The sequence below is a fragment of the Pongo abelii genome, chromosome 8 (assembly GCF_028885655.2).
Source record: "Pongo abelii isolate AG06213 chromosome 8, NHGRI_mPonAbe1-v2.0_pri, whole genome shotgun sequence".
Classification (NCBI taxonomy): domain Eukaryota; kingdom Metazoa; phylum Chordata; class Mammalia; order Primates; family Hominidae; genus Pongo; species Pongo abelii.
The window spans coordinates 113,350,746-114,504,178 of record NC_071993.2 but is presented as its reverse complement, the minus strand read 5'-3'; the positions used below and the strand labels follow the sequence as shown (position 1 = coordinate 114,504,178).

Below are 1,153,433 nucleotides of genomic sequence, written 5' to 3'. Positions count from 1 at the left end.
GTGTATGGGTTACAGAATGTCTTGGATTATTCCCCAAATCAGGAAGCTGTCTCTGGAGTTAATATGTTCAGTCCTGAAACCCTTTAGTCATTCAGTATCCTCTCTTTACAGATTTAATCTTTCTTCCAAGTGACCTAATGTTGCAGATAAATGTTTCCTGTGGTCTGGGAATTTGTAATGGGCAGTAATTAATTACAGGTTAAGAAAATAAAACAGGAAATAAGGCAGTAGTTTGAAAATTCTGAACAGAAAGAGTCAAGCGTTGGACCTAAACTAATTGGTTTCCTGATAAAGTTTTCCCCCAGGGGCTCCAAGAGACCTTTTATTTTAATGAGTATTTGCCAAGATTAGAGGCTTCTCCAAGCTACTGCCACCTAGTTACCAAGAAAAAAGGCTGAAGAGCATAAATGTAACAGCCTCCAAGATTTGCTGAATTCAAAAGGGATATCATACCAAAAATTACACTGCAGTCTGAGGGTAATTAGTTTGCCCTTCTCCAAGTTCCTGCCCAAAGGGACCGTATTTGCATTTTATGAATACTATAGAATTGAGACTCAGAGAGAAAGGGATTTGCTCTATCAAGAGTTTCTAAATTAGAGTTGAAGCTTCCTGGTCCTCAGACCTGAGCTTTACTATAAACCTGATCAGCCATGTAATGAAGAAATGTCTATCATTTATCAATTATTAAATAATAGTGACATAATAAATATCCCCTTAATATCCTGAATTAATCAATGAATTAACCTTTGAAACACCTTCTTATCTTTTAAAACCTCACTATATCTTTCAGTTGGGGAGGTAGACATGTATATGAAAAATGATAGCTAGTATTGCATATAGTGTAGAGTATTGCAGAAAGTGGTCCAGACATCATTAGTGATTATTAACTGACGTGAAGTCTCCCCAGAGGAAGTGACAGTTAACAGTGATATGAAAACATATAGTACTGACCGGACACAGTGGCTCACACCTGTAATCCCAGCACTTTGAGAGGCCGAGGCAGGCAGATCACCTGAGGTCAGGAGTTTAAGACCAATCTAACCAACATGGAGAAACCCTGTCTCTACTAAAAATACAAAATTAGCAGGGCATGGTGGCACATGCCTGTAATCCCAGCTACTTGGGAGGCTGAGTCAAAAGAATCACTTGAACCCAGGAGGCAGAGGTTGTGGTGAGCCTAGATCATGCCATTGCACTCCAGCCTGGGCAACAACAGCAAAACTCCGTCTCAAAAAAAAAAACTATATATATATATATATAACGTTATATATATATAACGTTATATATGTATATATAACGTTTTATATATATGTATATAAAGTTATATATATATAGTACTTAGATGAGTGGAGAAATAGGGTAGCCCTAGGAAATGGTATCTATCTCTATCAATGCAAGAATCTTGAAAGCACAGAAGATTTTTGGGGTGGGATAATGTTTTTAAAACATGTCCACGAATTGACTTTACACTTCTCCAATCGAAAGCCGAAGTTTAGTTGCATTCCCCTCGAATATGGCCCTGGCCTTAGTGACTTGCTTATAACAAATTAGAATGTGGCAAAATGATGCTGCATGTCTTCCAAGGTTAAATCACAAAAGATGTTAGTTTCCGCTTAGCTCTCTCTTTTATGGGGTAGATGTCTTTGGAAACCTGATCCACCAGGGTCCCTATCCACCAGCTACACCAAAGCTGCCACACTGGAAAGACCACATAGAGATATTACATAAAGAAGAAGATGACTGAAGAAATCTAGAAGATTAATCCCCCAGATCTTCGAGTCTTCTCAGCTCACGGTCCGTACTTGTGAATAAAGAAGTCTTCAAGATGGCGTCGGTTCCAGCTGCCACCTGTCTTCAGTTGCATGAGAAACTCAAGCAAAGGATGCCTAGCTTAATTCAGACAACTCCAAGAGATGTGAGAGGCAAGCATAAAAATGACTGTTGCTTATTGCTCATGCTACTAAATTTGGGGCATATTATTACATAGAAATAGATCACTAAAACAAGAGAATAGTGACAAGATCTGTCTGGCTGGAGGAAAGACTCCATTCTGGGAGGAAGAGTGAAATAAAACTGGAAAGCACGGTTAGTCCAGACTCAGGGGACCTTGAAAGTTTGGTTGAAAAGTTCAGATTTTTCCTCTTTAACAAAAGTAAACCATTAGACATCTTCAGAAAAAGATTCTGGCAGGGCCCACAGACCATGACTTGAAAAGAAGTGACTAATAATACAATGAAAGGCCTAAAAGAGACGAGTGGTGTAAATGGTGACAAAGAGATGCCTTTTAAACTCATACAGTCCCACTCTTGCCTGGGGGCCAATCATGTGCCTTCTGCTTGTTTTCTTAGCTCTATAGTGCCTTACACATGCTGCGCCCCAATAGCTACTTGTGGGCAAGAAAGAGATCATGACTCAACAAATGATAATTTTGATTAAGAGAACTTGGTTCTATTTTTGGCATCACAACTTAGTGATTAAATAAAAATTAAGTAAACTCCATGGGACTAATTTTCTTCTATTTAAATTGGAATAATAATATCTGCTTCATAGAATAGAAACAAGCATCTCATCTTAGTTTTAAACCTCTCCCTAGCTAATTACATAAACACCCATGGTTTCTGTTAGCTTGGATATACAAACCCTTCTAAACATAATTCTCTAACCACGATCTATCCCCCGAATACTGACAAATGTATCCACCTTGACCCCTTCATCCCGATGCCCACAGACAACTAAAAATCAGCATATCTAAAAATAAAGTTGGTCACCTCCTTGTTCCAAACTTCTCCCACCTCTCTTCCATTGAACACAGTACTTTTAAAAAAAAAAAAGTTCTTTCAAGGTAGCCATGACCCAATCCAAAGAAGTAAACTGTAGTGGCAAAATTGGCTCCAGTAAGAGACTATCAGGAGGAAAATGTTTGATTGGAAAGGTGCCTGGCACCACATTTCCCACCATCATAACCAGCTATCTCTTCCAACCAAACTTTGGCTAGCTTCAAGTTACCCCAGGCGCCCTGCTGTAAGGAATATGGCTGTGCTTTGGTCAAGGATAGGCCAAGGTAGGATGTTTCCATCCTGCCTGACTCAGCAAGTTTAGAGCGCAGGCATATAACTCCACTCGTTGTCACAGCCGTGTAGCCATAACATGGGGAGGCCATCCCTTGGCCCTATGCTGCTATTGTCTGTAAAAGTATAATTGCCCTGCTGACACTGTACAGGTGTGCTCGCCAGAGCTGTCTGTCTTTGCAGATGAACAGGGGGTGGGGGGAGGGGGGTGGGGAGAGTGGTCCAGGACACAGCTTGGCCAGCTTATGCCCAGAGAAAGAGTTAAGCTGCTGACCCTAAAGAAAGAGCAGGCCGCACAGTTGTGTGGGGGAGCAGCCAAGACAGAGCAGACGGTGTAAGAGAGCTGCTGATCAGAGAGTGGCTGAATAAAGCCGTATTTCACCTACCTACGGCCCCCTGAGTGTTCTTTCAGCTATGTGTCATTCATCCACCCACTCCCTTTGGACCTCAGCATGGACTGGAACCTGAACTTGAACCTAACACCTGCATTTACTGTTTATTAAATATGAATGAATTAATAAATGGAAAGTCTTATTGCAATGTATGGACATGTAATTCATGAATTTAAATGGCATATGCCCACATTCACACACTTGAGTGCACCTACAGCTGAATCAGCTACATCCCAAAGCAAACAACAAAAAATGAAATGTATAACCAAGATGCTCAATGACACCATAGATTATGTAGGTAAGTGTGTGTGATGCTAAACTTATTTCCTAATCTCTCCAAAACATCTTATAATTCCTTGAACGTAGAAAACATGAAACACCTACAGTGGCATCTGACTGTGGGTTCTCTGGAATGATAGCATGATAACTCAAATAATAGCTGATGCACAGGATTGATAGTCTGAAGACTGTCGATTAGGACTTCCATTTGAAAAGGACCAGATGACACAGTTTAGCCCATCTTTTGGTAACAGAGTATATATAGATCCTAAACAAAACGAAAAGACAAATCATTACCGTTTTCCTCTGCTAATGATGCCTTAAGAAACTTGGAAGGGGATTCTGCATCTCACCAAGTTCCCTGGGTAACTTTAAACTTGTCTGCCTCTGTGATATCTCCTGTCAAGGAGAACTCTTAGCTAGATTTCAAATCAATCTCAATTAAGATCACAGCTGAGATAAGAACTTCCCTTCTAGTCAGAATAATTAAACTTTAAGTAGTGTTGGTTTGATGTTTTCTTTTAAATAACAAAGAAGGAGGAAAAGATTGTAGTTGCTTATTCTAGAAGCTGTCTCATAAGTCACTGGGGGGTAAAGAGTTTTGAAGAGTTTCTTCTGCTATTTTCCTTAGTGTCCCAGGCTTTTTTTTTTTTTTTTTTTTTTTTTCCTCAGCAGCCTGAGCTCATTTACACTTGGCAAATTTAGAAGCAGCTGGGATAGAGCCTAGGTTTACTGAGGGTAAGTGGAAAAGCTTAGGCTGATGGAAAAACACAAACCAAACTTCAGTCTGCACAAAACGAGGCCAGGCTTGACACTACCAAAGATGCCACCTGTTTCTGGGTAGCCCAAACCTGCATCTATCTTGCCTTTCAGGTTATTGTCTATGTACAGGTTCAATTGGCTCTGAGTCCTGAGAAATAATACATAAATGCATAATAATGTCAGTCATCTCTGGACCCTAGAAATACCCCATGTGAAATTATTTTTCCACTTAAAACCTGTAAGAAACCTATTCTCTAGGAGCTTGTTAAAAGGACCCTAGATCATAATGAAAACATGGGAAAATTATTTCTAGCAGTAGGAAAAATTGATGTTTACTCATTACCAGAATATATTTAAATGAAATTAGTGGTGAATGCTTAACCAAGAAAGCCATTTAATAACTACCTCTGCAAAGTTTAATTCAATGTGAAGAACTCAGTATAAGCTATACCCTCACCTACTCTAAGGCACCAGAATGCTAAAAAATAACATTTTTAAAAGCATATTATTTCTAGAATACAAGAATGAGGAATTTCAATAGGTGAGAAATATAGAAACAGCCTAAAATGACACAAATGGAAAAAGAATGGGTTGATTACAGTTCCAATAACATGAGAGTATCTTGTGTTACATTTACTCCTCTTTAATAAACTTTAAAACTCTTGAAAAATGGTAAAAATACTGTTTGAAGGCACTAGAGAATGATAAAAATCAGGCAAAACTGGAGATCATTTGACTATTTGACCTTTGAAGAGAGGAAATGGCACTGGGTATTTTACAGATTTTATTTTAGGGTTACTTCACATCATTGTGTGGTATGTGATTGCTGAAACTCAGGTAAAAAGCTGCAGGCTGGTTGGTTTGGTATGCTAGAGCAGAGGAGCCAACCCCCCAGCTGCCATGAACCAGTACCAGTCTGTGGCTTGTGAGGAACTGGGGCGCACAGCATGAGGTGAGCAGCTAAGGAGCATTACCACATGAGCTCTGCCTCCTGCAGATTAACAGAGCATTGGAGTCTCAGAGGAGTGCGAACCCTGTTGTGAACTGTGCATGTGAGGGACCTAGGTTATGCACTCCTTATGAGAATCTAATGCCTGATGATCTGAAGTGGAACAGTTTCATCCAGAAACCACACACCACACACACACACACACCCCGCCTCTGCCTCCGCCTCCACCTCCGGTCCATGGAAAAATTGTCTTCCATGACACCAGTCCCTGGTGCCAAAAATCTTGGGGACCACTGTGTAAGAGGACAGAGACTGCAGCTGACAAAGTATCTGGAAATTGAGAGACTAGTCCTGAAAAGGGGAAAGCCACATTGGGTTAGCTCCACAATTTACCTGTGAGCTCCTCTCACATCCTGGCTGACCTTGAATTTCACATATATCCAAAGAACGTAGAAGAGAGCAATAATTACATACCTGAAAAAGCTGAGTGGAAATTTCAGCTGTTCTCTACCACAGGTTAGAAAAAAAAAAGAATTCGGAGTTTGGATACTACCATTAGACAAGAGGTAGCCACCTTGGGTTTTCCATTGAAACCCCAGAAGGGGTAAGCTTTAGGAGTAGAGGCTAGGTCCCAGGACTAAAGACTGACCATACAATTAAGGGAAAATCTAAAGGAAGAAAAAAAAAACCTAAAAGTGTAAACCAAAGAATGCACAATTTCATTGTGATCAATCGATAATTTAAATACTTATTAAAATAAAAATAAATGCACTTCAGAGGAAGAAAACTGAAGCCAGAGTCTACAGTGTATCATACATTCAAAATGTCTAGTAGACAATCAAAATTTACCAAGAGCGTAATGAAATGGGGCAATGTTAGGCAAGATTCAGAGAAAGAGCAGTCAATTTAAAAAATGTCAATATATCACATGTGTTAAATTAACAGAGAAAGAGTGATTTCAAAGTGAAAATCAACAGATTAATTATTTGTAAAGAAACAAATGAAAATTCTAGGATCTCAAATTAAAACATATAAATTGAAAAATGGACCAATGATCTTAACAGCCAATTGGAGAGCAAAAGAAAATCAGAGTCAATGATAATGAAAACAGATCAATAGAAATTACCCAATCTGAAAAACAAAAAAAAGAGACAAACAAGACTTCAGTAACTTGTGAGGCAATATCCAGTGTTTCAGTATCGGTATAATGGGACTCCTAGAAGGAGAGGAGAAAAAAAAGTAGTGGATTATTTATTTACATTAATAGTTATGATCATTATCACTAATATTTACTGGACACTCACTGTGTTCTCGGCATTATGCTAAGCCCTTTCACATAGTTTATCAGATTTAGTTCTCTTATCGACTCTGTAACTTAGGTATTAGTAACCAACCAATTTTAAAGATGTGCAAAGGGAGACTCAGAAAACTTCACTGGCTTTCCCAGGTTTCCATATGAAAGATAAATCTAAGTATTGCCACACAGATATGAAGTCTTTCTGATATGTATGCTTCTGTTCTGATCACCTCTTACCTCCCATTACTAAATCAGAGTTGTGTGATGTATCTGAAGTATTCTAAACCTACCCCTACCCTTGTGTTAATGGGAGATGATGTTATTCTTCATCCTCTGCTGACAAACTGGAAAGGAAGTGTTCCAGGTATCACTATATCTCATAGCAACATTTTACAGATTTTTGAAAAAGGTGTAATGTTTCTAAAATGGCTGATAAATACTAGGAGAAAAATTTTTTAGACTTACTGAAAGCTAGCATATAATCTAACCAGTGATACCTTGGAGCTAGCTCTCATCAGCTTGCAAGAATCTACAGTATACATCTCTTCCCAGGACTTCATGTTCAGTGACCTCAAGCTGGCAGCTCAAAGTTGGCACAGGAGAATGTTTATGGAGATTAGAAAACACTGTAAATCAGAGCTTTACCCTCATCTCCCTCTTGACACACACACACACACACACACACACACACACCAGCCAGTTGGCAAATATTTGGCAGTCAGCATACCACTGACATTTACCATTGAATGCTACCTCAGTATCTTGATATAATATTGTATTTTTTAATGAACACACAAAAAATCAAAGGTAAAATTTACCTTCATATGAAGCATGAATCTAGGACACATGATATCATCAATGTATCATCTCTCTGTACGTGGGCTCCACTTTCTTCTTTGCATTGGCCTCATTCTCAGACAGGCTGTCCCATTGTGATGAGAAGATGGCTATGGAAATTATAGAAGGCAAAGAAAAAAAGACCTCCTTTTTTTGGTCGTTTCAACCATATCCTAAGATTAGTTTTATTGGCTCCAATTTATTCCTCTATCTACCTATGCATCCAACTTTGTGGTCAAAAAAGAGGTTCAGGGCTAAATCAGATGCCTCCTTTGGAGCTGGAGGTAGACTCAATTCCACCCAAAGCCCACGTTGTGAGATTAGAGAAGTTCTAGCTCCTCAGAGGGAAATGACGGTATTTTTTATTAAGGAAGGGGGATTCCAAGTTGGATGACTAAAATGATAACAGACATTCACTAAACTGAGCAAGTACGCAAATATGCTAAGTTAAACTAGTGTGTAAAATAGGAATCACACTGATTTTTAGACCAACACATGGAATAAGGCTGATAATACCTTTCCCAGATTATGGGGATTTTCAGCCTTGCTACAATAAGTTGGTCTTTTATGCCCACTGAAGTCCTCTCATAAAATGAACACTTTCCTTGCCACTGAGCTATATTTAGCTAGGATCTCAACCAAATTCCTTAGCACTAAATCTTGTCCACATCGTGCCTTAGAGACTCTCTGTGCCACCTAGCACAGTCTCAGAGCAGTGTGAATGAATGACACTGACCTGGTTAAAGGATTAAAAAAAAAAAAGGAAGGGCAAAAACTTTATTTTGCCAGTATTGTAAGAGTATAAGAAAAAGAACATGAGTTTAATCTTCTGTGGGTTTTTCAAGTGATCTGGGATTTAGCATAAGAAATATTAAATGCAATCTGAAACCTTGAAAAAGAATGTGATTTTATGTTTTAGTCTTATTTAAAATGAATGAGGCTGCCAGTTCCCATTTCAGCAACTATATTTTATAAAGCTATGCTTTGTAGGTTGATCCTGCTGCACACACGGATTACCAGAGAGGTACCGTCTGGTTTTGCAGAGTGGGGGAGCAGCCCTTTGAGACACAGCTAAAGCGACAAGCAGAGAAAGGTAATTCTCTGGCTTTCCACTTATTTTCCCTCTTTTCACTTCCCCCTGCTCTTTGAATAGGGTTGCCTTGCTTTACAAATGCTTTATTCTGCCTTGGATATGGTTTTCATTTTTGTTTGCCCAAAGTGAAGCCTGTCCACACATTTCCAGATCAAAGTCTTATGTGGGGAGAAGGGACTCTGTTGCTCAAATGCCTGGTCAAATTTCACTGTTATGGAAAGGCTTGTATGTTCACTGTGCTGGATCAAGAGATCGCCTTTTCACTAAAGCATAACAATCCACTTTGAAGTTTAGGATCTCAACCCTTGTCCTGACTATTTTCATAAGCACCTACATGAGTTTGTATATATCTCTATCTTCAATACGCCCTCTCAATCCTTCATTAACCTAAACCCCTATATTTACTAACACCTCACATCTATTCATGTTGTTCCCTCCTGCCACCACAAAAATCCCCCTTCTCTTTTATCCATCCATGTAAAGATTGAACATATTTTAAGACCTACTTTAAATCATATCACTTCCTTTCCAAATTATTCCCATTATGCTTCCTTGGCCCATTCCCAAAACCCTACAGCAATTATTATTAGCAAAATTCATTCTCATATTTAATCATGAAAGTTCTTATTTTCTTACATAGTTCTCATTTTTTACATTTTCAGGGCCAAGGAAACCTGCGTACTTCTAAAGAGCTTGACCTACAGCTTTGTATTCCTCATATGTCTAAATTTACAGTAACACGTTGCTGGAGTGATTCCAATTCTCTCTTCATCTCTATGCCTAGTTCAGAGGCTATCACATTTCTCCGAACATGGATTACTTAATTCTCAAACTTTAGTGTATTTCAATAATCTAGAGGGTTTGAAGGAAAAAAGGAGAGAAAGACACTTTCCTGCGATCCACTCCTGAGGATATAATTTAAAAGGTCTTGGATAAGTTTAGAAATTTCACTTTTCTTTTATACAATTAAAAACAATGATTCTGCACCAGATGAGGCAAGACCAAACTCTGGAAAATGTTTATGAGGAAGTATTGATTCTTTTGGGGGTGTTTCTGAGGCATGAGTAAATGCTATCTTAAAAAACAAGAACATTCCTGCTCTCCACACAGCCACACTGTCCCCAACATTCCAAGCATTTAAAAAATGGTAGGACAGGAAAGAGAAGAGATTGTTACTGAGAATGTGAAGTTTGAAGACTGTCTCTGGCCCGGAGATGCTGAGTAGCCCAAGTTTCTCTCATAAGTTAATTTTCCAGATTCAACAGAGGGAAGCCATACACAAAGCCAATACGTTGTATAAGACTTAGGATTTGCAAAGGCCACAAGGTAGAGTCCCAGGCTAGTCATTTACCTAACAAATCTTGTAATTTGATTCTCTCAATTTTTTATACTTACCAATTGTTTTTAAATAGACATAAAAGCATCTGATCCTACTCACAACCCAACCTTTGTATATTATCGAAGTGTCATGTCACACAGAGCCTTTTTCCTGTTCACCACATAAGAAGCTTTGGGGACAGGGCAGGTTGAGGCAGGATGTTGACATGTTTCCATTGCTCATCTAGAACCAATCGGTATCCCCAGCAGGGACTTCATTTATGAAGCTCCAGAAACTGTGGCCAAGGACACACATGAAACATAGATGTGTAGCAGAATTGCACAATAGAAAGAGTTTCATTTTCGGTCCAGGAGATATGAGTTCTGGTACCCAGTCTGCACAAAATAAAGATAGCTAATTTGATTAAGCCCTTCGCTAAAAGTTTCTATTCCATTCATTTTCTGCTTTGAGCTTCCCAACAATGCTACATTGTCCATTTTGCAGAGAAAGAAATCATGTTTCAGAAAAATTAAATGATTTGTCTAATGTTGCACAGCTTGTAAGTGGTAAACAGGGGATTTCAAGCAGACAGGCTTATTACTCCAAATCACTCTAAATGACTCCAGACCACTAAAATGCTGTGCACTGCTTCACATGTTAAGAACCTCAGATAACTTAATGTGTATACCTCTATAATATATGGGTATGTATATGCCAATTCTGGGTATTGCATAGTATTAAACTACAGTTCAAGTAAAAAACATACATATAAGAGAGAGGCAAGGTACAATTAACTGTCTACAATATCTAGACAGGTAATGTGGAGCATGTAATTCTGTCAAAATGCGTATGTACCATTTAGCTCCAGCCCACTGTTACTACTTGAGAATGCTACCCTAAAATTGCAAGCTCTCTCAGTGTTTCTTTTCCAGAGTAGTATATGACATCTTTGACTTTTAATTGTTAGCTTTATATATGTACATGGTTATAATAAATGAAAACAACATGTCTGCAGGCTGTTAGCCTGAATTCTATGCATTATACAAATGTAATATCTTAATATAAGGAGGCTTTTGTAGCAGGAGATAGGAGGAAACCACTTAGTCCACCAGGACGTCAATGTCTTATCTCTAAAATGGATCTAAGAGTTAGGAAGTTGCACCATATGAGTCTTAATGTTTTCAACCCTACCTACTTCTACATTTTCAGATTCTCATATGAAAAATCACAGCGTTGATGTTAAAAAACCTACATTATGATTGAGAACATAGAAATCAAATCGATAAAAAATACCTGAAATTCCTTTTGCAAAAGCTTACAGGCAAGAATATATTTCCAACATGTTTGTGGAAGAGGTGACTGAAATAAGACGTTAAAATACTTTAAAGAGGGACAGTTATCAGAAAAGTATAAAGATAAGGCCACTGAAACTCTAGCAATGAAATAGCATTTGGTAAAATCTAGTAAACAAGAAACTGGGATTCCAGGACAGGGGCTTTATCAGGATACATTAGACACATGGGAGAAAAGATGTAGGAAAATAAGTCTTTTCATATAACTGGAGCGTTTTCAAACAGAAAAAAAAAAGTGGTTAAATTTGTTCATTCATAGCCCCCATGGTTAGAATTGGCTTTAATGAATGGACAATACTGATGACAGCTTTTATGTGTGTAGAAGGAAGAACTGTGCAAATCTGTCACATGAGGACACGCCTGTTCCTGGAGATAGTCAGTTCACTATCACTGAAAAGAAGCTAGAAGAACAAATAACAGGGCCATTGAGAGGAAGATTTGAGCATTGGAAGAAGGAGTAAATGATGTACTGGCTTACAAACCTGACTGCTCATCAGAATCATCCAAGACAATTTTAAAACATGAAAGCAGGAGACAGTCTGATTCAGTAGGTCTAGGGGAAGGCTGAGCACCAGTTTTTGGAGCAAGAAATCCCTGGTTATTCTGTTGCAGGCACCTGCCAGTGGAACCTATGGACTCAGTTCTCCTCAAGGCCTCTTTCAGGTTTAAAATTCTCTAACACAGCTTTAAATATGTTTACCTTGTATTGAGCAGACATGTTGTGGGATGCAAGGTCCTATTTGCATTTCATTCATTACCTTTTCTAAAGTTTGTTCTATTCCATGGGCTTGTCCCTTTTATAAATGAGTAAAGTGATACTTTGTAAGGTTATGGTGATGAAACAGAAACATGAATACACATACGGCCCAATCCATGTTACGTTGTGCCCGAAGGAGAGAGTTGTGCCTGGAATCAAGGGATTAGGGAAGGCAGAAAAGAAGTGCCTCTAGAAAGATGGTAACACCTGTGCCAGTTTTATGAGCGATGGCCCCTATAAAGTCTTCTATCACCAATAGAGCAATTAATTACCAGTCATTCAACTCATCCCTGAATCCTGAAGTGCCTTCTGTAGTATGTAAGTACAAATAATTCAAGGAAGAGGGATAATGGAAAGGGGAGATAAAAGAGAAAAACCTGGGAAAAATATTTTTCCAGAAGGGATGATATTTATCCAATTAATGCTTGGCTTCCTGCCAATATTTAGTGCATAGCTGTACTTAGAGCCACACAGAATTTTCTCAAGAGGAGTTGGTTGGGCAGGAAACTATGGTAAATGTGTAAAGCAAACCTAATAATACAAACACCATCAGTGTGACAGGTTTCAGAAAGGGGGCAGTGCCTGTATTATTATACATTTCAATTTCCAATGCCTTAGTTGCAGAAAGGCAGCAAAGGCACTTTGTGATGATCAGGTAACCTTATTCACCTCTTTAGCATCCTTTTTCTCTCCAGGATAGGAAAATAGAATTTTTTTTTTTCAATCCAAAGCCAACCAGATTTGCTAAATAACCTCTGACTAAGTAAAGGTCTCAGGTCTTAGATCTCTTTCTTCATTAACAAGTCAACATCCAGCGTTGCTGCTTCCAGCTTTTAAAAAAATCAAACAAAGATGCTTGCAGACGTCATCAGCAGGGCCAGTGAGGCATGCATTACATTTCCAGAATCATAAATAACAAAGGCAGGAGCCGGTGATTACTTAGTGTGTATGCATGCCTGTGTATCTTCATATAATAATATTATGATTAGATTTCACTATTTTAAAACAACCTTATTTACACTAGAGGTGAGGACTTTTCCAGAAATAACAAAAGGGAACTTGGGCTGTACATTACCACTTACTCAGGTGTTTTGTGTTCGTCTGCAATAAGATGATTAATGACAAAGTAAGTTAACTGGCCTCTGAAATGCTGTTCTCTCTATATCCATGACGGGCTATGTTGACATACTCTTGTGGTATGGTAGGAGTTATTAAGAAATTGTTTTAGGCAGATAGAGAGGAAAAGGAGTACATGGAAGGTTTTTTCGCAGCTCCAAAAAATGTTTCTTGTCTAGCATGAAAGCCCTGGTTCTTAGACCTAGGCTGGCAACCTTTAATATGCAAATGCAAGCCGTTAGAAACTGGGTCCACCCAACATGGCAATTCCCACTGTTGCTCTCTTGCCTTTGCCCCCACATGTGCCTGACAGCATGGCTGCCCCCACATATCCCCACATGTGTAGAACATTACGGTGCCCTGTATTTGCATATTAAAGGCTGGGGTGGGAGGGCCAGGTTTTTCAAGGTCTATATAAACGACATGCGTGGTCAAACTAATCCCCTGAGCCCTATGCAAATCAGACACCATCTCCTCCAGCCTTTGCATAGAACTGGCTGATATCCTCCAAATTCAGGGTCTCCTCTTTAGGCTTTGGAGCCCCCCTCCCTCTGTCTCTGTACTGGGGAGCTTCTTCCTTCTGCCTTCTCCCCTTTTGCCTATTAAACTCTCCTCTCCTTAAAACCATTCCACGTATATCCTTGTCGTTTTATCTAATTCAACTCGAAATGAAGAACCTGGTGTTCCTCCCTTCATCAAAGCCATATCAGTGGCACAGAATATCTGTCACCTCTAAAGAGAGAATACCTTCAAATCTGAAGGGTTTAGAAAGAAACTAGATGGAAGACCAAGTATAAGGCTCTTTATAGTGGGACAGTAAGACTACATAGTAGTAGATATCTACACAGCTTGCTTCAGAGATAAGAGTTGGACCTTAATCATGTCCAGTAAAGAGCACATACTCTGTGAGAGTTTGATGAACTGATATGAATTTGAAATTTGATTGGACGTAAGAGTTAAAAATGATTATTGGGTATAACAACACCTACCTCAGGGGTAGGCAAACTACTTCCCAGGGGCTGCCTATTTTTGTAAATAAAGTTTTATTGGAAGATAACCATACCTTATATAACCTTTGTTTACATAATAACTATAGCTATTTTTGTGCCACAGTGGCAGAGTTTGAGTCATCACAACTGAGACCATATGGCTCCTGTCCTACATGGTTGGAATGGTGTTGGTGGGAAAGAGAGGAAGTATATGTTTGGGGTGGGTAGAAAGTAATGAGTTTGATTTGACCAGTTGGTTTCCTCCGTAGCTACTATTGCTGTAAGAAACCATGCATATAAAAGAAGAAAGAAAAGTATAAATTATATGTTGTCAGTATTACGTAATATAAAATAATGTCTCTAAATTTAAGAAATATTGTGGGTTTTTTTTAACACTAGACTTTTTAGTAAAGTATGATCTGAAAATCCTGCCATGTAGCCTGGAAGTAAGGAATAAGTAACACCCAAAAATATGAAAGAAAAAGAATAATTATTATTATCAATTTTTAAAAGATCTTGAAACTGTTTTATGAAGAATTTTATTTATTTATTTATTTATTTTTTGAGACAAAGTTTTGTTCTTGTTGCCCAGGCTGGAGTGCAATGGCATGATCTCGGCTCACTGCAACCTCCACCTCCCAGGTTCAAGCGATTCTCCTGCCTCAGCCTCCCAAGTAGCTGGGATTACAGGCATGTGCCAGCACGCCCTGCTAATTTTTTGTATTTTCAGTAGAGATGGGGTTTCTCCATGTTTGTCAGGCTAGTCGTGAACTCCCGACCTCAGATGATCTGCCTGCCTTGGCCTCCCAAAGTGCTGGGATTACAGGCGTGAGCCACTGCGCCCGGCCCTTATGAAGAATTTTTTAAAAAGATGTATTAGAATAGTGTATTAGAGTGCAGTTAAGAAATTAAAACTGCACTAGTTATTTCAACAGAGTGAACGTACCACAGGATTTGTAAGTAAAGGGCAGGCTAGGGGTAACAGGAATGATGCAGGAAAGGTTGCTGCCTAGGCATTAGAAGTAGAAGACCACACCTAAGTGGCTTAAGCCTATGCCAAAGTGGAGCTTAAAGGCATCTTTCCCACCTAACACACTCAGTTTTCTGGGGCCACTTCCTTAAAAGGGACTATTCAGGCATTTGCTTGTGAACTTAAAGTGACCCATGTCCTATTCTGTTATATATACTGCTAGTTGCTGCATGTAGTGTCTCTCTCTGCCTGACTCTTCAGTCCCGCCTTGCATGACCCAGGGATGGAAAACTGTCCTCCTGACTCATTGTGCCCTCTCTGCCCAGAATCTCTAAGTAAAAATCTTGCACTTGTTTCCTATTGTGGTGATGTATTGAATTTGCTCCTTTCATCTGAAAAACCATGAGTTACCCCAGGCCATTGTTTCCATGGGATATCAGGGAGAACACAAGGTTGGATTCCCAGCTCCAGTGAGAAGGCCAGGTAGGCATAAACTGGACACAGGTCAGGAAAGAGTCACAGGGATGTCTGCCAGTATAAACAAGTTTCCTGTGTTTGGGACCCCTGGTCACATTTGGACAACCAGGCCTTAGGATGTTCACCAGGTATAAGAAGTGTCTTGTGAAAGGCACACTGCAAATACCCTGTCCAGCTCCCATTCATTTTCCATTAGGGCAGAGTGCCCCAGTGTAGCTGGGGGCTCTTGAAACATTATCCTTCTTTGATATTGGAGGGCAGGATGTTTCTGAAGTCAGCACAGAAGCAGAGAGACTCAAAGTCTTGAAATTATTTGCCTCAACTACATCTATCCAACTGTTCCCACCAATTTTCAGAGGGAAAATTTAGAGATGTTTCAGAACCCCATCCCATCTCTATCAATGCCTTGACTGTCACATAATAGACACAGCAAGTCTTTCAATTCAACTTATGTTGTAATTCTGCAACCCAAACAATCATATTGTGCAGGATAATTATCACTAAGGTTATCCTTACAGATGTAAGGAGTTAGAGAATTAGAAACATGATCGATGTACTCTCATTCTTTTACCATAAGTTTTTACCAAAATTCTTTTACCATAATTTATTTAAGGGGTTTAAGACCCAGAGCTTGTAATCTTTTTGTGAGCTTTCTGGTGGTTACAAATAGTCATTCTGCTCCCACAGCTCTTACAGCTATTATGACAACCACAATGATAAAGTACATCATTCACTTGATTCCCCAAAGCTCCTGCATCATCACATCAAGTTTACAGTAAGCATTAGTATACCCACCTATATTCTCCCACAAACATTTTACTATATGTATTTTATCATGTATCTGTCCATGAGTCCATACTCTATCCGTCTCATTTTAATATACTTACATAAATTGCATACATCATTATATTTCATTCTAAATATTTATTAACTAGACTTCAGTATTTGTGTAAAGTGTTTTTCCTCCTGTTTAGGCAAGATCTATATACCATAAACACACTAATGTAAAGTGTACATTTAGTGGGTTTTGACTCAAACCTGTTATATTTCACTTGCCTAAATTTTTAAAGATAGACTATAATATACTATTGATTTTTAGATATTATTAGTAATATATTTTGTAGTCTTGCTAAATGCACTTACTAGTTCTAACAGTTGTTTTGCAAGTTTTCTAAGACTGTTCATGAAAATAATTTTATTTTAATTATTTTTCTTTATTTATTTCAATGACTGGAACCTCTGCTGTAACATCAAATAAAAGAAGAAAAAGGAGCATTTCTGCCTTGTTCTCAATATTAGGGAGAAAGCATTCAACATTTTTCTATTCAGTATGTTAGCTTAACTTTTTCGTAGATGCTCTTTATCATGGATATTTCCTTTATTACATCAAGAAAATTCCCTTCCAAATTGCTGAAAATTTTTTGTAACAGAATTTTTCAAATGTGCTTGTGCAAGTATTGAAATGATTATGCAGTTGAATACATTTCTTTAATATTTATTGTTCAGTTATGCAAGCAATTGATTCTCTCAGGTTTGTTTGAAAACTATTTTATAAATTTACTTTTGAAACATATTTTTTGTGGTTATAGAAATCTGACCAGGTAGTTTTTTGTTGTTTCGGTGTTTCTCTGCTTTCTACTTTAAAACTTAGAGGTGTTGCTTACTTCATTGTTTTCTAAGTTGCTGTGTTCTGAAAAGAGATCCGTGGTTACCCCGACATATTTTTCTACTGTACTTTATATATTCCCCCTGCCCCAGCTACATTCAAGATTTTTCCTTTGTTTTTATGCCTCAGGAGTTTGACTGTGATAATGCCTTTCTGTGTCTGTGTGAGTGTGTTTGGTTTGGTTTGGTCTGGCCTCGGTTTTTTGGTTGTGGGTTTGGTTCTTGTTTTTGCTTTTTTAAGTTCTTAATTGGAATTTTGAACTTTGTGGATCTGTGGTTTCTTGTCTATTAATTTGGAAAAATTCTTGGCCGTTATCACATTAAACATTTCTTAAACAATCATCATCCTCTCCTCTACCTGGGACTCCAATTACATGTATGTTAGACAAAAGCTATTTTCCCACAATTCTTAAATGTTCTGTTCAGCATTTTCTTAACATTTTTTCCTCCTTTTATTTCATTTTATTTATTTATTTATTTATTTATTTATTTATCGAAACAGGGTCTCACTCTGTTGCCCAGGCTGGAGTGCAGTGGCATGATCTCAGCTCACTGCAACCTCTAACTCCTGGGTTCAAGCGATTCTCCTGCCTCAGCTTCCCAAGTAGTTGGGATTATAGGGACCTGCCACCACACCCGCCTAATTTTTGTATTTTTAGTAGAGTCAGGGTTTCACCATGTTGGTCAGGTTGGTCTCGAAATCCTGACCTCAGGTGATCCACCCGCTTTGGCCTCCCAAAGTGCTGGGATTACAGGTGTGAGCCACTGTGCGCGGCCCCATTTATTTCATTTTAGATAACTGATATTGACCTACCTATTCTCAAATTTGCTGACTCTTTGTTGTGATCATATTATTGAAAAGTCCTTTGAAAACATTCATAGTGTGTGTGTGTATAAGTGTGTGCACATGTGTGATTTCTAACACTATTATTTCACTCTCTTTATTGGTTCCTTTTGTCGTAAGAAGAATAATGTTCCCCTCCCCAATATATTCACATCCTAAGTCTCAGAACCAACGAAATGTTATATTTCATGGCAAAAGGGATTTTGCAGATACAATTAAAGTTAAGAATTTAAGATGGGGAGAATATCCTGGATTACCCTCACGGGTCTAATATAATCACACCAGCCCACAAAAGCAGATAATTTTCTCTGGCTGGAGGCAGAATAGATGTGGCAGAAGTAAAATCAGATAGAATTGAAGCATGAACAAGACTTGACACCATGATTTGTAAAGATGGAGGAGGTAATATGATGAGGAATTCAGGTGGCTGTAAGGAGTTAAGAGAAAATCCTGGCTTGACAGCAAGAAAACAGAGACCTCAGTCCCACAATGACAAAGAATTGAATTCTGACCATTTAGTTGTCAGAATAACTGTCAGAACATTATGTAGTTCAGTATTTATTAAGGTCATCTTGCTTTCTTTTCTCAAAGCTTTGTTTTTTTCAGCATCCAGATCTTTCAAATATTTTGCTGGATCATAATACTTTCATTTTCTGTTATGTTGTAATTGGTAATTTTCTAAATAATGATTTTTTAAAAAATGTTTTTAGAGGTTGTCCTAGAGTTGAATACATCTTACATATTTAATTTATTCAATTTTCAAGTATACCACTTCATATGTTGTTTAAGGGTCATCAATATTATATTTTCTCCCACCCAAGTACAAAGCAGGCCCAACCTTGCTTAGCTTCCGAGACCAGACAAGATCAGCTACATTCAGGGTGGTATGGCTGTAGATATATAACTGTATTTCTTCTAATTTATCTTGGCATCGTTTGTGCTATTGTTGTCAGATATTTTAGTTTTGCGTATGCTATCAACTATTTGTGCCTTAAACGGTCACTTATCTTTTAAAGCAATGGAAAGGAGAAAAGTAATTTTCAGTTACCTTCATTTGTTCCAATTTCAGTGCTCTTCCTTTTCATGGTGTAGATCTAAGTTTCTGTTTGATATCGTATTCCTTGTTTCTAAAAACCTCCCTTTTAACATTCAATGTAGAATTGGGGTGACAATGAATTCCCTCAGTAGTTGTTTGTATGAGAAAGTCTTTGTTTCTCCATTATTGAAACATATTTTCTCCAGGCATAGAATTCTAGGTTGAATGTGTTGTTGTCTGGATTGTTTTTCAATGTATCATTTTAAAGATGTCATTGTATTTCCATCTACAATGATTGGTTTTACACAAGAATGGCTGACTACTTCCTCAATAATTCTTATACTTGTTACTCTGTATGGGATATCTTTTTTCCCTTTTGCTGCCTGCATTCAAGATTTTCCATTTGACTCTTATTTCCAGTAGTTTGAACATGATATAGCTAAATGTAGTGGTCTTGGTATTTATTCTGCCTCTGTTCTCTGAGGTTCTTAGATCTGTTGTCTGATGACTGTCATTAGGTTTGGAAAGTTCGCAGGTATTATTTCTTCGAATGTCCCTTTAGCCTAATTTATATCTCTTCTTCTATGATTCTAATTACCCTTACATGCATTGTTCTATACATGTCTTAATGTTTTGTTTTGTTCTGTTTTTCTATCTTCTGTTTTGTTTGCTTGAAAATGTCTATTGAAACATCTTCAGTTTCCTTTGATTCTTTCCTCCTCTGATGAGCCTGCTGAAGTCACTGTTAATTTCTGTTATTGTGCTTATCATTTCTAGCTCTTCCATTTGATTGTCTCTTACAGTTCCCATCTCCCTGTTAAAACTACCTACTTTGATATTGTAATTATTCAACTTTTCCATTAAAAACTTTATCATATTAAACATAGTTATTCTAAATCATCTATTAGATAAAACTAAATTCTGTGTCATATCTTAGTCTGATCCTGATGACTGGTTTAATCTCTTGGTAGTATTGGCCTTTTCTTGCTTTTCCACATTTCTTAATGTGCTTTGTTTTTGAAAGCCAGAGATCTTGTACAGGATAGTAAAGACTGGGATAAACAGCTTTTATGCCTGGGCACATTTTCTTTCTGCTTGGCCTTTAATGCTGGGGTTTGAATTAACCTAGTTAGAAATTTGACTGTTGAGATTTCTATTGTGATGGTTACTGCCAGCATATCACACTCTTCAGATCCCTGTAGCCGTACATTTTATTTCAAGAGGAGGCTGCTTCCCAGAGGCTTTTGGCTTCGTTTTTGTTTTCCCTGAATCCTCATCCATTCTCAATTTCATGCCTTCTCTTTGCCAACACCGTGTCTTGGGTCTTCGGGGCATCCCCTACACAGTGGTCCTGCTCTTACCCTGGCTGTAGTTCTGAACCCAGCACACATTCCTGCCTACCTTCCAGGATAAGGACTTTTTATCTGTTTGCTTTCCTCAGTTGCAATGAATCCTCACCTGTACCCTAAGGGCAACCATGTTTTCTGTCCTTCCCAGCATAGGTTGAGGCTTTTGTTCCTGAGCAGAGATAGAGGAGAATCCTTCTCTGCGTAAACTCCTGTTCCCCTCTCCTCTCAGCTCTGTACCATGAAGAACATTTAGTTACTTTTTTCCAATCTTGTCTGTGAGCACTCAGCAGGGTTCATGGAGAAGAATCCCTGAAAAGGGCATAGACTTCTCCAGTTTGTGTGAGTTTTAGGGGCCTCACATGCTCAACAGCACATGATCAGCTTCCGCCAATTTAACCAAGGACCCTTGCTGGGTAATGTGATTGGTGTCCAGTTGTGCCTGTCACAAGTAGGCCAGTGTTCATACACCATCTCTGCCTAAAGATGCCTACCTTTCTTCAATTTCGGGCTAGGTGCTTGCCCTGAAAACTCAGATTGCTGATGAATTTTTAAAAACTCATAAAATTAATTTCAATTTGTCTGCCTTATTTTTTTTGTTGTAATAATAAATATGGTGCTCTTTCTATCCCCAAGCATCTCAATTAATTTGGTAATATTTAAACCCACATGGAATTCCTGAGTTACACAGGTAGATAATTAAATGAATTGTAAAAAAAAAAAAAAAAAAACACTACGTGCTATAAATTACTTATATCCAGTTTTACATTTGTAAGTAATCCAATTCTGTGTTCAAGGACAAGGTTAAAACCACACCAATTCCAGTCTCAAACTTTGAATATCTGCTTTCTAGGGCCACTACTGGTACAGTATACATCAGAGTCTAGTAAGAAAAACAGATATTACATTCTGTAATTCAACAGTGAACGTTTTACACAGAGTATTGTTAACTAAGATATAGAATGAGGAAAGAGCAAAAATGGAACAGTGTGGCAACATAGAAGTAATAACTGCAGGAAATAACTAATACCCATAAGGCTAGGAGAACGAATGAATGAAGACAGAATTATCAAAATCTTAAATTTCATAGTAGGGGTCATGTACAGGCAGAACTAAGTTCAGTGAAGACAGGTTGGCTCCTAGTTACTGCTGGTACCTCAAGAACTTAGAGAAAGGACCTTGCAGAACTGGGGATGAGACTTCTCTGAAATAAGTATTGCTTGTCTGTTGCTGATATTCAGGAGATCCTCAAAGGGATCTTGTGGATCTGGGTTTGGATTTCCAAGAAGTGCTGCTCAGCCTACTTACTGCTAGTGCTTCTGAGGGGCTCCTAAGCTGGTTTTAAGAGTGCTGAAAGAAGTTGAAGGCAGGAATCAAGTGTTGCTACTGCATTAAATTCCTTCATCGGGTGACGCTAACAGATATAACAGTTACAAAAGGAGACACATCCCTTTGTCCCTCTTCCTCGGGAGCCTGCCTTTTACTGGCAGATTCTAAAAGGAAGCCTTTGGACAGGGGAAAAATATATTTTGCCTAATTCAGTCCTGACATTATGACACAGAGTAAATAAATGTAGATAATTAACAGATAATTGTATAATATTTTAAAATACACATGGCTTTGGAGAAAAGCTTAATGTCACATTTGGCTATATTTTGTATAAAATTTGGGAGAAATATATAAGTTCAAGCTCAAGGACAAGAAAGAGGGATTAATGTGGTATACTTTTTTTGGAAGAGGGAAAAGAATATTCATAAATACTTAGATGTTATGTTTATATATAGTATGGAGACATAATGTATGTGTCAGTATGGCTTTAGTCCTCTATGGTCCCAGTTAAGGAAAACCTGGTGTATAATGTGTGTGGTGGAGGCCAGGTGTACGTGGGCACATGTTTCTGCATTCTTACTCCTCCCACAGTATTTGAACTTCAACCAAGAGTATAACTTTTATGTACATTTACCACAAATCAATTCAAGTCTCATTTATTTTGTAATACAATTACCTTCTTAAGTATAAATCAGAGCACTACAACAAATAATTACATAAAATGATATCAAATAAACATAAAACATAAAAATATGAGGTGAGGAGAGCTTAATGGAATTACATTATAAGAGGTCTTCTCTTTCTAAATGTTTTACTTTCATAATAAAATAGTATATGGGAACCCACATGCAGTGAGCTATTTGTCTGTCCAGTGATAAAGGAGTAGAGCTACTGGAAATTTTTCACTCCATGTCTCATTGTTCTTCCTGTATAGGATACAAACATATCATGGAGATAGTGAAATATTACTCCCTTTATAGGAAATGAAAGGATCAGAAGTGTTTTTTGCAATAGTTAAATAGTTTATATAAACCATGTTCTCTGGAATAAAGACAAATAGAAAAAATGGGTTGGACCAGAAAGGTTTTAAGAAAGATAAATAGGAACAAAAGCAAAGAGCTAGGTTTTGCAAGTCAAACTACAAATTGGCAGGCAGAAATTCCAGACTTCTCTCAAGCTCCTGTGTCTACAAATAATTGCCAGATAACCCAGAACAATCAGGAGAAAGAGTCACAAAAATAATTTGGAATCAAGAGCAAGAATCTATGAAAATGAGACTTATACTGAAAAACCCTGCTAAGAGGTATGTATGTTAAGTGTATTGTTTAAATTCAACCCCTCAAATGCATTTCTGGTTGATGAGCAAGTTCCAGAGACTAGAATAAGAAATAAAAGATAAAGGAAAACAATCTTCTCTACAAATTGCAGATACTGCCTTAAGGTTAAAGAGCATATTTCTTCTTTTTTGAGACAGGGTCTTGCTCTGTCGTTCAGGCTGGATGCAGTGGCATGATCATAGCTCACTGCAGCCTCGACCTGCCACGCTCCAGCAGTCCTCCCACCTCAGCCTCCTGAGTGAGTAGCTGGCACCATAGGCATGTGCCACCACAGCTGGGTAGTTTTTGTAATTTTTGTAGAGATGGGATTTCGCCATGTTGCCCAGGCTGGTCTCAAACAGCTGAGCTCAAGTGATCCGCCTGCCTCAGCCTCCCAAAGTGCTGGGATTACAGGTGTGAGCCACTATGCTTGGCCAAGGGCATATTCTTAACACAAAAAATAGTCACCTTTCTAGAAAAAGCAATGTTATCAAGTTAATAAGAAATTGATTTGAAATCCTGCATGGTTAAGATGGGAAATCGGCCTTATTCCCATGTTTTTTGCTCCTGGAAATTTACATTCAACAAAATGTGGTCATCCTGTTTCTATCAGATGTTGATAATAGTAATTTCCCAAAATGTTGGTTTCTCAGTCTTGATATTTTTCTTAATAAGTAAACCTATATAGGAGTCCCTGACTAACACTAGTTTTGGAATTCCCTAAATGGTTTAGAATCAAAGGCAGTTGTCCTTGCCTTGAGCCAAGGCTTGGCAGGATCACAGTTGTTTTGATCCAAGGTTCCTGAAGGATGCCTGAGTTACAAGCTCTTCTGTTGGTCAATACTCAGCTGTCAGGATATGACCTGGAAGTTGATTGAGTAAATAAAGTCCACTGAGCCAAGAAATTCTAATTCCCTAGCCACCTCTCCATCTATGACTGCGTATACCCATTTCTGCTAAAGCTGGGCCTGGATTTTCCATAACTTCACAAGGGAACCTCACATTAACTGACACAAGGAATTCAAAGCTGAATGAAGCACAATCCCTGCTCTTAGGACACTTATAGGCTTTGGAGGGGATACAGGCATACAAAAAGAGAGGAGAAATCCATATATGTATCAAATGCTGTAGTGAAGTTATGCCTAGGATTTGATGGGAACTCACTGGAAGAATGAGAATGGGATAGTAGAATTCCATTCCAAAATGGGTGCTCAAAGATGTAAGCTTTAAGTCTTGCAACATGAATCGGGTCTTCAGAAACAAAAAAATGAGGTGATAGAAATATTAATATTGATGTTTAACATTATGGAGTGCTTATTTGTGCAAGTAACTATGCTAAATTATTTGCATGCACTATTACATTTAATATCCTAAATAACCCTATGAGGTAGATGTCATTACTATTTCCATTATATTATACTAATAAGAAAAGGGTAGCTCAGCATCATTAAGTGGGAACTCAACATTCTTAGAGTCAGAATCAGAGTATCTAAATCTAATATACTTGCTCTTAAATACCATAGGTCCTCCCTCCCCTATGACACTAGAGGGAAGAGCATTGAGGCAAATGGAAGTACCTGTGTATGATAGTGAGCTGAGCAAGAACACAGCAAAGTAAGAAAATGAAAGTACAATGGAGGGGCAAGAAGGGGTCAGATCGGAGAAGACCTTGAATGCTGTAGTAAGAAGCCTGGATTTTTAAGTGGGAAATAGTTGAAGATCATTGGATGACATTTAGCTGGAGAGATGCCATAATATAGTAAACTTATACCAGCACAACTGTGGATAATTGGATTAAAGACAGATGAGAACAGGAACAGAGAAACAAGTCCAAAAGTTGTATAATTCAGGTTAAAAATAAAGAGATCCTGGAATAATGCAATGGCAGTTGAATGCAGAGATGAAGCAAGAATTAACAGCCATTTAAAGGTAGAGATGTAGGACTTGTTGAACAATGTGCATAAGTCGGCCGGGAATAGGAATCTTAGATACTTCCCTGGTATCACAATTAGGTAACTGGATAGTTGATTGTATTATTCATTTAAATATAAAATACAGGAGGAAAAAGATACGTTTCTGAAGGAAATAATGAGTTTAATTTTGTTGTCCGTGAGACCCAGGATACACTGAGAGGTACCTTTGGAGAGAATGCTTTACTGGGAAGGTAGAGAGAAAATTTTATCAGTATATAGGTATTTGGTTTAGATGCCACAGATATTGCCTAGTCATTTTATAAAGACTAGTATGCCGTACCAGACTATTTAGTAATATATCTTCTTATGTTTTTAGCTAAGAATGATGATAACACATGCAGAAATTTGATACAATATACTATCACAATGGTAGATCTATTTTTTAATGGCGGCTCCAATTCCCCACTTCTCCATAACTCTTTGAGGTGGGACTTTATGGCTTCTCCACTCATCATCAACTGGTGGAATATATTCCTCCACCCCTTGAATCTGGGCTGATCTTTAACTCACTTTGGCCAATAGAATGCATTAGAAGTTCTGAACCCAGGCCTCAAGAGACCTTTCATGCTTCTATTCTCTCTGTTTCATGGAACCTCATGACCATTATGATAAAATGTCAGGACAAACTTGCTGCAGCATGAAATGTCCAGGATAGACAAATCTATCAACTCAGAAATATATTACTGAGGAGAGCTGGGGTAAATGGGGAGATTTGGTTGAAGGCCAAGAAGTGCAGTGTTTTTTGGGGGGATCATGAAAGTATTCCGAAATTGATTGTAGTGATGGATGCTCCATTGTGTAAATATGCTAAAAACCATAGCATTATATTAAAAGGGCAAATTGTACAGTGTGTAAATTGTGTATCAAAGCTGTCTAAAAAATAAAGAAAACAAAACACTTAAATTCTTTAAGTTTTCAGAATTTTCACTGCAGGTTTCCTTCACATATTGAATTGCCCTAGTGAATTACCTCAATGGATATAATGAGATTAAGTTTATAAAACCTGTTACTCTTGTATAAAGCAAGGCCCTGCAGTGTGAGAATTCAGCAGACTATATTGCTACCTGTGGTCCAGCAAGGTCTCTTTTCTAAGAGAAATCCCATAAATCTGTCAGCTGTATTTTTTCCTCGTAGGACTATTTGGTATGAGGCTAACTTTAACCCCAGAAATGTTTCTTACAATTTCCTCCCTGGGAGTCAGCCTTTTATGGCTGCTGATACACCCTTAATGGCTTTTGGCAGAGATGAAATTAGAGAACACAGAAAATACTATCAAGGATGGCCCTGGGGTCTAGGAGGGCCATACCACCAGCAACACTGTTGTTTCAGGCTTTTAGTACTTTTGTCTTGGTTGTTATAATCTAAAAGACAGTGGCATTTCCTCATAAAAAATTGTGCAGCCTTAAATCCAGGCCATCACCTGTTGGAAAAGGCATTGTGTGGCCATGATGAGATAGCCAGAATGTGGAGAGAGTCTGGGAATAAGGGAGGTACTGCCCCAATTCTGCCTACCCTGCTTACAAACGGTTAAACCCGTGCATCTGCCAATTCATCATTTTTATCTCTATACGATTGAATAGATCTTCGCGTGTGTATGTGTTTCCAAGGAAAGTCTGGCTTCAGCTAATACTGAGCTTTAAATAGCAAATCTTGGCTTTGGTGCTTTATTGGAAATATTTCCAATTACTTCAATACCATTTTTATTTTGGGCTGCCATGTGCTGGTACTGGAAGGAATATGGAACATAAGGACCCTTGGTGTTCCAGGAAACTCTGTCTTCGTTACAGTTATAGTTAAATCTATGGACCCAGATTCACCCTACCAGGTGTAAGTAGACCATCTCTGCCCTAAAATCAGAATGAACTTAGTAATCTTTGATCACAGGAGACTCTGTCTACTGATGTCTCCTCTGATATCAGGCATTCATCTCCAACATTATACCTGCCCTTCTCTCTAAGACCACCAGCCTTATACTGCAGTCTGACCCCTGTATAAGGAGAGGATATATATGTGTGTGTGTGTGTACACACACGTTATGTGTGTGTGTGTGTGTAAATATATCAAGGAATTAGTAGGGAAAATAAAATTTTTAGAGGTGTAATAAGAAAACTCACTGGTTTTAGAGTCAGAAAATCTGAATTTTAAACCATCTTAGCAAAAGGATGAGATATAGAAAAATTCTCATTTTCTTAACCTAAAAAATGGCCACAAAGACTGTACCAATTGCAGCTTTGTCCTGAAGATGAAGAAATACGATAAGATATAGGAAGTTATTGTAAATATAGGATCGTCTTTGATAATAATAATTTATGTGTCCCTTGGTTCAATTTTGTGTTGGTACCAGCCAGAGGATGACTTCCCTCCTCAGGGGTGTGACTAAGTCTTTCCTATGCAGAACAAAAGTCTCCCTTCCAATTGTTTCAAACCAGAGAGCAACCAGGGCAATGTCTGAGCATCCAAAAGTGTGAATCAGCCTTGCACTTTCTGTTCTGTCTGCATTTTCAACGGGATTCAGGCAGCTGACCATCTCAGAACAGGCTCTAGCTATAAAGCTTAATTATGTGAAATATGCACCTTGGGGGCACTGGCAGCTGCCAGTGGAGAAAATTTGGGAAATTAGATTGGGGAATTGGATTGAAGTAGTTAAATGTTGCCAACTTGCACTTTCCAAGTTAGGGACCAAGACTACCACTTAAAGGATTAATACATAAACATGTTGGTTCCCCTGCAAGACATGCCATTATTAAACAAATTTCAGTAACTAAAGACCAGTCTCTTCCATGCAAATAGCATTCCCTTGGCCTAAATGCATGTAATCAATCCATAGCCTTGTGTCATTGAGGTAGCTGTGCCAAAACATGGTTCTCAAAAAGGCAGAGAGAGAAACTCTTAAACATCCCTTTAATATTCGGCTACTTGGGCAATGGAACTCTACCCATTGCTTGAGACTAGAATATACTGCAAAAATATACAGTAGTTTAGGATGGCATAATCTGACCCACACTTTAAGATGCAAATGCAGCTGTCTACCTCAGACACCCTGATATATTAGAAAATCAGCAGAGGATGACTTTGAGACCTTGAGGCTCAGCTCTCAGATTTCTTTTCCCTTCCATTAATCATACAATGTGCTTCAGGTGTTTTATTTTCCCACCTTAATTCTCCCATTCTCATTGACCTCACCCCCAAACACATCCCATGAAAGAATCTGGTAGAAGTCATTTACTCTTTATAGTGACTTTAAATTAGGAAGGTGGAATCCCTGTGAAAGCATGTGAGTTTTATCACAGTGTCAACTCACATAGGAAATGATAATCTGGATCATTACACTGAGATTCTGAAGCAGCTTTCTAGGCTCAAAGTGGAGTTTATGGTGGAGGAAGGTGCAATGATCAATGATCAATGGCTAGTGTCTTAGAACTTTAAACCAAACCTGAAAGGGTGTTTTAACAGGCTCCTCTTTCTGCTTCGTTAGTGGGGAAAGTGAGGGCCCTATGTTAGCCCGGCTGTGGCAAAAGGAATAAGGGGTTGTCTACATGCATTCTGACCAAAAGAACTCTGTTTCAAGGAAGAGATTAGTCCTAAGTTATTAAAATTTATTTAATTATAGCACATAGCTTGCTTTCAAAATAGAAAATTTTATTTTGTACTTCATTTCTGTTACTGCCTAAAAAGCAAGCTTCTGTAAAGATTCTGGTGTGAGATAGTTCCACTGCAGTATGAATTCGAGGGAGCGAGGTGTGATATTTAGAATGGGAAATAGGTTTCAATCTTAAAGGCTGCCTGAAGCAATGAATTGAGGAGGATACTGAGACCGTGACATGGCTCTATTAACTGATTATCAATATGTGCTTTGGGCATAAGAAGGGAGGACTTGGAAAACTGATGACTTGTTGATTGTTGTTTAGTAAAAAGAATACCTGAGACTTCGTTCTACACCTAGCTCTGCTTCTGACAAATTGTCTGATCTTATTCATATCATGTTACCATTTGGGCTTTGACCAGGACCAGAAGATTATTTACTAATGCCTAGAATTATAAGTTTTATTTTCTTTTAAACTTTATTTGGACATGATTTCAGACTTATGAAAAGTTGTAGGAATTGAACAAGACATCTTCACATACCCTTCACCCAGATTCCCCAAATGTTAACATTTCCTCTTGTGCTTTTTCTTTCCTGTGTGCACACACGTGAAAATGTTCTCTCATTCTCACTTCCTCTCTCTCCATGCCCTTCTGTTTTCTTCCTCTCTCTTTTCCATGTGTCTATCTATGCCTCTGTCGATACCTACACACACACACAGACACACGTGTACATACTTTTTGAAACATTTAAGAATAAATTGTTCCTTTAGAGTATATTTCCTAGAAGTAAGACTATTCTCTTATATAACCACAGCACAGTTATCAAAATCAGAAAATTAATATTAAAGCAACATTCTTTAGTTTCACCATTGTTCCAATCATTTCCAAAGGAAAATTAGATCATTTGTTGCAAAAAGTTATCATGTTTCTCTAATTTTCTTTAATCCAGAAGCCTTCTTAAATTTGTACTGCATGATACTAAGATTAAAAAAAATAATAAAATGCAGGTATTTTGTAGAATATGCCTAAATTGGGCCTATCTGATATCTCTTTTCTTTTTTTTTTTTTTTTTTTTTCTGACAGAGTCTTGCTCTGTCACCCAGGCTGGAGTGCAATGGTGCGATCTCTGCTCACTGCAACCTCCTCCTCCCGGGCTCAAGCAATTCTCCTGCATCAGCCTCCTGAGTAGCTGGGATTACAGGCACTCACCACCACGCCTGGCTAATTTTGTATTTTTAGTAGAGACAGGGTTTCACCATGTTGGCCAGGTTGGTTTTGAACTCCTGACCTCAAGTGATCTGCCCACCTCGGCCTCCCAAAATGCTGGGATTACAGCATGAGCCACAGCACCCAGCCTGATATTTCTAAGTGATTAGGTTCAGATCATTATTGCCTGGAATTCTACATAAGGGATTTTTCTGTCCTTCTCAGTGAATCACGTTCAGAGGAACATGGTGTTGGCTTACCACCTTTCTGGTGATATTCACTATGATCACTTGGTTTCTCCAAGGTACAGGTTCTTATGCTTCCGCTTTTTAATTAATAACTTGTAAAGATATATTTTGAAACTATGTAGTTTCCTTTCAAATAGTTACTTGTCAATATTTTACTTAACAGTTTCATTACCTCTTGAGGAGTCTTGCCTCAGACAAGGATTACAATAATGGCTGCCACTTGATTTTCTAATTCCATCAGTCCTACATTTATTACTTTAATGTCTGCTGTAAAGAAGAGCTTTATTTATTTATTTATTTATTTATTTATTTATTTATTGTTATGCACATGGACTCATGAGTTATTACTTTATTGTATGGATTAAAATTTTTACTATCATGGGTTTAAATGTACTCAAATGATCCCAGATTTAGCAAGTGTTGCCCCACAGAGCTGGCATTCATTGAGCACTTCATCACATTATGACACAAAATAATATTTCAGGTACATCTTTTATTGTTCCACTATATCCCTGAAATCAGCTGTTTATCCAAAATGTCTGGACTTTTTAAGTGGAAAATGTGATTAGAAATCAAGATGTGGCTACTAGGTATGCTCATTGCTACTAGGGTATTATCGCTTCTAGGCTCTCTCAGTGGATAGAGTTAGAAGCCATATAGATACACAAATATATATACAGGGATACATATACACTCATAGTTTTATATCTATATGTATTTCTAAACAGATTTACATTTAAAGATATATATACACAAAATCCTACACAAACATACACATATGCATGAATATACATGCAGCCTAAAGCATTCTTAACTACTTCTTTATTTATGTGTATTAAAATCCAGTTCACACTCATTCTTCCAAATACTAGAGGGTTCATACTATCCTTCCACATTTCCATATTTAAAGCTTCCTTCTCTGACAATGAGAAATCTGGCTTCTAGTATCTACAATATATTTACTTATTTGCTTAGATCTAGAATACACAGAAAGTAGTTTTAGAACTGTTAACCCATCTGTCTGTGAAAAAGAAACCTACTAACCAGAGTCCAACATACTTCCAAAGTTAATTTTGTCTTTGGCCTGAAGTGTGTAATCTAAATGCTGTTGAAAATTACCTGATTTCGTTCTTTTTTTCTCTTCCTCCAGTGTGGTTACATGACTTCTCCAAATACGGTTTAAAAAATGCATTTCTGTTTGTATTTTGTTTTAGATTTCCCCACATATTGTTTTATTTATTATTTATTTCCCTTCATTTAATTATTTGAAACATTAGCAGGGGTCCAAAAGTCAGACGGTTCAACATGGTATGCTTGGAGAAGCTTCATTCTCCACCCTATCCCCATTCCTTCCATTCTTTCCATTGTTCTCACCCAAGCAATGTAACTAACCAATTTCATTAATCTCTAAAGAATCTTTCCTATATGTACAATAAAAAGATACATCCATATTTTCTCACTCCCCCATCTTTCTTACACAAAAAATAGCATACGTTTTATATAGAGAGAAGTTTTTATTGTATTTGAATGTGTTGAAACACATATCTGCATTTTTTTCAATTTATTTTAACACTTAGAGAGCACCTATGATATTTCAGGTACTGTACATACAGTGGTGAACAAATCAGAGAAAATCTCCATTCTCACAGAATTTATGGGCTAGCAGAAAAGATAGATATTAATCAAGGAATTTCAGTACTTTTCCTTCTTTTTAAACTGCATGATTGTTAGTATTTTTTCTATTTTTTTTATTTTAACTTTTCTATTTCATTAGCTTTAGAGCTACAAGTGATTTTTGGTTATATGGATAAATCGTATAGTGATGAAGTCTAGGATTTTAGTGTACCATCACCTGAGTAACATACAATGTACCCTATAGATAGTTTTTTATCCTTCATCCCCTTCCCCACTCTCCACTTCTGAGTTTCCAAAGTCCATTATGCCACTCTGTATGCCTTTGTACCCATTCCTCGGCTCCCACTTATAAGTAAGAACATGTGATATTTGATTTTCCATTCCTGAGTTACTTCACTTGGAATAATAGCCTACAGTTCCATGCAAGTTGCTGCAAAAGACATTATTTCATTCTTTTTTTAATGGCTGAGTAGTATTCCATGGTATATACATACACCACATTTTCTTTATCCACTCATCAGTTGATAGGCATTTAGGTTGATTCCTTGTCTTCGCAATTGTAAATTGTCCTGCAATAAACATACATGTACAGGTATCTTTTTTGATATAACAACTTCTTGTCCTTTTGGTAGATACCCAGCAGTGGGACTGCTGGATTGAATGGTAGATCTACATTTTGTTCATTGAGAAATTGAAATCTCCATACTGCTTTCCATAGAAGTTGTACTAACTTACATTCCCACCAGCAGTGTATAAGTGTACCCTTTTCACCACTTTCGCACCACTATCTATTGTTTTGTGACTTTTTAATAATGGTCATTCTGGCTGGGGTAATGTGGTATCTCACTGTGGTTTTAATTTGCAATTCTCTGATGATTAGTGGTGTTGAATATTTTTTAAATATGTTTGCTGGCTATTTGCATATCTTCTTTTGAGATATGTCTACTTATGTATTTTGCCCCCTTTTAATAGGATTATTTGTATTTTTCTTGCTGATTTGTTTAAGTTCTTCTTTGTAGATTCTGGGTACTAATTGTTTGTTAGATGCATAGAAAATATTTTCTCCAATTCTGTAGGTTGCATGTTTACTCTGTTGGCTATTTTCTTTTGCCTTGTGGAAGCATTTTAATTTAAGTCCCATTTACGTATTTTTGCTTTTGTTGCATTTGCTTTCAGGTTGTTAGTTATAATTTCTTTGCCTAGGTTAATGTTCAGAAGAATTTTTTCTAGGTTTTCCTCTAGAATTTTTATGGTTTTTTGGTCTTAGATTTATGTATTTAATCCATCTTGAGTTGATTTTTGTATATGATGAGAGATGTGGATTCAGTTTAATTCTTCTACATGTGGCTATCCAATTTTCCCAGAACCATTTATTGTATAAGATGTCTTTTCCCAAGTTTATGTTTTTGTGTGCTTTGTCAAAAATCAGTCGGCTGTAAGTACTTGGCTTTATTTCTGGGTTCTCTATTTCATTCCATTGGTCTATGGATCTACCTTTATACCAATCCCATGCTGTTTTGGTTACTATAGCCTTTTAGTGTAATTTGAAGTTGGGTAATGGGATGCCTCTAGATTTGTTCTTTTGGTTTAGGATTCCCTTGGCTAAGAATAGTATGCTTTTTCTCATCTTTCTATTTTGGCTTTTTCACTTAACTGTATTTCTTGAAAATCACTCCATATCATAGAAATCTTTCTTTTCTTCATCATTCTATTCTGGATATATTGAGTCCACTCTGTGGATATACCTTAGTTTACTGAATCTCCCTCCTATGTATGAGCACCCAGTTTGTTTCCAGTATTTTTTATTTATAATCAACGTTGTAATTAATAACCTCACACATATGTATTTTTTCATATTTGGAGATGTATCTACAGGAGTAATTTTTAGAAATTGATTTCAGGTCTGATACATGAACATACATGTAGTTTTATAGGTTATTGACAAGTTCTAGTTCATTTTCATAAGGTGCTTACTAATGTTATTTCATACAGAATTGTATGAGAGTGACTATTATCTACATCTTCACTGAGTATGTTGTCATATGATTTTTTCATTTTTGCCTATCTGATACATGAGAAAGGGTAAGTCAGTACAGTTTTATTTTCTGTTTTTCTCATTATAAGGGAGGTTAAATGTCTTTTTTGTATTTACATTCTTCCTGTGAACCATCCATTTATATCTTTTGCCCATTTTCTATTATATTTTTGATAATATTTCACTCATTCAAAAAGTTCTTTATATTTAGGGACATGAATTTGTATCTGTGATATATATTGCAAATATTATCTCACAGTTTTTCTGCTGTGCTTTGAGTTTGAGCATACAGTTATTTTTTGCCATGTAATTATTATTTTAATATCAGTTTTGTCAAAATCGTTAATATTTTATTCTATTACATCTACACAGTGCAAGATTTTAGATATTATTATTTTGGCCCCATTAAATAAATGAGAAAATTGAGCCCCAGAGACACAAAATTGTCTAAAACCACAACATAGATAGACATATATATATAATATACATTAAAAAGGATATATATATAAATATTTATTCACACACATATATTACATAAGCCACATAATATTCACATAAAATACATAAACATGTAAAATTAAACTTATTGAGCTATTTGTTTCTGGGGAAACAATGGTAAATATAAGAAGACATCCTTGTCCTAATGAACTTGTGCTCTCGGAAATATATTTTAAATGTAGTTACAAATATTAATCAAATAAAGAAAAATTCTAACAAGTTAGGATTTAATTTTTGTGCTTTTAGAGCACATCATAGAAATGATTGATCCTATCAGGGAGGTTGTTATGAATTTTTCTGAAGAAATGGGCTGAAATGAGCTTGGATGTAAAGGATGAGTAAGCATTAATTAGGAGGTGATTGGGGTGGAGTAGAGGACTGGACCAGAGAGAGGACACCATGTCTGTAGAGAGTATGGTGAGTGGAAGGGGCCTAAAGCAGCCTGGTGGTTGTTGCAATGAGGGAAATGACAGAGCATGGGATGTGATGGGCCTATAAAGAGAGAACTCAGATAATTGATGTGGTTCTTGAAGATTAACATTTCATTTACAGTGGGAAAAAGTGAATGACAATCTTATTTTGTTGCATAAAGCTTCCAGCTAATTGGGAAACTAGAGAATTGTTATATTGGGGTAAATCTGTACTGAAGAGATCAATTCAGAAGCTCTTGCAGCAGGCTAGGCTTTTACTAGAGTGTTGACGATAGTGATTCTTTAATTCAAAATTTAAATATTGAGTTCCTGTTATATCATGGGCCCTAAATTAAGGGATGAAAATGAAAAAAAAAGATGGATAGATATCAACAATATTTAAGGGGAAAAATAGATAATACGTATGATAAATTTGATATGAAATGTAAGGGGGGCTATTTTCAGGATATCATGTAAGTTTCTGGTTTGAGGGAGAAGAATACATAGTGATTTTGGAGGAGGTTCATGCTTGGGAAAGAAACTCAGCCATTTAGACTAGACATTTTGGGAACTGGTGAAGATTATGAGACATCTTTTGGGAGATGTCAAAGGTTTAACTAGTTAAGTGAGTCCAGAGTTTGGAGGAGATGTCTAAGTTAGAGTCACGGGCCAGTTTGTGAGATGTCTGCAAAAAGAGGGCATTCAAGGCTGTAGCTGCAGGTGAGGTCTTCTAGAGAGAGGTGATAGAAAGAGGAAGGATCAAAGCTTATACTGAGCCTTGAGGAACACCAGCATTTAATGACTGTGGGTGAAGAGGAATAAACTTGGCAATAGAGATAAGAAGGAAACTAGAATACTATAGAATCATGGAAACTAACTGGATATAGCTTTTTAAAGAAGCAGGATGTATCAATAGTGTCCAATACTTATGATAGGTCAAGAATGAAGACAGCTAAAACTACTCATTGGTTTAGTTACATGGAGCCCATTCTTGACTATAGTAAAACTTCTTTGGGTAGAGTGATGGTCCTGTAGCTAAAATAGAGTGGATTGGGAGCAAGAGAGAGGTGAGGAAGGGGAGGAGACATCTGGGGAAGTTTGGCTAGGAAGAGGAGAGAGGGAGACGGGAAGCTGGATAATTGTCCAATGAAAACATGCAAGTTTGTTATGTGGCTGAAATTCTTAAATTTTTTGTTCATTTGTGGTTTTCTTTAGATTTCATGCTTCAGCAAACCACAGAGGTATAGATCTCACATTGTCACAGAAAGTGCTCCAGAGGTCAGTTAAGGGAATCCACCCAAGTTCTGAAATACACATGAAGATCTTACACTAAGCAAATCTTTTCAGGGAATAAGTGCCCAGGTTGCTGTTGGAAGCGTTCCTAGGATGGGAAGATATCCTTTGACAACCAACATGAAGGTTTATCTTTATTAACCAAAGTGCAGCTCTGGGGGAACATCTCAATAGGAATAAATGATGTTTTGGTTAATGCAGCCAGCTTTCAAAAGTAACAAATCCACTGCTTTACATGGCAAGCAATAGTGACAGCTCTGTTTTCCCTAAATAGTACATCTCATTAACTGAAGCTGTCTACCTCCTTAGCATTAACTCACTTAATGCTGCCACTTGGATAAATACAAACTGCCTGAAACATATATTTTCTTTATGATCCCCCAAACCCTGCTTCTCTATGGCTGCTTTTGTTTTTATTGAGTGAGTTTATGGTGGTAAAAGTTTGCAAAGTGAAACTTGTCACTTTCTGGTGGTAGTGATTTAGCACCTAATGAGCTAAACTCGTAAGCACTGGAGAAGTGCAGTAGCTCAGGAGCTGATGCTGGGGACACAAATGGGGTTGACTTTAAAATGGACTGCATGTGACTCAGACATGGAAATCAGGCTGAGAAAGCATTCTTCAGTGTGTATGTGAGAAGGAACCAGCAGGGAATACTGAAGTCAGATTATTGGAAGATGTTAAACAACTAAACAGGAACAGCTGATATCATGGTAGTAAAGTTAATAATATATTAATCATAATATTGATAACGACTCTTATTTATCAAATGCTATAAACTACGGTGTCCTACACTGCACTACGGGCCTAAAGGCTGAACTCATTTTATCATTACCTGATGAATTGTGCAAACATGTTAACTTCTTGGAAATTCAGTTTATAAATCTGGAATGTTAAAATTAAAAAAATAATGAAGTCACAAAGCAAGCTTCAAGTTGTGGAGATAGATTTTTTAAACTGGGGTCCACTGATCAAACTCTTAATCATCATGTCCATCATTCAACTAGTAACGAGGATCCTTCCATAATGACTACAAACCATATGACTTGGTAAGAGGGGGTATGTAACATCTTCTGAGTTTCCCAATATATAGAATAAGGAGACTCAATGAAACAGATTACCTGATCCTATTCCGAGTTAACAATTTATTATTTTTGTTACTAGAAACTTCTTCAGAGGGGCTGATTTTTAAATCCCTTATTGCCACTAGGAAAACAAAACCTAAGTAACCCTTCACTGCTGAAAACCAGGATGTATACATGAACGACTAAACAGGTAAATGAAGGATGAGGGGCCTGTGTGTATGGCACTGTATTGGGTACTATGGGGTATAGTGACAAGTGAGGCTGAATGACCACCATCTCTCCCTGACACCCCTGACCTGAGGCATTTTCTTATATAAGAACACATAAGCCAGATGCAATGCTCAGATATCATCAAAAGAAGCTTTCCCTAATATTCTTGATGTAACTGACATTTTGATTTATTTTTTCACTTTGATTTCCCAATAAGCAGAATCCCTGGAGTGCACAATCACCTTCCCATGAGAGAATACATATAGGTTTTATTGATAAGATGCTGTTATGTGAATATTCATAAATACCTGTGTGGTTATATGTCTAGGCTTATATAAGTACAAGGATCTCTGAAACTAAAGAGTGTGTTTGAATGTAAAACATGCAACTTTATAATACATGTCTCATATATTAGAAAGCCTTATATTCAAATTGATTTTTCTCTTGTATCAATCTTGATATACTGGATGTTTGCCTGCTAATTACTTGGGGTTTTTTTCTCCCTCTATTTTTATTAGATGTATCTCTTTTAATCCATATATAAAAATTATTTTAAAATGTTAGATTTTTTAACATACAAGTATTATTAATTTACATTTACTAATTTAGTTTTTACCTTTACTAATTTATTTTTCTGCTTTATTATCTTGTTTTGTTTCTTCTCTTTCCCTTCTCCCCGTCCTACTACATTCTCTAGTCTTTAGTTTCTTCTCTTCTTTTTACATCATGCTGTGTGAATTTTTTCTCTAATGTTTTTCAAAAGTTATTTATGTTGCTATTTGCCTTTTTTTTTTTCTCTTCCCCATTTGACAGTTTTAAATAGTTATCACATAATTCCCTTTCAATGGTTTTCCTTTCCTTTTGATTTAGATAAGCAGTTGGTTATGAAACCGGAAAATTTCCCTTATCCCCTCACAGGGTGTGTGATGGGGGTGAGGCTCACTTCTTTGGCGCCCTGCTGCTCAAACCTCTAGGGAGTATACAGACGAGCAAGCTGTGGGGCTCCCCCCTCCATGGCAGCATCTGGGGTGAACGTTTACAGCTGAAGCCTCAGTGGGCATGTGTTAGAGGGTACTCTTTTAGTTTAGCCGTCCATAGGCGGCTTGTGTTAGTCAGCTCAATTAGACCCTCTGCCTTATCGCAAGGAAAGAGGGCTTTCTGTATCCCAGACTTCTTTCCTTGGTGTACCGGAAGAAACGGATCACATGTGGGCTTGGAGAATGAGTGCCAGGTTTTATTGCGTGGAAGTAGCTCTCAGCAGATAAGGGAGCCAGAAGGGAGACGGAGTGAGAAGGGAGTTTTCCCCTGGAGCTGGGCCGCTCAGCAGCCGGGGCTGTCCTCCGTCCACCCCGCCAAACTCCAAGTTTTTCTGCGGGTCGGTGGCCTGCCAGCATCTGTTGGTCTGGTCTTCTGTCCACATGTTCCCCTCGACGTCCTCTGTCCTCTCAATGTCCAGCTGCTTGTGTCTCTGCCTGCTAGGGTCTCAGGGTTTTTATAGGCACAGGATGGGGGTGTGGCAGGCCAGGCGGTCTTGGGAAATGCAACATTTGGGCAGGAAAACATAAATGCTTGTCCTCACCTAGGTCCGTGGGCACAGGCCCCGGGGTGGAGCCCAAGCCAAGGACCACGCCCTTCCCTTCCCAGCACTTCCCTGCCCCCTCCTGTATCAGTTACATCCTGTAAATTTTAGTTTATATTATTTTAAATCTCATCTTACGTAGAGTTATTTTTTCCTGTGGCTGATCCATGCATTCATGTGTCTCTACTGAGAAGTTTTACAATTTCTTCTGCCAGGAATCCAAGAATTCATTGGTCCTGGGTGAGTTTTTTGTTTATATCTCAAATAGCAATTTCAAATTCACGTGCAGTTCTTAAAACTGAGTCACAAGTCCTATGTAGTCCAAGCACAGATAAAAATTTTTCCGTGTTTTTTTCAAAAGCTCTTTATATACAAACACTATCACAAGTATTGGTTATTTCAGCAGCTATTTAAGATAGGGATCATTTCATCAACTTAGTAAAGAAAGAAGATGAATATTAGAAGTTAATTCAGCAAGTCTATTCACAACCTGATAAGAAAATTGAAGTAGAATTTTGCTTTGTATTTGTTAAATTTTAGTTACTTCATGTTTTTATATATCTGTATACAAACTCATGACATAAGTTAAGCTACAGACTTAGCATATGATAAAAAGGATGGAAATAATTAGCTGAAATTTTAAGTAAAATATATGTGTTACACCTCTTGGTTGAGTACACCCTATATTTTATTCTAAGTATATAGTTGGAGAGTTGTGCAAAGCTACAAATATAAGAATGTTCATTACTGCATTGTTTATAGTATTGGAACATTTTCAACAATATTAATGTTCAACAATAAGTAATTGGCTAAATAAATTATGACACATCTGTGATGCAATATGATAAAACTATTAAGGTATTATCTTATTTAGTTGCCTTCAAGAGTTCCAGGATACTATATTATAAGCCCATTTTTGAGAAAAAAATTGGAGAAAAATATGTAGTTTTACATAGCAAAATTTACAACGCTTTTTAGATGGTAGATTTATGAATATTTTTTAATTTCTACTTCATGCTTGAGTTTTTTATTTTCTCTCAGTATACATAATAATTATGCAGTCAAATAATTTAAAAGAATAAAATACATATTAATAAAGATTTTGAACGTTTAATATATTTTTCTGAGTTAGGTTTTGCTGAAATTATTGCTTACAATTGGCTAATAAATATGAAACTAGTATCTCATAATTCTTTTTTTTCCAACTGAGAGCCAATTAGTCAAGTTAATATCCAGCTTTTAGAATTAAAACATGATATATGAATAATTTATAAATCAATTTTGTGTGCTTCTCTGCTGAGGTCATGTACCCACCCACGGGCTGCCAAAAATCGGAGAGAAAACAGACAATGTGCACTCTTGGATGGACTGTCATCTACATTCTTATCCAGAGTCATTGTTATCCCACTCAAGCCTGTCTCCCGACACAGCGAACACTTACGGGCTCCTTTTGAGGTTCTAATCGTAAAAAGTATTCTGCTTTGTCTTTTTTTCCATCAATAAGAGCTGATCACATGGAGGGAATATGATTCTCTGAGCAACTAATAGCCCAGAGAGAACCTCCTTGACAGAATGGAGACTGTGTGGTCTCAAATTTCTGTGAGTAACTGTTTCACTTTGTGTGGCTGTGAGTGAAATTCTGAGTCATAACCCAGCTTACAGATCAGCTGACTGGTCTGAAGAATACCAAACACTAAATGGCTAAATGAGTGGTATAAAACATGCATCATGACAGTAAGTTAATTCCTTAATGTATAAAATCTTGCATTCAATCAATTTGTATTGAATTTCACTGTGTTGTGTTGAATTGAACTCATCTGAGAATGCTAAATGCCATGAATGAACCTATTGACTAACTTTAAAGTGAGTCTTTCTATAATGGTGAAAAGGCTGGAACCTTAAGAAACTCTTTCTCCTTACCCCCAATCTCCTCTTCTTACTGTCTACTTTATAATTCTTTCTCATCCAAATTAAACAATATGTGTGTCCAGGTATTTTTCGTTCCTGTCCTTGAAATTTTACTGATGCCATTTGTTCTACTTCAAATGCCTTGACCATGCTGCTTATTTCGATCCTACCCTATTAAATGTTGCCTCCTAGAAATATTGCTTGATTGCCTTCTAAGTCTAGCACATCTTAGTACAACCACACATACCCAATGTAAGGTGGGCCTTAATGGATGCTGACTGCATTAATGAAGCAATGGATATATTCTAACATGTAATGCATAAGACATACATAAACCACATTTTCACAAACACCTTATTGTTTATATATTAAATGCATTTTCTTCCTTATTTGATTCTAAGCCATTGGAGACCAAGGATTGTGTCACTGATATCTCTGTACTTTGCATCTTTTCTCTAACAGTGACTGGCACAATTTTTGGAGTAGATTGGGAATTTAACACAAATTGATTAAATGCAATATTTTATACATTAAGTGAATTAACTTATTGCCATACTCCGTATTTTACAACACTTATATGACAGTATTTTCATGTTGCCATGTATTTTTTCATTTTCTTTTCCTTGAATAGTAAATCAATTGAAGAAAACCTCTATCTTGTGCCTATTTATACGTGCTTTACGTTTTTCCACTACTTTCATGTCTGAAGCTGCAAAACTATTATTATTCATTCATTATGTGTTTGTTGAATAAATCAATAAATCATGAAGTAAACAGGCACTTTCAAATTCATTCATTCACTCTTTCTTCCTCGTCATTTGGAGTACCTCCTCTGAGCCAGACATTAACATTCATTGTGTATCCTGAGGAATCAGCATACGTCTGCTCAATTAGCTGTGTGTGTGTATGTGTGTGTGTGTGCATGCAGACTCATAGAGAAGCTCATTGTCTACAGAGCTAGACAGGTATTATGTTTAACAGAGAGTAGAGCTGACAATCTGCCTTCCTAATATGATAATTGCAATAAATTTGTGCAGAGGGCATGGGTAGAACTTAAGATTTCAGCAGAATGGTCTAGGATGCTCTGAACCTACAACCACATTTTGGTCCTGAGTACACACCAAGATGAAGGGGTTGAAAGTTCAGTTTTAAGGTCTAGAAAGGATAGCATAGAAGACCATGGTTCAGGCAAGACATCTACTTAGAAAATTCTAGCAGCAGACATTTAGGACTAGGACTACTCTGAAATGAAGGCACTCAGCCAATTTAGTATGGTAGAAGTATGTTATGGGGCCGTGGATTTGTGTAAAGCATCCATTGTAAGAAGCTAGAATTAAAAAAAAAAAAATCACACAAAAAATAAGAAATTTATGAAGCTATCATGATACTAAAATTTAACATTTTCTTGGTAAAATAAATAGAGAAAATAAGTTGTTTTTCTGATAACAATAAGAAAATTATACTCCCCAATCAGACTTATCAACAAAAAATATAGATTAAATAATGGAAGATAATTTCATATTTATATCGATATTAAATATAATGAGTACATAATATGATCAGACATCATTATGAGTGGTGAAATATCAAATGATTTCCTGCTGACTTATGGACAAAGAAATGTATGCCCCCTATAATCACCTTGGTTTAACCTACTGGAGGTTTTTTAACCATTTCAATAAGATAAGAAAAAAATAAATGAAAAGCATGAATTTACAAAAATTTTAAAAAACAAATATCTCAATTTTTTCAAATGATGCATATGTCCTTAAAATATCTAAAAGAAACCTACATAAAAATATTAAATTAATAAATGAATTTAGCAAGGCAGTAAGGTTTATATATAAAAGTCAGTTTATATATCAGCAACAAAAAAATATAACCAGAAACTTTAAAAATCAATACTATTTTAAATGGCATAAAAGTCATCAAATATTTGGGAATAAATCTTCGTTAAAATATCCAACAGTATGCAAAAAATCGCATGTGATTGCTTTAAAATGTTTGAAGTTATGTTAATGTGGGCGTTTATCTTTTACACGGATTGGAAAAATCACTATTGTGAAAATATTTCAACTTCTCTCAAATTTTTATAAAATCAGTACAATCACATTCTAGATATCATGGTGTTATGAAAGTGATGAGTTTATTCTTAAATATACATGGCATTTCATAGTGGGAAAAAATAGCCAAGACAATCTTTAGGAAGAGCAAACCTGGAGAACCTACACTACGGGAAAAAAACTTTTAAATATAATCTAGTATAATAGCAACAGTGTGGTGCTGGCACAAATACTGACAAATAGAACATTCAAACACAGTAGAAAAGTCAGCAATGACCCACACTTATATGGTCTCCCTATAGTGCAAAAGAGAATTCTATAGTATAAATGAGAAAGGATGAATATATCAGTACAGGTTGCTGATCAGTGGGATATCCATGTTGGGACAAACATACACACACGTACACATATACAGACATGTATACTTCTTTCTACCAGAAAATAAAAACTCACTTCCAGATAGGTTGCAAATGTAAATTATAAATGAAAAATATTAAATTTGCTTTAAAAAAGCATAGGGGTATATCTTTGTGACGCAGAGGCGGGCATTTTTTTCCACCAAGTTTTAAACAAAGAAAATATTGATAAACGGGACTATATTAAAATTAATAATTTTGTTAATTAACAGAGACATTCCGAGAGTAAAAGAAAGCCTTTTAATAACTGTTACTAGGTCATTTTCCGTATCGATATGTATTATATATACACCTATCTATCGATATAACCTTGATCCCTCCTTTCACCACACATTAAAAAATCAATTTGAAAATGATCATAAATTAAATATTTTAAAAGTATATCTTCTTTAGAAAATTGAGGAATATTATGTTGGGGAAGACAAAGATTACCTGAATATATATATCAAAGAGTACTAACCACAAAATAAAACATTAATCATACATTTCATTAAAATTAAGAGCTTTTATTCATTAAGCAACACTATTAAGAGAATGAAGAAGGATACAACAGACAAGGAGAAAATGTTTGCAATACATATATTCAATTAAGAACATATACCAATCAAATAACAATCATATAACAATAACTTCAAATTAATGACTGAAAGGCTAAAACCCAAAAGAAAATTGATAAAATAATTGAACCACCACTGCACAGAAGCTATGACAAGCATCACATAAAAAACAGTGGTCATTCCTAAGTTATCTGTGATGTGTAAATTAAAAGCACTGTGAGATTATTCTACACATACCCACCAAAATCACTAAAATGATAAAGATAGACAATATTAAGTAGTGATAAGGAGGAAGGTATCTGGAACACTCACTGCTGGTGTGGGTATACATTGGTAAAATTCAATTTAAAAGTCTTCGGTTGCATTTACTGTTTCTGGTTCCACATGTACACAGCTTAGAAGTCATCAATTTATTCTAACAAGTAAAAAGCTAAATGGATGGAAAAACAAACTCTTGCTGGATCAGGAAGAGAGGGTAGAACACAGGGCAAACCGCTGTTGTCCCCAGGATTGGAGAGACAGACAGGCAACTACAGGGAATGAAGGCTTACTGGAGCAGAAATGCATGGGTGGAAACTGCCAAGAGAACCAGGGCTGGGGAAGGAACATCTGAACAGTAATTGACAAATTGCTGAATTGCTGGAGGCTCAGTGCAGACAAGCATGAGAGTTAAAAACTCCAGAGAGACCAGTCACACCGCCCACCCTCCACTTTTGTGAGTTTTCCCTCCAGGCACTCAACACGGTTCTCACAGTAAATATCAAAGAAAAATCCCCTTGTGCTTCCAGCAGAGGGAGGGGAAAAGGAACCATTTTGAAATACAGCAGAACACTCTGTTCTTCTTAAAGAGGACTGCACTCAGGGGAAACTAGTTAACCAGAACCTAAGCTGCTGGGGTATTATCACAGCCTAACTGACCTGGGGGAAGAGAAATACTCAACTCCAGTCAGGTCTAGCCTTCCAATGAGAAGGGAAACATACAAATCAAGCCCACTCCAGCCACTCTGCTCCATCTAGGGGGAGAGAAAAATAATGAGAAATACTTGTAAAATTCTCAGTCCGGAGGCATACATAGGCTTACCAAAAGACTAACCTAATCAGAGAACTATACAGTATGTCCTCAAAGTCACAGATAGGTTCTTGAAAATTGTGACTTTAAGTGAACAGACTATAAAGACACCAATTTTATTACAGGCTAATTGACATAAGCAAGAGTTAAGTTCCTATGGCATATTTCTGGTCACAAGAACATCATCAAACTTCTAAATAAAACCCAAAACACTTCTAATATTAAATATTAAAATAAATATGAGCTATATGTACATTTCCCAAAGATTAATAAAAACAAGATAATTATTTACTCCTTTATTCTAGTTCAGAATCTCAGGTGGCTGGACAGGATGCCATCCCATACCAGGACACACTCATACACAAACACATACACACACCACACACATTCATTCAGACTGGGACTGTTTAGACATGCCATTTCACCTCAGGGGCACAGCCGTGGGATGTGGAAGGAAACTGGAATACCTGCAAAAAAAACCTGCAGACATGGGGAGAACGTGCCAACTCCACACAGACAGAGACCCTAGCTGGGAATTAATTTTTTGTCTCATAGGTTTTATAACAAAATGATATCGAAGGACATGATGTTATTTCAGGACCCGCTGTAGAATACTTCCGATATCCACAGCTTATTGCCACATTACTAAAGACCCGTTTGAAGCAATCCCTTTGACATGGTATATCATGGCCTATTAAGAAAAAGAATACAAAAACATACTAAAAGGCAAAAAAAAAAAAAAGAATTTGAATAGACAGGATGCATCTGAAACAGACATGGTAAAGATGTTGGAATTAGACTGAGAATGGCTTGTGTCTCTCTTTTAACACTGGCATTTCAGCTGGTGATGTTCAGGGTTATCACATGGCTTCATTGCCAACTGGACTGCAATTCAGGACATCTGACCAAGGGTCAGCCTGTGCTTTCTCAGCTTACAACTCTCCAAGTGGACAGTTACAGAAGCTTAGCCTCAGAGCAGGGCCAGCTCTTCTTGGCAGTGCCCTGTGAGGCCAACAACATCATTCTACACCCAGAAAATCTGTGAGTCTCTGAAAGTTTGTCTTTTTTTAAATTCTCCCTCCGCCATTCTATTTTATTTTCTTATTCTTTCCTCTTTTTCCTTTACTTGTCTCGTCTGATTCTGTTTCCTCTTTCTCTCCCTCCATCAAATCATCCCATCAATTGAAGTTCCCGTACTACAGATTTCCTGATTAAGTCCAGCCTTTACATGTCCTTCTTCTCTTCCTACTAAGAGTGCTCTCAGCCCTTATCTCTATGTTTTGGTCATGCTCAAACTTCTAAGATCAGCTGAACCCTCATTCCCCTTAATAATCCTTTTCTGAGTTCTCCAGCTGACATAGATCTTTCCCTCTTCTGAAAGCCTGTACCTCTGAGAATCTGTTCCACTTCTGCCTCTTATCCACCATTGCTCAAATGGTATATACAACTTAAAACATGCATCTGTGGGAACACACATAACACATGAGCCCAGCTAATAGTACATGATCATTCAGCGCTTGCTGATGAATTCAATGATGGCTGGTTAGGAGTTTAAAACAGGAAAACAGAGACATATATTCAAACAGGCCGCTTATCTGGCCTCTCTCCTATGCCTTTCCATAATCTTTTCTCTACACACTTTTTCAGTTATAACCTGCCCCTTGTTCGTGCTTTTTTGGCTCTCTATTTTATTGTTTTACCTGTTTTATTCTCTTACTTTCTTTTATCCTCTGACAGATGGTAACAACTTTTTCTCTTATTTCTTCTTTGAAAGAACTCCAAAGCTTTGCAGATAGTTTTTCCTTTCACTTTCTCTCTCTCTCTCTCTGTCTGTCTGTCTGTCTCTCTCTCTTCCTCTCCCTCTCCCCCTTCCCTCCCCACTTCTCCTCCACGTTTTAATCCTTTTCTTCTGATGACCTACCCAGAATTACCTTCTGAGTAACACAAGTTTTATTTAGAATGAGGAAAAATAAAATTGCTTCAGGGCTTAGACTCTGTAGGCCAATCTTTGCCTGGAGACAATATTTACAACTTAGTGATAAATTGGGATTGTTATCAAGGGGTTGACAGACTGTTACCTAAAGCACGGCTGGAAATAATGCCATAAAAATTGTTGAACATGGGAAAGTAAATGCTAATGGCTCCTGCAGTAAAAACAAGTTGGTAAACAGCAATCAACACAATAAGAGTTACTGTGGTCAGTTTGGGGATGGAGTTGTGATAAGGTTAGCGTTGTCATAATAGAGTCTTACTGGCCTGGAGAATGTCCTCCAGGACAAGACAAGGATTGGCTGTGAGTCTGCAAACCAGAGATCTAAGAGCTGATCCCTGGATAAGTAGTGGCTAAGGGATCTTTCTAAAGGTATCAGAACGTTATGTCACAAAATACTGGAACCCTACAAAAGCTGGGATTCAGGCACAGAGAACAAGGCAAGAAGCTCATTTTCTTGCATGCGGACAGACTTTTTTCCCCTTACCCCAGGAAACAAAATGGAACCACTTATTAGATTCAGGGAATTAGGTTTAAGCTCCTCCGTGCTCAGAGATAAATTACATTTCTCAGTTCCCCTTGCAGTTGTGTTCATCCATAGCCCTGTGTTCTGACTAATGAAATGTAGGTGGAAGTCATAGATGCACATCCGGGCCTGTCCCATAACACTCACTCGTGCATATTCCAATTCTTCATACTTTTCCCCTATCCATGGTTGGTTGGAGAAAGCTTTGAGATGAAGAGTCTTAAGATAGAGGAAGCCTGGTACCCTTCGTTATTCTTTAAAGGGGAGTCATGCACTAAAAATAAAAATGAAAAAAGAAAGGATATTTACAGGCACACACACAGACACATGTTCCATTACAAGAACCAAAAAATAAACCCATCTTCGCCTGTAGATTAAAAAATAAACCTTTATTTTATGAAGAAAATAAATGATGAACAATTAGTCTGCAGTTGGTTGAGCATGATGAACATGAGTGGACTGTGATTTCCAGTTTTGCCATTCCGTATGTGTTTTCTGGTAAGAGCTCCTCTCTATTCCTAGAAAACAATTCCCAATATCAGTTCATTCCAACTTCCTCTGTATTTATATATAGTCTATACATGACTCAGGTCTAGATGATCCGCCTATTCAATCTCCAAGCCTCCTACTTACATGCAGATTCATCACCCAAAAACCGTCTCATCAAAATGAATTTTGAGAGTTGCTGGTGTCAACCAAAGTAGTCTCACTAAAGAATGTGTAGCTACAAGAGTGTCAGCCTGGATCTTACAGGGTCTCTGTAAGGAGAAAGCCATTTTGAGAATGAAACCAACATAGCAGAAAGCAAAACTGAGAGGTAGAGATAGCTCCTGATGACATTTTTTGAACACACAAATCCAACTATTCCTGAAATGAGGTAGCATTGAGCTTTTCCTTTTTCCCTTAAGAAAATCCAGGTTAGGCTGGGCGCGGTGGCTCACGCCTGTAGTCTCAGCACTATGGGAGGCCGAGGCAGGCGGATCACGAGGTCAGGAGATCGAGACCCTCCTGGCTAACATGGTGAAACCCCATCTCTACTAAAAATACAAAAAAAAATTTAGCCAGGCATGGTGGTGGGCGCCTGTAGTCCCAGCTACTCAGGCAGGAGAATGGGGTGAACCCTGGAGGCAGAGCTTGCAGTGAGCCGAAATCGTGCCACTGCACTCCACCCTGGGTGATAGAACGAGACTCCATCTCAAAAAAAAAAAAAAAAAATTCCAAGTTAGGTATCTGAGAATCAGAACCACAAGAATTGTTTTGAACTCTTTGACCTGAGATTCTATGAACCTACATCTCCAGGTTGGGTAAAATGGCCCCAGATGAAGGTGAAAACAGAAAGAGAAAGTCCACAGGGCAGGGTATGTCCCTGTCAGGTCATCATTCAAAGGAATATGTAATACTAAGCTGAGCACATAGAGGGCACTCAATAAATGCTTTTGGTGGATCATCTGCATATCCTATACCATGTAAATAATAGTTGATTGCAACTTTTCGATTTCTTGTACAACCTCAGTCATAAAACTTTCTTATAACTAGGATGCCAATATGATTTACCATCAAAACAGAGATACTTTTGAGACTGAAAGTGAGAGCTATTAATAATTAAACCAGAATTATAGGCATCAACTGGGACTTTCTTGGGCAAAGCTGAGCATATATTTTTTCTTACACGTAAATAAGGATTTTGATAGACTCATGTATAAACGTATTTGTTTAAATCCCAGATAAGATATCCAAATCTGATTTGTGCTCTCTATGAAACAAGCAATAGAGGGAAGTATGAGTATGTTTAAAAACACGCATAAATAAGGATTATCCCGTAAGGATTTTTATTTCTCCTAAGATAAAAAAAAAAAAAAAAAACCTGTGAACATATACAGAATGCTGAATTCTCATAAGGACAGTGGCCCTTAGAAAATCTTTTGGAAATAATGATTTCTCAATGCACAAAATTTTGAAACTGGTATTTCTAATGCTTTCTTTCTCGTTCCTTCTCTTTCTTTCTTTCTTTCTTAAATTTTTAATTAAACTTTAATGTTTTATTCACTGTGCTCAGACATAGAATAGCCATAGTCATTTAAGGACAATAAGAAATATAAATACAGAAAACTGAAGGAAGAAAAAAAAAACCTGAGAAAACTAGGAAGAAGTTCAATGAAAAGGAAATAAAAGATTGTGTTGTTTTTGAAGAAGAAAGGCATGGTCAACCTAATTTACGTTGCATTAGATAGAGATTATCGAAGGGAAAGTAGAATGACTTCAGATCTTTAAAAGCCAAAGATTGAGAATTTTCCTTTGTGCCTGTAGTTAAATCAGTAGAAAGACCTTCAAGCATGTGAGAGATATGGCTCTGAAGACTATGTGGTGTCTAAAATGCCATAAGGCTAAAGTTTATGATGAAAATAATAATGATGACGGTTAACATTTACAGGGCCCCTTCGATTTTCTGAGCACTGTCACAGGTGCTTTACACATTTTAACTCATACAATACTCATGCAATCCCATAAGTTAGTTACTATTACTAGCCTAATTTTATATCAGAGGAGAACAAGTCACTAAGATATTAAGAAGCCATTCAAATCATAACAATTTCAGGTAGTGCTGCTTAGATTCAAATCCAGGCTCTCTTACTTCAACCCTAAACAGGCAATCACTAAATTATAAGATGACCTGTCTGAGATGAATAAGTCCTCACTCAGATAAGAAGAATAGACTTAGGAAATCTGTGGAGAAAAAAGCTAGAGAATGCTTTGGAGTGGCGGGGTTTTGATTTTCTGATCTTATGACAGCATGGTTGCAAGGTCCAGAGAGAGGTAATTTTTGAGGTGCAGAAATTGGAATATTAGTTGGATGGTATCAGAAAAAAAAATCCAATTTCATAGAGCAAGGAGTAATAATATTGAGCAGAAGCCAACAATGAAACTCAGTGGATCAATACAAGACAGGATATTAATCATTGCACAGCAGCAATGAATAGGAGTCTTGGCATGGTAGCACCAATTCCCCTGGCCCCAAGGCCCACAGAGTGATGTGATGGCCCCAGATTGCAGCTACACTCGGTGGGTTGCATTGCAGCTGAAGAACCCAGGGCTAAGGGCCCAGTATATTTTATAGCAAGCACTAAATAAGACAGTCCCCAGTCTTTGGGGAGTAGGTAATCATACTGCATCATGTTGCAGTCATCTTGGCCTGCTTAAATGTCTATATGACTAGCAATAGAAATGGCTCTGGGTTAGAGAAAAATTAGAGCTTTGGGTACTCTTGCACACACAGCAAGAACAGGCAAAGACACTCAGGACCAGGGCAGAAAGCTTCTCTTAACAGATAGTAAAGAACTTAGTTGAGACAGGAGCTATACATAGTGCTCATTTTTTCATGAAAAGACAATGCTCACAATATATGTAAGAATGTGTTAAATCTGAGATATTATTAGCATATCTGGAGAGAACTACTTTCCCAGAGTCAGAGAGAGGAGTTGGGGATGAGGACAAACATACAGGAATTATCAGCAAGTAGTTACATCTACAGCTAAGGAAAAACTGAATGTGATTTTTTAAATTTACATTGACACCCTATTAAATACATAGGGAAATTAATCTCACTTTCTCTACCCTCTCCATACCCTTCCTATTTACCTTTTAAGGCCCAACTCAAACATTACCTTTAGTATAGCTTTTGGAACAATATTGGCATTCATTAATATTAATAATTGACAGGCTGACTGGCAGATGGATGGACTAAATAAAACAAGAAAAGATTCTCTGTTAAATGTTTTCCCATATCATTTCACTCTCTCATCTCAGTTCCTGTAGCACTTTTCATCTTGACTATTCATTTGGCCCCTATACTGCCTTTTGCAACTCATTTCTTCCTGCTGTATTTTACTGGTTTGGAAGCTATTTAAAGACAAAGGTTACTAAGTAAATTTCTTTGTATTCACTAGAGCTTCAGCAAACTGCCTTGCCTAAGTTCAGCATTAAATAAAGGCCTTTGCTTTGACACAGTAGGCAAAAGCATAATACATATTTTATGTTTTTGTCTATATTCCTAAAAGATGAAAAAACATTAAAGTAATAGCTTTCATATTTGAACATTTAGCATGTGTTCATTACAATACTCACCTCATTATATATTATCTCTTTTAATAATATTTAATTACAATGAACTAGAAAGGCTGGGATTATTATCCCCTTTAAAGAGATGATGAAACCAAGATTGAAGAAGACTATGTCATGTGCCTAGAAATATAAAGACACTGAATAGTAAAGCTGGGTTTTGTATACTTGATTCCGAGGCCCATATTAAGCCCAAGGATAAACTGTTTACCTTTTTTATGCTGCTTTTTGCTTTGAAAAAGACAGCTCTCACCAGAATTATTTCTGGAACCCGGATTTCAGGGACAAGCCCATCTCTTTGCTAGCCAGAAAGTTTCCAGGCCACAGCCACTGAGTAAGTCTCAAGAGCAGACAAAAATTACGAAAGCAGGTACCTAAGCTGTCAGAAAATTTCTTGACCTCATTCCAGGTGCTTGGGCTGCCCAGCTTAGCCTGCACAGCAAGACACTGCTGCACGCGCTCTCCCAAGGATGGAAGGGCTGAGTGGACTAAGGTAGCTCCCCACTTCTCCCTCCTCTGGACAGTAGGGACAGCAGAGACTTGCCTAGCACACGCTCTGATGAAGACATTATTATTAAGAGTAACCATCCTTATATGCACCAAGTCTTCTTAACGCCCCCCCACCACTGGAAGAAAAGTCTGTGTCTTAGACTTCAGACTTGTTCTGACGCAGACTGTGGAGCAGGACCGTTTAGGCTGATTATGCCATGATCTATACAGGCTTGCTTGACAGCCTACAAAAGCCCCCAGTTGCCTGAAGTTGTTTCAGCAAACCATACTGATCTCTAACCTTTGTGTATATTTATTTGCATTTTACAGATGTTTTAATGTGTTATTTCCAATTGAGAGGTGACAGCGTGCTGGCAGTCCTCACAGCCCTGGCTCGCTCTTGGCGCCTCCTCTGCCTGGGCTCCCACTTTGGCGGCACTTGAGGAGCCAGCCCACTGCTGCACTGTGGGAGCCCCTTTCTGGGCTGGCCAAGGCCAGAGCCGGCTCCCTCAGCTTGCAGGGATGTGTGGAGGGAGAGGTGCCAGCGAGAACCGGGGCTACGCGCGGCGTTTGCGCGCCAGCTGGAGTTCCGGGTGGGCGTGGGCTTGGCGGGCCCCGCACTTGGAGCAGCCGGCCGGCCCTGTCAGCCCCGGGCAATGAGGGGCTTAGCACCCGGGCCGGTGGCTGCGGAGGGTGTACTGGGTCCCCCAGCAGTGCCAGCCCGGCGGTGCTGCGCTCGATTTCTCACCTGGCCTTAGCTGCCTTCCCCTGGGGCAGGGCTCGGGATCTGCAGCCCGCCATGCCTAAGCCTCCTACCCCCTCCATGGGCTCCTGTGCCGCCCGAGCCTCCCCGACGAGCGCCACCCATTGCTCCACGGCGCCCAGTCCCATCGAACACCCAAGGGCTGAGGAGTGCGGGCACACGGCACCGGGACTGGCAGGCAGCTCCACCTGCATCCCTGGTGCGGGATCCACTGGGTGAAGCCAGCTGGGCTCCTGAGTCTGGTGGGGACGTGGAGAATCTTTATGTCTAGCTCAGGGATTGTAAATACACCAGTCGGCACTCGTTATCTAGCTCAAGGTTTGTAAACACAGCAATCAGCACCCTGTGTCTAGCTCAGGGTTTGTGAGTGCACCAGTAGACACTCTGTATCTAGCTGCTCTGGTGGGGCCTTGGAGAACCTTTATGTCTAGCTCAGGGATTGTAAATACACCAATCAGCACCCTGTGTCTAGCTCAGGGTTTGTGAGTGCACCAATGGACACTGTATCTAGCTGCTCTGGTGGGGCCTTGGAGAACCTTTATGTCTAGCTCAGGGATTGTAAATACACCAATCGGCACTCTGTACCTAGCTCAAGGTTTGTAAACACACCAATCAGCACCCTGTGTCTAGCTCAGGGTTTGTGAGTGCACCAATGGACACTCTGTATCTAGCTGCTCTGGTGGGGCCTTGGAGAACCTTTATGTCTAGCTCAGGGATTGTAAATACACCAATCGGCACTCTGTACCTAGCTCAAGGTTTGTAAACACACCAATCAGCACCCTGTGTCTAGCTCAGGGTTTGTGAGTACACCAATCAACACTCTGTATCTAGCTACTCTGGTGGGGCCTTGGAGAACCTTTGTGTGGATACTCTGTATCTAACTAATCTGATGGGGAGGTGGAGAACCTTTGTATCTACCTCGGGGATTGTAAACGCACCAATCAGCGCCCTGTCAAAGCAGACCACTCAGCTCTACCAATCAGCAGGATGTGGGTGGGGCCAGATAAGAGAATAAAAGCAGGCTGCCGGAGCCAGCAGTGGTAACCCACTTGGGTCCCCTTCCACACTGTGGAAGCTTTGTTCTTTCACTCTTTGCAGTAAATCTTGCTACTGCTCACTCTTTGGGTCCACGCTGCTTTTATGAGCTGTAACACTCACCGCGCAGGTCTGCAACTTCACTCCTGAGCCAGCGAGACCACGAACCCCCTAGAAGGAAGAAACTCCGAACACATCCGAACATCAGAAGAAACAAACTCCAGACGCGCCACCTTAAGAGCTGTAACACTCACCGCGAGGGTCCGCGGCTTCATTCTTGAAGTCAGTGAGACCAAGAACCCACCAATTCCAGACACACAATCAATAATCAATTGTGGTAAATATTAGAATGATTTGTAAACAATTAAGTTCTAAGAAAAACCCTAATTAATCTTCACAGAAATCCTGAGACAAACTCTGTTTCTCTGTTTTTCAGATTAGAAAACTCAAGCTCAGAGACTTTAAGGGACATGCACAAGCTTACTCCTGCAGTCAGTGGCATCACTACAATGTGGGTTCAGTCCTTGTTTTTTGTTTTTTTTTTTTGAGACGGAGTCTTGCTCTTTTGCCCAGGCCAGAGTGCAGTGGCTCTATCTCGGCTCACTGCAAGCTCCGCCTCCTGGGTTCACACCATTCTCCTGCCTCAGTCGTTTTTAATGTGACTCTCTACAAGCAAAGGTTCCTGCCAAGTAACAATGCTTTCCATTTGTTTGGAGCTTTGTAATTTAGTTGTTTTCTCCATTTTGAGTCATCTGATTTCATCCTCCCATCAGCCCTCCTGAACACAGAAGGCAGCCAACGTTTTCTTCTCTAATAAATGAAGAAACTGAGGTACAAAGCATTTGAGATACTTGTCTGAGGGAACTTCATGAATGAGCAGCTGAGTCGAAACCGAAAACTACCGTTAGGAAAGTTATATCTTTTTCCTTCACAGAGCATCATTATATAACCATTCATCCCAGAAAGTTCCATTTTATAGCTGTAGCTTTTTTGTTAGTGACAAGAAGACATGGTTATGTAAATTTTCAAAGGCGCACACAGTTAACTAAGAAGAAAAGGCAAAGGGCATTTAGGGGGCACAGGGATAAATCGGGGTCAAGAGAGCCATAGTGGGGAGCCCTGGGTATGCTGAATCCCAAGTAAGGAGCAGCAGACAGGCAGCCCTTAACTCCAAAGCCTGTGTGGCGTAGCCTTAGAAATCCTTTAGCAAGACTTTGTAGCCAGATTTTAGCATCTCGCAGAGGTGGGCTAGGGTCAAGGCCTGCCTTTGCTCATTAAAGATGTGTGACCTTGGGCTGTTTACCTGTCTTATCTCAGTATCACTTTCCTCATCTGGGAAATGGGGTAACAGTAATATCTGCTTCATGGCGAAGTTGAGAGAAGGGAAGTTACTTACACAGTATTTGCCACTAAAGAGAGAAAAAATGAAGAGTTGTCTTAAAAATGGAGGCAGTGATGTGCATGGCACTGGTATGGAAAAGAGGAGTCCTGGAGGTCAAAGTCTGGCTCTATTGCCTTGTTGCCACAACTGATTGTAAGTCAAAAATATCAATTGTATTCTATGCTCCTCAATCTCAATTTGACACTGCCTGTGACAATTTACAAAGAACTTCTATAGAAATTAAATCATTAAATCTTCACAGCCATTCAGGTGAGAGTGATATTGGAGGGGGAATCCAGCAGCCTTTCTGTCCATCCACACGGTATACTCACCATATGCACCACTAAACAGAGAGAGGAACATACTCATGGTTATTTGGTGATGAAATCATTAAAGCCCATTATTCCCTTGGCAGGGCTTCTAGAGGTAAGCCACAGAATCTAAACATGAGAAAAATGTCAGACGTTATCTACTCATGGTCCATGCAATTCAAGACTTCCCTGTGATGATGTTGGTGTTGAGGATGACCCTGCAATCTTAGATAGACCTTACCTTCACTGGAAAATTCTTCTTTGTCCTCAAACTTCTTTCTACAACCAAATTCTACCATTAACCTATAATGTTAATCTTATTATCTCCTCTATTGATCTAAACAAGATGAATCTGCTCCAGCCAAGAGGACCTACTCACTGCCAATTAAATAGGCCTACCTTTCCAAATGCCATAACTTGCTCAGTTTATTCCTAGGTTTGCAATATCCTTTCCTTTCTTTTAATCCGGGAAAGATGCATTCATCCTATAAGATCTAACTTGGGGTTTTACTCATCAGTAGTCCTTCCACAGATCACATCAGTGTCTCTCTCCTTTGGATTTTAAGTACACATGTTTGGTAAAATTTGTTCAGTAATTGATTATAAATGGAGGCGATTGTGATGTCAGTAATATATATTTATGGCTGACTAAGTTGGGTTTAGATAATAAACTCAAGTTTACTCCCATTCAATTAGATAATAAACAATTAATAAACAATTAACTAATTCAATGTGAAGGTACAATAGTGGTTATCAGAAACTTGGAGCAGGAGAAGGGAGGGGCAGAGATTTGGAATGGGTACAAAGCTGCAGTTCCTGGCGAGGGTTGAATTCTGTTGTTTTACTCCTCGGTAGTGTGACTGTCTAGCTCATTTTTCAATAGAGCTAAAAAGGAGGGCACTGAATGTCTGACCCATGTTGCCTGCTCCTTAAAGGAAGGAAGTATCATTTTTTTTTTGTCATTCACATCATATAGACTTATGTCTAGCACATTTTAAGAATTTGATATGTCCCACACAGCTGCCACCAGCCTTCGAATCCTCTGAACGCGGCTGTTCTGAATCAAGATGTGTTGCAAATGTCAAATACACAGGGGATTTAGGAGACTTTGTAGAAAAATAATGCGCAATGCTGCATTGCTTTTCTAAAAGCAACTTGAATACAATTTGAAGTAATATTTTGGGTTAAATACATTAAAATGTATTCTTGAAAAAAAGAATTCGATAAATATTTGCTGAACAATGCATTTAAATTCAAAACAACAATAATATTTTTTGGCATTGTGATTGATTTAGTACAGAATTAGTGCCCCAGACAGTGTTCATTTATTGGGCCTTCATTATCTAATTATAAAATCTGATAATCTTTTCAGATTTTATAATTTTATAATTTCAGTAATTCAACTTATGACAGAACAGAAGAAGAGAGAGGTTAACTCAGTTGTCCAAAGATAGTGATCTGGTAAGATGATAGAATTGAGCCTTGCTTGATCTCAGTGGTCTGACTTCAGAGCACATTTTTAGCCACTACTCTGTATTGCTCTTTGGTACTGGGGTGACCCTATGATTCTTTTACGTGCAATAGTTACTCAGTAATTGAGTTTTGTTGTTGGTCATAGTGTTGGCTGGCAAGACGCCATGGAGGAAAGCTATTCTCACTTCGGATTTCTGGAGCATAACTGTATCTGAATAAATGTCTAACCCAGTTTTAAGTCTGTTATATCTACAGTGAAAGAAAAAGTGATCTCAAATACATCTACTTTTATACCTGCTCCTACTACTTTAGCTCCAAATCCCCTTTCCATAATTATGCATTTGTCTTTCTTGCAAAACATGCAAATATCCAAATAACCTGAGTGGAATATCATTTTCCATGGCAGCTCCCTCCTAGCCATAATAGACCAGCTGGCAAATTTCTCCAGAGTATGCATAAAACATATATTTTTATCAGTAATAGAAATGCTACTTGTCCTATTATTCCCTAAAGCATCTGGGAAGGGAGGGAGGGAGAGAGTGTGTGAGAGAGAAAGGAGAAAGAGAGTCTCTATTTATTGTAATTCTGCTTTTAAAATGCATAGCACTTTTACCCCCCTCCAAACAAATGTTCAAACTCTGAGGAGTTTTTGGGTCCTGGGCTGGAAATTTTTTTTAATCCCTTGCAAATTCCTGTGTAGTCTTGGCTTATTTGAAATTCAGAGTCTTCTTTTAAAAATCAAATTAAAAAAAGAAAAAAGAACGAAAGAAAGAGAAATACACTTTCTTGGCATGTTTTGCTCTGGCAGGTCAAAGGCCATTCTTCCTGTTAATTAATGCAGCCCTGCAGGCCCCAGAGGAGTAGCCCTGCGATCTAGCTCTATCGATAGAAGCAGCCCTGGCAGTGAAGGCTTCGTAAGTTTACCAAGGGCCTCAAGCAAAACAGGCTGGAAAGAGCTGTTTTCACATCATTTGTGTCAATCCACTGTGTTCATGCACAGCCTTGACATGGAGAACTCAGGAAATCATTCTGACTGCAACGAATGTCAAAGTGAAAGCAAAAGAAGGACGAAAGAGGGTCAGACTTCTCTGCAGCCACTGCAGAATGTGTCAGTGCTTCACCTGCATGGTCCGTGTCTCTGAAGTAACCAACCTCACATCTTCTTTTCGTCATACTTCTCACTGAAATCCATCTCAGCATGCCCTCCCTTCACTACCCCCTTTTCCTAAATTCCTATTCATCCTGCACAATTACTGCTTTATCTGTTCATTCAGCATATTTCTTACCTCCCAGAGTCAGTTGCTGTCCTAGACACTGGATAAGTCAGGGAACAGAACCAATTGTCGGCTCATGGAGCTTACAACAAATTCCAAGAGAAAGACATCAATACGCAAATGGACAAACACACATAACTACTTCAGGGCTTCCAGAATGCCTTGAAGAAAAATGAAGTAAGGTCAGACAACAGGTAAGGGGAGGTGAAGAAGGGTTTTACTTAGGCTTCTGAGGAAAGCTTTCCTTGACAGGGTGACATTAAAGCTAACATCCGAGGAGAGTGAGGACAGGGGCCAGGCTGACATTTGGGAGAAAAGTGCGGGTCGAGGGAACAACAATTACAAAGAAACTGGGGCAAGAGCATGTTTGGTCAGCTTAAGAACCACAAGGACAGCCTGGCTGGAGGCGAAGGCCTGTGATGGAGAGGGAAGAGATTACACAGAGCAGTCGTTGGGACTAAACTATAAAGAAGCCTGTAGGCCATGATAAGGATTTTAGACTTTACTTTGACAGAGATGGAAGCCATTGGCATCTTTTGAGGATAGATGTGACATAAGGTGACCTACGGCTTATTGGGCTAGCATGAGGCAAGTGGTCTGACCACGAGGTAAGTGGCAGGAGATGAGTGGGCACTAGCGCAGCATTCCAGGTGAGAGAGGACAATTTAATCCGGAGTTGTAAAGGTGGAGTTATTATGAAGTTATCAGAATTGAGTCTCTGCAATAATCATGATTTACTTATGATATGAAAAGAAGGGGAGAATTAGGAGTGATTTTTTTGTTTGCTTGTTTGTTTTTGTTTTCGTTTTCGTTTTTTTAGAGACAGGATCTCGCTATGTAACCAAGCTGGCCTCAAACTCCTGGGACCCTCCGGCCTCAGCCCCCTGAGTAGCTGAGACTATAGGCACACGCCATTGCACCTAGCAAGAGTGACTTTAATGTTTTTGGCCTGAGAAAATTAAGAATAGGAAACAGAAATTGCCATTTACTGAAAGAGAAAGGATATCAGCAGAGATGATTTGGGATGAAATATCAAAATTTTCGTTTTGAAACTATTAAGAAGTCTATCAGATATAAAGAACATTTCCTTGATTCCTCAGAATACAACAGTCCCATTATTACATATTTTTATGTAACATGGTTTTGTCCAGAAGTTTCTAAAACTGGCTGCTCATAAGACACATCAGAAGATATTTGTATATTTCTGTGTCAACACTGTTATCACTGCTTGTGCCACCGTATCTGACATAATTTGTTTCAGCAGCCCAATGACCACCCATAAGTTCAGTGCATCCCTAGGAGGACCCAAGGGACTCAGCATATAATTTTATTCATGACTATGATTTATTGCAGTGACACAGTAAGAAGATATAGCCAGATCCACAAGGCAAAAATACACATCAAGCAATTTCTAGTTTCCAAATCCACCAGCACCCTTTCTAGTCTCTCTACAAAGGGGCTACACAGAGCACACCCTCCCTCCAGTGCTGAAATGCAGTAACCCGCCTGTACTTCTTATGCCCCAGGAAGTTTACTTGAAACTCAGAGTCCAGGATTTTTATTGGGGTTGGGTTACATAGATACAATGATCGGTAATAAATATCAAAACTCCAGACTCCCAGAAGAATATCAGGTGATCAGTGCCCCAAGCAGGCAAATATTCTTATCACTTAGAGAACTTTATAGAATCTGAGTACTAAGATACCAGCAAAGAACCAGCATGGAAGAAGATCCTTCTAAAGATCAGACTTGTTATGTTAACTCTTCTCTGCTCAATTACAGATTCTGAGACAAAAACACTAGCACAAATTTAGATATCACACCGTGTGGAATGGGATCTGGCAGCCTGTAGGTTTTTAAAATATTTAAAGTATTTACAGCTAAGTCTGATGATCACTCAGGTTTAGGAATCATTCACTAAAACCACATGGAGTTCATCATAGCCCAGCCCACCTGAAGAAAACTTTTCAATGAATGAATAGCAAGGCACAGGAGAGGGACTTGGAGACACTCTCTGTCAATATCTAACTGAAGTCCTAGGCAAATCACCTTACTACTCGATTTCTTCATCTGTAAAAGGATTGGGGGTGGGAGGAAGATTAGATGATTCCCCAATGTCCCTTTCAACCTTAATAATCTTTGGTCTAGGTCAGAGAAAGTAGTATGAAATGAAAAGATATAGGGATCTTGGCCAGTGGTCTTCCCTACTTTCTCCTCCCACTCTCCTTGAAATGCAGAAAGCAAAGCCCATACTCTCCCCTCTAGCTGTGTATGCACTTGAGGATGCCTTGGCTGAGGCATGTTGCAAGATCAAGAGAAGCAAAGGCTGCCTTTAAAAGATTTCTCCTCTACGCTAATGTCACAAGTGACAAGACAATTTCACAGTGGAAGGAGGAAATGTACTTGTTTTGTGGAAATGAAAGAGAGAGATTAAAACTTGAACAGTCACAAGGGCCTTTTGGGGAATTTTAAAGACAAGTCTACCCGAAGACAACTCTACTGATAAATCTTAGATTTCCGGGGGGAGCTTTTCAGCCTATTTTCTGTCTCTAATCTTTTATAGTCTTTATAAGAAAACTGTGGCTGCATGTTACAGAACAGAAGTGATCAAGATGAAATAAGAAAGTTGAGTTTGTAACGCTGTCATAGAATTAAGAGATCTTGATGTCAAAGCTCTTCCTTTGCAGTTAGAAGTTACAAAGCAGTTCACTGAGTCCAGGTCCCCCAGCCACTAAAAGGTAGATCAGGACTAATAAAAATAATAACACCTCACAGGTATTAAATTCCTACTAATGGGGCAAGTAGCCAATAACAATATAATGGTAACTTTTTCAGAAAATTCTCAATTTGTAAATGTCTCTTCTTCATTCGTCCTTCCTCTCTTCTGCTATCTCAAATTTATCTTGTCTCCTGAATCTTTCTTACCAATATACAAGTCTATGTTAGTATCCCTAATCTTAAAATACTCTTTCCTGGATTAACTTTTATTACCAATCAGTTTCTCTGTTATTTTTTACACACAAAGTGTTATCATATCAAATCCTACACACCAATGTATTAATACGTATCAAGTGTTATGTATGAAGTCTTACATATCAATCAGTTATTCATTCCTTCAACAAAATATTCATTAATATCTCTCACAGTCAGTGGATGAGGCACTAGAAACCAACTGATGAACAACACTGGCTTGGTTCCTGTCATCATAATGTAATGTGACTCACTGTTGGAGTGGAGGTTAGTGGGGAGAAGATACATAGACAAATCTCTCTGTCTCTCTCTCTCTGTCTCGCTCTCTATTTAGCAAAAGTAGAAACATTTCTTTGTAATGTGACTTTGCAGCTCCTCTCAATAAGAAGTAGAGTCTCTTATGATTTTAATCCAGGCTTGCGTGTTACTTGATTTGGCCAATGGGATATTTTCTGTCTGTAATCTTTTGTGATCTTTGTAAGAAAACTGTGGCTGCATGTTATAGAACAGAAGTGATCAAGATGAAATAAAAAAAAAAAAACAAGAATTTGTAACTGTCACAGTATTAACAGATCCTTATGTTAAGACTCTTCCTTTACAGTTAGGGATTACGGAGGGATTAGCTGAGTCTAGGTCACTCATCCAGTAAAGGGTAAATCAGGACTAATAGAAATGATAACACCTCACATATATTAAGTTCCTACTAATGGAGCAGGTTGCCAATAAAAATATAGTAGAGTAGTAATTTTATTTTAAAATTCTAAATTTTTTCAATGCTTCTCCTTGGTAAGACTATAAATGGCTATAAAAAATAAAATAAAATAAATGTTTCTCCTTCATTTATCCTTCCCCTCTTCTGCTATCTCAACTTTGCCTTGTCTTCTAGATCCTTCTTATCAATATACAAGCATATGTTAGTATCCCTAATCTTAAAACACTCTCTCCTAAATTAACTTTTATCACCAATCCATTTGTTTGTTACTTTTAACAAAGTATTTAAGAGAGTTATTTAAATGTGATACCATCTCAAATTTCTCACCGCCTATTCACTGTTAAATCTACTCCAAAATGGGATCTCTCCCCAACTATTTCCATGAAAACTGTTCTCACCAAGTATATCAACAACCCCCACATTGCTTGATCCAGTACAAACTTACTATTTTCATCTTACTCAATCTTTTGACCACATTCATCATAGCTGAACATGATTATCCCTAGCTCCTGTGATACTACACTCATGCAATTTTTTTATAACTCAGTGAGCCATTGCCCCTTGGTTATGTGTGTGTGCATGTGCATTTGTGCACGTGTGTGTATATAAACAGGGAAAATATGCATAAGTGTAAGTCCTTAATTTTTCAGCTCAATTAGTTTTTACATTTGCACACACCTGTTTAACTACCACCCAGATAATGATATGGAATAGTTCCAGAATGCTCCTTCATGCCACTTCCAAATCAATACACACACTCCTGCCCAAAGAATTAATACTATTCTGACTTACGTAAACATATATTTCAGGGCTCCCAATAATATCAAGAGATGGCAAAGTCCATTGACATGCAAATTGCATGCTTCTTTCTGAGGGTGAGAAGCATTTTTTATATATCCCATTGGCCAAATCAAGTAACACGGGTAAGCCTTGATTAAAAGAATAAGAGATTTCACTTCTTGCTGAGAGAAATTGCAAAGTCGTATGACAAAGGAATTTTTCCATTTTTGCTAAAGAGAAAGAGACACACAGAGAGAGAGAGATTTGCCTGTATAAGTTCTCCTCGTTTACCACCACTCCAACAGTGAGTCACATTACATCACGGTAAGGATTAAGCCAGTGTTGTTCACTCATTGGTCTCTGGTACCTCATCCACTGACTGTGACAGATATTATTAAATATTTATTGAAGTAATGAATGACTAAATGATTTATATTTACTTAGTCCATGGTTTTGTAACTCCTACTTGGTGCTTAGAAAATGGCCCTAGAACAGAGTTGTTGTAAATCTGCAGAAAGAAGAACCTGAGTTAGGGGTGCATATTAAAATTCAGGTCAATATTACAAACAGACCGAGTTGTGATGACAATCTGTCCCCAAATCCGTATGGTTCCAAGCCAACGAAGGATCTGTATCCCTTTGTTCTCCTCAAACTCTCTTCTACTGTTTTGTTTGATTGTTAGTTTTCTGCTGGAGAAATTGTTTATTATTCCTTCTGCTTTCAATTGCATTCACTAATAATGATAATCATAGCTCTCATTCACTGAGTGATTGTAAGGTGTCAATCACTGTACTATATACCTTTGTTATGTTTAGTGATCAAAATGTTTCTATTTATCAGTGTAATTTATTATTTATTTATTTATTTATTATTCCTATTTCCTATGAAAAGATACTGAGACTCCAACATAACCAAGAAATTACATGGCAGAGCTGGGAATGCAATACAAAAACATGACTCCAAGCTCACAAGCCTAAGCACTATGCACTCCTGGCCTTCGTGAATACATTTGTTTGGAATTTTAGAGTTAAAATTTAGTGGAATTTATCTATAAAAATAGAATCTTGGGATGTACACAATTTCCAATGTTATCTAGTTCAATATTCAAAGTTTAACACTCCTCTCCAGTATACTTGGCAAGCAGTAGCCTGGTTATTTTTGTAATTCCTCCAGTCATAAGGGAGCTAACAACTTTACTAGAAAGCCCATGCCATTTCTAGGGTAAAAAATGTATTTTATAGTCATGAGTGAGTGAAGGAGAGAGGAAGAAAGAAATAGAGCCAAATAGATGGGCCCCACTCCTTGTATTTCAGTGAAGTGCCAACGCCTTCCTGTTTGAGATAATCCAGTTGATGTCAGATTGTCCCCAATATCTCTTATCAGGTTAGCGATTCCTTTTTTAGAAGGGGCAGAGAATGAGAGAATTGGCAACATGAAATAAAAGTATTCACCCAGAAATCCAAAATTTGGAGTCTGTGTGTGTTTCCATGCACATTTGTACGGATCAGGGATCAAATAAAAAAAATCTCCCTGGGGAATCATGAAGCATAAGAAGTAACTGTCTCAACCTGACCCCAACAGATACTTATACATCATTATTTGTACAAAAAAAAAAAAAAAAAAAGGTAGGCTTCTCTTCCTTAGCAAAGCTGAGGTAAAGGGCCGTGAACAAGGGAGGAGATTCAGGGTGTGTCTTTGGGTGAGTGTTGTTCCAGATCCATTTCACAGTATATTTTCCCTGTAGTTGGTCCCTGAAGAAAATGTTTTATTTATTTTTCCCCTTGGGTGGAGAAAACTGAGGAATGTAATTATCCTCCTGTCTGGACATCCATAAAACCCATCAAAGGATATGACAAGTACGATAATGGAAACAAAGCAAATACAAATTAAGCATAACTATCTATAATCCACTGCCTTATATAAAACTTTTTAATAGTCTGTGGAACTAGTAACTGAGAAAACACAGGCCACCACTTACAGCTGTTCAAGATGTACACTGCACCAGTCCAGAAGGTGACTTTCATCTTGTTTTCATTGACAGATTTGTGTACCTATTTTTCCAATTTCCTGGCAGGTGGCAATACTGTTTTTTAAGGAAGGGAAGCCTTTTTGTTGTTTTGTTTTCCCCCTAATTCACCCAGATTCTCCCATGATGATAGGAAAATATCACCATGCATCTCAGAAGCTATGCTCCTCACTGGCACTGGAAGATATCCTGCAAACCAAGACATGGTTCTTTTAGGGTAATAAGCTGAGTTGCATTCCTTCAGGGTTTTTATAAGACATAAAATTGGTGTTCCAGGAAACATTAAATTCAATTGCCCTCGGATAGCCCAATACCTTCCACTGGAGACAGGTATATATTTTTCTTCAGAACTTAATAAAACCAGTCAGCAAACAAATGAGTTTCATCTCTGACCTGGGACAATGAGCCATGCCAAACACCAGTGTTCTGCTCCCTAAGGCAGTGGGATTTGTGAACTTCATTAGTTTTAGGAGTCCAGTTACCTATGGATTCATAGAAGTAGTGTGCTGCAGTGATTAGACAATGTGCTGGTAGACAGAGTATCTTGGTTGCAATTCTGACTTTTGCATACATGTGACTGGCGTATCAATGGCCTTCTAGCTACCTCCTTCTCCTCACATGGAAAACTGAGGTGACCATATCTGCCATTCCTGCCTTTCATAATTGTGGAGCGTAAATGCACAAACTTGACACAAATCAATGTGTAAAAGGACATTATAGATCATAATGTATTATACAAATATAGGGGCCTGTGAAATATTTTAATTTTATCTTTAAGGCCAAGATTACAAACTCTAGCAGGTAAAGGACCAGTTAGATAGCTGTAGCAGCCATTAGGCTATTGACTTACATTTTCAAAACCTCTTTCTTTATACTATTTTGTGATGCTAGGGCCTGATCTCTGAAAACCACATTTTGACTTAGCCAATTACTAGAGGCTCAGCTCACGGAGGCACTAGAAGGCGGCTGGAAGGCTTGAAGAGGATGAAAGAACTTAAGTCTTTTCTGTTTTCTTCCTGTTTCTGTTTTGTTTCAGTTTTAGTTTTCCTTCTGTTCCCATCAGTGACCACTTAGCAACATTTCTCCATCGTAGTCACAGCAGTGCATTCCAGGACTAGCAGTGCTGGGATTATAATTTTCAGTTTGTCCAACTTTGGCAGAATAAGCCTCATCATTTCTCCTCAAAGACACCCATACCAGCTGGCACTACTTTCTGCAAAAGTCTGGGTTGCAGCCTCACCAGGCCCCTTCTCAGAGGTTGATTTGAACTTTGCAGAGGCCCTTTCACATACCTTCAAACTTGAACAAGTACAACGTTTTCCTTGATTTTCTTCCAGCCCCAGGAGTCACAGCTGCTTCCTACATTTGCTATCTGTGATTCTTCAATATCCAGTTTTTATTTTTCATATTAAATCCTCTCTGTTAAACTAATTGACATAAGTTACATCTCCTCACTGGCTCCTGACTAATACAGAGATAAAAATTTGTTAAGCAGGTTTGATATTTCTTGCACATCTACACATATTTTCTGTTTTTTTTTACATTGCTTGTTTTTTCTTATATAGCGTGTTTTTTCATGCATACCTGCACTTGGTTTGCATAGTAAACAAGAAATCCATTTCCACAGACTTAAGTGCCATTTTTCTTTCTCTTTCTCGCTTTCTTTCTTTTCTTGTTGAAGCATAACTCTATCTTGCACCACCTTAATTTACCTACTTCTGCTAAGTATGTGTATCCAAATAATATTTGACTTTTCTCTAAACATTAGGGGAAAATTTAAGCATAATTGCAACAACAGCAACAAGACAACTTTCACCGGAACTTAGAACCAAGGGGAAATAGGGAGAAGTGGAGAAAGTGACAAACTAGAGAGTACACGCTAAAGGCCAAGCTTGACTCAGTTCCTGCTGATGGTGATGACGAAGGCAATGTGAGATCACTGGGGCCAGGTTCCCAGATTTTTCACAAGAAAACAAAAATCCATGTTTGTGCTTTGAATTGAAATGCTCATGACTATTTTTAAAAGAATATTGAATATTGTGCTGGCTGACATTGTGCAGACTGAACAATAGCCATCAGTGCTAAGTAGTTGCCAGAGTTGCTTTACAACTTCCAAATCTTGTTTCTATCAGCCAACTTTTCATGCATCCTCTTGTACTCTCAGATAATCACATTACCGCAGAAGGTGCACAAATGCTCTGCCACCAAAAAGAAAAACCCAGTTATTAACAGAAGTCATTGATCAGATCATCATGATTTGAGAAACTCTGTATGTATTCTCTATTCCTGAAACAATTTAGGAAAAAGTTGCTGTTGAAAGGTTTTGAGGAATAGAGGCTGGATTGGAAACATAACTCTAAATTACTGTTTTTAAATCACTTGAACATAATTGGCATTTCCTTCCAAATATGAACCTCAGAATAATAACAGTAAGGTCCAGACCCATGAATGCTATCACAGTTACAGAGCTACTGCTGGTCACTAGAAGATCTCTGGGGAAATACTGATGGCAGACTATCATTTTTCAAGGGCATATGATTTTGGAACTTGTTAATGGTAGTGAATTGAGCCAAATTTAGATTAAGGGATCTTCTTGCATATGATGGTGGATTGTGAAGACTATATTTACACTGAAATTATTCCAATTTTAGTTTACAATTAACTCCCCAATAAATCATTTAATAGTGAATGCTCTATTGCTCCTAGTTGGTTGAGAAACTGTGAAGACTTTTTTTCTTCTTCCCTTTCAGTTTTCCTCAAGCTGTTTCAGTTGCCTAGATTCTTGCCTACATATTATACTTTGGAGGTCTGTCCCCTTTAAATCTTATGTTGAAATTTGATTTGAATGAATTTGATTTGAAATTTGATTCCCAGTGTTGGAGGTGGGGCCTGGTGGGAGGTGTTTGGATCATTGGGGATGCATCCTTCATAAATGCCTTGATGTTATTCTCACAGTAATTAGTGAGTTCTTGCTTTATTAGCTCCCAGGAAATTTAATTGTGAAAAAGAGCCTGGCTCTTTCCTCCCCTCTCTCTTTCCTCTTTTCTTAAAATGTGATGCCTGATCCTGTTCACCTTCCTATATGAGTGGAAGCTTCCTGAGATCCTCACCGGAAGCAGATGCTGACAGTATGCTTCTTATATAGCCTGTGGAACTGTGAGCCAAATAAATCTCTTTTCTTTATAAATTACCCAGCCTCAGGTATTTCTATATAGCAACACAGATAAACTAAGACACAATCTTACCCCATTTCCATCTGAATTTTACTGAATTTTCACTACCCACATCCCTAGATAACCATTTTGATAGCCTTCACTGGTTTCTTTGAAAAAAATAATGTATTTCTTTCTCCTCCCTAGATAAACTTTTTGTATAGTGGGCTTCCATAATTTCGTATTTTCTTTTCCTTATCAGAATTTTTCAAGTAAGTGTTTTCTTTAAATGTTTCTATTTTCAAAGTTTGATGTTCAGACTCTTTCCTTCTTTCTCTGTACTGTCACCCTGGACAGTTTTATCCACACATTTATTTTTAATTATATTCTATGTGTTGATGGATCCTAAAGATATAGATTTTATTTTAACTTATTTCCTTTATTCAAGGCAAGTTTTTCTATTTGACTGCTGGGGGTTTTCCCTCAAATACACATTTTCATCACCTCAAAGTCATCACAACAGACCCTATTGTCTTTTTTCAACCAGTACTGTTTGTCCATTGATTTCTGTTATCTCTCTTGCAGTTAAAGCCATTCAACTTCTGCAACAACTTTACTTCTTCTCTTATCTCTCATAGGAGTCGGTCAAAAGATGTACTCTGTTCTTGCCTTTTAGCATTTTTCAAGTCTCTCTAACTTCCTCCCATTCCTACTAATAGAGACAGGAGGCAGCAAAGGGTCCCTTGGTGAAACCCCACCTTCAAACCTAAAATAGCCTGAAGGCTGAAAAACCAGACTGCCATCCTGGATGAAGCCCACCCTTTTCTCCGAGGGATTCTTTCTGAATAATGCCCACCTGCGTACTGGGAGGACAGGGTGGGGCCTCGGTAAGTTCGCCCAGTTTGCAGAGGAGAGGAGCCTGGCCTCTCCTGTTCCTGGGTGTTAACCTGGGATTCAATCTGTGAGATGGGGGCCTGTTAACAGGAACCCCTCTTGCTCTGCTGAGTTTTTTTTCCTTTTTGCCCAATAAATTCCATTCCCCCTCACCCTTCAAAGTGTCTGCGAGCCTAATCTTTCGTGGTCATGTGACAAGAACCCAGTTTTTCTACAACACTACTACTGCTGTTATCTTAGTTGAAGCCATAATTTCTCTTACTTACATTCCTTTAATAACCCATAAAAAGATCTTGCCAGCTCAAGCCCTGCCCTAAACCAATCCATTGTCTTCATTGTGGCCAGAATAATTTTACTGAAGTACAATCATAGTCCAGTCCCCTGATTGCCAATCATGAATTGGCTTGTCTTACAAGAGTTTTGTCATCTAGCCTGCGACTGGCTACAAATTTTTTTTCTGCATTCTCCCATGTATCCTCTACTTCTGTGTTGCTATAGGATCATCTTCATTTCACTGATGCTGACTCCTTGAAAAGCCCTTCCAACTTCCTTCTCTTTCTTCTTTTATATATTAAGGATTCTCTTCTATCTTTCCTTCCCTTTATTCATAGTGTTGAAATTATCTATTTGCTTGCTGTTTTCTCCTATTAGGCAAGGAACAATATAAAAATCATAAGCTACACACCAACTTCATTTTAGTGGGTAGATATTGTATGAAACTCTGTGTTGAGAAGATTTCTGGAGTTTGACTAATCCTACTGGAGGAAACATAAAAAGAGTGAATATTAATGTCTACTCTGAACAAGAGAGCAATGGAACTTTTTTTTTTTTTGCATCACATATATTATTTTAATTTTACACCCATTCTCTGTGGAACATAATCCCGGTTTTTCAAATGAGAAGAATAAGATTACTAAAGTACCTTCTTATAAAAGGACATATAATAAATGGCAAAGACGAGATTAACCTGGTGTCCTCTAACTTGAAAGACCCTATTTCTTTCAGAAATGCATTCTACCCCCAATGTTCACGGAATTAATAGATTAATTATAATACCTGATATACATCCAGACCAGTACCAAATATTGTGAGACTAAAAAGGATCTAAAAGAAGACATTATCCCTGCACTCAAAGAGCTTGTGTAAATCAGACAGAAAATATGAAATAGACAAGATTTGATTCTGCATTCTTCACTGTTTGAGAACTGCCAATGACAGAAAGGAAATGGAAATATTTAAAACTTACAAGCTTGTGATAATGGTGATGTGAAAGCAGATGCTATGCAATCTCTCATGAAGTTAATTACCCTTCACCCTTCAATAAGACAAATCTCATTCTTTTTTAGAAAAACAGACCACCTCCTGTCCATTAGGCCTTGTTATTCCTGGCATCCTTTAGCTTCCTTGAGGAAAGGTAGAATGAATGACGACCTTGCTTTTGGAGCTACAATTAGGTGGTGGGAATTATCATGATTCCCTTCTACAGAAAGGACATGAAAGGTACAAGAAAGAACTTTGACTCAATTCAGCCATGTGTAGATTCAAATTCTTGTTTTACCAGTTATAAAACTTACTAGTTTTATAATATTTATAAGTAATATATTCTTACTGAGCCTCACTTGCCTTGTCTATAAATTGAGGATGATAATACCTACTTCCCAGGATTTCCTTGTGTGAAGATTAAATAAATAGCACATGCAAAGTGCCTCGCATGAAGTAAGTGATCATGAAATAATAATAGCAATGATGATGTTAATAATCACAATGACTAGGGGATACTGATGATGCCATCAATGACTTTGGCTGGGATGCAGACCCAGGCCCTCCCAGCTCTTTATCCAAAATATAGCTCTGAACCCTGGGTAGTCTCTCCAGGTCTCTTTGGCCTTCATTTTCTTTGACCCTCTGTCAGCAGGTAAATGCTACACCACAAAATTTATTTCAGAAGCTCATTCCGCATTGAAGAGTTTACTTCTGCTTGATGTAGCCTCATACTCAAGAGTAGTAGTCACACTTTGATTTTTAGAATATTTTGTAGTTCACAGATTTTTTTCTTAGTAAACCAATTAATAGAACACACTTGAAAGAATGCCTGGCACATATTAAGTGCTATATAAATGTTACCTGTTTTCAGTATTCATGTGACTATGAATATTATTTGTTAGATCATTTAATTCTTGCAACAACATACTATGAATAGGTAAAGCCAATTTACTAGTGTCATTTGAACATATTAAGACAACAAATCTAACAAAAGTCTAGTGATTTTGAGCACTTAGCTCTGTGTTCAAGGGCAGGGTATTTTCTGCTTAAGATTATTTTCCCCAGTGCCTAGTTCAGGGCTGCTCACACAGCAGGTGTTTGGTCAATATTGGTGAAGTTTACATAGCTGATATATAGGGGCCATAGGAAGATATTGACTCAGGAGCCGAATTGAGTCTATGCCGAGAATAGCAATCCATATTAACATCAAAATAAGAATTAACAACTTTCTTCAAATATTTATGTACAGACAAAATAAAGGACTAGTTAAATATAGATACTGTAGGAACTGCTTGAAAGCATTGCTTAAAATCACAAGGTCTTGGGTATCCACTGACCTTTCAAATATCCTCAAATGACTTTCATTTACTTGCTTTTGTTACTTTTAAGGGAAGTCTGAAAAGGGCTGGTGATCAATACTGTACTTAGACAGCTGGACAAAAGATAAAAATGCCCAGGCCCTTGACTGGGGCAAGAATGATTGAGATGCTCTCGTGATTATCTCTTAAGATACGGTCCACCTACTGAGAAGACCTTGTCCTTTTCCTGTATATACAGGTTGTGGTAGAAAAAGGCAAAAACCTAGAAACTAGCAGCTGTACTTGCTCACAAAATCCTGTCATAGAAACATGTAATTGAGGCTGAAGGAAAAAAAAAAGAGTTCCATATTAACCTATCCAAATGGTGGAAGACCATTTAACAGTCTCAAGAGGGAACCAACCTGTGGCAGGCCATGCACTGGGGGTGAGGTGGGGAGGTCTGTGCTACACAAATAATTCATAGAGCTATGTTTTTTTGTTTGTTGTTTTACGACAATGTTTATCACTCAGTGTGGAACATTATTTTGACAAACATACCATGCTAATTAAGATGATAATTGATGAAGGAGTCTATAGGATATCTCTGCATTATTTTTATAACACTTCTGTAAATTTAAAATTATTCAAAAATAAAAAGTTTATTTTAAAAGGTCTGACAAATTTCCAATGCTACTGTGGCAAGAAAATGCAGAGGATGACTGAGGTAGTCAGGCAGTATTTTCAAGAGACAGTGGTACTTGAGCTAAAAATTAAAAAAAAAAAAAAAAAGAGACCGAGACCATCCTGGCCAACATGGTGAAACCCCATCCCTACTAAAAATACAAAAACTAGCCAGACATGATGGTGTGTGCCTGTAGTCCCAGCTAATCGGGAGGCTGAGGCAGGAGAATCACTTGAACCCAGGAGGCCAAGGTTGCAGTGAGCTGAGATCATGCCACTGCACTCTAGCCTAGTGACAGAGTGAGACTCCGTCTAAAAAAAAAAAAAAAAAAAAAAAGTAGTGGTAAATAAGGTGGATAAAGGATAGAAAAGCATGTGTTTAGTAAGCTAGTATTTTTACCCAATAATATTTCACAGACATCTCTCTATGTTAGTTGCTAAAAATCTTTATCATTTTTGTTGGGTTTATCATAGTTCTTGGAATATAAACATGTGAGTTACTTATTTCTTTATGATCATTTTTCTCCTTTTATAACCAAATCTACAGGAAACTTACAATACTATTTCCACTTATATTTTAAATACCTGTTTAATTTTTTTCCTACTAAACTATTATGTTTCCAAGGACAAAAACCATGTTTATCTTGTTCACTCCTTAAGTCCCCAAGATATAGTATGAAGTTGAATAAGTGAGGATATAGACCATGCAAAGACATGGAATGAAAAAGTAGCAAGGAGCATAAGAGACTTGCAAGCAGTTTTCTACAACTGGAGTAAAGGATTCTTATTGTGGAATTTTGAGAGGCAAGAAATGAATTGAAGAGGTTGACATTCATTCTCTAGGAATCATCAAAATGTTTATTTTGGACCCAGTCTGTGTTAGTCCATTTTCACACTGCTATAAAGACGCTACCTGAGACTTAGTAATTTATAAAGGAAAGAGGTTTAATTGACTCCCAGTTCCATATGGCTGGGGAAGCTCAGGGAACTTACAATCATCGCGGAGGGCAAAGGAGAAGCAAGTACCTTCTTCACAAGGTGGCAGGAGAGAGAGAGAGCAAAGCGGAGACTGCCAAACACTTTTAAACCCATCAGCTCTTGTGAGAACCCACTGACTATCACAAGAACAGTATGGGGGAACCGTCCTTATGATCTATTTATCTCCCACCAGACCCTTCCCTTGACACCAGGGGATTGCAACTTGAGATGAGATTTGTGTGGGGACACAGAGCCAAACCAAATTACAGTCTATATTACGCACTGTAACTACAAATAGAAGGAAAACATTAGCTGTTCAATCAGGAAGTTTATGGGATTGCAGGGCCCACAATATAAGGGAATTTTTTTCCTCTTCATCCTAAAGACTGCTGGAAGTCTTTGAAGTATTTTAAGTAGGAACTTCAGAAAGATCTTTGAATCAGTGGTCCTCCTGCAGAAGGAAACTGAGAGAGAAGGGCAATATTAGGAAACAGAGACTCCATTAGAAGTTTCTTGCAACATAAAAATAATAAGAGATTCCACGAAATTACTTGTGTGGAGACTGAGAAGTGGCTGCAGGGGTCATGATATTAGAAGGATGTGACGTGGAGGCAGCTGGGAGAGGATTTTTCAGGAGGAGAGGGCGGGATTGAGATCTATCTGGAGGTTATATCAGCTCTGCTCTATAACTGACGTGATGTGGAGGGTGATGAGCAAAGAAATTGAGTATGATTCTCAAGTTAATGGCTTGCATCACTGGATGGGTGAAAATGGCAGACAGTAAAGAAAGTAAGATAGAAGACAGTGCAATCTGTTGTGTTTTTGGGATGGGTTAGTCAAACTCATTGTGGTGGAGATAACTCCAAGACCCTAGGTGAAGTTTCCCAGTAGATAGTTGAGGACACTGGTCTCTAGGGAGAGAGCCATGGGCTATAGATATAGACCTCTGACTGAGTAGTATATGAGTTAATATTACACGAAGTCTCACTGTAAATGAGACCCCCCTCAAGGAGACTAGGTAGAAGAGAAGAGAATCCAGAATGAGCTCCGGAGAGCACCAGCATTTAAGATGGAAAAGAAGAAGAGCATGAGAAAGAAATACATTTGGAAGTCAAGATGAGGACGATGAATGGGAGATAGGTGAAAAATTTGGGAGAGCCCACTGAAGTATGATTGAGGAAAGAAAAAGTATTCAACACTGCAGGGTGCAAATGAGGGTTAAAGTGATGAAGCCTTTGTAAGTGATAGGATTCTTCAGTTAGGGTGCCATCCACAGCCTTAATCAGAGCAATGCCAGACACTTTACTCAGATAATTGCATTTAATTTATACAATAGCTGATGAAGCAGGTAATATAATCCTAATTTGACAGATGAAGAAACAGTAGCTTAACTAACTGACTCACAGACATGCAACTAGTTATCAGCAAAGCTCAGATTCAGACTTAGGAAAGCCAGTGCTGAAAACTGCACTCTGAATAACTAAGCTCTACGGTGCCACCCACTGACGCATCTAATTACTTTCAATTCAGCATGTCACTTCACAGTTTAGGGTTTTGTTTTGTCCTCTAATTTTTCATAAGCACAAATATTAGTTCACCAGCGCTATTCTAAAGCATCGTCAGAACTGAGTGAGACATATATGTTGCTGTGTGTTGGCGTCAAGTTTTTAGCCAAAAGCAAGGTAGTCCCCATAAGGTGTCCCGTAAATTCCATTAAATACATGATATTGAAAAGAAATGAGCATTTGAGGTGTTAGAGGAAATGCAGATCAGCCAGGTTGTCCTCCAATGACACACATAGCAGCTGAAAAGAATGATGCCAACTATTGACTGTGCTCCCTGGTCCTAAGCACTAGATCATTGCACTTCTCTACTGATTTATGTGTGAAATTTCCAAGGTTATACGAATAGGCCACAAATAGACTTTGATATACCCATAATGGGTTAATAATGCATACTCCATACTTAATGCACAAGAAAGTAAACCACAGAAATTCCACAAAAAAAAAAGGACAAACATCTCTGGTGAGCAGTTCCTTTGAGCTTAGAGTCTGGAACAAACTATTGTGGAAGGAAAATGCTTTTAATCTTCCTGCTGATGAATAAATCACAGTTTTTTCTTAATACTTTAAAACATTTGAACAGCACCACCCCAGGACTTCACACAAGCTCTATTTTTTAGTTCCATCAGCATGCAAGCCATTCTCTTAATTGTGTACATAACCACGTACATAAGCAATGCCATGGATTTTGCACACTTCTGAACAATGGGCACCATAGATATCTTGCGTGTAATACCGGCTGCCATGGTGCGATTAGAGGAGAAATAAATCTTACCATCTTGATGACAGCCTGTGCATCCAAAACCAGGCAATACAGATGGCTTTGAGAAAGCGGAATCTCGTATTCTTTGACAATGTAATTATTATGCTCTGTCAGCTCATTTGACTTTTTCATAAAAATCACTTAACACTTCACAAGGATATTACTTTTGCCATCAAATATCACTTTGAGAAATGTTAATAATTTAGGAACTCCTATATTAAAAATGGCTAATTCACTAAGTACATGAAATGCCATAATCTGAGAGCCTTTCCAACCTAAAAGATATCCCCCTCCCCAAGCTTTATTAAGGTATAATTAGCATACAAAACACTGCACATAATTAATGTATACCATTTGGTGAGTTTAGACATATGTAAATGTTACTCCTGTTACCATCACCACAACCCAAGTAATAAATAGATCCACCACCTCTAAAAATTGAATACTTCAGTCCCACTGTAAGACCCTGGGGAGAACAAAGGGCTGCATTAAGGAGCTATGGTCTGGTATTTAAAGGCTAAATAGTCAACAATTCAATTACAAATGATTTAGGAAAGTGCTGCAGCTATATTTAGTAGAGAGTTTTCTTCTCCAGCACCAAACTTGTTATATATGCTATATGTTATTATATGCTATTATATGTTATTATATGTTATTATATATGTTATTATATTATATTATATATGTTATATAATATTATATTATTATATAATATATATTTATTATATATAAATAATATATTAGTTATAATATATTAAATATATTAAATTATTTAATATATAATATATGATATATTATTTAATATGTAATATATGATATATTATTTAATATGTAATATATGATATATTATTTAATATGTAATATATGATATATTATTTAATATGTAATATATGATATATTATTTAATATGTAATATATGATATATTATTTAGTATGTAATATATGATATATTATTTAGTATGTAATATATGATATATTATTTAATATGTAATATATGATATATTAATATATTAATATTTAATATATTAATATAATAATATATTATATTAATATATTAAATATTAATAATATATTAAATAGATTATATATATGTATTATATATAAAATTATATAATAATATATTATTATATTATATATGTTATTATATGCTAATTTTCAGAAACTTAAATCTAAAGACTTGTCTAGTAAAGACTCTTTTTGAGTTGAATGAAGTTCATGGGCAATAGACATTGCATATTTCACTTTTTTTTAGTTGCCTTTCTAAACTTACTTACATAAGATAAAATTCACTCTGTTTGGGGTAGATTACTGTGAATTTTGACAAACGCTTTCAGTCTCATAACCACCACCACAATCAAAACACAGAGCAATTCTGTCACCCCTAAAATTTGTGCTACCCCTTTATAGTCAACCTCTCTCTCCATCCCTAGCCCCTGACAACCACTGATCTATTTTTTGTTCCTATAGTTTTGCTTTCCACACTGTTGTATACTAGTTTGTTAATTTTTGTTGATGAATAGTATTCCATTGTATGGAATATCATAGCTTTTATGTCCTAAAAACTTGCGTTTATGATGTGATGATGGCAATGATAATAATAGGGATATCTGACATTATGTGAATGCTTATCGTGAGTCAGGCATTGCTCCAGCTCTGTCAGCATACTACCTCATAAAATTTCCTCATCATACGAAATAGGCAATATTATTATTTCACTTTAGAGAACAGAAAAAGGAGGCAAAGAATATTAAGTAACCACCCTAGGATCACACAATTTGTAAATGTCACAGCCTGTATTGGAATCTGGGCAGTCTGACTTCAGGACCTAACATAATAACCACCATCTTAAACTGCTTCCCAGTAATAGCTACCAATTATTGATCATCTGCCCTTGGGCTCCATGGCAAGCATTTCCTTGATCCATTTTCACATGAATAAGGTAGGTTGCGGAAAATGAGACTTACAGAGACTAAGCAATTTGCTCCAAATCACTCTGATAATTTACCTAATTTTTAACCAAATCATAAAAACTGGGTCTTAGTACTTTTAAGGGTATTTAATTTTGATTAGTTTCTGGATTTCAATTTTTTTATTATTATTTTCTCCTACGACATTGCATTTCCAATTTGTCTCAGCATGCACAGAGTCTTTTGGAGTTGGACTAACTTGTTGGGCATTGGTACAAATCATCTTCCAGGCTTTAGGATTAGATAATAAAATATATTTGGTACAAAAGAGACCTTGTCTCTATCTTGATTTATCCCTGCCTGTGGGAAATTGAAGGGATGAAAAAAAAATCTGCTATCTGAATTAAACTCCATGGAGTGACATGTGGAAAAAATTTATATACATTTTAACTTTGGGTTGTTCCTCAGGAGGTTAAATCTTTGTTCCAGAATGAAGATAAAAATACATTTTGCCGCTAGATTGCTTATGTTATCACCTTATCATGAGCACTGTAGAATTGGAAGCAAAAATCTCCAGTAGAGATGTCTACAGGGAGAATGTGATTGTATTTTTCAATTTGTATTTATAGTAATAATAATGCACTCAGCTCACATCTTTAAGGAAAAGGCCTTGAAGTACTTTACGTATTTTAATTAACCCTTACTGTACTCAGTACATAGACAGTATATCAATTTTATTAAGGCATAGCACATGGAAAGCAAATTTAAGGTCTTAGGTTCAAAGTCATGGCATGCTGGTAATGATAATAATGTTTCATGGTGGAGACAGATCTGTGAAAAGAAAGAATAGGAAACAACCCAGCAAACTCCGTGGTCTGACATGTCAGCAGCGTTGCACCCTTGCATGCTCCAATGGTCCTTTGCATTACAAATTTCTCAATATAAGAAACATCCTGAATATCCTGAGTATTCTTTCCTACTGTCCTCTCTGGATTTATTAACAGAGTGTAAATGTCAAATACGGAGGAAGGTGTGAAGAATGGAGGGCTCATCTCTTTTCCGAACAACCCTAAATCTCTGGTCAAATTTCAAACAATTCCTAGTTAGACATTTGGATGCCTTTGATTTTGAGTCCTACATACATTCTCGTTATCATAAGAGATATGCCACAGGAAAAAAAGACATGTTCTGAGGCAGAGTTACAAGACCAGATAGGGCAGAGTGGGATTTTGATATTGTTTTTGGATCTTCAGACTAATGGTAGATATTACCTATTTGTGAATTTAAGCTCAATTATAAGGGGAATTTTTTTTTCGGATAACTGGGGTAATCCAGGGTGAATGAGCTTATCTAGAAGGCAGTGAATTAAGAAGAGGAGATTCCTGCATTGAGTGGGTGATTGAACTACATGCAAAGCAAGGCTTCCTCCAGTTCTAAGGAACTAACTGGAAAACTGATTTGAACTTTTATTTAACAGCTTTATTAAAGTTTAATTCATATAGAATAATCTTTATATATATATATCTAAAATATACAATTTAAATGTTGTTTTTAACATCTTAGTCATTTTACGTGTACAGTTGAGTAGTGTTAAGTACATTCACATTGTTGTACAACAATTCACCAGAACATTTCCATCTTGTAAAACTGAAACTCTATACCCACTAAACAACCGTTCCCCATTTCCACTTCCTCCCAGTCCCTGCAACGACCACTCCACTTTCTGTTTTTATGAATTTGACTATTTTCGATACCTCATATGTGGAAGCATACAATATTTGTCTTTTTGTTACTGACTTCACTTAGCATCATGTCCTCAAGTTTCATCCATGTTATAGCATATGGCAAGATTTTCTTTCTTGTTAAGGCCAAATAATATTCCACTGTTTGTATATACATTTTGTTAATCCATTCATCTGTAGATGAACATTTGTGTTGCTTCCACCTCTTGGCTATTGTGAATAATGCTGCTATGGATATAGGTATGCAAATATTAATTTGAGATCCTGTTTTTCATTATTTTAAATATGCACCCAGAATGGGGATTGCTGGATCTTAAGGCAATTCTATTTTTAATTTTTTTAAAGAATTATCATACTATTTTTTAAAGTGCCTGCATAATTTTTCATTCTCACCAATAGTGTACAAGGTTTCCCTTTCTGCACATCCTCATTAACATTTGTTCATTTCTATTTGTAGTAGCCATCCTAATGAGTGTGAGGTATAGGTTAAACTTTTATAACTAGAAAATTTAAGAACTGAAAACCATACAGTTTTTCTGGCTCAGATTATTATTATTCTGTTCCTGACGATAAGTTTGACCTTGTAGAAGCAACTTCACCTCTCCTTGCAAGTTTTCTAAAATATTAAAGAAGAATAATAATGCATATCTTAAAACCAAACAGGCACTTGAGTCTGTTCCACACATCATACATGTACGATATGTGATCATCTGTGATACCATTTATATAAGTATATATAATATAGTTAACCATATAAATATAATATATATAACTCTATAACTATAGTTATATAGAGAGAGATAGAAATACAGGTGATTACATGTGATAATTACATGTGATTCAATTTGTATATATAATAAGCTATACTAAGCAGGGATATGGTAACTTTCTTGGTAAGCATCCCTCTACAGAGAAAGACTCTTCCTTTCTCTGTTTTACTTACCCACTTCACTGGGATCACTTCTCAAATTAACTCCTTGCCTGGAATCCTTGTCTCAGGGTCTGCTACGGGAAAACCAGAATAAGACAAGTATCTATTCACTCTTACTTATTCAGGTATAATACTTAAAGTGTAAATTAGGGAGTGAATATTTGATGGACCTAGTATAGTTCTTGGTAGTTATCTTTATTATATTATACTCATCATGGAGTGTGAGGAATGCTTCGTAATCCATTATCAGTACCCTATCTTTTCTTCTAGAGGAGTAATGATAGACATGTATACAGCACTACACAGAGGTTGAGAATAACAGGCCTGAGCAAAACCAATCACAGCTCAAGGGCTATTTTCTTCATATCTGTTAGCAAATATAAGGGCTGTATTTGACAGTCTCTTTTTTTCCTCAGCTTTTTCTCTTCTGATCATCATAAGATGAGGTGGGATGAAACAGCAATAGAATAATAGCAATGGAATTAATGCTGTGCAAGTTTGAAGAGCATTTGTCCTACTAAGGCCAATTCCTGGGAAGAATCATGTGGAGGGTGGATTTTTCTGCCGGTGAGGTCTGCTTGAAATACCCTGGTCTACTGAGAGTGTATTGGAAACAAATAATTTTACCAGCCAAAATGTACTACAGGCATGAGGATGCACCCTCCAGTTTTCTTATGAAACCCTTCTTCTTATTGATTTCTGCCTGCTCTAGTCTATCTCAGTAATCATCTAGATACTATTCCTGAAGGATTAAAAATGAAAGAAATCAATATGTTCAACCTCTGTCTGACAGCAATCTCTGCACAACTCAAGGTACAAATCAAAGGCTTCTCCATTAAGTCGTCCCTACAATTCACTCATTTCCAGGCCATATTCATTCTACTCTCTGATGTGTTTCCATTGCATTCTATAATTACTTCTGCCACAGTAACTAAATTTTGTCTTAGATTCCACTTACTCTCACCCTGGTTTGAATGTAAGCTCCTAAAGGATAGGAACTAAGCTCTTTTCTTCTTGCCTTCTCTGGGAACCATTATAATGCTAGGAATATATGCATAGATAAAAGTTTTAATGTCTAATATTGAGTTTATAAACTGTCTTATTTTCAGTTATTCTGGGGAGCAATTGACATTACAGATCAAATACTCCACACTAGCATTGTGCTAAATGCTTTATAAATGTCAATTCATTTCATCTCACAAACACTATCATTTATCTTATACTGTACAACAGACATCGAAAACTTGGTTCTTAAAACAAAAGCTACTAAGTCTCTGAAGTTGCTGATCAGAGAGCACAGCCTTCAGAATGCGCTAAGTCAACCTGAGTTGATAGCGGTTTTAGCAGGTCTCTCTCAGACTCTTTCCCTGATCTCTTTGCTAAGTTCTATGTCCCTGTTGGTATCACACTGACCTTCTAGTTTCCTCTATTTGATGCTTGATTGTGCTAGTGTTATCAACTATGCCCTAGGGCATAAATTACTACACAATCTGAACCAATTAAATTGGAGCTCTTTTGCTGAGGTAGTTTTTGAGACTAGTCTTTGAGGTTTGTTCTGTCCCTGGAGAAGCTCTTCTTTGTGGTCTCTTTTCATTTTACTCTCTGGTAAACTAGCTAGTCTGTGGTTTAGCTACATGCGTTTTCTCATTTGCTTGCCATCCAATGTTAAGTGGGGGAAAGGGGGGAAGCACCCTTAGGCTTGAGCTATTCCATGCTCTTTTTCAAATAAAGTTTGTTTATTTGGGGATAGCTTCGGAGCTCTCTGCCCTTTTGGACTAGTTCTACCAGTGAGGAAATTCTCTCAGTTACTGATCTGAAGCTGCAGGTTCAGGAATAGTGGTCCACTTTTCTTATAGGGTACCTCTGCTTGATGAGAAGAGACCCATGTTGGGGAAGTACCTTCTAGTCTTCTGGCTTGCCTTTCCCCATTTGGAAGCTTCACTCTGTGAGTGAGCTGTAAAAGGGCAATTGGAGCCCTATTATCATTAGCCTGCTGTGCCTAGTATAGAGCTTCTGCTCTATTTGTAAGGGGAAGAAGGGCCACATTCTTGGCCACGCTCTCTTGGATTTGAGCCTTTGTAATTTACTTGGAGGATGTGAGTGAGCTTGTAGGGATGGGGATGAGAAATGCCCAACTCTCTTGGGGAGATATTGACCTTATCCTTTATTTTGGAGTTCAGAATAGAAGGAACCCTGTTTTTCTTGACCACATCCTCCCAAAGTGGGGGCATCCATGATGCTGATCTGGAAACATTAGGATGAGAGGAGCAAGTTATAACTCATATCACACAGACTCTTGCTGTCCTTACTGAGGTTTAATGGATTTTCTTTTAAGAAATGTTTCTTCACCCCACAAGCACAGGCAACCAAAATAAAAATGGACAAATGGAATCACATTAAGTTTAAAAGCTTCTGAAAAGCAAAGGAAACAAATAGCAAAGTGAAAAGACAACCTACAGAATGTGAGAAAATATTTGTAAACTACCCATCTGACAAGGGATTAATGGGTAGAAAATATAAGGGTTCAAACAACTCTTTTGGAGAAAAATCTAATAATCAGATCAAAAAATGGGCAAGAGATCTGAACAGACATTTCTCAAAAGAAGACATACAAGTGGCAAACAGGCATACAAACAGGTGCTCAACATCACTGATCATCAAAGAAATGCAAATCAAAACTACAATCAGATATCATCTCACCCCAGTTAAACTGGCTTTTATCCAAGAGGAAATCAATAACAAATGCTGGCAAGGATGTGGGGAAAAAGGGAACTCTCACGCACGGTTGGTGGGAATGTAAACGTATACAACCACTGTGGAGAAGAGTTTGGAGGTTTCTCAAAATACTAAAAATAGAGATGCCAGCAATCCCTTTGCTAGGTAAATACCCAAAGGAAATGAAATCAGTATATTTAAAAGATATCTACACTCTCATGTTGTTCACAATAGCCAAGATTAGGAAGTAGCCTCAATGTTCATCAACAGATGAATGGATAAAGAAAATATGATACTTATACCCAGTGAAGTACTATTCAGCCATAAAAAGAGTAAGATCCTATCATTTGCAACAATATAGATGGAACTGGAGATCATTGCTTTAAGTGAAATAAGCCAGGCACAGAAAGACAAACTTCACATGTTCTCACTTATTTGTGGGAGATAAAAATTCAAACAATTGAACTCATGGAAATAGAGAATAGAAGGAAGGTTACCAAAGGCTGGGAAGAGTAGTAGGGAGGGTGGAGAGGAAATGGGGATGGTTAATGGGTATAAAAAGTCGTTAGAAAGAATGAATAATACCTAGTATATGATAGCACAACAGGGTGACTATAGTCAATAATAATTTAATTGTACTTTTAAAAATAATTAAAAGAATATAATTGGATTGTTTTTAACAAAAGGATAAATGCTTGAGGTGATAGATGCCTCATTTCCCATAATATGATTGTTACATATTGCATGCCTGCCTCAAGGTATCAAATGAACCCCACAAATATATACACCTATTATGTACTCACAAAAATAAAAAATAAAAATGCTTCTTCATTTGTTGTATGCTCTTAAGACAATTCCAAAACTTTAACTCTTTTTAAATTAGAAGTTTTACCAATTACACTTGTTTTTCCAAGAAGCAGTTCCATGTAGCTGTTTATGCAGCTATTCCAAAAGCAGAACTTCCCATTGTCCTGTGATTTTAAGTTAGAAAATTGAACAAAATCTATGAAACAGCTGTTTTGGGGCATTGAGCAATATTACTGTGTGGCTCTGTTCCTTGAGAAAGAAGAAATAAATAAGCCAAGCCCTATGATAACCCCAGGCTATCTACCTAGGAACACTTCCCAGACAAAATTGCATGGATAGGAAGGCTAAGGAGACTGCAGTAGTCTCATTGAGTTGAAATTATAGTTCTAGGTACTGAGGTGGCTGGAAATGAAGGTACTATAAGAGACTTCTTGAGTCTTTGTCTAAAAACTAAGCAGCAAGTATGTAAGATTAAAGAAAATGAGGATGAACAAGAACAATTTCTGGGGCAAAAATGGTAACTACCTGAGAGCTGTCAGCTCAAAAAAACTTCCTAAATCTCACACAAAGCTAAGAGATGCTCAAATTCAGCCAGATTAGATAAAGGAAACTAATTCAAAATACAGGTTATTCATAGATGCCAAAAATTTCACCTCTTATGAAGTGGATTAAACTAGACCTAGTATGACTATTACTCTTTAGGACTTAACATAGCATAAAAACAATCTAAAGAGTATCAAGTAGATCAACAAGTAACTTAACTGGCACCAGAAAAAACCCCAAAGTACCCTCAAAGAAGATGAGAAAAGCAATGTCACTCAACCATGTCACTCAACAATGTGACATTAAAAACATCTGACATCCAATAAAAATTACTAGACGTGAAGAAGCAAAAAAAATTGATGTACATTTGTGCTTATATCAATGATTCATACCTTTTTTATTCCTCAAATGTATTTCATTGTATGAATATACATAAATGTTAATCTATTGACATTTGGCTGTTTCAGCTTTTTATATAAATAAAGATGCTGATGCTGGGATAACTGACTCTCCATATGCAGAAGATTGAAACTGGACCCTTTCCTTACACCATCTTCAGAAATCAACTCAAGATGAATGAAATACTTAAATGTGAAACCTAAATCTATAAAAATTATGGAAGATAACCTAGGAAATACCATTCTGGACATAGGACCTACCAAAGATTTCATGATGAAGATGCCAAAAGCAATTGTAACAAAACCAAAAATTGACAAATAGGACCTAATTAAGAAACTCTTTTTCAACATAGTAAACAGACAACCTACAGAATGGGAGAAAATATTTGCGAACTATGCATCCAACAAATGTCTAGTATCTATAAGGAACTTAAAAAGAGTTACAAGCAAAAAACAAACAACCTCATTAAAAAAACAGACAAAAATCCAACAAAGGTCAGAATCTATAAGGAATTAAAAGGAGTTACAAGCAAAAAACAAACAACCTCATTTAAAAAAACAGACAAAAGACATGAACAGACGCTTTTCAAAAGAAGACATATATGTGCCCAACAAGCATATGACAAAATGCTCAACAGCACTAATTATTACAGAAGTGCAAATCAAAACCACAAAGACATACCATCTCACACCAGTTAAAATAATTTTTATTAAAAAGACAAAAAATTACAGATGCTGGTAAGATTGTGGAGCGAAGGGAATGTTTATACACTGCTGGTGCAAATGTAAATTAGTTCAGCCATTGTGGAAAGCAGCTTGGTGATTTCCCAAAGAACTTAAAAGAGAATTACCATTTGACCCAGTTATTGCATTATTGGGTATATACCCAAAGGAATATAAATCATTCCACCATAAAGACTCATGCATGCATTCATTCATTGAAGCACTATTCACAATAGCAAAGACATGGAATCAACCTAAATACCCATCAGTGGTACACTGGATAAAGGAAACGGAATACTATGCAGCCACAAAAAAAGAATGAGATCATGTCCTTTGTAAAAACATGGGTGGAGCTGGAGGCCATTATCCTAAGCAAACTAACACAGGAAGAGAAAACCTAATACTGCACATTCTCACTTATAAGTGGGAGCTGAACACTGAGTACATATGTACACAAAGAAGGGAACAACAGACACTGGGGCCTACTTGAGGATGGAGGGTGGGAGGACGGTGAGGATTGAAAAACTACCTATTAGTACTATGCTTATTTCCTGGGCAATAAATCTGTACACCAAACCACTTTGATACAAACTTTGCCTATATAACAAAACTGCATATGTACTCCTGAACCTAAAAAAAGTGAAAAAAAAGTAAACCAGATTATAAGTTGTTAATATATCTATACATCTGTAGTTGCAGCACTAGTGATTGATTTAATAAATTGATATTTGCAAACATGAAATAAAATAATACAGCAGAGCAAAAACTATATAAATAAATAAAGATCCTGTAAATATTTTTGCATAAGACTTTTGGTAAATACAAGTGTTTATATATTTTGCAGCTCTATTTGGTGCATACTATTTAGAAAACATACCTTCTTAATGAATTAACCCTTTCATAATTATGAGATTATTCCTCTTTAGTAACTTTTTTTTCTAAAGTATACTTTGTCTGATACTAATATAGCCAGTCCAGCTTTCTTATAATTAAAAATTGCATGTTATAAATCTTCATTCCATCCTTTTACTTTTTTCTTTTTTTTAGAGACGGAGTCTCGCTCTGTCACCCAGGCTGGAGTGCAGTGGCGCGATCTCGGCTCACTGCAAGCTCCGCCTCCCGGGTTCACGCTTCTACTGCCTCAGCCTCTCTAGTAGCTGGCACTACAGGCGCCCACCACCACGCCCAGCTAATTTTTGTAGTTTTAGTAGAGACGGAGTTTCACCGTGTTAGCCACGATGGTCTCGATCTCCTGACCTCGTGATCCGCCCACCTTGGCCTCCCAAAGTGCTGGGATTACAGGTGTGAGCCACCACGTCCCGCCCCTTTTACTTTTTTTCTATGTCTTTATCTTTAAAGTCCATTTTTATAGACAATGCATGGTTGGGAAATACTATTTATGAAGTTTTCTGTAATCCCTTTCCTTTGATTGGAATGTTCAGATCATTTCAATTTAATGGAATTGATGACTGGGATTCAGAATGAGATACATTTGATATCAGATATCAGAGTTTGTACTCATCATCAATGGTATTTCAAGTTCCTAGATGGAAACTATAGCCTATACTTGTGTCTTTGTTTCGAATGACTTTAGTAACCTGTACCCCTCATTCCTGTTATCATTTTCAGCAATGCAAGCATTTTTAAAAGTTGTTTGGAACACAGAGTTTGACATATGGAAAAGTTCTTAGGTATTTACGTAACAGAAAAGAATGCTGGACATTTACCCAGTACAAACACCACCTCCACTATCTTAGAAATCAAGAGAATATATCAGATATTATACAAACAATTCACAATTATGGTAAACATTTGAAGGAAATATATATTTTTCTACCTTCTGAATGTATGCTGAATCTGTTAAAGATTTTACTAAGTAATTTAATATTTTAAGTTTTTCCTTAGTTAAATGGGGATATTTGCTTAAATCTAGACAAAAAAAAAAAATAGATTCTTTCTTTTGAGCCTTGAAAGCACACCCACATCTGAGAGACAGTTAAGTAGGGGTTGTATAGAGGCTGATTGTCTAATTATATGACTTTAAAATATTCTTTAATTCTGAGATCTAAGGAGAAGAGAGTCAAACTATTGTATTTTTTTAACAAAATGAGACATTCTGCAGCAGATTTCCCCCATCACCTTCCTGTTATGGAGACACATCAGAATCACCAAGGATTAACTAGGAAGGTGTCAGATTTCATTACTCATTTGGATTCTGTATGGCTGAAAACAGAAAGCCCATGCGTATGCTCTCTTTCTCCCCTTCCTCTCATTGAGCAACCAGGTGCTCAGACTCAGAACATGTTCAAGGTCATGCCACTTGCTTGATGAGAAATTCTTGGCAAGTTTTCTGTCAGTGTTGGTTTCCTCTTCAGTGAAATGAGACTAATAAAGATTCGTACCACACAGGGCTTTGTGAAAGTTAAGTAATATATGTTAAACACTTAGCTCTATGACTGGCTTAAATAAGGTCTTGATAAACAATATTTACTGTTGTTATTTTCATCATGATTTTTTTTTTTTTTTTTTGAGACAGAGTCTGGCTCTGTCGCCCAGGCTGGAGTGCAGTGGCGCGATCTCGGCTCACTGCAAGCTCCGCCTCCCGGGTTCACGCCATTCTCCCACCCCAGCCTTCCGAGTAGCTGGGGCTACAGGCACCTGCCACCACACCTGGCTAATTTTTCGTATTTTTAGTAGAGAAGGGGATTCATCGTGTTAGCCAGGATAGTCTTGATCTTCTGACCTCGTGAGCGGCCCGTCTCGGCCTCCCAAAGTGCTGGGATTACAGGCGTGAGCCACTGCACCCGACCCGTAGTTTCTATTTTTAACATAAAAATCCAGAATCTCATTCTTCAGACGCTTCGCAGATCCTCCTTGGATTCTTCTATTTTAACCACAGAACCAAAACTAAACATCGCCTCTTCTACTTTGCAATTCTTCTATACACCATACCTCATAAACGGCACAAAGGAAATTTAAATCCTGATATGGTGATGTATAAAGCAAATTAGAGATTCACAGTAAGGGAACTCAGATCTTGTCCAAATTTTCCCTGAGTTTTTGTGTAGCTGTAGTCAATGTCTTAAATCTCTGAGTTTCAGGGGTTTTTTCTCCAGAAAATGAGTGATTTTGGGAAAAGTCCCTGAGGATGCTTCCAGCTGTATGTGTTTATGTGCCTTCATCCAACTTTGTTTTTATTTTAATATGTCCTGTTTTATTTTAATATGTCCCATCACAGATATAGAGTCGCTATAAAATAATATAAAGGCCACAAAGAATTATTAGCAGAAAGTCCAGGAAAATTTTGTTTCTCAGGTGATCTTGGATCGATGAATCAAGTCTCAAAGGGCAATCTACAAAGATTCTTGTAAAACAAGATGAAAATAAACATATGTATTTTTTAATTCTACTTTTTTAAAGGAATACGTTGCTGAATTAACAAACAGTGACAGGAAAATGGATTTGAGAAGTTAACTGTAAAGCTAGAAGAGCTCTGTAAAGCATAACCTTTATCTGCATTGGTAAATAAAAATCTAGAGTGGAAAATGGATGAGGGAAGAGAATTGGAATGAATCCAACAAGTAACTGGGTTATAGCTCCGAGGCAAAGAGAATCAAGCCCTCAGTGAATGTCAGTTGCACAATCAATTCTTTAGGAAAGAATGATAACCATCAGCCTCTGAAAGCTGTACTTCCATGTGTCTGGGAAGAGCATAATTCACAGGAGGACAGGCCACACGTGCGATTGTTGAGCACAGGGTTCCTGGGTTCAGTACTATTAGGAATGACAATTCAGAGACACAGAATTTATAATTAAATAGGAAAAAAATAGTAAATATGTGATACAACATTGAGAATACATTTTAGAGGGTCTATATTCCCACTCGCATTTGAATTTTTTAAGAATAAGAACTGGTTCTAGTTTGTCTCTATCTGTCCCATACAAAAAACACAATTCTTGGCACATATCAGGTGCTTAATAGAACTATACGTTTTGAACAGCATTTTGCCACATCATACAGAGCCATGACTGCGAGTAGGAAGGGAATGCTAGGTAATTGGTTGTAATTAAAGTTGTAGGGTTAATGAAGAAAGAAAGTACTGGAAATTCTGGGCATATTTTTACTGAGATAAGAGGCCAGGATATTGAGGGGCTTACCTGCAAATTCTGAACACAAAATGGACTTGGGAAATCTCAATTTTGACAGGTTATTTAAGTTACTCAGAAGCAGAAGTAGCCATTTTGATCTGAGAGTTGATGTACAACTTTTACTTCAAATGGGCTTTCATAAGCAACGCATGAGATAAATTCTCATTTTACCTACCCTCTTGAGGCAAGAGAAGAGCAGAAAGTCTCTCAGGCACTAGAAGTCATAGTCAGTTCAACAACTAGATACATATGGTATTTTAAAATGCGAATCTCCAAACCTTGCCAGTGAATCAGCATGATCAGGGACATTATTAACTACATTCAAGAATATAGGAAGGCCAGGAAGTTTTCTGCTCTGCATCTCTTTTATTGGCAATTCCTCTACACATTCTATTCTGCTAAGTTACTACCTCTTCACAGGGAACAACATTTATTTCCTCGTTTCATGAAGGGATGGTTTATTTCAGAGATGTACAAGTAAGGGATATGAACCAACATTCCCACTGGATGGTATTTGCCATATTCCTACCCAAGCTTCTCAATATTCTCTTATAGCATCTTGTTTATTTCCTTTTTAATGTAGATCACAAGTAATCATTTTGTTAATGTTTTGTTAATGTTTTGTTTATATATAGAATTTATATATATAATTATATATTTATATATAAATATATATTACAAATTTATAATATATATTATATAAATATATTAAATATATTATATAAATATATATTATATATTTATATAAATATATATTTATATAAATATATATTATATATTTATATAATATATATTATATATTTATATAATATATATTATATTTTATAAATATATATTATATATTTATATAAATATATATGATATTTATATAATTAAAATTTTATATATAAAAATTGAAAATTATATATATAATTTAAAAAATTATATAATATTATATATATACATATCATTAAATTGGAAACCATGAGTGAGAAAGACAGGTAAATCATTTACTACTCTTTCCTAGGGTCTTATACAGAGTTTGGGTCAGAGTTAGCACTTAAAATATTTTGTGACTAAATTAAGGAATGAACAAATCAATATGAAAACAAAGAGATGAGATACCATAAGAACTATTTTCTTTGGCATCTGCAAGGCATAACTCATTCAATTATGCCCAGAAAGCTCAAAAATAATTTTCTTATTATCCCAGGAAAAAATAATAAATCTAAAGAGGAGATATTTAAAGCGATATCTGTTTCTCCTTCGCTCTCCTCTTCCTTCTCCACCACTACTGCCACCATCACTACTTTTTAAAGTGAAAAATTGCTTCTTGTTATAATATGCTGGTTTGCAGGAGACAAATAAGCTACCTTACCCCTCAAAATTAGGTAGGAGTAAAGTTTAATCAGTATGAAATCTTTCAAGAATTTTCTATTGATATAAAAATTCTTTCAGCACTATTACTTTTCTTTGGAAGTGATGGGGAACAGGGAGGCCAATTAAAAAAGACTTTCCCTTTGAGTCTCTGTCTTTTTTAAGGTTAGAAGCTTCAAAACCCTTTTGAGTGACAGTGCAACACCTACCAAAGGTAACTCTGGGAACTTTAACACCATGGAAAATGTTGTGGGACTAATATAGGGTACATTTATTTTTAGAGAATTGGGTAGTGCAACCTGTGGGCATTTTAAGTTCACAACATGAAACCAAACCCATTCCAAACACATCAATCCAAATACCAAGGCAACATTTTAGTGACAGATGAAAATCTGGCTTAATTACTCTACCAGAGTAACCCCATCAAAATTGCCTCCCAGACTGAGAGAAAGAGCTGAAGGTCATTAAAGAAAATTACCTTTCTTAGTCAAAGTCTGTAGGAACTTAACCAATGAAGGCACTGGTTCTGTAGAATAAGAGACAGGATAGGAGGGAAAGACTGTTTTGTTTTGCTTTCCTCTGGGGAGTCTTAGGGCCAGAAGAAGGTGCCAGGAATGTTTCCTGGCCTGACAGCATCTTGGGGATGTCCAGCAGCGGTGGAAATTGAGGTAATTCCCACTAATGTTCACTGACTGGAGCACAGCCCTTTCTGACTCCCAGGAAGAAGCCAAGGTAGATACTAACTCTTAGCAGGATTGAGGAATCTGTAGCGATTATAAACTCTAAAGGTGGAAAGTTAGCTTAAAATTTACACTTCATTTCTTTTGGCGGGTATTTGAAAGAACTTTGAAGGTTTCCATGGGGATACAAAAGCAATATCATGATAGCTATTTAAAGTATCACAGAATAGTATTATTTTTTCAATTGGCTGCTAGATGTATTTGTCCAAAGTGGAATAATTTTACTGAGGATAGGAACTAATCAAAACGCCACTTATTATTTCTTATTTATTTTTTCTTCCTTTAAAAATCACTACCAACAATGATCCAGAAATAAGACTTCTGGATATTTACCCAAAAGAACTGAAATTAAGAAACTGAAAAATTGTGAGAGTTTTAGTGAGGTATAATTGATATAAAAAGAACGGCACATATTTAATGTATACAATTTGATGAGTTTAGACATATGCAAACACCTGTGATACCAACATTAAAATCAAGAGAACAGACATATCTAGCATAACCAAGTTTATGCTGCTTAAATAAAACACACTTGGAGCTCTGTCTCCTGCCTTTATGGCTTCATCGGGATCCTACCATGTCTCAGGTGATCCGCATTAGACCAAGTGGTGGGGGAGGGGAATTGTCTAGGAGAATACAGTGAAATTCCCAGAACTTAAAGAACTGTTGCTGGATTAACAGGGGAGGAAATAAGTTATAAGAGGCTGGAGCATTGTTTGGGCTTGCAGAAACCATTATCTTATGGGTTATAATTTTGAAACTGACTAGCGGTTGGCATTTTATAGGAAAAAGGCAGTCTTTGTCTTCAATAATAATATTGGTGGCTTATTACTTATTGGGTGAACTATATGCGAGGTATTGTTCTAGAAAATCCATTTGTTTTAACTCATTTAGTCTTCATATTATACCTATGGAATAGGCCCTGTTAGCATGCTTGTTTTCCTTATGAGAAAGCTGAGACACATACAGCTGAAATAATTTGTCCAAATCAGCTGGCTTTTAAGAGAAAGCTTTGAGGTTTGAACCCAGTCTTTCATTACAGCCCATGACTTTAATTGTTATAGAAGGGGTATGAAACATACACACATAAATTATTATATTGTCAATGTAATAAAATGGTTTAAATTTTTCACCTAATAAAAAGGAGATGAGGTGAACAAGGGTTTCTTAGGGGTAGAAGAACTTGAACCATGTTAGAAAACACAAAATGGAGTTTTTTCTTTTCTTATTTTTGTTTGTTTGGTTGGTTGCTGGGTTGGTTGGTTTGTTTATTTTAGCAATTGTTAGAATTTCAACAATCAAGAATAGATAGCCATTTCCAGTTAAAACCGATCATTTGAGCAAAGTTGTCATAGTAGAAGAAATGATAATAAACAGTTGTATAGTTTTTTAATTTAACTTTTATATCCTCTCACTTTATCCTTGTGACAACGTTTTGAGAGAGACATTTTTATCACCTTCCTCACCTTCCAGACAAGGAAACTAGGTTTTAATAAATATCTTATGGAGAGTGCACAAGTTGTGTGCTGAGCAACCTGACTGGAATAGAAAATTCAAATAAAAAAGAAGACAAGATTAAAACAGCAGTGTGGAAATTGACTTTTGCCAAACGCTGAATACTGACTCTCCTTGCTTACCATCTTCCCCACCGCTGTACTTTCACAATACCCAGAATACTCTTCTATTATTTGACTTAACAACAATGGCTAATATTTATTAAGTATTTCCTACAAGATCACACTGTACTAAATATCTCATTTGTCCTCACATGAAGTAAATAACTTTACAATGAACAAGCTGACGCTTATAGAGGTGCGAATAAGTTGGGCACATCACACAGCTAATAAAAGGCTGTGTGTGGAACTGAGATTTTTTCTATGTCAGAGTTCAGGTTCTTAGCCTCCCACCACACTGCCTAATGAGTCTTGGGGCTTTCCTCTAAGCAGATTCTAAGTTCCCTGAACATATGGACTTCTGTTTTTGTTTTCACTTTGTATAACCCATGTCCAGCACAGTACTTGGCACATAGTAGATGGTCAATAACCTTTGCATTTGTAAGTAAATAATAAGAGAAAGAATTGACTAAATTAAGTAATCTGGCAGCAACAGGAGTGTATGAGTTCTACTGAGACATAGTAGGACACAGGTGAAACCATCCAGGCAAGAGATAAATGAGGCTCCAAGTGTATTTCATTTAAATAGCATAAACTTGGTTATTTTGGATATGTCTTTTACTTTGATTTTGGTAATGGTATCACAGGTATTTGTAGATGTCTAAACTTGTTAAATTGTATATGTGCAGATCTCTGGATGTCAATTATACCTCACTAAAACTTCCATAATTTTTCAGTTTCCTAATTTCAGTTCTTTTAGATAAATACCCAGAAGTGCAAATGTTGGATCATATGTTGTTTCTATTTTTTAATTTTTTAGGAACCTCCATACTATTTTCAATATAGTCTGCATGATTTTTGCGTCCCCACCAACAATGTACAAACATCAGGGACATGCAAATCAAAGCCACCATGAGATGCTATTTTATATCCGTCAGGATCACTGTTATCAAAAACACAAATAATAACAAGTGTTGGTGAGCATACGGAGAAAGCAGAATCCTTGTATTTCTTTATGTGTTGTGAACTCTGTAATACTTTGAAGTTTCATTTGGCTTTAAGTAGTCACTCATTCTGTCAGTATAAATTTTAAAAATAATGTTTTACCACATATTTGCCACTGTGGTCCTTTTATTACTTCATAAAGGTTTGGCTTTCATTTACCCAGATTTTATTCAACCTAAAGAATATCCTTTTGCATTTCTTGTCATATGGGTCTCCTGGCATCTAATTCTTTAAGCTGTTATTTATGTCAAGTTATTTTTATTTCAGCTTTGTTTTCTCTCAACAATATATAGAATTCTAGATTGTCAAGTTTTTAAAATCACCTTACAGAAATAATCCTGTTGTCTTTTGTTCCCAATAAAGTATCAAATGGCATTTTTATTTTTGTTCCCTGAAATGTAATATATTTCTGTTTCTATGGCCACTTTTACAATTTAAAAAAAAATTTTTGATTTACCTTGGTGTAACCTTCTTTGTATTTCTCTAGCTTGGGGCTTACTGAGTACTTAGATCTGTGGGCCGATGTCATTCTTTACTTTGGAATGCTTTTTTTCATTATATCTTCAATGTATCTCCATGTGCAACTCTAATTTACGGAGTTAAATCATTTAATTTTGTCCTGAAGGTATCTAACGGTCGGTTTTTAATTTATTTTATTTTATTTTTATCTTTGATTTTTAGTTTAGATAATTTTGATTGACCTATCCTGGAGTTCAACCATCTTTCCTCTTGTGTGTCGTTCTGCTGCTAATCTTTTCTAATGAATTTTTAATTTTAGATGTTGGGTTTTTTTTATAACTCAAATTCAGGAATGTCTATATGTTTCCTGCCAAGAGTTTTCATTTTTTCATCAAAATTTCCCATATGCTCCCACATGTCTATTTTTCACTTCAAACTCTTTAACAGATATGTGATACATTTAAGGTCCTCGCCTGTTAACTTTAATACATAGGTTGTTTTTGAGTGTTTCTATTGATTTTTCTTTTCTTATTGGGAAATTTCCCTCTTGAGTATGGGTTGTATTTCTATGCTTTGTTGTTTATCCTATATTATTTTTTATTGTATGGCAGACACTGTTATAAAACATTAGAGACTGAAGTAGACAATATACATGTTGTTTTTCCAGAGACTTCATGCTTTTTCCTCTGTCAGGCAACTATGTGGAAGGGCTAATCACTTAATTTTAATCAGATGCTAATCTGAATAGGGCAACCTGAAGCTTTAATTAGTTTCAATTCAACTTCACTTTTGAATGTTTTGAGGATGAGTTCCATTCTTTTCTACAGCAGGCCTTTGAGATCGAAGCACTACAAGATGTACAAATCATGAGGGGTGATAATTTTATGTTTAAGGGTCTGCACTGTACTTAACTGTTGTATAGTACTTAACAACCCATAATGTCATTAAAAGTTTCCTGATTTCTCTTTGTCCCAGAAAACTCTCTTCACATATTGTAGGTTTGCTCTCCCACTTACCCATAAAAAGAATAGGCAACTGATTCCAAGCACAAAAGCAGCCAATGGCCCTTGCTCACCTAGGAATAGACTGATCCTCTTTGAAATTTAGTTTATTTAAGTTCCTTGTGTCTGAGATTCTTTAATGGCTTTAAAAGAAGGTGTTATTTTGTTTTCGTTTATTCAGGCTCTTGTATTGTTAAAGAAGGAGTGATGGCTTTTGATAACTTTCTACATCCTAACTGGGAGCAAAGAAATCTCTACATTGTACTATTATTTTAACATGGACTGAAAGGGAAGATGTAGGAAAATAACATGACAAATGATATAAATTGCAAACTGAGTAAAAGGGAATAGATTTATTCGGTATGAACAAAGTGGATAGAAATGTATTTTGAGCTAATTTGAGAACTAACTTTTCAAATCTAGGACTGTTCAATGATGAAAGAGTTTCCTTGATGTGATATTGCAAGTTCCTTGTCACTATAGATATTCAAAGCCAAAGTGCAATGGCTATTTGGGCATTGCAGAAAAGGAAAGGAAATTCAAAACTTGGGTTTAGTTGGGGTGATTTTTAGAGTCCCTTGTAGCACAGAGGCTTTATGACAAACAATATAACTAAATATATGTTTTTCCACTGAATTCCCACCTCTAGGAAACAGCAGGTGCCTTTTGAGGCAAGGTATTGCAAATAAAAGGAAATCTTATTTCATGTTGAGAGTGCTTTTTCAAGGAGCTACTGCTTCCCATAAATATTGTTGGCAAGCAAGTAGTGAATCTAGAATGTCCTAGGACCTGGTATAGGCCAGACATATGGACCATTCATAAGTAGGTTTTAATAAACCCTTGAGTAACATTACAAAGTAATTGACTATTTACTTGCATGTCTTTCTTTTCAGACTATATGTATGAGGCTAGTGAGTTAGATTTTTCTGTTGCAATTACAAGACGCTGACTCTGCTTAATTTGAGCAGAAAGAATTTACTAAGACATATCGAGTAGTTCGATGCATTTCTTAGAGAACTGAAAAGTCGTGCTTACACACCACACAGACAGAAAAAAAAAAATAGCCAAAGTCATGCCACATGTCCCATGATGATACCACTGTATCCAGGTACCTAAGAGTGAGTGAACTCTTACCACTACTGCTTCTGGATCTTGGATATGCTTTTTTTTTTTTTTTTTTTTTTTCCTGCCGCCATCTTCACCAACATGAGCTCCACCACCTCTTGTGTTTTACCTTTTTTTGCCTCACTAGTTTGAAATCAAAGTAGATGTGAGTGCACTTGTTTTGCAGAGTCTAGATCATATCCCTGCATCCTAGCTATAGGAGAAGTTGGAAAAGGGCGTAGCTAGCATCTTCACTTCGTACTGGGAAGTAAATTCTGCCTTCTTTCAATACTTATGAGGTGGGAAGTCTCCTACACATAGAACGAGAATACAGATACTTGTTACACATGTTTATGGAAAGTATAAGTTGAGTTAATGAATGGCAGAACTAGGAATAGCTATTAAGAGAGGTTAGGCTGAGCTTAACTGGAAATGGGAACTTTCCTCAGGACTTTCTCCAGGATAAAGAGCAGGATCACAATGTGCTCATTCCTTTAAGAAGCCAGTGAGAAGACCAACCTGAGTTTCATTTTTCCATGACTTTATTGAATTCCTTCTGTGTCCCATCCTTGAAGCAAATGGGATTCAATGGTGAGGACAGACATGTGCTTGCATTGATAGTGACTACAGTCTAACAGAGGATAAAGATGTCAAATTAAAGATGTATTCACTATTTTACATGTGTTCTGAGAGTATGCCATTGGGGATATGACCTGGGTAAGAGACTCAGAGAAAGCTTCTCCTGGGAAGGAATGACTGAACAAAGATCTAAAGAATAAAGAGGAAATAACAGATAAAGGGGTAGATGGGGATGATATGGGAAAAGCATTCATGTCAGAGGAGAGGTGTTTATAAAGGTCAAACATTTGCACAGAAGGCTGGAACAAGGTCTCTTAGACACTGAAAAAAAGACCACATTTTGAATCCCCGAGGGTTTTGTGCAATTTCAAAATACAAAAGGAGACAGGGATAAAACAATATTGAATATTGGAGAGCTTATTGCTTATTAAAGATATAGACTTTTGTCCTAAGGAATTATGGGAAGTCGTTGAGTGTTGTTTGTTTGTTTGTTTGTTTGTTTTCTTAAAGAGCTCATTGTCCTACAGTTGTATTTGGGTTTGGAAACAGTTACTCTAAATCCAGTGAGGAGAATGAGCTACAGGGTGCAAGAGTAGCTACAGGACACCAGCTAGAAGGAAATGAGACTAGTGCCGATGGAAGAGGATGATGGCTTTACCTAGGGTGGCAGCAGTGAGGATAGATATAAAAACATATTAATCCCCAGCTAAAGCTGAGGGTGATATTGTAGAAGAAGGTAGTGAAAAAGTACAGACACCAGCCTTGTATTCACTGACACCCAAGTTAATGCTACACCAAGGATGTTAGCGATAATCCAGTCATAGCAGACTTTTCCCCAACTTCACTATTTGATGCTATTTAAAATAAACTTTTGGCATATAAAATGAAATATACTTAGGGTTTCTGTATTTCTGTCTCCTAAAACTTGAAACATCCATTTGGTCCAGTAAAATTTTTAATAAACCCTTTTTGTATTCCTACTTAAAAAATTATCTTTTACATCTTTTAACTGTTTTAAGTAAAACAGTTATTTACTGGACAATAGTTTCTTAATCTACAATTACTTCATTAAATATTGTTAACTTTCTAGCTTTAAAATGCTTACAATCCAAGATCTAACAAATATGTTTTTATTTAACAAAATATTAATAAAAATAAAACAATTAAAATAAATTTATTAAATTTTAAATAAAATATTTACAGTAATTTCCTCTCAAATTAAGGTATGCAAGGGACATTTAATTGAACTGAGAAGCTCTGGTGTTTATATATATTTAGACCTGATCTCCCCTGGCACAAATCGGGCAGAATCAACCAAAAGAAGAAGCAGGATTAATTTTTGGCTTTGTTTCTTGCAGAGTATGAATGTGCATGACTGTGTGTGTTAATTTGTGTGAGTATATGTGGTATGAGTCTGTGTGTATGCAAGCATATCAGGTGCGGCTTGTCATAAAAGAAAAGTATATTTCACTAACAGGTGGGCCTCGTGCTGAGTAATAACGTGTGAGTCTCAGTGGACAGAAGTTGTTAGTAAGTGGTTGTCTATATGGACTGAATCCTTTGCCACCTAGATCCCATTCCCTGAAATATCCCTCTCCAATCTCTATTGCAGTATCTCAGATGTCTTTGTGTTAAACACAAATATTCCTTAGAGAGGTGTCATGGAAATTTGGGTCAAATCTTAAAGACTGGATGGGAACATAATTATGAGATATTTTGCATTTGCCAATGGTGAAAAATCACAGGGGCCATGGAAACTTTGGAAGATGTCATGTTGAAATCATAAATTTTGGTCCTATGTTACTTCTGGAACTGCAGTGAACAAATACAGGGTACTGAACAATTATTAGTGCAATAAGGATTATGGAAACCTTAGGGAACCAAAAAAAAAAACTTAGCTAATTTCACAAATTTGCTGAAGCCAGCTCTGTCTCCTATCTTGATGGTCTTCCCATGTCTTATTATAGCTCACCCTTTTAGAAACAGTCTTCTGATCCTTCAGAAAATAGTGCTTCTCAAAGTATGGTCCTCAGACCAGCGGCTTAAGCATCCAAGGTAATAGCATTCACTACCCACGTTTTACAGTAAAATATACTTTACTGCATATTTTGGGAGAAATCAGAGGAAGGGGGCTGCATGTACAGAAAAGGGTGTCTGCATCTCTGTACCATGTCTGCTCCTCATCCTCTCCCTTCAAGGCTGCCCTGGAAACTCCAAATCTGTTTCCTTTATAAGTTTAGGTTATCAACATTTAGCATCAGATACTCAGAGCATTGCCTTCTACACATAGCTTTTAACTAAAATGACTCAACAAATCAGTCTCTCATCAAGAGAGAAGCTAGTGCTTGCTGTCAAGGTAAGCAATTTTCTCTATGTCCATTTTTTCTATTTTCTTCCTCTGATTATATATTACTTGAGAGCACAATTCTATCTGCCTTATTCATCCCTGAATTCCAAACAGTGTGTCTGGCACAGGGTTCTTGGGGTTATTTATTGAACGAGTAGATGAATAAATGCAAAGTTGGTGATTAAATCTGCAAAACATCCACCTACGGAAGTGACCAGATTCTGTGGCTGTGTAACTTTTTTTTATCAATAAACATATGGGAAGGTGAGCCCTATAGGGAAAAGCTCAGTCAATGTAATGAGGGGAAAGGGAGCTCATTGTGCATGCAAGACAGAAAAAGGTGATCAGCCAATGGAAAGTAATATGTATATTATGCATACATATTAATATGTATATTATGCATACATATTAATATGTATATTATGCATACATATTAATATGCATATTATGTATACATATTAATATGTATATATTGTATGTATATAATATGTATATATTGAGAAACATGAAAGGGGAAACAGAGCCACAGCCACATAAGTATAATCTGGGGTTGCGGATACCTGTGTAAGAAGAGAGAAGGCAAATGAATTTGGGCCCCTACCTTTAAGGAATAAGGAGCCACTATTGGCTCTTGAGCAGAAGAATGACATGATATTAACTTTGGCTAATTTTCAGGAAGCAATTCCTATATATAGGGCATCTTCATATACATCATTCATACCCCTCCCAACTACCATTTGGGTGAGAGCTTATCTGTGTTTCAACAATCGGAAGATGGAGGATCAGAGAGGCTGAGTAACTTTCCCAACATTATGGAGCAAATGAGCGACAGCCTAGTTCCATCCCAGATACCCTAAACCAAGTTCAGTGCCCTTTACAGAAACATTAATTAGGCAGTAATGTGTGAGGTGGCAAAATTTTCTGAAAACAAAATGATTGGGTCTTAAGGCAGTCGTCTTGTTTCTAAAGGGTGGGAGGAAATGGTGGGGATGGGAGAGAAGCTCTCAGTAGGTGAGGACCTCACACAGCAAATATGCGGAAATACCCCAGGCTCTCCATCTGCTCCAAACTGAGGGCCAGGAGGCAGCCAAGGAGTCTGTGGAAGAGAGCAGTCTGTGGGTTCCTGTAAGTTGAAAACAGCATCTCCCTTCTCAGGGCTGTGAATCGTGCCCCAGAAAAATCACAGCAGGGGCAGGCAAGGTGGGAAATGAATATATCATTCCTGAATGTGAGCAAATTCTGCCTTGTCACTGCTGTCAGTCCCTGATGATTTTCTTGGCAGAGTTTATGTTCATTTTGGGGTTTCCTGATTTCCTGCTATGTCTCTACATAGTATGTATACCGTAGGTGTGATTGTGAAGGCAGGGAAAGGTGAGGCAAAGGCAATGAAGTGAAAAAAGAGGAAAAACAGGAAAAGCAACCATGTGCAAAGACTCTTAAGTGTCGCCAGTGACAGGATCCAGGTATTTATATAGATACCGAAGCAGGGAGGAATGCATGGAAGATATTTCTGTGGAGCCCTGTGGGCATCAATATGATTACAGGAGAAGTGTTGGTGGTCCTAGCAGGTCAGGTTGCTGCTTTGATTCAGGAAAAGTAGGAGTTACCCAGAGAGGAAGTTGGATACTGCTTCTGAACTCTCCCTAGTCAGACATTGGCTTCTGTTGACAATGCCATGTGAGTGCTTCCCTTCAGTGTTCCCAGGGGGACTGCACATTCATTATTTCTTGCTTACATGGGATATGTCTCTCTTTCAGTCCATTGAATCCCTTTTCTCAAGGTGAGAAATGGCCCCTTGCACTATAGGTTTTAAGAGTAGAGAATATTAGGCTGGGCGTGGTGGCTCACACCTGTGATCACAGCATTTGGGAGGCCTAGGCGGGTGGATCACCTGAGGTCAGGAGTTCAAGACCAGCCTGACCAACATGGTGAAACCTCATCTCTACTAAAATACAAAAAAAGTTACCAGGCACGGTGGTGCACACTTGTAATCCCAGCTACTTTGGAGGCTGAGGCAGGAGAATCACTTGAACCCGGGAGAGGAGTTGCAGTCATCCAAGATCACGCCACTGTACTCCAGCCTGGGTGACAAGAGCGAGACTCTATCTAAAAAAAAAAGAAAATGAATAGAGAATATTTGCTTGTACTTGAGTTTCAAGAATTATAATATGCATAGAAATAATTATGATAATTATATTCATATAATTAGTTTTAGGTGTATTTCTCATTTATCAATGCATTTTTATGAGCCAAGCATTGGGCTAACTTATTTTTATATATTGTCATTAATCCTAACCAGGCATTTTAAAGTAAATATTATGTTTTCCTGTTTTCCAGTAAAAGAACCTAATAATTAGAGAGCTAAGGTGACTTGTCTAAGATCACGTAGCTCATCCATGGTAAAATTGGCATAAAGACTCTAGATTATCTGTTTCTGATATTTTAACTTTACTACAACACTCTGCACTGACAGCTCAATCAAAATATTTAGAGGTTGATGTCACAGTAAGAGCTTTCCCTGGAGTCAGAAAAATGAAGTGTATTCTGTATGTCCTATTTCCTGATCATGAGTTGTTGAAAGTCTTTTTATTTTTGTTTTTCTTATTCCATAATTGATATGTCTGATTATTTCTCCTTAGAAAAAGGCATATTTAACAAAATGGTATATAAGTGTTTCCATAATATAAGTTAATGAAAACTGCAGATTTTTTTTACATTTTGCTCTTTATCCATATAGCACAAAAAGCTATTTCTGTATGCAAGAGTTTCCATCTCATGTGAGACAGTCACAAATACAGAGCAGAGAGATCCCAGGCAAGGAAGGAACCCAACAAGAGCAAAAACTGGATAGTCTTGGCCTCCGTATTATAAAGTAAAATGATTTCATTCTAGGGATCACAGGATTTCTTGTTATATTTAACTGGAAGAGAAGGTCAGAAGAGTTACTATGGGACACAACAAACTGGAACTGAGTACTGTTCCTATATCTACTACATCCCTAGTGAAACAGGAAAAGAGGTTTCTACCCTCTGGGTCTCAGTGAAGTCATATATAAAGGAAATAGCTTGTTTAATTCACATTTACATTGATTTAAACTTCACACAAAATTACAAGCAAAGTTAAAGTCTTATTCGAAAGCTAATATAAATACATAGAAATATAAATGTACAACAAAAATTTTTTCAAACTCTCTATAAATTCCTACTTTATTTGTAGGAATAACCCATTCATACAAGAATGCTGGAGACAAAATTAACTGTTAGTAAAGAAAAAAATGTCAGTAATAATGTCAGCTCTGAGACAGAAGGCTCTGTTTTAGGCAGTAAATTCTTAAATGATCAATTAACATATGTTTTTCTTTGAAGGATAATCTGACTACTATGGAGTTCAAATTGTTTTAATAAACTGTATTGTAAACATTAGAATATTAATAACTTGAAGATAAGCACACCTAAGTTGAAGCCCAGCTTGTTACATGAACCAGATAATCTAAACAGCAATGTTATTGCTTGAGGTGTTATGATCCCCCGAACAGGATATTAAGGATGTCAAAACACAGGAGGAATAGGAGCATATGAATTAGATCCCCAAAAGTTATGTTAACATAGATAGTATTTAGATAAACACAATCTATTTTTATCTTAAAGGCAGAATTCAATTATGTTAGAACTTGTGCATAAAATGAAAAAGCTCTGAACAGTTGAAAGTTAAGAAACAGGAATTCTTACATGTTGGACACTGGGAAACTATAATAACTTCAGATCATGCAACTGTGGTAAAAGAATAGGCATCCTATTGGATCCAGGAAGAACAGGGCCCTTGTCCTTGAGTAGACACCAAAGATTTTTTAAGAGCATTGAGAAACAATGCTAAGGCAAGTTTGGCAGGAAAGAATATCCTCTGATAGAAGTCAGTGCCCAAAATATCAAGAGCTGCTTTGGAAAACTAAAGTTTTTGATATGAAGATTCAGAGTAATGCAAATTTTATAATTTTGGAGTTTCCTCATAGTTCCTTTCAGAGTTAGGATAGAAAAGTTATAACCCAACAAATACATTTGTAGGGTTACTCTTAACTAATTCTGCTCAAATATGCACACAGAAAGATCTATAAGAGTATTAAATATCTTAAAAGCAATCTTGATTGCCATCAATAGTTGAATGGATAAATAAATTGTAATACGGTTATACAATAGAATGCTATTCAGCAGTAAAAACAACTTATGTAGAAAGCATTGTCTGAGGCCAAGTTCCCAGAAAACAGTCTCTGACTCGGACATTGTACCGAGAAAATTTATTAGTGATTGCTTTTGGGAACACCTATGAAGGAATAAAGGAAGTAGGACTGGGCAGGAGATGTTTACGGTGATGCAGTCAGAGCAAAGAACTCAGCTCATCCTATGTGGAGCTCTGAAATAAGGATAACTTTTCAGTCATCCAAAATCAGGAAAGGGGGTTATGTATTTGTAATTTCACCCACCAGTCATTGGACATTTGCTCCTGGGGAGGTGTAACATGGAGCAAGGCAGATCCCTTTAGCTAAGGGAATCTGGAAGGAAATTCCTGGAAAGGGTCTCAGCAGAGAGTGATCAGCAGCCAAAACAGCCAGCTGCTGAAGGAATGAGTAGCTCCGTTCTGAGGATCCTGAAAAGGAAATCTGAACAGCATACCACAGCATCCAGAATAGACATATATATCAACATGATTTTATTTCCTAACATAATGTTGACTGCAAAAGCCAAGTTGCATACGAATACAGAAAAAATGCAATTTAATTCATTATCATATCATTTTAAAAATATGCCAAAACAATAATTTATTTCCTTAGACATCCATAAGGAAGCAATAGAAGGTAATGAAAATGCCAAGATCACTATAATAGTTACTTCTGAGTACACAGAAAGGCATATACAGATATTCTCAATCTAAGTGTCAAAGTGGTAAGTTTAGTAATGCCTTCTATTCTTTACAAAGGTATTCTTTATGTGTTTGTGTCATGGTTAATTTTATGTGTGAACTTGACTGGACTAAGATTTTCCCAGAAAGCTGGTAATACATTATTTCTGGGTGTGTCTATAAGGGTGTTTCTGGAAAAGAAGAGCATTTGAATTGGTAGACTGGGTAAAAAAGTCACCCTCAGCAATGCAGAGGCCATCTATTGAGGGCCTGAATAGAACAAAATGGTAGAGGAAGGGTTAATTCATTCTTTCTCTGCTTGAAGTGAGATATTCATCTTCTTCTGTCCTCAGACATCCTTGCTTCTCTTTCCTGGGCCTTAGGACTCAGAGTGAGTAACACCATCAACCTTTCTGGTTCTCCAGATTATAGGCAGCAAACTGTGGAACTTTTTGGCTTTCATAATCATGCAAGCCAATTCCTATTGGAATTCAGGGGTGAGTGAGGCAGTTATAGTTGTGCTTTCCAGTAGGATATAATCTAAGGAAGAAAATAGGAAAACGGAAGGACATAGTCTTTTTTTTTTTTTTTTTTTTTGCCACAGGAAGTGGCCACCCACACTGGTTTTTCCACATTTATTTGAGGGAATTAACCCTTCATTGACTGAAAAAATGGTAATGGCCTCCCCTAAAGCAGTTTCCATGCAAGGTAATGCTGATTATACTCCCGACCCACTCCCAACACCCATCTTTGCATCTAGACCTATATCTAGACCCTAGCAGGCCCCTAAAGGTGAGGTACAATGTATGACCTCTACTGAGGTATGCTATAATCCAAAATAACAACTTGAATTTTCTAACTTATACAAGCAGAAATCTAGGAAACATGTATGGGGATAATATTAAGGGTATATAATAATGGTAGAAGGAGCATAAAGTTGGATCAAACCAAATTTATTGACATGGGCCCACTAAACAAAGATTTTTCATTTAGCATTACATTTCAGAGAGTTAAAAAGGGCTCTAACAGTTTGGCTGGTTAGTTGGCTGAAACATGGATCAAAATATGGCTCACAGTGAATGAATTAAAGATGTTTAACCTTTCTTGGTTTAATGTAGAGGAAGGGATACTAAGGCTTAGAGAGATTGGAAAATTAGAGTAGATTTGCCATATAAGACCTACTCTCCCACACTAGGAAGTTCCAGAAGACATGCCTTTCACTGAAATTTTGAGATATAAATTTGTGAAGGGAGCCCTACCATCCTTGAAGTAGTCAGTGAATGTTCTTCTCTGTATGAGACCTCACAGTAAGAACTGCAGCAACTCAATTGGAAAACCTAAATACAATAGGAATAATTGGATCCCAGAGTGACAGGGGCCAAGCAGAGGCACCCAACCAGCAAAAGAAAGTTGGGCATAGTTTCCTTACTGGACATCAGATTCAATGCAGCAATCAGAATTATCTGACTCATGCACACCTATGGTGTTAGCTAGTTAATCCTGGTGTTTCTCAAAGTGAAATAGATAGGAAACCCACTCAATTTTTACTTGACCTGTAAGCAGAAAAGTTCTTGTTCAAGTGAACAAAAGTCTAACTCAAATCATATAAACAAAGTCAAAGCCTCTCAGTCAATTCTAAGCCCTAAGGCATTTACAGACCCAGACCCCTTGAGTGAAAGCAAGGCTATTCCCCCTCAAGGAAGAACCCTGGTACACTCACAAAAATTTATTTTAAACCGCTAGTATTTCTCCCAACATTCCCCAAAGGTACCTACAGCCTTTTAAACAGGGTTACTAGGCATTGGAGTAAAGGAAATAAACATAACTTTAAGGACTACTGGACACTGGCTCTGACATGACTCCAGAAGATCTAAAACATCACCATGACCCTTCATCTAGAGCTGGAGCTTATGGAGGTCATATGATCAATACAATTTTTGATCAGGACCATCTCACCGTGGGCCCAGTGGGTTCCCAAATGCATCCTGTGGTTATTTCCCCAGTCTTTAAGGCATAACTAGAATAGACATATTTAGCAGCTGGTAGAACCCTTGTATTGGTTCCCTGAACTGCAAAGTAAGGGCTATTATAGTGACAAAGGCCAAGTGAGAGCCATTAGAACTTCCTCTACCTAAGTAAATAGTAAATCAGAAGCAGTAATGCATTCCTGGGGGGACTGTAGAGACTGGTGCAGAATTTGAAAGATGCAGGGTTGGTGATCCCACCACATCTCTGCTCAATTTCCAATTTTGCCTGTACAAAGAACAGATGGATTTTGGAGAATGACAGTGGATTGTTACAAGCTTAATTAAGTGGTAACTCCAATTGCAACTGCTGTACCAGATGTGGTTTCATTGCTTGCACAAATTATCACATACTCTAGCACCTTGTATACAGCTATTGATCTGGAAAATTCCATTTTCCTACCCTGTCCATAAGGTACACCAGATGCAGTCTGCATTCAGCTGGCAAGACCCACAATATACCTTTACTGTCCTACCTCAGGGGTCTATAAATTCTCCAGGCGAATGTCAAAATTTCTTTCGCAGGGTTCTTGATCATCTTTTTTTCCTACAAGATATAGCATAAATGATATTATGCTGATCGAACTAAGTGAGAGAGAAGTAACAACTACTCTAGACTTATTGGTAAGATAGTTGCATGTCAGAGGGTAGAAAATAAATTCAATTGAAATCCAGGGGCCTTCTACCTCAGCAAAATTTCTAATGGTCCAGTGGTGCGAGGAATGTCAGGACATCCCTTCCAAGGTGAAAAATATGTTGTTCCATCAGGCTCTTCGCTCAATCAAGAAAGAGGCACAGTACCTACTGGGCCTTTTGGATTTTGGAGACAACATATTCTCATTTGGGTGTATTACTCTGGACTCTTTACTAAGTGACCTGAAAAGCTGCTCATTATAAGTGGGCCCAAGAACAAAATAAGGCTCTGCAACAGCTTCAGGCCACTGTGCAATGTGCTCTGCCTCTTGAGCCATGTGATTCAGCAAATTCACTGGTGCCTGAAGTGTCAGAGGCAGAGAAAGACACCAATTGGAGCATTTGGCCTGCCCCTATAGATGAATCACAGCGTGATCCTTTAGGATATTAGAGCAAGGCCCTGCCGTCATCTACAGATAACTACTCTCTTTTTGAGAGACAGTTCTTGGCCTATTACTGGGCCTTCGTGGAAACTAAATGTTTGACTATAGTCCACTAAATTACTATGTGACCCAAGCTGCCCATCAGAAACTGGGTGTTATCTGACCCACCAAGTCATAAAGCTGAGCTTGCATAGCAAAACCTCATTATCAGATGGAAATAGTATATACATAATCAGCCCAAAGCAGACCCTGAAGATGAAGTAAGTTACATGAAGAAGTGTCTCTAATGCCCATGGTTCTTTCTTCTGCTATATTGTCTTCTCTTTCCCAACCTACACTTATGTCCTTATGGGTAATTCTCTATGATTAGTTAACAGAGGAAGATAAGACTAAGGCTTGGTTTACAGATGGTAGTATTCATGGTCCTCACGATATGCAGGCACTACCTAAATGTGGATGGTTGCAGCACTAGAGTCCCTCTCTGGGACTTCCTTGAGGACATTGGGAAAGGAGAATCTTCCAAGTAGGCAAAACTTTCAACAGTTTACTGGCTTCATACTTTTCTTGGAAGGAGAAATGGCCAGATTTGTGATTATATTTTGATTTATGAGTTATGGCTAATGGTTTAGCTGAATGGTCAGATATTTGGGAAAACATGATTGAAATACTGGTGACAAATTTGGGGAAGGTGTATGTAGAGAGATATCGCTAAGTGAACAAAAAATGTGAAAGTTGTATCCTAAGTGAATGCTCACCAAGGGTGAGCTCAGTAGAAGAGGACTTCAATAATCAAATGGACAGAATGACCCATTCCGTGGATGCCAGTTGGTCTCTTTCCCCAGCCACCCCTGTCATCACCCAAGTGGCTCATTAACAAAATGGCCCTGGTGGCAGGGATGAAGATAATGCATGGGCTCAGCAAAATGGACTTCCACTCACCAAAGCCAACCTGGTTACAGCCACTACTGAGTGCCAAGACTGCTAGTAGCAGAAACCAACACTGAGCTCTAACACGGTAACAGTCCCTTGGGTGATGAGCCAGCTACCTGGTGGCAGGCTGATTACATTGGACCATTTCCATCATGAAAGCAGCAGTGTTTCGTTCTTGCTGAAATAGACACTCTGGTTATAGACTTGCCTTCACTGCATGCAATGTTTCTGCAAAAACTACCATCAGTGAACATATATAATGCCCTTCTAACCATTGTGATATTCCACACATATTGTTTTGATGAAGGAACTCACTTCACCACAAAAGAGGCATGGTAATCTCATGCTAATGAAATTCATGTCTTACCATGTTCTTCACCATCCTGAAGCAGCTGGTTTGATAGTACAGTGGAATGGCCTTTTGGGGCTTCGGTTACAGCACTAGCTAGATGGCAACATATTTCAGGGCTGGGGCAAAGTTCTGCAGAAGGCTGTATATGCTCTGAATCAGCATCCAATTTATGGTGCTCTTTCTTCCACGTCCAGGATTCATGAGTCCAGGAATCAAGGGGTGGCACTGGGGGTGGCAACACACTATTACCCCTAGTGACTCAATAACGCAATTTACACTCTGTGTTCTCAAGGCTTTATGCTCTAGGGGCCTAGAGGTCTTAATTCCAGAGGGGAAAATGTTTCCACCAGGAGGAACAATAATGAGTTCATTGAACTGGAAGTTAAGACTACCACCTGGCCACTCTGGGCTCCTCGTGCCTCTGAGTCAACAGACCGAGAAAAGAACTATGGTGTTGGCTAGGGCAACTGATCTAAACTACCACTGGAAAATCATACTACTGTTCCACAGTGGAAGTAAGAACGGGTGTGTCTTGAATACAAGAGATACCTTAGGGTGTCAGTTAGTATCCATGCTCTGTGGTTAAGGTCAATGGAAAACACCACCATCACCATCTAGTCAGGACTACAATGACCCAGATTCTTCAGGAATAAAGGTTTTTTTCACCCCATCAGGTAAACAAACAAACAGTGAGCTACAGTACTTGCTGAAGGCAAAGGGAATACAGAATGGGTAGTAAATGAAGGCAGTTTTAAATACCAGTTACAACCATGTGACTAGTTACAGACATGAGGACTGTAATTGTCATGAATATTTCTTCCTTGTTTTGAGATATATACAATTAAGCAAATATCTGTGTTTTCCTTCCTCTTATTCACTTATCATATAAGATAAGATGTATTGACTATATATTGTTATTTAGGCATTGTTAATCTTACAGCATAATATTTAATTTATACATTATCAGGAAAACAGTAAACATGACCCAAGGACTTTACCCCTTCTGAGGAAGGGATTAGTGTGGTTTGGGTTGAATGTAGGATAGTTGTATTATGTCAAGCAAAATTATGACTGTTACTATCTTTATTTGGAGATTAAGTAGAGTTTAAGGAGATGCATATGGGTGCCAGTTTGAGAACCGGTGGACTTGTGATGAATAATTTATGTCAACTTGACTGGGGTAAGGGTTGCTCAGATAACTGGCAAAACACTGCTTCCAAGTGTACCTGTGACGGTGTTTCTGGAAGAGATTAGAATTTAAATTGGTAGCCCTAGTAAAGAAGATTACCTTCACCAGTGTGGGCAGGCATCATCCATTCTATTGAGGACACAAATAGAACAAAGAGGTGGAGAAAAGTTAAATGCGCTCCCTCTCTCTGTCTGAGCTGGGACATCCATCTTTTCCTGCCCTCAGCATTGGAGCTCCTGGTTCCTGGGGCTTCATTACACCACCAGTTTTTCTGTTCTCCAGTTTGCAGATGGCAGTTCCTGGAACTTCTCAGCTTCCATAAACACATGAGTCAATTCCTCTAATAAATCATATATATATTAAAGTATATAATTTTTTTCTGCTTCTCTGGGAAACCTTGACCAATACAGTTTGACATCTCATTAGAAAATGTTAAATATTTAATCTGAAAAAATAAAACTAGGATTTCTCCATAAATTCACAAATCGTTTGTTCATTCATTTGTTCTCTTTCTAAATATGTATATAAGTAGTTAGATAATACATATTTTTTTAACTCAGCTCAAACTTTGAGACCAGCCTCCTAAATGCTGAAAGAAAAACTAGAGAAGTAAAGCCCCTTGCTTTCAAGGGGCTTTAGTCTCATAAAAATATGAGACACACAGGGAAATTAAAATAGCAACATAAGATTTATGAAGGGGAACCTGTGTGGAAAGCAAAGATGCAGCTTTAGGGCCACGGTATATATATACATATAGGCTCTCTCTCCAAACCCCGCTAAAGGTGAGAGAGACCATGGGTGTGAAGCAAGAGCACGGGAAAAACAAAACCTTTATTGAATCCTTCACTGTTCTTTCTGGGATATAGAGGAATCCATTAACTTGACAAGTGCCCCCATTTGAGCCTCTGTTATATCAAAATTTCTTAAAATGACCTGAAGTCCTACACCAGGAGTGATTTTCAGGCAGCAGCATATGCTTTGTCTAAGTATCACAGCTCTCCTCTCAGAGGTGTATCAGAGACAGGCATTGTTTTAATCAGTCATTGTGATGTCTTCTGTTAGATAGTATCTGTAGCTGTTTTTCTACCCAAATAACTTTTTCTATAAGAACATATTGGGTCATACAAGAGCATATTCTCCTCTTTAGAAGATAAAAAAATGATTTATTGTGGAAGGATTTCCTGTCCTTGACAACCCATGTTTGAAGGATTGTATAAGTGGGATTTAGTTTCTACTAAAGAGAGTGTCTAGAACACCAAGGAGGCCCTATCAGTTCTGATATCCTTTAGTTTCAGCTCTCAGAAGTCAGGGTTGTGTTTTAAACATCACTGGCTGCCTTTGAGAATTCTTGTGCCTTCCTCTTCTATGGATATCTCTAATCCCTATGATCCATTATAGTATGATAGTTGTTTTGTTGTTTATGTAGGAATGGCATGCATAATCTTGAAAGTAACAATTTCAAAAAAAAAAAAAAAAAGATTTCCATTTATGTGAAGGGGAGGGGAGGGCTTAATAGTTTAGTTTTGTTCTTTTTTTTTTTTTGCCCTAAAACTGTCTCATTTGAGATTCAAAGCAGACTTCAACTTTCTAATATTTCAAAAATCACTGAACACATCTGAGGTTACCTCAGATGTATATGGGGTTAAGACTTCCCATACTTATTATGGCTTCAAACTCAGTTCTTCACTCTGCTTTCATTTTTACATCATGAGAAGCTATCTGATTTTGAGTTACACTTTACATGTTTTATGTTTTTATTTTTTATTTTATAACATCCTTATAGTGTTTTGATGAGGAAACTGAGGCCCAGAGAAATTATGATTTTGCCTTAGGTCACACGATGGCCATTGCAAAACTGAATTTAGAACCAGAAACATTGACATCAAGCCCACTTTAATAGATAAGTAATATACCTGGAGAAATATCCACCATTCCATATTACATTGAAATGTGAACCAAAAGAAACCTAGGAGATTGTATTAGACCAATCTTATGCTGCTATGAAGAAATTCCAAAGACTGGGTAATTTATAAAGAAAAGAGATTTCATTGATTCATAGTTCCACGTGGCTGGGGAGGCCTCAGGAAACTTAAAAGCGTGGTGGAAGGCAACTCCTCACAGGGTGGCAGGAGAGAGAATTAGTGCCCAGTGAAAGGGAAGGCCCCTTATAAAACCATCAGATCTGGTAAGGACTAACTCACTATCATGAGAACAGGATGGGGGAAAGTGCTCCCATGATTCAGTTGTCTCTACCTGGTCCCTTCCACAAAACATGGGGATTATGGGAACTATAATTCAAGATGAGATTTGGGTGGGGACACAGCCAAACCATATCAGAGATTATCAAGTTTTAAGGATCCCAAAGAAAGTTGATTAGATCATTTCATCTGAGGGATCATTATTAATGGCTGTCAGCCAAGGATAAAAAATTATCTCAATAAATTAACCTGAGATAAACTCTGAAATAAGCAGGTTTCTGCATCACAGAACTCTTTAGGGCCTTTAGAATATTAATGGTTACTTCCCAGGTGAAAATATAGGGGATATGAAATATGTGATCTTGCCAGATTTGTTTTATCACATAACTATTTTGGGGATTGATGTATTTTGCCAAGCACACTCTGGGAAACATTGATCTAAACAAGTTCTATTAATATGTGAAATGGGAAAACAACGCATAGGAAAAGGGAATGATTTGTCCAAGGTTACCGCACTAGTTAGTAATACCAGAAAACAAGGAAGGAGAATAAGGAGTGCTCATTAAGTAGCATTTGCATGTGTCTAAAAACCATGCAGTCCTTTTCTACAGCCAATGTAATGCTAATGAGAAAAATATATCCACCTGTGAAACAAAATATGGAGAAATGTGCAAAACGTATGACTTTTTTCATATTTTCAAAGATGTTCATCATCATTAAATGCTAGGCAGAAAACCCTGGAACAGATTATGGCAACGATAATACTACTCTTGTGTTAAATGTCTATTAGACATCTGGAACACAGAGGAGCAGCTTAATATTACTAGCTTAATTATCCTCTCACATGGAAATTATTTAATAATATACATGTTGCTATAAAAGTATGCTTCCCTTATTAAAGATTGTTAAAGGAAGATGAGACCTAGAGATCTTTTAATCTAAAATTTGGTTAGTTTCAGATATGGAAACTGAGGCCCTGTTTGGGTAAACAGCAAGGTCAAATGACTAATTTGTAACAGCACTGGGCTGAGACCCCAGGTTTCCACATTTTCACAGCAAAGTGCTTTCCATCTCATTGTATGAGTGTGTATAACAATGCCAAATTACTGGAGATAGCTCCTAGGGTGCCACATTTTACTCTGATTTAAACTTCCATTTGGTTTTTCAGGAAAGAGTATGATTTTTAAATGAGATGACTTGTCATTCCCTGGCAGCCAGGGCCCCTGTTCATTTGAGCCAGAAAGTGAGGACTGCAGCTTTCCCCTCTGGTTATGAGAGCTGGAGTGTCGCTGCTTACTGCATGCAGAATTCATCAACCACAAACCACTATTTAAGACATATTTCTAAATGGATTTTGCTCTTCCCCTTTCTAGGGGAATAATAGCCCTTCTTTCTCATCTATAAGTTCATCTGTGTTGCAAAGCATAAATAGGAGCAATAATCAAAAGAAATAAGAATATGATCTAGCTCAGAACAAAAGAAAAGCAGATGGCAGATTTAGCTCCTCCTTATACAGTAGAGGGAAATACTGAGATGCATTTTGTTATTCTGATTTTCAACTATAGGAGGTAGAAAGATCTAAGAATGTTGCTCCTCGGCCACTTGAACATTTGTCTCTGGGCAGATTTGGTGTCATCATGAAGGCTCATACTGTAAGAGGAAGAACAACATTTACCTTATCTGCTTCACAATAACAGACTGCACTATCTTGTCACGCTGTAGTTTTACATTCAGGGAAAGCTAGGTAATATAATGCAGCATGCATTGAATTTACCTCACCAAAGATTAATTCTACCTCTTAGAGCTTAGCAAGTTAGCTTTTGTTTTTAGGTGGCATGTACTCTGTGGCATAAAAGTTAGACATGTAATGCAGATTTGGAAAACTACATGGATACATAAGTGCAAAGCTCATGGATTTTCACAATTGGAATGTGCCATCCTGATCAAGGAACAGACCATTACTGGCACCAACATACTCTTCTTATGTTTACTTCTAGCCACTGGGTTCACTTGGATAAATACTACCCTCACTTCTGGATTAGTTTTGACTACTATTGAACTTTATATGAGTGTAATCTTTTTGTACAAACCATAGGATATAGTTTAGTTTCTTTTGTTCAACAGTTTGTGCATGTAATTTATCAATATTGTATATAATTATAGACTGTTCATTCTCCTTGCTTTAAAGTATTTCATCATCATGCATTCAACTGTTGATTAGCTTTCGGGTTGTTTCCAGTTCTTGGCCTTTATAAATAATGCTGCTGTGAACATTCTAGTACATACCTCATAATTGATACGTATACGCATTATTTAGAATAACATAGATAAGAATGGAATGTATCTAAAATATATAGGTATGTGAATACTCATACATATATATGTTTAACTTTGCTAGATACTGACAAGAAGTTTTCTGATGTGAATGAACCAATTTATACTCCCACTATAGTACATGAGAGTTCTGGGGGCTTCACAGCTTCTAGAATGCTTGATATTTTTTAGCTTTATCATTTTGCTTATTTTGGTGGAAGTAAAGTAGTATTTCTTATATTTTTAATTTGTATTTACTACTAAAGTTGCATCTTCTCATGGATTTGTTATTAAAACGTGCCCTTTGTGACATGCCTGCTAGTGTTTTTTGCCCAATCTTCAACTTTTTTCTCATTTTTTATTGATTTGTAAAAGTTACGTACATATATATGTTTGTCTACATATATATGCAAGTATGTGTATACATATACGTACGTGTGTGTATGTGTGTATATATGTGTATATATGTGTGTATATATGTGTATATATACACACATATATATATATATAAAATGAATACAAGTCCTTTAGCAGGTATATGTATTATAAATGTATTCTCTTTCTGGATTGAACTTTCACTCTCTTATTGGTACCTTTTGATAAAGAGGATTTCTTAAATTTGTCATTTTTTTCTTCTTTGGATAACAAACTCTGTGTCCTGTCTCATAGATTTACCCACGTTGATGTCATCAAGACATTCTCTATTTTCCTCTAAAAGGCTAATGTTTGTAAATGGTGTGAAGGACAGATGAAATACATTTCTTCCGTATTCTTTTTGTCTATCTATTGAAGCAGCACCATGCATTAGTTAAAGAAAAATAGCATCCTTTCCTCACTAAAGTCTCACTTCTGTCATAAGTTGTTTAACTGTAATTCTGCAGAACTGTTACTGGGTTATATTCTGTTCCCTGCTCAGTTGTCTAGCCTTGTGTCAGTAGGACATTATCTCATGCACTCCCTATCATGAGCCTTTCCCTTTGGTAGTATAAGTCCTCTGGCTGTCTTTGTCAAGATTGCCTTAACTACTTTTGAATATTTGCACTTCTACATGAATTTTATACTTAGTTTGATGTAAGAAAATTTTTCTATCATTTTTATAGTTACTTTTAATTTTTAATATGTAAAAATTATACCTAGTTCTGGGGTATATGTGATGTTTTGATACATGCAAACAATGTATAGTAATCAAATCAGGGTAAGTGGAATTTCCATCACCTGAAACGTTTATCACAGATGGAACTGGAGGATATTATATTAAATGAAATATGTCAGACACAGAAAGACAAATATCACATGTTCTCACTCATATGCAGAATTTTAAAGTTGATGCCATGGATGTAGAGAGTAGAATAGTCATTACCAGAGGTTCAGAAAGGTAGGGAAAAGGAAGAACACAGGTTGGTTAATGGGTACAAATACACAGTTAGATAGAAGGAAAAAGTTCTAGTGTTCAATAGCACAGTAGGGTGACTGTCGTTAACAATCATTTATTGTATATTTCAAAACAGCTAGAAGAAAGATTTGGAATGTCCTCAATACAAAGAAGTGCAACATAAAATGTATAATTTTGATTCAGATTGAGTTTGGGTGAATTAGTATTTTTACACTATTGAGTCTTTCAATCCTCAAACAGGATATTCCCCTGTATTTATTGTAGTCTTTTTAAATTACTTTCAGTGAAGATCTGTAATTTTTCAGAGTAGAAATCATGTACATATTTTGTTTTATTTTCTAGACATATTCTATTTTTTTATGGTATTATACATGTGTGTTTTTCATTTTTTGTTGAAAAAGTCATAGAAGTAAAATGGATTTTTATTAGCCTGGTGCTCTGACATCTTATTAACATCATTTATTCATCTTAAATTTGTTTATAGATTCCTTTGGATTGACAATACACAATTATTGATTCTGTAAGTAATAACTACTTTATTTTCTATTTTCCCATTCTTATTTTATTTTGTTTTCCCTGCCTTATTCTACTGGGTGGCCCTTTAGCAAAATATTAAATTATTTAGCAAAATATTCTACTGGGTGGCCCAGGCACGTGGAACTGTAAGTCCATTAAACCTCTCTTTTTTTTTTTTTTTTTTTTTTTGTAAATTGCCCAGGTATGTCTTTATCAGCAGTGTGAAAATGGAATAATACATAAAGGAAACATTAAAACATTGGGGGAAATAAATGATGGGAAAATTATGCCTACATAACATGCTATTTTGTTATTCCTCATGAGGGAATACTAAATGTCTAAAAGAAGCAAGTAAACAAAATCTAAATAAATAAATCCCCCCTAAAAGCAAATGAATGAATATTGAAAAAAATTCATTGAATATTATGCCAGTTTTTGATTCAAATAAACAAAAGTATCTTACTTTTGATTATTTGTTTGCTTTGCATTTTCTGTAAGATATGTTTATTTTTCTACAGGGAGATAGTGGTTGTTTTTCTTCTTTAGACTATGGCAATACTATTTAACATTTAAAGTTTGTCTTTTAGGATGCTTTCCTATGTGGCCTAGGGTTCAGTTTTTAGTGAAGGCTTTGCTGAAGTTTGAATTGGGACGGGGATGCCAGGTGGGCCGGTTCTGAGGCCCCAGTGGTGGTAGCGGTGGGCTGAGTGTGCCTGTTTTAAGCCCTAGGATCGTATGCAATGGTGCCAGTGTTAGTGTGTCCCAGTAGGCTTATTCTCGGGCTTCCAGGTAGATTGCTGGAATGCTAGCAGTTGCAGCAGTGGGCCAGGTAGGTCAGTGCATTCTTGGGCCTGTAGGCAGTGGATGTGGCATTGGCAATGGCAATAGTAGTGGTAAGACAAACCTTTCACTCCCAAGCAGTTCATGTAGTTGTTGTTCGTGGCTGTGACAGGCTGGGTGAGGCAGTCCCTAGGTCCACAGGTGGTATGTGTAGGTGGGTGTAAGTTGTTGTGGTAGTGGCAGGTTGGGTGGATCCATCTTCAAGCCCAAGGAGAAATGCTTAGATGCAAATGGTGGTGGAGCGGGCTGGATAATCCCTAGGCCTCTGGACAGCATGCTTGGGCACTGGGATCGCAGAGGGTAGAAATACAGAATATACATTCTCCTTGGCACATGAAACTTTCTCCAGGATAGACCGTATATTAGGACACGAAACAAGTCTCAACAAATTTATAAATTCAAAGTTATATCAAGTATCTTGTCAAACCACAAATGAGTAATTCTAGAAATTAGTAACTAGGAGAAATTGGAGGAAATTTGCAAACTGTAAAAATACATGGAAATTAAACAAAATGCTCCTGAATGAACACTGGTTCAAGGAAGAAATTAAGGAAGTAACCAAAAATTTCTTAAAACAAATGAAAATCAAAACAACGTATCAAAAGCTATGGGATACAGCAAAAGCAGTGCTAAAAGGGAAGTCGTAACAGTAAATACCTGTGTCAAAATAGAAAAATTTAAATGTACAATCTAACGATGAACTTCAAGGAATTAGAGAAGCAAGAACAAACAAAATTCAAGATTAATAGAAGGAAAGAAATAATAAAGATCATAGAAAAATTAAACAAAATAGAGATTAAAGAGAATACAAAGGATCAACAAAATGAAAATGATAAATGCTTGCAGTGATGGACACCCAAATACGCTGACTTGACCATTGCAGTCTATACATGTGACAAAATTTCAAATGTATCCCATAAATATGTACAAATGTGATATATCTGTTTTAATAATGAAAACTTATTTATATATTCTGGATACAAGCCATTTGTCAAATGTATCATTTGCAAATACTTTATCCCAGAGTGGCTTGTACGTTCTTTTTCTTAACTGTGTCTTTTGAAATACTATTCATCAATTTTTTTCTTTTTATGGATCTTACTATTGTTGCTATATCTAGAAAATGTACCTGATATAAAGCTTTGTTCCTGTTTTCACCTAGCAATTTTATAGCTTTAGGTTTTTTACACTGAAGTCTATAATCTATTTAGAGTTAATTTTTATATGGTATAAGGATCTTTTACTGTTTTTTAAATGTGGATATCCGATTTTTCCAGAAGCATTTATTGACCTATTCTTTCTTCTCTAATTGTCCTTCTATATTTATCAAAAATCAATTGACCATATGAGTAAAATCAATTTCTAAACTCTATACTTTGTTACTACTTTGTTTTATTTATCTATCTGTCAAACTTTAGGCTAATTGTACATTATCTTGATGATTTAGCTTTATTTACAAAATCTTGATATAAGGTAATGTAAAGACACCAAATTTATTCTTTTTCAAAGTTATACAGGCAATTCTAGATCCGTTGCATTTCTTATGAATTTTAGAACAATTTATCAATTTCTACCAATTATTGCCTGCTGGGTTTATAGAGAATTGACATCCTTTTTTTTGGCGGGGGGTGGACAGAGTTTAGTTCTGTCGCCCAGGCTAGAGCGCAGTGGCATGATCTTGGCTCACTGCAAGCTCCGCCTCCCGGGTTCACGCCATTCTGCCGCCTCATCCTCCCGAGTAGCTGGGACTACAGGTGCCCGCCACCATGCCCGGATAATTTTTTGTATTTTTAGTAGAGATGGGGTTTCACCGTGTTAGCCAGGATGGTCTTGATCTCCTGACCTCGTGATCTGCTCGCCTCCACCTCCCAAAGTGCTGGGATTACAGGCATGAGCCATCCCGCCCTGCCAAGAATTGACATCTTCATAATATTGAATATACCAATCCATGTACATGTTATATCTTGTCATTTATTTACATCTACTATAATTTCAGTCCTCTGTATTTTCTAGTTTTCACTATACAAAATTTGCATCTTCTTTATCAGATTTACCCCTAAGTATTTCATATTTTGAGACACTGTAAATGGTATTTTTAATTATAAACTTTTATTTTTTATTATATGAAACACAATTGGTTTTATTATATGAAACACAATTGGTTATATGAAACACAATTGGTTTCTTTTGGTATACTAATTTTATATTCCACCATCTTACTAAACTGTCCTTTTAGTTATAGTAGGCCTTTTTTAATTTATTAAATTTTCCAACATAGGCAATCATATGTCCTGTTAATAAAGCCAATTTTATTTTATTTTATTTTATTTTATTTTATTTTATTTTTTACTTTTTTTATTTAGAGATAAAGTCTCACTCTGCTACCCAGGGTGGAATGCAGTGGTGCAATCATGGGTCACTACAGCCTCAACCTTTAGGGCTCAGGCAATCCTCCTGCCCCAACCTCCTGATTAGCTGGGACTACAGGCACATGCCATCAAGCCCAGCTAATTTTTTTGTCTTTTTGTAGAGACGACCTCCTGCCATGTTGCCCAGACTGGTCTTGAACTACTCGCCTCAAGTGATAATCCCACCTAGGCTGTGATTACAAAGCGCTGGATTACAGGTATGAGCCACCATGCGCGGCCAAAAAGTCGGTTTTAATTCTTAATTTGCAATCTGGACTTCTGTTGTCTTCTTTCATTTTATTATTTTATTGTACTAGCTGGAAATTCCAGTAATAAAGATAAAGAGAGCATTAAGTCTTTCACCATTAAGTCTCATAATGGCTTGGTCAAAGATGTTCACTACCAGGTTAAGAAACTTCCTTTCTATTCCTACTTAGAACTCAGAGTTTTTACACAAATTAAAATTAGATATTTGATTTTGTTAGATAATTTTTAGCCTTGATTGATTTTTTAAAAAAATTAAAACAGTATATTACATTGGTTTTGTTTGTTCGTTTTTATTTCAAGACAGCATTGAATTCCTGAGATAAACTACACTTGATTATGGTATTATCATTTTTAAATAGATATTGTTAGATTCTATTTGCTAATATTTTGTTAAGAATGTTTTTTATCTCTGTTCATGAGGGACATTAAAACCTTATTGTCTTGTAATGTTGTCTTAGTATCAAAATAATGCTGATTGCTTGCCTCATTGAATGATATCGGGAGTAGTATCTCCTCTCTTTTTATCGGGAATTTTAAAAACAGAACTTATATTAGTCTTCCCTAAATGCTTGATAGTATTCACCAGTGAAGCCATATGGCCCAGAATCTTCTGAGAAATTTTTAAACTATAAATTCAGCTTCTTTAATAGATAAAAGGCTGTTCAAATAATATTTTTTAATCAATTTTTGCTATTATGAGTATTTTATATTGATCCAAATTTCCATCTGATAAGAGTTTTTCTTCTGCCTGATATATTTTCTGTAATATTTCCTGTTCATGAATTCTTTCAGGTTGGATGTATCAAAACTTTTTCCCCTATCATTACTGAAATATATTTCTACTATTTATAGAATGCTACTTTAACAGGTTTTTTTCAGTACTTAAAAATGTTGCTCTACTAACTCCTAGGATGCGTTGTTTCCAAGGAGAAGTCGGTTCTGATTTTTATCTTAGTCCTTTGCATGTATTTTTTTTTCCACTGGCTGATTTTAAGGTTTTCTCATCATATTGGTTTTGAGAAATTTGAACGAGGGGACTTTGTGTAGGTTTCTTTGTATTTCCTGTACTTTGGTTATATTGAGTTTGTGGATTTTTCGAATGATAGTTTTCATCAAATTTGGAAATTTTTCATCTGTTGTTTCCTCAAATATTTTCTGCTTGTTCATCCCTTTCTGTTCGTTTATTCTTAGAGATTTCAATGACATGTATGTTGAGCTGCTTGATGTTATCTTAAAGCTCACTAATGACCTCAACATTTTTCAATCTTTATATTCCTCTGTGTGTTTTATTTTAGATAGTTTCCATTGTTATGGCATTCAGTTTACTAATCATACTTTACCTTAAATCCCCTCAATTATGTTTTTTAATCTCAAAATGTAGTTTTCTTCTCTAGAGAGTCTAGATTAAAAAAAATCGTCTCTGCCTTTACTTAACAGGTACAACTTTTACTATAGCTTCTTAAAAATAAGAAGTATTCTTATAATAGCAGTAATAATAGTTATAATAGCTGTTGCAATGCCATTGTCTACCAAGTCTATAATTTTTTTCATTATTTCTTTATGTGTTCCTATTGATTAATTTTCTGATTATTATGGGTCTTTTTTACTGCTTCTTTTCATGCCTGATAATTTTTAAATTAGATGTCATACTTTGTGAATTTTACTTTTTGTGTGCTGGATATTGATAAAGGGCTGAAAAAAACAAACAAACAGGTATTGTATCACTCTTCTTTGAAGTTAGAGGAGTCTATATGACATAGATCTGATCAATAAAATATATAGATCTAGCTGATCTGAGGGCTTCTAGAAAATACTTTACTCCATGATAAAATGACAGTCATAGGGAAAACCATATTTTCTTTCTACCCTCATTTTCCTATTTGGGACTTTCATTGTGTGAAAAATTGTTTCCTGGAGGAAGGCATCATGTTGCAAATGTAAGAAGTCAAATCACCAGCTTAGAGACAATGGAAGAGTAGAAAGAATTTAGGTTCTTTATGACATTGTTGTAAAAACTGTAATATACCTCCAAGTGTTCAACTTTTCAATTTAACTATAAATGCCGTTATAGTTGAGGCCATTGTTATTTTTATTAGTGGGGGCATGTATTGTTACTTACAGTCTGAATGTTCCTAGATTTTTAAGTACTATGTTTGTGTAGAGCATGGTATTTTATGGGATAGTAATGTGTTCAAACGTTTAGCAACGATGTTTAATATTGAGAGGAGCTGTGGAGTGTTCCTCGGAATGAATTTGAATTGATCATAGACATTAGAATCTTTAATTAGCTAATTCTCTCCCAGAAATGCTAATGAATTTTTTTGTAGAGCACATTATTGAAAATTAGATGTTAAAATTCAAATTATCCTCCGAAAAAATAACTGAGTCTCCCCTATCCTTGAAACCTCTCCACAGCAATCTACAATGATAATTCATACATTGAATTATCCTGAAAGTTTGAAGATACTTCTAGTAGTTCAGAATACAATTTAAAAGTAGTTTCTGTACAATCTTTAAAGTAGCTACGATTATAAAATACGGCTATGTTATCTCAGTAAAATTCCCAGGAGACATCTCAACGCTTTATTATTTTATGTGCTGTTGCATGATAAAGTAAACTTAGTTTTCCAGGTGTGGTGGCATTCTTGGGAGACTGTTTTCTAACAGCTTCTTTGGTCGTGAATCAGAAAACAGTACCACTATTTCCATCTCTGCACAACTTGAATCTGCCTTTATAATTTATGTATCCATGTCACCTGCCTCCTCTCCCTATATATGACAGTAGAGTTGAATAATGCAGTAAAATTCAGTGTCTGCTTCTCCACAGATAACTCAAGTTTTTAGAGCATGGGTTGATGGAAAACTAGGATGGCAATGGATAGACATGAGTGTTTATTTTGAGAATATAAAGGCAGAAGTGAATTCTAATAGAAACTCAGAGATTAGGATAAAGTGAAAGAAGAACCAAAAAGTATTAAACACAGACCCTTGTTTAGCACTATGTTAAAGGACTTGGGTAGGTAGAATCAGGGGCTCAGAAAATCCTGTGAGAACTATGGAATCCTATTTCAACCCAGTAGTTGCTGATTAAATCTAAAATTAACTCTAATGAAACAGAGACACTCATAGATTTCAAATAAATGCATATTTTATTTTCTTTTTTAAAATGGTTATCTTAAAGTCACATAAAGGAAAGAAAGGGGAGAGAAAAGGCACATATATACCATGGAATAATGAGCAGTCTCCTATTTCTATAAATCTCAGAGGCAAAACCTTAGAGACTATTTATAATCATTACAACCACTAAAAAGGTCAACTAGCATGGGGTGGTAAGCCTGAGCCAATTTATTTGTTTTTTCACACTCTGCCATTATGTGAGCTACCATCAAAGGGAACGTTTGATTTTATGGCTCCCATACACTAAGATGGAGCAGGGGCTCTAATGATGTTGAATTTTAGGGATGGGAACCTGGCAAATGCTCCAAAGCATTCCTGCCTCTCCTGTGAGAATGAATCTTCCAGTCAGTTAGACAATCAAATCTCAACTTTGTCCATAGACCAGTGATTCCATACAGATAAATGGACCTTGGAGACGTATAATCACAACCTGTAAATTTGAGTTAATAATACCTAATAATAAAGTTTTGTGAACTAAATAAAATGATATGTGTAAAATTATTAAGGTAATGTATATGAAATACACATTGGGTCATATTATTAAGCGTCTAGGAAATAATATTTATATGTATGAGGAAAAGAAAGAGAATGCCCTATCCTAATTATTTTTTCTCAATTTTTCATAATTGCAGTAAAATACACACAAAATATAATTTGCCATCTTAACCACTTTAAATGTACAGTTCAGTTGTATCACATTTAGAACATCGTGCAACCATAACCACCATCTAGCTCTAGAACACTTCATCTGGTAAAACTGAAACTCTGTACCCATTAAACGATTATTCCTCCTTTCCTCCTAACTCCAGCACTTGGAACCCACCATTTACTTTCTCTCTCTCCGATTTTGACTATCCAAGTACCTCATATAAGTGGCTCCAAACAGTATTTGCATTATTGTGACTGGCTTATTTTACTTAACATGATGTTTTCAAGATTCATTTATTTTGTAGCATGAGTCAGAATTCCCTTCCTTTTCAGACTAAATGGTATTTCATTGTATGCATACACCATATCTTGTTTATCCATTCATGCACTGATAAACATGGGTTTCTTGGCCAGGCGCGGTGGCTCACACCTGTAATCCCAGCACTTTGGGAGGCCGAGGCGGGCGGATCACGAGGTCAGGAGATCGAGACCATCCTGGCTAACATGGTAAAACCCCGTCTGTACTAAAAATACAAAAAATTAGCCGGGCGCGGTGGCGGGCGCCTGTAGTCCCAGCTACTCGGGAGGCTGAGGCAGGAGAATGGCGTGAACCTGGGAGGCGGAGCTTGCAGTGAGCCGAGATGGCGCCACTGCACTCCAGCCTGGGCGACAGTGAGACTCCGTCTCAAAAATAAAAACATGGGTTTCTTTCACATTGTTGCTATTGTGAATAATGCTCCTATGAACATGGATGTACAAATATTTCTTCAAGATTCTATTTTCAATTATTTTGTGTACATACCCGAAGGTGGATTACTAGATCATATCCTAATTTTATTTTTAATTATTTGAGGATCTGCCATACTGTTTTTCACAGTAGCTGTGCCATTTTACATTCTACCAACAGTGCACAAAAGTTCCAGTTACTCTATGCCATATCCTTACCAACGCTTGGCATTTTCTGGGTTTTTTTTCTCTTTCAATATAGTATCCATCCTAATGGGTATGAGATGGTATCTCATTTTAGTTTCGATTTGCATTTCTCTAAGAATTAGTGATATTGAACGTCTTTTCATGTGTTTATCAGTCATTTGTATATCGTCTTTGGAGAAATGTCTATTAAAGTCTTTGCCCATTTTTCAATCATTTTGTTGTTGTGGTTAGTTTTAAAAGTTCTCTATGTATTGTAGATATTAATTCATTGTCAAATATATAATTTGCAAATATTTTCTCTCATTCTGTGGGTTGCCTTTTTACTCTGATATTAAAAAATCGAAGAGAAATAAAACACGATTATCTAATTGATACAGAAAAAGCATTTGATAAAATTTAATACATGTTTATCACAAAAACCTTCAGCAAACCAGGAACAGGAGGAAATTAACTCAAAATAATAAAAGTCATGTATAAAAACCACAGCAGATGTGATACTCAATGGTGGAAGACTGAAAGCATTTTCTCTAAGATCAGGTGCAAGGCAATGATGCCTGATTGCACCACCTTTTTTCAATATCCTAGGCAGAGCAATTCATAAAGAAAAAGAAATAAAAGACATCCCCGTTGGAAAGAAAGTTGTAAAATTATCTCTGTTTACAGATGATATGATCTTATATATAGAAAACCTTAAATATTCCACCAACAAAACTGTTAGAACTAATACATGAATTCAACAAAATAACAAGATACAAAGCCAGCACACAAAAATTATTTGTAATTCTATAGACTAAACAATCTGCAAAGGAATTTATAAAAGCAATTCCATTTACAATAGCAGCAAAAGGAATATAACACAGAGATTAATTTAACCAAGGATGTTAAAGTTTTGTACAATACAAACTATAAAACATTGCTAAAGAAGATATAAATAAATGTAAACCCATCTCATGTCCATGGACTCGAAGGCCTAATGATTTAAAAAAAAATTTAAACATTTTTCAATTTAGTAGAAAAAAAATTTCCAATATTCTAATTCACATAATTACAGAATTAACATATTTTTGAACTAACATTTAAAAGAAAAATTTACTGTTTTGCTGTTGAAAATATATAGAAATTTGATATAATTTTATGGAATCCATTGGATTTTTTCAAGAATAATTACTGACAAAATTTTAAGGCTGAAGGATTAAATAGCATGGTGTTTTAGTGACACAGAAGCAATGGCTATTTCTATCATTTCCCTTGGTGTTAGGTAAGAATATGACTGTGCCAGGGAGAAGGCAAAGCAAACGAACAATCAAAATGTCAGAAGAAAACACAGAAAAGTTATTTTTCCCCCACTTCCCAATATGGGTGTACGGACACACACACAATGGGCGCCTGTGGCTTTTTATCCAAACTCTGGGTTCTTTTCTTCCCCGTCAAAGTTACTTTTCTTTTTCTAAGAAACATGGCTTGTGTTTGCAGCTGAGTGGCCTTGTTCCTCGCTGTAGAAGACTGGATATTCAGAGGTCCCTTTTCCTTCAGAGCTGTCTCTGTGCTTTTTAGTCTAGACTGATACAATTTCAGCTTTGGATCACAAAAAGTAACTAATGGGTACTAGGCTTAATACCTGGGTGATGAAATAATCTGTACAACAAACCCCCATGACACAAGTTTACCTATAAAACAAACATGCATGTGTACCGCTGAACTTAAAAGTTAAAGAAAAATCTAATAGATCAGGTGCATTCAGGGTGGTATGGCTGTAGACAATGTACAAAACTGAGCAGCATTTCTACACACCAATAATAATATTCAAGCTAAGAACCAAATGAAGAACTCAATCCCTTTTACAATAGCAACATTTAAAAAATAAAATACCTGGGAATACATCTAGCCAAGCAGGCGAAAGATCTCTACAGGGAGAACTACCAAACACTCATGAAAGACGCAAACAAATGGAAAAACATCCCACACTCATGGATTGGAAGAATCAATATCACTTAAATGATCCCCCAAAGCAATCTACAGATTCAGTGCCATCCATTTAAAATTAGCAATGTAATTTTTCACAGAATTAGAAAAAGAGATCCTAAAGTTCAAATGGAACAAAACAAAACCCTGAATAGTCAAAGCAATCCTAAACAAAAGAACAAATCCAGAGACATCACATTGCCAGACTTCAAATTATATTATTAGTATAAAGCTACAGTAACTAAAACAGCAGGCTGGGCACAGTGGCTCACCCAGCACTTTCGGAGGCCAAGGCGGGTGGATCACGAGGTCAGGAGATCGAGACCATCCTAGCTAACACACTGAAACCCCGTCTCTACTAAAAATACAAAGAAAAACAAAATCAGCCAGGCGTGGTGGCAGGCGCCTGTAGTCCCAGCTACTGGGGAGGCTGAGGAGGGAGAATGGCATGAACCCAGGAGGCGGAGCTTGCAGTGAGCCGAGATCATGCCCCTGCACTCCAGCCTGGGCAACAGAGCGAGACTCTGTCTCAAAAAAACAAACAACAAAAACCCAGCATGGTACTGGTACAAAAATTGGCACATAGATTAAGGGAACAGAATAGAAAACCCAGATATAAAGCCACGTGTCTCAACCAACTCATCTTTGACAAAGCCAACACAAATAAATACTGGGGAAAGGACACCCTACTCAGTGAATTGGGCTGGGAAAATCGGCTAGCCGTATGCAGAAGAATGAAACTGGACCCGCTATATCTCACCATATAAATAAATGACTTATTTAAATCAATCAAGATCATTTAAAGACTTAAACATAAGACCTGAAACTATAAAAATCCTAGAAGAAAACCTAGGAAAATCTCTTTCAGACAATGGCCTATGCAAAGAATTTATGATGAAGGGCCCAAAAGCAAATGCAACAAAAATAGACAAATGATATTTAATTAAACTAAAAAGTTTCTTCACAGCAGAAGAAATAACAGAGTAAACAAAGAAACTACAGAATGGGAGAAAATATTTACAAATTATGCCTCTGACAAAGGACTAATATCCAGAATATATAAGGAACTCAATGACATAAAAACAAAACAAAAAATAAACTACCCTATTAAAAGCTGGGCAAAGGACGTGAACAGACATTTCTCAAAAGAAGAAATACAAGCAGCCAACAAATGCTGTAATGAGAAAAAAAAATGCCCAAAATCACTAATCATCAGATAAATGCAAATTAAAACTGCAATGAGAGATCGTCTTACACCAGTCAGAATGGCTATTAAAAAGTCAACAAATAACAGATGTTGGCATGGATGTGGAGAAAAGGGCGTATTTATTCATTGTTGGTGGGAATGTAAATTAGTTCAGTCTCTATAGAAAACAGTGTGGAGATTTCTCAAATAACTTAAAATAGAACTATAATTTGACCCAGCAATCCCACTAATGGATGTCCACTCAAAGGAAAACAAATTATTATGTTAAAAAGACACCTGTACTTGGATGTTCTTCACCATGGGCATCACTATTCTCAAGAGCAAAGTCATGGAACCAACCTATGTGTCTATACACAGTTGACTAGGTAAATAAAAGGTGGTACATATATATACCGTGGAATACTATGCAGCCATAAAAATGAATGAAATTATGTTTTATGCAGCAACATCGATGGAACTGGAGGCCATTATCCTAAGTAAATTAACACAGAAACAGAAAACCAAATACTGCATCTTCTCTTATAAGTGGGAGCTAAACAATGGGTACATATGATCATGAAGATGGAAATAATAGACACTGGGGACACTGGGGAGGGCAAGGATTCAAAAATTACCTATAGGTACAATGTTCACTACTTGGATATCCTATACACTAGAAGCCTCATCCCCACCAGCATGCAATAAACACATGTAACAAACAAGCACATGTATCCTCGAATCTAAAATAAAAGAACCAGAAAAAAGAAATAAAATATTGTGAGCTTTATATGTATCCAATTATAATATAGCAGAATAGACAGAGGTACAATCATAAATATCCTGGTTTGTGTATAATTTTAATTTTAGCTCTTTCTCCTTTGTGGATTTAATTTTTTGTATTTCCATAACTCAAACTAGATAACTACAATATCTCTTTGTATAAATGTATCCATTTTGTATTATATAATGTCACTCCTTTCTCTGTTTTTTCTCATTTCCTGAAGTCCTTTCTCTAATTTTTCTCATTTCCTGAAGTCCTTGTAACTATTAGCTTCCTTGTTTATCGCATTATCCTCCCTCTATTTCACTTTGTAAAGAGATGCGATATTCTTCTCTCCACAAGTTTCTTACACAGTATATATCCTTTCGGTGTTCAGATTTCTTCATACTGGAAATCACATCATTTTAGTTCATATTTTCTTTATTCTTTATTGAAGCCTCATAAACACAACATAGTTCATTCAGCTTGTCTTCTCTGTCTAGATATTTAGGCATCCAATATTTGGCAATTAAAATAATGCTAAAATGTTTGCATACATATTTTGTATTGTTTAGAGTGTATCTTCAGAGTGAATTCCTAGAAGAGTAATTTCTGGGACAAAACACAAATTCACACATAGTTTTGTTAGATAGTGCCAAATTTCCTTCCCCAAGCTGCACTTACTTTCAAATTGTTGCCAGTGTGGTGGGTGAGAAATGGTATCTCAATTTAGCTTTAATTTGCATTTGAATATCTCGTAAATTTAAGGTCCATTTTAATATCTCCCTGGTGAATTGTCTGTTCACATCTACAGCTTACTTTTTGCATCTATTGCCTAGTTTTCTATGGAATTTTTAGTACCTTTCTCAATTTTTGTAAGTTATTTTTATGTTAAGGATATCAACCCTTGTCTATGACATATGTTATAAGTATTTTTCTATTTTTTGTCTTAATTTTTGCTTGTAAGGCTTGTACCATGAAAAAGTTATTTTTCTTTTAATTATTTGTAGTCAAATTTATCAGTCTTTACTTTTATGAACTCTAGATTTTTGAGTCATTCTTACAGAGCTTTTTCCTTATATTTGGGTTATAGAGGAATTGGATTTTCTTTTAGAATTGCATAGTTAATTTTTGTATTTGTGTATGATGTGATGATTAGATCTAATACTGTGAATTTGTAAATGGTTTTGTAATTATTCACTTTAAAGTCTATCTTTGATTTATTAATTAGAGATACCACATTTATTACATAGATTTCCATAGGTAGTTGTGTCTACTTGAATTTCTGTTCTATTTTACTGTATTTCATTGTCCTGCCTATTCATTTGTGAGTAACGCAGTTTTCATACAGAAGCTTTGTAATGTTTTCGAGCCTGATAGAGCTAATTCCTTTCACAGTTCTTCCTTTTCAGTATTTCCCTATTTTTATGTGTTTATTTTTCCATACAGATTTTAAAACCAACTTTTCCAGCTCCATAAAAATTTTGTTAGTATTTCCTTTGGAATCGCTCAAAATTTATAAATTGCTTAGGGAGAACTAAATTTTGATGACTTTGAGAGTGCTAAGCAACACAAAGTCAGTGCCTTTTCATTTTTCAAGTTTACATTTTAATCTATAGGGATGTATTTTATAGTTTTCCTGCTATAGGTTTTCAAAAAGAAAAATTGTATTATCTTAACAGCTGATGCTTGAAATTCTCTCAGGGAAAAAGCTTTCTTTTATTTGTAAAGGAATATCTTGATCATTGTGTTGGATAGAAGGGAATAGTGGGTGCCAAAGTGTCAAGATATCAGAAAGAAGATGAATTGCATTATAAGCAGAGAAAAAATTTGAATTCTTGGGAATAATCCATAACGAAGTGTAAAGAAAGCAAATTGATAAGCAGAAGACAGCACAGCCAGAAAGGTAGCAGAAAGCTTTGCAAGTCATAATGTCAACTCTGTCCCTGTCAGATCTCCTCAGGAAATCTAAAAATCCTCTGAAAGATCTACTAGAGTCACAAGAAAGCACTGGAATTCATTCAAGTTGATAATTGTTAGGGAGAGGGTACACACAGAGAAGCAGAAAAGCAGTGATTCAGAATGCGGAATCAGAAGTAACGCTGAGTCAGAAGTCACATGGCGCTTTGCTAAAATCTTGAAAAATGCCTCATATATTATCTAACTGATGGTGGTGGTAGAACTAAATTATTATTATTATTATTATTATTTTTTGAAATGGAGTTTTGCTCTGTTGCTCAGGCTGGAGTGCAGTGGTGCAATCTCAGCTCACTGCAACCTCCACCTCCCGGGTTCAAACAACTCTCTTGCCTCAGCCTCCTGAATAGCTGGGATTACAGGCACACGCCACAACGCCCAGCTAATTTTTTTTGTATTTTTAGTAGAGATAGGATTTCACCATGTTGGCCAGGCTGGTCTTGAACTCCTGACCTCAAGTGATCCGTCCACCTCGACCTCCCAAAGTGCTGGGATTGTAGGTGTGAGCCACCGCTCCTGGCCCAAATTAATTTTTAAATTAGTTTCAATTTGTTTTAAATTAGTTTAACCTCGATATTTGGTGACCATGAGGCCCTCTGGGCATCTGGATTACAAGAATAAATAAGAAAGAGACAGTCATAAGTAAGTAACTGTCACACACACTAACTTAAAAATAGCCTTAGGATGGTCCTGATGGTTAATTTCAAGTGTCAACTTGACTACATTAAAGGATACCCAGATATCTAGTAAATCATTATTTTGGGGTATGTTTGTGATGTTCAGACTGGCATTTAAATCAGTAGACTAAGGACGATCTCCCCTCACCCAATGTGGGCAGGCACCATCCAACTGGTGGAGGGCCTGGTAAGAAGAAAAAAAGCAGAGGAAAAGTAAATTCATACATGCTGTCTCTTCTGGAGCTGAGACACCCATCTTCTGCTTTTGGATATCAGATCTCCAGACTCTTCAGCCTTCAGACCTCAAGACTTGCACAACAGCCCTCCAAATGCTGCAGCTTTTGACCTTGGACTGAGAGTTACACCATTAGCTCTTCTGCAGATTAAGAAATTAAAGTTCAGAAAAACAAAGTAGATTGCCTGAGGTCACACAGCTAGTAAATAACAAAACTGAAAGTTAAAATAATTGTTTGATTCCAGAGTGCAAGTAACTACACTACTATGCAAGTGCATCCCAATCTGTTACTACATCAGGCTAGATGGAGATTCACAAACTCCAGGAAAGAATACATAAGTCAAGATGACATTTGAAGAAAGACTATACAGATTTAAAAATAAAATGCATATTTCACAATATGAAGTCAAGGGTGGACTGAAAACACCATTCACTGATTCTCTTCTCCTGCCAAAAAATAAAAGAACATCAGCCAAGAAATAAATCACATGTATAAGTGACACTTAGTGTAGTAGACTCTTGAACAGCTTCCCTGTTCTAGAATAACCTGATCCACCAATAAAAGTTAATCAGTTCCTGTCTTTTCTCTTGCCTAGAACAAGAGTTGCTCTTTTTAGAAGAACTTAAAAAAATGCATAAAAAATAAAAGGGAAAAAATTATTTCCAACATATTTATAATTTCTGTTTGGGAGAAAAAAACAGGTAATTTTTTTTCAAAATTTATCTGAGTTTGCCATTGTTAGCTCTAAAAGCACTGCCACAGGATCTGTTAAAAGTGTTTAATTAATTCATGCTGTATAATGTCTCATTTTTTCAATATAGGCTTATTATGCATTGCCAAGATGCAATAAAAGAAAATTAAAATAACCAAGGAAGCATAATTGATGGCATTTTGGAAGCATGCTTTTAAATAACATTCAGTCAGATCAGTGTCATCCAAAGCATTTGGGGGTTAAACATTGTATTATTAATAATGGTTTGGGTAAGATGAATTGTGTTACCAGAGGCAACACAAGTTAAATGCATATTTCACAATGTGAAGAAATGTCTTCCTGGGGAAGAGTGTTGAACATTTTTCATCTGTCACCAAATGAATCCTAGAGAGATTAGAGAAGAGGCATTGAGAAGGACTCAGAAGATCTGTAGAGAGAGTGAGTTGGAACCACACCCACTCTCAAATTCAAGTGAACTTTGACTCAAGAGAAGGATAACCACCAGACTACAAGTGGGATGTAAAACCAGGTGTTGCAAGTATCTACCATCCTGCACCTTCAAAGAAGTCCTGTCCCAAAGATCCTGTGGTGGATAAATTAGTTCTCTGTCCATGGGAAAATTCTTATGGCTCTGGGATTCGCTATAAACATCATGGCTTCATTAGGGCTATGTCTGGATACCTGCTACATGCAAAATCTTATATCTCCATGTAGAGATGAACAACACAGAAAAGATGAGAATGGGGTGATATGTGGGTAAGAAACACAATAATAGGGAGTAAAGAGAATGCACCTTCTTTCAATATTTGCAGAACTAGGAGATGAGGTACACAAGAGGCAGAGAAGAAAACTGAAAGCTGTAGTACAGAAAAGCAGGCACTAGCTCCTTAGAGGACAGCTAGTTGTACTGGAAATGGGAGCATCTGATGGATTTAATGTAGGAAGAATCCAGAGTACCTATACCAGAGAAGTACACAACAGTGAGATCAGCTCAACCCAAAATGATAGTTTGTGCATGTGTGTTTTTTAATTTTGATATATAATGATTGAAGGACAGAGCACCATTCATAAATGTACAGTTTAGTGAATTTTTATAAACTAAATTCATCCAGACAAAATATAGAACATTAGTAATACCGAGAAGTTCTGCTCATGCTGTCTTCTAGTCACTATCTCCCAAGGAAATGCACCACTCTGACTTCGAACAGTATACATTAGTATTGCCTGCTTTGTACTTTATGCAAGTGGAATTCTATTACTTTTTGTGTCTGGTTTCTTTCACTCAACACTGTGTTTGTAAGATATGATTTGTCCCTATTGTAAGATCATTCATGAATTTTTTATTCTCATTGCCATAGTGTATTCCATTGTGTGACTAGAACACAATTTTTTTATCCGTTCTACTTTTGGTTAGAATTTATATAGCTTCCAGTTTTGCTTATTAAAAAACCTTCTAGTCAATGTCCTTTTTAAAATGACATATTTCTCTTAGATATTTCTTACATATTTCTTAGATATTTCTTACATATTTCTTAGATATTCTTACATATTTCTCTTAGATATAGAACTAAGAGTCATCTTGTTAGTTCAGAGGGTGTAAATATGTCCAGCTTGAATAGTAGTGCCAATTTTCAAAATAGTTGTACCAAATTACCCTTTCTCTCACTATCATAATATGAGAGTTTTAATATTCTGATTAGAACTTGATATTTCCCATCTTTAATAATTTACTGTTTCTAATGGTTTTGTAATGCTATCTTATAATTTTAATTTGGATTTCTCCATGATAAATGAAGTTGAGCACTTTTCAGTTTCATTGGCCCTTTGAATATCCTATTTTGTCAAGTGTGTAAACATCTTTTGTGTCCATTTTTCTACTGAAATATTTCTTCATTTTTATTATTGAATTTTAGGGGTTAACAATAAACATGACTACTTTGTCCAGTGTACCACAAATATCTTCTTACTCCTTGCATTTCCATCTCCAATATGTGTTTTAATTAGCCAAAGTTCTGAATTTTAATATAGCAGAATGTATTACTTCTTTCATTTCTTAACGTAGTGCTTTGCTTGTCACTCTACAAGAAAATCTAGTCAACTCCAAGGTAATGAAGCTTTCATCCTTTACTTTCCTTTAAAGCTTTCATTTGTCTTTCTAATTCAGGTCTACAACCAATCATCTGGTAATTATTTTTATATACGATATGAGGTAGAAATTCAGATTCAGTTTTCTCCGATATGGATATCTAACTTGTATAGCCTAATTATACAGAAGACCATCTTGAGAGAGAAGCCAGATGGTGGAATAGAAGCCTACGGTGTTCTTACCCACATAGGAATGCCAAATTTTAACAACTATCTGCACACAGAAAAGCACCATCACTAGAGGCAAAAATTAGATGAGCAATCACAATACCTGGTTTTGACTTCATCTCCTTGAGAGATGCATTGAGGAGGGTCAGAGACAGTCTTGGATAGCAGATGCCACTCTTTCCCTGAACAACACAGTCTCTGCCCCCACCCCCGGCAGCCAGAGAGAATCTGTGCACTTGGAGGAGGGAGATCACAATGACTGGGGGACATTACATCGAATTCAGTGTTGCCCTGTCACAGCAGAGAGCAAAGCTGTGCTGGGCTCAGCCAGTGCCAGTACAGACAGGGAGCATTTGGATCAGACCCAGCCAGAGGGGAATCACCCATCCTATCAGTCATAACTATAGCTTCTCAGCAAGCCTCGGCACCACAGGCCAAAGTGCTCTGAAGTCCCAGGTAAACTTGAAAGGCAGTCTAGAACACATAAAGACTGCAAATCCTCAGAGCCAGAGGACTAGGGTGGCACATGAGCTAGGTAGACAGAAGCCAGGGCAGCTAAAGAAGTGCTTGCATCACGCCTCCCCCAAACCCAGAGAGTGCAGCTTGCAGTCTGGAAAATGTCTCTTACCTTCTGCATGAGGGGTGGAGAGCAAAGAATAAAGAGGACTTTGTCTTGCATCTTGGAAATCAGCTCAGCCACAGTAGGATAGGGCGCCAGACAAAATTATGAGGCCCCCTTTCCAGGCTCTAGCTCCCAGACATTTCTAGAAACACCCCAGGCTGAAGGGGAACCCACTGCCTTGAAGGAGGGACCCAGTCCTGACAGGATTCATCACCTGCTGACTAAAGAGCCCTTGGGCCCTGAATAACCAGTAGTGATGTTTAGGTGGTATGCCGTGGGCCTGGGGCTCTGAGATGTGCTATCTGTGTGGCCCAGCACATTCCTAGCTGTGGTGGCTACAGTAAAAGACTCCTTCTGTTTAAGAAAAGCAGACAAGAAAGTAAAGGGGACTTTGTCTTGCACCTTCGGTTCTAGCACATCCAGAGCAGGGCAGAGCAACAAGCAGGCTCTTGGGTCCCCGAATCCAGGCCTAGCCTCTGGGTCAGCATTTCTGGACCTGCCATGGACCAGAGGGGAGCCCACTGCCCTGAAGGGTGAGTTCCAGGCCTGGCAGAATTCAACCAAGCTGACTGAAGAGCCCTTGGGCTTTAAGTGAAAATCTGCAGTGGACTAGCAGAAACCCGCCATGGGCCAGTGGTGATGGGACCCACAGGGAGAGGCTCCTCTGCCTGTGCACAGGAGAGGGAAAAGCAGGAAGGACTTCATGTTGTGGTTTGGGTGCCAGCTTAGCCACAGTAGACTAGAACATTAAGCACATTTCCAAGATTTTTCACTCTAATCTCTGGCTCCCAGACAGCATCTCTGGACCCACCTGGGGCCTGAAAGAACTTGCTGCCCTGAAGGGAAGGACACAAACCTGGCTGGCTTTGCCACCTGCTGGTTATAGAGCCCTAGGGCCTCGAGTGAACATAGGTAGTAGCCAGGTAGTGGTTACAGTGAACAAGACTCAGTGCTGTACTGGCTTCAGGTCTGACCCGGTGTAGTCCCAGTAGTTGTGGCCACAGGAGTGCTTGCACGACCACACCCTCAGTTCCAGGTGGCTTAGCACACACACAGAGAGAGAGAGACTGTTTGGAAAAAATTAAGGGAAAAGAAGAGTCTCTGCCTTGTAAAGAGAATTATTCCAGATCTTATCCAAGATCACCAAGGTGATACCTCTATGAGTCTGTAAAAACCCAGTGATATTGGACTTGGAGCTGAAGTCCCTTCAAAAGTCCCTGGAAATCCTTCTCAAGGAGGATAGGCACAAACAAGCCCAGATTTTGAAGACTACAATACCTAACTCTACAATGCCCAGGCACGGACCTGGAACATTCTCCAGAATAGACCATATCTTACACCACAAAAGAAGTTTCAAAAAATACAAAAAAGTAGCAGTCATATCAAGTATCTTTTCTGGAATAAATCTAGAAATCAATAAGAGGAAGAACCTCAGAAACTACACTGATGCATGTACTCCTGAATAATCAATGGATCAATAAAGAAATTAAAAAGAAAATTTAAACATTTCTTGAAACAAATGAAAATGAAAATACAACATACCCAAATTTTGGGGATACAACCAAAGCAGTATTAAGAGATACTGTTAAATGCTAAGAAGCACATACTAATGATTATATCAAAAAAGTAGAGTTTTTAAGTAAACAACATAACAGTGTACCTCAAGAAACTAGAAAAATAAGAACAAACCAAACCCCAAATTAGCAGAAGGAAAGTAATAATAAAAATCAATGCAGAAATATATGAAATTGAGCCTAAAAATAAGTACAGAAAATCAACCAAAAGAAAGATTGTTTTTTAGAAAAGATAAAATCTGCACATCTTAGCTAGACAAAGAAGATCTAAATGAATAAAATCAAAAATAAAAAAGGAGAGACGACTATGATTATATAAATACAAAGAATCATTAGAGTCTATTATGTGCAACTTTACACCAACAAATTTAAAAATTCAGAAGAAATAGATAAATTATTGGACATATGCAACCTACCAAGTTTAAGCCATGAAGAAATAGAAAATATCAACAAGCTAACAATGAGTAAAGAGATTGCAACCATAATAAAAAGTCTCCCATCAAAGAAAAGCCCAGGACCTGTTGACTTCACTGCTGAATTCTACCACATATTTAAGAAGCTAATATCAATTCTAGCCAAACACTTCAAAAAAAAAAAAAATGAAGAGCAGAAAATACTTCCAATCTCATTTTATGAATCCAAAAGTACCCTAACAGCAAAACCAGACAGAACACAACAACAAAAAAACTACAGACCAATATCACTGATGAACATAAATGCAAAAATCCTTAACAAAATGCTAGCAAACTGAATTCAACAACACATTTAAAAAGTCATTCACCATAATCAAGTGAGATTCATCCCAAGGACACAAAGATGGTTCAACATATGCAAATCAATAAATGTGGTACATCACATTAACAGAACCAAAAACAAAAACCATATGATCATTTCAATAGATGCTGAAACAGCATTCAATAAAATCCAACATCAGTCTGTGATAAAAACACTTAGCAAACTGGCTATAGAAGGAACATACCTCAAAATAATTAAGACCGTATATAACAAGAAACATGGTACTGAATGGGGAAAAACTGAAACCCTTTTTCTTTTCCCAGATCTTAGAATCTGGAATATTAAAAGGATTCCCACTTTCACCACTATCATTTAACATAAAAGTTGAATTCCTGACCAGGACCATTAGGCAAGAGAAAGAAATAAAGAACATCTAAATTGGAAAGGAATAAATCAAATTAGCCTTGTTCACAGATGTCATGATGTTATACTTAGAAAAGTGAAAGATATATACACAGAAAACTATAAACACTCATTAAAGAAATTGAAGAAGACACGAACAAATGGAAAAGATATTCTATGTTTATGGACTGGAAGAATCAATATTGTTAAAATGACAATACTACCCGAAGCAATTTACAAGATTCGATGTAATTGAATAGTAAAATACCAATGACATTCTTCATAGAAGTAGAAAAAATACTCTAAAATTTACATGGAACCACAAAAGACCCTGAATGGCCAAAATAATCCTGAGCTAAAAGAACAAAGCTGAAGGCATCACACTAACTCACTTCAAAATATATTGCAAAGAAATAGTAATCAAATCAGCATGATACTGGCATAAAAACAGACACAAAGACCAATGCAACCATATAGAGAACCCAGATGTAAGTCCACACATTTACAGCCAATTTATCTTTGACAGAGATGCCAAGAACATATACTAGGGAAAGGGAAGTCTCTTCAATAAATGGTGCTGGGAAAATTGGATAACCATATGCGGAAGAATGAAACAAGGCCTTGGTCTCTTAGCATACAGAAAAAAACAAATAAAAATGGATTAAAGACTTAAATCTAAGACCTGAAATTATAAAACCACTTAAAGAAAACATTGGGGAAATACTCCAGTATATTGGTCTGGGTATAGATTTTGCATAAGATCTCAAAAGCACAGGCAACAAAAGCAAAAAATAGACAACTAGGATTATGTCAAGCTAAACATCTTCTGTACAGTAAAGTAAATGGTCAACAAAGTGAAGACAATCAACAATCCACAGAATGGGAGAAAATATTTGCAATCTATTGTAAAGAATTGACCAGAATACATAAGGAGCTCAAACGACTTAATGGCAGAAAAAAAAAACCCACAAATAATTTGATTTAAAAAATGGGCAAAATGCTTGAATAGATGGCCAGGTGCAGTGGCTCATGCCTGTAATCCCAGCACTTTGGGAGGCCGAGGCAGGTGGATCACCTGTGGTCAGGAGTTTGAGACCAGCCTGACCAACATGAGGAAACCCAGTCTCTACTAAAAATAGAAAAATTAGCTGTGCATGGTGGTGCACACCTGTAATCCCAGCTACTAGGGAGGCTGAGGCAGGAGAATCGCTTGAACCCAGGAGGCAGAGGTTGCAGTGAGCCGAGATTGTACCACTGCACTCCAGCCTGGGCAACAATGCCAGACTGTCTCCAAAAACAAAACAAAACAAAAGACTTGAGTAGCTGTTTCTCAAAAGAAAACATACAAATGGTCAAGAGATATATGATAAAATGCTCAACATCACTAATCATCAGAAAAAATCAAATCAAACCCTCAATGAGATATCATCTCACCCCAGTTAAAATGGCATTTATCAAGAAGACAGTGGATAAAGGATGCTGGTGAAGATGCAGAGGAAGGGGAAGACTTGTACAATACACTGTTGATGGAAATGTAAAATTAGTACAGCCACTATGGAAAACAGTATGGAGGTTCTTCAAAACACTAAAAGTAAGACTACCATATAATCCAGCAATTCTACAACTGAGTATATATATTCAAAAGAAATAAAATCAATATATTGAAGAGATATCTGCATCCTATGTTTATTGCAGCATTAGTTACAATAGCCAAGACAACAAATCAACCACAGTGTCCAGCAGTCAATGAATGGATAAGATGAATGTTGTATATATACACAATTTAATATTATTCTGCTATAAAAAAGAGTGAAATCTTGTCATTTGCAGCAACACAATTGGAACTGGAGGTCATTAAGTAAAATACATCAAGCGCAGAGAGACAAATGTTGCCTCTTCTCACTCATATGTAGGAGTTTAAAAAGGTAGATCTCAGAGAGATATACACTGGTGGTTACTAGAGGCCAAGAAAAGTAGTGGGGAGAGTGGTTACAAGACGTGGGGAAGGGAAGGAGGAAGGGAGGGAGATTGATTAATGGTAAAAGTATATTGTTTGATGGAAGAAATAAGACCTAGCACTTGATAGATCAGTAGAATGACAACAGTTTACAATAATCTATTGTAGATTTCAAAATAACTAAAAGAGAATAATAATATGACTTTTCTAACATAAAGAAAACACAAATATTTAAGGTGACCTATATTCCAATTATTATCATTTGATCTTTGCAAATTATGTAAATGTATTCAGTTATCACAGGTAACCCCCAAATATCTACATACTTAAAAATAATTTTTTTAGGCCAGGCATGGTGGCTGACACCTATAATCCCAGCACTTTGGGAGGCTGAGGCAGGCAGATCACCTGAGGTAGGGAATTCAAGACCAACCTGACCAACATGGAGGAACCCCATCTCTATTAAAAAATAAAATTAGCCAGGCATGGTGGTGCATGCCTGTAATTCCAGCTACTAGGGAGGTTGAGGCAGGAGAATCACTTGAACCTGGGAGGCAGAGGTTGCGGTGAGCTGAGATCGCACCATTGCACTCCAGCCTGGGTAACAAGAGCAAAACTCCATCTCAAAAAGTAATAATAATAATAATAATTTTTTAATTAAAAAATTAACACAAACATAAAAATTAAGTGAATCTCTTGTAATAAGTAAATGAGAGAGAAGAGACAAATCTCCTATGCAGAATTCCAAATAATTTATATACATATTCTGTTCTCAAAGAGGTGGAGCAGAACGCCCCACTCTTTAAGTGTGGTTTGTGCATATTGAGCTTCTTCCAAAGAATCAGCATGGAAAGAGGGGAGGAGAAAGGGAGAGAAACTTTACAATGGAGACATCTGACAAGCAAAACCTCAGCCTGATGATCAAGGTCAACATCAACAGTAATAAGCTATATTAATCATATATCTCTTTGATATAATGTGATGAAGGTATCATTTTATCTCTATGTTCTTTGTATTCCCCAAACCCATAATCCCAGTCTAAATATGAGAAAAGTATCATGCAACTCTCACTTAGGAGATATTCTCCAGAATACCTGACCAGTATTTCCAAAATTTTCAAGTCCCCAAAAATAAGAGAAGTCCAAGAAACTGTTGCAGCCCAAAGAATCCTAATTCAGAAATAGAAAATCAAATACCACATATTCTAACTTATAAGTGGGAGCTAAACAATGGGTACACATGGATGTAAAGATGGAAATTATAGACAACTGAGGACTCCAAAAGGGAAAAGGGTGGGATGGGGACAAGGGTTTAAAAAATTACCTGTGGTGTACAATGTTCATTATTTAGGTAATAAGCACACTAGAATCCTCATCAATACACAAACTACCCCTATAACACACCTGCACGTGTACCCCCGAATGTAAAATAAAAGTTTTTTAAAAGTATGAGTAATGCATCTGCAAAGGCCACAACTGGGCATTATCCTAAGAAAATAGTTAAAGTTTAAAGACAAAAGTTGAGGAAAAAAAAGAAATGACAAGCAAATGTAATATAAAGAGGTATGCTGGGTGGGATTCTACAACAGAAAAAGTAAAGTGGGTCAAAAAAAGTAAATCTTAATAAGGTATGAACTTAAGTCAATGATATTATTTAAGTATTGGCTCATTAATTGTAACAAATATGCCAGCCGGGCGCGGTGGCTCACACCTGTAATCCCAGCACTTTGGGAGGCTGAGGCGGGTGGATCACGAGGTCGGGAGATCGAGACCATCCTGGCTAACATGGTGAAACCCCATCTCTACTAAAAAAAATACAAAAAATTAGCTGGGCGTGGTGGCGGGCGCCTGTAGTCCCAGCTACTTGGGAGGCTGAGGCAGGAGAATGGCGTGAACCTGGGAGGCGGAGCTTGCAGTGAGCCGAGATAGCGCCACTGCACTCCAGCCTGGGTGACAGAGAAACACTCCGTCTTAAAACAACAACAACAACAACAACAAAAAAAAAAAAAAACAAATGTGCCATAGTAACAAGTTGTCAGTAATAATAGAGAAAGCTAGAGGGTGGCGAGAGGTATATGGGAACTATCTGTGTTATCTTCACATTTTTTTTATAAATCTAAAAGCGTTCTAAAATAAAAATTTTATTTCAAAATGAAGTTCAGCACCTTTTTATTGTTTATTTGTATCATTTTTCTTTGTTTATAGAATACTAAATAAAATACATTCTATGTTTCTATAAAGACTTTGAATCCAGGGACCTCATTTAATTCACTTATTAAGTACAATCTTTTTTTTTTAAGATTTGTTTTTGGATTTCTTGGTACAAAAATAAGATCATTTGAGGATGATACTTGTATTTTCTCTGTTTCCATTCATATGACTTCTCTTTAATTTGTTTGTCGTATGACATTGGTTAGGACATCCGGTACAGTCTGTCATTTCCTTTCCTGTAATGTCCTTGTCAGATTTCAGAATCAAAATTATGCTGGCTTCAGAAAAAGACAGAACTTGCCCTGCCTTTTTAATTCCTTGGAAGTGTTTGTTAAGACTGATGACAGTCTTTTCTTAAATATTTTGGGGAAAAAATTACGAGTGAATTCATATGAGTTTGGGTTTTTTCTGCTGCAAGTTTACTTTTTAATAATACTCTTCAATTCATTAACAGATATAAAAATCTTCAAAGTTCTATTTATTTTACTGTCAGATTTGGCCAGTTCTATTTTTAAAGTATTTTGTTTGCTGCGTTCATTATTTTTAAAATATTGGCATAATATTTTCACAATTGTAATTTTTATAATTTTTTCACAAAATTTTAATTTTGTTATGCCTGTGGGATTTATATCAATGCTCCTTTCTTTCCAGTCTGGAAGAATGAGAGAGAAATAGCAGATTAACATATTAGAAAATATAAATGTAAATATAAAATGATCTACAGCTATGACAATAGCAAAATCTTTAGTCTAATAAACATAAGTAGAATGTATAGTGATAGAAAAATGCAAGAGGGCTAATATATTTGTAACTTGGTAAGGTTCTAAAATTGGGACATGGCAAAAATATAAAATATAGACATTAAAGATGATCTTTTAAAAAATTTCCAGGTAAACCACTCCAGAACTAGTAAATAGGGAATAAATACTATAGAAGACAATAAAAATTACAAATTAATAATCAGTGCAAAAGAAGGTGATTAATTAATAGCAAAATAAAATATTTTGAAAATAGCAAGATGACATACACAATAACAAACATGTCATCCTTTACCTTACATGTGAATGAAATAAGAACTTTAAGAAAAAGGTTTTCAGACTGGAAAAACTGTATAAGTAAACAAACTTAAAAATTAAGAAAACAGAAATTAAAAGAATGGAAAAATCAGATACCAATCAAAAGTCAACAAAAAAGAAATATGGTGTAATTATACTAATCTCAGGCAAAAAATATTTTTATAAAAAGCTATATTAAAAGCCAAGAACAGGGAGATTCATGAGAGAAAAGATCACTCTACCAAGAAGATATTACAATTATAAATTTGTATGCACATAATAACACTATATCTATACCTATTAGACTGAATTAAAAAAATTAAAATTCTATAAAATACACCGTTAAATAAATTTGGCTGGGTGTGGTGGCTCATCCCAGCATTTGGGAGGCCGAGGTGGGTGGATGACCTGAGGTCAGGAGTTCGAGACCAGCCTGGCCAATATGGTGAAATCCCATCTCTACTAAAAATACGAAAAACTAGCTGGGCATGGTGGCAGGTGCCTGTAATTTCAGCTACTTGGGAGGCTGAGGGAGGAGAATCGCTTGAACCCAGGAGGCAGAGGTTACAGTGAGCCAAGATTGCGCCACTGCACTCCAGCTGGGCAACAAGAGCAGAGTGAAACTCTGTCTCAATAAATGAATGAATGAATGAATATAAAGATGCCCACAGACTGTGGGAAGATATTTGCATATAACATATATATACACACAATTATATAAATGAATTATAATCAGACTGTACAAACAACTCGAAACTTAATAAATAATAAGAAAACGGAGAACTAAATTAAAAAGTACAAAAATTTGAACAGACACTTTGCCAAATATGCTATATGGATAGCAAACACACACAAGAAAACGCCACAATTTCATTAGTCACTAGTAAAATGCAAGTGAAAACCATAACATATTTTATCACATAATTATTATGATAGTTAAAATCAAAGACTTAATATACCGAGTGTTGTCAATGATGTGATGAAACTGGATCCCTCATACATTTCCAGAAGGAAAATAAAATGATATAAATAACTTGAACAACTTTGAAAGATTATTAAAAACTTACATATGCATCTATCATACAATTAAGCTATTCAACCTGTATATTTACTCTTGAAAAATTAAGGAATATGTCCATAAAAAGACTAATACACCAATATTTATAGCCACTTTATTTGTAGTAGCCCAAACTGGAAGTAAACCAAATATCTATCAAGAGGTGAACAGGTGAAATGTTCTGTTATATCTGTGCAACATAATGAACAATATAAGGAAATGAGCAACATACTGAATAGAAGTAAATGAATTAATTATACACAGCAACATTGATGAATCTCAAAATAATGATGCTCTGTAGAAAAACAAGACAAAAAGTACATGTTTTATAATTAGATTTCTATAAAATTCTGGAAATGACAATCAATAAAATTCTAAAGCTTACCCTATAGTGCATAATGAAAGACTGAATATTGTTTTCATAACTTTATGAACATAGCAAGAATGCACTCCCCTATCAGTTCTATTCTGAAGGTCCCACGCATTAGAATAAAGCAAGAAAAAGGAATAAAAGCATAATAATTTGGAATGGAAAAAATAAATATTTCTCTACCTGCAGGTAACTTGAGTGTTTACATAGATAATACTAATGAATATACAAAATCTATTGATTTAGCATTTGTAATATACAAGTTAACGATTAAAAATTTATTAATTTATATATATAAGCACAAGGTGATTGGAACTGCAAGTCAAAAAACTAAAATTCAATGTATGATAGTGTATAAAACAAAAAGCGTAAGAATAAATTTAAAGTTTTCAATAGTTTTTTACACAGGAAACTATAAAGGATTGCTGATTGGAAATTTAAAAGGTCTACATAAATGGAGAGATAGACTGTGTTCATGGATTAAGAGAGTCAATATTTTAAGGTTTTAATTATCCCTAAATCTATAAACAAAAAAAATCCCATTCAAAATATTAGCAGAAGTTTTATAGAATTTGGCAAACTCAAAATTGTGTAAGGAAATACATACAGCCCAGATTGTGTAAAGTAAACTTGGAAAAATAACAAAGTTTGAGGACTTCAACACTTAATATACAACTACCATAATTAAGTTATGCTGAATACTGGAATATAAATTGGTAATAGATAAATAGAACAGAATACATAGTCCAGAAATGGACCTACACTTAATAGAGCACTTTCCTCTTTTACAAAGTTGCCAAATAGAAATGGAATGAAAAGCATTTTTAGAAATGGTGCAATATAGCTACATGAAAAAACATGAAACTCATCCCTGTTTCACATGATATAAAAAATCATCAGACCTAAAGGTAACATCATAAGCATTTAAAACAACAAACCAAAAAAGAACATCTTTATGACTTAAGGTTTAATATAGGCTTTTGAGACTGGTTACAAAAATAAATATAAAATAAAATTGTGTTACACACAATTAAAACAAAATACAACCTAAAGATAATAAATAGCTAAGCTAATTATTTCGAGAAAATATTTGCAAAGCATATATGACAAAGGACTAGTATCCAAGATATAAAAATTATTTAAACATTCATAAAATAAGATCAAGCCAATATTACATTAATACCAATCTATTATATAGGCAAAAGAATCAAACACTTCATAAAAATAAGTTACGTAATGGCCAATAAGCACATTAAAATGTGGTCAATATCATTAGTCATTAGGACACTACAAATTAAAGCTACAACAAGATGACACTACATGCCCCCTCCCACCTCAGAATGACTAAAATTTAAAAATCTGACAATACCAAGTGTTAGCAAGGATGTGGAACAACTAAGTCTTCATACATTGTAAAAGAAAATGTAAAATGGTACTACCACTTTCAAAATTTTCCTAGTAGTTTTTAAAATAAGACTCAACATACATTTCCTGTGTGATTCCTAGATGATTACATACAATCAATAAAAACATATGTCCATAGAAATAATTGTAAAGAATTGTGAAGGAATCTTCATTTTACCTTTAATTACAAAAGCCTCAAACTGGAAACAACTCAGGTGGTAATGTTCTATAATTTGGTAGGAATTTGGGTTATATATCTATATGCATCCACCAAAGCTCAGTTAAATATAGACTGAAAGTTTGTGTACTTTCTTTTATGTAATGTTACATCAAAGGAAAAAAAATCAAAAATTACATACTAGTTAATTTTATAAGTAATATAACATTTATAGGGGTACAGATGTCTACAGTGTATTTTTAAATGTATGAAAAATAAGATTTATTAGTTATTGGGATAAAGATGATATACAGGGAGGAAGGATGGAAAAAAGGGAAGAAACAAAGATGGAGTGGGGAAGGAAGGAATATTATCAGACAAATATAGTGAAATATTAATAGTAAAATATAGAGGGTGAGTAGTGTTATTTACCATAAAATTTTCTGATCATTGCTATATGTTTCAAAATAATTATAGTAAAATGTTGGAAAATTACAACAGCAATTAGAAGAGAAATTTGCAGTCAAAATTCAAATTCAAAATAAAGAGAGAATACTGAAGACCTAGGTTCCAATTATGAACAGGAGCGAAAGAAATGCAAATTAAAACCAAAGAAAGTAGAAAAAAATTGAAATAGAAATACATAAAATAGATACAATAGATATAATAAAATTAATTTTAAAGGGAGATTCAATAGCTAAAGCTAAAGATTAGTTCTTTGAAGGGATTAAAGCAATTTTTTAAAAAACTCTATAAATCCTGATCAAGAAGAAATTGGGGGAAAGGGGAAGAGAGAGAGAGAGAGAGAGAGACAGAGAAATAGGTAACTAGAACAACTATATGGTCTATAAAGTCTACGTTTTGCCTTTTCAATTTCTGAATAATGTACTTAGATAAATGAATGTTCTGAAATTCAATACAGCCTATTAAGAACATCTGTCTATCAAAGTACAACATTCTCTAGGCCAAATACTTGTCAAATACTTATATTTGACAATAGAATTTGATTCATCTATACTCAGAATACAAAAATAATTGTCAAATATCAGCAACAGAAAAAAATCTACGTAAAACATAGAGAATAACCAAATGACTAATAACCATATCAAAATTTGCTCAACATCATTACTTATCATGGAAATGCAAATATTAGCATAATGTGATAACACCACAAACCGTCAGGTAAGTAAAATGAAGAACATAGTGCCAGTGCTAGCAGAAATAATAGCAACTGGGAGTGTTGCTGGGAGTGTGAATTACTTCAATTACTTGGGAAAGCTATTTTGTAATTTGTAAAAGGTAAATATATACCTATGTTTGAGTTCCAGTCTTAGGAACATACCCAAGAGAAACTATACATAAATCCCACAAAATATGAGTATAACATTATCTACAATAGCCAGAACCTAGAAATATTACAAATGTTTATTAACAGTGGAATGAGTAAATCATTGTATATTCATTAAAAAAACAAATTATAACAAATTATTGATACACATAACATGAATAACATTCACAAGCTTTAGTAAAAGATGCCAGAAAAAAAAATAGTACGACATACCCATGTGCTTACATGATACTCAGAAACAGATTAAAATAATCTACATGTTAGAAGGTTTAATTCAAGACTACCTCTGTGGGAATATTGACTTGAAATGAATACGAGGGGATTTTCCAGGGTTCTGGATATAGTGCATATCTTGATGTTTTAGATTTAACTAGGTGATTACATGTGAAGAATTCAACAAGCTGTGCATATAAGATTCATGTAGTATAAATTCACTTATACTTAATTAAGTGAATGAATAAAGCAACATCTGCTGTGCTACCTGGTCTTGTATATATTAAGCACCTGACCATAGCATGTCATGTGAATGCATTATTGGAGCTGTCCATCACGTGCTAAATATTATGACATCCATTTCACTGTGAAGGAGGTGCAAGATAATGCAAATGACCAGGGAATCTACTCATACTCCCATATACTGTATCTCTCAGACATTACCAGTTATGAGAATCTTGAAATGACCTTGTAAAGCATATCTAAGGCACTAGAGGGAATCGTTCTCTGAGGTGTTAAGGTGCTGCTCTTTAAAAACTTGTTTTATACCTTGAAACAACAGCCAGTGTATGAGGTAATTTGTCTAGTAGGGAAAATGTGAGTGAGAAACCTGAAGGTGGAATTAGGAATGGATTCGCCATCATGCCCAGTGATACACTTGGGGACTTCGTTCTGCTGTATTAAAAATCTGGTGGTGTGTGCCTGTAGTCCCAGCTACACGGGAGGCTGAGGCAGGAGAATCGCTTGAACCCGGGAGGTGGAGGTTGTGGTGAGCCGAGATTGCACCACTGCACTCCAGTCTGCGCAACAGAGCGAGACTCTGTCTCAAAAAAAATATTTTTTTAAATTTGTTTTTCTAAGGTGAGAATGCTTCTGCTGAGAGACAAAATGAAAGTTCTATTAAACCTAAGAATATAGATGTTACAGGCCATTTGGTCTCTTATTGCCATTATATAAGCTGGCAAAGAAAGGAGTTTCTATTCTGGTAACAGTAATCCTCCTAATTATCATGAGGAGAGCTGGTTGCTGCTACACAATGAGAAGGAAGATTCATGTCTGTAATTTAAGGTATTCACTTGGGTATATTTTTTACTTCTATCCTCAGTAATAACCACGAATGGGCAACTACAACAACCTTAACCTAACAAGGTCATAATAAATAGACCATACCTCATGGGGATACAGGTCTGGTTTAGGCTACAGGCTAATCAATCTAGAGTAGCCAAAGTGCTGTGCAAGTTTGAAGGGGATTTTAGAATGGTTGGTAAAAAAGAAAGATCTTGTATAGCAGTAGATGTTTTAGTAACAATGGCAGCGCTAAAAACTACGGTTCTACCTCTGTCTCTCTCATTCTCTCTCATCAGTGACCGGACAAAGTAAACCTAACACATTCCTGAGATACATGGCCTAGGAGGTGGACTGTAATAGAGTCTGTGATGCCTAGCATATACACTCTCTATACCCCACTGTCTTCCAACTACAATCATACGCTTCTCTTTATCTGAAGTGTTCTTTGATCACTTCTGCTTGGTCTGCTACATGTTCAGTATGCTGGCCACTCTAGAGAGTCAGTACCACCTGGGAATAACCTTCAATAAAGGACTAATTAGTAGTAATATACAAATGCATATTCTTTTTCATTCTTTGGGTGAAATAACTGTGAAACATGTATCATTCTGGCTTCAAGAGTTCTCCAGAAGGATTAAGCCTTGTACACCGAACAGTGCTTTGCTTGACAATGCATCCTCTATTGACTCCCTTCTCTTACTAATCAATATTTCTCCCCACTTTTTCCTCCAGTATGTCTTAGAATCACCCCCCAAATAAAATCCCTATGTCAACATTGGGTTTTGAAAGAACACTAAACAGAGTGCAATATGCAATATTCCTCATTATCCATTTTGAGAACAAGAAAAGACTATTTGCCAGTAAATTAGCTTATCTTACCTTTTGGGGAAAATAGTTATTTTTTAACAAAAATACATTGCCTTAAGGAGACAGGAACTAAAGCCCCAGCTATAGTTACTGGGTGAACTTGGAAAAGTCACATAACCTCTCTGCATCTCATTTTCTTTCACTATAAAATGAACTCTTAATGATTCAACATTGGCATTTTCTAATTCAAATATTTGCATTATTCTATAAAGGACTGAGATGTGTGTTTTTTGCTCCCTCCCTCTTTCTTCCGTTCCTCCCAGGCATGGCCTCTGTACCACATCATTTTCAAATGTATTATTCAAATTATATTTTTGTCTAGTTACTATGGTGATCAGTGCAACCCAAATCCTTAGATAGGAGTGCTGAATTTTTCTCTCATCAAAAATAATACTTATTGTTCCTGCTGCATCTTTTGAGGAGCAGAGAAACCTAAGAGCTGGTTGCTGATGGTACTTGAGAATCTGAATCTGAATGCTGAAATCTTCTGTAGCAGGGGAAATAGAGGCAGAGAAGAAGAATTTCAAGGCAGTAGCGTCCTTAATAATTGGAAAGTAACATTGTTACAGAGGATCAGGGATTTTATGTGACTGTGGAGGAATTTATCTCTCGACTTAATTTCAGCAATAAACCGATTAACTAGATAGTAAATTTTGGCTTTTGGAGGATACCAACAAGCTTCAAAGCTGCAATGAACTTTCAGACTAGTTAGTTCTTCATAAGCACAGTTATTGTTTCTTTAATGTCAAATAATACATACACGTGACATTGCCTCTACCAATTCTCCAAACCCAGTCTGCAATACCTTCCCTTAAAACTTCACAGTGGAAATGGAACCCCTTACACTTCCTCGAAATGAGGAGTTATACTTATTCTGAAGTTACAAATGGCAGCCCTTGAGCTAGATATGGGCCACAGAAGGAGCGATCCTATAATGAAGGTGACCAATTGTCGTAGTTTGCCTGGGATACATGACTTTTAATTTTAAAACTGGGATAGTCCCAGGCGAATCAGAATGAGTTTGTTACTCTAAAATTTTTCTTTGAATTTCACAATATTTAAATATGTGTATTTTCGAATCAATAACCCACATATAAAAATCAAAAAGTTCTACACAGTTATTCAGAATTTTAATTTCTCTTGTAAAAATCATACCTGACAACATTGAATCATCAAAGGCTCACAGCAGTGAAGATGGGCATAGTAACCGTTTGCTTTGTAGATGGGGCCTAAGCTCTTTAGTTGGTCACTATTCTCACCTTTCCTATTGTCTACCAACAATGAGGTCACAACATTATCTTCTCTCTTATGCTCTTTTTCTTATCTTTGACCAATTTCATCAATGTGTTACCTGCCTGGGACATAAGTTTTTGTAACTATAACCCTGGTTTTTCAAATATTTTATTTTTATGTATTTTCCAGGAACATTCACCCTCCTGCTGTACTCAGAGACCATAATCTTACCTTTTAAGACAATTCACACTTCCTTTGACATTGACACATTCTAAAGCTTGGGTTGATTGTTCCCTAGTTTTCCTCTCTACTTGTCCATAGAACATTCATCACATAAAGGCTCAATTATTTATTAATATTTATCCCACATGAAATCATGATACACACTCAGAGAAACAGAGAGACTGACTCAAGCATTTACTGGGATCATCAATTCACTCTGAAGGTAAGATTTGTAAAATGTGAGTTGAAGTAGGTGGGGAGTTGGTACATGGATTCAAATTGGAGAAGAACTTTGTTTAGAAATGTATAATTCTGATGAGAATGTAAATTTGTAAAGACATTTTGGATAGCAAAAATAATCTGTGTTCCTAACAATCCATCATTTTCACTTCTCAGCATCTACCTTAGAAAAATTCACTTGTGACCTCAAAAATATTCACTTTAATTAGATGCTTATTTTAGCATCTAATTAAATTGCAAAGATTTGGAAACATGTTAAATAACCAAAAAAAGTGGGAGAATAGCTAAAGAAATTGTGATTGTCTATATTATAAAATACTTTACAGAGTTAAATAAGGTAGATCTTTATCTTTTATGTAAAGATATTCGTAACTTAGCAATTCAAAAGAAAAAGCAGTGGAACAAAATATACAGTATGAAAATATTACATAAACATAAATAAAAATGAGACTCCATATGTAAGTATGTTAGGACATACATAGAAAAAAGGGTCTGAAAGGAGACCCACCAAAGTAGTATTATAAAAACAGGTATCTCCAGTATAGGAACAAGATTTTGAATGTCATGAAAGAATATTTTACATTTATATCAAAATACAGAAACAAGAAAAAACAATAGACATCCTTATACCTACAGTTTACTACCATTAACTATTGCATTTTGCTTCTACTTTTTCCTTTTTGAAAATTATGCATGTTTATTTTAAGTATTTCAGTGTTCCACGCTACACATTTAATATAACATTCCACATTAAACCACTCAGAAAGTAACCATTTTTTATATTAGGTACACACAATTCCAAAATTATGAATAGTTAGTTATACAGGTATTATTAAATATGACTTTATACTGTAGAGAGATGCTTTTTTAAAAAGTATTAATTTCAATTTTATTTAACTTATCAAAAGAGAGTAAACTAAAGGAGTTCTTGAATTTAAAATGTATGATGCGTTACCGTAGACATATTATTACCTAAATTATAGCTTAAAGGTTGAAAAAAACTAAGGGAAAAAAAATCATGAGAAAGTATTTTCTTAACCTTGTGTTTCAGTTTAATGTAATAACACTTCACTCCTATTGTGAAATACAAGGATAACAGTTTGCTCAGACTTGCTTCTTCTCCCTTACCTCTTCCCTCCTGATGCTTTATTTTACACTGAAAACTTTCTTTTAATAGTCTCTTCTGTAAGCAAAATTTGACATCGTCTTATGTATACATTTATTTACTGCCCACCATCTATCCCGAATGTGCAGTTTATCCATTTTTTGTAAGATTCCTTTTTGTAATATCTTAAATCACAAGATTTGATCATTGGATTTCTTTTAATTAGAGAGATTCATGGATGCTTCATTCCCTGAGATATTTCATGTTTTTAAGGGCGTGCCTGTTGCCTTTATATTTGAATACCTTGGGTGGTTATAATATTCTTGGACCATAATTTGTTACCCGCAGAACATTGTTGCTGCAGAGAAATCTGAGGCTCATCTGATTTATTTTTACCTTATAAATGCTTTTTTATTTTTGATGCCTGAAATGTCTGCCTGTATTCTTGATGCTCAATAGTTTAACTGGCAGCTTAAATATTTTATATCAAATTGTCATGGAATATTTCATGAGCTTTCAATATTAGGATACAGTTTTTTAAAATTCTAAACATGTCATCCTGGCCAACATGGTGAAACCCCATCTCAACTAAAAATACAAAAATTAGCCGGGTGTGGTGGTGCATGCCTGTAGTCCCAGCTACTTGGGAGGCTGATGCAGAAGAATTGCTTGAACCCAGAGGGCAGAGGTTGCGGTGAGCTGAGATCATGCCACTGCACTCCAGCCTGGCTACAGAGTGAGATTCCACCTCAAAAAAAAAAAAAAAAATTCTGGACTTGTTTTATTATATATTTGATTGAATTACATTTCATATTAAGTACTCCAATTATCCTTACATTGAAAGATGTTTATCAATTTATTTTATATGATCCTGTTTTATTTAAACGTTTCCTTTCCATCAGTAATTCAATTCAAAATGATGTCAGTGTCGTTCCTTGTTTCCATTCATGTATTACTTTTGACGTTGTTTTGAATTTGCTACCCAAACCTGCAGTGTTCTCTGCCATCTCCTTCTGTCACCCTTTTATCTTGTCTTTCAGTTATTTTATTAAAGGAAAATTATTTTTATGAACTAACAGATGAGAAATTGTGAATAACTTTCCCTCTTCCTTGAAATATATTTTTCTTTTAGATCTATTTTTATTTTTTCATTTGTTTTATTTTCTTTCTTTTGTTTTCTTTCTCCCCACCTACCCATCTTATCCCCCACCATCTATGTCACCTTGGTAGAGGGAACCCAGAGAAATGACGTAAGTTCCACAATTCTTTTTAAAAAATTATTTTTAGGTGATGGGTACATGTGCAGCTTTGTTACATAGGTAAATTTGTGTCATAGGGGTTTGTTATGCAGATTATTTCATCTCCCAGGTATCAAGCCTAATACCCATTAGTTGTTTTTTCCTGATCCTCAACCTCCTGCTGCCCTCTGCCCTCTGATAGGCCTCACTGCATGTTGTTCTCCTCTATGTGTTCTCATCATTTAGCTCCCACTTGTAAGTGAGAACGTGTGGTATTTGGTTTTCTGTTTCCGCATTAGTTTGCTAAGGATAATTGCCTCCAGCTCCATCCATATCCTGGCAAAGAACATGATCTCATACTTTTTAATGGCTTCATAGCATTCCATGGTGTATATGTAGTGCATTTTCTTTATCCAGTTAATCATTGATAGGCATTTAGGTTGATTCCATGTCTTTGCTATTGTGAATAGCATTGCAATGAGCATATGTTTGCATGTGTCTTTATAATAGAAGGATTTATATTCCTTTGGATATATGCCCAGTAATGGGACTGTTGGGTCTACATTTCAGTGTATCACCCTGAAGTCTCAGCCTTCATTAGAGGCAGTCTGTTCACTACCTTTTTCACCAGGTTCCAATTCTCTTAAGTCAAAAAAAAAAAAGCTGAAACTTATATATATTAATCATGCTTTTTGCCCAAATTGAGTGCATTAGTAAGAATCCTCAAAATGTTGTTGACACACAGGGCTGGTGGCATCTAGGTGAGAAGTGCAATCTCACTGTGCCTCCTACCTCCCTCTACGTTCACCTGTTTCTTTCATGTGCCACCTGTTTTCAAAGTCCATCAAATTCAGTTCTCAGTCCTACATGTATATTAGATTCATTTGGAGAGCTTATTTTTTTTTAATGCTAACACTGATTTAGACCTATGCCCTAGGTCTAAATCAGTGAATCTGATTTAATGGATCTGGGGTATGAATCCAGGCATTCTTATTTTTTGAAGTTACCTGGGAAATTCTAATAGCCAGACAAGTTTGAGGGCTCTTCCATTATTCTATAAGTCTCTTCTTATTTGATGGCTATTACTAATTACTTTTATGGAGATGGGGTTAAATTTTTTTCAGTTAATTAAGAGACGCAGTATCAATTCACTCTCTCAACCTTGGAAGTTCTTGCAACCTGTAGAATCAGATATCTCTATAGCAAACAGTCCCCAAATTTCAGAGTCCCATAAGAAGAAAGGTTTATTTTTCCTACGTCTTACAAGAAAGTTTCAATGTAGATGTTCTGGACCGTATAGCTCTCTTGAGTGGCTCTTCTTAAAGTGGTGGCTCAGAAATCATGGCTAACCAAGTTATGGCTCCACTATGTTCAACATGTAATTTGGAAATTATCCTGTCATCCTCAGCTGACTTATGGGGAAAGAGAGAGGAAATAGGGGAAGCACACCCTCTTCTCAACACCACTATCTGGAAGATGCTTTATGTGGGGTAAATTAGATGTTAGGTCATGGACCATTAAGAAAACATAGATTTGTCTGAAAACCAGCCAATCTCTGCCACACAAGCTCTCTAATGTTTTAGCATTTTTCCACAGCAGAATTCATGTATTGTTTGCTATAACTAAATTGAATTTTTAAAATAAAAAATAAATACTTTTGGCAAAGATGTCTGGCAATGAAGAGACTAAGCTGCCTGGAAAATAGTTTTCTGAAAAAGGGAAAAATACTGGTGAATTGGGTAGAATAAGCCAACAAAGAGAAACTTCGACATCCAGCCAGAGAGCTTACATTGGATATAATTGACAACAGCCACAAAGTTCCTTGAGCAGGCGCGGAAACATGACACATTATGCCAATTTGAGTTAAAGTGCAGAAAATTAGACAAAATATTTTCCAAATTCCCCCAACAGTATCAGAAAATAGTGTACATGGGCAGAAATTGTAGTTCTTCTTGTTGTCCCAATTTATTCACAATTTCCTGGCAGAATGAGTAAAATGGAACTTCAATTTCTATGCTCCCAATCATTCGCTTGACCTACAAGTGCAAAACTGTGGAGACAGGAGTGTTTACAGGAAAAAGGAAACACATCCAGAGGGTAAACACCATATCCCAACAAAAGCCTCCCAATTTTTATAGAAAAAGAAATAATAAAAGCAGATAAATAAGTGTCCACATAATCTGGGAGGGAAGAACGGCCTTGATCCCTGCAGGTGTTTGTTTGCAACAAAACTGTCTAAATGAAGCTCAACTTCTCTCTTGAACAAATTCCAGAGCCTCCCTCTAAGAGGAGGCTAGTAAAGTTGCAGTCTACAGCTGAATAACCTCACAATTCCTGCTTTTATCCTTTCTCTGCCATATTCTGATTTTTCAGAAGCAATGGGTAATGGTTTCCCAAATTATGGTGCTGTGTCTTGTAGGCTAGGCTCACCAGGTGACGCCAGCTCTGGGAACTGCTGCAGGATCAGGATATTGCAGAAACCTTCCCTGGGCATAGAGACCATAATGCTGAAACTTAGCCCAGGATCTCTCTTCTTGCCAAACCAGGAACCTCTGCCTCACTCGCTCCCCAAGGTGGTCCCCATGGGATCCCTTGACACTGTAGGACCAGGATTTTCTAATTATTGTTCTCCTGGGGAAAGTGACTTTTTCCAATCTGCATAAAGGCCCCATAAAGAGAACTGTAAACCATTCCAAATAGGAGCGCTTTCTGGCTGATATTTGATCAGAAGTGATCTCTGTCTTTGAGACAGCATGACAAGTCCTTTATCATTTTATTTTTCTGGTCAAGGCCAGGTTGAAAGTGACTTTTCCTATCCTCTATCACTTTACAATGGCATTTTCTTGTCAAGGATGAGACCTGGGACTTTGCAAATTTTTTTTTCAGAAGCCTATCAGATCATTCACTGAACTCCAAGTAGAAGCCTTGTTTCTCTCATTCACATCCTATGATAATAGTAATAGTTAATATTTTTGAAGTCTTTCTGTAGACTACATTCTGGGCTAATCATTTTACATCCATACATTTTCCTAGGTCTTACGACTGCTCTATGAGGTAGATAGTGTTACTCCCATTTCAGAAGAAGACCCAGAGAAAAATTAAATAACTATTGTATAATAATGCAATAGTTAACTTGTATTGGAAACCATATTTCTGTGACTCAAAGGTCCATATGCCAATCCAACTTCTTGTACACGCGCTGACTGTAGCATTTCGGTGAAGTTTCACCAAGATCGTGTCTGCAATAGGTGCTGCTTAAAGGGAAAAACAAGACATAATCACTATTTGTTCTAGTCTCTCTCAGTCCTTATCAGTGGTGTAATATCAGGTCTATCATAAAGCCGCTTTAGATTTGGGTTATTTTGCTATATAATCAGGATTTTAATCCCTATTTTCTTCTTTACATTGTTTCTGAAAGGTCCAGATTCTCTTTGTCAGTTATTTTTATATTTCTTCAAAAAAATCTGAATGTTTCTATATGTCAGGAATTGTTCTAAGTGCTGGGGATACAATGATAAACAGACAAGACCATTGCCCTCATGGAACATGTAGTCTCAGTGAGGAAGTCCAATAAAGAAGAATTAATGTGACAGGCAATTCCCAGAAGTGCCCCTTAAGAACTGTCTCTCTGAAAAGGTGACATTTGAATAGAGAGAGATCTACAAGCATGAGGGAAGAAGCCCTACTAAGCTTTTTTATTTTTTATTTCATTTTATTTTTTTGAGATGGAGTCTCACTCTGTCTCCCAGGTTGGAGTACAGTGGTGGGATCTGGGCTCACTGCAACCTCTGTCTCCCCAGGTTCACGCCATTCCCCTGCCTCAGCTTCCTAAGTAGCTGGGATTACAGGCTCCTGCCATGCCCCACTACTTTTTTTTTTTAATTTTTTTTTTTTTTTTTAGTAGAGAAGGGGTTTCACCATGTTGCCCAGGCTGGTCTCGAACTCCTGACCACAAGTGATCCACCCACCTCGGCCTCCCAACATGCTGAGATTACAGGCGTGAGCCACTGTGCCTAGCCCCTACTAAGCTTTGAGGAGAGACTATTTCAGTTGAAAGTCAACACAAATTTCAAAGACTTGCAGAAGGGAATTAGTATACTTAAGAAACAGTATGTTTAATTAAGGCTATGTTTGCACTAATGCTTTATAATTTGTTCTTGTTTCTTCTGAATTATACTTTATTTGTATTATTTATTTTTAATTAAAGAAGCAAGTGACAAAATTATTGGAATTTCCTGCAGGATAGGGAGTCAGTGGAATCTTTGCCACTATGAATACTTTGATGTTCATCAGAACAATACTCCTTAGCAAGAAGCTCCAAGAGCACCTCAGCCAGAGGGAGAAGAATGTGAGAAGGGAGATGCTAATCAGAGGAGAATATAGAAACGTAGATGGAAGTCTCCCGTCCCACATTTGGTGTGTGTCTGGTGTATGTGTGCATATGTGTGCATGTGTGTATGTGTGTGTGATTGTGGAAATAGTTCCATTAGATGGCAGGAAAGGACACTTTCAGTACCCTATGATAAAATATAAAATAGAACAATAAAGTAGAAAAAAGACTTGGGGTGGGTCCATTTAATGTAACTGTAGGGTAAAAAAAAAAAAAAAAAAAATCCAGAAGAATACAAGGACCAGTGGATAATAGATTATAATGTATAGTCTTATAATAGCCAATTATTTATGATTGCACCAATATCATCTACAGATGTGGCACATCATTATTTATGTATTGATGTTTTGTTTCTTCTGTTCAAATTGGCACTTTTGTGGGACTAGCCCCCACCCCACCCACACCCCCACCATCAACCTCACAGTTGCCATAAGGAAGCACAATTTTGCCGCATGTTGTTCTGAATTCCTGCTAACATTTGATTCAGATGAGACACTAAGACCAAACTATGCGATTTTCTTCCCATCATTTTTTGGACTAAAAAAGAAATTGTTTGCTCATGGTTTCCTTGTCCATGGGAGAAATAATAAAGATCTGGAAATCGATGAACATATTTTATGTCCAATGACCAGGGAAACGGAAGGGGAAATTTTGCATTAAAAGATGGAGTGGAAATGAAGTAGCTATGGAGAGGTGATCAGAGACAAGAGACAAGGAACAAATCCTTGTTGAAGGACAAGGCGTTGAAGTCCCTGGTTCCAGTTGTTTGCAAAGCCTGGCCGGTTTCCTATCCTTGAATTCCATGAGACAGCCTCATCCCCTACTTGTATTTTCCATTTATTATTTAAGGTAGTTGGTGTTGGGATTTATTTCTTGTAAGTGAAGAGTACTTACTAGAAATATCCATATATGTTCTATTTTGATCTCACAACATCTCTGTGAGGTATATATTTCTTCCATATTATGGATAAGAACTCTGAATAAGAAAATCTAAGTGAAGAGTATACAATCACATAGCTTTGGAGCAGAAGGCCCCCCTTCAACATGGTCTTAAACATAAAACTGTGCAAGAGGAGGATGAAATTATGTTTATGGATTCAGCTTGCAATTTCTAAAGATTTCTAAAAATTTGTTATCCAACCAATCAGAAGGATTGCTTCATGACAGGTCTGGCACTTATTGCTGGCTGTGACATCTGTCTTCCAGGTTGCTTTCACAGAATTCATTTTGGTTGGTGTGTAAAATTACACACAAGGAAAGGACTGAGGGGTAATACAGGTGGAACCCTGCATCTTTGCACAGGAAATCCCTTATACAAATTGTGGTCCTCCATCAGTACCTGCTAGCTTGAAATCCCAGAAAAAAATAGAAGCCTTTTTAAAAAGTCCCAACATACTGGCCCAGCACCATAAGATGGCCTCCATCAGCACGCACCTTCTTCTCTTTCTCTCTTATTTCGGTAAGAAAAGTGTCCATTCTCCCTCCAAGACTAATCATTCCATTTATATTTTGAAAATCTTCTCTACCTGCCCTTCTGGGACTTTGTTTTCTTGGTTAATTTTCCACCTTTTTTCCTTGCTTATATATCTCTCTCTCTCTCTTTCTCTCTCTCTCTCGATAGAAAGATAGATAGATAGATAGATAGATAGATAGATAGATAGATAGATAGATAGATAGAGTTTGTTTTGAGAAAGAATCTCATTCCCAGGCTGGAGTGCAGTGGCATGATCTCGGCTCACTGGAACTCCTGCCTCCTGGGTTCAAGCGATTCTCCTGTCTCAGCCTCCAGAGGAGTTGGAATTACAGGCATGCACCACCACGCCCAGCTAATTTTTGTATTTTTAGTAGAGATGCGGTTTCACCACGTTGTCCAGGTTGGTCTTGAACTCTTGGCCTCAAGTGATCCGCCTGCCTTGGCCTCTCAAAGTCCTAGGATTACAAGCATGAACCACCACGCCTGGCCACTTCTCTAAATATTTTTTTAAATAATTAGAAAGCCTTTCTAGGATCACATAGACCCCTTTATATCCCTAGTTCTTCACTATCCAAAAAGAAAGTTCCTGAGAAATTGATCTATGCCTGTTGTAGTCAAGTATTTTTCAACCCACTATAATTCAGCTTATTTTCCTCATAATATCATAAGAATTTCTCACTCCTTTGTCAAAAATAAGTTATTTTTTCTAAAACATCATGAACTCTTTTCAGCCCTTATCTTTATTATTCTCTGACATTACTTAACACAGTGGACAGTTCCCTCTTTCATAAACTGACTCCTTTAATTTTTTCTCTTAATCTGTGACCAATACCCAGTGTCCTGTACAGCATTTTCTCCTTTTTTTCCCTTTTTTCATCCTTCACTTGTTGTTCTCTAAGCCTCTTCCCTTTGCATTCTATAGTTGATCTATTGCTGAACATCTCCACTAATACAGCTTAGTTAACTACCCATAATCTAGATACCACAGCTTATGGCAAAACTTGAATGTCCCACTGCTAACAGGACGTCTCTCTCTGAGTATATCACCAGAACTGAAAACATTCTTACCCCCACAGTGAAAATCAACAACATCAACAAAGTCACTCAATTCAGAAAATGAGAAGTTACTTTTGGCTCCTCTTTTTGCATCTCTCCTGTCTTTAAGTAAACACCAAATTAAGGTTTCACCCTCCTAAATGTATTTCCCAAACATTTTTTCATCTTCAGCATCATAATTCTTGTTCATCTGTTGTCATGTCATACTCTCTGATTACAGCCTTGTTTATCTATTCCATTCTGCAGACAGGTAGTAAGAGTCTAACAGTATATAACTCTGACCCTATCAAACTTTTGCTTCAGATTCTTCAATTGATTTCTATTGCTTTTTTTTTTTTTTTTTTTTTTTTTTTGAGACAGAGTCTCACTCTGTCGCCCAGGCTGGAGTGCAGTGGCGCGATCTTGGCTCACTGCAAGCTCCGCCTCCCGGGTTCATGCCATTCTGCCTCAGCCTCCGGATTAGCTGGGACCACAGGCGCCCACCACCATGCCTAGCTAATTTTTTGTATTTTTAGTAGAGACGGGGTTTCACCGAGTTAGACCAGGATGGTCTCGATCTCCTGACCTTGTGATCCGCCCGCCTCGGCCTCCCAAAGTCCTGGGATTACAGGCGTGAGCCATGGCGCCTGGCCTTCTATTGCTTTTATAGTAATGTTTGATGTCTTAACATCTCACCTCTTACCCCAAGGTCAGGGATTGTCTATTCTGCTCACAGCTAGCTGTATTCCAGTGCCATAGCACAGTCCCTGGTACATAATAGGGGCTAGTCATATAAATAAAGCTATGTTTACCTACTTTGCATTGTGGTAAATATACCGACAAGGACTATATAATGAAAATATCTTGGAGTCCAGAGAAACTGAGTTTTCGTTTCTACTCTGCCTCCAACTTACTGCATGAGCTTATAGCAGACAGAAGGTTTTGCAACCTGAGAACCAGCTCATCTCTAAGGAAGTTTCCTAAAACTCTGACATTCTTTGGTCCTGTTTGTTTACCAACCCTCTAATTTGTCTGCATGAGAAGTCACAGATAAATAAAAACAGAAAAAGAGATAAATGAGTCAAAACTCACTAATGTACAGAACCTGTAAAGATAAAATGGTTTTAACCATGCCTTTTTATTCCATGAACATTTAATAGTTACATATGGAAAAAAACAGAAGTGTCCCCATGTCTCTTCATTTAATTGAACATGTAGAGCACACATTCCCATTAACTGTGATGCCATGTATAGATTAATTTATGCTGTCCATATAAATCAAAGAAAAGAAAATGAAAAGCTAACAGGTCTCAATGCTTGTTAGCTTGTAAACCCCAGCATACCCTACTATAAATTTGTGGAGTGGCCACTTTAGTCCATCCATACATTGTCATCTGAAATTATTATTCCTGCCAAAAGAGTTCATCAAGATGTATACACACTAATGTGTTTGTGAAAATGTTAATTTGTAAAAGTATACCACCTGCCCCAATTGAATGTATAATTTCAAAATAATCAATGCATATAAATTCCTAAAAGAAAAACCTCTGAAAAACGCTTGATAGTTAAAAAATCTTTAGTGAAATGATTCATCAGTTGAAATGACAAAATTGTCTCAGTCCATTCTGCAGCTATAAGAAAATAGTACAGATTGGGTAATTTATAAATAGTAGAAATTTATTTTCCACAGTTCTGGAGGTTGGGAAATCCAAGATCAAGGTGCCTGCAGATTCAATGTCTGGTGAGGACTTTCTGTCTGCTTCTAAGATGGCACCTTGTTGCTGTATCCTCCAAAGGGGACAAACACTGTGTCCTCTCATGGTGAGAGGTGAAAGGGCAAAAGGGACTAATTCTCTTCTTCAAGATTTTTTTGTAAGGCATCAATCCCACCTATGAGGGCTCTGCCCTCATGTCCTAATCACCTCCAAAGGGCCCCACTTAATACCATGACCGGCAGGTTTAAATGCAACATATGAATTTTGGAGGAACACATGCATTCAAACAAAAAATCTTATCTGAGAAGAGAAGCTCAATACATTTTCAACAAGGCAAACGACCTTCTACATTCACAACAGTTTTCCTATCTGAATAATGTTTAATGGCATCTATAATACCAACTTATCTTGTTTCCACTGACATTATTATAAATAACACCAGAATACTGCATTCTATGTTTTTTACTGAATTGCAATTATCACCAACTGGCAATGGAAAACTAGGGAATGACATGTTGTTTCCTGGGTACCCTGTCACTCAAAGTGGCCAATATATTAACAATATTGCATTGACTACCTTAAGAATTATTAATGATCAGAGTAACCACCCATTACTTTGTTATGACAGATATACTTAGTATCCATATACAGAAGTAACTAAATATAAGTTGCTACTTAGAAAAATGTATGAAATCATGGCAGCTGCAGTTGTTATTCTTAATAATATAATATGATATTTTCAGTCTACTTTTTACACTAGAGTCAGATGCCAACAGTAAAATTAAGAAAAAGAGGAGAACAGGTTATCTTTAGCATTTCTCTAGTTCTCCTTTCAACTTTCTACCTCTATGTGGTATCACACTCAGTCACACCACAGTCAAATCCAGCCTTCATGCTGTGTTCTGGGCACTCAAGAGGACCCATTCACAGTTCAGGCCTCCTCAATTGATACCCACGTGCAGGATCCTCCAGTTCTTCCACACCAAGGCATTTCAACTTCTAGTTCTGTGCCTGTTCATTGCTATCTCCTCTTGGATGGTGTCAGTTGAAAAGGATTGTTGTACTTCATGAGGAGTGCTGTTTAATTGCTTTCTTTCATTCCAATAATAAAAAAAGGGTATTGAAGGTGTGCTTCCCATCCTCTATGGCTCCACCCTTCACTCTTTCTTTTTAATAAGAGGAGTGATTTATCTGATTATGTAAACCCAATCTCCTGACCTTCAATTTCTTGCCTGTGCTGCATACTTTATGGAGAGAAAAGCCCTGGAAATGGTTTGGCTGCATCTCCCATTTGGTGAGAGGACAAGGCTAGACCTGCAAGAGCAAATCTACCATCCTCCATGTTCTCACCTTGTCACTAGGTGAGAATTCAGTTCATTTCAATAGGGAAAGAAAGAGAAAGGCTTTCTCAATCCTCTGGTCTAAGATGGGTTCTCCATTCGAGGTTTACTAGTAATGGTGCCTCTCCCTATTTCTCTTTGATTTTTTTAACCCAGAAGAGAGGAGAGATACTCAGAGCTACTCAATATGCATAGCAAACTATACCGTGTTCTCATTAAAACAGTATGTTATACAATAGTTATTACAATGAAATACATCTTTTAAGATGTTTCATTTATCATTGATGGCCTAAAGAGAATGATATTTGAGGTTAGGAGACTTGTTTAATGCACCATACACACAGGCAAACAACAATCTCTCCATAACTCCACCTCAAAGAAACATATTTAAGGTTAGCCATGCCATCAGATTTTACATCATTTTGCTTAAAAATGCAGACTCTACATCCAGTGCATGTGGCGTCTGTTTCTTGCATATATCAGTTACCTTGACCAAATTACTTACATTTTCTATGCCTCAGTTTGTGTATCTGCGAAATGTGGATAATATTGCCAACTTCATAGAATTGTTTTGAGGGGTGCATGAATTAATAATTGAAAACTCATAGAATATGAACTAGAACATAATAATCATTCAAGCTCAATAAAGTTTGTTACTATGATTATGGTTATAATTATGATTATATTTTATTCCTTTTTTTAGCTTTTCTACCTTTCCCTTGTATCTTCTTCCCTCTTCTTCTCCCTTCTTTTCACTCTCATGAGTTTCTATCCATCATATGTATCCATCATATATCCACAATAGATTGGTTGCCTTATTTCTTCCTCCTTGGGATGCGTTCTCTTCTGGAGTTTGGAGGAAATTGACATTCACAGTTCGTGGTTAATGTACTACAAATTAGGTGGACACTCAGAATACACTAAACCACTGAAAGTATTGCAGACATTTAAAGGTGTTAAAGCTAATTGCTCCAACTGGAATTTATCCAGAACAGTCATGGAAAATGCATCGTGAAGATTTTATTGACTATAAGTAGCAAAGACCTTGGTTTTATATGTCCTCTAAATGACAACACCTCTCTTTTCTCCGTTGTCTGCCAGAAGTAGAAGACAAGTTTAGGCTCCACATGGAGTTAGGTCCAGCATCAATTGGACCTAAAATGTCACAAAACTAATTCTTTTCAGGCATAGCAGTAACATTATAAAGTATGTGGGAAGCCATCTGGCAGAGACACAAAATCTGGGTTTCTCCGACCTGCAATTCTCAACCTGCTATTCACTAGCTATGAGGCTTGGACAAGTGACTTACTGCTTCTTCACCTGAAAAAAATGAGAATTAAAACATCTGTATAACAATTTTGCTGTGAGGATGAAAGGAAATAAACAGTACCAGTGTTCCTTGCACAAGGCCCAGATCAGACTAAGTAATCCATAAATGTTACTCTTATTCACATGATTTGAGAACATTCCTTTGTTGTTTTCAGACTTCACTTAGGCTGAAATCTAGGTGAATAAGTCACCTATTTTATGTGTCAGTACTCAAAAACATAGAAGGAGTAAACGATATCCTCAAATCTAAGCTAAAGTTTAAAAGGATCCCTTTTCAAGTCTTTATAGACGCTACTGCTTCTGAGACACTCTTGTGACCAGTCAATAATGAGGATACTGAGTTATTTATTATTCATTTATTTCATGCATTAAATGAAGGATTTTTGACACTTTTTATAGGTTGGCCACTATTCTAAGTGCTGAATAAGACAACCAAGTTTCCTGTTCTCAAAAGGCTTAATTTTTGTGACGAAGAGCTAGAACAAATAAGCAAACAAGCAAGATAATTACAGAATATCAAGAGTGCTATGAATAAACTTAAACAGGAAAATGTGAGAGACAACGTCTCGGTGGGGGTTATGATTTTACATATAGATCCCTCTGACAAACATTTGAACTATTTCTCAATATAATGAGAAGAATCCAGCTTGTGACAACCTCTGAGAAGAGTCTTCCAACCAGAGGACAGAAAATCTTCAAAGGTCTTGAGGTAAGAATGAACTTAGAAGATTAAAAGAATACAAAGAAGGCCCATGCAGCTGGAGCAAGGAGACTTTAGAAGAACTAGTAGAGAGACCGGAGAGGGAAACAGGGGCTGGGGCAGAAAAACCCTGAGACCATGAGCCAGGCTCAGGTCTCATTCCATATGCAACGGGGACTGACTGAACAGGTGTAAGCATGGAAACACCTTGATCTGAAGGCTTCTAATATTTTCAAGAATTTCTTTAGCTTAGAAGTGAAAATAGATTTAGATTACTAGATCTGAAAGAAGCTAATATGTCTTTAGCCCCAAATTCTTTATTTTAAAATGAAAAAACAACTGCAGCCACAAAAAAAGGCAATAATTTATTCAAAAGCTTACATTTCATTAGTAGTCAAAGCAGGACCCAAACTCAGAACTTTAGTATCTTGCCCTATGCTGTTTCCACACAAGGGCCCCAAACTTTGGTTAATGTTACTGAAGTCCTCAATGATGCTTAATTCCAGGAGAATAAAGTAGACAAAATACCTCATCAGAACCCTCCCTAGAATCTGTAAGAGTCTCCAGGGATGGCCCCATCTATCAGCCAGTTAGTCTATTCTAATCTTTCTCTCCTTCTCTGTCCCATTCCTTTCCATTTACTGTTCTTGTGAGAAAACTAATGCCTGTATCTGGGGAGCCAGGCTCCGTGCTCTAAAGTCTATCAGTCCCAAAGTTCCTGCAGCACTGGGAAATGGTTCTTTCCAAGCTCCACACAGCATTGTGTCTTCTGAGCTGCTACTCACAATTTATGCTACTTTGGCCACAGGCTCACAGAACTCCAATTAAAATAGCTTCTTCACAGTCTCCCCTAAACATTCCCTCTTCAGGAACCAAAACCGAGCCAAGCAACTGGGCAGGGATATGCTCCCCTCATTTCTTTCTGCTCCATCCTCTCTTTCCCTATCCCTCCTGCATCAATCAACAATTAAATATCCTCCTGCCCACATAAAAACACAAGAGAAAACGTTTGCATTTCAATGTATGCAGTTGGGTACCCAAGGAGTAATTTCTCCATGGTTTGGCTTTTCAAACAGCTCAGCTTCAGATCCCATTCCAACAACTCAAAGATTCCATGCTAAGTGAAAACCAAGGAAGATATGGCTGCTGATTGGAGTTGCAGACACTGCCTTAAATCCTTTGTGCTGTGGCCTTAGCAAGTAAACTTCTGATTTTTAGGAAGGTGTTAATGTCGCACAGGGAAGAGCTGTATTTCTCTGTGACTTCAGCAATGCCATTACTGCCCAGAGAATGCTGAAAGCATTTAGTGCTTGAAAGACTTCTTAATAAGACACTCCTCAGCTAAGGAGGTTTTCCTTAATTTATAGAGGAAGTAATCAATCACTGCACTAGAAAATACATCCTACCCATTGAAGTGAGCTCTTAGACTCCTAGAAGGTCCGTCCCACTGAACTGGATGGTCTGGGCCAGGGCATGTGGGGCAGCCTCTCTCTGCCATTGTTTTTTTTGTTTTTTTTTTTGTTTCTTCGAGATGGAGTCTTGCTCTGTCACCCAGGCTGGAGTGTGGGGGCGCAAACTCTGCTCACTGCAAGCTCCGCCTCCTGGGTTCACGCCATTCTGCTGCCTCAGCCTCCCGAGTAGCTGGGACTACAGGTGCCCGCCACCATGCCTGGATAATTGTTAGTATTTTAGTAGAGACGGGGTTTCACCATGTTAGCCAGGGTGGTCTTGATCTCCTGACCTTGTGATCTGCCCGCCTTGGCCTCCCAAAGTGCTGGAATTACAGGTGTGAGCCACCACGCCTGGCCTGCCATTGGTTTTCAAGGCACGGTCATGAATTTTGTCATTGCATCAGAGGCCTTAAAACCTAAAGGAGCAGGGGTTTGAAAAACAGGTTCACGGGGTGATACATGAAGTGAGAGGAGGTTTATATTTTCTGGGACTAACTGGAAGAAAAAAGCTTCTAGGTATTCCTGAAGGTATAACTGACTCTTATGCCTGTGGACAGTGACCATCTGTAAAATTTGGAAACTGGCTGTTGATGATCAAACTGGGGACTATAAGATATACAGTGAGCACTAGGTTGCCAAACACCTGTGAGTTTCCTTTTCAAAATAAGGGGAAAAGGCAAAAGGAAGATAGGAGGAAACAGAAAAAACAAGAAGAAGGACAGGAGAAACGAAAGATAAAAGAAACTGTAACACTTCAAGGAACCCAAAGAGACAGAGGAAGGTGAGATCTAGAATCACAATATGCCCATAATTGCTTAGCAACCTGGCTAACTTGAGCCAAATCTTATGTCATTCTTATTTTCAAATACTCAGGAGCTCCAAGCAATAGCTCTTCCCTGTATCATGTAATTTATGAAAGTGTAAAAACATAGGCTCCACAGCTGCTCTGCAGACACACCACATCACACTGGCCTGAGCTCTCGCTGGTTTTTCTGAACACATAGATAGCTCTAGGTCTGCTGCTTTCTGACCCCCAGGTCCTAGATGTGATCCTTGCCATTCACAGAGAAGAAAGGCTTTGGCCACTAGGAACAACTAGGAGATATGTCGCTCTCCTGCTCCTGCTGAGGCATTGCTGTAAGGGCCTCTATGGACTGGAGCGTAAAGTAACCCCCCAGTATTTTCCTTTCCTTCACTCAGGACTTTAATAAGAGAAAGCATTCGCTCCTCCCCCAATAAAATCTGTTTTCAGAGAAAGCATTTACACCAAGTCATCAGAATAATTCCCTCCCATCTGTGTTTAGACTCTAAGTTGAAAAGAATGAATTGCTAAGTGGGGAATTTTAGTTTCTAGCCAGCCTTATGAGGAGGAGTCTTTTGTCATCTGGATTGTAGCAAAATCATCCTTGATATGGTCTTTAAGATTCTAAGTGATATGGCTTCTTCCCAAGTCCCTAAATTTTATCCTGCTACTTGTGACACTCCTCCTTCCTCTCCACCCACCATCCCATCAGTCACAGGACCTTGGTACATCTTCCTTCCTTCCTTCCTTCCTTACCTCTCTCTCTCTCTTTCCTTCCTGCGTGCTTGCTTGCTTTTTTCCTTTCTTTCTTTTCTCTTTCTTTTCCTTTCTTTCTTTCTTTCTTTTCTTTCTTTCTTTCTTTCTTTCTTTCTTTCTTTCTTTCTTTCTTTCTTTCTTTCTTTCTTTCTTTTCTTTCTCTCTCTCTCTCTCTTTCTCTATTTCTTTCTTTCTCTTCAACTTTTAAGTTTGGGGTTACATGTGGTTTGTTACGTAGGTGAACTTGGGTGGTTTACTGCACCTGGGTACTAAGTCCAGCATCCATTAGCTATTTTTCCTGATGCACTCCCTCCCATAGACAGGCCCCAGTGTGTGTTGTCCCCCCCCACCACCCACATTGTGTCCATGTGTTCTCATCATTCAGCTACCATTTATAAGTGAGAACATTCTCTTCTTTCTACATGGAGCTCTCTGCGGCTGCTCTTCACATAGATAAATTCAGTGTAGCCTTCACATCTCGGCTCAAGAGTCACTCCATAGAGGCTTTCACTGCCTCCTCAGACTAGATCTGGCCTTCCTACTATTGATGCTCACAGAACCATGTGCTACTTGCCTGTAGTGTTTATCAAGTGTTTCTTATTAGCATCATTTGATCAATAGTCATCTCTTCCCCTGCACTGTAAGTGACATGATGTTAGAAATTTCTGTGATTTTATTTTTTCTTTAGTGTTCTCCCAGAACTGCACGAAAATCCAGAAGGAGAATAATCCTGACAGAGACAAAAGCTATTATAAAGGTCCTAAGCTAAGACTAACCCTGGCATGCTCCAGGTAACAGAAGAGGGCTGATGTGGCTGTTCAGTGGGAAAAGGAGAGAAATAGCAGGAGATGAGAGTAAGGAGGGAGTCAGGGACAGAGGGTGTCGAAACTTCAAGGTCTAGTTCTGGATTGGACTCTAGGAAGATGAGAAAACATTGAAGAGGATTTTTAAATGTTTGTTTTATCTTACTTTTTATTTTCAAATAATTTGGCCTACAAGAAGTCACCAAAGTAATATAGACAGTGCTCCAGCATGCCTTCCTACCAGCTTTCCATAACTATACTACCTACGTACTGTGAAAACCGAGAAATGTTCATTGATACAACACTACTAAAACACTAGTAACTAAACTGCAGACCAGATTTCATCAGTTTACATGTAGAGTGTGTGTGTGTGTGTGTGTGTGTGTGTGTGTTACTGTAAAATCACATCACATGTATGGATTTATATAACTCACACCACAATCAGGGTATAGAACTGTTCTATCACTACAAAGAAACTCCTTCCTGCTACCCCTTTACAGTCACAAGTACTGATCTGTTATTCATTACTGTTTTTCATTTCTACGCGGGTTCATTTCTGTCATATACACGGATTCACACAACATATAACATTTTGCAGTTGGCTTTTTTTCACTCAGCATAATGCCCTTTTGTTATGCTCATCTTACAGAGACGAAAAGAACAATTGACCTGAAATTTGGTTTAGATGCCACACACCAACCAAAAGGCTATGAAAACATTTAATGCTCACATCATGAGGCTTTGGGGGAGAGCAGGGCATGCTTCCAAATGGGTCTGGAACTATCTTGAGCAAGCAAAAAAAGGAGCTACTGGCTTTGCTTTTTATTGTTGATTGGATAGAAAGATGGACTGGGATGTGGGTTCCCATGTGCAGTCCAGACCTTGTGTGGTTTTAACTTTCCACCAGCATTAAAAGAAAGCCTTCAAGCCTTTTTATCAGCTGGCCCACATATGGGGCAAGAGAGGAAGAGGGAGTAGTGGAGTTTGAAAGAGTCAGCAGCCAAGCATCAAACATGATGTTACATACTTTATTTACACACCTTTAAATCTGCCCTAGTTGTTGCATGTATTAATAGTTCATTTTGTTGCTGGATAGTTTTCCATTTTATGGTTACTTTATGGTGTGTTTATCCATTTACCCACTAAAAGATGTTTGGTTGTTTCTAGCTTTTGGCTATTACAAACAGCTTTTATGAGCATTTGTATAAATGTTTTTATGTGAATATAAGTTTTCACTTTTCTATGATAATTACCTAGCAGTTCAATTGCTTGTTTTATGAGAAATATATGTCTACCTTTATGAGAAACTACTAAACCATATTCCAAAATGGCTATTCCATTTTACATTTGCACCATTCAATGCATGAGACATTGAATTGGAGAGTTTTAAGTATGACAACCACATTGATTTATACTTCTAATGATCCCATTAGCTACCCAGTGAAAAATGGGTAAGGAAGAGTTAGGGGCAATACTAGGATAAGGGAGACTAGTTAGGAGACTATTGTAGTAATCCAGGTAAGAGATGATTATGGCAAGTACAGAATGATGGTAGTAGAGGTACAGAGGAGTAGACAAATTCAACATATTTGTTGTAAAAAAAAAAGGTCAATGAATTTGGTAATATGTGTGATATTTTGTTGTGGTGGTTGAGGGGAAAAGAAAAATCAAGAAATTAAGATTTTTAGGTGGAGCAATTGGATAGCAAATAGTGGCTTTACTGACATGGAGAAGATGAAAGAAGAGTTTATGGAGGGAATCAATTGTTATATTTTGGCCATTTTACGTTTTTAGTGCCTTTTTCCCATGTGCAAATGCTAAGGAATCAGGTAAAATTGTTAGTAAAAGTCAGAGCTGGAAATAGATATTTGGCAGTAATTGACATAAAGAGAAGTCTAACCAGATTTGAATTTTTCCATTCAAAAACAACGAAGAGAGAGGGGTTGGATACTTCATGTTCTTATGACACAATATAAAAAATAGACCATACTGACAGGGTAAAAGTGGTGTGTAGGACATGAGAAGAGTAAAGAAAGTGAAAAAATAACATTAAAAAATTGACTACCACAATGAGTTGTATAATCGACAAAGTGGAAGTGGCATTTTGCTAATTCCTTCCAGTGATATGGAAGGACAGGAAGCAGTGGTCATTGAATGTAATTTAGGAGTCAGAAACCACCATTTCAGGATATACATGTCCAGTATATTTCCAATCTCAATTCTTGACTAAGATGAGGTGTTACTATAATCTAGGATGTTATAATGGCTAATTTTGGCTATAATTGCTAATTAGCTATAATGGCTAATTTTATGTGTCAATTTGGTTAGTCTATGATGCCCAGATACTTAGTCAAACATAGTATAGATGTTTCTATGAAGGTATTTTTTAGATGAGATTGACATTTAAATCAGTGCACCTTGAGTAAATCAGATTATCCTCTATAATATGAAAGGGTCTCATCCAATCACATAAAAGCCTTAATAGAAAAAGACTGAACTCTCCCAAGCAAGTGTGAATTCTGCCAGCCAACTGTCTTCAGACTCTCTCCAGCCTGATGGTGTATTCTGCAGATTTTGGACTTGCCAGCCTCCACAATCATGTGTGCCAATTCCTTAAAATAGATCTCCCTCTCTATGTACACATTCTATTGATTCTGTTTCTCTGAAGAACCGTAACTAATACAGATGCCTCTCCCTCTTTTTAGATGCCCATCAACCCACAGTTTTGAAGCTAATTCTGAAACTTTAAAACAACTTGATATTGCTGTGGCCTACGTATACACTCACAAGTAAAGGAGAGTTAAAAACTCTCCAAAGCTGTTTGTAAAAATATTTCGAGATCACTTTCTGTTTGCTGCTGTCTTGCTTGATTCTTAAACTCTTTGTTCTTTGTTCCATTATCCATTTGGAGTCCTGCCTCCAGCCTGGGATTGTCCACTCCAGTCAGCCTCTTGGATCTCAACCTCTAACTAAGGGTCACCCCAGCTCCAGGGAAGAACTATCTCTGGAGTCTTTCTACAAGAAATCTCTAATTGACCCCCATCTCCACTCTGTCTTCTCCCAATATTTGGGAATACGTTCCTTCATGACTACTCTGGTTATTCTACCTGACTGTTTTCTTCCTTTCGAATTGAGTACCATCCCTGCTACCCACAAGGCTCTTTACCTTCCAGGCTCACATCCATCACAACTCACTTTCATCTTTTATTTACTCCCACTAAGGCAATCCTCTAAGTCCTCCCAACTTTCCTATCAAGAATCAAGCGTATTCACATCCCCCTCCACCACACACACACAGAGAGTGCTTATTTATAAAAATGATCAAAATTATTTTATTTTCTATATTCATTTCCTTATGTTATTGTCTCTTTATGTATTTGTTTTTGATGCTCTATAGTTTGTTTTCAAGAAGAAATCCCTAGAAGAACTCATAGAAACAATATTCCCTGAGTTATTTGTTATACATAATAATTTATTTTGCATCTTTATATTTGGAAGTCAATTTGTCTGGATTAAAATATCTTTTGATTCCATTTTCTTTCCTTGGGAATATTAAAAATATCACTATATTTTCTTCTGGAAACAACACTTCTTCAAGTGTTGTTGTAGAAAAGACTGATGATAAGCTGATTTTCCTTCACTTATAAGTGTTGTGGCAACTTTGCTGGGATACCTAGAAGTGTTTTTGTTTGTTTGTTTTTCTTTTTCTTCTTCTTTAAAGTCTAGAAATTTTACAAATATATCTCAGTATTGGTCATTCAGGGTCAATTTTCCTTAAGTATGCAACTACCCTTTTTAACACATAATTTTAAACCTGGTTTTTTTTTCAGAAAAAAAATACTTAGAATTATACTTTTTACTCTTGAATCTGTTTCTATAATTTTTGTCATTCTTCTGAGATACCTATTATATCATGCTGAATCTTCTTGCATATCCTTAAATTTACTACTTCCTCTCATGTCCTTTTTGTTTCTTCATCTTTGTTTTTGCATTATTATTCACTCTCTATTCCTTCATAGCTAATTTTGATTGTAAAATGATTGTTTATATTTTATTGATAATTCTTTACCAAGATCTAAGACATGTCCAAGAGTTTCTAATTATGACTAATATATGTTGTGTCATTATCTTTACATAATTTATCTTTCATTGATATATAATTCTCATCTTTTTCTGGCATGTTTTCACTGAGGTAGAAATATTATTCTACTACTTATTCTCTTTCTCTTATAAGAACTTTTATATGATTTTCAAAATTCTTTTGTTATTCATTATATAAGAAATTCATTTTTATATGCTTTGTGGCTCTAGAGTATCCTTTTCTTTTGTTTTGGCTTGATGTTCAAACTATGCTTCCTTATTTCCTGATGTCTCCCAATCGTGTTTCTCTCTCTTACTTTTTTTCTTAGACTTTCTTTTGTCTAGATTGTACCACTCCTCAGTGTGGAGATTTTAATGAAAGGACACTTTGAATGACTGACTTGGAGAGGTCGTGTGACTCAGAGCATTCATCTCCTTTAGGGCTTATACCAACCCCTTGCAGTCACTCACTTTTGGAGTTTGCAAAGCCTCTAGGCTTCTGCATTTGCTTTCAAGTTGGCTGTGAGGCTCCAGTGAGCATATTTTTATTCATGTATCTTCTTGTGTGTGTATTGGGGATTATCAATACTGGAAAACTAGTTTTTGCATTGTGTCACCCAGTAAATATTATAATACTATCGTTATTGTGACTGATGATGGTTTTATCCCCATATCCCTGTATTTTATGGTTCATGTTGAAAATATTTTAGCCAGTGTTAACACAGATGTTTTCCAAGGTGGTTGTATTGTTCATTTGTGCATTTGTTTTTATACAGACACTACCCTACTTTATGGGCCATTGGAAAGATTTTTTAATTATACTATCATTTCCATTTTCAAGAAATTTATTGGATTATCTTATTTTTTCAGTCCTCTAGCTATTTAAATTATTATTTTCATTTTATGGAAGAGGAGACTAAGGCTTTAGAGGTTAAGCAATTTTTTTCAAGGTCAAATCTCCAGTAAGAGAAAGAATTCAGATATAAAATTGTCATGTTTTCAACAGAATATAAACTATTAAACACCCTCATAGGCTGCTTCTATGTGTAACTGAAGCTGATAACCCATGGATTAGAAAGTGGACAAGTGAAGAATAGAAAGACGCTTGTGCTAGTTGTGTGTTGTAAGAATGAAATTGTCAAAAGCCCTGATACTTAGCTTCTCAGAAACTGAAAGAAGGTCAGTGTGGCCAGAGCTTGGTGGGTTAGGAGAAAAACAGGAACTGACCAATGAGAGGTTAAGCAGGGATCTACAATATAGAACATCATAGAACATAGTCAAGACTTTGGATTTTATGGGAGACCATTAAAAAATTTTAAGGTGTGTACAAAATGGCATGAGAGCTCAGACGGATAAATTAGGTATTACTTATCTTGGGCTTTGAATCATCATTGACTAAAATTCCAAGGTCATGGAGGATAGGACATATATGGGGCATTCATGAATCAGTGGGATCTTAACCAAGACTGAAATTAACATGGTGCACAACATGTGAAGAAGCCACCGAAAATTAGGGTGGAGAGTTAGACCAGGTGAGGCCAGTCCTTGCTCGAAGGATAATGAGAACAATGGCTCTGCCATCACATAAATTGCTGCTAGAAAAAGAGTCAGTTTGTGGGCCCTGGTACCATGTGGCATAGTTGGAAACTGAAGAGAAATGCTACTTTAGTTTGAAATAGGAAGGTGTATATTTTAGAAAGCTACATTACCTTTGATAGTTTTTAGGGCCTTGCGTTGGAAAATCCGTAATATACACATGTGAAGATATTGTGGCAATAATGACTCTGCTTCCTTGCTTTTTATATCAGCTATTTTTTAATACAGCCACTGAGACTTTTTGAGTGGGTTTTGTGATATCTTTTAGAACACTGTAACTTTTGATACTTTTCCCATTTTTATTCAACAAAGCAAATATATCAGGGAAAACAAGTGGAAAGGAAAATGCCTGTGACTCACATGTTATTTTTATATGTATTCAAGTGAATGAGGATATTGAAATGCATGTAGCTCTGTTTATACAAGACTTAATATGTAACATCCTTAAAAGAGAAATTTATAAATGTAGAAATTAAAGCCATAGTTTTACATTCCACTAAACCTTTATTGTTAATAGGAGTCTTAAGTGTCTATGTAAACTTTGGCTTGTTCTTTCATGCTTGGTATGATTGAGAAGTCTTTGTGTGAGAAACACTGAATAACGTGCTGCAGATTAGGTAACACTGTTACCTTCAAGAAGCTGTCAGTTAAGAATTAATTGTTTAAAAATGTTTTATTTTTAGTTCTGGGGTACATGTGCAGATGTGCACGTTTTTTACTTAGGTAAAAGTGTGCCATGGTGGTTTGCTGCACCTATCAACCCATCACTGAGGTATTAAGCCCAGCATGCATTAGCTATTTTTCCTAATGCTCACCCTCCCCCTACCCCACCTCCTGAGAGTCCCCAGGGTATGTTGTTCTCCCACCTGTGTCCATGTGTTCTCACTGTTCAGTTCCCACTTATAGGTAAGGACATGCGGTGTTTGGTTTTCTGTTCCTGCATTAGTTTGCTGAGGATAATGGCTTCCAGCTTCATCCATGTCCCTGCAAAGGACATGGTCTCATTCCTTTTCATGGCTGCATAGTATTCCATGGTGTATATGTACCACATTTTCTTTATCCAGCTTATCATTGATGGGCATTTGGTTGATTCTATGTCTTTGCTATTGCGAATAGTGCTGCAATGAACATACGTGTGCGTGTATCTTTGTAATAGAATGATTTATATTCCTTTGGGTATATACCCAGTAATGGGATTGCTGGGTCAAATGGTATTTCTGGTTCTAGATCTTTCAGGAATTGCCACACCATATTCCACAATGGTTGAACTAATTTACACTCCCACCAACAGTATAAAAGTGTTCCTGTTTCTCCACAACCTCAAACATCTGTTGTTTCTTGACTTTTTAATAATGGCCGTTCTGATTGGCGTGAAATGGTATCTCATCGTGGTTTTGATTTGCATTTTTCTAATGATAAGTGATGTTGAGCTTTTTTTCATATGTTTGTTGGCTGCATGGATGTCTTCTTTTGAGAAGTGTCTGTCCATGTCCTTTGTAAGGACTTACTTTTTTTTAAGTCTTACATTGTTCTGAATTATGAATCATCTCACTACCTCCAGTGAGTTGAGTGATTGCGTCTTATTCTTCTTTTAAAAATTTATTTTATTGTATATATAGAAGGTATCCACATGATGTTTTAATAGTTTTATATAGTTTATATACATAGTTTATAAATTGTTATTGCATGTAAAACAAATTAATATATCCATCACCTTCCATAGTACCATTTTACCTGTGGTAAGAACATTTAAAATCTATTCTCTTAGCAAATTTTCTGTATGCAATACAATATTATTAACTATTGTCCTCATGCTATACAATAGATCTTTGTACTTAGGTAGAATCAATAACGCAATAATGGTAATAGTAGTAACCTACTTCTCACCATTTTTCCCCTCCCTGCCCCTGGTAACCACATTTCTACTCTCTGTTTCTATTTATCCAACACCACTTTTTAGATTCCACATATGAGTGAGATCATATGGTATTTTTCTTTCTGAGGCTGGCTTATTTCATTTAGCATAATGTCCTCTGGGTTCATCCATGTTGTTGTAAATGGTGGTATCTCTTTTTTAAGGCTAAATAATATTCTGTTGCATAAATGTATATAACGTATGTTTTTAATCCAGTCATTTGTTGATAGGCACAGATTATTTCTATTCCTTGGCAATTGTGAATAATGCTGCAATAAACATGAGAGTGCAGATATCTTTATAAGGTGCTAATTTCATTTCCTTTGGACATACAGGCAACAGAGGGATTCCTGGGTCATCAGGCAGATTTACTTGTAATTTTTCAAGAAATCTCCATACTGCCTATACCAATTTACATTTCCACCAAAAATATCTAAGGGTTTTCTTCTCTTTACTTTCTTGCCAATATTTATTTTTTGTCTTTTAGACAGCAGCTATCTTAAATGGTAGTAGATAATTTCTCTTTGTGGTTTTAATTTGCATTTCCCTGATGATTAATTATGCTGAGCACCTTTTCATATACCTATTGGTCATATGGATTTCTTCTTTTAAGAAATGTCTATTCAGACTCTTTGCATTTTTAAAATCAGTTTATTTGGTTTTTTACTCTTGAGTTGTGTGAGCTACTTATACATTTTGGATATTAACCCCTTATAAGGTATATGGTTTGCAAATATTTTCTTCTAATCCAAAGGCTGCCTTTTTAAAATTTTTAGGTTCAAGGGATACATGTACAGGGTTGTTACATGGATGTTTTGCATAATACTGGGATTTGGGCTTCTGTTGAACTCATCACCACCACATAGTGAACACAGTACCCAATAGATAGGTTTTCAACTCTTGCTCCCTCTCTCTCTTCCCCAGTTTGGAGTCCCCATTGTCGATTGTTTCCATCTTTATGTCCATGTGTTCTCCTTGTTTAGCTTCCACTTATAAGTGAAAATATGCAGTATTTTATTTTCTGTTTCTGCATTAATTCACTTAGGATAATGGCCTCCTGCTGCATCTATGTTGCTGCAAAGGACATGATTTTGTTTCTTTTCTGTGGCTGTGTAGTATTCCATGATGTATATGTACCACATTTTCTTTATCTAATCCACTATTGATGCATGCCTAGGTTGGTTCTATGACTTTGCTATTGTGAATACTATTGTGATAAACATATGAGTGCAGGTGTCTTTTTGGTAGAATGATTTCTTTTCCTTTGGGCAAATACCCAGTAATGGGATTCCTGGGTCAAATAATAGTTCTAGTTTTAGTTATTTAAGAAATCTCCAAACTGCTATCCACAGGGATTGAACTCATTTACTTTCCCATCAATAGTGAACAAATGTTCCTTTTTCTCTACATGCTCACTGTTATTTTTTACTTTTTAATATATCCATTCTGACTGGTGTGAGGTGGTATCTCATTGCAGTTTCAATTTTCATTTCTCTGATTATTAGTGCCATTGGGCATTATTTCATATGTTTGTTGGCTGCTTGTATGTCTTCTTTTGAAAAGTGTCTGTTCATGTTCTTTGCCCACTTTTTAATGGGGTTATTTGATTTTTCTTGTTGCTTTAAGTTCCTTATAGATTTTGAATGTTAGTCCTTTGTCAGATGGTAGTTTGCAAATATTTTCTCCCATTCTATAGGCTGCATTTATGCTGTTGATAGTTTATTTTGCTTTGCAGAAGCTTTTTATTTAAATTAGGTCCCAATTGTCAATTTTTGTTTCTGTTGCATTTGCTTTTGAGATCTTAGTCTTAAATTGTTTGCCTAGGCCAATGTCCAGAAGAGATTTTTCTAGTTTTCTTCTAAGAATTTTATAGTTTTAGGTCTTACATTTAGATATTTAATTCATCTCGAGTTAATTTTCATATATGGTGAAAGGTAAGGGTCCAGTTTCAATGTTCTGCATGTGGCTAGCTAAGGCTGCCTTTTTAATTTTGTGGTTTGTTTCCTTTACTGTGCAGAAGCTTTTAGTTTGATTCAATCCCACATGTTTGTTTTTACTTTTGTTATCTGAGCTTTGGCGGTAATATCCAAATAGTCCTTGCCAGGGCCAATATCAAGGACAATTTCCCTTTTGTTTTCTTTTAATAGTTTTACAGTTTTGGATCTTATATTTATGTCTTTAATCAATTGAATAAAAGTAGAAATCAATAACAGCAAGAACATGGGAAAATTAATCAACATGTAAAAACTAAATAACACACTCTTGAACAACCACTGGGTCAGAGGAAATCGAAAGAGAATTTTTAAAATATCTAGAGACAAATAAAAATTAAGACACCGTCTAGAAAAAACTCATGGGATGCAACAAAAGCAATAATAAAATGGATATTTATAACAATAAAGTTACATTAAGAAAGAGAGAGAGAAAGACCATAATTCCAGCACTGTAGGAAGCAGAGGCAAGAGGATCGCTTAAAGCCAGAAGTTTGAGACTAGCCTGTGCAACACAGTGAGACCTTATCTCTATCAAAAATTAAAAAGTTAGCCAAGAGTGGTTATGTGTGCTTGCAGTCTCAGCTATTCATGGGGCTAAGGTAGGAGGATTGCTTGAGCCCAGGAGATCAAGGCTGCAGTGAGCTATAATCATGCTCATGCACTCCAGCCTGAGTGACAGGGCAAGACCTGTCTCTAAAAAAGAAAAAACATAACAAAACAAAACAAACAAAAAAAAGAACAAGCTTATATAAACAACCTACCTTTATACCTCAAAGAAATAAAAAAAGAAGAAACTAAACCCAAAGTTAGCAGAAGGAAGAAGATAATAAATATCAGAGCAGAGATAAATTGAGAATTTTTAAACTATAGAAAAAAATCAATTAAACTATAATTGATTATTTGAAAAAATAAACAAAATGGACAACTTCTTAGCTAGACTAACTAAGAAGAAAAAAAGAAAAGAAATAAATAATACCAGAAATGAAAGAAGTGACATAACAGAATAAATAGGATCATAAGTAAAAGGATCATAAGGAACTATTATGAACAATTATAATGTCAATAAATTGGAAAGCCTAGAGGAAATAGATGAATTCCTAGAAACATACACCATCCAAGACTGAATCACGAAAAAAAGAAACTCCAAACAGACCAATAGCAAATGAAAGAATTGCAGTAGTAATAAAAAAAAAAAAAAAACTCCTAAGAAACAAAACCCAAGGACCAGATGGCTACACAGCTGAATTCTTCCAAACATTCAGAGAAGAATTAGTACCAATCCTTGTTAACTCTTCCAAATAATAGAATTACAGAAAATACTTCCAAACTCATTTTGTGCAGCCAGCATCACCCTGATAGTAAAGTGTCTAATGCATTTTTAGCTGCCCAATTACATTCTGTATGGCTGTAGAACTATCTCTCTGATAATTCTAAAGATTATAGACATAACTGGACATCTACTCTATGCCAAGTACTGTTCTTGATGTAAGAGACTATAAAGGTGCAGATGCTATATTTGCTGTTATTGGGCAGATAGACTTGTACGCTCAAATTTGGTCATTTTAAGGAACTTCAGATAAAGTAAATAACTTGACATATGTTATAAATATTTTTCTCTTGTGTTATTTTTCTTCACCTAAAACTTCTGTGAAAGCATTGACTACATCCTAATCAACTCTGCATCCTTCAAGTTACCTAAAACTTAATATATTTTTTGTTCAAATAATCATGTTGGTAAGACAACAGCAAAATAACTGAAAATTTTAACATTATGGAGATACAATAAATATACAACACAACAATTCAGAAATGATCCTAAATATTTATTTCTCTGAATTTCATTTTTAAAGACCATGTTAGAAATAGAATTCTTATTTCTTCCTTAAATGTACCTGGCAACCTTATGGGAAAGTAGCCAAAAACAAAAAAAAAAAACAATGAAAACCCACCGAAACATTAAGAAAAACCTTACAAACACACAGGAATACAAAGTGCTTATAGTGAGAGAGGTTGGGGTGAAGACTGTTCCTTTTTCTGATATTTTGCAGTAGTTTTATTTATTTTTCAGAAATGGGACTTCAGCCTGATGGTTAGTAAGAGGTAAAAAAAATGTGGTATTGGTTAGGCAACAGGCAGTGAGGTTCAAGAAGCAACAGGTGTTTGTTTTGAATTTATATTGTAAAACAGCACAATACGTGACCTACTGGGGCATTTTGAAAAGATTCTACTATCATTAATAATCACATCTCATAGAGCATCAGAAAGCCTTTACTTCCTTGCTTCATCCCCTCACTTAAAATTGATAGTTTTGCTTTCAGATTTCTCTCTTGGAGTATACCCGGTGATTTTAAACACTCTATTTGCTGTTTCCTTTGAAATGCATTTTTCTCTGAAATCCAAAAAAAAAAAAAATCTTCTATTTTACTTTGTGACAACTTCTAAAACAGACAAGGTTAGCAATTTAAAATAGTATGTGCTGCCCTACTGCCCATTTTAAAAGTCTCCAGTGACCCTACATAGTGAATTATTAGTTTTCTTTTCTATGGATTTTAGGATTTCCCCGTAAAGTAATTTTATTAACTCCAAACACATATTTAAGGTCTAATGGCCCTATTTTACTTCCTACTAGTGCCAAAATAATGTCCTTTTCAAAGAATTTTGGACTTGGGGTGGAGCAAGATGGTGGAATACAAGGCTCCATCTATTGTACCCACCCCCCAACAAAGACACCAATTTAACAACTATCTACACACCTTCATAAGAACCAATAATCAGGTAAGAACTCACAGTACCTTGTTTTAATTTCATATAGCTAAAAGGGGCACTGAAGAGGTAGGAAAAACAATCCTGAATGGCCGACAACACTCCTCTCCCATCCTCCAGCAGCAGCAACTTGGTTCAGAGAGTCATTTTATGCTTTGGGAAGCAGAAGAGCACAGAAATTGTGAGACATTGAACTTACCACTGCCCTGTTACAGCAGAAAGCAAAACTGGAATGAAGTCAGCTGCTGTCCACCCACGGAGGAAGCATTTCAGCCAGCCCTAGCCAGAGGGGAATTGTTGATCCCAGTAATCAGAACTTGAGTTCCTGCAAGCCTTGAAACTGTAGGCTTAAGTACTGTGGGACCCTAAATAACTTGAATGGCAGTCTAGGACACAAGGACTACAACTCCTAGACGACTCCTAGTGCTGCACTGGTCCAGAGCCAGTGGACAGGGAGAGATGCATGTGACCTACCGAGACAACTGCCAGAGTTGCCAAGGGAATGTTGGCATTACCCCTGCCCTAACCCTAGGCTGCACACTTTGTGGCTCCAAAAGAGACCCCTTCCTTCTGCTTGAGGTGGAGAGGGAAAAGTGGGAAGGACTTTGTCTTGCATCCTAAATACCAGTTCAGCCACAACAGGATAGGGCACCAGTCAGAGTCACGAGGCCCTACCTCCAGTACAACATTTCCAGATACACCCTTGTCCAGAAGCGAAACCACTGCATTGAAGGGAAGGACCCAGTTCTGGCAGGAAGAATCTTTGGGCCCTGAGTAACCATTAGCAATACACAGATAGTACACAGTGGGCCTTGGGTAAGATTCTGTGGCTTGCTGGCTTCAAGTGAGAGACTCAGCACATTTCCAGCTACTACTTCCTCTGCTTGAGAAAAGTGAAGGGAAAAGTAAAGGGGACCCTATCTTCCACCTTAGGTACCAGCTGGGCCACAGTGGGTAGGGCACAAAGCAGGCTCTTGGGGTCCCTGATTCCGGGACTTGGCTCTTAAATGGCATTTTTAGACCTGTTCTGGGCTAGAGGGGAGACCACTGCCCTGAAAGATGAGTCCCAGGCCAGGCAGCATTCCCCACAAGGTGAGTAAAGTGCTCTTGGGCCTTAAGGGAACATCAACAGTAGTCTGGCAATACTCCACGTGGGCCTGTGGTGGTGGTGTACATGGGTGCTCCTGTGCCCTTGGAAAGGGGAGGGAAAAGTGGGAAGGACTGTGTCTTGTGCTCTGAGTGCCAGCCAAGCTACAGTACAATAGAACAACAGATAGACTTCTAAGGTATTTTACTTTAGTCCCTGGCTCCTGAACAGCACCTCCAGACCAATCCAGGGCCTAAGGGAACCCACCCTCCTGAAGAGAAGGACACAGGCCTGGCTGACATTGCCACTGGCTGATTGTAGAGCCCCTAGGCCTTAAACCAACCAGGGAGTGGTTACAGCAAGCCTTGAGTGACACCCAGTGCTGAGTTGGCTTGAGGTCTGATCAAGCACAGACATAGTGGTAGTGGTCACAGGGGTGCTTGTGTCACTCTATCCGCAGATCCAGGTGGCTCAGAATAGAGAGAAACGCTGTTTGTTTGGAAGAAAGTAACAGTAGGGAACAAGAGACTCTGCCTCATAATCCAGACAAGTTTTATGGATCTCTTCAAAGACCATCAAGGCGGTACCTCCATGAGTCTGCAAGAACCATAGAATTTCTGGGTTTGAGGTGCCACCTAAAGCAGATACTCCTCAGATAACAACAGTGAAGTTCTTTTGATGTCTGGAAAGCTTTCCCAAGGACAAGTAAAAACAAGCCCAAACTACAAAGACTACAATAAATACCTAACTCTTCAATGCCCAGACATGAATAAACACCTAAAAGTATCCATACCATCCCAGAAAACATGACCTCACCAAATGAACTAAATAAAGCACTGGGATCAATCCAGGAGAAATAGAGATATGTGACATTTAATGCAGAGAATTCAAAATATGAAACTCAAAGAAATTCAAGATAACACAGAGAAGGAATTCAGAATTCTATCAGATAAATTTAACAAAGAGATTAAAATAATTGAAAAGAATCAAGCAGAAATTCTGGAGGTAAAATTGCAATTGGCACAATGAAGAATGCATTAGATTCTTAATAGCAGAATTGATCAAGCAGAAGAAAGAATTGGCGAACTTGAAGACAGGCTATTTGAAAATACATAGCCAGAGAAGACAAAAGAATAAGAATTTTGAAAAATGAAGCCATAAAGCATGTCTATAGGATCTAGAATATAGCCTCAAAGGGAGAAACCAAAGAGTTATTGGCCTAAAAGAAGAGGTAAAAAAAGAGATAGGTGGCTCACCCCTGTAGTTCCAGCACTCTGGGAGGCCAAGGCTGGCGGATCACCTGAGGTCAGGAGTTTGAGACCAGCCTGGCCAGCATGGTGAAACCCCGTCTGTACTAAAAATACAAAAATTAGCTGAGCTTGGTGGTACACTCCTGTAATCCTAGCTACTCAGGAGGCTGAGACAGGATAATTGCTTGAACCCAGGAGACGGAGGTTGCAGTAAGCTGAGATCGCGTCACAGCACTCAATTCTGGGCGACAGAGTGAGATTCCATCAAAAAAAAAGAGAGAGAGAGAGGGTAGAAAGTTTATTTTAAAAGATAATAACACAGAATTTCCCAAATCTAGAGAAATACATCAACATCCAACTACAAGAAGATTATAGAACACCATACAGATTTAACCCAAAGATTACTTTAAGGCATTTAATCAAACTCCCAAAGTGCAAGGATAAAGAAAGGATCCTAAAAGCGGCAACAGAACAAATGGACATAATAGATATTTACAGAACATTGTATCCAACAGCTGCAGAATACACATCGTTTTCCTCAACACATGGATCATTCTCAAAAATAGACAATGTGTTAGGTCACAAAACAAGTCTTAAAACATTCAAAATAACTAAAATAATTTTAAGCATCTTTTCTGACCACAATGGACTAAAACCAGAAATTATTAATGAAAGGAGTTTTAGAAACTGTACAATTACATGGAAATTAACATGATCCTGAATAACCAGTGGGTCAATGAAGAAATTAAAAAGGAAATTGGGAAATTTCTTGAAAAAAATGATAATGGAAATACAACATACCAAAATTTAGGATACAGCAAAACCAGTACTAAGAGGAAAATGTATACCTGTAAGTGCCTACATCAAAAAAAGAAGAAAAACTTCAAATAAACAACCTAAGGATGCATCTTAAAGAACTGAAAAAGCTAGAGCAAACTGAACCTAAAGTTGGTAAAAGAAAAAGATCAGAGCAGAAATAAATAAAATTAAAATGAAGAAAATACAAAAGATCAATAAAACAAAAAGTTGGTTTTCGAAAAGTTAAGCAAAATTGACAAACCTTTTGCCAGACTAAAAAAAAAGAGAACAGATGCAAATAAATAAAATCAGAGACAGAAAGGGAGACGTTACAACCAATACTACAGAAATGCAAAGTATCATTAATGGCTACTATAAGCAACAATATGCCAATAAGTTGGAAAATCTAGAAGAAATCCACAAATTCCGAGACACATACAACTGATAAAGATTGAACTAGGAAGAAATCTAAAACTTGAATAGACCAATAACAAACCCACAATAAAAAGACCGGAACTCAATGTCTTCACTGCTGAATTCTATGAAACTTTTAAAGAAGAATTAATACCAATCCTACTCAAAGTATTTCCAAAAACTGAAGGAGCCAAGATGGTTCAACACACACAAATCAATCAATGTGATACATTGTATCAACAGAATGAAGGATAAAAACTATATTAATTTTTCAACTGATGCTGAAAAAGCATTTGATGAAAATTCAACATTTCTTCGTGATGAAAACCCTCAAAAAACTGGGAATAGAAGGAACATATCTCAACATAATAAAAGCCATACATAATAAACCCACAGCTAGTATCATACTTAATTGGGAAAAACTGAAAGCCTTTCCCCTAAGATCTGGAACATGATAAGGATACCCAGTTTTACTTTGGTTATTCACCACATTCTGGAGGTTCTACCTACAACAATCAGACAAGAGAAATAAATAAACAAAATCTTAATTGGAAAGGAAGAAGTCAAATTAGCCTTGTTTGCAGATGATATGAGCTTATATTTTTTTTAAAAAAACCTAAAGCCTGTCCAAAAAATGTATTCAAGCTGATAAACAAATTCAGTAAAGTTGCAGCATACAAAGTCAACATATAAAAATTAGTAGCATTTTGTATGTTAATAGTGAACAATCTGAAAAGGGAAGTAAAAATAATTTCATTTACAATAGTCACAAATAAAATTAAATACCTATGAATAAACCTAACCAAATAAGTGAAATATAGCTATAATAAAAACTATAAAGCACTAATGAAAGAAATTGAAGAAGACACCAAAAAAATGGAAAGAGGTTCTATGTTCATGAATTGGAATAATAAATATTGTTAAAATGTCCATGGTGTGCAAAGAAATGTGCAGAATCAATACAATCTTCATCAAAATACCAATGACATTCTTCACAGCAATAGAAAAAAAATCCTAAAATTTTTGAAACCACAAAAGACCCAAAATAGGCAAAGCTATCCTAAGCAAAAAGAACAAAACTCAAGGAATCATATTATCTGACTTCAAATTATACTACAGAGCTATCATAACCAAAACAGCATGGTACTGGCATAAAAATAGACATGTCAACTGATGGAATAGAATAGAGAACCCAGAAACAACATCACACACCTACAGTGAACTCATTTTAGACAAAGTTACCAAAAACATACACTGGGTAAAAAGACAGTCTCTTCAAAAAATGGTGCTGGGAAAACTGGATATCCATATGCAGAAGAACAAAACCAGAACCTTATCACTTGCCATACACAGTCATCAAATACAAATGCAATAAAAGCTTAAATGTAAGACCTCAAACTATGAAATTGATGCAAGAAAACATTGGGGAATCTCTCCTGGACACTGGTCTGGGCAAAAGTTTCTTAAATTAAATCCCACAAGCACAGGCAACCAAACCAAGAATGGACAAATGGGATCACATGAAGTTAAAAAGCTTCTGCACAGTGAGAAAATCAAAAGAGTGAAGAGACAACCCACAGAGTGGGAGAGAATATTTGCAAACTATCCATCTTACTAGGGATTAATAACTAGAATATATAAGCAGATCAAACAACTCTATAGGAAAAAAATCTAACAGTCTTATTTTAAAATGGCCAAAAGATTTGAATAGACATTTCTCAGAAGAAGACACACAAATGATTAACAGGCATCTGAAAAGATGCTCAACATCGTTGATCATCAGAGAAATACAAATCAATGCTACAGTGAGATGTCATTTCACCTCAGTTAAAATGGCTTATATCCAAAAGACAAGGAATAACAAATGCTGGTAAGAATGTGGTGAAAAGGGAACCCTTATACACTGTTGGTGAGAAAGTAAATTATTACAACCACTATGAAGAACACTTTGGAGATGCCTCAAAAAACTAAAAATAGATATGATCCAGCAATCCCACTCCTGGGTATAGATCCAAAACAAAGGAAATCATTATAACAAAGAGATATCTGCTCTCCCATATGTCTGTTGCAGCACTATTCACAATAGCCAAGACTTGAAACTAACCTAAATGTCCATCAACAGACAAATGGATAAAGAAAATGTGGTATGTATATACAATGAAGTATTTTTCAACCATTTAAAAGAGTAAGATCCTGTCATTTGCAACCATATGGATGGAACCAGAAGTCGTCATGCTAAGTGAAATGAGCCAGGCACAGAAAGATGTACATCACATGTTCTTACTTGTTTGTGGAACATAAAAATAAAAATAATTGATCTTATGGAGATAGTAGCAGGATAGTTATTAGAGACTGGAGGGTGGTAAGGGGCTGAGGGGAGGTGGGGATGGTTAATGTGTACAAAAAAATAGTTACAGACAATGAATAGTACTTGATAACACAACATAGTATTTGATAGCATAACAGGGTGACTACAGGCAATAATAATTTAATTGTACATGTCTAAATAACTAAGAGTATAATTGGATTGTTTATAACACAAAGGATAAATACTTGAGGGGATGGATACCTCATTTTCCATGTGATTACTATGTATTGCATGCCTGTATCAAAACATCTTGTGTACCTCATAAATATACATGCCTACCATACGCCACAAAAATTAAAAACAAAACTTTTTTAAAAGCCCTACCCATCTTTTGTGCCTCTAACCATCTCTCATATTTGACGGGCAGTGCCGCAATTGAAGTTGAACCTGTAAGACTCTGGGACTTGACAACAGTCATCTCGTTTCCTTTTTCTGTTATAGTGCCCCTCTTGCCTTGAGCAAAGTTTGGACAGCATGGAAGTATTGAGCGAAAACCAAGTGAACATCCTCATGGATGCATTTCCAGACTTCTCGTCAGTCATTCTAGAAGAGATTGTATATAGGAGGAAGGCCCAGTTGAATTTAGGTTTTGTGGGGCCTAAGCTAACAAAATTTTGTGAACAATTTTAAGAAAAATAATCCAAAAGTATTAATAACAATTGGATTAAAAAGTAAGTCTTTTTTAAATAAGAAAACAGGGGCTTTGTTTTGATGTGTGTTTAGCAAGGTCTTCAGTCCTGGATCCCTTAAATAGAAGTTCTGGGATGGGGAACTGAACGGAACGGAGCGGAACGGAAGGGAACGGAACGGAACGGAGAAAATGTTATTTACTAAAAAATTTCTTAGAGGAGTGTTTCTTGGCTAGAAGGAAAGGCTCCAAGTGCAAACTCAAGTTAACAAACATAGTCACTGGACTCTTTTATTAGGTCAAGGAAGAAAACATGTGGCTGACAGACAGTAGAAGAAGATGAATAGAAAAAGAAGAAATGAAGAGGCATGCTAGAATATTCTAGTCTTGTCCCTGGTGGAAGATTGAACAAAAATATCTTTTAGGAGAACATGATTTCTAATAGGTGGGTTTTAGATTGTTTTTCTGGAAAACATACATTATAGAAAGATGCCTATCCCCTCAGTCTATCCTTACCTCCCCCATGAGGACTTCAGCATAGGCTGCTTTGCTCACTAATCTAGCACAGGAGAACCAGAGGAAGTGCCTTTTATGCATCTAGAATGTCAACATCAATAGAAATGGGCCAAGCATAAGCTGCATCTTACACTGTAAAACCAGAATAAGTACGAGAGAATCATGGAGGAAATGAAGCAATAAAAGATGAGAAATTCTTTCTGTGTTAGATTAATACAGAAGCATTTTGTTTTACCTCCCATTATTCTCCATTTTACCAATGGAGAAAAAAGGCAAAATTTAAGAGTATGTGTGTGTTACATAGGCTAGATTATATTTGTCCCAGAGCACAGGTCTTTTGACTCCAAGTCTAGCATGCTATATGTGGCTAACCATTTTCATTCTGATTAGCTTAATGAATCCCTATTCTTTTCTCTTGGAGATAAAAGGAATATGTATACCCACATTAAGATCTAAGCATTGGCATCTACCTAGTATCTATAGATGGAGCCAGCAGAAGCCCCTTGGCATCTGACTTTTGTCTGAGTTACAAGCCAGTGGAGCCTTGGCATGAAGACATGAGCATTCTGTTGCCTATTCTCTATTTCCAGCTTGCTCTGGTCCCCAAGCATGTCTTTATCAAGTGTGGAATTGACTTGGAAAAATAAAACTTTGATGAGACCCTTCTCAATAATGCTATATGTTTCTATGTGTTTCAAATTTAATGATTAAAGAGAAAGGAAAAGAAAGATACTCACATTTCTTTTGTTTTTCATTTGGTTGACCAGAACTCATTATTATTTAAATGTCTTTCTAGGTGTTCTGACAGTTTTCATGAACACAGTAAAATGCTGAGGCATTCTGTCTCCTCTGTCTGACACCCATCTCCTTTTTGAAAGCTTGTGGGTGACTCATCTCAGCTGTTCTTTGTCTCACTGTATTACCATCTATTCAGGCCTAAGAGAAAGACACATGAAGCAAGGTGTAGATTTTGACTAGGTGGCCTAGGACAAGAAATCCAACTGTGTTTTCAGGTTTTCTGGGTCAGAGAAACAGAGGTCAAACTTGATGGAAGCAAGGCTGGAGAAAGCTCGTAAATAAAGAACCTTTATACATCACTTGAAATCCTTTCGCCGTTTGTAATTTTGAGATTCCCATTTTCTCTCTGTATAGAAAAGTTTTCAACCTGCAATTAAGAAAACATTGAGTTTATCAGGTTTCTATATTGCCATGCCTTTTACACTTCTGAATGTTTTTTCTCCAGCCAAAAGTATACCATTGTATCTTCTTAATCCTTCCAGAATTTCTTTGTCTATCTATCTATCTATACACACACTTTATGTTTGGGGATACATGTGCAGAACATGCAGGTTTGTTACATAGGTATACACATGCCATGGTGGTTTGCTGCACCACCAACCTGTAATCTACATTAGGTATTTCTCCTAATGCTGTCCATCCCCTATCCCCCAAGCCCACTACAGGCCCCGGTGTGTGATGTTCTCCTCCCTGTGTCCATGTGTTCTCATTGTTCAACTCCCACTTATGAGTGAGAACATGCGGTCTATTTTGTTTTCTGTTCCTGTGTTACTTTGTTACTTTGCTGAGAACGATGGTTTCTAGCTTCATCCATGTCCCTGCAAAGGACATGAACTCATCCTTTTTTATGGCTGCATAGTATTCCACGGTGTATATGTGCCAGATTTTCTTTATCCAGTCTATCATTGATGGGCATTTGGGTTGGTTCCAAGTCTTTGCTATTGTGAATAGCGTCGCAATAAACATATGTGTGCATGTGTCTTTATGGTAGAATGATTTATAATCCTCTGGGTATATACCCAGTAATGGGATTGCTGGGTCAAATGGTATTTTTGTTCTAGATCCTTGAGGAACCAACCGCCACACTATCTTCCACAGTGGTTGAAGTAATTTACACTCCCACCAACAGTGTAGAAGTGTTCCTATTTCTCCACATCCTCTCCAGCATCTGTTGTTTCCTGACTTTTTAATGATTGCCATCCTAACTGGAGTGAGATGGTATCTCATTGTGGTTTTGATTTGCATTTCTCTAACGACCAGTGATGATGAGCTTTTTTTCATGTTTATTGGCTGCATAAATGTCTTCTTTTGAGAAGTGTCTGTTCATATCCTTAACTCACTTTGTGATGGGGTTGTTTGTTTTTTCTTGTAAATTTGTTTAAGTTCTTTGTAGATTCTGGATATTAGCCTTTTGTCAGATGGATAGATGGCAAAAATTTTCTCCCATTCTGTAGGTTGCCTGTTCAATCTGATGATAGTTTCTTTTGCTGTGTGGAAACTCTTTAGTTCAGTTAGATCCCATTTGCCAATTTTGGCTTTTGTTGCCATTGCTTTTGGTGTTTTAGTCATGAAGGCTTTGTCCATGCCTATGTCCTGAATGGTATTGCCTAGGTTTTGTTCTAGAGTTTTTACAGTTTTAGGTCTTACGTTTAAGTCTTTGATCTGTCTTGAATTAATTTTTGTATAAGGTGTAAGGAAGGGATCCAGTTTCAGTTTTCTGCATATGGCTAGTCAGTTTTCCCAACACCATTTATTAAATAGGGAATCCTTTCCCCATTGCTTGTTTTTATCAGGTTTGTCAAAGATCAGATGGTTGTAGATATGTGGCATTATTTCTGAGGGCTCTGTTCTGTTCCATTGGTCTATATATCTCTTTCGATACCAGTACCATGCTGTTTTGGTTACTGTATCCTTGTAGCATAGTTTGAAGTCAGGTAGCATGATGCCTCCAGCTTTGTGCTTTTTGCTTAGGATTGTCTTGGCTATACAGGCTCTTTTTTGGTTCCGTATGAAATTTAAAGTAGTGTTTTCTAATTCTGTGAAGAAAGTCAATGGTAGATTGACGGGGATAGCATTGCATTGAATCTATAAATTACTTTGGGCAGTATGACCATTTTCATGACATTGATTCTTCCTATCCATGAACATGGAGTGTTTCTCCATTTGTTTGTGTCCTCTCTTATTTCCTTGAGCAGTGGTTTGTAGTTCTCCTTGAAGAGGTCCTTCACATCCCTTGTAAGTTGGATTCCTGAGTATTTTATTCTCTTTGTAGCAATTGTGAATGGGAGTTCACTCATGATTTGACTCTCTGTTTGTTTATTGGTGTATAGGAATGCTTGTGATTTTTGCACATTTATTTTGTATCCGGAGACTTTGCTGAAGTTGCTTATCAGCTTAAAGAGATTTTGGGCTGAGACGATGGGGTTTTCTAAATATACAATCAAGTCATCTGGAAACAGAGACAATATAACTTCCTCTCTTCCTATTTGAATACATTTTATTTCTTTCTCTTGCCTGATTGCCCTGGCCAGAACTTCCAATACTATGTTGAATAGGAGTGGTGAGAAAGGGCATTTTTGTCTTGTGCCGATTTCCAAAGGGAATGCTTCCAGATTTTGCCCATTCAGTATGATATTGGCTGTGGGTTTTTCATAAATAGCTCTTATTATTTTGAGATACATTCCATCAATACCTAGTTTAAGAGAGGAGAATCAAATAGACTCAATAAAAAATGATAAAGGAGATATCACCACCGATCCCACAGAAATACAAACTACCATCAGAGAATACTATAAACACCTCCATGCAAATAAACTGGAAAATCTAGAAGAAAAGGATAAATTCCTGGACACATAAACTCTCCCAAGACTAAACCAGGAAGAAATCATGTCCCTAAGTACACCAATAACAAGTTCTAAAATTGAGGCAGTAATTAATAGCCTACCAACCAAAAAAGCCCAGAACCAGACAGATTCACAGTCAAATTCTACCAGAGGTACAGAAAGGAGCTGGTACCATTCCTTCTGAAACTATTCCAAACAATAGAAAAAGAGGGACTCCTCCCTAACTCATTTTATCAGGTCAGCATCATCCTGATACCAAAATCTGGCAGAAACACAACAAAAAAAGAAAATTTCAGGCCAATATCCCTGATGAACATCGATGTGAAAATCCTCAATAAAATACTGGCAAACTGAATCCAGCAGCACATCAAAAAAGCTTATCCCCAACAATCAAGTCAGCTTCATCCCTGGGATGCAAGGCTGGTTCAACATACAAATCAATAAACATAATCCATCACATAAACAGAACCAATGACAAAAACCACATGATTATCTCAAAAGATGAAGAAAAGGCCTTCGATAAAATTCAACACCCATTCCAGAGGTTCTTAACAAGGAGTATGACAACCACGTCATGAACTTTCTTTTGCTCTTAAGCTATGTCTTAAAGACAATGTCCACAATTTGTAATTCATCCTAAAACGTTGTATTTTAATGGCCAAATATTTGAAATGATAGATTTATTTTTTAACTTTGTAAATCTTAGAATATATGGACTGTATATATTCTTTATCAATTATATTTGCAAATTGTTTTCCTGATTTCAGTTTTTTTCTTAATGTAACTTACCAAATTCACTTAGTAGCCATCAACTAATATTTTCAATATTAAGCTTCTAAACCACCTGGCAGAATGTTCAACTTTTTTAAGAATATTTTCTGTCTTCCAATTTACCACAGGTGAGAGACAGATTTACCAAATATGTTGCCACCACATAAAATGGATTTCCACTTTCCTAGCTTCATATCAGTGTTTTCTCACCGATTACTAACAGTCCTAAAGAGAAGATTTTAGACATCTGTTATGTTAACACTTCACTTTCAGTACCAATTTCTTTATCAGTCAACTATTGCACAATAACATTACATATTACATCATGCCAAAGTGTCAAAAAATTACAACAACAAGTACTTATTCATATTTTATGGGTCTGCAAAAGGACTTTAGTCCGGGTTACGTAAACTGGCTTAGTTCCAGGTTGCAGATTTGGTTTATGTCTACTTCATGTATGTTTACTCTGAGGTCCAGGCTGAAGGAACAGTGGCAATGTAGAGTACATTCTTCTAATGACAGATCACTGGAGCATAAAAGGATAACCGTCTGAGCACAGTTAAAACTTTTGCTTCTGCCATATCCATTTAAAGTCCATTAGCCAAAGTAAAGCAAATCACATGCCAATGCCCAAAGGATAGTATCCACCCAACATAAAGGCATAATAGCAGTGTGAATGTTATTGTTCTTCTAAAAGGAAGTGACAAATTAGAACCAATAATTTAGTCTACCATAACATCCAATACAAGTTGGGCCAATCGAAAAACCTTCATTGATATTGAACAACTACTCTTGTTCTACACAGACAAAGAACAGCCCTTTCTACCATGTAATTAAGTGTGAGTATAGGGGAAAAGCTAGTCTCCAGAGAAAGACAAAAATGATCATATAAAGCAGAAATGTGAGAGGCCCAAGGAGCTCCCTACATGCCTAATACCTTTCCCTTTTCTGCTTCCGTTCCTTCCTGAGACTCAGAACCTGTCTTCTGCCTCATTGAGACCTTCTCTTAACTTTTAAGTATATTTTAATTTTAACCTTAAACTACCTCAAGAGGTTTTCCTACAACTTAAAACTAATTACCGATGAATACAGAGGGATATCTGTTACTGAGGGTCAAAGTTCTGTATTAGATTCTCATTGGGCACAACATCTCAGCCCTGGTCAGTGTAAAACTAGACTAGAGTGTTCCTCAGGTCACTTTTAGCTTATAAGTTGTAGAGGATGTTCCCTTGAGTGATTTGGCTGACATAGAGAATCTGTGTCTTCATCACATTAGCAAGTGTTGCCTAGTCATTGAATACCACTCCAAAAGTAGGTGGATCACTTAATATACTCCAATGTTTCACAGAAAACTCAAAGCATATATACCCTCCTGGTAGAGCATAAAGATTACCTAAGTATCCACTAAGTATCTTCTTTCTGGGTTCAGAGTAAGAACACTAAATCCAGTTTATTGTCATTTTAATGCACACACACACACACACACAAAACAATAAATAAATGAATAAATAAATAAATAAATAAATATATTTTTTTATAAACAATAAAAAAAATAAAAAGGAATAAACAGCCCAGTGAGTTTACTTTATAGATGAATGTCTTTGCAGTTAGCAATGAGCTGAATGTAGAACATGGCTCGGGGTTAAAATCGCTTTGTTGTTTTCTAGGCACAGGACCATTCAATCAATCAACTTCACTCACTCTCCACTTCCTCAGAAAACTGGATGATGAGTTGAAGGATCATGGCCTTGGAGACATTGCTGATGACCATGGCAGAGATGCTGTATCCCCCAAAGGACAGATAGCAACAGTCTGATATAAGCAAGATTCATTTTTCTTATTTAGAGAGCTACACTACTGAAAGATACATGTGAGTTCCAGGTTCCTTCACACATCCCAGAACAAAATCTCCTACAGTCTATACTGAGATGGACTACAGAGTTCTCCAAAATCTGTAGAGTTGGACTATAGGGTTATCCAGAATCAACTTATCCAGGTGTTAGATCCAGCCACTTAACAAAAGATATGGGGTGGCACCAGTCTCTTTCCCTCTTGGGGTGGCAGTGTTATTTACATCAGAGTGAGTTGGGTTGGAATACGATATACATAATTTACTAGTGATATGACATTAAGCAAATTACTTAACCTCTTTGAGGCTCATGTGTAAGGTGGAGATAATAATGCCTGCCTCATGAAGCTATTGCATTATAAGAAGATGATATGTGCAAAGCATTCAGCACAGTGTCTGACAAACAGTAAGATTTGTTTTTATCTCCCCTGCTATTTTCTCTTATCTTGCCTTGTTGCAGTAACATTATATATGGATGATACACCTTTTTAGGAGAAAACAAAGGCATTACCTTTTGACAGTTTCACATCTATTGATCTTTCCCTCAGCCTTATATGAGTATTCACTGCACTAGAGCAGCTGTCTCCCTCTCCAGACTCTCTAAGGTATTCTGACTTCTGTGCTATGTCTTCATAGAATATTAGAGAAAAAGGAACTTTAGAGTTAGTTATTTTACAGATGAAGAGACACCTGAAAGGATGAAGTAGCTTGCTCAAGGTCACTCAGCTAGGTGGTAGCAACACAGAGATTAGACTCTATTCTAGATCACATTTCACTTTGCCATCCAACCTAATGTCTAAAAACAAAGTCACAAGTTTCTCTGGTTAGCTCCCTGCTAATTTTTTAGCTAAAACCACAATAACAAAAATATAATAACAATAATGAAATGAAAAAGGGTCTTTTTCTTTCACTTATTCTTAGCTTCAGATTATATGCTTATATATTAAAACTAAGGTTTCACAAGCAGAAGACAGAAACACAAATAACTGGGTGGATTTCAGAAATCAGTGTGAACTAAATCAGTCTATAAAAACCAAATACCTTAAAAATCAATAATCTTTGAAGGATCCACCACAGAGTCCAGTAAGAGAAGACAGAGGCCCTCTCAGAACCCTCACAAACCTTAGGACCCAGGAACACTCAGCAGGGAACCTACAGTATGACTCAAAAACAAGCTTAGTTAAAACACACAGCAGTGAACACACTTAGTTAAAACACACAGCTTTGTTGCTGGACCACCTGCATGGCTGAGACCTACTATTTGATTTAAAGAAAAAAAAAAAAAAAGAAAAGAAAATCCCATTGTTTTAATTAGTCCCAGGAGAGCTACGTTGTGGTTGCTTTAACATCCCATGAGAGGGTGTCTGTATAAATTAGCCAGGCCTGAAAATTTAAAGCTGTTCAACAGTAGGACCAAAACATATAAGAGGCATTGGTAGGACGTGCCTGGAGATTATTAGTACTGGAGGTGAGAATAATGAAATGTGACTTAGATGCAGAGAATGACTGTTTTCACACTTGACATAACTTTCAGCCATGTTTTATGCTATGCACAAAGAAAGCAAAGAGAATAGCTAAAGATGCTACATTCTGAAGATAACGACTACCAGAAGCATCAAAATCTCACTGTCTTTTTGGTAAAACAGGCAGTGAGTACAGCGGAGTCTAGGTGAAAGGAAATCTACAAGGGTTGAGGAAATCACGGGAAACTGGGATCAGTTCCCCCAGATCCCACAGATTTGGGCTGAGCTCTGTACCTCATCTCTGATCATCTTTTATTGGATCTTTGGCCGTTTGATTTAGGTAGTTACAGTATCATGCTTGGCTAAACTTTCAATTCCAACTCATACATTTTCTAAAAATTGTGATTATAAGACCCTATTTCTGAAATAGATTCATTGTTTCCAACTGTCTCTACCACTTTGTGTGGAATGCTCTTCTCCAATGCAGACTTAGTACAATAACTATTTTAAGCAATTTTTATGCTCCTGCTTACATAATTTTCAAGTTCCTGAGTCTTCCTATAAAAAAGCCCATCAAATATTTTTTACTCCCTCATATTTTCACAATACTCACGTCCTTTTATCCCAGCAACAACTCTGGAATAGATTTCTCCTCCTAAAATTACTAGCATTGCCTCTTTTTAAAATTGACACCTGTAAATGCTAGATTTTAAATTTACCGGTTCACTGTATTCATATCTTTGAATGATTCAGTTTCTGAATGTGGAGAAATTTTGCCTGTCTCTAACAGGGAATCCCTTCACTCATCTAATCCAGTCTGTACATCTACATGAATTTAGATCTCTTAATTGATATATCACACCAATCCATTAACTGTAGACTACTCTGAGAAACTATTAATTTTCTCAAGACATAGGCAATTATTGTTAACCTTAACTAGTATTATAACCATTTTTTGCTGGTAAATGCTTAGCAACAGACTCTCAAAAAAACAAAATAGCCCTGTTTTCTAGTGTTGGCCAATTTTCATGACGTAAATACTCCCACCATTTCTGACTTCACATTACATATTTGACGTGATTGGACAAAGTTGATCAGAGCATACAATCAGCTCTCACAAGCCAATATAACCCAGCACCAGCATACCACTGAATAGAGTTTACTTAACAATGCACTTTCTGCTGTAAAAAATAAATTTATCCTTTTTAGTCTGTTTACAGATTGAATTAGAAATAAAAAGTACACACATATACACAAACACAAACACACATGGACACATATATGAAAAGATACAGAAGCATAGGAGAAATTGTCCACCATCCACAACAGAAAATATAACTATTAAGTAGAGATATTCTATGTGTTTGGAGTGTGGGTGTTCCGTTGTATAAACAGGAATTATAACAATATACTAACACACAGTTGGAATATTTCTTTGATGACTTAAAAAGGCAGTAAACACGTTTCCACGTAGAAAATGCCTTCTTAATTCAATTATTTTTAATGGTCTCACAAAGGGCTTTGAATTTGGGCAGTTGCTCTCCATTCATTCTCAGATATGGTTGTAACATACAGTGACTAATCCAACAAAAAGCTGTGCATTATGTACTCTGTAGCAGCACGGCCCTAAGGACCAGTGGTACCAGACAGTGAAATAGACAGGGTTCTGTCTTCATAAAGTTTTCTTTCCACTAGGAAAAGATACATCTGCTTGTTTAGCTATGCAATAATGTGATTAACTATAATTGCTTTGGGAGAAACATATAGGATCTTATGAGAACTTATTACAGAAAAACTGATCTAGTATGGGAGTAAGGGTGGTCAGAACTTTTCTCTGAGGATGTGATACTTAAGCAATAATACAATAAGTGAGGTTTCATTGGAGAAAGAGGATGGTATTGGATAGCACAGTAAAATCCAAGGAAACTGCAGCATGTGGAGGCCTCTTAGGTGTGGAGGCATGTGCCACTCCTTAGGACGTTGGTCATGGCCAGTGTGGACAGTATGCAGGGAAGATGGCCAGAGATGAGGCTGGAGAGACAAGCAAGGGCCAGATCAGTCAGGGTCTGCTGTTAAAGATTTTGAATTTTATTCCGAAAACAACATTAGTCGTGCTAGGAGATGGAGTGAGGGTGAACAAGAGAGTAAAAGGCAGGAAAATAGGGTCTGGAGGCAGGGAACATAAGGTCAATCGATTCACACTTCAGCTGTGACAGGAAATATCCTCTCCATAGGTTGTAGACCAAGTAAATGACTTTGTAACTTCATCCTCTCCATTTACATAGGGCATACACCAAGTAACCGATGGAATCCTCTAGGGGGTAAACTCCCAAAAATTCTGTAACAGGGCTTTTGAGCTCCTATGCTTGGGCCTGCTCCCACACTGGAGTGTACTTTCATTTTCAATAAATCCCTTCATTCCTTCCTTGCATTTTGTCTAAGTCTTTGTTCAAAATGCCAAGAACCTGGACACCTTCCACCATTAACAAAACTATGGCATCAAATGGATATGAGATGAAACACGTCTTGATTCCTCTTAAAACATTGCTGCTTTGGGGTGATATAAAGAAATATTTCATTGAACATCACTCCCACACCTGAGTATCTTTTTACAAACAAACCCTAAGAATGCCATCAGATGCCTTACGCTTTGTAGCACCCATCTGGAAACTCTGCTTCCCACTACCCTAATGGGTAGAGTGGAAAAGAATCTGGTGCTTTTTTTAATCTCTGGAAATGACAGAGCCTTCTTGAGTGCTACCTGCCAGCCTCCTATTAGTTGTAGAAATTTAGTACCTTGAGAACTCACAGTTTCAAAACTGAGAATGGGGGGAGTTTTCAGGGATGGGGGAAGGGAGTGAAGTGGTTGTGGGTGAAAAAAGCAACAGATATGTTACAATTTTAAATTTGGAAGAGATAAATCTCGTTCAAAACTACCTTTCTTGCTCCATTCCCCAAACTCTCCAGTGCTAATGTTCCGGTTTTTGTTATGCAGATTAACATAGGTACAAATGGATTTTTAAATGGTTAAATATCAATTTGAAGTTAACAACCTGAGACTTCACCACATGCACAGAAATTGCCAAAATCAGCACCTTGAGGTTTGTTTCACATGGAGAGTGAAGAAATTAGACAGGGAATTTGCTATTGATTCTTGGCTGCTAGTGCCTGTTCAGATCCATTCGGAGAGACATGTTTATTTCTCTCTCCTCAACTCATCCTTTCCTTTAATGTGTCCTGGCACTACCCGTCTTCATTCCTTCCTCCCCTCCAGCCAAAACAAAACCAACCCAACAAACAAAATGCCACTCCCCTACCCCTGTCCTTTTTTGCTACCACTTTCTTTTCTTGCTTTTTAATTTTTATACTTATTGATCTCCTTATTGAGGTTAAACTGACTAAAAGAAAATTTCCCCAGAATTGAACATAAGAGTATCATGTCAAGAACTCCTTAATAGCTTCATTACATGGTGGAATAAGATTCCAGGAAAAATAGTAAGAGGGCAATCATGTGAATTATTTAAAACCCAACAGGACAAAGTCATGGAAGGTGTGCCACCAGAAATGTGCCAGCTTCAGCCAAATGGGAATGAAGAAAATGATCATAAAAGATTGTCTAGCCTCAGCCCCATCTTTCTCTAGGCTAAAATCTATACATCCTACTAAAATCAGCTACATGTATAGACCAAAAGATTCCTTGCTTTTTCTGCTACCACATACATTAAACTAAGGGGAAAAAAAAGAATTATCCCTGCTTCAATTACCAAAAAGCAGCCTAAATTCACAAGCAAAAATCTGGACTTGGGTTTTAGGATTGAAGTTCTAATTCCAGGCCTGATTCTGTAGCAGTTCTATGCAAATTGCATGGGGAAAGGTCAGTATGTAACATTTTATGACAAACGTGGTTACTTATACATCACTTCCTGCAATTCTAAGTGTCATTTCTACCCACAAATGAGTAATGCTTTTTTCCATAAGAAAGTACCATCTTACAACTACAAAGTATCATAGCAATTACTCTGTGGTCAATTAATATTTTTGTTTGTTTTTTAATGCATCCCACCTACCGAGTCTGGCCCAAGCCAAAATCCTATGTGTGATCTTTCAGGCCTGACCACAGGCAATTACAGGGCTCTGCCTGACAGGCCTTATGGGGGAAAGCTGTACTTGCCAAACGAGACCTAGTACATAGTCAGTGCACTGCAGTTCTCTGAAGGAAATAGCAGTCAAGGACTCAGGCTCAGCCAAATCCATTTAGAGGCTTCCATATTGGAAATTCCAAGGCACTTCACAGGAACCTCTCCCAAGGCCTCTTTATCAAAGGCCTTAACTTTTCTTCACTCTGACTCAAAATTCTTCCACTTCTTGTGGAGAAAAGGGAAACTTTATACACTGGTGGTGGTACTATCAATTAGTACAGTCATTTCAGAAAATAGTATAGAGGTTTCCCAAAAAAACAAAAATTAGAATTAACATAGGATCCAGCAATTCCCCTACTGGGTATATATCCAAAGGAATTAAAATCAGTATGTAGAAGAGATATCTGCCCTTCCCTGTTCATTATAGCATTACTCACAATAGCCAAGATACGGAAACAATTGAAGTGCGTATCAACAGATGGATTTGTAAAAATTGGTATTAAACAAAGTGGAATACCATGCAGCCTCTTAAAAACAGGAAATTCTGTCATTTGCAACAACATGGATAAACCTAGAGCACATGATGCTAAGTCAGATAAGCCAGGCGAAGAGGTAAACACTGCATAATCTCACTTCCACGTGAAATCTAAAAATGTTGAACTCATGGAAGTAGAGTAGAATGGTGGTGACGAGGGGCTTTAGGAGGGGTTTGTGGACTGGGAAAGGAGTGAAGTTTGTCAAAGGGTACAAAGTTTCAGTTAGCCTGCAGGAATAAGTTCTGGTGTTCTACTGTACAGCGTGGTAACTATTAATAATAATGTATTGTATATTTCAAAACAGCTAAAAGAACAGATTTAAAATGTTATCACCACCAAAAAAAAAAGATAAGTATTTAAGGTATGAATATATCAATTAACCTGATTTGAACATTCCATAATGTATACATGTTTTGCAACATCTCATTGTACCCCATAAATCTAATGAATATTATTTGACAATTGAAAACAAAATATTTTTCCACTCCTGCCTTTTCTCCCAATCCCTTCATCTGGCCCCCTGGGTCCAGAAAAAGGCAAAAGCCTTTTCTTCATGGCTTCTCAGCAGTGAGGCGACTCCTTCATCTGCACTGCTTGTCATCCAATCCTAGTCTGGTGCCATTCCATGGGGAAAAGTGAAACAGTGAGGATCTGGAACCTATTTTTTCATCTGCCTCTTGCACGCACTGTCTCAGGGAATAAGGGCTTGATTGATAACTTTCAATTTGGCTCATTGTCCCCACATCCGGCAGCTTGACACCAGCCTTGCAAAATATTATGGAAAACTTTTTAAACATAAAATATTTTAAATAGACCTATCAAGGCATTGAAGTAAATTAACTACCCTGTCTCTTAACAGACTAGGCTCAAGGAAAGGTGAAGTGGCTTCTAAGACAATGGTGAAAGTGAGATAAACATAGCTGTCATCCCTCTACAAGTTTTCAATAAAAATCCATTGTGTTCCAATAAGCCAATAGCACCATCGGCAGAGCTCCCATAGGTTTGGGGCTCTGTAGTAGACAAAATAATGTTTGCCCTAAAAATGACTGCATTCTAATCCTTGAACCCCATTTTATGACAAACAGATCTCAACAGATCAGATTAAGTCAAGGACCTTAAGAATGAGACAGGATCCTGGATTAGCTAGGTGGACCCAATGTAATCACAAGAGTTCTTAAATGTGGAAGAAGGAAGCCGAAGAGGCTTTCAGAGTCACATGATGAAAAAGGATTTGACGCACAATTCCTGGCCTTGAAGATGGAGGAAGAGGGCCTTGACCCAAAGTATGCAGATAGCCTCTAGGAACTAGAAAGGGCAAAGAAGCAGGTTGTCTCCTGGAGCCTTCAGAAGGAATGCAGCCTTTCCAACAGCTTGACTTTAGCCCATTGGCACTGCATTGGCCTTCCATCCAGCAGCACAGTAAGATAATAAATTTGTGTTGTTTTAAGCCAAGTTTGTGGTAACTTTTTACAGAAATAATAATAAACTAATACAGGCTCTTTCACAAACACCTTTTCGCTTGATCCTCAAAACAGCTTCTTGAGGCAGGTATTATTATCATTAACTCGATTTAAAAAATTACTTCCCATTTCTGTGCTTTAGTTGGTCCATTTTACCTGAAGCTCAGCAAGGGAAAATCGTTTGCTCAATGTTTCACAGCTATAAGAAGTAGAGCTGGAACTCAAGCACAGATATATGTGATTCTCTTCTTTCTCTTATATCTGAGTTTTTGAGTGTTTTTGAGACCTCAGCCTCAAGAACAACTCAGATGACTCGCATTACTAAATACCTAGTGCCTCTCAACCCAGTACTTGATAAATGTCTGGTGCTACAGATTGTTGATATGGTTCCTCCCTCACTTTATATATGTTAAAGCCTAATCCTCAATGTGGTAATAATATTTGGAGGGTGATTAAGTCATGAGGACAGAGACCCCTTGAATGGGATTAATGCCCTCATAAAAGAGACCCCAGAGAGCTTGCTTCTCCTTCTCCCATGTGAGAACACAGCAAGAAGACAACCACCTATGAACCAGGAAGTTCAGCAGCACTGAGCCTCCAAGCATTTTGATTTTAGGCTTTTTACACTCCGGAACTGTGAGAAATAAACCTATGTGGTGTATAAACCACTTTGCTCATAGGATTTTGTAACATCAGCCCAAATGGACTGAGATATCTGGCCAAATAACTACACATAAATACAATGTTTTAATCAGCATCTCCAGAAGCAACAGCTTCTTATCTACGTGCAATTGATTTTCATGCACGGGAAAATGCTCATGGAAACTATCTTGGATTATATGTCACTGGGATGAAGACAATTCACCCTGCACCTGATCATCACCATGGCCACTTGGCAGGGCTGTCTGATCCCTGGCTTCCTTATCAACTCAACCTCCACCACCATGGACCAGGGCACTTAAATACCTCTCCATGTGCTTTCAGGAAGCAGCAACTACTTACTGTTGATTAAAATTAGCAAAAAGGCCAAGCAATGTTTATCACCCCACTGTCATGGGCAAAAGCTTGCTCTCTCCTGCAGCTGATGGGTTCCTTTTGCCAATGATAAATAACCATCAAAAACTTCAAACTCTGGCCTAATGGATGACAAGTGCAAAAGTAGCAAACTGGTGGATGTGGAATTAATGCTCTGAATATAGTGAGTTTTTCTCCAGAGAAAAATGTGCCTCAATAAAGAAATTAATCAGACCTCTGCTCACTTGCCCTTTGAAAGTGAACTACTCAACATTCACTTCTCTTTTCTCCCTGACAGGAAGGGTGCTGCCATGTCACCTGCCCAAACTAATATGTGTTTTCCTAATCTACTGTATATATTTTTCCATTGAATAATTCCTATATTCTTGGGTCCTGCCTTCTAATTCTTAGCAAATATTCATCTCAGAAAAAAATAATAAACAGAATTACTTCTTTCAATTTTTGTTTTGTGTTTCTCTGCTCTCATGGTTCCCCGAGAAAAGGCTTGCCTTTGTAGGAAACAGCTGCCTCCACAAGCAGCCAATAGAGCTGGAGTCCCAGATGCCAGGCCAGAGTGAGTCAGCAGGCAACACTCTGAATTCTCTAAAAGTTGCCAAGAAATGAAATATCTGGAGTTGGTCCAGCTACCTGGGCCCATTGTAAGTAATGGTACTGATATAGCAATAAGTATAATAATAACATCATAATAATAATAATGCCATATAGTTACTGAGTATTTCTTTTGGTAGGAATAATAAGAACATTTAATTTCTGTTCTCACTTAATCATCACATAAACCCCAGCAGGCACATATTAATATTCACACATTTTTCTCAGAGGAGAAAATTGAGCTTTAAGGAAATGAAATGCATTTCTGAGGATCACTTGCAGACAGACCTGGGTTTGATGCATAAGTGAATACGCTTTCCGCTACTGCTTGGCAGAGTTAGAGTGCATGACTAGCTTTCATCGTTAGTGACTTCCTTTAGCTACATGTGTCTGATTCCATTTCACCTTGTAACCATTACTACAATTCACAAGAACTGGGCTAAATTGAAGCAGATAGAGATGCATGGTCAAAATGAGGGAGCAGTCCAATTAAAAGGCCAGGCAGACTACTAAACTAACTTTTCAGTCTGAACGGTTAAGACAGAAAGAGCAAATCTGTATTCAAAGCTAATAATACGGAAATTAATCCAACCAGGTAAAAGCCAAGGTTGGAACAAAAGGTAAGTAGTGGAGCTTGGATTAATTACCCAAGCTGCCTCACACCAGGAGTGTTATCTAAGTGCAGTGCAATGTATTTCTGCAACTCAGGAAGACAGAGTAGGAAGAAGATCAGACTGCCTTAATCCTTGTGTGTTCAGTATAGCCATAGTGACATGCAGGAGAATTTAGGTGGTACAGAAAAAAAATATTTAAAATAACTGTTTTTGCAGATATCAGGAAGAAATAAAGCTTAAGTAGGCCATTTAACTAATGATTTTATGTTTGGGATGAGGCTAAATGTGCATAGGTGAGTAGTGTTGATAGAATTTAAAGTCAATATAAGGAAGAATACTAAGTAAACAAAATAGTGGTAAAGGTATGGAAAACTGGTTAAGGTCAAAGTCACTAAGCTCTTACGATAATATTGCTTAAAGTAGGGGTAATATTTTATTAGAAAATATAATTGCAACATTCCCAGCCAGGAAAGACATATGACTAAACATCTAATTGGACAATATTTCCTGTGATTCCCTTGTAAGCTCACCAATGTGCTGATTTATTGAGTGTTGAAAAAATAAGAGGAAGATAAAATCCCTACTACCTCTCCTCAAGCAGCATCTATTATGGGGACGAAATAAAATCCCCAGAAAAAAAATTGGCAAATAATAGTATGAATCTCAGAAAGCCTAATGATACATACTCAGAGACATAAGGAAACAGTGAGGCATGGAGTGGTTAGGGAAATTTCGTGAAATGGAGGAAATATAGTCTGACCCTTGAAGGCTACATTGAATTTCCCAAAGTATGGGGAAACGGAGAAATATGTAGGGCTAAATAGTATTAGTCAAAGTAGAATGAATGTGTTGCATTTTATGAGGATGTACAGGTGAGGTAGGGAGGAAATGTGAATTAAAGAGGGAAGATGGTGTTGGGATTAAGTAATCTTACTATAATTAATATGTCCAAATAATTCAACCAACATGAAAGCCTGGGATTAGAGCCTGTTGTCTATTGGGAAATTCCCAGACTGATAGTGACAGAAGAGACTTTCCATCTCATCAAGCCCTTCTCTTCAATGAATAATAGGACTCAAAGATCACCTCTTTCAAGCAATCTCTTTGAAGACAAAATCTATAGTGAAAGAAGCAAAAATATTCATTGATAAACCAACTACAAAATGACCTAGCACATGTCATGTGTCAAGCACTATACTAGTAGGCTCTGAAGATACTGAAACGTACAAAAGAGTCACTCTTAATTAAAAAAAACAACTCACAATCTAGAGAAGAAGACAGAAAAATAAACATCTGATTATAATAGAGGATGAAAATCCTCTATTTATGGAAGCAGTCAACAGAAATTGTAGGTATCATATTGGAAAATCAACCAATTCATCCTGGTGGGAGAAAAAAAACAGGTTGGCTGGGCGCAGTGGCTCACACCTGTAAACCCAGCACTTTGGGAGGCCGAGGCGGGTGGATCACCTGAGGTCAGGAGTTTGAGACCAGCCTGGCCAACATGGTGAAACCCCCTCTCTACTAAAAATACAAAAATTAGCCAGGCGTGGTGGTGCATGCCTGTAATCCCAAGCTACGTGGGAGGCTGAGGCAGGAGAATCACCTGAACCCGGGAGGTGGCCATTGCAAGGAGCTGAGATCCCACCATTGCACTCCAACCTGGGCAACAAGAGCGAAATTCCATCTTAAGAAAAAAAAAAAAAAAGAAGGCTGAGTGCTAACTTAAAGGACAAGCAGACCCCTACAAAGTCAATAAGATAAGGAAAAGTATTGAAAAAAGAGAAAATACCTACGTAAAAACAAAGGTATAAGAGAAAGCAGTGTTCAGAGAATAACAAAAATTTTAGAACACTGAAGTGTAAGCCAAATTGAAGTAAAAGATAAATGAATAAAGTTAGCAGCAAAGGCAGAGATCCAGCTTATAAATTGGATTAGATGAACTCTCCCACTAAAAAAAATTATCAATATAGTCCTCCCTTGGTATCTGTGGAGGATTGGTTCGAGGACCTCCTAAGGATACCAGAGTCTGCAGAGGCTCATGTCCCTGATATAAAGTGGTGTGTGGTTGCATATAACCTCTGTACATTTTCCTGCACACTTTAAATCGTCTCTAGATGACATATAAAACCAAGACAATGTAAATGCTATATAAACAGTTGTTATACTTTGTTTTTGGCGGGGAAATGACAGGGGAAAAAAAGTCTGTACATGTTCAGTACAGATGCAATATTTTTAAAATATTTTTAATCCACAGTAGGTTGAATCCATGGATATGGAACCACAGATACAGAGGGCCAACTGCACATATACACACATACATACATATATGATATATATGGTTATATGTTTGCATTGAAGAGCAACCAACTCAAACAGTACCTGAGGGGCCATAATATGAGAGACAAGGAAAATACACAGGTGAGCAACACATTACTTTTGACTTTTTTCTGAGGGCATTTTCCACTGTGCAGTGCAGGGAACATATCTCCAAGTACTAAATACCAATTTCAGTGGATTTAAGAATCTTAAGTGTCAGAGATTAAATTCCAGAACCACCAGACAGCAGAACTATAAGAGACAAAGTCTTGGAAGAGACAGAATCACATAGAAAGAAGTCCCAAAATCTCCATACAAATATTCTCATTTTTATTCTCATTGAGTATCCCCAAATTCTTCATGCACTGGGAAAACTCCATGAAAACACAGCACAAAATATAATCTAAGAAGCAAAGATACCAGCAGTCATTCAGTGCTGAGGAGATGAAAATTGGAATTCAAATATTGCCAAGAAGGGCCTTAATAAACACCCTGGGATCTCTTCGATATCCCGAAAAGGCTTAGCTTTAGGAGTCAAGACCATTCTCTAGAATTAAACACAAAACTGAAATAGATCAATAAAACCTAGAACCATTCTTGAGAGAATAAAGCTTACTCGCTGCAACATGACTTGCCTGACAAAATTTAAGATCTTTGCAGAAAGAAAGCATCATCAAGACTCCCAACTTCATTTCATTTAGAAGTCCATCATTCAATCAATAAATTATAATATACAGAAAAAACAAAGACTAAGTGCCACCCACTAAATAAATGGGAAAAAAAAAGAAAAAGAGGAAAATTCAAAAAAAGTTAGACTTCCCAGACAGGAACTTTAAAATAATTATAATTCATATATTCAAAAAATAGAGGAAAGGAGGGAAATTCTCAACAAAGACTTAATACATGAAAACGTGTCAAAACAAAAATTTTAGAAATGAAAAATTCAATCACTAAAATTAAGTATTGGGTATATATAATGTCAGATTTGAAATAGCAGAAAGCCTGTAGAAAATATCTAAATTTAAGGCAGAGACCAAAAATGATAGAAAATAGAAAAAAAGAAGACTATAAAAAACCCATGAGATATGTTTAAAAGATATACAAGGCACGAAGTAAGACATTTCAGAAGAAAAAATTTGAAGAAATACTAACCATTTTTAACTGACAAGATTCAATCACATTTAAGAATCCCAAGGAGGAAAAATTACAAAGAAAGCTCTACCTAAGCAAATCACATGTAAACAATTAAAAAAGCAACGAAATGATAAGTTAAGAGCATTCAGAAGCAGGGGGAGTTGGGTGGAGGATGTATTCAATAATAGCCTTCGGGCTGATTTAATCATGTGACTAATTAAAAACAAAAAGCAAAGTAAAGGATCTGTTTAAAGTGCCAAAAGAAGAAAATAAAGAGTGCAATTCTAGAATTTTATCCCTGAGAGACTGTGTCCCACAATTTATAGCAATGTATAGTATAGGCATTTTCAGATTAACTAATTGGGAACAATCTATTGCCCATATATCTGCCTACAAAATATACTAAAGCTGAAGAATAAGTATCCCAGGTGTTAAGTACAAAAGTACAGCAAAGCATGAAAGGCACGGGACAGAGAAAAGGTCACAGTTTAGCTTCCCAGGATGTATACAGGAAGAACACAGAGGGTTACTGTCAGAATCAACAATTTTGGGGATTAAAGGAAGCAGGATGGGCATAGGAATAAATTTGGCTGCTGTACAGTGACAACAAAGGCCTCCACTGATCCTCCAAGCCGTTCTACCCTCTTATCTCCCACTCACTGATGAGGCCTGCCCAATCTAGGACAAATGGCTCTCTTCACCCAAGTGCGAATGCTAAGAAGGGCAACCAGGTTTTGAGTTATTGGCTATTTACCTACCGGCAGCTGAGACAATGGGTGTGCTAATCCTAAAGGGATTAGGTGTGGGCAATGCAACACTGTGTCTGCTACAATCTGCCTCTTGGGGGCGCTTTGATCTGCTTATATTACTTCCGGGAGATTTTTCAGGATTCTGGCAGGCTACCTTTTCTTTTTTTTTTTTTTTTTTTTCTTTTTTTTTCCCTTTTCTTGGGTGAAATGTATAAGGAGAAGATGTGTAATATTAATTAGAACCCTCACTACCACAGCTGGTTTCTAGGCCTAAACAGATAACTTATTTTCTTTTTCTACCATCGATTTTATATTCCCTCTATCCCAGGGCCTCTGCTGATACAGGTGAACTTCCTGGTGGCGTGACACAGACCCTCATTCCCAGTTAGCAGGGCTTTCTCTGGATGAAGTTGATGCTTTTGTTCATTTGCCACCGATGCTAGCCAAGAGACTCCCATGCAGATCGTTTAGGGGCCAAACATAAGCTTTCCTGACCCATTTTATAACAGTAGCCTTAGATCTTCCTGGTGATCACAGCCCATGACCCCTTTCATCATCTGATGGGTTGAGGCACTAAAAATGTTTGGGTGACAGTTACAGTTTGTAATTTAGTTGCGCCCTGGCTGTCTGGAAGTTAAGACCTCTGAACTTAACGCCGAATAGGTTTTTCTCAGCAGACGCTGGGCCATAGACAGAGGCTCCACCCATCCCTTGCTTATACCTCTCATCTACCACCACATGATAATGGAGGTACCTGCACCAGCCTCCTCCCAGGAAGGAAACAACCAAGCTTCCTTGTTCCTCTCATCTAAATGTGAACATTAGAAAGAACTATAGGACTCCGGGGAGGAAACTGTGGTACCTTGCAGTACTTGGCAGAATGCCATAATTAGTTACCTAATTATGACCTAAAGAGCTGCACACGAGAGACTGATGGATGTGAGATGTTTGCGGCAAGAATCAGCCTTCCCTTCAGTGTTTCGCTTCTTCTTGATGTTGCCAGGTTCCAGCTTGGCTCCCACGACATGATCTGCTATTTACCGACTTGCGTCGTGACTAAAGTAAAAAGAAAATCAATAAGCTGTCTGTCCCGCGTCTGATGCTGATGATATTTGCCTTCTGGCTCACCCACCTCCTCCACACCACCGGCTCCGGGAGACTCGCTGCCGGCTCCTATTACATCCTCACCATCCTTCTTGGTGTGTGGTAAGGAAAGCTCCAGGATTGCCTGTTTTCCTCTGATTCACGGTGCATTCTCATCCTCCCCAGATTTTGTATCTAGCATATTATTGGAGACAGTTGGAATCACTGCAAAAGGATAGAATTTGGAATTTGGCAAGCTAAGCCTCTAGTCTTCCAACGTGACTTTGAGCAAGGCATCTTATACTTCGAGGCATCTCAAACAGGAAGGAGTTGAATTGAAATATTTTCACTTTGCCTCTAACTAGTTTTGTGATTCTATGATCAAAGATGTTTCAGGGATTTTCACATGCCAAAGATTTTTCAAGAAGGAACAGGTGTTTTACATAACCTTGAAACGCAGTAAGAATGAGATAGGCCTGGTTCATTGCCACTGCTTCTGTCACAGGACATCTATTTGATCATATCTAGATAGTGAATGAACGTCAGTGCATTTAGTCAGCTAATTGTACGGTATTGAATGAGGGTGGTGTGGAATCAAATATAGGGTGACTCATGTCACAAGTGAGTGGCCCTAGTTAACCCTCAGTTTCTTTATAAATTTAGGATATTACCTGCCTCACAAGGTTTCCATAAAGATAACGAGACAATAGGTATAAATCACTTAGCATGGTGCCTAAGTATATTAGCTGTTTAACATACCTTGCTGCGCTTTATGGGTTTTGAACATAATCACAATTGCAACGGCAGTAACTATGTGAATAACAAGTAATATTCATGTTTACAAGATTATGAAGGATGTTTCTTGCCTCCATTTGACTAATCAGCTCTCATAAGCAGGACTATGAAAACTACTGTGTTGTAAACCCCGCAGCCTTTCTAAACATACAATTAAAAAATAGGTATGTAATGTTTAAAGCTATCAGTACAGTAAAAGTATTGTGAAGGATGGGGGAATTGAATCTAAAATGTATGTATCTTTATGGAAATGTGCTACACAGCCCCAGGAATCATGGACAACACTTTAGAAGCCTCTACCATGTGCCCTTCACATTTACAACACCCCTTCCAAGTAGCTATTAATACCAACCTCATTTCAGTGAAGATAGTCTGTCTAACTATTAAACTTATGCTAAGTATTTTTTTTTTTTTTTTGAGACAGAGTCTCGCTCTGTCACCCAGGCTGAAGTGCAGTGGTGCAATCTCAGCTCACTGCAACCTCCTCCTCCCAGGATCAAGTAGTTCTCTTGCCTCAGCCTCTCAAGTAGCTGGGATTACAGGTGTGCACCACCATGCCCAGCTAATTTTTCTTTTTTTTTTAATTTTTTTGTAGAGATGGGGTTTCAACATGTTGTTCAGGCTGGTCTCAAACTCCTGACCTCAGGTGACCTGCCCACCTTGGCCTCCCAAAGTGCTGGGATTACAGGCGTGAGCCACCACACCTGGACAAAAGCTAAATCTTACAAAGTCCACTTAATCAATGTTTTTTTCTTTTGTGGTTCTTGCTTTTTAGGGCCTATTGAGGAAAATTGTGATTCCTTAATGATCACGGAAATTTTCTCCTATTATTGCTTAATATTGTACAGTTTCAGTTTAGTTATATGATCTATTTGAGTAAACTTTTTTATATAGTGTAAGGGTCAAGGTTATTTTTTTTTTCCAAACAGATAACCAGTTGTTCCAGCTTCATTTCTTGAAAAGGTTATTCTTTCACATATTTAATTACCCTGACACTTTTACTGTAAATCAATTGAATACAGACACACACACACAATTCCTTTGATCTTACTGTTCTATTCCTTTTATTTATGTCTATTTTTAATGGAAACATGATATTGTCATATCAATTCTACATTTGTAGTAATATTGATATCAAGTGTTATGTTTTTCCAACTTGCTCTTTTCAAAATTATTTTGAATATTTTAAATGCTTTACACTGAAAAATCTTAATATCAGATTGTATCTATTTTTAGAACTACTACTCGGATTTTGACAGGGTTTCTATTGAATACATAGATACATTTGGACAGAACTGACATTTTAATAGGATTAAGTCTTCAGTCCATAACTATAGCATACATCTCCATTTAGTTAGGTCTTTTAACGTTCCTTGTAGAAATATTAGTTTTAGTTGTTAGTAATTTTTGGCCTTCTGGCCATGCAATATTTTACCCTATTTGCTCTATTTATATCTAAGTGGTTCATATTTTGATGTTATTATAAATATTATTGCTTTTGTAATTTTATTTTCAATTGTTTATTGCTAGTATATAGGAATATAATTAATTCAAGATTATGAAACTTGGGTATGACCTTGCTACATTCATTTCTTAGTCTAGTAGATTTTTTAAAAACTTACAAATAATCTGTAAATTAAGACAGCTATATTTCTTCCTCTCTTGTCTTTATGCCTTCAGTTTAATCTTTTTCCATCATGAAACTGACTAGGACCTCTAATATTGAATAGAATTGCTGAGAATATATAGCCTTGTATTATTCCCATCTTAACCAGATGATACTTATTCTTTCATCTGTAAGTATGATTTTCACTGTGGTTTTTCATAAATGTCCTTTATCAGATTGAGGAAGTTCTTTTCTATTCCTTGTTTGTTCCGTTTTTTAATAATGAATGTATGTTGACTTTTGTCAAATGCTATTTCAGCATGTATTGAGATAATCACATGGGGTTTCTTTTCATTTGTTAACATGATGAATAAAATTGATTGTTGCTCAGGAGTTAAATCAATCTTGCATTCTTGATATAAATGTCAATCAGCTGTAATATACTATCATTTTTACACAATTTGGATTTGATTTTCTGATACTATCATAAAGATTTTTTTGTCTATTCATGAGGGAAATGGTTGGTAATTTTTATTCCTTATAACATATTTATCTGGTTTGCTATCTGGATGAATATGGTCTAAGAAAATGTGTTTGGAAATGTTTGTTTCTCCTCCATGTTCTGAAAGCATTAGTGTCCAATTCATACTATTTTCCCCTTAATATGGTTGGTAAAATCGACCAGTAAAGCCATCTTCATCTATAGGTTTTTGTTGTTGTTGTTGTTGTTGTTGTTAGCAATGAAGTATTTAATTAAGATCTGTGCATTCCTTTGGACATAATGCTATTGCACATTTAATAGACTACAGTGTAGTGTAAACATAACTTTTTTTATTTCAATATGTTTTGGGGGAACAGCTGGTGTTTGGTTACATGAATAAGTTCTTTAGTGGTGTTTACTGAGATTTTGATGCGCCTATCACTGGAGCAGTGTACACTGTACCTACCCAGTGTGTAGACTTTTATCTCTCACCCTCCTCCCACCCTTTCCCCTCCGAGGCCCCAAAATACATTGTATCATTCTTATGCCTTTGCCTCCTCATGGCTTAGCTTCCACTTATGAGTGAGAAAGAACATATGATGTTTGGTTTTCCATTCTTGAGTTACTTCACTTAGAATAATGGTTTTCAGTTCGACACAGGTTATTGCAATTGCCATTATTTTGTTCCTGTTTATGGCTAAGTAGTAGTCCATGGTGTGTGTATATATATATGTATATGGTATACATATACACACACACACACACACACCACATTTTCTTTATCTACTCATTGATTGAAGGACATTTAGGCTGACTCCATATTATTGCAATTGCAAATTGTGCTGCTATAAAACATGCGTGTGCAATTATCTTTTTCATACAATGACTTCTTTTCTTCTGGGTAGATACCCAGGAGTGGGATTGCTGGATCACATGGCGGATTTACTTTTAGTTATTTAAGGAATCTCCACACAGTTTTCCGTAGTGTTTGTACTAGTTTACATTCCCACAAACAGTGTAAAAGTGTTCCTTTTTCACTACATCTACACCAACATCTTTTTTTTATTATTATTGTTTGATTATGGCCATTCTTGAAGGAGTGAGGTGGTATTGCATTGTGGTTTTGATTTGCATTTCCCTGATAATTAGTGATGCTGAGCATTTTTTCATGTTTGTTAGCTATTTGTGTATCTTCTTTTGAGAACTGTCTATTCATGTCCTTAGCACACTTTTTGATGGGGTTGTTTGTTTTTTTTGAGTTCCTTGTAGATTATGGATATTAGTCCTTTGTCAGATGTATAGATTGCAAAAGATTTTCTCCCACTCTGTGGATTGTCTGTTTACTCTGCTGATTATTTCTTTTGCTGTGCAAAACTTTTTAGTTTAATTAAGTCCCATCTGTTTATCTTTGTTTTGTTTTGTTTTTTTTTTTTTTTTGCATTTGCTTTTGGGTTCTTGATCATGAAGTCTTTGGCTAAGCCCATGTCTAGAAGGGTTTTTCTGATGTTATCTTCTAGAATTTTTATGGTTTCAGGTCTTAGATTTAAGTCTTTGATCCATCTTGAGTTGATTTTTGTTTGAGGTGAGAGATGAGGATCCAGTTTCATTCTTCTACGTGTGACTTGCCAATTATCCATGTACCATTTGTTGAATAGAATGTCCTTCCCACACTTTATGTTTTTGTTTGCTTTGTTGAAGATCACTTGACTGTAAGTATTTGGCTTTATTTCTGGGTTCTCTTTTCTGTTCCACTGATGTATATGCCTGTTTTTATACCAGTACCATGCTGTTTTAGTGACCATAGTCATGGCCTTATAGTATAGTTTGAAATTGGGTAATATAATGCCTCCAGATTTATTATTTTTGCTTAGTCTTGCTTTGGCTATGTGGGCTCTTTTTTGGTTTCATTTGAATTTTAGGATTATTTTTTCTAGTTCTGTGACGAATGTTGGTGGTATTTTGATGGGCATTTCATTGAATTTGAAGATTGCTTTTGGCAGTGCGGTTGTTTTCACAATATTCATTCTACCCATTCATGAGCATGGGATGTGTTTTCACTTGTTTGTGTCATCTATTATTTCTTTCAGCAGTGTTTTGTAGTTTTCCTTGCGGAGGTCTTTCATCTCTTTGGTTAGGTATTGTTTTATTTTTTTATTTTTTATTTTTTTCCACTATTTTAAAAGGGGTTGAGTTCTTGATTTGATTCTCAGCTTGGTTACTGTTGATGTATACCAGGGCTACTGATTTGTGTACATTAATTTGTATCCTGAAACTTTGCTGAATTCATTACAAGTGACAGCTTTTTTGATGAGACTTTACGGTTTTCTAGGTATAGAATTATGTCATTAGCAAACACCAACAGTTTGACTTCCTCTTTACTGATTTGGATGCCCTTTGTTTCTTACTCTTGTCTGATTGCTATGGCTAGGTTTTCTAGTAGTATGTTGAGAGTTGTCATCTTTGTTTTCTTCCAGTTCTCAGGGGGAGTGCTTTCAACTTTTCCCTGTTCAGTATAATGTTGGCTATGGGCTTGCCATAGATGGCTTTTCTTAAGGCATGTCCCTTCTGTGCCAGTTTTGCTGAGTGTTTAATCATAAAGCGATGCTGGATTTCATCAAACGATTTGTCTGCATCTATTGACATGATCATGTGATTTTTGTTTATAATTCTGTTTATGTGGTGTATCACATTTATCGACTGGTATATGTCAAACCATCCCTACATCCCTGGTATGAAACCCGCTTGATCATGGTGAATTACCTTTTTGATATGCTATTGGATTCGATTAGCTAGTATTTTGTTGAGGTTCTTTGTATTGATGTTCATCAGTGATATTGGTCTGTAGTTTTCTTTTCTGTTATGTCCTTTCCTGGTTTTGGTATTAGGATCATACTGCCTTCAGAAAATGATTTAGAGGGGATTCCCTTTTTCTCTATCTTTTAGAATAGTGTCAATAGGATTGGCACCAATTCTTTGAATGTCTGATAGAATTCGGCTGTTAATCCATTTTTAAAATCCTGACCTTTTATTTGTTGTAACTTTTTAATTACCATTTCAATCTTGCTGCTTGTTATTGTTCTGTTCAGAGTTTCTCTTTCTTCCTGGTTTAGTCTAGGAGAGTTGTATATTTTCAGGAATTTATTCATCTCCTCTAGGTTTTCTAATTTATGCACGTTAAAGTGTTCATAGTAGCCTTGAAAGATCTTTTGTATTTATGTGGTAATATCTCCTGTTTTGTTTCTACCTGAGCTTATTTGGATTTTCTCTCTTCTTTTCTTGATTAATCTCTTCCATGATCTATCAACTTTATTTCTCTTTTCAAAGAACCAGCTTTTTGTTTCATTTATATTTTGTATTTTTTTTTGTTTCAGTTTTATTTAGTTCTGCTCTGATCTTGGTTATTTGTTTTCTTCTGCTGGATTTGGGTTTGCTTTTTTTTTTCTTGTTTCTCTAGCTCCTTGAGGTGTGACCTTAGATTGTCTATTTGTGCTCTTTCAGACTTTTTGAGGTAGGCATTTAATGCTATGAAGTTTCCTCTAAGCACCGCCTTTGCTGTATCCCAGAGGTTTTGATAGTTTGTCACTATTATCATTCAGTTCAAATAATTATTTAATTTCCATCTTGATTTCATTATTGACCCAATGACAGTTCAGGAGTGAGTTATTTAATTTCTGTATATTTGCATGGTTTTGAGGGTTTCTTTTGGAGTCGATTTCCAATTTTATTCCACTGTGTTCTGAGAGAGTACCTGCTATAATCTCAATTTTCTTAAATTTGTAAGCCTTGTTTCGTGGCTTATCATATGGTCTGTCTTGGAGAATATTCCATGTGCTGATGAATAGAATGTATATTCTGCAGTTGTTGGGTAGAATGTTCTGTAAATATCAGTTAAGTCCATCTGTTTTAGGGTATAGTTTAAGTCCATTGCTTGTTGGTTGACTTTTTGTCTTGATGACCTGTCTAGTGCTGTCAGTGGAGTATTGAAGTCCCCCACTATTATTGTGTTGCTGTCTATCTCATTTCTTAGGTCTAGTAGTAATTGTTTTATAAATTTGGGAGCTTCATTGTTAGGTGCCTATATATTTAGGATTGTGATATTTTCCCGTTGGACTAGTCCTTTTATCACTATATAATGTTCCTGTTTTTTTTTTAATTGCTGTTGTTTTGAAGTTTGTTTTGTCTGATGTAAGAATAGCCATTGCTGCTCATTTTTGGTGTCCATTTGCATGGAATATCTTTTTTCATCGTGCTATATGTTGCTTAAATACCTTGGGTTTTTGGGTTTTTTTTTTTCTCATTATGTTGTTGTTTTATAAGTCCTGTGAGATGTACGCTTTAAGGAGATTTAATTTTGGTGTATTTCAGCGATTTTTTTCAAGATTTAGAGCTCCTTTTAGCAGTTCTTATAGTGCTGGGTTGGTAGTGGCGAATTCTCTCAGCATTTGTTTGTCTGAAAAAGATTGTATCTTTCCTTCATTTATGAAGCTTATTTTCACTGGACACAAAATTCTTGGCGGATAATTGTTTTGTTTAAGGAGGCCAAAAATAGGACACCAATCCCTTTTAGTTTGTAGGGTTTCTGCTAAGAAATCTGCTATTACTCTGAAAGGTTTTCCTTTATAGGTTACCTGATGCTTTTGCCTCATAGCCCTTAAGATTCTTTCCATCATTTTGACTTTAGATAACCTGATGGCTATATGCCTAGGTAATCATCTTTTTGCAATGCATTTCCCAGGTGTTCTTTGAGCTTCTTGTATCTGGATAGCTCTATCTAGCTCTCTAGCAAGGCCAGGGAAGTTTTCTTTGATTATTCCCTCAAATATATTTTCCAAACTTTTAAATTTATTTTCTCCCGTGGGAACATCTAATATTCTTAGGTTTGGTTTACCTCTTGTAGGACCATTGAATTTGCTTATAGATTTTGAAATTAGTATATTAATGTCTACTAAAAAGACAGCTGGGATTCTGAAAGAGATTGCATTGAATTTTTAAATCAATTTAGAAAGTGTTTATATCCTAAAAATATCAAGTCTCCTGGTCAATAAACATCAACTGTCTTCATGTACTTACTTTTCATGTACCTTAATTTTTTATCAGTGTTTGTAGGTTTAGAGTATAATTTTTTGCTTTTTATGTTATATGTATTACTATTTATTCTTTTTCATGTTATTATAAATGTAGTTGCCTTCTTAATTTCAATTTTGGATTGTTCATTGCAAGTGTATAGAAAAACAATTGATTTCTTTATATTGACCTTGTATCCTCTAACCTTACTGAACTTGTTTACTAGTTCTAATAATTTTTAGTGTATTTCTTAGGATTTTCTATATACAAGATGATATTATCTGCAAATTGAGAAAGTTGTTTTTTCTGATCTGATGCTACTTATTTACATATATTACCTAATTTATCTGTATAGAACCCACAGTACAAAGTTGAACAGAAGTGGAGAGAGAAGTCATTCTTGTTTTTGCCCTGATCTTAGGGGAAGAGCATTCAGTCTTTTGCCATTAAGTCTGATCTTAGCTGGGGACTTTTCATAGAAGTCTTTTATAGGGTTATAGAAGAGCTCTTCTATGCCTGGCTTGTTGAGTTATTTATCATGAAGGAGTGTTAAATTTTGTAAAATGATTTTTCTATATGTATTGAAATGATCATTTGGGTTTTGTCATTTATTCTATCAGGGATGTAGTACATTAGTTTGTTTTTATATATTAAAGAAGCCATACATTCCTGGGATAAATCCAACTAGATCATATTCTATCATCCTTTTTATATGTTGCTACATATGGTTTACTAGTATTTTGTTACAGATTTTGCATTTATATTCATAAGAGATATTAGACTTCAATTTTCTTCTTATTTCATGTTTTTTCCTACTTTTGGTGTCAGAATAATATGACCTCATATAATTATTCTGAAAGTGTTTCTTCCTTTTTTCTTTTTTTCTGTTAATTTTTTGAAGATTTTTCTCTTTGTCTTTCAATATTTTTACTATGATGTGTCTTGGTGTGGGTCTGTTTGTATTTATCCTACTTGGATTTCATTGAGATTTTAAATTATTAGTGTTCTCATCAAAATTGAAAAGTTTTCAACTATTATTTATTTTCTGTTTCTTCTCTCTCCTCTCCTTCAGTCATTCTCATAATGCATATGTTAGTGTACTTAATGGTAGCCCATGTTTCTCTGAGGCTCTGTTCATTTTCCTTCTTTCTCTTTCCTTTCTCTTCTCAGATTGTATAATCTCTACTAGTCTATATTCACTTTTGCTGATACTTTCTTCTATCAGCCTACCTTTCATCATTTATCACCAAAATCCCCATTATTTTCAAGAGTGGCTTTAGTTTCAACTACTCCACACGCTTTTTCAAATGAAATCAATTCATTCAGAGAAAGTTTTGGAGCTCTTTTTTACACACAGCTTCTCTCCTTGGCAAAATTTCCAAGACACAGCTCCAAACCTGTGGACAATAATAAAAAGTCTGCTTCTCTCAAAACAACACTTCAGCTTTGTAAGTAGAGAATTGTGCAGGGTCATTGGCTTCTGATGTTCTTGGCTTGCCTTCCTCAGCATAGAATCTCCACTTTACAAGCAAGCTGGAGTAAGACCAATAAAGGCTCAGCATTCTAGGCCTGTTGTACCTAAGGTAGAACCTCCATGCTGTGACTAGGGACTGAGTACGGCAAGGGATTCCCTGACCTCTCAGCCACACTTTCCAGGAATCTAGTCTCGGCAATTTGGAGCTGAGAAGTGATGTGAAATATGGGGGACATGTCCATCCCAGTGAAAGGCCACATCCTTTGACTGAGAATTGAAGATAGAGGGACCATTGCCTTTTTGGCTATCCCCATCTAGAGTGGTGCACCATGCTGCATTAGGGAAGGTGGAGGGAGGGACCAGGTCACAGACCAAGTGCCACAAATTGACCATTCTTTCTAAAATTTAGTAGATTTCTTGAGTAAATGTTTCTTCATGGTATGTCCATAGGATAATTTCCAGAAAATTTAAATTGTTATTATTGCTTTTTAATAATACTCACAAGATATGTTTGTTCACTAGGGAGCAGGTCTACAGATCTTCTCACATAACCTTTCCAAAAGTGGAACAACTTTATTTATTGTCTTACTAATGATTATAGGATTTGTAGTAATATCCTCCTTTCTCATTCTGATATTGGTAATTTGTTTGTTCTTTGTATTTCATCATTCTAGCTACAGAATTACTAATATTATTGTTTTCAAAGATACATATATCAATTTTATTGAATTTTCTTTATTTTTGGAAACTGTATTGATTTCTACATTTATATGGTTTCCTTCCTATTGTTTAATTTTTTCTCCTCTTTCCATCTTCACAGGTAACATTCTCAATCACTGATTTTTTGGGATTATTCTTTTTGTATTTTATATGTATTTAACACTATACATTTTCTTATATGCACTGATTTAGCGATAAGGCCAAAACAGAGACATCAGATGAAATAGGAAAGGAAGAAGCAGTTATACAGTTCAGAAAAGTATTTGCTACTTCTTTGGCCTAAGAACAAATAAAAAGAAATAAACAGCCAGGGACGGTGGCTCACGCCTGTAATCCCAGCACTTTAGGAGGCCAAGGCAGGCAGAACACAAGGTCAGGAGGTCGAGACCAGCCTGACCAACATGGTGAAATCCTGTCTCTACTAAAAATACAAAAATTAGCTGGGCATGGTGGTGCATGCCTGAAATCCCAACTACTCAGGAGGTGGAGCCAGGAGAATCCCTTGAACCTGGGAGGCAGAGCTTGCAGTGAGCTGAGATCATGCCATTGCACTCAAGCCTGGGTGACAGAGCGAGACTCCATCTCAAAAAAAAAAAAAAAAAAAAAAGAAATAATCTGGTACCCCAAACCTGCCAGGAGGAATATGGAAGCTTCTATTTCCTTGATGATAACAGACTTAGTTGGTCAAAGAGCTGTCAAATTTGAGTATGAGTTAAAAGAGTAGGAGGTTGAAACATCGTTTCACAGCCAAATGCATCATTACCACCCACCTGCCTATCTCTTTCATTCAACAATTCTTTAATGAGCACCCAGTCTGTGCCAAACATTGGACGAGGTCCAGGGCACTCCACAATGAACAAGGCGCTACTCTTAAAAAGTTCAAAACCTCAGACACTGTTTCCTTGTGGAAAATAAATTAGATTCCTTGATAGGTTAACACTTAAGATTTGGTATAATAAAATATCCCTAGTTCCAAATCTAACTTTTCAACTTAGTAGTTGTGTAAAATCAAAACCAGTTACTTAACTTCTCTGGTTCTCAGGGTTGTCACCTTTGGAAGTGAATTAGAGTGCTCCTTAACTCATATGGCTTCAGAGAAAGCATTTACTATATAGAACTGGGGCAGTGCCTGTCATAACATAGGTATGAATTTATGTTCTCTTTTTATCATCAATGGTTACACCTCTGAAGATCTTTGTAGAGAACATGGTGAACAGGCTGGACCCCTATGCAAGGAATGTTAGAGAAGCCAGAGGTGGAAATGCCTAGAAGGGAAATGTATTTAGGTATAACACATTTAGCTTTTTGGACTATGAAAGAGATTATTTTGCATACAAGATACCTGCTACAGCACTGAAAGGATGTTGATGCATTCCCTAGAATTGAAAGCATTTCAGAATTTCTGAGATTCTGATGCATGGACCTCAGCTAAAGTCTCTCTTTTCTGGAAGATGCAGTCAGGTGTCTGGGTATTATTTTAAGGCACAGCTTGTTTTTTCTAGATGTTTTATATTGCTCTGACATGCTTTATTGCCAGAGAATGAGTACAGCCTGTTGAACTTGTAGTTAAAAATCCTAATTTACATTTTCATGAATCTGGGAATACATTTTTCTTCAGGAAACATGTCAGTTATTTATAAGAAGAATTAACTCTCAAGAGAGCATAAGAATGATGTGAATACTGTGGATGGAAGTCACAGGTAAATTTGCAGAACAGGGTAATGTTGTAAGGAGCCATCTCTGGGGGAGGCCTTAATGCATCCATTGATGACCAATGTATAGACTATAACTTCTAGAAAGAGAGACATGAATCTCCTTAGGTTTTAACTCCTAGCTCTCAGGCTACTTGATATGCCAAGCCACATGGCTGTGGGAGCCCAGGGGAATCTTACCTCTCATTTTATGATAGGAAGGAAAAAGGGATGCATAATGGGGAAAAAAAAAGGAGTTCAAATTTGTTTTGTTCAAAATAGTGGAGCCCAAGATTTTTAAAATCCAGTATGCATCAAACATCTTCTGCTAGAGAGTTGCCCAAAATTCATTTGAAGTATCACCCTTTACCAAGGTTCAGGTCATGTGTTTGAAATGAGCTTGCCTTAGTTACAACTTCAGGTTTGGGTCCTAAATTATTTGAACTGGGATTTTTCAAACCAGGATTCACATAGGAATCACAAAAGGAGCTTTAAAAAAATTAATGCCTGACTCTCACTTCTGGATATTCTAAGTTAATTTCTCTAGGGTGGGAAACAGTATAAGTATGTTTCAAAGCTCCTCAGGAGATTCTCATGTGAACTGTTATACTTACGGTATAAGCTTGTAAACTGAGCTAGTCTCCCTAGCCATGGTGATTGGTTCACAGATAGGAATTCAACCTCATTGGAGCCAATGAGGGCCTGGCTCTGCACAACTGTCAAGGCCTAGGGAAGAGGAAGCTTCCTCTGTTCGGCTGGACCTCAAAATAAAATGATATAAGATGTGGTTCTTCTGCAGCCACATTACAAGGAGAAAGCCATTTGAAAAGAAAGCCAACACACAATGAAAAGCAACGCTGAATTAAGAGATGGAGAGGAGGGGATCCTGGTGACATGATTCAAGCCACATCTGAAACCAGCCCTAAGTCGGAACTTTAAGTCTGAGAGTCAGTACATTCTTTCATTTTCAAGCTTGATCTCCCAACAATATGAACCGATCACACAGTTATTGAAATTAGGGATTTCTGATCTATGTTTTTTTAAAATTTAGAAATGAAAAGACTAAGGTCTGCAATGACTAGTTAGTGATAAACTTGCATCAAATTCAAGGTTATTGACAGGAAGACAAGTGCATTGTCTTGTCCACCACCCTATACTACTTTAATATTACTCAAAAAATATACTTGACTTTAATTATTGAGAGCCAACAAAATGCTCAGCTTTATGTATTGTTTCCTGCGGTAGAGCAAGAAAAACAGGCCCATATCCAAACACCAATTCATTAAATCAGCATTTGCTAAAACATCTTATATGTCTAACAAAATGTTAAAGTATGAGGAAAAAAATATATGCAGCATGGTTCCTGTCTTCAGCAGGTTTACATTCAACCGTATAAAGACAGTAATTGGACGTACATTATGTATACACTGATTTATAGAAGGGAAGAGTTATGCAGCATAGCATTAATGGTCAGGCATCAAGACTTAATGTCAGGCATACCCTCCATCCTACCTCTTTTACTTACTAATATTTTGACCTGTACAGGCTACTTCATCTTTTTAAAAGCCTGTATTTTGTGGTCTGAAAATTAGGGATAACCATGTATTTCTTCCCAAAGAAAAGATTAAATGAAATATTATAGGTTTGAGTGCTTAAAACCGTGCCTGGTAAGTAATGTTCAATAAAAGAATTAATATTTTCTTTCTGCACATAAAATTTACATAATAAAATTCATGATTTAAATATCCTCATAAGACTATGGTTTGCAAAAGATGTCACAAAGTGGCAGATGCATGCTATTCAGAGGTTACACATTGGCAGCTTGTGGAATCAATCTGTGTGTCAGGTTCTTTTGTTTCACCTATACAGTGTTTTAAAAACCCCCAAGTTATTTGCTAATATCCAAAAATAGGAAGATTTCACATAAATAACTGGATTATTCTCTTCTCTTGGAAAAACAAAAGATCTGAAAATACTCTGGTGAAATTTCTGCATGGCAGTAATCAGCGGGAGCAGAGCAGTGGGTGCTCACTTTTTATGAACATGCTCTTCCCAATTTGTCAAAGTCCCTACCTTGTCTCCTTTACTCACTCGCAATAGATGTCTTATCCTTGTAGGCACTTGAGTTTTGAGATTCTAATCGGTGTTGTCGACAGAGAGGCAGACTCTGTAAAATATTTGAAGAGATTTATTCTGAGCTAAGTATGAGTGACCATGGCCCGTGACACAGCCCTCAGGAGGTCCTGAGAACATGTGCCCCAGATGGTCAGGGTGTAGCTTGGTTTTATACATTTTAGGGAAGCGTGAGACATCAATCAAACACATTTAAGAAATGCATTGGTTTGGTCCAGAAAGGTAGGACAACTCAAAGTGGGGGCGGGTGGGGGTGGGGGGTGCCTCCAGGGTACAGGTAAATTTAAACATTTTCTGGTTGACAGTTGAGTGAGTTTGTCTAAAGACTTGGGATCAACAGAAAGGAAATATTCGGGTTAAGATAAAAGATTGTGGAGACCAAGGTTCTCTTGGAGTGTTATAGTGGCTGCCCTTAGAGACAGTAGATGACAAATGTTAACTATTCGGACTTTTAAAAGGTGCTAGACTCTAAATTAATGTCTTCAGGATTGAGAGGGCCTGGAAGGAAAGGATCTAGCTATGTTAACAGAGATTCTTTACGAATACAAATTTCCTCCCACAAAGGACAGCTTTGCAGGGCCATTTCAAAATATGGCAAAGGAACATGTTTTGGGGTAAAATATTTTGACTTTCTTCCTTGTCACGTAATGTTATGCTAGAGTCAAGTCAAATTGGAAAGTAGGACATGATATATGGGGTTAAATAAAACTCATCTGATGAGAATTTGTGGTTTGTAGGGCATGCCTCTACAGACCTCTTAGGAATTTGGGCAAGATAAAAAAAATCAGAGCTTAGTCCTCATTGTGTATCAAAGTATTGTATATTCCATGTATGATAAATAGTTTTTAAATATGTACATGTACACACACATACACACAATTACATAAACACACAAAGAATTACTTAGTCAAAAATAGTTAGAAATGTTTCATAATAAATTCTCACTCCCTTGAAGCATCACAATTGACTCAAGACTCCAAGAAATGCTTACGTACAGAAACCTTTTTTATTTTTAATTAATTTAACCCAGTTTTTTCAAACTTTCTCCCCCAAAGAGATGGTGCTCAGCAGTGGTGTTTCTGCAATACAGTTGCAGTCTGCTGGTACAGATGTAAACAAACTGTGAGGTCATAAGTGGGTAAGTTTCATAAAAAGTTGGTTATGTCATATTTCTGATATTTATATACATTCTACAGAATAGGATTTCAGAATGGAATTAATTATCTAAGAGTAAGGAAAAGTTGGGCACAGGATGGGTGGAAATAATGATGTGTAATGTAGAGATATATGTTGAATTCTCATGAAAAGTGAGAGTTATGGGGAATTAATCCAAGTACAATTCTGACACTATTCCTTGAGATGAAGGGCCTCCAGGGCTATATAGCATAACATTATAATACATCCTAATTTTGAGCTATTGTCATCTTTGTGTGTCTCTTTTCCCTCATATTTTAAATTATGATGATCACATAGTTGACATCAAAATGTGTCTCTCCTTGGACACATTTCTTTGAAAACCGTATATTTTTCTGCTTGTACAGGTCATCAAAAGGATTGGAGGATTGGAGGGCTGGTTTGCTTTTCTTCTCTGACATGAACTCAAGGTGATCAGTAAACTTTTATATAAATCCTTTGTTCACTGACCTCATTTTTCCTTCTTGCCTCTGGGGCATGTTACTCAAAGAAGCCTTGTTTTGTTCTGCACCCTTGGTTGTACATGGTAAGTTTTCAATTAGTAGATGTCAACAATCTATAATGAGACTGATTAAAATATTTATTACAGATAGAAAAAAATAAAAATTGCAGAATGGAATAAATGCAATGAAAAATAAATTAACCAGCAATGGTGTTATCTGGTAATATTTTAACATGTTTCCAATGATCAATATTACCTTAGCATTCCCCTTAGTTTACTAAACTTTAAACAGGTTTCTTCCTCACCATAGGCCCTTCCTTTTTCCTAGAGCATTTACCTTAGAAAATTGGCAGTTATAAATTCTTTCTCTGCCTTTTTGAGATGTAAGTCTTCTCCTAGCTTCTTGCCAGTTTTATAACCAAAGTCTTTGTTAAGGACCTGGGAGCCATATCTTTGAAATATAATCGTCAAGTAAGATAGTGCCACTATCTCCTGTCTCTGTGGGAAAGTACAAACTAACTCCAATAAGAGCCAATTAGCAAACATAGAGGGGCTAATCACATAGACCAAGCTAATCTCCACCCTAATGTCCTCCAGCACTATCCCACTAGCTCATTCCAGTGATTAAAATTTCACCTGCCTTTTGTTTCAGTGGAGTTGACTTTAATCTCCCTCACCTATTGCAATATTCTTGATTAAAGTCTTCCTTTTTTGTTCAGTTCTGTCTGGTACAATTTTTCTTTGACACCTATTTGTTTGTTCTCCCAAATTACAGTTTAACATATTATTTTGTATCTCATATAATGTGTATTTCAATTATAGAATTATAAAAAGTTCATTCAAACATCATTTAAAATGAATCTAAGAAAAATACTCAAATATCAACCAACAATAGAAGAAAGCTTTGTAGTATATTTACAAAATTGATAATATTTATACAATAAGAGTAAATTACAACTACATGCAGAAGTGTGCCTGGATCTCATACACACAATGTTCAACCAAAGAAGACAGATACAAAAGAGTAGATACTCATAGATAGTTTAGTTATATAAATTCCCAAAGAAGCAAAACTAATCTATGTTAATAGAAGCAAGAATAGAGATTACCTGGGTGTGGGGGGAGGGGGTGGCAATAAAGACTGAGAGTATGTGGGTAGGATTCTGGAGTATGAGTAATGATCTGAGTTTTGATCTGGGATGCTAAGCTGTACTCTTTGGATGTATGCAAGCTTCCCTGAATGCATTTTTTTTAACTACACACGCACATACATTATATACATTACATACGTGTGTGTATGTACATGCATATATATTATATATAACATATGCATGTGTGTATAAATACAGTTATTTTAAATATGAATTCAACTGCAGTCAGAAGCAAATAACTTGCTTCTTGAAGATAATCCTCACATTTATCACAAAATAATTAATTCTCATTTTAATCTTTAAATAAAATTAAAATGTCTGTTTTTATAAAGATAAACCAAGACATCAGTCTCTCTTGGTTCATCTTCAGGCATTATTTTCTAAATTTTTAGAAGATCAGGGATAATTGATACCCATCTCATGTTTTATTTACTTTCATTCAGCTCAAGCAAACAATATATGATGCTGATTCCAAGAGGCTGTTTCATTCAGCAAGGGAGTTTCTATCATCTGTGTGGTTGGAAAGACTAGGTCAGCAGTGATCCATAAATATGAATTACTGTTACATGAGACACAAGTTGGTTTCAGGGATCTGTTTCAATACACGTAATTATGGCATGTATTGTCAAATGTAAATTAAGAGTCTGTTGTAAAGGTAGCAGCACAATTTTTTCCTGTTCAGATTAATTCCTATTTCTCATGTGGAATTGTTTCTCTCAAAAGACAACATATTGATGATTTGGTGTTCTAAGGCTGAAAAATTATTTTCTATGGCGTGCAGTTGTTACTTGTGATGTCTGAGAGATGTGCCTTTGGGATGATCTTTCAAACTGAGAATTGTAGCCTTACTTTTAATAATTTTTTTTTTAAAGCAAATTTACCTACTTGGGACTGGGGCTCCTCTCTTCCTGTTTCAAGGAGTGGAGACAGCCTTCCGATTTAACGGTTCTATAATTTCTACATTTTCATTGTGGAAATGTTCTCCCGAGGGCTACAGCCTAGGCAGAATTTCCCTTTGGCCCCTCACAGGCTTTCGCTGAGTATGAGACAGCAGGAGGAGGAAAGTTGGCAAAGTCTCCCTAGCAACTTTCATATTAGAATATATTATATTAATTTGCTACACAATCCTAGCACTTGTCATCGTCTATTAATTCTCAGAAGCACAGGCATTCTTCTTAAATGGTAAACACAGTTGTTTACTGTCAGAGCAAGTCTTGCAATTATAAATCTAATTACTAAGAGAAAGAAAACATGAAAATAATGAATACAAATTCTAAATGAAGTTTTTTAACGGCTTATTGTCAGGAAGTAAGTGGACTAACTGTCGCAGAAACTAAGAAATGATCATGGCACAATTTTCTAGAAACTGGAGTAACTTTTCACTTAATGATGTCTAGCTTACTTGATCACAGATTTGGAAATGTAGGATAACTATAATGGCAAGAGTTTATCAGTTAATAAAGAATGATTGAATTCAAAGATATAATGAAGAAACCTATATAAGTTTGCTGGATCATAAATTACTAGACAACTATTTTCAGGCTAGGATACTATGAAATAGAAGATAACAGGGCCAGGCACGGTGGCTCACGCCTGTAATCCCAGCACTTTGGGAGGCCGAGGTGGGTTGATCACGAGGTCAGGAGATCGAGACCGTCCTGGCTAAGATGGTGAAACCCCGTGTCTACTAAAAATACAAAAAAAAAATTAGCCAGACATGGTGGCGGGCGCCTGTAGTCCCAGCTACTTGGGAGGCTGAGGTAGGAGAATTGCTAGAACCCAGGAGGCGGAGCTTGCAGTGAGCCGAGATCGCACCATTGCACTCCAGCCTGGGTGACAGAACGAGACTCATCTCAAAAAAAAAAAAAAAGAAAGAAAGAAATAGAAGATAACTAATTTCCAGTTGATATTTGAGAGGGGTGGAAAGAGGATTGTCTTCTTGAACTTGAGGAAATTGCTTTGCAGATGATCTGGTACTGAATTCACCAACATCCAGAATATGTGATAATAATGCCAAGAGACCTTGGAAATCAAGACTTAAACATGACTTGATTCAGATTTCTATGCCTTTAGAAGCCTTTATAAATAAACTTTATTTTATAATAAAACTCATAGGTGTATTATACATTCAAATGAGCAAATTTGTACAAATTTGCAAACTGAAAGTCAGTACTGCAAAAAATTTTTACTGGCTGTTGTAAGTTGCTTAGATTGTGCCACAACCCACAAGCAGCTGCCGTCACTCTCCTCTCAGCAATCAGGAATGTCAGAGAAGCGCAGTGATCTGCCTTTTCACCAATATTGAGATGACCCAAAGGGACGCTCAGAAAACTAAAGTGACTCATCCAGATGATAGAGTGTTGTCTATAAGCAGAGCCAGAGCTGTGTACCTCTTGCTCCTCCTCCTGGACCCCTTCAGTGACTCACACAAAGGGACGGGCCGTACCAGTGATTGCTGAGCATACCCAAGTAGCAGACTCTACCTGACCCCACTTGCTGTAGCCTGCATCTCCGGGCAGAGTCACTATATATGTTCTTTCTGGATTGAAATCAGCCCCTGGGTAAATGGTACCAGGTCCTGCTTTAGGAATCAGATCTCATCCCTTCCCATCCCATCTCCAGCCTTTTGCAACATTCTTCCCTTAAAAGGAGCGAAGTCCCTGCACTCTGCATGGATCATTTTTAAGATTATTTACTCATTAATTTCCTCATATGTTCATTTTTATTTAACAAATGGTTATTAATCACCTATTAGGTGCCACATATGATTTTACAGCTAAGTATATACCCAAAAGAAATTGCTACAGATGACCATGGAAAAGACATGTAAATTATGTTAGAGCAGCTTTATTCATCATAGCACAAATTGAAAGCAGCCCAAAATGTATCTACAACAAAAGAATGAGCATGTTAACAGAGATACAGAGCCAGGTAAGCCAGCCATCATCTCTTCCCTCTAGGGACAACCAGTCTAATCTAGAAAGAGAGAAGAGTGAATCTGTGTCTCTTGTCATATATTTTCCTCATGGACCTCATCCCCCAAGAGCAAGTTTACCTTCCTTTGTTATGTCACACTTTTTACTGAGAAATTACATACACAGAGCGAGGTGCATAAATCTTAAATGGTCAGCTCAATAACTTTCATATCTATATAGAACATTTCCAGCTCCCTTGGGGCTCTCTCAGTCTCTTTCTCACTCAAAAACTGATCCAGAATTTACCACTATTTTGACTTCCATCACCACATACTACTTTTGCCTATTTAACTTCAGTTATGTGGAATCATATAGTGTGTTTTCTGCTAAAGCACTGGCTTTTTTGCTTAATAGCATGCCTGTGTGAATCACTCAAGTTATGGCATTAGTAACAGTTCGTTTTAACTGCTCTATAGCAGTTCCCTGCACCCATATACACAATTTATTTTTTAATTCATTGTGGGTAAACATTTGGGCTAATGCACATTCTCATGCATCACGATGAAGCAGAAAGTGCCATATAACCTTTCTCTCTTTAACTAACTCCTTCAGAGGAGGGGAAAGACTTCACATTTCAGAGGCAAACCCATTCGACAAAGTGTACACTGCAGAAGAATATCTGTAAATAAATATTTAATGGGATTTTAAATTCAAAACATCTCATCATCTTATCACACCCTATATTTCTCTAGAGTCTACATTTTCCTCAGAAAAACCACAATGGACACTTCTGCTTTTTAACATAGGATGCGTTAGATTTTTCAATTCTTACTGAGCAGCTGAGGAGGAAAGGAGCTTGGGTTCTCACCACACTTAGACTCCAGCTGTATTAACAAGGATCTCTGTGATTGCTAATACAGATGATATTTGTCTAGTTGAGAGATTAGCAGAACTTCTGATATGTGCAGAGTATGTTTTAGTCAACACAGAACTTTCATACACATTATTTCACTTGATTCTTACAACACATCCATAAGATGGAAAGCACAGATACCATTATCCTCATTTCACAGTGGTAGAAATCTACTCAATTGATATTAGTATGTCTATTCGGTGTCATCACTGTGTTGAATACTGCAAATACAAAGTTGAGCAAAGCCCATTTCCCCTCTTGAGAAAGTAATAGTCTGTTGCAGAAGATGGGTATGTAAACAGAAGATTAAAATCCACATTTTAATTTGGATTAAAATGCAACATATTGTAGATAAACCCTATAATTTTACACACATGAAAACAATAGATGTTATAAGTTATCATTATTATTTATACATTTTTTATAATCAACCCTACATGGAGAAATAAAAGGGAACGTCTATTAGAGGTGAAACTTGAACGAAGAGGAAGAATTTACCAGGAAGACTAAAGGAAGGGAGGCGTTTACAACAGAGATAGCACCTTGTCCAAAGGCCTGGTACATTATGTAGTTGCAGCACCAGCACATGAAGACGCAGTTATTAAAGATAATGCTTAGGCTTAAATTCGGTGGTTTTTTCCAGAGGATCTTTCTCTCCAATTACAAGTGTGCAAGCTCTGACCAGCAAATTGCTTTGAGCTTCCAGAATGAACTACTGCCTGAGGAATTGCCTCTAAAATGGGGCTCAACACAAACCACTGTTGGCATTCTTGATTTCAAGCCACATTACATTTGGGGAGAAATCACTCTGTACTGAAATATCACAACAGTTATGAACATAGTAATAATATAACAAGAATAATCAAATGCAATTGAAATGAACATGCATCAATTCAAGCTGAGTTTTAGCTCTTGTAATGTCCATTCAAGTTTAATGTCCCTTATGATTTTCTGAGAGCTGTAATAGACTGGTTTCTGTAATTTGGTTTTGTTTGGCAATTTGTATTTCCAACCACAGCCTCAAATTTTAAAAGGAAAAAAAAAAAAAGCAATCCACATACTGTTATCTGGCCATATACAAATTAAGCTAGGGGTGAGCTCATGAAGGTTGAACAATTTATAATTATGTTTGATCTATTATCATCAGACTCAGATTGAACTAGTGTAACTTTATATATAAATAATCACTGAGAAGTGATTTTTTAAGGAATTTGGTACTTTTGTTACTTTGTTGAGGCTGGTCAGAGACTGTAGAATATTGTCCAATATTGATGATTCTATTCTGGTTGCTTGATCATTTTAATTATCTTAATTGGTGACAGTTCTGCCATTAAATTTTTCTTTTTTTAAAGTGTGGAGTCTCCTCAGAAGTGGGGACTACTAGACTTGTTTTGAAGTCTGCATTGTTTTTACCTAGACTGAAAGGCTGGAGGAAAAAATCAGGGAGCTTGGTAGCATGGCCAGAGCTCTCCCATGTAAACTTTCAGTGGTAACCTGGTTGGAATTCAGGTTTCCCTCTCTTTTAGTCTTTCTCTCATTCTCAGTTGGGTAAGCCTCTCCCAATCACTGATTTTGTGTCATAATTAAGTGAGCTGTGGACACATCCTATAAATAGCCTAATGAAAGAAGATATTCTGGCTATGAGACAATGCACATCAAAAATTGAAGACTTAATATTTTCCTCCCTGGATTCTCGCTCATTTGTATGTGTAGAGAAAAACAGCAAATCCTTTCTACTCTTTATTTTTCATTTAAGGTCCAATGGACTAAAACTGGAGGCCCAGTACAGTAACTAATTTTCTAATCAAGCATTTTCTCAGCAAAGAAACATAACCTGAAAACACTAGATTGACATACTGAAGTTAGTTGTTGAATCCATTTACCTTGGCTGCATGTCCTAGGATTGTCTTGCAATTTATATCTTACCAGCCTCTGTGCCAAGCGTGTATTTCTTGATATAACTAGGTCACCTCTGTGTGGGAAGAGGATGGCCTTTTCTAGAGTTCCGCATGTCAGCCCTTAATGGAAATTATAGTGAATCAACCCTGATTCACCTATTCCAACATGACCTCAGATGCACTACGCAAACTGTGAAACAGAGACCAAATCCACACCTCTGTGTGTGTGTATGTGTGTGTGTGTGTGTGTATGTGTGTGTGTGTGTGTGTGTGTGTGTGTGTGGAGTTTGTTGTTGTTGTTGTTGAGCACATATGTACAGTTTATTATTAGGATAGAGTGGTGTCTTCCGGATGCTGGATGGAAAACAAGCTCTTGAAAGTCATTCAAATGAGGCATCACTCAATGGTGAATTTCACTTACTCAGTACTTTCCTTCAGCTTCACTTCCTTCAGGTCACTTCCTGTTGTTGTAAATAAAGTTTTATTGGAATACAGCCATGCCCATTCATTTATGGTTCAATGGCAGAGTTGAATATTTATGACAGAGGCTATGTGTTGTCTTCAAAACCTAAATTATTTACTGTCTAGGTCTTTACAGGAAAAGTTTGCCAACTTCTCTATTTTAATAAGATTCAGACACAATGATCTCACTCCTTTGTATTATTTTTAGAAATAATAATGGGATTTTACATATTAGAAATTCTATTTTTCTTGCACTTCAAAGGAATCGAAGAAATAGTTGAGGATTGACCCACTAAATTGACCCTAAGTCCACAGTCACAAGAGATGGAAATAACTATTTGTATTATTATTCCTATTATTGTTATTATTATTAACATGCATTACCTATGTGAATGTTACATGCAGAACATATTATGAATATCTCATGCAATCCCCATATCAATCCTCTGAGATACATAATATTATTATGCCCATTTTATAGATGAGGAAATTGAAACAGGAGTGTGGCATTATTTGTCCCAAACACATGCTTACCGAACTATATGATAGCTAAAATCAGATTCTGAGTCTTTCTGATTTTAACTACAAAGATAGGCAGCTACATGGAATATGTTCCATAGAGTTTCTTTCATTAACATTAATTCCATTTGATTGCAGTGAATTCAACTTTTATTTGAACTCTCCACTTATTCAATGCACTATGGAAAATATGGAGGGACAGAGAAACATGAATAAGATGCAAGTATGTTATTAGGGAATGTAGGCTTGGGTTAGTACGTACTCTCCTTTAAAAAGTAAATATTCCATAAGTGATAAAACTTCATTCTTATCTCTAGCTGAATTTCTTTTATTAGTGTGCTTTCCTCTAACTCTTAGCTAAGTAAACTGGTTTCTAAAGAGGTATAACTCATTGATAGCCATAAAACTTTCTGAACATAATCAGGGAATGCAAATTTAGCTATTAGGAGGGTGAAGGGATATGGGTTTGAAATGAGAATAATAACATTAGAGAAAGAACAAAATGTGAATCTGGGCTGGGCCTAAGGAATGCAGCATGAGTGCTTTAGGAGTCTATGTAAATGAGAAAATGAGAGGTAAGAAAAGACCAAGAAATTGAATGAGGAGACCCTCCACAGCAAACTAGCCTAATGCATGATTTCATGAAAATCAAGCTGGATGGGTGATTTGATGTGAGAAGATGAGTGAGTGCAATGGCAGCTGCAACAATTTCTACACCGTGTTGCTAAATTTGAAGAGTCCAGTTGATTCGAGGGCTGTATCAAGTCCTGAATCCATGAAACACACTCTGTGATGTAGCTCCAGCAAATGAACCGATAAGAAGGGTCACACAATGCCACCTCCAGGGACGTCTCTGGTGGAGCAGTTTGGAGATGTGATCACCCGGGTGAGTGAATACTTGTCCTGCAAGCAACCCTACCCGTCTGGAATGAAGATCACTCCTCATCTCCAGTCTGATATTATCCTGGGACGCAGTTCACAGGTCTATCCCTCAGCAACAATGAAGGCTTCTTTGGGCTTACAACTCGCCCAAGCCTTCTATACTCAGAGAATTTCAAGTCATTAAAGGGAGAAAATGTGTTCTTTTATGCTGCCAACCTTCATTTGTCCTGATGTCTTTACCTCCAGTATCCTAGGTCTCATCTCGAGATGCCAATCTGAACACAAGGGCTTTAAACACACCAAGATCTTCTTTAAAATTAATGCAAAGCAGGAAAAAACAAAACCTCAATGAGAAAAGTGTACAGTACTGAAGCCATCAGGAGAAGCGAAGACTGGCAGTTTAATTTTACTAAATACCGTAAGAGAAAAGATGGCAGCCACGATGGCTGGTATTCCTGCTCTGGGTGACAGCAAGAGACTCTGCTAGAGAAAATTAATAGTTATTTTTTAAGAAACTTTCAAGATGAAAAGCCCTGGGAGTGACCCCGGTGAGTAAAGTCTTCAGGCTACACTTCGTCCTTTTTTCCCTGATTTCTCCCATATAGGTTGAGCTGGGCTTATTTATTTGCTAATGCATAAAACAGAATTCCAAAATGCCTCTTCGTGTTCATCTTACTGAGGTGGTGTGCCCTCTGTGCATCCTCAGCTCATGCTGTCTTTGAGGATGATGTCTCAGCAGTGACAAGTACATTTACAAGGCTCAGGTCTTCTCAATTCAAGTGCTTCTCAATTTAGAATCCGTCAAACACATCAGGTGCAAGAGGTTTGACATTATTGAAACGGGCAAATAATGCATACCATGTTTTTTACTTTCACTTGGACACAAGGACTACAACCTTGGAATTAATTGCAAAGGGCAAGTTTACTGAACAGATAAAGCAAAATCAGTACCACAGATTAAAAATTAATCTTCACTTAGTGGGAAAGCAGTGAAAGAAATTAGGAATTTTAGACAATTCAGCCTGTATGCAAGTGTGTTAGGGGACAGTAGAAGAGTGAGTTTTAAGGTAGGGATGGTGCAGTTTGGGGAGGGAAGCTGTCAAAAATCAGGGCACCCAGGACGTAGACTCTGGAAACAATTTTAAGGAAAGGTTTCAGGATCAACGCCCATAGAAGAAGTGAAGGAAGTAGAATTGTTAAGGAGAAATTCAGTTGTGTTGCAGTCATAACAAAGGACTCAGCTGATCTTAAGGGGAACCCTGAGATTGGAAAGACTCTCTGAAGTTTTTCTAAATTTGGGTACAGCTGTGTTGGGCCTTTATATTTCCACATTTGCCCCCAGAGAAGAGAGTATGATGTTGGGCAAGGTGTTTCTATTCAGCCAAAGTCAAGATCTGGAGGATACACGTGTAAAATATTAGTCTCCAAAACCATGTGCAGTTGGAGGAATAAGAACTTCAGTTCTGAAGTGGGGGGATTAGAAGGTGCCACACGGCATCCACAGCAGCTTTTCCCATGAGTCACTTGGATTCACTTGCTTCATATATGTTCTGGAAACCACTTCTTCAGGATTCAGGTGACGTCTTTCATTAAAGTAAACTTACAAGAGGAAGTACAGGATAAATTACCCCTGCCACTGCCTCTTGTCTTGAGGCCACAACTACACTCATCACCTCCTTTCTTTTTGTTTTACTTTTTTTTTTTTTAGAGACAGGGTCTTGCTGTGTTGCCCAGGCTCATCTTGGAGTCCTAGCCTCAAGCGATCCTCCTGCCTTGGCCTCCCAATGTGTTGGGATTACAGGCATGAACCACCATGCCTGGCCATCACCTCCTTTTTATACTATGCATACTTTTTATACTATACTATACTAGATTCCTCTTTGCTTGTCTAGTTTGCTTGCTAGTGAGGAAACTCAGATCTGTATTCCTAAGAGCTTGAGACCCTTCTCAGGCTGTGGCTGTTGCTCTTGTCTATTAACTGCCCACATTGGTATCAAGAGACAAAAATGTGGATCATATTTTTCTTCATCTTCATGGTAGAAAATGATCTCTACTTCCTTACAGTGATCATTTTTCATTACTCTTGCCATCATGACAACACCTACAACACCTCCCCTTTCCTTCTGGTCCCTCAGTTCAAGGGGCCCAAAGTAATGGGGATGCAGTCATAGCTTACAATTTAATGGTTCTCTTAGTGTTTCCCTTTTTGATGCATTCATTCTCTGAGAGCCAAGTCCCTTAAACCTGCAGAGCCCAGGATTGGGAAGACAGAAAACAAATCATTCCAAGTGGGTCATTGAGAGTGATTCTGTGGTAGACTACCACTATTTCTACCCCTTACTTACCAGACCCATGTACTCTAGCTGTTAGACACATCGTGCAAGATAAAAAGCATGGATTTAGAGGATATACATCATCTTAGAAGTTGGTGTCTACCCTCACAAGGTGTCCACTCCAAGCTGGGGATTTAGTTATACCCTCAACAAGCTGTTTCATCACTTTGGCAGGCCAGCAGCTTCTGGGTGGTGTGTTTGTAATTGAAGCAATGGATAGCATGGTCATATGTGTGCTGCTGCACCTCCTTTGCTGAAAAGTAGGACAATTTCTCTAATGCAGTCTCATATGGAAGCCCACAGTGGTGAATTATACATTTTGTAAGACTTATTATAGTAGTACTGGCTAACGGAGGGTCCGTTAGCCCCAAAATTAAACTTATTCCTTGAATTTGAAAAAAATACCTATTCACATCAAGAGGACTTACTATCCTTTACAGAATGGAAGATGATAAATTGATACACTTGGCACCAGGTAGGTAGTTAGTTCTTCTCAAAGGATGGTGTCCTACTCAGTATTGTCTCTATCTGGATAGTTGGGCATTCAGCATCTAGATTAGTTAGAACAGACATTGTAAACGGGAGCTCAAGCTGTTGGTCACAAATATTGCTTCCATGTCTGCCACTATAGCTACTTGGCTCAGGAGTTTGTTGTGACAGCATTGGGGTGGCCAATTACAGAGGCTGACTGATATCAATTGGCCAAGTCATTTAGTCTGCTTGATTGTATAGAATAACAAAGCTTGGATTTCATGCTTCTCTAACAGAGAATTATGGGGACATTTCATGCAGCCATAAACAGGGACTGGTAGAAAGGCACCGGGGCAATAGTGGTGAATAATACAGGAGTCTAGGCCACCTACAGTTTACCTGTGCCCTCTAGCTCCGCTCACGCCTGACTCTGGATGTACCACTTCCATGTTAGTGTGCATGATTGCTGGGCCTTCATGCTCTTGTGGCTTGGAGGGTGTATCTGAACCCAACTCATGGTGAACACTTCTGCCTGAATGGACTTTAATTTCTCATTATCAAATATCCTGTATCTGTTAGGGTTCAGTTGCCTGCCAAGGGCTGGTTTTAAAAGCTTAATACATTACTGCAGATTACCTTGTCATGCTCCAGAACACTACACTATCACATTGTGAGTATCCTACTTAGCCTTGCTAGAAATTCCTCCTGCATTTTTTCCTAACAGTCATTTCTAATACACAGGGCCCTCCATGTTATATAGAACAAGCAGCAGGGCTGCTTGTACCAGAGCCTGGTTCTACTACAGAGCCTTTTCCTGATGCTTTTCATGTGCCCCAATATGCGTGTCAGTACAGTATTCCCAAGATACAACTGCTGCCTCCAAAAGCCAAAAAGGTCTGCTAAGCATTGTGCTTTCTTCTTCATGTGCTGCTTCTTCAGACATTGTGAGATACAATAGTGTCCTCTACTTTGGAGGTGATTTCCTGGCATGGCTCATTGGATCCCTAAATAATTTACTGATGTAGCAAGTTTCCAAATATTCATGGGTTTTATATCCCACTCTCTGAAGTGCATGTCTTTTACCAAGTCCTCTAGTGAACTTGTCACTTCTTATCTGGTCTGATTAGCATGATGTCATCAATAAATTCATTACTGTGATGCTTGGTGGGATGCCCAGGTGGCCTGCATCTCTTCAGACTATATAGTAACCCAGGGCAGGAGAGCATAGAGACCTCTGAGCTTCTCAGTGGCACTGGTTCCCTGTTCAGCAGCACATTCCTCATTGCTTTGATAAATGGATGGTCTTTCAAATCTTCCCGTGGGAAAACATTCATCTAGTGGATTTTCAAAACTTATATGGTATGTAATTCTAAGACCACTTCTCTATGTCTTTTGATTCCTTCATCTACCTTCTTCCATAAAAATTCTGGCATTTATTCTTCACTCAGTGGGGGGCCTCACTTTCTTCAACTCCCAAGAAAGTAGCTTCATGTCAAGAAACTCTCCCAAGTCGAACTCTATATTCTACCATGCTTTATTCCACACCCTCAGAATCTAGTTCCAAATAAACTCTCCCAAATTCTGTCTGTATATGTTTGCTAGGTTTTCACTTCTTTTTATAGTCCCTTTCCTCCTTAACAACCCCAGAAATTGCTGGTTATATCCTGTTGTGCATTAACCCTAGCTATAGATCTAGTGGCCAAGAGTGGAGGTGCTGTCTAGCACTGCATTAGTCCGTTTTCACGCTGCCAATAAAGATATACCTGAGACTGGACAATTTACAAAAGAAAGAGGTTTAGTGGACTTACAGTTCCACATGGCTGAGGAGGCCTCACAATCATGGTGGAAGGCAAAAGACACATCCCACATGGCGGCAGACAAAAGAAGAGCTTGTACAGGGAAATTCCCATTTTTTAAAACCATCAGATCTCAGGAGACTCATTCACAATCATGAGAACAGTGCGGGAAAGACCCAGCCCGATAATTCAATCACCTCCCACAAAGTTCCTCCCATGACATGTGGGAATTGTGTGAGTTAGAATTCAAGATGAGATCTGGCTGGAGACACAGCCAAACCATGTCAAGCAAAGCAGAGGCTTTTGCATAATCTTCAATGAAGAGGATGGAGGTGTGGAGCAATAGGGAAAAGTAGTATACTTCTCTAAGCATAGAGAATTCAAGGGAATCTAGTGAATCAACATTTTTTGCTCATCAACCTAATCCTATTCCTCAAAGTCCTATTTCTTTCCAATTAGGATCCTGACCTTGGCTTAGCAGACCTACCAGGACTAAGAACCCCACACACTCTTTGAAGCTCTATTAAGTCTTTTGAATAAGTTCTATGACTCTCCTCCTCTTTTTCTGCAGGATATGTGAATCTCTACAAATGCTTACGAGGAGGTCCTCTGGCTTTCATTTCCAATTTTTAATTACTAATGAACTGCCCCCAGCCTTTTATTATCTTGGTTTTTGTGTGTGTGTGTGTGTGTGTGTGGTTTTTTTGTGTGTTGTTTTTTTTTTTTTTTGAGACAGAGTCTTGCTGTGTCACCCAGGCTAGACTGCTGTGGCGTGATCTTGGCTCACTGCAACCTCTGCCTCCTGGGTTCAAGTGATTCTCCTGCCTCAGCCTCCTGAATAGTTGGAATTACAGGCACCCGCCACCACGCCTGGCTAATTTTTTTGTATTTCTAGTAGAGATGGGGTTTCACCATGTTGGTCAGGCTGGTCTCAAACTCCTGACCTCGTGATCTGCCCGCCTCCCAAAGTGCTGGGATTACAGGTGTGAGCCACCGCGCCCGGCCTTATTATCTTCTTCATCCAGTAACAGTGTTCTTCTAATTTCTACTTCCCAGTGTTTCTCAAGTATCAGATATATTGTACCTTCTGGTGCACTTCTTTTCACAGGTGTACGATCTCAGTTCCCTACTGGTAAAACGTATAACGTTGTATTGCTAACTTGTTCCAGGGCCTATCTGTGCTGCACATAACACCAGTGATGGGGTCCTCACTGCCAGCCTGCCAGTGGGTGCTTCAGCTCTGAAATCTCTGCTGCACATAACACCAGTGATGGGGTCCTCACTGCCAGCCTGCCAGTGGGTGCTTCAGCTCTGAAATCCCGTCTTAAGATCTCCTCTTTCAGACCACTCCTGGTCACAACTGTCACAAGTTTTGTTCCTGGGAGTCAGATTCTGGGATGGATATTGGGGTGCCAGGAAAAGTATTGGAGAATGCTCTTAGAATCAACTCCTGTGGGAAAGTGAAGGAAGTAAGACTGAGCAGAGGGAAAAGTTGTGCTGGGACGCAGTCACAACAAAAGCCTCAAACAATCCTCCAGGGACTTTTGATAACCCTTTAGAGTCTTCTGAAACTGGGACAAGGGGACTGGATCTTTTTGTCCCACACCTACCATTCGTTGTATGTAGATGCCCTTGAGAAGAGCAATGTGATTTAGACAAGGCAGCTACCGTTAGTTAAGGGCGATCTCTGGAAGGGACTCAGCACCAGTATGAGATGCCAGTAGCTCTTGGCCTCTGTGGGACTGGCCACTCTAATCCTTAGCCAGGGAAATCTAAGCAGCACAGCACGACATCCAATGTAAGAGCAGAAACATCAATAAGAGAATGAGAATGTGTTCGACATTGGAACTAAGGTGAGGTGAGTGAGGCACTTGCCTTAGGGGCAAATTTTAGAAACTTCCAAAAAAGCCAATAATCAAAAGAAATCATGTCTTAATCCAATGCTTTTAAATCAACATTAATGCAAAATGAATCAATGTTGAATAATATATAAACATTTTAAATGGACACAGGATCCATATTACTGGCTTTTTCTTTTGCCTCAGGCATATGGCTTGGCATATCATTGATGTATATGAATTGGTTTTATTTCTTGATAATTCCCTAAAAAATAACTTACTGTTCATTACCCCTGGGAATGGTATACCCCATAATGGAATCACAGGAAAAATTTACTGAGAATCTTTTATACAGAGATTGCGCTAGAGACTTTAAGTAAAGCACAGCTCCCATATTTGCAAGCAAGGTATTATGGCCCCCATTTTACAGAGGAGACAAGAACAATCCAAGAGATTAAGAATTTTTATGCACAGGAAATATCTATTTTTACACAAATCATGGCCTATGTTTTTAAATAAATCAATGTCATTATTTTGCAGTCACACCACAAACTCAGGAAATGACTCAGCAATCTTGATAAATCTTCACACGAGCTATTATGAAATCTCATTGCAAATAAGAACTCCATAAAAGTTTTTACTTGACATGTGGTAAGTATAGAACCACAGCTTTTGAGGCCTTTACAGCCTTACTCTTAGGGGAAAAAACCTTGCTTTAGAATTCAAGGTCATTAAATTCCACATTCCCAAGGATCCTCCAGGCACCACACATTGACTACTATTTCTCCATCATCACGGGTACCAGGGAATATTCACCTTCATTAGAACACTTTTCACAGAGCACCCTGGATTACCAAAGGCCAGGCTTAGAATTACCAAAGGTTACATATCTTTTCTCTATTAGACCGTGAGCTCTCAGAAGATTGACAGTGACATATTCATCATTATCCAAACACATATGTTAGAGGGTGAATAAATGTATGTTGAAATGCATTGAAAGAAGAGATGCTGTTTATACACCCCTGTGTGACTGCCGATTGTCCTTCTCTCTAGCTCATTCTCTCTCTCCTCTGCTTCTCCCTCTGTGTCTCTACCTCTATGTGTATGTACACCACACACATGCACACACACACACAATTTTAACCTGTTGTTTCTTCTGAGAAAAATAAATTAATCCTGACCTTTCCATCTGCACCAGCTCTCTAGTGGTGGCCTATTCAAAAAGAGGATTAAAAGGACACCTCCAAAGGAGGGACTTTCATCAGTTATTTTTAACTAAACTGGGGTTTTTAAAATGTGTAATATGCACATATCATGGACAGTGTTAATCAAAGAAGTGTGAAAAAATGAAAATAGAGGTTGTGTGTATGTGTCCTACGTTGGATTCTCCAGAAACAGACCCTGAGAGGAGGATTTGTGTGCAAGTGATTTATTAAGAGCATGCTCCCAGGAGAAATCAGGAAGAAAGCAAGGGATAACAGCATGTCAGGGAAGAAGAGAAAGCCAGGAAAAGATGTGATGATTGGCAAAACAAACAAACAAACAAAAAATCAGCCTGATCTCATTGGACACTCCAGAATAGAAATCTACAACTTAAAGTTTGCCCCACTTTCAGGCAAAGGAGTTGAGATTTCATTGACCTTTCAGTCAGTGGCTAAGAGATGCCAGTCAGATAAAAGTTTCCAGGAACCTCTAATATGAGCCTGCAGGTGAATTTCTAGTAGCCCAAGGTCAGTCTTCTGGAGAAAATCACAAGGATGAGACATAGTAAAACAAAGCACATAGAAGCTGGGAGTGAGCTCATAGAAACAGTAAAATGGCTTTGAGGCAGTAGGAGCAAGACAGTACCAGTACCCCCTCTAGTCTACCACTGGCGCCACTGAAATCCACTTGCTTCTCACATTACATTTACTGCATGCTGTGATACACTTTCAAACTTATTATTGGGCACAATTTCTGAGAGAAAATTTCAAGAAGAAGTTTAGCAAGATGAGCTGTAGTCCCCATTGCTGTAATCTCCAGGATGTAGCTGGTCTTCATCCTCCTATCACCAAAAAATAGCTGACCCATTCTTTCACATTCCACTTACCATTAGCTGTACTTCTTTTTTTAATCTTCTTGGTGTTTTGTTTTGGGTTTTTTTTTTTTTGGTCACTCTTCTTTTATTTATTTATTTATTTAATTAACATATAGAATTGTATGTATCGATAGTTTACAATGTGACTTTTGAAGTGCGTGTACATTGTTGAATGGTTAAATCTAACTAATTAACAAATCTATTACCTCCTATAGTTATTACCATTTTTGTGATAAGAACACTTTACATCCACTCTCTTAGCACTTTTCAGGAATACAATATGTTATTAACTATAGTCTGCATGTTATACAATAGATCTCTTGAACGTCTTCCTCCTATCTAACTGAAATTTTTTAAATATATATATATTGTTTATTATACTTTAAGTTCTAGGGTACATGTGCACAATGTGCAGGTTTGTTACATATGTATACATGTGCCATGTTGGTGTGCTGCACCCATTAACTCGTCATCTACATTAGGTATATCTCCTAATGCTATCCCTTCCCCCTCCCCCAACCCCACAACAGGCCCAGGTATGTGATGTTCCCCTTCCTGTGTCCAAGAGTTCTCATTGTTAATTCCCACCTATGAGTGAGAACATGCAGTGTTTGGTTTTTTGTCCTTGTGATAATTTGCTGAAAATGATGGTTTCCAGCTTCATCCATGTCCCTGCAAAGGACATGAACTCATCCTTTTTTATGGCTGCATAGTATTTCATGGTGTATATGTGCCACATTTTCTTAATCCAGTCTATCATTATTGGACATTTGGGCTGGTTCCAAGTCTTTGCTATTGTGAATAGTGCCACAATAAACATACGTGTGCATGTGTCTTTATAGCAGCATGATTTATAATCCTTTGGGTATATACCTGTAATGGGATGGGATGGCTGGATCAAATGGTATTTCTAGTTCTAGATCCCTGAGGAATTGCCACACTGACTCCCACAATGATTGAACTAGTTTACAGTCCCACCAACAGTGTAAAAGTGTTCCTATTTCTCCACATCCTCTCCAGCACCTGTTGTTTCCTGACTTTTTAATGATCGCCATTCTAACTGGTGTAAGATGGTAACTCATTGTGGTTTTGATTTGCATTTCTCTGATGGCCAGTGATGATGAGCATTTTTTCATGTGTCTTTTAGCTGCATAAACATCTTCTTTTAAGAAGTGTCTGTTCATATCCTTCACCCACTTGTTGATGGGGTTGTTTGTTTTTTTCTTGTAAATTTGTTTGAGTTCTTTGTAGATTCTGGATATTAGCCCTTTGTCATATGAGTAGATTGCAAAAATTTTCTCCCATTCTGTAGGCTGCCAGTTCACTCTGATGGTAGTTTCTTCTGTGGTGCAGAAGCTCTTTACTTTAATTAGATCCCATTTGTCAATTTTGGCTTTTGTTGCCATTGCTTTTGGTGTTTTAGACATGAAGTCCTTGCTCATGCCTATTTCCTGAATGGTATTGCCTAGGTTTTCTTCTAGGGTTTTTATGGTTTTAGGTCTAACGTTTAAGTCTTTAATCCATCATGAATCAATTTTTGTATAAGGTGTAAGGAAGGGATCCAGTTTCAGCTTTCTACATATGGCTAGCCAGTTTTCCCAGCACCATTTGTTGAATAGGGAATCCTTTCCCCATTTCTTGTTTCTGTCAGGTTTGTCAAAGATCAGACAGTTGTAGATGTGTGGTGTTATTTCTGAGGTCTCTGTTCTGTTCCATTAGTCTGTATCTCTGTTTTGGTACCAGTACCGTGCTGTTTTAGTTACTGTAGCCTTGTAGTATAGTTTGAAGTCAGGTAGCGTGATGCCTCCAGCTTTGTTCTTTTGGCTTAGGATTGACTTGGCAATGCGGGCTCTTTTTTGGTTCCATATGAACTTTAAAGTAGTTTTTTCCAATTCTGTGAAGAAAGTCATTGGTAGCTTGATGGGGATGGCATTGAATCTATAAATTACCTTGGGCAGTATGGCCATTTTCACAATATTGATTCTTCCTATCCATGAGCATGGAATGTTCTTCCATTTGTTTGTATCCTCTTTTATTTCGTTGAGCAGTGGTTTGTAGTTCTCCTTGAAAAGGTCCTTCACATCCCTTGTAAGTTGGATTCCTAGGTATTTTATTCTCTTTGAATCAATTGTGAATGGGAGTTCACTCATGATTTGGCCCTCTGTTTGTCTGTTATTGGTGTATAAGGATGCTTGTGATTTTTGCACATTGATTTTGTATCCTGAGACTGCTGAAGTTGCTTATCAGCTGAAGGAGATTTTGGGCTGAGGGGATGGGGTTTTCTAGATATACAATCATGTCATCTGCAAACAGGGACAATTTGACTTCCTCTTTTCCTAATTGAATACCCTTTATTTCTTTCTCCTGCCTGATTTCCCTGGCCAGATCTAACTGAAATTTTGTATTATTTGACTTCTGTTTGTTCAAGTGAGTTGCCGGATGGCATCATACAGACCTTAATGACTGAGGCATCTGAACCGTGGGTTACCATCCATCTTTCTGGCCATGTCTAGTGTAATTACTGATTTAAGGGGAAACATGTTCAAGGAAGTAGCAAGAGATGCCTGATGCATCACCTGAGAAACTAAAAGAAAGTGTGTTACCAATTTCATATTGAATGGCAGTTATAGTTTACTGAAGGAGAGCAAAATGAAGGTGCTGTTTGTTTCTTTTCTTTTCTTTCTTTCTTTCTTTTCTTTTTTTTTTTTTTTTTTTTTTGGGATGGAGTTTCACTCTTGTTGCCCAGGCTGGAGCGCAATGGTACAATCTCGGCCTCACCACAATCTCCGTCTCCCGGGTTCAAGCGATTCTCCTGCCTCAGCCTCCCAAGTAGCTGGGATTACAGGCATGCACCGCTGCACCCAGCTAATTTTGTATTTTTAGTAGAGACAGGGTTTCTCCATGTTGACCAGGCTGGTCTCCAACTCCCGACCTCAGGTGATACATCTGCCTCGGCCTCCCAAAATGCTGGGATTACAGGTGTGTGCCACTGTGCCCAGCTGTTTGTTTCTTGTTCAAAAAAATTAATATAAAAAAGGGAACAATGTTAGTAGACATTTGTAGTAAATACACAGAGCTAGCCTAAAGGATTTTGAAAAAAGAAGTTGGAACAATATTTTTAGGGCTTAATTATAAAGTGACAGTCATCAAGAAGGTGTCCTATTTGTGCAAGGACAGACATAGTTCAATGGAACTGAATTGAATCCAGAAATATATCCTTGCATACTAGACCACTGAATGAAGCCTCCATGATGATAGAGATGAAGGCTGTGCATAGATGCAATAGCATGGCTACATTTCACCAAGGCCACTAAGTACTGCTACTGATGGACATGCAACCTCTCAGCATCAAGGGCAAACCCATCACAAAATACTGTATGACGCAGCACGTAATAGGACCAGTGGATATCCCAGTCAGTGGCTATAGCTGCACTTTTCTTGCCATAAAGTGGTCACTTTGTTTGAGGTGATAGTATCCACTGTACAATGCTGTTGATTCAAACAATGCATGAACCCTTGGATAATGATGCTAGCCACCACAATCAGGAAAAGCAAACCGTTACTCACAAGCTGTGTGACTCCTGGTCAGAATAAATAGTTGCCCTTTTCAAGCTGAAGAGGACTGACAAAATTAGCCAACCCTCAAGAAGTTGGTTGATATCCTTATAAGATAGTATCATATCAAGTGGTCAGGGTTTGCCTTTGATGCTGAGAGGTTGCATGTCCATCAGCAGCAGTACTTAGCAGCCTTGGTGAAACGTAGCATGCTATTGCATCTATGCATAGCCTTCATCTCTACCATCATGGAGACTTCATTCAGTGGTCTTGTATGTAAGGATATATTTCTGGACTCAATTCAGTCCCATTGAACTATGTCTGTCCTTGCACAAATAGGACACCTTCTTGATGACTGTTATTTTATAATTAAGACCTAAAAATATTATTCCAACTTCTTTTTTCAAAATCCTTTAGGCTAGCTCTTTTATAATTGCTTAAAAATTTTAGAATCAACTTGTCAATTTTATTTGTAACAGACTGCTGTAATATTCATTTGTTTTATGTTCAGTCTATAGATCAAATTGAGAGACATTGATATGTGAATAATATTGAGACTTCAGATTCATGAACATAGTACATTTCTATTTATTCAGGTTTTCTTCTCTTTCTCTCTGAATTTCGGTTTTAGTTTTCAGTGCATAGATATTATACTTATTTTATCAGATTATTCCTAATTGTTTCATATTTTGATACTATTATGAGTGATATTGTTTTTTAATGTGATTTTGTGAGTGTTCCTTGCACATTCAATTGACTTTATGTCTGGATCTTCTGCTATCTTCTAAATTTGATAAGTTCATTTATTAGGTTGATAATATTTTAATATTATATAGGACTTTTCATCACATCTGAGAATAAATTCAATTTTACTTGTTTCTTTCCAAGGTTTTTGGTTTTTTATTTGTTTTACTCACTTCATTGTACTCACTGGGACTGTTAATATTATATTGAATAGAAGTGGTGAGAGTAGATATCTGTACCTTATCCCCAGAGTTTAGGACAGGAAATCTGTCTCTGTACCTTAAGCATATTATCTGTAGGCTTTTAAGTTGCCCTTTGAGAAAGTTTTATTTTGTTTTTATGTTACTGAAAGTTTGATCATAAATATATGTTGATTTTTGTCAAGAGCATTTTCTGCACATCTTTATATATTAAGTGCTTTTCCTGAACATCTTTATATTTTTAAAACTGTAGTGTTTTACATTACATGATTTTCAAATGGTAAGCCAACCTTGCACTCCTAGGATACTTAATTTCATCATGATGAATTAACCTTTTTATAGTGAATTTGGTTTTATTAGGAATTGTTTCTTCTATGTTGCTGGAGGATATTGGTATGCAGATTATTTTATTTTAATGCCTTTGATTGATTTACTATCAGGTAAAACTGGCCCCATAAAATGATCTGGAAATTGTTCAAATACCTGAGAAACTTTATACAACATTGTTATTATTTTTTTCTTAAATATTTAATAGATTCCACCAGTGAAGACACCAGGAAAGCCATCTGAGCCTTTAAGCATTGAAGGTTATGAGTTTCATTTTAAGCACTTTTTAAAATTTTAAATGTTTACTTTCTGTGAGTACCTAGCAGATATATATATTTGTGGGGTACATGAGATACTTTCTGATGTAGGCATGCAATGTGAAATAATTGTATCATGGAGAATGGGATATCCATCCCCTCAAGCATTTATCCTTTGCATTACAAACAATCCAATGACACCCTTTTAGTTATCTTAAAATGTACAATTAAGTTATTGTTGACTATAGTCACCCTGTTGTGCAAACAAGTAGTATGTCTTATTCATTCTTTCTAACTATATTTTCTTATACCCTTTAACCACCCCACTTCCACTCAACTCTCTTGCACTACCCTTCCCAGCCTCTGGTAACCAACCTTCTACTCTCTATGTCCATGAGCTCAACTGTTTTGATTTTTAGGTCCCACAAATACGTGGGAACATGTAATATGTTCTTTTGGTGCCTGCCTTATTTTACTTTATGTAATGATCTCCAGTTCCAACCAAGTTGTTGCAAATGACAAGATCTCATTCTTTTGTTATGGCTGAATAGTCCTCCATTGTGTAGATGTACCACACTTTCTTTATCCATTGATGGACAGTTAGGTTGCTTCCAAATCCCAGCTATTGTGAACAGTGCTTCAGTAAATAAACAGGGCTGCAGCTATTATAAATGGTGCTGAATATACCCAGAAGTGGGATTGCTGGATCAAGTGGTAGCTCTATTTTTGGATTTTTGAGGAACCTTCAAACTGTTCTCCATAGTGGTTGTACTAATTTGCATTCCCACTGTTGGTGGGAATATAGTTAGAAAAGGGTTTCCTTTTCTCCATATCCTCACCAGCATTTGTTATTGCTTGTTTTGGATATAGGCTATTTTAACTGTAGTGAGATGATATCTTATTACAGTTTTGATTTACATTTCTCTGATGGTCAGTTATGTTGAACCCCTTTTCATATGCCTGTTGACCATTTGTATGTCTTCTTTTGAGAAATGTCTATTCAAATATTTGGCCCATTTTTTGATCAGATTTAGAGACTTTTTCCTATAGAGTTGAGTTTCTTATACATTCTGATTATCAATCCCTTGTTAGATGGGCAGTTTGCAAATATTTTCTCCCATTCTGTGGGTTGTCTTTTCACTTTGTTGATTGTTTCCTTTGCTCTGCAGAAGGTCTTTAACTTGATGTGATCCCATTTGCCCATTTTGCTTTGATTCTAAGCACTTTTTTGGCTTCATCACACAATAATGATGTTCTGTTTTAATTTTCACAAAGCTCATTATTTATTTATTTATTTTATTTTTTTATTGAGATGGAGTCTTGCTCTGTTGCCCAGGCTGGAGTGCAGTGGTGTTATCTCTGTTCACTGCAACCTCCGCCTCCTGGGTTCAAGCGATTCTCCTGCCTCAGCCTCCCAAGTAGCTGGGACAAGCGCCCACCACCATGCCTGGCTAATTTTTTTTGTATTTTTATTAGAGATAGAATTTCACCATATTTGCCAGTCTGGTCTCGAACTCCTAACCTTGTGACCTGCCCACCTCGGCCTCCCAAAGTGCTGGGATTACAGGCGTGAGCCACCACTCTCGTCCACTCATTAAAAAAAAAAAAAAAATCTCTCCTTTTGTTTTCTTTCATTGAGGGATATTTCATGAGTTTGTTGCTCAATTTCTAAATATTTTGAGATATGCAACATATTGTTCTTTTATTAATTCCAAATTTAATTACATTGTAGTCAGAGAGCATGGTTTGTATGATCTCAATCCTTTTAAATGTATTATGAGACTTATCATATGGCCAAGAATATGGTCTATCTTAGTGAATGTTATTTGTGCACATTAAAGTAGTATGTATTTTGCTGTTTAGCATTGAATGTTCTCTTAATATCGCTTAGGTTAAGTTGATTCATTGTTTTCTTGAATGTTATATATATGTATATAACATATATGTATATACACACTGAATGTATATATACATACCCTGAATATATAGAGAGAATATATATTTATATGTCAGTTGCAATATCTCTCCTTATTCCTGAGAACATCCTTTGTCCTAAAGAGACTTTATCTGATAATAATATAACCATAGCCCACAAGAAAAGTACTGTGTTTGTATGTTTCACTGTTTTTAAGCCTTTTAATTCAAACCTATCAATGTTCTTATATTTAAAATGTATCTCTTAAAGAGAATGCATAGATGGTTCTTGTTTTTATTGTCTAGCATAACAAAATCTACCCTACAATTCAAATGTTTAGAACATTTATATTTAATACAGTTATCAGTATGATTGGATTTACCATATTGTTCTTTGTTTAACTAGTTATTTCACCTATTATTTGTTCATTTTTTTCTGCCCTAATTTCTTTTAAATTGTTGATTTTTACTCTGTATTTTTTAACTGTACTGATGGCTTTTCAGCTATGCTTTGTTTTATTTTTACTGCTGCTTTAGTGTTTCCTACATACATATTTTTAAAGTTTCACATGATATTAATCTATTTCATGTACATTTTGAGAACTTTCAAATGTACAATTTCATTACTCTAGTTTTTCAATTATTTGTAACATAAATTTTACTTCTATAGATGTTGTAAATTACATAGAATTATTTTTAGTCCAAACAATAATCTATCCAAAAAACATTTAAAGAAGATAAAATTTGTTTTTAATATTTAGTCACATAGTAACAATTTCTATTTCTCTTTCCTTTGGGTAAATCTAAATTTCCATCTAGTAGTATTTCCTTCTTATAAAAGAACTCTTTTAATTATTTCTTTTATTGCAGGTCTACTGGTAACACATTTTCTCAGCTACTTTTTCCTCTAAAACAGTTATTACTTTACCTTCATGATTGAGAGATATTTTTGCTGGACCTTTATCAGGGCCCTGACTTTGCTATTGCAGATTGCTGAGAATAAAAATTCACCTTTCCTATAATTCTTTTAAAATTAAGCCAATTAGTCTTTCAGCTACGGAAGATGAGGGTCCATTTAAATGCCACCAAAGATATTCAAGCCAGACTATATTCTATAGAATATTTTTCCTTTAAGAGTTTCTCGCTTGCCTAGTATTTTACCAGTAATGTATAGTAAGTCCTATCTCATATACACTTAATTTAGCCTTTTTTTCTCTTGTCCCCAGAATGCTTCTGAAATCCTCTCTTTTTCACCGATTATCAAAAATCTAATTATGATGCAGCTTGGTATGACTTTCTTTGTATTTTTCCTACCTGAAGTTTATTGCGGTTCTTAAATCTGTCCTGTCTCGCTTCCTGAGAGCCTATTATAGGGGAATCAGGCTGAGTTACGAGGCAGGTGGGACTTAACTCTGGACCAAATTGAGGACTAACTGAAACTGGGTAGAGGTATAGAAAGCCCCTATCCATAAGACGTGCCTACCAGTGCCCTTACAGTCGACCATTGTAATGGCAGCAACTGGAAGTTACTGCCCATTTTCTATTCCTGAAAAACCCATCCCTTAATTAGTATGTCATTAAAATTTATATAAATACGACCGCAAAACTACCCCTAGGCTGCTACTCTCAGCACCTTGAGTATGGGGTAGCCCTGCTCCACAGGAGCAGTCACGGAGCTGTAATATTGCCGCTGCCTCAGTAAAGCTATTTTCTTCTGCCACCAGCTTGCTCTTGAATTCCTTCCTGGGGAAAGCCAAGAACCTGCCTTATATCAAGGCAACTTGATAATTTCCCACAGCCGCCGATGTTTTGTTTAATATGCAGTCTTTTTTCCTCTCTATGTTCAGTTTGGATAGTTTCTATTGCTATGACTCAAATTCATTGATCTTTTCTTTTACTGTGTCTTAAATATTGTTTACCATTTGTTGAGCTTTTTTCATTTAATCTTGTTACACTGAGTTTCTTCCAGGCCTGTTATAGAAATACAGTCAGCAGGTAGATTCTCTGGTCTTATACAATATAATCCTCTGTAACACTCTCTAAGGGTAGTCTGGCTACGCTACTTTTTAAATTATGAGCGAATCTAGCGGTGTTTCAGAATTAGCTCCAGAGGCCCTTGCCAGGACTTAAATTCCAAGCCACAGGGGAGTGCACCCATATTGACAGGCTCTCTTTTATATATATAGCTTTATATTTGCACACACACACAGAAGTTCAACACCCTCCAGAGCTACCTCAAAACCATGTCTTTCTCTTATCTGCTACTACATGTAAACCAGGTTACAAAGCTCCATTGCTGAATAACTCTAATAATTCTCATGCTCCCTTAGAAGGGATGGCATTTTCTCATTGAAGTTATGTTGACAACTGAACCTGGCAATTGATCTACTGGCCTGGAGAGAAATTGGGAGTATGTCTAAAGAAGACAAGCATTGCCTTTCAAAGCATATTTCACAAACAAGAGGAGGCTTCTATCTTCTACCGAGAGGGATTTGGTGCATTCTGTAGGCCCATAGCATTCAATGAAATATAGGGGTTCAAAATTGCCAAATGCACTACCCATATATTTCTATCTCGAGTTTCATTGTCTGACTCCTTCTTTATCAGGGCCCTGACTTTACTATTGCAGATTGCTGAGAATGAAAATTCATCTTCCTATGAGTCTCTTAAAATGAAGCTCTGGTCCAGATCTTCGGCACAATTAGCCCTTCATCTACAGAAGATGAGGGTCCATTTAAATGCCACCAAAGATATTCAAGCCATACCTTAGTCTGATAAATGATTGACTTGAGCTTGTAATTTACTCTTTCAGTGACATCTAATGACAACCAAACGATCCCACAGTCCTTACAACTACCATTTCCTTATGTTTATTTCCAAGTGTCAGATATACTACATAAGTTAGTGTATCCTCACTTCACTGCAGGTGGAAGTTCTAGCAATTACACTGCTGCAGCCTGCAGAAGCTATTAAGACTCCATGTAGCTCCAGTAATTAGGTCCTTATCGCCATCATGCCTGTGAGTAATGCAACTCCAAAATCCCATCTTAGAATCTGCTTTCTAGTTTCACTTCTGGTACCAAGTGTCTTATGTTAAGCTCCCTAGGACTGCGGCCTGTATTGAGGATTTGTGTACAAGTAATGTGTGATGATACTTCTCCCAGGAAGACTTATAAGAGAGTTAGAAGATAACAAAAATAAAGGAAAGAAGCAAAGCAAAGGTGCGATTTCACTTTAAGTTCCACTATTAGCCTGCTGTTGAGGGGAAAAGAAACAAAGCCCACAGAAATTGGGAGATGGATACGCCAAAATTGTAAAAGAGAATCTGAGGGAATATAGATTATGCTTTGAGAGTGGCCTCTATGGGTATAGAAAAGTAATTTGCAACTATTTGATCAATCTCTTCTTACACAGTACTCATTCGTCACTTGCTTTTCTGCCTAAGCTTGGTGTAGCTGAAATCAAATGTCTCAAAGTGTCTATGACTATCAGTATAGCTAAATGACTATTAGGTGTCATTGGAAGGAAAAATTCCAGAGTTCTTCAGAATTTGGAATTTTCTTCCTTTCTGCAAATGTTGTTCTCAGAGCACTGAGGCTTTTCTTTTTGTTCAACTTTATACTGGGATTGAGAGAACTAGAGTGCTGGGGCTGGAAGAAAAAGAGGGGTATAAGAAGAAGAAAATGAGATGTAAGAAGAAGAAAATGCTTCTAATATTTGATAAAACACTTTGCTCAAAGTTTGGGGGAAAATTAAATTGGTTCTGTTTTCTAAAATCCTGATTGTTGAATTGATTGTTTATTTTTTCCTTTATGAAAAAAATAGCAATTTACTATCTTCTCAGAAGTCCCAATAATCTTGGGGGAAATTTGTATACCTATATACATGTATTAATGAGGTGTCACTTTTCATTTGACATGGACTCTCCATTATATACTACAGAATTTTACTTGCAGTAGGTGCACAAGGAATTGATACTAAATGATGAACTCCAGTATTGTTTACATTTTTATTATGAGTTTTATCCTTCTCCAATAGGGAATATACGTGTTACCTCCCAACAGTTTTGTATAGTCTGTTAAATGATGATCACGTGTAAATTTTTATATTGTCCTATCTTGTTTCTATATTTTTGAGATGCCATCTCATCACAGATGAAAGTTTAAGTTAAAAGTTCTCACCTCCAATTCATGGGGATACAGGCCAAACTTACCCAGACAGTAGCCAGTGGTGGCAACTGCACAACTAGGTCTAATTTAGCTTTACTATTGAAACTTGAAATTCTCTTAATAAAGAAAAAATTTTATTTCATATTTATTTGACTTTGACAGCCCTTGTTCTCCTGACTCCAACTCCCACTTACGGTTTGTTAGACAAGTAGTAGAAACATAAGCCAAGTGGGAACAATAAGGACAAATAAGTAAATCACTGGAAAAACTCACAGTATAACTAATATTGTGCCAGGAACCATGGGGAATTCAAATCCAGACAAAACAAGACCTCATAATCTATATACAAATTTAAAATGGCACATAACCCTGGTTCCAGCCATTGTTCGTACTGAGATGTAACTGACTTTCTTAACTCTACCAGGGTGAGCCTTTATGCACCTGGAAAAATATTCTCCTGTGACAGGGAGTGAGGCTCCACAAGGAAAATAGAAACTGACCTAGAAAGGAGAGCTTATGGCCAAAGCCTCATTCCAGCAGCTCAGTTTCCTATGCTGAACCTTTCTGAAGATGCTGAGGCCATGGGGTGCACACCCACAAGCTGGTTCTCTCTTACCTGATAATCATTTGGAAAACTTTATTATGACGCTTTACTATTTGACCACAGAAGTGACATGGTCTCTCTTTCCTTTGTTAATTTTGTGAGTATTTTGTCTCCTCATTCAAGGTGAGATAATTAGTCCAGCTCCTGCTCACTCTATCGCACTTTGTTCTCTTTAAGTTAGATCATCCCAGGGGCTCTTTTTTTACGTTCTCACATTGGCATTATCTCCATGCTATAGAAGTTAGTACACCTGGCCACATATTATTTTACTTACTAGGATACCAAGGTATCTTTTACCTTATTCCTGCTCCTGGACCCAATCTGTTGATAGACAAATCAATCTAAGAAATTTGATTATCAACTGTAAAGGGCAGGAAAAAAATAAAAGAGAATACCCCTTCCATGGGACAGTTTATGACTTTGTTGCAAAGTCAATATTAGTTACTAGACTTTACACAATTAGAAGACTGATTAAAGCAGTGTGATATGGTTTGGCTGTGTCCCCACCCAAATCTCATCTTGAATTGTAGCTCCCATAATTCCCTCCTATTGTGGGAAGGACCCAGTGGGAGATAATTGAATCATGGGAGCAGTTTCCCCAATAATGTCCTCATGGTAGTGAATAAGTTACATGAGATATGATGGTTTTATAAGGGGAAACCCCTTTCACTTGGGTCTCATTTTCTTTGTTTGTCTGCGTCCATGAGAGACATGCCTTCTGCCTTCTGCTATGATTGTGAGACCTCCCCAGCCATGTGGAACTGTAGTCCATTAAATCTCTTTATTTTGTAAATTGCCAGGTCCGCAGGGTATGTCTTTATCAGCAGCAGAGAAATGGACTAATACAGTAAATTAGTACTGGTAGAGTGGGGCACTGCTGAAAACATACCCGAAAATGTTGAAGCAACTTTGGAACTGAGTAACAAGCAAAGGTTGGAACAGTTTGAAGGGCTCAGAAGAAGATAGGAAAATGTGGGAAAGTTTGGAACTCTCTAGAGACTTGTTAAATGGCTTTGAATAAAATGCTGACACTGATATGGACAATAAAATCCTGGCTAAGGTGGTCTCAGATGGAGACGAAGAACTTGTTGGGAACTGGAGCAAAGGTGACTCTTGTTATTTTTAGCAAAGGGACTGGCAACATTTTGCCCCTGCCCTAGAGATTTGTGGAACTTTGAACTTGAGAGAGATGATTTAGGGTATCAGGTGGAAGAAATCTCTAAGCAGCAAAGCATTCAAGAGGTGACTTGGGTGCTGTTAAATGCATTCAGTTTTAAAAGGGAAACAAATCATAAAAGTTCAGAAAATTCACAGCCTGACAATGCAATAGGAAAGAAAATCCCATTTTCTGAGGAGAAAAGCCATCAGCAGAAATTTGCATAAGTAAGGAGGAGCCAAACGTTAATCACCCAGACAATGGGGAAAATGTCTCCAGGGCATGTCAGAGACCTTTGAGGCAACCCTTCCCATCACAGGCCCCAAGACTTAGGAGGAAAAAATGGTTTCATGGGCCCAGCCCCGGGTCCCTCTGCTGTGTGCACTCTAGGAACTTGGTGCCCTGCGTCCCAGCTACTCCAGCCATGACTAAAAGGGGCCAAGGCAGAGCTTGGGCTTTTGCTTCAGACAGTGAAAGCCCCAAGCCTTGGCAGCTTCCATGTGGTGTTAAGCCTGTGGATGCACAGACTTCAAGAAGTGAGGCTTGGGAACCTCTGCCTAGATTTCAGAGGATTTATGGAAATGGCTGGATGCTCAGGGAGAAGTTTGCTTCAAGGGTGGGAGCCTCATGGAGAACCTCTGCTAGGGTAGTGTGGAAGGGAAATGTGAGGTTGGAGCCCCCACACATAGTCCCTACTAGGGCACCACCTAGTGGAGCTCTGAGAAGAGGGCCACCATTCTCCAGACCCCAGAATGGTAGATCCACTGACAGCTTGCACTGTGCACCTGGAAAAGCCATAGACTCTCAATGCCAGCCCATGAAAGCAGCCAGGAGGGTGGCTATAGCCTGCAAAGCCACAGGGGTGGAGCTGCCCAAGACCATGGGTACCCCCCTCTTGCATCAGTGTTACTATATAGTTACTATACTTTACACAATTAGAAGACACAATTACTATACTTTATACAATTACACATGTGAAACATGGAGTCAAAGGAGATCATTTTGGAGCTTTAAGATTTGACTGCTCTGCTGGATTTCAGACTTGCATGAGGCCTGTAACCCCTTTGTTTTGGCCAGTTGCTCCCATTTGGAATGTCTATATTTACCCATTACCTGTACACTCATTTTATCTAGGAAGTAACTAAGTTGCTTTTGAGTTTACAGGCTCATAGACTGAAGGGACTTGCCTTGTCTCAGGTGAGACTTTGGACTGTGGACTTTGGACTTAATGCACAGAGAGAAATGAGTTAAGACTTTGGGGGACTGGTGGGAAGTCATGATTGGTTTTTTAATGTGAGGACATGAGATTTGGGAAGGGCCAGGGGTAGAATGATATGGTTTTGCTGTGTCCCCACCCAAATCTCATCTTGAGTTGTAGCTCCCATAATTTCCTCATGTTGTGGTAGGGACCCACTGGGAGATAATTGAATCATGGAGGCAGTTTCCCCCATACTGTTCTCGTGGTAGTGAGTAAGTCTCATGAAATCTAATGGTTTCATAAAGGAAAACCCCTTTCGCTTGGCTCTCATTCTCTTCTTTTGTCTGCCACCATATGGCATGTGTCTTTTGCCTTCCACCATGATTGTGAGACCTCCCGAGCCACGTGGAACTGTGAGTCCATTAAATCTCTTTCTTTTGTAAATTGCCCAGTGCTCAGGTATGTCTTTATCAGCAGCATGAAAATGGACTAGTACGCAGTATTTTACCAAATGCCAAAGTAGACTTCTTTGTTGATTGTCCACACAGCCCATGCTCCTCTCCACCCCATTTCTAAGGCCTAGAATCTCTCTAATACAACCCACAAAGACACACTAATTGGGCCAGAATTGATTGGCTCAAGAGTACACAACTGAATCAAACTGAACCAATAGGATCTCTCTCTTCAAAACTATAATTCCTGGGAGCCTTAAGCATTTGAACTGAAAGGATATGCAAGAAATTCATGTGCTGGGAGCTTAAGCATGTGAACTTAAAAAATTTGCAAGAAATAAATGAGTCCTAACTGAAATATGTACAATGAAGTAGCTCATAAAACATCTCCATAAATGTAGTATAAGGAAAATATTCATAGGAAAATAGAGACGAGGAACAAGAGGGAAAATGAGATGGATAGATTAGCAGCTTGGGTTCCCAGGACTTCCAGATCCTGTTAGAAGTTCATTAGGCCCATGAAGACCAGCCCTTGGATTCAAGGAGATACCCTTGGGATCTTCCAGGATGTCTTCTTCATTTGCTAAGCTAGTCTGAGAAGTGTCTGCTAGTTTTACCCAAAAAGGTACAGATCAAATAAGATGCAAAGCAGTATAGTTTAAAGCAAACAGTCATAGAAAGAGGTCTCCACAGCCTTCCACATCAGTCAGGGGCAGCTTCACAGAGGAGAAAAGAATTTAGTTAGGGCAAATAGCAATAAGTAACAAGAAATATTCACATAGGATCCCTGTCTATGTGGAGAAGGCATCACAGGTTGTGAAAACAGCATGATTAAAGGCAGAGAGGCAGGATCAGATGTGATATATGTGGGATACTAAGGGACCAACTTGGTTAACACAGAGGGTTCATGCTATGAGGGTATTAAAACATCTGCTAATTACCTCACAAATATTCATTTTTGTGGATGGACATGATTGTTTGTCTTTTGTGGTGTCAACTTCAAAAGATCATGACACCTGTAAATGGATAAAGAACTCAAAGAAACAGCTGATTCCAGGGAAGGATAGATTAAACGTGAGCCTGGAACATGTTTTGGGGAGAAAAATTAAGAAAATACTAAGAAAAAATATATGAAGGCATGTTACAATGACTAAGGAGCCAGTTTGAAGTGATAACTTGATCATCAATATTAGTATGCATTGGAAAAATAGTAACTTGTGAGTTTGTGTGGTGATACGGCTTGGCTCTGTGTCCCCACCCAAATCTCATCTCTAATTGTAATCCCCATGTTTCAAAGGAGGGATCTGGTGTGAGGTGATTGGATCATGGGGGCGGATTTCCCTCTTGCTGTTCTCATGATAGTGAGTGAGTTCTCATGAGATCTGGTTGCTTGGTAAGTGTCTTGCATTTCCCCCTTCTGTCACTCTCCTGCCACCACGTAAGATATGCCTTGCTTTCCCTTGGGCTTCTGCCATGATTATAAGTTTCCTGAGGCCTCCCCAGCCATGCAGAACTCTTGAATTGATTAAACCCCTTTTGTTTCTATATTACCCAGTCTCAGGTAGTATCTTTATAGCAAAGTGAGAACAGACTTATACATATGGCTAACTAGATAAATAAATAAGTGAGGGAGAAGGGAAAGCTTTTGCTTACAATAGAATGCCAAGGGCCTGTGAATAAATGTGCAAGGAGTATGAGAGTCGGAAAGTCATCATTTTGAAACCGTCATACTAAAGATTAGATTAGGCAAAAATCATCAATGGATAGTAAACTTATGAGGAAATTCTGATGTGAACAAGAGTATTTGCATCATCTTAAGGGATCTCCCAACCAAGTGTTTATTACTTGTGATGAAGAAAAATAATAATAATTATATAGCACAAATACCAGGCAATACTATGGCAGAGTAATCCAAATATGCATTATCAATGAAAGCACTGTGGGGATCATGTGCCTCTAGATTGATAACTCAGGAAAAACCTAACTTTACCTATGTAGTATTCTGGCACAGAATGCATATCCTAATTGAACCGTGGATAAACATTAGACAAATACAAGGTGAGTAACAGTTTATTAACAAAGGAAAAAGGAAATTCTATTATTTCAAAATGCTAATGTTATAAACAACAGCAGCAACAAAAACTGGCTGTAGAAATATTCCAGGTTAGAAGGTGCTAAAAAGTCATGACAACAAAATGCAATAAATGACTGTGGACTGGATTCTGTTTTGGAGGGGAAATAATGCTCTAAGGAATATTCTTTGAGTCAACTGATGAAATTGGCATACAAATAGTAAGAGAGAAAAATATTGTACTAATGTTACATTTACTGAAATTGATAACTAGTGTGGTTATGTTTTTAAAGAATTATAATCATTATTAGTGTTACAAATATTCTCACATGATCATTGCTATTTATTTAGCAAATCTGTGGTAAAAGTTTTATGCATGTGATCCCCTTCAATTCTTACAAAACCCCAAGGGAGAGACAATCCAGTAGATGTTTGTCCTTGTAAAGATTTTCCAATGTAGATGTCTCTGGGATTGCCAGCTGCTTATCAAATCTGGACCAGTGAAACTTTCTATGTTGTAAAATGTAGTTTAACTCTGCTTAGAAACAAATTCTGTCCCTCTTCAAGTCTAAGCACATCGAGGTGAACTTAATAGAATCAAGATGAGAGGCTCAGGAAGATGTACTTTGCTGTCATGTGAAGTGAGGACTTGGGATGGGATCTGCAAAGCATTGAATGAGAATGTCCTTACTTGATAACATGAGGCAAATGACAATACAAGGCAGTCATGGTTGAAGTGCAATGAAACTAGGAGATGTGTGTGGTTCCCAGGCCAGCTTGGGCACGCATCAGATTTGTTGTATGCTCCCTTGGGTAAGCCACTTGACTCTCAAGGCTGACATTCACACAAGACATCCTTTACTTGTAATAGATAATGTGAGAAAGTTTCATTAGATCTGTGGATCTTAACACTGGCTGCAGATTAGAATCACCAGGGGTGCTTTCCAAAGTAAAATAGAATCTAGGTCAAATTAAATCTCTCTCTGGACAGTGGAGTCTGGAGAGAGAGAGAGAGAGGGAGAGGGTCCTTAACAGATTTTTGTTGTTTTTGCTAAGGTATAACATACATGCGATAGTGTGAACAATTATTAAGTGTGTGGTTCAATTAATTTTTACCATGCATATACCTATGTAAATACCTCCTGGATCAAAATACATTAAAACAATTCCACCACTACAGAAGACTCCCTCACTTTCCCTCCCAGTCAATGCTTCCCCCACCAAGCAAACCACCGTGATGATTTCCAACACCATGCTCATTTTTGAAGAACTTATGATCACTGCAGTTAAACAGTATGTCTTATTTTTGTGTCTGGCTTCTTTCACTCAATATTAAAGATGTACAGTTTAACCATAATGTTTTGTGTAGTTCATTTATTTACTATTGCTGCCTATTATTTGATTACACGAATGTATCACAATTTTTAAAATTTGTGTTATGGAGGATGGATATTTGATTCATTTTTCAAATTTTTATTATTATAAATAGTACTGCTGTAAATATTCTTGTGCAAGTCATTTAGAAAATAAACACTCTTCTCCTGGGTGTATACCCAAAAGTAGAATGGTTGAGGCATAGAGTAGCTGCATATTTACATTCAGTAGCTATTACCAAAACATTTTTCAAAGTAGTTGAACAGATTTCACTTCCATCAGCAAGATATGAGCTATCCAGTTGCTCCATGTCCTTATCAGTACTTAGCACTGTCAATTATTATAATCTTCGAACTTCTAGTGAGTGTATAGTGGTATTATATTGGTGTGGATTTTTGTTTTAATTTTCATAATCTCACTGATGACAGAAGAATTGCCTATGGACCATCTAGATATTCTATTTGTAAAGTACCTGATTAATCCCTTTCTTTATTTTTATATAATGGTCATCTTCTCCTGTAGATTTCTAGAAGTTATTTATTCTAGATGCAAAACAACTTTCAGATATACGTGTTGCAAATCTATATATTTTTTAATTTTAGAGACAAGTTCTCACTTTGCTGCCCAGGCTGGAGTACAGTGGCATGATCATAGCTCACTGCAATCTCAAACTTCTGGGCTCAAGGGATCCTCCTTCCTCAGCCTCCTGAGTAGCTGGAACTACAGGTGTACACCGCCGTGTCAGGATAGTTTTTAAATTCCTTTTTTTGTAGGGATGGGATCTCGCTCTGTTGCCTAGGCTTGTCTCTAACTCCTGGCCTCAAGTTAACCTCCCAACTTGGCCTCTGAAAGTGCTGGGTTACAGGTGTGAGCTACTGCACTCAGCCACATGTGTTGCAAATAACTTCTCCCAGGCAGTAATTTGCGTTTTTACTCTCTTAATATGTTGAAGAACATAAGTTCTTAATTTGAATGACCTCTAATGCAGTTTGGGCTCTCCAGACAAGAGGTATTTTAAAGAGTCTGGTGTTCCTAATGGTTATAGAGACCACCCTTTGGATCAAGACTCACAGAAAGAAATGAGAAAGGGAGAAGTTGGGCAATGATGCAGGCCCATTAGTCTCAGCTATGCAAAGAAAGCTCTGGAGCACATATAACCTCTTAGAATTGTCCTGCACTGGGCGAAAATGGCAGAAATTTATACCTCTGTCTCAATCGGTTTCTGGTCATAGCTGTCTCTGGAAAAACACCGCCTTGAACAAACTGACTCACTGCCCCAAAGGCAATCCCTAAAGTGAGATGATGGCTGAATACTGTCTACTGACAGTCCTCCCAGCAGCTGGGCAACAACTTTTTCCTTCAAATGGTATCTGGGTATCACATTTCTATGTCCACCTCAATATCCAAATCATAAATCTTTTATTCTATGATTTGTGCTTGTGGTGCTTAAGAAATTTTGCCTACTTCAACATTTTTGTTATTCCCCTATGTTTTCATCTAGAAGATTTAAATTTATTTTTCATATTTAGGACTTATGTCTAATTTTTGAATACGTTACGAAGAAAGGATCAAAGATACGTTTTTTTCTATATGGGTATCTAATTGAGACAACACTATGTATATAAAAAATTATTGTTTTTCCTCTACATTTCAGTGGTCTCATTTTGGTTTTTTTGTTTGTTTTGTTTGTTTGTTTGTTTGTTTGTAGAGACAGAGTCTTGCTCTGTCACCCAGGCTGGAGTGAAGTGGTGCGATCTTGGCTCACGGCTCACTTCACCCTCCATCTCCCAGGTTCAAGCAATTCTCATGCCTCAGCCTCCCGAGTAGCCAGGACTACAGGCACATGCCACTGTACCATACAAAATACCTAATTTTTTGTATTTTTAGTAGATGGGGGGGTTGCCGTGTTGCCCAGGCTGGTCTCAAACTCCCGGAGCTCAGGCAATCTGCCTGCCTTGACCTCCAAAAGTGCTAAGATTACAGGCATGAGCCACAGTGCCCGGCCAGTGGTCTCATTTTTATTTTAACGTTCAACCAAACTTGAAAATTATCGATGAATTTGGATACTGTCAGGTCTAAGACTATAGGTACAAAATAACAGGAATGCAAGTGTAAATAAAGGGAAGTTGTGACATTGGTTACTCCAAAAGTGGTCAGTAATAAAGATGTGTAACAAATGGAAGTTATGGCAACCTAATAAATGTAGAAGAATGTCTGTGAGGCAGAACTTGTTGAAACGGTGTTTGAGTTTATATGAATAAAATTGAATTGGCTATGAAAAATTTGTTGGCTGTGTGCACATTGCAAAATACAATGGAGATATATAAAATAGGTATAGATGCCAATGGAAAAGTCTTCCAGTCTATTTAGAGACAATTAGATACACAATTAGAAACATAAATAAGTTTTTTCTTTGGGCATCAGTAAATGCTTCTTGGAGTAGTCAACATTTTGATCAAGTATTTTAATAAAGAATGGAGCATGAAGAATATGCACATGAGAACTCAAGATTGAAGGTTGAAGACATTTGAGAAAGGAGAAAGTCTGCAAAGTTTTGCCTTCCACCAAGGAATACTGAAGTCTGATTTGTTCTTTACTCTCTTTAAGCTGTTTCAACTTTCAATGCCATTAATCATTTTTTTAAGCCCATCATTCTCTAAGAGTCATCCCAGGGCTATGTCCTCTAGGAAACTATCTCTTGTTAGTCTGTCTCCCAACCCATCACTGCTTGCTGCCATCATAATATTTACCATGTCAAACCTTCAACTAGGCTGTAAGCTCTTCAGAGGCAAGGGCCATTAATTACCATCTTGCTCCCAAGTGACTGTCATGCAGGCTGGATTACAACAGGCCATCAATACATTTTTGTTAATCTGGAGTAAAATTTAACAAAGATAAATCAAATGGTGTTATTTCTCAGCTAAAAAACCTAAAATTGGACTTCACACACAGTAGGCTCTCAATAGTTAAGAAAAGTGAAAGTATGTGTGTTGGAAATAATGACTTGTTAATTTGATTAATGTATCATGCTTGTGAACTAGAGAAGTGAAAGAAAAGGCCAAGTGTCAGTGGTACGAAATTATGAGAGATAAGAATATCTTTAAATACCACATCCCTACATTTGTCACAAGCTTTTGGTATTTATGAGCAAAAATGAATAGATGAAGTGGGATAGACTTCTAGAAAGTTGTATAATTGACTTATTTTCCAGAAGTTTGCATTTCACAAAAATTATGTCTTTCTAACAACCCTAACTTTGAGGATTTAGCTGGGGCCATGTGTTTTAGCTGTTGAAATCTCCAATGCATAAACAAGCTAGGTGATTTTTAAACATGTTGACATTTAAGCACATACTCAGAAGTTTTCACTTTCTTTAAAAAAGAGAAAATAAACTTGCAACTAGAGAAAGTAGTAAGTACATCCTCCCTTGTCATTAAATCAATAAAGAAGTTCAGAACATTAGCAAAAATTATGGCTCTTAGAAGATATTTTCAATTGTTATTTTTTATTTTTGCCTTTATTTTTACTAATTACAACATTTTTCAGAAGTCACCAAGTATAGTTTCCTAGAATGAAAGGCATAGCAAGATGTAGAAAAGATACTGCTTTTGCCTGAGTTTTATGAAGCTGATATCAATCTTGTTTCATAAACTTCAGACCAGTTATTATCCTAAACACAGGCTTTCCTGCATTCAATTGACATTGACAGGAATACAAATAAGAGACTTCTCAATTATGCGAACCAGTGGATCTGGGGAGGACTGCTTTCCTTCTTGTGCCTAAAAAATGGAATACAGGAAAGGTCACAAAGCAGCCAGGCTCTGGAGATAAATATGAACTCAACTGGCTCAATGAATGACTCAGAGGTACAGTTTTTGCTGTTGTTTGTTTCCCAATAAGAGGAGAAAGAACAAAGGTTTTCATTGAGCCTCAAAATATGGGCTGAGGGTGGTATAATTGAAAATTCCCAGGCCCAGTGTCAGAGATCAAAAGGCTTTTCTTCTGACCCAGCTTCTAAGGATCATGTGACTTTGGATAAGTCATTCAGCTCCCTGGACCTCAGAGATTTTTGGTTTAGTTTGGGTGCATTCCATTTGTTGTTGTTGTTGTTATTGTTTGTTTGTTTGTTTGTTTGACCTGTGAAATGACAGCATTGAATTTCTAAAAGTCCTTTCTGGCTTAAATATGTATTGGTGATCAATATCAGCAATCCTTGTGAAATACCTGACTACACCAGTTGACCACTCACAACCAGAGAGGGATGAAGAGTAGATACTATTATCCCAATTTTATAATTCAGTAAACTGAAGCTAGCCTAGACAAATGACCCATAACTGGCTAAAAGTTGTTAAATATAGTTCCAGCCCTCATGACTTAAAGTCATGTGTCTTTTCTTTCCTCTCACACTGCCATTCAATGAAGAAAATATATGATTTTTTTTCTTTCATTGATCATTCAAGTAAATCTGAGTAATGGTTCAGTTATTCTCCTGGTGACACCGAAGTATAGGGGAGAAAGGGAAATGAAGTCTTTGGTGGAAGGGCCCCATGTTAGATAAAAGCCTTATTTTTAACAAGGAGAGGATGGATAATTGTGGGTCAACAAAAAAAAATCAGCCAAAGGGAACTACCAAAGTCTTTTAAGCAAATAATTCTGTCATTATATTGTGTGGGGAGAAAATGAATATTATGAATATTTATGCAGTCACATAAGACATTTCAAAATATATTATGTAACTACTTAAACTTTACTTTCTTTAGGACAAGTTGAAGCTAGAAATAATATATGTAAAAATTACACATGAGCCTCAGGAGCCAAGATGGCTGACTAGATGCAGCCAGGAAGAGCAACTCCCACTGAGAGACCAGCCCATCAAGAAGACTGGCACACTCTGAGCAGATCTTTGGAAGGAAGACATTGAGAGTGGATGGAGGGAGGACACAGACCCTGGGCTGAAGGGGAGTGGGGAAGCTGGGAACCCTGCACAGAGCTGCCAAGTACCAGGACTCATTCCCAGCCCTCAGTGGCTCCTGTGGAAAGGGTGAGTTAAGTAGGCAGGGAGTGGCCCATTCTCACCATGGACCTCCAGAATCCTAGCTGAAGGAGAAGCCACAACCCCCATGGATAATTGAGCTGGCAGGGAGAGGTACTTGAAGAAGTGACAGAGACAGCACACCATCCTGTGTGGAGCCCAGCATGTTTTGTGTAGGAAGGGCTGCAGTGGAGCACAGCCAGGGACATCCATCCCCCAAAGCCCACCATGATCTTCTATGTGTCTTTGGCCTTTATTGACTGTCAGACCTGGAGAGTGCAGTGCTGTCTTGCACATGGGATGGGGCCAGTCTAATCTGAGGACCCCACTGTCTGCCATCCTCTTCTGGGCCCCCTCCTTGGTCACGCCCACTTGCAGTACAACTTTGAATTCCATTGGGGACACTTCCTGGAAGCTGCCATCATAGCTCCTTCACTGGCAGATCCCACCTAAATATCAGACAGCTTTAGCAGATGGGTTCCTACTGACATTTACCTGCGCACAGCTTCCCCCAAATGGCTTTCCACTGCAATTTGCCCGTAGCCTACCCCCACGTTGTTGCTGATGTGCACTCATCACAGCCTACCGCCACGAATTTGCCGGTGTGCTTTCATGTGCAGACTCTGCCACCACAGCCCCACATCTGAGAGGGCTCACACACACACAGACTCCACTGCCCCACTACCACCAAGGCAAGCACATGAACCCCCCAGTGCTGTTGCCCTGCTGCTGGCACACATGCTCACATAGACCCAGCCACACCACTACCCAGCTGCTACTGGCACACACGTTCAAATGTGGACCTCACTGCCTCTGCCCCCAATGAAATGTTTTTGCTGGCACTCCCCCATCAGAGTTTGTTGTCAGTAGACCAGGAACACCTCAGACATTCCAGTGCCGCTGGTGCTTAACCTTGAGGGCCAGAGGACAAGCCTGGCCCCAGCACCCCAGTGTTAGAGCATGAAGCCCAGGAGTGGTGAGCTGAACCTGGGACCCCAGAAATCATCCAGAAATGAAGCCAGTCGACTGAACCCAACTAATACCACAATCAAACCTTCAAGGACCTCAGAGAATATCATAGCAACAAGCCCCATCCAAAAGACAGCAACTTCCAAAATTAAAGAACCGTCAGCCCACATAGATGAGAAAGAACCAGCACAAGAACTGGCAACTCAAACAGCTAGAGTGTCTTCTTTCCTGCAAACGACAACACTAGCTCCTCAGTAATGGTTTTTCACCAGGTCAAATGGCTGAAATGACAGACTTAGAATTCAGAATCTGGTTGTCAATGAAGATCACTGAGATTCAAGAGAAAGTTGAAACCCAATCAAAGGAATCTAAGGAATATAGTAAAATGATACAAGAGATGAAAGACAAAATAGCCATTTTAAGAAAGAACCAAACTGATTGATAGAACTGAAAAACTCACTACAGGAATTTTAGTATACCATCAGAAATATTATCAGCAGAATAGACCTAGCTAAGGAAAGAACCTCAGAGCTCAAAGACCAGTTCCTCAAATCAACTCAGTCAGATAAAAGTAAAGAAAAAAGTATAAAAAAGAATGAACAAAACCTCCAAAAGATATGGGATTATGTAAAGAGACCAAACATACAGCTCATTGGTGTCCCTGAAAGAGAGGGAGTAAAATACTATATAAGATGACCATTCCCAAGATACATAGTAATCAGACTCTTGAAAGACAATATAAAAGAAAAAAATATTAAAGGCAGCCAGAGAAAAGGGGCAGGCCACGTACAAAAGGAACCCCATCAAGCTAACGGTGTACCTTTCAGCAGAATCTCTACAAGCCAGAAGATGTTGGAGGCCTATATTCAGCGTTCTTTTTTAATTTTTTTTTCTTTTTTTTCTGAGATGGAGTCTCACTCTGTCGCCCAGGCTGGAATGCAGTGGCATGGCTCACTGCAACCTCTGCCTTCCAGGTTCAAGTGATTCTCATGCTGCAGCCTGCCAAGTAGCCAGGATTACAGGCATATGCCACCATACCAGGTTATTTTTTTTGTATTTTTAGTAGAACAGGGTTTCACCATGTTGGCCAGGCTGGTCTCAAATTCCTGACCTAACTGTTTCACCTGCCTCGGCCTCCCAAAGCACTGGGATTATAGGCATGAGCCACCATGTCTGGCTCAGCATTCTTGAAGGAAATACATTCCAGTCAGGAATTTTATATTCAGCCAAACTAAGCTTCATAAGCGAAGGATAGATAAAATCAATTTCAGATAAGCAAATATTAAGGGAATTCATTACCACCAGCCCTACCTTAAAGAGGTCCTTAAAGGAGTGCTAAACATGGAAATGAAAGACGATTACCAGCCACCACAGTAACGCACTTAAGCACATAGAACATTGACACTATAAGGCGACTGCACAATGAAGTCTACATAATAACCAGCTAAAAACATGATAACAGGATCAAATCTGCACATATCAATATTAACCCTGAATGTAAATGGACTAAATGCCCACTTAAAAGACATAGAGTGGCAAGTTGGTTAAGGAAGCTAGACCCAATACTGTTTTAAAGGGACCCATCTCACTTGCAATGACACCAATAGGCTCACAGTAAAGGGATAGAGAAAAATCTACCAAGCAAATGGAAAATCAAATAAAGGACTGATTGCTATTCTAATTTCACACAAAACAGACTTTAAATCAACAATGATCAAAAAGGACAAACAAGGGAATTACATAATGTTAAAGGGTCAAATTCAATAAGAAAACTTAACTATCCTAAATATATGTGCACCTAACACTGGAGCACCCAGGTTCATAAAACAAATTTTTAGAGACTTACAAAGAGACTTAGATAACCACACAATAACAGTAGGGAGACTTCAACATTCCACTGACAATATTGGACAGATCATCAAGGGAGAAAACTGAAGAAATATATTCAGGACCTAAACTCAACGCTGTGTCTGGGACACAGCAAAAGCAGTGTTAAGGGGAAAATTTATAGCACTAAATGCCCATATCAAAAAGTTAGAAAGGTCTCAAATTAACAACCTATCATTACACCCAGAGGAGCTAGAAAAACAAAAGCAAAGCAGCCCCAAAGCTAGCAGAACACAAGAAATAACCAAAATCAGAACTGAACTGAATGAAATCAAGACATAAAAACCATTCAGAAGATCAATGCAACCAAAAGTTGTTTATCTGAAAGAATAAATAAGATTGATACAGCACTAGCAAGAATAATAAAGAAAAAAAAGAGAGAAGATCCAAATAAAGACAATCAGAAATGACAAAGGGGCCACTACCACTAATCCTACAGGAATACAAACAAAACAAAACCCTCAGAGACTATTACAAACACTTTTATGCACACAAACTGGAAAATATAAAAGAAATGGATAAATTCCTGGAAACATACAACCTCCAAAGGTTTAACCAGCAAGAAATTTAAACCTTGAACAGATCAATGTTGAGTCCTGAAATTTAATCTAATAAAAATCTTACCAACCAGAAAAAGCCCTTGAGCAGGTGGATTCACAGAAAAATTCTACAAGGTGTGTAAAAAAGAGCTGGTACCAATCCTACTAAAACTATTACAAAAAAAAAAGTTGAGGAGGAGGGACTCCTCCCTAACTTATTCTATGAGGCCAGCATCATTCTGATACCAAAACCTGGCAGAGACACAGCAAAAAGAAGATGACAGCTTAATATTCTTGATGAACTTAGATTCAAAAATATTGAGCAAAATATTAGCAAACTGATTCCAGAAGCACATCAAAAAGCTAATCCACCACAATCAAGTAGGCTTTATTCCTGGGATACAAGTTTGGCTCAATATAAGCAAATCAATAAATATGATTTGTCGCATAAACAGAACTAAAGACAAAAAACACATGATCATCTCAATAGACCCAAAAAAATCTTTGGATAAAATTCAACATTCCTTCATGTTAAAAATCTTCAATGAACTAGGCATCAAAATTTTAAGAGCCACCTATGACAAACCCAACATCATATTGAATGGGCAAAAGCTGGAAACATTGCCCTACCCTTGAAAACTAGAACAAGATAAGGATGTCCACTATCACCACTTCTATTTAACATAGTACTACAAGACCTAACCAAAGCAATCAGACAAGAGAAATAAAAAGCATTCAGATAGAAAGAGAGGAAGTCAGACTATCACTCTTTGCAGATGATGTGATTCTATACCTAGAAAACTCCATCTTCTCTGCTCAAAGCCTCCTAGATCTGAGAAACAGCTTCAGCCAAGTTTCAGAATGCAAAAACAATGCACAGAATTCAGTGGCATTTCTATACACCAATAATGTCCAAGCTGATAGCCAAATCATAAACACAATCCCATTCACAATAGCTAGAAAAAATTAAAATACCTAGAAATACAGCTAACCAGGGAGGTGAAAGATCTCTGCAATGAGAACTACAAAATACTGCTAAAAGAAATCAAAGACAATACAAGCAAATAGAAAAACATCCCATGTTCATGGATAGGAAGAATCAATATTGTTAAAATGGCCATATTACCCAAAGCAATCTACAGATTCAGTGCTATTCCTGTCAAGCTACCAATTACATTCTTCCCTCACAACTGCAAATTTTCTCTGTTTCTGCCTCATTATTTCCTAACATCACATTTTCACTCACACTGTTTCCTTTGCCTATAAAGGTATTCACCTTTACATGACTAAAACTGCTATCTTTTTAACAAGCAAACCCTGGTTCTCTCAACTGGTTACACACACTCTCTCTCTCTCTCTCTCTCTCTCTCTCTCTCTCTCTCTCTCTGTCTCTCTCTCTCCTCCCTCTCCCCTCTCCTCCCCTGCCCGGCTCTAAAAATCTGTGGCCATACTATTTCTCTGCTGTATTATAACCATTCCTCAACTTGCCTTATCACTCCTATTAAATGCTGTATTATTTCAGGGCTAGAAAGTTTTGGTCTTCAGCAGGACGTGGAATTAGGGGTTCAAAGCAAATTTGTCTATTGTTCCAAGTTTTCAGAAAACCCAAGGGATGGTCTGATTAGGTATGTTTGATTACCAAAGACATTGTAAGATAATGTGTTAAAAAATGTTTTCAATTTTATTTGTTTCATTGATTGATTTGAGGCCCACTTAACATTTAATTTATTTCACTCAATATTAATGTATTTAATACTCTGAGTACCAAATATATGCCATTTCATAGTATATTAGTTTCCTATTATGGTTGTCACTGATTACCACATAGTGGCTTAAAAGAAAGCAAACAATATCTTATAGTCCTTACAGTCCTGGAGGTCAGAAGTCTGAAATGGATTTTACTGGACGAAAATTGAGGTGTTGGCAGGGCTGCATTCCTTCTTAAGGTACTAAAGGGCAATCCCTTTCCTTTCCTTTTCCAGCTTCTAGAACTTGCCTGCATTAATTAACATGTGGACTCTTCCTCCATTTTCAAGCCTGTAGCATATCATTTCCCAACCTCTCCCTCTAATTATGATCCCTAATTCCATGGTCACATCCCATCTCAAGATCTTTAAATCATATTTGCAAAGTCTCTTTGCCATGTAAAATGATATATTTACATGTCTAGGGGTTAGGATGTGGACACTTTTGGGATATTATTATGCATACCACAGATATAAGAACAAATTTGTGGTCTAGCTGAAAATTTGTAACTAGAATTTTTCAGAGCATTTTCTCCTAAAAAAAAAAAACAAGAAAAAGAAAAGGAAAAAAAAGGGAGAATTGTGGACCCAGACTCAGGACTCTTTTCCTTCTCTCTTTGGAATTACCGGGGGAACTTTGGTTTTTGTCCTAATATATCAGAAATAAAATGAACTTTGTGTTATATTTTCAAAGCTCCCAGATAAAGACAAAAAAGAGAAACTTTTTCATTTTGATGCTGTAAAACATTACTCAGTTGACTACTAAAACATACTTAATCGTGGTACATTTATAAAGCCATGAAATATTTATAATCCAATGCCTCAGGCAGATGTCATATAGTATATTTGTTCCACAGTTCAGTAAATTATGGATACAAACACTCAAACAGATGCTTTCAAGCATAAGCGAAAACAAACCTTTCCTTAAAAGTTAGTTTTTTTATTTGGAAATTATTATTTTTTATTCTGAAAAATGATGTTTTCTAGACACTTCTAAAGTGACATAAATAAGCTTAGCCTGTAAAATTATCTTTCAGCCAACAGTCAGTGTCTTGGTTCTATCATTTCTTTTTTTTTTATTTTATTTTTGGACTTTTCTAACCCTGTTTTATGGTGCTGATCTATCATTTCTATGCAGATAAGATGATTTAGCTATTCTTTACCAGATATTGTTACTCCATGACACATAATTTAAATAGATACTTTTAAGTGAACTTTGAAAACTATATATATACAATTATCTTAAATATTTATAAAATTATTTTCAATAAGCTGATTTACCCAGAGCTCTAAACAAGTCTTTACTACTGATTTGGTGTCTCAAAAGTAGTCCTGGCCTTATGCATGAGTGTGTTGTCCCTAGGAAACCAGAAGCTTATGACAAAAGGGACACACACACAAATGAGTCATACAAGAAAACTTTCCACTGTAGAAGACAGAACTTGTTGTGGTAACTTTTATCCTTTATACATTTCCTTTTTTATATTATATTGATTGTATGTTATGGTTCCATGACCATTATTCTTTCTTTTCTCTTTTCATTTTAAGCAATTGTCATGAATCTAGCTCTGTGGTGCTCAATAAATATTTATTTAATGAACAGAACATTATTTACGAAAACCACTGTGTACAAAATATGGTGCCAGGTTCTGGGGTGCAATACCGAAAAAGATGACATTTTTCCTGCCCTCATGGAGCATATAGTCTAGTGGGAAAAGTGGACATTCATTAGTAAATCATCATGGAAATAAATGGACACTTACAGCTGTGATAAATGCGGAGAAAGAAAGGCATGTGATAATGTGAGTGTTTATGACAGCTTATCAGGAAGGTCAGAGAGAACTTTTCTGACAAAATGTACTTCAACTGAGATCTGCAGGATGAGTAGGTGATCAGGTAAAGAAGAGAGGAGCTAGGCATTCCAAGCATCAAGAACTGCGTGTGCAAAGGCCTATGTGAGAAGTTACCAGCAGCTGAAAGAAACCTCTTTTTGTGGAACTAGAGCAAAAAGACTTACAGGAAATATGATGAGATAAGGTTACAGAAGAAGGGAGACATGAGATCATGCTTGTAACTCCATGCTATAGGATCTTTATTATAAGAATTGTGGGAAATCCTTGAAGGAGGCTAAGCAGAGGGGAGACATAATCAGTTTAGATTTCAAAATCAATGTTCTGGGTTTCAAAACCAATGTGGAAATTTGTGAAGACCATGGTACAAAACAAGAAAAGCAGTAGAACTGTATAGTCAGAAGAGAAATATTAAGAAAATGACTATAATAATTTTAATACGGGCTCTTAATGTGTGCCAACCATCATGCTAAATTGTCATTTCCAATCCTAAAGGAAGAGCCCATTTCTAATCAATTCCATGTTTATCCTTGCCAGCCTGACCTCTTGTTCTGGCCTTTTGGCCTTCAGAGGTATTATCTTTTCAGAGAAAATAACAATGAAAAAGATAATGGAGAAAAAGGTCATCATTATGTTGCCAGAGATTTGAAAGTGTGATGCTCATGTCAGTGGTCATTAATTATTTCATTCAGCTTCAGCTGGAGACTGGAGCTCAGAGGCCATCTGGTGGGCAGCCCCATGACCTCATGGGCTGGCCAGTTTCACATTGTTGTTGTGCTCCAGACTTCCTACTACGATGACCACTATGTGAATGTGGGTCATTGTCAGAAGAGGACCAGCTGGCTGAGTGCTACCACCCCTGCGGAATCTCAGAGTATATGATTTACTGAGCATAAGCCAAAGGCATTATTTTGTAAAGAAAGAATGGCCCATTCGCTTACCATCTGGGGAATCAATACCAATGGTAACTCAGTGGAGTTCTAAACTCCTAGCTCGTGCTACAGAACTGTCTATTATGTTATATAGGTTGATAAATAAGGCTTTTACCTACTGGTGATTTTAATCACTTTTTCATGGTTTATGAGATGAATGTTTGTATTATAATTTAGTTAGGAGTACTCTGTACGTACCAAAGGCATTCTAATTAAATATTTGAGTCTATTACTATTAATTTCTGTCTTTCTAATTAAACTGAACAGACTACCGCCTGAGGATGGTGTCTCATTGTTTGCCAGTTCTAACATATTCGTGAATCCAAACACAACTCATTAGTATTTCCTCACCCTTTTCTTCAGAGTTGAAATCCCACCCAAACTTCAAGGTCATGCTTCCTACAACAGCACATCTGTCGAGTTTTTGCTGAGCACTATTCCTCAGGTGGCTCCGACGGTTGTTTCCTGTGAATCTGCAAATCCTTTTGCTTCTTATGAATTAGGTCATGTTGCCCTCTATAACAGTAATCCACACATGTTATAATGTTAAGGGACTTAAAGACAGAGATTTGGCCCCAGAAGAATTTAGTGCAGCATGTTATAAATGCTCCATATATTGATTTAATTTTCACAAATTTCAGGAGAGTCCCTGAGATCCCTAAACTCGAGGCAGTGTCCTCCCACATTACTTTGACTCGGTGGGAAAATAAGCTCCCTTGTTTTAAAGCTGGGCCAGGTCTCCTCGCTGCCAAGCAAATAGTAAGTATCAATACAAGCTTCTCAACTCAGAGAAGCTTTTTAGCTGAAATGATTTCAATCCCAAGCGTTAAAATGTGTGAAAAGAGCCAAAAATAACAATGAGTGTCAATTACTGTGTATAATGGATTTCTCTATTCATTTCTTCTTTTTTTTTTTCTTTTTTAGCAGTTAGTGTTTTGTTCTTACAGTAACGCTGTAACACTTCTTACAGTAACCATATGAGGAGGGGGGCTTGCTCTTATTAGTTGATTGGTTGATGGTTGGCTTGTTTTATTACCTTCATAAGAAAATCTTTATGTCTAGCATAATATTTGCTATGAAGAACTAATATAAAGGGGTTGTGATATGGACTTTAAAATTTCACAATATGGAGAAAAATAAAGACTATGTAAGTCAATTAACCTGTTAACAAGGGTGTAATAAATATCTTTTCCCTGCATTAAGCCTTGTAATGGCTCTTTTAAAAAAAATAAGTTGCACTTACTACATGAGGGCACTGTTCTCAGTGCTTTTTGTACTTTACATCATAAATCAATCTTTTTCATCCTCCAATAACACTATGAGTATGGTTCTATTGTTATTCCCATTGTATAGACTGAACTGAGGTACAGAGAGGTCAGGCAGCCTCCACAAGGTAACACAGATAATGAATTGTGTAGCTGAGAGAGGCAATTCAAAAAAACAACGAACTAGGCCGGGCATGATGGCTCATACCTGTAATCCCAGCACTTTGGGAGGCTGAGGCAGGAGGATCACCTGAGGTCGGGAGTTTGAGACCAGCCTGACCAACATGGAGAAACCCCGTTTCTACTAAAACTACAAAATTAGCTGGGCATGGTGGCACATGCCTGTAATCCCAGGTACTCGGGAGGCTGAGCCAGGAGAATCGCTTGAACCCGGGGGGCAGAGGTTGCGATCAGCCGAGATCACGCCACTGCACTCCAGCTTGGGCAACAAGAGCAAAACTCTGTCTCAAAAAATAAAATTAAATTAAAATGAAGTAAATAACCGACAAACTCCACTACATTATGTAGTGAAGCATTAGCCCTTCCAGAAGAAAGGAGATAAAAGCACTTCCAAAATACTTTAGAGCTATTATTTGACGACATGAATTAGAAAGCATAATACATTTTTAGGGACGAGAAATCAGTGTGATCTAAACTAAAACTTTAGGGAGGCCTCTTTAATTAATGTCACTAATATTAGCCAGAGTTTGGCTTTGGAAATAAGGATTTAGACCATCAGAGGGAAGGGAGAATGTTATTCCAGGTAGCAAAGAGAGAAAGGCACAGGGGATTTTAAAAAGCAGGAGTAGGGTCAAGTCTAGTGTCTAGTGAAGATATTACTCCCTCTGGAGTCAGAATGCAGAGGACACCCTCCAGCGGAGGCAGTGGGAGGTTAAGTGGTTTGAGACTTACATCATGCCAGACTCTGGACTCACTTTTCTTTTTAAAATATTAGAAATTTTGATGTAATTTCTAACTTAGATTGCTTGAAAGAATATTGCAAGAAATATTTATATACATTTAATCTAAATTCTCCAGTTTTTAACACATTGACAAATTTGTTCTATCTGTGTGCATGTGTGTATGCACACACATATTTCTCCAGAACTACTTGAGGGCAAATTGGAAATATTATGCCCCTTTATCCAAAATTATGCAATATATATTTCCCAAGAAGGACATTCTCTTACATTATCACAGTATAATTTTCAAAATCAGGAAATCTAACATGATAAATATTTTAAAAATTATTTTAAGTTTCAGGGTACACTTGAAGAATATGCAGGTTTGTTACATAGGTAAACATCTTTCATGGTGGTTTGCTGCACCTATCAACCCATCACCTAGATGTTAAGCCAGGCATACATTAGCTCTTTTTCCTAATGCTCTTCCCCGCCACCCCCCACCCTCCTCCGACAGGCCCCAGTGTGTGTTGCTCCCCTCCCTGTGTCCCTGTGTTGTCATTGTTCAGCTCCCACATATAAGTGAGAACACGTAGTGTTTGGTTTTCTGTTCCTGTGTTAGTTTGCTGAGGATAATGGCTGTCAGTTTCATTCACGTCCCTGCAAAGGACATGATCTTGTTTCTCTTTATTGCTGCATAATATTCCATCGTGTATATGTACCACATTTTCTTTATCTAGTCTGTCATTGATGGGCATTTCGGTTGATTCCATGTCATTGCTATTGTAAATAGTGCTGCAATGAACATACGTGTGTGTGTGTCTTTATAATAGGATGGTTTATATTCCTTTGCGTATATACCCAGTAATGGGATTGCTGAGTCAAATGTTATTTCTGGTTTCAAACCTTTGAGGAATCACCACCCTGTCTTCCACAGTTGTTGAACTAATTTACATTCCCCCCAACAGTTTAAAAGCATTCCTTTTCTTCTGCAACCTCACCAGCATCTGTTATTTCTTGACTTCTTAATAATTGCCATTCTGACTGGCGTGAGATGATATCTCATCATGGTTTTGATTTGCATTTCTCTAATGATGAGTGTAACATCATACAATATTCTTATGTAATTCAAAAGATGATATTCAAATTATGTCAAATGGCCCAATATCATCTTTTATAAATATTTTCACCAGGTACAAGATCTAATGAAGGATTAAGAATTATGTATAGATGCCAATCGAGTTTCTTTAGTTTTCTTTAATCCATAAAATTTCCTAATCTTTCTAATTCTTCCTTGACTTTGACATTTTTAAACAGTACAAATCAATCATTTTTTAGTTTGCTTCTCAACTTGGTTGTCCAGTGTTTTCTGGTGATAAAGTGCAGGCTATATAGTTTTCACAGAAATACAGTGGAAGACATTCTTTGTCTGTCTTAGCACAGCATATCAAAGAACACAAAATGCAAATTAGTTCTAATAATGATTGTGTTAGTTATGTGATAATGTAGCAGTGTGAGTTTAACCAAGAGACAGAGGCACCAGGGGATTAAAAAGAGAAGCTTAACATAAAGCATTATTAACTGCAATGAAAGAGCAATTATAAGATATAAGGAAACATTCTATGGTATCTTAGGGCTGAGGGAGGGTAGCCAATGAAGCACAAAATTGAAAGGAGTTCAGGCCCCTTTTGTGTTTCAGCCCCACAGATAGCAGAAAAGTTTGCTGGTTTGGTTGGCCAAGCTAGAGCTGGTTTGGAGTAGGTGGACAAGCAATAGACGCCATTCTGTAGAGAGCTGACAGAGGTAGGAGGTCATCAGAGCATGCAGGCCATGGGGGCTTGCAGATCTGTGGGACCACCCAGGTCACAGGTAGGCTGCTAGCAGGCAACTTCACAGGTGGTTTTGCTTCTATTTCTAGAGAGCTGCAGAATGGTTATTAAAAGGCTGAGGCAGCAAAGTTGCAGAAGGATCACGTCTGGCATTCTCGGCTCATGCTGGAGCATACTCCACTGGATATCCATGTGCGTGCGTGTGTGTGTGTGTGTGTGTGTGTGTGTATGTGCAGTAGTCCCCCCTTATTCATGGGATATACACTCCAAGACCCTCAGTGGAAATCTGAAATAGTGAATAGTACTAAGCTGTAGGTACTATGTACTAAGTACTATGTCTTTTCCTATTTATACATACCTATGATAATGTTAAATTTATAAATTAGGCATAGTAAGAGATTAACAGCAATAACTAAAATAAAATAGAATAATTATAACACTATGCCAGCCTCATTATTCTTGTGCTTTGGGGCTATGGTTAAGTAAAACAAGGTTTCTTTGAATACAAGCACTGGGATTCTATGACCATGATTCGATAACCAAGATGGCAACTAAGTGACTAAGTGACTACTGGGCAAATAGTGTAGACAGCGTGGATACACTGGATGAAGGGATGATTCAAGTCCTGGGCAGGATGGAGTGACTGTCATGAAACTTCATCACACTGCTTAGAATGGCATGCAATTTAAAACTTATGAATTGTTTATTTCTAAAATTTTTCATTTAATATTTTTGGACTGTGATTGACCACAAGTAACTGGAACCTCAGAAAGCCAAACTGCAATTAAGAGGGGGACTACAGTATGTGTGTGTATAATTGGAAATATCAGTATATTTATATTGATATTTTCAATTCTAATTCAACACAATACAGTATATTGTGGTATTCTCCCATTTTAAATTTGTAACTCCCTTCTCCAACAATGAGAGCTGTGGTTCCTCTTACTTTCCATATTCACTTCCTCAATCCTACAATACATGAAGGTAGCCCCACAACAGCAAGCACACCATTGACAAAAACAAACATACTAACTAGAGTTCAATGTTTATGGCTCTTTCCCCACCCCCGTTTATGGTAAAACATTCATACAGTGAAATTCACAAATTTTAAGTGTGAAATTGAAGAATTTTTTTAAATGCCTATATTTTCACCACCCCAGCAAAATTTGCCTGTGTTCCTATCCCAGTCTGGCATTCTTATTTCCTATTTTGATTAGGGGCCAGGCTCAATGGCTCATGCCTGTAATCCCAACACTTTGGGGGGATTGCTTAAGCCCAGGAGTTTGAGACCAGCCTGGGCAATATGGTGAAACCCATCTCTACAAAAAACACAGAAATTAGCTGAGCATGGTGGCACACACCTGTAGTCCCAGCTACTTGAGAGGCTGAGGTGGGAGGATTGCCTGAGCCCAGAAGGTCGAGGGTGAAGTGAACCTTGATCGTGCCACTGCACTCCAGCTTGGGAGACAAGCTGTTGTTGTTGCCTGAACAACAACAAAAAAGGTTTAGGTACATGTTTTCTCTTAAAATACTAACAATGACAGCTAATGTTTATTGAACCTTTACTCTAAAGCATGACGCACATAGTACATCATGAATTAAGAGAATGATCACTATTAATTCACACATCAATTTTATAGTAAAGGCAATATTATAATCTCCACTTTCCAGATAAATAAACTAGACTTATAACAAGCGAATTTTTTTTCTTTTGGATCCCAGAAGCAGAAAGTTGAGTTAACCATTCTTTTTAGTGTGGAGCATGTTATTATAGTTCATCTGTGCAGTTAAAATAGGCTTTTATGTAAGAGTGGTTGCCTAGTGTTAGATCAAGATAGGTCTTATGCTAACATCTTGTTACCAAAGTCTTGACAGTCATCTTAACAAACTATGAACTTGAAAAATGTTGAATGGGAACCACTTTTGGAGAATTTGTGCTAAAATTTTGAACTTTGACTGTCTAACTTTAACATTTAAACACTGAACCACGAAATCCTGTTATCCTAAGTGCTGTTGGAGAACATTTCTTGCCATTGGTCACTGTGTATTCTGTCTTGTGTAAGAAAAAGCACACATTCCCATAGTTTAAGTAACTCCAATCCAACTTCGAATTCAGCTCCTTTTGCCCTTCATTGTACTAAAGTAGTCGAAGCTTCTCAGACACTGACACACTTCCAATAAACTGAATTAAAAATAAAGGATGTGTGAAAAGTACATAAAATGATTCTCCTAGACTACTTAGATTTTGTCCCCATTGAGATTCCTCTGTAACACTTCCCTTTTCCTTTTTTGAAAGTAATATTTTCATTTTTTATGAAATCATTTTCCTTTTTCCTTTAAAAGCAAATCTGGAAAGAGTAGCATTTTCTGAGCTCCCCCCCACTTTTTTAAGGAAACTTCGTGTCTCATTACACACCTTTCTCTTTAAGATGGTAACTCCATGAAGCAGGTGGTCCCCAGTGTGATAATTATATCCCCTGCATTCTCTGGGTGCCTTCCCAAAATTATTGCCAGAACTTTTGGTGCTAGAGGTAGAGCAGTCTCCTTAGCATGGGGGCTCAAGTCTGCAAGAAGGTCTTGGGAAATGCTAAGTCTCTGCTGACTTCACATCTTTCAGTGGATGGCAGCATCTCCTTCCCATGAGAAGGAGGCAAGAGAACAATGGGAAAAACAAGGGAAGCTGAAAACTAGGAAACCAAGTGTATCCTCATATTTTATAAATCACAGTATCGAGAGCACTAAACAAACAATAATTCTAACATTATACCACATAGACATGCCAAAATCCCCTCTGGATCTAATTAAAATTTTTTGACCAACTACCAATCACCATCATCAACCCCCAAAATCTGAAACATCCTAAGATTGAATAAAACGTAAGACCTTCTGAGAGATAGCCTAAACCATAAAACCAAATGCATTCACTATCACATTTTATTTTTCTAGCCTGGAAGCTACAAGAGGACAATTCAGATGATGAAAATATTATTGTTTATTGGTTAAAAGAATTTGAACTCACAGATGCAAGGGAGAAAGGAGACCCAGCTGTGTCAAAATTCTGGAGAATAGATGTTTATATTTCTAAATTTAGGAATGGTTTAAAGGAACTTTAGAGCAAAACATAGAACCAAATAAAAATGTGAATTAGCTAAGCCATTGTTTGTTTATGAAAATTGTAGTTACATAATCTAAGATGTTAAGTGAGAGACTTTTGTACATGTAGTATCGCTATTAGTTGTTTGTTTATTTTAATTCTCTGAATAGAAAATCGTCCCACTTTGTTCTTTGGAAACATTTTCCTCCTTCAATTTCTCAGTATTAAATGGTCAGGAAACATTAGCAAAGTCAATTTCACAAAGATATTTCCATTTAAGTGTCAGTCAGCTTCCAGTCAGAAGGTGGAAACAAAACCTCCTATTTTAATGGAAAGAATTCAATAGAATATATTGTTACCTGGTATGACAGAACTGAAAAAAAAGAAAAATAGGAATTGGAGGTATCACAGAGGCAGAGGAAACAGTTAGTACCCCTGAAACTGGGTGGAGGAAGGGAAGGAGTTGGGCTTATTAAGTGTACAGGCTAGAAGTAGCTACAGAAAGCTAGGCACTCAGGTCTTTGAGAAGGGTCTGTTGTTTGCCTGGTACTGGTACCCCAAAAGCATAGAGGAGCTCCTTCAGAGCCAGGACTGGGACCACTGATAAGGAACTATTGCTAAAGCAGTAGCTAAGGAGCTTGGAGGTCAAGTTTTGTGGAGCTGAAACTCCAACCATGGAGGGGTGAGTACTGGACAGCTGATGTCTCTCTAGCCCAGTGGATTTCTCAGTAAAAGAGTCAGAATAGCACACTAAAATGTATCTAAACTGCCTGCAAGATTTAAAGAGCCCCACCAGTTACTATTAAATGTGCCTCCCATTTAATAGTAATAGTGCATGATGAAGCAACTTGTCTTGCACCTTGAAAGGGATATCTCAACAAACTTCAGACCATCAGACATTAAGAAATTGCCCAAAGATGGTGTGTCACTGAAATTTCATAAAGTTCATCTCCCACCATCTGGCTTGCAGGTGTCTTACTAAAGCAATGGAAGTAATTGATATTTTCTGCTCATCTGATCTGATCGGCACAATACCCTCAGCATAGTGGCCATTCTTAAGGCATTCAAGATTTCTGCAGCCTATGAGTGACAGCAAAAGATTTGATGTTGCCAGGAAGCAAGTTTGTGAAGATGAATTGTGGGGTAAAATTGAACTACCTCTGATGGATAGATCTTGCAAAGTGAAATAGAGAATAAAAGCGTGTTCTAGCTGAAGAGATGTGTTATAGTTGTCAGCGGCTGTGCTGATTTGCTTCTCGAGACACCTTACCATATCTGCAGCAGCAGCTACCATTATAGTTGTGACCTAATTATGTGTATGATACTCACATTTGTTCTTAAAGTTCCATCTCCCTTTATCATAGGCTAAATAGGAATACTAAATGAGGTACAGTAGGTATCAGCACTTACAAATATTTCAAGGTTTTGGTGGTAGCACTAACCCTTGCAATCCTATAAGGATATGGTATGGTTTTTCCTATGGCATTATGGTAGGAGAGGAGAAATTCCAGGGGCTTCCACTTGGCTTTTCCTTTCACAATAGCAGTCAATCTATGGGTCAGAGAGACAATATGTGCCTTCTGACATTTTAAAAGTCTGTCTATTAGAATTCCTCATTAGAGAACTGAGGAAATACACAAATATACACAGGGTATGGATGAAACTACTGAATCTACTGTAATTCAAACACATACCAAAACTCCATCTATTGCCTAAACTCCATTGGCCTCTAATTAACTTGAAGACCACTGTCATATTATGGATTCCTAGGAATTATTGTCAGATTGAAATGGTTTGTGTCTGTGTCCCACCCAAATCTCATGTCAAATTATAATCCCCAATGTCGGAGGAGGGGCCTTGAGGGAGGTGATTGGATCATGGGGGCATATTTCCTGCTTGCTGTTCTCATGACAGCAGGTGAGTTCTCACGAGATCTGGTTGTTATTTAAAAGTGTGTAGCACCTCCCTCTGACCCTTTCCTCCTTTTCCTGCCAGGTAAGAGGTATCTGCTTCCCCTTCACCTTCTGCCATGATGGTAAGTTTCCTGAGGCCTTCCCTACCATGCTTAAATTAGAGCCTGTGGATCCATGAACCAATTAAACCTCTTTTCTTTATAAATTACCCAGTTTCAGGTATTTCTTTATAGTAGTGGGAGAATGCATCAATACACAGATTAAATATAATATCTATTGAGCATGATAAATGCTCTATATTTCTATATAGAGGAATATTTAACAAAGGAAATATTTCTATTTCCTTTGTTAAAGCACTCATACCCTTTGGGGAAGATGGAGGAATATTTACATATATACTTGTGGCTACACGGTAGGTCCCATCCTTAGGGAGAAGAGATTCCTCCATTAAACAAGTGGCTGCAGATCTGTGAACTAACTGTGGTGGAAAAACTAGGTGAGTGTCCATGATTCTCAATGATAGCAATTAACCCACCAGAATTAGAAGTTTTGTTTGTTTGTTTGTTTGCTTGCTTGCTTGCTTGTTTTATGTTGCTCAAGTAATATCTACTAGGCCAACCATTTATTCCTAGAGAATTTTCATCAGTTAGCAATCCTCACAATTTCCCTATAGGTCCAAATACTCTGATTTCCACCACATCTTTGCAGCTCATTATGGTAAATATTCCCACCTTGTCCAAGGTAGTTATGTGCTGCCAATTGTCTTTTGTTCTTCTGGGATCCTATCATCTCCTTTGACATCAGGGAGTTCTTTCTCTTCGCAGCCTAGATAGGAAAGTGATCACAGAGCTTATCAAGGACACTAGTACTCTCATTACTAATGTATATCTCAATGCCTTAGTAAACCAATTGTCTTCTGGGCACTCTTAAGGGATGTCGTGGGAGGATGCTGAATATCCAAGGCTCAAATACTAATTACATTCCACATTTCCATCTTCCCGAAACTTTGAATTCTTTCCTTTATGTTATTTCAGGGAAGTTGGGCATCTCAATCACATTAAATGAGGGAAACCATTAAGTTCTAGTTTTAGTCAACCAACAAAACTTGTCAGCTCTTCTAGATTAGAGAAAGTTAAGTCTAGTATTTGTGACAAATGTGCATGCATCAAAATACTTGGACTAATCAAGGATTATATTCTGTCTTAGTCAGTTTGGGCTGCTACAATGAAAACACATAGACTGGGCAGCTTAAAAAAGTTCCATGTATTTCTTATAGTTCTGGAGGCTGGGCAGTCCAAGATCAGATGTCTGCTGAGGGAGGGCCTGCTTCCTGCCTTGTAGACAGCCACCTTCTCACTGTAGCTTCACATGGTCTAGAGAGGGAAGGAGAGCTAGCGCTCTATTATGTCTCCTCTAATAAGGGCACTAATCCAATCATAAGGGCTCTAGCCTCATGACCTCATCAACTCCCCAATCCCATATCTCCGAAAACCATTTCATAGGACTTAGGCTTTACAACACATGACTGTATGAGTTTTTGGGAGGGGGACAGAAATACTCATTCTACAGTATATTCTACCTTGCTTTATCTTTAAGGGGCTACCAAAGACACTGTTAAAATCCATTCTCAGCCAGGTGCGGTGGCTCGTGCCTGTAATCCCAGCACTTTGGGAGGCTGAGGTGGGTGGATCACAAAGTCAAGAGATCGAGACCATACTGACCAACATGGTGAAACCCCATCTCTACTAAAATACAAAAAATTAGCCAGGTGTGATGGTGTGCTCCTGTAGTCCCAGCTACTTGGGAGGCTGAGGCAGGGGAATCACTTGAACCCGGGAGGCAGAGGTTGCAGTGAGCTGAGATCTTGCCACTGCACTCCAGCCTGGCAAAAGGGCAATAGAGCGAGATTCCATCTCAAAAAAAAAAAGAAATCTATTGTCATTTATATTGCCCAGGTTTCTGCTGGTTTAAATTAACAAAATCTTGGAAACTGTTCAGAATATTAGCTATTTTCTTCTGGATTATAATTTGTGCTTGTTCTCCTAAAGGATTCTAAGATGTGACTCTAGGATTCTAATTTATGACCCTAGTGGCAATAAGGGTTTATATATGGTGGGAATGAGAAGAATAGGCATTCTCCTGTAAGACACCCTCTTCTCCAGGCAGTTATTATAATGTCTTCAAGAAAGAGATATATACTCTTCAGACACAAGAGAATAGGTTGTTTCTTTTACAAGAAAAGGATTCAAAATAAATTGAAAATTCAAGATTTTCAGCCTTATCTCAGTCCACTCACATACTCCCAACCTTAATTTTATAGCCCCAGTACTTTTCAATAAATGCCCTTTCACATGAGATACTGGGCAAAGCTGCGAATCCAATGTAAACTGAAATTTTGCTACTTTCACAATTAATCTCGGTGTCTGGATTATTAAATTTAATCCTGTGGCTACAAGAATAAGACATTCTTTTGGGGGGCAATCACAAAAGTCTTTTGGTTCCTTAACTATGGCCTGTGCTTGTGATTTCTTTCTTTAAGCACTCCACAACACTCAGAAGCAGTTATTCCACACCAAAGTCCTTGTTATCATCCTTTGTGCTATTATGGCACAAGGTCACTGAATCACACGAGATCACTGAATCACAAACAGCCAGGATGATCATTTAACTAATTATCATTTCACTAAATGCTATGGGTTACTAGCCTTCCGGCCCTGCCTATCTTTATCAAGGAGTACAACACTTCATTGAATCCCAAAGACATAGACAAACCAATCTATAATTCCTATCTTTGAGGGTTTGTTCCTGAAACTATTCTTGTTATCCATTTCTATATTATTCAGATTCCAGTCAAGAATAAAGAAGAACTGACCAAATTTTAACAAAGCAAATTCAATTAACCAGATATTAGATAAGTGAAAAGGCAAAAGGAGATCACAGAGCAAGTAGCTATGACCCCGAGGGTGGAGAGAACAAATGGAAGAAGGTGGAAGAGAAGGGAACCCCACAGAGCTGAGACTCAGCCCTGGAAGAGGGGATCTGGTAAGCTGGACTAGTGTCTCAGAATCTCAGAAACATACCCCCATCAAGGTGGACCACGAACCTCTAAGCAAGACATGCTGATATGTCTGAAGCAGCAGTAAGGGACCAGTTCTGCGTTGTGGAGGAACAACAAACTGGAATCAGTCACTGATACAGAGACCAGCCACCACAGCCAGGATGAAGAGCAGTTTCTGGGATGACACAAACAGAAGCAAATTTATTTGTCATTCCTGGTCTTACAAATTTGATCTGGCTTTCCTTGTTGGTTGAGACTAACAGCAAGCCAGCCCACAAAGGAGAAATGTAATTTTCACAGTCCCAGGCCCAGTATCATAGAGCACGGTATAAAAGGGTGGGTTTTTATTTTAAAAAAAAGAGGCACTACCTTGGCAATCACCAAACATCGAAAAATTGAAATAATCCCAATATCCTAATAAATTGCAGGTGTTACCAAAAAACAAGAATAAGGGACTAAATTTTGGCATTAGCTCAAAACTTACTGAATGTGGGAATAGATTCCCACATTAACGTATAGAGAAAACTTTGTTATTCTTCATGCTAGCCCAACTAAGAATAAATTAATTATGTGCTTTATAAAATCTGTCCTTATTAAAATAAAATGAATTTTGCCATAATAAAAATTGTGATATTCTGGAATTGGTGACTAAGAGTATTTGCTGAATTTCTGTGCATGAAGTATTTAAGAGCAGAACATACCATCTGGATCAAAGAAGAATGAGCAGTGAAAGAAGCAATTTCTCTAGATAACCTTTAGAGTTTCTTCCACATTTTGGTAGTATTCTGGTATGTTTTCTAAAAAATCAATGTTCGTTTCACTCATTTTAGAATATCTATCTTTACCATCAGCAGAGCCTGAGTTTGTATAGAGTTTTGAACTTTTAATAATGTTCCCACTTGCATTAGTTTTCTGTGGCTGCTGTAATAAATTCCCACAAATTTATTAGCTAAAGCAATACAAATTTATTACCTGGAGCTTAAAAGTCTGGCTGGGTCTCACTAGATGAAAATCAGGGGATTCGCAATACTGTGTTCCCTTCTGGAAGCTCTGGGGGAAAATTCCTTTTCTTGCCACTTTTAGCCTTAGAGGCCATCCACATTCCTTGGCTTGTGGCTCCTTTTCTCCATCTTTAAAGCCAGCAACTTTGTATTTCTCTGACCATTCTTCTATAATTATGTCTCCCACTGACCACACCTGGGGATGGCTGTCATATTTTAAGGAGCCGTGTGACTAGATTAGCCCTACCTTAGTAATCCTGCATAACCTACTCCTCTCTGTGTTTTAATTTAATCACACATGCAAAGCCCCTTTTCCCATGTAAGGTAACATATTCACATGTTCCAGGGATAAGGGCAAAGCCATTTTTGGAGGCCATCATTCTGATGATCAAAACACTCATAATCTTTCTGAGGTGCATGGCCACCTGTAGAAATGCAAACCGGGCATTTTATGGGTAAGGCAATTGTAACAGAGAAATTAGGAAACTTGTTAAAATCACACCTCAAGTAAATTGCCAGAGCCTGAACAAAATGCACACTTTGGATGTTAATTTGTTTTTATACCGATGTCATGAAATCATAACTGCCAACATTTAAAAATTACCTAGCCTAGTTCCTCATTACACAAAGGAGAAAATGAGACCTAAAGAATGTAGGATTTCCTCCAGATCAGTGCCAGTGAGTGAGAGACCTAGTTTTTAAAGAAAGGACCAGAAACAAAAGCAGAATCTCCATGTTTATTATACCACTTTGCCTCTACAAAATTGTCTCAGATTTTTATAAATTGTTTTAAACATAAAATTCACAGTCGACATTCCTTTAAGCATCTGGGCACGTGTCCGCGTGTGGACTTGACGTAGGACAGGCTTCACATGCAGAGAACTGGTTCGGCTCTGATGTTTTTAGAATTCCTGGACTCGAATCAAATTGTTTAAGGCTCAATATGTGTGTAACCAGTATGTTGAACAAGCACGACTCCTGACATAATCAAAACACAACTTTATTTTTGTCTCTCGCCATTCTTCAGTTCTGATCATTTTTCTGCCCCGGGAAGAAAACTTCAAGTCCGTGATATTTTTATTCGTTTCTTTTGGTAATAAAATAGCCTGGAGCTACTTTAAGTAACAAACTGGTCCCAATTCAGAAATTAGAATGTCCAGTCCAAATCATTAATGCAGACTTTGAATTTGACTTAGCATTAAAATGCTCTCATCTCCCCAGCCTGCAGAAGCCTGCGTCTCCTGGAAGGAGGCAGTGGAAAAGAGGCGCAGCATTGACTTATTTTTTATTTCATTACCTAGTGCTTTCACTCCTTCACCACCCCACCTTGTTAGATAGTTTCTGACTCCTACATAGCTGGAACAGGGTGATGGTGGAGCAGAAAAGGAAAATGGAATCTTTTATTCTAAAAAGATAGTTCCATAAGCTAGTTTTCTGCTCTGTGCACTTGGCAACGATTTAGAGCTAAATTGTTTTGTTTGGATGCTCTCAGAGACTCTCTGGAGTTTCTTTGCTGACCCCTCAGTCTGTAGATCCAATACCCTCAGCATCAATTTGTGGGCAGTGGCTTACCCTAACCTCAGCAACCCCTAGATATCCAGGGATGCACCTTAGTTCTTGCTGCTAGGAGTTGAAACTCTTATTCCTGAAACCTCTTGTTGGCACTACTGGATTGGAGCCACAATGGCCCAGGCTGAATATTACTCTTCCATATGTCCAGCTCTGGTCCAAGAGAAAACCCCGCATATCCTTTGCATTAACCAATTTTGGAGGTACAGGCTTATTGCAAGATAACCACAAAATAGCCCTCCCAGAAACTATCTATATTTCATTAGTGGGAGTTAGACTGTGATATTTGGTCACAGAGTCATGTATTAAGTTTCTTGTGTTGTTTCAGGAATGCCTACTTAGCAAGGTTTTGTGTGAAGGAATGAGAGCACCCTTCTTCCAGAGTTGCTTGGTCTTTCCTACAAAACCCTTTCTTTGATATGTATGTATGTGTGTACATATACACAGGCAAACACACACACTCATACAGACACAAACGCGCAAATACATATAGCTATTGATATAAATACACAGAGAGGGTTGTGTTTATATGTGTATAATCTAGCTAAGAGTTTCAAAATTTGTGGAACTGGTTTAGAGAATTTCCTTTGAACATTTCCATGAATTAATTTGGAAAGTAACTTTAGAGGTTTTCATCTCTTGTACCTTGATGCCTAGTTAGAATATCACCTTTAATTAGCTTTTCTGTGTGATTCATCGCCAAATTTAAAAAATACATATCTTAGAGCAGTGGCTCTCAAACTTTTGTGTGCATCATAATCCTCTGGAAAGTTTTTAAACTTTCTGATTCCATGAGTTAAGTTGAGGACAAATAATTTACATTTCTAACAAGTGCACAGGTGATGTTGATGCTGCTGGTTTGGAAACCACACATTAAATCTCGCTGCTATAGGGCAAGAAATGGAAGGGTAGCTCTCCTTTGGTACCATTTTTGGAGTTGCCTAACACTTAAGAATATAGAAGATTTATGAGTGTGAAGTTCTTATATAAGATTCAATAAATGTAACCCGTCCAACCAACATCTGTGATCCTAATGCTATTTTGAGTTAGAAACTTTGCTTCCAACTCACAAGTGATTCAAAATAGCAGCATGCATAAATTTTGCTTATCAATCCCATCTATTTATTTAACTAGTCAATAAACATCTATTAATACCTATTGTGTGACAGGTATCATTCCTCTGGGACAGTGTTTCTCGAAGTATAGTCTCTAGACCACCAGCATGAGCAAAGTTGTTCTCAATCTTTTGCATGCATCGGAATCACTTGGAGGGCTTGTAAAGCACAGAGGACTGGGCTCCATCCCCAGAGTTTATAATCTAGTAGGTCCAGAGTGGGCATGAGAATTTATGTCTCCAACAGTTTACCAATTGTTGCTGAACAAATGTGGGTAGATACTTCTAAACTGTCTTATAGTATTACTCATTTCTGTTTACTCTTTACACTTTTCAAAGTAAGGGAAAAAATATATTTCTTTAACAGTGAAAGTCTCCATCTGAATCATCTTGAAATTTTTGCTGATGGTTGAAAATGGGTGATATTTTAGCAGCATAGAACATATACCTTTAATGACAAAAAAACTACAGAGTTCACAGATCATTATAATTGCAATCTTTTTTTTCCTCATTATTTTCTTTCCTCTAATTAGCTGTTTCAAAATCAAGTTAAGGGCTATAGGTGACAGGGATGGATAAGAATGTCTGTCATCCTGTCAATAAAAATAAATGTCCAGCATAAAAATGTCATACATTTTTGGCAATGACTGAAATCCAGTGATGTATTTAAAGGGGTCACATGAAAACAAAAGAGCATTTTGATATTTTGGACTCCTGGTTATAGCCAATATGTAATAGCTGGAATCAGACCAATCCCCCTGCTGAAAACAACTGAAAACTTAGGCAAGAACATAAAATAACTGTTTAAAATGCCTTGAAAATAAACTATGCCTAGAGGACTCAAGGGGCTACAATTCACACAATGAGTTAAGCTCCATATTCCCAAGGTTTTATTCCTGAATCTGTCAACTTCTGCATGGGAGAAAATTTTCCTAATTAAAAGGGGCAAGCACATTGGGCCAAGGAGACAGAAGCTTGAGTTTAGAATGGACAAAGCAGCTAAGACTTTAAGGGCAAATATTCCAAATAAAGGAAATGTGTAATTGAGTATAAAATATGCATGTAATTGCCCTTGAGTTGTTTGCAATTCAAGATTTGCATATTGCAGGATAAAACTTCAAGAAAAGTAGCAGAAATTAGCAGCTGCTGGAATATTAAAGAGTTGAGATCCACAGTGATTTCATACTAGAGACACACAAAAAAAGTTGAAATTCAAGGACCTTTGAAGTAGAACAGCCCCTTTCATAGTTTTGTTTGAGACCCCAGAACATACAGCAGCTCTAACAAACTCTAAAGCCAAATCTCACCCAGATAAAGGCTGTGTATTCTATCCTTCATCCAGAAGAAATATTTTTACAATTATAATAGAGATAACATCATTTACAGCCTCTAAATATTTGTGTTTTGTCTAGGACCCAAATAAAATTACAAGCACACAACAAAACAGGACAAAGAAACAGAGACAGAGAGCATGTGAAATAGACAATAGAAACAGGTACACATATGATTCACATTTCACATAGACAGGTACTTTATGATAATTACAATTAATATGTTCCAGAAAATATACGAAAAGGCTGGGTGCTGTGGCTCATGCCTGTAATCCCAGCACTTCGGGAGACCAAGACGGGTGGATCGCTTGAGCCCATGAGTTTGATAGCAGCCTGGGCAACATGGCAAGACCTCATCTCTACAAAACATAAAAATATTAGCCAGGTGTGGTGCTGCGTGCCCGTGGTTCCAGCTACTCTGGAGGCTGAGGTGGGAGGTTTGCTTGAGCCCAGGAGGTCCAGGCTGCAGTGGGCTGTAATCACACCACTGAATTACAGCCTGGGTGACAGAACAAAACTCTGTGAAAGAAAGAGAGAAAGAGAAGAGAGAAATACAAGAGAAGAAAGAAGAAAGAAAAAGAGAGAGCGAGGGAGGGAGGAAGGAAGGGAGGAAGGGAAGGAAGAAAAAATAATGCCTGCAAGCCCTAAAAAAGTCAATTACAAATTTTACCACTGAAAAAATTGTAATTTGAACCTAAGAATTCAATAGAATGTAATAGAAGAAAACCACTGTTTCACTGGAAATTGTGTCAGAGTGCTGTAATCAAAAGGATGGAAATACATAAAAGAGCATAACAGTTTCATTGCAATTCTAATTGCAGTCTAGAAAGAGTGGAGAGGCAGAAAGATTCTGAAGCAATATTTGAAGAAATACTGGCCAATAATTTTCTAAAACTGGCAAAACAGTGAAATAAAGCATCAAGAATGAATAAAGAAAGTGTAATCATGAACTTGTAGCATGGTATCATTACTTAATTAGAATTTTGGGATCTTAGTTTAGTTGTGCGACTTACTTTGGTCTTGTGGAGCATAGAATGAGCTTTTTAGATCTTTGGGTTTGGGCTCCGTCATGCAACGGGCTTAGGCTAATGAGATGATAGCATATAAGACACAGAAGAGACTTGAAATACACTTTGATAGTCTTTCTTGCTCTCTGTGTCTTCTGCCATTACCATGAGAAGAAAATATTTCAGATAGCCTGCTGATCCAAGGGGGATGTCACACATATAGACCACTTGTGTGAACAATCTTCCATCTTTGGCCACTTCCTGCTAAATTGACCAAAAATACCCAGCCCCAGCCAACCTACAGATGGATGAATACGAATAAAAGACTATTATTTGTGATTTCAGCTTGAAATTAATGGTTTGAAACAATGGTTTGAAATGTGATTTCTTATACAGCACTATGCAGTGACAGCAAACAATATAAAATACTAAATTCTCCGATAAAAGACAAAGACTGACTCTGGTTTCTGGGAAAATGGAGTAGACATACTTCTCCATATTCATGCTGGTGGTACATTTAAGAACTTAAGCCATTATGTATTAAGCAAACATAAAATGACTTTGAAAGGTACAAACAAGATGGGAGATCAGCTACAGGCCTTGAAGCACAAGTGAAGACATAGTGGTGAATTCCCTGGTTTTCATGTTACCTTATATATTACAGATATGGATTTGAAAAAGTTGGCAACCTAGAAATGCCAACAGACACACACACAAAAGTCCTAATGAAAGCCAGTTCTCTCCAGCCAAAGGACTAGAAAAGATGCAGGCTAGCAAGACACAAAACTTTTACTCAGTAACTGTGCTACTCAAGCCAAATATCACAGAAAGAAAAACCGTAGCCCCATCCCACCCGTACCAGCTAATACCAAGTGGAGAGACAAACTTGCATCTTTCTCATGCTCTAACACAGTGCGTCAAGCACCCCCGACCAGAGAAGACAATGTAGGGAGCCAGGATTTTCATTCCCACCAGGCAGTAAAGAAGCCCTTCTCTCCCTGTAGTACAGATCATGTGGAAATCCTGGACTGGAGACGGTCAGTGAGGAGTTGGAACATTCACTGCTGCCCATTTGGTAGCAAGGGCCACTCTCACTTGGGTGTCATCGAAGGCTATGCAAGGAGAAATACAGGAAACTCCAGGTTAGTCCATTATTGCAATGCTATAAAGAAATACCTGAGGCTGGGTAATTCATAAGTAACAAAGGTTTAATTGGCTCATGGTTTTGCAGACTTTACAGGAAGCATGGTGCTGGCATCTGCTTCTGGTGAGGTCTCAGGAAGCTTACAATCAGGGCAGAAAGTGATGTGGAGCCGTCATGTCACACGGCACGAAGACCAGTAAGATAAGAGAGGTGGCAGGTACCAGGCTCTTTAAACAACCAACTCTCGTGCAAACAGAGTGAGAATGCACTCGTTACTACAAGGACACCACCAAGCAATTCATGAGGGATCCACCCTCATGACCAAACACCTCCTACTAGGCCCATCTCCAACATTGGAGGTCATATTTCAACATGCAATTTGGAGGAGATAAACATCCAAACTGTGTCAAATTCCTGCCATTCAGGGAGGTATCAGTGCTGGCCTAGTGAAGAACCAGAACTGCCACTCCAACCAGAAGTATTAGGAAGACACCCCTGCCTGTGTCAAAGAGACTGAGAGGGGAACATGGAATTATTTCCTCTTCTGTCAGTAATGAGGCAGCCCACTTCCCACCCCTATTCTTTCCCTTGTTGGGAAAAAGTAGCTGAAACAGAAGGCTTAAATAAGAGGCCAGGTTTCAACCAAGAGTCTCTCAGTATACCAAGAACCTGAAAGATCTCAATCTCAATGAAAAAATGACAAGCAATCAATGTGTACATCAAGGTTACAGAAATGTTAGAATTATCTGAATACAATTTTAAGGTGGCCATTAAAAATATTTCAATGAACAATTATGACCAGTCTTGAATCAAATGTAAAAACACAAAGTCTCAACAAATCAATAGAAAGGCACAGCAAAGAAGGGGAATATACAAAGAACTAAATGGAAATTTTAGAGCTGAAAAATGAAATAACTAAAACACATAACTCAATAGATAGACTCAAGAACAGAATGGAGAGAACAGAAGAAAAAAGCAGCAAACTGGAAGAGAAGCAATGGAAATTAAACAATCTGAATAACAAACAGGAAAAATGATGAAAAAAGTTGAGAATAGCTTTAGGGACCAGAGGGACTGCAACTAAAGATCTAATTTTGTGTCATCAGCATCTCAGAAGGAGAACAGAAAGAGAAGAAATAAAAAAATCAAACAAATAATGGCTGAAAACATTACAAATTTGGCAAGAAACTTACACAGTCAAAAACCAAGTGGATGTAAAGAAAACCAAGTGGATATAAAGAAAAAAGATGAAAATCCACACCAAGAGACAGTATCATCAACTTCTGAGACTAAACACACTCAAAAAGTTTTTAAATGTCTTTTCTGTTGCTTTTTAAGAAATTGCTATAAGAACATCCTGAAATCTACCCTCTTAAATTTTTCAGTGCATGATAAAGTATTGTTAACTATGGGGTTAACTATAGGCACAATCTTTGACAGCAGATCTCTCAAATTTATTCATCTTGAATAACTGAAACTTTATATGTACTGAATAGCAACTCCCCCATTACTCCTGCTCCCAGCCCCAGAGAGCCAACATTCTCTTCCTTGCTTCTGAGTATGACTGCTTTGGATACCTCATATAAGTGGATTCATGCAGTAATTGTCCTTCTATGACTGGTTTATTTCACTTAACATAATGTCTTCAAGGTTCACCTATGTTGCTGTATACAGAAAAATTTACTTTTTTAAAAAAAGCTGAATGATATTCCATTATATGTGTATACCATATTTTCTTTAACTTTTATTTTAGGATCGGGGTACTTATGCAGGTTTGTTATATAGGTAAACTCATGTCACTGAGGTTTTTTGTACAGATTATTTCATCAACCAGGTACTAAGCCTCATACCCAATACTTATTTTTTCTGCTCCTCTCCCACCTCTCAGCCTCCACCCTCAAGGGGGCCTCAGTGTTTGTTGTTCCCTTCTTTGTGTTTGCGAGTTCTCTTTATTTAGCTCCCACTTATCAGTAACAACATGCGGTATTTGGTTTTCTCTTTGTCTATTAGTTTGCTAAGGATAATGGCCTATAGCTTCATCCATGTTCCTGCAGAAGACATGATCTTGTTCTTTTTTCTGGCTGTATAGTATTCCATGGTGTATATGTACTACCTTTTCTTTATCCAATTAGTCATTGATGGACATTTAGGTGGATTTAATGTCTTTGCTGTTGTGAATCGCACTGCAAAGAACACATGTGAGCATGTGTCTTTATGATAGAACAATTTCTATTCCTCTGAGTACATACCCAGTAATGGGACAGCTGGGTTGAATGGTAGTTCTGCTTTTAGCTCTTTGAGTAATTGCCACACTGCTTTCTACAATAGTTTAACAAATTTACACTCCCACCTACAGTGTATAAGTGTTCCATTTTCTCCGTAACATTGCCAGCATCTGTTATATTTTGACTTTTTATTGATAGCCATTCTGACTGGTGTGAGATGATCTCTCATTATGGTTTTGATTTGCATTTCTCTAATGACATTGAGCTTTTCTCGTAAGTTTGTTGGCTGCATGTAGGTCTTCTTTTGAAAAGTGTCTGTTCATGTCCTTTGCCCACTTTTTAATCGCATTGTTTGTTTTTCTCTTATAAATTTGTTTAAGTATTTTATAAATGTTGGACATTGGACCTTAGTCAGATGCATAGTTTGCAAATATTTTCTTCCATTCTTTAGGTTGTCTGTTTACTCTGTTGATAGTTTCTTTTGCTATGCAGAAGCTCTTAAGTTTAGTTAAAACCCATTTGTCAATATTTGCTTTTGTTGCAATTGCTTTCAGCATCTTCGTCATGAAATCTTTGCCTGTGTCCTAAATGGTATTGCCTAGGTTGTCTTTCAGAGTTTTTGTAGTTTTGGGTTTCACATTTAAGTCTTTAATCCATCTTGAGTTAATTTTTTTATACAATGTAAGGAAGGGGTCCAGTTTCAATATTTTGTGTATGGTTAGCCAGTTACCCCAGCACCTTTTATTGGATAGGGAGTCCTTTCTCATTGCTTGTTTTTATAAGCTTTGTTGAAGATCGGATAGTCATAGATGTGTGGCCTTATTTCTGGGTTCTCTATTCTCTTCTGTTGGTCTATATATCTGTTTTTGTGACAGTACCATGCTGTTTTGGTTATTGCAGCCCAGTAGTATAGTTTGCCATCGAACACTGATATAAAAATTTTCAACAAAATACTTGTAAACTGAATTCAGCAGCACATCAAAAAGCTAATTCACCATGGTCAAGTAGGCTTCAGGTAACACGATGCCTCCAGTTTTGTTGTTTTTGCTTAGGATTGCCTTGGCTATTTGGGGTCTTTTTTGGTTCCATATGAATTTTTAAATAGTTTTTTTCTAGTTATGTGAAGAATGTCCATGGTAGTGATAGGAATAGCATTGAGTCTATAAATTGCTTTGGGTGGTATGGCCATTTTAACGATATTATTCTTCCTATTCATGAGCACGGGATGTTTTTCCATTTGTTTGTGTCATCTTTGATTTATTTGAGCAGTGTTTTGTAGTTCTTCTCATACAGAACTTTCAGCTCCCTAGTTAGCTATATTCCTGGGTATTTTATTATTTTTGTGGCATTTGTGAATGTAATTGCATTCTTGATTTGGCTTTTGACTTGGCTGCTGTCAGTGTACAAGAATGGTAGTGATTTTTGTACATTGATTTTGTATCCTGAAACTTTGCTGAAGTTGTTTATCAGCTGAAGGAGCTTTTGGGGCACAACTATGGGGTTTTCTAGATATAGAATCATATCATCTGCAAGCAGGGATAATTTGACTTCCTCTCTTCCTATTTGGATGTCCTTTATTTTTTTCTATTATGTGATCGCTATGGCCAGGGTTTCCAATACTATACTGAATAGGAGTGGTAAGAGAGCATCCTTATCTTGTGCTGGTTTTCAAGGGGAATGTTTCCAGCTTTTTCTGATTCAGTATGATGTTGGCTGTGGGTTTGTTTGTCATAGATGGCTCTTATTATTTTGAAGTATGTTTCTCCAATATCTAGTTTATTGAGGATGTTAAACATGAAGGGATGTTGAATTTTATTGAAAGTCTTTTCTGTGTCTATTGAGATAATCATGTGTTTTTTTTGTCTTTAGCTCTGTTTATGTGATGAATCACATTAATTGATCTGCATATGTTGAACCAACCTTGCATCCTGTGGATGATGCCTACTTGACCATGGTGAATTAGCTTTTTGATGTGTTGCTGAATTCGGTTTACAAGTATTTTGTTGAAAATTTTTGCATCAATGTTCATCAAGAATATTGTCCTAAAATTTTCTATTTTGGTTGTGTCTGTGCCAGGTTTTGGTATCAACATGATGCTGGCCTCACAGAGTGAGTTGGAGAAAAGTCCCTCCTCCTCAATGTTTTGGAATAGTTTAAATAGGAAGGGTACTATCCCTTCTTTGTACATCTGGCAGAATTCAGCTGTGAATCCATCTGATCCTAGTCTTGTTTTGGTTGGTAGGCCATTTATTATTGATTCAGTTTCAGAGCTTATTATTGGTCTGTTCACGGAATCAATTTCTTTCCGGTTCAGTCTTGGGAGGTTGTATGTGTCCAGGAATTTATCCATCTCTTCTAGGTTTTCTAGATTGTGTGCATAGACATGTTCATAGTAGTTTCTGATGGTTGTTTTTATTTCTGTGGGGTCAGTGGTAACATCCCTTTTGTCGTTTTTAATTGGGTTTTTTCTATCTTTTCTCTTTTCTTCTTTATTAGTCTAACTAGCAGCCTATCTTATCGATTTCTTTTCAAAAAGCCAACTCTTGGATTCGTTGATCTTTTCAATGGTTTTTTTTTTTGTATCTTAATTTTATTCAGTTCAGTTCTGATTAGGAAAATTATGTCTTGTTTTCTGCTAGCTTTGGGGTCGGTTTATTTGCATCTCTAATTCTTTCAGTTTATAAAATATTTTTGACCCATTTCTTCATTAAGCTGTTTTCACATCTTGGCTATTATGAAAAATGATAAAGAGAACATGGGAGTGCAAATATCTCTTCTGGATTCTGATTTCAATTCTTTTGAATACTTGTCCAGAAGTGGGATAGCTGAAACATATGGTAGTCTATTTTTAATTTCTTGAGGAACCACTATACTATTTTCCATACTTGTTGCACCATTTTATATTCCTCATGACAGTGTACAAGGGTTCCAATATTCCTTCATCCTCACCAACACTTTTTATCTTAATTTCATGATAATAACAATTCTTAAAGGTGAATTGACCATCCTTACTGTGGTTTTGATTTGCATTTACCTAATGATTAATGATGTAGACTACTTTCTTAATTTACTTGTGGATCATTTGTATTTCTTCTTTGGGGATATGTCTATTCAAGTCTTTTGCCCATTTTTAAAAATGGGCAAAATTTTTAAAATTAATTTTAAAAATTAATTTTATTATTTTATTTAGTATGGGTATATATAATGTAGTCATATATGTAGTCATATAATGTAGTCATATATATATAATGGGTATATATATATGGGTATATATAATGTAGTCATATCGGGGTAATTGATGTATTCACCACCTCAATCATCTATTTTGTGTGTGTGTTAGGAACATTCCAATTGTACTATTTTCATTATTTAAAAATATATAATAAATTATTGTTGACTATAGTTATCCTGTTATGCTATCAAATAGTAAATCTTATTCATTCTATCTAACTATATTTTTGCATCCATTAACCATCCCCACTCCCTGCCACCCCAATCTCTGTTACCCTTCTCAGCCACTGGTAATAGTCATTCTACTCTCTATCTTTGTGAGTTCAATTGCTTTAAATTTTAGCTCCCACCTATGAATGAGAATATGCAAAATGTGTCTTTTTGTGCCTGGCTTATTTTACTTCACATAATGTCCTCTAGTTCTACTCATATTGTTGCAAATGACAGGCTTTCATTCTTTTTGTGGCTGAATAATATTCCATTGTGTATTTTTATCATTATTTTAGAGTGTACTTCCTCTACTTATTAAAAAAAAAAAAAGTAAGTTAACTGTAAAACTGCCTCAGGCAGTTCTGTCAGAAATAAGGCATTGCTATCATAGGAGATGACAGCTCCATAGGTGTTATTCCTCCTGAAGACTTTTCAGTGGGACAAGATGTGGAGGTGAAAGACAGTAATATTGATGATCCTGACCCTGTGTAGACCTAGGCTAATATATGCATTTATGTCTTAGTTTTTACCAAAAACTTTTTAAAGTTAAAAAGTTGGAAAAAAGCTTATAGAATAAGGATATAAGAGAAGCAAACACTTGTCTACAGCTGTACAATGTGTTTATGTTTTAAGCTAAGTGCTATCACAATAGTCAAAAAGTTAAATAAGTTAAAACATTTATAAAGTTAAAAAAATACAGTCAGCTAAGGTTAATTTTTATTGAAGAAAGAAAAACATGTTTAATAAATGATTGTAGCCTAAGTGTACAGTATATATAAAGTCTACAGCAGTGTATAGCAATGTCCTAGGACTTCACATTCACTCATCACACACTCACTGATTCACCCAAACAAGTTCCAGTCCTGCAAGCTTCATTCATGGTAAGTGCCCTACTCAGTTATGCTATTTTATAATATTTTATACAGTATTTTTACTGTACCTTTTCTATCTTTAAATATGTTTAGATGGACAAATACTTACCATTGTGTTAGAATTGCCTACAGTATTCAGTACAGTAACATGCTGTATAGGTTTGTAGCCTAGGAGCAGAGCCTAGGTGTGTAGTAGGCGATACCATCTAGGCTTGTGCCTAGATGTTTGCACAACTACAAAATATCCTAAGGAAGCATTTCTCAGAACCTATCCCCACCATTAAGTGTTGCATGACTGTGTTAGAAAAGAGGAAAAATCACAAATCAAAAATCTAAACTCTTATCTCACAAACCTAGAAACAGAACAGAAAAATAAACTCAAAGTAAGAATAAATATGTAAATGATAAATATAAGAGCAGAAATCAATGAAGTTGAAAACAGAAAATGGTAGAAAACATCAATGAAACAAAGAAATGGTTGTTTGAAAATATAAAAAATATTGACAACCCGTAGGAAGACCAACAAAGGAAAAAAGAGAAAAGACATACATTATCAAAATCAGAAATAAAACAAAAGTCAGAGCCTTTCAACTAATAGTTCTGGAGCAATTGAATATCTATTCAAAATACAAATAAAATGAAATAACTTTGACCTAAGCCCAACACCTTTGGCAAAAATTAACTAAAATTAAGTCATGAACATAAATGTAAAGTGTAAAATTATAATACTTTTTCAAAGAAGAGTAGAAAATCTTGGGACTCCAGGATTAGGCAAAGAGTTATTAGAATTGACACCAAATCATATTTCCACAAAACTAAAGATGTTTGTTCAAGCCAGTCTCAGTGGCTCACACTTGTAATCCTAGCACTTTGGGAGGCCAAGGCAGGAGGATGGCTTGAGCCCAGGAGTTTGAGAATAGTCTGAGCAGCATAGTGAGACCTCATCTCTAAAAAACAACAAGTTAGATAGGCATGGTGGCAGACATCTGTAGTCCCAGCTACTCAGGAAGCTGAGGTGGGATGATTGCTTGAGCCCAGGAGGCTGAGGCTGCAGTGAGCTGTGATCACACCACTGCACTCTAGCCTGGGTGACAGAGAGAGACCCCGTCTCAAAAAAAAAAAAAAAAAAAAAAAAAAGTCTGTTTTCTGAAAGGCCCTGTTAAGAGGATAAAAATACATGCTAAAGAGTGGGAAAACATATTTGCTAACCATATATCTGACAAAGGACTAGTATCTAAAATACGTTAAAGAACACTCAAAACTCAACAATGTAAAATCAAACAATTTAATTAGACCATGGGCAAGAGACATGAAGAGTCATTTCACTGAAGATACACAGATTTCAAAAAATGTTTAAAGTTATTATCCATAAGAGAAATGCAAATTTAACCCATAATGTGAGGTCACTATACACCTATTATAATGGCCAAAATTAAAAATAGTGACAACATCAAATGCTGTCAAATATGCAGAGGAATTGGATTGCAGTGCTGAATACACACAGTGATCTGAATTAATTTCCATAGAATCATGCAGAGTAAAAAATGCCATTCTCAAGAGGTTTATATTGTACAATTTTTTATATAACATTCTTGAAATGATGCAGTTATATAAATGGAGAACAAATTAATGGTTTCTAGGAATTAAGGAGAGTATGTGGTGTCTATACAAGGGCAATAGGATACATGTATGCATTGTAGAATGATTAAATCAGGCTGATTAACATATCTAGCACCTCACATACTTTTCTTTAGTGAAAACAATAAAAATAAATTCTTTTAGGGCATTCAAAAGACCAACGGGTTTATGAAAAAATGCTCAACATCACTAATCGTCAGGGAAATGCAAGTCAAAGCCGCAATGAGATATCCTCTTACTGCAGTTAGAATGGCTATTATCAAAAAGACACAAAATAAGAAATGCTGTCGAGGATGCGGAGAAAAGGGAGCTCTCATAGGCTGTAGGTGGGATGTAAAGTAGTACAGCCATCATGGACAACAGTATAGAGACTTTGCAGAAAATGAAAAATAGAACTACCATATGATCCAGAGATCCCACTACTGGGTTTTTATTCAAAGGTAAGGAAATCAGTATATCAAAGGAATACCTGCACCCTCATGTTTATTGCAGCACTATTCATGATAGCTGAGATAAGGAATCAAATTAAGTGTCCGTCAATGAGTGAATGGATTTTTTTTAATGTGGTATATATACACAATGAAATACTGCTATTCGGCCATAAAAAAAGAATCAAAGCCTGGCACAGTGGCTCACGCCTGTAATCCCAGCACTTTGGGAGGCCATGGTAGACGAATCACTTGAGGTCAGGAGTTTGAGACCAGCCTGGCCAACAAGGCGAAACCTATCTCTACTAAAAATGCAAAAATTAGCTGGGTGTGGTGGCATGCACCTATAGTCCCAGCTGCTCGGCAAGAGAATTGCTTGAACCCGGGAAGTAGAGGTTACAGTGAGCCTAAATCGTGCCACTGGGTGACATTCCAGCCTGGGTGACACAGTGAGACTCTGTCTTAAAAAATATATCTATATATATAATAATAAAAAGAAAGAAATTCTGTCATCTGCAGCAACATAAATGGAACTGGAGGTCATCACGTTAAGTGAAATAAGCCAGGCACAGAAAGACAAATATCGCATGTTCACACTCATTTGTGGGAGCTTAAAAAATTAATCTCATGGTAGTAGAGAGCAGAATTGTAGTTATCAGAGGCTAGGAAGGGTGACAGGGATGAAGTGAGGTTGGTTAATGGGTACAAATATACAATTACACAGGAGTAAGTTCTACTGTTTGCTAGCACAGTAGGGTGACTACAGTTAACAACAATATACTGCAATTTTTTTTTTTATTTCCAACTTTTAAGTTCTGGGGTACATGCACAGGATGTGCAGATTTGTTACATAGGTAAAAGTGTGCTATGGTGATTTGCTGCAGAGATCATCCCATCACCTAGATATTAAGCCCATCATCCATTAGCTATTCTTCCTGCTCTCCTTCCTCCCACCCCCCATGCTCCAATAGGCCCCACTCTGTGTTGTTCCCCCTCCGTGTGTCCATGTGTTCTCATCATTCAGCTCCCACTTATAAGTGAGAACATGTGGTATTTGGTTTTCTGTTCATGTGTTTGTTTGCTGAGGATAATGGCTTTCAGCTCCATCCATGTCCCTGCAAGGAAATGATTTTGTTTATTTTTATGCCTGCATAGTATTCCACAGTGTATATGTACCATCTGCTGCAAATTTCAAAATAGCTGGAAGAGAATATTCAAAATGTTCCCAACACAAAGAAATGATAAACATTCAAGGTGATGGATATTTTAAATACCCTGATTTGTCATTACATATTATAAGAACGCATCAAAATCTCATATGTCTACCATAAATAGGCACAATTAATATATAAATAAATCTTTTTAAAGTAAAAAAAAATTATTTTAGCAATTTTGAAATATACTGTACACTATTTTTAACTATAATGACCACATTGTGCAACAGAGCCTATAAATATGTGCAATTATTATTTGTCAATTAAAAAATATATTTTAAAGGACAGCATAAAGATCTTTGCAGTGATGAGAATGTTCCATATTGTGACTTTATGTCAAGATGTCATAATATCAATATCCTGATTGTAATGCTGCAAGATGTTACCACTGGAGGAAACTGGCCAAACAGTACATGGGAATACCCTGTATTTATTTATCACCACTACTGTGAATCTACAATTATCTCAAAATAAAAAGCTGAATTTATAAAAAAGACAAAGAATGACAGGCAGAAAGAAACAATGTGGTGTTTTAAAAGACAGATTTAAGGTAGATTGAAGGCAAAAAATGGAAAATAAATACAGTACAAGTTAAAAAAAGGCAAAACTATATTAATATACAAAGTTGATTTAAGGCAAAAAATAATATAAAGGAGAATTCATAATAATGAAATAATAAATTTTAAAAGATGAAATGGCAGTTCTAGATATATTTGACCCGAATAACACATCTTCAGAATGTCAATAACAAATTGAAAACAAATCAAGGAGAAACACACACATATGACTGGCAATTTTGATACACCTCTCTTAGTAACTACAAATTAAGCCAAAAAAATTAACAAAATTACAGAATATTTGAACAACATAATTAACAAACTTGACCTAATGAACATATATAAAACACTAAGTGTAAATATTGCAGAATACACATTAATTCAGCTGTGTTCGGAACATTTACCATTATTGATCATAGCAAAGGCCATTAAGCAAGTTTCAACAAATTTCAAATAATTGGATTTGTACAATATTCTTTCTGATTGCAATGAAAGAAAGCTAGAAAATTTTAAAAACATAATTAGAAATACTTGTCTAGGTGCAGTGGCTCACACCTGTAACCCCAGCACTTTGGGAGGCCAAGCTGGGAGGATCGCTTGAGACCAGGAGTTGAAGACCAGCCTAGGCAGCAACATACTGGGGCCCCGTCTCTAAAAAAACTGAAAAAAATTAGCCAGGCGTAGTAGTGCCCATATGTAGTCCCAGTTACTCAGGAGGCTGAGGTGGGATGATCACTTGAGCCCAGAAGGTCAAAGCTGCAGCGAGAAGTGATCACACCACTGCACTGCACTCTAACCTGGGCGACAGGAAACCCTGTTTCAAAAAAAAGATAAAGAAAGAAAGAAAGAGAGAGAGAGAAAGAAAGAGAGAAAGGAAGAAAGGCAGGAAAGGAAGGAAAGGAAGGAAGAAAGAAAGAGAAAAGGGAAGGAAGAAAAGAAGGAAGGAAGGAAAGAAGGAAAACAGACAGGGAGGGAGGAAGGAAGGAAAACAGAGAGGGAGGGAGGAAGGAAGGAAGGAAGGATTACATATAATACTTTTTAATAACTCATGAATCAAAAAAGAAATAACAATGGAGATATTTTAAAAGTTAAACTAAGTGGTAATGAGTGGGTCATATCAAAACTTGTGAGATGCAGCCAAAGCAGTGATTATAGGGGAATAAAAAGTTTCAAATATATGTACACATATATGTGTGTGTATATAAGAAGAAATAAATTAAAGCAAAACACACAAAACAAGAATAACTCAAATTTGCTTTTAACAATTAATAAACCTGATAAACTTCTAGTAAGTTTGATCAAGGACAATGAAAGAAAACAAAAATTACCCATATCAGAAATCAAGAAGAGGACATTAATATAGATCTAACAGATAGCAAAATGATAAGAGTAATAGAATAGTAAACAAATTTATATCAATAGATTTGAAAATTCAGATGCAATGAATAAAGTATTTGAAAAACACAATGTACCAAAACACAAAAAGAAATAAATTGGCCAGGCACGGTGGCTCACACCTATAATCCCCAGCACTTTGGGAGACCAAGGTGGGCGTATCACTTGAGATCAGGAGTTCGAGACCAGCCTGGTTAACATGGTGAAACCCCGTCTCTACCAAAAATACAAGAATTAGCCAGGTATGGTGGCACACACCTGTAATCCCAGCTACTCGGGAAGCTGACAAGAGAATCACTTGAACCTGGGAGGCAGAGGTTGCAGTGAGCCGAGATCACGCCACTGCACTCCAGCCCAGGTGACAGAGCTAGATTCCATCTAAAAGAAAGAAAGAAAGAAAGAAATCTAAATAGGTTGATAAATAGTAAATAAAGCTTCCCATAAAGTAAACTCCAGATCCACGTAATGTCAGTGGTTATTTCATTCAAACAAATAAGGAAGAAATAACACTAATCTTACACGAACTCCCCCAGAATATAGAGAAAAGGTGAACTCTTATCAGCTTGCTTTATGGTGCCACTTTAACCTTGATTTCAAAATCCACTAAGGACATTATACAAAAGGGAATTAAAAGACAGGATATCTCATGAATATACTTGCAAAAATCCTAAACAAAATATAAACAAATCAGATTCAACACTATAATAAAATAAAATGTTTTGTTCAAGTGGAGTTTGTTCTAGGAAGGTAAGATTAGCTTCACATTTGATAATAAGTTAATATTGACAGAACAGAGGAGAAAAACGTGACCATATTGCAAGATGTGGAAAGGCATATAATAAAATTCAAAACCTATTCATGTTGTTAAAAAGTCAGCAAATTAGGAATTTAAAAAATTAATATAATAAAGTGATTGGCAAGAAAAATTCCAGTAAACAGCATACTTCACAATGAAATAATAAAACCTTTCCCCCTGCTCTTTTGAGCCAATTTTCCCCATAAAATATTGTAAACTATTACCATTTCTATTCAATATCATATTCATCTTCCTAGCCAAACAATCATCAACCAATCAATCAATAGTAGATATATTTCAAATAGAAAAGTAGAATTTTAATATGCACATATCCTTAAGTACATAAAAATTCTAAAGGGCCCTAAAAATTATTAAAATTAATAAGTATAATTAACAATTTCACCAGATATAAGGTCAACATAAAATTAATTTTGTTTTTATAGTCTAGCAATAATCAATTAAAAATAAAGATAAAGAGGTCATAGTCACAATGCCAACAAATACCTTAAGTAACTGAAAATAAATGTATTGAAAAATGTGGCCAGGCGCGGTGGCTCACGCCAGTAATCCCAGCACTTTGGGAGGCCGAGACGGGTGGATCACGAGGTCAGGAGATGGAGACCATCCTGGCTAACGCGGTGAAACCGCATCTCTACTAAATAAAATATAAAAAAATCAGCTGGGAATGGTGGCGGGCGCCTGTAGTCCCAGCTACTTGGGAGGCTGAGGCAGGAGAATGGCGTGAACCCGGGAGGTGGAGCTTGCAGTGAGCCAAGATGGCGCCACTGCACTCCAGCCTGGGCGACAGAGCGAGACTCCATCTCAAAAACAACAACAAAAAAAGAAAGATGTGCAGGATTTCCATATTGGAAAACTAACAAATATTGCTAAGAGAATTTAAAGATCAAAATAAATGCAGAAAAATAATATATTAATGGATGGGAGGACTCAATATTTTTAAAATACTAATTTATTCCTGATTGATCTATACATACAATGCAATCCTATTAAAAAGTCCATCATTCCTAGAAGTTGACAATGAGATTCTAGAACACGCTGGAAGAACTAAGGGACTTCATATCAGGTTTTATGATGTATTATGATGTTGCAATAATTAAGAAGTGCTTTGTTAGCACAAAATTTGACAAACTTGATCCATTAAGGAGAATAGAAAATTCAGAAACAGTCACACACACATGTAGTCACTTGACTTCAATAAATGTGCCATGGCAATACAATAGGAAAAGGATTTTTAAATTTTGAATTAATGGTGCCAGGTTCATTGATATCCATATACTACAACATGAACCTTCAACCTTACTTCATGCCATATACATACAAAGAAATTCCAGATGGATTATAGATATAAATGATAAAACAATACAGCTTCTAGAAAAAATTTCACAAACATGAGGTAGGAAAAGATTTATTAAACTGAAAATAAAACGCATTAGCCATAAAGAAAAGGTTTGAAATAATTGAAAAATTGAATTACATCATATTAAGAACTTCTTTTCCCTTTTAGCTGTTATTGAATATATTTATGAGGTATAACATGATGTTTTAATGTATATATAAATAGTGAAATCATTACTAAAGTCAAGCAAATTAACATATCCATCCCCTCACATGTTTACTCCTCCTTCCCCTACTTTTTTTGGTGTGGTAAGAGCACTTAAAATCTACTCTCTTAGCACATTTCCAGTATATAATACAATATTAATAACTATAATCCTCATATTGTATATTGGATTGTAGACTTATTCATCCTATATAACTGTAACGTTGTACTCCGTGACCTACATCTCCTCATTTAACACCCCCTGCACTGCTAGATACAAGAGTACAAACTGTTTGATTTAATTGAATAAGGTCAAGGACAGCAAAATTAATGTATAGTTATAGAAGTCAGAAGAGGTATTACTTTTGTCAGAGTGGATGCACATAGGTGTTATTGACTGGGAAGGTACAGGATCCTGCTCGGATGCTGAGAAAGATTTCTATCTTCATCTTTGCGGTTGCATTTGTGTGTAAGGGGGGAGGGATAGCATTAGGAGATATACCTAATGCTAAATGACGAGTTAATGGGTGCAGCACACCAGCATGGCACATGTATATGTATGTAACTAACCTGCACATTGTGCACATGTACCCTAAACCTTAAAGTATAATTTAAAAAAAAAAAAAAGGATAATGCCACTGCCTACTTCTCAAGAAGAATATAACCATGCCCATTTTTTTTGCTCTTCCTAAGAATGGCTTTTCTTAGTTTTTAAAATATTTTCTAATTGGACAACAGAAAATTATGTCTTAATTTAAAGAAAAACTTCTATTGACTTTATTACAAGTATTTTCTATAAAGGTTTGTGCTTGAGTTGCATTTCTTAAAGAAACAATTAAAAATAAAAATAAAATAAAATCACAGAAACAACATATAATTAAGATTTTGACAATCTTATGGATGTGGGTTAAATTTTAATATAATTTTCAAATACTTAAAAAATGCTAACAAACATTGTCAATGTTACCGGGCAGGGTTCTCTTTAAACTAACTTCAGCTAATAGCAATAGGTTAGAAAACAGGAATATTTTCAGTTGATGATGTTTTGCCTTAAATTGCCATATTCATTGATTCAAGTTTTCTCTTAGGTGTAAATTTAGCTTTATGTGACATTCGTGGTGGGTGTTTATGATTCATCCTAGTGCTGATCATCTGACAATATTAAGAAAGGCTATTATTAAAAATGTGAGAACATTAGCTTTGTTATTCACTCATTCAAGAAACACTGTCTTCTCTGTGCCTGCATTAGGTTATGGACTGAGGTTAAGAGATAGATGACACAACCCCTAACCTACAGGAGTTTGCAGTCTAATGGAGGAGATAGCTAACTTAGAAGATGAGAATTTAAAAAGTACAATGTTAGAATAGGCATAGAGCGCCAAGAGAATATAGAAAAAAGAGATACTGTTTACAAACTTAGCACCTACAACAACAGAACCAAAAAGTACATTACAAGATGATCTCCATAATGAGAACCTTTAAAAGTCTGTGGATAAATTTCAAACATTTCCTAATATCATGCCAAGATCTAGCAGATGATGGCACAGGACATGGCAGGCACAGACCAAGAATTATGCTGCAAAGAAGGAGGCCATCAATTTGAGGTTAAATCTATGTAGCAGATATCAAAGAAACAAAAGTAGTTAATGTAAGTCTAAGAAGATAAAGCTACTAAAATCTAGAAATATCAGTGAGTTGGATGAGAGATGGAGAAATGGAGAAAATGATTTTGGCTGCGGGCCTCTACAGAAATTGGGCCTTTGGATAACAGGCATAAAATACCAGTTTAACAATGAACCGATTGACTTCTTAGATAGGGACTCATTAAACCACCCCTGGAGAACCACAGCTCCTTTTAGAAAATGAACAGGCCTCAGCTAATAATATACCTCACAGAAATATACCTGATGATAGTAACTGAGCAGGTAGTTGAGTGGATCCTAATGACAGTTTTTCAACAATCATGGATCTACGTCTAGGCAGCTTATTAAAGCTCATTCATATCTTCACACTCTATAGTATCTCCACAAGATAAATTGCATGTGTTGAATAAGGGATGTATTAAGGGATTCCCTGGCTGGGCATGGTGGCTTACGCCTATAATTCCAGCACTTTGGGAGGCCAACGCAGGTGGATCATTTGAGGTCAGGACAACATGGTGAAACCCAGTCTCTACTAAAACTACAAAAATTAGCCAGGCATGGTGGCAAAGCCTGTAATCCCAGATACCTGGGGGGCTGAGGTAGGAGAACTGCTTGAACCTGGGAGGCAGAGGTTGCAGTGAGCCAAGATAGCACCAATGCACTCCAGCCTGGGAGACAGAGTTAGACTCTGTGCCAAAAAAAAAATAAAAGGGATTCCCTTGGACCTTTTCTAAAGTTAATTTCTCAAGCTGCAAAGAATAATTCAAGTGCATAGTTAAAAGCTCAGTCTCTTGCCCAATCTACTGTTGATGTCCTAGAAGCAGATTGATGGTACAGTGTTTTACGTAGAACACCGGATTGGCAATAACTAAGAAGGCGGTAGTTTATCCCATCCTTTCAATTTGCTTCCAGAGTGAAACTTCTGCGTTCCAACACCTGTTCTCTACTCTTCTTTTTATATCTTCTGGGGTATGGTGGTCTTTAAATTGTATTTTTACCCTAGCTGGAAATAAGTTGATTTAAAAAAAAAATGGATTTTAACTCCTTGTCTCCCATCTAGAGAAGCATGTTGAAGAGTAGTGTCAAACCGAAGTTGGTATTTGAAGTATGAAGCAACTTTAACAGCTAACATGTATTGAGTGTTCATTCTGTCTCAGGTAAATCAGTCTTACATGAGGAAGGTGATATAACCTACATTTTGCAGATTAAGGAACAGGGATTCCAAAAGTCAAATGATAATGTACAGTTAGTGAGTGACATGCATGGGATTTAAAAGCAGGATTTTGACTTTCAAGTTTAGGATTTTAAGCCCCACACTGTACTGCCTCTCAGCACAAGACAGACAGACACAACAGACTTTGTGCCTTTGACCGCCTCTCTTCTTTTCCTCTTTGGTGTCCCTCTGTGCCACTACCAGAGCTTAGCATACTGTTGGGAATATCTGGACTGGAGGCCTGCTCTTGGTCCAGATCAAACAGAAATGCGAAGCAGTATAGAATAGTTAATGTCTGTCCAACTGTGCTACTGATTCTTTGATTTGTTTCCTCCTTCTTCTGTAAGATACTCTTTGCTCTGAGTGAGAGGTCCCAAAGATCTTGTTTTTCAGTGGCTACTGTACATTTTATAGAGTTGTATTCTGCTGGAATATTATGCCCCAGAAGTCTACTGAATTTGGCTTTATATTAACCTCATTTATCTTTGGATAGGTTCTTGTTAAAGGGGACAAAAATAACCAAAGACTTCTTATCATATAGAAGCTTTTGGTTTTGCAATCATTGGCCTTTAAAGAGTTCTTTGAGGTAGCGTTTTGTTTCTTTTGTCTCCTTTCCTCCTGTCAGTATTCCTGAAGCAACAAAAGTGAAATGTAGCTCCAACTTTAGTTTAAAATAAACTGAGTTTATTTTTCCTATTTGTATTTCTAGGGAAGTTGGACCAGAAAACGTGTTATGAAGTTGGTTTCGTGATTTAGTACATCAAAGCCTTTTTATATTAGACTTACAGGCTAGAGAAAGACAGAAAACAGAGAACACAGAAGTTACATTTTACAGTTTTCAGATCATTTTAAGACTATAATAAAGTTATGTTAATGCATTCTTAGACTTTTTGGTAAAGGTATATTTTCAAAAATCTAATAATACAATCTTTAAATAAACTTATTTAATCATAGTATATTTTTATCTATTTCACTTTAAGTATGAATATTAAAATTGGAAAAATATATAGGCATATGTGAGTTTATATAATGACAGTGATATTATTTCATGCTTCTCTTTTCCTATTTAATTATGCAAACTATCCTTTGAAACCTGAAATGATTGTATAAGCACTGCATAATAGCTACACAAAAATAATGTGGAATTTTAATTTATGAATATACAAATTGGGAACAGAATTGGACAAAACAGGGGGGAAAAGGATAAAAAGACAGTCTGCTCTAAGTCTTGTCTCTAAGTCTGTGACCTTAGATAAATTTCTTTGTATTCTGTAAGATACAGGCAAAAACTGCCCCCTACCTATCTTTTGGAGCTGCTGCAAGATTTATTAAACTAGGGGGAAAAAAGCAAAACAAAAACTGTTTAGAGGTGTGATGAGATAGAGGGTACACAAATCCAAGACAGTTTTGTTATCTCCAACGGGTGTCCAAGGTAGAATTAACTTTCATAACATCCTTATGAGTTAGGTAGATAATCTTAGCCCTGTTTTTAAAGATAAGAGGGCTTATGTTCTCCTACTAGCACCACTTAGATTGGGTGTATGAGAAGGGATACAATTACTGGATTCAGAACTAGGTCTGTATTTGTTGATACCTGAAAGTATTTTAAGGGGCAGATTAAAAAAATCCCATCATTCTGTTGGCAGGCAATGAGAATAGCCTGCATATTATTCTCCCCAGTTTTCTTTCTGTGGTTCTTCATGAAATTGATCTGAAATGCAAGACAAGACACCTTGTCTCAATGGTATCCAAGGGGAGCCAAGTATTTTGAGTACTATTAAAAGACATTGTTCAAACGATGAGGCATATAATGTGATTTAGTGCAAACTGAAGCCAAAGTAGCCATCAGAAATCAAGAGACTTAGGAAAAAGGGAAGACAAAAAACCAATGAGACAGTTAACCTGTAGCTTATGCTGTAAGATTATGTGGGGAGTGGTTATACCACTCTCTTTAACATTACTCCCCACACACAAAATAAAAGCAAATAGAAATGGAGAGTATATATATTCCCCTCAGCCTAAAAAAAGTGCACACTTGTTCCCAAAATTGCTTGCTCAACATTACTAAAAATGTTTCAAGCCAATTAGAGTGCCTGACACATAGAAAATCATCAATAAGTGTTATCTGTTATTAGTTGGATTCAGAGTAAAACAGTATTTCATAACATCAGGAACATAGTAGGAATAAGAATGCCTACATAGAAACCTTGTCTCTTTGCACTAATTGCTGTGTGACCCTAGAAAGTTACTTAATATCATCTGTGAAGTAGGGAAAATGATAGTACTTATCTGATATAAGCTTTGTAAAAAAAAAAAAAAAAAAAAAAAAAAGGCATGAGCTGGTACATTTAAACTCCATAGCATAGTTTCTGGCATAGAGTATATATCTGACTTACAAAGTATTAGTTATTAAGAGTTGTGCTCCTAGGCTTGTTATACTGGTGCCACCCAGCTAACCAGCCATTATTTATTGAGCACTTAATAAACTAGGCACTGAAAGAAATGTTGAAATGAGGTTAATGTTGAAAATAAATGTTGAAATAAGGAGGATATGGCCTTTGTCCTCATGTGGATTTTTTGGAAGTTATTAACAAGAAACAGGTTTAAGTAAAACAATTAAATGCTGTAATATACACTTAGAAAGATCTGGCAAGAGATTGATACAGAAAATGTGGAATAAATTTATTCTTTAGGCAGAAGTTCAGGAAAAGTCTCTCTAAGGTTGTATATTTAAAGTGAAGGTCTCAAAAAAGAGGAGTCAGCCATATGAAGTGGGGTTGGAGGGTGGACGTTCTAGGCAGGCGGAACAGCATGTGCAAAGGTCACGAATTGGAAAAAACTGGGCACATCAGAGAAAAGGATAGCCCCTAATGGTTGGCGTATTAGGATGAGGGTAGAAAATCCTGCCAAGTGTGATTGAGAAGTGAGTACTTGGTCAGCCATGGTAAGGAGTTTGGATATTATTCTGTTTGTGATGGTAAGCTGGCAGGAAGTATTAAGCAGTTACTTTTTTTTTATCCTTTTGAAAGACTACTTTTGCTGCTTTGTACGGCAGAGTGTCCACACTTTTTTGATTGTGCACACCAAGCAGTATACAATGACTATATATGAATAAATGTTCATATTCTTTGTCTTTCTGCCTCTGCTTCTTTATCTATCTGCTTCTGTCTCTCTCTTTATACATATGTATGCATATATATGAATATATATACATATGTTTATATTGTATATAAAACTATATATAACATAGGTATATTAATCAATAAATATTTTAGCAAGGCTAAATTTTAATCTTTCTGATTAAAACTAAATATATCATCAAATTCTATTATTTTCATCTTGCACAAAAATGGATCACCTCAGTGTGCTTGTGCCCTTGTACTTGTGCCATCTTTGGAGATGACTATTGGAGAGAAGGAATGGAATAGTGCAATTATGGAGTAGAGTCAGCAGTAAGAGGCTGTTGTGGTAGTCCAGATGAGAAATGATGATAACTTAGACTAAGTCGTGGCATATTTGTCACGTGCACAATGAAAAGACTCCTTATTGGAATTACAGATTTATATTCTCTACCAGCCTTTGATATCAATTACTTTCCTAACAAATGACTCATTCTTATCATATTATATTATATTAATAAAAATCTATTGGATTGCTTAGTGGGTTGTTGGATTGAAAACATCTTGAAATAGACTTCCCTCCATGATTAGCCTATTTATTGTAGTCTTCTGGATAAGGGGAATAATTTAGGAAATTACTGGTACTTTCCTCTTCTGTTTGTTGGCAAAAGTAAACGGGGAGCAGAGCCATAAAAAATAAAATGAATCCATCTATCTACATATGAACAACACGACTTGCAGCCAATTTCATCCACACTTGTGTAACTTCTGTCTCAAATGAATAATTAAAATCAGGCATTAAAAACTTGCCTGCTCTCTATGAACTCCCAGCAAATGGACTGCAAAAGCTTTCACTTTAAAGGGATCATTCTGACAGGTGTGTTTGAAAAGAGGTTGTAAATTCTGGGAAGGAAAAATCAACTCTACTTGTACCAGCATTCTTCAGGAAGCGCTTCCATTTTGAAACCAAAATAACATAAATGTTGGTAGGGCTGTGATAGACTAAGGCCAGGAAATCTGAATCCACTGATGTCTTCTTTTCCATTTTGCTTCTTCCAGCCTATATTTGGATGATAATTTATTTGGGTTCTGATTCTTTAATCTGGTTTTCCTTTCTTGGAGGAATTCCCATGTACTTATCCAGACTGGAAAGGAGGTTAGCAGGGCATAGAAAGAAGTCATTAAGTAAATGATCCTGCAAAGCTCTAAAAACCTTTCTAAGGAAAGAAAAAACGACCGCTCTGGGTTTTGACAAAGAACATTTGCAATTTGAGGAGGAGAGAGGACCTCTGGCTCTCCTCTCCTCCATCTAGAGGCCATAGCCTGCCAGACAGCCTTTCTGTTTTGGAGGATCCAGGCATAAAGGTGCTTTTGCTTGTATTTCTTCTTTAACGACAAACGGGACACTCTTTTGTCCTTTTAGGTACTCAAGTTTAATGGCTGAGAAGCCTGCCCTCCTTGCATTTGCACTTTTCCTGCGCTGGTCATAAGAACAATAACTTAGGCTGATATTTTACAACACCTCTCTGGATTGGACTGATATAACGGACGTTTTCTTGGACAACATTAGAAAGAATTTCACTAATTGAAGAGTAATTATCACTCCGTATTACTTTGAACTTGGCCTCATCGCAAACACGGTATACAGATTTTTCAGTGAGGTTATTATTCTAGTATGAAAATGAACAAAAATGTAACTAGAAACTGGAATCGGTACTATTTTGTTGTGTCATTCATTTATTCAATCAGTAAATATTCATTAAATAATGTAATAACTAACATGTACATAAGAGAATATTACGTATATGAAGACTGCAAAGAAATCTGAAACCATTTCAACCCTTAGAAGCAAACTGTCTACTTTAAAAAGGATTGGATTTTGGGAAATTCTTTGCCATTTTTCAAGGCCCATTCACCTGCTATAAATCTTCATCTGAACTTACGAACAGTAGCAGGGGTGCTAGGCTGGGCAGATACTATAATCATACAATTATAGAATTTTAAGAGCGGAAGGGATTTTAAAGGTCATCTAATGTGACCATTTAATTTTAAAGCTTAGGAAGCTGAGAGATTGTGATTTGTCTGAGGTCCCAAAGCAAACCAGTGGCAGAGCACCATCACAGACTTGCTAATAGGGATCTCAAAGCATGTGGCAGTAGCACTGGGCCAGGCACCAAGTGACACAGAATAACTATAAGTACTGTGCCTTCTTTCCTGTATTTATTTGTTATGCAGATATGCATTAGCTCACAATAAATATTTATTGAACTAATGACTGGCCGATTTCCTCCCATGTAGGGTACTGTGCCTCGTACTGAGGAAAATGGTAAACAAAAAAACAGGTCACTTCCTCCAAGTTGCTCGAAATTTGATCTTCTTGTCCTCAATGAGTTTGCAGTCTCTTAGGGAAACCAAGATACATCCGCTTAAAAAACGCGTAGTGGAAAGCGTTTTCTTAAATATGATTGCATGCAGGAAGATTGGGTTCAAATTCAGTGAATGCTTTAGGAGGTTAGGAGAGAAATCTAAGCGTTAAAATTGATGGGGAAAAAAAAATCCCCCAAACTAACACACACACACACACACACACACACACACACACACACACACACGAGATCATTTAATTACATCACTCTCTGCTGCTGCCTTTCCGGGATCTCCCCCAGGCTGGGACACACAGGCTCTGCTGCGGGTAAGGTCAAGATGCCAACTCAGGAAGCATAAGAGAGGGAAGGAGCAGAAGCCCACCCATTCCTATCTCCTCAACTAGAAAAGACCAGAAAGACGGAGAAAAAAGGAAACAGCAACATAGACTGATAGAAACAATAAAGCAGGAATAGGAAGCTCCCGACACAGCGACTGCTCCGGGAGCCCGGGGTCGACCGCCCCCGCAGGCAGGGTGTGCGGACTCAGCGCCGGGACCCGCGGCCGCCGGGGCGCAGAGTGGGCGGTGGGGAGAGGCGGCAGCAGCGCCTGCGAGGCCGAGGGGAGGTCGCCGGCGGCGCCTCCAGCGCCCGGAGACCCGGTGCGCAGCGCAGCTCGGCCGCGGGAAGCGGCGCCCGAAGCCCCGGCAGCGCCTGCCCTCCCTCCCGCGTCGCCCGCCAGCGCCCGCGCCCGCTCCGCCAGTGACTTCAGCTCAGCTCCACCCCCGCGTGGCGGCGGCTCGCTCCGTCCGGACCCGCGCTCGGCACAAGCCCAGCCCGGGCGAGCGGCCGCCACCTGCCCGGCGCCGCCTCCGCCCGCCCCCACCTCGGCGCAACTTGGATGGAGTTGGGGTCCTGAGCGCCCGCCCCCCACAGCCGCCAGCGCAGAGCTCCGCGCCGCCACCTTCGGTCTGGGACCCCTCTCTCCGCTGCTCTTCGCTCCCGCGATGGGAAAAGTTGGCGCCGGCGGCGGCCCCCAAGCCCGGCTGAGCGCGCTCCTCGCCGGCGCGGGGCTCTTGGTCCTCTGCGCCCCGGGCGTCTGCGGCGGCGGCTCCTGTTGCCCCCCGCCGCACCCCAGCTCGGCCACACGCTCGGCCTCGACCCCTAGGGGCTTTTCCCATCAGGGGCGGCCAGGCAGGGCTCCTGCCACGCCCCTGCCCCTCGTAGTGCGTCCCCTGTTCTCAGTGGCCCCCGGGGACCGAGCGCTATCCCTGGAGCGGGCTCGGGGCACTGGGGCATCCGTGGCGGTTGCTGCACGCTCCGGCCGGAGGAGACGGAGCGGAAGGGATCAGGAGAAGGCAGAACGGGGAGAGGGCACGAGTCGGCGCCCCCGGGGAGTGCTAAGAGATGGAAGGCAGCAGGAGCCTGGGACTCGGGAGCGGGACCCGGACAAAGCCACCCGTTTCCGGATGGAGGAGCTGAGACTGACCAGCACCACGTTTGCGCTGACGGGAGACTCAGCACACAACCAAGCCATGGTCCACTGGTCTGGCCACAACAGCAGCGTGAGTAGAATGGGACTGAGGGCAAAGGGGTGGAAAGATGGAAAGGGTTAAAGTCGGCTGTGTGATCTGATGGAGAACTGGGGGGAAATAGGGTTTCTGGACTTGGGAGATGCTGCAAACTGGTCTCTGCCCACTTCTCCCAAGAGTTAACATCACCTACTAGGAGACCAACCTCCCCATCTCTCCCACCAACACCATCAGAGTCCTCTCCAAATGCCACAGCTTCAAACTGAGGAGTCAAATCCCTATTTCCTGTTGCCTTGGTCGCATTGGTGTGTGGAACTGAAGACCAGGCAAACAGAGGGGTTAAAGTTCTCCTAAAACAGAGATGAAAGGGTTAAATTTCCAGGCAGGCTGACATCCCCTCAGGTGACTTTCCCTTTACTTGCCAGACCTATGTACTGGCTCAAGGAAGATTAAGAAGACCCATATATGTAGGCGTTTTATTTTATTTTATTTTATTTTAATTTCATGCAGAGCTCCTAACCCCTTCTTCCCCACAAGGGAGAACTGCAGTGGAGAGTATATAAGGTGTTCTTCAGTGTATCCTCTGCTTTAGGGACCAAGTGGTTGCAAGTTTCAGGGCAGGAACTCTCCAGCATCTTCTAACAGCACTAAGCGAGTGTGTTTTGAGAACTGGGGCTTTCCAGCCCGTGAATGAGCGGTTGTTCTCTGGCATGGTCAGTCCCAGGAAGATCAGATATATCCCAGTGACAACAACTCCCTGTTCTCCCCCATTGCCTGACCTCCTCTAATGAAGAGCACAAATAAAGACTTAACATTCCCTTTATGAAGGCAGGAAAGGGATTGCTCAATTCCAGGAGGCTGGATTCCAGGGGACTTAGGATGCAAGTCCATGAGCTTTGGTCATATCAGGAAAGGTTTTAGATTTTCAGAAAAGCTTGCATGTCTGCAATCTGAGGGAGCTATTCTCGTTTAAATTGAACCTAGAAACTTCAGTGAGTTGAAATAGTAAAGAACCAGCTTTGATTGTAATAACTAAAAGTGATTTTAAAGTGTGGAAACTTCTCCAGACATAGACAAGAACATAACAACCAAGGATGGGTAAAATGGGGGAAAAAAATTTCAAGTTTTACAGCTTCAACCAGGTAATTGAGATTGTAGTGTTTGTAATATGCACAGTTTATGCAGTCTAGAACCTTTCAAAACGTTTTCTGTTGTGATGTGATTCCCAGAAACCTTCCCAGAGTAGTGCCACTTTAGTGAGCTGTGCTCATTGTCAGCTTTTTAATGAGAGTTGTGAACATTTTAAAATACTGATCTGTCATCATGAATTCCTTGGGTACATAGATATAAATTGTATTAAGGCACATCATGATAGATAATATTTAGCATTGATGTATCTGTCCTGAGAGTAGTAGCAGCGTTTTCCCTACAATTCCTCCTTCATGACAGAGTCTGTGATTTTATATGGTTCTCAGGAGTGGTTTGATCAAATAAATGAAGCTGAAATTCTTTCCATTCAAGTTCTGGAGACCCTTGCCCTCATTCCTTACCTTAACTAGTATATCTTTCATATCATAGCCACTAAAATTAATCCTCTAATTTGAACTTGAATCTTCTTAAACTGATTGAATAACTTTCACACTGCTTTAAGTGATTAACTCAAAGCTTCTGGCTTTAAGGGGAGATTCGAAACACATCAAACATGTTAGCTCTTGTTGTGTTAAGAAGTAAAAGACTTTGGACTCAAAATGTTTCTGGCTTTTAATGTAATTCAAGCTGTAAAATATCACTCACCCATTAGACCTCTTTTTTTAGCTCATCTCTTGAAAGATCTTGGAAAGAAAGAGAAAAGTAGAATACATCTTTGGCAAATTTTTAACCTCCATTTAGGAAATGGTGCCAAGCACTGCCAGCATTAAAAAATAATTATAAATGGTGCTTATAATTCTAGTAGGGCTTGTTAGGGTCAGGGCATTGAACATGCAGGCAGGTCTGAGATAACGTAGGAAATAAGGTGATGAGTGTTAAAGTTTTGATCACTCAAATCATGTTAACTAATGAGGTGAGATTTCTGCCCCCTGAAGTCTCTTATTCCATAAAGACCTCTTGTGACCCAGTCTCTGCTCTGGTCATCACACACAAAGGTGTTTCTTCTTTTTCTTTTTTTACGTATATACATACAGATAGTGGAGAAAGAGAAATAGTCTTTATCTATGTCCTCCAAAACAAAGCCAGTCCTACGTATCTGGAACAGACTTAGAGAAAGTTTAAAATATTTTTTAAAGGGAAAGAAAGCATAAATAAACTTTTATTTTTTGGCAGTTTTGTAGAATGCAAAGCAGAGTGGAGACCTGAATTCTAGTTCTGCTTATTTGTGGTTTGACGGAGGCAAGTTGAGTGTCCGCTGAATGTGGATTTTTTCATCTCTAAAGTTGGGGGGGCTATGCCGGTCAGATTAACTACAGAGAATTAGGAGCCAGGCTATACATAAGAGGGCAGTGTGACTTTAAAGCCTCATACACTTGTTTGGGACTCTCAACAGCACTTCACTTTACCCCAGGGTGGGAAATTCACTAATTTAAACCCGAGGGCCAGATTGGAGTGGTGGAGGGGCATGGGGGACTCTTATCTTTTCACATTTAGATGTCCTCCCCTATATATCTGCCCCCAAACCCATTCAGGGCCACAGGCAATGCACATCCTGTGAACCCCTCTCATCTTTAGCAAAAAGCCTTTGCTATGAAGAGTCTCTGATTATGACAACACCTGCATTCAAGGTGCAAATGCATGGTAATTATAGGCTGCCTGTCAATCTGGTGAGGAATTCTGGATGGTTCACTCACCTCCTTCCCTTCTCTTTCCTGCCCCCTCAGCTGTTGGACTTGAGCAGTTGTATAAAGACATGTCTGTTTTCCCTCATCTGTGGGTGTGATGTGATTCCTCTGTACTGCAGTCTCGATTGATGGAAACTGTTGCTAGAGTTGGTGGAACACCTGGGGGGATCTTCTGGCATGAAAGGTGCTGGGTATGAATCATTTGTCATGAGCTTGGTGTCGTAAGCAAGAACATATTGTTCCCACCCTACTCATCCCAGGCATGCTGTGCCCTGATCTAAATTTATATAGTAATCCTTAGAGTGTTAAAATATATATTTGCCTTTATATGTATGCATAATGGTGTATGTGTTTATTCCTTCTTTCCAAGGGATTTTAAAGTGCTGAAGCATTAATCTTTATAAAATCCTTTGTTGGTAGTAAGTAGGTGACGGGTGTTAATATCTCTTTTTCATATTTTTATGCCGAGTTAAGTTTAGTATTTCAATTCACCACCCTACCCCTTTCTCACTGGCAATTGTATTACAAGACTTGTTAACAGAGGGTTTTACTTGACTTCTATTTTGCCGTGATGACATCTTTAATGTTACATTTCTCATAGCACATGATGGACTGCTTGATTTCTGTGTACCTCTTTGCTTCTAGTTGTTCTGGGATTTGACACTTACCATCCAACATTAGTGAATAAATTGAGTCTCAATCTGGGCCAACTTTTGGGGTAGATGCTTTACATTCATCATCTCACTTAATTTTTCACAGAAATGTCATGCGTAGGTGTTATTATTGTCATTACATACAGGAGGAAACTGAGGTTCCAAGAGGCTAAATGAATTGCCATGTAGACACAGGAGGTCAGTGGCAGAACAGAGACTGTCACCCAAAGTGATCCTATTCCCAGACTGCACAGAAGGGCTTGTTCAATGGACTTTAAAGTAGGACGGAAAAACTCAGACCTTTTGGAATCTGTATTTTAGATAATCCTATCTTGAGTTGATTTTCTGATGATGGTGGAGGAGGACGTACTCTTAGCTGGAAGCTCCATCTCCTTGTAGAAAAGCGAGGACATTAACATGTGCCTGTCACATTGCACCCTTTACCTTAAGTAGTGATTTGGTTGTTCTCTCATCCACCCACCTCTTCATCTTCAGTGAGACATGGAATCTGCACCTGGTGATTCAGTGAGCAAGAGGTAACCTGCGATCATTCAGCTTTCAGCTCAGTTGTTCTTCAGGAATAGATTCCTTTTCTAATTTAATGACAAATCTGATATTATAGACACATTGGCTATGAATGCTTGACTTGGCTATACATTTTGATACAGTTTTTTTTTTCGGTGGGGGGAGCTGACCTTTTAAAAAGTAAAATGATGAAAGATTTTAGCTTTCTCTAGCAAGCCCACGTAATTCCTTCTCTCAGTACTTAATGCTATATGAATGCTAATGTGGTGTGATTTGGAAGGCAATGGGTTTGAAATCAAACAGATTCGAGTTTGAATCTTAGTTGTCCTGCTAAATCAGCACATTGCCTTGAGTAAGTCACTTAAATTCTTTGAGCCTCAGTCTCCCCATCTAAAATATGGGGATAGTATATCTTTCGGAGGTTTTTTTCCTCAGGAGGCGACATCGTGGATACAAAGTGCTTTATTCCTAGTAAATGCTCAATAAATGCTACTTGCTCATGGGAAGAAAGAGTTCTCTACTGGAAATTAAGAATTGTGGGTTATAATACTGGCTGTATACAAAAATTAGATATGTAGTCATAGCATGTTGAAATGTTGTAGCCTCAATTTCATCCTCTGTAAAATGGCACTAATAGACTAAAATCCATTACAGGTCAAAACTAATTTAATACTTCATTCACACAGATACTGGATACCTGCTGCATTTACTAAGTAAAGTGCACTAGGAGTGTTGGGGATGTAGAAATGACACAATGACCTATACTCTTGACCTGTAAGGGAACAAACCTTTTATTTCACAAGGTTCTTCCTTTTTCCTCAGTTCATATGCATATCTGTTTAGGGGAAATCAAGTAATCTGAGATCCCAGGAGGCCTTCATTTCAGTCTGGGCACATGGGTTTGCAGCAAAACATAGTTTATTAGGTTTATTGTATTACATCTTCATGTTAAGGAACTTCCTAACTTTGGACCCCCCTTCCCCCCCAGAAAAATGCCTCATGTGAAATTAGAAAGTAAAAATCTCTTAGTTATTTAATGAGATTTTCTAGAGAACATTGACATGAATGTTGACTGTGAGAACTACATCCACATTTTTTTTTAAGAGAGACCTTAGAAGTTCATAGGATAGGGCAAAAAAGCAGATACATTAATCTCATTTATATGTGAGAATAATAATTGCTCCCATTTAGGAGTAATTGCTGTGTGCCAAAATTACGCCAAGAGCCTTACGCAAATTATTGTATTTAGTTTTAATTCAACAAGTATTTATTGAGCTCCTAACATTTGTCATTCACTGGCATAGGGATATTTGTGAAGTGCTACACAAGATGAAAAGAAATAATTCCTGCCCTCAATGAGCTATCGGTCTTGTACCCAAAGAAACTTCCTAAGAGACAGCAGGAGATGTGCGTTCTCTGAGGACAGAACATGCTGTAGGAAGTCAGGGGAGAGTTGGGCATCTTCTGGCTGGGATGGCCTTCAAGCTGGATTGTAGAGTAGGCACTTCAGACAAACCTTGAAATGTAGAGAAGATTGTAAGTAACAGTTGGAGATTATTACAAGGATATTTTTAGCTGAATGGATGTCATAACTAAAGGTCAAGGAAAAAGATGTAAACATTCCTCTTTATATCCAGGAATTTAAATTACTTGATTTAAAAACTATGTTTAATGAAAGTTTTAACCTCAGGAATGATCGAAAAATATGAGTTAAGCAAAAAATATACACATCAATCTTGTAGTAAATTTGGGTACATTCCAAGCCCAGTAGGAAAATAAAAACCTTTATGGTCATTGAGAGACATGACTGACCTTATTTGCACATTAAATCTTAGCTGGAGTCATCATTGTTTCATTTTTACCTTGATATTTTCCACACAGAGTTTTCACAAGAGGATTTTCTTTTGTTTAAGTTATTGGTGAGAGAGATCACTGTTCAGGCTGCCTTGGGGATAAACTCGTTTGGCTCCTTGCCAGCTTATATTCAGCCACTAAATGTATGTAAAATATTTGTCCTATTTTTGTGTATGTCTTAATTGCTTCCCTTATTTTGCGGCTAAAAGGTGTAGAGAAGGCACTTGTGTCTCCTGGAGGGGAAACTGGCCAAACAGCGTGTCTGCAGTGGCCAAAGGGGATGGCAGAGAAGAGGTGTGTTCATTGCGAGGTGAGGCCAGCCTCCATAAAAGTGCAGTGGTTCCTGTCAAGGAGCTCAAACTCTGCTCCGATTGTACGGATGGAGTAAGCAAACAGTTGGCAAGAAGCAAAGGTGGAATCTTACTGTGCAACGTTTAGAATGAAAGAACAGAGCTTATCCTAGAATGTAGATAGGAGTAAAAAAAAGGACGTGGATGCTCTGTCGGAAATCCTATGTGAGATTTTACACACATATGAAAGATATTGTGTCTATTTCTATAGCACTCCTGAATGTTTTTATACCACTTTAGATCAGTTACAGCCCTTTTTTCTCTTTGCAAAATGCTTCAGTTTTCAAAGATCGACTCATTACTTCCATGACTTAAGGTATTTTTTCTCACCACAATTCTATAAGATAGGAAAGACAAATGTCATTTACACTCTCAGATAAAGAAACCAAGATGTTCCTATTAAGTAGGTCAGTTAGTGGAAGAAGAAGGTCAAATAACATTTGGTCACACTGTAGGAGTGATTCTTGGTTTGGCCCACTGCTGGCTTGCCGCAGGCAAGAGTTAGAACACAGCTGCACCCTAGCCTTGTGGTTTGTCTGAAGCCCATGCACCTGTATCCTTAAGGTTTTCCATTGTGGGAAGAAGAGTGAATATTGGCCATAGAGCTCCTGAGTTCCAGGTTCAGCTTTTCAAGTTGTTTGTCTTGGGCTTCAAAACAAGTAGCCTCATGAAAAGTCATGCTGTTGACATTGTTTAAACCGCTGAAGTTACCTTAAAGAGTGATGATGGGACCTTCTGGAAGTGAGGTTCCCAGTAATAACCTGTCTGCCATATGTATTCCACTGCTAATGGACTTCAGAGATGAGACTACTTATGACTGGGTTTACTGCATTAGTGGCTTGGGGTAGAAGGGAGGTATAGCCATCTCTTCCTCTCTTTGATTTTCTTATGCAGATAAAAGCTAGTTAAAAATAATATTAAAGGTGGTCTCACTACATCTTCCCATATAGGAAACCTAGAGTGTCAATCAACATTTTGGAGCAGAGTAGTCAAACTGAAGGACTGCTTGTTGATGCTAATGGGTTTTACTTGCTCAAGGATTATAATTGAGTTACCAGCTATAGCTTTTTCTACTTCTAACTTTTGGGGTGAGAGTGGAAGAAGAGAGCAAAGGAAAGTTTGCTGAATATCAGGGACAACTCTATCTACATAAGACATATTGATTATATCAGAAGTCTCCTTTAACAAAAATAATATAAATAACCACCAATTTAGTGAACAGCTTCTCTGGAAATATGATCTGGAACATCACCACATGATTTCACTTGATTCTCACAACACCTTTATGAACTACGTATTGTTATCCTCATTCTAAAGCTGTAGAAGTCAAGCTTAAACAACTTGCCCAAGGTTATCCAGCTAGCAGGTGGCAGAGCTGGGATTTGATTTTTGCCCTTTCTGGAACCAAAGCTCTTTCTGCTATAAATCATGCTTTGTCTGGGTTTATTTTTGTGTAAGTTTATTTTTGAATGGGTTTATTTCTGAGTTTCTTCAGAAAGAACTCCACAATTCAGTGCAGATGGGGTGGTAGGGGAGCTCTTTATATGAATGACATATCTTGGGGGTCTCCCTTTCACTTCACCCCATTGTCAGGTCACTGACGCTTTACTTGGCAATAACCTGCTCCATGATGCTGTTTGGGTTGAAGCCCTCACCTCTGTCCATCCCCACAAGTGGCTTCTGGGGGTTATTAATATGTGTCATCTTGTTATCCTGGGAGGATGTGTGGGATGGGCTGTTTGGTTTCTCCCTGCTGACTAATGACCCTACAGTGACGGTGTGCACAATGTGTACACTTTTTAAAGAAAGTGCTAATAAGAATCATGTTATCAGACAACCAACTAGTCATGTTGTGCCCTGGAACCAATAGATTGATGCCTCTAGTCATCTTTCCCTAACCAGAGTAACAGGAGCTGTTGAGACACAAAATCATGGGCCATCAATCCTTCTGCTGCAGGGCCTTTGGTGGTTTGGGGCCGGGTGGTGGGTGGGTCGGTGGGGCAGATTAAAAGCGAAAGATCTTCCCCTTATCTCAGCAATTCCCACTGTACATTCTTGATTATAATCATTAAAGGGAAAAAGGCTATTTTAGGCACATTCAGCACCCTGGTTTAGAAATTTATCGTCTGCAGCCCTGCTTGCCCTGACTTGCATTTTGCTGAAATGATAGAAGAATTCTTAACTGGGCAGGCATGGGCTCACTCATAGGTGCCTGGGGCAATGTTTCTCAAAGTACTGTCCTCATGGGCCCTGCTTTTTAATGTCCTGATGGGGAGAAGGGACCAGGAATCTATATTTTACAAACTCTCTAGGAGATTCTCGGGAACACTCAAGTTTGAAAATCATTTCCTTAAGATTTGCACATGAGTTTAAGAGTCCATGGACTTCTTCCATTGTCTACCTAATTTTGTGTTAATATGCTTTAATTTTTCCCATGGAGAGATGCAGTCCACAGTGTTTATCAGCTTCTCAATGGAAACCATGACCCCCTACAGTGAAGACCTGTTGGAATGTAAGGCTCTATAAATCACACAGGACAGTACAGTGTCGCCCAGGTGAAATTTCTGTCATTCAGTGTATACTAAAAAATTATCTTCCATGGCTGTCCACATAACCACAATAAGTCTTAAATGGCAAAAAGTACACATGATTTAAAATATAATTTATTGGGTTAATTGGCGACTCTGCTATCCACTAGATATGTGAACTTGTGCAGTTAACTTTATCTCTGTCCTTAGTTCCCTCATCTGTAAAATGAGGATACTAATGGTATATTTCTTATATGGTGGCTTGATGATTAACAGAGATAATATAACTTCTTAACGGAACATCTGGCATATACTAAATCATCAATAAGGGTTAGCTGTTATTACAGTTTCATTGATATTAATAGTGCTCCAGTATGGCCTATTAAAAACCTAAAGTATAATAATAATAATAATAATAATAATAATAATAATAAAAGAAAAAAAAGAAAAAAAGAAAAGATGTTTGTAATATGACATTCATGATGTTGTTTCTGTTTCTGCATTTAGGTTCTCTCGCTCCAGTTCTATTTTCTTATATTGAAGATTGGGGCACTGTCCTAATCTTTTTAGCATCCCTCTCAGCATCTCTAGCTGTTTCCACTTAATACTTGCTTATTAAATATTTCCAATTTTATTTGCTATTTCCTTGGGAAAGTTTTTTTGTTTTTATGTGTTGTGAACAACCTATAACTTTGTACCTGTGTGTTGTAGAATAATGAAGTCATTAAAAGGTTGATTATAAAAATATATATTTTTAAGTGGGAAACTCCACAAAATGCCAGAATAAAAAATTACAAAATAGCACAAACGTAAACGCATTAAGTCAGAGTTTTTGTCTATGTTGTTCTCTCATATATCCCAAGTCCCTAGAAATATACCTGAAGGCCGGGCGTGGTGGCTCATGCCTGTAATCCCAACACTTTGGGAGGCCGAGGCGGGCAGATCACTTGAGGTCAGGAGTTTGAGGTCAGGAGTTTGAGGCCAGCCTGGCCAACATGGAGAAACCCCATCTCTATTAAAATACAAAAATTAGCCGGGCGGGTGTCTGTAGTCCCAGCTACTTGGGAGGCTGAGGCAGGAGAATTGCTTGAACCTGGGAGGTAGAGGTTGCAGTGAGCCAAGATGGTGCCACTGCACTCCAGCCTAGGTGACAGAGCAAGACTCCATCTCAAAAAAAAAAAAAAGAAAGAAAGAAAGAAAGAAAAGAAAAGAAAAGAAATATACCTGGAAATAGTAAGGGTTTGAGACAGTTTTTTTCGATTATTATATACTTTAAAATTAAACTTTTGTGGAAAAAAAGCAGGAAAGATATGACTCAAAATGTTTGCCAGTGATAATGATTAACGTGAGGATTCTATGCAAGGTTTCTTGTGTTTGTTCATTCTTTTTGTCATTTCTCAATAAATGTGTATTGCTTGAGTTATTTTTAAAAGTTATTTTAAAATGAAAATAAATGAAAGAGAGAGCAAACGAGTTTGTGAACTTGGCCTCATTAAAACTGAATTCCAGGCAACAACTGTACAAGAGCTCACATTCAAGTTGCCTGTTTCCCTTTTAATCACTATTGTTGGGAGACAGTCTGCTGTCCAGGCTTTTTGCAAAAGAGCAAGATCACTCTGTCTGTTTCCTGGGTATGCAGCAGCATGTGCTACCAGGCCTTTTGTTTATCATCGCCTTTGTTGATTCCAGAGAGAATGATCCATGGTAGTTTCACCAACCTGACTGTATATCCCAGAAATTCCAGTGACCTCCATTCACTCAATAAAACAACATATGTTTCAGTTTAAATCTCAATCTCTGTCTTTATTTTGGTCTCCATCTCCATATCATATAATAAGTACATATAAATATATACATAATAAATATGTGCACTCTTATATGTCTGTACACATTCACAGCAACATAAGCACCAATGTACAACATTTAAGTCTCCACTCTTAAAAATGAAATATTAGTATCATAAGGCCACAGTAAGGATGTTTACTGATTGTGAGCGCTGATTGGAAAGAGAGCTCCAGAGCAAGGAGAGATGGAAAAAAAAAAAAAACCAGAGAGAAGGAGACAGAGAGACATAAATAACAGATATATGGAAGACAGAAAATGAATAAGAGAGAGAAGAAAAGGGAGAGGGAGAAAATGAAGGAGGGAGAGGAAGGAGGAAGAAGGGAAGAGAAAGAACATAAGTTCATGACAAAGGCAGAGAGAGACAGAAGGAAAGCCAGAGAGCAGAGGCAGATTGAGAGGAGGAGGAAAAAGGAAAGATGAGAGACAAAGAGACACGGAGAGACCACAGGCAAAGAAAGTCATATTGGGAGACAAAGACAGAGCTGTGATGTAGGTGTATAAACAAAGCAGGAGAATCACAAAAAGAGAGTAAGAGATGAAAATAAAAGGCAAAAGTGTCAGTGAGTGTATTAGTCCATTCTCATGCTGCTAATAAAGACATACCCATGACTGGGTGATTTTTAAAGGAAAGAGGTTTAATTGACTCACAGTTCGGCATCGCCAGTGAGGTCTCCAGAAACTTACAATCATGGCAGAAGGGGAAGCAAACAGATCCTTCTTCACGTGACGGCAGAAGAGAGAGGTGCAGAGTGAAGAGGAGGGAAAGCCCCTTATAAAACCATCAGATCCCATGAGAGCTCACTCACTATTATGAGAACAGCATGGAGGTAACCATGCCCATGATTCAGTTACCTCCCACTAGGTCCCATGTGTGGGGTCCCCATCCAGGCTGCTTACGTGGGCTGGCATTGAGTATCTGTAGCTTTTCCAAATGCATGGTGCAAGCTTTCAGTGGATCTACCATTCTGGGGTATGGAGGATAGTGGTTCTCTTCTCATAGCTCCACTAGACAGTGCCCCATGGGGACTCTGTGTGGGGACCCCAACCCCACATTTCCATTCTGCTCTGTCCTAGCAGAGGTTCTCCATGAGGGCTCCACCCCTGCAGCAAACTTCTGCCTGGACATCCAGGCATTTCTGTACATCCTCTGAAATCTAGGCAGAGGTTCACAAACTTCAATTCTTGTCTTCTGCACACCCACAGGGCTAACACCGTGTGAAAGCTGCCAAGGCTTAGGGTTTGCAGTCTCTGAAGCAATGGCCTGAGCTATGCATTGGCCCCTTTTAGCCACTGCTGGAGCTGAAGCAGCTGGGATGCAGGGCACCATATCCCCAGGCTGCACAGAGCAGTGGGTTCTGGGCCTGGTCCACTAAAGCATTTTTCCCTCCTAGGCCTCTGGGTCTGTCATAGAAGGGCCTGCTGTGAAGGTCTCTGACATGCCCTGGAGACATTTTTCCCATTGTCTTTGTGATTAACATTTGGCTCCTTGTTACTTATGCCAATTTCTCCAGCAAGCTTGAATTTCTCCCCCCAGAATTTCTCTGCTTCCTCTTGAATGCTTTGCCACTTAGAAATTTCTTCCACCAGATACCCTAAATCATTTATCTCAAGTTCAAAGTTTCACAGATGTCTAGGGCAGGGACAAAATGCCACCAGTCTCTTTGCATAGCAAGAATGATATGGGTTGGCTGTGTCTCCACCCAAATCTCCACTAGAATTGTATCTCCCAGAATTCCCACTTGTTGTGGGAGGGACCTAGGGTGAGGTAATGGAATCATGGGCATTGGTCTTTTCCTGTGCTATTCTCATCATAGTTAATAAGTCTCATGAGATCTGATGGGTTTATCAGGGGTATCCACTTTTGCTTCTTCCTCATTTTCTCTTGCTGCCACCAAAAGTGCCTTTTACCTCCCACCATCATTCTGAGATCTCCCCAGCCATGTGGAACTGTAAGTCCAATTAAACCTCTTTTTCTTCCCAGTCTCAGGTGTGTCTTTATCAGCAGCATGAAAACAGACTAATACAAAGAGTGACCTTTACTCCAGTTTGCAACAAGTTTCTCATCTCTATCTGAGATCACCTCAGACTGGGCTTCATTGTCCATGTCACTATCAGCATTTTGGTTAAAGCCATTCAGCTAGTTTCTAGGAAGTTCCAAATTTTCCCACACCATCCTGTCTCTGAGCCCTCCAATTCTCTAGGAAGCTCCAAACTTCCCCAGATTATCCTGTCTTCTTCTGAGTCCTCCAATTTTCTAGAAGTTCCAGACTTTCTAACATCTTCCTGTCTTCTTCTGAGCCCTCCAAGCTTTTCCAACCTCTGCCCGCTACCCAGTTCCAAAGTTGTTTCCACATTTTTGGATATCTTTACAGCAGTGCCCCACTACTCAGTACTAACTTAGTGTATTGGTTCATTCTCATGCTGCTAATAAAGATATACCCGGGACTGGGTAATTTATAAAGGAAAGAGGTTTAATTGACTCACAGTTCAGCATGGCTGGGGAGGCCTCAAGAAACTTACAATCATGGCAGAAGGGGATGCAAACACCTCCTTCTTCACATGGCAGCAGGAGGGAGAAGTGTAGAGTGAAGATGGGGAAAAGCCCCTTGTAAAACCATCAGTTCTCGTGAGAACTCACTATCACAAGAACAGCATGGAGGTAACTGCTCCCATGGTTCAGTTTTCTCCCACCAGTTCCCTCCCACGGCATGTGGGGATTATGTGAACTACAATTTAAGATGAGATTTGGATGGAGACACAGCCAAACCACATCAGTGAGTGAGAAGAACTTATAATCAAATCAAGGGCATAGAAGAACTGGTGCTAATAAGACTGTGCCCTTCCAAAAGCACAATGCTTCACTTGCCTTTTGCTTTGAGTGATTTTGCACCCAACCATGTCAGATGGTTAGCACAGGTAGCCACTCTTGCATGTGTGATGGCTTTGAAGCCATATGTTTGTCAGATGGGTGTGGAGTGGAAGGGGTTCATGTAGTATTTATGCATTATTAAGAATCTCTTAAGAGCGATTTTGTTTTGGAGGTGGGACTGATGTTCTGAACGGTAGAAAGACAACTTTTAACCTTTCCTTTTATACCAGTTATGCTGTTTTGAATTTTTAACATGGGCACGCATTTCTTTAATAACAAAAATACTAAAACATGTTTTAAGTGGCTGTTGTGTCGGCACTGTGCTGAGCGCTGGGAATACAAAGATGAATAAGATCTGATCTTTACCCTTAAGGGTGCGTATTCTAGTGGAAATAGACCCATAAACAATAAATTGCAATTTACTGTGATAAGTGCATAATAGCCATAATAGAGTTTTGTGCAAAGTGCTATGGGAGCAAAGATGAGTGGGGGACACCTAATTTTGCCTGAGAGTGGGAGGTAAGGTTTTAAAGGGAAGTGACATTTAAGCTGGGTCTTTATACAAGATTAAAAATTTTGCAGACAGAATAGGGTGGGGTAGGAGAAAAGGCCATTAGTGCCTGTTTTTAATTCTTCATATCTTGGGTCTTGGGTTGATCTTAGGTTGTTAGCACAATCACCAAGCTGTGACTGGGAGAACACTTTCTTCATCGTCTCAGTGTCTAAGATATTTGGAACCAAGGCTAACCGTGTTTTAAAATATCAGATTAGATTCCACATCTTAGAATGTTGTGTTCTTGTCCTCAAACTGGACAAAGGAATCTGATTTTCTCGGAGATAAATTGCTCCCCTAATCTTCACCCAACCAACACACACAATCAAGAATGCACATGCACGTTCTTGTACACACCATTTTAAAGCATCACTGTCTTCTCTCTTCACAGTTAAATCTGATTAGCACAATGGTGATGGGATTTTTTTTATTGGTTATTCTGTATGTTTCTGCTTTTAAAGACTTAACAGTGGTTGTTTTTGGTATTTTCTTGGACATGCTTCTCATGTCCCAATAGATACAAGTATATTGGGATGAATCAGATGGTTACCACTTATGATTAAAGCACGATTTTTTTTAACAGCAGTAAGAAAATGCAATAGAATATTCCACTCCAGTGTTATCCAAACTTAGTTATGCCTTGCCAACTGGAGACAGTGTATGTACGCTAAATACATGGAAAAGTCCCAGAAAGCAAAGTTAGCTTTTAATTGGTTGGCCCTTTCCGTTCTTCTTGTCTACCTTCTAAATAAAAGAAAAAAAGAACAGAAAGGATGAAACTGGGGCTGAAATGTATGTATAGTCAGAGACAGAGGGAGCTGTGCTCTCAGGGCTGGCTTACCAGCCAGTGAGTAGTTGAAGAGATACCTTCGTGGTCTTTCAGTTCCCTTCTTTCCTTGCACGTAAGTCTCAGCAGACTGCTGTTTGAGATGATGTTACAAGGTCCCGATCTGGTTTTAGGGTGTTGTGACTTTAGAAATTTTTGCCTAGCATTTTTTGCTAGGTAGTAGAGAATCAATTTAGGAGTTTCATCATTTTAAGACAAAAATTAGTTAAGAAAGAGCTTTTCAGCAGATCCCAAATATGCCCTGAGACAAATAAATGACTATCCCCAGAGAGTAGGAATTAGCTCCCTTCCAATCACCTAAGCCTTGGTTTAATGCCCTCTATGAAAGTCTCCTTGATGTTCATTTGGTTAGATTAAAATCTTAGGGCAGGGAGAAGGGAAAATTATATTTGCCTTAAAAGCTCACCAACTTTATAAGTACCCTAGTACCTCTTACTCAACTTAAATCCAGGTATTGAAAATATCTTTAAAGAAACATTTGCATTCACCATTAGAGGGAAAGACATAATTTATCTTTTGTTGCAGGTAGGATTGAGGTAATTTACACAGGTGTTGCCAAATTATAGCCCATGGGCTATATCTGTCCTACCACCGTTTTTTATGGCCCACAAGCCACAGATGGTTACTACCTCTTTAAATGACTGGAAAATCTAGAGAAAAATGATATTTCATGACATGTGAAAATTATTTGATATAAAATCTTATTGGAATATGGCCACACTCATTCATTGACATATTGTCTATGGCTGCTTTCCTGCTACAACAACAAAGTTGAATAGTTGTGACAGAGACTGTATAGCTCACAAACCTAAAATATTTACTCTGTGACCCTTTACAGGAAAGTTTGCCAAGACCTGATTTAGGAGATTGGAGAGAATGTAAGCAGTGAGGCACAGTAAAGGTCCTGTGGTTGTCATCTGCGTGCCAACCTGAGAGTGTTTTTTGGACTCTTGGTTTTCGTGGCTCAAAGGCATACACACTCCTAACCATTGCAGACTTCCAGTCACAAAGTGGATCATTTATTTTCCATCCCTTCCCCTTTGCTCAAGCTGCCTAAAACTTTGCTGCCTCTGTTTAAAAACTCAATCTGCCATGTCTGTGTCCACTTAAATCCTTTCCATTATTTAAGTCCTCATTTGGATATCACCTCCTTTCTGAAGATTTCTCCAACACTTTCAAGAAGAAGGGAAGCCTGAATATAACGAAGAAAAGATCTGATCTTATGTGCCAGGTCACTCTCTCTATGTCTCCCTCCAAGCACTAAGCATCATCTAGTGTGTGCTCCAATTAATAGTGAGTTTCTCAAGGGCAAGGCTTCATTTCATTTATTTTTATATGCCAGTATTTGGCACATAGGTGGTTTGCAATAAGCTTATTTTTTTCAGGACACTAAAGCAATATAGAATCTTTTTATTTACCTCTCTTGGTATAGAAGATAAATGGTCAGCATTGATATACCATAAAGAAAGGCTGCCTGGATAGTTTTCACTGTCCTGATTCTTGAAGTATAATCTGTCTGAGTTGTCTCATCTAAATTGTTCTACAAAAGTGGCCAAAAATGAGACACAGGAAGAGAGAGAGGGGAGAGAGAGACGGAGAGAGAGAGAAAGACAGTGAGAGAGACAGAGAGAGAGAGAGAAAGAAGCATAGATTCAGATCAAATCAGATGCATTGGAGGCCACAGCTCCCTTGTGTCAGGGAGGGTAGGGATGCACTTTGATAAAGCATGCTGCTCCAGTGGATAGGATGGGCTGATGGCTGTCTAGTCAGGGCTAGCACTGCCAAAGGCCTGAGGGAGAAAATAGCTTCATGCTCTTCATTTAAGGAGCTGACCTGAGAACCAACGCCCATGATGCGAAGTCTCAGCAGGGCAAGAATGTTTGAAAAATGACGAGGACATATTGCATTATGAGAAGAAGAAAATTGCATTTGTGATAATGGACTGAACTAAGAGCACTGTGCCAATAAGAAAAAGAATTGTAGGTTAAACTTACATTTTCTTTCGGGCACATTTACCTGAAGGGGTAAATTGAGAGTTGCTGGGGTTATCAATTAAGTTGGGATATGATAGAATTTCAATTAAATGTAGGTAAGGACTTAGGGGTTGGGTGATAGTTAATATAATAATAACTAATACTTACTGGGTTTTTACTATGTGCCAGGCACTATTTGAGGGGAAACACATATCTGCTACAATAGGAAGTAGGTACTGTTATTATTCGCTAGACATGAGTACAAGGAATTGTACTATTCCCAGTACAATAGGAAGTAGTCACAATCATTATTCTCTAAATTAAAGTCTAGTTAAGCTACTTAACCTAGGGTGAGAGGTTAAGTAACTCACCCAAGTTCACATAGAAAGCAGATAGTAGAATTGGGAGTTGTGAAGTTGGGGTCTAAAAACACCAGACAGTTTAGACCCCATGCATTTGGGGTCTGAAAAGCTCAGCTCTTAACCACTATATTCTACTGCATTTAGGACACTATGACATATCATCTTCAAGTAGCCTCAAGTTTTTCCTGTATTTAGTGATTGTTAATTGGATAACTGGTGTATGTCAGGCATACACCAGGTGCTGGGGATTTATTCATGATGAAAACCAGTCATAGCCTCGATCTTCCATAAGCTAAGAGCATGGGGCATCCACTCACATTCTGTAGTCTTTGAGATGTTATGATCCAGGATTCTTTTCGGGAAGTAGACTTTTCAAAACCCCCAAAGCTAACTCATTCGTTAGGAGTTAATGGAAAACATTTAGAGGGAACATTTTTTGAAATCAGATGAACATTTTTAGGCAATAGGTGGAGTGCTGGTTGTCATGGTTTAAATATGGTAAAAATGCATTTACAGAAATCTGTATCTAAAGAGACAAACGCTTAGGGTTCTCCTTATCATAGACATTGGTGAGTTAGTATTTGTGTGTGTGGGTGTATGTGATGGACATTTATACAGACACACATGTATCTGCTTCTGCTTCTACACCTATATTATAAGCTATACTTATAGCTGAAACTGGATAATCTCATTCAGTGTCTCTGCTTTGTCTTCAAATTTTGAGGCAAATTCTGTTATATAAGGATGCAATAAAATTGTAGAGCTACTTCCCTGTGAAAACCAGGATGCTTGCCCCAGTGGTATGATTAAACAAACAATTTATGTGTATATGACAAAATGGTGAAATTGTTTAAAGTTCAGTAATAGTGAAATAAGGCACTGACTTAAAAATAGAGCTAAAAGGATAGTCATTTTGCAAATAATTTGGGCTTCTTTCTTTTTATAATAATTTCTTCTCTCACCTGGAAAATGCTTCTCTCTATTTAAAAGTTGTCCTTTTTTCTCCCAAATCGGAAACTGTTTTAGTTAGATTGTGGGTGTGCACTTGCTAACTTGCTATATTTCACCCTAACATTTAAGTTGCCTGAATTCAATCGGAACAAATTTGAATTCTCTGACCTTGATTTATTATTAAAACTTCCCTGTAGCCAACTTGTTTGTATTTTTAATGGACTTTATTATTTTTAGACCTGCTTAAATTTTATTTATGCTCAATTGTTTTCAAAATCATGAGTTTATAATTTTATTTTATTTTATTTCTTTGTTAAAACACTTGGTGCATGTGGGTAAATTTTCCTGCACAGTGATTTAGAGTAGGACAGACTTTCTTAAAATGCAGTATTTGGACCACCATCAAGAAAGAAAACCAGGATAATAAATGGTTTTTGCATCTTTTAGACAAAACCATTTTTGTAATCTGCCAGTCTGGGATGACTGATGAAATGTTTCCTTCCCAGAAGTTTCTGGTCTTCTGGCCTTTCTCCAGGCTCCTCATTTTCTTCTTTTGGTCATTTAATTCAGTCACATTCGCTTTTTCCAGAATTCCTGGTAGTTTAACTAACTTGTACCATCAGGAAATGCCAAATATGTTTGCCCAAGACTTTCCTACCAAACACTCTGCTTTATTCATTGCTTGCCCCATCTCATCTCCCACTACCACCCACATTGGTGTTTATCACATTGTTTGCTGATGGATATGAGCAAAAAAATATAAATGCTTTTACACCTCCCCCTGCATCCACTGGAAGATGAAGATTATTGCCACCTTGTTGAAGAGGGAGATAGATTAAATAGCACCATGCATCCTGATGGCTTAATTCTTTAAAGGAGATGCTGCAGAAAGCATTGGTATATTGACAGAACTATTCTTTTATTCCCCCTTTTTAACAGTGTGATGTGGATATTTGTCACACATATATCCTTATAATCCTGTAAAAAATGCAGGCAAGTGACGGAATGCAAAATATCTCTCTGTCCCTATCGTGATGCTGTCATTTCTCAAAATTGTGACCACTCTTATGTTGATAGGTTCTAGCAAAGCTGTGCTGAAGGGAGAGAGGAATGTCAAGGAGTTCAGCAGGTGGAGCTGTTCCCTATGAGACAGTGCTGAACCTGGCTCTTCAGTTGAGGCTCAGCTGCTCACTACTGAGTGCCCAGTATGGCAAGGCCACGGGCTCTTGTTTGTTTGGCTGAGGCCAGCTAGCTGCAGAGTCATGCTTTTTCTTTAAACCCAGGTGATGTTCCACAGGGATATGCCTTGTATATGATGAGATGTGAGAGTTGTGTGCCTAGCTCTGTGGCTGACCATTTTGATACTCAGGCACATCATCTGTAGTCAGCAAAAAGTTACAGGAGGAAGGAGAGGGTCATGGTTAAAAACATGGACGCATGTACCCAACAGTTTTGAGTTTTGTTTACTAATTCTTCATCTTTGTTTTAGTATTATTAACCCTATCATGTGCTTAACTTTCTGGTAGGGCTAAGAACACAGAAATAGTCCTCCTCTCAAGTAGTTCAAAGTCTAAGGGGAGAATTAAATAGTTGAAGTATAATTTGGTAAGTGCAAAACACAGGTATTTACAGAGGAGGAGAATCTAGCCAAATGGGAGTGGAGTAAGGTGAGGGTATCAGCAAAGATTTTGAAGCAGATATCACATATGATGTTTCTGGTAAATATAAAAGATAAATAGGATTTTCCAGATGAAAACACGAGACAAGCAAGCTCTAAGGGGAAGGATAAGCATGTGTGGCCCCTCAGAGCACAAAAGGGAACAGCCCATGAAAGGAAGGGAGAATACAAAGCGGCAGACGGGATGGGAGATGAGGCTGGAGAGAAAAACTGGCATCATACCAAAAAGGGCCTTGCAAACTAGATTGAAAGAGTTTGGGGCTGGGCGCAGTGGCTCATACCTGTAATCCCAGCACATTAGGAGGCTGAGGTGGGTGGATCGCTTGAGACCAGCAGCCTGGGTAATATGGTGAAACCTCATCTCTACAGAAAAATAGAAAAATTAGGCCGGGCGTGGTGGCTCACGCCTGTAATCCCAGCACTTTGGGAGGTCAAGGCGGGCAGATCACGAGGTCAGGAGGTCGAGAGCAGCCTGACCAACATGCTGAAACCCCATCTCTACTAAAAATACAAAAAAAATTAGCCTGGTGTGGTGGCGCATGCCTGTAATCCCAGCTACTCAGGAGGCTGAGGCAGGAGAATTGCTTGAACCCAGGAGGCGGAGGTTGCAGCGAGCAGAGATCGAGCCACTGCACTCCAGCCTGGGTGACAGAGGGAGATTCCATCTCAAAAAAAAAGAAAAGAAAAGAAAAGAAAAGAAAAGAAGAATTAGCTGGGCATGGAGGTGTGTGTCTGTAGTCCCAGCTACTCAGGAGGCTGAGGTGGGAGGATGGCTTGAGCCCTGGAGGTGTAAGTTGCAGTGAGCCAACATCGTGCCACTGCAGTCCAGCCTGTGCGACAGAGCCAGACCCTGACTCCAAAAACAACAAAACAAAATAAGAGCTTGGACTTTATTGTGAATGTATAAAGGAGTGACATAATCACCATTTTAGTTTGGAAGAAAAACATATATAGCAAAAATAAATTGTATGAGTGAAACATAGAAAAAAGGGAGACCAGTTGCAAAGCTACTTGTAGGAGTAATTCATCCATTGAACTCATTTTCAGGGCATTGTGTGAGTGCCTGACCATGGATACTGATGGTACTTGTGATTTTTACACCTACTTTCTCAAGATAACACTATAGAGGGCAGGGCCAGTGCACACAGTCTGTCACAAAATATGTATGATCAAGAGTGATATCCTTTGTCTGTTACATACTACTTCATCCTTTGCTTCTGGAGGTATAACATACGTGACCTTCGCAATTTTAGAAACTACATACAGGGAGGCCTGTGCTAGGAGTCAGGACACGTTGGTCTTGGCCCCAGTTCCACCACAAATTTCCTGTGTATTTAATGATAGTAATTTTAGTTCTCTGGCTTATTTCCTTCATTCCAAAATGAGAATGCCAGACTGGACAATAACCAAGGCCTTATCTGTTCCATAACCCTGTCAGTGTCACCCTACCTATGATCTAGTGATGATGGCATTGAAGAAGAGCTGGGAGAAGAACCGCAGGTGAAACTGGACATTGGACTGAAGTACTAATGATTGAGAGGGATTTCTAGGAATAGAAAGTATGCATTTGAGCCATACTAAGATATTTTTAGTATAGACCAGTGCACAAATAAAATATATAAATTTAGGCTGTGGATAAATCTTCTGAGTGTGATGTTTAATAAATACTCAAAGTGAATGCTAAGTAGCTTTAAGGAATAGAGGACAACTACTTTCTTCATCACTATGCCTAACACAGTGCCTTTCTCACACTAGTACTTGAGAAATGTCACTTAACGAAGAGGATTTAAAACATTTTGGAGTGTAGTTGAATACTTAGGGAAGAAGAACACTTGTGGTTTTAGCTGCTTCTTGCAGCACGGGTTCTCTGTGCCATGAAATCCAAGCTCCACGCCACAAGCTGGCATCCGTAAAAATCAGTCACTAGTAGGAACTCTGCTAGAATCTGCATCTCCTGGGCACACATTTTAATATCATTTCCTCCTCCTGGGCACACATTTTAATATCATTTCCTCCTTGCAAACCTCCGCCAAAGGCTGCACTTGGAAACCACAAGTAAATAGAGAATGGCCCCTGGGAAGTAGCAAATAAGAGGGCCAAGCCAGGGTCCATTTCCCTAGAATTGAATAGGGAAGCCATGGGAGATTAAAGTGATTAAATTGGTTGGGGACGATAACTCAAGGTGCCCCAATCTCTTTTCCTCCTCCGCTTTATCTTCCCACTCCTTAGAATGAAGGAGATTCAGGTGTGTTTTAAATTGCCAAGAACTGCTTTCCCATAGCACTGCAAGTCTAGGAGAAGGAATGAGACTATTTTACAAGAAGGTGAATGCTGGTGTTTTTGATTGTGCAGTATTTAGTGAAGTGAAGGGATGGTGCCACAGACAGAAAATCACTCTGCTGCCTCAGCATAGTTCCCTGGGTGCAGGACATACTGCTGGGACTGTGTTGGGGGAAGCTCCTGAGTGCAACACGAAGCCAGGCATCTAGGGAGTCATGATCAAAGGCAAAAACTCCTCCTTGTTACAGGCAGCCTTTAAAATAGACCCAATTAGGGCCTTAACTGGAAACCCAAGGGATTCCTCTGCCCCACGCCCGTTACCACTGCACTCTGCGTGGGACTTCTGCATACACACAGACTAGGAACAGTAATAATAACTTCTTTTTGTTACATGATAATGAGCCAGGAACAATTTTGAGGCAGTGATCTGAGCACTGCCCCAGAGCAAGTCTGTGTTACATAACTACCACCTTTTTGAAAAATAGTCCAATAATCCCCACTGGGCTCACTGCATACTTCCTCAGCTTGGAGAGTATGAACAATGTTAACAATAGGCTCTGGAAGGAAATGCTGAAGTTTATATTATTAGATGGAGGAGACAATAATAATTTTAATTTGTTTCAGTATTAAATAACACGTGTGTGTGCCCCTCCCCCCCCATTGAGTTCCTCTCTACAAAAGTGGCCAAGATAAAACTTGGCCCAGGGGGTTGCTTAGTCCAGAATCTTATGAACTTCACTTGGGTACACATGGGATTTTGCCAGACACCTTTCATTCCTTGCTTTTCCACCAGTCTGATTTTGGTAATTGAGTATAGTTAACGTGGGTCACTTACGAAGAAGAAAGATCTCGGAGGTCATCTTCTCCAGCGTCCTCATTTTACAGATGAGAAATCTGAGGACTGTAGAGACTGAACTAAATATGCTGTGAAGGACTTCAGAGTGTGGATGCCCTTGCTTTTCATAAAGGGTTCAAAACACTGGCAGTGTAATGTGGTATTCTTCAACTGGCAGTTGAAGACTGGGTTTGAATTCCTGGTTCTGCCGTTTACTAGTTGGGAAATATTGGACTGGTAATTTAATTTTTCCAAGATCATTTCATCATTCATAAAATGAAACTAATATTGTGACCACTAACAGGGTTAACCTGAGTATTACAAGAGATCATGCATGTAAAGCATTTTGTCCAATGCTCAGCCACAATTACCATGTGTGTTATATGTTGGGATATCGAGTGATGTCTTGAGACAATAGAGCTATAGATGTCTTGAAAGCAATTTCTTATGGGACTATGTATAGGTATATACAACAATATATATACATAATATTAACTATTTTATCACAATGGTTGGTAAGACAGCTGGCCATCGTAATGTAAGAATTTTCTACTAAGGGCAGGTTGTAGAATGCATTTCACTTAAAAAACATTATAGGCATTCATAGTAAACGTGGAATTTTAGCTCAGTCTGTGACAACATGGGCCGATAAGAACAAATGTTTGTTCATTTGTTTGAAAACTCAACATCTACAAGTCAGCCACAAAGAAGCAAACCACAAAAATGATATTGTGGAATTATTGCTGACAGTAAAACTGCATATGTCATGAAATTAGAAGTTTGAATTTTAACAACTTTTAACATGGCATACTTTTAGAAGTCTTTGAAGCCCTGTGTTGCTGGAATCAGTATGTAAGAATTCTTGTGATGTTGTAGTAAACTCAACTTCATAGATTCTGCAAGGAAAGTTTGGTAGCTGAAACTTGAGATATTTAATGTATGTTCACATAAACATAAATACACATGTATTTTCTTTTTGAACGGTAGATAACAGAAAAACATGACTGGCTGTGTGGTCAAGATGGAGATTATTTTATTACTGGATTTAATTTGAATGCCGTTGCAGTGTTAGCTTTGCTCTGATGAAGGAGTGGAATGTCATGCTTTAGATAATCACTGGAGGCCCATGAACCTGGGTTTGAGTCTTTCTCCACTTTTTACTGGCCAGGTGACTTCGAAGAAATTGCTTCAACCCTCTAGATCTCAATTTCACCAAATGCAAAATGGGACTGATGCTAGCAACTCCATAGGAGTGTGGTGAGGACATACGTGAAGCACTTAGTGTTTGGCCAGGTGCATGGAGCCGCTGAATATGAGCCAGTTATTAGCTATGTCTGTGTTATTATTATTATGTGTTGGTCACTCCAGCTTTCTCGGAAAGGACTGTGCAATCACTATAAATAGTTCAGTGAAGAGCTTGCCAAAAGACTAGATGATATAGTTTGGCATATGGAGAGCATCATAGCAGCCATTTGGTGATGAAACTGCCTCGTGTATTTGGGCTTCACCAATCTCTGATGATTGCGTATATGTGTCAGGGCCTGACTATGCCTTTGAGAATCTGCTGTCTGTTTTTTCCCCTCTGTCTTTCCTTTTCTCTTTCTCTCCCCCTCTCTCTTCCCAATCTCTCTGGCATCCCCTAGAATTTGCTAGGAGCTCACTGCAGTCACCAATTGATTGCAGGACCAGATTACAGGGTCTAGGTGGCAGTGTCTTTATTTCATTTAGAAAGCTTTTAGATAGATAAATAGTAATAGAAATTGCATTTTGTCTTGACTTTTTTTTTTCTTCAGATTTTCCAAATAAGCCAATCTTATATCAACATTGGCTAAAACTAAGTGCACAACTCTGCCTATTACTAGCTTGGTTCCTGTTTTTAAAAAGTGTGTTTCTGGGTTTCCAAGACTAGTGACTTATCCTCTTTTCTACCTGCAATTTCTTTTTAAAGAAAGAATATCCAGATGATTTAAGCAAATGGGAATTTAATTCATCAGATTTAATCTTATTTTCCTGCTTAGATTCATAGCTTTAATCTGTAAACAAGCACATCATTAGGGAGATAGGTAATTACACAAATTAGATTGGAGAAACTTTGCCAGGGGAGATAGATTTTGTTTACCCTCATTTGATTGGCACCAGAGGAATTTCTCAAACAAAACTCCATTTTACGTGGCTAGAGAGGAGGAAAAGAGTGAAAAGTCTAGGACAGGAATATGTTTGTCCCTGGGATGAAATCTTGAAGCAATGAACATTTGTTCCAGCCTGCTCTTGGGGGTCAGTCTGCAGTGAGGGACAGCGGAAAGTATGGACCGCATAGAGGCACTGAGGCTTCACTTACCCAAGGGCCTGGCACATACATTTTTTTTTTCTCAAAATATGTTATTTGGCTTCAGTGAGAAATCTCCTAAAATTTTAAGATGTGCTCTGCACATGAAGTGCACTTATGAACAATTAAATTGCCCTGAAAATCTTTACTCTTAAAAATAATTTCTAAGCCTGAAAGAAGATATTTTGTCCTCAAAGTGTGAATAATCTACATAAGAAATAAAATGTGAATGTGAACTGATGTCTCTGTCTGCCTATCTTAAAAGAAGAATGGGTAAAAGATTGATGAGTGGTGTAGACTATCAACCCTGGGCACAGTTCACTGGAAGGTAGGATTACTGAGGGTTGGAGCAAGCAAGGAAAAATAGGAGGGGAAAAACTGTGTATGAAAAGGATGCAGTAAGAAAACACATTCTCTTTGGACAGATAGATCCTTGTAAAGAATAATAAACAATGAATCTGCAAAGATAGTTCAGATGCTAGTCACCAAGTATTGTCTTTCTCTTATGGACAGGTAGGGAGCCAGTGAATATTTTCAGTAAAGAATGAACTAAAGAAAGTCACATGAAAATAAGAATGGTTAGCCATGAAATTCAGAAAGGATTTGAGGGGTGGAGAGATCATTTAGGAGATAGAGGATTCATTCTTTTATTTTAAAAAAAATTAATTGACCACCTACTATGTGCTAGTCACCATACCATTTGCAGAAATGAAAATATAGGAGAAATTATTTTGGCTGTGATTATTGTGATAATAATGGAAATTTATCTGCTCAGTAACTCATTTAACACATATAGAAGGCTTATTATATTTCAGGAACATAATAATAGGCGTCAGAGATCCTGTAATGAACAGAATACACGTGGCTTCTGCCTTCATGGAATTTGGAATTTAGTGGGTAAAAAAGGATATAAAATAAATAACAGTATTAATTTTTCTTTTTTTGAGACGGAGTTTTGCTCTTGTTGCCCAGGCTGGAGTGCAATGGTGTGATCTTGGCTCACTGCAACCTCTGCCTCCTGGGTTCAAGCGATTCTCCTGCTTCAGCCTCCCAAGTAGCTGGGATTACAGTCATGCACCACCTAGGCCCAGCTAATTTTGTATTTTTAGTAGAGACAGGGTTTCTCCATGTTGGTCAGACTGGTCTCGAACTCTCGACCTCAGGTGATCTGCCCGCCTCGGCCTCCCAAAGTGCTGAGATTACAGGCGGAGCCACCATGCCTGGCCTCATTCTCCCAATGGTGCATACTTGAGTAGTTTTCAGTTTTGGGCCAGATATTTTTGCTATGAATATTCTTGTAACTGACACTATTGCAGCACTTTTGATACATTCTAGTACATATGGAGGGGATTTAGGCTAGTCTGGCAGGGTAGTAAAAAAAAAATTCAAGGAGTTGAAATTTGAGTTGTCGGGGGTGGGGGGTGCAGAGTCTGGTCAGAAAGAATGGTATACTATATGCTGACATCCAGGACAGGATGAGATTGGATTAAAGTGTTCCTCTAGGTCAAAAAAGGCTGGGACCCAGTGGGATCAGTACAGTTGGCCTCGGAATGCTCTGGCATCTGTGTCATCCAGTGCCTACATAACACCCAAGGTTGGCTTCATCCTCTGCCATTCCTACTTCTCAGCATTTTCTAGTGCCTGGCTTCCAGGCTGGAGGAATGATGGCTGTGTCTCCAGGCTGGTACCTACATAAGGGATACCCTTATGGGAACCAAGAGTTAAAGGGCCCATGGGGAGCCTTATGACCACAGAGCCCCAGATTCTTCTGTTGGTGAAACATTTCCTTTCCCAAATGGAACACTGGACAAGATTTTATCTAGAGTAGGGGCTAGACTGTGGTCTTATACCTGTCTAAGATAGAGTGATTGGAGGGGAATTTGTTCCCAGATAGAGTTAGGTGGAGCTGACTGGTCCTCTCAAATTTCCAAAAGGAAGCAGGGGACGGAGGGGAGTTCTGCTGGAGTGCAGAGAGGCTGTCGGTGTAGACCGAATTAGCCACGAATATGAAACCGGAGGTCACATAGCGTGTGCTTGAAACCTGGTACTCCTGCTTACTAGCTGGGTGATCTTGGCCACGATGTTTCACCTCCCTGTGCCTCCATTCTCATATTTAACCTGTACTTAATAATCAATGTGGTTATGAAGATCAAATGATATATGTGAGGCAGTTAAAACAGCATCTGCTGTACCTAAGCACTTTGTAAGTGTTGGATATTATTGTTAATTGGGCTCCTCGCTTACCAGTTGTGACTTTGGACAAGTCATTTTCCCTCTGTAAGCCTCGTCTTTTTCTGCACTGAAACTCTGAGGTCTCCAAGACCCTTGACTACTGCAACATTTATGATTACCCAAAACTAAACGATTCGATCACACAGCTCAGTACACAAATATGTTTTGTGTGCTCCCAACATTGACAATTACAGGCCCAAAGTGGTCTAGCAAAACCCACTGTTTTCAAGCTTTGATGGCTGTGCAATCTGAACGTGATGCATTTTGTTTTTGTTGTAGGCTATGTGGAACCCCTAACTTGGCTCAGAAAAATAAAGACTTTTTGTTTGAGCTCTGTTTTCTCATTCTTTTTGGTTTTTAAGATTTCAGCAAATCACTTGTATGAAGAAAGCCAGGACTTTTGTCCTCTCTCCTGCATATGGGTTCCAGAGTCACTCCTGTGAAAAGTCTGATGAAAAATGTCCTCCTAAGTTTTGCGTAAATGGATCTTCTCAATGTTGCCTCCTTGATTTGAAGTTACCTTTTCTTTTCATCCTTTTTTTGTTTTTTCCCCAATTTTTTTTTCTACAACTGCACTCTTTACTACTAAACAAGGGCCACCTTTTCCTTTAATCTTGATGAACAACTTAAAAGAAAAAGCAGAGGTTATTTATTTGAAAACAGGATCATGGCAAGGGGTGGGAAAGAAAGAGAGAGAGATCAGGGGCTGCTTTCAGTTGCTATAACAACCATATGTAATATCTGTATTTTCTTCCCTCTTTGCTTTTAGTAGCTTCTCTAATCTGTCTTCTGGCTTTTGATTCTAGAAATCACCTGGGATTATTTTATGAAAGGACATGTGATTTTAATAATACTTTAAAAAAGAAACATAAATGCAACAATGGCTGTCTGGTATTGTGGGTCTCCTACTGGCCAGGCACTTTACTGGGTATTTAATATATGTCGTTTCATTATAATATTCTCTTTCTTCTACAAAATTGTAGAGAATAATGCTTGGACATAATTGCTTTCTGGACAATACGGTGTTAATCACATACACTGATAGCTGGAGCCATTAGGAAACTTCCAATGTATATTCTATATCAGAGCTTCTATAAGGAGCACCCTTCTGGATTCGCAGGTGCTGGTTAAGGAGGATAGTTTGATCAATGCCCTTTCATGATTTTTCCAGCAACTTGTGTTTATTTGATACAATTAAAGTTATGTTTGGTGACATAATTGTCTGGGTATATTTTTTCTTTGTTGAAGGGAATTCTGATCTATGTGTATGATACTTTTGCCTCTTTAATGCCTAATGAGAAGAGGATATCAGCCAATTTTGTACTTCAGTGCATTTAATTTTGCATGTACTATGTGCAAAGCACTGTGCTCAGTGCCATGTGGGAAAGTAAAAACAGTCTTCAGCCTTCTAGACTTCATATTTCAATAGGGGAGAGAGGCACATATGTGAATAATGCAAATAATTTTCCAATTGTTTTAGAAAGGACATAAAATCATTAAAAGAAACTAATGATCTTACCATAATAAATTATTTACCATAACGAATAATTACCCGTATATTAGTTCTTTCCCACAGTCCCCTTTTGACTATTTGAATTCAATTCACAAACATTTAGGAAGCTCCTATTATGTGTTAGGCCCTGTGTTCAGACAGGACAGATCCTCACCCACATGGAGTTTATGGGAAAGATGTATTTGTACATATTTACCTGCAGAAAAGCATGAGTGTCATTTCCACAGCACCTTTTTCTCCTTTCCAAATCTCTTCCTTGTGTGTTTCTTATCACAGGCAAAGCCACGGTCACTCAACTAAGGCCCCCAGGACATCATCTGAGCAACTAGAGTTAAGTTTTTGAAAGATGCATTTGATTGTGTTACTCCCGTTGAAATCCTTCAGGGTTCCCTATAGTGTATCTGGAACAATAATGACTTTTCCTCTGCTCACTTGTCCCATTTCTCATCCCACCCCAACCCTTACATTGTGATCCAGTTACACTAAGCTACTGTGGAATGATGGAATGTAAGTCTCTTTTTTTTTTGAGATGGAGTCTCGGTCTGATGCCCAGGCTGGAGTGCAGTGGCACGATCTTGGCTCACTGCAACCTCCGCCTCCCAGGTTCAAGCCATTCTCCTGCCTCAGCCTCCCAAAGTAGCTGGGACTATAGGCACATGCCACCACGTCTGGCTAATTTTTTTGTATTTTTAGTAGAGATGGGGTTTCACCGTGTTAGCCAGGATGGTCTTGATCTCCTGACCTCGTGATTCACCCGCCTCGGCCTCCCAAAGTTCTGGGATTACAGGCGTGAGCCACCACACCTGGCCGATGGAATGTAAGTCTTAAATTATTCACTGTAGTCAGAGGTGGAAAGAAGGGAGGCTGGTCAGTAGGAGTTAAAAGCATAAAGTTTAAAAAGTTGTGAAATATTTGTAGTAAAATGATAGTTACTTCTTCATGGAATTAATTGTGGCCACATAATTCCTTTTTTCCTTCCTGACATCAGTTTCTAACTCCCCTTGGTCCCCAACGTATTAGAGTGAAAGTATGCCAGTTACTTTTCCCAGGGCCAGGAAGACCCTCTGACTCCTTTATTGTCACCACTACTACTAGTACTGCTGCTACTAGTACTGCTACTACTACTGCTAGTAGTAATAGCAACAGTAGCAGTGCATAGGGAGAGAATTCTGACTCACACAGAAATGTCAGCAATTTGTGGCAAAGTTTGTTGGAAGCTATAGTTCTGCATATGTTTTCTTCGTTCAGCAGTCTTTTGACACAGTGTAAAGGATTGCTTGAGTAAGCTATTTATGTTTGTTAGAGAGACAGAAAAGACAGAAGAAAATCTAACTAAAGTTGAAAGCTGGGGATCTATTGGACTTCCATTCATTTCACGGATATAGCTAGATTTGTTTTTGGTTGGCACATTTCTAAAGTTCTGAATGTTAGAAAACTGCAACAGTTGTCTCCAAGTGCCAACAGTTACATACATGCACCAAGGCTGGTGAAACAGACACAAGGGAAGAAAGTAAGAAATGCAATGAGGCTGAGTTGTGGGTTCTTCCCACAAAGGCCTTCCAGCAGCCTAGGTTTCTAACTCCTATAAAAACATCTTCTATACCTGATGTTGGAATTCAGAAAATGATACCCCCAAATGTACTGCTTCAGCACACTGAGTACTCTGAAATAAAGGATATTGAAAGGCTTCAGAAATAGCCTCAAAATCAAGGTCTTTCTGACCTTCTCCGGCACTCTACCCTTCCCTCCTGAAACACAGGGAGGGGCTTTCTCTGAAGTTCCCTTACCTAAGTAAGGGAAGTTTCTCCAGAAGGAATGCAGTTGTCCTGAGCCCCGTCCCTATAATGTCAAACAAAAGATTAGCTCACTGGAAAGGAGACCAAAGGTCCATGGATCCTGTTCTTCTGAGGACTGCTGCCTGAAAAGCTGTATCCACCCAATAAGACAACCTTTGTTCAAAGTGCAGTTCCTCCCCTCACCTTCTCATAGTTTTTCTGCAGGAGACTTCAAGCTCCTATTTGTTTCTGTAGTTCAAAATTCTATTTAAGATTCAACCAATCTGGCCTTTCTTTGAGTCTCTTATTTTGTCAGACTCCGTGAATATGAACATAATAAATTTGTATGTATTTTCTCTTGTCTAGTTTATTCCAGAGGTTGAACCTTCAGCGGGTGTAACGAAAGTTCCCTTTGTCCCCACACTGATAAGGGGGATGAAACAAAATTGCTCTGACACTTCCAAAAGTGTGATTGTTGTTTCAAAGGAAGGGAAAAGCTTGTGTGTATGTTGAGTTAGTTGTGCAAGGTCTCGTTTTTTTTAATTTTATTTTTGAAATGTATGAGAAGGGTAATAGCAGAAATATGGTTATGCACATAGAGTAACAACGGGGCTGTTGAACGTGGTAATCTTAGTGAATCTGGTTAATGCTTTAACAAACAGACAATAATCACAATCAGCACATTGATTCTTTGAATGGAACTAGGCACGGAAGTGCTGCTTAAAATAGTGTGTTGATTTTCACATAAAGTAGGCCAAATTCTCTATGTTTACAGTATTAATTTGCTTAGCCAGCCCTTTATTTCATTGACAGTACGGAGATAAACTTCAGCCCAGCTGTGACTGAATTATTGAATCAAGCAACAAGTATTTGTTGTCTACTGTTAGTGTGCTAAAGATTGCTTGCCACCATGATGGGTACATGGTATAAATAACATCATAACTCTTCAAGGAGGTTGAGTCTAGAACTAAGGAACTACTAACTTGAAAATTAAGTGCTATGTTGTGTAAATTAACATATGGCACCGGAATTAAGAGCAGAATGGGTGGGATAGTGCTAAACAAGAGGGGCTCTCACTGAATTTTTAAGAATAGGTGGGTTTGGATAGGAAAAAATGAAGTTGTCCGTTCATAGGTAAAGCTTGGGTATAGGAATAAATAATGGGATTGCCTGGAGTTTATAAAACCTGACTGTCTTGAGGAGGTAAGGATGATGGGTGGGAAAGATGAGAGAGAGGAGAAAGAAGAGGGGAAAGGGAGAGATAGAGAAAGGGAGGGAGGGTGAGAGAGAGAGAAATTGACCTCTATTCGATGCCTTTAAATGCTAGGCAAAAGAGAATTATCTATAAGTTCTTACTTAGTTGAGTCTGAGAAGTTTAACTTTCTAGGTTTTACTTTGCTACTTTCTTCTCAAAGAAAGAAACGTTGATGGTAAACAAATTTTGTATTTTTCAACCAACAACAGTGGTTCACGTTGGAAGGAGGCTAAGGGCAGTGGACAAGAAAGAAGTGGAAAGAAAGGAAGATAAGATTTTTCCCACCTATCATAGTGCCTCGGCTGCTCAGTCTGTAAAGTAGATTGACGATAACTCAGTCACAGAGGATTTTCATGATAGTATCCTCTGTGTAGCAGACTCTGCCTAGCATTATTCTAAAGTATAAAAGAAAGAGACTTTTGTTTTTGAGGCAGTCTTGCTTTGTGGCCCAGGCCGGAGTGCCATGCTGTGATCTAGGCTTATGACAACCTCTACCTCCCAGGTTCCAGAGATTCTTGTGCCTCTTGAGTAGCTGGGACTAAAGGCACCTGCCACCACACCCGGCTAATTTTTGTATTTTTAGTAGAGATCGGGGGGTTCGCCATGTTGGCCGGGCTGGTCTCAAATTCCTCACCTCAGGTAATCTGCCCACCTTGGCCTCCCAAAGTTCTGGGTTAAAGGCGTGAGCCACTGCATCGGGCCAGAAGAGAGAGGCTTTCATCCAAAATGCTGCAACATCCAAGAGATGGTCTGCAGCTAGACTGTGGGAGCAGCAGTTTTTGAGGGAGGCTCTATAGTTGATAGATTTGTTTTAGAAAAAAGAGGTAAGACTTGGAGGAGCAGGAGTTGGGTCAGAGGATAAGGCAGAAATGTGATGTGAAAGATCTAAGTCAGAGACCTGAGAAGAGGACATGCCAATAATAATGTCTGTGTCAACACCAGGGGACAAACATTAAAAGAAATACAAAAGAAGCCCGAATGCAAGAATGCTCAGAACTAAGGACAGGTAGTATAAAGAGCAGGAGAGTGTATATAGGGCCTGGACACCTACACGTGGTATTTGCAACAAGGAGGGTTTGAAAAGTGAGTTCAAATTGTAGCCTTTATCACTTATATGAGTTACACAGAATAGACAAATTTAATTGTAAAGACAGAAGAAAGTAGACTGGAAGTTACCGGCAGATTGGGAGGGAGGAACGTGGAGTTATTGCTTAATGGCTCCAGTGTTTCTGTTTGGGGATGATGGAAACATTCTGGAAATAGATAGTGGTGATGGTTACACAACATTTTGAAGGTACTTACCGCCACTGGATTGTACATTGAAAAATGGTTAAGATAGTAAATTTCATTTATGTATTTTTTAATTCCAATTAGAAGAGTAATCTAGGATTTAAAAAAAAAGAAAACTTTCTGTGAGGAAGGAGCTCTGGGGTCCAGAGTCCATAGGGAAATCTGTTCACCTTCAGGTAGGATAAGGGCCAAAGTGGGAGCAAAAGATGTTAGAGAGATTCAAAGTCGAAAGACTTTACATTTTTATGCTCCCATCCATTGCCTGTCTGCTGCACAGAAGCTGTTGTCAGCCATGTGAGGCTGTTGTTATGATGTTGAACTCCTTTTACAACTCTAAATAAGTTGCTCCCAGCCTTTGCTCTTCTGGATAGATTTTGGAAAGTTTTTGATTAATCATTTAATACCTAGTTTACCTCTCAAAATTATTTAACATCTGTTACTGCTTTAGCAATATGTTTTCTACTTTAAAACTATTATAATTATGAAGCTTGATTTTGAGAAATGCTGATTATTTGTTGCTCTGCAGTTTGTAACTGTATAGCAGAATCCACTTGTTCCTTCTGTAAATGCAAGTAGCCATAAGATGAGAAACTTATTTTTTTAAAAATTTTCCTCTGCTTCTACATAAGGACGCTTGAGTGACTAGGTTATCCAAATTGTGTCATTATTGGTGATTTGACTGAGAAAGTTTGGGTTCTCTTAACTCACAATGAAGTCTTAAAATTAGGATTGGAAGATAGTGATTCCCTCCAGTTGGATGGTCCTTTATTGCATGTGAAACATTTTTTCTTCCTGATAGTTCGTTCTTTTTCTCTAGAATATATAGAAAACTTGGACATACTGAAGACATTATTAAGTCTGCTCAAGTTAGATGAGGTGGATCCTCCTCTGTAATGCAGAGCAACATGATTTCATTCCTAATGGATAAAAGTACATCAACAGGCACAGAAACTCCCACTTGAGCAAAGCAAAGCTTTTGTGAAGTTAAGGAAATAATCAATGGTCTCTCACATAGAATCCAGCAATAGCAATAGAGTGAGTGATGGGGTAACTAAAATCAGTAAGTAAAAAGAGATTTCATCCAAGCCATCAAAGAAGTTATTAGGGGCAGTGAGAAAGGAGAATTAGAAGAGCAGTTGGAAAGGGTCTTAAAGATCTTCCTTTGAAGAGGTTTGTTTCAAAAAAGCCTTTGGAGTGTAAGATGACAAGAACACACTCCCATTTTCAAGTTAAATGACAAATTGGGAAGAGTGGGTAAAATTTAAAACTTAAATTATGCTCGTGTGAAATATTTTCCTAATTAATACATTAAACCGTCTCCACCTGGTTTCTCCCTAATGAACAAAGGCAATTATGTTATTGTTCAGGCTCATGTGCAGCCTTTGATAACAACAGAGTTATTTGTACATTCTTTTTTCTCCCTTCTTTTTATGCCAGTGAGCAATTGAGCCCAATCATTGTATTTCTCTTAACGTTGAAGGAACTGGCAGCTCTCGCTTGAGCCTGATGGGTTTATTCTATGTTCTTTCGTCCCACGGCAACTAAATTCTAGTTAAATTTATTTTTGAACAAAGGTAGTCAGCCTCCAAGAGGTTCTCTTTTAAATGAATGACAGCAGACAGTTCCAAGACCATTCATTTGCTTATATCTATTTGCTGTATCTAGACAGCTATTATCATGCATGTGGTACTTCAGAACAGTTTCACCCAGTCTGCTGTCAATAGCAACCAGCTGAAGAAGCCTGCTCCAGCAAGACTTGTACTTGGTGTCTTGAATCTGAACGGAAACTTTTGTTATTGCCTTGATATTTGTACGAGTTCGTGCTGAGAGACTGGTGTTGAGAAAGAGCATCCTTTTTTGCAAATAATTTATTGGTTTAAAAGGACTTCAGATGTGCATTATATGTTTTTAGGCAGCCCTCTTATTAAGAAGTTTGCAGAATTTAATGTATTTTTATCAGAGGCTCATCACCAGGAATAGTGGCACGACCTGGAAGTAAGACCCAGGACACCTTATTGGAGATTGAGATCATAGCTAAAGGGCAGTGGGGAGAAATGCCAAAGAACTGATGTTAATCAACATCACGCATCAGCATTATGAAGCAAGGAGAAAATAGAAGAAATGCTCCATCTCCACGATAAAGGGGTATTAGAATTTATGAAGTCCCAGCTAGGAAAATATTCCTTAAGGAACTAATGGTAGTAGTTCTTCAGCAGTTCCCTATGCTGTGGTTCAGGTGTGTGTTTGTATGTTTTTGCTAAGCACATTCCATGGATTTGTTTCATTATATTTAATCATCACAAAGTACTGTTGTTACTTCCGTTTTAGAAATGAGAAAACAAGTTCAGACATTTATCCAAAGCCAACCAGCTGGTAAATGACAGTGATGGAGTCAAACACTTACAGGACTGATGATTTCAAAATCTAGACTGTATTGCCCCTTCTGCCTTTCCTCCTTGCCCAGTGACTGTGAAAAGTCACTCTTGAGATTTGCAACTTCCCTAACTGTGCGAGCAAGATGGGACATCATGCAGCCCGATGTTGTGTTCACCCAAAGGACACTTTAATCTCTTTTTTCTTTTGTGTAAATTCTTTCTTATGAAGAACATGATTTAGGCTTAGTTTATTTTTATCTGGAAGAAGGGCTTATATTTATCTGGAGAAAAGGATTAATTAAATTTCCTAAGTAGAAATGGAAGTGCTATGGAATTTGTTTCCTGCCTATGAAGATTGTAAGACCTTATACTTATCTTGAAGAGTGTACAAGTAGTAAGTAGAAATATTGGAAGGAAAATAAAATAATGTGTTGAGATCCTCCTGAGTTCCAGTCCCTTTCATAGCTATTTCGCAGAAATACTTGTATTCTATCTATGAAATAGCTGAAATCACTATAAGTGTGACCAATTTACAATGAAGAATCTGAGGTTCCAAGATGATACATTACTGGCCAAAGTTCACACAGCTAGTAAAGGAAAGAGATAAGATTTAAAGCCAGGTATGCCTGACTCAAAAACCAGCCTTTATTGCCACATTCACCCTACTGTCTCAGTTTGCCTCACATTCAGAGGTGGAGGTGGGCCCTACCTACCAGGTAGCAGAAATCTGGTAAGGCTGTATGCCTTCGAACAATGCTGGATGGAAAGGCAGCCTTTGAGCATGAGGGCAGAAGGGGAAAGCTGTCTATGCAGGATGGAAGCACAAGTGAGGTGATGCAAAATCAGAAAAGGCGTGAGATGTGCACAGAGGACTTGACTAGAGCCAATTGTTTGTTTAAGTTCCTCTGCTATCTTCAGGAACATGATTCCATTTCCCTGCTGTCCTAAGAATTAACCAGATCATAGACAAAGTTATGCCTGTGGGGAAGATGCACAAAAAGGATGCAAGAATACTTAAGAAAATGAACAGAAAGACATGCCAATGACATAGAATCACCAATACACAACATGTATTCTAAGGAAATCAAAGTAGTGGAGGAGTCCAGACCTATGGAGGCCCAAACAGATATATCCTGGAAAATTGGAATTTCGACTATGGTGCTGAAAGTAAGGGAGCTATATTCAAGCAGAACTGCATTCATTGGTTCCAGCCACATAAGAATAAGAAGTGCCCCAAATGACAGCATAGAATCCTGAATCAATTAGTTTTCATCTAGAATCTCTCTTACCTAATGGCAAGATCTAGCTCTTTATCAGCAAACCTCCTTGAAAAGCCAACGTAACATGAGCATTTTTTTTGTTTGTTTTTTGCAATTACATATCTTTGAATAATCAGCCTGCCACAAACAAGATTGGGGTTGGCATCTCATTTACTTCCAAAGCCATCAAAGATCTGTAAATCAAAGCCATCAAAGATCTGTAAATCATGTTAACCACTGCTGGGCTCAAGTGAGTGGGCTGGGGTGGAAAGGCTACTTGCCTGGGCCGCTAAGTTGTATGCTGTTCCCTTGCTGTTGCTATTTATGGCAAGCAGAGTGCTTACAAGTATTCTCCCAATTTGCTCATTAGTTCCTAACATATCTTTTAGGCTCATTTTTCTGTCATGGACAGACTGTGTCCCTTCTGCTTGGAACTGATTCATTAATACAATTATGTTGAGGTCACAGATCCTCCCTCTCAACTGGGATGCAGGGAAATGCCCACGATTAAAGGAGATAAAATCCACATCCATCAAAAGAAGTGCCTCTGCAATGAGCAGAACTGTTGTGTCCCCTCTCCTTAGTGTTTCATAATGAGCGGATGACATGGAGACAGACTCTCCACAAATATGTAGAGAAAGGTCCCTAATGAGGATTTCTGACTTCATCCCAAAGGCTGGAAATGGTTTAGATTAAGCTAATGGAATACAGAATATCACAAGGTTCTTCTCTTTTAGAGGTCAACAGGAAGCCAGATTATTTTTATTTCTCATTAAAATTTGACTACAATCTAAATATAAGAATTTCAATAAGGTAGATACCTGTCTATTGAAGACGTTTTTCTTATTTATGAATCACAGTTTTCTGGGTGGTGCAGGGCAATTTTCAAAGATGCTGACTATATGGCTTGAAACTCTTGGTAAGTCATATTTTTCTAGGCTGGTGATCTAAGTGTTTAATTGTAATTTTAAAAATTAGGAGCAGACATTGGAGAGTGCTTTGTTGTTTGTTTGTTTGTTTGTTTTAGATAGGATGAAGTGATTGTTGGTTTTCTTGGAAGAGGTTAGGCTTAAAGTGAGCCTAAAATGAAAAGGACTATTGTCACTCAAGGGATGCTTCCAAAGCAAAGACTTATTCAGGAAGGAAAGAAAAGGGCCAAGGTCAAAAAGGAGGTAATAAAGTCAAGCAGAGATAAATGTGACCTTAAATAAGTATTTAATTAGATTGAATCATGTTTAATCACGTGTTACAGACATTTGCCCAACATGTTAGCTTACTGGAAAATCACCTTAGGGACAAAAGGAAGGAAGGACATTCCAATTTACAAGCATTGGTAGCATTTCTTCTGGGACCTGAAGCATTTCCCATAATGATGGTTTAATACAATTGTGGTCAATTACCTCTTCTGAGAGAGCTAGGGATATGTGCCACTTTGCTGGAAATGTTAAAATCCTATTAAACTTCAGTTATTAGTAGCAGAGGGGGAAAAAAAGAACTGAATGATTCAATTAAGACACAAACCACCAGGTGTCGGTGGTACTGAATTAGTTTTCCTGTTATGGGCAAGAAATACTGATTTTCAAGTTGGCTAAAAGCCTGTTTTCCCCCTTATTTCACCTTCATTATTTGCTTCCCAGCCTTCTGATGCAGTCCCAAAAGCCACACTTTCAGAGATTTTTCCAGTAAGCAAATGCGTTAAGCAATGTCTTCTGTATGCAAAAATTATATAGCCACCACTAATAAGATGAGTGAGTAGTGACTGAGTGAATATCCATGCTCCTGACATTTCTAAGATAGCCTTCCTGGTCAGATCAAGCACATCCAGGCAGAATTCTTTAAGCTGTTCCCAACTTCCAATGGTAAATCCAAAGCAGTTTTCATGTTGAAGTAGTCAAATATCATTACAATCCTTGAAACTTTCTAGCTGAGCAAATTTGTGAAACTTCTAGGCCTTTCTGAAATAAAGAAAATGGGCATTTTTGCTTTAAGAAAGCTGAGCGGGCCCAGGCATGGTGGCTCACGCCTATAATCACAGCACTTGGCGAGGCTGAGGTGTGCAGATCATGAGATCAGGAGATCGAGACCATCCTGGCCAACATGGTGAAACCCCATCTCTACTAAAAATATAAAAATTGGCTGGGCGTGTTGGTGCATGCCTATAGTCCCAGCTACTCTGGAGGCTGAGGCAGGGGAATCGCTTGAACCTGGGAGGCAGAGGTGGCAGTGAGCCGAGATCATGCCACTGCACTCCAGCCTGGCAACAGGCAAGACTCCGTCTCAAAAAAGAAAAAAAGAAAAAAGAAAGAAAAGAAAACTGAGCAGATCGGGCAGTGAGGTAGAATTCAGCTTACTACAATTGCATTTTGCTGACCAAAAGGCTGACACTTCCTTGATCAAATTGGAGAGATGCTCTCTGCTCTGTGAGTTTTGTAAAGAGAAAATTACACGTTTCATACACGGTCGCTTATTTATCAGGTTTGGCTGGTTTTCTGTTTTTCGTTTTGTTTGTTTTTCACTTTTGATTTTGTTCTTATATGAGTCCTCAAGTTGATGGATCACTGACTCATAGACTCAGATTACCTGTTTTTCTTTCATCTTTTTTTGTGCTGCCCCACTAGTGCTCAGATCATGTCGACCACCAGTTCCCAGGAAAATGTTTGCAGGGAAGAATTGATGCCATTAATGGTTCATTTACCTTCCTTTTCAGTTTTCTGTGCTCAGTTAAGAGCATTTTGGAGCTAGTTTTCATAGTCACCGGTTTGGGAGAAAAAAAGGAAAAATGAAAACCTGACTGGTCCTGATTCCATTTTATGTTACCTATCTGACAGGTTTCTAATTACATATCTAATTCTAACATTGGAACCAGGGTTGCAAAGGGAACAAGACTTAAATACATTTCAGATGGACTTGTCTCACTTGCAGGCAGTGATCAAAATTAGGACCTAATTTTGGAACGAGTCATGAACTTGGAGGCCAGCTGAACACATCTCCCTTCCTGGGGCTCCTGGGCTCAGCAAGAATAATAACACATACCTGTAAACACACTAGCACTGAAGCATGGTACAAAAAGTTTTCATATATTATTTAATTCTCACTCTAACCTTCACAGGTCGCATCGTCTCCATTTTCTTTTCTTTTTTTTTTTTTTTGAGACGGAGTCCCGCTCTGTCGCCCAGGCTGGAGTGCAGTGGCACGATCTCGGCTCACTGCAAGCTCCGCCTCCCGGGTTCATGCCATTCTCCTGCCTCAGCCTCCCAAGTAGCTGGGACTACGGGCACCCGCCACCATGCCCGGATCATTTTTTTTTTTTTTTTTGTATTTTCAGTAGAGACGGTGTTTCACCGTGTTAACCAGGATGGTCTCGATCTCCTGACCTCGTGATCTGCCCTTCTTGGCCTCCCAAAGTGCTGGGATTACAGGCGTGAGCCACCACACCTGGCAACCTTGTCTCCATTTTCAAATGAGGTAACTGAAGCTTCTAGTAGTTAATATGTTCAAGTCCCCTAGCTAGTAAATGACAAAGCATAGATTTAGACCCTTATTTTCTGTCTCCAGGGCCTGCAAATTTAAACACTAAGCTATATCCTGTAGGTAAAAGAAAATCCTTACATTTTGAGTTAAATTAAGTGTTCTAAAAATTATCCAATATATTATCTTCAACTCTGGACACATCTCAGTTTCTTGTCTATATTTGCAGCATTAACTTATGATACATTCTATTTATTATGTTTCTCTCTTGTGCTAAGTACTGGGCTACTTTTGACATACTCCCTGCTTTCAAAGGGTTCTGCCTTGTGACTTTCCATCTATCCACTGCAAGGTTCTGTAATTGCACTTACTTTCAAGAATTAACATTCAAATAATTCCAGTTCATTTTAGTTTCTTTTACTGTTTATTGAACAGTGTGGTTATCTTCTATATTGCTTCATTACGTATGCATGTTAGTTCATCTAGTCTAAGCTTTCAACATCAGATGTGGCCAAAACTGTGAATACAAGTACCAATTATTTTATTATTTATTGGGGAGATGCAACATCAATGAGAATGTTTACCATATACCCCCTTGTAAGTTGGGCGCTGCTTTGGCTCTTCAGACACTTTGGACTTCATTCAGTTTTGTTGTGTTTGTTCATTTTCTTCCTTTTTTTTTTTTTTTTTTTTTTGCCAGTTCGTCTTTGCCTCATGATTTTTAGATGTTTTAACAAAGTGAAAAAAAGAAAGGGGAAATTGTGGGTGGAGAGGAATATAATTTCTCATCTTAAATGTGGAAGAAAGCCTCCCTGAGAAGGTAGTAACGGTGAACAGAAGGGGCTTGTCAAAATGACTGATACTGTCTTTGCCTCTCTAACAATGTCTAGGATGACATCAACAACTCTGAGCACTTGCTTATCATTATTTCAACTTGAGTTTTCCTTCCTTTTCCTTTTCATGCCCAATTCTTAGCTTGTCTCCAGCTGCAAATTCAGAAGAGAAGACAGGTGCTAAATTGGTGCCTCACTTTGGAGCCTGAAACAGGACTACTTTTTTTTTCTTTCCTGCTTTTAGTCCGTGAGGAGATGATAGACATTTTATAATGGCACAGAGGTGCCATCATGCTATTGTGCCATCAGTGTCAAAGTTAAAGAAAATTAACGTGAAAAACTATTTTATCCATAAAAATAACTAAATGCTACAGCTATTCGTATATGCATCATTTAAGATTAGGGTCTTACCTTATTACCTTCTTCAGATAAAAGCACAGACACTCAAATGCCATGCTATTTTTATCTGTAATTAGTTTGAGTAGCTTCTTCCTTACCTTTCCTGGTTAAGTGATCAGAGAGGCAAGAGCCACAGAACCCTGACACTGGAGTGGAACTGTTGCTACTTACTACTCAGCACTTCTCTTTTTGAATGGGAAAAGAAGGAAGGAAATGAAAATCAGACTTCTAATGGTTTTACTTGAAGGAAAGGTACATGGAAGAAATAGTACATGAAAGAAATATTAGGGTTGACCAAGGTCAGGAATGGCAGGCACTTGCTTGTATTGTGCTTAGTTGTGAGAACAGAGAGACAGAAATAAGAATGTCATTTGAACGGGTATTTTCCCTTATGAGGTGACCTCTTTGTGCCCTCTGGAATAGATAAAGCCAAAACCAGTCTCCATAGCACTTCTCAAGACTGGCACTAAGTGCAGAGGGTCACATCTACATTCACAGCACCATCAGGTGGCTGGTGCTTTTTCCCTTGGGACGCTCCCTGTCCACCAAACTAATTTTTGGAGGTAGATGTGCTTGCCTCCTTTTTTCCTTTTCCTTCATTTTTATTATTATATAATAAATACACTTTTGTATTAAAAGGTGAAAATAGTAGATAAAAATATTGGTTTCCTGTGATAGCCCCTGTCCCCATGCCCAAACCACAGACAGTCCTTGTGTCAAAAGGAACCACTGTGTATTTCTTTCAGACATTTTATATTTGTTATGCATAGAGATGCATACACAATAATGTGTTTTTGTCCCTTATCATAACAACTCTCCAACTGTATGTACTGTTATGCCAGTTTTATCTTGTCTCTAAATGATATTCCTTGGGGAATTGATATGATGTTACTTAATACCCTGTGATTTTTTTTTTTTTTTTTTTTACTGTAGAATCATGTTTGATAATGTTGTTAAATCACAGTTAGCCATTTTACATTTAATGTATTTCCCTCCAGTCTTAACAATAATGTAAAAACAGGCATCATCTAGCCTTCTTTGTTGTACTTTCCTTTAAACAACTTAAAAGCTTAGAAGGGATGGGCCCAAAGATGTCATTGTGTGAATTTTGTCCTTGAGAACCCAAGTCTTTGATTGAAAGCAGTGGGGATGCTTCTTCTGCTCATATAACCAGTTCTAGCTCTGAGCTCCTGCTTTGCCTAGGTCCATGCATTTTATGGATCTTCTCAACATTCTGAAACTTTGTGTTTTGTCAAAAAAGGCTCTCAGGATTGACAGAGAGGGATTGTATTTTACTGAGCTACTGTATTCCAGACAATCTCATGAATAATCACATGGCATCCTGTGGCAACCCTGAGAAACACGTGGTACTGTCCACCGTTTATAAGGGAAACTGAAGCTCAGGAAAATGAAATAAACTGCTTGAGATTATAGACACTAAGTTGCATGTTATAAATTTAAAGACTTCAGCTCCAAAGACACCTGTGATTTTCACTGTGCCATGTTACCTTCTAACATGAACCTCATTTTCGAAGTGCTGGTCGCTTTTCTCCTTATCCTCTGCCTTTTGGCATATGGACCCTAAGCAAAGCCATCCTATCCCCATCTCCCTCTTCTCCTTAGCATAGATCATTTTTTCTTGCTTTTTTTTCACTTGAGACCTGAAACATAGAACCTAGGGATTTCCTCGCTGTGGTCTCCCCTACAAGGAGCATGTTACAAGAAGGGATGTTGTATGGAAATTAAATGGGTTTGCTTGAATGTGGATAGCCTGCTTTCCGCATTTTCAGTTGTAGCAGTTTGGTGCCAGTGATGCATGGCCGGTTTAAGCAATCATGCTTTGCCTCTCAAGTTAGTCATCTTTGGTTTCATGGAAAGGTTCCTCCCTTAGAGGAATAACAGGTGGAAAGATCTATTAGTTTATCCTGTGCATTATGAGATTGCCTGCTTCTGTGAATTTCCTGGTCCTTTGCTTTATCCTTATTTCAAGTGACCCATGTTGTAAGTCTTTGGTCTCTGTCTATAAACTAATAAGTATCACTACTGTGATTTGCTTAGTCTCAATGTCCTCTTACTTGTTTTGAATTTTCTAGTCTAAATCAGACTCTTCCCATCAGAGAATAGAATAATATAATACTGTACAATCATGTCTTCCAGGTACTTGCCTACAGGCAGTGAATTTTTTTATTACTTTCTTTATTCATGTATTTATTTATTCATTCAGCAAATACAAATTACCTGCCTGCTATGTGCATAGCACTGTAAGAGATGCTTTATGCTGTATTGATGTATGATGTATGATACATTTATATATGATATATGAAGATGCCAAGTAGTTAACATTCATTCAATACTTACCCTCAAAAATCTTGACTTCTAATTATTTCTGACATTAAATATATTCACTTGCAAAGGTAAAACCAATTTGAAGTCTAATAAACAGTAAGAATGATAATAACACAGGAGATATATTATAAGGCAGGCTGTGATGGAAAGTCTGGTAGTCATCCTAGATGGCATGTGCTTTGTGCTCTGAAAAGATATTCATACATACAGGAATTAACTGGAAGAAACCATGAAAAGCTTTTCTAAGTGAGGGCAGATTTGCGGTTAGCTGTGATCAGTCTTGGCTGTAAATGGATAGCTCCATAGATAGAGACTCTCAGGCCTCCTTCATTTTCTACCACTCCATTTTTTGGATGATAAATACTCTCACTCTTTTATCTATCTGAAATTAATTTTGACTTAATTGTGACCTATCTACTTGTTTAGTCCTCAGGAAATGTGAAAAATACCCAAATTCTATAGGTTAGTAGAAGACATTTTTCTGAGCTCCATGACATGGACAACTAGGTTAATCTCTCTGTGGATTAGACTTCCTATTGTAAAATAAAATATTTGAAGGCTTCTAACAATAATTGAACTTTTTCCCTGGGCAAAGATTTTCTTGGATTATTTAATATGATTATCTCATCAACACTGTATATAGGTGCAATACTCTCCATTTTCCTAGTAAAACAAAAATCAAGGCCAAGCAAAGCAAAGTAACATTTTCAAAACCTCAGCCACAGTAAGATATTTCTGATTGCAAATCCCATGTTTTTATTATTCCCTTGAAGGGTTAAATTGGATTACTGCTAGAGACTCTTGAAATGCAACCCTTATATACAAACCATAGCCTTTCTTTAAAACTAGTTGCAATACCTCAGCTGAGTGTATGAAATGTACAAAGTGCCACCATTCTGTAGGTAAACAATAAAAGCACATTTAATATTTCTTTGCTGTATCTATGTCTATCCTAGTCACTTTTGTGATTCATCTCTAAACCCTTACCAATTCTTTTGCAGTTTTGAAAGTGTACTTCAAAATCTGCAGTAAAATTTTGATATTTTGCCCTTTCCCTTCACTTCCTGTATTACCAGTTCAGCTACTTTGGAGGTTTGTCCACCACTTCGATTTCACTGGCTCTGTACTCATTTCATTATGGTATATAGCTGTCAGGATAGATTAGCTGATGCTGCAGCAAAGAACAATATGACCAGTGAGTCATGTGGAAGTTCTCATCTGCATAGTTATCACTCAGGGACCCAAGTGTTAAAGAGTCCACCAACTATGGCATTGCTGGTTCTTGAGATTGGAAAAGAGAGCTGTGGAGGACCTCACATTATAAGTATTCTGACCTGGAAGTTATACATGTCATGTCTTGTGTGTATCCATTGCTCAGACATAGTTACGTGTTATTTTATGGTACCCAGAAATAGAGGAGACAACCAAAATGTGACATACTCAGTATATGGTTATTTTGACAAGAAAAAAATGTGGTTACTATTGCAGGTATCCTCAAAGACTAAAAGGAAGTGGAAATGGATAAGGGTGCAAAGACCTGAATAGATATTATTTACCTAGATATCAATTCATCTGTATACTCACACATCGGTCTGTTTATCCTTTTATGTAATTTTTTGCAAAGTCCCTCACAGATTTATGGAGTGAGATAGAGTTAATTTTTAAATCAAAGGACATTGGATGCTAGATAAATCAGTGGAGGAAAAAAATAAAGCCCAAGGATAAATGTGTCATTGGCATATGCATATGATATGGTCGCATTCAACTGATGGATTGTTTCCTGGATTTACTGCAAACTTTCTAGTAGCTAAAGAAAAAATAAACACATTGTCTTAGTCACTTTTGGCTGCTCTAACAATAACATAACCTGGGTGGCTTATAAACAACAGAAATTTATTTCTCACAGTTTCGAAGGCTGGGAAGTCCAAGATCAAGGCAGCAACAGATTTGGTGTCTGACGAGAGCCCACTTCCTGGTTCATAGATGGCTGTGTCTTCACATGGTAGAGTGTAGAAGGGATCTTATTTATAGAGTCTCTTTTATAAGGACACTAATCCCATTCATGAGGGTCCTGCCCTCATGACCTATACACCTCCTATAGGCCCCACCTTTAAATATCATTGCACTGGGGATAAGGTTTCAACATATGAATTTTGGGGAGACATAAACATTCAGTCTATAGCATTCTGTCCATAGTCCCTCGAAATTCATGTCTTTCTTACATGCAAAATACATTCATTCCATTCCATTAGCCACAAATATCTTAATTCATCCTAGCATCAACTGTAAAGTTTAAGTCCCAAGTCTCTTCTAAGTCTCTTCTAAATTAGGTATGTGTGAGACTCGAGGTATGAGTCATTGTGAGGCAAAATCCTCTAAAGCTGTGAACCTTTGAAACAAAACATATTATGTGCTTCCAAAATACAATTGTGTGACAGGCATAGGCTAGACATTTTCATTTCAAAAGGGAGAAATAAGAAAGAATAAAGGGAGTAACAGAGGCCAAGTAAGTTGAAACTACAAGGCAAACTTCGTGAGATCTTGAGAAGGGAAGGAATTAAGGGTCAAGAATAATCCTCTGGCTCCATGCTGTGGCTCCATGCTGTGACTCCAAGCCCACCGGAGCTAATATTTCACCTTCTAGGCCCACTAGGGAAGAAGTCCTGAACTTGAAACTCTACTCTGCAGGATTCTCACCCCCACCACTTTCCTGGGTACTTATGACCTCACAGTTCTGGGGGGCCCTGATCTCACAGCTTTGAGAAGAGGCTTTCTGGCCTGTTGAAAGCAAAGCAATGATCCCCTGTTTTGAACCTGAGAAAGCAGCCCTGATGGTCTCTGAATTGCCACCCGGGGTCATTGTTCTTGTCTTGAAGAATAATGTCTGTTCTCAGATATATACCTCTCTGGTCCCATGCTGCAAAAACAACAAAGCCTGATAGCTTTCCTTCATTACTTTTTGTTTCTTTTCTTTTCAGTTCTAACTGGCAGTTTTCCTGCTTGGGTGGTGGATTAAGTTCATAGTTCACACCCATATTAATCTTCTTTTCAAATAGGCAGTTGGCCATGCTTTTTCACTTTTTGCAATAGGGATAGGCTAAGAATTTTTCAAATCTTTAAGTTCTCCTTCCCTTCTGTTTAATAATTCCCTCTTTAACTCATTTCTCTCATTTTCTTTTTTAAACTGAAAATTGGATTTTAATTCTGACAAATTTGGGTATCAACAATAATTGTGCTACTCTTTAGTGTATCAGTTTATATATAGTTTCTATGATTATTCATTAACACCAAGCTCTTGGAATAAAATTAAACCAAGACAGTTAATAAATCTGTTGATAGCAATATTATTTCTTTTATATTTTAAATAGTTAATTGGCAAATAAAAATCATATATACTCAATGTGTACAACGTGATGATTTGATATGTGTATACTTTGTGTAATGATTATAACAAATTAATAAATCCATTACCACCCATGCCATAAATTTGATCCTTGGAATTTGTTCATCTTGAAATTGATATTTTGTCCCCTTACATCAACATTTGCCACTTTCTTGCATCCCCTAGTCCCTGGTAACTTCCTGTTTCTATAAGTGTGATTCTACATATAAGTGAAATTATACAGTATTTGCCCTTATGTGTCTGGCTTACTTCACTTAGCATAATGTCCTCCAAGTTCATCCATGTTTTTATATATGGCAGGATTTCCTTTTTAAAGCTGTATAGTATTCCATTGCTTGTGTATGTATGTATGTATGTATGTGTGTGTATATTATGTATAATACATTATATATGTATGTGTGTGTATATATAATTTTCTTCATCCATTTATCCAGCAATGGACACTTTGATTAATTCCATGTCTTAGCTATTGTGAATAATGCTGCAATGAATATGGAGATTCTGGTACCTCTTTAAGATGCTTATTTCATTTCCTTTGGAGATAGTCCCAGGGCAAGATTGCTGGATCGTATAATGTTGTTCTACTTTTAATTTTTTAAGAGCCTTCCTACTGTTTTCTATAATGGCTATACCAATTTACATTCCAATCAACAGTGGACAAACGTTTCATTTTTTCCCACCTTCACCAATAATTACCTTTTGTCTTTTTGATAATGGCCATTCTAATATGTATGAAGTGGTATCTCATTGTGGTTTCATTTTTCATTTCTCTGATTATTAGTGATGTTGAGCACCTGTTCATATTTTTCAAAGAAAACATACAAATAGTCTTTTATATGTTTTCTTTGAATGAGAATGTCTACTTAGGCCCTTTGTGCATTTTTTAATCAGGGATTTATCTTTCTTGCTATTGAGTTGTATGAATTTCTTAAACATTTTGGATATTAACCCTTCATTATACAGATAGCTTGCAAACATTCTCTCTCATTCCATGGGCTGCCTTTTTACTAGGTAGGTTATTTTCTTTGTTGTGCAGAAGCTTTTTGGTTTTATGTACTCCCATTTGTTTGTGTTTGCTTTTATTGCCTGTTCTTTTGTTGTCATATCCAAAAAATCATTGTCAAAGCCAATGTCAGGGAGCTTTTAAACTATGTTTTTTTCTATGAGTTTTACAGTTTCAGATCTTACATTGAAGTTTTTAATCCATTTTGAATTACTTTTTATGTATGGCGTAAGTGAAAGAATTTAATTTTTATGCATATGGATATTGTTCTCCAAGCATCATTTATTGAAGTGATTTTTTCCCCCACTGTATATTCTTGGCACTCTCATCAAAGATTAGTTGATGACATATGTGTGTGCTTATTTCTGAGATCTCTGTATTGTTCCATTGGTCAATGTCTCTGTTTTTATGCCAATACCATACAGTTTTGATCACATGACTTTGTAATATACTGTAAAATCAGGCAGTGTGATGCCTCTAGCTTTGTTCTTTTTCTTCAAAATTGCATTGGCTATTACAGGTCTTTTGTAATTCCATATGAACTTCAGGATTTTTTTTTTCTATTTTCATGAAAAATGTCATTGGAATGTTGACAGAGATTGCACTGACTTTGTAGATTACTTTTGGCAATATGGACGTTTAAACAATATTAATTATTCCAATCCATAAGCACAGGATATGTTTTTATTAGTTTATGTCTTCTTTGATATCCTTCATCAGTGCTTTATAGTTTTTAGTGTAGGTATCTTTCACCTGCTTGGCCAAATTTATCTTAAGTATCTTATTTTTGATGCTGTTGTAAATGGGATCTCAATTTCTGTATCTCAATTTGGATATAGTTGTTAGGTGATGGAAATGCAACTGACATGTGTATGTTGATATTGTTTCCTGTAACTTTACTGAATTTATTTATTAGTTCTGACAGGTTTTTGGTAGAATGTTTAAGTTTTTCTGTATGTAATATTATGACATCTGCAAACAGAGACAATTTAACTTTTTCATTTCCAATTTGGATGCATTTTCTTTCTTATTAACACACAATGTTTCTGGCTAGGACTTCCAATACTATGTTGAGTAGAAGTGATGAGAGTATGTATGCTTATCTTATTCCTGATCTTGAGAAAAAGCTTTAAATTTCTTCACCATTGAGTATTATACTCCCCATAAGCCTGTCATGTATTGCCTTTAACATGTTGAAGTAAATTCCTTCTATATCTAATTCGTTGAGAGTTTTTATAGTGATTGTTGAATTTTGTCAGATGCTTTTTCTGCATATATTGAGACTATCTATGATTTTTGTCCTTTGTTCTTTTAAAGTAGTGCATCACATGTGTTGATTTGCATATGTTGAATCATTCTTCCGACTTGACATGGTGTATGATCCTTTTAATGTGCTGCTGAGTTTGTTTCACTAGTATTTTGTTGAGGATTTTTGAATCTATCTTTGTTCATGAAGGTTTCTGGCCAGTAATTTGTTTTCTGGTATTATGCTTACCTGGCTTTGGTTTGAAGGTTATGCTGGCCTCATAAAATTAGTTTGGAGATGCCCTCTCCTCTTTAATTTTTTGAAAGACTTTGAGAAGGATGGGCATTAATTATTTAAACGTTTGGTATAATTGACCCTGGAATTTTTTTGTCGGGAGGTTTTTGATTACTGATTCAATCTTCTCACTTGTTATTTGTCTATTCAAATTACCTAGTTATTCATGATTCATCTTAGTAGGTTGCATGTTTCTAGGAATTTATTTCCTCTAAGTTAACCAATTTGTTGGTGAATAATTGTACTCAAGTAGTCTCTTATGATCCTTTGTATTTTTGTATTATCCGTTTTAAGTCTCTTTTATAATTTTAATTTTATTTATTTGGGCTCTCTTTATTTTCTGGTTAACCTAGTTAAAGCTTCGTCTATTTATATCTTTTCAGAAAAACCAACTCTTAGTTTTGTTGATCTTTTCTTCTTAGTCACTGTTTCATTTATTTCAGGTCTGGTCTTTATTATGTCTTTCTTTCTGCTGACTTTGGGCCTAGTTTATTATTTTCTTAGTTCCTTGAGGTGTAACAATAGGTTGTTTGGGTTCTTTCTTCTTCTTTTTTTTCTTTTTTTTTTTTTTTTGAGACGAAGTCTCGCCCTGTCACCCAGGCTGGAGGGCAGTGGTGTGATGTCGGCTCACTGCAACCTCTGCCTCCCGGTTCAAGTGATTCTCTTGCCTCAGCCTCCCAAGTAGCTGGGACTACAGGCGCGTGCCACCATGCCCGGCTAATTTTTGTATTTTTAGTAGAGACAGGATTTCACCATGTTGGCCAGGATGGTCTCGATCTCTTGGCCTTGTGATCCATCTGCCTCGGCCTCCCAAAGTGCTGGGATTACAGATGTGAGCCATCGCACTTGGTCTCTTTCTTCATTTTGATGTTGGCATTTATCACTACACAGTTCTCTCAGCACTGGTTTTGCTGCATCTCAGAAATTTTGGTATGTTATATTTTATTTTCATTTGTCTCAAACGCTTTTCATTTCTATTTTGATTTTTTTCTTTGAACCATTGATTTTTCAACAATATGTTGTTTAATTTCCACATATTGGTGAGTTTTTCATAATTATTTCTCATATTGATTTATACTTTTATACCATTGTGGTCAGAAAATATATGTGGGTTGATTTCAGTCTTCTCAAATTTGTTAAGAATTGTTTTGTGGCCCAAAGTGTAATCTGTCATGGAGAAAGGTCATGTGCATTTGAGAAGAATGTGTAGTTGTTGCTGTTGGATGGAATGTTTGCTGTAAGTCTGGTAAGTCCATTTGTTTTATCGTGTTGTTCAAGCCTACTGTTTCTTTATTAATTTTCTGTCTGGATGATCTATCCATTGTTGAAAAATGGGATATTGAAGTCCCCTGTTATTATTTGATTGCTGTCTATTTCTCCCTTCATTTCTGAAATATTTGCCTCATATGTCTAGGTGCTTCAATGTTGAGTGCATATATATTTACAATTGTTATCATCATGTAGCTACCTTTTTTTGTCTCTTCTAACAGATTTTGACTGTAAATCTATTTTGTCTGATATAAGTATAGCCACCCATGCTCTCTTTTGGTTGCCATTTTTCATAGAATACCTTTCTCTATTTTTTTACTTTCAGTCTATGTTTGTCCTTAAGGCTTAAGCGAGTCTAGTTTAGGTAGCATATCGTTGATATATTTTTTTTTACCCATTCAGCCACTCTGTATCTTCAGAGAGTTACATTCATTTACATTTAAAGTTATCGTTGATAGATAAGGATTTACTATTGACTTTTTAATTGTTTACAATTTTGTGGTTCCTTTGTTTCTTTCTTCCACTTTTGCTGTTTTCCTTTGTGATTTGTTGAAGTTTTGTATTGGTATGCTTTGTTTCCTTCTTTTTGTGGTTTGTGTATCTACTAGAGATTTTTTCCTTTGTGTTTACCTTATCATGGAGCATACATAAAACATCCTAAAATTATAATATTATGATTTAGCTGATAACAAATTACCTTCTTTTGCATACAAGAACTCTACATTTGTACTGCCCCTTTCCCGGTTTTTTATATTGATAGCACATTTTCATCTTTTTATATTGTGTGTTCATTAACAAATTATTACAGCTATAGTATATTTTTGTGCTTTTTAACTTTTATGCTAGGGTTAAAAGTGATTTGCAAGCCACCATTATAATATTAGAATATTCCAAATTTCACTACATACTTAAGTTTACCAGTGAGCTTTATACTTTAATATGTTTTCATGTTGTTACATGAAACAAAAATAACTCTTTTCTTTCAAACTGAAAGAATCCCGTTAGCATTACAGTTGCTGAGTATAGTATTGTTACTTGGCAGTTTTTCTTTTGACACTTTGAATATATTACCTTACTCCATTTTGGCCTGAAAGGCTTCTGTTGAGATGTCTACTGTTAACTTTATGCAGATTTTCTTATATGTGACAAGTCTCTTTTCTCTTGCTGCTTTCAGGATTTTCTTTGTGTTTGACTTTTAATAATTCATTTATAATGTGTCCTGGAGTTTCTTCTTTAGGTTGATCTTAGTTGGGATCCTTTAAATTTCATGAATCTGAACACTCATATTTCTCCAAAAGTCTGGATAGCTTTCAGCAAGTGTTTCTTTAAATAATTATCAGTCCCTTACTCTCTCTCCTTTCTCCTTCCAGAAATCACACAGTTTATATATTTGTACAGTTGATTTTTGTCCCATAGGTCCCTAATGCTTTCTTCAGTTTTTAAAAATCTTTTATGTTTTTGGTCCTGGACTTGGCTAATTTCAAATGGCCTGTCTTTGAATTCACGAATTATTTCTTCTGCATAGTGGAGTCTGCTGTTAAAGTTGTTTATTGAATTTTTAAATATTGTCATTTTATCCTTCAGCTCTAGGATTTCTGTTTGGTTCTTTATTATGGTTTATATTTCTTTATTAAACTTTTTATTTTGTTCATGCATTGTTCTAATTTCATCAAATTGTCTATGTTTTCTTATATTTCATTGAGCTTCTTTAAGATGATTATTTTTTATTCTTTTTTAAGGAAATTTGTAGATCTCCATTTCTTTGGAGTCAATTATAGAATGTTCATAGTTGCCTTTGGTGGTGTCATGTTTGCCTGATTTGTTGTTATCTCTGTAGCCTCGCTTTGATGGCTATGCATTTGAAGGAGCAAATACCGCTTCTAGTCTTTACAGACTAGTTTTGGCAGGAAAAGCCTTCTCATGTTGAGTCTCTGAGCTGATGGGATTGCCTATAGGATTGCAGTCTTGTGGTGATTGAGCTGGATCACATGAGTCCATGAGGGGACCCACAGTTGGCAGGCCTGTTACCAGTGTCTCTAGTAGGCATGGCTTTTGTCTGACCTCTTGGTGGACAAGATACCATTAGTACCTTGGCCAGTAGGGCTGGCACTGGGATGAAGAACCACTTGAAGGTATGCAGACAGCAGGCCTGTTACCAGTTGCACAACTGGGAGTGACTTCCTCCAGGTCCCTGGGAGGGCTCCTACTAGGTCACTGAATATATACCTGGGCAGGCAGTCCTGACCTCAGCCATGGCTTAAAGGGACTAAAACCAAGTCACAATGATATAGTTTGGATATTTGTCCCCCCTGAAATCTCATGTTGAATTGTAATCCCTGATGCAGTGGTGGTGGTGGGGGTAGGGGGAGTTGGTGGGAGGTTTTGGTTATGAGGGTGGATCCCTCATGGCTTGATGCTATCTTTGTGATAATGAGTGAGTTCTCATGAGATCTAGTCATTTAAAAGTGTGTGGCCCCTCCTCCCCAACTCTCAAGCTTGCTCTTGTGTTTGCCATGTGACATGCCTATTCCCCCTTTGCCTTCCACCATGATTGAAAGCTCCCTGAGGCTTCACCAGAAGCTGGGCAAATGCCTGCACCATACTTTCTATTAAGCATGAAGAACTGTGAGCCAATTAAACCTTTTTTATTTATAAATTACCTAGTCTCAGGTATTTCTTTATAGCAATATAAGAATGGCCTAATATAGAAAATCGGTACTAACGAGTTGGGTATTGCTATAAAGATACCTGAAAATCTAGAAGCAACTTTGGAACTGGGTAACTAGCACAGGTTGAAAAAATTTGGAGGGCTTAGAATAAAAAAGAAAGACAAGGGACAGTTTGGAACTTCCTACAGACTATTTAAATGGTTGTGACCAAAATGCTGTTAGTGATATGGACAGTGAAGTTCAGGCTGCTGAGGTTTCAGATGGAAATTAGGAGCTTATTGGGAACCGGAGCAAAGAAACTGAACCCTTGTTATACCTTGTTGAAGAAGTTGGCTATTTTGTGATCTATGTCCTAAAGATCTGTGGAAGTTTGGAATTGAGGGTGATGACCTAGGGTATCTGGCAGAAGAAATTTCTAAGCAGCAAAGTGTTCAAGATATGTCTTGGATGCTTCTAACAGCCTACTTATCAGACGCAGGAGCAAAGAAATGACTTAAAGTTGGATGTTATATTTAAGCAGGAAACAGAATGTAAAAGTTTAGAAAATCTGCGGCCTAGCCATGTGACAGAGAAAGGAAAAGCTTTCTCAGGAGAGGAATTCAAGCAGGCTACCTAGCAACCACTTGCTAGAGAAATTTGCCTGACTAAAAGGGAGCCAAGTGTTAATATCCCAGAGAATGGGGAAAAGGTATTTCAGAGACTTTTGTGGCAGCCCTTCTCATCATAGGCCCAGAGGTCTAAGTGGAAAGAATGGTTTCAGGGACAGGGCCCAGGGCCTCACTGCCCTCCACACCATTGGGATGCTGCTCCCCATATTCCAGCCCCTCTGGCTCCAGCCTTGGCTCAGAAGGCCCCAGATATAGATGAGGCTACTGCTTCAAAGGGTGCAAGTCATAAGCCTTGGTGGCTTCCATGTAGTGTTAAGCTTGCAGATTCACAGAGTGTATGAGTAAAGGAGGCTTGGCCTCCGTCTAGATTTCAGAGGATGTGTGAGAAAGCCTAGCTGCCCAGGTAGAAGCCTGCTGCAGGGGTATAACCCTCACAGAGAAGCTCTACTGGGGCAGCACAGAGGGGAAATCCGTGGTTAGAGGCCCCACACGGAGTCCTCACTGTGGCACTGCCTAGTGGAACTGTGAGAAGGGGGCCACCACCCACCAGACGCCAGAATGGTTGATCCACTGGCAGCTTGCACCATGTACATGGAAAAGTCTCAGGCATTCAACACGCTGTGAGAGCAGCCTCAGGGGCTGAACCCTGCAAAGCCACAAGGGTAGAGCTTCCCAAGGTTTTGGAAGCTCACCCGTTGCATGATCACCCCCATGGATGTGGGACATGGAGTGAAAGGAAATTATTTTGGAGCTTTAAGATTTAATGCAGTGAGTGGAGATCGCACCACTACACTCCAGCTTGGGCAACAGAGGGAGACTCCGTCTCAAAAAAAAAAAAAAAAAAAAAAAAAAGATTTAATGACTGCCTTGCTGGTTTCAAACTTGCATAAAGCCTGTAGCCCCTTTCTTTTGGCTGACTTCTCCCTTTTGGAATGGGAATGTTTATCCAATGCCTATACACTCATTGAATCTTGGAAGTAACTAATTTGTTTTTTTATGTTACAGGCTCGTAAGTAGAAGGGATTTCCTTTGTCTCAGATAAGACTTTGAGTTTTGGACTTTTGAGTTGACGCTAGAATGAGTTAAGACAGGGGGACTGTTGTGAAGGCATGATCATATCTTGCAATATGAGGAGGACATGAGATTTGAGAGGGCCTGGGGTGGAATGATATAGTGTGGATTTTTTTTCCTGCCTGAATCTCATGTTGAATTGTAATCCCCAGTGTTTGAGGTGGGGCCTGGTGGGAGGTATTTGAGTCATAAGGGTAGATTCCTCATAGCTTGGTGCTGTCTTCATGGTAGTGAGTGAGTTCTTTTGAGATCTGGTCATTTAAAAGTGTGTGGCACCTCTCCACTACTCTCTTGTTTGCTCCTGCTTTTGCCATGTGATATGCGTGTTCCTCCTTTGCCTTCTACCATGATTGAAAGCTCCTTGAGGCTTCACCAGAAGCTAAGCCGATGCCAGCACCATGCTTTCTGTAAAGCCTGCAGAACGCTGAGCCAATTAAACATCTTTTCTTTATAAATTATCCAGTCTCAGGTACTTCTTTATAGGAATGCAAGGACAGCCCAATACACACAAGGATGCTTCAGGATGTACAGCTGAGACTAAGGTCTGCAGTCCTGTCTCTAGGATCATAGATAAGTGTGTTTCCCTCCAAATGCCTGGGCATATAGGATTGCTCACAGGCTACAGCTCAGAGGGGTTGTAGCTGAGTTTCAGTGCCATTTCAAGATCTGCTGTAGGGCTGAGTTTGGCAAGCCTACCCTGGGGACTCAGGCAGGCATTTCTCCCTCTGGGTTCCTGGATGAGAAGGCCTACTCTCAGTCCACAGCTAAGAGTGTCTAAAACTCAGTTTCAGAGCTGTTTCAGGGTCTACATCCAGACTCAACTTTGGTTTGCCTGTCTGCCAGCGTACTAGTGTGCATGAATTTTTCTGGGCCTCTTTGCTGATGATTTTTATAATAAGACCAAGACAAAATGGGGCCATGCAGAGTCCACAAGAGGATAAAGCCATTTCCAGGTCTGCAGCCAGGACCATGATCACCAAGTCTGCCATCTGGGCATGAGTTGACCCTCTCAAAATGGCCCTACTAAATATCGGGCTGCCCTGGAATTTCACAGCCTCCTGAATTAATCCAAGGCTCCCACAAAGGCTATTTTGTCTGTGGGTGGCTGAAAAATTATTGTTGCTGTGGGAGATACAATTAGGTGAGCTATTATTCCACTATTTTGCTAATGTTACCTCATTTCTTTCACACTTAACTATAAGAAGTCAGGAGGAGCCAAGCCACTCCTTCAGTGCTTTGTTTAAAGATTTCCTCAGCCTAGTATCCAATTGCCTTGCTCACAAATTCTACCTTCCACAAAGCACTGAAACACAAAATCAATTCATCCAAGTTATCTGCCACTTTATAACAAAGATTACCTTCGTCCACTGTCTAGTAATATGTTCCTTATTTCTGTCTGAGACCTCATCAGAATGACCTTTGCCATTCATATTCCTAATTTCAGGATTACATAGGTTTTTTCTAAGATTGAGGCTTTCTCTGCATCTCTTCTTTTTTTCTGAGACCTATCCAGAATCACTTTTAAAGGTTCTTTACAGCAATGTAGGCTTTTTCTAGCAGGCACTTCCAAACACTTCTAGCCTCTACCCATTGCCCAGTTTCAAAGTCACCTGGACATTGTTAGGTGTTTGGGATAGCAGCACTCCTAGTTCTGGGTACCAATTTCCTGTCTTAGTCTGTTTGGGCTACTATAACAGAATGCCGTAACTGGGTGGCTTTTAAACAACAAAAAAATTATTTCTCGAAGTTCTGGAGGCTGGGATCTTGAGCCCCAAATCGCTTCACTAGTAGATTAGGTATCTGGTGAGGGCCTGCTTCTTTATACATAAATGGCCATTTTCTCTTTGTATCCTCACATAGCAGAAGGGATGAGAGAGATCTCTGGGGCTTCTTTTGTCAGGGTATTAATCCCATTTATGAGGTTTCTGCCCCCAAGACCTGATGAGCTCCTCAAGGCCCTGCCTCTAAACACCATCACGCCAGGTATAAGGTTTAAACACATGAATTTGGGAGGGGAGGGCATAAACATTCAGTCTATATAGTACACATATATTTCTAGGATTGATAATTTTAATTTGATTGAAAATGTGGTTAAAAAGGAGAATCTTTATTCCAGATACTGAGAGCTGAGTGTGATTTTTCCTTGGTGATTCTACAAAAGCCATCCCCAAAGATATTTAATAGATATAATAGTTTTTTGTTATAATGCCATTCAATATTTAGATATATAGTTTGTAGAAGAAAAGCACTTCTTCAGGAGATAAATAAATGCAGAATAAATAGGTAGTTGTCAGGTCTGGTTCGACCCAAAATAAAAGGCATTTAATACTCATCTGTTCATAGCACCTATTTAACAAACATTTACTGAGCTTGTGATATGCTGGCACTGTTCTACAGTTGGGAAATACCAGAATGAGGTACTCATCCTGTAGCTGGATTGATTAACTTATGCACGATACTATTGGGGAGAAGCATCTTGCTTTTGCCAAATTTGGAATGATGGTCAAATCTGTTCAGTATAATACTATCTGAAGAGTGAGTCTCATTTATATCATCCGAATGTACCTAGTATTCAGATTTTTGAGAATATTTGACAAGGAGATCCTCATCCAAACTTCTCATTTTCTTCACCCACCAGCACCACCACCACCACCATCTCTTCCTTTGATCAGCTCTGGGAGGTCCATGGAAGTCCGAATTCAGTCTAGCTTATGAATGTGTTTTCTGCCTTTCTAACTTCCTGGACTTTTTTTTTATGCTTCTCTCCCCTCTTTGCACCCTTCTCATGTGGTGCTTCAGCCATCAAGAATTACTCTTTCCTTCCTGATCACTACGTTCTCAGACCTACCACAAGAACTTTGTATATGCACTGTGTGATGGTTAATATTAAGTGTCAACTTGATTGGATTGAAAGATGCAAAGTATTGTTCCTGGGTGTGTCTGTGAGGGTGTTGCCGAAGGAGATTAACATTTGAGTCAGTGGACTGGGAGAGGCAGACCCACCCTCAATCTGGGTGGGCACCGTCTAATCAGCTGCCAGTGTGGCTAGGATAAAAGCAGGCAGAGGAACGTGGAAGGAGTAGACTGACTGAGTCTTTCGGCCTCCATCTTTCTCCCATGCTGGGTGCATCTTGCCCTCGAACATCAAACTCAAAGTTCTTCAGCTTTTGGAGTCTTGGACCTACACCAGTGATTTGCTAGGGGCTCTCGGGCCTTCAGCCAGAAGGCTGCACTGTTGGCTTCTCGACTTATGATGTTTTGGGACTGGGACTAGCTTCCTTGCTCCTCAGCTTGCAGATGGCCTGTTGTAGGACTTCACCTTGTGATCATGTGAGTTAATACTCCTTAATAAACTTCCTTCATTTATACATCTATCCTATTAGTTCTGTCCCTGTAGAGAACCCTAATACACTCTGCTTTTAGATCAGCCTTCCTTACACTCTGACTTCTACTTGCCCTTCAGATCTTAACGGAGACACCATGTTCCGTCCTAAGGCTCTCCTGACCCTCCAGATAGTTCACTGGAGCCACATCTGTGTTTGCCCCCAGAACTCATTTCCTCATTTAGGCTAGATATGTTAAGTGCTAAACACAGTTATTAACTCACTACTTGCTGAATACATGTTAACTGTTTGAGTGTTATGATCGGTATCAGTATTATCAGTATTATAATTATCATGCACTTGTCAAATATATGTTGATTATTGAGAAATAAAATTAGACTTTCTGGCCAGTGTTTCTTTTTCCTGTTGATTCTTCTGAATATACCACAGGCATTCAGGTCATTCTTGGCTCGTCTAGTTCACCTCTTCCAGATCCTATCTCCCACACAACTAAGGTTGTTTCACACTTGCCAGCTCTTTGTTTCTTAGCTCTGGCAACAAACTCCTGACCTGTTCTTTCCTATAACTTAGAACCTCACATGTCTCTGAAAAAGATAAGCAGTACGTGTGGATCTAGACATAACTTTCCTGCACTCCTTAGGGAATTTGGTAAAGGACGGCAGAGCAAAAAAGGGAGCTCTTTCATACCAGGATCATGTGAGGCTAAGTACTTTTCCAAATTGCCAAATCCTGGAAGGTCTTCCAGCCATCCCTCTCTGGAATGGACATCTCTGGCTCTGGCCTGTTAAACATCCTTTTTTTTTTTTTCTTTCCTGGGAACATTGCACTTATGTTCCTTTACCGTTCTCCAGTCTCAGTCCACATGTGTACAGTAGAGCAGTTCCCACACTCCCACACTCCAGATCCTGAGGTGAGAGGTGACTGGTCTGCCGGTGAGGCTGAAGTATTTCCCTTGGCTAGAAACGCTGTTTCAGGAGAAGGAAGATGACGAAAGCCAGACCTTTCAAGCCAAACATATTCAATTTCCAAACTTCTTTGGAACTAGTGGATAATAGGAACTTCTTTCAAACTAGGGCTGCAAAGCAGAGGAGGTAAAATTCAGCGGAAGAGGATTAAACTTGGTGAGAGTTTGCTTGAATATAACCCAAAGCAAGGAAAGCTGAACTGAGTGGTAGGGAGAGACTAATTCCTAACAGTATCACTTAGCACCTTGAGGCAGTCAGACCTGGGGATTCATTCCTTGAATTTCTCAGTTGCGCTGGCAGTACATTTCCTTGAATATCCAGTACAATTCCTTGAATTTGTCAGTTGCACCAGCAGTACATTCTCTTTGTTGTTGAAGCTTCATACGGTTGGGTTTCTATCATTTGTGTCCAGAAAGGTTCTGACGAATCTGCCATCCATTAAGGCAGAAGAAAAACCATGAGTGCAATCTTTTGTCCAAATAGAAGAGTGGCCTTTGAAGCAACTCGCAGTGAAATGATGGTCTGTTATAATATGACATTTCCTGGCTCTAAAATGGAGCCCATGGCAGTGGCCACGGGTGCTTAGGAGGATTTGGTCTTTGAGTTTTACATGAAGGAGCACAAAGGGGTTTTATAATGGCTACTGGATTCCTCTTTGGGATTCCCTTCTCTGCTTCCTACTGAAATGTAAATGCCTGCACAATGCAGATGGCATATTTCATTAATACAAACAAAAGTCCAGGCAACAGATGCTTTGGGGACTGAGGGGAAAGGAGATCTCTGTATTTCTCCAACAGCAACAACTCCGATGATAAATTTCTCCCACTGAGCATATTGAACCAAGAGCAAAGAAATGTGTAGTTTTCAAGCCTTAGGCACTCTACAGTATTTAAAAGTAGGAAGATCAAAATCAGTATTTTTGGACAAAGAGACCTTATGCTTGAAAAGCAATGAGCAAGAAAAGCTGAGGCATGCTTTGTGAATTTCACAGGGCTTGGGGGTGGGCAGGACTTCCAGTGTTCTGTTTGTCTAGAGAGCATATATTAATAAACCTTAGTCGGGGCTACTGCCATCCACAATGACAAAAGCCAGGCCAGGCCAATTGTTTGCACATCAAGGGCTGGGTTAGCGTGGCTTCTGTTCCTTTGTTTCTTACATTGTTTTGTGGGAAATGTAATGCAGAGATGATTAATTGCAGAGCAGATCCAACTCTTTCTCTGCTTGTGATAAGTTTAAATAAAAATGCCAAAGTCCAAATTCTGAAACTATGTCAAAGAGTAATAATTCAAAAATTTATAAAAATTACACCATGCTTTCTGGTCATATTCTCCTGAGTTTATTGTGACTATGGGCAATTGCCCGGGCAGGAGTGTTGGAAGGAGAAAGGTATGGGGGTAGAACGAATTAAGCAAAAAATGTTATCTGCACTATTTTGGTGCTATTTCACTGAAGACGGAAGATTGATAGCAAGCATTTGGAGGCAATATTACAGCAATTTTTGTGACTCCTCAGTAGGGTAAGCATAATGCTAATAAAATATTGTGGGCAGGGATTGTAGGACATTTTTCTGTTCACAAAATGTAAAGATTTTTACATTATATTTTATAATATATTATACTATATACTCTTTAAAATACTTGCCCCTCTAATTGTGTGTGCATTTTTAGCCTATTTAGTTAGCAGAATAGAAAAGGCCGAGTTAAGCTGAAGAACTGCGGTTTATAGCTTTGCATCTAAGACGTACATGCTCTGAGTCTTCTGGTTTTGCAAGGCTTTTTCCTCCTTTCTTCTTTATAGTGCTTAGGTAGAACGCTAACTAAATGCCCACTGAGCATAGGAAGCAAAATAAAGCACCTTTAACAAATCATAGTTAGATTCTCTTTTTATATGTAACTCAAAGAATTGATACCATTAAAAATGTCAGCCACTGACAATCCAATATCTTGCCACTGCTGGAAACCAGTCTTCGCTTGGTAACACTTGTTTGTTCTTTATATCCTGATCCAGATCCCAACACCTTGACATTTTGCATGACTTCCCTATATCCAGAGGTCATCTCAAATCCAGCTTCAGGACAGTGAGCCATGCAGCTTGGCTTGCATGAGAAGGGCCATACGTTTTCCTTCCTGTACATTAAATCCTCTCATATCAGAACCAGCTCCATAGTGTCTAAATGAATAATAAGATTAAATAATAAAGGCTCAATAATGACAAGTCCTTAAAATGCAATGACTATTATTAAACATGCATTTGTTCATTCTTCACTTATTGATGTAACAAATACATATTACGTGTTGCATTATGCTAGTCATTAGGGGGAAATGATGACCAAGATAGAAATCGTTTCATAAGGTCTAGAAAGCTCCCTTATCTTTGATCCAGGCCATACTGAGAACACAGACTAAATATTCTATAGAAATAAACAAAGGTAATAGGCAGAGTCACTATAGATCAGAGATTGCAAACTGAAAGACTAAATGGGCCATGTAGGTTACATATATATACAAACTGGGCCAAATGAGAGTTGATAAAGCATGATAGAACCTATAGCTAACTGGAAAATGTCATACTTAAAGACATTTCAGTTATTTTTATTATAAAGAATATTGAGTCAACTCTCCCCAAACAGAAACACACACACACACACACACACACACACACACACAATTAACCCATGGAAGACTTGTTTCTGGAAATGTTTTGCTTAACATACTTAAATTTGAGGTTACTATTTTTTATTCAAGCATATTCAGCCCCAGTGCATTGGTTTAGTCCTATAATCCCGGCAGTTTGAGTGACCGAGATGGGAGGATCACTTGAGGACAGGAGTTTGAGACCAGGAGGGAGGGCTGTCTAGGTGAAGCACAGGGGAATTTTACTTTAGGGAAAATATTCTGTATGAGCCTATAATGGTAGTTACATGACATCATGCATTTGTCAAAACCCATAGAGTTTAAACACAGTGAACCTTAAGGTAAACTATGGACTTTGGTTGATATGGACATGTCAGTGTTGGTTCATTGATTGTCACATAGTGAGACCATGTTTCTACAAAACATAAAAAAATAGACCGGGCACAGTGGCTCACGCCTATAATCCCACTTTGGGAGGCCAAGGCGGGTGGATCACCTGAAGGTCAGGAGTTCAAGAGCAGCCTGGTCAACATGGTGAAACCCCGTCTCTAATAAAAATATAAACTATTAGCCAGGTGTGGTGGCAGGCTCCTGTAATCCCAGCTACTTGGGAGGCTGAGGCAGAGAACTGCTTGAGCCCGGGAGGTGGAGGTTGCAGTGAGCTGAGATCGCGCCATTGCACTCCAGCCTGGGCAACAAGCGTGAAACTTGGTCTCCAAAAAAGAAAAAAAATAAAAATAGCTAAGTGTGGTGGTGCATGCCTGTACTCCTAGCTACTCAGGAGGCTGAGGAGGGAGGATCTCTTGAGTCCAGGAGTTCCAAGTTATGGTGAGCTATATGATTGCATCACTGCTCTGCAGCCTGGGTTGCGGAGCAAGACCCTGTCTCTAGAAAAATGTTTTTAAAAATACATGTGCATTATTTCTCATCAGAAAGAATTATTATTTTCTTAAAGAGGGAGAAGTGTAAAGTAACATTAAGAATCTTGACAGATAAACTTTTGCTTTTATGTGGGTATTCCCTTGTTCTTTCTCCTGAACTGTCTGTAGGAGTTAGATCTTAAAATAATGTCAGGAGAGAGTAATCAAGATCCAGCCCACTAACCACCAAAGTCCTTGCTTAGAACTGGTGCCGCCTCCTCTGAGGATTGTTCAGCTCAAACAGCTGAAGATAAGAACTATTCTCACACCAACTAGGATAACTTTTAAACCTACCCAACCAAAGGCTGATTTTCAAGCTCTGTCTTTGAGATTTTCAATACCTGCTCTTGTCTCTGATGTCGCTAGATACAAGATAGCTTTGACTGTATCATAAAGGCTGCCTAAGAGACTATTTACTTAGTTTTTTTTTTTTTTTTGAGGCTGAGTCTTGCTCTGTTGCCCAGGCTGGAGTGCAGTGGTGAGATCTCGGCTCACTGCAAGCTCCACCTCCCAGGTTCATGCCATTCTCCTGCCTCAGCCCTCTGAGTAGCTGGGATTACAGGTGCCCACCACCACGTCCAGCTAATTTTTAGTAGAGACAGGGTTTCACCATGTTAGCCAGGATGGTCTCGATCTCCTGACCTTGTGATCTGCCCGTCTCGACCTCCCAAAGTGCTGGGATTACAGGCGTGAGCCACCGCGCCCGGCCTATTTACTTACTTATTATGATTTACAAAATGTTGCTCTCATGTTTGAAAAACTCATATTTGAATATATATGAGGTAAAAACATTTAAATGCTGGCTGCTAAATTCACATCTCAAAAACCTATGGAAATTTCTGGAAGGAAACTCTCCTGTAGTTAGCATGATGGTTTATGCGACCCAGAAAGATTATAGCTTCTCAGGAACAGACATGTCTGCCCCTTTCTGCATGTGCAAATGTAAGAGAGTTTCCACTTACTGTGATTGCGACAAAATTATAGGTAATAGCAAATAATCACATTCTTTTGAAACTACATGTTATATTATCTGTATTTCCTCCGGGTTTTAAGATCAATGAGGTCAGAAATCATGTATATTTTGCTAATTAATCTCTTACTTCAAGTACGATGCCTGGCACATAGTAGGCACTTAATACGTATGTGCTAAATCCATACAAAACAAATGAAAGAATGAATCCAGATCACTTTTAGTTATAATATTTTATTGTATTCTTTATGGTTTTATTAGTTTAACATATAGTTCCTTGGTTCAGTAATTTTAAGGAAACAAATTTCAAATGCATACCAGCATTGTTAATATACATTTCTGCAGTGATGGAATACCTGCTTTGTTCAATATCGTAGCCACTAGCCACATGAGACTATTAATAAACTATTAAGTGTGATTAGTGTGACTGAGAATCTGAATTTTAAATTTAATTTAATTTAATTTGACTTAATTTAAATTTACATAGTTACGTGTGGCTAAAGGCTAAAGGTCTATGCATAGCGCATAGACCACTCCTTTAGGGAATCTTGTTTAACTGTTGATTAGGTCAGTATTTGGAAATGCTCATGGAAAGGGTCACATATTAAGAGATGGATATGTAGACTCCTTGTATTTTCTAGTGGTCTCACACTCAAAAATCTTCTCAATCAAGAGTCCCTGAGAATTAAATTTGAGTTAACATGAAGAGAGATATATCATATACTACGTAGTTAATAGAGAAAAAAAATATCCTGTATCAAGCTGCCCTGAAAAAGTTTTATCTGCCAATCAAGACTGAACCCAACTTTACTACTCTCAGAATTTTTCCTTCTTTACATCCTCTGGAGCACTGCAGAATTTTGTCAGTACCTTTAACACTATATATGTCTCCACTGTAGATTGTTTACAGAGCAACTGAAACTTCCTTAATTAATGGACACCATAATAGTGCAGAAGCTTGTGCTGGGACTAATTCAGTACTGTACACATTGTTGGTTGTTTATGAAGAGTTATTGAGTGAAGGATGAAATTTGGGGTCCAAAAATCTGAGTTCTAGTCCTATGTCTGCCATTTACTTAGTGACCCTGTGCCTGGAATTTAACACCTCTAAGTTACAGTTTTCTTATTCTTAAAATGGGAGTATTAATATGTGTTTTCCAAGAGTAATACATGAGAGCCACATGGGAGAAGTCATGCATGTGTAAAGATGACCAAAAATAAATCTAATTATTGTCAATATGGAGCTTTAGAGCAATATCTTCAAGGAAGCAATTTCAATTCCAGAAAGAAGTCATTCCAAAATTGTTAGAAGCTATGCCACATAGGCATTAATTAAATTTCCTCTTCCCTTATAAAATAGTGTCATCTTTAACAACGAGGTGTTGGCTGAGCCCAGACAGAAAACAGTAAATTCTCAATTTGATATGCATTCCTGACACGTGATACATATGCACTCACCAGATCTTTTATGGAGATAGCCTAAATGCTGAATGGTGGAAAAAACCAAACCAAAACAAAACATACAATTATAGATTTAGACAACAGAGACAGCTCACCAGTCTGCATTAGGAAAACTGACTACTTCTTCAAGCAGCTCCCAGAAACAATAGTTATTTCTGGACCTCTTATTGTCTACTAAGTGATGTGCTAGATGTTCAGGAAAGAGGTGTGAGACTAAGGAGCTAAGTTAGATTCACTTGGGAGGAAAGATAAAAGAGTTCGATACAGATAAGTTGGTAAAGAAAGACATACTGAGAAACATCATAATAACCTACTAATATTTGGCAACCTGGATATTATGCCTGACATAAACAACAACAACAAAAACTAGATGTTATAAAAATTGGCCACTTTGCAGCTTACCTAGTGATTGTCTACATATGACTAAGACATGACCTGCACAAGGAGAATGCTTATCACAATAGTGCTTTGCAAAAAATAACTGTTTTATAAGTAAGATTTACCAGATATTCATCGATCACCCTACTGTATAACAGGCATAAAATGGGCATTTTTACCTATATTACATTGACTCATATTTTTATAATAGCTCAAGGATGTAGATTTTTGTGTGAGTCAGGATTCTGGCAGAAAAGAGATGGCACACTCAAATGGAAATTAGAAATTAAAGATAACTTAATGAAGGGACTATTTAAAAGTCAGAACTAAAGGAAACCTGTAAGCAATAAGAAAGCACCCAGGCACTAGCCGATGTGCAGCTATCATCTCTAGTCCTAAAGAGGCTGAGAGTTTGGTGACCAGAATCAAGAGGGAACCATAATAGCAGGGAGGGCACAGATGAGGAGAGCTGCAGGCACAGGTAAGAAGAATATGGCACTTGCTAATGTGTGGCCTGGCAGAGAGGGTGGGGCTAGGTGTGGAGTGGGATGGTGGGGTAGAGTATAAAGACTTTGGTCTTTCTCTCATTCCAGCTTTGGAACCCTAGCCAGTTGCTCCTATGAACTCAAACAGGCACCTTGCAGGCCCAGTTGTTATAGCACCAAAACTGGCATCCTATGACACACAGTGTGGAGATGGAAAGTAGGAAAGGACCTGGAAGGCAAATGGAAATGATCCAGCCAGTTTTGTTGCCTTTATTTTACAAATAGGGAAATTGAGGCCCAGAATAAATAAATAATTTGCTTAAAGGCATGCAACAAAGAAATCATATGAAAGATTTCTGATTCCAAAAATGTGTGCTTTAATTTCTCCATTTCTCGTTCACTTGTTAAAAATAAATCACAAATTGGGCTGTGCTCCTGGATTTCGTTCCCTGAGCACAGAGGTTTTTATTCAGTTCCTTTATTGAAAACTATGTCCTAACACTGGCCAGTCGTTTCCCAGAACCTTGCATTCATCACAATTGGACATGGTAAAAGTGAGTGCGTGTGTTTCTGTGACTTTGCGAAAAGATCTCAATACTGAGAGAGGTTATTCTCCTTAAAGCACGTTAATAGTTGTTTAAAACAATTGAAGATTGAAGATTGGAGAAAACTAGTGTTGGGATAGCTTAGAGAAGTGGATGGGGGAAATGAAACGGGCAATCTAAATGAAAACTAGGAAAAAGGAGCTTATGGAGGGAATCTTGGGTTAAGAGTGAGTTCATGATCCGTTTTGTTAGGAATTTGGCCTTTAAGAATATTGATAATGATAATAATAATAATAATAATAAAAGAAAAAAAAAAAAAAGAATATTGATAGGGCCGGGTGCGGTAGCTCACACCTGTAATCCCAGCACTTTGGGAGGCCAAGGCGGGCAGATCACCTGAGGTCAGGAGTTCGAGACCAGCCTGGCCAACATGGTGAAACCCTGTCTCTACTAAAAATACAAAAATTAGCCAGGCGTAGTGGCGGGTGTCTATGGTCCCAGCTACTCAGGAGGCTGAGGCAGGAGAATCGCTTGAACCCAGGAGGTGGAGCTTGCAGTGAGCCGAGATTGCGTCACTGCACTCCAGCCTGGTGACAGAAGGAGACTCCATCTCAAAATAAATAAGTAAATAAATAAATAAATAAATAAATAATAAAAATATTGATAGATGTAGCAAAGCTTTACTGAGGGCATGTGATATGGTAAGTTGTTTTGCTAAAGCTAAGTCTTCATGTACATGATCTCTGTGTTCCCTATAGGTAACTACTTAACCTTTTCAAGGTGAAAGAAGTTGAAAGTCATATCAATAGTATGTGGTAAAACATGATTTCAAACCTAGTAATCTGTTTACCTCATAGCCCGTCCGTTTTACCTTTTAAAGCTTGTTAAAGCAAAGCACAAAGCCTTCTACGTCCTATTCCTCATTTGTTAAATGCCAGTGAAACATAACTGTGACTGTTTCTTGCTTCTTGCAACAATAACTTGCCATATATTATCTGCATTTAAGGTGACTGCAAACACAGGATAAAATACAATTCATCTATTAGCAAATCATGAGTAACCGTGCCAACTTAGTGCTGTATATCTTGTAATGGATAATGGTTGTTTCCAGCTGGATGGAAATGGGGAATAAACAGTGAGGGTTTCATATATACAAGAGGAAAAATCCTGGATAAGTTGTAAAGTGTGTCTTTATTCTTGTTTTTTTTTTTAATGCAAATTGAATTCCACTCACCAATTGGAAATAACTGTGTTGGGGCTATATTATAGGTTTATTGTAAGCAGTGCATATATTTTTCATATTTGGCTTTATAATATTTTAGCTGAATCACCTTTTACCGTGTTTCTCCTTGGATGGGAGGTAACTTTTTTTTTTAATATTCCTCATGATTTCTGCCCTATACTTAGCCATTGGTAACTTTTTAAATTTTTATTTTACTGTAAAACTCAGCACTGATAAATCACTGGCCCTTACATATAGAGTGGATTTAAAATTTATACACTGTGACTGAGATGGGTAGAAATATAACTTTATTTCTTCATAACTGAATACTGCTTGCTCACCAGCACCCATTTCTGCTTAAGGAAGGAATACTTCTATGCCACTTGAATTTATCTTACTGACTTCCAGTTAAAATCCATTGCCTTTTGGATAAATCCAACTCTTTAGAACAGACACTTAAACTTTCAGCAGTTTTTTTCCTCTGCTCTTTCTTCTTTGCTTGGGTTCAGGGAGACTATGAGTTTCATGGCTACATGCAGCATGATGAGGTGGGGAAGTGGCATCAGGTCAATGTGTACCCTTCGGTTGTTGCAGGCTCCCACTAAAGAATGTTGTCCCTTGGCCTTTCATATTGACTCTGTGTCTGATGCAACTGTAGATGAGACAGATTGCCTTCTGTTTCCTTGTCTGTATTATGCATTGGCATCAGCCCTCTGATAGACTAAGTCCCCATCATAATGCTTGTGGGTGCTATATTTTTTCCCAAGACTGGCTGTGACTGCCACTTAATTCCTAGCTTGGGCCATTTACTCTAACTCTTTCTCCTCCACAGTCACTTCACCTCTTGCCTTAATGACCAGCCAGTGCTCTTAGGTAACATCTGTGTGCTACACTAGGCCAGGGGGAATTTTTACATCTTGTTAGCAGCATAGAGCTGTCCCGCGTTGGTGAGAGACACTCTGAAAGACTGCCTTCTCCCATGTTCCAGAAGATGAGGCAATGAGTTTCTCTTGCCGACAGATCATCAAACCTGTCTATGACGCTTCTATTACTTTCCCAAATGAATGTTTTCACTGCAAAGAGTGAAGGGGCTGGCTGTCTCGGGGACCATACTTACATCTAACCATGTTGCTTCTCACGTTCTTAGGGGTCCTCCCACCGAGTCAAATGCTACTCTTTCGTTTGGTCTGGCAAACTGTATCCTTATCATTCCCTACTCAATGCATAGTGTCCTCTCTGATACTACCAACTACTGATATATGGAGCCTTTTTAAAAAAAATTCTAAACAAAAGCCACTTCTATTTCTTGTATCTAATTATTGCCAATCAAAATGTCTTGGGCTCTAAATCTGTTGTATGATCTGTGGCCTTGAATAAAAACCATTTTTTGAAAGTCATAGGTGAATAATTTTTATTCTATAGTTTATATCTGTCATTCCCCCTTTTTTGAAATTATATACCTCACCTTCATAGCCTATTCATAGTGAGAACAAAGTGCTTAAGGAAAAATATTATGAAGCAGAAATATGATTTCAGTAATATTTAGAAATGTTTTTCAACTGTAGTAATAAATTGGAGTTTCTTAATGTCAGTTTGGAAGAATACTTAACAGAAAGGATTTCCCAGTGATTTAAGATTCTCTATTTGATTGAAGGATGTTTCTTAGAATATGAAAGATGATATATTATACATTCATATGATAAACAATTACCATATGACTGTTTGAGTACTGGGGGTGTAGGAGAGAATTAAAAAAACAAAAATGTTTGCCCTCATAGATCTTATATTCTTGATTTAAAAAAGAGAAAATATATACATTAGTGAAATATGAAGGCCATTATATGATCATCACTGTTATGGAGAAAATAAAGTGAGGGAGAATGTTAGAAAGTCTGGGAGAAGTGGGGTTTTCGAAGTTTTAAATAGAGTGATAAGAATTGGAAAATCTCGAGGTGGCATGGGAATGAGCTGTGTGTGCTTCTGAGGGATAGCAGTCTAGGCATAGGAATGGTGAGTAAAAAGTTCCTGAGGCTGGAATGACCCTGCTGTGTTCAAGAAAGAGCAAGAAGATAAAGTTACAAGAGCTGGAGCAGAGTGAAGGAGGCAGAGAACAGAAAGGGATGTTGCCAGAGAACAGAAAGGCATGTGGCATGGTGGAAGAGGTAGTGATAGGCAGATTATGTAAGGCTTTTCCATCCATCATAGGGAATGTGGCTTTTATTCTGAGGGAGATTTCAAACAGGGAGTGATATGAAAGACTCGCTTTTTTTTGAGACTGAGTCTTGCTCTGTTGCTAGGCTGGACGCTAGGCTGCAGTGATGCAATCTCGGCTCACTGCAACCTCCTCCTCCTGGGTTCAAGCGATTCTCCTGTCTCAGCCTCCCAAATAGCTGGGACTACGGGCACACGCCACCTTACCCAACTAATTTTTATATTTTTAGTAGAGACAGGGTTTCACTGTGTTGGCCAGGATGGTTTCTATCTCTTGACCTCGTGATCTGCCCGCCGCGGCCTCCCAAAGTGCTGGGGTTACAGGCGTGAGCCACCGCGCCTGGCCGAAAGACTCGCTTTGTAACTGAATTGCTGTAGTTGAGAATAGATTGAAGGGGAGAGGGTATAATGAAGAGATGTCATTCCGGATGCTATTTCAGACATTGAAGCAAGTGATAGAGATGTTTCAGACCAGGGATGCAGCACTGTCGGTCAATCGAAGTGTGTATGTGCTGGCCATGTATCTGGAAATCAGTCATACATTTTGGGAACCAGTACTGCATCGTGGTTAAAAAAAATCATGGCTCTGCAGTCAGGTGGCTTGAGTTCAAATTGTAGTTCGATCACTTACTAGCAATGGAATCTTGAAGAATTCCACTAAAGCATAAGCTGCATGAGGCTTTTGTAAGGATTAAATGAGAAATGACTGAAAAGTACCAAAGAAAGCTCCCTAGCTCATAAAACTTAAATCATTACCTGGCATTATTATTGCCGTGGTTTCTTTTCTTATTGAACTTGAGAAAAGTTGGAATCATGAAGCAGTAAGGTTTGTTTTTTTTTTTGGTTTTTTTTTTTTTCATGGTCTTCTTTTAGCCCGTGAACTTGGGAATACTTTCCAAAAAGCTGAAAGTGCTTTTCAGGATTTCTCTGGCATAGGTACTTAGAAGTAAAATATAAAGCCTTCTGTTTCTCAAGTCCTGCACTTGGTTTTCCAGTGAAAAGCCACAAAAAGATATACTTGGCATCTTATGGTTATTGAGAAAAGGATGTAAAAATAAAGTTGTGATAGCTCTCTCACAGCAGGTTGCTTAGTTCTTAAGCCTGTTCTTTGCTAGTCTGTAGTATGTGTTTGATTCCTGAATGGGAGCTCAGTAAGAAGAATGAAGGAGCCCAGCATCTGACTGGCAGGCATATTGGACTGCAGCCTTGTCATGTGCAAGGCAGGGAGAACGATACCATTGAGAGTAGAGCAGCACTAGCTGTCATGCATTCAGCACTTGAGTGTGTGCCAAGCCCTATGCTTGCATTGCCTCTCACCATGCAATGTGGATGATATTATCCCTCAATACTACTCAGCTTCCATAACCATAAACGACGATCTCCTGAAGAATTCCTGTCTCTCATCCTGGTTTTCACTGCAGAAAGAGCTCATGTCAGTCTTGGGCAACATCAGCTCTCGAAGCGTTCTTGGCATCTTAGAATCACACAGAGGGTGTATCATACAGTTTGAGAGTCTCTCTCTTTCCTAAGCTCCAATTTTTCAGTTGCCTTTAGTATGGCTTCCAATCCTCCTGCTTAGAAGCATTTCTGAACTTCAGATGTATGGATGTACCTGCTTTACCACATTTTCATAGTTGGCTTAAGCAAGAGATCTTTTTATCTTCCTTCATAAATCAGCTTTCAATATTCTTAAATCACCTTTGCAGCTCTTCTCGGAAATCTCTTAGATTTACTGGCCTCTTTTGGTCCTGTAGGTACTCTGCTAGGTACTGATGTGCAGTGTCGTGTACTCTGATGGCATTATGTAGGAGCTCATTCATACATAAAGACAGGATAATCAGAAAGTGAGTGATGGGTCATGAAACCGTGTGGCAGCTACTTGGCCATTGCGGAGTATTAAGATTTTTGCATTTTACCATCTGGAAGAGTGAAATGAGTTGAAGAAAATAAAATGTAGCCAAATGGATCATTTAGGCTTTGAAGGACCAAAGTCCAGCTGTTAGAGGCAAATGGGGGTCTCCAGCAGTTACTCTATCTTGAAGGGACTCTCAGGTAAGCAGTATTTCAGAAGATGATTGAATCTCAGTGACTTATTCTCCTCCACCTGGATCCTTAATGTAGCAGCAAATGAACTCGGTCTCTGGAATTTGAAGTTCATGCCCATGCATAAAATGTTAAAGATGACTTTAAAACAGACACTCCATTCATCTTTCCAAGTTTATGGGACTGTCAGGAGGCCAGAGGCACAAGTTTAGAAACATCAGAAGACTTATCCTCCAGGAAATGGAAATTAATGTCCCATCTTAATCTCAGCCATCCTCCTCCTGTTTATGTGACCACATTAAATGATGAAACAATGGATTGTTATCATCAGAAGGCTGACTCATAGAAAAGGGAGAGACAACAGCAGCATTTGCTTTGAATCCTAAGGCGTCAGTCATCACCGATGCTGGGGAACTCATAAGCAGGTGGTGAAGATTATGGGATTTATCAGGGAAGGCTCAAATGGGGCTACTCACCAGCTCTGTTGCATAGGCAGGAAGGGATTAGTAGAAGAGTCATGTCAGCAGCAGCTGCGTGATGAGATTTGTGACAAAATGTGCTAAAGGATGCTGCATTAACTACTTTTGTTGGTATTTTCCCATGAAGAACCGTAACAGAGGGCTTGGGTTTCCCTTGCTTTTACTTTTTCCTCTAGACACCTCATGGAGATGGAGCTTTTCTTTCCCATGTGTTTACTCTCTTCTAGGTCACTGGCTATCTTTTCTTTCATTTCACTCACCAATTGTGTGTGCACGTGTGTGTGTGTGTGTGTGTACTTTAGAATAGATACCTGGCCATATTGGACAATAAATTCTAGATCCAGTGTTGCTTCTGACAGTGTCTCTTTCCATATCACTTCCACCGGGAATAACTTGGGTTCTACATCCCAGCTCAGAATCTTACTGGCTAACCCTTTCAGAACTCAGTTTATCAAAAATAAGGGCTTTGGTTCAAATTATGTATGTAGTCAATGAGGCTGTTGTTTCTAATTTTACCATCTCTATCATGCCCAGAATCTCCCAACCCCAGCTAAGCATCTAGGCTTAGTGTCGGAAGGTTCTGCACAGTTGAAAAATAATAGCTGACATCTATCTGTAGCTTTAAATTTTACATAGTAATTACCTTCTGTCATTTAATATCTCCAAAAATATTGGAAGATAGAAATGGTTTTTATTGTTATCAGTCATAATTGTCATCATTAGTACTATCATTATTTTACTCATGAGGAAAGTAATGTTCGTGAAGCCGTGACCCAACCTGAATTACAAGTCCAAACTCCTCTGTGCTCTCTTTCTACAGGGACAGTGCTCAAAATGATTAGTCACACAAGGGAAACATTTGATTTCTCCACAACTTACATGGTAACTGGAGGCTGCCATGTCCCATTCCATTTTCCTTTCTCCTTTACTTCCTGTCTCGTGGTGTCCAATTAGACCTATGCTTCTCCAGGGTTCTCTTTAGGGATGCATAAACTAGGACAGGCCACTGTTGGGGAAAGTGTTCGCAGTGTTCCTGTCCCCTGTACTAGGAATCGTGAGTGAGTGGGAAGAGATTAAGAAGGCTTATTCATGCCAGAGAGAGACCTGAGCCCCTCTGCGTGGAAGCCATCAGGCTCTCCACCTTCTTTCATTCCATAATGCCTCTATGTCATTGTTGGGTGAGTTGCGAAGTGAAATAAACACAGGCTTAAGGGATTTGGTGGGTCGATGGATCATTCTTCCTAGTGCCTTCTTCACAATTATGTCTGAAAAGAGCCACAGCCATCCGAGAGCCCTTTTAAAAATTGTAACGATGGATGGAATAAGTATTGTTAGACATGACTGGGTTCATTTTGAGACTATAAGAACTTACAGTAACTTGAATCTAGTTTTGTGTCATTTTTCTTGTGTTCAGTGCTTTATGTGGTTAAAGATGGGGTTTGGGAAAATATAGATGTGACAAATATCATTGTATTCATTTTACACCTGTAATAACTTTTTTGCCTTTGCCTGACAGCATCAGACTTAAATCCTTTTGTCTTTTTGTTAGGTTATTTTACCTCTTTTTCATTTGTTTATTCCTGCATTAATTTATTTATATAAGAACTAGTTTGAGTCCTCTCTTCAAGGTTTGGCTCTGTACTAAGTGATGAGGATACAGCAGTGAGAAGGAAAGATGTTTTCTGACTCCCCAGAAATAGTATCTATTAGATGATATTAAAGCACATGGAAAATATGTTTTAATTTCTGCAAATTTTAAAAGACAAGATAGATTTTCATGTGTCTAGGATAACTTAAACTAGTCTTTTCTGAAGGTCAGAAAGATAGGCTATGTACACTACTCATATGTGTTGGATGAGAATCACATAATAACTAGAATATCTGTGCCACTTTTTGTTTAGCCCAAAAACATTTTTTAGTTCATGTCAAGTAATATGAGGTTTACTATTAATATTTGTTAATTTTATGAAAACATTGGCTTTAACCTTTAGTTTGCCTTAACAAAGATGCCAGCAAAACAAAATTAAAAAGTAAAATTCTAAAAAAAAAAGGTTTGTCATACACTTAAATGAAAAATAGAGGAATTTGGCTTTGGGTGATTATGACTACTGATGTTTTAGAGGTTAGCAGTTGATCGATCCAGCCTATTTTCCATCAATGTCTTTTGTATATCACAAGATTCTAAGTCAGATGGTAACGGCAACTTTGAATTAGATTAATGTATCTATTAATATTAGTAATAGAATTAATAATAGAAACAAATAATCGTAATAACAAATAATAACTTGCTCATATTAGCTTAAATAGAGGAGGCATTGATTGGAAAGTACACAGATCCTTAAAATTCTAGGAAAAGCTGAACAGGAAGTTTCCAGGAAATAGAGAAACCATGACAACTTCAGGGGCTACAATAGAAGTTGTTCATGAAATTTTATTCTAAGGCCCTACCATTTATGTAACTCAAACTCTGCATCTAAATTACAGATGAGTAGGAGACACATGCTAACTGTCCCAGTTTGGTTCAATTGTCCATATCTCTTCCAGTGATCTGTGCCCAGAGAGTAAAGGCAAAAAGCCGCTGATCATCCAGCAGTAGCTGTCAGAGCCAACTCTGAGAAAAGGTGGGTGAAACAATTGAACAATATGCCTACTTTGTTACATCGTTGGCCTGCCGTATCCATTTGCATTATTTCCCCTGTGAACTGGAGATACTCTAGAATACGAAAACCAGTCACAGACATCAGACAGACAGAGTGCCTGCCATGCCCCACCCAATCAGGGAAATCCCACAGTCCCACCCAGGGGCTGCCTTCAGATGCAGTGCATTGAGTAAAAGCTGCTTGTCAGTTGTTGTGTTTCCTAGGTGAGGTGCTTGCCTCCCTAATGTTTATCTTAATTTTGTCTCAGAATTCTGAGATCTATGGATAAAATGGTGAATTTAACCACTTGCGGTGTAACTGTGTAGAGTATTCAAGGGAAAGGGTGGGAACAACAAAAAAAATCAAGCCTTTAAAAAAAATAAATTCAGGCCGGGTGCAGTGGCTCACGCCTGTAATCCCAGCACTTTGGGAGGCCGAGGCGGGCGGATCACGAGGTCAGGAGATCGAGACCAGCCTGGCCAACACGGTGAAACCCCGTCTCTAGTAAAAATACAAAAAATTAAGTGGGGCATGGTGGTGGGTGCCGGTAGTCCCAGCTATTCGGGAGGCAGAGGCAGGAGAATGGCGTGAACCCGGGAGGTGGAGCTTGCAGTGAGCTGAGATTGGGCCACTGCACTCCAGCCTGGGTGACAGAGCGAGACTCCATCTCAAAAATAAATAAATAAATAAATAAATAAATAAATAAATAAATAAATAAAATAAATTCAGCTGGTTAGGCAAATTACCCAACCCACAGCAATTGAGAAACGCTAGCAACCAAAAGGGAAACAGGCAGGAGCTATGGGAAGGTTTCTGCAGATAGGAGGCCTAAGCCGATATTTATTTTCCCTCTTCTGCTATTAATTCCATCTTTACAACATCTTCATGATACTTGTTACCTTTGTTCTTCAAATGCTTGGCTTCTCATGGCCCTCCCTATATAAGGTTCTAGAAACTTTCAAGTTAATCTTGTGCTACTTGTCACCTTCTTTATCTTCACTATTGCTGTATATTGAACGTTAACCAGGTGATAGGAAATTGACTTGGTATATTACGTACATTCTTATTCAGTCTTTACAATGACTCAGGATATTGGTATTATTTAGAGAGGAGTTAGTGACTATTCCGTTAGGTTAAAACTGCCTAATATTACTGCTGGGAAGTAATAGAACCAATCAATGTAGGTGTATCAGGAACTTTCCATTATATTACATTGTCTTTTATTTATTAAATGAAAACATGTTTCTCCAGGAAAACTAGACATATGGATCAAGGATAAAGCTGCTTAATAAGACTGGACTGGCCAGAGCCACTATGCAATACCATGTTTTCCGGGAAAAAAAAAAAAAGAAGAATTGTTTTACCCCTCTGATAAGGCTCCATGTTTGAGGGAACAGCCAAGCCAAATGGTGGCAGGTGAAATGTAGTGAGTTCCTTCTATTTTATAGGGGACAATTATTTTGTCTCACCAAAGACAACTCCAAAACTGACTTAAAGTAAAAGAGATGAAGCCACAGAAGAATAAAAATAAAATCTAAAATTGAAACCCTCAATCTAGTGTTCTTTCTATGTCCGGTAATTTTTTTTTTTTTTTTTTTTTTTTGAGATGCAGTCACGCTCTGTTGCCCAGGCTGGAGTGCAGTGGCGCGATCTCAGCTCACTGCAAGCTCTGCCTCCTGGGTTCACGCCATTCTCCTGCCTCAGCCTCCCTAGTAGCTGGGACTACAGGTGCCCGCCACCATTCCCGGCTAATTTTTTGTATTTTTACTAGAGACAGGGTTTCACCGTGTTAGCCAGGATGGTCTCGATCTCCTGACCTGGTGATCCGCCTGCTTTGGCCTCCCAAAGTGCTGGGATTACAGGCGTGAGCCACTGCACCCCTGTGTCTGGTAATATTTTCTAGGTGGAGTTAAATAATGTGACTAACAGAGTGCTGTATTCCCAAACCATGCTGGTAGGTCACTTAATACAACTAATGACTATATGATGTATGTGTTCTTCCAATTGCTTTAAAAAAAGAGAACCATATAACCCAAGAGATAATTCAGATGTGCCTAAAGTCCACAGCTATAAATGGCAAAGTCAAAATATTGAAAATGTTGACTCTAGACCTACTTGACTCCTAATTCATGGTCTTTCCAATATGCTGTATTATTTATAGTTTGATAAATTTATTATTTGAAATATAAACAATATAGGATAATTTTAGGATATCTCAATATTTTAAGCTGTCGTGTAGTAACTTCTCTTAGTTGTTAAAAACTTGTCTTTAAATGAGGTTAGGTATCCGCCCCCAACCTCCCAAAATAATCCACCTGTGTCATAAAATGCATCATCTGCTCACTTCCAAGCTTTGAGAAGTGGATTAATGTTGCATCTGTATATTCACATTTTTTGTAGACTTGGCTAGGTTTTACTATAATATACAATGGATTAGGACTTCTGTTTGAATTGTGAAACTATTAAATGATTCCATGTCTCTGGAAAGCAATGAGCCCTCTAGGTATTGTGCTTAGATGAGATTACACAGATGCTTCTCCAGTGCCCGAATTCTCCTCACTGTGAAAACAAGCTTTGAAAATCCTTATTTTGACAGCATCTGTGAAGTGCTTTAAACCTCAAGTCACTTCCAGGCTTTGGACTTCTTTATTCAACTGCATTCTTTTCAACAATATGGCTTGGAAATTTGTTTGGTAATGGGGAAAAGGCCTTGGTTTGTTTTATTGTCAAATTCCAATTGCTTTGTGAGTGATTGTAGAATGTAGAGCTAGTGTCTTTAATGCAGTTGCCTCAGCATAATACAAAATGCTCATTGTCTACTCTTCTTGAGAAAAACGTTGTATAGTTGTTGAAAAGGATTCTTCATATAATTCTACAGTGTTCAGCCAAGTAGGATCTTTAAAGATCCATCTTCAATATGTCACATATGTTTGGGTGTCAACAAACTTCTGTATTTTCTGAGGCGGAGTAAATGCTCTCAGGAACTTGTTTTACTTATCCAATTCTCTTCAAAACTGCCCTTGGCATTTTTTTATCCCATATGTCTTCAGAGTGACATGTATCTCCCTTATTATAGCCTTTAATGAGGATGTTATTTGATAGTAAATAAATTATTTAAGTGTTTAATAAAATAAAGCACAGCATGATTGTCCATAAAAGGCAAGCTGCAAAATGAGCTCTAATCATGTTCTTCTGTTTTGGAAGTAAATTTCACATGTATTTGCATAAAACTAACCATTTTCAGTCTTAATGATAAGTCACCCCGATTTGAGTAGAGCCATGTTAAGTCAGTAGAGATATTATATGTTGATACTCTGGCCAGTTTTTTTTTGTGTGTGTTTAAATGGTATTACCGAAGGACAAATCAGGCTTTTCTAAAAAGACAATGTAGTTTTCAAAGTCCTTGAGATACAGTGATTTAGAGAAACCTAGAGACAAAAGAAATATTTAGTGACGTCTCTGTCTATCTGCGTCTATCTCTGTCTTTCTGTCTGTCCGTCTCTTTCTCTTCAATTGTGAATAGGCTAAGGTACTTGTGCTTCTAAGATTTTATGAATCCGGAATCCAAGATCCAGATTCCGGATCTGGGAAACTGAAAACTAACCATTTTCAGTCTTAATGATAAGTCACCCCAATTTGAGGAGAGCCATGTTAAGTCAGTAGAGATATTATATGTTGATACTCTGGCCAGTTTTTTTGTGTGTGTGTTTAAATGGTATTACCGAAGGACAAATCAGGCTTTTCTAAAAAGACAATGTAGTTTTCAAAGTCCTTGAGATACGGTGATTTAGAGAAACCTAGAGACAGAAGAAATATTTAGTGACGTCTCTGTCTATCTGCGTCTATCTCTGTCTTTCTGTCTGTCCGTCTCTTTCTCTTCAATTATGAATAGGCTAAGGTACTTGTGCTTCTAAGATTTTATGAATCCGGAATCCAAGATCTGTTCAATAAAACAAAAGCTTTGAGGGCTTCACACTGCTCTGAACGCTCATCAAGACCAGATACTGGTTTCAGAAGCTGTGCTTCTGAAATTTTGCGTGCCCTAGAGTTTATATCTGGTGGATCATCAATGTTTTAATAAGCTTGTAATCAGAGTCTCATGAACGATTGATTCTAGTGTTTTCCAGGAAATGGGATAGATTAGAGCCTCAAATAATTTTGGAAGCTGTAGTTTTTAAAAATAAACTCACAGTAACTTTTGAATACTTAGTATTTGTGGTTTCGTAGAATTTACTTAGTCTCATTATGGGTCAGGAAGTTAGTTAAGAAATACATCAAGGAATGCATTACTGTACCTCTACCTTTCAGATGGAGAAGTCAAAGTGTGGATTTGATTAGCTTGCATTTGTAACTATTGTAGACTATTATTAGCCATTCATAAATAAATAAAAATAAAATTACATTTTATTTTTTCATGTTCTATTTTTTTAATGCCAGAAAATTCAGTATTCTCTCTTCTCTCCCCTCTTTTCTCTTCCCATATGTATACATACACAAACACATCTGTGGTCTTTATACATACTGTGTCTTAAACAGAGATTTGTCTTCTGAGACTAAGAAATAGTATAGTTCTTGTCCATTTAAAACCTTTTCCTGGCCAGGCATGGCGGCTCAGGCCGGTAATCCCAGCACTTTGGGAGGCCGAGGCGGGCGGATCACGAGGTCAGCAGATCGAGACCATCCTGGCTATGGTGAATTCCCGTCTCTACTAAAAATACAAAAAAAAAAAAAAAAAAAAAAAAAATTAGCCGGGTATGGCAGTGGGCGCATATAGTCTCAGCTACTTGGGAGGCTGAGGCAGGAGAATGGTGTGAACCCGGGAGGCGGAGCTTGCAGTGAGCCGAGATCTCACCACTGCACTCTAGCCTGGGTGACAGAGCGAGACTCCATCTCACAAAAAACTAAAAAAAAAAAAACAACAAAAATAACCCACCTTTTCCCCTACTGTGGACATTCATATCAGCTCTGGGTAATATTCTGTATAGTTTTACATGAATACAGTTGAGAAAGTTGTGTTAGGTAGGAAATGGAAGGATATGTCAGAGTAATCCAAACCTGAGTGAATATCCAACAGCATTCCATACATTTCACCTTAACAGCAGGTTGAGAGGGCCATGCTAAAGCCTTGGTGTCATATTGAAACCCTTCGTGTAACCCCATTCCAGTCAGAATCATAATAGATTGGCATGAGTCATCCCACTCCCCTCAAGGGCCTCCTTTTAGAGTGCTCATATGCAGCCCTCATCCTGCTGCCCTCTTTCCTTTAAAGCTGTGAGTTCCTTGTGAAGAAGAAAAGCTTTCACTTAGAATAGCTCTGCTCACCTGTAAGGCTAGGAGTAGGTTAAGAATCTTCTGAAAATGTGTCCCATTTCTTAGAATTGTGGAAGTAATTGGTCTGAAGAATTCCTTGGGTTCACAAACTACTAATGGCCACATTTTAGCCTCGTAAAGATAAGGAAAAAAGTATGACCCATGACAGTCTTATCTTCTAAGTGGTTGTGTCTTAGTCATCAAGGGTTTTAACTTAAAAACATGTTTAGTAAAATGGGATTGGAATAATAATATGAGAAACAATACAAACAATCAAAATCTTTTGAGAATCAAATGGAAAAATTGAAATAAAACACAACCAGAAGTCTAATTTGAAATATATGAGCTCTAAGATTGACAGTCTGCAATGATTTTACCTTATAGGATGTTGCTTTAGATTTAAGTATTCTTCCTTTCAAATCTGCTTACCACAGGTCCTAGTTCTCCTCCGAGACAGAGGCAATGAGCCAGAAGAGAAAACCTCCATCTTCATTTTGTTACCTTTCCTTTGATAATAATTATAAACCCTTTCAAATACTGCATTCAAGCAGTTGACTTTGTTTTTTTTTTTTTTTTTTTTTGTGAGTTGGAGTCTTGCTCTGTCACCCAGGCTGGAGTGCAGTGGTGCAATCTCGGCTCACTGCAAGCTCCGCCTCCCAGGTTCACGCCATTCTCCTGCCTCAGCCTCCCCAGTAGCTGGGACTACAGGCGCCTGCCACCACGCCTGGCTAATTTTTTTTTTTGTATTTTTAGTAGAGATGGGGTTTCACCATGTTAGCCAGGATGGTCTCAATCTCCTGACCTTGTGATCTGCCAAGCAGCTGACTTTCACAGATTTCTTCTCCCATCAAGAAATCCAGCTCTTGGACTTTGGACTTAAAGGACATTTGTAGAAACAAAACAAAATGAAACACCAGGCCAGGCACGGTGGCTTACACCTGTAATCCCAGCACTTTGGGAGGCCAAGGTGAGCAAATCACCTGAGCTCAGGAGTTTGAGACTGGCCAACATGGTGAAACCCCGTATCTACCAAAAATACAAAAATTAGCCAGCCGTAGTGGCACAAGCCTGTAATCCCAGCTACTTCGGAGGCTGAATGAGGCAGGATAATTGCTTGAACCCAGGAGGCGGAGGTTGCAGTGAGCTGAGATCGCACCACTGCACTCCAGTTTGTGCGACAGAGCGTGACTCTGTCTCTAAAAAAACAAAAAAGAAAAGAAAACAAAAAAAGAAAGAAAAAAGAAACACCACTTCTTCGGGGTAGTAAACAAAATAAAACAAAAGTCTTCACCTTTGAACAGCACTGTGTGTGAATTAAAATGATAATTAAGTAGTATAAACACCAATAACAAAAAACTTTAAAAGCAAAACAAAACAAAACCCAACCAAACAAAAATCTCCTCTTAAAGAGTAGGAAAAGTAAAGTTCCAAACATTCGAGGCCATTTCATTTTCACCTCGGAGCCTCTGAGGGCAGACAAGGCCCTGTTCTGACAGGTGGGAAACCATGCCTTGAGGACAGAAAAATCTTTGCTCTGAGAGTTTCTGAAAGTGCAGATGTGATTAAAAATCAAACAAACCCTGAAATTAAATTGAAGGAAAACTAGGCTATTCACAACAAATTGGACAATTAAGAAATGGCACTATTGCTTCAAACATGCCAAATGGGAAACTGCCACTGTCTCTTTGGGGGAAGTCTCTTTTATCAGTTTTATAGTGATTTTCTTTCTTCCCAGACATACAAACACAATATTTTGCGTGTTATCTTTGCTGTGAGTCCAAAGACAAAGAAAGAATTTTTCTAGCACTTTCCCGCTAGTTCATGTAGCTCACAGCAATGGTTTCCTTTGTGAATTCTTCTCTGTGGTTTTCTGGTTCATGCTAATACCTCATGAATCCTGAGATAGCCACAGGAAGGGCCAATGATCTTTGAGTTGTTCTTGCATTTTCAGTTGATGCTATTCATGCAGTTACTTCCTTATTCTGGTTTTCTTCTGATCATACTTTTTTTCACTCTTTTTCTTTGTGTCTTTGTATATCTACTGTCACAAAAATCTGCTGCATTTATGAATAGACTAAGTGATAGCCGTAAGCAACAATACATGAACTATTAGTAGCTTTTTCTGAATAAGGAGAGAATTAATTGCTATAGAATGCAAAGAAAGAAAGCAGCATTCAAGGGTCTAAGTTCTCAAGTCTCTCACCCACAGGAGGCAGATTTGAGGGGTAGTTGAGAACAGTTCTCTAAATGGAAAGTCTTGTGGGTCTATGTAACAATGGTTTAGTATAGTGATAGACGTGTTCACATCATATATAAAAAGCAATCAAGTCAACTTTCCTCTATTTCAATGAATTATAGAAAATTCCCTGTGAAGAAATTCATGGTGGATTCCTATTAGATAATTTTATTTGGGGTTGGCCTGTGATGTGGTGACCTGAGACGTATTTCAGGAAAAATTTTTAGATGTCTTCTTACTTTACCATTATCCATTGAGTTGTAAAGTTTGATGAGATTGGATTCTTCTAGTATAGATAGGAAAAGATTAAAGAGATAGTTCAGCAGAGTGTTTAGAGATACAGCTTTTAGGATTAGATCTGAAACTGAACTGCAGTTATGGTACTGACTAGCTTATGACCAAGTTGGTTGACTTCTCTGAACTTCTATTGATTCATGTATAAAATGGGAATAGCAATGATATCTCTTTTTATGGTTGTGTGGCTAAATGTTATGATAAATGTAATATACTTAACACGGTAACTCTTAAGAAATGTATTAGCTATAATCATGAAAGACAGAAAATGCAGAATAGAAAGAAGGGTCCTGGTGAGGACTGACACTCTGGGAACAAAAGGTGCCTTTTGAGTTTCCTATAAGATTTTATTGAGATCAGTTGACAACATGAGGTTAAAATTCGTTTAAGATATTGTGTGTTATTATTGTTTTAATAACTGGGTTTTAAGGATGAAAAAGAGCAGAACTTGTTAAAAATTGGTTTTTGAAATATCGTAGCAGGGGAGCAACTTTTAGCTCTTGTATGTAAAATGTCTCTGATGGAAGTGAAATACTTTCTTAATGTGTTGGTTACAGAACTGCTGAAGGCCTTTCACATACCAAGCTCTTTATAAAATGATGCACTGTCTGATTACTCAGTGGAAAACCTTATCAGTAAATATGTTGTTAGTAGACCACACACGACTCAGGGAAGAGTTTGTGGGTGGTTGTTCAAAGAGTAAAGTACAGGATTTTTTTAACCTAAGGAAAAAAATTGTCTTTAAATTGAAAGTATTGTTAGTGTTCACAGTCCCTTCTGGCTAATGCTGGAATGACTTGGGGTCAAGGGAGATAATCTCATTTTACTAGTTGCCTATAGGTTGCAGACAGTATTTCTGGGAGAGATTTAATGCAGGGGAACATAACAGAAAACCCTTGCTTGGCAGTGAGAAGACTACACACTGCAAAACAACATTATGGCTTAATGTCAGCCACTCAGACAAAGCACTGGGGGTTTTGTCATTCATTGGAAGACTTTGAGGAAGCTAATAAAATACATTAGAAGCAGGTTGTTCAAAATGGTCCTAAAAATGGAAAAGAACCCAAATGTTTATTGCAGCAATTTTATTGCTGGGAAACATGGGCTTTATGACCAGAGTGTTTGTAATATATTCAGTTGTGTCTCTGAGGAATTTCAGACTGCTGAGAATTATTTGGATTGCATGAGCATAATTATGTTACAATTTGAAAGCTAAATCTCTCTTGTTTTTTATCATACATTTTATTTTGTTAATCTTTTAGGTGGGAGCTGCTCATGAGGAAGGTTGTAAGCTAGCCAAAGGCAAGAGTTGGGGTCCATCCAAGATACCTTAATTATTGGCCAGTAAATCCTGGCTTCTGTGTTAGCTTGGAGTTCTCCTTTTGGTGATGTTTCTGTGGCGTGTGTACTGACTTCCACAGAGCTGTCAGTTTTCTAGGGTTCTAGTCAGATTGATTGAGTTTTCTCACCCTGGGCCTTCATGGTTTGCTTCTGAAGTATCTGTGGCCTCAAATTTTTATCACCCATTTTTCGGAATTGGGGCACAAATTTCTTCTGAGGGTTAATTAGCTGACATCCCAGCCTCTAGCAGCCTTTCTGTGTTCTGGCTCTTTGCCTTACACTAGCAAGATGTAGCAAAAAATTGTTAGCAGTGATGGTTCCTAGAGCAAGTGATGACTGTTCACTTCTTTCCTTTCTTCTTCAGGAATCAGTACTGAGATCAGGGGAAGCACTAATACCAACCCTCCATTATGACAAACAATGTAGAATGTGGCCATTTTAAATATGTGTAGTTTGTAGTCACTTAACAATAATGGCCTAATTCCAGAAAGGGTCTGTATTGGCACATCCATGGAACTCTTCCAGAGAATGGTAAAAATCCTATATTTAGTGGGAGGTACCATGTCTTTCAGAGTCTTTCTGTGTGATCTCCACACTATTTTTTTTTTTTTTTTTTTTGAGATGGAGTCTTGCTCTGTTGCCCAGGCTGGAGTGCAGTGGCATGATCTCAGCTCACTGCAAGCTCCGCCTCCCAGATTCATGTCATTCTCCTGACTCAGCCTCCCAAGTAGCTGGGACTACAGGCGCCCGCCACTATGCCCGGCTAATTTTTTTGTATTTTTAGTAGACACGTGGTTTCACCATGTTGGCCAGGACGGTCTCGATCTCCTGACCTCGTGATCTACCTGCCTAGGCCTCCCAAAGTTCTGGGATTACAGGCATGAGCCACCGTGCCCAGCCAATCTCAACACCATTTTTAAGCAGTTAACTCCTTGAGTACCTTTTGTGTAATTTGTGAAAAATACAGTAAGATAAAATGTGACAGCTGACCTCAGAGGATCTCAAGCTAGTTGCAGAGAGTACTTTACACAAATACAACCACAGTGAAACAGTAAGTGGCCTTAATATTGTTAAGTGCTAAATGAGGAAATATGGGATGTAGTTTTCTCGGAAGAGGAGAAGGGTGTTGGTAAGTCAAGTTCACTGATGGTCCTGAAAAATGATCAAGTACAAAGCTTTAGGTAGTTCAAAATATGAAGAGTCCCTGGGCATAGATGGGAGAAAAATGAAGAGAAGATCTGATACTGAGGGAGTGATAGAGAACACAACTGAATGGAAGAGGTGTGTCCAGAACAAAGGCATTCATTGTTTTTGGAATTGTTTTCATCACGAGAGAATACTTCAGCCTGAGATCTGGGCAAGAAGCTATGTAGAAGGCGTTCACATGCAAAGTCCCGATCCTTTAATTGAGTGTCCACAAACAGGCTCCTGTCCCTTGAGTGATAAATTAGCTTCTCATTTCTAATCTTATTTTGAATTGTCTGGAGTCTGAGCTAGAACTAGGCTAAATTGAATGAGTAATCTTTTTTATTTTATTTTATTTTTTTGTCCCAAACACTTCTACTACTCCAGCATGGAACCTCCTTTTACTGAGTATAAGTTATTTAACACTGTGGTCTTAGAACATTTTAAATTACTATAGTAAAATATTTTTATTGGTGAATTACTGAAAATAGACCCACTGTCCCAAAGTATTTTACACAGTATTTAATGTTGTACATCACATTGGAAAGACACTTTGAAAGTAATATTGAGTGTTCCTTAAAATTTTGTAATTTCTCTTTACTCACCTAACACTTTATATTCATCATAAGTGATTAGGAAACAACAATTCCGTTTAACAATGAGGACCATGAATTTCCCAGACATTAAATGATGGTTTGGAATTGCAAAATCAGTGAAAAGGATTTTCCTGATTTTTTAAATTTTCGCCCTAATTCTCTTTCTAAACATTTGCTTAACTTTCTTCCTAAATGCTCCCTTCTTTTGTAATTACCACATTCTCATCTAAATCTCTTCTTTTCCGTTGCTATATGTAGCATATTTAGAGTAGATTGTCCTTTTCTGGAGGCAGCAAAGCATAGTGGTTAATAGGGAAAGCTCTGGAGTCAGAGAGATCCAGTGTTGAGACCTGTTTCTGTGTTTCACAGCAGAATGGCCTTGATCCAGGTACTCAGCTCTGCATTTCAGTTCTCTTAACTGTGAAATGGATGTAAGAGATTCTTACGAGGATTAAATGAGATCTAGTATGTGAAATGCTTAATACACTGCTTGCTATATAACAAATATAAAATAAACATCACCAATTATTAACTGTCTGTATAAAATATGTATGTTTTCCTAAGTTTCATCCTGCACTTGTTCTATGTAAACATCTAAAAAAAAAAACACGGAAAAATTGTGCCTTTAAATTTATGAATTTGAAAATCACTGGCGATAGGTAAGTAGTAGCAGTTTTATAAGAATAGCAAGAGTTTATAGTATGTATTTCTTAAGCATTTTTGAGACTGAGTTTAGAATGTATACAACAGGTAACCTTAAATATGTCATCTAATTGGACTGAAAATAGTTATTAAATGGTATTCAATGTTGAGGATTTGATTACTTAAATAATTATTTTCAAAACTAGAAAAATGGCTAAACCATATACAGGACCTCAGAGACACCACAGGAGAAAAGCTAGTAACACATTAGAGGGGAAAAATAAAACAGAAACATGTGAAACTTTAGGTCAATAGAAACAGTCTGAAAGTATGAAGGAAGATAAAAATGATTGGTTGTGAAAAAATAGAGCAGATCCCTCCGAGGTAGAGTCATTAGAAGTAACAGATGCAAATAATCAAGCTGCTTTCATCTTGAAAAAGCATAACAGGTAAAAGTGTACATATCAGATGTGAGCACTGCAGTATAAGATTTTTCACAAAGGAGTTAAATATATTGAATCAACACACTAACTATTCTCATGGTGAAAATGTTTTAGTCATTCCAATGTCCCAGACTCCTCCGACAACATTGTAAAATGTGGCTTCGGGGATATAGTAGAATAACAGCCACCATCAGAACCTCAGAAAAGTAAACTCCAGGGAACACCTAGGAGCGTCCACTTCATCATGATGTTCCCCTCAATGGAAGCTAAAATAAAATATGTACCTTAATTTACCCACAAAGAGCTACATGTTGTTCTCTCAAAAGCCCATCCCTGGGCTCATTAAATGTTGACTTACAGCAGGAGAGTGAATAATGCTTATGAACCATGTGAATAAACAACTTGCTTTCGTATATTAGCAATTACTAGGAAATGTTTGTTGGATGAATTAATTAAAATTTGTTTAAACATTGTGTATTGTAGTTTGTTCAAATATTGTGTGTTACTGTTTTGTGCTTGCTGGTGTATTGTGCTTATAGTTTAGAAGAGATTACTATGAGAAATATCAGTGCTGCAAAATATTAATAGGTGTTAACCAAAACGTTAAAAAAGCTTCCAAAGTCAAACATGTTTGGGCTATGCAGGCTTATGCAATATTAAGTAGATTCCTTGAGTGTAGGACTTTGGAGACTTTAATATGCTAATATGCTCTATGAATCACCAAGAAGGCTATAGTGCTAAGTTTATTTCACTATAGCATAAGTATTTAGATACAGTCTCACAGTACTAATGTTCTAGCAAATATAGTGCCGAAAGCCTAGCAACAGACTTTAGTATTCACAGTATCACTAACCTGTGGGCAGCTGGCTCTCAGAAGCCCATGATCTGAGATAATTGGCAATTTTGTCAAAGTTAGTATTTGAATTTCCAGCACTGTACAGAAAGTCACTTAATTAGTAGCTATTCCCTATATTCTTGATTTTTTTTTTCGGTGTCACCCTTTTGAAATAATAAAGTTTTGTTTCTTTTCTCAAAAAGGACATCAGAAGAAAGTCAGCTGATATGGCTGGTGACAATAATAAAATGAATGTGAAGCTTCCTGAGAAAATCGTTGCCTGAAAATGGAAAGTGTAGAGATATTAAAGAGCAGAAAATTGAATTCAGCTGTAGCTTTTCTTGATGGGAACACACCCACCATATAATTTGTATGGAAACAAGAAAGAATGATTGAAGAATAGGTTTCAGTAAGTTCCCAAGCTACTGCAAAAGTTGCTATCCATATATATATTTTTAAAAATTTATTGAAAGGTACAAATTTAGACAATTTCTCTGTGAATCTGTGCATAGGAAACATGTAACTTTAGAAGCATATGAATGGAGAAATTCAGGAGCCCAAAGATATATTTCTGTGTTTGTGAATTTGGGAATTCCTGACAGTCTTCATGATTTTTTCTATGACAGTATCAACAATCCTGCTTCTATAGGATAATGTTTATCAAATACCCTCTGCCATCTTCTGTGCCTAGAACATTTATTCCAAAGAAAGTGTTGATGTCAACTTCACAGCTGAGGAAAGCGAGATTCAGAAGGTGCTTAAACTGCATCATACAAGACCTTTGCTTTCATTAGGCTTTGCTTACAATCCCTTTCATCATACAAAAGTTGGAAAGCAAAGCCAGACTGCTTCCAAACTCTCTTCACTGCATCATGCTGTTTTCTAATAAGCAAATGACTTTTTAAATTGGGATTAGTTATGGAGCCACCATTTCTGGCTTGTGCTATCATTACCTCAAGTTCTTGATTTTAACATATAAAATAAAATTCAAATTCAGTATATTCTGTAGTTATAAAACCAAACTGCTCAGTTTACAAAACTCCCAAAGAGTATGTTGAAGTTTTTTCCATGCAAATGTACTTATTGAAATGTCAAATCAGTGAGGCTGATTTATAGAGATGTAGATCATCCCACTTTTGGATAGATGTGCCTTGAATATCTACCGTCAAACAATAAACACTTATCAATAAAGGTGAGTTACTGTTATTGATGAAAGCAGTCAGAGAATATACTTTATTTAAAAAACATTTACAAAGAACTCTTAAAACTCAACAATAAGTACTTAACAGATATGCTACCAAAGAAGTTATACAGATGACGAATACGAATATGAAAAAAAATGCTGCACATCATATTTCATTAGGGAAATGCAAATTAAAAAAACAATAAGTTACCACTACACATCTATGAGAATGGCCAAAATTGAGAACACTGAAAACACCAAAAGTTGACAAGGATGTGGAGCAACAAGAACTCTTCTTCATTGCTATTAGGAATGGAAAATAGTACAACCACTTTGGAAAACAGTTTGGTGGTTTCTCACAAACGAATCATACTCTTACCAAATGATCCAGCAATTGCACTCCTTGGAATTTATCCACAGGAGTTGAAAACTTATGTCCACATGAAAACTTCCACACCACTGTTTATAGCAGCTTTGTTGATAATTGCTAAAACTTAGAAGCAACCAAAATGCCTTCTGGTAGGTGAATGGACAAAGAAACTGTGGCACCATCCAGAAAATGGAGTATTATTCAGCCCTAATCAGAAATGAGCTATCAAGTCATGAAGAGACATGGAGTAAACTTAAACACATATTACTAAATGAAAAAAGCCAATCTGAAAAGGCTGCATAATGGGTGATTCCAAATATGTATGACATCCTGGAAAAGACGAAACTATGGAGACAGTAAAAAGATGAGTGCTTGCCTGGTGTTGGGGGAGTGCAGGAGATGAATAGGTGGAGCACAGATGATTCTTAGAGCAGTGAAACTACTTCGTATGTTATAATGGTGGATACATGTCATTATAAATTTGTCCAAATGCATAGAATGGACAAGGCCAAGAATGAACCTCAATGTAAACTTTGTACTCTGGGTGATGAAGATGTGTCAATGTGGGTTCATCAGTTGTAATGAATGTACCATTCCGGTGTGAGATATTGATAATAGAGGAAGCTGTAAAAGTGTGGGAGCAGGGAATATGTGGGAAATCTCTGTACCTTCCATTCAACCTTAAACTGCTCTAAAAAATAAATTCTATGTTAAAAAAAAAAATCCAAGCCCAGGTGAAATGTTATTTTCTCAAAGTAACCTTCTTTGCTTTCCCAACCATATAGTACTGGTGTCCATAGTGCTACATGACATTTAGCATTTCTTTGTTGTTTTTATGGGAGACGACATGGCCTAGGTAAATACAGAGGATTGGAAGTCAGAGTACTTGGAATTAAATTCTGCCTCCAGCATTTATTAGCTATGTGACTTGGGTAAAATAGCTTAAATTCTCTGAGCCTCGCTTTCTTTATCTGTAAAATAGGGATACTAAGACTTACCTGCCTTATAGATCGTTGTGAGCATTTAGTGATTTAATGCATATCAGACATTTTGAACAGTGACTGCCAGCATTAGTATTCAATACGTAGTAGTTGTTATTGAATTCATGTCTCTAAGTCTAATTGAGGGTAAACACAATTAGAAGGTAGAATCCCCTCAATTAGAGGGCAGAATCCTTGAGGGCAGTGGCCATATCTGAGTAACCTCTATTTGGCAAATTATAGGTGCTGGATAAATATTTTTATTGAAGAAATGCATTAAATGAATGCCTATGGAGATTTTTCTCGTAGAATTTTGCTGTATTTTTAAAATGTGTTTTTGAAGAATTGTAAAAGTCAGCGGAAATCCTCCTTAGAAAATTAGTTGCATCTCTTTATGCTTTTATTCATGGTCTTTCCACCTTAGCTGATCTCATCTCTCCAAATCTTTTCCTATGTTTAAAGTAGTATCATTAGGAAATAATTATATAAGAATATCTGTGCTGTATGCAATTGAAGCCGTAGCTCATTGTAATTAAAAGTAACTGAGACCAGACAGTGAATGGGTTTTAATAGGAACACAGCAGACATCACCCAGACAGTGTCCTGGTGCTTTCCTAGCCCAGTGAACTCTAGTAACCCTGTAGCATTAGGGCACAAGGGGCCTTTGTATCAGTGTCATTGAATATCGCTGAGTGCCCTACTAGGAAAGTGGCCTTTTTAGAAGGGGATCTGGTGTCCTGAGCTGGGTGTGGATAGTAATATAGAGTAGTTAAGAGCACAGGGTTGGAGGTCAGATATGCATATAGGTTCTGGGCAATTATTCAAACATTCCCAATCTTGGTATCTCGGTGGTTCTTTTTTTTGTTTATTTATTTATTTTGTTCTGTTTAAGAATAAATATTACACTAGATCTCTAGAGTTAATGCAAATAATGCAAGTGTTCTCATTCTCTCTCTCCCTCTGGCCATATGTCTGTATATGTGTGTATATATATGTGTATGTATGTATATATAAATATATGTAAGTATATGTAGATATATGTATACATACATGTATGTGTGTATATTCAGAGAGCAGGGAATTTGTGTTATGAAGATTAAGTGAAATTACAGATTATATTAACTAAATCGTTACACTCTAGAGCCTAGGGAGTGCTCAGTGCAGGTGGCAGTGTTATTAGCCGTTCCAAGGCATCTATTATGTAGATGAAAACTTTTTCAATTGCTGATTTCAGAATTTAACAAAATCTAGAGACTTTTCATTGAGATAATTTGTGTGCCAGTTATTATTAGCTCCAAATCTACCCCTCTGCACTCTGCTTTGGGAAGCTGGAGAGGCCTCTGCAGCCTTCCTGCTTTGCCTGCAGGCTCCCTGTTAAGCTCTGCAAGCAGAGGGTGCTTCAGGAAGATGGCAGGGTTGGAGGAGGGGGTCAGGGCTGGTTCCTTATTTGCTCCCTGTCTCCTTCCTGTTACTCTGAGCTTCATCCCGGCCATGCATCTTCACTTGGGCAGCAGGAGTTCTTTCCTGTAGCTGCAGCTGCATCCAGTTTGCAGTTTTTCCAACACTCCAGGAACAAATTGCATGGTGTTCCACCAGAGATGCCAGAGGAGCCACGCTGCATCCCATCTTCAGAGTTTTAACTCATTGGGTCTCTCCTCTATGTTTCTGAGTTTTCATATTGCCAACCTGTTTCCATTTTCCCCTCAGCCCTGGGGTAGCTGCTTTCTGTAGTTGCTTCCTCTGTAATATCTTCTAGTTCTCTTTTTACATCTTCAATTATGTAGTTAACAATAGTATAATAGTCAACAATTCTTCCATTTAAATTCTGTCTGTTTAAGTAAGTGATGTGGTTTCTGTCCGCTGACTGGACTGACTAGTGTGTGTTAGGACCTGTCTTTGTTAGTAGTGCCAGTTGGCAAAATGCTAATTGAGGGGTGCTTTACTAAGTACAGTTCTTAGATCCAAGGAAGTAGATTAATCTAGAGGGATGATTTTCCAGGGATATGGTGTGCCCAGTGACAATTCAACAAAGAAAAGATCACATTTTTCATCAGAACAACTGTAGGAGGATATCCTTATTCACATTGCAAGGGCTCCAGGGGTGAAATGACTCACCATAATGCAGGAAGGTGTCCTTGAAGAGGTTCGTAGGTTGGCTTCAGGGGATTCACATAAGCTCCCGCAACTCTGTGTAAAAGTAGAGTACACAGACACTTTTCAAAAGAGAAGTTTTCTTTTTGTTAAGTTTTCAGTGGAGCCCTGGCCCATAAAAACTTCAACCCTGTTACGTTAGTAAAGGAAATATAGATGGATAAAAAAAGAAGAAGAGGCTTGAGAATTATTTGGAGAGTGAACATAAATAAAAACAACCACTTAAAAAAATACCAGCATTTTTTCTGCTGCAAAGGCTGATGCTGCAAAGGACAACCAGTTTTCTCTGCCAAGGTCCATCCTTCCTCTTTTGGCAACTTGACTGTGAGGCAGATGGGCTGTGACTCTGACTCCTGCTGGTCATTGTCGTGTGCCCAGCCTCAGACTGGATACAGCTAAAGCAAATGTTTACATTTTGCATTTTTGCATTATTTAGTGTCAAGCACCTAGTAGATGCCACGTGAAAGCCTCCTGGTTACTGACTGAGGTCAGTAGCAAGCCTTGTTTATGGGACTTTTTTTTTTTTTAAGATATCTTCCTTCTATTACAATAATTACAAATCTCTTTATATAGCATAGCTATTCAGAGAAAAATTATATATATATGTATGTGTGTGTCTGTGTACATGAATTAGATTCTCCAAAAGAGTATTCAGTAACATAGACATTCAGTAAGTGATAATGACAATTTTTGTTTTGAAATTTTTGCTTTTTGAAATTTTATTGTGAAATTTTGCTACAGTTCAATCACAAATGAGGTATTATTTTTCTGTATTACTCATGTTCTGTGAGAGCCAGTAGAGTGGATTTAAAGAATAAAAGAAACAGATTTTATAAATGATGAAAGTAAATTATTTGTCTTTCTTGGAACTCTGATTTTGTAGCCACCAAATCATAATAGGAGGCCTAGGGTAAGATGCTTTAAATGGAGGATAAGTGCGTGACACTTAGCTTTTAAATTCCGCAATTTTGTTCTGTTATTTTTCATTAACTCTTTTTCTCTCAGAGTGCAGAAAGAGACCATTAAGTGGAAGTGTAAAACTATGCAGCTACTGTGAAAAACACTTTGATAGTCACTCAAAAAGTTAAGCATAGAGTTAACATATGATCCAATAATTTTACTCCTAGCTATGTACACCAAAGAACTGAAAACATATGTCCACACACACACACAAAAGACTGTTTACGTATGGTCATAGCAGCATTATTTGTACTAGGAAAAATGTGGAAACAACCCAAGAACAAATAAACTGATAATGGGATATTACTCAGCCATAAAAATGAAGTATTGATACATACTACCGCATGAATAAACCTTGAACACATTATGCTAAGTGAAAGAAGTCAGGCACGAGAAGTCACATATTATATGATTCCATTTATATGAAATGTTCTGAGTAGACACTTCCACAAAGAATACAGACAGAAAGTAGATTCATGGTATTCAGAGGCTGGGGAATTAGGACAGTGGGAAGTTACTACTATGGGGTTTCTTTTGGGGTAATGAAAATGTTTTGCAGTTAGATTGTGATGATGGTCACACAAATCTTTGAATATACTAAGAAGCACTGAATTGCATGCTTTTACATAGTAACATTTAGGATGTGTGAATTATATCTTATTTTTTAAAGAGGCAGGTGGTAAATATTCATTCTTTGCATTGAAGGTGATAATCATTGCATAAGACATTGTTTGGATTCTGTACTACTTCTTTCAAACAAAGACTAATTTATCTAATTCAAAGGTGCTTTTTAAAAATAGGCACATGGGCCGGGCGAGGTGGCTCACGCCTGTAATCCCAGCACTTTTGGAGGCCGAGGTGGGTTTGATCACCTGAAGTCTGGAGGTCAAGACCAGCCTGGCCAACATGGTGAAACCCCATCTCTACTAAAAATACAAAAATTAGCCGGGCGTGGTCATGGGTGCCTGTAATCCCAGCTACTCGGGAGGCTGAGGCAGGAGAATCGCTTGAACCTGGGAGGCGGAGGTTGCAGTGAGCCGACATGGCACTACTGCACTCCAGCCTGGGCAACAAGAGTGAAACTCTGTCTAAAAAAAAAAAAAAAGAAAAAGAAAAGAAAATAGGCATGTGATTTTTAAAATGTAGTCTGCAGTAGAATTTCAGAAATATGGAAATAATAGAGGTGAATTCAGCTCTAGAGGTGCTGATAGGGTAAGCGTAGATGTCACAGTTTTGTGATCACATCCCCTCTTCTCTGGGTCATATATCTCTCAATGCATATCCGGGATGCCCACCTTAGCTGGAGGATGCTGCACCCCTCTGGACGTGCTTATTTAATCAATAGTATACCCTTAATGTCAGAATAAATTCAAGACATATTTTGGATTGAGAACTCAGTTTATAGTCAGAAAGGTGGATGAAATAACCAGCTGCAAAACAAAATAACAAGTATGTGTTTAGGCACCATTGGGAATCTATCAGTGATGTGCTGTCTCTCACCAGTTAGGTTTCATATATAATTGCTTATTGTACTTGGGCGATGCCACCCTCCACCCCAAGAAAAAAAAAAGATCATGGTGAGGTTTCCTTGCTTTTTTTTTTTTTTTTTTTTTTTTGAGACAGAGTCTCGCTCTGTTGCCCAGGCTGGAGTGCAGTGGCATGATCTCTTCTCACTGCATGCTCCGCCTCACAGGTTCACACCATTCTTCTGCCTCAGCCTCCCAAGTAGCTGGGACTACAGGCCCCCACCACCATGCCCAGCTAATTTTGTTTTTGTATTTTTAGTAGAGATGGGGTTTCACCGTGTTAGCCAGGATGGTCTTGATCTCCTGACCTCGTGATCCACCTGCCTTGGCCTCCCAAAGTGCTAGGATTACAGGTGTGAGCAACCGCGCCCGGCAGATCATGGTGAGCTTTCTGAAATGGATTGTAACTCTTGAAGTTTAGAGTCAGGCCGACTTATGCCTGAAGTAATGCTAGTTCAAAGACTTACTGGTCACTTAACTTTCAGAAAAAGACTAACCATGTTAGTACCTGGTTCCTGGTGATTTGTCATAAGGTTTAACTGGTATCAGGCATGTGTGGCTTCATAATGTCCTGAGGAATTAGTCTGTTGTTCCCCCTTGTTATCGTCCACTGCTTCACCAAATACAAGCAGGTAGTGTGCTGGGAGTTCAGTTGCCTCAGTGAGGACATTGGTAGAAAAAACAATGGTTGTCATTGACAGATCTTTCAAGTCTTTCTTTCCAAAAGCCCAAATCTTGAGTAGATTCCAGATTTGTAGTAAAAGGCTTCCCGAAAGCAGATTAGAAAGAATTCCTCCAAACTAGGGAGGGGAAGGAGGATGATGATTACTGAAAGCAATTTGCATGCCTCTCAGTAACATCATTTTGATAGGGGCAAGCAAAACCTCGGAGAAAGAATGAGACAGGGAGTCTTAAGAGGGCTAACAAAACTATTCTGTACCAAGCTTGCCATGGAAGCAGCGTTTCTTTTTATTTTTCTTTCTTCTTCCTCTTGACACCTTTGTGAGATAGGAGCTTTGAGTCATCATCATCCTTAATGTTAACACTTGAGATAGCACTCTTAATGTGCCAGGCACTTTCTGAGTACTAGCATATATTTATTTATTTAACAAATATGTAATCCTCACAACAATTCATGTGAGGTTGGTACTATTTATTATCTCCATTTCACTGATGAGGAAACTGAATGAGAATCAGGGAGGTAAAGTGAGTTATTCAAGATCACACAGTTAATAATTGAAAGAACAGGTATTTGAACTCAGTCTGATTCTAGTTGTTTTTATGTGCTGTTTCATGCCTCTCTTAATGATAAATTAAATATTTTTATATAAAATCATGAAAGTAGCAGTTTCTAAAAAACTGTATTTATGGACTGAATTTCATACCTACTCTTCCTAAAAAGCACACAGCATTCCATATATCTTATCAATATAGTTATATGCATACAAAAATTACATGGGGATGTTTTGGAGTTCTCGACTAATTTATTTTCCATTTCAAAGGGACTGTTCCTGCCTTCAGTTTTGCAGCAGGAACAAGTCTATGAGGCCAATATGATCTTTTCCCGGATACACGCAAGGATTAGGAGATGGTTACCCAGATAAGTGTCTGCAAACTGCACAGCAACCTGTTGGGAAAAAAAAAAAAAAAGTAAAGTTGAACTAAGTAGCCACTCTTTTTCCTAAGGTTTGGATTTGAATCCAGGGAAACTATTAATATGTCAGTAAGGAGTAAGGAGAAATGATAGTACACATTTAGAGAACAGGTCAGTCCATGAATGCCAGAACTCGGGAAAAATGACATCAAAATCCCACAGCTGAAATCTCTGGGGCTGCTTCATCTCCGGTATGAGTTAGAGTTTCAGCCAGCTCCCATAAAACAATGCTACCCTTCAAATAAACTGTTTGTGGCTTTACTGTACCCCTCGCACATTCCCAATTTTTTAAATCTCTGAGTTGTTCCTTAACTAGCAAAGAGCTGTGATTGACACAATAGGGCTAGAACTTCTCTGTGATAATCCCACCTCTAGTATTAGGGTTGACTAACTAGGTAAGCAAGATTATATTACAGAGGGCCCAACTATGGCCAGAAAGATGATTTTCCATATCCCAAGATGACAAGTCAACAGTTGTCAATTCTCCTTTCCTTCCATTTATATGGTTGGGAACACAGTATTTATTCTCCCTCCTTTTATAGCTCTTAATCTTTTTTTAGAGAACTCAGTCCCATTTTGAGTTTTTCCTAAAAGGATTTGGACAGTGTTAAAAAAATAATAATAGAAATGATTAAATTACTACAACAAAGTAGACATTTGAATCTTAAGATGAGAGTCAGAGCTTAACAATAATTAACTCAATGACTCTTGATCATTGTACTTCATTCCTCAGTAGCCTTGGGTCTCCAGTGTCTAGTGCAATAGACTGGTTTGTAGAGCCTTGTAGCAGATGGCTGGCTTTTCGCTTTCAGATAGATACCATATTTGAAAAGGAAGACTAAAGATACTAAGTAATATTTCTAGATTTCCTTTCGGCTTGCATAACACATTCCCATTTCACTCAAAAACATTTTTATTTAGTAAAGCAATTGAAGGATAATGAACATGGTAGCAACTCACAGAGTAGTTTTCTGCCTGAAGGGATTAGAGGCTCTTGGATCAAAGTACAGTGACAACTCCAGGGTTAAGTGTAGAAGATACTTCATGAATAAATGGCAATAGAAAGTGATCATGATGCTTGGAACCCCAAGCATGGACTCAGAGCTACAACTGCCCTCTCCATTCCGGACCAAATGAGAAAAGGACTCAGGTAGATTAATTTGATGCAAACTTAACACTTGAAAAAAAGTCATAAAAATATTAGTGCCCATTAATAGTTCCACCTCTCTTCAAAGATTCAGTCTCTGTAGAGACTGAGCGCTTACTTTATGAAGGTTTAGAGAAATATGTTTTCATTAGAATGAGAAGGTATTGGTTAAGCCATTGGTGCTAGAGTCAAACAGGCTGGGTTTGAATCCTGTCTCTGCTACTCACTGAGCTTGGGAGCTTGAGCCTCAACTTTTTAATTTATGAAATGAGAGAAATTATAGTACTCATCCTTAGCATTTCTGGCAGGATTAAATGGGATTATGGATGAAATGTTCAGCATAGGGCCGGGAGTAGTGGCTCATGCCTGCAATCCCAGCACTTTGGGAGGCGGAGGCCAGTGAATCTCTTGAGCTCAGGAGTTCGAGACCAGCCTGAGCAACATAGAGAAACCCCATCTCTGCCAAAAAATACAAAACAAAAACAAAGCAAACAAACAAACAAAACCAATTACTTGGGCATGGCGGTGCGCCTATAGTCCCAGCTACTTGGGGAGCTGAGGTGGGAGGATCGCTTGAGCCCTGGAGGCGAAAGTTGCAGTGAGTTGAGATCACGCCACTGCACTCTAGCCTGGGTGACAGAGCCAGACCCTATTAAAAAAAAAAAAAAAAAGAAAGAAAGAAAATGTTCAGCATAATATTAGAAGTTTTGAAGCACTCAGTGTTAACCATGGCTCTTTTTATTAAGTACGATTTGCTGCATTCTCATGGCTGAGCCAAAACATTAGTTAGGGATACCGAGTGTGTGCAAAGCTCTCTTAGGCTCTGTGGTGTTGGTAGGGAAAGTGAATGCTCATTCATGTTACAGACATTTCTTGGATTTCTGCACCGGAAGAGATATTAGAAATGATTTACCCTTATCTATCCCATCCCTGCCTACCCCACCCTCAATCAATTAATGCATTTGGCTTGATTAATTCCCAGTCTTCAACAACCTGTCAGTCAATGATATACTTTTCCTACCTGAGGGAAACCGTGAGGAGAAGCAAATCCACTCGAGCTCACAGTTCCAGCTGTTTCCAGGGAAACAGTGCTTGGGGGCCGGAGTTGCCTTCCTTCAGGTTCTCTACTCTGCTTTGCCGCTATTTAGATGGTGTCCTTAGGCACAAACCCTGAAATTCACTTTCTTCCTCTATTAAATAAGAATCACAGTGACTACCCTGTGGTTGTCTTGAAGATGGATGAAGATCATAGAGATGGAAGCTATTTGCAAAAATAGTTAATTCTTTTAATCTGTTCCAGGACCAGTAGGCATGTATAATACAGTCTTGTAGAGCTTACATAATTACACAAATATATAACACAGTTTATCAACACCAAAACAGGTTGCTGTCTGCAAGAGAAGAGAAGGAAAGAATTTAGTAGATCTCACTTCTGGATAGATGTTCAAAAATACACCTTCAGAGGATTAAGTATGAATAAAACTCCAGCATATAAATGCAGGTCAATATACAAGATTGCCTACATAAACTGGAGCATGATGGGAAGCAGACTGGAGAAAAGGCTTCGCAGAGCAGTCACATTACTGGTTATCACCTCTGGCTCCCAAACAATGTTTTCTTGGGAATAGCGGAAACTGTGAGCTAGAGTGGATTTGCTTCTCCTCACCATTTCCCCCGGGTAGGAAAAGTATATCTTTGAGTGTCAGGTTGTTGAAGACTTAGAATTAATCAAGCCAAATGCATTAATTGATTGTGGGTGTCAGAGGAGACAAGGGTGGGACAAATAAGGATAAATCATTTCTAACGTCCCTTCCAGATCAGGGTTTAGGATTCTAAGAAGGTAAGGCCCAGCTGCTGGTACCGTATTCAATCTTTTCTATCCCTAGCTAAGAAAAAATGTTTAAATGTTAAAATAGAAATGACTTCAACTCCTTTCGAAAGGAAAATCGAAAGCCACAGATTGCTCTCTAAAAGGATTTTAAAGATTTGTGAACAAAAACTATTAGTGAAAGGAGTGGGGATAGAATAGGGGTATAAATAATGAAGATGGTTGGTTAATGTCTTTTGACTCAATGAGGCCTAGAAAGTGTTGAATTCTACTGAACATTTTAAGTCTGATATCTTTACTGTTCTTCCCATTCTACATTCATTTCAAGTATTTTAAAATGCAGTCAGATTTCAATGCATCCGGAGAGTTACTGTCATGAACTCTCCATTTCTCATTGGGAATATGGAGGAATGAGGAAGAAGTTGCAAATTCATTCAGCTATGTAACTTTAGTATAAAAGAGCTAAGGATTGATGTCACAATCTTACCATCTGCACCCACATGTGCTCATATTAATTGATAAACATATAAAGCTAAGTCCCTTTCAGGAAGAACACAAAAATGAAAACTCAAATAACCAGGCTTATCTTAGACTCATAGTCAGTGAGAATTTGTGTTTTTTATGATGACAATGAGGACCCATGAGATTGTGAATTGCCTTTCAAATTATCGAAAGGATATTAAATTGCATTAAATGTCTTCTAGTGTCAGACATCCTAGTGCCTGAGAATTGGTTTTTCTGGGTACACATGGTTACTTTTTATTAACCAGAATGGGAAAAGCTACCAGCTTTTAAATGATTTTAAGTGATTTGTCCTGCAGAACTTTGTCAGCTGTCCATTAGCTTGGAGTGCTCTCCTCTCATAGAAATAGTAATATACAGGTATTCAAGTATCCCCATTTCTTCTGAAACTTTTTCTAAAACAGTTTTATTTTAAAATGACTACCTATTTTAGAAAACATGAAAATGGAAAATCAACTAGAGAAGTAAACAAAGACTCCCATATTCCACTAATCAGAAGTAACTCCTTGTATGTTGATGCTTTTCCTTACCTACCCATAACCGTACCCATTTACATTTATATTTATTGATGCATATTTTACAGATGTGTTTAAGCATGTATGTAGGAATATAATTATACTAGTACATATTCCTCTCTTAGCTAACTTTGTGGTGTCTCACAGTCATTCATCACAGAACCTCTCACAGAGCCTAGTAAGGTTCTTATGAGTCAAGGAAAGGTCATCTACTTCCTCTGGCTGATTGTCTGGCTTTATAGAAGCATATTTATTCCTGGGTAATTTGAAATAGGCAATATGGATTTTTCCCCGCTTTTCAAAGAATTATTTGAAAAAACAAAAACAAAACAGCAGACTGAAACACTGTAAAAAACACTTGTGTCTTCACACATCCTTGCTACTGACTTCACATTTCAAGATGCAGTATCCTTGATCTTGTTGAGTTATGGGAATTGGAGAGAAAAGAGATATTGACGTAAGAGGAAAGGAGGTAATAAAGGCATGTCATAAACCCAGGTGCTTTGCAAATCCGATCACAATAGAGCAGTTGCATTCTCTTTTGTGGCAGTCTCTCTGGGGTGTTTGAGCAGCTAACTTCTAGTTTCTTGGCTCTGAAATTCTGACCTCATGTCCCAGCTAGGCTGCATTAATTATCCTTAGCTATGGTAGATGGGTGATCAAGAGTTCTAGCTTCCTGTGGTGATTTAACATTACATCTCCTTCTGTTTTCATGAGTATTTTAATTAAAAAGGTGCCTTAATTATAATTATGCTTATAATTATAATTATAATTAAAGTAACTGTAATTATAACCTAAATGTGCCACCACCCAAACTAATTTCATCCACCTCATTCCTCTGCCATGTTGTGGTTGAAATACTAGAAAACAATACTATTGAAATATTAATAAATTAAAAATGTTAATGTTAGCAAAATATGCTGAAGATCAAAGGGATAGCTTGTATTTTTCCATGAAATTTAGAAGAGATTAAATTCAATGTCAATTCTCCTTATAAATAAAGATTATTGTTATAAATTTAAGCTGTTTGAAGTTAAGAAAATAAACTCTACATATTAAAATTGTGCACAGGTAGCTTCCTAGCTGCATGAATTTGGACAGATCACTGAACTTCTTTATGTGTCTCCTCATCTAAAGATGAGGGACTTGGGGGTGGGGTGCCAATACCTACCTTAGAGGATGGCTGTGAAGATTAATTGATATAATAAAGTGTGACGTACATTTAACAGTGTCTAATGCAGAGTAAAATCTCAATAAAGGTTAGCTACCAATATGTCCGCTCAGATTAGCTTCTAAAATTTATTTCACATATATTATTCACTTAACCTTATTCTGTTAATGTATTTCTCTATTGCCATGTAATCAGCATATTTGCAATTTTTAATGAGTCTTTCATGTGTTTAGTATGCCCTACTTATTTCCAAAATAATTTTAAGTTATTTTAACATTATATGAGAGAGATAAAATGAAGCCATAAGTTATGTGAGAAATAAAGCAAGCAAATAATGAAAGAAGTGAAAGAATAATTAGACCAGAACTAAAGATCTATTGTATTGGAGCCTTACATTTTGCTCTGACCTGTTCACAAAAGGCAAAAAGGAAAATATAACGAGTTATGGAGCTTTTGCTATCATCTTAAAAAGGGAAGAATGTTGGCTTTTTAATTATAGGGTTTTCTTCTCTTGTACTGTAGTATAAATGGGATGTATTGCATTGGCTTTTACATAAGAGATGTCGAAAAACCTGATGTATGGTATCTTTATTACCTATTTTACTAAAAAATAGTGTGTTCTAAATTTTTAAACTATTACTAGAAAATAGTCATTTTTCTTCTTTCATACACTGAAAGTAAGCATTTTAATTAGATATGTGGTTTTTTGTTATGATACCATACTAATGTTTGCTTGGGAATTTATTCCTTTTAGTTTTCATGTTGTAAGTATTCATTACAGATGTTTTTGAACAAGTTATTTTTCTTTTATCCTTTATCTTTTGTTTGTATATGTTCTTCCCTGACGCAGATGATAAGAAATAGTAAAAATTCTCGTTAAACACCATCAGATTACTTTGCAGAGAGTGAACTGGTTCATTTTTATGTCTAATTTTCTTTAAAATTGTCTTTCCTTTTTCTTGATGGAATACATCACTAGCATAGCTCTTATACTTGTCAGGCAAAATTACTGTTATTTTTTACTCATAGATATATCTGGCTGGAGTGGAAACAGAAGATAAATTTTTTTTATTTAACTTGGAAAGAGAAAGGGAAAAGATATTTGAAAATGTGAGGACTTCATTCAGTACACATTTATTGAGAATTTTTAAGACATTAGTTTAGAGGCTTGTGATTGAATAAAATTAACTAAAATATGATTTTTTAAAGCTCCTTAAAAATCTCATTGAAAACAAAGACACGGTATGAGATAATAAAGGAAGTGCTAAAATGAGTTACATTTGGTACTTTTTTGCATGTAAAAAGATATTGTCTAAGAGTAAACATGACTGCAAGTGTCAAGAGAGGAGAAAACTGTGAGCCGGGGACTCATGGTCACAAATATCACAAAGTAAATGAAAAGGGTTGTTGGCAAAGATGGAGATTGGGCAGCTCCTTTTCCTGAGCACAGAAAAATGACTTTGATCCCAAGGAAGGTCCTTGAGGCCTGAGGGGATGTTGGGAAATATGAGGACTGAACCATCCTGTCTGAACAGAGGGCAGAGAAGGTCTGGCAGCTTCCATTTTTAGGTTTGCTACGTCTGAGGCTTCACTAAGTACATGACAATAAAAAATTATAGCAAAGAAATTTGCCTCACTGTACATTTTGCTATCCTCAAATGGCTTTCCCATCTATTTTTTTAATTAATTTTAATCTCACAAGAACCCTCCTCAGTACTAGTAACCCACTTTTACAGATGAGGGGAAAACAGATTATTGGATGTGTTATAAATGATTGAAAATCAGATGGATAAAACATTCTGAAGACAGCGTGTAAACTTCAGATCCTTATTGTCATTTCCATCCTTCTGTCTACATTTTAATATTCCAGTGTGCGTGTGTACATATCTGATATGGGATACTGTGTGTGTGTGTGTGTGTGTGTGAGTGATGAGGTCTGGCAGGAGATTTGTCAGCTAGAGTACAGCTATGTGCTATCAATGATAAGGATTCTGTGTATGAGGACAAATGGTAGATTACAGATCACTGTGTCATCTGTCAGAAGCATTCTTTGACCCTCATAATCATCAAATCTCTGGCATTCTAATGTACTTTGTAATTCAATTTTATTTCATTTAGTAGAATGTCTACTCTCAAGTCTGTGAGTAGATTACTGAGGTTTTTTTTTTTTTTTTAAATCTACTTTTGTTTTTAACATCCAAAAGCATAAAATAAAGTAGGGTCTCTACTGTCTGGATTGTGGATCATAAGCCTGCTTGATGGTAGAAGGATGGGCCAGACGGACTTCTGAGGTCCCTTTCATTTTACAGAATTCATTACTGTCTCATCTCCTGTTGCTCCAAAGGTCCTTTCATAATAAAGCTCATAGTCAAAGCCCTAAACAGGCCCATCCTTTATACAGAATCCCTTGGATTCTTTACAAGAGCAGAGCTGCAGGTCCTTGAACCTGACATCCACAGCGTTTCAGTGACTTTTTCTTTTGTTGTCACTTATGACCTCACAGGAAATCTGGGCTTCTTGTTTTACTGGGATTGTGTGCATCTCTTCTGTCATCTGGGCAGTTACCAGGCAGCATAGAGCCTTTGTCTCAACCAGAGATAATGCCTTTAAACAGCGGAAAACAAAGCAAAGTAATTGCTTTTGTTTCAAGGTCCTTATCTTGAAATAGAGAACATTGAAAAATAATATTGTGTAGGAAACTATAGCCGTATCATGTCACAGTTTCAGCGAAACTAAAATGCTTGCATTTGTCACTTTTGCTGAAAGAGTGTCTTTATAATGTGTGCGTGGGATTTGCTTTTGGCCTCATTCTAGTTCTGTGGAGTGAAGTCCCTTGTTTTGAGCTTGTTGGCTGACCTGCTTGTAACCCTAGATTCCAGTAAGAAAACAACAAAGACAGGTTTTTATGTCTTGTGTTAGAGATGATTTAGATTATGCTAAGGAATTTTTATATGAACACTAATCATAGAAACAAATTCAGATCAGTGAAAATATAAAAATTGCTTATTGGTTTTCCATCACAAGGTGCATTACAGGGAAGAGTTTTAGCACGTGATAAAAACCCGGTGCAGCGCTATTAGCAATGTGCTTTTTTAGTTGGTGATGTCCCTAGTTTTCTCGAAAAAGTTGCAAAATTGTATTTACCTTGTTGCCATTTGATATTCAAATAGAGTAAGATTTGAAATGCTTTAAATTGTATTACTTGAAAATAAAATCTTAAGTAACTGAACTATAAACGAAAATTTCATGTCAGCCAGTACTTTCATATAATGGTATTTAGTAATTCCAGTATTTGTGATTGCTGACATTTATTTTTTGGATTCCATGTGACAGGCACAGTTCTATATTCTAACTCACCACCCTATGAGATAAGTATTATTGTCTCATTTTACTGATAAGGAAACTGAAGCATAAAAATGGTGATAACTTGCTCAGGACCATACAGATGGGTGACAGGGCTGGGATTCAAACTCAGGCATTATGCACTGGGAGTTCCTACTTCCTGAGATAGTAAGACAGCCTGGAGTGCCTTCTGAATCATTGAAGAAAATTATAGTCAAGGTAATTGCATTGTTAATAATATACTAAACCGTTCTGGGTTTTTTGAATGACAATCCATGTTGGCTATTTAAATAAAAATTATATATTAGCCAGAATGTGTATTAACCAGAAATCCCTGGTCCTCTGTCATGTTGAATAAAAGCTGATTTTAGGCCGGGCGCGGTGGCTCATGCCTGTAATCCCAGCACTTTGGGAGGCCGAGGCGGGTGGATCACGAGGTCGGGAGATTGAGACCATCCTGGCTAACACGGGGAAACCCCGTCTCTACTAAAAATACAAAAAATTAGCTGCGCATGGTGGCAGGTGCCTGTAGTCCCAGCTACTCGGTAGGCTGAGGCAGGAGAATGGCATGATCCCGGGAGGCGGAGTTTGCAGTGAGCCGAGATCTCACCACTGCACTCCAGCCTGGGCAACAGAGCAAGATTCCGTCTCAATAAAAAGTAAAAAAAAAAATTTTTTTTTAAAGTTGATTTTAGGTCTCTTACATATCTTTAAAACAAGGCCAGTAAGGCCAGGCACAGTGGCTCATGCCTGTAGTCCCAGTTTCTTGGGAGGCTGCAGCCAGAGGATTACTTGAAGCCAGAAATTTGAGGCTGTGGAGTGCGATGAGCATGCCTGTGAATAGCCACTGCACTCCGGCCTGGGGAACATAGTGAGACTCCTCTCTAAACAAGCAAAAGAAACACAAGGTCCATGGACATATTTCCACTATAGGAAGGTTGTTATTTCTGTCCTTTGACAGTTGCATTGTGAAAAGGCTATATGTGTTCTTTTTCCATCAACAGCAACAAAAATGCTTGGCAAATCAAACAATGCAGTTCTATTAGACATTGTTAGAAGCCAGATTTAGAGAAGGCAGGAAAGACGGAGAGAAAAGGAGAGAGGACAGAAGAGAGAGGAGACCCAGTGACAGCTCATGTGTAGAAACTCTATCTGGCTCAGTTTAACATAAGAAATAATTAACTTGGTTTGGGTTTGGAGTTGAATGCAATTGGGCCCTTGTTTGCAGAGGTAGAAATTGGGAAAAGTGAGCCCCAGGTTTGAGGATATGACTCCCAAGAGACAGAGATTGATAGCGTTTTATAATGCCAGGTATATAAAGAACAGGGCTTTATCTTAATCGATTCCTTTCTCTAAGAACTAAACCTAGATATCAAGTTGTGTGTTTCTGTGTGTATAAGAAATAATACATTTGCTGAATTTATAATGATGGCCCCTTGTAAGTAAGATTTGGGTTCAAGAAACTCATTTTATGAATAATTTTTTTTCTGGGGATGGATCTCTTTCATAAAGTGGTTATCCACTGATGATTTAAGAATCAACAGTACTGATTTCATTCTTTTCTAGTCTTTCATGCTCTAGTGGTGTGTTTTTTACTTCTTTGTGCGTCCTAGCCATGCTCTTTGAAGTTTTAGTGATAACATTCAGGACAGGGAAAGGTCAGTGGTCAAGCGATTGAGGATTTAGAAAGTGGGAACTGGATGTTAAAGCCGATCAGGAAAGTCTCCGTGCACATGGTGATAAGAAAGCCACCCAGGGCATGCTGAAAGGGGGACAGACATAAATAGGAAATGAACATAAACTCAGCTTAAATTGTCTTGTTTGAAATATATCAATTATCTGGCTTTTTGGTGACATGAACCTCTCCTACATTATTGGGTTAGGGTTATTTACTGTAAAACTATAGTAAAGTTAGACACGGAACTCTGACTTTCTCTGTCTGTCCTGGAAGAAGTTTGGGTGAGCAGAGAACACGTTTTACCGTTGCATTTGCAAATTGAGTTAACTTATCTCCCCATTTCTTGTCCTCTTGCTTTTTATCACTTATAAATGGTTGAGTGAGAAAGAGAAATGTTATTCTGCTTTCCATAAATGTTTGAATTAGCTATCAATGGTTATGTGCTAATTATATGCTAAAAGATAGTTTTCCTCTGTCCTCTTAAGTTGCTGCCTTCTCAAAGCCAAGTTTCTGTGCCTCCAGAATACATGACATCTCATTCTCTTTCTCAGAAATTGGCAGAGAACAATTAAAATTAAAAGGAAAGCTCAGTGGCAAGAGAAGGACATTATATCTACGTCTTGCACACGGATGGCTCCTAGCTCTCCTTCTACGTCACCCTGCAAGGTGGGGCAGTGATCGTGCTTCATGCTTTCCCAATGAGACAAGAGAGCAGAGTTCAGTAAGTGACTTGTTCTTTCAGGACATAGTGATAGTTTAGAATCGCTAGCGTCCCGGCCTATTGCTCAGCTTACTAAACCATAAAAGTATATTGCTTCATCTAGGCTCCTTTATGAGGTCCTTTCTCATTCCTGAGCACATTATTTATAATGGTTGATAGGATGCTTATTGTGACTGAAGCCCCCCCGACACTTTTACTCTGTAACAACCAATTTCTACAAGCAGCTCATTCCACAACTTCTCACTTTTTTTTTCTGCCAAATGTCATAAAGAAACTACTGGGTTCTGAAATTAAATAGCTTTGTTTCTTCATGGCTGGAGCTCAAATTGTCAAAGGGGGGTCTGGAAAGAAGGGCAATCTCTCAAAGCAATCCCCTTAGGTGACTTCAGTCTTCAGAAGAAAAAAGGTAGTTATGGACTGGCTCTGATAGAAACTCCCTTGAACAGAATATGTCTCCTCGTTTCTGTCCTGACATGGCTCATGCTGAGCTAGTCTGTGCTCTTAACAGACTGGTGCCTGGTATATCCTGATCTCATCTCTATTTCTGAAGAAACCACAAGGTAACTCCAGGTGTTAATTAGAGATGTTCAGCTGTATTATTTTTCTAGTCTCCTGTCACTCTGATGGGTCTCCTCTTCCTTTGAATCAAATGGCTGCTGCTGCCTGGTAGGAAAAAAAGTGCAGAACTTTGTGTATTAAAGGATGAGTTCTATCACCTGCTCAGATCCTGCAGAGCACACTTACAACAGCACCCCTATGCCCAGAGCAATATTTTCTGCCCACTGGTGAAGGGTAAAAATACAAGACTGGCTTTGCTTTTTAAAAGTGTTTTTAAAAATTATTTTTCTGTAAATAATAAAAATGTACCAAAGTCATCTTCATTGCAAGTAACCTAGAAAAACTTTGGACATGTATTAAGTCCTGCCTACATAACTTAAACTCACTATCTATTCCTTTACATCCATGCCTCTTTCTCCTGTGCCAGATCTCTGCTTCTCTTCTAAATTCTGGCTTAACATGAGAGATTACTAGTAATTTGATGTTGAGTTTGATGTTGTTTAGAACACAGAAAGTAACAGGGATAAAAGAGTTGTTGATGTAGGCAAAATAAACCAGAAGAAACTAGGAAGGTGATGTGGTGTGTTCTTCAAGGCTTCTCTCAGACACCTCCTTCTCTCTCCATGAAGACCTCCCTGGTCCCATGATTCCAAATTAATCCCTTCCACTCTGTGCTCTTCCAGCATTATATTTCAGCTCCCCATGGTCCTCAGCACATTCTCTGTTGGATCAGAGGTATCTGTGTTCGTGTCTGTGTCTCTGACTATCTGATGGGCTCTTCTAAGTTCTAATAAGAGTGGCTAACACTTACTAGGCATGTCGTATTGACGAGGGCTCAACAAATGTGATACCACTTTATCTTTACCTAGTAAGTCTGAGGAGGAAAGTTCACTATTAATTGCATTATACAGATGCAGCAAAGAGATGGTAAATAATTTGTCCAAGTCAGGTCAAAATAAATGTTGGGGCTGGATTTCACAACTTAGACAACTCTGGTTGTTGGCTAGCATAGCTCATGCCCTGTGGTTTGCTGCTTGGCTGTTAATTAATGAATGTCCCAGGGAGTCGAGTTCACAGCATTTAGATGACCCGTTTCACTTCCTGCCCCAGGTTGTCAAGTTAGACTTTCAGCCAGGCTCTGAATGTGACATTTCCATGGTTATCCTTGACTCCCTGTTAAAATTCTAGCCCTTTTGCACTCAGTTCCAGCCAGACTTTCCTTCTTTCTGTCCACCAAACGTGTCCAGCTCTTTTCTGTCACATAGGTGATATATACATGGGAATCTCTCTACTTGGACTCTTTCTGTCTTTGCCTGGTCCATTTTTTCCCATTCTTTAGATCTCAGCTGAAGCTTCCTCAGGAAACCCCCCAACAAAAGTTCCCAATTATTACATACACCTTTTTTTTTTAAAAAATGTTATTATAGTTAGAATTCTGCTTTGTTCCAGGGTCTGCCTCACCAACCTATCACAGTAAAAATGTTAAAGTAGTTAAAATATTTGCATTGTTTTTCACATTTTCACTTGCGTCACCTCTGTTGCGAAGATTTTTCTAGTTTCCCCTCTCTGAATCGTATTGCGTATTCGTTTTCAACCACTTGTTGTGGAGTCATTTGAAAATAAATTTCATCTCAATCAGTAGCCTTCAACACTTGATACATATTAGATTCACCTGGAGAGCTTTTAAAAATTCTCATAGTTGGGTCCTCCTGATCAATTAAATCTGAATCTGTTTGGGATAGGTTCCAGGTATCAGCAGTTTTTTATTCCCATAGAGGATTCTAAAGTGTGCAACAGAAGTTCAGAACTACTGACTTCAATGGTGATTGTACCCCCATAGGGACTCTGTATAGAAACGAGTGCTGTTTGCCAGACAGGCATGTGCATTTCAGAAATGCAGACAAGGTATGTGCAGCAGGAGGTAAACTATATGATTGAAGGAGCTCTTGGAAACCGCTAGCAGTGAAGGTAAGAAAGCAAAATCTTTTATAAGACACCAGGGCTTCTGCTTATTTGTATTTATAATGAAACCTATTTTGCTTCTGAATCATTTGATTTGCCTCTTCTTTTGCCCCAGGCAGGTTTTTGCAAGCATTTTCAGTGAACTCAGTGGGAAAAATTTGTATTGCTATCCATATGTGAGTTTCAAATATTGTAACTCTTCAAAGATACAAGTCAACCCTTTTTTCCAGTTGGAGACATTTTTTTTTCAATTGACTAAAAATTCTAATTGAAGAAATATACAACTGGTAAAGAATACATATCCATGTTTGCTCACTCTGCAGTTTATATACAACTACCTACCTGACCTTTGCCTATCATCATTTACTTGTGGCAAATTGTGACTTGTGGATTGTTTTGTTCTTGAATTAAAGATTTTAAAGGCTTCCAGTAATGGCAAAAAGCCTGCTAAAAGCTGTTCTTATTTCAATATAATAAATCATAAATGTGTAAAGTGGATTTCCCCAGAGGTATGCATTTTAAAGTTTAAGTGGGGGGGTACATATTTGGAGAGACTAATGCATCAGTACTCTGCTAGTGGAAATCACAATTAAAGAGTTTAAATAGAATTTGGCTTGGGACAGGGTTTCTTAGACAGTGGAGTGAAATAATTGAGTGGCTATAAGCGAGAGAAAAGCATGGTTTTTGCCTGTAGGCTTTTGATTTACACATAGAAAATGTATTCCAAAGTTAGATATATCATTGACTCATGGTTTTGCCATATTCAGAAAGTAGCTGATATTTGATTTGTACGGATTACATCCTTACAATAATAGCGAGCCACATGGCTTTCAGTAAAAATGGTGAGAGGAGAAAGAGAAGAGTTCCTTTGATTGCTGTGAATCTTCTATGGAACTCAATAAGAAAGAAAGGATCATTTTCTACAAATACTGATTTCAGGCCTTTTTCTGTCACTAATGTTCTAATAAGGGCCTATTTCACTAGAATATAATTTACAAATTTCAATGAAAAAAATTCCCATTATAGAACAGAAGTTGACAGGTAGCAGAATAAGAATTCATAGAGATATATGAGAAGAAGAGGAAAATAAATCCTTGGGAGTCCAGAAGCAGATTTAAGATTTCTGTAACGTCGTTGTCCTGAAAGTGTTTCTGTGACCATGGAGGTTGGAATTTAACTTATGTCTTTGCATTATCCTTTAAAGTGCTGATACTTACAAATGTGCTTACCAAGTAGTAGGTGCTCAGTAAATAATACTTGAATCTGAAGATGTAGAGAACTAAGGTGACATTCAGCCTGATTTATCCCGTAGGGTTTCATCACATTTGTTGTCCTGGGTAATTATACCCCCTTTAACTGTAAAAAAAAAAAAAATCCCAATAGGTTGATAATTTATATGGTCACTTTTCTTAGAAGCAGTGAGTGATACCTCTCAGGGTTCAGTTACCTGAGATGCAACTTGATTAGACAGATCTTAAAATCTGAAAATGATCCTTGATTTGGACTGGAGTGTCATCCCTGAGTCTGAGGCTGTCCATAGATTCCCAGTGCTGAGAAATGATAAATGAGTCTTTCGTAAGTAGCCAGCAGGCCTCCACAGGGAAGTCCAGAACCAGACATATTTAACAGCTTCATTAATGACCTGGAAGAGCTATAATAAGCAGCTTGCTAATGAAACCTGCAGATGACACTAAATTCTAAATTCTTAGGTGTGGGGAGCAACCATTGAAGCATGAATAACAGAAGATCCAAGCCTAGGCTGAGGCTAGACTGTAAAAGTCCATTTAGGGTGACTTTGCAAAGCAGTTCTGTGCAACACCAGTAGTCCTTAAGACCCAGGCAGGGTAGGACACAGAGATGATTTATGTCACTGAAAAGTCTATGCCAACAATTTTCTTAGTCCCTAAGTCAGGAAGAGGATATTGGCAAGGTAGGATTAGCATTGGAAAAGTTGGGTTCAAGTACCAGCCCTTTCATGAATTAGCATGTCTTAAGCAACTCACTGCATCTCTGGAATTCTTGGTTTCATTTTGTAAATGTTAAATTATTAATGTACCTGAAAATGCTTGGCACAGACATGCAACCCGGTACAAATTAGTTCAATCTTATTTTAAGAGCAGCAGCATAACACTAAAAATCATTCTACACTCTGACAAGAGTCCATGAATCTCCAGGGCTTATACAGATGGGCTTCAAAAGATCCATGAACCCCCTGAGATAATATAGTAAATACTTAGTGTGTGCCTAGAAGCATGGATGGGTGTTTTTCTGGAGGAAGTGTCTAAACTTTCTTCATACACCCATTGGCGTTGACAACTAGCAACATGTTAAGAACCTCCACACTGGATTGTAAACATCTTTCAGGTTCCAATTCAATATTCTAGACACATACTGAGCTTTCTGTACTATGGACTTGACAAAATGGCTCTCAGCTCAGAGCCTGGACAATTGCTCATTTACTAGATATTTTTATAGCTGGTAAGATATCAGCTCGTTGGAAAGATCTGAAGTATTACATCAACTTTAGGCACTCTCTATCCCACTGCCTTGTTTTCTCATCCTCATAACAAGTGGCTGTCTGAAATTTGAAATGTTCTCATTTATTGTTTCTGTTTACTTGTGTGCTGCCATCCACTAAACTGTAAGCTCCTTGAGAACAATATTCTAGACTTTCTTGCCTACTGCTGTATGCCTAATACTTAAAAGAGTGCCTGATCCATTGTAGGTGTTCAATTGTTATTTGTGGAAGGAAGGGAGGGAAGGAAGAAGGGAGAGAAAAAGGAAGGAAAGAAGGAAGAAAAGTTTATGTCACACAGAACCTGGCTCATACTATATATTAAACGATTTAATGAATAAAAGACTGAAAAGATATGTGAATGAATAAGGAAGACTCATCTAGATTGTTGTAAAGATGTGGAGGGAGGGATGATGCCTGAGCAATGGGAAAATTCAGCCCACTCTTCTTTGACATAGTAGAGAGCTTCACTCTCTAGCCTGCAAAACCATATATATACTTAAGAAGGTCTGGTTGATACTTTTGGTTCTAAAAAGAAAATACCCAGTCCCATTTCCTCTGTACTGTAAGAATGGCCTGAAGTGTCCATTGATCCATTTCTTGGAAGTACACAGGAGCTATGGTTCAACCGCTGACAAGATGAACTTGTGGCATATTCAATTCTATACAGAATACAGTTTTGAGGAGAGGTGCCACTAAAGCCATTTTGTGCCTACTTTTAGCAGGACTAGAAGGTTCTGGAAATAAAGCCTAAATAGAGTGCCATTATTCTCACTGGGGTTTCTATTGAGCTGTTCTACAGTCAAAATACATCCTTCAGAATCAGAAAGCAATGTCTTAGATTCTTCTCCTCACAGGAATCAACTGTTTTTGATTGTGGAAAAGGAATTTTCCTTATGTCTGAAGCATACACTCCTGTTCTTTGACTGATTCATTTCTCACATGTGATTTTTCTCTGTCAAGTGTTTAAAAGTGACCATATTCTGTAAAAACCTGTCAGCCCTAGATAGTAAGTTGCCAGAAAAAAAAAAGAGAAAGAAATCTAACCGTTATGTGTAAGCATCAGCTATTAAACTGAATCCGCTAATACCTAAGATTCAGAAATACAACTAACAAATATATCTGTTTTGACTGAATCTCCCCCTTAGGCTAATTTTTAAAGTTAAGGGTTAAGGTTTTTGGCTGATTAGACCTTTTCTCACAGGGCCGTGTTTTAGTGGGCCAGATTCCTTGAAACACTTGGAATATGCATGTGCACTTGTGGAAAAACTAATTTTATACACTGATATCCCTCATTAAATGGGCTTGAAGCCAAAATTCTAAGCTGAGGTATATTACGTTTTGTTTATTGATTATTCTGTCTTCACACAAAACATTAGCCAAAGGTGGAATTTTGGTAGCATCGTACATATATCCAAGACACCAGGAAAATTTTTACTCCTAAAAATCCAAATTCATCTTTAGCCTGTTGTAATTTTTACTGCATAATTAACAATAATGTTTGACACTGTCATCCACTTGTCAGAATCTAATTTGGAGCATCTGGTGTTATTTAGCCAAGAGCCTAGTTCTATTCTCCCAGTACAAAAGGGTTCTGATTAATTAGTCATTTCCCAAACCTGAATAATACATTAAAGATAAACTTCAATGCTAAGTGAAAAACAAAAGGGAAAGTTTTCTTATTTAAAGAAGCTGGAGTTTCCTAGTAATAGAAATGTAACAATGAGTAAGTTTTAGCACTTAAACTTCTGACAGGTCGCAACTCAAGCATGTAGCAGACAAAATATTTTCTTAGATGGCTGAAATTCTGGGTTCAGCCAGCAGAGCTCACCACCTGCCATGGGGTGTATATTGTCTGCTTCTCTCTCAGACACACTCTTTTGCCCTCGATGTGTTGCTATTCTCCTTTTAAAGAGTCCTTAGTACAGGTTTCTGAAACACAAAGTTACCGCTACTGTCATTAAACATGGCCTTAGTGTCATGTGGCTGTGTCAAAATAACTCCTTCATAAAAGCCATCCATCCGTTTCTGGTTCTGTCCCTTCTGTGGTTTTTCCTTTGGGCTGAATACAGATTGCTTTTCTACTCCGTCCAAAAAATGTTGTCACCTATGATGTGAATGGGTGTGAGAAGGTACACTTAAGTAAGCTTCCATAGAGGAGACAGCTCAACTCTGAAAGTCATGAGACATTTGCCATCTCTACATACCCCATAAAATATTTATTTATAAGTACTTATTAGATATTATTAAACAATTCATTGAAAAATATTTACTTTGCAAATATCACATCCCTGGAAAGGTCCTAGGCATTGGGGCTACAGCAGTGAATGAAAGAATGCCCTCCTACTTTCATGGAACTTATACCCTAATTGAAAGACAAATTAACAAATAAATATACAGTATAGGATTTAAAGTAGTGTTAAGGACCATGAAGAAAAACGAGGCAAAGTAAGTAGAAAGACAGTAAGATGATATGCTAAGGTAATTTTATGTTGTTACAAAGACCTTGTCAGGCATTACTGAGCACCATTTATATAGTGCTGTATACTAAAGCTCACTCTCTGTAATGCACTTACTTTCAGTCTGATAATCAAGATAGAAAATACCTAATCATAACTAAAATACAGTGTTAAAATGATTGAGGCAATAAGAAAAGTACAAAACAGTATCAAAAGACTTAGAAAGAAGGAAAGGCCCCATCCAGGTAGCCAGAGAGTAAAGTCTTTTTGTTGTTGTTGGAGACATGGTCTCATTCTGTTGCCTAGGAGTGCAGTGGCATAATTGCAGCTCGGCTCACTGCAGCCTTGACTTCGCGGGCTCAGGTGATCCTCCCACCTCCGCCTCCTGAATAGCTGGGACTACAGACATGTGCGACTACACCTGGCTACTCTTTGTATTTTTTTTTAGAGACAGGGTTTCGCCACATTGCCCAGACTGGTCTCGAATTCCTGAGCTTAGGCAATCTGCCTGCCTCTGCCTCCCAAAGTGCTGGGATTATAGGCGTGAGCCAACGCACCCGGCAAGCTTCCTAAACAGGGGTATGAGAGATGGGCTCGGGTAAAGATGGGGCTCCATTCTCAGGGAACAACTGGAGCAAGGACATAACATTGGGAAAATATTGGCAACGCACTGAGTAACAAATGGTCCGTTTTGGCTAGAGTGCGGTAAAAGAGCAGGATACTATTGAGAGAACAGAGTGAAGTTAGCTTGTAGCCAGTTGTTGAAGGGCTTTGAATGCTAAAGTGAGAAGTTTGAATATAAGAGTAACTTTAACAAAAATATGTAAAGTACTTTTTCTGATAATCAGAATAACCCATTTTCCTTACGTAAAATAGATACCATGCCTAATAATAAAATTTCTGGTAGAAAAGTGAGTTAAAGCGACAGTAACAAAATAATAACCTATCAGGGCTGTATAGATAATCTTAAAGTGGAAAGGGTTGCATAATGTCATGTGGGCTTATCGACATCCACTATGGTAGTTTTGTTTTTAATGACTTGTTCTACTGACATCTGGACTTTATCTAAAATAAAACAGAATGCTGGCTGGGCACGGTGGCTCACGCCTGTAATCCCAGCACTTTGGGAGGCCGAGATGGGCAGATCACTTGAGGTCAGGAGTTCAAGACCAAGCTGGCCAACATGGTGAAACCCTGTCTCTACTAAAAATACAAAAATTAGCCAGGTGTGGTGGTGCACACCTGTAATCCCAGCTACTTGGGAGGCCGAGGGAGGAGAATGGCTTGAACCTGGGAGGCAGAGGTTGCGGTGAGATGAGATCGTGCCACTGCACTCTGGCCTGGATGATAGAGCGAGATTCCATCTCAAAAAATAAATAAATAAAATAAAATAAAATACAACAAAACAAAACAGAATGCCAGATGATCCTTTCCTGGAAACTTTATGAAATCCAAATATGTAGCCACTGTCACGATAGGGGACTGTTTACGAAATGCCAAGCCTTCTCTGCTTTATGCTCTTTCATACCTTCTGCGCTAACTGGTAGACCCAGAGTGTTTTGGGTCCTCATGAGAGACTTATCCTAATTCAAGATTGCATTTTTCTGGGAGGTTTTTAGATTTCAGCAACTAACACAGAAATTTAGAAAGCCAAATAATCCCTTCTTTGGAATCAAAGCCCTTCCTCTTTTCAGATTCTTTGCTTCCTGTTCATATCAAAAATATACTTCTTTTCCCAGCCTCTGACATACATGAGGCTCATGTCAGTGCCCAATGTGTAAAGAGTTTTTAAACCCTTGCATTTTCTCACCCATCCTTTCTGGGTTGTATGTTGATTTGTGTAGACCTTAGGCACTTTTGCATTTGGGGTCTCTTTATCCATAAAAATATATTTCGATTGTGTTTATATAGATGTATTATTAGTAGTACAGAAATATATATTACATATATTTATTGATAAACATAAATGTTAAATATATTTATCAATAAGTATATAAATGTGGCCAGATGCAGTCACTCATGCCTGTAATCTCAGTACTTTTAGAGGCCAAGGCAGAAGGATTGCTTGAGGCCAGGAGTTCAAGACCAACCTGGACAAAATAGTGAGACAAAAAATTTAAAAATTAGCCAGGTGGCCGGGCACAGTGGCTCACGCCTGTAACTCCAGCACTTTGGGAGGCCAAGGTGGGCGGATCACGAATTCAAGAGATCAAGACCATCTGGCCAACGTGGTGAAACCCTGTCTCTACTAAAAATTCAAAAATTAGCTGGGCGTTGTGGCACGCATCTGTAGTCCCAGCTACTCAGGAGGCTGAGGCAGGAGGATCGCTTGAACCCAGGAGGCAGAAGTTGCAGTGAGCCAAGATGGCACCACTGCACTCCAGCCTGACAACAGGCAAGACTCCGTTTCAAAAAAAGAAAAAAAAAATTAGTCAGGCATAGTGGCATCCACCTGTAGTCCTACCTCCTTGGGAGACTGAGGTGTGAAGGATTGCTTGAGCTCAGGCGTTCAAAGTTGTAGTGTGCTGTTACTGTGCCACTGTATTCCAGCCTGGGTGACAGAATAAGACCGCAACTGAGAAAAAAAAAAAAAAAGAAAAGAAGATATATATACACACGCAACACACACATAAACATATATCCATGTTATTTATTTAAACATTTTTCTCAACTTAAAATTTTTTTCCTGACTTTAAAATAAATTAAAACATTGGCATGGCCCCTTAAAACTGTTATGTGCCTTAGGCATTCTGCAAACTCTGCCTAATGGATAGGTTGACCCTTTTCCCTTTCTGTGGAGAATTGGTGATGAGCTGAATTGAAAACCAGAATGCATGGCTGGGCCCAAGTTGTCCATGCCGTGTAACACTCTACAAATATGAAGTTCAAGTCAGATATTGCATACCCTGAAAATACCTCCCAGTTGTACAGTAGGAACATTGGGAAAGGTCAGATTCATTTTACTGACCTTTTCATTCTGGTCAATAGTGGCAGCTGCAATTTCCTATTTGCAGCAAATTTGGGAAAAGTATGGACCTCAGAGTACTTACCTGAAAACCACCAGTGTTAATTAAAATTCAGCTTCCTAGGACCCTTATAATGAAATCAGGTATTTTGGATCAGAATCTCAGTGTTTGATATATGTAAATCTTATGCACACTTAAGCTTATAGCCACTGTCCTAAAACAAAAGTCTGATTGGATTGCTCCCCTTTAGCAGTCCCCCATTGCAGAATAAAGTCCAGCTCTTTAACCTGGCATTGATGGTCCTTCATAATACGGTCCTGGTCTCTCAAGGCCTGATACCCCAGACTGAACGATCTGAAGTTACTCAAATGTGCATCCTTCTCTTTTGGCCTAAACTCCCTATCTTTCAGGACACTATCAGTTTCATATGCATTCCTAAAGCCTTATATCAAATGCCATCCATCTCCTGCAGCATGTGTTAACCCTTCAATATAAAACTGGCCCCCCTTTCCATCTATCTGATGCAGCACCTATAATACATCATTGCATTTGTTTAGTTGTCACTTTTTTTTTTTTTTTGAGACACAGTCTCACTCTGTCTCCCAGGCTGGAATGCAATGGCGCCATCTTGGCTCACTGCGACCTCCGCCCCCGTAGTTCAAGCGATTCTCCTGCCTCAGCCTCCAGAGTAGCTGGGACTACAGACGCCTACCACAACACCCGGCTAATTTTTTGTATTTTCAGTAGAGACGGGGTTTCACCATATTGGCCAGGCTGGTCTCAAACTCCTGACCTTGTGATCCGCCCGCCTTGGCCTCCCAAAGTGCTAGGATTACAGGCGTGAGCCACCATGCCTGGCTAACTTTTTTTTTTTTTTACAAATTAGAATGAATCATTTTTTAAATGCAGGACCTATTTCTTATTTATTTGTTTATTTCATACATTACAATGCTTGTTTTTTTAAAAATCAGGCCACATTTCTTATTTATTTGTGAGTTTTCTTTTGTGGGGGAAAGCTTGTATGTGTGTTTATGTATTTATTTATATTTTGAATCCTTAAGGCTAAACACAGAATTTGGCCATGTTAGTCATGCAGTATATCTTGACTTCTTTCTTTTCCTTTTCCTTGTTTTCTTCTTTAAGGAGGCGATGACTAGGCATTTATTTGGTTAGATAAGATTGAGATTGAGAATCAAGGTGAAGATCACCAGAAAAATATTGAAAACAAATGTTTAAAAAGAAAGATCTCCTGATTTCATTATACATGGTTCTCCATCACAGGCTTTTTTTGTTGTTTCCAGCAGGATAGAGAAGAGAAAAATTAGAAAAGAATTGACATTGATGGTTGCAGGCAACCTGTTGTTCATGTGAACAAGAATGGGAACACCATCATGGAAAGTCACATCCCGCCAGGAGAATATCAGTATGGACAAGCTGTGGAAGTCCTACTTTTATGGAACATTACCAAAGACCTAGATGTGAAGTGAGCAGGACTTTCGAAAAGATGATTTGGTTCCATTCAATGACTATTGAACATAGACACAGATCTTCTTTAGGGAGCTTTTTATCTTAGTGGGGTAAACAGGCATTAATCATGAAATCCCACGATGAAACACTCCATTGTCAAATTTAGTAGGCATCATAGGGCTGGCAGAAGGGGCTGGTGGTGGTGAAACGTGAGGCTGAAGGGATAGGACAGGGCCAGATTGTGGCAGGGAGGAGGGTGGCTTGGGGGCCATGAGACCTTGAACAGCTGAAGACAATAGAGAAATTATATACTTAGCAAGTTTGACGGGAAGGGAAGGAGACCACCACAATGAGTACCAAGACTCGTTAACTTGTTAAATAATGTTAAAGAAAATCAGAAAAACTGTATTGCTTTGTTTGCTGGAGAGCTGTTTTTCCTAAAACTCAATGCAGTTATTGCCTGTTTCCCTTATGTCTCCATGAAAAGAGCATCGTTTTGTCTGGCAAGGGAGAACATTAATCATTCAGACGGCAGAATCAGCATTGTAAGACTTACCTTCCAACATAAAACCTGCAGGTTGAATGAAAACCCATGACAGAAAACTCTTGTTAAAATTCCCGTTGCTATGTCCTCCTCCCTGAAGACATGGGGCAAAAAGGGGTTTTCTTTTTCCTTAGATGCTTTCCAGTTTTTTACCCAGCCTAGATCTTAATGACTGAGGATCCAGAGAGAGGTCTTAACATTTCCCTGGAAATATTTTCTTATGATTAAAAAGGTTTGTCTTACAGAATTCTCTTTTATTATTTTTTTCCTTCTGACAAAATTTTTTTAGCTTAGGGTAATAGTGTATTTGAATGGGTGACAGAGCATGAAAAAGAATGAATTAGAAGCCTGGGATCTTTGAGATAAATTGAGAAATCTAGTTTAAATATCTTAACAAATAAATTTATTCTTGGGATAACCACAGAAGCTCCAACATGGCCTTCTTGAGCTGTGTCAGTGTTTAATAGTTCACTTCCGGCAAGGCTCATTCCTGTAATCCCAGCACATTGGGAGGCCGAGGCAGGTGGATCACTTAAGGTCAGGGGTTCCAGACCAGTCTGGCCAACACGGTGAAACCCCATCTCTACTAAAAATACAAAAATTAGTCAGGTGTGGTGGCAGGTGCCTGCAATCCCAGCTACTTGGGAGGCTGAGGCAGGAGAATCGCTAGAACCCGGGAGGCAGAGGTTGCAGTGAGCCGAGATTGCACCACTGCACTCCAGCCTTGGCAACAAGAGCGAAACTGTCTCAAAAAAAAAAAAAAAAATAGTTCACTTCCCCACTGGTAAAAATCAGGGGTTCCCTGTACACAGTATGAGAACCACCCCTTTATTTTTCCATGTGCAAGGAAGATATTGCCCATCTGTCACAACACACTCATGTGGAAGTAGGGTGGCCTTAAAAAGTAGTCACTACCCAACAGATCCAAGTTAGCATAAGAGAGAAAACTTATTTACCAGCCTGATTCTAGATGCTCTCCAGAGCTCTTTATAAATCTAGATGATGTGAGTCTCTTTGAGAATTCTGTTTTAGAATTTGGTAAATGCCAGGCCCTTTTCTGCCAGGGTAAAGCTATTCGTTGTTATTATTGTCGTTCCATAGTTCTTATTTTGGTTGCGCTGCTGGATAATTCTACAATGCCAGAAATGATTACACCAGACTCAAAGACAGAATGAAATTTATAGATACAAGTTCTAAACCACAACAGGAGATCCGTGGCTGTCTGATTTGTCATCACCTTTTATTGACTGTGATTATTTCAAGCATAAATACAGGAGATGTGCTTAAGAGTTTGCTGTACTTTAGGGTTGACAGCACTGTGAAGTTTTAAAGGCTACCATCTCTTTGCTTGAAATAGTGCATTTTAAGGTTAATGAAATCTTTATTGTGGACTCAGTTTTGAAACTGGAACAAGAATTTTTAATTTAAGAAAGATTTGCATTTTTCCAAAATGCCTTAAGAGCTGTGCTTTTCATGTTATCAAAGCCTAAAAGATAGGGAACATATTATTATTCTCATTTGGGATAAAGAAATCGAGGCACTTTAACCTAATTGGTTTGTCTAGGAAACAAAGACACATGCTCTGAAAGCCTTGTTTGAAATGTAGTGCCTTAGCCCCTCTGTTGGACCAATCTAAGGGTTCTGAGGTCTGTGTTCTCACTTCCTCACCTTTCACTAGATAGCTGGATTTACATACTGGGCCTCTATATAAAATTCTGTTGAATATAGGAACAAAAATGTTTAAAAACCATGGCTGTAGGGGAAGGAAAAAAAACTGGGAGTTTGAGTGTATTTCAATTGCAAGTTAAAAATCACACGTGGGACTAAAACTGACTCCATAACTAGAGGAATTATTGCCCCTGTAACTAAAATGTCAAGCTGATAGACCTAGCTTCAGGCCCCCTTGGATCCTAATGCTGAAGTTAGCAGAAATCTCCTTTGTCACTTTTCTTTCTTTTTTTTTTTAATCCCCTTTAGAAGTTGTCCTTTCTTGCTTTCAACTCAACATTTATCTAAGTATATTTCATTCTTGGCCAGGACATTTCAGAAAGTGGCAGAGATAGACAACATCATGAAATGCTTAACTGCAGCAGCAAAAGAGACCCTGTTTCCAATGTGCTGTCCTGGGTAAATCACTATGTGGGAATTTATGTGGTAAAATATATTGTATTTTACTGTTTTTTTCCCTAAATTCAAATTATTTCCTATTACACATTTGTTCTGAACTTGCATTTTTCTTCCTGCTTAGCAATAATACATCTTAGAGATTTTTGTGTGTGTCAGTACATGTAAATCTACCCTATTCTTTAACACTATTGCATAGTATTACATTGTACAATAAAATATTATTTAATGATTTTGTCAATAATGGGCATTTAAGTTATTTGAGGATTTTTTTGTTATAGCAAACAAGTATTATATTAACAGCGTTTTACATGCTCTTTGGGCTGTGTATGAGATTATTTCTCTAGGATAGATACCAGGAGATAGATCTGCTGGGTTAAAAGGTATTGGCATTTCCAACGCTGGTAAATACCATCTAGCTTTCAGAGAGTTTCACCAGTCCCATTAGTTTGTTAAGTGCTAATGATGCTGCTGCTGCTACCAAATCCTTTTGGCTACTCTGCCAGGTACTATGCTAAGTGTTCTGTATATATCATCTTATGTAATCCTTACGACAACCCTAATCAGGTTTCTTTATGAGATGCATGCTGATATTAATCATGATCATTTTGCAGAAGGCGACATTGAGGCTTAGAGAGTTCTTGTCACTGGCCTAAATTCAGAAAGGTGCTTTTCTTGTCTTTATAAACTAAAGATTGGCTTTACATACTAAAGTTAGAGGGTATTTTACTAGTGACATCTCAGCTGCTCAGTGAAGAAATTTGTCCTTGAGTCTAGGGCCAAATACAATAAGGGGTGAATTCACAAATGTTCTGTCCCTGTGTTCTGGATATGCGATTTGGATTCCATATAGTATTTCTGCAGTTATTATCTGGCATAATTAAATGTGGAGTGCAACCCAAAGTCAATAAAAGAAAATTGCTGCTGAAGTTCCCACTGATCTGAGCATAAGCCCCCAGAGAAAATTAACATGGCAAGAAGAAAACTAAAAAAAACCCCAAAACCCTGGGCCATTAGTTAAAGCAACATACGTATCATAGAGTAGGGTGTTTCTCTATGGAGTCATTGGCTATTGTGTAGCATGGTTAGTGTGGTGATAGCAGTGACTTGGGAATCCTGGAAGGATATAAATGTTATCACTTTGCCACTGGCTTACTAGGTTTAGTGGTTACTTATTTATTTTTATTAGAGATGGGGTCTCACCCTGTCACCCAGGCTGGACTGCAGTGTTGTGATCCTGACTCATGGCAGCGTCAACTCCTGGATTTAAGCAGGAGCCTGGCTAATTTTTTTCTTTTTAGGTAGAAATGGGGCCTCACTACGTTGTCCAGATTGGTCTTGAACTTTTGGCCTCAAGTGATCCTCCTACTTCAGCCTGCCAAAGTGTTGAGGTTATAGACGTGAGCCACTGTTCCGGGGCCTTAGTTGTTAGTAAGTATCCTTATTTTACTATATTCTCTGAAGAAATGTGTTTATTTAACCTTCGGTTATTGTGGTCAGATGTCTAGTTCTATTTAACATAGATTGCAGTGGTGGAAGACGTCTAGTCTCTTTAAAAAACAGATCAGCTGCTGAGCTCTTAGGAGGTGGTTAATTGGTGACTGCTGAGACTGAGAGGCTCCCCATCCCTTCCAGCTGATCCCGCAGGGGAGCCAGAGAGGAAAGAAGGATGCTTCTTCCTGCTGCTTTTCCAGAAAGATTGGGCTGAGCTCAGTTATTCTGAGAAGCAGGAAAGAATCAGACCAGAACATTTAAGTGACTTTGGCTCATGCTAAAGAATATTAAAATATTCTTGGCACATTTACATTTTAGAAGTTTCTACAGGACAGACAAGAGGGCAGCATTATATAGGGCCAGAATTTTCAGTTAGTTTGGCATACTTTCAGAAGTTTGTCATCCTTTTTTTTTTTTTTTTTTTCTTTTTTTGAGATGGATTCTCGCTCTGTTGCCAGGCTGGAGTGCAGTGGTGCGATCTACGCTCACTGCAAACTCCCCCTCCGGGGTTCACGCTATTTTCCTGCCTCAGCCTCCCAAGTAGCTGGGATTACAGGCACCCGCCACTACGCCCGGCTAATTTTTTGTATTTTTAGTAGAGACGGGGGTTTCACGTTGTTAGCCAGGATGGTCTCAATCTCCTGACCTCGTGATCCACCCGCCTCGGCCTCCCAAAGTGCTGGGATTACAGATGTGATTTCTTTTTTCTTTTTGTTTACAAAGAAAAGTCATCCTTTTTTTATTTTACACTTTTTAGATTACTTTCATATTACTTAGCTTAATTGTGCTTAGTAGTTTATTTATGTTTTGCCTTGTAAATGACTCCTCTTTATTTTGCATTAACTCTAAAGGCGATTCCTTGGCATTTTTATTAGCATTCAGGATTGAAAGATTATCATGCCTTAAACTTTGGTTGAAGTTCGGTTTTGGTAACTTTTCTGTTAGTCTACAAAAAAGAACTAATTGTTGCTAATCTATGAGCAGGGATTAAAAGACAGAGTACAATATTGAATATTAAATGTGCATTATCTCATTTAGTCCTCACCCTCCCCTCGCCCCCCCGGCCCGCTGCCCAGGGTAGGGGGTGGGTGGTGTCTACTTTCCTCTTTATCTCCATTTTACCAGTTTAAAACAAAGAGAATTTAAGCAGTTTGCCTGAGACCACATAGTTACTAGGCAGCCGATTCAGAGCTGGAAGTCACCTCTGATTTTTTTTTTTTATTATACTTTTAAGTTTTAGGGTACATGCGCACAATGTGCAGGTTTGTTACATATGTATACATGTGCCATGTTGGTGTGCTGCACCCATTAACTCGTCATTTAGCATTAGGTATATCTCTTAATGCTATCCCTCCCCCCTCCCCCCACCCCACGACAATCCTCTGTCTGATTTTAGGACCCGTGTACATTACATGGCTAAGTGCTTGCTTGCTTTTCCTTCTCAGCTGCTTCTCCCTACATTTTTTCCTACACGTTTTCTACAGCTGTAGGAGAAATTTGTTTTTCTTTTCATTTTCCCCATCTAGGGAAGCTTATGAAGCTTCAATTCAGTCTTTAATGAATCTCCGTTTTTCCTCTATAGCTTTGTTTGGTGACACCTGGCTGTAAATAACTACATGGAGGAATTAAAAACAAATAAAGGGCCGGGTGCAGTGGCTCACGCCTGTAATCCCAGCACACTGGGAGGCTGAGGCGGGCAGATCACCTGAGGCCAGGAGTTTGAGACCAGCCTAACATGGTGAAACCCTGTCTCTACTAAAAATACAAAAACTAGCAGGGCCTGGTGGTGCACGCCTGTAATCCCAGCTACTTAGGAGGCTGAGGTACAAGAATCTCTTGAACCTGGGAGGCGGAGGCTGCAATGAGCCAAGATAGCGCTGCTATACTCCAGCCTGGGCAAAAGAGTGAGTCCTAGTCTCAAAATAAATAAATAAATAAAAATCAATAAAGTGACCTCAAAACAAAGCACATAGAAAGTTTCTCCCTTTGAAATTTGGTTTGGCTCTTGATGAGCAAGTTTCTCCTATTAGCCTCTCTAGCTGAAGCAATTGGGACTAATGATCCTTTTCTGGTGTTTACCTCAAAGGGATATTATAAGAATTGGATGAGTCATTTGCAGGAAAAACAATATAATGTTCAATATTCTGAAAATTGCACCAAGTTTCTCCACAGTTTTGCCTGAAACTGATTTTATATGAGAAAGATGCTGGGTTTCCCCACTCCCACAGCTCATTTATAAAATGTGCCAATATTTATTCAAGTTTCTTTGAGTCCGGGAGCCAGATAGAAATGCAAACATATTATGGTTGTTTGATTCTTATTGAGCTATCAGGGCTGTATGCAATTCTGAAACGAGTACATTGGCCTACTGCTCCTCCCCAGGAGCTTGCGGTAGCCTGCCCTCACGCACTTCACAGCCAGTTACATAACTTGTGTCACCATGGAAGCATCTCACCATCACTGAGCCTTTTGGTAGACTGACTTCATATATCTGGTTCCTAATTTTTTGTTTTGTTTCGTGAGACAGTCTCAGTCTGTCGCCCAGGCTGGAGTGCAGTGGTGCAATCTCAGCTCTCTACAACCTCCGCCTCCCAGGTTCAAGCAATTCTCCCTCCTCAGCTTCTTGAGTAGCTGGGATTACAGGTGTGTTCCACCGCGCCCAGCTAATTTTTGTATTTTTAATAGAGTAGGGGTTTCACCATGTTAGCCAGGCTGGTCTCAAACTCCCAACCTCAGATGATCCACCTGCCTTGGCCTCCCAAAGCGCTGGGATTACAGGCATGAGCCACTGCACCCAGCCTGGTTCCTAATTTAAAACATAAATGATCACATAGAAAACAAGCAAGAATGGAGCCTTCTTTATAAATAGAAGCCTGAACGATAAGGAGGATGATTATAGCATCCAATTAAATGTTTTAGAATTTGGCATTTTCTTAACCATGAGATTTCCTTCACTCAAATGAGAGCTGGGTGGTGGTCTGGGTACAGATATTTCCACAGAGGGTTTTCATGAGATGCAGGACGAGAAGGAGGCGCTGCTTAAAAAGGTCTCAGTGCTTTGGATCTGAGGCATTAGCCTATTCTATCAGGTATAGCTCTTACGTGTTGAAATCTCCATTAAGAACAGTCCCATGGAACCAGCTCAGGGAGATGCAATGACTCTTTGGGCCAATCAACCCAAATAGTTTGATGAGATCACCTCTAGGCTCGGTGGGCAGAGGACTTAAGTTCACTTATGCCAGTGTCATCAACTCTCTCCTCAATTATTATAGGTCTGTATTATATGTGTCTGGGAGCATAGAGAATACTGGCACTGGTTCAAGACTCCTCATTTCTACCTCACGAATGCAATTGTCCCTCAGTATCCATGAGAGATTGGTTCCAGGACCCCGTGAATACCAAAATCTGCAGATGCTCAAGTCCTTATATAAATGGTTTACTATTTGCATAAAACCTACACACATTACATTAAATTATCTGTAGATTACTTAGAATACCTACTACAATGTAAATTCTGAGAAAATAGTTATACTATTTTTATTCATATTATTTTTTATTGCTGTATCAAAATGAAAGGATCTAATAACTCAACGTTTCTTATGACCAAAGTGTTAAAACATTTTCACATTTTCCCCTTCAAGCAGGCTGGATTAAATGAAGCTATGCATACAGATGGGCTTTTAATTTCACTCTACGCCTAGCAAATACAACGTTATGGGATACTAGAAATATGTAGGCTCCAGAATCACACTGTCTGGGTTCAAATCCTGATTCTGCACTTACAAACAATATATATATTATTTACAAACTATATATATATTATATATATGTTATAAACATAATATATATTTTTATATATTGTTTGTAATATATAATATTGAGATATAAAATGGGAACTATACTTATAAGGTTGATTTCATAGGATATTTGTGAGGATTAAATGAGACCATCCAAGTAAAGCACTTAAGAGGGTAAGTATTCTAGAAGTGCTGTCCCTTTACCTATTAGTCTGTTCTAAAACACATTAGTGATTTAATGATCCTCAAATGTGAAATAGCTTTTAAGTGAGATACAAGCTTTTCCATTGACAGGCAAAGCAAGTTAGAAGAGGAAAAGCCCAAATTGTAGGTGATGTTTACAATCAATCAGTGAGCCCTATGCCTCATGTGTAGAAAATCTGATTGACCGTGGAGCTCCAGATGATTTAACACTATACATAGTTCCCTGATTAACTTTTAATTTGTTACTAATGATAAATATGAGATTTTTTTCACTCCATTCTGCAAAAGCATGGTTCTGCTGGTATGGCGTTGCTTGAATGGTAGGGCGCTAAGCTGCGGGGTTCAGGTGAAGGTACTCTCATTTAATCGTGTAATGGGAAGACACATTCTTGATGAGAAGCACAGCACCTGATTCACTATGCTTTCCTCCAAAGAGAACCATGCGTAATGATACATGTGAAGTTTTTCTGTGTTTTTTTGTTTTTGTGTTTTTTTTGAAGATTCACTGGACCAAATGCTCTAAGTTGCCTTAAAAAACACTGGCACAGAATATAAGTCTCCACATCTAAAAAGATGTAGGGGGCCTGGAAATCATCTGGATCTGGGTCCAGATCCAGATGAGTGTATTCCATCTAATCTAGAAATTTCTTGGGATTAAAAAAAAAAGGTGGTAATGAATATACTAAGCTTTTTTATATTACAGATGCCCAATTAAAATTGTACATGCATTTGTGTTCTTGATTATACAGAATAGCGAAGTTATTCCAGCTTTTAGATATTTCTTCAACTGGATGATGATTACATTGATTATATCACCATGATCCGGAGATCAGGTTAGCATTCTTGTATAATTTAGTTAAAAATGAGTGAATAGATTAAATTATTTTATATTTGATTACAAAAATAAAACACTCTTTATGGGGAAAAATTGTAAAAGGAGTTCTGGTGGAAAAGGCTGGGAGTCAATGTCCAACTAATTCATCCTGCTGGGAGAGATGGTTCTTTCATTCTTTAGGTTTTAGATGGGGCTGCAGAGAGACTTTGTTTCTTCTATGAACATTGTTTTTTTGTTTTTTTTTTTTTTGTTTTTTTTTTTTTGAGATGGAGTTGCGCTCACATTTCCCAGGCTGGAGTGCAGTGGCGGGATCTCGGCTCACTGCAACCTGTGCCTCCCGGGTTCAAGCAATTCTCCTGCCTCAGCCTCCCAAGTAGCTGGAATTACAGGCTCCTGCCACCACACCCAGCTAATTTTTGTATTTTTGATAGAAATGGGGTTTCACCATGTTGGCCAGGCTGGTCTCAAACTCCTGGCCTCAGGTGATCTGCCCGCCTTGGCCTCCCAAAGTGCTGGGATTACAGGCATGAGCCACCAAGCCCAGCCTATTAGTGTTGTTTTTTAATTGATGTATGAAGGAAAGAAAGGTGGAAAGCGCACAAATGCCTCTCACACACACTTCCCTGATGAAGCAGTGTCTGTGCTCCTGACTCTGGGCTCTTTTCTGATACTTGGAGCATGGCCAACTGTATTGACTCACTAGCCTTCAGCTCCCTCTGTACCCCTCCCCACCATTTCTGTTTATGAGATCTTCTTTACTACACAATCTAATTAAGACTTAACCAGGGTGCTTCCAGATGTGACAAATAAGAGATTTTCCTGTTGAATTGATCTTCCTATCTCTGTTCTCTCCAAGCTGTCTATTGGAAACCTCTTTCCAATTGTGTTTGTGACACTGATTAACAGTTTTCCCACCCCACTACCAATGAACTAGGGGATTAACTGGCTTATAATTGTATCTCACTTCTCCCAGAGCATCAGGAGTGATTCATGTGCCACATGCAGCTGCCTTGCTTAACTCTGTATTTCTTTATCTGGAGGCTCACCAGCTCTAGGCTCCCTCACCCCACATGGCTGGAAAGTTCTCCTGGAAGCAGAAACCCACTTACTTGTACTAGAGATGGCAGAATTCTGAAAATAAGAGAATGGGGGTGAGGACTTAAGAAAAGCAGCAAAAACTTCGATAAGCCTCAAGGAGGGGAAAACAACTAGCTAGCCAACTCCAGCTGCTTTCTTTATACTGTTAATGGGAGTATTTAATCTCTCTGATCTGTAGTCTGTAAAACAAGGGAATCTCTATCTAACTGAACTGTTATGTGGTAATTTGCTAATTTAATTGGAGTAAGAGCTTAGCATAGTTTTTGGCATATAGGAATTGGTGTTTACTTTTAGATGAATATGTTTTTGTTCAAGTTCTCTATCGTCACCTGTTTGCTATAGAGATCAGACACTTGCTCAGCCTATGCTATGGCCCTGCCAAGAATCATACTATTTATTGTCTTTTTGTAGCTGTGAGACTGAGGCTTTATGAAAAATAAGATTGGGAAAGCATAGCACATTATACTGGTTTTTAGAAACATGCTGATGTGGTTTGGCTCTACGTCCCCACTCAAATCTCATTTCGAGTTGTGATCCTCGGTGTTGGAAGAGGGGCCTGATGGGAGGTGATTGGATCATGGGGGTGAGGTTTCCCTTTGCTGTTCTCGTGATGGTGAGTGAGTTCTCACGAGATCTGCTGATTTAAAAGTGTGTGGCACTTCCCCTCTGCATATTCTCTCTCCTGCTGGCCGTGAGAATATGTGCTTGTTTCTCCTTTGCCTTCCACCATGATTGTAAGTTTCCTGAGGCCTCCTCAACCAGCCCTCTTGTACAACCTGCAGAACTGTGAGTCAATGAAGCCTCTTTTCTTCATACATTATCTGGTCTCAGGTAGTTCTTTATAGCAGTGTGAGAACAGACTAAATACATATGCCTTCCTTTAAAAAAGAAGATGGTGAGCTCGTTGTACAGGCAGATTTCAGGGTAGACAGGTTCAGTGGTGATTGTGGCAAAAATCCTTGCAGTAGTCACTTCCTGTTGCTAGGTTGATGACTGCAGCAGTAAGTGTGAGGGTATCATGTAGTTTAAGGTGTGCAGAGTGAAGAGAGGGTGGGAAGGAGCCTTAATTGTGTTGTTTCAGCCCTGAATGATTGCCTCCCTCAGTGAACAGTTTCAGCAATAACAGCTCTGTTGTCATTTCCCCTGTGGCATTAGATGCTGTGGAGAATCGCCCAACTCACAAGACCCCTTTTCTGGAGACCTCTCCACATATCCATAGGGCAACAAGGGGAGGTTCTCAGCAGGCTTATTTATAGTAAGTGACTCAGCTCTTCTAACTCATTGCTGGTTGATATCAGATTTCCCATTCCAGGAAACTAGAGGTAGAATTGAGGGGTAGCAGCTGTTTCTGTAACTGACAGGAAACAGAAACTCTAGGAGTTCTAGGGTGGACATGGTCTACCCAGAATGTGAAATGAAGAGTGAAAGAAAGGAAAAAAATGCAGATAAGCAGAGAGAAATCAAGGAAAAACATGGACAGTGAGCACTACAGGGATCTTGATGGTTTTTATGTCCTAATTTCAGCCCTCAAGGCTTTTGATCCATGCCATGCCTCTTTATAAATGTAATAACTTTCCCTTTTTTGCCCTTTCTTGCTTAAATTAGTCCCAGCTCATGCCTGTTAATTGTTGCAACAAGAGTTCTTACTAATGGTCATATGTGTCTACGTGTCTTATATTTATTTATATATATGGAATGCAGCTTAGGCCAGCAGATCCAATTCAAACTGCAATCCTTCAGAGTCTTAGCCCCACATAGAAGCAGTAAGGCTGTCTGTTCTTGGCTCTATCAAAAGGTTGCAAATGCTACCACTGAGTCCTATGGGCACTCTTTTCACTCTACTGGTACTCCGGACTGTGCATATGTCTGGGATTCTAAACATGATGGAATAACATATGGAGAAGAATAACATGTCAATGTTAGTCCAGATTTCTGGATTTGGAAAGCAGAAACACAGGGTCCTAGTGAAGAAAAGTTGGGAATGGGAGCTAAAGAGAAGCAGAAAACGTTCTGAGTTTAGTGTGGAACACAAATATGGTTTGAAGTATTAGAGAGGTAAGCTCAGAGAGGATGTCATTTTGGCCAGGCATGGTGGCTTATGCCTGTAATCCCAGCACTTTGACAGGGCGAGGAGGGAGGACTGTTTAAGTTCAGGAGTTCCAGCCTGTAGTGCACTATGATTGTGTCACTACACTCCAGCCTGAGTGACAGTGAGACCCTGTTCCCCCCCACCAAAAAAAAAAAAAAGATACAAATTGGTTGTCATTCACATTTTGAGGCTATTAATGCAATGTTTTTCTTTTCTACTAACGTCACAGAAACCTTGCAGAAAAGTCAGTCTTTTTCAATAAGAATGGAAATAAAGTCATTTGAGGCAGTTTGCCAAGTGATGTTACTCTGTGCCTCCAAACCCTAGGCATTGATTCTTGAAATGACTATAGGCATGATCAATTGCTTTCAGATTGCTAATTTGATGATTATTATGGGCCATGGCTAGAAGAAAATGCATTATAAATGGAAAAAAAAATCTGGCAAGGGTTGGAAAGGATCACTGGAAAGTTACTTTTTGATGAAACCAAATGAACTAGCTTAGCTATAAATGAAAGAAGAAACTATTGACACATGTAATAATTCTCATGGTCCAGGGGTTACAAAAAAAGATTGTTCTGTCAATATTTTCAAACCAAGATGAGAAACTTCTGACTTTTTCTGTCTTATTTTACGTGTAGACCTCTGCTTCCATCTGCATGAATACCCTCCACATAGGCTGTGCTGTCCCTTCAGAAACAAACCAGTTTCTGAGAAAAGAACAGTTTGAGAACTGTGAGCAGTAGTTTTTAATCTAATTGTTTCTCTAAAAACAGTAATGGGAAGCATGAAATTCTGAGGTTTGGGTGAATTGCAGAAGATTTGGCATTTCCTGTGCCCTCTACAGTGTGACCCTTTTCATTCATTCTTCTGCTGTTTGTGCTGTTCCTTTTTTGTCCTTGTGATTTTGTCATTTTCTTAGTTGTCATCCAATCATTTTTCCTTCTTTTATAGCTTTCCCCTTTATTTCCATTTCTCTTTCTTTGGTTTTTAAAAAACCTTTTCAGTTTTAAACTCGGCATAATGTAAAAACGAGGCCTGCCTTTAAAATGATGACTTATATTAATTGAGAAAAGTTTTATTCCTGTTCAAAATCAAGTGAGTTTTGCCACTACAGTGTTTTTTCATTAACTTTTCAATATGCCTCCAAAGAAAACACCAAGTTAAATTGCTTTTTTACTTCTGTGAAATTCAGCTTTAAAACCTCTTATGAATATGTGCCTATGTCTGTTATATTTGCGATTTTCCTTTGTCCAGATAGCAGAGCTGTGGGTGTGGAGAACTGAGACACAAAGTGTGGGACACAGGCAAAAGCATAGAGAATTTAGAATCATACAAATTGGGGTTTACAAATTGACCTCAGGCAAGATATTTAACTGCATTTTCTTATCTGTCACTTAGGGACAAAAATAATGTCTTCCTCAGGGTGTAGATAGAAGATGAGTATTATATGATGGATATAGAGTACTTAGCTTAGAACTTTAGGCATTCTCAATAAATGACAGCCATTACTTTTAATAATGCTATTCTTCTCTGCGGTCGCCTGGTACTTAAGTATTGAATGTGGAGACTGGCACTTGACCCAACAAAAGAGATGTTCTTAAAACTTAAAAAAAAAAAAGAAAAAAAAAAGCAACACGGAGTAGACCACTCTTGATGTCTTTAATTTTTTTTCAAGTAGAAAAACGGTTAAAATACTTTTAGAACCTCTAAGTTATTGTGTGACATGGCACTGCTTGCTGCATGTGTGTGTCCCTCCAAGGCTCACTTTAGGCTCCTCTACTTTCCACTCTCTGCCTTCCAAACACATCTGCCACCAACTCTTTCATTGCTGTGATGTTCCTTCCTGACTCAGAGATGTCACATACGCTGTTCCCTCTACCTAGAATGTGGCTTATGTTTTCAACACTAGTAAGTCCCTAATACAAGAAAGACAAAGGGCCTGGCTGCCAACCTAAAACTTGGATAGGAGTGAGAAAATAGAATGAGTTTGTATGCATACATACATGCAGGTATGTGTGGGTGTATTTGGTTAGTGTCTGTTCTCCATTCTTAATTGTAATGTCTAAAGTATCAATGGCCTAATTTCTTTACCTTCTCCCATATCTAGAGTACCTAATTCTTACCAAAATTAAGTTTCAATACGTATCTGTTGGATTAATTAAATGATGCATTGAGAATTTAGGCAATAGGATTAAAATGAAGTGGCTCTCCTTTCACTCTTAGGATTTTGCTGGAAGAGAGGGAACTAACATTTACTGAATGTTTGCTACACACTGTGGTTATGGAGAATTGCAGGAAAAGGAATACCTGATATTTGCAGTTGAATGCGTGAAGGAGAAGTGTACGGTGAGGAGGCTGTGAGCTCCCACATAAGTAGATTTAGTGGGAATTCTTCTGACGAATGTGCTCCAAAACAGGTAAACCCATTCTTCTGACTAGTGAAAGAGAATATTGGCCATCATACAAATGCCTTTATGGTATCCTCCCAGTGTTACAGAATGATGCTGGTGTGCCAGTGAATGACCAAAACATCCTCTCATAAAAACAAACATAAAGTCAGGTTTGTCTAGGAATTTGCTTAAATGGAAGTATAACTATTGACTGACATTTCATGAGAGAGCATCTAGCAAAGTATCTGTACATGCTATGGGTTTACTATATAGTAATCTTCCCACTAAAGCAAAGTTAAAATTATTTGGCTTCAGTTGGTTTAATAGTTTTTATCTGGACTGACTTAATGATTTGGTACCTAGGAACTATGAGTGCTCATTTCCTATAATCACAAACCATTGAGCCAAAAGACCCGAGAGATTGTCTAGTCCAACTGATTCATTTTAATGATGAACAAAGAGAAGTCAAGCGAGGTTAAGTGGCTTGCAGGGGTCACACATCTACTTCCTTCTTCCTTGATTTAGAAGTAAGCATATGCAATCTGTGATGCCCTTCAGTGAAAAGGAGAGAGATAATGAGAGAATGAATTGCTTACAGATGAAAACCTTGGGGTATACCAGCAGATGTAGCACATAATTAAAACACTGTGTCCATGGTTGGATTGTTGGTTGGTTTCTACAACAGTGCTTGGTTGAATTATGAAGGGGTGTCTGAGGATTTAACCAATATAGCCTGTTACTCCCACAAACCAAATATTGCTAATCTCTCTAAAGAGAACTGATTGATTAAAATGATGCTCTTACTAATGAGCACCTGTGAAGTCCCAGGCAATATGTTAGAAACTTTACACTCAGCGTTTCACTTACACTGTATTGTAGTGACTAAAATTGTATGTGGTCTAGATTACCACTCTGGTTTTACAGATAAGGAAACAGAGGCTCTTGTGAAAACAAGTCTGGCAAGGTTACAGAAATAGGAAGTGGTGCAGATGGGATTCTAACCCAAGTGTGTTTGAATATGAGCCTCTTTCTGTTCCCTGACGCCCATTTCACATGAGGAAAAGGATGGGGAATTGAGCATTTAAGGGTAGTCATATGAGAAACTATTTAATGCTTTCTTCCAATATATGTTAGTGGAAACCCTGGAATTCCTTTTCAACCATCTGAGTAGCTTTACCAGATTAAGATACAGTGGCCACTGATTTACCTGGCAGAAGTCAAGCTAGAAAGCACCTCCTTCCTATTAAGAACTGTTCATTAATTCAATTCATGAGCGATAAAATAAGACAAGAAGAGAAGCACATTTAACACCAACTTCTGTTTTCTTTCTTCGATAAAATAATCATTATCTCATTCACCAAAACTCATTCATTCATTCTTTCACTCGCTCACCATACATATTTTGAGGACTTCTCTTGTGCCAGACAACAGGTAGAGAACTGTGAATACTGTTCTTCCCATCAAAGTGTTCACATTCTCACTGGGGGCTGACTGGCAGGCAAACGAGTAATTGTGATGTGGTGATAGGGGTACCTTGACAGAAATTCACAGAGATAATCTGCCACAGAGATAATGGTTTGTGTTTGGAGTCTCAAGTAATTCTGTATATATGGACCTGCCACAGAAGTGGAGAAAGGGTATCTTTCCCTGGAGTAGCTGGTGCCTGAAACTTCTGCGGTGCCCTTGCTGATCCTGCTAATAAATCGGGCTGGATCCAGAGTGTGGCTTTCTGTGGCTGTCCTTGAGGAAAGGTGTCATACGGCTGCTCGGGGATGTGTGTAATGGTTTATGACTTCAGCACCTGAAGTCCTATCACACAGCAGGTTCCCTGGAGATGGTGATCATACAGAACGAATATTGCTTAGCTGGTGATAATGTCACGCTGCCACGCTGAGTTACACGGATTGCCTGATTCCTGCAGCTAAAAAACTCCTAACTGATTAATCCCAGTGTCGTGTAAATAGAGTCGGTGTCAAGGAGATCATAAATGAGAAAATGGATGCTCGGATGGGGACATTAGTGAGGAATGGAGAGCCACCATCATCCTACTCATCCCTCAGTCAGCCCCTAACAACATCATTATCCAGGTGAGAGGAGGCACATCACTCAGCCAGATCCTGGAAGGCTTCCAGATCTTCCCTATCCCATCCCTTGACTCTATTTTAAACAGTGAATATTTTACAAATCACATAACCAGGCTTTCTCTTTCTTGTCATGCCTTCAGAGAGGAGTTACAGGACCATTCTATTTTATACATATATATATATATCTGATATATATTTATATATTATATATATTTATACACACACACACACACACACACACACACACACACCCGATAGTCAAGTACCTTAATCACCAACTAGATAAATTGGGGCATGATTTATTCGTATTTTTAAAGACTCATTAGAGAGTTCCTTTAAGAAATGCTCTCATATTTGACTTACAGAAATTTAATTGCACATGTAGGCTAGGTTTCAGGTTTATTGACAATCCGCTCTTTAATTGCTTTATACCCAGAGATGTACAAGTTGACCCCTGTCAATTATCTTGTAATTTGGTGGCTTTACTGTCAGTGTGAGGGTCATGGCATGGCAGGGTGTCACATCACACTCAGCACAGCTCCCCTTCCCCCATGACACTTGCTCTCCTCTTTTATCTTTTTTTCTTCTCTCTTTCTCTGCATCTCTTTCTTTTTAACAAAACCCAAAAACTTTTTTTTTTTTTTTTTGAGATGGAGTCTCACTCTGTGGCCCAGGCTGGAGTGCAGTGGCACAATCTCGGCTCACTGCAAGCTCCGCCTCCCGGGTTCACGCCATTCTCCTGCCTCAGCATCCTGAGTAGCTGGGACTACAGGCGCCCACCACCATGCCTGGCTAATTTTTTGTATTTTTTAGTAGACACAGGGTTTCACCATGCTAGCCAGGATGGTCTCTATCTTCTGACCTCGTGATCCACCCGCCTTGGCCTCCCAAAGTACTGGGATTACAGGCGTGAGCCACCACGCCCGGCCAAAACCCAAAAACTTTCTTTTAGGAGTAGCCTCTACTACAAGCTTTAATCAGGGCATCTCTTTCAAATAAATTTATTCCTCTTACTAAATGCTTTATTCTGCTCACCTAAAGAAATCCAGGTGAACAACATTTTTTCTCCATCTTGTTTTAAACTTTCTGAAACATTCCAATGTGTAAAGGAAATTTAACCTAAATTCATTTGAAAGTCTGCAGATTTGGGTCATGTATTCCTTACCTCTATTCCTGTGATTTCCTTTTCATGTGTGTGTGGGGGGATCTCAATCCTGCAACATATGGTGGATTTTCAGGTTGGAATTCCTGGGGTCCTGGATGGGAGAGACAAGAGCTTTTGTGTTGTGTGAAGAGAGGCTGATCTAACTCTCAAGACTGACATTCAATTGACCTTCTTTAACCATTCCAAGGCTTATCTCTTCATGCCAGCATTATTTCAGCAATCCCTTTGCTGGTCCTCCCACTTGTGGGCTCTCACGCTTGCTGACTGCCGTTGTCAGATGCACCTTCCTGAAGGGCTGTTTTTATCCCATAAAAGACTCCCGTGGTTCCTACTGCCTGTGGAATTAAGTTCCAGCTCCTCAGCCTGACATCAAGGGTCCTCCAGAAGTTAACCTTTGCCTGACCATCTGAATTTATCTTCCTAAAACGTGTCAAAGTTTTTAAATTCTCCTTGGAGTATCCTTGAAACAGAAGTTGACCATTTTGTTTTACCCTGTAATCAGTTATTTTGTTTTGGGTCTTGTATCCAATGTATCTGATTTGCTTCATCTTCTCTATATGCAAATACACTAAACATCATGAAACAATACCACCACAGCTGGCCCAAGTTTAACCCCCTAAATAGCTTCCAGGATAGTTTATTTCATGTCCAGCCTTCCATTGTAATTTCAGTCACCTGATTCAAAAGAGAGGCACTATCCATGAAAGCCCACAGAGGTTACAAGGTTTAGCTGGAGTCTGCTTGAGCCTTCAAGAACTGTTTATACCCAAGCTAGCATTTATTGGAGTTGATTCCTTCTTTCAGACTTTGACAGGCAGATAGTTCTAAATCTGTTTTAGCTAGAACTTTCAGCTGGAGTGTTAGAAATTTATTTTTCTTTATAGACTAACCATTTGCAGGGTTAAAGGTTTTAACATTTTCAGTACTTTTTACTACCTAAGCAACCCATTTATGAGACTGTGCCTTTCATTTTTTAGATTTTGATGTGTGACCCTTGATATAACACCTGACAGAAGTCATTGGACATAATTAATATTACTGATAACACACTGTGTTTCACATCAGGTGATTTTGTGGTTGATTATTCAGCTTCACAACACTCTAGTACTGATAATACTAACCCTTAGCCCCAAGCCAGCTAGTTAAATCTCTGCTGATTCTTCCAAAATAGAGTATCCTCTTCTCCCTTAACTGTCTAAATCCTTCTGTAATATTTAATAATAGTCATAAATTACTATATTTTAGATGCAGTAAATGTTTTGCAGTCATTTTTTTTAAAGGACCATGTCTTTTAAAGATGTACTCTGTGAAAAAATTACCAATGAAGTGATAAAGTATATGGGATTTCCTTTAAAATAGTCCAAAAATAAGGGGAGAAAATGGGCAGAGGTACAAATAAAACAAGATTGACCAGGTATTGGTACTTGTTGAAACTGGGTGATAGGTACTTTTGTGCTCATTATGCTACTACCTCTCAAAGCCTACACACAAATCATGTGATCTTATTAAAATGTAGATTCCTGTTACAGAAATCTAGAGTTGGCATGGAATTCTGTATTTCTACCAAATTCCCATGCTGCAGTTTGGATATCTGACCCCCAGTGTTGGAAGTGGGACCTAATGGGATGTATCTGGATCATGGAGGCAGATCCCTTGTGAATGTCTTGATGCCATCTTGGTAATAATGAGTCCTCACTCATTAGTTTCCATGAGAGCTGGTTGTTAAAAAGAGCCTGGTAACTCTCTTCTCACTCTCTCACCCCGTCTCTTCCCTCTCTTGCCATGGGATCTGTACACAACAGCCCTTACCCTTCTGCCATGAATGAAAGCAGCCTGATTCTCTTACCAGAAGAAGGTGCTGGTGCTGTGCTTCTTGCACAGCCCTCAGAACCATGGGCCAAACAAACCTCTCTTCTTTTTTTTTTTTTTTTTTTTTTTAAAGACGGAATCTCGCTCTGTCACCCAGGCCAGAGTGCCATGGCACAATCTGAGCTCACTGCAACCTCCGCCTCCTGGATTCAAGCGATTCTCCTGTCTCAGCCTCCCGAGTAACTGGGACTACAGGCATACGCCACCATGCCTGGCTAATTTTTCTACTTCTAGTAGAGACGTGGTTTCACCATGTTGGTCAGGCTGGTCTCGAACTCCTGACCTCCAATGACCCGAATCTCACTTTATAAGTCACCCAGCCTTAGGTTTTATTTTTTGTTTCTTTTCTTTTTCTTTCTTTTTTTTTCTTTTTTTTTTTTTAGAGCAACACAAATAAACTAAGACCTTCCAGGTGACATTGATGTGGCTGATCCTCTGACCACACATTTGAAAGCTTTAGGAAGTAAGAATTATAATAGTTTCTCTTAATTTGTAAATATTTGAAATTTTTCAAAATAACAGCAAATTCCTCTATTTTTCCTTGCTTGACTGAGGTTCCATGACCTTTTTGACGTCTTTTCCTCCCATTTTAGGACAAATTGACCTCTCCTTGTTTTAAACTTCATTAGTCCTTCCGGTCTCTACTATCTATTAATATATAATCATGTACTATCTTGAATTATTAGTTTGAATTTGTGTTATTTTTCTAAGACTATAAAAATTATCATGTCACAAGCTATGCTTTGTGTTTTTTGGATACCTATGCCCTCTAGCACATGTTTATGGGGTTAAATTTGGTGCATGAAAAATAAGGGTATATATTGCCTAAAATTCTGAAGTGTTAAAATGAATACAACCAATTAAAATCCCCAGAGAAGTGGTTTGGGGACAGAGTGGCAGAAAAATGAAAGAAAAGTTATTAGCCTGAGAGGGAGAGCCCTTGATCGTTTCGGTTTGATGCAGGAAGGTCAGTGTTTCCTGGAAATCCTTGTGTGGCGGTGAAAAAGCAGTGTACTCAGAATCAAAAGACCTGGGGTTTGGGTCCTGATTCTGCAATAGCACACCATGTGGCCAGCAGCTAATGATGGCTAGAATTACATACATACAGGCTCTGGACTCAGCAATTTACATGCATTATCTGATGTAACTCTCACAATAGCACTGCAAGTAGTTATTAGACTCCCTTTCTACTGAACACATACTGCACTGTGAACTTGGACTGACCACTTATCGTCTCTGAACATGTGTCACATCCGGATTCAGATCCAGGCCTCCCACTCTGGAGCCGAAGGCTTTCATTTACTGGGGTTTTACTCTATTGAAAAGTGCCTCAAGTGTGTTGTGCTATACCAGAGGGAGGATTACCTGGTGTGTTTCAGCTCCTCCCATCTTATACCTTGAATCAGAATCTTGGAGGTAAGACCTAGAAATCCACATTTTAACAAGCGATTCAAGTGCTTTCTTTACCCTAAACCCTGAACCACTGCTGTGTTGTTCTTCTGACTGGTCAATTTACTATGCATTTCTATAGACCACAGTTAACCCACAGGCAAAATGAAGGTGGAGTTGAACTATCTAATCACCAGTGTTTAACCTTGACTACAGAGTTAAATCACTTGTTTGGTACTGCTTTATCACCTGTGTCCACTGCCTTATTGTTAGACCTAACAGTGGAGGTGTTACACATGCTAATGACTGTAGGAGATCTTGAGCTCACTACTTTGTGAACTCCTTGAGTCCGAGGAGCTTGCCTTAAGGATCTCTTATGTCCAGCATATGGGACCTAGCACATAAGGGACCTCAATGATTGTTAATTAAGGGTTGTTTCTAAAGCTAACATTCGGAAATTCTGCTAAATAATCTTTCACTTGTCCTTTACAGCTCCCACTGGACCTCAGTCATGGTTCCACTTAAAGTCTTGATTTAAGATTGGTCTGGACTCTGGACCAGTGTGTGTCATCATTTGTGTTGTTCTAATGAGAATGCAAGTTAATTAACCCGGCCTTCACCAGAGTTCTTTGGAAGAAGTGAACATCCTATAGAAGAGAAAAGAGATGGCCAAAATTTGCATATGGCAAAGGGTATCCCAAGAACCGCTTGCTTGTGGGTTCTGAAACCTCCGTATTCCTTCCCTTCAGCCTCTGCAATCCTCCTCCATCCTGGAAATGAGGGAGAGGGCCATTAAAATTTCATCAAAACTTCTCGTGGAAAGATAACTCAAATGTTAATTGCTCAATATTGGAGATCAGAGCGATCTCCACAAGTGGGAGTTGGCAGAGCTATTCTGCTTCCATGTTTGCGACAATATCATTACTCTGGTTTTTAAATCACTACATCTTATTAAAAAATCTTAATATAAAGTATTTGTAAAACACAGCTTCCCCAATCACGTAAGGTAGAATAGAAGATGATATTTGCTTAAACCAAAGCAAAAGGTGGTTAATATGGAACTTCAGGAAGCCATGTAAATAATTGATCAGGCCAGTGAAAGAGTTTGTGAAATTTCATTGAAAGATATTTTAACTCTTAGGGAAGATACTTTATCAATTGCCTATAACAGTTTGAAATGATAGAATTAGGTATCAAGACTGAGCCTACCTGACTCTAATATACTTGCTCTTAATGAATTTTTAGATCAAGAAGGTCACAAAGAAACATGAAATCTCTGAAACTGCCCTGCATTTGGGAGGAGGGGTTGGGATAAATATGCGTATTCTTTTTTTTTTGAGGCGGAGTCTCGCTCTGTCGCCTAGACTGGAGTGCAGTGGCGCGATCTCGGCTCACTGCAAGCTCCGCCTCCTGGGTTCACGCCATTCTCCTGCCTCAGCCTCCTGAGTAGCTGGGACTACAGGTGCCCATCACCACGCCCGGCTAATTTTTTTTTGCATTTTTAGTAGAGATGGGGTTTCACCATGTTAACCAGGATGGTCTCGATCTCCTGACCTCGTGATGCGCCTGCCTCGGCCTCCCAAAGTGCTGGGATTACAGGAGTGAGCCACTGTGCCCGGCCAAATATGCGTATTCTTAAATTCACTAACAGTTTTTTCACATAGCCGGTCTTCCTTCCCAGGTGTAGCTACTGTAGGGACACACACACAGTTTGCATTTATAGTATGATCCCAAATGCAAGTCTGTTGCTTCATGTAGTGTATTCATGTGTGCACCCAAACCCTATGCCTGTCTCTTTGTATGAAAAATATCTGGAATACAATAGACATTCAATAAATAGCAAGACTTTCTCCCTTTTTAAAATTGTTTCCTTCTTTATTAAAAAAAGTGGAGAAAGTTTAATTACCCAAATGAATGCTCTATATCTATAAATAAAAGCGTGTACAATGTATGTAGAGATAGGAAAAGTGAAGTTGATTAAGTTGAGAATTTAGTGCTGTAGAAAAAAAATATTTTGCTTAGAAAGTTTAGGGATTGCTGCTCCGTGTTATCCAAAATTCCTTAAAATAACATCCTCTGAATAAACCACCCAATCAAGTCTGAAATTTTTCATAGCCTCCAAAATTCTTTAGAAAGGTCTGTTTCTTGATGAGTAGGGAAAGCTGTAACAGGAAGAAAAACAGGACACACAAATTCAGCTCATTTATTTTCCCACACTGCATGAGGGCTTGGGTTCAAAAAATAAATCACCAAACAGAATTCCCTGAAAGTACCTTTTGAGGTATATTGATCACTGTTAATAGATTGTGTTTAATCACAAAAACATCTAGAAATGCTAAATCGAGCAGATTTTCTCCCTAAAGCTTTGTTCTGTGTCTTTAGTTTGCTAACATCTATAAGAACAAAAGTTAAATTCTTCAAACTTATGGATGCCAGCATTCCCTCTTCCTCCTTCCACAAGGGCTGAAGAGGACAGATATTCCAGATAACACTTTTGGGTATCAGATTTGAACAGAATCCTACAGGCCTACTCATTTTGAGTTTGTTCTGATTCTGTACTGCAGTGTATTTACTACATGCAATTCTAAAGAAAGGAACATTTTTATTTTAAGGCCATTAGTGAAGTCCTAAGATTAGAGGCTGTGCATTTGGTTAGCATAAAAGGTAAAGACATTTGTCCTATTCATATCTTGTTTTCATCGTTCTTGTCTGGGCAGAGTGACTTGGATAATTTGAGGTAAAAGCACTTATCCCAAATTGACTTCATCTCAGTGGTCATTGCCTTCGTGGTCACTGCCTAGGAAGAGGGAGTGGGATGGCCTTGGCTCATTGAATTTTAGGTCCATATGTTTAATGATTTCATTGCTTCTAAAATGCCTTGTCAGATTTTCTGTAGTTCACAGTGATTGTTCCTTTCTTGGGGCCCCAGAGCACTCACTCTGTTTGCAGCTCTTGCTCTGGCATTTACTTTCCTTGTCTGTCCAACAGACTTCTGTGCAGTAGCTGCCTCCCTAAGTAGATTGTAAGTTTCAAAAGGGCAGAGATAGTCATGCCCCAGTGGGCTCAGTACAGCACACCTCACGAAGTGCACATCTGACAGATACCTGCTGTTGGAAATAAATGTACAGCCCATCTGAGCATGCCTTTGGCATTTCTGAAATTCTAGTTATACATTTTGTTTGAATGGCATTTCCCCTGCTTGGACGATTAGGGCATTAAATGGGTTGCCTGCTAGAAGGAGCCTGCAGAGACTGAACTATGCATCACAGGAAAGAAATGGCAGAGTGAGTGGGCTCCCTCTCTCAGGAGATCCTGAACCAAAAGTTCAGTCTGGAACTTTGCAATCTGATTGAGCTTTCTAATTTAGACAAGTTTTTAAAAATCCTAGCAATAACATTTTCTGTGGATCCCAAACTCATATTTCTGTGGTAATCATTCTGTCAATAAAAATGAATGATAGGGACTATGGTGAGCCAGAGTACATGGTCCATTGAAAAGTAGACATTACTTAAACTTTACTCAGCTGTTGTCATCAGGAATTTGAGCCGAGGACTGCATGATTGTCTAATATTTAATAGTAATTTGAAAAGCAATATTTATGACATCTGATTTTTCAAAAATGTTTATTTTTTAAAAAATACAGGCCATATATAATGGCTACAGGCTAGATCTACAATCTACAAATACAATTTACCCACTAGTCTGCATCATATATTTATGTGATGCTTAGGAGTTTACAAAACAGTTCACAATTGTAATCTCATTTAATATTTACAGCTGAGATATGAGCTGGGATCCTCTTCACAGATGCAAAAAAACAAGGCTCAGATTGGTAAAGTGAGTTACATAAAATTGTATAGCTATTGAATAGCAGAGCTGAGCCTAGAAGCTGGAACTTCAAGTTATTTGGTTTAGTGTTGCTTTCACCAAACTGTACTGTTAAAATCCTAGATTATTTTTCTTTCAGTTTTAAAAACATTCTTTCTTATTAAAGTGTAACGTACATACAGAAAAATGCACAAATCACGAAGTCACTGTTCAAAAAGTTATTTATTACAAAAGAAACAATTCTATAAAACCATCACCCCTATCAAGAGGCAGAACATTCCTAGAACTCCAGAAAATCTTGTCCTGCTGCCTGCTGTTGGAGAGGAAAGTTTTTTTTTTTTAATTTTTTTCCTTCTTTACCTATTGCTAGGTTCATGGCTGAGGCACTTATAACAAAAATTGATTAACAAAAGAAAAGCATACAAGCTTAATTAATATAAGTTTTATATGACATAGGAGCCTTCAGCAATGAAAACTCAGAGAAACAGGGAACCCTTTGTATTTTTTATGCTTAGGTTTAATAAGGAGTGGAAAGTTGGCCAGGCGCGGTGGCTCACGCCTGTAATCCTAGCACTTTGGGAGGCCGAGGCGGATGGATCACGAGGTCAGGAGATCGAGACCATCCTGGCTAACACGGTGAAACCCCGTCTCTACTTAAAATACAAAAAAAAAAAAAATTAGCCGGGCGTGGTGGTGGGTGCCTGTCGTCCCAGCTACTCGGGAGGCTGAGGCAGGAGAATGATGTGAACCCAGGAGCTTACAGTGAGCCAAGATCACGCCACTGCACTCCAGTCTGGGTGACAGAGCGGGACTCTGTCTCCAAAAAAAAAAAAAAAGTGGAGAGTTGTGGAGAAGTGTCCTTGGACAAAGGGCATGTGATCTAATGGAAATCAACTCGAGGGAACTTAGCAAGACCAGTTTATTCAGATTCTTCTCTGTGCCCCTGTGTCTTTAGAGATAAGGACATTCCTTTCCTCTGGGTATAGGGTGGGCCCCTGTCTCATAAGAGTCTTATGACCTGCTTCAGAGGAAGGTCAGAAAACTTTTTTGTGTCAGGGTGTGGTAGCTCACGCATGTAATCCCAGCACTTTGGGAGGCCAAGGCTGGTGGATCAGTTGAGATCAGGAGTTCAAGACTGGCCTGACTAACATGGTGAAACACCATCTCTGCTAAAAAACTACAAAAAAAACAAAAGCAAAAAAAAACAAACAAAAAAAGTAGCCGGGTGTGGTGGCACGCACTTGCTCACTTGGAATCCCAGCTACTCAGGAGGCTGAGGCAGGAGAATCACTTGAAGCAGGGAAGTGGAGGTTGCAGTGAGCTGAGATCGTGCTAATGCACTCCAGCCTGGGTGACAGAGTGAGACGCTGTCTCAAAAAATATATAGAAACAAAAAAATTAGAACTTAAAAAAAATTCTTCTGTGGTCTGCTTCGGGGAAGAAGGCAATAGAAGATCAGAGAGTGACTTCCTGCTTTTGTTGTTTGCTCAAATGTCAAGGTACTATATTTTGGAGTAGGGAATCCTGAACCCCATCACTGCCTTTTCTGTCAAAGCTAACTACACTCCTGACTTCAACTTCATAGATTGTTGTTGCCTGTTTTTGTTCCATTTGTAAATAGAATTACACACACTATTATTTTGTATCTGTTTTTTGTTTTGTTTGCACAGACTTGTGATTCTGAGATTTATTTACATTGGTTATTTCATGTAGCAGTACTTTGCTCATTTCATTGCTTTATAATTTCTATTGTATAAATATTCCAGAGTTAATTTATCAGTTTCATGGTTTATGGGTGTGTGAATTGTTTCCAGTTTTTAATTGCTACAAATAGTGCTGATACAAACATTCGTGCATGTCTTTCAGGCTCAAATATATGCATTTTTGTCAGTTATATCTAGAAGTGGAACTTCTGGGTTATAGAGTAAGCATGGCTTACTGTTAATAGACTCTGTCAAACACTTTTGCAAAGTAGTTAATGCAATTTACAGTTCCATCAGCCATGTAGGAGAGTTCCAGTGGCTCCACATTTCACCAAGTCAATATTTTCATGTCTTTCTATTCTTTGCTAGTCTAATGAGTATGTACAGAATATCACTGTGATTTTCATTTGTATGTTCCTAAAGAATAATGAAATTAAACATTTAAAAAATGATTATTAGCTGTTTAGCTCTCCTGTGAATTTCTTGTTCGTGTTCTCCCTCTTTTTTCTCTGTTAGGCTATCTTTTCTTTTGATTGAGGGATTCTTTATATATTTATGGTATGAGTCATCTATTACTTATATGGATTGCAGATATCTTCTCCTACTGGATACCTTCCCTTTTCACTCTGATAATGGTTTCTTGTGTTGGGTAGAGGTTTCCAATTTTAAAATAGTCAATTTACCATGCTTTTGCTTTTATGGTTAGTGCTAAAGTATCCTGTTAAAGAAATCCTTGTTTACTCCAAGGTCACAAAGATTTTCTTTTATATGATCTTCTAGAAATCTCATTGTGTTGCCTTACACATTTAAATATGCAATCCACCTAGAATTGATTTTTTTTTTTCTTTTTTGAGACAGAGTCTTGTTCTGTTGCACAGGTTGGAGTGCAGTGGCACAATCTCATCTCACTGCAGCCTCCGCCTCCCAGCTTCAAGTGATTCTCATGCCTCAGCATCCCCCAGTAGTTGGGATTGCAGGTGTGCACCACTGCACCCGGCTAATTGAATTGATTTTTGTGTATAGTGTAACTTAACAGTCAGGATTCATTTTTTGTTTTCCCGTATGGACGTATCCAGTTGACTCGGTGCCATTATAGAAAAAGCCATCTTTTCTGACTATTCTACAGTGCAACATTTGTCATATATTATGCACCTATATCTTGTGAGCCGATTTCTGAATTCTGTGTTCTTCCATGTTTGTCAATTTGTCTATTCTTCCATACTGTCTTATAGATTTATTAAAACTATTCATATCTGGTAGCGTAACTCTCTCAACTTTTTATTATTTATGACATTCTTAAACCTGCTTGGCCAATTGTCTTTTCATATTAATTTATAATTGATTGCTAATAGTCTATTTTTAAACATTTATTTCAGTAGGTTTGTGGTATAAGTGGTTTTTGATTACACAGGTGAAATGTGTAGTGATAAAGTCAGAGATTTTAGTGTCCCCATCATCCAAGTCATTTACATTATACCCAATACGTAGTTCTTATATTAATAGTCTATTTTGACTTAGGTATTTTCTATTCCCAAGTTGCTTCTTTGAGATCTTTACAAATCTGTCACCTTTATTCAAAATTATACAAATGAACTCTTCTAATTCATCAAATGTTCTCAAGGAGATAATGGGCAAAGAGTCCTTGCAAAACATCTGTCCTCGTTGTTGAAGACTATAGATCATTGAGAGAGCCAGGAGGCCATGTGTTGCATTATATTGTATTATTATAGTTTCCATTTTGAAATTATTTGTGAGTATGGATATTGTATTCATATACAGCATCAATTCTCACTATTTTAATTCCAGAACTGTCACTGTCCAAGACAGGGATGTTTCTGCTTTTGAGCCTTTGTACTCACAGTTCCAATGCCTTAAATGCTTTTCCCTCAGTTACTGGCATGCCTAACTCCCTCACCTTTGTCAACTCTTTGCTCAAAACCACCTTCTGAATAAAACCTAAGAACATCACTTTAAACCTCCTTGCCCTGCTCCATTTGTGTGTGTGTGTGATGGCAATAACACAAGTCACCTTCTGACACACCATACAATGTACTTACTGAGTAAGGTCCAGCTATATTTCTCTCCACAACAGCAGAGGTCTTGGCTTTGTTGGCTAACATATCCCAAGGGAAGAACAGTACCTTGTACAGAGTAGGTGCTCAACACATATTTGTAGAATGCGTTGAGTGAATGATTTCCTTCATGAAATCATAGGGTTAAGCGCAATCTGTCTCTACCTGTGATTTAGATATAGGGTATACTCTGGTGAAAGGGTGTAGCTGCCCTAGAGATGTCAGTGTTCACAAGGGTCTGAGGAGCCTCCTTGCAAAGACTTCATCCTGACCCTAAGCATGGGATATTGATTCAGTAATATATTCTCTTAGTAGTTGCAAGGGAAGGGTGATCCTGACCATATTCCAACCACAATTGGCTATTCTTTCCTTTAGGAATTCATATCAGCATCCTTAGAGGAAGAAAAGAATGTGGTTTAGGAATATGTACATATCCAAACTCATCAAATTGTATGCAATAAGTTTATGTGGTGAAAAGATAAATTTAAAAAAGTAAAACTTGTTTTTTCTCTAGAAATTCTGTAAAATATCTTCAAACTTGAATGTCCATCAGAGTTATTTGGAGGGCTTTTTAAAACACAGACTGCTGGGCTCCACCTCCAGTATTTTTAAATTTTGGTATTGGACCAGACAATTTGCATTTCTAACAGGTTCCCAGGTTATGCAGATGCTGTAGGTCCAGGGGCCACACTTTGAGAACTGCTGCTATAAGATAACGGAAAGCAAGGGAATCCAGTTCCATTTTGGCTGTGACCTAAAGGAGGAAAGAAGCATTTTGGCAATTCCTAGTTTCTCATTTTGCCACAGAAAACTTTGCAAACTATTGACACCTTGAAACATTTTAACAGCTCTAAAGTATCCACAAAAATGGACAGTGGCCCCCACAAGAGGGCTGATGCCCTGCAACACTAAGCAAAGGCCAGAAAAAAAGCTGGAAGATGTTTTCTTCCTCCTCCCCTATTTTGTTTCTTTTTTTCTCTCTGTCTCTCTCTCTCTTTTTTTTTCTCTCTCTCTCTCTCTTTTTTTTTTTTTTTTTTTTTGATGCGGAGTCTCCCTCTGTCTGGTCCAGGCTGGAATGCAGTGGCATGATCTTGGCTCACCGCAACCTCTGCCTCCTGGGTTGAAGCAATTCTCCTGCCTCAGCCACCCAAGTAGCTGGGACTACAGGCATGTACCACCACACCCAGCTAATTTTGTATTTTTAGTAGAGACAGGGTTTCACCATGTTGGCCAGGATGGTCTCAATCTCTTGTCCTTGTGATCTGCCTGCCTCAGTCTCGAGTCCTGGGATTACAGGCATGAGCCACTGTGCCCGGCCTTTTCTCTCTCTTTTTAAGCCACCTCCAAGGGTAGCCAGAAATAACTGGGTGGGCCTTCTCTGTGGCAATCTAGAGATTCTAAATTAGCAGGAACTAGAGTCAAGAGTCACATGGGTGACTCATTTTTACAGACCTTTTAAACCATGATAAGCTTGTTAGAAACAAAATCTTCAGCAACCTGGTTCTGTATCCTTGTAGCATGAGGAGGTCAGACACGCTGGCAGGAGGAGTCCTGGAGGGAATTTATGGTGTCATTGCACAGTGGATGTTTTATTTAATTCTGTCTTCCAACCACTGGCCAAAGGTAGCCTACAAGCTGAGGTGGTTCTGCATGCTAATAAATATCCCTAAAGAGCTCTTTAGGTTTCATCTAGGCTTAATTACAATGTGTAAATACAAAGACAGCCCCATTATTGATGTTAATCCTACTGATACTGCAGGAAGGGAGAGAACAGCAGTGAAATAAAATACAATGGATAATGGCCTCTTATTAGCCTACTCAAAGAAAAAGTGAGTCTCCTGCTGGCTATGTGTGTGACTCCAGGTTAACCTGGATCTGATTACCTTCTACTTGGTGGCAGGTTCCATCTCAGTGCTCAGTGGAGTTCCTGGCTAGATCTGAAACCTTTCCACACCATGTATTTTAACTTCTGCAAGGTTTCTTGCTGAATTTCAATGAAACCTGGACTTGGTTAAATGTGACCCACATTACTCAACTTTTCCTAGTAGCTTGATCCCTTACCCTACCTCTTCCAAACATACTTAAGGCAGGTGAATTTTAGTTTTGTGAAGGGAGCCTGCCAAAAGCCAAGGGGCAGTGTTCAGACTTCTATTTGTTTGTTTATTCAACATTGATTAGCTACCAACTGTGTACCAGGTACTCTACAAGCCCCTAGGGATATGGAATTGAATGCTATTTCCTCGACCTTAAGGAACTCCATCAAGGGAGAAAATTGGATACATTGACAGATAATAGGAGGCCAAGAGATGAAGTGGCATTAAGGAGGTATAGAAGAGAAACAAGCAACTCAACCTGGAAGAGACAGGTGCAGGCATCTTAGTGGAGTCGATAGCTTAGGATGCATCCTTCATATTTGGTAAGAGTTAGTTAAGGAAATGGGGAAAGAGAGGAGCTTGCCAAAACATGCACAATGTTATAAAGTATAAAGATGATAAATCCCATGGTATCTGTGGGGAACTATAGGATTAAGAAAGTGATGGAGGAAAAGGATCACAGTGAGTTAACAGTCCTTCTGTACCAGGTTCTGTTTTAAAGTAGTGATGGAGCATGTGGACACTAGAGGCAGATTACCTGAGTTCCAATTCTGATTGTTCCATGAGCTAGTTCTATGACACTGGACAAGTAACTTCACCTCTCTGTGCAGGTTCCTTAACCTCTTCATGTCTCAATCTTCACCTGTAAAATGAGGATGATGATATCTTTCTCATAGCTATGGTGAGAACAAAAGAAGTTAATATATAAAAAGTGCTAGCATAATAAAAGCTAAATGAATACTAGCTATTATGATTTATTATCGAACACTTATGTATCATCTCCATTATTCCCACCAAAAACGCTATGAGCTGTGAGCATCCCTGTTTGAATTTTTTTTTTCTCAAGCCCATTCAACTCCAGCACTTTGGCTTTTAATTGTTAAACTACACGGCAGTTCTGCAAGCCTCTGCTGACATATCTCAAATGTCTAGCCATAAAGATGGGAAGAGGGTGTGAGGGATGAGACTGGATTGATACCCAAGGCTATTCCTTGAGGCTAAACCACAACTTGGAAAATGGAAGGAAGCGTGAAATTGCAACTAAGCAAAAATGTCCCCGTTTCAGTCTTAGACAAGGTCTTGGAGGAACTCACGAAAACAATCTGCTGCAATAACAGTTGATTCTACCTGTTGTCTGGGCACATTTGAACATGCCAGCTTCAAGGAATTGCTTCTGATGTTAAAAATTACTAAAAAAAGATAAAACAGTAAACATACTTGTGGGCTTTTCTTTTCTTTTAGAAATGAAGATCTTATTTCACCAGTCCTTATAGATATAAAATTGTGATATCTAAATATTTAAACAGACAACCTTGTGATCCAATGTTTTATAACCCAGAATATTCCAGGTATGGCAGATTAGCTGGTTCTTTACTTAGGACCTCCATGGCGTACTGTAAAACAGCCTGGGGATAGAGAACCCTACATACAGTCAATGGCTTTTGGTGTTCGGGGAAGTTAAAAATAAGTAGGAGAATTGTAAGGAGAAGGTGAAACATTCTGTCTGTTCTCTTGTATTATCTGACAAATCTCTAGGTATCTCATTGGTCTCCAGTTTTGCAAGAGGTAACTTGTCAAGTTCTTTGGAGCATTGGAATTCTGCAAGGGGTTGTGGATAGCTGTGAAGTAAACCTTGTGGCTGTTAACGATTGAACAAGAGTCCATGTAGCATCTAATGGAGTGATCATTGGGTAGCTTGGAGGGCAGAAGCAAAGACGCAGCATTTACAAGAGAAGGAGATAAATTGTCTGAGGCTTGCATGAATTTGTATGGAGACAAACATGCTTTTCTCCCTTTTATGTGGAAGGTCCTGTTTCTTATCATCTGCTCTTGATGAGTTTGATCACTACATTCCATTGCAGACTTTCAATTTTTCCCCCATAGGAGGTGGCATTGGCATAAGAAGTGAAAAGTGGTTTAAGAAATATGAACTGACAAGTTTTCAATGCTGTGGATAATGCTCTGTGAAAGGGAAAGTGGGTCTCAAACAGACCCAAGAAAGAGGGCTTTATTTTGTCCACAGCCAAAAAGTTAAGAGGTCCATAAAGGAAGCTGCTATTTATCAGTCACCTGTCAGCATTACTTGGTGATTAGAGCAGAATTATTATTATTTTCTTTCCTCCTGAGGTTCCTGTCCTCCTGCTCATCCCAGTGTGTGGGAATTGCCTTCATCCATCTAGGCAGATCTTACAGCCTGTTGAAGAATCACAAGGCTTGGCTCCATGTGGTTCAGTTGACTTACGCATTTTCTGGTGGGGCATGTGAAAAAATCATTGTGTTCCTGTCTCAGTGGGGTGATATCTGGTTTGAAAGCTGTGTGAGAGAAACTAAAATTATCTGCAAGACACGTTCACTATAGCGGAAAAGAAGCCATGCAGGACAGCTCTGCCAATAGACACTGCGATTGCCCGTTATCTCCATTGGAAGCTGCTTATGAACTCTGTCTTACAAAAGGAAGGGGACCACCAACTTATTCAGAGATCTGAGGCCTCTCAAAATGACCACAGGCCCCACGGTTGTCTCAGTTATTCAATCAGCTCCTACTTAACTTTCCTGAGTTGGGCTGATGGTCCAAGTTTTGTGCTTTGTGGACAAGGCAAACGCCTGATGCAGCTTGACGTCACAAAGCTGTGGAGAAACACATCTGCAGGGGAGATGAACTGAGTGATGGATGTTCACCGATGCAGGATGTTTAACTGAATGGCATTTTCTTTTCCATAAAATGGAAGAACTCATTCAGAGAAACTACGAAAAAAAAAAGAAAAAAAGTTATGCCTTGTGAGCAAGTAACTAGGCCTCAACTCAGTGGAGCATGATTAAGTATGGCTGGGATTTTCTTTCATATTCTGTCCTGCAGAGCAACTGTTTGAAAAATGTTCTGGCCCAGTGGGTTTTCAAACTTATTTAGCAGGGAACCAATTTTATAAATGAAATCTTTTGTGAAATCTCCCCTACTCCATCCTTCAGAAAGTATTAAAACAAAATTTCATTTAACAAATGTATAAGTTCATGTGCTTACAAACTCCATAGCTTCAAATATTGAGGTTATTTTGATGAACAAACATTTGAAAACAGGTGTTGTAGATGACTTACTAATTTTAGAAATACCTTTGATGCAGTGATTAGATTATTTTTTCAGAATTGAGACTGTACTGGCTTCCATACATAGTTCCACATCGTAAGTTTTTCAACAGTTCAAATTTCAATCTGAAGATATACTTCAGTTTTTCTACTAGTCTTCTTTCCATACTGAATCAGTGCCAGATACACTTCTGAGTTCTGACTTGTAACCCTCCTGGGTTTCTTTTACTTCATTACTTATATTACATAGTGTCTCCCTATGCACCTATTCTTTGTCGCTCTGATAATGATTATTTGCATCCCTCAATAGGTGAAAGAGCAATTTAAAGGAAGTCAAAAAACAGGTTTCTTAGTAAGTCTAACATTTTCGTCAGAAAATACTTTTGTGCATGAGATTGTGATATTTTCAATCATATATATATTTTTAAATCTTGCGTATTTTGGTGCCTGTCTCAGCAACTACATGAAACAGAAGAATTTATTTTGCTTTATCTGTTGAGTACAAACTTAACTTTGAATGTCATTCCAGTTACTTTATCCATAGTCCTAAACTCAATAACATTGTGTCCTGTGTTACGCTTATTTTGCATACTAAAAACTATATTCTATTTTAGGGAGAAACAAAAAAGTAGTGATTTCTCTTCTCAATTTAAACATTCATACTTGCCCTTTGTGTTGATCAGAAGAGTTGAACACTTCATTTAAAAATAAAAATCTGGAACTCTCTGCCCAAATAATTCTAAAATGTCTGTAATTTGTGAACAGTATACATTGTATTGTCTAAGCAACTGTAACTGAAGATGGTGCTACTCCATGCAACACACAAAAACAGCCTGATAGTATTTGGGGAATAGCTTTTACAAGGGTCACAACATTTTACAGTTTTTCCTATTGTTGCTTTTTCAACAATATATGCAGATGTCACTGCATTTTTGCCACACTTGATCATGTATTTAAAAAACTATTTCAGACCCTTCAGAATTTTTTTTGCATCAACATGGAGTAATTTAACCAAGTAAGAAATCTTTCTGGTATCTCTTTATGACCACAACTTACCAAAGCAAACAAAATAGAGAGTTAAAATAACCATTTGTTTTGTTTTGTTTTGTTTGTTTGTTTTGAGATGGAGTCTCGCTCTGTCACCAGGCTGGAGTGCAGTGGCAATGGCGCAGTCTTGGCTCACTGCAGCCTCCACCTCTCGGGTTCAAGTGATTCCCCTGCCTAAGCAGCCCGAGTAAGTGAGACGACAGGCACCCACCACCATGCCCAGGTAATTTTTTGTATTTTTAGTAGAGACGGGGTTTCACCATGTTGGCCAGGATGATCTTGATCTCTTGACCTTGTGGTCCACCGCCTCGGCCTCCCAAAGTGCTAGGATTACAGGCATGAGCCACTGCACCTGGCCCATATAATAACCATTTTTAAGTGCTATTGAATTCTGATGGTCTCATATAACCTAGACTTAAGCAAATTTATCCAGTATGCAGAATGTACTTTCTTAGCTCCGTCTCTGAAATACATTATCAAATGTTTCTAATTGTACCATTTAACACAACCTATTCATCAATCTACTTATTGCAGTGACAATATTAGAGGCATTAACTTTTTGTCTGTTGTGGGAACATCTTTCATATGATGAAGCAATTTATCTTAAATGCTACAACTGCATTTTAATCAACGTATTTGAATTATCTTTGCATGCTCTTTTAAATAACATTTACATGTTTAGTTGTCCCAGAGAAAATTTAGCATGTATATTTGTGTTTTATATAAAAATGACCTTGTGACTTGGCTGGAACACTGTTTTGCATAATTGTACTACATAAATTACATTGAGGGCTTGGACTTCTATCACCTTAAAAATGGAAACCAATGAAATTGTACTGTCTTTTTGAGTGGCTTTATGAAAAATATTGGCAACACTACTATTTTATATACTATAGAAGTTGTCACTGGCACTAGATGAAGAATCACATGATGTTAGTATAGAAAAAACTGCCCTCTCATTTTGAATCTAATTGATGTTATCACAGTCTTCTTTTAAAAAAAATTTATAAAACTAATACTGCATTTCTGATGTGAATAATTACTTAACCTACAATAAACAAATAAATAAATCTTAGTTTTAGACAACATACAAAGCACTTTCTAATATTATCATGGGAGGAGCTAAAATTTAGATTAGCACTGAAATTCTACAAGAATATGTTGTATATTCATCCCTTCTTGGCCTTTTGGCCAAGAACAAGTGAAGAATATGTTGTACGTTCGTTTGTTATTGCACAGGTATCAAGTAAGCGTAATGTGGGCCTGAGGCTTGCATGGTATTCAGTGGGATGTGGCATAGAGGTGCTGAAGTGTAGTTAGTGTATTCTCTACGAGAAGGCTCATGTGTGAAGGACAAACACAGGTCTGAGTTTTTACAATGTTTTCTAAAGTTTCATCCAGAATGTTCCACTTACCTATTTCTGTGTTACCAACCACCCCAAAACTTTATGGCCTAAAACTCCAACGTGTCTTTATTTTGGTCATGAATCTTCACTTTGGGCAGAACTTGCCAGTGGCAGTTGTATGAGGCGTGAACTAGAGAGGCTCAGCGGGGGCTGGAGGATCTGTTTTCAAGATGGCTTACCCACATGACTGGTGAGATGGTGCTGGCTGTTGTCTGGAAACTCAGCCAGGGGACATCTTTCCGCTCTATTAGGGTCTCTCCAAAGGGTTCCTTGGACTTCCTTACAGCATGGCAGCTCAGTTTCAAGGCAGAGTGTTCCAAAAGACAGAAGTGGAAACTAACAGTTTGTTAATGCCTCATCTGGAAAATGGCACAATGTCACTCCTACTGTGGTCTATTGTCAAAACAATATCCTGCACCAGTTAAAAGGGACAAGACAAAGAGCCCCTCTCTGCCTTGGGAGGAGGCCAAAGAATGTGTGACTGTCTTTAGTCACCACACGCAGTTACCACCTTCATAGTCAATGAACCTTTTGAAGAAATTTCAAAGAATTACACAGGGATTGCAGGGGAAGTTTTAGACCAAGGTTAACACAGAAACTAATTACTACAAAATTGAGAACAAACTAGATGCTAAGCATAGGTCTAGTCAGGACATGGAGATACAAGGGAAATGACTTAACCTAGAAAAAAATAACACTTTGTCTCTGGAATGTTAAGATTTGCTGTAAGTGCATTTGAGTTTGTAAGTTTGTTTTTTATTTATAATCATTGAAAATGAAAATATTAATTTAAAAGGAATGAGAATAATAGAAGAATCTGAAGTTCTGTGGGAGGTACTTTGAAAGTAACTATTTTTCCTTTTTTTGAGAGGGAGTCTCGCTCTGTCAACCAGGCTGGAATGCAGTGGCACAATCTGGACTCACTGCAAGCTCCACCTCCCAGGTTCATGCCATTCTCCTGCCTCAGCCTCCTGAGTACCTGGGACTACAGGCGCCTGCCACCACACCCGGCAAATTTTTTGTATTTTTAGTAGAGACGGGGTTTCACTGTGTTAGCCAGGATGGTCTCAATCTCCTGACCTCGTGATCCACCCGCCTTAGCCTCCCAAAGTGCTGGGATTACAGGCGTGAGCCACCATGCCCGGACTTCTTTCAAAGTCCAATTTCTTTTGCCTTCCAGAATGAAACAGTTCTGACTTCCTACTTGTTTCCCTTCTGGGTTTCTTTCACTTGTTCATTACTTATATTAAATAGTGTTTCCCTGTGCCATCTATTCTTTTGTTTCTCTGATTTAATACACCTGTTTTTCCTCCCTGTCTTCCTTGTTTCTTTCATTGAACAGCTGCTTTTCTAGTACCTGTCAGGTGCTAAGCATAGGGCTAGCTGGGATACAGACACACAAGGATATAAGTTAAGAGCTTTTTGTCATCCACACCTCCCTCTCCCCTGCTGCATTGTTCTACTAGGAGGACCTAGAATAGGGTTTATGGAATATTAAGGTGTCAATAAGTATGCATTGAGTACATAAATGAGAGTTCAGTCTTCAACTAACTCAAAATCTAATAGGAGAGACATAAAGAAATATAGCTGCTGTGCTGTGATATGTATTCAATTGGACAATGCAGGGAAATATGAAGGGGACATGGGTCAAAATGCAGCCTAAAAATGACACACCTCAGCCCTCAACAAATTACCACAAAATCAAGAATGGGCAATTGATATAATTTTCTATCATGGTGGTATAGATATTGAAATATTTATTGATTTCAACTAATTCTAGGTTCTCATTTGGATAGTTATAGTTAGGTGTCAACAAACTTGAATAAAAATGGGACCGAAATCTTCATATAATTTTAATATCAGAAAATATGTGAGAATCATATGCCTATTTTTGTCATTTTAAAATATTGTACGATCCCACCTCATTAAATAAAATTTCCCCATGATTACAACAGTAAAATAATCTTATTGTGGAAAATACACAGGGTACAGAAAGGTAGAAAAAAGGAAAATAAATTGTGCAGAATTTTACCAAGAGATAATTATGTTAACATTTATTATAAAGTATACATAATATGTAGGTATTCATATGGAAAAAAGGAAATACAATTTTTAGAACATAATGCTTGTGCAGTTTTTAAAAAATTCCTCTTTCAGTTAAAATTTTATCTTCAGCCTTTATTTGTGAAAGTTTTCAAAAAAACCATAATTTCTCATATCTATATGATTCCACATTTAAAATTTCTGTATTTAGAACAATCTCTAGTTTTTAAAGTTTACATAGTGTTCAGCTTTGTCTCCACCCCCACCCCTGAAAGAGACAAAGTCTCGTTCTGTCTCACCCAGCCTGGAATACAGTGGCACAATCATAGCTCACTGCAGCTTCAAACTCTTGGGCTCAAGTGATCTCTCACCGCAGCCTCCCAAAGTGCTGGGATTATAGGTGTGAGCAATTACGCCTGTCTTGGCTTTTCATTTTCTATTATAAGTAATGCCGTGATGGGATGCCCTTATGCAGAGATCTTTGACCATATCTCAGTTATTTCCTTAGAATTGATTGCTGTAGCTGGAATTTTCTTAGCTGTGACCACCTCAGGGCTCTTACTCTATATAGGCATATTGTTTTTCAGTGGTTTACATTAAAATATCTTTCCGTATTGGCAGGCAACTGGAGAAAGTTTAATCAGGGCTGGGTGACTTGCTGTTTTTGTTTTGTTTTGTAGGGTCACTGCTCTGGCTATCTTTAGAAATTCACTTTCACATACACGCACAGTCCCACCCACTCACACATACCAGCATATTTATGGGAATTTATAATTTTGTCCTTTAAAAATGCCTCAACTAGAGTGCAGATGAAAAGTTTTATATTTTTAATGATGCCAGCCTGCAACCCAAAGTATGGACCTATAGAAGAGTATTGTAAGGAGGGCTTCCCAGAAGAGTAGCCATTTCTGGTAAATCATGAAGTTTAATCAGGAAATGATATGGTTTGGCTGTGTCACCACCCAAATCCCACCTTGAATTGTAATAATCCCAACAAGTCAAAGGTGGGGTCAAGTGGAGATAATTGACTCATGGGAGTGATTTCTTCCATACTGTTCTCATCATAGTGAATAAGTCTCATGAGATCTGGTGGTTTTATAAATGGGAGTTCCCCTGCACAACCTCTCTTGCCTGCCACCATGGAAGACGTCCTTTTGCTCTTCTTTTTTTCTCTGCCATGATTGTGAGGCCTCCTCCACCATGTGGAACTGTGAGTCCACTGACCACTTTTTCTTTATAAGTTACCCAGTCTTGGCTATGTCTTTATTAGCAGTGTGATAACAGACTAATACAGGAATTACCAAAGAAGGGAACTGAAAAATGATAGTAGAGACCTGTTTTAAAATACAAACTTGGATATTGGGAGTTATTACATACAATGCCAGTAGTATTCTCTGCTTTTTTTTTTTTTTTTTTTGAGACAGGGTCTCGCTCTGTTGCCCAGGCTGGAGTGCAGTGGCGCAATCTCAGCTCAGTGCCAGTTCCGTCTCCCGGGTTCATGCCATTCTCCTGCCTCAGCCTTCCAAGTAGCTGGGAGTACAGGCGCCCACCACCACGCCCAGCTAATTTTTTGTATTTTTAGTTGAGATGGGGTTTCACTGTGTTAGCCAGGATGATCTCGATCTCCTGACCCTGTGATCCGCCTGCCTTGGCCTCCCAAAGTGCTGGGATTACAGGCGTGAGCCACCGCACCCAGCCGTATTCTCTGTTTTAAAAAGGGATTTGCTATGGATTGCTTTTGAATCATGAGTTTCTGTTATAATATTCCCTGCCTCCTTCCTTCTTCCTAGCTATTCAGGGCCATGTTAATTATGTAACGAGAGGCACACTAGTCCTGAGCCAGAGGTAGGATCTTCTCTGTGAGATGCCTTCATCTCAGGCAGCCTCCTTCACAAGGCCAGAGACTCCATCCAGAATTAGACCGACACTGCAGATAATGTCATTACCCTAAGGATTACACTACAACATGATGGTGCATTTTTATGGCTAGATTTTTAGATCTGAAATAGACACTAAGAATGCATTAGATCCAGTATTCTGCCTTAGGCATTTATTTAAAAGATTAATACTCTTGTTGTATGAGATAGCTAAGAGGAAGTAAGTCTCTGGATTACTACACACACACACACACACACACACACACACACACTTATGGGAATTTATCAGTCTGTCTATACACACAACACATGCATACTTTGGCTATACATAAATATACAACATATTCTTATATTGCTACCCCATTGGAAGGATGCTGATATAAGCTGCAAATATATTACTTATGCTGCTAAGTACCTATTGTAGAACAACTTTTTTTTTTCTTTTCTTTTTTTTTTTTTTTTTTTTTATTTGAGATGGAGTCTCGCTCTGCGGCCCAGGCTGGAGTGCAGTGGCGTGATCTCGACTCACTGTAATCTCCACCTCCCAGGTTCAGGCGATTCTCCTGCCACAGCCTCCCAAGTAGCCAGGATTACAGGCACCCACTACCATGCCTGGCTAATTTTTGTACTTTTAGTAGAGACAGGTTTCACCATGTTGTCCAGGCTGGTCTCGACCTCCTGACTGTAGGTGATCCACCTGCCTCGGCCTCCCACAGTGCTGGGATTACAGGTGTGAGCCACCACACCCGGCCTAGAACAACTTTTTATAGTAATGAGTGGGCCCAGTGATATAAACCAAAGCTGATTTCTGTAAGACTGTCAGTCCCCTAATGGAATCTCAGTAACAACTCCCACCTTGAATGATGCATGTCAGCAATTAGTAGGACAAAAGGCATCTGGCACTTTTACATCTGTGTTTAAAAATAACCCTTGTTATTTCCTCTAGGTTTTAAAATCAGACTTGTTCTACTATGAAGAGACAATCGTAGAACCTACCCGTTGCCTCTTGGTAGACACAGACAACATTCTCTGTATGGAATGCAGCCTGGATTTTCTAGGCACAATTATCTTACTTTGCGAGTATGCAATTCCAGCAAACATACAATTTATGTAATATAGCATATTCAGGAAGGCTATGCTATGTGTTCTTACATTGTCCCAGGTTTTGGGAGCTATAGAAATGAGAACTCATTAGCTATAGTTTCTGCTTCATTATGTGCTATGTGGGCTGGAGACAGTTGCTCACAGTGAGAGAGACAAGGCATCTAATGGCCCAAAAGAGTGGCTGTTTCTCAAAGCTTCCTAAATTAGTCTCAGGTAGGAGCTTTCCCAGGCTCCTGGTCTGACACAGTAATTAAAGGAGACTGGGAAGGTTCACTCATTCCATAATTATTTTTAGTTCCAATACAGTCTGACCTTACTAATTCAGAATTATTGAGAGAGAGATTAGTTTGGCTTAATGAGAAGCATGAAAAATGTAACATTTTAAATTGAAACATGGCTTTATTACTTAGGGCTATATTCAAAACCACAAACTAACAGCTTAACACCTTTTGTGGTGATGCTCCTGGGCCTGCTTTAATGAGATAAGGATGATTTTTAATTTGCTTAGGGCCGTTCTTGTCCTTGGCATACAAATTCAGTGGTCTTTGCTGTGTTCATTTGCTGTGTAACACATTTTTTAAAATTTATGTATTCTTGGATTTTTTTTCCTTTAGAATCATAAACGTGACACGTTACTACTGTAAGAACCCGAAGGAAAAGAAAATATATGAAGAAAGAAAAGTTAATAAATTCCTTCTCTTTCAATTCAAATCTCACATATAACCAATAATAACAGATTGGTGTGAATCCTTTTAGAGCCAAGTTTAACTGCCTTTGCCAGGGAACATAGAAGATGCTTAATAAATAGCTGTTAAGCTGACTTGAAGCAAATGCCTGCTTATAAACAGTTTATTTCAGCTGGGTGCAGTGGCTTACCCCTGTAATACCAGCACTTTTAGGAGGTTGAGGCAGGCAGATCACCTGAGGGCACGATTTCCAGACCAGCCTGGCCAACATGATGAAACTCTCTCTGCTAAAAATATAAAAATTAGCTGGGTTTGGTGGCACGTGCCTGTAATCCCAACTACATGGGAGGCTGAGGCAGGAGAATTGCTTGAACCTGGGAGACGGAGGTTGCAGTGAGCTAAAATCGCGTTTCTGCACTCTAGCCTGGGCGACAGAGGGAGCCTCCATCTCAAAAAAATAAAATAAATAAATCGTTTATTTCTATCTCTTACAATGTCCTACTTATTTCCTTCCTGTTACTCCTATCCCAGATTCAACCCCCATGTCTTTGCTTATAAATAGATTACTAAAAAGGCTTCTGCCAGGCTTCTCCACCAGCAAACTTGACCCCACTCTGTTCTGTATATGATGTTGGAGTAATTGGTCTGAAATGTGCCTCATCCTACATTTCCCTGGCCAAGAGTCCTCCCATTGCACTCCCCACTGCCTAAAGAGGTAATGACATTTCATTTTAGAGACCTTTACATCTGGCACCAGCCCAACATAACCATATTCCCTTTGCAACAATCCCCGTCACACATCTGAAATTCCAGGCAAACTACACGTTTAAAAATGCCTTGTCTACACTCTGCCCCTTCCTGCCTCTCTGCCTACTTTTATGCCAAGCTTCATTTTGGGATTCAATTTAACATTAAGGAGCTCCTATGTTCAAGACTTGGGCTAGTCACTCCAGAGACTAGACTGGTAGTCATTAGGAAAACATTTTTATTATCCTCCAATCCAAAGTGGCAAGATGTCAAGAAATTTATACAAAAAAATTCATTACGTGATGTCTATTAAATCTCTCACTATTTTTGCTTCTACAATTAACATCCATCTTCTAGTGTTCTCTCAAAATAGTCACTGATATCTTCCTTTCCTACCCTTCCCTAAACTGGCATTGCCCTTTCCCCTCACCCCTAGTCTCACACTTCATACTTGGCCTCATATTATATTTATTTGAGCCCATATGTTGAAGAATATCTTAGATATATGAATATCACTTATTATCTTGTATTTATTTGTTCAATCTTCTTGCCTGTACAAACTAATTGAAACCTTTATTTTGTGTAAGCCAGGTATCAGCTTGAAGCATACAGAAATTCAGGTTTGAGGTAAAATTGACTCTTTTTTTTTTTTTTTTTGAGACGGAGTCTTGCTCCTTTGCCAGGCTGGAGTGCATTGGCATGATCTCAGCTCACTGCAACCTCCGCCTCCCAGGTTCAAGCAATTCCCCTGCCTCAGCCTCCTGAGTGCTGGGACTACAGGCGCGTGCCACCACGCCCAGATAATTTTTTTTTTTTCGTATTTTAGTAAAGATGGGGTTTCACCATGTTGACCGGGATGATCTCGATCTCCTGACCTTGTGATGTACCCGCCTCGGCCTCCCAAAATGCTGGGATTACAGGCATGAGCCACTGCGCCCAGCCAAATGGACTCATACCTAAAGATCTTCTCAATATTTCAGTCTGTTTTGGGGGGAAAGATGGGAGCATGTTCTCAGGACCACTTTGACATCAACTGCTGGGTGCGCATTGCACACAAGAAGGTACAAACTATTCTCTGTTTTTTACAGTAACAAAATTTTAAAAAATTATTTATTTCAAATCATTGTTAATTCTGCAGACTTAATTGCTGATGGGGAGAGGGTGATGTGGTATCACTGGGAGTACAGTTTTCTGCCCTATCATAAGTGGGTTCTCCCCTTCCCCCCCTTCTCTGCTTCCCTCCTCACCTGCTTCTTTCTAGCTTGCCCCTAGAAACCCCAAACTTCCCCTCCTGTGATGCCTGGCCCAGCTGACATCTGCTGAGATTTTTTTTTTCAAACAACAAACCATGATCTGGGTATATTTTCAACCAAATCCAATGTTACTTTTAAGAATTCTGGTATCAGTTGTTAATAAAATTTCTCTCTATCCTGTTACACTTGAGAAATCCCATTTTCATCATAAGGAAGTAAATTTGAGGCCAGCCCTTGGCTGAATTTGTAAAAACCTGACTTAGAGCGGTATAATCTGGAGGCTAGTGCCTGATTTGGAAACAAAAATGGCTCAGACGTCCCTGAAGCTAAATTATTGTTTGCCAGAGCCAAGCTTCTGCTGGTGCAAATGGAAACAGTTTGTCTTGTAAGTCAACTCAAAGTGATTTCTCCTCTGACAAAGTGAAGAGATGAGAGAATAAATATGTACCCTGAACTCCAGAATCCTGTTTCTTCTGTGTAATTTAAGGCCAGGGACTAAGCACGTTTTCTTAAATGAAACAAATGGTGCTATAAATGGTAATAGAAACCATGCGTCTTCACTTTGTGATGTGGCTTTGATGAGCTCCTGTTAATGAAACAGGACACAGCAGATGCAAAATTGTCAGAGTAGAAGACGGAAAATGGGGTTCCATGTGAAATACAGACTTCAGTGCCCAGAGATCTGATCTTAGAGAAGACAAATGATGTTTGCCTATTGGTGTGTGTGCGTGTGTGTGTGTGTGTATGTATGTTTGGTGGTGGCAGTGGTGTGTGTGTGTGCATATTTGCCAGTTTATGTGTGTGTATGATTGTGTGTATGTGTATGTTTTTAGTGGTTAGAAGTGCTGGGCATTACCTGTTTTTTCCATTAAACCCGAATTATGTAAATCTATATTTTAATGCAGGCTCTTGGAGAGGCATTTTAGGACCTGTCTTCATTTGACAAAATGTGGTACTTTTAGAAGTTTTCTTATTTCTGAAGAATTTACTTAGAGTCACCTCTGACCAACCTCAGATTCCAAGAATTATTCAGCACCAAACTTCTGTAGTCAGCAACAAATGGGAGAACTCAAAAATAATACAAGGACATACTTTTTAATTGCTCATTTATTGTCTTTGCAGTCTGATTCTACTCTAGAGACTGTTAGCTTTACTAACCACAGAAATTAATCTTTGCAAAGTCCTAAACTTTTGGAGCTCAGTGTATCAGAGAGGTTATTTTTAGAGGAGATAAAACCACCAGTTTTTTAAAATGAGGTAATGGTGTGTGTATGTGGTAGGGGGTGGATTGGAAACATTTCGTGCTAATGAATAATTCAGTTGGATTTACTGGAGAAATGAAAGGGGATGGCATTCTGCCCTTCTCTTAATGTAAAAAAGATAATAGTGGTTTCACATTAACTGTATATCTGAAAGTATCTAATACAGCTTATTTTTGTTCCAGGTCAAGTTGTCAGCCTTTAAAATAGTTTAAGACTGGCTGTCATATTAAAGTGCACCTTTAAGAATAAAAGGAGTGTGAGATGAAATTGTGCCATTTGCTCCATTATCCCACCCCTACCTAGGTCTCCTTGCAAAAACAAAATGTGTTTCTTAATTGAACATCAAAAAAATGAAAGAAGCCAGAGGTTAGGAATCCTCATGACAAGAAAGGCCATCGTGAATGACCCTAGTAGTTCAGGTAACCAAGCCAGCTTTATGAGTGCCGTTATTTTGACACTGCAAAGGCATGGACTTTCAGAAGCTGAGCTTATTCTTGTAGCTATTATTTTGCATGAATAGTTGCACACTACCCTTAGCTCAGGCACTTTTAAATAAGAGGCCAACGAATTATGTAAAAGCAGCGGATATAAACATGTGAATGTATGTATTAGAATATGTTTATGAAATTATGGGGCCTGACATTCGCATAAGGAGGCTTTGTACATTAAGCTTCTCTTCTTCTATTTGCAAGGCTGCTCATCTGTTGCATTTAAGTGAGGTCTTCTCTTAATTAGAAGCAGACAGTGAACAAATCTGCTGAGTCTGGGAAGTAACCGGAATATATGGTCACGAATGCAAAGTCCTTCCTCTTTCCTCTCCCTACCCAGGCACTTCCCACTAGGGGAAGTGGCCATTTGAGAGGGCGGTTACTGGGAGGTAGTGGAGAAGGAGCTTGGGAGACAGTGGAGAAAGAATGCTACTTAGTATGTTGGAGAGAAGTGGTTCACCAAGGAGAAGCATGGTTTTGAATTTATTTGCTGTCTTGTTTTGTTATTGTTGTTCTGCAAAATGGCCAGGTTATACTCTTACCCTTTAAACCACAGTGTCTATATAAACATTTCAGGAAAGCCATTAGTAGAGGAGTATATATTTCCCCCATTTCTGATGCTACTTTAAAAGGTTTCCTAAGTAAAGGAAACTCTGTCTGGTCTTGTTTATAGTTTTCCTTCAGATGACTTGGAAAATGGCTTCTATGTGGATGAGTGTAACATGCTTAGAGATGAGATGAATTGGGGCAATGTTTTACTGGGGGCTGAGTTGGGGAGAATTGTTCTGTAGCAGCGTAAGTAATTTAGTATAGTCCAGATGTTGTCAAAGAGAAAAGCATTTGGTCAAAATAAGAGAATCTGTGGCAGCAGTGAAGTGTTAAGAGCATATCAAAGCTGCAAGCATGGGAAAATGGGTTGTAAGTTCAGAGGCAGTGACAGTCAGGGGTAGAGCAGAGACACAGAGGTGAGGGCAGGCACACAGAGAGTGGCTCAGGGGATGGGTGGAGTTCACCAACTATTTATAAGACACCTACTGTGGGCCAGACAATGTGCTGAGTCTAAAGGTAAGTAATGGATAGTTCTTGCCTTCAGGGGAGTTAAACTTACCAGGAGAAAGAATATCAGAGAATAATTTAATGTGGTACCTGCCTTGGAATGGCAGCGCTATATGTAAGGGCTTAAAGGACCAGGCTAATCTGGTGCAGCTTTATAAAGCCAAAAAAAAAAAGGATGTTAAAGAGAATGTTATGCATTCCTCCTACCTCTTTCCTTTTCCCTAAATGAAAAGAAAATCCAAGAAAAAAATAGCAATGGAAATTGAGTCCCATATGTTTCTCTTGTGATTTTAGACATATTTCCTTTCATTTTTAGAAAAAAACATGGATATTACTTTATAACTGCAAGATAGGCACTAAGCAAGGTTTCCTGAGTATTGGAAACATTGAGTTTAAGTCCCTTACAAATTGGGCTTTCTCATCTTCCCAAAGAGTACCAGCACTAATCACATTATGCAGGCAACACACTCTGGTCATATCATCCAGAATGATCAGCACTTTTCTTGCCTGCTGTGATATCATTGGGATGCCTCATTTGCAAATGGGAAAATTGTAGGGCTGAAAACAATATGCTTCTGATTTTTTTGGTACAACGAAAGGCAAGTAGTGGTCAGGATAATGTCTGAGAGATCTTGTGCATTTGACTTTCATGTGCGGTTATAACTGATTTCTAAGGATCCTAGGGGCCAAGGTTGAGCTCAAATAATTCACTGGTATAGGGAGAAAAATGTGCCTCGGCAGAAAAATAATGCATTTTGTCTTTAGCCTACCCTTCTGGTAGTTATCTGATTCTATGAAAGCTATTTTATAATTATTAAAATTGTAGATGAATGATAGCAGTGCAAAATAATTTTTAGCTATAGAGAAGTAAATTCTATTCCATTGTATAGAGGCTCAGTTGACTACCCCGACCCCAAGTAGTTTTGCCTGCATTTGTACATTCATTTATACATTCTTTTTTCCTTTTTCTTTTTCTTTTTCTTTTTTTTTTTTAGATGGAGTCTCGCTCTGTCGCCCAGGCTGGAGTGCAGTGGTGCAATCTCAGCCCACTGCAGCCTCCCCAGTTGAAGCAGTTCTCTGCCTCAGCCTTTCCAGTAGCTAGGATTACAGGCCACCACGCCTGGCTAATTTTTGTATTTTTAGTAGAGACAGAGTTTCACCGTCTTGGCCAGGCTGGTCTTGAACTTGAACATGATCACAGGGTAGTAGTGATCCACCCGCTTCGGCCTCCCAAAGTGCTGTGATTACAGGCATGAGCCACCGCACCTGGCCTCATTTCTACATTCTTTTAATCTGTAAAAAAGTGGTGCTTTTTCAACTTCTCCTTTGACTGGTCACAACATTTGCCAGGTTCCCTTGTTATAAGTAAAATAAAATCTTTGACCCAAATCCTTTTTATGCCTGTATGAAAATCATGATTTTGTTTTTTTTTTAAATTGTTACTTAGCATTGTATTATTATTGTTGCTGCTACTGTCACTACCACTGCTGCTGCAATTGCTTACTGTTTCTACCATGACGAATATTTTTTGAGCAATGTCAGTGCTCAACTTCCCATGTAGCCCTAATTTAGGAAGAAAAGAGCAATTTGATGCATTAGAAAAGCAACACTTCAGATAACTTTTATGAACATGTATCTCACCCAATGAAGTGAAGGCAAAATTCCACACCCACGCAGGACTTTTTTTTCCCCATACCTTCCCAACTTGTAGGATAACCTGTGGGTAGCTTCACTTTGATAATCCATGCCAGAGCATAGCAGAAAAAAACAAAACAATACAACCTGCTGAACAAATCCCATTACTTTTCCTGCCCATCCAGACAGATGTAGTACCTTTTTATTCAAACTCATTTCTAAGGCTGTTCTTTTATTCTCTGTTACCCTGTTCTTACTTTTTTTTTTTTTTTTTTTTTTTTTTTTGAGACGGAGTCTCGCTCTGTCTCCCAGGCTGGAGTGCAGTGGTGCGATCTCGGCTCACTGCAAGCTTTGCCTCCCAGGTTCACGCCATTCTCCTGCCTCAGCCTCCCAAGTAGCTGGGACTACAGGCACCCATGACCACGCCCAGCTAATTTTTTGTATTTTTAGTAGAGGCGGGGTTTCACCATGTTAGCCAGGATGGTCTCGATCTCCTGACCTCGTGATCCACCTGCCTCGGCCTCCCAAAGTGCTGGGATTACAGCCGTGAGCCAGCATCCCCAGCTGGCTGTTCTTACTTTTTAACTGCTAATATCCACTCTCCTATATGTTTTATTTTCCTCCGTTCAGTTATTGCTAATAGTCATTCTGATGACAAGGTTTCCATTTAACTTTTATGAAGAAACGGATAGATTCACTTTGCTTTCTATGCAGAAATGGTGGAAGGGCAAAATACATTTTGGTGCCTGCCTCTAGGAAATGTCAACTCTTAAGCCAGTTTGCTCTCAATGAGTTATTGCCTCTTCATCTTCTCCTTCTCTTCAAAAATATTCAGCACCATTTCAGAATGTTATATCCTGAGTTGTTAAACCTTCACCAGTATTTTCGCATTCAAGTAATGCTAAATAGCACGTTTGCCGGCAAAATTTAAATTGAATCTGAACCATTACTTTTACTTCAGGGCAAAAACAGCTCAGTGGCATACACTTCTGTCTGAAATAGTTTTAATCAACTGCTAAAATCAAAATTGCCATTTAAATTGATAGCATTTTCAAGAAAAAAATGGTTTCAGAGTCCTTTTCCAAACTGTCTGTTGGCTTAAATATGGGTCAATTGCTATATTTGTATCTATGCCATCCTTATTTGATACTTCTATGGTATAATCCTATTTTTTTAATTCCCGGATTACTTAACACTGAATTACATACTAAATAGTAACATATACTGGTAGAGAAACAGATACCTGATTATATTACTTTCTTTGACTCCTAAATTTTTAAGACATTCAGCATATTCCAGACAGATTTTTGTCATGCTGTAGTCATTTTACATAAAGAGCTGACCCCCCAAAAATCAATTTTGTAGGTAAGAGAATTTCAATATCATGCAGGTTTCCTGAAAGTCCTTGGGACTAGATTTAATTAGTTTTAATGGGCTTGTATTAATAGCAAAGTGGGTTTATTGTTTTTACTAAGACTATGAATTATGAATTTGTTTGCTTCTCATTTTCTCTTTTTTTTTTTTTTCTTTTTTTTGCGATGGGGTCTTGCTCTGTCACCCAGGCTGGAGTGCTGCAGTGGGACAACCTTGGCTCACTGCAGTCTCCACCTCCCAGGCTCAAGCGATCCTCCCGAGTAACTGAGGCTACAGGCATGGGCCACATTGCCGGCTAATTTTTGGTACTTTTGGTAGAGATGGGGTTTCACCATGTTGCCCCAAGCCGGTCTCAAACTCCTGAGTCAATCAATCTGCCCACCTGAGCCTCCCAAAGTGTTGGGATTACAGGAATGAACTACCGCACCTGGCCTCATTTTCACTTGTATATATGAAAATGTCCCTTCTTTATGTTACATCCTTGGAAAAATAAAATTTACTTTGTTGCTTTTCAACTTTTAAAAGAGTATTTTTTTTTCCCTTATATATACATCCAAACAAAGTGTTGACAGTTTCAACTGTGAACACTGGGGCATGATACTGTGCCTGATTTGAGCTAATACTTGTTACAGAATGAATAAAATACTATCCAGTTTTTAGCTTTAAGAAAATAATTTTTTAAAAGAAATTCCTGCATACTCTTCTAGAAGTCAAAAATTCTAATTCAGAGTTCAGCCTCTATCATGTCCTTTGTGTCCTCCTTGATAGTTAAGTCATTTATCTCTTTGCTCCTCAATTTTCTCACCTGTAAAATGGGACTGATAAAAAGTAACAGGGATGCTTTGAGAGTAATATTCAAGTGTGAATATAGTTTGCACTGAAATGTAATAAAAACCACCAGTGCAGCTTTGTGTAAAGCTGATGTCACAAACAAGTGAAGAGCCTACTGTCAGAGCCCATGCACAAAGATTTCCTGAAAAGACATGTATGGGTAGGGTTTCCAGCACTACTTGGGCATCTAAAGAGGTGCTTAGAATGTTGACTCGAGATACAGTATCTAAACCTGACATGAAAGCCATGTAAAAAATTAGCTAGGCCCGGCCGGGCGCGGTGGCTCATGCCTGTAATCCCAGCACTTTGGGAGGCTGAGGCGGGCAGATCACGAGGTCAGGAGATAGAGACCATACTGGCCAACATGGTGAAACCCCATCTCTACTAAAACTACAAAAATTAGCTGGACATGGTGGCGCATGCCTGTAATCCCACCTACTCAGAAAGCTGAGGCAGGATAATCGCTTGAACCAGGGAGGCAGAAGTTGCAGTGAGCCTAGATCGTGCCACTGTGCTCCAGCCGGGCGACACAGCGAGACTGTCTCAAAAAAAAAAAAAAAAAAAAAAAAAAAAGAAATTAGCTAGGCATGGTGTAGTGGTGCATACTTGTAATGCCAGCACTCTGAGAAGCTAAGATGGAGGATTACTTGAGGTCAAGAGTTCCAGACCAACCTGGGTATCATAGCAAGATCCCATCTCTACAATTTTTTTTTTTTTTAATTAGCCAGGTGTGGTGGTGTACACCTATAGTCTCAGCTACTAGGGAATCTGAGGTGGGAGGAACACTGGAGCCCAGAAATTCGAGGCTGCAGTGAGCTGTGATTGTGCCACTGCCCTCCAGTACCTTGGGCAACAGAGCAAGACTCCATCTCCTAAAAGAAAAGAAAAGGAATTAGTTGGATTTTAGAGTGGACTAGAAAAAGGGGGTCTGCAATATAGATCATTAGGAACTACCTATAGGTTTTCCATCTTGGAAAAAATTTTAGTAAATGTATGGTATTTTTTTACTCTGTCATGATCTATTGCTTTTAAGTCCAAAATCAGCCTCCATTTTCCTGGCTTGAGCTTATCCAGAAGACCACTCCAATTCCTCATTATCATGACTAGGAGAGGAAGTCTGAGCACTGTGAATATTGGGATGAATATACGGAAGTCAGGGGCTCCTTTGTCCACCGTGTCTGTGCTTTTAAGCTCATGCCGAACAGTGCTTGAGAGAGGTGTGTACCGAGAAGTAAATACAAACAAGCATCCAACAGCCTGTCCATTGTGATCCTGTGTTGATTGCTCAGTCTTCACCTTTTTATTTTCTATATCTCTCTTCACTCTTAAGTTTTTGAGGCAATATTCACAATGAGTCACATTATAACATGCAAAGTTTAATTGCATAAAACATTTCATCTTTTTCAGATCTGTCACTGGTGGAAGTGGAGATAAAAAAGATCCAAAAGAGTAATTTACTTTTACTCTCAGAATCAGATTCTAAATGTAGAAATTAATGAGACGTTTACATAGTTTTAAAAGGAAGCTACAAAAGAAAAATGCAAAAATGACTTTATACAACCTCAACTTCATCCTCCCTCTTCTTGTCTCTCCTCTTTCCTTGTCTGTCTTTTTCTTTTTACTGTCTTTCTCCCTATTCTTTTCCCTTTCCCCCTTCTAGTGATTTTTGTAATGTACTGGGGAGTTAAAATCCAGCTCTGTTCCAGGAGTAATAATTTTTAAATCAAAAATAGATAATTATTAGTGATATTCAAAGCCAAAAATCATGGATTTACCCATTCTTGGTTCTGCTGACTCTGTTTCAAAAGGCATAACTACTTTTGTCAGTGAAGCTGACAGGCATAAGTGGAGGACTCACGTGGAGAAGATCTGTTCAGAGAAAATCAATTTTCAAGTAAGAATTGCCCACTATAATTAAGATCTGTGGGCTTTCAAACATCTCAGGCCAGCTCACCAGTTAAATCCAACTAGAAGTGTTCCCATTGTTTTATGTTTTAGTTTCATTTATTTGAGGAATAGAAAGGCCAGGATGTGGGTGTCATCTTCCTATCCAGCTTGTCAAACATGTCACTGTGGGGAGAATTATTGAGCCATTTGACTTCTGCAACCAGAAAACATGAAAGCTGAAATAACGCTCTGGCTGCTAGAACATTTGCTGAATAGGCATTGGTGTCGATGGAAAGCTCTCCTGTATCCCGAGGGCCTTCCATGTCAAATATAAAATGTAAGTCGAAGGCAATGGAACATAAAGTTCTATGCTGTACCTGGTATTTGACAAATGGGTGAACATAAGCATAAGTCAGATTAGTTAGTCTCATGGAATACTGAACAGGTGAAAAAGTGGCAGCTTTCTTTTCAACATGATGTAGAAGAACTGAGCTCCAGTAACCAATGGCTAGGCATGAAGGTCCCTTTAAGCAATATTATTTTAGCCACTATTATAACTATGAAAAGCACAAATTTTAAAATCATTATTAATTTTGAAAAAGGGTAGTGTGCCTCAAATAAAAGAAGTGTTTATACATTTTCTTAAGTTACAATCTCTTTTAATGAGATTTTATTTTAATTGGTGGTTTTTGTCTGTTTAATTTTAACAGTGTACTACTCACAATTTTTCAGAAGTAGACCTTATGCATTAACTAAATAAATGGGATGCAGGTAGAAATGGAAAATGGGAGATGAAGGTCTACATTTTCTCCGATCTCCTTAAGTCCTGTCATTCTTAATTACAAACGTTTGGTCCCCATTTGCCCTTGTGATTTGTGCTATCATACATCATGATAAAAGGACCAGCATTCGTTCTGAAGAAAGAAAAACTTGGCTGGGTGTGGTGGCTCATGCCTGTAATCCCAGCACTTTGGGAGGCTGAGGCAGGCAGATCACTCACTTGAGGTCAGGAGTTCGAGACCAGCCTGGCCAACATGGTGAAAACCCATCTCTACTAAAAATACAAAAAATAGCCAGGTGTGATGGCGCACACCTGTAATCCCAGCTACTCGGGAGGCTGAGGCAGGAGAATCACTTGAACCCAGGAGGTGAAGGTTGCAGTGAGCCAAGATCGCATCACTGTACTCCAACTTGGGCAACAGAGCAACTCCATCTCAAAAAAAGAAAAATTTGAAATAGCAGTAGACTTCCAAATCTGTCAGAAGGACTTGTTTTTAGAATAGGGCAAATGTTTGCTTTAGTCAGAGCTTGACTGGATGAGATATGTTAGGAGAGTAACAGTCTCCTCTTGCTACTTGTTTCTGAGCAGGTAATCTAAAAAGGAAAGCTTTATACTACTCCAGAGGTATTTTCACTGCAAAAGAAATGTTTCCAAGATGGCCCTTCTTTGCACCTGTTCAATAAATGACCTTTAACATTAACAGCAACATCAATCAGGCTGAATTAAGAAAACATGGGCAGGCCGGGTGTGGTGGCTCATGCCTGTAATTCCAGTACTGTGAGAGGCCAAGGCAGGTGGATCTTGAGGTCATGAGATTGAGACCATCCTGGCTATCATGGTGAAACCCCGTCTGTACTAAAAATACAAAAAATTAGCCAGGCGTGGTGGCGGGCGCCTGTAGTCCCAGCCACTCGGGAGGCTGAGGTAGGAGAATGGCATGAAGCCGGGAGGTGGAGCTTGCAGTGAACCGAGATCACACCACTGCACTCCAGCCTGGGTGACAGAGTGAGACTCCATCTCAAAAAAAAAAAAAAAAAAAGAAAAGAAAAAATATGAGTATATAAAGAGAAGTTCTGCTTTGGAATGGTTTATATAAATGAAGGGGCACAGTGCCTGTTGCTGCAACCAGAAAGCCCTATGCAAGAAGAGGGAGAGGATGAGGATTAGAAAGTAGAAAGACTGCTGGGAAAACTACATTGGGAGTGGACCTTAAAGTGTCAAAAGTGCCCTGCTGAATGGAAACAAGGAACAGATCATGCTTGAAGGTGGGTAGTAGAAAAAAGGAGTGAGAGTTAAGTTCCCATACATCAAGGTTACTGCTGTTAGTGGACTTGGCAGAATCAGGGTACTGCCAAGGGAGATAGACAGCCTCGAAGGAAATTTTAGGGAAGGCACTTGGAGTATTCTTTTTTTTTTTTTCTGAGGTGGACCCTCTCACTGACACCCAGGCTGGAGTGCGGTGATGCAATCTCAGCTCACCTCATCCTCTGCCTCTTGGGTTCAAGCGATTCTCCTGCCTCAGCCTCCTGAGTAGCTGAGATTACAGGTGCCCACCACCACGACCAGCTAATTTTTTTTTTTTTGTATTTTTAGTAGAGGCAGGGTTTCACTATGTTGGTCAAGCTGGTCTCAAACTCCTGACCTTGTGATCCGCCTGCCTCAGTTTCCCAAAGTGCTGGGATTACAGGTGTGAGCCACCGTGCCTGGCAGGCACTTGCAGTATTCTAACACCATTTACATTAGAGGAAAAAAACCCCTCCTAGGGACGTTTGATCCTTGTATCATCAGTACAAGATTCTATTTTATAGAATATTCTCTACCACTTTGCTTAGTATACTATAGTTTTAAGTGATGGGACTTCTGGCTTTTTCCCCTGGGAGGTTATTACAAATTCTGAAGATATTTCAGTGTTACAATTGTGTTAAAAAGTCACATTTTGAGACCTGATTTTTTATTTATTGTAGAGCATTGCAACCATTTATAGTGCTATATGAGTGTTAAATATTAATGCATTTTTCCTACTCTACCAATTCCCAGGCATCCTGCGAGTGTATAATTCTGGAAAGGCAGTCAAAAGATTTCTAGGAGCTGTCCCACATTAGCCTTAAGAGGTGACCTTGCAGAATTCAAAAAAAAAAAAAAAAAAAAAAAGTAAGATTATTTACTCACTTTTTGACCCAGTAGCTTCCTGGATAAGGGATTCTCTCCAGAAGGAGGCAGATTTTTTCAGACGCTGAGACGTCCAACTGAGAGACTGCTGTAATTCTCAACCCTCTAATTCCAACTAATGTTAAGCAGTCTTACCTTAGCCAGTGGTAGTGAGAGATAATATATTTTTCATCCACCAGCCTTCTTATCAGCTGAGATATGAATGCTGTCCCTCCTCTGGTTACACATCTGAAAAAATAACAATTTTAAAGCCACCACCGTTTTAGAACTTGGAAGTAAGTGGCTAGATTCCTTTGCTCCCCAGGTGAAAGTGAGTATGGCATGACTCTTAATTTACAGGATAAAGGTGCTGTCCAAGGTTGGCAGGTGAGCTAGCGATCAACGTCTGCCTTTCCCACTACTTCTGTTGATGGCCTAATTGGACACAATACAGAAAAGTCACAGGGCGTGGAAAGAAATGGCAGATTGATAGCTTCCCATATTCTTCTGTAATACAGTGAGAGAGAGGAAGATGAGTCTGGTGAAATGGCCTTTACTATAGCAGGGTCAGTATATTTCTGTTTTTATCACTTTTCGTTAAAGTTGGCCCTGAGGGAATTCACCTTGGATAAATTCAGAAAAGGAAACAAAAATCTTCCTAGAACATAAGTGAACAAGTGATTTTGTAATATAATAAAAATTATTATCTTATTTAAAATAGGGTTAAGAAGGTAGACAGCACTTGAAAAAGACAGGGTTGTTATTTTAAGAAGGAGCCCCAGAGTGATAGTGGAACAGCTTATTACTAGGTTTTCTGTAGGTAATAATTATAAATTCTGAGGAAGAAGAAAAAAATGTTTGAGGGCACTGGAGAGGGATCAGCAACAGACAGAAACTGAATGGGTTTTAACCCATGAAAGAGGAGAACCTCAGTAGGCGGGAACTATGTTTATACAGTTTCTCCCCTGAGGGCACTGCCCGGTCAATAAGGCATTGGGTGGCTATGCGCCAAGAAGACAGCTGCTGCACACAAGGTGTCCATGGGTAGAATGTGGGGCTTCCAGAGTAGCTAGAGATTGTGGAGAAGTCCCAAGAATGAAGAAGCCATGGAAGTTAGAGCCTCAAAATCTGAGTCAAATACTTGCTGATTCCTGAATTCTAAGGAGCAGGTAGAAACTACTGTCAAGACTGAAAGAGCTGAGAGAGGATTTCAGTTTCTGATCACTGCAGGGGAAACAGACTTTGGAGTTTGAATTCTGCCATCTTAGAGGAGCTTTGTAAGTAGCTGAGCCTTCCATGAAAACACACTTTACAAATAAAGACTATGTACCAGAATAAAGGAATTTTCCAGAAGCATAAGTGAAAATCCAAAGAGTCTCATCCAAAGAAAATGTAAAAGCTAAGCCTCTACATGTTCCAGGTTATCAGCCAGTAATTTTTTAAAAGCCTATTAAGAGTGAAAAAATTATTCAGAAGAAGATAAGATCCAGTTCCCTGCAACATCATCCATAAGGTTCGATGAATAATCAAAAATTACTAGTCATACAGAGAAAGTGGAAAATGTTACCCATTGTCAGAGAAAAAAGTAGCCAAGAGAAACCAACCTGAAGATAGCCCAGTTGTTAGAGCTAACAGCAAAGACTTAAAGCAACTATCGCAAATATGTTTAAGGGCTTAAAGAGAAAGATGAGAGACTAGATGGGGGTCACAGAAGAGAAGTGGCAACTATCATGATAAAAGCAAAACAAAAATTCCAGAAGTGAAAACATACGATCTAAAATGAAAATATTTATTGAATGGGCAGAGTGGAGACTGTGTAAGGAAAGGTCATTAAACTTGAAGATAGACGAATAGAAATTATCCAATCTGAGGAAAAAAGAGAAAGAATAAGTCTCAAAAAATAAACAGCTTTAGTACCTGTGAAAAAAATATCAAGCAATTTACAATCTGTGTACATAGAGTACCAGAGAGGAAAGAGAGAGATGGGGTATAAAAAAGTTACACAAACACACACACACACACACACACACGGTTGTATATATATTCTTAAGAATCAACTTCATATTAGGTAACAGTCTTGTCTAAAATTATGGAAATAATGAGCACTTTATTTTAGCAGTTTGACTATGATATGGCTAAGTATGGTTTCCTTTATATCTAGCCTAGTTTGGGTTTGTTGAGCTTCTTAAATATGTAAGTTTTTTAAACCAAATTTGGGGATTTTTATCATTTTTTTACATGTGTGTTTGTATATATATTTGCTGTACATATGTGTGTGTATATATAGGTTATACATATAGGAATATACATGCTATATGTACGTATATATCATGTATATGTTAAAAGTTTCCAAATTTGTTTTCAAAAAACTTAACTCATTTAAGGTAGATATAAAGGAACCCACATTTAGCCATATTGTAAACTGCTAAAACATAGTATTCATCGTTCCACATTTCATTTTTGACATGACTGTCACCTAATTTGAGGTTGATTCTTAACTTTTAATTGTTACATCATGATCACCACTAGAACACAAGCATGTGGAAGGAGCTTACTAGATCTATGAAGAGATAGACAAGGATTGGGTCCTGTATCTTATGCTTAATGACTGAACCCTTGGGGAAAGGGGTACTCTGTGTCACATATTCATCATCTATAAGATTGCCAATAACCATAGGGCTGTTGTGAAAGCTTAAATGAGTCCAGGCGTGGTGGCTCATGACTGTAATCCCAGCACTTTGGGAGACCAAGACAAGAGGATCATGAGGTCAGGAGATGGAGACCATCCTGGCCAACATGGTGAAACCCCGTCTCTACTAAAAATACAAAAATTGGCTGGGTGTGGTGGTGCGCGCCTGTAATCCCAGCTGCTCGGGAAGCTGAGGCAGGAGAATCACTTGAACCCGGGAGTTAGAGGCTGCAGTGAGCTAAGATTGTGCCACTGTACTCCAACCTGGTGACAGGGTGAGACTCTCTCTCAAAAAAAAAAATGTTTAAGTGAAATAATAGTACATGAACAGACTTCACGTGTTGTCTTGAACATAGCCGACACTCTGTAGACATGCATTTTCTTTCCTCTTTCCATTCTTTTCTTCAAGGCATTTAGAGGGCTTTTTAGCATAATTCTGGGTTTTCTGTGTAGCATAAGACATAAGGATATATTTTATAAGAGAAAAAATACACTTCGTAATTTCAAATCAAAGGCCTCTGATAACTTCAACTTGATTTATAACGTATTTCATGTAATGTTTCCTCTCACAAGTCATTGGAGGACATGCATGGCAATCACAGAACTGTGACTACATGATTTGCTCACCCTATTTTATTTATTTTTTATTTATTTATGTATTCATTTTGAGATGGAGTTTCGCTCTTGTTGCCCTGGCTGGAGTGCAATGACATGATCTTAGCTCACTGCAACTTCCACCTCCCAGGTTCAAGCGATTCTCCTGCCTCAGCCTCCTGAGTAGCTGGGATTACAAGTGCGCACCACCATGCCCAGCTAATTTTGTAATTTCAGTAGAGACGGGGTTTCACCATGTTGGTCAGGCTGATCTGGAACTTCTGACCTCAGGTGATCCGGCCACCTCAGCCTCCCAAAGTGCTGGGATTACAGGCGTGAGCCACGGCACCCGGCCTGCTTGCCCTATATTTTTCAACAACTTAATGAGAAGATGGGTCATGTTTACCAATGTTTTCATTACGTTCCTGTGTCCGTGAGGTTTCAGGATTGAAATCAGCTGTGAAATAAGTATAAAAGTGTGTGTCTATAAAGATAAAATTTAATTTCATGCCCTTTACTACCACACGAATGGTGGTGATAATAGTAACTTTTACAATTAAGAATGGTAGGCCAGGCGCGGTGGCTCACGCCTCTAATCCCAGCACTTTGGGAGACCCAGGCAGGCGGATCATGAGGTCAGGAGATCAAGACCATCCTGGCTAACAAGGTGAAACCCTGTCTCTACTAAAAATATAAAAAATTAGCCGGGCGTGGTGGCGGGCGCCTATAGTCCCAGCTACTCGGGAGGCTGAGGCAGGAGAGTGGCGTGAACTCAGGAGGCGGAGCTTGTAGTGAGCCAAGATCGCACCACTGCACTCCAGCCTGGATGACAGAGCGAAACTCCGTCTCAAAAAAAAAAAAAAAAATGGAAATCACTATTTAATTTCTGAGAAATTAAGTTTAGCTCTGTCTAAAGTCTTGCAAAGGAATCAGAAATGCTTTAGACATCTGTTGGGCAATTTCCATGTGAGTAAATAAGCTTGTGTCCCTGGGAGAAATATGTAAAAAATATAACCTAATCACTCTTACCTATAAGATGCCATACTATCTTCCTAAAATCTGACTTTCTGATTATTGAGATAATACTTCAGTAGGACGACCTTGTCTTTATGGTTCCCTTTTATAATTGACTAAAATATGTCAGCCTTTTAAAATATGTGGTCCAAGTCCTGTGATACATAACGTGTGTTGTTAACTTCCATTAACCCAGGAATTGGTAAAAGCCATTAGTTCCTGCATTTACAATTTTTTAATAACTGGCTTTTCTTTAAAATATTTCACCAGCTTTCTTATTAATTATCACCCTACTTCTGAATACCAAGTTAGATATGACCTTTACAAGTTGCCATTAAGGCCCTAGACTTCTTAAAGGTAACAAGAATTATGCTGTTTGGTCCTCCTGCTAGAAAATTTCCTACAATTGCTACGGTTTAGGTGATTTAGGCTTCAGTTTTGCTGTTGCTGCTTTTCTGTGTTAAGTTCTTCAATTTAGTGTTTTGTAGTAAAATCAGACACAAGAGATGGCAACGTATGTTTGAACTTAAATCTTTACCAGGGAACACTATTCCTTAGTGTTCCTGGCTACTATTCCTGGCTACGAGTAGGGCACTATTCCTGGCTGCAAATAGGGGCAAAATCTGGTTTCAGAGACCATGGGCAGTGTTGCTTATGGGACCTCTAGTAGTGAAGAAAAGACAAATAGCTCCTTGGGAAATAGGAAGCACTTCTTACTTAGATAGCTGACTCTTCAATTATTGTATCACAGAATAAAAGCAAGGCTGATAGGGTCCTTGTCCTGTGGAAAGAGAAGAACAATTTCCTCTGATTTTAGAATTCTACACATTAGGTTGTCTACTACCTATGAGGTAAAGTATATAAGAAAATAATACTAGAGTGTAACTGTAAATAATGCAAGCAACTATATATATATCAGAATATTATCAGTTTTAAATTTACCCATTAATATGTTGCTCCCCTAGTGTTAATTTCTAAGAATAGAAATATGTATATATATTTATATATAGAAATATGTATATATATTTATATATAGAAATATGTATATATATTTATATATAGAAATATGTGTATATATGGGGAGACATGTATATATATTTATAGAAATATATATATATAACCTCCTCTGAGATAATGAGGAAGTAAACTGTATATTGATGCCAAAATAAATATTTAAAAATCACTCATTTGCATGTCTTTTTTTTTTTTAAGCACCTTTGATATTTCATTCATTTGATCAACAGTTATTAAATCTCTGTGCCAGGGAGCTAGGCACTTGTGATATAAGATGAATATAATAAGATCTCTGGTATCAAAAAGCTTTCAATAGGCTGCCTTCAGGACTAATCAGATGTTCTTTATTTGGTTATTTTCCTATTCTTAGAAATTAACACTAGGGGAGCAACATATTAATGGGTGAATTTTAAACTGATAATATTCTGATAATTTTGGAATGCAGTTTTAGTAAGCTGCAACCAGCAAGCCAAAGCTTTGTTATTTCTAGAATATTTAATCATCCTGGCTGTATCTTTTACCTGTAATAGTGATCCCTTTCAGGAACTGAGGGCAGAGTCAAATCCATAAGAAAAACAAGGCAACAGAGAGTTTGTCTTAACAGTTGAATGCCTTGAAAAGATATTGTTCTTAAATGTTGAGTTCAGATAGATTTCTGGAAATGGTAATAGTTTGATGAAAGACATGTGCCCCCTACTCCCCCTTAAAATCTAAACCAGCTTGTCATCCTTGAAACTGGGCACAGTTCTCTGTTTACATTTCTGCATTTCACGGACTAACATACTGTGAAATCTCAAGCTAAGCTGTCTTGGCTAATGAATATACAGTATGTTGAAAAGTATGATCCTTACCATGGAAGGCAGAAGTACAATTTTGTTAGCAATTTCTCTATGTCAGTATTTACTTAGCTATATGTATATACACACACATACAAATTAATATTATCCTTACAAGTCAGCACAGTGAAAATCATAGGCATCAAGTCTTGGTTGAGTCTAAAGATTATATTTTCTTTGACTAGATTTCAGTAATGGCCTTTCTTCTGGTTAAAGGATCGAATTCAACCTTTTCTACACAATCTAATCGAAGACTATCTTCCAATTCTTAAAATTATACCTGAGAACTCCTAGGTACCTAAATCCTTAAAAGAAATAATTACTGTGCCTTGGGTAATGTATTGATGCCTGATTCTTGGTGACCTAGAACTTGGAACTCCACAAAAACAATGAAAGTCAATACGTTTGAATGGGTCTTGGGGTCAGAAACTCAGGAACCCGCAATGGATGTTTTGTGCTTACACTATTTCGTGGGCTTCTCTTAGGAGATCCATGAAGACTTCAAACCCTAATAGACACCAGGAGCATCAGGTAGTTGGGAGGGCATTCACAGGAGAGAGGGACAGGAAGAACAAACAACAGAACAGTCTGTTACATGCTCCTTGGCAATGTGATGAGGAACCTTGTCCTCTTTTCTTCTTTTGGATATTGGTTATTTTCCTGAGCACGGCCATTTTTTAGTATGCCTCAGGCTATTGTTGGAGACGAGAAAAAAAATCCTCAGAGATGAAAAATGCAGTTATTCTTTTGAGTCCTCTGAGATTATAAGTACCCAAGGGAAGTGATTACATCATCTGCCTCTGTGCTCTATTTTGAAAGAATGTTGGTTGTATGAGAAAGATCATCTGCATCTCTATAATTGAAGTTCTTTACCTAGAGTTAAATAAATGAACTGTAGAAGGTTGTCCCAGCATTTTGTTTGTAGTTGGTGTTTATTAGAAGTGGTGTATGTCGCATCCATAGCTCTCATCAGACACTCAAAAAAGTTTTTAACCTCAAAAAAGAGCCAGGTGCAACAAGCTCAGCACTCACAATTGCACTAGAATTCAGATTTAATTACTCTTCCAAAGAAAGCATTTGGACAGACTCCTGGTGGCAGACAGTTACCACAAATGCATTCTTGCAAACAGATTGAAACTCCTTTAGCTTTCAGTATTCAGTGTTTTCAGCAACATTTCCTTCCTGTTGTATTTATTTATTTATCTGGAGAGAGGGGTAAGTGTTAAGCTTCTTGCATACTGACAACCTAAACACATTTTCTAGAACACTACACTCCTGGAAAGTAGACTTTCTGAGTCATTCCTATCTAAACTGTGATATTTTATTGGTTCAGATCCCTTGAAACTTAAGGAATTGCTTGCATTGTGTCATCCAGTTGTTTTTTTTTTTTTTTCCTTATAAACAAATGAAACCTTCAGTTCAAAGTTCAAGGAATCAAGCTTAAACGAAATAAATTAAAGCCCCCTGGGGATTGAGTGTTGAAGGAGAAGAATGAAGAATTGATGACCTGTTAACAGTTGTAATTCTCCACTTTGAATTATTGACAGCATGTGACATTATAACCTTACAAATTGCAATCTATAAAGCTTAGAAAATATGACCTTTGCATTACAGTTGGTCTCATGAAGCTTTCAGCTTATTACAAACAGCTACCACCAGCGTATTTTCTTGTAGCTTCGGAAAAGAGGGAATATGTGTAACAGGAGCACTGGATGCTATTTAGACAGAGCTCAGCAAGGCCACTTACAGGCAGAGTGATAGATGGTGGGTGGCAGAAAAATTTCTCAGCCAGGGTGAAGGTATGAGAAGTTTGCTTGTCATTGATTTGCAGTACCAAATAGAAATAACTAATTAGCGAAAGTTGGTTGACTAAGCACTTTTTCTCCTCCACTTTTGAAACAGGCAGGGACTGAGAATTTATAAACAGAACAGAGTTGCTCCAGCGTATTTTTGCCAGTGTTTCTACCTACTATTGTTCTCCAGGATAGAATGCAACTAAAAGTCATCAAACTTGGTTTAACGTGTGGCCTGGTTTTTACTGTTACCAATGGTAGGATAAATGTTTATAATTCCTTTATGTAGCTTTGGCAAAAAAAAAAGGAGATCACAGACATACAATTATTATATGTTTGTTCCAATGTGCTACATTTGGGCATAACCCATGGAAATGGTTAGACATATTGGCCCAACATCATCTCTGATTGGCTTTTTTTGTTTGTTTTCCTTCTTGGTTCAGGGCATGCATTTGTTAGATTTTACAAATAATCCTCAATGTATTTGTGGTAGAACATTCTCAGGGTTTTGGAAATTGCTCTAGAGTCATTGGTTCTGCCACCAACTGCCAATGTGGACTTGGGCGATTTATTTAACTTTTTAAAAAGCTTTCATTCACCATAATGATGATAATCACAATATCTAACATTTGAAGGACTACCATGTGGCTGGGCTTCACATACAGTATTTCATTTGATTATCATCATAATCCAATGAGGTAGGAGCTGACAATATTCTATACCTTCATGATGAGGAAACTGGAGCATCTAGAGGTTAAGTTACCTCCCACAGTGGCAGAGTCAGGGCACCAGCCTTGCAGTCTGACTCCATAGCCTATGCATTGAAATCAGCCTACACAAACTTAAATGCCTGAGAGGGCCACACGAGTGATGGCAGAGGGCTCCTGTGACTGAATGGAGAGCCCACATCCTTCAAGCAGCAGGTAGCTGCCACACTCTTCCAGCTAATTTTGTTATGTGGGAAGATAAGCGAAGTACCTCCAGATCTTCCAGGTTTTTTTTGGGTTTTTTTTTGTTTGTTTGTTTGTTTTTGTTTTTTTCAGAGAAGCAAAAACTCCAGTCTGATATTTTTCAATGCTGAGAACTGAGCTACTTTGTTTTATAAACATACTGAGGGCTAATATTTTGTAGGACAAACCAAACATGATTTGAGGCCACTGTTGTTTGCTGGTCAGTTCATCTGATACAATATAAAATGAACTAAATAATCTCTAAATCCCCCTGTAGCACCAGAATTCTCTAGAATTCTGTGATTATCTTGACTCTGGGTTCCACATGCATATCTTTTTGAATTGCTGTCTTACAGATTTCCTAAGGAAGTTTCTCTGGAGTGGGTAACTAAGAAGACCTTGCCTGTCAAAGGTGCCTTTATGCTCCCAGTTCTCTTTGTTTAAAACCATGAAAAGATACTGTTCATTCTCTTACCTTTTCCCATAAAGTATGCAATTATTCACCCTCTTTTTTCCTGGAACAACTTTTCTTTTTTGGCTCCATTTCAACTCCCACCACCCTGGGCCAAGCCTCCAAAATTTTATACCAGTACATTTGAATAGACTCTTAAATGTCTTCTCTACCATTTATTTGTCTAGACCAGGAGTTGGCAAACTACAGCCGAGAGACAAATCTGGCTCATTGCCTGTTTTGTAAATAAAGTTTTATTGGAACATAGCCATGCCGATTTGTTGACATATGGTCCATGGCTGCTTTTGTGATACAACTGCTGTATTGAGAAGTAATGACAAACATCTTGTGGTCCACAAACCAAAAATACTTACTATTTAGTCTTTTTTTTTTTTTTTTTTTTTGAGATGGAGTCTCATTCTGTCGCCCAGGCTGGAGTGCAGTGGCGCTATCTCAGCTCACTGCTACCTCCGCCTCCTGGGTTCAAGGGATTCTCCTGCCTCAGCCTCCTGAGTAGCTGGGATTACGGGTGCACACCACCACACCTGGCTAATTTTTGTATTTTTAGCAGAGACAGGGTTCCACCATGTTGGTCAGGCTGGTCTCAAACTCCTGACCTCATGATCTGCCTGCCTCGGCCTCCCAAAGCGCTGGGATTACAGGCATGAGCTACCATGCCTGGCCACTATTTAGTCTTTTAAGAAAAACTTTAATACTTGCTAATGCATTCCTTACATAGCTGTCAGATTAAACTTTGTATTTCTAGTACTGTATGTATCACCTCTGTGCTCAAAAATCTATAATCGTTTTCCATACTTTATTATACACATAAAGACTCCTAGGGATTTCTTAGTCTGGAATTAGAGACCACTCACAAAGGCCATCCACTATCTTTTCAGTCATATTTTCTAACATCATTCTGATCTCCAGCCAGGCTGGTTAAAATGATTAACTACAGGCCAGGCATGGTGGCTCACGCCTGTAATTCCAGCACTGTGGGAGGCTGAGGTGGGTGGATAACCTGAGGTCAGGGGTTCGCGACCAGCCTGGCCCAACATAGTGAAACCCTGTCTCTACTAAAAATACAAAACAACAGCCGGACGTGGTGGTGGGTGCCTATAATCCCAGCGACTCAGGAGGCTGAGGCAGGAGAATGGCTTGAACCCAGGAGACGGAGGTTGTAGTGAGCCGAGATCGTGCCATTGCACTCCAGCTTGGGCAACAAGAGCAAAACTCCATCTCAAAAAAAATGATGAACCACAAACGTATCATGTTCACTCGAACTCTGACATTTTGAGAATATGCTACCATTCTGCAAAGTAATTTGCAGTTCAACATTCTTTATGCTATTCAGTGGACATTTATGATTTGGATTAAACAAATTATTTATTGAAGCCGTACTATGTGTCAAGGTTGCTGGTATTCCAGCACAAATAATCTCATTTGTCCCATATTGGCTCATATTTAAAAGATGCATATTTGTATATTGTGTAATTGTCAGTAATACACTGACAATATACTGGTGCTTTCTTTATGTCAGGTGCTGTCCTAGCACAAGAAATCATAAAACAAAACAAAATTCAGCGGGAACAAATTCAAAAATCCAATGAATGACACAGGTTAAACAAATAATAGAAGTAATTTGCTTCAGTCATAATAGAAACATGATACTAAAGAAGCACAGATGATTGTTCACTCTGATGAACAGAAAACCTACAGAATGGGAGAAAATTTTTGCAATCTTACCCATCTGACAAAATTCTAATATCCAGAATCTACAAGGAACTTAAATTTACAAGAATAAAACAACCCCATCAAAAAGTGGGCAAAGGATATGAGCAGACACTTCTCAAAAGAAGACATTTATGCAGCCAGATATGAAAAAAAGCTCATCATGTTGGATCATTAGAGAAATGCAAATCCAAACTACTCTGGGATACCATCTCATGCCAGTTAGAATGGCGATTATTAAAAAGTCAAGAGACAATAGATGCTAGCAAGGCTGTGGAGAAATAGGAACACTTTTATACTGTTGGTGGGAGGGTAAATTAGCTCACCCATTGTGGAAAACAGTGTGGTGATTCCTCAAGGATCTAGAAACCAGAAATAATTTGGCCCAGCAATCTTGTTACTGGGTATATACGCAAAGGAATATAAATCATTCTGTAAAGACACAGGCACATGTATGTTTATTGCAGCACTATTTACAATAGCAAAGACATGAAACCAACCCAAATACCCATCAATGATCGACTGGATAAAGAAAATGTGGTACATATACACCATGGAATACTATGCAGCCATAAAAAGAATGAGATCATGTCCTTTACAGGGACACAGATGAAGCTGGAAGCCATCATCCTCGGCAAACTAACACAGGAACAGAAAACCAAACACCGCATGTTCTCACTCATAAGTGGGAGTTAAACAAGGAGAACACATGGACACAGGGAGGAGAACAACACACACCGGAGCCAGTTGGGGGTGAGAGGCAAGGGGAAGGAGAGCATTAGGACAAATACCTAATGCATGTGCGGCTTAAAACCTAGATGATGGCAGCCGGGTGCGGTGGCTCACACCTGTAATCCCAACACTTTGGGAGGCCGAGGCGGGTGGATCACGTGGTCAGGAGATTGAGACCATCCTGGCTAACATGGTGAAACCCCATCTCTACTAAAAATACAAAAAATTAGCCGGGCGTGGTGGCAGACTTCTGTAGTCCCAGCTACTCAGGAGGCAAAGGCAGGAGAATGGCGTGAACCCGGGAGGCGGAGCTTGCAGTGAGCCGAAATCACGCCACCGCACTCCAGCCTGGGTGACAGAGCGAGACTCCGTCTCAAAAAAAAAAAACCTAGATGATGGGTTGATAGGTGCAGCAAACCACCATGACACATATATACCTATGTAGCAAACCTGCATGTTCTGCGCATGTATTCCAGAACTTAAAATAAAAAAACAAAAAACAAAAAAAACAGATGAAGCAACAGATTTCCCTGTCAAAAGAGGTTGCGAAGGCTTCATGGAGGACATGGCTTTTTTTTTTTTTTTTTTTTTTTTGAAAGACAGAGTCCAGGCTGGAGTACAGTGGCATGATCTCGGCTCACTGAAACCTCTGCCTCCCGAGTTCAAGCAATTCTCCTGCCTCAGCCTCCTGAGTAGCTGGGATTACAGGTGCACCACCACTCTCCGCTAATTTTTGTACTGTTAGCAGAGACGGAGTTTCACCATGTTGGCCAGGCTGGTCTTGAACTCCTGACCTCAGGTGATCCACCCACCTCAGCCTCCCAAAGTGCTGGGATTACAGGCGTGAGCCACCACGCCCAGCCAGGAGATGGCTTTTTAACTGTGTATTGGAAATTGAGAAAGCTCCAGGGGCCTGAACATTCACTGTGGTTCAAAGAACAGCAAGAAGGTCAGTATTACAGGATTGCAGAATTGCAAGAAGTGGCAGCAGACAAAACCAGAAAGGAGATATGTGCTATATAGAAAGGAGTTTGGATGTCTTGTGGAAGAATCAGGAGTTAATCCCGTAGGCAAGTGAACCTTCAGTGTTTCTGAAGAGGAGAGTGACAATCAGATTCTACCTAGACTGTAAATTCCTGCATGGCAGAAATTACATTTTGTGCATTTCTTTTTCTCCCACAGGGTCTACCAGCTTTTCCTTGAACATAGTAAACTTTCAATAGTTAGTTGTTCATTGATTAATTTCTTCCCAAGGGTGAAGCATTTCTGGCTGGCTTGTAGCCAACAGCATTTTGAGTTTTCTCTGAGCCCGATAAAATGCTGACACCAACATAGTTTTTAAAAAAGCAGCAAATATTGTTAAGGTGATGAGAAGCATCAGATTCATGACATTTCTCAGTGCCTGTCACCTTCACTCTAGTAGCCAGAAGTGTTGTTTTCAGCTTTCAGCAAAATGTTGGTAAAGTTGAAACTACCTAAAAGAAACTGGAAGTTTGTTGTCATTTAAACCATTTAAGGTAAGGTTGGGAAATTTTGGATCTCTAAACTCTGAGGGAAACATGCAGTTACTATTATTATTTAAATCAGAGGGAAATGAGATAATTGAGAAACTCCCTGAAGCAGTTGATAGAATGGGAGGGTTTTCCTCCAGATGTGTAAAACCCAAGACTTTGGCCTTCTGTGTTGTAAGCGGTAGGAATTATCAGCCTGTACTAATTGTCAGGAGTTGCCAGGAGTGATGGAGAGCTACAGGCATTGCTGATGTGAATGTTAGACCTCAGGTTTTGTTTGTGGCATTGACAATTTAAAAAGCAGAGACATTTTGAAATTTGTCATTTGAGGTAGTTTAGCTCCCAAGGAGCTGTTTTGTTTCCATCCTCAACAAAACCTTGGATTGCATTTTCATTCTCAAAACTGCGTAAAGCTGGGATAATAGAGCAGCTCTACCTTTGACTTGATTTTAAGAAGAGTACCAGGGTCCTTCTTTCTTTTGACCTGAACCAGTTTCTCCTACTGTAGTTCTGCTGCAGACAGGGTTGGTAATTAGCAAGGCTGATAAATAATAGCTTCAAAACCTTGCTTTGGAGACTGAATCTGGTTTTGGTTTCTGGTGTCTAGGGCCAATTTATCCAGAGGCCACAGTCTCTAGAGCCTGTGAAGGTCACCCTGCATCCTTGTGGATCTCTTGTTAAGCTTCTCCTGCCACCCTTCTCTCATTGCCTTCCTCCCCATCACTGAGTTGTACCACATCACCATACTCACTCTCCACCCAAACATCTCTGGGCTTCACATTTGCATTCCTCTGGTCTCACAAAGGCTTCTGTATTGAACGTGCTTCACATTTTCCAGCCCTTTGGCTAAATAGGCCTGGATACAGTGAAACCATCTTTAAAAACCTTTCCAGATTCCCATCCCCCTACTAGGCATTTTGCATATACTTCTATCATAATACTTATCACATTATATAAAGTTGTCTGAAGACCCCAAGGATCAATTTAAGAGCATAGAACTCATTGTTTTGTTGCAATGGAATATCCCCATCACTTAGGCCCCATGTTTGGCCACAGTAGTTGCAATCATAAAATAAATAACAATAGCTATGATGTCATAGCAAGTTACCCTGTGCTAGTCATAACATCAAATGTAGTAGCACAAGTAGGTGCTCATTTAACCCTTGTAAATGGAAGAAAAAGCCTCATGACTGACTCTCACTCCACCCTGTCCTACTCCAGATCCAAACAAATTCCTGTTATGCAAGGACGTCACCTATATCTTTATTGTGCCAGGCACTGCCATTCAATAATTCTGCCAAGTGGTATCTTTCCTCCTGACAGAGTGCTAAACAGTGATTTATTGCTTGAATACACATTGCTTTCATGGAAGTGATTTGTTTAAAACAACGTAAAACACTAAATAAATTATTCATTCCATGCTAATTCTTCACTTTTATTTGCTGTAGTAAGCGTCAAAATAAGCAGCCTGTGGGGCATTTTATTTTTGCCACATTAATCTTGGACGATTTAAGGGGGAAAAAATTGAAGGAAACCTAAAGAGGTTCCATTTTCAAGAAAATAGATTTTTTTTCTAGAGCCGCCAGCAGCAGCAGTTCTAGCAGACATGCTTGTCTCTCCTGCCCCCAGGGGCTCTGTGAGTCACCTACAAGACCCCCTTGCACTTTTATTCCATGTTGTGAACAGTGGCTCTTTTTCTTGGCAGAGATTGATTCACAATGGCCCCAAGCCTTGTCACAAGGCCAGGAAACAAGTGGGTTATTTCCTGGGAGATTTGCATTTTCTGGAGCAGACAGGGTGTTGGGTTTCTAAATTTCACCGGTGTCTTGATTTTGGATTAAGGGATTATAAAGTGAGAGAAGCAGCAGGGACACACTTACCCATTCCTGCAACAGATTTCCCACTTGGAATAGAGGTATCATTTGTTTCTAGCCTTCCTTAACCTTCTTTACTGGAAATCTCCTTTCTTTGAACTGGGGACATTGGAGTGATTTTCAGTTTAGGAAAGTCTTCCCTTAGCAGAGGAGAAGATAGATGGTCTTGTTGTAAATTCTTGAGAAGCTTCACTCCTCTTTTCTGAACATGACCCCTTCATGTTTTATACCTGCTGAGGGTCGAGCAAGGGTTTGTGCTCTCTGCCCGTGGAATCCACGGAGATCTCAGTGAATGTGATACAAAGATGACCCCTCAGCCTCAATGGTAGAAGAGCTAACACAAGCCGTCTTTCAAGGCCCTACTTCCAGATCAGAAGCCAAGAAGATCCAGGATTAAATATGTGCTATCCAAGCCCCAGTCAGTTTTCATCTTCTGTAAGAGAGCAACAAAAAACATCTCCCCATTGCTGTAGAATGGATTAAATGACATACTGTGTGTAAAGCACCTAGCTGTTTGTAAGAGATTGAAAAGGTCCCTACCTGCGTATAGCTAGAGATTGTCCCCTTCTCTTTATTCCCATAGTAATTCATCTCTAAAACATTCAACTCAAACCTGTCAGCTTGGTAAGTCTCTACACAGCTATGATGGGTAACGAGAGCAGGTATCTGTTTACTCTTATCTGCGGCACTGAGCTTTGGACTCAGACTGTTTAGGTTCAAATCTCAGCGCCGCCCCCCACCCCCCCCCCCCAGCTGATCTTGGGCAAATCACTCAAACTTTATGGCCAAAAAAAAAAGAAGAAAGGTAAGACATATTGCTTTAAAGGATAGTTGAGAAGGTATATAGATTATATTATTCAAAATGCTTAAGAGAATGACACAAATAAAAAAGTCAATTAGTGATAATCCAGTTAGAAGGGGAATTCTAATATTTTTTTTTTTTTTTTTTTTGAGACAGAGTCCTGCTCTGTCACCCAGGCTGGAGTGCAGTGGCACGATCTCAGCTCACTGCAACCTCTGCCTCCTGGGTTCAAGTGATTCTCCTGCTTCAGCCTCCCAAGTAGCTGGGATTGCAGGTGCACGCCAACATGCCCGGCTAATTTTTGTATTTTTGGGAGAGACGGGGTTTCACCATATTGGTCAGACTGGTCTCAAACTCCTGACCTCTGGTGATCCACCTGCCTCAGCTTCTCAAAGTGCTGGGATTACAGGCATGATTGATTACAGGCATGAACCACCATGCCTGGCCTGGGGAATTCTAATTTTATCAGTCCCCTTTAATAATAAAAACAGGTTAAATGAATTAACTAAAGTCATACAAAGTGTTAAAACTGGCTCTGTAACCACAGTCCAGCCCTTTCAACCTCTTGCATTAGCCCTCACCCTGCCACCATACATACTCTATTTGGCCTTGCTCCTATTACACAGAGGAAGAAGTTTTGAGGGTCTCAAAGGAAATAGCTGAAAAATCTGGAATTCAGACTTTGATTCAAAATCTGCACCCTGTTATATTTGCACTGACCCAGGGCTGTCATTTCCTAGATAGAAGAAACTGACAGAATGGGAAGTGGATCTCTGCAGTGTCCTGGCCAACCTTCAAAAATCCCATAGAGCTGTGCATGAAAGCTAACACTCTTGAATGAAAGGGCAGGAAAATCAATAAACCTTTGGATTAGATCATAGACATGTTTTACAACTACTCAGCCCTCACAAGAGTTACACAGCATTGAATTATGTGTAACATTTAATCCTTTAATCAGCCTAAGCTTTCAAGAGGAAATCCAAAGTATTTGGAATGTCATTCCTAAAATTGGAATTTGATAAAATGGCAATGCTGGTAGATTGCAATTTCTCAGGGTATTCTGATGTGACTCAACTCAAGAGGCTAGTTACAATAATTGCTCATGTAACTGAAACATGTTGTTAATGCCTGGAAAAGTCCATCATCAATATAACCACAGTCATTCAGTCAGACGATCAACAAATACTGGAATTCCTTAGGTCAGCAAGAGGATATTACCTATTAGTTCACATAGAATTGTGAGAGGATATGGGGCACTGGGGTGATGCTGATTTGAACATGAGCACAGGAGTCAGGCCATTCTTACTTAGAGGTCATATTTTGAAATTTAAACTTTAAGATCAGTGAGAGGCTACAGACATGTTTTAAGGAGTGTGGAAAGATGTTTAGACTGCTATTTTTAAAAATTTCATGGTGGCAACAGTGTAAAGGGCGACCTGAGGAAAGCAAGATAAGCTGCTGTAAAAGCTGTCAGAAGCAGGCCAGTCGTGGTGGCTCACACCTGTAATCCCAGCACTTTGGGAGGCTGAGGCAGGTAGACCACCTGAGGTCAGGAGTTTGAGATGAGCCTGGCCAACATGGTGAAACTCCATCTCTACTGAAAATACAAAAAAAAAAAAAAAATTAGCTGGGCATGGTGGCAGGCGCCTGTAATCCCAGCTACTTGGGAGGCTGAGGCAGGAGAATTGCTTGACCCTGGGAGGTGGAGGCTGCAGTGAGCTGGGATCATGCCATTGCACTCCAGGCAACAAGAGCGAAACTCAGTCTCAAAAAAAATAAAAAGAGTTGTCAGAAGCATTGTGGTCTTTTAGTTGATGTAGCCCAGATCAGGTTGAGGTGAGGTTAGATGGGAGAGGTATGTAAAACTTAGAGATTGGTCGAGTGTGGTGGCTCATGCCTGTAATCCCAGCACTTTGGGAGGCCAAGGCAGGCAGATCACCTGAGATCAGGAGTCCAAGACCAGCCTGGCCAACATGGCAAAACCCTGTCATCTCTACTAAAATTTAAAAAATCAGCCGGGCGTGGTGGTACATATCCGTAATCCCAGCTACTCTGGAGGCTGAGGCAGGAGAATTGCTTGAACCCAGAAGGTGGTGGTTGCAGTGGGCAGGGATCACGCCACTGCCCTCCAGCCTGGGAGACAAGAGTGAAACTCCATCTCAAAAAAAAAAAAAAAAAAAAAAAAGAGATGTTGGTTACATTTGGAGGGAAGAAGGGGATAATAGAGTCAAGGAGGACTCAGAATTCTTAGTTTGAACAATGACAATAGTACTTACTAAGACTGGCAACACTCAAGATAGAGTAGGCCAAGGTATTCCGCATTGAATGGTATTGTAATTGGAAGACACCCTTGCAAACATGTAGTGCAGCCATAGAGGAAACTGAAGCCCGAAGAAGTAAATTGACTTTCTCCCATCCAAGTACTAACCAGGCCCGACCCTGCTTAGCTTCCGAGATCAGACGAGAACGGGCGCGTTCAGGGTGGTATGGCCATAGAGTATATTGACTTTCTTAGTGTCACAGAGTATTGGCAGTGGAGCCTGGGCTCAGGTCCATATCTCCTGATTCATAGCCTAGGACTGCTAAAATGGATAGTTTGATTGAAAAGGCTTAATGAGCATCTAATGGGGAGTCCTATCTGAAGGTGAATTTACAGTGAAGCTAATGAAGCTTAGGATTCAGAGCCTTCATGGGCACTGGCTCCTTTGAATGTTGGGAGTTTGAGGAGTTGTCGATTGTTCCAGGTGGAGAGAGGAAGCCAGGGAATCGGAAAGCATTTCTGTATACTCATTTCCGCTAAATCACCTGAAGATATCTCAGAACAAAAGTATGTCTATCTCTAAGGCACTATTAATTTCTTGTGATCTAATTTCTTGGGCTAGTAAATATGAAGTTTTAGATCTCATTTTATTTATGACTTTGTATTATTTTTCTTAAAGAGAAGCTCAACATTGAATAACTTTCATCCCCACAAAACCCGGGTCTAGTCCTAATCCTAGATCTACTTCTCTCAACTCTTCCATCTCCAAGCTGGCCCAGTCCAGTCCTTCCTTCTGTACCTAGGCCTGCTTCAGGGACAAAATCAGCAAATGATATATTAAGATTATTTTTTGCTCTCAGATATTCCTTATTCAAGAACTGGTTCTTCTAAAAGTATAACCTACACTATATGTGAAATGAGGTGGTTGGAGTTAGATGGAGTTAGATAATCTTTCCAGTCCCTTCCAATTTTAAGTTTCTTTTAAAAGAATAACAAAATGCTAAATTTTTATACCCACCCACTAGCCATGCCATTGTAAAGAATTAGAACTAGAATCACATGGAAACATTTTGGTTCTGTGACTAAAAGACAAGGAATATATAAAAATCACTTAACCTCCGTGGGATTTTTCCCTAACAGAAAGTCTTGTTATTTATTAATACATTTTACTTGGAATTTTAAGATGTTACCTAAATTTTAGTTTCAAGCCAGGTTTTTTTTAAGTTTTGAATTTCCTTTTAGGCAATTGTGTCTCACCATACCTTAGCACTCAGACAAGGCAAACAAAAGATCTGCTAATAGAGAAGTCAGTTGTTATTGTTGATTGACTATAATTTCTTAAGAGAGTAAAATGTTTTTCTTCCTCCCTTGCCTACATTAAGACTTTCCCATAGTAAAAGATAAGATCTGATACTTGCTTATTGACTCTCTCTGGTGTTTTATTCTTGTTGCTTTTGTTAGTTGTACTTTATGGTAAATGAGAGGAGATAATGAAAAAAAAAAGTTAAAAGCTTGCATTCTTTTCAGTTTTTATTCCAGTTTCTTATTGAGGTTTATGTTCTGACACTTGGAACACAGTAATATGCATAGCATTATTTATTAGCTTCCGGCAAGTGTCTTGTGTTAACCTTGAAAAATAATACTTTTTAGAATTGAGTTGACTTCTTCAGACCTGTGAATAAACAGCATAAAAAAACAAGATGGCGAAGTGGAAATGGAAAGACTTGCTTCATTTCTTCCTATTGAAGCTACATATATAAAGGCATAGGAACAGAAGGGCCCCTCATCGTTAACACACAGTTTGCTGCTTAATGGTGTGTTCACTTCGTGTGTGCGTTCTCACATAGGAAGAATCTTAATATTTAGATAGTGTCTATAATTCAGACAGATACTGATTTGAGAGCATGGAAATCTGTCTTTCTCAGATCATCACATCAGGGAAGTTGGAAGAGAATTTCTCCAGCCCTTACTTCCCTTCCATCTCGCTCCTACAAAACCTGGGTTGTATCCTTCTTAAGTATTGGCACATCTTTTCTCTTTTTTTTTTTTTTTTGAGACGGAGTCTTGCTGTCTCCCAGGCTGGAGTGCAGTGGCTCACTGCAAGCTCCGCCTCCCGGGTTCACGCCATTCTCCTGCCTCAGCCTCCCAAGTAGCTGGGACTACAAGCACCCACCACCACGTCTGGCTAATTTTTTTTTTTTTGTATTTTTAGTAGAGACGGGGTTTCACCGTGATAGCCAGGATGGTCTCAATCTCCTGACCTTGTGATCTGCCCGCCTTGGCCTCCCAAAGCTCTGGGATTACAGGCGTGAGCCACAGCCCTTGGCCTTTTTTTTCTTTTTTTTTTTTTAATAGACTTTCAGAGAGAAGATAATACAATAAATATTTCCTTATTGTTTTACAGCTCTAAACTGAGAATTCTGTGCATTGTTTGTGTTTGTGCAGCTGTGTATCAGGTGAGCTAATTTGAGTAGGTACTAGCTTAAAGAAGGTTGGATGTAATCTCTCTTCCCTTCTAAGCACTGGAGGGGAATGAGAACAGGGTTTATAGTTTGTTTCTTTAACTATAAAACAATGGGCTTGCGCAAGATATGCTACGTGGTTTCCTCCAACTGCAGCTCTGGAGACAACCACGCTAAGTTGCCAGCTTCTCCCCCTATTCCCTGGCCCCAGTTAATTTCAGGTCTTGAAGCCTTGGCTTTGGGTCTGTAGGCCTATTTCATTTTTCTATTTTACTATCCATATGTAGAAAGATCTTGTCTTGAATATGCATTTTCCTCACATTTTGTATAATTATCTCATCTTGCTACTCTTTTGGGATTGCATTGGTGCAGCTATTTGGTTTTTTTCTAGAAAAAATATTTAATTTAGCATCTCCCTTATTTTCCTGGTTTAATGTAAAAGAAAGTCAAAATCATTTGGGGCCGAATAATTTACCAAGAGGAAGAAGAATATGCAGTGGTCAGCTATGTACTATATATGGATATATATTTTGAGAATTATCCTCTTTTTATTATTCAAAATAAAGAACAGGAGAAGGAGGTGGCAGAGGAGGAAACAGGACAAGTGTCCTCAGTCTCTCTGGTTTGGCAATGTGAAATTAATAGATTTTGGAGGGAGTGCATTTTTTATTTTTTTGAGTGGATAGCATCTCTGAACTTGGGAAATAGAAGAACCTGTCAAAGGTTAAATGTTGTATTTTCAGGATTTGCATCGAAAAGCAACTTAAGTCTAGTGGATTTGACAAGTTTAGTTTTGTTTACTAAATATAAAGACCTGACTCTGACTATAGTCTGATAGTTTGGTTTAGCCTTATTATAAGCTTTTTTTTTTTTTTTTTTGGCTTGTTACTAACAGGAAGGAACTTAGCTTTCAGCAAAGGGAGAAAACACATGAGTTCCCTTGAGTGAGAGCTGCAGTATTTCTCACATGGCAGCTCCTGGGACAGGAAGAGTCCTGCAACTCAGGTGCAGATTTTATGTCTTAGCTACAAATGACCTCTGGCTCTGTGGGGAAGCAGAGTCAGGAGGGTATAGCAAATTTACAAAAAGTTTTTTGCCCTTCACGAAGCTCTCCATGTGCTACAATTTGCTGTGTCTAATGTTGATTCGGTTATCTGTATGTCCCTAGCTCTGTCTGCATCACTGTTGGTTGGCTTGCCTTTTAATTTCCTCAGGGGGGATGCAGAGGCTGTTTCACTCATTCAATTTCAGCGCCATGCAGAGGATTTTACATAAATAAACATGACATTAAATTATGTGTGGGCTACTACAAAATATAAAGGGCATTTAGGGATTAAATACTTTTCAGAGGCAAAAATCCACTAACTGCTTTCTGGATGCTTTCTTGTACCCTAAATTAGTCCACTGTTCCTACTGTTTTTTCATTTCGTCAGGTATGTTTGTCTATACCAGATTACTTTTGTCTGTTGACTTCACATGTTCATGTGTGAGTGTGTGTGGTGTGTGCGTGCATATGTATTTCTATCACCCTTTCAACTCTCCTCTGGAGCACCTTGATCCAGCTTAGCCATTATTGATTTCTTTCCCCTTTGATAACTCAAAAAGAGTGTAATTATGCGTTCACTTAAATCTAAATGATGATACTGTAAAACCATCTGTGGAAATCTGCAGTTAGCTGCAGGCACATTCGCTGTCAGGAACCCCTGATCTGGCAGCAGCCAAGTTCTCCAGTAATTTAAATGGAAGGATCAGTTCCTGAAGAGTATTTTACCAGGGTTCAAAATTTTAAAAAATGTAATAATTAAATTTTAAAATGACCACAAAATGCCATTGACTTGAGGTCAGTAAAGAGTAAAAACTCAAGCATGTCTATTATCAGGAAAATATATTCCAGCAATGTCTAGAAGAAGGCAGAGTGAGAGAAGGGTTTGTGATTAGTATCATGTCTGACAGATAACAGGGCTTCAATAAATGTTTTTGAAATGAACAGAAAGTGAGGGCATTTCAGTGGTTCTGCCTTGCATCTAGTAATCATCATACCCATATTAGACAGGAAACCAGAGAGGAAAGTTTAGCACGGGGATTAGGATTCCATATGTGATGTGACTTAGACTTCAAATTACTAGCTCAGTAATTTAACTTACTTAGCTTCTCTGTGGCTCAATTTCATCGTCAGAAAACAATGAGTTAATTGAAATTTCTTGATTATGATATCTGGCACACAGAGTAGACTTCAAATAGACGCTACATGTTAGTTCAGGATTCAGGTGACTTACTGAAAATCACACAGTGGTACACCCTAGTATTTGCTACTCAGCAGCCATTCCCCACTCTTTCTTTGCTGGCAGAACCCACCTCTGATCATAGTAAATGTCAAGTGGAAATACCAGTTCCTTGTTTTCTCCATCTTTATTGCAACCGCGTGTGGGCGTGTGGCAGAATCATGGTTGGTGAGGGTAAAGAGAGTTTGCTGGCAGGGCTTTTGGGAAAGAGTTTCTTCCCTAGGTAGAAAAAAACACAACAGAAACCACAAAAACCCATGTATACACCAGAGGCCCTTCTTTACTCTGCTGAATATAGCCACATCTTCAGGTGATGAAAAGAAGTGTTATGACCGCTTTGCAAACATGAGGGTAAGTAGCACTGAGTGCTGACACTGTCAGAGAGGACACGTGGATATTGCTTGGGTCCTTGAGGACATTGTTGAGCTAAATTAGTCCTGGAACTGCTTAAACTCTGGACTTCCTGCTATATGACATAATGAACCACCTATTGCTTGAGTCACTATCAGCATTCTGTTTCTTGCTGCAAACGGCATTCTACTAGATCTGGTGGCTAAACCAGGAGTCAAAATCTGGTCTTGGCCAGGCATGGTGGCTCACACCTGTAATCTTAGCACTTTGTGGGGCTGAGGCATGAGGATCACTTCAGGCCAGGAGTTAGAGTCCAGCCTAGGCAACATAGCAAGACCCTATATCTAAAAAAAAATTAGGCCTGGTGCAGTGGCTCATGCCTGTAATCCCAGCACTTTGGGAGGCCGAGGCGGGCAGATTAGGAGGTCAGGAGATCGAGACTGTCCTGGCTAACACAGTGAAATACCGTCTCTACTAAAAATACAAAAAATTAGCCAGGTGTGGTGGCAAGCACCTGTAGTCCCAGCTACTCGGAAGGCTGAGGAAGGAGAATTGCTTGAACCCAGGAGGCAGAGGTTGCAGTGAGCCAAGATCGCACCACTGCACTCCAGCCTGGGTGACAGGGTGAGATTCCAGCTCAAAAAATTAAAATAAAATATTAGCCAGGCATAGTGGCGTGTGCCTGTAGTCCCATCTACCCAGGAAGCTGAGGCAGGAGGATCACTTGAGCTCAGGAGTTCAAGGCTGCAGCGAGCTATGACTGCATCACTGCACTCTAGCCTGGGTGACAGAGTAAGACCTTGCCTGTAAAAAAATAAATTAAAAATCAAAATCTGGTCATCTTCTGGTTCCAAAGCCTTTTCTGTTTTGAGCAGAGCACACTACCAGCCTGATATTTAAGGTCCTCCACAATAGTGCCAAAGCCTATCTCTGTGTTCTGATATTGTGTGGGTCCCTACTCATACTCTAACCTTCAGGTAAACCAGAAGACTTGACCTTTTCTTAATGCTCTCTGAGCCTTCTCCCTCAGTTCCTTTCCTTACAGTACCCTTTGTATACCTCTCATCTTCATCAGAATCACACTCAACTTCTGGGGTTTGTCTTAAATGCATCCTTTTCTAAGAAATATCTCTTGATTACATCTCTCTTACTTGCTCCTTGAAAGATAGAAACACTTTCCTCCTGCTTCACATGTTTTTTCCTCATATTTTGTAAGTACCTGTGTATGGGTCTGCCTCTCCTAAGACTGAGCTTTTAGAGACTCATATCAAATATCATTCCTTGTTTTGTATCCTCAAAGCATGTATTTTTAAATTATTGCCTTTTAACAAAGCTTAATAAATGTTTATTAAATTAAATCTGCAGAATTTTGGAGCTGAAAGTTCTTTTCTTCTAAAGAAAGCTCTTATTTTCTGAAAATTATGGAAGTTCTTATTCTTGGATGTATGGCCCCCTCTGGATTCAAGAGATGAGTAATATTATTAAAGTTATATTTATTGTTTTATGCCCATAAGTTGTATCAGATCATATTCTTAAAGGATTCTTGAGTCCCCAAAAAAATGAGAACCTCTGTTTAAGTTGGAAAGTCAAATAAATACTTAGCCAAAGACACACAATCTGGAACATGCATATTTTAAAGAAAACTAGTGCTGTGAGTTTGCTTCTTTTCCCTAAAATTGGAGTGCAAAGAAAACAATCAAAAACAAATTTCTGGCCAGGTACGGTGCCTCACACCTGTAATCCCAGCACTTTGGGAGGCCGAGGCGGGTGGATCACAAGGTCAGGAGATCGAGACCATCCTGGCTAACACGGTGAAACCCCGTCTCTACTAAAAATATGAAAAATTAGCCGGGCATGGTGGTGGGCACCTGTAGTCCCAGCTACTCGGGAGGCTGAGGCAGGAGAATGGCATTAACCCAGGAGGCGGAGCTTGCAGTGAGCCGAGATCGCACCACTGCACTCCAGCCTGGGCAACAGAGCAAGACTGTCTCAAAAAAAAAAAAAAAAAAAAAAAAAAAAAATTTCTGGCCATTGAACACTCCTCTCTTATTTTATCCAACTCTTTGATTCTCATGAAAGATTACTCCAAATCTCTTCAGGCTCCTTATTATTCTCTTCCCCCATATTTGCTTTCCTCAGGATCTGTAAATACATCTAAACAATTGGTCTCTAGCAAGCTGCTGAAATAAGCAGAGAGGTGGCTGTCTGAGCTTGGACAATGAAAAAACACTAAGGCCTGCTGTAAGATGGTGGGAGCAGGACAAAGGTGGCCAGCATCAGCACCACCCAACATGCCGGCGTCTTCATGATGGTTGTTCCCATGCTCACCCAAGCCAGACTATGGCCCACCCCAGGCAAGAGCAATTATGACCATTAGTATGGCTAAGTGCTGTGGAGTCTTCCCATGTGTTACAAGAAGCACCTGCCCATGCCATCCCTGAATCACTAGTGGTTGAGAGGAGTACAAAAGAAATAGTGCTGTTTTATAGACTAGGACCTAGTCATCTACGTTATTCAGGATTTGGAAATATAGACCATAAGGAATGGAAGACATTTTGGGATTGTGTACTCATTAATCCTAAGCCCATACTTTTGTTTCTTTTGAGATTCGATACTGCTTCCACAGTTGGACATAGAGGAAAACAAGAATGCGAATTATTATTAATTGAAGAGTGAAGAGATATGTCCCCATTTTCTTTTTCTTTTCTTTTCTTTTTTTTTTTTTTTTGAGATGGAGTTTTGCTCTTGTTGCCCAGGCTGGAGTGCAATTTCGCGATCTTGGCTCACTGCAACCTCTACCTCCCAGGTTCAAGCAATTCTGCCTCAGCCTCCCAAGTAGCTGAGATGAAGGCATGCACCACCATGCCAGGCTAATTTTGTATTTTTAATGGAGACGAGGTTTCTCCATGTTGGTCAGGCTGGTCTTGAACTCCCGACCTCAGGTGATCCTCCCGCCTTGGCCTCCCAAATTGCTGAGATTACAGGCGTGAGCCACCATGCCCAGCCCTGATATGTCCCCATTTTCTAAGATGTCCTTGGATGAGCAGTAGGCAGGCTAAGTACCCTTACAAATCCACTGACACCTCCCCAACCTCCTGATGCAAAGCAGGTGAACCCCACAACTAGGGCTTAGCCTGGGAGGGTTCTTGACTTCACTCAGGAAAGAATTCAAGAGTGAGCTGATGGTAGAAGAAAGCAGGTTTATTAAGTGGCAATGTACAGCAGAATGGCTACTCCTTCCAGAGCAGGGCTAACCCATAGGCAGTGTGCCCAGAGTAGCAGTGTATGGGCTGTTTGCTAGCAATATTTATACCCACTTTTAATTACTTGCAAATTAGGGGGTGGGCTATTCACAAATCTCCAGAAAAGGAGTGGTAACTTCCAGGTGTTGCTATGGAACTTCTCAACTGTCATGGCACTGGTGGGAGTGTCTTACGCTAAGGAGAACAGGGAGGGCAACTGGAGATTGCCTTTGGCGCCATCTGCTAGTTCTGCAGGTTTCTTCATTTCACCCTGCCAGGACCAGGAAATAAGTTCCTCCAGTCTCTTGCCTCACTTCCATCCCATTTCTGTGGGGTGAATTCTTCAGTAAATAAAAAGAGGAAGACACTATATTTTTGTTTTTAAGAAAAGAAATGGAAAATTCCTAGGCTTCTATTTAGAAAAGCATAGAAAAATTTCGGTTCTCTCCAATCTACTACTTAGTTAATACACAAGTTTTCAAAAGTTGCTGTGTGTAGAACCAGATTACCAGGAAGGTGTTCTCTGGTTCCTTAAATGTTTAGGGTTTCATTTCTAAATTATATTTTATGTTAATAATAAAAACCATGCTGTCATAGTCAAAGGTGTTACGTGACTGATAATTGGCATAGGAGAGACTGCCTGTCTTATGCTGCTGGCAGGTTAATTCATTTCAATGCATACCTGTAAATAAGGCTTCTTGCCCCTACCGTTTTGATACAACAGAATATTTTTCACTGACTTTTGGTAATTTATAGTGGAACAGTCTTATTAGTCATCCATATACCAGCATCTGTTTGTGAATGCTTTTGTTCTGTAACCCAGTGCAGAAAGAGGTTGGGGCTAGAAGGGAGGAATGTAATTGACATTCTCCTCTCACAGAGTCCTTTGTGATGGTTTCTCAACTCCATATCCAGAGGGAGCGAGGGCTAGAGTTGATGGAATTATTCAGTAGGAGCTTTGTAAGGGCCTGAGCAAAGGGTCACTAATAGTTTGGGAGCCCGGGTTATGAAAATGTGGCTCAGTGCTGTGGGAGAAGAAGCCCTTGCTCACTCCGTTGGACTCTCTCCCATTCCTGCACAGAACCTGACCTGGCACTGTTTCTGGCACCCTTCTACCCTCCAAGGAATGGGTGATTTGAGAACAGCAGCTTGGTGAGTGGGCACCGGCATCCTCTCTCTAAGTATGGACTGGCCGGGCGCGGTGGCTCACGCCTGTAATCCCAGCACTTTGGGAGGCCAAGGCAGGTGGATCACGAGGTCAAGAGATCGAGACCATTCTGGTCAACATGGTGAAATTCCATCTCTACTAAAAGTACAAAAATTAGCTGGGTGTGGTGGCGCACCTGTAGTCTCAGCTACTCGGGAGACTGAGGCAGGAGAATTGCTTGAACCTGTGAGGCGGAGGTTGCAGTGAGCCGAGATCACGCCACTGCACTCCAGCCTGGCAACACAGCGAGATTCCATCTCAAAAAAAAAAAAAAAAGAAAAAAAAGAAAAAAAAGTATGGACTAAGTGAAGTTCCTCCCAAAAGTTTTGTAAGTGATAGATGTGGCAAGAAGGAGTCACAGTGAAAGAAGTACAAATGTCATGTGCTGACAGCAAGTCCTAGACTGGCGAGGGGAATACTTGAAGCATGTCACTGTGGAAATTCCAGAAATAACTGGATGCTGAGGTCCTGGTATGGCATAGGTGGAGGTTATCAAGTCTTAGATAATTTGGGTCATAGCTATTTAAAGATAATATCCTAAGATTTAGGGAGGAACCTTAAAAAGCTAGTACCATATTGTGACCACTTGTTTTGAATCAGGGATGTTTTAACACTATATAATGAAAACAAGATACAGAAATAAATGGGGTGCTGATGGATATGCCACTTTGTGTGGGGGTATATGTGTTCATATGCATTTTGAGATGTATATGTGTTCATCAAAACAGCTTTGCTTTTTGATTGAACTTGAATACTCTACACTTGAACTCAGAGTTTTTCTATACATGAAAATTGTGTGCTGAATGAATAAAAATAAATTATGTGTATATTATTTAAGCACATACAACATTTCACTTAATTGAAAAGTTCCACTGAAAGCTGGACGCAGTATCCTGCACCTTACTCCCAGCTACTAGGGAGGTTAAAGTGGGAGGATCCCTTCAGCCCAGAAGTTGAGACCAGACCGAGCAATAGAGCGAGACTCCCATCTCAAAACAAAAACGAAAGCAAACAAAACAGCTTCATTTTGCCCCATTTTGAGTTTGAAAAATACAACAAAAACGACAGAGAATAAAATCAGAATAGGGAGGCAATTTCATTTTTTCACATTTTCTCATTTAAATGTAGTAATTTTGCCTCTGGATCCCTTAACAGAAACTGATTTGTTAAATAGTATTGCCATAACAGAAAAGCAAACAAACAAACAGCAAAACATATCTAACATAAGGATGCATCGTTGTTCAGTAATAAGATGGTAAATAATGCACAGAGGCAGTGAAGGGAAAAAAGAAAAAGAAATCTCAAATAATTGATTGAAAACATAACTAAAGGTTAGCAGTTCTCCTTTCTTGCTCTCGTTCTGAAAACAGAAAGATTAAATTGATTGATTGAAGCAGATATGCTTTCAAATGTCATAAAGGACTCCTCTTCTGGTGCTGTATTGATAAACTGCCTGAGTGTATCACTGGCATTTCAGTTTTACTAGCCCTGCAAGAAGAGGCAGGGAGCGGTCTCTACCTCCCTGCCCGCCTGCCCTGGGATTGCTTAAACAATTTCTGTGTGCTTGTGCGAGTGGCTCCACACCATTACATGCTGGGTTAAAGGGTTCCTTCTCCGGGGCGCCTTTGAATTCCCTCATCACAAGAATGGGAGACACAGCCTGTGACCAGCTGAACTTTATTATTTAGTTTACTGCGGTCTTGTATCAGGAGAGCAACTACCTAGAAATGCATTATGCCCACACCCCTATTTTCTTAGTGGGGGATTTATAGGCTTATTCGGCAAAATTGTACTGAGGTGGAGGAGCAACATCATTCTGTGTCTTCAAACAAACAGCCACCCTGCTGCCACTGATCAGCGTTCCTGGGATGGCAGTGATTGAAATTTAGCACTGAGAGCGACTTAATTGGCACATGGATCTGTTAAGCATATGCCCCCGCCACAGGCATGCCATCTGATGTGTCCATAGGGTGCCCCGCACCTCACACATGCTAAAGAAGCAAGTTTTGAACAGGACCTGGAAGGAAGGAAGCTGTGCTGTAGTTTAGGAGAGGGGTGGCCTTAGATGACAGGTACTCTGGGATCTCTGCCTGTTTTTAAGTTACTGTGATTTTTTTTTTCCTTGAACTCAGAACAAACCTAAGGTCAGGGAGTTCCAGTTTGCTTGCTGTGAAATTAAAAAAAAGTTAAGAATGTGTTCACTGATGCTTGTGCCTTCAGTAAATCAAACGCTGTGCTAGTAGAGTGGAACTTGGACTCAGCATTCTTCAGCAGCTTGCAGCCCCGGAATTTAAGGTTAGAATGTTCTGTGTTCACTGTGCCTAGAACTGATCCCTTGGCCTTCAGAGAAGAATTCAGGAAATCAATGTCAACATTTTTCTGCTGAGTTGGAAACAGCTGGGCTGGGCCAAATCTTCTAGGTTATGAGTACCAGGAGGAAAATACGAATTTCGACAGAAAACTGAGCAAACCCATAATGTTTTCCCCTTACGTAAGAAGAGCAAGTAAAAGGTGGAGAAATCAGTGGTTAGGAATACACACTGCTCTGTGGAATCTTCGCAAGTGTCCTTGGGCTCATGTATTTCAAGTAACCGGGTGGACTCGGTTCATTGTTGCAGACACCAGAAGAAGCTGTCTTCCGGAGCAGCTGTGATGGGAAGGGTTTCGGTGTGACTTGAGAAGGGGTATATAGCTCTATCAACTTCCCTTTTCTTTCATGAGGCTTCTGTCCTAACTGGATCACGGACTCATAGACTGAATCTGTTTTGCTTTGCGTTCTCTTCTGGTATCAGACAAAATCCTGGGCTCCTAATAAATGTTTGTTGAATTCTGAAAGAATGAAATAGTTTAGGTTCCTCTGGGTAAAGTTGGAAATAGTGCTGCTTTCGATTTCAGAGGAGGATTTTCTGTGAAGCGAATATAGCTTAAATTCAGCATTCCGCAATTCTACGGCTTCTTTCCTGAGACCTGTTCCTAATTTTTGATTTTCTCTGTTTCTTATGGAGGGTTCCATAAGAAATATATTACACAGTAATTATCTGGACCCCATGAAATAGATTTGCTCCTGTTAAAATGCTGTTGTTCAGCCCTGCCAATGTGGCTTCTATTTAATGGCTTTCCTAGAAATTGGAAGTCAGAAGAAAGTTAAAACCAAGCTCACATAGGGCAAAGGGAAGGAATTAATATTTAAGAATCCCATGCTAGGCCAGGTGCAGTGGCTCATGCCTGTAATCCCAGCACTTTGGGAGGCTGAGGTGGGCGGATCACCTGAGGTCAGGAGTTCGAGACCAGCCTTCCCAACATGGCGAAACCCCATCTCTAAAAATGCAAAAAATTAGCCGGGTGTGGTGGTGGGCGACTGTAATCCCAGCTACTCGGGAGGCTGAGGCAGGAGAATCCCTTGAACCCGGGAGGCGGAGGTTGCAGTGAGCCGAGATCGTGCCACTGCACTCCAGCATGGGCAACACGAGCCAGCGAAACTCCATCTCAAAAAAAAAAAAAAAAAAGCCACACATGCTAATAGATATGTAATTTGTATTTATTTCCTAATTTAACTTTAAACAGCAATTCTTTTGGGAGATAGCATTACTCTTCATCCCCCTTAATAAATGGGCATACTGACATTCTTTCAAATAATTCTTTGCTGTCTCCCAAAAAGATGGTAGCTAGGCACATTGGGTAACCTGCTCAATGCGCCCAGCTACTAGGGCTGGAAACTAATCATTGACCTTCCTTTCTCCCAGGCATCTGCTCAATGAGTACCTGAGTGGTGTGCATATTTGGCAGCTCTGCCAGCCTTCCCTAAAAGCGTTAAACCCACTAGGGAAAGAAATGCCTGCAGGAGCAGGTAACCCTTGCTGCAGGGTGACAGGGAGAAAGGTGGGGAGAATAAAGGCCTAAGCAATTCAGTGGAAGGCAGAAAGACATGCCAACCCTTCCCCAGTCAGTGCGGCAAATGCTCTCACAATTCATTCAATTATGTTAAGCACCTATTAAAGGAATCCTAAGCCCTCCCTTGGGCCATTTCAGTTCTAAGAGATTGTAATTGTTTGAGACTAACCATGATTTCTTCTTTTGCCTTCAGGTGATTCTCATTTTGACAAAGCTCTATGACTATAACCTGGGGAGCATCACGGAGAGCTCGCTTTGGAGGTATGTAGATAAATGGAGCTAATAATTACCGTGTTATTTAAGCATGATGCCTGCTACTGCTGTCCCACTCACTTTTTCCTGGCAGGAAGATTCCTGGTAATGTGCACTGCTTGCTTTCTCTCTTTCTTCTCTGTTTCCTTTAGTGATGCGCTGGGCTTTATCTCCAGGCAGGCCAGAGCTTTACTTTCTTTATAGACCCCTTCTTTTAGTCATCCAGATTCTTTTGCTAACCTGTACAATAGGTTGTGTTTATGCACCGTCTCACTGACCTGTGTGAGTTTATTGGAGAAGAAGTGAGACTGGAAGTCTCTTTGCAGAAGAATCAGCAGCCTCTAGGTCTGCAGAACGAGGCTCTCTACCAGGGAAACATTTTTTTTTATTTTTTGAGACGGAGTTTCGCTCTTGTTGCCCAGGCTGGAGTGCAATGGTGGGATCTCGGCTCAGCGCAACCTCTGCCTCCCAGGTTCAAGCGATTCTCCTGCCTCAGCCTACCGAGTAGCTGGGATTACAGGCATGCGCCACCACGCGTGGCTAATTTTTTTGTATTTTTGATGGAGACGGGGATTCTCCATGTTGGTCAGGCTGATCTTGAACTTCCAACCTCAGGTGATCTGCCGGCCTCAGCCTCCCAAAATGGTGGGATTACAGACATGCACCACTACGCCTGGCTAATTTTTTTGTGTTTTTGGTAGAGACGGAGTTTCTCCATGTTGGTCAGGCTGATCTTGAACTTCCGACCTCAGGTGATCTGCCGGCCTCAGCATCCCAAAATGCTGGGATTACAGGCATGAGCCACCGCGCCCGGCCCAGGGCAACATACCAACTTCCCTTCCGTGGTGGTCTTGCCGCTCACCAGCAGCACAGGCATCATACCCACACTCATGCACACCCTTATCTTTGGGATTCACACTGTATTGCTTCACACATATAGAGTGTGGAAATGATACAGGATTTTTTCAGTGCCTCTTCGCCAGCCAGAGACCTCCGCAGCTGGCAGTGCCTCTGCTTGAGTTTTGCTTGTGCCCACAGGGCTTGCTCTGCCCACTTGGCCCATCAGGCTGCACTCAGCTCATACTACTGGTCCATGTCTCATGCCCGCCAAGGGCAAACCAGGTGTACCAGCTGCTGTGGTGGGGGTGGGCAGCTCCAGGCATTGGCTCTGTGCAAGGCTGTGGCTGGACCAGGTGTACAACAAGGGGCTTCCGCCTTGGGCGCTGGTGTCTGGACGAGGGGAATGCAGTGGCACCCTAAAAACTCGGGGACACCAGCAATCATGGAACTCCAAAGGGGGTGTTACAGCATGACATAGCCCTGGCTTGGGGAGCTGAGGTCGGGGCCCCCAGAAAGGTCACAGCTCTTCTCTCCTTCCCACCAGCGACAGTGTGGCAAATGGGGTGGGGGTGGGTTTCAGCTCATTCGTGTTACAGCTCGTTCAGTCCCACTGCTCTGCTCTAGCTCATGGCTCCTAGCCTGCCTGGCCCAGCCCCACTGCTACTTCCTGTTGTGTGGGGCAGCTGCCTGGCACCAACAGAGGACAGGAAGGCTACAGTGTTACAGCTCCTTTCTCGCTCGCTGTTTGGTGGGTCCCAGGTTATTGTCCTGCATCCAAGAAGAATGAGGTTATACGGACAACTGGAGAGTGATCAAGGCAGAGAAGAGTTTTATTGAGTGACGGAACAGCTCTCAGTGGAGAGGAGACCCAAAGTGGGGAGTCCCTACCAGAAGGCGGGTAGTCCCAACGTGTGGCTGAGGGCAGGGTTTTTATAGGCTCAAAATGGGGGAGGTGCAGGTCGTAGGTAGAAAGAGAAAAACATATTGGGTCTCGGAGGAGTTTCCCATCCGTGATTTTGGACCCGTGGTAGCCCAACTGCCCAGTCATGCTGGTATTCAAGGAGCTCCTTTACGCTAAGGGATTTGTACCTATTCATTTGAAAAATTATCGTGATAGTAGTAGAAGGCCAACAAATTCCTAGGCAGATAGGGACAAGTCCCCAGTGAAACTCAACCTTCAAGCCATAAGACAGCCTGAAGCCTGAAAACCAAGCTGCCAGTTCTGGGTATAGTCCCTAGTTACAGGGATGTAACTGAAAGTGTGGGAAGTTTGGTAGGGGACTTAATAAAAGTATAATTTTTTGTGCATTAAGGAGCCAGCACCTATTATATTTCTTCAATTCTGTAACCCTTCATCATAATCTCTGTAACTCTGAGCAACTTCATACTTCCCTGATAGATTTCTCTAATGGATCTCCATGTATAAGAGTAAAAGCCAGCATTTTTTTCTGCAGTGCATTTTCCATATAAAGTATAGTCTGCATATTAGAAATTTAATAGATAATGCAGTTTTGTCTCACTGGGACAGAGGCTTACGCAGTCATAACTCTTCACCTGCACAGTGGAAAGAGCATGCTTGCAGGGCCTGAGGAGCAGGTCGCCCCAGACTGTGGAAGCTCAGGTTCAGTATGCTTTTCTCTCCATGAAGGGGCATTGTTACTGATGGCCCAGTCTAAGAAGAATGTCCTTTTCAAACTTAGTGGAAAGGTTTAATTTAAAAAATGGCATCACATTCCATTAGTATCAGGCTTCCCTTCTGAAGGAGCAGTCTACTTGGGTGAAGTCTGGGAAAGTGTGGTGAGAATGACCTGCTGGCTTCTCAATCTTAAGGTGAATTTCACTGAAGGATGCATACTGTCATGCACTGTATAATGCCATTTTAGTCAATGACACCATATACAATAGTGGTCCCATAAAATTATACTGTATTTTTCCTGTACCTCTTTTGTTTAGATATATTTAGATACACAAATACCGTGATGTTACAGTTGCCCACAGTGTTCAACACAGTAACATGCTGTACGGATTTGTAGTCTTGGAACAATAGGGTGTACCTTACAGCCTACATAAGTAGTGTGCTATACCTTTGAGGTTTGTGTAAGTATACTGTATTATGTTCACACAATGAGAAACTCACCTAACGTCATGTTTCTCAGAATTCATCCACCTCATTAAGTGATACATAACTGTGTATATACATATAGTCAGCCTTCCCTGTCTGTGGGTTTTAGATCTGTTAATTTAACCCGTCTTGGATCAAAACTGTTGGGGGAAAAAATTAAAAAACAACACAACACTATCACTGATACAAGTAAAAAATACAGTATAGCAATTATTTACATAATATGTATATTGTATTTGGTGTTACAAGCAATCTGGGAATGATATTAAATATACTAGGGAGAAGGTCAGTAAATCATATGCAAATACTACACCATCTTCTATCAGGAATTTGAGCATCTGTGGATTCTAGTATTCATGGGGGGTTCTGGAAACAATCCCCTCCAGATACTGAGAGATGACTGTGTATACACACACACATGCACACACGCACACACACACACACTATACCCACAGATACATAATGTATTTTAAAAATATACACCTAATAGTAATTTGCCATATGTCATATACTGGTGTGACTACTTCAGGTATGTGATATATTAGAAACTGGTAGTTTTATTTATTTTAAATTATTATTATTATTATTTGAGACAGAGTCTCACCCTGTCACCTAGGCTGGAGTGCAGTGGCATGATCACAGCTTACTACAGCCTCAAACGCCCAGATAAAAGTGATCTTCCCACCTTAGCCTCCCAAGTAGCTGGGACTACAAATATTTGCCACTACCCTAGGCTAATTTTTTTTATTATTATTTTTATAGACACAGGGTCCCACTTTGTTACTCAAACTGGTTTTGAGCTCCTGGGTTCAAGTAACCCTCCCACCTCAGCCTCCCAACTCTCAGGATTACAAGCATGAGCCACCACGCCTGGTCATTTTAGTACTTTAATAGGAATGACACATACCTTACTGAAAATGTAATTTAGAAAAGAGAGAATAAGGTGGAAAAATATGTATAATACTTCATATTATAATATAATATATCATATGTCATATATGAAACCTCGGTAGGACTTTTGAACAGCTCACAGTGCCCGTACTCAAGAGTTTAGGGAATCTCCGTAGGTATGTTAATACAGAGGAGGAGTGGGACAGGCCTGGGTGGGTAGAGGACAGGGGTCGGGAAGAGAAAGCCTGATGGTTCTGAGTTGTCTAGCACAGCCTTGCTTGAGGGAAACTAGATGGCCTAGCGCAAACTGACTTTCTCCTGCACCAGCTCATACTGTTACCAAAACACTAGGGATCCAATCTCAGCCCTGCTGGTCACTGCACAGAAAGCCAATCACTGAGACAACTATTATTGCCAAGGAAGAAGGCTTTAACCAGGTGCTGGAGCTGAGGAGATGGGAGATGAGTCTCAAATCCATCTCCCTGACTCACTAAAGTTAGGGGTTTAATATAGCAGGGAAGAAATGTAACAGTGTGTTGGAAAACAGGAACTAGGGAAGGGTAAGGAAATAAAATGAGGGGCCTGGCATCTCATTGTCTGAATGCAATGAGCTGGTGAGTTTTAGTTCTTTGATACCTTTTGAGGGGCTTCCAGGGCCTTTCCTGAGGAAGGAACTCAGATGAAACAAATGTTAAGTTTCAAGCTTTAAGACAGGAAGGACCAATTCCTATTTTTATCCAAAAGAAGTGTCTATGGGACTATTGGGGCGGTTTCAGTACTTTATGCTCAGAAAACCTGCCTATGCCAAAAACTGGGGACTATGACCTCAGGCAAGTCTTAGACATCTGCAAGGTACCCATGGCCCCGAGTACAGGACTTAGCATATAGCTAGTGCTCAGTAACTCTGTTTTTAAACAGAGCAGTGAACACAACAAACTTCATGGTCATCCAAAGATAATTTTATTATACTGTATTTTATTTCTTTTATTTATTCAACAGTGTTGTATTGATTAACTCCTTTATGCCTTGGAATGATCTGGTCCAGCGAGGGGAAGGTGTGTGTGTACCTAGATCAACAGCAGATAAGCTCTGTCCTCCAGGTGTTCCTTTTTTTTTCTTCTTGAGTCTCGCTCTGTCACCCAGGCTGGAGTGCAGTGGCGTGATCTCGGCTCACTGCAAGCTCCGTCTCCTGGGTTCACCCGCCATTCTCTTGCTTCAGCCTCCCCAGTAGCTGAGACTACAGACACCTGCCACCATGCCTGGCTAATTTTTGTGTTTTTAGTAGAGACGGGGTTTCACCATGTTAGCCAGGATGGTCTCGATCTCCTGACCTCGTGATCCGCCCACCTCGGCCTCCCAAAGTGCTGGGATTACAGGCGTGAACCACTGTGCCCGGCCAGGTGTTCCTTTTTTAGAGGGGGACAAAGATCTGTGGACAGTCAAGGTGAGAGGGAAATACACTTGCATGTATCCCTTCTTATGTAATTGTATTGAATAAGTTATTGAAGCAGCCGCCCAGAAATGCCAGATCCCAGAATAAGACAGATATAACGTAAATAGACTCTCACACAACCATAAGTGTTGTAATAAAAATATGAGATAAGTGTTGCTTCTTTACTTTGCTTATGTGGATATTTTCTCTTCTTAACTCATCTTTGAGTCCTTGAACCCAACACCTTGCTGGTTTAGTGATAATGATGGTAATGGTAATAATGACTATGCTGAAAACCTTTATTGGGTATTCACTATGTGTCTGGCATGATGCTGAGTGTTAGACATGTGTTATTACATCCTCTTAATTCATTTTTATGGTGTGCCCAAGATCGCACAATTAGCAAGTAGTAGCCTACAGACTTACAGACATGGTACTGAACTCCATACATTCATTGCTTATCTGTCTTCCAGAGCTCTGCCTTCTGGTGGATCTTTCTATACCCAAACAAATAACAGGATATTTTATAGAAATATATTTGTATATTATTCTATAATATCTATATATGTATTGTGTATATATATATATATATGCACACACAGACACACACACGTACAAACACCATATACAGAGTGAATAGGGTTTTCTACATGCTATAACATTCTGAGCAGCAATTTCCTTACTCCTGAAAAATACTGGGTGACAGAGAAATGGCTTCTTGTCCAACAAATAGATACATGCACTTTTCAATTGAGCCCTTATTCTTTACAAGTTTTAGCAGCTGAAGAGTCAGAAAGGGGCAACTGGCAAATGCGCTTGAGGTGGTAGGGTAGGCAAGAGGCCAAGAGGCTGTTGACCTTATAGTGATGTCCTAGGGCTGTAAGCCTTGCTGGATATCAACAAACCAGGGAAGACAGAGAGAAATGTCACTGTACCAAATTAATGAGCTTTTGCTCCTGGTTGGTCTTGTCATTGATTACACCTTAATCTTGGAGCAAGTTGGTGATTTTTGTTTCGTTTTGTGTTGTCCTTCACTCAGGGAGTCAAAATGAGAGGAAAGGGGGATGATTTGATGCAGAACAATTAACTGCACCTTAAAATTGTCTTCACTTTATAGTGGATTAAGCTTTGAGAATTGGAGAGTGTGATGGTTTTACCATATTGGCACAAGATAAGCTTAAATGTTGAGTTAAATAAATTGTCAAAATCTAGAATATAGTACTTCTGAGAAGAAATATATTCATCTTTTTTTCCCCTGTTGTATTAGGGCAATCAGTACTCTGTTGAGAGAGGCTTAGCTGGTGAGAAAGCTCTAGGCAATTCTGGAAGGAGCTGGAAGTCTACTCTCTTAAAGCAGCACACAACCTGCAGTGCCTGTCTGTCTTAGAGGTTGCCTGACATGGCTGACTTCTCAAATTCAGTGTCCTGTTCTCAGATGCACATGGGACGCAAGCAGGCTTCTAACTAGGTTTCCAGAAGTATGTACTTCTCAAACAGCAAAACCTGCTTTTGGAGGGGCACAAAGCAAGTGCAGTTTAAGGAGAGAGAATGTGTTAGGCTTTTGATGTGATTCTGTATTGGTAGCCAGCCCTGTCCCATTTTCTTAGGAGACACATTTTCGTGGGCATTACACATCGTGATTGTCAAGAGAAGTTCCCCAGTAGTGTTTGTGAATAATAGCCTTGAGTCAGAGGCTGTGTAGGGATGAGGGCAGCCTGTGCTCTCCGGAGAACTCCTTGGGTTCAGGCTGAAGGGAACTCACCTGCGTGTTTGTGAGCCCTCTCTGCAAGCCCCGTGGGTGAGTCCCAACACCTCCCTTCTCCTCCACACCACATCCAGGGGAAGAGCAGTGGGTGGTTTGGGTCAGATTGTTAGTCCCTGCTTTGAAGGATGTTTTGCTACCAAATCCAGTTTTCACTCCGCTATAAACACAAGGCTATATGCACATCCTAAAAAGAAAAAAAAAAAAAACAACCAATAATAAAACCAGCGTGTGATAACTTCCAGGCAAGAGAATTCTTCATGTCACACAGATTTAATGATGCTGTTCACACCTGTGCGTACAAATGTTTAGTACCTCTCCAAAGTCTAAGGGAGCTAGTCAAGCACTCAGGCAGGATCCGGAGGTGTTCTGGATTGTGGCTTTTTGGATTCTAGATTATTTTGTGTTTTGTAACTCCCATCCCATATTTGTGTCACTTGGAGCTGGATGTGGTTCCTGAACTTATACAATTACATTCTTTTTTTTTTTTTTTTTTTGATACAGTCTTGCTCTGTCTCCCAGGTTGGAGTGCAGTGGCGCGATCTCAGCTCACTGCAAGCTCCGCCTCCCGGGTTCATGCCATTCTCCTGCCTCAGCCTCCCGAGTAGCTGGGACTACAGGCACTTGCTACCACGCCTGGCTAATTTTTTTTGTATTTTTAGTAGAGACGGGGTTTCACCATGTTAGCCAGGATGGTCTCAATCTCCTGACCTTGTGATCTGCCTGTCTCGGCCTCCCAAAGTGCTGAGATTACAGGCGTGAGGCACTGCGCCCGGCCTACAGTTATTTATTTTTTTTAAGAAACAGGGTCTTGCTCTGTCACTCAGGCAGTGGAACAATCATAGCTCACTGCAGCCACAAGCAGTCCTCCAGCCTCAGCCTCCCAAGTAACTGGTACTACAGTTTCACACCACTGCGCCAGATTAATTTTTAAATTTTTTTGTAGAGACGGGGCCTCACCTTGTTGCCCAGACTGGTCTTGGACCCCTGGCTTCAAGCAGTCCCCTTAACTCAGCCTCCTAAAGCACTGGGATTACAGATGTGAGCCACTCCACCCTGCCTACATTTATTTTACTAAATCTTGTTTTTTAAAAAAATCACAAAAGTAATGTATGCTCATTACAATGAGCCAGAAAAAACACAGATACATTTTTTTTCAAAAAACTGTGAATAGTTTCTTACATACCACCTAGATTCAGCTTTCCTGATATCTGTGACGTTGAGTTGTTTTTTTCTCTTCATATCTTTATGACTCAACTAAAAAGTGTCAACAGATATATGCATACCGTAGGTCTACTTTTTCATTTGTTTAAGAAAACAGAGGTATACTATTCACTGGACTATGACAGCCTGATTTATTTCACTTACCAGTGACTCTTGGGTGTCTGTCCAAATGAATGCATTGAAAAAAATGGGCCAGGCTTGTAAGCATCCCAGAGTATGCATATTGTACAGTATATTGAATTAAACAACTACATGCTTAATTAACTTATGTATTGCTTCCTACATAGCAAGAAGTGTTTTCAGTGCTTTTCTCCTTTTAACAACCCCATAAAATAGGCACTCTTTGTAGCTCTAGTTTCTTTTTCTTTTTTTGAGATGGAGTTTCACTCTTGTGAAGAGTGATGGCATGTTCTCGGCTCACTGCAACCTCTGCCTCTCTCTGGTTCAAGCAGTTCTCCTGCCTCAGCCTCCGAAGTAGCTGGGATTGCAGGTGCCTGCCACCATGCCCGGCTAATTTTTTTTTGTATTTTTAGTAGAGACAGGGTTTTACCACATTGGCCAGGCTAGTCTCGAACTCCTGACCTCAGGTGATCTGCCTGCCTTGGCCTCCCAAAGTGCTGGGATTACAGGTGTGAGCCACCATGCCCAGCCTGTAGCTCCAGTTTCTAGATGAGAGAGGTAAGACTTAGAAAGATTTAGTAGCATGCTCAGTGGTCTGACACCCAGCTAGTCAGACAGAACTGGCTCCTGACTATTTTCTGAATGCCTGTGCTACACTGCTTCTCCATTACCTTTCCGATTGATCTTTAGTTCATTTCTTCAAGAGTTGTTACTATACACAGTGCTCCGATAAACTTATCTGTAAACATATCCTTTTACTTTGATAATTTTACCTTTATAAAGTACAATAGAATTCTTAAGATGATATGGTTGTATCAAAAATGAATGCATTCGTATTGTAAATGATACTCGAGATTACATTCCAAGAAGGTTGCAACAAATCATACACATGCAAGCAATAATAGTTTGCAGATTTCCCCAGGCTTTCATCAGGACTGGAATTTTCAATACATAACTTTTAAATCAGTATTTCGGATGAAAATAATGTCTTGATCTCAGTGTATTTTAATGGGTATTTTCTTGACCACAAGTGATGGTGATCATCTTTTCATATGTGTATTGGTCTGTGGCACTGTGGATCTCTCTTTCTCCCTCATTCCTCAGGCAAAAATAATTGCTTCTTTCTCATTAATCTTGTAGTGAATTATGTGTCTTTGACTTATAATGGTTATCAGATGTATATTTATTTTGTTCAACAAACATCTCTTAGACCTACCTGTATGCCATGCCAAGCAGTGTACTAGATAGTGAGAATAGGCATATAAGTAAATAATTGTTCCTGTCCTACAGAAATCCCAAATCTAGTTAAGAGCAGACTTTCAGTGGATAGTTACAGAAGTGTGCTAAATGCAGGGTAAAATGTGTGTGTAAGTTATTGGGATGTTGGTCTGTTTCCATACTGTATTATTAGTCTGTTCCCATGCTGCTAATAAAGACATACCTGATACTGGGTAATTTATAAAGGAAAGAGGTTTAATTGACTCACAGTTCCACAGTGCGGGGGAGGCCCCACAGTCATGGTGTAAAATGATGGAAGAGTAAAGCCATGACTTGCATGGCAACAGGCGAGAGAGTTTGTGCAGGGGAACTCCCATTTATAAAACCATCAGATCTCGTGAGACTTACACGCTAACATGAAAACAGTATAGGGGAAGACCCGCCCCCATGACTCAATTACCTCCCACCAAGTCCTTCTCTTGATATGTGGGAATTATGGGGGCTACAATTCAAGATGAGATTTGGGTAGGGACACAGCCAAACCATATCACATACTAACCTGGAAATCCAAAGACTTGACCATGTCTTATTTTCATTTGGTTCACACCCAAAATAGAACTGGTCTTATTAAGTATCATTAAATGCTTTTTGCTTTGAAGCAGTATGTTACAAAATGATTTAGTGTCACTGAAAGCCAGGCCTATGTCATACACTTGTTTCTATCCTAAATTTTTAACCTACTGCCTTATGTGTAGGTGATACAGTTCTGAATAATGTGCTACATGACCTCGTGAAATTCCATGACATTGCTGTCAAAGAAGAAGAGCATAACCAGTGCCAAGTGGGAAAAGCCCAGAGATTCAATGCAGGAATCTGTTATTTCCATAGAGCTCTAGGCATTCCTGTTCAGCCCCCTTGATTTTAACAAAATCTTAGAACTCACCATGTGAAAGCTCGTTCTATAAGGATCTACATGTATTCATCCAAAAGATGCTACAGACCTTCCTGAGATGTGTGAGACTGTCTGTGAGAGTCTGGCCTCAGCTTGCACCTCTGCTCCCCTTGTTTGCCTCAGTGATTGACACCCTGCTGAGTTCCCCACTTCTCCTTTTAGCAAGTAATAGATGAAATACACAGTAAAGCAAACACTGTCCTGAGGTCCTAATAACTTTGCCAATATGAGCTGAGAAAGCAAAGGCAAAAAATTTTACTAGAGAAAGCAAAGCAACTGACATTCTGATATCAAACCTGGTTATAGATTCAGGAAGTATTTAGAATATTAATTCCCATTTTAGTACATTGGTATGAACACCACGTGGTAAAATTCTACATCTGTGAAGTCCCTTGAGATACAGATCACCACCATCCAGTTACCTTCCACATCCTCATAGTTCCTCAGAAGGCTTTCCTGTGTATTCACTGTTTTGGATTGTCCTTCTATGTCAAAATTTAAGCTTAATAAGCAATTAAAACAATGGAAATGAAGTGCTATTTGAGTATAGTGTCCTGTATTGGGCACAAAGAAAGTCAGAAGATCCTCAGAACACAATTTCATACCTTCTAGGAACACAAAGTCTCTTTATTCTTTCAGCATGACTAGATGCTCCATATTTTTCAGGTCATAGTCCAAATACCAACTTCTTTTTAAGAAGCCGTTCGTATCTATACTATTAAAAGTAGGCTTGGCTGGATATGGTGGCTCATGCCTGTAATCCCAGCACTTTGGGAGGCCGAGGCAGGTAGATCACTTGAGGCCAGGAGTTCGAGACCAGCCTGGCCAACATGGTGAAACCCTGTCTCTACTAAAAATACAAAAAAAATTAGCTGGGTGTGGTGGCTCATGCCTGTAATCCCAGCCTCTCGGGAGTTTCAGGCAGAAGAATTGCTTGAACCCGGGAGCTAGAGGTTGCAGTGAGCCAAGATCACATCAGTGCATGTCAGCCCAAGTGACAGAGCGAGACTCCATCTCCAAAAAAAAAAAAAAGAAGGCTCTTGCTTCTTTCTACCATAGCTCGTTGTTTATTTCATTCACTACATGTGTCATGATCTAGAATGATTTTATTTATTACTTTTCTATTGTCTGATGCCACCATTAAAATATAAACTCCCTGAGGGCAGAGACCTTGTCTGTCTTATTTTCTGTGTCCAGGAAATTGCCTGGCACAAAGGCGTTCAGGTGAAATTTGGCAAATTAATTGAATGTATAAATACATACATATATAGACCCATGCTAACTGGTACAAATCCAGATATAAAGAAGATCAGATTGTTGTCCTTAAGTAATTTGCAGTCTGTTGGGGAGACAGATAAATACATGAGAGATTACGTCAGTATGTCAAGTGCCATAGTAGAAGTACCATAGGTTCTCTGGATGGGGAAGGAAGAGCTTCCTGGAGGAGAAGAGACCCGAAATGAATCTCAAAGAAGGAGTAGGAATTAGACTAGTAAGGGAGGCTGATTATTTAGTGAGTACCTCCCGTATTTCAGGCACCTCTAGGTGCTGGCAGCATGGCATATTGAGGAAATTGCGCTAAATCACAATACAGTCTGTGTGTGCAGTGGGTCAGTTCTGTGCTAAGTATTCTGACATTTATCCCAGAGGAAGTAATGCATCTTTGAAAGGTCTGGGGCAAGTAAAAGGGTTGATGAGATATGAATTTCACACACAAAAAATTACCTTGGTGTCATGTTGTGGATTCACCTGGCAAAGAACAAAACTGGTGACCATGAGCAAAGTAGTCAATGAAGCAAGAAGTAACAGATGAGAAGGGGCCAACCTTTTTAGAGAGTGGAAAAATGGAGTATGACATATAGAGGGTGGGGGTGATTTTAATAGATTTTGTAAGGGAAAGATGAACAAGACCAGTTGTTGGGTGAGTAAGAAGGTGAAAGGGAGAGACATATCTGCAATGACTTTCTCACTTTTTTCTGGAATGTCTTGGACATTCCAGAGGATGGTGAGATTATTTTCTAGGAGAAGATGGAGGAAGACAATTTTGGAATGGGAGATGGGGATGAGGTGAAGAGACAATTAATTAATTAATTTTTTGAGATGGAGTCTCACTCTGTTGCCCAGGCTGGAATCCAGTGGCACGATCTTGGCTCACTGCAAGCTCTGCCTCCCGGGTTCACGCCATTCTCCTGCCTCAGCCTCCCGCTTAGCTGGGACTACAGGCACCTGCCACCATGCCCAGCTAATTTTTATCGTATGTTTAGTAGAGATGGGGTCTCACCGTGTTAGCCAGGATGGTCTTGATCTCCTGACCTCGTGATCCGCCTGCCTCGGCCTCCCAAAGTGCTGGGATTACAGGCGTGAGCCACTGCACCTGGCCTATTAATTTATTTTTTAACAGATTGAGGTTGAGGTAGAGTTAGACAACTCACATGGAAATTTTCAGATAATTAAAGTATACATGGCCTTGGAGTCCAGGCAGAAGGACTGACGTGAAGACATATTTGGAAGGCATGAGCTCGAGCAGTAGAAGCTATGTTCATAGGAGCCTAGGGAGAGTGTGCAGAAGAAAATGAGAGAAAAACTGAGGAGATCCCCAGTTCCTAGACAAACAGAAGTCTGAGGAGGAGTTGGAGGAGTTACTGCTTGAAAGTTGGAAGAAAAATTAGGCAGAGGAACAAGTGAGAAGAACATTAAACACCACAGATAGTTAAGTAAGAAAAATATGTGTGAAGTAGCCACCAAATTTGTCAATGCAGAAGACATTGGCTCAGCCGAAGTGCTGGAGGGAAGGTTGGGTAACAGGTGGCTGAGAAGGTGCATCTGTCTGTCCTAGTGATGCCCACTGAGCACCTCTGACTAGTGGATGAGCAGTCAGGAAAGGGGACAGGATATGGAGACAGCTCTCTCAAAAAGGAGCTGTGAAGGGAAATAAAAGGAAGAGACGTGATTTTGCAGAAAGGAGGTGACAGACTAAAGGAACACTTTCCTTTCTTTAAGTGAGACCAAACCTGGCCATGTTTACATTTTCCAGGGAGAAATCAGTGAAAAGAGACTGAAAATATAGAAAAATTAGTGGAGAATAGAACTGATAGAGAACTGATAGAGAATTGAGTGGTAGAGAAGGTATGGAATCCAAGGTCAGGTGGAGGAATTATCCAGCCGTAGTAGATCAGGGAGGGCAAGGGGTGGACCGAGGGGAGCTTTCCTTTTACCAAGAAAGGAGGCAAGGAGGCCAGGATAGGGACTCCCACAAATCAGCTTTCCTGAGCGATGTGGGTTGAGGGGTGTCCTGCCATTTGGTTGTATGTTGAGTGGGAGATGGACGTGAGATGGGACTTGACATTTTGGAAGAGTCACTGAGAAGACAGGAGAGGGACAGCTTAGGAGCTGGCATGCACTGTGCTGAATAATGCTGAGATCCAGATGAAGCTACACCCTGGGGTCAGCATGGCTGTGCTTTTTTTGTTCCAGTGAGCCTTGTGTAACACACAAGAAGGCATTTGGTTATGATTCCAGGAGGAAGGACAAGAGGTTGGGGAACTGAGGGGCTTGAGTAGTAGATAAGAGGTCTTGACCAAATAGAGAAAGAAGAAAGGGAAGCCAGAGGTGGGAGGAGGACAAATAGTGAAACAGTAGGACCTCCGATCCATTCATATTTAAGAGCCTGAAGAACACTTAAAAAATAATACCCAGAGGCATGTGAATTTTTGTATTATAAAACTTGGAACATATCTTGTCCCCAGGGAACTCTGTGAATGGGAACTGGTCAGAGCAGGTGGAGTTAATCAGAAAAGCCTTTTATAAAAGCTACTTTTAAGAAATCCACTCAGCTCTCTCGGAGAAGGCACTGCTATTTTTCTGCATGTATATGGAACAACTAGATCTACTTGTCAATTTCCCCCACATCCCTGAGTTATTTGTGAGTGACAACCCACCTCCATACCTTTGGGGAACACTAAGCAGCCTTCTCCATCCTGGTTATGGGAGATTTTCTCCAGGCAGCTCTCTATTCCCAGAACTAAGACTTACAGATTAACCACAACTGGCAGTCCCTGTGATACCACTGTCAACACAGAGTGAGTCGCTCAGATGTTAGGGTGAAGTAATACTGGTTTTCTTGCTAGTCACCATTTTTTACCCTACTACTTACTCTGAAGCCCATTCCAAAATTTCTTTTCCTTTTATAGTTAAAAATATATTTTTTAGAGTTTGGTTTTCTGGAGTATAAGTTGACCTTACTTTGGCTTCTCCAATCCTTCTCCTACTGGGAGCCACATTCCTTGGTATCGTTCACTTCACTTACTAAAATTCTCAATAAACGAAGGGTATTGTGTGTTCTAGCCACGGTGAACTACTTATAGGTTCTGCCAAGGCAACACGTGCCCTTGGAAGGCCATCCATGTCATGGGTCAGCACGTGGGCTTTGGCCTTGGGCTGTCTGGGCAGGAATCCAGGCTGTGTCCATTTACTAGCTCTGAGACTGTGGGGAGATTTTTTTTTTAAGTCTCTCTGCTCCATTTCCTCATCAGAAAAAGTGTATTTATCTAATAGGCTTATGGTGACACTGATGTTGAGTGTGGATCTCCTACTAAACATACATTAATAATACAACACCAACAGACAAACACAAATCTTTGATCTTGTACTTCTGTGGTCTTTGCTGGGAATGTCTTTCCCCTTCTATCCAATTTGCCTAAAAAATAATACTGATAGCCGTTTATACTGACAATTTACTATATGCCAGCCATGCCTTCAAGTGCTTTATATGTATTAACAAATTCCCAAAATATTTTTATGAGATAGGTACTATCGTTATACCCTTTTTGTAGACGTGGAAACTGAAGCATAGGGAGGTAACCCGTACAGGGTCATAAAGATACTAGGCAATAAAGAAGAGATCTGAACCCAGTCGAGCTCCAGAGCCCAGGCTTTGAACCCCACAAGGACCATCTTTTGTGGGATCCTTCCCTAGCCATCTCTATCCACACGGAGAATAATTTTTTTTTTTAATTATTTTTTGAGATGGAGTTTTGTTCTTGTCGCCCAGGCTGGAGTGCAATGGCACAATTTAGGCTCACTGCAACCTCCACCTCTCGGGTTCAAGCAATTCTCCTGCTTCAGTCTCCTGAGTAGCTAGGATTACAGGCATGTGCCACCATACCCAGTTAATTTTTGTATTTTTAGTTGAGATAGAGTTTCACCATGTTGGCCAGGCTGGTCTCGAACTCCTTACCTCAGGTGATCCACCCGCCTCGGCCTCCCAAAGTGCTGGGATTACAGACACGAGCCGCCATGTCCAGCCAAGCCTACTTTTAATAGTATAGATACGAATGGCTTCTTAAAAAGAAGCCACACAGAGAATAAATTACTGCTCATGTGCTCTTTCTGTTTTACATATTTTTCCTTTTGAATGTATTGGTTTGAATTGTAAGCACTTTCTATTCATCTCTTACCTTTATCAGGAACATTTCGAAGGACACATGCTACCTTCTTCATTTTTGTATACCCAACACCAAGTACAGACCTTGGTGCATAGTAGTATGTTCAGTAACAAGAAGCGCCAAGTTAAATGTAATGAGGAAAGGAGATTTTTTAAAAAATATATTATCTGTGTCATCTGTGGGTTTAATTCATATAAAGCATGTCCCATATTAGTTATCACAAGTAATCAATGGTTAACAGAAGATAGTTTACTCAAATGTCATGTTTTGCTCTAATCTATTGTCATTGCACTTGAGGGAGGTGACAGAAACTAATTTAATTTCAGCAGGTAGCTTGACACTGCTATGCTGAAGGTCTGTAATGATGCTTCCATGAGTGCTGGAAGCTTATCTAATGCTAAAGCAGAGGTACATTTGTTCAAACACAAATGTAATGTCTGGCGCATTGAATTCCCGGTCCCAAGGGCTGCACCTTGTGCTGTCTCCTGACAGTTCACGTTGGGAAACAGGACACAGGACCCCACTATGGACCTGGCTCAACTTTGAGCAAAGGCCACCAGAGCTATGTGTGGCACTGAAGCGAGTATCCATGGCTCAAGAGGCATTGCCCTGTATATTGTAGGACAAGGAAGATAAGAGCAACAGTACTGGAGAACTTTAGAAAAACCTTTTTCTTATTTCAGGTGAAGTTTCCGAAATACAGTACTGCTCCTCCATAAATCAGGCTGGGGCACTTTCAGCTCTTCTCCTCCTTCCAAAGGGAAATGGTGTGCTGAAGAGTTATTCCTCAGTGCAGTTTTATTTCTTTCTCCTGCTGGGATGTATTAGCAAGGTCATCACCTTTGGTTTATGGGCTTCAAACAATCTGTGATTGCAGAGGATTATGACTTTTTAGCTTGCAGAAGCAGGAGATGCAATCAATTCCTAAAAGGCACAGGACTGCGTTTTCTTTCAGAAATGTATATTTATTTCTGCCATCACTTCTGGGGACCAAAACTTTAAAAAGACTTTTGAAAGAAATTTATCTTTGAATGTCCTGCATCATCGCCCCTTTTGAATGAGAACATTGAGTCAGGCCAGTGTGAACTATCCGAGTTTGAAAGAAATAAGATAATTTCACAAGTTTGCCTTCCCCATCTCCAACCTTAAACCAAATTAATTGGGAAATTTATATTCATTGCATTATTCCAAACATACACCCTTTGAAATAATCGAAGACTTGGATTAGCCATGCCTGCAAGTTGATGAATACATTCTCTTTGCTGGGGCAAGGGAAGTGTCCAGAAATCTTTGGAACTTGATTGGTATTTATTGTGATGTCAGTTTTCTTTATTATTTTGCCATTATCTGTCAGTTTCCTAGATCATTTTTCTTAAATTTGTATTGCCCTTCTCCCAATTAGGAATCTATCACTTCTGACCTCAAAAAAGAGTCAGAATTTACACTGTTCTCTTCCTTCTACATTACATGGGACATTTTCTCTTTAGGGTTACAAAAACGCAGTCCCAATAATCTGTCTCTTCAAAACTTAACAAATTAATGTCACAACATGGAGACTATACTTTTGCTAGGCAGCAGGAGGTCCCAGCCTACAATAACCTTGGCAGTCAGAGTTTTGCTGACACCAAGTGCTGCACTATTAATAGAGGTCTGGCCTCTGAGTTCCCATTTTGGCAGCTCTCCAGAGGTCAGAGGTTGATGTTCTGATGCTGATATGACATAGGAATTTGTGGACTCTGCTTAGAATAACCACTTAGTTTGTTTATTTGAGTAGTTTTACAGAATCTGCAGAACCGCAAAACTTACTCAAAATGGTTGCTGCCTACTTATTCTTTGGGCCATCTAAGCACATGATACAATTGCTCCTCCTGTCACCAGGAAGCATGTGGGTAGGAGGAAGGAATAGTGTGAGATCAGCTACTGTCTGGACTGCAGGACGCAGGGTGCATCTGCAATGGCTATATCCATGGTTGTCCTTATTAGCTTAGCTTTACTAGCTAGCGTGGTGGCCTGAGGTCCATCAGTTTGCCACTTCTGCTCTTGGGAACTAAGTCATCCATGTTCCCCATCTCTCCAAACATAAAACTCTACAGGATATCATCAGACTGAAAATATCTTCAGGCCATTTTTCTTATTAGACTTGTTGTAGTAGGGCAAAGATCAAGGTGCAGCTACCAAGCTAGTGTATAATGACAAACATCAACTTGATGTGCTAAGTTCCTGAAATAGGCCTGTACACTAGAGCAGATTGAGATTGTGAATTTTGGTCCCTCTTTCTCTACTTCCTGGGCCTGCTTTCTTCATTGATTTGACGCTCCCTGCCAGACCCTAGTTTCTACATCCTCTTCTCTTCTGAATTATTTATCCTTGTAGAGAAGATAGAGTTGAGATGGATACCTAATCTGTCCAAGCTGTGGTTAATGATGCCCTCTCTGGACCTCATTTTCCTCATCTGGTGTATTAGACCACTTCCTTTCTTTTTGAGACAGAGTCTTGCTCTGTTGCTCAGGATGGCTTGATCTTGGCTCACTGCAACCTCCGCCTCCCGAGGTCAAGCAATTCTCCTGCCTCCGCCTCCCAAGTAGTGAGGATTATAGGCACCTGCCACCATGTCCGGCTAATTTTTGTATTTTTAGTAGAGACAGGATTTCACCATGTTGGCCAGGCTGGTCACAAACTCCTTACCTCAGGTGATCCACCCTCCTCGGCCCCCCAAAGTGCTGCGATTACAGGCGTGAGCCACCATGCCCAGCCTAGACCATTTTCATACTGCTATGAAGAAATGCCTGAGACTGGGTAATTTATAAAGAAAAACAGGTTTAGTGGACTCACAGTTCCACATGGTTGCGGAGGCTTCACAATCGTGGTGGAAGGTGAAGGAGGAGCAAAGGCATGTCTTACATGGCAGCAGGCAAGAGAGCATGTGCAAGGGAACTGCCCTTTATAAAACCATCAGATTGGTCAGGCACGGTGACTCATGCCTGCAATTCTAGCACTTTGGGAGGCTGACGAGGGCGGATTGCTTGAGGTCAGGAGTTCAAAACCACCCTAGCCAACATGGTGAAACCCTCTCCTACTAAAAATACAAAAAAAAAAAAAAATAGCTGGGCATGGTGGTGGGCACCTGTAAATCCCAGCTACTCAGGAGGCTGAGGCAGGAGAATTGCTTGAACCTCGGAGGCGGAGGGTGCATCGAACTGAGACCATGTCACTGCATTCCAGCCTGGGCAACAGAGCAAGACTCTATCTCACAAAAAAAAAAAAAAAAAAAATCAGATCTTCTGAGACTTATTCACTATAACAAGAACACCATGGGAAAAACCTACCCCCATGATTCAGTTACCTCCCAATGAGTCCTTCCCATGACACATGGGATTATGGGAGCTACAATTCAAGATGAGATTTGGGTGGGGACACACCCAAACCGTATCATCTGGTAAATGGGGTTATTAGTACTTCCGCATTTTAGATTGGAGTGGACACATATATGCTAGTTTAAGATTAGATTAGTTTATAGTATTTAACCACAGCATAAATTTATCAGAAGTAGAGTGGTCATGAAGAATTGCTAGTAATTTTGTCCTTGAAGAATAGTTTCCTACCATATCTGAGAAGTCAACTATTTTGTTTTCCATTATCCCCTTAGAGTTGAACCTTGCATTATATTCAAGAACAGTCTTTGCAGTTGATGCTTCCTCTTAAGGGAATGAAGATATAACTTTTCTCAGGGCTTTGTGCCAATCTTCTCATCATCAAGGCCATATCTGATCTTTGGAGGAAATCAGAGTTCAGGAAATTCCTGAACAGTAGCTCTGCCAGCATTCACAAAAACTTACTCCCTCACATATATATCTCATATAGACTTATTGCAAAGAAGAAGATATTTGAAGCTCCAGATGAATAGTAGAATCTCATTAAATGTGAGTTCCCTCCATTAGTGGCATGTTCCATACATTCTTCTCTTCTTGATGCCAGAAGGTATTGGTGTTGGTCCACTGGAAAGGTGCACTAGGGTTAGGAAAAAGCCTGCTCTGAGATTGTCTAACCAAATCTATGTTCCTGTCTTGGACTTGAGTAGCTCTTCACTGCATTTCATCTCAGTTTTGTGCTGTTTCTGGGAACGGGATTCCATGGAATAGTTAGCAACCATCTTGTTGTTTGCCTTAGAAGATTATGCAACTGAGTGCCCATGAGATACCAGTCAGGATGTAAATGGAAACAGGAAGGAAAAAGATTGGTGAAGGGCTGCGTCCCAAAGTCTAAGCACAACTGATGGCTTGAGGCCAAGTCAAAAATTAGAGAAAAGGGGAAGTGAGATTTTCAGCAATTAGTCAGTATTTAAGAATAGATAGCTTCCTGCACCATACTGCAAAGATCACTTTTGCAGATTTTCAGGAGGCAGTAAAGAATAGTTAACATTCAGATATGCTCCAATCAGATGATAATGGGGTAATTTGAGTTTACAGGCTACCAGTTCTTAAATTTAATTCTCAAGTTTCAAAGTACTTTCTAGAAATGTTAGAAATTCTAAATGCAAATTGAAATAGCTTCACCTACTTGAATTTCCCTCAAACTTTTGCAAAGACAATCAAAACAGTAAAAAGTGACATTATCACTTTGATGAATCCTGTGAAAAGTAAATAGTATGTTCTGTGCATATTGAGAGTAGGTGTGAGCATGTTCTGTGTTCTAAACTTAGCACTGCCACTAATTGTGTGATCTTGGGCAAATTGTTTTATTTCATAGAATCTTGGTCTTCTCATTTTTAAGAAAAAGAATTTGTACTAGACATACTGATTTTCAACCTAGCTCTAACATTCTATATTTCTAATTATTGCTGCCCCAAATATTTGCCTTGTTTACAGCAGGTATCCTTGCATATTTTGGAATGCTAATGATAAAACATTGCTGCTCCTATTTCTTCTAGGAATTTTTTTTTAAAAAATGTATCCATTATAACTCATTATTGGTTGACTACAGGTAGACCCAGACAGGTCAACCCACTATCATTTTGCAGGTAGGAAGCCAGGTATTTCGTGACTACTAAATTAGAGGACTTAAAATGGTAAATATTAGAATATTATCTCCACCAAGTTTCCATATCTCTTTGGACATTTATTTCTATATTCTATATTAGGGATAATAATTTAATCAATTAGGTTACACTGAAGAGTAAATAAAATATTTCAAGGACTCGCTGGGCACATTCTAAGAGGTAGAAACATAACTGAAACTCAGGTCTTGTAATTGTAAAAGCAAACTGGGAAAAGAGCTAACTATAAAATACCTAAATGCATCTGAGTCTCAGTTTCCTCATTTGTAAGTGGGTATTCCAAAAATTATTTTCTTTTCTTTTTTTATTTGTAAACATTTTTAAATTTCAATAGTTTTGGGGGTACATGTGGTTTTTGATAACATGGATGAATTGTATAGCGATGAAGTCTGAGATTTTAGTGTACGCGTCACCTGAGTAGTGTACATTGTACCCAATATGTCATTTTTTATCCCTCACTCCCCCTTCCACCCTCCCTTTTCTGAGTTTCCAGTGTCCATTATGTCACTCTGTATGCTTTTATGTACCCATAGCTTAGCCCCTGCTTATTAAGTGAGAACATATGGTAATTGGTTTTCCATTCCCGAGTTACTTCACTTAAAATAATGGCTTCCAGTAACATCCAAGTTGCTGCAAAAGACATTGTTTTGTTCTTTTTTATGGCTCAGTAGTATTCTATGGCATATATATACCACATTTTCTTTATACACTCAACGGTTGATGGGCATGTAGGTGGTTTCATATCTTTGCAATTGTGAGTTGTGATACCCAGTAGTGGGTTCCTGGATTGAGTGGTAGATCTACTTTTAGTTCTTTAAAAAATCTCCATACTTGCCAGGCACGGTGGCTCACGTCTGTAATCCTAGCACTTTGAGAGGCCGAGGCGGGCAGATCACGAGGGCAGGAGATCCAGACCATCCTGGCTAACACAGTGAAATCCCATCTCTACTGAAAATACAAAAAAAAATTAGCCGGGCGTGGTGGTGGGCGCCTATAGCCCCAACTATGCGGGAGGCTGAGGCAGGAGAATGGCGTGAACTCGGGAGACCGAGCTTGCAGTGAGCTGAGATCGCACTACTGCACTCCAGCCTGGGTGACAGTGCGAGACTCCATCTAAAAAAAATAAATAAAATAAAAAATATCCATACTGTTTTCCCAAGAGGTTGTACTAATTTACATTCCCATAAGCAGTGTATAAATGTTTCCTTTTCACCATATCCACGCCAATGTCTATTATATTTTGACTTTTGAAATTTTTTTTTCTTTTTTTTTTTTTTTTTTTTTTTGAGATGGAGTCTCACTCTGTTGCCCAGGCTGGAGAGCAATGGTGTGATCTCGACTCACTGCAACCTCCGCCTCCTGGGTTCAAGTGATTCTTCTGCCTCAGCCTCCCAAGTAGCTGGGATTACAGGCGTGCCATCACCATGCTCAGCTAATTTTTGTATTTTTAGTAGAGATGGGGTTTTGCCATGTTGGCCAGGCTAGTCTTGAACTCCTGACCTCAGGTGATCCATCTGCCTTGGCCTTCCAAAGTACTAGGATTACAAGTATGAGCCACTGCGCCCAGCCAAAAATGTTTTTCATAGTTGAAGTTGCTATTGTTATCTGGTAAAGTTAATGATGCTCCGTGTGCTCTACAAGTTTTAGAGTCCTCTGTGGGTGTTAGCTATCCTTACTTGGGAGTTGGAGCAGGTGAAACTTGACCTTTGTGCTTTCCTCTGCCATAGCTGGGGGTGAGGGGGCATCCTGGATACAACTGTCTGTTCAGATATCATTGTGTTTCACTATTGGACTCCTTGAGAATAAGTGTTTAGTTTGCAACTTCTTGGCCTTGTAGCACCGGAGTTACCACATAGTGGGTACTCATTAACTAGTTGTTTAATAAATCAGTGAATTAATAAATCATTGATTGTATTGTAGCTACCATTCTATTGATCCTAAGCCTGGAAATATGCTAAATACATTTTATACTCAGTGGCTGTCAATCCTGTGAACATTAAAATCTTCTGGGGAACATTTTAAAATAGTATATGTGTGGCCCCACCCAAGACCAATTGAATCAGAATCTCTAGGACTGAGCCCAGGACACAGGTAGTGTAAAAGCTACCCAGGTGATTTAAATCTGGAAAGTACATAGAATCGATGAACTTTGGCCCATTATTTTTCTGGTGTTTGCTTGACTGAGCTGCTCATTAATGTTGCTCATACCTTACTTCCGGGCTTTCTAGTTTCAGTGAACATGTTCTCCCATCTTGCCATTCGTCATGGCTAAAATATTCTGCATTTACAAGGATGCAAATTCATCATCCACATGTAATCTCTTCTGCATTTAGACCTGAACACGATCGTGCTGTCCAGGTAAATCGTAAACTTAGATCCCTTTGTGGTGTGAAAGAAACGTAAATTAGGTTGGGGAAAATTAATGTTGACAAAGATCACTGATATGCTTTAAATTGCAGAGGCCCAGGTCTCAGATTGGTTTCAGAATCACAGCTATTGGTAATCATTCTATAACATTATAAAGTGAGGAGGCAGTGCCTGGAAAGTGGTTTGAATTGGAGTCTAATCCCCACTTAAACATTTAGCTTGCAACTGTGTTGATACAAACCAGCTAAAATTTACCATTGCTGCCAGGGGAGTGCTCACCTTGAAGGTCCTTCTGATTCTACAGAAGGCAGAGCAGACAAGCTCATTTTGCATGTTTGTCAAGGGTGTCCTTAGAGCAAAACTTTGTCTAGATTTCTTGGAATTATGGTCCTTTGTTTCTCTTGGATAGTTAACATTTTCATTTTCCTGAGTCTTGCTAAGGTGTCATTTTGTCCAAGAAGCAAGCATAAATTGTGCTGAAGACAGGCATACACATATGTGGTGGGAACTGGGGAGAAAGATCACTATCACTCTAAGGCAGCAAGGTATACCTTTGCTTTGTCACCAGTGACAAAGTTAAATAACAACTTAAGATTCCAGTAATAACACAGGTGACAGCAGTGCTGTGAGTTGCTTCAGGAAAGGGGGGGATTCGATGCCAAATGAATGGTATCAGGGGAGCTATCAGCAGCCAAATGTGAAGTTATTTTTACTCAAGACAATGCTTTCTACTTTGTTTTTTAAAAATTTCAGGATATACTCAAATATATCAAAAAAATCGTGTAATTCTCAAAAATAATAATATGTAGACTATTTTGATACTGTAGTATGCTTCTACCAGTGTGTATGGAAGGGGGTAAAAATTCACATAACATCAGTGCTTTGTAAATGGGGGATCAAATTGACTAATGATCTGCTTGACACAACCTTTCCCCATGAGAACATCCCCAGGGTATAACTGTCAACGTCCCCAAACCCTGTGCTTTCCTAAGCTTCCTGGAAGCACTCAAGCCTGTGAATATTACTGCTGTTATGGAAAAATTGGCTTTTGTTTTTCCCCATGAGATATTTTTCCTATCTTACTAGCACATACGGCCAGTATTTGCAGTGCATTTATCTCCTATTACCCTTTTGTTTTTCTTTTTGCTCTTACCTTTGATTCCAGAAATGTTTTTAAAATAATGGATGATAGTTAATGAACAGCAGTGAGTTCATTTTGATAGACTATGCTGTCTGCAGATAATTTACCAGGGCAGAGTGCTGACATACACAACCCTAAAAAAAGGACTTATCCCTGTTCTTAAACCAAAATCATTCTTGAAAGTTTCCATTATTCATAAGGCACCATCTCTGAAAACTGCAGGGGGCTTTCCCATGATGATGCCTCTGAGCTAGTGGCTCTCCGGTTCAGGAGTTACAAACGAGCAAACGTCTGTATTTGTGCACTTGGGGAGATTGCCAGCTTTCAGAGGACTTTACATTGAAGGCCAGCATGGTGAAACAGTTTCCTGTCCTTATTACCAAGTATTTTCCCCACCCGCTTCCATGCTCTTCTCAGTGAGTTCTGACTTGTGAGATTCTGCTCTTGCAGTTGTTTTTGTAGCTCCATTGTGTTGACTATATTTCATCACTTTTCTGTCCTACTGCTACTGTAAACCCCTTGATGGTAGGACCACATTTCTTTGTATGTCACTAGTTTACTGGAGTGTACATTAAGTAGGCTTATCAACATTGAATTAATTAATTAACAGCCAAAAAAGTATTTCTGGAGCTCGCTACATAGGATTTAAGTACAAACGCCTCTCAAGTATTTTTGGTCGCTGAGAGTCTTGTAGAAGAAGAGTAGGGCAAGGATTTTTATGAGTCTTCTTAAAATTAGGAAGGAAGTTAGACAACCAGTGTATATTTTTCCAGGATTCAACTCCACAGCATGTGGTTTTTCCAGAATCACACGGCTATAATTTGTGGTAATTGGTGGGGATTATAAAACCACAGTATCTGCATTAATACATTTCATAGCCAGTTCTACCACAGTTGTATCTTAGGAAATTCTGATTGCAAAACTCCCCTGAGATCTCCTGAAATTGCCTTTTCTTTGAAGGGCAGAGTCCCCATGTCTTGATTGAGAAGGCTTTGAGCAGATGTGGTTTCAGAAAGAGTTAGTGGGGAAGCATTAGAACACTAGGTTCCCTGGACTTTTAAAGAAGTTTCACCTAGAAGCCTTATCTGACTAACCATATTATTAAAAAAAGAAAAAGTCCTGACTCCTAAGAACCATCACATCTTTCCAAATTCTGAAGAAAAAAACCAAAACAAAGCAAGATGAAACAATGCACCTGATTTAAGCATGTGATATATAAAGCCCTCCTGTGTTGGTGTTGTGCCTGTGAGCTGGCTATTTTCTTGAATGTGAAGATAATTTATAATGAGATGCTCAAATACATAAATACACACATGAACATACAATGCCAGCTTCCATGTATCCCAGTAGCAAAATGAAGCAAGGATAGCTGAAGGTTCTGCAAATAATTTGTATTCAATATACGGCAGCCCTGCCACTTATTTTGCAGGGTAGCTGATGACTGTTTACCCTAAGCATAAGCATAATGAGTCTGTTAGGAGTGACCTTTCCTGGTGATTTTGTAACCAATCTGTCTTAACCTTTTAAATCTTTTTTTTTTTTTTTTTTAAGAGACGGAGTCTCGCTCTGTCGCCCAGGCTGGGGTGCAGTGGCACGATCTCGGCTCACTGCAAGCTCCGCCTCCCGGGTTTACGCCATTCTTCTGCCTCAGCCTCCCGAGTAGCTGGGACTGCAGGCGCTCACCACCACACCCGGCTAATTTTTGTATTTTTTTTAGTAGAGACGGTTTGTATTTTTTTAGTAGAGATGATTTAATATGTCTCATCACCGCGTTAGCCAGGATGGTCTCAATCTCCTAACCTTATGATCCGACCGCCTCGGCCTCCCAAAGTGCTGGGATTACAGGCGTGAGCCACTGCGCCTGGCCATCATTAATTTTCTTAAGCAAAAGAGGTCCTCCCATCCCTTCTCTGTTAGCAAGCATTCATTTTACTCCATATTCAAAATATTAGTTTAGGATTTTTAATGACCATACTCCATTTATTTTCATCTTTCTTGCTGGGATCTCAGCAACCAAGTGCTCCGATTAATACTCGTGTGTGTGTGTGTGTGTGTGCGCGCTTGCGTGTTTGCACATGCGCATGCCTGTGCCCTCACAATTGTGTTTGGTCATTTGTTTGTTATAGGAACCTTGCTGACTACTCCAAAATTCAGCCAGGAACAGCAGCTTAAGTTGACGAAGTTTGATTTCCCATAAACTCAGGCCACTAAAACAATGGAGGGGAAAATGAACCAGAAAGCCTGCAGTGTAGGCGTTTTTTGGTTGATCTGCTTTTCCAGAAGCTGATTAGCACTCTAATCTGTCTCAGTGTGCCTTCATTGTTAGAGACGGAAAAAGAAGAGAGACAGGGCTTTTCTTTTTATAAAAGGCCATGCTAGTAGGGAGGGAAAGTAAACATAAGCCACATCTCTGTAGATCTCAGTTTTCCCTAATGGGCCAATTCACATCTCTTTTTAATTCTGATACCCCAGGTCTTTTCCCTTCTTTCTTTCTTTCCTTTTGTGACTTGAATTTTTCCATTAAGTGCCACAGGGATCCCACACAAAATGTATAGTGGAAAGAAGATGGAAAAAGGATGAGTAATGCACAATTTCTAAGGGTTTTAGAAATCATTTGTTCTGAGGAAAAATTCATTCTCTTCTGATCTAAAAGTATAATCCCCTTCTAAGTCTCTCCTCTACGGCTAAGCCACCCTTGAACATGAAGCAGTTCTTAACTACTGAAGCATATTCATGGAGATAAAGTGACACAGAAGGAGCCATTGCTTTCATACCTATGAGAGCCTGTGCATTTCTTATGGATGATTTAATATGTCTCATCATCAGTATGCTTTAATTGCATGTAACTGCAATTTTAAAAAGATTTGTTCTTTTTTTTCTATAAAATTATATATATAATTTTAATTTTATAATTCAGTGAATATATATGTATAGGTATATATATTTTCACTAAAAAAATAGAAAAATACAGAAAGTTTATTTGCTAAAAGGCAAAAAATAGATAAAAAAATAGGTATTGGGGGTATGTGGTCAGAAGCTGTTAATTCCTTTTCCCCTTTTGAGACACCTTTTAGCCTTTCTTTTTCCTACTCCTCTTTCTCCCTTCCCAGGAGAATAGGACACCTCTGCTCATGATAGTCTATGTGAGATGTGAGGTTGCATGCCTCACATGTGGCTTTGCTTCTGTGGGGTATTGAGAGGTGACAGTGTGCTGGCAGTCCTCACAGCCCTCGCTCGCTCTAGGCGCCTCCTCTGCCTGGGCTCCCACTTTGGCGGCACTTGAGGAGCCCTTCAGCCCACCGCTGCACTGTGGGAGCCCCTTTCTGGGCTGGCCAAGGCCAGAGCTGGCTCCCTCAGCTTGCAGGGAGGTGTGGAGGGAGAGGCACGAGCGGGAACCGGGGCTGCGCTGGGCGCTTGCGGGCCAACTGGAGTTCTGGGTGGGCGTGGGCTTGGCGGGCCCCGCACTCGGAGCAGCTGGCCGGCCCTGCCAGCCCCAGGCAATGAGGGGCTTAGCTCCCCGGGCCAGCGGCTGCGGAGGGTGTACTGGGTCCCTCAGCAGTGCCGGCCCATCGGCGGTGTGCTCGATTCCTCGCCGGGCCTTAGCTGCCTCCCTGCGGGGCAGGGCTCGGGACCTGCAGCCCACCATGCCTGAGCCTCCCCCCCTCCGTGGGCTCCTGTGCGGCCGAGCCTCCCCAAGGAGCGCCGCCACCTGCTCCACAGGTGCCCAGTCCCATCGACCACCCAAGGGCTGACGAGTGGGGGCGCACAGTGCAGGACTGGCAGGCAGCTCCACCTGCAGCCCTGGTGCGGGATCCACTGGGTGAAGCCAGCTAGGCTCCTGAGTCTGGTGGGGACTTGCAGAACCTTTATGTCTAGCTAAGGGATTGTAAATACACCAATAGGCACCCTGTGTCTAGCTCAGGGTTTGTGAATGCACCAGTGGACACTCTGTATCTAGCTACTCTGGTGGGGCCTTGGAGAACCTTTATGTCTAGCTCAGGGATTATAAATACACCAATCGGCACTCTGTATTTAGCTCAGGGTTTGTAAACACACCAATCAGCACCCTGTGTCTAGCTCAGGGTTTGTGAATGCACCAATCGACACTCTATCTAGCTAATCTGGCGGGGTCGTGGAGAACCTTTGTGTCTAGCTCAGGGATTCTAAACGCACCAATCAGCACCCTGTCAAAACAGACCACTCGGCTCTACCAATCAGCAGGATGTGGGTGGGGCCAGATAAGAGAATAAAAGCAGGCTGCGGAGCTAGCAGTGGCAACTCGCTCGGGTCCCCTTCCACACTGTGGAAGCTTTGTTCTTTCGCTCAAATCTTGCTGCTGCTCACTCTTTGGGCCCATACTGCCTTTATGAGCTGTAACACTCACCGCGGAAAGTCTGCAGCTTCACTCCTGAAGCCAACGAGACCACGAACCCACCGGCAGGAATGAACAACTCCAGACGCGCCGCCTTAAGAGCTGTAACCCTCTTACATCGAGAAGGTCCGCAGCTTCACTCCTGAGCCAGTGAGACCACGAACCCACCAGAAGGAAGAAACTCCAAACACATCCGAACATCAGAAGGAACAAACTCCGGACACCCCGCCTTTAAGAACTGTAACACTCACCGCGAGGGTCCGCAGCTTCATTCTTGAAGTCAGTGAGACCAGGAACCCACCAATTCTAGACACAGTATTACATTAGAGGCTCAAAGCCTGGCTATGGCAGGATCATGATGCACTCAGCTTTTTCCTATCCTGTCACTCTCATCCAAGTACCTACCTCCAAAAAACTGTGGTGACAACTTTGAGCCATGTAGTATTGTATTATGTATTATTGTATTGTTTTTCTATTTATTTTTCACTCCAGTAACTGGTGGATAAACTCATACTACAACCAACATAGGCGTTTGTCATTATCTCTCTCTCTTTTTCTCTCTCTCTTTCTCTCTCTCTCTCTCTCTCTGTGTGTGTGTGTATATATATATATATATACCTTAGAAATTTTGGAGGAAGAATGGCTATGGTTTGAGACCCTTGATCTAGTACCATGTTAATGCTACTAAAATCCATTAATAATTATTTTACTTTAGAGTTAACACCTGCTATATTTGTGTTTGTTCCCATGGATGAGACTTTATACTCTAGTTTGTTTACTGTCTTGTTAGTTTTAACCGTAGGAGATTTTCAAATATTGACTACATTTGAACTATAGAAATGGCAATTTTATGTGCCTCAACCTAATAATAGTAAATGTTCAATAAAAGGTAACTTTATAATTGGCTAAGCTCTTCAAGGGTATCATCTCATTTAATTCTCACAGCAGCCCATTCAGGCAGTTACTTTTTTTAATCCCCACTTTTCAGATGAGACATTTGAGGCTCAGGAAGATAAAGAGATGAGTTCAGTATTGAATAGCTGGTTAGGAAGCAAGCTACTATTAAAACTCAGTTATTTTTGACTTTAGTCTTTTTATTCAAGGCACACAATTATTTTAAAAGCACATATTCTAAATGGCTGTATAATGGCTTGTATGGATTTACTTTATTTTTATCTTAAAAATATTAACCCCCTGCTTATCATTTAGGTCGTTTCTATTCTTTCATTACCACAAAGAATACTGTGATTAACATAACTCTAAGGATACAAGTAACTGTATGCTTTAGCCGGGATTGAATGCACTTGCCATATCTGGAGCTACTCCTGTGTTGTTCATTAATGGATAATATTTGGTATAAGCCTTGTGATTTGCCATCTAGGAAATTATTTTTCAGTGTTTTTTTTCTTTCAAAGTGTCTTATTTTAGAATTGTTTAAATATCAAATTTCTGATAAAGTCTATAAAACATTATTTATTTTTCATAAATTGTTTATACACAGTTGTCCGGGAACACGACTAGAGAGCCCAATAAACCTGTCATTGCAGCCCCTTACCAAGTCTTACCAAAATCATTAGCTTTACCTCTCCATGGAATGGACCCTCCCTTGGGCTCTAGTGTTACCATCAAATATACAGTGCAATTGTTCTCTCTTGTGTTGTTTTGCTGGGAAGGTACAATTTCATCATAAAAACACAGAAATACACTTGAAGTAATTATATATAAAATGCTGCATGAACGAATTTTAGGTTATCTAGATATAAAAGTAAAAGCTTGTTGTTTGAGCTAAAATATTCTCACTTCTCAAAAGCAGTTGTTAAGTGGAGGGAACAGTGAGGGAAGAGATTGCTGCTGGGGTTGGAGAGACTCAATCTGACTTTGTCTTGGGATATGAAGAGGTTATGTATCAGTAAGCAAGCTTGAGGCCATCAGGAGGGGCTGCCTCTTAGCCTCTGTATTTCAAGCTAATTTCATGCTAAGCAGGGAGCCAGTGTAATCCGGGTAAATTTCTGCTGCAGGGACAGCCAGTTAAGTGTGGGTCCCATCCAGGAATCCAGAAGCATGGAGTGAATGCTATACCTTGTGCAGCAGTAATCATGCAGAGAGGGCAGCCTGAGTGCTGGCCCACAAAGGGCCCTGGAGGAAAATCTAAGGCTGCTCTGGCCCCTGGCAGAGGCAGATAGGATAGGGAAAAGGGCCTTTTTGCCGTACAAAAAAAAAAAAAAAAAATAGAGAAGACAATCATTTATGCAGAATTGTGAGTTTTCCTCTTCTCCAAATGAGCAATACTGCCAGAGCTTTGATATTTTAATTTGCTAATAATCATTACAAAATGATTTTTAAGTACATAAAATATATATAATATAGCATGTAAAAGTACTATTTTTAAAATAATTTTTGAAGTAGATATGGTTTAGAAAGTATGTGTTTCTTTAATGTAAATATGTCTTGTGAGTGAGGAAAAGAATTGTCATTTTGCATAGATCAGAACATCTGAAGTTTGTTAAAAACAGAATGAAAACATATAAACCTGAGATACTTATGAAAGTTACACAAGGAATACATCTTGCTTGTCCGTTCTTGTCAAAATAAAAAGCATTAATTCACACTGCAATCAGGTTGCCTTAACATAAAAACAAAACAAATCCATGCAGTTAAATGTAAAAATTAAAAGGAAAAAAAAAAGACTTGAGAATCCCTGTTAATGTGTTTCTCAGGGCTGTCACTAGCAGCAGCACCAACATCTGTAAAAATAGAAAGTGAGGATGGTGGACAATTATTTTTGACAAAGTCCTTCCATACCACCTATCCTCTTGTTCTTCTGCTTCCTTTCTTTTCAATTTTCTCTTTTGCCTTTTGCCTCCATATGTTTTGGAGTAGCTCCTGCCCAATGCAAATTAGAGAGAGAGAGATAGATAGATAGATAGATAGATAGATAGATAGATAGATAGATAGATAGATAACTGTGGAATTTTCATAATATTAAGAATTGTCAAAATTTTATTTGCATGTTTTAATTTTGCTTTGCTTTATTTTTACCATATCATTTATCTAATACAATAAAATGTTCCTTTCAATCACTGAGCAGTTCCTTAGACACTATCATTTTCATGCATTTCTCACTAAGGCAAATTGTTTTTAATTAAACAGTAGATTTTTTTTTTTTTGAGATGGAGTTTTGCTCTTGTTGCCCAGGCTGGAATACAGTGGCATGATTTCGTCTCGCTACAACCTCCACCTCCTGGGTTCAAGCGATTCTCCTGTCTCAGCCTCTCAAGTAGCTGGGATTACAGGCATGTGCCTCCACGCCCGACTAATTTTGTGTTTTTAGTAGAGATGGGGTTTCTCCATGTTGGTCAGGCTGGTCTCGAACTCCCGACCTCAGGTGATCTGCCCACCTCGGCCTCCCAAAATGCTGGAATTACAGGTATGAGCCACTGCACCCGGCCAGATTATTATTTTAAAGTCATTTGTCGAAAGAATGAGAAGACAGTCCACAGACTGGGAGAAAATATTTGCAAAAGTCATATCTGATAGAGAACTGTTATCCACACTATACAAGCACTATTACAACTCAATAATAAAAAAAAAGCTGTCTTTAAAAAATCAAACAAACATGCAAACAAAAACGGGCAGAAGATCTGAACAAATAACTGGCTAAAGAAGATATGCAGATGACAAATAAACATGGGGAAAGATGTTCAACATCATGTAAGAGAATTGCAAATGAAAACAACGATATACCACTAACACTTATTAGGATGGCTAAAATCCAAGACGCTGACACCACCAAATGCTGGTGAGGCTGTGGAGCAACAGCAACTCTCATTCTCATTACTGGTGGAAATGCAGAGTGGTTCAGCCACGTTGGAAAACAGTTTTGCAGTTTCTTATAAAACTAAACATAATCTTACTGTAAGATCCAACAATCAAGCTGCCTTTACCCAACTGAATTGATGAAAACTTATATATTCACACAAAGTTCATTCAAAACCTGAATTCATCTAAGATGTTCTTTAGTAAGTGGATGGATTTTGGTACATCCATACAATGGAATATTATTCAGCTAAAAATAAATGAGCTATTAAGCCATAAAAAGACGTAGAGGAAAATTAAATGCATATTACTAAGCAAAAGAGCCAATCTGAAAGGGCTGCATTATATATGACTCCAAATACATGACATTCTGGAAAAGATAAAACTTATGGAGACAGTAAGAAAGTCCATGGTTGGCCGGACCTGGTGGCTCACGCCTGTAATCCCAGCACTTTGGGAGGCTGAGGCGGGCGGATCACGAGGTCAAGAGATCGAGACCATCCCGGCCAACATCGTGAAACCCCGTCTCTACTAAAAGTACAAAAATTAGCTGGGTGTGGTGGCGTGTGCGCCTATAGTCCCAGCTACTCGGGAGGCTGAAGCAGGGGAATTGCTTGAACCCGGGAGGTGGAGGTTCCAGTAGGCTGAGATCGCGCCACCACACTCCAGCCTGGGGACAGAGCCAGACTCCATCTCAAAAAAAAAGACTGCATGGTTGTCATGGGTTGCAAGAAGGGAGGGATGAATAGATCAGACACAGAGAACTTCCAGGGTAGTGAAACTATTCTATAAGATACTAAAATGGTGGACACATTATTATTATACATTAGTCCAGACTTGTAGAATGTATAAATCTAGGATGAACCCTAATGTAAACTGCGGATTTGGGCCATAATAGTATGTCAATGTTGGTTCATCAGTTGCGACAAATGTACCACTCTAGGGTAGATGTTGATAGCAGGGGAGGCTGTGTGTGTACAAGGGAGGGGGATAGGAGTCATATGGGAACTCTCTGTACTTTCACTTAAATTTTCTGTTAACCTAAAGCTACCCTTAATTAAAAGAAGCCTAATAACAAAAACACCCCCAAAATGTCTTTGAATGGTTTCGTTATTTGATGGTATCAAAGTTTTGACTTTATTATCAACGGGCTTTTGTTTTTTCTTTGTCTATTTGTGTTGTTTGTTTATTGTTGGAAGCCCTTCAGGGGATGACAGAAGATCTATCCAGGTGCCAGAGTCTGCTGTAGTCTTCATGTTGAGAAGTCAGCTGCTCTTATCTCCCACATCCCTAGCAAGGCAACCCTGTAATTTCTTATTCTGTTGAGGTTCTATGTTAGTGCTCAGTGGTAGTTGTGTGTTTAGCGTATGTCACCTGGAACCCGCCTCTGAAATTCATAACTTTGTCCTTGGCTCAAAATTAAAGTGCTGAAAGAAACTTATCCCTTTCATTCTTTCCTAAGCTCTAATGTAAGCTTTGTTCACCACCTGAGGAGACCTGTCTACTCAATAAGACTGTCCATTTACAAGTGGCATTTTCAGATTTTTGACCTTTCTTATATTTCTTAATGTTTTTCTACTTCTGGGACTTCAAAAGTTCAGCAGATCAGAGGGGATTTCTCAACTCGGTATGAGATGCAGCACAATGGAAAGCAATTTCTTAGATTTCCCTTATGGGAATAAGGTGCATGAATTATATGAGGTCAGACCCTAGAGATGGCTTTTCTGGAAATGCAGGCAACATAGCAAAGAAATAAGCATTGTTCAGATTGAATTTGTAATAGGTGGAGGATAGGTGTTAGCTTGCTTACCTGGTTTTGCCTTTTGGGGCACTAGACCCTTAGCATTAATACCCACAGAAAGTTTATAGTTTCTTATTGTTTTTACTGAGTCCTTATAGTTTCTATAGGGGTAGCAGTGCAATGGATGTCATGGTTCCAAGGCATGTGTGAGATAGACTTTCTCTTTCCTCCCCATTCCCTGTGTCCCTTGCACTGATTTATTAAGCAAATGATTCTTTTTAATAACATTTGTTATTAAATGATTATATAATGATTCTGTTTAATAACATTTGCACTCTTCAATCAAATAGAGGAGTCAGATAAAGAATATTGAAATGGAATTAAGAGAGGATAAAGTGGGAGAATATTCTAAGTCTGATATATCTAGATGAAGTTATGCTCTGAACTCCATTTTCCCTATTTCAGGAATTTGGTTCCTGTTGCATCAGTGGAGCCTGATAAGGACCAGGGAAGCAGAGGCATTCTGTAGGTCTTGTATGTAAGGAGCTGAGTGAAGAGAACTTGAGAAAAAGTCATCAGAGTTCTGGGCTATTTTCTTTCCCCATCACATAGGGGTAGGAGGAGTCTTCCCCTCAGTTTGAGCCCCATGAATGTATGGGCTTCAAGAGAGCTTTACCTGTATCTCTCTAAATTTGGGGCTATAAAAACTGGAACATAACACTGACTGAGATAATCAAAATGGTTTGTAGATTGAGATCTGATGCCTGCCTGGGAAATCGAGAGGGAGAGGCAAAAGCTGACCACCTGCAAGACGATGAGCTAGAGATGTTCTTGCCGTGGTGCCTTGGAGCTGGAAAAATGGGAGTGTTTTCCCAGGAGCATGCCATGGAGACTATTGCTGGGGTCCTCTTAGGTCTTGTTCAGCAGACTTCTCTGGAGGGACAAGCAGGCCTCATGGTGAAAAGGGCTGGAGTTGAGCTGCCAGGTGACAAGCAGTTGAGGAGGGTGACTCCATGCACTATTTGGACTGGAGATGCATCCATCCAGGTCATAAGACCACAAGGAAGAGATCCAGCAAGAGATTCTAAAGAGCGCACCAAAGAAAAAGAGTCACTTTCACCATCTGCCAGGCCCAGAGTGCTGGAAACCACCCAGCCACAAAAGAACAGCCCTCACTTCCTACACGCTTTTCTCTCCTGCTTTCCTGGAGCAAGGCAGCAAGTTGAGTCAAGAAACTCCATTAGGCTCATTAAAGAGCAGATGACCACACGCCCTTTCTGCAGTGCAGGTGTCAGCCTGAAAAGGGTGGGGGAATTCAGGGACAGGGTGGGTGTAGGGATGAGGACATGGGAGGGAGAAGGGGTGGGTTTAATACAGTTGTATACAGGATTTTGATTACTATCTTCAGCCGGACAGTTTATTTACAGAAATTAAGACCATGCTTGTGATCTAAAGTAACTCTGGGACTATCTATTACAAAAGAATAAATAGAAAGCCCGGGGGCCTGCCAGAGATTGTATGGAGGAGCAAGGGAGATTGCTCCCGAGGAATAAAACCTAAAGAAAGAAACACAGACCATGCTTTAAGTCACTAGTCATGTTTGCTTACCACTGTGATTACAGACATAGGTTTGGATGTGAATGTTGGCCTTGACTCCCAGTGGGTGGGCGGTGGCTCCCTGCAGCTCATGCTCACTGTCTGCTTTTCTCTTTGTTGGGGTCATTGTTCTGGCATAAAGTGGTGACTGGGGGTAACTGGTGGCTGTCCAAAGCTTCTTTTTTGGGAAGTGATAATATAACTTTGGAAGGAAGAGGCATTTACCACCTACTCCCTCAAACCTTTCTATCGTCATCAGCAACCTCTGAGGAGGAAGCATACCCATTTTAAAAGTGACTAAATCTGAAACCTGATAATATGTTAAACCAATCAGGTATATTGTGAAACTCAAGCCATATTTAGCATGACAAAATTGTTTATCTTGATCAAACTGGAACCCTTTTAAGAATGGGCACTATAAATATTCATATTGAAACAATGGGAATAAATTAGGATTGTCCTGAGCCAACCAGGACATACATGGTCACTCCACTCATATTCTGTTGCTCCCAGTCTATGGAAAAAAGAGTGACTTTATTTATGTATTTTTATTTTTTTTGCTAGAAGTGAGAACTAAAAACATATCCAATGCTTTTGAGTAGTTTCAAGACATTTATTATATAGTACCGTTAGGCATCTCCTGAACCAAGTAGCTCAGGGAATTTCCGTTTTTTTCACTTCATGCTTTATGGTATTGCGGGTTACATGCACACCTATCAGAATCCAGCCAAGGCACTTAAACCAAGGTATCCGATAATGAAGGAATGTGTATCTCTTCAGGAATCCTTACATGTTCCTGGACAGGGGTCCCAGTAAACATCCTCTTCCCAGGCAGACCATGTTCTAGAGTAAGAGAGAGAAAAAGACTACAACTCGCAGGACAGAAAATGGGAAATCAGTAGTATTAGATGTTTTCCATTTAAGAGTCACTGGGATCAAAAGGGGGAAAAAACCCATATGATTTAAAATCAGAAGACCTGGGTTTAAGTACCTCACACTAATATTGTGTGAGGTTTGGCAAATATTTTACCTTTCTTCAGTGAAAAGGGCATAACTATCATACCATCACCTGTTTAAATAGAAGTATTTAAGTGGTCTGTACTGTAGAAGACATTAAAATGCACATATGCAGGCCAGGCATGGTGGTTCATGCCAATAATTCCATCACTGTGGGAGGCCAAGGTTGGTGGGTCACTTGAGACCAGGATTTCAAGGCCAGCCTGGGCAATGTGGCAAACTTCATCTCTACAAAAAAATACCAAAATTAGCTGGGTGTGGTGGTGCACGCCTGTGGTCCCAGCTACTTGGGAGGCTGAGGCAGGAGGATTGCTTGATCCCAGGAGGTCAAGACTGCAGTAAGCCAAGATCATGCCACTGCACTCCAGCCTGAGCAACAGAATGAGACTGTCCCAAGGAAAAAAAAAAAGTATAATATGCTATATAATTTTCAATTATTTTGCAGTTATACAACAGGAAGTTATTATGAAAGCTCCTGGTAGTTAATTTTTCAGTAAAATTAAGTGTAAAACTTTTTCAGCCTTGCCTGTTCTGTTCATCTGAGCCCAGATGTTGAAACTTCTGGTGAGGAGATAATTGCCTGTTTTTTGCTTTTTTGACCACTGAATAGTCCCTGCCCCCCTCTCTCCCCTTTTCCCCCTTTCTCCCTCTCCTCCTGTCCCTATTTTCCTCTTCCCCATCTCCCTGTCTCCCCTGTCTTCAGTACGCATACTGTTTGGTGAGACATTGTATGTGAGAGTACGTAGCAAATGACAAAGTTCAACCAGGATATTCGCTGTTAAGAAACATCTTTGGCCAGGCGCGGTGGCTCACGCCTGTAATCCCAGCAATTTGGGAGGCTGAGGCGGGTAGATCACCAGGTGAGGAGATCGAGACCATCCTGGCTTACATGGCTAACATGGTCTCTACTAAAAAAATACAAAAAAATTAGCCAGGCGTGGTGGCGGGCACCTCTATTCCCAGCTATTCTGGAGGCTGAGGCAGGAGAATGGCGTGAACCCGGGAGGCAGAGCTTGCAGTGAGCTGAAATCGCACCACTGCACTCCAGCCTGGGCGACAGAGCGAGACTCCGTATCAAAAAAAAAAAAAAAAAGAAAAGAAAAAGAAACATCTTTGCTTGGGTTCTCTGCTGTCTGGCAGAAGGCACTTCAGTAAAACAAGTGCATATTCTTACCCTCAGGAGGATGTCCTGGACAGGAAGATTTTTTTTTTAAGTTACAATGATGGAAACTTAATTGGCGAGTTCAGGGAATAGTAAATAAGATAAAAATTTATGTACTGTTCCAAGGATGTTCAAAATGAGCTGCAGCTATTGAGAAAGCAATTACTAAGGAAGAAGTTAGCATAGGCTCCTGGCCAAATTGGCATCAGTTTCAAGCACTTGAAACGAGCACCACTCATAGGAGCTGACAGATATTTTTAGGTATTTGTTCTATACCTTGGCTGTAGTGGAACAATTCATCTCAGAGTCTGAGGGACTCTTTAGAACCCAGAGATTGCCAAGCCACCTTGCAATCTATTAATCAACATTGATTAAATTAAGCACTTAATCCACTGCTTCTCAGCAGGGTGTCAGGGGCAGATTTTGCCCACATAGGATATCTGGCAGTGTCTGGAAACATTTTTAGTTGTCACAACAGGGTGTGGGAGATGCTACTGGCATCTAGAGGCCAGGGATGTTGCTAAACATGCTGTAGTACTCGGGGCATGTACTGCATGAAAAAGAATCATCTGTCCTCCAGGATTAATAATCCCCAGCCTAATCTAACTGTGGGTTTAGTACCATGGGGGATACTAAACAAGCAAAAATATCATGTCTTTCCTCAAGAGATATAGAGCCTTGATGCAGAGGATACCAAAGCTATAGACCATTTAGTGGAAGTAATTTTTCAGCCAACAGTATTTATTGAGCATCAACTATGTACCAGGAACTCTGCAAGGTTTGGGTATTAATTACAATTATAGCAAAATAGATGTAGTGCCTGTCCTCAAGAAGCTTAGAGTTTATCAAGAAACACGAATGTTAAAAAAAGAAACACAAAATTTGCTGTTTATTGGGGTAATCATATTTAGAATGGAAAATTAGAGCTGCCCTGGGAGAGATTATGCAAGAGTTTTGTTAGATTGGATGGTCTGGGAACACCTTTCCAAGAACATCATACTTCAGCTGAGAATGAGCTGGCCAGGTGAAAAATGACAGGATAAAAAAGAAAAATTGGAAAGTAGGCTGGGTGCAGTGGCTCATGCCTGTAATCCCAGCACTTTGGGAGGCTGAGGCGGGCATATTATCTGAGGTCAGGAGTTCGAGACCAGCCTGGCCAACATGGTGAAACCCCGTCTTTACTAAAAATACAAAAATTCATGGTGGCACATGCCTGTAATCCCAGCTAGTTGGGAGGCTGAAGCAGGAGAATTGCTTGAGTCTGGGAGATGGAGGTTGCAGTGAGCTGAGATCGTGCCACTGCCCTCCAGCCTGGCCGACAGAGTGTGACTCTGTCTCAAAAAAATAAAAGAAAAATTGGAAAGTAAACCCTCTTCTTTGTTAAGCTGATATAGGCAACTTTATGTAGAAGAGATCTTTAATGGAAATATATATATATATATATATTTATATAATTTATTTTATTTTATAAATTTTTTTTCCAGGTCCAATTTCTGATTTCTAATTGTGCATATGTGTGTGTGTATATATATATGCACACAATTATATATCATTATGTGCATATATACACATAATGATATATAATACATAATTAGGTACATAATTATATATGTATATAATATACATAATACATATATACATAATATATAATCAGGTATGCAATTACACACACACACAAATACACAATTAGAAACAAAAAATTGGACCTGGAATAGCCAATAGTATAATGGAAAAAAATGTATTGCCATCAATCAACTTTCCACTTTATTCATTCATTAAATAAATAGTTTGAGTGACTTTGATGTACTAGACCTTGGAAACATATTGGTGACCGAAAGCAGAAATGATTTCAGCTCTCAGAATATTTACATTTTAGTGAAAGGGAATGCACTAAAATAAAAAAATAATTAATTGAATAAAGTATTCACAGAGTTAAGTACTGGGATGTGCAGATCTTTATCTTTATGAAAGCTTATGCTAGAGGATTCTACCTAAACAAGAGTGCCAGGGAAGATTTTTTCAGTAAAGTGATGAGCAAGAGGTGTGTAGACACTGACCAGGTGAAGTAGGTTAGAAGGAAGTCTCGATAGAGGCATCAAGGTTTTTAGGATACCTTTCATTGTAAGCAGTCTTTTCCTGGACCTTTCTTATCAATTGGCTTTCTCCTGGAAGTTTCCATTGCTCCTCCTGGAGGAGAATCTGGAGCCAGGTCCCTTCAAAATAGGTTATGGCTCACTCTTCCTACTTTGTGGCTGTTACTTGGTCCAGGTGTCCCAAAACACTCTGGGAGTGCAACAAACTGGAAGGGGGCAATAAATTATTGGAAGTCAGATATCTATAATGAAGCCACTCTTCCTCACTTAAAAAGTTAGCCACGCAGCCTCAGTTTTCAGCTTTTTTTCAGTGTGAGTCTACTATGTTCCCCAAATATATCATGCATATCAAGTTCTCTGGGAAATCACCCTGTGGATCCAAGAAGCACAACAAGAAAGAGGAATGGAAATGACTCCAATGTGACTAGAGTAGAGTGGGCCTGGGAGAGTGGGGTGTGAAATGAGACCACGCAGGTAGGGAGGAGGAGGAGGGAGGTAGGCAGGATGGCAGTGGAGTGGGATAAGGAGGGGAAGGAGTGGGCAAATATGCATTTTGAAAGGTCAAAGAGGAAGTGCTGCCAAATCGTGTAGGAAAATATTATAGAAACAGGGAAGGGATAATGCATAAGCTAAGGTTTTATTGGTAGAAATGCATTGGTTTGTTTCTATTTAAGAAATTCTCAGGGAGTAAATGATAGGGCTTGGGGATGAACCAGTTAAAGGGATAGCCGTGTCAAAGATGAGGGCTAGGTGCCTAGCATGCCTAACAGGACAGATAGTGGTACCATTCACTGAGAGAGGAAACTCTAAAACAGGACCCATTTTGGAGGAGAATATCACAAGTTCAGGTTTGGAAAAGTTGACTTAGAGGTCAGTTTGAGACACCTAAGCATAGTTACCAAATGCAGGTCTGGAACTGAGCTGAAGATAAGCAACCACTGTGCTCCTGCTTAATGAGAAGCTGACACTCGTCCTTCTGTTAGTAGATGCTATCTTGCCCCAGTCACAGTCTCGTATCTGTTACTCCACGTGCTTGAAATGGGTACATCCAGCTGTCAGCACCTCTGATTGGAAACTGAGCAAGGAGCCAACGGGAGTATAAATCCAAGATCAATGTTGAGCATGTGTTGAAGGGAGAAAGTGAATGAATGGTTAGAAATCAGATTTGCCAGTATGAGGGGGTGCCACTTCCACCTGCCATAATTTGGAGAGATGAGAATTAAGGTCCCACGCTAGTCATTCATGTAAAGCTCTGAGGTGGCTGATTAATATTGTGCTGGCTACTGAGCTAATTGGATACTTTGATAATAGGACTGTAGCTTGGAATAGGACTTTAAAAGTTATCTAGGTCAATCCATGCCTTTTTTCAGTTGAAATTGAGGTCCAGAGAGGATAAATGACTTATCCAAAGTCACCATGCACAATAATGACAGAGCATGGCCGCCATTGATCTCAGTTTATTTCACAGTCTTACTTGGTTCTGTCCAGTATTTTGAATGTGAGGGGAGTGACATACAGTATTATTTTACTGCCTGGCACATTGTGTATAGATGTTGGTCATATAGCCCCAGGCCCCTTTAAAGAGACACTGTTTTGTGGCTTTTGGCTAGCACATACTTATAAATCACCCCCCGGAAATCCAGAATAGCTTGGATAATGATATGAACCTTAACTACGAATTTAACAGTCTGTAACAGCATCTAGCAGTTTTAGTTTATTACTGTCCCAAGGGGAGAAAGGAGAAAAAAAACAGCATAAGAAACAAGCTAATAAATTTGTTTTTAAAACCCAGCACCCTCCTCCCTTCCTTCAGCAAATGTTGTAAATTCTGGGTGTTTATAGTTTGCTTGAGGAAGCAAGCTCAATGTCAAAAGTGTTTTTAATAGCCTTTGATTTACTTTTTAAATGCTTGTTAGAATGATTGATGACAGTGTTTTGAAATCAATCACAGACTCGGGAGAGATGGGAACTTCACAGCTATCTTCCCACTGGCTGGATGTGTGTTTTGGTTGGTTTGGTTTGGTTTGGGGAGGACCTACAAGCACAGAAGGGACTCAACTTGTATTTTCTTTTCTCTGTGAGTGGCAAGTGGCTCTTATTTTTCACTTTTGCCTCCTAAAAGAATGTAGCAACTCAAGGACATTTCTTAGGCTTCTGTCCCTCAGATGCCCAGTTGCAATGGCCACTTGCTGAGTGAGATTTGAGTGGCCTGCTCTGGGGGCTTCACCCTGCCTTCAACATTTACAGGAAAAATGATCTTTCTGTGTGAAGTTATGAGCTGAGACAAGAACTAGCACTCCATTTTGCATGCCTTAAAGTCCTACTGAAAAGCACACCAGGCAGTTGAAGCAATAATTGGCTTGAGTTTGCATTTGTTCATGCCATAATAACCTCCTCACCATACACAGCACCCAGCTACGAAACCCCTGTCTCCTTAATAGATAGAATTAAGTTGCATTTCATCCTGTGCTCATTCAGGAATCCCCAATAGCCAGCATAACTGAGAAAGCTGTAGAGTAGGCTTTTGAGATGTAAATACTATCGCGTCCACATGAAAATCCATGAAGTCAGTTCCTGGGTCTTTACTTACAAGATATTTAAATGAAGAATTGGTGTATTGCAGTTCCTGCAGCACCTTTCTTCTCTCTAAATCCAGCCACAGTGTTCATCAATGTGTTTAATAATGCCTGGGGAGCCTTTGGTTCTGGCATTGAATAATGAACATTCGAAGCGCCCACTGCTTTAAATACTTTCTAAATTTGTGTCCCTTTCTGTGTGCAAAAGGCAAATGGACAAGAAAGAGACTTTGTTTTTCTCACTCTGAAGAGAATTGACATGGAGGAATGTTTAGGAAATGACACCTGGTCAACGAAAAGACACTTTAGCAATGTAAGCCTTGCATTTTTTTTTCTTTACAGTCCAGCGGCATTGCGATTATCACACAGGCTCACAATCTGGCTTTTAATCAAAACTCTATATGGATGTTTAAAAAAATTCAGCAATGCCTGGCCGCGTGCAGTGGTTCACGCCTGTAATCCCAGCACTTTGGGAGGCTGAGGCGGGTGGATCACAAGGTCAGGAGTTTGAGAACAACCTGGCCAATATGGTGAAACCCCCATTTCTACTAAAAAATACAAAAATTAGCCAGGCGTGATGGTGTGCGCCTGTAGTCCCAGCTACTCGGGAGGCTGAGGCAGGAGACTCACTGGAACCCAGGAGGTGGAGGTTGCAGTGAGCTGAGATTGAACCAATGCACTCCAGCTTGGGCAACAGAGTGAGACTCCATTAAAAAACAAAACAAAACAAAACAAACAAAAAAAGCAATGCAGGCACTACACCAAGGATGCATGGGGTAGAACCAGGAATCTATATTTTATATTTCTTCTTGTTTTGCAATCAGGGCAGAAAACCCCAAAAGGATTATACAGTGATCCTTAATGCAATCACTTAGAAAGCAGTGGTCCGAAACTTTTGTGGGCTTAGGTGCTCTGGGGTACCTATTGAAATGCAAATTCCCTGGCAAACAGAGATTCTGATTGCTTTAGGTTGGGGGTGAGAATCAGAAATTCACACTTTAACAAGATCTTCCCATGTAAGAGATAAAAGGATCATCTCATAAAAAAAAGTGGTACAGGTGGACTGTCAGGGGTGGGCACTATTGTGTTTTGCTTCGTTTTGTTCTGTTTCACGTTCGGTTATTCTGACTTACGGGATTTGGCCAAACTAAGCACAATAATTGGATTTCATTCTTACTTTTCTCCATGCTCAGTAGGTGCAGCCTTACCGTCTGGCCACGGTTAACCTAAAGCAGCAGAAGAAGCCTTTACTTCTGAGCAGCTTTATTTTTTTATTTTTTTTTTTTTTTGAGACGGAGTCTCAATCTGTCGCCCAGGCTGGAGTGCAGTGGCACGATCTCAGCTCACTGTAAGCTCCACCTCCCGGGTTCACGCTATTCTTCTGCCTCAGCCTCCTGAGTAGCTGGGACTACAGACACCCGCCACAACACCAGGCTAATTTTTTGTATTTTTTAGTAGAGACGGGGTTTCACCATGTTAGCCAGGATGGTCTGGTCTTGATCTCCTGACCTTGTGATCCGCCCGCCTCAGCCTCCCAAAGTGCTGGGCTTACAGGCATCAGCCACCGCGCCCGGCCCCTGAGCAGCTTTTAATATAAACTGATGCCTGAGTCCCCCGCTTCCACCAACAGATTCTAATTAAATTGGTTTGGGATGGGTCCCAGTTATTGGCAGTGACAATAATCTCCCCATGTGAATCTAATGGACAACCAGGATTGAGAACCACTGGTGTAAGTACTCTGCAAAGCCACAGGAGTTCTTGGATCAGCCGAGAAATGCCAGGGGCCGATGCTGTAACTGCAGGTGCTGACAGTATTTAGTGGGGTCAGTGACATCGCCTGTGGGTACTACACTGCCCAATACTGAGTTCATGATCCTGGCTCTCTGGTACTGATGCATGCAGCTAATCTATAAATAGGATAGGGCTGAGGCTGTGTGACTGAAAAAAAAAAACAAAATTTAAGAGGAGAAGAAAAGGACATTTGCAGGTTTTGTTGTCCTCAGTGGACATGAGGGTGGTGTTATCTGTACCAGCAGTGACCCCACTGCTACTAGAGAAGGGAATCTCAACGTGTCACTGGATGGTGGTACACTCTGCTGTAAATCCTGAGTGAGACACATCAACCAGGGAGCTTATGAATGAAGGACGTTCACTTCCCTTTGAAAAGCCAGCTTTTCTGTTGTTGAAAGCTAATCTACTGGTGTCATCAGCCACAACAAAGAGTTCTTGGACATTTACTGAAAATTAACACCATGCACTTGCCCAGTGGTTTACAGTTTACAAAATGCTTTGACTTGCATTTTCTTCCTTGATCTTTTACAAGAGATCTATGAACTGGACCAAATGAAGCACCTGGAGCTTAGAGAGTTGAAGTGATTTATCCAAGAACAGGCATCAGAAATATATAAGACCTAGATGGGTTAGTAATTCAAGTCTTACTATTCTGCTTCCAAATCCAGGTAATTATCATAGTTGAAACGTGGATAGACAGATTTAAAATGTTAGTTATTGCTACTTATGCACATTAAGCAATGATTAACAGCTCATTAGACCTATGATGTCATAGTTATTATCTTAGAACAAAACTAAGAAATATCGTTGATTTAAAGAAAAAAATAAAAAGTGAACAATAGCACGTGCCATGGTCCAGGATCAGGTAGAATCCTGCTGGCAGCACACCGAAGGACCATGGATGGGCAATACTGCTCTAGTCACATCATCATTGTATGTGTATCTTTGTTCAGTAGATAATAATTTGATATGTTCAGTGAAGGAAAACTGTGCTATTGAAAAACAACTGTCAAATTACTAGAGCTGTTTTTGCCTTCTGTGAGAGACGGTTATGTTAACTGATATCATTGGTAATAATCTATCTGTATACTACACATTTCTTCAGTGACTGATGGGATGAAACCTCTTGCATGACCCCCTGTCTAAGGCAAACATTTAAGAGGATTAACTCTGTGCCAGGTGCCAGATGAGCACCTTTTCCTCCCATTTAAGCTTCATGCAACCCCATAATATGATACTGTCATTAACTATATAAAATATGGCACGCTCTCTCGCTTGTGAGCTCGCTCGCTGTGTCTATATATACTCACACATATACACACACACACATAATGTAAAGAGACGGAGGCACAGAATTGTTAAGTAGATTACCCCAAATTTCACATCAGTAGGAAATCAGGCTTCTTGTATCCAGAGCCCAGTTATCAACTACTTTCTTCCACCTCAACTATATTTAAAACTTGTTGCATGTGCCAAGGAGAGCAAAATCAGATACTAGTTTAGAGGTAGAAGCCACAGAAAATAGAATTGCTTTGCAAATTATATATTTAGATAAGTTATTTGGCCTTGCTAAAACAGAGAGCCATGGCTATTAAAAAATTCCAGTATGTAGGTAAGAGTGAGTGAAAATTGCTAGACAGCTTTTAAAGTCATTTTCTTGCCACGATATACAACATGGATTCTTCCCCACTGTGACAAGCTCTGGAGACTTAACCATTCCCCCACATCAGCAACCACATGCATAGCAATACCTGCAATCATATTGGGTGGATAGGTATCATTTGGTCAATGCATATGTGTGTGTGTATGTGCATAGATATTAAGGAAAGGTGAACGAATTTCATGGACAGTGGAGGTCCAACTGGAGAAACCTCGTTGGAGCCAAAAATAATTTAAAAAATTAATCATTCACAGAATGCGCAAAACTCTTGGGAAGGATGTGGGATAAAGGGATTTTAAGCTGTCAACTGGATAGATAAGCACACACCACAACCCTCTACTTAGACAGTAATGCATAGTAACTAGGAAAGGCATGCCCATATGCTGTTTTGCAGAGGTTAAGTAGAGAAATGAGGATGTGAATTTCAGAGTTGGTCTGATGCATGGTCTGGGCGCAAAGAATCCCTCTCTCTGTAACCATCTGGGTGTGAGTCTGCATTTCTACCACACAATTTCTCTTCCTGAGTATATTCTCTCTCTCTCTTTCTCTGTCATTTGTATTCTCCTTCCACTCTATACCTATAGCTACTTTGCAAGGAGAAGATGGTGACTTGTGACAAAAGGAAATGCATTCTTTTCACCCCAGTGAAATCAGCAAGGGTCCTCAGCATGAAAGCAATAGATTGAGGGCAAGCAAGGCAGCCAGGCAGCCAGGAGAAAATTGAATGCAGTCCTCAAAGACCATATGTTCTGTGGATTTTCAAAAGCCCGTGTCAGAACCTCTCTCCCAAACATCAAGGAGCCTAGCATACCGCACCCAGTGAAGGAGAAGGGTGGAGAGGGCAAGGAACTGCTTGCCTAGTGGCTGTTGTGTGGTTAGCTGAGGTGTGCATCTCAAGAAAAGAGCTGACCTTGTAAGACAGGCAAACATTTCTTCCAAAGAATCTGAAGGAGCAGAGAAGACAGGGAGGATACAAGTACCATGAAGATAAAAAAAAAAAAAAAAGTAATGGAGTAAATGGACAGTTTAAAGATGGCTGAAGAAACAGAAGTTGGGTGGTGGAGGCTGAAGATGCCTAGGGCAGATTTTAATGGCTTCCATAGATGTAGGTTGTATTCGTTCTTGAAGTCACCAATGAACTGCTCAGAGGCTGACTGGGAAAAGCGGAGCTGTGCAGCCTGCTCATGTAGGGTAGTTTCCATTGCCTCAAAGAGCGCCATTCTGTGGCAGGCTTCCTCCATTGTTAATGGCATGCTGTGTGTAAGGGCTGCTGGGCTCTTGGGAAAGAATGGACAGAATGTATAATGAATCCCGCTGAAGATGCATCCAGCTTGGGCCTTGCAGGGGACACATTCCCCCAAGCAGAGCTTCAGCCATAACTCTCTTCAGCTGTGGCTGAATCCAAGAAGGTTCTGTCACCCACACCAGCCCAGAGAGGGAACAGAAGTCATTCATTGCAGCCCAGAGAAGGGACAAAAATGCTCATTAGAATAAAAGAGGATCCAGCGGAGGGCTCCTGGAAACTATCAGTGTTGATAGGCAGTTACATCAGCTTCAAGTTTGACATCTATATTCTACGTAATGGTGTGCTCATGAAACTTCTTAGAACAACTCAATGGTAAAAACTCCTAACCCGTATTTAAGACATATGCCAGTTAGGAAGTTAGGACAAGGGGTGCTGGCATACGCCCACAGCTCGTAACCCGTGGAACTGTTACCCGACAACATTAGGGAAAAAAAATGAAAATACTTGAGTGTGACACTATATCAGCTGCCATTTAGAGGCCAGGGATTCAAATACATAGAGGGACATATAAATACATACATACATATATATAAATAATACATATAAATAATGACATATAGTCCTGACCTGTATAGAGAGATCTCTACCCAGAAAAATGATCAGTAAGAACTTAAGGCACCATATGCTGAGTGACAAATGATGGATACTTTTTAAGATGTCAGAGAAAGAATAATGGTCTGTGGCTATTAATAAAACTCTCCCAAGAAATTCGGAAATAGGATGGTAATTTCAGTATTAATAGAGTTTCTGTATATGTGACATAATTTTTTTTTTTTGAGTGCAGTGGTGTGATCTCGGCTCACTACAACCTCCACCTCCACCTCCACCTCCCCCTCCCAGGTTCAAGCGATTCTCCTGCCTCAGCCTCCCAAGTAGCTGGGACTGTAGGTGCACACCACTGTACCTGGCTAATTTTTGTATTTTTGGTAGAGACAGATTTTCTCCATGTTGGTCGGGCTGGTCTCAAACTCCTGACTTCAGGTGATCCACCCGCCTCGGCCTCCCAAACTGTTGGGATTACAGGCGTGAGCCACCGCACCCAGCCATGACATAATTTTTTAACCTTATTCATGTATACTCATTTTTGTTATCAAAATAAGAACATATTTACTAATTTGCTGATTATCAGAGTAATATTTACTTATTTTTAAGGTTTCAATATTAAAATAATTGAAATAATATAAAATCCACTGTAATCTTAGCACCTTCAGATAAAAACTGTTAATCTTTAAGTATATGTACTTTCTTTTTTTCTGTATGTATGGACACTAGTTTAATGATGATATATTTGAACTGTATCCTTTATTTCTTCTCCTATCAGTGTGTACTAATCGTATTTTCATGTCAGTCAGTATGAATCTATATTATTTTAATATGTCACAATATTTAATGGGTATGTCATAACATATTTATTGGTTTTCCTATTATTAAGCATTAGTTTCTTTCCAGTGTGTTATTATTGTATGTAATACTGGGATAAAACCCATTGACCTAGCAAAGTCACTTCTAGGAAATAATAAGAAAATCTTGCAAAGATTCCAGCAAAATCATATACACAGTTACTCTCTAGAACAGCTGCACTAAATATGCATCTACTGGCGAGTTATCTGGGTGCCTGTTTCCCCACACACTTGGCAGCAATGAGTATTATCATTCTTTTTCAATCTTTGTCAATGTGTTAGCTTGGAAGAAAAAGCACGGTGAAATAGCATTGTTTTAGGTCTATAATACGTTTATTGTGTCTGGATGCTGATTCTTTCATATTACAGCAACTTAGTCTATGGCACATTTCCTCAACCAAGTATTCAGCCCCTTCCCTGGGTGTTACAGTTGAACATCCCATACTCTATTGATGACAGATGCTTTGGGATCCAAGCAGAACATTGAATTTATGTATCTGGATTCTCAGGTTTGTATCTGAAATCAGACTCACCTGTTATTGTTCTAATTAAGTTATAGTCATGATATGGTTTGGCTGTGTCCCTACCCAAATCCCAACTGGAATTGTATCTCCCAGAATTCCCACGTGTTGTGGGAGGGACCCAGGGGGAGGTAATTCAATCATGGGGGCCAGTCTTTCCTGTGCTATTCTGGTGATAGTGAATAAGTCTCGTGAGATCTGATGGGTTTATTAGGTGTTTCTGCTTTTGCTTCTTCCTTATTTTCTCTTGCTGCTGCCGTGTAAGAAGTGCCTTTCACCTCCCACCGTGATTCTGACTGGGGCCTCCTCAGTCATGTGGAACTGTAAGTCCAATTAAACCTCTTTTTCTGGCCAGCCACAGAGGCTCACACCTGTAATCCCAGCACTTTGGGAGGCCGAGGCGGGCAGATCACCTGAGGTCAGGAGTTCAAGACCAGCCTGGCCAACATGGCAAATCCTGTCTCTTCTAAAAATACAAAAATTAGCCAGGCATGGTGGTGGGCACCTGTAATCCCAGCTACTTGGGAGGCTGAGGCAGGAGAATTGCTTGAACCCAGGCGGCTGAGCTTGCAGTGAGCCGAGAGCATGCCAGTGCCCTCCAGCCTGGGCAACAGAGTGAGACTGTCTCAAAACAAACAAATAAACAAACAAAAACCTCTTTTTCTCCTTTTCTTCCCGGTCTTGGGTATGTCTTTATAAGCAGCATGAAAACAGACTAATACAAGTGGTTAAACCTAAAAGTTTTCCCAAAGGATGGAAGAGTGTTGATGTGAGGTAGATGATGTTGAGTTATAAGAGGATACAAATTAAGTTAGTTATGACCTCAGAGATAGTACAAAAAGTTTGCAGATTATCAGAGAGACTGATAATACATTATGGGATTGTTTTAAAGCTAATTAGAGCCTTTTAATTCTAAAATTCAGTGTTTCAATGTTTGATAGAGTTAGCAGACATGCGATAACATTTATCATTCTGATATACACACAAATGCATACAGGCACACGTGTGTAAACATGCACCCTCTGCTTGTGTTATTGAGGGAGAAGGTGAGACTCACAGAAGTGGAGATTTGACCAAAGCCAAATGAAGTAATATTGGAAAAACAGCCCTAACCCTCTCAGCTTGTTTTGCAAATGTTTTCCTTTCTATTATAACTATTTTAATTAGAAAATTACCTGGAAATTAAATTTATATTTGTTTAAATCACTTGCAAAATAGCCATCCACTGCAAACTTTTCTTGAACAGGGCGATGTAGGGAGGAGGAAAGAATAGTTTTCTAATTATGGGGCAAGAATAGTTTTATAATCTTGCTCCACAATTCTGGTAACATTTAAAAATTTTTCTTTATTATATTTTGATAATATCTATTTTCTTAGAAATGTATTTATTCCATCTAGATTTTCAAGTATATCAACATGCAATTGAAAAGAGGAATCTATTTATAATTTAAAGATTGTGCGTTTATCTTTTCCTTCTGCAACTTAATTTTCTAAATAAATTCACCAGGTTCATACATTAATACTTAATATAATAGACTAATTATGTTTTCCTAAGAAACAATTCTTGGATTTATTTAGCAATTTAGTATTTTTCTTTTATTTTTCCTCCTCTAAGTCAACCTTTTCTGCCTTTACTTTTATTTGCTTCCTCCTGCTATTTTAGAAATGCGGTTATTTTTCTACTTTCTTCAATTAAATAATTACTTTTTAACTTTATTATGAAAGTATTTAAACATTTATTCATCTACACAGAAGAGTTGTGTTATATTCCGTTTTTGACAGCAGTGTTTGCATTTTCATTATTTTCTAATTAGTCTGTAATTGCAGTTATTATTTCCTCTTCCACTCAATGGTTTTTGTAGGGCATTTTTGATTTCTGAGTATAACATTGTTTTTATTTAAAATGTGTTTAATTACGTAATTTTACTTCTTGAAGTTAGCAAATTAACATTGCTCAGTACAGAAGTCCTCATTGCCAACTTTTCCTCTTAGTCTAGATGGAATATCTCAATACAAATGGGCCATTTGTATTGAGTTGGATCCATTTGTGGGATAATTAGGTAAGATTTTTCTAAACATGGCATAGTTTAGCTAAAATCTTACTTAGATAGTTTAGCTGCATTCCGCCCCATAGCTGTGCATCTTTTTATGACTTTGTGGGTTTGTCCAAAGTATGGGATGGAGGTCTGGATGCCCTGAGAGTTAATGATCTATTCCAAGTCTCAGTTTAGGCACCAGGCTTGCTCTCCTCAACAATCCTCTATAATCCTCACACACCTAGAGCTGTGATTTTTTTCCCCATCAGTAGATGCCCATGGTACTTACATGCATTCCTCTCTGTGGCACTTTTTGTTTTTCCCCTTTTGGGGCTGAGCCATTGATATGTATATTTCCTTTTCTCCATTAGAAGGTGAATTCCTAGAAGGCCCTTATGTGTCTTGATTAGAGCTGAGGATATTCCATGACCATGAAAAGCACTAAGTAAAGGTTTGTTAAATAAACATTTAGACCAAGTCTAACTTTTAAATTTGGTATAAATCTGCTTAATTTGGCAAATTCCATGACCACCTATAAGATAGATAGTGATATTAGATCTGTATACTGAGGATTTCCCTAGCATCTACTACTGAAAGTATTCTGGAGAGAAATTTAAAGGAGCTGGATTATATCTATGATTTCAGTAGCAACTTCATAAATTTAGGCAATGCCAATTAATTTGTCTCTGTTTCATCTGTAGGCACAAAACAGCTGTGTTTTTCAAGAGATAAGAGTTCTGATTGCTGGATTCTAAGTGAGGATTGAGGGAAGAAGGATGATTTTTCTAAGTCATTATAAGGAAAGCAGTGGTAATGATGCAACCCATCATTTGTTTCAAAGAGACCACAATAAACAGGCAAATAAAACTATTTTGTCCCATGCATACAAGCATGGACATAAATTATGAGATTTGCAGATATCTACAGACTAGTCCCTAAAGCAGAACCAACCAAAGCAGAAAGAAAATATTTTCCCAAGCTAATGCAAAATCTCATAGTAAGTAGAATTTGATCCCTTTGTCCTACTGAGAATGTTGTTATTAATATAATTTAAAGGTAATTAAAAATACATTTGGTTTATTGTTGCTTTCCCTTCAAAATCTTCACTCTTCTTTTCTCTGAAAAAGTCCTGCTGAGTCAGTTTGATCTTCCAAAACAAACAATGTTCATTAATTTACAAAATTTCAGGCAAATTTGTTGATTATGGAGAGATGATGGTGTCGGAAATTAACACAGAGCCAAGTAACAATAGGATTGTCTTGGACTGTAGATTTATATTTTGTAACATTTGTTCTGCTGCAACTCTTGGAGAGGACAAGAAGCAACTGGCACTCATAGTAAACCTCTTTTTTCTCAGTCAGGAAAGCAATTCATTACCAGATGTATGGCCTTGGCTTTACTGCTTTGTATACTTGTCAACTGCCATTTTAATGGAAACCGCAAAAACAAATGCTTTCATAAGAGTCCATGAACCCTTAGAATTAGCAAATGCCCATGAACCACAAGACTCTCCAGTGGTGGATGTTATGGCTGGAAACATTAAAATGGAAGGTGAAAGGAAGCATGAACCCTCCAGATTTGGAGGATGAATTAGGCAAAGAGAGCACTACATAAATTATTTTGTTTTACCAGCTAATTATTTTATTATTATTATTTTTGAGACAGAGTCTCGCTCTGTCACGCAGGCTGGAGTGCAGTGGCGTGATCTCCATTCACTGCAACCTCCACCTCCTGAGTTCAAGCGATTCTCCTAACTCAGCCTCCTGAGTAGCTGGGATTACAGGCACCTGCCACCACACCTGGATAATTTTTTGTATTTTTAGTAGAGGCACGGTTTTACCATGTTAGCCAGGATGATCTCAATCTCCTGACCTTGTGATCCACCCACCTCGGCCTCCCGAAGTGCTGGGATTATAGGCGTGAGCCATTGCATCTGGCCCAGTAATTTTAATTTAATCCCTGGTGTCTTGTTATGCAGGAATAACCACCTATAGGTTTACTTTCTAAGTATAGCAAATTCATATTTTAAAATAACTTCATATAAATATAAAAATTATGCATGCATAGTTTATAAATGTAAATAAAAAAGTAACCCATAAGACCACCACCATTTATAACTATGAATCTCTTCATGTGATTTCCTTTTATCTTGATTTATTAATATTTAAAATAAGTTCATGCCGTATATGAAATTATAAGCCCTGCATTTTTTAAGCTCTCTATATTATTTTCTCATGCCATTTTGTAGTTTTCAAAATCTCAAACTTTAATGTTTAAGTATTCTAATGTATGGTTAAATCATTTATTCCTTTTTCTTGTCTTAGTGGGCATGTAGGTGATTTCTTTTTAATTGGCTATTATAAATAATATTTTGATGATTTTCAAGACAGATTTTTGTTATATGTAAGTATACATGGGTGTGAGTTGTATTCTTAAGCAAATCCATAGGGGGAAAATACTGGACTAAAGGTTAGGGACTATTTTAAAAATTGCTAGGTCAAGTTTAGGGTCTGTATCAAGAAACCTATTATAAAATGCCAAATGCATTTTCAAATAGATTTCACCAATTTATACTCTCATTGATACTATACCAGAGTGCCTATTTTACTAATTACATGAGTATTGTACATTATCATATTTTAGTATTTGCTAATATTGTGATAGAATAGTAAATCTAATTTTTTATTTTTTTGAGACAGAGTCTCGCTCTGTCACCCAAACTAGAGTGCAGTGGCGCAATCTCTGCTTACTTCAAGCTCTGTCTCCTGGGTTCATGTCATTCTCCTGCCTCGGCCTCCCGAGTAGCTGGGACTACAGGCGCTTGCCACCAAGCCTGGCTAATTTTTTTGTATATTTAGTAAAGACAGGGTTTCACCATGTTAGCCAGGATGGTCTCTATCTCCTGACCTCGTGATCCACCCTCCTCAGCCTCCCAAAGTGCTGGGATTACAGGCGTAAGCCACTGCGCCCGGCCAGTAAAATCTAATTTTTTAAACTTTGTGGCCAGGGACAGTGGCTCATGCCTGTAATTTTACCACTTTCAGAGGCCAATGTGAGCAGATCGCTTGAGCTCAGGAGTCAGAGACCAGCCTGGGCAACATGGTGAAACCCCATCTCTACAAAAAATACAAAACAATTAGCCAGGCATGGTGGCACATGCCTTTAGTCTCAGGTACTTTGGGAGGCTGAGGCAGGAGGATCACTTGAACCCAGTAGTTTGAGGCTGCAGTGAGCCGAGATCATGCCACTGCACTCCAGCCTGAGTGACAAAGTGAGACCCTGCCTCAAAAGAAAACAAAACTAAAAAACTGCATACCTTTAATTTTTATAAAGTTGAACACTTTGATGTGTTTTCCTCTCCATTATTTATGTTGTAGATAAATTTATCTCTCTTACGTAGCTTTCTACCATGTCTGGTTTGCATAAAAATTACAAAAAAAAACCAAAAAAAACTATAGAAATGTACTTTTGCTTTATGCATTGCATTGGGCTGCTTTCTAATACCTGTGAATTAATCCCTCCTATCCTGGTTAATCACAATGGCAACCCTGTTCCTGCTGACTCCCTTGAGTGATCTCTGTGTTATTTTAGGGAGAGGTTTAGTTTACCACTCTACTGATTTGCCAGGCTCAGCTATTTTAGGTGCTGGCCTATAATCCTTCTCCAGAGGGCTGCCTTTTGAATCAAGGGCACCATCAGCCACTGGTATGTGATCGTTTTCATTAATGATGCTAAAGAGATCAGAAGAAGAAAGTTAGTGGGAAAAAAGCACACACACACACACAAACCAAAACCAAAATGTGCAGACAAGTTTATGATAGATTGTCCTTTCAATGACATGCTCTAAATTTACCAAACTTTAACCTCTCTGTGCCTCAGCTTCCTCATCTGTGTAATAAGGATGATATGAATTCCTACTTCACTGAGTTATATAATTGTTTTTAAACTTAAAAACATAATATTGGATACTGTCTTAGTCGAGTTCAACCAGAAACAGATTCTGAGGGTAGGATTCTGATATAAGTCAGCTATTTGCAAGACAACCCCTGAAAATAAAGTTTGGAGAGTGGGGAGGTTAGGGATGGAATGTCAGCCAATGTTATGGAGCCATTGGAGCCATTCACCACTGGGGATGATTGAAGCTTAATCTCACTGGGAAAGTGTAGGAGTCAGTGTAGAGCACACCTCTGAGTTATCCTATAGGAGGGATGTATTTATATAACCTCTTTTTGGCCATTGGTTGAGGGCTGCTACAGTGAGTGTTAATTCACCTGCACGTGCTGTCTGACTCTGTAATCACTGAAGGGGAGGGAGACTCTTGCAACTAGAGAAAAGCCACAGAGAGCAGTAGGGCTATTAATAGGATATAAGTGGATATTGTATATTGTATAATCAAAAGCAATATAGCCTTTGATTTGGATTCCATTCAACAGGCATTGTTATCAGACACAGGGAAAGGTACCGGGGATATAATGGCTGAGACATGGGCTCTGAACTTAAGAAGCTCGTAGTTTTGTTTTTACAAACAGAGAAGTAAGCCAACAGTGTGGTAAGTGCACACTGTTTCAAATGCAAAAACAGGATGCAATGAAAATTCATAGGAAGAGCAATGCTGAGAATTCTTGATGGAAAATATGCCTATTTAGTGTGTGGTTTGGGAAGGATGGTTCCAAGGGAGATGTCCCTTGAGCTTCTTTTTTGAGGTTTGAGGAGTAGGTAATAGCCTTGCAGAGAAGGAAGAGATGGACATCTCATGGAGGAAAAAAAATATGTGTGTGTGTGTAGACACACATATACATATACGTATATAATACATAGAGAGGAAGAGTGCAAAAGGATGGAATAGTGAAATAACATGGCTTATTCTGCTATTTACATGTAACCCTACATACTTGGAAGGAAGCATTCATTTGGGCAAGCGGTAATTGTTGAATCTTAAGATCCATGCTGGTGCCAGGAACTTATGAAGGAAGTTAAGGGATTTTGAATCTATCTTGAAAGCCCTTGGGAGTCATTAAAAGACTCTACACAGAAAGATCTCTGAGTGACATTTGGAAGATACTTTGTGGAAACGCAGCCCTGGAAGCATAGAGACCAGTTCAGAGGCTACTGTAAAAATTTTGGCAAAAAAAAAAAAAAAAAAAAAAAAAAGCCCTGGTAGCAGAATGGATTTAAGTAATAGTAAATAGGTGGAATGAAAAGGAAGTAAGTGAGATGGCGCAGCCCTGGATGATTTTTAGAACTTCAGACTAGACAACTGACTTTATAGTCCCGCAGCTCATCCACACGGGGTGCTGGAGAGAGAGTTGGCCGGTTTTGAGGGGAGAGGACTGGGACATGTAATAGGGCAGGATGTTGCTTATTTATCTTTCTTTAGGATCCACCATTCCTTCCCTCACTCTTCTCCTATTAATGCCTAGTTTAGTTTTCAGTCTACATAGAGAATGTTTTAGTTTTCTTGCCAAACCCATATTGTCAAATCCCCAGGGCTTAGTGAGGAATTCAGAGAGGAAACTTCATGGCTGCCACTTGGGTTCATGTGTAGACTGACAGGAAGAGCAAATGTGTTAGAATAGAGTTGGCTTATAACTATTACAGAAAAAATATGACTTGATTCTGTGTTCTCAGCACTACCACGTTCTACTGGTAGGACTTTGGAATGGGTCCTTCACTACCTGGAAAGATTATTGTGAGAAATGAATGATTTATGGAGTAAGAATTCACCTGGTAAACCACTAAGGATCATGTAAATCTAAAATCAATTAATCTATAAACTAGAGAAAGAAATTAGGCCAAAACCCAGCACTATTCTGACCAAAGAAGTCAAGACCAGGCATGGAGTTCCTTTACTTAGGAGCTGGGGACAGAGTATAAATAAATGGGCCTTTGGGTTTGTGGGAAAAGGTGATAATAAAGATAAAGGCAGCACTGAATGGCTTAGAACGGAGAAAGAACCTTCAGAATTGATCATTACAATTAGGAGCTATTTCTTTGGGAAAAAATAAGGAAAACCCAAGAGGGAATAAGAAGAATGATATAATCAGGCTGGCAGCCCTATGTCTTCCACTCCCCCACAAGTCTGGCTCCAACTGCTGTCAGCCACACCACCTACATCTTCTCAGCAGCGTATCCTAGATTTGCACTCTGACAGCTACCCCCGACCCCCTACGCAAAAATTATCTTTTGATCAGTGACAGTGGCCATTTGTTTGATGCTGGGAGGTTTCCAGTGCCATGCTCATTTCGGAGTGGTTGAAATGGTTGTCTTTTCATGAGTAAACAGAGGAAGAAGATTATGACGCAGGTGGTTAACTGGTTCCTAATGTACCTGTAAAATTCCTGCATAGAAAGACCAGCAGGACAGCAGTCCTGCTGAAGTTGGCTGTCAGACATCTAATTAGGTGGGAGGGTGATTAGCAGGCTCTGCTGTAAGTGGGTTTATTTTAATAGATGTTTTTAGGACATCATTGGGAAGAACAGTATCTGATCATCATGGATTTAAAGAAATCTGAAGAGCAAAATGACAAGACGAATTAGGAACATGGAGACAGTTTCAAAACCTTTCCATATAGAACCAGGAGAATAAGGGGATTTCACATTGCCCTAGGAGCTTGAGATTACAACCATGGCATTGCTCTTTTGAAAGAGCTGTGGAAATAAACATCGTCAGGCAATGTTTTCTAGTTGAAAGCAACAACAACCCACTCTGGCTGTTTTCACTGAAGGGGAATTTACGTGTAGGATAACTGGTTTTTGCAGAATCGCCATGGGTCCCAGTGAAGGAATGGCCATTGGCCAAGGCCGCACCAGAGGACTGAAAAATAGGAACCTTAACAAGTCAGGATGCTGTTTAGCAAATGCCCAAACATCGAATGTTTGTTCCATTCTTGTGTTTCTCAAAGTTCAAAGTCCTGAGCTCATGTGTCCCATTGACTAAGCATTGGTTACAGTCTCACTCTGTGGCTCTGCTTAGTGGAAGGACAAGGATTTTGGCCCCTTTAGTTCTGGCCCCTTTTTTAAACCATCCTATTCATGACATTTTTTTTTAGCGATAGGTTAATTTCTTGAAAGGAAATTTGAATGTTGGGAAGGAATAATGGCTTTTGAGTACATACACAAGCACACATATGAGTACACACACAGATACACAGAGGCGAATTTCCAGTGTGGAAATGGTATGGAGGTGTTGGAAAAACCCAACCACAAAAGCTGATGTTTTTATGATGGGATTGTAAAATATTAAGATGTCAGGCCAAGGAGAAGTGAATAGAAAAGGTATATCTTTTTTTAATGTAGGACATACATTAAGGATAAACTGAAAGATAGAGGATCATAAAAGGCAACAGCAAATTGATCATGGACAATAAATTCTAAAAACCTTTGTCATTTCTGGACCAATGCACATAAATTAAACAGTTTTGGGGGCCAGGTGTGGTGGCTTATGCCTGTAATCACAGCACTTTGGGAGGCTGAGGCAGGAGGATTGCTTGAGTCTAGTGAACTATGATGACACCACTGCACTCCAGCCTGGGCAACAGAGCAAGACCCTGCCTTTAAAAAACAAGCAAACAGGCAAGGCGAGGTGGCTCATGCCTATAATCCTAGCACTTTGGGAGGCCAAGGTGGGCAGATCACGAGGTCAGGAGATGAAGACCACGGTGAAACCCCGTCTCTACTAAAAAAATACAAAAAATTAGCCGGGTGCGGTGGCAGGCACCTGTAGTCCCAGCTACTCGGGAGGCTGAGGCAGGAGAATGGCGTGAACCCCGGAGTCGGAGCTTGCAGTGAGCCGAGATTGCGCCACTGCAATCCAGCCTGGGCGACAGAGCAAGACTCCATCTCAAAAAAAAAAAAAAAAACGGATTTGGTGCATAGATTATGGAAATAGAGTGAGTAATGTGTAAGAACATCTGAACCTGTGACCTTGAGTCATTTCATCTCTCCCTGTGAACTCTAACACTGAGCTTCAGTTATATAAAGTGTTAATATTTGTAATATGTTATGGGTTGGTGCTTTAGTTGGGGAAAGTTTCCAGGGAGAGTGGATCTAGTGTGTTCATTTTAATCTGTTTTGTAAAACAATGTAAAAAACATGTAACCTAAAATTAACCATCTTAATTCCATCTTATCCATTTCTAACTGTACAATTCACTAGTGTTACATATATTCACATTGTTTTGAAGCAGATCTTAAAAAAATTTTCATCTTGTAAATTTCAAACTCTGTATCCATTAAGCAACTGTCTTTTCTCCCCTGCCCCTAATCCCTGGTAGCCACTATTCTACTTCTCATTTCTTTTTTTTTTTTTTTTTTTTTGAGACAAAGTCTCACTCTGTCACCCAGGCTGGAGTGCAGTGGCACAATCTCGGTTCACTGCAACCCCCGTCACCTGGGTTCAAGCAGTTCTTGTGCCTCAGCCTCCTGAGTAGCTAGGATCACAGGCACCTGCCACCACACCGAGCTACTTTCTATATACTTAGTAGAGATGAGGTTTCACCATGTTGGTCAGTCTGGGTTCAAACTCCTGACTTCAGGTGATCCACCCGCCTTGGCGTCCCGAAGTGCTGGGAATACAGGCATGAGCCACCGCACCCGGCCTCTACTTTTCATTTCTATGAATTTGACTACTTTAGATACCTCATGTAAGTAGAATCATACAGTGTTTGTCTTTGTGTAACTGGCTTATTTCACTTAGCATAATGTCCCCAAGTTCTATCTATGTTCTAACATGTTTCAGAATTTTCTTCCTTTTTAAGGCTAAATATTATATGTGTGTATATATATGTTTGTCTACATATATATATGTTTGTGTACATATATATGTATATGTATGATAACATTTTGTCCATTTATTCATCGGTGAGCAGTTGGGTTGCTATTGTTGGCTATTGTTGGCTATTGTGAATAGTGTTGTTATAAACATGGGTGTGCAAATATCCCTTTGAGACTCTGTTTGGACATACACCTAAGAGTGGGATTACTGGATCAAATGGCAGTTCTATTTTTAATTTTTTAAGGAACATCCATACCATTTTCCATAGTGATTGTACCATTTTGTAATCTCACCAACATTATGCAAGTGTTCCAGTTTCTCCACATCCTCTCCAATTTATTTTATTAGTAGTAGTATTATTTTTGAGGCAGAGTCTTACTCTGTCTCCCAGGCTGGAGTGTGGTAGCACAATCTCAGCTCACTGCAACCTCTTCCTCCTGGGTTCAAGCGATTCGCCTGCCTCAGCCTCCCAAGTAGCTAGGACTGCAGGTGCATGCCACCATGCCCGGCTAATTTTTGTATGTTTAGTAGAGACCGGATTTTACCATGTTTGTCAGGCTGGTCTTGAACTCCTGACCTCAGGTGATCTGCCCACCTCGGCCTCCCAAAGTGCTGGGATTACAGGCATGAGCCACCACACCTGGTGATCTCCAATTTATTTTTACCTTTTAAACAAAAGCTAAAAATTGCGGGTCATGCATAGAATTAATGAGGGTCTAGGGTAAGGGAGGACGTTTAGCACAGCTGTTTCGTATCATTTCCTGGGAATTTCAGATGTTTCAAAACCCTTGCTAAAAGGGAAGGGAAAGAGAAAGCACAAAACAGACTTGAGGAAGGTGAGCAGGAACTCATCTAACTGTGAGGTCTTAACACTCATCTGACAAATGAAGTAGGGTGAGTACAGTATGAAAGCTTGACTAAGCCAAATTTACCTGGTTTTCTTCATCAGTTATTCTCCCAGTTGACATCTGGTTTATATCAATCATGAAAAAAGCTAATATGTTGGGGTACTTACAAAAAAAGACTCATGTAATCCTCTCAAATGCCAAATAATGTATTTACTCTCATTTTCCCCATTCCATCAGTTGAGAAAGCCAAGGCTTGTGGCAAAACTGTTTACGCAAGATTACACTGTTTCTGAACTAGCCAGAACTCCTGGCTTCTAGAATTTAGGATCCTTGGCAATGTCAGCAATGTGATAAAATAACAAGTCTTTTTTTATTTTACCAGCTTAGAAAGCCTGTTTTTCTGGTACTACATGTACCTAAAACTAAGTATAACTTTGTTTGAAACTCATGAGCAACTGCTTTTCTTAGTGGAAACTGTCAGATTGATGGCTCCCTCAGTTCCTCATCTTCCTTCATTGGCTACGCAGGTTCATTCCACACAGCACTTGTAACTCTACCATGGGGGTCTCCAGCATTTCTGCTGTCAGTCTTGGGGTTTCTTTTTGTATATCTACTTCTTTTAGGACCTGCCTGAGATCACCAGATCTCATTTAATAAAGATGGTCTGTTTAGCTCTTATAATTCCTTTAGACTGCTGTCAACATGGATTGGAACTAATGTCTTTAAAAAAAAGAAAAAAAAAAGTTTTCTACCCAGAACATGTAACAGCAACCTTTTCCCCTTATCTGCACCACAGAGGCCTTTCTATTCTCCCTACACACACACACGCACGCACACGTGCACACACACACACACACATATGCACACATGCCCCACTGACTTCCTACATGCTGACGGATTTTCCCAATTTGCTGTTCATTAAGTTACATCAACTGTGGAAACAAAATATGTCACATGATCAAATGTTATTAGATAAAAACGAATTTGCCACCTGCTGCTTCCACCCACCCCTCTGGGAGAGAAAAGGAATTGAATTTGCTGAAAAATCCCCCTAATTTGTATTTTTTTTCTTTTAAGAAGCTCCATATGTCAGGGAGAGAGCCACAGCTGTAGTAAGTAGTTGAAAGTCCATCTCTGTTATTAATGAAAAACTTCTGTGCAAATAAAAAGCTCCATTTTATAAGATAAACTTCCTGTTTACTTGCAAACTCATGTTTTAATATCAGAACTGATGATGTATTCAACCTCATGCTGCTGGCCCGAAGAGCTGGAGAGATAATTATCCATTTTTGAAGGCTATGAAGTATTGAATAAAAATGTTTAGTTTGTCATTTGAGCCGAACTCCACTCTTTCTCCTATTTTTTTTCCACTCGCATTTTTTTTCCTGTGAATCTTCTACAAAAGAAAAAAGAAATTACCTTTCTTCGTGCACTGAAATGATCTGCAGTAATCTCCTAATCATTTTTTTGCATGCAACATGTGGCAATATCATGTTTTAATTTGAAAGCTATTTTGAGATGTTTATAATTTTCGGTGTGTAAAATTATACTGCATTGATTTATTTCATCATTAACTTATTTATTTCATAATTATTGCATGTAATATGTGCCAGGCATTGTGCTAGGTTCAGATAATACATGAATTGTCGGAAGTACATAGCCCCTGCCCTCAGAGAGCTTATAGGCTAATAGGGAAAAAAGAATAAAAAATAAATATAGTTAAATAAGTATGTGATGTTATAAAATCTGAGCTGAACTAAATGTTTTAGATCGAAACAAATGTTTCTCATTACTTTTGTTGGCTTCATCCATTATTATTTTTGAAAGTATTTATTGAAGATGACCAAAAGCCCCATGCTTGGGTGATGATAGGGGAATGGCAATTGATAAAAGTTTTCAAGGCGGGCACGGTGACTCACGCCTGTATTCCCAGCAATTTGGGAGGCTGAGGTGGGTGGATCATCTGAGGTCAGGAGTTCGAGACCAGCCTTGCCAACATGGTGAAACCCTGTCTCTACTGAAAAAAAAAACAAAAACAAAACAAAACAAAAAACTAGCTGGGCGTGGTGGCGGGCACATGTAATCCCAGCTACTCGGGAGGCTGAGGCAGGAGAATTGCTTGAACCTGGGAGATGGAGGTGGCAGTGACCTGAGATCATGCCATTGCACTCCAGTCTGGGCAAAAAAAGCACAACTCCATCTCAAAAAAAAAAAAAAAAAAAAAAAGAAAGCTTTCAAAATGCCCCTTTTTTTTCTGTGATTTTATTGAGTGAGTTTTAGTCACTATAAAAAATACAGTTAAAATTTTTCTTTTGAAATGTGCAGTTCTTGGATAACCTATTTTGGTAAATGAAGTTTAATTTATCTGGAGACATGTAGAAGTTAGAGGGCTGGAGGCTTGACTTCTTTATTTGGCCAGTAATACTACACACTATGAATTCTGGCAGGGTTGAACTATCCTCATTTATATTTACATCTTGCCTAAAGAAGACTTCATGAAAAATTGTGAAATAAGTAGAATGAATGTATAAATGAACAAATAAATGGGTGGATAAATCATGGGTCTTGATAAAGTCCCAACATATATGTATGTATAACTTTGTTATTCAAATTTAAAGCTTTGAACTGTGAAAAAAGTTTGGTAAGTGCCTGCACAGAAGAGTGACATGTGCTAGGTGTTCTGTGGAGCATAAAAATTACACAGTCACTGAGCTTTCCAGTTAATATGCTGTGATGGAAGGCGTTGTCCAGAGACTATTTGAAGTAGGTAAATAACTGCATCTGTTTAAACTAAGTCAAACTCCAGGTGACTTAGAATAAAAGGTTGTTTACGAATAAGAGAAGTAGATTGCAGTTGCAATCCTATTTGAACTGTTGTTTAACTCTAGGGTCACCAAAGAGTGTTGGTGACTTGTTGACACGTGTTGTTCACATTTGATTTGGCTCCAAGGGAAATCTTGGTCCATTTCATTCAATTTCACATCTGCAGATCAGCCTAGCAGCAAACTCATGCAGGTTAAAAAATGCCAGGAACCTTTGCTCTGAGACATGGAAGAGGCTTTGTGTGAAGCCTATTCAGGGTCACGTGCAAATGTAGTCTGGCATAGAATGTTACATTTGGAGTGAATTGGTCAGAATTAAGGCCATTTTGATGCTTACCCAAGTGAGAACGCTGTGGTGGTAGTAGGAATGGTTTACCTCCTGCTCCCCAGCCCTGGACCCTCACACGAAATGAAAGCACAGTACATTTCTTAAGTGATTTAGGCATGGGAGTAGATTGTCAAAACTACAGGCCTGTTAATTCTCCTGTATGTCTTTAACAAAGAAAAAATGGATTGGTTTAGCTGAAGCTCTAAATTAAGACAAAAATCTTTGATGCTGATTCCTTTTGGTCTGTTTGAATCTTTATTCTGTGTAATTGTCAAAGAGGATCCTTACACTCAGTTTAAAGAAGATCCCTGGCAGGGTGCCGTGGCTCATGCCTGTAATCTCAGTGACTTGGAAGGCCAAAGTGGGAGGATCACTTGAGCCCAGGAATTCGAGGTTGTAGTGAGCTATGGTGATGCCACTGCACTTCAGCCAGGGCAAAAGAGCAAGGTCTCTTCGCAAAAAAAAAAAAAAAAAAGTTCCAATTGAAACTTCTGATTATTTTGTTGTCTTCATATAATAGGTCAAGAGAATAGGAAAGTCAAATCTGTCCATTCATTCATATATTTGATACCTACTCGATACTTACTGTACAAGAGGCATTTCCATTCATTCTGACCACTCTATCAACTTTTTGCTAACTTGTTCAACTAAAAATACTTTTTCTTTAGATTTCTAAGGGGCCACCGGTTATTAGCACAATTTACAGGTGCACTATAAAAACAGCTTCCTATTCCCTCCAGACCAATCATCAGCTTCATTAATTTCATCAAGTACTCCAGTGTGACAGTTCATCCTAATTAATATTCTGTTTCTTAGCACTCTTAGGACCTAGATATTTTTGTTATGTAAAGTAATATGGGAACCATATTGCTTTCCTGTTCCTGAAGGCCTGGGAGTTACTCAAGTAGGGGATAAATTCAGAAGATATGTTCCATTAAGAGTGAGTCAGAGAAGAAAATGTATCATAAATACTACTAGAGGAATTATCCTTGAATCAGGAACACATGTTGATTGCTGCTCTTTTTGCTGGAGCTGTCATGGTTACTATAAAGTAGAATTGATGCTCTGAACTCTGCTTCATAGGATTACTTATTCAATTCCTATTGAGATGTAGTCTCAAGCTTTTACTTTTAGCATGATTTTCCAGTAAAATATATATATTATATATGTTATATAAATGTAAAACCACAAATAGTGCCAGTAACTGACATTCTACTTTGGCTCATAGAGGTACAAACAGGGCCAATATTAGGGCTCTCTACATCATAAGCCAAGAGTGGATTTGTTAATTTCAAAACTTCTGGTAACTTAAGAATTGAGACGAGTCCCTTGGGTTTCTATTCAGCATTCTCCCCTAGTAGCCCACTGATTTATTTGACCAGTTTGTGTTCCTTTGTCTTCCTAAGATGTCATTTAGAAAAGTTTTCCCATCACTAATACCTCTCAGGGCTGATTTTACGTACTCATCGCCGGCGATCACATTTTAATTTCATAGACCTTTGTTTTGTTTTCTCCTTTTTAATAAGGCTCCACTGAGGAAATTTTCCCCTTTCTAGGTATAATCAGGTTGTCAGATCAATTAAGGTAATTGATGGCAGGCTTATCACATTCCTTAATCAAGAGTGTAGCCATTTTATTAGAGGAAAACAATCCCTAGATTATTTAGAGATAGAAAAAAAGGTTCAATCTTTGTAAATGGTGAGTGGGGAGAAGGAGAGAAAGACAACCTGAAATGTCAGAGTTCCCAGTGAGAAAGGGAAATGAAAGGGAAATAGCCAAGGGTTTTCAGTCAACAAGGAAGAATAGTGCATAAAATTAATTGTGCATCAGAATCACCTTGAGTGATTATTTAAAATGCAGACTTCTGCTCGCCATCCTGGTAACTTTACTATGTATGTGGTAGAACACAGAAGTCTGTATTTTTACAAAAACCCCAGATAATTTACCCATTGCCTGCTGCACTTTGAGAAATAGTAGTGTAAAGTCATCAGAAGAGTAGGGTGTCCTAATATCAAGCTAGGTCTAGAGAAGTGCTTTTTTTTTTTTTTTTTTGAGACGGAGTCTCGCTCTGTCACCCAGGCTGGAGTATAGTGGCGCGATCTCGGCTCACTGCAAGTTCCGCCTCCCGGGTTCACGCCATTCTCCTGCCTCAGCCTCCTGAGTAGCTGGGACTACCGCCCGACTAATTTTTTTGTACTTTTAGTAGAGACAGGGTTTCACCGTGTTAGCAAGGATGGTCTTGATCTCGTGACCTCATGATCTGCCCGCCTCGGCCTCCCAAAGTGCTGGGATTACAGGTGTGAGCCACTGCGCCCGGCTAATTTTTTTGTATTTTTAGTAGAGATAGGGTTTCACCTGTGTCAGCCAGGTTGGTCTTGATCTCCTGACCTTGTGATCTGCCTGCCTCGGCATCCCAAAGTGCTGGGATTACAGGCATGAGCCACCGTGCCTGGCCGGGAAGTGCTTTTTATACCTTAATAGACACACAAATTGCCTGGGGCTCTCTTTTGTTATGGATGGTGTATGGTGTGAGAGTCTATACTTCTAATGAGCTCCCAGGTGACGCCATTGTTGCTGGTCAGTGGAACACATTTGGGGTGGTAAGGCCCTACAATTGCTGTCTGTTTTTCTTGGTTCCTTGGTGCTGTGCTGAAAAGACAGTTGGCAGGGGCAGTGGCTAGGTTGTATGTCCATTATGGCACTAAGTGTCTTGAGGCAAGGAGATTGAGCTTTCTGCCAAGCTTTTGGCTGACTGGGGAACCAGAGAAGAGGATGCTTAACCTAGTATCTCAAAAAGTGACAACTTGCCTTTCCCCATATTTCTCTGAACCTATAGAAAATTGTTTCTAATTTCTGAATACTTTTGAGTGAAGACAAGTATTCTTTCTACAAAAAATTTTACCTCTTATTGAAAAAAAGGGTTTATTGGAATGACCTTGATGTTTTTCACATCTTTATTCCCAGTAATTTTTTGTGTCACATAAACCTTTCTAAAACCGCACCTTGTGATTTTAAATACTTTCAAATTTTACAGATGCTTTCACATCTGTAGTTAATTAGTTTATCCAGCGTAAGCGCTGTTCCATTCCTGCAGTGACTGGCACAATGTTTGGAGCAAGGTCTAGGACATAGATTCTCCTACTCTTACCAGCTTACAATCTATTTGAGGATATAAGATATCATTTCATGCTTTGCATTGTTGGTTATATTTATCTTTTGACATGCAAATAGGATATTCATTCCAGTTGGAGAGTAGGTTATTTCCATTTGAGATGGTTATCGAAGTGACACTTAAATTGGTCACAGAATAGCAACTTGTGAAGCCAACAAGGCACGTTATTAGTACCCTCATTCTATGTAATGTAACCAAGGCTAATTGATTTCCCACTAGTAAAACCAGGATAGAAAACTTTCATTCAAGAAATATTTATTGGTCATCTATGGTTTCCAGGTACTTAGCTAAATACTGACCCTACTTTTACGGTAAATAGGGCTGTCTTGGTTCTTTTGCTTATTTTGATGATAGTCTTGATATTTTCTTCTTTTCCAGTGCTGTTTCTATCATGAAAAAAATTTTAAATGCACGAACCTCCTTAATGTACAGGCACCAGCACCAAATACCTTCCAATTGTTGAGCAGCCTCAGTCAGTTTGATCTTACTAAGGAGACTATGAAGTTAGAAGGCCTGAGACTTAACTTCTGTATTTGGCCAATAGTATTTTACTTTTTTTTCTTTTCCATCTATTCTGTAAACTACTACCTCAAATCAGCTTCTGAAGAATGGAAGAATAGTTTGTGTTCCATATTTTTCCATAAAAACCCGAAGAAAATTCTCAGATTCTATTTCACTTATCCGTATGACACCATGGATTGCAGAGAGGAGCCAGCACTGTCGCCATTTATAGTTGGCAAGACTAAGGCCCAAGGAGTTGGGAATTGGGAATTTGCTTCATGTTACATAATAAGTCAATGATAGAGGGAAGAGTAACCTGTTGAGGTGAGCATGCAGTTTGCAGCTTTGTCTACGTAGTCACTCCATCTTCAGTTAGAGTGTATCTGTATGCAACAGAAAGAATACAGAATACCGTGTATATCAATACATTGCCCACATGTTAGAAAACAATGTATTTGTAATGAAAAAATAATAGTCATGTAAACATTACACAATGTAGCTTAAGAAAGCAAATTTCCAAAGTCTTCAATACTAGATCCTTTTAAGAGTGAGTCTGTAACTGTCAGTGCATGAGTATGTTTTAAGCTAATTATTTGTCTTACTGCTAATAATTAACATTTATTGAAAGGCTATTTTCTAAGCACTTTATATGTGCTTCTTTATTAGGAGGTTATATTTATTTATTTATTTTTGAGATGGAGTCTTGCTCCATCGTGTAGGCTGGAGTACAGTGGCGCGATCTCCACTCACTGCAACCTCCACCTCCTGGGTTCAAGTGATTCTCCTGCCTCAGCCTCCTGAGGTTATATTTAAACTTACAGTCTCTGTGCCAAAGTAATAACATTTTTCATTTTCTGATAACTCTCTAATCCATCTAAAATTACCGAATGTCAGGCATGATTTTGCCATCTTGATTTCTATTTTTTAACCCAAAATACTACAAAGATGTAAATTATTGCTAAGTTCAAATAGTGATATTGTTTCAAAATAATATTCACTAGCATATTTTAAATGTCATTTTCATTTTAATGTATCAACAGTTGCTTAGTTTTAACAATTCTTTGAATGTTATTACATGTATTGAAAAAGCACAATTATGGCCAGTTGTTAAACAATGTATTAATATTAATTAGTGATAATACATTAATACTGTCTCATGTGACTGATGTGTGCTTTCATTGGTACTCTGTTGCTGTTTATGAATCTGTTGGTAAGACTTGTTGTAATTGATATTTCTACTCTGTTTCAGAAGCCATCGACTCTCATTTATGAAGACCATTATATTTTCAAGGTCACAGTCTCTAGGTCCCTGGTCATCTTTTTCTAAACATTCTCTGCTTAGTGCCTGGCATAGTCCTGGGCACATGATAGCTTAATAAATAACTGCTGGTTGCTGAAGACAACTACTCTAGCCTTTCCTTTGCTCAGTTATTTGTATCGTCTAATACATTTGAGCTTCCATATTACACTTTCACAGTAGAAACTTCCACTTAAATCTGTCTGAGCTTTATGGCATTATAGGGTCTGGATTCCAGAAAGAGAATGGATCTGCTGCATAATTTTTCTGTATGCGTGAATGTTGGTACATTTAGTTTACTTCTAATGAATGATACCTGCAGAGTAGGTATTCAGGATCTTTAATAACATCCATCCTTCTTCCTTCTTTCATGAACAGCCTGGTAAGGTTGAGTTGCAATGAGCTTAACAGATTGATAGTAATCACAGGGTACTTGGAAAAGACAGCCTCCTCTATAATCTTGGGACAGCTTAGTTAGCGTTGTCACTCAACCCAAGATGACAGAGTGTGTGTGTGTGTGTGTGTGTGTGTGTGTGTGTGTGTGTGTGATGTTTGATTCTAAGAATTACTAAGAGTTACTAATTTCTGGAAAAAATCCAGGAAAAAAATGTAGAAAATAATCCACCATGGTGTATTAGTCCATTTTTATGCTGCTGATAAACACATACTTGAGACTGGGTAATCAATACAGAGAAAGAGGGTTTTGGGTTTTGTTGTTGTTGTTGTTGTTTTGAAACAGAGTCTCACTCTTGTCGCCCAGGCTGTAGTGCAGTGGTGTGATCTTGGCTCACTGCAGCCTCCACCTCCTGGGTTCAAGCGCTTCTCCTGCCTTAGCCTCCTGAGTAGCTGGGATTACAGGTGCCTGCTACCATGCCAGGCTAATTTTTGTACTTTTAGTAGAGATGGGGTTTCGCCATGTTGGCCAGGCTGGTCTGGAACTCCTGACCTCAGGTGATCCGCTCGCCTCGGCCTCCCAAAGTGCTGGGATTACAGGAGTGAGCCACCGCACCTGGCCAAGAAAGAGGTTTAATGGACTCACAGTTGCACGTGGCTAGAGAGGCCTCACAATCATGGGGGAACGTGAAAGGCACGTCTTATGTGGTGACAGGCAAAAAGGGAATGAGAGCCAAGCAAAAGGCATTTCCCCTTATAAAGCCATCAGTTCTCGTGAGACTTATTCACTACCATGAGAGCAGTATGGGAGAAACCATTCCCGTGATTCAGTTATTTCCACCTGGTCCCTCCCATAAGACATGGGAATTATAGGAGCTACAATTCAAGATGAGATTTGGGTGGGGACACAGCCAAACAATATCACATGGCTACCATTACCTTTCTTCCACTATATTAGAAGATACGCATGTAAATCATACATTGAGCATCCTTGCTTCCCCTATTCTGAGGCTGCCTGTTCCTTCACTGTCCTCCAGATAGCCTTGTTAGTTGTTCACATTTCCTGCAACAGTGAAAGAAGAGTTCTTATAAGACCTGCCAAATCTCTTTCCTTTGCTGCTGACCTCATGGGCAAAAATCATTTTTAGATGTTTGGCCATGAATTCTTTTCTTCAGACTGAATTATGAAACATTCAATAATTGAGATCTAAAAAGGAGAGAAACCAGAACATCCAGTTCTATTTGATCTGAGGCTGACTAGAGGAAATTGAAAACTAATTTTTTCTTTCCCCTTTCTTCAAGTTCCCCCCCACTTTCTCCTTAAAAACTTTATTATATTTCCAATAAAAAAATCATACATACAGTTGAAAATTAGAAAATACAGAGAAGCAAGAAGAAAAAATTATATGATTATTGTAGCACTTAGCTTCTATTTAGCTGTCTAAATTGGCTATTTACAATATCCTTCTTGTTTTATAAAGCCTTCCACAGAAATTCTAAACAACATAGATTTTCTACTATCCAAAATCACACACTGTCTTCAGTATGACAAGGGATCCATGATTTTTATCAGGCTTTATCCTTGATGATTACGTGTTAATTTCTAATTGCTTAGGTGCTTTTGTATCCCAGTGAAACTCAAGCTTCAGTAAAGGTTTAGGCCCTGCCCTGACTTCTTTCCTCAGTAATAGATGTTCACATACTTATACTATTGAATTGATTTTACTCAAAATCCAGTAAGACAGTGTTTTATTTTGTTTTTTCATTGCCATTATGAGATAGATCACTTTTTAGTATGAAAACAATATTCTAACTCTTGGATAAATAAATATTCAGGTCTTCTTTTAAAAACTTCTCCATTATGATTTTTTTGGGGCAGGGTGGCAGTTGTCATAATTGACAACCACTGGTGATATTCAGCATTGAAAGTGTTCATGCAGCAGACAAGTGGAGGAAAATTTAATTTGTCTGGTATGGGCTTTAACTGACAAATGTTAGAAATTGACCTTTTCAATGGAAATTTACTTGGAAGTCCTAAGTGAAGCTCTGCTTTAAGCTAAATTTGTCACCAAGACATGATTAAATTCTCTTAAATGTAGATCAATTGCACATATTATTAATGGGAATTGAAATCTCCCTAAATGGTGTCCATAAATTTAAAAGAAAAAAAAAATAGAATGTGAAGGTTAAGGTGCCTCATTTGCTGAATGAGAAAGCTTTCCCAGAATATAAGACAAGAGACAATCTTTGATGCTTCCAGAGAAAGGTGGTTATAGCTTAGATAATCTTACATTATCTCAGCACTCTGTTTGAGAGGAAGTTGTTTTTTCCACAATAGGCTGTGGCTAGACTATTCAAAATCTTGTAAAAAGGAATTTAATGCTTAAATTTTCATATCGCTGGAATCCAAGAGCCTTAGTTCTCACAGAACATTGTGGGGGTGCCATGAATATAGTTACAATGAGAGAAAGAAAGAAGGAGAGAGGAAAAGAGGAAAGAAGAGAAGACAGAGTAAGTTTTTACAACTTTCCCAGATGCTAAGTAGTTTACAGAATTCGGGAGAGGAAACAAGGTTGTAGATATATATTATGGCTTGAGAAATGACTTATGTTGTCAGCAAATAAAATAACAATCTATTGGCTCAGAACTCTAGCTATGGGTATATTATGAATTTTGAGCAAGACTCTACTGGACTGCAGATGCCAACATATAAAAATAGTGAATAAGCCAGGTTCTTCCTGCTGTGACACTGTATGAAAGGTCAACTTACCTGTGCAAGATCAGAAACGTCATCATTTTCTTTTCCCTGGTGAGTCAGAGAAGCTTAAGTCAAAGAAATGAGTAGAGCTGGCAATAGATATACAAGACCATTGGTTAATAGATTTGAAGGCCGGGCGTGGTGGCTCACACCTGTAATCCTAGCACTCTGGGAGGCTGAGGTGGGTGGATCATGAGGTCAGGAGATCGAGACCATCCTGGCTAACATGGTGAAACACCGTCTCTACTAAAAATACAACAATAAAATTAGCCAGGTGGCGGGCACCTGTAGTCTCAGCTACGCAGGAGGGTGAGGTGGGAGAATGGCGTGAACTCGGGAGGCAGAGCTTGCAGTGAGCCGAGATCGTGCCACTGCACTCCAGCCTGGGTGATAGAGCAAGACTCCGTCTCAAAAAAAAAATACATTTGCTAATTATATTTTTAAATGATGTTGCACTTTAGCTCCTATGGCCCCCATTCAATCTTTTGAGCATGGCATAGAATCTGCAAGATCAAAGGGCAAAAGAAAAAATCTATGAAGATGTTATTAAAATTGCTGACAATACATGCTAAACTTATAAACCTCACCCCTCATTCAGAAGCACTTTGGAGGCTTATAACATGCTTATGTTGATCATACATGTATCTCAGGTTGGCTACAAGTGGGTCTTCTAAAATCAAATCAAATTGAAAAACATCTTACTCTGAAATGCCGGTGGCTTTCCACAAATGGTGAGGAAAACATACTGGATGGATATCTCCAAAGATGCTGGGACACCTTCTGTAGAACCTCTTCTAGGTCTTTCAACAATTATTTCTGCAATCATATGGCTTTTGTAGACGAAATGTTATATAATGTGTATGTGGTGATGGTCGTTCAGTGTAATCAGAATGGAACCTGATTCTATGAAAGTTTTGCTGGGGTTTTGTGTTTGTTTTTGAAATGGAGTCATTCAGTGTTCCACCTCAACAATCAACAGGAGGTTGTCAAGGGCAGAGCCCCAAATCCAAGCCTGTGCTGCATCTCCATCCAATGTAATTCATGGTTAATCTCATTCTTATTAAAATTCTCTAGTGAATCCCTTTGTAAGGAAAACCAGTTTTGTTTTTGTTTTTGTGTTTTTGTCCCCGCCTCCACACAAATAGATTGTGTGTGTATGTGTGCATGTGAGTGTGAGTGTGCGTGTGTAATCTCAGGTTGAAAAGCTAAAAAGTCAGCAACTAGGAATTTAAGCCTAAAGTATCTAGACTAGGGTCAACAACAGCCAAATTCTGCCTACCACCTGATTATATATAAAGTTTTATTGGAACACAGCTGCACCTATCTGTTTACATATTGTCCATGCTCTAATGGGAGAGTTGAAAAATTGCAAATGAGACTGTATGACCCACAAAGCCAAGAATATGTAGTGCCCGAACCTTTACAGAAAAAAGTTTGCCAAATGTTCACCTAGACCAAGCTTGTCCAACTCACAATCCAGAATGGCTTTGAATGCAGCCCAACACAAATTAATAAACTTTCTTAAAACATTATGAGATTTTTTTGGTGATTTTCTTTTTTTTTTTAGCTCATCAGCTATCATTATTGTTAGTGTATTTTATGTGTGGCCCAAGACAATTCTTCTTTGTCCAATGTGGCCTAGGGAAACCAAAAGATTGGACACCTCTGGTAGACCATATTCCCAATAGTATGCTCAGGTTCACAGCATAATGGTGGAACTAGAGGAATTGCAGTTCTTTCTCCAGGTATCTTGGGTGAAGCTGGGAATGACAAATAATAACTCAGAAGCAACTGTACTAAATCCAGAGACAGAGAACTTAGGTATTTATTGCCTCCGTGGAGCATCTGAAAGAGGTAGTAACTTAGATTTCACTTTAGCCAAGCTTGCCCTCAGAGATCCTAGGGAGCAACCAACCGACTTCTATTCATTTCTGTGCCCCCAGTATTTTGCAGGGCCTATGGCATACAATAAAATGTTCAGTACATGCCGGTTGAATGAATACAAGCATATCAAAGGGGGGATTGTTACTATAATTATTACCAATTCACAGGGGATAAATAGGATATCGGGTAAGAAATCTATTCTAAAAATGGTGGCTTAGTAAGGTGGCAACAAATTTGAATCTTCTTAGCTCTTGTTGTTAAGCCCATTGGTCTCTAGTGACATTAGCTGTCTCATTTTAATTTCTTCTCTACTTCACGAGTACATGTTGTAGATAGATAATAGGTTCGAGTTTTATTAGGTGGGATTTGAAGAAGGCATTTCTGGTATAAATGATGTTACTGGAACAAATGACTAAGAGATGTTAATGAATTTCCTTTTCTGGCCTTTAAAAAATAATGGGATGCAAGCTTTTTTCTCTGAAAAGGTTAAAGACCAGGAGTGGGATTAGTCAATTTGGAATATATTTATCACCTTTGGAGCTTTTGTTTCTAACAGAGAGCAGACAAAAGAATAGATATTTATTAAACAGCTACAGTTTGCCAAAATGACGATAGTTATTTTAATCTTCAACACTTACTTAAGGATTAGGCACTGCTGTTTCTATTTTGCAGAGGAAGACACTTAAACTTAAAAAGATGGAGAAAATTCCTGTACTTACCTTGTGAGTGAATCAGTAAGGATGTTAATGAAGGTCTAGATGTCCCTAAAGCCCAAAGTCATTTTACTGGACCACATAGCCTCTCTGTTCAAAAGTCATTGCTCTTTGTCGTGTCTTTTGAGGAGATTTATTCTGCTTTTTTTTTTTTTTTTTTTTTTGAGACAGAGTCTTGCTCTATCGCCCGGGCTGGAGTGCAGTGACGTGATCTCAGCTCACTGCAAGCTCCACCTCCCGGGTTCATGCTATTCTCCCGAGTAGCTGGGACTACAGGCGCCCGCCACCCCACCCAGCTAATTTTTTTGTATTTTTAGTAGAGACGGGGTTTCACCATGTTAGCCAGGATGGTCTCCATCTCCTGACCTCATGATCCGCCCGCCTCGGCCTCCCAAAGTGCTGGGATTACAGGCGTGAGCCACCGCGCCCGGCTTATTCTGCTTTTGAAACGGCCTACTGCTTGTTTCTTAGGGTAGTAGCTGAGTTTGCACAAAGAGGTATACTGATACTCTTCTTCCATTTCTCTTCTACTTCATTGTTTGTTAGGTTATTTTTAGCCTATTTGTTTATCCTATGGAGTTTCAAACACTCTTCATATAATTCCCTTACCTAAACCTTTTCTCAAAGTAGATTGTACTAATTCTAGGAAGCTTATTAAACTATAGATTTCTGAGCACTTCCAAGACCTGTTGGCTTAGAAGCTTTGGGAAAGAAACCCGTGAATCTGAATCTTTAACAGACTGTATCCTTTTCCCCACTTCATAAATGTCAGACAGACTATCCGTTAGAAAATTGGCCCTTTAATGCCCTTCAGTGACATATTTAGGAACTCTTCAACTGAAAAATTTTGTTTTCCTAAGTATGTTCATAGGTATTTTTTCTTTTAACACAGAAAAGATGATTTTATAGTTTTTTTTTTAGCACCAAAGCTAGTCTTTATTTCATAGTATCTTTAAATGTAATAAGACCGAAGTGCAACAATTCTTTTTATACCTTTGACTATCTGGAAGAACAGAGCATGCTTATTCAACAAGTAAAATGGAACTCTCATACCTAAAGACTTCATTTTGAACTATTATTGAAGCCTGATCAATACCTGTCCCAGGTTCCAAATAATGATACTGTGAACACTTTGCATTCCAGCCACCTTAGCCACCAACCATCTTGTGCTGTCATTATGAGCTTTGGCAGAACTAATATCTCACATGAAACTATATTAGCTTTCTATTGCTTCCTAAAAAATTACCATAAATTTAGCATCTTAAAAGTGTATGCATGTATTACCTCACATAATTCTGTACATCAGAAGTCCAGATGAGCTCAGCTTGCTCACCGCTTAGGGTTTCACAAGGCTGATGTTAAGGTATCAGCTGGCTGGACTCCCATCTGGGGGCTCTGGGGAGGCATTCACTTCTGTGCTGATTCAGGTTATTGGCACATCCAGGTCCTAAGGCTGTAGGTCTGAGTTCACTGTGCCTTTGCTGGCTGACAGCTAAGGCTTGTTCTCTGCTCCTGCACACCACCCACAGCTCTCCTCACTTGGCCCTCTCCATCTTCAGCAATGGCAGGGGCTGTCCTTCTCACACTTTAAATCTCTCTTTTTCTTCTGCCTTTAGGAGCACATGAGATTATATCAGGTCTGCCTGGATAATCCAGGATAATCTCCTGATTTTAAGGACAACTGATCAGTAACCACACTTACATCTACAAAGTCCCTTTTGTCATGTCATCTAACCTGTTCATTAGGGAAGAACATCTTTAGGAGAGGAGGAGGGAAAATTCTGCCTACTTACACTCACCTACACATGTGATTAAAAATAACTAAATAATCCGCTAACTGTAATACAATGTAGAGATAAAAATAGTGTAATATATAATAACTGAATGGATTAAAAATGTATTTTAGTATGTGAGTGTTTAGACATTATACTGCCAAAAGTAATAAAGTTATCAGAAGAGCTGTGAAGACTGATACAAGTGAGTGGGGTTGGCAAGTTCCGTGAGCAGTGTGGTCATCAGTTATGTGACTTTCATAAATGGCATGCTCACCATTGTTCACTCTTGATAAGTTATCAGTGATTTTTTTTTTTTTTTTTTTTGACGGAGTCTCACTCTGTCGCCCAGGCTAGAGTGCAGTGGTGTCATCTTGGCTCACTGCAAGCTCTGCCTCCCGGGTTCACGCCATTCTCCTGCCTCAGCCTCCCGAGTAGCTGGGACTACAGGCACCTGCCACCATGTCCGGCTACTTTTTGTTTTTTTTGTATTTTTAGTAGAGACGGGGTTTCATCGTGTTAGCCAGGACGATCTCAATCTCCTGACCTCATGATTCACCAGCCTCAGCCTCCCAAAGTGCTGGGATTACAGGCATGAGCCACCGCGCCCAGGAAAAGTTTTTAAAAAAGAATACAGTATTTCCTCACTTACATGGGAGTCACATTCTGTAAACATTAGTATATGTAAAAAGTGCAAAAAAACTAGAGAATTTTATATGTAAAATTACATATAAATTTTACAAAAAATTACACAAAAACCCAGAGGGACATATAAAAATTATGTGTGATGACATCAACTTCCTGTCTTAGTCCATTCAGGCTGCTATAAAAATATATATATATATATACTAGGTAGTTTATAAAAAACAAATTTCTTTCTCAGTTTTGGAGGCTGGGAAGTTTAAGATCAAGGCACTGGAAGATTTGGTGTCTGGCAAAGGCTCTTTTTGGGGTTCATAGATGATATCCTCACATGGCAGAAAGGGGCAAGGCAGCCCCTTAATAAGGGTGTTAATCCCAGTAATGAGGGAGGTCTCTGCCCTTATAACCTAATCACCGCCCCAAGGCCTCCAGCTCCTAATACCATTATATTGGTAATTAGGTTTCGATATATGAATTTTAGGGGGAACACAAACATTCAGAACATAGCATATCTCCAGGCCCCCTGCAGTATATATCCCTAATTATTGTGACAAGTTTATAACCTCCCACAAGGAGTCCCCCAGAAGACAGTGGTACCCCAGCTGAGAAACAGTGGCAAGGTGAGGGAATTTTGTAGTATCTGGATTAAAAAAAAAAAAAAAAAAAAAAAAAAAAAAGCCCTGTCTGCTCTTGGTCCGCTCATAAAAATTTACTACCTTGCCAGAAACAGAGACCTGAAGTCATGTATGGTATGACCTGGCCATTTATACCATGGGGACATTCATAGATTAGGAGTAGGAGTAGAGAAACCAGTAGCATTCAATTCACTCTTGGATAGTATGTTAGAGAGATGGTATCGGGTAGAGATTATGACTAAGGACTTTGGAGTCAGACAAACTGACATTTGGAACCCTCCTTACTGACTCTGAGGGTTGTTTCCACCCTCTGAAAAGTAGGACACTATGTCTGTAAGAATACCCTGCCAGATATTATGGAAGAATCTTCCTGCTTTTTTGTGGCATGTCTCCTCCCATTGCCTCTCTTCTCTGCACCACAGAACCAGAACACAGTTCTGCATTTCAAAGGTGATTCATCTGTAGGAGTAATTCCTCACTGAAGCTGTACACTGAGTGTGGCTTACCCGAGGGACTGGATTCTGTCAGTAACGGCATATTCCCAAATTCTAATCTAGAGTTCTAATCCCACAAATCCTAGATACATAGATCAAATATTTATTTTATTTCCCACCTGTCACCAAACATTACCCATGTTTTTGCTGGGCCTATATTCAGTTTTTTGTTTTGTTTTGTTTTGAGATGGACTCGCTCTGTCACCCTGAATGGAGTGCAGTGTCACTACACAATCATAACTCACTGAGAAACTGGAACTACAGGCATTGCACCACAATGCCCACTAATTTTTTTTTTTTTTTTTTTGTAGAAACAGGGTCTTTCGATGTTGTGCAGGCTGGTCTGGAACTCCTAGCCTCAAGCAATCCTCCCTCCTCGACCTCCCAAACTGCTAGGAATACAGGCATGAGCTATTGCGCCCATCCCCACTGTATTCTTTGAATAGAGTTCTACTTGTTCAAAAGTAGAGTGATGCTAGAATTTTCTCTTACAGCCCGTTAACCAGCCTGAGTTTGATCCCTGAATTTTTGAGAAGATTTTGTATTGTTCATAATTTGTATAAAAATCAAGCTGTGGCAAAAGAAAAGTTCTCCCTAAAGATTTTCAGACATTTTAAAGCACAAAAGAGTTGAAATGTTTTCCGAGGTATAAAAATAGCCAGTGATTCTCATTAGCTTCATAATTATCGGAATCATTAGGTAAATGTCTAATTAGTAAAGACTTTATGCTAGGCACTTTACAAAGGAAACAGTACAGGCACAGTCTTTGTCCTCCAGAAGCTTACTCTGGAAAAACCTCTTAATGACATGAAAATGCCACCTCTTCAGTTACCAGAAGAGAAGGACTGATTAAAGTGGCTGTTCATGTTGGTAGTATTTGCAAGAGACACAAGAAGTTATACTGTGACATGGGAAAGAAGTTTAGAGCAGAGCTAACAACATAAATGATATAATAAAGAGCTGAAGCGTGAACGAATTAAGTAATGGGTCCTGGAGACTTCTTTCCCAAGCAATCTCTGAACAGGATTTTAGGAGATCATAAATCATTTTGAGAAAATTAGTCTCATGGACTCTCATGCCAGATCACTTGGGCATCCTGTCCGTCATTCCACTGCCACCCACTGTGTAGATTTCACATACAATCCACATTACTTACCATTTTTCTTCTGGGAAGCAGCCAGAGAGGGCATTCCTTAGAGCAACCAGACTGGCATTAATCTCCAGCAGTGTGCTTTCATTTCACTTCCTGTAAAAATCCATCTCTAGATCCTGTACTTGACCTAAAGTTAGATGTCAGAGGAACAAAATACTGATTCTCATTTCACATAGCAATTGTTGCTATAAATAGCGAATTTTATAACCTGGTAGATGCAAGGCATGCAGAGTGATGGATGAGCTTCTGCTGATTTAAAAAAAGTCCGTAACTTGTAACTACAGTTCAAGTTGAAGTAAACAATAATAAAGCACAAATAACGCACTGCTGAATTATTCATGTTGATTGTAAAAACCGCGCCCTCAATGTCAGAGAAGCTGCATTCCTTACAGTGTATCTTTAACCAGAATGCTTCAGGAATTGCCTGGTTCTAAGTGAAAAGGAAGGTTCAGGCACTGAATCAGAATTATGCTGAAGAAGAGCTTAAATTGAAGAAATATTAAAAGTCATAACTAGAAAATAATATAAATAGTAGAAATTATTTTGATTTATAAATCAAAATAATTATAAGTGACTATATTTTGAGGCAAATGATAACTGATCATAGCCTATATTCCTAACTGAAAAATAAAGCCCAGAAATGACTCCTAGCAGAAGTCCCTAGTCCAAGCCATCAGTGTCACTTAACTGGCCTCCCTACTTTTTCTACTTTTGTCACTCTGTATTTTATTGAGCAGCCAAAATTATCCTTCAAAAATGTTGTCAGAAATAATCCCATCAAAAAGTGGGCAAATGACATGAGCAGACGTTTCTCAAAAGAAGATATACAAATAGCTAATAAACATAAGAAAAAATGCTCAACATCGCAAATCATCAGGGAAATGCAAATTACAGCCACTGTGAGATATCACCTTACTCCTGCAACAATGGCCATTATTAAAAAGTCAAAAAACAATAGATGTTAGTGTGAATATGGTGAAAGGGGAACACTTATACACTGCTGGTGGGAATGTAAATTAGTACAACCTTTATGGAAAACAGTATGGAGATTCCTTAAAGAACTGAGAGTAAATCTACCATTCAATCCAGCAATCCCACTACTGAGTATCTACCCAAAGGAAAATAAGTCATTATATGGAAAAGATACCTGAAGATGTATGTTTATTGCAGCTCAATTCACAATTGCAAAGACACGGAACCAACATAAGTGCCCATTGACCAATGAATGGATAAAGAAAATGTGGTATATATACATCCTGGGATACTATTCAGCCATAAAAAGGAAGGAAACAATATCTTTTGTGGCAACTTGAATAGAGCTGGAAGCCATTATTCTAAGTGAAGTAACTCAGGAATGGAAAATCAAATACTGTTTGTTCTCACTTAGAAGTGGGAGCTGAGCTATATGAGTAAGCAAAGACATACAGAATGATATAATGGACTTTGGAAACTCAGGAGGAGGAGAGTGGAAGGGGGATGTGGGATAAAAAACTACATATTGAGTACAATGTACATTACCCAGGTGATGGGTGCACTAAAATCTCAGAATTCACCACTATATAATTCATCCATGCAACCAAAAATCACTTTTACCCCAAAAGCTATTTAAATAAAATAATACATTAAAAAATAAAAACAAAGCAAAACAAGCAGAAAAAACACAAAAATGTTGTCAGTTCATGACATGTCTTTGCTGAAATCCCTCATATGATTTCTTACTTTACACATAATAAAATCCAAATGTCTTATCCGGTACTCCAATAAAGGCCATACGTGATCTAGCAACTGCCTGCCTCTTTCTATTCATCACCCTCTGAACTATAAGCATATGACTCTCTTGTGGTTCCTCTAATACATCTTAAAGGCATTTGCACTTGTAGTTCATTGTGTTTCCAGTGCACAGCCATGAGCCTCCCAGCTTATGTCATTTGCTAGGAGAGGTTTTCCAAGGTCATCCAATGTAAAGTACGGTCACTTTTTACTGCAACACAATTTTGTTTTCATCTGAGTACATATGTAAACAAGAAAATGTCAATAGTCAGATTGGTTGGATTGATCGTCTCTTATGCTGAAATGCAGGCTCTTGAAGAGTAGGATCCTTGCTTGTTTTATTGAGTATTTTATCCAAAGTAATCAAAACAGTGTCTGTCATATATTATCCTTAGTTCACTTGGTTTCTTGAGTGATAAGCTCAGTTGTACACACACTTTATTATGAATGTCATAATAATTTATTTTCTGCATATAATTATGCCACTTTAATGGACTAGAATCATTGTTTTCTTTGACTTGTAAGTGACTTCTAAAGCTTCCCTGATCTAATTCATTCTCCTCACTTAGGATAAGAAACCGAAATCATCCCAGAATGCTGATAATATATAAGATTTAAAAAACCATTTCAGGCACAGTGTTGACTGTTATTGTGGGGTCCAGACAGAGTTTTCTGTGGATATGCAAATCTCCTGGCTCTTAGATGCAGTGAGCTCATTGTATATTAGTAAATATTTATAAAGTACTCTACATTGACTAAATGTTTCACAATCAGGTTGATTAGTAGTAATTCCTCCCAGCAACCTTGTGAGGTCGATCAGCATTTTTAAAGCACAGCCCAGAGAGGTTGGGCAGCTTGCCCAAGGTCACTCAGCAGGTCATTGGCAAAACCTGCATTGGCGACTTCAGAGCCCATTACTGTGACAAGCCCTGGCACTGACTCTTTTTGGAAGGGTGACCCCTAATTGCTTTTCTTGTAAGGTAGGCATATAAACACTAAATGTTCTGAAGTGAGAGAAGTACAAAGGCCTCGAGGTGAAGGAGTTATTGGTGCAAGTAGAAATTGGAGCCAGCTATTGAAAATTGAAAATGCTGCCTAATTGAGGTGAATTGGAGGATATATTATTTTTTGAGAGAATTAGAGAAATATAGTTTGAAAAATAGGAATCTAAAAAGCAGGAATGTATGTAGAAAATTAAAGTAGGTGACTTTGGCAGGGTTAATAAATAAGTCATAGGGCCAAAATGGTTTAAGAAGAGTTTATGTAGGCCATGGTATCAGAAAGTTTGTTCTCTAACATTATATGCCACCAATTCACCTTCCTCAAGCAGTGTTTTCTGAAAATGATACCTGGTTTCAAGTATGGAGTATTTCAGTCCTTGAAGCCCAACATGCAAATTACGTAGGCCCCACTATTATTAACATGCCCTGCTTTAGCATGTTCCTAGAGGAATATTTATATTCCTCTAGGAATATAAATATCAAGGAAATTATCTTTTCTTTTCTTTTTTTTTTTTTTTTTTTTTTTTTGAGACCGAGTATTGCTCTTGTTGCCCAGGCTGGAGTGCAGTGGTGCGATCTCGGCTCACCACAACCTCCGCCTCCCGGGTTCAAACAATTCTCCTGCCTCAGCCTTCCTGAGTAGCTGGGATTACCCATTTATTTCTGGTTTCTCACTCTTTTGCCCAGGCTGGAGTGCAGTGGTCTCGGCTCATTGCAATCTCTGCCTCCTGGGTTCAAGTGATTCTCCTGCCTCAGCCTCCCAAGTAGCTGGGATAGCTGGGACTATAGGTGCTTGCCACCACGCCCGGCTAATTTTTTGTATTTTTAGTAGAGACGGGGTTTCACCATATTGGCCAGGCTGGTCTTGAACTCCTGACCTTGTGATCTGCCCACCTCGAACTCCCAAAGTGCTGGGATTACACATGTGAGCTACCAACCTGGCCAAGGAAATTATGTTAATTTTAAGAAAACATGATGCATCTTTACTTTCCATTATTTCCTTTTTTTCTATATGTTTGTTTCTTCCCTTGAGATTTAAGATAAATATATTCAAGATAGTAATAAATTTCTGTCCCATCTAATTTTGTCTTTTGGTATCTCAGATTATATCTCCCGTGTTCCCTGGAAGCAAATTATTATGACTAACCATTGCAACCACAGCAGTAACTGCTTATATTGGTAAAGCTTGTTACATGCTGAGAACTTTCTAGGGAGTATCTCATTTAACTTTTCCAACATTCTTATGAGAATAGGCGTGCCTATCCCTATTTTGCATTTGGGAGCTAAGCTCCCAAATGTAACTCCAGAGCCATTATTCTATTAAAACCTTAGTAAAATGATGTTCTCCCCTTTCTCAGAACCCTCCACTGACTTCACATGGTCTGCAAGGCTTATTCTGGTTTAGGCACAGTTATCGTGGTGAATGATCATCTTTGCTACAACTCTCTTCCTCACCTACAGACTTTGCCTCAAATATGCTCACCACCTGGTCATAAGTCAGATATCCTGAGCTTGGTCTGACTTGGTGTCCTTGCACTTGATCTTCTCTCTGCCTGTTATATACTTCCTCAACACATGCACCTGGTCCAATTATGTCATTCAGATTTATTCTCAAATGCGTTTCAGGGAGGCCTTCTTTGGCTATGCTATATAAAGTAGTACACTCCATTTTAACTATCTGTTTTCCATAACTGATTCCTTTTTCTTCATGGTATGTACCATCCCTTTAAAAATTATTTATACATTTGTTTATTGTTCGTACTCTATTTCCACTAGAATTTAAGCTCCATGAGGACATCAATTTTGTATTTTATTTTCTTTATTTGTTTCATTGTCAGTGGCCAGAACAAGTCATGGAACATGGTAGACTCTCCATAAATAATTGTTGAATAAATAAATGAACTATCACACTACATTGCTACACCAAGTTTTTTTTAACTCTAATTTTAGGTTGGGGGATACATGTGAAGCTTTGTTGCATAGGTAAACTTATGTCATGGGGGTTTGTTGTACAGATTATTTCATCACCCAGATATTAAGCCAAGTAGGCAATTGTTGTTTCTTCTCTTCCTCTCCCTCATCCCACATTCCACCTTCAAGTAGACCCCAGAATCTATTATTCCCTTGTTGGTGTTCATGAGTGCTCATCATTTAGTTCCCACTTATGAATGAGAACATGGGGTATTTGGTTTTCTGTTCTTGTGTTAGTTTCTTAAGAATGATAGCCTCCATCTCTATTCATGTTCCCCTAAAAGACATGATCTTGTCCTTTTTGATGGCTGTATAGCCTTTAGTGGTGTATATGTACCACATTTTCTTTATCCAGTCTGTAGTTGGTGGGCATTTAGGTTGATTCCATGTCTTTGCTATCGTGAATTGTGCTGTAATGAACATTCACATGCATGTGTCTTTATGGTAGAATGATTTGTATTCCTCCAGTAATGGGATTCCCAGTAATGGGATTGCTGGGTGGAATGGTAGTTCTGTTTTTAGCTCCTTGAGGATGAGTGGAATGGTAGTTCTGTTTTTAGCTGTTTGAGGAATTGCCATACTGCTTTCCACAATGGTTGAACTAGTTCACACTCCCACCAATAGTGTATAAGTGTTCCCTTGTCTTTGCAACATTGCCAGCGTCTGTTATTTGTTGACTTTTTAGTAATAGCCATTCTAACTGGTGTGAGATGTTATCTCACTGTGGTTTTGATTATATTTCTCTAATGACCAATGATATTGATCTTTTTTCATATGCTTGTTGGCTGCATATATGTCTTCTTTTGAGAAGTGTCCATTCATGTCCTTTGCCCACTTTTTAATGGGGTTGTTTTTCTCTTATACACTTGTTTAGGTTTCTTATAGATAGTGGATATTAGACCTTTGTCAGATGCATAGTTTGCAAATATTTTCTCCCATTCTGTAGGTTATCTGTTTATTCTGCTGATAGTTTTGTTCTTTCTTTTCTTTTTTGCTGTGAAGAAGCTCTGAAGTTTGATTAGATTCAATTTGTCAATGTTTGCTTTGGTTGCAATAGCTTTTGGTGTCTTTGTCATGCAATCTTTGCCTGTTTCTATGTCTAGGATGGTATTGCCTAGGTTGTCTTCCAGGATTTTTATAGTTTCGAGTTGTTCATTTAAGTCTTTAATCCATCTCGAGTTGATTTTTATATGTAGTCTAAGGAAGGGGTCCAGCTTCAATCTTCTGCATCCATATGGTTAGCCAGTTATTCCAGCACCATCTATTGAATACAAAGTATTTTCCCTATTGTTTGTTTTTGTCAACTTTGTTGAAGATCAGATGGTCATAGGTGTGTGGCTTTATTTCTGGGTTCTCTATTCTGTTCCATTGGTCTATGTGCCTGTTTTTGTACCAGTACCACACTCTTTTGGTTACTGTAGCCCTGTGGTATAGTTTGAAGCCAGGAAATGTGGTGCCTCCAGCTTTGTTCTTTTTGCTTAAGATTGCCTGGGTTATTTGAGCCCCTTTTTTGGCTCCATATGAATTTTAAAATAGTTTTTTCTGTGAAGAATATCTTTGGTAGTTTGATAAGAATAACATGGAATCTGTAGGTTGCTTTGGCCAGCATGGACATTTCAAAGATGTTGATTCTTTCTATCCATGAGCATGGGAAGTTTTTCCATTTGTTTGTGTCTTTTCTGATTTCTTTGAGTAGTATTTTGTAATTCTCATTCTAGAAATATTTCACCTCCTTAGTTAGCTGTATTTCTAGGTATTTTATTCTTTTTGTGGCAGTTGTGAATTGGATTGTGTTCCTGATTTGGCTCTCGGCTTGGTTGTTGTTAGTGTATAGGAATGCTAGTGATTTTTGTACATTGATTTTGTATCCTGAAACTTTGCTGAAGTTGTTTATCAGCTGAAGGAGCTTTGGGGCCAAAATTATGGGGTTTTCTATGTATAGAATCATGTCATCTTCAAACAGGGATAGTTTGACTCCCTCTTTTCCTATTTGGATGACCTCTGTTTCTTGCCCTTGCCTGATTTCCCTGGCTAGGACATCCAATAACATGTTTAATAAGAACAGTGAGAGAGGGCATCGTTGTCTTGTGCTGGTTTACAAGGGGAATGTTTTCAGCTGTTGCCCATTCAGTATGATGTTGGCTGTGGGTTTTTCATATATAGCTCCTATTATTTTGAGGTATGTTCCTTCAATACCTAGTTTGTTGAGAGTTTTTAACATGGAAGACGTTGCATCTATTGAGATAATCCTGTGGTTTTTGTCTTTAGTTCTATTTATGTGATGAATCACATTTATTGATTTGCCTATGTTGAATCAAGCTTGTATCCTGGACATGAAGCCTACTTGATCATGGTGGATTAACTTTTGATGTGCTGCTGGATTCAGTTTGCAAGTATTTTGCTGAGGATTTTTCCATTGATATTCATCAAAGATATTGGCCTGAAGTTTTCTCTTTTTTTGTTGTGTCTCTGCTAGGTTTTGGTATCAGGATGATGTTAGTCTCATGGAATGAGTTGGGAAGCAGTCCCTTCTCTTCAATTTTTTGGAGATGTTTCAGTAGGAATGGTACCAGCTCTTACTTGTATATCTGGTAGAATTTGGCTGTGAATCCATCTGTTCCTGGGCTTTTATTGGTTGGTAGACTGTTTATTGCTGATTCAATATCAGAGCTTGTTATTGCTCTGTTCAGGGAATCAATTTCTTTCTGGTTCATTCTTAGGAGGGTGTATGTGTCCACAAATTTATCCATCTCTTCTAGGACTTCTAGTTTGTATACATAGAGGTGTTCATAGTAGTTTCTGAGAGTTATTTTTATTTCTGTGGGGTCGGTGGTAGCACCTCCCTCATCATTTCTCATTTTGTATATTTGGATCTTCTCTCCTTTCATCTTTATTAGTCAAGCTAGTGGCATATCTATCTTACTAATGTTTTCAAAAAACATACTCCTGGACTCATTGATCTTTTGAATAGTTTTTCATGTCTTGATTTTCTTTAGTTCGGCTCTGATTTTGGTTATTTCTTGCCTTCTGCTAGCTTTATGGTTGATTTGTTCTTCTTTTTCAGTTGTGATGTTAGATTGTTAATTTGAGATCTTTCTAAGTTTTTGATGTGGGCATTTAATGCAGAAATTAATGTCTTTCTTAACACTACCCTAGCTGTATCACAAATATTCTGGGATGTTGTATCTTTGTTCTCATTAGTTTCAAAGAACATCTTCATTTCTGCCTTAATTTCATGATTTACCCAAAAGCGATTCAGGAGCATGTTGCATAATTTCCATGTAATTTCATGGTTTTGAGCAATTTTCTTAGTCTTCTACATTTGTTGCACTGTGGCCTGAGAGTGTGTTTGGTATGAATTTGGTTCTTTTTCATTTGCCAGGGATTGTTTTATGTCCAATTATGTGGTCGATTTTGGAGGTATGCACCATATGATGATGAGAAGAATGTATATTCTGTTGTTTTTGGATGGAGAGTTCTGTAGAGGTCTATCAGATTGATTTGGTACAATATTGAGTTCAGGTTCTGAATATCCTTGTTAATTTTCTCCCTCAATGATCTAATACTGTCAGTGGAGTGTTGAAGTCTCCCACTATTATTATGTGGGGGTCTATGTTTCTTTGTAGATCTCTAAGAACTTGCTTTATAAATCTGGGTGCTCCTGTGTTGGGTGTGTATATATTTAGGATAGTTAGGTCTTCTTGTTAATTGAACCCTTTACCATGATGTAATGCCCTTCTTTGTCTTTTTTGATCTTTGTTGGTTTAAAATCTGTTTTGTCTGAAATTAGGATGGTAATATCTGCTTTTTTCTGTTTCCTATTTGATTTTCCTCCATTTCTTTATTTTGAGCCTATAGGTGTCATTACATGTGAGATGGGTCTCTTGAAGACAGCATTTCATTGGATCTTGCTTTTTCATCCAGCTTGACACTCTGTGCCTTTAAAGTGGGGCATTTAGCCAGTTTACATTCAAGGTTGGTATTGATATGTGTGGATTTGATCCTGTCATTGTGTTGTTAGCTGGTTATTATGCTGGTTTGTTTTTGTGGTTGCTTTATACTGTTACCGGTCTGTGTATTTAAGTGTGTTTTTGTATTAGCTGGTAGTGATATTTCCTTTCTATACTTAGTGTTCCATTACTCACTCAACATTTGCTTATTTGAAAAGGAACTTATTTCTCCTTTACTTAGGAAGTTAGTTCAGCCAGATATGAAATCTTTGGTAAAGATCTTTTTTTCTTTAAGAATGTTGAATATGGCCGGGCACAGTGGCTCACGCCTGTAATCCCAGCACTTTGGGAGGCCAAGGCGGGTGGATCACGAGGTCTGGAGATCGAGAACATCCTGGCTAACATGGTGAAACCCATCTCTACTAAAAATACAAAAAATTAGCCAGGCGTGGTGGTGGGCGCCTGTAATCCCAGCTACTTGGGAGGCTGAGGCAGGAAAATGGCATGAACCCAGGAGGCAGAACTTGCAGTGAGCCAAGACCGCGCCACTGCACTCCAGCCTGGGCGACAGAGCAAGACTCCGTTTCAAAAAAAAAAAAAAAAATTTTTAATATAAGCTTCCAATCTGTCCTAGCTTAAAAGGTTTTAGCTGAGAGGTCTGCTGTTAGCCTCATGGGATTCCCTTTGTAGGTGACCTACCTTTTTTCTCTGGCTGCCTTTAACATTCTTTTTTTCCATTTTGACCTTGGAAAATCTGATGATTGTGTGTTTCGTGGATGACCTTCTTGTGTAGAATCTTGCAGAGATTCTCTGTATTTCCTGAATTTGACTTTTGGCCTCTCTAGCAAAGTTGGGGAAGTTTTCATGGACAATAACCTGAACCATGTTTTTCAAATTGCTTGCTTTCCCCACTTCCCCTTCAGGGATGCCAGTGATTCATAGATTTGGCCTCTTTACATAATCCCACACTTCTTGGAGTTGTTTTTTTTTTTTTAATAATCTTATTCATTATTTTTTCTTTTTGTCTTACTGTCATATTGCAGATAACCAGTCTTCCAAGTTCTGAGATTCTTTCCTCAGCTTGTTCTATTCTGCTGTTAATACTTGTGATTGCATTGTAAAATTCTTGTGTTTTTCAGCTCTGTCAGATATATTAGGGTATTTTTGTATGAGCTATTCCCTCCTTCAGCTCCTGTATTGTTTTATAGTGATTTTTGGTTTCCTTGGATAGGGATGCTTTCTCCTGAATCTCAATGATCATTTCTGTTTATATTCTGAATTCTATTTCTGTCATTTCAGCCAGCTCAGCCTGGTTAAGAACTCTTGTTGGAGTACTGGTCTGGTGATTTGTAGGACATATGACACTCTGGCCATTTGAGTTACGAGGGGCTTTGCATTGGTTTTTTCTCGTCTCTGCATGTGGGTGTTCCTTTAACTGCAGTGTAGATTAAGTACAGTCAATAGATGTCTTTTCTAAATGTTCTCACAGGGTCAAGGTTTTCTGCAGCATTTTTATTTGAAGCTGACTTCTTCTTTTTGATTTCACAGTGGGGTTTTTAGCAAGATATTTTTGGTGCTGAGGCTTTGAGGTATGATCCAGTAGGTGGTACTTAGGTGTATTTGTCAGTTGGTAGATCCTTGCTCGGTTGTGTGGCTTCCCCATGTTTCCTCTCCTTTGCAGCCTTGTTCCCTCTCAGTGCTCTGAAAGTGTGGGCTTTTCTCCCCCTTGAGTTCTGGCTGTAGATCGCAGCTTGGCACTCTTGGGCTGCCCACTGCAGCCCTGGGGAAACCTCAGGTCTTATGTTCCTTCCCCAACTTGGAGATAGCAGAAGAACAGACCTTAGTAGTGGTGTGGCTAAAGGTCTTTTGCATGTCTCCTGGGGACTCTACCCCAGACAGATGCAGGTCAGCAGTCGCTCAGTGTAATCAGCCCAGGATGGAGGCTCTGTGTGATGGGCCCAACCTGCAGGTTCCCTGTCTGGTAATGAGTGGGGTTGGAGGGGATCCATGGGAGATGGAGTGACCTCCTCTTCTTGGGTTTACTGCAGCTTGTTGGAGGTGTGGATAAGGCACTTAGAGTCTTTGCTCTTTTGTTTGTTGGAGGGTAGCAAGGGCAGTTCCACTGCAGAGTCAGTGGCATAGAGGCTTTCAGTTACCCCTGGGGGCTCTGTCCAGGAAGTTACAGAGCTCCTATTGGCTCAACAGCCCTAGTGGGGGGTGGCCAGTGAGGTGATATGGGAACAGACATCCACATAGTCTGGCCACTTTTTTTTTTTTGAGACGGAGTCTCATTCTGTCACCCAGGTTGGAGTGCAGTGGCGTGATCTCAGCTCACTGCAACTTCCACCTCCCAGGTTCAAGTGATTCTCCTGCCTCAGCCTCCTGAGTAGCTGGGATTACAGGTGCGTGCCACCACGCCTGGCCAATTTTTGTATTTTCAGTAGAGATGGAGATTCACCACATTGGCCAGGCTGGTCTTGAACTCCTGACCTCAGGTGATCTGCCTGCCTGGGCCTCCCAAACAGTCTGGCCATTATTTATTTATTTATTGTTATTTTTATTTTATTTTATTTATTTATTTTTTTGAGATGGAGTCTCGCTCTGTCACCCAGGCTGGAGTGAAATGGCACAATCTTGGCTCACTGCAACCTCCGCCTCCCAGGTTCAAGCGATTCTCCTGCCTCAGTCTCCTGAGTAGCTGGGATTACAGGCGCCCGCTGCCACGCCTGGCTAATTTTTTGTATTTTTAGTAGAGATGTGGTTTCACCATGTTCCCCAGGCTGGTCTTGAACTCCTGAGCTCAGGCAATCCACCCGCCTAGGCCTCCCAAAGTGCTAGGATTACAGGCATGAGCCACCATGCCTGGCCTAGTTTGGCCACTTTTTAATGGGGCTGTTGTGGTATGTTGGGGGTCCGCTTCAGTTCCTAGGCAACTTGGGTTTTCCAGTACCTGGAGGGATCAACAACGAAGGCTGCAAAACTGCAAACATGGCTGCCTGCCCCTCCCTCTGGGAGCTCTGTCCCAGGAAGGTATGGACCCATTGCCAGCTCAAATGCACCTATAGGAGGTAGCTGGAGATCCGGGTTGGGAGGCCCCACACAGTGAAGAGGAACTGGATCGGGGACCCACTTAAAAAGGAGTCTGGCCATGTTTTTGTATAGCAGCTGTCATCACATTTTTGTATAGCAGCTGTGCTGTGCCAGGGGTCTGCTTCAGCCCCTGGTCACCTATGTCTCTCCAAAGCCCAAAGGGCAGGACAGCTAAGTCACCAAACAGCAAAGTTGGTGGCCCACCCCTCCCTCTGGGAGCTGTCTCAGGGAGGTTTGAAACTTCTGTTGGCCAATGAACACCATTGAGGGTGGCTGGAGACCCTGGTTTGGGAGACCACACCCAGTGAGGAAGAACAGGATCAGGGACCTTCTTTAAAAAGCAGTCTAGTCACGTTTTCATAGAGCAGTTGTGCTATTCTGGAGGTCCACTTCAGCCCCTGGTTACCTTGGTCTTTCCAAAGCCTGAAGGCTAAAAAAGCTAAGTCTGCCAAACAGCCAATATGGCACCCCCTACCCCCACCCCTCAACCCTAGGAGCTCCAGCTCAGTGAGGTGCAATTGTTGCTACCAGTGGCTGGCTGGAGTTCCACATCAGCAGGTCTTATCGTGATGTGTTTTGGGAGTAGGGCCTGCAGAGGGATGCTACTCATTCCCCTGGATTCAGCCTTTTCCTAAGGGTGTATATGAGGGTCTAACCTCCTGCTTTGCCAGAGTTTCAGCTGCTTTTGCTGGGAAGCTCAGAAAGCCTGAGTATCTAAGGCTCCTGCATCTCTGCATGTGCTCGAGTGGCTGCTCTGCTAAGCCTCTACTTAGCTCTGTGTGTTAGACTAAAGGCCATGGTGGAGTGGGTTCACATGGGGATCTTCTGACTCGAGGGTTGCAGAGATCCACGGGAGAAGTGTGGGTTCCCAGAGTCACACATTCACTCACTGCTTCCCCGGGCAGGGGAGGTTACCCTGGCTTTGTGTTGCTCCCCGGTGGACCGTCATTCTGCCTTGCTTTTCTCTGTTCTCTGCGGGCTGAGTTGTTTTCTTGATTAGTCCCAATGCGAGCACCTGGTTGTTTCAGTTGAATATGTATTTACTCACTACTTTCATTTTTCTCCATGACAGCCAGGCACACTAGCTGCTTCTAGTGAGCCAAATTTAGATTTTTTTTCTATACTAAGTTTCTAATAATTGGATTAACTTCACACAGGCTACATATTGTGTGGGTTGTGAAGAATCAAAGTCTTGGGCTCTGGGTGAACATTTTGCAGCATCTGTTACTGGCTGTTCGGGTCTTGCCTTTGCCACAGAAAGAACCCAAGCCAAGAAGAATCTGAGTGTTTTCGTCTACACTGTGTTCATCCCAAAGCATTTAAGAATCCAGGGAAGGGACTCTGGAAAGATTGTGAGATGGGACTGGCAGCTTTTCCTGTATTACTTTGCGTTTTTTTTTTTTTTTTTTTTTTTTTTTTTAAGGAAAATCTGAAGGCAGTGGGAATCTGGCAATTCTCCTGGGACTTGTGGGCAAATGTCAGTGTGTCTAGTGTGATGGGGCATATTAGAGCTCCATCCCCAGATTTTGTGAAACAAATATTGCCTGTGAGTTCGTTGGGAATCACTACATGCAGACTGGAGGAACAGAGATCAGTGACTGAAGGGTATCTTGGCAAAAAAAAAAAATCTCTATTTCATGAGGGATGCTGGAATGCATTCTCTGTAAGCATTTTTTTTAAAATTTTTTTTTGAAATGGAGTCATGCTCTGTTGCCCAAGCTGGAGTACAGTGGTGCAATCTCAGCGCACTGCAACCTCTGCCTCTTGGGTTCAAGCAATTCTCTTGCCTCAGCCTCCCAAGTAGCTGGGATTACAGGTGCATACCACCACACCTGGCTAATTTTTGTACTTTTACTAGAGACAGGGTTTCATCATGTTGGCCAGGCTGGTCTCGAACTCCTGACCTCAAGTGATCCGCCCCGCCTTGGCATCCCAAAGTGCTGGGATTATAGGTGTGAGCCACCGTACCCAGCCCTCTGTAAGCATTTTATATAATATTTTTATTTTTAATATTCTCTTAGACCTTCCCTCTTTCCCAAATGTAACTACAATTTTCAGTTGGGTATGATTCTGAAGTGTAGCAGGACACAGTTTTTTACGTTTGTAGACCTATTTGTTTCTGTTTTGCTTGTTTATTTGTTTGTTTGGGGGGAAATCAACTTCTACAGAAATATCACATTTTTTCTTACAGGATTAGCTAATTCTAAAATGGATAGACTTTACAAAATTTTTTTAATTGACGAGTTGAAGGTGCCTTTGTATATTTGATAATGTATAATTCTAAGAAATATCTTACCATGAGAATCAGAAAACCTGGATTCTTTTCATGACTTTGGTCTCAACTAAATGCTTGACTTACTTTAATATAAGTCTCAGCTACTTCATCTGCAGAATCAGAATGCTGAAACTTTTTATTATATGAAAACCATTTTATCCTATGAAATTGTATGAAAGTGTGAAACAGTTAATAATAAGGAAAGTAAACTGTGTGTGTTGGGTTGGGGGTGAAATGGAGAACAAGTGTTTTAATGAGGACTAGACTTGGGCTTGAACTCTTCTGCCGCTTAAAAAAAAGACATTGAAGAGAGATGAGATTATTTCTAAAATGTCATTGAACCTCTAATTTTCTACGATTTTTAGGTTTCCTCAAAGTAATGGGTAGGGACAAAATAAATGGTGATACTAAAAGACATTGTAATGATATGCACAAATAGGCAAACAATGTTTTCTGGATAGCATCAATTATTTCACCCTTCAAGAAATTAAGCAGCAAACAGACAGGATGTAATACACAAAGAAGATGTACGTTCACCTTGACACTCTGACCCTGAATGTGTCTAGTGATTTGGGGATGATATTTATCCATAAGCTTAACTTTTCACATGTGTAATAGGTTTCACTGTAGATGTTCAGTTCCCTAAAACTCCCTGATACTGGAATTCTTAAATGTTAGAGTCAAAGCTAGAGATCAGCTGGTCCAGTCGTCTCCAATTACAGATGAGGAAGTGATTTACTCATTTTTTACCTCATTCAACCTTTAGAAAACTAAAGGTAACAAAAGCTCAGTTAAACATGTATCTTATGAGACTGAAAATCCCATCATCTTTGGTGAAGACAAGAAAAAAACCTAACAAGTTGACATTAGACTTTGACACCTAGAGAACAGCTTACACTTTTTCTGAGATGGCGTCTCGCTCTGTCACCAGGGTGGAGTGTAGTGGCACAATCTTGGCTCACTGCAACCTCTGCCTCCCAGGTTCAAGTGATTCTCCTGCCTCAGCCTCCCGAGTAGCTGGGACTACAGGTGCATGCCACCATGCCCAGCTAATTTTTGTATTTTAGTAGAGATAGGGTTTCACCATGTTGGCCAGGATGGTGTTGATCTCTTGACCTCGTGATCCACCTGCCTTGGCATCCCAAAGTGCTGGGATTACAGGTGTGAGTGACTGCGCCCAGCCAATTGAGGGTATTTGAATCATTTTAAATTTAAGGGATCAAGTAAATTCCATTGTCACTGCTATATGTTTAGTAGCTTGTCCTTCTAGAATACATTTTTCATAATTTGCATATGTATGTTTTGATGGAAAAGCTAGGAGAGCCAAGTAACATTGACTTCATTTGGTAAGTATTTTATTTATTTTCGCGTATTCTTTTTTTTTTTTTTTTTTTTTTTTTTTTTTAAGGCGGCTTCTCACTCTGTCCCCCAGGCTGGAGTGCAGTGGTGCGATCTTGGCTCACTGAAACCTCCGCCTCCTGGGTTCAAGCAGTTCTCCTGCCTCAGCCTCCCAAGTAGCTGGGACTATAGGCGCACGCCACCATGCCTGGCTAACTTTTTTTGTACTTCAGTAGAGACAGGGTTTCACCTTGTTGCCCAGGCTGGTGCGAACTCCAGAACTCAGGCAATCCTCCTGCCTTGGCCTCCCAAAGTGCTGGGATTACAGGCATGAGCCTGGCATATTTTTGCATATTCTTAAATCAGGACAATAACACTGCGTCTTCAGCCAACTGAGTACCGTGTGAGAAGAGAGTGAAACACACTGGCAGAATTGGAGCTCCAATTCATTTTCTAACAAGGGCTCTAAGAGAAAGGATGTGTATGTGTATGCCATTTCATTTCAAGTACAGTGCATTCACAACTGGGGAGAAGTCTGCAGTAATCCCTGTTACCTTCAATACAGTTGAACTCCTAGTTTACTAGAAGCTTGGATTATGGATCCTCATTCTAATAAAAAATTGAATTTAGGATGACAACTCGCCAATATTACAAACAGCAGTGGTTTGTTGTTTGGAAGGCAGGTGATGTAAGTTCTGGGAGCTCCATTAGGAAAAATCTATTCTTTTTCAGGCACACTGCCATCATTCTATGAACAGTACCATATCTAAATGGACAATTCACCATATCTCTGTATTAAGCATGCTGACTTTGGAGGCTAACTGCCTGAGTTTGAATCTAGGCCGTGTTCATCACTCCTGTGTGGCATTGGGAAAGCTGATCATCTTCCTTAAGTCTTGGTCTCCTCATCTGTAAAATGTGGATCATACCAGTACTTAACTCATGCGATGTTAGAGAATTCAGTGAGGTAATCCTTATGAAGTGCTTAGCCCAGTGTGTGGTATCTTAAGTGTTCAATAAATGTTCACTGTTATTCATAAACCACATAATTTAGGAGTGTAGGGTAATGCAGCCTATGAAGATTTGACCCCACTGTGATGAAGGATGCTCTCTCTATCTATCAGACTAGAAGTACCTGGAGATTGGGGTTGTATCAAAAGATAGAACATGTCACAAAGCTAAAAAGATATGTTCCTCTCCTCCCAAATTTATCTTTACCCTTATAACTGACAAATGGATATTTTATTTTCCATAGCTGTATTTATAGATATTTAAACAAGCTGATATATAATACATTTTGCATATGCATTTGTATGAGTTCTTCCTTAGTGAGTCACTAATCTCTCTTATATTTATGTCTCATAATTATTCCTACCCAACACAAACTCAGCTGGAAGCCCTGAAGTTTTCTTGCTCCCAAACCCTCCAAAAGGAAATACAAAACCCAAATGCGAAATTTTTCAAACTGGATTTTCTGGTGATAAAGGAGAATTTTACAGGACAGTGTGTTCGGTTCAACCTAGCAACACTGAGCACCTTCTGGATTGTAAGAAGCAGCTAAATGGTGGAGAGAAATACAGAAGAGTAAGCATAAATGCATTTTGCTCCTAGTAGATGGCCATCTGGTAAGCAAGATCAGACCCATGTAAATGTAATACATGGCAGCATATAAAGGCCAATAAGGAGAGATTCAAATGAATCACATACGGTATAAAGGAGAGAGGCATTCCATTCAGCAGAGGGATGTGAAAAGGTTCAATGAAAGAAGGGATATTGGCCGGGCGCAGTGACTCATGCCTGTAATCCCAGCACTTTGGGAGGCCAAAGTGGGCAGATCACTTGAGGCCAGGAGTTCAAGACCAGCCTGGCCAACATGGTAAAACCTGTCTCTACTAAAAATACAAAAATTACCTGGGCATGATGGCACGCGCCTGTAGTCCCAGCTACTCGGGAGGCTGAGGCAGGAGAATCGCTTGAGCCCAGGAGGCGGAGCTTGCAGTGAGCCGACATCGCGCCACCACACTGCAGCCTGGTGACAAAGCGAGACCCCATCTCAAAAAAAAAGAAGGGATATTTGAGTCCAGCCTTGAAGTGTATGAATGAATTGTGATCGACTGAAGGAAGAGTGAAAGGATAAATTATTATCTATCCCTGCCTTTAAAAACGCAGTCTATTAGCACAGACAACTGTGAGCATTGACAACGATACAATGCCAGGAAATCTGGGTTGTCATGGAAGAAAGAACAAAGGCTGACTGCTAGTTGATTGGCATGGTCAGGAGTGGCATCCCTGGGAAGAAAACTGTGGAGTAGAATGTTAAAAGATGAGAAGGAATACGTGCCCTATGCCCTCCTCACCAGTACCAGCTTGTCTGCTTAGCAGTGGATATTGCCTTTGCAAAGACATGGAGGTATGAGAGAGGCCGCATCTGTGAGGGGGAGCTGCTAGTAAATTTACCTGGACTACTGCAACGAGTTCTAGCCATAGCAGAAATAGTGATGGCTTGCCCTAGGAATGGCAGTAGAACTAGAGTGGAGGGTACATATTGGATACATTGGGCACAGAAAGTTGTGTGTTTGTGTAAGAAGGATGTCATGGACATCATCTAGTGAAGGATAGTACTCCAATTTGCTCCTAAAAAGATGAACAGGAGACCTCTGCTTAAAGTACTTTGCCCTTTCTTACGCAAAATAGAGATCCAGGTATCAGGGCCAATGTAAGTTACTTTTATACTCAAAAATAAAACAGCAGACATGTCAGTGGTAAGGGTAACCTACAGCAGAAAAGTCACTGTCTGCACACAACCCCAAACCAATGCACCCAAATTTTTCTTTCTTTCTTTTTTTTTTTTTTTTTGAGACAGAGTCTTGCTCTGTCTCCCAGGCTGGAGTGCAGTGGTGCAATCTCGGCTCACTGCCAGCTCCGCCTCCCGGGTTCACGCCATTCTCCTACCTCAGCTGGGACTACAGGTGCCTGCCACCACGCCCGGCTAATTTTTTTGTATTTGTAGTAGAGATGGGGTTTCCCCTTGTTAGCCAGGATGGTCTCGATCTCCTGACCTCGTGATCCGCCTGCCTTGGCCTCCCAAAGTGCTGGATTACAGACGTGAACCACCGCGCCCGGCCAAATGCACCCAAATTTCTTATCTCACCGGATCTGTATGACTAGAAACATCAAGAACACAGAATAAAGATATAATTAGGAGAAGAAAAATGGAACAGACTACTAGATAGATGAGAACTTCTATCACTTATTAACACAAAAGTACCTTATACTTAAAGAATAAAAGCTTTTGATGTGATATTAAAAATTCTGTGATATATGACAGAATGGAAATATTTTTATGTCAATTTTACATGACTTCCCCTTAACCTACTGTTTAATCCCCTTAGCTAATTATGCAAGTTAACCTGAAAGGTTCAGGGAATCCAGGGAAGAGAGGGAAGCTCATTCAGCTCAGAATGCACCATAATGTCTCAGCAGCACATTTAAATTATATGTTTAGGCTGACAGGCAAACGTATTTCGGGGCAGAATCCTTAGAAAGCAGGAGACAATTTCCTTCAGCTCCACGTCATCGTTTGATGTAGACTGCCTATTATATTCTTGAGGTATTATGAAAAATGGATTTGAAGATATTTCTTGACAGTGGGTAGACTAGTGGAATCCAGTGACTGTATTTAAAATGTGCAGGGGTTTGTTATAACATGGTAATAGAAATATCAATTGCACTGACAGGTTAAAAAAAATCTGTCGATGAATGATAATGAAGTTATTTAAATGTCGACTCACTCGCAAACATTTTCCAAACCCTAAATTATTCTCACTGCTTTAACCTCATGCATCCTAAGTTATTAAGGAGCAGAGTCTGTGATGCAGCCAATGCGCCCTTGGCTTTCGGAGCTATTTTTATGCCACCAAATGCACTAGGAGCAATGGAAGTGGCTGTTCTTAATAATTTTAGGAAAGAAACAAAACACAGAAGCTGCAGCTGCTTGATTTAGAGGTGAACACTGTTCCGCTTTCAGGACATCTTGTTGGCAGTGATTTGAGTAATGCCCTGATGCTTCCTGTGCCCAAGCTTCCCTCTATAGCCTGAGTCTTGCATTGTGACCTTGGCAGTATGGCTCTGTGTTTCTGAAATAAGGCATCTTCCCTCTGTGGGGTTTTGGGTAGGGAAGGAGATGGTCAGGATATCTGTATGCTTTCTAAAGCCTTACCGAAGGAGCAGCTTGGCTCATCCCTGGTTCAGTACGTGCCCATTAGGCATTCATTTACCCTTCATGTGGAGAAGCCACCTGATTGTGCCAGCACTGTCCTGGGGACTGGGGATCTGGGGGGTGAACAAAGATATGTTCACTGCTTTCAGGGCACTTAGAGTAATCAGGAAATGGGTGCCAGGCAGAGATTTTCTGATTAAAAGGAAGAGAGGTGAACTCCTGGTTTCTGGTCCAGCAGGTAAGAAGTTCACAGTTTGTCCATTTTCCTAGCAAGTTAAAAGCTGAAGAAACTGAAAAATTAACAACTCTGTTCAGATCATCCTACAAGTGAAGTCACAGGACAAATGCTGTCCCCGGAAATGGAAAGACCAACAGGCAGACACAGCAAATCACAATTTACCTAAGCAGAAATTTCCACAGGAACCAGTGCTAAGTTACAAAAACTTAAACAGTAGTTGATGGTTTGCTGGAGGCTCAGTGTGGACATGTCTGAGAGTTAAGAACTTCACAGGGACCTAGTCAGAGGGGCCCTCATACTTTTGTGAGTTTTACCTCCAGGAGCTTTACCAGCTCCCCACAGTGACAATTGGTGGGGGAACTTACCTTCATACTTCCAGCAGGGAGAGGACAAAAGTAACCATTTTGAAATACGCCAGAGCATTCTGTCTTAACAAGACCTGCCCTCAGGAGAAACTAGTTAACAGAGCCTCACCTGCTGGGGATCTATCAGACCATAACTGACTGGGGGGAAGGGAAATAAGCAACTGCAACTTCCTCTAGCTATTATGTTCCACCTAAGCAGGGAAGAAATGTGAGAAGCACTGGTAAAGTTCACATTCCAGGGGCAAAGGCTCCCCAAAAATCTGAGAGTTAATCATAGAACTAAAGAATGTTTTGCCTGGCTGGGTGGGGTGGCTCACACCTGTAGTAATCCCAGCACTTTGGGAGGCCGAGGTGGGTAGATCACCTGAGTTCAGGAGTTCGAAATCAGCCTGGCCAATATGGTGAAACCTTGTGTCTACTAAAAATACAAAAATTAGCCGGACGCGGTGGCGCATGCCTGTAATCCCAGCTACTCAGGAGGCTGAGGCTGGAGAATAGCTTGAACCAGGGAGGCTGAGGTTGTAGTGAGCTAAGATCGCGCCACTGCACTCCAGAGTGGGTGACAGAGCAAGACTCTGTCTCAAAGAAAAAAAAAAAAAGTTTTGTCTGCCTCTTCGCCTCCCCGTATTACCATCACACAACTAAAGGCCTATTGACTATGGTTCCTTTTACCTAGTACCTCATGTCAGCTGTTCAGGCATTCTAAGAGGCAAACAATCCAGTTTCTAAAGATTAAACAAGCATCACAACCAGAGTCATATATGATAGGAATGTTGGAATTAGAAAAACCAATAATTTTTATAAATGTATGATCAACATGCTAAGGGCTTTAATAGAAAAAGCAGACAACATGGAAGAACAGATGGATAATGTCATCAGAGAGATGGAAATTCTAAGCAAAGATCAAGAAGAAATGCTAGAGATCAAAACCATGTAATAGAAATGAAGAATGCCTTTGATGAGCTCATTAGTAGACTGGACATGGCTGAGAAAAGAATCTCTGAAATTGATGATACCTCAACAGAAACTTCCAAAACTTAAAAAAAGACCGTCAAAGTGCAAATACAGAGCAAGAACTGTGGGGCAACTACAAAAGTGTAATATATGTATAATGGGAATAACAGAAGGGAAAGAAAGAGAAAGAAACAAGCAATGTATGAAGCAATGATAACTGAGAATTTCTGCAAAATAATGTACCAAACCTCAGATCTAGAAAACTCAGAGAACACTAAGCAGGATAAATGTCAAAAAACAAAACAACAACCACAAAAACCATCATAACCCCACCTAGGTGTATCATATTCAAAATTCAGGTAATCAAAAATTTAGAAAAAACTTTTTTTAAGGCAGAATGGGGAACACCTACCTGTAAAGAAGCAAAAATGAAAAATATATCTGACTTCTCAGATCTATACAGGTAAGAAGAGAATGGGATGAAATATTTAAAGTGTTGACAGGAAAAAATAATGAAAAACATCAAGAATTCGGTACCCTGCAAAATTATCTTTCAAAAGTGAAGGAGAGATAAAGACTTTTCTCATACGGACAAAAGTTGAGCAAGTTTGATACTGGTAGACCTGCTTTGAAATAAATGTTAAAAGAAGTTCTTCAGAGAGAAGGAAAATGATACAGGACAGAAACTCAAATCTATGTAAGGAAAAGAAGACCATCAGAATGAATAAATGAATCTACCACAAAAACCTTTATTCTTCTGAGTAGTAATCTCACAGATACCACTTTGTTCAAAATAATAGCAACAATGTATTCAATTATGTATGCTCATATATATATACACACACACACATACACACTTAGGTATGCTTATGTACAGGTGAAATGAATGACATCAATAATACAAGAATTGGGAAGGAGAATTAGGAATAAGTTGTTATGACAGAGTGCTTGCACTCCCCATGAAGTAGTGTGTTGTTATTAGAAGTGAACTTCATTAGTGGTAAATATGTATTGCAAACTCTACAGCAAGTACTAAAAAGAGTCAAAAAGAAGAGAAAAAAATAGGCTAAGAAAGGAGAGAAAATAAATTTGTATAAAATGCTCAATTAAAATCACAAAAGACAGAAAACATGTGAAAGATAATAGGAACAAAGAATAAAGGAAACAAAAAGAAAATGGTAAAAATGTGATAGGTAATAATGCAACTATATTAATAATCACTTTAAATGTCAGTGGTCTAAATATACCAATTAAGACAGAGATTGATGGAGTGGATCAGAAAAACAAGTCCTAACTATATGTTAGTCTACAAGAAACCCACTTCAAATACAAAGATACATTCAAATTTAAAGTAAATGGATAGAGAATGATATACCATGCTAACACTAATTAAAAGGTCTTTTGGAGTCATTATATTAATTTTACACAGGACAGATTTCAGAGCAAAGAAGATTATCAGGGTAAAGAGGGGCATTACATAATGATAAAGGGGAGTCAATATGCCAAGAAGACATAAGAGTCCTTAATATGCACATGCCTAACATGAATGTGTCCAAATACATGAGGCAAAAACTGATTAGAACTGCAAATGTAAAGATAAATTCATTATTATAGTTGGAGACCTTAACATCGTCTTTCAAAAATGAACAGATCTAGTAGGCAAAAATTATAAGGACATATTTGAGCTCAACAACACCATCAACCAACAGGGTAAAATTGGTATCTCTAGACGATATCATCTAATACCAACAGATTACACATTCTTCTCAAGATCACATGGAAAATTTGCTAAGGCAGACCACTTTCTGAACCATAAAACACACCTTAACAAACTGAAACAAATAGAAATTATACAATGTCTGTTTTTTGACCACAATGAAATTAAACTGGAAATCAATAAAAGAAATAGCTGAAAATTTTCAAAATAAGTGGAGATTAAACAACATGCTTCTAAATATCACATAGATCAAAGAAAAAATCTCAAGAGAAATTAAACTATAATTTGAAGTAAAGGAATATAAAATGTAACTTATTAAAGTTTGTGGGATGCAGTAAAAGCCATGCTTAGAGGGGAATTTACAATGTTGAAAGTATATATTTAAAAAGAAAAAATATAAAATCAATAATTTAAACTCCTACATCAGAAAATTAGGGAAAAAATGAGCAAATTAAATTGATAATAAGTGGAAGAAAAGAAATAATAAAAAATTAGAGCATAAATCAACAAAACTGAAAATAGATAATCAACAAAACCAAAACCTGTTTTTTTGGGGGAAAAAAATCAAGAAAATGGTTAAGCCTCTAGCCAGGCTAAGAAAAAGGAGAGGAAGCACAAAATACTAATGTCAGAAATGAAAGAGGAGAGAGCACTACAGATCCTATGGATACTAAAAAGACAATAAAGGACTATTATGTACACTTTTCTACCCACAAATTTAATAACATAGAAGAAGTGGACCAATTTCTTGAAAGACACAATCTGCCAAAACTCACATAAGAAAATGTAGAAATCTGAATAGGCTTGTAACTATTAAAGAAATTGAATCAATAATAATCTTCCAAAACAGAAAGCACTAGGCACAGTCATTTCACTGGTGAATTCTCTCATACATTTCAGAAATAAATTATGCCAATTTTCTACAAACTCTTGCAGAATACAGAAGCAGAGGGAATACTTCTCAGCTCATTTTATGATGCTGGTATTATTCCAATATCAAAAACCACCCAATGACATTAGGAGAAAAAAGCAAACTTACAGACAATTATCTCTCGTGAACAAAGATGCAAAACCCCTCAATCCAATAATGTTTGAAAAGAATTGTGCATCATGACCAAGTGGGGTTTATCCAAGATATGTAAAGCTGGTTTAATATTCAAAAATCAATTAATGTAATTATCACATCAACAGGCTAAATAAAATCACATAATATACCACTAGATGAGGGAAAATAACAAAACTTAATACCAATTCATGGTAAAAACTCTCAGCAACCTAGGAATAGAGGGAAATTTCTTTTTCTTTTCTTTTCTTTTTTTTTTTTTTTTTTTTTTTTGAGACAGAGTCTCGCTCTGTCACCAGGCTGGAGTGCAGTGGCGTGATCTCAGCTCACTGCAAACTCCACCTCCCAGGTTCAAGTGATTCTCCTGCCTCAGCCTCTTGAGTAGCTGGGACTACAGGCATGCAACACCACGCCCAGCTAATTTTTGTATTTTTAGTAGAGACGGGGTTTCACCATGTTGGCCAGGATAGTCTCGATCTCTTGACCTTGTGATGCGACTGCCTCGGCCTCCCAACGTGCTGGGATTACAGGTGTGAGCCACTGCACCCAGCTGAGGGAACTTTCTTAAATTGAGAAGAAACATCTACAAAATACCTTCAGCTAGCATTTTACTTAGTGGTGAGAAACTCAAAAGTTTTCCCACTAACATCGGAACAAGGCAAGAATATCTCCTCACCACTGTTTTTTTAGCTGGAAGTCCTAGCTAATACAATAAGACAAGAAAAGGTAATAAAAGTTATACAGATTGAAAAGGAAGAAATAAAACTATCTTTGTTGCAGAGACATAAGCATCTATGTATAAAATCTTAGAGAATCAACAACAATGAAAAAACTAATAAGTAATTGTAGCAAGATTGTAGAATATAAAGTTAATATACAAAAGTAATATACACTAGTAACAAGCAGAATTTGAAAATCAAAATGCATTACCATTTACATTAACATACCAAAAAAGAAAATAGACATAAATTTAACAACATATGCACGCAAGATCTGTATGAAGAAATCTATGAAGCTCTGATAAAAGATATTTAAAAACTAAGTAAATGAAGATATTCCATATCCATGGACAGAAAGACTCAATATTGCCAAGATGTCAGTTCTTCTCAACTTGATCTATAGATTCAACACAATCTCAATTAAAATGTAGCAAGTTATTTTGTGGATGTTGACAAATAATTCTAAAGTTTATATGGAGATGTAGGAGACCCAGAATAGTCAACTGAGTTAGTAAGGGAAGGAAACAAAAATGGAGCACTCACTACCTGACTTCAAGACTTACAATAAACATGTAGTAATCGGGAGAGTTTGTTATTGTGTGACGGAATAGATAGATAGATCAATGGAACAGAGTAGAGAGCCCAGACATAGAACAATATAAATATAGTCAACTGATCTTTGACAAAAGACCAAACCCATACAATGTGTAAAAGAAAGTCTTCTCAGCAAATGGTGCTGAAACAACTGGACACCCACAGGCAAAAATAAATACAAATAAAAGGAAGTTTGAACACAGACCTTACAGCCCTCACAAAAATTAACTCAAAATGTATAACAGACCTAAATGTAAAATGCAGAACTACAAAACTCCTAAAGATAACTAGGAGAAAACCTAAATGACCTTGGATGTGGTGATGACTTCTTACATACAAGACCAAAGTCACAATCTATGAAAAAAATGGATAATCCAGACTTCATTAAATTTTAAAGCTCTGAGAATGATAATACCAATAGAATGAGAAGACAAGCCACAGACTGGGAAAAAATTATAAAAGACCTATCTGATGAAGGCCTGTCATATACAATATACAAAGAAATTCAGTAAATGGTGTTGGAGAAACTGGACATTCACCTGCAAAAGAATGAAATTGTATCCTTGCTTTATATCATACATGAAAATCAATTAAAAATTGATTAAAAACTTAAACATAAGACCTGAAACCATGAAACAAACTCCTAGAAGAAAACATAGAAGAAAAGCTCCTCAATATTAGTCTTAGAAATGATTTTATTTTAATTTGACACCAAAAGCACAGACACCAAAAGCAAAATGTGGGAATATATTAATCAAAAAAGTTTCTGCACAGCAAAGGAAACAATCATCACAATATATAAGAAACTTACACAAGTAAATAGCAAAATTAAACAAAAAACCTGATTAAAAATGGGCAAAGGACCTGAATAGGCATTTTTCCATAGATGGCATACAAAAAGCCAATAGTATATGAAAAGATGTTCAACATCACTAATCATCAGGTAAATGCAAGTTAAAACCACAATGAAATATCACCTTACAACTATTAGGATGGTTTTTATCAAAATGTCAAAAGATAACAAGTGATGTGAAGAAAAGGGAACCCTTCTACACTTGTGGTGGGAGTGTAAATATGTAGCCACTATGGAAAACAAGATGGTGGCTCCTAAAAAATTAAATATGCTCCATATAGATCCAGCAGTTTTAGTCCTGGGTGCATATCCAAAGGAAATAAAATCACTATCTTGAGATAGCTGTACTTCAGTGTTCATTGCAACATTATTCACAGTAGCCAAGATATGGAAATAACCTAAGTGTTTGAGAAATCAATGGATAGAGAAAATGTATTATATATACAGTGGAATATGATTCAACCTTAAAAAAAGGAAATCTCGTCCGGGTGCAGTGGCTCACACCTGTAATCCCAGCACTTTGGGAGGCCAAGGTGGGCAGATCACGAGGTCAGGAGATGGAGACCATCCTGGCTAACACGGTGAAATCCCACCTCTACTAAAAATGCAAAAACAGAATTAGCTGGGCATGGTGGCAGACACCTGTAGTCCCAGCTACTTGGGAGACTGAGGCGGGAGAATGGCGTGAACCTGGGGGGTGGAGCTTGCAGTGAGCCAAGATCGCACCATTGCACTCCAGCGTGGGCGACAGAGTGAGACTCCGTCTCAAAAAAAAAAGGAAATCCTGCCTTTTACCACAACATGAATTAACTTGGAAAACATTATGCTAAGAGAAATAAGCCAGACATAGGAAGGCGAATGATGCATGATCTCACTTACATGTGGAATCTATAAAAGAGCCAGACTCATAGTAACAGAGAGTAGAGTGGTGGTTACTAGTGGCTGGGGGTTGGGAGAAAGTGGAAATATGAGTCAAAGCATAAAAACTTTTCACTATTGGATGAATAAGTTCAAGATACTTCATTTACAACATAGTAACTCTAGTTAATGCAATGCATATTTGAAATATGCTCCTAGAGAACTCAAGTGTTCTCACTGCATAAACACACAGACAGTTAATGTTTGAGGTAATGGACATATAATTAAGTAGATTGTGGTAATTATTTCAGAATGTATCCTATATGAAAACATTATATTGTATACCTTAAATACAATTACATTTGTCAATCATATCAGTAAATTGGGGAAATACACACACACATGCACATAACTCTTAAAACTCAACAGTAAGGGCCAGGCACAGTGGCTCATGCCTTGTAATCCCAGCACTTTGGGAGGCCGAGGTGGGCGGATCACCTGAGATCAGGAGTTCAAGACCAGCCTGGCCTACATGGTGAAATGCCGTCTCTACTAAAAATACAAAATTAGCCGGGCATGGTGACACATGCCTGTAATCCCAGCTACTCAGGAAGCAGAGGCAGGAGAATTGCTTGAAACCGGGAGGGGGAGGTTGCAGTGAGCTGAGATCGCACCATTGCACTCCAGCCTGGGAAACGAGTGAAACTCCATCTCAAAAAAACAAAAAGAAAACTCAACGTTAAGAAATTTATATTTAAAGCCATTTTTTAAAAATGACAAGGAGCCTGAACAGACATCTCATGAAAGAATAGGCCAGACACAATGGCTCACGCCTGTAATTCCAGCACTTTGGGAGGCCGAGGTGGGCAGATCACCTGAGGTCAGAAGTTCGAGACCAGCCTGGCCAACATGGCGAAACCCTGTCTCTACTAAAAATACAAAAATTAGCCGGGCCTGGTGGTGCACAAGGGTAATCCCAGCTATTCGGGACCCTGAGGCAGGAGAATCACTTGAACCTGGGAAATGGCGGTTGCAGTGAGCCAAGGTCACGCCATTGCACTCCACCTGGGTGACAAGGTGAGACTCTGTCTCAAAAAACAAAAATAAATAAAATGATAAAATAATAACATATACAGATGTCCAGTAAGCATATAAAATATGTTAAACCTCGTATGTCTTTAGGGAATTACAAATAAAAAAAATGATACACTGCTATACACCTATTAAAGTGGGCAAAATCTAAAACACTGAGAACACCAAATGCCAACAAGGATGTGAAGCAACAGGAACTCTGATTCACTGCTGGTCAGAATGCAAAATGATACAGTCACTTTGGGAGACAGTTTGGCAGTTTCTTACAAAACAAATATACTCAATATACAGTCCAACAATCACATACCTTGATATTTATCCAAAGGAGTTGAAAACATGTTTACACAAAATTCTGCACATGGATGTTTATAGAAGTTTTATTTGTAATTGTCAAAACTTGGAAGCAACTGAGATTTACTGAGATCAGCAGGTGACTGGAAACTATGGTGCACCCAGACAATGGGACATTATTCAGCACTTAGAAAAAAAGCTATCAAGCCATGAAAAGGCATGGAGGAAGCTGAGATTTATATCACTAAGTGAAAGAAGCCAATCTGAACAGGCTAGATGCTGTATGATTTCAACTACAGGCATACCTCAGATACTGTAGATTTGATTCCAGACAACTGCAATAAACCGAATATCACAATAAAGCAAGTGAATGAATTTTTGGTTTCTCAGTGCATATAAAAGTTATGTTTATATTATACTACAGTCTATTAAGTGTGTAATAGCATTATGTCTAGAAAAACAATGTGTGTGTGTGTGTGTGTGTATGTGTATTTTATTGAAATGGAGTCTCGCTCTGTCGCCCAGGCTGGAGTGCAATAGTGTGATCTTGGCTCATTTCAACCTCCACCTCCTGAGTTCAGGCAGTTCTCCCACCTCAGCCTCCCGAGTAGCTGGGATTACAGGCGCATGCCACCACACCAGGCTAATTTTTGTATTTTTAGTAGAGATGGGGTTTCACCATGTTGCCCAGCTGGTCTCAAACTCCTGACCTCAAGTGATCTGCCCTCCTCAGCCTCCCAAAGTGCTGGCATTACAGGCGTGAGCCACTGCACCTGGCCACCAATGTACATATCTTAATTAAAAATATTTTATGGCTGGGCAGGGTGGCTCATGCCTGTAATGCCAACACTTTTGGAGGCCGAGGCAGGCGGATCATGAGGTCAGGAGATCTAGACCATCTTGGCCAACGTGGTGAAACTCCGTCTCTATTAAAATGCAAAAAATTAGCGGGGCATGGTGGCGCACGCCTGTAGTCCCAGCTACTCAGGAGGCTGAGGTAGGGGACTCACTTGAACCTGGGAGGTGCAGGTTGCAGTGAACCAAGATCATGCCACTGCACTCCAGCCTGGCGACAGAGGAAGACTCCATCCAAAAAAAAAAAAAAAATATATATATATATAATATAACTAAAAAATGTGAATTATTATCTGAGCCTTCAGTGAATTATAATCTTTTTGCTGGTGGAGGGTCTTGCCTTGATATTGATGACTGCTGACTAATCACAGTGGTGTTTGCGGAAGATTAAGGTGGCTCGGCAATTTCTTATAATAAGGTAACAATAAAGTTTCCTACATGAATCGACTGTTCCTTTCATGAAAAATTTCTCTGTAGCATGCAATACTGTTTTGATATCATTGTACACATGGTAGGGCTTCTTTGAAAATTGGAGTTCATTCTCTCACATCCTGCCATTACTTTATCAACTAAGTTTATTTAATATTCTAAATTCTTTGTTCTCATTTCAACAATGTTTACACCACATTCACCAGGAATAGATTCCATTTCAGGAAGCCACATTCTTTGCTTATCCATAAGAAGCAACTCCTCATTGGTTCAAGTTTGATCATGAGATTACAGCAATTCACTCACATCTTCAAGCTCCACTTTTAATTGTTTTGTTATGGTCACCACATGTACAGTTACTTTCTCCACTTAAGTCTCAAACCCCTCAAAGTCATCCATGAGTAATGGAATTAAGTTCTTCCAAGTTCCTGTGAATGTTGGTATTTTCATCTCCTCCCATAAATCATGAATGTTCTTAATGGCTTCTAGAATGGTGAATCCCTTCCAAAATAAATCCCTTCAATTTATTTTGCCCCCAGATCTGTCAGAGGAATCACTATCTATGGAAGCTGTAGCCTTACAAAGTGTATTTCTTAAATAATACTACTTAAAAATTAAAATTACTCCTTGATCCATGGACTACAGAATGGATGTTGTGTTAGCAGGCATGAAAACAACATCCATTTCCTTGTACATCTCCATCAGAGTTCATGGATGACTAGGTACATTATCAGTGAGCAGTCATATTTTGAAAGGAATCTTTTTATCTGAGCAATAGGTCTCAATAATGGGCTTAAAATATCCAGTAAGCCATACTGTAAACAGATGTGCTGTCATTCAGACTTCATTGCTGCATGTATAGAGCACAGGGAGAATAGATTTAGGATAATTCTTATGGACTCCAGGATTTTCAGAAAGAATAAAGAGCATTGACTTCAACTGAAAGTCACCAATTGCATTAGCCCCCAACAAGAAAGTCAGCTTGTCCCTCAAAGCTCTGAAGCCAGCATTGACTACTTCTCTCTAGCTTTGAAATTCTAATGGAATTATCTTTTGATTGGATGTTGTTTCCTCTACAGTGAGCATCTGTTGTTTACTGTAGCCACCTTCATCAATGATCTTAGCTAGATTTTCTGTATAACCCGATGCAGTGTATCAGCACTTGCTGCTTCACTTTGCACTTACCCGTTATAGAGAAGGCTTTTTTCCTTAAACCTCGTGAACCAAATTCTGCTAGCTTGAAACTTTTCTTTCACAGCTTCTTCACCTCTTGGCCTTTATAGAGTTAAGGAAAATTATGGCCTTGCTCTGGATTATGTTTTGGGCTTAAGGAAATGTTGTAGCTGGTTTGATCTTCTAGCCAGACCACTAAAACTTTCTCCATATGCAATAAACCTGTTTGACTTTCTTATTCTTGTGTTCAGTGGAGTAACACCTTTAATTTTCTTCAACAACTTTTTCTTTGCAGTCACAGCGTCACTAACTGTTTGACAAGAGGCCCAGCTTTTGCCCTGTCTTGCCTTTTGACATGTCTTCCTCACCAAGTTTAATCATTTCTAGCTTTTTATTTAATGTGAGAGATGTGCAGCTCCCCCTTTCACTTGAACACTTAGAAGACATTGCAGAGTTATTCATTGGCCTAATTTCAATATCATTTATCTCAGGCAACAGGGAGGCCTGAGGGGGTGGGAGGAAAGAGAAGGAGGGAGAAAGGGGTAGTGGATGGCTGGTTGGTGGAGCAGTCAAAACACACATAATATTTATTGATTAAATTTGCCATCTTACATGGGCATGGTTCAGGGCACCCCAAAATGATTATAATAGAAACATCAAGGATCACTGATCACAGATCACCATAACAGATATAATAATAACGGAAAAGTTTGAAATATTGCAAGAACTACCAAAATGTAGCACAGAGACATGAAGTGAGCACATGCTATTGGAAAAATGGTGCCAATAGACTTGCTTCCTGCAAGATGCCACAAAATTCCAATTTGTAAAAAATGTAATATTTGCAAAGTAAAATAAAGTGAAGTGCAATAAAACAAGGTATGCCTATATATGACATTCTAGAAAGGGCAAAACTATGGAGAGGGCAAATAGATCAGTGGTTACTATGGGTTAGGGGAATAAGAAGAATGAATAGGAAGAGGACCAAGCATTTTCGACCTAGTGAAACTATTCTCTATGATGTCAAGTGGTGGATACATGTCATTATGCATTTGTCAGAACCCATGGAATGTATAACACCAAGAATGTACCCTAATGTAAACTGTGGACTTTGGGTGATCATTATGCTTCGTTATAGGTTCTTTGATTGTAACAAACGTAACACTCTGAAGGAGGATATTGATAATAGGGGAAGCTATGCATGTGTAGGGATGGGCTATATGAGAACTACTTATTTTCCACTCTGTTTTGCTGTGGACCTGAAACTGCTCTAAAAACCAAGATTATTAATTCAAAAAAAGTAGAGGGCATAGAACCTAGTCACCACCCTAGTGTCCCTTCTTTCCACACAGCTGATTGTATCTTCTAACAGCAGGGGCTATTGTAGCCAAAAGCCCTTGCCAAATCATATGAGCTTCTCAATTTTTATTTCATGGAAGTCCACTGATTAACACAAGAAAAGCAAGCATCCATCAGGCTAGCAAGAAGTCAAAAGCAAATAGTGCCTACTGTGCCCAGGGCGCTGTTCTGAGTGCTAGGAAGACATCTGTGAACAAAACAGACATCAGCCCTGTTTCCATGGAGAAAGACACAATAAAAATAAGTAAAAATCTATCAGATGGGGATAAATATTGTGAACAGAAAATAAGGGCACCTAGGAAGTGCAGAGTGTGCTGAGGGGTGGGTGAGGGAGGCTGTCACTTCATACAACATGAGCATTGTTCAGAAAGCAATAAGACAGTTATCTATTAGGTATCTGGGAAAAAAGCTTTCCAAGTGAAGGGACAAGGCTGGAATGTGAGTGGAGTGGGGAGGAGGCAGAGAAAAGAGAGGGACTGGGTATCAGGCAGCTAACAATTATGTTGCAATCCTATTAGGTGACAATTGGAATGCAAATTATACATGAAATTCTGTGGAGTACTGAGAGATTTATTTGCTGTAGAAACCAGGGCACTGACTGCCTACTAGATAGTGATGTTATTGGGGGGTCTCAGTTACCCCAAAGGGAGCTTTTTCCTGTTTGGTGTTGCAAAAGCCAATACACAAAACTGAAAGTGAGTGTCAAGTAGTGCTGTCTTTATTCAATCATCATGGAATTGGAGAAGTGGGAACATAGCTCATAAATTAATTTCCCAGCTCCTGAGAACCAGGCACTTACAAATACAGGGTATCTTTAACATAGGGGGTTGAGTTGAAGAGCAAGGGGAGGAATATTTATGCTTTTCTTTTGAAGGGACTGAGACTTTCCTGGAATCAAGGAGCTGCCTCTTTTCTATTTTTTCTTGGTCTCCTCCAGTCATTGTCATGGTGACTGTCAACTGTCATGATACTGGTGGGAGTGTCATTCAGCATGGAAATTGGATTATAATGAAGCTAGAAGTTCTTCAGAGGTTGAGTAAGCTGCAGTTGTGGATTTTGCTAACTTCAGCTGGCTTATTTCTAAGAAGGAACTCCTGACCACAGACATCTTGTTTGCTAAAAATAAGCAGAGTTAAAGCTGACTAGGAATCTAGTTTTGACATATTGGCATTGCACTGGGCAACATAAGTGGGCTAGGAGTCCAACTAAGTCGTGTAGGCACTGCAATGGGTAACAGTGAATGACTGATTCCAGTTGTGTTTTGCTTCAAGAACTTGCTTTTTCTGTTAGACTGAGATATTTTGCTAATCTTAATGAGGCATCATCAAGTCATTAACTGGTTGAGCCCAATCACTTTGTGCATATTTTCAGCCTTCACAGGAGTCAGGCTGGATCAGATAAAGGATATACCTTCTTTTCCTCATAAATCCTTTTGAGAGTTTCTGCTTATACTTTTCTTTTTTAATTTAATCAATTTTCCCTGGCAGGTCTGCCTTTTAATAGGTATAAAGAAAAGCCAGGCTTTGGTCTACACCATATACAACCTCAAAGAGTTTTAGTTAATGTTTCTTTTACTAAAAAATGCTCAACTAGGTTTTCTGAATACATCTCCTTAACTGCAAATTTCTCCCGGTGGCTTTTGACAGAGGCACGGCAGTATGGAGTTAAGGATGCCGGCCAGTGCGCACTCAGCACCTCCCAAGATATTTTTTTTTTTTTTGAGACCTAGTCTCGCTCTGTCGCCCATGGAGTGCGGTGCTGCAATCTCGGCTCACTGCAAGCTCCGCCTCCCGGGCTCGTGCCAATCTCCTGCCTCAGCCTCCCGAGTAGCTGGGACTACAGGCGCCTGCCACCACACCCAGCTAATTTTTTGTATTTTTAGTAGAGACGGGGTTTCACCGTGTTAGCCAGGATGGTCTCGATCTCCTGACCTCGTGATCCGCCCGCCTCGGCCTCCCAAAGTGCTGGGATTACAGGCGTGAGCCATCATGCCCGGTGCACCTCCCAAGTTCTTTAGTCTTAAGCAGGCTGGTTACACTTTTTAGTCTTCCTTATTTGTAACGTGATATTAATATCAGTGTCCATCTCATAGGATTCTGCATGTGAAGAGCTCAGATAACATTGTATGTACTCAAGGAGCATTCATTGTTATGATGTTATCTGTTAGGATTTTATTTTATTTTATTTTATTTATTTATTTATTTATTTTTTTAAGATGGAGTCTCGCTCTTGTTGCCCAGGCTAGAGTGCAGTGGCACAATCTCAGCTGACCGCAACCTCCGCCTTCCGGGTTCAAGCGATTCTCCTGCCTCAGCCTCCTGAGTAGCTGGGATTACAGGCATGAGCCACCACGTTCGGTTGATTTAGTATTTTTAGTAGAGATGGGGCTTCTCCATGTTGGTCAGGTTGGCCTCGAACTCCCGACCTCAGTTGATCCACCCACCTCGGCCTCCCAAAGTGCTGGGATTACAGACATGAGCCATCACACCCGGCTTCTGTTAGGATTTTTAAGCATAATGGTCTATTCAGCAATGGAATTCTGACATAATTATTATAGAAGCAGAGTGTGGAATCTTTAATTCTTATATTCCAGTTCTTACCATTAACTCTGTGATCCAAGTACCACGTAGAACTACTAGCACATATCCTTCAAGATATGATAGACAAAATTATGCTACATTTTTAAAATGTTGTAATTGCTTTATGAATATCTTTTCTTCTAAGCAACCTAACTCAAAATTATTTTCAGTGATTGGGGTTTTCCTTGAGAGTTCGCATTATACGTTTTAGTAAGTATTGAGCAAAGAACACCAAAAACAATCAAGAAAAAAATGTCAGAAAATGAGTAACAAAAGCCATCATTTATAGTTTGCTTCTGTGCCAATCATTGTGCTTATGGGTTAATTTAGATTACAATGATTCTGTGTTTATTTAGGATCCCATTTGATGGCATAAGATTATAATGAAGGAAATCCAGTCACACATTGCATTTCTGCAACTCCTGTGGAAACTAGCTGTATCCTATACTGATCCTTTTTCCAAGCGTGATAGGAGATTTTGCCACCTCAAAAAGATCATAACCTCTTGGAAGGCAGTTGGGATGCCTCAGATGGTGGTTTCTGAACTCCGCAGAGCAACTTATTTCAGCTCTATGTATATAGTAAATACTTAAATAGAGACATACTTTCAAATGTTCTAAAAGCCACTAAGATATATTTGTAAAAACAGTAGTGTAAGGATTAAAGATCAAAAGCAGAAGAAAGTAAGCCTTAATTTAATCACTTGCATATATTTATTTTCATAGAATGCTTATTTTGTTAAGCTTTTAGCTTCTACTGGCACAGTGTAGGTGTTGACAGAAGCTCTCTTTTTCATTTATAGATAAGTCAACCTGTAAACAAAGCCTGAAAATAAAAATGCTTGCTTTGAAATGATTTTTTAAAAATGGTACAAGTGAAGAATTCAAGGCTGCATATGTCGCATCTTAATTATGGCTATTTAAGATACACATTTTAAGATCCTTTCCTTTTTTTGTTTTTTGTTTTTCTATTACAACAGTAGTCACTTTATGGTTAGTACAGGCTGGCATTTCTGTTTGCAATTTTCATTTAAGATACTTTTATAGTTCCTCTTTCTTGCGAAATTAAGATCCATACCTTTCTTTTTCTTTCTTTGTCTTTGATCTTATGCTTCCCCAAGTGTGTTGCTCAGAACACTAATCTCATTAGATATCCCTCAAGAATGGATCCTATCATCAAATATGTTTGGAAAATGTCACATGAAATATGCTTTTAAGAGGTTCAATGTATATTAGAATAATATAGTTTGTGAAAAGTTATGGAGTAAAGGAACATTAAATGTTGCCTAATCACATATTTCTTAATACTTTTTGTTCTTGGAAAATATCCTCTCCCATACCTAGGGATGATAGTTAAAATATTTAACCAGCACATCGGCTCACCAGCCAGTCTGCTGCCCAACCTCTTTGTTGGGCAAAAAGCATCCTCTGCTCTTTTGGAGCTCATGTCCATAGGAGACTACAGCTCCCATGAATGTGCAACTAGAACTGGAAGCATCTCTTAGCTGTGAATCAGGACTGACAGATGGGCACTACAAATTGCCTTCCATGGCCGGGCACGGTAGCTCACGCCTGTAATCCCAGCACTTTGGGAGGCTGAGGCGGGTGAATCACAAGGTCAGGAGATCGAGACAATCCTGGCTAACATGGTGAATAACACGTCTCTACTAAAAATACAAAACATTAGCTGGGTGTGGTGGCAGGCGCCTGTAGTCCCAGCTACTCGGGATGCTGAGGCAGGAGAACGGCGTGAACCCGGGAGGTGGAGCTTGCAGTGAGCCGAGATTGTGCCACTGCACTCCAGCCTGGGTGACAGAGTGAGACTCCTTCTCAAAAAATAATAATAATAATAATAACAAAAGAAAGAAATTGTCTTCCATGATGCAGTGCCAACCCAAGGTCACTGTGTCCCCCACTGGGGAGCAGCCTGATTGGCAAAGGCATGGACAGATCAGCACAGGTGTGTTGGTCTTGGTGCTGGAGCAAGTTTTTTGAGGATCTCTGCTGTGCCAGGCCTCAATCTTTTGATTGCTAGACTGTGAGGAAACTTGAGAGGCCCCTGAGTGAGAGACCATAGGTGATAAGGCTCAGAGGAACAACTACGCAGAGAACTTGGTGCAGTAACTATTTATCAACTGGTTTGAAAGTATTTACTATTTTTACTTCTGTACCACCATACCAATGTACACCAGCTGATTGTTGGTTCTACCGATGAAAGTTGTCAACACTCTATCTAATTCTAGTTCTTTGGGAGACCCTTGGACACCCGCTAATCTATGCCACTTGGATGTGTGAAAATGTGTCATTTTCTCTCTATCAATTGCTTATTACAAAGCCATGATGTTTAAATATGCAATTCTGCTCGAGTGGAGAATTATCAAAATTTGGGTTAACTTTTGAGCTTTGTAAAATCAAGAAACAAGAGATGACACCAAAAAATAATGATAGATACCTTGAGGGATCTGGATTGGTGGATGAATTATGTTACAATAAGATAAAAATGTCCAATAACATAGTGTAAGCTTTCTGAAAAAAACGTTGCTAATGTAAATCTGACTAAGTCACTCTATTGCCAACTTGTCACATTGGGATTAGAGTTTAATACGCACCCACTCACCCACCCACACAAACACACACACATGCAAATAAGGATGATTGTATGTAGCATCCTTATAATATAATCCTCATTTGCCTTTCTATTGCTTGTTTTTTTAAATGTAAAAATATTCATCGAGTAGCTCAGGGATCAAGTTAATAGAAATTATAAGAAACTCGTCACACTATAGACTAGTTCATACTTTTTTAGTCTCTTTTTTCATTATTCCACTAGGAAAATTGAACCATTCTCTCATCTCTCATGTAGTCTTACTGATTTCCACCTATCATCAGGCTAAATTTATTAATGTAGAAGTATTTACACGTTTCATTCTTCTCCCACCATCGCCCGCCCCCAGGTAGATTTTGCATCTGTTTTTTTTGTTCTGGAACTTGTGAGTATTGTTCAGAATAATGAATAGAAAAAAACTGTACAATAAAAGGAGGCAGAGTAAGGCTAGCAAGATGCGGGAGACACACAAGAAAGAGAATGTTGACTCAGGAGGTTAAGATAAGAATGGAAAAAAAGACAAAACACCATGAGTGGACTAGGGGCCGGGTGCCTTGGCTCACGCCTGTAATCCCAACACTTCGAGAGGATGAGGCGGGTGGATCACCTAAGGTCAGGAGTTCAAGGCCAGCCTGACCAACATGGTGAAACCCCATTTCTACTAAAAATACAAAAATTAGCTGGATGTGATGATGTGTGCCTGTAATCCCAGCTACTTGGGAGGCTGAGGCAGGAGAATCGCTTGAACCCAGAAGGCGGAGGTTGCCGTGAGCCGAGATCACCCAACTGCACTCCGGCCTGGGTGACAGAATGAGACTCCATCTCGAAAAAGAAAAAAAAAAAAAAAGTGGACTGGGCTAGGAAAGAAATCTTAGATATTTCTTAGAGAATACCAGGGAATTCCCTCAAATAAGCTATGAATTTTGGAGAAAAAGATAGGTTTGGAAGGAAGATGTTAAGAAGTTTTGTTGTGATTCATTAATAAGATATCCTGTGAAATAGTTCTGGAATGCTCCTCAAATATTCTTGACTATCAAGCTAATGTGTGTTTGATTATAGTAGTGCAGAGACTGGTACTGAAATAAGCCAGGTATATATTTTTGTTACAAAGGTAACATCTAGTCTGTGATGCTCTAATTTTGTTTCCTAAACTTACCCATTTTCAAGGTTCATAGTTCTTTCAAGAAGTTTTGAGTAGTACTTTGTTCCTCAGTGATTAGGAATGGCATCTAAATCCTTTAAAGTGCTGACTGTTTTCTGTTTGCCATCTATGTATAAATTTTAGAAAGAAATATCTTGAATCTCCAGCCAGAATAAATCCTTAATTCCTAGCTCCAGGATCACTTTTATGCAGCTTTCTTGCTCCAGTGGTTGGTCCACGGTATATAGTGAATGGATGGTAGTGAGGTTGTTAACACACAATTCTGCTTAGTCGTTATGGCCTATAGGAATTTGTAACCTTTACCAGTTTCAGAAATTAATTAAGATGATTACAATTTTTGTGTTTTTCTAATTAAATCAACTTTAATTTCTAAGCATTGTTAACTCATATCTCTATCTTTGCACTTAACATATTCTAAATTTTTTTTATATTTCTTTCTTTCAAATAAAATTGTGACATACTTGAGAGTAGACGCTGTGTGCTATGTCCTTGCAGTTAGCAACACTGTCTGATACGTCTTAGGAGCACTACAAATGTGAATGAATGAATGAATGAATTTTATCAACAATCTCCTAAGAAAAGCTGAGAGGAAATTTTATATCTTTTTATGTCTATCTCCTTTTTATTTATTTATTTATTTATTTTTTTTTGCGATGGAGTCTTGCTCTGGACAAGACTCCACCCAGGCTGGAGTGCAGTGGCACGATCTTGGCTCACTGCAACCTCCACCTCCCGGGTTTAATCAGTTCTCCTGCCTTGGCCTCCCGAGTAGCTGGGATTATAAACACCTGCCACCATGCTTGGCTAATTTTTGTATTTTTAGTAGAGACAGGGTTTCACTATGTTGGCCAGGCTGGTCTCAAACTCCTGACCTCGTGACCTGCCCGCCTCAGCCTCCCAAAGTGCTGAGATTACAGATGTGAGCCACTGTGCCTGGCCTTTTTTGGTTGTGAAACAGAGTCTTGCTCTGTGGTCCAGGCTGGAGTGCAGTGGTGTGATCTCGGCTCACTACAACCTCCGCCTCCTGGTTTCAAGTGATTCTTGTGCCTCAGCCTCCCAAGTAGCTCGGACTACAGGCGTGTGCCATCAGGCCAGGCTAATTTTTGTATTTTTGATAGAGAAGGAGTTTCACAATGTTGGCCAGGCTGGTCTCGAATTCCTGACCTCAAGTGGATTCACCCGTCTTGGTTTCCCAAAGTGGTGGTATTACAGGTGTGAGCCACTGTGCCCAGCCCTGTATTCTTTAAATTATTTTTTTAAAAAAAAGGAAAAAAAAAAAAAGCTCAGGTATAATGAAAGCAGCATGGGGCTTAGGCTAAAATACCTGAATTCAATTTCTAGCTGTCCATTTATCAGGGAATTTTTTAAATTTCTTTGAACAAGTCACTGAAGTTCAGCCATTTTCATCAAAGACAGATAATAATCCCTACTGTACATAGTTGTCATGATGATATAATAAGATTAAAATTCTGAAATAGAGTAGACCTTCATAGAGAAGGCAATTAAAAGCAATTTATTTAATCTGAGTGAATAATTTATTGACCAATGGCTAAAGTTGAGAGGCTCTATAGGAAAAACAGAGTCAGTGTCGAGAAGTCACGTCCTCCTGACTCAGGATTGCTTAACACTGGAAAAGGCTAGGGAGTATGAAATTCATGAAATCTCACTTATTATTGAGACATTTTCTTGCTCTTAAATAATAAGAAAAGACTGACTGACCTTTGAAGGGACTGGCCTACCATATATTCCCTGACTCATGAAAGAAAACACAATTTGTAGATAAATCGGGAGAACCTGCTTTTCTACTGTGCCAAACATAAAAGTTTGGAAATGTCATATCTGACTAAAAACTCTTTAATTCTTTGATCAAATCAAGGGACACCCTCATCTCTTAATCTTTTTAAATTAACCACATTCTTTATGCAATGTGCGTACATTAAGGAGCAATAGAGAGATGGAGTTTTAATTTTTACCAATTCAATTTAAATGCAAATTTTAACCACTCACATGATGTTACTGTGTACATAATTAAGCATCATTATATACTACATGAATCATTGAGAAACCTCCTGAGAGCCATTCTACTATGTAAAGCATGCATTATACTGACATCAGCCAAATGACGTATACTTCTGTCCTCATTAATGCTCTTTTTGAATTATAGGTCAACCGATTATGGAACAACCTATGAGAAGCTGAATGATAAAGTTGGTTTGAAAACCATTTTGAGCTATCTCTATGTGTGTCCTACCAACAAGCGTAAGGTAAGAAATGTATATTCAGCATGCTACTCATTCATGATGTGACTTCTGTCTTGGTTGGCTAACCGCTCTAGCTATCTAAAAATCCATTACAGTTAAGCTGGGATTAGAAATGTAAAGATGGGTTGATGGATGTTAAGGTTGTAAAACGTTTGACACATCATAATTTTCAGATCAGCAGCTGTGAATGTAAGAGGGCGAGGGATAGGTAGATCATTACCATTTCCAAAAGGCAGCTACAAAGAATGAGTCTTGTTGGGTGGATGCTGCTGACTCTCTAGTAAGAGTTCTGACCAGTCAATCACAAGAGTCAGAATGAGTCTTGACAGCAGAAAAGATGGATTTTCATCTGATGTCCCAGTTTTTCCTTGACATGGAACAAATAGATTAACTAGAATTTAAGTGAATGCATTGTCCTACAGCACATAGGAAGTTTCATTTTTAAAGTTTGTTCAGTCTGCACACATGTCAGGATGAATGCAATGCATTTAACAGAATAGAGTAGCTTGGAAAGAGTGATAAGATTAGTCCCTTCTGAGCATGGATCTTAGCTTCAAGAAGCCTTGGAGATCATCATATACAACACTGTTATTTTACCAGTAAGAAAACTGAGATTCAGAGGAAAGAAATAGTTTGTGCCCATTGCAGAGTTATGGCCATAATTAGGACTAGAATTAAGGCGTCTTGGTTAGCAGTCATACTTTTTCCACTATGTCATACGTCTCCTATTAAGAGAGCTTATCTACTCCTCAGATACGTCATTTTTTAGAAAGAAAATATTGCTTTTAAATGAGAAAGACATTTATTTGTCCCAGAAGGAGAGTGGTATTACATCTATACCTTCGTTTTTGTAAACTTGCATTATCAAATTTTGAATTCTGACATACAATTGCTAAGTAGTACATAGGTTACATGAGCTAATAGTATTAATCAGGAAATAGAAATGTGTCATTCATTAACATACCCTAAACCATAATGTGTTATGAAGGTAGCACTGATGTCTATGTTCTCATCTCAGATTTTTCATTAGCTACTGTTAGTGACCTTGGGTAGGGTCTGCATTTTGCCATCTGGACCATGGAAGGTGATGAAAATATCTCTTAAGCAATCATTCTCAATTCTGGCTGCATGTCAAAAGGTACACTCTCAATTCTAGCCGCATGTCAAAAATGGTCCCCAAATGTGCAAGCTCTAGCCCCACCACTGTTGCTCTGGATTAGGGCTCAGGTAACTTTGATAAAGCTCCCCAGATGCTTCTGATAGGTATCTAGGATTAAGAACCACTAATATAAAGTGTAATGTTTACTCTGACTGTAAGCATTTCAAGTTCTTCAGTAGAAGCAGCATAACTTTTCAGTTGAGCATAGACTCTGGAGTAAGAAGAAGAGAGAAAACCCAGCTAAACTGATTACCAAGTATATAAGCATGGTGACTTACTTAATCTCTCCAAGCACAGTTGGATTCAGTTTAAAAGGGGGACAGTTATAGTACCTACCTCATGCGGGAAGTTTTAAGGATTATATGAAATTAGGCATTTCAAGTGCTTAGCACAGAATAGTAAAATCTTAATTAATGTTTTCTCTTCACTTCATTATTTTTTCTTCCTGCAGTGTCCAGCAGAACTTTATGATCGAAATTTTCTTCTAAGCTCTCCTGTACTTTAGACATTAACAGTTTATGGCTTTTGAGTATTTGAAATATGGCTAGTGTTACTGAGTAATTGGATTTTAAATTTCATTTAATTTTAATTAATTTAAATTGATATAGCCGTGTGTGGCTGATGGCCACAGTACCACACAACCAATAATGTCAGCCTCACAAATTTAGGACTATACCCAAACATTCCTATCTTCCCTTTACTGTCTGGTTACTTCATCAACAATTATGTTTAAACAATTTTGATCTGCTGTATGCAGTCCCAAATTAAGGAACTGAACTTATATCTTTTATTTTTACGATGAAATTTAGTTGTTTGTTGGCTTTGTATTGATTTTTACAGTCTCTCTTGATTTTTCTTCTAGTTCACATTTTTAGCAAATTTAATTTAACAGTCAACAAACTGTATGCTAGGCAATGTGCTATGCACTGTAGGATATAAAGAGAAATAAGCCAGCAACTCATCCTCAGAGGTCCTATATTCTAGTACTAAATGTGGCATGACGTTTTGTAATTGAAAGATCCCTGAACTAAGATTCAGAAATCTAAGTCCCTGCCTTGAATCTACTTCCACCTAACAAGTGACTCTGGGTGAATCATTTACATTTTCTCCATTTGTAAAGTAATATAGGAAAATGGAAGAAATTTATGCCTGGAAGAGACCTCAGAGTAATCAATGATAGTCTCTGTTTCATTGATGCTGTTAGAGAGAAACATGAAAAAAAAAAAAGATGCCAAATATCAAATCTGACTATAGGTTTTTCTGTAGCTGCAGAATATATGGTGATGATCCAGAAACTCCAGGATTGTTTTCAGGAGCAGGACTTAAGGAGTGAGATGCTCAAGTCCAGATATAGCTGCTAATACTGGAAGGGAAGCAGAGAGGTAATAACGCAGCAAAGAGCCTAACCATCAAATCCACTCAAGTCAATATACCATGAATCAGGCTGCATAATTAGTCCATAGTTATCTGAAGGACGTTTAAAAGGGCATTCAGCCATGGGCATTTTACTCTTCTTAAGACTTGACACAACCTAGTTCTACAAAAAGAGAAGTCCCTGTGCATGACTATGAGGGAATGGCTTTCTCTGGGACTGTTACCCTTCAGAGCAGAGGTGGTTCTGAGCTGTTTAAATCACAATGTTATGAGTGAACCTAAAGGAAGGAATCTTTTCCTCTATAGATAGATGAGACCTTCATGGTCACTTTCTGAGATGCTGATAGATTTAAGAAATATTGGAGGACGATGAAGGTCTTAACAATGGTACAGAAATCAATAAAGTTGACATCGCAGTATATTTGTGCACAGTTTTTCTACTTATGAGGTGAATTTATCACCATGAAATATGTACTCCGCCCACCCAAAGGACATATTTGAATCAAAGAGATAGTACTTGCACAACATTTTAAAGTGTGAATATATTTTCTCCAATCAATGAGAATTTATGTTAAAACAAAAAGAAGAAAGAAATTTCAGGCTCTGTTAATTATGCAGAACAAAGGCAGTGCTCACATTTGCTCCAATTCTTCTAGGACTTAAGCTATCCTCCAGTGAAAAGGGCAGACTCCTTTAAAAAGTTGTATTAATTCTCTCAGGTCTCCGGGGTGCTATCTAGCAAGTCAAAATCTTTTGTACCAGATACTTCTCTCTGCTTTTCACACTAGTGGGAGCAACTGGAATAAAACTGACAACATCAGGGTAACTCTCTGCATTCCCCGAAACCTGTTTTGCCTTCACATTCTTATAGCTATTTTTAGCCGTTTGTGCAGACAAGAGCAGTTCTTCAATCATCATGTTGGAAACAGCAGGCTTCATGCCTTGCCTTTGCAGGCAGCTTGTTAGGGGCACTACCGGGGATCAGAGTCCAGAATAAAGCAGGATCTTATTTACAGTTTAAATTAATGATCATCCATCGGCTGTTTCCCTGCAAGCCTGCTGTAAATTACAGCAGCTTTCCTTGGCTAGGTCTTTTACAGTAAAAACTGTAATCTCAACATATGTCAGTGTAAGAAATCTTGACTAAGAGATAGAAAGAGGGGTCCTAGGTATTAGCCTAGATTGTTCATACTCTCTTTCAAGGGAAACCTGCATCTAGCCACTGATATATGAGGTTGGCCCAGAAGAAAAGGCTGAGTGGTCCCAGTGCCAGAGGAGAGGCAGGCTGGCTATCTGTCACCATGTCTCAGAGGGAGAGCAGTTCCCCCCACCCCAGTTCGTGATAAATCCCAAGGCTTGTTTGTGTCAGCAGAGGTTTATTGGTCACATACAGTCTGCTATAAGAAAAGATGATTTAACCTGTACCGGAAAGGAACAGCTGGGATGCAGAAGGTGATGGGAAAAACTAATACAAATGTAGCAAAGAAAAAAAAAAAACTTGGCTGGGCGCAGTGGCTCACACCTGTAATCCCAGCACTTTGGGAGGCTGAGGCGGGTGAATCACGAGGTCAGGAGATTGAGACCATCCTGGGTAACATGGTGAAACCCCGTCTCTACTAAAAATACAAAAGAATTAGCCAGGCGTGGTGGTGGGTGCCTGTAGTCCCAGCTACTCGGGAGGCTGAGGCAGTAGAATGGCGTGAACCTGGGAGACGGAGGTTGCAGTGAGCTGAGATTGCGCCACTGCACTCCAGCCTGGGCGACAGAGCGAGACTCGGTCTCAAAAAAAAAAAAAAAAAAAAAAGTTGAAATCTCAATTTCACTCTCAAATTCTCTGAGTTGATGTGTATTCTGCCTAAAAAGAAAACTTCTATATACTCTGTGTGTCTTTATCAGCCATACCTTTCCCATCACCCCCAACTAACCTGAGCTGTTCTCCCTTCACAAGGATCATGTAACATCTTTAAGGATTAAAGAACATAAAACCCCTAGTGGAATTCACCGGGGAATAAAAGAAAAAAAAAGTGTTTTGTTTTGCTTTTTTACTTGGAAAAGCCAATTCTTGTAGTTCTTTTATCCTTGTGGTCTCAGCACACTATATTCTAGCAAAGAAAAAACGTAGACAGTATTTGTTCTTTATGTTTTCTGCACCCCCTTCACATTCCAGTTTTTTCTCATTTCTGTGTTATCACCACTTAATTTACATCATTCCTGCTGAGAGACTCTTCCAAGACTTTCATTCTATAAAGAGGACCCTAGCTCCTCAGAATACATTGGTCATTCCTACGGGTCTCTTGGTACATACCAGCATTAAACACTGTGTTTTCTCCAGATGTTTAAGTTTTAATTACCCTATTGTATGTGGTACTTTCTAAATAAGGGTTTGATTATTGACTTCTTGTCTCTTTATATCTGAGCATGCTTAATTCCTCTTGTCATTTGGTTGAGTAGTTTGTGTATCATGTATGTGACTTTTTTTTTTTTTTTTTTTGAGATGAAGTCTCACTCTGTTGCCCAGGCTGGAGTGCAGTGGCACAATCTCGGCTCACTGCAAACTCCGCCTCCTGGGTTCAAAAAATTCTCTGCCTCTGCCTCCCTAGCAGCTGGGATTATAGGCATCTACCACCACACCCAGCTAATTTTCATATTTTTAGTAGAGATGGGGTTTTACCATCTTGGCCAGCCTGGTCTTGAACTCCTGACCTCATGATCCACCTGCCTCATCCTCCCAAAGTGCTGGGATTATAGGTGTGAGCCACCACACCCGGCCTTTTTTTTTTTTTTTTTTTTTTTTTTTGAGATGGAGTCTTGCTGTTTTGCCCAGGCCGGAGTACAGTGGCACAACTGCAACCTCTACCTCCTGGGTTGAAGCGATCCTCCTGCCTCAGCCTCCTGAGTAGCTGGGACTAAAGGCATGCACCACCACACCCGGCTAATTTTTGTATTTTTGGTAGAGACGGGGTTTCACCGTGTTAGCCAGGCTGGTCTGGAACTCCTGACCCCAGGTGATCCACCCGCCTCGGCCTCCCAAAGTGCTGGGATTACAAGCATGAGCCACCACGCCAGGCCCATGTATGTGACTTTTGAGGACAGCAAAGAGGAATGGTTGATAGGATCCACCACCTTCTCTTAGGAAGAATCATGTATCATTGAATCTGAATCTAAAAGATTTTGGGGATATTAAAATTCTGCTCTTTTCTTTAACAGATATGGAAACTGAGTCCCAGAGAGTTTAGTGACTTGTCTGAAGTTACATGCAGCTGGGGAATGATAAGCTAAGATCATTAGACCTTGAAAGTAAACCTTAAATGCCACCTCTTCCATAAAATTTAATCAATTTCCCTAATGAGACTTGCTCACTCCCTCTTATCTCCAAGACATCTGTTTTCTTTTTTCTAGCACTTTACTCTCACTTCTGATTATAGTTGTTTTTGACCATGTCCAATCTTCCCTTTAGAATGCGAAGTCCTAGATGGCATAAAGTGCCTTAATCAGTTATGTATTCTTTAACGTGCTGAGCATAGGATTTTAGTATACAGTAGGTGTCCAATACATGACTGAGTATTTGAATTGAACTTTGGTTCGCTTTTGGACTCCTAGGCTGAAACTTAAATGAAATGCTCTGTGAAATCAGCTTTGACTCCTTTATTTCCTCTAACTATAAATTTAATTATTTCAAGTGAGTAAACAAGAACAGTAAAGAATCTCTGTAGGTTTTAGTCATTTGTAGGTCATAATGTATAATTTTGTCTGTTCTAACCAAGAAGAACATGATTAATATTTAAAATGCCAGGACTTTGCGTAGCACTCACTTGACATTATCTAGCGAGGCCAAGAGGAGCTAGCGTATTGTATAGTACATCAAAGGGGGTGCATGACATTCCCTTGGCGGACAAGCAACACTTGCTCATTCCACCCTAACCCTTTCATCTGTCCCTTTGTACACAAGATCATCCATTTGCCTCTAATCTTTTAAAAAAGAATGTATGTTTCATTCATAAAGAAATGGGCCAGGTGCGGTGGCTTACACCTGTAATCCCACCACTTTGAGAGGTCGAGGTGGGTGGATCACCCGAGGTCGGGAGTTTGAGACCAGCCTGGCCAATATGCTGAAACCCTGTCTCTACTAAAAATACAAAAAATTAGCCAGGTGCGGTGGCAGGTGCCTGTAATCCTAGCTACTTGGGAGACTGAGGCGGGAGAATCACTTGAACCTGTGGGGTGGAGGTTGCGGTGAGCCGAGATCGTACCACTGCACTCCAGCCTGGGCACAACAGAGCAAGACTCTGAAAAAAAAAAAAAAAAAGCCACGCATGAATTCAGAGACATAGTGGAAGTGGCATTTTCCAAACTTCAATAAAAGTGACTTGTAGTAAGTAAATCCTTACTTCCCTACACTTAACCTGAGGAATGATGGCCAAAGGGAAAGGTCCTCTCCTTTGATCCTTTTTTGGGTACCGCTGAGTGTTTATACTGTTTCATTCCATGAAGCATTGTTCTGTTTTCTTCTTGAGCATTAAAAATATAAAATCCAAGAAAGCATGCTGCATCTGTCTTTTTACTTGGAGTGACTTTCCAACGGTAATCCCCTGGGTTTCAAATGAGCTACAGAATAATAAGTGCAGAATGCTGTCTTTGAAGCAGGGTTGGAATGCCAGGAGCAGTGCCCACTCCACAACCCCTTGTCACTCCAAGAAGTCCCTGCGGAAGCCTCTGGAACTCGTGGGCTCTTTGGAACACAGAGAAAAACAACACTGATCTAAGACACTCTTCTCTCTGTACACTGACCTATATCTGAAATTGCCATATATCCTATATTAGTTTATATAAATCAAAGCACCTATTATAACATTCATAAATTTAAAAATGCTAATAAAACTACACTCTTAAATTTTAATGCAATATATTACATTACACAGTAAGTACGTAGTTGATTTTTCTGGGATATTATCTGTGTCTATCTAACACTGATGTAGTAAAAAATAAATTAATTAATGATAAATCAGTTTCAGGCAGTAAATTCTGATCAATACATACATTCCAAAACTTACTTTTTCCTTCCTCCTATCTTTTCTTGTCTCCCATATCTGCTAATTTGCCTGGTTCTCAGAACTGATCAGGTTAACTGGTGGTTTACTGCTTTACTTCATGTGGCATTAAGTAGTACTAAGTACTTTTTTTTTTTTTTTTTTTTTTTTTTTTTTTTGAGATAGAGTCTTGCTCTGTCGCCCAGGCTGGAGTGCGGTGGCACGATCTCAGCTCACTGCAAGCTCCGCCTCCCAGGTTCACGCCATTCTCCTGCCTGAGCCTTCCGAGTAGCTGAGACTACAGGCGCCTGCCATCACGCCCGGCTAATTTTTTTGTATTTTTAGTAGAGACAGGGTTTCACAGTGTTAGCCAGGATGGTCTCGATCTCCTGACCTCGTGATCGGCCCGCCTCGGCCTCCCAGAGTGCTGGGATTATAGGCGTGAGCCACCATGCCCTGCCTAGTACAAAGTACTTTTTTGATAGAAAGAAGTTTCCTGATAAGAATTTCCTGCTTATTTGTTATTCTTCATCTGTAAGGTGTTATGTCTATCACATATAAGAAGCATCTAATGCATTACATATTAATCATGAATTGATGACTTTAAAAACTAAGTTATATCTGTATGATGATCAAGTTTATATGTTACTGACATTATAATTCAAAATTGTATTAGCTACATTTATGTATTTTTAAAAGATACAGGTATTTAGCTAGCTCAATAAATAGGTAGAAAGGTAATAGATAGGTCCACCTATAAATCTCTTCTAAGTTTATAATGCTTTTTTCATTAAAAAATAGAACTCTATCTTTTAGTTTTATACCTTTTTAACAAATGAAATTAATCAAGGTAATGATAGCCTAAATTACTCTCTAAATATTCTGAAGATTGATCTGGAAACTGCATGTTTTTTGTATCACTGAGTGGTTCTTGGAAAATAGGTTGCCTCTGTGGCCAAGTGATCAGAAATTCTCAAATGGAAGCTGACCATTCTTCAAGTAAGCATAATAGACTATCTGCGTAATCTTCTTTGAGAACAATTTGTTTTTAAAGTTAACTGTCTACTTATTTATTTATTTTTGTCTCATCATCTGTCCTTATTAGAGCTCATGTTCTCTGAGGTCTGGCTGGCCAAATATTAAGTGCCCATGCATTACCCTTTTATGAAGGTCAAATGCATTATTTCTGGTTGGTTCCAAGTTATGCTCTGCTGTGGAAAATGGTCAGAGGTCTTTTCAACATTCTGGTCTGTTTGCTTCCAGCGCACTCCCTGTGGTTTCTCAGGGGTTTCCATCATCTTGTGTTTGACATACTGTATCTAGAACATTTGTTTCTAGTGAATAGCCTGTGCTGCTCTTATGATGGATGGAGATGAATGCTGGCCGCTACAGGAAATTTGCGATATTTACTATGGTGGAGATGTTTCACTCCAATGTATCAGAACTGCCCCAAGCTTTCTCCTGGTGCTGTCATGAAAACAAAGTCAATGTGGATGAATCTTTAATAAAACCACTATTTCTCCCCTGGAGAAATTAAGACTGCACCACCAGCTTCAGGGGCTAAATTGTTTCTATTCAAACATTTCTTTTGCTGACCTGACCTTTCCCTTGACCAGATCTTCTTTTGATGGTTTTGCCCCTTTGTTCCTCAAAGCATCACTTCCCTATTTTACTGGGTCCTTGACCTCTAATGTGCTCTTGTTTTACAACCTTTCAAGTCAACTACTTAAATTAAGTTTTGCAGAACAAAAACTATAGCTTCTAGGTAACAAGTAGGCTTAGATGCTCATAGGTGAAAAGGCCTGCTGTATGGGATATATACGATATAACAGCTGGGAGAGAAAAATCTTTTCTTGGCTGGTTGGGGCAGTATGTGTGTTTGGGGAGTAGAATACTAAGTGTTGCCTTGATTGACGTCATCTGGCACCAGGAAATGAACATGCTTGTAGTGGGGAAAATGACAATGTGGATGAATCCAAAAAACAAAAGATATGTAAAAAATATCTGGAATACACAGCCTCTCACAGATAAGAGAAGAGGCATAGAAGGAAGGATACAGAGGTAAAGCCAAGAGAGAGAAGACGACAGAGATTACTATGAAGAATTTAAAGTAACAGAATAATGGGAGAATGCTAATACAAAGAGCACAATGAAGACAGAGGGTAGAAGAAAAAGAAATAATAAAATTGTCAATGTTTTCAGGAGTAGTAGTTTAGGAATCTCTTGAGATCTCTCAGAGAGAGGAGAGCTAATTTACCAGGAACTTATTAAGGCTTTCAGAGGGAGTACAATTTACCCTTATCTTTCTGTTCTTCCTGAGTGGTTTCAAAGGGGTAAAAGATGTTGATGGCTGTGGTTGAAATTGGTTTTGCCAGGAAGAAAAACACAATTATGACTCAAGTGTGGGGGTGTGGTAGGCCTAGATCTAGATTCTCCAGCTCCCCTGCAGCAGATTCAAATATCATCGCTGCTGCCCACACTTAATGGATTTTTGTCCTTTTAATGCTCTCTCTCTTAGCTACTCCCTCATACCTCTGTGCAATGATCTCTTGTATTTATATGTATACCTTGTATTTTCTGCACTCGTCACGTATACCAACTCAGCACCTATTTCCTGTCACTGCAGAGATACACTTTGTTATTTGAAGGTGGTCATTATGAATTTTTGCTCAGGGGCGTCATTAGTTATGGAACTGTATGTGATATAATGGACCCTGGAGCCAGGCGACCTGGTCTTATATTCCAGGTAAGCTACATACTAATTGTGTGCCCTTAGACAACATTTTATTTGTTGGTTTATTTGTTGTAAACCCCTGCATGACACAGTTTCCTCCTCTCCAAACTAAAAGATAATGATTGTGTCAACATCCTGAAGTAGTTATGGGAAATAAAGAGTCAAAACCAGCAAAGAACAGTGTCTGAGACCTAGCAAGCATTCAACAAATGTTAGTCTCATTGTTATTCTTCTTAACTGTTCCAAATTATATGGCCATGCCTTATGCTGTCTTTTGTCAACTCAACCAGAAGGTATTAAATGCCTATTTTGTTCCAGATCTTTTTTAAGAATTGGGAAATAGAAATATAAGACGTTGTTCTTGCTCTTAATGATTGCACAGTCTGGTCAAGGAGATGAATGTATAAACAATCTCTTATAGCACAGTACTTATGTATCATGATAGCTATGTACATAGAACTCTATCTTTGGAGACTAGGAAGGTTTCACAGAGATGCAAATATTTGTCAAAGGAGAAGGGGAAAGGAAGATGAAAACAGTCTTTCAGTGTATGTACTATGAGAAACTAGTGTCCACAAGCGTACAATGCATATCTTGGAGTAGTTTTCAGATTTAAACGATTGAGTGTCTATTTTGACGCGTAAAACATGTTAATTTCCACTGATATCTTACTATACTAATTAAACCCTAGAAAAGTCCAGCCGGAGGCAGTGGCTCACACCTGTAATCCCGCCGAGGTAGGCAGATCACGAGGTCAAGAGATCGAGACTATCCTGGCCAACACGGTGAAACCCCGTCTCTACTAAAAATACAAAAATTTGCTGGGCCTGGTGGTGCATGCCTGTAGTCCAAGCTACTCAGGAGGCTGAGGCAGGAGGATCACTTGAACCTGGGAGGGGGAGGTTGCAATGAGCCGAGTTCTCGCCACTGCACGCCAGCCTGGTGACAGAGCAAGAATCCATCTAAAAAAAAAAAAAAAAAAAAAAATCCTCATGACTCATTTGAATTACAGTTTTTATGTAATAATGTAATTTATTTTCAGTTGCAATAAACTTTCTTCCTGTCTTGCTTATAAAATCAATAAATGGGCAGTGATGACCTTATTAATATTGAATTAATAGAACTCAAATTCATCTTATTATAGATTTGATATATTCAGCATGTATCTTAAGTACTACTGTCCAGTCAGAACTATTGATGAAATTTGGGGGTATAATATTAAGAAGAAATTAATTGACATGTTTTATTGAACACCTGGCTCGTTCCTTGTTCTCTGCAAGCATAAAGGTGAATATAAAAGAAGCATGAACCTCGCTTTGCTCTTACGGAGTTTACCATCCCAGCTCAGGAATGCAATTAAATCACATAAGGTAGTAGAGTGGATTGTATAGATGACGAAGGCTTTAAGAGTTTAGAGAGGGCTGTAATCTCACATAGTCAGGGAAGCAGCATAAAAAGGCTTAGGCTGACCAATGAAGCAGGTCAGCATAACACAAAGTCATGACATTCACAACAGAAAAATATCATTTAGTTGAACTAATATTTATTGACTGCCAGGCAGTAGAGATACAAACATGCATAACACAGGGCCCTGTCTGCAGAGAGCTCACAGATGGAAGGGAGAAGTATGTAGTTGGAAATGAGCATTGAGTTTATACTGGTAAAGGTACTGTATCTTTCATTCTCTGGAATCTTAATAATTTGATATTATCTGTTACACATTGTACTCTTTTGCCTCTTAAAGCTTATAAAATGTTCCTTTGATAGATCGTTTATGTAAATTGTTGATGTAGAGAATACAGTCTCTGTAAACTTACTGGACCCTGAGGAGATGGTCTGGATCATAAGAGTGGGTGAATATTGGGAAAGATGAGGAAATGAGAAAAATAGAGTAAAACATAGCAATAAAAGAAGCAGCCAAGCATTTGTGGGGAAGCAGGAGGGGCCTGGTGTTCCAATGATTAGTACTTCATCTTTTTCTCTGCTACTTTCTAAAAAGGGCCCAAATTCCCTTGAACAAGAATAACTATAACTTTAATTGCAGATGCTATCCCCATCAGCATCCAGATTTCACTGGGATGGATGTAGCTTTTCTTAGGAGCCAACCCCATCTAACTTGACTCAAATAATTAAAGTGTTTGGATTCGAGGCTGTCCAGGAAAACAGCTGAACTTGTGCTGGGGAAAAAGAGGTTGGATCTTATAGGAAGGCATGTATTTGATATTGAAGTAGTCTGTTTTCTTTTGAATCTCTGTGATGTGGTGTGTTTGTGTGTGTCCACCACTTTTGCTTTATTAGTGCATTATTTAACCAACTGATTTACATATTTTCTCCACTCACTAATACTGTCTTTGTTCCTTGGGCCCAAGCCCTTTGTGCTTCCATTTGGAAGTACATTGCTGACATTTACAGACTCTCACAGAGGACTCAGTCAGTTACTACCACAGATGCCCATTGTTCCAAGACAGCTGACCTTTACCCCTAGGCACCAATTAAAATCCATTGCTTCTTACCCCTGCAGCGCCAGTGCTTGCTGTAATTCTGGCTCGATGCCCATTGCAACTGGTGAGATACATTCATTTTAGTCTTCGTTTTATTATTATTTTTTTCAAACAAGAAGAGAGGGACCTGCAAATGAAAATGTATGCTTTCCTTGAAAGAGGGGCAGACCACCAGAATTACCAATCATTTTCAATTAAATGACCTTTTGTGTCAACATAAATAATGACCCTAAATAAATAAAATAATTAGGAAAAAATTGGGAAGTTGCCTGTAGGATTATCCCAGCTTCAAAAAACAGCAGAGCTCTCTAATTACTTCCTGATGATGATTTGTTGCTAATCGCAGGGCTGTTCTGCCCTAGGCATAGCTGGGTATGCTCTATGGCAAGCTGACAGAGAGACCAAAGTCCCAGCATGTGGGACATCAGGCACTGAGCCCTCTACCTATCAAATTATATGAGTTACCAGCACACTGCTAGGCTGGTAGCCTCTCAGGTAAACGTAAGTTTCTTCCTATAATCAAATTTAGGTTTAGGGCATTTAGAGCCAGAACTAGTTTGTCTGAAATCACAGATGTTCATTGTAGCAAGATTGGTACTTCTGACTGACCAAGTAGCCTTAAAGATGTGCTAATTTAGAGAAATAAAAATGAAAAGGTATTGAAAGGTTTATAATTCCCTTTGTAACTTTTTTCACTCTTCTATTTCCACTACCTTCTGTTGTGCTAAGGGTTTGATGCTGCTGACATTTTAATGGGATTCGAAGCCAAATTCTACAAACCAAATTATTTTGGTAAAAATGGCCATAATATAAACACAGTGGCCCAAAAAGATGTCTGAGTATACTCAGATTGAGACAAGAAGTCCCGATTTGCTAAAAAGTAAATGGAGCTTGAAATTTGCCTTTCCCTTTTTGATTTAAAATTCCAGATCTAAGCAAGTTAAAGCTTGACAGAAAGAACTGGCCTCTTCTTGTAGAAATAGCCTCTTCCTCCCCCACTTCCTCCTTGCACTTTTAGTGCTAACAACCACATGCAGAAAATGCAATTAATTATTTGATCTGCAGAGGAAGTGGTTTCTGCAGTTATATTTCCCTTCTCCCCTCTTTTTACTATTTGAAATCTTATAGACTTGTGAAGATTATACTTGTATGAGGGCTTAAAAATTCCCAAGAGCCATAGCATCTCACTTATCCTACCCCACAGGCCTTGGTGGTATAGACTGGGAGTATAATATGATGAGTAGGAGGCCATCTGGCTCCCTGGAGACCCAAGTCAGCATTCTCTTACCCAGGTACCAATGGAAACTGATCAAGCTCGTTTGATAAAGCCCAGAAGATTATCGAACCCAAACCGTTTGGCTTCAATTATTACAAATACAAAGTTTTGCCCATGGTTCATTATGTTCCTCCCATACATACCTAACTCGGGGGAATTACAAAGAACACTGAAATAAATATGTGGGAGAGGGCCTTGTTGAAATTGGATATTACGTATCTACAACTGCTTAGTTTGTTGCTTCTTTATTTTCTTCCATCTCTCCCTCCCTTTATTCCTTCCTTTTTTCTTTCCAAATATCATTTATTAGAAGGACAGAGGCCGGGTTGGGTAGCTCACGCCTGTAACCCTAGCACTTTGGGAGGCCAAGGTGGGTGGATCACGAGGTCAGGAGATCGAGACCAGCCTGATCAACATGGAGAAACCTCATCTCTACTAAAAATGGAAAAATTAGCTGGGTGTGGTGGCACGCACCTGTAATCCCAGCTACTTGGGAGGCTGAGGCAGGAGAAGGGCATGAACCCGGAGGCGAAGGTTGCAGGGAGCCGAGGTTGCACCACTGTGCTCCAGCTTAGGCAACAGAGTGAGACTCCGTCTCAAAAACTAAAAAATAAAGGACAGAATATACGACCACCTTTTTTTTTTTTTTTTTTTTTTTTTGGAGACAGAGTCTTGCTCTGTCGCCCAGGCTGGAGTGCAGTGGCGCGATCTTGGCTCACTGCAAGCTCTACCTCCCGGGTTCATCCCATTCTTCTCCCTCGGCCTACCGAGTAGCTGGGACTACAGGCGGCTGCCACCACGCCCAGCTAATTTTTTTTGTATTTTTAGTAGAGACGGGGTTTCACCGTGTTAGCCAGGATGGTCTCGATTTCCTGACCTTGTGATCCGTCCGCCTTGGCCTCCCAAAGTGCTGGAATTACAAGTGTAAGCCACTGTGCCCAGCCAAGACCACCTTGTGTATTTACAACATAGTATATTTTCAGAATGATTACAGAACTGTGTGTATGAATGTGTAATCATCTCATCCTTATAAAAATACCATGAGGTGGGTAGGAGAGGTTAAGGCATTGCTGCTTTATATGTGAGGCCTAGTTAGTGACTGGTTGCCTTTAACTAGAACCCCGATCTTTGCATTTCTAGTCTATGTTCTTCTGTCATAGTTTACTGTTTTCCAAACCTTGCTCCAGTTGTCTTGTCTGGAAGGTTAGTTTTTATTAGTGTTCTTCAGGCTGATTCTTCTGTAGATCTTCAATAAATTTCGTGTTTTAAATACGAATTATATAATCTCAGATAAAATACAAAGCACAGAGAAAATGTAAAGGCAAACCATATGTCATATTTTTAAGTTGCCTTATGTAAAATAATTCAGCTTGTCATTTCTGGATAACAGGCTTGATGGATTTATAGGATAAGCTTGATGCTTTTAGAAGTCTGAAAAGGATTCTATATCGAGGATCCCAAGAAAACCTTGTTGTAAGTCCAGGTCTCAGTACTGGTTTCTAGGAAGGACTCAGTAAATACTTGCCAATAAGTCAATGAATAAATACATGCATGGATGAATGAATATAATAGATAAAAGGAAGTTGATGGATTTTCTCGTTGGTATTTCTTTTGTTTTTGTTTTGAGACAAGGTCTCACTCTGTAGCCTCAGCTGGAGTGCAGTGGTGTGATCATAGTTCACTGCAGCCTTGAATTCCTGGACTCAAGCAATCCTCCCACCCCAGCCTCCAGTGTAAGTAGGGATGACAGGCACATGACACTGCCCACTGTCCCCTCTGCCAGCTAATTTAAAAACACTTTTTTTGTAGGTACATGGTCTCTCTATGTTGCCCAGGCTGGTCTCAAACTCCTGGGCTCAAGTGTTCCTCCTGCGTCAGCCTCCCAAGGCTTTGGGATTGCAGGCGTGAGCCCACTCCGCCTGGCCCTTGATATTTCTAAGATTAGAGTTGCAACAATAATCAAGATAGATTTTCAATGGCAGGGAGATGTCATGCCATTTCTGTAACAAGAATATTTCTGGTTCTAACTTTGAGATTTCCTGGTGGCCCACAGCTGCCCCTCTTTACTCACAATGTACATTCATTTACTCTGGGTTTCTTTTCTCCATTGGAGGGAATGCATTTCAGAAATGCGCCTGTCAGGCCGGGCGTGGTGGTTCACGTCTGTAATCCCAGCTTTTTGGGAGGCCGAGGTAGGTAGGATCACGAGGTCAGGAGTTTGAGACCAGCCTGGCCAACATAGTGAAACCCCATCTCTACTAAAAACACAAAAAATTAGCCGGGCTTGGGGGTGGGTGCCTGTAATTTCAGCTACTCAGGAGGCTGAGGCAGGAGAATAGCTTGAACCTGGGAGGCGGGCGTGGCAGTGAGCCAAGATCTCACTATTGCATTCCAGCAAGGGCGACAGTGCAAGACTCCATCTCAAAAAAAAAAAAAAAAGAAACAAAGAAATGTGCCTGTCCTACTCACTTATCTATGGCCAGTGGCATGAGGGACAATACAATTTGCTGATGTTTGGTGCAAGGATCTGCTTAGATTCCATTGCTCTAAATGATGCTCCTTGGAGAAGCCATAGCTGAGAAATGGTTATTACGTTATTGCATGTGCGTGCTGAGCAGAACTTGTTCTTTCCCTTGTACAGCTTTATTCATGGGCTCTGATCAAATCTTGTGGCTCCATCGTTACCTTTAACCTTTGAGATGTACTACCATTAAATCTGTAGGTACTTGCTTTTTCTGTAGGAACTACTAGTCTTTCTCAGCTCCCTAGAAAAGAGAGATCCTATTCTTCCATGAAATTTCCTCTGTAGTATAAATAGCTATTAATATGTACATAATATACATACATGCATACATATATGTTGCATTTACTCTATTAAACACTGAACACATGGATCCTAGTGAATAACCCTCCCCCACTTTTTCAGTGACAGACACGTTTTCTATATCAGATTTATGAAAGAAACTAATAAAACTACCACAGGGAAAGATATAAAGACAAATATTAGAAAGAAAGCTGTTTACAACTAGACCTAAATAGGAACTAGAAATCTGCCTTTGCCTTTTGAGCTAAGTGGTATTTAAAGTAACCCACACTCACACGTTTTAAAGAAGAAATAGAACAGCAATGGCTCCAGCTTCTCAAATCAGTGATTATAATAAACTGTAAGCTCTAAGACATGCATATGTGAAATGTACTGAGAACATTCCCACATATGGTGGTAGTAGATGCAGAAACAAAACAAAACTCCAGGCCGGGTGCGGTGGCTCACGCCTGTAATCCCAGCAGTTTGGGAGGCCGAGGCGGGTGGATCATGAGGTCAGCAGATCGAGACCATCCTGGCTAACACAGTGAAACCCCATCTCTACTAAAAATACAAAAAATTAGCCGGGCGCGGTGGTGTGCGCCTGTAGTCCCAGCTACTCGGGAGGCTGAGGCAGGAGAATGGTGTGAACCCGGGAGGCGGAGCTTGCAGTGACCGGAGATCACGCCACTGCACTCCAGCCTGGGCGACAGAGCGAGACTCCATCTCACAAAAAAATAAACAAACAAACTCAGAAACCATCAAGGTAAGTACGATGAACTCCATTTTCAAGTTGAGGAAATGAAGATTCAGTGAGTGGATTGTCTAGGTCATGTAGCTGGTAACCATGCAAGGATGTGGCAACCTGGAGATTTTCTCGAGCTTTTTGGTTAGCATTCACATTCTCTACATAGTAACTAAAGAGTATAATCTCCTTAGGGCCATAATTATTTCCCCAAGGGTGCATGGGAGTTAATAGCAACTGCTCAATGAAGCAAGCAGTAACAGTAATTTCTGCTTCTTAGCCATTTATAGCAGAGTGCTGTTGCTTGAATGTTTTGATATCTTTTGCTTTTCCCAATATAAACGAAAATCCTAAAGATATGCCCAGTTGCCTTTCAAGGGATTAGTGGGATGAAGTGGCTAAATTACTACTGAGGTTCTTAAACGTCCGCATATGTGAAAATCATCTAGGGAGCTTGTTAAACTGCAGATCTGGGGGTGTATTTCTCAGAAATTCTAGGTCATTAGTTCTGAGAATCTGCATTTTAACAAGCATGTGCCACTTTTCCATCTCCCTACAGTTCTGCTGCACGTAGACCAAGTACTACATTTTACTAAACAGGGTGATCTGTGCCAACAGGAAGGTATTATTTTTCAGTGAAACTCTTGGTTACATTTTTTCTTTATGAAAAGGCTCTTGATGTTGGTGATGCAAGGATAAAATATTGAAGTTATGTGTTTGAAACCAGCTGTCCTCTACTGGACAGTGAAAGTTTTGATTTGAAAACTTCTGGTGGCTCACACCTGTAATCTCAGCACTTTGGAGGCCGAGGCGGGTGGATCACGAGGTCAGAAGATCAAGACCAGCCTGGCCGAGATGGTGAAACCCCGTCTCTACTAAAAATACAAAAATTAGCCAGACGTGGTGGTAGGTGCCTGTAATCCCAGCTACTTGGGAGGCTGAGGCAGGGAATTGCTTGAACCCAGGAGGCAGAGGTTGCAGTAAGCCGAGATCACACCACTGCACTCCAGCCTGGGCGACAGAGTGAGACTCCATCTCAAAAAAAAAAAAAAAAGAAAAAGAAAAGAAATTATACCCTTTTTCTCCATTTGTCCCTTTGACATAAAAACTAGCCTCATGATTTCTCTCCTAGAAAGACAGCTGTATTTTGCATTTGGCTGCTGGATGGGTGAAGGAGAGTACATAGACATGCTCAGAGCATCTTTGAAATTTAAGGAAATGGGTAGCCACAGCTTTTAGGAGTGCATTAGGGGAGCACAGTGAGCAGGTAGCCCTTTCCCCTCTGCTCTTCCACCTTGGAATTGAAGTAGGGACTGGAATTCATAATTCTTAGTTGCTTTATGGCATAGAATGCTTACTAGCAGTTGAACTTTCCAGAGCCCTGGGAGGCCACTATTATGGTGTATTCAAAGACATTTGTTAAGCCCAGGGAGGGGAGCTTCTTGGAATTCTGTTTTTCAAAAGTTCCACTCCATTATTCTAGAGTTCTAACTTTATTCCTTAGCACAGCAAGTGACTCTGTCTTGGTATGAAACACAGGCATCCCACACAGGCTTATTAGATACAAAGTGCTGTTCAAAGAGCCCTTGAAAGCAAAACATTTTTTTTTTTAATGCAGTTATTTTTTTAAAAACAAATTTGGGAATAAATTCTAACATGTATCATTACCTGCAAGATGAGTGAAGAGGGGGTTATATTGCTTTGAATTTGGACTCATGTAGTTTTAAGGCAGCTTGGACTAGTGGGCTACTTACTGCCTGTCACTGAACTTAAACATTTTTTTTTTTTCCTGAGACAGAGTCTCACTGTGTCACCCAGGCTGGAATGCAGTGACATGATCTCAGCTCACTGCAACCTCTGCCTCCCAGGTTCAAGTGATTCTCCTGCCTCAGCCTCCCAGGTAGCTGGGACTACAGGCGCGTGCCACCACACCTGGCTAATTTTTGTATTTGTAGTAGAGATTGGCTTTTGCCATGTTGGCCAGGCTGGTCTTGAACCCCTGACTGCAGGTCATCTGCCCGCCTCTGCCTTCCAAAGTGCTGGGATTACAGGCGTGGGCCACTGCTCTCAGCTAACTTAAACATTTTTCACCTCCCCACAGAAAGATGCTATTAATCATGGACATGTTTTATTTCATAATTGTAGTGCCTCCCTTCTGCCATCCACAAACAATAGATGTGCCTTAAAGTGAAATAACAAAACACAAGGGAAGAAAAGGACTGTTGTTTGAAAAGAGACAGACACAAATACACAGAAGAGGGTTCTTTCACTTTAATAGAGCACCAGGTGCTCATATCAACCTACAAACAGATTCGGGAGATTTTTTTTTATGTATATGGTGAAGGAGAGTCTATGAAGGCTGTAGAACTAATGGAAGAATAAATGGTCCAGATACCACCAGATGTCCCCTTTCCTGGCCCCTTCATTTGTACTCAGGAGCTGAGCCTTCCTCTGCCCAGTGCTGCCAAAGCTGGACTGTCACTCATCTCCATTTTGCATTTGGGCTGTCATGTCTTTCAAGATCCTACCGTGATGAGTGGAATTGTACAGGGCTAGCAGGGGGATCCTGGCATGATGAGAGAGGCTTCCTGGGATCCCAGTACAGATTGGATCATGCCATCTTCTCAAAAGGGCAGCCTGGCTGCAGAGCATCTCGGCCAAGAGAAGAGTGAGCTCCTCCAACCCTGGCATCTTCTGTCCCTGGGCCAACCCCAAGGTCAACTTCATTTCCAATGTCTAAGAACTTGGAGACTTTTAGTCTGGGAGGTTTTTTTTTTTAATATTATTATTTTTTTTAATTGTATACCTATTACTCCCCATTCATACCCCTCCCCCCACAACCACAAAAAAACAAAAACAAAACAAAAAGAAGAAGAAAGAAAAAAGTCTTGTCTAGAAAAAAGAAAATCATCATGCAAAGACTGAATCTGAGTCTGATGACTTGGCTTGAATCCCATGTCTTGTTTACTTTACAACTGGCGGTAAAAGGGACAACTGTTTCCTGATTCCTGAAGGCTTATACCTTGAAGTTATTATTTTGACTTGGTTTATCCAAACACATGCAAAGAAATTGCCACCTCTAGAGTGGAGGGAGTTTCAGATTGAAAACAAGGATCTCTAAATGGGATGAAGGTAGTAGAGTCCTCTGGTTTTGATTACCCCTCCAGCTAACAAAAGACATTCAGAAACTTGCTTTAAATATACTCTTTTTCCGGTGGCTCACGCCTGTAATCCCAGCACCTTGGGAGGCCGAGGTGGGCGGATCACGAGGTTAGGAGATCGAGACCATCCTGGCTAACACGGTGAAATCCTGTCTCTACTAAAAATACAAAAAATTAGCCGGGCGAGGTGGCAGGCGCCTGTAGTCCCAGTTGCTAGGGGGGCTGAGGCAGGAGAATGGCGTGAACCCGGGAGGCGGAGCTTGCAGTGACGGGAGACCACGCCACTGCACTCCGGCCTGGGCGACAGAGCGAGACTCCGCCTCAAATAAATAAATAAGTAAATAAATAAATAAACTCTTTTGTGTTGTGCGCACAAAACCACACAGTTTTGGGTGCCACTCTATCTCCAAATATTGATAATAACACATATTCTGTTAGCTCATTGCATGGCAGTGAGGGCCAGGAGGTCACAAACACAAAAGGATGTGCATTTATTGAGCTGAATTTAATATTTAAAAACAGCACTAGGCCAGGTGCGGTGGCTCATGCCTGTAATCCCAGCACGTTGGGAGGCCAAGGCAGGTGGATCACCTGAGGTCGGGAGTTCAAGACCCACCTGACCAACATGGAAAAACCCTGTCTCTACTAAAAATACAAAATTAGCCGGGCGTGGTGGTGCATGCCTTAATCCCAGCTACTCGGGAGGCTGAGGCAGGAGAATTGCTTGAACCCAGGAGCAGAGGTTGTGGTGAGCCAAGATCGTGCCATTGCGCTCCAGCCTGGGCAACAAGAGCGAAACTCTGTCAAAAAAATAAAAATAAAGGCACTAATACCATATAGAAGAAGAAACTCGGAAAAGGGTGCAATTGATCTCAATCTGAGAGGCTTTTGAAGGACTCATTCTAAGAGAAGAGATTTGAGCTGAATCTTGGCAAATGGGAAGATGTAAAGAATGCATTGGCATTACAAACTAGTACAGCAATCATTGCAGACGACAAAGGAGGCTGTGGCAGTTGGGGCTCACTGTATGTATTCCTTAAATGACTTCACTCCAGAAACTGTTTTGACCCAAACATAGTTGGAGCTTAGCTGCTGCTGTATTCTTGGCAGAGATGCAGAAGACTGCATGGGAAGAGGCTTTTGTTACAAACTACCTGGTGGAATGCAATTACTTGCAATGGATTCTGGCCAGGGCAATTGCTGTTAATATTACTACCTTTTGCAGAAAGTTTCTAGGGAGTCTTCCTTAAATGACTCCCTTTTAACGTAGTCACGGCCTTTGTTTTACATCTCAGTGAAAAACCTGCAAAACCACAGCCAGAAATCACCAACCAAGAGAAATTACTTTTCTGGCATGGATCTACAAACATCTGAGCTCAAAAAGCAGGGGCAGGCAATAGGGCCTTGGGGTTCTTAAAAGAGAGATGTAATTGGGAGTCCCAGTGCTTAGTGAATGAAACAATTTATTTTATCATGTCTTAAATGCCATTTAAACAGAAGTTTAAAGTTTCAAAAAAGACAGTTTACCATTCAGTGCTGCTATGCGGTCTCTGTCTACGCACAAACATTAGGAGGAGAAAGTTCTTTATCTGCAGTCCTTGCACTCTCCGACTGAGATTCCCTCTCTCTTCTTCCTTCCTTCCTTCCTCCTTCCTTCCTTCTTCAAAGCAGATTGTTGTGTTAGCAGAAAACCTTTGATAGTGTCATTGACCAACACCGCAGTACAAGCTAAGTATTTAGAGAAGTAATGTAAAGGGAAAGATAAAGAAAGGGAAAACTGATTGGGTTTCCCTGAATTAATCTTATACTAAATTATGATGAGAAGTAGGATGGTGAACATATGTGCTTTTTTTTCCCGTGCCTTTATTGATATTGTGTTCAGGACTATGGGAATTAAAATACACAATCTTAGCTCCACTTATAGCATGATAGTATGTGAGTAAGGCGGGATGTTGAAAAGAGCCAAGCAATTATGCATTTGTCATGAATAATAGGGAAGGTGGAGTTTTCTTTATTTGAAAGGCTTCCTCTCCTCCGGGCGCGGTGGCTCACGCCTGTAATCCCAGCACTCTGGGAGGCCAGGGCGGGCCAATCACGAGGTCAGGAGATGGAGACCATCCTGGCTAACATGGTGAAACCCCGTCTCTGCTAAAAATACAAAAAATTAGCCGGGCGAGGTGGCGGGCGCCGGTAGTCCCAGCTACTCGGGAGGCTGAGGCAGGAGAATGGCGTGAACCCGGGAGGCGGAGCTTGCAGTGACGGGAGATCACGCCACTGCACCCCAGCCTGGGCCACAGTGCGAGACTCCGTCTCAAAAAAAACTTACTCTCTCATCAGAAGGGCTGTAGTCTCTCAGGATTTATATCCATGGGTAAAGGCTACTCCATGATTATTTTATTTTATTTTATTTTATTTTTGAGGCGGAGTCTCGCTCTGTCACCCAGGCTGGAGTACAATGGCCTGATCTCGGCTCACTGCAACCTCTGCCTCCCGGGTTCAAGCGATTCTCCTGCCTCAGCCTCCTGAGTAGCTGGGACTATAGTCATGCACCACCACATCCGGCTAATTTTTGTATTTTTAGTAGAGACAGGGTTTCACCATGTTGGCCAGGATGATCTCAATCTCTTGACCTCGTGATCCACCTGCCTTGGCCTCCCAAAGTGCTGGGATTACAGGTGTGAGCCACCGTGCCCGGACTACTCCATGATTTTTTTTTTTTTTTTTTTTTTTTGAGATGGAGTCTAGTTCTGTCGTCCAGCCTAGAGTGCAGTGGTGCGATCTCGGCTCACTGCAAGCTCCGCCTCCCGGGTTCACGCCATTCTCCTGCCTCAGCCTCCCGAGTAGCTGGGACTACAGGCGCCCGCCACCTCGCCCTGCTAATTTTTTGTATTTTTTTTAGTAGAGATGGGGTTTCATCGTATTAGCCAAGCTGGTCTCGATCTCCGGACCTCGTGATCCACCTGTCTCAGCCTCCCAGAGTACTGGAATTACAGGCGTGAGCCACCGCGTCCCGCCGATTTTTTTTTTTAACCTATTTCCTTTACATCATTATGATTTATATGTATATATCCAGAAAAAATTAATAAATGCCACATCCAGATACCATATAGGCAAATAAATCATGTCTCTCATGGCATGAGCTCAGTATTGGAAGCTATAGATGGCAAGTGAGTCAACAGGCAGGGTGGCCTTGGGCAACTTGTCTAATCTTCCTGGCATTGGGAATAAAGCACTTAGAATCATAGGATCTTTTTTAAATCAGTTAAATGGATAGTAACCTTAAGATCTCCTATAAATGTCATGAGGTCCTTTCTGCTTAACATATTGTATTTCCTTTGATGTCTACTGCAGTCTGCTCTCTTTACTTGCCCTTTACTTTGTAAAACTAAGTGGTAATTTGCAGGTGCTGGCTTTCTGCACTGGGACCCCAAAGGTAATAGATTCCAAGCCTCACAACATCAGAGGTACCTCTTCAAGGAGTAAGTTAATCCTTTCAAATCTCCCTCGTTAGTTTCTTAGGATCCTTATCAGACTCTCTGCTACTTGTTTGATAATATCCTTTAATCTAACCCATTGATTTGTTATCTCTAAACACCATTTTAGTTTCATTTGCAGCTATGATGTCCATTAGCAAGTGATTACAGTGAATGAACTTAACTGCTGTATATTGAGATAAAATACCTTTTCAAGTCCTTTGGAAGGCCTGGGGAGTGATAAATCTGTAGTGCTCAGGAAGGCTTAAAAGGTTATGACAATTGGGTTCTGAGGTTGATACAAATGGTTTTGAAATTCACTTTCTCATATTTAGAGTTTGCACATAATCTTAGGGCATCAGTGAATGATCATTCTGAAAATACTGAATAACCAGGAGCTAGTTTGCAAAAGTAAATATGAATGAATAACATTTTCTTAGTGCACTTATATCCTACGTAATGGGTTATCTGTCTTTAGAAACAATGATATTATTTCTGGGACCACCTGCTTTAATTCTGAGTACACTTCTGTACCAGGGGTTGCTGTAATATATGCTCATTAAGAGGTCCATATATTTCACCATCACTTGTGAGTGCACCATGCTAGGAAAAATCTATTTAAGTGGATTTCCTAGATAACTGAAGCTTATCTTCTACTTAAAAATATTTCAAAATTAGATTACATTCTCACCTTCCTTTTTCAAGCATCTTATATTTGGCATTTCTTTTATTTTATGAATTTTAAATATGTTTTTGTTCTTTGTAATGGTTCTGGTATATATTTATAAACTTCTTTTTACTTTATTGATGGAATTTAAGTTGTGTGTGTTTGTTTTAATTTTTGTTGTGGTTAAGCAATATTTCTTGCTTCTGTTTACCATGCAGAAGGATTATTCTTATAACTAAATTGTTAAGATTTTCAATTTGTTAGGTTTATTTTATTTTATTTTATTTTCTCTTTGGAGACAGTGTTTCACTCTGTAGCCAGTCTAGAGTGCAGTGGTGCAATCATGGATCACTGCAGCCTTGACTTCCCAGGCCCACGCGATCTTCCACCTCATCCTCCTACGTAGCTGGGACCACACGTGCGCACCACCATGCCTGGCTGATTTTTTAATTTTTTTTGTAGAAACAGAATGTGGCCCCGGCTAGTCTCAGACCCCTGAACTCAAGGGATCCTCCCACCTTGGCCTTTCAAAGTGCTGGCATTACATCAAGAATACTACTCTCATTCTTGAACCATGATTTTCATTTATTGGTACATTGGTGAAGCTTCTTATAAATATTGCAAGCTGGCTGATTTTGGTTTGGTGAGCAGAGGTTTGGGCCCAAGGTCTGTTCTAGGTTGGTGTGAGCCTTCACGCCTAGCCTCATTTTGGTACTTTTAACAAGGAATTTTAAAATCTGAAGTTAGAAACTAATGTTGTATAAATACTTAATTTTAAACAATTACATTTTGAATTGGGCTCTGATAAAAGTGAAAGAATTCTGTGGACCTCTATACAAGTGCCTTCCATCCATACCTGCAGCTTCTCTGTATTAAGGTCATTCTTATTAAATGCTGTACACTTTCCCTGCTTTGCTTTTGACTCCCATCTCATAACGCTTTCAGATGGTGGTATTGCTCCTCACCTGTTGCCTCATTTGTGAAACTGTAGCTTGATATACCCAAATTTCTAGGATGCAGAAATTGCCAGAGTAGTATCTATATTTGAAGTTCCATATCTTCAGAGGACAGTCACTCAATATACCTGAAGCAGAGAAAATAAATGGGTACCTTCTCACTTCTGATAAAAAAGAGAGAAGGAATCATCTTCCTGTGCCTACTTTCATCCCCACCTTTACCTCCAAAGTGGATGGCAGAGCCTCACAGAGATGGACCTTGCCTCTATCAGTGTGACATTCCTAGGCTGGATAAGAATTTTCTGTTGAAGAAGAAACATGACCCAATCTCACACTTCATCCCTGCACCAGTGACAATGAACCAGGTGACTTGTGGTTTTCACTCTGGGATGGGGATGAAAAGACTTGAAAGAGCAATACAAAATATATCTGAAGAGGGGGTCAAATTCCACCATGGGTTTTCAGATTACTTTCAGGCTACTCAACAATATTTACCAAAATTTTATGGTCCTGTGCTGAGCCCCCAGCTCTGTCTCCAACAAGGTCATCCTCTTTAATTGATTCAACCAGCACTTATGGAATCTTTACTATATGTGAGACAGTATTCTACATATGGGGTAAGATGGACAGATATATCTTCTCTATAGTTTCCAATATAGAGGAAAATGCATATTATTTAGGTAAATGTTTAACTTTCCAGGGGTTATGACAAGAGGCAGGGTTCCTTAAAAGCCCACGAGACAAGTACCTGGCCCAGATTTGAGATAGACAGACAGTTGGGGAAAGATTCCAAGGGGAGTAATCTCTAAATAAGATTAAGAAAGTAAAGAATAATTCAGCCATTTTCAGAGGGGGATAAAATGTATGTCTGGCTGAGCAAGCAGCAATAACAAAGAGAATCCACAGGCTCATAGAGTGTTCATGAGCAAGGAACCTGGAGTTGTGGATGTGAGAAGTAGAGTTATGAGTAGCTGAGGAGGGAGGCAGGAGTAAGATCGTAGAAGATTTTGTGTACCAGCCTGCTGAGGGGTTTGAATATTATGCTGAAAAAGACTAGAATGCATTGGAAATTTTAAGCAGAAAATGGACTAAATGTCCATTTTGGAAAGTCAGAAAGGAGCAGGAGTGGAGACAGTGCAAATATTTAGGAGCCTGATGCAGCAACCTCTGAAAGAGAGGATACATTTCAGTTTACTAGGCAGCTGACTTTGAGTGAAAGAAATTAGCAAATGAAACCTACTACCCAGTAGAAACATAAGATCTACATTATTCATCATGAATGAGACAGGAAGACATATCTGTAATGGAAGTTGTAGGATTGAAATGAGAGTTGATCAGAAAGTATAAGTCAAGTCTGGCGCAGAAGCTCATGCCCGTAATCCCAGCACTTTGGGAGGCTGAGACAGGTGGATCACCTGAGGTCAGGAGTTGAAGACCAGCCTGGCCAACATGGTGAAACCCGTCTCTACTAAAAATACAAAAATTAGCCGGGTGTGGTGGTGTGCACCTGTAATCTCAGCTACTTGGGAGGCTGAGGCAGGAGAATCGCTGGAACCTGGGAGGTGGAGGCTGCAGTGAGCCAAGATCATGCCACTGCACTCCAGCCTGGATGACAGAGTGAGACTCCGTTTAAAAAAAATGTACAAGTCAAGCATATTAAAATATGAAAATTTAAAGTTTAGGAAAATAAAAAATAAAATAACAAATTTTTCATAGCAGTAACGTCCCGGTATAAGAGGCTAAGAGCAGATGGAATCTACACCTGAGAATTTAAAGAATTCCCACATTCCTAAGTTGCTATGTAGAGACTGCGGTAAGCACCCTTTTTCCCATTGATAAAACTCTTAAAATACCTAAAGTTTGGCCGGATGCAGTGGCTCACGCCTGTAATCCCAGCACTTTGGGAGGCTGAGGTGGATGGATCACGTCAGGAGATCAAGACCATCCTGGCTAACACGGTGAAACCCCGTCTCTACTAAAAATACAAAAAGTTATTAGCCAGGCATGGTGGCGGGCGCCTGTAGTCCCAGCTACTCAGGAGGCTGAGGCAGGAGAATGGCGTGAACCCGGGATGCGGAGCTTGCAGTGACCAGAGATCGCGCCACTGCACTCCAGCCTTGGTGACAGTGCGAGACTCCGTCTCAAAAAAAAAAAAAAAAAAAACCTACAGTTTACAGTTTACTCAGAGACTTCTGTGAAAGGATTTGGCTTTGGTGATTTAAACCCAAAGTCCTCTACATTTAAGAACAGTATTACTTGACCTTAGGTTTCAGAGGGATTCCAAGGATCTTTCTGGATGTTTTGCTTTTTTTTTTTTTTTTTTTTTTTTTGGAGACAGAGTCTTGCTCTTTCGCCCAGGCTGGAGTGCAGTGGTACAATCTCGGCTCACAGCAACCTCCGCCTCCGGGGTTCAAGCAATTCTCTGCCTCAGCCTCCTGAATAGCTGGGATTACAGGTGCCCGCCACCATGTCCTGCTAATTTTTGTATTTTTAGTAGAGACAGGGTTTCACCATCTTGGCCAGGCTGGTTTTGAACTCCTGATCTCGTGATCCACCCACCTCGGCCTCCCAAAGTGCTGGGATTACAGGCGTGAGCCATCGTGCCCGGCCTGTTTTGCTTTTTAGAACAGAGTTCTTTCATGGTTTTTGGATGTGTGTTGCTAGAATACCTTTGTCCATCTCTTGTCCAAGAAGACAACCAAGAAATATGCAAACTGGATTCATGATATCGCTGACCTAGAAGTTTCTCCTTCCCAACCAATGTTTACAGATGTCCAAATTCCACAACATAATCCTCAGTTGTCTGTTCTGAAAAACAACATTTCACTATAAATTTTCCCCAAGAGCACAAGATTAATTATTTCCATACACAGTTGTTAATTATGTTTCCAAACTGCAGCTGATATGGCAAGTAGCCATATTTGTCCCCAAGCACACTGTCCTCATTTTTGATAATGAAGAGATTTTCTTTGATAAAATAATTATGATGAGTACTTTTTCACTCTCTCCCATCAATTTGTTTAGATTACCTGTGGCTTGCCCAACTGACTTCCTCTTTCTAATGAAACACTCAGGTTTGGAAATTCCTTTCTTCTTCAGATGCTATCCCCACAAATTGGCCCCATAGTCTCCTGGAATTTAACCTGTAAAATAGGCTGATTGTTAAATGGTCGTGTGTCACTTTTGTTCATGAGTCATCTGTACAGTAGATGTTTAGAGATTCTGATATGAAAAATGTCCTTGCAGAAATCAACTGTAATGGGAAACGGTTCCCAGAAATTCTCTGCTGCAAACCTAGATTGGGAGCCAGGGAGAAGACGCACGGTAATCTATTTCATTGCATCCCTTGTCTGTAACAATTCTGACAGACACCACATTCAGAAACTCATTCATAACTTTCAAAGAATGTTCTACCCTCCCTACATTATTCACATCAGTCAATAAACAATATATAAGCTGGAGAGACACCAAAATGTATCACTGAGATAACGAGACCTAAAGAGCTGACAGAGGTTGGAGAGAAGATACTGAGTATGACCAGTACCCAGAACAGATTGGAGTCTGACCAACAAGCTTCAGCCATGCTATCAAGAGGACAGAATCTAATCACTTAATGTACAAAGTATTGTGAGAATGAAAACTAGTGCTAGACATCAAAGTTTCTGCGTTTATCTGTAGGTGAATGATTTGATAAAAACTAGCCTTTTACAATAAATACTCTCATAAGTGTGGTTAAGTGCCCTGGTATGTTTTCCATATAAGTGTGTGTCCCTTTTGTAATACAAAATATTCTTCTTTGGAAAGATATGGATATTTATATGAATAATTTTGTTACCATATCTGTTTCATCAAGAATACTACCCTCATTCTTGAACCACGATTTTCATTTATTGGTACATTGGTTAAGTTTCTTATAAATATTGCAAGCTGGCTGATTTTGGTTTGGTGAGCAGAGGTTTGGGCCCAAGGTCTGCGTTCTAGGTTGGTGTCGTGTCAACATACATACGTTACAGACTACTGAAGCCATCACATGTGATCAAGTGAAAGAGAAGTAGCCCAGTCTCCCTAATCAGAAGGGAGAAGATCATTCCTGAGTAAAGGATAGTTCTTTCCTTTCTGTCATAATTTGCATTAAACCAGCATTTTAATGAAGTTTTTAAAAATAGTGTAAAGTCAGGCCGGGCATGTGGCTCACGCCTGTAATCCCTTTAGGGAGGCCGAGGCGGGAGGATCATCTGAGGTCAGGAGTTTGAGACCAGCCTGGCCAACATGGTGAAACCCTGTCTCTACTAAAAATACAAAAATTAGTCTGGGCACGGTGGCTCACACCTGTAATTCCAGCACTTTGGGAGGCCGAGGCGGGCGGATCACCAGATGTCAGGAGTTCGAAACCAGCCTGGCCAACATGGTGAAACCCCATGTCTACTAAAAATACAAAAATTAGCCAGGCATGGTGGAGCATGCCTGTAATCCCAGCTACGTGGGAGGCTGAGGCAGGAGAATCACTTGAACCCAGGAGACAGAGATTGCAGTGAGCCAAGATCATGCCACTGTACTCCAGCCTGGGCAAAAAGAGTGAAACTCCGTCTCAAAAAAAAAAAAAGAAAAAAAAAATTAGCTGGGTTTAGTGGCTCATGCCTGTAATCCTGGCTACTCTGGAGGCTGAGGCAGAAGAATTGTTTGAACCCTGGAGGCAGAGGTTGCAGTGAGCTGTGATCGTGTCACTGCACTCCAGCCTGGGTGACAGAGTGAGACTCCGTCTCAAAAAAAGTGTAAAGTCAAATTTTGCTAAGCGGCCATTCCATTGTACATATGTTTCTCTGCCTTTTGTGTATGCAAATCTTCCCTGAAGCCAAGCTCACCTTATCACCCTCATAATACTTTCTTTGACTACGTCATCCTTAAACATTTCTTCTGACTCTGTACTCCTACAGTATGTGTGCTCTTTTTGGAACTCTGTCTTTACTCTCCATATGCAACTTTCTATCTTAGAAGATATGACATGTACTTGGTAAAGGAACTGATAATATAAAGCAGTGGCTTAGACATGTGTATCCCTCCTGTGCCTGACCAAATGGCGTGAACTTTGAGAATGATAGTGCTTAATTAATGCTTGCAAATTCAAGATGGAGCCGCATAGCATAATGGATGAAAACACTGACACTACAGCTAAACTAACTACATTCAATCCTGGTTTGGCCATTTATCATCTATGTGATCTTGGACTAGTCATGAAACTTTTTTGTGCCTCAGCATATTAACCTGTCAAATGGCTATACTAGCTGGGTGCTGTGGCTCACGCCTGTAATCTCAGCACTTTGGGAGGCTGAGGCAGGCAGATCACGAGGTCAGGAGATTGAGACCATCCTGGCTAACACAGTGAAACCACCTCTCTACTAAAAATAGAAAAAAATTAGCCGAGCATGGTGGTGGGTGCCTGTAGTCCCAGGTACTCGGAAGGCTGAGGCAAGAGAATGGCGTGAACCTGGGAGGCGGAGCTTGCAGTGAGCCGAGATCGCGGCACTGTACTCCAGCCTGGGTGACAGAGCGAGACTCCGTCTCAAAAAAAAAAAAAAAAAAAAATGGCTATACTAATAGTCCCTGCCCAATAGATTTATGGGTTTACATGAGTTAATATATGCAAATCTCTTAAAATGAGCCTAACACATATTAAGGGCTATTAAGTGTTTGCTATTACTGTGATGTTTTATAAATTAGTAAAAAAAATAGACCAATTATGGTTAATATATAAAGCACATTTAGAAATTTTTCTTAATTCACCAAACCATACTATTTAGAAACTTTATCCTTCCTTCTCTTACCTTTATTCCTTTCCTATTTTCTTCTTTCTGTTTCTTCCCTTGTCCTTCCTGCTTTCCTTAAAATTATGAATAACACATATTTAATATGACAGTATGTGAAAATTAGGTGTTCATGTAAATATTTAATGAGTTAATTTATGAATAAATATTATAAAATTAAGAAAATATCTTGTTTGTCCATTCAATCATCAGACATTGATTAACAACTTACTATGTAGAGGCCCTAGAGATAGTGAACCAAAGACGATGAAAAGTTCCAGTGCGTGGTATTGATATTCCAGTCTGGAAGAGGAGATACACAAATAAGGAAATAACGACAAAGTAGAATTGATTTGGGGATAGCATTAATTCCAGGGTGCTTTTGAAGGACTGAGGAAGGTCACCTAATCCAGCCCACTGAAGGCCTAGGAGACTCTCTGTTTCTTTTTAAGATTCACCTGGAACCAGCCGGGCACGGTGGCTCATGCCTGTAATCCCAGCACTTTGGGAGACTGAGGCAGGCAGATCACAAGGTCAGGAGATCGAGACCATCCTGGCTAACACGGTGAAACCCCGTCTCTACTAAAAAAAAAAAATACCAAAATAAAGAAATTAGCCGGGCATGGCGGTGTGGGCCTGTAGTCCCAGCTGCTGGGGAGGCTGAGGCAGGGGAATGGCATGAACCTGGGAGGCAGAGCTTGCAGTGAGCCGAGATCGCGCCACTACACTCCAGCCTAGGCAACAGAGCGAGACTCCATCTCAAAAAAAAAAAAAAAAAAAAAGATTCACCTAGAACCTATGTATCTTTTGGCCCCTGAATCTCTGCTGCTGATGGTATGTTGGTGAACTATAACACACAGACACAGAAATCCCTTGTATTGTACACAATCCTAGAAATGTTCTGTTAAACAGAGATATCAACCTTTAGGAAGTCTTACAGTCATATCGAGGTTTTATGTAAGTATCACTTAGCATATACTTTTTTATTTTTCAAAATGATTCATGGACATGACCAATTACTTTCCTTGGTGGGTGAGTCCTACTGGTGCATTTAATTATTTATTAATAGATCATGATTATTCTTTGCTTGAGAGGTTAGAGCTAGTGTTAGAAGGTATCACCCTCTGTAGGTCAATTACAAATGAGACAACATATCCAGTTGTAGCAGTGCATCAAAATCAAAAGCCTGGTCTAAGTTGTAGAAAAATAGGGCAGGCAGACAATTCTGACTCCCTGCTTGATCTCTAGGTCCTGCTTGATCTCTATAACCAAATGTTACATTTGTGGCAATGCATATAATAGTTATGCTTTCAGTCACTTCTGAATCTAGGCATCCTAGGCTTCTTGCAGGAAATTGAAGAATAAAGTGACAGAGGGCAATTCCCCTTTTAGGACCTGTGTTAGTCCATTTTCATGCTGCTGATAAAGACATACTCAAATGGTATTTCTAGTTCTAGATCCTTGAGGAATCGCCACACTGTCTTCCACAATGGTTGAACTAGTTTACAGTCCCACCAACAGTGTAAAAGTGTTCCTATTTCTCCACATCCTCTCCAGCACCTGTTGTTTCCTGACTTTTTAATGATCACCATTCTAACTGGTGTGAGATGGTGTCTCACTGCGGTTTTGATTTGCATTTCTCTGATGGCCAGTGATGATGAGCATTTTTTCATGTGTCTGTTGGCTGCATAAATGTCTTCTTTTGAGAAGTGTCTGTTCATATCCTTTGCCCACTTTTTGATGGGGTTGTTTGTTTTCTTCTTGTAAGTTTGTTTGAGTTCTTTGTAGATTCTGGATATTAGCCCTTTGTCAGATGAGTAGATTGCAAAAATTTTCTCCCATTCTGTAGGTTGCCTGTTCACTCTGATGGTAGTTTCTTTTGCTGTGCAGAAGCTCTTGAGTTTAATTAGATCCCATTTGTCAGTTTTGGCTTTTGTAGCCATTGCTTTTGGTGTTTTAGACATGAAGTCCTTCCCCATGCCTATGTCCTGAATGGTATTGCCTAGATTTTCTTCTAGGGTTTTTATGGTTTTAGGTCTACCATTTAAGTCTCTAATCCATCTTGAATTAATTTTTGTATAAGGTGTAAGGAAGGGATCCAGTTTCAGCTTTCTACATATGGCTAGCCAGTTTTCCCAGCACCATTTATTAAATAGGAAATCCTTTCCCCATTTCTTGTTTTTGTCAGGTTCGTCAAAGATCAGATGGTTGTAGATGTGTGGCATTATTTCTGAGGCCTCTGTTCTGTTCCATTGGTCTATATCTCTGTTTTGGTACCAGTACCATGCTGTTTTGGTTACTGTAGCTTTGTAGTATGGTTTGAAGTCAGGTAGCGTGATGCCTCCATCTTTGTTCTTTTGGCTTAGGATTGTCTTGGCAATGTGGGCTCTTTTTTGGTTCCATATGAACTTCAAAGTAGTTTTTTCCAATTCTGTGAAGAAAGTAATTGGCAGCTTGATGGAGATGGCATTTTACCCAGCCATCCCATTACTGGGTATATACCCAAAGCATTATAAATCATGCTGCTATAAAGACACATGCACACGTATGTTTACTGCGGCACTATTCACAATAGCAAAGACTTGGAACCAACCCAAATGTCCAACAATGATAGACTGGATTAAGCAAATGTGGCACATACACACCATGGAATACTATGCAGCCATAAAAAAGGATGAGTTCACATCCTTTGTAGGGACATGGATGAAGCTGGAAACCATCCTTCTCAGCAAACTATCGCAAGGACAAAAAACCAAACACTGCATGTTCCCACTCGTAGGTGGGAATTGAACAATGAGAACACTTGGACACAGTAAGGGGAACATCACACACCGGGGCCTGTTGTGGGTCAGGGGAGGGAGGAGGGATAGCATTAGGAGATATACCTAATGTAAATGATGAGTTAATAGGTGCAGCACACCAACATGGCACATGTATACATATGTAACAAACCTGCACGTTGTGCACATGTGCCGTAGAACTTAAAGTATATAAAAAAAGACATACTCAAGACTGGGCAATTTACAAAAGAAAGAGGTTTAATGGACTTAAAATTCCATGGGACTGGGGAGGACTCACAATGATTGTGAGGCAGAAGGTGAAAGGCATGTCTCCCATGGCTGCAGACAAGAGAAGAGAGCTTATGAAGGGAAACTGCCTTATAAAGCGATCAGATCTCATGAAACTTATTCACTATCACAAGAACAGAAAGGAAAAGATCTGAACCCCAGGATTCAATTACCTTCCACCAGGTACCTCCCACAATACATGCGAATTCAAGATGAGATTTGGGTGGGGACACAGCCAAACCATATGAGGACCCATAAGAAATGGTACCTCATATTTCAAGGAAAGGTCCAGTAAACTTTCTGTGTCAGATTGCTTTATATCTTAGCCCATCTCTGCCTACTGTTAGTTTTAAAACATATTTTAGAGGATTACGTGGTTATTTTTACTTTTACATCTGTGTGCCACTCTGGGGTTGCCCTGCTCCTTGGGTACCTGGACTGCACAATCAGAGATGCAGTCTGAAAAAGCCATCATCTGGGAGCATCTGGCTGCATGGACTGAAGGTGGTAAAAGCAAATTGGCCATCTGCTGGGGCTGGTATAGACATGGAGATGATACTGGATAATATTCAGATTGATGTTTTACCCCAAGGGTGCTTGGAGAGGTTTTGTTTTGCAAGGTTTTCAGCAGACCTGGTTTAAAAATTCATGAATGCACCTGGTTGGTTGTTTCTACCCTCTGTTTTTCACGTATTCTGGCGCAGCTAAAAAAAAAAACTCCTCAGCAACAGACTAAATTGGAAAAGGATTGTATTCAGAGTTTACAAGAAAATCTGTGTGGTTTTCATGAAAATCACCTAAGTATAGATGTTGGGGTCAAGATTTCCAAGAGTTAACAACATCATGTGGTTTACTTTTCAGTCTTAGAGAAATTTAGCCAAATGATATATTTGAAAAAAAAAAAATGGATATTTGGGTTAAATGCCATTGTCTAGGAATTCCAAAATGCTCAGAGATTTTTGAAACACTTTGATGCAGATAAAAAGAGCCAGAGCAAAATGACAGTGTTTTTCCCAGTAAAGAATCTTACTGAATCTCTTAGAATAAAGATGAAAGATATGTAAAAAAGTGGTTGTTATCCTGTCTGAGAAAGGTACATTCTTTTATTTTTATTATTATTATCTTTTTGAGACTGAGTCTTGCTCTGTCACCCATGCTGGAGTGCAGTGGCATGATTCCGGCTCACTGCAACCTCCGTCTCCTAGGTTCAAGCGAGTCTCCTGCCTCAGCCTCCCAAGTAGCTGGGACTACAGGCACCCGCCACCACGCCTGGCTAACTTTTGTGTTTTTAGTAGAGACGGGATTTCACCATGTTGGCCAGGATGGTCTCAATCTTCTGACTTCGTAATCCATCCGCCTTGGCCTCCCAAAGTGCTGGGATTACAGGCAAGAACCACTGTGCCCGGCCAGGTATACATTCTTTTCTAGGTAAGATTTACTTTTGGTTTGAGTGGAAACTCTAGTTAAACTATGGATTAGACAAATTAAATTTGGTTAGGATCCAGGGAACCAATTTCAGATCCATTAGTAAAAGTTTTTATTTCCCAAACTTTGCTCGCTCACTTTCTCCCCACCCCCCACTGTCCCTGTCCCTGTCAATCTTTTGTCTCTCTCACTGTTTCCCAGGAAAAGGGAAGAAAGATATTTAGCCGAAAGGCTGAGCTTTAATACAGAAAATGACCTTTACATTTTAGCTCAAAGAAGTAAATATAATCTTATAAGTATCATTGGCAATTGAGTCTTTCTGGGTTGGGACTTATGAGTATAATGCAGCAGTAGAAGAATTTACCTTCAGGGAAAAAAACAAATTTGATAAAGGGACTGGTGAGAAACATTGTATGTCAAGAAGATCTACATCTTCTTGAAAATTTCTGATCTTAGATTAAGAAACATGCTGAAGTTTCTATAATTTAAAGCTTCCATTTAGCACAGACTTTCTGTCTGCTGTGTCCTTGGCACCCTAGGTTTACCTTGATTTTAGAAAATCTGAACTGTCAACATGTAAATGCAGAAATTCTTCACTTTACACAAAGAAGCAGTGCAGACATTTTAAAAAATAGGCAGTCCTTGTATGTTTTGCTAAACAAGGGCAAAACTTAAGACTAAAATGCTAAGATCTAGTGCCACAGGAAGATCAATTAATGGTGAGAAATGGCATTTTTGGAAAATGTAATATCAATTTATAGGTATATAAGATTTGATTTGCTCATAACCTCACTAGCATGTATCTCTCGCCCCAGAGAAACCACATGATGTTTGAACTGGAAGATCACTAGAAACTTTCTCTTCTAACTCAGCATTTGACGATGATGAAATTTGGGCTCACAGATGTTAGTTGGTTTTCTCCCAGTGTCTTAGAACTAGACAGTGGCAGAGATGGACCCCGTATCTCATTCCACGGCACACTGCCTCCCCCTGCTGTCTCTTAGAGGTTGACCCACCTTTACAGAATGTTCCCATTGAATCTGTTTCTTAATTCTAGAGTTGTAGCAAATTTCCTTCATTATATTGGATAACTTCAGAATATGTAGCAAATACCTTGATCCCTATAAATACCAAAGATCACACGAACACCCATTATTTTAATGGCTCAGAATGATGTGGATTTGATCATCTCCCGAAACAGGAAGTATCATTATAGCCAGAGCTGCTTACCCCTCTTTTAGCCAGCAACCCCACATCACATGGTCTAGTCCTCAGAGTTCCTATTGTTATTATTTTGCATCTTGTTTTCACAGATAAACTTGAAAAAACTGAATTTCATCTAAACCTTACAGAAATTCTAGATCCAGTTCTAAGAATGAATTGATAACTCTTAAGTATCTGCGATGTGCCAAAAAGGGATACTAACCAATCACTAGTATCCCAAAGTATGTTTCTCAGAACCTTAGTTCTCTAGAAGCTTCCTGGGAAAAAACAAAAAACAAAACTAGATTATATCTGAATACATTTGGCAAATTATCTTCGACTCTTCTTGCTGCAGGATGCACTTTCCAATGACTTTAATAAACCAAAGGAACCTGTTTTATTTTCTGTATTCTGATATCCCCCAAATTTACATGACTATTGAATTCCTATGGTGTTATAACTTTTAATTTCACTTAGAACATGCTACATTCATTGTGTTAGCTCCATCAAATCATAATGAACACCCACTCTGTGAATTGTGTATTGTTAGCCTCATTTCATAGCTACAGAAATAAAGGATCAGACATAATAAGTGATTTCCTAAGGTCATGCGAGTGAGCAGAATTGGGGGACCCCTGGTTAAGTTTATGATCTTAGCTCCTACAGGAGTCTCAACTCAAATACCTATTGACTTACACAGGTAATTGTAGATGAATGGAGTGACTAGGGATTCCATGAATACAGAAACTTTATTTTAAGAAAAGGAAACAATGAGGGCCCGGCGCGGTGGCTCACGCCTGTAATCCCAGCACTTTGGGAGGCCGAGGGTGGGTGGATCACGAGGTCAGGAGATTGAGACCATCCTGGCTAACACGGTGAAAACCCGTCTCTACTAAAAATACAAAAAAATTATTAGCCGGGCGTGGTGGCGGGCGCCTGTAGTCCCAGCTACTCAGGAGACTGAGGCAGGAGAATGGCGTGAACCCGGGAGGCGGAGCTTGCAGTGAGCCGAGATTGCGCCACTGCACTCCAGCCTGGGCAACAGTGCGAGACTCCATCTCAAAAAAAAAAAAAGAAAAAGAAAAAGAAAAGGAAACAATGCTAGTGAGCATAGGAAGTTGTAGGAGGTGAGGAATATTTTCTGTGTTTAATGTGTTCTCTGCCCGCTAAATCTGTTTGTTGTTCTGTTTGAACAGCCAGAAGGATACAGTACTTTGTTTTAGCTAAGAATGTATGCTTTTTTCCCCTTACCTCAATAAGAAATGCCAACAGGGACCTGCTTTTAGTTTTAACAAGGTAACAAAAGATGATGTGGGCGGTGGTAACCTGGAAAGCTTATGACCTCTCTATAGGGGATAGCAGTTCTAGAGTTCTTGTAGAGTGTGGCCACATGGAAATAATGTCCAGGACATCTGGACATTGTTGGAAAATCTGTTGAACAGTGCTCTTTGGGCCAATATTATCTACATCAAACAGAACTCGGGTGCTGATCAGAGTCAGTCTGTGGACTATGGGGTTCTAATGTTTGCATTTCACTATGCTACTTGGCAAAGAAAAAAAGTCTGCCACTGAAATCATTCTTTGTAGCCTGATGGTTTCCTTTGTGGCAATTCTACATTCTGTGGCTTGAGGAATTTGTTGAACATTGAAAAGGCACATGTGCTCATTTACATTGTTGGCAAGTGTTAAATTGGGGAGACATATGTTTTGTTTATTCTCTCTTCCTGTTAGATCCTTAAAGAGGATTGGTTGTCAGACTCAGCAGTAGCTTTATAAGCAGTGTGTTTTGGAAAAGTATTTTCAGAATTGCCAGTACTTATACATTTGGCTGGAAATAACTATAAAGTATGCTTGGAATCCTGGTGGACGTATTTTGGGTAATGCTTAACTGGTCATCTGCCTGGATTTAAGAGTGTTTTTATTTTGCCTAACGCTGTTATTGTGTGTTCCTGAAACACTCCTCTTAGCTGAACCAATGTAATAACCTCTTAGCTCGAACTTCCTGCTCCCCATTCTCTTGTATTTAACACAATCTCTGTGTTACCTCCAAAGTGATCATTCTGAATGAGCTATACTCTTTCTATTCCCCTGCTTAAAAATCTTGATTCTGTATGTATGCCCCTGAATAAATAGGTTCTGTTGCTATTTAAGTCAGAATCCCTTTACCTAGGAAGTAAGGCTCTTTCAACTTGGCTGTAGACTGCTTTGCCTAACTTTAGCCAAACTGAGGAACTTGCCATTACTAAAACATGTAATGCATGCCCACATTCCGCTGCTTTTGCATACGTGATTCCCCCGTCACGAATCTTTCCTGCTCGTTCTATTAAACACCTTTACTTCCTTCAAAACTAATTTTGGTGTCAGGTGTTCTTTGGTTACATCTCTTATTCCAGCAATAGAAAAAAACAAGTGCTTTTCCGTGTTCTAGTAAAATTTTGTACATTTCAATAGCTCTGCAACGGTAGTTTCATCGATCTGTTATTTTTGTGGTGTTATCTGTTGTAATAAGGCATTTAGTGTCTTTTTCATTATTTAATCCCAAGTCTTAAGCACAGGGACTGTCACTTGGTTGCAGAAACTTCTTAAATTAGATTTTTTTTTTTAAATGAAATGAATGGTTGAATGACGAACATCTGCTCGTCCCACAAAGAATAAAATTTTCCTCTCAAAAAAGTCATGTTTTTCCAAAAGTCGTGTTTTTCTATTTGTTCTTGAAAGGCCTAAAAAGGGATTCTAAAAATTTTAATTTTTTTGAATATTTATATACATTCGTAAAATATTTTATAGACAAGGCACATTATAAGGTTCCATTTGGTGTATCACTTATGAATTGAGTGTAACGTGTGTCAAAGAGAGAATTTCTGTTTATTTCACATTTTCACTTACGTTTTAGACAAATTTTAAAATGTTGGTTAGTTACTCTATAAGCCCGTGCTTACCTGTCAGAAGACCTGCTTATTATGTGCTCTAATGGTTAAGATGCAGTCCTGGGAAAGCAGGTACTTGGGTGTGAGCCATGGAAATGCCAAGGATGCTCTGGAATAATCTTGGAGGAATGATTATGCCTCTCCATGCCTAATTTCACTCTCTTGAGGTTTGCTTCAATTTCCCGTTGGAATATCCTAATTAACATTTGTAAAGCGCTGTGTAATGCTTAAATGAAAAACGTCATGTGAGTATAAAATTTTTTAAAATAGCAGTTTAACAAATTTGAGTTTCTTGTGCAATGAGCTATTTTTTTAACATCTTAGAATTTATGATAAAAGGATAACCAGAAAGGTTTGACTGGGAATTGATGACATAGTACAAAAAGGAGAAATAATGTTTTTCTACAACTCCTTTATTTCAGGAACACAATTACTGAAATATGCAGTTTAGAGTTTCCAATTTCTTAATTGTCTTCGAGCTTGAAATACGCACTTGGGATCACCCATGTCTATGTGTGTATAATATGCGCAGAATGCTACTGTGTTGTCTTTTTCCAGAAATGTAGATGAAGATAGAAAGTGTGCATAAGCAGACTTATAAACAGACTATGAAGTAAGAATAACAATGTATATAAATCAATAAGAAAAAGAGACATACCCATAATTTTCAACGGAGAAAAATATGACCAGTCCGTGTATCAAATGAGGATTTCAAATGAGTAAACATAAATGACAAAAGTATAAAAGGGAGGGAAAAAGAAATGAAAAAATTCGCTGTCATTAGGAATGAAAGTGACATGTATGTATTGACATAAAATACATCTTTTTCTCCAGTCATCTTAGAAAACAATATAAAAAGACAGACAAAACCTAGTGTTGTGATAGGCACTTCCAATTAAATTAGTATACTCTTCTGAAAAACACTTGGTAGTGTGTATCAAAAGTGGTTACAAAATTCCTAATCTTTTTTTTTTTTGTCGAAATGGTGTCTCGCTCTGTCACCAGGCTGGAGTGCAGTGGCCCAATCTCAGTTCACTGCAACCTCCGCCTCCTGGGTTCAAGTGATTCTCCTGCCTCAGCCTCCCATGTAGCTAGGACTACAGGCGTGCACCACCATGCCCAACTAATTTTGTATTTTTATTAGAGACAGAGTTTCACAGTGTTGGCCAGGATGGTCTCCATCTTTTGACCTCATGATCCATCTGCCCGCCTCAGCCTCCCAAAGTGCTGGGATGACAGGTGTGAGCCACCATACCTGGCCAAAATTCATATTCTTTATCCATAAATTTCACTGCTAGGAAATTACTTGAGGAAATAGTAATTGACATACAGAAATATTAATCTACATTTGTCATAATATTAGTGAAAATTGGGAACCCGGTAAATAAGAGATTAATTACATAGTGGCATATTTGTACAATCAATACTATATCACCAATAAAAATGATAATACAGAAGAATATTGAATACCATAGAAAATCTTCGCAGTGCGGCTTTAAAGTGGGAAAAGCAGGTTAAAAAGCAGAAAGTGTCATGAGACACCCTCTTGCTATATAAATTTCTCTTTCTCTCACTTTGTGTCTCTTTCTGACACCCACAAACATTTATGTATATGTGTGTATATCTATATATGCATAAAACAAAGATTGAAAACAAATATCAAAGTGTCAGTGACAATAATCTCTGCATAGTGATGCTTAAGTGATTGTTCTTTTATTCTGAGTACATTTTTGGGGACGTTTTTCAAAAATGTCTGTAATTAATACATATTTTTTCTTATTCATATTTGAACACAATACCTAAACTTTAAAGGAAATGATATGACTAAATGAAAAGAAACAAAATTATTGTATCTTTAACACAAAGATTCATACCTAGAAAGAGCTAGACATCGGACAAGTAGCTTAAAAACCTGTCCTGCCATCACTAGGAGCACTCTTTGTCTTCATTCTTTTATTCTGAATTTGAAGCCAATCCAGTAGTCCCATAGACTGCCCTTTTGGATAAACATAGAAATTGACCTTTCTGGTCAATTGAAGCTTGAGGCTTACATTTGTTTTATCTGAGTTCCTTCCTTAGGAAAGGACCTTCAAGCCTCTCAAAAAAAAGTATCAAATAACTGAAACTCACCAGATTACCACATCCTGACAATGAGAAGCTTGGACCCCTCTTTCACTTTGATTGCTTCCTTGCCCTTCCTTAGTTCCTGTTTTCTTACACATGATTACATTTCTTCCCTGCTATATAAACCCCTAGTTTCAGTCAGTCAGGGAGATGGATTTGAGACTGAGTTCCCAACTCATTGGCTGCAGCCCCTGGTTAAAGCCTTTTTCCTTGGAAGTAACTCATCGTCTCAGTGATTGGCTTTCTGTGTGGTAAGCATCAGGACCTAGACCAAACCTCTGATGTTACAGTAACAAACTGAAGGAATTAAGTCCAGTACCAATTGTTTATGAATCGAGGAGAAACCATGATGTGGTTAGGCTTTGTGTCCCTACCCAAATCTCATCTTGAATTATTATTCTTAGGTGTTGAGGGAGAGACCTGGATCATGGGGATGGTCCCCGCCCCACCCTAACTGTTCTCATGATAGTGAGTGAGTACTCAAGAGATCTGATGGTTTTGTGTTTGGTAGTTCCTCTTGCTCACCTCTTCTTTCTCCTGCCGCCCTGTGAAGAGGTGCCTTCTGCCATAATTGTCAGTTTCCTGTGGCCTCCCCAGCCACGCAGAACTGTGAGTCAATTACACTTCTTTGCTTTATAAATTACCTAATCTTGGGCAGTTCTTTAGAGCAGTGTGAGAACAGAGTAATACAGTGAATTGGTACTGCAGAGAGTGGAGTACTGATATAAATTGAAACTGCATAGCAGGTAGAGGTTAGAACAGTTTGGAGGGATCAGAAGACTGGAAGATGTGGGAAAGTTTGGAACTTCCTAGAGACTGGTGAATGGTTTTGACCAAAATGCTGATTAGTGATATAAACAGTGAAGTCCAGGCTGAGGTGGTCTCAGATAGAGATGAGGAATGTGTTGGGAACCGGAGCAACGATCACTCTTGCTATACTTTAGCAAAGAGACTGGTGGCATTTTGCCCCTGCCCTAGAGATCTGTGGAACTTTGAACTTGAGAGAGATGAGATAGGGTATCTGGCAGAAGAAATTTCAAAGCAGCGAAGCATTCAGGAGGAAGCAGAGCATAAATTTGAAAAATTTGCAGTCTGACAATGCAATAGAAAAGAAAAACCCATTTTCTGGGGAGGAATTCAAGCTGCCTGTAGAAATTTGCATAAGTATAGCAGGGAGCCAAATGTTAATTGCCAAGACTAATGGGGAAAATGTCTCCAGGGCATGTCAGAGAACTTCATGGCTGTCCCTCCTATCAGAGACTTGGAGGCATAGGAGGGAAAAATGGTTTCGTGGGCCAGTCCCAGGGCACTGCTGCTGCTCTGTGCAGCCTAGGGACTTGGTGCCCTCTGTCGCAGGCATGGCTAAAAGGGACCACCGCACAGCTCAGGCCATTGCTGTGGAAGGTTCAAGCCCTAAGCCTTGGTGGCTTTCACATGGTGTTGGGCCTGCATGTGCACAAAGTCAAGAATTGAGGTTTGGGAACCTCCACCTAGATTTTAGAGGATGTATGGAAATGCCTGGATGTCTTGACAGAAGTTTGAGGCAGGGGCAGAGGCCTCATGGAGAACCTCTGCTGGGGCAGTGCAGAAGGGAAATGGGTCAGTGCCCCCACACAGAGTGCCCACTGAGGCACTGCCTAGTGGTGCTGTAAGAAGAGGGCCCCCGTCCTCCAGACCCCAAAGTGGTAGATCCACTGATAGCTTGCACTGTGCCCCTGGAAAAGCCACAGACACTCAACACCAGCCCATGAAAGCAGCTGGTGTGGGAGGGGTGCTGTACCCTGCAAAGCCACAGGGGGAGAGCTGCCCAAGACTATGGGAGCCCACCTCCGGCATCAGCATGACCTCAATGTGAGACATAGAGTCAAAGGAGATCATTTTGGAGCTTTAAGGTTTAATGATTGCCCCGCTGGATTTCAGACTTGTTTGGGGCCTGTAGCCCCTTTGTTTTGGCCAATTTCTCCCATTTGGTGGGAGCATTTACCCAATACCTGTACCTCCATTGTATTTTGGAAGTAACTAACTTGCTTTTGATTTTACAGGCTCAGAGGCAGAAGGGACTTGCTTTGTCTCAGATGAGACTTTGGACTGTAGATTTTCGAGTTAATGCTGAAATGAGTTGAGACTTTGGAGGACTGTTGGGAAGGCATGATTGGTTATTAAATATGAAAAGACATGAGATTTGGGAGGCGCCAGGGGCAGAATTATATGGTTAGGCTTTATGTCCCTACCCAAATCTCATCTTGAATTGTAATTCCCAGGTGTTGAAGGAGAGACCTTGATCATGAGAGTGGTTCCCCTCATGCTGTTCTCATGATAGTGAGTGAGTTCTCATGAGATCTGTTGGTTTGATAACTGTTTGATTAGTTAATTTATCATCCAAGTCATATCTGAATGTCAGTAATAATATTTATGATGGTGCTATAGGAATAAGCCAAGATTTTCAAAGGCAGCATGTAATGTATGTTCACCCTATTCGTGACACATTCAAAGAAAGCCAAACCATCTATGAACTGTCTTTCATATGATCAAGGCAGCTCTTGAATCAAGATCAGACAACTTTTAAAATGACAGTATCTTTATGAACTTATTCAACTTATCATGAATATGAACCAGGGTCTGAAAATGGCTTTTATATAGTCACAAAACAGAATTGGAGCTTTTATAATTGGACTTCATGGTAGCCCTTGATTAGGAATTATTCTGATTGATGAGGATCCTTGACTATAGGCAATTGTGGTGACTAGCTGTATAAAAGATACTAGCCCAGATCCATAAAAGATCGTGTTGTTTGAAAAGGTTTAAAGAAGGCAACATTTTTGTTCCCTTTGCATACAAAATACTTTTGGGGTGTTGAGAAATACCACTGAAGACAAGAGAGCCGATTTTGTGGTTATTTTCTTGAAGTGTGGATTCCCTGTTGGTAATAACTTGGAGCAGATGAGTGTTTTATAGGGTTGGCATAGCAGCAGTAGGAATTGAGCTATGCAGCAGGATGCAAATACAATTTTAAAAAATAATAAAATAAAAATTTTAGATGGTTTTATGTGGGCCTGGGCATGATAAAAATTGAACTTTCTGTATGTTTCTAGAATACATTTACCATTCACTTTCAGACCTAAATGGCCTTTTGTTGTTGTTAGCCCAAGGATACCTAAAAATCATTAGGTTTATTTTAAGATCCATTTTCCAAACTGAAGGGAACACTAAGTATCCTATTTTCAATTTCTGGTTTATGTTGTAAATGATACTGGTGCTTTCCCTGTGAGCATAGAAGAACAAGGACTACTTTGCTCTTAGGAAACCCATATTTCATGGTATCAGATCCTTAATTAAATGAGGGGATTATAATGCCTAGATATAGGTTCTCTTATTAGAGAGTTACTTATGCACACTTTAATGGACATTGAACTGGTCTATTCTTCTATAATTTAATCTGGGTAATTTATGTACCCTGAAAATTCACACACAGAAATTACTCAACCTTGGCTCCCTTAACGTCCCTGAAAGGGACTAAACAATGCAATTCACTTGGTCTTCAATAAATATACTCATCTTAAACTGATAACAGATTAGAATTTTTCAGCCTTCAAAAGTTTAAGGTAAGACCCAATGAAAAAATCTGGCAACTTCAAGATATCTATATCCCAGAAATACTATGATTATGAGGACATTTTAATTCATATTGAATATAATAATTACAACTTTTTATCATATCTATTTTTAAAAATTATAAGTGACAAGTTTTACAGAAGATAGTTGTGGTTCCTTATCTTCCATATGGCTTGCCTTCTGTGTGTGTGTGTGTTTGTGTGTGTGTGCGTGTGCACGCTTTTCTTCCCTTGAGAGGTGAAGTCTATTTTTTTCCTCCCATTAAATCTGGCCCAGAATTCTTTGACCAATAGCATGTGGCAAAATTGATGTCCTGGATCTTCTAAGGATGGGTCATGCAAAGCTTTGCACCTTCCACTTTAGCCCTTTGGAATACTTGATCTTGGGACATTCACACTGAAGGAAACCACTGCTATATAAGAAATTCAACTATTATGAAACTGCCATGTTACGTGATGTTCAGCCACGTGGGGGGTCCTGGAGGATGTGATGCCATGCAGGGAGAAAGAGAGAGGTTAAGCCAGATACAGGAATGAAGGAGCCATCTTGGAAGTGAAATATCCAACTCTAGCCGCCACAGTTGACATCATGTGGATTTGAGACTACCTACTCAGCTCAGCTTTTCCAAAATTCCTGACCCACAAAATCTTAAACAAAACAAAATGCTTGTTTGAAGCCACTGTTCTGAGGTAGATTGTTATACAATACATGAGTAGAACAGAACTCCTTTTCTCTGTAATATACTACGTCAGTTCTACTGCTTCTGAGGTATGTATATTGAGATAGGATTAAACCTAGAATATGCAGTCATGAAAAAAATCATCTTCATAAAACAGCGCACTACTATCTTTCCTGCTGTGACTGAAATCCAAAAAGAGAGAGGAAAGCAGCAGATGATGTAATTATGCTCTGGCATGTCAATTAAGCACATTGACCCTTTTCCACCTCTCAACAACAACTTGAGATGATCAATGTTTGTCATTAAATAACTGAAGGAAAGAAAATTTTACATGAAATGGACCTCATTGTTAATATGAGAGACTTCTTCCTGGATGACCCCCTCTAGGCCCATCTTCCAAAGGGCTCTGCAGTAGAGCTGCACCAGGCTATTCTCACTTCACTAATCTGCAAATCCTGTATAAGAGAAATCCCTGGTGATCTCCATAGTCTTTTCAGGAAAGCTTTAATAGTCAAATACATTAGCAAGGTCTCACGCGGCTGAGACTTCATTAATCTTCCCCAGTACACCCTAGTATATTTGCTAGTTTATCATGAAGCATTAATATAAGTAAAATTAAAACGTACTTGTTAGTGTAGGAAAGGGAAAAAATTCCCTCTACCCTCTGAGTGCTTTATAATTGAGTCTATGAAATAAACCATCACTGGACAGATTAATAAGATAAAAGGTAAACAAATGTATTACATGTATAGGGGCATCACATGAAAGAAAAGTGAATACCAAAAACCCAGTGAGATCTAAAAGCTTATATGCCTGCTTCATAGGAGGGAGGAGAGGAGGGATGTAGGCAATTTAGGAAAAAGTAAATGAATTTTGGGAAAGACGAATGGGCCCTCAGAAGAAGTGATAGCCAGTCTGGGTGTAATGTCAACTTCTAGTCTCTTCTGTAATCTGAGTTCATCTTTGGTTGATGAGATTCCTGAGGAAGGAATTTATGACAATTGAGTTATTTTAGGAGATCAGTCTTTAGACAGATAAGGAGAGCTGAGAGAGAGCTCCTGCCAGCATTTGCTGTTCCCCAAGGGCCCTCAGTTTGAAGTAATCAGTGTACCAAAGCAGCATATTTTGGGGTGGCATTTCCTGAACTCCTTCATTAGGATGATGATACAAATACAGCAAGGGATGAAGAATGTGGATGAATTCTGTTCACTGATTTTTAGAGTGGATTAATGTCTATGGACTTTTCATTTTACTTTCTTGACTTTCAACTTGACACTTATTCAAACTCTAAAATCAAGTACACAACTTATAGATTTTACCAAAAATGGATTTCCCTCACTTAAATCAATGTTAAAATAGACTGATATCTTCTCTTTCCTGCTCTCTCTTCCTTCTCACCTGAGTTTCTTTATCATTTCTTGTGGAATAAAGAGATTTCTTATCATTAAATGAACATCATTTCTTGTAAAGTTTCCCATGAGCAAAGAAGATGAATGTCTGTTTCTCTTAGCATCATGGCTCCTTCTGATAGCAGCTAACATTTTAAAATGATGTAACCTTTTGGCATTTATAGATCTTTGGGGATTTAAGAGAGAAGTTACTTTAGGACTTGTAATGATGATGGAAGTGTGTTCTGATTGGGTTGGAATGGAGGCTATAGGATAATGAGATTTTTAAGGTGGCTCAAATATTCTCAAGGTATTTAATTAGTTCTCATAGTGACTGCAATAATTAAAACATTCTTTGAATGTGTACATCATTATTTCCCTCTAAAATACCATGTTTAGGTTTTTTTTTTTTTTTTTTTTTTTTCTGATGGAGTCTCACTCTGTCGCCCAGGCTGGAGAGCAGTGGCACGATCTTGGCTCACTGCAAGCTCCGCCTCCTGGGTTCATGCCATTCTCCTGCCTCAGCCTCCTGAGTAGCTGGGACTACAGGCACCCGCCACCACGCCCAGCTAATTTTTTGTATTTTTAGTAGAGATGGGGTTTCACTGTGTCAGCCAGGATGATCTCGATTTCCTGACCTCATGATCTGCCTGCCTCAGCCTCCCAAAGTACTGGGATTACAGGCATGAGCCACTGCACCCGGCCCCATGTTTAGTTTTTTAAACCAGATGACCCAATGCTAGGCATTAGTGAATATTTCATATTCTCCACTATCACCTCATATGATATTAATAATAGCAATCAATTTATCCAGCAAAATGAGTCTGTTTTTTTTTTTTAAGTGACAATTAAGCATGGGATGCATTTATTAGGAAAACAGTTACACTGTAATAGTTCTTATTTGCTTTAGCATAAACTTCTTTGGGAACTAGCATGTGGGAAAATGTTTCTCCACCAATAAGAAAATTACATCAGAGATTTTTGCCCATTTCTATTATCCTTTTCCCATCCATTTTTATGATAAAGCATAAAATCCCATCTACAGAAGAATCATGCTGGAAGGACAAGGTAAAGGAAGCCAGAGCCATTGTGAAAAATCTGGGGTATGAACCATGACTGGCTATTTTGATCTTCTGACTGTATATTTAAAACCAAGAAATTATCTTTATTTATTCAAGAATATAGTGTCTTACCAACACTTGTTACTGAAATTATCCATTATCTTACACCCCATTTCTTCTTGCTGCCTCTTTTTTTTCATCTAGGCAATATTTTTATGAGATATTTGCAATGCCAGATTTAAATCTCTCTCCCTCTCTTTTTTGGAATTCAACTATCATATTTTAGCAGAACATAAAGTACTAAATATGCCATCGTTTGTGAGGTAAACATAGTAATATTTGCACAAAACTTAACAGTGCTTTTGCACAGATAATCTTATTTGAGCTTCACACGAATCTATGCAGGGCATGACATAGATAACCTTACCACTCACTAGCTGTGCAACCTTGAGCAAATTGCCTCATCTCTCTAAGCCCGATATCAAATGGACATAATGATATCTACCTGAAGTAGTTTTCATAAACAATTTAATGGAATACTTTAGTTTAAAGCTTTAGCAGAGAGCCTGATACACAACAGCTCAATAAATGGCAACTTGTTTATGGTATCACTACTATCTTCAACGAGGAAACTAAGACTCAAGAAAAGGATTAAATGAGCTATAAGGTATTCAAAGTGGCACAACTGATGATAGCAGAGAAGAAATTCAAATCTGAGTTTTTAAACCCAGGCCCCTTACTATTTCTTGTGATTGTAGTGTACCTTTCTTCTCATGGCGTGAATGACCTTCACTAAGCACACTCCCTTCTTTTCTATTTTGTGAGGAAAAGTACACATTCATGAAGACATTGACTAGAGTGAGGTTTAGGATTAGGTTATGGCTCTTCCTGTGGAACACAAGTCTGTGGTGCACCAGCCCCATGCTCAGCCCTGCAGATCAACCTGCCATGGAAATATATACATGGACATATATTTCCTTTATAGAAGTTCAGTGCCATTCACAGTGGTGGAAGCAGATTCTCACAGTAAAATAGTGTTTGTATGTTTGGGTTTCTCTACATTGTCTCAAAGGAGAAGACTGTGTTCATTAGTCCCAAGTGAAATAAGAAGAGATGTCCTATACATTTTCCTTTTTGAATCATCTTCCAAGGACTGTAACTTATATGTCGTCATTCCTGATAAACCTTACTCATCTCCTATGTACTCTATGGAATTGGGCAAGGGGTACTGAATGACTCCTCATTATTGTTACAAATAATAATTAATGGGTTGGGTCTCCTGACAAGGCAATTAACACACATATGAAGGACTGAAATTATATGCTCCTTAAAAAGATGTTTCTTCCCAGCCTTACATGGTGGCGCATGCCTATAATCTGAGTGTTTTGGGAGGCTGAGATGGGAGGATCGCTTGAGCCTAGGAGTTTGAGGCTGTGATCATTCAACTGCATTCCAGCCTGGGCGACAGAGCAAGATCTTGTCTTAAAAAATGTTTTTTATGCTTGTTTTTTTCCCTTAAAAAATCTGAGTCTGTGGATCCTCATTAGAAAACCAGTTTGAAATCAAAAGGACAGAATAAACTCTTTAAAATACAATGCCATAGTTTCCCAGTCATTTCACTGAATCGCTTTCCAGGTCACAAGTAGACAGTCTGTTGCCCACATGTTCTGTTCATCTCTTAGTATTGAATGACGCGATTTTGTGCTAATAAACAAAGATGGCACATAGGTAAGCTTCGCTGAGTTTGGAAGGATGGGATTTAGGAAAATTGGTTGTGTCATTTCCATCTTCTTACAGACTCATCTCTATTAGTGTGTGCTTGATTTGAGCTTTTTTCTTTTTAATCCCCTTCCTCCTCTTCCTTCACTGTTTGTATTTCTGTGATTTTTTTTTCCATGGATCATTCTGGGATCCTGTTCAACTTTCCCTAACACTGTCCTCCAAATAGTTGCCAATTGATAAGCACTTAATTGCTCTTTCCCTCAGCTCATCTGGGAAGGATAAGCGCTCAGCCCTGGTTGAGAATAGGTAGCTTTTCCACCCTCATTGGTCAGCAGATGACTTACTTTCTCTGATTACATTTTGCTTAATTTGTTTTTAATTTTGAGGTCAGAGGTTTGCAAATAGACTTTTGTGCTGTTTATAGAGAGAAATATTTCTGTTTGAATAAAGTGGGTAGCAATAGATAACTGGAGTGCTTAATTGCTGCTGTTGGTGTTTTTCTTTGCTGTTGTCATTATCATTATGAAAAGCGTTTATTATGCACCTGTGATATGGGCATCTGGAGGTGAATTAAGCTCTGAGTAAAGCAAGAGAGATATCCTCACAGCAGCCCATTACCTCTGCTTGATTCCAGCCCATTTATGACAAAGAATAGACAAATGAGCAAACAAATAATGAACAACACATAAAATAAATACTTTTTCCATTAGGACCGAAGAAATGGTGCGAAAAGGTATATGCCCAGAGGTGGTGAAGAACTCTTTATTAACTCCACGCCACATAAACCAATAAATGGTGGAATTCCAAGAACAACATATCTAGGAAAAGAATTTGGAAAACTAAATAGTAGCAGCATTCCTCTGGGAAGAAGGTCCACAGGAGACGACAACTGGAAGGATCAGAAAGCTGCCTGCCAACCTTTTGTAGAATTACTTCCTGTAGCCATATGTTGAATCTGGAGCAAGCCAAAGACAGTGAAAGTGCATTTAATTTTTGATGACACTGAGCTGTCAGGAGGACTAATACCAAAAAAAAAAAAAAAAAAAAAAAGAAGAGAGAAGTGACGTATTTGAAATCTATAAATTGCATTTCATGTTCATTTGTCTACTCTAGGAAAAGCAGACAATGTTTCTTCCTCTTTCTGAAGTGGGTGATGAATGATTGCTTGGAGTTGGGTGGTAGGATCCTGTGTTGCCATTATTGACTTTCTATGGAAACAATTCATCTGCAGGTGCAGTCAGTCGGCACACCCTGCAAGGTATAAGTAAACTGGTTCTAATCACTCATGGGTGGATCTGAACAGGGAATAATTACTTTCCTGATAAAGGCAGTCTCTTTCTCTTATCTTCACCTTCCTTGCCTCAAGTAGCACAGCGAGGATTTGCTCAAGGGGACTGGAAATCCCAGTGTTGCAGGGGTCCCTGGCCTGCAGGCAGCAGAAGGCAGGAATGAAAAGGACTCATTCATTTATTCATTCCTTTATTCATTTACAACGGTATGTGGACGTACCATAGAAAAAGCTCTGATCCAGGCAAACAATGACCTCTCTTTTTAGAGAGCTTACTTTAGGAATCTGCAAAGCTTGGATTCATGCCTTTTACAAAGGCCTCCTAAAATTCTGTTGTCCAGAACATACTCCAGAATACAGAGAAGTAAACACAACGAAACATTATTTGTTCAAAGTTACATGAAGAGTCAGAAGGGGATAAAGAGTCATTCTAAACTAGCAAAAATAGGGATTGTTAGGCATCTTTAAGAAATGTAGTCTATTGTTTTTGAAGAATATTTGCTAATTTGAACTTACTATTTTGAAAATATTTCCGAGTAGAAAATCTTGTGAGAAGATATGACTTATTCATTTATGAACAATATCATCTATGTCTAAAGACTGGATCACATTTATTATTTACAGTGTTTATTTCTCAAGTTTGTTAAGCCTTTTTTATTTAGATCTCATTAAATTTTTTACTTATTAGCTTATTTATATTTGATTACTGATAAAATGATAGGACAAACATCAATTCATTTGAAGCAAAATTATTAAAGAATTTGAATTTAAGACTAAAATAATAAGGTTTTACTTATTCAATTAATAATTAGGTACATACTATGTTTCAGTCATTACAGCAATCATAATTTAATTAATTTGAAGGTTGTGATTAATTGGAGTACATTATACAGTCATGTGTGTTAATGTGTGTGCATTTGTGTGTTTATGGCTCAGTTAAAAATGAATATTTGGGGGGCTGGGCACAGTGGCTTATGCCTGTAATCCCAGCACTTTGGGAGGCTGAGGCAGGCGGATCACCTGAGGTCAGGAGTTCAAGACCAGCCCGGCCAACATGGCGAACCCACATCTCAACTAAAATACAAAAATTAGCCAGGAGGCAGAGGGCAGAGGTTGCAGTGAGCCAAGATTGTGTCACTGCATTACAGTCTGGGCAACAGAGCGATACTCTGTCTCAAAAAAAAAAAAAAAAAAAAAAGAGCCATAATGTCAAACTTAAAAAAAAAAAACAGAATAAAATCCTCAATCCACAGTAGGATATAGAGATGTGGATAAAGAAGTAGAAAGAAACACAAACATGGTTTAACTTGCAATGATAGGGTCATGAGTTTGTTTTTTTTTTCTTTTGAATTCAACTAGAGGTCTTATGGAGTTGTTTCTGCAATAAGAAAAATAACTAATGAAAAATGGATCCAGATTGACCTGTTTGTTCTGAGTAGAATTGAACAGAAATTGAAGAGAGCAACCACTGGAATGTTTCTGTAGTACAGACATACCTATAAAGCTCACCGGGAGATTTCTGACTATTTCCCATTATTTCCAAAATGTCAAATTCTCAGAGAGTTTTAGGTGAGGGCTGCATAGAGAAGGTGGGATTTTGGTCTGCCTATTTTCAATATCCAGAAAAAAAGCCAAGGATATGAGTCGCTTTATTTTTATAATATTAAGTTTCCATCTGTTGGGAAATATGTGCATTACTCTGCCACTCGCACCCAATATTACCTGATGCAGGATGTCTTATGCAGTCTGATCACGTGGAGCATAAATGGGTATCAAAAATACTTTAAAGTGATTGATAAAAATCAGCTTGCTTTGGGAATATTCTGTAGGCCTAGTTTATAATTGTGTTTAATTTTATTTTGATTAAGTATTCTGCCAGGAGAAGCAGGTGGGGAGATCTATACTCATGGGAAAAGAGGAAAGCATATTCTGGCTAACAGGGAACTAGAAAATCAGAGTGGGGGAGGGAATCACCTTGCCTGAGACAATAGGTGTTCTATAAAATTGAGCCTCTTCATATTATCCTGGAAATGACTTTTTGGCAGTAGTGCAAAAAGGTTGTTTTACATTATTGTTAATTGTGATTGGAGACACAAAACAATATGATCATTTGATGGCTTATTTGTTATTCAAAAAATGACAGCTTTTATGTGTTCATAAATATGAACTCACCTGGAAATATTCCTGTGAATTTAGGAGCCATCTAAATGTACTTGCTTAATGCATACACTAGATTTTAATGAAGCCATATGAGTTTGTACTTAGCAGATTACCTGATGGCTCCTTGTCAGCCATCCGATGAGGGAACGCTGTCTGGTGAATGTGAGACAGAGAAATCCATAACTTTGTCAGAATTTATGGTTGGTGGGCAGTGGCTTTCCTGGAACATGGTACAAGAGGCAATTAGTCTTCAATTTTGTGTGCGCTTTTCATCTTGTCGGGCGTGTAGCTGACAGCAACAGCATTGCCTTCACCCCATTACATCCCTTTTCTCCTCTTCAAGAAGGGGAGGTTGAAAGAACAGCAAGGAACCTTAAATTCATCCTGGATAACATAAACAGAGTTTGGGCAGAGTGTCTGGCATGCAATCCTTTTGTGCCATTTACAGCGACAGGACACCACTTTCAAAGATGACACTAACTGTTCAGAGGCTTTAATATGATTGCCTCCAAATGCTTGAGAAAGCTCCATGTGTTTGCCTGGCACTCTGCTCTTTTAAGATATGACTCTATTCCCCTCTCTCTCTCTCTCTCTTTCTTGGAAGTACAGCATCCTCAGCTGGTAATCTTTAAACCCTGGGCTGCAGTGATTTCTCTTCATACAGCAACACATTAAGCACATATTTCACTTCCCTGAACCAAATTCAGAAAGTGCCAATTAATAAGTTGATGGGGAAGAGGTCAATGGCTAGCATTAAGGCCACCTGTCTGGAGACATTAGGTACACACTTTGAGTGAAAGGAGACCCACAGAGAGTTGGGAATGAAGTAATTTATCACACATTCCTGAAGGCATAAAATGAGAGAATTTAAGGCAGTTTCGAGGGCAGCTCCTCCATCTTGCTGCTATTATGATTGATCCCATTGCTCTGGACAAAATTGGGCATCCCAATGAGACAGTGTAAAATGTCTGAAGCTGTGAATTTTTACGTATTTATAGCTTCTTCAGTGGTGCAGACTGTGCAGAGCAACCAATTTTTCTTTCAGAGAGTTTTAGAGAGTCATGTGGACTTAGAAGTTGTGAAGCTTCCATCCATATCTCAGAATGTTCTGGGCATCTTTCTATGCACTCATTTATTCATTCATTCGACAAATATTTATTAGTGTACCATACATACCAGACCTTAGTCTAGCTGCTGGGAATACATCTGTGAACTATACAGACAGCTATCTCTGTTCGCACAGGGTTTATTTTTTAGTAGAGGTTATATAGACAAGAAACAAAATAAATAAGTAAATTATGTAGTAGGCTAGAAGGTGATGAGGGTGGTGGGGTAAAATAGCCTTTGTGAGATTCCTAGAGAAAGCTTTAGAGCCTAGACTTTGACTTAAGACTCAGAAAATCAGGCTAAGTTAGGATGACATAGGAAATCATTGAAGTGGAATGAAAAGATTTGAGGTAGGGAAGAAAAACAATGGACTCCATCCTCTTTCTCTTCCACCTTTCCCACAGCAGACTATAACCAGTCTTTCAGTCCCCCAAAATGGAAAGTACATAAGGCACAGTAGGAAGAAGGGAAGAAGGGTAAGTGTTCCAGGTTCAGGAAATAACCTTGGAAATGAAACAAAGAGTCCCCTAAAAGAGAAGAGAATACAGTTATCTATTTCATCCCTCATTCTTCCAGCTTCTCCTACTCCCTTCATTTCTTTGTAGAAATATTTCTGTAGCATTGATCCAAGATGGAAGAATAAGCCTGCCAGAGTCAAGGTCCCTGTTTGGCCAAGCATTCTTTGCTTGCCCCTGTCCTTCCCTTGTCAAAATTTAACTAATTTTCAAGTTCTGCAAATTTGTAAACTTAATTTTCTGTTGTTTCTTTCTTCAACAATTCTTTGCTGCAGATAATGTTACTCACAGACCCGGAGATTGAGAGCAGCTTATTGATCAGCTCAGATGAAGGGGCAACTTATCAAAAGTACCGGCTGAACTTCTACATTCAAAGCTTGCTTTTTCACCCCAAACAAGAAGACTGGATTCTGGCATACAGTCAAGACCAAAAGGTGAGCATACTTACCTTGTTTGAGACAAGGAAGCACGGTTCTCCGGGGAAAATAGTGCTAATTTAATCATCTCTCCATTTCACCTCAATGATCATTTTTGTTCGGAGCAGTAGCCTGACCTCTGTGCTAATGGGACAAGGGAAATCTAGGAGAGTCTCAGGTTGCTTGTTTAAATCATGTAAATATCTGAAACCACTTACCAAATAAAGATTAGGTGTACTAAGTAAGACATGGTGGAGGAGCAGTTCTCAGCATTAGATGCTTAAGGCAGTCAGGAGCCTCTGACCCCCACTGAATTGGAGACAGCATCTTACGTTTGCGGATTGGTGATCATATCTCTTGGCGAAGGACTCATGGCTTTTCTCAGACTCTTAAAGGGAAGCATAACCCTGAAAAGGTTAACATGAAGTAGGGTTTTTCTAAAACACTGAGAGAAATGGCCAGAGGAACAATAATGATGTATAGAGGTAACCTTGTGCAGAACCTAGTCATCTCAGAACTTTTCTTCACTTGGTGGTAAAGTTGAAGGAGAAGTCCACTTCGTAAGAAAGGATTAAATGAGCTCATGGTATTAGGTGTGTGTGTGTGTATATGTACATATGACCCATAAAATGTCATCCTATAATATATATTATGTACTCCATACGACATATATACTATAACATACATATGGTCCCTGCCTTTAAGGAACTTGCATTCTCAGGTAGAATAAAAGGCTAGCAATAGCTAATAAAATTAAATTAAAATGAAAAGAAACAGCATTTACACAGGCAAATGTGAGAGAGACTCTGACCATAAAAGCCGGAGGGATAATTGGTGAAATACTAGAATACTCCTTGTGAAATGTATTATGCAGTGAAGTCATTCTGAGAATTCTCCTTAGAGGAATCATGAATTAGAAATTACATATATTTGAAGAAATACTGGACTTAACTAAGTGAGGGGAATATTCTGGGGTTTTATTTGTCTGGGTTTGCATAGACGTGTGGCATTTTTGAAGGTAGGAGAATGGTATGAGCAACTTCCCAAGGTCTCTACTGACAGGAGCATTTTAAAGGAAGCAAATTAAAATTCTTAAGATTGGAGTTTTATTCATGCTGCCCCTACTGCCAAATAAAATGCACATTAATCCTAAAAATAGAAAGAATTTACAATTCATTTTTTTTTTTCCTCTCGAGCAGCCTGGCTACCCTTTCAGCAGAATGTACAATTTTGTTTCTGGAGTCAAGCCACAGTGCATCTGGTCCAGGATGGTGCAGTTAACAGAGGCAAAGCCTGACCAGCTCAGACAGAGTATTAGTCATTTAATCCACAGGGTTATTATATTTTATTTGACAGTTGGTTAATTTCCCCCTCCCCCCGATGCCAGAGGCACAGCGAGGGCCAGATTTACCTGCCTAAGTAAAAACTCTGCATCTTTGCAATTATGCTGGAGGAGATGCCCAATTATGTAACCCTTTTGTTCCCAGCACTTCAGAGAGTGCCTCCCCTGGTCACTGTGGCAGAGTGGATGATACCAGACCAGTTAGGATGCCTGGGCTGTGACTTCAACCCAGCTACTTATGGTGAACAGTATTTAGCGTTGGTTTCCTTTGCGTTAAAATGTGTTTGTATGGATAATTATAATTGTAGGTACTCTTCCAAAGTGATTTAAAAAGAAACAAATATTAGATGCCACATCTCTTTTAAGTGCCATGCATGATACAGTGTTGATATAAAATAACAATACTCTATCCATCTGGAGATAGATGATTAACACATATGAGTTGACCAATAGTTTAAGAGAGGCCACAAAGGCAGTGCTGTCACTGATTATTATATACAAGTGACTGGATGAATTACATTAAATTGGTAGCCCAGAGTTCAGGAGATAGAGATCTAGTAATCTGTCTACTCTAGAAGTCTTACAAAATGACTTCAGCTGGACTTTAATGGATATGTCGGATTTCTATTGTAACAGTAGGGGAGACCAATTTTTTACGACAGGAATGTCATATACATGAAATTGTAAAAATCATATTTACAAAATTGCAAATTTTTCTATTTGGCTGAAACTAAAATTTGTTATAGCTAGTTATAATTTGCGCGCGCGCGCGCACACACACACACACACACACACACACACACACACACACACACACACACACACACACACACACACACACACACACTTTGGAACCTAATCCTTATTATTTTTCACTGTTTTGGCTGTTTGATTTTTAGGAAAACTAATTTTTGTTTCCTTAATTAGGAGCCTTCAGAAATTTGCATCCAGAGAATGATATGTTTAGAGCTATAGATTTCAAGGGTTAATCAGCAGTAATATCAGTATAAACTGTAGTAATATGAGGTCAAAAGACCAGTTGGGATGATATTACAGCAGTCCTGGTATCAGATGCTAAGGGTAAGAACCAAAAGGTATCCTTTGTGACCACAGACCCAATGACTCCTGTCATTTTAAAGTTCGAAGCAGTCTTCATTTATTTGTTGTTGTTTTTCTGTATGAGGCTAAGGATCTAAATATCTAAGAGGTTAACACATTTTCTCAAAGGGAAAAATCACTAATTGGTATCACATGTGGATATTCTACAACTGGGGTAAGGGGCTACCTGACGTTTGACAGTGTTCTCATTCTTTTTTTTTTTTTTTTGAGATGGAGTCTTGCCCTGTCACCCAGGCTGGAGTGCAGTGGCGCAATCTGGGCTCACTGCAATCTCTGCCTCCAGGGTTCAGGCGATTCTCCTGCCTCAGCCTCCCAAGTAGCTGGGATTACAGGTGTGCGCCACCATGCCTGGCTAATTTTTTGTATCTTTAGTAGAGACGGGGTTTCGCCTTGTTGGCCAGGCTGGTCTCAAACTCCTGACCTTGTGATCCACCCACCTTGGCCTCCCAAAGTGCTGGGATTACAGACATGAGCCACCATGCCCAGCCAGGGTTCTCGTTTTTGAAGGTGATATTTTGAGATGAACAGATGGGAAAGAGCCAGGCTTTCTACTGACCTCTCTGTTTCTTTAAGAGAGGATGAAGGATAAATCATACTGGAAAAAACACACCGTGGATAGCCAGCTATACAAGTAGGAATCAGAGAAAACCTCCATTTCTCAAGGCTTGAATCACAGAATAGGGAGTGGGGCATTCACTGGAAGGGAGTGAGCTGCAGCCATTAGCTGATGGCATTGGCTGGAAGTCAAGTTGAGAGGGTCTGTGGCCACTCAGGTGGGTCAGTGACATGGAAATAAAAGCTGACAGTCCCCCATGGGTCGTGAAACTTCTAGCACTGATGAGATGTGGCAACAAGGAGGACCATGTGCTGGTGTTGGCTGGCCAGTGACTGCACTTGCCTAGGAAACAGGAACATTTATTCTTTCATGTAAGTATCGCTCATCAGTTTTTCTGTGACAGCTGCTAATGTCACTGCTGCAGATCTCCCAGCTAGGATCTTAGTCAGTATTATCTCTGCTGGATGCTGTTTTACATCAAATTGTGGTGAACAATCCCTTAGAAAATGCGTTATTGAGGTGGCAATTCCTATGAACAGGGTCCTCCTCTTTTCTCTTTTTCTTTATTTGCTGGCTTCTTTGTTTTTTTAAGGCATACTCTCCGTCTTTTGAACACATAGCCACATTTATTTTTCCGTTATCTCCCTGACATTGCTTTTTCTCTCCTTCAGTGAATGTGATTTTTAAACTCCTAAGGACAGAGTTTGGAGCTCTGGCCTGCAGGACAGACCCCATATGAGCTGCGGTACTGTGCTCTAACTGTGTTTCATTTTGGGTGCCTAAATCCCAGTGGAGGCTTTTTGATGTGGGCATTATAAGGGACTCAAAGAGTTTTGTTGAACAGATGTTCCTTTCTGGCCCAAGATAGAATTTTACTGGATATCAGTCCTATGGGAGGTCATATTAAGATTTTAAAAGGTGGTTTTAATCAGGGAAAAATGTGTATGGCCAAATGTCCTCAGAATTCACAAACCAAGGTTTTTGATATTTTTTCTTTTTACTTAGAAGGAGAAATCTATTTGTGATATTCAGCATCTAGGTGGTTGTATTATTAAGGGTTCTCCAAAGAAACAGAACCAATAAGGGGAGGAGAGAGAGAGAGAGAGAGCGAGATTGATTGATTATGAGAATTTACTCATGTAATTAGGGAGGCTCATAAGTCCCAAGATCTGCCATCTGCAAGCTGGACAACCAAGAATGCCAGTGGTATAACTCAGTCCAAGTTGGAAGGCCTGAGAATTGGGTGGGGGTGGAACCAATGGTGTAAGTCCTGGTCCAAGTCCAAAGTCCTGAGAACCAGGAACTCTGATGTCTGAGGGCCAGGGGAGACGGATGGATATCCCAGCTCAAAAAGAAAGAGGGAATTCACCCTCCCTCTGCCTTTTCTATTCAACACCTCCAAGGATTGGATGATGCTTGCCCACACTGGAGAGGGTGGATTTTCTCAGCCTACTGATTCAGGCACTAATGTCTGCTAGAAAAACTCTTACAGATATACCCAGATAAGTATTATCAGCTCTTTGGGCATCTCTTAGCCAAGTCGACACATAAAATTAACCATCATCATAGTTGTCAAGAGGTAAATGCTATCTTGTCTGGGGATGTGGCTATCCAGGCACCACTAGAATGACTGAAAGGAAAAGGTGTGGAGCCTTTTACCCATTGAAATTCTTAAATAAGTAGCCTGGGTTCATAGGAAACCCTGCCCTGAGACTTACCGAGTAACGACATAGGAGCTGGACTTGGCCTCTGAAGGGCCTATGTGAGGATGTGCCTTTGGAAAGCCCTGAAATTTTCAGAAAAAGGAACATTATAGATACAATGATAGAGAGTCTGTTTCAAATGGACAGGGGGCTACTTGATATCTAAAGTCCCACCCCTCACATTTTTAAAACAATGAATCCTTGTGGAAAGTATGAAGAATTCCATGGCATTTATTATAGGAGCACCAAAATGTTGCTTTCTTTTATTAATTTACTTTTTTATTTCTATAATTTAAACAGTAGGCAAACCAAACATTCTACTCATTTAAAAAAATTTCTTTGTATTTGGAAACTGAGCAGATAAGAGAAAGGAGATATAGTCCTTTACTTCATTGCTAGCTGACTTTCTTGCCTCAATACAGGAAACCACCCAAGGAAGGCTTAGCAGAAGGCTGAGTCTGCCAGATTACATCTTTATTTTAATTTGGCAATAAACTAGTGTACAAACTGTGCTATAAAACATTGCCTCCAACGGCATCTCTCAGTCTGTCTTAAACACCTCACTAAACATGATGTGTTGGGAAACATTTGAAATGAGAGAAAACAAAGAGCAGATGTGACTGTAAGGAAATTAAAAAAAACAGAAGAGAAATACAAGAATCTGTGTATACCTCAGCTTTGCTGTCTATGCCGGGGTAAGGGCTCTTGGAGCCTCTGTTAGGATTTGCAACGGAGACGTGATTTGTAGAGGGGAGAGTGCCATGTTGTGAAACCAACATGAACGCTGTCAGCACTCTGGCTGCTGAGTGGCTGGAGAGCAGAGGCCCCTTGCTGTCCTTATCCAGACCTCTTCTTCAGGTAGCTCCAGAGAAGGGCCTGCTGCCCCTGACCATGAGCAGGAAGGGCTGCTCTTCTCCTGTCCTGTGCAGTCCCCACCCTTGTGGACGTTCAAGACCACCTAGAGCATGAATGCAGTTCCTACACAAACAGGCAAGAAGCACAACTGAACAAAACAGGCTGGGTCCAGGCTGTGGGAAGTTGGAGAGCAGGTGTTCATTTAGAAGGAGGGAGGGATGTTGTCAAGCTCTAGCCTGCTGTCTTGCCTAGGAAGGTGGGTCCAATGTCACCAGACCTTCAGAAGTATTTCTTTTTTTGAGAGAAGTAATTCTGCTTTGTTTTCAATGTGAAGTTTTCTTATTTTTATGTGTGTAACAACAACCTCAAAAATTTAAAAAGAAGCACTGCATATGATGAATAAACCTCATCTGCTGCCCTGTGGTTGTCCTTTCTTCTTTCCCATTATCTTTGTTTTTCTTTGTTCGTGGGTCTCTCTTTTAATTTTATTTGAGAAGATGTTAATTTTTTTTTCTTGTTATTTTTTGAAAAAAGTACATTCAAATAAAGGATTGGTTTTGTCGGGGGAGAATAAAACTTTTAGGACAGTTTGGTGGGCCACCCTTTATTTTGTGGCAGTTCTAGAATATTTGTAAGTTTATATTGACTCGCTTATTTTGGAGCTCTACGAGTCCGCAGTCCAAGTAAGAACATGTAGAAAACTTGCTTCATTCCTGATCTTCTTTAAATTCCAAAAGATCACAGTTTATGAAATAAACAGAAAATCCTAAGCCCTGTATGTTGGCCTTCCCTTCAACATTTTTTGGTACATATGTGTCAGATACCAAAACATACTTTTAAAGGCAGAAAACAGGCTTTGATAGGGAGGTTCTCTTTACAAATAATGGAAAATCTATTTTTTTTTCTTTTTTTGAGACATAGTCTTGCTGTCTTGCCCAGGCTGGAGTGCAGTGATGTGATCTTGGCTCACTGCAACCTCTGCCTCCTGGGTTCCAGCGATTCTCCTGCCTCAGCTTCCCGCATAACTGGGATTACAGGCACCTGCTACCATGCCTGGCTAATTTTTGTATTTTTTTAGTAGAGACTGGGTTTGACCATGTTGGCCAGGCTGGTCTCGAACTCCCGGCCTCAAGTGAACCGCCTTGGCCTCCGAAAGTGCTGGGATTACAGGCGTGAGCCCTGTGCCCGGCTGGAGACTCTAAATATTAACAGCTGTCATTCTCTTCATAAATGAAGGCTGACTTTCAGTTAAAATCATATGTTGATAGAAAAGGAAAAATGGACTGCCAATGTGATGAACAGCCAATGACAGAATTTTAGTAACATGAATAAAAGTGAATTTGATTAAAAAAGAACTAATTTTAGTTCTCTGCCTTCTCTCTCTCTCTACCAGTCCTGCAATGTTTTTAAAGTTTCCTATCTATTCTACATGTATATCTATAAACATATCTATAAACAAAAAATCTCTTTATTCCTTTCAATTGTTCCTTTCTTTTTTTTTTTTTGAGACGGAGTCTCGCTCTGTCACCCAGGCTAGAGTGCAATGGCACGATCTCAGCTCACGGCAACCTCCGCCTCCTGGGTTCAAGCGATTCTCCTGCCTCACCCTCCCGAGTAGCTGGGATTACTGGCACCCGCCCCCACGCCCGGCTAATTTTTGTATTTTTTAGTAGAGACGGGGCTTCACTGTGTTGGCCAGGCTGGCCTCGAACTCCTGACCTCGTGATCTGCCCGCCTCGGCCTCCCAAAGTGCTGGGATTACAAGCGTGAGCCACCGCTCCCAGCCAATTGTTCCTTTCTTTTCCTGAGTGAGCTCTCACAGAAGGTCAATACTTATCATGGCTGCTTTGAATGGCAGACATTCCCTGGGAAATAGTGACTACTTAATAAAGAAATAGATGCCAGCGCTTTAAAAATCTCAGTCATACTAAGGTTTCTCACCACTGACCGACGGTAGAGTGAGCTGGTAAGAGGATCAGCTGTCTGCTCTGTCAGGTCGTACCCCTGCTCTGTGACCTTCAACAGGTCGTTTAAATGTAGTTTCTCCAACTGTAAAGTGGAAACAATAATAAGAGTACCTGGCTCATGGGACTATTTGATGATACTGAGATAACGCATGCATAATATGAACACAGAGCCTGACACATAGCAAACATGGCATAGATGCCAGCCAATGTATTATCCAAAGACCTGAAAGAAAGCTCCCCTGGTGTGGTGCAGCTGGAATTAGACAAAGCATGTCTTAGGCAGAGGCTGTCTTATCCCAGTGCCTTTCCAGTACATAGAGCTACAGGCACTTTAATCAATTTAATTTAAATGCCTTTTTAGACAATCACTAAAAGGTCCCATGGAAGCAGAATGAATGAAACAGGACAGACAGGTATGTGGTACTTAGAAATATTATTGATTATAATAGAAAACCATTAAATATTAAAGTATTTATCTTCACATTAACTCTATTTGTTTTTTAATAGACCTAGCAGCCCCTTAATGTCAAAAGGGCAAGATTGAGATAAAGACAAATTGATCCTTGAAATTCAACCCCCTGGGGATATTCAAATGATTTCTGCACAAGCACAAACACTTAGGAAACTGATATCTACCTAATGCCATCACGTATCCCCAAGGTACTGCATTAAGTTAAAAGGCACTCAGTTTTTTATAAGAAATATGTTGAGCATTATATACCATGCTGGTTTGGCAGGATTTTCATGTGCTTGAAATTTCCCAATGTCAGAGCTGATTTCTAATCTCATGAATATGTAAGTAATTTAAGTATCCAAGTACAAAACTGGCAATTAGAGTGGAAACCAGGGAGCTCGCTAAATGTCAATCCCAACGCTTGTTTATAAAACAAATTCTCAAGCTGAAATGCCATCGTATGCAAACAAGTAAGGCCTATGTTCACCTTAGATACCATGTTTAAACAGGTTGTATCATTATTTTTCAGTTGCTACCTGGAACAGTTTGATTTGCCTGTTTCTAATGATTTGGGGGAAAAAAAAACAGAGCTACAAGAATAAGGAGAAATTAACATTTTAAAACAAGCAATTGGGTTTAAGATTTGAATAGGCACAGTTGTGCTATTTAATAGTTTCGTAGGCTTTGAAAGAGAGGTATTTGTATGTCCAAATTTTTAGCTAGTTCTTCATCTGTTCTATGCCACCAACACTTGTCTTTAAGAGCCTTTAACGGGCCAGGCGCGGTGGCTCATGCCTGTAATCTCAGCACTTTAGGAGGCCAAGGCAGGCAGATCTCTTGAGGTCATGAGTTTGAGACCAGCCTGGCCAACATCGTGAAACCGCCCCCGTCTACTAAAAATACAAAAATTAGCCGGGCATGGTGGTGCATGCCTCTGATCCTAGCCAATGGGGAGGCTGAGGCAGGGGAATCGCTTGAACCCTGGAGGCAGAGGTTGCAGTGAGCTGAGATGGCGCCACTGTACTCCAACCTGAACAACAGAGCGAGACTCTGTCTCAAAAATAAATAAATAAATATATAAGAATCTTTAAGGCCAAGATTTTATCTTATCATTTTCCTATATACCTCCAGACCTGGATGCACAGGAGGTGTTCACAAATCAAACTCTCCCACAGTCATATATTGACCCTCTCTTCCCAACCGGCTCCAGTTCCGTAAGTCTAATCTTCCAAGCTTCAGAGCACCACCCTCAACTGTAGGGCATGTGACAGACTTCAGTGACAGCTGGGGAGTGGGCAGTGACAAATTTGATAAATCCAGCTGTAGGAGAGATTGATGGAACCAGCAATAGGCCATCATTCCTGCCCAGCCTTCATCAGCAAAGCCTGACTGTTCAGCTTTGATACTCTTTTCTTTTGACCTTAATGACATTTGGATCCAGTCTACATTAGCTCCCCGCAAGTATTGGTAAGATTGCACCTACCCAGCCTGGTTCCAGGCTCTCTTTATAGCCCCAGCTTCCACTTCACTCTATTATGCATCCCAGCCAAACTGGGTCTCTTGCTATTGACCGAAGAAATGTGAGAACACCACCCTGAGTTTTGCTGCTCTGTTTATTTGCACAGACTGACCCATTCCCCTAGAACACTTTTTCTGCATGTCTTCATTCTAAGACATATTAATTGTATTACAAAGCCCACTGTGAATTCTTTTTCAAATTACAAACTTTTTCTCTACAATATAGGCCACTACAACACTGTGCACAAAATATTACACATTACTGTAGGTTGTCTGTGATATCACTAATACACAACATTTTCTTTGAGAAACTTAAATCTATTGGGGCAGGGTTGGGTGTGGGGGTCTGGATTGGGCATCATGGCTCTTTCACTGTCTGCTCTCTGTACTGAACAGCCAAGTTAAAGACTTGTGTCAGCTCTTAGTGAAGTTTATGGAATCCTTTCAAGTGTTGCAGATTTTGGTTCCCCTTAGGATGGGTTGTGGCCCCCTCCTATGCTGTGGAACCACAGCATCAGAACATACTTCTGAGGACCGCATTTTTCTCTGGACTGATTCTCTTTCTTCCTATTGAGGGTGATGGAAAAAAGAACTTGCTATTTGTGATGCCTCAGCCCTGGCATTAGGAATTTATATGAAGTCCTTAAGGTACCATCTCTTTCTTGCTAAAAAAGGATGGAGGAACAGCAGTGAGAAGCAAAGAGTCATGAGGTGGATGAGTGCTTTGTACCCAGGCCATCCCCAGGGCAGTGTTAGGATGAGGCAAATAAAATAGAACTGGCAGGATTTTCTGTCAGCCTTTTCAAGAAGTACAATTTGCAGGCCCCCTGCTTCCAAAATGTTAAGAGGAGAGAAAGAAAGAGGAGTGGGCAGGCAACCTTGAAAAGAGCCGACAGCAGGATGTTTTCCGCCAACGCAGGTGCCTCCTAAGGAGCCTGTGTAGAGGAGCCCCAGGAAATTGCCCCCTGACCGGGGAAGCCACTGTGGGAAGCTTTGTGGTGAACAGCATCTGGTCCCATGAACCAAAGACTTAAAACGTTATCACAACTCTTAGCTTCTATGGAATTCTCCTAGCACAAATTTCTTTGAAATGTATGCTCTTTCACTCATTTCCCAGCTGCAAAAGAGAATTCCATCACGTGCACCTGTCTAACAATCTGAAAAGAGAGGATACATTGATCCGATTTAGGAATATTGAAAAGGCTTTCTAGGGACACTGACAATTGCAAGCTTATGGATCACCACAAGGAGTTGAATTTCTTATCTAGTAGCAAGTTGTCACTCTTCTAGGGATTTAACCAAAATGTGAATGTTAAGGTGGAAATGAAAGTTGGAAATGGCTGCTACCCTTCTCTCATCCCATCTTCATCTGCTGTAGACTAGGAATTGAGCAAAACCAGTGAATCCCATTCTTTCCCTCCCCCAGGCTATTTTGTCCTGCTGTGGCATCCTTCTTTGTCAATGCCCACCATCCAACTTGCAGCTCCAAAGACATCCAGAGGATGGCGCCAGAGATGCCTAACAGTTGGCTCAAAGCTCTCAATGAAACTAACCCTGGCAATTTCATCCTTTGGAATTAAGTGTATTTTTATCTGCATTCTTCTTAAAGCAAACAAAGACAGATGGCAAGGAAACAAGCCAATGTGAAAGATGTCTTAAAAAAAAAACAAACCCTTCAGGAGAGGAACATGTCAGGATAGAGAGAGAAGTGCTAATAGCCCCAGACTAGCATAATGACAGTCTGGAGGGTTAGGCCCTAAGGCTGCTAATAGATCTTGAGCACAGGTGAGTGTTGGGTTTGTGCTCATTAAGTTGTATTTACTAATGCAATGTAGTCACAGATACTTTAGAATGATTTTACACAGAAAGGATTTTCTGTGTTGCATTCTTATTGCAGGTATAACCAGAATCTTTCCCTGTTCTCTAACATTTCTGCTCCTTCAGTTCTTTTTCAACATTTATACTAATGTTAGCTAAACAAAATCAAACCCAAGAATGGCTTTTTTTTTTTTTTCTTTGAGACAATGTCTTGCTCTGTTGCCCAGGCTGGAGTGCAGTGGTGCGATCTCAGCTCACTGCAAGCTCCACATCCCAGGTTCACACCATCCTCCTGCCTCAGCCTTCCGAGTAGCTGGGACTACAGGTGCCGGCCACCAAGCCCAGCTAATTTTTTGTATTTTTAGTAGAGACGGGGTTTCACTGTGTTAGCCAGGATGGTCTCAATCTCCTGACCTTGTGATCCGCCCACCTCGGCCTCCCAAAGTGCTGGGATTACAGGCGTGAGCCACCGCGCCCGGCCAAGAATGGCATTTTTAAGTTCATGACACGGCACTAGTAGAGGAATAGCGCCCTCCTAAAACTAGTTTAAGTACTCTTTCATCCTCTTCCTAATCTTTCTATCTTTCTCTAAGCTTGGCATAGCTAGAGAAAGCTGCTGCTGCTTTCTCTGATGTGACAGATAGTAATGATAGTTCTCAGTTCTGTGTTCTGACAGTCAAAAGAAACCTTGGAGTCAGAGACAGACAGGGAGGGAAATAAATCTTACTTAGGTGCTGCCAACACTATGAATTTTATTAAAGGACATTGACTCATTCTACAGGGAAAGCCTTCCACTGGTGGCTGAGACAGTCATTGGGTAAAATGCTTTGATACCATTCCCTTCTTTGTGGAGGAGCACTTTCCTGCCAGACTCCGTAGGTTTAATTAACATGTTAACTTGAATGGCACAGTTGTTGTTTTCTTTTTAGTCGGTATAACACCAGGCTGGACAATTAACTTTTTAGGGAGAAAATGTCTGAAGTAGTAGGTGGAGGATATAGAGCAATTTTGTCTAAAAGTGAATATTCAAGACTCTGCTTTCAGATTCTTGGGAGTTTCAAATATACTGATATTTATAGGGTTTTGTGGATGTGTGTTTTATTTGTTTGTTTTTCAGGTATACGCCTCTAGTTATAAATCCATGGAAGCAAAACATATTCCTCTGATGAATTTTCTTTGTCCACCATTTGTGAAACCTGGGTTCTTTATTAGGTAGAAACGTGACTAGGAAATTCACGTGGTGCAAAATCATTATCTTTTTCCTTTATCATCTACTGTGTTTGAGGCACCTGCACTCATAGAAGGATAGGATTTCCAACATCTAAAAGCTTTGCAATCTCATTAAAGAGGCAGGAAGTGGTCTTAGATATTTTAGAGTAATTTTAGATAGAAAGGAATTTCTGCCTTGCATTCGTGAAAGGTTCTCTTGAAAGGCCATTAAGAGAATTAAATATAAATACGTGGCTGGTAGTTTCATAGCATCTGCTCTTGTTCCACAGTTCTTTGGAGATGAGACCGGTAGGAATCTTAGTAGGTAGAGGAGGGTTCATAGAAGAGGTGGCCTTTCGTCTGGCTCTGAAAACAAGACTGGTGTTGAAGAAGGAAAGTCTTGAAGCCACTTCTGCCAGAGTGGGCAGCCTCAGTGAAGGCATAGCAGGGCGTGTGTGGGAAGGTGACAGGGCCAGCCCACCAGGACCGAAAGTTACCTTTGGAGAGAGTAAATTGAAAGAATCTCACTGAGCTGAATAAGAGAGGCTTGGTTTAGTGGATTGTTTTGTATACCCACTGCTTGAGGGGCCTCTATATGCTCACAAATAACAAAGTTGCTCTTTGAAGATATAAACAAATGTCATGGGACATACCTGAGTGGTCCACAGGCTGCAGATTCAAGCTTAGGGGATAAATTTAACAAGAGAAAAAAAGAACCACAAATGCTGGCGCCCAACAGTTCCTCATAGAGATGAATTATCTGTGGGAGCAGGAATAGCAATCCTTTGGTGTAGCCGTAGGAGCACACAGAGTTTATATATTATTCTTGCAGCATGTATATGAGTTCAGCCTGTTACCCAGACATATTATTATTTTGAACTGTCCTGATACTTTTACATTTGCATTAATCTTTGTATGTTACTAAATATAGATATATCTATATGACATAGGCACACCACAATGGTATGAACTCTGTTCCCTTTAAACTTATAGAAAGAAGTAGAGCTCTGGGCTTAAAAAAAAGAAGACAAAGGGGAGAGAGAGAGAAGCGGGTACTCTCGGGTTGGGTGCCTGCTGTTGTTGTACAGTCCTCTGTGTTGAAATACCAGGTGTTCAGGACATGCTGGGAGCAAGAAGCAGGCCATGTATACACTGGCTGTTTGGGTTCTCAGTTAAGATGGTGTGACCTGTCCCATCTTCTGTTATCTCTATGAGGGGAGTTGTCACCCATCTCTCCTTGGCACTCATAAAATATATCAAACAGGAAACGTACCCAGGAAACCAGTTTCCCCAGGCATGATGGCCAAAGAATGAATAATAGGCTGGGCACGGTGGCTCACGCCTGTAATCTCAGCACTTTGGGAGGCCGAGGTGGGCGGATCATGAGGTCAGGAGATCGAGACTATCCTGACTAACACGGTGAAACCCCATCTCTACTAAAAATACGAAAAAAATTAGCCGGGCATCGTGGCAGGTGCCTATAGTCCCAGCTACTTGGGAGGCTGAGGCAGGAGAATGGCGTGAACCTGGGAAGAGGAGCTTGCAGTGAGCCGAGATCGCACCACTGCACTCCGGCCTGGGCGACAGAGCGAGACTCCGTCTCAAAAAAAAAAAAAAAAAAAAAAGAATAATAAAAAAGACTTAGAAAAAGTTACAGATTCTCCTTGGCTAGATGCCTGAATAATGTGTAATTATTACTTAGATAAGCTTACATAGATAAGCTAGGCTTATTTATATCTTGTCCCTGTCTGTCTTACCACTTTGACTCATGTTGTTCCTTTTGTGAATAATGCTATTTTTGTCCATTTGAATGCTGTCATTCATTCAGGTCCCAGCTGTTTCACCACAGCATCTGGAAAGCATCCCTAAATTGGCTCCTGTCTTCTGCATTATTTTATTACTGGCTGCCTCGTGCATTTCTCATTATGTGAGTCAGGTTCAGGTTACATTGCGTGCTCTTCCAGAACCAGTTCTAGATTTTGCACTTCTTTGCATCACCTACAATGCTCAGCACATGCTAGGTCAAGTGGCACAGCTGACTTTATCGCCAGGCGGAACAGGGTGTGCATTCCAGTTCATTCAACTACTTATTTGACATGTAATTTCTCACAAGTCAGTTAATCCTTCTAAGCTTCAGTTTCCTCAACTGTAAAGTGAAGATATTAATCTGACTTGCAGAATTTGTATAAGGAATAGAGATGGTACATGTGGAGCACTCACCTTGTATATGGCAGGTGTTCAGTAAATGTTAGGTATTATTATTATTACTGTTGATCCAATGAACTGATGTTTGTGTATTTTATGTACTGTAGAACCATAGTGCTGAGTAATTTTTGTTCTTTACAGTTATACAGCTCTGCTGAATTTGGGAGAAGATGGCAGCTTATCCAAGAAGGGGTTGTACCCAACAGGTTCTACTGGTAAGTCTCACTTTATCTTGTAACACATTAAGATATGACCTAGTCAGATATGACCTAGTAAATGACCATTGGAATCTTGTTCTCACCAGTGCTCTCACATAAGGTCTGTTCTTATTGGGACATGCCCACATCCCCTCAGGGCAGGATGTGACATTAGAGTAAGAAACACTTTAAGAGAATGTTAAAAAATATGTCACAGTCTTTTTGAAAAACCCCAAATGGATTATGGAGGTTGGTGAACTGCAGGAGCTTTATGAGAATTGCTTTGTTATATTTTGGTGGAACCTTTGAGACAGACATTTAAAAAAATCTAATAGTGACTTTTTATTATTAAAAGCATTATATACACATATATCGCATATTCAAATGAAGATTTTCAGTCTAAATAAGTAGGTTTTATTTAGTCTAAAAGTAGATCTTCCTCTCATTCCTGATTTTAGATCTTGTAGGCCTTCTCCTTGTTATTTATTTATTTATTTATTTATTTTAGACAGTCTCACTCTGTCGCCCAGGCTGCAGTGCAGTGGTGTGATCTGAGCTCACTGCAACTTCTGCCTGCTTGGTTCAAGCGATTCTCCTGCCTCAGCCTTCCCAGTAGCTTAGATTATAGGTGCATGCCACCATGCCTGGCTTCTTTTTGGATTTTTAGTAGAGATGGGGTTTCACCATGTTGGCCAGGCTGTTCTTGAACTCCTGACCTCAAGTGATCCACCCACCTCAGCTTCCCAAAGTGCTGGGATTATAGGCTTGAGCCACCCCACCATGCCTGGCCGGCCTTCTCCTTGTCATGTGGGACACAGTTGCTATTGCTAGTTTCTCAATTATCTTTCTAGAAATGTTCTGTGAATTGCCAAATGTGCGTGTGTGTGTTAGTGTGTGTGTGTATGTGTTTGTGTGTGTGTAGTCTTACTTTGCTTGGGCTGCAGTAACAGAATACCATAGACTGGGTGGCTTAAACAACAGATATTTATTCTTCATTGTTCTGGAGGCTGGGGAGTTCTCGAGATCAAGGTGCCGGCAGATTTGGTTCCTGCTAACGACTCCCTTCCTGGCTTGCAGACGGCTCCCTTCTGTCTGTGTCCATACATGGTAGAAAGAGAGAGCTCTGATCTCTCTTCCTCTTTTTTTTTTTTTTTTTTTGAGACGGAGTCTTACTCTGTCACCAGGCTGGAGTGCAGTGGTCCGATCTCAGCTCACTGCTGCAAGCTCTGTCTCCCAGGTTCACTCCATTCTCCTGCCTCAGCCTCCCCAGTAGCTGGGACTACAGGCATCCACCATCATGCCTGGCTAATGTTTTGTATTTTTAGTAGAGACGGAGTTTCACAGTGTTAGCCAGGATGGTCTTGATCTGGTGACCTCGTGATCCCCCCACCTCGGCCTCCCGAAGTGCTGGGATTACAGGCATGAGCCACCACACCTGGCGTCTTCCTCTTCTTATCAGGGCATTAATCCCATCATGAGGACCCTATCCTCATGATCTGAGCTAAACCTAATCACTTCTTAAAGGCCCTATTTGCAAATACCATCACATCATAGTGGGTTATGGTTTCAACATATGAATTTTGAGGTGACAAAAATATTCAGTCCCCAACATATATAGACAGAGATACTTGCATTTACATAAATGGTAGCTGTGCGCACTGTTCTATGCCTTGTTTTTTTTTGAGGGATGCAGTTTATTATGCGTATATCATTATTTTTAGTTGACTACATATCATTTTGCTCTAAGAATATAGATTGGAGGTAAATCTTATGCCTAATTAATGCAAAACATGAACTATATATGTTAGTGGGATGTGTGTATGGGAAAAGAGAAATACGTGAAGAGAGAGAAGGGGGCAGCAAGAGAAAGAAAGGGACAAAGGAAATAGCATTCCTTTCTTTAACAGCTTCAGTTCATCCCCCTAATTAAACTAGAGGTGGCTGTGTCCATGGGAATGGGTGGGTAAAATTGAAAACAAGGAAAATATCAGAAGTTAACTGTGGCTTTTAAGTTTCCAAGATATTAGATTCTGGCAAAGTAAGAACAAAGCACAGAACATTCTAGTGTGATTTTGATATTAATATTTATCAATACCTTTGAATGTACATCCTACCTCCTGCCAAAAGACGTGATTCTACCTTACCCTAATTTCTCTAATCTGCCTGTGGAAAAGACATTTTGGTTGTTTCAAGATTTTTACTACTGTAAACCGTGTTACAAGGAATTAGCTCAGACAAGAGTTTTTTTTTTTTTTTCTGGTAGAATTCTGTTCAATAGCTTCCATTGGTTATTTATTATAAGTCAGAGATATAATGTCATTTAATACTCACAATAAGCTTACAGGTATACATTATTCCAATTCAACGATGCAATTCAAATGTTGAGGGTTTATGTGTAGTAAGCCAGGGCAGGCATTGCACTAAGCACAATGTCGCAGTGGGGATGTAGAGATGAAAAAGATTCCTGCCTGCAGATAACATACAATCCAGTAGGGTGGAAAGACATGGATATGCCTAATTATGAGACAAGGTAAACAAGGGCAGGCTGGGGGATCAGCATGACAAAAGACACTAGGGCAGGATTGAGTGTTCATTTTTACAATGGGTTTTTCAGAGAAAGCTGAATAGATAGGCTGAAATTTGAACTTCACAGCTAAGTATTTTAGACTTATTATTGTATCACTGTTTCCTTCAAACCACATACCAATTGTATATCTCATTCCAAATCACTGTACACCAGATGATAATGATTCTGTAGGAGCCTCTGAGAAGACCATAATGAATTTTGATGTTTTCAGATTAAGTTTAATCAGCACCCCTCTCCCCATCCCTAATGTAAGTGTTGCTCAAAGCATTCAGGTGACTGGATTTCTCACAGGAACAGAAGCATTTAAATGCCATCTGTTACCAACCCAATAATGCTAACCTGAAGCCCTGCTTTGCTGTTGGATTCAGTGGTTAAGCATCATAGTAGTGGTTCCTGGTAATTTTTCCAAATCAAAAGTTTAAGAGGATTAATAACATGTATTAATTTCATCCAACTTTATTCTCTTGGACCAGTCAACACAATTAAGGAGCCACCATCCATGCCATGCCTCTGTTTATCCCAATGAGAAGTGTGTGGATTGATAATGAAGGCTGGCAGCTTAATGTAGCTCAAAACATAATTTGTAAACTCTAATGACCAGAGTGTTAGCCATAAGAATGGTATAAATGGAACTGCTTCTCAGAATATATGCTGTTTTGATGTTTCTGGACAAGAGTTTAAATATCCTTTATTCATGTCATTCAGAATCACTGTGGCAGTGACCTTTTAGGGGCCAATGAGCTCCCTGCAATGAGGGCAGTGAAAGTATCTCCTCTTGATTCCTCCTGAAATCACACTGCCTCTCATCAGCCTTTAGAGTTACAGGCAGAATAGATCACCAAGGTACATAATAGCTTCCCACCTCCACTCCAATTCTTTCGCTTTTATATGAACTTCTAAGAGGAATGCATTTTTATCTTTCTCATTTTCAAACACTGCCCTAAAACCCCTGTGGGAGTTGAAAGCCAGAGAACTACATTAGAGAAATCTCTTAAAAAGCTAGCAAAACTGCCTGAAAAAGTTAGACAAGCCATTTGCAAACAAACTGGCTCAGAGATAACACAGGGACTTCTATATGGTAAGATACCACTGTTTCCCCTATCATAACGAGACATTTGTAACTAAAGGAGGTTTTTGTTGCACAGAAGCTTATTTACCTCTCTCCCTCTGGTGCTCTTGTTGAGGATGGTGTGAGCCTTGCTTCTGAAGTCCAAATTGACATCTTCTGTCTCCAGGATCTCAACTCTGTCTCTTACTGAATCTCCCTTCTCTGGTCAGGGTTGTTTTCTCCCTCTGTTACTAATTTTGTATCGTATTCATGAGAAACCTTCATCTCTGTGTGTTTTGCCTGTAAAGTATAAAGTTAGTTTATGGAAGAGAGGGTTCATGTCTTTTTCTTTCATTCTCTCCCTTTTTGGGGGTGTTATATGTGCATAGAAAGGCCTCAGAAAATAAACAAATGAAGGACTGAAATAAATGAATGTTGTCCCCCTAGTTTATCCTGGAAATGGAGTTGCTGCTTTGCTAATGAAAAAGCATGAGGGACAAATCTTTTCTTAAGTCCTACTTTCAAATGACTGCAAATATCTGTACATGGTGCCCAAAACTAGAGGGTAGGAAGTAGGACTTGGCAGAAGTTGGTTCCTACCAATAGAAACAATGAAAAATATTGAAAGGATGGGCAAGAAAAAGGAACTGAGATGAGAACATTTCCCATGTAAGTGGTACATATATACAGTGTTTTCTGTGTCACCAGAGGTCTTATTTATGCATTATTATAACCTGAACAGACCTCACCACTGCTTCCACCAGTGCTAATTGCAATATTTTCTTACCTATTCCTTGAAGAAGGAATCTTCTGTGTGAAAGCTTGATTAGCAAAGCTCTTCTGATCAAAAGCCATAAAATTATCTTTATAAAAACATTACACATTATTGTATATGAATTCTGATTGATCTGTTAAGTAAAAGAAATAAAACCTCCTTCTTTTGTTTTTGAATACAGACACATCTTGCCCATTCTAGTCTTAATAGTGCCACAAGCACTACTTAAACTTAAGCTATTTAATCCTCATAACAACCTTCTGAAGTAAGCTTTTCATTATGATCATTAACAGATAGGGAACCTATGGCATAGAGAAGGTAAGTAATTTGGCTAAAGTCACACAGCTGGAAAGTGCCAGAGCCAGAATTTGAATGAGGGCTGTCTGTCACCGAAGTCTGTGCTCTGCTAAATCAACAAATGCTCTTGTCTCTGCCTCTTGGCCTTACGTTCTTGGCTGGGATTGTGAGCCCTGGAAATCTAGCCCACTCAGGCATATCAATCGTGAGAGCCCAAAGTTCTTTTGACCACAGTGTCAACTGTGCTTGTCAAATGGCTCACAAGGGTTCCTTAAGCTTGGTTGATTTTTCTAGAGAAGGCATGGGAACTCATAAATTGCATAGTACCATGACTGTTGATGAAAATCTCGGTCTCTGCCCACATGGTCTGTATTTTCTAACTCTGAGCAACTACCTTAAGCTGACAGAAAAGTTGTCAATCAAAGCAATATTTATTAGATTAACTTCTGGAAACCAGTTACTTCAAATTATGTAGGAACTATGGGGCTATCTAGGATAACTCAGCAAGTATAGTTAAAAGAAACCTTTAATCATTTGTGCTTGGAACCTGGCTATTGGAGGTGTGTATGGGACTGAGGGAGATTTCTCTAGTGTTAAATCAAATTAAGTTACCATGGGTAATAACATAGAATTTCCCTAGAGAAGAAATAAAGACAAATTCTTATTTTTTCCTCATCACCTAACATATCGGTAATTATTTTTATTTCTGGTAGCAATGGTCATGCCACCCCTGGAAGTAATAAATAGCAATAGCAATTGGGAAATAATTATGGCATGTAACAGCTTATTCTTATGTTATCACAGTGGTTTCTGATAATGTTACCAAAGCACTGGAGGTTTGGTCAAGACCCTACTGCACACAAAGCCAGTCACTGAGACAACAAGTATTGCCAAAGAAGAAGGCTTCAATCAGGTGCTGCAGCCAAGGAGACGGGGGCTCAGTCTCAAATCCATCTCCCTGGCTAAAAGTATGAGTTTATATAGCAGGAAATCAATGTAACAGGGTATAAAACAGGATCTGGGGGGGGGCAAGAGGCATCTGCTTCATGATCTGGTGAGTTTCAGTTGTTTTTTTTTTTTTTGAGAGGCTTGAAGATCCTTTCCTGAGGAAGGAACTCAGATAAAACAAATACAAGTTTCAAGCTTTAACAGCAGAAGGGTCAATTTCTGTGTTTATCTAAAAGAACAGTGTATGGGAGTATTGAGCTGGTTTTATTAATACTACCATAGCAACCATAAATATGAACTTTCCTCCAAGGAATTCAGATTGTTTCTAAAACTGATTTACATATATAGGACATCATGTAAGAGACAGCATAATATTACCATTAGTAGAATAGGTGTCCTTTTAATTTAACTGACAGCAACAGTGGTCTTGTTCTTTCCTGTGCTGGAAATCAATTCTATTGGGAGGCAGTACAGCTTGCAGGTCAAGGGGTTCAAGGACACTGAGGTTTAATTTCTAGCATTGCCATTTACTAAGTAAAAAAATCATGGGGAAGTTACATAACTTCTCTGTGACTCAGTTTTTTCCCCTATAAAATAATTAACACCTACTTCATCAAATGAGATGCTTCTTGTGAGTTGGTTACATGCCTTGTGCCTAAGAATCATATTGAATGCCCACTGGCTAACAGTGTTAATATTATTCATATCTATTTCTATCTCTACTAGTTTTGTTTTTCTTTGTGTTGTCTTCATGATCAGGTTTGCTTTCCCCATTTTGTTACAGCGGTGGACACTAGCAGCTTTAGGCTTACTTTTTTTTTTTTTTTTTTTCAGACATTGTCTTGCTTTGTCACCCAGGCTGGAGTGCAGTGTTGCGATCTCGGTTCATTGCCACCTCTGCCTCCTGGGTTCAAGAGATTCTCCTGCCTCAGCCTCCTGAGTAGCTGAGACTACAGGCACATGCCACCACGCCTGGCTAATTTTTTATGTTTTAGTAGAGACACAGTTTCACCGTGTTGCCCAGGCTGGTCTTGAACTCCTGAGCTCAGGCAACCCGCCTGCCTCAACCTCCCAAAGTGCTAGGATTACAGGTGTGAACCACCGTGCCCAGCCTAGGCTTACATTTTAACAGCTTAGAAGCCCCATCAAGCCAGTCTGTCTCTTTTTCTCTATTTCCAGGGATTGAATCTGAGAGGCCTGGCTTAGATCAACGACATACAAGATAATTCATTACTCATGTAGGTCAGATACATATCTACCCCAAGAATTGAAATACGGTCTGGGGTTGAGACTTAATCAAACTGTGTGATTCAAGGTTGGAGGAAATGTAATTCCTAAAAAGGGAAAAAAAGACACACACACAAAAAGATTATGTTACTGTAAGGGAAGATGGGTTTTCTTATTAGGGAAAAATATACAGATGGGAGAACTGAGTGTCATAAGGATAGAATTCCATCAGGGGATTTGTATTTGTTGAGTAACTACATTGGTCTAGCTAGCCACATGATAATCATGCTATTTGATCTTCTTAACAAGATTATATGGTAATGGTTATTATCCCCATTTTGATGAAACAGAAAAGTGAAGTGATGTAGTTTATCCAACATAACACATAATTTGTAACAGCCAGGTTTTGAAAGATCAGTTCAAATTCAAGACTTATTCCCTTCTCATCCACCAATAAAAGACAGGAGAAAAAACTTTAAATTTTGAAATTTTATTTTAGTTTAGCACTTCAGTAGGTAAAAGCTAAGGTGCTGCATTTGACACTGAACAAAGAACGTGGTGGATGATCAGTGGTATCCAAATGCCTTAAATAAGGAAAGCTCCTGCCAAAAGCCAAATTCTCTACTCGAGGATGGTGAATGTGGTTTGTTAGGATCTGAGTCAAGTTTGGTATAAAGCAATGGAAGGCATTTCTCATTAGAAACTCTTCAGCAATCTATTAATTATGCAAAAGACAATGCAATCTTGGGGCTGTTTCACTTAATTAAAAATAGGTTCAGCCTTACCTTATTGATTATGTTGCTCTGACATACAGACAGCTGGCTTGAAATAGGGACAGCTGAATGGTGATACATATTTTCTGTGACTAATTCACACATGGAAAATCGAGAGTTGGCTCAGCAATGAACCTTTGTTATTTTGGAATGCCAGCTGTGTTTCAAGAATGTCCCTCCGGGGGTTATATGACATCTGTATTATATAGCAGAAGGATAAATGTTTATCCTTATGCTATACTCAGTGCATTTCAGCATGTATACACATTCTCATTCTTCCCCACAGTTCAATGCCAGTCAATGTGAATGACTTCCCATTCCACGTCTTTTTCAACAAGTCCCATTTGTTGAGCATTTACTGTGTGCCAAGCCTTGTGCTAAGTATTTTGCATATATTATTTAAATCAATCCTCAAATAATTGATGGGAAATAGTTTATTGATCAAGATTCTTTCAAGATATGTGATAGAAAAATGCATCCTGTTTTAAGAAGAAAAAAATTTTAAAGAGATATTGGCTTACGGGTCTGGAAAGTCAGAAGGAACTTTATTGGACTCCACTATATCCATAGGCTTCTTAAAGCCATCAGATCTTGATCTCTCCCCATCATTCCACTCTCCTTTCCTCTGTTTTAGCTTCACTTGGGCAGAATTTCTCTTTGCAGTGGCCTCTAGAAGCTTCTGTCTTCCAAATTCACTCCAATGTAAAAAAAAAAGGACTTCTTGCTTGTTCCAGAAAAACTCCTAGAATTAAATCTTATGGGCTCTGATTAAGTAAAATGCCCATAGATAGACCTGGGGATAGAATCAACTTTACTAAACCACATGGACAGAAAGTAAGGAATATGATGCCCCAGGAGAGACTAAGGTGCTTTTACCAAAAGACATGGGGAGGATAATGCGAAGGCATCAATAAGAGGTACCCATTATCCAGAGATGTTTCAGTCCTCTTTTTCAGATGAGAAATAAATAAGGTAAATAAATAAACACAATCTTATATAATTTTGCCTAATGTCTCACACTAGTAGACAACAGTAATGAAATTTAAACCCAGGTATGTCTGGCTAGAGAGCCTGTGTTATCTGCACACTATGCTACAATCTACCTCCAGTGTATCTTCACGGCCCCCACTGTGCCATGGACCAATAAAGTCTGGCTTTTGAGCTTGAGTTCTCTTCTTATGTAAAATTCCTACATTGGCAGATGCTTTATCCGCATCCACTGGGCCTCACCGCTAGTCCTTGAAGTGACTTTTTTTTTTTTTTTAATATATACCTAGCCTATTATCGCAGCCCCAAATTTTCTCCTCCAACCTTGAGTATCAACGTTGACACGAAGGAGGCAGCTTCATAAACTTTTGCTAACATACCTGTCCATGATCAGAAAACACTCCAGAATATAAAATAGCCTCTCTCTGTCTCTGATTCTGACTCGTATCATTACCATTCATTCTCAAGGCCTTGTTGAATATTGCTGCAAAACTTCAGGTTTTTATCCCTCTTATTGTTGTTTGATAGTTTGTTTTATATGCACGAGGTCACCATGGCCATTTCTCTTCCTCCTTCACATATACCAGCCATTCAGCACAGCACCCCTAAGACTTCTCTAAGCCACCCACACCAAAGAGACTTAGAGAATGTGGCACGAGATGGCTGTAACTCTTCCCTCTTCCTGCCCCCTAGTGAATTTAGTGGATTCAGTAACAAGAGACTGAGCCTCTGCATTTTTCCTTCTCCAGGTTCTGCAAACTGGAAATGGGATGAAGTCTAAAAAGGTTTCAAAAAAAGGAGAGAAAGAGCATAAAACTCTATTAGATAAAAATGACCAGATATACCGGTAATATATTAGGAAGGCGATATGGCTTTTTTTTTTTCCAAGATACTCTGCCTCATCTCTTACTCAAAGCTATGAAGCAGGTCACTGTCTGCAGAAAACTTCAAAATGAATACCATCACTCACTTTCAATTTATGCCATGTTGACGTGGCAGTGGAATATCTTACCATTTAGAATCAGTTTTTTAAAAATAGGCTTCCATATTTCCTTATTCCTCATATCCCAGCGTGACTACTCTTGGGTCATATTTATCTCTGCTCTCTTACCTTTTCTTAAATATGTGGATTTCCAAGTTGTGTCAGTTCTTCCCTCATAGTATTATCCCTGCCCACTTCCTCTCCCATTCTCCTTAGCATTACCCTGGTTTAGCTCCACCACCAACACCCCACTGAGAAATAATGAAAAAGCCTCTCCATTTATCTTCCTATATCACTGCCTAAGGACTCTTGTGTCTCCCCAATCAAATATTTGTCTCATTCCTCATTGTTTGCAACATAAATTGAAGAGGAAGAATCTAACTAGGTTCTTGCCATTGTGGGCTCGAATGTACTTTTTCTGACCTACTACCCACTCCAATTCTGTATGCTAAATTCCAGGAGGCCAGGTAAGTAATAGTAAGCACTAGAAAGTCTGTGGATCTGTCAATACTTCTTACATCTGTCCTTATTTATTTTAGCAATGATTAATTTTTAGCACCTATTATGAGCCAGAACAGTTTTAGTCTTTGAATACAAAGATGCTGTGTGAGGATTTTTGTCATTATTAGGATCACAGTGGATCTTTCTGGCCTTATACCAAAGCCCACCTCTGCCATGGAGCCTTCTTTGGTTCTTCCTGCTTTTGGGGACAAAAGAAATCTCTTTCTTCTCTGAATTTAAATGTGATGGTGTCACAGATAAAATGTAATATATCATACCATGTACTGGATTGCAGGTCTATATATGTGATTGGTAGGAAAAGCACGGATTTAGGATGAACATATTCAGGTGTAAATTTCTAGCTTTACTATTAACTAACTAGGTGATTCCAAGAAACAATTTCACCTGCCCAAGCTTCAATTTCCTGCTACAAAGTCTTATTTTTAGAATTAAAAATGACATATTATCATTATTACCATTAAGTAACTTAGCACTTAGTATGTTCTCCATATATATTTCTTTATTGTCTTCTTTTCATTTCCTTCTAGAAGAAAAGTTTTTTAAGGTTCAAGGCTCTGCCTTTAACATATTTTTATCTTGTGTACTACAGTAAATAGAGCAGCAGAAAATTGTGCATACACACACACAGGGTACTAAAATTCATCAGATTTACACATGCTTGTACGTGTACACATATAAATCCGTCAGCACACAGACTGAAATATCTTGAGTAGACCTCATTAGTTAAATGAGAGAGCTATAGTAGGTAACCTCTCTATTTCCCTCTAGCATGAAAATGCCAGAATTCTAAATCACTGAAGTATATATTGAAGGAAGGAAAATTTTAGATCCAAGAAAGGCACACTTTTCTATGCACTAGGCTGTTTATTAACTCCTTAGGCTGTCCTAAGGAGTAATGAGATCCCTGTAACCAGAGAAATTCAAGCAAAAACAGAAAGACTCATCCTAGACTGCTCTCACAGTGCAAGCCTGTCCTTTACTGCTGATTTTGACAGGTCTTGATACATTTCAGAATATAGAGTTCAGGAGAAGAACTCAGAAAGCCGTTTTCTTTGAGAATGGACTTTTATTTGCTCTTCTTTTACACTTTCCCTTATTCTCCCAGGCAGTCTCTTCTAATTATGAGCCCCTGCCCTCTGAGTAGAATCCTGTATGGTTTGGATAAGGAGCAGGGAGAAGTGGCAGAGAATCTTCCCAGAGATCCCTTCCCAAGGTCTGTACTGAGGCGTTTCTATTGCCTGCACTAGGAGTGCTAGATAAGAAAATTTTTATTACCTTGGGAGGCGTGGTATTTCTTCTTCTTTTTTTATTGTTGATGATCTCCACATGAATGCTGCTTGCTAACCCTTTTGCACCTCCTCCACATTTTTTTTTTTTTTTTTTTTTTTTTTTTTTTGAGACGGAGTCTCGCTCTGTCGCCCAGGCTGGAGTGCAGTGGCGCGATCTCGGCTCACTGCAACTTCCGCCTAGCAATTTCATGCCATTCTCCTGCCTCAGCCTCCCTAGAAGCTGGGACTACAGGCGCCCGCCACCGTGCCCAGCTAATTTTTTTATATTTTTAGTAGAGAGGGGGTTTCACCGTGTTAGCCAGGATGGTCTTGATCTCCTGACCTCGTGATCCGTCCATCTCGGCCTCCCAAAGTGCTGGGATTACAGGCATGAGCCACAGCGCCCGGCCTTTCTTTCTTTCTTTTTTTTTTTTTTTGAGACGGAGTCTCACTCTGTCGCCCAGTCTGGAGAGCAGTGGCGAGATCTCGGCTCACTCCAAGTTCCATCTACCGGGTTCACGCCATTCTCCTGCCTCAGCCTCCGGAGTAGCTGGGACTACAGGCGCCCGCCACCTCGCCCGGCTAATTTTTTGTATTTTTAGTAGAGACGGGGTTTCACCGTGTTAGCCAGGATCGTCTCGATCTCCTATCTCGTGATCCGCCCGTCTCGGCCTCCAAAAGTGCTGGGATTACAGGCCTCAACCACGGCGCCCGGCCCCTCCTCCACTTCTTAATCTTTTCCTGTGATTAACAAGTTTTCCCTTCAAATTAAGTTAAATTTCTCCTGCTGCAGTGTGAGCCCATCACTTTTCATGCGACCTTCATTCACTAATGGCCATCATTGATTCCTGTCATCCTTATCTTGATGATGCCTGTCCCCATAGGCTGCAGCTTCTCTATCTTTGAACAATAGATATTCAGTCACTGAGACTTCACTAAGAATTCCTGTGATGGCAGAATGCGAGTGATTGCCATGAATGAGGATAAGAGGGAAAAAGAAATCCTCATAATTGTGTCTTCTTAATTTAGAATTTTATTAGAAGGAATTGACTTGGCCCTAGTGATCACACCTCACTTAGCTTTCAAATTAAGGGCCTCTAAGTTTGCATCAGATGTCTTTGTATGCTTATCCTTGTTCATTCAATAATCGACTTTGAATGTTGCCTTTAGTCAATAGGAGATGGTGTTTAATGTGTAAAAATGGGAGTTCTGGAGTCAGAATACCTTTACCAGAATCATGTTTTCAAGGGGTGTGACATTGAGCTCTTTAATTAACTTCTTTAAGCTTTACAGTATTCATCAGTAAAATGGTCCTCATAAGAGTATCTTCCTCGTATACTCATTGTAAGAATTAATATGAGATCATTCAGTTTGGTTACTATGTGATGAGTAAATGTTAACTGCTACTAAAAAGAGGAATAGGGAAGAGTTGGGTATTAATGTGTTTCTGAAATGTGGCAATCTCATTTTGATTCGATTGAATAATTTATATTTTCAATGGGAATTTTTAATGTGTGCATGTATTTTACTTCTTTGTTGTCCAGAATCAGGAACAGTGGATAGAAAATCAGCCGAAGGTTTTATTTGTAGCTTCTCAATTTTATATTATTCAACTCATTTAATTAATTTCAACGGAGTGATTTTGCAGGCCAAATTCTGGCCACAAAGATGTAGGAAACACAGTTCCTTCCATAAAGGGGCTTGCAGCTGCTTAGGTAGGACTGCAAAGAGAATGCCTAAGGAAGCATAGGGAAGGATATTTCCACTGCATAGCTACTGCTCAGTGAGTTTGCAGCCAAGCAGGTTTGGGGCCTGAGGTCACAAGGCGGGCAGTCTCAAGTAAAACTTGGCATGGAATTGGGAAGAGAAGAACAAGGACAAACTAGAACCTGTCGGGACATCTGCATCTGCCTCTCACTACCTCTAACTAAAATGAGTCTTGGAAGGAATTGACTGCGCTCCTTTCCTGCCTTCCAAATTTCATATTTCCTTTTGGCGAATTCTAATATGAAACCATACAGAGACTCTGAGAAATATAGTTCAGGCAGAAGTAAATCACAGTCTACCCTTTGAAAACTTGTCACCTGTGCAGGTATTTTGAAACCATGTATAACTCCCAAATAAAAACAAAAGCAAAATTATGCTTCTACCTAGCATGATGGCATTTCTGCTCCTCCATAACTTAAATGTGATAAATAACTTTCCCCAAAATGAGAGCATTTGTGTATGCCACATCACGTATATTTGGGTAATATTCCTCCTCTGGTTGAGTCATGCTTCCCCTTTCTATATCCTGAAAGCAAAATACTGAGATGTAGGATTAGTCAATATAATCAATATTGACATATTTTCTGCAGAAAACATTGGTAAATGTGGGAGAAGAAGACAAAAGGAAAGGATTGTTAAACACACACACACACACACACACACACACACACACGTAAGAAGAAATTGACCACAGAGCAGAGACAGCAAAGTGCCTAGAACAGTTGGTGGCACATACTGTATATCATAAAGTCTAAATTTTCGTCAAATGGAGATACATTATTATTTTATGTATCAGCAAAAAAAATGCTGCCAATTAAACTACAGGTATATCTAAGATACATTGTGGGTTTCATTCCAGACTAGCACGAATAAGTGAATGTTGCAATATTCTTGCATCTCGGGGAATAGGGAGGCCTGAGGAGAGGGAGACAGATGGGGGAATCGCTGGTCTGTGGAGCCGTCAGAACACACATGCCATTTATCAATTAAGTTTGCAGTCTTATATGGTTGTTGTTTGTGGCACTCCAAAACAATCACAATAGTCACATCAAAGATCACTGATCACACATCACCGTAACAGGTGTTATAATCATGAAAAAGTTTGAAATATTGCAAAAATTAGCACAATGTGGCACGGAGACATGAAGTGAGCACCTGCTTTTGGAAAAATGGCACTGATAGAATTGCCGCATGAAGGGCTGCCACAAAACTTCTATTTGTAAAAAACAAACAAACAAAACAAAACAAAAAAACTCAGTATCTGTGAAGAGCAATAAAATGAAGTGCAATCAGAGTATGCCTGTATAACATTTGAACAATCATAAGATACCTACTGATGTACAAGTTGTTAAAATGAGAAAAAATTAGCATTTTGGAAAGGATGGAAGAGGTGCTCAATAAATATTTTCTGAGTGAGTAAAAAATGTAGGACAGATAATGGGGATGAGGTGGCATTATTTATTCATTTTATTTATTTTAATATTTCAAGTGACACATAATAGTATGTATTTATGGGATACATATAATATATAGTTATCAGATCAGAGTAATTAGCATATCCATCTTCTCAAACATTTATTTCTTTTTTAAAATTTTTTAATTTTTTTATTTATTTTATTTTATTTTATTATTATTACACTTTAAGTTTTAGGGTACATGTGCACAATGTGCAGGTTAGTTACATATGTATACATGTGCCATGCTGGTGTGCTGCACCCATTAACTCGTCATTTAGCATTAGGTATACCTCCTAATGCTATCCCTCTCCCCTCCCCCCACCCCGTAACAGTCCCCAGAGTGTGATGTTCCCCTTCCTGTGTCCATGTGTTCTCAGTGCTCAATTCCCACCTATGAGTGAGACCATGTGGTGTTTGGTTTTTTGTCCTTGCGATAGTTTACTGAGAATGATGATTTCCAATTTCATCCATGTCCCTACAAAGGACATGAACTCATCATTTTTTATGGTTGCATAGTATTCCATGGTGTATATGTGCCACATTTTCTTTTTTTTTTTTTCTTTTATTATTATTATTATTATTATACTTTAGGTTTTATGGTACATGTGCGCAATGTGCAGGTAAGTTACATATGTATACATGTGCCATGCTGGTGCGCCGCACCCACCAACTCGTCATCTAGCATTAGGTATATCTCCCAATGCTATCCCTCCCCCCTCCCCCCACCCCACAACAGTCCCCGAAGTGTGATGTTCCCCTTCCTGTGTCCATGTGTTCTCGTTGTTCAATTCCCACCTATGAGTGAGAATATGCGGTGTTTGGTTTTTTGTTCTTGCGATGGTTTACTGAGAATGATGATTTCCAATTTCATCCATGTCCCTACAAAGGACATGAACTCATCATTTTTTATGGCTGCATAGTATTCCATGGTGTATATGCGCCACATTTTCTTAATCCAGTCTATCATTGTTGGACATTTGGGTTGGTTCCAAGTCTTTGCTATTGTGAATAATGCCGCAATAAACATACGTGTGCATGTGTCTTTATAGCAGCATGATTTATAGTCTTTTGGGTATATACCCAGTAATGGGATGGCTGGGTCGAATGGAATTTCTAGTTCTAGATCCCTGAGGAATGGCCACACTGACTTCCACAAGGGTTGAACTAGTTTACAGTCCCACCAACAGTGTAAAAGTGTTCCTATTTCTCCACATCCTCTCCAGCACCTGTTGTTTCCTGACTTTTTAATGATTGCCATTCTAACTGGTGTGAGATGGTATCTCATTGTGGTTTTGATTTGCATTTCTCTGATGGCCAGTGATGGTGAGCATTTTTTCATGTGTTTTTTGGCTGCATAAATGTCTTCTTTTGAGAAGTGTCTGTTCATGTCCTTCGCCCACTTTTTGATGGGGTTGTTTGTTTTTTTCTTGTAAATTTGTTTGAGTTCATTGTAGATTCTGGATATTAGCCCTTTGTCAGATGAGTAGGTTGCGAAAATTTTCTCCCATTTTATAGGTTGCCTGTTCACTCTGATGGTAGTTTCTTTTGCTGTGCAGAAGCTCTTTAGTTTAATTAGATCCCATTTGTCAGTTTTGGCTTTTGTTCCCATTGCTTTTGGTGTTTTAGACATGAAGTCCTTGCCCATGCCTATGTCCTGAATGGTAATGCCTAGGTTTTCTTCTAGGGTTTTTATGGTTTTAGGTCTAACATTTAAGTCTTTAATCCATCTTGGATTAATTTTTGTATAAGGTGTAAGGAAGGGATCCAGTTTCAGCTTTCTACATATGGCTAGCCAGTTTTCCCAGCACCATTATTAAATAGGGAATCCTTTTCCCATTGCTTGTTTTTCTCAGGTTTGTCAAAGATCAGATAGTTGTAGATATGCGGTGTTATTTCTGAGGGCTCTGTTCTGTTCCATTGGTCTATATCTCTGTTTTGGTACCAGTACCATGCTGTCAAACATTTATTTCTTTGGGCTGGGATCATTCTATATCCTCTCCTCTTGCTATTGGAAAATATATAATAGATTATTGTTAACTGTAGTCATCCTGTTGTGCTATAGAACATGAGCACTTACTCTTCCTATCTAGCTGTCATGCTGTATCTTTAAGTACATTTTCAAATTGAAGGTTAAATAGGGTTGTCATAGTAGATAACTACTGAGATGCGGAATGCTAAATTCAAGACAGAAGAGTAGAGAAGACCCAAAAACTGAAGGTCGACTTACTTGACTGAGCAGAAAAGAAAGGCAGAGTAGATAGAGAAAATTCTAAAACCAACTGTAAGACTAGTGAATCTATGTAGGTGACGAGCCCTGATGTATTTAGGCATCGGAATCTCAGGATCAAAGAGAACTTAGAAGACGTCTCATCTGACCCCCTATGACTTGCAGGAATCTCTTCTAAAAAATGCTAGAGAAATGGATGGAAACGTCGTTTTGGTTTGGGAATGGAACTTGGTCTGTATGTCAAGATCTATGTTCCTCTAAAGAGAATAACTAGAGGAAATGGACCTATCCCACTATTTTTTATTGTTGACTTTGGCACTTAAAACATCAACACCTCTAAACAGAACAATTCTGTAATTTAGAGAAAGCTGTCAAGGTTTTCACAGGCATGGCAAGATGTGCCCTGCGGTGGGGGACAGAACCTGCATTTATGAGATTTATGGTAAAGGGTTTTACATGAGTGCTGAAGTTTAAGGCAGATAAATCCCAGAAGTCAAATACTACCAATAATTGAATTACAAAGCCATTATCATGTGCTGAACAGAGCAATTTTATGACTCTATTGTGACAGGATGAAACCTGTTAGAATATTTATGCACTTGGGATAGCTTCTGCTTCACCATCCCAGAGAACAAACCAGCTCTTCCATTGCCTCTATGATCAGTTGGCCTTCCTGAGTAATTCAGTAGCCAAGGAAAGCAAGATGCCTAAGAGAGAGGAATCTAAAAGAGACATAGCAGACAACCACATCAGGCACAGGCCTCACATTTGACCTCACATTTCAGCAGCTCCTGGACCCAACATTTTTATGTTGTCATCTGCTATCAGGTTCTTTCTGTGGTAACCAGGGAAGCCCAAGAATAAATAAGAACTCTGGCTGTCAGCATTGTTTTCTACTTATGAATAAATCAAAAATAAGAACATCCCAGAAATAAGAGCCACTAAAACAACCTTAACACTTTTTTGAAAAATGAAGTAGCTTTATTTTTTTGTGATTGTTGAAATGCCTGAATCATAAATATAGGACAGCTGAAGTGATACAGTTGTTAACCTGCTTTAATGACAGCATAACCAGTCCATTCCATGTGATGAGGCTGACTTACTAAATAGATTACTTTCCTCTTTGTAGGAAATTGTGGCTTTGCTCTAATTCTTGTCCTTAATAAGATTTGGGCATAGGATTTTTTTCCTCTTTTATTTAAAAATAATTTTAGAATTGCAGAACAGTTACAAAGATAATACAGAGTTCCCATATCCTATTCACCCAGCTTTACCTAATGTTAACATCTTACGTTACCATGGTGCAATGTTTACCAATAAAAAATTAACATTGGTAAAAAAACAGTGAACTAAAATAGAGACTATCTGGATTTCTCCAGGTTTTCTACTAATATCCCCTGCTTTTTTTTTTCCTGACCCAGGATACAATCCAGAATCCCAAATTGCATTTATTTTTCATGTCTTTTTAGTCTCTTCAAATCCATAGGAGTTCCTCCGTCTTTCCTTGTGTCTGATGACCTGGACAGTTTTGAAGAGTACTAGTCAGGTATTTTGTAGAGTGCCCCTCAAATTGGGTTAGTTAGTCTGGTATTTTCTCACGATTACAGGGTTATAGATTGTTGGGAAGAATATCACAGAAATGATGTACCCTTCTCATCACCTCATATCAAGGAGTACAAGATATCAATATGTCTTATTACTGATGATGTTAACTTTGATCACTTGGTGAAGGGGGCGTCTCCCAGGTTTCTCCATTGCAAAGTTACTGTTTTTCTTGTCCCATACTCTATTTGTTGGAAGCTCCCAGATTTCTCCATTGAAAAGTTACTCTTTTTCTTGTCCCATACTCTGTTTGTTGGAAGCAAGTAACTAAATTCAGCCCACACTCAAAGGAAGGAGAATTAAGCTCTAACTCCTGGCAGGATAAGTATCAAAAAGTGTGTGAACATATGTTAATATAACCAGAAAACTGATCAAGATTTTGGAGAGATACTTTGAGAACATGCGTTTTGCATACTATAGTATTTGTAGCCAATCTTGCCTACAGCAATTATTACTGTAGTGTGCTAATGAAGGTGAATAAGCTCAATTCTGGATTGTGTTTTGTTGTTTCTTTTTTTCTTTTTCTTTTCTTTTTTTTTTTTTTTTTTTTTTAGACATTGTCTCACTCTGTCGCCCAGGCTGGAGTGCCGTGGTGCAATCTCTGCTCATTGCAAGCTCCACCTCCCGGATTCACCCATTCTCCTGACTCAGCCTCCCGAGTAGCTGGGACCACAGGCACCCGCCACCATGCCCAGCTAATTTTTTGTATTTTTAATAGAGATGGGGTTTCACCATGTTAGCCAGGATGGTCTTGATCTCTTGACCTCTTGGTCTACCCACCTCGGCCTTCCAAAGTGCTGGGATTACAGGTGTGAACCACCTCACCTGGCCCTTATTGTTTCTTCACTAATATCCCTTTCTCATTTTAAGTGTCCCTCTGCCCTGGCTCTGAGCTATTGTCCAGAGGATCCCTGTTGACCTACTAATTAAGGGCAAGACTTTTTGGCTAATAAAATTTTTTGTTGGTCTTTTTTTAAGGAGCATTTTAGAGTCTGACCTGGAATGGAGACGTCAGAAGAAAATGCACTTTCTCTGTGACTGATTTTCTTGGTTGACCATGGAGGCGGGGTTCTCACCCAGTAGTTCTGAGCTCTCCTCTTTGTTCAGTTGGGCAACTCATACATCTTTTCCAAAAGGAAGATGTTATACACATACGTACACACGCGCACACACACACTTACACTCTGTTTTACCTTTTCCTGTTTCTCCTCTGTCTTAACCAAGGAAAAAAGCAAGCCTGGCTGCTCCCAAAAACAAAACAGACCTGTAAGCAGGGTACTAACCTCTGTGTTTAAGTCATTTTAATTCCCAAAACAAAGAATGAAGGTTCTAAATTCACCAATTAAAAAACACATGAAAAATATGGTATAGTAATAAGGTAAATATTCTAAATATTTCAAGCACTCTTATACCTTATGGACTTAAACTTTGTGGGTAAGGGAAGACTACAATATTTCCTCCTATAACAGTTGTTCCTATTGAAAAAACCAGAGAGATTAGAGACACATACAGATATTTGCCTACAATGATCATCAGTGCAGCATCATGTCTAAAAGTAAAACGATGGCCAGGCACGGTGGCTGAAGCCTGAAATCCCAGTACTTTGGGAGGCCGAGGTGGGCGGATCACGAGGTCAGGAGATCGAGACCATCCTGGCTAACACGGTGAAACCCCGTCTCTACTAAAACTACAAAAAAATTAGCTGGGCTTGGTGGCGGGCGCCTGTAGTCCCAGCTACTTGGGAGGCTGAGGCAGGAGAATGGCGTGAACCCGGGAGGTGGAGCTTGCAGTGAGCCGAGATTGCACCACTGCACTCCAGCCTGGGTGACAGAGTGAGACTCTATCTCAAGTAAATAAATAAATAAATAAAAGTAAAACGATAGATATTACCAATACTCTGTGATCAGAAAACTAGTTAAGTCAACTATAGAATATTGTACAGCTGGCAAAACAGTGCATCCTAATATTACATCATGTGTTATGCTGTGTTCGTGATATGATGCAAAAGTCTTAGAAAAAGGAGTGCCTACACAAACATTGAAAAAGTACTGAAGGATTAACAGCAAAATATTAAAGGCGGTTAATTCTAGATGGAGGGATTGTAAGAATGTTTTAATTTCCTTTGTATACTTCCGTATACTTAGTATTATATTTTCAATGAATACATACTCCTTTTGCAGTCAGATTTTTCACAGCAGTGTTATTTTTAAAGCATGCTGTTTAAATAAATTATACAGGCCGGGTGCGGTGGCTCACACCTATAATCCCAGCACTTTAGGAGGCCAAGGTGGGTGGATCACTTCAGGTCAGGAGTTTGAGACCAGCCTGACCAACGTGGTGAAACCCCGTCTCCACTAAACATAAAAAAATTAGCCAGGCATGGTGGTATGCACCTGTAGTTCCAGCTACTCAGGAGTCTGAGGCAGGAGAATCACTTGAACCTGGGAGGCGGAGGTTGCAGTGAGCCGAGATCGCGCCATTTCACTCTGCACTCCAGCCTGGGTGACAGAGTGAGACTCCTTCTTAATAAAATAAAATATACAAATAATGATAATAATAAAGCAATCAAACATATTTCCAGACGGATGGTGGTGTGGTGGGATTGGTGGCAGCCAGGCAGCAGGAGGGCATGGTGACCCCTGTGGAATAGTCATAGCAAAGAAAGTCTCCTCTCTCTGGCTTCTCTTTCCTCCCTTTCTATCCTCATTCTGTCTCCAATGCCTTCATTTGCCCTTCTCATTCTCCTATCCTCTCTTTCCCACATTCTCTTTTACTCCCTCTCTTTCCCTTTCCCTCCTCCTCTTCTCTCTTTTCTTTGTCACATTGAGATATTTTCAAAACCAACTTTAGGAATTCACATCCATAGTGGACTACTGATTTAAAAACAGACTCCAAAATGAGATAAATTAAAAGGTGTGTTTTTCTTTTTTTGTCATCACACTAGTTTCCTTGGCCAAGGAGTTAACATGAGTTCAAAAGCAAATTGGCACAGCCTTCAGAGTATTTTCACAAAATAGCTTCCCTGTCTTTGCCCAGTTTCAAATCCCTTCACACCTTATACTCAGAACTCCAGAAATTTTTCATCAGCAAACAAAGTGCAGGTAGTACAGCCCTAATTTGAAAATCCCAAACCCTAAATGCTCCAAAATCTGAAACTTTTTGAGTGACAACATGATGTCACAAGTGGGAAATTTCGTACTATACTTCGTGCCGTGGGTTCTGGTCGAAATGCAGTCATAACTTGGTTTTATGCACAGAACTACTAAACATATTGTATGAAATTGGCCAGGTGTGGTGACTCACACCTGTAATCCCAGCACTTTGGGAGGCCGAGGTGGGCGGATCACTTGAGGTCAAGAGTTTGAGACCAACCTGGCCAACATAGTGAAACCTGATTTCCACTAAAAATACAAAAATTAGCCAGGTGTGGTGGCGTGCGCCTATAGTCCCAGCCACTTGGGAGGCTGAGGCATGAGAATCACTTGAACCCAGAAGACAGAGGCTACAGTGAGCCAAGATTGTGCCACTGCACTCCAGCCTGGGCAACAGAGCTAGACTCCATCTAAAAAAAAAAACAGTATAAAATTATCTTCTGGTTATATGTACAAGGTGTTATAAAACACAAATGGATTTTGTGTTTAGACTTGTGTTCCATCCCTAAGATATCTCAGTATGTATATGCAGACATTCTAAAATCTGAAAAATAAAATCCAAAATCTGAAACCTTCTGGTCCCAAGTACTTCAGATAAGGGATACTCACCCTCTACTAAGGAGAGCAGTTGCCATTTCATACCCCAGGAATTGCCTCTGCGATGAAGATCAATCTAATTTCCTCCTATATCTAACCCAATTCTATTCTTACTCCCTTCCAAGCTTTACTGACTGGATCTCTTTTCCTTCTCAATTGAAGTATTTGAAGGCGATAGCCTCTTAGTGTATTTTTGCAGAAGTACAATACCCAGCAATAAAGCAAGAGAAGGCTTTGTGTCATAATAACCTGATGAAGTATGGAAAAGCGACTACAAGGATAGCTAAACCAGCCTTACCTACAGGCCAGGCACTGAGCTGTCCATGTAAAAACTGACACTGTGTTTTCTGAGAAGGGAGAGAATTTATTAGTCATTTTGCAAGTGACTGCAAAAAAGCCACCTTCAAACTTAGAAACCCTGCTGTTTAAGGTCTAAGCTGAAGAAATTAATATCTAGTCTGTTTCTAATCTCTGGGACATGGGACCCCTCAAATATGTCTAGGCTCATGACTTCCAGTACACATAATGCTTGCAGGATGTTGAAATGTCAGGATTTTCCATTATTTCTCCATATATATATATATATATATATATGGAGAGAGAGAGAGGGAGAGAGAGAGAGAGAGGGAGAGAGAGAGATTATTTTTGAGACAAAGAGTCTTACTCTGTCATCCAGGCAGGATTGCAGTGATGCAATCTCGGCTCACTGCAACCTCTGCTTCCTGGGTTCAGGTGATTCTCCTACCTCAGCCTTCCAAGTAGCTGGGATTACAGGTGCATGCCACCACACCAGCTAATTTTTGTATTTTTAATAGAAACGGAGTTTCGCCATGTTAGCTAGGCTCGTCTTCAACTCCTGGCTTCAAGCAATCCACCTGCCTTAGCCTCTCAAACTGCTAGAATTACAGGTGTGAGTCATCATGCCTGGCTTCTCCTTATCTTTTTAGTGTGTAAGACACACACATTACCTTCCTAGTTAACACTGTCTTGCCTGAGACACTAAGAGGTAATTTTTTTTCTATGAAAAGAATTATTGAGATGAGTTAAGGACCTGGGTTAGTAATTCCAACGTTGATACACTCTGAGTGGTATGACTTTGGACATGGTATTTGCTCTCTGGAAGCCTGGGCTTTCTTAATTGTAACAGGAGGTGTTTGAACTAGTTAATCTCTAACAGACTTTCTGTCCCTAAAGGATTCCTTGATTCATACTCTTGACAGTAGTAGTAGCTACACATATTTCGTCTTTTACCTTTCACAACAATCGTGTTATTCGGTACTATTATCTCTACCCTTTTTTACAGGTGGTGTATAGAGCCCTAGAGAAATTAGAATGCCTAGGTTCCAGTCTGATTGTATCTTTTATTAGCTGTATGCCCTTAGGCAAGTAAATTTCTTTCAGAGATAACACTGTCTTTCTCTTATCTTGTCATTATTTTTCCTGAATTTGTGTCATGTATGAGTTTTCTAGGCACACAACTTGTATTTTCACCCAAGTTGTTGACAATTGATGAGCAGGAAACCAACAAGAGCACAGCCTTGCGGCCCTATATGACATCAATCTCACACTTAATAGATGGAAACCAGCCATTGATTGACACCGGGGAACAATGGGTTTTTTTTTTCTGATGTAGCTAAATGGCTTGTATTTTATATACTTTTCCTCACACAGCTTTCAAGAAATGTTATGAGCATCACCTGACATGTTTATTTTTAATTTCTGTGTGTTCTGTATTGAATTGTAAGCTTCACAAGGTACAGGGATTTTTCTTTTTTATTCAATTTTAAACCCCTAATGTCTAGAACTACACCTAGCATTTGTAGTTACTCAGTAAACATATTCAAAAATTTATTCATTTATTCATTAAAAAATTAATTCAGAGTCAACCGTCTGCCATGCCTGGTGTTAAATATTAAGGATATCCCAGGAATCTTCAGTTTAGAGCAACAGTCTCCGTGGTGACTTGCCTGCACCCGCACCCTAGGGGGGTAATTGGTGATTCACTGAGGTGTGGGAAAAAGATACTTTCTGATTATTCTTTCCTCCGATTTTAGTTTCTATTTTGTGTATATTTTCTAAAGTTAGTATGTAAGTACTGTACTGCATTTCCACAACTTATATCTAATAAACCATCATGTATTAGGGGTGCCTAATTTCCCCCCCTTGCTTGATGTGTTCAAACAAAACGTGTAGATAGCTGTTCTGGAATTCTCTTATGGAATATCATTTCCATGGGGTCAGGTTATCTCCAGCAGCAAAATGCTCAGGTTTAAATTTTCTTTTTTTTTTTTTTTAAACGGGAGTCTCACTCTGTCACCCAGGCTGGAGCTCAATGGTGCAATCTCAGCTCACTGCAAGCTCTGCCTCCTGGGTTGACGCCATTCTCTTGCCTCAGCCTCCCGAGTAGCTGGGACTACAGGTGCTCACCACCACACCCAACTAATTTTTTGTATTTTTTAGTAGAGACGGGGTTTCACCATGTTAGCCAGGATGGTCTTGATCTCCTGACCTCGTGATCTGCCCGCCTCGGCCTCCCAAAGTGCTAGTACTACAGGTGCTCGCCAGCACGCCCGGCAATTTTTTTTTTTTTTTTTTTTTTGTATTTTTAGTAGAGACGGGGTTTCATCATGTTAGCTAGTTGATCTCGATCTTCTGACCTCGTGATCCACCCGCCTCGGCCTCCCAAAGTGCTGGGATTACAGGCGTGAGCCACCACGCCCGGTCTGGTTTAAATTTTCAATTCCTTTTTTTTTCTTTTTGAGACAGTCTCTATCTCTCTGTCACCCAGACTGGAGTGCAGTGGTGCAATCTTGGCTCACTACAGCCTCTGCCTCCTGGGTTCAAGTGATTCTCCTGCCTCAGCCTCCTGAGTAGCTGGGATTGCAGGTATGTGCCACCACGCCAGGATAATTTTTGTATTTTTAGTGAGATGAGGTTTCACCATGTTGGCCAGGCTGGTCTCAAACTCCTGACCTCAAGTGATCCACCTGCCTTGAACTCCCAAAGTGCTAGGATTACAGGCATGTGCGACCACCATGCCCGGCCAAGACAATGACAGTTTTCCCCAGGGGAAAAGTGGGCCAAACTCTGGACTTTCTTCTCTGAATTTCCATCTTCTCTCAGTTTTTGGCCTCATAATTCTTTTATTTCCTTGCTAGGTCTCTTAGTACTTTTAATATTTACCCAACCTTTTTGGTCATCCATAGTGAGTCTCTAGTTCAAATACCTAGTCCATTAACCTTGCCTTTTAAAACAATCCCTGGCTGGCCACAGCAGCTCACGCCTGTCATCTCAGAACTTTGGGAGGCCAAAGTGGACGGATTGCTTGAGTCCAGGAGTTCAAGACCAGCCGGGGCAGTATAGTGAGACCCTGGGATTACAGACGTGAGCCACTGTGCCTGGCCTTTTAAAAAATTTTTCATAGAGATGGGGTCTGGCTTTGTTGCCCAGGCTGGTCTCAAACTCCTGGACTCAAGCAATCCTCCCATTTCAGCCTCCCAAAATATTGGGATTACAGGTGTGAGCCACTGCGCTGAGCAATTCCTTTAAACTTATATTTGCTCTACCCTCTAGTCTGAAGTTCTTTGTCCTTAACAGAAATGGATAAAGAGAGGAAAAGTGGAGAGGTTCTCTCTTCTCCCTGTCTTCTGTTACTGTGGCCCCTCCGGCCCCACGCAGGATCTCCAGCTTCCTTCCTCTCACGCTGAATTTAACATCAACACAAGCATGCCCCTCCAGGAGGTCCTTAGCACTGCTTCTCTGACCAAAACTCTTCTAGGCTTTCACCTTCCTGGCCCTCTTACTAAGATGGTGTCAGACTTATAAGTATTCCAGATTTAAGAAAATCCCAGGTCTCCTCCCTACGGAAAGGATATCACTCATCCTTTTTTCTCTCTCTTTGTGATTTGCCCACATTTACTACCCACTTAGACTTTATTTTCCAGATGGAGAATATTTTCTTTTTATTAATAGTACAGCTGTGTTAATTATTAGACTATTGCATATATACATCTTCCTTATAAAAATTCTTAAATTACTGATAAGGATAAGGATCCCTTTGACTATTACCCACAACCCCCAAACTCTACCAAAAGTGACTAAAATTATGAATTTTTAATGTGTATCTCCAATTTTTTTTCCCCATTTATGTATATTTTTTCTTGGGTTCCACCAATAGACAACGACTGAATACATTGGATATATTTTCATTTAATAGGTTGCAATAAAATAGTTAGAGATTTATCTCATTAATTTTATGTTCTGGTGTGGAACCATCTCCAAGATATATTATTGAGTACATTTAACAAGTTGCTAAAAATACACAGGGTATGATACCACTAAAGTTTAAAAAGATAAAAAGAAACCTTATTAAAAATATTTTAAGCTTTTCCTTTACCTTAATCTCATGCTCTTTTTGATCAGTTGAAATGCATTTCTCTGTATCTCATTGGCACTGTGATTTTTATTTGGGGATCAGGAGCACTGATCTGAGCATGGTTCCTGGTATCTCTCTAGACCCCCACATACTTTTATCCTATTTTGGCGGGGCGGGGGGTAGGAGAGGGCAGTGGCATGATTTCGGCTCACTGCAACCTCCGCCTCCCGGGTTCAAGCGATTTGCCTGCCTCAGCCTCCTGAGTAGCTGGGATTACAGACGTGTGCTACCACGCCTGGCTAATTTTTGTATTTTTAGTAGAGATGGGGTTTCATTATGTTGGCCAGGCTCATCTTGAACTTCCAACCTCAAGTGATCCACCCGCCTCGGCCTCCCAAAGTGTGTGAGCCGCCATGCCTGCACCACCCCCCTCTTTAAAAAAAAAAATTTAAGAAACAACAAAGACAAAGAGGGGACATAAAAGTCGGGAAATAAGAAGGAAACAAAAAAATGCAAACACTGATGGAAAAAGCAAAGTCATTAAATCAGAAAAGGGAAAGTGGAGAAAGGAAGGGGAGAGCTGCTGTAGAAAGCTTCATCTTGGCTGGTTTAGGTCTGGTCATTGTGATGTCTCTAGAGACAGGTTGCTTGTTTCTAAACATTGTCGTTTAAACTTTTAGTCCTGTTTACCAAGCCCTTTGCTCAATAATCATCTTCACCTCCTCACTGCCCTCCTGAGCTTTATGTATTTCTTCATTCCAGGTCAGACTTGCATGCCTCGCTTTGCTCCCCTACACCTATAAACACACACACTCACACTCACACTCATGCACACACACACACATTTTGCTGCAGACATCATAGAAATAAACACTTGGGCCTCTGGCTTTGGGGGTAAGGATGACAAAATGCAGCATGTGGAGGGCTTCAGGTTGCTGGCAATGCTGATTCTCAGTAGGCCATTATGCATTGAGGAGATTAAGCATCGTTTTTATCTGTCTGTTTATCTATTGATCTATTTATTTGTTATTTTTAGTAGGTACCTTTGGTTCTGGAGAACCAATGTGACAGTGTGGGGGGCCAGAGGAATAAAAGCCGAAAGCAGACATGTTTCTTAGGCTAAAGGGAGAGGTTAAATGGCATCTTACGCTGCTTTGTAGATTATCTGGCCCATTTGCCCTTGTTGAACAGCAGACGAGACCTCAGGCTAAGATGCTCTATTCAAAAACAAAAGCTGTGGCCTTAACCAGGGTTATCTTGATGATATTTGTCTGAGGGCCTAATTATAGTGGCAGGCGAAGGGGAAACCCTTGACTGTAGGAGACGAAACCAAGGTATCTCACTGCCAATACCTGCCAGGCAGTTTGGTAGCAGACAGGACCTCTTGCCCTCATGGGCTTTGTTTACGAAGAGGGGCTGTGGGAACATGAAGAGGAAGGCAGGGGTCTCCATCCTTCCAGCCTCTGTTCCTCTGCAGGTACCTCCTCGTTTCTTCCCATATGCCATTAACTGCAATTCTGAATCTGAATAAATAGGTGCTATCCCATCATGATATTTATTTTGTAATACTTGCTCTGCGGTTATCTACATCAGGACATTTTGTGGCTCTGCAGCATTTATTGGGCACTATATTAAGCTGGTATAAACTCAGACAAAAGGCCAGGTGAATGATAAACTAGTGACATTTCTGAGTGGAAAATGTCTACAAAGGCTGCATTTGGCTGATTGTATTTCAGAAGGCTGATGTTGCGCTACTCACATCACTGGTATACTATTTCAGAGTGTGATTTATTTTTATTCATATTCTTGTCTTTAGTGATCTTTAGGTTTTATTTCAAAATAGCTCCTAAATGTGAACACCTACTTAAGATACTGGAAGTATAGATGCAGGAGGCTGCAATGGGCTTTGTCTCGTTTTCATCAACAAAGCTCATCTAGATGACCTGTGCAACTTCACCTCATACTCCCTCAATAGCAAGGACCACACATAGACCAGGACTGAAGTCTTTTCACCTGCTCATAAATGTGTATGCTTACCTTTCTTTAGTGCCATCTCATGAATTTCAGGATCAAATACAGAACCTTAGCATTATGCAAAAGGTGCTTTTTGACTGGGCCCCTGCTATCTTTTCAGTTTTCTTTTACTAATCTACTTTGGAAACACTGGATCCAGCCTATTGACTTAACAATAGATGCCTATATGGGTCATCCTTTCTTTGAGGTAGGGCCCCAGAACCTGCTATTTGTCTGTAAATAGAATGCTCTTCACTCCTTCTGTCCATTGATTCTATTGCTGCATATACTTGAAGATTTGATTCATTTACTCCAAAGGGTTCCTGGACCTTGCTTTTCCTCCAGGTTTCCATCTGCAGGTGAAAGGTCATTCCTCCTGTGTCTTCAAATAGCACCTTGAATGTTAGAACCCTTTCTTCATTGGGTTACTGCCTCTTCTGTAGTTCTAAAGCTCTTAAGTGCAATAATTATGTAGCCCTCATTCTTATTTGATAGTAGGGGTTTGGAATGTTTCACTGACTAAATAAATGAATAAATAATTGAATTTTATTTATTCATATAATTGATCTCTGAGCCATTGACTCATTTTTTGTCTACTGACTTATGACAATAAATAATTTTGATAGATAATTTCTGTTAGCAAGGCATCCATGATATGTCAAGAATTTTTTTTTTTTTTTTTTGAGACGGAGTCTTGCTCTTGTCGCTCAGCCCGGAGTGCAGTGGCACGATCTCAGCTCACTGCCACCTCCACCTCCCGGGTCCAAGCGATTTTCCTGCCTCAGCCTCCTGATTAGCTGGGATTATAGGCGCCTGCCACTATGCCCGGCTAATTTTTGTACTTTTAGTAGAGACGGGGTTTTGCCATGTTGGCCAGTCTGGTCTCAAACTCCTGACCTCAGATGATCCTCGGATTACAGGTGTGAGCCACCGCGCCTGGCCAAGAATTTTTTAATACCAACATACATTTTAATTTCTTAGGTATTAATATTCCCCCACCCATTTCTTGAAATAAAAAGAGGGGAAAAGAGAAGAAATAAATTAACTCTACTTCCTGAGCCCTAGCTGTGTGCCAGGAATCTTCTAGGTACTTAAAGATGTATATTATAGGAAAAATATAGGAAAAATTATGTTAACTTATTTTAAAGACTAAAAAAGTGACAGCACAGAGATGTTAACTAACTTAACAAAAGTTACATATACAGATAAATTAATATATGCTGATATGGCTGGTTTGTGCACTACTCTTTTCTCAAAAACCATTCAATTAATGCTTTTTGATAATCTATCTGTGGCGTGAAGGTGCCTAGCACAGAGATACAGAAAGGTTTGAGTCTGTCTGTCAATAAAGGAGATTGACAAATGAGTCACCAATTATAACATGGCCTAATTTTTTCTGTGCAAAAGTATGTCCATCATTCTGAAAGTCTCAGAAAGGATAACCAACTTGGCTTAACTGGCACCCCCACTGAGAAGCCTGTTTTCAACTTCAGTCATCTGCAGCTGAGCTACAGCAATAAGAGTTATGAAGGCAGAAGAAGGATGAGAGGAGATCCCAGGCAGACACCAGGATGTACACAGAAAGACTCCCTTTCCCTTCTATAAAATTCACTTCAAGAAGGGAGTTCATTTTCCTGGTTCAACATAAAGGCAATATAAAGGTATACAAGATATATCTACCTATTGCCTTTTTTTAATAATTAAAATATCCTAGGCAAAATTTTAATCATATATTTACAGAGAGGTTCTGAGTCCCAGAAATGAATAACATGCTATATTGGATATTAGTAAATATTGACTGGTGCAAAAATGTTGTATATGTATTTACTGAGAAAACTTGCTTCCCTGTACTTTGGCAAGCATAGAGAGTTCAGTGATAAAAGACAGAACACTTGCCTTTGGGAGTCCGGTGTAGTAAGAGAGTCATTTATGCAGACACGTGGCAAATCATTATGAACTATGACAGTGATATGTGCCGGATAATCTAGAGGCATAAAACAAAGGTGCCCAATCCCTTATGCTTAATACCAGAAGTCAGATTTGCCAATGTGTTTGGATAAAGATGCTTGACTATCACTCTCAAGATCTCATTTGCAAGTAAGACCATGAAGAGTTCATTTTGTATTAAATTCTATGTTGATGCTGTTTTTCTTTGATGATTATAATGATGATGGCGGTGATGTTTAATGATGAGGATGATGATGAAACACATAGTTGGTCTTAAAACACACAGAATACCACCTAACTCCATAGCTCCAGCTAAAATTTAGGAGCATATATAGGCTAGAGTAATGATATCATTTGGATCAACTGCAGTGATATGCTTTTGTAAGGTATCTGGTCAATGACAGGACCGTTAAAATCAGCACTTATACAGACATTCAGCATTGATTGGCCTCAGCAATTAATAACTCACTAGGCCATAAAGTAAAAGCAGCAATAATTCTTTATCATCTGTGACTGCTAGAGATACTCTTGGACCACAGGTCTAGGAGTTAGGACATCATCAAATAAAAATTATTGGAAACACTGTGGTTTGACTTTCACATGTAAAGCTTTGTTTTGTAGTTGTAATTGTTTTACTATAGATGAGAAAACATTTAGGCAGAATAAGGAGGTTTGTTAACCACAGTAGATTTGGGGAGAACAAAGAACTCTGTTTTGCTCTTGCCTCTTTTTTCTTTTTCTTTTTCTTTTCTTTTCTTTTTTTTTTTTGAGATGGAGTCTCGCTTTGTTGCCCAGGCTAGAGTACAGCAGTGTGAGATCTTGGCTCACTGCAACCTCCACCTCCCAGGTTCAAGGGATTTTCCTGACTCAGCCTCCTGATACAGGCATACACCACCACAACTAGCTAATTTCTGTATTTTTAGTAGAGACAGGGTTTCACCATGTTGGCCAGGATGGTCTCAATCTCTTGTCCTCGTTATCCGCCTGCCTTAGCCTCCCAAAGTGCTGGGATTACAGGTGTGAGCCACCGCACCTGGCCTTGCCTCTTTTTTGTTTGTTGATAAGGCAGTGGGGGATGTCACTGGAAACAACAGCTTTGCCATTAAAGATAATACAAGATTTTTTAAAACTACTGCTATTATTTATTTGAGACCATAAGCACATGGAAAGCTACAGTGAATCCAGGGTAATTATTTTGCCTCCCATTGACGCTAGCCGTAAGCCAAGTAGATAGGCTTGCATGCTAGGTTTAACCTTGTGTTTCTAGGGTGCTGGGTTTCTCCTGGGAGTAAGTGGTGGTAGTCATTTCAAGGATGAAACTTAAAGCAAGGTGGACCATTGAACAGCATGTAACTGCCCATTTTGAAATAAAACAGTTAACTGCTGAGCTTTCTGGATTGAGGCTTGTCAAGCAGCTCATTTTCTTTTTTAATGCTCGTGACTTGCGGTCTTGTCAGAAGAGGTCACCTGTGGATCCCGTTAATGCTTCAGTGTGGGGAGAGTCACCACCCAAAGCTTAGTAGTCGCTGCAGTACTTAACTGAAATTCTGATGAAAGGGTCAATTTCTGCCTGGATTCAAGCAGATTCCAGTGATTAAAATGTGCAAATGCATGTCCCATGTCTATATGAGGGAAATTATGAAACCCTTATTAGGAAACATCTGCTTCCTAGGGGAAGAGCAAAGTTGGATTTAATGTTTCAAGCATAGACTCTGAATTTCAGGCCATGTATCAATCAGAGAAAACTTATTGACAGCGATAACAGGGCTTTAAGGAGACTTCTTTTCTCCAGATGAAGAGTGATTAAGCCAGCTAGCCACTCACCTTCTTTGAGTTGGGAAAATGAGTTTAAGTAAGTAGAGTTCTGGGAATGACCCTAGGACAATGATTAATGTACTTACTTCAGAAAACCCGCAGACCTTTATAGCTCCTTCGTTTTCTTTCTCTTTACCTCCTTCCTCTTGTCCTCCCTGCCTTTCCTCCTAACTTCTTTCCTTTTCTTTAGTCTTTCCTTCATTCCTTCCTTCTTTCATTTCACATTTGACTGTCTGTTATATAACAGGAACTATATCTATGAATATAAAGTGTGTAAAGAGAAGACCCTCCAGTAGCTTTATTGGGTATCTGTGTGTGTGTGTCTTTTGTATTTGTGTGTTGTGTGTGTGTCTGTTGGGGGAAGGGGATGCCTTCATATTGGAAAAACACAAAAATAATTATAACAAACTCTGATAAGGATCTTACAGGATTTATCACATACACTTGCTGATAGGAGGAAAAGGCTCTCCCTGTCGTAAATGAGACATATTTAACAGAGGAAGTGACTTTTCACTTGTGTCTTAAACTATAATTCAGGGGTTAGGTGAAGCTGGAGAAGAGCATCTCAAGCTGAAGGCAGAAGCTTACAGAGACTCTCAGAGGGGCGAGGAAATGAGTGTGGCACTTTCAGACAATGGCAATATCTTTCAGTGTGGCAGGAGATGAGGCAGCAAAAGTGAGATGGACCCAGTCTGTGTAGGGTCGTGGATACCACACTAGGTTCTGGAAGGATAAGTACTTTTTTTTTTTTTTTTTTTCTGAGACGGAGTCTCACTCTGTCACCCAGGCTGGAGTGCAGTGGTGCAATCTCGGCTCACTGCAAGCTCTACCTCCCCGGTTCACGCCTCTGGAGTAGCTGGGACTACAGGCACCTACCACCACGCCCGGCTAATTTTTTGTATTTTTAGTAGAGATGGGGTTTCACCGTGTTAGCCGGGATGGTCTTGATCTTCTGACCTTGTGATCCGCCTGCCTCGACCTCCCAAAGTGCTGGGATTACAGGTGTGAGCCACCGCACCCAGCCCGGGATAAGTAGTTTTAACATCTGCATTTTCTAGCCTTAATTGAGTGGCTGGGCTGAGTGGCTGGGGGCAGGCAGAGGGACCAGTTTGGAGGCATTTCGCTGTTTTCTGTGTAGAAATGGAATAAATTAAAGTTCTGCAAAGCCTGATTTTTTCAAAAAGTGCACATGTTCCCAAGTTTAATTAATCTCATTGTATAAAAATCCTAGAGATAAAGCGTGGTTGCCCATATTATTTGTGTTCCAGACTAATAATTATTTTCTATTTAATATAGCTTAATGCAGGATTACACAAAATAATATGTGTCTCCAAGGCATTTTAAATAGGCTTTTATTTTGCTTACATGTATGGTTTCAGGCACGTATCAGAAAGTGAGGTGCATCTATTTCCCTTCACATGGGTTCGACAATACAGAGAATCGTCACTCTGCTGTAACTGCTGCTGTATTGGTTGAGTCACAGGGTTTGTTCATAGGGCAGTAGTAGGTGGTTTGGCAAATTTCAGTGAAAAAATTAATTAGATCAGTGTGCTATGGAAATCGCTGTTCAAGTCACCCAGCTAAAGCAGCATGCCTACCTAATAAGTTTTGAAAGTTTAATACACTGTCACTGGGGTTGTTGCAAGAGTACACACACAACATGCGTAGGACCTGTATGCAAATCCCAGCTAATAACATGCAACATCCTTGCTAGAATGCAGCCTGCCTTTCATCAAGTGAAGTTTTCATTATCGTTTTTATTTTAAGTGTAAATTTTACTGTCAGGCTGTATAAATAAATAGAGTAGATATATTCTAAGGATTGTGGGTTTAGATGCCTGTGGATGTTAATAGTCTGGGGGCTCTGCCGAGTTCCTGTAAGGTGCATGTGAAGTCATTAATATGGATGTTTCTTTTCATATTTCTCTATTTTTTAGGTCTGTGATGGGGTCAAATAAAGAACCAGACCTTGTGCATCTTGAGGCCAGAACTGTGGATGGTCGTAAGTAAATCAACTTTGCTGCAATATTCATAGTAATATTAGTTCTATGACTCTGTCATGAACTGAGTCTGTGTAATAATCTCATGGTGTATGCAGAGTAATAGTGGATGTGTGGTTTCTGAGGATTTGGGGTTGCAGGGGTGACCTGCTTCTTTTGACTCTAAACTAGTAAAGTGCAGGTATCTTCTGTTCAGAAGAGCTAAGGATAGGTAGACAGGCACAATGGCACAGTGGCAATAATTGTGTGATTTGGGCATGAAGACATTTCCTGTCTTCAGTAATGCAAAATAGTCTTAATGATTTTTCATAAATACATATTTTCATATATAAGTATAAATACATATTTTCATATCAATTTATAAGTATAAATACATATTTTCATATATAAGTATAAATACATATTTTCATATCGATTTATAAGTATAAATACATATTTTCATATCGATTTATAAGTATAAATACATATTTTCATATCGATTTATAAGTATAAATACATATTTTCATATCGATTTATAAGTATAAATACATATTTTCATATCGATTTATAAGTATAAATACATATTTTCATATCGATTTATAAGTATAAATACATATTTTCATATCGATTTATAAGTATAAATACATATTTTCATATAGATTTATAAGTATAAATACATATTTTCATATAGATTTATAAGTATAAATATATAGGTTATCCATAAATATGTATATTTTGAGTGGTGATACCAGCACAGCCCTCTCATCCAATCAAAGTGCCTTTCCAGTTAAAGAGAATACTTCCAAACTCTTGATTCCTAAAGTGTTTCTTTGTTGTTGCTGCTGCTACTCTTTTGTGTTGAATTGTTTCTTCAGTCTTCTTATTTTGTCAGATACCATCCAGGCCATGCCTCACTGTCTTGTTTGGAGGTTCACAAAACACTTGGAAAGAATTTAAAAAAAAAGAGAGAGAGAGAATTTTTCTGTGTGTCCCCATCAGAGGCAGCAGGAGGAGAGTCAGTTGAGTGAATTGCTCACCCATCAGTAGTTCTCATCAACTCCGAGTGGTTATGCTGCAGTGAAGGACAGGACTACACTTTGTGGCCTCATGACAACATTGTAGGTTGTTTTTCTCATTTCACATATGAAGAAACAAAGGCATAGAAAGCTTAAGTAATAATATAGCTAAGCTAATATGGTAAATAAGTAGAGGACAGTGATGTCTATCTCACAGAGCCTATTCAGGTGAGAATTCAAGAAACCCATGCATATAAAATACTTCACACAGTGCCTGACCTACTAACACCAGCAATGAATGTTTCCTTACCCTTCTCTGGTACAGAGGATCCTCAGAAGGGCTAAGCATTTGCGGGGGTACCCCTAGGCCTAGGATAGAGCACTCCAGGTGGGAGGGGTAAAAGAAAATGAGAAAAGGGGGAAACTGTATATAGAAGAGGGTGAGGGGAGAAAAGACAGGGAGAAAGAAAGAGGTCTCAGATGTAGAGGAGAGGAAGAGAATGGACTGTCCACAATTACCACAGAGCAATGAGGCTGTTGTAGGCTGCCCAGCGCTGGCCCAGAGAGTGACCATCTCATTTCCAAGACATTCCCAGTTTCTAAAATATCCCTCACAATTCAGAAGCACCCTAATCACTGCTGTTTGTGCCTGTCTACCAGTCCTTAGCTCCTCTGAACACAAAGGCAGAAGATCCTGCACTTTACCAGCTTACAGTCAAACAAAGCAGGTCACCCCTATAACCCAAACTCCCCAGAAACCACACATTTTTCATTACTATGCATGTACCATGAGATTTCTCATCTCTAAAGGTTTGTTTCCCTTTTGGGGGAGTGAATATATTTTTTGACAGAGTCAGTCGGGGCACAGGTTAGGGGTCAAGGCTGACCATCATCCTCTGTAACCCAGGCAAAGCTGCCACGTGTAACATGCCCAGCACTGTGCATGACACAGAATGAGCTCAACAGGTCAGAGCGGCTTTCCCACCTCCTCAGTGGGCTCACTCTGGTGGTGACTTCTCCATTTCCCTGGAGCAGATGATGTTATCTTGGATTCCAAGGTCCAGTTCTTGCTACATAACAGAGATCAATATTTTCTTAATGCAAAAGTAAACACATCATTGTTTAAAAGTCTTGCTTACTAGAGATAGAGACCATCCTGGCCAACATGGTGAGACCCCATCTCTACTAAAAATACAAAAATTAGCTGGATGTGGTGGTGCGTGCCTGTTGTCCCAGCTACTTGGGAGGCGGAGGCAGGAGAATCACTTGAACCCGAGAGGCGGAGGTTGCAGTGATCTGAGATCGCGCCACTGCACTCCAGCCTGGTGACAGACCGAGACTCCATCTCAAAAAAAAAAAGGTCTTGCTTACTTCCCATTGCTTTGATGATAAAGAGCTAAATTCTCATCTTGACCTATAGCTCCAGCATAACTTGTGCCTGCCCATTCCCTCAGCCTAATCTTAGTCTGCCCTCTCCTCACTCGTTGCCTGCAAGCCTTTAGGCAGGTTTTCAATTCTTGGAACATACAGGGATATGTGTCTTGCCATAAAGCCTTGCTACATGCTGTTTTCTCTATCTAGAATATCCTACTTTCTTGCCCGTACCCTGACCAGTCAAGCATAATTGATTACTGTGGATGGTTCAAACCCCAGGTTAATCGCCTATTTCTTAGAAAAGCCTTTCGTAAACTCTCAATCTAAATGAGCTTCTTATTTTGATTGCTTTTATACAACTATGTTTTTTTTCTTTGTCACGTTCTTCTCTGTTTGAAATTATACTTTCTTTTTACATGATTATTCGATCACAACCATTTCTCACCACCAGTCTGTAAGTTTTATGAGAGCAGGAACCATGTATATCATATTCAATATTATATCTCCAGAGCCAGGAATGGTAGCACACATCTGTAGTCCCAGCTACTCAGGAGGCTGAGGCAGGGGGACCATTTGAGCCCAGGGGTTCAAGACTGTAGTGCACTATGAACACACCTGTGAATAGGAACTTTACTCCAGCCTGGGCAACATAGTGAGATCCCATCTCAAAACAAAAACATTGTGTCTCCAGCACATGCCATGGCATCTACATGTAGAGAGATCTCACTAAGCATATGTTGAGTGACCGCAGACCCAGCTGACCTGTTGTCAGGGCTACCAGTGGCTATCTCACCTCACTCACCAGATTGTCTGAAAATGCTAGAGTCTCGCATCTTAAACCTTAGCATGTATGCTACCCACCTAGAGACCTTGTTAAGATCTGCATTGTGATTCAGTAGGGGCCTGAGAGTCTGCATTTTTTTTTCTTGAGACAGAGTCTTGCTCTGTCGCCCAGGCTGGAGTGCAGTGGCACTATCTCGGCTCACTGCAAGCTCCGCCTCCCAGGTTCACACCATTCTCCTGCCTCAGCCTCCTGAGTAGCTGGGACTACAGGCACCCGCCACCACGCCCGGGTAATTTTTTGTATTTTTAGTAGAGATGGGGTTTCACTGTGTTAGCCAGGATGTTCTCGATCTCCTGACCTTGTGATCCGCCCGTCTCGGCCTCCCAAAGTGCTGGGATTATAGGCGTGAGCCACCGCACCCAGCCAAGAGTCTGCATTTCTAACAAGCTCCTAGATGATATCCATGCTGCGGGTCTGTGAAATATGCTTTGTGTAGCAAAGTTCCACAACAGAAAATTAGTGAAAGAGCTTGAGGGTCTGTTTCCCATGATCGCACCCCTAGTTTAGGAAGCTCTGGATGGAATTGGGAGCTTGAGGGTCTGTTTCCCATGATCACACCCCTAGTTTAGGAAGCTCTGGATGGAATTGGGAGCTTGAGGGTCTGTTTCCCATGATCGCACCCCTTGTTTAGGAAGCTCTGGATGGAATTGGGAGCATCCCGGGTTGCTTTTGGGCATATGCTGCTGTTTTCTGGCTTGTGGCATCCAATGCACATGACGCTTTTTCCTAAAAACAATGAGGCCATCACTCTCTGTGATCTGCACATTTTCTTACACCCAGCATTCATTATTCCTGTGCTCCCTGAAGGCATGGCGGTTGATAATGCCAAACTGTCATCTCAGGCTTAGCTTTCACAAAGCATGAAATGTATCAGTTCTAATTTTATTTATTTTACTTTACTTTTTTTTTTCTTTTTGCAAAGGCAGCATCTTCAGAAACTATCCAAGGGTGAAAATTCAATAAAAGGATTTAATTTGAAAAGTTAGCCCTGTCAAAACGAAACAGAAAAAAAAAAAAAAAAACCTACCAATTGATTTAAAGGGTCTAAGCATAACACCTGACCTGTCACAGTGTTAAAAAAAAAAAGAGAGAGAAAGAGATTGTCTCAATAACCAAGGCTCCAGTTAAAACAACAACAACAACAAAATAAACAGAGAGGAGGAGGTTGGAAGTAAATAGCACACAGAGGTCAGGGTTGCAAGGTGTTAGCAAATGTAGTAGGCAAAATTTGACAGTGTATTTATCAAAATCAGGTTACAGTCTCATCAGCTGCACTAAGAATTTCATATCTCTGTGTTATCTCTTTCCTGAGACAGAGTCTCACTCTGTCACCCAGTCTGGAGTGCAGTGGCGCCATCTCGGCTGACTGCAATCTCTGCCCCCTGGGTTCAAGCCATCCTCCTGCCTCAGCCTCCCAAGGAGCTGGGACTCCAGGCATGCACCACCACACCAGGCTAATTTTTGTATTTTTGGTAGAGATGGGGTTTTGCCATGTTGGCTAGGCTGCTCTCGAACTCTTGACCTCAAGTAATCCGCCTGCCTCTGCCTCTCAAAGTGCTGGGATTACAAGCGTGAGCCACCATGGCTGGCCTCTTTCTCATTTCCTAATTGAGATCCTCTCTTTTTTTCTCCATCCATTCATTATTGTTATTATTATTTATTTATTTATTTATTTTTGTGTGTGTGATGGAGTTTTGCTCTTGTTGCCCAGGCTGGAGTGTAATGGCACGATCTCAGCTCACTGCAACCTCCGCCTCCTGGGTTCAAGTGATTCTCCTGCCTCAGCCTCCTGAGTAGCTGGGATTATAGGTGCCCGCCACCATGCCCAGCTGATTTTTTGCATTTTTAGCAGAGATGGGGTTTCACTTTGTTAGCAGAGATGGGGTTTCACTTTGTTGGCCGAGATGGTCTGGAACTCCTGATCTCACGTGATCCACCTGCCTCGGCCTTTCAAAGTGCTGTGATTACAGACATGAGCCACTGCACCTGACCCCATTCATTAGTGTTTACATATATGGAACCCATTGTTTTTATTCTAGGTTATACATCTTGTAGAGTATATGCCAAATATACTTTACAATAATATAATGTTTTGTTTTGTTTTGTTTTGTTTTTTTGAGATGAAGTCTCTCTCTGTTGCCCAGCCTGGAGTGCAGTGGTGCAATCTCAGCTCACTGCAACCTCTGCCTCCTCGATTCAAGGGATACTCCTGCCTCAGCCTCCCCAGTAGCTAGGATTACAGGCGCCTACCACCACACCTGGCTGATTTTTGTATTTTTAGTAGAGACGGGGTTTTGCCATGTTGGTCAGACTGATCTCAAACTCCTGACCTCAAGTGATCCACCCACGCTGGCCTCCTAAAGTGCTGAGATTACAGGCATGAGCCACCACACCTGGCCATCATGTTTTTGACTTTGAACCAGAAATTATTTTCTGATTTTAGTGTGTTCACATATTTTGTAGTCAAGACACTGAGACATTTGACACAGGAAAAATCCCTCGCTTGCCAGTTTGGCTCTTCCCCATGGAGTGTGTTGTGAATCCTTATCTGGGTTTGCTATTCAAAATTTAGTTTTGGTCTATTTCAGATGTCCCTAGATTACATGTTATACTTAATTTCTGTTTCCATTGAAGTTCCCATATTTGAGGGGAGGTGAGCTCTGGAAAGCTTTAGTTTTTTACGTGAGAAAAAAGAATTATATCTTTATTTTTATTTTATTTTATTTTGTTTTTTTTTTTGAGATGGAGTCTCACTCTGTCACCTAGGCTGGAGTGCAATGGTGCAATCTCAGCTCACTGCAACCTCCACCTCCTGGGTTCAAGCGATTCTCCTGCCTCAGCCTCCTGAGTAGCTGGGATTACAGGTGCACACCACCACGCCTAGCTAGTTTTGGTATTTTTAGTAGAGATGGGGTTTCACCATGTTGGTCAGGCTGGTCTTGAACCCCTGACCTTGAGATCCACCCGCCTCGGCCTCCCAAAGTGCTGGGATTACAGGCGTGAGCCACCATGCCTGGCCTTATATCTTTATTTTTATAAACCTTATAACTTGCAAGATTACTTTCAATTGTAAGGGCTGGAAATAAACTTGAGTAGTAGTAGCAATATAAGGGACTTTGTTGCAATAGAAATCACAGAAATTTTTATATCATAATACAGTCATTATATCTGAAAATATTATTTATGCTCGTTCTTTCCTCAAAATTGTAGTAGTTATCAGACCCGCCAGTAGATCTTGATATATAATATATTAATTTGAAAAGTACATACAAGGGTATTAAATATTTAATCTTTTGATAACTTTATTTAAATTTAATTGAATTAGTTTTTTTTATTTTATTATTATTCTTTAAGCTTTAGGGTACATGTGCACAATGTGCAGGTTAGTTACATATGTATACATGTGACATACTGGTGTGCTGCACCCATTAACTCGTCATTTAGCATTAGGTATATCTCCCAGGTCTATTCTGGGTAATTTATTTTATGCATTAAAAACATTCTGAAAAAATGGGTCCACAGGCTTTCTCAGACTGCTGATGGGGTCCATGGCATAGATTCTGAATCTTTGCCCCCAAAGCGACAAGTGTCTGCATAGGAATGTGTGGTTATTTATATAAACTAGTACTTTATCTTAGATCCTCTAGAAAGCTTTTGTTCTGTGAGAGTCTATGGTTGGCACTGATGTTTCTTACCAACTATCCTCTAATATGTAGATATCTTGTAGTTTACATCTGTGACAAGGATGTTATTCTTTCTTGTATTACTTTCTGCCTTGGGAGGTGAGCTGAAAAGAGCAAGCTCAACTACAATCAATCTCGGGATGTATTATTGGAAATTTTTGAACATATTTATTGGATGTGACATTTATTATTGGCCCCTGAGTTCAAAGAGGACAAATTGACAGGTCCTCATCCATGAAGCAGATCTTTTATTGTTTAAATATTCTGTGTGTGTGTGTTTGCATTGTAGGAGCCCAGTAGATTAAAATACTAAAAAGGAAACCTACATTCTATTGATTTACCTAACATAGGTGCATTTGTGTATGTGTGTGTGTAATGCATATAGTTAAAGAGAAAACATTGACCAAACTGTTGGATTGAAAGCTGTGTGAAAAGTTGTATCTTATTTAATCTCCGTTCTGTGTCCAAAAGATAACTTAGAGCCCAAAACATTATATTTTTATTTTATTTTACTTTTTTAGTAGAGATAAAGTCTCACCATGTTGCCCAGGCTGGTCTTAAACTCCTGGGCTCAAGCGATCCTCCTGCCTTGACCTCCCAAACTGCTGGGATAGGCATGAGCCACCACACCAGGATGAAACATTTAATATTTGTTGAATTAATAAATATATTAGTGTGTCACTGTTTAGGTATATCCACTGAAAGAAGGGTCTTTAACCACTGGGTCTGTGAAGTCCTGGAGCACTAACAGATGGATGCAAGAGACTTACTAACTCCCTGCTGGGTGCCACATTTTATGCACATTTGATTTTGGAGGAAAATAACATAACTTTTATCAGAATTTTTCACATGGCAATTACACATGGATATATAGTTGTATATTATGGGCATACCTGTAAGAGAACCTGCAGTACCACCTTTGGCCATTGTTTCTTCTCCCTTTTACTTCTGCAATAAAAGGCCCAGCCCGCAACCTGAATGTTTCTGTACTGGTGGTGATCTGTGCCAGCAGGAACAGGAGACAGGGGACAATTACGGGTCCCAGTGTTTATTTGCATGAGTAAGTAACCTCATAACAGGTTACCCAAGCACTAATCTCATTCACTGGGGAACAACAAACCTTGGCCCTTTAACCAACTGTGAAAATGACTGCCTGAGAACTCTGTGAAATGAACCTCAAACTAGCATTTTAACAAGCAAAAATAAAATAAAAGAAACTCACAACTTTATATAACTATGCATCCCACTAATTCTGGTCTTGGGTAAGAACTGGAAATCTCATTTTCTACTTCTTATCCGCCAGCTTTCCAACCTAGTTTCCATATTGAACAGCAAGTGTGTCAAAATCTGGATAAGGTAAGCGCTGCTGAAATGCTTTGGGGAGGTAATAGAGACCTCAGTTCTCAAAGTCTTCAATATCTCAGCTATAGAGTGTTTTTACCATGAAAATAGATTACTTTTATACCAACAAAAATAGCAATGATAACAATAAAAAGGTATATATATATATATATAAAACCTCTTATCTTTTTATTGTTATATATGTGTGTGTATATATATGTTTGCTATATTTCTCCAGAAATTGTTTAAGCTTATACAGATGAATATGTATATGTATAGACACATACACTTACACGCATGTTCTTGTTGAAAAATTGTGGCAAATTTAGTGTTTGTGAATATAAATATAAGTTAAAAATCTTTTCATATCAATACATATAAATTTAGCAACTTCATGGTTAATTGATATATAGAACCCCATTCTAAAGTCAACTATATTTTGTAATTACTAAATTATAGAGACCTTTGTAGATATAGAGACCTCTGGCTATTTCAAACAATGCGAATATATATACACATACACACATATTATTTATTTGGTTAGTCAGCATTCAAGCTCGCGTAAGCAGCAAACACTACGGAAAGAAATTTGATGAAGGAAAATTCCTGGGTCAGAGAGTATATACATTTCAAATTTTTGTAGAAATTGTCAGATTGCCTCCTGAAATATTTGCGACAATGAGTAGTCTATCAGTATGAGAATGCCTGTGTTTGCAAGCCCTCAGCAATCTTGGACATTATCGAAGACTTTTCAAATATAACCCATATGAGAGCAAATTTTAAAAAGGCATATCCTTATTGTTTTAATTTGTATTTATTTAATTAGGAGTGAGGTTGAGAATTTTTGTTTTTCTTTACTACCTTTATTTCTTCTTCAGTGAACTTTAAAAAATCAAATCTTTTGAATAGAAAATATGAAACCTTTGGCATTGATACACACATTTAAAAATATCAAATTGGCACCCCCACTTTGGCCAAAGTTCCAACACTAGCACAACAGTTGCCATTATTAGACCCCGCATTTCATATCTTTTATCTTCTTTTTTAGTCAATTTATTAATACCTTCTAAGGTAGACCTTGGAAAAGGTTAGACGGTTCCATTTCTGGTCAGCTTCAGATTCTAACAGATCCTTATCACTTCCCGACATGCTGAGAAAATGCACATTCTCACCTCTCTTCTATCCCCAAATAAAGCATCAATGTTTAGCTAGTATAGCCAGAATCTAGTTCTCTGCTTCTTTTTTTTTTTCTAGCAGTGTTATTCTGACCCCGTATTTCATATTGCAAAAGGCTCTTGATTTCAGTGACTAGTGATATCCACTTGGCCTGTCTGATTCAGTAGCCTGAAGACAGCCCTAACAACCACTCAGAAAAGCATGAAATAAGATAACACGGGCCTCCTAGCACAGCATTGAAAAGCCTGATAGTGACAGTACAACAACAGGCTCAGCTGGGCAGCTTTCAAATTGGGTTCTTTGTAGCCATTATATGCCACTTCCTCTGCTTCCCAGGTGCCCACCCACCTGCATGAAGGTCTGTGCCCTTATATTCCATGCTGAGGCTGAGAGAACAAAGGTGCACAAAAAACTTTTCACTCACAGGCCTTAACTTTAGGACAAAGATCTAGGCTTTGGGTCCTTGGTATCCCTCGGAATACAATAGCAGCACTCCATATAACATGCAGATGTGGTAATCCCCAAGTGCTGAAAAATTTCTAACGTTTCTGGCTCCGGCTTAAAAAAAAAAGTAGCATCGTAAAGTCCCTGGCATTTACTCACATACTTTCTTCATTTGTCCTCTAAATTTTGAAGCAACAATGATGCTAGGATCATGCGTTATATTCCTATTATTTATCTGGTGTGAGCACACTAGATACTTTTCAGCTGCCTTACTTATAACAATCCTTGGAGGTAGACACTATTATTATTTTCCTCATTTTAATGATGGGGAAATGGGGCTTACAAAGATTAAGTGTTTTTTCCATTGTTTCAGAGTTAGGATTTAAAGCCAGTTCTGTTTCACTCTGGACCTACTATTCATTCATTCAAAAAATATTGTTGGATATCTACGCCACATCAGATACTCTTCTAGGCATGAATGAGGGATGATTAGGAATTGATGCAAAGGCTCTGCTCTCATAAAGTTTACCTTCTAGTTAGGGGAGATGTTATAAAAAATGCATGAGGTATTTGTATGAGAAGTGGAGCTACAAATGTATGAGAAAAACAGAGTAGGGAGAATAGAGAGGGATCACAGAAAGAGGGCCATCAAGGAAGAAATCTCGGATAAGGTGGCATTTGGTGTTTAAGCCAAGTCTATAAGGAAATATTGGAGAGACCTGTATGTCTGCCTGGTGGAAGAGCATTCCAGACAAATGGAAGAGTACATGCAAAGGATATGGATATGAGCATGCTTAGCATGGCTGAGGCATAACAGAAGGCCAGGTGGCTAGAATAGAGAGAGGGGCGGGCAAACGTGTTATCTGTCTTTACTCCATTATCTGAGACAAGGACTGTGCCATACTGTTCTTTGTTGAGCATCTCTTATGTTTCAGGTATGATAGCTGGTATGGAGGGTGATAAAAATAATCAAGAAATTGTTCACTGAGGCTGGGCACAGTGGCTCATGCCTGTAATCCCAGCACTTTGGAAGGCTGAGGCAGGTGGATCACGAGGTCAAGAGATCGAGACCATCCTGGCCAACATGGTGAAACCCCGTCTCTACTAAAAATACAAAAATTAGCTGGGCATGGTGGTACTTGTCTGTAGTCCCAGCTACTTGGGAGGCTGAGGCAGGAGAATCGCTTGAACCTGGGAGACGGAGGTTGCAGTGAGCCAAGACGGTGCCACTGCACTTCAGCCTGGCGACAGAGCGAGACTCCATCTAAAAAAAGAAAAAAAAAAAAACTGTTCATTGAATGTATCCACATGTCTTAGAGGCAGTGTCTCTCTGTTCTGAAATTAATCTTATAGCATGTAGACACATCTAAGTAAATGTGCACACCTTCTCCCCTCACTCCCCCTTCCAAAAATAAAAGTAAAACACCTGGAGAAGAAACTGGAAACTGTATGCTTTCTCCTTCATGAGCTAAATGGTTTCATTTCTTCCTCTCCTCTTACCACTTTCATTCTTGCTTGCTTTCTTCTTTTCTTCCTACTTTTTATCCTTCTCTCTCTTTCTCTGTCTCTCTTTAACTCCTTCCCCTACTCCCTACTGTCTTTGTAAACTTAATTTGGACATGAGAGGTGAAGCTGGCTGCGCTTCTGGATTGGGTGGGGACTTGGAGAACTTTTGTGTCTAGCTAAAGGTTTGTAAATGCACTAATCAGTGCTCTGTGTCTAGCTAAAGGTTTGTAAATGCACCAATCAGCACTCTGTAAAAACGCACCAATCAGCGGTCTGTGTCTAGCCAAAGGTTTGTAAATGCACCAATCAGCACTCTGTAAAATGGACCAGTCAGCAGGACGTGGGCAGGGCCAAATAAGGGAATAAAAGCTGGCCACCCCCAGCCAGCAGTGGCAACCCACTCGGGTCCCCTTCCATGCTGTGGAAGCTTTGTTCTTTTGCTCTTTGCAATAAATCTTGCTGCTGCTCACTCTTTGGGTCTGCACTACCTTTATGAGCTGTAACTCAGCACAAAGGTCTGCGGCTTCACTCCTGAAAGTCAGCAAGACCACGAACCCACCAGAAGGAGGAAACTGCCAACACATCTGAACGTCTGAAGGAACAAACTCCAGGCACACCATCTTTAAGAACTGTAACACTCACCTTGAGGGTCTGCGGCTTCATTCTTGAAGTCAGCGAGACCAAGAACCCACCGGAAGGAACCAATTCCGGACACAGAATTAAGTTATGTGATGTGCTTCTCAGTTCTACATGATTGAGTGTGACTTTGTATATAATTTTCTGTCTTTACCCAACTAAACTAGGTTCTAGTGTGGGTTTCCAGTAGGGCTTTCTTGCAAAACACACAGCCAGTGTTCCCGAAACACATCTCACATTCTCTCATGCCTCTCTGCTCCTGCCCAGTGCTCCTTCTTTCTGGAGTAATGAGTTATCCTTGTCATCATTCCAGGCAGCCTTCTGGGCTTTCCCTCAGCTTTTCCATCATGTCCCCATCCCTGACAAAAGTAATTCCCTTTATAACATAGTCTGAATAGTAAAATAATCTCTAGCCTAAAGAGGACTAAATAGGCCTTGAAGGAATAACAAGTCCACAGCTCTGTGTGATACAAAGTGAAATAAATTCAGAGTCACAGGAGAAGTTTCTAGCACAGAGTAAAACATCTGTGCAGAGGTATGAGGATTAAATATCTCACCAGCAAGCCCATAGCACTTCCATTCCTCCTAGAATGCACTCACCATGCTGCATTGTAACTGGACAGTGAACTTTCTGTGTTTATATTATTTGGTGCAAAGGTAATTGCGGTTTTTGGCAATTACTGCAGTTACTTTTTGCACCAACCTAATAGTATGCTTTTGTTTTCTCTCTCATGTTCCCAGTTTTTGGTTTCATACTTGGCTAAATTTTATGATCCCAGAATTTTCCCTGTAGTAGTCATGGCCTCCTGAATGCCTAAAGGCCAACAATAAAATACAATATTTAGTCAATTACATTGGTCCCAAATCAAGAAATTTCATAGAAGAAAGCAATGCTAAATCACACTCATCATGCCAAGCTAGAACATTTGATGTAAGTTTATAATTTTCACAGAAGTATCTCGTCCTCTGTGTAGACTTTCTGGAGCCAAGACTAGAATCTCACTTTTGACATTCTCAATTTCTAGCTGGTACATGTGACAGAGGGCACTAGAATCCTGATAGGAATTAAGTGTATATGAACAGCGGCATGTTGACACGTGTGTGTGTGTGTGATGAGTGAGAACATTTAACACAGAAGTTTCAAAGTAAGTAATAGAGCAGTAGAACACAAGGAAAAGTTGTATGCGCTTGTATGGGCTTTAAAATCTGTTCTGCTTTTAAACAGATTGCTTAAATTGCTGATTTAAATTGTTTCTGAGTGGAAACAATGGGGAATAGGTGAGTTTTAAAGTGCTTATGCTTGCCTGCATCATTTCTAGCTTTATTTATAATTAAACTTCTACAATATTAGAGAAAATTAAAGTATTTGGGGTGCTAAATAAATACTTGTTGAATGATAGAATGGATGGATAGAGTCCCAGAGATCTGTAATATATTGTTTTTCTCTGTTGGTCAGGCTGGTCTCAAACTCCTGACCTCAAGTGATTCACCCGCCTCGGCCTTCCAAACTTTGGGGATTACAAGTGTGAATCACCGAGGCCGGCCTGGATTTTAAACAAAGTTTAAGAGAGAAAAAAACATGTGATCCACTTAGCACAGTTCCTGACCCCGAGGAAAGGTTGCTCTGATTATTTTGGAGGTTAATGCTGCTGCTGCTGTTATCAATGAAGACATTCTAGGGATGGAAAGGTTTGTCTAAGCCCCAGGAAAAACTTCACAGAAGAAGGTGCAGGAAGTATTCGGACTGAGTAACAGGAAAGGAAAAGGCAGTTCAAACCAGCAGAACTCTGAATGAACATAGGGAGTCAGCCAGGAGTAAGCGTGCTGTTTAGAAATAGCAGAAGCCCTCAAGACACAGACTTGCCAGCAACATCACAGAGCTTTGTTTTGTTTTGGCAGCAGTGGGAAGGAAACAGGTTTCAGTGGATAATTTATGGTAAAGATTTGTTGGATCTTAAAGTCATAGTCTGATTTTTAACATCCGTTTTGTTTCTAAGCTTCTAATAACTCTCATTATGTAAAAAAATAGTCTAAAACCGAGCTTGGTCAGTGACCTTCTCAGAGTTGCATGCCATGCTGGAGATGGAACTAGGACCTAGAAGATCGCTCCGACAGGAAGACGGAACACCTGCCACACCTGCTGATTGGCCCTGTGTGTTGGGTGCAGAGATGACTTCCACATTCTCCTTGTAGCCCTACTTACTTTGCAGTGCTGTCTGCTGCCTATGCAGAAGATCTGTATTTGTATTAATTATTATACAAGGAGAATATTTTTTCATGGTGTTTTTAAAAACGTACGTAAAAGAAAAATCTTTAACTCAGACAAAAATTGAATATAAAAAGAAAGAAGTGGCCGAGTGTGGTGGCTCACTCCTGTAATCCCAGCACTTTGGGAGGCTAAGGCAGACGAATCACGAGGTCAGGAGTTCGAGACCAGCCTGACCAACATAGTGAAACCCTGTCTCTACTAAAAATACAAAAATTAGCCAGGCGTGGTGGCATGCGCCTGTGGTCCCAGCTACTTGGGAGGCTGGGGCAGGAGAATCGCTTGAACTCGGGAGGTTGCAGTGACCTGAGATTGCTGCCACTGTACTCCAGCCTGTGTGACAGAGTGGGACTCTGTCTTCAAAAAAAAAAAAAAAAGAAAGAAAGAAGCTGCCTCAGGTAGAAATATCCTTAGCACTTTACAGGTGGTTAGCTTGAGACACAGTGAGCAGTATTGGTGATTACAGAGAGAGGACTTAAATACCAACTACAGCTACATTATGTGAGTACAGTCTAACCTGGCACTAGACTCAACACATTTCAAGACTAAGGTCATCAAATGTCATAACTTCTGGCAAGATGGATATTGTTTATTCCCATTTTCTAGATCAGACTTTGGAGACATGGAGTGATTTATTAAGCTAGCAGGCCTTGAGCCTGCATTTAAACCTCTGATCCTCTGTTTAAAGCCTACCTTTTTAAAAGCAGTTTCCCTTCTCTAGAACAGCACAGGTTTTGGGTGGATGGGGATTGCATTATTCTAAGCAGCAGCTGTTGCAGAGAGTGAAGATGCTTGAAAAGAACAGCACAGTGTCCTAATTACCTATGGCAAGGAAAACATCTGTGTAGAAAAAGTAATGAAATTAATTCTAATGTCTAGCAGTTGCATGCATTAATTGACATTAATTAATGCCAAATTACAAGATACTTCCTATGGAATCACATCATACACTCACCAGAATTGAATATGGAAAGAGTTCATCATACTTAATGCTATTACAGCAAGCCCCAAGGGGAATGAGTGCTTGGTCCCTCATTATGAAGTGCAGCCAATTTCTTTCTGTTTCCATTAGGAGGAGAAAGGGAACAAACCAGGAACACTTTACCACGGGCAGACTGTTCAAAATGGATCATTTCCCCTTCAGCTTGCAAATTTCACTTTGAGCCACTCAGAGAAAGAAGTGGTTTGAAGACCTCTTCCGGGGCTTTTCTTGTGTCCCTATTTTACACTTGGTAATTCTCAGACCAAAGATAGGCTTATTGCACAGCTCAACAGCAATATGTGGCATGGGAAGTAGAGAAGGAACAAGCAGAGAGATTAGAGACAGTTGATCTCACAAGCCCATCTTGACTCCCCGCTCCCCTACTTGCCCGGCTATAGAGGGGCTGGACTAGGGATTTGTTGTACAGATTGCCAACTCTTTCACATTAGTGGCTCTCCACTGTTGTTGACATCACATATATATCTTTTATTCATTTTTCCTGTGCAAACATACATTTATAGATGTCTATATATACAACTTGCAAAAAACTCAGGTCCATAATGCACATATTTTGGTAACCTACTTTTTAAAAACTTTTATTTTGGAATAATTTTAGATACACAGAAAATTCACCCAAGATAGTACAGAATACATGTACTTTATACCCAGCATCCTCTAATGCTAACATTTTATGTAACCATGGTATATTTTTCAAAACTAGGAAATTAACATTGGACTAATATTACTAATTGGTAACCTACTTCTATAATATAAAATATATTAAGCATTTCCTCATAAAAGCAAGATTTTAATAGCGAACTCTAAATATTCCATAGTTTATTAAGTTCTTTTTCTATTGTTGGCCATTATGTTTTCTCCAAAATTTTTTTATTATAAATAACACTGACAAATATCTTAGTTGTTAAATCTTTGCATTGATCCTTGATTTTTTCCTTAGATAGAATTCTCAGAAATAAACCCTAGGTCAAAGGGTATCTTTTTTTTTTTTTTTTTTTTTTTTTGAGGCAGAGTTTCACTTTTGTTGCCAGGCTGGAGTGCAGTGCCATGATCCCGGCTTACTGCAGTCTCCACCTCCTGAGTTCAAGTGATTCTACTGTCTCAGACTCCCAGCCAAGTAGCTGGGATTACAGGCACATGCCACCATGCCTGGCTAATTATTGTGTTTTTAGTAGAGATGGGATTTCACTATGTTGATCAGGCTGGTCCTGCATTTTTAAGTATCTTGATTCATATTGCCAAATTACCACACAAAAATATTGAGGTGTTCTTATTTTGTATCTTGGGGTATCTGTTTGAACCTTAGATAGAAGCCAAAATATACTTAACAAAAATTGGCCCCAAAATCACTGGGATTTTTCATGCAACATAGTATAGTAGAAATAAACCAAAGTTGGAGTCAGTCTAACCACACTGCAACCACATAGTGCCATTTCTACAAATCACTATTTTTTAGCTTCATTCTCTTTATCTCCAAAATCAGTTAATATACTCTGTAGTGTTGTGAAGATTAAATGTGCAGACTGCCTGGCTCACAGATGATCAACAAACGTTAAATTCCATCTTTGTTTTCTCCCTAAATTCCTTAGGTTAATAATTTCTATATAGATGAATTAGAAACATGAAAAGGGTATGTTATTATTTTCCATCTTATGTTTGTACAGGGACCTCTGAAGAGGAGATTTAGGTCTTAAGGAAAAGAAAAGAGCCATCAGACACTAATACAAATAAAACAAGAATGGTGTATGCATCAAGTCCTCATTAGGTGTCAGTCTTAAAAATTCTAGTTGGAAATTGTATTTGTAATTTGAAGGTCAAGACCTCCTAATCAAGTTCTCATTGTGTTTAGCCATTGTTTTTGTTCATTATCTCACATAATAAGAAGCACAGAGGTTGGGCAGCTTGAGGCTCAGTACCATCAACAGCTCAATGATGTCATTAGGGAATGGATATTTTCCATCTAGTTGTCATACTCATTATATAAGCTTGACTGTAAGACTGGCTCCTTTGGGCAACCAGAAGCCTAGAGTCATTCACATCGAGACAGAGTGTTTACAGAGGCAGAAGATCTTCTGCTGTATCTCCTTATATCTCTCAGATTCCCCTTAAAAGCTCTCTCTTCACTTCTCATGCACCAGTACTAGGTTTAAATGCCCTCTTCTAAAACAACCAGGGGTAAGTGGAGAAGGAAGGCTTGAGTGGGTTTAGAGTGACAACATTCATCCTTGCATATGGGAACTTCTGAGTCACATGGAGAAAAGATGAGCTGACAGAGCCAATACTGGATTTTTCAGCAAAAAGGCAGAGAAGAATGGGTGTTCAGCAGCTCGCCAAAGAACCTGATTCAGAAATATAACTGGAATATTTAAATTTGGCTTAACTAGTCTTTTAAAGTGTGTTCCCAAAACTTCTTATCATTATGAAAGGTAGCAAAACAGAAAACAGAAATATTATCATTCTTAATCATAACAACTAACATTTGTATGAGTTTGAGTTTCAAAACATTTAGCATATATGTTATTTTAATTAATTCTTACAGCTAAAGTACAAAATAGTTGATATTGGCATCCTCCTTTAATAGATGAAGGAAGCAGTGAAATTGGCCCAGTTGTCCCATAGAACATGATGTTTATGCTTTCTTTTGAATAAACACAGAAATTGATCCTCCCAGTCTTCAAACCTTTGTTTTATCCGAGTTCTTATCCAAGTTCCTTTCTCAGGAAACCAACCATCAGGCCTCCCAGGTATCATCAAGGAACTTAAGTTTACCAGATCACTGCATCTAGACAATGAGACACCAGTCCCCTCACCCATCCTGATTGCCTAACTGACAACTTGCTTCCTGTTGATCAGCTCTTCTTCCTTACACCCCCTAATTCCTATTTTCCCACACATGGTTACATTTCTTCCCTGCTATATAAACTAATTTTAGTTTGTCAGAGAGATAGATTTGACACTGATCTTCCATTTCCTCAGCTGTGGCACCTGATTCAAGTCTTCTTAGCAATACTCATTGATTCGCTTTCTGTACCATGAACAGAAAAACCAAGATGGAACATTGGTTAGCATTACAGTAACAGCAAGACTCAGGAAGATGAAAGGATTTCCTATGAACTACACAGCTAATAAACAAACCACACCAGAATTCAAGCCCAGTTCTTATCGTCATAAATCTCCATTGTTTCTATGACCCCCAAGCTACATTTTAGAAAACAGAAGTCACTTAAAAGCTGTAAAACAGTCTGGTGGAGTGTAAAATTGTGAGGTAAAGATTTTGTGTGCTAGATGGAGGATCGTTCTGGGAAGGGATGAGTCCCAGAAACTGTCTTTAAGGAAAAAGATCCTGTGTTCTGCTCTAACATGAAATTACAGGAATGCCTGAAAAAGGAGATGAGGAAGGAAGAATAGAGGACTCTAATTTAATTTTGGAGGTGGCTTCACCAGGACTAGACAGGTTAAAGCACTTGAGAGCTATCCCCATCTTCGGAAATGGCAGTGGGGTGAAGGAAGATGGCGTGTAAGGCTCTCCACCATTGTCTACTGAGAGTTTATCAGAAACCCCATCAGTCATTGGTCAGAGGGAGCAAGAGTGCATGCCGCCCCCTAGTGGCACTCTTTGCAGAATACAGGTACACACAAGTTCCTTAAGTAAAGGTGGTCCCAGACAATTCCACCTTCCTAGTTTTCTTAAGAGAAATCTTTAGTGAATCCTTATATCTAGCTTATCTATCTCGACATACTATTCCCCACCTCAATTTCCTGTAAATAATCATCTTCTGATATTTTCATTTGGAAAAGTGGAATTCTGCATAAGTCTTTGATATCTTAAAATCAAACCCATTTACTCATTAAGCATCAAAAACAAGTAAAATAACTCCTTTTTTATACTCAAAAGGATATATTTCAATAGGTGGCATGTTCCAACAAATATTCATTTATTGCCTACTATGTATCAGGAACAGTATTAGGATCTGGTGGGCACAACAGTGAATAACAGCAACAACAAAAACAAAAAAGGCATTTGTCTTTATGGAGATTACATTCTAATGGGAGCGGGGCTCAGTAAGAAAGAAATAACAAGGTAATTTTATATTGTGATAAATTCCGTAGAGAGAATTAATAGGATGGTGTGTGATAAAGAATAATCATGGAAGATCCTCAGATGTAACAGTGAGCTAGCTGAAATCTAGAACCTGCTTTGAGAACAGCCTGGGGAGAAGCATTTTAGGCAGAGGGAATGCAAATGAAGAGTCTTTAAAGTGGTAGAAAGTTTGGCCAACTTCCTGAGAGGGTAGAAGAGATTAGCATGGTGAGAAGTGGGGGAGGTTGGAGGGTTGGCGTGGTGGGTGGTGGAGAGTTTGAATGTATTCTCAATGCAATGAAGCAAAAGGGGTTTTAAATAAGGGAGTAACATAATCTGATTAGATAGAGGCCAGGAGAGTGTGCTCAAAAAACAGGAATAGCCTCCCTGATACAATATATCCAGCGATAGAGACCAAACTGATGTAAGAGTTGTCATTACTGATATTGTATTTATCACCAGGTGAGATCCAGGGTCTTAATTGATTCAATTGTAAAATAAAAGCAAAGTCTTAAGGAACTCCTCCCAATTCGGTTTTGCTTTTTTTTTTTTTTTTTTCCTGTCACCCAGGTTGGAGTGCGCAGTGGTGTGATTTTGGCCCACTGCAACCTCTGCCCCCCTGGGTTCAAGCAATTCTGTTGCCTCAGCCTCCTGAGTAGCTGGGATTATAGGTGCCTGCCACTGCGCCCAGCTCATTTTTGTATTTTTAGTAGAGACGGGGTTTTACCATCTTGGCCAGGCTGGTTGTGAACTCAAGACCTCGTGATCCACCTGCTTTGGTCTCACAAAGTGCTGGGATTACAGGCATGAGCCACAGCGCCTGGCTCTATTTTACTTCTAATGAATTATGAAAGAAAAACCCTTATCTTACTTAACCTAGAATCTTATAACCACATAATTTTTATCGTTAGATGATGAATAATTAAATGTATGTGTGTTTTCCTCTTTGTTAAAGATCAGAGTGTGAAGGTGAAACCTACTAATGAGAAAAATTTGACCACAAAATCACAAGTATTATTGCCAGTTTTTGAAAATATTTTCATTTGGGTTTGGGAGGAAAAAAAATAATTAGCAAGAATTTAGTATTCGAGGATATCAAGACTTGTTGGAAGCACCAGGAGATGATATAGGTGGTATTGAGAGCAAGTGAGTAAAATAATAATGATAATAATTTAAATAATAACAATGACAATAACGTATTTAACAAAGTTTGTGAGGCTTGTTTAAAGAACTGGAAATGGTGGCCGGGCGTGGTGGCTCACGCCTGTAATCCCAGCACTTTGGGAGGCTGAGGCAGGTGGATCACGAGGTCAGGAGATCGAGACCATCCTGGCTAACATGGTGAAACCCTGTTTCTACTAAAAATACAAAAAATTAGCCGGTCATGGTGGCAAACGCCTGTAGTTCCAGTTACTCTGGAGGCTGAGGCACGAGAATGCTGTGAACCCGGGAGGCGGAGCTTGCAGTGAGCTGAGATCATGCCACTGCACTCCAGCCTGGGCAACAGAGCGAGACTCTGTCTCAGAAAAAAAAAAAAGAAAGAAAGAATTGGAAATGGTAAGGGAAATAGCAAATGTCCACCCTGACTCTAAAGCTCTGTCTTATATCCCCCTCAACCCCATTTTTTTTTTTTCAGATTCACATTATCTAACTTGCCGAATGCAGAACTGTACAGAGGCCAACAGGAATCAACCTTTTCCAGGCTACATTGACCCAGACTCTTTGATTGTTCAGGATCATTATGTGTTTGTTCAGGTATGAAAAATCCACTTCTGTTGATTGTCTCAGAAACCTTTCTTTTCCTTGTTTCTGTCCCTTTTGCCTGCTTTACACTCCATTAAGACTCAAAAAGAGAGGATGGGAGGGAGGGAAGGAGGTAGGGAGAGAGGGGAAAATCACTATCTTTTCAACAAAACGATAATTACTGAGTGTGGAATCTTCTATACTAACAGAATAGTCTGAGCTTCTTTGGGCTGTGTCCAGATGATGTTATCAGCATGGGGTCATGAAGGCATCGCACAGAGTAGTGAGATTGTCTCTAGGATGAGGCACAGTACGATCTGTCCCCCACACCTGCATTCCAAAGAAGCTCCCAGTTATCAAAGGGACTGAACAAATATGTCAGTCTCTTTCTATCTGGGAAAGGGTCAGCCAATCAGCCCCCTTCCCAATACCCACCTTAAAAGTGGAGAAGCAGGAATGAGAAGGGAAGCTGTGGGGTGACTGGAGATAGTGGGAGGCAGAGGCCAGGGGGAGAGTAATCAGCTTTTATTGTCATGCACCAACTGTGATTAGAATAAAGATACTTCAGAGCAGATGTATTCAGCCAGGTTTTTCACCCCCAAGAGAATGGAGAACAGTTTAAGAAGCTGACGTTTCCTGAGTTGTTAGTAGAGACAAGAAGCAAATACGCTGCACTGCTTTTCAGCATTCAAGGAAAAATTTAAGCTTGTTTGGACAATGCATTTAAAAACTCAGTTACCGCCTTCCATGTTAAAAATGACAAAGGTACAATCAGTAAATAGCTTATACATATATATAAAAGTATACATATATATATAGACCCATTCTAGACAGTATTACATTTATTTCGACAAGAAATTATGATTTAGAATATTTAATTACATGCTTTGAGGATGCAATTTGTTTAAATGCCCACCAGCCTGTGTACTTTTAAAATGTTTCACATATGATCTCACACACACACACACACACACCATTTCTTTATTCTTCAGGTAAATTAGTAATTAATACTCTGACAATTTCAGCATCAAGTTGTCAAGGGACATTCGAATAGTTACACGTATTGGTTCTGTCTATAATAATTCATTTCTGTATCAGTGCTGCTCCCAGGAACCTTTTCTGGTTTCTAATAACAGTTTGTGATCCACATCTATGACTTACAAATGAGAATCAACTCTGCATTTGGAATTTCATACAGTCTTTACCCATGCCACCATGAACGTCCTGTAACCCCTCACTAGACCTAAGAGGTCATCTGGCCACATGACGGTGAAGATGATAACTTTCCAAGTCACATTCCTAATGTGATGAACATGCACATTTGTTGACATTCTGAGTATGCAAACTCCAGCTGTCATTGAAACTCCAGGCATTTAGAGGGGTTAAGAGTGGCTGTGAAGGAGAGAGAGAGACTGGTGGTGGTGCCCTTGACACTGTGCCTGCAGGTTGCTCATGTGCTGGCTGGAGACCACACCTGCCCTCTCTACCTGCCCTCTGTACCTTCCTGCCCTGTCTCACACCCACCAGGATTCATTGGGCTGCATGCTTTGGACAAGATTGGAGGGGAACTGGCTGTGGTGGCACCTGCTTGTAGTCTCAGCTCCTGGGGAGGATCGCTTGAGCCCAGGAGCTGAAGGGTGCAGTGAGCTATGATTGTGCCACTGCACTCTAGCCCTGGGCAACAGAGTGAGATTTAGCTTTAAAAGTGTTTTTTAAAAGGCTGGGCACAGTGGCTCATGCCCGTAATCCCAGCACTTTGGGAGGCTGAGGCGAGTGAGTGATCACCTGAGGTCAGGAGTTCGAGACCAGCTTGGGGCAACATGGTGAAACCCCCCATCTCTACTAAAAGAATACAAAACATAGCCAGGTGTGGTGGCAAGGGCTTGTAATCCCAGATACTCGGGAGGCTGAGGCAGGAGAATTACTTGAACCTGGGAGGCGGAGGGTGCAATGAGCCGAGATGGTGCCATTGCACTCCAGCCTAGGTAACAGCAGTGAAAGTTCATCTCAAAAAAAAAAAAAAATTTAAATTAAATAGAATAGACCTAGATTGAATTTGGACACCAATCCTAGCCTGGTTTTCTGTCTAATATGCCAGCACTCCTGTCTGTGCCATGTGCCCATAATCATCAGTGTAACACCATCAAACTGGAATTCAGTGCCCAGAGATGTGAGCCTCCAGCTCTGCCACTGTTTGACTTGGGCCATTTCATTCTGATATGGCACAGGGACCTACTTGTAGGGTCACAGACTTGGGTCTAGAGACCTGGGCTGGTGATGGCAATCAGCCAATGTACCCCAAGGTTAGTATCATTTGAAAAAAATAACTCAAAATGTTTTCTGGCATCTGAGCCACAGTGCAAATTTAAGAATTGTATTTTTGCCCAGTAGGTTCAGTTTGGGCCTCTGACCAGCTCACATACTCTTTATAAGTTGTGTTTGAACTGAATGCCAATTCTTTACACTTGTCTGCAATAGACATTAATGCCATTTGTTGTGTTGGAAGCTACCTTCTTCCATTCATGTGGCTGTTCTGTGACCTGTGCCTGTTATAGTAGCTCGAGCTTCTTACAATCTTGTTTTTATGGTCCAGCTAACATCAGGAGGGCGGCCACATTACTACGTGTCCTACCGAAGGAATGCGTTTGCCCAAATGAAGCTTCCGAAATATGCTTTGCCCAAGGTATGGCCTAAATCACTTTCTTCATTTCACTCCTGACTCTCATTCATAGAAGCCAGCCTCCATCCCTTTCCCAAGGACTCTTTCAGCCTCTCATAGTCATGTTTTCTTTACATCTCTCATCTCTGTTTCCCAAGTTTGCTCTGCCTTACTGTCTCTTTGGTCAGTCTTATTACCCTCCTCTTGTTTCCTCCCTGCCTCCCTCCCTTTCTCTCTCTCTCTCTTCCTTTCTTTCTTTCCTTCTTTCTCTCTCTTTCTCCTTCATCTTACTTTCTTTTTTACTCTTTCTCATTTTCTTTCTTTCATCTTACTTTCTCTTTTTCTCTTTCTTTCCTTCTTTCTTCTCTCTGTCTCTGAGATTGTTGCTATAGGAACATTCATATAAATTTTAATAATTGATTTGCTTTTCAATAGTAAAGATTTTCAAGCCATATGTATTGGTTTTCTAACAAACAAGACAGAAATATTTTTTGGATGTGTTATGTATCAGTGCAACAGCTGCCATCCATTTCTGTCCTGTTTTATTATCAGTTGTTTACTGAGCAGTGATGCTGTGACGTGGCACCAGCCTTTGCTTTCTCAGCCAGTCAGCTCCCTGTAAACTTATGAGACTGGTTGTCTTTAGAGTTCTGAGGCGCAGCTAATTTTTTAGACTTCCCCTAAGGCGTACCCTTTGGAAAACAGAGGCAAACAAAAGTTAAAGACCCTCAACTGTTGACATCCCCAGGCTGTCTTTCCCGAAGTGCTGAAGAACTGCGTTGATTTGGAGCGCCACCTAGTGGAGGTCAAACTGACTCGGGAGCTCAGAGCTGTGTATTTGCGATCTTGCTGCCATCGTGATGTATTGAAGTGACTAAGAACTGTAAATGTATTGTGCCTTAATCTTAGAGCAAGGGAGATGTATGTGGCTATAAGAAAGGGACTATGCAGGTTTAAAGAGAGTTATAGCTCAACTTTGAAGCCTTTGGGTTGCACAAAGAACATACATAACTTTTTTTTTAATGGAGTTTCCATGCCTCTTTCTCTTATATATTCATCCGTGACTTTGTCATATGTTGTCTTGAACCAACACCAGATAGTTGCCCAGGAAGTCGTATAATAGACATAACACAAGGGCACAGCAGGCCTCCTCTCCCGGGAGAGCCAGTGGTAACAGATTGTTCTGGTTTCTCCAGGATGAATTATCTTTCTTGGCTACCACCCTTCCCTCACCCTAACATAGTGAAAGGTGGGCTGTAAGCCTCAGCCCATTAGAGGTAATAACACACACTGAGTTGCAGTATTAACTCGAAAGAACTATAGCTATGTTTGTAGTTGTTATTTTCAGCTGCTGAGAGATTAATGACTGTGGTAATTATCCAGAACTGTATGTATGTCTGTGTCTGAATACATTTAAGTTCTTGTTATTCTTGATTTGGCTTAAGTGTTTTTTTTTCCCCCCAATAAGACAAGAATTTACAACATTTAAGTTGTGCCTTAGATAAGAATTGGATAACATCACTATGTAAAAGGAAAATTGAGTGTTGTTCAAATTACTTCTGATAATCTCTTAGGAAGGTCTGTCAGAGAAATGAACATGTTAACTCAATAAATACAACAGAGCTGGGTTTTGTTTTGTTTTGTTTTCCTCTTGAGCATTGACATAAATTGTTGTTTCTTTGATTGACTAATAAATGAAGTAGTTGACTTGCAGGATTTGCACCTTAAAAAGAGAATTATCCTCAATGCAATGACATGCTGCTGTTGTTCAAGAAGGATTGTGGAAATGGAGACCATATCCTCATCTTATGCGCATTCTTGGGAATAAACTGTTTTTTGTTTTTGTTTTTGTTTTGTTTTGTTGTTGAGACAGAATCTTGCTCTGTCACCCAGGCTGGAGTGCAGTGGTGCAATCTTGGCTCACTGCAACCTCCACCTCCCGGGTTCAAGTGATTCTCCTGCCTCAGCCTCCCGAGTAGCTGGGACTATAGGCGCGTGCCACCAAGCCTGGCTAATTTTTGTGTTTTTAGTAGAGACAGGGTTTCACCATATTGGTCAGGCTGGTCTTGAACTCCTGACCTCGTGATCCACCTGCCTCGACCTCCCAAAGTGGTGGGATTACAGGCATCAGCCACCGCGCCCAGCCGGGAATAAACTCTTTAAGTGACATAAGTTTTGGTTGAAATCAAATGCTATTTGTAGCATAATTGAGGCTAGAACTTAAGTCTCCTGACTCTCAAGGTAGTATTTTTTTATGTTATACTTTCTTACCTTGAAGGTAAATTAATAGCTTCGGTTATTAAAACATAGCATCATCACCCCCTCAAAATTCCGTATACTGTCAAGAGCATTAAGAAGAAAATCCCATTGACTTAAGGAGCCCCAGAAATCATAGTTTAAAATCAAAGAAATGTTTGTAGACTATTTCTGGAGGTTTGGGAAACAGATACTTTGCATTGCTTGTTCATAGCCGTCACACAGATCACTGCTGACAGTTGCCCCCAGTGGCATCTAACCAATATGGAAGGAAAAAGTTATACTTTGAACCCGAATTTGCATCTGTCTTCTTCCTCCTGTTCTCCCAGAAGAGCATGTTCCATTACTCAGTCTTATCTGGCTTCTGAGGGTAGAATGCAGTGATTAATTTAGCTTGTTCCCAGAAAAAGTAGGGGCTAGTACAGCAAATGAATGTATTATTTGGTCCAGGTGGGTGTTTCTTATTTAAGGCAATGAGATTCTTTATTACAATGCCATTATACCTTCAGAAAGAAACCCCAGCTTGGGTGGAATGATCTGCGACAAAGGTGCATGTATTTCATGGCCTTCTGTCAGAGTCAGGGCTAGTGCAACTGGAAATGAACAAAGCTTCATGCCAACCAAAGGAATCGAGACAAACCAGCACTTTTATGCTCAATTTTCTTTAATCACCCACTACCATTGTATCAGCTCCTGAAAGATCATAGTCACCCTGAGCTGTGCTCAAAAAAATATTTAATAATATAATAGTAAAGAATGACAATGGGTAGGGAGATTTTAATATTGCCATTGCCATTAAGAGCATGTGGCCCTCCAGACAGGGGAATGTAGTGAGTTTTCCTTCCTTTAACTTGCTGGGAACCCATTCTGAGCTACTCAAGTGAGATAAATGAGGCAATACATACAAAAGTGCTTTGAGCATTTTGGAGGACAGATACTCTATAAAAGCAAGGTAATATTATTAGTAGTATGGATCTAGTTGTCTTCGTGGTGGAAGATCGATGTGGACCAGGATGCAGGTGGTGTGAAGGCTGTTTGATTTGCAGCAGGAGACCTGGATTAGGGACCCAGATCTGTCACTAACTTGCTTTGAAACCTTGGGCTGGTTTGTCAATGTCTCTTTTCTTTATTTTTTTTTAAAAAGGAGCTTAGATTCACAACAATATTTTCTCATACGTGTTACTTAGAATAAAATGTCCTTAGTAATCCTTCCTGAGAATTTGGTTGTGTGGTCAAATATGTCTGAAAAGAGGAATGAACTTCATTCTGTGTTTCTTGCCTAGAGACTAAGAGTAGCTCACTGGTATGTTGAAGGTTTAGAACATCCAGTGAGCAAGAAAGCTCTTTAATTCACCATTAATTAATATGTTTTACTAAAGGATCCCTTCCTCCTTTTCAAGTCTACTAAAATCCTAACAACATTGTTGTCCTAAGGAGCAGACTTTAGAAAATGCTTCAATACAAAATCTGTAAGATCACACCTTGCTCTCAGATTCTGTGATTTGGTTAAAGCATTCAACATAAAGTGCCACATTGGGATAAAAAGCGCATTTCTCCCAATAGAAACAGGATTTAGGGAAGGAGAAAAAAGAAAGATGATATATAAATATTTTAAAATTCAATTAAAATATTTAAGACCAATATCATTTGAAAATGGCTGTTCAACCTAATTATATGAAACAAAGGAAGGATTGGAACTCAGCTGATATCTAGAGATGGCCATTTTAATCTGTTATCATTGTGTGATTAGTTCTCTAAGTGACCTAGACCACAATATTTGATGCATCTGTGTTTTCCTTTCCAAATCTACAAAATAAAGTCTTGGGAGAAGTGGCCGGTATAGGTGATGCACTTTACTCTTCCAGCCTAGGATTATTTAATCAAATGTCTATTGTGAGAAACTCAGAGGTTCACCAGTGCAGAAATTCACTGTAAATCACAGAAGTGGGAATTAGCTATGCGGGGGTCAGGTTATTGTTGAGATATTTTAACTTGGCTTCAGGGATTATGCTGCATCTTACTGACAAAGAAGGGAAGATGGATTGGGAATAGTTGTTTGATGCTTCTCAAGGCCAAGGTAAGGATTTAGGTCTTTGCCCTATAGGATGGGGAGCCATGGGAGGTTTGGTTGTCAATGCAGGAACAGCTCTGGAGCTAATTTCCACAGACGAGTCTCTCCGTTAGAAAGGAACCAAACACTTGGGTATAGCTTCTCCAGGTTCAAAGAATTTTAAATTTTATTTTAAACAGTAACAACAAAAACACTTGGGTGAACCACTTCTTGTCTTGTATATAGTTAGGACTTGAGTATTTGCAATAAACAGAAAGCTCAAATGAACCTGGATTAATCAACAAAAGGGATGTAAGGGCTCACTTAACTGAGAGTAGCTAACATACCTAGAGCATATGCTAAGTGCCAGGCACTATTAGGAATGCTTAACACTGATTAACTGATTTCATCCTCACCACTCCATGGGGGACCTACTATCCTTGTCTCTATTTTGCAGATTGAAATTATGAGACACAGAGTTTCATTCACATGGCTAAGTTATAGAGCCAAGATTTGAACTCAAGTAGTTTTACTCCAAAGTCCATTCTTCAGCTACTTTACTAGACTGTCTTCTTTAACTGAAAAGTCTGGCGGTGGGATGAGCTTCTTAAATGTCCACATTTAGGGACCAAAAAATGTCACAGGATTGGGCCATCTCTCTCCATCCGCTGACCCTGTTTTCATCAGGATTGGTTTCATCCTTTACCTCCAAGATATGTCTCCAGCAGATCTGGAATTTTCTTTTTTATTCTTACTGCTTACAAACCAATAGTGAGATACTAATTTTCTCTCTCGCTAATAACTCTGCAGTCATTCTAGAAACATGTCATATTGACTTTATGTGGGCCACCTGCCCATCACCTATTCAATTGCTGTTGCCAGAGAAATGGAATATTCTGAATGCCAGCTAAAAGCTCATTTGTTGTGCTGCTGGTAGAAGAAAGTAGAAAAATGTTTAGATTTAATATAGAAATATATCTGAGAGGGATAAAGCTGTTTTTCAAAAAACATCAATCCATACAGTTGGACCTGTGTCTCCTCAGGTTCTGCATCAGATTGAAAATATTTTAAAAAAATACAAAGTAATACAAATTAAATAAATGATACAACTATTTACATAGCCTTTACATTGTATTAGATATTGTAAGTAATCCAGAGATGATTTAAAGTGTACAGGAGGATGTGCGTAGGTTACATGCAAATATTACATGACTTTATATAAGGAACTTGAGCTTCTGTGGATTTTGGTATCTGAGAACAATTGTGGAACCAATCCCCCTGCAGATACCTAGAGAGAGCAATAATTACCAGGAGAAATGTAAATAGGCATTCAACGGATAGAAGCACACATTAAATTAATGGGCAGGATTCATTTTTTGACCTATCCACTTGGGGTTCTTTCTACAAAAATGTTACCAAACTTGAGTATGTCATTTGGAGCCTGAGTAGAGGTGAGGAATATAAAGCCCTTTGGATATGGACTTCTCCCTCTGCGATCACGAGTTTACTGTGATAAAGGGTAAAGAGAATAGGGAGTCTTGTTCCTACACGTCTAGAGCAGAGTCAGAGCTGAAATGCTGCTTGATTGAGAACATGGGCATATATGACAATGAGAAATTTAGGTCAGTAGTCAGGTAGAATTTCCCCGCACTTGAATTGTTAACAGGAAGATTGTCAGATCTCCTAAAGCTTTTCAAAAATAGAGTACGGTGCATCTGGAAAGATCAGAGTACTAAGCGACGCCAAAAACAAGAATTGTTCTACGTTGTTCTTCTACCTTTGTGGTTATATGCAATCTTTGTTTTCGTTTGTTTTGGTTACTTAGCTTTGATTTTTTTGGTTTTTGGAAGTTGTTTTATGTCTACTATCTTGGGCAAAGGGTAAAATGCAGGTAAGAACATATGAACAGACATCCCCTAAAGAAGAAAGCAGGCCTTGATCTGAGTCAGCAAGCTTTGGACTGTGGTAGCTTCCATTGTACTTCTCTAGAGTTATGAATGGGGGAAGAAGAATTTGAAATTCCCATCCCAGGGGCATTTGCTCACTGCCTCCATGCTACCTTTGCTTTAATTCTATCTTCCAGGACAATCAGGCTCTGAAAACATCATCAGTTATGCAGACTATCTTTTACCCTTTTTCACTGGAGGATTCCTGCAGAACCTCTCAGTTTAGATTTTGACAAGCAGCTAAGTCTTTGAACACACTAACATGAGGATTAGTACTTTGGGTTTCTCTGGTGAATGTTTTCTTGGGGCTGAGGGTAGAGGAAACTGGCTGGGGGTTGCTGAACCTTTGGGAAGTACTTTTCAAACTTTAATATGCATGGTAATTATTTAGCAATCTTATTAAATGCACATTTTGATTCACCAGGTGAGGCCCAAGGTTCTATATGTTTAATAAGCTTCCAGGTGATGTCCTTGCTGCTGGTCCATGAGCCACGCTGAAAGATGCAGGGTTTGTCTATTTTCTCTCTGTTCCTCCAGCTTTTCCTCATAGCTACCCCATATATGCCTTCTGAGTAAGTATCATATTTATGCTTGGCAAAAATATCAGGATGCTTGATTCTCCAAATCATACATATTTTAAGAAAGTGTTTTTCAAATTATGTAATGAGGCAATTAAAACTGATCTACCAAACATCGCTCCATCCTATTTTCTCATGACCTTATTGCCTAACCCCACAAGTGACAAAGGAAATATATGATTGATGCTTAACTAATCATTATTTCTCATATATGCAAAAGGAAGCTATCTTCCATTAAAGTGCTCATTCTGGTATTCTTCATTTGATTCCACACTCTTTGGATGCCTGCCAGGTTAACGTATAAAACTCTTTTGCCCTCTTCACGACCTTGTGTCTTTTCACAGGACATGCATGTTATCAGCACCGATGAGAATCAGGTGTTCGCAGCAGTCCAAGAATGGAACCAGAATGACACGTACAACCTCTACATCTCAGACACACGTGGTGTCTACTTCACCCTGGCCTTGGAGAATGTCCAGAGCAGCAGAGGCCCTGAGGGCAACATCATGATCGACCTCTATGAGGTATGTCACGAGGCATATGTGGTCCTAAGCCACAGCAGTGCCCAGCTGGCTGATAGAAGCCCCACATAGACTCTTTTCCTGGTCATTTTAATACAGTTCTTTATGTGGCCTCATTTCTCTTGGGAGATGGAGAGATTTGCAGAACATTTTTATTAGTTAATTTGCAATCCAGAGAAGATCTCTCGGGGATTCTGGGAGGGATTCTTTTTTGACAAACTCCATAGGACGTGAAGGCTTAGAGGACTTGCGGAATGTCTGGGGAGGCAGTCAATTACAGGGTTTGATGAGAGTGGTCTGCATGTGATGTTTGCACATAGTTCTGAAAGGCAGACAGGGCCATGAGTAAAGGGATGGTGGATGACACTCCCTTGTCTCTCAGAAGAAAGAATGAAGGGGATAAGGTCTCCTGCATCCAGTCAGAAGACATTCCGTTTGGACTTGAAGACCTTTCTGGTTAAATAAGCTCCCTTGGCTAATGGCCTTTTTCTCACGGGGCCAGAGAATGAGATAAGATTAACAGGTGCCTGTCTCCTAAATCCAGAAAAATAAAACAAACAACTACAACAACAAGAACAGAGCTTAGCAGAGTCTTTGTTTCTCAAAATGGCCAAGATTCAAAAGAAAATCATGTATGTTGGATTGGTTGGCTTTCATGATAAATACCAGTGCTTTAATTGCCATTGAAGGCACAGTTAGCTAGAAAGAAAACTGCTGCTTTGGGATGGATTTTAGCCATTTGTCAGTCTTATCATGCACTATGAAAGATTTATCATAGGTTATAATAAGCCATTTGAAAACAGTCAGAATTTGGGAAGTGCAACAATATACCTATATTCTAGCTGAAAAAAATCTAAAATGGATTCAGATATGTACAGTCATAATGACACTGTCATTTAGTTGAGAATAAGAGCAGTGAGTCAGGAGGTTGTTTGTCTAAGAAGTAAGGGTATATCCAGTATGAAAGAAACTAATTTCACTTAAGAAATTTTAACCTATCATTGTAATTCCTTTCAATGTGTTCTATCTTCCTTCTCTTTCAGAGGTTCTTAGTGGTTTTCTTCTAGTATCTAAACTTCTGTGTATGTATAAAAGCATATTAGTAAACGGTATGCCAAATTTAGAGCCCAGGTATTTGTAATAGAAATTATGGCAGACTAGCATAGGGTCTAGTTTATGTGTATATGTTTAGAAAAATGCACTGCAAACTTTTTCACACTATCATAAGTTTTTTCACTTCTTCTCCTGCCCATGTTTCAGATAAATACAGTATCATGTATGACAGCCTCAAACTGTATTCTAGAAGAAATTTACATATTGTGATGATTTAGTTTCAACTTCATGTTGAATAAAATTTAATTTAGAGTACAGATTTTGGATTTAGGTTGCCTGTGCTTAAATCCTAGTGATGCCACTTGTATGTATTCTTGAGACAAATCCAGTAATTTCTGAGCCACAGTTTCCTTGCTTAAAATATGGAGATAAACATGATACCTACTAGATGTGATTTTTCTGAGGATTACATGAGTTAATCCTTTCAAAGCACAGAGCACAGTGCTTCAAATACAATAATGCTCAACAAATTATAGACAGCATCATTAATATTATGTTCCAGAGTGTTCAAGCACCACTACAGTGTTCTACTCTCATAGCCTTAACATCTACCGACCTTGTTTTAATGCCCAAAACATTTATATTATTTTGGATTCCTACATCTTCCCATATTGCAATTAGTGCAGCCATATGACATTCTTTATACCAAGTAGTCTTTTTTTTTTTTTTTTTTTTTTTGAGATGGAGTCTCACTCTGTCACCCAGGCTGGAGTGCAGTGGCGCGATCTCGGTTCACTGCAACCTCCGCCTCCTGGGTTCAAGCTATTCTCCTGCCTCAGCCTCCCGAGTAGCTGGGACTCTCACCACCATGCCCGGCTAATTTCTCTATTTTTAGTAGAGACGGAGTTTCACCATATTGGCCAGGCTGATCTCGAACTCCTGACCTTGTGATCCGCCTGCCTCAGCCTCCCAAAGTGCTGGGATTACGGCCTATACCAAGTAGTTGTCTTCTTATAAACAAGTGTAAATTACCACATTTCTCTTTTCACTTGTAAATAGATTATAAACATTTTAACTTGAAGTATGTTTTGTTGAAGTGCCATGCATTTGCTTGCCTTGACTGAACACTTAAAATGGAAGGATTCTTGCTCTGAGCATCCACTGGCATGAAGTCAAAGCAACTGCCCAAGCTTAATCCCCAGTTTTCTTTCCTGGCCCTCGTTCTATCCTTAGTCTCCCAAAAACATATTCTGACTTTCGGGTTCCATTTTCCCCTTCCTGATTATCCTCTTCCCTCTTTTTGAGTCAACATGGAATTGATTCTCTGGATAAATTTTGTTTCCTGCCAGAAATAAAAACCATTTTAATTGGTCCCTTGATGATGAAAAAATGACAAATTTAGACAGGAATGACTTTGCAATGTCTTGTTATTTGCAGCTATTTTCATGACTAGTTTTCTGAATTCAAACATCGGTAACAGGTATGGAATGAAAAGAGGAAACAAGGCGACCTCTGGACACGCCAAACATTGCTTTGTTAATCTTGTGTTTCCCCTTTGTGCCTCTCTTGCAGTTGACTATCTGTAGGGAAACTGCTGGCTCTTATTATCATCATTTTGAGCAGTGGTGTGACTGTATTATGTAAAGGTGCTCTGCATCCTGGGGCTGGGACAGAGGAGTCTTTGTTTTATTAGCCTGACAGTTCACAGCAACTTGAATTGAAATTGATGTGATCAGAATGGCAGTGCCTTATCTGCTGATTACCTAGATAGAAAGAATATTGGCTGACACGGTGCCTGGCACAAATGTTCCCTTAAATCTGATTGTTCTGGCTAGCAGGAAGCTGAAAGCCATCCAGCATGAATTTCCCAGTAGAATTGTAATGAATGATGAGAGCTTAGAGAGAAATGAGAAGTAAGAAAATCCATAAATGAATTACTAAGGAATAAAGATGAGCAACACATGAGGTGGGGGTTACAGAGATAGCATACATGGAGTGCATGTCTGCTCACATTTGGGGTGATTGAAGAGGATGGCCTTTGTTCTTTGTTTGTTTGCTTCTGCATGCCAATTATGTGCTATTCCTGCATTTGTGAGCTCTTCAGGCTATTTTAGCAGAGGTGAACTGTATAATGTATAAACATGTAGATGGATCTGTGTATCAAGGATGTGCATTGCCGATGGGTCTTTGTAAAAAATGCAGAAGGAAGCACTGTTCTCATTAAAATTAAGCATTTTGTTTGCAAATACATTGGAACCTGGCTACAGATTCTGTGTTCTCTACCCTAGAACTATGTGTGTGTGTGGAATAAGAGCGAGAAATGCTGGAGACAAAGTGTTGAGGGTACAGCTTGTATGGTTTAGTTACTGAAATATCAGAATTTTCCATCAGTGTCAATTGGACTCCATTCAAGAGAGCCAAGAAATGAGAGCCAGGAAAGTTGGCCTCAGAGCAAAAATACTAGAAATGAATTTTGTTGATATCATTAATAATGGCTAATATTTTGGGCCACTTTGTGCCAGGCATTGTGTAAAGAACCTTCCATAACTGTCTCATTCAATACATACATTAACTTTATGAGGTAGGGACTGTTGTCACTTTCACTTCAAATATAAGTAAATGGAGGCAGAGAGAATACAGCAACTTTTGCAAGACCCCAAAGATGGTAAGTGGCAGAGTTAGGACCTAAACCCTAGAGTGTGCAAACTCTCAACTATAGACTGTCACATTTTCCCTGAAGGATCAGCCTCTGGGCTTGTATTTGGTTGTAGAAAAGTGATAGCATTAAGACTGAAGAACATAGAAGGGCAGGGTAAATAGGGTTAGACTTTGCATACCAGTGGAAAACAGAAGACTGGAAGAAGAAAATGATCTGGGGAAAAGTCAGTGTAAAGAGAATCAGAAGTTTGATTGCCTGAGACCTATATATGCAGCACCTTTAGTACCAAGTCCTTAGTTATAGCTAAGTTCAGGCCATATTTACACATGGCTCACAGTCTTGTCGGGTGGATGTATTTGTGTAAGAAAAGCCTGGAAACAAGTGTCCTAAAACTCCATCACATCTGAATAGAATGAATGGTCCAGTGCATCATGTGTGTCATGCAGTGCATCAGACTGCATGTCTGATGGTGGCCAGAGCAAAAAAAAATGTGCTGAGTGTCTGTGAGAAGAGTGATGCCTGACATCTTTGTGTAGTGTGGATGATGAGAGGGAGCCTGACAGGTATGGATGATACCTTCTGTCCTTTGGGAAGGGAATATTAATTAATGACGAATGAAGGGTACTTTGGCTTAATAGACAATGACAGTTCACCCCAGCTGAGTGCAAAGGGTTGTGTTGAGAGTGAAGCCACCTGGCTGACAAATTCAGAATACACAAGAATGTGTGCATACATGAGTGAGCCCTGGTGGGTGTCATGAAGGACAGCCAGTGACCAGGGCATGTTCTGTTACACACAGTGTCTTCTTTACATTATGAGTACCCTCTCTTTGAAAGAGAAAACTCAATGGTTATGATAATATAGCATACACCTTGATTTCTTGGACTGCCTCTTACAATCTAGGTTAGGAGGTAAGGAAGAAAAATGCTCTCCTATTGAAGATACATTTATTACAGGATGTTGAATGTACTATTGGCCAGGTGCAGTGGCTCATGCTTGTAATCCCAACACTTTAGGAGGCAGAGGCAGAAGAATCACCAGAGGCTAAGTGTTTAAGACCAGCCTGGCCAACATGGTGAAACCATCTCTACTAAAAATACAGAAATTAGCTGGGTGTGGTGAAGTCCCAGCTGCTTGGGAGGCTGAGGTAGGAGAATCACTTGAACCCATGAGGTGGAGGTTGCAGTGAGCCAAGATGGTGCCAGCCTGGGCGACAGAGCAAGACTCCTCCTCAAAAAAAAATAATAATAATAATATTAAAATAAAGAATGTACTATTATTTCAGGCTACTGTCTCTTGAGGAGGAGAGTGCTGTTTGAGGAGGAGAGTGCTCTTTGGTTGGGGCAACAGAGAAGGAAAGAACATTTAGGTTTTTCTTGGCCAATGGGTTCCCTGATTGTGAAGGCACCCCGGCCTCATGTTTATCCTTCCTGCTGTCCTCTCAAGAAAAATATCCCATCCACAAAGCCCAAAGAAATTGTGGCCATGAATATGTTCTCTTTCTTGCCACAGTTGTTGTTTCATCTTTTTAATTTTTTTTTCAAATTTTGGCACTTAGGATTTGTAATTTAAGTCTGAGACTGAGAGGGTGGTAGTATTCATCTTTTAGTCAGCATTAAAGGCAGAAATAAGCAAAAACTCTTGCACAGGAGTCTTCCCAACTTAGCCTCTGCATGGAGCTTACAAAAGGTTTTCTTACACAAATACATAAGTTCCTTTGAATTGATTTATAATAAAGAGCATAAGGAGTACTAGAGATATTTATGGAAAGACTGATTCCCATAAGAACAGGACAGAACCATCCAGAAAGTAAACCTAAAAAACAAGGGAGATACCTGTGTTTTTCTCTTTAAGTCACCAAAGAAATACGAATTCCCAGCACCTAGCACATTCTAACTCTCAAAAAAGTTAGTTGTTGAGATCTTCTATGTATTATATCTGCAAGTGCCTAGAAGATCATATGATACGTAGTAGATGCTCAGAAAATATTTATCGAATGACTAGAGTAAATGTACTAATACTGAATAAAATACAATTTCTTTGAGTAGAACATTCTGATATGATATTTCTCTCAGGCCACTCTAGGATGAGAGAGAAGTTCGAAGAGACAGTACAGCCACAGGCCTAAGGGTGTAGACTCTGTAGTTAGACAGACTGACTTGGAGTCCAGATCTAAGATTCTTCAGTGGGATGACCTTAGGCAAGTGATTAGCCACATCTGAACTTCAGTTTTCTCTTCCGTAAAATGAGGATAATATGAATTCTAAAGCATGCGGAGATTCACAAGTTCATGTTTGCAAAGCCTTTCATGTACAGGTTGAGTATACCTTATCTGAAATGCTTGGGACCAGTAGGGTTTCGGATTTTAGATATTTTTGGATTTTGGAATATTTGCATATATATAATGAGATATATTGGAACTGGGACCCAAGTGTACACACAGGATTAATTTATGTTTCATATATACCTTATCACATGCTTGAAGGTAATTTTAAACAATATATTTAATAATTTTGTGCATGAAACAGTTTTTTTGTATTCTAGAAATTTATTTTTTTTATTTTTTATTGGTACATAATAGGCACACATTTTCAGGGTATATATAATAACTTAATACATTTATATAATTAGTAAATAACATATTAGTATACTTGAGATTATTCATCACCTTAAATATTTTTCTTTTCTTTAGAGTTTGATTGTGTTTTGACTGTGACCCATCACATGTGATTAGGTGTAGAATGTTTTACTTATAGCATCATGTCAGTGCTTAAAACATTCCAAGTTTTGGAGTATTTTGGATTTCTGGATTAGGGATGTTCAACCTCTGGTACCTGAAATTTAATAATCAATAAATTTGGGTTGCCATTATTGTTACATCTTTCCTTTAAAACAGCTTTATTAAGATATAAGTCACATATCATACAATTTGCCTACTTAAAATGTAAAATCCAATGGTTTCTAGTATGTTCACAGAGTTGCACAGCCACCACCACAATTTTAGGTCATTTTCATCGTCCAGCACAGAAGCTCCACAACCATTAGTAGTCATTCCCCATTTCTCCTCCTCGCATCTTCTCCCCTTTCATGGTTACCAGAGGCTTGGGTGTTGTACCTTCTAATGCAGAACTCTTACTACCTATTTCAGTAGGAACAAAAACGGGCTGGTGCTGTGGCTCACACCTGGAATCCCAGCGCTTTGGGAGGCCAAGGCAGGTGGCTTGCTTGAGCCCAGGAGTTTGAGACCAGCCTGGGCAATGTGACAAACCCTGTCTGTACCAAAAACAAAACAAAACAAACAAACAAAAAACCCCAAAATTAGCTGGGCATGGTGGTGTGCAACTGTAGTCCCAGCTACTTGGAAGGCTGAGGTGGGAGGATCGCTTGAGCCCAGGAGTTCGTAGCTGCAGTGAGCTGTGGTCACACAGCTGCTCTCCAGCTTAAGTGCCAGAGAGAGACCCTGTTTCAAACAAACAGAGTTCTTTGTATAAAGTTACTTTACTATTATTAATTTTAAAGAGCAGTTTGGTGGAGTGAATGACAATCCGAAGGTTGTATTAGAGTAGGAGACCATAATGTGAGAGGTCACAGGGGATGACAAAATTGGAATTAATTTATGATAAAGAGTATAAGGAGTACTAGAGATGTTTATAGGAAGATTGAGTCCCCTAGGAAGATCCCACAGTTCTTGACAGCCAAGATATAGGTACCATCTGTATGAGAGACAAATTAAAGAACAGAGAAGAAGTGTTGGGATAATCAGGATGAAAAGAGATTCTGGTTTTTGGAAAAGGTTTATGAGCTGAATCTTTAAGGATGAATAGGTAGAGGCACATCAGGAGGCTTTCTGAGGGAGTTGGGGGTGGCCTTTGTGAACAAAGAGAGTCAGATAAGAGAAGGGAAGGAAGTGTTCCGAGACCATCACGTTGGCAACAGGAAATGCACCGATGTACTTTGTGTTAGGCTTAAGGTTTGAGCTATAACACTTCATATTTAGTCTAATTAAAATGATATCTTGACTTATATGATATTAAATAATAAGAAATAACTATTAATTACTTTTGAGATGTCTGGTAGCAAATTTCTCTGTAGGAGAAGCAAAGGGACTAAAGTAGCTTTCCAGCACACTTAGAATTCTTAAAGGTCTTTATGCAGAATTCAGAAGGGCATTAAAGGCCACAATTCTTTTCCCAAAGGAGGACAGACTTCCAACAGTGGGATGTACCATTCCCATGGGAGTTTTGTCATCAGAAATTCTGTGTCTATGGGAAGACATGGCTTCCGTAGGAAATATTACTTTACCCCACCCTACCCCATCCCTCAGCTCCACTCTATTCCATAAATGTGCATGCAGTATGGATACAGAGAGGTTATCTAGAAACATAAACATGCTCCCTCATCCTCAGTGGAACCTCAGACCTTACACTCAGACAAAGAGAGACATATACTACATGCATAGACAGGTGCACCCATGTACACCCACACACATTCCACATTTGGGGCACTAATGCTTGGCATTAGTCCCCTTGATAGCCAAAGTCCTACAGTGAGAGGGTAGAGGTTCCAAGAAACGTAGGATGAGACCTTAGAATAGAGCACTGGAAGAAAGTGGCTCGTGCGTGCCTAGGGGTTTCCGTGAGACACACAGAAAGATGGATTTTAAGCTCAGAGTGAAAGGAACAGTGAATTGCACAAAAACCTAAGACTAGGGCTGACTACGTTTGCAGACCAGGACGAAGCAGCAAAAGAAAACAACAAAACAAAAAACCCTACCTTAAATGGATAAAGTGTCTTGGCTGAAAGAGGAAAATAAGCAATAAGCAGACCCTCTCCAGCTCTATCCCCTGTTGATACACATTCCCTTTACTTTGCCAAGTTTTTATTCCTCAAGATAAACCTGAAGGCCAAGCTGCCAGAGATGAATTACAAAGCGTAGCTCTTTGCTCAAGTGGCATTTGATAATGCCAAGCAGTCGGGGGCCAATAAAGTCGCCACTTCTGCAAATCAAATGAACCAGCTCCCAAACATGCATAACCCTGCGCTGGCACCCTTGCCAGAAGAGGGAGAGGGCACGAAGGAAAATGGGCAATGAAACTACTGGAATAGGTAACATTTTTATTCCTTCTGCACTTATTGTCACCCTTTAGAGTGTTGAATGGCTAAGACAGGGTCATTTGTCATTTCTGGGAATGGTATAGAGGAAAGACCAGTATGACTTTGTGAAATTCTGATTTACGTAATTTAATTTTTTAAAGAACTGGAAGTTTGTTCACATTGGAGTATGTAACAGCTTCTTGAACATATGCAAAACCAATACGGAATTCCCTGGTGGGCAGCCCTTGCGGAGCTGGTGTAGTGAATTACTAAATATTATTTGTAATTAACCCACTGCTGTTGGGAGGTAGAGTGCTCCTGGAGTTTATGCCTTCCACATTTGTTGAGGTTAGACAATGCACAAGAAGTTGTTCTGGCTGCTATTGATTGCCCAGAATGCACCTTGTTTCCTGAGTATAATAGTTCAAAGTATTCCTCTCCGCAACTCATTTATAACATTTAGTTGTTTAACATGCTTGTTGTTTCAAAAGAGTACAAATTTGGCCCAACTATAAATTATCCCAGATGCCAGATCAGCAGGTACACACTACTGAGGTCTGACTGTCAAAAGCAAAGGCAAAATGTGTGTCTTCTATCGATTGAAACCCAACCTCTTAGAATTGACAAATTCAAGCTGTATTTGTTGAAACAATGTTGGAAGTCAGGCAGATTTGGGTGTGAATCTCAACTTTCTGTGATCTCAGTTTCTTCATCTGTAGAATTGGGGTAAAAGCTGCAGGTGCAGGTTTGTAGTGAGTATTGGAGGTTTTGTAAATAAAATACTGGACATAGTGCTTGGTGTTTGGCGAGGTCTGAGGAGGTGACAGCTATTGTCTGCTTAAAAATTTTTCGTGTTATAAAGGGCCCAAGTTAAGCAGGTTCAAATATGCTTGTTAGCCTGCTCACTTACTCCCTAGGTGTGTTCCAGAAAGCCACCAAGTCAAAGTGTCTATTTCCTCATCCTCAAAATGTGGCTAATGATAATTATTCCATAGTTATTCTGAGTATTAAATGAGGTAATGTACATGCAGCATTGGAATGCATTACTCAACATGTTTCAGTCCTTTTCCTCACTGCCCTCCAGTTTTCCTGATGTTACAGTTGCAAGCAGGGTAAAATACGCATGAATGTGTTTGTTAGACTCCAAAACACAAGAAAAATATAATGCACAATTGTTTGCTTTTGTAATATTTTGACAACTTACTAGTTACTACTTCTTACCTAACACATAGAAGGGAGGAGACAATCATATTTTCAGAGCCAAATAATTAATAGCATCTGTTTAGGCTGAGAACAACCATGTTATAAAAACAAAGTAGGGAGTATTTGATGATTTAGGGAAATCACCATTTATATAAATTTAAAAACTGTCCTCTTATGTTCCGTGTATTCTGGTGGCTGAACAGAGAGATCTTACACAAAAATAAAGCAACAGTAATTGGTTCAGGAGCTTTAACTGACCTCTTTCAACTGCTCAGGCCTGCAGATAGCTTGATAATTGAGGCAGGCATTAAGAGCATGAGCTGTGAAGCCAGAAAGTTGTGGGTTAATAATCCTGAGTCCGATACTTACTGTGTGCCCTTGGGCAGTGTGACCTTAGGCAAGTCACTTTGTTTAGGTGAGCCTGAGCTTTCTTCATCTGTGAAATAGAATAAATGATACCAAAGAGGACTGTTTTAAGGATTAAGTGAGATCAAGTGTTTGAGACTCTGGGTGCTACGTTAGCATACAATAAAGTAGCCCCTATTTATTTATTATTACTTACCAAGCAACAGAGCTGAAACCATGAGAATTTATCACTTGGCAACTGCGGGCTCCTGTCAGCCTATGTTAGGGGTAATAAGAAGCCCCTATCAAACTCTTGTTGTGACCCCCATATGATAAGGATCACCAATCTGTTGTTGTTTGTCCAGTAGCCTGGGAAGTCATTATACCTTGAGCCACCTCCTTCCCCCATCGTCAACCTTTCTTTCCTCCAAGACAAGTGCTCTCAGCTGACTTTGACAGCCTTCTTTTTTTAAAAAGTCAACAAATATATCCCTTCTCAAATTGATGTATTTTTCAGCCATGTCAATTTTTCCCAGGTAGCAGGGATAAAGGGAATGTTCTTGGCTAACAAGAAGATTGACAATCAAGTGAAGACTTTCATCACATATAACAAAGGCAGAGACTGGCGTTTGCTGCAGGCGCCGGACACGGATCTAAGGGGGGACCCCGTGCACTGCTTGCTGGTGAGTCTTCATATTGTAGCAGAATGCCTCACACAGTAGAGGGATGGAGATGGATATTTAACAGAGGATGAGGATAGTTCTGGGACTTTTGCTCAGTTGATGAACAAAAGGGAGCGGGGAAGAGCATGAAGGCAAAGGGTATAGAAAACTCATAGCACTGCCTAGTGTGATGTGCCAAAGAGATGGGAGAATATGGGCATGTGTCTTGTGCCCTTCCAGGATCCTTGGTTCCCACCCAAGTTCTGATGAGGGCCTCAAATGGTAGTTTGAGGGAGAATATGACAGTTTCTATCCCTGGTGAGGATACACACTGAACAACCTACTTTCTCATGAGTAACCTGTTACAGAACTAATGGTACATAAATTCAGCTGTAGACTTGATGAACTGAATGCAGAGTCGTGTAGGTGTATTTTCCTGTGGAGATGTTTAATCATATTTTCAGAGGAGTTTATGACTCAAAAAAGGTAAGAACCACTGATTTATACCCTTATTGGTATTCTTTACAATGTGTTCTGTTCATTTATGTCTTATTCCGTAAAACTGAAGTTGGCAAACTATAGCCTGTGGGAAAAATATGGCCCACCACTTGTTTTTCTAAATAGGGTTTTATTGGAACACAGTGATGCTTATTCATTCGTGTATTGTCGATGGCTGCTTTCACTCTACAAAGCCAGAATTGAGCAGTCATGAGAGAGACTGGTGAACAAAGGCCAAGGTATTTATTATCTGTTTCACGAAAAAAGCCTGATATTTATTATCTGGCCGTTTACAAAGGTTTGCTGATCCTTACTTTAAAGTATGGCTTTCTTTTAGTTGCCTTACATTTGGGCAGTATATAGATTAATATGAATTTATTTATATATTTGATATATGATGGCATCCAAAAGGAGGATCAAAGATGAATCTTGCTTTCAAGGAGTTTGCAGTCTACTTGTCTATCTGAATGTGTCTAGATTAATAAATGGAAGATTGCAGGGCCACATCTTATTCCTCTTAGTAGCTCTGATGCCTGCCCCAATTTTGACACACAGATAAGTACTGAGTGAATGCAGAAGGAGGTGAGGAAGAGGCAAATTGCAAACATTATTAATACTGTCAATGTCTGTAAAACACTTCGGAAGTTGTGTCTAAATTTAGAAAAAGGAGAGCTGATTGTGTAAGCCTAGAGGGAAGACCACTTCATCTGAGTAAGAAGGGCTCGTAGGGGAGGGGGGAGTGTGTGTATGAACTACACATATATAGTTGTTCACACTCTTCATGCGGTTCTGACTTTGATGTTATCCGCACTCAGCTTACTTCCTTCCATCCCATAAAGTCTGGACAGTCACTTTGCAGGTTCATCTCTTACAGCTGTAGGCGGGTCACCCTTCTAGTTGAGAAGATGCCAGCAGCCATAGCTTGACCTTATTAGTTGCAGAGGATATCACAGTTGTCACTGAGCATCAGGGAAGCAGTCTAAAATTCAGCCTCCCACTCAGCTTCTATCCTTATTACTGGCAACTTACAGGAGGAAAAAGCCAGTTGTTATAGTAAGTGCACAATGCCAGTGACAGAGTAAGTAAATGTAGCAGCTATTTATTGAATACCTACTCTACACAAGGCACAGTTTGGTGGCATTTTAAAAAACAGGGCCACCTTCCTAGTTCAGCTATAGCAAGTTGGAGCGTAGTGCTGCTTAACCAAAGATGCATGGGATATGCCAGTTCCTTAAGCTGGTCTCTACTCTGCACTTTGGAGATTAAATGCCTATGAGAGAGAATTAACCATGTCACCTAAATGGGCTTGCCTGGGGACTCTGGCATCATAAATGAACCATTAAAAATGGCTTTTAAGCACTTAGCAAGGTATTCCCTGCTTCACCCCCAACCAAGTGTCAGAAACTCTTATTGTTGTACTTCCAAAATATAAATGTAGTATCAACTTACTTCCCCATCACCACTGGGACTGCCCTAATCCAAGCCAGCATTGTTGCTCACCTGATCCACAGTGACAGGCTTCTAACTGGTCCTCCCAGTTTTACTTGGCAATCACTTCTCTAGACAGCAGCCAATGGGACCATTTTTAAAAAAAAAACAACTTTATTTTGAGGTAAAATATACATACATAACGATTTTAAGAGTATAGTTCAATGAATTTTGACAGATGTATATACCGATATAACCATTACTACAATCAAGACAACATTTCCATTGCCCTAAAAAATACCTTTGTGCCTCTTTGCAGTTAGAACCCACACTCTCAGCCTAGCACAACCAATGATCCACTCTATTTTACTATATATTGGATTGCTGTTTTTCAAAATTGTGTGTAAATGTTATCAACTTGAACTTTTGAAAAATCAGATCGTATCCCTTCTTTCCTTAAACCTTCTAATGGCTTCTAATACATGTAGAACAAATAAAAATACTTTATCATGACCGATGAGGCCCCATGTGATCTGGCCCCTGTGTAGTTCTCCTCCCTGGTCTCTAGCCTCTCCCTCTTCCCCTTCTTCCTTATATGTAAGCCAGAGTGGAGGAGGGGGTGTTTCTTTGCGTACTGTGAACTCACCATGTTCATGTATGTCTCAGGGTCTTTGCATTTGTTATTATTTCTCTTAAAATGCCCTTCTCTTTGTCTGGCTTGTTCTTGGCCTTCAGATCATTGCTTCATTATCCTAATTTTAGAGAACTTTCTTGAGCATCCCCTAAAGTCGTATTTGTCTTAACTCTTTTTTTCTTCATGGTCCTTATTGTTATCTGAAATGAGCAGGTGTACTGCTTAATTTTCTTGTCCATCTTGCCTGCTGAAGTGTGGGCTTCATGAACCTAGGGACGGTGCCTGTCTTTTTGACCTTTCCAAAGAATCAACTCCAGGAATCATACCTGCCATGTGGTAGGGGCTCAACCCATGTGGTAGGGGCTCAACATTAGGGGTGCCACGTTGGGAGTGTGCACTCCATCGAAAGGTGTTGTGACAGTTTCGCATTTGGATTTTAATGGAAGCCGTTCATTCCCTCTGAGAGTCCACTGGAGGATTTGTCACATTGTCTACCTTCTGAAGCTCATGGGCTCAAGTGGAACCCAAAGTTAACAAAAGCAGGAAGCTCATTAAGATGGAAGAAAGAGGGATTATTGGGATACAGATGTATAGAACTCAGGAGTCTTCCAGTCTTCCTTCTTTGTTAACTCTGTTGTTTAATGTAGTTTCAACCCGAGCTTCAGAAAGCAGGCTGCAGGTGAGAAGGGGAAAATGACAAAGGGAAGCAGGGAGGAGAGACCAAAATCACTTTACAAAAATCTGCCAGAGGCACTAAATAGGAAAGAAAATCTTTGAGCTACAGGAGACGAAGACTGCTAAAACCCTCCTTTAGGCTTGGGAGCTGGTGGCAGAGATGAGATAAAAAGTGATTTTAGATTGTGAGTACTTGGAAAGTGACAGTGTCACCAAAAGCACAGCCTAGTGATTAGAAAAGAGATTTTTCCAGCAGGGCTGTTACAGATGTGGAATAAGTTCAGAATTACAGCCCGAATGCAGTGTTCCTGGTAAAAATCTATGCTATAGAAATAAAACATCTAGGGTAATTTGGGCTATATTTTTAGGACTTTTAGACTGATTGCCTAGAGGGCCCAGCTGGGATTTCTTTCCTCTGAAGACTGCATTGTACAATTAGATAGAATATTACAGGTCATGGTCCACCTGCCTCCAGTGCCTCAGGATTGGGCTCCCATGAGGCAAGATGTGAGCTGAACTGAGCCTGTGACAAATCCTTGAGCCCTTAGGGAAAGCACAGTGTTTCATGTAAAGAGGCGCTGACTTTGTGGATTCATCTGGCAGTTTTCTTTTCTTTTCTGTTTTTTTGAGACTGAGTCTCATTCTGTCACCTGGGCTGGAGTGCAGTGGCGCGATCTCGGCTCACTGCAACCTCTGCCTCCTAAGTTCTAGTGATTCTTCTGCCTTGGCCTCCCGAGTAGATGGGATTACAGGTGTGTGCCACTATGCCCAGCTAATTTTTGTATTTTTAGTAGAGACAGGGTTTCACCATGTTGGTTGGCCAGGATGGTTTCGATCTCTTGACCTCATGATCCGCCCGCCTTGGCTTCCCAAAGTGCTGGGATTACAGGCGTGAGCCACCGCGCCTGGCCTATCTGGCAGTTTTCTACTGGAGCTGAGCAGGCAGCTGCCCCAGGAGAATCTGTTTTTCACCTTTCTTCCATTGGAGAATCTGTTTTTCACCTTTCTTCCATTATCTCTGACTCTATATATTTTGCTGATTTGGGCTGGAGCTGAATTCTCCATACCCAGCCAGTTGATCCAGGAGCCTCCTTCCTCTTTGCCATTGACTCTGTATTGAAGATGTAATAAATTTGAGTTCCAAGTCAGAGAAAGAAATTATACAAATGAGTATGTATTTCGGGTGGGAGAGTGTTGGGGATACTATTTGGGAGCTTGTTCTTTACAAAAGCTCTGATCTGTCTTTTCAGTACAATATTCAGATTAGATACCATGGAGATAAAGGTACCATGAAGATAAGATCTAAAGGCAGTTGATACAGAGGCTGAGGAGAAAGAATTGGGATTTGAAGCTGGTTGACCCTTAAGTAATATAACAGCTTTTAAAGTTGATTTCTTACATGGTGGGGAAATGTCTTCCATTATATGGTAATTCCCCAGTGGGATCCACAATGCTAGAAACACAGTAGATAATTAATGGATCACCTGGAGAACGTTATGCTAAGTGAAATAAGCCAGGCACAAAAAGACCAAGTCTGCATTTCTCTCTTCTGTGTGGAACCTAAAACAATCAAACTCATAGAAGTGGAGACAGGATGGTAGTCACTGGAGGATAGAAGTCGGGGGAAATAGGGAGATATTGGTCAAAGGGTATAATGTTTCAGTTAGACAAGAGGAATAAATGATAAATATTTGAAATAAAAAATAATAATGGATCCGTTAAATTCAGCAGACATTTATTGAACACTTGCAATAGCCAAAGTATTTTGTTGGTTAAAAGAATCAGGCAAAGAAAGGTAACTAGTAACTAGGAACTAGAGGTCCACTTACAGGTTTCAGGGGTTTGCAGACTCCCTGAAATTAAGTGAAAAACTCTGTATCCTTGTCTGTGTACACATTTTCTTGGTCTTTAGTTTGCATCAGATGCCCAAACTTTGTACCTGACCCAGAAAAGATTACAAACTAACGGTCTAGTTGCTCCTAGAATTTACCAATTGATGATATGCCATGGCCTGTGACTATGTGTGAGGATGCAAAGGGCAGCTTCCAAGCATGTGTGCTGGTCATTCTGTCCTCTGTAGGTCAGCTGCTGGCATTGGTGGTTTGGGTGTACATTTCTATATTTTCTTAATGTGGAAAGGTTAGGAAAATAGAGAACTGCCTTTGGAACAGGCTGTGCTTTGACTCTATTGACTTGGAGATAACTATTGTGACTATTAGCATATGTAGGTACCCAGCACATATTTGCTAATGAGAGAAAAGAAGGCAGAAGAAAAGAGAAAGGAAGAGAGGGGCCTATGATGTGCCCCCAGCCTGGGAAAAATGTGCATAAGGACTGGAGAGCTTTGTCCTGTGTCCTTCAGAAACTTGGAGGGGTTTGATAAGCATTATAATAAAATATATAAACTATATTAATTGTTTATGACTTAACTTGGACAAATGTCCAAAACTAGTCAGTACAACAGCTTAAGTTAAAAAAGTGAAGATGAATCACTTCACACTGTTTTTTCCTTAAACATTTGTGTAGACTATGTTACTTCCTTGAAGAAAATGAAAGAAAATAAGCCACAGAATATTTTCCTTATACCAGCTGGGGGCAATCCAGTACTACAAATGTGAGAGTGGAGAAAAAAGTACACCAAAAGATCATTTCTAATGTTGCTGTTACTGAGTGAACTGGTGTCTTTTTTTCTCAGATTAATGTATGTCAGCCTTCTGAAAGCCATAGCAACAGAGGCATGCTGAGGTAGCCAATGGAAAAATGACATCTTTCCTTTGTTCTTGTTTTTTGTTTTTTGTTTGTTTGTTTGTTTTGGTTTTGGTTTTGTATTAGAGATGGAGTCTCACTCCGTCACCAAGGCTGGAGTGCAGTGGTGTGATCTTGGCTAACTGCAACCTCCACCTCCTGGGTTCGAGTGATTCTCCTGCCTCAGCCTCCCGAGTAGTTGGGACTACAGGTGCCCGCCACCATGCCTGGCTAATTTTTGTATTTTTAGTAGAGACAGGGTTTCATCATGTTGCCCAGGTTGGTCTCGAACTCCTGACCTCAAGTGATCCACCCACCTCGGCCTCCCGAAGTGCTGGGATATAGGCATGAGCCACCATGCCCGGCCTGACATCTTTCCTTTGTAATGGCAGCTGCCCCTTACCAAATAATCCTTAGGTCAGGTGGCAAATAACTTTCAAATCTTCCAGCAGTGGCAAGCAACTGGCTTAAGATTGCAAGTTGGGTGCTCTCCTGGCGAGGGATGTCCTCTGTTTGGTGGTGCAGAGAGTCCTCTGTTAAGCTCTTATGTCTAGGGATAATCCACAAGCAGTAGTCTACTTCTTGGAATGCCATACAGATGCTCACAACATTATTCAGATTATGTGGTTGATAATCCAGCTCACATACTCCTGGCATTGCTCTGAGTAAAATAGTAAAGTGATACCTTTCATGTCCCAACAAAAAAGCATTACTTGATATTGCAAGCTTCTATTTATTATCTTGTTTAGATTCTATGCTAGGTTTCACAAAAGATGCAAAGCAGTACTTAATCAGTTATCTTTATTTATAGAGTATATTCTTAGATATAATTGTATATACCTGAAATAGATAATACAAGATTGTGCATAGTGAAATAAATTGTTGTAGATTAGAGGAGAGGAGACCCTGACAGGCTGCAGTTATCAGGAAGCCTTTCATGGAAAACTGGTTTTGCACTCCTGGTTTACCCTGTCTTACATCATCTGAGTGTTATACTACGCTGTTCTGGAACATCCACAGCATTTAATTATATCTGTTCTAATCTTCCTCTTGGACAAATAAAAGCCAAGAGTCTAGGCCTGATATTTCTTCTAGTAGGGGCTGTCTTCTTTACTCTTATAGAACATTATAAAGTCAAAACTCCTTTTTTTGAAAGCTTTACATGAAATGTTTATGCAAAACCAATCATTTGTTACTATTAGTGCACCTTGAGAGTTTTACTTTGTTGGCAGTAAAGAAAATATCCAATTGTGATCTGCTGTTTTATTTCACCAGCGTTCTGGCTGTTTTTATTCCTGAGTTTCATTTTCACTTTGTCATTTACTCCATCCTATATAAATTTAATCATTGTATCTGTAGGTGTCTGAATGTCTGCTGGCTGAAACTTACAGAGCAGAAAAGAAGTAATAACAGAGATACATTGGTGATTCCAGAAACTCAAGTTGATAAGATTAGAAAGTAATCTTCCTGAGATATGAAAAGAAATGTGGGTTCAAACACAAACTTATATTTTTTGACAACTCAGTACAAGAACTATTTTAAACAAAATTCGTGTAAGATTTTTTATCCTTTTTTCTTGAACACTGTTGATGTTTCAGTCAGATAATTTGAATGAGGTTTCTGCACAAACAAGTCCCTTACATTTTCACTTACATTTTTACTACTAGTGCATTTTGTCTACAAGTATGACTTTTATATTGAATAATTCTGATTCTGATAATATCCTGGTAGAGATACTGGGTCAGTTGCCTGGCAGGTGTTTGAATAATTTCACATACTGTTTCTATACAACTGAGACCAAGGTCTAAAATGGAGAATGACTAAGAGATGCCAACCTACATTTTCAAAATCCTCCCAGCTTGACTTGACCTTCTCTCCTGGCTTCATATCCCATTTCTCCTCTTCAGTCTTTTCTGATGACATACTGTGCTGCTCAGCTTTTCTGCTTCTTTTTCTTTGTTATTGCTATTACTCAGGCTTGAAATGTTCTTTAACCTCTTGAACATCTACCTACTGTTCATAGCCTATCCATCTTTGCTTCAGGCACTGTTTTCTTTTTGGAGTCATTCATGATTCAAAGTTCAGCATAGTCTCTCCACCTTCTAGAATCTCATACTGTTTTGTCTCTTCATTTTTTATGGCTGTTAAAAGATTCTCTTTTTATGGTAATGAATAGAAGGATCTCATGCCCTCTATATAAATTGTAAGCTCTGTAATGACAAAGACCAAATTAGATTATACCTAAAATGAAGGTTGTCTTTACTTTACTCACTTGAAGGCTGTTTTGCACTTAGTGGACACTAGATATTTGGGGGATGAAAGATGTTGGGTAGGTATAGATACAATGGGTGGTTGGAGTGGTGCATAGATATATGGTAAATGGGATGGTTGGTTAGATGGATGGATGATCTGATTCTGAGCTTCAAATGACCATTGTGATTATGTGATTTTGTGGCACTTATTATTTCTCTTTTCAGCCCTATTGCTCACTACACCTTCACCTGAAGGTCTCTGAGAATCCCTACACATCAGGGATCATTGCTAGCAAAGACACAGCTCCAAGCATCATAGTGGCATCCGGTAAGAAGCTTGCCTGGTTTGCTGGCTGTGGTAAATAGTGTTTATTTTAAGAAGCTAGATATCTGTACTTGGAACTTAATGAGCAAGCTAAAAATATTTTTGAAAGGCACCGTTTTAAACCATTGGCCCTGAAGCAAGTCTGCAGAAAACCCCTGCACAGGCAGAATGCTTGCAGTCAAAATCTTTCTCAGGCAATGCATCTGCCAATATAGTCCATTGTTGCTTTTGCAGAAAGTTCTTTTCACTAATGGCACCGTTCTCTTTCTAGGTAATATAGGTTCTGAATTGTCAGACACTGACATCAGCATGTTTGTCTCTTCAGATGCAGGGAACACCTGGAGACAGGTAAGAAAATACCCTGGGTCAAATCGCTGAAGTTTAAGTAACATAAAAATTGCCCAGCTTGGTTCAAATCTGGGAACTTTTTCAGCAGTGCTACACATAAATCCTAATGACTGTGAATATGTTTATTTTTCCTTTTTTATATAAAAGTCTTAAATCTTGGAGTGTAGCAAATATTTATGGAATTTGATTTTTTATCATTAAATAAAGATGTTCCTTATTCAGAGCTTGTATGTAAGGATTTTTATAAGTCACAATGAAACCAAATTAAGTCTGACTAAATTTTTCCCACAGATGAAAACCAGAATTCCTAAGGGTTTATCATATAGGGAATATGCAGCCTTAAGGGTAGCTTACATATCTAATGCTGAGTTGGCTCCATAAATTCCCCTTGCCTTGAAGTCAAAATAGGAAGGAATGCAGATACAGAAATGGCCATTACCCAGGTGGTGTTCTGAGATGTTTAAATCTCATGTGCAAAAGACAGAGTAATAACCATCAGGATGCATATGTTAGAGAAAGTAGAAATGGAATACTTTAAACCAGTGTGTTTAGCTTAAGTGCTTCCTGCCCTTCTTCTGAATGAAAATTAGATACCCATAGCTTACAAAACAGGCATTTAATGAGGTTTAGCAATCTTAACAAGATATGCACCTAATGCATGGTTGTTATACTTCAATAAATATGTTTTAATACCCTACTGACGTTTAATTATCATACAATAACTAGCACTGTAAATTGAAATCTAATGCACAGGTAATCACACTTAGCGATGACAGCACTCTGCTTTAAATTTTAGACGGAGGTGTCCACATTATGTTCCAATTGCCATTTCTTAGCTTCAGACCCTTTATAGATCCTCAGTGGGATTCTGATATTTTGAGCGGAGGAGGAAGGGAAGAAATTTGCATAAGAAACCCCATAGCAATTGATCTTGGAGGTATGTAGAAACTTGGACTATTCTAAGTAAACTTCCTCTGGAGAATAGAGAGCAAGGATCCCATTTTCTTCTTTCCAACACCCCAAGCAAGGCAAAGAAGTCTTTACTTCTATAGTCTTGGGTTGCATCTTGGGTATAAGAAATAAACAAATTGGAAGAAGATTGTCTGTAATGTAACTCCAGGCAAGGCTGCACTGATAATCTGACTGAGAAAACAGCATGCATCTTATACAGAAAGGATCTAGAGATTATTTCCATTATGTCTCCATTTGACTTCAAATTTCTTTCTCTACATTTGGAGAAAGACCCAATGACACATGTACCCAAAGATGACGACAGAACTCACCATGATTTTGGTGGAACGTCTATTAATTAAACAAGAACAGTTTTCTTTGATAACAGTTGGAAACTTCAAAATAATAAGATCTGGAAAGGGCACTGTAATGCAGCAAGTCCAAGCTCCATCCATTACTGTATGCATGATCTCAGGCAAGTTACCACATCTCTCTAAACCTTAGATTTCTTATTTATGAAAATGAGACTGTTGGAGTAAATGATTTCTAAGGTTCCCTCTGTCTAGAGATGTATAATATATGACAGTTAACCAATATTCTGACATCATCATAACTGGGAATCAATAGAAATTATCATGAAAATGAAGGAATCTAAGCATGAACCCATAAATATTCATTGTTCAAATTTATTTTATGCACACCTAAAATTATTTTGTATAACACCAATGGTACAATAGCCCATGTTGGGAAGAACTGTTCTATAGCTCTATTTTCCCAAAGATTTAGGGAAACCTATTTTTATCATGGGAAGGATTTTTGTTCTCATGTGAAGACTGATTCTCTGAAGCCTGGGTATGTGTGGATGTGGATGTGTGTCCATGTATGTGTTTTCCTCATCCAGATCTTTGAAGAAGAGCACAGTGTTTTGTACCTGGATCAAGGTGGAGTCCTGGTTGCTATGAAACACACATCTCTCCCAATTCGACATCTTTGGTAAGGGCACGTGCTGCCTGTGAGATCTGCAGCTGATGGTCCTGAACTGCTAAGATCAGTCTAGGAGTCAGGCTATCAAACTGTCTGTTTTGTAGTAAATCTGTTACCAAAATGCCGAGGTTTGGTTCAGGTCCTGTTACTCTCCACACAAAAAGCCAATCCACTGAGACAACAAATATTGCCAGGGAAGAAAGCTTTAACTGGGTGCTGCAGCCAAGGATATGGGCAATCAGTCCCAAGTCCATCTCTCTGATGACTAAAAGTAGGCGTTTATATAGAGGGAAGAAATGTAACCAGGTGTGAGAAAACAGGAATTAGGGAGGGGTAAAGAAGAGGAGGTGAGGAAGAGGAAGTGGTCAACAGGAAGCAAGTTGTCAATTAGGCAGTCATGATGGGTAAGTAGTCTGGCTTCTCATTGTCCAGATGCCTTTATCTGGTAAGTTTCAGCAACTTGATACTACCTGGGAGGCCTGATGGTTGGTTTCCTGAGAGAAGAACTCAGATAAGACAAATGTAACTTTCTCAAGTTTTAAGACAAGGAGGATCAATTTCCGTGTTTATTCAAAGAAACCATAAACATCAGTTCTATGGGCCAGTTGGGCCAGTTTCAGAATGTCAAGGTCTACTAGAGCAGTGGAGGTAGGAAAGAGAGAGAGACACAGAGAGAGAGAGAGAGAGGGAGAGTTTTACTCCATGAGAGAGAAATTGCATTATACTTTGCAAATGTGATGATACTTTCACCCTCATACCCTCACCAGTATATTATTCTCTCAGCACGATTACAGGTAGAACAATGTTCATGATCAGGTATAGTCTCTGAATAGCTTGACTTCTTGCAGTCACCTTTCCCAAATAACATCTCCTGGAGTTTAATATCTGTATCCATATTTGCATTCCACACAGAGATGATCAGCTCATGACAGTTCTGCTCCAGTCTCATCTCTCCTGATCTTGCTTTCTTATTTTTCTTTTTTGAGGTGATATTCCACAGTTCTGCCTGTGCATATCCCAAAGATGGATGTATAAGGACTAACTTCCAGAGGAGTTATCAATAGGCTCTTTCAACTGTTTTTGAAAGTGGTTCTCTCCATATATGAGTTTGTCCAAAATCAAAAGCCTGGTTTTCCTTCTACTGTTAGTTAGTTTGATGACTGAAGAGAAAGCTGCAAAAGAGAGAAAAAAAAGGCTAAGCTTGGGCAAGGGCGTTCATAAAGAAACGCAGAGCAAAGAAAAGGTCCTGGGTGACTATAACAAAATGCCATAAACTGGGTGGCTTATAAACAACAAAAATTAATTTCTTATAGTTCTGGAGGTTGAGATGTCCAGTATCAAAGTGCTGGCAGATTCAGTGTCTGATGAGGGCTCCACTTTTGGGTTTATAGATGGCACCATTTTGCTATATCCTCACATGGTGGAAGGGCAAGGCACTTCTCTGAGGCCTCTTTTAAAAGATCACTAATTCCTTTCATGGGTGGTCCGCCCTTAGGATCTAATCACCTCCCAAGGTCTCCACCTTCTAATATCATCACATTGGTGATTAGATGTTCAACATTTGAATTTTAGAGAGGACACAAGCATTTAGACCATTCCAGTGACCATCAGGACTGAAGAATTATCTTCTCTTGCTTTCAAGAGCCTATCCTGTACTCATTCATTCAGTGAGGTCAACCAGGATTTATAGTTGTAAGAAGGACACACTGAGGACTTGGTCACTTAGAGATGGGTTGGTTGAAATCCAAGTAAGACTTACAAAGTCATTGCTCTTCAGGATCACCTGTAAGACTTGTTAGACAGTAGAAAGGTTTTGGACAGGGTCAAGAGCTTGAGGTCTAAGATATAATAAAATATCCAAACTTTCAACAATTTTATAAAAGACTTATAGTTATTGTCATTTAATGTAGCTCTCCTTTTATTGATGTTTTAATATATCTGTGTCCCGATGGCTTGGCTAACTGTATTTCTACTTTCTGATATAATTAAGAATACTTATTCATATGAAAGGCTCATTTTGACAAAGTCTCAGCTATTTTTAAAATGTATTATCTCCGGGTTGAGAGTATCTTTCCTTTGAAATGACATTTTTTTTTTCCTTTGGAGATCTGATGACTGATTTTTTTTATATCATTAGGTTGAGTTTTGATGAAGGGAGATCTTGGAGCAAATACAGTTTCACATCTATTCCACTTTTTGTGGATGGGGTTCTGGGTGAGCCTGGAGAAGAGACTCTCATCATGACGTAAGTTGAAAACTGTGATGTAGTACAGCCTTCATAGAAAAGAGTAATCCACAAAAATGTTTTATAGCTAAGCCTGTTTGATTTGCAGCTTTAGGTTCAAGGTTGTTGCATCTTACTGCAAGAGTGTACAGCAAATAGGGAAGAAAAATGTGGGCAGCTATTTTCTTGGTTCTTTGATAGTTTTTAGGAGACCCAGACTGAGGCACTTAGAGAAATTAGAAGTGATGATTTCAATAGGAAATAAAGCTGTACATTTAAAACTTTAATAATAACCTGGATATGTGGAAAATCTCACGTATATAGGAATGAGTTCGCTTTAAGTCAGAACATAGAGTTTCATTAAAATGCCACAAAGCATTGTATTTTTCCCTGGCTCTTTACCTAACCCAATTGTGAGGCATATTAGGAAAACCATGAGAACAGTCTGTTCTTGTGAAATTGCATTTACACTCATTTTTGTCTGGAATGTGATGATCATTAATTTGTGAAAGATTAATGACGCTGCCTATGGGTTTCAATACATGGACTTTGAATTTCAAGCATGAAACTGTGATAGTTCCTTCCTTTGGAAAACTGGACATGGAAAATAGAAAGGGAAGGTTGTAAAGTAGTTGATCTGGTCATCAATGAAAACTTTCAAGCCAAAGTCAATTCTTGGTAAGCTTTCTAATTCTCTCCCCTACCACTACTATTTTTTTTTTTTTTTTTTTTTTTGAGACGGAGTCTTACTCTGTTGCCCAGGCTGGAGTGCATTGGCGTGATCTCGGCTCATTGCCGGCTCCACCTCCTGGGTTCATGCCATTCTCCTGCCTTAGCCTCCCGAGTAGCTAGGACTATAGGCGCCCACCACTATGCCCGGCTAATTTGTTTTTAATTATTTTTTTTTTAGTAGAGACAGGGTTTCACCATGTTAGCCAGGATGGTCTCGATCTCCTGACCTTGTGATCCACCCGCCTCGGCCTCCCAAAGTACTGGGATTACAGGCGTAAGCCACCATGCCCGGCCTACCACTTCTACTTTTTAATGGTAGGAAACAACAATAAAAATCTAATATGCCTAATAGCTACACTTTTCTCAATGAGAAACATAGCTAAATTAGCAATGCATTCCATAATTTGTCTTTCTTCAATTTTTATATTTTCAAAACAGATTTTAAAAAACTGACCCAACAGGCCACTTCATGGCTTTTCTTCAAACCTATGGTTGGTAATTCAAACATCTCAGTAAATACTTAAGTCTCTCTGAGTAAAGAGAGTAGAATGTGCAATGTAGGAAACCATTATTAGTACTTGGTTCTGCTGATCACTTTCACTAGGGGCTGGTGGGAAGGTAAAATAGCATGGAAACCATGGGAACTATGTACATTAGCAAGATAACCTGGAAGTCTAATCCTGGACCACATAGAATACAGCATTTATGATTGTTTTTCTCAACCATATTTTCCCAACCAATCCTGTGGCACAATATGTACAAGTGGGCTCTTTAATTAAACACTCTGGGTCTGGTTCTACCTGTTATTATGACTTGATTTTGTTTTTGCAATGTTAACAAAACTCATTGAATCTCATATTATCTATCTGTGAAGTGGATCCAGTAATAGTACCCTCCTCGGCCAGGCGCAGTGGCTCACGCCTGTAATCCAGCACTTTGGGAGGCCAAGGCAGGCAGATCATGAGGTCAGGAGATCAAGGTCATCCTGGCCAACATGGTGGAACCCCATCTCTACTAAAAATACAAAAAATTAGCTGGGTGTGGTGGCTCGTACCTGTAATCCCAGCTAGTCGGGAGGCTGAGGCAGGAGAATTGCTTGAACCAGGGAGTCAGGGGTTGTAGTGAGCCGAGATCACACCACTGCACTTCAGTCTAGTGACAGAGCGAGACTCCGTCTCAAAAAAAAAAAAGTACCCTCTTCATGAATGCGTTTTGAGGATTAAATGATATGATTCATATAATGTGCTTAGCTCAGGGTGAACACTCCACAAATGCTCTCTGTTGTTATTACTCATTACATTGTTTTCATTGTAATGATTTTTATCACCATGATCTCTGTAGAGTGTTTGGACACTTCAGCCACCGCTCTGAATGGCAGCTGGTCAAAGTAGATTACAAGTCCATTTTTGATAGACGGTGTGCCGAAGAGGACTATAGACCCTGGCAGCTGCACAGCCAGGTAGGAGGAAAAGAACTGAGACTAAGGCCTGGGCAGGAAGCATGAGTGGTGTTGGGGGAAAGCTAGTTGCTAAGGTATAGGAACTAGGATGCTGTAGGCCAAAATGTCCATCTACTGTTTTCTTACACATTTGTGTTCCACAGCAGTAAACAAACTCACCATTAATAGCTTGTTGTGAAGTCATTTCTGTTTTTATTGTGCTAGGATATAATGAGATAAAATTCAAATGTGCTTGGCTTAGGCTTACAACTCAAAATGAAACACCAATTCAGCACTCAGATCCAAACATAATTCATCTGAGAATGTCATATGGTTGCATGGTGGGGGCAGGGATGAGGAAGAGATCTTCAATTTTATCTAGCAATGCAGAGACACAGAATAACAAAATTATGCTGGGTGAGTGTTGCCGGAGAAATCCTTCTTCCCCTTTGCCTTGATTCCTTGGAACTATATAGTACTTTTTGCCTCCTTGCAAGGCACTCCTGGTATGAGAATGCAGAATTATTAATAGGAAACTTTCATTTGTCCTGGACTCTCACATATCCAGCTTATATCAAAATGCTTGGATGGAAGTGTCTCTCCCTTGATTTCCCAAGGTACAAGTCGTTCTGCAGATCTCTCAAAGGATATGGTAGAAGTACCTGCTGCAAAGCCATCACCATATTCAGACAGAGAAACGTCATATACCTCAAACCTAGACCAAGTAATATATGTAAATATAGATGTGTAATGAAGCCAGTTAAAGTGAGTTTGCTCAAGAAAGATGGTGTACAGTAGATTAAGCAAAATTCTCTGATCTTTCAGAAACACAAAAGGAGGAGTGTGTCTGATAGTGGGCCCTGCATTAGCTGGAAACACCCACCCTATTCAGAGGCTCAACAATAAAATTGCTCATTTACATTGCTGATATTTTCTCCTTTGGGATGCACAAGCATTGTGATATTCAAAGCTTTTATTTATTTTGTGGGAAAACACTGAATTTAGCTCTCTCGCTTGTCTGGTAGAGGAACATTAAAATCTGTGCTGTAAAGTTGTGTGGGCAGAGGCATAATAAATCAAGGCAAAATGGATGTTTATATTTCTTAGCAATGCTCCTCTTTCATGCTCTCATAAATGACCAACTGTATAAATCTTTTATTATAGGGGAATTGAACTTAATTACTACAGATTTATTGGCAATACACTAGGTACAGGCTGAGTCTGTGTGTCCTTCATAGCACTGCACCCAACACTTTGCCAAATAAAGGTTTGATAAGTGCACACAAAATTAAGGATGTTATTTAATAATCCTCAATGATTGTTAGGATTGCCTTTATAGTCAGGTTGTATAATAGGGCTCTAGACCGCAAAAGGAAAATGTTGTTAGCACAAAGAGGGTTACCAAAGTTTACGTTACACTAAGATGTGCGGATGTCTCCCTAAATATCACTCATGTGGTGCAGGGAGAGTCCAAGCTATGTGCCCAAGTATCTGTGATCCTTCTCTGCTTACAGGGGGAAGCATGTATCATGGGAGCAAAAAGAATATATAAGAAGCGAAAATCAGAGCGGAAGTGTATGCAAGGAAAATATGCAGGAGCTATGGAATCTGAACCCTGTGTCTGCACTGAGGCTGATTTTGATTGGTGAGCTTGTGCAATTATCTCCTGGAGCCATTCGGTGTATCAAATCCACGTGGGCCTGAATGAAAGCTTAGAATTGAAATAATAGTAACATACATAGGGCTAAGTGGCAAGCTTCATATTCTTATAAAATTACCTCATAGTTTACTAGCTATGTGCATGTGTACGTGGAATAGTCAAGAGTTTCTTTAGACTGAAAGAGGACTCCGAAGATGGCTGGTAATTATCTTCATTACCAGCAGATTTGGCCGGGCGTGGTGGCTCATGCCTGTAATCCCAGCACTTCGGGAGGCTGAGGGGGGCAGATCACTTGAGGTCAGGAGTTTGAGACCAGCCTGGGAAACTGAGACCAGTGTGGGAAACATGGTAAAACCCCATCCCTACTAAAAATACAAAAATTAGCTGGGCATAGTGGCAGGCACCTGTAATCCCAGCTACTTGGGAGGCTGAGGCAGGAGAATCGCTTGAACCCAGAAGGTAGAGATTGCAATGAGCCACGATCGTGCCACTGCACTCCAGCATGGGCGTCAGAGTGAGACTATCTCAAAAAAAAAATGCAGATTCTTTCTGTGCTGCTTCAAACAGCAACACTGGAAACAGTAAGTGGACTTTTTAGGGAGCAAACAAACATATTTGTGCTCAAGATGAAAGCTTTCTAGAATTTAGGATTTCCTGTAGTGGAATAATAGCCTTTTAAGGCAGTAAATTTTCTGTCCCTGCAAGTTTTCAATTCATAGTTAGCTGACCATAGCTTATGAGATTCATGGAAGACGTTGCTGAACTCAGATCAAGCATGGGTTCAATGGCATTGCAAATCTGTAAGTCGGTGAACGTAGTGATAAAGGAGACTTTTTGCTTTACCAGGATTAAGCTAATTTAAACTGGAGAAGTACTGAGACATTTAGAGGTTAAACTAAACTCAGTGCCAAAGAGTCCTTCTTGAGACATTTGCTCAGCAGAAAGCTAGCTTGTGGGCACCGTGAAGCCCTTGGCTTGTTGTCAGTGTTAATTGTTCAGGTAAGGCTTACAAATTATTGAGGACAAGTAGGTGGTAACTCCCTTGGTATTTTCCATTGTTTTCTTCCCTCTTCTTTTTGCTTTTCATGTATTTATTTGTTTTTAATTTAGAAAACACAGTCACTAAATATGTACATATGTGTTAAAGAATTAAAACTTGACCTGCATAAGAACTAAAGTCATTCTTTAACAGTTTCTTTCTAGCTGTATAGCAATCTCAGGTTACATATTGAATCATTAAAATATCGGTGATTGAACTGAGATACTGTGTACATACACATCACATATTTTAGAAAAGTTAAGCCTTCTCTTATGGTGGACATCTGGAGATATTCTCTGAATAAATAGTACTAGGAAGGTCTGACAAGAGTGGCAGCCAGCAGTCAGACCAGTAACCCACAGCTGTACCCCCTTGTTGGTGAGGACGCCAAGCCAAGAGCCAATGAAGTATCCTTCGGGCTCAGCCAGAGGGCAACAGAGCTTCAGTTACATTGGAGCTCAAATCTTCAGGGAGCTCAAATCATCGAAATCTTCAGGGGCCTCCTTAGTTGTGACTTCTGTTTCAGTCAGTGCAATATTATTATAATGACAAAAATATTTTATCTCTGTACTAGCCTTCGAGACTAACATCCTGAAATGCATTCACAGGGAAAACTACCATGAGATTTTAAGTCGTTCATTGCATCCCTCTTTCTGAAGCCACTGCTGCTTCTTCATCTACCCTATTCAAGGAAGATTTGCAAAGGAAGTTAGCATCCTACATTAGTGGTTTAGCTTTTGCCTTAAGAAACAGCCATTCTTTAGCAGGAGGCAAATTTATTCTCTGGTAGAAAACCTAAGAGAAAAAAAAAAATGAGATGAGCTATCCCAATGTCCTGATTTCTCCCCAAAACATTTGCTTCTCTGGGAATCTTTTCTACAGGCTTCAAAGTAAGCCAGTCTTTTGTGGTTGTTGTTGTTGTTGTCATTTTTCTTTTTCAATTGTAAGCTAGTCCAGAATGAAAGGAATACCAGATAAGGAAAGCAATTAGATTTCTCCTCTCCCGCATCCCTCGTGCCCCTTAGTCTTGGCCCAATCCCTGCATTCATTTGTGATTGGAATCCGCTACTCATCCCGCCAGCTGAAATGCATTCTGAGAGGTGGGAAATGAATCATGAAGGAGTTCACTGTAAGGTTTTCTAGTCCAGTGGGATTTCTGTCACTGCATGATTTCTGAAAATATTTGGGAAGGCTCATCACAACCTTGTTGGGTTTCTGCTAGTAGCTGGAGTTTTGGTGATTACACCTGGCTGTAGTGTAATGAAAGGTGATTGTCACTGAGTGTTTCTTCTTGGTTTGGCCCTCTCCTGGACAGTCCCCCAAATGACCTTGCCTGTCCCTCTCCAGCATTTGTAAAGTAACTCCCCGAAGCAAACACTGGTTGTCCTATAGGCAGCAATTCTGAAGTCTTCCTACCCATGCTGCATTGAACCAGCACCAAATCCTGCTGGTATGTGCAAAATTCTAAGTACCAGCTGCCTGGTGACAGGCCCCTGAGCTGAGCCTGTTTCTCCGTTCCTGACCCTTGTGTGCCAGCATCTCACCTCCATTACACAGATGGGCCAATTCATACTAATGCTTGCCGATTGCTGCCTGCGATTTGTCTGTGCATGTGGAGGTGCAATTTGTTGTCATTCTCTGTGCCCAGGTTCATCTGCCAGAAGCCAAGAATATCAGGCAACTCAGAGGCCCCTGGAAGCATGAATGAGAGGAGGCTGAGAGGGAAGTCTTTGACTATATCCAAAATAGTGAGGATTTAAAGCAGTTAGTCCCAACTGGCAGCGCTAACTGCCTAGTATGAAACATTTCCTTAGGGGAATGCTCGAGACACTCCTGAAGGACATTTCCTTTTTGGCTGTAACTTTGAAGCATATGGAGTGTACACAGAGAGACCTGGCTCAGCTCTACTTGGTAGATCCAGATGTCTTGGAAGAGCATCCCAAAGACATCACCAGTAATGAGGACTGTGCCACATGTGGCCGTGTTAAACTCTGTGATGAATTTCTCACCAAGGGTTGAGTTCCACCACTGCCCGTTTTCGCATTACAGCTTTCTCTGGGCCCAGCCACCTGTATTGTGTATCCTTCTAATGAGAACACAATCTACTCTCTCAGCTTAAGAGTGTTTAAATGGAATGACCGGCTGTGTAGGATATTTTCCTGAATAATTGATAAATATTCTATGAAAAAGTTCTATTTTTGAGAAGTCATTAATTCAGGGAATGCTTGTGGTTTTGTTTGTTTGTTTGTTTTTGTTTTTGTTTGTTTGCTTTGACTAATTGATTAGTGTAGAACTTGGCTGTGGACTGACGTGGAATTGTTTTCAGTAATTTTGCCACCTAGTGAAAGGTTTTTCTCGGCTCTTTCCTAACAGCGACTATGGTTATGAGCGACACAGTAATGGCCAGTGCCTGCCGGCATTTTGGTTCAATCCATCCTCTCTGTCAAAGGATTGCAGCTTGGGACAGAGTTACCTCAATAGTACTGGGTAAGTGTCTGGAGTAGTGACCTTGAGAGGCCAACCTTTGCTGCCTTTCAGCACATGTTATACTGACAGAATTACTTCTGATCAAGGACCAAGCATATTTCCTTACAGCACAATGTAATTGCTTTTGTTCATTTTAACAATGAAGCACAACTTTGCACTAATAGTGCAAGTTTCATGTGAGAATAAGATTCCAGTTGCAAATTTAAAAAAGAAATGTGTCTTGATTGAATATCACGATGATGATATTAAAATAAAAATGTCTTCATTTTTTCGACACTTTGTTTTCAAGCTATTTAATCCTGTAAAGTTACCTTTTACCCTCATTGTATCCATGATGAGGAAGGCCAAATAGATATTTAATATTTGCATTTCCTGTTTTATAGATGTGGAACCTGGAATCACGAACTCACTGACTTTTCAAAAGTATACTAGTGTTAATAAGAATGTATTTTGCTTTCTCTTTATGTTCAGTCTTGACACATTTAAACATGCATTCTGACCTTTGTAAATCCAGAATCACATTCTAAAATTTGATATTTAATATTCTGTGTCATGGGGCTTATGCAATATTATTTAAGAAATACTATAATAAGGAAAAAAATTCATAAATTTGTCTCAAATGTAGTTGGTATCTATACACTTTAAAATAGCTCATGGAACCTATTTAAATTCTGATTCAAACAAATGATCTGTAAAAAGACACATTTGAGCCATTGAGGAAAATTGAACATATACTAATTCGGGTAATGTATTAGTTAGGGCTTTCCGGAGAAACAAAACCAATAGGATGTATATTTATTTAGAAAGAGATTTATTGGCCAGGCATGGTGGCTCACACCTGTAGTCCCAGCACTGTACTTTTGGAGGCTGAGGCGGGCAGATCACTTGAGGTCAGGAGTTTGAGAGCAGCCTGGCCAACATGGTGAAACCCCGTCTCTACTAAAAATACAAAAAAAAAAAAAAAAAAAAAATTAGCCTCACATGGTGGTGTGCACCTGTAGTCCCAGACACTCAGGGCGCTGAGGCAGGAGAATCACTTGAACCCAGGAGGCAGAGGTTGCAGTGAGCCGGGATCACACCACTGCACTCCAGCCTGGGTGACCAAGTAAGACTCTGTCTCACAAAAAAAAAAAAAAAGAGAGAGATTTATTGTAAGGAATTGACTCATTTGATTATGGAGGTAGAGGTAGGCGGGTCCCAAGATCTGCAGGGTAGGTCAGCAAGCTGGAGACCCAGGAGAGCTGACAGTCTAGTTCTAGTTCGAGTCTGAAGGCCTGAAACCATAGAGCCAATGTTGTAGTTCTAGTCCAAAGGCCAGCAGACCTGAGACCCAGGAAGAGCCTATCTTTCAGTTCAAGACCGAAGGCAGGAAAAGAAGCCAGTGTTCCAATTTGAATGCCATCAGGCAGAAGGAATTCTCTCTTACTTTGGGAACTGTCAGCTTGTTGAATTCAGGCCTTCAGCTGATTGGATGAGGCCCGCCCTCACTAGAGAAGTCAATCTGCTTTACTCAGTCTACTGACTTAAATGTTAATCTCATTTAAAAATACACAGAAGTGGCTGGGCGGGGTGGCTCATGCCTGTAATCTCAGCACTTTGGGAGGCCGAGGTGGGTGGATCACGAGGTCAGGAGATCGAGACCATCCTGGCTAACACGGTGAAACCCCGTCTCTACTAAAAATACAAAAAATTAGCCGGGTGTGGGCGCCTGTAGTCCCAGCTACTCAGGAGGCTGAGGTAGGAGAATGGTGTGAACCCAGGGGAGGCGGAGCTTGCAGTGAGCCGAAATCGCACCATTGCATTCCAGCCTGGGTGACAGAGCGAGACTCTTGTCTCAAAAAAAAAAAAAAAAAAACACCCCACAGAAGTGTGACATTTGACCAAATATCTGGGCATACTATGGCCCAGTCAACTTGACATATTAAATTAACCATCATAAGTGATATTAAAGAATTATACTTATATATTTAGTCATGATAAAGGCATTTTGGCTAGGCTAAGAAAAAAGCCTTACTTTTTAGAGATACATATTTGTGTGAGTTTTGTTTTAATGTGTTAAAAAACAGATAAGTATTGATAATTTTTGGAGATGGGTAATGAGTACATGGGAATTTATTACATTACTTTTCTTCATACATACTTGAAAATTCTGATAATAAAAAGTTAAAAAGAAGCTAGTGTAGTAGCACATGCCTATAGTCCGTGCTACTCAGGAGGCTGAAGTGGAAGGATCGTTTGAGTCCAGGAGTTCAAGGCCACCCTGGACAACATAGGGAAACCCCCATCTCTTAAAAAAAAAAAAAAAAAAAAAAAAAGAAGAGAGAAAAAGGGAAGGAAGAAGGAGAAAGGAGAAGTAAGGAGATAGGAACCTTACCAATCAGCCAGTTCTACTTGACAAAGCCCCTTCTCCTGAGCCAGCTACAGTACAGAGAATCCACTTGAGGAGGTGAGACTTCCATTTATGTACTCTGTATTTGAAATTTTAAATATGTTTAATTTTTATAAAAAGATTATCAAAATAATAGATACTATTCTTTTCAAGGAAGGAGAAGGCATAGAAAAGGATTTTGTAATGATTCCTATTTCTGATGTTAGGGATTTCTAGAACTTTTGAATAAAGGAATAAGCTATGATTTTTTTGAATGATAACACGATATCCAAGGAAATATAAATAACACTTTTATAGCAATGGGTCAGTGAGGTCTTAGCATAGTACCATGGGGGAAAAAAATGGAAAGGTTGATAATTAAACTTAATGGGGAAGGAATTCAAAAGACAGAGTTTTATTACTTGCTGGTACTAGCATGTTTAGACACTGTAAAGGGCATTGGAAACCCCTCAAGCTAATTTAAGAACTGATTTTTTTTTAACCAGCTCAATCAGTCAAGGAAGTTATATTAGTCTGTCTTTGGTATTGATGATAGGAGGCTGAAACACAGAGGGATCAAATTGTTCCAGATGCTACTCAATCATAGACCAAGGCTGAATGATACCTGTGACCCCTCACTCTTCAGTTCATTGAGATCTTTTTTTAATTTTTTTCTTTTTTTTTGAGACAGAGTCTCACTCTGTTACTCAGGCTGGAGTGCAGTGGCACAATCTCGGCTCACTGCAACCTCCGCCTCCCAGGTTCACACCATTCTCCTGCCTCAGCCTCCCGAGTAGCTGGGACTACAGGCGCCGGCCACCAAGCCCGGCTAATTTTTTGTATTTTTACTAGAGACGGGGTTTCACCGTATTAGCCAGGATGGTCTCAATCTCCTGACCTCGTGATCCACCTGCCTCGGCCTCCCAAAGTGCTGGGATTACAGGCATGAGCCACCGCACCCAGCCCATTTGAGATCTTATAAATTCTGACTAACATCAAATAAAACATCAGTGACGTTTAAGTAATTTTATATTCAAAAAGAATACCATCTATGCCATATAAAATTAAAATCATTATGTCAATTAAAATGTGACTTAGCAATAAGCGTCCAGGTATATAAATGTTGGTCAATGCAGTTGTTACGTTTAGTAGTCACAAAATTACAACACTACCTTCTAGGACTCCACCTTTACTCTCAGGGGCTTGTTCATTTCTGTGGGTATTACACGATAGCATCTGACCCCAAATGATTTTTGTTAAGTTGCCACATCCATTGGTTTCGTCTGTTCCATTTAAAGATTTTGCAGAAAAGCATCAGCATTGGTGAGCAAGCTGGTGTAAAGAGAACATATGATAAATACCAGCCATCAGCGGGTATGGTAAATGTCCTGCTCTCGTAAGTAAGATGCTCACAGGTGGAGGAGTGAATACCCAAATAGGGTCTTACACACAAAAGTCACGGGAATGGTTGTCAATAATAACTCCACTGATCAGCATGTTGTCTAAGCTACACATGTTGCATTAGGAACACGAAGACCCTTAGCTGGGACAAAGGCCTGAAATCATCTACAAAGAAGGCCTCACACCACTGAATTCCCATTTGCAGTGTCTGTAGCCAACTCAAGAGTTGGCAAGAGGTAAAATGTTGGTGATCTTGGAAAAGAACTTTCTGCCTCCCTTAATGTCACTCCAGCCCCTCACCACAGATGTCATTTGGCTATGTGTTGATTCAGTGGTATTTTATAAGCAGATTCAGTATATCATGTTGTAGCCACTAATAGTGCTGCCACTATACATTTAGATTTTTACTTAAAAAATATTTAGTTACAAAATAAATGTGTATGTTTTATATGTTTAAAAGCCGATTTACATCATCACCCCAATCCTGGCCCCCTTTCCCCACACAACTGTGATCTATTTGATATGCATGCTTCCAAACACTTTTCTTTGCATTTGCTAGTAAATACTTGTCCCAAGAGAAAATACACAAATTAATTTGGGAGGTTGTTTTTATATGTGATTTCCTACTACATACATTGTTCTTCTATTTTCCTTTTTCATTCAAAAATATGTCTTAAACATCTTTCTAAGTCAGAATATATAAGGGCACTTTCTCATTTCTTTAATTTCATAGTATTATGTATTATAATATTATCAGTTATCCTTCTTCCATGGATGTTTGGGTTATTTTGCTTTTTCTGCCACTATAAATAATGCTGCAGTTAATATTCTCATCCCATAAAACTTGTTATACAAATAATACAAAGATAATTAAGTCTCTTTTGGCAATTGGAGGTGTTTCTGTTAGCTCATAATGCAAATTCCACTCTGCCAACTGGGTACGTCTCAGACCTGGGTATCAGGCATTGCCACGTTTCTCCCTTGTAAGGGTTAAAACACTAGTAGCTTCCTACTCACAGGCTGCCTGTGAGTCTCAAAACTTAGAGATTCATTTGTATTAAATACCATCCTCCTTTAAAATTCAAATGCCAGTGGATTCTGTAAAGGAAAGCTGAGGAGAAGGAGAAGTAGGATTTAGCCAAATTAATAAGGGGAGGAAGGTCATTTCATGCAAAAAGAACAAGAAATGATCCTGGGGGAGGGCCACAATGGTAGTTTTCTCAAGGACAAGCCCAGATGCCAATGCCTGCATGCTTATAGGGTTAAGCAGCCACTGGGAACCCTGTGTCCAGTGCCATTTTAAGCCATCCATGGTCACCTCATGCTCAGTCAGTGCAGAATCTGTATTAGCCTCAGGGCTGGGATGAAGTGCAAAGGAATCGCAAGTGTAGGGTTGGCCAGAGAGTGAGCCCCTTCATAAATGTTGCTCCCTGGACACCTCATTTGTCTCACACTTTTCTTACAGCATAGCTCATGGTACAGACATGCAGTGGGAAAATGAATTGAGTGGGGTGAATGACCAAACCTCCCAGCATCACCTTTCTGAGAGTTTACTTGGAAGCATGCAGGAAATCATTGCTTTAAAAAAATTTTTTTTTTCTTAAATACCTCACTTTATAAATGTCTATGGCTACTTTCCCTGTCAGCTTATTACCCTGTGTATATAGCAGTGTTCTCAGGTTTACCTGCTTCTCCATGATGGGGAAATCCTGGCATCGGTTATTATTGTGCCCGATAAAATGGTATTTTGATGAGATGCCAAAATATTTATCATCTTCGCTATGTAGAAGTGAATGGTTGCACAATTTTTGTTTTAGTTGCTGGCTAGGACTTAGAAAGGATGGATGGAATAAAAAGTGAACTCGGTGCAGAATGTCCCTCCAGGTGGCTGTAACCACCAGTCCTGCTCCTTGGTCCAGCGTCATCAGGGTTTCTCATACCCACACAGTGGAACGGTAGAGCCTGCTGCTGTGTTCTCCACGATTGGCTCCCTGCCTTTCTTCACCCTCTGCCCTCACAGCTTCTACATGTCATTTGACATGAGGGTGGAAAGCAAGGAGGCTGGTACTGGGGCCTCAGCCTGTTATGGATTGAGAGTGAAATACATTTGGGGATGTTTTGTTTGGTGAAAAAGGGAGTAATTGGAATGAAACAATTAAGGATGTTCAATCTAACCTCTGCCATTTACTGTAATGTTTAGCAAGTGACTTTGTTTCCTTGACCTTAGTTCCTTAACCTGTAACGTTTAGCTATTTGCCTTCAGAATTTGATTAAATGTCACACTGTATGTAAAGCATGTAGCACAATGCCTAGCACATAGTCATCACCTTATAAAATGTGTAACATCACCAATAGTTATTGTCTGAAGACTCCTCTAGAGTAAAGAAAGAAGGCAAAAAACTTATTTTTATTATGAATCCACAGTCCAGACATGTATTTGGTGTTTAATTGTCACTGCAGTAATAATATCTGAGACATATTTAATGTAAGTCTCTGTTTTCTCATTTGTAAAACAAAAATAGTAACTGCATAGGCTCATGAAGTTACAAAATTGGAAAGTGATGAAAGCACTGTACACCAAAGCACGTCTGTCCCTTTATGCCACTCAGGCCAGATAGTGTTTAGCTGATTACTGAACGAGTTCCTTTTGCTCAAATAAAATGAAAGCAGTATTCATTTGTATTTTATTTCATGTTAGTGCTGAAATAACCCCAAATTTATTCCTCTTTGTTTCTCTTTCAGTATCTATAAATATCTCAGTATGCACATCCGCAAGCACAAGCTCATTTAGTGATACTTATATATGGTTAAATCTTGTTTATACTGTTTTGGAACCAGGGAGCGTACTGCAAAATTTAAGTTGCTAAATTAACTAGCATGTTACTTGTTTCATGCCAATGGCAAAAGATTCTGTAAATATAAAATAAAGTGGGCATTGGGTTGGTTTATTCTAAGAAACCAAGATGATCTTCTCAAGGGAAAGATTTCTTCTTGCTATTAAGCTGGAGATATTTCTAGATGTGCTTTAAAAAGTATGTACAGAAATTTCTATCTGTAGAGTTTCTTTACAGGGGCCATTAAGTCCTCATGGAAGAAGGTACAAAGACAGTTCTTACTGCTCTTCAGGTTAGTTTCTCAATATGCAATGGGGACTCTTTTTTTTGGAGACGGAGTCTCACTCTGTTGCCCAGGCTGGAGTGCAGCAGTGTGATCTTGGCTCACTGCAACGTCCGCCTCCTGGATTCGAGAGATTCCAATGGGGATATTTATACAATAAAGACATTTTTAAAAAGTTTAAGTTCAGTATCTATTTACAAATATATAGTGGGTCCAAGAAAAAATACACGCATAAATTCTAGCAAAATAGTTATCTTTATACTATCAAGATACATTTGGAATGTTTTAAAAGATGCTTTTTATAAATAACTTTTGGTGTTTTATTTCACAGTAGAGTGACTATAGTTAATAATATTATGTTGTATATTTCAAAATAGCCAGAAGAGAGAAGTTTGAATATTCTCACCACAAAGAAAGGATAAATGTTTGAGGTGATGGATATGACGGATTTAATCATTACACAATGTATATATGTAACAAAACATCACACTGTACCTTATAAATATGTATAATTAATATGTCAATTAAAAATAAAAACTTAAAAACTTCCTCTCCACATAAGCCATAAAACACTTAGATTCTGCTAACCTGCCATTTCCTGGATTTGCTATTTCCAGTGTCTCAGGGGCTTTGGTCTTTTCCAAGTGATTCTGTTTTGGTTGCCTTTTGGGGGTTTTGATGTTTGGTCTGCTCTCCTCTCAAGGATATTTTTCAGTGTGCATCAAGGAGAATAATTGGCCCTAAAAATGGTGCATGTGTTTAAAGTCACAAAAAGGCAATCACTTGCATTATTTACAGACTCATCACTGTGGGGGCCTCTGTAGCTGTTTTCTAGCCAAGAACCATACAGCCTCACTGCACACACTCAATAATTGTTGGTTGCTACAGAGTCAACTTTCTTAAGAAAACCTTTCTTAAATGAGATTTTCCATCTTTTCATGCATGTCACTGGGGTTGGGAAATGAAGGAAAAGGTGAATATCACTACATGGAGACTTGCTTTCTCACATGGTGATTCAGCACATCGATGGCCTTGGCATTAACGATTCTTATCCTGGTGCTACGGTACAGTGGCAAGAGAACACTAAACTTAGTCCAGAGTCCGAGACGTGCCCGTCGTCCCCTGTGTGAGGTGCAACTCTCTAAACTGTGTTTCCTTTTCCTTATGTGAAAAACAAAAGGATAGTGTTGGATGATCTTAGAGACCCCTTCAAGCTTTAACATTTCCATGACCAATTGAAAGGATTCAATATTAGAATTCCTTGGACTGTAGGCGCTCAAAAGATAGAAAACAAATTCATATAACTTAGTCGTACAACTGGTGGGCTCAGATAGTGGATTCTGTGAGCCATTCTCAATCAGTATGATTCTTGATATTAAGTGATTTAGTGAAGTGTGTGTGGCCATATGTCCCATTTCACCATTTCATCAAGCTCATGTTCAAAATGAAGTCACATTCCTGTTACTATTCAAATTAAATGACATCTGCTTCCATCCTGCTTAATGCAAGAGAAGCTTTCTTCTTTTTACCTGGTCTTCTGTCTTATGCCTGTCCCCTAATTTCTAGGTCTGTTTACTCCGTTGAGGGGAATAGTCCAAAGAGCTGTTGCCTTGAAGAGAGAAACTTGGAAAGCCTGCTTAGTCAGCCATGGAAGTCTATTCCTGATTGCTGATGCTGTGGCTGCTACATAAGATTATTGTTGATATGTGGACACATTGCCATTCCTGAGCATACCTTGTCACATGGGATCCCAGTTAAAGAATAAATCACCATTTTGGGGCTGCCTGTGTCTATTGATGAAGAGTCACAGTGGTTAATATACAGCCACCAATGAGGTCTGTCAGCCTGGAAGTCTGGTATAATCCCTATTCACTGGAGATCAGGAAATCTAGGCTGCCACCACTACTACTTTTTCAGAAGCAGTTTCTCTGGATGCAGGGGTAGAAGAATCTCTCTCTACCCTAATTGTTAAGCCATGCCATCGTATCCCTGTATCTTCATGTTAGAGATCTATAGTTACATAGCTCTTTTAATTTACACACATGAACATAACACATATAGCTGTTTTGTCATTGCATACCTACATTACTAAGGTGGTGGATTGGGAAGATTTTAAGTCTTAGCCATATACTTTACCCAGAATTAGCCCCCTTCTGCATCCCCAAGGCTTCCTTCATTTCCTGCTTCATTAAGTCTAGTGTCATTGTAACAAGGCAGTATTTTCCCTTGAAAGCAAATGCACATAGCACAAGCCAAGAAATTAAACTATTTATGCTTTTTTTTCTTGTGAGTGCAAATGAGGACCACCGTTGCTCAATGACAATAACACCCCCTGGGGTACAAGAAGACCTAGAGTTCCAGTTTCACCTTGGTTGCATGTGAAAACTACCATGACAAAAAGGAAGAGGAGGTTTCACAAAAAGCATGATTTTGAAGCTGATTTTTTTTTTTTAAAGGATGAGTAGAAGTTTGCCAGTAGGAAAGAGCATCCCGGGCAGAATGAACAGCACAGGCAAAAGAAGGCATTTAGTCTACAGAATGGCTTGGCTCAGGGCGCGTGTCAGGCCATGGAATGAGCCGATGCTAGAAAAATGCATTGAGGTCAGGTCGTGGATCTTTACTTTAAACCTGAACTTTACTCTTTAGAATAAGCCCATGGGAAATTTTGAATGATTTTAAGAAAGGAATTGACATAATTGGGTTTGATCTTAAGATGACCTTGGCAATAAGAACGTCACTTTTATTTTGGGGGAACTTGAAATATCATAGCAAGTTAATATTTGATACTTGAATACTTTTTTCTAACTTTTTATATTTTAATATTTATTAAGTTGTAAATGTGCCAAAATCTATGCTAAGCCCTTCTCAATGCATTGTCTCATTTAATCTTCCCAAGAACTTTAGGAAAAGATTCCATAATTATCCCTAATTTGTAGGCAAAGAATCAAAGATTTGAGAGAGGATGGGTAAATTGCCCAAATTCATAGAGTAAGAGAATGAATTTAAACTCAGACAATTTGGTTCTACAACACTAGTTTTAACCTTCAGGTCAGTAGTGTTTATTTTCTTGAAAAAAATACACACACATACACACACACACACACGCATACACACACATATATAGTGTTATATATTTTTGAGATATATAATATATTTATTATATATATTATTTCAATACCTTTTGGAGTACAAGTGGTCTTTGGTTACATGGATGGATTGTGTAGTGATGAAGTCTAAGATTTTAGTGCATCCGTCATCTGAGTAGCATACGTTGTATCCAATATGTAGTTTTTTCTCTCTCACCCTCCTTCTTCCCTCAGCCTTTCTGAGTCTCCAAAGTTCATTATACCACTCTCTATGCCTTTGTGTACCATAGCTTAGCTCCCACTTATAGGTAACAACATGTGGTATTTGATTTTCCATTCCTGAGTTACTTCATATAGAATAATGGCCTCCAGCTCCATCCAAGTTGCTGCAAAAGACATTATTTCATTCTTTTTTATGACTGAGTAGTATTCCATGGTATATATACACCACATTTCCTTTATCCACTCATCAGCTGATAGGCACTTAAGTTGGTTCCATATCTTTGCAATTGTGAATTGTGCTGTGATAAACATACATGTACAGGTGTCTTTTTGATATAATGACTTCTTTTCCTTTTGGTAGATACCCAGTAGTGGGATTGCGGGATTGAATGGTAGATCTAATTTTAGTTATTTAAGAAATCTCCATTCTGCTTTCCCTAGACATGGTACTAATTTGTACTAATTTACATTCCTACCAGCCATATATAAGCGTTCTCTTTACAGCACATCCACACCAACATCTATTGTTTTTGACTTCTTAAATTTGTAGTCTTTAAACTTGGCTGCAAACTAGCATCACCAGGGGAACCTGAAAACAAAAACAAATTAATCCCCATAATTCTCAATTAAATCAACATTTCTGGTTGCAGAGCCTGGGTATCCATCTATTTTAAAAGTACCCCCAGCTAATTCCAAAGGGTAGACAGGGTAGAGATCTACTAAGCTACTAAGCTACTGTCACTTAATATACACTGAATACTCAAAAACATCTGTATTTTGCCATCACCACCTCAAAATGTCAAAAAAAAAAACTACTAAATAGAAAAGTCACAGATTACAAAGACTTTTAATGCTTCCTTCCAGTTTTACTTTCACAAAGAAAAATATTGCCTTCATCTTTTTTCTTTTCTTTTTTCTTTTTTTGAGAAAGAATCTCGCTCTGGAGTGCAGTGGTGCAATCTCAGCTCACTGCAAGCTCCGCCTCCCAGGTTCATACCATTCTCCTGCCTCAGCCTCCCGAGTAGCTGGGACTACAGGCGCCCGCCAGCAAGCCCAGCTAATTTTTTTGTATTTTTAGTAGAGATAAGGTTTCACTGTGTTAGCCAGGATGGTCTCGATCTCCTGACCTCGTGATCCACCCGCCTCGGCCTCCCAAAGTGCTGGGATTACAGGCATGAGCCATCGCGCCCAGCCTATTGCCTTCATCTTTTTTAAGATTTCCAGGTAGCAAAGAAGCAAAGTCAGAGAGGGTAGGGGCAAAAAGGAAAACGTGACAGAGGCATATCAAGATAGGGAGGAAGAGAATAGCTGAAATTGGGGTTGTTGGAGTAGTAAGATCCTATCTACTGGTGAGCCATCAGTAATATCAAAGGCACATTTGCAGAATGTTTCCTTTTCAGTAATTGTACAAAGACTCCCTTGCCATTACAAAGCACTTTTCTTCTTGGCAGATTGAAGAATGCTTTACCAACTAAATGCATCCCAGTAATATTCAGAGCGCAGGTCCAACATAATCATAAGTTGCCTTGTTATTACAGAGGTAGCAGCCCCATTTAATAACATATTAAATGCATTATTCATTTATGTAACTCAGACCCAGGGACAGCTGCTGGGATGAAAATAGAACCATTCTGTAATGCAAAAAGCAGGTGTGTGCTTACTTGAGTAAATGAACTCTGTATTACGGCACAATTTTCTTCTGAATTTCAGGGACAGGTCTGGTAGGGCTAATGTGATGCCATTTTCATACAGGAAATAAAATGGTTTCAGAATGGTTTTTAATGAGCATTTAAAAAAATTACCAACAGCCTTTTCTGTGGCATAGTCCCAGGGGGATGGATTCGTGCTTTGGATTTAAGCAGAACTCCTGTTATTGCAGGATTCAGGAAAGCCTAAGGTAATGATTGATCAGAACAGTGACAAACAAAAGAATATTCTCTAGCTGATGATGCTAGTGGTGATGGTGAAGGCATGTTTCTATAGCTGCCCACCAAGAGAGAATCACAGGTGTGCTTGGATGCTAAGTGATTAAAAATCATAACCTGACTTCAGTTTGCACAGTGCCTCGCCTCTGAAACCTGTAGACAGTCTCTGATGCATGGTGAAACTCACTGAGATGCCACAATTAACTTGGGTGGCATCGCTGGTCATTTTTTTGCTACTATTGCTGGTACCAGGATGCTGTCATACACCAGTGTCTACATTTTGTGTTTTATTTCCTTCTCTCTCTCACCTGCCCTTATTTTCTCTTTTACATATACTTATAAGCAACTACAAAGGATTTTTTAAAAAATAAATATCAGATGAGGCCAGGCGTGGTGGCTCATGTCTTTAGTCAGCACTTTGGGAGGCTGAGGTGGGCAGATCACTTGAAGCCAGGAGTTTGAGACCAGCCTGGCCAATCTCTACTAAACGCCATCTCTACTAAAAATACAAAATTTAGCCATTCGTGGTGGCACATGCCTGTAATCCCAGCTACTCGGATGGCTGAGGCAAGAGAATCGCTTGAACCCGGGAGGTGGAAGCTGCAGTGAGCCAAGTAAAGCCTGGGCAACAGAGCGAGACTGTCTCAAAAAAAAAAAAAAAATCAGATGGACTGATGTTCAAATTATTTAGGCATAAAAATGACCAGCCAGAATGGGCAGTTATCTCATGTCTGGAGCAGAGTTTTTTTGACTCCCTCATGGGCTAGGTGTTAACCGATAAGTTGCTGAATTGTGAGAAGCAAGGACTCTTAAGGACAGGGATCAGCATAACTGGGTTGGTGAGTGAGATGCTTGGAGGGTTTGTGGACGTGGTAATAACCAATTATTATGCAGATATTTCCACATTTAAACTGGTACAGTTACTGGTACGGACCTCCTGATTACCAGCTTTGAATCAGGAGGCCACACAAGGAGGCCCTCAAGGAGCTTGAATTTCACACAGTCACACCAGGAAGAAACTCATACAAGGTATAAAGAATTCCTATCAAGTAAATCATAAGGATTCTTTTAAGGGTTTAGAGGGAGGGATAATCTTACTCCATTTAAAGCAGCAGTGCAGTAGTAAAGAGGGGATGTGTGCTAGAGACAAATTGTCTAGGGTCCTGGCTATTTGATCTTGAGAAAACTAGTTGGCACCTATGAATCTCAATTCTTCCATCTGTTTATTGGGAATAATTACAACATCTTCCTTATTATGGATACTTCTGAAGATAAATGAGTTAATTTATGTAAAGAACTTAGCACCATAGTTAGGACATAGTAAGCACTCTCTAAATATGAAATTCCTGCCATTTTACTCTTATATTCAGGGAAATTGTCTTAGAGAAGACAAGAAGTAAGCTGTACCTTAAAGGGTGGGCAAATTTTAGGCAGCTGCTAGGGCATGCAGGAGGACATTGAAGCAGAAAGAGAGAGAGAAAAACAGAAGTACTCTCAAGAAGGTTAAAAAGAGAATGGACATGGGCTTATGAGGGAGAAAAAGTCCAGGAAAGTAGAATAAAATTAGCTAGTGGAGGGCTTCATGCCCAGGATTACAGAATTTATAGCTATCCTAAGGTCATATGAAGTCCGTGAAGGTTTTGAACAGACTTTCAGAATTAATTAATATTAATATTAATTAATAATATTAAATAGAAATAATTGGTAATATTTTATGAGCACTTGCAGAGTATTCGGATACTTTTAAGTACTCTGTGTACATTAACCCATTTAATTCTTACATTTAACATATGAGATAAGCATTAATAATTGACATTGTAGTGATCTATAGTGTGCAACGTACTTTTCCAGGCAGTATCTCCTTTGACTTTCTCGCAGAGGAAAGGACATTCACTAGACTTAAACGCATTGGAAAACTATGCCAGTTTTGTACATAAAGGTTTTCTGGAATCCAGCTGCATACATTCTTTTATGTGTTGGCTGTGTTCACCTTCATACAGTAAGTGCAGAGTTAAGTAGTTGTGACAAAGTCTACATAACCTGCAAAACTGAAACATTCACTATCTGGCTCTTTATATAAAAAGTTTGCTGACCTCTGGTCTAGAAGAATGGAAAGTAAGCTTTGATTGCTTTTTATTTGGGCTCTACCACTAACTCTAGGCAAGTAAACTTGGGAAATCAAATATATACATACATAAAGTGGTTGCTACAGACCCAACAGTGTAAAACGATAATGGCTAGATAACACTGAACCTCAAACATCTTAAGGGTTTGTCATCCTAAAATTGCAAATTTTAATTTACTATGAATCCGTTAAATTATATAGGTTAACTTTATAGAATAATTTTTTCCTGTTAAAGCTAAAACAAGAAATAAGCAAAAGAGCATCAATCTGCAAAAACTGAAGTCTCTTTAATGTGAAGTTTGATCATTTAACCATTATAACCTCTCATGAAAGACTGAGTAAACATATCAAATTTAGCCAGGGTTTTCTGTGCTACACCATTACTGTAGCAGTCTCTATGAGATCTATGAATGTTGAGTCATATATCTATCATAATCTATTCTTTCTCTGAATTGTAAATTTGTTTGCAATATTTATTACTCATTCTAGTCCTTAATTATATAGCCTTTGAATTATCTCCTAGATTAGCCACCTGTGTCTCTCTAACTAGCTTATAAACTTAGTGAGAGTAGGGGCTATATCTTCTATTTCTGTGCATTTCCCACAACTCCAAAATGAAGTGATTCGTTAATTTAATAGATGAATAAAACTCAGTTACAATGCTAGTAATAGATACAACGTGTGACCATGATTATCTCTCTGTTGGGTGCTTTATATGAATTAACCCTACTCCTCATAGTAGCATGAAAGATGGTTAGGTGCTTACTGATGGTCTTCAGGGCTAGGCACTATGTCTAATTTTAAAAAGTGGGAATGATTCACATTATAATGAGCTGGTTTACGACTTGAGCTTTTTTCCATTTAGGTACAGGAAGGTGGTTTCCAATAATTGCACTGATGGAGTAAGGGAACAGTACACTGCCAAACCGCAGAAGTGCCCAGGGAAGGCCCCGCGGGGGCTGCGGATAGTCACGGCTGATGGAAAGCTGACAGCGGAACAAGGACACAACGTCACTCTCATGGTGCAATTAGAAGAGGTAGGACTGATTCCTATCTCCCCCCTACTTTCTAGGGCCAGTGATTTTTCTTTCTTTTTTTTTTTATTATTATGCTCTAAGTTTTAGGGTACATGTGCACAATGTGCAGGTTAGTTACATATGTATACATGTGCCATGCTGGTGTGCTGCACTCATTAACTCGTCATTTAGCATTAGGTATATCTCCTAATGCTATCCCTCTCCCCTCCCCCCATCCCACAAAAGTCCCCAGAGTGTGATGTTCCCCTTCCTGTGTCCATGTGTTCTCATTGTTCAGTTCCCATCTATGAGTGAGAACATGCGGTGTTTGGTTTTTTGTCCTTGCGATAGTTTACTGAGAATGATGATTTCCAATTTCATCCATGTCCCTACAAAGGACATGAACTCATCATTTTTTATGGCTGCATAAATAAACCATGGTTTTGTTTGCATATCTTTTTCAACTTTCTCTATTTTAGTTGCTATTTAAAAGTTTTTATTTTACTTTTAGTTACTTGTTTTTCTTTTATTATCACTTCACCTTCCCTGATCTATTTCTTTAATTACTTACATTTCACTACAAGTTATTCTTCACTCATACTTAATCTCTTACTTTTGGAGGATCTGTTGGATTTAATCTTGCCTTATTGGCACTTTTAGCAAAATCCATTTTCTCAGAATACATAAATAATATTCCTGAAATAATTTAATACATACACATACTAAACTAACCTAAGAGATGCTAATACTTTCATCCCCTCTCAGCCTGCAGGGTTTTCTTTTCCAAGGGCAACACAACGGTCATGCATATAGCACTGAGGCCAATGTAAACATAATTGAGTGTAATTTCTTTGGCAGTTAAGAGTTTGTATTGTGTAGCACCTCAGGGATATCATTAAAAGCATACATTATTATTTGCCAGATTATGGTTTTCTGAAATGTCTGAAATTTATATGGTGGATAAGATGAAATTTATCTTATATATTTTAGAATATACACAGGAATTCTGTAATCTTGTAAATAAGGAAGATGGTCTCCAAAGGATAAGTGCTTACATTAAATCATCTTAGTTATTAAACCAAGCAGTCCTATCCTCAGTCACGTTTTCTGGGTACCTAATTATGGTTACCATTGTGTAAAGCCCTGTAAATATGAAGGAATTTTAAAGGCTAACAATGACACCCAGGATTAAAATATATAATATTGACTTCCAACTTCCTCTGCTGATAGTCCAGGGACCCTCAGTTTTTACCATGTATAAGAAAATCACCTGGAGAGCATTTGGAAACACAGTTTTCTTGGCCACATCCTTAAAGATTCTGATTCAGTAGGTTGGAGTAGGGCCCAAGAATATACATTTCTAACAAGTTCACAGGTTGTGCATTGTGCATTGTGCTTCAGGAAAAACAAAACAATGGCAAGGCTAGGGGTATAGAGAAGTTGGAGGCTCTGGAGTGTGACAAGAAGGTGGAAAGATGAAGCAATTATGATTGCTTTGTCAGGTTTGATGAAAATTTTTAGTATTTTGATTCTCATAGGAAAAATAACTGTGAAATAACGAGTTTGAAACTCTAGCTCAAATGATGTGCATATCTCTGGTCCAAGGGCCATTTACAGACTGTGTAACCCAATACTCCTTTCCTGATTATCTCCTTAATGAGTGCCTCTCAATTATATCCAGTCTTCTAAATACTAAGATGCCCAAAAATTCTTCAGTTGGAACTAGAAAAACACAGGCCAATTCAGGCAAATTGGAGTTGCTCATATTTCACGTGAATAAACTCTGGGGATTTCTGCTTGAGACTATGACAGATTAGCCTGCAGTAAACCAAATATATGTGTATATATTTAGAGCAAGAGGGACAGAGAGAGAGAGAGAAGAAGAAGAAGGAAAATGAAGAAGAGGAAAAGGAGGACTAGGAGTTGAGAGAGCTATCAAGAGGATTGAGAAGCTAAAATTCCTTTCATAAGAGATGGGAAATTGACTGCAGTGAGTCCAACATTTTATGCTATATTTTCCTTTCGAGAACTTTAGCAATTCATATGCCACACTATAGAGGAGGTTCAGATTTCAGATTTCCAGTAAAAGGCCAAGTAGAAAGTGTTGGCTAAACAGGTGTTAATAAACTCACAAGGCTTGGGAAATAAAAATTGGACTTTGAGGATATTCCAAAGCTGGAACCAATGAGGTCATGTCCCAGGGAGAAGGAAAGCACAGGGAAGCAGCACACATACAGGGCCTTTTTCCTCCCTGAGGTATTTCATGATACCTAAGTAACACAGGACACATAGAAAGCACTCAATAAGAGGCTGAGAAGTTAAAGTTTTTAGCAGTATCACCCTTCGGGGTGATAAAAATTTGAATTCAAGACCTATCAAGGAGGAGGGCACTGGTGAACTATCTAAGACTTGGTTCTTGGAACTTCTGGAAATCTCTATCCTAGGAGTAAAGGCAAACCCAAATTATAACAAGCCCTCTGTACCCAGAAATCCAATCTGAAATCACTTCAGTTTCTGAATCGATTAGAGTGATTCTCTTCAACTCTAAAATGATTGTTAGAAACCAAAGTCAACCTTCTTTAGTGGAAAATAACATAAACCAGAGCTTTACCTAATATTTTTCATATAAAATATTGGACATTTAGAAAAATCCAAGTATATCAAGATAAAGGACCAAGAGGGGGGAAAAATAGAAAAGAACAACAGTTGGTTGATATATAGTGTTTATTTGAGATATCCTGTAAGATAACAATGATTAATATGTTCGTGAATGTGAGAAAAGGTGGAAAATTGAACCCCAGAGTGGTAATCAATAAGAAATACCAAATAGAAATTGTAAAAATAAAGATATAATAACTGATATTAAGAACTTAGATTTACAGCAAATTGAACCCATATGAATAGAAGTTAAATGGAAGAAAGGACAGCAGGAAATATACCATCTACAGCATAAAAGAAAGAAATAGAATATAGAGAAAAAACAATAAGAGACAAATGGAAAATGATAAAAAGGTCTAACACAGATGCAATTGTAGCCCCAGAAGGAGAGGAGAGAGGTAAGGAACCCGAATCATTTTTGAAAAGATAAGGGCTGAGAATTTTCCAAGCCTGATGAAAGATATCAACATATTAACCTATAGATTTAACAGAATCAGTAAACTCAAGAAGAATATGTGCAAAGAAAAATCACTGAGCTATTACATTCAAACTGCTGAAATCTAAAATCAAAGAGAGGTGTTTAAAAAGTCCGGAAGAAAATGGAATTACACCTTTGAAGAGCTGCAGAAAACACAAATGGTTTTTTAGATAAACAATAATAGAGATATTGAAACAAGAAATGTTCCCTTGTCCCCCTAGCAGGCGTGTGATGGGGATGTGGCTCGCTTCTTCAGTGCCCCACTGCTCAAACCTCTAGGGGAGGATACAGGGGCAGGCTGTGGGGGCTCTGACCCCACAGCAGTGTCTAGGGGTGAATGTTTACAGCTCCTGAAGCCCCAGTAGGCATTTGCTACCATGTGCTCTTTCTGTTTTGCCATCTGTAGGCAGCTTGTCTTAACCAGCTCAATTAGACCCTCTACTTTGTCGCAAGGACAACCCGGCTTTCTGTATCCCAGTTTCTTACCTTGGTGCACTGGAAGAATCAGATCACACCTGGGCTTGGAGAGTGAGTGCAAGGTTTTATTGAGCGGAGGTAGCTCTCAGCAGATGGAGGAAGCCAGAAGGGGATGGAGTGGGAAGGTTTTCCACTGGAGTCGGGCCACTCAGTGCCCCAGCTAAACTCCGTATAGTTCTCCTGGTCGGTGGCCTGCTGGCATGCTGGTGCCTGTCAGTGCATTCCTCTCCACGTCCATCTGCCTGTGTGTCTGCTTGCTAGGGTGTCAGGGGTTTTTATAGGCACAGGATGGGGGCATCGCAGGCTAGGGTGGTCTTGGGAAACACAACATTTGGGTGCAAAGGCAGGAGGGCCTGTCCTCACCTAGGTCCCAGGGCACAGGCCTAGGGGTGGAGCCCTAGCCAGGGACCACGCCCTTCCCCCCGCCCCCCGCGCCCCTTCCGCTTCCCTATCATTTAAAGGGGCCATTCCCTTCCCTTCCCAGCACTTCCTTCCATAGCAATATCTGTCATGTAAACCAATGTCTATAAAAAGGAATGCTAAAAATAATTCTTCACACATAAAGAAAATGACCCAGACAGAGGCACACACACACAAAATAATAGAAGGAATGAAGAGCAAGAAAGGGGGTAAATTGAAATTAATAATAACTGTGCAGACCAAGAATGATAATCAGCTGTGGGATTTAAAATATATGTAGCATTAAAATACATTAGAATAATAACACAGTATGTGGAGCGAATTAAATGGAGTTAAAGTAGTTTAAGGTTCATGATACATCTATAAAGAGATAAAAGTACTAATTTGTATTAGACTCCAACATATCCAGAATGTGTGCTTCAATATCTAGAGTAACAACTGAAGAAGTAGTGAGAGAATCTTATCATCAAGCTACTGACAGGGGAATTACAGTAACTTTAAAAGGGTTTCATTAATCCAAAGTAAGACAAGTAAAAGAGAAAAAAAGAATATAATACAGTTGAGACAAATAGAAAACAAATACTAAAATGGTAGATACAGGAATGGTGTGGTGGATCCCAACATTTTGGGAGGCCAAGGTGGGAGGATCATTTGAGTCCAGGAGTTTGAGAGCAGCTTGGACAACTACCAAAAAAAAAAAAAAAATTAAAAAAATAGCCAGGCATGGTGTCATGTGTCTGTGGTCCCAGCTACTTGGGAGGCTAAGGTGAGAGAATCACTTGAGCACAGGAGTTCAAAGCTACAGTCAACCATAATTGCGCCACTGCACTCCAGCCTGGCTGACAGAGCGAGACCCTGTCTCAAACACATTAAAATTAAAATTAAAAAATGGTAGACATATACTCAAATATTATCAATAGTTACATTTTGAAAATTAGTGATTTTTGTCACTTCAGTGCTTTTTGTCAGGCTTAAGAAGTCTTTATCTAAACCAACACTGTGAAAAAAGTCATACCACAAGATTTCTCTTTAGGTTTCACATTAATGTGTATGATTTATCTTGAATAAAACTCTTTCAGGTTTCTATATTTCATCCACATGCATATTCAATTGTCCCAATACCATTGAAAGACTGTTCATTTCACACTGAATTGCTATGAGCCTTTGTCATAAATCAATTGACTGCCTATTTGTGGTTCCATTTCTAGGCACTCTATTCTGTTCTCTTGGTGTGACTTTAAAACCTGTGTTGATTACTAATTGCAAACACATTATATTTTCAGTAGAGTTGGTGTGAGTCTTGATACCTGGATGTATAAATCCTCTACACAAGTAGAAAATTTGTGTGTGTGTGTGTGTGTAAAATTCATAATAGCATCAAAATACAAGAAATATTTATACTCAAATCTAAAAACTTATTTTCCATAGCAGTACCCAGAAAACAACACAAATTTGGAAATAAATTTTGAAAAAAACCTGAATGAATGGAGGGATGCACCCTGATCATGGATTGGAAGACTCAGTATTATAAAAAGACATCAATTTTCTTCATATTGACTTGAATTAAAAGCAATCTGAATAAAAATCTCCAGCATGTTTTGTTTATTAAAATTGACAAGATCATAAAATTTACACAAAATTTCAAGACCTGAAGAACAGCAAAGATACTTTTGAAGGTGACTCACAAATTTGGATGACTGACATTACCATATATATATATACACACACACACACACACACACATATATATATGTGTGTATATTATACATAAGCTGAACAAGGAGAGTCAAGAACATATATACATGCATATATTTTATATATATAGACACACACACACACTTATGACAAATGAGACACTGCAGTACAGTGGAGAAATTATGATCTTTTCAATACATGGGTGCTACAATTTTGAATATCCATATGGGAATACAAGAATCTTTATCTCACATAATATACAAACATAATTATAACTGGATTGTCAATCAAAATTTGAAAGCTAATACTAACATTTATGTATGTATTTATTTTTTTTGAGTCTAACTCTGTCGCCCAGGCTGGAGTGCAGTGGCGAGATCTCGGCTCAACTGCAACCTCCGCCTCCTGGGTTCAAGCAATTCTCCTGCCTCAGTCTCCTGAGTAGCTGAAACTACAGGGGCATGCCACCATACCCAGCTAATTTTTGTATTTTTAGTAGAGACAGGGTTTCACCATGTTGGTCAGGCTCCTCTCGAATTCCTGAACTCAAGTGATCGGCCCACCTCGGCCTCCCAAAGTGCTGGGATAACAGGCGTGAGCCACCATGCCCAACAATACTAACATTTCTAAAAGAAAGCACAGAAGAGTATCTTCATGACCTTGTGTTATGCAAAGACTTTTTTAAAACAGCAAAGAAAACCCATTAAGTATAAAGGAATTATACTCACAAATTTCTTTATGATTATACTAATTTTATTTTTATTTTTATTTTTTTGAGATGAAGTCTACCTTTGTCACCGAGACTGAAGTGCAAGTGGCATGATCTTGGCCGCCTCCAAGGTTTAAGTGATTCTCCTGCCTCACCCTCCTGAGTAGCTGGGATTACAGGTGCCAGCTACCACATCCAACTAATTTTTCTATTTTTAGTAGAGACAAGGTTTCACCATGTTGGTCAGGCTGGTCTTGAACTCCTGACCTCAAGTGATCTGCCCACCTAAGCCTCTCAAAGTGCTAGGATTTGCAGGCATGAGCCATCATGCCCAGGCTAATTATACTAATTTTAAATAGGACTACATTAAAATTAAGAATTTCTGTTATTTAAGGCATTATTTCGAAAATAAAACATTAAGTCCTAGAGGGGAAAAAGGTATCTGTAATAATACCTTTTCAATAAGCTATTATTATTAAATTAAGCCCTAGAGGGAAAAAAGTATTTGTAATAATACATTATTGAAAAGGTATTATTACAGTAATAAAATAATAAAATTATTTTATTTATTATGTTTTTTATTGTTATTTTTATTATGCAAAATAAACATAATTTCAATGAGGGAATCATAATTAGAAGAGTATAAATAAATTCTACAAATTAATAAGGGAAATACTGGTAACTCAATAGAAAATGTACAAATGACTCAGAGTAACCAAATAGCCAATAAGCATATGAAAAAATTCTGAACATCCCTATGTAATGCAACTTAATTTATGATAATATATTACTGTGCACCACCAGAAGGTTTATATTTAAAAAGACTAATAATATGCTGGGTGCGGTGGCTTACACCTGTAATCTCAGCACTTTGGGAGGCCAAAGTGGGCAGATCACTTGAAGTCAGGAGTTCAAGACCAGCCTGGCCAACATGGCAAAACCCCATCTCTACTAAAAATACAAACAAAAACAAAACAACAACAAACAAAATGAGCTGGGCATGGTGGCACGTGCCCATAGTCCCAGCTACTTGGGAAGCTGAGGCAGGACAATTGCCTGAACCTAGGAGGTGAAGGTTGCAGTGAGCTGAGATTGCACCACTACACTCCAGCCTGGGTGACAAAGTGAGACTCCCTCTCAAAAAAAAAAAAAGACTAATAATACCAGGTGTTATTGACAATGTGGAGCAGCTGGTCATTCATATAATGCTATTTGGAGTGTAGATACATACTGCCATTTGGGACTTGTTTGACATTAACTGCTCTAGCTGAACATGTATACCACCTGTGTCCCGGCGTTTCCACTTTGAAGTATATACTCATCAGAAATGCATACACATATGCACCAGAATGTATGTAAGATAATATGCATTGCAAAAGTATTCGTAAGAGCCCTAACTGGAAACAATCTAAACATTCATGAATAGTAGAATACACAAACTATAGTATATTTACAGAATGGAATGTCATACAGCAATGAAAAAGAACAAACTAAAGCTATATGCAAAAAACTTGGATAAATGTCATATCCATTATTGAGCTAAAGAAGTCAGACTAAAAAGAATATATGTTGCATTATTCTTTTAATTAAAATGCAAAAATAGTCAAAGCTGTTAATAATTCATGGTGACCAGGCGTAGTGGCTCACACTTGTAATCCTGGCACTTTGGGAGGCCAAGGCAGGCAGATCACAAGGTCAGGAGTTCAAGACCAGCCTAGCCATCACAGTGAAACCCCGTCTGTACTGAAAATGCAAAAATTAGCTGGGCGTGGTGGCGGGCACCTGTAATCCCAGCTACTTGGGAGGCTGAGGCAGGAGAATTTCTTGAACCTGGGAGGCAGAGGTTGCAGTGAGCTGAGATCACACCACTGCACTCCAGCCTGGGTGACAGAGCTAGACTCTGTCTCAATAATAATAATAATAGTAATAATTCATGATAATAGAAGGGAAAAATTATTGTTAACTTTGGAGGCGGAGTGATTGGAGAACTTTGGGTGTACTGGCAGTTTTCAGTTGCTTCATCTGGGTAGCAGTTAATGGATGCATTCACTTTGTAAAAATCAAGTTGTATATTTAGTGATTTGTACATTTTTAATGTATATTTTACTCAATAAAAAGCTTACTTAAAAATTATTTTAGAAATCCATATAAAATATAGTGCTTTACATTTAGGTCTTTGGGCAAAAAAAGGAAAAATAAGAAAAACCTTTCTGGTACACTTAGGGCCAATCTTCCACCCTGTGTTTACCTGCAAGGTGAATGTGAAGGTTCTCTTCCCGGAGACATGAGGCACCTGATCCTGATACCCAGAGAAGTGTCATCTTTTGAAGCGGCAGATATTTATACTATGGCAGAGTTCAGAAAGTTTTTTCATTTCTGAGAACACAATATAGCAATATCTGAAACAAGAACTTTCACTTCTGATTAGCTCCAACCTTTGTGCAAATGATAGAGAACACACTTCAGGGACAGACGCCTGGTTCTCATCTGTTCAACTCTGCTTTCCATGTAACAAAGATCATCATCAGGCATCTCACACTAGGTTGAGTGATGTGGGAACAGATTGGGGAATCTGGTTCGAAGATATGTGAATTCATGCCTTCTGGGCACAAGAAGGAAAAAAGATAACAAGTCAGTTCATTCCACTTAAGTGGGCAAAGCTTCAACAGCAGGGATGAAATCTGCTGCCTCCAGCTGTCAGATCTGGTTTCTTGACGCTCTATTCTCCTGGTGCAGAGCACCAAGCCAAGAGCACCTTCTTCATATCAGGAGGCTCTGAGGACCTCACATGTGATTGTGTGATGCTGTGCTAATGATTCAGACTCCTCCTTGCAGAAAAAGACCCTCAATTTCTCTGTGACCCTCTGGATTATATATGTAGGCACAGGAGGTGCACGTGATTAACAATGCAGAATGAAGAGACACAGAGTGTCTCTGAAAAGCTGAGGAGAATTGACACTCGACACAATGATAATAATGTGATTATCCAACATTTATTGAGCACCACTGTTCCAGTTTGTGAGTGCTTTTTATGAATTATCTCATGTAGATCTTACAGCAACTCTATGCAAATAGGTGTTATTGTCATTTTGTTGTCATTTTATATGAGGCACAGAAAGACAAGTAACTTACCTGAAATCACACAACTGCTAACTATTAGAGCCTAGGGTCTAATCCAGGATCTGTGGTATCTTGTCTTTCTATTGCTTCTATATGGAGAAGGAACCATTTTCTAAGAAGAACTTCACGTAGCTCCTAAGCCTCTGTAGAAACCCATGGCTGGGATTATAAGTAGTCACAAAGATCAAGAAGTAGAAAGAAAAGACCAAATCATCAATGACCAAGCCAGTTTAGCCTGTGGCTCTTATAGTCTTAGACACTAATCAATAAATCTACCAAAATTTTCCTCCTGGCGTCTCTGAGAATACTAATGGCTTGGGATCCATTTGTGGAAAAACGTTTCAGCAAAGAGAGATGAGAAATCCTCTCTGGGTTCCCCCTCTTTGGAAAATGATGCCTTTGTTGAATGCCTAGTGTGCCTGACACTGTTTATCTATTCTAAAGAATATTGCAAAAACATAGGATATGAATGCAGCACCCAAGGAATTTAGAATACATGTATTTCTTCAGAGGCTTGAGTATAAATTAGGCCATAATATTTTTTAATTAAATCCAAAACACAAACAAGAAATCCCTGGCATGTGCCCCTACTGGTAATACATGGTATCTTTATTCTCCTCAAAATCTATGAGTGCATTTCTTATTTGAATTTGATCCTCCTGAATTTACTTTGAAAATAGTGCCTGACTCTTGCCCCATTTCTGGTACCGATTCTTTATAAAAACAGGGATCTTCTGAAGTCAGAAGATCATGCTTCAGATGCCTGTAAAAAGCAAGTCCTCTAGGTACCAAAGAAACCTAAAGGTCCCTGCTAGGTTCTTATATGACATCACAGCGTGATTAATGCAGAGAGGGCAAAAGATTCACCTCCCCAAGTTGTTATAATATTTTTTTTCATGTGAGTACCAAAGCTTGTGCCTCTATCCATGTTAACTCATGGTTCAACTTTCTCCTACAGTCTTGTCTTCCTTTGATGGAGCTAGATTGGGTTGGAGACTGATCTAAGCCTCTTTTTTTTGTCCTAGTTACTTGCATACAAACTCCTCCATGTAATTTCCATCTCCTCTGCATTTCATCTAAACCTTTAGAGACCTGAGGAATCAACTGTCTCAGCAAATAGTTAGATATTTGTATTTATTTATTTGTTCTTTGACAAGCATTTTACCAACTGCCAATTTTATATCATGTACTTTTCATTCATTAGTGGACTTACTTTAGTTTGTGGGAATATATGTTTTGGTTTGACTAGGACCTCTGTTATATTGAGTTTTAAGTAAAAATCTAATGATGTGAAGTAGAAAGTGCCTAACACCTTATATCCATTGGAAACAAAAAAGATTAATAATAAATTATCTAAATATAATAAATTATAATGCAATAATTTATTGCATTATTTTGTAATAATATTTTTGGCATCCGCCAGTAAACTATACATATCTTTAAGGTAAGAATCATGTCACTCCTGATTGCAGTTCCCACATCTCTGTACAATGTGCCTAACATATTGATAGAAACTCAATAAATGTATGTGGACTTGGATAGGCTCCCCCAAGAAGCATAGAGATAAAACTGAAACTTAAAAGGAAAAGACTCTTAACATTTGAAAAACAGTCAAAACATGGTAAAATCTTCATCTGAAATCTAAATCTCTTCCTTAATCCTTTCCTAGTGCATGTCCTAATTCTAGCATAAGAATATAAATGAAAACATGGCTAAAACCAGAGCAAAGAGGAGAACTTCTTATTGACAGAAAATAATCAAAGGCTAGGTACACTGATACTAGTTTGCAATTTTACATACAGTAGTATGTACTCAAGCCAGAAAATTACAGATTTAATATGTGCAAGAAATGGGATTCTTTCCTGCAAATAGCATATGAGGTCACCCTCAAAACCTAGATGACAGAAATACCTCCATAACACAATTCCTCCAAAATCCCACAACTTGGCTCACCTGATATGTTACTCAGAGAGCCACATAGCTATTCTGAGGTTGATGAAAAATTCCAATGTCATCAATACCACCTGCCTCATTTCCTGCTGCTTTTAGGGTTCTCTCCAAGTGTACTCTCATGACAGAACCTTCATTAGCAGCGGAAGGCAAAGGAGCAGTCGTACTTCCATCCCAGACTCACTGTGGCGGATGCAAGAAGAACACATGTGCGTGCACACACAAGCACACACAATACATTTATGCATCATTATTGCCTTAAAAATAAAGAACAATTAATCCAAGAACCAACTGGAAGAGGAGTAGAGAAGTCCATAAAGTTGAGTCTAAGATGCCGAACATTTTCAAACTATGCCTGACTTTTAGAAAGCTGATTGAAGGTGTTTTGCACTGAGACCCAAGCATGCGGTGAGAGGTGGCATCTCTGTGCTTGGAGACTCACTCAAGATGGATGTCCTCTGGACCACTAATGAGAACCTAATGAGCCTATAGACTTTCAACACAATAACTCAGCTTCCCAGAGAAATCCAATGCAAGAACCTGAAGGCACAGGATAGATGGCAAAGGCCCTAATCAGTCTGAAGAACTCAACAAAACTGATTTGGGAGGCATTCGTTTGAGAGAACTGGTAGGCAGAAGTAGTATCTGCATGTTAAGGAAGATAATTAAATCTGTTTTAAACAGCTGTAAGAATAAAGAGATACAATTCTCTGCATAATTTAAGACTTTTAAATTAAATCTGAGGCAAGGGATGAAAATTAAAACTTTGATCTGTATCTCATTGTCTTAATACTTCAATTTACATACAAAGACTGAAACTTAATAAGGAAAATTCATGATTATCACTTTTGTGAGATTTAACTCCAAAACGTGAGGACTGTGTCCTCATTAGACAGGTTTCAATGATGCATAATTTCACATACATTGAAAGACTTATGGGAGCATTAAAATACCCACAGTGTAATAACACTTCATAAGTATTGCAGGATGCTGTCAGCCATCAGATGGTAGAGAAAATGGCTGTTGATAAAAATTTCTGCAAGATACTCACTTGTCTGAATTTATGACAGAATTTGACCTGCTTTTTCATCTGGAGAAAAGGCTATTTGGAGCCTTTAGTGGTGGCACAAAGGGTTAATAAGCAGTGTTATGTTGAGGCAGGCATCAGTTTCTTTCTTTTTCTTTCTTGTGTGTGGTTTTTTTTTTTTTTTTTTTTTTTTGAGACACAGCATGTTGCCAGGCTGGAGTGCATTGGCGTGATCTTGGCTCACTGCAACCGCCACCTCCTGGGTTCAAGCGATTCTCCTCCCTCAGCCTCTCGAGTAGCTGGGGTAACAGGCACATGCCACCACGCCCAGCTAATTTTTGTATTTTTCGTAGAGACGGAGTTTCACCATGTTGGCCAGGATGGTCTCGATCTCCTGACCTCGTGAGGCAGGTGTCAGTTTCTAAGCCAGCTTAGTTCTGACGTAGATGCCTCAACTGTTTTCTCCTTCCATACAAAGGAGTGGAAGCTGATTTCAATGAGCCTTAGAGATTTGAGGCTTTCTCCTATGTTATTCCTTACTCCATTCAGTATTATTCTCTTTGATTCTAGCAAGGTAATTGAGCCACTTCATTTCCTCTCACTTTTTGTTGTTGAAGGAAATGAGGCAGGCAGTATAGGTTGTCTTTAGCCAGAAGCCTAATGTCTGAAGTTCAAGTTGGATTGGTTAGCAATTCTTTCTAAGGCTCCACTTCTCTCTCCCCTCAGAACTAATCCATATATATTGGAGTATTGCTGTTCTTTAGGGTCTCAAAGAAAAGATAATTGCTAAGAACTTTAGTCTGACTTAGATACCTGGCTCATTACTGACAGTTCCAGTTCAGCAAACATCCCAGAGGCTAGATTCATGAAACAGTCTTCAGTTTGGATTTTCAATCTCCTAGTCTGCCTACTTGAGGCCCTGACAATACTAATGTCCCACTTCATCCACATGGGTGGTCACCACCCCTGAATCAGGGTTTCACCACACCATGCAATCCTCGCCTGAGTGAGTAACTTCCTCAGGCTTCTGGCTTTGCACTTTGCCATTGATTATTCCATGACCCTCTGCTCAGCCGCTCAGTCCTCAAGCTGGTCTACCATTAATGTGCAGTGGTAAGTCTCTACCTATGACAGCAGCACTTGAATCAGTTCTGCATCTTTACCTGAGATCTGAGCTTATTTCAGCAGCTCAAATTGATGTTAGAATATATATATATGTGGATGCACAATAATGCCAATAACAAGAATAATAGAATTGTAAAAATCACAGATTATCTGACTTGGAAGTGACAATTAAGATCATCAGGTCTTACCATCTTTAATTTACAGGTAGAGAAATTGAGGTCCAAATAAACAATGTTTTTTGAAGGACACAAAACTAGGTCTTCTAATACCCAGGTTGCCACCTGACTTTTGTAGGGCACCTCTTTCACATACAGCACCTCTTTAAAATAAATTTCACAACAACCTAATAATTTAGAAGGGGAATGAAGTGACTTCCAGGGCAAGAAGTCATATATCCATTTCATAGAAGAGGTCTTATGACTTGGTGAAGACCACCAAGTGATACTAGGTATAAAAGTTTAAGCTATTTAAACATGTTGACTGCATAATGCTAAAAATAGTATAGTGATTCCAGTGTTATAGGGGTGGTATCTGTGTCCATGTGCATTCTCATTGATTAAAATGATATTCACCAATACGTTAACAAGGTAATCTGTGGGTGATATAATTATGGGTGGTTTTAATTTTCTTTGTCATTATTTTATGTATTTGTATATTTTCCCAACGAATATACCATGCCTTTTTTTCTCTTTTTTTTTCTTTCTTCTAATAAAGCTAACATATTTCTGTTACATATTTTACTACAAGGAAACCTGGTTCTATAGAGATTTATTCCTAAAGGAAACTTCCTACTATTTTTAAAGTATATATAGTTTTGTTCTAATTACATAGCTGAATGTCTTTATGAGTGAATTCCAAAAGTCATTCAAAAACATTTATGTCATTTGGCAGCCCCCTAGTTTTCTAGCCAGAGCCTGCTGATGTAATTCCTACAGCCACCATGCAGTGGTAACAGTATAGCAGTGTCCTTTATTATCTGAAAAGTGCTTCCAAAGTGCAATGGGTCAAGGTTCTGAACCTCTCTGTACCACAATATCTAGAGGGAGTACAGAGGCCCCAGCTCATAGTCATTATCTGCTTACACAAGCTAAGTATTCCTCCCGTCTTATGTATTCTGTTCCATTTTAAACCAGACACCAAGTACAGAAGACATAAAAGGGAAATTTGGGATTCAGTCAAATACATGGTACTATCACCCATTTCTAAAGGAAGGACCAAACCACTTTGTGATGTTCCTATTGGAATGTCTTGATCTGGGCATTAGATCCAGAAGTATTTGGGTATTTAGTTAGGCAAGTCCCAAGGATGTGAGTCCTCATAGAAGGGCCTGAAAAAACAGCCATCTTCATTTCATCTGAGAGAAAGTGAAATGTCATAAATCTAGGCAAATGATTTGATGTGTTCAAAGTGTGCTGTCTCTGAAATTCATGGCCTTGACAGATCTGAGTTCTCTAGAAAAATTGTAAAACCTTCTGCACTATCCTCTTCACTGTGGCGACTCTTCATCCCCCAGGTCAGAGCATCTAAGGTCACTGTAGGTTTTGCTTGCAGAGAAGCTCAGGAGGTCTGCACATTTGGAGAAAGACATGTGCTTTAGAAAACCATCTTTGAATAGGCAAGGGGAGAAGACTGACAATACTCCGTAATTATGCATGGATTTGGATGTTTTTGAGTCATCTTCCAGAGCTCAGTTTTGAAAGTGAAGAAACACCTATAGGGCATGATTCAAACCAGACATCCTGGGAACACTCTGTCCTAGCTGCTCTGGTGAGGAAACTTTGGCTTTCAGCAGTGCCAGCACCTCTTGGAAGAGAAGCCAGAGAAGACAAAGAGCTTGCTTGGGAGCAGAAGATAGGGCATGTGCAGCTGCCTTTTATCCTAGACTGGTTTTTAACTGTTCTAGAAAAGCTCAGTTTACTATTATAAAATGTCACACAAGAAGGTCCAACACAGTTACAACAGTTGTTTACTGATTAGTCATCTCAGACTTTGTCAAACACTCACACCACCAGGAATCCTCACAAACACATTTTGTAGCTTCTGGGGTATTTTACAGAGCCTGGCATATTACACTGGGATCATCTTACATCACTTTTGCATTCCTCTAAAGGGTTGTAGTTAGCGAAGCTTACAAAGTTCTTTGGTTTCACACGTCAGTGAATTCATTCTTTAGCATCCATCTGGGAATGAGCACCACAGAGTAGTTTGAGTGTTTTCTGTGAACGAGTTGTGAGAGTGCTGGACTCGGAGTTAAGAACAGCCTGATTCAAACTAGTCTTGTGACTCTAGGCAAATCTGAACAGGTTTGAGTTCTTTCAGGGTTGAAGATTGATATGGTTTAGCTCTGTGTCCCCACCCAAATCTCATCTTGAAATGTAATCCCTATAATCCCCAGTGTTGAGGGAAGGACCTGGTGGAAGGTGATTGGATCATAGGGGTGGTTCCCCCATGCCATTTTCATAATAGTGGGTTCTCAGAGATCTGAGGGTTTTATAAGTATTTGACAGTTCCTCCTACACAAACTGTCTCTCACACATAAGACGTGCCTGCTTTCCCTTCCACTATGATTGTAAGTTTCCTGAGGCCTTCCCTAGCCATGTGGATCTGTGAGTCAATTAAACCTCTTTTCTTTATAAATTACCCAGTCTCAGGCAGTTCTTTATAGCAGTGTGAAAACAGACTTATACAAAGATTAAATAAAATAATATATAGAAAGTAGTTGCTATTATTTCTGACACAGTAAACTTTCAAGAAATGTTCTCTCTTTTCTCCCTTAGTGACCACCCAGGGGATCTTGTAGAGCAATTGTTTTCCTTTTCTATTTTTTTTTTTTTTACTTTAATGAGAGAGTGGTTCACTCTGTTATCCAGGCTGGAGTGCAGTGGTGCAATCATGGCTCACTACAACCTTGACTTCATGGGCTCAAGTGGTCCTCTCACTTCAGCCTCCTGAAGTGCTGAGACTACAGTCATGAGCCACTGCACCCAACTAGATCAATCTTACTTGCACTCTCAGTTTGTGTACAAAGTCGTATGCCATGCATTTACTACACTGGCTGATGAAATCTCTTCTCTGAATGCCAGGCTACGTTGAACTGTTATTTCCTTTTCCACTCCTTGTTGAGACCTTGCTAACCTGAGTCTACCTCCCTAGAGTAGGGTATGCAGGATAATGGTGAGCTACTTTTGTTTCATACTCCCTACTCTGCCTAAATATCCTTAGTCATACAAAGAAATGGCTGAAATATCTGATTTCCTTTCTGTCACTCAGTGCAGCTTAATGATGTGTGAAAAATCTTACTTTGTGGTCAAAATAACACAAAAATAACAAATTCAGTTGGTTGTATTCCATCATCAGTCAAAACAAAGTCTTTGTTACATTGGTTATTTCCAATGTACTTAACCCATATTTAAATATTTACAGTAATAGTAGAGGTATAGTGTTGTATTTCGTAATGTTTCTTATGTTATACAGTACTCTACCCCCTTTTAAATTTGGAAAAATATTTATTTCCCCTCATTCACTCCTTTCTTTGAATCCGGCTGATCCCTTCCTGCCCCTCACTTCACTCCACTCCCAGGGTAATCAATATTAACAGTCTGGATTACCTTTTCCATCACCTTTCTCTGTACTCACACAAACACATACAGATTTATGGTATATTTACTATGTTATTTGTTGCTTATTTTTTTATTAAAAATGGATTATACTAGTGATTTTTCTGCAAGGTAGTTTTTGCTCTCTTCCAAGAAAAATGTTGATGAAGCTTGAGTGAGGGCCACTGTCATGCTTGCATGGACCAGGTTCTGATATACGAGCCTGGTGTCTGTCTGCAATGGGTCTCTGATGCCTTAAGGGACATCTTGGAGTCTCACTTCTGGACTGAGGCTGTCCGTGAGGAGTTGCGATAGCATTTATTGTCCCAGTGTTCTCTGAATCTGTGTTACAGGAACTGATAGGTTCACACACCTTTCATTGCTCAGGTTAATATTGGCTTCCTGGTGGCCATTTGATATATTTGTTTTTCTATTGTAGAAGTCAGCAATGCCCTTGGAGAATAGAATCATCACGTGGATTTCATGTGGGTTTTGTGCCTTTCTCAGGCATGTCTTTTGAACTAGTCTTCTCAATTCTGTGTCTGTATTAGGACATGTGACTAAAGAGCATTAGATCTAAAGAATTTTTTAATAGTCTAGATGTTTGCCAGCCTGAATTTAGTTTCAGAAATGATTTCTTTTGATTTATTAGATTGAAGTATTTTTCAATTAGTTATACACAAGACTTTCCTGACTACTGATTATGAATACCAATTGTTTCTCATATTCTCTATCTTCTTTACTGCTTAAACATGCTACTGTTCTACTAGCGGGTAGACAGAAGCAGAGTATTGAGTAAATGCCAGCCTATCATTGTTAGAGAGGAAAAGAGAGTCAAAGCCAGGAAATACAGTCAGGCAAGAAAAGAAAATAATGCTTTATCTTTGTTACCACCTTCCTCTTGGTCTGAAAGAAATATTGCAAGTAATTTCAATTAAAGAAACTCAAAGAGAACTGAACTGAATAGGTCAAGTCAAAGCACAGATCATCTTAAACCCTTTTGTAGGTATCTAGCTGCGTGACTTTATGCATCTTACTTAACCCCTCTGTGCTCCAGTTTTTCTGGTATATCAAACATAAATAACATCTGTCCTTTCTATCTCCTAGGGGTCCTAACATCCACATGAGATAATATGTAAGAAAGCATTTTGACAAACACACACAATAGAAATGTGCAACTTTCAAATTATATGGAACTAAAAAGGATCATTCGCAGGTGTTGCATTAAGGCACTGAAGATATAGCCATTCACAAGACACTTCCCACCCGCCGGAGTTGACACAGTCTACCCTAGTACCACCCAGCAACTCATTTTCCTAGCGAAGTTTGCTAATCTTGGCTGCATATATCATGACACTTTTGTTTGTGATTATGCTCCAGTCCACAATGAGTTTAGTCTTTCCATTCCCAGCCTTATTAATACACGCTTAGTACTTACAATCCTAAAGCTTTCTGGTAAAGCTTTTTCATCATATTAAAATCAAATAAGAATAGCATCAGCTTGTGCTGTAGTGTTCATCTTCAGATGAATCCGACCACAAGAAAACCTAATATTCAACAATCAGAATGAGAGGGCCTCAGCCTTTGCTACAGCCCAGCATCGGCTGCAGACCTCAGACTGCAGCAGGACTGGGCATCTTCTCAGAGGCCTCAAAACAGTGCTGGGTCTTGGGTAGTAGCTGGACATCCAGATTAAGAAATAAAACTCCTAAAAAAGATGTTATCAAAGGCCCAGAATCACTGATTTCAAAACCAATAAACTGTGAGAGTTAATTTTGACAGAAAGGTGCATATAATTTTCTGCTGGAGATTTTTTGTTTGTTTGTTTGTTTAATCTATTGTCTATCCTAGAATACCTTCAAATTGGCTTTCCAGCACACTTGGATCCCCTTCCAGTTCATCTCCATATCATAGCCGGAGTGATCATTTTGAATTAAAAATATCGTCATGCCATCTTCCCTTAAACCCCTACTTAGAATACTTGAATCATTAAGTTGATCTCACAGAATAGGAGAGTAGCATGGTAGCTACAAGAGGCTGGACAGGGAGAGATTGGTTAATGAGTCCAAAATCACAGTTAGACAGGAGGAATAAATTCTAATATTCTGTAGCACAGTATAGTGTTAACTATCATTAACAATAATTTATTATATATTTCAAAATAGCTAGAGGAAAAGAATTTGAATGTTTCCAACACAAAGAAAGAAAAAAGATTCAAGGTTATAGATATCACAGTTACCCTGATTTGATCACTACACATTATATACATGTATTGAAATATCACATATACCTCCATAAATATGTGTGATTATTATCAATTAAAATTTTAAAAACATTTAAAAATTAAAACACTTTAATGGCTTCTCATTGCTCTTAGGAGAAAGATAAAAATCAGGAATTTGACCCACAAATCCCAAAAGGTATTTTTCTCTGCTTTAACCTCATTTGGTAACATGTTCTTGTTCTTTCTCTCTTTTTCCTCCTTCTTTTTTAATTTCTTCAACCGTACTATCTCCCTCTACCACAGGGCCTTTGCACATCTGTTCCCTCTGTTCCCCTGGCCTGCACTCTCTCACTTGTACCTCACTCATTCATCTCCTCCATTTGGTTAATTTACCTTCTTCTTTCAGGTCTTCTCAGCTCAGATATCACTTCCTTTTAGAAACCTTCTTTGAAATTCCCAATCAGATCAGCTCTCCAGTCCTGCATATTGCAAAAGCTTACAACTCCATGTACCTTTCCTTCATGTCACCCTGCACTAATTTTTATTTGCATGATTAGTTAATTAAAGTACATGTGTTTCACTAGTGGTCTGTAAGCTCATGAAAGCCCAGGCCATATTTGTTTTGTTTGTTTGGCTATTTCTTGCTTAATAACATTTTCCCATTTGGTGACTGACATGAGATAGACACTCAATAAATATCTGACAGTTGGGTGAACGAGTGAATGACCAGAGCGCCGGTAGGGTGAGTATGCCTACTCAATAGTTATTAGGACTTGGGCTGCCATCCCTTTGCTTGGTTTCTTATTCTCTGAAAATGGCTGGCATCCTTGCTTCCAGTGGTCATTTGAGCCCAGGAACACCAGAATCTGATGACAGATGAGCCCCAGTGTGAAGCTGTTACAGTGGTAATAGTCTTATCACTCATCTGAGAGCTCCTGAAGGAAAAGGCATGGAATCCAGTTTGTTCACCTTTAGTGGAAAGCGACAGCAGGAATATAATCTGCTGCCTTCTGCTGTCATACATGGCCCCTTGACATTCTCATCTCCTAGTGCAGAGTCCAAGCCAAGAGGCCTATCCCAGTATCAGGAGGTCCTGGGGACTTCACATTTGATTGGAGCATTCCATGCCTTTGTCTTCAGGGGCTGTCAGGTGCATGTTAAACCTAATACCTGATTCTATGATGTAAAGTATGATCTGTTATATAATTATATGTAAAATACCTGACCTAACACCCTAGTAGTCTGACTCTGAAATGGAAGCCTTACTAATGCCCTAGTCCAAACATTGAGTAGCTCCATCTTTCACCCATTATATACGCAGAGAACATTCCATGAATGGACAATGAAGAATCCTATCATGAAACAAAACGCAGCAAGACAGACAGTAGACATCAAGAGAGATAGAAATTGGAGGGCTTTTATGTAACTGGTCTTGATCCAGGACAACAAAATGGAAGTGATGAAGACCAGACAGAAAGGGCAAGGCAAGGTAGACTCAAGCAACGGCAGCCAAAATTGTATTCTTCCCAGCTATATGAGTGTCTGCTGTCTCTCAGTGGAGGCTGAAGTAGAGTTGACTGAAGGTGTGAATCTCCCCTCTGTCCTTTTGCAAATGATGGCCCCTGCCTGATGCTCACTCTGTTGCCACAAAGTACATTAAACTTGTCTGTCTTCCTCTTCCCTCATGTCCTCCCCCGTCTCTAGTGGAAACTGCATTCCTTGTTTTATTTCAAGGATAACCCCAGATACCCTTGCTATTTCCCTCAGATACTTGCTTCAAAAGTGGGCTCTTTCCCCTTGCCCACACCTAGGGCTGGCTTCCCAGCAACTCTGTTAAAAACTAGGGGTGGAAACTAACTGGAAACAGAATGAGAAGTTGATCAGTCCACTTTGGTTGTTTAAATGAAGGACACGTCAGCAAGAATAGTTGACATTTATATTTATCAGTGAAGGGAATTCAAGTAAGTGCACAATGTCTGGGCTTTGGATATTTATTTTGTAGTTTTGAATGGAATTTCTCTGTTTACCCTAGGGGAGAATTTGTGCCTATGTATTTATTGAGAGTTCGCTGCTGTGAGCCCCACACACAATGCTTGGCTGGGCATAGAGCAGAGGAGTAGGTCACACGGATTCATAGGATTTGAACTGCTTTTCTTTTCCCTGTGAATTAATCTTTTAAATGTCAACATTTTAAACTTGGCCTTTTCAAAAAATATGATACCATATGAACCTTACTTAATCGAAAATACATTTCTAGTTCAAAGGTTTTTGTTTTTTTCTTTCCTGAAAGTGGGAAAGGCTAACAACAACAACAAAATTTGTTAAAGGACGGACTGTGTGTGAAGGAAGCTGGTTTTTGTCAATGGGGTCTAAGCAACTTTTTTTCCTTAAGATTCTAAACTGTTGTTCCAAAGGCCATTTCTTTTTTTTATAGGTCTGGGATTTTATAATGCAGAATTTATCTTCTTCTGCCTATCCATGGGAAATTTGGAATCATACAAATTCAATTAAGCTTTAAAGGGACAATTGTAGGTCTTTTATAGCTACATTGATTTATAGTCATTTTTATGTAGCATTTTACAGATGACTAATTAATCTGTAATTGATTACCTGCATATTTTTTACAACAACTCTTTAAGACAGGAAGGTATTATTATACCCAGTTCATAGATTTGTCACTGAGACTGAAGGAGACTGAATGGCTTGCATGAAGTCTTCCAGTTTGTTAATGGCACGTGAGAATTCATGCCCAGGGGAGCCTTGATTGCCCACAGTGCTATATTCTCTCTATAATGAATGACCTGGAAGTGCAGAAAGGTGGGTTAGAATCCCAGGACCACCACTTACTAGCTGTGTTAACCTTGAACGAGTGATGACATCTTTTTTGACTTCAGCTTCTTCATCTGTAAAGTGAGAGAAGATTGCCTACTCCTCTCTCCAGACTAGACTAAGAATCTGTGAAGAATAACATGAGATCATTTTGATAGTTTGAAATGCTAAAGCATAAAAGAATTAACCCGTAATTATCTCAGATAATAATAGGGCTGAGTGCAGTGTCCTATCAGGTATCAGGCAAAGTGTCTTCTTCCATCCTTTCTTTGATACAATTAGGGAACAAGAAATAACAAGGGGGATTCGGGTTGAGGAGTGGTCTTGAAGACACAGCAAGTGGAGTGGTCCATTACCATGTCAGTCAGGTAGGCTAAATTTTTTGGGTTTCTTTTTTTTTTTTTTTTTTGAGACGGAGTCTCACTCCATCATCAGGCTGGAGTGCAGTGGCATGATCTTGGCACACTGCAACCTCTGCCTGCCAGATTCAAGCAGTTCTCCTGCCTCAGCGCCCCCCCCCCCCGCCCCGAGTAGCTGGGACTGTAGGCATGCGCCACCACGCCCAGCTAATTTTTGTATTTTTAGTAGAGACGGGGTTTCACCATGTTGGCCAGGATGGTCTTGATCTCTTGACCTTGTGATCTGCCTGCCTCAGCCTCCCAAAGTGCTGGGATTACAGGCATGAGCCACTGTGCCTGACCTGGGTAAGCTAAATTTTTAAAGTTGTGTGTGTACACCTTTTATCCTTGTGGATGCTAAGACTATTACCAAAGCCTTTGGAGGAATTGAATATCACATTGCAGCTGATAATCAAGCACTATTAATATTCAAACCCCTGAAACTTACAGTAGTTGGTGTCCTTCAGATTTGGAGTGTATCCATCATAGCAAACTCTTGCCTGCCAGGGATTGTCACAGGAATTCTGTCAAAGGCAGGCAGATGCTCCTAGCTGTAGGAGCGAGCCACGGCTGCCATCATGCCTGAGCCAGGGACTAGGACAAGCCGTAGTCCCCAGTCCCCTAGGCAGGAGCAGCCGAACAGTGACTCATTTCCTCTGATGTTGGTTTGTTTTTCAGGGTGATGTTCAGCGGACACTCATCCAGGTGGACTTCGGCGATGGTATCGCGGTGTCTTACGTCAATCTCAGCTCCACGGAAGATGGGATCAAACACGTCTATCAGAACGTGGGCATTTTCCGTGTGACCGTGCAGGTGGACAACAGTCTGGGTTCTGACAGCGCCGTCCTGTACTTACATGTAACTTGTATGTTATTACTGTTGTTGGTTTATGACCTATCTTAAATATTGTGTCCTTTTCAAATTGAATTCACAATTTTATATCTAGAAGTACACTAGTTATCTTTTAGCAGAAGGGGAATGGGGAAGAAATGATTAAGAGACCAAAATAAGGAAAGAGTGAGAAGAAAATCAAAGAGTAGAATCTGAATAATCCTGGACTCTCTGGATTGCTTCAAATTCTCATTGCATTTCCTCTGCTTACCCCGGGTGCCTTGAAGAATGACACTTGAATCTGGAGGCTGAGCCTAAGTGACTTGCAGAGCTATTTGGTTGAAACAAAGAAATTTGGTTTTGCTGGGGTCAGAAATTGTTGAAAACAATCCACATGCACCACTCAATCTAATGCACTGAGAATTAGCCCAAGTAAAGACATTTCTCCCCATCTGATTATTTCTGTCTTCTCATAATATGTTGCTATTAATAATCCTTTTAGGGTTTTTCTCCTTTTTCCTGGGCTTCTATCTGTGGATGACTTGGTGTTAGAGAGAAGGTGGTGTAGAGAGAAAGAGTATAAAAACAGTGTTAAGGAAACTGTGGTAGGAAACAGTTCGAAGAAACGCTAAAGCTTTTCCCTCACTGGGGATTCTAAAGATGTGAGTAAGTATGATGAGACAATAATAACTTCTAAGTTATGTGTGCTTAAAACGTGTGTCATTGATATGTTAGGTGTAAGGGGTTTCCCAGTCATAGGACTTGTGTTGGTTACTAAAGAAATTGTTTCCTTTAAATGAAAGTAGTTCCTTTATATGAATGGCCTTGTTCAAATATGAAGTTTTAGTCCAAGAGTCTCAAGGCCAGGCATTATTACTCCATGCCTCTCCTCTGCACCTTGCCCATGGAACAAAATTGAATACATAAAGTATCAATTAGAACATTTTCTTTTCTAGCTGCTGTGGTCCAGTGAGAGGGCAAAACTATTAAGGGATGACCAAGAGATGTTTTTGGTTGTTGAGTCTTCCTAACATGTCAGTAATTCTGATCTCCATCTCCTGTACTCTCATGGCAGAGGTGCTTCAAAGAAGCATGCACTCCTTTATTTGGGTCTGAACAAAGTTACACATGATTCTCAGTAGGTCAACTCCATCTGCCTATTTTTGGCTATAGTTTACAGTGTGTTCCAGACTTTGTGCTAAACAGGCTCTTAATGTATGTTATCTCACTTCTCAAAACAGTCCTGTGAAGTAGGCACTATTAGTAACCCTATTTACAAAAAGTGTTGAGGTTCAGAGAGCTTAAGTTACTTGTTTGAAGTGGCCTACCTACTACCTAGAAGAACCATGCTTCAGACTCAGGTCCACCTGCCACAAAGATCCCAGCTCTTGATAACTAAGGTCAGTGTCAGTGCCAAGAGCGGCTTGGGATTGGAGGAGCTGTCTCCATTAGCTTTTACCATCTACCCCCTACTCTTTACAGATTGTCTTGAAGAAACATAAACATTTTGGTTAGAAGCAGTGTGCTTGTTACACAACTACATAGTTCAGGACTCATCACGGGGTCTCCCATCCCTAACTCATCCTGTATAGACTTTCAGGACTTGCCACTTACTAAGACATAATACCTCCCTATAGGTTAGTATGTAGGGAAATGATAGTGATGGTATCATAGAAATGATCATGCTAAAATCTTTAACAATACATCACAAACATTAATGATTAGTAGCAAAAATAACTTGCAATAAAAATGATGGCACATTTGCCGAGAATGGCTCCTACCTAGATCATATCATATCTCATAGCTTATTCTATAAGGGGTAATTTTGCTAGAGAGGTAGCTTCTTTACAAATTATAATTGTGTACCATGTACCACAATTTTGTTATACATCTACTGTAGTCCAATCACATGTAAATACTGATTTAAAAGCCAGTATCAGCTTCTGATCTAAATTTTTCAGGGTCTCCCATTAAATCTTCCATAGCTTCACCTCCTTGTCACTCTGTAGGTTTTTTTCTCATTCCTGTGTGTGTGATCATACCCCTTGAGGTGTCTACTGCTCCCCTGAAAGACTCCTCCCTAGTTAACGAAATCCTGGAGAGGAAAACAACACACACAGAGATTGTCTCTGCTCAAGATTAAGGGCTGTGGAAACCCTTCTAAAAGAAACCAGTTTCTTCGTTCATTTGCAATTCTTTCGTTTCATTAGCCTAGTTGATTGGACAAAATATTTGACCTTAACCTTAGAGGAAGATAATTTGTAATGGAATGTTTTGTGTTCTGATTTTAATTTTGTAGACTCATCTTGGGTTAAGTGGTTGGATAAGCATGCCTCATATAATGGAACTTCTTTCTAAGCCTGGCTCTTTGGTACTAATTGTGTTAAAAGCAAGGTCATGTTTGAAGCTGTTTGCTAACTCACATGCATATAAACTCATGTCATAACTGTTTCAGTAGATTCTGACATGCTTGGTTAGTGCCTCCCTCCTAAACATCCAGGGTGCTTTGCTATGCACACAAACTCATTTTGCTCATCTTCATATCTATGCCATAACAGACTTCTGGCCTTTTCTTTCAGATGGAGAAATCAAGGATTGGAGAAGCACTGTGACTCTGGCATCACTTTACACTCAAAGCAAGTCAGAACAAGAACATAACTGAGTCACACTCTCAGGCATCTTAAAGCTGGAGGGTGTCATGAGTGACTATGGATGCCAAAGTGCCATGATATGGCAGTGAGAGGTGGCTTTATAGGGGAAAGAAAAGCACTGGACTGAGTTGGGCATTCTGACTAGGTCCAGATTTTGGTTCAAACTCTTGGGGAAGTCACTCCATCTCTCTGAGCCTTGATTTTCTCCTCTGTCAAGTAGATGCGCATCTCGTTCCCAAAAGTCCCATCAAACAAAATATATGGTACCCTGGCACCTAGTAAAACTTGATTTTTCTATCATCACAAAGTAGCATATACATTTGGACTTAGTGGATTGTGAGGGAGAGGAGGATTAGCAGCAACTCTTAGCTCACCAAGCCTTTCCTCTGCCCCTCCCCAATTCCTACCCTCTGGGGCAATCCTGAAAGCCCATTGCCTGTCTCACATACACATTCCGACCACTCTCCAGTGTGGAAAAGTGATTTGATTCCAAACCAGAGGGTTTGAAAAAAAAAGATGGGTTTGCAAAGGTCATCTGAAACAAATGGAGCTGATGTTCATGCATAGTGTTTCCAGGAGTGGGCCGGTCTTGCTGGGTGCCTGGTAATCTTGTAGCCTGACAGTTGGTAATTCCTTGGGGATAGTATTCACTGTGCTCTGCTAGTTTGCAAACTAATGAGACACGTGCTGCAGCCAGTGTTGCCTTCAGTCGGATGGGGCAGAGGATTTAGAGAGCATGCAGATTTCTGCTCAGAAAGCTACCTTGTCGCAGCCAGTCTTGCAGAAAAAAAAAAAATCACTGAAGACTGCAAACCTGCAGAACAGGAATTGGGGACAAAAGAAAGATAAGGTGGATCTTGTAGTCCTTCCTAAACCACTTCCCTTACCTGTTCCCTTATATAGGAGCCATGTGCAGATGACTTTCTGGCCCCATCTTAGAGTAAAATGATCTGTGTAGCTTGAAAACCCACGTAGTTTTTCAACCATTCACACCATCATTTTATTGACCAGCAAACGTCAGACTAGGATTTTGTAAAGTGTAGCTTAATGAGCCACCTGCCCCCAAATTAAATGATAAAAATGTAGCGTTCTGGGTCTTATCCCAGACCCACTGAATTAGGATTCCTGGAAGTATGACATCATAATCTGCTTTGAACAGATTAGTATGATTTTAACGTACAGTGAAATTTGAGACACTCTGTTTTAGGATCTCAGCTTTATAGTTTGAAACACTCTTATTTCATCTAGTAGCTTTTTTAAACATTGCGGACAAATAGCAATATGATATGTGCACAATATTTAGGTGGCCAAAGGTCTCCAGATCATAAATGCTGCAGGCAGGCCAGAGCAGCCAGTACACACACACACACACACACACACACACAATCACCCAATGTGCAGCCTCACAGGCGTCAGTTGTTTCCTGCAGCACAGGAGGGCTATAAACAAGAAAAGAGAAGGGAAACCCAGTTCACACAATTCCCCAATTCTCTCAACCACCTTTCCAGGAAGATTCATATGGAATGATGCAGCGCCACCTACTGTCCCTTTTGTGCATTGCAGGCACCTGTCTGATGGAGCCGCATCTGCCAGTTCAGCTCCCTACTTAATGCAGCCAGCCAGCTGGGGGCCTCCAGGGTCTGGAGTTTCACCTCTGCGGCTCCATTAGGGCATACTGCACCCTCTGTGATGAACAGAGATGGTCAAGTAATAGGCTTTTGGATAGCAGGAACCAGGTATTTTAAACCCGTGAAAAGTAAATGAATAAAAGAGGCTGTGGGAATCTGAAAGATAAATTTAATATGTGTATGCATATATAATGTATATGCATGTATGCGTGAACTTATACAAACACAGACATATGTATTTCAGGGCCTACAAGGCCAACATACTATGTGTCTTGAATTTCTCTTAGAAAATTCATCATTGGCCGGGCGTGGTGGCTCATGCCTGTAATCCCAGCACTTTGTGAGGCTGAGTCAGGCAGATCACCTGAGATTGGGAATTCGAGACCAGCCTGGCCAACATGGTGAAACCCTGTCTGTACTAAAATTACAGAAATTAGCCGGGCATGATAGCAGGCGCCTGTAATCCCAGCTACTCACGAGGATGGAGCAGGGGTATCACTTGAACCCAGGAGGCAGAGGTTGCAACGAGCCAAGATCGTGCCACTGCACTCCAGGCTGGGTGACAGAGTGAAACTCTGTCTCAAAAAAAAAAAAAAAAAAAAAAAATGGTCATTGACCAAAACGTGGTTATGTGAAAATAAATGAAAAAAGAATAAGACAATTTCTCAAACATGGCAGGCATCCCTCTTCCTCGTGGTCTTTTCACTTACTCTACCCTCACCCTGGAGCTTTCCAAATTGATACTTGGTGCTGTCTTTCACTTTATTCAGGTTGCTGCTCAAATGCCATTTCTTCTGAAAGGTCTTCCATGATCACACTTTCAAAAATAGCACTCTATCACCGACTTCTGCTTTATGCGTTCAGCACCCTCCTTCCTCAGAAATACCTAAGCTCCAACAAATGCCACGTATCCCCAGCACCTAGAATAATACCCAACAGATCACAGGACTCAAAAACTATTGAGTGAGGGCCGGGCGCGGTGACTCACGCCTGTAGTCCCAGCACTTTGGGAGGCCAAGGTGGGTGGATCACTTGAGGTCAGGAGTTCGAGACCAGCCTGGCCAACATAGTGAAAGCCCATATCTACTAAAAATACAAAAATTAGCCAGGTATCGAAAATTAGCCAGATTTGGTGGCACGCCCCTGTAATCCCAACTACTTGGGATGCTGAGGCAGGACAATTGCTTGAACCCGAGAGGTGGAGGTTGCAGTGAGCTGAGATCATGCCACTGCACTCCAGCCTGGGCAACAGAGGGAAACTCTGTCTCAAAAAATAAAAAATAAAAAAATAAAAATAAAAAAACTGAGTGAATGAATTACCATGTTTTACTAACAAGATTCGAATTTTTTCGTTGAGATAATGACATATAGGCATTGTTCTTATGCTGGTTTATGACTTTTAAAAAATGCTCAGCTGGGCGCGGTGGCTCACGCCTGTAATCCCAACACTTTGGGAGGCCGAGACGGGCGAATCACAAGGTCAGGAATTCGAGACCAGCCTGGCCAACATGGTGAAACCCTGTCTCTACTAAAAATCAAAAATTAGCCAGGCATGGTGGTGTGTGCCTGTAATCCCAGCTAGCTACTTGGGAGGCTGAGGCAGGAGGATTGCTTGAACCTGGGAGGCAGAGGTTGCAATGCTCCGAGATCGTGCCACTGCACTCCAGCCTGGGCTACAGAGTGAGATTCCTCCTCAAAAAAAAAAAAAAAAAAAAAAAAGCTCACATATGAGAGACAAAATGAACCTCTTTAGAATGGAACTAGCATTTCTAGCATAGCTTATTTAGTCATTGTATTCTAATGGATTCATTTAACTCAGATTGAGGGACTCAGGAAGAATTTCACAGAGGAGGGGATGCTGAAACTGAGATTTGAAGACTGACAGGTGCCATAAGAAAGGTGTGTAGAAGCAAAGGCCCTGGGGTGGACCAGGACATGGCTTGCTGGAACAAACCATTTGATAGGGAAATGGCAAGACTTGTGCAATAAATGAAACCAGGTGGAAAGTGCATTTTCCAATGCCTGGGACATATTTACCTGATCAGGAGGTAGCAACTCTTAATAGCTATTTTGTTTGACTGGAAAGGTTCTTTCAAACACTTCCATCTGCTCAGAACAAAGGCTCTGAAACCAAACTGCTTTCCTAGCTGTATGACCTAGGGAAAGTCATGTTACTTTGTTCATCTCTAAACGGGGAGGATATTAGTGCCTACTTCATAAGATTGTTTTGTGAGGATAAAATAAGAAAAACAGAGACGTTAGCAGAACATTTAGTTGTAGTCATCACTCAGTAAATGTTTCCCTTTTATTATTTCATTGAACTGTTCTGGCTTATAATCAACTGCTTCTCAACATATGCTTTATAGGCCAGAAGATCAGTTTGATTCTGTATGCTGATCACCAGACTTTTCATTCTCTAAAGAGGGAGTAGCATGAACAAAGACAGACATGGGAAGTTATATCATTTGTTTTACCCAGTGAATACTTGAGCATCTATTATGTCTTAGGAACTCTGCTAGTCTTTGTGTATGAACATAAATATGAAGAATTCTTACCCTGAAGAAGTTTTCAGCCTCTGTCTTGTGTCTCACAAATTTTAAATCAATATGTGTTAGCTATCATTATTATTATAATTGGACCATGGGAATCTTTTTTTTTTTTTTTTTTTTTTGAGATGGAGTCTTGCTCTGTCACCAGGCTGGAGTGCAGTGGTATGATCTTGGCTTACCATAACCTCTGCTTCCCAGATTCAAGCAATTCTCCTGCCTCAGCCTCCCGAGTAGCTGGGACTACAGGCACACGCCACCATGCCCAGCTAATTTTTGTATTTATAGTAGAGATGCGGTTTCACCATGTTGGCCAGGATGGTTTCGATCTCTTGACCTCATGATCCACCCGATGCAGCCTCCAAAAGTGTTGGGATTACAGGCATGAGCCACCACACCCAGCCAGATCATGGGAATCTTAATTTTGAACAAGTATGAGTAACATGATCGCTTCGCTTTCTAGAAAAATTACTGTTGCAGCCATTTGGAGGATGGATTCAGGTGGTGAAAGGTTACAGGCAGGAAAATCTGGAAGAGAAGTGAGAAAGTGCTTAGAGTATGAACCAGGGCGCCAGATTAGGGAGGGTGAGATAAATATCTTAGAGAGATTTATGAAACCAAATGGTCAGTTTCCTAAATGGATGTGAATAACAAAAAAGAAATTGAAATTGACTTTCTGTTTCTGCAGTGGGCTCCTGGATGAATATGAGCATTAATCACCAAACTGTAGAGAATACAGGAGAGGGAAATAACAGGGTCCTTGAGAACATTTGATTGCTGGAGCCAAAGAAGTCTAGACTCCCCCAGAAGGAGGCTAGAGCCCAGAAAGGGGTGTTAGAGCCCTTCACATGGATTTGATATTTGTAGGTTAAGGTGTGGATGGTGTTGCCTAGTAGAAAAGTATGTAGAGAGTGAAAAAGTCTCAACACAGGACTCTGGGAAACACATTTACAGGGCAAGCAGAAGAGGAGGTAATAAACCAGGTGAATAGACCCAAGGTATTGCTCTCTCCTCCATCTCATGGGACCAAGATGGGGATGGCAAATGCATAGGAAGCTGCATTTTGCCTGGAAACAGTGACTCAAAGAGAAGATTGAGGGTTGAAGGAAAGGTCCTAGTGGTTCTTTATGAAGAGGGCATTCATATCTTTGTGAGGTTGGTACATCTAATTAAGGTTTCAAGTTTTTATAGGCCTCTGTAGATAAAATCATTCTATATTTTAGGTGAGCATCTTCTGAGAACCACAGAGCTCTCTATCTACTTACACACACACCTCTGTCCTGAATTAACTTAATTCAACCCCAAACACAGTGTGTGTGCCATGCTTACCTAACTAGAAAGCTTTGCAGACACATGCACGAACACATTCACACATACACAGACCTTTAAAACCCAATAAATAATAAAGGGTAATTACATGGAGAGTGGTTTGAAGATTTGTCCCTCCACCCTTCATCAATATGGATTCTATGAGGTCTTCACGACTGTGGTTCACCACCAAGGATACAACCTCTTGGAAAGACTGCATTGCCTTGTGAAATCCCAAATGATGCCTGTTCGTAAGGACTTCATAAATTACCTGTAATTTTTTTTTAACTTTTACACACACCTAACTCAGGTTTTAGAACTGGTAGAAAGATTGGTAAGTGCAAAATGTCAAGATGCAATTGTGCTCAATGTATTCTTTCTCCAAAGTGGGGAAAGCATCTGAACACTTCTTTTGGGGAATATGGCAGCCAGGTTTTAGGGGCTTCAAGAGTAAATGTGTAATCTCTTCAGAGCAGGGAGGACAGAGCAGAGGAAGCTCTTCTCCCTCCATGGCCTCTCTTTCTCTTGTGCCTCAGGTCCCTTGGAGCACGTGCACCTGTCTCTTCCCTTTGTCACCACAAAGAACAAAGAGGTCAATGCGACAGCAGTGCTGTGGCCCAGCCAAGTGGGCACCCTCACTTATGTGTGGTGGTACGGAAACAACACGGAGGTGGGTTCACCTTCCACATGCGGTCTAGGGACAGAAGCTCAATTCACACTGCCTGAAACAAAGAAGGGAATGAAATGGCTTATGAACCTAAGAGTGTAGAAGCAGTTGTAGCTTCAAGGACAACAAGCTCCCTTGGCGCTCAAGTATCTCATCATTATGTTCTCTCTTTCTCTCTCTGGCCCCTCTCCACCTTCTGTGTTTCATCTCTGCCTTCCTCTATGTTTACGTTTTTCTCCAGCTGTACTTGTCTTTGTAGTGACTCTTAGCAGCCCTAGCTTAGCACAGAAATTAAACTCTATTTCCTGAAAGTTCTAACAGCAGTCCTGAAATTGAGTCTTACTGGCCAGGCCTTGATCACAGTGCTGGTGGTAGAGAAGGAGGTGAACAAGTCAGTCTCCTCGGAACCACATGAACTACAGAAGGGGAGAAGTGATTACCAAAAGAAAATGAAGCAACTGGATGCTGGACAGGCGCAAGCAACAGATTTCCATTACAACCCACCCCCGATGGCCTCCTTACCCTAAATCAAAACTCTTATTTATTTAGGTCAACTTTAACTTTTATATGTTTTTCCAAATATTCCCTATGCTCAAAAGTCAGTGGCAATTTTAAATCTAGTAGAGACCTAACACCTCATTTACTCTAAGTCTTTCATTTTGCACATGAGAAAAGTGAGGGTGGTGCAGCTGGAGTGGTTTGCTTTGATCTCTTCCAGCTGCTTCATAAGAGGCCAAATTTAAGGCCTTCTGATGCCTCCACTAATTTTTCTTTCCTCTACACCAGGCTGCGTGGTCTATTTCAGTTCTGAACTCATTCCATTCTCAGAAATTAAAGTGCTTCCAAATGTAAGTTAGGCAATAGAGCTGAGGCCCCAAAGGACACTGGGATGAACTGCTCTGGAATGAAACCCTCCATCTTCTTCCAGCAGAGCTGCTTTCACTTGGTGACTTTGCTCTTCAAATATGATGTCTCTTATTTTAATAAAAACATTTTTCTGCTCTGGAGCTGAAACTTGGCTTTAGCTGGAGATATAATTTTGCACAGGCCCAGGAGGAACCCAAACAGTAGAAAGAACCCCTCACCTCTACTGCAACCATAACTAAACTGAGAAGACACCCTTTTTAATTTCATCTGAAACTATGTGTGTGAACTCAGCCTATAATGGGCCCTCTATCCATAGTGGAAGAGCAGGAATCTATGTCATTTCCCTGAAAACTAGTACTAAAAGGTGAACGTACTGAACAACTTCCTTTTATACCCGCTATTGTTTTTTATTTTTTTATTTTTCCTTTTAAAAGAAAACCAGATTCTCAAGAGACCCTATTGAAAAGGCTTCTCATGCTGGGCGTTAGTCTTCTTTCTGCCATACAGGGAATTAAATGAATTTTGATTTTTAAATTAATTAAGAAAAGATGGGAAATAAATGTTTGTGAGGAGTGTGTCGAGGGAGGTCAGTAGGCTAATATTTTTTCCTCTAGGACCCTAGCATTCGATTGTAATGCAGGCACCACTCCAAATTTTTTTTTTCTTTTTTTTCTGTTTTGAATCCTCAAACCACTATCCAATTAGTGCTTGTTTCCACAGCAGCTATTTCCAGGAAACTGCTGATGAGGCTTCTCAGAAGGGGCCAGCACACAAGGCCACTGCTGTTTAACTAGTGTATGGTTTTGGTGTACCGGATTCATGTTCCATTGTAATTCTACAGAAATCATACACCCTGGAGATGAACACATGGCAGCTTATAGATTTTCAGTGACGGCTGCTTCCATCTGGATTAATATGAGCACCCGTTCTCATTTGCTTTGATCATTTCCTTGTATTAGGGATCTGCTTGATGTGAGTAGGTGATGCATAAAGAGAGACATATATTCCACCAGTAAGCAAGACCTGTCCATCTCCCCAGCCCTGAATCAGGATGATATCAGGAATTCACAATGAATAGGCAGACTTGCTTGGAGTCATTGCTCCAATAGCCTCTTTTCTGCTTTGGACTTGAGATGATGGGGAGGCATAGAGGGACTCAGTGCCATTGTGGTACATCAGGAAGAGCCTCTGCTGGGTTAGACAGCCTATTGTTGGCTCAGAGTTAGTGGCTGTCTCAACTAACTAAAGAGCTTTCCCTTCACTCTGGGCCCTTGTTTATTTTAGCCTTTGATCACCTTGGAGGGAAGCATATCCTTCAGATTTACTTCGGAAGGAATGAATACCATCACAGTGCAGGTCTCAGCTGGGAATGCGATCCTACAAGACACAAAGACCATCGCAGTATATGGTGAGTGCCCATCTCGGTGGATCTACTGCTGTCTTCATGCTCAGAGGAGGTTCTCCTGTGCCATGATGCCCGAGACCATCCCCCAGCTGTGACTTTTACCTGGAGAATGGAGGGCAGTAGTTGAGAAAGAGCTGAGGCAAGTCTCATCTTTTCCTGTAGGGAAATTTGAATCACTGGTAAAACAGTGTCACGGGATCCAGAAAGGGTTTTCTTAGAGGTAGAGTGACTATTCACTCACTCATAGGGTAAAGTGGATTTTAGGATGTGTAAGGCTAACTCATTTCACTTAGAATGTTAGTAATATTTGAATACCAGTTACAAAATAAAATAGCTAATGTTGAATCTTTTTTTTAAGTTCAACTTTAAAATTCTTGATTAATAAGGGAAATCTGCCATTGTCTAAATACTTTTAAAACCTCTTCCACAAATCTGTGTCATAAAAAAAATTATCTGCTAGATTGAGAGTGATGGAAGCATCGTAACAATTATATGTCATGCATAGCCATAGACTGGATATTTGAACAAAAGCCTAATTTTGTGATCAGTTGGGGAAATTGAATATGGTCACAGGATTAGATTAAATGAACGTGTACTGAAATGAAAAGATGGAGTCATTGATTGAAAACTGGAAATAAAAAAAAATACTTGATGGATTGATTTCATTTTGGTAAATCTTTTTCTGCATAGAAAGACAGTCATATGGATATGCACTAAGTGTTACTAGTACATGGCAAAAATGTTTATTGTTAATATGGAAATGGTACATATGAATCCTGAAAAATTAGCTTTTGAAATATAAGAAGTGGAAATTAAATAGGAAAAGGAAGTGCTGTGCAGAGAGAGGAGGAGGCAGAAGGAGGGAGGAAGGAAGGAGGATGAGAAAGAGAGCAAGAGAGGCTGGGTGCGGTAGCTCACATCTGTAATCACAGCACTGGGAGGCCGAGGCGGGTGGATCACCTGAGGTCAGGAGTTCGAGACCAGCCTGACCAACATGGTGAAACCCCATCTCTACTAAAAATATAAAATTTAGCCAGGCATGGTGGAACATGCCTGTAATCCCAGCTACTCAGGAGGCTGAGGCAGGAGAATCGCTTGAACCCAGGAGGCGGAGGCTGCACTGAACCAAGATCGTGCCATTGCACTCTTGCCTGGGCAACAAGAGAGAAACTCCATCTGGAAAGAAAAAAAAAAATAGAGAGAGAGAGCGAGAGAGAGACAGCCAGCCTAGCTCGTGGTCCAAATAATGTCAATTGCCCAGTTCCAGAATCAATTGATTTTGATGAGATAATTTGGGGCTGGATTTTCCTGTGAGGAGTCAGGTTCTGTTAATGCTTATCTTGCCAACTTGACCTTCAAAATCAGAAAATAATTTGTAAGCAACTTTGAACACATCTAAGGATCAAAAGGCCTTAAGGACACTATTCCTTTCATGGCTGGGTGTTAGATTTTATAATTTCTTCTCTGTCCCTTCCTCCTGAAAGGCTTGATCAGCCTAGATAATAAGAAATAAACCAGGACTGTGATTTTCCTACCAATGTCCCGTTAGCAAGGTACAAGGTGGCCAAACAGTGGCTGTGTAGAGTGCGGCAAAGTCTGCCTCTCTTCCCTTCTCCATCTCCTTTCTGTGTGCTGGGAATGCATTTATTCTTCGTAACAACCCTAGTGTAAAGCAGGTGATATTATGATCCCCATTTTTTTCAGAGTGATGAATAACTTGCCCCAGCTAGCAAGTGGTGCAGCTGGGTTTGCAACCCAACCCATCTAGACTCAGGGCCCATGCACTGAAACTATCCTACTTAACTGATTCTCATTTATTTTCACTGGATTTTTTTTTCCTTTCTTTCCCTCTTGGATGTCACAGGTTGCACTAATGGGCACTGACCTATTAGCCCAACAGATGTTCTCTTGGTTATGCATGTTGGTGATGTCATTAGAATCATGGAGATAACCTTAAATCTTGGCCTTATCTGGTCCAGCCCATCATTTTATAGATAGGAAATTATGGCCCAGACATAGGGAATTACTGGCTTAAAGTCATTCTGCTGTTTGGTGACAAATATAATAACAATGGTGGTGGTGATAGTAATTGACACTGATGAAGACTTTACTAGCCACTGGCATCTGTTCTAAGCATTTGGTTTGATATGCTTTGTTAAATCTGCTCAGATTTATGAGAAATATTCTATAATTATGCATTTTACGGATGAGAAAACATGAGATAAGTATAATAAACGAGCTAAGAATTCTGAATCCAGAGGGTATGTTTGTAAGCACCTCCCATGCCTTGCTATGCTTGCTTCTTCCTCTTTCTACAATTTCTTTAAAGGTATCACCCAAGGGTGAATCACTCTTTATAAAAATAGGTTATCATATGTCTCTTTGTTAAGAGATTTGGCAAGGTTCTCCTCTTCTAACCAAATTCCTGCACCATCAGCCACCCTTAATTTGTCTTCGGTCAGATGAGTTATCCAGAGATTCATATACATAATCGGAAAGTTATGGGGCCTCCCTATGTTGCCCAGGCTGGTCTCAAAGTCCTGGCCTCAAGCGATCTTCCCTCCTCAGCCTCCCAAAGTACTGAGATTACAGGCATGAGTCACCACACCTGGCTCCATGATCAGAAAGTTTTAATGACAGGTGTGACTCCTTAAACAAAAGTTGCACCAGGCAAAGTTAAACAGGAAAGAATGAACCCAGCTGAAAGAAAAGGCAGGAAGATTTGTAAACGCTGGGGTTAGCTAGTGGGAAAATACTGGAGAACTTTAGGAAGCACATGGGTTTTCAGTGTGATTAGACCATCTGTGTGAGTTAATCGCTGCTTAGGGAAGTCAGTCTCCTACTCTCCTGCAGAGATTGGGAGATAGGGAGGGGTGCTATCTTTCTCGATGATTACCTTTCAAAGGAATGGCTCCCGGGTCCTTGAGAAAGACATTCATGAGTTGTAGAAGATTTACATCTCAAGGGACAGAGAAGGAATTTACAATTGTAAGTTTTCCAGAATACTCTAAGAAAAGCAAGTCCAGGAGCTTACAGTCAGGAAGAAACAGAAACTTGTTTGAAGTTTAGTGAGATTGACGGGAACATGAAGACTTGTCATGATGGGACTGAAAAAAGCATCACATTTGGGAAATTGACAGGGGAAGGTTTGTCTACCCAAAGCCACACGATCAATTAAAAGAAAGAAAATCTAGTTTGCATTGTTTCTTCTAATTTGCTCCAGGGCACAAGTTTGCTTGGAAATAAAAATATGCGAGTGTATAGAATTTATCTCTCTCAACGGCTGCAAAAAATATTATATTGTTGGTGTTTACCCTTTTCAGTCCGCCCACATGCATCCCCTGTTTCTTGAATCAACTTAAGTACGTTTCCCTGCCATTCTGCCCCCCTGCCATGAAGGTTAGTATGCTAAGTAATTACGGAGGGAGCTGCATCATTTTCTCATTTGCGTCCTTTTACTAAGATACACATTCTCCCTTGTGGATGAAGTCTCTGCAGTTTGGTAAGAGGTACGGAGAAAGTGAGAATGACATAAACTTAAATCTTCGTGCAAGAAGGGAGGACTTAATGGGTGATTCTTTGGCACTGCTGTTTACCACACTATTTAGTTAACGTACATTTCATTGTTCTCCGTCAGGTAATATTCACGTGGGTGACCAGTGACTCATAAAATAGTCAAGCTTTGAACAATACCTCTTTGGCATATATTAACTGCCACGAAAACATACCTTATAATGTCAGAGTCTTCGAAACATGTGTTTGATAACTCCTTAGCATTGTTAGGAAATGTACAAGTGAGCTTTTGTGCTTCCTGAATGTAAATTGGCATCCCCAATGTTGCTTAGACCCTAATGAAACAAAAGGGCATGCTTAACATAAAAAATGTTTATTAAATAAATAAATGCCTAAATTTCAAGAAGGCTACACCATAAGTTAAGCATACATTTATTCAACAAATGTTTATTAATTATAAATGACTCATAGATAGTAACTGAAAACCTACTGTGTGCTAGACACTGTCCCAAGGGCCAGGAACACAGAGCCATCATCCTGATTGAGCTTATATTCCAGTTTGAAGGATATAACAATGAAAACAAAATAATTTAAATAGCGCTGAGTATGAAAAAGAGACAAAGGGTCCAGTGATGAAGGGTGCATGGGATGGTGGAAGGGAGGCTACCTGAGGTTGGGTGGTTGGAAAGGCCTCTCGGGGAGAGACTGAATGATGAGAGGGGAGTTTGCTACAGTCCAGTGAAGTGGAGAGAGCTGGTATGGACAGAGCCAGCAGGATTGAGGAGCACAGGGAAGTACAGGTCCTGGAGCACAGAGAGGGCAGGAGAGCCAGGTAAGACAGGATAAAGGAAAGAAGGTCCCCACCAGGTTATGTAGGGCCAGGAAGGCTGTGGTAAGAATCTAAATTTTATGCAATGTGGAGGCACTGGCAGGTTTTAGGGGAGCCACGTGAGCTGAGTCTATTATGTGCCAAACACTATGCTGGGTAAGGAGTGTCGAGGCCACAAGAATGGGCTTCACAGACCTCCAACTCCAGAGGGTGTAACTGACCAAGGCCACCAGTGCTGTGCTCTGAAGTTTATCACCAAGCTAGGGCTAGGGCTCCAACTTCCAGGGACTTACCCCTGCCAATGACAGAGTATAGCAGGGATACTAAGGCTGAACCATTCCTGGGATGCAGGGGACTCCTCTGCCAGCGACTTTGGCTCCAAGACTCCAGGACAGGCTTACTGAACCTTCCTCAGACTGCAGAGTAGTCACCCACTCTTTTTTCCTCTCTTTGACTGTCCTATATGCATGCACGGTGGTCGATGTTTCTCCATGACTCCTGTGGCTTCCTGCCCGCTTTCTCGCACAGAGAATTCCCCTCATATAATCCTTCCCTGTGTAATCACCATCTTGCTTCCTGGAGAACTAAACTAACTCAGGTGCTACAGAGACAATGAAGAGAATCCCTGAATAACATAAAATTCCATTAAATGAAACATCCCTGCAAACAAACGATAGCAATAGAATGATTACAGTGATAATTATAAATATCTAATCATAATGATTATTCCATAACCCTATAATAATAATAAAAGTATGTACGAAACAGAGTAGTGCCATAAAAAAGAAAATTAAAATGTGATGGGGGAGGGTAGTGAGCCAGAGAGTGCTTGAACTAGAGCTTGAATATTTTGTGCATGGACAGTGGGGAGAATGGGGCGTTCTAGGCAGAAGAACGGTGTGTGCAAAGGCCCAGGGTCATAAGCCTGCCATGCATTCAGGTTGCTCCAGATCATTTACTATCCAGGACTGCAGAACCTAGAACTAGGAATAATGGGCAAAGGCTGCAAAGATAGGCATGGAACAAAGTTAGGAGTTTGGTTTAGAAAATAAGGGGCTACTGGCTCTTAGAGCCTGCTGGCAACCTTTGGTATGCAAATGCTGGCCATTAGAAACTGGGTCCAACCAAACATAGCAATTCCCTGCCCCTTCTTGCCCTTGCCCTCACATGTGGCTGGCAACATGGCTGCCCCCACGTATCCCTACGTGTGTAGAACAACATGGCACTCTGTATTTGCATATTAAAAGACTAGGGTGGGAGGGCCAGTTTTTTCCCTGTCTATATCATGAATGACATGCCTGGTCAAACCAATCCCTGAGCCCTGTGCAAATCAGACACTGCCTCCTCATATAACTGGCTGGTATCCGCCACATGGCGGGGGGCGGGGGGCGGGGGGCAGGGGCGGCGGGAGGGGGAGAGAAGGGGGAAAGGGGGAGACGGAAAAGGAGAAGGGGGGAAGGGGGGCCAGGGGTAGTCTGGGGGGGGGTCTCCTCTCTCAGCTTTGGAGCCCCTTCCCTCTGTCTCTATACAGGGGAGCTTCTTCCTTCTTTCTTCTGCCTTCTTTCTTGCCTGTTAAACTCTCCGCTCCTTAAAACAAACAAAAAAAAAAAGAAAAGAAGGGGCTGGTGAGATATTCACAGGGTAGTGACTTGCCTTCTAAAAAGGTCCCTATGGTAAGTGAAGGGGAAGGACCCTCCATTTTGTATAAAATATAAAGTGTAACAAACCTCTTGGCAGGACTATTTGACTTATAGTAATCCATCTACCGTTATATCCCCAGAGGAATTCCGGTCTCTTCGCTTGTCCTTTTCTCCAAACCTGGATGACTACAACCCGGACATCCCTGAGTGGAGGAGGGACATCGGCCGAGTCATCAAAAAATCCCTGGTGGAAGTGAGTGCACACAATTTCTCCTCTTACTTGGGTACCTTTTCTCTCTGTCCTTGAAGAATTTCATGGAAAGGAGAGCTTTGTACAAAAACAAACAAACAAACAAACCCAGCAGGAAGAATCTGGAGCCCATGGGAAGTTCTGGCCTGATGTCTGCAAAGCTGAGCCCCACACATGCAGACACCTCAAAGGCCCTAAAGGGGATGCAACTATGGAACCATGGGCAAACATGGTGTCCTTGCCCTCTGTGACTCTTATTCTGCTTAGAGAAGGAGGACAAGTATATCCTAAACTCCCTTGTCCACATTTCTGTAGCAGAGTTCACAATTAGGCCATTAGGAAGTATAAAACTAGCTACTGTACATGCCAGTGAACTCAGCACGTAAGTGTCCTCGGGTGACTACAATTAGTAAGAGTGGTCCCAGGTTCCAACTTCCGCAACTGTGAGCATAACAGTGCAGTGAGCATTCAGTATATGATGGTTAGTCATATTTCTCTTTCCTCATTTTTTAAAGACATTTCTGCACTGTAAAAACCCCAAAAAGGAATTATTATCCACACTTTGGAGATGAGGCAACTGAGGTTTAGAGAGGTTAAGTAACTTGCCTAAACTCTCATATCTAATAGAGGATGAAGCTGCAAAATTGAAATTAAGGGCCTGAGTCCGATGTCTGGGCTTTTGTGTATTTGACAAAGCTTCCTAAGGTTTCTCAGAGAATAACAAGGTGGTTGTGGTTTATCCTTCCCTGAGCAAATGTCACTGGCAATTAGAGAAGACACCTTCTTTTAGGCACATCTCCCCCTCCTTGTTCTACTTTTTTTTTTTTTTTCTTTTATGAGATGTAGTCTCACTCTGTCACCCAGGCTGGAGTGCAGTGGCTCAATCTCGTCTCACTGCTACCTCCGCCTTCCGGGTTCAAGCGATTCTCCCACCTTAGCCTCCCAAGTAGCTGGGATTACAGGCGCTTGCCACCACGCCCAGCTATTTTTTTCGTATTTTTAGTAGAGACAGGTTTCACCATGTTGGCCAGGCTGGTCTCGAACTCCTGACCTCAAGTGATCCACTTGCCCCAGCCTCCCAAAGTGTTGGGATTACAGGCGTGAGCCACCACGCCGGCCCCTTATTCTACTTTCATGAGTGAGCAGAAGAGTGGGATAGCCGCTCATGGGGCAACTTGAGCTTGTTGTGCAAACACAGAAAATCAGAAGTGAGTTATCCACTCCCAGGGCATATTCTTAGCTCAGAATGAAAATCAATTTAGGTTTGCTGAACATTCTTTCCTGCTTCCAACACATGGTGCCACAGGACACAAAAAGATGATGAAATAAAGGCATTCAGATAACTCCTGCTCAGAAAACAGATCTTACATCCAGCCTCTTGCGAGGAGCTGGTCTTCCCCGTCTTCATTACCTTTGTTAATATTTAGTTAGCACTTAAAATATTCTAGGTACTCTTTTGAGTGCTTTGCATTATTTTAACACATTTAATCCCCCAAATAAGCTTATGATGTTGAAACTGTGATTATTCCCTTTCTGTAGGTGAAGAAATGAAACTCAGAGATATTAGGTTACTCATCCAAGGTCATGCACTTAAAGATCAGATTCTGGAGTCAAACCATCAAGGTTTGAATCTTGATTTTTGTGGTTTCCTAACCACTCCACTCTAGGGCCATCCTTTTCCTTATTCCAAGGAGAAACAGGGATAGATGGAATACTGGGGTAAAGAAGGGGTATCTTCATGTGCCTCTGGGCAATGCCACCCACCTCTGTCTCTATGGTCTCAGCATCTGTGACATGATTGGTGGTTACACATTATCACCACCAGGAGGCGCGACTACCAGACTACAACCCTAAAAGGAATAGGCCTTTCTGCTCTGAGCCATCTGTCTCCAGGGTAACAACTGGTTTTTGTCGTCTGCTGTCCAAGACGGATGACTTATGCTCTTTAACGAACCCACTGCCCATCTCTTCTCATCTGCAGCATTCTAGGGACCTGTGTCCCCATAGGTCCTCCATCTGTCCAACTCCTGCAGGTGATGTATCAACCAGGCACTAGCTCAGCAATGTCCAGGCTTCCAGGCTGATTTCTCTTCACACTTATTACCTAGAGATCAGATGCCCTGTACCTCCACCTTTCTACCAGCTGTCCATTAGGCTAGAAATTACTGCTCATCAATATTTCTAGCCTGCTGTGTAGCATAATCAGGAATATGCAAAATAAACAGATTGACTCAATTTCCCTCAGGGCAGGGTTATAGCAGTGGTGGTGGTGGTATTAATACCTTCTAGTTTCCAAGGCTCCCTAGTTACCCAATCCCAAGAGGCAGTTGATGCAGAGCTTGGTTCCTAGCAATTTGCACTGACTTTGAGATCAGTAATTGCACTTGGCCACTTTTTTAAGTCCCAAGGGACCACATTGCCAAGTGTACACTAATAAACCCTATGAGAGGTACAACTGAGAGTCAGTTTATTTGCATTTCTTCCTATTCATTATGAAACAAAATTTGGTATTAAATTGTTTGCCTTTTCTTCATCAAAATGGCTTTTGCTATTGACATTTCACAATGAAATCTTTAATTGAATGTCATTGTAAACATTTTTGTATACAATGAAGATTATTCAGGCGCAGTCTCTGAGTTTACAGCCTAGTAAGGGCATAAAACAGTATGGGGTTTGCTATAATAGGAGCTGTTGTTTGTCAGTGTCTGGAGAAGGGAGGTACAGAGCACTGGGTCCCAACACAGGCTTCACGGTCAGACCAGGCTTCAAAAGCATCAGCAGTCACTTCCTAGATGGCCTTGAGCCACTGTCTAATCTTCCTACAGCCACCATCTTTCCTGGAGTGGAAATTGAGATGCACCATCCAGATCTCTGTTCAGGGAGACACTTATTGTCTTTTCTGGGAGGGCTATGGGCAGAGTCTTCACCAGCCTGGTTCTAAGTCGTGTCACTTCTTAGGGTGGCTCATGTCTGATGACAGGCTGGTGCAGTTATGTAAAGTCCTGGCCATCTCAGCCCAATTTAAGACAATTCTGAAGGGCCGTTGTGTCTCCCCTTGGGGTCTCGTGAAGTTGTCATGGGCCTATATGGCAGCTCAATTTTTCCCTTGTCCATGTTTGTTTCCTTCCCTTTGCTCCCATAGGTGTTGTTCCCAAGAGCACTTCTTAATAAACATCCTACATACTAAACTCAGGGTCAGCTTCCTGAGGACCCCAGCGTGTGATATGTCCTCACTGTAAAGTGAGGTGTAATCATATTTGCTTCAAAGGGTTGTTGTTGGAGGTTGCCTAAAATAATATTGTAAGTTACTTATAATAGTAACGTTGTTGGAGGTCGCATCAAATAATATAATTCACTTAGCAATGCACCCAGGAAGTACCTGGGATTGTGCTAAGTAACTTATAACATTCGGTGAGGACCTAATACCTGGAATTTCTTGCTACTTCAAAAAAAAATGCAGCTCAGTGGAGTTCAAAAACAAATAATCACATAATTGGGAAATAATGAAATAAATAAGCTTTAAGATGACTCATGAAGAGTAAGTAGCAAAGGCAGAGAAAAGACATTCTGGTGGAGATAACATGCACAGAAACGTTTGCAGGAAAAGGCTGAAATATTGAGAAATTGTACATCATCACATTTGGCAAAAGAATAAGAGTTGTGGGTAATTAGTTTGGAAAGGAAGCGTGGGACCATATTGCAGAAGGCCTTGAATATGTCCTTAATCCTGTTAGCAATGGGAATTCTTGCAAGCATTTTGGACAAGGGAACATGATCTGAATTGGACTGCTGGAGAGAGAAGCTGGGATTATAGCTATTGATTCTAGAAGCATCTAGAGAGAGGATTCAGGGGAAACCCTGAGGTATAAGCTCAAGAGAGAGAACAGTGAGCTAGGATAAACAAGAAGTCCTTGAGTGATATCTGTAATTTTAACAGAAGAGTCAGTGTGGCCAAGTGGGGGGCTCAGGGTGCTTCAGGGAACAGGGCTGGTCATCGGGTCTGATGCTGCAGAAAAGTCAACAAGGGCCTCCTGAGGGTTGTGATATGGGGATGTCCTCTTAGGTTAGGTGGTTAGGATGTGATGGGTCTATTTGAAGAGTAACTCCAATGGGCTGACGAAGGAGGAAGCTAGGTTAGAAAGGGCTAAGGCATGAGGGGCAGATGATAAAGTGAAGGTCTTCTCACTGTCATGGTCCCCACCTTGGAGATGCTCTCTAGGAAGAAGAGCTAACATTTGAATCCCCAGGCCCTACCGTAAATGCTTCATGTGTAACTCATTTAATCCTCAAAATCACCCATGAACAAGGCAAGTACTGCAACTGTCCTGTCTTCTATTTAAAGGAATGTAGGCATAGAAAACAAGCAATGAGCTTAAGGTCTCACAGTGTTGAAGCTGGGATTAAATCACAGACAGCCTGACTCCAGAACCTGGACCTATAGCCCAGTGCTGTCTCTCACACACCCCTGGCCTGATATGCCCAGGCCTCTGCTTTCAGGCCCCTTCTTGTGTCTTCTGCCTACCCCTGATCCCCCCACCAAATACTTGGTCCCTTCTCAGCTTTCTTCTCTGCAGCACTAATGTGAGCCCCTGTGTCTGTCCCTCAGGCCACAGGGGTTCCAGACCAGCACATCCTGGTGGCGGTGCTCCCCGGCTTACCCACCACTGCTGAACTCTTCGTCCTACCCTATCAGGATCCAGCTGGAGAAAACAAAAGGTCAACTGATGACCTGGAGCAGGTGAGTCCCCTGAAAAAGGAGATGTTTTCAGCTTCTCTCTGCAGTCAAAGCCACACCCACTGCTAGTCTGAGGGGCCTCTGGAGAATTGGGGCTTAAGAGTGAGGGCACCAACCGTTTGTAGAGTCTTCAACTTTCTGAGCCTCCATTTCGGACCCATAAACTGGTGATCCTAACTACAGCTTCACCGAAAGCACATGCAAGAACATTCATGGTAGGTGTATTAGTCTGTTCTCACACTGCTAATAAAGACATACCCAAGACTGGGTAATTTATAAAGGAGGTTTAATTGACTTACATTTCAGCATGGCTAGGGAGGCCTCAGGAAACTTACAATCATGGTGGAAGGGGAAGCAAACTTGTCCTTCTTCACATGGTGGCAGCAAGGAGAAATGTAGAGTGAAGCAGGGAAAACCCCATATAAAACCATCAGATCTTGTGAGAACTCGCTATCATGAGAACAACATGGAGGTAACTGCCCCCAGGATTCAGTTACCTCCCATTGGGTCCTTCCAATGACAAGTGGGGATTATGGGAACTACAGTTCAAGATGAGATTTGGGTGGGAGCACAGCCAAACCACATCAGCAGGGAACGTCTAAATTAATTACAGTGTGGAATACTCTGTGGAGTTTACAATGAATTAGATTAATCTATGTATACCGACACAAAAAATTGTCCATGATATCAAGTGGAAAAAAAAGCAAGTCGCTGAGCAATATCATACTTGTCACAAGAATGCCGTGAGAAGCAAATGACATGATATGCATATCTTTTTTAACAGGTTCAACTTTTATACAAATGACTAATCCTTTGATGATCTAATTTGTGTTTGTAATGAGTAACATTAGCTCCAGAGCAACTCTACTGCCCTGTGGGGTTCACCTCCTCCTCATCTCCACTACCTTCTGGAGCATTTGAGTGTGTGTGTGTGTGTGTGTGTGTGTGTGTGTGTGTGTATCTGTGTGTGTATTTGTGTGATTCTCTTTCTCTTTTCCCCTTTATTCTTCTTTTTTCTTCCCTTTCCTCCTTTTAACTTTAAAAGACTCTCCCGTCTCTGTAGTGGGGATTATTATGTTGTTATTATCCTTCTTTGTCCATTCAGTTAAAATGATCAGTCTTGGACTAGTTGCCCTTTTAGAAACCAGATGATTTCGATTTATCAGTTCTTTCAGGTAAATAGATTAAAAATAAGATTCCTCTCGGCCACTAAGTAAATATTGGCTGTTTCCCTTCCAGTACTTGGAGATTTTCTGTTTTCTAAACCCATAATCTAGCCCCATGATCTCTAGTCTTCCAGGATGACTTGAGAACCTTCTATAATAGTCTTATTAAAAACAACCCCAAATTATGGCATGGCCCACCTCCTAGCACACACCCTCTTTTCAGCTGCCCCTTTTTCACTTGGCAGAAGGCTCCCCTGTATAATTTTCTCTGTGTGCAAGTAATGAAGAGCAGAGCTCTCATGGAAAGCCCTGTTGAACCCCATTTCCTAGTGAAGTGGAGTTGAAGGGTGGGCAGCAGGTAACTCCTCAGATTTGCATCTAACCTCACTCCCCACCTCAGCTTCCCATCATACTCTACAAATTATTATCTGCACTGCATTTTGATGGGAGAAAGAACAGATTATTTCTTATCACAACATTTTCAAGAACCTAGAGGGAAAGCAGATCCCTATCCAAAGCCTTTAGATAGGAACATTTGCAGTTGTACCTCCTCTAAATCTTACTGGTTTTTCATGAAATCCAGATTTTAATATTTTCAAGTATGGAAGAGGGTACAGATTTAGAGTCACCTTTTTTTCCTAGTTACCACATCATCTGTGCACTTTTATTTCTTACACTTTCCATGTTTTTTTCTAAAAGTGTTGTATTTTCTACATCATTATTTGAGGGGAAATTTGGAAAGAAGAGGGGTCCATTCTGTGAAACTTCTTATACTTATGTATGGATCTGTCTTGCTTTGACTGTCTGCTTTCTCTAGACTTCTTGTTTCCCTTCATTCTCTGTCTCTTCTGGGTGTTTCATGCAAAGGCATTCTCAGAGAGCTGAGTTTGGCCCTCAAGGCAGACTGTATCAGTCATTGGTGAACCATGATATCAGAGATCTGAAACTAACTAGCTTGCTTGAAGGCTGTGTGACTTAGAATTGGCACACATGTAGAGGAGTCATCTGTTTTGTTAGAACACAGGTTTACATAAATATCAACCAGTTTCTAGTTTCACCTCTCATATTTATTATGTCCATTTTACAGACGAGGAAAGTGAGGACAAGAAAAGTTGAATAATTGAGCCAAAGTCACACTTATCTCATGGGGTATCTGAGAGGATTAAAGAAATGATATAGCAAAATACTTGGCCTTGAGTAAATGTTCACTGGTGGTATAGAGATAATGGTTACATTCATGTTCATTATATGGTAAGAAGAGATGTGGAAAATGAAAAAAGTAAGTTTAGGACTATTAAATAGACTGATATAGTCAAGGGCATGTATTGGAAGAGAGGATGGTGGGAATAAGGGAAAAAACATTAATGAATGCTGTTACTCAAAATGGAGAAAAACAAGGACAATAAGGAAAGAATGTATCTGACTGGCATGAGCTCATGCGAGTTATGCAGATTTATAGCATGAAAAGAAAGTAAAGTACCAAGCTAGAGACTGTAAATTTGTTTAAGGAAATTGCCAGTGTATCAGCCTATTCCAGGACTCAAAGCAAAGTAGACACAGTGACTTTACAAATGCCAAACAGAGCACATCAGAAATTAGTGTCTTACTTGTGGAGAACATTATTACCCTGATGGAAAAATGCACATGAAATCAACTTATTAAACCAAGGCACATGTCTAGACCCTGGAGAAAGGGGCATCCCCTGGAGACCCATAGTTTTCAGTCCGGGAGGGGTCCTTTCATTCTCTGCTCTGACTTAATCACTTAACTTCATGGGTGAAAAAAGGGAGTTTTTGAATTCATTTAATTGAGAAGTCCAGAGATACAGTTGAGGTGTAGATGAATTCAGAACCACTCTAAAGTATCACCAAATTACTTCCCTCTCTTCCTCTCTCTCCGTCTGTTTTCCTGGCTACCATATGGGAAGTTGGCCTGAGAATGAAGCCAACACATAGGAAAGCAAGAATGGCCACAGACATCCCCAACTTCTAGTTAGCCAGTTTATCAACCCAATCCAAAGGCAGTACCTCTCACCTGATTGCACCAGCGAGAGCTCCAGGTTCACAGTTTTCACTGGCCTGATCTGTTTAAAGTGGGCATCTCTTAGCGAGTCCCTGCAGTCTTGGGGATAATGTGCTGTCAGTGACAACTGAGATGTTTTATACCCTCCCTGAACCAAATGGACCAAGACTAGACAAGGACATGGATTCCTCAAAGAACAATGTGGGGAAGGGAGAGGGAATGCTGGGAGGCAAACGCAACTGACTTCTGGTGTCATAAATTATACAGAAATTTAAGACAAATGCAAAGCAAACCCAAACAACAGAAATGAACCCCCTCCTTTGAAGGCTGTACTCTAAATCTCAGCTGAAACTTGAGAAGGGCTGTCCTTATCCCCTCATTTCATGCCTTGGCCCCCTTTCTTGTAAAGGTGCAGTGCAGATCCCCCTGCAGTGAAAGAACTGGGATCCTAGACAGAGGTGCCCTAAAGAATGGGAGGGCAGGGCCCCAGCAAAGGACTCTCAGTCCTCCTTCCTTAGCTTCCTCTGAGAGCCTTCCTGGGGAGCAGCGATGCTGGCTTGGATCAAGCTATCTTGTCTGTGAAATAAATTGAAAATTCTTCACAGTGAGAAGTATTTGACCCTGTTATCAGGATGAGGCGGGCTGGGTTAATCAAGTGACCTCTGTCTGGGAGGGTTCCACCAGCCTTTATTTAGGATCTCTGGTGAGTGAGAAAAGGCTCTTATGCCCTGAGCTGGCCTCATCAAGGGTAGCGCGTGCTGTTGTCCTAAGGCCAGCTGCTCAGATATGGAGCAAGCCCTGCCACTCAAGCATCCCACTTCCTTGCTCTCCTCGGAGTCCTCAGGGGTGAACAAATTTGTTTCTGTCTCTCCTGTAGGGAGGAAAGACCACCATGCTCTATCGTGATTGTTTGTGATGCTGTGCTGGGGAGATAAGGAGCCTAGGTGTGTTGTCTTTCAGGATTCTTAAAGGACATTAGAACATCTAAAAAGAACAAAAAAGATATGGAAAAAATGTCAACCACAAAAATATATATATTTCTTCCTTGGCTGTTTTTATTACTCTACACGGTTGGCAGATGCAGAGCCTGAAACCTAAGGAAGAAAGGAAAGGCAGATCTCAACAGGGAGCAGGGTGACAGCTTTTAAGAAAATAGAAATTTATTATGAAATGGAATTAATAATCTCTATTTTCTGTATATCCACACATTTTGCTTATCAGTCCAGATCTTTTTAACATGGGGAGTCAAATTACAAAAATACTCTAGAGTCTACAAGGAAGGTCACTGAAGTAGGAGAACTATAACCAAAAGTGGAGCAGGTAAGAGGTAGGCCAGAGCCAATGTGTCAGGAGGAGGTAGAGAGAAGCTTAAAGTGGGTGATGGGAAATCCAAAGGAAGCACGTATTTATGACTGATTTGTTTCTTCATGCACTATTATCCAGGAGACCCCTTAGGCACTTTAATCAGGCTAAATTTCTGTGTGTGTGTGTGTGTGTGTGTGTGTGTGTGTTATGAAGGAATGAAATTGAGCTACTGTTAATTAGAATTTAGTATTTGGCTCCATTGCTTCCCTGTCATTCAATGCAAAGAAATGTATGAATTGGGAGAGATCTTCCTCTGTTTAACATGAGAGGAATATTCCTCAACTGCTACTTGAAGATACTTTAATAGTGTGACAGAATCAAGATTGACCAACTGAGCCAGCTCCCAGGTCATCCCAGGCAACACCCTCTTTAAACATGGCACTAGAATGCTATTATGTTCAGTAAGATTTGCATTCATCCTACCACCTTCAGAATAAATATTAGTATTTTGGCCCAGTGTAGCTTTGCCATTGATAAATTTGTCTAAACCATTTGCATCTGTATTTTTACCTTGTACCACTTATTTGGGTTATGTGTTCTATGAATGTATAAACTACTCTACTGTCCTTAAAACTTTTATTTTTTCATGTTTCAAGAATTGCCACTTTCCTTCTGATCGTCTGACAGTGTTTTCCCCTCTTGATTTCATTAGAAATTGTTTGGGTGTTGAATGTGTTCTTTGTGTGGTAACCATCACTGTGTGACTAAACATTTCCAGCCCACTGCTTTCAGGGTACATGATAGGGCTGTACCCATGAGTCTCTTCTGCTGGGGCAGAGCCTCAGGACTGTGGGAACAGAAGTGATATGTGCCACTTCCAAGCTAAAGTATTCAAATGCACATTGTAGAATTTTGCTAGCTCCTTTTCCTTCTTGTGCTGTATGTAGTGAATGGAAATGCTTGTGATGGCCGCTCCACCAGCCAGTGTCCCTGTGTGACCACAGCGAGCCCAACACCACTGCATAGCTGCCATGGATACGAGATGTGAGCAAAAAATTGACCTTTCTTGATTAAAGGCCCTGACCACAGCCATATCTAGTTGATTCTGAGTGCTGCATTCAATCTTCCTCGTGTGAAGAAGACAATGAGGAACATTGGTGTTTTCCCTGTCTCAGGTCCCTCCCAAGACATCCTTTTGATGATAGCTTTCCTAAAATTTGAATTGAGCCTCCACTGTCCTTTTAAATGGTACTTTAAATGAAATGTAGGTTGCACTTGAATAATAGGCATATTCCAACAAATAGGCGGATACCAAGAATAATGTGTGGTTTCTATGGTCATGATTGTTTAGCTGATGTGGAATAGAAGATGGACTGTGCTGGAAAGCAGCAGAAGAGGGATGACTGTATACAGGATAAATGAAATTTGTTAAGACAACACGCTTTTCACCAGACAGAAAAAGAAAAAGAAATAAATTCAATTTGCTTTAGCAGGTTCAGTCTCCCTCCTAGAAATCACACAGTATTTCACTTGAGTCTCTATCAGGCAAGTGTTTTTCTTCTCATTTAGGCTGTTGCCATACTTTTCAGTAGAAGGCAGTTTATTCTACTCCTTTCCATAGCTGAAGACTCTCCCAAACATTACCCAATTATGCAGCTGGTGAACAGAAAGTGGCCCCTCTGAGGATGGTGTTAGGAAATCCCCACTCCTGTAACCCATATTGGTCACTGGGCATTGGGGCTGATGTTTTAACTTCGGGTGCTTCACAGATGAATGAGAGAAGGCAGCATAATTAATAAAAGTGCTGTATTTTCTCATCTTACAAACCTATCCTGCCAGACTTCTCTCCAACTCTTTTCTGCTGTCTCTCTCTTTGCCAGCTTGTTCAAGGAAAATATTTTTAATGGAGATACCCTAGGATTAGGAGTCAAACAAAGCTAAAGTCCAGTCTCAACTCTTCAAATATTAACCAAATGAACTTTGGTATTTCCTTTAAGCTCCATGTTCCTTTCCATGAAGATGCCAGCACTAACACCTAAGATGTGCTCTGCTAGAAAAGCTAGTAAGAAATAAGCAACTTTACCAAAGGAGTGTTCACAGCATATATAATGTCCTTTAGAACATATGTAACAACTTGTAATCTTTTGAAAAAATATAGCATAAACACTTCTACAAGTGGCGTGGAAAACATTTAAAATATTGTCAAAATCTGTCAACAGTTTCATACTCATTTATTTCAGTAGAAAAGCACATGGTTCTAATTGAGATTATTCTTGTATGCAATGTAAATTTTATTTAGTTTTGTTTTCTTATGCAAATTTTTTCTCACAAAGCATGTGTTCATTGTTGAATGTCCTTTGATGCAAGTTAAATATATGAAACATACTTTCTGTTACCAGATAATTTTAAAATTTAAATTTCCTTCTTAAAATTTTGTAAGCGATACAGATAGAGCCAATGAAACAATGTTATAAACCAAAACAAAACCAAGTAGTTAATTATTTTCACAAGGGTCTCTCCTCCTGGAGATTATAAATTAAAAATATGTTACTTTGATAAACTCCATTTTCTGGTTTAGCTGTTTGTATCTCTCACTTGAAGAGAAAACATTCTCAGTGATAAGAAACAAATATTGCGGCCAGGCATGGTGGCTCACACCTGTAATCCCAGCACTTTGGGAGGCCAAGGCGGGCGGATCACTTGAGGTCAGGAGTTCGAGACCAGCCTGGCCAACATGGCGAAACACTGTCTCTACTAAAAACACAAAACAAAATAGCCCAATGTGGTGGCAGGCGCCTGTAATCCCAGCTACTCAGGAGGCTGAGGCAGGAAAATCACTTGAACCAGGGAGGTGGAGGTTGCAGTGAGCCGAGATCGCACCATTGCACTCCAGCCTGGGCGACAAGAGCGAGACTCCAATTTCATCTCAAAAAAAAAAAAAAAAGAAAAGAAAGAAATATGGCTTCACCTGGTTGAAAGTGGAGAGTCTTTCTCCCACAAATACATGTAGTTCCCTTTAGTCCATGTGATATATTTGGCAAAACAGGCTAATTCCTTCATTACTTTTGACAAGTCTTTCATATTTGAATAAAAAATATTTTTTCTGCAATTCTGTATCTGTGTGTGTGCATTTCATAGCTAAAACCTTTGTGATAGACCTCTAAAAATTCCACTGTCTGATTCCTATAAAGACTCTGCCAATTAAAAGATAAGAACACAGAGGAAAACCATTGTATGCAATCTGTGTTAGAAATCCACTTCTCCACTTCTCCTGCTCCTTCCCCCTCCCCCTCCCCCTCCCCCTCCTTCTCCTCCTCCCGCTCCTTCTCCTCCTCCTCCTCCTCTTCCCCCTCCTCTTTTTTTTTTTTTTTTTTGCGTCAGAGTTTTACTCTGTCTCCCAGGCTGGAGTGCAGTGGCATGATCTTGGCTCACTGCAACGTCTGCCTCCTGGGTTCAAGTGATTTTCTGGCCTCAGCCTCCTGAGTAACTGGGAGTACAGGTGTGCACCACCATGCCTGGCTAATTTTTTGTAGTTTTAGTAGAGATGGGGTTTCACCATGTTGTCCACGCTGGTCTCAAACTCCTGAACTCAAATGATCCACCTGCCTCAGCCTCCCAAAGTGAGCCACCATGCGCGGCCAGAAATCCACTTCTGTAAACCTGGATCGTTCTGGATGATTCCCAGCACCCAAGAATACAGTATACAGAATAAAGTTGTTTTTGTTTTCAGCATAGTTTTATGACAATCTTGTTTTTCTGCATTGTTCGCTAAATGACAGCATTTGAAAGGCTGGGCTTGCACTGGATCCCAGGTGCTCAACGACTGGGCAGTGATGGTCATCCTCTGTTCCTGTTGTTCAGGAGAGAAGTTTATCTGTGGGGCAGTTCAGTTCTATCACCAATCAGGGGCTTCTGCAGGTGACTCTCTGCTTCCAAACTAAGCCATCAGGCCCTGCTTAACAAATAAAGGGATTAAAGGTGTTATTTTGGCAACTCACTGGAGTAAATAAAACTCAACAAATAGAAAAGGAAAAAAAAATTAAGAATTTAATTAGCAGAATGATGGTCAGAAAGCATCTAATTAGACTTAAATAACATGTTAAGTAAAATATTAAATTGATTATTATAATATTAAAAATAAGGCTAGCAGACCAGATAAAAATAATAGGAGTGGGCCAGGCGCAGTGGCTCACACCTATAATCCTAGCACTTCGGGAGGCTGAGGCAGGCTGATCAAAATGTCAAGAGATCAAGACTATCCTGGCCAACATGGTGAAATCCCATCTCTACTACAAATACAAAAATTAGCTGAGTGTGTTGGCTTACGTCTGTAGTCCCAACTACTCAGGAGGCTGAGGCAGGAGAATCGCTTGAACCCGGGAGGCGGAGGTTGCCGTGAGCCGAGATCGTGCCACTGCACTCCAGCCTGGCGACAGAGCGAGACTCCATCTCAAATAATAATAATAATAATAATAATAATAATAATAATAATAAAATAAGAGTGTTGTTATCCCCGTAACTTTTCAGAAATTCCTCAAAATTATAAAGGACACATCAAATGGAGCTAGGTTTTCTACTCTAAACAGACGAACCATTTTACCTCATCCATAAAACCTTACTTTACACTATTTCTACCCAAATGAAGTTATTTGCCCCATGCTTGGGGTTAAATATTTCATAGTTCAGAATTCCATGGGTCTGCCCAGTACCTGTGTGTCAGCCTGAGGAACAGTTTAGATTATAAGCATGAAATAAAGGTTAGCCAATTTGTTACTTATGTTATGGCCGTACTTTGTTTCAATTGTATATTTTAGCAGAACTATATTTACCATACAATAAATATTCATAAAGTGTTTTGTGAAAAACACATTGTTTGGGAAATAGAATGGAGGTAAAATGAATATATATGAATCTTATCGGAATGTGTAAATTGTATATACTTCTTTTAAGTCCTTATGCATAACAAATGTTCTCTCAAAAGACGGGGGGTAAGTTTTCTAAGATCATACAGAATAATTTTTAAAGAGTATAATTATTTTCATTCACTAATAGTTTCTCCTGTTTTGTTGCAATTAGCACATAAAGACAGGTCATGCTTAAAAATAATTGTATCTGCATATTCTGGAATTAAATCAAAATCATATAAACCTTATTTATATAATTCATGGGTGTAATATTGTGATGCTTTGGTGAAAATAGTAAATATTTCTAAGCTTATTTGTTTGTAATCAGTATGACAGTTTTGGTGGCACTAACTGTGCTTCTTTTTTCAGATATCAGAATTGCTGATCCACAAGCTCAACCAAAACTCAGTACATTTCGAGCTGAAGCCAGGAGTCCGAGTCCTCGTCCATGCTGCTCACTTAACAGCAGGTCAGTGTCCATGTCCCTGGGTTCTGGCTGGTGGCTCTGTCAAAGGGAATCCCAGTCTCTGCTTCCTTCCTCATAAAAAGGCTAGATGGTAACAATGCTAATCAGAAATCCAATCAGTCATCGGATCTTGGAGGTTCCCTTGCTTAGTGTTTCTGCCTTAATGGAGAACCAGTTAAACAACAGAAAAAGGTGACACTTACAGCTGGGTTCAATGGCTCACGCCTGTGATCCCACCAGTTTGGGAGACTGGGGTGGGTGGATCGCTTGAGGTCAAGTGTTTGAGATCAGTCTGACCAACATGGAGAAACCCGATCTGTACTAAAAATACAAAAATTAGCCGGGCAGAGTGGTGCATGCCTGTAGTCCCAGCTACTTGAGAGGCTGAGGCAGGAGAATCGCTTGAACCCAGAAGGCAGAGGTTGCAGTGAGCCGAGATCATGCCACCGCACTCCAACTTGGGTGACCCAGTGAGAAGGTAATATTTTATACTTAGTCTCTGGCAAAAACTGTCAGCGAACTGCTTAGATACATCTCACATGAAAGCATGCTTTATTTATCTCATCAGAAATCTTGAAAAAAGCATTAACAAATACATTTGTGGGGGTCTTTCTGCAAAGTCTTATTTTCAACATATTCATATTCATATTCATATTACAAAGAATTTGCTTTCTTTAAGTTTCAGGATAATGTAGCACAGTAGAGATAGCAGGAACTTAGGAGTGGTACAGGGCCATACCCAGGAATTGAACCTGGAATTGGTCATGATCTTACAATTTACTTAATGTCATTGAGCTTCCATCTCTTCAACTGAAAAAGTGGTAGTGAGGATGGGGGATCCTCCTTCTAAGCTTATGGAGAGTTTTCAATGATAACACAAGTAACTTAGAATAGACGATGACACAAGTAGCTTAGAATAGTTTTCAATGATAACAGAAGCACTTAGAAACAGATATTGTTGTGATATATTAATAATAAATTAACAATATTTATTGAGTACTTATTTTTGCAGAGTACCATGCTGGTGCTCCATGGAGTACAAACACCAGTGAAAAGTGGTCTTCGTCTTCACAAAACTTATAACCTGGTTGTGGTGTCGGGAAGTTCGGTGTAGCAATGGCAGTGGTACTGTGGGATGGGAAGAATAGGCAGTGGAGAGTAGTCAATGAGCAAACTGCATAAATGCTTACATAGAGAGAGACTACGTAACATATTTAAGCACTTGGATTTTTTTTTCCAGTCAGATCATTGGTTTCAATCTTGGCTTTGTTACTCACTATGTAATCCTTCTGTATGTCTCAGAGATGGTAATAACATCTCTGCCAGTGGGATTGTGTGAAGATTAAGTTAATTCAGGTAATGCACTTAGGATAGTGTCTGAAACATAGCTTTAATATTTATTTTTACTGTTATTAGCAACTAAAGCTGTATAGGAAATTTAAAGCAGAGATGAGTTATATCCTGTCAAAATGATACAGGATTGTTTCATGGAGTAGGTGGTTTCGAGGAAGAACCTTAAAGGATGGATAGGATTAAATGCAAGAGGTCATTCTAAGCACCAAAGCACCAAGGAAGTAAAGCCTAAAGGGCTTTGGGGATGCTGAATAAATGAGGACAAAAAATAGCTATTACAAGCACCATTCTCTGGTTTCCTGGAGATTTCACGAGGCTCTGCTAGGTCTAGCAGAAGGCCAAGCAGGCTGACCACTGACTTCTCACCCTCTTGGATTTTATCTTTTTTCTTTATTGGATTTCAGAATATTTTATTGTTCTTGTTGTTTTTTCAATCCCAGTATTTAAAGTCACTGTTCCTCAGCATGGAGTATGGAAGTGTGGAGGGGGGATGCCAGGGTGCGCCGTTTGTACTTACTTTAGTGAGTAAGCCATCAAAGGTCTGGGAAGCCATCAAGACCTTTGAACAGAAGTGTGACTGATTCAGAGCATTCCTTGAAAAAGATGACTGTAAGAAGCAAGGAGGATTGAGTAGGGCTTATCTCCTATTCTGCATCTTTTCATCCTAACACATCCATTGAACAGATATTTACTGAGTGCCTGCCTATGCTGGGCCAAGCAATGTTGTCAGCATAGGGGACAGAGTCTCTGCCCTCATAAACTACTATTGCTGGTAAAAGCCACTTTCGGAATCGTATGCTGATGAAAATTCTCTGAAGAAAAGGCTGTCAACTTATCTCAGGGCATTTGATGGTCCTGACTGGCCTTTTCCTACCCAAAATGTTGAGCTTTGGTGTTTGGTGAATGGGGGTAGCACATGGCAGAGTCACACGTGACTAGTTGTATGGGAGAATGATCAAATTCCAGAAACAAGAGTTGTAGTCATCCTAATAGCCAAGCCACTGACAAATGTCAACTGAGTAGAAAGTAACCATTGAATATCGTTTTAAAAAGATTCACTGATTTATTTAATCTAATCAGACCGTCGAGCCTGTTTAGGTAGCAGACTGAACTTCATCAGCCACTACTTGTTCCCTTTGAGTTTAGAAATTAAAAACAACTAAGCCTGATATTCCATACTGAAGTATGGGTTTGAAGGGATGTGGCCAACTTGTCTATCCGTCGTGATGCAAAATTTGCTTTTACAGCATAAGCAGCCTTTGAATGAACACTATCTTTAGGTTTGGTGTATCAGAAAACAGTGCCTTTTTGAGTCCAGAGACCTTGCTCTGTTGAGCAGGAGAGCATTGGAGGTCAAGCTAGACCTGGAACTAACCCTATTTCTCCTATTCTTCAATTCTGGAGGCCACTCACATTTCACTCTTTTTCTTCCTTCCATACTTCTCCTCCATCTGTGTCTGGTTTTTATTTAACTGATTATTGCATTATGCTCTAATGATGGTTCAGATCATTTTGGAAGATAGTGAATGTTCCCACCACAAAGATGATAAATGATTGAATGATGGATATGTTAATTACCCTGATCTGATCACTATGCTTATGTATCACAGCATCACTATGTACCTCTTGAATATGTATAATTGTTATGTGTGAATTTAAAAAAAATTTAAAAGATTGATATGTTACTGTATTTAACTTTAGGGAGAAGTGGTATGTAAAAAAAAGGAAACCTTATTTTAAATGTTGCTTAAGAAAACTTTCTTCAATGACAAATAGTTTAGAGCTGGGACCAAGCTGAAATACTGAGATCAAAAAGTGGGTAATTAGCTGAGACTTTTTTGGCCAGTTGGCTTGGCCAGAGAAACTGAATACAGCAAAGGCATCCAAAGGTCTTTGGATTTATAGCTCCATGTGGGAACGGAAGTCAATTCCTGATAACCACGATATGTTAATCCCACTGGTAAAAACTCCAGATGGCAAAAAATAATGCAAAGTTGGGAAGAACTGAAAAATGTTTCCCATTCATGTTTGTAGTTTTTTCTATAACTAGGAGTTTCAGAAGCAGGACTAAGACTCCTGGGAAGAAGGACTGGCAAAAGGGAGGTATATTTTGGGGACCCAGATATGCACACTGAGATTTAAAGAAGAACCCCTTGTAATATAGGTATGTGTAACACAAAGTCACCAAAGAAAAAAAAATCCATTTCCAAATAAAAGCCCAATCTTAGCCTGGACCAATTTGGAGAGAGTGAGAAAATTCTTTGACTTCCAACCATTGTAGAAATCTTTCCTGTTAGTTTTGATAGCAGGGTCTTTCGGCTATATAATTCCAAGCCTGATCAACTGGCATTGTTAAGTTTTCTGTCATGGCTATCTCAGCAACTGGAGTAGATATAGATCTATATGTGGATAATTAGCTCCAGTTTGGTAAGTAAACAAAGATAATGTCATGGGCTGATGGAATAACTGAGTCTTAGAAACTTTTGCTACACTGAGTTTGGCTATGCTGGTCATAACGCATTAGAGCTGGCAGTGTCCACAGGAGCACAGTCACTCAGGGCTCGATTTTCATATGCAAAAGACAAACGTGTCAACTGGAACAACAATTGTGATAGGGAAGTAAAATATGGGAGGGAATCTGTTTCCTGTTGGTGATTGCTCCTACGTTACCTTTAGCTACCTGATTAAAAGAAAAAAAGAAAAAAATATATTTGAATAGGGTGGTAGACCCTACATATACAAAAATCAGTGGAGGGAATTCCCCCTTCACTCATGGAAAACTTGGCACTTTGGTAGGGTATCAGTGGGCCGAGACACTTGCCACAGTTTTGTTTCTTTTTTCTTTTCTTTTTTTTTTTTTTTTTTTTTTGAGATGGGATCTCACCCAGTCACCCAAGCTGGAGTGAAGTGGCGTGATCTCGGATCACTGGAGCCTCTGCCCCCTGGGCTGAAGCCCTCAGCCTCTCAAGTAGCTGGGACCAGATTCATGCCTGGTCTAAGTTTTTTTGTGTTTTTGGTAGAGACAGGGTTTCACCATGTTGCCCAGGCTGATCTCGGACTCCTGACAGCTCAAGTGATCTGTCTGCCTCAGCCTCCCAAAGTGCTGGGATTACAGGCATGAACCACCACAATTGCTTTTATTAGGTTGAAATTAACACATTAATATTTGGATGGCTAGGAAGAGAAGGAGAAGGAAACCTGAAAAAAAAAAAAAAAAGAGAAACAGTGGGGAGGAGTATTAGATGCAGAACTTCCACCTCAACTCTATTTCTCTTTCTGTCATCCCCCCTGTAGGCAGGGTAAAATGAAAAAAAAAAAAAGAAAGAACCATTGTTAGCAACATTTCATGTCTCATAAGCAGGATGGCTAATACCTTCCCAGGGATCTTTACAACATGCTGCTGCATCCCATTAATTGCTTAGCAGATGTTCAGCAGCCTTCTTTTAAAAATGTTTGAGCCAGAGTATGTTGTTGGTGAGAGAAGCAAATGCATAATTTGGTTTGTCTCCAAGGAAAAAGAACTGTCTCTTTTCAAGAATTTACTAGCCTTATTTTGGTTTTCAAATTCACTTCCCTGTTTGCTTTTATGGGAACACAAGGAAAGCATTTGCAGATACCTGAATGTCATTAGAGACTGGATTGTGTTTGCCCCCCACCCACCAACACGCTCCATTTGGGAATTCATTAACTGTGGTATCTAAGCTGAGCTAAATTTTGAATGTAGTCCTTGTTTTGTTCCTAGCCATTCCTGTGCTTCTTAGTTTTCATGCAGTTTTTCTTAAGGGTCTAACCACTCCTGACAGGTATGTTTCTGAAATTCTCTTTGCAGAAAGGAGAGACTTGAACCGTATGACAATAAGGGAGAACGAAAAGCATGTTATCCAGAAGGTTGAGGGAGGGTCATGGCCTGAGTGGCTCCCTTTGACTTTTAGTACCTGATGGCAGCTGGCATCCATGTTTAGCAAACAAAGGCTATGAAGTTGCAAAAACAATACAAAGAGTTGGAAAAGGGAATAGAATGCAGTCAAGCTAGTGTTAGACTGGAAGCACTGCTGTCTTGACCAAAGTGTACCTCTACTCATGATATTCCAGAGTGGAATATTTCTCCCCATTTCTTCACCTATTTCTCCTTGTCCACCTGTACTTTAAGGCTCAGCTCAATGCCAACATTTGCATGACATCTTTCCAGAGACATTTGCCTGGACAACATCTTCCCCTTGCCTGAAATCACATGGATTTTTAGATCTCTATCTGTCTGATGATGATGATGATCATCATGACCATCACCTTTTGAATCACTCCTATTTAATTTCTTGTGGATATGGTTCATCATATCTTTATATTAGCTTCTTCATATATCTTTATATCATCTTCATCATTTTACCTAGCAGATAACTTGCACGTATCGGGTGCTTAACAAATATTGTTTTCATGAATAATTATATGCATAATTTATAGCCTGCAGAGGTATATTCAAAATCCCATTCCCGCAGTTAACCTTCATATCCAGTTTATTCAGTTTATTCATTTGTGAACCTGTCCCCATGACATGCTTCTTCTTATCAAATAACTGGTCAGTGGAGACTTGCATTCATTTATACAATAAGCATCTAGGGAATCTTTGTATATTTTTTTTCTTATGGCAAGTATTCTTTAAATATGCATTGTAATTGTTTATATACACATTGTGGGGAATGGGCAGTTGAAGGAAAACTGGGCCCATCCTTCCTGGAGTTCTACATCCCAGAATGAGAGATGCGAGAGAGAATGGGAGAATGACTGGCAGGAGACTGTTACCAAAAGAGACTGAATCACTGGTCCTTATTTTATTGCTCTGGCCACTGGAAGACATGATTTCAGTATCACAGCAGCTTCACTTCATGGCGTAGCTCATGGTCACACACCTTGGACTGCAGCCTCCTCACCTTAACAAACCAGCAAAACCTTCACATCTTTTGTAATGCCTCCCTTGTCCTCCCCATCTCTCATGTATGCATTTGCCCTGGACTTCTGTATCATATATCTTAAGAGCTATAACGGGCTGGGTGCACTGGCTCATGCCTGTAATACCAGCATTTTGGGAGCATGAGGTGGGTGGATCACCTGAGGTCAGGAGTTCAAGACCAGCCTGACCAACACGGTGAAATCCCATCTCTATCAAAAGTACAAAAATTAGCCAGGCGCGGTGGCATGCACCTGTAGCCCCAGCTACTTGGGAGGCTGAGGCACAAGAATCACTTGAACCCAGGAGGCAGAGGTTGCAGTGAGCTGAGATCGTGCCACTGCACTCCAGCCTGGGCAACAGAGCAAGACTCCGTCTCAAAACAAAAACAAAAACATAAAACGGCTATGATGTCATTTTAGGGAGAGTTTTTCTAGCAAGAATCTGGAAGGCTCTGAATCTAATGCGAACTATTTGATCCATATAGTTACTTGTGGAAGAACAAACCTGAGCCGTTAAAAAAAAATCCCTAAAATGCCAATAGTTTTCTCATTGCCCCTAGTAACTTGAAATTTACTCAAGGGCAGGATCCATTTTTAGATTTATCATCTTATTCTTCACATGACTCTATGCCTTACTTTGAAATTATTCCTTTAAACCTATAGTTTATCAGGGCATATGAGATGAGTGAGGGCCCTCACTCACACTGAGCTGGCTAGACCTGAGGCACAAATACCAGTTGCATGAAACTTTACTAAATTCTAAATGAGGAGAATGAAAAAATGTTCTATGCAGAAGATTCAATAAAGCTGAGTCTTTAAGGTTGAATAGGAATTCACCAAAAAAAGAGCAAATAAGTATTGCAGGTTGAGAGGCCAGGTTGCACAAAGGCACAGAAAGGTGGAATTATATGGTTTATGTATAAAATTATGTCTGACATGGATTGGGGCTTCTAGATATGTACCCTCAAATATTCATAATTAGCATATTTACTGAGGGTAAAATTATGAGCAAAGGGAGAGGGATAAAATTCAGGAAAAATAATATGCTAGTATATTATAAACTTTGTTGTCCATCATCCATTGTGCGCTAATGAAGAAATTTTATTAATGCAAATTTGAGATGATAAGGTATAATGAATTTGGAAAATGAAAAAAAAAAGGCTGCTAGAAGGATTTTGGTGTTTTTTTTTTTTCTTTAATAATAGGTTTGGGCAAAACTCCATTATCATTTCTATTTTTAACAAAGTATTTACACACAAGTTTACAACTCAAGTGGCAAGATATGGTAATTTATTTAGTTGAGATAGAGACCTAGGAGGTGGAGCTTGTGTTTTTTTTTTTTTTTTTTTTTGGTTGTCAAAGATGATAAATTTGGTGGTTTATGTTGGGTTGGATGTCATCAAACATATAAGTGAAAAACCCCATCAGGAAGCTGGAAACAGGGAGTGGAAACTCAGGTGAGAAGACCAGGACCAGAATATACATTCAACTATGAGCTTCAATTTACCATCTCATAGCAGATAATCAGGTGAGGGGAATCTGCTGACAGGTGATAAGTTAAAGCCTTAATTGCCAGTTTAAATCTTTCAAGCTCTATCAAACCCTGTATCTTTGTTCTCATGAGAACCCTTGGTCATGAGTAAATTTAGTCCTTATATTTGGTGGGGAGAAGGAGGGAGTGGGAAATGACCTGAAAACCTGTTGACTCTTCTAAGACAGAATAGGTAAGGTTTCCATGAGAATAGAAAGTAAAAAGAGGGCAAGCAAGGGACAACACTGACCTTTTATTTGAGAAGGCAAAAGCCTAACTAGATGCATACCTCCTAAATAGCAAATAACAACCCTTTAGGGATTATTTGCCCTTTGTAAGTTAGGTACCGGGCAAATGAACTGCAATTTGGATGGTGGGACTTCTGCTCAAAGAACTAAAAGAGCTGGAGCTGACTAGTTCCCTCAAAGCATATGAGATACATGAAACCCTGCCCCATACTTAGAAAACTCTTTCCAACTCAGGGTGGGAGATATCTGCTATAAATAGCAGCTGTTCTCAAACGTGACTTTACATTGCAATTAACTTAGGAAGTTTTATAAAAATAGAGATTTTCTAAGCCTCACCACACACAGTGAAGAATCCCAAGGAGCCAGGAATAGGAATCTTCTTTTTTTTTTTTTTTTTTTTTGAGATGGAGTCTTGCTCTGTCGCCCAGGCGCGATCTCGGCTCACTGCAAGCTCCTCCTCCTTGGTTCATGCCATTCTCCTGCCTCAGCCTCCCGAGTAGCTGGAACCACAGGCACCCGCCACCACGCCCGTCTAATTTTTTGTATTTTTAGTAGAGATGGGGTTTCACCGTGTTAGCCAGGATGGTCTCGATCCCCTGACCTCGTGATCTGCCCACCTTGGCCTCCCAAAGTGCTGGGATTACAGCCATAAGCCGCCGCGCCCAGCCCCAGGAATCTTCATTTTTAGCAAGTTTCCGCTAATGATGCTTATGATGGTGGCCTCTTCACTAGTCTCCACAACCACTGTTCAACAGCCTTTCACAGACAGAAATCCATCTGCATAACAAGGAAAGGTGAACGACTATCTCCAGTAATAAATCTGATTTACAACTCAAGGCATCCACTAAAACAGAAGCATGAATTAAATAAGAAGAGCCTGTGATATTAAGTACAGGAGGAAATCAGTAATAAACATTAAAATCTAATTTCTTGGAATATTTGGAGCTAACCTAATTGGCAGAATGGGCAAATGACAATGAGTAAGGGGGAGAAAATGAAACATGCCCCTGAATCTGGGGCATATTAAACCCATAATCTAGATGAATGGCAAAGGCCAGCCAAGAGCTGTGGCCATGAAGCAGTTGAAACATGATTAAAGTGTGAACTGGAATCTTAGTGGCAGATGTAATTGAACAGCCGTGAGTTTTATGAGAGTTAAACAAATAATATTATCTAGATGCTGTTCATGTGCCAGTGTGAGCATAAAATGATACAGCTACATTTCACTATATTTCTGTACATATTTCAGAATTCAGAGGTTGCCCTACACTGGGCTTTCCAGTTTGGTCGCTCTTCATCTGGAGTTCTGGATAAACGCACATTATAAAAATGGTAAAGGGTTAATATTTATCAAAGGAAGAGCCTCAAACCTCAGGTTAAATAAAAAACATGACCAAAAAAAAAAAAAAAATACACAGGAACATTGCTTCCACCCCCTCCTGTCTGTCAGTTGCCTTATTTAAACTGCTCAGTTCAGGAAAACTGTCCTTTGTCAAGGGTATGTGTGGGTTTTTTAATAAAACTGTTATCTTGTGTTATCTTGGCCTCTATGGCTACTGCTGACTGGTTTAATTTCTTTTGCAGGTGTAATAAAAAGATGTTATCACAGAGATATTAGAGAATTAATATTTCCAGGCTTCAGTTGCTACCACTGGATGTGTTATGAGTAAATTTGGGAGGGAATAAGAAACTTCAAATTTCAACCTAGGTCGTGATACATCATGAATTCTGCACTACAGTTTCACATTGAGAAAAAGACTTTCCACTTGAAGGGAGAATTACCGTTCGTCAAGAAATTTTAGAAACTACAATATAATCTCAGCGACAACATTATGGATGCAGATGCCAAATAGGAGTTGTGGAACTCTGAACTGTAAAGTGAAGTAAATTGTTGCAATAACATTTTCCATTTAGGGATGAAATTAGTACTGGTGAAATTCTTCCACAGCCAGTAAGTTTATCTGTCTCTTTAGTTTCCGGTCACCGTATTATCTACATAGTAATCATTTACAAGTCTTTTTTAAGTAAAGCCGTGGTACCGATACGTTTTCTTCCTTTAATTTTTCTTCCTTTTATTTTTCCCCGAAATAAATATATTTTTTATCTTCAAGTAATTAGGTAGTTGCACAGATACATAGACCCAGCGGCTTTTCATAGTTATTTAATCATTATGGTGTTATAAACAATAATGGATTTATCATGTAGATATATATCTAAATATTATCCCTCCCCGCAATATGATTAAATGTGATATTTTCATCTACCTACCAGCGTGCAGCAATGAGGTTGCTCGTTGGCTTCGTTTAGACATAGGATCTAGTTCTGTTATCCAGTCTGGAGGGCAGTGGCACATCATAGCTCACTACAGCCTTGAACTCCTGGGCTCAAGCGATCTGTCTGCCTCAGCCTCTCGAGTAGCTAGGACTACAGGCATGCACCACCACTTCCAATTAATATTTTTATTTTCTGTAGAGACAGGGTGTTGCTATGTTGCCCAGGCTGATCTCAAACTCTTGGCCTCAGGAGATTCACCCACTTCAGCCTCCCAAAGCATTGAGATTGCAGACATGAGCCACCATGCCTGGCCTAGCTTCTAATAAATTCTTTCCTCACCACTTCTTTTTTTATGAGATTACGGGGGACCATAAAAGGGGCTGAAATGATTACAGGGTAACTAGACTGAGTTAGCCAGGCTAGAGGATATGTCTGGAAACTCTTGGTCAGAGAATGGTCAGCAAGGAACAGTCAGATGAACAGAAACAGGGGCACAAACATGCATCAGAAATGCAATTTCCCAGGGGAAGGCAAGGCACATAGTCAAGAGAAATTAACAAAAAGAAAAAAAAAAAGGAAAGGAAAGGGGAAGGATAACACATATAAAATACAGACAAGATGCCAGAACATAGGGCAAGCTACCCTTTAGACACCAAGTTTCTTATACCTAGAGTGATCAGGACTGTCCTGGGTTATCTATGCTATATCAGCGTAAGCTTTAGTAGCACCCCCTTTCATTCTTAAAGTGTGTTATCTTTGAAAATGATATGTATGGTCTTCTTAACGTTTACCCTGCCACCCTGAGAGTGGGGATAGAAGACTATACCAAAAATTGGCTAATGTGGAGCTCAAAGGTAATAATTGGTAATAGAATGTTTAACCAGTTGAAAGAGACTTTTGAGGAAAGTAAATAAGCTATTGCTATGTAACAAACCACCTAGAAGTTCAGTGGCTCAATAGTAAGCATTTATTATTGCTTATGGGTCTAGTCTTATCTACGTTCACTAGTCTGTCTGCAATCAGCTATGGGTTGTTGGTTAGGGAGCTCTGCTGATCTTGGCTGGTCTGTCTCACATGTTATGGGTCAGCTGCCTGCAGGCTGCTCTGGCATGCTTTGGTTGGAATAATTAACCCGGCCTCTACATGGCCTTTCATCCTTTGACTGTTCTGGTCTTGCTCACATGGCAGTGGTAGGATTTCAAGAGAAAAAGCAGAGGTATGCAAGACCGTGAAATTCCCAATTAGCACACCATTGCTTCCATTGCGTTCCATTGCCAGATGCAGATTATAACGATAGCTCAGATTCAAGGCATGAGGAAACAGATTTTACCTCTTGCCTTTTAGGTGAGACAAGCTTCAAACTCATTGCACAAAGTTTAGACACAGAGAAGGGTAGAGGATTGAGCCAGCAATGTAATCCATATCTACAGGAGGCTGACTGCTCACTTAGGGGAGACTTGAGATGCTTTTAGGTAGTTTAAAAAACCCTTCTGGAGCCATCACCAGATTGAGCTACTATCAACAGCAAAGGGGCACATTTGTGTCTGTAGGGGGATATTTTTGCTTTGTTTTAGTGATCCAGAGAATATAAAACTCAGGCATGCCCTAAAGACAGGACTGGAAGTTTTATGAGTGAGAATAGCTGGGGCCTGCTATGCAGTATTCTCAAACTGTTATACATAATAATTACCTGTGTACCTTGTCACATATATGGATTTTGGAGACCTACTCTCAAAGACTATCCACTGTTTTGTTTTGTTTTTTTTTTTTTTGAGGCAGAGTTGAGGCAGAGTTTTGCTCTGTCGCCCAGGCTGGAGTACAGTGGCACGATCTCGGCTCACTGCAAGTTCTGCCTCCCAGGTTCATGCCATTCTCCTGCCTCAACCTCCCGAGTAGCTGGGACTACAGGCATCTGCCACCATGCCTGGCTAATTTTTTTTGGACTATACATATTTTTTTCAAGTGAAGCCTAGCTAACAGTATTTTCACAAGTGCTCCAAGTAATTCTGATTCAAGTAGTCCGTAAACTACACTTTGAGGAATATTTCACATAATAGCCAGGAATCATCACCTTCCAACCTTAGAAAACCATAAGTCATTCTTCTCTTCTTGTCTATTATGATGATGCTTGGTCTTGGAGTTACTGATGTTTGTCATTACTTGGCTAAGTGACCTCAACTCCCTGTCACTGGATATTACTGAAGATTCACCCTCAGTTTAAATTCAGAAACAATGCTTCACTTGTCATTAGAGCTACTAAAGGACAAACTGAGACACATTAAAATGTTAGAGTTTATTTGGGCAAACAATGATTCATTAATCAGTTAGCACCAGACCACAGTTGATTTAGGGCTCCCGAAAAGGCATGAGGCTTTTATGGGGTGAAGGTGAAAGCTAGGCAAAGAAAATACTTGATTGGTTAAAATAGAGGAATAGCCTTCTTTGGATCATTCTAGTAGAAAGTCTCTCATTAGATATTAGTTAGTGGTTTCTAATTGATTAAGCTTAAGTTTCATTTTCCTAGAATATGACTGTTTACTCTTTACTTGGGTTTTGGTTTGCTTACATAAGAACCCAGGACGCCAGAGCTGCCTCAGTCTAATGGCCTCCCAATTGGCTACTTTAACAAGAGACTTCCCTGGAAATTCCCACCTAGTCTGGTCTGCAGTCTTGTGGCTTTTTCCCAATAACATAGCAAAACTTTAAGACTCTGATGATTGGATTTGTTTCTAAATGGAGGGAAGGCCCATTGGACAACTGAGAGTGTTCTGTAAATGGAAGCCTTTCTGCCCATTCTGCATTCTGGATAAACTTTCTCTGTGCTATTCCCGTATCACTGTAATTTCTGAAAAAATATTTCAGACCACATGGATTTTGTGATATTCAAGGCATGTAACTCAAGCCTGAATTGAGTCTACTTTGGGGTCAGGAGAGGAAAAAAGAAAATCAAGGTATGGTAAATTACTTCTACAGCATCCTGACAACACTAACTCTTGGATTAGAATTAGAGTTGAAAGTTTCGGGGTCATAGTGCAAGTAGCAGTTCTCCAGGAATGTCCTTTTGATAGAATGAAAGTGAACACTGGACAACAATAAGATTGTTCTGCATGGCTTCACTGGGTGATGCTACCATGTTATTGACCTTAAAACTTGGAAATAAACCGAGCAAAGGGCAAAACTGCAGCAAGGGGGGCTGGGTGCGATGGCTCACACCTGTAATCCCAGCACTTTGGGAGGCCAAGGTGGGTGGATCGCTCAAGGTTAGGGTTCGAGACCAGCCTGGCCAACATGGTGAAAACCCATCTCTACTAAAAGTACAAAAAAAAAAAATTAGCCATGCGTGGTGGCAGGTGCCTGTAATCTCAGCTACTCGAGAGGCTGAGGCAGGAGAATTGACTGAACACAGGAGAAGGTTGCAGTGAATCGAGATAGTGTCACTGTACTCCAGTCTGGGTGACAAAGCAAGACTTCATCTAAAAACAAAACAAAACAAAATGAAAAAACTGCAGCAACAGGGAAAGCAGTGCCTGGAGAGAGGCATTTCCTAGAGTGTTATGTGGAACCTAGTTCTGCAAAGGGTCTGTGGTCAAATGAGTTTATGAAAGACTATGGTAAAGTTAAATGTGTTCTTTTCTGCAAGGGCTGCTGTGACCCTTTAATATACTGATGTACATTGTGAATCTCCATATGAGGAATGCTGTGTGTATCATCGCCCCAAATTATCTCACCAGGGAACTGTCATAATTTTTCAGGATTTTTTTTCTGTAGAAGAATACACTTTCAGAAATATGATAGCAATAATATGACAATGTTAGAAATATTGGGCATGTAGTCGGTCCCAAATACTATGACAGTACTTTATAAATTCCATCTCATTTTAATCTCACAAATTTCTAAACTAAACACTAGTTTCATCTCCATTTTGCAGATGAGGAAACTGAGATTTAATTTAAGTCACTTAGTCTGTAAGTGACAGAGCCAGGTTTGATTCTGAAAAGGCTCACATCATTACTTAACCCCAAATGTGGAATTTTGAATTTGTTCTCATACATACAACTATAATCATTTATTTAGCACTTACTACGTGGCAATCACTTTTCACAAGAAAATTGTTGTTATTATTGTAAGTGTTCCCATTATTATCATCCCAGGTCCTCATGAATAAAATATAAAAATTCAATGCATTTCCACATTCCTCAAAGGACTTTAGAAATGATATGTGCAAGTATGCAGGCTTAAAAATGTTGAGTCACTTGGAGTACTGCTCGTATCCATGTTTTATTTTGTGCAGGAATAATGGCAAAAAGCTGCTCAGCACTTTCCCCTACACGTCTACCTTGTTTAAGCTGCAACTGGAAAGGGATTAATGTATGGTAATTCCACACAACAAGCTAAAGCCCATTTATCACAAGTTTCCATTCCTCAGCAAAACACACACAAATGCACCTAAGTGCTGGGCAAACTAAGAAATGCAGCTGCTGTTCTATGGAGCAATAATAGGTCCGTTTATACTCAGGCACCGATCAGCAAGCAGACGCCACCCACGGAACACAGAGGGCAGTGGTAGTCAGTCTCTGGCCACTGCTGCTGGCTGCTTCCTGCTTCCTGCTTCCTGCTTCCTGCCTCTGAGAAGTGACTGACTGATGCAGAGATGGGGAGGGTGAATGGATAACACACATTTTAGAACTGGGATACAGAAGTTCATTTGCCCAGAATAATATGCTAATTACTTCACAGTGTTAATGCTGCTTGTTGAAGGATGATGATTTAGTGTAAATGATTTAGAATTGAAAGACAACCTGGGGATGGGGAGAGATAGGAGGAAGGAAAGAGAAGGGAAAAAGTTCGTGTGTGCGTGTGTGTGTGTGTATGTGTATGTGTTTGTGTGTGTGCATGCATGCATATGCGACTTTGCTTTCTGTGTTGCTGACAGCTTGGACAAAGTAATTTTCTCTCTTAGTTTTCCATTTATTTCAAATGCCAACATTTTCAAGCAAGCTCAGTATTCTTAGTTGCTTCATATCACAGGTATTCTGGTTATGCTGAAAGAGCATTTAGTTAGGAGTGAAAAGTTTAACTTTATTTCAACCTCTAACCATCCCAATCATCTGTGGCCCCTTCCGAGACTCCATCGTTCCCTGACAAATTAAGGGTTTGCATTAGAAGTTTGCCTTGAAAACATCTTCCTAATATAATTTCCTTGATGGATGATCATATTGTGATAACGATGAGAGAGAGAGAGAGATCTTATCTTTTAGAGTTATAGATGGTTAAATTATAGGTTTTCCAAGATTTATTTCAAAATTATCCGGTGGTTGGAGGTTGTGGGGTTGGATAAAATAAGATTGGCTGTCGGTTGATGGTTGTTGAAGCTGAGTGGTAGGTACATGAGGCTTCATTTCTGTATTCTGTGTATGTGTGTTTGCATGCACACATACATATCCATACATATATACACACGTATGCATATATGTATACATATACCTGTCTTCCAAACTTAAGAGTACATGATTTATTATTCCTACTGCTCCTTTTAAAACTTAGTATTTTAACTTGTGCCACTTGTTAATTTGCTTCTTGTGCTATAGTCTTAGTCCTAATCCCTATCCTCAGAAATATGTCTTTTACTGAAATTAGCCCAGGATTGAGTATATAGAAAGTGTGTATGTGTGTTTGTGTGTGTGTATGTGTATGATGATTCGGGTTCAAGTCTTGGTTCTTCCATTTACTAGTAAGTACTAAGTCCTTTTAAAACAACACTAACCAATGAGAACTTCATTGTTAGCTGTTTAATGGGGATCATAGTCGCTGCCTTCCATTTGTGAAAATCAATTGTGATAATGTCTATGACAAATGGAAGGTGTTCTCTTCCCCTGATGACATCCTACCAGTTGCAGGGTGAGTTCTGAAGAATTTCTGGACCTCTCTGCTAATGGCACGGAGAGCTTTGTTTTCTAATTTTGAACCAAAAGAAAATTTGCCTTGGGTGTTCCACAGCAGTGGGACCCCACCCATCTTTTACACACAAACTCACATATTCCCATTTCACATATTCCCATTTCAAAACTGAGGTGATGTTTGACTTACAGGGGAGAGAAAATAGTGGGGGCGTTCCTTATATTCAGTGTGTGTGTGTGTGTGTGTGTGTGTGTGGCCTCCTGAAAGCCAACTCTCCTGAAATTACTATTTTCTGAGAAGGAAGGGGTGGCTTTCATTTTTCACCAAAACTACGTGGTTAGATGGAATATGCTTTCCAGTATCAATACAGAGTGGCCAAGATGTAATCCTGAAAAAACCAGACAGAGCAGAAGCAACTGAAAGTCTTGTCTGAGACCATCAGTATTATAGTCATTTATTCTTGAACTTTTTTACCTGGGTGACTAGAAGGTTGCCCTCTCAGCTCACACCAGAGAAAACCACAGAAAATGGTGATTAAAGGTCACCTGTATTTCTGGGTATCAGGCTTTGCTTAAGTTGATGGAAGGTAAAGGTCAGCACCAAGGCTTCCCTGGAGTACATGTGGCTTGTCGTTTATGCGTGAGCTGCACTACATTTGCAAAATGTCAGCTTTTAAGAGGGTAGAGATTAATTGCAAAGTCTACAGGTACAACAGGTTTGACTGTGAGATGGGGGAAGGTGTAGAGGTGGAGAGAAGTGTTTTCCAGACTGCACCTTAAGGGGAAACTCAGGGAGGGAGACTCTTTGATGGAGGCAGAGGCTTCTGTTTTGTCTGAGAGAAAAACTCACTGTGTTTGAGAGGCTGGAGCATTTTGGTGAGGGCTGTCAGAGCTTTTGGGAAATTGTGGAGACAGCCAGGTGGCATATCCCTCCTTCAGCATCTCAGCGGCTGCCCTTGTGAAATATTCACTTGGCCATCAGTTTCCTGTGTACAAAAATACAAGCATGTTCCATCACTTTGCTGTCCTTTCTCTCACGTATGACAACTTTCCAATTATTTTTCTCACATGACAACTACTGGAGTAGGGGTGACGGGGTAGTTGAATTCACAAATATATTCCTTCTGGTGGTTTTATTGGCAATCTGTTTTGCTTTGTGGAAAAAGCTTACACTCAGAGTATAATAAAATATAATTATTATATTATAAATATTGATTAATAATAATAATACTAGCAGCAGTAGAAATGAAATCTAATAGTTACGTGACTTACTATGTGCCTGGCACTTTTCTCAATGCGTAACATACATTAGCTCACTTAATCCTCATAAGAACCCAATGAAGTATATACCATTATTTTGATTTTACCACATAAGGTACATTAAGGTGAAGCAACTTGCCCAAGACCACATAGCTAGTTAGAGTAGGACTTGAATCCAGACAGCCTGGCCCTGGGGTCTGTGCTTTTCATTGCTCTGCCGCAGAGCAGGAACATTTGGGGTGGGAGTAGGGGTGGACTCAGATGCATCCCATGTCAGCCATGTGACATGCATCTTGTGTGTATACCCCACACGGTTTTCTGGGACTTACCATGCTTGTGTGTGAAACATTTGAGCCTCTCATAGAGTCTCACCTGCCCAGGTATCTGCTCATTTTTCTCTGCTCTGTTTCCCCCTCAAGCCCCCCTGGTGGACCTCACTCCTACCCACAGTGGATCTGCCATGCTGATGCTGCTCTCAGTGGTGTTTGTGGGGCTGGCAGTGTTCGTCATCTACAAGTTTAAAAGGTGCGTGTCCCTCCATCCACCTCCCCCCACCCCTGACCTCTTCCTTCTCCCTGACAGGTTCAGAAGCATGTGTTACAGTGATGTGCATAGCAGTGATGGTTTCTATTAATATTTTAGGAAGATCCCGGGGATTAATGTTTATGCCCAGATGCAGAATGAGAAAGAACAAGAGATGATCAGTCCAGTCAGTCACTCTGAAAGCAGGCCCAATGTCCCTCAGACTGAACTAAGGAGGCCTGGCCAGCTTATAGATGAGAAGGTGGAATCCCAGCTCATAGGTAAATGATTCCCAGTAGCCATCAGCTGTTCAGCTGAGTAGGCAATGGCTGACTCTCTCTCTAACCCCTTTCTGGCTTGACATAACCACTTTCTTTTGCTCTAACACCCCTGAGAGAAACAGCTAAGATGGCTTTTTCCCTGCTCCCTCTCATTGGGATGGGGGAAAAACAAACAAACCTCTTGCTTCTATCTAGTTTTTTTTCTCTCATTAGTTTATTCCTCCTTTTGCAAAACCCTCCCTAAAATATTGGGCTTAAAATGTTAAAATGTTATATGTTTATGGGCAAAGAGCAAAGCATTTGCTTTAATAGTATATAAGAAGGAGAGGCCTCAGAGGCTAAGGCTGGTGAACCAGAGGGCTGGGCAGGGTTTGCAGGACACGGTATGTATTGACTAGAATGAAACATGGTAGCCTCAACTGGATACAGCTCTAAGGAGGGCAAACTGCTCTGGAACACCAGTAGAGGAGTGACATAATGAGAGTGGCCAGCCTGATCATCCAGGGAATTTTTTTTTTTTACATCTATTGGTAGTCTAGGAATTTTCCCTCAGGAGATCTGGAACCTAAGATTGAGGAAAAGAGGCATAATGTTTGCAGACATCCAGGCAGTGGAGCATCCTGAGAGAGACCACTGGTGGGTGAGACTATTACAGAGCAGATTAGCAAATTTCTTCCTCTTTTTTGACTGTCCCTTACCAGAAGTTGTAAAATGGACTTTCTCATATTTCAATGGCGCTCTCTCTGCCTGTGAAGTAGGCACGGGAATCCAACAACGAGGTATAGAGAATCTAACGTTCACTTGCTAAATTCTGCTATTTATTGCAGCAGAAATTTTCCAGGAAGCTAGACAAACCTATGAAGCCACTATTGCTGATCCATTTCTCTGTTTGGTTCCTCCTGTCTGTTGGCATTAGGAGTTGAAGCCTTTTATGTTTACATCTAGATCCTGCATTGCTGACAACAGTGAATAAATTATTATATAACCATTCATGCTCCACTCTAATGTGATAATGCCAAACCACCTAGAAAGCCTTTACATACAATTTTTAATCTTACTTGGAAAACAATGAGTATGTAAATGGAAACATAACCCTCTTTAAATGAATATGGGAAAGGTCTGTGGCTGTGTTAAGGGGAAATGTAAATGCAGTAACTGGCTCCTATCATAGATAATGATAACAACTGCAGTCACATCTGGTGTCCAATTTTCACAGTGCACTTTCTTTTATTTGGAGAGGCAAGGTAATAAATGTGTAATTGCTTGGGGCTAAAAAGAAAAAAGTCTTTTCTGTCTTCAAATCCAGAGAGGCATTCACCCTGTCTACTCATTCCTAAAGCTTCTAAGTACATTTTTTGGGATCATTTGGTTCTCAGTCGCATTTCCGTAGGGTATGAAGCACAGCCTCTATTTGCTTTATTAAAGTAGTAATTCCTCCTTCTCCAGGAAGATATCGCAGCACATTGCAAAGTCTGTGACACCTTTCCCTTTCCAGTGTCATTAAATGAGTAAGTGTTACACGTTTTCTCTTAGGAGAGTAGCTTTACCCTCCCCTCCCTCCCCTTCTACTCAACCTGGTGACTCATCTCTCCGATTGCAAAGAGCAAGACACGCCACTCCGCCTTCAACGCCAAAGCGGGGATCTGCTGGGGCACAGTATGCAATTTAAGGAAAACCCCCAAAGGCTACAGGCGACCTGCTGATCAGGAAAGAATTTCGCTCTTGTCAAGTACATCATCCTTCGTGACCACTAACTTTGTGTTTTTTTTCTTTCCTTTGTTGTTCTGTTTCCTATTTTGCCAGGAAGTATTTCCATAGTTGCTGAGAATCAAAGCACAAAAGAAATCCCTACCTATGTAAATGTTTGAATGGAGGACGCCAGTAAAAAACAAAACAAAAACAAAACAAAACATAAAATATAAACAATCAAAATCCAAACAAACAAACAAACACTCACTGCATCGGGACTTTTTAATTCTTCAGACACAGACAACAAGGGTTTTTAGCTTTAAGCCTGTGCATGTGGACGATACTCTGAGAACATGTCTGGAGGGGCAGTGTACAGGTGCTCTATTTTAATGGAAAACACTCCCCTCTCCCTCTTTCTTCTTCTCTCTCTTTTTTCTGATCGGTCGTGTTTGTAGAAAATTCATAACATATATAGGCCAAGGAAATCTGCATGTATTTTTGGAAATATTCTTGGCTCTAGATTTATCAGCTATTTTAGCATTAAAGGCTGATGGGTGGATTAGCTACCCCAGCTCCTTTCATAAGACACAAAGACATGCACAGGAGTTTGAAACCCTGAGCTGTTTCTCTGTTCCACTTTCCATACTGTCATTTCCCTTCTAAGTTAGCTTTGGTAGCTCTGTTGGTCAGCAGTGGCCACAAGGCTGCTTTCTGCACTCTCTGTGGCCACAGGAACAAAGATGCGAGTTGAAGATCCCTTTGTGCCGGTAGAATAAGGAAGGAAGGGAGGCAGGGAGGCAGCGCATGTCAGAAACGGACCTTGGTTTCCTGTTCACCTCTTTCCACCATGATTGCTTCCCCTTGCAGCTTTCCCTACTCCTGCCCCAACTGCAGTAGGAAATGGAATCCCATTAGTTACCCATTGTCCTGTCTTCACGTTTGTTTGTCATCCATGTGTGACCATGATCTGTTGATATCTTTGAATCTCTTCCCTCCAAACCCCAAGTAAGTTGTCCTTCAACTGTTCTCAATTTTTCTTCCCAAACATATTGCTAGATTCTGGACATTAACCCTGACGTTTCCTAAATACTGGCCTGGCCTGTGCTGCCCCTGCCTCCACTACTCGCAAGTTTCTGAGCCCTTTGTCAGTTTTGTACATTCCCAAGCATGCCAGCTTCTGTGCCCATGGACCCTGCTGCGTCCTGCACAGCAGGGTTCAGTTTCATGTATCTTTGTCTTTTCCTCTAGAACTTGCCTTTTTCAAATATCCCTGCCTTTTCCCACCTGGAAACATATACTGTATGTGAAAGAGTTGATGTATGCAAAGCAATTCAAACCTGGCCATGTACTTTGGAAAAGGAAGCATAGAGATGAATTGTGGTGTTCTCACACCTTAACGAAAATCTCGTGCGATCTGATTCCAGAAGATTCTTGTGAGAAATGTTTTGAATGTGTGACAATTTTGCAGGGCAATTTCCTCCTGTGATGGTTGCTGTTACCTGGTATTTCCACTCTCACAATAGAATAGAAATGTTTGTGAAATAAAACTGATTTTAACTGGAAGGAGATACAGGTTAATGGACTTTGTGTTTAAGAGTGTCAAACAGTCTGAGAGAATAAATGGGGGTCTTGTCTTACATTAGGGTGAGAGTTTGATTATTTAGGATGATCCCAGTGATTTCATGTGTGCTCTCTGACCTCTGAGTGTCATAGTATCATTAAAGGAAAGATTTAAGTCTGTATAAAGGAGAAAAGTTACTGATTGGCAAAAAAGATTGGCACAAAGCAAGAAGAAACCCCATTTTTCCCCAGGGTAATCATGAAAGAAGGCTCAGAGAAAGAGGGAAACAAAAGCCTGTTCAGCAGAGGCCCGTTTAGTATTATGGACTGGGCAAAGCCCACTATAAACTATAGGAGAAAGAAGTTCTGATAAACCTCTTAGTATGCTCAGCCTCCTTCTTTGCTATGTCCCTAAGCCAACAGGGTATAACACAGGTCTTGGTGATAATGAGGGTGTCCTAAAGATCCTGATGTCCATGACTTCATGTAGTTCAGGCACAGAAAGAATAGCAAAGCTGCTGTCAGAAGTTTATCAGGCAGAGATGTTTATGGTTGAGGATACCCCATATGAATCTGGGAAATGGGCTAGGCCTGAGGCAGTCACCTATTTGTAGAACTCAATTGATTCCCAACCTGCCAGGCTTCCTATCTCATAGGAAACATCCTCATTGATCCTCTTCAGTTGGAGCCTCCCAAATTTAATCTGGAAGACAAAGTGCTGGAAAATCAAAAGAGGCTCACTCAAACCAGCACAGGGAGTCCTCAGAGTTGCAGTTCAATTCATTTTAATTAGAAAAGTATGAAAAAGGAATAACACTCTTATTCTAGCACAGTGCCTTGCCTAGAGTAGTAGTATGAAAACTATTTGTTGAAGAAATAAATGAACGGAAAGACATAGGGAAGAATGGGCTGTAAATCCTAATTAAAAATAGAGGTCGACATGAGATGCCTGGCATTTTGGGAAGTGACCAAAGATGGCCAGCTAGAGATTCAGCATCTCCAGGATCCTCATGTGCCTCTCCTCAAAGTTCTCTCCCATCTGTAGGAGATTAGTGAGGCAAGGTGCTGCTCGGAGAGGAGGACCTCATTGTTCTTATGACCTTGGCCAGTTGTTCTCAAAGTGTGGTACCTGGATCAGCAGTATCACTATCACTTGGGCCTGTTAGAGATCCAGATTCTGGATCCGTACCCCATACCTACTGAATTAGGAACTCTAGGGGATGAATAGTGGTGTTCTCTGTTGCTAAGTGATAGTGGGCCCAGCCATCTATTTTAACAAGCCTTCCCAGTGATTGTGATACATACTAAAGTTTGAGAACCATTGTACTAGGCCATTCCAGCTGAATCTCAAAGAGAAGGCAGTAATGAGAGCCTACAAATGGGAGGGACCTAAGTGCCTACCTACTCGCTAATCGCAGGTGCAAACACACAAGGAGTTTGGTGGGCTTAAGTTCAGAGGAGTGTGTAGGGAGGGATGTATGTGGAAGGTAAGATTCAGGGCAAGCTAAAAATCCGATACTGCAACGTTTTCCAAAATCCCAGAAGGCAAACTGTGCATGTTCTACCCTGAACCACCCAAGCAACACTTTCTACCTTGCCTTATTTTTAATTGGAGTCACTGTCCAAAATGCAGAGGTTTGCTTTGCTTTTTTTTCAGAAGTTCCAAACAGCAACTTTGAGAGTAATGGGGTGCTTGGCAGCTGTTCTGTGTTTTCCAGGAATCCAACTGAGCATTGAAATCTCTCATTTGCCGACTTATTTTTATAGGAAGCCAATTTAAAAAAAAAAAAAGTTTTCTTATAGTATTGGAACTACTTCTAATTTTAAAATGACTTTTTTGATGTATTTTTTGTTAAATACTATGTAGTGTAATGTATAATTGCTCTTGTTTATTGCTTTTACAATCATATTTATTAAACAGATAATGTCTCTAAAGTCTTTGCCTCAGGTATTTTTTTTTTAATCCTAAACCCTTGGTGTTCATTCTAAATATAGAAGTGTTGCATGTATAGGATTTCATAAAAGCTAATTGCATAAGAAATAGCAAACACCACAGGCTTGAGGTTTTTGGCTGTTTTTTACTAACAAGGCAGAATATACGTACTACCTGAATTCTACCTGCATTTCAATTAACTATACAATGTCTGTTTATTAAATTACTTTGATTTAAAAATTAGTCCAAACTGGTTATTTTAGAATGAGTACGTGTTCATTATTATTAGTTCAGAATTAGAAATTATTGATGGGGAACAAACCCATTCAAATTTGTTCATAACCTTGTGGTTACCAAAGGACCGAACCTGCGTGGAATGAACTGAAACATGGGGAGTGGTAAAAAACAGCAGATGAGTAAAAACAGCTGTGGACCTGGAATCAGGAAAGAGGAGTTCGCCTCTGGCTATGCCAGCTGTGTGACCTTGAGCAAATCATTTTAACATATAAGAGCTTTAGTGCTCTCGTGCATATAATTTGGAAGAAGAAGATCCCTTCCAGCTCTGACATTCCAAATACTATGGGTGAGTCATTCCCCAAGAGTCCCAAATATTTGATTTAAAGTTAGCAGGAAATAACATGGTAGACTGGATCCATCTTTTCAGCCCTGTGGCTTGCCTACGTAAGTGGCATTTCTCCCTGGGCATCATTTGGTGCTGATATTTGGCTGAAACATTTGTACAGGCATAAAACCCTCCCTAGCCTTCCCGAAGGCCTCCCAGACACAGAGTGGTGTTGCCTCAGCTCAATCTCAGCATGTGTGAAACTTCCTATTACTTTAGGTGGCCCTTAACCTTTCCATTCCCACAGACTAAATTCCTGAATCTTTATTCCTTTCCAGGCCAGAGCCCATGCACCTCCTTCCTATCAGAAGCAATGTATCACCTGTGTCAGGCAAACAGCCAGCATTCCTATACACGTCAAACAGAGGGGAGTTAATACAGAAAATGTGTTGCTGGGTTAATGGAAGCACAAAAATACCAAATAGGAGCAGGTGAGGCAACTCTCAGATCAGCCTCAATAGGAAGCCTCTCACTTCCCTGTGCTGGAGAGATCCAGGTATTACCAGAGCCCTGGAGTCAGGACCACCAGGTTGAAGCTGAAGTCATGGAGGACTTGTCTGGCAGGAGCTGGAGCCATTGAGGAGATGTGACTACTGCCTGTCCTGTGATGCTGGCCAAGCAGAGGGGTAGGGAGAAGTAGCTTGCTTTTTCCCTTGCTCTGGTCTTCTTTGCTGTTGCCGATCCTTTTAACTGCACAAACCCAGCCACAAGCCAGTGGGCAGTGGAGCCTAGGAAATGTTGTTTTCTGGAATACAAAGTGAACCGGGAGGGAGTGGGAAATGGATTTGAGAGAACACAGGCAGGTGACTGGCACAGCACCCCTTTCATGGCCAGCCCATATCATAACCAATAGATCTCCCCCAACCCAAATGCACCAGGTACTGTAGCTCACACCTGTAATCCCAGAGCTATGGGAGGCCAAGGCGGGGGGTTGGGGGAGATTGCTTGAGCCCAGGAGTTCCAGCCTGCAGTGAGCTATGATCATGCCACTGTACTCCAGCCTGGACAGCAGAGTGGGACCTTGTGTCTAAAAAATAATAATAAGTAATCCCAGCACTTTGGGAGGCTGAGGCGGGTAGATCACATGAGGCTAGGAGTTTGAGACCAGACTGGCCAACATGGTGAAACCCTGTCTCTACTAAAAATACAAAAATTAGCTGGGTGTGGTGGTGCATGCCTGTAATCCCAGTTACTCTTGAAGCTGAGGCAAAAGAATCACTTGAACCCGAGAGGCAGAGGTTGCAGTGAGCCGGGATTGCACCACTGCACTCCAGCCTGGGCAACAGAGTGAGACTGTCTCAAAACAATAAATAATACGTAGTAGGTGCTCCTTTCTCTGTGAGTATGTTCACGTATTTTTCTTTAAACATCACATATTTAGAACTTGGCTGTATGTTTATGTGTGGCACTTACACCTTTCTCACCAAATTCTACACTCGTTTACAGAAGGACCTTTATTTTATTCGTTATTTCAGCATTTAGGACTGGGCATTGCCATTAGGGGGCACTAGATAAATGTTTGCTGGAACTCAGCCCTTGATTTTCAGCTTAGTGTTGTGAGCAAGTCCATTTTATTCAGCGATGATCTCTGAGGTGGCTTCACAGTCCGATTCCTCTACCCCAGCTGGCATCTCTAATTACATGTTCAGTTGGTGTTCGCCAAGAATCAACATATCCCTGTCCATCTCTGTTACCACTCAAGCTGCTGTATTCCCGGAGCTATTCTTAGACATTAAGTGAAATAGTTGCAGTTTAAGAAGAAGAAAAAAAAATGGCTAGAAACTAGCATAAAAAACAAAGGTCTAAGTTTGATTTCTGGATTACTATATAATGTGTTTACCTATTCCCCAAGGAGTTAACAGTACTATGAAAATGCATGTTAGAGGCTTGTATAGTAGGGGAAGTCCAAAATAATTCCAGATGGACAAATACAAGGAAATGGCTGTTATAAAGTTTTCATGTTAAACACATGAAAAGAGACCCGTGTTTTATAGCATAGAGATATTTATTGATCAGTATGTGGTGGACACTGTTTTAGGCAGTGAGAATCTTCTGTGAACAAGGCAGATGACATGTCTGCCTTTATGAAGTAATATCTGAGTAGGAACAATGAACAAATAATATAATTTAATGTAACATATGCAATGCTGTCAAACGTATAAGATAATTTCAATATATCAAAATGTAAAAATAAAACATGATAGGTGACAGGGCGGCCAGAGTGACTAGGGGTGGGGGCGGGAGATGGGGAGAGTTGGTCCTCGGAAACAAAAATGTCTACATGCTGAACAAAAACCTCTTCAGGATCTGAAGGCTAAAAAGGAGACAGCCATTTAGACACCTGCATGGTCCCAGTATGTTCAAAAGCCACCTTAGAACAACTGCACCCAGAAAACAATTTTGAACCTAAACAATTAGAAATGTTTCTGAGTTTAAGGGAAAATAGCTCTTCCATTGCACATAAGCAGGGTCTTTCCCAGAGATCATCTGTACACTCAGTTGTACTATTATGTAACATATGTGTTTCCAAAATCGTCCCTCTATGCCAAACGGTATAATAAAGCCCATAAAGCTTAGGGAAAAAGATGGGGCTGGGGCACAACACACAAAAACTTTGTCATATCTCAGTGTAATGTGTCTCTGGACAAATTTTTAAAAAGGTACAAACCGAATAAAAATGGTAGCATAGTTTTACACACACTGAATAGTTAAATACACAAAACACTTACCTTGAAAAAGACTTGAAGTTTGCTTATGAGAGTGGGCGTTGGAATGCCTACAGCGTGTGAGTTATTGTGAAGTGGTAGAAGGGAAGTTACTTGAAATCAGACAGAAATTTGCAACACCAAATACAGATAATGTGGCTGTAATACACAAGGCAAGTGGACACAGCTGGTAGATGTTTGAGGAGTGTGTGTGTGGGTTCTATGTACTTTTACACAGCTGGTTTCAGCTGGGTGCAGTTTTCTGCATTCATCTAGTTTTTCTCATTGACAAAATCATGCATAAGCAAATACAGCATTTGAATTATCCTCAAATTCTTCCTTAATATATCAATTACATTAGAACAAATTTATATTTTCAAAAATGCTTGATAGCAGAACTGATTATAATTTAGGTGGCAGTTTAAAAGTACTGGTAGAGGGAAGAAACCCTACTTGACAGCAGAGGAAAAAGATAAGGAAATAGTGCTAATCCTCATTAAAATTGTCACCTCAGCCTGAGACCTTTCAGTATAGGGACCAGCAGCCCTATTCATTTACACAGACCTTAGAACATCATCCAATTTCCACCTACCCCAGCAACAATATTTAGAAACAGGCTTTGGCCCAAAGAATGTTAAGTTGTGGTCAGAACCCCTTGTTAAAGAAAAACATGGCTGTCCAGGCACAGTGAATGACACCTGTAATCCTAGAACTTTGGGAGGTTGAGGAGTTTGAGACCAGCCTGGGCAACATGGGGAAACCCCTTCTCTAATAAAAATACAAAAATTAGCTGGGTGTGGTGATGCACACCTGTAATCCCAGCTATTCAGGAGGCTGAGGCATGAGAATCGTTTGAGCCTGGCGAGTGGAGGTTGCAGTGAGCCAAGATTGCACCACTGCCCTCCAGCCTGGGCAACGGAGCAGGACTGTCTCCAAAAACAAACCAACAAAAAAACATGGTATGAAAAAGACATTTATGAAGTATTTGAAGAAAAGTAAAACAGCTGAAGATTTGAAATGTTTAAAAATAAACTCAAGGCCGCTAGATAATCATAAAACACTTTATAAACAATACTAAGTAAAATATTTCAATATATGCATTTATATTTATCTTCATAACATCTTTCTGTTTATGTGAATATTAATAACAGCTTGTAGATGCAGAAAAAGGATTCAGTAAGCACTATGTATAAACTAGTTAACAATCATAATATATATGCATATCATAAAATATAATTTCGTTAAAACTCTTCTAAAGAACAAGGACGTGAGAAATTTTTCATGTGATGTTAAGAGAAAGCAGAATTTGAGACTTTCATAGTATCATAATTTGTACAGAAAATAAGGACAGAACGAGATGAAAAATAGTAACACAAGTTATTTCTAACTTGTAAAACTATGGGTGTTTTAATTCCCTTCATCTTTGTTTATATATTTTCTAAGATATTCTAATATTTGCTAATTAAGTTAGTTATGTAATTATTGTAAATAATATATAAAAGTTATAGGAAAATTCATGATTGTTGACAGCATATACTTAAATTCCTTTAATAAATTAAAAACAACTTCTCTAGATAAGACAATTTTTTACCTTATGTTTATCAATTTAAATTCATATTGAGATACAAATATTATTTTGCAATTATGGCACCTGCAGTTTAACTCATGAAATTTCAAATGTTTAAAATTTTTAAACTGTTTAACTTTGTGATCCATGTGTATATATGTAATATACATGTACACACAGACATAGATATGCAGACATATATACATGCATGTAATTAATAACATTTTACAGTATAAGTGTAAGGTAAATATGTGTACATACATATTTATACATTATTTTATTTTATTTTATTGATTTATTTTTGAGACAGAGTTTCGCTCTTCTTGCCCAGGCTGGAGTGCAATGGGGCGATCTCGGCTCACTGCAACCTCCACCTCCCAGGTTCAAGTGATTCTCCTGCCTCAGCTTCCCAAGTAGCTGGGATTATAGGCATGCACCACCACGCCTGGCTAATTTTGTATTTTTAGTAGAGACGGGGTTTCTCTATGTTAGTCAGGCTGGTCTTGAACTCCCGGCCTCAGGTGATCCACCTGCCTCAGCCTCCCAAAGTGCTAGGATTACAGACATAAGCCACCGCGCCCAGCCTATACATTATTTAGATATGTGCATATACACATAGAAGTAAACACTCTTGCATAGATATAAAACAACAATATGGTAATAGTAGTTAGTTCTGCATCATAAACATACAGAAACATGTGCTATTAATGGGCCTAGACCCATTGCTTGACTGTGTGTTGAGTATTGCAAACCAATACTGTCTGAAGATTTTGTTGTTCCTCCATAATCATGACTGGGGTAAGCAAGAGAAGTGAAGGCAGAAGAGTTATTTCTAGGGGAGAATATGCAAACCTGCTGGAAGATACCCTTGCTCTAACTTATGTAGCAGCCTTCTTAATTGCCTAACCAGCAGCCACTCACTTTCCTTAACACCTTTCAGCCACAAGAAGAATGCCAACCTTACTTAGTAACAGCACCAAGATATCATACCTGACATGCACATACATACATACACACACGCCTGACAAATGACAGAGACTAGCCTCACCAAGTGTCTGCTGAATAACTGGAGGCAGGAGGTTCTCATCGGCCAAGGCGAGGGCACAGAAGCAATGCTGATAGTCAGGTTGTGAGTAAACCAAAGTCTCAGTGAAAAGTCCAGGGCCAAAAACACTGGTGTGACCACATGTGAACACTAAGTGCAAAGGGGCAAAGGCTACCAAGATTTTAATTCCCAAGCGCACAGTTAAACGTTACCTAAAAATAAAAGATGTGAATGAAGCAAAAGTGTACAATGAGGAAGCTGTGCGTAAAAAATACGTGAATGATGAAAAAATAGTAAAGCAGCTACCATTTTGAATATAATGTGTCATCTGTGTACCCATTATCTCATTTAATCCACACAAACTCTCGAAGTAGGAATGGTTTTCTTCTTTTACATTTGGTGAAAGTGGAGCTTGGAGAACTGAAGTAATTCACTTGTTCATCACGATCATGGAGTGGGAGGTCTGTATGACACCCAAATGCTCACTTTTCTTCTGTGCTGTATTTTTTCCTAAAAGATGAATAATACGTCAGTCTCATCTTTGGGGTGTTTAATAATTGAAGGGTTGAGCTAACTCAAAGAGTGGGTCAAGAAGTCTTGAAAACTAGGTGGGCCTGAAGCTTGGGAAACTTAGAAACCCCACTGGATCTGTTCCACATCAAAGCCCACTTACGTGCTCGATTAAATCAGAAAACTGCTCAATACAACAGAGACTGTTTTCCAGATTCTTCAGTGTGCTGTATTTCAGATGGCACAAAAGCAAGGCAGACACAGTTGTCCTTAGTGACATGCACAGCCAAGTTTCTGTCTGGAAAAATGCCCAGAAAAGATTCAATTCTTCCTTCTTGCTCTGCAGAGCGTTTCTCCTGGTTGGGATTTAATAGATGCCCCTAGGGATTTATGGAATCAAATCTGGGCATCTGGAGAGGGAGGGTAGATGTAAGTTGGTAAAATCTGTCTCTCTGGTTAAAGTACTACACTGGCAAGCACATGGGAAATAATTGACCTGAGATGGGATTTTTCTATAGTAACAACCTGACATTGCTTCTAGGATATCCAGGAGGGCAGATTTGGTTTGTTTTAATATGGCAGGCAAATCAGAAAGTTATTTTGTTTGTTTAGTGCATCATTCTAGATGTTATTTCCAAATGTACTGTAAATCTTTTTAGCCTCTTGAATTTACACAAATATAGTCTAAACAGTGTTGAGACAGACAGAAGAATGAACAGTTTGATATAAGTAGAGGGCAATGGGCTATAGGAAAGTAGAAGAGTTAAAGGTGGTGATTTGTGGCACATTCACTGTGTTATAAGGAATAAAGGGATACATGATTTAAAACCTGCAAACACTTTAAGGTAGGTATGTTTATTTTATAATGTAGAAACATTAGTCTGGAAAGTTCAATTCACTTGTCCAAGATCACATGGCCAGTAAAGTAGGAAAGTCAGAATTTCAACCCATGATTCCTAATCCTCTTTCACTCTACCCATACACTCCTCCAGTCTTCCTACAGGTAAGCCGCAAATAAGAGATGGTTCAAAACAACAAAACTGTGTGTTCATGCAGTTCTCTGCTCCAAATGCGGTTGTTGGAAAGAGTTTACACGAGGAAAAGAGCTATTCTTGTAAATGCATGTACCAGATTCTGCCTCAGCCCCACTTTGAGTTACACAAATAGAGACTTATTCCTTTCGACCTTAGTTGATATGGTACACAGGGGAGGTGGGCCATCTAAGCTCTCTTGAACTAAAGAATTGATATTTGCTACTCACTTCAGTAAACAAGTGAATATAGAGTAAGTATTTTCCAAATACCAACACTAAGTCATCCGAAACCCAGCAGCTCATACAGCACCCAGAGTGCTGCATGTAAGCCATATATATAGATATTGCTTAACCTATTAGAGATGGGATCCCCTATGTAATTCCCATGCTCATGCATGAATTTTCTCTTCAGTGGCCTCATTGTAGGGCAAGACCTTCCTTCTCCACTTTGGCCCATGAGTGGAAAATTTCTTTAATACAGAATGAAGCCTTGTGGCTCTATTATATCTGAAAACATTTTACTAAGCATTTTTTTTGGTTTGGTTGGTTTTGTTCACATATATATATGTATTTGTTTGTTTTTGTTAACTGATGAGAGCCCACAGTATTATTGCAAATAGCAAAGAACTGGTTTGGGATGTCCTGATGAGTCATGAGGCATTTTGCAACTCAAGTGGGAAAGAATAAGAAAGCAAGGCAGGAGAGGACTGGTGGGGCAGGACTGACCCATCGGAGAGATTGCTTCTTGAATTTAATGTAGCATCTGATTTAATGGACTGTGCTGGGCCCAAGCCCACAGGCGAAACACATTACCTCAAGATTCCAATCAGTGATTATGTCAGCAATCTAGCTGGTGGTTGTAAGCCAGGTGATCCCTGGGTATCCACAATAATCAATATCAGTTTGTTATGAATAAGAGACCTGGGATGGGAGGTAGGCAAAGGCTAACTCTGTAGGACAGAAGGTGGCAGAGACAAATCAGGGCATCTGGGTTCAAGGGGCCATTGTCAGGTATCTGGAGTCTCAGCAAAAAACTGAGGCGAAGGCCAGGTCCCCACGTCTGAACCGTGCAGTGAAGACAAAGTAATAGCTGAGATTCACCAAAAATATGTGTTCAGAGCTAATCTCAGGCACACCAGACCCACATCTAAAAGCATCCTAACCTCCCAGATTGAACTGGTGACTCGTAACATGCTTTAATCCTTGGTGGCACTGGTTCTGGGACACAGTGGATTCCAGTTCCTCCAAATTCTCTGGGGATTGGTTAGTAATTTCAGAGCTTCCTTGACAGTCCCTCAAAACTGGCATGAAGAAGGACCACCTAAATAAAAGCAACCGCCCGTTTGTTATCAGGTTCAGATGAATTTTTGTCTGCACTTTCTTTCCCTCCACATTGTCCACATTATTGTTTTTCCTTTGTTATCAACACTGACTTTGTCCTAGTTCTGCATAGTTTTAGGGGACAACAAATAAAGTGAGTGAACATGTAACCAACTTGCCTTGAACTCTTTTGCAGATGAAACTTTTTGGTGAACCCAGCAGGTTTGTGTACTTTGTGTATATGCAGATGTGCTCCTTTTGGTAGAATGTGTGGTAGGCAGTTTCCAGAAACAAAACAAAAGCGATGCCAGGATGGCTTATTAAGCATATTACAGTAGCCCACTCTGCATAATTTCAGAGGCATTACAAATAGGACTGCCATCCACTCCTGGGAAGCAGAGGCAGAAAGTAACTCAGCGTGAGTTCAAATTTTCAGAGCTCAGAGGATATCCATATTAAGAATCAAGTCAGCACCGCTTCGCTAGAATCATAGATGCACAGAATTCTAGAGCTCAAAGGGAAATTAGAAGTAATTCTCCAAGTATTTTTGACTGCTGATTATGTGCTATGCGTCATGCTAGACCATCAACTTGACCAACACCTCATATGATCAAGTTTCAACAATTACTTCATGAACACATAAGTTAACAGCAAAGACTCCTGCGTCTTCTTTCCTAAGCCACATTGCTAGTCTTGGTTCTTTTCTCCATGGTACCTTCCTCTATCCCCATCTATGCAGAACACAGCCAAGATCCTTAGAATGAGTAGAAAAAAATTCAAGAACCGTGAGAAAAATAACCCACAAAATCCATGATTTGAAGCCATGAGCTCCCTCTCAACCCATGAAAAATAAAGCATTTGAGGCCAGGCACGGTGGCTCATGCCTGTAATCCTAGCCCTTTGGGAGGCTGAGGAAGGCGTACTGCTTGAACCCAGGAGTTCGAGACCAGCCTGGGCAACATGGCGAAACCCTGTCTCGGGGAAAAAGTTAGCCAGGCATGATGGTGCACGCCTGTAGTCTGAGCTATTCAGGAGGCTGAGGTGGGAGGATCACCTGAGCCAGGGGAGGTTGAGGCTGTAGTGACCTGTGATTGCTCCACTGCACTCCAGCCTGGGTGACAAAGTGAGACCCTGTCTCAAAAACAAATAAATAAATAAGTAATTGAAAAGGAAGAGAAAAAGAAAGCATTTGTTTATGAGTCTATTCATTCACTCATCCAACAAACACAATCTGAATACTGAATCACAGGATAGTCTCTGAAGCGTATAACTTTAAAAGTAGTAATCTAGTCATCAACTAGTAATAAAAAAATCTCTAACCCTCACTTGCATCTTTCAAGGAATATTGCTAGGGACATGATTCATAACTCCAGCAACAATTCTCAAAAGCACCTTTTTCTACACCTCCCAGTTTTCCCCTCACAACTGCTTGGGAGTCTCTCAGTCAAACCTGCGCTCCTCCAGCTTTTGCTTTATCTTCCACTTGGGCCTCCACTCACCTTCCTGGGTTTTTTATTGTGTAAATCAGTTTAGATTTCTGCTTAAATCTAATCTCTGGTCTAGTCTCTACCCATTCACCTGATTCTTCATTCCAAAAGGTTCCTTTTAAACAACTAGATGAAGGGAAGAGAGGAGAATGCTTACACTTGAATAAATCTTGTCTGAAAATTGTATCTATGAATATGTCACATAAGAATTCATTAAATTGTGTACAATTACATGTCAATTAAAAACAAAATAAAATTTTGAAAGAAATAATTAGAGGAAGTGGCATCAGGAAAATTTGGTAATATGTTAAGCACGAGAAACCAGAAATAAAGAGGAGTTAAATGTGAGATTTGGAGCTGGAAGTATAACAATTCTCTTTGAAAAGAAGGTGTTGGTAAACATAATGGTTTTGGATTTAAATACACTGCATAGAAGCAATAAGGACTGCTGATGACATTGGTGAGAGGTACCAGCAGATAGCATAAGGTAATCAAAATGTTGTAAGAGGCCTGGGAGTGGTGGCTCATGCCTGTAATCCCAGCACTTTGGGAGGTCAAGGCAGGTGGATCACTTGAGATCAGGAGTTCGAGACCAGCCTGGCCAATGTGGCGAAACCCTGTCTCTACTAAAAATACAAAAATTAGCCGGGCGTGGTGGCATGTGCATGTAGTTTCAGGTACTTGAGAGGCTAAGGCAGGATTCTTGAAGCAAGAATCTCTTGAAGCTGGAAGGCAGAGCTTGCAGTGAGCCGAGATCGTGACACTGCACTCCAGCCTGGATGACAGAGTAAAACTGTGTCTCAAAAAAAATAAAATGAAGTTATAAGAGGCAGAGAAATGTATAAAATCTAAGACATCAAAGGCACTTTAATGAAGGAATAAAAAAGTCTTAAATATGTAAGCAGTCCTGGAAGGTGTCTCTATGAATAAAAGGTATATGGTCATAATGGTGGTTCTACTTCAGAAAGATCATTTGAATTATGTTGAGTCTTTTTTTTTTTTTCTGGTGGGGGAGGGTCCATGAGTATAGTATATTTTCTAAAGATCCACTGACAATTAAAATGCTTTTTGGCATTCAAAGTGAAATGCTTCACTTATTTTTAAATGAAAAAAAAAAAAGGCTTATTTTTGTAAAACCCTTGACGGCCCAATGATGCCACATAAATAAACTAAATGGAGTGTGACTCTTCTATTTTTCAATTATTCTAAAGAAGCAGGCCATTCTGTAGATGTGATTCCTAGACTGCCTTTTGGTAATAACTAGTTATCCTTATTTGTTCAGTTCAAGATTAACTCATTTCTCACCATGGCCAGCTGCTTAGAAATTTCTCTAGTAGGGCTAGTGAATGAAATTACAAAAGGAGATTTTTATCAATGTGCATGGAGTCTCTAATGGCAAAGCCTCAATTCACAAGTTACTAATGGATTGTCCTGCACCAAAGGTCAGAGTACTGCTACCAATATGCCTTTTGGAGTTAGATCTGAATTAATGTCCTGCATCTTCCTCTTACTGATTGTTGTGGGCCAGCAAGGTTTTCTTTTCTTTTCTTTCCTGGCCCTTCCTCTTCTCTCTTTTTAAAAAATTTTTCTTTTTCTCCTTCAACTCAATTGTATAAAATGTAATATACAGCAACTTCAAATGGTTAACGTGTGGTTTAAAAATATAATCTACAGAAAATATTTAGTGAAGGGTCTGGTATGTACTAAGCAGTCAATAAATGCTGGTTAGGAACCGTAGCAGTAGTAAGCAATGCTAGTAGCAGTACAATAGCACAAATGTTTATACCTGGTTGTTTAAGTTAATAGATGATAAACATGGCATAAATGCAGTATTGTCATGTATTAGTTCGGGTTCTTCGGAGAAACAGGACCGGTAGGATATATACATATATAGAGAGATTTATTTTAAATAATTGGTTCACATGATAATGGGGCCTTAGACTGAAATCCACAGGACAGGCTGGCAGGCTACAAATCCCAACAAGAGTTGATGTTGCAGTCTTGATTCCTAAGACACAATTCACTCCCCCTCCTGGGAGCATAGTCTTGTCTCTTAAGGTGTTTAACTGGGTGAGGCTTACCCACAATATGGAGGGTAATCTGCTTTACTCAAAGTCTACTGATTTCAATGATAATCAGATCTAAAAAAAAAAAAAATGCTGTCATGGCAACATCTAGACTGTGTTTGACCAAACAGCTGGGCACTACTGCCCAGCCAAGTAGGCACACAAAATTACCCAGCACACGTCGTCAGTACCTCAGACTATACACTTTTTTCATATAGGAAAGCTGGTAGATTGTCATTGTCTAAGAAATGTCACACAATTATGTGACAGTCTTGAAGAAGAAAATATAACTTTTTTATCTTCCAGATTAAAAAATTGAATGGGGTTTGGCACCTCAGGAGGATGGAAGCATTTACAAGTCACTGCCTACTTTAAAGGCATATCAGATGGCTGACTCACGCCTATTCTGTTCCCATGGGAGAGTCTAGCAAGAACAGACCTCAATTTACTCACATGACTAAATTAAATGGGACAGAGTGTAACAGGACTTGAGATGCCCCCATCGTAAACGCAAAAGCACCAGGCAGGAGAAATAAAAATTCTGCCTTTGCTAAAGCAGCTACTAGTGCCTAAAGACTGAGATAGAATTTTGTTTTTTTAGTAAAATTAAAAATGTTAACTGTTTTTGCATAAGCACACTTTCCTCAAAGTAAAAGCATGAAGAACAGCACTTAAACATATAACAGATAAAAGAAAAGAAAGAAAAGGATTAGAGATAAATTTCTCTAGCCAGGTGATCAATTTTTTAGTATCAGGGAGGTTTCATATACATCCTGGTCAAGCAGAGCCAAAGTGGTAGACACCCTGACACAGTTCAGAAATAGCAGCTCTGGAAGAAGTGGGCCCAAAGTCAATAGAGAGACGGAGGAGCAAAGAGGACGGAGTCACACTCCTGACCAACCAAAACAGTTATTCCAGTGTCCTCATCTGCAGAAATACCAGATGACGCAAAACATTTTTTTTTTTTTTCTGAGATGGAGTCCCACTCTGCTGCCAAGGCTGGAGAGCAGGGGCACGCGATCTAGGCTCACAGCATCATCTGCCTCCTGGGTTCAAGCGATTCTCCTGCCTCAGCCTCCTGAGTAGCTGGGATTACAGGTACACACCACCACGCCTGGCTAATTTTTTGCATTTTTAGTAAAGATGGGGTTTCGCCATGTTAGCCAGCCTGGTCCCAAACTCCTGACCTCAAGTGATCCGCCCACCTCAGCCTCCCAAAGTGCTGGGATTACAGGCATGAGCCACCACACCCGGCCAACCCAAAACATATTCTTATCTTCATCTTTCATTCTAAGTCTCTATCCTTCTGCTGTACTTAAGAGAAGCATTCATGTCTGTATTTCCTTAAGGAAAAAGGTTTTAAATAATGATGAAGCTAAAAGCCTCTGTGATCATCATGAAAAACTTTACTACATTTCTTTTGGGAACAGGATTAAGATAGGAAAGAGCATATTAAACAGAGAATAGATCATCTTCCAGATTGGCTGAAACAGCAATGGCAATAGAGAGTATTTTGGGATATAAAGCTGAAGAGATGGGTTGGTGATAGATCATGGAAGGCCTTAACTAACAGACTGAAAAGATAGGTCTTTATCGAGAGAAGAAAATTCAATTCCAAAGCCTTTAGAAGTTTTTAGCAGTGAAATAGTATGCTCAGTACTCTGCTTTTAAAGTTTACTTTGGAGCAGAGTGTAAGATGGATGGTATATTAATTATCTATCACTGCATAAGATATTGCCCCAGCATTTTGCAGCTTAAAAAAACAAACATTGTTACTTCTGCAGTTTCAAAGAGGTAGAAATCCAGGAGTGAGTAAGCTAGGTGATTCTGACTCAAGGGTTTATGAGGCTGTGGTCAAACTGTTGGCCAGTACTACAGTCATACGAGGACTTGAGTGGGCTGGAGGATCCCCCAAGATAGCTCAATCTCATGGCTTTCACTGGAACGTTTAGTTCCTCCCCACATGGGCTTTTCTACAGGCTGCCTAAATGTCCTCATGCCATTTCATGACATAGCTTCCCCTAGAGCATTCCAAGAGAAAGTGAATGAGGAGGAAGCCTCGTGTTCTTAATGACCTGGTCCCTGAAATTGCACCCTGTCACTTCTGCTCTATTCTATTATTAGAAATGGGTCACTGGCCAGGTGCGGTGGCTCACGCCTATAATCTCAGCACTTTGGGAGGCCAAGGTGGGCAGATCATAAGGTCAGGAGATCAAGACCATCTTGGCTAACACAGTGAAACCCCGTCTCTACTAAAAATACAGAAAATTAGCCAGGCGTGGTGGAATGTGCCTGTAGTCCCAGCTACTCGGGAGGCTGAGGCAGGAGAATCGCTTGAACCCAGGAGGTGGAGGTTGCAGTGAGCCCAGTGAGTGAGACTCCAACTCCGTCTCAAGGAAAAAAAAAAAAGTGAGTCACTAAGTCCTGCCTACTCTCAAACACGGGCAGGGGCAGGAGTCAGAGGAAGGAATTGGGCTCCAACTCTTGAAGGGGGAGATAACAAAGAATTTAGGGACATGAATTATTAATAAGACCAATATAGATGGTTTATCATTGGAATGTCTTAGGGATTTTTACCTTACATCTGGCGCCTCCCATTCCAGCGGATATGTGGGGCCGGAAAACAAATCAGAAGTCTGGTGCAATGGTAAAGAGGCCAAACAAGGAGACCACAGCTAAGGCAGTGTGTTGAACAAGAGGAACATCAGGAGCAACATATATGAAGATAAATTATGAGGGTTGTTTTTAGCAAGACTTTCGGTAAATTAGTTGTTAAGAACTATTCAAAATTTTCTTATTTTTAAATTATCTGTCATCATCAGATAGGGTATATGGGACTGGTCAGATGATGGCGTCATTGGCAAGAATAAAGAAGTTAGAGGACATGTTGAGGAGACACAGAGAGATAATGTGTTTGCTTCTGGAAAGATTGACTTTGTAGTCCTATCAGTGGTCCTCCCATGTGCAAACACCTAGCAGGCTGTTGAAATACTAACCTGGAACTGAACCATGAAAAATAGAGGATGAGCAATAATATAAATAAGCAATAATATAAACTAGGCAAGGAATGGCTTGGCCAAAGGGGAAGGAATGAAGACCGTTCGGTTTAGCCTCTTGAAAAATGGATACATTTGCAAGAAGGAGGAAAAAATCAGAATTTTTGAAGGGAATCAAGAAAAGAGTTCAGAATTGCACGGGACATGAGAACAGGAGGAAAGGGAAGATGAGGTCAGTTTGCAGTGCCAAATGCTGTGAGAGGTCAGGAAGGAGCTGGACTGTGTGGGGATAAGTGTGTTCAGAGATTGTGCTGCCTGTGATATCTAGGAGAAGGTTATAAGCAGGATGGGAAGTGAAGAGAAACATATGGCATGGAGTTGAGCAGTGAGAGGAAAATCTCAGTAGTGTGCTGAGAAAGATTTAACAGCTGGCTCTCCATGTGGGTGAGTGGGTGGAAACCCTGATGTGTACCATTTGCTGGATTCCAGTGTGTAAATATTTCTACCATGGCCAATTTCAAGCTACCTGTGGTTAATAACTGCCTCACAAGTTCCAGAAAAACTTAGCCATCAGTTCTCACAAGCCTTTATGAGCTGGCTACAGTATATCACTGGAAGAATTAAAAGATAAATGCATATATTCATCTTCTAAGCCTTATATTATATGTAAGGCATTCTTTTGAACTTAAAAAAATATGGGCCTGGCATGGTGGCTCACGCCAGCAATCCCAGCACTTTGGGAGGCTGAGGCAGGTGGATCATCTGAGGTCAGGAGTTTGAGACCAGCCTGGCCAACATGGTGAAGCCTCATCTCTACTAAAAATATAAAAATTAGCTGGGCGTGGTGGGAACCTGTAATCCCAGCTACTTGAGAGGCTGAGGCAGGAAAATCGCTTGAACCCAGGAGGCAGAGGTTTCAGTGAGCTGAGATCGTGCCACTGCACTCCAGCCTGGGCAACAGAGTGAGACTCCATCTCAAAACAACAACAACAAAAAATAAACATGTTAACATACACTTATGCCCTATAAATATGGAAAAGCATGATAGCGTCTCAGAAAGCTTTCCATAAGCCCCATCATTTTCAGAAGCCAGAGAAAATCTTTTTTTGTCTTACCTTCTTGCCTCTCCCATCAATTTTACAGGGACACCTGGGGTTCACATAGCCATCCAGAGTTCACATTTCTCTTCTTTTTTCTCTCTCTTCCTTTCTGTCACTTTTTCTTTGGGGATGACTTTACCTCACAGCAGCTACATTTTTCCATTATGAATCTTTTGCATTAAATGCTCACATTCTTCATGGATGAAGTATTGCAAAAACAAGCAAGCCTCTTACTTTCTAATACCCACAGTCTCTCAGAGTAGAATTTTAATATGTCATGCTTAAAGCCTTCTTCCACACCAGGGATGAGAATAGTGGGGGACAAAAGGACAAATGAGAAAGTGGCCTAGGTCTTCCCACACTTACAACATGTAAAATATTCACAGTGCAAAACTAGCTACTCACTATCTCCCACTGTTAGAACTTGTATATTTTGTTCATCATCATTGAGATTTTGGTCAATGGTATCCTTGTTTTTGAGCCACCAGGCCACATGAAGAAATCCTTACAAAGGCAATCCAAAGACAAGGGCTCACTTTAGCCTGCAAGTATTTCTGCCATGCCAGGGGCGAATATGCTTACTGGAGAGTTTTAAAGAAACTCAGTGCCAACATTTATTCATGATGTATGTTCTTCCAAGCCTAAAATTACCAGACTTGAAAGCTGTGTGATTTTAAAATGAATTGATCAAGACCATAACTGTTAATAAAATGCATGACTACAGTCTGTATATTAACTATGATCTCTGAGAAAATATACTTGGGAATCACAGACCCGTATTTTGCACTTGATCTTAGAATCCTCATTTTTAAAAATCCCACTGCTAATTAAATCCAACTGAATATTTCCTTTACCTGAAGATAGAGAAGTGCTTCTTGTTTGTCAAATCCCTTTCAGCCAAATAACCACTTAACTAATCTCAAATTGAATATCTTATTTAAGATTTTGAATTATCCTTTCTCTCCAGAGAGCTGCTGTTGAATATTGTAATAGCATCATCCAGGGAAATATTTCTCACCCTCTTGACTGAAGGAAAGGGGAAAAAAACATGTTTCGTTATATCACTGAGTAGATTGAAATCTGGGAAAATGAACAAGCTGACATTTTTAAGCCAAAGAGCATTAGTAGGAGGCAGAAGTGGCTTTCATCACTGCATACAAATCCTAGTCCTGAGCTCACCGAAAAGAAAAGAGGAGTTGGGTCTTTTGCTACCTAGACTAATCTGATGATTCCTGCTGAGAGTGACCGGGATGTCAGCATATCATAGGGAAAAGAGAAACAGACCTGTCTCCTTCACTTGCTACCTTTGTGATCTTTGATAATTCACTTAAATACTTTGAACTGCAGTTCAAATGGCATCTTAGACATTCCTGAAATAGTACCTGACTTTTTGCCATTAAGGCCTATTTTAATTGAAATTATATCAAAGAAACATATTGCAAAATTAACTCATTATTTCTCTGTTCATACCATGAAATGGCTGACCATTTCACTCTATTACAACCCTACATCCTTCATCTTTTCAGTGGCCTATGATCTGTCGCTCTGTTACAGCTCCAACTTCCATCCCCGTTCCTCTGTCCTGTGCTCTCACTGTGCCAGCCACACTAGCCTCCTGCCTGTCTTTTAGAGAAGTGCACTCTTACACCAGGCCCCTGCACTTCTTCCTGGAATGTTCTGATTTTCCACAGGGCTTGTCCTCTCACTTATATCTCAGTGAAGTCTTCTGAAATGGCAACACTTCAACACGGCTGCTAACACTTCTTACCCTTCTGTTAAAAGATAACTTATTAAAAAAATCCTCAGTCTCATATAAATATCTGTCACTGTTAATTTTATGTGTCAACTTGGAGAGTGTTTTGGAATGAGATTAACACTTAAATTCATGAATTTCAGTAAGTAGGTTCTCCTCCAAAATGTGGGCAGCCCTCATTCAATCTGTTGGAGGCCTGAGTAGAATAAAAAGACTGGCCTCTCTGAGCAAGAGGGAATTATCCAGCAGACTACCTTCAGATAGGAACTGCACCTTTGGCTCTCCTGAGTCTCTGGCTGCTGGCCCACACTGCAGATTTTCAACTCTCCAGGCTTGATAGTTGTAGGAGCCAATCCCTTATAATAAACCTCCTTCCATATTTATACACATCTTATCAGTTCTGTTCCTTTGGAGAATCCTAACTAATACAACATCAAATTAACAAGTGTCAAATATTTTACTTAACTCACTAATTAATGAGTAAACCACTAAGATGTTAAGACAGATGACAATGAAAATTGAACTTACAGTTTCCTTGGGCCAGGCATATGGGCATAATTAGTTCCTCTGTGTAGTTGTCTTAACAGGCTGCAATCAAAGTGTTGACCAGGGCTAGATTATCACATAGAGGATCAACCAGAGAGGAATCTACTTCCAAGCTCAGATTGTCAGCAGAATTATCTTCCCATAGTTGTAGAACTGAGGACCTTGCTTCTTGTTGGCTGTCAGCTAGAGGCTGTCCTTAGCTCCAAAAGGCCACCTGAAGTTCTTGTAGGCCGATCCCCATTCCTTCCCATGTGAGTTTTAATTATGTGGTCACTTACTTCATTAATCCTACAAGGAGATCCTCCAGAGCAAGTCTGCTAGCAAGACACAGATGTATATAACATGAAGTAATTATGGAAGTGACATCCCATCGCTTTGTTATATTCTGTTGGTGAGAGTAGAAGCAAGTCACAGATCCATGATTACTCAAGGGGAAGAAATTACACAAGGACATAAATACCAGAGTTGTGTACTATTGTGATATACCTTAGAGTCTGTCTGTCACACAGCCAAAGTCATTCAAAGACTCAGACTCCTATGGAATCATATACTCCTTGGGGGGTCCACTAGATAAGACACCCATTTGGAAGAATGTCAGTTTCTTAAAAAGCTCTACACAGTCTTGCGATGTGTCTGAAAAATCATACTGTTAGGTATTTCAATCATGATTTGAAAGTTGATGTCCTCACAAAAACCTGCACACAAATGTTTATAGTAGCTTATTTCACTGTCATCAAAAACTAATTGCAAGGAGTTCTGAAGAAACAGAGGAAGAGCTGAATAGAACAGTGGAACTATTCTGTGACACTATAACTGTGAATAAATAACATTATGCAATTTTCAAAACCCACAGAATTTTACTACACAAAAAATGAACCTTAATATGTGCAAATTAAAAAAAATCATCTAGAAGTTCTGGAGAATTCTAGGATGGAATGCAGAGTTTGAAGTTAATCAAATTTATTCTTAGGTAAATTACTATCTTTTACTAAGGAGAAAGCATGAAGGAAAGACGGGAAAAGAAAATTGCTGCTTGTCTAGCAACTCATACCCTCTTCACATTTGGTCACCACAACCATCCTCTCAGACAGTCCTTACTATATCCTCATTTTACAAACCAGGAGTTTGAGGCTCAAGAAAGCTACGTCACCCTCCCAAAGCTGTACCTCAATAATGAGCAAAGCCGTAATTTTAACTAGAAGAATCTTATGTCCCTAAATTTTCCCTACCAATCAATGATTCTTATTTTAGGATGCAAAATATTTTCTCTGAAATTTGGAAAGCTTTTTCTCCCCTTTAAAAAAAAAAAAAAGTGGTCCACTTTTAAGTTTGAACACTACTGCCTATTCTATGGTCTCTCCTGGAAAAATCTTACATCCTTTCTCCAATTTTTAAATGGTTTCTTCCTGTTAAAACAGATAGGAGAGAAGTAGAGAAATGGAAATTTAGGCACTGGCTTTGAAAACAAGTAGGGAGACAGCAAAAACGAAAGTACAAGTTTGGGGGCAAATGGAAAGAGGCAGTGATGGTGATGGGATCCGTTCAGGAAAAGGCAGATTAGCTCCTTCTTAGTGTTCCTTCTTAATGAGTTCCAGCAGCAAAGCTCTACTGCAATATATGATCAATGCCCCAGACTGAGCCAAGTAAGGTTCAGAGTGGCACAGACTCTTTCCTAGTCTGTCGGCAGCCATGGAGCTGGCGCTTATGGAGTAACTATCTGGACTAAATGGGCTGTCCATTTTCTTACCAGTCCTGATAGTCACTCGTGTTAAAATGAAAAGGACATTCTCTAAACCCTAGTGAGTAACATTTTGCTACCTGATCAATGAGAAAAATGTATTCAGTTTCCACCAATAATGGTTTCTACAATTCCTTTAAGTAATCATCAGAGAAAAATAAACATGGCACCTGTGAGAAAAAAATGAGAATGTTTTCATTTGTTGTTTTGTTTTGCTTGTTTGTTCTGTTCATCTATCATTTGGAGGGATTTTCTTTCCCTATGAAGAAAAGTCTTTACTCATCCTTACATTTATCCACAATATAAATCTGGCATTTGTTGCGAACCTACTCTGTGGACTGTTTTAAATATTTCGTATGTATTTAATGACTTCACTCTCACAATAATGTGAAGTATTATTTCATCACAATAATGTGATGAAGTAAAGTCTGTTATGAATCAACTTTACATATAAGAAAACTAAGTCACAGGGAGGTGACATGCTTTACTCAAGTCACATAGCTAATGAGTGGTAATTCAAACTCCAGCAGCTTATAATTAAACACTCCTAATGAGCATACTGAGATATAGAGATGTCTAAAGAGGCTGTTTTTGTTCTTATGTATGTGTGTGTTTGAGAGTGGAGGGTTGGTTTTAATACAAAACAAAAACTTAATGCATTTTCTAAAAACACACACTGAGTTTCATGAAAAAGGAAACAAACAAACAAATAAACTACCGGATACACCCACTAGTATATACTCCACTTAGAACCTTGGAGTCCCAAATGCAGAAATAGTAGAGGATGGTTGAGGAAGAGAGGACTTAATCACCAATTATTTATTGAGCGTCTATTATGTCCCAGGGATAGTACTATGTGTTATGATAAGTAACAAAGGAGATTGAGTCCTTCAAAGGGGCCTCAGGGAACTTACAAATCAGGTGAGAATATCAGATATAGCTATAGTAAGAAGAGAAAATGTCTATAGAATCACTTAACTGGGTACAGTGTTATTTTCAGACCTCTTCCTGTTGTAAATAATAGAATACCAATTCAAACTGACTTAGGCCTAAAGGGTTTTTATGAGCACATCTGCATCCAGGATTTTGCAAAGTATTGTCTGGAAAGTAACTCTATCCCTTGGTTCTATTTCACTCTTGGTCTCTAGAATGGCTTCTAGAAACTTAGTTCTTTCAGCTTAGTAACTGCAGCAGAAGAAGGGTATCTTTCTCAGTAATTCCCTTCCTAAACGGGCTGTCCATTTTCCTACCTGTCCTACTAGTCACTGGTGCTAAAATAGAAAGGACTTTCTCTAAACCCTAGTGATAAATAACACTAGTAAGCCTGGCTTGGATTATGTGCAGTTGCTAACCCATCTCTATGACCAGCAGGAAGAAATTCTCTGGCGAGACCTAGGTTGTCTGTCTAGCGCAGTCTTAGGGTGGGTCAGCACCATCCCAACCACTTTGACTAGGACTTGTGATTCCCCCACATGAAAATCAGATGCTCTTATGAGATGAGGGAGAAATGTACGCCATATGAGCAGAAACCACAGAATCCTCTCATGTGACTATAGAACCATGTATGTATGTGTGTGTGTGTGTGTGTGTGTGTCTGTAGCCACACTTAGTGACTTTTAGACTTGTCACAGCAACATTAACCTCATAAGGTACAGCTCACTTTGTGGATAACACGGAAGCATTCCTTTGGCTGAATTTAATGTGTAGCTTCTTCTGAAGCCAGTTGGGTGACTTCCAGCTCAGGACATTAGCTTTTTAATTTACACTGGCTCTTGGTCAGCTTCCAAGTTCAAGTCAAGGTGTTGATTTTAACCTAATGTTCAAACTTCTAAAGCACTGGCTACTGTAGTTGCAATAGTACAATTTGCATTTTTGGTTCTGCAAACCTAGCTGCCTTAGTTTGATGGCTAAATTGTAGCCTCATTTCTAGAGCCCCTACCATGGTTACTATAACCCCCTCTTTTTATTGCCTCTGCCTCCCACTCTGAAAAAAAGATTTTATTTAAGACATATTCATTGATGGGAAAATCTAGCACTGGCATCAATAGAATTAAAACATCCACATGAGCTCTAAGAAAGACCTTCAATTTTGCTTACTGTTTCAACTGCCTTCCTTCTTTCCTTCCTTCCTTCCTTCCTTCCTCTCTCTATTTTCTTTTCTTTTCTTGTGAAAAGCTATATATATTTAGAATTAGCCATCCAGACTTAATTTAGATGACTCCAATTTTGGTGACAACATCCAAAGCATTGTAATCAGGAGCCAGTTTAACATATATGCCTTCTCTTCATCAGGACTGTGATGGTTAATATTGAGTTTCAATTTGACTGGATTGAAGAATGCAAACTATTTTTCCTGGGTATTTCTGGGAGAGTGTTGCCAAAGGAGACTAACACTTGAATCAGTGGACTGAGGGAAGCAGACCCACCCTCAACCTAGGTGGGCACCATCTAATCAGCTGCCAGCATGGCTAGAATAAAGCAGGCAGACAAATGTGGAAGGACTTGATTTGCTGAGTCTTCCAGGCTTCATCTTTCTCCCTTGCGGGATGCTTTCTGCCATTGAACATTAGACTCCAAGTTCTTCAGCTTTTGGACTCTTGGACTTACATCAGTGATTTACCAGGGGCTCTTGGGCCTTCGGCCACCTACTGAAGGCTGCACTGTCGGCTTCCCTACTTTTGAGGTTATGGGACTTGGACTGACTTCCTTGTTCCTCAGCTTGCAGATGGCCTATTATGGGACCATCACCTTGTGATCGTGTGAGTCAATACTCCTTAATAAACTTCCTCCCATTTATATATCTATCCTATTAGTTCTGTCCTTTTAGAGAACCCTGACTAATACAAGACCTAATCAGGATGTTGACCTTGGCCACATCAGTGTCATAGAGCTTCTTCACAGCCTGTTTGATCTGGTGCTTGTTGGCTTTAACATCCACAATGAACACAAGTGTGTTTTTGTCTTCTGTCTTCTTCATGGTAGACTAAGTTGTCAGTGGAAACTTGGTGATAGCATAGTGGTCAAGCTTGTTTCTCCTGGGGGCAGTCTTTTGAAGACACTTGGGGTGCTTCAGGAGTCATAGTGTCTTGGGCCGCCGGAAGGTGGGTGACTTGCAGATCTTTTTTTTTCTTGTGGCTGTGGACATCTTTTAGCACTGCCTTCTTGGCCTTCAAAGCCTTCACTTTGGCTTTGGCTTTAGGAGGGGCAGGAGCTTCCTTCTTTGCCTTCAGCAACATCTTGTAAAAAAAAAGGTCAAATGCCTTTATTACATGTATCCACTGTATTTTTTTTATTGTGGTAGGAAGTACACAACATAAGATTTACCATCTTAGCCATTTTTAAGTATACAGTACTGTAGCATTAACCAAATGCACGTCGTGCAACAGATCATTGCTAGATCATATGGTAATTCTATTTTTACTTTTCTCAGCAGTCTCCATAGTGTTTTCCATAGTGGCTGAACCATTGTATTCCCACAAACAGTGCACAAGTCTTACAATTTCTCCACATGTTTGTGAACACTTCTTATTTTCTGTTGTTGTTATTGTTGTTTGTTTGTTGAGACAGGGTTTTGCTCTGCCACCCAGACTGGAGTGCTGCAGTGTAATCACTGCTCACTGCAGTCTTCACCTCCTGGGCTCAAGTGATCCTCTTGCCTTAGCCTCCTGAGTAGACAGGATCACAGGTATGAATCACCATGCCAGGCTAAATTTTGTAGAGATGGGATTTCACCATGTTGCCCAGGCTGGTATCAAATGCCTGAGCTCAGATAATCCTCCTTGCCTCAGCCTCCCAAAGTGCTGAGATTACAGATGTGAGCTACCATGACCGGCAGTTTGTGGGGTTTTTTTGTTTTTGTTTTTATAGTGGTCATCCTGAGAAGCGCGAAGTGATAATTCACTGTAGTTTTTTCATTTGCATTTCCCTAATGATTAGTCATGTTGAGCATGCCCCAGTCAGATAGCAAATCATCCTTCACCATTATAAGATGGCAAAGCAGAAATTAAAACAAAAAGAGTACTCAAGGAAATAAGAATAACTTAGCATAGATAAGAGATTTTTGAAAGAATATAAAATAGAAGAGAAACTTTAGAACTTGGAACCTAGATATTTTGGGTGGGGGAGGGTTGAAGAAAAAGAGAGACAAAGGGGATTAAAAAATGCAAGAAGGGTAGTGGGACTCAAAGATTGTTTAGAGATTGGATTTGGAGAGGCCACACAGACCAGAGACGAGGCAGTATGCAGCACTGTTTTATTCTACTCAAGCACATGTCAACACAGCCTAGGTGCTGATTTAGTGACTACAGACCATATTGTCTCTAGATGCATTATCAACTTCCACTATCTACTCTAAGGAGTGTAAAGGGATCTAGTCAAAAGCCAATCATGCACATTAACTGCTATGTCACTAATTTACAACTCAGCAAGAATAACTCCCATCTGCGACCTGAGCTATGTTAGGTTTTCACTGAGTTTATGCCATGTGAGTAATTTGCCTCACTCCCTTCCCATTTTAATGTTCGAAGATTCAACAGTCTTGGGAACCTAGAGGTTCCCAATAATTTGGCCCATGCCAATAATTTTTTGGAGCTAATAAAATGAGCTCTACATAGATCCTGATTTGGGAGAGTGACAAAATGTATACCCAATTTGGATATATGGGAAAGACATGCTTTTTGTTTGCTATGGGCTGCCTATACATATGCTTGTTGACTGTGAGTAATATGCATGGCATTTAAACAAATGGAGCCATTGATAATTTCCACAATGTGTGTCTAAAAGAGAGCAGCCAAAGTGGTCTGGAATGAACTAAGTCGTGTCATAGGAGAAATAATTGAAGGACCAGGAAATGCTTAATTTGGACTAGAGAATGGCTAGGGAACTTGAGGGCCGTACTCATACATCATTCTGTATAGACTACTTCACTTCTGATTTGAATACAAATCAGACGCGAATGATGTAAAAAAATAAATTCTGAATGATTCCAATGGCTGACATAAGGGCCAGATATTAGAAAGTATAAGAAGAAAGAATTTAGGCCAATTTAAGAAGGCACTTTGTAATTGAGTGTTCTATCATGGGATGGGATTTCTTCTGGTAAGCATTCAAATACAAGCTACCAATGAAACAGAAACATTTTGTAGGTTGTTCAGATATCATGCAAGGATTAACTTTAAAGTCTTCTTTGTTCTTTCCTGCAATGGAATTGCTCTACTAAAAAGAGAAAGACTGATTTATTAGCTATTTGGCATGACAGAAATACAAAATTCAGTATTTTATATGAGGTTCAGAAAGTTGAAAATTCGAAGTGTCCTGTGAAAATGTTCAATCATAGGATACTTTATAAAAATTTAAAATAAATATGGAAAGTATGGGGTTTCCTTCCATTTGTGTACATAAAAGAGCATAAAAAACCACCATAAACAACTATAAAGCCTGGCAAAATATATTGACTAACACTATTCAGACTTCAGACACTAGGAAGTGCCAGAATATGATACCTGAGAGATGAAAAATAAATGAAGTGAATACTACAATTTTCCTGGCTCTCTACCTAGGGACAGTTTTCAAACCATTGGTACAGGAAAGGGAAAAACAAAAAGGGCCCAGTGATCTAGCTAAATGGAAAAAATAGAGATCAAAGTTCAAGGAGACTGAAGTATCTACAAGTGTAGCTGGAACATTGGAAAAGAGAAAGCAATGTAGAAAAAGATATCTAAATATCTCTGTAAGGTTCTTAAAGGGTGAAACTTTACAAGGGTGAAAAACTAAGAATCACAGAATAATAAGCTGAGCGACCCAAAGCTCACAGAAAGTAAAGAGACGTTGAAACTTCAACCAGTCAGAGTCGAGTCCTCAGTGATCTCGCAGTAATTAGTAAATTTCCCAGAAATTTGATACTTCAAGAGTGAGGCTAAACTATCCTGAAATGAAGGTGACTCTAGTTTAGATGCACTTAAGAAAAGCTTAAAAACAAACGGCAAAAGGATCGTACTAATCCATACATAATTTAACTGCCTGACAGAACAAAGCTCAGTGTTCTTTAAAGGAAGACAACACAATCTAGGCACTCCACAATGTAACATTCACAATATTGAGCTATTACCAGACATGCCAAGAAGCAGGTAAATGTACTTTATAACCAGCAGAAAGATAAGTCATTAAAAACACAACCAGTGGCTGGGCGTGGTAGCTCATGCCTGTAATCCCAGAACTTTGGGAGGCTGAGGAGGGTGGGTCACCTGAGGTCAGGAGTTTGAGACCAGCCTAGCCAACACAATGAAACCTCATCTCTACTACAAATACAAAAATTAGCCAGGCGTGGTGGCATGTGTCTGCAGTCCCAGCTACTAAGAGACTGAGGCATGAGAATCACTTGAACCTGGGAGGCAGAGGCTGCAGTAAGCCGAGATCATGCCACTACACTCCAGCCTGGGCAACAGAGTGACACTCTGTCTCAAGAGAAAAAACAACAAACAAACAAAGAAAACTCATAACTAGAAATGACGGAGATAATAGAACTAGTCCAGAAGGATGTTAAAACAACTTTTATAAGTATGAAAAAGTTTTAAAAGATTAACATGAAAGAAGAAAAAATACATAAAAGAACCAGTGGAACAAGCACCTAGAAATTAGAAATTAAAAAAAAACCCAAATTTAAAAACTTAAGCATAAAATGAATAGAAGATGAGAAATTTCAGAAGAAAATACAATCAAACTTGAACATGAAGCAATAGAATGTATCCAAACTGAGCAAAAAGACAAAAAGCAAAACTAACTAGAAGAGTATTGCCTAAGTGACGTATAAAATAATATCAATTGATCTAATATACATACATATAATCTGAGTCCCAGAAAAAATGGAAGTGACAGAAAAATATTTGAATAAACAAGTACATTTTCTCAAATTTGATGAAAACAATAGAGAGACGCATTATAGAAATCCACAAAAAAGCACATTATAATCAAAAAGATAAAAATCTGTAACCAAAAAATTGTAAAAGCTTTGAGAGATAAAAGACACATCCAATACTGAGAGGCAAAGCTAAGAATTATGACAGAGAAAAAGAACACACCAAATGAAGAGGAACAAGAATAAAAAAATTTTTTAAAGAAATCTCATAAACTATGCAAGCCAGAAGATAATGGAGCAAAATTTTAAAGTGCTCGTGGGGAAAAATCTGATAATCTAGAATTCTATACCCAGGAGAAAAGTTCTTTGAAAATAAAAGTAAAAGAAAACTTTTCAGGCAAGTGCTAAAAGAATTTTCTGCCAGCTGACTTGTATGATGAGAATATTTTAAAAGTTCTTCAGGTAGAAGGAAGTGATGACAGAAGGACACTTTGATTTACATAAATCAATGAAGATAATTACCAGTGGTAAATATAAAAGACATTTTTCCTCATTTTTAAGTGTCTTAAAAAATAAACTGCTTAACACAAAAGCAACAATTGATTGTGGGTTTTAAAACCTATGTTAAAAAATTCATGATGATAAGAATAGCCCAAAGGACCAGAAGAAAAAAATGAAAGAATATTGTTGTAAGGCTTATACATTTTTATATTTTGGATGCTTCTGCAAGCTTTATAGCAACCAATAACTAAGAGATGAGATGAAGTGGAAGAAACAACTGAAAGTATAAAACCCACTGATAAAAATAAGTACATAGTCAAATTCAGAATACTGTAATGGTGGTATGTAAATCACTTATATCTTTATTATGAAGGTTAAAAGACAAAAATATTAAAAATAATATTAAAGGCAATAATTTGTTAAAGGATATGCCATATAAAAAGGTATAAATTTTGACAACGCAAATTCGAAATTTGAGGGGAAGTGGAGTAAAATTAGAGATTTTTTTTTTCCAATCAACTTTGTTATTTTTTGCAAGCCTCATGGTAATGAGAAAGCAAAATCCAAGAGCAGGAAAGTAAAAAGCAAGGAATCAAAACATATCAGTAGAGAAAGTCACTTAGCCATAAACAAAGACAGCAACAGAGGAAGAAAGAGCAAAGGATTGACAGAACAGCTAGAAAACATTAACAAGATGGCTGTAATAACAGAAACAGGATGATATTGGCCTAAAACCAACATTTAGACCAATGGAAAAGAATAGAGATCCTAGAGATAAATATAAGCATTTATAGCCAACTGATTTTAGACAAACACACAATAGGGGAAGAACCAGTTTCTTCAATAAATGGTATTGGAAAACTGGATAGCCACATGCAGAAAAGTAAAATTAGACCCTTATCTCACATTATATAAAATCAACTCAAAGTGGATTAGATATGTAGACATAAGACACGAAACTCTGAAACCAGAAGAAAACATAAGGGAAAATATCCATGGCATTGGTCTGGACAAATATTTTTTTGGATATGGCCCCAGAAGCATAAGCAACAAAAGCATATATATATGAATGCAGCCAAAGCCCATTCAAATCTTTGTAGTAAAATCTGTAATATGTCGTAGTGGACATATGTCTTTCAGGAGCAAAATTTCTTCATTTTACTGTCTGATCCTAAAGCAAGAGTTCTAACTTTTCCCAGGATTAAAGTTAAATTGGGCTGAGCTATCTACATTTTACTCTGTGTTCTGCTTTTGATAAAGTTGCCATTTATATTAATATGTAAGGCCAGTTATGATATGGGCCCACAGGGCATGATCAAGGTGCCTGCTTGCCTGCCCAGGACTTTGGTCTCCCTCCATGCCCTGTACAATTAGCGAGGCAAATCACTAGAGCTCAGGAGCTCCTACTTACCCAGACAGCCACAGTTCTTTTTTTGTTGTTGTTTTTGTTTTTTTTTTTGAGACTGAGTCTCGCACTGTCACCCAGGCTGGAGTGCAGTGGCCCGATCTCAGCTCACTGCAAGCTCTGCCTCCCGGGTTCACGCCATTCTCCTGCCGCAGCCTCCCGAGTAGCTGGGACTACAGGCGCCCACCACCACGCCCGGCTAATTTTTTTTATTTTTAGTAGAGACAGGGTTTCACCGTGTTAGCCAGGATGGTCTCGATCTCCTGACCTCGTGATCCGCCCACCTCGGCCTCCCAAAGTGCTGGGATTACAGGCTAAGCCACTGCGCCCGGCCAGTTCTTAATACTTACATCTGACATCCAAGTATAGCATCAGAGCCTGATCCTTTCTGCTGTACCTTTAACTCTGAAAAAAGTCTATGATGGTAAACCAAACTTTACCTTTAACACTTTAAGTGATAAATTTTATAATTAACTAAATGTATGAAATAGAGTGTGGTTTACTAAGAAGTTCTTCACTGTTAATTTTGGTCCAAGATTTTTTGCAGGATTATTGATAAATTTAGGCCTATCTCTCTTTCTCAAAGGGAAAAGGATTTTGGTTGAGCTTTGTTCTCTCAATAGTCTAAAACCATTAATTCATAGCATTGCTCTGTGTCATATATTATCTTTCCAATCATAAAGCATTTTCTTTTGGATTAACTGATGTACTTTGGTTATCTCATATACATGGAGGTGGTTTCCCAAGTGAACTTTAGGTTTTTGGTGGTCCCTTACAAGCCTGAATTCTATAACGTACCCCAGCTGTGCTTGGTTTCATCTGAAAAGTACAATAGGCAAAAACATTCTCATCAAGAAATTGGTTTTTTTTTTGCACGAGTGCACTGACCTTTAATATCACTGATGGTGAATCTTATAGAGCAGTATTTTTAGGTGTGTGATACAATTTACTGATGATGAAAACACTTTTTCAGATGCTACACAGATAATTTTTTAAAACTTTTAATACTTCTGTGTTTATTTTACTATGCGTTATAAACTACACGAGTAGAAAATAAATCCTACAGTTTTATGGATTATATTTTTAAGACAAGCTTTAAAAGGGATATTGGCTTGAAAATAAAGAAAGGTAAATAAAAATTTTTGTTAATACATGAACACACAGATGTGGCAAAAATCACAACGGTGATATGGAAATGCCTGAATTTTGTGGGTGGAGAAAACAACTCTAAGACATATGCTACTAAGATTTATTACCTAAACTTAAGCACTCTGATTTTCAGTGGCGTGTTATATAGCCACCTTGCACGTCGCTTCCTCTCTCTCAGTTGCAGGCACAAACAACCCTCACCTCCTTCCTGGTTATGGCAATAGACATGCACACACATATACCTCCAATGGCAAATGTTCCAACTGGCCATTGTTTTAATGATGGCAATGACTTACTAGTGACCCTAACAGAGTAGGTAGGTATAGATCCCAGATCTCTGAGCCAGTCTCCTGACCTCTAGCAGGTATCTACCTCTGGTTTATCAAGAGGAGGCTTGAGCGAATGGATTTCAGAGAGTTTGCTGTGATTTATGAGCTTACAAACCAAGTCATGAGTGGGGAAATAAGCTCCATTTATCAGCTCTCTAGAGTCAATAGCACAGAGTTGGAGTAAAAGCTGGCTACTAGGCCCAGCAAGGAAATAGCGCCCAACTACCAAGCAGGGGCAAAGAACACTAGTCACCTATAGCCAGAAGCAGGGACGCCATCGTATTTCTCACCAAATACTACTTTGCCAAGTAATTTTTCACTTCCAGTTGGAAATCTTTTAAAAAAGTCAAAATTAATGTTGAGAATTGATGTTATGAATAAAAAATTGTGCCAAATTAGCACTTCGGATTTAATTTTATGTGTAGCATGCTTGCCAAGCAACTTGGAACATTTGTGGGTTGTCGGAAAATAGTTAGAAATGGCACACAACTTCTTCCACCACCTTCTCTTCTCCTCCCCTTTACCCATAGTGTCTCCTCTGGGAGAAACACTGATATTGGATCTCTCTCTCTCTCTCTCTCTCTCTCTCTCTGTATGTGTGTGTGTGTGTGTGTGTGTATGTGTAGGGATATAGGTGTCAGAGGGACATGGGGTGATTGTGGGAAATTTTTAGATTTTTTTCTAATCTGCATTCTTTTTGTTTGTTTTCCACTGAGATGGAGTCTCACTATATTGCCCAGGCTGGTCTCGAACTCTGGGCTCAAGCGATCTGCCTGCCTCCACCCTCCAAACTGCCAGGATTCCAGGCATGAGCCACTGCACTTGGTCTCTAATCTTCATTTCTTAAGAATTGCAGGACAAGGAATTCCTTAAATTCAGACACCTGTCCTTGAATTCACATTCCCTTGGAACAGAAAAGATGAAAAAAAAAAAAAACCTCACCTGTTTTCATAACCTGTTCTCTCCAAGAACTCGTAAAGACACATTGTACAGTATCTCTCTCACTCAGGTCACACTTCTTAAAAGATGCAATTAAATAAATAAAGTGTGAGCTTTCCTTCATAACAACATGTACTTTAAGGCAAACTCATTTTAAAATGTCAAGACATAAGATAACTTGTTTTTTATTTACATTGAGCACTGCTCTAGGAGGGGCTCTGAGTTGTATCACATGGCACCTAACTTCTTTCCCTCTATTGTCTATAGTCTGACTCCAAATCAAGTGATTATCTTGAATAACATCAAATGTTGGCTGAATTATATGTGCCTGATCCACTAAAATGGGGCTTCAATTTTCTTAAATTGGACATCAGAATGTTTCTCCTATTTTTAACCAAACTCCTTCATGCTGTTCTGGCTTACCATGCTATGTCTCATTCCATGTATGACACATTTTATATTCATATAACTGTACATTTTGAAAGAATGTGAGAAGATATCTGGTTCCTTCTCTTTTGCACAAGGGAAACTGAGGTTCATAGGCAAGTTGCTTACCCAAACTGACATAGAGAGTGACTGATAGGAATCTGATCCTTCCTGTTTTCACTTTTAGGCCCAGACATTTTCGGTGACACTCCTCTGTCTCAGGTAGTAGGCATGGGGTCTGTTTTCAAGTGAAGACTCACCTTTGTTCTCTCTGGAAAGAATATCTTGAATGGTGAGTACATTTTTTTTTTTTTTTTTTTTTTTTTTGAGGCAGAGTCTCACTCTGTTGCCCAGGCTGGAGTGCAATGGCATTATCTCGGCTCACTGCAACCTCCACCTCCCGGGTTCAAGAGAGTCTCCTGCCTCAGCCTACCAAGTAGCTGGGATTACAGGCACGCACCACCATGCCCAGCGAATTTTTGTATTTTTAGTAGAGACGGGGTGTTACCATGTGGGCCAGGCTGGTCTCGAACTCCTGACCTCAAGTGATCCACCCACCTTGGCCTCCAAAACTGCTGGGATTACAGGCATGAGCCACTGCGCCCATCTGGTGAGTGCATTTTTGCACACTTGGCTTCAAAGCTGCTCTTGAATTTTTAATGTGTTTTCTTGTCCATTAACAAAATATTCAGACTCCTACTCTGCTTGGGTGCCCTGGAGTCTAACTGCCTTCAGCACTGCCAGTGTGAGTTTTATTCTTTCTTAATAAGCCACAGTGGAGTGCAGAGCTGAAAGCTGGCTGCCTAGAATATGCAGCAGAATATGAAAAAGGCAGGAGCTGTCCACAGACTGGGAGGTAATGCAAATATCAGACTTGTCAGGGCAGAGGAACAAACAAGTGAAATATCCAGAGGCCACACTCCAGGAGCCAAGTGAGTCACCCATTTATTCATTTTTTCACACAACAAATATGAGTGAGTGCCCATCATATCAATGCATTCTGCTAGATGCTATGGAAAATGCAGAAACAAATAGCTCATGAATTCTTTTCCCCAAAATTGGATTAGAAAGCCACACTTAAAAAATTCTAAAAGAGGGGGTCCCCAAAACAAAAAAAAAAGTGTATGTTAATGACCAAATGAGCGGCACAGAAAAAAAAATGTTGTAAAATTTCTACATTGATGAGAAAGAGTTTATTAAGGCTTTGGGGATTATGAATTGCAATAGAAGTTAATATTTCTCATTCACTTATTATGTGCCAAGCACTGTGCTGAATGTTTTATGTCCATTAGCTTATTTAAATTCCTACAGCAGGCTAAACCTTAGTAAGCTTTTGGGGTTTGTTTCTATGTTTGTTTTCTTTTTTGAAACAGGGTCTTGCTCTTTTGCCCAGGCTGGAGTACAATGGGACTGTCATGGCTCATGGCAGCCTCAATCTCCCAGGCTCAAGCGATCCTCCCACCTGAGCTTCTGGAATAGCTGGGACAGGCGCACACCACTACTAGTTTTTTTTATTTTTTGTAGAGATGAGGTTTTGCAATGTTGCCCAGGCTGGTCTTGAACACCTGGGTTCCAGTGATCCTCCTGTGTTGGCCCCCCAAAATGCTGGGATTACAGATATGAGCCACTGTGCCCAAACCCTTGGTAAATTTTAAGTAACTAGTTCAAACTCATACAGCTATGAAGTATTGAAGCCAGAAGTCAGTTTCGGCGATTTTCATTAAACAGCCAAACTTTCACCAAGGAAGTCCGTATTGAGGGTATGGAAGTGAAACAAAGATTATTTGCAGTTTGAGTAGATGAGTATGAAAAAGAAGGGCAAATCACTGGAGGGAGTAAGGAGAAGGAGCAGAGTACTCTATGGTTTAGAAACTTGTCATGTCTTTGGCCATTATATCTACTGAGATTATTAATTGGTAGGCTGGTAGTATGACATAGAAGGACCTAACAGTGGTTCTTTGGAATACCGTGTCCTGGAACCGGAGAAATAAATGACATCCCTTACTGGGATAGATGACTTATGGAGCTACTCTCCATCTGCCCCTTCAACTAAAATGAAAGAAAGGGAAACCTCTTGAACCATTCTCTCATTTGTTTTTTATCTCATAATTTCCTCTGCCCAAGGTTCTGGGTAACATCACTAAGCAAACCTTCCCACCTTAGGAAAATCAGCCGGGAGAGAAGAAAAAGACAAAGCTCAGGCCTGTAATCCCAGCACTTTGGGAGGCCGAGGCGGGTGGGTCACCTGACGTCAGAAGACAGAGATGAAATGAGTTACACAGCTGAAACTAGAGAAAATATCATCTTACATTTGAATAGTGCTGTATTATTTTCTATTGACTTTTGGTATATTTTATTTTTATATTTGATCTGGTAATCTATCCTCCTCTTCACAGATGGGGGATCTGGGACAAGACAGTCAAAGATTTTCCCAAGGCGATGCTGAACTTAGTGATAGATCTAAGCTGCACTGCAGGTCTTCCAGATTCTACCTGATTGACCTAGAAGGTATTCACCCTTGTTATTTTATTCCCATTTATTTAATACATTCTTGGGGATCTCTTATTGAAGGAAAATTGAATTTTTGTCATAATTGCTGCTTTCATTCTTTATAATCAAAATGCTTATTTGTGAAGTATATCTATCCTCTTACATTAGAAGTTTCTTGAGTATTTGGATCATGTCTTAACCATCTTAGTATTTTTCACAGCCTCGAACACAAACCAAGGCCCTATGCAACAATGTTCTGATTTATGTGTTGAACGAATAAATATACAGATGCCACTGGTGCTGAGTGGCAGCATCATGGTGGTTAAGGACCTTAGATTAAGAGGTAAACAGACCAGGATGGGGGTGGTGGCTCATGCCTGTAATCCCAGCATTTTGGGAGGCTGGGGCAGGCAGATAACTTGAGGTCAGGAGTTCAAGACCAGCCTGGCCAACATGGTAGAACCCCATCTCTACTAAAAATACAAAAATTAGCTGGGTATGGTGGTGTGTGCCTATTGTCCCAGCTACTCAGGAGGCTGAGACAGGAGAATCACTTGAACCCAGGAGGTGGAGGCTGCAGTGAGCCAAGATTGCACCACTGCACTCCAGTCTGGGAGCCACAGTGAGAGTCTATCTCAAAAAAATAAATAAATAAATAAAGGGGTGGGGGTCGGGGGTGGTATACAGACCTGCCTCTGTTATTACCATCTCCAGGATTTGGGGCAAATTGCTTCATCTTTCTAATTTTTGTATTTGTTTTTTAATTTGTAAAATTAATTAAGATAGAACTTATAAGCCTCTCTGAAACTTGAACTGGATTAATACGTGTGACATGCTTAGCACCATTTGTGGCATTGGTAGGTTTTTGATTAATCATCACTGTTATTCTCTAGGTTTGGGAACCTAAGAATCAAAAGGTCTTGCATTGGCACAGTGGGTTACTAACAAGTTCGAATATGTAATGTTTCCATTTGGTCAAAAACCCATTCGTTTTGAAAACGACAATTTACACTCTGTAAAATGACTAAAAAGGCAAGTGTTAACTTACAAAGAAGTGCATTGTGTTCTTTGAAAACAGCCTTGAGTTTTCTGTGTGTGTGGGAGACAATTTAGTGATTGGTTCTCTTGTCATTAATGCAAGAGAGATGGTTCTTGTGACTTTCTGTCCTTTTCACCCTGGTAGCTCAGCTGTGGTGGTGATATTGCATTGATGATGCCCGCCAGCTTCTCTCCCTGTAGCTCTGAGTGTCTGTTTTGTGTTTGGATCAGTGGGTAGAAGGTCTCACTGCTCTTCAGAATGACATACACATTGCCAGTAATTACTTTCCTAAAATGGGAAGGGAATTAAAATAAAAGCCTGAATGTAGAAGGGGGTGGCAGGTTTTTGGAAGTGTATTGGCAATTTGAAGCATGAATAATTAATTTTGTCTTGAGATTAAGTTCAGCCTGTGTTTATAATCTGTTAAAAAAAAAAGAAACCTCTAATGGGTTCTAAATAAATTCAGTATCAATTTAAACTATTAGAGGAAGTGAAATCAAAATAATTAGGATATTAAAATACTTTGTGCATTTCCAATCACTGCCTTATTGAGGCTCTGGATCTTTTCCAAGGAACAATAATAGCATGAATATATTAGGAAGTTTGCTTGCCTTACAATGTGACTGTTTGTTCATGTAAAGATGATTGAGAACTTGCAGGAAACAGAAAGCCAGATTAATGTGTTGACATATTCACGGGATTTGGTGCTATACAAATGACGAATTATTTTGTACATATAGATTAAAAACAACATAGTGACAGTTCACTGTTAAAACAGTTGAATTTGATTATTCCTTATTTACAGTAATTGCTAATTTCATACTATATTAAGGAAGGCATTATTTTTGTGACTTCTTCAATTACTACAGAATGGGTTGGTAAATCTAAATAAGATTAAGGTGCATTCCAATAGATCCCAGCGATGGGTCATTTGGTCACTTTGCTTATGGTTGTCAATACTCATTGTAATGTAAATTGAGATAAAGAGATTCTTCCCCCATAAGTTATTTATTAGGATTCTTCTCCCCTCCTTCTGCCCTTAATGCTTGCTTGGAGCCTAGCAAGTGTAAAAATTTGAACAAATATAAAGGATTTTGAGACAAGTTTTTCCCCTTTTCTGAGGTAACAGCTCATTTTCTTGTAAATAATTTTGGTAAACTTTCACAATGGCTGCCATAGTGGAGTGATCGTGAACATTTAAGAGCTTATACATTCTCTGGATTTAATTCTAGGGCTTAAATGAATTGGTTTCTAAGAGATTTCTCTGCAATATTTTAATTTTTTGTTTCTTTTTTTTCCTAAGCAATATGCAGTTTATCTATATTTAATATCTCTTGAAAAAATATTTTAATTAATATAGCACTAACATAATTTATAACTGGCTATCGAAACTAACTGACAATTATTATGGCAATTTATGGCTTGCTTTTCTATTTTTTTTTCTGGAGAAAGAAAGCGAGAAGACAGAATTTCAGGGTATCCAAAGTAATTTATTCTGAAACTGAAGTATTGCATTAAATTTTTTGCTTCCTGGAGAATCAGACAAGATAACAGGATTTGCAAAAATGGATCCTCCATCCCCAAAAGACATCATAAAGTATAATTTCTAGCAGTATTATAAATGATTCAGCAAAACAATAGTATTTTGAGTTCCAAAGAGCTCAATAAAAATATAAACAAAAATTAACAAGCAACTGCAAAATAATTCTTAGTAGAATTATGAAAATGTTTGTTATGTGTCTTAATGAGAATAAATAATGGGTACTTAATTCACTATTTATATACATACAGTGAGTTTTCCCTTGCTTGAAATATACTTACCAGTTTGTATGTTAATGGAACTGCACTGTTTCTCTGCCTCATTAGAAAAGGGTTGTTAAGCTTTCAAACAATAAGTTTTTATATATTCTAAAAGAGAGCTGAGCATCAACAGCCGGAAGATTATATCTTTAAAGGCTTTTGTCTCACTTCAGAAGATGTGAATAGAGCAGGCTGTAGTATAGATGGGGGCAATATCTTTTTTCTGAATTATATTTTCGCAATATTTCTAATAGATAAACAAGGTCTGCATTTGTTTCAGGACTATGCTTGCTCACCTCTGTCATTTTCTTTCTTTGGGGTCTGTCTATACTTAATTCCTCATATGTAAAATGGAGCTAAAATCACCGCCTTTCAGACTTCCCCTATTTGTGGATATGCATTGTGTAAGAGAAGCCAGAAAGGTTGACAAGGAGAAGGTCAGCCAACATGATGGAAAAACTGTGGATATGCAGCCAGCTAGTACTGGGGTGTCTTGCTGACACCAGCACTGACTTTGGGCAAGTATGCGGGAGTTCAGGCAGGCTGGTGGGAAACATTTTAAAGATAGTTGTAAGAAATAGTCACAAACCTTCTTGGAAGGGTGGGGGAGGGTGGGTTGCATAAGCTTCAGTAATGGATCTGGCTGAAGGCAGCCTAATCTTTACCTTGAGTAAGTAGCTTAAAGTAGGAACAAAGGAATGTAAGGGAGTTTATCTAAATAGCTTGTTTACTCATGTGGTCCTAAAACTAACCTTTGATCTTTTGAGAGCAGGATGTCTCTCTTGGGGAGAGGGCTACTGGGTTAATTACCCTCTAGTGGTGTTGACTCAAAGCCTTTGTCATTTAATGTGTGCTGAATAAATGCCAGCAGGGCCAGCTATTCCAGGCCGTGGCTGCTACAACTCTTTCAGTCAGTGGCCTGGCCCCCTAGCCTACTCTTTCATTGAATATCAGTGTCTGAGTACATTATTCATCTGTTGTACAGCTGGGGTCTGCAGGACAGAACCTGGCACAAGTAGCTATATTTCACTGAACCTCTGTTTCCTCACTTGTAAAATACCTAAATTGACAATGCCTACTTGCAAATTTCTCATTAAGTACTAGAGATAACTTATATAAAGTGCTTATTATAGCACCTGGTAAATACTATTTACTCCATAAACACTGACTAATAGTAACAGAGGTGGTCAAGATCATAGTCGTTGCAATAGTGACTTTACCATACAGGTTAGGTATTCTTTTGTTATAGGTGAGCCTTATCATATACTCATGAATTACTATTATTTTTTTAAATTTTAGAGCTTTCTACATTCCATAGAATATTTCTAAGACATTTCTCTGCAATATTTTTTTCTTTTTTTCTAAGCAATATCCAGTTTATCTATGTTTAACATATCTTGAAAAAATATTTTTAATTAATATAGCACTAACATAATTTGTAACTTTCAGTAAAAGACTCATCCACCTACCATACAGGTTAGGTATGCTTTTGTTATAGGTGAGCCTTATCATATACTCACGAACTATTTTTTAATTTAATTTTAAAAAGAATTTCTACATTTAATTTCTACATTCAGTAGAAGTCTCATCCACCTGGACAGCTTGGATGAATGCGTTAGATAAGCTGTGATGTGAGGAACAGCATGTGGCATGTGGGCTCTGGATTAGGGAGGCAGCAAGCAGCTGTGGATTCCAGAACACCAGAGAACACATGCCCTGTCTAAACGAGGCAGGCATCATTTGCTCGCTTCCAGCTGATTTTTTTTTTCTTTTGAGAAACAAAGACCTCTGTTTTATCCATTTTTTTCTAAGAGAATCTGGAAAATCTGGATTTTATGCAAAATATCCCTCTGTAAATATTGACAACAAATTCAAAAGTATTGTGTATGCCAAGAGTGTTAGGCTGAACACAACATAATTGTAGAATAGGTTCGGCCTGTGGATGCCAGTTTGAAATCTCTCATCTATCCAACAGAGAACAATACAGTTACTATTTATTTACACAGCATACACTATTGCTGGTAGGTACTTTTTAAGCACTTTACATATATTTATATTACATGTACTTATATTTAAGCATCCCAATGACCCTAGAAGATTGCTAATAATAATCAGTATTATTATCATCAAGTCCATTTTACAGATGAAGAAACTGAGGGAAGGGGAAGTTAAGTAACTTGCCCAAGCTGTCTGTTATTTAGCAGCAGAATTGAGATTTGAACCTAGGTAATCTGATGGCAGTGTTTGCATTTAATCCTAGAGTTTATATTATTTGAAGTGAGTTGGTTGAAAAAAAAAGGTAATCGTAAGGTATATAAACTCAAGTAATGAATTCTTCTTATTTGCAAGAAGTATTTTTAAATGAGATCTTGAAGGAGAAAATTCTATAGGACCTAAATTTCATTTCAGGTGCACACCATTCAATAGCATTTATTGAATTTGTACAAAATGCCAAGTTCTCAACAAGGAGCAGTAATGAGGATAAAGACAGAAGACATGGACCTTGTCTTCAAGCATTTTTCAAGTAGTAAGAGAGAAAATGAATGACTAACATAGCATCACAATATATAAAATGTTTCCATAGGATATTTCTAAGGCTTTTGAAGAAGACGGGGTACTGTGATTAGCTTGGTAATGGATGACTTCACAAACATGGTGGCATTTCAGCTAACTCCTAAAAAGTGGGTTGCATTTCAATAGACAGAGATAGAGGTAGTAAAGACAGTTGTTAGCAAATATTTTGTGGCAGGAGAGACAATACTTTAGCAAATACAGGCAATAGTCTTGTTATTCTATAATTAGGATTTGCAGAGGAACAGAGAAAAAAAGAAGATAGGTATCGGAGACCTTAAATGTGCCTATGAGTGTGTTCTCTGTATCTCCCTGTTATAATTATATGAGTCCATTCCTTAATCATCATTTCTCTCTCTCACACATACACATATGCACAATTTGCATTCTCATGAAAACAATAACACCAAACTAGTATGAAGTTTTCAGAAGGACCAAAATGTCTCTAACAATTGAGCGGAGTCCGTTTTTGAAATGATTTACTATTGTTGCCCCCACAACAGAATTGTAAACAAAGAAAGAGCTATACAAATTATCCTTGTTTCATTTATAAAATAAAAATCGCAGGAGATAGAGATATTTCAGAATGAGACCATAGAAAGGAAGATAAATTTTAGCCAAAAAGAAGGGGTTATGGATGACCACAAGTGTCAACTGAGAATTACTGGACCACTACCTAGACTGAATTATGATTCTTTCTCCCCTGCAAGACTAACACTAGCTCTCTGTGATCTATTGCATGCACAATACTCATAGGTGGACATAAGGATTTCAGAACTTCTTATAAGTGTTAGCTTCTACAATAAAATGCTAATACTTAATGATTACTACTAAGTAGAGGGAGCTCATTCTTTTCCTTTTACTTATTTTTTAAATTATTTATTATTTTAAAAATATAAATGAACCTGCAGGTTGAACTGATGTGAAACTATTATGACACAATACACAATACTTACTAGAAATAAACCAAGACTGTGAGGGAAGGTTTTTCTAATATTTTGGCTCTTAAACCTCCCTGTTAAATCATCTCTTCAAGTAAACACATTTTATGTATATAGAATGTTTAGCACACTGCATGGCATGGAAAACTGCTCTATGCATTTGGCTATAAAAGCAATATTACTTGTTCTTATTATTTCTATCATCATCAGCAGCAGATCTCTTCCAAGGCTGCATTGGAAAACTCATACCTTCAATTTATCTTGGTCATTAACTGCTCCGAAGATGGCACTGGATTCATGAAGTCTGACAAGGCAGAGTTTCAACAATAACCTGTGGAAGGCCATTGAATTTCAGCACCAATCACTGTGAATCTATTTACTTGCTACAAAAGCCTTTAATTTACTGTGTTAAATCACAACTGTAAAAATTGTCAACTCAAATATTTCCCATCAACTATAAAGCATTAAAGTACAAATTACATTTTTAAAACACATATTTATTATTCTTTCTTATTTCTTTTCTTTCTACTTTATTTTCCCCCAGGGGTTGGGAAGAGTGGTTCAAGAGGGGCCTGCCTTTGAAGTTATTTTAATCTTTATTCTATCTAGTCCTTTCCTGGACTCATTTAATATACTTGATTTTTAAGTCATAATTATATTCTCCAGATACCAATTCGTGACATCCTTCCCAAGAATCGTTCATTAAAATCTAATTTTTGCCTTCTAATGTTGGCTTTTTAGCTAATGAAATCTGCAGTAATTATAAATATCCATCTTGCAAAACCTTCAAATTACTGGCATTTATATATAAAGTCAGGCAGTTGGAGAATGATATTAACATTGAAGTTAGCTCTTTCCTTTTCATTTCAATGAAGTTAAGGTAGTACATATATAGTTATGTATATTTAAATAAGAGAATCTCATTTAACTTCTTTCAATATTTTTACACTGTCATTAGAACTCTTTTGAATGGTACCCAAGGGATATCACATCTAATTTAAACTTCAAGGCAAAAAAGACATCAGGAAACTTCAGATTCATTATTCAGCTTGATGATCTGAAAAGACTGTAAAAAAGTTTGTGTAGTATTGGGCTCTGATCTACTGAAGGTGTCCTGTAGTTTTCTGAATTATCAAGTGAAATTTTATCAAAAAGACAAATCATTTATGAAAAGTTAGAATACTTCCCTGGCTCACGAGTTTAAGCCATGTATAAGCAAAACAATAAGCTCTAAATTCCTTTGGCACTAACAATATGAGAGCGGCCGGGCGTGGTGGCTCACGCCTGTAATCCCAGCACACTGGGAGGCTAAGGCGGGCGGATCACGAGGTCAGGAGATTGAGACCATCCTGGCTAACACGGTGAAACCCCGTTTCTACTAAAAATACAAAAAATTAGCTGGGCGTGGTGGCAGGCGCCTGTAGTTCTAGCTACTTGGGAGACTGAGGCAGAAGAATGGCGTGAACCCAGGAGGCGGAGCTTGCAGTGAACGGAGATTGTACCACTACACTCCAGCCTGGGCGATAGAGCGAGACTCCGTCTCAAAAAAAAAAAAAGTGAGAGCTAGGCTATGCATCTGAATGCATCTGATATGAAAGGAGTAAACTTGAAGAAAGCTCAGTGCTAATCAACGTCCGGCCTGTATAGTCCAAGAATAAAGATCAGATCTTGAATGAGGAAGTTCCACAAAATATGAGTTCCACCGAAGTTAGCTGTTGGAGGGGAGAATGCACAGGTGGTGCAGCAGAGAGAGGACACACTTTACCCAAAGATACAGAGTTAGAAATTGGCAAAGCCATGTTTCAAATCTAGGTCTATATGATACCAGATTTATAAGATGTATATGAGTCTCCATTCCGTTATCTACAAAATAAGAATAATAACACCTACTTCAATAGGTCTGATTTGAAGTTTAGATAAGACAATACTATGATTTACTGAATACTTTCCATATACCAGTTTACCACTTTCATTTAATAGCAAGTGTGCCCTGTGGACTAGAATGAGAAATTAGCTGCCATTCTAAAGCCTATTGCCCACTAGAATCAAATATGAAATAAAGCCCATTGTTCACAAGCAGATGGCCCTCAGTTTCTTTCCCTTGATCTGGTGTCTTAGACTCATGCAAATATATCTTTATATATCCTCCTTAGAGATATAGACTCATGTGTATATCTTAGACTCATGCAGATATGTCTTTATATATGTTTCTTAGGGATAATTGAGTGGGAAATACAAACCTCTAAGCCCCTGCACTGACTTTGTGCTTTGGGAGGGCAGCTGAGCTGACGTTGACATCAAAGAACCAGTACCATGAACATTAATTTTGATAAAAATAATTTGTATTCTTCTAGCATAAAATTGAAAAAGACGTAACTAGGTTAATGTACCGCCTCTTATTTCCACACCAAACTTAATTTCAAACACCTTGTCTAAATCTGATAGTTTTAGAAACAATATTTAATAAAGGGTTTTAATTTAATTTAATAAAGGGTTATATCAGCTAAAGTCTTTTATTCCAACATCAAGAAGCATCCATTCTTTATGAAATGAGTAAATTCTTAATATTATTTGGCTTATTTCTTTCCATTTTAGCTTTAATAAGAAACAAATTATTTTCTCAGGGATTTCTATAAAATGTATTGTTTTCATAGTAAGTCAGAATCCACGGTTATAGAACCATTAACCCATAAGATTCTTGAGGTTCAGTGTTACCTATTCATTATTTAAGTGGGGCCCAGAGCAAGCACTGTATTTATTCATATATTTATTTATTAACTTAGCATGTATTTAGTGTTTATCGTTATGCACCCAGACACTTGCAGGATAAAAATATTTTTACATGTTTTTATTTTTCTTGCCCTCTAAGATCTTAGAGATGATTCAGAAAGACATGATTAATGAGTAAAACTAAGTTACTAGAGAATAAAAATACATAAGTGTAAAATGTACAATGTATTAATAAAAAATGATACTTACCACTTAAATGATAGCTATGTGCCAAGCACTGCATATTTATTATCACATGTAAAAGTCACACATGGTCTTCACTGAAGTCAACAAGATATATACAATTCATCTCCTTCTAAAGGGAAGAAATAGAAATAGTGAATGATTATGTGGCTTCTGGATGCCACTTTTGCCAAGTTAGTGAAAGAAGTAAGACTGGGACCAAAGGGGGTCCCAATTCTGTCCACTCTTTGAGACAATCTTCTTCACATAAAGAACATCAAAGTCAAAGCCCAGGGGAAGAAAGCATGGAGTGAGATTAAACAGGAAAAGGTCCATAGAGATATATAGTCTCTCTTTATATCAATAGATGTCTGTTTAGATTGTAAGCTTTTATAATACTATAATCCTTTCAAAAACAAGTTATTTACTAATTGGTTTGTACTGATATACAAATGATGCATTTTTCATAAATATTAAAGTCTTTGGAGGCCTATGGATTAGAAATATGGATTCATTTGCTGGGTGAAGTGAGAATACATCCGCAATTGGGAGATGCACAGGCTGAAAGGCCACTGAAATCATAAGGTTTAACCTTCAGTTTTGTAATCAAAGAACAGAAATTCAGCAATGTGTTCAGTTCTGTGTACACATTTAAGAGAAAAGTTGAAAAACTGAAATGTGTTGAATACTTACACAACATCTGAAAATGACAAAGACAATAAATGTACAATGCATTCTCAAGTATGAGATAAAGATCGTAAGAGTTATAAATGTATTTCCGTAGCGGTCTGTACACACTCAGGTTTGTGCTTATCTCTTCACATTGTAATTATTTACATGTTGACCTTTTCTTCTGAAATATAAGAATTTAAAAACCCAGACCTGTGTCATACTGATATTTGCATCTCTGACAGGTGGTGACTTTGTATCTTGCGCATAGTAAGTTAACAGTGAATGAATAAGAGATCAATAAAAGATCGGTAGTTCAAAAAGAGTTCACACAGGTCCTGTCCTAGTCCATTTTGTGTTGCTGTAACAGAATAACACAGACTGGGTAATTTATAAATAAAAAGGATTAGTTTCACAGTTCTGAGGATTGGGAAGTCCAATATCGGTGTACAGGCATCTGGTGAGGGCCTTCTTGGTGCGTCATCCCATGGTGGAAGGCAGAAAGGCAAAAAATCATGAGAAAGCAAGAGATCAAACTTGTAGCCTCAAGCCCTTTTATCAATGGTAGTAATCTATTTATGAAGGTGAACCCCTCAAGACCTAAATCCTCCCATTAGAGTTGCATTGAGGGTTACGTTTCTGACATGCTTTTCTGAGTAATTGAAGCCACAGCCTTCTTTCCCCGACCCCCAAAATGTATGTCTTTCTCACATGCAAAATACGTCCATTCCATCCCAATAGCCCCAAAGTCTTAACTCATTTCAGTGCCCACTCAAAAGTCCAAAGTCTCATATAAATCAGATATGGGGAAGCCTCAAGGAAGGATTCATCCCGAGGCAAATTTTCTTCATCTGTGAGTCTGTGAAACAAAAACAATTTGTGTGCTTCCAAAACACAATGGCAGGACAGTCATAGGATAGACATTCCCATTCTAAAAGTGATAAATAGGTAAGAAGAAAGGGATAACTGGTCCCAAGTAAGTCCACAACCCAACAAGAAAAATAGTGTTAAGTCTTAATGCTGGAAAATCATCTCCTTTGATTTCATGTCTTGTATCCTGGGCACACGGACAGGGACTGGCTCCCAAGGCCTCAGGCAGCCCCATCCCTATGGCTTTTTTGGGTGTAGTCCACTCGGTACCTCTCAATGGATGAAGTGTCATACTTGTTTCTTTCCCAGGTTACAGTTGCATGCTGGTGGACCTACAGTTCTGGGGTCTGTGAGATGGCTTTGCTGCCATGGCTCTACTAGGCATTGCATTTGTGGGGGGAATCTCTGTAGCAGCTCAGCCCCCACATTTTGCTCAGCATTACCCAAGTAGCAGATCTTTGCAGTGGCTCTGCCCCTGTGACAAGTCTTTGCCTGGGCCCCCAGGCTGTCAGTGACATCCTTTGGGCAGTGGCTCTGCCTCTGTGACAAATTTTTGCCTGGGCCCCCAGGCTGTCAGTGACATCCTTTGGAATCCAGATAGAGGCAGCTGTGACCCCACAGGTTGTACATTCAGTACATCTGCAGAGTGAGCACCATGTGGTTGCTGCCATGGTTTAAGGATTTGCTTCCAGAGTAGTGGCACAAGCCACATCTAGGCCCATTTGAGCCAAAGCTGGGGTGGCTGAAAAGCACGATGCTGGAATGCAAGGAACAGAGACGATGGTTCAGGGCCAGCAAATCCTGAGGTTCTGCTGGCACCTCTGTGGAAGCCTTGCCTTCAAGATTCTGGCTTGCCTCAAAAATCTCTGAAGGGTTATCAGGGTTATTTTCTTGTTTTCTTGATGAATGGAATCTAGCTTTCTTCTATCCACACTAATCTTCTTAGAACTTGTTTGGCCACACTCATGGTTTGTTCTCCTAAACACATCATTTTATTCTTTACATAACTAGGCTGCAAATTTTCCAAATCTTTCATCTCTGCTTCCCTTATAATTATAAATTCCATCTCTAAGGCATTTCTATTTTCTCTTATTTTTCGGTAAGCAGCCAAAGAAGCCATGCAGTATCTTGGATGCTTTGCCACTTAGATATTTCTTCTAGTTCATCACTGTTGAGTTCTGCATTTCACAAAGTCCCTGGATGGGGACACAATTCCTCCAAATTCTTTGCAACTGTATAACAAGGACGGCCTTTACTCTAGTTTCCAATATCTTATTCCTCATTTCTATCTGGGACCTCATCAGAATGGCCTTACTATTTGTAATTCTATCAATATTCTGATGCAAATCACTTAAGTAATCTTTAAGAAATTTCAGAGTTTCTACAACTCATCTCTCCTAAGCCCTCACCAGAATGGCCCTTACGGCTCCATCCATGACAGTATAGGCTTCTTATAACCTGCTTCTCCAAATTACCCATTATCGAGTTCCAAAGCTGCTTCCACATTTTCAGGTGTTTATGATAGCAACAGCCCCATTTCTGGTATCAGAATTCTGTCTTTGTTTCGTGTTGCTATAACAGAATTCCAAAGACATGGTAATTTATACAGAAAATTATTTGTCACGGTTCTGGAGGATGGAATGTCTAATATCAAGGTACCAGCAACTGGCAAGGGCCTTCTTCCCACTTCATCTCATGGCAGAAAGGCGAGAGAGAGTGAGAGAGCAAGAGATCAAACTCATAGCACCAAGCCGTTTTATAATTGTCAGTAATCTATTCATGAGGGGGGAGTCTTTGTGACCTGATCCCTCCCATTAGCCCACATCTTCCAACACTGTTGCACTGAGGGACCAAGTTTTCAACACATGCTTTTGGGGGGACATATTCAAACCATAACAGGGCCCGAGTCCAGATATCAAAGGCTGAGTGGGATTAGAAAGGGGAGAAGGGAGCAAAGAATATTTGCAGCATGGAGAACTTGATGGCATAAATCATAGAGGTGGAAATGATTGTTGAATGTTGATGGATCAGGAAACCATGAGTATTTCCAGAAGAAACAGGATAAAGACAAGGGAAAGAGAACAATAGCGAAGGAGCTTCAGTAGGCCACAGATCATGAAAACTCTTGAAAGTCAGGATAAGAAATTGAAATCCACAGGTCTTACAGTAAGAATGAAGAGCTTTGAGAAGAAGACTCAGAAGTGAGATGGTGGGAATGATGACTAAATATGTAGGTTGAAGAGAGAGATACAGAATGAACAGGAAGACCACCTGGACAGAACCCATGTGACCAATGTCAGCAATAGAGCAGTTACCTAATAACTTCCAGTAATCTGATTCTATTATTCATGGCTCATTTTACAGAGGTTGGGGAAAGTAGATATTTGCAGCTCTATTGCATTCTCAAAACTGAAGGATTCATTCAGTCATTTATTCAATATGCATTTCTTGAATATCTTTCATGTGTCAGGGAATATGCAATTTGTTGAGATTCAAATGTTCAGAAACTGATTAAGGATCTGGAGCTCACTCTGTCACAGAATGTTCAGCTCAAATCTCTAATCAATTTGTACTCTAAAATTTTTGAATAAAGGATACTTTCTTTTGTAATGTCTTATAATCAATTTTGCCTTTAATACCATGGCATCAAGCTTTTCTCAGTTGTATTGTACTATCATGGTACAATACGTAGGGTACTATCTGATGGCATTGTAGACATGAATATTAGGTAAAGCAATAATAAATGGGGACAGTATCACTCTAGAACATTCAATTTTCTGAGAAAATGACAAAACTTCAGGTATAATAGTATACTAAATACTGTCGAAGTGGGGCTGAATCATGCTTAAAATATGCATCATTTTGCTACTGATGTTGATTTCACTCTGTTAATGATATGAAATTGTATCCCATAGGTCAATATTAATCACTGTGTTGATTGCTTCTGAAGGAGGTAAACGGCTATAGTATTTATTAAAGAAATTCCAGGAAATAGAAAGTAAGCCAAGAGTTATTAGCACTCAACTAAGAGAAGAGCAAATGCATCTGATGCTGTCTAGGTATTTTGTTGGCCTGATGATTCCATGTTTCGAGGGATGTCATTGCCTAGATTTGCAAACACACAAGTGAGAGGAAAAGTTGACTTGTAGGAATTAGGAGAAAATGGCTTATTTAATGAGGGAGTCACAAGACATCCCTATGTATCCATATCTATGGTATACATTCATGTCTATCGTATACTAATGTGATCCTACAAAATTAACGAGACTATCCTGTTCAGGGGTAAGCTGAGATCACCATGGCAGTAATAACATAATTTTGTTATGGTTATAGTTGTTTGTTGTGCTCACCTACAAGAACTCCACTTTCCTCTAATTCTTCCTGATTTTGATGAGCTCACACATGAATTATATTTGCTTTAATTTGTGCCTTTTCTATTGTTTCTATGGTGTATGTATCACTTATACTATCAGGCTAAAAGGTTGCAAAAATGTAGCTCAATCCAAACAGTTACTGAAGTCTCCAAGGGGCATCTTACATACTCATGAACTCTTTTTTTTCTTTATGAAGTATATTTTTTATTTTATTTATGTATTTACTTTTTATTATTTTTGTTATTTTTCCCATAGCTTATTGGGGTACAGGTGGTATTTGGTTACATGAGTATGTTCTTTAGTGGTGATTTGTGGGATCCTGGTGCACCCGTCACCCACCATGTGGGAACTAAGCTATGAGGACACAAAGGCATAAGAATGATACATGCTCATGAACTCTTGCTTATTTTTATTTGTTTTTCTCCTCCTCTGTTGTATTGTCTTCTGCTGAGGCCATCAAAGACTCCTCGATATGCTATGCCATTTCCTTCTTTCTCTGGTCCAGCTCTTTGCTCACACTAACTTACATATTTCACATTTTCCAACACATGATGCCAAGAAAGATGATATTTCACTCCCCTACTTTTGATTTATTCTATTACCTAGGTTGCATAACAGAACTAATTCATTTCCTCATTGCTTTCAAAAAGTTTGGTAAAGGCAGCTCTTCTATTATTACAGATTTTATTTTATTTATTTATTTATTTTTGAGACAGAGTCTTGCTCTGTCGCCCAGGCTGGAGTGGAGTGGCATGGTCTCCACTCACTGCAAGCTCCGCCTCCCGGGTTCACACCATTCTCCTGCCTCAGCCTCCCTAGCAGCTGGGACTACAGGCACCCGCCACCAAGCCCGGCTAATTTTTTGTATTTTTAGTAGAGATGGGGTTTCACCATGTTAGCTAAGACGGTCTCGATCTCCTGACCTCATGACCCTCCCGCCTCGGCCTCCCAAAGTGCTGGGATTACAGGCATGAGCCACTGCAAAATTGCAACTAATGGACTTAACTGTCAGACCTAAATTTATAAAGATGGGATGATAAAGCTGTGGGTGGTCAATACTCTTCTCCACTCAAGATTGACCTTCCTCTTCAGTATTGTTCTGTTGTCCATGGACCAGCTTAGTGTTCCTCATCTTCCTTTTCTTTTGAGATGAGTTATTTCTCAGAAGGCCACCAGATCTATTATATAAATAGGCTTCTGGAGGACCTGAATCACCTGTCTTCAGATGTGTCTGAAATAATGGAAGAACATAGTTTAGCTTTCCAACTTGGGAGCATCCACTTTACTGTGTAGATGCATCATTATTAGTGCATGTATTTTACATTCAATATATTTTTTTCATTCTGTACACATGTCTACATGTAGAGTAAATTTCAATTGTAATATTGTCACAGAGGGCCTGAATGGTATTTTTTTCATATACTGTTATTATTTGAGATGGAGCTTTGCTGTTGTTGCCCAGGCTGGAGTGCAATGGCGTGAGCTCAGCTCACTGAAACTTCTGCCTCCTGGGTTCAAGTGATTCTCCTGCCTCAGCCTCCCAAGTAGCTGGGATTACAGATGTGTGCCACCATGCCCAGCTAATTTTTGTATTTTTAGTAGAGATGGGGTTTTGTCATGTTGGCCAGGCTAGTCTCTAACTCCTGACCTCAGGTGATCCACCCATCTCAGCCTCCCAAAATGCTGGGATTACAGGTGTGAGCCACCGTGCCCCGGACAAGTTTTTTTCATATATTATTATGCACTTAATGATTAATTATAAGATCATAATGGGGATAAAATTTGGATTATTGTTACTTTCCATCTTAATACTTTAATAATTTAAATATTTAATGGTGACTATATGATTTGGGTCTAATTATCTTGGTATACATCTCCATTGAGGATAGGGCAGTTAATATCTTCTTATCCAAACAGAAAATGGGGAGAACACAGAGTGATGTAAGCAAAGACACACTATTGCTTTTATTTGAGGTTAGGCTGCAAGAAAAGTTTTTATCTATAATACCCTAACACAATATGTAGTAATCTCAAAAGCAGGTATATCAGCCATTGTGTAGTGGGTCAAACCCCAAACTGTTTTAATTGGTAGAATTATTTGCTATGACACCACATAGCTGCAATGCTTATATTAAAAGAGGCTACATATTCTTGAAGATCCATCTGTAATTTCACAATGTAAAGACTTTATATCCCTTTACAATTATTTCTATTTGAAAATTGAGAGTTAGATTTAAGGTACAACTTGTTAGATGCTGTAACTAGTACTCAGTGACCCAGTGTAGATCTGATGTATTATGCAAATAAGGCAGAATAATATATTCTATTTAATCATGTATAATTTTTTTTCTTAATATAGTGTCCAAGCACACAATGAATATTCTATGAACCCAAAATCTTCTTCAGAAAGGAAGATATTTATATGAGGTTGTAATAGCAAGGTGCCAGAAACATGATTTACAGAATTTGCTTGGTCAATTGTAGAAAACAGTTTGTCTTTAAACAACCGAATCTTATAATGAGAAAATTATCAAAAGCTTTTAGCTACTCAGGTTATTTAAGTGAAAGATGAATTCATCCATTATGAGCTATAAAACCCATTGATTACTCGACTTAATTACTTAAACCTTACAGCCTGAGAATCTTGTCTGACTGAAATAGCTCCCCTTCAACCAGAAGGTATTTTTGAAGAATGATTTTATGATACTGCAGCATTTCAGGTAAGCACTGTTCTCTCAACAAACATGAAGAGATAATTCACGTGGGCAAATGGTAATATATTTAGAGTGCAGCAGCAGTTTCTTGGCAGCTATTAACCATTGTCACACTTGGTGCCAAAACTCACATCTCAAGTCCAAAACCCGAATTCAGTGTGAGAACCATGGATAATTTTGTTTCTAGCATTTTTTCAGGATCCAGATACCTTTTAGCAAAATTATCTTTCTTTATATAAAGATTAATATACATGTCAGAAAAGAGTAATTGGGAAAATGGTGAATATGAGAATCGTTGCTATGACTAGGTTGATGTGGGTTGTTTGGAGAAGTGAAAACAAATATTGTAAAATTCTTTCATTTCTTGTTAAACTTTTAGGTAGGTACTTTTTTTTTTTTTTTTTTTTTTTTTTTTTTTTTTTTTTGAGACAGAGTCTCACACTGTTGCCCAGGCTGGAAGGCAGTGGCGCGATCTCAGCTCACTGCAACCTCTGCCTCTCATATTCACCCCATTCTCCGGACTCCACCTCCCGAGTAGCTGGGAATACAGGCGCCTGCCACCACGCCCAGCTAATTTTTTGTGTTTTTAGTAGAGACAGGTTTCACCATGTTAACCAGGATGGTCTTGATCTCCTGACCTCGTGATCCACCTGCTTCAGACTCCCAAAGTGCTGGGATTACCGGCGTGAGCCACCGCGCTCGGCCTTAGGTAGGTACTTTTGTACTTATTTGATAGATGGGAAATATTCAGAGAAGTTAAGTAACTTTTTCAAGGACATTCAGCTGAGAAATAGCAGGGCTTTATTTTTTGCATGCTCTTTGAAATGTAACATTATTAGTTTCAGACCTTCGGTTTTAGAAACTATAAGAAGAACACCATGATAAAAGTTAGATGCAGGAAACAACCTCCCAAAATATAAAAACTGCACTAATACATTGTTAACATACCAGTATACTATGAGCTATATAATTTGATACCTGTGTTTTGGCTTATTTTGAAAAGCAAATCAGTGATAATGACTAAGTTAGCAGAGTTTGCAATATTCATTGCAATTATTTAATACCCAAACTGATTAGAATTCTTCCGAATTTCCTTCTGTGTCTCCAAACTATGAGAGATTGATGAATTCTTTCAAGAAGGAAAACTTGGAGCTTATGATTTTTTTTTATTATACTTTAAGTTTTAGGGTACATGTGCACAACGTGCAGGTTAGTTACATATGTATACATGTGCCATGTTGGTGTGCTTCACCGATTAACTCGTCATTTGACATTAGGTATATCCCCTAATGCTATCCCTCCCCCCTCCCCTGACCCCACAACAGTCCCCAGTGTGTGATGTTCCCCTTCCTGTGTCCATGTGTTCTCATTGTTCAATTCCCACCTATGAGTGAGAACATGCGGTGTTTGGTTTTTTGTCCTTGCGATAGTTTGCTGAGAATGATGGTTTCCAGCTTCATCCATGTCCCTGCAAAGGACATGAACTCATCATTTTTTATGGCTGTATAGTATTCCATGGTGTATATGTGCCACATTTTCTTAATCCAGTCTGTCATTGTTGGACATTTGGGTTGGTTCCAAGTCTTTGCTATTGTGAATAGTGCCGCAATAAACATGTGTGCATGTGTCTTTATAGCAGCATGATTTATAATCCTTTGGGTATATACCCAGTAATGGGATGGCTGGGTCAAATGGTATTTGTAGTTCTAGATCCCTGAGGAATCGCCACACTGTCTTCCACAATGGTTGAAGTAGTTTACAGTCCCACCAACAGTGTAAAAGTGTTCCTATTTCTCTACATCCTCTCCAGCACCTGTTCTTTCCTGACTTTTTAATGATTGCCATTCTAACTGGTGTGAGATGGTATCTCATTGTGGTTTCCATTTGCATTTCTCTGATGGCTAGTGATGATGAGCATTTTTTCATGTGTCTTTTGGCTGCATAAATGTCTTCTTTTGAGAAGTGTCTGTTCATATCCTTCACCCACTTTTTGATGGGGTTGTTTGTTTTTTTCTTGTAAATTTGTTGGAGTTCATTGTAGATTCTGGATATTAGCCCTTTGTCAGATGAGTAGGTTGCAAAAATTTTCTCCCATTCTGTAGGTTGCCTATTCACTCTGATGGTAGTTTCTTTTGCTGTGCAGAAGCTCTTTAGTTTAATTAGATCCCATTCGTCAATTTTGGCTTTTGTTGCCGTTGCTTTTGGTGTTTTAGACATGAAGTCCTTGCCCATGCCTATGTCCTGAATGGTATTGCCTAGGTTTTCTTCTAGGGTTTTTATGGTTTTAGGTCTAACACTTAAGTCTTTAATCCATCTTGAGTTAATTTTTGTATAAGGTGTAAGGAAGGGATCCAGTTTCAGCTTTCTACATATGGCTAGCCAGTTTTCCCAGCACCATTTATTAAATAGGGAATTGTTTCCCCATTTCTTGTTTTTGTCAGGTTTGTCAAAGATCAGATGGTTGTAGATATGTGGCATTATTTCTGAGGCCTCTGTTCTGTTCCATTGGTCTATATCTCTGTTTTGGTACCAGTACCATGAAGAAAAGAACATAAAAAGACAGAATTTGCACTCAAACTCTGATTTTAAGGATCTGTGATTTGTGATGTAAGAAGCAAGCCGAGGTCAAAATTAACTCTTGATGTGTTCTTAAAATTATTATGACCATCTGTTTTCCAGTATATTAATGCAGAACAAATCTCTGAAAAATGTTCCTCATTACTGAGATAATAATAATTCAGAGTGTGGTATAAATTGTGTTTATTTAATTGCTGAATCTTAAACAGCCTTTGATGCTTCAGGGCTATCTCTTTAAAACTGTTCTATAATGTTTTGAAACAATTCTGGCCATTTTCTCTGTCTGGTTTTCATTATCTTTATTTTTTTTCCCTGATGATTCTTCCATAAGTCAGTTAAATGGAAACATAATTTTTACTTTTAAAAGTTTATTTCTACTACTGTATTTCTACCTTAAGTTATAAATTCTGTTTTTATCATGAGGTGCCATGGGGATGAATGAGCTGCTTTTTTATATATGATGGATAGTTTTCTGGTTTTGTGATTTGGGAAAGAAGATCCAATTTCACAAAATCCCTTTCACGTTCTTGTTTAAAACAAAGCCGAGAAGAGTAGGAATGAGAAACAGGCCCTCTAATGATGATTGCCCAAATGCCTTTTCATAGCTTTGTCATTTCTTCCCTGTAGCTGTAGTATTATGAGTATATATCCTTCTTTTCATGGTACGGGTTTGGAGCAGCAATAGAACTAAGAAACAAATGCATAAAAGTGGGGCTTGTAGAGTATACAATGGCTAATCAAGATAATGTACCAGTAAACTTTGGCCATCGGACTGTAAACTCTCTGAAACTAGAGACTACTCCTGTTTTGCTGTTGTATCTCCAGTGCCTAGTGCATGGTACCAGGTCAATAATTTTTATTTAGAGAGTGAGGTTGGCAGTCCCACTTTCTTTTACTCTCTTAATCTAGGTGTGCCCATACCATCAGGTTTGTGACTTTTACGCTTGGTTAAGGAATTGAAGACTTCTTGGGGGTGGTGATTCGACTGTTGGAGCTTGTTAAGGAAGGAACGCCTAAATTTTGGGCAATCCTGTGTGCTGCCAAAAGGGACAAATCTGGCAGAAGGATGGACAGATGGATAAATAAATTGCAGTAAATTATTTTACAGCTTTATGAGTGCAATAGGAGGAGAGAGCCAGAGACTTTCAAAAGAGATTTGAAACAAGTACCAATTTCAGTGACCTCGCAGGGCTACTATGAAGGGCCTACGCTTTGAATCATATGAAGTATGGTGAATATGCCAGAAACTACTGTTGAGGGTTTGAAACTGTTAATCACGTGTATCCCCTGTCCAAATTCTGAATCAGTGGAGGAGGCTTCATTTCTGCCTGTTTTGATTAAAGAACATAGCAGGAATGAGAACTTAGAATAGGCTTCCTAATAACTTACCCAGCTGGTTGCATGGAAGATAGTAGCTGACCTCGTAGCTTATCAAGTGCAGAAAGGCCAAGTGGCACATTGAGGCTTTAACATATTAGTCCTCCCCAAGAGAGAAATAAAGACCAATGACAGTTGCACTTTGGCAGCCTCAACAACCAGAGAAATCATTCCTGTGATGGTTAATATTAGAACTCTAATACACCCTCCAAAGAGAGGAAACTACCAAGAGAGGCAACCAGGGGTAGATTCTTTCTTTCCATTACCTCTGGGGGAAAAGTAATGATTTCTATTAACATTATTTTCCGCATTATTATTGTGGCCTCTTGTCTCTTTTCAGTGATGCAGGATTCAGCTCTCTGTGAGGATCTTACAAGCACAGGCTTAGTTTCTAACCCATAGAGTTGAGTTAGAAAAGCAATGGTATAACTTTAGCATTATTCCTCTCTGGCTTCCATAACTCATTCTAATGACACCAGATATTAAACTCTGAACCCTGGTTATTCCATACTCCAAATATTCTTCCTAGTAGGAAGAGGTAGTTCCTACCTCACTAGGAACTCCACAAACCCTGTAGGAAGGATTGAGTGGAAGTACCTTTAGTGAGTTAGGTGAGTATAAAAACTCTAGAGACATTCCTTTTACAGATTTTGCCCTCTTGACTTCTTTTCGTAATTCACAGAGACCATCACATCGCCATAAAATTAGAAGGACACAAGCTACAAAACTTAATCTTTGTAGTGTTTAGATAGTTCTCCTCTCTGTTGTTCACACACACATGCACACACACACACACACACAGAGCCAAAAAATTGTGATTGCATGATTTATAAACATTCCTACATAAATGTTGGATGGAGATAGTGTGTATATGTACACTTATTCAAGGATCATTATTATGAGACAGTCATGACAACAGTGGTGACAATTATAAGCTGATTACATATATAATTGACAACACAAGTGCACAAAAGTTGTATTCCACTTGTTTCAAGTGTGTTTAATATAAGTGGCATTCTGTATTTTTCAGCAAGTGAAGCTTCTAATCAAGGCACAGATAATCTTCTAATTAACTGCCTTTGTTTGATCCTCTGAAATAAAATGTAGTTTTGTTTAGGGAAATGAAGTAGGTGTTAGAATCATCCCAGCCTTTATCAGGAGGCCAATCTCTCCTCTTTTCTATGGCTTTGTTATCAAAGCCAGAAAATTAGTGCTTACACATTGTAAGCCTCATGCAATCACTGAGTAAATCATGCTGAATTGCGAGTTAGCTATATTTTCTAAATTTGTATTCAGTGGCATCAATTGTCATCACAATCAGTTTGTAAAGGCATTTCCCTGCCAGTGATTTTTAAGCCTGACTGCACATTAGAATCAACTGCAAGGTTTTTAAAAACCACAAATTCTAGCGCACCAGCATGGCACATGTATACTTATGTAACTTACCTGCACATTGCGCACATGTACCATAAAACCTAAAGTATAATAATAATAATAAAAAAGAAAAAAAAAACCCCACAAATTCACAGGTTCCCATTCTGTGTCAATGTAATAAGCACTCAAGAGGTGGAACTCCACAGTAGGTGATTCTAAATGTCTGTCAGAGTTGAGAATCACGGACATAGACCAAAGATCAGAAACTTTTTTCTATAAATGACCAGATGGGAAATATTTTAGTCTGTATGGGTCTCTGTCACAGCTACTCTGCCATAAATGCAAACATACACAATATGTAGACAAATGGATACGGCTGTATCTCAGTAAAACTTTATTTATAACCAGAGGCACTAAGCTAGACTTGACCTGACATTAACAATTCAAATTAACAACATATTAATGCTTAATTTAGTCTCAGAATCCAGTAATGAATTTAATAAATGAGAACCACTGTGTTGACAGATGACAAAATATACTAAAGGAAGCATTAGTCTTATGATCCAAAAGGTATTGTTCAAAACCTTGCTTGTACTACCACTATTTGCCATATAAAAATACAGACATGTCATTTAACCTGCCTGAGATGCAGCTTCTCCACTTCTAAAATGGGAAAAATGGCACTTAAGTCAAACGACCGTGGTGCTGCTGGATTTCTCATGAAAATTCAATAGTTTCTCTAGCTAATAGTGCCTTTTATTCATTGAGCATTTACCATACGTAAGACACTGTTCTAATTGTTTTTTATTCATCAACTTATTTCATTCTGTTCTGAAAAAAAAAGAGAAAAGTGGCAAATACTCTCCTTCAATGAAATTTCAACATAGTGTAGAAAAATATAGTCATAAATTGCTGAATTTCAAGGGGGAATATGGTAAATGCTAAGAGATTTGCAACAATATATTAGGTTTCATAGGTGGGGAGGTCATATGCAGGTGGGTTAATTAAAATCTTCAGGAAAAAACTGGTAACAAAAACTGATAGCTAAAGTCTATATATAATTTCATTTTGCAGATCTAGGAGAAGTGGAAGGAAAAGTATGGGAAAAAAATGTGGAAGTGGGAAAGCACTGGATATGTTTATAGATAGAAGCCAGCAGTATGGAGTTATAGTAGTGGAGTCGAAGGTGACGGGCAGGAAAGTTAGAGTCAGAACATGCAGGACTGTGAATTTCAGGTTGGGCAGTTGAACTTATTTATTAATCAATAGAAACATACTTAAAGTTATAAGAGATAAGTGCTATGCTCTCAGCTAAGATTTGGAAAAATTAATCTGACAGTGGTGGATATATTAGAAAGGGTGGAAACAGTGGTATTTTTCTTTTATTACACTCATTACATAGAGTTGTTGGAATGATTAAGTGAGTTCATACAGGTAAACCTCTTAGAGCAATGACCTGGCACAGTGTAAGTAGCATGTAATTGTTAGGAATTATTATGGTTCCATATAAGGTCAAGTATTTTTCTTTATTAAAATATTATTATATTTTTTGCTTTGCCTAGTTTAACATAGCCCTAGAAGGTGATTATAGATGTATGTGCATCTTATATTCATGAATGATTTTAAGAAACATGCCAAAACTTGGAAATAAGTCAAAGGTGGTGATGAGTCTGTCAATGCCATACTTGTTTGTTGTTTAATAAACCTGTTCACACATTATTTAACTTAGACCTAATACCTTTGCAAATGGAGCCACAGAAAGCTTTGACCAAAGGCGGGACCCATGCACAAAACGTGGGAATTCTCAAGGAAGAGATGATTTATGGTGGAGATGTGGTAAATTGAATTTGACTGTGTTCAATTGGAGGCATTCAGAACAGAGCCATCTTGCAGGCAGGTGGAAATGTGAGAGTTAATCAAAACCAAATGGGATTCTAAGTGCTTGGAAGTTGAAATAAAAAGGGAGAACCTGTATTTTCAGAAATTGGATAACTGTAAAAACCATGAAAAATTTCTGTGCAGAAATTACCTCTTCCTTTCTTGTTGGCTCAAGATTTGGTCACAGCAAAGCAAACGATAAAGCATATACTTGATTGTGCATGAAGCCTAATTCACTCCAGCAAATCCCTAATGTATTCTAACTACTATGTTTAGGGTAAGATTTTTTTCAGCCTGTCACCACTTAAGCAAGTTTTACTCAATACCTCTTTGATGAGATCTGCATTTCGTAGTAATGCAGATCTGTTTTTTTTTTCTGCTTTCTCATCTCATGGTTAATACATTTTTATATGCTTTTAAAAATTTACTCAAGGAGAATGAACACTAAACATTTGAAGAAGTCAAAACAATCAATCATAAAGAATTAAAATGAGAAAATGCGCAAAAAGCCCACATAGCTCTCTGTACTTTTTCCTAGGGAATAGTGGGCTCATCAGTGATATAGTCCAAAAATTACTGTCAATTAAAAGTTTCATAACAAATGGTAGAAATGAGAGAAGGTTAAATGAATGGGGAGCAATTGTTGAGGGTAATTGTGAACCAGAAAAAGTTTCTGAGATGAATATTTGTACATCCATTTATTTTTTTAAGTGTGTGACCTATACCATATTACAGTAGAAGAGACTAAAAAGAGATAGGTAAGTGAGAAAGCTCTTGAAGTAGTACATGAGGTTGTAAATAATAGAAAAATATATGAAAAATTGCAATAGTAGAACTGATAATGCTTAGCAAATGGTTAGATAAAAGTAAGCAATAGTGAGAAATATGAACCAAAGGCCATACTTTTTTGTAAGCCTGAGTAGCCTGAGGAATGCTGGTCCTAGTAAACTTCAGAATTGCTGGCAGAAGACATGATTTTGTTGTTTGTTCTGGAATGAGAATGGCTTTGAACATGAACATTACATGTTAAAAACATTTCGAGAAAGGAGAGATGATCATAAAGAGATGATTGGGGAAAGGAAAAGGGCTTGGGCTGATCTTAGGGTTGGATTTAAACCGGCAAAGAGCATGCCTTTGTTTTGCCAACACACTAATTATATGATCCACCAGTGGACTCCAAGTTCCAGTTTCTTGAGAGTTTCTCGAATCCACCTTCTAGAAACCATCATTACAAGAGATAGAACTTCCATAGTCCGTCCTTGTTCCAATAGGAATCCCATATACTTGATGGGCCACTGCCTTAGGATCACCAAGGGGAGGGTGGGGGTAGGGGTGGGGAGGGTGTGTCTGTGCAATGAGTGCGAAGCAAGAAACTCCCAGACCCCTTACAACTGCCAGAAAACCGTAGGCTCTTTATCCAATGCGTATACCGTCTTCTGATGTTGTTTGTTTCTTTTATTTTTAATTTTTGTTTTGATTTTTCTTCTTAGACAACTCAAGACTCCCTACAACATGCTTGCCAATTTCTCTAAATAAATGCCTGTAATATCACTGTAGCAGTTTAGAAAAGTATAGGCTTTGGAATGCACTCCTGTCAAAATATCTGGGTGGCCCAACCTTCTGCATCTCACCTTCCTATCTCATTGAGAAATTAGTGGGGGTTTTTGTTGTTGTTTGGGGAAAGCTATAATTTTTGCTAAGCTTTGTCCTACACATTCAGCTAGCCTAAGAAATGTAATGGCAGCTAACAATAGATCGTGGTTAAGTAGGTTGTAGGATGGTGCTGCTGCTGGTGACCACTGTTTAGAGTGATTGAACTAAATCCGCCATTGTTCTGTGACTGTAGTCCCATATCCTCCCAGCAAAAGAAACCTTCACCAAAACAAAGCACACACACACACACACACACATACACACACACACACACACAGAGCCAGGGAATGTCTTCCTACACAATTAGTTTCACATAACTAGTTAGTAATCAATTGTTGGGATACTCAGCTGGCATTGTTACTTAGTATTTTTAGCCTGTAATTTTCTTTCTAGTCCTTCTGTACAGTGAGCACATTTCTCAATTGTGATAATTAAGCTGATGCTTTCTTCAGTTATACTCAATTCTGCTTTCTTCTCTGGCCTTTCTGAAAAATTATTCTTTAAGTGAATAATGTCAACATTGTTGTCTCCATAACCTACTATAATCATGTCTTGTACCAGTTTTATTTTAACGGTGGCTGTTGATCTAGTTAATTTAAATGTCATTAATTGCTTAATTGAATTAACCAGATTGGTGTTGGTAGTTAAAGACACTCTTATACTTCCCAAGGAGGATTTATTATCAAGTTAAAGAAAACCATTCTGTTTGACAGCAGCAAACACCTTCTCTTATCTTCTCCATTCATTTTTTTAAAATCAGTATTGTTCATTTCTGGTAGCTTTCCGGTTCGGGAGCAATTTCTAAGTCTACGATCACTCAAAACATGCAAATCTTTACTTAGCTGTGTCTTTATCCTGTTCCCTTAAAAAAAAAAAAAAAAGTGGCTTCCCTATTCCATAATGAGACAAATAGCCTGCTGTACAGGGGGAGATTAAATAAACCCGTCTCTATTTTGCTGCAACTAGTGACACCACAACCAGGCACTCTCTCACCAGTAATTATTATGTGACAGCTTTCATTTCAGAAGGTAACAATGAATGGAATCACACTAATCTGTCTCTAACACTGCTGGCATGTCAATAAGAGAAATTGCAGGGGGAAAAATCTGTCTGAAACAAAACAAACAAAGCATTCAGGGTTCCTAGGAGGGTTTTTATCAGCACAAACACTAACAGTTTGGTGATGATGACTCATAGAAGTAGGAATAAAGAGGCTCTTATTCTTGGTAGGGGTGTTATAAAAGCAGAATATCCTGTCACATGCCAGGTGTTGGTGGGGACAACATTTTATAAATATAGTTTCTTTCTTAGAGAAAAAATGTTATTCTTTGTTCACTTGGTGCTATCATTATCTCCTTATATTTTGCACTGCATTTAGATTAAGATGCTTATCATTAACTGCTTAGAACACTCAGCATTTCCTGCTCTTCAACTGAATGCAAACTAATTCAAAGGGTGTTAAGCTATAGGAAATCTTTTGCACACTTCCCTTCCTCAAAGTCATATCATTACAAAGCCCGGTATTGGAGTTTGCTCTAGGCATAGCTATGCTCAGGACCTCAAGTAATTTCATTAGAGCTTAGTCTGTTTCTCTCTATGTAACTTCTGTCCTATCCCTGGATTGTGTTCTAAGCAGGTTTCTACCTTCTTATGGTATACACAGCACTGGCCTTTTACCTATCAGTTGAACAAAACAAAAAATTCCCATACATGTATTTCAATGGCTGGGGTCCTAGGCCCATCTTTGAATCAGTTACTCTAACTGGATTGCCTAAAGTGCATCTAATTGGCTAAGCATGGGTCAAAATTTGGAATGAAAGTAGAAGAGAGATGGGTTCCCTTTGAAAAATCAGGGTGTAGTTATTATAGTTATTGGTATATGGGTACATGGATGCCAAACGTACACAAACAACTAATTTCCAAAATCCACCAGTCTTTGAAATGTATTAACCCATGGGTTTTCTTGGCTTCCTTTGTAAAACAAAACCCCTTTTAGTCCTTGGGCAGAGCAAATCCTTCGCCACCTCCTATTTTCATAGTATTCAAATGTACTTTGACCACGGCCTTCACTACATTGTTGCCTAATTATAATTGACATTACTATTTTTTAGACATCTCTCTCTCCCACTGAAAAGTGGGATCCACAAAGACAGATAAATGTTAAGGCTTTTTTCAGTCTTGTATAAATTCCAGTAGTGTCCAAATAGTAGAGCCTCAATAAATGTTCATGGTGCAATGATAGTTGGTTCACATAGATTTAAACCACTGGACTCTGGTTGCCTTTTTCTTTTCTTATAGTGAGTTTAGGCTATTTTTTCCCTGAGAAGAATTCATGAATAGATTTTGCTTTACTCTGTACAATAAAATAGGTAAGGGAAGCCTATGCTATCTCCTCCAAGAAGTCTTGGGTTCTCTTCTCTCAATAGATCATTGACTTTACTATCTGTGTTAATTAATAATATCCTTTCTTGCTAACTTAACACCATTTTATGTGTTTTAATATACACCAGTGACATAAACTAAAATATCAATAGTCAAATCTGCCTGAAGGTAAATATGGGTGACATCTCTTACATTTCCTAATTTTCTATCACAGATACGTTTTATTTGTATTGTTAGAAAAAAAAATCAGGTTTTAAAAAATTCTAAAGGAGTTGATTTGGCCTAGCATAACCTAATTCTAATTCTATAATTTTGACATAAATTATCCTTTTGTGTGTGAGTTTGTGTATGTATACCTATGTGTGATTATATATGATTTGTAAAAAACTACAAATCAACTTCTTATCATAGATGTTACAAATTCTGCACTAGTGGTGTTTCAAATTAATAATGTCTTATACTTTGGGATTTACTATTGTATTAATTCCCATGTAAAGTTCAATAGGTAACAATTTCTTTGCCTAGATCTCTCCCAAGACATATGAATAATATTTAAATAATAGAGTGATTATCTTAAAGCATTGTATCATAACTCAGTGGAGAAAGAGAAGACCTAATAATGGATGTTATTTCCCTAAGCGCTGGGTTAAATGTTAGGCAAGGAAAGTATCACAGGCAATTTGTGATACACATATCTGATGAGTGTCTCAAGTGCCCTCTATCCTTCCATTTTGATTAAAGAGAGATATTCATGCTTTAGAGTATTACATGTATAGGTGGAATAAGTTTAATTTTTATTCATATATTCTCTTCTAGTCTTTATTGATTAAATAAAGGAATAAGAGAGTCAAAGGGATTAAGTTTACACTTTCCTGGATAAATCATTTAGTTGAGACTCCAGATTTTTGTGCTGCTTAATATAGGAAAGATAATTTTTATATGACAATATTAATGGTAAGTGTTTCAAACTCATGGCCTGAACTATATAGATGTCTCATGTCAAATTGTTATTGAAAAGATTTACAGATTGTCTATTACTTGTCTGGCTGTGAGCAGGGTGCTTGGGACAGGTGAGGCATAACACACAGCATCTGTCATCAGAAACCCGAAAATATGGTAGAGGAACATAATAGAGTTTTTTAAATACAATAATGACTGTAGTTCAACAGACTTCGGTGGCTGGCTTGGGGTTCAGGGGGCAATTGGTAAATGAGTTAGGTCAAAATAGCCTGTAAGAGTTTGCCAGTGGGCAGAGGCAAGTTGTGTAACATACAAGGAGAGCTGTTTGATCTGCAATAGAAATGTTGAGACTTCCAAAATGTATGGTGCCTATTAGCATGACTTGGATCACAATTAGATTCCCAATAGTAAACAGATATAAAATTAAATTTTTTTTATGATTGGTCATTGATTATTTGGAGAATGCCTACTAAATACAATGATCTTTTTGTTATAATATAGTATTAAGGTCATCTGTTTCACTATAATTTACCTGAGTTCAATATCTTAAAACACCTTGAAATTTCCTAACTTTATAATTGTAAAGTTATAAATCATTATTAAAGTATTCTTAATTTTTATTTGCTAAGGCTGTAAGCTTGCTTTTAAATGATATAATTTCAAGTTTTAAAAATATGATAATAACGATAATCTATATCTAATATGATATAGAGAAATATTTTGTAATGTAACCTGTAAATGTGATGTTTTGCCCATTTCTGGCTTTGGCAATTTCTTTTAATAGGAAGAATTTGAGACACATTACTAATTTAGGATTTGTACTAAGATTATAAAACTTGGTCTAGCTATTATCTGTAGAATCTAAGGCTGACAAGAGGCTAGGTAACAGTACAAACAATCTTCCTTTGTTCTTACTCATTTTCTCAGTGATGTTAAAGAAATGCAGGAATGTTTAATGATAAAAAAGTTGTACTTCAAACTAGTTGCTCCTTATGAATGACATTAGATTAAAAGTTCTAATCTAGGCTGAGCGTGGTGGCTCACACTTGTAATCCCAGCACTTTGGGAGGCCAAGGTGGGTGGATGACTGAGTTCAGGAGTTCGAGACCAGCCTGTCCAACATGGTGAAACCCCATCTCTACTAAAAATAATAATAACAATAATATAATAATTAGCCAGGCATGATGGCAGACATCTGTAATCCCAGCTACTTGGGAGGCTGAGGCAGGAAAATCACTTGAACCCGGGAGGTGGAGGTTGCAGTGAGCCAAGATTGCACCACTGCACTCCAGCCTGGGTGACAGGGTGAGATTCCATCTCAATAATAATAATAATAATAATAATAGTTCTAATCTAGCTTTTTTTAAAAAAAGAAATCAGCATCAAAGTTCAAAGTATTGTCTTACATATTAATGGGCTCAAATTTTTTGAATACATATTAGAAGCATGTTTTCTCTACTCTTGATGTTTCTTTTCATGTGGATTAATACCAACTAGTACAGTATTTCTCATTTCTCTTTGCATTTTTACTCTGCCCCAGAGAGATGGAGAGATCTCTTCTCTTCCTTCTATCAGAGTAATATACTCGAAGACTTATGATTTGCTTCTACTCTCTCTGCCGTATTTCCTAAGGGGGGCTGCCTCTCACCTGGAAGGAGCAGGAGATACCCTGTCCAGGGATACCTGATACTGAGGGTGCTATTGCATAGTTATGAAGGTCATTGTTAGGGTCATTTGCCCAGAAATACTCAACAGATTTATGAGTAATAAAGATATTTCTAGTCTGTACTTGGTTTATTCCCTTACAACAACTTTTAATTAATACAGAACTCTGCAGGGAGAGAGGAGTTTTTATTTGGTGTCCTCAAATTCCACCAATGTGATTGTCTGAAGTAATCTGTCTTATTTTACAGTCCCACAGAGGCAGATTCTGAGACAAATATTTGATTGCAAATAGATTAGTAGAGAAATCAGGGAAGGGAGATGGAAAAGGGTAGGAGGTAAATAAAGAATGTGTAGCTTAACAAGCTACTTTCCATGGTAAACAACTAGGGTGACTCGTGAGTTTAGCTGGAGAACTCTAAAATATAGTGTGGAACATGGACCCAGAGTTATACCAATGGAGAGGTCATGAAATTGGGCCATATATACACCAATTGTCTTCAGTCATTACTTGGGGGCTGCTCTTAATGGGCATTAATTCCCTGATACTTCATGCTACAGGGAAGAGAGACAGAGAGGCTCTGGAGTCCCGAGACAGACATGAATGGCAAACGTATCCATGTGACAGCAGTTGAAATTCTAGTCCGTGTACACTGAAATAAAAGAGTTGGGTGACATGTTATAGGGCCTGACAGTGTCTTCTATAGAGCTGGACATGTAGACTTTATTAGGTGTTAGGTAAATTATATAGTTGGCGTAGAACCCCACAATTAAAATAACATATCAATTCTTCTGATGTTGAGATATCCTGAAAGCTGTTTAATGTGACTAATGATTATTTTTTAGCTGATTATGATACCATATCTCTGCTTTAGAGAACCAATATATAAAATTTGGAAACTTTTTGTAAAGTCAAGTTTGTCTCCCTGCTAAGCTAACATTGAATGCTTACCAGGTATGTCATAACATTAGTTATTTTTCTTATACATTTCTGCATTCAAAACTCAAAATTCTGTCCTAGCATATTATCTCTACAAAAAAGTATATTATCTCTATAAGCCCGTGTGGTGCAGCTGAAATTTGAGAGATATTAAAGTCAAGTAGAACTAGATTCAAATTCTAGCTGTGTCACTGAATAGCCATTGTCTCTGGTCAGGTTATTTAACTTCTTTGACCTTCAGGTTCTCAACCTATATATTGGAGATGATGCTAAACACCTATCAGACTATTAAATGAAGTAATGCATCCACATTATCAACAGAGAGCTTGTCATGTAGTAGACATCTAGCGAAATGTTTTTTCCCAGCACCATTTTTATATGAGGAAATGGAGCCTTAGGAAAGTAGATTTTTAAAGGTCAGACCTTTAAAAATCAGCTTTGGATCCAAGATTAAATCCATATCTCTCAAAGTGGGTACGATAGTACCGGTCATCAATAGATCTGTGCCACTGCTTTTTCCTATTTATAGCAGGTGCCATACCATTGGTGACTATAATTATTTTCCCAGATTAAACAAAGACCTCCCATTGATATCTATTACAATCCAATTTATGTTTCAGAAGTTTAAATTGCTAATTAAGTGATTTCAATATGAACTTTTAATCTGGATCTTAGCTTTGTACGAAGTGCTTGCTATTATTTTGCTGTATCTTGTGATGGGGCTGGCATATATTTAACCCCATTGATGACACTTGAATTGTATTAAAATGATGTAGCTAAGAATTTGGGCTCTGAAGCTAGACTCTGTGGCTTTGAATCCCAGTCTGTCATTTACTAGCTGTGTTTGTGTCTCAATTGCTTCATTTATAGAGTATGCAGAGTACCTTTCCCCACAGAGTTACTATACAGATCAAAAGAGTGAATACGTGTAAAGTGCTTAAAATGGTGCCAAGTCTATAGTAAAAGTTCAACAAATGTTAGTTATTATTTAGTAGAAAGCCTTCCTTAAAAAATGTGTGATTATACTGTAAGATTAATCTATAAAGAAATGTGGGGTTAGGAGGTACTTGACTGGAAATTTAAGTCCTTGGAATAGCAGTAGAGAAGAAAAGAAGAAGAAAAAGATCCTACTAGAAATATGAGTATCTAACAATCAAGGGAAAGCCACATAAAACAAGAACAAGATTGAAATTACAGCGAAAGGATTTTGGGACTGTTTCCTCCCGGCATAGTGTTTCCCTAAGCCTCCAGTCGAAAACAGCCTGGTTGACATAATTATTTAGTGGCCAGTAAATTCCTAAAAAATGAGAACAAAAACGATTAATTTGGTACCTAGGAGACGATACCAGATGTGACAGAGGGTGAAAATGGCAGCCCTTTGTGACAGACCTAAAAATATATTTACTACCTTTACCTAAGATATTATGTGTTCTGTATGAAACAGTCATGAGAAGGAATGAGTCACTTCACCAGGAAGCATATATCCGAGGAATTTTAGGTGATACAAATAGAGTCTGAGTAAGGAAATGGTGAGACACCCTCTCCTACCTTATTTTAATCACTTTTCTCTTCTGGCCCTGGGATCCAACCAGCCTCAATGCTGTTAAACCTTCGACTTTCCATGTGGGGTTTTCCATTGTTTCTAACCAGGGAGGCTGAGGTCCCTTAGTGTATTCAGTCTACCCTGGAACTCAACTCCAATTTTGCATAAAATTCTTTTGCAAAGTTCTCCATCGACACCTGCCAATCAAGGACCATCTTTATAACCTTTGTTACAGAATGTTTGGGGAACTTCGCAATGGCCACAGAATGTACGAAGATAGTGCTGCTTGAGAGGCTGCCACTCCCAGAGAATTCAGAGGACCTCTGTGGGAAGTTGTTTCATTCTAGATGCCAACCTTGTATCATCTCATCTCTAAACTCATTGTACTGTTACACAAACTGAGTTTATTACAGTGTGTGTGGATGTTACCAGAGAAATAAAGAGCATACTAGCATACTATGAGAGTAGATCATAGAAGCTGAGGTAGCCTGGTAAGAGACATTTACTGTGCCCTGAATTCGTGAGAGTGAAGTAGGAAGAACCTGCCAGAGGTAGAACTCCAAAAACAGAAGGCTTTTTTTTTTTTTTTTGCATTTGAAGAGTTGAAAGAATTTTGCTACAGCTTTATAGGATCAGTTAATTCTAGTAGACTGCCAGAAATTGGAGGTAAATAGACCTCTGTAGCCACAGGTAAAAGCAGATTCTGAATTCAGATGGTCCATAGGCTTGTCTAAGTTCATGTCACTCTCTAAAGCATTATTTGCAAGCACATGTTTTGGGTGGGATGCATGTTACAAACCTAGATGAGAAGGTAAGAGGGTATCATGAAGGTTAGAGAAGTAACAAGACAATTCTAGGACCTCTAAATCCAAGCTTAACCATCTGCTAGCTCTCTGGAGGACTGATTTTATTCTTATATGGTGGTGCATTTATTTTGTTTCGTAGGTTAATTCAACACTAAAATTTACCATATTGACTATGTTTACTAAATTGCAGACATAGTTATGTTATTTTCTTGTGTTTTAAGGCCTCTTCTTGAGTAATGCCACGTTTTGTCTACTGTTTAATCATTTAATGCCAGGTTCTCATGGGAATCAAAATAGGCAATTATAAGTGACCCAAATGAAATCATGAATTTAGATGGACTTTCTCTGCAATTGTAGATAGAAACACAATGGCAGTAGGAAAGACTGAATGAGGATGAGAGAAAACACGCTACGGATATCGGAATTTGGCTTAATGGTGGATCTGTAATGGAGATGGTAGCTCTACCAAAGGGAACTACACCCATAATTATCTATCAATCCATGAGTGTATGGAAGTATAGAACATTTCTGGACTCTGGAGTTTTTGGCTTTTTATACCTTGCCGTATATAATGAGTACAAGCCTGGCTTAAATGAAATAGGCTTTGACCCTTGGTAAACTAGAGAATAGACTTCAGTTATGGTTTAACCAACATCGCATGGTAAACTCAAGAATAGCTATACATCCATGAATTAACAAACACCATGTGAAAATGTTACATTCAGAAAGAAATACCTATTCCACTAAAATTTCCTTCCTTGTAAGGGAAAGATCTATTTCTATCAACTCTGGTCAGACTATGGGGATGTAAGATTCATACAGAAAAATATCAGGACACAACATTAAACCCTGAACATAGTCTTTCATGGTTTTAATGAAGTGATCAAGAATAGAAAGTATTTTGGATGGATTCCAAAAATATTCAATAAAATGAAAGCAAGGAAGCATTTATGATACAGTGATACTAACGAGATTATTTCTGGATGGATATAACCAACAGGAGCACAGTCAAAGCTGTGGCAGGCTGGGTGCAGTGGCTCAGGCTGTAATCCCAGCACTTTGCAAGGCCAACGTGGAAGAATTGCTTGAGCCCAGGGGTTCAAGACCAACCTGGGCAACATAGTGAGACCCCCATCTCTATAAAAAATTTAAAAATTAGCTGGGTATGGTGGCACACACCTGTAGTCCCAGCTACTCAGGAGGCTGAGTTGGCAAGATCCCTTAAGCCCAGGAGGTTGAGGCTGCAGTGAGCCAAGATGGTATTACTGCACTCCAGCCTGAGTGACAGACCAGAACCTGTCTCAAAAAAAAAAAAAAAAAAAAAAAAAGTGGTAGTTTTGGAGAAGGGAAAAAAAGTGTGTTTTATCTTCTGTGTTTCTATCATTTCCCAGCACGTTTGTCACGAATCTGAGCTGGAAGCAGGCCCATGCCATCCAAAGTTGGCTATGCTTGGGAAATCAGTGAGGATCAGTATAACCAGAAGCTGTGTAATCCATGCCTTAGCGTGCCGATGGTATTCTGGACCTGATTTACACGCTGTTTTTGTTCCAAAATGTGGTGTAACTTGGTTGTTGCAAATTCTTAACACATTTCTTTTAGAATGATAATTCCTTTGTCAGACCAGGATCCCCAAACTGATTTAACATGTAATGCAACTGAATATATATAATACTGGTGTGGTGGTTGAATTTTTGAATCACAGAATCAAAAGATGGAGAGAAGAGAAAGAGTAAGAAGAGGAGAAGATGAAGTGAAAGTGAAAGAGAAGGTGAAAAGAAAAAAAAAAAGAAAGAACAAGAAGGGGTGAGGATCTAAATAGAAGGTAGCACCATTTCTTCCCCATTCCAGAGGAGACGGCTGACTCTAGGCAAACTGAAGAAGAAGATTTATTTTGGGACCCTCTTTTGTCTCTCTACTTCTCTTACCTTCTACTTGTCATCTAGGCTTTTATATGTTCCTCTCTTGCCTATCTTCCACCCCACCATGTCTCATGCCCCAAGAGTACACCCTCCTTTCCTGTCCCATCTCCTTGGTACTTCTGGTCTTATCTATTCATAAAATAAATGCAAACTGAATAATTCACACAAGATTCAGAGCTACTGATAGAATGATAACACTCCCAATAGCACTTTCATTTTTTAAGAACCATTTTTATTTAACACAATTTGTTTAATTAATATGATTTCAGATGGTTTGAGGATAAGTGAACTCATTCAGGTGGTATAGAGGGAAGATAATTTCAGGCTTGGGAGCCTAGGAAACACACAGAACAACATTGCTCAGGTGATTGTTCACAAGATAGCTGCCCTTGCCTTTCATTACTTAACCCAAGGAATTTCCAAAAATTCTTAAGGTTTTCAAAAGGACCTCTATGCTGTTTCTTAAGTTTTTCTCTTTTTCTCTCATGAGATCATTAGTGCCACTGAAGGTAGGATAGTGTTAAGTCATCTTACTCTTTTTTTTTACTCCTCCCTCCATCTTGCAGCTTATACATGACAATAAGTGTTCAATGTTTAATAATGTTTAAATGTGCAATACCATTTTCTCTACTTTTCTTCTAAGCATCAAAGCATTTGAAATATTTTCAGCATTGCTTTTCAAAGAAAAGAAAGGATAGCTTTCATTCCTCCTTCTAAAAATAGAAAGAGGCTGGACATGTTGGCTCACACCGGTAATCCCAGCACTTTGGGAGGCCAAGATGGGTGGATCCCCTGAGGTCAGGAGTTCAAGACCAGCCTGGCCAACATGGTGAAACCTTGTCTCTAATAAAAATACAAAAATTAGCTGAGTGTGGTGGCACATGCCTGTAATCCCAGCTACTGGGGATGCTGAGGCAGGAGAATCGCTTGAATCTGGGAGGCGGAGGTTGCAGTGAGCCAAGATTGTGCCCATGTACTCCAGCCTGGGCAACAGAGTGAGATTCTGTCTCAATTAAAAAAAAAAAATGAAAGAAAGAGAAAGAAAGAAAGAAAGAAAAAATAAAATAAAATAAATAAAAATAAACATAGAAAGAAACCATGGCGTGTTGTCATTTATCTATGATTAAAAAAAAAGGAAGCTTCCAATGAAATTACCATATATACAAACATATGGATCTGCTTTTATAACATAGGCCATTTTCCCTGGACATAAAATTGAGACAACTTTAAATCCATTTCCAAACTGAAACCAACTTTGTCTTCTCTTCGAAATAAAGGGAACTTTGAGAACAGGTCTCTTTTAAATAATCGAAGGCATCAAATTTTCAAACAGGTCACTGCCATTCTTATGGTATTTGACATAGAAGAGGCTGGGATGGGAAGAGAGACTTCTAGTCACTGGAAAGATCTGCATCCTGAAATGATCTAGGAGGCATTCAGCCAAGAGAGAGATAAAAAATCGTGACTCTGTAACACAGAGGGATTTTGATTATTTCAGCATGTGGTCTAATAGGCAACAAATTCAGCAAGATGAGGATTAGCGTAATGTAATGAGACCAGAATTAAAGAATCAGAAAGCTGAAAAGAAACTAGTGAGAAGATTTTACACTTAGACAGACAGATCAGGATAGAATATGAGAGAAGGAGCAGAAAATTTCTGTCAACTAGACACCATATTCTCCTAGAATCAACCCCTTTCTTAATAGAGAATTCCTCTGAGGCAGGAGCATCATAAAAACTAAGGTATTTCACAGATATTTCTCTGGGTGTCAGGATATTTTCTTTTCTTATATAACTCAGACAACTTAGGGGAAATGGGACTGTTTTTAAAAAAAGACAAATTAAATTCTATTCGGGAGTGGATCAGTAACCATGCCAAGTTGTCAGAATTTTAAAACTATGAAGAAAGATGGAAGACATTTGCTTCATAATTACGGGAATTTGGGTGACATCACTGGGTGCTAATTGCCTCTTCACAATTGAAGAAGGGGCTTGTTAAAATTGATTTAGTTGGATTTAACACACAGTCCAAGAGCAGGTAAATGAAAATGATGTGCTCTATAAAGAAGGTGCTATTAAGAGAAGCAGATTGCTGTTCATGAGGGGACTCCATAAAACAGGCATAAAGAGGTGATGATCAGTTACAAGCCAGAAACAATCGAATCATATCCTAGGAGAAAAATGACAATTTATAATGTGTTTTTGAGATCCTAATGACGAGCTTATAGGCATTTCAAGTCAAGTATCATTATTTTCCTTTCTGTTAAAAAACAATATTAACCTTATGTTGGTTGTTTGAGTATTACTACCAAGTTTTCTCTTTGCTGACCAATTGCTGTAATAAGGACATCAACCATGATGGTCAAAGGGGTGGGGAGGAGATTTGCATATTCTTGTCTTTTGCCATGAATATGTTGTACTGTGATACATTTTACTTCAAATAAGAGGATATTTTAAGTGGGCTTTATTTTGTTCCTGGAATGATTATGGATTATTATGCAGTGTGCCCATCGGGAATTCTTTGAGGTTATTTATCTAGCATGCACTCACATTTGAAATGATGCTGAGAAATTTACAATAACTCTGTGAAAATCTTCACAGCAAAGACTAGAAAATACAAAGAGAAAAGTTCTTTGTATTATTAACGTATCTCACATTTCATGGTTTTTCTTTTCTTATTTTGGAGGATGAGGCATTTGAGACAATGCATTACATCATGTGTATGCAGTTCTTGAACCAGATTTAGTGTGCAAGGCAGGTTTTGGTGGCTTTCTCTGTGATACAGTAGGGAGGTGGGAAAACATCTCCAAAGATTTCACAGGGAGGATAAAACATGTTGAGCAGTCATTTGTGACCCTGTTTGACCCCGGTTTGCATGTTTTTAGGTTATGAGCAGTATGCCCTTTTCTTGTATGAGTTTTGGGTGGACTTGCTATTCTCTCCAGTTCCCATGATATGGATAGGTTTTGCTTGTTTGTCTTTCTCCTTTCCTTACTTCCTTCCTCTCTCCCTTCCTCCCTCTCTTTCTTCTTTTATTTGCATCATGCATCAGATGACATATGATGTTAAAAGCAGCTTCAGATCATACCGTTTGGGGATTGAGGTGGTACATTATTTCGTATTCTTTTGTTGCCAGCAATAGAAACAGTCAGTGTTAAACTTTACTGAAACCCTGGGAACCTGAAAACCACAATGTTGAAGAAATCCTCCAAATCTTTTGTGTTGTGGGAAACAGCTTCAAGGAACCACCCTTCACTATATGACTTAAGTATGATTCATGGACACCCACCTTGTTTACCTATGGCAAGACCTTTTACAGACCCTACAAATTCCTTTTTCTTTTTCTTTTTTTTCTTTCATGAATAATTAGCTGAACCAATTTTTCCCACTGATCAGTTTCAACAAAATGCTTGTTAACCAAACTCTGGTTGAGTTTGTCTCCTTCCCTTAGGCCCCCTGAAGTTTGACCTATCCTCAGCCTAAGGCAGCAAACAACTCCTTAATAGCCCTCTAAGAATAGGCTAGCCTCAGGGCAAAACATTCTCTCTTCTACTCTTCATCAAGCCACGCTTTCACAGTACTTTCCATATCTGGGTTGTTTAACCTTGTTTACTCCTCCGTTTAAAAGAAAAACTCTTTTTTCCTAACCTTTGAGAATGGTTGCAGATCTTTTGGTCAGAGCCTTCTCTTTATTGCAACAGAGCCCCTCCTCATATTACATTAACCCCTTCTCTTCCTCTATCCTTCACTGCAATGAACATTTTGAATGAAGTCTCTCCTTACTAATCTGGATTTTTTTTTTTTTTACTTAACAAAAACATGCTAGATAAAATAGTTAATTAAATATCTGTTTTTATTTTTAGAAAGGACAAAGTCTGGGTAGAGGTAACAAGACTTAAAATGGAAAGTACACTGAGATCTCCACAGCTGGGACTGATCAGCTCTACACATTTCCCGGGCTTATATTATTCTTCTGAAGGGACAAATTTCAGAGAAGAAGAGTCAGCCTGGCCTGACTCATGTCACCAAAAGTCATGAAAGTGAACCTGGCTAGAAGTTGCACCAAAACCACATGCACCTGGGGAGAGGTGATTCCTCAAATAAAAGCTATAATCCTGTTCCAAAAAGGAAGGGGAAAGAAGTTGGGCTTGTAAAATCAGCAGTTTACTACAGGTGTGACACTTACCTAGCAAGCTTGGCATATGTGGACTTTCTACGGAAACGAAATAAATAAATAAATAAATAAATAAATAAGGAAATTACAGATTTGTGTACCTGTACAATGGTGCCCCTATGCAAAGGATTCTTGTGGCTAATCTGCCAAGTAGCCACTTGGCGTCACTTTGATATACATGTTTTCACTATTTGTCAAACAAAATATTAACAGTCATATTTATATAACATAATTCTCTCTACATAGTTATATAACATATGTATCAGAAGCCCAGCCTATGATACTGTTGGCACCAATGAATTCGTATTGGTCTGCAGCAACTCTATTCTTGCCTCCTCAGAGGCAAGAAATCATTTGAGGGGCATAAGGTAGAGTGAGAGACCAAGGCAAGTTTTTGAACAGGAGTAAAAGTTTATTAAAAAGTTTTGGAGCAGGAAGAAGGAAGTAAAATACACTTGGAAGAGGGCCAGCAGGGCAGGTTGAGAAATCCAAGTGCCCTGTTTGACCTTTGACTTGGAGTTTTATATATTGATATGATTTCAGGGTTTTGCATCTCTCCTTCCTTGATTTTTCCTTGGAGCAGGTTGTCTGCACTTGGGAGGGGTCCCATTCACAGTGTGTTTACTGAAGTCGTGTGCATACTCATTTGAGGTGTTTTTCCTTTACCAGTCAAGTGTTCCTAGAGGAAGGGCATATACCAGTTAAACTCCACCATTTTGCCTCTCAGTGTGCATGCTTGAGCCCACTTGCCCGAATCCTGAGATCTTATTGGGAAGCTGCTGATCACCAGCTTCAGGTGTTTTCTATCTATTGGGAGACTGCTTTTCCCTCGCATTGGCTGCAACCAGTTATTTTAGAGAGACAATTTAACAACCGCCTGACCATCACCTGATGGTCGCCTGACATTTCTGGTGGGGGAAATCCTCTCCCACACTGCTCATGCCTACCTACCAACCCTAACTATACAGTATCAGAGGAATTAATTACTATGCAGTTGACTTTTTGTAATCCATGTGTAATCCATATGTGTGTGGATAAAACAGACACTAAATCCTATAATGATCCCCAGACAATCTTCAGCTTTTAAGCGACTGTGCAGAACAATTTCACTCTGGCTTTACATTTTCGCTTCTTTATTTTGGCAATGAACTATCATGGACTAAATTTTGGGAGCTTTTCATTCAATACCAAGAATATGATATTTTAAATGTTTAATGACTAAACTAGACTTTGGTCTGTAGGACAAAGTCCATTTTTTTTTAAATCAAAAAGCAAGACTCTTTAGACATTTTTTCTGTGTGAGCATGTATATTTGTGTGTGTGAGAGAGAAAGAGAAGGAAAGAGAAAAAGAGACAGAAAGGGAGACAGAGTTTTTCATTTTTAATAGACTAACAATGATTTTCACCGAGGGCGGATTACCAAGACTTGCTTAGAAATTCCATATATATATTTTTAATGAGGGCAGTTGCTAGAACTGTTACTGAGTTTAGCCTGGTAGTTAACTTAAAGTCAGGACTGAAATGTAAGCCATGGGGTGAGATTTCATTTGTAAAGTGTATTATGGCACAAGACATAAGAGTTTAGCTGGGCTGATTCATAGATCAAGGGGTTCAGATATAATACACAACAAATTGGTGGACAGAACCATAAAGGAAATAGAATAAAACAAAGTAAAGCACCAACACCGTCACCAAATCTCCATGCAAAGACCTAGACAAGAAATAACAACTTCCCCAAGATTAGAAAATGATTACATTTACTTATGAGGATTTTAGAAAGTGGCAAGTATTACCCTAATGTTCATCATTGAGGCTCAATTAACTGTTGGGAATTGATTGAAAGCAGATCTTTCATATCTGCAAAAAACATATATATGACCGTAACTTGTTCTGTAAATATAGATTCTGAACCTAGACTCCCAGGTTGAAACACTGGCTCTACTATTTGCTAATTGTATAACCTCAGACAAGTTACTTAAATCTCTCTCTGATATCGCTCACCTGAAAAATGTGGATAATAAGAGTAGCTACTTCATAGTTTGTTTCAGAAAGGACTACATATATTAACATACAGAATGCTTGAAAGGGTGGTTATCACAGAGTAAATTCTCAGTAAGTACTAGCTATGTTTATTGCTATTGTTATGTTCATTATCCCATAAGTACTGACAGATAATAATTAACTCATTGCTTTGGGAAAGTCAGTTAGGTTCTCCGAACCCCTGTTGCCTCTCCTATAAAATGCAACATATTAACCATTGATCTCTTTCTATATGATTATTTCTAAATTACAGGACCATTTCAAAATATGATACCATGCAACCCTCACAACAACTTTAGGAAATAAAGAGGTAAAATTATTTTACATTTTATAGGTGAGACAATGAAGGCCCCAAAAGATAAACTGATTTGCCCAAAGTCAGTGTATTGCCATGACTTAAATGGAATATTTGTGATATAAAGTCCTGTAATCACCTGATGGGTTCTTCCTGCCCACTACATAGACAAAATCAATTCACTGAGATTGTGGCTTTGTAGTAAAGAGTTTAACTGATGCAAGTCTCGCCATGTGGTTGATGGAGTTACCACTTAAACCAGTCCCCGCAAAGGCACAGAGGTTAGGGTTTTTCAAGGATAGTTTGATGGTCCGGGGGCTAGGGAGTGGGCAATGTTGATTGGTTGGGAATGAAATCATAAGGAGTGTGGAAAATGGTCCTTGTGCACTGCTTCTGCCTCTGGATGGAGGCCACAGGACATGTTGAGTCAGGAGTTGCAGCCAGAGTAGGGTCAGCCGATCATCAGAAATGCAGGTCTAAAAAACATCTCAAAAGGCCAGCCTTAGGTTTTACAATGATGATGTTATCTACAGTAATAATTGGGAACGTTACAAATTTTGTGACCTGCAGAACAATGGCTGGCTATCCTTTATGCCTACATCTTAGCAGAATTCAGGCCCCTCTCATAATCCTAACCTGTGGCCTTTCATGGGTTTTATAAAGGAAGTTTAGTTTTGGGGAAGGCTATTATCATCATTGCATTAAGGTTAAACTATAAACTAAATTTCTTCTCTCAAAGTTAGCTTGTTCTACACCCAGGAATGACCAAGGACAGCTTAGAGGTTAGAAGCAAAATGGAGTCGAGTATGTCAGATTTCTTTTATTGTCATAATTTTGCAAAGGCAGTTTTGGTTCTGTACAATTTCTAGCATGATTTCTAGAATCTCCAAAAATAATGATGCTATGGAATTTCAGCCTTGTTGAAGCCATTACTTTGGTAGGCAGGCAGTCGTTCATTAAAAGTCTCTCTCTCTCTCTCTCTCTCTCTCTCTCTCTGCCTCTGAGGTAGCTGCAGGACTGTATAATAATGTTATAGTGTTAGGGTCTACTTAAGTTAGTTTGAGCACAAGGCATTTAAGTACCGTTGAGAGCATTAAGCCCATGTGATTCTGCTCCTCTGGTTCACCGACAGTCATTTGTTTTTTGTATACACGCCAAAGTGATTATTTTTACCAATGGCTCTGCTGTCAACTGATCTTATGATGAAGCCAGAGCATGCCTCAGAGTCTCCTGTAACTGCTGTGGGATAAAACCAGCTGGAAATTCTTAAGAAATTTGTTCAGTCTAATTTCTAATGTCATGGTTCTTGCTAATAGCATGACTTGCAATGCCAAAGTCCTTTAGAACGGTTTATTAACCTGTCAGAGGCACATTATTATTCTATGAATAATAATGAAGTCAAGGAGGTGATATTACCTTACAGCTAAAAGAGTATATTGAAGAGCTTTCTCTGCCCGCAGTTTTATCCTATAGAATGTGATCCAGGACAGCAGTAGCACTCTTTCTACCTCCAAGCTTTCTTCATGCTGTGTATTCCTCTAAAAACTCAGCGTGTCCAGTAACCACACAAATAGTAGCTTTAGATTATCACCAATAACTTGTTACAAGCAAAGAGGAATTCCTTTAATTCCCCCAGCAGCACAGATGTGCACTTTATCCACAGGAATTTCAAGAACAGTGTCAGTTACCCTGATAGAACAAGCCCAGATTGACAGAAAATGTCATACATCAGCTTCTCAATGCTCTGTGAGAGAATTTATGTACCATTGTTCCTCTTTAAATAAAATGTAGCTAAGGCTGGCATGCAGGTTTGTAATGAGCTGAGCACCATTGATGTTTTCTGTATAGAAAGACAGGCAACACATTCTGAAAATTCCCAAAGAAGAAGTCTTATCATTTTTAATGGGAAATAACAGTCATCTGGTATTTATTGTGCATTTACTTTATTCAGCCCTCAGCTAAACACTGTATGGCTTCCAATGTAACTGAAATTAACAAGAGGCCAGGAAGATTTCCCAGACAAGTCTTTATTTTGGGGCTTGTGCTCGAGTGCTAGGGAGATGGCAGAGATGGAAGGATTCTCTGGCTGGCTCCCCAGAAAGAGCATGTAGGGCTTTTTTTATGAGGCAAAGTGCAGGAATTGGCATCAGGGGTAGGGCATGCAGGTTTGCATATCTGGTTGCCATGGTCATATTGGGTAATGGGCAACCCGGTGGTCTGGCTGGAGGCAACAAGGCTGCCAATGAATTGTTCAGCACATCTTTTGGATGTGGGACAGTCTGCAACTTGGTTCCATATTTGAATCTCCTGAGGCCAGTTTCTGGAAATGTTTAAGTAATGTTTAAGTAAAACACTATGAGAGCACTGAAGAATGGCTATTTTCTTTGTATGTATGACTAAAGCCTTGGTGTGAGCAGCTATAGCATCAGTAAGGTAGTGGTGTGGGTTTTGCAATCATGAGGAGAAGAAAAAAGAAAAAGGAGGAGTTGTGTCCCACTCTTATTCCATCTCAGACTGTGGAGGGGCAAGGGAAAGATGCAGAGGTATCCCAGCTTTACAAAGCAAAATACACCGAGAATAATAAAGTGGTGTATAAATGAGAGTGATCTATTCAATGCCTGTTGTTGCCATAACAACTTACCACAAATTTAGTGGCTTAAAGCAATACCTGTTTATCACCTCACAATTGTTAGGTCAGAAATCTGGATGCTGCATCACTTAGCTTACAGTCTGGGCACTCTGCTTACAGTCTTACGAAGCCAATGGCAAGGTGTCAGCAGGGGTGTGTTCTTTTCTGGAGGATCTGGGCATGTATCCACTTCAGGCCTCATTCAGGTTTTTGCCCAGATTCAGTTTCTTGCAGTTGTAAGACTGAGGCTGCTCTTTCCTTGCTGACCGATATGGTTTGGCTGTGTCCCCACCCAAATCTCATCTTGAATTCCTACGTGTTATGGGAGGGACCAGGTGGGAGGTAATTGAATCACTGGGACAAGTCTTTCCTGTGCTGTTCTCTTGATAGTAAATAAATCTCTTGAGACCTGATGTTTTTAAACAGAGGTGTTCCCCTGCACAAGCTCTCTCATTCTTTGCCTGTCACCGTCTGTGTAAGATGTGACTTGCTGCTCCTTGCCTTTTGGCATGATTGTGAGGCTTCCCCAGCCACAAGACTGTAAGTTCAATTAAACCTTTTTCTTCCATAAATTGCCCAGTCTTGGGCATGTCTTTATCAGCAGCATGAAAACAGACTAATACACTGACTCTGGTGGGGCCCAGTTCTTACACTTGGTGGCTGCCTGCATTCCTCTTGTCAGAGTTGTTTGAAGCAGGGCAACTCCATCTTGAATAGGGGCTGGGTAAAATAAGCCTGAGACCTACTGGGCTGCATTCTCAGGAGATTAAGGCATTCCTAGTTACAGGATGAGAGAGGAGATCAACACAAGATACAGGTCGTAAAGACCTTGCTGATAAAACAGGCTGTGTCGTAAAGAAGCTGGCCAAAACCCACCAAAACCAAGATGGCGATAAGTGTGATCTCTAGTTCTCCTCACTGCTCATTATACACTAATTATAATGCATTAGCATGCTAAGAGACATTCCCATCAGCACCATGACAGTTTATAAATGCCATGGCAACATCAGGAAGTTACCCTATATGGTCTAAAAAGAGAAGGAATCCCCAGTTCTGGAAACTGTCCATCCCTTTCCCAGAAAACTCATGAATAACCCCCCCTTATTTAGCATATAATCAAGAAATAACCATAAAAATGGGCAACCAGCGGCCCATGCTGCTGCTCTGCCTATGGAGTAGGCATTCTTTTATTCCTTTACTTTCTTGATTAACTTGCTTTCACTTTATGGATTCGCCTTGAATTCTTTCTTACATGAGATCCAAGAACCCTCTCTTGGGGTCTGAATTGGGACCCCTTTCCGATAACACTGTCACACTTTTCATATGGCCTCCCTCTGGCAGTGGTGGGTTGGTGAGTTCAGTCCACTTCATGCGTTGAATCTCTCCTTCTTCCTCTTTTACCTCCCATTCCGATTTTAAGGGCTCCTGTGATTACATTATGTCCATCTGGATAAACCAGGGTAATCTCCCTATTTTTAAATCAGATGACTAGTAGTTGTCATTTCATCTGCAGTTTTTTCACAGAAGTACCTAGATTAGTGTTTGAATAACTAGGGGGCAGGAATCTGGGTGGGGGTGGGAAGACTTCTTTAGAATTCTGCCTACTGCAGGTGGTGCATAAGGAAATTAGTCCTATTTGAATAAAATGTAGGAAGCATGTAGGAAAGTATATGTGTATAAGATCTACATGTAAACAAAACTTCTAGCTGTTAGCTGCAACTCTTCCTTCCAAAGGGCTCATGATTGGGCTGGGAATAAGGTCAACAACATGCTATCTTATTTGCTTTGCCGTACCCCTTCCTAGTACCTGTAAATTTCCTCCCCTCTTTTTCAGCCAAAACTAAAGCTTATTATGCTTTAATATAATTTATATACATTATATTATATAATTATATTCCCCCATTATATATTAAATATATATTATATATAAATAAATATATAAATATATATTAATATACTTAATAAATAAATATATAAATATATATTATATATACTTAATATATAATATATGAACTATATACAATATATAAAATATATATGAACTCTATAATATATAAAATATATATTAAATATATATAATACTTAAATATTATAAATGAGGGAAATATAATTATATATGTAAAATGGGGAAATATAATTTTATATATATAAAATGGGGAAATATAATATTTGACAACATTAAGAAGGAAAATAAAACTTATGCATTACAAAATGTTATAAAATGGAAAGACAAATGAAATAACAGCAAAAGTAAATTTGTAAAATTTTTAAAGGCAAAACACACTATTACATAACGTGCTCTTGCATAAGCAACCCAAAACAAAAATTGCAAATTTAAAGAAAATTTCAAAAAAGAAATATAATTGTTTGATAAGCTTATGAAACTATATCCAAATATGACATTAATCTATATATTCCAAATTCAAAAATCAAGGTGTTGTCTCCTATCAAGTATATAAAATGATATTGTTATACATGCTGTGGGCAAGATGACAGTGGAAGGGTTCATCATATGTGGCTTTTGGAAGTGCAATTATTACAACTTCCCTGAAAATCATCTTAAACTGTTCACACTTTCTTCAGCTAGTAATTAAACATCTAGTGTAAAATCAGAGATGAACACAAATACATTGTAGTGTTACTGATAATGTTCAAAATTGAAACCAATGTAAATGTTTAACAATATTAGATTCCCTATTGTATTAGTTTCCTATGGCTGCTGTAATAAACTGCCACAAATTTAGTGGCTTATAGCTATAGAAATTTATTCCTTCACAGTCTAGAGGCCAGACATCTTAAATCAAAGTGTTATCAGGGCCACATTTCTCTGGACGCACTAGGGAAGAACACATTCTTTGCCTTTTCCATCTTTTCTGGTGGTTGTCAGCATTCCTTGACTTGTGGCCACATCATTCCAGTCTCTGGCTCTGTGGTATCATCACCTTCTACTCATCTCTGTTTGTCTCCTCTGTGTGCCTTTTATAAGGACATCTACTGGATTTAGGACCCATAATAATCTTCTTCTCTCAAGATCCTGAACTCAATTACATCCGTAAAGGCCCTTTTTCCAAATAAGGCAATGTCCACAGGTTTCAGGGATTCAGCTATAAATATCTTTTGTAATGGTCACCATTCAACTCACTATAGCTATTGTGTTTTGGTAAATCCGTATGCTAAAATATGCAGCCATTAAAATTACATTTGAGTGGCATGAAAAAATCATAAACATAGGAACATATAGTTGTATATGCTATACTATTCCAATTTTGCAAGAATAAATTAAAGGAAAAAAAGAAAATATAAACACCTCATAAGCACCCTATCTTAGTCCATTGTGTGTTGCTATACAGCATACTTCAGATTGGGTAATTTAGAAAGAAAAAAATTATTTCTGACAGTTCTAAAGACTGGGAAGTTCAATGTTAAGGGGTCCACACCTGGTGAGGGCCTTCTGTCTCATCCTATAGTGGGAGGGAATAGGGCAACAGAGCACTAGACCACAAAGGAGCAACATGGGGCTGAACTCATTTTTATAACAGGCCCATTCTTGTGATAACTAACCAGCTCCGAAGATAAAGGTAGACATTAACCATTCATGAGAACAGAGCCCTCATGACCTAATCGCCTCATTGTGTTGAGAGGTCTTACCTCTCAACACTTGCACTGGGGGTTGCTTTCAACACATAAATGTTTCGGGGAGACATTCAAACTATAGAACAGAGATTTTCTTGAAGAGGACAAAGACCAGGCACGGTAGCTCACACCTGTAATCCCAGCATATTTGGGAGGTCACAGTGAGAGGATTGCTTGAGGCCAGCAGTTTGGAACCAGCCTAGGCAACATAGTGTGACCTCCATTGCTATGAAAAAAAAACAAAAACAAAAAACTAGTAGAGTATGATGGCACACGCAGGTGGTCCCAGATGCTTGGGAAGCTGAGGTGGCAGGGGTGGCAGTTTCTTTGAGCCCAGGAGTTTGAAGCTGCAATAAGCCATGCTCATACCACTGCACTCCAGCCTGGGCAACAGAGCAAGACCACCCTGTCTCTAAAAAATTTTTTTTGAAAGTGAACAAATTTATATTATAATATACCACAATGCTTTTCAAACTTATCTCTTTCTGAATGGTGGGATTTAAATTTGCTTTTATTCTTTGATTTTGTTGTTTGATTGCAGCATATAAGAGCATGCAATTATTTACAACAAGACAAGAAATTTGTTTTATTCTGTTTTTCAATTAAAGAGTAGAATAAATTAAGGCCAAACAAAATTTTAAAAAGTTAACCATAATGAAGTAAATTAAATAAAACATAAAACAAAAGTATGTTTAATTAAAATAACCAACTATATATGAATAAATGAAACACATGGGGTTTTCAAATATTTGTAATAAATTAGAAACTATAAGAGAAAAACCCATAATGCTTTTTAAAAAGTTGAAATATAAATTAATATATTGTGGAGAAAAATGGAAACTCTACCTATATGGAGAAAAATTAAAACTCTCTTGAGAGACAAAAAAATTGAAAAATTGAGACAAGGTTGCATTATTTGATGGGTAGATGACATTGTAAAATGTCAAATCCTTCAAATTGTGTAATGACGTAACAGACAAAAGGGGTTTAGAGGAACATTAGAAATCAGCTCAGGGAAAGGACCATATGTAGTCTCTAACACCACAATAAGGTTAAGGAAAAACCCTGATTTTATGAATGTGTTGAAATAGCAAAATCTGAAACCTGGTTTCAGGTTACTAGCTTCAATCCCCAAGTCAATGATTTATTTCAGCTGAGCCAAGTTTACTCACCTGTAAAATGGGAATAATAATAAATAGACATAGAAGCACTTAATAAAGCTGTAAAGCAGCCTGCAAAATTTATTGTTCTTTCTGCCTACAGTATATGTGTTTAAGTGATTACAGTTTCTGAAGGCTCAGAGGATGTCAAATACAGAGACCTTCCTGAGGATATATTTTGATATTTCTTTTATTCCCACTATTCTAAATAATTTCCATTATCATTTTTAAAACAAATTTTTGACTCATTTGATTAGTAGACACAATTATTGTTGGTCATTTAATCATATGATCATCCAATTTTAGAGGCAGAAGAGAACTTTGGGATTACTTAGTGCAATTCCCTTATTTTATAGATGAAGAAAAAGCCCCCAAGCATTAAGCAATTTGCCCAAGTTCCCCAAGCTGCTGTGGGTAAAAGTAATAAGTAAGTAGTAATGGATAAGTAAATGGTTACATTGTGGCTTGGGACCTCTTGTCTGGACACTAATATTAGACCTCCACAACCTTAAATTGAGTGAAATCACCCATATATCAACAGCATTAGGTAATATCTCATTGGATAAATGTTGGGCAACATTTATCTGACTTAGGGTGATGGATTCTGGTGGTCTCTGTTTCCAAAATAAAAGGGACTCTAATTGTATCTAAGTAATAAGCTTGTAACAGTTATGAGACCGGATGCTGTAGAGATTTAGTTGAAATTTTCAGTTTTAGGGAGATTTAGGACCAAGTGCCTCAGAGTTGCCCCTCTCCTAAAAATCACTTAGGAAAGCAAACAAGATCTGGTTTAGCAAAGAGTAGGAAAATCAATAGCATTTAGATTACAAATGAGATTTGAAACTAAAAAAAAAATGTCCTTATGAGCTTGTCTGAGGTTTGCCTTGAGAATGAGAAATAACAAATTGAGGACGGATTTTGTCTAAGTCACACTATGCTCCTCAGACAGGACTTTGGACTCGTAATTAAATGAACCACAGCATGAACTCTAGAGGGGTTGTTCAACTGTAGCCAGTTCTTGCTCCTGGCCCATGAAGACCACCTAGATTATAAAAAGTATCATAATTCTTGTACTCCAACCTCTAAAGAATTTGGACCTCCCACAATTGCTCAGTTAACTCACAAATTTTTTAAAGAAATTCTGTTTCTGATAAGTCAGAAGACAAACTGAAAGGCTGTGAAGTGCTTCTTTTATGTAACAGATTGTTTATAGCTTATTACATTTCCCTTTCTTCTAAACAAGGAAAATCACATTAGGAAAGAAAAAAAGTACATTACATTATCTTTGCACTCCTTTATTTTCCCATAATCGCTGGGCTAATGGTAGCCCTAGGCATAACCTTTTAAAACTAAGAGGAGTATTAAGTAGAAAGTATCTCCACGAGATGATAGTCACATTTGTGCTTTGTTTTAATTTTCTATATTCATAAAAATCTTGCAATGCTGAAGAACTAATAAACTCTGAAACCGCAAATGTTCTTTGTTTTTTTAATTCTTTTTTTTATAACTGGAGACAAAATGTTACTATGTTGCCCAGGCTGGTGTTGAACTCCTGAGCTCAAGCTATCCCACCACCTTGGCCTCCCAAAGTGCTGAGATTACAGACATGAGCCACTGCACCTGGCCGCATATATTCTTTAAATGGTTCTGTAACATATATGAAAACCACATTTTTCCCCTTGTACTTTAGTATCAGGTTGGTGCAAAATTCATTGTGGGTAAGCCTGCAATTAATTTTGCACCAACCTAATATTGGATCAAAAATTATATTGAAAATTTAGGAGCAGGGCACATTAAATGTTAGAAAGGTGTAAGATAAGGGGTGAGGTCCATTTCTCAACCTGACACTACTTAGGTTTACAGATGTCATAACTGCATTTTTTCAGGAATCTTGACTTCCTGATGGTCAGCACCTTAGAGACTGTGCTTGCTCCAAAGGAGACAAGCAATCGTCACTGGGTCATGGGAGAATATATTGTCTGTTGACTCTTCCTTCGAGAAATTCTGGGCTCTTGACATCTTTATCCAGAATTCACTCACAGCAGCATTAAGAAAATATTGACCACAACCCTGTAAGATCTAAAATGAATGACCTTATCCCATTTTTCTTAGACTGTCCAGATCTTCCAGTAGTTAAAACAGAACTGTTTCTTCTGTGAGATTTTAAAAATTGGTAGATTCATTCATTGTTGCTGGGTTTTTGTTTTGTTGTTGTTTGTTTGTTTGGAAACTTTCATTTTTTGTTGTTTTTACTGAAGTTCGCAACGAAACTTGAATCCTGTGCTATTTAGTGAAAGCACAGTGTCCAGCTTCACTCTCCCAAAATACAATGGACATATAGACACAGCAAGTTGCCTATGAATAGAGTCTAAAAGAACTTTGTTTGGGCAATCCACTCTCCTAGGCATGGACGTATTTTTCACTAAGCCAGTCCCAGGAATCTCATCTCCTTCCTTCTGTGAATGGTTTGGGAATTGGTTTACAATATAATTCTGGCCAAGTGCAGGCAAGGGAAAATCTCTCAGGGAGACTTCTAGGAAAGCGTTCCCTAAATATACTAAGAAATTGTCCTTCCTCTTTTGGAAATGTTTACATCTGAAAGTTATATCTAGAATTGCGGAAGCCTTTTTTGTGACCACAAGGGTAAGCCAACAAGCTGAAAATGGCTAAGAGGAAGGAATGTGATGGTTAATTTTGCATCAGTTGACTGGGCTAAGGGATGCCGGATGCCTGGATAGCTGCTATAATGTTATTTCTGGTGTTTGAGTGAGGGCTTTTCCAGAACAGATTAGCATTTGAATCAGTAGACCTCGTAAAGATCTCCCTCACCAATCATCATCCAATCTTGAGGGCTTGAATAGAAGAAAAACACAGAAAAGGGGCAAATTAGCTTTCTCTCTGCTTGAGCTAAAAAAATCCATCTTCTCGGCCAGGCGCAGTGGCTCACGCCTGAAATCCTGGCACTTTGGGAGGTGGAGGTGGGTGGATCGCCTGAAGTCAGGGATTCGAGATCAGCCTGGCCTACATAGTAAAGCTCTGTCTCTACTAAAAATACAAAAATTAGCTGGGCATGGTGGCACACACCTGTCATCCCAGCTACTCAGGAGGCTGAGGCAGGAGAATCACTTGAACCCAGGAGGTGGAGGTTGCAGTGAGCCAAGATCACACCATTCACTCCAGCCTGGGCGACAGAGCAAGACTCCGTCTCAAACAAAAAAAAAATTCCATCTTCTCTTGCATTTCAACAATGGAGCTCCTTTCAGGCCTTTGGACTTGAACCTGTACTTACACCATTGGTATCCCTGACTCTCGGTCCTTTGAGTTTGGACTGGAACTATACCATGGGCTTTCCTGGGCCTCCAGCTTGCGGATGGCAGATCATGAGACCTCACAAGTTCCATAATCATGTGAGCTTATCCTTTACAATAAATCTCTTTCTATTTATCCTTTTGTATATCCTGTTGGTTCTGTTTCTCTGGAGAGCCCTTACTAATATACAATGGGTTCATGATGTTGTTGAGCTGATAAAAGGATCACTTTGGAGCTACCCTACCTTGGAATTTCTTGGGAGTTATTGTCCTTAATATTAAGGATACTTTGAATTGGATTGTCTATTACTTAGCCTAAATGTACTAACTGATCATTTGCCTTTCCAATCTCTTCAAGAAGACAATAGAATGTGCTTTAAAAAGTCAGTAGGATGGAATAGGAAGAAATATCTGAAGGGAAGGGCATTGGATCATTTTAACACTGATTCAGAGAATATTCCACATAGGTAGAGGACTAAAAGCAGGGAAAAAAATTCTGTCACTTCTTGTTGACATGTATAACTTCTCAGATACAACTTGTAAATGTGAAAGTGCATAGAAAAACTTTTTGAAAGCTAAAGTGCAGTCGGATCACTAACCAGTATTATTTAAAGCACATTGCAGGCATTGAGTTGAGCAGGATTTTGAATGTGGGCCCTGTCTCAAAGCAGAAGTTTCTGGGTATAAGAGTCTCCCATAAGCAAATGGGGCCAAAATAGAATGAGTTTGCAAGAATGAGTAATGCAAGACTCAAAGCAATAAATAAAACTTCCTGGATTTATGTGGTTTCAGCCAATTCATTGAACTATTTTTTGACCGGAAACCAGTGATCTTAGCATAAGTTTCTACATGCTTACTTATGGCAAGATGCAGTTTAGCACAGACATACACACATTATTAATCTTTCTGAAGGCAGATTTCACTAGAACAAGTAGTGCAAATTAGAACTTGTCTCAAAAAGATGTGCCATTTTGATGCAAGCTAAGTGACGCTTTGATATAATTACTGGTTAAAACATAATTACAAAGAAACTGGATTCATAATAAAATTCCAAGACTTCACTGAGGGGTCAAAGGGGTATGTATTCTTAGATACAATGTTAGTAGAGAATGAGAATGTATATGGAAAGCACCTGCTTTCACCAAATTTATGCTGAAAACTTAAAAAAAAAAACGCAAAGAAACCACACACACACACACACACACACACACACACAAACACTCTACAAATCTAGGACCAAGACAAGACAAACAAAACATTGTATGATATTGATGTTAAATTGCAAGTTAAGAGAACTAATAGCCAATCCTTGTATCATCCTGAGGAATATGTTGGGGAAAACCTTACACTGCTTCCATTTTTCAGTTTTTTATTTTGACAGTCCTTATATTGAGGTTCAGAACTCAAATGATAATTGGTGTCTTTCCCTTTAAAATTTTATTTGACCCCTCGGCAAGGCAGAGGAGGAAAGAGTCAAATTTGTGGGGGGTATGTGTGTGTGTGTTTGTGTGTGTGTGTGTGTGTGTGTGTGTGTGTGTGTGTTGGGACTTGCTGCTGCACTTCAGGGAAAAATGGAGCTTTTTTGTTTAGGTTAAAGTATGTCTTCAGCTTTGGTCAATGCATCTTACATCTGGGGAATGTAGCTACCATATTGTACAGTGCAGGTTTAGAAGGCATCTCAATTAGAATGCTTTTGATGAGGCCATGGAAGAAACTCAAAATGATGAAGAAATAAATATAGAGGCTGGGTGCCGTGGCTCATACCTGTAATTCTAACACTTTGGGAGGCCGAGGCGGGTAGATAACAAGGTCCAGAGATTGAGACCATCCTGGCTAACATGGTGAAACTCCGTCTCTAATAAAAATACAAAAAAAAAAAAAAAAATTAGCCGGGCGTGGTGGCACGCGCCTGTAGTCCCAGCTACTCAGGAGACTGAGGCAAGAGAATCACTTGAACCCAGGTGGCGGAGGTCGCAGTGAACCGAGATCACATCACTGCACTCCAGCCTGGGCGACAGTGAGACTCTGTCTCAAAATAAGTAAATAAATAAATAAATAAAGAGATGGGGTGATCCTAGGGCAAATTCCATGACATTAAAGATTTGGGTTCTTTCCATCATTTGGTTCTTCACTCTTCAGTAAGTTAGCTTTGTACTTGAGGCCACTCCACAAAACAACCAGAATTCCGCTGAACATGCTCTGATTACCTCTGAATTAGATGAATTTTCATGTTTCTTTAAGTTTTAAAATTCCAATTTACTCTACCCAAATATATTGTAGAGAATCAGCCATATGTCTTTAAATCTGAAATCTCCCAAAATACCTTCTGAAATAAACTACAACGATGCGGTTTTTAATTCTGTGAAGGAACGTATGTTTGGTGGAAGTGGAAGGCTAAACATAAATTTAATGGTTCCTTAATGTTAGTGAGCAAAGTATTCACAAAAACTATAATAAACAAATAAAAGTCAATTAAATCCATTTAAATTATTATAAAATAAAATAAATATTTAAGATGGACTTAAGCTATCTGCTGTTGATTGTAATTTGAAAAACTGATCTATATTAGCAAGCTTTGGGTTTCATTTATCCAGTACTAGAATGGACAGAGAAACCTTTCAATTCTTTAGGAGTAGTTCCCATACCAGATTTTTAAAGGAAACAGTCACAATTTGATGAACCTATCCATCATTAAAAGTCTGAAATGTAGAGGGTATTAGCATTCTTTGTCTCACATGATGAGAATAATGAACATTTACTCTTTTTTAAGTAATTGTACTTAAAAAACAATTTACTACCCACTATTAGCATTTGGAATAGGCTCTAGTGAATTTTAATTCAAGGAAACAAATGTAAGGAGCCTAGAAATAACACCGTTCATGTGTCACAAAGGCAAATTTTGATAAGCTGTCACTGGTGATTTTAAACAATAAACAGCTCAATTTTCACTGCTTATGAATAGGTTATGTTCAGTGCCTCATGGTTCCAGTCAGGGTAGAAATGGCTCCAGAGCAACTGCTGTAACAGGATTTTGGCTCACTGGGCTTCTGTCAAAACTCACAACTAAAGATACTGCTCTGAATATAGGAAGCAAGGAAAAGCTTTAAGAGTGCAAATGATTTTAAAGCTCAAAATAGCTTACATTGACTTTGACAGCAGTTGTTCTTTTTCTCCACCTCCATTCCTAACTCAAGCTCCTTCAGGGTGTTTTGTAAATAGAATGGACAGTTTGTAACTTCCATCAGTGATCTTGTGATAATCAAGACTCACTTTTCACTGTTCTTTTACTGTGGAGGAGATGGGGCGAAGGAGGCACCCACCAGAGGCAGGATGCACAGTTCTGCTGCTAGTGTGATGGTCAGCAGGTTGAGCCTTGAAGCAAAAGGAGGCTTGTGAAAATGCCCACTCCTAGGGTCCCTCCAAGGGTTAAGAGAGTTAATGCATATAAAGGAAGGGCCTGGCACATAGGAAATGCTCAATATCAACAAATGGATCTGTTCATTTAGTTTATTACTAAGAAGTCTCTTTGTTTGCTGCCCTAAGCTAACTCAGATGTTCATCCTTTTGATTTTTGCTTTGTATAGGTTACATTCACTTCTGTAGAACTACTGCAACCATCAAGGCATAATTCTTAATAATCTTGATGATATTTCATTCAGTCTTAAGTGGGTAGAAGTCCATAAATCTACCATGGAGAGCTCCCCAGCACTCTGTATCAAGGGATAAATACACAGTTTTGAGAGGGTGAGGAGAGCCAGCTTGCTGCGCCTGAGTTTTGACAGAAGTTCTTGGAGTAGTTATGAAGTCTGTGGGTACGGGGCCAACATGTTTTTTTGGTAGACTTTAATCTTTCATCCGGGTTATATTCATTGCCAAAGATGTTTTCAGTTCCTGAAAGCTCACTCATTTTACTTTAGACGTATAGCCAGGAAGACTGTTAGAGCTCCTAATTCTCTGAAATTCTATGGATGTGAAATTCCTCTCAGATAATATCACCGACCTGGAGTAAGTACTAGGTGATTTGTTAACATGATAAAACTAGTACACCACAAAAGACAGGCAGCCCCCTGAGGCCTGAGATTTCACACAGCGCTTTCACTTTATGGCCATCTCCCTCATCTGGGGCATAAATTTGATTATTTTAATGCTCTGGACAGATAAAGAATTTGTAGGGCATTGAAGATATGGAAACTTAGTTTGGCCATCACAAGGTCAGATTTCTTTTTTTGTCATGGTGCTATCTAAACAAATGCTCTTATATCTTTGCTTATGGTACTTTTCAGTCAAGGCTGAGAATAAGTTTACATTTTAAAAAGGAAAATCTAAAATTTCCTTTTTTAAGTGCAAACTTAGAAACAGGGGTATTTAGAGATGGGAAGTGTTGCTGTCATGAATTACCTGCTTTGTCACAAACTTCATGACTTCAGTTATAGCTCTTCTTTATTTTCAAAAGCCTTAATAAGGTGACCTGAGATGAGTTTCTCAGTCATAGCCCCATGATGTGTAATTAGATAATGAAACTCAAATTTTTAGGGAAGGCTTTGTACTGAATAAGAATTGGAAGAAATGACTTAACTGGGCTCTAATCAAAGAAAAGTAAAGTCCTGTGACAGAGAGACAGCTGGGGAGATGGAATGACTTATGAATTTGCCCTTGTTTTGAATTATAACACCATAGCCGGGTGCAGTGGCTCACATCTGTAATCCCAGCACTTTGGAAGGCCAAGGTGTGTGGATCACCTGAGGTCAGGAGTTCAAGACCAGACTGACTAACATTGTGAAACCCCATCTCTACTAAAAATATAAAATTAGCCCGGCATGGTGGCACATGCCTGTAATCCCAGCTACTTGGGAGGCTGAGGCAGGAGAATCATTTGAACCTGGGAGGTGGAGGTTGCAGTGAGCCAAGATCGCCCCATTGCACTCCAGCCTGGGCAACAGAAGTGAAAATCGATCTCAAAATAAATAAATAAATAAATAAATAATAACACTATGTCTTGAAAAGTGGTGAAAAAAGCTGGGCATTAATTTTGTTACATTTTCACGTTATTGATTTTATTGTAAAATCTACAGCCCTTATTCTCAGATTTTAGTGTTCCTAGGAGTCACTCTTGATGCCTATTCAGATGGGAAAATTCTTTTTCCACCTCAGAACTACTACAGTAAATGAGGAATCTGAATTTTATGCACAATAAAGTTTAAGATTAGCTGCCATAAAGTATTCCCCCATTTCTTCCTGTCGTCAAATTTCCCTTTGCTAAATCTATAACTGGAGTCAGGTCACCTTCTGTTTCCCTTGATTAGACAACAAGTATTTTTGACTGTCTTGAAGGTAAAATAATTTTTAGATTTTCGGAGATGCTAGGATCAATAGGAACTTAAGTTCAGTCTAGTTTTTATAATATTTGTTTAGTACTGATCTCCTACTACATACAGAACACCTGGTCCTCAGATCCAAACATGGACCCTGCCCTCCAGATCCTTTTAACTAAGTAAAAGATGCAGAAAAGCTGACGGACCTGAATCTGGTCAATAAACTGTGAGAGGTGCTCAGAGTAGGTTCTGAGGAAGGGCACCCACCCTAGCTTTAGGAGTGTAGGGATGGTCAGGAAATTCATTCTGGAAGAGGTAACACCGGAGACCCATCTGAAATGATGATTGGGTTTTAGCTAGGATTTGGGTTATTCAAAGGATAGGGAGGACATTATAGAGTGGGAGAACATTTCTGGCAATGCCATGTTAAAAGGACAACATGATATTTATGGAGATCACACGTATTATTAGGTGCTGGAGATGAGTCTGGAAAATGAAGCCAATTTTTTGGATGTCATATTTAGGACCTGAGACTTTGTCCTAAAAATAAAGAGAAGGTTGGCAAGAAGCTTTTCGTTAGACACACCCATATCAAAGATGACACACAATTGCCACAAAACAGTATTGCATGGTGAAATGTTTTGTTCATCAAGTCAGTTTGCATTTAGAGACAAAGGCATAATTCTTCCTCCTGTTGTGGTAGATAAGAGCAAATGCCCTTTTGCAGCAATCACTCACAATCTTATCTCTGAAATAAATAGATAAGATTAATGCATGGTGTTTGTGTTAGCTGGAGATTTACGCAGTTGGTGTAGAGACATCATTGCTTGTACTGGTGATGCTGTAATAGAAACTATTCATTAGCACTGCCAAAGCCATGCTTTAGAGCAGTGGTCCCCAAACTTTATGGCATTGGGGACCAGTTTCGTGGAAGATAATTTTTCCGTGGACCAGGTTGGGGGTTTTGGGATGATTCAAGCACATTTCAATTATTGTGCACTTTATTTCTATTATTACTACATTGTAATATATAATGACATAATAATACAACTCACCATGATCTAGAATCAATGGGAGCCCTGAGCATGTTTTCCTGCAACTAGATGGTTCCATCCTGGGGGTAATGGGAAACAGTGATAGATCATCAGGCATTAGAATCTCAAAAGGAATGTGCAACCGAGATCCCTCTCATGCACAGTTCACAATAGGGTTCACGCTCCTATGAGACTCTAATGCCGCTGCTGATTGCTGATCTGATGGGAGGCGGCACTCAGGTAGTAAGGCGAGCAAGGGATGGGGAGCAACTCTAAATACAGCTGATGCTTCACTCACTTGCCTGCCACTCACCTCCTGCTGTGCAGCCCAGTTCCTAACAAGCCATGGATGGGTACTAGTCTGTGGCCTGGGGTTTGGGGACATCTGCTTTAGAGAAAATTATTATACATAGAGACAATAGAACATGGTGGTTAGGGACTCAGTCTGTGGATTCAAATCTGAGCCCTGCCATGTTCTATTTCTGTGACCTTTGGTAAATTATATAGCTCTCTTAGCCTCAATATTCTTTTTTTTTTTTTTAAGTCTGGGTGATAGTTCATGATAGTGGACAGCAATGATGAAAATTAAATGAGGTAATACACTGTTATGGATTGAATTGTGTGCCAGAAAAAAGAGATATTGAAGCCCTAACAGACTGTGATTGTGACTCAGAATGTGACTGTATTTGGAAATAGAGTCTCTACAGAAGTAATAAAATTAAAGCGAGTTATTAAGGCAGACTCTAATCCAATATAACTGGTGTTCTTATAAAAAGGAAAAATCTGGATACAGAGGCAAGTATACAGGGGGAACATATGAACATGAAGGCAGAGATCAGGGCCATGTATTCATAAGCCAAGGGATGCTACAGATTGCCATTAAACCCCTAAAAGCCAGGACAGAAAAATGGTAAAGTTGCTCCCACCAGCTCTCAAAAGAACCCACCCTGCCAACACATTGATCTTAGACTTCTAGCCTCTAGAACTGTGAGACAATGAATGTGTGCTCTTTGGCCACCTAATTTATAGTACTTTGTTTGGCATCTCTAGCAAACGAATACGTTCACATAAACACTCCGGCACATAGCAAGTGGGCAACATTATCATTATCAGTCTTTCTTTTTTTTTTTTCTTTTTGAGACGAAGTCTTGCTCTTGTCGCCCAGGCTGGAGTAGAGTGGCGTGATCTTGGCTTACCGCAATCTCTGCCTCCTGGGTTCAAGCAATTTTCCTGCGTCAGCCTCCCAAGTAGCTGGTATTACAGGCATGCGCCACTACACCCAGCTAATTTTGTGTTTTTAGTAGATATGGGGTTTCTCCATGTTGGTCAGGCTGGTCTCAAACTCCCAACCTCAGGTGATCTGCCTGCCTCAGCCTCCCAAAGTGCTGGGATTACAGGCCTGAGCCACTGCCCCCGGCCTATCAGTCTTTCTTATTGCTGTTAATACTATGCTTTGTCACATTTCCAGATTTCTACTCAGACTCTTCTTGTCCAATCTGGCTCCTTTGATGAGAGTGTATTGTTCTATGTGTCACAGACAGGAAAATCAGAGGTGTAATGCAGAATGTGATGCACAGATTTCTTACAGCTATGTGTATAGGGCAGGGCCATTCTGGAAGCACTGAAACCAGTTATCAACCAGTCGCAGGTAGTGCTAGGATGGTGACATGACAGAGCAGAGTAAAAAGCAAAGGTTTGGATATGAACAGACTGGGCCTGACATCTTCAGAGAAAACAAACTAATCAACAAATGAAACAAAACAACAAAACACAATACAAACAACTTAATGGTTTGATTAGGGATGAAGGAGAAGTTGAACATATACTGATAAGATGCTTGTGTGGTTGTGTATCTTATTTTTACACGAATCACAGATATTTATTTAATATATATAGTATTTAGTATATATAGTATTTATTTAGTTATATAGTATTGACCAGAACTAAAGACAGTTACAAGAAGAAGACTATAAAGGAAAAAGAAGAATATAAAGGAAAAATAAGAGGAAGAAAATAGGAGGAGAGAAAAGAGGAGGAGGAGAAAGAGGAGTGTGTGTGGAAATCAGCCTCATAGATTCAGGCAGTTCCTTCTATTGCGAACACAGTACTTCAGCATAATTTCTCAGGAAGGTGTGATGGAACCTTTACCAACACAATTTCATTTCAAGGAGGAGCTTTTGCTTTGAGATTTGTGAGTCCATTCACTCTGAGCTCAATGTAACTGGGCTCTGCCAGTGTACTTGACCAATAAGCAAGGGAGAAAGAAGAGGAAATATCTGGAAGTATTTGTATGCAGTTGGGAGGCCATGGGGAGAAGTGATAAAAAGAATAAAAAAGAGGAGAGACAGAAAATAAGCAAAATAAACAAATAAATAAATCAAAGGATGGTCAGCATTATTGCTAAGTACACAGCTTCTAAACCCTAGCTCTGTCACCTCAGGCACATGACCAAACTCTTTTAAGACTCTGCTCTCCCATCTATAAAATGAAGTTAATAATAACACTTATCTCATTGAGCTAATTATGAGGATTAAACTAGCGAATACACAAAAAACTCAGGTTGTTTCTATTCATGAGTTATTACTGTGCTGGGTATTCATCAAGAGGAGAGGATTAAATAAATCATGGTATATCTATTCTATGATGGCATTAAAGTGAATCTGGCAAGGCTTCATGTGTCAATAAGGCAAAATGTTCAACATGAACAGTTAAGTACAAAACAAGAGTTGTATAAGATAGTGCATAATATCTACCCATTGCCTTGAAAAATGATATATTTAAGAATGACCAAGAAATTGGTTCTAATGATTCTTCTGTGGAAGTCATCTAGAGAACCACAGAGTAAAAAACATCACATTTTATTGTATTCCTCTTTGTTGTATTTGAAATTTTATCATTTGCATGTATTATTTTTTCAATGAAAAATAAAGTAAAAAATGAAAAAAAACCCCAGAAGAGTAAAACTAGCTTCTGTTGTATAGTTTGAGAAGATTAAATGAGATAATATATAAAAGTTAGCATTGTACCTGAAAATTAAAAAGCCCTACAATTATTATTACTATTATTAATAAAGTCATCTTTAACTTTCAGTGTAACTATTGAATGTTAAAAAAAAAATGGATGTTTATGGAAGAAGGAGGCATTGGGCTCATCGATGCTGCCAAAGCTGCTCAGCTGCCTTCTTTTTGGAGGTATGATTAACCACACTTTGCATGGTGTGGTTTACAGGTATGGCGAATGTTAGCTTACCTCCATGGCTTCCTGGTCTTTTAATGACATTGATTCATGTCAGAGCACCCATTTTCACATTATCAGTTTAGAAAAGTTTAGAGAAGGCCTCCTGAGACTCTTCACTAACAGGAGACTTCCTGACCCCAAGGTGTACAGGTTGGCTCCAATAGAGAGCTGTAATCCTGTTTCATGCTAGGGTAAAAGTTTTCGATTTAAGGAGGAAATCTCAGAAGAGGGATACATGTTTTTAAGCTAATAGTGTATAAGTTAATTTTGGTTCTTCAAACTAGAGTGGCAGAAAAAGGGAAATTCCCTTAAGGCTTGGATTGTTTCTGTTAAGCAATTTGCTAGAAAAACCAGGGACACTATGTGCAGCTTGAAAGTGTTTAAATTGTGTGTACACCCTCCTCCCAACACACACACACAAAATAGAAACAGAAAAACTAGACCCTTTCAACGTCAATCCTTACCTAGGTGGCTAACATAAGCTGTTCTCATTGTTTCAGTTTGATCCTTCAAAAACATTCTTTGTTTACGAATTTATTCAAGGAGCCACTGTGAGCCAATCTATATCTCACTTATTTCTGCATATTGGTACTGGGAAATCTGTTTTGTTTTCTTCTGCTGTACTTAGACCAATGAGAGACTACTTTGAATTGGTGATTTGTGGAAAAGCAACTAGACTAGAACTTATTGGTCGCTAAGCTGGTGACTCTGAGGCAACCCATTGGAAATGAGCTGAGAAAGTTGTCCTTTCATTGCAAACTTGCTCTCTCACAGCACAATCTAACACAGGTAAAAACAAATATAATAACCTCAGCATTGGGGAAAACACTTTGTTTTTCTTAAATGTATGTGTTATGCATAGTTAAATGTACTGCTATATACATAATATATATATATATATATGTCTGTGTATGCGTGTGTATGGTGAGATATATATATATTCTTTCCATCTTACTTGGCAAGACACGATGCTCCAAGAGCACAAATAGCCTTTGAAAGACTAATAATTCTGTTTCTTCCCCCATTTCTTGGGTTCTTTCATTACTCTATAGTTTTCAAGTTGGTTAATTGTATTTTCAGTCTGTACATTGCATGGCAAATGGTAAACCTATTTAGTGAAAAAACATCTGTTATTTGCTGAGGTTGGTAAAACACTGAAGACATTAGTCACCTTAGAACCAACGCAAAAAATAATAGGTTTAGCTATTCCCTTCAATTGCTTTGGGAAATAGATGTGGTGGCAAGATAAGTATTAGGTTTCATTTTCTCAAAGTTCTACAGCTAGGTAATCTGAACTGTTTCCCAGATAAATCTGTCTGTGTCCTTAAGTGTCAGCTAAACTACGAAACTTTAGTTCCTAAAATTGTAGTTTCAGGTTTGCTCGGTTCAATGCTCCTTTCAGAACCATATTTTCATGCATTTATTCATGCATTCATGTTTGTTTTCAACCAAAATCTATTGAGCACTTATCATATTCTAAGTCCTGGTTGAGATGCTGGAAAAATATGACTGACAAGTAATGCAAGATCTGATTTGAAGAAGGTTTGGCTTAGGAAACACACATGTAAATAGATAATTCCACCACAGTGTCTCAGTGTTAAATATAAGGTACTCTAATAATATAGAAGAAGAACACCTAATTTAGACTGGACTGGGCTGTGATATAAGGGAAAGATTCCAGGAAAAGTTGACAACTGAATTGGGTGTTAAAAGATAAGTATATGTGGGCTAAATAAAGAGTTGTACAAATTTATTTTTCTGATGTTTTGAATGACCTCTCCTTACTAATTAAAAGAATGTGGTGAAATTAAAGTTCATTGAAAAACTCCCAAGAGGAAACAAATATATTTTTGTAATGAAAACATTGAATCTAGAGTGCTTGGCAGAGTTACATGGCTAGTGTAATGACACTCTGAGTGGAAAGGGAAGGTGATGAAGATGACATCATTGTCCCCTTAGGCAGAAGGATCAACATTTAGTGACTTCAAGAATCACTCATCATGCTTTTTAAAAATAATAGTTTCTGGGTTGTCTCCATGAATTCTGATTTAGTATGTCTGGAGGGAGGCCTAGGAATATGAATTTGTAACATGCCACCCAGGTAGGTACAGGGTTTTTTGTTCTTTGATTTTTATTTCCATCATCATGCCCTGCTCTTTTCTGTCCTACTACTAGCACATTCACAAGAGGCTGCTGTTTTCAAAATGAATTTTTTTAATGCTAAGTAGTAATGGAAAAGATATAAAATAAGGAAGTCATACAATTAGTTAAGCTTACACAGTATGAAGGTCCTGCTGCTACTGTAAATGCAATGTAGGCTTTGAACTTAGGACATCTTTATAGGGCCATTCTTGGATTATTTTCGTTCCCAGCAAAGGATTTCCCTGTGAGACTGCTCCACTTTATTTCCTGCCACATAAAAAATTTGTCAGTTGTTCATTTTACTTCTAACTCATTTGAGCATAGACATCTAATTTTAACTCTATTGCCTACTTGACCTTCTTCAGCTCCCTTTGGGTTTCCTACTCAAAGGGGCATTCTTATCCTTAGTTGATTTTAAAGGACATATTAATATCTCAAATAAGCCAACACTCTATTTACTCTACACAGAAAGGGACCTTTGTTGGATCCTTCATAATGATAGCACCACAGGGTAGAGATACCTTCTCCATAAAATAATAATACCTATGACAAAAATTTACACACGTAACATCCCAGGCTTATCCATGATGCTCAATGATATCTGTTGAAAACTAGATAAAGAAATTCAGTAATTGTGAGTCACTCAAAGACATTCTTGTCTCAGGATACTTATGTCTACAAAGAGAAAAGTGATATCTCATTCCAGATCTCATATTTGACATGGGAAAAAGTGACTAATGTCAAAAATAGCCAAGGTGCTATTTTATTTTTATTTATTTATTTATTTATTTTTATTGTACTTGAAGTTCTAGGATACATGTGCACAATGTGCAGGTTTGTTACATAGGTATACATTTGCCATATTGGTTTGCAGCACCCATCAACTCGTCATTTACATTAGGTATTTCTCCTAACGCTATCCCTCCCCAAGCCCCCCACCCTCCAACAGGCCCCGGTGTGTGATGTTCCCCTCCCTGTCTCCATGTGTTCTCATTGTTCAGCTCCCACTTATGAGTGAGAACATGTGGTGTTTGGTTTTCTGTCCTTGTGATATTTTGCTGAGAATGATGGTTTCCAGCTTCATCCATGTCCCTGTAAATGACATGAACTCATCCTTTTTTATGGCTGCATAGTACTCCATGGTGTATATGTGCCATGTTTCCTTTATCCAATCTATTATTGATGGACATTTGGTTTGATTCCAAGTCTTTGCTATTGTGAATAGTGCCACAATAAACATATGAGTGCATGTGTCTTTATAGTAGCATGATTTATAACCCTTTGGGTATATACCTAGTAATAGGATCGCTGGGTCAAATGGTATTTCTAGTTCTAGATCCTTGAGGAATTGCCACACTCTCTTCCACAATGGTTGAACTAATTTACAGTCCCACCAACAGTGTAAAAGCATTCCTATTTCTCCACACCTTCTCCAGCATCTGTTGTTTCCTGACTTTTTAATGATCACCATTCTAACTGGTGTGAGATGGTATCTCATTGTGATTTTGATTTACATTTATCCAATGACCAGTGATGATGAGCATTTTTTCACATGTCTGTTGGCTGCAATGTCTTCTTTTGAGAAGTGTCTGTTCATATCCTTTGCCCACTTTTTGATGGGGTTGTTTGTTTTTTGTCTTGTAAGTTTGTTTAAGTTCTTTATAGATTCTGGATATTAGCCCTTTGTCAAATGGATAGATTGCAAAAGTTTTCTCCCATTCTCTAGGTTGCCTGTTCACTCTGATGGTAGTTTCTTTTGCTGTGCAGACACTCTTTAGTTTAATTAGATCCCATTTGTCAATTTTGGCTCTTGTTGCCATTGCTGTTGGTGTTTTAGTCATGAAGTCTTTGCCCATGCCTGTGTCCTGAATGGTATTGCCTAGGTTTTCTTCTAGGGTTTTTATGGTTTTAGGTCTCACATTTAAGTCTTAAATCCATCTTGAGTTAATTTTTGTGTAAGGTGTAGGGAAGGGATCCAATTTCAGCTTTCTCCATATGGCTAGCCAGTTTTCCCAGCACCATTTATCAAATAGGGAATTCTTTCCCCATTGCTTGTTTTTATCAGGTTTGTCAAAGATCAGATGGTTGTAGGTGTGTGGTGTTATTTCTGAGGCCTCTGTTCTGTTCCATTGGTCTATATATCTGTTTTGGTAGCAGTACTATGCTGTTTTGGTTACTGTAGCCTTGTAGTAGAGTTTGAAGTCAGGTAGCGCCATGCCTCCAGCTGTGTTCTTTTTGCTTAGGATTGTCTTCACTATGCAGGCTCTTTGTTGGTTCCATATGAAATTTAAAGTAGTTTTTTTCCAATTCGGTGAAGAAAGGTAGCTTGATGGGGATAGTATTGAACGTATAAATTACCTTGGGTAGTATGGCCATTTTCATGATACTGATTGTTCCTATCCATGAGCATGGAATGTTCTTCCATTTGTTTGTGTCCTCTTTTATTTGGTTGAGCAGTGGTTTGTAGTTCTCCTTGAAGAGATCCTTCACATCCCTTGTAAGTTGGATTCCTAGGTATTTTATTCTTTTTGTAGTAATTGTGAATGAGAATTCATTCATGATTTGGCTCTTTGTTGGTCTGTTCTTGGTGTATAGGAATTCTTGTGATTTTTGCACATTGATTTTGTATCCTGAGACTTTGCTGAAGTTGTTTATCAGCTTAAGAAGATTTTGGGCTGAGACGATGGGGTTTTCTAAATATACAATCATGTCATCTGCAAACAGAGACAATTTTACTTCCTCTTTTCCTAATTGAATACCTTTATTTCTTTCTCTTGCCTGATTGCCCTGGCCAGAACTTCCAATGAATAGGAGTGGTGAGAGAGGGCATTCTTGTCTTGTGCTGGTTTTCAAAAGGAACGGTTCCAGTTTTTGCCCATTCAGTATGATATTGGCTGTGGGTTTGTCATAAATAGCTCTTATTATTTTGAGATAAGTTCCATCAATACCTAGTTTATTGAGAGTTTTTAGCATAAAAGGCTGTTGAATTTTATCAAAGGCCTTTTCTGTATCTATTGAAATAATCATGTGGTTTTTGTCATTGGTTCTGTTTATGTGATGGATTACGTTTATTGATTTGTGTATGTCGAAACAGCCTTGCACCCCAGTGATGAACCCGACTTGATCATGGTGGATACGCTTTTTGATATACTGCTGGATTCAGTTTGCCAGTATTATATTGAGGATTTTCACATCGATGTTCATCAGGGATATTGGCTTAAAGTTCTCTTTTTTTGTTGTGTCTCTGCCAGGCTGTGGTATCAGGATGATGTTGGCCTCATAAAATGCGTTAGGGAGGATCTCTCTTTTTCTATTGATTGGAATAGTTTCAGAAGGAATGGTACCAGCTTCTCTTTGTACCTCTGGTAGAATTCAGCTGTGAATCTGTCTAGTCCTGGACTTTTTTTGGTTGGTAGGCTATTAATTATTGCCTCAATTTCAGAACCTGTTATTGGTGTACTCACAGATTCAACTTCTTCCTGGTTTAGTCCTGGGAGGGTGCATGTGTCCAGGAATTTATCCATTTTTTCTAGATTTTCTAGTTTATTTGCATAGAGGTGTTTATACTGTTCTCTGATGGTAGTTTGTATTTCTGTGGGATCAGTGGTGATATCCTCTTTATCATTTGATTCTTTTCTTCTTTATTAGTCTAGCTAGTGGTCTATCTATTTTGTTGATCTTTTCAAAAAACCAGCTCCTGGATTCATTGATTTTTTGAAGGGTTTTTTGTGTCTCTATCTCCTTCAGTTCTGTTCTGATCTTAGTTATTTCTTGTCTTCTGCTAGCGTTTGAATTTGTTTGCTCTTGTTTCTCTAGTTCTTTTAATTGTGATGTTAGAGTGTCAATTTTAGATTTTTCCTACTTTCTCTTGTGGGCATTCAGTGCTATAAATTTCCCTCTATACACTGCTTTAAATGTGTCCCAGAGATTCTGGTACGTTGTCTTTGTTCTCATTGGTTTCAAAGAACATCTTTATTTCTGTCTTCATTTTGTTATTTACCCAGTAGTCATTTAGGAGCCGTTTGCTCAGTTTCCATTTAGTTGTGCAGTTTTGAGTGAGTTTCTTAATCCTGAGTTCTAATTTGATTGCACTGTGGTCTGAGAGACAGTTTGTAGTTATTTCTGTATTTTACATTTGCTGAGGAGTGCTTTACTTCCAATTATGTGGTCAATTTTAGAATAAGTGCGATGTGGTGCTGAGAAGAATGTATATTCTGTTGATTTGGGGTGGAGAATTCTGTAGATGTCTATTAGGTCTGCTTGGTCCAGAGCTGAGTTCAAGTCCGGGATATCCTTGTTAATTTTCTGTTTCATTGATCTGTCTAATATTGACAGTAGGGTGTTAAACTCTCCCATTATTATTGTGTGGGAGTCTAAGTCTCTTTGTATGTCTCTAAGAACTTGCTTTATGAATCTGGGTGCTCCTGTATTGGGTGCATATATATTTAGGATAGTTAGCTCTTCTTGTTGAATTGATCCATTTACCATTAAGTAATGGCCTTCTTTGTCGCTTTTGATATTTGTTGGTTTAAAGTCTGTTTTATCAGAAACCTGGATTGCAAACCCTGCTTTTTTTTGCTGTCCATTTGCTTGGTAGATCTTCCTCCATCCCTTTATTTTGAGCCTATGTGTGTCTTTGCATGTGAGATGGGCCTCCTGAATACAGCACACTGATGGGTGTTGACTCTTTATCCAATTTGCCAATCTGTGTCTTTTAATTGGGATATTTAGCCCATTTACATTTAAGGTTAATATTGTTATGTGTTAATTGTCATTATGATGCTAGCTGGTTATTTTGCCCATTAATTGATGCAGTTTCTTCATAGCATCAATGGTCTTTACAATTTGGTATGTTTTTGCAGTGGCTGGTACTGGTTGTTCCTTTCCATGTTTAGTGCTTCCTTGAGGAGCTCTTGTAAGGCAGGCCTGGTGGTGACAAAATCTCATATCATTTGCTTGTCTCTAAAGGATTTTATTTCTCCTTCACTTATGAAGCTTAGTTTGGCTGGATGTGAAATTCTGGGTTGAAAATTATTTTCTTTAAGAATGTTGGCTATTGGCCCCCACTCTCTTCTGGCTTTTAGGGTTTCTGCCTAGAGATCTGCTATTAGTCTGATGGGCTTCCCTTTGTGGGTAACCCAACCTTTTTCTCTGGCTGCCCTTAACATTTTTTCCTTCATTTCAACCTTGGTGAATCTGACAATTATGTGCCTTGGGGTTGCTCTTCTTGAGGAGTATCTTTGTGGCATTCTCTGTATTTCCTGAATTTGAATGTTGGCCTGCCTTGCTAGGTTGGGGAAGTTCTCCTGGATAATATCCTGAAGAGCGTTTTCTAACTTGGTTCCATTCTCCCTGTCACTTTCGGGTACAACAATCAAATGCAGATTTGGTCTTTTCACATAGTCCCATATTTCTTGGAGGCTTTGTTCATTTCTTTTCACTCTTTTTTCTCTAATCTTGTCTTCTCACTTTATTTCATTAATTTGATCTTCAATCATTGATATCCTTTCTTCCACTTGATCAAATCAGCTATTGAAACTTGTGTATGCTTCACGAAGTTCTCGTACTGTGGTTTTCAGCTCCATCAGTTCATTTAAGCTCTTCTCTACACTGGTTATTCTAGTTAGCCATTTGTCTAACCTTTTTTCAAGGTTTTTAGCTTCCTTGAGATGGGTTAAAATGTGCTTTTTTATCTCAGAGATGTTTGTTGTTACCAACCATCTGAAACCTACTTCTGTTAACTTGTCAAACTCATTCTCCGTCCAGTTTTGTTCCTTTGGAGGAGAAGAGGTGCTCTAGTTTTGGAATTGTCAGCCTTTCTGCTGTGGTATCTCCCCATCTTTGTGGTTTTATCTACCTTTGGTCTTTGATGTTGGTGACCTACAGATGGGGTTTTGGTGTGGATGTCCTTTCTGTTGATATTCCTTTCTGTTTGTTAGTTTTCCTTCTAACAGCTGCAGGTCTGTTGGAGTTTGCTGCAGGTCCACCGTAGACCCTGTTTGCCTGGGTATCACCAGTGGAGGCTTCAGAACAGCAAATATTGCTGCCTGATCCTTCCTATGGAAGCTTTGTCCCAGAGGGACACCTGCCTGTATGAGGTGTCTGTTGGCCCCTACTAGGAGGTTTCTCCTAGTCAGGTTACACAGGGGTCAGGGACCCACTTGAGGAGGCAGTCTGTCCGTTATCGGAGCTCGAACGCTGTGCTGGGAGAACCATTGCTCTCTGCAGAGCTGTCAGGCAGGGACATTTAAGTCTGCAGAAGCTGTCTGCTGTGTTTTGTCCAGATATGCCCTGCCCCGACAGGTGGAATCTAGAGAGGCAGTAGGCCTTGCTGAGCTGTGGTGGGCTCCGCCCAGTTCAAGCTTCCCTGCTGCTTTGTTTACACTGTGAGCATAGAACCGCCTACTCAAGCCTCAGCAATGGTGGACTCCCCTCCCCCTGCCAAGCTCTAGCATCCCAGGTTGATCTCAGATAGCTGCGCTAGCAGAGAGCAAGTATCCGTGGGTGTGGGACCCAGGCACGGGAGGGAATCTCCTGGTCTCCCGGTTGCTAAGACCATGGGAAAAGTGCAGTATTTGGGCAGGAGTGTACTGTTCCTCCAGGTACAGTCACTCATGGCTTCCCTTGGCTAGGAAAGGGAAATTCCCTGACCCCTTGTGCTTCCCAGGTGAGGTGACTCCCCGCCCTGCTTCGGCTCGCCCTCCATGGGCTGTACCCACTGTCCAGCCAGTCCCAATGAGATGAACCAGGTACCTCAGTTGGAAATGCAGAAATCACCCATCTTCCGTGTCAATCTAGCTGGGAGCTGTAGACCGGAGCTGTTCCTATTCGGCCATCTTGGAAGCAACTTCAAGGTGCGATTTAAATACTCATTGAAATAGCGTGTAGCCATCATCTCCTATCTTTCTTAAGTTGTTAGCTGATCTCCCATGATCCCTTCAGAGCTGGTCTATTAACCAAGGATTACTGGACAACAGTAACTAGGCTACTCGCTTTTCTCCCAAGAACTCAAATCTGTCAAAGTGAAATTATGATACAGATGATTTGAAGCTATTTATTTGACAAACATTTCGGAAGTTCTTTCATGAACTTTAGAGGTAGAAGAGCAAAATATTGTTGTCCACTAAGAGCTTATAAGTAGACAAAGTTCACATAATACAGTAATGAGCACATTTGATTAAAACAAAAGGAGTCTGTATTTCTGCAGCTATATAGAAACCAGTAAACCTTTGGAATATGTCTCCAGTACTGAACAGGGATCTCTCTTCAAAGTGAGGGGACCTGGAGAAATAATTCAATGATGTTAGGAGATCTGATTTGGAAATGCAGTTATTAAATGAAAGTATGTATTATGCTATAAAGTCCCCAAATGCCCAAACAAATGTGGAGACCAGAACAGGGAGATTTATAATTTAAATTTGGTTTCAATACCTATTTTTTTAATTTTATTTATTTAGTTTGGAGGGGGATGGAGTTTTGCTCTGTTGTCCAGGCTGGAGTGCAATGGGGTGATCGCAGCTCACTGCAACCTCTGCCTCCCAGGTTCAAGTGATTCTCCTGTCTCAGCCTCCTGAGGAGCTGGGATTACAAGCATGTGCCACCATGCCCGGGTAATTTTGCATTTTTAGTAGAGATGGGGTTTCTCCATGTTGGTAAGGTTGGTCTTGAACTCCTGACTTCAGGTGACCTGCCTGCCTCAGCCTCCCAAAGTGCTGGGATTACAGGTGTGAGCCACTGTGCCTCGACTAGATCACCTATTTTTATTTTTGAAAATTTAGTTATCTGATGTGTATAGTGCAATAGGGGAAAGCTTACAACAGGGCCATGTGTGGCCTTGTCTCTTTCATTTCTCCTTTTGATATCTCTGAGATGATAGCATATTCAATCAGGTGGGCTCATTTTCCTGAGAAGGCTGCTCAATGAGAGGTTACGGCAAGCTTTGAAAGAGAAAGATGAAATGCTGACGACCCAATACAGGAATTAACATTTAAAAATTGTTCTGTACCAGCTCACAACATTGGTAACAACAACAGTAATTATCATTGTTATTTTAGAAAGTTGTGAGTCTCATAGTGGGTGTGGAAAGTCAAACTGGAGAATAAACTTCCTCTGTTTGATTGACATTTTGGGAGCAATTCTTCTTTACCCTAATCATCAGCTCAGATTTGCAGAAACAATCTCTCTCTGAAAAATCACAAGCAAGTTCCAATAAGGTAAGAACTCTGTTTGAATAAAATGAAATAAAGGGAAAATCAAATCTAATTCAAAGTACTTAGCTATTAAAAAATTATTCCTTCTGGCTCCATAGACACATGAAATACATATTTAAAAGTTAATTGAAAAAGAAGGAAAACAAATCCCCAGTGCACCTTTTTATCCATATGCAAATTTTAATGTATTCTCCAAAACAATTCAATGTTATTTACTGTGGATATCATTGGACAGACATTGAAAATGGTATTATTCTTGCTCTCCTATTTTTTTTTTTTTTCTTTTTTAGATGTGTCTCACTCTGTCACCCAGGCTGGAGATCAGTGGCATGATCTTGGCTCACTGCAACCTCCACCTGCCAGGTTCAAGCAATTCTTCTACCTCACCCTCCTGAGTAGCTGGGACTGCAGGTGTGCACCACCAGACCTGGCTAATTTTTGTATTTTTAGTACAGATGGGGTTTCACCTTGTTGGCCAGGCTGGTCTCAAATTCCTGAGCTTAAGTGATCAACCTGCTTCGTCCTCCCAAAATGCTGGGATTGCAGGCCTCAGCCACTGCCTCCCAAAGTGCAGGGATTACAGGCATGAGCCACCGCGCCCCACCTAATTCCTGCTCTCTTGAAATGTACATTCCGTTGTCCTCAGATCTCTTCACAGCGTTACTTCTAGTTACTCCCTAGTTGATCTCATCTATCTCGTAGCTTAAAAGCAATAATTTTCTTGATCTCATTCTAGATAAAAATCAAAGCCCAAAAAATGACTCCCCAATTATCTTTAGTCAGGACTTATTCCTTGAATTTCATAATCATATATCTAACTCCCTAATTGACATTTTCATTGGGATGATTATTTTGCACCTCCCGTTAACTGTCCCAAACGGAACTCATTCTCCTCTCACCACCTACGTCTCTGAGAATCTATTCTTTCTCTACCCTTCTACCCAAAATGCTAACTTCATTCTTCCAGTCAATCTGGCAGAAAATCTTGCAGACATCTATAATCTCTCTTTTTATCCCTGTCCCTCCCTCTCCCATCTGTCTCCTGCACTTTGATGTATTAATATACAATCTATGCCAAATTTTCTTAATGGCAACCATGAAACAACCCAAATTCCATGACTCCTAAATATTAACTCTACTGCTACCCTACCTAAGCTACCATGTTTTCTTACCTGGACTATTGTGATCACTTCCAGCTGGTCTCTTAGCTTCCAACACTGACCCATACATTCTATTTTCCATAGAGCAGCCAGAAGGGCCTTTTAAAAAATGTTAGCTCTTGATACTCTTCTACTCAAAACCTTCCAGTGATTTTCCATCACATTCTAGATTAAAAAACTACACCACAAGAATGAACTCCAAGGCTCAAAATGGTCTGCACATATCAGTCCCCTAACCCCCAACTCTATATATTATTTCCTGCTTTTCTGTCAAGCTCCTTTCATTTCAAGCACATTTTCTCCCCCAGATTTTGCATGTGGTCTTTGCTTTGCTTAGTATGTTCTTTTCTTCATATACCTGCATGACTCTTTCATTTTATTTAACACTCTATTTAAATTTCACTTTATCAGAGTGGTCTTCCCTGACCAAGCCATTCACCCTCCTTACTCTGTCTTTAAATCTTTCTTCATAGTATTTCTTATGCTTCTAGTTATCTGTCATTAGAGTTGATTCTCATTATTTGAGGATTCAATATTGAATCAATAATCATGGAACTTTTATCATTATTCACAGACAAGGGCAGTGGTGAAAAATTTGAGTAGGCTAAGGTGTACATTTTCAGCTGAGGTCTAACAAGGAGAAATTCTGCCTTCTTTTTTCAGCTCCTGTACTGCAAACAAATGTCCTTTTTTCAGTCTATTTAGTGCCCCATTTTTACCATCTTTGTGCTTTTTCTTCTTGATTTTGCTGTTAAAAAGGGCCTCCAAACATGGTGCTAAAGTACTTGTCTAGTGTTTCTAAGTGCAAGAAGGCTGTGGTATGTCTTCCAGAGAAAATATGTGTTTTAGACAAGCTTCATCAGGCATGAGTTAAACTGCTACTGGCCATGAGTTCAATGTTAATAAATCAACAATATATATTAAATAACATGCCTTTAAACAGAAACACACTTTAAAACAAAGTTATATATTGATTGCTTGATGAAAACTTTGTGACCAGAGGCCTACAGGAACCTAATGTATATTTCCCTTAGGAGTGATGATCTAGTATTCACTAATTTAGTGTTTGGGATAACTTTATAAGACGTAACTACCACAAATAATAAGAACTGATTATAGCTGGTTTTTCTATTTCTTTATTTTCCTCTGATAAAAAATAAACTTATGAGAGCAAGGACTTTGTGTTCAGTCCTGTATGTTCAAAGGTACTCAATAAATATTTAATGAAATAATGAAACGAAGAAAGAAAGAAATTCTTATTGTGAAAGAATTACAATAAGTTAGTAGTTTGAGAAAAATTCTGTAAACTGGTAAACAAACCAATTAAAAATAGAAATTGTGAAACCCTCTCTGAAGCTGATGTACAAGTTAATGAGGTAGAACAACCAGTTGGCAGGGGTGTTGTCATTTGAGTTGAGCCCTAAGGGGAGAAGAATAAGCCATACCTGTGTAGCAATAAGGAAACAACATTCCAGGCAGAGAGAATAAGAAGTGAAGACTCAGTTGGGCACGGTGGCTCACACCTGTAATCCCAGCACTTTGGGAGGCTGAGGTGGGCAGATCACCTGAGGTCAGGAGTTCAAGACCAGCCTGGCCAACAGGGTGAGAGCCCGTCTCTGCTAAAAAAAAAATACAAAAATTAGCCGGGTGCAGTGGCGCATGCCTGTAGTCCTAGTGACTCAGGAGGCTGAGGCAGGAGAATTGCTTGAACCCTGGAGGCGGAAGTTACCATGAGTCGAAATCGCGCCACTGCACTCCAGCCGGGGTGACAGAGTGAGACTCAGTCTCAAAAAAAAAAAAGAGAAAAAAGAAAAAAAGAAGTGAAGACTCACAGCAAGAGGGATGGCAGCAGAAATTAAACGATAAAGTGAAGCCAATGTGAGCAATGGGAAGAATGGTGACAAAAAGGTGAAAGACATAGTGGAAGAAGTGGGAGGGATGCTGGATCACGAAAACATTTTGTATTTTGGATATTCTAAGAGAAATAGGAATCCATTGAAATATTTTAAGGAACATGAATTGATAAATGTGATTTATACTCCAAGGAAAAGAAAGATAAAGAGGAAAATGTTTGGTCAACTAATGGGCCCAGTTTTTAGTTGCCATATATTCTGTCACTATCAAATAATGGTCTATTCTGGGATGGCACCTTAGCTGGTCCAGGTACTACACAGACTGCTATGGGACCTCTAGTTTGATTTCTTAAAAATAAACTTGAAGAAGCTTTATCAGAGTTTCAGGTGTACAACGGGTAGCTTTGGCCAAAGAATTCTTCTCCATTTGGAACGCACCTCTTCTTCAAACAAATGTGCAGATTTGGAAAAAGACACACGGAAACAAATTGGGGAGACAGGAACACTTTTGTAATCAGAATGATCTGTCAAAGGAACCCTGCTGCATGGTGGCTTATGCCTGTAATCCCAGCACTTTGGGAGGTTGAGTGAGTGGATCACCTGAGGTCAGGAGTTCAAGATCAGCCTGGCCAACATGGCGAAACTCCATCTCTACTAAAAATACAAAAATTAGCTGGGCCTGGTGGCATGTGCCTGTAATCCCGGCTACTCGGGAGGCTGAGGCAGGAGAATTGCTTGAACCCGGGAGGCAGGGGTTACAGTGAGCCAAGGTTGCACCACTGCATTCCAGCCTGGGTGACAGAGTGAGACTCTGTCTCAAAAAAAGTAAAAATAATTAAAAAAAAAGAAGCCTGCTGATCTGGAAATCAAGGAGTAGCAAATATTGCAAACAAACTCACTCAATTTTATTGGGTATGGTATATTTTATAAGTCTTGTATCATGCTCAGCACTTCAAATGTGCTGCGTAAATTGGTAGTGATTATTATTATGAATTCTTCTAATGAATTTGGAGGTCAGTGGTGTTGAAAATTTGAAATCAATACCAAGAGGAACTCTCAAAACCACACAAGTACACGGAAAGTAAACAACTTACTCATGAATGACTTTTGAACAAATGACAAGACAGAAATAAAAATAAAAATGGAAAGAAATAGAAATAGAGACGTAACATGCCAGTGCCTCAGGGAAATAGCAAAAGCAGAGTTAATAGGAAAGTTTACAATTATAAGTGCCTACATCAAAAAGAAAGATCTCAAATTAACAACGTAATGTCACATTTCAAGGAACTAGAGAAACAACAACAAAGCAAATCTAAGCTAGACAAAGAAAAGAAATAAGAAAGATCAGAGCAGAACTAAATGGAATTAAAACCAAAAAAAAAAAGTATACAAAGGTTCAATGAAAAAAAAGTTGTTTATTTATAAGGATAAACAAAACTGATAGTCTACTAGCTAGGTTAACCAAGAAAATAAGAGAGGAGATTAAAATAAGCACAATCAGGGCCGGGCGTGGTGGCCCACGCCTGTAATCCCAGCACTTTGGGAGGCCGAGGCAGGCGGATCACGAGGTCAGGAGATCGAGACCATCCTGGCTAAGACGGTGAAACTCCGTCTCTACTAAAATACAAAAAATTAGCTGGGCATGGTGGCCGAGGCAGGAGGCCGAGGCAGGAGAATGGTGTGAACCTGGGAGGCGGAGCTCGCAGTGAGCCGAGATTGTGCCACTGCACTCCAGCCTGGGTGACAGAGTGAGACTCCATCTCAAAAAATAAAAAAAAAATAAAAATAAAAATAAATAAATAAATAAATAAGCACAATCAGAAATGATAAAGGGGACATTACCACAGAAGTACAAAAGGTCGTCAGAGACTACCATGAACATCTCTAGCACACAAACTAGAAAACCTATAGGAAATGGATAAATTCCTGGAAACATAGAATCTCTCATGATTGAACCAGGAAGAAATAGAAATCTTAATCAGACCAATAACTAGTAATAAAATTGAATAAGTAATAAAAAATTCTATCAGCCAAAAAAAGCCCGGGACCAGACAGATTCACAGTCAAATTGTACCAGATTTACAAAGAAGAGCTGGTATCAATCTTACTGAAAGTATTTCAAAAGTTCAAGAAGGGTGGATTCCTCTTTAACTCATTCTATAAAACCAGTATTATCCTGATATCAAAATCTGTCAAGGACACAAGAACAAAAGCAAACTACCAGACAATATTCCTAATCAATATAGATGCAAAAATCTTCAACAAAATGCTAGCAAACCAAATCCAACAGCACATCCAAAAGATAATCCATCATGATCAAGTGGTTTTATTTCAGAGATGCAAGGATCATTCAGCATATGCAAATCATAAGTGTGATTTACCAAACAAGCGCAATTAAAAACAGAAACCATATGATTATCTCAATAGATGCAGAAAAAGCATTCGATAAAATCCAGCATTCCTTCATGATAAAATTTCTCAACAGGCATCGAAGGAACATATCACAAAATATATGACAAACCAACAGCCAAGATCATGCTGAATAGGGAAAAGTTGAAGGCATTCCCCCTAAGAACTGGAACAAGATAAGGATATATACTCTCACTACTTCTTTTTTTTTTTTTTGGTAGGGATTTGTCTTTTTTTTTTGTTTTTTTCTTTTAATTACACTTTAAGTTCTAGGGTACATGTGACAATGTGCAGGTTTGTTACATATGTATACATGTGCATGTTGGTGTGCTGCACCCATTAACTCGTCATTTACATTAGGTATATCTCCTAATGCTGTCCCTCCCCCTTCCCCCCACCCCACGACAGGCCCCAGTGTGTGATGTTCCCCTTCCTGTGTCCAAGTGTTCTCATTGTTCAATTCCCACCTATGAGTGAGAACATGTGGTGTTTAGTTTTTTGTCCTTGCGATAGTTTGCTGAGAATGATGGTTTCCAGCTTCATCCATGTCCCTACAAAGGACATGAACTCATCCTTTTTTATGGCTGTATAGTATTCCATGGTGTATATGTACCACATTTTCTTAATCCATTCTATCATTGATGGACATTTGGGTTTATTCCAAGTCTTTGCTATTGTGAATAGTGCCACAATAAACATACGTGTGCATGTGTCTTTGTAGCAGAATGATTTATAATCCTTTGGGTATATACCTAGTAATGGGATTGCTAGGTCAAATGGTATTTCTAGTTCTAGATCCTTGAGGAATCGCCACACTGTCTTCCACAATGGTTGAACTAGTTTACAGTCCCACCAACAGTGTAAAAGTGTTCCTATTTCTCCACATCCTCTCCAACACCTGTTGTTTCCTGACTTTTTAATGATCGCCATTCCAACTGGTGTGAGATGGTATCTCACTGTGGTTTCCATTTGCATTTCTCTGATGGCCAGTGATGATGAGCATTTTTTCATGTGTCTGTTGGCTTCATAAATGTCTTCTTTTGAGAAGTGTCTGTTCATATCCTTTGCCCACTTCTTGATGGGGTTGTTTGTTTTGTTCTTGTAAATTTGTTTGAGTTCTTTGTAGATTCTGGATATTAGCCCTTTGTCAGATGAGTAGATTGCAAAAATTTTCTCCCATTCTGTAGGTTGCCTGTTCACTCTGATGATAATTTCTTTTGCTGTGCAGAAGCTCTTTAGTTTAATTAGAAGTCCTAGCCAGCACAGTCAGTCAAGGGAAAGAAATAAAAGACGTCCAAACAGGAAGAGAGAAGTCAAATTATTTCTGTTCATTGATGACATGATCTTATACCTAAAAATCCCTAAAGATTCTTCCAAAAGTCTCATAGACTAGATAAATGGTTTCTGTAAGGTTTTAGGTACAAAATTAACATACAAAATTCAGTTGCATGTCTATGCACCAGCAATACTCATGCTGACAACCAAATCAAGAACTCAATCCCATTTACAATAAAGACACAAAAACAAAAATATCTAGTAATACATTTAACCAAGGAGGTAAAAGGCCTCTACAAGAAGAACTACAAAGTACTGATCAAGAAAAGTGTAGATGACACAAACAAATGGAAAAACATTTCATGCTCATGGATGGGGAAAATCAATATTGTTAAAATGACCATGTTGCCCAAGCAATCTACAGATTCAATGTAATTCCTATCAAATTACCAACATCATTTTTCACAGAATTAGAAAAAAGTATTCTAAAATTCATATGGAAACAAAAAGGAGCTTGAATAGCCAGAGCATCCTAAGCAAAAAGAGCAAAGCAAAACAACATGTTACCTGACTCCAAAGTATACTGCAAGACTATCATAACAAAACAGTATGATACTGGTACAAAAATAGACACATAGGTCCATGGAACAACATAGAGAACCCAATAGTAAAGCCACATCCTTACAGCCAACTGAGCATCAACAAAGTTGAAAAAAATAAACCATGCAGGAAGGACACCCTATTTAATAAGTGGTGTTGAGAAATCTGGCTATTCATATGCATAAAAATAAAACAGGACCCCTGTCTCACCACATAAAAAAATTAACTTACAATTGATTAGACTTAAGTGTAAGACTTTAAAATATAAAAACTCTTGAAGAAAACCTGGGAAAAACTCTTCTGGATATTAGCTTAGGCAAAGAATTTATGACTAAGATCTCAAAGGCAAATGCAACATAAACACAAATTGATAAATGGAATTTAATCAAACTAAAGAGCTTCTGCACAGCAAACAAACAGTCAAAAGAGTAAGCAGACAACCTATACAATAGGACAAAATACTTGTAAACTATGCATCTGACAAATGACTAATATTCAGAATCCGTAAGGAACTCAAATCAATAAGAAAAAACAAGCCCATTAACAAGTGGGCAAAGGACATGAATAGCCATTTTTCAAAATAATACATACGAGATGCCTACAAACATGAAAAAACAATCATCACTAATCATAAGAGAAATGCAAATTAAAACTATTATGGGATATCTCACATCAGTCGGAATGGCTATTACTAAAATGTCAAAAAGTAACATGTTGGTGAGGATGTGGAGAATAGGGAACGCTTATGCACTGTTGGTGAGAATGTAAATTAGTCAAACTATGGTAAACAGTGTGGAGATTTCTCAAAGGACTAAAAATAGAACTACCAATTCAACTTAGCATCCCACGACTAGGTATCTATCCAAAGGAATAGAAATTGTTTTATCAAAAAGACGCCTGCACTTGTATGTTTATTGCAGTACTATTCACGATAGCAAAGTCATGGAACCAATGTAAGTGTCTATTATTGGTTGACTGGATAAAGTAAATTTGGTATATATGCATCATGGAAAACTATGAAGCCATATGAAAGAAGGAAATCTTGTCCTTTGGAGAAGGCCAGAAGAACTGGAGGCCATTATCCTAAGTGAAATAACTCAGAAACAGAAATCAAATACTGCGTGTTCTCATTGTAAGTGTGAGCTAAACAATGGCTACACATGGACATAAAGATGGAAATAATAGTTACTGAGGACTTCAATAGGGGGAGGATGGTGGGGGAGTGAGGGTTGAAAATTTTACCTATTTAGGGTACATTGTTCAGTGTTTGGGTAATGGATTAACCAGAAGCCCAAACCTCACCGTTATATAATATATCCATGTAACAAACCTGCACAAGTACCCCCAAATCTAAAATAAATGAACAAATAAAAGTCAGTAGTATTAGGCAGTTCTAATAAGTTTCAACTTAGACAAAGAACTCTGATTTCTAGTGGCCTCTCAGACCCACTATGTTAGGAAGGTGCTACCATAGAATCCAGGCTCAAAGAATACTGCGATCAACTACCAATGTCTGCTAAAATGAGGAGAGGGAAACTGTAATGTGCCAAAAGTTCATCAGGCCTAAAGTAAAATACCCTGAAAAAATAGCCTCTGATAGAGCAATATGTTGTACTGAAATCAGCATGTGATTAATATCAGACAGAATCATCTTCAAATCCTTGCTACACAATTTCTAAGTGTGTGTGGTTTTAAAAGTACGTACACATCACTGTCTCTACACAAGGGGGACAGCACTATCTACTTTTGATGTTTAAAATGGTGACCAAAGAAGATCATGGATGTAAGTATATAATTTAAACTTGGTAAACATTAGCTTTCTTTAACTTCCTTCCCATTTCCCTAATATGTCTTGGAAAGACCTTTTTTGTTTCAAGGCTCAGCAGCCATTTTTGGCAGGATGCTCACTTAGTGGACCATTCATAGAATTCAAGGCTTACTTTTGTTACCTTTCTCCATGGATTAACGTTCCATCCCTCCCTACCTCTCCCCATCCAATTTATATAATTATTATTGTTTATATATATATATAGTTTATATATATATATATAGTAAACTGGAGTTGAAAAATACTGTCTAGAAATATTCCTTAAAAGCACTTACTAGAATAGGGCAAGTATGTCTAGGACCTGAATTAAGGTACCAAGGTTAGGCATAAAGAACATCACAAATTTGAGTTATATTGTAAAGGGATCCTATATTAGAATTTGTGGATTATACTGATTGCTGAAATAGTTTACATCTATACTTGCATGTGAAAAACTAAGTCCTGAAGTGACTGGGCATTTTAGTTGGATATTTGACAAGTACATTGGAAATGCATTGCTGTTACTAAATAAAAGAGAAAATAAGCAACTTGTCATTTAAGACTTTCAATGTGGCTGAATCGTGAATAAAAGACTTCTGATTCTCATATCGAAAATGGTATATTCGATTTATGATACAGAAAAGGAATGAAAAAAGTCCTCAGTCACCCATATAAAATATGCATGCCAAGAGAGCGTGCACTTGGTGCCATTCTATCATATCTTCTCCACACTTTTTAGGTCAAATGAAATGATTTATCAGCTTGTGCTAAATTGCCAACTCTCAGATAATGTATACCTCCAACTCAGATCATTTGAAAGGATTTATCTCTTGGCTTGTAGAACACTACATACAAAGTGGTATTGTTTTTCTTCTCTGACTTTGCTTGCAGTGGAGACATTTAATACACAAAACTATTGATTTTCTTGTTTCACAAATGCTTCCAAAGCTCTTAACTTGACCTTATTCAGCCAAGGACAACCAGTTTACATTTGTTCGTGATTGCATGCAGTTTCAGAACATTTTATGCAGGCTGATTCTTTTCTCTTGACTTTTTTGGGTGATAAGAACTACAGTTTGAACTGGAGGAACAGACTACGGGAAACGGAGTATCAATGATCTAGAACCAATCATGTGTAGATTTCTGCACAGTTTTATAAATCTTATTTTATCTTTTGACCCAATCCCAAATATTATTTCTTAAATTTTACTTTTATTGAAATAATTATATACCTATATGCTAATATATGAAAATAGTTTAAAAGTACGTACAATAAAAATGTAAACTTTAACCCCTCCAAAATCTCAATTAGTTAACACATTTTGTGCACCTTTCCAGAGAGTTTATATGCATATATGCATGTGTGTCTGTTGTGTTTGTTCTGTTAAACTGTTTATTTTTAAATAAATATAGAATAAAATTTAGTTTATATTGCTGGAGAGTTTTATGAATTTTAGCATGCAAATATTTTTGTGTTAACAAAACCACAGTCAGGAGAAAGATCAGTTTCTTCATCTGGCAACCACCGATCGAATAATTACTATAGTTTTGTCTTTTCAAGAATGTCATCTAAGGGGAATCAAACAGACTATAACCTTCCGACACTGTCTTCTTTTGCTGAACACAATGCCTTTGAGATTTATTCAAGTTGTTGCATCTATCAACAGTTTACTTCTTTTCATTCCTGAGTAGTATTTCATTACATAGATATATCACAGTTTGTTTATCAATTCACTCATTAAAGGCAATTTGGCTTATTTCCAGTTTGGCCTAATTTCCAGGTAATTAGGAATAGAGCTGCTATAAAGATTTATGCAGAGGTTTTGTGTGAATTTAAGTTTTCATTTCCAAAGATTAAATACCTAGGAGTTAAACTTCAGGGGCCACATGGTAAATGTATAATCTATAAGAAACTGGAAAGCTTTTCCTAAAGGTTGATTCCCACTGGTAATCTTTGAGAATTCCAGTTGCTTCATCATATCCTGTCAGCACTTAGTCTTGTCAATATTTTTTATTTTAGACATTCTGATAGGTTTGTAGTCATATCTCATGATGGTTTTAATTTCATTTTTGTAATGACTAATTGTACTGAGTATTCTTTCTTGTACTTATTCTCCATTCATATATTCTTTTTGGTGAAGTGTTTGTTCAAGTATTTTGCTGATTATTTAACTGGGTTATTTTTTTCTCTCTTTTGAGTGATTTATAATTTTTTAAAAATTAATCTATTATTTGTAATTTCATTTTCTTAACAGTATCTTTCTGCAGAGCAAAAAATTTAATTATTTGGAAGTGTACCTTATCAATATTTAGTTCAATGCATCATTCTTTTGGAGTCATGCCTAAATGTTTTTTGTTTAAATCATAAAAATTAAAAGATGAAAAAAGACAAATTCGTAATTATAGTTGTACATTGATACTTCTCTCCCAGTATAATTGATAGAGTTAATACATAGAAAATCATTAAGTTTATAGAAGAATGGAACAACATCAACCAACTGGATTTAATTGGCACATAGGATTCTCCAACCAATATTAGAATACATATTCTTTCCAAGTGCAAATGAAACATTCACCAAGATAAATCATATTCTGGGCCATAAGCTAAACCTTAACAAAATCAAGTATTGTCAGGTTTTGAAACCGTGCAAAATATGTTTTCTGACAATAATAGAATTAATCTAGAAATCAATTACTAAAAGATAAAAAGAAAATCTGCAAACACTTGGAAATTAAGCAACATATTTCTAAATAACCTATGCGCTAATGAGAAAGTCTTGAGGGAAATTAGAAAATATTTTTAACTGAAGAAATATGAAAGTACCACATAAAATTTTGTGAGATGCTAGAGCAGTGTATGGGGGGTGGAATTTATAGCAATAAAACTCATATTAGAAAAGTTCTCAAATCAATCAGCAAAAAGGTTTCTTAAAGAAATAATTTAAGTTCTGTTTTAAATCTACTTTACCTGATATTAATGAGCCACTCCAGCTATCTCCTTATTTTAAATTTTCCCATTTTAAAAAGTATTTCTTATTATTCATTCAACAATATAAGTATTTAAAGCTACTCTATTTTCAATAAACTTTGCTTTAGCTGATCAGTGAAATTGTGTTTTCATTACTGCAATTAAAATTTTGATTTACTTTTAAAGTTAGAAGAGATGTTCTATTATTTGATACTCTCATTTGATATAATGTTTTAATTGTATTGAATATCATTCAGAGAATACCATTTTTATTTCTATTTTGGAAAATCTATCAGTATTTTAAATAAATATGTAGTCAGTTTTAGTAAATGTTTCATAGATGCTTAAAAAATATTTTCTCTTATATCAGGATTTACATATTTGACAGAAGTGACTATTTGTCCATTATTCCCTTCTGTAATATAACTTTTTGATGGGCCTTTGACCTCCTAGAATAAAGATACTATGTTCAGCCTAAATACAGGTTATATGATACACTTCTGGTCAATGGGATATAAGCATGTCATCTTTCAATTTCTAGGAATTTCTTAAGAGATAGATATGAGACATTCTTGGCCTGCTTCCCTCAGTCTTTTCATTCTACAATTTGGAATATGAGTATGATTTCTGGAACTCTATCTTGTATCATAAGAATGAATATCACTCCTTTATGACAGAGGAGTACAAAACTAGAGGAATGTGGGTCTCTAAAGACTTTGTAAAACAAATCATATCGCAGGCCTGGATTGCCAACTAGATAGATTTTATTTTGTTTAAAACACTATTATTTTAGGTTTTCTGTTACCTACACAAACTTAATTCCAAGTAAAGTATTGTACTATGTTTTTCTATATCTGTATTTTTAGTATGTTGATATGTTATCATGATAGACATCACTACCATTAATCATTTTAAAATTTATGGTAATTTTTTTTGGGTATCTGTACAGATCTCCTTCTATTTCCTTCATGTACCCTGGGATCCTGTTTCCTAGTGCCCTCACCATCTCTGAATATTATCATTTTTGGTTTGCTTAATATTCTATATTAGTTTGAACATGGTTTATTGGATTCCTCACCCATAAGAAAGAATAGGAAGTGTTTGCTCAGAGAAAGTGCCTTGACTTTGAAGCAGTTAGATGACTTTATCTGTCATGGTGCTCTGAAGGAACTGTGATAAATCAAGAGCAGATCTTAGAAGGGATTGTATTCACCATGTTTTAAAGACCCAGAAGAATAGTTTTGGATGAGTTGCTTTATGACTTTGCAGTAAAACATGTGCCACTCATGACCTATGAATATTTAGTTTCTTCATAGAGCGATTACATTCAACTAAGGCCTTCCTTTTTACCTCATCACATCACTTTTAAAGTTTTACAAGTATTTTCTTCATTTGTAGTCAACCTCTATTAAAGTCTGTTGGCTAGGAATCAGAATTGTGCCGATATCTAGTGAGAGGAACAAATAGCTAAACTTATAAATCCCTCACTAATCTTACTTTTCAATGGTTAAAGTAATTGACTCTGAGTACTAGCAATGTTAGCCAGTTCTAGGGAAAAATCCATCTTTCCAACTCACCCTCTAGGTAAAACTATTGTACTGTAGATAGGACTCTGCCTTTGAAAGAAATTAAAAGCTATCATTACAAACAATAATAACTTTCTGCAGATTCTAATTAAAAGATAATTTCACACTTTTTCTTTACTTGATTATAAAAGAATGAAAGAGTAGAGACTTTTTATATTTAAATATTATTATCTACAGTTTTGCATATCCACTCCAAGAGCCAATTTCCTATGGCTGCTGTAAGAGATCACCACAAGTTGAATATCTTAGAACCACAGAAATGTGTTCTCTCACATTGTTGGAGGACAGACTTCAGGATCAATATGTAAGCAGGATTAGTTCCTCCTGGAGTTTCTCAGGGAATGCCTCCTCTATGTCTCTTTTCCTAGCTTCTGGTGGCCTGCAATCCTTCACATTTCTTTGTTGGTAGCAGCGTAACTCTGATCTACTCCCATCTTCGCATGATTTTCCCCTCTGTGTGTCTTTATGTGCAAGTTTCCCTCTTGCTTTCTCTTACAAGGACCTCTACATCAGGGTGATCTCATCTTGAGATCCTTAACTTACTAATATCTGCAAGGATACTTTTCTCAAACAAGATCACATTCATAGGTTTTGGAGGTTAGGACATGGACATCTTTTTTTGTGGCGGGGGATGGGGGGTGTGAAGAATGCACTATTCAACCAACTACAAAGTCTATTATTTACTTAGGTAAATGTGATTCATTTTCACATTCAGAAGCCATAGAAGGTGTCCCAGGACCTGAACAGGATGTCTCCCCTATGCAACCAAAAGGAAGAGGTAAAGTTGGAGCACTCATAGTAGGGGAGGAGATAGTCTCTGAACACAGATTTCACGCTGTGTGTTACTGATGCATATGTCTATCTCCTTAGAATATTGCTACTGTATTACACGGTGTGAATATAGGAATTATATTTCACAGAAAGAAATTGTTTTACACAAAATCATTATTTTCACTCTAGGACTTCAGTGTAACATAATACTTTCAAAGATAACTGTTGATTAAAAACAGGTAAGGGTACACTTGGGCAAAATAAGCATGCAAGGTCTGAATGATTTACCATCTAAGGTGCTAATGGATTTTGTTGAAAAACTTGCTGAACTACTGCTGATGGTTATTTATGAAAATTTACTGAGAACTGGGAAATGATAGGATGGAATGCCAACATTGTATCAATTTTCCAGAATAGAAAGAACCGCTATCGTGGTAATTATGGTTCAGTGAATGTAACTTAAATCCTTCAGTAATGGAACAACTTTAAAAAAAGAACCTGTAAAAGCCTCTCAAAGGTAACAAAATCACGAACAATGAATAGAATTGGTTTATAAAGAAAAAAATTGTGACAGATGGAGTTTAACAGCTTTTTGATAGGATTACCAAACTAATAGACTATGGAAAGGAAGTGATTGTAATATGTTTTTATTTTATTATATGTTATAGTCTCTAGTGAAATTTACATCAATTCAAATTTTCTGGAAAATGAATAGCACCTTGTGGTTTGAAAACTACTTAAGGTCTCAAACAGTCAAAAATCAACAGCAAAATCTCTAGTTTGAAGACGAGTAAGCTATTCTGATCCATCTAGATTTAAAGTAAAGCTGAATTTTAATAACTCATTTGAGATCTCAAAGAGACAATTTTGTTGCTAGAAACTTTTATCAGTTTAGAAGAATGAAAAACATAATACATTAATGCATGCCAATGAGACTAGCACACTGTGGCCATTTTCTCTTACTTAAAAAAAATAAATAGGAAGGCGATAGAATTTGAAGGTGAACAATCTAGTAGTTAAAATTAAGAAAAATAATTTCAACCTGGGGTTTAATTTAGTTGTGGATGCTATATTTCGCTTTAGAAGGCTCTCTGCTGTTTTGTATCCCCTGTTTTTTTAAAGAGAATTTTTTTATAAAGACGTTTTCTAGTTTTAGGGTATACAGCAGATCCTTGAGTGATGTTGTTCTGTTCAAGGTCATTTCATTATAACATTAATAAGGGGGAAAAAACACAATTCCTGCCCAGGACCACAGTCTGCTGGAGTTTGCACTTTCCCCCCATTTCTGTGTGGGTTTTTTTCTGGGCAGTCCAGTTTTCTCCCACATCCCACAGCTGAGCCCCTTAGGTGACCTGGCATGTCTAAATGGTCCCAGTATGAGTGAAAATGGGTGTGTGTGAGTATGTCCTAGAGTGGGATAATGTCCTGTCCATGGCTGGTTCCCGCTATGGCCCTGAGCTGGTGGAACAGGTTCCTGCTAACCTTAACTAGAATAAGCAGAGTGTCAGATGAATGATTTAATTAATTAATACAAACTATTGTAAAATAAAAATTCTTGAAGTATATGACATTTATACCAATGCACAACAATAAACAATATTACCATATTGTTTATGGCACTCAGTGAGCCTGCCATATTGATTCTTGTTTGTTTTTGAACTGCATGGTAGAAGAGGCTCCTTCCAATTTTTGCTTTGCAAACCTTTATTCCTTCATTTAACCCACCACCACTACAATTGCCATCACTCACGGACTGAGCAAAAATTTGGTGGATTCTTTCATTTGCATTTATTTTAATGTTTGATATTAAAAGTGTCTTGTGTCTTTCTTGATTTAGAAATTTGGTGATGTTTTTGTGACCAGAAATATGCTACAGGAACTTAATTCTTGTTTATATCCACTAGCCTGTGGTAAAATTGGTTTCATCATATGTTATTTTGCTTCAAGTCTTGCAAGGACCTATGCACAACATTAATTGAGGACTTAACTATATTTGATCCTTAAGTGAGGTTGCCTTGAGAAGATTTGGTCCAAAAAAGAGGAAAGAGATTTTTTTTTTTTTTTTTTTTTTGAGATGGAGTCTTGCTCTGTCACCAGGCTGGAGTGCAGTGGCACCGTCTCAGCTCACTGCAACCTCTGCCTCCCCAGTTCAAGTGATTCCCCTGCCTCAGCCTCCTGAGTAGCTGGGACTACAGGCACGTGCCACCACACCCGGCTAATTTTTTGCATTTTAGTAGAGATGGGGTTTCACCATGTTGGCCAGGATGGTCTTGATCTCCTGACCTTGTGATCCACCTGCCTCAGCCTCCCAAAGTGCTAGGATGGAAAGAGTTTTTTAAGTTTGGAAGGATATGCCTTACATTGGTGGGACTTAGAGGGTTGTATCAGGGGGAAGATGAAATAGAATCAGAAAGGTAAAGAATTTCAATTGGGAAAAAGTTCATCCACAGCATTGCATGAAAGATAGTGTAGCATTAAGCATAATATTCACCAAGTATTTCAAAAGACATAAAATTATGGGATGCATTAAATGAAAAAATGTGAAACTGTATATTATAGCATTTGCTCAACTATGTAAAAATATTCATAAAAAGTGAAAGAGATGTGTTAAAATTATAACAATCATTATTATTGCATGTTAGGATTATAAGTGACCATTATATTCTTTTTTATGATGAGTTTTCCAAATTTCTACAATGAAAATGCAATTCAGTATTAATCAACCCCCTGAAAAAATAAAACGTTTATACACACCACTAGAAATTCCCTGGGATAGAACATGAAATTGGAGTTAAGAATGAGTAATGTTTAAGTATTTATTATGTGACAAAAATGTGATAGGGCTTTATGTATGTTATTTCCTTTAGTCTTAGAACAACCATTTGAGATAGATGTCAGCTCTAATGATTGCTTCACAATATGGCTTTGGGTTTGGGATAACACATTGCTCCAAAGATGCCAAATGAATAAATCAGAGACTGTTTAGAAAAGAGAATGATTAAAGAGCTTCAGGTATGGATTTATGATGTAAGACAGAGTGTATACACAGTTCTGTCAGGCATAAATGTGGTCAAGAGGAGACAAAGTAGGAGCATAAAATGGCAAAATTATTTAGAGTATAGATTGGGTAAAATTGGTGGAAGAAATTGAATTATCATATGATAGTGGAGCATATCTAGGTTGTCATCAGAATCTAATGAGGAGCCTATAGTTTGAAAACAATTATTTCGTATTTAAAAATTAATACTTGGGGCCAGGCATGGTGGCTCATGCCTGTAATCCCAGCAGTTTGGGAGGCCAAGACAGTTGGATCACTGGAGGTCAGGAGTTGAAGACCAGCCTAGCCAACGTGGTGAAACGCCGTCTCTATAAAAACACAAAAATTAGCTGAGTGGTGGTACATACCTGTAATCCCAGCTACTTGGGAGGCTGAGACAGGTGAATCACTTAAACCTGGGAGGCAGAAGTTGCAGTGAGCTGAGATCATGCCACTGCACTCCAGCCTGGGCAACAGGGTGAGACTCCTTCTCAAAATAAATTAAATAAATAAATAAATAATAAATATTAATACTTGTTAACAAAGCTATTGCTTTGTAATAGCAAGATAAACTGCACAAATCCTAAGAACAAGTAAGAAGGTACAGAAGACAGAGTAATTTCCACTGGGGCACCAGTTAAAAGAGACAACCATATGAATAGATCTTCCATTAGAAGACAAGCTGACAGGCACCATTATAAGTTATGCATCAGACTGACCACACCTAAGCCTACCTATCAGACTTAAGATCCCAAAAAGAGGGAACTAGAAATTTGGTAGTCCTGATGGGATGCAATGGGTAACATACTAAGTCACCTATAAAGTGTTCTTGTCCAAAAAATCGAATCTTGAAATATTAAACCTAAATCTAATCATGCTTCTAGATTTAACTTTCAGGTACAAACAATATGGGGGACAAAGAAACAGGGGAAGGAAAATCAGAAAAATAAAGAAAATAGAAACGTCTAGAAAATGAAGATTCAGTTTCCTTAAAATAGTAAGTATAAGAAAAGAAAAAAGGAAAGGAACAAAAGGGATATATAGAGTAAAAGACAACAGGGAGGCTGGGCGCGGTGGCTCAGGGCTGTAATCCCAGCACTTTGGGAGGCCTAGGCGGGTAGATCACGAGGTCAAGAGATCAAGACCATCCTGGGCAACATGGTGAAACCCCGTCTCTACTAAAAATACAAAAATTAGTTGAGTGTGGTGATGCGTGCCTGTAGTTCCAGCTACTCAGGAGGCTGAGGAAGGAGAATCATTTGAACCCAGGAGGTGGAGGTTGCAGTGAGCCAAGATCGTGCCGCTGAACTCCAGCCTGGTGACAGAGTGAGACTCCATCTCAAAAAAAAAAAAAAAGACAAGAGGTAAAACTCCAATTGCTGGTGAGAATGAGAAGCAACATGAACTCCCCTCCCCTCCCCTCCCCTCCCCTCCCTTCCCCTCCCCTCCCCTCCCCTCCCTTCCTTCCTGCCTTCCTGCCTTCCTTCTTTCCTTTATTCCTTCCTTCTTTCCCTCTTTTCTTCCTTTTCTTTTCTTAAATTGACTTAAAAATTAAATATACTTATCATGTAAAACATAATGTTTTGAAATATGTGTACATTATGGAATGACTAAATCAAGCTAATTAACCTATATGTCATCTCACATACACTTATCTTTTATGGTAATGTATTAGTCTGCTTGTGTTACTATAAAGTGATACCTAAGACTGGGTAATTTATAAAGAAAAAAGATTTAATTGGCTCGAAGTTCTGCAGGCTGTATGGGAACTGTGGCGCCGGCATGCGCGTCTAGTCAGGACCGCAGGAAAGTTTTACTCATTGTGGAAGGTGAAGGGGGAGCTGATTTGTCACATGGTGAGAGCAGGAGCAAGAGAGAGAAGGGGAGATCCCAAACTCTGTTTTTACAACCAGGTCTTAAGTGAATTAACTGAGCCTGAACTCACTTATCATCAAGAAGATGGTGCTAAGCCATTTGTGAGAGATCCACCCTCATGATTCAATCACCCTTTACCAGGCCCCACATCTAACACTGGGAGTCACACTTCAGCATGAGATTTGGATGGGACAAATATCCAAACCATATCAAGTGAGAACACTTAAAACTTACTCTCAGCAATTTTCAAGAATATAGTACATTGTTATTGATTGTGAATAGATCTCTTATTCTTCCTACTTGAAATTTTTTATCCTTTTAACAGGACGTCCCCACCCCACCCCACCCCCTAGTTCCTGGTAATTACCATTCTACTCACTATTTCTATGAGTTCAACTTTTTTAAATTCCACATATAAATGAGATCTTTCAGTATTTGTCTTTCTGTGCCTGGCTTATTCTACTGAATGTAATTGGTGAATTTCAAACTGTTATTACACATGCATTTTGAAAGACAGTTCATCACTTTCTTACAAAGCTAAATAAAGTCTTCACATATGATGCAGTGATTGTGCTCCTTGGTATTTACCCAACTTATATGAAAACTTATGTGCACATATAAACCTGCAAACAATGCTTGTAACAGTTTTACTCATGAATCATCCCAAACTGAAAGATGTACTTAAATAAGTGAATGCATAACAAAATTGTGGTACCTCCATACAATATTGTTCAGTGATAAAGATAAACGAGCTCTTAAGCCGTGAAATGACATGAACAAATCTTTTTTGTTTCTAATATGTGATGCTTTATTTTTAGGTTTATTTTTCCTGAATTTTCAAAATTAAATTTTATTTTTAAAAAATATTTAATTTTTGATTTTTGTGGGTACATAGTAGGTGTATATATTTATGGGATACATGAAATGTTTTGATACAGGCATGCAATGCATAATAATCACATCATCGACAATGGGAGTATCCATTCCCTCAAGCATTTATCCTTTGTGTTACAAATAATCCAATTATAGTGATTTTAAAATGTACAATTAAGTTGTACATTTATTATTACATCATTCAGTGAATTGTTTAATATATTTATAATGCAGTTATACTTTTTGCCAAGTTCTGCAAATGTACAAAGTTGCACATTTATTGATTATTGATTATAGTCACCCTGTTGTGCAACCATATAGATGATCTTATTCTTCCTGTTTTTTTGTATCCATTAACCATCCCCACCTCTCCTCCATCACTCTACTACCTTCCCAGACTCTAGTAACCATCTTTCTACTCTCTATGTCCATGAGTTTAATTATTTTGATTTTTAGATCCCACAAATAAGTGAGAACATGCGATGCTTGCCTTTCTGTGCCTGGCTTTTTTACCTTAACATAATAATCTCCAGTTCCATCCATATTCTTGCAAATGACTGGATCTCATTCTTTTTTATGACTGAATAAAACTTAATTGTGTATATGTACCACATTTTCTTTATCCATGCACCTGTGGATGGACCCTGAGGTTGCTTCCAATTCTTGGCTATTGTGAACAGTGCTGCAACAAACATAGGTGTGCACATGTCTCTTCAATATACAAATTTCTTTTCTTTGGGGTATAAACCAAGCAGTGGAATTGCTGGATCATATGGCCGTTCAATTTTTAAATTTTTGAGGAACCTCTGAACTGTTCTCCACAGTGGCTGGACTAACTTGCATCCCCACCAACAGTATGTGAGGGTTCCTTTTTCTCTACATCCTTGCCAGCATTGGTTATTGCCTGTTTTTTGTTTGTTTGTTTGTTTGTTTTTGTTTTTTCAGATATAAGCCATTTTAACTGGGGTGAGATGCGATCTCATTGTAGTTTTGATTTCCATTTCTTTGATGATGAGTGATGTTGAGCACATTTTCATATGCCTGCCTTCTATTTGTATGTCTTGTTTTGAGAAATATCTATTCAGAGCTTTTGCCCATTTTGGATTAATTTATTAGATTTTTTCCCTATATGGTTGTTTGAGCTCCTTGTATATTCTGGTGATTAATCTCTCATCAGATGGGTAGTTTGGAAATATTTTCCATGGGCAAATATTAGATTCACATTTCTAAGTGAAAGGCGGCCACCTGAAAAGGTTACATACTGTATGATTCCGCTTATATAACATCTGGAAAAGATAAAACTATAGAGATATTAAAAAGATCAGGGCTTGCCAGAAAATTTGGGAAGGAAGGAGGGTTGAATTGGTGATACAGGATTTTTTTTAGGTTTATTAAACTATTCTGTGTACTATAATTGTTGATATATAATAGAATGCATTTGTCAAAACCCATTGAACTTTATAGCACAAAGAATAAAGCTTAATGTATGCAAATGTAAAAAAAATAGGAAGCTGATGGAAGCCCATGATAAAATGCAGAATTTGGCAAAAAGTATAACTGCATTATAAATATATGAAACAACTCACTGAAGGATTTGTGGAAAAGGTGCTGATTAAGTAACTTTGGAACTGATTGGGGTCTATAAAAACAAAGCAAAATAAACTGTGCATAAATACTATATGCCAGTTGATAAAGTTGTTTTCCATAGAGATATGAGTTAACATATCTAATTTTATTACACATGTACCCTGGAATTGAGCAATTAAATGGACGGCAGATGGTGTGAGCCAGGTTTGTTGCTGCTGCAGTGGGAGTTTACAGATGAGAAAGGGGAGGTGCCTAGAATGACTCATGTGGTAATAAATTTGAGTTAGAGACATCAGTATAAATTTATGTTTGGCTTAATATAGATATGGATGGTTACATATAAATGTGTTTATAGATATGTGAATTCAGAGTGTTTAATATATGCATATATGTTTCTTTGCTCTGTCAGCTAAGAAGGCATAAAAGAAATGACACCCAGTAGCTTAGTTTTTATACCGTTCTCCAATAAAGGAACAAGAAATACTTGGAGAAATAGTGTATTTTCAGTGGCAGAAAATACGCAAGATGAGGATGGAGTATCTTGTTGTGCTAGAAAGTAAGGAAATACTCAAAAACAAAATAAAATGCAACGATGAAGGTATGTATCAAACGGGCACAGAAGCCTACTGAAAGAGCTCCCAAGGGCTACAGCTGAAACACTTAGAAAAGCAAAATGACGTCGTATTGGATTGTAAATACAAAACAGACAGAGTATACTGGATTATAACCCAAAGTATAAAATAAATATAAGTCCATGCTGATAAAAGTAAATAATGGAATGAATACATAAATGGGGGAGTAGTGACACATTTTCCATGCAAAGAATTCCAAATAAGCTTTGTGGATCCTCTGCATTCAAGAAGATAAAGCATGATTATCCAGTTCTTAAGAAGGGAAAGTGTGATTATCCACTCCTTAAGTCTGGGCTGTACATGGTGATTTCCTTCCAAAAGGAAAAGTATGGAGAAAGAGGAAAAAAATAACATTATAATGGAGAAAGCTGACAAACACAACCTCAGCAAGGAGATCAAGGTTAACATTAATAGTGATAAGCTGTATAGATATGTACCTTTGATATGACATGATAAAAATGACACCTTTCATCACTCATCTCTGTGATTTTCCCCTAAATATCCACAACTCAATCTAATTATAAGAAAATATTAGACCATTCTAGCAAAGGGACATTCTACAAAATACCTGACTGGTATTCCTCAAAACTGTCAAGGTCATCAATAACAAGACAAATTTGCAAAATGTCACAGCCCAGAGAAACCTAGGGAGATATGATGACTAAATGTAAGGAGGTATTTTGGATAAAATTCTGGGATAGAAAAAGATATTAGGAAAAACTCTAAGGATATTTAAACAAATATAAACTCTAGCTAATAATAATATATCAATACTGGTTAATTAATGATAACAAGTGTACCATAGTAACGCAAGATGTTTGTCTTTCCTTTGACTTGTGAAACTGGATCTAAGGCTATCATTCCTTCCTTCCTGTATGTCTCTGAGTGTTCCCTTCCTTCAATGGGTCATGACTTTTTTATCCAATTTGGAAGCTTCAGTCTCTCTCCAACAGAAAGACATACAAGTCTCAGTATCCCCTGAGAAAGAAATTCATTTTTTACTGGACCTTTTGGCTCCCCAAAGTCAGCAACCATCCCCTGTCCCAGAGAAAATACTAACTAAAGTAACAAAGTCTGTATGGGACTGCAGTACTCCGGAAAGGCCATCAGTACAAAGCCTGTTAAAATAAAACTCGAGCTAGCCATATGCTACCCATGAAAACTCCAATATCCTTGCAGGCCAGAAGCCCAACAGAGGATATGGCCCTTCCTGGAAAAATTTCTATAGCATAAGCTAATTCAGCTCTGCCAATCTCCCTGTAATACTCCAGTCCTAACTGGGGAATACTGCTTTGTTGAAGACCTTTAGGCAGTGAATGACTCAGTTGTTCCTGTTCATCCTATAGTCCCCACCCCATACACACTCCACTCCCAAATACCTGGGTGGACTGAATTTTATAACATGCTGTATTGAAAGGATGCTTTTTTGGGTAAACTGTTACATATTGATTCCACCTACATTTTGCCTTAAGTACTAGTCATGCTATCACTATATTATCTTTTATTTATGGCCTGATCCACCTAAATAAATACTACAGAGCAAGTAGAGGTTAACATTCAGGCAATGTAGTTATACTCTTTTGGTAAAGGGGACCCAAGAGCTGACTCAGTGTGCAATGCTGTCAAATCAGCCTTACCCTTTATAACTTGGTTCCTTCCTTTCTTAGGGCCTGTATTAGCTGTCTTTCTTCTTTTAATCTTTGTACCATGCTTGTTTAACTTTCTGGTAAAATTTATGTCTTCTAGACTAAAACAGTTTTATGCCAAGTGAATGGTCATGCAAGGCTTCCAGCCTGTTCTAGAAACTGCCATCCAAGAGCGATATAGCCCATTCTACTAAGCCACAAGAAATTTCTACTCCACCTGGGAACAGATATAGGGACTATGTCCTTGCTCAGCAGAAAGTAGCTCCAGAAGAAAAGGCCTTCACTCCTTAAGAGTAAGGAGCATAAAATCTCTCAAGCGGGGAACGAGACAGGAAAGTTTGCTGATTTCCTGTTTGAATATGGTCTGGAGAAAAAGAACAAAAGCCCCTTACTCAAGCTGTAGCTTATTTAATCTCCAGCTAATCAGCATCAAAGGCCCAAGAAGCTATTTTTTAAAATTTTTATTTATTTATTTATTTATTTATTTATTTTGGAGATGGAGTCTCGCTCTGTCACCCAGGCTAGAGTGCAATGGCACAATCTCTGCTCACTGCAACCTCCGGCTCCCGGGTTCAAGCGATTCATCTGCCTCAGCCTCCTGAGTAGCTGGGATTATAGGCGCCTGCGATCATGCCTAGCTAATTTTTTTTTTTTTTTTTTTTTTTTGTATTTTTAGTAGAGACAGGGTTTCACCATGTTGGCCAGGCTGGTTTCGAACTCCTGACCTCAAGTGATCCGCTGGCCTGGGCCTCCCAAAGTGCTAGGATTACAGGCATGAGCCACTGTGCCTGGCCCCAAGAAACTATTAACCACATGTATCTGCTTTAGGGGGCTAGAGACTTCCATGAGGCCCTGTATGTGCAGCTAGGCTTAAGTTTCAACTCATAGTGAACTTTTCCTTATTTTAATAATAAAAACCACGCCCAGGTATAGAAATTTAAAATGCTAATGTTGCATGCGGTGTATGTTGAAGCATGTAAAGCCACTATATAAATGCTAGAGAAACCCCTTGTATACATGCCCTGACATGGTCCCTTCCTATAGGAAAGTTTTATGAACTAACCCACACTGCCCTCAGAGAGGAGTTCACCTTTTTCCTTTCCTGTTGCTGACTTCTCTTGTGCACAAGCTAAATAAATCTTTCTCTTTTTCTTTGCTGCTATGTCTGGAGTCCTTTCCTGATTTCTGTTTTGGGAGATTGCAAGAACCCTGGGTGTCAATAGCAGATTGGCCATGTGTTAATAATTGTTGAAAGTAGGTAATGGGTATTGGTAGTTTATTATATATTCCCTCTACTTCTGTATATATTTTAAATATTTTAAAAAACCAAAACAGGTTTTTTTATTTTTTAAGTTTGAGAGAAAATATGTGGAAGAAAATGAAAGAATTACTAGGTATTAGTTAAAAGCCACTGTTGTGAGTTGCAAGGAATGTAGTGCAAATACATTCTGAATTTTACTCTTAAGTTTATCCAGTGTTGAGGAAGCTTATGTCCTAAATGGTTTTAGATGTCTAGAAAGAAGTGTATTTCTCACATTTAGAATAATTTATGAGGGCAAAGAGAAGTTCAGTCTCTGGAAAATGTTTGATTTCACTACTTATAAACCACTGCATTGAAAACATTTTTGTCCCATAATCATCCATAGTACTGGTCTGCCAACCAATTTATAATCCACTGAATAAATTCATGGAAAGGGATGCAAAAAGAATTTTTGTTTATAAATGAGCCTTAAAGCCTTTCTTTAAAAACAGACATCAGTTATTTTTGGTTTCTACTAATGTTCTCTTTCTTATTCAGCAATACTTAGATATGTTTATGTACATATCTGTCTGTGTATGGAATAAAAATCTCTTTCTCTGAAAATTTTCTCTGCGTGAAGCAATCACTTTAATTATTGCTTCATACAATTTTTAAAAGATAACAGTAAACTCTGCTTAAATTCTAAGTAAATCTATAGAAACCTCTACTGTTGTGAAAATGGTTTGGTCTTAATTTGGTAGCGTGTGACTTGCTTTAGGAAAATGTGTTATGACCTGTTCTGACTAGTTCGTATTTATTTCTTCTTTCCCCTTTTTTTCTGCACCTCTCAGTGTTTTGCAAGAGTGTTAGAGAAAATATGGCCACAGTGAGAGCAAAGGTTTAATTTTTGGCAAACTACGAATAATCATGACGTCAGCCAGATGATCCCAAATTTTGTATTCAAATAATTTGCTTTAAAGTAGATATTTTACTACTTTACTGTTGAGAGAAAGTAAGTTTATTAATTGAAAAGTACTCAACTACATTTACTAATTTATTAAAAACCCACACTGTATGCTGTAGAGTCTTGGAAATATTAAGGACTTAATTCTCTGTCTCACTCACTGGCTTGCTATAGTTGTCTCTGTCACTGGAGATATTTACTCCCTGAGTTGGAAGTGATTTTCCCACAGTCACACTGTTAATTAGTAGCAAAAGCAATCTAAAAATCCACTCATCTTTCCACAAAATCTCCAATGTCTCTGTTGAGTTTTGAACATCTTTATTGCACCCTCTTTGCATGATCCCTTTAGAGAACAAGTAACATAAAGAAAATTATTTTTCCACTTCAAATGAGTAATTATGTATGTTTTTGCATGTGGATGATATTATGTATATATGTATGCATATGTGTGTATTTGCTTTGCCAAAATATGACAGGGGAGGCAGATGAAAAATGCTGTAAATGAACAAACCCTGGACTCTGAATAAATTGTCAAGTTTACTTACACAGAGTCTATTACGTGTAATATTCATTTAACCATTGGCTAATATCTCTGTCAGTAGGTGATCAAAAAATGTGCCTATTTGTGGTTAGAGTTGTTTTTTTCCACCTTAATGAACATCAAAATGTCTTCATTAATTTGTTATGTAACACCATGATCTATTGCCTCTAGGACAAAATCCTAAATGCTGGCATTCAATCTTCTCTTGGTCTCCATTTTCAGTATCATCTCATACTATTCCTCACCATAAGCCATGTTTACTATTTCTTAAACATGTCCTAGCCTTTTATATCTCTATGTAACTTCTAGAAATATGTCACTCCATACTCGCTTCCTTCACTGGTAATTCTCATCCTAGCTACCCTTAATGTGTGCAGACTCCATGAAGCTTTCTCTGCCTTCACAAACTTCCCGTGATTTCTTCCTTTTTTTGAATCCCTGTAGGAATAGCTCTTATTAATAAATGTGCAGCTTTTGTGACTTTTGGCAAAATGTGGACAAGGACTGAAGATTATATATTTCTGTATATAAAAGCCCAAAGTAGAAGCAATATAAATGTTAGTGAATCTAGTAAACGATGGGTAACTTTCCCAACACACAGTGGTGCATCCTAAACCCCCAGTCGTTAGTGGATGACAAGAAGGAAGAGGCAAAATTGCCAGCCTAGAGCAGTGGTTCTTAAAAGCCTATGGACCATGGATCAGCTAAAGGGGCTGTGTCATAATCACTTTGAGGACTTAAATGATTCAGAGCACTGTCACAGAGGGCTTGATGCTGGTTTGTGGATGTGTCCCACAATTTGCAAATGTAGTCAAAAGAGCACTGAGGTGGGCATTTGCATTCATAAAAAGTTGTTATTTTCTGGCTTTAGGCAAAGGTTTCCAACCATAGCTGCACATTACAAAGACCTGGGATGCTTTCAAATTAAATGCATGCCATGCCTCATCTCTAGAGATGTTCATATAATTAGTCTAGACCAAGCCCTGGTATCTGCATTCCTAAAAGCTCCCAGTGTGATTCTAGTGTAAGGATTGAGAACTATTATATAGACATCCTTTTAAATTCAATCCATGGAAATTATTGGAAATGTCTCTCTCTGGCCTCTAATTCAAGTCATTTCCTTTGCCTTCTCTTACCCCACTCCACCTCCCACCCAAGCCAGGAGATACTTTATTTTTGCTGGAGTGAATTTTTTCCCACTTAGTTTTTATGAGTTTGTCTTTTATGCAAATGCCTGTTGGAATGAGTTCACCTGGGAAGGCCTCCAGGGGGGATAATGGGTGGTGAGGTGTTTACAGCATGATTCATTCCACCATCCTATTTATCTTCTCAATGAGCAAAGTAGCTTACAAAGTCTTTAAAACTGCTTTATGTTACCAAGATAACTAACTCCCTGTGCTTACCTAATTAATAGTGGGAATTAATTCTTTGAGCATGTCTAAAATAGGTCACCATGAAAGGTAGTTTTAAGAACTAAAAGGAAAAAAATAAATACTTATGAATCATGTTGCCTGTTTCCTGGCAACCCATGTTCACTTGTTCTCTTAATCCACGACTGCCATTATTTCACCAGAGACCCATGTGATTTCTTTCCTAGTAATTGATCGCTTTTTCCAGAATTTAGAGTTGTCTTTGGAAGTGATTCAATGCTAGGTCAAAAGCAGGAACAAACGCTTACTTTTTAATCATTCTGTCATCAATTTGAGACCTGAGTTTGAGGCATAATTTATTCTCTCAAAATAAAAGAAAACAAAGTATTTATTTATTTTTTTAAAGTGAGCCAAGCACCTGAAGGGGACTGTTGTCTCCTTACAGATATGTACAGGTGACAAACACAGGTCCACTCATCTCTAGAATATCATAGATATATGAGTTTTTAACTTCAGACAATTGCAGTTGAAAAAAAAAAAGAAATAAAGAGGAAATTCTAGGCTTTGGCCTTCAATTAAGTGGGTCCTCAAGGAACCAAAGGCTGAGCCTACTAGTTTTAGAAGCAAAATAAAGTATGTCTCAGAATACAAAGGTGTAAGGATGCATACTACCCCCTTTCATGGGAGATTATAATGCAGCTTGTGGTTGGTCTCTTTAAATTGGCCTCTGTCTAGGGTTGCATTTGTATTCCTATTGCAGGGGCTTTTGATGTGAGGTTTATGGATATAACCGATGGGGTGTTGATGATGAACTTGCTTGTAGAGCTCCAGCCTTTCAGCCCCAATTGTCTGGTTGTTATTGCAGTGATGTTCTTGAAGGAAGCAATGCCCTTTAGTTATTGCAGCACAAAACGAGTCCCAGAAAATGTCTGTCTTATTTCAAGGATATGTTTTTAAACTTTAAAGTGTTGTCTATGAGTTGCTGAGTGCAAAAATAGCCAAAGAGCAGTGTGGTGGACAGCCACTAGGACTACCTCCCATTACCTCCCGCTTTTAGTGTACATACCCTTATGTGATCCCCATGCCTTGAGTGTAGGCAGGACCTGTAGTTTTCTTCTAAACTAAAATAATAGCATATGACAAAGGTGATGAGTATCACTCCCCTGGTTGGATTATGTTACATAGCAAAGATGATGAGCTGTTACTCCCATTTACCTCATGTTGCATAAGATTCCACCTAAGCAGACTGAAACTCTTTGTAGGGTTCATGAATTCAGTAGTCATGTTGGAAAAGCTCATGTATCCAGGAATTGCAGGGGACCTCTGCCAACTATGTGTGGCCTCTAGGAGTTGAGGATAGTCTCCAGCTGAAGAGCCAACAAAAAGCTTGAGCCCATCAGTCATACAACCACAATTAATCTGCCAACAATCTGAAAAAATCTTAGAAGCTGATGCTTCCCCAGTCAAGTCTTCAGATGAGAATACAGCTCACCTGATTTATTGATTGTAGCCTTGTGAGACCAAAAGCAGAAGGCTGAGTTAAGCCACATCTAGACTTCTGACTTCCACAAACTGTGAGAAAATAAATGTATTCTGTTTAAAGCCACTGATTTTGTGGTAATTTATTATGTAGCAATAGAAGACTAATATAAGCAGAGACCTCCTGGAGGCTTTTAAATGAAAAAATTTGCCTAGCTGGCATTTGCTTATCTGAACCAGGTAATTAAGAAAAACAGCAATTTAAATCTGCAACAATATATGATGCTCTGACTTGACAGTGGAGTCTAATAAAAAGGAGAACTTTCACTCATTCCTAGCAGAAACCAAAGGTTGGGGTAGGGGGACAGTGTGGAAATAAACTTTTCTGTTATATTCTTACCTGCTCTCACTATAACACTTTGACATTATGCTATCTTTTTGCTATTTGTTCTCATAAATTTTCATCATAGAGAAGAGAGGGTAATTTTCATTTCTCATCAATGAAATTATTGTTTCCCATCTGCATTTCCCAAGGATCACTTTAGAAAGGTAACAAAGGGTTTTATTACAGAAGCTGGGCTTCTGGGGCTTGATAATTTGTCCATCTTGTTATTCACTGTTCAGTTGTTAGAGCTCAAGGAAGGTGCCTCCATCTTTATAGTAGGACAATGATATAATATAATCCAAATCAGTGGATAGAAAAAAGGGTGCATCCCACGTGATGTGGAATTCAATTAAGCACATTGGTTGGTAAAGAAGAAGCTCCGCGTTATTTTATACACATAGTCCAGCTGTTAGAAAGACATTATTCATTGCTTTCTCTGTCCAATAATATTTTTCTGTTTCGCTGCTCTTAAAAAGTGATGTAATTGTTTCTTTATATATTTACCAGGATACCACTAATTTTATTTTCTGTTATCATCTGGGAAGTAACTATATAAAAGCTAACAAAAATACTTGAAAGTGTCCATTGATATCAAGACAGGAAAAAATGTAATTTCATCAAGAATTCTATTTGGATCAGGATGTAGGTTGATTTTTTTACCAATTGCATAGAAGCTCTTATAGCCTTTCACAGCGCTGCTTTCCTTTTATACAAAATGAGTAACCTTGAAATTTAAATATACTTCTACCAGATGGCCATTGTTCCTCAGTCATAGCCTAAATAACTGTTTCAAAAATAATAAAATAACATATTTTTTAAAATTGACAGTGATACACATTACTAGCACATACATGTAAGTGGTATGTGAGAGAATGAGTGTGTGAAGATTTATCTGTCTACACACACACACACACACACACATCTCTGGGGACTCAATTTTATTCCATTGATCTATACCTCTCTCCTTATCCCAATACTACTGCTTTACGGAGTACTGCAGCTTTGTAGGAAGTTTTGAAATTGGGAAGAGTGACTCCTTGTTCTTTTTCTTTTTCAAGATTGTTTTGGCTATTTGGGGTCCATTGCATTTCAAAATGAATTTTAGAATCAGCTAGTGAGTTTCATCCAAAAATGAAGTTGGAATTTTATTAGCGATTGCATTAAATCTGTAGATCAGTGTTGGGCATATTGCTATTTTAACAATGTTAAGTGTCCTAAGTCATGAAAACATTTATTTACATATTTATTTATTTCCTTTCAGCAATACTTGCAGTTTTCAGTGTATACATCCTGCACTTTTCTTGATACGTGTATTTCTACTTTGTTCTTTCTGATGCTATTGTACATGAAAATATCTTCTTAATTTAATTTTAAGATTATTAGTTGCTAGTGTTTAGAAATACAATTGAGTTTTTTTTTCTATTTTGTGAAAACATTGCTTTTTACAATTGAATTTTGGATACACATCTTGTATTTTTTAACTTGCTAAACTTGGTCAATAATTCTAAAAATTTTTTGGTGGATTCCTCAGGATTTTGTATACATAAGTTTATGCCATTTGCAAATACAGATAATTTTCTTTTTTCCTTTCTAATATGGATATCTTTTATGTCTTTTTCTTGCCTAATTTCCTGACTAGATCCTCCAGCGACAATGTTAATAGAAGTGTTGAGGAAGGACATTTATGCCTTGTTCCTGATCTTGGAGAGATCAGGAACAGAGTTTTCAGTATTTCACCATTTAGTATGAAGTCAGTTGTGTGTTTTCTTTTCGTTGTTGTTTGTTTGGTTGGTTGTTTTGAGACAGAGTCTCACTCTATCGCCCAGGCTGGAGTGCAGTGGTGTGATCTCGGTTCATTGCAAACCCTTCCTCCTGGGTTCAAGCAATTCTTCTGCTTCAGCCTCCTGAGTAGTTGGGACTACAGGCACACACCACCATGCCCGACTAATAGTTGTGTGTTTTCAGAGAAAACTTTATCATGTCCTATTTCTAGTTTTTTTGAGTGCTTTTGTCATGAAACTGTGTTAGATTTCATCAAATGATTTTTCTGTGCCTTTCGAGATGTGTGTATTTGACTTTTATTAATAACGTAGATTTTGTCCTGTATTTTATTAATATGATGTATTATTTTAGTTGACTTTCATCTGTTGACTTGGCCCTGGATTTCTGAGATGAATTCCACATGGTTATGATATATATTATGTGTTTCTTGATTTAGTTTGTTTGTTGAGGATGTTTGTGTCAATATTCATGAGAAATATTGATCTGTTTTTTTTCTTTTGAAATCTTTGATGCCTCCCATCAGAGTAACAGTGGCCTCATAATATGAGTTGAAAAGTGTTTTCTTCTGGTCTAATTTTTGGCAGACTTTGTGAAGGATTTGTGCTAATTTTTCTTTAAATATACGGTAGAATTCACCAGGGAATTTGGTACTGGACCCTTACTTGTGGGAAATTTTTGTTGTTTTTTAAATTACTAATTCAATCTCTTGTTATATGTCTATCCAGAATTTCAACTGTTAAAAATCAGTTTTAGTAGTTTGTGTATGTATAGGAATTTATCCATTTCATGTAAGTTATCTAATTGATGACATAAAAAAAGACATAATTCTTTAAAATCCTTTCTTTTTCTCTATGGTCAATAGTAGTATCTCCTCTTTCATTCTTAATTTTGATTTTCTCTTGTTTTCTTGGTTATTCTAGCTAAAAGTTTTGTCAGTTCTGCTAATTTATTTAAAATATTTTGTTATGTCAGTTATCTCTAGTTTTTCTATTTCTTATTTTATTTATTTTCTCTCTAATATTACTTTCTACCTCTATTTGCTTTGGATATTAGTCTTCTTTTTCTAGTTTCATAAAGTGAAGGAATAGGTTATTGATTTGAGAACTTTCTTTTTAAATGTGGTGTTTATACTGTAATTTTTCCTTATAATTTTTATTACTATATTTTTTCTTATAATTTTCTCAAGGACTGTCTTTGTTGGATCCAAAAAGTTTTAGTACTTTGTGTTTTTGTTTTTATTATCACAAATTTTCTGATTTGATTGTGATCTCTTTTTGGACCCCTTGCTTATTTAGGAATGTGTTAATTTCCACATTTTCCCAAATTTTCAAAATTTTCTTCTGTTATTCACTTCTAAGTTTATTCTATTGTGGCAGAAGAGCATACTCTATATGACTTCAATCCTTTAAACAGATCGAGACTTATTTTTATTGGCTAATATATACTCTCTCCTTGAGAATGTTACATGTGTGCTTGAGAACCATGTGTATTCTGTTGCTGAGTGAACTATTCTATAGATATTTGTTAGGTCTAATTGGTTTATAGTTTTCTTAAAGTCTTCTATTTCCTTGATTATCTTTGTCTTGTTCAATATTTATTGCAATTGGGTAATTGAAGTCTCTATTATTATTGAACAGTCTATTGCTGCCTCCGGTTCTGCACTTCTGCCTATTTTTGGTACACATATTTTGGGGCTCTTTTGTTAGAGGCTTATATGTTTATATATTTATATCTTCTTCTTTTTTGTTGTTGTTTTTTTTTTTGAGACGGAGTTTCACTCTTGTTGCCCAGGCTGGAGTGCAATGGCATGATCTCGGCTCACTATAACCTCTGCCTACTGGGTTCAAGGGATTCTCTTGTCTCAGCCTCCCGAGTAGCTGGGATTACAGGCACGTGCCACCATGCCCGGCTAATTTTTGTATTTTTAGTAGAGACAGGGTTTCATCATATTGGTCAGGCTGGTCTCAAACTCCTGACCTCAGGTGATCTGCCCGCCTCAGCCTCCCAAACTGTTGGGATTAACAGGCGTGAGCCACTGCGCCCGGCCATATTTATATCTTCTTAAAGCTTTGATAGAGTTAACACATTTTAAAGTGCTTTTTAATCTCTAGTAACAGGTTTTGTTTTAGAGTTGATTTGTCTAATATTTATTATACCCACTCCAGTTTACCTTTGTTACTATTTCCTGGTGTATGTTTTGTCATCTTTTTACTTGAAACCTATTTTTGTCTTTGAATCTAAAGTGTATCTGTCATGGATGATATATAGTTAGATCATGTTTGTTTTTATTTTTTACTCTTTTTTATCATTCTGTTTACTTCAATTGTAATATTTGCTAAAGTTAAATGTAATGTAATTACTGATAAGGTAGGATTTACATCTTCCATTGGTTATTGTTTTCTATTTGTCACACATTCTTATTATTCTATTTCTTCATTACTATTTTATTGTGTATTAAATGGATATGCGCTAGTGTAGAATTTTATTTTTTTCATTTCTTTGACAATATTATTTTAAAAATTATTTTTATTGGTTGCTCTGAAGGTTGCAATCAGCATCATAATTTATGACAACCTACTTTGAATTAATACCAACTTAATGCAATATTTTGCAATTGGATATGCCAAAACTTTACTCCTATATAACCCCATTCCCTCTTCCCCACTTTGTGCTGTTATTGTCATGCACAAAATTACATATTTGTGCATATAAAAGTATGTATATCAACTCAGTTTTATAATTAGTATTTTATGCCATTGTTTTTTTTAAATAATTGTTTTTAGGAGAAAAACAATTATTAAAATCAAAAATATATTTATAATTTGTTCTTTATATTTATCTTCATAATTATCTTTAATGGTTCTCTTTAATTTTTCATGTCACTGTCTAGTGTATTTTCATTTAAGCCTTAAGGACTCCCTTAGACAAGGCTTTATGGTAGCTCTGCTATAAAACAAATTTCTCTCAGATTTGTTTATTGCACAGCCTCTTAATTTCACCTTCATATTTAAAGAATAGTGATACTTGATACAGAAATTCTTAGTTGGCAGTCTTTTTCTTTTTAGCTGTCTTAATGTCATTTTACTATCTTCTGATTTCTATCTCCATGATTTCTGATATTAAATCAGCTGTTAATCTTACTGAAAAACACTTGTACATAAAGAGACACTCTTGTGCTGCTTTCAAGATCCTCTCTTTGTCTTTATCTTTTGACAGCTTAATTATCATGTGTCTAAGTGTAGTTAGCATTGAGTTATACTACTTAGAATTTGCTGAGCTTCTTGGATGTGTAGGTTAATGTTATTCTTAAAGTTTGGTAAAAGTTTAGTCATTACCTCTTTGAACATTCTTTCCCCTTTTTCTTTCTCTTCTATTCTGGGATTCTGCAGAATGTGTATGCATACTTGTTGAACTTGATGATGTCTCACGGGTCTCTAATTATCGCTTCGTATTTCTTCATTCTGTTTTTTTCTGTTTTTAAGACTGGATAATCTCAATTGACTTCTCTTCATTTTGCTGATTTTTTATTCTGCTTGTTCAAATCTACTGTTGCACCCCTCTAGTGATTTTTAAAATGTTTCAGTTATTGTATTTTTTAACTTTCACTAATTTCTTGAATGACATTCGTGAGCCCTTTATTTTCAGTTTGTGACAATATCAAAACATCCCTGGTCTGTTGATATCTCAGTATTTGATTAAGTTATCTGTTCAAACAAGTTGATCTAACAGCTAAGCTCTTCAAACTGAAATGGAACATAGGCTTCCAACGATGTATTTACATAACAAGGAAGGCAAAGTGCCAACTATAAAGAACATCTTGTCACAGAGAGTATCATCAGTGCTCTTTACTGCTTTACTCCTAAAGCAGGTAACTCCACCTTACTCCTGTACTCCCTATTTTTTATTTATTAACCATTAACTTAAAATTAAAGCAACTTGACAACATTACATTTCTCATGCAGAATAGCTTTAAAAAAATTATTGTTCCAGGTTAACCTATTTTTTGAAAATTTAAAATATACAAATAAAAAAATCAATGGATAATAAAAAAGAAATACAGTTGTAGGAAATGAAAAAAGTTAAAACTACCTCAGATTATATCACCAAGAGACGATTACTCCTAAAACTTTGTCATATATACTTTCTGATTTTTCCCATGTATGTACATAAATTTATGTACAATGCATCAAAATATATTATACTCATTATTTTGTTTTTAGTAGAAAATATATTCTATGTGACATATTCTTACATTTTTAATGGTTGTGTATTATTCCATTTATATTCCTATGATTTAAAGAATCACAGCTATCAGATATATAGATGACCCACACTAATCCCAATCATTAGCAACCATTAGTAACAAATTATGGCTGTAAATTAGCTTCAATATATATTTGCGTATTTGAACATTTACCTTGAGAAATTTATAGACTTGAAACTGATGGATTCAATGTCTTTTATTAGACCCTTGATATGTATACCTAAATTTCTAGTATGTTCCTAGAAAATAGCATAGCAATTTATATTTTAAGCAATAGCTTGTGAATACTGATTTCCCTTTTAAACAATACTGGGTGTTCCCACTTTTTTCAATATTTGCCAATCTTTTGTTTTACTTTTTTAAACAATAAGTCTTTGAAAACTAGAGCACCTGTACTTATTTTTATCCATTGCTTTTTTTAGATGTATTTTTCTTTTTTCCCTAATATTTTTCTATTCATTTTCCTGTAGCATTTGGGGTTATTTTTTCCCTACTAATTTGCAAAACATTTTTATATATTTAGGATATTTACCCTTTTTGTTTTATACATATAGTTTGTTTGGCCTTTAAGGTTGTGTGTTAGTTTTGGATTCTTCAGAGAAACAGAACCAATAGGATATATATATCGAAAGAGGTTTATTTTAAGGAATTAGCTTACATGATTAAGGAGACTGGCAATTCCAAAATCTGTAGGAAGGACTGGCCAGATAGAGATGATGTTGCAGTACAAGTGTGAAGAATATCAGCTGGCAGAGTTGCCTCTTGCTAGCAGGGAGGTCAGTCTTTTGTTGTATTCAGTCCTTTGTTGATTGGATGAAACCCACCCACATCATAGATGGCAATCTGCTTTATTAAAATTTCACTAATTTAAAGTTAATCTCATTCAAAAATAACCTCACAAAAATATTCAATACATTGTTTGACCACATATCTGGGTACCATGGCCCATGCAAGTTGACACATTACATTAAGCAACATGGGTTGCTATATTGTTCTGGAGCCTTCTGTCATGTTTTGACCCTATCTGTCATGACCCTTCCTGGAAGAAAAATTTTATAAATGATGCTGTCATAATTAACATTCAAATTTTAATCTCTGCATAATTTACTGAGGTATACAGTGTGAAGTTTAAATACAATTAGGTGTGTTTGAGTGTGTGTGTGTATATGTAGATATACACACTGTATATATAGAGAGAGCTATATATATATAGTGTGTATATATAGATATATTTCTATATTTTGCTACATATAGATATTGCTGTCTCTCTACATATACACACACACTATATTTAGTGTACGTAGTAAAATAAATTTAGAGAATCATAGCCATCAGATCTATAGACTTCCCACACTAATCACAATCATTACCAATCATTAGCAACCAATCATGGCAGTAAATTAGCTTCAATATATATTTGTGTATTTAAAAATTTACTTTGAGAAATTCATAGAATTGAAATTGATGGATCAATGGCAATCTGAAGAATTGATGACAATTCTTCACACTTCAACTGATGGATCAATTTCAATTCTTCACACTTCAATTGATGGATCAATTTCAATTCAATGATATGACACAAAGGCTGTTAAAAGAGAGAAAGAGAAAGAAAGTTAGGCAATTTATCTTGCATCATGTGATGAATAGAACCCACCCAAAGATGTCTAGGCCCTAATCTCTTGAACTTGTGAATATGTTGCCTTATATGGCGAAAAGAATTTTGCAGATGTGATTAAGCTAAGGATCTTGAGATGGGACATTATTCTAAATTATTTCGCTTTGCTCAGTGTAATCAGGGGTCTTTGTAATAGGGAGACAAGAGGGGCAAAGTCAGAGAAGTTTGTATTGTAACAGAAGCAGAAACTGGAGTCATGTGCTTTGAAAGTGGTAAAGGAGCTATGAGCCAAGGAATGCCATCAAGTTCTAAAAGCTGTGAAAGGCGAGGAAATGGAAACCTAGCACTTCCAAAATGGACACTGCCCTATGGACACTTGAGTTTAGCTTACTGAGACTAATTGTGGATCTCTAACCTGTAGAACTGTAAGAGAATAAATTTATGTTGTTTTAAGCCATAAGGTTTTTTTTTTTTTTATAATTTGTTATGGAAGCACTAGGAAGCTAATATATACCATTTATTGAACAATTATCATTTTCTTCACTGATTCAATATTCAGCATTTATGATAGCTGTTCCAGGAATAATATTTAGCAAACAACAAATTGATGTATTTTGATCTTAAATCATGTTTCCTTGTAGCTTTCCATCTCCGAGGCCTAACTCCCAAGTTTTTTGCATCAAATAAGGAAAAGTAGTTACTTGACTTCTTTAGCAAGACAATCAGTTTGGTTAACCAGAGAGACGTCTCCAAAGTTCTTTTGCCTGTTACATCCAGACAAAGTCTTGCTGCTAAATACTAGAATGATATGACACAAAGGCTGTTAAAAGAAGCCAACCCTTTTTAACCCAGTATGGATTAAAATGACGGAAGAGAGGAGAAAGCAGTAGGAAGGATTTTCCCACATATACCCTTAGCTACCTCTCTAGGAATGAGTGGCTTTCCCTCACACTCTGGGAGAAACTTCTCCACCTAGACCCCTACCTTACAATGTGAGGCCCAAGCAGAGTTAAATGGGAAATGTGTCTCATAGTGAGAAGAGAAAGAATTTAATAGTTTGCCCTCACCATCCTTCCTAGGGAAGCCTCCGTATATTTGAACACAAAGTTGAGAATCAGAAGATCCGCAACAACGCTCATCAGTGTAGTGGTGACAGCTTAGCCAGAGGCTAGAAAGAGAATATGGCCAGCTGCAAAAGGTCTTTTTTATTGTTAATTAAAACAATCTGTATTATCTTTAATTAACAAATAATAATTATATGTTTATGAGATATTATGTGATCTTTTGATGCTAGCTAGATTCAGCAGAGAGAAGGCTGCTTGAGTAGGTAGGATCTATGAGGTTAGAAAGAGCCCACTGAATATGTTCAAGAGCTGAAATTTTAAAAAGATAAAAGACCACAGATTGATCAGCTACCACCTGGACCAAGCTGCCGTATTTCTCATGTGGGTCATTTCAGCAGACTCTTGTTTCCCTGTTTTTACCTTTTGTCCCTGTGCAGTCCATCCTGCATACAGCAGCAAGTATTCGTTAACCCTCTGCTCAAAACTCTCCAATGGTTTTCCACTTAGAGTAAAAACCGAAGTCCAATTTGATGTAACTGCCATCATCTTTCCAACCTCAATTCCTACCACTTGCCCTGTCAATCATTCTTCTTCAGCTACCCTGGCCTCCTCTGTTGTTCCTTTAACATGCTAAGCACATGCTCACCTCATGGGCTTTCAGCTTTTCTTTTCCTTTCTTGGAATGCTCTTCTTCCAGGCATATACGTGACTCACTTTTTTTCCAATCTCTGCTCAAACATTACCCTATTAGACAGTTGTTTCCCCACTGCTTTATATAAAAAAGCACCCATGTGATGCCTTACTCTCCATATTCTTTTTCCTGCCTAATTTTTCTTCTTCTCTTTTATCATCACCTGAAATATGATACGTTTATTTCATTATTTCTATCTTTTCCCACTAAAATATGGGGAGAACCATACCTAGGCCATGGCAAAGACACAACATATATCTATTTATTTTAATGAATTAATCACCTATAGCCAACAGAACTGTAGTAGAGTGGTGAGGATATGTCTATTATTTAATATTGAGGAATGAAGTGTAGTCATTTGGGATATCTCTATTTTTTTAACTCATTTTTTTCTTATCAACTTTAAATGAGGGTGGGCTACATCTGCACACTTCCAAATTATGGCCTTGGACTGAAGATTTTAGAAATATTTCTGCAATTAAGGATAAGAAATAATGAATTATAAAATTTGACTTTAACCTCAGAAGCTTCTGGTAAAATTTAGATAAGAGGTCATAGAGAAAATAGTTCTGTTGCTTTCACAGAGCAGGAATATTCATGCCATCTTATTCTTAAAAATCTTCCAGAGTTTCTTTTTTTAAAAAGTAATGCATGGCTGAACTCTTCTTCTCATATTGTCCTTTTTTTTTTTGCCTCCAGTAAAATTAAGCACCGTATGAATGAAAATAGATAGAGATAGTAAAGTACATCTTTTCCAAGAATATAACATAAGCCTGTGAACACTTCTTAGGTCATAGTCATATCCTACCCTCCACCCTCAAACATATGCTGACATGTCACATGAAATGATTAGCTATTTTTTGGTATATTGGAAAAGTCATTATGATTCAGTGATGTAAGTACATCACTATGTACTTACTTATGTAAGTACTTACGTAAGTGCTTAACTTACATAAGTGCCTACTTATGTAAGTACTATGAGGGAAGAGGTTACCAACACAGGATAGTACCATGAGTCCTCTGAATTGTCTTGACTCAGAGGATCTTCAAACAAGTAATTTCTAAAAATTATGACTCAACTCTCTTAGAATTTAATGGGGACATGGATATAAAGATCAAGTTTTAAGAGAAATATCATGTACGACTGTAAGGCAAAGTTACTTAATCTGTTTCTATCTTTGCCCATGAAAATCTCAAAACAGCATAGTTTCTCAAAAGCAGATCAAACTTGAGCCTGAGAAATGTAGACCGGAAGGCTCGGCATGAAATTTTTTATTTTTGTCTAGTTTGAGCTAGAGAACATGTGTGCTAGGATGGAAAGAGTCCTGCTCTAAGAATAAGAAAACCATAGGTTCCATCCAATTGGATCACTAACTGTATGACTTCAAATGCCTGTGGGCTTCAGTTTCTTCATAAGCAAAACAGTGGGGTTGCATAAATGACATTAGGGGCCCATTTCTGACTCTAGCTTATCATAAGACTGATAAAATTACCAACAAATCTAACCTCTGATGAAATTTAAAAAATAATTTTGATGTTTGGATATGTTAATGTTAATTGGGGGAAGCTGAAGAAGAAACTGAATCCATCTGGGATTACTATCTGACCTGTAGTAACAAGGAGATAATTTGGCAATTTGACAAGTGAACATAATGAACATTTTAGAAAACTCCTTCTGGTCCAACCATATATGAACTCCGAAGCCCACATTAAATCCTCTCCTTTGTGAGGAACTTTTCCAGATTAAAAATGTAAGAATTCCTCATGACTCCAAAGCTTCCACCAATTGGATCCAAGCTTTCAAAATACACTCTTCAAATACAAAAACAAATGACCTAAAACAGTACATTAAAATACTTTGCCAATATTTCCTCTTCTTTTTTTTCTACTGAAATAGTAAATATCTGAACAAACAGACTATTTCTCTTTTTTTTTTTCTTTTAAATTTCATCAAGTGACTAATTTTGAGCTCATGTTCATGGTTTGGGTATTGAACATTTCATCATTTTATTATGGTGAATAATGTATCCTGTAAAATCAGGTTCTGTTTTTATTCTTATAACATCAGATTCCTGCTGTTCCATGAATTAATATTAACTGTGTTTCTGAGAATATGATGATAAAATGAAAGAATAATGATCATTGACTGATGAATTTATTGGAGGTGGTTTTTTTCACTTAGTTTCAGATTGTCAGCATCTACTCTGCTAAAGGCATTGGATTTCTATTTGTAATATATTAGATTTATCTTTAAAACAAATGAACACTGGAGACTACCAATGCCATAGATGAACTCCTGCATGCTCACCTTTACACCACATTTTGCCTACAATTTATTCCTTCTCTGACATGTTTAAACAACTTTCTGAACTCCAGATGATTTTGTTCATTACTTTCTTGAGATATAAATGTGTTGGTCCTAACATATAATGTATTCCTGCAACCAAGGAGACAAAAATGTTCTGTAATGTTCCATATCTAATTCCAGGAAAAAGCCTTTTCAGTTGTCTAGAATGTTATACAGTCTATATAGAATTCAGTGAAGATTATTTTATGCTTATACAATATTGCTTCAGAACAAGAACAAATGGTACATCTGTGTATAAAAGTTAATTTTTCAAAGGCATGCTTCATTCTAACATCAAATTTAAAATGCCCTTTGAAGAATCTTTTCAATCTGAAAAAACAACAAATCAAAGATTGTATATCTAGAAAACCCCATCGTCTAAGTCCAAAATATCCTTAAGCCGATAGGCAACTTCAGCAAAGTCTCAGGATACAAAATCAATGTGCAAAAATCACAAGCATTCTTATACCCCAATAACAGACAAACAGAGAGCCAAATCATGAGTGAACTTCCATTCACAATTGCTTCAAAGAGAATAAAATACCTAGGAATCCAACTTACAAGGGATGTGAAGGACCTTTTCAAGGAGAACTACAAACCACTGCTCAATGAAATAAAAGAGGATACAAACAAACGGAAGAACATTCCATGCTTATGGGTAGGAAGAATCAATATCATGAAAATGGCCATACTGCCCAAGGTAATTTATAGATTCAATGCCATCCCCATCAAGCTACCAATGACTTTCTTCACAGAATTGGAAAAAACTACTTTAAAGTTCATATGGAACCAAAAAAGAGCTCACATCACCAAGTCAAACCTAAGCCAAAAGAGCAAAGCTGGAGGCATCACGCTAACTGACTTCAAACTATACTACAAGCTACAGTAACCAAAACAGCATGGTACTGGTACCAAAACAGAGATATAGACCAAGGGAACAGAACAGAGCCCTCAGAAATAATGCCACATATCTATAACCATCTGATCTTTGACAAACCTGACAAAAACAAGAAATGGGGAAACGATTCCCTATTTAATAAATGCTGCTGGGAAAACTGGCTAGCCATATGTAGAAAGCTGAAACTGGATCCCTTCCTTACACCTTATACAAAAATTAATTCAAGATGGATTAAAGACTTAAATGTTAGACCTGAAACCATAAAAACCCTAGAAGAAAACTTAGGCAATACCATTCAGGACATAGGCATGGGCAAGGACTTCATGTATAAAACACCAAAAGCAATGGCAACAAAAGCCAAAATTGACAAATGGGATCTAATTAAACTAAAGAGCTTCTGCACAGCAAAAGAAACTACCATCAGAGTGAACAGGCAACCTACATAATGGTAGAAAATTTTTGCAATCTACTCATCTGACAAAGGGCTAATATCCAGAACTCCAGCAAATTTACAAGAAAAAAACAAACAATCCCATCAACAAGTGGGCGAATGATATGAACAGACACTTCTCAAAAGAAGACACTTATACAGCCAAAAGACACATGAAAAAATGCTCATCATCACTGGCCATCAGAGAAATGCAAATGGAAACCACAATGAGATACCATCTCACACCAGTTAGAATGGCGATCATTAAAAAGTCAGGAAGCAACAGGTGCTGGAGAGGATGTGGAGAAATAGGAACACTTTTACACTGTTGGTGGGACTGTAAACTACTTCAACCATTGTGGAAGACAGTGTGGCGATTCCTCAGGGATCTAGAACTACAAATACCATTTGACCCAGCCATCCCATTACTGGGTATATACCCAAAGGATTATAAATCATGCTACTATAAAGACACATGCACACGTTATGTTTATTGCGGCACTATTCACAATAGCAAAGACTTGGAACCAACCCAAATGTCCAACAATGATAGACTGGATTAAGAAAATGTGGCACATATACACAATGGAATACTATGGAGCCATAAAAAATGATGAGTTCACGTCCTTTGCAGGGACATGGATGAAGCTGGAAACCATCATTCTCAGCAAACTATCGCAAGGACAAAAAACCAAACACCGCAAGTTCTCACTCATAGGTGGGAATTGAACAATGAGAACGCATGGACACAGGAAGGGGAACATCACACACTGGGGCCTGTTGTGGGGTGGAGGCGGGAGGGGTAGCATTAGGAGATATACCTAATGTTAAATGACGAGTTAATGGGTACAGCACATCAACATGGCACATGTATACATATGTAACTAACCTGCACGTTGTGCACATGTACCCTAAAACTTAAAGTATAATTAAAAAAAAGCAAAACAAACAAAAAACCCCTTAGTACGTAAGGTTTATCTAGGTGCTATGCAGAAATTTTGGCAAGTTAAAGTCATGGTCCTCTAGAACTAGTGTTTCAGAAGACATGCAAGTCTAGAGAGGATATAAGTCAGGAGATGGCAAATATGAGAAAGGAACCAACTGGTTAAAATATGAATAAAGGTTATGCATTTTCCTCTTCATATAGAAAGATTGTTTTAGAAGAGGTATTGTCTGAGGAAAGGAGTCACACATCCTGGCAATTTATAATAGTAATAGCAGAAAACATTAAGAGCGTGGGGAGATTAGAGCATTGTTAGGAATGATTTTTCTGTTTCTACAAAGCCATCCTTCGGTAGATCTTTCATGTCATCACATTAAATGTGAAAAGCATTTAGAGTGTTCATAACAAATGAGCATTTTTTACTTCTTGTGCAAAAACAGAATGTTGACGTTTCCTTTAGTTTTCATCACTGCTTTCTGCCTGTGATGAGCGTTTACCTTTTTCTCATAATCCATTAAAACTGTTACTCTCTCTCTCTCTCTTTTAGCTTTAAAATGGTGTTATTCTTTCCAGCACTTGCCGTAGAGGTGTAGGAGGTATATGTATTTATGAAGTACACCAGATGTTTTGATACATGCATGCAATGCATAATAGTCACACCATGGAGAATGGGTTACTTATCGCTTCAAGCACTTACCTTTTATGTTACAAACAATCCAGTTATACTCTTTTAATTATTTTAAGATGTACAATTAAATTGTTATTAACTATAGTCACCCTGTTGTGCTATCAAATAGTAATTCATTTTTTCTAACTATATTTTTGTACCCCTCCCACCCTTCCTGCAATTCTATTTTTAAATGTTTAGGGAAATATTTGCGTGTTTTTTGCCTCTCTCACTAGGTTTTAAATTCCACCAGGTCAGGAACTGTGACTGTTATGTTCATCATTTCCCTAGCACAGGCAGGTTATCATTAAATATTTCACAGACAGGTTATCGTTAAATATTTCATAGGCAGGTTATCATTAAATATTTCATAGGCAGGTTATCATTAAATATTTCACAGGCAGGTTATCATTAAATATTCTTTGTTAAAAATGAGATGAGGAGGAGATTTTTGCTTGATTTGTGAGAATAAGGTACAGATATGGATACTAATTTAGAAAAATTATAATATGCAATTATATTATGATATAAAATTAATTACAAATTTACTTATCTTTAATTTTTTTCTTTTTAATTTTTATTTCAATAGTTTTGGGGGAACAGGTGGTTTTTGGTTACGTGGATAACATCTTTAGTGGTGATTTCTGAGATTTTGGTACACCTGTCACCCAAGCAGTGTACACTGTACCCAACGTGTAGTGTTGTATCCCTTTTATCCCTCACCTTCCTCCCACCCTTCCCCAGAAGACACCAAAGTCCATTTTATTATTCTCTTGCATTTGTGCCTTCACTTATAAGCTCCTACTTATGAGAACATACAATATTCAGTTTTCCATTCCCGATTTACTTCACTTAGAATAATGGTCTCCAGCTCTATTCAGGTTGCTGTGAATGCCATTATTTCATTCTGTTTTATGATTTAGTAGTATTTCATGGCATATATACATATCTCACATTTTCTTTATTCACTTATTGGTTGATGGGCATTTAGGCTGGTTCCATATTTTTGCTGCTATGAACATGAGTTTGCAAGTGTCTTCTTCACACATTGCCTTCTTTTTCTCTGGGTAGTACCCAGTAGTAGGATTACTGGATCAAATGGTAGTTTTACTTTTACCTCTTTAAGGAATCTCCATACTGTTTTCCATAGTGGTTGTTCTAGTTTACATTCCCACCAGCAGTGTAAAAGTGTTCCCTTTTCACCGCATCCATACCAACATCTATTATTTTTAATTTTTTTTTATTATGGCCACTCTTGCAGGAGTAAGTGGTATCCCATTGTGGTTTTAATTTGCATTTCCCTGATAACTAGAGATGTTGAACATTTTTTCATATATTAGTTGGCCATTTATATATCTTCTTTTGAGAATTGTCTATTCATGTCCGTTGCGCACTTTTCGATGGAATTATTTGGTTTTTTTTCTTGCTGATTTCTTTGAGTTCCTTGTAGATTCTGGATATTGGTCTTTTTTTGGATACATAGTTTTTGAATATTTTCTCGCACTCTGTGGGTTGTCTAACTCTGCTGATTTTTTTTTTTTTTTCTGTGCAGAAGCTTTTAAGTTTAATTAGGCTCTATCTATTTTTGTTTTTGTTTCATTTGCTTTTGGTTCCTTAGACATGAACTCTTTGCCTAAGATGATGTCTAGAAGAGTCTTTCTGATGCTATCTTCTAGAATTTTTATGGCTTCAGGTCTTAGATTTAAATCTGATCCATCTTGAGTTTTTTTCTATAAGGTGAGAGATGAGGATTCAGTTTTATTCTTCTACATGTGGCTTGCCAATTATCCCGGCACCATTTGTTGAATTGGTTGTCCTTTCCACACTTTATGTTTTAGTTTGCTTTGTCAAAGATCAGTTGGATATAAGTATTTGGCTTTATTTCTGGGTTTTCTATTCTGTTCCATTGGTCTATTTGCCTATTTTTATGCCAGTACCACACTGCTTTGGTAGCTATAGCCTTGTAGTATAGTTTGAAGTGTGATGCCTCCAGATTTGTTCTTTTTACTTAATCTTGCTTTGGCTATGCAGGGTATTTTGTGTGTGTTCCATGGGAATTTTAGGATTGTGTTTTCTACAATTATATATTCAATTAATATAGTTTCAATTTTCTTAAATTTTACCAAGACTTGTTTTGTGACCTATCATATGGTCTATCTTGGAGAATGTTCCATGTGCTGATGAAAAGAATGTGTATTCTGCAGTTTTGGGGTAAAATGTTCTGTAAATATCTGTTAAGTCCTTTTGTTCTAGGGTATAGTTTAAGTCCATTCTTTCTTTGTTGACTTTCTGTCTTGATGACCTGCCTAGGGCTGTCCGTGGGGTATTGACATCCCCTGCTATTATTGTGTTGCCATCTATCTCATTTCTTAGGTCTAGTAGTAATTGTTTTATAAATGTGGGAGCTCTAGTATTAGATGCATATATACTTAGGATTGTGGTATTTTTCTGTTGGATTAATCCTTTTATGATTGTATAATGTCATCCTAACATCCCTCTTTGTCTTTTTTTTCCCTGTGGTTGCTTTAACATCTGTTTTATCTTATATAAGAATAACTACTCCTGCTTGCTTTTTGGTATGGTTTGACCCTGTATTCCCACCCAAATCTCATGTTGAATTATAATTTCCAATATTGGGGGAGGGACCTGGTGGGAGGTGACTGAATCATGGGGCTAGTTTCTAATGCACCATCCCCCTAGTGCTGTCTCCAGACAGAGTTCTCATGAGACCTGGTTGTTTGAAAATGTGTAGCACATCCCCCTTCACACTCTGTCTCTCCTGCTCTGCCATGGTAAGATGTCCTTGCTTCCCTTTGCCTTCTACCATGATTGTTAGTTTCCTGAGGCCTCCCAGTCATGCTTGCTGTACAGCCTTTGGAATTGTGAGTCAATTAAACCATTTTCTTCATAAATTATCCAGTCTCAGTTAGTTCTTTATAGCAGTAGTTCTTTATAGCTAGCATTTTGTTATGGACTAATACACTTTTGGTTTCCATTTGAATGGAATATCTTCTTCCATTCCTTTACCTTAAGTTTATGTGAGTCCTTCTGTGTTAGGTGAGTTCCTAAAGACAGCAGATACTTGGTTTAAGATACTTGGTTGGTGGATTTTTATCCATTCTGCCATTCTGTATTTTTTACTTATTTATTTATTTTGAGATGGAATCTTGCTCTGTTACCCAGGCTGGAGTGGTGTGATCTTGGCTCACTGCAACCTCCACCTCCTGGGTTCAAGTGATTCTCCTGCCTCAGCCCCTAAGTAGCTGGAATTACAGGTGCCCACCATCATGCCTGGCTAATTTTTGTATTTTTAGTAGAGACGGGGTTTTACTGTGTTGGCTAGGCTGGTCTCAAACTCCTGACCTCAGGTGATCTGCTGACCTTTGCCTCCCAAAGTGCTGGGATTACAGGGGTGAGCCAATTTTGTATCTTTTAAGTGGAGCATTTATGCTATTTACATTCAATGTTTGCATAGACATGTAAAGTACTGTTCTATTCATCATACCAGTTGTTGCCTAAATACCTTGTTTTTCATTGTGTTATTGTTTTATAGGCCCTGAGAGATTTGTGCTTTAAAAAGGTTCTATTTTGGTGTATTTAAAGGTTTTGTTTCAAGATTTGACTCCTTTTAGCATTTCTAGCAGTGCTGGCTTGGTAGTGGCAAATTCTCTCAGCATTTGTTATCTGTAAAAGACTTTATTTCTCCTTCACTTATGAAGCTTAGTTTTGGTGGATACAAAATTCTTGACTGATAATTATTTTGTTTAAGGAGGCTAAAGATAGGACCCCAAACCCTGCTGGCTTGTAAAGTTTCTGCTAGGCAATCTGCTGTTAATCTGATAGGTTTTCCTTTGTAGATTACCTGATGCTTTTGTCTCACAGCTCTTAAGTGTTTTTGCTTCTTTAGATAACCTGATGACTATGTGCTTAGGAGATGGTTTTTTTGCAATGAATTTCCCATGTGTTCTTTGAGCTTCTTGTATTTGGATGTCTAGATCTCTAGCAAGGCCAGAGAAATTTTCCTCAATTATTCCCTCAAATAAGTTTTCCAAATGTTTAGATATCTCTTCTTCCTCAGAAACACCAGTTATTCTTAGGTTCAACCATTTAACATAATCCCACATTTCTTGGAGACTTTGTTCATTTTTTCAAATTATTTTCTCTTTGTTTTTGTCCAGTTGGGTTCATTTGAAAGCCTTGTCTTCAAAATCTGAAGTTCTTTTTTCTACTTGTTCTAGTATATTGTTGAAATTTTGCAGTGCATTTTGTATTTCTCTAAATCTGTCTTTTATTTCCAGAAGTTGGGATTGTTTATTCTTTATGATGTCTGTTTCTCTGGAGAATTTTTCATCCATATCCTGTGTTGTTTTTTAAATTTCCTTAAGTTGGTTTTCACTTTTCTCTGGTATCTCCTTGAGTAACTTAATAATAAATATTCTTAATTCTTTATCCGGCAATTCAGAAATTTCTTCTTGGTTTGGATCCATTGCCAGAGAGCTAGTGTGATCTTTTGGAGGTGTTATAGGACCCTGTTTTGTCATATTTCCAGAATTACTTTTCTGGTTCCTTCTCATTTGGGTAGACTATTTCAGTGGAAGTCTGGAACTCAAGGCCTGCTGTTCAGATTCTTTTGTCCCACAGGGTGATGCCTTGATGTGCTGTTCTCCCCTTCCCCCTAAGGATGGGGCTTCCTGAGAGTCAGACTGCAGTGATTGTTAATGCCCTTTGGAGTGTAGCCACCCAGTGGGGCCACCAGGCTCTGGGTTGTTGCTGGGGAATATCTGCAAAGAGTCCTGTGATGTGATCCATCTTTATGAGTCCCAGCAACAGACACCAGTACCCGTTCTGGTGGAGGTGGTAGGGGAGTGAAGGAGACTCTCACTGTGAGAGCCCTTGGTTGTAGACGTGTTTAGTGTGCTGGCTTTCTCAATGCTGGTTATGCTAGCAGTAATGTTGTTAATGAGGTCCACAGACTCAGGACCACTGGTTAGCCAGGATTTTGAAGGCAGTGGAATTAGATATTATTTTCTCTTTCCTGGCAACAGGGTTATTCTGTCATTAGTTGCTGTAATGGCCTGAGTTGGTTGGCCTCCAGCCAGAAGGTGGTGCTTTCAAGAGAGCGCCAGATGGGTTAGTAGTGGGGGGATCTAAGCTTGCCCTAAGTTGGCCAGGGTTTTCATTTCTCACGTGATGGGCCCAGGAGTTTATGTCCTTTGCTTTTGGCTACCAGGACAGGGAGAGAAATACCGTCAGTTGGGGGCAGGGTTAGGTGGGTCTGGGCTCAGACTCTCCTTGGGCGGGGCTTGCCACGGCTACCGTGGGGCATGTGGAGTGGTTCTCAGGCCAGTGAGGGATTATGTTCCAGAGGGGATTGTGGCTGCCTTTGCTTTGTCATATAGTTCACCAGAGAAGTGGGAGATAGCTGGCAGTGTAAGACCTCACTCAGCTCCCACGCAGTTGGTGAGGCCAGTCTCACTCCTGCAGTGCTCCTTTCAGACCTCGCTCTAGGGTGTAAGCTTCCCCTGCTGTAACCTTGTGAAATTTGCAGCAGCGGGCTGCTTCTTTCAAATGATCTGTGAATTATTTTGGTTTTCCTGTTATGTTCCTGTGGTGGTTCTTGGCGCAAAAGTTTACGGTGTGAGTCTCCATACACTGTTCTGTCCATCCAAGTGGGAGCTGCACGTTAGCCCTGTCTCCTATATGGTGACATCATATGAACAAGAAGGTAAGATTTGACTAAAAACCAAGGCAAAAAATAAATAGTAAAGTCAGGCAGATAGGAGATCCAAATATTGAAATGATCAAATACTGCCTTTGAAATAGCTATTATTAATATTTTTATGGTATTAAATGATAAGCTAGGGAATTTAGGCATGGGTCGGGAAACTGTTTAAAAATATGCAACGAGGGTTTATAAAAGTAATGATCCAAATAGTCAAAAAGCACATGAAAATTTCTTACTTTTGTTAGTGGAAGTTAAGATATAACTAAAGTAACAATTTGCTTACCCATCCAGTTGGTAAAACAAAGAGTGAAAACTTATTTTCCTGGTAGGAGTGCAGAGGAAAAAAGTAGTTTTAAATATTCTTGACAAAATAGAAATGTTACAGCATTTCAGAGAGATAATCTGGTAATATCTTTGTTGTTTTCAAAATTACATGTCTTTTAACCTAACATTTTCACTCCTACAAATATATCTCATGGCAAACAAATAAAAGCATCAGTATTTAAAGATTTATATATATATATATATATATATATATATATTCTAAACAATGGAAATGAATATTTTGAAAAGGGAATATTTTTCCAATGCACAAAATAGCTAATGTTGTATATTCATATAATTAAATGTTGTGAGACTTAATTGAAGTCTGGTATATATTTTTAATTGAAAAAATATTTTAATTAAAAAAATAAAAGCATCAGTATTTAAAGAGAGATATATATATTTATATAAATGTTCTGGACAATAGAAATGAATATTTTGAAATGGGGTTACTTTTCAAATGCACAAAACAGCTAATGTTGTATATTCATATAATTAAATATTGTGAGACTTAATTGAAGTCTGGTATATATTTTTAATTGAAAAAATATGTAGTACAATTCCATTTTGGAAAATGATAAATTGCTCATATAGCAGACACTTTTAGTGCTCTAACTCAGTGGTCCCCAAACTTCTTGGCATCATGGACTGGTTTCATGGAAGACAAATTTTCCCACGAACGGGGGTTGGGGGATGGTTTTGGGATGAAACTGTTCCACTCTGGATCCCCTGCATGTGCAGTTCACAATAGGGTTTGTGCTCCTATGAGAATCTAATGCTGCTGCTGATCTGAGGCAGAGCTCAGGTGGTAATGCTCACTCACCCACCACTCACCTCCTGCTGTGCAGTTTGGTTTCTAACAGGCCACAGACGAGTACTGGGGGCTTAGGGAATGCCTGCTCTAACCAACATCCATTCACAAACACCCTGTCCATCCTCAGCCACCAAATCCCACACATTCTAATGTAAATGTGATTTTGTAGACATATCCACTCACTTCTGCATGGTCATGGAATTAAAATAATTCCATTCCTAACTCAGGGAATAAATAGTAATTGGTTTAGGCTAAGAATGATGGTTCCATCTTATCTCTTCAGCAAGTCAATGGCCAAGGGGAAATAAAGGGAGTCTCCTGGAGCTTCTTGGAAAGAGTTTTCTCACTGAATTGAGAAAGTGAGAGAGAATGTTCCTCCTGTTGATTGCTGTCATGCATGTGTGCATCATTTGGAGCCATAGCAACATTGTGTGACCATGAGTAGGATCAATTGTACACATTGAGGAGAGCAGATGAAAGTATTGATACTGAATTAGTCAATTCTGATACCACTCCACCTCTTAACTTCTTTCTATTTGAAAGAATTAATTTACTATATTGTTTTATCTAGCTCACTCAGAATCTTCTGTTTCACAGCTGAATATATCTTAAATGATAAACTTACACACACACACACACACACACGCACACACTCCTTTGTGTGACCATGTGTCCAGCCTGAAGACAAGACCAGATCAACCTGGAGAAAAAATTCTTGTCATATTTTTATGTTGCTATTTGAGCCAAAGCCTTATTTGGAAGCTATTTATCCAGGAAAATAACTGGGGGTGAAATATGTATTCCCCAAAACACCTTTCCCTGAAGATTTCTATTTTGAGTATATGTATTATCTGTCCAAAGAGCCATCTCAGTGTTAAGTATAGGATGCCTTTACTATTTTTCTTTCTCAGAGCAATAAAACTGTTAGCAGCCATAACAAAGACTATGCATAATGTTTGATAAAATGGTGAGCTGGGAGTTAGGAAGAAACAATCATAATTTGTTAATTTTCCTAAAATGCATTTAAAAACTCTTTCACATTAATCTCTGTGATTCATAAAGAAGGGAGGCAGGCTGGCAAAATTTAAATGATTGAAAATGATGCTGGTGGCCTTCTGCAAAATCTGATTACAGCTTTGATGATTCATAGCTTGCCATTAGCACAGAGGGAGAAAAAGCCTAGAAATTGAACCAAGTAAATCAAGCAAAATCTTTCTAGTTTATAGGGAACACTCAGACATGATTCAAAAATGTTTTAACCAAGATTTCATTTTCTGTAAATATATGTTGCCTTCGAATATGAAGCATTCATTTCAGTGACTTTTCCCTGAACTGCACTTTAATCTTGTCTTCAAGAAAGTTCAACTTGCCCTGCCACCTTCCCTGGGATTCAAGGCTGGTGTGATTTACTTAAGTAACAGTGTGCCACTCTATTTGTATTCCTGTTTTCATTTGGCAGCTTCTAAAGGATGCATGTTGCCGTTGCTGGGCAGACATGGACACTGAAAAAATCAAAAGTGAGAAAAGTAAGGAATCTGCTCTTTGCTTGGAAACTTTCCTGCATTTGCTAAATTTCCCATGTCGATTTGACATATAGGACAAGGTGTCACAGATCGTTAGCTTTAGCTTTAGTGCAATATTTATATATTCAGGCCTCTCCCTAACATCAGGTACCAGAAAAGACAATTTGTAGTACATCACAACTACATAGGAGTATTTCCAAGATGGTTTAAGCAGATAATTACAACCATGCTAGGGTTTACTATCAGTTGACATATTACATAGGCCATATTGTTGCAAATTTCCAATAATTGATCAAGTAAATTATGTATAGTTATGGAGAAAATGTATACATATTTGTATACCATCATTGCATACATACAACGTATTTAATACAGCTTAAAAGTATTGAGTAGCCCACCATGTCTTTATTAGCTAAACGTATCCTTACCAGCAATGCTGGTAAATATTAACTGACACTTACTGTATGCAAACACCATAAGAACTTACTGCAAGTCATTATTACTGAGAGTTTACTATTTGCCAGTGTTGTAGGGTCAATATGTACTGAGCACCAAGTGTGTAAGTCTATGAACTCTTTGAAGGTAGAGGCCATGTCTTTATCTTGAGAGTTTAACAAAATGCATAGTACAGTGCAAACACAGTTTTTTGATAAGTACACATATTAAACTGTACAACTTTTGCTTAAATCTAACTTCCACTTCCTTCTACAAAAAAGCAAACCATAAAATAGATGTTTTTATTGATCTTGTTTTACAGAAATTTAAACTGAGACCTCGGGATGATTTTTTAACCTTCCATGAATACACAACTGATTCATGTCTTAAAGTAGCATTTTCAAGATAATTTGAGAATGTGAGGGCGTAGATAGTCACTGGGAAATTTTAGAGGGGTGAGGTGGCCAATAGAAAAAATGTTCTAAGAATTTACTCTGTGAATGAGTTGATGAACTTCTTTGACCTCCAAGATGCTCTCTTAGTTCACCATCGTTCAAGTCATTACAATGTTTCTGTATTAGTTTTCTATTGCTGCAAAACAAATCACCAAAAAACTTGGTGGCTTAACACAGCACAAGTTTATTTTCTTACATTTCTAAAAGTCAAAAGAACAAAATGGGTTTCACTAAGCTGAAATCAAAGTGTTAACAGAGCTGTATTCCTTGCAGGGTCTCTAGAAAAGAGTCTGTCTCCTTGGTTTTTCTAGCTTCCAGAGGTTGCCCACACTCTTTGGCTCATGACCCCGCTTCCATCTTCAAAAACAGCAATGGCCAGTGGAATGTTTCTCACATAGCAGCACTCTGACTGCACTTTTGTCATCACATCTTTCTGTGACTCTTCCTATCTCTTTCATTTATAACCACTCTCAGCATTACACAGGACCACCCAGATAATCCAGGAAACTCTCTTGTTTCAAGATCTTTAGCTTAATTACGTTTATAAATCTCTTTTTCTATGTAAGATCACATTCAGAGGTACCAGGGATTAAGACATGGATATCGGCTGGGCATGTTGGCTCAAGCCTGTAATCCCAGCACTTTAGGGGACTGAGGCACGTGGATCACATGAGGTCAGGAGTTCGAGACCAGCCTGGCCAACGTGGTGAAACCCCGTCTCTACTAAAAATACAAAAATTAGCTGGGTGTGGTGGCATGCACCTGTAATTCCAGCTACTGGGGAGGCTGAAGCAGGCGAATCGCTTGAACCTGGAGGCAGAGGTGGCATTGAGCTCAGATTGCACCACTGCACTCCAGCCTGGGGGGACAGAACAAGACTCCATCTCAAAAAAAGAAAAAAAAAGACATGGATATCTTTGGGAGTCCATTATTCTACCTGCCACATGGTCTATACAGAGAATAGAAAGAAAAAAAAAATTGGGAAAACATTTCAGAAGTTTTATTTAGGAGCATTCCTCAACAGATAAGTCTATCAGCACCATTCATCTAATGCAACATATTAACATTGTTTAGTGAGACGTGTTTTGAGTCAAATCAAATGCTAATTTACCAGTATAATTCTGCCTTCATTTGGGATTTTGGACTACTGTTAAAGATATAAACAACTAATGTAGGTTCACTTTGTCATGGATTTGTGAAAAATAACTAAGGAAGAATAGTTATATGTATTTGATTTCATATACAAAAGCATTCAAACTTCTAAAATTGTTAAAAGGTAGTAGAGCTCCATTTCCTTCTCTTTGGAAGGGGACAATCAGAGGCACATCCATATTTGTGGTTAGATCTTTATTGCCATTCACATTCTTGGTTTCCCTACAAGAATCTTTGTGGGGCACTACAACTAGACTCTAGTTATATTCATTTAATCACCTTGTAGGCAATATTTTAATCTGCCAAATCAGATTCCATCTAAGTCAGATTATTTTTTCTTAACATAACTTTAATTATGTTATTTTTTTTGGCTCTAATTCCTCATTCAATTTCCATTGTGTACAGGATTACTCAGACTTCTATTCAAAATTCTTCTTAGGCTGCTTCCAGGTAAATTTTTAAACTTTCACTACTCTTTTAAAGGAGCTCCTGTTTTTTTTTTTTTATTTTACGTTTCTTCCTCCAAAGGTGCTAAGGATTCTCTGCAGATCCTCTGGGGCAAAAGGCAAGCTGGTGGGAAGATCTCTGGATTTTCTTCTCCAACTTCAATCAGAGTGCCTCCACTTTTTCTGATGTATGCATTGGATTTCACTGCAAGGTTATTGTTAAAAAAAAATGTTTCTATGGGCTGGCATGGTGGCTCGTGCCTGTATTCCTGGCACTTTGGGAGGCTGAGGCAGGATGATTGCTTGGGCTTAGGAGTCTGAGACCAGCCTGGGCAACATAGGACGATCCCCATCTCTGAAAAAATTTTTTCTAATTAGCCAGTTGTGGTGGCATGTGCCTGTGGTCCAGCTACTCTGGAGGCTAAAGTAGAAGGATTGCTTGATTCCCGGGAGGTCGAGGCTGCAGTGAGCTATGGTCGTACCACTGCACTCCAGCCTGGGTGACAGAGCGAGACCTCATCTTAAAAAAGAAAACAAAACCAAACTTTCTATAAACGTGATGGAATTAAGATGGCTGTTATTTTTCCTATCCAGATACTCCATCCTCAAGGGCAAGCTCAGGGTTTATCTTCTGTGGGAGACTGTTCCTAATCACTTCAGCACAGAGTCATGGCTCTGGAAGGCTAAACTTGGCATTTAATCATATCTTTATTGTCTGATTCATTTTTATTAAGGAATGGCATGTAGTGGGTTTTACAGAAATTTAAACTGAGACCTAGAGATGATTTTTAACCTCTAGTGGGTATACAGTACATGGTGCATGATGGAAAGAAGGAAGACAGGAAGGAGGAATGCTAGACAGAAAGAAAGGAAGAAAGGAATTTGATATTGCCTGCATATTTGATATTGAAACATATTGTAGTGTCACTGATCTACCCTTTTTTTAATTTGTTTAACTTTGTAAATGTAAATACAAATCTACCCAATTACTTTAAAGGGAAGAGAAGACTGCAGGTTTAACGTTTATCAAATGCTATGTGACATTCTAAGTGCATTACATGATTATCCTTTTTAATCTTCACAGGAATCCTATGAAGTTTTGCCAAAGAAGTTGAGAAAATTAGGCAACATTCCCCATGTCACATAACACTAGTGGGGCTGGTCTGATACCTCAGAGTACACTGTACATATTTCCTCAGCCTCTCTGGGAGCTAGTCACTGCTTTCTAAATGTCAGACTACCTGGCAAGAAGCAAATACTCATTTCATATTTTATGAATAAATAAATGAATTGCCGAATCATTTATCAAAGAAGGATGACATTAATACTTTTTATTATACTGCCACACTTCTACAGTGTTGCTATTACCACCTCTATTTCTACTGCCATTGTTGGTTACAGCCCAGATACTACAGCCGTTGCTTTGGTTGCAGTTGTATTCCTACCACATACCAGCTGTATATTCACAGTCAAGTCTCTCCATCATCTTCTCTGCCTCTGTCTTTTCATTTGTTGCAGGAGGAAAATAATTGCAGTTATTTTATAGAGTTATTACAGGGATTCAATGCATTTAGCCCAGTTTCTAAACCATAATAAGACTAACATTTTTTGAGAACTAACTACTACCACAACCTCCATCAATGTTTATTGGGTGTTTAGTAAATGTAAAGCATTTGTGTTAGCATTCTCTTTTTAAACGTTTTAACAGCCCGTAAAGTAGGTACTGTTACTGTTCCCTCTTATAGATGAGAAAACTGAAGCTTAGAATAGAAATTACTTGCCTAAGATCACTCCACTAGCAAATGACAGAGCTGAACTCAAACCCAGGTATGCTTGATTTCCATAGTCTAAATTAGTAAGACCAAACTGAAAATGTTAGCCTTTTAAAAAAAATTCAATAGCTTTAGGGATACAAGTAGTTTTTGGTTACATGAAAGAATTGTGTGGTGGTGAAGTCTGGGATTTTAGTGTGCCTGTCATCCAAATAGTGTACATTGTACCCAATACCAATAGGTAATTTTTCATCCCTCACTCTCTTCAGACCCTCCTCCACATTTGGAGTCTCCAATATCAATTATACCACTCTATCGTACTCATAGCTTAGCTCTCACTTAAACATACAGTATTGAGAACATATAGCATTTGGTTTTCTGTTCCTGAGTTACTTCACTAAAGATAATGGCCTTCAGGGCCGGGCCCGGTGACTCACGCATGTAATCCCAGCACTTTGGGAGGCTGAGGCAGACAGATCATGAGGTCAGAAGATCGAGACCATGCTGGCTAACATGGTGAAACCCCGTCTCTACTAAAAATACAAAAAATTAGCTGGGCTTGGTGGTGGGTGCCTGTAGTCCCAGCTACTCAGGAGGCTGAGGAAGGAGAATGGCATGAACCTGGGAGGCGGAGCTTGCAGTGAGCCGAGATCGCACCACTGCGCTCCAGAGTGAGACTCCATCTCAAAAAAAAAAAGAAGATAATGGATAATTCAGTTTCATTCAAGTTGATACAAAAGACATTTCATTCTTTTTCATGGCCAAGTAGTATTCCATGGTGTATTAGTCCATTTTCATGGTGGTGACAAAGACGTACTCGAGACTAGGAAGAAAAAGAGGTTTAATTGGACTTACAGTTCCACATTGGCTGGGGAGCCCTCAGAATCACGACGGGAGGCAAAAGGTACTTCTTACATAGCAGAGACAAGATAAAATGAGGAAGAAGTAAAGCAGAAGTCCTTGATAAACCCATCAGATCTCATGAGACTTATTCACTATCATGAGAATAGCACCGGAAACACCAGTCCCAATGATTCAGTTACCTCCCCTGGGTCCCTCCCACAACACATGGGAATTCTGGGAGATACAATTAAAGTTGAGATTTGGGTGGGGACACAGCCAAACTATATCACATGCTGTATGCATACCATATTTTAAGAAATCCATTCATTGATTGATGGGCACTTCAGTTGTTTCCATATCTTTGCAATTGTGAACTGTGCTACAATAAACATACATGTGCATGTGTCTTTTTCATATACTGACTTATTTCCTTTGGGTAGATACCCAGTAGTGGAATTTCTGAATTGAATGGGAGACTTACTTTAACTCTTTGAAAAGTCTCCATAATGTTTTCCATAGAGGTTATACTAACTTAAATTCCCACCAACAGGAACATGTTGGCCTTTATCTGGTCTGCTATGGTTTGGCTTTTTTTGTTATTGCCTCTGTGTACAGCACCTCTCCCAATATACGTTATGGATGGCAAGTCCCTTGTGTTATGTTCAGTATTGTCCCGATTCATTCCTTATTTATCTATATTCAGTGGGTAACCCTATGACTCTTCTACTTTGTTGGAGATTAATGTCAGATATGGAGTTCCATGAATTTGGGAAAGCAGTTGAGTGTTACAGTTGCCATCCTTGATTCTCATTCGTTTGGTTGGTACCAGTTGTTACACACACACACACACACACACACACACACACACAGAGATTTTTCTCCTCTAGGTTCACAGAGAAATTTATCTGTTATGAAAATGGGATGACATCAGTCAGAGGCAGCACCATGGATTTCTTTAAGTATTCTCATGACTCAGGGGATATCCTTCTCTAAAATAATGCTCCCAGGAGACTCCCATTTAATTTTTCCTCATAAAAGCAACAAGTTACAATAAGCAATGTTTACTAGGGCTACATGCCAAATATGTTAATTTACTGTCCAGAAAATTCTCAGACAAAAATAGACTGATCTTCACTACTCTGGGACACTGTGGTCTCCTTAGGATGTACCCAGCAAGCTGGGCACAAAGTAAAATATCTGATTTAGGAGGCTTGTTCTTTCAGAGCTACAGCAGTAAACTCTGTCACCTTTCTTTATCTCTTTTCTACAGGGTAAAGATATAACCCACTGACTTTGTTCTGTGGTATCCCAAGGCAATTAGGCAGTTGTTTTTGTAGGAGTGCTTATTGTATGCTATTTATTCAACATTTATGTATTTGGCTTTTTCCACAAATACAGTGCTAGGAGTTTGCAATACAATAAAATACATATTTTCAAGGGGATTGGAATTCAGTAATACCAGATACAATACTACATGACTTAGCATAAATTTTCTTACTTAATTCTCATAGTAGTCCCAAGAAAAGCAAATTATTATTTCAATTTCTATACATGAGCAACAAGAGGATCTGAGAAATTTGCTGATATTTGAATTGAGAATTACATAATTCTGAAACCCATCCACATTATATTATATTACTTTCTCTGCCAATCACTGCTAAGGGAAGTCTCTGGGACCTTTTTTGTAGCATAGTGCTTAAGATTGCAACTTTGACATCAGACAGATCTTAGTTCAGGTACCAGCTCTTTTATTTATAAGTTTTATGACCTTGTTTGTATGTGCATACGTGCACATATACATGCACAATGATAATAATTTAACTATATTATAGGATTGCCATGTGGATCAAACAAGATATTGCCTTAAGCCTACTAAAAACCTAGCCTTTTAAAATGGTAGCTGCCATTATATCATTAGTAAAGGGAGTTTCTGTCTGACTGTGTTGGTTAGAGTACCTGGTATTCAGTATAACTTTATTCTTCTACAAAAATAAGCAAAAGAAATGGAATCAGCTGTTGATAAAACAGAATTTTGTTAGCTAGGCAACCATCATTAACACTAATGAGTAAGCCCATCCTTTCCTCCTAAGACTTTCCAGTTTATTATTTCTTTCACAGAATGATCCTTTTGAAAGCAGCAAGAATACAAGGAATGTACATTTTCATCATTTATAGCTAGTTGATATTTGGACTAATTTTTGAAAATTCAGTGTCAAACAACAAAAGATTGGAGAAGTCTCATTATAATGCTATGCTTTCATTTAAATGAAGTGTGTCATGAGGAACCTGATAGGAAAATGCATAGCCTTCTTTGTCTTTATGTGACTTTGTGGCTCATTTGCCCAAGGAAAGAGGAAGCATCACCCCAATAATATTCCTAAGGATCTTAAATGAGCATGGGGCCAATTTTGACATTTTTTCCCCCTAGTGATCCACAAATATATTTTTCTGACTTGGAGGCTAGCTATGGAATACAGGTATTCATTTGCTACTTCCCTCAGCAAATATTTATTGTGTCCTTCTCTGTGGTACCTTCCGTCACATGAAGATTATACTGTTCAGCGATCCCTTCTTTCATGTCTGCCACACAGCATGTCACATTTGCCGTTACCTACCATATGCTTATGATGTATATTTGAGTACTATAAGGTTAGATAAAGTATTACTATAATTCTGAAAAAAATAAAGGTATATGAAAAAAGACAGCAAAGGACAATGCAAATAGTGATTACTATTTTGTACTGGTGAGGTTCTGGGGAATTTTTGGTGTGTGTGTTTTCTTGTGTTTGTGAATATGCGTGTGTGTGTATGTTCCATGATCTGTAATACTATTAAACCTCATGAGACGTATTTTTGTCTCTGGTAAGATTCCTAAAGCCATCTTTGAGTTCCTATGAACTCTGCTTTATATCTATGATGTCACTTAGCCTTCATTACTCGTTATTCTTTATGTTCATTCTTCCCTCACACACTAGGTGATTTAATTCAGACTCACGGCTTTAAATACCACATATTGCTGATGAAGCCCCAGCTTTATCTCTAGCCCTGACCTCTCTCTTGAACTGCCCACATGAAAATCCAGGTGCCCTCTTGACATCTATTGAGCATCTAATAGGCATATCAAAAGTGACATGCTCCAAGTAGTACTTCTGATACCTCCCCTACAGACAGTCCCTAGTAATTTTCTTATAGAATTCATCTTTCTGGATAATTGCAAGCACTACTTTTAAATGAATTGTTCAAATAAAAAATAAATAGTGAGTTTTCCTCCATCCTTCTCTTTCTTTTATACCTTATATGTGATCAGCAAGTTCTCTAAGCTTTATTTTCAAAACATATCCCCAATCTGACCACTTCTACTTTCCATCCTACTCCAAGCTGCCGTCCCTCGGAGTAGCAGGCATCGCTGGGCTGGCCAGCGATGCTGATCTCTGATATGGTTTCCCTGTTTCTTTCCTTGCCCTCCTCACATCAAGTCTCCACACAGCAGCCAGGGTGACATTTTAAAAATGCACATCAGAGTATGCCACTGATCTGCTCAGAACCATTCAATGAACTTCCATCATATTCAGAATGAAATCCTTACTGTGACTGAACAAGGCTGTTTCTTATTTGTCACAGGTTACCTCTTTGACCCAATCTTCTTCCACCCTTCTTTTCTCTCTCATTGCTTCAGCCACACTGGCTTTCCAGTGGCTTCTTGTGCACATCAACTTTATTCCCGACCAGCAGCATGCTGTCCCTCTGCCTGGAACACTATTCCCCTACATCTTCATTTCGCTCACCCCTCTTACTTTATTTACCACTTTTTCAAATTCACCACCTCGGAGAATCTTCATATGACTCACCTAGCTAGAACTTCCACCTCCTTTGCCCATTATTCACCTACTTTTAGCCATTCTTTATCTTCATCTGAAATTATATATGAATACACACAAATGCACACACGCATATCCATATTAATTTATTATCTGAATTATCCACAGCATTTTCTTAATATGCCTGTCTTATAAAACTCTCTCTTTCTACAAGATTGTGAACACCTCAAGATCTGGGACCATATCACAGTCAGGACCTATTGCAGGAATCAGCACGTAATTACTCAATAAATATTTGTCAAATTGAATTGAATCAATATAGTGCCCTTGGCATTTATTACTCATCTACTTGTATAGATATTTAAATTGACTAAATGATTGAACAGGCCATATTTGCGGGCTCATACAAAGCATTAAAATAGTTAAAATAGAAATACAGGCTTAGCTCTCTACTTTCAGTTAAATGCCAATCCTTATATAACTGTGCCAATCTGATAGCTTTCATATGTAACAACTCTTTGAGGTAGATAGAGAGTAAATATTTTTATTCCCAACTTGGGGTTAAGAAAATTAAAAGTCAGCATCGATTTTTAATGCCAGAAATTAAAAAAGCCCGAATGAATGTTAGAGATTAACTAGCTAAATCCCCATAGAGATCAATACCCTAAACTTAGACTAAGAACAAGTGACGGATTTTTCCAAGTTATTACAGATGCTTAGTGGAATACAAGCCAAAATGATCAAGTATTGGCAATGCTGGAATAAAAAAGTATTTTCTTCCTCATACATGTTCTGGAATTTTTCCATGAGTCTGTCTTGTCTTTTTTTCTCACCAGGGAAGGTGGCATGCTAACTGGCAGGAGACCTAGTGATGAAAATACTGTGGATCTTTACACATTCCTCAAGGCATCCAGGTTGACATCAAAGAGCAAATTTTGATTAATAGTAGAACTTGGCAGCAATGACAATCACTTTGGTCCTTTCTCCCCACTGCTCTTCCAGGGTGCCATAGTTCCTCATAATACTTAATTATAATTCAGCTTGTAATGCACCTAGATGGGTATAAGTATGGTTAAAACAGTGTATTTTTTTTCAGATGTGTTGTTTACCTCTTTTAATCCACCCTTAGTACAGGAATAGTGTCTGAAATAGCCAGGCAGGGTGTCAGTTCAGTTGTGTTATTTATCTTTAATTTATCTGGAAGGGATCTTAGGTTTAGAAATTTATAAAAATAACAGAAAGATGAATTGAGACTGAATGAGGCCACACTATGGAATAAGCATATACGCTTTGCTACATAATCTATATTAGCATGGTTTAATATGGCAACTTTCAATGCTACACATAGGGATGCCACTATGCATTTTTCTTTTCATTAAGAGCTGGTAAAAGTGCTTAGCTGAGTACAGCTGAGAAAAGAGTCTGTGTTTTGATAGAACCTCACTTTATACCTACTTTCTTCTTCATATCCTATGAGCAAGCACATGGCAGTCAACACTGAACTGTTCTTTCCTCATATCATCTTATGATTTTCAGAAGATTCTTTTTGTTTTGCTTTTAGCGCTTTTTTGAATTTTTTATTTCAGTAGGTTTTTGGGGAACAGGTATTGTTTGATTATATGAACAATTACATAAATTGAAATAAATGATTTCGATTTTGAGAAGATTCTTGACACTGTTTATATATTTACACAAAGTTAACTTTAAGACTTGGGAATTTCTTCGTTTCAAAATTACAAAAAGCCCAATGCTTAGGCAAGAGAGCAGACCTCATTATAAGGATATAGGACTTTCTCCTAGAACCTTATGTTGGGAAGTAGAGTCAAGTCCAAGGGTAGTTTGAAACCTGGTACTGTAAAGCTCTCAAGAATCAAAGCAGGTCAATAGAAAGGTCTCTCTTTCTAGACAGGTAATTTCAACCTTTTTCTTTTTAGGGGGGCATTTTTCCTTAATTTTTCAGCTCCCAAGTTTACAGGTCTGGATCAAATGGCCAGCAGAAAATGATAAGCATCGATTAATCCTGATTCAAACAATCAAGACAAACTGGATGGAGCAACATGGATAACATATCCATCTCTGCATCAATCAGGTATGGCTATGAAAAGAGGACCATCAGTGCAAACAGGCCACAGGGTCCCATAACTTAGATTGAGCAGGGAGGGAAGTTATCACAGAAGCAAAATTGTAGGTGAAGCAGACACTGCAAAAGTTGTGCACTGGCAGTAAAAATGTCACTTACCAGTAGAATTGTAAGGTGGCTTTGCTTTCCTCCAATATATTAATATTTAGTCTTGCAGATTGCTAGTTACTCATTGAGGAAGGCTTTGCTCTCTGTGTATAGTCCCCACTTTCTTTCGCTTTGCTCTGAATGTTCAATGTTCTCTTATCAGTATCTTTGGCATCACAGAGTCGGTGTTTACAGATTTTCCGTCATTTATTGAACAAATATTCCTTGGTTGTTCATGTCTAATATCTCTATGTCACAGAAAAAGTGAACTTACCTTAAAATAATGTTTTTTCTTTCTTACACCAAAATGCCAAGGAATGGTGAAGAATAATCAAACATAGTGATTATGTGCATTCCTCATTTCAAACGTAGACACAGTATTCTCCAGAAGTCCTACCCTACAGGCCAATTACGTATATTTTCCTACTCTCCAAATGACTTATTTCCTGTCTTCAAGCCTCATCCATTTCAACAACCTCTAATTCTCAGCTGTAATTTCCCTCATAGTTTATTGAGCTAATAGGAATAAAGGTACTTATTTGTTTTTTCAACATCATACTTATTAACCCACCTGCATTTATGTAATATACTTATTCTGACTGTCCGTCTCTTACCATGGCTGAATGTGTTCTTGTTCCTAGATGAGACAAACCCTCCCCTTTTAGTCTCCTGAATCTATCCTCTTCTGTTTAATGACCTCATGTCTGCTTTATACAGAATTCTTTTTCCAGAATAATATATTTCTCCTTCTCTGTTGAACAATTCCACTATCACTATATCCCCTATTGATATCTCGATATTTCCTATCTTAAAGTACATTCTGTTGACTCTACTGCCAACAGTTTTTTTTTTCCTATTCTCCTGTAAGATTCTTTAAATGTGGTCTGTATTTGCTGTTCCCACCTTATCATCTTGCATTCTCTTATCAACCCACTATAATTGTACTTCAGTCCCTGCCACTCCATTGAGACTATTCTCATTTCATATCGATGACATCCACGTTGCCAGCACACTGATTATGTCTCTGTTCTTTTCTTAAACTGTCTTAAACTGTTAAACTATCTTAAACTCCGTTCAAAAGCACTGATTGTGGCTGTTTATTCCATGACTATTCACATTCTGTTTTCTTGGCTTCTGTGAACAGCACACTTCCCTGGCTTTTCTCCTACTTTGAGGCTACTTTGAGGCTCCTTTGAGGCTGCTTGTTCTTGGCCTACTTTGCTAACTGCTTCTCCTCTATTCAGCTTTTAAATATTGCATTGCTCCATGGCTCAGTCCTAGACCCCTTTCTCTTCCCTAACTACTCACTCTTCTTAGGCGAACTCACTTAGCCTCCTGCTTATAAATACCATGCATATGCCCTTCACCTTCCAATTCACTATTCACAACGTGACCTCTTCCCACAACTCTGTACCAGTGTATGTAACTACCTACTTACCACATGTTTAGATTTCTCATAGATATCATAGACTTAAGATGTCTGAACTAGAGTTATTTATTTTAATTTCTGTGGGTACATAGTAGGTATGTATATGTATGGGTTACATGAAATGTGGCATGCAATGCATAATAATCACAAGAGTGAATGGGTGATTACCCATCACCTCAAGCATCTATCCTTTGCGTCACAAACCATACTCTTTTAGTTATTTTTAAATTTATATATATTTTTTAAATTTATAGTTATTTTTAATTTAATTTAATTTAGTTTTTTAATTTATACTTTTAGTTGTTTTTTAATGTACAATTAAATTATTTTGACTATAGTCACCTGGTTGTGCTAGCAAATACTAGGTCTTATTCTTTCTATTTTTTTGTAGCCATTAACTTTACCTACTCCCCCACCCCAACTACACTTCCCAGCCTGTGGTAACCATCCTTCTGCTTTCTATCTCCGTGAGTTCAATTGTTTTAATTTGTAGATCTCACAAATAAGTGAGAACATGCGATGTTTGTCTTTCTGTGCCTAGCTTACTTCATTTAACATAATGCAAATGACAGAATCTCATGCTTTTTTATTGCTGAAGAGTACTCCATAATAGCCAAAATTTGGAAGCAATCTAAGTGTCCATCAACAGATGAATGGATAAAGAAAATGTAGCACATGAACTAGAATTCTTGACTGTCACTTATTCTCACTCAACTCTTCCTATATTCTTTCCCATTCCAGTGAATGGTAAAACCACCCACTCAGTTGCATATGTCAATAAGCTAAGAGCAATCCTCAACCTTATTTTCCCCTCCTCTTACCATATAAGATCAACTACCACATTTTTCTTGCCTCTGCTTCCAAAATGCATCAAATATGTACCTACTTCTCTGTCTCTCTGCTCCTACTGCTGTCATTCAAATCACCACCCTATCTTGCCTGGATGTCTTTAACAAATACTTGGCTTTCAATTTTTTTCAATAGAACCCTTTGTCCATATGCCTTTTATGTTAAATTTTTAAGAAGTTGAAGCCAATAACTTGGCTCCCCCTGCTGGAAATAAAACCCTCCAGTAAAACTTGGATTTTAATCTAACTCCTTACACTGATTTATAAAATTTTATCTGATCAGGCCTGTGACCAGTTCTCTGACCTCATTATTTATACCAGATTTTCCGGAATTTATTGTAATCAAGAAAAACAAAATAAAACCACCAATCCCCCTACCTCCCATCCCTAATACACACACAAATATACCAACTACACTTACATATATGTAGTGGCTTCTTTCTGTTCCCAACACACCAAGCTTGCTCACACTTCAGGGTCTGTCTCAGTCAGCTTGGGCCGCTATAACAAAAATCCTATGGACTGGGTGGTTTAAATATGTTTCTCACAGTTTTACAGTCTGGGAAGTCCATCACTGAGGTGCTGATAGATTCTGTGTCTGATGAGAACCCTTTCCTGGTTTTCAGATGGACACCTTGTTGGATTTTTACATAACAGGGAGTGGGGTTAACTCTCTGGTATCTTCTTATAAAAGCATTATTCCATTATGAGGTCTCCACCCTAGAAGCTTATCTAAACCTAATTACCTCCCACAGTTGTCACCTCTAAATATATCACACTGGGGAGTAGGGGTTGGTTCACTATATGAATTTTGGAGGGTACATAAATACTCAGTCCCTTTCAGGGTCTTTGCACTAGCGTACTGAAACGTACTTTATTTTTGCATGGCTACCTTTCTTGTAATTCACATTTCAACTTTACTACTGTCTTTTGAAACAAGCCTCCTCTGACTATCCAATCCTTTTCTATCATGTTGCCCTGTTTTCATCACCCACAGGGCACTTATCTCCTGAGACTGAAACAGAACCTGCCTTATATCTGCAAGTGCTTGAGAAATATTTGTTGTTGCTGTTTTTGCACAAAGCCTTTGATGTTTTGTAGGGCAGGGATTTACTTATTTTATTTTGTGTTCTAAATAAGTAAAAGAACAACATCTAATTTGATTTGAATTATAGTAATTAAGACACAATACAGAAATGCAATTAAAAATAAAGCAAGGAGCAAACTGAACCCTAAATTGCATATTTTTGGAGGCAGCATGCAATTAACCACAATGAAATAAATCTGCTTTTGAGAACATGGGGTGGGAATGAGAATCTATAATGATCATAGTTCTTTGGATCCTGTTTTTACATTTCATGAAAAAGAAAAAAAATTATACTGGCTGATTATCTTTACTCTTTACTGTCTGTAAACTTCCAAAGCTCTGTGGTAGGATTTTTTTTTTAATTTGAGACAGACTCTCGCTCTTTTGCCCAGGTTGGAGTTAAGTGATGTTATCTTGGCTCATTGCAACCTCCACCTCCTAGGTTCAAGTGATTCTCCTGCCTCAGCCTCTTGAGTAGCTGGACTACAAGCGCCCACCACCACACCTGCCTAATTTTTGTAGTTTTAGTAGAGATGAGGTTTCATCATGTTGGCCAGGCTGGTCTCAAACTCCTGAACTCAAGTAATGTACCGGCCTCGGCCTCCCAAAGTGCTGGGATTATAGGCATGAGCCACCGCTCCCGGCCTGTGGTAGGTTCTTTATGGGAAGATTGAAACTAGACCAGTGCTTTGTCCTTTTATCTCATGCATGGCCTTAATAGTAGCCTAGGGAAAGAGTCTTTGGGAATTCCAGTTTTACCACTGAATGATCTGTGGAAATCAACAAGCTGTGTAATGAGGAGACTCAGACAGTGAACTATAGTTCTCCAAAGAATCGCTCTTGGTTTTACACATTGCACTCGTGGATATATTCTTCAGGAATTAGAAAAAAACATGTGTACGAGGTGGGAAAGTTAGATGATTTCCATATCTATGGATTTAAATATCAACCAACTAGTCATTTTTACCAGGAACGCAAATGTCTGTGCTGTTTATATTGTCTAGAAGTTATTCACCCTTTTTCTGATAATAGCAGTTCAGCTTTCCCCTGGGGGAACCCCCTCTTTCTCCTACTTTCAGCTTACAGGTTTTCTGTGGAGTCAGCTAAGCCACCACTCCAGGAGCAGACATGCTTCTTAGCCTGGTCAATCAGAATATCTCATGCCCCTGGCTGTGGTAATTGGTTCACTGACAGGCAGATAATCAGAGTCAATACAATGAAATGGGACTGTTGTTGGGATTGCTGAGAGAACAGCACTCTTTTCTGTTTCTTCTTCGTTTATCATGACAGAATGGGGGCTTAGATCTGCTAGACCAGAGGTCTCCAACCTTTTGGCACGAGGGACCGGTTTCGTGGAAGACAATTTTTCCACGGACAGGGGGAGGCAGATGGTCTCGGGATGAATTGAGTGCATTACATTTATTGTGCACTTTATTTCTACTATTATTACATTGTAATATATAATGAAATAATTATACAACTCACCATAATGTAGAATCAGTGGGAGACTTGGGCTTGCTTTCCTGCAACTAGATGGTCCCATTTGGGGGTGATGGGAGACAGTGATAGATTAGCAGGCATTAGGTCCTCAAAAGGACTGCGAAACCTAGATCCTGTGCCCATGGAGTTCACAATAGGGTTCATGCTTCTATGATAATCTAATGTCTCCGCTGATCTGGCAGGAGGCGGAGCTTGGGCAGTAATGTGAGCAATGGTGAGCGGCTGTAAATACAGATGAAACTTCACTTGCTTGCCTGCCACTCACCTCCTGCCGTGTGCCTAACAGGCCACAGATGGATACTGGTCCGTGGCCTGGGGACTGGGGACACCTGTGCTACACCATATTGCTACCCCAAAGAGAGTGTGAGTACAGCTGATCAGGCCCAGGGGACAGAGAGCAATCAGGGTATGACTTACAGTTGGCCCCATTCCTGGCTTTCTTGGTTATGTAAACAAATACGTTTCCATTTTGAGTCATGTTTTCTGTTATTTGGTGTTGAAAGTGCTTCTTGAGAGATATGCAACTTATGGCTCATTTTCCTGTTTCGTGAGTGTGTGTGTGTGTGTGTGTGTGTGTGTGTGTGTGTGTGTGTGTGTGTGTAGTCACCCTTTCTGCCTTGCCTTGTAGGTTGGGATCCAGGAAAACAGATTTACTGTACTCCTGATTTTGATGGCACAGTTATGTAGACTTGTATTAATTTCCAATTTTTATTTATGGTTGTCTTATGGTACTATGGCCATGTCATACTATATTTCTGACAGCACAGAACATCAAAAATACTTATTAATATGGATATACTATTGATAATTATCTTTGCACAATACTTCGTGGATGTCATGGCATTGGGCTTACCGTGAGTAACAAAAAGGTTTAAGGTCTTCTTGTCTCCAACTTTCTTCTTGTCTCCAACTTTCATTTCTGACTGGAAGGATAAGATTGCTTATATGAAGAAGTTGAATTGGGAAATAGCTTTCTATAGTTGTGAAAATGGGAGGTAACATTGAATTTAATAGTTTAATAAAGGGATAGATGACTATGGTTTGGGGTATCCACAGAAGAATTCATGGAGTAATGGGGAATTGAATTAAACCTTAAGGGATAGGCAGGCTCAGTGTAGTTGGAGAGGATTCAGGAGACTATTTTTGGTGAGAGGCAAATAGAAAAACTTTGTTGCCGTTGGAAAACAAAGTGAATGGAACAGCGGATCTTCCTTAATTATACAAGCTTTTCTTATAATGTATCAGGTAAGTCATTTCCAGAATATAATTCTGTGGAATCTAAAACCAAATTTACATGAGAAGACCTTATTTTTAGTTCATGGTTCAGAAAGTTGAGGTATTGTGCAGTTACATAACTTGCCCACATTACTCAGCTTAGAGGTGGTACAATCATGAGGAAAATGGACCATAGATCTCACTACAGAGTTTGTGCTTTTGAGGGTTGCACAGGCAAAGTCGTACCAGTTCATAGAGGACCTCCAAAGCTGGCCTGAGGAATCTGGTGAGAATTCTTGAGAGGGGTCTTTAAGGTAATCTTCTAGTTGCCCACATAGTGAGGTTTTTGAGTCAGAATTTTGGTGTAATTTGAAATAACCTAAGTAATGAGGCATCTTCTTTCATGATGACATTCTGATAAGGAAGATTCCTCTAAACTGGAAGAAGGCTTTCTTCGCTTCATTTCATCCAAATTTCCTTAGGAGCTTTCTGTCCTCATCCCTAGATCCATTTCCCCAGCTGGTTTCTACAGGTTAGAGTGAAATTAGAATTGAAACAGGAAAGTTAAAGCCTGTTTTGCATTAGATGTATTTAAAGTCTATTTGTAAATTTTTCTAACAGCTGCAAAGTGGCTTTTTAACACATCCAGTAATTGAAATTATTTTGTAATACAAGTCTTGTCATACATCATTAAGATCATCCTTCTACCTCTAGGCCGATTTAGGAGTGGCTCAGGCATTTGGACTGCCCTCCTGAATAAATCTAATTTGTTTATAGCTATCAGGGATGCAACATTAGGTTTGGTGATTCCAGAGTGACTGTTATATTCAGACATTCACAGTTTTACCAGCTCTGGAGTTATTTTGCAGAATCCATCCTTGTCTTGGTTACTAGGGTGTGGTAATGCCGGTCTCTTATTATTTATTATAGGTAATAATCTTTTGCCCTGAGATCTGTGCCTCTGTGTCTCATCATCAAATTTGGAAATAGAGATTTGCTCAAAATGTTGTCTTGCATTGGTTCCAGTGCCTCTGTCTTTAAAACTCCTTCCAGTCTGACTTTTTCAATAGTTTTCATTATCTCTTGTTGCTGTCATAGCAGTGCTGTTGCTCATTTACATTCATAGTGGTACCAAGAATGAGTAAGTTGCAAACAAAAGGTTTCACTTTAGTTAATTTTTATAGAAATACTGGTTGTATAAACTCTTATTAGTATAAGCACACTAGAATTAAGGAAAAATACAGCACACAGGGATATGGCAACCATGCCATAAGCCAGAAACAGGCATCAACACACTCACTTGAAGAAGTCCAAAGCTGGAGAGAGTAGAGTATAGCCAGGTGATAAGCAGGTGCCAAAACAGAGACATAGGAACAAAGCCAAGGTAAAGCCACAGCTGAAGAGTAATTCAGGGCAGTACAGAAGCAGAAGCTTGAAGGCCAATGAGGGTGAAAACCCAGCACACATCAGATGTTTCGTTGGAAGCAAAGAAATTGCACTGAGAGAGAACTCTGTTGGGCTGGGCCTGATGCTGGCTGCTTTTATTTTTACTTGTTATTTGAATCTGTTCCACATTCAGAAGCTTTTACTTTCAGAGATTCTTTAAACATCAAGTGATTTATACCACCCTTGACTGAGAACTGATGCATGGTGCTTTGCATATATTAACTCTAATCCTCATAAGAACACTCAAGGTAAGTATTTTTACTGAAATTTTACTGATGAGGAATTTGTAACTCGAAGTGATTTAGTAAATCTATTTAGGGCTATACAACTATGACATGGCAGAGCCAGGATTCACAGCCAGTTGTGTCTGAATCCAACGCTGGTTTGATTTTCTCTGAATTTTCTCACAATGCTTTCCCTTCATCTGATGGAATTCCAAGTCAGAATGTCACTTCTTCAGTTGAAATCAAAACCACACATGCACAGTAGACAGGGAGCTGAAATAAAATGTAGAGTTCAATTAGTTTAATCCATTATCTTTTCAGATAAGCTCAGACAAGTTAAATAACTTTTCAAGGTTGTTCATACCAGTTTTGCCAACACCAGGAGACTAAAGCCAATGTCTCTAGATTCATAGGCCAATATCATGCCCCTGGACTGTAGACCCTTTAGACCATGCCACTGACTGTCATGGCTATGAGAATTTTGGAATTTTTGCCATTTACATTCTCTCCTCTGTCACCCCTGACAGCCTGTTCACTTTGAATCCAGAAATGCATTCACTGACTGAGCAAATACTTTGACCTGATCAAGGTTCAAGAGAGGTTGCTATCCAAATGAACATTCCTGTAGAAATAATTTCACATTAAAAAGGTCATAGGTGAGTGCTTGGTGTCAAAATCAATCCATCATACATGAACAGGCAGCATGTGATTACATTTTTTGGTGGTGGTTGATGCTGGGTAATAATAAATTCCTTTAGCCTCAAGGGATTTTTGCAACTTGAGTTCTACCATGGACAATTTCATCAGTCTAGTGGCAATGAAGTATTTCTCTAAAAGAGGTGTGCAAATGATTTCTGATATTGCGAAAACAACCCACAGATCTAGTCATTTGCATGGAAATTAGATGAAGCCCTGGAGCATGGGAACTGGCTTTGTTTTGGATGTCATTGAAAAAGAAAAACACTTATAAGCTGCCAGAGACCAAATAGCATTTTCATTCAGTCAGTTGTAATTTTTAAACTGATAAGAACAACACAAGTAATGTAATTTTCAGTTCTGCTTGCTAGAATTACTTCAGTCACCAAACTGCCACCTCAATGATCTCTCTAAAATAGTAGTTCTCCCCATGTATTCCTGGAAAATAAAAAAAGTTTATAAATTTAAAAGTAAAAATAAAATAAAATAGTAATTCTCAAAGTGTGGTTCCCAGACCAGCAGCACCAGCCCTTCGGCATCACCTGTGAACATGTTAAAAATGAAATTCTTAAGCTGCACTCAAAATTTAATGAATGAGAAACTCTGAGGATGGGGTCCAGCAATCTGTATTTTATCAAGCCTGCCGGGTGGCTCTGATGCCCACTAAGGTTTGAGAGCCACTGCCCTAGAGTCTGGACTTATTTGTGCCACACTGGCTTAAATATTAAGACTATGTTGTTTGTGTGTGTCAGGAACTCAATTCAAATTAATTTAAATCCAGATTTGTATTGGCTCTTTTACCTAGGAAGTCAAAATGGGCAGCTCATACACTAGAGCTCAAATTACATCATCAAGACATTGTTTCATTGCAGCTCTTGGGTCTGTTCTCAGGGTTGTTTTCTTGTTAGGCAGTTTCTATTTGAAAAGGGGCACTGGCAGCCTTAGGCCTGCATAATTCTCAAGGACCTTTATCATAATAGCCTCAATCAAATTACAGGGATGGGGGTTACTCACATTGGCTTCTCTTGGATCACTTGCCCATCCCTGAACTAATCATCAATGTGGCCAATTAGATGGAGGATTCTGATTAACCAGATCTGGGTCATGTGTTCTACCCGGAGGAAGTGAGTGGTGTCAGCACCACCTGAACCGCATCTCCCGCGTATTGGAGGACCATTTCCCAAAGAAAGAGATATAAAATAACAACAGCAAAAATTTAAAAAGCACAGACATTCATTATGAAATCCTTCCCTTACAAGGTTGCTATGAGTTAAAATGTGTGTTCCTAAAATTTATATGTTGAGGTCCTAACTCCTCAAACCATAGAATGTGACCTTATTTGGAAGTAGTGTCATTGCAGGTAACACTAGTCCAATATGAATAATATCCTTATAAAAAGGGAAAATTTGGACATACACACACATACACACGTACACACAGACACGGAAAATGCCATGTGAAGACTGGAGTTAGGCTGTCACAAGCCAAGGAACTACCAGAAGCTAGGAGAGAGGACAGCATCAGATCCTTTCCTTGTACTTTCAGAGGGAGCATGGCACTGCTGACACCTGGAATTTTAGACTTCTAGCCTCCAGGACTGTAAGACGATATATCTATGTTATTTAGACAATATATTTGTGGCATTATATTACAGAAGCCTTAAGAAACTAATACAAAAAGCAAGTGTTTATTCTTTCTAATCATACATAAGGTTGCTATCAATGCTATTCAACATTGCCTGCATATAAAACTCTTCAGGCAGTGTATCATACAGGTTTTCAGAACACAATGGCATACTCATGATGAGAACCACGATGAGATGAGATGATGATCATGATGAGAATTTTGTAAAGTTACTACTTATAGAGGTGTGGGCAGGGTTATGGGGACCACCAAAGGATGGCAAAGCATCTAGAGCTACAGGCAGCAAAATGCTGTTAGGAACTCAGCTGAGCTGGGAAAGGGAGAACTAAGCTGCCAGGTGTTAGTGTAGCCAATTAAAACAAGCCAAAAATGAGAAAGTTAAGCCTTTAATCACTTATTGCAATAATAAAAGCAAGAGTCTGAAACCAGAGAAATCACCGACTCCTACTGTTCCATTTTTTCCCCATGGAAAAGAGCACCAGTAAAGGGCCAGGTGGATCAGCACTGATTTGGGCAGATTCGCACTGTTGAGGGAGCCCCAAACTAAAGACTCCTGCAGCTGATGAACCCTGATGGTGTAGGGAGTGGAGTGGTGAAGAAGGGCTAGGAGTGGAAAAGTATTAGATATCGTGTCGGAGTGTGAAAAAATGTCTTCAAGATTTCCCGAGTCTCTCCACATAAGGAGCCCTTGTTGGAGACACTAACCTAGTACTGAGGCTGCTAGGGCTGGGAATGCAAACCTGTGTTACACTGTGACTGGCTAGAGGGGCCCAAGTCCTTGGCTGCAAATCCTCCTAGAGACTGCACTGCACTGGCTGTGCACCAAGCTGATGTGGAGACCAGCTGTCCCACGTGAGGCCTCTCAGGTAAAACTTTTGTCATTGCCTAGGGGTAGGCCTGAAAAAGCACATGCAGGGTTTTAACCAGGAGCTGAACTCCTCAGATGCCATGAGTACCCCAGGCAAAAGAGGAAATAGTGCAATTGGAGCAGACTGAAAGTCATTGTCATGGCAGTGATCAACTGAGGATACTAAGCCATGCTTACTTAGAACCACGGTAAGGCAGGTGGATAGCAGGGTGGGGGAACAAATGCTTTCATATCACTCTCCTTCTCTTACTAATGGCTCCCCCAAGCCCTTTTGCACCATGATTGGCCAAATCCAACGGGAAGGCAGAGGGCAGGGGAGCTGGAGGGATGCAGTTCTTAGTCTTAAGCCTTCCAGGCACAAATCAGGGCAGAGAACAAGAGGAGGGGGAAACTCAGCACTCTAAACTTTTTTTTTTTTTGAGCGAGAATCTCACCCTGTCACCCAGGCTGGGGTGCAGTGGCATGATCTGGGTTCACTACAGCCTCCATCTCCTGGGTTCATGGGATTCTCCCACCACAGCCTCCAGAGTAGCTGGTACTACCAGGCGTGCACCACCATGCCTGGCTAATTTTTTTTTTTTTTTTTTTTTTGTTAGAGACAGCATTTCACCATATTGGCCAGGCTGATCTTGAACTACTGACCTCAAGTGATCTGCCCGCCTCATCCTCCCAAAGTGCTGGGATACAGGCATGAGCCGCTGCGCCCGCCTCCGCCTCCCAAAGTGTTGGGATTACAGGCATGAGTCACCGCGGCCGGTCCAAGGAATCTTCTATATAGTGGCGAGGACAAGTTATCCAAGTGATTTTGAGTACAAGGCATTGTGTTAATGAATATTAATGACTCTAGCATGTTGTAATAAAGGAATAAATGTGATATTTTTGTGGGAAACAAAAGATATTGCATAAGTACAGAATTGAGATAGCAATGTCTAGTTATGCAAGGTAGATATTTAGACATTAACAATCTAAAATCCAACTGTATATTAAAAAGTATGGCAAAGGATACTGAAGGTCTATTGAAGGATAGATGACTCATTAAGACACACACACTGAGTATGAAGGCTGAAACTGTAATGCATAACTCAATTCAGCCTTATTTAATTTCAAGTGATGAACAGCAATTTGAAGTTTTACATTCAAATAAGACTTAGTTGACTCTTTTTACCAAGTCAGTGTTGTGTGATTGGGGCCATAATGTTGTGCTTAGTGGTTAAATCTAGTTAGTCCCTTTTTGCACATAGCAAATATATTTAGAACTTAGCTTGAAGAGAATGATATGTGACAGGGACTTCTCTAGAGAGAATCTTGTCTCCTTTTTTTAGGAGAGAAATATTTATGAAACAGCATCTGCTCTGTCCACATAACTCTGAGTAAAGGCCAGCCTTGCCCAGGAATCCAGATTGAATGGGCAGAGGAAATACCTTTCTGGTTGAAGTTCATAACTAGACCCTTTCTTTAAATGTTTGTTCATAAGCTGCCTTGTTTTAGTTACACATAAAGCCATGCTGATGAAGTGAATTTCCAACGGGATGCTCTGACTAGGAAGCTAATTCAGCTGATACTTTCACTGGAAACAGTGGCTTTTGAGAGCCTTGCTTTGAATTATGCAATTTGCCATAAAACTCTTAAAGCAACTATTTTCCTTTTATTTTTTATTTCAGAAGTTATTTTCAATTTGACAGCTCTGTGCCATATATTTATAAAACTTCTTTTTAATGACTTTAACACTGTTTTGAGGTTCATTATTCTGAGAAAAACCCCAAATTTTGTAGTTAGTATGACACTGTTTACCATTCCCATACTATGGAAAAATTTCCAATATTGACAACATCAAAATAATCTCTGATAACTGAAATAGTTCTAATGGACTTTGAAGACAGGCTCAATCTCCCAAATCTCCCTCAGACACTCTATGTCCTTGCCTGCTGACCATGGTCACTCACATTGAGGACTGGGGAGTTAAGGTTTGAAGAGATTTAGAAGACTTGTATGAGCAGAGGTAAATCTATGAACTCAAGTAGTGTTTTAAATACATACAATTTGAGCAATAGTAGTGGCTTTTAATAAATAGTTCCCTCTGCCAAAGAAAGGATAATATGCCAATGTGTCTTATGTTCAATAGGTTAACGGATGCCGATTTCCAAAATTCATAAGATGCTCGTTCTAAACAGTATAAGTAAGTGAGTATAAAGTTTGTAGAGCAATTTTCTCCACATACCCATCTTTGGACCAGTACAAGTGTATGGTTGCAGTTTCAGTGGTCCGTACCGCAATAAGAATGCTTTCTGTCCTTCCTAATGCTATTGTTATTCATTTTAAAAGGTTTTTCTGTAATATTTCCCCTTCCTATATTTTTGGCTTTAAAATGATTACTTCTTTTATGAAATATCGAGATGGTACTTGGTAGAGGTTGTTATTATTACTGTTAATGTTTTATTAATGCCCTAACTTGTTTGTTAAAGCAAACAACTTTGAATGCCATTAAATTTTTTAAAGTCTGTTCCGGTAATGACATAACACTAGGAACTGCTGTTTACAGAGTGCTGTTCTCAATGATTAGGAATCTAGAAATAGGTATGGAATTCTTTACATTTCTACTCTGTAGACTGTAATATGCATGTACACTGTAAGACAAAGGATAAGGAAAATTACTTCCAAGATGCATTCTTAATTGACAACTTAGTGTGTCATCCCTCAGTTGGTCACTGTTCCCCTTAAGAGAAGGGTTTCCAGGAATAGGTCCTTTAGTTTCTCACTTGTCTTCATCCCCACCAAGACTATACAAGGAAAAATTGCTATGGATTTATCTGATTTTTGCATGGCTGTAATTATTGTGCATAGATGTAGCTGGTTTTCTCACACTCTGTATTCCATGTTGCCTGAGTGCTAAGAGGATCCAGTCCAGGAGTGGATCTTTCTCCCTCTGTATTATGTATCCAGTGTTTAGCTAGAGTGCAGCAATATCTGAGATCCATGTTTCAGTGTATGATTTGGGGGTCATCATACACTGCTATTCTACCCTGTGGTACCATTATTTCTTGATTATATTGTTCTCTTAAGAAAGTTGGGGGTGGAGATGTATTTGAAATAGGACTTGAGTATTTCTAGGTTTTCTGGCTACTGCTCCACCTAATAGAAACTCAGTTACAGATTAACATCTAATATTCCAGTACACTCATTCCAGTAACTGTGGGTGATTAGTTCCAGGACCTCCCTAGGACACCCAAATTCCTGGATACTCAAGTCTCTCATATAAAATGACATGGTATTTACATATAACTTATGCACATCCTCCTATAAACTTTAAATCATCTCTAGATTACTTATAATACCTAATACAATCTAAATGCTATGTAAATAGCTGTTATACTGTATTGTTTAGAGAATAATGACGAGAAAAAACATTCTGTGCATGTTTAGTATGAAACAATGTTTTTACAAATATTTTTGATCTGCAGTGGGTTGATTCCCTGGATATTGAACTCACAAATAGAGAGGGCCCACTGTACCTGGAAAAACGTCAACTCAGCTCTTCTGTTCTAAGAAGAGATTTCTATAAAACTCAGAACAAGTTTCTGAGATTATTAATGGCCAGTTTTGTATTCTCTTTTCCTTAGTAAACTTTCTTTACTCCATTAATCTGTTTATCCCTTTCTCCATGAGATTACCATTTACCTAATAGAATTGATTCTCATAGCACATATTATGCTTCATTGCAAAATGTTGGTGGAGGTTTATGTGTCTCCTAAACACTAAATTCTTGAGTGCAATGGCTGAATTTCATTTATCTTTGTATCTCCAGCTCTTATCACTGTGCTTGACATGTGATAAACATTCAGTGAAATTTGTTCAATGAAGACAGGAAGGAATAAATGAATGATTTAATTAATTTCATCAAGTTTGATAGCCATGCAATTGCAATGAATATTTTATTATATTAATAGATATAATCACCCCTGTCCTTAACATTTGATTCCTCTCAATCCTAGTTCTGTGAGCTGGTAATAGGAACTCTATTTTCCAACCTTCATAGGTTTGAAGATTGAGTTTTCTTTGGTTTGAGATTCCCTGGGATAGCCATGAAAGTGTCAGTCATTCCTTTGAGTGAGGCCATAATCAATACTTTCCCTTGTCCTTACAAGGACATCATATGACTTTCTTTTTTTGCATTTTAAAGCACTGTGACACATATTTAGAAAAATAAATTAACACCTTCATCTGATCTGACTTTATATATGACAGTAACAGCAAGTTCTTATGCCAGTGCATAGGCTAATTGACATCACACAGAAACTCTGAATTGCACATATATTTGTATTTTTATAATAAATATTGCAGCCTCTGAAGTTTCATTTTTCTTGTTTTGTTTTCTTAGCACATCAAGTTTACCTTATAAAGGCATTCTTTATATGTAGTCAGTCCCATGTAGGTCATTTTTCAGACACGAAATTTCAGCATAGAGGGAAAACTGACTTCTCTTTTTAGTGTCTATAAATAGCTGTATAATACTTTTTAAAGACACTGGAAGTAAGAGGAAAAAAATCTGGAACCTATTACCTCTTTGTCATCAATAACTACAGCTTTATTAATTCAGAATGGGATGGCTTTTTGATAACTTCTTTTGTTTGTTTCTTTCTCTTTTGCCAGTGCTAAAATTTATTAATATTCAGATCATTGCTTGAGATAATCAGCCTGTAACTTTATATTAGTCTTCCTATAAACCCATAAGTTTGCAACTTTCCTGTAAACCCATATGTGAGCTATCTAAGTTACCACCCTGTACCCTAGCCTCCTTGCCGTCAAAATGAAGATTTGGACTAAAATTTCCTGCAACTGTAATATACTATAAATCTATGAATATTTGTTGGGTTTTCCCTACAATCTCAGCTAGTTAAGTTCCTGATTTTTTAATGTATTTTATTCAAGAATACTTTCAGGTTTATGTCGCTGCAAATTTGAAAAATAGTGCCTCTAACACCTTCACCAAAGTCACTGACAAAAATATTGATCAAGATAGACTGGGGATCAAATCCTCAGCGGATCAATTCATTAGTTGCTCCTCTTTGGGCATGGTACTTCAATCAATTATTAATCTACTGAATTTTACTAGTGTCTTAAACTTATTTTAATACTTTATATACAGTTATCAGGAAAGGATTTTCAAATGCCTTACTGCAATCCTGCTAAATCATCTGTATATCAGTCTGACTTAGCCATCTTTCAACTCTACAAAAATGGAATGTGACTCACTTGATACTGCCCATTTTAAATTACTCATGTTTTTAGCAAACCTATTTCATCCTCTTAAAACCCACAAATCACTCCATTGCAACATCATTCTAGAAGCCTTCCTACACAAAACTTGCCAGTCAGAAGTTAGTAAAATCTGCCTTCTACATACTGAGACTAGAAAAGACCTTTATTTGCCCATCTTTAGTGTCTTTGTATCATTCCCATTCTATCTGATTCTTCCAAGAAGATGGATATGGCTCAGATAACTAATTTCCCTCAGCATCCCTGTATGCAGGTTGAGCCTGGAATTGTTACACTCTGTTTCAGTTTTTCATTCATGTTGGAATTCTGTAATTTATTTTTTATTTTTATTTATTTATTTATTTATTTTGAGATGGAGTTTCACACTTTCACCCAGGCTGGAGTGCAGCGGTGCCATCTCTGTTCACTGCAAACTCCGCCTCCCGGGTTCAAGCAATTCTCCTGCCTGAGCCTCCCGAGTAGCTGGGATTACATGCGCACGCCACCACACCCAGCTAATTTTTGTATTTTCAGTAGAGATGAGGTTCCACCATGTTAGCCAGACTGGTCTCAAACTCCTGACCTTATGATCTGCCTGCCTCGGCCTCCCAAAGTGCTGGGATTATAGGCATGATCCACCGCACCCAGCTGGAATTCTGTAATCATTTACCATAATTAATTGCATATCATTTTTTTGTTCATCAAAGAAAGCAGAAAATGTAGGGGTTGAATAGCCTAAGTGTCTGTCAACAACAGCATTAAAACAATAGAATCTTTGTGGAACTCTCATTTCCTTAGTACTTTCTACAAAGCCACTTTAATTTTGCTGATGGTGATCGTTATGATTTATCACCACATCATTTTTCATACGCTGTCTATATTTCCTCACTCATTTGGGCTCATTGAATTTTTTTTTTTTTGAGACGGGGTCTCACACTGTCACCTGGGCTGGAGTGTGGTGGTGCGATCTTGGCTCACTGCAGCCTCTGCCTCCTGGGCTCAAGTAATTCTCCTGCCTCAGCCTCTTGAGTAGCTGGGATTACAGGCACCCGCTACCATGCCCAGCTAACTTTTTGAATTTTTAGTAGAGATGGGGTTTCACTATGCTGGCCAGCCTGGTCTCAAACTCCTGACCTTGTAATTCGCCTGCCTTGGCCTTCCAAAGTGCTGGGATTACAGGCGTGAGCCACCGCGCCTGGTCTGAAAATTTTTTTTATGCAACCATGCTGGTTTCTGTTTTCTGCCTCACTGAGGTATTTCACAATTGCAAGGTCAAAATTACATTTCTTACAACCTTGCAATCAATTATGAATTATAATTCATAATTCCAGCCATCTTCCTTTCAGTGTGATCTGCCAGGGAATCATTCCTATGACCTCAATATTTAAAATTTACCTACTAAAAGTTTATGCTGGTTATTTGATAGACAGACTTCACATTTTTAGATAGCAGATGTTAATAACTAAAATTGTTAACTTTATTCACAATTTTCATTTCAAAATCTGTTAAGAAGTTATCTCACTTTTATTTCATTAATCAATGTTCCATTTTGGCTGGAGTTAGAGTTTCCCTTGAGCAGAGTTTCTCAACTTCAGCATGATTGAATTTGGGTCTGGATAACTCCTGTTGTGGGGTGCATTCCTGTGCACTGTAGGATGCTTAACAGCAGCATCCATGGGTTATATCCACTAAATGCCAGTAGAACCATTTCCCAGTGAGGACGATGCCTCCAGATATTGTCAAACGTCCTGTTAGTGAGAAAATTACCCTGGTTGAGAACCACTGTCTTACTTGGTTCTGTTGCTCTGTGGGAGATAAAAATTTCCAGTCGAGATCTTGCTATTTCCTTTACCATCTCTCAAGCAGGTCTTTTAACCACTACACTTCCCTTCTGTGACTAGAACATGATAGACAGTAGAGATCCCTTCCCCTTTCTGGGGAAGTAGCTGTCATAAAATATTTTTTTTCTCTTTTTAAAAATATTTAAACGTCACTTCTTTATTATACTTCCGCCTTAATATGTTTGGATTTTAAAGCAGTTGTATATATAATTACAATACAGAGCTACTATTTCCTTTCAGGACACAATTGCAATTTTATGTTGTTGTAAAATAATGTTTGCATTTAAACAATGTATCACTTGAAGAGTTAAACACTGAAAAAAATGCTAATACTATAAGCTTGTAAGTGACTGGTGAGTATAATACTATGAAAGTTTGAGTAAAATACACACAACTTTTAGTGTGGCATTAACAGGCTGAACAGAGAAGGTAGAATGTTGCCTGGACTTTAAAGGAAATTAGGATCAGATGAAAGAAAGGGAGAGTGAAAATGTCACAAGTGGTAAAACGGTGAGCAAAAGCAAAAAAAGCTCCAGAAAGCAGAAATATTTGGGAAAGGGAGGTATAGTCTGTGAACCAGTTCAGCTGGAGAAAAAGGTCCGGGGAAATGATAAACATTTTTTGGATGTTGCATTTCTTATCTATTTTTGCCATAACAAATGACCACAAACATAAGGCTTAAAACAGCACAAATGTATGTTCCCACGGTTATGTGGTTTGGAAGTCTTCGTTGGGCTAAAATCAAGCCATTGGTAGCTCTGTGTTTTTCCCTGGGGCTCTAGTGAAGAATCTGTTTCCTTCCTTTTTGCAGCTTCTAGAGACAAGTTTCATTCCTTGGCTCAGGGCCTCCTTTCTTCATTTTAAAAGCCAGAAGCAACAGGTATAGTCCTTCGCGTGCTGTATCTCTCTGGTTCTTTTTTTTCCAGCAAAGGTACCCTGATTTTAAGAACCCATTTTATTAGATTTGCATACACAATCCAGAAATTCTCCCTGTCTCGAGGTCTTTAACTTAATCACATAAATGAAATCCCTTTTGCCATATTAAGTAACATATTTACACATTATGGAATTATGATGTGAATATCTTTGGGGTGGAGGACATGATTCTGCCACCCACAGATGGATTGGCCACATGTAGAGTGCCTTGAACCACTGCATACAGGTATTTTCCCTACTTCTCTGGGGAAGAAGGAGCTGTTGAAGAGGATCCAGTTTCATAAAGCAACTCAGATCATCATCACCACCACCATCATCATCACACACAATAAAATGTTTCCATCATTTTAGTAACCTTCAAATTTATTTCTATTCCTCCTTTTGATCTGGCTTTCCTGCTTCATCCACTCAATTCTTCAGCACCTGGGACCATCATTCAGCACCTTTACTATCACTTGCAATGCAACTAGGATCCTACCATTGACAAATTTTCCAATGGGAGTCTTGACATCCTCTTTGTTCATGTGATCCAAACCAATGTTGAAGATAAATAAACCAGGGTTAGAATCCTCAGGAGCAGACCTGGAATAAAAGTATTAGCTCTAAGTCACAAGGAACATGCAGCCGTAGGGTAAAGCAGAAGCTCACAGGAAACATTCCTCCATAAAAATAATGGTGGTGACTGGCCAGAGGTTAAGGCAGTGAAATGGGTAAAGAAGTCAGAGCAACCACAACACATGATATCTGACAAGAGTTGAAAGTTAGCTGGGCACAGTGGCTGATTCCTGTAACCCTAGCACCGTTGGAAGCCGAGGAGGGTGGATGAAACCCCATATCCATAAAAAATTCAAAAATTAGCCAGGTGTGGTAGTGCACACCTGTAGTCCTAGCTACTAGGGAGGCTGAGGTGGGAGGATTGCTTGAGCTCAGGTGGTAAAGGCTACAGTGAGCTGTGAGCACGCCACTGCACTCCAGCCTGGGGGACAGAGTGAGACCCTGTCTAAAAAAAAGAGACAGTTGAAAGTTGAGGCTAAGCCTGTTTCAGCTAGAAATACTGTTAGATTCTCCCTCTTGACTTGCTTGTCTAGATAGAATTAACCTAGTGCTCAAGCTGTCATGATTAACATTTCTCCCTAAGACTTAGAAGACCTGGAACTCCTCTGATAGGATAAACATAGAGTGTTGGATACAAAATATGCTTAATAATCAGCAGTTTCCAAATATACTGTGTAGTCTCCTGGGAAAAATTTAAAAATGCATAGTCCCAGACCAGCCCAGCCTGCTTTATCAGAATCTCCAGGGAGAGGGATCAGGAAATCCGTATTTTTATACAAGCTTCCCAAACAATGACTCTAAAGAGCCTGACACAGATCTGTGAGCTCACTGTGGAAATAACAGACATGGACCTGTGTTCTCACTTTACATTGAGTGAAATTAGGGTCTAAAGGAGTTTAAAATTTTTTCCGAAAGTCACACGTTCCATAAACTAGAAATCCTCAGCCTAAATACCTCAAGTGCAATCACCTGAACATGACAATTTGGAGTCTGGGAAGACATGCAGACACATAGAATATATTCTGGCCAATGAAAGGTTTTATGCATAAAGCTTCTTTCTCCTTTGCCCCAGACAATTCTGGACTTGTCATTAAAACATGGCAAAAACTGAAATATGTCACTCAAAGACCTGATGCTAAATGCCTGACTAGATTTATGCTTTAATTTGCTCCGAAGAATAAATGGGCAATTTCCCACCTGTATCATGAAGAGCTTAAAGCCACCTGATCTACAACTTCTGGCCTCTTGTTTCCCTCCCTACAAGTCGGTCTATTGTGCTTGAAATGTTAGACATTCATGACTTTTCTTATTCCTGAAATACATTCTCTGAAATCTTTCCAAAGAATGGGAATCTGAATAGCATGATACATTTGAAATGTCAGAAGTCTTTCTACCTCATCTAAAAGAAATAAAAAATGTTGACAGATGTGCTCAGTGATAATGGGAACTGAAGAAAATCCTCAGAAGCCCTTATAAACTACCTTGGTTACTCAATCTTTCACTTTCAATTGTTTCTCTTAGGATTAAATAATAAAAAATATATTAGAAAATTTTTTTTATCAGTTAAACCAAAGTTCTAATGTGTTTTATTTAATGCCTCTACACTCGATCCTTCTTTCCCAGACTTGTATGGAATAAATAGAAAACTTCTTACCCCATTTCACTTTTCTATTTAAGGAATCATTGCTTAACGCCAGAGTTTTTTGGGGAAACATTAATTCAATTTCTTCAACAAATATGGCGGGGCGAGGTGGGTCAAGCCTGCAATCCCAGCACTTTGGGGGCCAAGGTGGGTGGATCTCTTGAGGTCAGGAGTTTGAGACCAGCCTGGCCAACATGGTGAAACCCCATCTCAACTAAAAATACAAAAATTAGCTGGGCATGGTGGAGGGCACCTGTAATCCCAGCTACTTGGGAGGCTGAGGCAGGAGAATTGCTTGAACCAGGGAGGCAGAGGTTGCAGTGAGCCAAGATGGTGCCACTGCACTCCAACCTGGGTGACAGAGCAAGACTCTGCCTTAAAAATAAATAAATAAATAAACAAACAAATATTTACTCTGTCCCTATGGAACACACTGACATTAAGGTGGGCCCCATAATTTTTACCTCCTGGTGTTCATGGTGTTCATGACCTTGTGTGATCCCTTCCCCTTGAGGGTAGGAAGAACCAGTAACTTGCTTTTATTCAATAGATATGGCAAAGGTGATGGGATGTACGTGATTGTGTGATCATGTGTTTATGTCTCATAAGATGATGCTGTCCATCTTGCTATAGCCTCTCTCTCTCTGTCTGGCTCTGAGGAAGCAAGTGGGGAATCTTACATGGCAAGGAACTATGGGCAGCCCCTAGAATTGAAGGAGACTTCTAGCCACCAGTCAGCAAGAAAATGAAGCCCTCTTTCTTACAGCTTCAAGAAACTGTGTCCTCTGCCAACAACATGAGTGAGCTAGGTAGTACGTCCTTCCCTAATGAGCCTCAAATGAAGCTGCAGCCCTGGCCTATACCTTAATTAAAAGCTTGTGAAACCCTAAGCAGATGACCCAGCTAAGGTTTATCTGGATTCCTTAACCACAGAAACTGTGAGATAATAGTGTCTGCATTTTAAGCTATTACATTTGTGATATTATTGTATTGCAGCAATAGATAACTAATATATCCTATAATGCAGCAAACGTGGTTCTAAATGTAGGGATACAATAGTTAGAAAAAAACCACACATAAAGCTCCTGCTTTCATAAAGTTACACTCCAGAGGTGGGGCAGGTAATATACATACAAATGAAGCAATTATCGCTTATGGTATGTGCTATGTATTGGTGCATATGTGTAGGTGAGTGATACTTTAGAAAGGGTTGTCTGGGAAGGCTTTTCTGAGAATGTGATATTTAAACTCAGGTATAAAAGATGGGGACCAGCTGCACAAATAGTTGAGGAAAAAGAGTTTCAGGCATTGAGAACAGCAAACGCAAAGATTCTCTAGCTAGAAAAATTTAGGAATTAGTACATTGGTATGCATGCAATGTAATGATTCAGTGGGCAGAGCAGCAGAAATATATGATCTCATGCATTGTTTGATGGGTTGGGAAGCCAATGAATTATTTATTCTCAATAGTTATTTCTTTTTATTGTATTTCTCGGTGCACTCTGCTTCAATCGGTCTGTAAGCTCAATGAGGGAAAACTCAGTAGGGCACTGTGCTGCACAGTCAGCAAATGCTATGTGTTGGATGCATCTAACTAAGTATGCTTACGTTAAAATAGCTTACGACACTCTACAAAGATTACACTATTCCATGGTAATGGATGAGGGGATTAAGGTCCTGATGATAAAATGTCTTAACCGGCCGGGAGCGGTAGCTCACGCCTGTAATCCCAGCACTTTGGGAGGCTGAGGCGGGCGGATCACGAGGTCAGGAAATCGAGAGCATCCTGACTAACAAGGTGAAACCCTGTCTCTACTGAAAAAAAAAAAAAAAAAAAAAAGAGAAAAAAATATTAGCCGGGTGTGGTGGTGGGCACCTGTATAGTCCCTGTAGTACCAGCTACTCGGAAGGCTGAGGCAGGAGAATGGCGTGAACCCGGGAGGCGGAGCTTGCAATGAGCTGAGATCGTGCCACTGCATCCCAGGCCAGGTGACAGCGAAACTACGTCTCAAAAAAAAAAAAAAAAAAAATTATACAGATTTTCTAACCACAAAAATCAAGAAAAGAATAAAAATATAGCTACATAAAAATGTAACATGTTTTTCTACTTAATAGCAGAAAAAATACAAAGTTAAAAGAAAAATGAATAGCTAGAAAATATATTTGCAACACAAAAGGCTAAAGGAAATTATTATGTGAATAACTCATATGTAGTAACAGAGAAGGGCAGATGGGTTTCCAAGCTTTTTCCTCTTCCTAGTCACAGATAAGCTACACATCCTAAACACTTAGCATCTAGTTGAAGTACTAGTTTTAACTGATGAAATGCAAGTGGCAGTGATGTGAAGTGTCACTTTTAGCCCAAGACAGTTAGACAGGTAGGCTGTATCCAAGCTCTTCATACGATTCATACTCCATCTGTTCGCTGACTATATTAGAACTATAGCCTAAAAGACAACAGATTTGTAAATGACTATATAGGACAATTCTCCACCCCACCTATACACACACATCACATTGGACTGAAAATTGACTGTGGAATAATCTTTAATGTCCTAAACCAATCAGATTTTGAGGTGTTTTATATAACAGCTAGGCTAATATACATGTTTTTAAGAAAGAAAATGTTATAAATGTGGCATATTAACATTTTCCAAAATAGCTTAACAATATCTCCAATCAATATGTTCTTACAATATAATATTCACAATTCTTCCACCTATAATTGGAGCCTCTGGTCTCACGTTTTATCTGATCTCTCAAGGCTAGGACGATTTATTTCTAGATGGGTAGGTCCCAAAAGCTCATTTTTAGCAGGTTGTGAAGTCTTGTGTCCTGTGAAGAGAAAATAGTGAGGAGGAAGGGAGAAGAAAAAACAACGACAAAAGAACAATCCTAAAAAAATCAATGTAGGCCACATAACTCCAAAGTCCATACATTAGTAGGCAGGTATGAAAGTGGCTTATGTATGTAAATAGGCTACTGTTATTTTCTTCTGAAATTTAAGTTGTCTGGCTTCACTTTGCAGGGTTTTAAGAAAGCACAGCTTAGTTTTCAGTGACTCTGAATCAGGAAAAATTGAAAAAAAGAAAAAAGAAAAAAAGTTGAAAACAGTATTTTGAAGACTTATAGCCAAGAAAAATTAGAATACGATCCAAATTGTAAATAACAAACACTGAAAAAAAGAAAACATTAGGCAAAACTAGAATTTAAAAATAGGTGTACAATCGTTTTAAAACTTTTTTTTCTCTCTCCAGTTTCCCATTTTACTAAAGACAAATCATGGTAGGACTGGTTTGCTTATTATACTTGGGCTAATTATTTGTATACAGTGCAGCAAGAATAATTATTTTTTATATAGGCTTTGATGGAACTTTGCTCCACAGAAGGTATCCCAGATAAGACTTTTTTAAAGCCCAGCGCAACCATGGATTTGTGCCATGAATTACCTATGAATTTGGTGAATTTCCTCTCCTCTTGATGTTCCAAGATAAACCTGGGGCTTCTGCACCTGTCAGAAAATGACATTTTTACTTACCACAGGTCAGAAACCCTGTACAGAGACTGTGTACACAAAATACAAGGCCAGTTTTCCACGAGCTTTATTGGCCCCATAAATCAAGTTTGATTCCTTAAAGGAAAGCATTCCAATCCAGTCAAAGCCTTGGTAAAATACCAATTTCTCCAATTGTGTCCTGCTACAAATGAAAACAGATTCTTATTGCACTTATGCAAACAACTGTATTGCCAGAAGTTAAGAATACTCACAAATAGTTTCCAAATTCTGGAGAAACCAGGTAGAGAGAAAAAAAAATATGCTCCAAATTTTGTTCATAGGAGTATACTAAACTGTTAAAAGCTGTCATTAGCTCAAAAGAAAATTTCAAGTCTCTGAAAAACAAAACAAAGGATCAGCAATCATTTTAAGCAAAAAGTCAAAAAGATTGGTTCAGTCCATGTAGTTCATTCCTGTTCTGCTTGATACTCACGAATATTTTACTCTCCGTGAGTACTGAAAGTTTTTCCTCTATTCTGATGTCACAGTCTCCAAAGTTTTCAGAAACCTGCATTTAAGAGCACCTGTTGGAGTTTTATAGCTGATTATTAAACCACTTTCTAAAGAGGACCAAAACAAGACAATTGACTATGGATGAAAAAAATGTTTTAAGGCAGCCATATTTAAAAGATACAATTGACAAGGAAATTTGTTACCTCTGTTGCACACAATAATTTTACCATAACAATTATGATTATTACTAATAATGTACACTAAGTTATATTAGAATTACAGGAGTTTCCCATAATTTTGGAACACATACCAATAACATATTTACACAAACATACCCCAAAGAAAACCAAACACCATTTTATATCTGACAGATGCTTCCTATATAATTTTTGTACCAAATAATCCAAATTATGTCATTTTTGGACTTTAGGAAACCTAATGTTTTAAAGGATTAGTTAGGTTAGAAAAATATATAATTTATAATTTGATTTTGGAAAGTCTGTCAAATATAAAATGTTTAAAACATTTGATATTACAAAATAGGATTACAGGTCATTGTAAAGTCATTTATTTAACCAAAGTGATCGTTCAAGGATTTTTTTAAAAAAACCTTCATTCTTTGAGCGAGGAGACTTAATTTCCTAAATAAGAAGCCCTAATAAAAACAGCATGAAGCCAATTACATTTGTTTTTCAAAATTTTGTAAACAATCTATAAAATTTAATTTTGATTATAAAATATAATTTACATAAGCCTTTTATAACCTTTATCACTTTTATTAAGGAGTTGGTTAATGCTTCAAGAAAACCTTGTTAGTCTGACACAGTGATCCATATACTGGTTTTGCATCAGTGTGCATTTGACACTAATGATTAATATGTAGAGAAACTGAACTTATTTTATCTTTCAAAATTGGCCCTTACAGTCTTACATGCCCATCTCTTCTGTGATAATTCCTTGGCCCTGAAGAATTGAATAGCTTTAATTTGTTTTTGCCCTGTGACTCAGGAATGCAGTTTATTTTGATTGGTATCTTCTTTGGGCCTGAAGATGAGGCTTCAATTGGTGTTAATGTTTAAGAGTTAGTAGGACTTGATGTCCTTTTTAGACCCAGGAGTTAAAGCCCTGTAACTCAATGTTATAAGGACTTTGAAAGTATATACAGGAAGATACATGGATGTAATAACCTTAATTAAAAAATTTTTTAAATCAGTTTTTTTCCTAAGCACACCGAAAGATTATGACAGCTTGATTATATAAAATACATATTTTTTAACATATAAATCCTCTTATTGGGACTTACACTGACCATTACATGCATGCGCAGACTTTCTGGTTTGTTCTGAACATCCTTCCTTTTAAACAACCAGTTATTTTATTTTAGGACTAAGTTTACCATACAATCTTTTTTCTATATAAAATTATTTTTCTTTAAGCGTTTTTTAACCTCAAAAAAATCCTCTTTATTTTTATAACTTTCTTTACATCTTTTTTTATTTCCTGGTTCCTTTTACTTTGTTTTATACATAACCTTTAAATAGGCTTTGAATTAGACAAAATTTGTTCACTTTTTTTTAATGACTTCTCTCTTTTTTTTTTTAGCAAGAGTATTTTCCTACAATATATATTTATTGGAAAATACCCAAATAATGAAATATCTATTATTTAATTTAACTTTATATTCTAAATTATGAACAGCTTGTCTGCAAGTATTTATCCCATTACATTTCCCTAATTATTTTATTTTAATCATTTATCTAAATTATTTATGAAAACTTTGACAGTCATGAATTTAAAGTAATGAAACTGCCATTGTAAAATTATAACTGATACAGTGAAAAAAGATTTGACCTAATTGACTCCATCTTGCACTTAACCTTCAAGCTGTCCTTGTTCATTCCTGGGCATAAGCTGAACTAACTTTGGGAGTAACTTAGTTTATAGTTTAGATTTGAAACAAAAATGATAACAGTCCTTTCCCAAAACAAGCCTTCTTATTGTCTCTGGACTAGGTTGCCTAGAGCTGCAGGATTAGAAGTTATGGTAATCTTACTAAATTCAAGATGCAGCTATTTTCATTAAACCCATATCAACATCTTATTTATTAAAAATTACAAAAACAAAGATAATTCTGATTTGGGATGGGTTTATAGTTTTGTAACCCCTATGCCAAATTTTGACACCTTATGGCATATGGCAGGGATAAGTATGAAATTGATTGATTAATAAATGCAAACAAAAATGTATGCTGGCAATTCTTAAGACATTTGTAATATTACTTTACCAATAATTTTAAACCTAGCTTATTTATTAAAGATTTTACTTAAATAAAGTTAAAAAAGCGTTGACTAGTCTTTTCTTTTTTGGTATCTGACTTAAGTGCTTTTACTTTTCTTTAAGCCAATTAATTAGAGCTCTTTAATATATTTTTAGTAATGAAACCCTGTGTACACAACACATAAATACATATAAAGGCATATTAGACATGTTGATGGAAATACATTTTATAGATGTTTTTTTTCCTGTCTTAGACTTTCAGATTATTGATAACCTGTTTCACAACCCTAGGCAGTTGTCAGCTAAATAGTCTTAAATTTGCACATTAAAGGAAACAACTCAGGTGAAAGTCAAATAGCAACATTTACATCGTAAGGTACAGACAGAAAAAGTCTGGTGGTGCTAGAGGGAGACGCTTTTATTTTTATGTGAGCCAAATTAAACACAAAATTAAACTACACTCTTCCTTAAAAACTCATTACTAGCCTCTGTCGCAATAACTATTTCAGTCACACACACAAAAAATTAAGATGAAAACAGAATTCAGTCAACTGAGAAGAAAAGGAAAAAAAAAATTTGCTCAAAAAAGACAAGGTCTTAGGACCTTTCACATTAACAAATTGTCCTAGAAACACTAATAAATACAAACAACCTTCCTTCTCCCACCTAAAAAATACCATTTTGTCATATGCTAACTTTTCTTTGGGAAATTTTAAATTTCTTCCATTAATCTGGTTAACATTATTATTACTGTTTTAATATTTGAAAGCATAAGAAACTTTGTATCATTATTCTATTTCAAAATGGCCTTGTTTTGCCTAAATAGTTAATTTATTTAGTTTTCCATATGGATTTTGATAAATATGCTATTTCATAGGCATTGTGCATTTACTTTTAAAATTTGTTCCGAATTATTTTATATTAGTGATTTTGTAAATGACTTTTTTCTAGTATGTGTGTGTGTGTATACATGTTTTTAACGTATCAGTGAAAGTAGATATAAAAACTCTTAGCATATAATTATCATATAGATATACTTTATCACTTTAAAGCACTGTTATTGATTCTAACATGATTTTTTTCTAATTTTTTTTTATTTCTGTGATACGTTTTTATTCCAAGTTATCTTTTCCTTTGGATTTTAAGTGCTTTTTTTGTTTTTGTTTTTCTGCTGTAGAATATTTCATTCACTCCTTCATATGTTTCTGCCTGCTTATTTATGATTGATTGAGTAAAAGTTTATAGAGTCCTTTAATTTGCAGTCTTGTTTTTATACTCTCCTTAATTTCCCTATTGTTCACATGTGTGCAGTTAGAGATAGACGGAGAGCTGATGTAAGTTTTACTGTCCACTCAGTGATCTGAAGGCTTAGCTGGTTGGAGATGAAGAAGCTGTTGTTACAGGCACTCACATCAACAGATCACCCAAGTGCACTCTATATCTGGTGCCTATTATTGCCTGCCATATGAGTCTGTCCAGTTTCTTAAAGCAGATACTTGGAAAAGATTCCTGCTTGATCAGGATACATTCTCCCACATGCTTTGGCTTTTTACTTGATGCAGCCTCTGTCCTTCCATTGCAGAAGCTATTACACAATGCTGATCAGTCACAGTATGTTAATTTCCACATATGTGTTCCCTGTGTTGTCCATGGTGCTCTCTTACCATCTTCCTTCCTTGTTGGAGTGTGTTGATGGGTTTTATCTGAGCCTCTTCTATGAGTTTTGCCAACTTTGGACCAATCTTCAGAAAAACTACATGGAAAGGATTCCTGCTATCTTCCACTTATCTTGTTTCAACACTGTGTGAAGAAATTCAATTTCTTCTAAGTTGGTAATATGGGATAATCATCATGTGGAAGACCATTCTAAAATTTACATCTAATCTACTTTTTAAGAGAAAAGCTTGTCTATTTTTTATTTTTCTCATAGATTCAACATCCATATTTACATTTTGTCCTAATACTTCCACAAATACACTAGCATTTAGCATGTTACGTTGACTTGGAAAATGTGTTTGCTATACTTTTTCTCTTCATTTAGCTGCACATTGGTTGCTTTCCCTTGTGCTATTGTTAGAAACGTTATCACTGCTGCCACAACAAGTGCTATGTGGTGAATATAAGACAGTGCTTCTCATTGTTTTTTTTTTTTTTTTTAAATTATTGACCATCCTCCTATAAGGAGAATTTGTAGACTTTTTTTTTTTTTTTTTTTTCGCTAACTAGCATCCCAACATTGTTTTTAATGTCATGGGTATACAGTATAACTGATTATATACTCTGTCCTTTAGAATGCCACAACCCATCCTAATTTCTACATTTTTTTCATCTCCCAAAAACCAGTTTTCACATCCTGTGGATAATATTGCCCATACTGAGAACACAGTGCAATCTATATGCCAGGAAATTCACTATGTATTTTGTATTCATATTCATAATATTTTGTTGTTAATAGATTATTTTTTAGTATGTGACTGGGCATTTCTCTAATTATAGGTGAACATAAAAGTTATCCTACTTATACGAAGTAGCTTATAAATTCTGTCTTCCAAAAGGCTATACAGCAAATACCATTCTTTTGGACCTTCTTTTGATTTTTTTCGTGCCCATTCCTTCACCGTATGCACTTCTATGTACTTTAACCATGAGAAATAAGTAGTGTCAATGTACCGAAAGGCTAACACTACATCATACCATGTGGCTAAGGGAGTGTCTGCAACTGCTATGGGATTTTCAAATGTAAACTGCTTTTTATTTTTCTTATTAACTACATACTTCTGGAACCAGGATGAAAAAGATATGAAGCTATGTGTCTGTTTGGAGTGGAGCACAGTGGAAATCCTGTCTGTCCTAATGTGTTCTACAGAAATCCTCCTTGCTGTGTGCAATCAAGTAGTTCTACTCAAACAGCACATTTTTAAATAAAGAACATTGCCAGCACCTTTTACACTACCGGTATCCTCTGGAAGCTTAATTTAAGTTATGGTTTCAGAACATAATTGTATTTACTTACGAAGCACTGATTATTATATCCATACTTACTTGCATTCTACACATGTGTTTTGCAAATTGCTTTACAAATAATTGCATCCAAGGGATATGTTTGCAACACATGCTCTTGTCCTCAGTGGCCGCTGTTAATTGGAACATGAATGAATGGCTGACTCAGGCTTGGCATCCATTGATGGGTTGGTTGATTAAATTGCCTATTGAAAATTTGAGTGAAGACTAAAGACTAGGATCAAGCAGTAGTTGGTAGGCATAGAAATCTAAAAAATTATCTGGAGTGAGAATAGAATTAGCCTTATGAAACTGAATATTATTCAGCCTTAGAGAGGAAGGAAATGTTGACACATGCCACAACATAGATGAACCTTGAAGACATTATGTGAAGTGAAATAAGCCAGCCACAAAAGGACAAATATTGTCAGGATTCCACTTATATGAGATAACAAGAATAGTTAAATTCATAAAGACAGAAAGTGGAATGGCAGTTACAGGGGTGGGGGGAAGGAGGGAATGGGAAGTTGTTATTTAAATGACTACAAAGTGTCAGTTTGGGAAGATAGAAATAAGTTCTACAGATGGACGGTGGAGATGGTTGCCCACCAATGTGAATATACTTAACATCACTGTATACTTAAAGATCGTTAATAGTAAATTTTATGCTGTGTATATATTACCACAATTTTAAAAGTAAAGGAAATCTCTCTGTTAAAAAAATAAAGAAAACGCTGCAAGAATATTGACATTAAAAGAGAACAAAACAAAGAGCTTGTGGAGTTCTTAGTTTCTATGGATCAGTGAAGAGCAGAAGCTAAAATCTGTGCAGTTCCAGGGAAAGTAGATAGGATGATTTTCTGATATTTTGTTCTTGCAGTTGGATTATATGGATACCTTAAACCCCCCTACCTACCCCCCTTTTTTTCTGAGATAGCGTCTCACACCGTTGCCCAGGCTGGAGTGCAGTGGTGCAATCCTGGCTCACTGCAACTTCTGCCTCCTGGGTTTAAGTGATTTTTGCACCTCAGCCTCCCAAGTAGCTGGAACTACAGACACCTGCCACCATGCCCGGCTAACTTTTGTATTTTTAGTAGAGACGGGGTTTCACCATGTTGGCTGGACTGGTCTTGAACTCCTGGACTCAAGAGATCTGCCCACCTCAGCCTCCCAAAGTGCTAGGGTTACAGGCGTGAGCCAACGTACTCAGCCTTTATACCCTTTCAATGGACCTCTGTTTAACTCTGACTTCTTTGATCATAACCAAAGGGTCTTAGCAAGGATTCTTTTGCCAAAAAACAATTCAGGAGGAAACATATATCCCATAAGAATATTAGTGCCATGACATTTGTTCATTATGTTAACCATTATATTTCTGCTGCTTAGAGCAATATCTATTCCACAGCAGATGCTCCATAGAAATCTATTAAATCAATAAAATAAAATCTACATGATTGACATGCACATGCATTGCAGAATCTGGCATACCTCCCAGATGTTGAAATGAAGACATAGAAGTGGGTTGTGTGGAAGAATAATCTGAATATGACAAAAGTTATTTCATTTGCCCTTTCTTTCTTTGTTATCCTGGTGTGAGGTTGCCTTTGCTTTGTTTTGACTTTCATTTCTTTATAGATTTCAAGTTAAGAAACTAAGCCTTGGCTGCCAAATGCCACTCTTCACTATTCTTAACAGAAAGCACTGTAAAGATCTTGAATATTTTACATGCTAAGAACATGTTTTCCAGAAAAATACCCCAGACATTCTCCACAAAGTGCATATAAAAGCACGTTTTAATGATACAACACTCTTCCTCAGATGTTTAGATTTCAAAGACTATTAAAATTTCAAAATAATTTTTGGGTGTCAATTAAGGTTGCTTGTTTTCATTTACCCAAGTAAAGACATTAATCATAGCAAAAAAAATTGATTTAGTTTCTGTAGGAATTAACAAAAAAGGAAAGAAACACGAAAAGGTGGCTCTCCAGTCAGGACAGATTTATTTTAGAGAAAACAAACCTGAGTGACGTTTTCCGGCCAAGTTAGGTCAGAGGCACACTTTCTTACAGACTAAGAGTTTTGAAGGATTCGGGGTGGGAGAGTTTACCAGAGGCTGGGATTGCTTCTGTGTCTTTTTGTTGTGCTTACCTGGCAGGGGGAGTTGTGTGTCTGTTTCCATACATCTTTTTGCAGCTGCAGGCTTATCCCCAGAATCTGCTTTTAGCTTTCCTATCTTAGTGCACCTGAAGGGAAAGGAATGTGCTTATGAAAGCCCACTGTTCTACTGGGGCCAATGGTATGAGGGTGAAGTTTGGCAGTTCCTTAAGAGACTTTTCCCCCACCTTCCTCTGTGCCTGAGCTGTTTTATCTGTGTTTTACTGTCTGCTCTTTCTGGCTGCTTGTAGTTAGAAGAGAAGTGATTTTCTTGAGATGCATGAGGCTAGAAAGGGAACTGGAATGGAAAGTGGCCATGTTTGTCTGAGATGACGGTGCTCCTGCTCTATCAGGTTCAGTGTCATTTCGTAGGGAAAAACGATAATAAAAAAAAACTCAGTGCAAAGAACATAATTTCAGAATAAAAGATACCTTAAAATGAACATGCTCAGTTTAATGTAAGATTAACTACATTGTTTAATTTTTCTTATTTTCCAGTGGTGTGATGAAAACTTCACCACTCATAAGAATAGCTCTTCCTAACCTTTGGTCCAAGATCAGTAAGGGTTGATGGTCTCTTAAAAACACTGTACTTCAAAATCTGAGATTCAGACCACTAAAGGACCAAGGTTTTTTGTTCTTGCCTTGCCTTGATATAGACCAGCTTACTCCAATAACCAGTAATGATTTCATGCAGGAGTAATGTTGAATGGCAATTACATATGCTTTTGTAATAAACAACAGTCATTTTAAAGAGAACTTAATAAATGCCATTTAGTTATTGACACAATGAGGGAAATTACTATCCTTTTTCTATTTTATTATTAAAAAATCTATTTGGCAAACAGCATTGGCAGTTAAGTCAGTGCTGATGGGACTAAAGTAGTAAATTCAACCTCGTTTGATTTTATCTTCTTGACCAGTACTTTGGTGTGACCTAGCCATATTATGTATAAGAAGGTGCCACTGGCAAGTGAGGCCTAGATCAAAGAGGGGGAATAACTTTCTATGACATTATCCATATACACCACACTCTTGTGGCTTTATATTAAATCAATTTCTACCACTGAAGTTACAGACATTACTATGCATATACAAGGGGAAACCTGTGGTCTGTTAGGATACATACCTCTAAAGATACTTAAATTTTAACAACCAACAAAAAAGCCCAATCTATGCAAAGTCATTTTTCTATTAATGCTAACTGAGTTTTTGCCCAGATTTTTTTCCCTTTAAGGGCCAAACACAGTGGAAGTTGAGGTCTGACCGAATTGCTTTTTTAAAAGTTGTAATCAAGTGTTACCTTAGCAGGCAACAGATGGAGGAAAAGCCATTTGATATCAGTTCAGTAGCAATGTGCCCAGCACATGATATGAAGCACAGATGTTTATCTGGAATGGACATGAAGTTGGAAAATGAAAACTTGGAAGAAAGCTATTAAGTTCCAAAACCTCTCTAATGCCATATTGTAAACAGACAGGACAGCCTCCAAGGGTAATATTAATACCTGATTCTTTTATGATCTTTTGGTAATAGAGTATGTACAAAAGTGTTGTGCTCAACACTAAAACCTCAAGTCAGAAATGTCTTCTTCTCATCTTCCGAACAATACTTTCAGTTAATGTTTCTTTGTGAACAATTTCATTTCTTTTTCCCCAGTGGCTCTTTGGAGTTTTACAGCCAATATTTTATTATACCTTTCATGCATTACATGGTGAGAGTACAAACTGCTTCTCACACATCTTTTTATTCCCTTAAAAATACGTGGTTTGAAACATTTGTGTATCAGGTATGTTATGTCACAATAATCCTTCAGATAACTATTTGTTTTCCTGAATGGTTGTCAATTTTAAAAAAATTTGTTTGCTTTTACAATGAGGTAGCATTTTGCATTCTGACTTCTCTAGAGGCTGTTCCTCACTCAGCAGAGAGGGCAAACATTTGCGTGAGTTGTCACTTGAGACCATGAGAGCGAATGAAATTATCTGCTCAAAGTGGGATTTCGAGTTTCTAGATGTAAACAGGCCCAGCTCTAACATTTGTGTGACTTGAGGAAAGAGGATGGGTGAAGCATACTTGGTCAAATGTCTAACTCTGAAATTCCTTTCCCTGGTTCCAGCCTGAAGCATGATCGTGGACACCTCCAACCACAAGTCCTATCTCTGACAACTAATGCCTTCTTTAAAGAGCTGCCCCTTGAACTACTCCCAGGATCTAAGGGTACATACATCGTGACGGCATGCTCTGCCCTTGGGAGGACAGACTGAGGAAGAGGCCTCATGCTCCTGTTAGCAGGTTTGGGGTTATTTGGGCAGAGAGTTCTGCAGACTTGAGTACCCAGAGGGCAACATAAAAGTGGAGGTATGTGAGTTTGTCTTCATCATTTCAGGCTGCTATAATAAAATGCCATAGACTGGGTGGCTTAAACAGCACACAGTTCTCATGGTTCTGGAGGCTTGAAGTTTGAGATGCCAGCATGGTTGGGTTCTTGGTTAAAACTCTTTTCTAGGCCGGGCGCAGTGGGTCAGGCCTGTAATCCCAGCACTTTGGGAGGCCAAGGCGGGTGGATCACGAGGTCAGGAGATCGAGGCCATCCTGGCCAACACGGTGAAACCCCGTCTCTACTAAAAATTCAAAAAGAAATTAGTCAGGCATGGTGGCGGGTGCCTGTAGTCCCAGCTACTCGGGAGGCTGAGGCAGGAGAATGGCGTGAACCCAGGAGGCGGAGCTTGCAGTGAGCTGAGATTGTGCCACTGCACTCCAGCCTAGGCGACAGAGCGAGACTCCATCTCAAAAACAAAACAAAACAAAACAAAAAAATCAAACCCTTTTCTTGGTTATGATCTTACGTGGTCTTTCCTTGGTGTGTATACACACACACATGCACACACACACACACACACAGAAAGAGAGAAAGAATGCCCCACACTCATTACCTAATCTAACCCTAATTACTTCTCAAAGGCTTCACCTACAAATATCATCACTTTGGGAATTAAAGTTTCAACATACATATTCGTGAGGTGGGGAGACAGAAACATTCAATCCAGAGCAGAGCTCTAGTTTGGTTATTTCCTGGGCCTCGCTTACTTCTTGCTTTGTATGGAAAGACACAGCTGGGAGACCTCTACAGTATAGCTGGGGACCTCTACAGTATAGGTGAGGACCTCTACAATATAGGGCCAGCGACAGCAGTCAGTTACCCAGGTCTAAGGTTGATACTGCCTGTAAGTTTTATTCCTTTGTAAACATAAAGAAAAGAAAAATGAGTTATAATTCACAGTTGCACAAAGACAAATGTGCAATCCGTATTTGTGAACAATATTATGCCAGCCTGATTAATCCATTTATATTGTTTCCTTGTGCGATGGCTTCCAATGACCACACCCTTGTATACCCTCCTCTTCTTGAGTATGAATGGGATCCATGTCTTAATTCTAACCATTAGCCTTTTGCAAATGTGTTTGGAAATTACTCTCTTGATCAGGTAATGTTATATGGCAAAAGTGACGAGATGCTTGTACTGTAAAAGATTCCTTCTTAGGAAGCTAGAGAGAATGAATCTTCCACTAGTGTTGAAGAAGCAAGCTGTTATGTTGTCAACAGTCTATGGAGAGCGCCACATGGCAAGGAACCAGGACAGCCTCTAGAAGAGCCTCAGTCCTACCATCCACAAAGAATTAAATTCTGCCAACAACCATATGAGCTTGGAAGATGCTGCCCAGCTCCAAAAAAGATCATAGGCTAGCTGACACTTTGATTGCAGTCTTGTAAAATTCAGAGCAGAGAACCCATTATGCTATGCCCAGACTCCTGACACTGTGAGATAATAATTGTTTGTTGTTTGAAACTGCTAGGTTTAGTGATAGCTTGTTACACAGCATAAGATAACTGATACATTAGTTTTTTGGAGATTGGGCATTTGTTGTTTCTTGTGTATAGACACTTGTTATATTGGCATTGGACAATCTTTGGGAATCCCCAATTCCCTGAACTGTTTGAGTAAAGTCTTTTAAAACACATACTTATTTGATACTATAGCTGAGCAAAGATTATCATGTTCAAAGACACCCTAGATTTTTTGAAAACTTTGCTTGTGACACATCCCCTTTCCATTTCTTTCTAATCTATTCTTCAAATATGCACTCATTCCTCTGACATCTTCCTGATTTCTTATTTTGCCCTTTGACACAGGCAAAAATAATTTTCTTTCTCTTTAGATAATAAACCACTTTCCATGCTCTCCTTTTAAGACTTTTTTCTTTCTTCTTCCTCTTCTTTTGTCTTAATCCCTTACTTAGTAATTTTAATTAAGCTCTTCCTTTCCTAATTAAATTATATTCTCCTAGAGTAGAGAAAGGGGCAGGGACAGGTCAAATTGTTTTCTGTCTTTATGACCTGTCCTCAACCCAATCATGCCTTGGATACAGTGGGCTCTCTTTTAGCTACTTGCACGTATCAATGAAAGTGATGTTGTTGAGCTACATAGTTTTCAGCCCATAGATTTCTCAGGAAGATAATCAACTTTTTTTTTAGAATCTAACAAAAAATAATCAGAAAATAAATGTCTCATTAAAACTCAAGTGAGCTTTTCCATCCTGAAGCTGACATTACCTTATTGATAGACTTGGTAACTTTGATTCAGCAAATTCTCATTTGCTTGGAAAATTGGATGCCATTAAAAAATACAGCAGCCTTAGAGGGCAGTTGAAGTGAATGATGTGGTTTGATCTATAACACACTGATAAAAAAATGCCTCTGGGTATTTTTAGAAGGACAGATAAGCATGGAAATCAAGTGGGAAAATCCGGTGACTAGCTCGTATTTCTGCTCCAGTTATTCCCTCAGCTGGAAAGAGTGAAATGCAGCCTCCTGTGGGTTCTTGTCATTCTTGGTTGAAGCCCTGGATGTTGGCAGACTGTCCCCACAGGCAAAGTAAAAGGAAGAGTTTAGGCAATTATCAGGGTAATTCAAGCAGTGGGTGTGCTAATAAGGAAAACAGGTGCTTTGAGCTTGGTTGAACCAGCATGGAATGAATGCCCTGGATAAATGGCCTTCACACTGGTTTCTGTTGCATGACTAGAGGCAACTTGAAATGTCTGCCTTATTGATGCCCTAGCAAATCAAGACAAAGCCTCCTTATGAAAACATCCAGATTGCTCTAAACTCAACCTACTTACAAAAAGATTATAAACCTCAGCCATAATTGCAACATCTTATTAAAGTGCAGATTTTCGCTTCAAATAATATTGATGATCTAAGATTTGAATGATAGGAAAGAAATGATTTGAGGACTCAAATGGCTTGTCACAATAGGGAAAATTCAGCAGAGATGCTTTGTGTAGAGGAAACAATATTAGAAGCAATTTGACTTAAAGTTTCAAGAGCTTTCTTTCTTTGGATTAAGTATACCATTAATGTTTGGTAGTGGTGATGGGATGTCTTGCTCTAACTAGCCTCACCTCACCACCACTGTGCAGAAGTAGTAGAAAGGGTGGCTGACTCCACATACTCCATATACCACTGCTCTTTTAAAAGAGCAGATGTGTTCACTCTTTGTAATATTGATCGCAACATCCACTCTGGGATGAATAGATATCGTTGAACCAAGCTTTCTCTGCAGAAGTTCCTTAGATGTTAAAGGGAATATCCAAAAGGATCCGTGTGATATCTTCATTAGATTTTAACGAACATTTACTAAAGACCAGTCAACAAAACAACATGCAATGGCAGAGTCTATGAGTTCCCTTATAGAGCCAGCAAATGGAAATTTTTTTAACTGAAGTAGGAGGGAGAAAAAGATCACCCCAGATCTATTTACAATCAGCATTTATTAATTCTAACAGAATTAAAACAGATTAACTCCATGTCAAGGCTGGAATGAAATAACAATGGACAAATCATGAAGACCTATCTCAGAATCATTTTGAATCTCTTTTTTCCTCCTGAATTTGAATATAATTGCTGATTATATTTGCGACTGTAGTACAAAATTTGTTTTCTTCTAGTTTTTCAAATTTTCCTGTAATGTAAGAATGAATTCTCTTTGATTATTTAACTTCTGTGAAAACTGCCTCCAAGATTTAGCTTTTAGGAAATTTGTCTTATTCCTTAAATAAAAGGATTTGTATGTTACATTTAAAGATCATATATATTGCTTCATTGCAATTCAGAAAAAAGTATAAATGTATAAAGATAATACCCCCCATTCCAATAATACTATTTCTTCAGAAATAAACTTAATTTTTTTGCCTGAATTTGTCCACCCCATTCTCTATGACCATATTGGTATTTGGGTATACAGACAGTCCCCAACTTAACAATGGTTCAACAACGATTTTTCAACTTTATGATGGTTCATAAGAGATACACATTTGGTAGAAATTATACTTGTAATTTTCAATTTTTTTTTAAATTTTAGAGACAGGATATTGTTGTGTCACCATAGTTGGAGTGAGTGAGGTAATCAGAGCTGCTGCAGCCTTGACCTCCTGGGCTCAAATAATCCTTCTGCCTTAGCCTCCCGAGTAGCTAGGACTATTGGTATGTGCCACCACACCAAGATAAATTTTTATTTTTTGTAGAGACAGGGTCTTTTTATGTTGCCCAGGCTGGTCTCAAATTTGTGGCCCCAAGTGATCCTCCCACCTTGGACTCCCAAGGCACTGGAATTGCAGGCACATACTTTATTTTGAACTTTGATCTTTTTCTAGGCTAGCAATATGTGGTAGGATACTCTTACATTGCTGAGTAGTAGTAGTGAGGCACAGCACCTAGTCAGCCATCAGGAGGTAAACAACTGGAGGATAAATAAGTGCTACTCTGCAGTACACTGTGTTGCCAGATGATTTTTCCTAACTGTAGGTTAATGTAACATGTGGCGAACACATTTGAAGTAGTCTAGGCTAAGTTATGATGTTAGGTGGGTTAAGTGTATTAAATGCATTTTCGATTTATGATATTTTCAACTTAATATGGTTTTATCAGGACATAACCCCACTATAAGTCGAGAAGCATCTCTGTAAAGAAATATTGTCTCTTCCACTTCTTTAACTGCATGAAATTATACAACACATATTATCATCTTTCCATAAAGAGTGAATCCATTCTTTTAATAACTTATATATACTATAGTTCCATACTTGGGATATAACATATTTTATTTAAACATCTTCCTACTAATAAACACCACTTATGACAGTTCTGATTTGACTTTATAACAATGCTCAGCAACTATCTACATATACGTGTTTTCTAATATTTCTCCTCTATGATTGATTCCTAAATGGGAGGTTGCAGGACCAAAGTTAAATATGTGTGTGTGATTTCAATGGACACCTAAACACACTTTAAACTATATACTAAGTAAGTACTCACAAGCTACAGAAGGGAGAAGATTGGGCCCCACTTGTATGTAAAGAAAATAAAAGCCTTCATTACTTCCAGAATCTTAATACCATGTTCATCTTTGAAAATAAGGCAAAAATAATTTTTCTAAAGTACTATATTTTTTATTCTCAGTCTTAATTATATTCCTATATCCAAATTAAAAAAATTCATTTAATTTCACCTGTTGAAAATGGATTACCCTTTGCTTCTACAAATACATAGAACAGTCAATGAGTTAGAGTGAGGCACAATAGCATGCATCTATAGTCCCAACTACTCAGGAGGCTGAGATGGGTGGATTGCTTGGACCCAGGAGGTCAAGGATGCAGTGAGCTATGGTCGTGCCGCTGCACCCCAGCCTAGGTGAGAGAGAGAGAACCTGTCACTAAAAAATAAAATAAAAACAAAAATAAAAAATGAAAGCGAGGCAAATGATGTGAGATTGAATTAGGAAAAGGGAGATGAAAGTTCTTGTGTAGAAACACTGGTAATCATTTTTGCCTGAGTCGTTTTTTGGTTAATTGATTCATCTTTAAACACACTTATTGAACATCTACTATGTCCCAAGCATGGTGCTGAGCAATATGTACCATATTTGTATATTATGCATATGCCATATGCATAATTGGACTTTGCCAGTCTCTGCTTTACTCACTTTTGGTCTAATAGAAAGTTACTCATCAAATAATAATGTATATATTTTTTAATGAGTATGCAATTATAAACTGAGATAAATTCCATCTTCAACAAGGTACTTACAAAACAATTTGGCTTCTCTGAGGAAAAATTACTTACAATATTAGTAATAAATAGAAAAGAGAGTCAATGAATGGTGAAAGAGCATGGAGAGAAGCCACAGCTATATGTACAGAGGAGTGCGGGTTGTCTGAGAAGTTAACACAAGCATTGTGTAGTTGAGATAAGAGTATGGAGAGAAAGCGTTGGGAAGGGTGAGCAGAAATCAGATCATGCTGCCTTGCAGGCCATGTTAACGATTTTTGGACTATTTTATGTGCAACGAAATGCATTGGAGAATTTTAAGCAGACATTGCCACAGTGAGATTTAATCTTTGACAGTTAAACTTGAAAAGTTTAATACAAATAAAGAATCTCCTTTTGAGTTATTGACCACTTTTTTTGTGTGTGTGTGTGACAGGGTCTTGCTCTGTCACTCAGGCTGGAGCGCTGGAGTGCAGTGGTGCGATCTCAGCTCACTGCAGCCTCGAACTCCTGGGTTCAAACAATCCTCCCAGGTCAACCTCCATAGTAGCTGGGACTACAGGCATGTGCCACCATGCCCAGCTAATTTTTGTATTTTTGTGTATATACAGGGTTTCACCAAATTGCCCAAGCTGGCCTCAAACTTCTGAGCTCAGGCAATCCACCCACCTCTCAAATTTCTGGGATTACGAGTATGAGCCACCATGCCTGACTTTTTCCCTTAAAAAAAAAATTGGTATTTCTTTTAGTAGAGACCATGTTTCACCATGTTGCCCAGCCTGGTCTCGAATTTCTGGGCTCAAGCAATCTGCCCTCCTCTGCCTCCAAACTGACTACTTATTAACCAGAGGCAGTGCTTACTTTCACACACAGCGAATGCATGTGCCATTGCATGAAATTGATCTGCGCAAAAATTTACTTGTGCCCTTACATTTTATAAGAAGTGTTTCAATAGAGCCACAACCAAGTATAAATCCCACAATTTTCTTTTAGATACGGCCATTTTCAATGTATATTTAGACTGTTTATGTGTTCCTTAATTTCCTTTTTTTACTTCAAGTTATCATAACACAGGTCAGAGACTGAATATTGACATAACGATTTCTAGTTTTGTATTGAATTGGTGAGCCTAATAATTGTTATTACTAATATTGGCACAGTTTTAAATTTTTTAATCTTTTCATAAGAATGGCAAAATACAGCAAATTATTAATATGATTGCATAAGTTAGTAGTAACTATGGCCGCTTGCAGTTAAATTTTTGCACAGACCAATTTCATGCAATGGCAGACAGGAGATTTAATGATTCCTGCTTCTTGGTGTTCATGCTGTTATGTGATCCCCTACTCCTGAGTGTGGGTGACACCTGTGATTTGCTTCTAAGCAACGTAACAACAAAAGTGACAGGATGTACATCATTATTTGTATATAATTACATGATTAATTTACATAACATTGCAGTGCAGTACTTGCTGGAGTCTCTCCCCCACACACTTTGAGGAGGCAAGTGACCATGTTGGGAAACCCCATGTTGTAAGGAATTGTGGATGGCCCCTAGGAGCTGAGTGTAGCCTCCAGGAAACCGTCAGCAAGCTCTCATTACCACCACTGCTGGAGACTGAATCCTGCCAACTACATGAGTAAGTTGGAAAGCAGAAACTTCCTCACTTGAGCCTCAGATTATACTGCAACCCAGACAAATTATCCCTTTTTTGCAGATTCCTGAGCCATGGACACTGTGAGACAATGAATACGTGATTGTTAAGCTTCTAAGTGTGTGGCTATATTGTTGTGCAACGCTCGATGAATAATACGATTCTGATGCCAAAATCGCACTGTGCAGAAGAAGAAGTACCACCACTCAATGAGTAAGATGTTACTGGATGGTCAATACATGAGAAACGGAATTCAGCCTGGGAAACTTGGTTTAGGGAGATCCATGCATTTTTCTGAAACGGTGTGTTCTCACAAAGTCAGTTGTATTAATGTAGAAGAATAGTTGCCTGTTATTTTGGGCAAATCACAACTTCCCTGGTTTTAGTTTTTTTCTCATCTGTAGAGGGATAATATTTGTCCTTCCTGTATGGAGATGGCGATAAGATTAAATTGAGATCACTGTAATTCAACACTCAAGTTTACACTTGTACAGTGCTTTCATATATTATGCGTGGGCTCCATTGACAACTGTTGAATCCTAGCTATTCAAGTGAGAGCATCAACATAGTACAAATGGGCTCTCCTCCGTTCTCTGTGACCCACTATCACTAATACATCCGATGTGGACAGATTCTCCAGTCGGAGTTCCTGATTTTCTCTCTATGTCTGAGTTAAGAATAGATGTTTGTTAATGCCGTTGTTAAAACACTCACAGTGTGGCCCTTCATTTTACCTGTGACAGGCGTATTATTCCAGTCTAAGTTACAGAAATTCTTGTAGATGAGTTACCTGCTTTACCCTTAAACCTTATTCTTGGATGCAGTGGTGTACTTGAAATTCTCTTTTGTAAAATCCAGTGCTTTCCATTTGTTCATGCTTTGCCGTTAATATTCCCTTCACATTTGCAAGCTTGTCACAAAATACGAATTTATTTTCAATCTTTCACCATTTGTGCAAATGCTGTTGTCACTGAAGGGTGAAGATATAGACAGAATTTAAATGCATAATATCACAAATGTTTTCTAAGCCTTTTTATTAATGCAGTTCACAGCACAATTAACGTGAATAATATTGTTTTTAGTCTACTGGTTTCCAAAAGCATTAAGATGCAAAAGCAGACTGTGGGGGGAAAGGATTCTCAATATGGTTAAAAAAAATGTTACTGACTGCATGCAAAATGTGGTTCAACAGCTCCTGTAATAATACTAATACTACTACTACTACTACTACTAATAATAATATCTGCATTATTGGAGACCTTTTCATTGTTGTTCATGTGTTTTTCCTATTGGATGATGTTTCAGCTTATAAAGCATCCTTGCTATCTGGGTGAACCATCTGTGATAGCTCCATTTAAACTGATTTTCTTTTTTCGTCAATGACAGGCCCACATGGGAAAGAATAAACAACATAGACAAATGTTCAATTTGATGGATATCATTATTTCTTTAAATCAAGGAGACTTGGAAAAAATTTTATTTAAATTAAGAAATATCCCTGAAAATTGCAGTCCTGAGGAAATAAGTTCTTTTAGGTTTCAAATTAACTTAATACAAAATGTATCATCTATGCAGCCAGTAATGAGCAGGAAAGAACATAATGACTATAACTTCTTGAAACATCTTAACTAGATTTTCAAGATTTTGCTGTCCCAATAAATGGGAATTAACGACAAAGCAAATATATTTGTTTAATGTAAATGTTTTGTTTCCTTAAAAATTTAGCACAACAACATAATTCACATAATTACCGAGAAGTGATCCAAAGGAAAACTGAGTCTTGGTTAACATTTATTATATAATTACTATGTGCCAATTTCCATTGTATGTCTCTACACAGATTACACAGCTTATTCTTTACAATGAATTCTATCAAGTGTGCATTATTATCATCACCACTTTACAGATGAGGAATGTGAGACAATGAGATGTTAGGCAATTTAGCCAAAGGCCAGACAGTTGGGATTCAAATACAGGCCGTGTAGGAGCTGAGAGTTGAATCCAGGCAGGTGAATTAAAACCTAAGCCAACCATGAATCTTTGGCGTAGTGAAAGTAGGGCAGATTTTGTAACCAGTATGAACTAGAACTGATACCTAACTCTGCTACCCAGTAAAGGTCTGATCTTGGGAACTTAGCTCCCTCTTCAGTGAAGGTTGCATTTCAAAATAAGACAATAAGACCCAGGATTACATGAATGTGGCTCAAGTGTCTTCCTTGCATTTTGGAACCCCATGAGGGTGATAACAGTACACCACACCAATAATTTCCTAAATCCTCTCCCAGAATCCTCCTGCCTTCTTTCCTACACCCATTCTTTTTTTTTCTTTTGTTTCTTTTTCTACACCCATTCTTGAAATGCAAGACATGAGGAGGGATGGAAAGGATATTGAGAGAGTCACGCCAAAATTCTTCTTAGTGGGCAAAAAGAAAGCTGTAGTCTGTAGCAATCATCCATTACATGCTTGTTTGGTTACAACATTATTGTTATACATTTAGAGGCATCCACGGTATATATTTTGGAGACTCCAAAGGTTGAAAATGTTACAGTTTAAAAGTTGGCCCTCTTACATGAGAAACAAAAGTATGTAGACTCATGATAACTTTATGTGGCTTTCATATTAGACAATTCCTTCTAATGGAACTCATGTGGATAGGCAGGGATAACATTAAAGAACAAGATTACTAATAGATTAGTTGAAGCCTGTCTGACCAAATATCAAGATGGGCTATTTGGTTTAAATAGTAAAGCCTACACTATTGTTTTGAGGTTTGGATATAGATGAGAGGATCTGTGTGAGACATATTGATGATTAATACCAACTTACTGGGTAACAACAGTGCTTTAGTAAGTTTGGAATTAAGGTATAATTTCATCTTTACTCTTAAGTGATCCAATGAACAACTCATGAGTAAGCATTTTCTCTATGCCTCAGGATAGCATGACTTTTAAGCCACATATATTGAGGAGGTACAGCTGGCAGCCAATGTGTAATACCGTGTGCCTCATCTCTTCAAACCTTCACCTACTCACCACCTGTCAACAACTTATCTGCTTACTATTTCTATAATTTTGTATTTTCTAGAATGTCACTTAATTCATCCAGTATGTAACTCTTCAGACTAGCTTATTTTATTTAACAATGACGTTTAAGATTCGTCTGTGTTTTCAGTGGCTTGATAGCATATTTCTTTTTATTATTAAATGTTAATAATATTCTACTGATGAGTATTCCACTGAATAATAATATTTCATTGGACAGTATCTTACAGTATGTTTATCCATTCACCTGTTGAATAACATCTTGGTTGCTTCCAGTTTTGGATCATTTTGGATAACGCTGCTATAAGTTTTCATGTACAGGTTTTTGTGTGGATGAGTTTTCGAATTAGTTGGTTAAATACTTAGAAAGGCAACTGCTGGATCATATGCTAGGACTGTTTAGCTTTCAAGACACTGCAAAACTGTCTTCAAAACTGGATGTACTATTTTGTATTTCCACCAGCAATGAATAAGAGTTCCTGTTGCTCCACATCCTCCCCAGCATTCGGTATTGTCAGATTTTTGGATTTGAGCCACTCTAATAGGTATGTAATGATACCTTATTGTTGTTTTAATTTGTATTTCTCTAATGATGAGTTTTGAACATCTTCCTGTGTGCTTATTTCCCACCTGTATATTTTATTTGATTAACTGTCTGTATAGATCTTTTGCCCATTTCAAAATGTGGGTTGTTTGTGTTCTGAATTTGGAGTGAGCACCTGTTTTTAATGTATAATTTCAAACTATAAATAAGAGTAGGGAGGACTATCTATATGAGCCTGGCACTCTGGCATGCATCATCTCATTTTTAGCCTCAACCTATTCCTATGAGGCAATATTATGATTCTCTTTTCACACCTGAGAAGTCTGAGGTTAAGTGATAAAACCTAATTTTTAGAGGCTACAGAGCCAGTAAGAGGTAAGACAACCCTATCTTAATAAAGTCTAAAAAGTAGTTTTTATAATCATCAGGCCTAATAGCCTTCTTTTTGTTACAAATATTTTTATATCCCATTTACTCACAAAATGATATTCATAAATAGTATAACCTAATTAAATACAAAATCAAGCAAATCAATATAAAACATTGTATGTAATATGGAGGAAAAGTAAAAGGAAGGAGGAATAAGAGGAAAATAATGAAATAATATGTGTTTATATATTGAATACTTTTGCATGATTATATTAGGTACAATACTAATAATAAATAAACCCACTTATAATAAATACATTTATTTGTAAGAATCCAGATGCCTTTTCATACAATAGTCTCAGGAAGTTAGTAGAATTTAAACAAGAACGTGCTAGAATAAAATCTAATGTTAGATTAACTATTAGCCAACTAGACTTACTTGAGAATTACGCAAGAAGGAAAGATAATGCTTTGTGCAATAGGAAAAACATGCCAGGATAAATTTTAAAATCTAGAAATGAAGAAATTAAGTAACGTGAAGTCCTTGCAAGCAAGAGGTATTCAAAAGTCATGCAGTGTGTGGCAAAAGTCTTTAATGGATAAAACTTCTTTATGCATTTTGGATGTTTAAAATACCCAGCTACTAGTTTCCAGTCATATGCTTCATTCATTGTAACAGCTTAAATCATATTCCAAATTCTTTACTGCCTCATTCTAAAGCCATACAGTAATTGGTCTAATTTGTAATATATAATTTGGGGATTACTGTGACATGCCAGGTTATAAAATTTAGGAACGTTTGAGACTATTTTGGAAATATTAATTTATGGCAATAGAAATGTCAAAAATTAGTAAAGTTCAGTATTTAAATTTGCCAGCTTGTGGCCTTGAATCAAATGGGTCTTATCTTTGGTAGCACAGGCACTTTAGAAAATCAGTAAAATATGTTAGCTAGAATAGAGTCAGATACTAAATATTTGGAGCAAAATTGGCCAAAAATTCTTTAAAATCATCTCCTTGGTTCTGCTTCATGAGTCCTTCAGCTGAAGATTACCCTTATAATAGTAACACTGAAGGATGGGATGTAGAAAAAGCATTGCTTTTACTTTCATAAACATCCAATACATATTATTTTAGTTACTAAGAAATAGGCTAAGTAGCCACGGAGGATAACTACATAATCAAAAAATTTCCTTCTTTCAAATTTTTAACTTCTTTGACTAGAATCTGTAAGATTAAGTCAATGTGACATTCAAAATCTTAAAATGCCAGTATGACCTTGACATTTTTGAATTTATCTGAATTTTCTTGGCATCAATTTATATTTTCATCCTGGGTCACCTCTTGTGGTCATGCATTTTATAGATTTATTCCCTGTTCTATCAGACAAGTCTTGTGTTTATTAGTCTTCAATTTTGCTCTCTTTATTTGTAAGTGAAATTTTTATCATGCTAGCCAGATAAACGGACTACAAGAGCAGTCAAGCTAGAGTGGGAGTGTAAGGGGTTCCAGGGATTTTGAATCTGAGCAAGAATAAAGATGTGGCCATGAGGTGGCAGAAGAAAATACAAGCTTTTTTTAGGTGATCCTTTGACAAATTTGCATGTAGGAGCCATGTCAGGGGTGCCACTCAGAAAGGCAGGAAGGCAAAGAACTCCTAAAGGAAAGACAGATCAGAAAGGGAGCACCTGTCTCCGTGATAGCACTCAATAGCATGGGGAGACTCTGGGTCAGAGAGCTGCAAAATGCAGCAGTGGCATGGGGTATGTATAGAGAAGGGCTTAGCTTACCTATGACTAGCAGATGTTGGCACAGTTTTGTGGGGTATGCAAAGCAAGCAGGCTCTAAATGGCTAAAAACTCCTGCTTATTATGGCCGTGTTGAAACAACTGGACATACAAAATTCGAGTTTGGTGCCACAGAGCTTTTAAGCTAATGGGTCCCATCCAGATGTGAAGAAATAAACAGCCCAGTGGCCAACGTACAGAGGCCAACTTTGGCTCTTTTCTATAAAAGGGAGGCCCTGTGGCATGGTGAAAAGAAGGTGGGTTTGGAATCAGACAATCAGGATTTGAAATCCCTATTGTATTTCTTATTAGCTGTGCAACCTTTGTCTATTTCATTACCTTTAAGAACCTCAGATATCTAATGTGGAACAAGGGGATCAAAATAGCCAACAAAAGCCTGGGATGACGATTAAACAAGGTAGCACATGCTGATCACCAGGTACATAGCTTATGTTCAATAAATATTAGTTGCTTTCATAATTGTTTTCCATACTTTGGGGTACGTTATAATTCGAGTACCACTTGGATAATTTGAGTCTTAGATAACAGAATTTCACTGAAGAGTTTGCATGCAGGTAGTTTATTTTGGAAAGTGATCTCAGGGAACAGAAGTAAGGGGCTGAAGAGGGGGAATCAGGGAAAGAAGAAGAGCTTATGTATAGATGTGCCCTATGGTCTGTTTTTGTAGTGATCACCTGTGGTCTGAGTAGCAAATTGAATGTGCCACAGGATTACCCAGCAGAGGCACAGAAGAAGAATGTATCTATGGACATCTCCTTTCATGCCACCAAACTGATTGAGGGTTACTCTTTGGCATACTAACTCCTTCTCACTTCTAGGTTGCACCTGTGTGAGTGCTGGGTGGTTTCCAGCAACTGTTCAACACTACCACTGCACACCCAGAGAGGCACAGGGGCAGAAAGCCATAGAAAATGCTGCCACTGAGGTAAGAAGTTTTGTAGTTACACCTCCATGAAGTTGGTTGCTGCAGCAACACTTGGAAGACAAGATGGGTCCAGAGTTTGGAGAAGGGAAGGCACATGGCGTATTCAGTAGAGAATGACAAGGCAAACAAAAGTGAGATAATTAGTCCGTAATGGGAAAGACCATCTTGAAAAACGTGGGTCATTTTTAATAAAACCATGAGCTAGTCCATTGATTTTTCAGCTCTGACATATAACATTTTTGTGAGCTGCATGCTCTACAATTCTCTTTGATAATTTTTGAACAGAGCTAATTTTAGTTCTTTCCAATTGTCTTTCCAATTTCCCTGTAAACAAAGTGATAAAGCACACTTTTCAGATTTTTCCAGTCTATTTAGATTCTTTGGGTTGCAAAAGACTAATGCTTTCTTATGTCATTTAAAGCATCAGTGATTATTTAACAAGATGCGCATTTGTAAAGATTCGGGGCACATTCTGAGACAGGCACATTTAATTTGTGCAAATTCCATTTTATTGGCTTTTCTATGAGGAGAGGTGAAACATTTGAAATGCATGAGACATTTTTGTGACTATTCCACACTCAATTAGCATATTCCAGGAGTAACCATAAGCTGGAAAATGGGAATTTGCTATTTCCTTGGTCGTTCTGTCTTCTAGTGAAAACATCACATGAAATCCTGGGGATTACAGAGTTTAAAGAAGCATAGTTATTTTTTTTCACACGAAATTTCTTACAAAACAAGATAGCCACTTCATTTGGTACTCAATGAAAGAAACCATGAACTGGTTCAAAGCTAGGAGAAAAATAATAATATTTGTGTCTGTATTGCCATTCTCCCAAAGGATTTTTAAAGGAAATGATAACTTTATTCATTTTGGGTAAAATGTAACGCGACTGATGAGACAGATCAACAGGAGGCAAGAATCATGAGAAACCCCAGGGCCATTGAAACGTTTCAGTGCTTTTTTTTTTTTTTTTTTTTTTTTGAGATGGAGTCTCGCTCTATCACCCAGGCTGGAGTGCAGCGGCGCGATTTCGGCTCACTGCAACTTCCGCCTCCTGAGTTCAAGCGATTCTCCCAAGTAGCTGAGACCATACTGGCGTGTGCCACCACGCCTCGCTAATTGTTTGTATTTTTAGGAGAGACGTGGTTGCACCATGTTAGCCAAGACGTTCTCACTCTCCTGACCAAGTGATCCGCCTGCCTCAGCCTCCCAAAGTGAGCCACTGCACCCGGCCTTGTTTTGTTATTTTACACGTTCTATAAATTGATCTTTTTTTTTCCCCTCAATGATGCTCCTTTTCCATAAGCTTGGCTTACTAACAATTTTATATATTAGGACCTGTCATGGATTAAATTCTGTTTCAAGGTATTTTTTGATCATCCCTCTTTTAGGTAATGGCCTCATTTTCTGGTTTTGTTGATTTGTTTTAGCTTAAATTCCCGAGAATCTACTAGACCCAGCCCATGATTTATTTTTCAGGATTTAGCATTTCAATTGTTGCTGACCAGCCTGAAAATTTACTTTTGGGGGTATCATTGTCCCCCTAAATCCTGTTATTCCTTGGGGATTGGGCAAGGGCGTAGGATCTGCATAGGGTTTTGCAAACAACAAATGAGGGCTATGGGTGAAACAGTTTCATGCAGAAAGGGGCTATGGCTCTGACAGGCAATCTAAGAACCGGTCCATTTCCCCAGTTATTTAGTACAAGGAGTATTCTCTACTTTAGTGAACAACAGCCAGCTACATGCAGTCCTGTATATCATTCAGATAAAACTGCACTTGGAATTGGAGCTTCTTTAGCAAGAATTTTGTATCTAAAGTTCCTTGCATTTGTCTTCTCCTATTCTTGTTTTTGAAGTTGTCTAATTTTCCTCAATCTGAAATAGCTATGATTTTTATGATTCTTATTTTCTGTATTTTCACTTACTTTCTTTTGATGATTAAATAAATAAACAACAATAAAACTCTTATTTTAAACTTCCTCGTGGACCAGTAGAACTGGAGAACTTAAATGTATCATAATTAAAATTCCTTCTGTATCGTAATTAAAATTGCTAGACATTTTGAGAATATCCTAAGCTAAAGAGGACAAGGGCTAAGTTTCAATCAAGGACAAGGAAAAAACGTCTTGTGGTGATGTGGACATCAACATCTACTTGAAATCCAGCCATTTTGGGAAATATTTTGTTGGCTTTAATTAAGATGCATTTGTTCTATAGAGAAAGGTTTGAAGCATCCCCTCTTTAGACTATCATTCCAAAATAGTGAGAGAAATATTATTATTCACTATATATTAGCCAACTTCTTGAGGAATTTGAGAATATTTAAAGTGGATAGTACATAAAAGAAAAAGCAAATGAGATGATATATGGAAAAGGAGAAAGAAGAAATTCATTAAAATTTAATTTCTATGATTTTTTTTCACTCATTAGGCATGGCTGAGCATGTTTTTATAGCACATATAATATTTTATAGCATTAAGTTAAATGGTTTCAGGTTTCATATAAATTCTTTTATTCTGTAAGTGCTTCAGGACATACCTCATTTCTGAAAGAGGTGATCTCATTATGTTTTTAAATGACAGCAGTATGTTCAGGTATTTTGCAAAATATATAGTAATTAAATTTTGTATATCTTTCCAGCATGATCTATACCATATAGACTATATCAAGATTTTCTCAGTCATTACAAAATATAGTGATGCAAAATTTCAATTTTTAAAATGTATTCATCCAACCATCCTCTCATCCTTAAACAATTACTAAATGCCCTTAATGAGGAGTGAAAGAACCTGTCTGTGTTTCAATAAGATGCAGAGATGAGTACAATAACCTTAAAGAGGAAGAAAACTATAAATGTTTATAATACAAATGAGTATGTGCTAAATGTCATAATAAAGGTAGCAATAACAAGATTTCTGAGTTGAATATTGAAGAAATTGCTAGGTGCATGATGAAGAAAAACTGCATGAGGAAATAGGCATTTGGGATGCTCCTCAAGGAAGAGGTAGGAAATTAAGGGGATTAAGGGATATTAGGCAAGGACGAAGAGACTATTGGCAAGAGCAATGGTACACTGAAGACGGAAGCATAAAACACTGGGGAAAATCCATAATAAACATAAAATTGTAAGAGGAAAATTCTGCACAATAGAGCTGAAAAGGAAGAATGAAGCGTGAGTGCTTGAACGCCAAGCTAAGAAGTTTTGGTATTTTCTTTGTTCAGTGGATGGGACATAAGTAGGTTACCAGATGTTTCAGCAACTTATCTGCTACAAAAGGACACGTAAGACCTCTTCGAACTCTGAGTATGCAAAATGTGATTTATGTATTTATTCAACTACGTCTTAAGAACAAATTTTTTCTCCGTGCAACTGAAATTGCCATTGAGAGGGGCAACAAAGCCCCAAACACAGAAAAGATGAACTATTCTAAACAGCTACGTCTTTTATATATTAATTTTTCTTCACAAATAGCTGGAGTAAAAGTCTTTCTTTATTGTTTTATCCAATGAATCACTGCAGAGCAAAACCACACTTCATGCTCTACAAGGTCAAGTGCCTCTGAGAGGAACATCTCAGTGAAGCTTCAAAACTGCTGTTTTCAGATCTTGGTTCTCAGGAGAATTGAGATAGGCAGGCGCAGGGGAAAGATGGTTGTTCTATGCACATTTGCAGACATTTCTCTCTGGTGGGTGCTCACACAGGGAGATCTGAGGCTTGATATGAGTAGAAAAATACTAACTGCCATTAGCGAGGACATGTGGCATCATTAACAGGCACTATCCTTTGTTGTCTGGGTTCCTCAATGAAGGATAAATAAAGAGATGCAAAGAATATTAGAAGCTCCAATAAAAGAAAATTAAGCACATTCAGAGTTGCACATTGAAAACTTATGAAATCAGAAGGGCTCTAAATAGCTTTGGTAAGAATAATGAGGAAACAGTATAATCAATGTAACTCAGCTAAATGGATACTTTGCAAGCCAAATGCAGTATACAGAACTTAGAGACTCAGGGAGGCAGTCAATAAATATTCATTAATGATGCTGAGAATGAGAAGATGGTTTAAATCTCATGAAATCAAGCATACATGTCTTTATTGTTGGAATTTTTCTAGATCTAGATAATTCCAGCCATTGCTTTTAGGTTCACATGAAAAAGCAAAATATGCTATTCTCTTTGGGCCTCAGTTTTCTCATTTGCAAAATAAAAGGTTTGGACAGAGATCAGAAAACTACAGCCCAAGGGCCAAATCTGACCTGTTGTCAGTCTTTATGAATAAATTTTTGTTAAATGTAGTAATGTCTATTTGTTTATGTATTGCCCATGGCCATTTTTGGGCTACCATAGCAGTTAGGTAGTTGCAACAGAGACTGAATGGCTTGCAAAGACAAAAATTTTTCCCTCTGTCCCTCATAGAGTTTGATAACTACTGGACTGGATGATCTCTTAAGTCAGTTAAAACAATCCACAGTGTAAGAGTACATTCCAATGTTTATTAGAGCTGGAGTCTATTATGCAATTTATAAAGGAAAGACTTCCAGAATATGACACATTTGTGTTCTTGACAAACACTGGGTTAAGGGATTTGTGTGTGCACTTGCACAAACAATTAGCAAGTTCCTTAAAAGCCACAGACTCTTCTAAAGCAAAATAGATCCTAAATAACCATTCTTCTTTCTCTCACTGGGACTGCACAGTTATTGCTGCATTCAACATTAACTCGAAATTTTCTACAATCCAGGGAGACTGGACTGCAATATACCATTATTGCTTTTTTTAAAGAAAAGGATTTGTTGAAGATGTACATAGTGAAAAAATGGTTATGGGGAAGTATTTTACCCTACGAACCAAACCTCCTTAAAATATGAATTAAGTTGGTAATGACAATGTTTCCCCCCAAATTTTCTGTTTGCTATTGAAACAGATTCCAAAATATTCACCCCTCCCCCATGAAAACCTCAGTTTGCCATTTGAATTGAAGACTTAACGGTCTGTTATTTAGATTGAAACGATCTGGTTCCCAATTGCAGGGCTGAAAGTTCATCAGGTTTCTTAATTTATTTAAGTCTCATCTACCCCAAATTTGTTGCTCCTCTTCCCATCAAGTGGTGGGGGCTATGTACCTTCCCTTTGAGTCTGGGTGGCTTGTGACTCTTCGATCAATAGAGTATGACAGATTTCACTTAGCATAGCATCCTCCAAGTTCATCCATGTTGTCACAAATGGCAAGTTTTCCTCCCTTTTTATGGCTGATATTGATTAATTTTATTGCGGTAACCATTACATGTACACATCTATGACATCATCAGGTCTTATACCTTGAATATATACAGTTTTTATTTGTCAATTATTCTTCAGTAAAGCTGGAAAAAAATAGGGTGTGGCAGAAATAGGTATGGTCATAGAAGATGATACAGTTTCTGCCTTGGTCTCTGGAATACTTGCACCTGGGTCTCTGAGCCACCAGGTCAGAAGTCTGACAACACTGAGGTGGGCATGCTGCAAGGAAGGCAAGCCACCAGCAGTCTTGGTTTTCAAGTGTTTTCTGCCTTGATGCCCAATGTGAGGGCAAAGGAGATTGCAGGTGATTCCTTCCTTCAATCCTTGAGTGACCCTAGCCTTCAAGCCTTCCCAGACATGATTCCAGACTTTGGAGAACAAAGAAAAGCCATCACCGCAAATAATAAAATACGAAATAAATAATAAAATGTTTGTAGTTTTAAACTACTACATTTTGGGGGTAGTTTGCTTAGCAACAGCAGTATTAAAACTGTTCTGCCATCTACAAAAGAGAAACAATATTAATCAATGTGATACAACTGTGTTGGGAAGACCAAACGAGATCGTAAATAAAATGCTACAATGCCTGATCTATCATAAGCAGTAAATTACAGCTATTCATACACATTTCCTGAAAATGATAATTTAATTCTACTTTTGTTCATTGTGACTAGGTTCTATATTCCTTTTACTGCTTCTCTATAGTACCCATGTATCCATTCTCACTACCACAAAAATAGAAGCTATGAATTTTAAAAGATCAAGCTCAGACATTCAGTAAAGCAGACTGATTCCTAACAGATATGTATATAATAGGAAACTAGAATACAGATAAAAAGTTAATATAAATTATTATTTTTTTTTTACCAATTTATTGGAATAAACATTTATAAGATGCCTACAATGTGCCAGACCCTCTGATACAGCTCATGATAAACATCCATGGGGAAAATGTCTGCTTTGCCTTTGACCTAACACAATAGTTGCTGTAGTTCCTTATTTAGTAACACCATCCTTTTTGGCTAGGAGTTAGTGATCCATCATCTTTCATCTTCTCAGATCTGACAGACACTGGCATACACCATAAGACCATAAATGATCACCAAAACTCAGGACTTTCTCTCATTGAGGTTTCAGATCTAAATGTCTCCTTGAAGTTTATCTTGCTCTTTTGGCTTGTCAGTAAACACAGTGTTGTAGAGTTTGTGTGGCAGATACCACGGGTGAGCAGCATGAAATTCAAATGCACAGTGAATTGAAGTGACTTTTTTTTATCCAAAGCAATTCCATTCAAAGCCACATCATTTCAGAAGGGCATCAGTACTGATGATAACGACTGTGCATTGAGACTACTCTGAGTAGACAAATTGTCTTGCATTTTAGCTAATGAACAAGCACTGTGGTAAACAGTTCTTTGCTTCGGGGTCATAATTCAACTTGCTATTTGCTCCTTTGGACATTCATACAGGGTTTGTTAAATTAGGCATTAATTTTTGATTATGTGGTGCCATCCTAATGGTTATGATCTTTTGCAGAACTCTTAACAGATTACAGTAGGATGGGACTGCAGAGATATACTAGGAACTCAAGGGAAGGTAGAATTAAGAAGCAATTTGTTGGCCAAGAGGCCTTCATCTTCTTTACCCTGCAGACATTAGAAGAAATAAAAGACAATGTTGGATTGGTGGGGGGTGATGGTAGTTTGGAGTCGATTAAGTGCCAAGCATTGTTATAGACACTCCATGTACAGTTTCGCGTTTAATCTTCATGATAACTCTGCAACGGAAATACTTATCTATCATTATCTAGAAGAGGAAAGTGAGGTATAAATTAAAGGACTTGCTCAATGTGAAAAGAATTATGACTTTCTGAAGTGTGAGGTTACAGCTGTCTCACAGGCAGAGCTGTTTAAGTCCATAAGTCAAATGGTTAAACAGTAGGCATAAATCTCTCTACCGTATTTTTAGAGTATTGATACATGGTTTTAAATAATCCTTAAAAACATTATAAAATTAGTGCATACTTAATTAGGAAAACGGGAAGACAGTAGCTGATAAAGAGTTAAACTGATACTATCTTTAATCCTACTACCTAGAAATAACCATTGATAAGATTCTGATGGACTATGTTTACTTATAACATTTTTGCTATGATTTTGACCTAAAAAGTCTCTCCCTCTTATACTATAAGTAATAAACTTATTTATGAAAGGCAGAAATGTATAAAGAAGTAAAAATCACAAAGAATTTCACACAATCCAGATATGTTACATGTAGGGAAATTTTCATACAAAACATGCCTGTATAGTATACTTATATGTATATGTTCATGTATAAGTACATAATTTAAATATATTAATTTATATTTTCCACCAAATTGGCATCATATCCTTTATACAATTGTATATGCTTATAAAACCACTGTCATTGTCTTGCTAGGGAAATTATCTATTTAAATCAGATTTATTAGGGGAGAGGAAGAAGAAGAGAAAAGGTAGAAAAGGAAAGAGAAGGTGGGGAGGGTTGGAAAGGAAGGGAGTGGGGAATGAGAGAGAAAGGGACTGGTCATTAGTTGTGTAAGTTCGGACTCTATCAGTCTTTAGTATAAATGCAATAATTCATCTTCATCTATGTTTTTCTATTTTAGTCGCTATTGTACATCATTATCAAAAATTATTATTAGGAACAAATTTATATTGCATTTAACAGCAGAAAGCCAATTTATAAGTCTTGTAATCATAGGACATCTCCCAATATCACCATTATCATACCATCTCCATCCTAATCATCACCATCATCATCATCTAACAGTTGTTGAGTGCTCAACCCTGCCAGTTCTTCAGATTTTATGTAAGACATGACACTTAATTCTTACCACCTTCTAAAGTAGGGGCAATATTTAATTTCATTTTGCAGATGAGAGATCTGAGATTGAGAACTATTAGATACATTTCCCAAAGTCTCACCACTAGGAAATAGTGCTGAGATTTGAATCTAGGTTTTCTGACTCCTAAGGCCATAATTCCAGTTCTGAAAATTATACTATACTGATCAGCTTGATCAAAAGTTGGGATCATAGCTGCGGTATTTGCCATATAGCTTGACAGTAGCGTCATAGGTCACAGAAAGAATTGTCACATTTTAGAAATGGAAAGAATCTTGGTTGATAGCCTAAGGTTCAAATATTAAATATGAAGAAAATAGAAGCCAGAGAAAAGTGAAAATACCTTGCCAAAAATCACCTAGCAGGCTGAAGACTTATCCCACATGACTTTTACATCAGTGCCCTATAAACAGAAAAGCAAACCAGAACATAGAATGGGAGGAAGGTCAGTGCTCTGAACTGATAGCACTGAGACCATTTCCAAGTCCAACCATGTAGTAGACTTGTCACATGACCTTAGTCTAGCTATTTCATCTCTCAAAAATCTGTTTCTATTTTTCCTTTTCTTTTATTTTTCTTGTTGAAAGAATGGGGGTTGGAATAAGCGATACTCAAAGGCAAAAGCTAAAATACAAACTTTCACCCCTGAATGTGAAGTTCAACTTCAGCATCTGTGGGTAGATCTTCTTACCTTGGGTAAGTCACTTGACCTCTCCAACCCTCATTTACCCTAACTTTAAAATAGTGATAAGAAGAGTCCCTCCTCAGGGACTGATGTGAGGATAAAGTGAGATAATCTAAACAAAATGCCTGGCTCATCATATGTACTCAATAGATGTTAGTTATCTAAAGATCCTTTAGGCTCTAAAATTAAGTGTTACAAATCAGTAAATACTCACTGGATATCTACCATGGCCCAAGGTCACCTACCAATACCAACTTTGAAATGTACATTGCTTACAGAAACTTTTTATTTTAACTTCCCTGAATGTTAGGTCTTTGAGTTGAAAAAGTAATGTTCAGTTCAAGTTTTCTAGGATCACGCAGAGAGAAACAAAGACGGAGAGTAAACACACACAGAAACCATTTTGCTATATGCCTTTCACAAGTTTAAACCCTTTAAGCCTGAACTAGCTCTTTTCTCTCTTACAATTTCTATTTGAAACCTCTTCATTTTAAGTGTCGTATACATATGTATGGATGGTTTTATTTTCCTGGATCTCTTCTAGTTCAACTCTTGCTTTTTCAAAACAAAAAGCAAGGAGGTATACTTTTGTAACTATTTTCAGGAAGTAAGAGCTACTTCATGATAATGTGGCAGGCTTCACGGATACCATTTCAACATTCTATAGTTTGGATACATTTTATACTACAGTTTTGCCTCCAAGTGGCATTGTTCTTTTCTTCTCAATTACATAAAGTATTGGCATATATTGATATATTGACCATATCTAATTATTCCTTTCAGCTTTGTTCACAAATCCTAAAAGAAAAACAATGCAGTTATCATTTCTATGTCCATCCTTAAAAGACCCATCAATACTTAATTCTTAGGTTTTGAGTTTTCATAAGTTTTTCTTAAGTCTTTCATTCATCTCAAAGTATCCCTTGGTGATTCAGACATGTTGGAAGTGTGGCACATGAGGTTGAATTGCCTCCTTAAATTAAGGCATACCTCTTAATACTAGAAATTTATGAAGAGAAATTTATTTGCCTCTGTTACATCAAAGTGATTAACATGTTCACTAAGCAAGGTTAGGTGACAAAATGCTGACAGCGTGACACTATTCCCTCTGCCCAAACATATTAAATGGCTTCCATTACATATGACAAAATATACAAAGTGCCTAATGTGTGGTAGCCACTTTGGTAGAGTTAGGGTATTTCGGGTGGTGAGAACAGAGATTGACTAAGGGGATGGGATCAATTTTGAGGCTACAAGGGGAGGTCAGGATGCTCAGGAAGCCATGTCAGCAACCCTTTGGTGATTTTTTATTTATACAGACTATCCTGTGCTTCCCATTCTACTTCTATAGCAATTTCTAATATTCATTTCACTTATTAGTACATACCTTATACCAGCTACTGTGTCATGCATTTTTTTGCATTTATGTAATCTTGCCTTCAAATACCCTAAGACAGAGCTTCTGATGGGCTTGGCTAATGTCTCAGTATGTAATATTGAATGTCCTTTGGGGCTGAGGTTTTTTTTTTGTGTGTGTGTGTGTGTGTGTGTGTTGTGTGTGTGTGTGTGTGTGTGTGTGTTGAGACAGAGTCTCACTCTATTGCCCAGGTTGGAGTGCAATGGCATGATCTCAGCTCAATGCAACTTCCACCTCCCGGGTTCAAGCAATTCTCCTGCCTCAGCCTCCTGAGTAGCTGGGATTACAGGCTCCCGCCACTACGCCCGGCTAATGTTTGTAATTTTAGTAGAGACAAGGTTTCACCATGTTGGCCAGGCTGGTCTTGACCTCCTGACCTGGTGATCCACCCAACCTCGGCCTCCCAAAGTGCTGGGATTATAGGCGTAAGCCACTGCGTCTGGCCGGGGCTGACTTCTTATCCCAGGATATCACAAAGCTAGAGTCCTGTCTGTAGATAACTTATTTTGGCTCAGGATGTGAATTAGTAGATAACTGTATGATTGTGTGACAAAGTATCCTTTAGATCAATAAACCTCTTTATCTGTTTTAATGGACAGGAACCACATAACAAATAGGCACATTAAAGCTTCTTTCTGATTAGGGCAAAAAGGGAAAATCTGTAGATACTATTACCAGTAGTACAAGTGTTATTACTATCACAGTAGCTAATAGTTATTATCACATCAGCTAATTATATCAATCACTTCTTATATGGAAACCTTTCTTTTTTATGGAGATGAAACTTACTGACATACGTTTGTGTCATTATATCTTTACAGAAAAAAACCTAAGGGAGAAATGTATGCTTGCTTTATACTAGTAATTAAAGAGTTGGGGCTTTAGGGGATACTTGGGTTTACTGCAAGTAAGCTGTTCTGATTTGGGGAGAGCAGAATGGAGGGGGTGACTAAAACCACATTTGAAGACAAAAATCTAGTGGAAGCAGGGTCTTTATTTTGCGATGTGTTCACTTGAATTTACCATACAAAAATAATTTCTTCTGAAAAGAATGTGAGAGTTCATTAAATATGCATAACCTTTTTCTTTTTTTTTTTGTTTATTTCTTGAAAGCTTCTATTCCTTTGGATGTCAAATGCACCTAATTAGTATAAGTTGATGTGTAAATCTTATTCCACTTCCTAAGACAAGAGGGAAAAAGTCTCATTTGTATAAAATTTAGAGTCGTGAATTTTAAAGCATGGTTAAAAAATAAAATCATACATCTTAATTAAACTAAAAATTTTATTTGTAGAATGACAGATAAAATTGAGCTTTTTAGTAATACAATTATGTGTGATGTAATAGAAAGTGCTTTTGAAAACAAGTCAGGATATCTGAATGCTGGCTCAAACTCTCACTATTTCTGGGATATTGGGTAAGTTATTTAAACTTTGTTGTTTTGATTTAAGTTTCCTCATCTGCAAAATGATGTATTTTGATTAAATGATTTCTATTTTCTCCAAAAAGGTTTGGAAATGCATGGTATTATATACATATGATATATTTACATCAATTTTTCTCTCTATTACAATCACAAATGTAACATAAAAATCATGAAAACTTACCAAGAACTTAGATTTCTAATCAAGAATATTGAATTTATATGATTGCGTGTATTCAGACATTCAATAGGGATTTGGGGAAACATTTAGCTCCTGATACATATTGTTAGGTTTGAAAGGGAAGGCAAGGGTTAAAGAAAGACACACACACACACACACACACACACACACACACACACACACACACACACACACACACAGCAAGAGGGCGGCTCAACAGCAAATGCAGGCTTTCTGCCCAGGATAAAACCTGCAGAAGTAGGGGACCAGCCTAATGCCAGAGCCCATTGCTGCTTACAGGCTGGGGGTACTCATAGGTATGGGCGGGAGGGGTCTGTGCAGTATGGCTTACTGCCCAGCAGGAAACTGATAAGATGTTCCCATGATGAGGCGGTTCTGGCCCTTGTTCTGGAGGGATGTCATCATGGTGTTCCTTGGATCCTTGTCCAGCAAGATACGATAGGGATGTTTCTTTAGTTGGGCCTTTGTCTGCCTTGTGTTCAGGTGGTTAGACAGGAGATTTCTCATGGCCCGAACCCCCGTGAAATGTTTAAATTTGACTAAGATCTGCAAAGTAGCAGGGAGCTTACAAAATGGTGCAGTTTGGACTAACACATCAGTATCTTTCTGGTACTTTCATATTTCTTTCTAGCAAGGCTTCTTTAAATATTGAGCCAATTAACTGAATTTTGGAACAAAGATACCGTTTAGCCCACCAAATCTAGAAATAACATTCTCTCTACAAATTGTATCCCGAGTCCATTTATTACTTTCTACCCTTGCTCCACAATTCCTCCTCCACCTGCACAACGCACGGATATAAAGGAGGTTTTGTAGCAACATCGAATGACGAAGATCAGCTCTCACAGGACAAAGTTTCAAGCATTTTGCAAATTCTATCCAGAAGAAAAAAAAATCCCCAAAACTTTAGCAATTGCTGTGCTCCCTTAAGGATGAAGATGACAGCTGTTTTAACAGCTGGAAAGTCACGTCTTCTGACAGCTCAGCAAAAGAGCTGTAGAGTGCTGAACATATCAGAAAGAAAGTGTGCATGAGCAAGCTGTCTTAGAACTTCTACAAGACAAATTGATCTAACAGCTTTGCTCCTCTGAATAGTTTATAACCAGAAGCTGTCAGCAGGTTGGATCTAAGACCTGGGAACATTTCCAGCTCTCCATTACTCTGAAGTCCCTCCTACGGTCTCAGATTAGAAATGCTTTAAGGGGAATGAAAGCTCCTAGTTGATAATTAGTGTTACTGATCTGAAAAAACATAATATCTGATCAGTTGTATTTAATGAAAGCTGACTGAAATGCTACATGGGCAAGGGGAGGGAGAGAGGCTCTTGAAAGATTTTATAGAAAAAGTTATAGGCTAGGAAAAAAGGAAATACATACAGTTAATTATTGTTAAGAGTAATATGAATTGTTTTGCCCAATTTCCAGCATGAAAGCATAACATTTTCAATTAATGTCTAAATATAGTTTGTAAGATATCATTCATTTGTTCATCCATTCATTCATGCTTTCCATGTGCTTATTGAGCACTTACTATATCAATCATCTACTATATGTTAACACTAGGTTAGATGCTGAAATGTATATTACCTGCCCTCATGAAACTTGCTAGGGAGACAGTTATTAATCAAAGAATTCTAGTTAATAGTATGTGCAAATGTCTATAAGCAAAACAAACAAAACCCCCCAAAACTCTAATAAATTGAAAGAAAGAATAGTGCTGCATAAGTGTGTAGGCAAGAGCAAGTCAAGACTTTGTAGGCCAAATAAACTTTAGACTACCTTAAACATAGTCAGAAGCTTTGGAAGCCTCAAACAAGAGGGAAAATGAGACATGATTAGAGTTTCCTTTATCACTGATCTTTTGGCAACAGAATGGAGATTTGCAGAAGTGCTTGCAAGACATGGTGGAGAATTGGCTTTAGAATATAAGTTAAGAAACTATTGCTGTGGTCAAGAAAGGAGATGATACTGATGACGTGGCCAGTTGTGGGAATATAGAGAATTAAACAGATTTGAGAGACAAGGAAGTCGAATGCATGGGACTTGGCTATCCATTCAGGCCATTGTGCATAAGGAACAATCCGAATTATTAATTTTCTCAAATCTACAATAACTTTAAAGCAATATTTTACTGAGTTAATAGAAATAGCTACAAAGTAGTACTAATTTATTTCACTCCTACTTTGTGTGTGTGTGTGTGTGTGTGTGTGTGTGTATAAAGTATAAAAATAGAGGAAAGGATGGTCCATGATGTTCAATTATATATTTGATCATAATCATAATATAATTAACTGTGTGTGTATATATATGTGTATGTGTGTGTATATACAGAAATGCACATATAGTTATTTAACTAGTATTATTTAAATTTCTACAGTTGTATAGAAAATAATATATATTTATAGATAAATATTATAAAATTATATAATAATTCAGTTATATATGTAATTCAAGCTTCACAAAGGGCCACGAATAATTAAATAATTATATATACACATATATTTATATACAGATACAATTATTTAGTGATTTTTGGTCCTTAATGTAGCTTATATAAAAGCTGATGGTTTCAACACAATGATAAAAGACTTATCTTCAAAATGCATATTCAGTATCAACTGTTTCTTATTCCTCTACAGTAGAGATTGAAAAATTATAGACTATGCCCCAAATTTAGCTCATGGTTTGCTCTTTTAAAAAAGGGTTAATTAGAACACAGATATACTCCCTTTACATATTATCTATAACTGCTTTTTAATTACAATAGCAATGTTGAGTAGCTGTGATAGAGAATATATGGCTCACAAGTCTTAAATATTTATTATCTAGCTTTCTACAGAAAAAGTTTGTCAATCTCTGCTCTATTGGTACATAAACTAATCCTATAATATTCATTTAGACTGTTGATTAGAACACTTCTTTCTGGATATTTTACAGCATAGAAAATGAATTACATTGTGGGATTGTGAATTTTTAAAATATTCATAAAAATCCTCATAGCATCAAAGGATTTAGAAAGATATGTTTACCACTGAGAAATAGTTACTACAAAGGAAATAATAATTACATTAGCCAGATGCATTTTAAAAATTATGATTCCCTTCAGAAATCTGAAGAAATGGATAACTTTTACAGGCTTTGGTGTTACTTTTGGATGCCAAATTCTATACGGGTCCATCCATCTCATACTTAAGAATTTCAAAGACTGTATTGAATGTGGCATACTGAAATGTTTACATATTTGTAAAATAGATAAATTGAGCCAAATAAATATTTGCCAGTATTTTGCATTTGGAACAGTGAGTAGATCACCAGTTACCTCAATTATAGGTTAAATAAATATATAGACTTCTCTCTCCAATTCCCACCTAGCCAAAACTGAATTATACATTTTCGGTGTATATTGATAGCTACTGGAGTCTTTCTGATGCTACTTAGATATCACATGGCAAACAAGAGAGGCTTTTAAATTTTTTCCTGAAGTCCTTTCGTCCTGATTGCTTGTTATAAAACTATTAGCCATCGTCAAATCAATTTGACTGGATTCCTACAAAAATAAAGTTTAGGTTCAAATTAACTTTTCACTAAATGATTTTCACAAAGCATGAAATTATCTCAGTGCTGTGAATCACCAACTAAAATTACACCCTTGTCAAAATTTTCCTAATTAGTCATTACTCACAGCAACTGGCTCTTTTTTTCTTTCCTTTACACAACTGGAGCTATTTGCATTGAGAGAAGATGATGCTTCTGCTAACCAATTGTTACTGGAAACTAGCCCTGTGAATAGATCCCCTTGCAGCTGAGAAATTCCTCGTGGGACGTGTTAAGCATATCCTTGACAACAACAGCAGTGATAGCCACATTCCCCTTGTGAGAAAGTACCATGGCAGAGTTGTTAGGAAGTTCTAGCAACATGCCTCCTGTAAGCTACACTCCATATATCAATAGCTCCATTAAAAGACAGTTGTCTTCGCAAAGGAGAGAGAGTCTGAGTGTTCTCAGTACTTGCATCATCCTTGGTGTTCTTTATTCTTCAATATCCTTGGTGACCTAATACAAAACTGTTCATTTTTTAACATTATGAATATAGGCATTTTTCTGTATGTGGCTATACACATATGTACTAATTTCTTTCACATCTGCTTTCGTGTGTGTTTGCGCATCTGTGTGAACACTGTGTTTATATCCACATGAAGTTCCTCCTAGGATATATATACATATCCCATCCCTCATACTATATATTTTTTTGTTTGCTTGTTTGTTTTGAGATGGTCTCACTCTGTTACCTAGGCTAGAGTGCAGTGGCACCATCTTGGCTTACTGCAACCTCCGCCTCCTGGGTTCAAGAAATTCTCCTGTCTCAGCCTCCCAAGCAGCTGGGATTACAGGTACCCAGCTAATTTTTGTACTTTTAGTAGAGATGGGGTTTCATCATATTGACCAGGCTGGTCTCAAACTCCTGACCTCAGGTGATCCTCCTGCCTCAGCCTCCCAAAGTGCTGGGATTATTGGCATGAGCCCCTGTGCCTGGTCTGTATTATATATTTGTACAAGAGCTGGGATATGTGTGTGTGTGTGTATATATATATCTTGGTTATTGTGTAATTTCTCAGCTGCAAGGAGATCTACTCACAGGGCTAGTTTCCAGTAACAATTGATTAGCAGAAGTATCATCCTCCCTCAATGCAAATAACACCAGTTGTGTAAAGTGGAATAAAAAGAGCCAAAAAAAAAAAAAAAAAAAAAGAGCCACAAGATAAATTAAGACCAAAATATGGCTTTTAGAATTCTGAGTACACAGTATAAAGAATTACGTACAATACTTTGTACATATTCTTCAGTGGAGGCAAGTAGATCCTTTCCTCAAACTTAAAGATTAGTTCTCTCCTATTCCATCAGATCTTAATTTTATTTGCCATTTGTCATTGAAATGGAGGACAGATTATTTCACAATGTATCAAGGTCTTATGCAGCAAAAAAAAATTGTCTCTATATTTCCATTCCTTTCTTCAATCATCAAACACCTGATAGAAGCCATCCTTGAAGATGCAAAAGTGAATTCAGACTTTTTTTCTGATATGATTAACAATTAGCCAGGTGCAAAAGGTAGAAAGAGCATTAATCAGGCAAAAGGGACCACATGTGCAAAAGCTTGAGGTGAAAAGAGAGCTCAATGAATTTTATATGTGCCTTGAATAAAATCCAGACCCTTCAAGGGGCCTGCAAAGTTTTGGATCATCAAGCCCCTCCATCCCTCCTGACATGATATTATTCTACTTTCCATTTCATGATCTGTGATGATTAATATTAAGCGTCAACTTGTTGGGATTGTACCTGGCTGTTCCCGGGTGTTGCCGGCAGCGATTAACATTTGAGTCAGTGGACTGGGAAAGGAAGTCCTACCCTCTGGAAGACCCACCCACAATGTGGGTGGGCACCATCCAAATGGCTGCCACAGTGGCTAGAAAAAGGCAGAAGAAGGTAGAGGAAGCTAACTTGGTGTGTCTACCAGCCTTCATATTTCTCCCCTGCTGGATGCTTCCTGCCTTCAAACAAGAGACTCCAGGTTTTTTGGCTTTTGGACTCTTGACTTACACCAGTAGTTTGCCAGGGGCTCTTAAGGCCTTTGGCCACAGACTGCAGGCTGCACTGTCAGCTTCCCTACTTTTGAGGTTTCTGGACTCGGATTGAGGCACTACTGGCTTCCTTGCTCCTAAATTTGCAGACGCCTATCGTGGGACTTCACCTTGTGATCATGTGAGTCAATTCTCCTTAATAAACTCCCTTTCATATATCCTATTAGTTCTGTCCCTCTGGAGAACCCTAATGAGACAGAAGAGTTCCCTGGACCCCTTCACCGGACTTGCATCAAGGTTGTGGCTTGCTTACTCAACCACTGCACCCAAACCCCTTATGGGAGGAGGAGCACCCAGGCAAGTAGGTGCCGTGGCTGGGGTGAGCTTTGGGCTCCAGCCCCACGGTAGTGTCTACAGGTGTGTTACAATTAATGCTCTTTCAGCAGTTGCCATCTGCAGGTGGCTATGTGTTAACCAGCTCAGTGGAGAGTCAAGGTGACAAGTCTGTTACAGCCTGCCCTGTTGGTACCCGGGTCCTTGTCCGGTGTCCAGGAAGAATCGGGTCTCATGGACTTGAAGGATGGTGAATGCAGAGGTTTTACTGAGTGATGGAGGTGGCTCTCAGTGGGATGGATGATGAGCTGGAAAAGGGATGGAATGGGAAAAGGGTGATCATTCCCTGAAGCCCAGCCGCTCCTCGTCGGAAGTTAAGCTGCATCTATCTGTAATCTCCCACACTCAGTTGCCTCTTCTCCTCTCAACATTCAGCTGCTTGTCTCTTCTCTCCTTCTCTGCCCCGTCACTCTGCCACTCTGCCATTCCCCTGCTCATGGAGCCTGGGGTTTGGGGTTCTTATGGGCACAGGATAGGGGGCGGGGTGGGCCAGAGTGGTCTTGGAAAGGGCAACATTCAGGCATGAAAACAGGAATGGCTGTTCTCATTTAGGGCTGCGGGCCCAGGCTTGAAGGTGGAACCCTCGCCAGGGACCCCGCCCTCTTGCCTCCTGTCCGTATCACTAATACTTGACCTGTGCATTTTATCCAGGCTTTTGACAAGGCGGGTTCCTTCTTAAACTTTAGATCTATACTTAACTATCACTTGTTCAGTAAGCCCTAAACCCACCCCAGACTAACTCCTACTTCATTATTCTGTTACCACACCTTCTTTATTTCATCATTCTTACTACGTGCCTTAATTCTCTCCTATTCCATCAGATCTTAATTTTATTTGCTATTTGTCACTGAATTCTGAGTACACTGTGTACTCAGAATTCTAAAAGCCATATTTTGGTCTTAATTTGTCTTGTGGCTCTTTTTTTTTTTTGGCTCTTTTTATTCCGTTTTACACAACTGAGGGAGGATGATACTTCTGCTAATCAACTGTTACTGGAAACTAGCCCTATGAATAGATCTCCTTGTAGCTGAGGAATTCCTCAATAACTAAGATATATATATAAATATATATATATACACACACACATATACACACACACACACACACACACATATATATTATATATATGGCAACAGGTTCCTGGGGTGTGTATACATATACACACACACACACACACATACACATACATATATCCCAGCTGTCATACAAATATATAATACGGGCCAGGTACGGGGGCTCATGCCAATAATCCCAGCACTTTGGGAGGCTGAGGCAGGAGGATCACCTGAGGTCAGGAGTTTGAGACCAGCCTGGCCAATATGATGAAACCCCATCTCTACTAAAAATACAAAAATTAGCTGGGTACCTGTAATCCCAGCTGCTTGGGAGGCTGAGACAGGAGAATTTCTTGAACCCAGGAGGCGGAGATTGCAGTAAGCCAAGATGGTGCCACTGCACTCTAGCCTGGGCAACAGAGTGAGACTATCTCAAAACAGACAAGCAAACAAAATATTTAGTATGTGGGATGGGATATGTATATATATCCTAGGAGGAACTTTATTTGTTTATTAATTAACTTATTGTCTTTCTTTATTTGGTTATTAGTTAACTTATTGTCTTTCTCACCCATATGGACTTTAATTGCTATTACAACTGTGTTCCCAAGGCCTAGCACAGTGCTTGGTTCATGGTAGAAATATAGTAAATACTTTAAAAATGCACATTCTGAAAATCTAGTGGACAAAATCCAATGATGATGCTGGACAGTTAATCAGAAGTCAACTCATGTAGACCATAAAGACCTTGTCAATAAGAACTTTAAAGTTTATTTTAAGAGCAATAGGGAGTTGTGGATAGTTCTAATCTGGGGTTAAACTATCGAACTACATGAATCATCATTTCCTCTTTTTTTTCCTTTTTTTGTAATGCCATAGTACCTTCCTGTTGTTGAAGTTTTCCTTGGATTTAATCAACCACCCCCTGCTGTATGACTCTTATAACAATACTCTACTGTTAAAATTATTTTTCTTAGGTGTGTGTGCTATAAGATTCTGAGCAACAAGAGAGTAATGATCATTTTATTCCCTGTGTCACACATAGTGCCTGCTCAAGAGCTGGTGCTCAGTATTTACAAAATGATGAACCAATAGAACAGAGAAAATCTGGATACTTGGTACTATAGAAGTGGGAGGGTTGGAGGACTATGGGTTTTGGCTAAGTTTCCTTGGACAATAGAGTTTAGAATCATTATTAATGCCAAGACATATTTTTAATTTGTATACTACTGACTTGGTGAGGGTTAGCTTAAGAGACAAGTTCATTGCTAAGGAAGTCAAGGCTTTGCAATGAAGAAAAATACCACCTTATTAGTTGCAATGGAAACAGTACTCTATTTCCTTCATCATTTCTGCACCAATAATTTTGCCGTCTTACTAACATGTGCTGATAGTTCCAAGATCTTTTAGGGTGGTAAGGCTGGTTCACCCTCATCCATGGCTGGTATTACAGGCTGTAGTTGCTCATCTCTGTATTTAAGAGGAAAAAGGCCTGCTTGTTTCCTTGAGTATCTGTGACTTAGTGCATTTGTATGCTACAGTAGCATACCCCCAAATCAGCCCAATTTTGAATAGGTCAGGGTGGCTCAGACTCATGAAGATGATCTCCTATAAGGCTGAGATTGATAACTGGTAGGTTCTTTGGCTAGCTCTGAAGAGTCTATGGTTTCTATCGCATTGTGTGACTGTAGCACAAAGGGCATGTTTATTGTTGATAGTTTATGGTACAAATATAGTACAAATGTAATTGAATAAAGGGTTTTTTTTTTTTTAGACAGAGTCTTGCTTTGTCGCCAGGCTGGAGTGCAGTGGCATGATCTGGGCTCACTGCAACCTCCGCCTCCTGGGTTCAAGCAATTCTCCTGCCTCGGCTTCCTAAGTAGCTGGGACTACAGGTGCCTGCTACCACACCCAGCTAATTTTTGTAATTTTAGTAGAGACGGAGTTTCACCATGTTGGCCAGGATGGTCTCGATCTCTTGACCTCATGATCCGCCCGCCTCGGCCTCCCAAAGTGCTGGGATTACAGGCGTGAGCCACCGCGCCCAGCCTACATAAAGTCTTAACCAAAAGAAATCATTTGAATATAGGGTAACTCTTAAACATCATAGAAAACACTTTAGAAAATAGACATACCAATTCTACTTGTCTGAATAGCATTTACAAATCCACTGAACTATTTATTTTTAATAATTTTATTTTCTTTAAATAGGAAGTCATTAGAAGGTCTACATATTTCTTTTTAGCAGAAGGCTTTCCAATGGGCTATTCTGTTCAACAATTCAAGAGGAATGTGATTTTCAAAAATAATGCCTTCTCCCCCATCCCATAGTCAGAAGGCATAACCATTTAAGGAGTGAAGCTAATTTTATTGCCTTTTTTTGTTTTATAGACTGCATTTACTACATTCAGCCCCAGGGTAATTACAATCACACAAACCTTAAAAACAATTTCATCATGACTTTTAAGGACAAATTCTACCCACTTTCATTATAGAAACTGAACAGTATTCTTCCTCCTCTGAATTACCCTTGGAAAAAAACATGTTTCTATGGTGAGTTTTGTGACATAATTTGCAAAATGTTGGCATTTGGGAATGAGGAAACAATTATTTCTTGTCTTTATGTTAAAGTCATCTCCATGAAACTCTATTCTCAGGTCCATGGCAATTAGGATGGCAAAATAGCTTATTTTTTTAATCAAAAAGTAAGTCATTAAAGCCCATTTTCCCCTGAGTAAACACACACAACTTCTGGTTTTAGAGATGAACAATAATCAACTAAATAAAAAAAAACAATATTTATTTACTGCCTGTGGTCACAAAGAATCAGGCTTTGATAGTGTGAGAGATGCAAAGATAAAAGGAAGGTGATTTTTATCTTCTAAGAGATTAGTTTGAGGTTGGAAAAGAGTGAAGACAAGTAATTCTGAAATAAGGCCTGAGTTAAGCAGTGCTTCAATAGAGGAGTAAACATGCATCTGTATATCATAATGAGTCAGAGACAGCTTAATGCTCCTTATACAAACTTGTGGTATTGGTTACCTACAATTTTTTAAAAATGAAACAAATACATTCTCTTTGTCAGACCTCTTAAGAAAGCAGGAACAGGTCCCTTGGAAAACAGGGCTCTGTTATTTGCTCAAAAAAATACCAAGTGTGGTTCAAATACCTCTCTGCACATCTGGGCATCATGAGAGGTCTCTGGCCACCAAAACAATAGAATATATCATGCTTCTGTGTGGTTCAGTGGCCACAGAAGCTTGACAAACTCCTGACACCCTCTTTCCCTCAACATGGACACAATCTATTGTAGAATTTCAAATAATGGTCTGAGAGCTTGGTAGGTAGAAAGAATTTTCTTCTTGACCTTTACAACTTATTATTCACATGATTGTGTAATGACAAGGGGAAAAATACATAAAAGATGCCTGTTTGTGAGAATTAAATTATTTCATGGTCAGTGGTAATTATGTGGCAAATTTTCTTCTCGCCCATAATTGACAGGGATTTTGTAGTTCGCAAATTGCAATTCTGGTTAGAAAATTAAGCAACATTACTGAAAGCTAAAATGTACTTAGAATTGTTTTAAAGGACAGTTACCTTAATATAATGGTTTGAACTAAGCTTTCTCTTCTGAAGCCTGGTTTTCTTTATGGGAATACTAACTGAAAAAAGAAGCGTTGTGTTTATACTAAATAAAGTCAAAAATTGGTTATAAGCATACTTTTCTTAGCCAATCCCTGAAATAATTGGCCCTTCAGAAGTGTAAAACATCATTGATAATTTTTGGAACACCAGAGAATGAATCAGCAATGCTCATGGATGATGAGAAGTGGGATAAAGTATCTTGAGCTGTTTTGGGGGGTATTTATGGTAATAATCCTATTGTTTTGTTGCCATGAGGATCTAAAAATCTTCTTTCTTGTACTATACCAAGCATAGCATGCTAGAGGCCTATTCCAAAGAAATATTTTCTATCCCGACAGTCTAATTGGGTCAACCCAATTGTTAATCCAATCAACCTGAGATTGAGCAGGATTTTATGTAACAATAAAAAAATTAGAAAGTTATCAAATGTTCCATTGATATGAAACCCTTATTTGTGTAGGCGTGTGACAAGAATAAAAATAACAAACACTTGTTGAAATTTATTTTGTGCAGGCAATTTTGTAAATGCTTTACACATATTAACTATTAACATCCACTACAACAACCTCGTGGGGTAATGAAGATGAAAGTTTCTCTTTAACTGCCCAAAGTCCTATGGTTAGTAAGTGGCAAAACCAGGATTGAAACAAAAAAATTTGTATCCAAAACTTATGGTCTTAACTTATGTAACTGTGGTACATTGTTCTTGTAACAGGATTAAATAGTTTCCATTTGTCAGTGAGAAACAATTATGTGGGATATTTAGGATATTACGATATTTAGGAGACATTAAGGGTAGAAGGTTCTTGTTAACCTCACCTAACAAGATTCTTGCTGAATGCAAGCCGAGGACTTAAAAGTAGGGAATTAAAGGCGGGGAATGAGCAACTTCATCAGATATCAAGGATGAGGAGATTCTGACTAAATTGTCTCAGCAGGTTTCTTGCTAAGGCTAGGTTAGGCAGGCCAAAGATAGGACAGGGCCAAGGTCAAGGCCTAGTTGAAAAGAGGGGTTGGTGGGGCCTGACTAATGCTTGAGCAAGGGCAAGATGCTTGTTCAAGAGACAGTCTTCCTCTGAACAGTATAAGTCTTCTTTCTTTTCTTTTCTTTTCTTTTTTTTTTTTTTTTGAGAAAGGGGCTGGCTATGTTGCCCAGGCTGGAATGCAATGGCACAATTTTGGCTCACTGCAACCTCTGCCTCCTGGGTTCAAGCAATTCTCCTGCTTTAGCCTCCCAAGTATCTGGGACTACAGCTGCATGTCACTGAGCCCAGCTAATCTTTGTATTTTTTATAGAGACAGAGTTTTGCCATGTTGCCCACTCTGGTCTCAAACTCCTTGGCTCAGGTGACCCATCCACCTACCCCTCCCAAATGCTGGGATTACAGGCATGAGTGCCTCCACCTGGTTCTTTTGGTCCTCTCTTATCTATTAAGGAACAGCTGAATTATCTGTTGAGACTTGGTATTAGAGGATATTTGCTGGATGGTGCGAGCCATCAGGTACTCAATGAGTGGCATTTCTATGATGACAAAATAAAAACAAAAATGAATGATTGTAGCCAACCACAACCCAGTTTCTGATTCTGAAGAGCAGCTGGTGAAGATGTCTGGATTTTAGGCCCAAAGCTTCTTTAAGTGGTCAGATGAGGATGGTGA

The 1,153,433-nt window shown here is 38.7% G+C and overlaps 1 protein-coding gene and 1 pseudogene across 5 annotated transcripts; one reads left to right on the top strand and one right to left on the bottom strand.

Moving 5' to 3' along the window:
• The first annotated feature begins 316,143 nt into the window (after positions 1 to 316,143).
• SORCS1 (sortilin related VPS10 domain containing receptor 1) lies at positions 316,144 to 910,867 on the top strand. 5 transcript variants are annotated; one of them, XM_002821140.5, is made up of 27 exons: positions 316,144 to 317,245; positions 525,001 to 525,068; positions 645,579 to 645,678; positions 701,907 to 702,065; positions 716,935 to 717,008; positions 751,293 to 751,357; positions 772,338 to 772,456; positions 775,038 to 775,127; positions 782,278 to 782,457; positions 793,345 to 793,491; positions 801,928 to 802,030; positions 802,299 to 802,375; positions 804,228 to 804,319; positions 806,448 to 806,555; positions 808,608 to 808,725; positions 810,219 to 810,349; positions 813,777 to 813,890; positions 829,000 to 829,171; positions 852,535 to 852,721; positions 861,357 to 861,490; positions 863,639 to 863,762; positions 869,882 to 869,994; positions 874,598 to 874,729; positions 884,493 to 884,592; positions 902,516 to 902,621; positions 902,739 to 902,899; positions 904,703 to 910,867. In XM_002821140.5, exons 1-27 carry the CDS (start codon positions 316,688 to 316,690, stop codon positions 904,765 to 904,767), a joined length of 3,597 nt encoding a protein of 1,198 aa, XP_002821186.6. In that variant the 5' UTR covers positions 316,144 to 316,687; the 3' UTR covers positions 904,768 to 910,867. The 5 variants fall into 5 exon arrangements, with proteins under 5 accessions (XP_002821186.6, XP_009244056.4, XP_003777681.4 ...); XM_003777633.4 differs by having other exon boundaries at positions 316,507 to 317,245; positions 904,433 to 910,867; XM_054522835.2 differs by having other exon boundaries at positions 316,507 to 317,245; positions 907,806 to 908,050.
• Positions 910,868 to 930,779: 19,912 nt separating this feature from the next.
• LOC129048528 (large ribosomal subunit protein uL23-like) lies at positions 930,780 to 931,805 on the bottom strand (annotated as a pseudogene).
• Between the last annotated feature and the right edge of the window lie 221,628 nt (positions 931,806 to 1,153,433).

Bases quoted from the DNA above. Each gene is read 5' to 3' on its own strand.
- SORCS1 (XM_054522835.2), top strand. From the start codon at position 316,688: ATGGGAAAAGTTGGCGCCGGCGGCGGCCCCCAAGCCCGGCTGAGCGCG. The intron at 775,128-782,277 runs GTATGGCCTAAA...GTCTTTTCACAG, and splicing joins CGAAATATGCTTTGCCCAAG to GACATGCATGTTATCAGCAC. The intron at 902,622-902,738 runs GTGCGTGTCCCT...TTAATATTTTAG, and splicing joins GTCATCTACAAGTTTAAAAG to GAAGATCCCGGGGATTAATG.